This window comes from Mesoplodon bidens (assembly GCF_964165515.1).
Source record: "Mesoplodon bidens genome assembly, chromosome: 2".
In the NCBI taxonomy this organism is placed as follows: Eukaryota; Metazoa; Chordata; class Mammalia; order Artiodactyla; family Ziphiidae; genus Mesoplodon; species Mesoplodon bidens.
The window spans coordinates 161,320,995-162,377,211 of record NC_138177.1 but is presented as its reverse complement, the minus strand read 5'-3'; the positions used below and the strand labels follow the sequence as shown (position 1 = coordinate 162,377,211).

Below are 1,056,217 nucleotides of genomic sequence, written 5' to 3'. Positions count from 1 at the left end.
GAAGAGAGAATTAGTAAATTTAGAGGTGGGAAGAAAATATCCAGAATGAAACATAAAGAGGCAAAGGCTAGGAAAGAGAGAAAGGATAGAGTTACAGAGGAGAGAATGAGACTGTTTAACATACAGGGCACTGGAAAACTGAAAGGACAGGAAGGAAAGAGTGGGGCAGAAGAAATACTTGACATGAAAGGGCTAATTTACCAAAACTAATGAAAAAAATAAAGCCACAGAGTCAAGAAGCACTATGAATTGTAAATAAGAAAAACCTGAGGAAAATTAAAACTGGTATGTAGGTGAGGCTTGAGAGGATGGTGACTGTCTTGTCACCCATCCTTCAGAGACATGGGGTCAAATCAGGGAAGTGGGAAAGCCTCAATGAAAACAAAACTGAAGCAAATTCAATACATGCGAGAAATGGAGGAAGCAAAGTATAGTTTTGACCAAAAAAATGAAAGGAAGGAAGAAAGAGAGAAAAAGAAAAGCTAATACCAAAGAAAAAGAATTAGAAAGTTTATTAATAAAATCCCAGAACTAAAGTTCTAGACAATATGTCCATAACTGACCTCACAGAGGAATCTGATGGCATATGAAAAAGATTTTAAAGCACTGGCTTGTTAGGAGATGTCAGTATAGATAGATTTTAGAAACTGATAGGAATTATATAAACATGAGTATGAGTTTTAAGGTTAAGGCAATTCCCAAAAAATAAAATAGCATTTATAACTTTCAAACTAGCAGAAGAACACCTCATCATGCAAAGTACAAATATATATATATATATATATATATATATATTTACATATATATTTATATATATTCCTATTTACTACACAGGAAATAGGAAATACAAAATAATGTAGCAGGAAAAAAGTCTTAAGAGTAATTCCAATAAATATTGAAAGATTTGGGAATTCCCTGGTGGTCCAGAGGTTAGGACTCTGCGCTTCCATTGCAGGGGGCCTGGGATTCCATCCCTTGTCAGGGAACTAAGATCCCACAAGCCAAGCACCAAGTGACCTAAAAAAAAAAAAATCTGAACAGCACAAAAAGCTCAACTTACTGGCTATATGTAGAATTCTATTCTCAACCAACAGAAAATCATACTTTTTAAACATACATAGTAAATGTTTAAAAATAGAACATGCATAATACTATAAAGGAAACCACAACAAATTCCAAAAAATCAATATCATACAGACCATGTTCTCCAACCATAAGATGTGAAAGTTAAAATTTTTTTATTATTGAAAACTACAAATCCTATAAGTTGGACACTGTAAGATTACATTTTTAAGTAACCACTGTGTTTTTTTAAAAATACAAAGGAAATTACTTAGAAACAAATAATAAGGAAAACACTATGTGTCAAAATGTGTGGGACAGAACAAAAACAGTATTGGAAGAAAGTATATATTGACAATTTTATTTATTTATTTTTAAAATTTATTTATTTTATTTATTTATTTTTGGCTGTGTTGGGTCTTCTTTGCTGCACACGGGCTTTCTCTAGTTGCGGCAAGCGGGGGCTACTCTACGTTGTGGTGCGTGGGGCTTCTCATTGCAGTGGCTTCTCTTGTTGTGGAGCATGGGCTCTAGGCGTACGGGCTTCAATAGTTATGGCACACAGGCTCAATAGTTGTGGCTCACAGGCTCTAGAGCGCAGGCTCAGTAGTTGTGGAGCACGGGCTTAGTTGCTCTGTGGCATGTGGGATCTTCCCCAACCAGGGCTCGAACCCATGTCCCCTGCATTGGCAGGCTGATTCTTTTTTTTAATGTATTGCATTTTAAAAAAAAATTTTTTTTAATTTATTTTATTTATTTATTTTTGGCTTTGTTGGGTCTTTGTTGCAGCGCACGGTCTTCTCACTGAGGTGGCTTCCCGTGCTGTGGAGCACAGGCTCTAGGCACGCAGGCTTCAGTAGTTGTGGCACGTGGGCTCTGGAGTTGTGGCTCACGGGCTCTAGAGCACAGGCTCAGCAGTTGTGGCGCACAGGCCTAGTTGCTCTGCGGCATGTGGGATCTTTCTGGACCAGGGCCTAAACCCGTGTCCCCTGCATTGGCAGGCTGATTCTTAACCACTGCGCCAACTGGAGAGTACCTATAACTTTTTCTTATACCTTTAGATAATTTTGTATCTAAAGATCTTATACCTTATTAGATTTACTCCTGTGTCACAGCTCTGTTGCTATTTTAATGTTTTCTTTTTATAATTACATCATATGAAGTTACTGGTGTATAGAAGAGCAACTGGCAATTTTGTATACAGACCTTATAATCAATTACCTTGCAATATTCTTCTATTACTCTAGTAAATTGTCTAGAGATTATTGTGTTTTTTAATGAAAATAATCATGTCATATGAGTATAATGACAATTTTATCTCTTCCTTTACAATAGTTATGCCATGAATCTCTTACTATTTTCTTATTGCACTGGCTAGGGCCTCCATCACATTGTTGAGTAGAAACAGCAATAGTTGGCATGCGTATCAGGTTTATAATTTTAAAGGGAATGTTTTTAAAGCTTCCACATTTATGATGACATTTATTGTATGTTTTTTATAGGTGCTTTCTTTGGGTTACCATTCTATTTCTAATTTATGTTCAATTTTGTCAAATACTTTTCCTGCATTTATTAAAATGTTCATATGGGTTTCTTTTTCCTCCTTAATCTGTTATTACAGTAAATGACATCTATAGATATTCTAACATGTATATATATTATTCCTGTGATGACCCCAACCTGGTCATTGTATTTGTTTCTTTTATTCATTATCGGATATTATTCACTAATATTTTGTTTAGGATCTTTGCACCTATATTCACAAGTAAAATGTATTTGTAATATCTTTTCCCTGTTTTAACTTTATCTGAATTTGGTATCAGGTTATATTGGCCTCATCAAGTTGGCAGGAGGTGGGTATTCCCTCTTTTTCTGTGCTCTGGAAGAGGTTGTATAAGATGATCTGTGTATAAGAATAATCTGTGGCTTGAAAGTTGACAGAATTTGCCTGTAAAGCCATCAGGGCCTGGTGTTTCCTTTGTTGGAAGCTGTTTACTGCTCCAATGTTTAAAAACCTTTCATTATGAAATAATGATAGATTCACAGGAAGTTGCAAAAAAATGTACTGGAAGATCCTCTTTACCCTTCACACCCAGTTTTCCCTAATGGTAACATCTTGCATAACTGTAGTACAATATCAAAACCAGAAGATTGGCCTTGGGGCAACCCACATGGCTTATTCAGATTTTACCAGTTTTACATGCACTCATTTCTGGGTGTATGGGTGTACACTTTTTTTTTTTCTTTTTTTTGCGGTATGCAGGCCTCTCACTGTTGTGGCCTCTCCCGTTGCCGAGCACAGGCTCCGGACGCGCAGGCTCAGTGGCCATGGCGCATGGGCCCAGCCGCTCCGTGGCATGTGGGATCTTCCCGGACCGGGACAGGAACCCGTGTCCCCTGCATCGGCAGGCGGACTCTCATCCACTGCACCACCAGGGAAGCCCCGTTGGTGTACACTTTTATACAATATTATCACATGTGTGAACTGGTGTAACCACCACCACAATAAAGGTACAAAAGTATTCATCACCACAAAGATCCTTCTACTCCCCCTTTACAGCTATAACCACTCCTACCCCCACCCCTTTTCTAACTGCTGGCTACCACTAATCTGTTCTTCATCTCTGTAATTTTGTTATTTCAAGAATGTTATATTGGGACTTTCCTGGTGGTCCAGTGTTAAAGAATCCTCCTTACAATTCAGGGGACACTGTTTTGATCCCTGGTCAGGGAACTAAGATCCCTACACCACAGGGCAACTAAGGCCACCCACCGCAACTACTGAGCTTGTGCACCCCAACTTGAGAGCCTGCACGCCACAACTACAGAGCCCACACACCCTGGAGCCAGCACACCACAACTAGAGAAGAGAAAACCCACACGCCAGAACTAGAGAGAAGCCTGCGTGCCACAACTAAGACCCCATGCAGCCAAAAATAAATAAATAGATTTAATGAAGAATTTAAAATATATATATATATTATATTAGTAGAATCATACAGTATGTAACCATTCGAGGTTGGCTTTTTTCACTCAGCATAATTCCCTTCGGTTCTATCCATGTTGTTGCATGTATCACTGCTCTTTTTCATTGCTGAATTAACTAGTATTCAGTGGTATTGCTGAACCATTGAATTCAACCATTGAAGGACATTTTGCTTGTTTCCAGTTTTTGGCTATTACAAGCAAAACTGCTATAAACAATTGTGTACAGATGTTTTGTTTTGTGAACATAATTTTCATTTCTCTGGGATAAATTCTCAAGAGTATAATTTTAATCATTACAAGATTACTTGCCATTTGGGTTTTTCTTAAGTCAATTTTAATTGTTATATTTGCCAGGAAGTTGTTCATTTCATATAAATTTGGAAATTTATTGGCATAAGTTTACAACAGTTTTCTCTTAATATCTTTTAAATCTAAGTTTTCTCTGTAGTTATAGCCCCTTTATTATTTATAATATTATTTATTTGTGCTTTTCTTTCTATTCTCATTAAATCTCACAAGAGATGCGTTTACTCTGTTAGTTTTTTTAAAAGAAAAACATTTTTTCTTCCTCTTTTCCATCTGGAACCATGGAGGGTGCAGAAAAGGAGAAAAAGCTTCCTGCTGTGTCAGAAGCCCTTAAGAGTGGAGGAATTTCACAGAGCTGCTGATCAAGCATCTAAAAAAGAAGTTTGCCCAAAAAATGCTTTGAAATGCAAGGAGGAAGCTTACCTTACAAAAAAGCTAAGTACTATCATGAGGAATATAGGCAGATGTACAGACTGAGATTTGAATGGCTAGGATGACAGGAAAAGCTGGCAACTTCTATCTACCTGAGAAACCCAAATTGGCATTTGTCATCAGTATCAGTGGTATGAGCTCAAAGGTCTGCAAGGAGTTTTAGGATCTTTGCCTTCGCAGGATCTTCAATAGCACCTTCTTTGAGCTCAACAAGGCTTCAGTTAACACTGTGAGGATTGTGGAACCATGTATTGCCTGGGGGTACCAGAATCTGAAGTCAGTAAATGAATTGATCTACAAATGTGAGTTATGGCAAAACCAACAAGAAGTGAATTGCCCTGACATATTAACACATTGATTGCTTGATGTCTTGGTATATTTGGAATCATCTGAATGGAGGATCTGATTCATGAGATTTATACTGTTGGAAAACACTTCAAAGAAGCAAACAACTTCCTCCAGCCCTTCAAATTATCTTCTCTGACAGGCAGAATGAAGAAAAAGACCACCCATTTTGGAAGGTGGAGTTGCTGGCAACAGAGAAGACCAGATGAACAGGCTTATTAGAAGGATGAACTAAGGTGTCTATACCATGATTATTTTTATAATCCAGTCAGTTAATAAAAAGTGACTGATTTCAAATTGAAAAGCAAACAACTGCAAACAATTTTTTTACTGTGGGTCTTTTTCATTGATTTCTACCATTAATTATTTTGGTTATTACATCCTTATGTCTATGTTTCTAGGTTTATTCTTTCAATTTTTTTCTTTTACATTTAGTTCATTAATTTTATCTTTTATTATTTTCTGATACAAACATTTAAAGCCATACATTTCCCTTGAGACTCTATTTTCTCTGCATCCTACAAATGTTAAATGTAATATCTTTATAATAACTTAGTTCTATGTATTTTTCTATTTCCAATGTGATTTCTTCTTTGACTCATGATTTATTTGTTTCTTTTTAAATTTCTAAATATATTTGTTTTAACTTTTATTTAACTTTAATTTTTTAATTTAACTTTTATTATCTTCTAATAACTTCTAACAATAGTGTTGTGGGGTTTTTTTGTTTTTTTTTTGTTTGTTTTTTGCAGTACGTGGGCCTCTCACTGTTGTGGCCTCTCCCGTTGAGGAGCACAGGCTCCGGACGCGCAGGCTCAGCGGCCATGGCTCACGGGCCCAGCCGCTCCGCGGCATGTGGGATCTTCCCGGACCGGGGCACGAACCCACATCCCCTGCATCGGCAGGCAGACTCTCAACCACTGCGCCACCAGGGAAGCCCTTTAAATGGTTTTTAATTGTGTATCACCCTTGCTGTAATTTTTCAAAAAGAAGTTTCAACTAAACCAAATTAATAAGAACAGGTAGCATATTATCTTTCTTTTTTTTAAAAATGAATTTATTTATTTATTTTTGGCTCCGGTGAGTCTTTGTTGCTGCGCGTGGGCTTTCTCTAGTTGCAGCCAGTGGGGGCTACTCTTCCTTGCAGTGTGCGGGCTTCTCATTGCAGTGGCTTCTCTTGTTGCAGAGGATGGGCTCTAGGTGCGCGGGCTACAGTAGTTGTGGCTCGCGGGCTCTAGAGCACAGGCTCAGTAGTTGTGGCTCACGGGCTTAGTTGCTCCATGGCATGTGGGATCCTCCCGGACCAGGGCTCGAACCCATGTCCCCTGCATTGGCGGGCAGATTCTTAACCACGGCGCCACAAGGGAAGTCCCAGCATATTATTTCTTGATAACTTTTACCTCATTGCATCAAATTTGTGCCCTCTTGAAATCTTTATTCTCTTATTTTTGAAGTTATGTACTAAAGTTCTAAATATTATGACTGATTTATACTGTAAGATGTACAGTTTATAAAATGATACTTAATATCCACTCAATATCCAGAATTTAAGATACTGTGTAAATTAAAATAAATGACCACAAAATATACTTATTGGGGAAATAATATTAATAAAACATCCTACTTGTGTTAACTCTGTTTTTTGTTTTGCTTTGAATTTTATTTTATTTATTTATTTTTATACAGCAGGTTCTTAGTTATCTATTTTATACATATTAGTGTACATATGCCAATCCCAATCTCCCAATTCATCACATCACCACCACCCACCCCCGTGTTATGTTTTTATGATACTTATTTAAATCTGTTGAGACTTGCTTTATGGCTAGCTAACAGCTCTATTGAGATAAAATTTACATACCATACTTGTCAGATAAATAAAAAACCAAAAATTTGATAATACACTGTGTTGATTAAACTGCGAAAAACTCAGCACTCTCATAAATCACTGATGGAGCTATAACTTATCACAGCCTCTAATGGAATATAATTGGACAACATCTATAAGCATAACAGATTCATAACATATTCTTGGAATTAGCAATTCCAATCCAACATTTTATTCTACAGAAATATTTGCACATATGTAAAATAGTATAGGTACAGTTATTCACTGAAACATTTTTTTGTATAGCAAAAAATTAGAAACAATCAAATAAAATATTATGTAGCTACCAAAAAAAATTCACACAACATACAATTCACCCATTGAAAATGTACAATTCAATGCTTTTAAGTGTATTCACTGATATCTGTAACCATCATCACAGTCAATTTTAGAGCATTTTCATTACCTCAGAAGGAACCTGTACCGTTAGCTAACATCCTCCTGACTCCCATTTTCCTTATCCCCAGTCCTAAGCAACAACTAGTCTACTTTCTTCTCTATAGATTTCCATAGTCAGGACTTTTATATGATTGGAATCATATCATACATGGTCTTTTGTGACTGGCTTCTTTCATTTAGCAAAATATTTTTAAGGCTCATCCAAAATGTAGTATGTATCAGTACTTTATTCCTTTTATGGCAAAATAAAGTCCTTCCATTGTATGGATATACCATATTTTGTTTACCCATTTGTCTATTAATGGGTATTTGGGTTGTTTCCAGCTTTTGGCTGTTTCTGTGTGGAGATACGTTTTCATTTCTCTTGTGTGTATACCTAGGAGTGAAATTGGTTGGTTACATGGGAACTCTGTTTATGTTCCTTGTTTGAGAAACTGGCAGACTGTTTTCCAAACTGTCTGAACCATTTTACATTCCCACCAGCAGTGTCTGAGAGTTCATATTTCTCCATATTCTCACCAACACTTGTGACATAATTTTTGTATAAGTTCAAAGACCTTGAGAAAAATATATAAATTCTCTAATAGTTGAATGCATTATTCTACATATGTCCATTAGGAAGAGTTGGTTAATCATATTGTTCAAATCTTCTTGAACTCTGCTGATTTTTTTATTTTTTATTTTTGTCTTCTTGACCTATCATTAATTGGGAAAGATGTATTGAAATCCTCCCATATGATGGTGAATTTAGCAGTTTCTCCATATAGTCTATATTAATGCTGGCTTTGTGTATGTTTATGCCATCTTCTTAGGACCATACATGTTTAAAATTTTTATATGTTATTTGTGAACTGAATTATATAGTGATCCTCTTTATCCCCAATGATGCTTTTTGTCTTAAAGTTTATTTTTCTTCTGACATAAATATATCTTTACAATTTACTTTTGGTTAAAATTTACCAGAAATGTCCTTTTTTTTCTCTTCCATGGCCTCATGAATTTTGCTTTTTTTTTTTTTTTTTTTTTTAACGGTACGCTGGCCTCTCACTGTTGCGGCCTCTCCCGTTGCGGAGCACAGGCTCCGGACACGCAGGCTCAGCGGCCATGGCTCACGGGTCCAGCCGCTCCGCGGCCTGTGGGAGCCTCCCAGACCGGGGCACGAACCCGTGTCCCCTGCATTGGCAGGCGGACTCTCAACCACTGAACCACCAGGGAAGCCCTGTCCCTTTTCTTTTGGTTCCTTATCTTCTGTATCTGTTTCAGCTACAGTCTCTTCAGGGGTTGCTTGGGGGAAGAAGCAGCAGCTCATGCCATTTTGCCATTTTAGTGAGAAGTAGAAGCACATGTTTAACCTTGATTCCAAACTTGGATTAAGGTAAGTTCCTCAAAATTAAACATAGCATGCCATATGACCTTCAATTCCACTCCAAGTTATATACTCAAAAGAATTGAAAACATACGTTCACACAAAAAATCATACTCAAATGTTCACAGCGATACTATTAATAGCCACAAAGTGGTAACAGGTGTTCATTTGATGAATGAATAAACAAAATGTGGTTTATCCATACAATGGGATATGATTCAACTATAAAAATGAATGAAGTTCTGATACAATGTGGATGACCTTGAAAACATTATGCTAAATAAGAGAAGCCACAGAAAGCCATATATTGTATGTTTCCATTTATATGAAACATTGACTAGGCAAATCCATAGAAACAGAAACTAGACAAGTAGTTGCCAGGGGCTGGAGAAAGGGAGAATAGGAGTAACTCCTCATGCGTTCAAGGTTTCTCTTTGGGGTGATGGAAATCTGGAATTAAATAGTATAGTGATGGTTGCAAAACCTTGTGACTACTAAAACCCACCGAAATGCATACTTTAAAAGGGTGAATTTCACGGTATGTGAATCATGTCTCAAAAGTACAAACTATTTTCACTTATAAATGGAAACACAAATATGTAAATAAAATATTAGTTAAGCAAATAAAAATTAGACACTATAGTGTAGCAATTAAGAGTGTGGACTCTAGAGCCAGGCTGCCTGCTACACCCCTTGTTCCACCCCTTCCTGAGTGAACTTCAGCAAATCATTTAACTTCCCTGTGCTTCAGTTTCCCCATCTGACAAATGGGTATAATATGCCTACCTCAAAGGGTTGTCATGAGGATTAAATGCAAAAAAATATTAAGTAGCTAGAACTGTGCTTGTCACATAGTGTTCAATAAAGGTTGCCTATAATTATAATAAAAAATAATACATCTTGGGAATTCCCTGGTGGTCCAGTGGTTAGGACTCCGTGCTTTCACTGCCGAAGGCCCAGGTTCAATCCCTGGTCAGGGAACTAATATCCCGTAAGCCATACAACACAGCCAAAAAATAAATAAAACAAAACATCTTGATCAAGTAGGATTAACTCCACAGAAAAAAGCATGAGTCAATATTTTTTAAATCTATTGATGTAATTTTATTTATTGATTTATTTATTTTTGGCTGCGTTGGGTCTTCATTGCTGCGCAAGGGCTTTTCTCTAGTTGCGGTGGGTGGGGGCTACTCTTCGTTGTGGTGCGAGGGTTTCTCATTGCGGTGGCTTCTCTTGTTGCAGAGCACAGGCTCTAGGCACGTGGGCTTCAGCAGTTGTGGCACGCGGGCTTAGTAGTTGTGGCTCATGGGCTCTAGAGCCCAAGCTCAGTAGTTGTGGTGCAAGGGCTTAGTTGCTCCGCGGCATGTGGCATCTTCCCAGACCAGGGCTCGAACCCATGTCCCCTGCATTGGCAGGAGGATTCTTAACCACTGCACCACCAAGGAAGCCCTATGATGTAATTTTATATTAATAGATAATGATGAAAAACACAAGATTATTTCAATTGATGGTGGAAAAAAGGCACTTTATAAATTTCACCTTATTATTACAATACTTTTTTAAACTCAGCAACCTCAACTTGTAAAGATTTTATACCAAAAACTTACAGCAAATATTACATTTAATTGAGGCTTCTTAGTGTGTTCCTTTTAGACTAGGGACAAGACCAGGATGCCCAATCACCACTATTGTTTAACATGTTACTGTAGGTCTGGCCAATGCTGTAAGGAAAGAAAAAAGACTGAAGAGACATGTTTTAGGTGGAATAACTCAAAATTATATAGATGTCAACTCTCCCCAATAATCTACAGATTAATTGCAATCTCAAAAATAATTCTAGATTAAAGATCTACAAGTAAAGTTCCACCTTGAAAAGGCTTTGTGAAGAAGGGAGACTAACCTTATCAGATACTAAAATACACTACAAAACCATAGGAATAAAATATATTGAACATATTTTTGTTCACGAACAAACAGACCAATGAAATAAAGTCCAGGCAGATATGAGAACTTAGTATACAAAAAAGGTGGTACCACAATCAATGTGGAGGGGATGGTTTATTTTGTACGTGGAGTTGGGAAAACTGACTCACAGTAAACATGATATACAAAGGTAGGCTCAAAATGGAATAAAGACCTGAATGTGAAAGGCAAAAGTCTTGAGTTAAAAGGAGAATCTGGGCTTCCTTGGTGGCTCAGTGGTTGAGAGTCCGCCTGCCGATGCAGGGGACACGGGTTCGTGCCCCGGTCTAGGAAGATCCCACATGCCATGGAGCAGCTGGGCCCATGAGCCACGGCCGCTGAGCCCGCGCGTCCGGAACCTGTGCTCCGCAACGGGAGAAGCCACAACAGTGAGAGGCCCACGTACCACAAAAAAAAAAAAAAAAAAAAAAAAAAAGGAAAATCTATTTCACCTAGGAGTCGTTAAGTATTCCTTAAATAAAGTTTAAATCAAAAGCACAAACTATTTTGATCACATTAAAATTAAGGATTTCTGGGGCTTCCCTGGTGGTGCAGTTGTTGAGAGTCCGCCTGCCGATGCAGGGGACACGGGTTCGTGCCCCGGTCCGGGAAGATCCCACATGCTGCAGAGCAGCTGGCCCGTGAGCCATGGCCACTGAGCGTGCGCGTCCGGAGCATGTGCTCCGCAACGGGAGAGGTCACAGCAGTGAGAGGCCCACATACCGCAAAAAAAAAAAAAAAATTAAGGATTTCTATTCAAAGCATGATATAATGGACAGAGTTTAAAGATGGAATACAGAGTGGAAGAAGATATTTGTAATAATTAAAACTGACAATGACCAAACAAACTAGAATTCCTGCAAATTAGCATTGGCAAAGGATATATGAGCAGACAATTTACAGAAAAGTTAAAGTGAAAGGCTAACACGCAAATAAAGAGATGCTCAAGCTTATTAGTCATCAGAAAAATGCAAATTAGAACCATGGTGAGATGTCACTTCATACTATTAGAGTAGCAAAAAGTAAAAAGCCAGATGATCTGAATGTTGTCAAGGACAGAGGCATATAGGATCCCTCAGGTCTGTAGCCATTTTAGGGATCAAAATATCTGAACTTGATCAGATTAAAGATAAGCACATCCTATGATACATCAATTCACTTCCTATCTTATATTCCAAAGAAATGTTTACAATGGTCCTAACAGAACTTGTACAAGAATGTTCATCATGGCCTTGCTTGTGTTTTCAGAGATGATGAGGCACCAAGTGTCCATCACTGGGGGAAGGGAAGGATGAAATGGGGCAGACGCACTCAATGGAGTGTTAGGCTTTGGTACACAGAGCACTAGGAATGGATCTTTGAAGCATACTGTTATGGAAAAAAAATTTTTTTAAGTAAGAAACACAGTCCCCAAACAACCCAATCAAAAAATGGGCCAAAGGTCTAAACAGACATTTCTCCAAAGAAGAGATACAGCTGAACAAGAGGCACATTTTATTTTATTTATTTCTCTAATATTAGAGAAATGCAAATCAAAACTACTATGAGGTATCACCTCACATCTATTAGAATGGCCATCATCAACTACAAATAGCAAATGCTGGAGGGGGTGTGGAGAAAAGGGAACCCTCCTACACTGTTGGTAGCAATGTAAATTGGTGCAGCCACTATAGAGAAAAGTATGGAGCTCCCTTAAAAAACTAAAAATAGAGCTATGATATGACCCAGCAGTTCCACTCCTGGGCATATATCCAGAGAAAAACACAATTGGAAAGGATACATGCACCCCCAGTGTTCATTGCAGCACTATTTACAATAACCAGGACATGGAAGCAACCTAAATGTCCATTGACAGATGAATGGATAAAGAAGATGTGGTACAGGGGCTTCCCTGGTGGCTCAGTGGTTAGGAGTCTGCCTGCCAATGCAGGGGACATGGGTTCGAGTCCTGGTCCTGGAAGATCCCACATGCCGCAGAGCAACTAAGCCCAGGCGCCACAACTAAAGCCTGCGCTCTAGAGCCCGCAAATCACAACTACTGAAGCCCGTGTGCCCTAGAGCCCGTGATCCTCAACAAGAGAAGTCACCACAATGAGAAACCCACGAACCGCAAGGAAGAGTAGCCCCCCGCTTGCTGCAACTAGTGAAAGCCCGTGTGCAGCAACGAAGACCCAACGCAGCCAAAAAAAGAAAAAGAAAAGAAGATGTGGTTCATATATACAGTGGAATATTACTCAGCCATAAAAAAGAATGAAATAATGCCATTTGCAGCAAGCGACATGATGGACTTAGAAATTGTTATACTGGATGAAGAAAGTCAGAGAAAAACAAATATCATATGATATCGCTTAAATGAGGAATCTAAAAAAATGGTACAAATGAACTTATTTACAGAACAAAAATTGAGTCACAGACGCAGAAAACAAACTTATGGTTACCGAAGGGGAAAGGGGCGGGGGAGGGATAAATTGGGAGATTGGGAATGACATATACACACTACTATATATAAAATAGATAACTAACAAGAACCTACTGTATAGCACAGGGAACTCTATTCAATACTCTGTAATGACCTATATGGGAATAAAATCTAAAAATGAGTGGAGATATATATATATATATATGTATAACTGACACACTGCTGTACAGCAGAAACTAACACAATGTGGTAAATCAACTACACTCCAATAAAAAAAATAATTAAAAATAAAGAAACAACATCTCATTCTCATAGGTTAAACTCAAACACACAAAGGTACTGTTATTAAAACATTATTGAGGGCTTCCCTGGTGGCACAGTGGTTGAGAGTCCGCCTGCCGATGCGGGGGACACGGGTTCGTGCCCCGGTCCAGGAGGATCCCACATGCCTCGGAGCAGCTGGGCCCGTGAGCCATGGCCGCTGGGCTTGCATGTCCGGAGCCTGTGCTCCGCAACAGGAGAGGCCACATTAGTGAAAGGCCTGTGCACTGCAAAAAAAAAAGAAAAAAAAATTTTTTTTTTTTTTTTGAAATTTACAATAATACTTAATTATAATTCCAAGGATTAACTAAATGATTGTCCTTGATGGGAGAGGAAGGAGAACGGGATTGGAAATGAGGGAAAGGGAGATGTTATTCTGGCAGCAGTGGGACACTGTATAATAAAGGGGCAGGAATGTAAACGAGGTGAGAAGTGTGATAGGGAAAGCTCTGCTATCAATTCTGTCCTTGGATCTCTTCAACGGTTTCCAGATAGGCAAGTGAAAAATTTGACCCTGGGCCTTTGGGTAGAATGATCATATGCCAGTTTGCTGGCAAAAAATCTTGGTTTATACTCAAGATATCCCAGAAAATAATGCCTCCTTTCACTCCTGGTTGGGATGATAAATGTATGGTCACCATACTTTTGGGATATATCAGTGAGTAAACAAATGTCTCTGCCCTCAGGGAGCTTACCCTCTACTCTGGAGAGAAAGACAATAAACGATAAACTTAGTAAATTATGTATTTCATTAGAGAGTAAAAGTGACAAGGAAAAATAAAACATAGATTAAGATAAGAGAAAAAAAGATTTAGAGGACTCAAATGTGCTGAGGGTGGGGGTAGGGCACACAGATTGCAGCATTTAAAAAGGGTCTCAGGGCTTCCCTGGCAGCGCAGTGGTTAAGAATCCGATGCCTGCCAATGCAGAGGACACGGGTTGGAGCCCCGGTCCGGGAAGATCCCACATGCCGCAGAGCAACTAAGCCTGCGTGCCACAACTACTGAGCCTGCGCTCTACAGCCCATGAGCCACAACTACTGAAGCCTGCATGCCGAGAGCCCGAGCACTGTAACAAGAGAAGCCACCACAATGAGAAACCCACGCACCACAACGAAAAGTAGCCCCCGCTCAGCACAACTAGAGAAAGCCCACGTGCAGCAACGAAGATCCAACAATGAAGACCCAATGCAGCCAAAAATAAATAAATAAATAAACTTAAAAAATAAATAAATAGATAGAAATTTAAAAAATATAAAGGGTCCTCAGGGTAGATAAGCCACATTGAGAAGGTGACATGTGAACAGACACTTGAGGGAGGTCAGGGAGTTGGCCAAGCTGACACCTGGAGGGAAGAGCAATCTAGGCAATTGGGACAGCCAGCTCTCGTAAAGGCCCTGGCGTAGGAACAGAAAGAGCAAGCAATAGAGAAGAAAGAGTAGGAGAGGAGGTCTGGCCTAAGAGACCATGGTGAACACTGAGATGAGGAGCCATTGCAGGATATTGAGCAGGGCCTCCACATGATGTGACTTATGTTTCTATAAAAGATCACTCTGGCTCTTGCCTCAGGAATAGACTGAGTGGGGGCAAGGATAGAAACACAGAGACCTAGTTGGAGGCCGTTTACAGTGAACCTAAAAAAGAGATGATGGCAGCTGAGACAAAAGTGGCATCAGTGGAAGTGCTAAGAGGCTGGCTTCTGGCTCCTTCTTGAAGGTAGAGTTAATAGGATTTCCTAAATAAAGGAATGAGGCAGGGGAGGGTGAAAGAAAAGAGAGGAATTAAAGAAGGTAGCATAGGGCTTCCCTGGTGGAGCAGAGGTTGAGAGTCCGCCTGCCGATGCAGGGGACACAGGTTCGTGCCCCAGTCCGGGAAGATACCACATGCCGCAGAGCGGCTAGACCCGTAAGCCATGGCTGCTGGGGCTGCGCGTCCGGAGCCTGTGCTCCGCAACGGGAGAGGCCACAATAGTGAGAGGCCCGCGTACCACACACACACACACACAAAAAGGTAGCATAGCAAGGGGGTTGGTTGGTCATGGTGATGAGACAGTTCTCCCTGGATTTAGGCAATAAAGAATAAAGGTGTGCGTTTTCTGTAGAGAATATAAAATAATAAAATGGGCTGGATGTTGGTCTGCTGTTTGTTATCATCATGCACCAGCAATTTTAAGCAATGTCTAAAAAGTTATAAAATACTCCCTCTCCACCACAGCAGACCACTGCATTGTCTATCCCACTCTCCGTCCCCACCTTTGGTATACCACTAAGATCACTTGAGGATTTGGAGGCCTGTGTACTGGAAAGGTGCCCTCAATTTTGGAGGGGAAGGCTATGGAATGAGGAGTTTGGGGGAGCAGAGGAAGAGTTTAGGAGTTGAGTTCTGAACATTTTTTAAAAATACTTATTTATTTATTTGGCTGCATTGGGTCTTAGTCGTGGCATGCAGGATCTTTGTTGCAACGCATGGGCTTCTCTCTAGTTGTGGCGCCTGGGCTTAGCTGACCCTGCCATATGGGATCTTAATTCCCTGACCAGGATGGAACCCGCGTCCTCCGCATTGGAAGGCGGATTCTTAACTACTGGACCACCAGGGAAGTCCCAGTTTTGAACATTTTAAATTTGAGATATCTTTTCAACTTTCAAGCAGATTCAAGCAGTATGTGACTAGACAGATAAATAAATTTGGAGTTCAGGAAAGAGGTCTGGGCTAGCAATATAAATTTGGAAGTTGCTGGAATACAAATGGAATTTAAACTATGAAACTGGATGAGATTGGCAAGGGGGTGCAAGTAGGGAGAGAAGAGAATAGGATCAAGTTTTGAGACGTGGAGCACTCCTACATTAAGAGGTCTGGGAGAAGGGAAGGAATCCACAAGGAGACAGAGAAGAGATGGGAGGTAGATGATGTGGAGTCCTGGAAACCAAGACAAATAAGTGTATCGAGGAGGAGGAGGGAATTTAACAAAACGGAGGTCATTGGTGACCTTGGCCAAGCAGTTTCAGTGGAATCCTGGAGCCAAAACCAGATTGGAGTAGGATTAAAGGAGAATGAGAGGAGAGGAATGAAAGATAGTGAAGAGAAAAGACATAACTCTTTGGAGGAGATTGGCAGGAAGGTAGAGTGAAGAGAAGTTTCTTTTAAGATGGTAGAAGTAGAATGTTTGTAAACTGATGGGAATGATCCAGTAGAGAGCAAAAGTGGGTGATGTAGAGAAAGACGAAGATCAATGGAGCAATATCCTCAAGACTAGTGACTCGGGTGACTGGCTTTAGGTAAGAACACGAAAGTTCATCTATTGTAGCTAATAGGAAGCATGTATGTAGGTTTAGAGTTTGAAATTGCCGTTGTTTCTAGACCATTTCTTTAACCAAATCTGCACAATGAAGTCAAAACACATGGGCCAAAATTTTATATTCAAACAGAAAAATGTTATCAGGCACCTAGTAAGTGCTCAGGGAATGATAGATATAATAATAGTATTATTCCTAGCTCTTTATTTTCAACAGACTCAAGTCTCTCCCCACTGGCTCAACCCAATCTCTCTCTTCCTCTTCGTAGCCAAAGTACTTGAAACAGTTGTCGACATAAAGATTCTACTTCTTTGCCTTTCCTTCATCCTTCAACCATTGAAATCTTGCTTCACTCTCACCACTCTAACTAAAATCTCTTAATGCTAAATCCAGTAAATATGGCTCATTCCTCATTCTCCCTGATCTCTCATTTGACCCTGATGATTATGCCCTACTTGAAACTTTCTCTTTTCTTGCTTCCAGTAATACCACCCTCTTCTGGGGTGCACCTTCTACCCACTACTTTTCACCTCCTTCCTGGGTTTATATCCCTTGCTATGTAATGGGCATTGGTGGCTTATGCATACACAGGCTCCACTTCCCCTTCGACTGAGAAGAATAGATCCATTTTCCTGTGGGGAACCATCCTTCCACCTATCTTGTTTCAAGGGACACCAATCCCACCCCCAAGACAAGAGAAAGCTTATGACCTAGGCCTAGCCAATTCATTATGGCTCAAGAAATGTCTAATGACTCAATACGGACCATTGAGAATCATTCCCAGGACTTTTGCTAGAACTATTAAGAGAGCACTATGTTCTTCCTATGGATTTTAGTTGTTATCTTTTTTTTTTTTTTTTTTTTTTTTGCGATACGCGGGCCTCTCACTGTTGTGGCCTCTCCCGTTGCGGAGCACAGGCTCCGGACGCACAGGCTCAGCGGCCATGGCTCACGGGCCTAGCCGCCCCACGGCATGTGGGATATTCCCGGACCGGGGCATGCACCTGTGTCCCCTGCATTGGCAGGCGGACTCTCAACCACTGTACCACCAGGGAAGCCCTGTTGTTATCTTTTTTATAGAAAGAGCTTGCCTGAGAAGAAAGCTAACCCAGAGGACAAATGCCATGGATCTAGCCATACCCCAAAGCTAGTTCTTTTTTCTGAGTCAAGAAACTCTTTTTTGTTTTGTTTTTGATTAAGTCAGTTTTATTTGGGTTTCTATTATTTACAACAGAAGAATCTTGGAAGATATAGCCTGCATATTTTATGTTGCTGTTTCTCATGCTTTTAATCCAGGATTCTCTTTTTTTAATTGGTCTTTCCTTGGGTGATTCTATTCATGCAGCTTCAATTTATATACTAATTATGCTCAGATTTAAGTGTTCAGTACTGACTTTTCTCATAGCCATCAACTGTTTATTAGACTCCTCCACATTGATATCCCACAAATATTGAAAACCTAGTTTGTCTAGACCTTCACTCATCATCTTACTCCTCCTCCCCAAACCTACTGTTTATTCCTAATTCTGTAAGTGACACCACCATTCACCCAGCTGCCAAGAAAAATTATGTTAGACTTTTCTATGTTTCATCCAATCAGCCCAGAAATCTCAGGTCATGGCACTTTCTTTATCCACATTCTTTCATCCAATCCACCACTGAGTGTGTGGCAAGGACTGAATGAGATAACCCATGTAAAGTATTTAAAATAGGGTCTGAGGGACTTCCCTTGTGGCTCAATGGATAAGACTCTGTGCTCCCAATACAGGGGGCTGGGGTTTGATCCCTGGTCAGGGAACTAGATCCTACATGCATGCTGCTACTAAGAGTTCTCATGCCACAGCTGAGGAGCCTGCCTGCTGCAACTAAGACCCGGTGCAACCAAATAAATAAATATATATATATTTTTTAAAAGGGTCTGAAACATAGTAAGTCTACCTGCCTGTCTTCCATTAGTCCCAGAGGCCAGGGACTATGACTGGTCCATTTTCAAACATCCTGAGTCTAGCAGGGGCCTGATATGCTTATTGAATGAATGAATGAAATGAATGATTGACAAGATGATATAGGGAGAAGCCTAGAGAAGCAATCTAAGGATATATCATCATGTACTTGAGGAATGTAGGAAGAACCAATTAAAAAGTTTTGAGAGGGACTAGGTAAACCAAGATGATGCTACACTTCAGAAAGCTAAAGCAGAATAAGCTTGAGTAAGGACTAGGTTGCTGATAGGTCCCAGTTTTTAAGGTCAGAGAAAATGAGAGTAGAGAGGTCACTCTGTAGGATGATCGGGGGTAAGCTCTGCAGGGAGTATTTCAGGCTCTATCTGTAGCCCTCCTCTCCTCTCCCCTCCACCCTCCCCTACTTTTCATGGGATTAGGATAAAATAATGCCCCTCATCTGGAACTGGTGTTCCTTTCACCATTCTGCACTTGATCACTCCCATAGCAAAGCCTCTGGGTATTGTTGTTAAGGTTATACACTGTACAACACCACCACATCTAGATATCTTTGCTATTCAGAATTTTAAAGAACATTTTATTATAATTTTGCTAACTCCAAAGTCATAGTGATTTGTATAGTTACTGCAATAATGTTATGCATACATTAAAGTGTCTTTTGCTAACAAAGACATTCCATTTTGACAATAATCAAAACATTTGTTGCTCTAATATCTAAAATAACTTAAACAAGATCTGCTTTTTTGACTGCAGTATTGACCAGTTATCATCTAAAAAAGAAAAGAAAAGAAAAGTATCCTATTGGTATCAGTGGCCTGGCCAAGTGTGATATATTTTATCTTATAGTTCACACCATCTTCTTCTATGTGTCTGTACTATGAGGTTATTGTTTTTATTATTAGTAAATTAAATTTACATAATGACACAAATTATTACGTAATAACTATCATGAATCCACCATTAAAAATCTACAAAGAATTACATAGATAAAATTAAAGATTATTATATAATGACCTGCCAATTATAACAATTGTTTATTTACTGTTATAGAAATTTCATTACTACAAATATTATATACTGTTAAAGTTTATTAGTACATAACACTGAAAATATTTTAAAGTGTTATGAATAATAAGATAAAATACTAAATTATAATATTATTTCTCCTCAGATAAAAAAAATTTCTTTTTTTAAAGCACCATGAGATCCAGGGACTTCCCTGGTGGTCCAGTGGTTAAGACTCTGCACTTCCACTGCAGGGGGCACAGGCTTGATACCTGGTTGGGGAACTATGATCTCTCATACTGGACAGTGTGGCCAAAAGTAAATAAATAAACAAACAAACAAATATTTAAAAAATAAACTTAAAGGGCTTCCCTGGTGGCGCAGTGGTTGAGAGCCCGCCTGCCGATGCAGGGGACACGGGTTCGTGCCCCGGTCCGGAAGGATCCCACGTGCTGCGGAGCGGCTGGGCCCGTGAGCCATGGCCGTTGAGCCTGCACGTCCGGAGCCTGTGCTCCGCAACGGGAGGGGCTGCAGCGGTGAGAGGCCCACGTACCGCAAAATAAATAAATAAATAAATAAACTTAAAAAATTAATCATGAGATCCAGAAAAAGAAATCAGAAAGCTGTTAAATAAATTTTATTTATTTAAAAAATATGTATGTAGTTGCTTACAATGATCTAGGCACCGTCTTCAGCATTCTGCTTCCATTAACCATACTTAGCAATGCCTCTAGATGACTAGATTTCTGGAAAAATTAAATGGATTGCCAGAAGAAAGGGAAACAGTTTAGAGGTACTAGTTTTAGCAAAACACAGCACTAACACATTGCTGGTGGGGCACGATGGGAGTTTACTTTGGTCTTCCACACTCTCATAACTGATGGAATTCAAGAAAAACTAGAAGAGAGGAAAAAACCAAAAACTAAGACTCCATTAAACCAAATGTACTTGCTGCCTGTCAGGTACCTGACCACAGAACCACAGAACTTTGCATATTAAACAGGCAACTCTGGTTGAGATGATCTATCTCAGGTAAGAAATGTTAAGTTTCCAAAGAACAACGTTGGTAGGAAGTTTTGGAAAATTAATACTCTCAATTCTTCTATTAAAAAAATCACTAAATCCTGGTTACTTTATTCTACCTCGAAGGATTCTTTATTATGTCTACATTGTAAAGTCTTTGGGGATGGGAAAAACACACACACACAAAAAAAACAAATCAACGCTAGAATGAAAATGAAAGCAAAGATTGGCAGCATTTACTGCATATTCCTAATAAACATGAAGAAAGTTAAATTCACACCAACCAAATTGAAATCTGATTCCAAAAATATATCCCGGTGAAAAATGAGAAAAAATGGGTGCTGTTTTGAACATATGATACTTATGATTCACTTTTTGATGAAGGAATATCCAAGCTCATCCAAGAAGGTTGAGTGTGGGAAATGTTCTTAATTTGGCAGTAATCATAGCAGAATTTGATACAATTATGTCAGAATATTTATGCAAAATATAAACACTGACACAAAGTAATATTACACATTGTTTAGGGAATAAAAGACAAAACAAAATAATTAAATATATGTAGATATAGATGCAGTGAATAAGAATATGTTGAATAAAGGAAGAAATGTTAGACATTACTCAGTTATTTTAAATACAGTTCTAGGAACAAGTTATGTAGAATACATAACAATTATTTCAGATTTGTTGATTTCCAAAATACAAAAATACCTATATGTGAACGTCTTGAGGGATTTTGTTTAGCAGATGAATTGACTAGAGAAGGATTTTACATGCTCAGTAGACCACTTACAAAAACTGAATCTAGACAAAAATAACCCAAGAAGCCAGGAATATGACAATGCACCAAAAACGCATGGAAAACCATAATAGATTGTAATAAAAGATTCTTGAAAAATAATTCTGGGAAATTTGTCTTCTTTGTTTTCTGTATTCTTTAAAATTAATAGTGAATGATGTGGTAAAATATTCTTTTGACATCACTGAATTTTTAAATATTGCCCAGGAAAAATCTAGCAAAATTTCAGTTTTGATGAATTGCTGGAGTGTTTTTGTTGTTGTTGTTGTTTTGGGGGGTACGCGGGCCTCTCACTGTTGTGGCCTCTCCTGTTGCGGAGCACAGGCTCCGGACGCACAGGCTCAGCAGCCATGGCTCACGGGCCCAGCCGCTCCGCGGCATGTGGGATCTCCCCGGACTGGGGCACGAACCCGTGTCCCCTACATCGGCAGGCGGACTCTCAACCACTGCCCCACCAGGGAAGCCTGCTGGAGTGTTTTAAACATGTATTTTCAAACATAAATTTTCCAACACTGAACGTCAATGTTGAATTCACAATGAGAAAGTTAAGCGAATGCCATAATGTCACTAAAAACTCAAGAGGCAGGATGCAAAGCCCTTTTCAGGAACTGTTAATTATATTATCAATAATAATGATATAGATTCTAGAATGCAAAGTATATTCTAGCAAATTTCAACTTTTAAATGTATTTGCTCAGGGCTAATATGAAATGGTGTTTAGGTAAAATCTTTTAAATAAATCTTACAGGAACCAAAAGTTAATATACATTATGCCCTTGAAAGTGCTGAAAAAGTTATGTTCTTTGTCTAAAGCAGGAAGCAAGATTTATGAAAAATAGGTTATTGATATCAAATTACAGAATTTCAACATTGATGCCATTACCCATGTAGAAAATGCTAAGAAAAAGAAGGAAGACTCATTTTATTGTGATTTCCAAGAACTAAAATTCAATTTCAAAATTATTTCAATTTATTTTGCTATACCCGACCCACTAATAACATCCTTAAAAGAAAGATTTATGATACTGAAAGAATATCATGACCTTTTAAAAATGTTCTAATCCAGACAACATATATAACTTGAAGAATATGATAAATATGGACTACTGCAACTCTGTATAAAATTTACAATTGAAATAAACTTTATACATAAAAGAAGATTTTGATGGGACATTAATGTATTAAGAACCAAACATCTTGTTATTTTCTGAACTCCAATATGACTACCATTGAAGAATTGCAATACATTTGCAACAATGATGATTTTCTATTATTTTACATTCAATATTTGTGTAACTTACACAGAATGCCTTAAAGTTTGTCCTAATTGTAATATTGAGAAATAATAAACTAACTTATAAAATGTCTTACTGGAGAACAGGGTGGCTTTTTCTAATTCTTTAAAACAGGAATCAGTGAATTCCCTGGCGGGCCAGTGGTTGGGACTGTGTGCTCTCACTGCCAAGGGCGTGGGTTCGATCCCTGGTCCGGGAACTAAGATCTCGCAAGCTGCGAGGCACAGCCAAACATTAAAAAAACAAACAGAAAACAACAACAAAACAACAAAAACCCCGAGGATCAGGCTTCCCTGGTGGCGCAGTGGTTAAGAATCTGCCTGCCGGGCTTCCCTGGTGGCGCAGTGGTTGAGAGTCCGCCTGCCGATGCAGGGGACACGGGTTTGTGCCCCGGTCTGGGAAGATCCCACATGCCGCGGAGCGGCTAGGCCCGTGAGCCACGGCTGCTGAGCCTGAGCGTCCGGAGCCTGTGCTCAGCAATGGGAGAGACCACAACAGTGAGAGGCCCCGCGTATAGGAAAAAAAAAAAAAAAAGAATGCAGGGGACACGATTTTGAGCCCTGGTCCTGGAAGGTCCCACATGCCACAGAGCAACTAAGCCCTTGCGCCACAACTACTGAGCCTGTGCTCTAGAGCCTGCGCGCCACAACTACTGAGCCCACATGCCACAACTACTGAAGGCCACACGCCTAGAGCCGGTGCTCCACAGCAAGAGAAGCCACTGCAATGAGAAGTCCACGCACCACAACCAAGAGTAGCCCCTGCTCAACTCAACAAGAGAAAGCCTGCGCACAGCTACGAAGACCCAACGCAGCCAAAAATAAATAAATAGGGCTTCCCTGGTGGCGCAGTGGTTGAGAGTCCGCCTGCCGATGCAGGGGACACGGGTTCGTGCCCCGGTCCAGGAAGATCCCACATGCCGCGGAGCGGCTGGGCCTGTGAGGCACGGCCGCTGAGCCTGCGCGTCCGGAGCCTGTGCTCAGCAACAGGAGAGGCCACAACAGTGAGAGGCCCGCGTACTGCAAAAAAAAAAAATTAATTAATTAATTAATTAATTAATTATTTAAAAAAAAGAGGATCAGCAAAGTACAGCCTATATGTTGACTCCTCAACCTGCTCCCTGTTTTTATATGATCCCTACAAGCTAAGAATGGTTTTAACATTTTTCGATGGTTGAAAAAAAAATCAGAAGAATACTATTTCTTGACATGTAAAACTGATATGAACTTCAAATTTCAGTGTCCATACATAAAGTTTTGTTGGAACACAGTCATGCATATTTGTTTAAGCATTGTCTGTGACTGCTTTCACGCTCCAACAGCAGAGTTGAGTACTTTCGACTGAAACCATATGATCCACAAAGCCTAAAATATGTACTATCTGGCCCTTTACAGAAAATATTTGCCAACCCATGTTCTAAAAGGTACCCTATGAGCTTGGTGCGGCCCTGCAGAGCTATCAATCCAAGCAAAGTTCCCTACAGATCTCCCCATCACTTAGCTGCCCCTCGAGCATCTCACCTTGATGGGTCACAGACATGTTGAATTTATCCTGGCCCATACCTCCCCATACCTGCTTCTTCTGGCACCTCCATCAACCCAATGGTTCAAGCCAGAGCTTTAGAGTTATTCTTGAATCCTCTCCACTTGAACTTCCTGCTCCCCCATCCCATTAATACCTCCTCTGTATCTTGCAAACCCATACCCTTCTCCATATACTTCCTGCCACCCTGGCTGAATTCATTAGCATTTCCTGCAGGATGACTGGACCAATGTCCTCAGTGCGGATCCTGGCCCCTACTCTTGGGCCTTCTAATCCATCCTCCACCAGGGAGCCAGAATGGTCTTCCTAGAATACAAATGTGAATTCATCATTTCCCTTCTTCCATCACCTCCATGGTAGAGCGCTAGACCATTTGTCTATCCACGATCTCTTCCAGTCATGGCACCATCTTTCCTCTGCCCTCTTTGCTGGATTGACAATCCCAGCATCTGGCCAATGGGCCACCCCAGGTGGTCAAGAGTCCCACACTGGGCCAATCAGGCTCTCTTTCCCGGGAATTTTTTTTTTTTGGCCACACCTCAGAGCTTGCAGGATCTTAGTTCCCCAACCAGGGATTAAACCTGTGCCCCCTGCAGTGGAAGCGTGGAGTCCTAACCACTGGACCGCCAGGGAATTCCTTCTTTCCTGGGAATTTTCATCTTGAGTGAAGATACATAGAAATGTTAAATCTATTGATATGAGAGGCAGCTTTATGGGGTGGGGTTTTGGATGTGGGCTCTGGAGCCATATGGCTTAGATTTGAATTTCAGCTCCACCATTCACTAAACTGTATGACTTTGAACAAGTCACGTAGCTGTCCCATGCCTCAGTGTCCTCACCTATGCAGTCAGAACAACTGGTCACACTTATTGAGGCTTGGCCACTTGAGAATTAAATAGGCTCATGCATGTGAAGGGCTGAAAGCAACACTTGGCACATGGTGGGAGCCTAGTAAAGGAAGCTCTCCTTACTACCTAGAGAGTTAGCACACAAGTTCCTGTAGCTGGGACACCCCTCTTCCTCTTCCCTGGGCCTGCCTGTTTGTTCTTTCAGCTCTCTTAAAAAAGCCTTCGTCTTTCTTTTTCTTTTTTTTTTTTTTAAAGAAGATGTTGGAGATAGGAGTTCATTAATTAATTTATTTATTTTTGTTGTGTTGGGTCTTCGTTTCTGTGCGAGGGCTTTCTCTAGTTGTGGCAAGCGGGGTCCACTCTTCATCGCGGTGCGCAGGCCTCTCACTACCACGGCCTCTCTTGTTGCAGAGCACAGGCTCCAGACGCGCAGGCTCAGTAGTTGTGGCTCACGGGCCCAGTTGCTCCGCGGCATGTGGGATCTTCCCAGACCAGGGCTCAAACCCGTGTCCCCTGCATTAGCAGGCAGATTCTCAACCACTGCGCCACCAGGGAAGCCCTATCTTTCTTAAAATAGTTCAAGTGGAATTTTGTTCATTTTAAACAAGGAACTCTAGCCAACACTCTGCGGTTTCTCACCACCTCAGGGGACACAGGTCAGAAACCTCCACAAGGGCTCAAGGTCCTGGGTGCCCCAGCCCTGTCAATCTCCCAGCCTCAGTTCTTGCCACTGCCTCTCTTCACCACCTCCCTCTCCAGCTCCTCGTGTGTCCCTGAATTTGCCAAGCTCTCCCTTTGAACCCAGGCTTCAGATTCTCTGCTTCCTAATCAGAAGTGCTCTCTCCTGGCTTCCAAACACCTCCCCCTTCCCCCCTTCAGGTAACAACCTTTTTTAAAAAAATTTTATTTATTTATGGCTGCATTGGGTCTTTGTTTCAGTGCATGGGTTTCTCATTGCGGTGGCTTCTCTTGCTGCAGAGCACGGGCTCTAGGCGCACGGGCTTCAGTAGTTGTGGCGCGTGGGCTCTAGAGCGAAGGCTCCGTAGCTGTGGAGCACAGGCTGAGCTGCTCCATGGTGTGTGGGATCTTCCCGGACCAGGACTTGAACCATGTCCCCTGCATTGGCAGGCAGATTCTTAACCACTGCACCACCAGGGAAGTCCCAGGTAACAACCTTTTAAACTCCTTCCCATTCTGGTAAATAAAAACAGGTCACATCCACCCACTCCTGATAGGCCTCTGGAAAGGGACAAGGCCCTGCCCCACCCCACCAGGTTTGGGATCACTGATAAGAGACTTGTGACAACTCCTTTGATCAGATTTCTTGACCAGATTTCCTTCCATTTTACTTTTTATAGTCTGCATTAAGAAAAAAAAAATCCGGGGTACTTCCCTGGCTGTCTAGTGGTTAAGGCTTGGTGCTTCCAATGCAGGGGACCCAGGTTCAATCCCAGGTCAGGGATTTTTGATAAGATCTCACATGCTGCACGGTGTGGCCAAAAAATTTAAAAAAAAATAAAAAATAAAAAATTAAGGCTTCCGTGGTGGCACAGTGGTTGAGAATCTGCCGCCAGTGTGGGGGACATAGGTTCAATCCCTGGTCCAGGAAGATCCCACATGCCGCGGAGCAACTAAGCCCGAGTGCCACAACTACTGAGCCTGAGCTCTAGAGCCCGTAGGCCACAACTACTGAGCCTGCGTGCTGCAACTACTAAAGCCCACGTGCCTAGAGCCCGTGCTCTGCACCAAGAGAAGCCACCACAATAAGCCCACGCACCACAAGGAAGAGTAGCCCCCACTCACCACAACTATAGAAAGCCCGCACGCAGCAACGAAGAACCAATGCAGCCAAAAATAAATAAATAATAAATAAATAAATTTATAAAAATAAATAAATAAATAAATAATTTTTTAAAAAAATCAAGGCTTGGGGGAGGGATAAATTAGGAGTTTGTGATTAGCAGATACAACCTACTATATAAAATAAAGAACAAGGTCCTACTGTATAGCATAAGGAATTTAGGGAACTAAATTCAATATCTTGTAAAAAACCATAATGGAAAAGAATATGAAAAAGAATGTATATGTATGTATATATGGGTGCACATATATGTATTATACACCTGAAACTAACACAACATTGCAAATCAACTATACTTCAATAAAGAAATAAAAGCTAAGAGTTTTGTTTTGCATTTCCAAATAAAAGTGCTGTTGTAATATATTAATATATTATTCTTTTTTAAATGGGGGTTCTGCTACATGCCTTTCCTTTGCCTCTCCTTTCCCACCTCTCTCCCCTACTTTCCTGGGGATCCCCACATTAAGTACCTCTTACTTGTCCCTAGTCCCCAGGCTGAGAGCTCTTGGAAGGCCAGGTCCTAGGCTTCCCCACCTCGGAGGCCCCACGACCTGCCCAGGGAAGGGGTCGGTTAATGTTTAATGAGAGAGTGAATGGATACATTTTAAAGGTAGAGATAAAGGAGAGAGGGGGTTACCCTCTGCCCTCTGGGGCCCTTTCCACTGAGTCAAGGGGCCGAGACGGAATCTCTGGTCATCTTATTGTTCACAGAACCCTTTCCCCCTTGCAGCAGCAGAACAAATTGTTGCCACTCCCCGCCCATTCCTCCACTCCAGACCCGCTTCCAGGTAAACCTCTCTCAGAGCTGCGCCCTTGACTCCGCCCTCTCCGCGCGGGAGCGGGGCAGGGAGTGAGCGGGCCCCGACTCTTCGTGGACCCAGTAGGGCAGTAACAGGCGAGGGCGGGGTGTCTCTGTCCCAGCCCGACGGGTAAATAAACGTCACAGATGTCCTGTAACCCAAAGAGAAGAAACAAACTGTTAACAGAAAGGTTAGCTAGCACCTGATGCCGGGAGTCGCTGTGTTTTCCATTTCGTGCTGTCTGGAACATGTATTACCTTTTAAAAGGCAAGCAAAACCAGAATAAATACTGCTTTCCAAGTTGTCTTTTTGTATATGTGTCTTGATTTTGTGGTTTACTATTCTTTATTTTCAGTTGTGTAAAGCCAGGCTTCTCTCCCCAGGGCACACACAGACTCTGCACACATACAAATCCGAGGAATTAAGCCGCTCTGCGAAATTATAAGTGGGAAGAAAGAGCTGGGAGAGGAGCCAGGCCCTGGAGAGGTCCGGGTGTGGAAAGGGCATTGAGTGAGTACGAACAGGAACAGATGCTTACACCCGCTGCCCTCTGGACTGTGGCCCCGCTGCAGGCTCTACGCCGCCTTACCCACCCCCCAGCTTGGCCACACCCAGTCGGGGGAGGAGAGAGGAGGGGGGGAGGGGGAGGGGGAGGGGAGGGGGAGGGGAGGGGGGAGCACAGGTGCGGGCAGCCTTGAGGAAACTTTAGATTTCTGCCACAGTCCCTCTGTGACCTGTCTTTTCTTAAAAAAGAATGATTTCGCATCTGCTATTTTCCTGTAAACATCTAAAACTTTAAAAAACCAAACAGTTAAGATATTTTTAAAATGTGATTTTCAAAGCAACTGTTGGGATGGAACTCTCTTTTTCTTCTTTCACCCTTCCTCTGTCCCTACAGCGTCCCCAGGGGTGGGGGAGGGGTGGGTCCGGCTGGACCCTTGAAGTTCCCGCCAGGCTTGCCTCCCCCCGCCCCCCCCCCGCTGGAATCTTAGAGGGAAGCAGTTCCCTCGGGCCAAGAAGAAAATGAGTCCCCACAAGATGGCTGACCCCGGAGACCTTCTCAGGGACTTGCACAAATTCGTTTTACAACCGGCCTAAAAATTCTGGGGACCTTGGAGTGCGAAGAGCTTTGCTTCTGGTTTTCTTAAGGCTGTCTCCTGCTTAATTAAGGAAATCACTTTTGTGCTCAACAGTTGAAGACACATGGGAAGGATCTAGAAAGGAACTTCTCCCAACTCCACCTCCCCATTCTGCCTCAGAGTCCAAGCGAAAGCTTGGCTCCATGAGTAGGGCTGATGGAAGGACCAACAAGCTCAGGCTGCAGAGCCAGGCCATTGGATGTGGGCTAGAATCCCTGCTGAATTACCTCAGTTTCTTCATCCAGGAACTGCCCTATAGGCTTGATCCATATTGATTCATCCTTACCACAACCCTATGAGGCGGGTGCTATTATTATTATCTTCATTGTCTGGACAAAACCAAAGTGGAGAAAGTTGCTAAGGTCACACAGCTAGAAAATGGCATAGCTGGGATTTGAACCCAAACAGTTTGGCATCACTAAACTTCACTGTTGCCCTTTGTGGAACACATTTTCATCTCAGAGAATCTCTTAGAGTTAAAGGAAATAGGAATGTAAAATACTTCCCTGAGACTTCGTGAACTCTCAGTCAACAGCCCATCATCATGGATTGTCTTAACCGGTCTGTTCGGAAGCAGCCACAGCCTTGGCCCTGACTGCACAAACGTGGCCATGTCCTTAGGTGCTTAAAAAAAAAAATCACACTGAATTTAAAAGAAGGAAAAGGAGGAGGAGGAGGAGGAGGAGGAAGAGAAGAAGAAGAACTAGGAAAGGAGAGAAGGGAGTAGAGGGGGAAAAAACCAAAAACCAGACCCTGGTGATTTAGGCAGACCGCTGTATTTTTCTCTTTAGTGCTTTTGCTTTAAAAGAGCATTTAGGTTTCATTAATTTCCTTATTGTTTAAAAAGTTATAATTCTCATATGTGCTCATTATAAACATCTCAAATAAACCCCAAAAAAGTCACAGCCATTATGGCAAACAGTATGGAGATTCCTCAAAAAATTAAAAATAGAACTACCATATGATCCAGCAATCCCACTCCTGGGTGTATATCCAAATGAAATGAAATCAGGATCTTGAAGAGATATCCGTACTCTCATGTTTACTGCAGTGTTATTTACAGCAGCCAAGATATGGAAGCAACCCAAGTGTCCGTTGCCAGATGACTGGATAAAGAAGATGCTGTATATATACAATAGAATATTATTCAGCAGTGAGAATAAAGGAAATCCTGCCATTTGCTACAAGCTGGGTGAAGCTGGTGGATGTTATGCTAAGTGAAATAAGCCAGACAGAGGAAGATAAATACTGTATGATCTCACTTATATATGGACTCTTAAAAAAAAAAATAAAAAAAAGAACTCATAGAAGCAGAATGGTGGTTACCAGGCACTAGAGGGGTGAGGGAAGTGGGGAGATGTTGGTCAAAGGGTACACAGCTGTGTTAGGTAGGATGAATGAATCTAGAGATGCAATGTACAGGCAGGATAACCACACTTAATACTACTGTACTGAGCACTGGAAATACACTAAGAGAGTAGGTTCCAGGTGCCTTCATCACATGTACAATAAAGGTAACTATATGAGGAGATGATATGTTAATTAGCTTGACCATGTATATGTAGTAATCATTTCACTATGTATATGTGTATCAAATCATCACATTGTATGCCTTAAATATATATATAACTTTTATTCTTAAATATATAAATAAATTTGAAAGAAAATCCCTGAAGTCAAATATGGATGTCTTCTCTCAGCCCACATCCATTGCTGTACAACTTATTTTTCTCCTTCAATGAAATATCACAAACAGGGACTTCCATGGTGGTGCAGTGGTTAAGAATCCGCCTGCCAATGCGGGGGTTCAATCCCTGGGCCAGGAAGATCCTATATGATGCAGAGCAAGTAAGCCCGTGCACCACAACTACTGAGCCTGAGCACCTAGAGCCCATGCTCTGCAACAAGAGAACCCACTACAATGAGAAGCCCACATATCACAATGAAGAGTAGCCCCCGCTTGCCACAACTAGAGAAAGCCCTAGCGCAGCAACGAAGACCCAATGCAGCCAAAAATAAATAAACAAAAATAAAAATTATTTTTAAAAAATCACAAACTATACCTTCAGCTCTACTGCATCCATTTTACCAGCTGCATAGTATTTCATAACGTAATTTTTTTTCATGCATCCCCCTTATTAGAGAATATTTATTTTGTTTGTAATTTTTTTTCACTATTTCATATAATACGTCAATAAATATTTTTATAGAAATGTCTTTGTCCCCTTATGAAAGTATTTTTTTATTTTTTTACTTATGAAAGTATTTTTCTTTCTTTTTTTAAAAAAATTTTTTTTAATTTATTTTGGCTGCACCGGGTCTTAGTTGCGGCACTCAGGATCTTAGTTGCAGCAGGCGGGCTTCTTAGTTGCGGCATGCGAACTCTTAGTTGCTGCATGCATACGGGATCTAGTTCCCCGACCAGGGATCAAAACTAGACCCCCAGCATTGGGAGCGTGGAGTCTTACCCAGTGGACCAACAGGGAAGTCCCCATGAAAGTATTTTTCAATGATAGATTTCCCGGCATAGAATTTCTGCACCTAAAAAAATATAAATGTTAAATTCATGCTTTTCTTTAGTAAGTCAAATATTTATCAAAGGCTTATAATGCTATGTATTCTTACTGGTGCTGAGAACACAACAGTGTGTAGGACAGATGAGGTCCTTGCCATCATAGAGGTTACATTCTTGGGGATGGGGAGGGGAAGGTGAGAAAGCAAATAATTCAAGTGTTAAGACACACAAATTGCTCTCAAAAATGGTTGCCCAATTTCAAATCCATTAGTAAAATATAAGGGTAGACAAATACACACAAACACTTCATCACCAACACAGGCCATCATGAACCTTTTTGAATTTTGTCAATCTGATAGATGAGAAAATTGTATTCTTTTGTTGGATTCTTGTAACTTTGCATAGTAAGGATTTTAAAGCTCTTTTTATCTTTCTCAGCCATTTCTTTTGTGAATTGTCTATTTGTATTCTTTATTTTTCGATTAAGTTGTTTATTTATAGGTGCTCTGTGCTTACACTCTGTTTATCAGTTATATATGTTATAAATATTTTCTCCCAATCTAACATTTGTCTTTTAATTTAGTTTTGGACTCTTTTGCGGTACATAACTTTAGATTTTTTTCTCATCAATTTTTTACATCATGGCTTCTGTTTTTTTGTCCGTTAGGAACATCTTCCTCCACCTCACGTCATAAACTTATTCACCCATTTTTTTTTCTTGAGTTTTCATGGTTTTAGGTTTAACATTTAAATCTTCAAGGGAGCTGGACTCCATCTGGATGAGAATCCATCATATCTGAGAATTGTCACTCCTCAGTCATGAGCAACATGGGGGGAGTCCTTAAATCTGATGGCCCTGTGTTCCCTGCTACAGAGGTTGGCACATACTGAGCCATCCTTAAACAAAGAACTCTTTTCCAAATAATCCTGCAAAAAAATCATTGCAAACTCCAAAAATGGACTGCCTTGGTTCAAATTCCAGCTCCACTACTTAATAATTGTGTGAATCGGGGCAAAGTACTTAACCCCTCTGGGGTTCTTTTGGTGCCCTCATCTGCAAAACAAGGATAAGGACAGCACGTAACTCACCCTGTTGGTGTGAAGATTAATTGAGCCATTGTGCGTGAAGTGTTTAGAACAACAGTCAACCAACTACAACTCATGGGCTACCCATTTTTATAGACCTCACTAGCTGGGGCTTCCCTGGTGGCTCAGTGGTTAAGAATCCGCCTGCCAACACAGGGAACATGAGTTCGAGCCCTGGCCAGGGAAGATCCCACATGCCGCGGAGCAACTAAGCCTGTGCACCACAACTACTGAGCCTGTGCTCTAGAGCCCACGAGCCACAACTACTGAGCCTGCATGCTGCAACTACTGAAGCCCGCGTGCCTAGAGCCCATGCTCCGCAACAAGAGAAGCCACTGCAATGAGAAGCCCACGCACCACAACGAAGAGTAGCCCCCGCTCGCCCCAACTAGAGAAAGCCAGTGCGCAGCAACGAAGACCCAACGCAGCCAAAAATAAATAAATTAAATAACTTAAGAAAAAAAAAACAGAACTCACTAGCTGAAAGTGGTTTTTCTTTTTCGTTTTGTTTTGTTTTGTTTTTGCACTACGCGGGCCTCTCACTGTTGTGGCCTCTCCCGTTGCGGAGCACAGGCTCTGGACGCATAGCCTCAGTGGCCATGGCTCACGGGCCCAGCTGCTCCGCGGCATGTGGGATCTTCCTGGACCGGGTTCGTGTCCCCTGCATTGGCAGGCGGACTCTCAACCACTGCACCACCAGGGAAGCCCGGTTTTTACATTTTTAAAAAAAATTTTTATTGGAGTATAGTTGATTTACAATGCTGTGTTAGTTTCTGCTGAACAGCAAAGTGAATCATACATATACATATATCCACTCTTTTTTAAATTCTTTTCCTATATAGGTCATTATAGAGGTTTTTACATTTATAATTATATAAAAAATTAGTGGAAACTTGTTTTCTGTCCTGTTAGATACATCCCTATTTGATAGTGTCAATTTTGGCTCTTGTCCTGCAAATCTTAAAACATTTACTGTCTGGCTTTTTACAGAAAAAGTTTGCCAACCCCTGGTTCAGTCTGATTCCTGACCCCTAGCAAGAGCTCAGTGAATGTTAAGTATTTATTAAATGGGAAGAGATAAGTATTTTTGTCTATTTTTACAGATGGTGAAATTGAAGTTTAGAGATGGAAGTGACCCTGGCCACTGCTATGATTCTTGCAGTATTGCTCTGGGATGTTTGGGATGCTGTGAGGGTGCCCTCGGGACCACCCATACAGATGCCTCCTTAATCATCACTTAGTCATTGGGAGTCAATGACTCCCAATGACATTGGGAGTCATTGGAAAAGACTTAGAGACTTCCTGGCCTCAGCACAGGAGGTGAGGTACAAATTCCCTTCACTTGTAGATCTCCCCTCAGACTGTCTGGGGATTCTAGCAGCCCTGCATCATCCATCCATCACACATTCATAAAATAATATTTATGGAGAAACTCAGGACTTCACTGCTTCCCTGCTGGGGCTGTGGGTGGAATAGCTAGGCAGCTGGTGGGCTCCTGCCCACGGCCTCACTGCTGCATCTCAGAATGGAACAGAAAGCTCTGCTGGAAGATGTTGGATGGTGGATGCTGAGAACAGCTGGAGAGACAAGAGACCTGGCCACATGCTGAACCCCGAACAGAGGTTTGTGTGCCCATGAAGTTGAAGGCTGTTTCCCTGTGAACTGGGCATCGTAAATCTGTACTGGTTTAAAAGTTCAGGGTTTGAAGTCAGGCGACCTGGATTTGAATCCCAGCTCTAGCTGCTATATATGTGGCCTTGGGCCAACTGCTTCCTCCCCCGGGCATGGAAGCAGAAGTGACCTTAACAACCATCCAGGCCGAAGCCTTCATTTGCAGTTGAGAAACTGTTATGAAACTATGTCCCCCTAAAATTCATATGTTGAAGTCCTAACCCCCAATACCTCAAAATGTGGCCTTATTTGGACATAGAGCCTTACAGAGGTAATCAAGTTAAAATGAAGTCATTAGTGTGGGCCCCAATCCAATATGACGAGAGGAAGAAATTTGGAGACAGACATGCACACAGAGGGAACACCAATTGAAGATGAATGAAGAAATTGGATGATGATTCTATATGCCAAGTACCCCCAAGATTGCCTGCAAACCACCAGAAGCTGGGGGGAGAGGCATGGAACAGATTTTTCCTCACAGTCCTAAGAAGGAACCAACCCTGTCGACACTCTGATCTCAGACTTCTGGCCTCCAAAACTGTAAGAAAATAAATTTCTGTTCTTTAAACCAACCTGTCTGGGACTTCCCTAGCAGTCCAGTGGTTAAGACTCTGCATTTCCAATGCAGGGGGTGCAGGTTCGATCCCTGGTTGGGGAACTAAGATCCTACATGCTGTGCGGTGCAGCCAAAAAATAATAATAATAAGTAAATAAATAAAAATAAACCAACCGGTCTGTGGTACTTTGTTATGGCAGCCCTAGTAAACTGCTACACAAACTGAAGCCAGGTGACCTGTGTTCTGTAGACCTGTAGAATTAGCTGTGTAACAACATTTAATCCTGTCTTAAGCTCAATTTCCTCATTTATAAATTGAGATCAGGATCCTACCAATTCAACAAATATTTCAGTCTCCTCTTGTGTTCCAGGTTCTGGGAACTCAGAAGTAAATAAAACCCTGTTCCTGCCCTTGGAGAAAGCACAATGGGGGCACAACTCTGCAAATTTGTTGCAGTTTATAATGTAGCAAAAGATTATCAGGAGGTTGATAGAAATCAGTAAAGAGTACAGTGGGAGCAGGGAGGAAGGAAAGGTTGATCCTCCCTGGGAGGTACTAGGTGACATGTGTGCTGGGTATTGAAAAATGGGTTGGTGTTCACCAGGCTGGCAAGGCAAAGCAGGAGGGGTAGGTGAGGCATTCTAGGCAGAAGGAACAGCTTGGGCAAAAACCCAAAAGCGGGGCCTCCCTGGTGGCGCAGTGGTTGAGAGTCCGCCTGCGGATGCAGGGGATACGGGTTCGTGCCCCGGTCTGGGAGGATCCCATATGCCGCGGAGCGGCTGGGCCCGTGAGCCATGGCCGCTGGGCCTGTGCGTCCGGAGCCTGTGCTCCGCAACGGGAGAGGCCACGACAGTGAGAGGCCCGCATACCGCAAAAAGAAAAAAAAAAAAAAAAAAAAAAAAAAAACCCAAAAGCATGAAACAGCAAGATGAGTTTGGGAAATTGCAAGTCATTCAGTAGTGTCAGTCCTCCAGCAAAGTAGACAGATGGGAAGTAAGGCTGCCCCTGAGTGTTAGCCTGGTCAGTGGAGTAGACCTGGAGTCACATTGCCTCCTATCAGGCATCCAGTGTGAACATGGGCAGGTTAATCAACTTCTCTGGACCTCAGTTTCCTCATTTATTCATTCATCTGACTATTAAACACCTACTCTGTGCTGGACACTGTGTTGGATGTTCATAATACAATGGCAAACAGGGTAGTCAGGGCTGATGGGTCCTTGAGATCATGGAGCTTCAAGTCTATTGGGAAAGAGACTATAAAACAAATAGTGTGGGGTTTTTTTTTCCTTTGAGGTTAAACTTTTTTTTTTTAACTGATGTATAGTTTATTTACAATGTCATGTCAGTCACAGGTGTACAGCACGGTGATTCAGGTATATATATTCTTTTCCCTTATAGGTTATTACAATATATTGAATATAGTTCTCTGTGCTATACAGTAGGTCCTTGTTGGTTATCTAAAAACAAATAATGTTTATTAGGGTTAGGTTTAGCTGCAAATGCAATTAAGCCCAAACTAACTGTGTCTGGGTGGTGGTTCAGGATTTGTATGTCATTCTATTGCCAAGATAAAAGTTTCCTCTATTTTTGTGGCTCCACCATACTTGGTCTATAACCTCACGGTGCAAGAAGCCAGATCTACACTCCAGGAAGGAATTAAAAAGAAGTGAAAGAGGCATGAGCCATCACACAAAGTTCCTTAATAAGAGTTTATGCTTAAGAATAGAGTACTTCCATCTCCATCCCATTGGCCAGAGCACTGTCATATGGCCACACTGGATAGATGCAAGGAAGTCTGGGAAATGCAGTCTTTATTCTAGGTGGCTTTGTGCCCGTTGAATACTGGGAATTCTATTATCAGAGAAGAAGAGGAGAAAACTAACAGGCTCTGCCATGCAAACGTAACAGGAAATTGTGTTGAAATTTTTTTGTTGACCAGATTTGGGGATTTGGCCCCAAAGGGGGACAAAGGTGCTAAGTGCCTCAAATTCTGAAAAGAACCACAATAACTGGGGAACCTCCAGATAGGGCCGACTTCAGGCATGTGAACTCTGCAATCTCAAGGGGCCCCGTCCTCCCCAGGGCCTCAGGCTTGGTTAATGCTCTGCTGTCACCATCCTGACATTCTTAATCATTCCGTCTTTGAACTTGTGTTTTGTATGAGAAATCTGAGGGAACGATGAAACATGAGCAAGAGCAGAATAGATAAGCACAATATGTGTCTGCCATTCCTCGCCGCCTCCACTTGAGATAGTGTTCACGAGGCCCCATGAGCACAGGTGTCCAATGGACCCGTGATGTGCGGGAATTCAGCAGGATTCAGTGAGTGCAAAGTTAGGGGGTTACATCTATGGTTAAGTAAGCAGGAGCTTTGATAGTCCCAACAGGTCATGGTTCCTGTTCAAACCAGAACTTGATTGGAATGAAGAAAGAAGGTGATGGCATTCTAAGAAACACAAATGACCAGGGCAACCTTCCATATCCTTTCTTATCCATGTTACTTCCCTGTATTAGCCAATCACCCTGAAAAGGACAACAAGAAGGAAAGGGAAAGATAGGCAACTCATAGGTCATTTCATACCTTATTTATCAGTATTTCATATGATCAACTATTAGTAGTAGTGTTTATTATTTAGATTAACATTATTATGATATATAATATGTATTATTATTATATTTCATTTCTTTCCTTATTCATCAGTAAGTCAAAGGTAGACGGTGTTGATAGAATCTGTGCACATCCAGAAGTGAAATAAAAGCAGCTGTGTTAGTTCAATACAGTGTTTCCATTATTCTGGTAAAATCAAAATACATATGCATGTACAAATTATGAAATACAAATTGTGTAAGTTTGGTGAGTTAAATGCTCTTGTATCTGCATTTAAAAGCAGAATTTTAGGGAATTCCCTGGCAGTCCAGTGGTTAGAACTCCTCACTTCCACTGCAGGGGGAACAGATTTCATCCCTGGTCGGGGAGCTAAGATCCTTCAAGCTATGTGGCACGGCCACAAAATAAATTTAAAAATATATAAGAGCAGAATTTTATATAAAATGTAAAAATATAACGTATAAAAGTACATAAACATAGGGACTTCCTGGTGGTCCAGTGGGTAAGACTCCGAGTTCCCACTGCAGGGGGCCTGGGCTCCATCCCTGATCGGGGAACTAGATCCCGCATGCATGTTGCAACTAAGAAGGCTGCATGCCACAACTAAGACCTGGCACAGCCAAAATAAATTTTAAAAAAAAAGAGCTGTTTATTTTTTTTAAAGTACATAAATATATAAAATATAAAGAATGGTAAATTTAATTTAATAATTTATCATTTTAATTTTTTTACTTAAATGACATTAAAAAGCAAACGAAAAACACCATGACAAGTCAAGAGCAAGCCCACGCATTATTAGCATTATGTTTTCAAGGTTCATTTAAGCTGTAGCCTGTATCAGTACTTCATTACTTTTCATTGCAGAATAAAATTCCATCGTGTGAATATACATTTTATTTATCCATTTATAAGTTGATGGAGATTTGGGTTGTTTCCACTTTTTGGATGTTATGAGTAATGCTTCATTTATAAACATTTGTGTACAACTTTTTGTGTTGACATAATATTTTCAATTCTTTTGAGTATATACCTAGGAGTGGAATTGCTGGGTCATATGGTAACTTTAACATTTTGAGTAACTGCCGAACTCTTTTCCAAAGCAGCTGTACCATTTCACATTCCTACTAGCAGTGTATGAGAGTCCTAATTTCTCAACATCCTAGCCAACACTTATTATTTACCCTTGTGATTATCGCCATCCTAGTGGGGTTGGCTAATTTTTTCTGTAGAGGGCAGGCAGTTACTCAAATATGATGACGTAGTGTACAAGCAACCATAGACAATACAGAATGGATGAGTGTGACTGTTTCCAAAAAAAACTTTATTTACAAAAACGGGGCTGGGAAATTTGGTCCAGAGGCCATAGTTTGCTGATCTCTGTTGTAGATTATTGTAATGTGTCAAATCTGACACATATTTAATATCTGAAAGTGACTGAGGATTTGTGGACTCTGACCTAGAAGTCGTATCATTAAGGGTTTTATTACTTGGCTGGGGGTAAAGATGGAAGAAATAAGGAACTATCATGTTTGTTACACCAGCAATAACAATGAAATGGTATAACTGCTATGGAAACTTGTTGTATGACTGCTTAACCTAATTCAAGATGAGGATGATAATATGGGGGCAGGGGAAGCGATCTGGAGGCTGAAGCCTGAAGAGTGAACAGCATGTGGTTGCAGGAAGACAAGTAGAAGAGTGTCCAGGTGGAGAAAACCCAGTAGCAAGAACAAGATTACTATGTTTGAAGGAAAAGAGAAAAGTTCAGAGTTGCTGGAACCCAGTGTGCAAGGCAAGATGAGAGTGGTGTAGGGGGCTGGGTGTTAAAGTCCCTTATTATTATTTTTTAAATAAATTTATTTATTTTTATTTTTGGCTGTGTTGGGTCCTCGTTACTGCGTGGGGGCTTTCTCTAGTTGCAGTGCGCCGGGGCTACTCTTCGTTGTAGTGTGCGGGCTTCTCATTGTTGCAGAGCACGGGCTCTAGGCGCGTGGGCTTCAGTAGTTGTGGCACGCAGGCTCAGTAGCTGTGGCTCGTGGGCTCTAGAGTGCAGGCTCCGTACTTGTGGCACACGGGTTTAGTTGCTCCACGGCAAGTGGGATTTTCCCAGACCAGGGCTCGAACCCGTGGACCCTGCATTGGCAGGCGGATTCTTAACCACTGTGCCACCAGGGAAGTCCTAAAGTCCCTTATAAACCAAGATAAGGAAACTTGAGTCTGAGGGTAACAGGAAGCTGTGAAAAGATTTAAGATTTAAGAGCTGTGTTTCAAAAAGTCTTGCTGCACAGACACCTTCACTATAAAATGGAAAAGTTAATATCTACTTCCTAGTGTTGCTGTGGCAATGAAATACAATTATGTTCATAAACGACTTAGCACAATGCCTAATAGGAAATACACAGCAAAACTGTCATCAGTAGCAGAAGTAATAAAAGTGCCCCATAAATCATATGTGATTAGATACCTAAGGGAGTAAATCAGAAGTAACAGATGTGGCCTTATAGCATGTTTTCTTTTGCCAGAACTGTATTTTACGAGTTTAAATTTTAGTTGCTAACATTTAAAAATCTGGAATTTTTACATACATTTTAGATTCCCAGTTTCTCTTAAAATCAGAAAACCTGGCAACTTTGGTCACATAACCATACGGCAGAGATCTGAAGAGTTGTCTGGTGGCAGCTCTCCCACTAAGAGGCACAAACTCTCAATTTTCCCCAGTCCCCACCTGGCCCACTTCATTCATTGATGATATCTGCCTAAATCCTCCAGGCATTTGAATTTGAGAATCAGGGAGGAAATTAACTGTGTGACCGAGGATTTAGGAAGCAACCAAAACTCTGATGCCGGGTACCTGGGAGTGATCTCAAGCAACAAGCCAGGACCCTGATCAGTTGCATTGTAGTCTCTTTGCAAAAAGGCTGAGGGAATGGTGGGGGGCCTAAGCCGAGAGCAGAGAGATAGAAAGTGATGATGTCCCTCTATCTTAGAAATGTTTTGGTTACTGGTAACACAGGCAAGTTTCAGCTAGCTTAAGCAGAAAAGGGAATTCTATGAAACGGTGACCAGAGAGGCTGTGGTTCAAGATGGCAACCTGACCCTTGAATTACATTCTGTCTGGAAACCCAATTAAAATGATAGAAAGTGACTTCCCTGGTGGCACACTTGTTAAGAGTCCGCCTGCCAATGCAGGGGAAATGGTTCAAGCCCTGGTCTGGAAAGATCCCACATGCTGCGGAGCAACCAAGCCCGTGTGCCACAACTACTGAGCCTGTGCTCTAGAGCCTGCGAGCCACAACTACTGAGCCCTTGTGCCTGTGTGCCTAGAGCCCATGCTCCGCAACAAGAAAAGCCCCCGCCCACCGCAACTAGAGAAAACCCGCTGCAGCCAAAAATAAATAAATAAATAAATAAAATTTATAAAAATAAATAAATAAAATAAAATAGAAAAATATTTAGAAGTTATGTATCTGCACCTTAAGAAAAAAGGAGATTCATTCAATAATGAACTGGAAGTTTCAACAGATTTCAGGATGATAGGCAAATGGATGGCAAAGAGTTGACTGAGGAAGCATAAGCCAGAAAGCAGCAAATCAGAAAATGTGAAGAGAGGACTGTAGGAAGAGAGAATCTATAATCCTGGCAGAATTCTAGAAAGGTTCCTGACTGGGAAATGAGAATTGGGATAAAGGGTTGGCATCAGAAATGGGCTGTAAATGTAGGTACTAATTGAATGTCCCACCCAAAGGCTCTTCCGCCCCCCAGAACGGAAGGCTATAATGGAGGGCTCCTCTCTAAAGCAACTGAACAGTCTCTGCAGACTATGAAGACAGCTGGAGTGGGAGCTACTGCTCCAGTAAATCTCTCCTTTAGAGGCCCTCCGGCACCATGACAGCCCCTCCCACTCCTCCAGAAAGGAGATCTTCAGTCAGAAAGCCTCGGGCAAGTTCATGCAAGTCCTTGCCTTTCCATTGCCTCTTTCTTTTTTTGGCTGCGTTGGGTCTTCGTTGCTGCGTGCAGGTTTTCTCTAGTTGCGGCGAGTGGGGGCTATTCTTCGTTGAGGTGCACAGGCTTCTCTTCGCAGTGGCTTTTCTTGTTGCGGAGCACGGGCTCTAGGCTCACCGGCTTCAGTAGTTGTGGCGCACGGGCTCAGTTGCTCCGCGGCATGAGGGAATCTTCCTAGACCAGGGATTGAACCCATGTCCCCTGCACTGTCAGGCGGATTCTTAACCACTGCTCTACCAGGGAAGTCCCTCCATTGCCTCTTTCTTAGAACTGTACACCACACAAGGCTTCCCTCTTTCATTTGATGAAAGCCTGCTGCGTGCAAGCGTGAAAGAGGAAGGCCAAGATAAACAAGTAGAACAAAAGATCACAGAGGTAGCAAAGATAACTTAGCCACGCTAGTTAGTATCCTTGGAAAAATTCGAAGTTATTGTAAGCCATGAAACAGCAACAGCATGCTTTTAAAAATGAACTGAATAAGACTTCTTGGAATTAATAATATGCTTAGTTTTCAAAAAACAGTGCAGATGAAGAATTTTAAATAAAAGTTCTCAGAATGTAGAACTGAGAAGACAGGCAGAACTTTTTTTTTTTTTGCCTCTCACTGTTGTGGCCTCTCCCGTTGCAGAGCACAGGCTCCGGACACGCAGGCTCAGCGGCCATGGCTCATGGGCCCAGCCACTCCGCGGCATGTGGGATCTTCCCGGACTGGGGCAAGAACCCGTGTCCCCTGCATCGGCACTCTCGACCACTGCGCCACCAGGGAAACCCCAGGCAGAACATTTGAGAGCTGACTCAAGAATGAATAGAAAGCTTGAATCACGGATCATCAAGAAGAGATCGGAAAGTGACTAAAGCTCTATTACTTTTTAAAAAAACTATGAGGTCAGATGTTCAATGAGGAACAGGTTACTTAAGTGATCTCAATGTAATGCCCCATAAATATTTATTAATTTCAAAGAGAAAAAAAATTGTAACTTTGCAGTGAAGAAACTTGAAGGACACCAACTTAATCAAATGGTCAAAGTTAACATCACCATGATTGGGACAAGCTGATTTTATCAGGGTACTATGCATTGAAAAGGACACAGCTCATTTCTGTGATATTCCTGCTGAAAAGGCATAACCTGAATCCAATCATGAGGAAACATCAGACAAAACCATCTGAAGGATATTCTACAAGATAACTGACCTGGACTCTTCCAAAATGCCAAGGTCAAGAAAAACAAATAAAGGCTGAGGAACTATTTCAGATGAAAAGAGATTAGAGACAGGACAATTAAATGCAACTCATGCTCTTGGATTAGATCTTGCACCAGAGGAAAAATAGCTCCTAGGACATTATTGCAACAATTTATGAAATTTGAATATGGATTATATATTAGGTAGTAGTCATGCACTAATATTAAATTTCCTGATTTTTACAATTGTACTGTGGTTTTATAGGAGAATGTCCTTGTTTTACATGTGGGAAGGTGGGAAAGAGAGAGAGAGATAGGATGAGAGAATTATGTAGGGCAAAATGTAAACAATTATTAAATCTGAAATTCCTTGTTCTTTTTTTTATAACATTTATTTATTTACATATTTATTTTGGGGGGCGTTGGGTCTTCGTTGCTGCACGCAGGCTTCCTCTAGCTGTGGTGCGCAGGCTTCTCACTGCAGTGGCTTCTCTTGTTGCGGAGCATGGACTCTAGGTGCACAGGTTTCAGTAGTTGTGACACGTGGGCTCAGTAGTTGTGGCTCACAAGCTCTAGAGTGCAGGCTCAGTAGTTGTGGCGCACGGGCTTAGTTGCTCTGCAGCATGTGGGATCTTCCCAGACCAGGGCTCAAACCGTGTCCCCTGCATTGGCAGGCGGATCCTTAACCGCTGCGCCACCAGGGAAGTCCTGAAATTCCTTGTTCTTATGACTCTTCTCTAAGTATAAGATTATATCAAAATAAATAAAAAATCATTTTAAAAGATGCCAGATTATTTCACAGCTGAATTCTCTCTACTCATTAAAAATCAAGTATATCTAAGGTTATTTTAGATCATAAAATTGAAAGCCTCGGGGCTTCCCTGGTGGCGCAGTGGTTGAGAGTCCGCCTGCCGATGCAGGGGACACGGGTTCGTGCCCCGGTCTGGGAAGATCCCACATGCCGCGGAGCAGCTGGGCCCGTGAGCCATGGCTGTTGAGCCTGTGCGTCCGGAGCCTGTGCTCCGCAACGGGAGAGGCCACAACAGTGAGAGGCCCATGTAACGCAAAAAAAAAAAAAAAAAAAAAAAAAAAATTGAAAGCCTCAAATTTATTTATATGAAACTAGAATAACCTTACTATGTAGACTTGATAAAGACGCATACAAAACTACATACCAAATCACATTATATAGATGTAAAATTTCTTAATAAAACTTTGGCAATTCAAATTCAGCAACATATTAAGAAAATAATACACTATGGCCAAATAGACTTAATCCTAGGTATATGAATGCATTAACTATGAGAAACTATACTGGCATAACTTAAAGAAAACCCATAAGATTATATGAATTGAGGCTGAAAAGGCATTAGCAATTGTTCCTAATTAAAACTCTTAAGTAAAGTGTGAATAAATGAAATGACAGTTAGTAGCAGTTGTACTAATAATAGCCAAATATTCATCAACAGGGGATGTGAAAAATGAATGTCTTATATTTAAATAGTGGAATATCATAGAGCAATGAAAAATAATCAGCTCTCAGTCTACACAATAACATAGGTGAATTTCATGGATACAATATTGAGTGAAAGAAGCCAGACGTCAAAGAGTACATGCCATAGGGTTACATTTATATGAAATTTAAAAATAGGCATAATTGCTCTATCATGATAGAAAGTTGAGGGGTATTGCTGGGAGGGGCAAGAGAGAAGCTTCTGGGGTGCTGGAAATGTTCTCTATTTTGATCTAAGAGTCAGTTCCATGGGTATGTTCATTTCTAAAATTTAAGGAGATATACATTTAAGATTTGTGCACTGTATTTTATCTATGTTATACCTCATTAATTCCTTTAAATATGGATAAATTAAAACTACTTAAATATGATTTTTTTTAAAGCCCAACAACTTATTAATCAAACATTAACAGCAAGCATCATTCTAAATGGTTGAACCCTGGGACTTCCCTGGTGGTACGGTGGCTAAGACTCTGTGCTCCCAATGCAGGGGGCCCGCGTTCGATCCCTGGTAAGGGAACTAGATCCCACATGCTGCAACTAAGAGTTCGCATGCTGCAACTAAAGATCCTGCATGCTGCAACTAAGACCTGGTACAGCCAAATAAATAAATGTTTAAAAAAAAAATTTGAACCCTAAAACCATTTTCCTCAAAATTGGCAAAAGATTGGGATATCTACTTAAATGTTATTACTCAACATTGTTTTCAGAGGTTTTATCAAATTAGACAAGAAAATGAAGTAACTAATATAAATATTGGAAAGCAAAGGATAAAATTGTTATTTCCAGATTCCTTGACGCCTCCACCCCACTTATTTGGTTCCCTTACTGCAAAATATCTCAAAATAATAATCTAGTCTTATTGCTTCCACTTTTTCTCCCATTTTCTCTTAAATGTACTCTAATCAGGCTTTTGTCCCCATTCCTCCACTGAAACAAGGTCACTGATGACCTTCATGTTGCCAAATAGAATAGTCAAATTTCAGCCCCCTTTACCTGCCAGATGAGCTGTTTCTGACCCAGTTGATGACTTCCTTCTCCCAGAAACCCTTTCTTCACTTGGCAGGTGGGGCACCACACTCCTGGTCCTCCTACCTCTTTGCCTTCTCTTCCTCTGTATTCTTTGCCGGATCTTCCTCACTTTTCCAACCTCTAAGTGTTAAAATTCCCCAAGACACAGTCCTTGGATCCCTTCTTATCTACATTCTCTTCCTGGGATATTTCATCCAATTCCATGGCTTCAAATTCTGTTTCTATTCTGACAATCCCAGATTTGTATCACCAGCTCTGACTTTTCCCCTGACCTCCAGGCAAGGAATTCCACTGCCACCTAAACTTTTCCACTCCGCAGTCCAAATAGGCACTTCAAACTTAACCTAATCAAAATGGAATCTTGAGGGGCTTCCCTGACTGTCCAGTGGTTCGGCACTTTCACTGTGGTGGCCCAGGTTCGATCCCTGGTCAGGGAACTAAGATACCACAAGCCTCCCAGTGTGTCCAAACGAAAAAAAGGAATCTTGATTTTCCCTGCAAAGCCGGGTCCTCTCCCAATCTTCCCAATCTCATTAGTGACAGCTCCATTCACCGAGTTGTTCGGGCCAAAAATATAGTGACCTTCTTGATTCTTCTCCTTCTCTTATGTCTCCCCTTTCCAATCCATCAGCAACGCTGTCAGCTCTGTCTTCAAAATATACCCCTAACTGGGACACCTCTTACACCCGTACAATCACTGGGAGAGCCGCCATCATCTCTCTACTGAATTATTTAATTTGGCTCCTAATTGCTTCCACCTTTGCCCCCATCGTCTCTACTCAGCAGCCAGAGTGATACTTTTAAAACTGGTCACTTCTCTACTTAACCCTTTATCCCCCAAACACATCAAGCACATGCTCACCTAAGACCTTTACCTCTGCCAAGAATATTCTTCCAGTAATTTACATGATTCGAGTCACTGCTAAAATGTCACCTGATCACAGTGGTCCTCCATGATCATTGTATCTAAAATAGCCCCTCTGGTCACTCCCTACCTCTAAGCCTGCTTTATATTTCTTATGGCAGTTTATCGTCCCCTGATAGATTATTTATGCCTGATTATCTATCTCTCCCCACTAGGTTGTAAGCTCTGTAAGGACAAGGAGTTTTCTATGTTTCATTTATTAATGGTATCCCAGCACCTAGAACCTTTGGCCCATAGTAGTCCTTGCCTGATAGTTGGTGTTCAATAAATATCTGTTGAATTAATGAATGCTGAATGATATTTTTATTTACTTAGGAAAACCCAGTAAATTCTAGTTAGAAAAACACATAACAAAAAACACCAAATTAGCTGTGGTAGGTTGAATGGTGGCTCCTCCCAAAAGATATGTTTACCTCCTGGGACCTGTGAATGTGACCTTATTTGGGAAAAGAGTCTGCAGATGAAATTAAGCTAAGGATGTTGAGACAATCCTGGATTATCTGGGTGGGCCCTGAATCCAATGACAAGTGTCCTTATAAGAGAACACATAGAGCAGAGATGGACAGAGTAGAGAAGAGACCATGTGAGACAGAGACAGAGATTACAGTTATTCAGCCACAAGCCAAGGATCACCTGGAGCCACCAGGAGCTGGAAGAGGCAAGGAAGGGTCCTTCCTCAAACAGCATGCCCAGGGCTTCCCTGGTGGCGCAGTGGTTAAGAGTCCACCTGCCAATGCAGGGGACATGGGTTCGTGCCCCGGTCCAGGAAGATCCCACATGCCGCGGAGCGGCTGGGCCCGTGAGCCATGGCCGCTGGGCCTGCACATCCGGAGCCTGTGCTCCGCAACGGGAGAGGCCACAACAGTGAGGGGCCCACATACCGTTAAAACAAAAAACAAACAAACAAAAAAAACCCAGCATGCCCCTGCCACCTTGATTTTGGACTTCCAGCCCCCAGAGATGTGAGAGAGAAAAACTTCTGTTGTTTTAAGCCACCAAGTGTGTCATAATTTGTTCTGGCAGCCCAAGGAAACAAATACACTAGCAGACTATTAAGGGAATTTGGCAAGAGGGATGACTACAAGATAATGACAACGGATGACCAAATCCATAGCTTTTCTTTGTACTCTCATCAAGCAATCAGAAAAAATTAGGAGAGCCACACACACACACACACACACACACACACGAAGTTACTGCACCTACTTGTAGAAAAGTATAACATTTTGTAGAACAATATAAAATAGGACCTAAATAAATGGAAAAAATATACAATTATTTTAGACTTCATGCAGAAGAGTAACATTTTGAACCAGCCAAGAAAATGATAAAAAAAGAATAAGGATGGGGTCTTGCCATACCAGCTAATAAAACTTGCAGTAAAGAAGTTTGACAAATATTATAACTTAATACATATATTAAATACTATAAAATTAAAAGAACCAAGAAGAATCCAGAAATAGATTTATGTATATACACACACACACACACACACAAACATTTATGTATGTGTACATATGGCAAGGGTAGCATTTCATTTCAGATCAAATATAGGGTCATTTATGAAATGATGCTACCACAAGTGGCATTAGCCTGCTCTAGCAGAGAACAAAGCTGGGTTTTTCCCCCTCTCATTATATCAAAAGTTAATTCCAGTTGGGCTAAAGATTTAAATATGAAAATAAAACACAAAAATTTAACAGAAAAATTAGAAGGGTATGTATATAACCTAGATTCTAGAGTTCAGGGTGATTCTTTTACCCAAGATAGGAAATAAAGAAGCTTTAAATAAAAGATAAGATCTATTCATCCCATAAACATTTTAAAAGAAAGCAAAAACAAAGTCAGAGGACAAATGTTTGACCAATCAATTACCTTTAACACAGATGGCAGGTACAAGTGTTCCTATAAGTTGATTACATAAAGAGTTCTTATGATAAACCATAATGGAAAAGAATTTTTAAAAGGATATATAGGGCTTCCCTGGCGATCTACTGGTTAAGACTTTGTGCTTCCAATGCAGGGGCACGGTTTCGATCCCTGGTTGGGGAATTAAGATCTCACAGGTTGTGTGGCATGGCCAAAAAAAAAATAGATATATATATGTATAGCTGAATCACCTTGCTGTACAGCAGAAATTAACAAAACATAAATCAACTATACTTCAATAAAAAAGAAGCAAGTAAATGAAAGTGATAAGAAAAAAAAGTTCTTATAAACTGATAAGAAAAAGGCAAATCCTCTTTAAAGAAAAACGCAGAGAATGTGAACAGTTTACAAAAGAGGAACTCCAAATGGTCAATAAGCCTATAAAAAGATGTTCATCCTTCTTACTAATCAAACATGAACATTTAAATAATGATAAGAAGAGTGATAACCTTGGTTCTTAGCAAGGCTATGAGAAAGTGAATTTTAAATTTAAATTTGCAATGTAAAATACAGAAACCCTTTTTTTTTTTTTTTTTTTTTTTTTTGCGTTACGCGGGCCTCTCACTGCTGTGGCCTCTCCCGCTGCAGAGCACAGGTTCCAGACGCGCAGATTCAGTGGCCATGGCTCACGGGCCCAGCCGCTCCGTGGCATGTGGGATCTTCCCGGACCGGGGCACGAACCCATGTCCCCTGCATCGGCAGGCAGACTCTCAACCACTGCGCCACCAGGGAAGCCCCCAGAAACCCTTTTGTCCACCTGGCAATGCATCCAACAGAAATACAGTCACAATTAAAGGGCAGATACAAAAGAATGTTAATTAATATATTGTTTGTAAAGTCAAAAACAAAACAAACACAACAAAACCTGAAAACAACCTGCATCCCCTTGGTAGGAGTATGCTTGAATAAGCTGTGGCACATCACCAGCATGGAATATTTTGCAACTAAAAGAAAAAAATGAGTTAATTCCACTCATGGACAAGAAAGATCCCCAAACTGAATTGCAGGGTAAAAAGAAGAAATTAAATGGAAATATACATAATATGACCCTACTGTTGATTAAAAAAAAAAAGACAAAAAAGGGTATATATACTATATATATATAAAATAATTGTGTGAGCATGAGGAAAGACATGGAAGGATATACATTATAATCTTCAGAATGTTGTAATTGATTACCTTTGAAAAGAGAGGGGGAAAGAAGAGGCAAGAAAAGTTTTTAATTGGTCAAACAAGGACAATAATATAATTGTTTTTAAACAAGTATGAGAAATACATATTTCTCATGAGGGAACAATCTAATTGTTTGCTTCAGGGGTTTGGTTAAATTAATAACGGAATGGAAATCCCTCCAGAAAAATAAAGGATAGCTATTAGGAAACAGTGCTGTACATGTATATTTCCATGCTGAATGTGTCAAGTGAAAATAACAGGCTACATAGAGCACATACACATTAAGATCTCTTCTATTTATGTATGTGTATGTAAATGAAAGGTAGCCTGAATGGATAAGGGCAAGAAAGTTCATGGTGGTACCTCTGCCTTGGAATTCAGGGTTATCATCCCACCTCCCCATACCTGCCTTCATTTCGTTTACCTGTATTTTCTATTTTTTCTAAATTAACTTCAAATCTAAAAGAAAAAAGACAGGAAGGTGAATTCAGAAGGAAGAACAATATCTGACTCCTAGGAATTACAGAAAGAGAAGAGAGAAGACATGTTAGTCCTTCAGACATGGTCTAATAACACTGACCCTTGAAGAGAAGGGTTGGTGTTTCAATCTGATCATTCCCAGATTGCAAATTTCCTTCCCTCCTCCTGTTTCCATCCAGATACCAAATTGGAGAGGCAGCCCTTGTTAGGCCACAAAGGGCACCTTCACACACACACACACACACACACACACACACAGATACATAACTAATAAGGATCACTCCAGGAATCCTTTTCTGGACAGTTCAGCCCCTAGGTAACTGTCCTTCCAGGCTGAGAAGCAAGCAGCAACTTCAAAACAGCAGCTTCTCTTGTGAAACCAAAAATTAAAATCTATCTCACCAGGCAGGCTTCTACATTATTAACAGCTAACAGACCATTAAAACCTGCCCTATCATGTCCTTCCCTGACCCCACCCCAGGCCTAGAAGAATCAGAAAGCCCGAGCTAGATGTACTAGCAGGACCCTAATTTCATATGCCTGGGCTTGCCCCTCCTCTTATTTACAGAGGATCAACCTAAATTTCCAGGCTGGGCAGCAAGTTCAAGGTGGCTCATCTCAGGCGCTACCAAACTCAGATCAGACCTGGTCTCCTGTGCCTTTTCCACTCCACTATTTAGAAAGACTTATGTGGGAATTCCTGGGCGGTCCAGTGGTTAGGACTCCGCGCTTCCACTGCAAGGGGCCCAGGTTTCGATCTCTAATGGGGAACTAAGATCCTGCAAGCCATGTGGTATGGTCAAAAATAAAAATAAAATAAAATAGAAAGGCTTATATGACCACAGGTGATTCTGCACAGAAAAGGGTGACCAGCGTGTTGGAGGCTACCTGTGGTGTGCTGGTCAGTGCCCAACGACGGGCTCTCTGGGGAGAAAAGACAGCTCCGGTTTGCGGCATTTGCCAATTTCCTTGGTGTAAATCCTCTCACTGTGGCTGATTTCAAGCTGATTTTCCAGATTTCAAGCTGATTTCCAACTTGGCGTCCACCTGAAAATTGAACAGTCTGCTCTTGGACTCTAGCACACCACGGTAAACTCAGGGCCCTTCACAGGGGACATACAGACCCAGGGTTCTGAAACCTTCTAGGTCAAGTCTTGCCCTTGTCCCACCTCAGCAGGGCCCTGTTATTTAAAAAAAAAAAAAAAAGTCATTTATAAGGATTTACGTTGAGGCAACATGAGCAGAATGGGACAGAAACTTGGGAGTCCACTAGCCTTAATTTCCTACCAATTAAGCAGCCTCACCTCACTGGACCTGAGTTGCCTCACCTGTAAAATCAGGATAATGATTCTTGACAAATTTGTTGTGAAAAATGAATGAGATAATAGTCATGAAGTACTTGACAGTCAATATGACTTCCTTCTATACATTACCATGAACAATTGCTTATGACATGGCACTACATGCAGAAATCAGAACACCAAATTCCTCCTAAGTTTTATTATCAGGGATGCACTGGTTGCCTGGGATGAGGGTGAGGAGAATAACAGAGAAGGGCATGAAGAACCTTTTTAGGTGGTGACAATATTCTTTATCTTGAGAAGCCTGTGGGCTACAGGGGTGTATGCCTTTGTCAAACCCTATCTAATGGTACACTTACAATCTGAGGATATCATTCTATGGAAATTATACCTCTGTTAAAGAATGAAAAAAAAGTGGGTAAGGGGACATGATTATAGATTCCAAGTGACTTTTAAAAGCATACAAATTAGCAAATGGATGAGAAAGAGCTGGGTGGGCAGGCTTATCATCAGGAAAGGCCAAAACCCTCCACCTGGCTTTGCTGAGGATGGCCCGGCCCGAACTCTCTCAGCAGTGTGGGACAGCTGCTAATCTCACCTCTGGGGGTTCTGGATTTTGACAAGGGCACCAGGTGTCAGGCATCATCACACACCAGCTAACATCTCTCCAGCAAGCCACTGCTCTAAGACCAAGTGCTAAGGGAGGCAGAAGTTAAGAAGATAGTTAAGGCTTTGCCTGGGCGAGGGATGCTCAACCCAGGCAAAACGACTCAGCTGAAAGGTCTCACCCAGCCAAGTTGGCTGTTGGACCAAGTTCATTGGACAGACACAGTCATTGACCCCAGCATACCTTTGAAGACTATTGAGCAACACCTTCCTGCTTCCTAGATTCCTACAGACAGTGCCTCTTGTACTGTGCTGAATTCAACCCTCTCCAACCTGCTGGCATCTGTGATCTGACCGGAGACTATTGCCAAGAAAGAAAAGGCTTAGGAAGCCCAAAGGAAACCTGTCCTGCAATATTTACAAAAAAAAAAGAAAAAGAAAAAGATGTCAGAAACATTCTCCCGAACAGAAATCAACAAGAGCTTGTCTATTTGTACTCTTTCCTAAAAAAAAGAAAAGAAGAGAAAAGAAGAAGAGAGAAGAGAAAAAAGAAAAAGTGCCACAAATAAGCCAGGAAACAGCAGTTACTTCAAAATGAAAACTGAGTAATTAGTAAGAAGAACAGAACTTCCCTTTTCTATCATTCAGAAGATAGATACTTGGCCTGAGACCCTAGCAGATATAAATTTCTTCATGGTGTGTTCCCATTTCGTTTCCACTGATTGTAATCTGGCTACCAAAAGATTGCAAAAGAGTTCAATACTAAGATTCAGCTTTTACAGCACTATTTACAATAGCAAAGACATGGAAGCAACCTAAATGTTCATCAACAGACAAGCAGATGAAGAAGATGTGGTATATATACAATAGAATATTACTCAGCCATATAAAAGAATGAAATATTGTCCTTTGCAGAAACATGGATGGACCTAGAGATTATCACACTAAGTGAAGTAAATCAGAGAAAAACAAATATCAAATGATATCACTTATATGTGGACTCTAAAAAAATGATACAAATAAACTTATTTACAAAACAGAAACAGACTGACAGACACAGAAAACGAATTTATGGTTACCAAAGGGGAAAGGAGGAGGGAGGGTAAATTAGTAGCTTGGGATTAACAGATACACCATACTATATATAAAATAGATAAATAACAAGGACCTACTGTATAGCACAGGGAACTATATTCAATATCTTGTTATAGCCTATAATAGGAAAGAATCTGAAAAATATATTTATATAAAACTGAATCACTTTGCTGTACACCAGAAACTAACATTGTAAATCAACTATACTTCAAGTTAAAAAAAAAGATTCAGCTTTCACAACTTAAATGTCCATCAACAGATGAATGGATAAAGAAGATGTGGTATATATATATACAATGGAATACTATTCAACCATAAAAAGAATGAAACTTTTGCCATTTGCAGCAACATAAATGGACTTGGAGGGCATTATGCTAAGTGAAATAAGTTAGAGAAAGACAAATACTGCACGATATCACTTATATGTGGAATCTAAAAAATACAACAAACTAGTGAATATAACGAAAAAGAAGCAGGCTCACAGACAGAAAACAAACTAGTGGTTACCAGTGGGAAGAGGGAAGTGGGAGGGGCAAAATCAGGGGTAGGGGATTAAAAAGTACAAACTATTATGTATAAAATAAGCTACAAGGATATATTGTACAACACAGGGTATATACCAAATATTTTGTAATAACTATAAATGGAGTATAACGTTTAAAAATTGTGAATCACTATATTGTACACCTGTAACTTATATAATATTGTACATCAACTATATTTCAATTTTAAAAAAAAGATTCAGCTTTTAAAAGAGTCTAGGATTTCCCTGATGGCCCAGTGGTTAAGAATCCGCCTGCTAATGAAGGAGACACGGGTTCAAGCCCCGGTCTGGGAAGATCCCACATGCCACGGAGCAACTAAGCCCGTGTGCCACAACTACTGAGCCTGCACTCTAGAGCCCGCAAGCCACAACTACTGAAGCCCATGTGCCTAGAGCCCATGCTGTGCAACAAGAGAAGCCACCGCAAAGAGAAGCCTGCGCACCACAATGAAGAGTAGCCCCCGCTCACTGCAACTAGAGAAAGCCGGTGCGCAGCAACGAAGACTCAACGCAGCCAAAAATAAATAAATAAATAAATTTATATTAAAAAAAAAAAGAGTCTAATGTGGTTTACTTAGTTTTCTCCTCTGGGTGGCCAATTAATACGGAAACATCTAAACATCTAATTAGGGACTTCCCTGGTGGTTAAGACTTTGCCCTCCAACGCAGGGGGTGTGGGTTCGATCCCTGGTTGGGGAGCTAAGATCCCACATGCCTTGTGGCCAAAAAACCAAAACATAAAGCAGAAGCAACATTGTAACAAATTCAATAAAGACTTTAAAAATGGTTCACATCAAAAAAAAAAAAAAACTTTGGGGCTTCCCTGGTGGCGCAAGTGGTTGAAAGTCTGCCTGCCGATGCAGGGGACACGGGTTCATGCCCCGGTCTGGGAAGATCCCACATGCCGCGGAGCGGCTGGGCCCGTGAGCCATGGCCGCTGAGCCTGCGCGTCCGGAGCCTGTGTTCCGCAACGGGAGAGGCCACAAGAGTGAGAGGCCCGCGTACCACAAAAAAACAAAAACAAAAACAAAACAAAAAAAAAAAACTTTGAACATCTAATTATACTGAACGTAAAATTTTTTTTACAATAAAGAATAAAGGAGCACTTCGTTGTTATCTCTCTTTATCCGTAAGAGTAATGTATTTATAGTGTTTCCCTATTTTTCTGGGAAAAATGTTTTAAATTACATAATACTAAATTGGGGGAAAGTATCTCAAACGGGTTTTTGTACGTACTGATGCCAAAAAACCCTCCCGCAATTTTTACTCTAGGACACAGTTTGTGATGCTCTATAGCTATAAAATGGAATTCTGAATAAAAACAATTTGACTTACAAATTAGGTATTGCAGAGTATAAATTCACTACTGCCTTTAAAATAAGACACTTGTAAACAAGTTGGCTACATATACGGAATTTATTTTGTTGGTGAATATATTTCAGTTTATCTATTTCAAAATAACCCAGGTAGAATATTCAATAGTCAATCTGCTATAGAAAAATCCATCAAGTGACACTGAGGACAATATTTGTAAATAACTTACTTTTATTTTTCTTTTGAAAGAACATGTGTGTTGAGAGTTAAGCTAGAAATTGACACCATGATATGAATGCTTAAATGAACACCAAAGTTGCTTGAATTTTCTCCAGGGGCAAGCTAAATTAAATCTTGTGTTATCAGAGGTTACTCAGCTAAAGAAATGTGTGTGTTGCAATCCACTTCCCAGTTTTTCTTTCTGTCCAAATATGCCTTGATGAGTAATAAACAAAAGTACAACAAAAGGAACAAAAGATAATCCGTGGCACTGTGTACAGCAAGCATTCTCTGTCACTAGGAAATAGAAATGTATCTGAAAAAAAAATCTCTGGACACAAATGGCAGTCATAATTAGTAAACAGGAATAGCAATAAAAAGACTTTACAGGGTTAAGGTCACAGGTTAAGGGCGTCTTGGAAAGTAATTTACTTTGCTGCAGAAGGATCTTTGTCTCTGGTGAAAGCAGTTGGTACTGGCTAGCTTTCAGGGTTGCCTGACCTTAGGGATATTGAGTATAATCTGAGTGGCCATTTTGTCATCATTATGGTACTAGATTCCTAAGTGAGGCAGAGGGGTTGCATGCTTATGCACGGTGGCCAGGCATGCGGTGGGGCAGAATGGGGAGCAGCATACCAGAGACAGAGTGGTTACTTCCCTATGTATTGATACAAAATGTCCCATTTCACCTTTACTTCACTTGGGCTAAATCAAATTAACATTCACAAACTGAATGTTAGCCCCTGCCTTTGAATAATTGTTCCACTTCCTAATATTTTACAAATGCTAGCAATGGTTAAAATACGAATGCTAGGGCTTCCCTGGTGGCGCAGTGGTTAAGAATCCTCCTGCTGATGCAGGGGACACGGGTTCGATACCTGTTCCGGGAAGATCCCACATGCCGCGGAGCAACGAAGCTCACGTGCCACAGCTACTGAGTCTACGCTCTAGAGCCCGCTAGCCACAACTACTGAGCCCGTGTGCCACAACTACTGAAGCCCGCGCGCCTAGAGCCCGTGCTCCACAACAAGAGAAACCCGCACACCGCAACGAAGAGTAACCCCAGCTCACCACCACTAGAGAAGGCCTGCGCACAGCAAAGAAGACCCAACATAGCCAAAAATTAAATTTAAAAAAAATGCTAGCAAGTGATTTTTGTAATTTTTTGGTGAAAAACATTTTTTCCTATACTTTAAAATTTTTGATTCACTGTCAGTCTTTCAAAATGGAGAAGACTTTTACAAGGATTGCAACTACATTTTTCTTTTAACATCCATTTCTTTATGAAACTTTCTATATTGCCACATTTTAATATTAATATCACATGCTTTCCAAAATTGTTGTGGACTTTTTTTTTTAATTAATTAATTTATTTATTTTTGGCTGTGTTGGGTCTTCGTTTCTATATGAGGGCTTTCTCTAGTTGTGGCAAGCGGGGGCCACTCTTCATCACGTTGCGCTGGCCTCTCCCTATCGTGGCCTCTCTTGCTGCGGAGCACAGGCTCCAGACGCGCAGGCTCAGTAGCTGTGGCTCACAGGCTCAGTTGCTCCGTGGCATGTGGGATCCTCCCAGAGCAGGGCTCGAACCCGCGTCCCCCGCATTAGCAGGCAGACTCTCAACCACTGCGCCACCAGGGAAACTCCTGTTGTGGACTGTTTGAACCATCACTACATTCTAAAGCATTCTTTATTGATCTATTATAACACAATCAAAGTTCAGGAAAAAAAATTAAAGATAATACTAAGAACTTGACCCAGAAAAAAAAGATGAAGGAAAAGAGAGAGAAATTAAGAGACATGGAGGCCAGATTGAGAGCATCTAACAGGCAATCCAGGAGCTGAGAACGGGGCGGTTGGCAAAGAGGCAATACTGGAAGAAATAAGGGCTGAAGATTTTTCCAGAACAGAAGAAAGACATAAGTCTTCAGATTGGAAGTGCCCAAGTACTGAGCAGCTTCAATAAAAATAAGTCAGCCAACTGATAGCAGTGGTTACCTCTGAAAGGGTTGGGATTGGCACGATGCTCAAAGTAGATTTTAGCCTTAGCTGTAATGCATGCATCTTTTATAAGGAGACTGCATCTGTGTATTTCATATGCAACCGGGAGCTCTTTTTAAAAGAACCTAACCAGACTGAAATGTTGAGTTTCTTACTGGGAGACCAATCAGTTGGAAGCCGGGGAGAGGAGTCTTGAGTGAGCAGCCACTTGGATGACCACCTGGGGTGTCTGCCCTGGAGATGCCGATGCCTAGGGGGAGACAGAGCCATGGAAAAGTACACTGTGGAAACTCTCAAAATAGATGGAGACATCAAGTGTTGGCAGCAGCAGCTCCTGTTCATCATCATGCGGATGATAATGCCAGGTGGTTAACAAGCAGTAGCTGATCCGAATCTCACTACACTCCAGCAAGGCTGGGCTCTCGTGATTTTCATGTTAGAGATAAGGAATCTAAGGCTTAGAAAGATTAAGGTACTTGCTGGAGGATAAAGTTATACGTTAGCAGTCACCATAGCCAACACTGAACTGAATGCTCACTACAAAGCAAGCACTGAGAACTTGTTATATGCATGCATTAACTCATTTAATCCTCACAACAACCCTGTAAGACTATGCCCTTAATTTCATAATATTTTGCATATGTGCTGAGGACACAGAAGAGGCTAGGAAATAATCTGCACTTGAGGATGAGGGGTTCAGGTTGGAGCAAGGCAGGATACTTTTTGTGTGTGTGTGTGGTACGCAGGCCTCTCACTGTTGTGGCCTCTCCCGTTGCGGAGCACAGCCTCCGGACGCGCAGGCTCAGCGGCCATGGCTCATGGGTCCAGCCGCTCTGCGGCATGTGGGATCTTCCCAGACCGGGGCACGAACCCGCGTCCCCCGCATCGGCAGGCGGACTCTCAACCACTGCGCCACAAGGGAAGCCCCAGCAGGATACTTTTGAGTGGGTATTAAAGGGTGAATAGGATTTTGCCAGGGAGAACTGAGGAGGAGATAAAGCCTGAGCAGGGTGGCCGGTGTTGGGGTGGTGGGGGAGTGGGCAGGAAGGGAGTGTCCCATTGAGGGGAGGGCCTCTGATGTATTGTACTTGAGTTTTAGTCTCAGACGGCAAGGAAAAAGGAACCCACCTGTTTCTTTATCTGTTTTATGGAGAAGATAAAGGGACATACCTCAAAGGTCTATCGGGAAGATTAAATGAGATTATACACTGAAAACATTTTCACAGTGCCTGGCACATCATAAATCTCAACACACATCAGTTATAATTATTAATTATTACATAAGTAAGTGTAGTTGCCCTCATACATTTCTATATTAGGCACAGACCTTTATTTCAAATGATGGAAACCCAGATCAGACAAATGTTTTTTGTTTTGTTTTGGAAGACTCACTTGGCCATGGAAAGTACTGGGGTCCAGGGACTTCCCTGGTGGCACAGTGGTTAAGAATCCGTCTGCCAATGCAGGGGACACGTGTTCGATCCCTGGTCCAGGAAGATCCCACATGCCGTGGAGCAACTAAACCGGCGTGCCACAGCTACCAAGCCCTCATGCTGCAACTACTGAAGCCTGCGTGCCTAGAGCCCGTGCTCCACAACAAGAGAAGCCACCGCAATGAGAAGCCCACGCACCGCAATGAAGAGTAGCCCCCGCTTTCTACAGCTAGAGAAAGCCCATGCGCAGCAACGAAGATCCAACACAGCCATAAATAAATTTTTTAAAAAGAGAAAAAGACTCCGCGATTCCAATGCAGAAGGAGTGGGTTTGATCCCCAGTCAGGGAATAAGATCCTACATGCCACACGGTGCAGCCAAAAGATTAAAAAAAGAAAAAAGAACAGGGTTCCAGCTTGCACTGGATTCAGGGACAGCCGACTCACAGGGCTCAGACACTGCCAAGTCTCTCATCTCTGCCTCTCTTTGCCTGAACGCTACTGTTTCAAACATATATTGGGATCACGGTGGCCAGCAGCTATAGAATCTCCCATCTTTACCACCCAGGAGAAAGTTAGAGTTGTTCTTTCTAGCTCTGCATCTAAACCATCTTGTGGAGGCTCTGATATAACATGGCCAGGGATTTGGGGGCCTGTAAGACTGGGGAGCCCCCATTTGAAACGCATGGTTTATGTGGGGGACAGAGATAGGACCATTTCCCAGAAGAGTGAGGTGTAGTTCTGAAACAGGAGGGAAGGGGGGCAGGGCACAACCTTTAAAAGAATGACGTAGCCATAGAACGTGACAAAAACTGGTTAGAACCAACTAGGTCCAAGACAGTGGAAGATTTGACTTCCAGTGGACCTTGAGCCTCAGTATACACTCACTGTTATACATTAGCATAAGCTAAGTGACATACCCGCCAGCGCCATCACAGTTCAGAGGCTGACCATCAAAGATCAAAAAGTGGGTGGTGGCCCAATTCCTGGAAATCCCCACCCCTTCCCCTAAATAGTTGGAATAATCCTCCCACTCATTAGCCTGAGAAATTACCCAGCCCATAAAAACTAACCACATATTTCAGGGTCTCTTCCCTTCTGAGATGGCCCACACTCGTCTGTGGAGTGTGTTTCTCCCATGGCCCCTCTCACTTTCCAAGACGTCCCCATGCCCTGGGGCTGCTGTTGCCTTTTGAGACAGACTTTATTCCATCTATGGAATGTATATCTCTCTAAATTAATCCACTTCTTACCTATCACTTTGTCTGTCACTAAATTCTTTCTGCAACAAGACATAAAGAGCCTGAGTTTCATTAAGTCCTGAGACCAGGTGTGTGTGATCTCAATTAAAAGACAGTGGGTTTGGGGGACTTCCCTGGTGGTCCAGTGGTTAAGACTCCATGCTCCCAAAGCAGGGGGCCCAGGTTCAATCCCTGGTCAGGGAACTAGATCCCACATGCTGCAAGTAAAGATCCCAAATGCCACAACGAAGATCCCATGTGCCGCAGCTAGGACCCGGCACAGCCAAATAAATAAATATTTAAAAAAAAAAAAAAAAAAGGGAAAGTGGGTTCAAGTCCCCTTCTGGGTTCTGGCTGGGTTCAGGTCCTGGCCCGTGGGTTCAAGCCCCGATATGAGTTGTACAGTTTCACTTGTACATCATGCTTTTTGCCTAGTAACAAAGTCAATGTCCTTTGCTTACCATGATTTAACATCACAACCAGACTCTGTGTGTGCATGCCTGTCGAAAACTTGTTTTTCTCTCTGGAATCTGTAACATCTTTTTTTTCCTATTGTTCTGAAGTTTCCTGCCGATGTCATGTGGCATGGAGTGATTTTCATCTAATTTTCTGGGAACTCAGTGGACCTCACTATGGTAACTAGTGTTCTTCAGAGTTCCTGAATTGTTTCTTTGAGGATTTCCTCTGCTCTGATTTCCTCTCTTCTTTCCGGAATTCCTGAAACTCAGACCTTCTAGAGTGGCCCTCTCATTTTCTGATAATTCCTCTCCTATTTTCCGTCTCTTTGATGTTTAGCTCTACTTTCTGTGACATTCCCATAACAACGTTCTTTCCAACTCTTCTGTTCTCGTTTTCATTGCTATTATCATCATTTTTATTCCAAAAGCTGTTTTACATGTGTGTACAACATCATTTGACACAGGGGAAAAAAAGTTTGACTTTTTTTTTTTTTTTTTTTTTTTTTTGGCCGTGCCGCACAGCTTGCAGGAACTAAGGTTCCCTGACCAGGGATAAAACCTGGGGCCCTGCAGTGAGAGTTCTGAGTCCTAAACCCTGGATTGCCAGAGAATTCCCAAAAAGGTTTGAATTTTTAAAAGCATCTCCACATGCAAAATAAAGAACAAAGTTCTTTTTATGAGACTGGTTTTCATAGTATCAGGTCCAGCTCATGAAGGTAGTTTCAAATTCACACAATTAATGGCTGAAAGCAAGATGCCTTTGTGCAATGGCCCAAGTGCTGATATTACTGGCTTGCATGGAATTAGTGAAAATTGCATTTTGGACCAAGAGAAACACCATGTTTAGAAGCAAAAGGAAATGGGAAGGTGTCACTTTAGACTAATACTGTGCCATTAGTTGGACATTGACAACATGTCAGATGATTTAGCATTAGTCCAGAAAAATGTTAAATACAATAAAGTTTTCATTGTAGATTGATGATCCTACAGACTGTAGTAATTGTTGTATTTATGTGGTACCAGTTAGAATCCCAAAAGAGTAAAGTCTTGAAGAACTTCTGAAATTCCAAGACAATCTGCTGGAGATGAAGTATTCAAAATGGTAATAAATACTGTGAAACACATGAGCTATTTGGAAACACTGGGTGAGTCTGGGTACTGATGGCCAGGCAGGAAGCATGCAGCTCTACATCAGGAATTTCTTCTGGGAAACCTGCAAGTCAGGTAATGCTTGTCTTATTTGTAAGGAAGCTTTTCTGTATGAGCTTGCAGAAGTTTGCCTATAGATCTGAATTCCACATTAAATAAGGTTAGCAGAAATGATGAATCTAAGTAATACAAACTGCTTCAATCTCTTCTGCTTAGGATCAGGATACCACTTCTGAGATTTCATATCAAAGTACACGGCTTGCTGGGACAAGTTTATAGCTCAAAGAAAGACTTTTTTTGTGAATAATTCTTAGTTTTCAGATTTGTCAAAGGTTATTATTATCTTTGAGAAGGTTTTATTCATTTGACTTTTTTTTTTAAAAAAACCTAGTTGATCTTAATTAAAAATTGCAAAGATGGCATGAAACTAGTTAACCAGTATTGAGGAAAATGTTCTTTTTATTTTTTTTTTCTTTCGGTACGCGGGCCTCTCACTGTTGTGGCCTCTCCCGTTGCGGAGCACAGGCTCCGGACGCACAGGCTCAGCGGCCATGGCTCATGCACCCAGCCGCTCCGCGGCATGTGGGATCCTCCCGGACTGGGGCACGAACCCGTGTCCCCTGCATCGGCAGGTGGACTCTAAACCACTGCACCACCAGGGAAGCCCCGAGGAAAATGTTCTTAAAGTTAAGGCAAAATTGAACTTTGGGAAACTGAGAATGAAAATGATACGTTGGTGGTATGTGAAATAGGAGAAGAGTCTGAGGGTCTTAACTCTTCTCAAAGAGCATTTCAACAAGTCTCCAGTTCCTAGCCCCACCCTCGCTCCTAAGCCAGAGCCACCTGGTTCTACCATTTCCTGAGCTTTGGGGGTATGCTGCAGTGAAATTAGGTGGCTTCTCAGCTGTGCCCTGGCTGGTTTAGATTCAGCTCAATCACCTTTCTTCTCATTTTAGTTAGAAGAAACACATATTGAAGTGTGTGTACATTCTGCCATATTTAACTAGAAATAGTGATTTTTCAAACTCTTTTTTTTTTTAACCAGAGAACCTTTTTTCTTTTTTCAGAGAGAAGTCACTTCAAAGTCCAATTTAGGAAAGAGAAAAAGTGGAGTTACTTTGGTTGGGGTAGGAATGAGGCTGTTTCCACATGGGATATTTTCTATTTCTGACTCCCTTAATCCCTGACCAAGGATTCCTTTGACTCAGTTTGACTCAATTAATTGGCAGCAATAATGTGATTTTTCTGAGCCAGGCATTGTGCTAATTCCTGAGGATACAGATGTGGACAACAAAGTCCTTGCCTCAGGGAGCTTATGGTCCAGTGGCAGAGACAGATGGGTAATAAAGAATGACAAGGTTGCAGCTTCCTGAAATGAGACGTGGAGTGGGCATTCATTTTTTTCCTAATGGAAACCCAGTCAAACTAGCTTAAGCAGAAAGGGTGGGAGTGGGTGAACCTGAACTTTTGTTCATCGGAATGATACAAGTGCATGTGATGGTTTCCCAGGGCAAGACGTGGGGCGGGAGGCCCTGGACCCAGAAACCGGCAAAGCTGCCTCTGGCAGTCACGTGGGCTTTCTGGTTTCTGGTTTCTCCTTCTCTGCTAGTCATCCTTGGAGTCATCCTTTTATTTTCTTTTTTTTTGGACGCACTGCAAGGCTTGCAGGATATTAGTTCCCTGACCAGGAATTGAACCTGGGACCTCACAGTGAAAGCATAAGTCCGATCATGTCACTTCTCTGTTCCAAACTTCCCAGTGGCATTTCTCATTCATAAGGCCCTACAGATGCAGCCCGGATGGCTTAACCAGCTCACTCCCACCCCAGGCCTCTGCCTGGACTGTTCTTCTCCCAAGGACCACAGGGCTGGCTGCCTATCTTCTTTCAGAGCTCTAGTCAAACATCACCTTCTTGCTGAAGACTTTCCTGGATGCCTTAACCAACATGTCAATTCTTGCCCTGATACTTCTTCCTACCGCACTTCCCAGCTTTATTATTTTTTCTTCTTAGCTCTGAACATCATCTAACTTTGTTTGTTTGTTTGTTTGTTTGTTTTGTGGTACACGGGCCTCTAACTGTTGTGGCCTCTCCCGTTGCGGAGCACAGGCTCCGGACGCTCAGGCCCAGCGGCCATGGCTCACAGGCCCAGCCGCTCTGCGGCATGTGGGATCTTCCCAGACCTGGGCAAGAACCCGTGTCCCCTGCATCGGCAGGCGGACTCTCAACCACTGCGACACCAGGGAAGCCCTCATCTAACTTTTATTTTTCTTATTCATCTTGCTTACTGTCTCTCCCCCACTAACCAAGAGAGCACGGATTTTTGCTTTCACTTATGTATCTCCAGCACAGGGAATCATGCCTGACACACTGCTGCTGCTCAATAAATATTTATCAGATCAAAGGAAGTCTGGTCCCTCTTTACTCTCAGTAGCTTCTCTTCTCCCCTGTCCCTTCCTCTTCTTCCTCCTCCTTCTCTTCCTCTTCCTCCTCCTCTTCTGCCTTCTTTCTTCTGGAGGTAAACTGCTGGGTCAGTTCTGGAGCTCTATGATAAATTCCAGCTTCTCAACTCAAGGACTCTGCCTGACCCAGTTTGAGTCAGCTGTTGTGCCCTGGACCAATCAGCTGTGGTCACTGGGGTGGGATCATATACACACCCTGCTCTGTGGTGGGGGTCAGTTCCCAGAGAATCCAGGCTGGACACATGGCCCCAAATGTCTCTATGAATGGGAAGAAGCAACAGAAAATGTATCTAGAAAACAGAAGCTGCCATATCCATTTTTTTAAAGCAGAAAAAAAAAAATTTAAAACACCCCAAAAAACCAACTTTGTGTTTTGGGTTCCTTTTACATTTGTGGCCAAAATGCAAGTCAAGTCTCCTGCCACATTCAACTTCCCCACTGACTTAAGCTGCCCTGGTTCCCACAGTCCTTTTGCTGCTGTCCTGGCCAGAGAGGAATGGCAGGGATGGATCCCTGGCCCGAGGGAAACCAATCCTTTTGTCGGGTTGAAACAAAGGAGACTCTTTCCCAGGAACTTGAGCAAAGAGACCCACAAACAAGGGTCAGTAGGTGGTGGGCTCCAGGAAAGGTCCTGATATGGAGGCAAGACCTTGATGGGTCCAGGGGCACCTGAACTGGGGTGGGGGTGAGGGGGCGAAGTGATGGGAGGGCAGCGACTAGCTGTGAGTGGTTGTCACTGGTGTGTAGAGAGGAGTGGCCCCGGGGTAGAGGGGAGGCCCAAGAGCAAAGCAGAGACCAGAGACAGCCTTGCCTCAGAGAGAGGGAGACGGAGACAAGCTGCCTGCTGACGTCCAGTTCCTCCTCACCATCACTCGGCAGCCAGGTGTTGAGCATCTCTTCCTTGTCCAGGACTGCGCTAGTCACTAGGGATGCGAGTGAACAAGACAGAAGGGGCCTGCCCTTGTGGAGCTTGCACTCCAGTGGGGGATAAAAATATGAAACAGAGAGTCATGTGGATAATCAATTCATTAATTAGAAGCATAATCACCAATGTGAATTAATGACAAGACAAACTATCTATGAATGCTCCAAAGGTAAAACACAGAGTGTTATAAAGACAGAGGACATGGGATGTCACTCAGCCTGGGAACCCAGGGGAGGCTTTTCTGCCGGGACCTCATTGATAAGTAGGAGTTAGCTAGGCAAAGAGGGAAGGGGAAGAATATTCTAGAAAGAAGAGATGGGCTGTGCAAAGGCGCTGAGGCAATAAAGGGTATGGCACATTCTAGCAACTGACTAGAGTCCAGTGTGGCTGGAGTGTCATGCACAAGTGGAGGAGAGTGTGAAATGAGATGGAAGTGGTAGGCGAGGCTATATGAGGCCACCCCTGTAGCCGAGAAAGGAGTTTGGATTTTATTCCTCCAAGTGCAGTGGGAAGCATTACTTCAAGGGCTCTAAGCAGGGGAGCAGCATGTCACAGGCAGTTTAGGAAGGTCACCCTGGAGGCAGGTCTAGATGTGCTGACATGGACATTCAAGACAGATCTTTAAAGAAAAAAGACAGGTTGCCAAATGCAACACACAGAGTGATCCCAGTTATGAAAAAACAAGCAAACAAAATACAAGTCTGAGTGAAAACACATAGTCGAAGGTCTGAAAGGACACACATATAATCAACAGCACCTTTTGCCCTCTCAGGGAGCAGTGGACTTGGGACTTAGGAAATTAATCATTGCTCTGTGCCCAGTTTTGTCTGAATTTTACAGGGGTACTAAAGTAAATGTCTGTATTACTTGTTTAATTCAATAAATAAATTAATTAATTCTGTTTTAATAAAAGCAAAGAAACAAATAGGTGGGTTTTTCCAGAAGCAGATCCCAAGATAAAGATTCTTCTACAGGTGATTTACTACCAGGAGAAACTGGTTAAGGGAGCATGGGAAGCAGGTCAAGGAAGGAGAAGAAGGCAAACAAGGATGTGATTTCAGACAAAATCCTGAGGTGGATGTAGCATCTGCTTGACCCTTGAGGGAATTCTGGAGTGGAAGTACAGCCTCTAAGTTGTCTGGGCCTGAGGCAAGGGAGCTGGGCTGCCATTTCCATTCTGATCAGTCCTGCCCACATAGGGTAGGGATGTGGGGTATGAAGCCAGGGCTGGAACTTAAGCTCCCAGGTACCTCTAGCTCTCTGGAAGGCAAAGCAGCTCTGGCAGCTGTGTCCAATCTTCCAGAGCAGGCTCTCAGGGATGGGTCATTGGAAACTATATCACCAGCACCCAAACCAGGGGAGATGCACACAGAAAAGGATAAATGGGAATCTGGATTTAACATCAACAGTGTCCACTACAACGTTAAAAAAGTTGTTTTTTAATAGGTAATATGTACAGCACGGAGCAACTAAGCCCATACTCCACAATTCCTGACCCTGCGCTCTAGAGCCCACGAGCCACAACTACTGAGCCCACGTGCCGCAACTACTGAAGCCCACGTGCCTAGAACCCATGCTCTGCAACAAGAGAAGCCACCGCAATGAGAAGCCCTCACACCACAATGAAAGGTAGCTTCCACTCGCCGCAACTAGAGAAAGCCCACGTGCAGCAATGAAGACCCGATGCAGCCAAAAATAAATAAATAAATTTATTTTTTTTAAAAAGGTAATATGTATACACAGTATGTTCCCAGAACTATTCTGTACATGTACAAGCTTGTATGTATATATTTCCTACCCTCTTTAAAAAAGAAAAGAAAACTAATAGTAGCATACACTGCATATTGTTTCTTACTTTCCTTATTTCACATCTTGGAGATGGCACATGGCAGTACATTTAGACACATCTCATTCATTTCAGTGACTTATAGTATTATATTATATGAGCAGAATTTAAGTATTTGAAGGTTTAACATTTGGATTATACCTGACCTTTACTATAACAAAAAAACTGCAATGAATCTTCCTTGTATATGTCTTTATGTACATGTAGATCTATAAGTCAGATTTGTAGATGTAGACTTTTTTTTTACATCTTTTTTTAAAAATAAATTTATTTATTTATTTATTTATTTTTGGCTGCGTTGGGTCTTAGTTGCTGCGTGCAGGCTTTTTCTAGTTGCAGCGAGTGGGGGCTACTCTTCGTAGCAGTGCACGGGCTTCTCATTGTGGTGGCTTCTCTTGTTGTGGAGCACAGGTTCTAGGCACTCGGGCTTCAGTAGTTGCGGCACGTGGGCTTCAGTAGTTGTGGCACGTGGGCTTCAGTAGCTGTGGCACGTGGGCTCAGTAGTTGTGGCTTGCGGGTCCTATAGTGCAGGCTCAGTAGTTGTGGTGCACAGGCTTAGTTCCTTCACGGTACGTGGGATCTTCCCGGACCAGGGATCAAACCCGTGTCCCCTGCATTGGCAGGCGGATTCTTAACCACTGCGCCACCAAGGGAAGTCCCTTTTAACATCTTTATTGTATTTGCTTTACAATGTTGTGTTAGTTTCTGCTGTATAACAAAGTGAATCAGCCATATGCATACATATATCCCCATATCCCCTCCCTCTTGAGCCTCCTTCCCAGCCTCACTATCCCATCCCACTAGGTGGTCACAAAGCACCAAGTTGATCTCCCTGTGCTACGTGGCTGCTTCCCACCAGCTTGTAGATGTAGAGTTGTTTGATCCAGAGTTATATGCAGTTAAATTTCTAAAATAGATATTAACAAATTGCCTTCCATAGGCTCGATACTGAATTACACTCTCACACATTATGAAAATTCTCACAGGTTATTTAACTCCGATAACGTCATCTTCCATAGGAAACTTTTACCTCTCTTCCATTGGTGTTTCTGTCTTCCTGGGCATTGAAGCAGAAAAGCAGATATAGGAATTCCCTGGCGGTCCAGCAGTTAGGACTCTGTGCTTCCACTGAAGGGGGCACAGGTTTGATCCCTGGTCAGGGAACTAAGATCCCCAAGCCTCTCAGCAAGGCCAAAAAAAAAATACCAGATGATTCACTTGAGGTAACATGTTTGTTTTTAAGAATAAGACCAGCGTGGTGAGTGGATACAGAGAGGAACCACTGGGGGCTGGGGGGCTGAGTTAGGAAGTGGCTAGCATGGTCTAGGCAGGAGAAGGTGGTGGGTGGCAGCGATTGTTTGAAGAGAAGCAGAGCGATTCCTGTGAAGACCAGGGCCTCTTCCTGCAGTTTCTCTGAATCTTTCCACTATCCCTCTTTCTATTTGATTTAGGTTGAATGGAGTTCAGTGTCTCTCAACCCAAGAGTCTTCACCAGGCCCCTATCAAAGACTTTGGTATGGCTGGAGCAGAAGGCTACCCGACACTGACTTTTTTTTTCTTTTCAATAAAAGTAAGTTTGATAGGTATGACTTTTTTTTTTAAACATCTTTATTGGAGTATAATTGCTTTACAATGGTCTGTTAGTTTCTGCTTTATAACAAAGTGAATCAGTTATACATATACATATGTCCCCATATCTCTTCCCTCTTGCGTCTCCCTCCCACCCTCCCACCCTCCCTATCCCACCCCTCTAGGTGGTCACAGAGCACCCAGCTGATCTTCCTGTGCTATGCGGCTGCTTCCCACTAGCTAGCTATTTTACATTTGGTAGTGTATATATGTCCATGCCTCTCTCTCACTTCATCCCAGCTTACCCTTCCCCCTCCCCATATCCTCAAGTCCATTCTCTAGTAGGTCTGTGTCTTTATTCTCCTCTTGCCCCTAGGTTCTTCATGACTTTTTTTTTTTTTTGAGATTCCATATATATGTGTTAGCATACAGTATTTATTTTTCTTTTTCTGACTATGACAGACTCTAGGTACATCCACCTTGCTACAAATAACTCAATTTCGTTTCTTTTTGTGGCTGAGTAATATTCCATTGTGTATGTGTGCCACATCTTCTTTATCCATTCATCTGTCGATGGACACTTAGGTTACTTCCATGTCCTGGCTATTGTATATAGAGCTGCAATGAACATTTTGGTACATGACTCTTTTCTTTTTTTTTTTTTTTTCGGTATGTGGGCCTCTCACTGTTGTGGCCTCCCGTTGTGGAGCACAGGCTCCGGACGCACAGGCTCAACGGCCATGGCTCACAGGCCCAGCCGCTCCGTGGCATGTGGGATCTTCCCAGACCAGGGCACGAACCCGTGTCCCCTGCATCAGCAGGCGGACTCTCAACCACTGCGCCACCAAGGAAGCCCTGGAAGATTTTTAATCACAGTTTCAATTTCAGTGCTTGTGATTGGTCTGTTCATATTTTCTATTTCTTCCTAGTTCAGTCTCAGAAGCTTCTGCATTTCTAAGAATTTGTCCATTTCTTCCAGGCTGACATTGACTTTTGACACATCATCTCATCATGGTATCTTTCCCAGACAGGAAAGGAAGGGAACTATTTGTGGTTGAGCACCTATTAGGCCCTTGACATCTATTATCTAAATTGGTCCATGGTGTCCTGGTTACTCCCCACCTCCCACATCCACTCCACATCCAGGTGATGCAGCTGAGCTGGTCATGATAATTCTACCCACCTTGACCATGATGGCTCAAGAATTGTCATGGGACCCAATTCTGTCCTGACAGGGCTCTGCTGGTGGGCTTCTGGGTAATGTTTTCCCCTAAGAGAGACTCACAGGATGGTATGGATCCCCTCTCCCCCTGAGCAATGTGGTGCTTGGACGTAAGGGCTGGAACTGTTGCTCCGTCTTTCCACTGGCCTGAGGATGAAGCCAACACTAAGACTGGCAGATCAGAGAGACGGCCAGAACTTGGGACCTGGATGGCATTGTGGAGTCATCAGCCAATCTGGAAGCCCTCCCAACTCTGGGCCTTGTTTAATGTGAAGTAATAAACATCCTTATCCTTTAAGCCAGTTTGAGTTGGGTTATCTGTTCTGTGCAACAGAATGCATTGCAACTGATTCATGCCGATATTGTCAACAGCCCTTCATCACACAGTCTTCACAGGTAGGCTGCTGAATTTGGATCAAAACTTAAAATGCTTTTACTACGTTTTACCTGAGGATACATACTGTTACCATGATGTCTGGCAGATAGATGCCTGAGAGGTGTAACAACTTCAGCTGATGCCCAGGAGAGATCCTGTCTGGACTGTAACATGCAAGACATTAGCCTTCTGAGTATGAGAGAACACAGTGAAAGCGGGAATTGTTCTTCTCCAACAGTAAAACAGTTCTAAAGGCACCTGACCCAGCATGATACCTGTGAGTGTTTTGTAGACATCATGCAATGTCAAGGTTCTGTGGTCATATTGCACTTTAATTACTTCTAATTTGCATGGTGTGATCATCAGTCTTTTCATTCTTTCAAGGTTGCTACCAAAAATTCTTTAAATTTAAAATGTGAAGGGACTTCCCTGGTGGTGCAGTGGTTAAGAATCCGCCTGCCGATGATGCAGGGGACACGGGTTTGAGCCCTGGGCTGGGAAGATCTCACATGCCACAGAGCAACTAAGCCCATGCGCCACAAATACTGAGCCTGCGCTCTGGAGCCCACGAGCCACAACTATTGAGCCCACGTGCCACAACTACTGAAGCCCGTGCGCCTAGAGCCCGTGCTCCGCAACAAGAGAAGCCATCGCAATGAGAAGCCCACGCACCCCAAAGAAGAGTAGCCCCCACTTGCCGCCACTAGAGAAAGCCCGTGTGCAGCAACGAAGACCCAACGCAGCCAAAAATAAATAAATAAAATAAATTTTTTAAAAATGTGAAATAAACATAAAAAGGTCAAGACTGAACCACTGCTATATAACAATGCTGTGAGTTAGCAACAGAGGCTCAAAGAGCTCAGTGTCAGACCCTGGGCTTGACCTCAGACCTGTTTGCCTCCAAAATCTTGCCTCTTTCCAGTACAAACTGTGAGCACAACTTTCCAGGTTCAGCTACATAAAATCGTAATGGAATGGCCAGAGTTTTTTTAAGAAGACTTGTTGCACTGGCCTGCCCAATACTCCTTCCCTATCCTTCTGGGGATAAAAATGTTTTTTATAAGGATCTATTCTATGTGGTTTGACTGATTCTAACTCACCTATTCCTGCATGATAGGGGTGGGCACATGACCATGCCTTGCCCAACAGAGTATCCTATTGGCCTAACCTCAGTGATTGGATCAGGGAAGGAACGGCCTCTTGCCTCTAGGTGAGTCAAATGAGTGTTCCTGAGAGATTTTCTCCCAAAACTTTTTTTTTTTTTAACATTTGAACTGTGTCATATTTAATTCTGCATGCTCTTGTAAGTCAGCAAAATATTCCATATATCATTTAAGTTGTCACTTACTTTTTTTTTTTACATCTTTATTGGAGTATAATTGCTTTACAATGGTGTGTTAGTTTCTGCTTTATAACAAAGTGAATCAGCTATACGTATATGTATGTTCCCATATCTCCTCCCTCTTGCATCTCCCTCCCTCCCACCCTCCCTATCCCACCCTCTCCCAGAACTTTTGGAGAAAATTACCTCTTTTCCTTGAAGTTGCTAAGCTAAATCTTGGACTGCTGGAGGCCATCATACTTCCCACTTAGACATCCTGTAAGACAAGAGGAATGGAAAGTATCATTTGAGCTCCTGGATCCAGCCATACCTGAAGCCAATAGTGTCATATTTCTAGTATTCTAATCTCATTTTTCTTCAACTTATTTGATCTAAGTTTCTGTTCCTTTCAAGAGAATCAGTCCTATCATACATCACAACCTCCAATACTGACACATGTGCTCCTTGAGTCTCTCAAATATATGAAGAGATTTTTACATGTAACTCAGGGTCAGTACTAAGAACTTGCTTGAGAACATTTGGATGCCATTCATTTTGCATAGGTAACTTTTGGGGATCATGTAAATAGGTGGATGGGATTCTGTCCCCTTGAAGGTTCCTTTGGAGTATAAGGCCTCACCCTGAACCATGGAACTAAAAAGGTCTTGGATCCTCCTTTATGGTAGAGCAAAAAGAACTGAGTGCCAGCCAGGAAGGTGATATTAGGCAGAAGGGAGGGGGGAAGGGCACAGTTTACAATCAGTGTCCTGTAGGGTTAATTGCACAAGCTTCAGGGTTAGTGACTCTGTCTGAATCCCATCTCTACCTCTTAATCTCTGTATGGCCCTGGGCAGTTCACTTTCCCTCTCTAAACCTCAGTTTTCTCAACTGCAAAATTGGGCTAATCATAGTGGCAATCCCATAGATTTGTTTTAAGGATTAATGAAATAATGCACATAAGCTAAGACTCACTTCATTTCCAAGTGATAGAACCCCAAATCAAACTCTCTTTAATCATAGAAAAGAATTCATTGGCTCATATAACTGAAAAGTCCAGGAGGGACAGCATCAGGCATAGCTGGATCTAGGGGCTCAAATGATGTCATCAAAAGCAACTCTCTAGTCTCTGCTTTCTTTCTTGTATTTTATTTTATTTATTTGGCCACGCCACACAGCATGTGGGATCTTAGTTCCCTCACCAGGGATTGAACCCACACCCCCTGCATTGGAAGGGCAAAGTCTTAACCACTGGACCACCAGGGAAGTCCCTCTGCTTTCTTTTGCTCGGCTCCATTCCGAAATGAGCCATGCCAAATCACTCTATTTTTCACCACAGCTACTACCCTAGTCCAAAGCACCATTGTTTCTACCCTGATGACTATAACCGCCTCCCAACTGGTCACCCTTCTTCCTACACCCCTACCCCTCACTCCCAGTCTCAACTCCACAGAGTGCTCTTTAAAGAGCATGAGTCATTACATGACTCCCCTGCCCAAAACCTTCCAAAGATCCTTGGAGTAACATCCATATCCCTCTCTAAGGCCCACCCGGTCCTTCAAGACTGGCCTCTGCCTGACCCCCTGACCTCATCTCCTGCTTCCCTTCTCTCTCACTCTACTGCACTGGCCTTCTTCCCATTTTTCCTCATGCTGGGGGTGTTCCCTCTGCCAGGAACTTACCCCTGTACCTCATTCCCTAACTTAATTCAAAACTCAGTTTCCTTGATCTCATCTCTCCAGTCTTCTTTCCTCACAATTCCAAGTCCTGTAAGAGAAAGAGAGCTCTCTTGCCCAACAGTTTATACACAAGTCCGGGGCTAGCTTTCATTGGCCCAAATTGCACTCTGGGCACATCCCTGAACCAATCACTGTTGCCAAGGGACTGAGATGACCTGATTGGTTAGGCTCGAGTCACATGGCCACCTGGACCTAATGCAAGTGTGGCCTGCCCATGGAGGAAGGCAATTCCCCAGAGAAAATTTGAGGCCATGTTACCAGAAGGGTGAAGTAATGCTAGGCAGCCGAAATAACAGATGTCTATTTTCTGTGTTTTCATAAGTGCTTGACAAATAAGTGTTTGGGGAAAAAGAAAGGAAAAAAGAAAAAAGGGAAAAGAAAAAAGCTAGCAGGCATTGTCTGCAAACGTCCTCTGGGATCTTCATCAACATTCATTCATTTAACAAATTTTTATTGAATCACTCAATTCCAGGCTCTGTCCTAAGGGACTCTGCTACTCTCTTAAAACAAAATGTGATAATATAATAGATTATATGACTTGTCTAGAACAGTGCCAGGCATTCATTCAACAATATTTATTGGGCTTTTATTAGCATCGGGGAGGAGCTCAGATCACAGTGGTGAACACCATAGGTGGTCCCTCTCCTCCTGAGGCTTATATTCTAGTGAAAAAAAGACAGATAGCCAAAAAGAACATTTAATCTTAAAGGAAGCACACGATATTCTTTTTTTTATTTTTATTTTTTTTGCGGTATGCGGGCCTCTCACTGCTGTGGCCTCTCCCGTTGCGGAGCACAGGCTCCAGACATGCAGGCTCAGCGGCCATGGTTCACGGGCCCAGCCGTTTCACGGCATGTGGGATCTTCCCAGACTGGGGCACGAACCCGCGTCCCCTGCATCGGCAGGCAGACCCTCAACCACTGTGCCACCAGGGAAGCCCCACAACATTCTTAAGTCTGATACTTTCTAGGGAGAAAAAAGGAGTGGCCTGGGCCTCTTCTTTTTCTTTTATTTATTTATTTCTTTTCTTTTCTTTTCTTTCTTTCCCTGCAGTACGTGGGCCTCTCACTGTTGTGGCCCCTCCCGCCGCCGAGCACAGGCTCCGGACGCGCAGGCCCAGCGGCCATGGCTCACGGGCCCAGCCGCTCCACGGCACGTGGGATCCTCCCGGACCTGGGCACGAACCCGTGTGCCCTGCATCGGCAGGCGGACTCCCAACCACTGCGCCACCAGGGAAGCCCTCTTTTTTTTTTTTTTTTTTTAATTAATTTACTTATTTATTTATTTTTTGGCTGCATGGGTCTTCGTTGCTGCGTGCGGGCTTTCTCTAGTTGCATTGAGCGGGGGCTACTCTCCGTTGCGGTGCGCTGGCCTCTCACTGCAGTGGTTTCTCTTGTTGTGGAGCACAGGCTCTAGGCATATGGGGGCTTCAGTAGTTGTGGCTCAAGGGCTCTAGAGCACAGGCTCAGTAGTTGTGGCGCACGGGCTTAGTTGCTCCGTGGCATGTGGGATCTTCCTGGACCAGGGCTCGAACCTGTGTCCCCGGCACTGGCAGGCGGATTCCTAACCACTGCACCACCAGGGAAGTCCCTGGGCCTCTTTTTACTGATGAGCCTTTTGAACCTTTGGAATTGTGTACTCGTATTAATCATTTAAAAAATATTGATTCATTATTTTAAAAAGTAATGCCGGGCTTCCCTGGTGGCGCAGTGGTTGAGAGTCCACCTGCCTATGCAGGGGACACGGGTTCATGCCCCGGTCTGGGAAGATCCCACATGCCGCGGAGCGGCTGGGCCCGTGAGCCATGGCCGCTGAGCCTGTGCGTTCGGAGCCTGTGCTCCACAACGGGAGAGGCCACAACAGTGAGAGGCCCACGTACCGCAAAAAAAAAAAAAAAAAAAAAAAAAAAAAGTAATGCCATAAGGAGATACATTGCACCCACTAGAATGGCTAAAGTGAAAAGATTGGCAATGCCAAATGCTCAGGAGCACGTGCAAGAACTGGAACTCTCTTACATTGCTGATGAGAATGTAAAATGGTACAACCACTGTAGAGAACTATTTGGCAGTTTCTTATCAAATTAAACCTAGGGCTTCCCTGGTGGCGCAGTGGTTGAGAGTCCGCCTGCCGATGCAGGGAACACGGGTTCGTGCCCCAGTCTGGGAGGATCCCACATTCCGCGGAGTGGCTGGGCCCGTGAGCCATGGCCGCTGAGCCTGCGCGTCCAGAGCCTGTGCTCCACAACGGGAGAGGCCGCAACGGTGAGAGGCCTGCGTACAGCAAAAAAATAATAATAATAAATAAACCTACAACAACCGTATAACCCACAATTCCACTCCTTTACCTAAGATAAATAAAAACTCAGGTCCACAAAAGACGTTCATAGCTTAATACTATCCCCAAACTGAAAACAACCTAAATGTCCATCAACAGAAAAATGAATACAGAAATTATGGTATGGCTATATAATGAAATACTACTCATCAATGAAAAGAAACAAATTACTAATCATACGATATGTATGAAATCTCAAGAAGAATATGCTGAATGAAAGAAACCAGACTCAGAAAAGTCATACTGTATGCTTTAATTTATATGAAGTTCTAGAGCTGGCAAAACTTACCCAGGGTGATAGAAATGGGAACAGTGGTTGCCTGGGGTCGGAGGTGGGATTCATTGGGAAGGGAACTTTCTGTGGGGCTGGCAATGTTCTCTGTTTTGATAGAGGTTTAAGTTACAGGGATATTTTCCTTTTTTGGTTTTTGGTTTGTTGCTGTTGTTGTTTGGCCACGCAGCGTGCAGGAATCTTACTTCCCCCACCAGGGATCTAACCCGTGTCCCCTGCAGTGGAAGTACAGAGTCTTAACCACTGGACAGCCAGGAAAGTCCGGGGATGTTTTCAATTTCTCAAAACTCGTGGAACTGCATGTTTAAGTTCTGTTTGTGCATTTCATTGAACGTAAATTATACCTCAATTAAAACAAAAAAAAGTAGTTGCAAGTATTTGAATCGGGGAAGTTACTGCCTACTAGGAAATGTGTGACAGAATAACTCCAGGAGCCTGTAGGTGCCGGGTAGATCAGGGAAAGCCCTTACTGAGAAAGTGCGATTTCAAAATCTTGAGGAAGGCCAAGAATTGTCCGTGCAAGATGGGATGAAAGGAAGGAGGTGAACTCAACACATAAGTGTTAGCTTTTTATCAGTGTCGACCTTCCAAAGCCAGGTATCTAGCGTTCACTTTGTGCCTGCAGCTTTCATAGCTGTGTTTTCGCAGTTAATCTCCCAGGTGACCTTTCGATAGCAGCATTTTGGTTCCCATTTTACAAGTGAGCAAACTGAGGTTCAGGAAGGTCAAAAGACTTGCTCAACAACTAGGACGTGGCAGGAGCCAGGTTTTAGGGCTGCATATTTGGTGTCACTGTCCCGAAACGTAACCTGAAACAGTAACCACAGACTCCAGGTTGGGAAGGCTGGAGCAAAGGAATGTTCTCTGAACAAAAGAAGGGCGGGGCCGGCGCGGTCGCACCTCCCACCTCCCCAGGCGCCAACCTCCAGTTCTCTTGGGAGAGTGGGGTAGGGGTGGGGCGCCAAGGTCTGGTTTCATTCCGCTGAGTCAGCAGCTCCCAACACCCGGTAGCCTTGGCTCTGGAACAAAGGAGTCCATGGGGCTGAGGGGCGGGGCCCCAGCCGGGGGAGGAGTGGGTGGAGGCCGGGGCGGGACTCAACTCTGGGGAGGGGGGGCGGAGAGCGGCGGGGTAAAGTGCGGAGTGGGCGGGGCCCGACCTGGGGGAGATGGGCGGGGCTCGGAGGGGTCCGGAGCCTGGGAGACGCGCTCCACGGGGGTGGGGTTGGAGGCGGGGTGCGAGCTTCGGGAGCTGCGGGCCGGGAAGGACAGTAGTGGGGGAAGGCGTGAGGTTGGAGGGGGCGCAGTGGGCGGGGCCCGAGGGCCGGACGCAGAATCTGAGCGCCTGGGGGGGGGCCCCAGACGTTTCCAGGAAGCAGCTCGCTCCGCAGCTCCACCTGCTGGTCCCGGCCAGACCCGCCCGTCCTGAGGACCAGCAGGTCCGATTCTCTGCTAAGTCCTGGAGCAAGTCCTCCCCCTGCGTGGGTCCTGCTCCTCTTCTCGTGGTCACAGGTGCAGTGACCACGACCTGTCTTGTTTCGCAGGGTCGTTGGGTTGGGAGAATGGAAGTGAAGAAGAAGCCTTGTTGTCAGCCCCGTAACCAACATGCATTTTATATACTTGCTAGGAAGAATTGTATTAATAGCTGTACTAATACTTCACACAATTTCCATTTTTCCCACACAACAATCCGTAGAATAGGTAATATTATCATCCTGTTTTACACTGAGAAAACTGAGGCTCAGAAGCGTTTATGTGGAATGCCCACGTTAACACAGCTAGTAGGTGGCAGAAGCACTTAAACCTGGGGTCTGGCTTAGCATTTTTGGAGTCTTTCTTACCCTAAAGCCCATGCTCTTAACCACCATGTAATTTCTGCCTAATTATTTATTCACTGATTCATTCATTTAAAAAATATTTATTGATCACCTACTCTGTGCTTGGTCATATAATGGGTGGAAGGTATGTAGTGAAGACTTTCTACACAAATAGGGCTTACAGTCTAATTGGAAGACAGTGAAAAATTAATGACAAGAATAATTACTCAATTAAAATCGTGATATGTACTTTGGTGGAAAAGTATAGGGAACTATAAAAACGGTGTTTTCTGGGTGATGCGTGCCTATTATGTGCCAGGTTCATGCTAAACCTTTTATAATTTCACTTGGGTCTCCTGCCCACTTAAGATCCAGATTAGACTTGTTTGAACATTGTGGTAACCAGGATTCTAGTAGTTGCAAGTGGCAGAAACCTACCAGAAGCTAAAGCCAAAAAGGGTTGGTGGTGGGCAGGGAATTACTGACAAGCTCTACAAGTATACTAGTTTGAGGTATGGCTCCATCTCTCTCATCATCCCTCAATTCTCTTTTCCATGCAGCCAAACAAGATGATTACAAACAGCCCTAGGCTTTCACTGGGTTTACAGCTCTCAGTCCCAGAAGAGAGAGCCTACTTCCGCCCAGCTTCAGCATAAGAAAAGAAGTCTTGGAACTGTTTCCCCTAAACTCCCTGAAGTTGTCCTAAAACCTTGCAAAACCTGAATCCCAAAGCCAGGTCTGTCTGAGCTCGTCACTGTCTCCTATCTAAGGTTACAGCATTAACTGTTTTTCTTTTATAACAAATATTGAACTTAATGCCTGTACCATTTGGCTTTAAATTAAGCATTGTTTTGTCACATTCTGGATTACGACCACATTAACAGGTTTTGATTCAGCTCCTTCCCCTTGTGTGATGGGGGATAGGCACATGGATGTACAGTTTATTCATTCAGCAAATATTTGCTGAGCTTTTGTTATGTGCTAGGTAAAAATCATCTGGTGAGGAGAACAGAGCCCAATCTTGCCCTCATGGGAATTTATTGTCTGGTGGCGAGACTGATAACAGACACTAAACACAAATGAGTATATTAACTAGACTTGTGAGTAGTGCTAGGAAGAAGGATAGGATGCTCTAAAAGCTTCTAAGTGGGGACACTGGCCTGGTCTGAAAGGTCAGGGAAGACACCCCCATGCCCCCAGAGGAATGTTTGATGTGACATCTGAAGGATTGATAGGTTAATTAGGCAAAATAGGAGAAAGAGCATTTTAGACAGAGGAACCTGCATGTGCAAAGGTCCTGGAGGAGAAGGGAGCATGGTAATGTCAAGGACTTGAAGGAAGATCAGCGTGGTGCATGCAAACAAGAATGAGGACTGGCATGAGATGAAGAGGAAGAGGTGGTCAGAAGCTGGTGGATTTTCTCAAAGCTTACAGTCTGAGGAGACAGGGGCTGTGCACAGAGGCTAGTAAGGATAGTGGCTACCATTTGTGTGTGTGTGTGTAAATCAAATGAGGTAATGTGTGAAAAGGCATAACAGTGCCTGGCATTCAAACAATAAATGGTAGCTTCTAATATTGTTCCACTGAACTGTGAATTCCTAGAGGTCAGGGATTGTATCCAATCCATTTCTTCTCTGTGTCTACAGGCCCTCTATGGAGGGAGAAGACTCAGCAAATATTTGTGAACCAAGCTGGAAAGGGTGGCATTTAATCTGTCTCAAAAAACGAGGAAAAGAAAGAGCACTTCTGGCCAGGGGAGGGTATAGGCCATGGCCTGGAGGCAAGAATAGACTTTATTGGTTTGGGGAAGGGGGAAGAGACTTTGAGGCTGGTGGAAAGTGGAGGAGGTTTGTACCATAATGGTCATTGGTGAATTGCCTCCCAAGCAACCATTCCCTCTGATTATTTTTTTAATATAAATTTATTTATTTTATTGTTTTAGCTGCGTTGGGTCTTTGTTGCTGCGTGCGGTCTTTCTCTAGTTGCGGTGAGTGGGGGCTACTTTTCGTTGCGGTGCGCGGGCATCTCATTGCGGTGGCTTCTCTTTGTTGCAGAGCACGGGCTGTAGGCACGCAGGCTTCAGTAGCTATGGCTCGCGGGCTCTAGAGTGCAGGCTCAGTAGTGTGGTGCTTAGTTGCTAAGTGCAGGCTTAGTTGCTCTGCAGCCTGTGGGATCTTCCCGAACCAGGGCTTGAACCCGTGTCCCCTGCATTGGCAGGCAGATTCTTAACCACTGTGTGACCAGGGAAGTCCCCCTCTGATTTTTATTTGGAGATCTACCAGTTCCCCTGCACTTAGACAATGTGGTAAGGATGGAGCTACATCCTTAGCTTCAGAGCACATGAGATGGCTTGGCCAATCTTTTTTTTTTTTTTTATTTTGCGGTACGCGGACCTCTCACTGTTGTGGCCGCTCCCGTTGCGGAGCACAGGCTCCGGACGCGCAGGCTCAGCGGCCATGGCTCACGGGCCCAGCCGCTCCGCGGCATGTGGGATCTTTCCGGACGGGCACGAACCCGTGTCCCCTGCATCGGCAGGTGGACTCTCAACCACTGCGCCACCAGGGAAGCCCTTGGCCAATCTTTATATCCATTTTCTTGGCTGTGGTGATTGGCTCATGTGTGGGCACATGACCTACACAGGTCCAATCAGAATGGGTTTCAGGCAATGGCCTGGTGAGGATGGGGGCTGGAGCATCTCCCTACCATGAGGGCCTGTCTGAGAGTTGGGCCAATCCAGAAGCTTTGCCACCAAGAGATGAAGAAGGAGAAACCAGTCTTTGGGGACATCATTCGAGAGCCTGCAGCCAGGCCTATACCTGGGCTGTTCAGCTGTGGGACCAATAACTTTGTGCTTCCCCTGGTGGGCATTAGGCTTTCTGTCACTTGGCTCCTGAGGTTAAAAAGTTGGTGAAACCCGTCTGGGAAGAGCCTGGATGTGGGTCCAACCTGACTTCAATGAGGAGACAAGTCAGCCCCATGCTATGTCTTTTTGACCCACAGCACAGGAACATGGTGGAGACAAGAGTTCCCAGTGCAGAGTGAGCAGCAGGAGAGGAGCAAGCAGTGGAGGTGTGTGAGCTGAGACAACTGCAGAGACCTTGATGATGACAATTTTGTAGAGAATGGCCTGGGTCCTTGAGTAACTGCAAGGAACAGAGCTGGCCACCCACTTGGGCGATTAACAAACTAATTCATTCTGGCTTGACACAAACTAATTCATTCTCCCTGTTGCCCAGCAAGCTCCTTCTCATCCTTTGAGGCACAGCTCAAATGTCCCCTTCTCCAGGAAGTCTTCTCTGAACTCACCCAGAGGAATAATCAGTTCTCCCTGCTCTGTGTTTCAAGGTTGTGCTCCTAAGTCCCTCCTTCAGGCCTCCGTCACCAGCCACATCTGATTCTGATGTGCTCCAGTTTTGTAGAGGGTGCTTCCCCTGTTGGATTGTGACACACTCCCCCACCAAGGGCAGGAATCGTGAACCCAGATTGTGATGGATCATTTGATTCCTCCATTCATATACTCTGCGGAGGTCCCTACACTTGCAAGATGTCTGCAAAATCCTGGAAATGCAGTGTGGGGATGGAGCTAGGAATTTGAGCCCCTGTTCTTGCTTAATTAGTTCAGCTCATGGAAGCATCTCCATCCTGTTCTCCTGTCTCTGGTACTAATTTTTTAAACCAGATCTAGAACTCAGCCTCTTTCTCTGATTCCCACAAATCCGCCTCACACAGGCCTTTGTGTGGGTGACAGACTCCTGAAGTAGTTGTGGCACGTGGGCTCTAGAGTGCAGGCTCAGTAGTTGTGGTGCATGAGCTTTGTTGCTCCGTGGCATGTGGGATCTTCCCAGACCAGAGCTCGAATCCATGTCCCCTGCATTGGCAGGTGGATTCTTTTTTTTTTTTTTAATAAATTTATTTATTTAATTTATTTATTTTTGGCTGCGTTGGGTCTTCGTTGCTGTGCACAGGCTTCCTCTAGCTGCGGCAAGTGAGGACTACTATTTGTTGTGGCGCGCAGGCTTCTCATTGCAGTGGCTTCTCTTGTTGCGGAGCACAGGCTCTAGGCATGCGGGCTTCAGTGATTGTGGCACACGGGCTCAGTAGTTGTGGCTCATAGACTCTAGAGCACAGGCTCAGTAGTGTGGCACACAGGCTTAGTTGCTCCACACCATGTGGGATCTTCCCGGACCAGGGCTCGAACCCGTGTCCCCTGCATTGGCAGGCAGACTCTCAACCACTGCGCCACCAGGGAAGCCCTGGCAGGTGGATTCTTAACCACTGCGCCACCAGGGAAGTCCTGCAATTTGTAATTATTATGTGTTTTTAAAAATATTTATTTATTTAGGCTGCGTCAGGGCTTTTTATTTATTTGTTTGTTTGTTTGTTTGTTTGTTTTTGGCTGCCTTGGGTCTTCATTACTGCACGCGGGCTTTCTCTAGTTGCGGAAAGCGGGGGCTACTCTTCATTGCAGTGCATGGGCTTCTCCTTGCGGTGGCCTCTCTTGTTGTGGAGCACGGGCTCTAGGCACAGGGGCTTCAGTAGTTGTGGCACACAGGCTCAGTAGTTGTGGCTCACAGCCTCTAGAGTGCAGGCTTAGTAGCTCTGACGCATGGGCTTAGTTGTTCCACAGCCTGTGGGATCTTCCCGGGCCAGGGCTCAAACCCGTGTCCCCTGCACTGGCAGGCAGATTCTTAACCACTGCACCACCAGGGAAGCCCTGCGTTGGGTCTTAGCTGCGGCACACAGGATCTTTCATTGTGGCATGGGCTCTTTGTTGTGGCATGGGGGCTTCTCTCTAGTTGTGGCATGCGTATTTTCTCTCTCTAGTTGAGGCACGCGGACTTAGTTGCCCTGCGGCATGTGGGATCTTAGTTCCCTGATCAGGGATTGGACCAGCGTCCCCTGCATTGTAAGGTGGATGCTTTACTGCTAGACCACCAGGGAAGTCCTGTAATTACTATGCTTATCTGTCTTTTTACTTTTTGTTTGTTTGTTTGCATCCTCCAGGAGACTGTAAGTAGGGACTGATCTTGCTCATCATCATGGTCACAGTGCTCGGCACTGGTGGACAGGAGATAGACGTCAGCTGAATGAATGGATGAGAATATTAGACATCTGTCTGAAAAGTTCTTCTTCCATTGGAAGATTTTCATCCAGCTCACCCCCTGCAGGTTTCCCAGGCCTTTTCCCCTTTCTCCCCTTCTTCCCAGTTTGTTCCACAGGGCCTCCAACTTTCTTCTCTCCCTGTACGTGGAAGATGTTCCATTCTCTCTAGCCCCTACTCCCCTGCAAATCCAGCCCCCTTAGGAATTCAGAAGAAACAAGACACCTTCTGTACCAGAGAATCTTCACTCCTTAGGACACAGCCGTAGCTCTAAATGTCCCCTCTCCTCCGCCATTACCATTTCATCTTTAGTACCCTGTACATTGGCACAGTCGGAGCTGAGACTACCTATGCTGTATTAAATTCAGGGGAATGAAGAGACTTCAGACGGTGTGACAGATTAAAGGTGACCACAGATTCTTTGCCAACCCTCTTATTAAGATGTAGGGTCAGGAATTCCCTGGTGGTCCAGTGGTTAGGACGCCGCACTCTCACTGCCAAGAGCCTAGGTTCAATCCCTGGTCAGAGAACTGAGATCTCACCAGCCGCGCGGCGCGGCCAAAAAAAAAAAACAGAGGTAGGGTCAGTGGTTCCCCCTCTTGAATCTGGGCTGGCCGGTGGCTGCTTTGACCAATGGACTATGGTGGGAGTGATACCGTGCCAGTTCCGAACCTAGCTTTTCTGAGGACTGTCAGTTGCCACCTCGGTTTCTTGGAGCTCTGAATCACCATGTGAAACTCCAACCATTCTGCTGGGGAGACCACGTGGGAAGACCCTGAGACGACACGGAGAGGGGCCCAGTTGAGCTCAGTCTTATTGCTGTTGCCACCAAGACGCCAGGCATGTGAGGGCAGCCTCGTGGGTGCCTTGGATCCTAAGACCAGACTAACCTAACCACTCACTAAATATTGCCCAATGGCCTGGGTTGATGCCATGGAGCAGAATAGCCCAGCCGAAACCTTCCCAAGTCCTGACCCCCCCAGGTTGTGAGATATAGTAAAATGTTTTAAGCCACTACATTTTGTGTTGATTTGTTAGGCAGCAATAGATCATTGGAACAGAGGAAGCAAGCCCTTTGGGGAGCCAGACCGAAGATGCTGGCTGGGCCAATGCCAGGACTCAGACGGGCAGGTGAGTGACACTCTGGTGGGAAAAGGGAAGCAAAGAGAGCTTCATTTGCACCCTGATAGGGCTGTGGCTTGAGGCACAGGCAGTCACGGGCCACCCCATCTCTCCCTGGCTGGCCTAAGCTGAAAGACTCCTTGGGGGTCCATGGCATTGGCTTCACAATGGAGGTGTTGATGTACCTTGTACTGATGACATGGGACAGAAAAGACACATGTATATTGAGTTCCTACTGTGTGCCAGGCACTGTGATACATGGCTCCTTACAAACCCAGTACATCCCAGAGACAGAGAGAGAGGTGTGCAAATAACAGGTCTGTATAAGTAAAACAGAGGCTTGCGAAGGGAAAGTGATTTGCCCTGGGGCAGAGCTGGGATTGGAGCCTGTGCTGCCTGTTCCAAAGCTCCAGCTCTGGAACAGTGGCCTGGCCACATCAGAGGGGTCAGAGGGCCTTGAAGACTTCATGGTGGTGGTGGTGGTGACCGCAGATCCCAGTGGGGCCGACCCGTGCATTCACCCCGGAGGAGGGGCTGCTAGGATGAGGTCTTTTATATTTTTCCCATGGAGAAGAAGGTAGGGAATGTGGGGGAGTCCAGGTACCCTAAAACCCAGGGAATTAGGTCAGTTGTTCTTACCAAGCCCTCAGAGAGCAGGAAATGCTGCAGGACCCAGGCAAAGAGGCAGAATCTCCACCCGGAGGAGAACAATGGGGTTTAGAGTCAGAGACCAGGAGTCGGGTCACGGCTGCGTGGCCTGGTGAGGGAAAGGGCCCTTTGCCTCACCAAGCCTCAGTTTCCTCCTTTGTAAAAGGGAATAACCATACTAGCCGCCCTGCTGTTCTTTCACACATTCGTTTAGTCATTCATTCATTCTCTTACTTACTTAACAAACACCTACTGAGCACAGACACAACCAGGCTGGACACCTAAGGTGCGGCCCCAGCAGCAGCGGGCCCGTGACGTCCAGACCCCCGGCCAGTCCTTGCAGGTATGGAGTGGGGAGACATGATGGTCCCCAGACCTGGAACAGTTCCTTTCCCTTCCAGGGGCTCTGTTTTCACTTCTGGGCTATGGGAGTGCTTATCACAATGAAGGCTCAGAGACACTTCCTGGGGCCTCTGGACAAAGGCTGCAGGGAGATGAACAGATCATGGGGTGGAGAGAAGGCAGAAGGAGATGGTGGCTGGTTCTCAGGGCCAAGGCCTGTGACAGTGAGATGGGTCCTTTTTTTTTTTTTTTTTTTTTGCGGTACGCGGGCCTCTCACTGTTGTGGCCTCTACCGTGGCGGAGCACAGGCTCCAGACGTGCAGGCTCAGCGGCCACGGCTCACGGGCCCAGCCGCTCGGCGGCATGTGGGATCTTCCCGGACCGGGGCACGAACCCGCGTCCCCTGCATCGGCAGGCGGACTCTCAACCACTGCGCCACCAGGGAAGCCCGTGAGATGGGTCCTTTGCCCATTGCCATCCCAGGAGGGCAGACTGGGGCTGCAGAGGCAGATGGAGGAGGCCTCTGCGAGCCCCACGGTGGGTCAGAGCTGAGACTCAGGTCTCACCAGACTGCTCCAGAGGTGGTCTGGCAAGGAGGCCTCAGGCCACTCCAAAATATAATGAGTTCTTTCCCTGTGTACGGCTTTTACAATTTCCAAAGCCCTTACCCTATAGGGCCTGAAGATATAAATTATTAGGGTCATTTTACAGATGGGAATCTTGAGGCTCAGAACAGCAGCTGACTTGTCTGAAGTGACCCATTAAACTGAGACAAGAACTCACCTTCCTGGTGGCTCCCAGTGCTCTATGTCACCGTGACTCCTCCCATCTCCCCACTGACCTTCTCCCAGTGGGGTCCGATTGACCCCAGCTCCCCATCTACCTTCTCCTTGGGGCCCTGAAACCTCCCTGTCCCCATCCATGGTAATTCATGAGATGTTATCTTTCAAGAAGAAGGGAGATGCCAGGGAAGGGCAGGGATCCAGAGGGCACAGACTGGAGTGGAATCCTGCTGCATCACACTCACTCCAGGCAGGCAGAGAGGACACCTTCTGTGCCTGGAGGCCAAGGGAAGCAAACTCACACTTCATATTTTACATTCAGTACCACCTGTGATCCTCAGAGAACTCTGCCCAGTGAAGGATTTTACAAGTGACACAATGAGCTCCTGAGAAATGACAGGACTTGGCCAAGATTACCCAGTTAGTAAGTGCCAGAGCCAGGACACAAGCCCTGGTCAAACTCCAGGGCCCATGATCTTTCTGAAGCTGAGAACAAGAGAGGAGAGGGAGAAGGAGGACACTGCCTAGGCTGCAGGATGGCCAGGCATTCAGGAAGACATGTCCACAAGGGTGGGCTAGGTGGTCCCCTCCCAATCCAGATGTCTGGAAGCAGCACAGATGCAGCGCCAGCCAGCAGATGTCGCTGTGACAGCCGTGCTCCCCAGTTTTCTTATGGAAGGTGGCAGAGGGAGACAATGTGAGAGCAAGATTAAGATTGTGAAAACAAGCAAGAGACAGCAAGGGTGAAGCAGGGGCTGTACCTCTGCTGGAGATGGTGGGGAGGATGAACGATATCATTTATGAAGAGTGCCCAGCCAGGCGCTCAACAAACAGGTGTCTTCCCCCTTCACCACCTGTGAAATCTTAATTTCTCTATGCCTCAGTTTCCTCATCCATAAAATGGGAATTACAGCAGCTGTTTCACAGGGTCTCTGTGAGGAGTAAGGGAGTTAATGTAAGTCTGGAACGTTAAAAGGACTCAGTGAGTATTTAATATTGATTATTTTCCTCCTGTCAGTAGCATCCTACCCTGTTGGGTCGCAGGCCTTTAGTTCCCACCACCCTCACAAACCCCACCAGTCACACTGAGGACCCTCCCTAGACACAAGAGCACTGAGGACCCTCCCTAGACACAAGAGCACAATGCTTCTCATTGCGGTGGCTTCTCTTGTTGTGGAGCACAGGCTCTAGTTCAGCAAGGTAGCAGGATACAAGATTAACATACAAAAAATTGCTGCATTTCTTTACAATAAAAATGAAATATCAAAAAGGGAAAGTAAAAAAAAAATCCCTTTTAAAATCACATTAAAAAGAAAAACCTTCAGAATAAACCTGACCAAGGAGGTGAAAGACTTATATGCTGAGAACTATAGGACGTTGATAAAGGAAACTGACAAGGATTCAAAGAAATGGAAAGATATCCCATGTTCTTAAACTGGTAGAATTAATGTTGTTGTTAAAATGGCCCTAGTACCCAAAGCAATCTACCAATTTAATGCAATTCTCATCAGTGTCCTAATCTATGAAATGGACACGATATCACTGAATGATGCAGTGGTACAAGTGAAACCCCAAGCCCCGTGCCTGGCACAGTAGCTGCAGGACTTGGTGTTGGCGCTGAGGGCTTGGGAGTCCCTGCTCTCATATAATCACCAACCGATTTGTGACTCTTAATCTGCTATTCGGGAGCCTCTGGTGACAGAATAGGGTCCTTGTGCTCTCGTGGTATTTCTTTTTTTTTTTTTTTTTTTTTGCGGTATGCGGACCTCTCACTGTTGTGGCCTCTCCCGTTGCGGAGCACAGGCTCTGGACGCGCAGGCTCAGCGGCCATGGATCACGGGCCCAGCCGCTCCGCAGCATGTGGGATCTTCCCGGACCGGGGCACGAACCCGTGTCCCCTGCATCAGCAGGCGGACTCTCAACCACTGCGCCACCAGGGAAGCCCTTGTGGTATTTCTGAATCCAGAGAACCATCCCATATTGATGTGGGAAGAGGTTGTCAAGCCAAGAGGGGAATCTGTTCTGGGCTGGGATCACCAACTCTCCAGGAAGTCATGTGGTGAGTCCTGTCCCACAGAGCTGGGACAGCTGCCTTGGGCAATTGGGAAATAAATTAATTATTAATCAATGCTCTCTTTTTAAAAATGGGACCAGGATGAGGGTGGTAATTTAAAAAGTTGGGAGCCAATGATCTAGCTTCATTCCTCTCTTCACTCCAGTGCCATTGTGTGGGCAGAGACACCGAGGCCCTAGTTTGGAGCCTAAGGATCAAAGTCTCAAAAGCAGCCCGTGGTTTGATGAGACTGGGGTCAGGGGTTGTCATTTTTGTCTTACAATGGAAAGGAACTAACATTTATTGGGGGCCTTCTATGTGTCAAGTGCTTTACAGGTATTCTCATTAGTTATCACAAAAACCTTTCAAATATTGTGTCATTTTACAGATGAGAAAAAGGAGGCTCAAGTTCAGTGTTTTACCCGAAGAGTCACCCCTCCTTGATGACTTAACTCACTTTATTTCCCCTGTCTAGAGAGGTAATTCTCCAGCAGGGGCAATATTGTCCCTCAGGGTTATTTGGCAGTGTCCGGAGACACTCTTTGTTGTCACTGCTGAGGGTGGGGTTACATCTTGTGGGGAGAGCACAGGGGTGCTGCTAACCATCCTCCAGTGTACAGGACAGCTTCCCGCAGCAAGGAATTATATGGCCCCAGATTGGAATAACGTTGAGTTGGAGAAACTCTGATCTAGAAAAATCCATGCCCTTCCCTCTGGGTCACTCCAGGAGGCCCTCCCTGAGTCCCCTGGGAGAGGTTGCGCCTCCTTGTAGCCCCTGCAGCCATCACCTCCCCTAATAGGTGCTGATCATGCTGCCTCGAACCAGAGATCTTTGGGTAAATGGAATTGGATTGATAATCAGTAAATGCTTGCTGCCTTGACACATAAGGTAGTGCCTGTCTATCTTTTCTTTTTTTAAAAAAATTATTTATTTAATTTATTTATTTTTGGCTGCGTTGGGTCTTCGTTGCTGCGCGTGGGCTTTTCTCTAGTTGCAGAGAGTGGGGGCTCCTCTTTGCTGAGGTGTGCAGGCTTCTCATTGTGGTGGCTTCTCTTGTTGTGGAGCACGTGCTCTAGGTGCGCGGGCATCGGTAGTTGTGGCTCGCGGGCTCTAGAGCGCAGGCTCAGTTGTTGTGGTGCACGGGCTTAGTTGCTCCGCGGCATGTGGGATCTTCCTGGACCAGGGCTTGAACCCATGTCGCCTGCATTGGCAGGTGGATTCTTAACCACTGCGCCACCAGGGAAGCCAGTGCCTGTCTTTCTATTAAGCCCTTGCTTCAGTTAGGCTGGTGATTCCTAGCATTTCAGGACTGGAATGAAAGACCTCCACGGCTTCTTTGTCCTGGCCGGAGAGATGGTGAGCTTCCCGTCACTCCAAGTGTGCAAGTTGAGGCTACGAGACTACTTAACAATGCAGATGTAGTGCAGTGCAGAGGTTAAAAACACAGGCTTGTATGTCAGAAAGATCCTGATTCAAGTCCCAGCTCTGCAACTTACTCACTGTGCAGCCCTGGCCATGGTACTTAACCTCTCTGAGTCTCGGTTTTCTCATTTATGAACTGGAGATAATCATGATAGGCACCTTATAGGGTTGTTGTGAGGTTCAAAGCAGACAGTCCGTCCACAGTGCTTAGCACAGTGCCTGGCAGGTGGCAGTCATCTGAGAATGTTGGCTATTACTATTATGAGGAGAGGCAAGCAGCACTGGGGTTTCCGCTAAATAATACCAAGGTTCCTTCTAACTCTGAAACTCCCCAAACATGCTAGTTCTCTCACACCGCTACGTCTTTGAACAAGCTGTTCTTTTGGCCTAAAATGCCATTTCTCTCCACACAAGTCTTCCAAACACACTCCTCCTCATTCTTCAAGTCTCAGTTCAAAGTGCCACCTCTTCTATGAAGCCTCCCTCGATTGCCCTCTTCTTCTGTGCTTCCACCATGATTCTCCACTGCATCCCCAGATCATACTGCCACTTATAGCATCTATTTTGCTTTTTGTTTTTTGTATTAAATTTCCCCCCCTCCAGTCTGAGGGCTCCCTCTGGGGACAGGGACTAGGTCAGATCGATCTTTGCACCTTAGTATCAGAACAGACATGTGGAGGCAGTTTATGAACCCATGGGTTCATAAACCCATGGAATGAACCCATATGTCTGATTATAGGAGGTCCTCCAGCAGGTGTCTTCCATAAATATTTATCAAGTGTCTACCATGTCCCAGGCACCATGCACTCTCCACCAATGAACAGATCAGATCCCCTTTTCCCTAGTGCTCAGTTTTGAGTTTTTGAATCCAGAAGGTCACAGGGAAGAGTGGAGGAAAGGAGACCGACAGTCCATTTCTTCTACACACCTGTTTGGTTTCTTAAAAATATTGGGTTGGCCAACAATTTGTTTGGGTTTTCCCATAAGATCTTATGGAAAAACCCAAACGAACTTTTTGGCCAACCCAATAATGTAAGCGTATTATAACAACAATCAGAGTCCCTGTAGGGCTTTTTTTTTTTTTTTTTTTTTTTTGCTTTACGCAGGCCTCTCACTGTTGTGACCTCTCCCGTTGCGGAGCACAGGCTCCGGACGCGCAGGCTCCGGACTCGCAGACTCCGGACGCGCAGGCTCAGCGGCCATGGCTCACGGGCCCAGCCGCTCCGCGGCATGTGGAATCTTCCCGGACCAGGACACGAACCCGTGTCCCCTGCATTGGCAGGCGGACTCTCAACCACTGCGCCACCAGGGAAGCCCTGTGTGACTTCTGAGACTAGGTCTTCCTAGCCTCCTTGCTCTCTCTTTCTCTCAGATCACTTGCTCTGGATCCACTTTTTATGTGGCTCACTTCCTCCATGTGAAAGGGAACTGAAGCCTTCTATCAACAGCCACGTGATTATGCAATCTTGGAGATGGACCCTCCAGCCCAGCCAAGCCTTCACACATCTGCAGCCCTGACCTAACTCTAAGCTGCAAGTTCATGAGAGACCCTGGTCAGCACCACCCAGCTAAGCTGCTTCCGTATTTCTGACCCATAAACTTTAAGACAGTGTTTGTTGACTTAAGCAGCTAAGTTCTGGGGTAATTTCCTATACAGCAGTAGAAAGCTAAGAGTATCCTAGAGCGGTGGTTCTCAGCCCTGCCTGGGCACTGGAATTCCCCATGAGGCAGTATGTGTTCAGTGGTTAGATAACGAGTCAGGGGTCAGAGTGGCTGGATTTAAATGCTGATTCTGCCACTTACTAGCTGGGTAACTTAGAATAGGTGACTTAATCTCTCCCAGCTTTAGTGACTCCATCTATAAGATGGTGGTAATGGGACTTCTTAGGATTGTTAGGAAGACTAAACAAGATAATATATGTCAATTCTGCCTAGAAGCTAAATTGTAAGAGAGAAAGCTAAAGCGTTGTCTGCGTTGTTCATTGCTGTAGCCTCGGTGTCTGGAACAGTGCCTGGAATATAAGAGGTGCTCAGTAAATATTTCTTGATAGAGAGTGAAATCAGTAAACTGAGTGAACTCAAAATGCTAGTTCGGGGCTTCCCTGGTGGCGCAGTGGTTGAGTCCGCCTGCCGATGCAAGGGACACGGGTTCGTGCCCTGGTCGGGGAAGATCCCACATGCCGTGGAGCGGCTGGGCCCATGAGCCATGGCCGCTGAGCCTGCGCGTCCGGAGCCTGTGCTCCACAACGGGACAGGCCACAACAGTGAGAGGCCCGCGTACCGCAAAAAAAAAAAAAAAAAAAACTAGTTCGCATCAGCTCCCTGGTTTGCCTACCTCAGCCTTCTCTGCTTGTTCCTCATAATGTTCTCCAGCTCCAAATGTGCAAGTGCCCGGGGACTGTCTTCAACCCTCTTCCTTGTCTACATTCACTCTCTTGGTGATTTTATCTATTGTTGACTTGAAACACCATCTCAACATCAATGATTCCAAACTTCCTATCTTCAGCCCAGCACTCTCCTCTTTTATACCCAGCTGCCTCCTTGACATCTCCACTTGAATGCCTAACAGGCATCTCAAACTTTAGGTGTCCAAAACCAGAACACGGGAGACTGTCCCCACACTTTCTCCTCCTGATGTCATCCCATCGCAAGGGCAACTCCATCCTTCTGCTCACTCAGGCTGAAAACCCTGGGGTCCTGTGTGACTCTGCTCTTTCATTCACATCCCACAGCCAACCCCCAGCAAATCTTCTTGGTCCTACATTCAAAGTATATTGGAATCCAGCCGTGTCTCACCTCCTCCACTGCTGCCGCTCTGACCGAGCACCACCATCCCACACCTGGATTATCTTGATAGTATCTGACCTGGTCTCTGTGTTTCAGCCCTTGACCCCTTACAATGTGTTCTCTACACAGTATCCAAAGGGATTCTTCCCAGCTCTGTGTATTCCCATCTCAGATTAAAAACTGAAGCCCTTATGGTGTTCTTCAAGCCAGTACAGCATCTGACACTCCCCCCACCCCTTTATCTCTCTGACTTCATCTCCTACCACTCTCTCGTTTCCTTGCTTTGAACCACCCTGGCCTCCTTGCTTCCCTCCAGTATTCAGGCTCTGACTCAGAACCTTTGCACTTGCTGTTCCCTTCGTCTTCTTCTTCAGGTATTTTATCAAAACTTTTTCTCAGTGAGACCTTCCCGACCAGCTTGACGTCCAATGTAAAACCAGAATCAATCCCTATCCTGTGTTCCCTCCCCTGCCCTGTTTTGCTCCATGACACTTATCTGACACATCATATATTTTTACTGGTTTACCTATGTATGTCTCCTTCCATAGATATCCCCTACGAGAGCAGGGATTATGTTCTGTTTTGTTCACTGCTGTAACCTCAGTGCCTGGCACATAGTAAGTTCTTAATAAATATTTGAAGGATGAATTCAGATGCTTTGGGTCCAATGAATTAGAATCTGGTACATGAGTGGAGCCCAGAAATCTGTATTTTAAAGAGACATCCCAAGTACAGTTAGGATGGAGAAGCCCTGTTCCAGTTCAGCAGTAAAGAAGCCCAGGAATATTCTGCAAAGTCCAGCCCTCTCATTTCACTGATGAAGTCACCAAGACCGGAAGTGGGAGGAGTGGCCCCGGTCCCAGGATGAGAAAGGGGCAGAGGAAGAACTCAAACTTCAGTTTTGGAGTATTTCATTACTGGATGCCCAGCACAGGGCTCTCTCTGCAGCCCCAGTCGGCCTGGGCCTGATCAGTCTGGTTGAATCGCTGAATCCCTGAAAGCAAGGCTCAGGGTTGGGTGTGGTCCCCAGCACAGGTGGTGGCAGGCAAACTCAGACCTGCCTTTGCTCAAACTAACCGAGTGGTCAAGTTGTCAATGTTTAAGTTCAAGAGTTGATCCTAGACTTTGAAATTATTAACCCATTTTTAAAAAATTTAAGACTGTAACAATTATTAACAAATGCAATTAAACTTGGGGAAGAGAGTCTTAGAGTCGAGTTCTGATATGAGGGAGATGGCAGGCATAATTTGGTAGGCCTTCCATGACACTGGAGGAGGGGAAGTTTCAAAAATGTTTGAATGCCTCTTTACCTGGGTCTAGGATTTCCCAAACCTGGATGACCTGGGGCACTAGTGAAAAACACAAGTTCCTTCCACTGCCCAGATGTTGGGTTCAGTGTGGCTCAGATCAGGCTCAGGAATTTGGATTTTTAAGGGATGCTTATGCTCTGCAAGTTTGAGAAACCCTGTCCAGGGCCATGCCTGTGGAGTACTGAATCTTATAAGGCAATAAGGTCTTGGTGTCAGGCCCTCCCTCATGCCTAGTCTGTTTAGAAACAGCAAGACCCAATTCCAATGCATTCAAGCAAACACTAGTCTGTCTACAAATCCCAGGAGACTCTTATGCTTGTCAAATGCACCTTGGGGAATTTGTATTCTAGTGCTTCAAAGAATGGCTTGGGGGGACTTCCTTGGTGGTCCAGTGGTTAAGACTTCGCCTTCCAATGCAGGGGGTGTGGGTTCGATCCCTAGTCAGGAGCTAAGATCCCACGTGCCTCGGGGCCAAAAAAAAAACAACATATAACAGGCCAATATTGTAACAAATTCAATAAAGACTTTTAAAATGGTCCACATCAAAAAAAAAAAGAATGGCTTGGGCACCGTTATGACCCAGCAGTTATTGGAAGGTATAAGGTATGTCCTACCTGGATTATTCGAATGTGCAGAGGTTGCCGGGAGATGGCCCCAGGATGGCAGGAGCTGCACTGGGCTTTGTGGGAAGGCCAGCTTGACTGGTTCCAGAGTGATGAACGGGGACCCAGGGATGTCTGACACCTGAAGTTCACGCTGATCTTTACCTCCCAAGTTTACACACATACCCACAAGAACACACATTTACACAGGGAAGTAAGAAATCCTAGGCCTCTTCCAGACAAAACACTGCTTCCTGCTTCCTTCCTCCAACCCACCCTTCCAGCCCTGCCAGTTCTCTCTACAGGACAGTTCTAATTGAGTAGCTTCTGCTCAAAATCCTTCAGTAATTCCCCCTGCCATCACACCAGGCCGATGCACTCTGGTTTGACATTCAGGGCTTCTGGATACGACTCCTTCCCTGGGAAGGCAGAATCATGGCCCCGCAAAGAGGTTCACATTCTAATTCCTGGAACCTGTGAATGCATTACATGGCAAAAGGGACTTTGCAGATGGAATTAAGGACTTTGAGAGGAAGAAATTATTCTGGATTATTCAAGTGGGCCCAATCCAATGACACGAATCCTTATAAGTGGAGAACCTTCCCTGGCTGTGGTTAGAGAGATGTGATGATGGAAAAAGGGTCAGAGATTGGGACTTCCCTAGTGGCCCAATGGTTAAGACTCCACGCTTCCACAGCAAGGGGGCGCGGGTTCGATCCCTGGTCAGGGAGCTAGGCTCCCACATGCTGTACGGCCAGGGAAAAAACAAAAAGGTCAGAGGGCTGTGATGTTGCTGACTTTGAAGATGGAGGAAGGGGGCCACGAGCCAAGAAATGCACATAGCCTCTAGAAGCTAAAAAAGGAAATGGATTCTCCCTTAGAGACTCCAGAAAGAAATGCAACCCTCCAGACATCTTGATTTTACCCCAGTGAGACCCATGTTGGACTTCTACTGAACTGTAAGATAACAAATGTATACTGCTTTAAGAGACTAAAGTTGTGATAACTTATGACAGAGATAGAAAACTAATACATTCCCCACTGAGGCTCCCTCCAGCTAGTTCGTCTCTGGCCATTTTTACCCCAGACACTACGGGTTTTCCTCCCTCCACACCTCTGCTCATGCTGTTGGTCCATCCAGGATGTTCAGATCACCTCTCCCGAGCTCCTATTAACAACCACCTTTCACGCTAAACTGTCCTCAGCATCGACCACCTGCTATCAGCATCAACTTCTGCCTGCTCACCCCGTGGGCTCCCCACTAGACCATAAACTCCTTATTTTCCTGACTCCACGACCAGGAATGGTCCACAGAGGTTTGAATAGTGGACCTGGGCATTCTTATGTAGAACCTCTGGTTCTTGGCCCCTAACTGCATCAAGGTCACGTGGGGATCTTAAAACTCTCAATTCTACCAAATCATTGTGGAAGAATGGGAGGTAACTCCACATGTGTTATTGAGAGTTAGGTGAAAGAAGCAGGGAGTTGAAGAGTGAGTAAAATATGTTACCACTTGTGTGAAAAAGGAAAAAAAAATTTATATAATTTAAAATTTGACTATCTTCGGAAAGATATGAAAAATAAGTAAGAGTACATAGCCCCCTGGAACTTTCTGAATCCTGTACCACATATACTTATTACCTATTCACACACAAAAGTAAAATTTTTAAATTCAAAATACTGATTCTTCTTCTACGGTCAGAAAAGGAGCCAGGATGTCCCAGTTGGGAGGAGGAATCTGTGTCTAAAGCACTGTCTACCAGCTTATTGCAAGTCAGGAACTGAATTTTTAGGAAGAGGACAGAGGCAGGATGCAAAGGATATTTGAAAGCATAACCTTACAATGCACTTAACCAGAAAAACAGAAACCTCTCCAAGGGATTGCAAAGCCAGGTTTGGGAACCCACTGATTTAATCCCTTCTCTGCATTTTATGGATGAGGAAAGAGAGGGAGTGTGACTTGCCCAAAGCTACACAGCCAGCCAGAGGGACAGGCCAGTGCCCCAGCAATGTCTGATAATGACAGTGACATAGATTCCCAACCTCTGCCCACCCTCCATGCAAAGACTTCTCCCTCAGAAGACCCTGCCGACTCACAGGGCAGGAGGACAGGAAGACAGAGAAGAAAACACCATCTTTTTAAAATTATTTATTTATTTATTTATTTATTGGCTGTGTTGGGTCTTCGTTGCTGCGCGCGGGCTTTCTCTAGTTGCGGCAAGCGAGGGCTACTCTTTGTTGCGGTGCATGGGCTTCTCATTGTGGTAGCTTCTCTTTGTTGCAGAGCACAGGCTCTAGGCACGAGGGCTGCAGTAGTTGTGGCACGCGGGCTCCGGAGCTGTGGCTCACGGGCTCTAGAGTGCAGGCTCAGTAGTTGTGGCACACGGGCTTAGTTGCTCCATGGCACGTGGGATCTTCCCGGACCAGGGCTCGTGGCACATGGGATCTTCCCGGACCATTGGCAGGCGGGTTCTTAACCACTGCACCACCAGGGAAGTCGGAAAACACCATCTTTAATCAACCCACCTGCACAGAAACCAGGGCAACACTCCCTGCCTTGCAAGGTCCCAGTGAGAAGAAAACTCAGTCTCCTTGAAAAAACCATCTTACAAAAACAAAAGGCTTCAAAGCACCAGTGGCTCAAGTTGTTGAGTAGAAAGGGGGTTGGGGGTCGGGGGTGAGATGACAGCTGGCTGGGGGTGGCTCTGAGAAGAGAGGGCTGGAGGCAGGACTTGGTCCAGGAGCAGGGCAGCAGCCAGGCCTGAAAGGAACTGTTGCCCTCCTGAGCTGTACCCACAGCTAACCAGGCTCACCATTTGGGCCCTTGGGCCCTGTAGTGACCAGAGGGACTCCTGGGTTTGGCTCTTTGGCACAGACCTGCAGATGGGATGGTGGGGTGGGGTCCAAGTTCAGGATATTTTGGCCTTAGATGGGAGGGAATGCTAGATCAGAGGGTGGGGAGCAAGGAATTGTCACCATGGATGGGCTCAGGTGTGCAACCGTCTGTATTTCCATCTGGTTCCCCCGTGCCTCCCACCCTCCTTCCTAAGCCAGGACCACTCCTATTTCACAAACTGGAAGCTGAGGCCTGATCCTCCTGCCCTCAGATTCACCAGCCAGCACACAGGATGCAGGGTCCTCAGAGGGGTCTGTGGAGGGAGGTGAGGAGAATGAGCCCTCATCTCTACTTGCTCTTAAGGAAGGGTGCTGGCCCTCCAGACCCCCCACTATGACCCACACCCCCATTCTGCCTCTTCAGAACAACTTCTGGATTTGTTAGAGGTTGCTTCTGGACACCGGCATGATCATGAACACTGGTGATCTTTGAACACTGTTGACCAGGCAGCACAGATGAGCCCTTTCCCACTCTGGAACACAGGTCTTCCAGCTGGTGAGGTGGATGGAGTTGGCATCCATCTGCCACCAGGGGTTGGCAGAGTTGCTGAAGGGGTGGGGGATAATGGGTGCAGCAGGCTCAGGGATGTGGAAGGGGGTGGGGTGACTGAGTCGTGTCCCCCCTTTGCTAGAGAGAGCTTGAAAGCTTTGCCAAGGGTGGACAGAGGCCGAGTCTAAGAAGGCTTCCCTGTGGGTCAGGCTGAATTCAGGGCTCTGGGATCCGTCCATCCTGTCCCCAACAAGAGAACGAATATATTGCTTCAAGAGAGGAGTTAGCAAGTGGTGGTGGTGGTATGTGAGTGTGGTGTATATCACGTGGGTTCTAGAGTGTCCAAGCTGGAAGGGGGCTTGGAAATGAGTTTTGGAGTCTGAAACTACAGATCATATTCAAAGCCTGCCACCACCAAAAGCCCAGCTGTGTGGCCTCAAGCAAATTGCTTTACACCTCTGGGCCTCAGTTTCCATATCTGCAAAATGGGGATTATATAAAATCCCAGTATAGTCCAGGGACTTGAGAGTCAAATGAAAAGGCTAGAAAGAGCTCTATTTACGAAGGGATTATTTTAATTATTTGAGGTGGGAAACTGAGGCCCAGAGAGGGCAAGGGCTTTGCCAGATGTCACATAGAGAGTTAGTGATGGAGCTGCAATTATAACCCAGAACTCCTGCTTCTAGTTCAGGGTAACTTTCCCCAGGGCTGGTGAATGACTGTGGTGAAATGGGGGTGAGTCTGTCTGTCCTGTCTTTCTCTCTGGACAGGGGACAGGATACTGGGTGAAGAAAGGTGAAAGGAAGAGGCTGGAGAAGGGCGGGAGGCTCCAGCACACGCCAAGGTGGAGATAAAAAAATACAAACCCCGCGAACCCCCTCCCCCGCCCCACCCCCGCCCCACCCCTTAAGTCCAGGCTGCTAAGCGCCAAGTCCAAGTCCGCTTCGGACCCGTATCAAGCCGACCCAGGCTGCAGTCCGGTCAGCGAGCCGCCAGGGGGCACGCCTGCCATCTTGGCCGGAGCTCGCGGCTGCGGCGGTCAGTCTAGCCGCGGGGGTGGTCGTAGGGCAGAAGCTACTACCCCGCCCTGCAGGAAACAAAGGCAGGTTAGGGAAGTGGACCCTAAGTAGAGAGGCGGAGAGATCCGGCTGCCCTCTCCGCTCCTCCCTCCCCTTCTTTCTCCTACACTAACGCCCGCGCCTGGGTCCCTCCACCCCACCCTGCTCCGCGCCATGACCCACGTGTACAGAGGCTGCAGTTGTAAATGCGACGTCTTCTGGGGCGCCTGGTATCCATAGGAGTCAAAACCGCCGATGAAATCAACTGCGGAAGGGCAGATGCCACGTGGTTAGAGATGGGCCTGTGAAGGGGGCAAGTTATGGGAGGCTGGGTCCTGAAAGGGAGGAATCTGAGGCCGGACCCTGTACAGGGCCTTAGGGGGTTGGGCTTTGCTCCAGTGTCCTGATGGATGGGCCAAGGCCCAAGAGGATAGAGAGCTGGGGGTGGATGGGGAGGGTGGCCCTTTAAGGGAGAAGGTTGAGGGGAGGCAAGACCTGTTGGGGGTGGGAGTGGGACCAACTGGGAATGGGCGGTGCTTGACAGGAGTGGGGCTGTGGAGCCCCTCAGAGCGACAGGAAGGGGCCTAAGAGGGGCAGGTAGGGGGGCAGTGCTGGAGCCTGGGCTGAGGCCCAGAATGGGCTGGCTATGCAGATCCCCACTCACCCCGCTGCCTCTTCTTCCCCAGCCCCCAGAGGGGCCCCTTAAATCAGGGGTCCCCAACCCCCAGGCCACAGACCGGTACTGGTGTTAGGAACTGGGCCGCACAGCAGGTGAGCGGCAGGCAAGCGAGCGAAGCTCCATCTGTATTTACAGCCGCTCCCCATTGCTCACATTACCGCCTGAGCTCCGCCTCCTGTCAGATCAGCAGTGGCATTAGATTCTCGCAGGAGCAATAACCCTACTGTGAACTGCGCACGCAAGGGATCTAGGTTGCACGCTTCTTATGAGAATCTAATGCCTGATGATCTGAGGGGGAGCTGAGGCCGTGATGCTAGTGATGGGGAGCGGCTGCAAATACAGATTATCATTAGCAGAGAGGTTTGACTGCACAGAGGCCATAATCAATCAATGCACTTGAATCGTCCCGAAAGCACCCCCACACCCGCCGTCCATGGAAAAATTGTCTTCCATGAAACCGGTCCCTGGTGCCAAAAAGGTTGGGGACCACTGCCTTAAATAACCCAGGGCTCCCTCCTGCTCTGGCCCCTGTCCAGGGTGCTGACTGCGTGGGGTGGCCCGTGGCCAGGTTTCCCCAGGTCTCTAGGGGCTCCGCACTCACAGCTGTCCTCCTCCTCCAGGAATACTTTGCTCACGTAGCAGGCGAACACGAAGCCGAACAGCTGGGGGAGGACACAGCGCGTCAGAGAGGGAGGGAGGGAGGAGAGGGAAGCTCTTCCTTCACCCCCTGCCTGGCCCTGCCCACCCCTGCGGGGGGGTGGGCGTGTGTGCTAAGAGGAAGGCAAACCAATAACAACTCCAAGTCAAATGACTGCACCTTAAACTTAATATACCTGGTTCTATTCTCCGTTCTGGGAGTGTGATTTTGGACAAGTAATTATTTTACCTCTTTGAGCCTCAGTTTCCCCAGTTGGATCTGGGCAATACCTTACTGGCTTATTAAGAGGAAACAGGATTATGTAACTGTGTGTGTAAAGTGCCTAGGGCAGGGCTGGGACAGGCAGGGGGACAGGAGAACTCACAGCCAGGAAGATCTGCAGGGCACTGCTGAGTGCTTCAATGTAGGGATAGTCAAGCAGGCAGCCGGTGACCGAGATGACATGGTGGTCCTCCAGGGCCAGGCGGGAGTTCAGGACAGGTGTCACCAGGCAGCCTGGCCCGTTCTCCATCCACCAGGAGCGGTGCAGGGATGTGTTGAAGGTCATGATGAAGTCCCGGTCCTAGGGGCAGAGGGGCCTAGGATACTGAGCTTGGGCCGGAGGTGGTGGGGGGTTGGGAGGGGAGGAAATCCTCCCCAGGCTCCAGGAGACTTCTTTTTTTTTTTTTTTGGCAGCACCGCACTTCTTGTGGGATCCTAGTTCCCTGACCAGGGATCGAACCCAGGCGCCGGCAGTGAAAGTGCCAAGTCCTAACCACTGGACCGCCAAGGAATTCCCTCCAGAAGACTTTATATAAGGTCTGCTTCACACCTGGGTTGTTGTAACAGCTTCCTTTCCTGGCTTGATTTGTGAAAGGTATGAAGGAAGTCTGTATCTGCAAGTCTATATTTGGCCAGTAGGTGGCGCTTGATGACCATGCAGGCCTCACTCCTCTATCAGAGGTGGAAGGGGCTGGTTCAAACCCACAGGAGTCTCAGAATTTCAGGGCTGGAAGGGACATTAATGGGGACCGGGTCCAATTATCCAGCTGTTGGTGAAATCCTCAATACAGACCCCTTCACAGCCCATTCAGCCTCTCCACTGCTCCCTGTGTGTGACCCTGGGCAAACCTCTCCTCTTTAGACCTTGGTCTCCCCTTTTGAAATGGAGAAGGGGCTGGCCTACATCAGAAGTTCTTACCCACGTGTGCATCTATGTTTTCCTCAGTCCATTCACTCAGGCAGTCCATTAACAAATATTCACCGCATGCTGACTTGGTGCCAAGCACTGAGATGTTCGATCTCCTTTCATCCCCTCAGCAACCACATGAAATTGGGGTTTCTATTAACTATACTTACTAGATGAGGAAACTGAAGCTCAGAGAGGGTAAGCCACCCTCTGGACTGCGAGGGAATTCCCCATCATGTGTTTATAAGAAGTACGGAGGATGACAGAAATGAAAACGTAGGGATGGGGGATGGGGAGCACAGATGACTCGAATGTGTAAGAGGGCGGTCTCTTCAAGAGATGATGCCCCTGAGACCCACACCACAGGAGCCCTTGGGGCAGGGGAGGGGAAAGGTCAGGCTCTGCCCTCTGGTACTGCCAGGCCTGAGGCTTACCTGGGACAGCTGTCCAACCTCCAAGTAGAAGCAGATGATAAACGCATTCCAGCCAACCCAAAGCACCAGCCAGGCTGCATACTGGGGAAAGCAGAGGTGGGATCAGGGTGGGGCCTGGAGGAGTGGGGACGGGGCGGGTCAATGGACTGAGGAGACCTTTGCAGGGGAAACTATGACAATGCCTCACTCAGAGAGCAATATAGTTTACAGATCATTTTCCATCCATCCAGTCCTTACCAGAGCCCTGCAGGGAAGGCGCTGTCTTTCTCTTTAAAGGTAACTAAGTTAAGGCTCAGAGAGGTTTACATTTTCCAAGATCACACAGCTAGGAAGAGGTAGGGCTGGCATGCAAACCTAAGTCCTCCGGTAGCTAATCCTATCCACTCTGCAGAGAACCACAGACACCGGATGGCATCCTACCCATGGCAAAGAACTAGAGAGGAGCTGGATATTTCCACCCAAATCCTATGCCTAAGCCAGTGGCAGCCGTCTGGCAGACAGTGCCGTTTACAGTGGTGCTGGGGGCTTTCCTGAGAACTGGAGAGAAGGGTCTTCTTATCTCAGGTGAGGGAGAGCTTTGGAAGGGCCCTGTTCACCTGGCTTCTGGAACTGAGCCTGTGGGAGGTGTGGAGAAGCCCTAGAATGAGCGCGAGTGGGCTCTGGGTGGGGGGGGGCATGACATTACATGGCATTGTTACTTTGGGTGTCAAGCATTTCTGTAGTAAAGCCTTTTCCCTCAAGAGAGGTGTATAAATGAGTCACTGAGGAAGAGCAAGGGACAAGGATGAGACTAGTTGAAAACAGGAGTTTGATAATCAAGGACCAGAGTTTGGAAAGAGGAAGTAGGAGGAGGGAGCCAGGGACATAATGCACTCCTGGGATCAGGGCACAGGAGGCACTGGCCTCAAGGCCACACTAGCCACACTAGACCACATTTTTGATGAACATCAAGGGACAGAAGCCAAGCCTTCCTGAAGCAATTTGAGAAACCAAACAAAACAAAGTCCATCCCTCGCACGGGCTTACTGGGCAGCGTGGTGATGCGGCAGGAGCCTTAGCTCTGGACAGGATGCTCTAACCCTGCCACTTATTAGCTGTGTGACTTTAGGAAGGCTTGTCACCTTTCTGAGCCTCATTTCCTCATCTGGGAAATGGAGATAAGATATACTTCGCAGGGCTGTCGTAAAGATAAGTAAAGCAGGTGAAACTCTTAGCACGTGCCTGGCATATGGTAGGCACTCACTAAATGATATACCTTGTTAATATTTGGAATTTTCTGTAGAAAATTCTTTAGGAAAAATACTAATTTTGTCTCCACTGAGCAAAGAAGCATTGGGATTTGAACATCCACATCACCAGCTGGGCTGGAGCCAAGACAGAGGCTGGGGTCTAGGTGCCCAGGGTGGAGGGCAGCTTTGGCTGGAGGACGAGGTGGGAACGGATGGGGATGAGAAGAGGGGGTTGGCTTGTGGAGAGGCCAAGTGAGCCATACCAGAATGAGGTACCGGGAGCGGTACTGCACGGTACCAAAGATGCCCAGGATAACTGCCATGATGTGCAGGAAGTTGGCTAGGATAGGAGCCCACTGGTAGCCCAGGAAGTCAAAGATCTGCCGCTCCAACGCAGCCACCTGTGGGAAAGAGCAGGCTGAGGCCACAGTCACCACCTAAAAAAGGAGGACAGGTACTCCTTTCCAACCCTGTGGAGCAGGTGACACCAGTTACCATGGTGATGAGGAACCATGACCTGATTATACACAAGTCTCAGAGCCATCCCAGCCCCGCAGTACCAAAGGGATGCTGGGAGGTGAGGACAGGTCTGTGAGGATGAGCGGGACAGAGCCCTGTGCATCACTTTGGGGTGGGCTAAAGGGAGATGGGAGCCAGCGTTCAGAACGTCTTCCTCCCTGCCAAGAAGCCTCCCCATTGGCACCTATACTTTCCCTGGGGGGCGGGTCTCTGCCGGTGTAGTCAGGATCCAGATTGCCTCCCCCTAGCTCTGGCCTAGGGCTGAGCCAGGGCCCTGGAGACCCCAGGGAAGCCTGGGGGCTCAGTCACCTTCTTCCAAGGACCCCTATCTGGAGGTTGTTCTGGCCCATGGGATCCATGGGCTACAGAGAAAAGATTTTTTTTCACTCCCTGTCCCTGAGGGCACTGTAGTAGGTTGCACAATTGGCCTAAAATTCTTTCTCTTCCTATTTCCATGCTCTTTAGCAGTGCCCTCGCACACTAATTTTGTGCTTGGTCATGTGACTTGCTTTGTCCAAGGGGACTTTAGCAAAGAGGAAGCAAGTGAAGGCTTGAAAAACGCCGGTGCATTGGAGCTTGCCCACTTGTTACACTTGTAACACAGAGAACACCTTGTGAAAGAGCTCAAGCCGACCTGCTGGAGGAAGAGAGTCCACAGGGAAAGAACCAAGGCACCCCAGCTAATAGCCAGTCAACCATCAACACACACGAGTGAGGCCATCCTAGATCATTCAGATGCTAGCCAACCCACCAACTGACCAAAGACAGGTCGCCAGACCAAAAATTCTCCCAGCTGACCCACAGAATCGTGAGCTAAATAAAATGGTTGTTTTATTATTTATTATTATTTTTCTTCAATTTTTGGCTGCACCACGCGGCTTTCAGGATCTTAGTTCCCTGACCAGGGATCGAACCCAGGCCCATGGCAGTGAAAGTGCTGAGTCCTAACCACTGGACCACCGGGGAATTCGCTAAAATGGCTGTTTTAAACCACTACATTTTGGAGGGATTTGTTACACAGCAAAAGGTAACTGATACAGGACTCAGTCAACACTCCCTTTCCAGAAGCCCGTGGTTCAACCTTTCAGCTGATACATTTAGGAACAAAGGTACCAAGGATACCAGTTGTTATTGACTGTCCCATATTCCTTCTTCTGTTAACAGAACTTATCTCTTTCTTTTGGAAACTGCCTCCCAGACCCCCAGTCCATGTGGCTTGGGTGGGGCTGAGCCCACTTCTAATTTCTTTTTTTTAAAAATAAATTTATTTTATTTATTTATTTTTGGCTGTGTTGGGTCTTCGTTCCTGCATGCAGGCTTTCTCTAGTTGCGGCAAGTGGGGGCTATTCTTCGTTGCGGTGCGCGGGCTTCTCATTGCAGTGGTTTCGCTTGTTGCAGGGCACAGGCTCTAGGCACGTGAGCTTCAGTAGTTGTGGCACGCAGGCTCAGTTGTTGTGGCTCACGGGCTCTAGAGCGCAGGCTCGGTAGTTGTGGCGCACGGGCTTAGTTACTCCGCAGCATGTGGGATCTTCCCGGACCAGGGCTTGAACCCATGTCCCCTGCATTGGCAGGTGGATTCTTAACCACTGTGCCACCAGGGAAGTCTCCCCACTTCTAATTTCTACAGTGGGCTACTGACCCAAGTCTAAGCAAATAGGCAATACACAGTGATCTGTCCAGGGATGGGCACTCAGCCTGCACTCTGAGAGTTATCCTGGATACTTGCTGGGGCATCAGGACAGAGATGCCACCTGCCAAGATACCTGGATGGGCGTAGTGTCAGCTGAGAACTGTTGGTGGCTGTCTTTGCCACCACTTGGGGGACAGCCTGCTTGAGGAGGAAGCCAAAACTAAAGGAAAGAGAGTGAGGGAGGAAGAGTGAACAAGCAAGGGGAGTGTCTGGGAGACATCGTTTTAGGTCTGAGGATCTAGCCATGCCTAAACAAATTCTCCCTCCTTGTACTTCTGATTCTGTCACTTGCACCCAAGAGTCCTGACTACATAGAAGGAGAGAGAAGAGGGTCTGCCTAGGGAGGAAGAAAGAAGATCCTGATAAAGTAAGAAGATCCCAGAAGTCTTTTTCCTGGCAGGGAGGCAAGAGGAGATGGAGCTAATGGTACCACACAGATGGCAAAGCTTGGGCAGAAACCCAGGAAGCTGCAGGCCCAACCCTGGCACCCACCCACCTGGCACCAGCCTGCCTCTTGCTGGTGACTCCCCTCCCAGAGCTCTGCAGATTGTAAAGAGCCTTCCAAGTTCATCTCTCACTGGATACTTCTTGGCAGAAAGGCACTGCTGAGATCATTAACTCAGAAGAAAGAAACCATGAGGTTCAGAGAGGGGAAGTGACTTGCCCAAGGTCACACAGCAGGTAGGTGGCAGAGCCAGACAGCCATTCTGCCTTTGTCTGCCTCCTGTCCCACCTTGGCACCAACACACCACCTTTCCCAGTTGGCACTGGCTCGGGAGTTAAGACGTGGTTTCTGGTTGAGAGTCTGACACTGATTCCTGGCTTACTTGGGCAGGCTACCTTCTCTGTGGGTCTTGAGATCCTCTTACATAGAGGCTGCCAGACTAAATGACCTCTAAGGGCCCTTCTGGTTTTGAATCCAGTGGCCTGCCAACCTTGGGGGAGAAACTCCCCAGGCTGCTTCCCCTCCCAAAAGCTCCTGCCCCACTTCTCTTCTCCTTCCTACCCTGACTCTGCTAGGCCTTAGGGAGTCCTGGTGGTTTGGGGTCCAGCTGGATACTCTCAACTCAGCTGGCACAGGGTCCTGGCAAGGAGGGTGAGATAGAGTTGCCCAGGCTCATAGTGTAGTTGGGGAGACACCCTGCCTGGATACAACTACCTAAACCTGACATCACCCCTACCCCCACTCTGGTCCTAGCTCAAAATCCCTGTGTTCTCAGGGACCTCATTGATAGAGTGAGCAGCACTGGAGTCACTAAAACTCAAGTTCAAACTGCAGTTCTGCTGTGTGACTTAGGGCAAATTACTTTCCCTCTCTGAGCCTATTTCTTTAACTATAAATGGGGAAGATAATCCCTCCCCTGAGAAGTTGTTGTGAGGATATGGAGACATCACATAAACTAATAATTAGACTTAATATATGGTGGTTAATTAGTAGGAGACCTAACAGTCAAAGCTTCTTAGCTGGGCTTTGAAGGCTGCTAGGATCTGGCTCAATTCTTTATTCCCAGCCAGTTCCTGCCCCCAAGCAGCTGAAATAACAGTTGAGGATCCACCGTCATTTCCCTTTCCTTATATCCAAGTCCTCCTTGGTTTTCAAAACATAGCACAATTTTCTCCTTTCCTAGGAAGACCTCCTGACTGGCCCAAAGGGATCTCTCTTTCCACTGAATATGGAACACTGGCTGTTCTTGTTACTCTGAGCCATCCTCCCAGCCTCCCTCCAGCCTCCCATCCAACAACTGCCCACTCATTCATCAAAACACCATCCACATCCATTTACTCCTCCATCTGACATCTGACATGCCCTCATCCATCCAGGGTACATCATTTATTTATTCACAGAACGTTTAGTCTGTGTCAGGCCCTGTGCTGGCGCTGGGAAGCTGAAATGAATACGCTGCAGTCCCTGCCCTTTGGGAACTCAGAGCCTAGGAGGGGAGACGGATGGAAAATTGGACAGTTAAAAACCACTGTAAGGGCTTCCCTGGTGGCGCGGTGGTTGGGAGTCCGCCTGCCGATGCAGGGGACGCGGGTTCATGCCCCGGTCCGGGAAGATCCCACATGCCGCGGAGCAGCTGGGCCCGTGAGCCATGACCGCTGAGCCTGCGCGTCTGGAGCCTGTGCTCCGCAACGGGAGAGGCCACAACAGTGAGAGGCCCGTGTACCGGAAAAAAAAAAAACCACTGTGATCAGCGGGATAACCCAGGCCTGAACAATGCCTCTCCCTCCAATGGTGAGTGCAGAAACCGATGTAAATAAATAAATAGTTTAATTGAGATTCAGTGTCTTATAAATAACCCCAATTCTAAAGTTGTTATCTTTTATTCAAAAACCAAGTCAAATATTCCAGAACTCCTGCTTCTGCAGCAGTGACATGCAGGTAATTAACAAATAAAGATAAGAACAAAAAATAGGAGGAATATCTTCCCCATCTGGTTGCAATGGCTTAGAAACAATAATCTCAGGGCTGCAGTGGTTGTAAATCATAACTGGCCTTGGAGTGTCTCTTTTTTTCTTCTTCCTTTTGGCCGCACTGCTCTGCATGTGGGGTCTTACTTCCCCAACCAGGGATCAAACCTGTGCCCCTTGCACTGGAAGTGCGGAGTCTTAACCACTGGACCATCAGGGAAGTGCCTAGAGTGTCTTTTTTACTTTGATGGGAGGACTTGTGTGGAGACAATAGCAACCTACTCCTTTGCAAAAAGTTCAAGTTCACGTGCATTGAGAGGGAAAAAGTGACTTCGGGGGGCTTCCCTGGTGGTGCAGTGGTTAAGAATCCGCTGGCCAATGCAGGGGACACAGGTTCGAGCCCTGGTCCGGGAAGATTCCACATGCCACAGAGCAACTAAGCCCGTGCTCCACAACTACTGAGCCTGTGCTTTAGAGCCCACAAGCCACAACTACTGAAGCCTGCGCGCCTAGAGCCCGTGCTCCCCAACAAGACAAGCCACCACAATGAGAAGCCCGCGCACTGCAACAAAGAGTAGCTCCTGCTTGCCGCAACTAGAGAAAGCCCACACACAGCAACAAAGACCCAACGCAGCCAAATTAATTAATTAATTAATTATTAAAAAAAAAATTCAGGGATATTTTTTCCTGGTCAGCCTACAAGTCACGTGAAGCTGGCTTCTTGGGTCTCTCTCCTAAGTGGACCAGCATAGAAGCTTCTGTGGGCAACTGCTGTAGCCTCCTGCCTCATCTCCTGGCAGAAAGAGGCTGCCTACCAACCTAGCAAATGCTTTTTCTAAAGCACAAATCTGGTCAAATCACTCTGTCATCAATGCAGCCCAGAGAGCCTGGGGTAACCCCTATGGCCTCTGGGCCAGCCAATCCCCCGGTCACAAGGACCCCAGATAAGCGGGATGAGTCCCCTGACTGTAGTCCCAGAAAGACAGGTGCGATCCAGTCCCCCCAGCCTCACAGCCCTGTCCGGATCTGTCAATGCCCACAGAGTAAGTCCCACTTTCCTGCCCATTGGTCCTCTCTGCCCTTGATCTCCACAACGCTCTGTGCCGCTTCCTCTGACCCAGCCCTCCCCTGGCCCCCGGCCCCCTTTCATGACCCCTTCCACACCAGCAAGTGTCTCTACGGCCTCGGCGCCTTCCCTAAGGGGTCCCCCCACCCCTTAAACGTTGCACCCAAGGACGCTGTTTTCCCTGTAGTCTTCTCAGTGACTCTGTTTCTGTTCTCTCATCCCATGCTCCTCAGGCCCAAAGGTGGGGTTGGTACCCTCTGGGGTCTCCAAACTGCCTGCAGAAGTGTGCGACCCAGTGGCTATACCACCCTCATCCACTGCTGGACTCATCATCCACTGGCCTCCAGGTCTTGTCCCTTCCTTGAAAACGATCCCATGACCTCTGCATCATCCTGGTCAACTCTGACATCTGGGGGCCACCCCCTCCAGCACCCTAACCTCTCAAGTCCTCTCCCATGACCTTTGCTTCCATTCTTCCTTGTCCATGGCCACTTCTTGGAATGTGTCATCACCCATAACTGCCCTGCTTCCAAAGTCTCCAATTTGAGAGCCCCTCTCAGACACCCCAGCTTCTTCCAACACCCTTCACGATGACGGGCCCATCAGCCTGCTGGGATCACATGACCCTTCACTTCACCATCAGCTTTGCCTGTAACCCATACTCCTCTGCCTTTTCATCACGTCTGTGAGGAAAAGACCACACCTGGATAAACCCAATTAATAGTTTTCTCAGTTCTCACAAAGCAGCCAAGCACTTCCGGAGAAAGTCACTCCACGGGGCAGACTGGACCAATGGAGATCTGGAATCATCGACTCCAAGAAGCTCCCCGATGCTGTCCCACAACCCAACTAGGCTTCCCTGAGGAGCTCACTCCTCCTAATACTTCAGATCTTCTTGCTGTCCTCAACCCTCCTGGGTCCCCTTCGCCCTCACGCCGGTAAAGACCTGGTCTCCCCCCACCCCCCATACTTGAGGTTCTGTCCCTCCCCGCACTAAAGGCCAGTGCCTCCTCCTGCATTTTGAACCCTAACTTCTACCTACTCGGGAGCCCACATCATCCACGATCTCTTCTCTTGTAAACCCAACCTCTTCCCTGCCCAGAATCCTTCCCACTGGCTCCTAAACATGCTTAAGCCTCTTCTACTGAAAAAAAAAAATAAATAGAAAGTCCCCTTTTCCCCCTCCAACTAATGCCTTATCTAGCCCAATGCTCCCACATCCAAAACTGTTTAAAGGTCTCCACGCCCTCCCTGCTACTCACCCCTCCACCCACTTGCTACAATTTGGTCCAGGGGTTAGGAGCAGAGCTGGGTGGGAATCCTGGCGCCGCTGGTTTTTCCACAACTCTGGACAAGTCACTTAACCTCTCTGTGCCTCAGTTTTCTCACCAACAAAATGGGTATGATTCATAGTACTTCCTTCATCTGGTCGTGAGGAGAGTCAGCATTATTTAAAATTATATTCCGCTGCAGAGCTCCCTGCCTCCCCCCTTGCTTTATTTTCTCCACGGCACTTATCATTGCCTAACATACTATTCACGCCTTATTTACTGTCTCCTGCGTTAGAAGGCACACTCCACGAGAGTGGGATGTTCACTGCTGCATTTCCAGCGGCGAGAGCCATGCCTGGCACACGCATTCTCCACCTCCTTGGCCTGATTCCGGTGCAGCCCATCCTCCTGCGCAGTCAGGCCCCTAAGTATCAGAGCACCTCAGGGCCACAGCCCAGCCCCTCTTCACACTCCACATGTCCCAGCAAAGGCATGTCCCCCCCCAGCTTCAGTTCCTTCAGCCTCCAGCCCCTTTATAACCAAGTACCCACTGGATGGTTCATCATGAACTTAATACATCCAAACCTGGTCCATTTGCAGTGATGTGGGCTCCATGATGTGTCCAGCTGCATGACCTAGAAAGGTAAGCTGTAGGCCCTGGTCTTCCTGCTGCTCACCTGCGTTCCCAGTCTGTCATCAACTGGCTCTCTGCTCTTCTGAATCTCTCTCACATCTGGCCACCTTCCTCCCTCTACCTTCTCTCACCTGGCCACCTGCAATACCAGCCCCCAGTCTACTTCAAGCCTAACCCACCCCTCTTTCCGGAGTGAAGCTTCCACGAGGCTCCCCTGCTGCCCCTCCCCCTGCCCTTAGCTCCCCACCCCCATCCCTGATTATTTATTTATTGGGTAGCTGCCAGCTGAGGGGGATGCAGTTGCCATGGGAACTTTCAGCCCCGAGTCAGGGCTGCCTCTGCTCTCAGTAGGATGCTCTTGTCTGTCTAGACGCCAACCCCAGGAGCCCAACACCAGGTGGGGGGTTGGGGGTGGGGAGTGAGAAATGAATAATGCAGATGGGCCCACCCCGGCCCCCAGGAAGCCGGCTGGGGGACAGGGCGGGCAGAGGGCTGGGCTTGGGGCCACAGAACCCATCAGAAGCCTCTTGTGTCCAAGCCCTTGCCAGCCAGTTCTGCAAGTCAACTACTTTCCTGTCCAAAATTCCAGCCATATCGCCAGGGGACTTAGATACAGAAGTCAGGCTGTCTGGGGAATGATGAGGAAGGGGCTCCTGAAGTTTCCTGGAGAATAGTTTGGTCGCGCCTGGTCTCCTTTACTGACTTTAGTTCACAGAGATGCTGAGGTGGAAAGAACCCGCCATTGGGGGTCAGGCACACCTGAGTTCCATTCCCAGCTCAGTCCCTGACTCACTGTGGGACCTCAGGCAAGTTACTCCCCCTTTCTGAGCCAGCTGTTTCCTCACTGGGAAAACATCCTGAGGATTTGGACAGTGCATGTAAAGCTCTCATCCCGGTACTTGGTACACAGTTGGTGCTCAGGATATGACTACAGCCTTTGCTGCATCCCCAAACTCAAGCCCCCCTTTTCCCAATGGATTTCTGAGGCAGCTGACAAAATTGAACTCGACTCAGCCCCTCATCCGTGAAATGAGGTAGTGGGATTGAAGCTGCAGATGGCAGAACTGGAAGGACCCCTGGAGATCTGTTGGTCCAACCCCCTCATTAGAGAGGTGAGCAAACTGACAGCAGAGAGGGGCAGTGACTCGTCTAAGGAGAGGGTCTTCTCTCTTTCTCTGAGCTCTGTCCCCATCTCCAGGGTCCATCTGGTGTCCATGCCATTTGAGTATGAGTTGAAATAAACACCCAGCAAGAGATTAAAAGGAGTACAGTCATGGAGACCAGGTAGTCTCTGGCAAGGTCAGGGAAGATGGGCCTAAAAGGGACTCAATTCAGCGAACAAATATTTCTTGAGCACCTACTATGTGCCAGGTCAGGGTATACAGCAATGAGCAAGCTGGCGTGGTTTCGGCTCCATAGAGCTCTAGTCTAAAGACAGATACCACAGTCCTCTGGGAGCTGATGATGGGGGCTTCTCTGCCTGGTTTCCCACCCACTGTGCATTGACCTGTGGGGAGTTCTTTCTACCCCCAACACACGCACACATTCTCTTCTCTCTCTCTCTTTTCCAGGGCTCCCACAGCCAGATCTGCCTCTCCCTGTCCCTGTCTGGATCCTGCTGGAAAATGGCCAAGGCTATCACTGTTAAGTGAAAAAAAAAAAAACAAGCTGCAGAACAATATGATTCCATTTATGTAAAAAAAACAAAAGCAGGGCCTCCCTGGTGGCACGGTGGTTGAGAGTACGCCTGCCAATGCAGGGGACACGGGTTCGTGCCCCAGTCCCGGAAGATCCCACATGCCACGGAGCGGCTGGGCCCGTGAGCCATGGCCGCTGAGCCTCCGCACCTGGAGCCTCCGCACCTGGAGCCTGTGCTCCGCAACGGGAGAGGCCACAACAGTGAGAGGCCCGCGTACCACAAAAAACAAAAAAACAAAAGCAAAAAAAAAAAAAAGACATATGAAATGTGTGTGATTGTAAATGCAGAATCAAGAGCCTGGGAAACACACAACAAATGGTTATGAGAACTTCTCTCTAGGGAGCGGGAAGAAGGGGGAAACTGTTACTTTTAAATACATACACTTTGGTATTTCTAAGATGTTTTAAAACAAAGCTATAATTTTTAAAAAGAGAAATGTTGTAAGATGTTGTTGACTCATTGTTAGACTGTGTGAAAGAGCACTTGGGTGGCTCAGAGGATCTGAGGTCTCCTTCTATGATGTGAATGTGCTTTGGGACCCAGGGCAAGACTCCTCTGGGCCTCAGTGTTCTCATCTGTACAATGGGGGCCTCTGCCGCTCCAAGTCGCTATCTAGGCCTGGTGTTGCTGCAGCCCGCCTGACTTCAGGGGCACTGCCCTTGGGGTCCTGTGACCTCTGCTGAGAGCCTCATGGCCCATCTTCACCAGAAGGTGGTTCTGCCAGTTCCTGGTACAGCCTGCCTCTAGGTTCTGCCTGGGTCATCAGAGCCCTGCCTCTCCCTGACTACACACAGATCCACCATCACCCCTCCTCCAGGTGCCATCAGCCCTCTCCCCACAGCCCGAGTGTGGCCACCTTGATATGAGGAGGCTCAGCGTGGTCACTTGAGTCTCCTGAAGTCACTCAGACAGGATGTGGCAGAGCTAAGGTCTGAGCCCTGTCTCTACACCCACTGCTCTTCCCACTCACCAGACATCTCTCCAGAGACAGTCACGGGCATACGAAGGGACAGAGTGGAGGCGGGGGCAGAACCTGCTCTGCATCAAAGGGCCTCTCATGAGCCACCCAGCCCAGCCTCCCATGGGCAGTGAAGTAACAGCTAATGTTTTTTTTTTTTTTTAAATGTACATAATTTTATTTTAGATTAGATAGATCATTGAGATAATATCCTTATCCTAAAAGAAGAATAAAATAATACAGTTTTCCAGCAGTAGAAACAAGACAGTCTAGTTATCAAAGAATAGCAGCAATGATGATCCTTTTAAAAGAGTATGTATATTAAAAATATGGAACGCTTCACGAATTTGCATGTCATCCTTGCGCAGGGGCCATGCTAATCTTCTCTGTATCGTTCCAATTTTAGTATATGTGCTGCCGAAGCGAGCACACAGCTAATGTTTATTAACCTATTAATGCCAGGCACTGTTCTGAGTACTTCACACCTGTTCATTCATTCATGCTACCAACAGTTTTTTTGTTGTTTTGTTTTTTTTTTTTTGCGGTACGCGGGCCTCTCACTGTTGTGGCCTCTCCCGTTGCGGAGCACAGGCTCCGGACACGCAGGCTCAGCGGCCGTGGCTCACGGGCCCAGCCGCTCCGCAGCATGTGGGATCTTCCCGGACTGGGGCATGAACCCGCGTCCCCCGCATCGGCAGGCGGACCCTCAACCACTGCGCCACCAGGGAAGCCCTACCAACAGTTCTTGAGCGTCTTTTGCAGGCTTAGTGCTGAGAACTCAGTGGTGAATACAGAGGGCCCAGTTCCTGTCCTCACGGGATGACAGTCCTGCCCATAGCTTCCTCAGTGCAGACATCAGAACACCTGCCCCAGGCCAGAGAGCAGGGGAAGTGGGAGAGGGGCAAGAAGAGAGGAAGCTCTTTCCCACTAGAAAACTAGGGAATCCCCTGGCAGTCCAGTAGTTAGGACTCCGTGCTTTCACTGCTGAGGGCCTGGGTTCAATCCCTGGTTGAACTAAGATCCTGCAAGCCGCGCGATGTGGCCGAACAACAACAAAACTAAACTAACCTCTCCCAATGGGTCTCAGAAGGTCTTAGAATTGTAGAGTCATTTATTGAGTGCCTACTGTACACTACCCCTCATACTCGGGTCACATTTCTCTTTTTTTTTTTTGGCCCGTGCTGAGTGGCTTGCAGGCCCAGGCCCCCGGCAGTGGAAGCGCAGAGTCCTAACCACTGGACCACCAGGGAATTCCTGGGTCACATCTCTTAATCTTCCCCCTACTGATAGATGAGGAAACTGAGGCTCAGGGAAGTCAAGGGACTCACCCATGGGCACATGGAAGAGCTGAGTTTGCAACCGGTCTGCTGGGGCAGAGCCCTTGCTTACCCACCACGTGGTTTTCTGAGACTAGGCTACTCTCACCCCTACAGCCCTGCTCCATAGCACCTTCTGCTCTCAAGGGTAACCTTCCTCCCCTCAGTGCTGCGCCCTCCTCCTCGGACAGCTCCCCAGCCCCCAAGTCCTCAGACTGCCATCTGTCTGTCCTCACACCCTCCCACTATGGCCCAGCCCCCTACCTACCTCAGCTGGGCCTGGGGGAGCCAGGGAGCAGCTGGTCACTACCTTCCACGTAATTAGCCCTCGGAGACCATGCCTTGAGCTGTTAGAGAGGCCCAGGACTGTCTCAATGGGCTGGTCTGGCCAGCCCTGAACCTGTCAGGAGGCAGCGGCTGGGGCTTGGCCTGTCTCCATGGCGACCCTATCCCCTCATCCCAGTGATTACTGACCCGTCCACAGCTGGAGGGCTCCTCAGGCCCCTTCTGGGCAGACCTATCCCACTATACCTCTGAGCTGGCAGCTCCATTAGAACAACAGGTCTGGTAGAGGTCTAATTAGCATACATCTACATTAATTTGCATAACTCCTGGGCCTAGCAGCCCAGTGTGATATCAAGGTCAGTCTAAAATCAAAGGGTCCCTCTAATCTCATGGGGTGCCTAGCTCCTCCTCAACCATCTGGCCCAAACTCACAGGCGCCAGACTGGCAGGTGGTGTGGGCAGTGCAGAGAAGGGCCTTCAGGCCAGTGACTCTCTGTGACTCGGTCTCCTGCTCTGTAGAATGGGCACAAGGTGCCTACTTCACAGCGCTGTTGAGAAGATCAACACCGGGACTTCCCTGGTGGTCCGGTGGTTAAGACTCCGAGCTCCCAATGCAGGGGGCCCGGGTTCCATCCCTGGTCAGGGAACTAGATCCTGCATGCCGCAACTAAGACCTGGTGCAGCCCAATAAATTAATTAATTAATTAAAAAAAAAAAAAAAGATCAAGGGGTCTTCTAGGGCTTCCCTGGTGGCGCAGTGATTGAGAGTCCGCCTGCCGATGCAGGGGACACGGGTTCGTGCCCCGATCTGGGAAGATCCCACATGCCGCGGAGCGGCTGGGCCCGTGAGCCATGGCCGCTGAACCTGCGCGTACGGAGCCTGTGCTCCGCAACGGGAGAGGCCACAACAGTGAGAGGCCCACGTACCAAAAGTAAAAATAAAATAAAATAAAATAAAATAAAATAAAATAAAATAAAATAAAATAAAAAAAGATCAAGGGGTGTTCTAGATTCATTCCCAAGTCCAGGCCTCACCCCACTCCTCCAACCCCCAATCTCCACTCCTGGAGCGCTCTGCTTCCTGCCTGTGGGGCAGGCCCTTCTTACAGGCCCATAAAAGCCTGCAGGAACCTGCTCTCCCCCAGGAGGCTCCTCCCACCAGGCCCTCCCTCAACCTTAATTTCTGGGTCCTGGCTGGAAGTGGGTTAGAAGCTGCAGGCTACCAGCTTTGGCCTTTCATCAACACCTCTGGGCTTTGACCTGGTTGGTGCACAGCTGAGAAGCAGGGGAACAGAGGGCATCTGGCCTCGCCCTGGCCCCCAGCACCACCCACTCCAGTGCACCCTTTGGAAAACCATGTGAGGCAGTTTAGGGCACGCTCTGGAGTCACACTGCTTGGGTTTATCGTCCAAATGAGCCTCAGTGTCTCCATCTGTAAAATGGGGCTAACAAGCCACACTTCTTGGAGTCATGAAAATTAAATGAGATAATGTATGTCAAGTGCCTGACATAGTAAGCCCTCCATAAATGTTAACTGTTATTATTAAAATAATGATAGTAATAAGAAAGAAACCTGAGACTACCTGGAGGGTCAAAGAAGGGTTTACAGAGGAGGTGATATTTAAATTTGGCCTTGAACTGACCGTAAAAAAAAAAAACCCAACAACACTGCAAACACTCTGGATGTCCATCAGAGGGACACACAGTAAATTATGGCATCTCCCTGTGATGAAACCAATACAGCCATTACAGTGGTGTGGAAAGAGGGCCAACCCATGTGGTGTGAAAAGGCTGCAGGGCCACTTGAGATGTGTGATCTTATTTTTGTGTAAAAGAAAACAAAAGAATCATCTAACTGTTAACTCTGGAGAGTGGAATTGGAAGGGGTTTTTGAGAGTCAACTAGAGATATTTCTGTAAGGTTGTTACATTGATGAGTAATACTTTTATAAGAAAACAAAATAAAGAAGAAATTACTAGGGGATGAATGAGCATGGGCAAAACCCCTGAGGTGTGGGCTGGGTGACCAACCGTTCTGGTTGGCCTGGGGCTGTAGAGTTTCTTGAGGTGCAGCACTTGAGCGGATAAACCCCAAAGTCCCAGGCAAACTGGGACAAGCTGGTCACCCCAGATGTGGAAGGGTATGGACCACTTATGGGCTTGGGGACAGCTCTGGATGGATGAAATGAGGGGTGGCAAGGTGGGAACACCTGCGGCTGGGCCTCAGACTTAGAGCTTTATCCCGCTGGCCCCAGGAGCCAGGGAAGGTTTGAGGAGAGGGACATGGAAGCTGGATGCTTCACGCACGGGGCTCTCTGACTGGGGAGGAGGCTGGAGGTGGGCGACCAGGTGGGGATGCAGAGGCCGCCCTTGGACGGCTGAGGGCGGGGCCCAGAATCCCTCTCCGTGCTCGTGGTTCCACTCTCCCAGAAACCCCTCCTTCTTGGAGACGCCCCCTCTACCTCTGCCCCGTCCCCGTGTCCAGTGCCAGCCCTCCAACAGGCTCCAGAGCGGGCAGCGAAGGCCTGGGAGGAGGGCGCCCTCCAGAGAGAAGCACTGCAGACAGGGCGGAGGGGAAGACAACCCAGATGGAGAAAACCCACCCAAAACCAGGCTCTCTCAGGAGGCGCCAGCTGCAGACAAATGGACATTTGGATAAATATAAAGGTGATTAACCAGATCTCCCCATTAAGCATAATGACTGACACCACATAATTAAGTCCAAAACTCATGGCAGAAAGCACCTCAATGGAGCAGGCACTTAGGCAGGGAGAATTCATGAAGGAGGTGTGGAGAATTTCAGGAGAGGCTATGAGGATGGAGGCAGGTGGCAAAGACCAGAAGGGTGACAAAAACAATCGGGAGTTAACATCTGTCCAGAATGGGACTGAGAACAGAGCCCAGGAGTTATCAGCCCAGGCTCTGGAGTCAGGCAGACCTGGGATGGAGTCCCAGCTCTCACTTACAAGCTGCGGAACGTGGGAAAGTCATTTCTTGGAGCCTCAGTTTCCTTACCTGCAAAATGGGAATACTACTATTACTAATACCCACTTCCTGGGGTGGTGAGAATTCAATGAGGTAATGTGAGTAAAGGACTTTGCATATAGTAAGTGCTCAGTAAATTATCATTAATCGGACAAGTCACTTTCCCTCTTGGGATCTTAATTTCTCACTGACAAAAAGAGGATAATGTCCTATCTTCTTCCCAGAGAAACTGGAGGATGAAATAAGATCACAACCGTGAGAGCAACTGCTATACTAGAATATGCTTTGTAAACTGTGAAGTACTCTACCCACATCTGTCATTACTAGGATAATTACTAAGTCCTTGGTTTCATCCCAAGGCCAGATTCTTGCTGCTTCTTCCCAGAGAAGCTATACAGTGTAGTGGTTAAAAGCGTGGCCCAGAAGCCAGACTTGTCTGGATTTGAATTTGACCTTTAACGCTTACTAGCTGTGTGACCATCAGCAAGTCACTTAACCTCTCTGTGCTTTAATGTCTCCACCTGTAAAATGAGGATGATGATAACAGTACCTACCTCATGGGGGTGTCGTGAGGCCTAACTGATGGAAGATGCGTAAAGCATTCAGAACATTTCCTGGCCGAGGGCTATAGGTAAAGCCAGGTTAACTGCGACGATTGTGACCCATCGTGTAGACTCCGGGCCTGAGTCCCTCACAGGTTCAGAGGACTCCTGTTCTGAAGGAGACGAGACCACAGTCGTCCTGGTATGCAGGCCCCTTTGGGGCCAGGTATTACTCTCCCCCCGCCCAAACCCCCATCTCACTCCATCCAGTCCAGCCACTGCCTGGCCCAGCCTGGCCCCACGCTCCACCCTTGCTCTTCTCACTCACCCACCGAGCATTCGTGGACACTGACTCTGCGCCAGGCCTGCACTGGCTGCACAGACGACCAGCTCCAAGCGTCTGCGTAGTGAGAGCCCAGAGAAGAGAGCCAGGCCTCCACTCTGGGCACCTGCCCTGTACACGTGGCTTCATGTCCATTTCACTGACTCCTGTCACCCTTGAGAAGTGTCATTTTACACATGTGGAAACTATGGAGCAGGGAGTAAAGTCACAGACCCCAGGTCACAGAGCAGGATTCAGACACACAGCTGTGGGCTCCAGAGCCTGCACACCGCCCCACGTTTCCCTATTAGCTCCTCTGGTCCATGCACAGCATCGCTGCCACCGTGGCCTGACCACCTCCACCCCGTCGCCGCTGCTGAAACCGGTGCCCTCTCCAAGGATCCGCAACAGCCATGGAGAATGCTGAGATGTGTTCTGTTCAAGGCCATCATTTGGGGACCTCCCTGGTGAGGCAGTGGTTAAGAATCTGCCTGCCAATGCAGGGGACATGGGTTCGAGCCCTGGTCTGCGAAGATCTCACATGCCGCGGAGCAACTAAGCCCGTGCGCCACAACTTCTGAGCCCGCGCCTAGAGCCCGGGCTCCACAACAAGAGAAGCCACCGCAGTGACAGGCCCGTGCACCGCAACCAAGAGTAGCTCCTGCTCACCACAACTAGAGAAAGCCCGCAGGTAGCAATGAAGACCCAATGCAGCCAAACATAAGTAAATACATTTATAAAAAACCAAAAGGCCCATCATTTGCGAGCAGTGTGAAGTCCAGCAAGTCGAAACGTCCTGAGCCTCGGTTTCCTCGTCTATAAACAGGAAAAGAATTAAATCTACCTTTCGGAGTTGACGTTAAAGGATGTAAAGCAGGGTACCTGGCACTGAAGGCGCCCCCAACAGGTGCCATTCTTTGGTCCCTCTGCGTCCAATGCTTCCGCCCAGCCCCATCCCCACTTCTGTAGGTGGTGCTCTGAAGTTTCCTCATACTCCTTCCGTGAAGGTTTCTTTCATTCCTTCTGGAGGCCTTTCTTCCTTGCTAATAAGACACAGCGGAGCAAGGCCTTCCTGCAGCCATTCTGCTATCCCCTCAAGCAGGGCGGCCTGCCTGCCTTCACAGCACCCCTGCCAGCCTCCAGTGTTAAGTGTGCTATTCCCTGGGCCCCAGGGCCCCCTCAGAAAGCTCCCTTGAAGCTGACCTGGCGCTCCCTCTGAGCCAGCCTGGCTGAGCCAGCCTTTGAGAGCGGTCAGCCCTTGCCGGGAGCAGAAGCGCTCCGACAAACACCGGACAGGAGGCCTCTGTACAAAAACCTCCCGACTTTCCGTGTCTCCTCCCAACTCTGCCTTTTCCTTCCTGGACTCCGGTGTGAGGCTATGACATCATGTCTGACTCAGAAAATGATGATGCTGAGACCTTGGGCAAATCATTTGACCTTTCAGGGCCTCAGTTTTCTCATCTGTAAAATGGGACTTGTAACCCCTACCCCTACTTGCCTCCCAGGTTGAGGGGTGGTGGATTCAACGGGATAACCGACACCTGGGAACCATCAAGCTCCCCCCCTTGCTGGGGAGACCTCCAGGGCTCGCACTTTCTGTTCCAACTGGATCAAGAGGAGCAGTGCAGTAAAGCCCAGGCTCCTCCTTCCCACCTGAGCATCCCCAACAGCAGAATTGACCTCCAAGGAGTCTGGTGCAAGAGAGGAATCTCCTGGAAGTCTGTTTTATCTTAAAAGAATATGCACCTAATATTCTGCTCTGACATAGAGCCTTCTCCTTCGATCATTTCCCGCCAGATCAGGATAGAATGGATGCTCTGCAAAGATGCAGATCTTTATCCTGTGGCTCAGCCTCCTCCTGCCCCCAACCAGGCAGGTACAGGAACTGAAATCTAAGAAGCCAGCCAGACCGGGTGCAAATCCTGCCTCCACACTTACCCACAGGCCACACAGCTAGTAAGCCATTCAGCACGGCTGAGGCTGTTTCCTCATCTGAAATGGGGATAACTGATCCCAGGGCCCACGTCTGTGGGTCAGGCCAGGGTAAGGCTGAGGGCAATGAGTGAAGAGAAAGGGTCCAAACCTGAGGTCAGGGACATGGAAGCTGAGTCATTGTAGGAAGGGTTTGAGAAGATTGGGCTCTTTAGGCTATTATGAGACCTTTTCATTCTCCTTTCATTTGCTCAACCATTACATCTTTACTGAATGTCAGTCCCAATACTAGACATTGGAGATACAGTGGTGAACAAAAGCAAAAATAGACACAGCTGCTGACTCAACCAAACACTCAACTAAATGGGAGCAGAAGGGAACTTCCTCAGCCTGGTAAAAGGCATCTATGAAAAGCCCCACAGCTAACATCATACTTAATGGTGAGAAACTGGACGTGTTTAGCCAAAGATCAGGGACAAGACAAGGATGTCGACTCTCCTCACTTCTATTCAACATTGTATTGGAGGTTCTAGCCAGGACAGTTAGGCAAGAAAAAGAAAGCAAAGGCATCTGGATTGCAAAGAAAGAAGTAAAACTATCTCTATTTCCAGATGGCATGATCTTTTTTTTTTTAAATTGAATGAATGATTCTTTAAATTCTATAGTGCTTTACAATTTTCAAAAGTTTTACCATAATGGAAAAGAATATGAAGAAGAATATGTAAACATATGTATAACTGAATCACTCTGCTGTACACCAGAAACTAACACAACATTGTTAAAAAGTTTCACACAACTAATTTCATATAATAACCCTTTTTCTCCCCATCCCTATATTTCCTCTCCCCCTTCCCTCTCCCTACTGTAACCACTAGTTTGTTCTCTGTATCTGTGAGGCAGATGACATGATGTTCTATATAGAAAGCCCTAAAGAATCCACAAAAAACTTAGAGCTACTAAATCAGATCAGCAAAATTGCAAGATCCAAAATCAACATACAAAAATCAGTTGTTTTTCTTTCTTAAAAATTTTTAAAATTTAATTCAATTTATTATTTATTTATTTTTGGCCATGCCATGCGGCATGTGGGAGCTTAGTTCCCCAACCAGGGATAGAACCCACGCCCCCTGCAGTGGAAGCACAGAGTCTTAACCACTAGACTGCCAGGGAAGTCCCTCAGTTGTTTTTCTATACACTAGCAATGAACAACCCAAACTTAAATTAAGAAAATTCCATTCACAATAGTATTGAAAAGAATAAAGTAAATTTAACCAAGGAGGTGCAAGACTCATACACTGAAAACTACAAAATATTACTGAAAGAAATTAAAGAGATAAATAAATGAGAAGACATCCAGTGTTCATAGACTGGAAGACTTAATGTTGTTAAGACTGCAATACTTCCAAATTGATCTACAGATTCGATGCAATCTCTATTAAAATTCCAAGTACTATTTTTGCAGAAATGGATAAGCTGGTCCTAATATTTGTATGGAAATGCAAGGGACCCAGAATAGCCAAAATAATCTTGAAAAAGAACAAAGTTGAAGGACTTATACTTGTTGACTTCAAAACTTACCAACACACTACAGTAATCAAGACAGCATGGTAGTGAGATAAGGTTAGACATATAGACCAATGGAATAGAATCGCGAGTCTGAAAATAAACCCATATATTTACGAGAAACTGATTTCCAACAGGGTGCCAAGACTATTGAATGGAGAAAGCATAGTGTTTTCAACAAACGCTGCTGGGACAAATAGATATCCATATGCAAAGGAATGAAGGTGGACTCCTACCTCACACCATATATAAAAACTAACTCAAAATGAATCACATTTTAGGGCTTCCCTGGTGGCACAGTGGTTGAGAGTCTGCCTGCTGATGCAGGGGACACGGGTTCGTGCCCCGGTCCGGGAAGATCCCACATTCCGTGGAGCAGCTGGGCCCGTGAGCCATGGCCGCTGAGCCTGCGCGTCCGGAGCCTGTGCTCCACAACGGGAGAGGCCACAACAGGGAGAGGCCTGCGTACCACAAAAAAAAAAAAAAAAAAAAAAAGAATCACATTTTGAGTTAGTTTTAGTAAGAGCTAAAACTATAAAACTCTTAGAAGAAACCACAGGTATCAATCTGAATGACCTTAGAATAGGCAACAGTTCTTCGATATGACACCAAAAGCACAGGCAGCCATAGGAAAACTAGATAAATTGGACATCATCAAAATAAAAAACCTTTGAACATCAAAGCACATTATCAAGAAAGTGAAAAGTCAACCCACAGAATAGGAGAAAATATTGGTAAATCATAGATGTGATAAGGGTCTAGAATCCAGAATATACAGAGAACTCTTACCAATCAACAATAAAACAATAAATAACCCAATAAAAAATGGGCAAAGGAGGGACTTCCCTGGTGGCACAGTGGTTGAGAGTCCACCTGCCGATTCAGGGGACACGGGTTAGTGCCCCGGTCCCGGAGGATCCCACATGCTGCAGAGCGCTGGGCCCGTGAGCCATGGCCGCTGAGCCTGCGCGTCCGGAGCCTGTGCTCCGCAGCGGGAGAGGCCACAACAGTGAGAGGCCCGTGTACCGCCAAAAAAAAAAAAATGGGCAAAGGATTTGAACAGAAATTTTCCCAAAGAAGATACACAACTGGCCAATAAGCACATGAAAAGATGCTCAACATCGTTAGTCATTAATGAAATGCAAATCAAACCCACAATGAGATGCTACTTTACACCCACAGGGACAGCTATAATAAAAAATACAGATAATAATAAGTGTTGGTGTGGTGAGGATGTAGAGAAACTGGAACCCTCATGCATTGCTAGTGGGAATGTAAAATGGTGCAGCCACTATGGAAAACAGTTTGACAGCTCCTCAAAAAATTGTATAGTTATCACATGGCCCAGCAATTCCATGCCAAGGCATATACCTGAAAATTAAAACAAAGTTCACACAAAACTTGTATAGGAATCTTCACAGCAGCATTATTCATAACAGCCAAAAAGTGGAAACAACCCAAATATTCATCAACTGATTAATGGATAAACAAAATGTGATACGTCCATTCAAAGGAATATTAAGCCATAGAAAGGAATGTAGTGACCCATGCCACAACATGCACAAACCTTAAAAACATTACGCTACGTGAAAGAAGACAGTCACAAAGGACCACGTATTGTATGATCCTATTATACCAAATATCCAGAATAGGCAAATCCAGAGAGACAGAAAGTAGATTAGTGGTAGGTAGCCAGGGGCCAGAGGGAGGGGGGAATGAGTTTGAGGTTTCTTTTTTGGGGCAATGAAAAATGTTCTGGAGTTAGATAGTGGCCATGGCTGCAGAACTCTGTGAACATATTAAAAACCACTGAATTGTTAAAATGGTGAATTTTATGGTATGTGAGTTTTATCTCAATAAAAAAAGGAGGAAAAAAAAAACTCCAGACATTTTTGCCCTCCTTGTCCTTATGGAGGTTCCATTCAGTGGCGGGTAGTGGGAGAGGGAACCCCCCCCACCTCCCCGCACCACACACACACACATGTGCACAGAGACAAACTGAAATTACTATTGTGCTAAGTGCTCTCAAGAATGACAGCTATGGGCTTCCCTGGTGGCGCAGTGGTTGAGAGTCCGCCTGACGATGCAGGGGACACGGGTTTGTGCCCCAGTCCGGGAAGATCCCACATGCCGCGGAGCAGCTGGGCCCGTGAGCCATGTCCGCTGAGCCTGCGCGTCCGGAGCCTGTGCTCCGCAACGGAAGAGGCCACAACAGTGAGAGGCCCGCGTACCGCAAAAAAAAAAAAAAGGCAGAAGAATCCGCCTGTCAATGCAGGGGACATGGGTTCAAGCCCTGGCCCGGGAAGATCCCACATGCCGCAGAGCAACTAAGCCCGTGCGCCACAACTACTGAGCCTGCGCTCTAGAGCCCACGTGCCGCAACTACCGAAGCCCTCGCGCCTAGAGCCCGGGCTCCGCAACAAGAGAAGCCACCGCAGTGAGAAGCCGACGCACTGCAACGAAGAGTAGCCCCTGCTCACCGCAACTACAGAAAGCCCGTGTGCAGCAACAAAGACCCAACGCGGCCAAATATGAATAAACTAAAAAAAAAAAAAATGACAGCTATGATGGAAGTAGTTGAGGAAGACTTCCGGGAGGAAGTGATCTGAAGGAAGAGGGATTAGCAAGGAGAGGAAGGGAGGGAAGAAGTTTCAGGCAGAGGGAAATGCAAGGATCCTGTATGGGAGGGAGCTCGGCAAGTAGAAGGGTCCAGAAGAGACCCCTGTGTCTAGAGTAGGGGGAATGAGAGGGAGCAGGGCACCAGAGAGAAGGGCTGGGAGGCCCACTGTGGCTGGGGAGGGGCCCCAAGCCCTCCGAGTACTCTTTGGGTCAAGATTCATGGGGCGGGAACGGGGGTGGGGCGGGGGTGGGGGGGAGGAATATGCACCTACTGCAGGGGTCAAGTGCTCCCAGTCAACATCTGGAATGAGTTGGGAGGTCATTTCTCCCGACTGAGTCACTCTTCATGTGACCTGATGGAAGGAGGAAAAAATCCAATTCCCTGACTTACTTAGTGGCACCTCCTGTACTGATGCTCCCAGGGAGGAAATACTGATGAAAACCAGCCTCACTGCTATGGCAACAGCAACCACTTATCACTTTCCATCCTGATGAAAGGCCAGGTGGGAAGTCTGCCTAGCAGCAGTGGTAGGCGACAGAAGCCCCTCCCAGGGGCTTCAGAATCCCCTCCCATCACCATCCAAGCCTTGCTCGGGTCCCAGCTTCTCCTTCCAGTGGAGAATCACAGCAGCTGCCAACATCTGAGCAGTCCTTCCCAGCTCAGGGCGTGATTTATGCCACCACCCTATAATGTGGAATTGTTAGCCCTACTGGACAGATGCAGACACTGAGGCTCAGAGAGGTGAAGGGTGCTTCCAGCATCCTTCCCTCTCTGCTGCCTTTACTCCCCCATATGGTAAAGGTCTGTTTATCTGTGCAGGTCTCCTGCTCTGATTCATCTGTGGCATGAAGGAATAAGTGAGTGGAGTGAGTGTCACCCCCCCACACTCTCCTGTCACCCTCTTCCTTTTCTGGTGATCTACGAGATCCGGGTGACCCCACCCCCCAGTGTTCTGTTCTGGCCAGGGGAGAGGGTCATGTGGGGCCTGTGAGAGCCAGGGCGGTAAGGAGGGCCTGCATGGGAGGGGGTACCCCTCCACCCACCACCCACCCCCGCCAGGGGACAGGGCTGAAGTGTTTCCCTTCAAAATGCCTGTCTTGGAACTTTGACACGAGCATTAATATCGATGGCTAATATTCTGGGTGCACTTACTGTGCACCAGGCTTTGTGGAAAGTGCTTTGCACGTGCCCTCTCATTTGAGTGAGGGATGGGTTATCACCCCCGCTCCATGGAGGGGAGTGCAGCCTGAGATCTGAGCTGGAGAGGCGGCAGAGCCGTGGCAAACCAGGTGGTTCTGGAGCCAGAGCCTGGCTCTTAACCAGATACCTGCAGTCCCGAGGAGACCATCTCGTCCTCACCTCCCCATCCCCCATCCCAGGGGCTGGCTGGGAAGATGAAAAGGGAGGGCAAAGGAGCTGAGGAGTGAGAGTGGAGCAGCCTCCTGCAATCATCTCCTGGCCCCGGGCCAGAAGGCTGCTGGTGGGCCTGTTGCAGAAGAGATGCGCTGTCTGTGTAGCTGCAAGAGTGGAAGGAGGGCCCCTCCCGAGGACCAGGCCCTGCCTGATCTTCAGGCCTGGTTTACAGGAGGAAGGAAAGGGAACGCACAGTTCTCAAGTGCCTACTATGTGCATATGCTGAGCATCGCCCTTTACAGGTGGCATTTCACTTTACCCCCAGCATGACACCAAGAGAGATTTACAGCTAACGCTTATGATATGTCAAGCATCTCGGATGGTCACCATGCTTCGATTCATTTCATCCTCACAGAAACATGCCAGGTACAGACACTCTGCACATGGGAAAACTGAACCATGAAGAAGAAAAGTATCTTGCCCAAGGTCACACGGCTGGTAAAGCTTTGATCCAGGTCCTCTGGCCCTAGAGTCTATGAGTAACACACTTTGTATCCTGCTAGGGGAATGTCGTCCCCATTGTCCACAGCGGGAGAGTGAGGCCCTTTCTTGAGGTCACCAGGTGTCGGAGTGGGGTTTGAGCTCCGTCTCCTGGGAATGTCTGTGGCATTTTGACTTCGTGGCACCTTGCCCCTGCTCCCCACCAACTCCTGCCCAGAAACACTGAGACCACAGGAATGGTTCTAGCTGCAGCCGCTGGCCCATGGCTGCCCAGAACTGAGCAAAGAGCAGCCCCCTTCCACCCACCTGGAAAGCTTATTTTTGTTCAGGGTTTCTTTGTCTGGAATCACACATCCAACCGCCATCCTTCCCAGAAATGGCGTCAGCTTGCTTCCTGGAACAGTCCACGAAGGGCCCCGATGCCAGGCTCCCTGACTTTCTTTGGGGCGGCAAGGGAAGGAGACAGGAATTAAACCCCTCGGGCCCTATAGCCTCCCTGGGCCTCTGTGGACCCATCCATACAAAGGGTTGGCACGATGTCTCTGGGGACCTTCAGGCTCCTGCATTCCAGGATTCTCTGCCAGGAGCTTCCCGCTCAGCAAACAGTCATAACTGTGTGCCTTACAGACGCACCACCTCCCAGAGCCTCACTGCCATTCCCATTGGCTGTAATTACAGCAGCTCCCACTTCCTAAGTGTTGACTAAGTGCCAGGTGCTGTGCCGAGTGCCTTTCATGGATTCTCTCACTGAATTTGCTGGACAGTCCTAAGAGGCAGGTCCAGTGATCTCCACTTTACAGATGAAGAAACTCGGCTCAGGGAGGCTGAGCACCTCGCCCACGTGCACACTCCCAGGAAGCAGGACATCTCACTGTTGCCTCACGCAGCTGCGAGGGGGAGAGCCGATCGCGTATGTCAAGGATTTGGTCACAGGCCTTGATAAACCACATCCCCACACCCTCCATCCTGCCCCATCAGGCCTGGGGGCCCACCAGCCCAGCCTGTCACAGCTGACAAGCATGGTGTGATTCCCAGACGGGGTCCCAGACAGCCTCTCACTTCAGTGGAGGATCCCTGTGTCCCTGGCAGCCTATCATGAGAATGACAGCTAGTGGCAGCTTGGGGACAGCAGCCCACTCAGATGGCTCATGGGGCTGCTGACCGGCAGACAGACAGTGCCAGGCTGGAGCAGCTGGCATCGCCGGAGGCAGGTGAGGCACCTGGGAGCCTCTTATGGCACCCACCCCCAAGTCCAGACCCTTCGCTAACATTTAGGGGCCTTCAGGACTGAGGCAAGAGTACCAACAGCGCACCATGTGTCCAAATATTTAAGTTACAAACCAAGCTGACAAACTCTTAAATAAAATATGTTATATCTTCCCACCCAGACATAATGGTCTGGAAGGCCAGCCTGTGCGCTGAAATTTCTCAGACTCCCCAGAGTTCCGTGCCAGAAGACAGCAGTGCCTTCTGGGTTCCTTCTGTGCAGGGGCCTCATACACAGGTCTGTACACCCTGGGACACCCTTTGTCTGTCCCGGGGGCTCGGGGGGGCGCACACACCAGCTGCACAGGCTCCCTCTGGAGATGCCCTGGCAGGTCCTGAAAGTGGGCTTTGGGCTGACGTAACAGGGGACCCTGGGGTCTGTCGTGAGCAAACTGGTAAACCCTCACTTGGAGACACGTTCCGAAGAAAGAGTCTCGGACCACACAGGTGCCTGGACTCTGGGCGGCCCAGGGGGAGAGAGAGAGCTTAGGATTGAGCATCGGGAAATCCAGGCAGACACCAGCTCCGCCACGTGCGTGCTGTGACCTGTGGCCGGTGAATGCCCCTCCTGGGTCCCATTTGCTCATCTGTAAAACAGGGATGACAGTTCCTGCCTGGCGGGGCCGTAGTCAGGAGTAAATGCAGTAAGTCCATGAAAAGGTTCCTGCCTTGCTTTCAGACTGTTCAACTCCACTGAAGACTGTCTCTAAGAAACCCTCCCCTTAACACTGGACTCCTTTACCGTCTGCTTTTCCGTATGTCCCTGGCCACACCGCAACATGAACACTGACAGCATCCGAGCCCACACGGGCAGGGTGCCTCCCACACCACAGAATCCCCGGCACCTAGCACAGGGCCAGACACAGAGTAAGCAGAAGCTCTGTGATTATTCACCCAGCCTTTCCACCTGCTTATGGGGTTCACCCAAGCATCGCCATCACTGAGGGCCTTCTGAGGGCCAGACTCACCACCAGGCTCTGAGGACCAGATGGCTCAGGCACCTCTCCAGGCCACACGGAGCTCGCAGTCTAGAGAGAGCGATTTGACGTGGGAATGAGAACAGGTGACACAGAGGGATGCCTGCCGTAATGCAGGCAGTAGGGGCAAGGTGTTCCCAGAGGCCAGAGGAAGACAGGTGCAGGAGTACAGTGATGCTCCAAAGAGGAAGGGATGGGTGAGCTGGCCTTAAGGAGATTAAGAGCGGAGGGGACTTCCAGAGACAGGAACAGCAGGTGCAAAGGCACAGAGGTGTGAGGTACAGCTGGTGTGCTTACCTCAATGTGACCAGAGCTCAAGGACATCGAAGTGGCGAGCATCAGGGTTGGCGGGGCCGCCAGGGCCACCGAGTGTCCCAGTAGCTAGCCCAGTAATTCTCAATGTGTGAATAGCAGCATTAGCAGCACCTTGGAACTTGCCAGAAATGCAAATTCTCAGGCCCCACCTCAGACCTACTAAATCGGAAACTCGGGGCAGGATGCAGAAATCTGTATCTGAACGAGCTCTCGAGGTGTTTGTGATGCACGCTAAAGTTTGAGAACCACTGGACTTCCTCCTGAAGGCAACAAGGAGCCATGTTATAAAGCTGCCCACTTCTGAAAGTTGGCCTCACATGAGCCCTCACCTCCAGCGGGACAGCTGTGTGTGGCAGAATAATCTATCTTCACCTGTGAGGGAGGGGGCCCCTGGGAAGTCAGAGACCCCTGGTAGGCACAGGGCCCATTACCAGGGTGACCACCTGTCACTCGGAGAAAGGGGGCAGCACCCTACAGAGGGTCAACGAAAGGGAGCTTGTTATCACGGCTACCTCCCCTCAGGTGGGACAGGGTAAGGGAAGAAGGGAGCCTGTGGTCCCAGGTATCCACCCCCATCCCCAGGTGGGAGCATCACAGCCCTATGCTCCTCTTCTGACTGAATCTAGCCCACCATCCCCTGCTCTGTCCATTTGGGCCCCAGGTGGCAATTTCCTCCCCTCCCCATCATGAAGCCACGCCTGCCTGTCACAGCCTAAGGGCTGTGGGGCTGTCTCCTTGGTTACAGCCTGGGCTCCTTTATCCATGGTGACCCTCTCTCAAGAGGCCCCACACCCTCATCTGCTAGGCCTTCACTTTCCTTTGCCAAGGCTGGTTCTAGGGGCCGTGACCCAGATCAGTAGCAGGGGTCTCCCACTCTCTCTTCAGCTGGCACATAGTGAGAAAAAGAGGAACAAGAGGATTCAACACGTTACCTTCGACCAGGAGACAGACACAGCGGGTGCATCAAATAGCTTTACAAGGTCCAACTTGAAGTTCAATAGAGAGCAAACTGCACCCTCAAGCCTAGTCAAGTACAGAGCATGAGAAGGGAGGGTTCTAGAGTCCGAAAGGCCTGGGTTTGAGTCTGCACCAACCCTGTGTTATCTTGGGCAGGCTTTGTTACTTCCCGAGCCTCAGTTTCCTCACCTGTATATTGGAGATAATATTAATATCTACCCCCTAGGGTCTCTGCAAGATTAAGTAAGAAAATGAATCTCAAGTGAGAAACATAGTACCTGGCACCTCACTGCATCTTACCTTCCTGTTCCTCAGAGAGGGGGAGGAATGCCTGTTCCCGGGTGACCTCTCTCTGCTGGTGGGACACCTGGTGGGGGAGAGCAGTGGCTCTGGGGTTGGAAACAATCCATAAACATCCACTGCTGGTATCGTTATGATCACTATTAATCATGGACAATGAACGGAGCCCAGCCTGGTAAACTGCTTCCTCCAGGTAATTTACATTTCCTATTGTCATCGTAGTCTTCATTCAATACAATCTGATACAGGGATGTTTTCTAGAAAGCAGAAGCCATGTTGTGCTTCTTAGTTATCCTGCAGTGCCTGGCCCCCCGCCCTGGCAGGGAGCACCCAAGCAGCTCAGCGTGGAAGGGACTTGGAAATCACCTACTCTAACTTAGTATGCAAGGCAGAAAGCTCTCCTCCCTGGCTTTATCAAGTGCTTGGATGTCTCCAGGGACGAAGTCCTTATTCTCTGCTGAAGATGGACTAGTGCCTGGGACTCCAGGGAGGCTGAGCCCTGCGGGGTGACAGGAGCTGAATGGGCAGCTGCAGGAGTTGGGGCGATGGGAACTCCTAGGGCCACCCCTACACCCTAGCAGCCCCCCTTCCTCTCCCGCTGAGAGTTGATAATAGGAATGGTTCTAATTATGCTTTAATTGCTTGCTTCCAGGCAGTTTCTCTGGAGCCAAGGAGTTCAGAGTTCATGAATAAATGAAGAGGGAGGAAGCGGGAGGGGATGTTTATTGATCCACAAATCTCCACGTGCCAATGTCTGCCCCACAAATGCTTGGGCATGCAGCTGTGTGCAATTTTGCATGCATACATACATACAAACACAGAAATATACACACCACAGCCCCCCAGATGCCTCTCTCCAAAGGACTGGTGGGGGGTAAAAGGAAGGTAACAAGAAGTGTCCTAAACTGGCTTTGGGTCCCCGTCTCAACTCTGCCACTGACTTGCACTGTGGTCTTGGGAAAATCCTAGTTTTCCCAGCTGTAGAGTATGGAGGTGAAGTGATGTCTGATACCCTCCTCTCAGAAAACCCAGCCTTTAGGATTTCAATGGGGTATCATCCAGTTAGACAGAACCCTGGGCAGTGCCAGGTGGGCACTGTCGCCCTCAGATTGCCCTTTCACCTGGATGCCTCATTCCCTAAGAAGAACTGGCCAAGCAGCCGGGGGCTTCAGGGAAGTGGCAGGAGGAACACAAACATCTCCATCCTGGTGGGACACTTAGTAAAGATGAGTAGGGGCTCTGGACTCGGGGCTGTGGGGGCCCTGGGCAAGGCACTTGAACTTCTTGAATTTCAGTTGCTTTGTCTGTTAAACGGGAATGAGAGACTGTGTTATGAAGGTTCACCCAGGGCATACAGTGGCCTCAGTCGAGTGCCTGGCATACAGTGAGCATCTAGTAAGTGGTAGTTGTTATTGCTTATACTGTCAACACCCTGCAAGGTATAGATTGGTGCCTCATAACAGATGAAGAAACTAAGGCACAGAATGGTCAAGCAACTTGCCCCAGATCATGCATTGAGTGGCAGGATTTTAACCCAAGCCCATCTGACCCCGAAACTTCTGTGTTCCAGTCTTGTTTCCCCACTGTGTCTGATCCATCTGGTCCCCAAGAACTGGCACACAGTAGGTATCCATAATATGCTGAATGACAGAGAAATGTGGAAAAGAAAAAAAGAGCATAAAAATACACTCTGTTTCCAGTGACCAAGGTGGGGGTAGACAGATGAGAGAAGAACTAGACCAAGACTCCCTCCAAGATCAAATCGAAGTGTTGGGTCTGGGCGGACCCCAGGCCTTCCTGCCTCGTGGCTGGGGCCGGTCCAGGTGGGGATCAAGGGGGTCCTTGGTATGTGCTTGAGGAAGTAAATCTTTTCACTCTTTATGACTTCCACTAAGAAGCCAAAGCTAGCAATCCTGGCTTTTGGCATCAGGCAGAACCTGCTGTGTCACTGCCTTGCTGTGTGACACTGGGCAATCACCTGTAGCTCTCTGAGCCTCAGAGCCCTCATCTAGGAAATGGGGATAACAGGGGTCCAGCCCTGGGGCTGCTGGGAGGGTGATAAGGGATGACACGTGAGGCCATACGCTAGACGTTAAGAGTAGGGCCTGGAGTCCGGCTGCCTGAGCTGGTATCCCGGCTCCTCTACTGCCTGACGTAACCGCCTGCAGCCTCAGATTCTGCTTCTGCAAAATGGGGATCATAACTGTCTACCACAAAAGGGTGCAGTGAGGGTGAATGAGCTACCACAGGTAGAGCAGTTGCGACAGTTGGCAGTGCTTCGAAATGCTCAGTACATCTTCTTTATTGGACATTTCACATATGGGGAAACCGAGCCCCTGAGCGGGCAAGGACTTGTCCAAAGTCACAGATCCAGTTCATAGCACAGCCAGTCCTATGTGGGAGCTGGCTGTTTGCAGGGCCCCTTGTCCAGACCACGGCTTGAATGGGTAACCACAGACCTTTCACAGTACCTGGGCCATCCTGCTCCAGCCTGGAGGACTCTGGGGGACTGAACCCCCCCCCTTCCTGTCCTCCCCGGTGCCTCTGAGGCTGGCTCAAACCAGTGGGGTATGTCAGAGGGCAGGGAGGGCTGACCTGCCTTCCTGGCCCACCTGGCCGGCCCCTCCACTCCAGGACTGGCTGCAGAGGCCTCAGAAACAAGCCAGGGGTCCAGGACCAGAACACCATTTGTCAGCCCTGCATGGTAGTGGCAGGCTCATCTCCATGGCAACAGTGCAGTGTGAAGGCATCCTAGCATCATTAGGGAGAGCTCTGAGTAGTATAAACAGAGGCTGCAGTAGATTACACGCCTATTATGAGCAGTCTCAGGCTCTGAGCACTGGTAATTATGCCTAATTGTGCATTTAATTCTGTAATTGAAAACCCACATCTCTGGTTCAGGCTGGGGCTGCAGAACCTACCCCCCAACCTCAAAAGAAAGAGGCATAGGAGCCACCCCTACCCTAATAATCCCAGGGCTGCCTCTCCTTCTAGGGCAAGGGGTAGCCAGAGTGGGCACGGAAGTAAAGCACCTACAGACTCCCATTTCCCCCACTTCCTGTGCCAGCAACTCTGCCACGCTCTGTGATTTGGGGTAGGGGGGAACATGCTTAAGGCAGAGGGACATGGTAAAAGCACAAAAATGCTCACAATTTTCATTATTCATAATATATACCATTTTGTACTATTGCCACTGTCCTCTCAGGACCCAGAATCAGCCTCTGGTGGTTCCAAGGGACTTGGATCATCACTAGATCCATTACACATCCAAGTCATCCAACCTACATATAAATTCTTAATCACTGCCAGAGACAGGGAACTCACCACCTGATTGTCAGTCCACCACTACAGAGCCTCTGTAGATAGTTTGAAGACCACTGATGGAGTTCAACACCCTCTCCTCCATCCCCTGGTTTCACAGACTGGAGAAAATGAGACCCAGAGAGGGGCAGGGCCAGCTCAAAGTTGCACAGGAAGTGAGTACCAGAACCCTGGGATTCTGACTTGCAGCTCAGGGTATATTTTGTACCCTAAAGTGACTCAGCACCAAGAATCATGCCCAGCACTTTGTAGGTGCTTCATAAATATTTGCTGAATGCAACTCAGGGTAGGGTTAGTTGATGGCAAAGCTTACTCTCTTACCCAACAATATTTTATCTTTCTAGGGGTCAGGAAGTTCCCCTGTAGTGGGTCAGGGGTTAATGATGGGTTATAACCTCCTGCTCTGAACCTCTGGGGTCTGAGACTTGATCTTACAACCAAATATGCCATGTAGGCATTTGGGATGGGGATAGTACCGACACTCATTCAGACAGACAGAAAGAACAGGTCACCTGAGTCCCTGACAGCCTGACACCCAGGTGTCAAGCCTCAGGCACGCCATTGGAGGCAGGAATCTCCTCCTCTCCCCAGAGCCTGATACTCCCATCAGTCATCGCTGCCTGCAGCAAGGTGGGCTGATGTGGAAGCAGCTCTGATCTCCACCTGGGAAAGGATGGAACTCACTGATGAGTCAGAGCTGGAGGAGTCCTTTGAGATGGTGAGTCCAACCTTCTCCCTTTACAGAGGGGGACACAGAGAGCCAAGCTTCCTCTCTGATTTCCTCTGAATGAGCACTGGACTCTGTGCCCAGAGCTCTCCCTGCCTTATCTCAGGTCACCCTTACTGTAGTCCCATGAGGATGTGCAATTATTATTCCCATTTTACAGAAGAGAAGATAGAGGGACAGTAAGGCCAAGGCCATAAAGGTTTAGCAGAACCTCTGCTTCAACTTGGGCCTTCAACTGGTTGACAAAAAGGACACGTCCCTTTCCCATCCCACGATATTCATGGTCATAGAACCCGCTGTCTCACTTCCGGGGCCTTGAAGAGGGTGAACCCTTTGTGAGCTCCTACTCAGCATATCTTACCTCCGGCAAGGACAATTCTCTGAGGACGATTACTAGTATCCTGATTTAGAGAAATGCAGGTGGAAGCTCAGAGAGGTTAAGTGTCTTGCCCAAGGTCACTCAGCTATAAGGAGGCAGAGATGGAACTCAAACCCCAGCCTGACTGCATAGCTCAAGCTCTTCCCAGTTGAACTCCCTGCCTCTGGATGTACCAGCTGCTCTGAAAGGCAGGGCCCAGGAGGCCAGAGTAACCCATTAAAACCTGCAACCACAGTAACTGCTCTTCCAAAACCCTGGTACTTGCTGGCAGGAGCACATGTCCCAGAGAGGCGTGCTTTGCTGCCTGAGGCTCTCCCTCAGTCTCTGAATCACCATCCCTCTCCCTCTCCAGGACCAGCAGGGAGACCAAGAGCATTGGGACTGGGGTTCCCCAGACCAAAGACAGCTCCATCTGCTGTGGCCAGGAGTTAGCTTTTAAAAACACATCTCTGGTCTCATCTTGCTCTCCTATCACCTACTCCGCCCTGAACCTAGATGAGAAAACAGACTTCAACCATTAGAGCTGACCATCTCCACTTGGTCTTGGTTTTGCAATTGTTCTCAAATCCTTTCCCTGTGATCATTTATGTGAAGCCTAGACTGTATCTTTTGTTTCCTTGGTAACAAGTCACTTCATTCTTCTGACCTCAGTATGCCCATCAGTAAATGGGTATAAAGACCATCCCTATCTCATAGAGTTGTTATGAGGGCTGATAACTCTTCAATACAGGTTAATTTCTTTCCTGCATAACTTGTTCTTCACCTGCGTCACAGTTCCCTTAAACCCAACACGGGTCTTGGGGTGAGGAGAAATGGGGACAGGGGATGGGGTTAGCATTTGAATAAGCAGCTCAGAAGGTCTGGCATCTAGTAACAACCCTTTATGGATGAAGAAAGATTTAGATTTCTCCATCGGTTTCCACATCCAGCATCGCTACAATCCTACAGGGGAGCAATAGGGCACGCAAGGTAGAAGCTGTGGAGTCCTGATGTGTGAATGCTCATTCTGTGCCGACTATTTATGTGGCCATGGATAAGCCAGATAGTGACAAGGGACAAGGTATATAGAGCACTTAAGCACAGGGCCTGGTTCATAACAGACACCAAATAAAAGGAAGTTGTTATTGTTTCCCACAGAACCATTCGTTTTCCATATAAAGAAACTAAGACTTGAAGAGTTTATGGGTATGAGTCTGGTCACTAAAATCTCTCATCCAGGCAGAGATGGGGGCTGAAGTGACTTATCCAAACTGCAAGGCAAATAACAGGCAGCCGCAGGGAGCACTGCCTGGGCCAGTGCTGTCTGGGCACCATCTCGGGGAACCCTCCCAAACTACCATGGGGTAGGAGCTGTCGTCCTGACTACTTTACAGGAAAGAGGCAGAGGCTCAGAGAAGGTAAGGGACTTTCTGGAAGTCACAAAGCAAGGCAGCAATGTCTGCCTGATCCCAGAGGTCCTTCACCCCTCTGTGCCAGATGTCAGAGCAGCTGCCATTTATGGGGTACTTATGTCAAAATCCCCCAGCCACCACCCCTGCAAAGGTGCAGAACCAGGGCCATCCACCGCACCTCCCCCCCGGGTGGGGGGGGCCCTGCTCCATTCCACCTTGCCCACCTCATAAGGGTTTTGAGGGCAGTTTGGTCTCAGTCTGTCCATCTGCAAAAGGGACTTGATCACCCCAGCCCCTACCCTGTCAAAGGGGTATAAAGAACAAAGAGGGTCAGTGGCCTGGACGATTTCGTACTCTGACTCTAAAGCCCGGCCCAAGGGCCTGAAGCACCCAGAGGAGAGCCAGCCCCTCCCCAGGAAGCCATGAGCTTGCAGATGCAGCTGCTTCTGAGCACAGGCCCCTGCAGAGCCTAGCTCCCTCCGGTCTTCACGTCTTCACCATCCGCTGCTGCTAATAACGACATCAATCAGGTTGACCACTTTTCACACCATTACTCGCAGCTCGGCAGGAAGCAACATATTTCCCCCCTCACCCACCATCTTCCAGAAAGCAAAGAGCTTTCCAGAGGGGAAAAGAATGAAATCGATGTGTTTTCTGAGTACCTACTGTGTGCATGGCAGCTGCCTAAGCCCTTTTACTAACTCTGAGAGGTAAGGATGATTCTTTTTCTTTGACAGGGAAAGATACTGGGGCCCAGAGGAGCGAATGCATGTGTCCAAGGTCACACAGAGCCGGGACAAGAACAATCATGGCAGTGATGTATTACTGACCACTCACTGGCTCATGGTGCCAGGCATGTGCGTGATCCTATTGAAACAGTATCATTTTTGTTTTCAGATAAGGAGACTGAGGCCTGTAGCAGTGAAGAGACCTGTCTGAGGTCACGGGCTGCTTAAACGTGAGCAGCAGAGTGACATAGGGCGGAGAGGGTGGCTCTCTGCTCCGGCAAAAGAGCGCATGAATCTTGGTGCTGTCACTGACTAGCTTAGAGACCTCTCTGGGCCTCAGTTTCCTCATCAGAAAAAGGGGCTAATAAAAACATCTATCCCATTTTGTAGGATAAAAATAAGGAGGATAAAAACCGTAAAATAGCTAACGTTTATCGATCGCTGAACATGTACCAGGCAACTTTGCCAAGCACTTTACATATGTAAGCTCACTGGGTTAAATGAGGTTATGCATATAAACTGCTTAGCACAGAACTCCAGAAATGGGAGTGATCATGGTGATGATGAAGAAATTGATGATGATTCCCTTGGGCAAATCTCCCTGGTTCATCCTCTTACTGGAAGAATAGAGCAGCCTGTAAGCTTTCAGGAAGGAGGTGGACCAGGAAAGGAAGGCAGGGTTTGGACAGGGGAGGGAAAAGGGAAACATAAAAATCAGGGTGTGAATAGCATTAGTAATGTTAAGATGATATACCAAGTAGGGAGAAAGCAAGGGACCCAAGACGTTCTACAGGGTGGAACTAGACTGAGACACACGGAAACCTCCAGGCCAGTCCAGACATCCTCCCAGGGTCCCAGATGGGCAGAACTGGCAGGACCCTAGAGACACAGACCAATGGTTCTTCCCATTTTACAGATGGGGAAAAACCAAGGCTTGCAGTAGGGAAAAGACTTGTCCAAGTTCACAGGATGTCAGTGACAGAGGCAGGCTTGAATCCAGGCCTCCTGACTCTTAGCTCCATGCCCAACTACTTGCTGCTTCCCACAAAGGAAGAGTGCAGGAGGGCATTTGGATATGTCTGGGTCACAATTCCAGGGAAGCATACCAGGGTATACATCATTAAGATAATAATAATAAAAAACTATAGTTTATTGAATGCTCACTCTATGCCTGGCACAGTGCTAAGCTCATCTGCATTAAGCTACATGCATTTAATCCTCACAACAACCCTAAGACTTGGGAACTGTTTCTATCATCTCTATTGTCTGTCCTGTCAAACTCCAGAGCCTTGTCCCCTTTACTTGTCCACCTGAACGGTCCAGCCCCCACCTGCTTCTCCCACCCTCCAGTGCACCCTCACATCCTACTTCCTCACCCAAAGCAAGTCTACCCCAACTACAGAACAGTGTTTAGAACTGGCCTGTTCTCTTGTAATCATCAAGCCCCACACAAGAAAGAAAAACGACATAGTTCCTCTTCTAAAGTTTTCAGCTGAGAAACATTTAACAGTCTCTTCCTCTCTGCCCCTGTCCACTGGATGAGAAAACAGGCTCCCTTCTCCCTGGGATGATGTCAGGCTGGTGAATTCCCGCAGCCGGGAGCATATTACCAAAGCTGCCAGGCAGCAAAGGCTCCTGGGGGTTAGTGACAGCTGAAGGGACCCACTCTGCAATCGGACCAGACAGAGCAACAGACCCAAGAGACCAATTTTCCAGTCCCTCCTCAGAGCACCTCCCCAAATTACAAGCTGCCCAAAGGCACCCAGCCAAAATGTAGAAGGATCAGAATCCCACCCAGGTCTTGTCTAATTCCAGAGCCCCTTGTGCTGGTGAGCCCTCTAAGTGGAAGGGTGGCTTTAGCTGAGCTGGGGAGAGCTATGGAGGCAGGTAAGTGAGAGGCAGGGATACTGCCTCGCCACCTTCATCTCTCTAGAGTAGGAAGCACCTCCCCAGGGACCCCTGACTCGCCAGAGCCAAAACTACTTTTACAGTTAAGAAGGCAACAGAGGATGCTGGTCAGCTGTCTGGCTTCCCAGCCTGGCCCCTAACTGTAGAACTTTGGGCAAGCTACTTCATAGGGTTGTTAGGAGGATTAAATGAGTTAATACATGGAAAAGTGCTTACAGGGTACCTAGCACCTAGTAAGTGCTCCCCAAAGCTAACCACTGTTATTAACATCAACAGAGAATGACCGTGGGCCACACTGTTAATAGTGCTTACCTTTGGGGTATGGGACTGGGCATAGAAGGAAACGTCTTTAACTTCTGCTCTGTTTGGTTATTTATTGATTTAATCATTTCATAATATGTGTGTGTTACTTTTCTAATAAAAAAAAAAAGTCCTAGTTTAAAATTTTAAAATTAACACAGAAAAAAACATTCCTCGGAAAGTTTCAGCACTTCTTGGCATTTTATGTTCCTCAAAGGAGATAAAGAGGAACTGGGAGCCTGGAGTTGCCAAATAACTGATTCACTCATTTATTTTACAAATATTAATGGAGTGCCAGGCACTGTTCCAGCTGCTGGGGATTTAGGGGGAACAAGAAAGATAATCTCTGCCCTTCTGGAGTTTCCATTCTACCTGATCTTAATTAATCCCCTCTGCCACACTCAAGGATGAGGAATTCACTGAGAGGCCAACCAAGATGGCCCAGCTAGGGGAAGTCACTTGCCCTGCAGCCCACAGCTAGAAGCAGGGCTACAATCTTCAGGGCCCAGCTGTTTCGACCGCTGCCCAAGAGGGCAGGTCTGTGGATGCAAGTTTGGGGCTGAGGTCCACAAGAGGAGAGAAAAAAGATGAACGAGGAGGTCTGTATAGCCACACTCAAAGCTTCATTCTGCGTTACTGTACACACCTGTGGTGGAGGAAGGGCAATGGATGCAGGCTAAAGTGGAGACCCAGATCACGGAGTCAGGCATCAGTGAGGCTCAGGTTCCCCCAACTCAGACTCAGACCTGAGTTCCATCCATGGAGGTCCCCATGCACCTCTGCCCCCAAAGCCCCCAGTTGTTGGGCCTCAGCTCTAGGGTAGGCAGGAGATCCTGGCCTCTCCTTAAACGCCTTCCCAAATTCACCTGCCAGAGTCTGAATTGAAGGGCAGAGCTGGTCCCCTTCAGCCCCCAAATTCACTCCACTGGCCTCCCTGAGACAAGAACCTGAGTTCCCTGGGCTGGGATTAGGTGTCCCCAGATGCTCCCATCCTCCCCGGGGCACCCAAGTATCCCACCCCTATCAGTGCCAGCCCAGGCAGAGGAGCCTGCCTCCCCCCCCACACCCCCACTCTGGTGGCAATGGTGACTGACAGAAAGCCTGTGGCCTCAGCCAAAGCAGGGAGGGCGATCCCGCACCTGGTTGGTCAGACTGGCCCAGGACCTGGTAGCTCCTTGTGACCCTCTCCAGGGAGGGGCTCTCCATTCCCAGGCCTGCCCAGTCAGGAGCATAGAGGGAGGCAGGAAGAGCACAAAGGAGTGAACGGTTCCCGGAGTCTATGATCCCGACACACACAAATGAACATGGACCAGAAATGGTCAGAGATCTAGAGACATACCAAGGAGAAACCAGGAGAGAGACACACACAGGAGCAGAGACTTTGTGAGAAACACTGGGGCGGAGACCAGAGGCTGAGACCCACGCAAACGAGTGATCTAGAGGAAAACACACGGCAGTGACCTCAACGGATCCACACACCAGCCTCGGAAACACCCCCAAAACCCCGGCGAGCCACAGTCCCACAGCGCATCTCCCCAACAGAAGGCCGCTCGTACAGTGCGGGCGAGACGCGCCGAGCCCCAGGCGCGGAGCGGGCCGGGGACTCGCGCACAGGACGCACTCGGGGACCGGGGAGCGCCGGGCAAGAAGCGCACACAAAGAGACAGCCGGGCCAGCCCAAGCAGGCTCCGCCCGTCCGCTTCGTGGCTCCAGACCACCCCCCAACCCGGGCGCTCGCCCCAGACCCACACACACACCCCACCCGCACGCCCCGGGACCCCGCCCCGCCGCGCCCCACCCGGCCCGGCCGCCCGGGCGCGCGGCGCTCACCAGCTGCAGGCAGCAGAAGGCGACCAGCGTGCAGCGCCCGCTGCACTTGCCCATGGCTCCGGGGGCCGCGCGCGCCGTTCGCCGCGGCGCCCCTCTAGCTCGGCGGCCGCCGCCTCCTCCGCGCCGCGCGGGCTCCGCGTCCTCCCAGCTGGGCGCCCCGGGCGGCGGGACCGGGCGCCTAGGGCCGGGCCCGGGAGCGCCGGGTCCTCAGGGCTGCGGCCGGCCGCTCACGCTCGGAGTCCATGGTCCGTCCGCACGCGCGCCGGTTCTGCCGCGCCTCCTTTGTCTGGCCGGCCGGCCGCCAGGCGCGCCTCCCGCCCCGGGGCGGCTGGCGGGGAGCGCGGAGCGGGGAGCGCAGGCACCGAGCGCAGGCACCGAGCGCGGCGCAGCGCAGAGCAGCACTGCCCAGCAGGGGCAGCCGCCCGGGCGCTCGGCGGCCGCGGCTTCCCGGCCCCACCACGTGGCTCCGCCGCCGCCGCCGCCAAGAGGTAGAGAAGGAGGGAAAGAGGGGAGGGAAGAGGAGGGGAGGAGAGGGGTGGGGCGGGGCGGCCGAGGAAGCGGAGGGAGGGGAGAAGGGGGAGGGAAGCGGAGAGCAGGGGCGAGAGGCAGGAGTGAAGTGGGAAGAGTGCAGGCTTGGGGACTGATGGCCTTGGGTCAAACCCAGCTTCACTGCTCACTCGCTGTGTGACCTTGGGCAAATCACGTCACCTCTCTGGGCCTCCGTTTTCCTAACAAAATAGGAATAATAATGACTGCTTCAGTGTTGCCACAAAGATGAAATGCAGTTAGGTGAATAAAGCACTTAGCTCTGTGCCTGGCCTCCCGAGGGTGCTGGAGCATTCCTCTGTCCACCTTGTCTCTAGGGCCCGGCGGCTCCAACCTTGGCCCTCTATTTCCACTCCACTCCCCAGATCTGCTCCCCATCCCAGCCTCCCTCCTGAGTTCTTCCTTCCCTCTTTTCTTCTACTGGCATTTATTGAGCCCGAGTGACTACATACACGCCCCTGGGAGCCCTATGATCCAGAGGTGGGCCCTGCAGCACTGTTCCAGAACCCACTGAGCTTCCCAGGCCAGGGAACAGGCAATCCCCAGGGGCATAAGCAGGAGATGCCTGATGGCAGCGGTCTGCCCAGGGGGCTGTGGCCAGCCCCTCACCCAGGCTGCAGTGGGGAGGGAGTCAGGAAGGGCTTGCCAGTAGAAGACTGCCTTCTTCAAGGCGCCCCCTCCAAAAGCATTCAAGCTCTCAAACACATCCCCAGTCCACTGAATCATCCCAGCCCCCCTCCTAACTTCTTATATAGGGATTAGCATCACTCAGGTGGGAATCCCTGCGGCATCCTCCCAGCTCCTCTATCCCATCTGATCTGTCATTACATTCTGTGAACTTACCTTCCAGCTGTTATCTATGAAATATCTACTACCTACCAGGCTCTCCACTGGGGCTAAGGGGATGAACCAGTCCTGCACTCACTGAGAGAATAGTCTAGTGAGGAATTATTAAAACCAGAAAACATGCAAATAAATAATAACAAATTCTGATGAGTACCTTAAAGGATAACAAAAAGTGAAAGAATAAGGGGGCCATAACTCAGGTCCGGAGACCAGGAAAGACCTCCTTGAGGACGTGTCATTGATACTGAGAAGACAGTAGGAGGGAAGGAGAGGCCAAGGCCTGGAGAATAGTGTTCTGGCAGAAGAAACAATGTTTCTTTTCTTTTCCTTCCTCTCAGCTCTCACTGGCCCTCTGGACTCAGAAAACAGTATGACACAGATTAAGACCCATGGTTCTGGACCCAAGCAGCTTGGGTTCCAGTTCCAGCACTGCCACTTATGCGCTGTTTACAGAGTAAGCACTCAAATGCATGATTTCTCCTAGGACTGGTGACATAATTTGTGGGGGCCAGTGCAAAATGAAAATGCAAGACTCCTTAAGGCTCATTAGGAAGGAAGACACAGCAGACCATAAAACCAAGCACAGGGAGGGCCCTGTGTGACTGCAGAGGACACATGCCCCTGAAGCCAGTCGTGTTTTCTCCCTGGACTGTCAGAATGGTCTCTTCACTGGTCTCCTTCCTCCACCCACTTGTCAGCCGCCACTTTTATTTATTTTATTTTTTGCCACTTACTTGTGCTTTTTTTTTTCTTCTTTAACTGCGTCGTGCGGCATGTGGGATCCTAGTTCCCCAACCAGGGATCAAACCCGTGCCCCCCGCATTTGAAGCTCTGAGTCTTAACCACTGGACCGCCAGGGAAGTCCCAACCACTTAGTATTTTAAAACACACAGAATATTCGCAGAGTTGAAATTATGGGGGGTGGGGTGAATTGGGAGATTGGGATTGACATATATACACTACTATGTATAAAATAGATAACTAATGAGAACCTGCTGTATAGCACAGGGAACTCTACTCAGTGCTCTGTAGTAACCTAAGTGGGAAGGAAATCTAAAAAAGAGTGGAGATATATATACGTATAACTGATTCACTTTGCTGCACAGCAGAAACTAACACAACATTGTAAAGCAACTATACCCCAATAAAAATTAATTAAAAAATTTTAAAAAAGGAGATTATATGAGCTGAGGTTTTCACCTGGAATAATAAGCTGAGATAACAGTGGGAACTTTTCTCAGCCATGCTTGGCGAGTAACAGCTGTGTCTAACCAGGTTCCATGACTAGACAGGCCTCCAGGAGTCTGTGAAGTCCCTGAAATAACATGCAAATCTTCATCTGAGCAGATGTGTCATTTTCTGGGGAGAGGGTCCACAGGTTTCATCAGATTCTCCAAAGAGTATATTTCCCACAAAAGAATAAGAACCAGCCCCGCAAAGTCTCAGCCCAGATGTAACAGTTCTCTAGGAGATCCTCTTTAGGGCCTCTTCCACACAGAGCGTCTGCCAGTTCCCTCTGTGACACTAACAATGCAATTCAGTAATAATAACCATCATAGCTCCCATTTATTGAGTGCTTACTCTGAGCCAGGTACTTGGCATACACTATCTCATTTAATCCTAAAAACAGTGGATTCCACTGGGGCTGTGACCTGCCTTTGCCAGGCTCTTGGCTGTACCACATCGTGCCTGTGACACCCTGTTCCAGGGCCAGGCTGACTCACTCTTAAGTTTGTCCTATGGGACCAGGGATGATGGCCTGACATCAGCAGAACTAGCCTCTGCCCCTGGGTCATTCCGTTTAGTCGAAGTCTTGCCCACACCACACACACACAGCATGCCATCTCTCACTTCCATGATTTGCACGTGTACTTCTGTCTAGAATGCATCTCCCATCCAAATTGTCAGCCTGGAGGCCTCCTATTCAAATTTCAAATCTCAGCTCACCTGTCACTTCCCCCACCCAACCCAGACCTTCCTTAACACTCTGTGACCTCAAGGAGGCACCCTCCTTTGGGATCACATGTGGTCTGTGTTATCTCCGTGAGAGGTTTTACTGGGATTTACTGTCCTTGTCTGATTTTGTTCCCCCAATAGACTGAGCTCTATGAAGACAGTGACTGTGTCATAAATTATCTCTATATCCCACAGGACTTGGATCACGTCAGGAGTCAACAAATACGTGGTGAACGAATGATCTTCCTGCCTTGGGCCCTAGCATACCTTGTGCTCTCTTTACCACGGGGAAGTCCAGGATGCTAAGGGGGAAGGCAATCTAACTACAGGAAGAGAGAGAAACATCTTTGTCAAGAAACTGGGGATGTTAGGAGCTGAGGATGATGTCAGGAGGGGCTTGTAGTAGTCAACACAAAAGATGACTAACCCTTGGACTAGGGAAAGAATGTGGGGGAAATGAAGCAGGATTTAGAAATAAAGGACAGAGATGATTTAGAACATTCCCACGCTTCCTGAGTAAGAAGGCAGGATCATGGTCAGCCCTAGAGAGAGGCACATTAGGAGCTGCTGAAGCGAGGAAATTCCTGAGCTGTTACGTCCTTCCCTTGCCCTAAACCAAGCCAAGTCACCATGTCTGAATCTTCCACCATTAGTCCCTCTCTGGGTTAAAACACTAAAAGCTGAGAAAGTTCACTCATAAGATAGCAGAAATTAAATTAAACCTATTAATTTCTCCTTCCAAGTTAGCGGACTGAACGTGCTCCCTAATTATAGTTTGTGGGGTGTTTTCTGACACCAACCAATTCTCCAACACCAGCTGGTTGTCCAACAATTCAATTCAATTCAATGCAGACACTACCCAGAGTTGGCGCAGACCCACAGCTTAAAGATTCAGTTCCACAAGACTGCCTCTACTTCACATGCTAGTTGCAAATCTCCAGCCAGCCCTACTTTTGACCAACCAGCTATAAATCAGGGGTCCCCATGACCTCCTCCTCAGGTTGGATAATTTGTTTGTGAACAGCTCACAGAACTCAGGAAGGTAGTTTACTTACATTTACTGGCTTATTATAAAGGATACAAATGAATAGCCAAAGAGGTCTATAGGGTGAGGTCTGGAAGGGTCCTGGGCACTTCTGTCTCTGTGGAGTAGGGGTGCACAACCCTCCCAGCTGGTTCACCTCCCTGGAAGCTGCTCTGGATCTCATTGTTCTAGAGCAGTTAAAGAGCTTGGTCACCAGCTACCACCCCTCTTTCCTGGAGCTCAGTAGGAGGGGCTAAAAGGTTCGTCTCTAATCACTTGGTCTTTCTGGTGACCAGTCCCATCCTGAGTCTGTTGAGGGGTCTCGTCCTAAGTCATCTCATTAGAATAACCTCAGGTGTGATCAAAAGGGACTCATGAATAACAAGAGACACGCCTATCACTGAGGACACTCCCAGAGTTTTAGGAGCTCTGTGCCAAGACTAGGGACAAAGACCTCATTATATCACAGTAGCTAACACCTCTTAAGCATTCTGTGCCAGGCACTGTTCTGAGCAACTTCTACGCAGTAACGCGTTAAATCTCACAGGAGCCCTCTGACGTGGGTACTATTATCACCACCGGCAGTTTCTAGGAGAGGGAACTGAGGCTCAGAGAGGTTAGATCACGTGCCTGGGGTCATACAACAAGGAAGTAGCAGAATCAGGATTTGATCCAGGCAGAACTACCTATACCATTCCTACAGCATTCCTTACGGATTTTGAACTTTAATTTTTTTAGCAGCAAACGCTTCTCTTCAAAAGAAATCATACATTTCTGAAACTGAAAAAACGTTGGACCACTCTGGTTTTGTGGAGAGAGAGGACTGGGAACCTGGTGTCTCAGCCTGCCCCTGCATCCTGTGAAGATCAGCCCCTCAAGCCAAAGTCCCTCAGGAACAAAGTGAAAAAGCCACTGGCCTAGATGATCTGCAAAGTGCCTTTTCTGAAGAGGCGAGAGATAAAGAAAGGGAGAACCTGAATGGCAGAGAGGTTGAGTGAGTTCTGTAATGTCACACAGCATGTTAGGGCAGAGCTGGTTCTCAAGACCTCCGGGTAAGTTCCATTACTGTGTCAGGCACTGAGTTAGGAGCTTTGGAACCAAAGATGAAAAGGATAGGTGCCCCTGACAATCCTTGGGCTAAAAGCCTGAGGGTTAGCATACTGGCCAGCAGCATGACATCGTCCACTGCTTGTTTCCCTAAACCCAGCAACTTCACCCATTTGCTTTTCCTCTCTGGGCCCTGATGGCATCTGAGTTTGTGACTCTTGAGCCTGTGGGAGAGGCAGACATATAAACAGACAGTTATGAGTGATACATAGAAGGGCATAGTGCCTATGAGGTACAGAAATCAAATGGTGGAAAGAATGGCTAACTCTGCTTGGGAATAGGCAGTGATGGAACACTTCAGAGAAAGGATGATGCCTGAAACATAGGCTGCCAGACAGAAAAAGAAGTGCAAGAAAAATTAAATAAATAAAAGAAAAAGAAGTTCAGACACAGAAGTATTTAACAGCAAGCTGTGTTCAGGAGCTATGACCCCTTCTCTTTAATTTCTGCGCATACTTTTTACTGCTTGTCACCTCCTTCCTGCCACCACCCCTGTCCAACCAACTTCCTTCAAATCTTAAAAGGAAAAATATTTCTAAGAAAGAATGGTTGAGGGACTTCCCTGGTGGTCCAGTGGTAAAGAATCCTCCTTACAATGCAGGGGACACGGGTTCGATCCCTGGACAGGGAACTAAGATCCCACATGCCGTGGGGCAACCAAGCCCACACGCCACAACTACCGAGCTCGCGCGCCTCAACTAGAGAACCTGAGTGCCGCAAACTACAGAGCCCACGCACCCTGGAGCCTGCGCACCACAACTAGAGAGAAGCCCACGCGCCGCAACGAAAGATCCTGCATGCCTCAACAAAGATCCCTCAACAAAGATCCCACGTGCTGCAGTTAAGACCCGATGCAGCCAAAAATAAATGAAATAAATAAATAATAAATAAATCTTTTAAAAAAATGGTTGAGAATAAAGGAATAGGAAGAACAGGGTGTATATGAATGGGCAGGGTCTAGGTCAGGAAACCCTAAACAGCTCTGATGGCAGGCAGTAAAGCTTGTAGAAAGTTGACTTTCCTTGTCTCTTTCCAGAATCCCTAGCACAGAATCTGCTGACAGCCAAGACAAATCTCCCTTTTCACTAGCCCTTAGCAGCTGCCTGGGCTTTCAGTTAAAGTCGGCCCTCAGGCCAGCTGAGCTGGGGACTTTGAGATGGCAGGAGGCCCTCTCCAATCGGCCCCATACTTCGCTGGGCCTTTATTGTGCTGCACTGGGCTTGCCCAAGGGCCAGCTGGGGATAGGAAGACAGATGGGGTCAGCTCAGGCCTGGCCACTCCAGCAGGTCCCAAATGCCCTGATAGGATTCTCAACCCCCTGCTGGCTCCCCTCCCCCTTATCATTTTCCATAAGCCCTGACTGACCCAGACATCCTTTCACGGCCAACAATTCACTGAATCCTAAAATTACCATCTTAAGAGTCTGAGGTAAATGGCATGTAAAATCATAGAACAATGGTGTTGGAAAAGACCACGGAGGTCCTCTAATTGAGTGGCTCCCAGATATTAGTGTGCAGACCACTTGCATCTGAATCAGGGCCCCACACCAGTTCAACTCCAGCAAAATCTCTGGAGGTGGGACCTGGCTACAGGTATTTAAAAAGTATACTCCCCAGGGATTCTGCTGAGCAGCTCTAACCCTCTAAATCAATTATAACGCAGGCATTCCTGTCAAATGGTCACCCAGCTTCTGCTTGTACATTCCAGAGAGGAGCACCTCTTGACCATTCTGTGTTTGGACAGCTCTGACTCAGCTGCTTTCTTTGTTGAGTGTAAGTCTGTCTTCTTATAATCCACTTGTCTTGGCTTTGCACTTTGAGGCTTCCCAGAATAAGAGCGTTTTCTCTTTTCCAGGGTAGTCTTTTTTTTTTTTTTGGTAGTCTTTTGATGTTTGAAGATACTGATCTCATCTATCTCCCCTGGTTCCTACAACAGTTCCCTATAATGATTTTCTGAGAGGGTACCCAGAATCAAAAGCATCCTCAGGTGTGGTTGAGCTCCTGGGCAGAGTACTGAGAACTTTGCTGGCTTCCTTCCCATGGAACAAAGCCCAGAGCTGCCCCACCTGGCTTTTGGACTCTGCAATCTGGCTCCGACACTTTCCAAGGTTCCTACTCATCTGTCACTCCCCCAACATGCTGTTACCACCACCATGTGCTGTGTGTCATTTTTGATCGCACCAGGAGTTCTGGTGATCTGTGAAGTTGTCCAATATTCAGACTGTACTTACTCCCCTCCCAGTTCCCTCTTCTCCCCAATTTCCAATCTTCCTTTAAGATTCACTTAAAGTGTCATTTCCTCGGTAAAACTTTTTCTAATTTCTCCTGAGGCACTTCCTCCTAGTTTGTAGGTATACCTCCGACAGTATGTATTAGATTGAATTTGAATTGCTTATTCATGTTTCTAAAACAAGGACATGAGAAGACACAGAGCACAGATAAATATGGTACATCCTCCTGGAGTGTCAGTTTTACTTGGTGCTCAGTCATTTAAAACAATTATTAATGTAAAACAAGCACAGCTATATTATGAAGCAGCATACAAAACCACATACATTTAAGTAGTCAATTTCACTGGGGAAGAAGGTATGGGGGAATGTTCTAGATTAAGAGACACTAGAGAGAATACCCCAAAGCATAAAACTTGATTCTAGATTGAAAAATTAGCTATAAAAGACATTTTTAATACTGGGAAAATTTTAATATGATCATTAGATGGTATTATGGAATTGCTGTTAATTTTCTTAGATGCAGTAATGGATTGTGGCTATGAAAGAGAATGTTCTTAGGAGATAGATACCTGCTGGAGTATTTAGGAATATTGGGGAGTAAGGAATTATGATGTCTGCATCTTACTTTCAATAGTCATTGAAAGCTGTACATATACAATGTGTGTGTGAGACAGAGGAGAGATTATTGAATCTAGATGGAACATATACAGATATTCGCTATGTTAATCTTTCAATTTTTATGTTTGAAACTTTTCAAAAAGTTGAGAGGGGGGAATTATACATTTTATAGATTCAAGGTGAGATTTCAAAGTTATTAATTTCAGGAGTCCCTCCTGCTCCAGTTCATTCTCCTCTGCCATTAAGGGGAAAAGTTTGAGAAGCCCTGATTTTTGTTTCTCTCCCCACTATTCTGCCCTGTGAGCCTTCAAAGATGAGGCTATGACTCAGTCATTTCTGTATTCTCGGAGCACAGCACAGGGCCCACCACAGAGGCCTGTTGAATTAATGTTTCCTGAATGAGCAAAACCTCTAACTTAATATGCATGTGACCTTGGTTAAACAGTATCTTTTTTCAGTTTCCCCTTCTGTAAAATGAGGTTGGACTAGATGACCTAACTACCTGTAAGGTCCTTTCTGGCTCTAGTATCTTTGGATGCTATACTTTGAAGGAAGATTAGAGGTCATTTTTCTGCACAAAGCCCCACAGTCAGTCAGGCAGAGATGACCACAGTAGATCAACCTCTACTTCCTGGGCAAACTCCTAAGTTTCAGCTCAGCCGTGGGCACCGGGAGAAGTGTTCTTAAGTTCACACAGACCACATGTCAGAGCAGTGATTTCCTTGAGATCCAAGGGGTGCCAGGAGAAGTCAACTTGGCTTTATGCTACCCTCCTGTCTATAGTTATAGCCATGGCTAACACTAGTGTCCTCAACTTTAACTGCACATTGCAATCACCAGAGAAAGCTTTAAAAAATACTGATGTTTACCCTGGAGATTCTGATTTAATTGGTCTGGGGTATGATCTAAGCATCTGGAGTTTTAAAGGCTCCTCAGGTGCTTCTAATGTGCATTCAAGGTTAAAAGTCACGAAGGCCTACACTGTGGTGATGGGGTAAGATCTCTAGCTGGGTTTTATGTCCTGGCTTTGCCACTTATTAGCTGGTTGATCTTAGATGTTACATCTCTTTGGACATGTTGCCCCAAATGTGACAAGTGAGATAAAGTATGTAAGCCAAAAAGAACAGTTAAATAGTTAAGGACAACTATCACTGAATAAACAGGAGAAGCCTCTGTGGCTCTCCCAGGAAAGATGAAAGCTTTGAGTCTATAGAGCAGTGGTTCTCAAACTTGCATCAGAATCACATGGAGGACTTGTTACACCGGAGTGCTGAACACTCTTTCCCCCAAAGTTTCTGATTCAGTAGGTCTCAGGCAGAGCACCTGAGTTTGCATTTCTAGCATGTTCTCAGGAGATGTTGATGATGCTGCAGTTCCAGAGACCACACTTTGAGAATCACTGCTCTAGAGCAGAGTTTCTCAACAGCAACACTAGTGACATTTTGGAGCACCTACTTCTTTGAGCATCCCTGGCCTCTACTCACTAGATGTGCATAGCATCCCTTGAGTTGTGACCATCGAAAATGTCTCCAGACATTGTCAAATGTCCCTTAGGCAGCAAAATTGTGCAGAGTTGAGAACTACTGCTCTAGAGGATATAAATTAAAGAAGAATCTAAGAGTGTAGGTGAGTTGCAGAGGCAAGTGAGGAAAAGAAGTTGAAACCTAGAAGAAAGGAGGAATTTGGGATAGCTCAGGGCTTGATGTGGAAAGGGTGGGGGCCCGGGTTTTTCAAAGGATCATTATGCGTCTGGGGTATAGAGACAATTGACCAGAGGGCAGAGGGCAGGCTCAGAGGCCAGACTTGGCTTTATTTGGTTCCACAGGATTAGTGGCTGTCTTTTAAGTCTGGCCCCTCCATCTGTCCTGGGACACAGCTGTCAAGCTCTAAAATCTCTTGGAAGAAATCCTGTCCTAACTCAAATGGCCTTCCCCTAAGGCTCAACTGCCTGCAGCCCCAAATTGCTCAGAGCTCTCTCTCTTACCTCCATCCACACCTTGAGATGTTAACAAGCAGCAGACCTCAGGTCTATCAGGAGAAACAAATAACTCTGTAGTTTTGCTGTGAAGAAGCAACTCTGTTAAGAGCCCTGACCTGTCCAAATCCACCTCCCTGACAATTCAGCTCACAAAACTTAACCACCCAGTGAAAAAAAGATTTGGCTCTTTAAGTGCCAATGGTATTAAGTGCTAGAGACTGGAAGTCATAAAGGGAAATTAACTGAAAACCAGAGATGGCATTACTCATTTGGGAGCAATCTATCTCTCCCAAAGTGAGAATACAATTTGCACCCTCTAGGGATGTTTTATACTCAAATCTTTATTCCCCAGGCTAGGGCCTCTATTCCCTACAAATTCTAAGTGGTGTTGCTATTTCCTGCTAATGGGTTTCTACCCAGCCTTTGAAGAAGGCACTTGGGAGGAGTCAAGAGGCTGAGGTTAGAGGAAAGCCCTTGCAGCCTCCAGGGCCTTGGTTCTTCCCAATCACTGCCAAGTTCTCAAGGGATTGATAGGCTTTTAAAAGTGCAGCGTCAAAGTTCAAGCCTTGTTTTACCCCAAGCCAAGAAAGATGAGGGTGTGTGTGGGGGACCGGACTAATTGTGAGGTATGTAGACCAGGTATTTATAAGGGATTAGGGAGTAAACTGTGATTGTGGTAGAGGCGTGAAAAGTGGCTTGCAAACTATCTTTGGCCAAGTCTCTTCTGGTTAAAGGCATAACCATATCTATAATTATTGCTTAGGTCTGAAAGCTGAGTCACCATTCCTTTTGAAGGTCTCACTCTACTTAGTATAAGGTTCTAAGCATTCCTGCAGTAAAGGAATGCTATTTCACTTTATTTAACCCAGTCTTTCCTGAACTTATGTGAGCATGGGATCTTTATGCCCAAAGTACCTAAGATACCTGGGAAACAGTGTTCTGTGGAATACACTTTAGGAAACCTCAACCTATAAGATAAATCATAGTACAAGCTCTCCAGCATTTGGCTCCTACTTAATTTAGCCCCATCACTAACCATGCTGAAGTTCTCTTGGTTCATGAAAACACACCAAGCTTTCAAGCTTGTGCCTGCTGTTTCTTAGAATGCACATGTTTTTTTGCCCACTGGCAAAGTCCTACTCATTCTCTAAGTCCCAATCTAAGGATAAAGAATCTGTGAAACTTCCTTAACTCCCAGGAACAATAAAGTGCTTTCCATTTCCAGTGTAAAGTGAATAAACTTTATACTTTATTCACTGTACTAAAAGTAATTGGTTTGACAGGTTTATCACCCTGCTGGTTCCTTCATTAATGAGTTAAGTCTTGGACATGTGCTCACTTAAAACTATCCTCTTGGGCTTCCCTGGTGGCGCAGTGGTTGAGAGTCCACCTGCCGATGCAGGGGACACAGGTTCGTGCCCTGGTCCAGGAAGATCCCACATGCCGCGGAGTGGCTGGGCCCGTAAGCCATGGCCGCTGAGCCTGTGCATCTGGAGCCTGTGCTCTGCAACGGGAGAGGCCACAACAGTGAGAGGCCCGCGTACCGCAAAAAAACAAAAACAAAAACAAAACTATGGGGCTTCCCTGGTGGCGCAGTGGTTGAGTCCGCCTGCAGATGCAGGGGACACGGGTTCGTGCCCCGGTCCGGGAGGATCCCACATGCCGCGGAGCGGCTAGGCCCGTGAGCCATGGCCGCTGAGCCTGTGCGTCCGGAGCCTGCGCTCCGCAAGGGGAGAGGCCACAACAGTGAGAGGCCCGCATAACGCAAAAAAAAAAACCAAAAAAACAAAAAAACAACTATCCTACTTACTTTTACTTACTTACTTACTTACTTATTTATTTTGGCTGTGTTGCATCTTCGTTTCTGTGCGAGGGCCTTCCCTAGTTGTGGCAAGCGGGGGCCACTCTTCATCGCGGTGCGCGGGCCTGTCACCGTCGCGGCCTCTCCCGTCGCGGAGCACAGGCTCCAGACGCGCAGGCTCAGCAGTTGTGGCCCACGGGTCTAGTTACTCCGCGGCATGTGGGATCCCCCCAGACCAGGGCCCGAACCTGTGTCCCCTGCACCAGCAGGCAGACTCCCAACCACTGCGCCACCAGGGAAGCCCCCTCTTTCTTTTATAACTTAAGTAGATGATTCAGTTTGTGAGCTAAAAGTATAAAACCAAACACGTTCAGAACAGGTTGGAGGTGTGAAGACCTCTGTGTTGAGGTAGGAGATTCAGAAAAGACACACTGCGCTCCCCAGTGCTAGATGGGATTCATCAGTGCTGATCTGTGTGCCGGGCAGAGTCACCCCGTGAGCCAGAGACAGTACCTGTCATGGGGGTAGAAGGCAACTAATAGCATTTCTTTTTTTTTTTTTTGTCGCGGTACGCGGGCCTCTCACTGTTGTGGCCTCTCCCGTTGCAGAGCACAGGCTCCGGACGCGCAGGCCCAGCGGCCATGGCTCACGGGCCCAGCTGCTCCGCAGCATGTGGGATCTTCCCGGACCGGGGCACGAACCCACGTCCCCTGCATCGATCGGCAGGCGGACTCTCAACCGCTGCGCCACCAGGGAAGCCCAATAGCATTTCTTAATGCCTGTCAGTTTAAGACAGACAAGCAAAATGATAAAAAAAAAGTCTTAGACAATGTCATGGCCCAGCAGCACCAAAACTTTCTCATATTCCTTTTGAGTTGAGTTTGATACAGCATTCCAGCCAATGCTATTGCTACCAGCTGAGAATGCCCCAAATCTGCCCACTTCAGGAAACCGGAGGGTAGGGACTGCTGCTCAGAAAAGTGCTTTTGGCAGGAGGCAGAGTAGACACAGACTATGTTCAGCTTCTCGTAAGTTTAAATGAACTGTATGTATCCCCTGGCCATGTCATGCTCTGCTAAGATTTACAGTGGTCAAGCCTCAAAGAAAAGACAGCAATAAATCCAATCCACATGGCTCTTGTAAAAAGGCATCTATTTGGCTTTTAATACAAAATGAGTCAGAGAAACAAAGAAAGAAAATATCATACAAGTTATTGAGTTAAAAAAAAAATCCCCAACGAATAAATTTTGGTCACATTCCCTGTCTTCAGCCTAAATTAGGAAACAGGAGACTATGCACCAACCAACGTGCGTCCCTTTGAAGAAACCTTACTTAAAAAAAAAAAAAAAAAAAAAAAAAAGAGGAAAAAAAAATCAATCCCTGAAATCTGGCAGGTGGTTTTAAGAGGCCCCTGTAAGGTTGCCTTAATCATCCTGATGAAATAGGATACTGGGATACTTGTGGTTGCTGGAATATGGCCACCTCCTCCTTGTTTCTTGCAAGTAATGATCTTCATCTGAAGGGAGGATGCTAGCTTGGGCATCATTTGATGCCACTTATGCTGTCTGAGGTCTCAGGGTCAAGCAGCCTTGTGGAGTCTTCCATTCCATATCTTCACTGAATCTCTCCCATATATAGTCTCTTGTCACTGGATGCTGAGAGAACTGAGGTGAAAAGAACAAAGATAACTGGAAATAATGAAGGCTCAAGGAGACCTGGTGCTCAAGGGCTCTTATGTTAAGAGGCAATTTTGGTATAAAAGAGCAATTAGATTTAGCTTAAATTCCTCTCCTCTTAAACACCATTCACAGGAAACTACAGTATAGTCTGACTTTTCAATACAAGTCCTCTCAAAACCATGAGGGTGGACTGTGCTATGGGAAATACATTATCAGGGTCTAAATCCTGATGTCCCTTGTCACTCAAACCTTAAGAAAAAGACCTTCTCAGTCATTCTAGAAGAGAAGAATCAATGTCTTTGTCAGTCATTTTGTAAACGTGCGTCCGCTTGGAGAAAGTTACATTTTCTCCTTAAATTCAAAGCTCATTATCTAGTTTAGCTAGCCAATAAAATGTTAAGTTGAAATTTATATCTGATCATTAAGAAACATCATTCTTTTATCCAACTACATCACTGAATCACAGACCTGAAGCAAGTAAACTCAAAAGAACTAGAAATAAACAGACTAACCAACCCCCCTTTGAGGTTAAGAAAATGGATCATTGCTCTTACCCTCACCACTTAGAACAATGGTGAGACTGTCAACGATACCCATAAAGACTGTTTGCATGGAAATTCACATAAAACAGATGCGCACCTCTGCCTCTGTATTCTTAGGGCTCTTTAGGGAGATCCCCTCACTTTCCCTTTCCCCACAGTCAGGACAGACTTACTGATGGGTTCGTCGGGGTGGAAAGCCACTTCATTGATGGAGCCAGCGTGGCCGGGTAGCTTATACAAAATCCTCCTGCTTGTGGTATCCCACACGTACACAAACCTGCAAGGTATCATGAAGAGCAAGGCTAAGGCCTCCCAGAACTGAGGATAGGGGAGAAGCATGGCTTTTTAAGGGAAATGGCAACAACCCTTTATTTATTCAATCCGTATTTACTGAACTGTGCTCTGACATTTAGAAACTAGGAATATAGATTTTAAATAAGGCATGGATCCTGCTCTTGAGCAACAGAGTGGAGAAACAGGAATAGCTAGCTAAAAATATCAGCATTACTGGTATTTTCAAACACAAGCTTCTGAAATAGGAAAGATCATGGAGAAGAAAGACAAACGGTTTTTCCTACAGATCCCACACAGAAATCTTCTTTAAAGAGCACCCAATATAATTAGGGTGTTGTTAACTTCATATGCACCTAGGAATGTCTTAAAGGTAACCCAACTCATGGCAGGTTGGGAGACTAGGCTGTAGATCCACCTGAACTTCTTAGTACTGTATTCAAATCACAGAGCCCACAGACGGGACAGGACATTTCTGCTATATAAACAAAACCCAACCATACACTTGATCCAAATCTTGCATTGAATTCATGGACAGAATGAATACTGAATTCATGGGAAGGGGCCAACAGAAACCAACTAGTCTAAACTCATTTTACAGAAAAGAAACCTAAGGTACAGTGACTTTTCCAAGGTTACACAGTTCATTAGTGGCTCAGTGGCAGAATTAAAATTAGAACTCTTAATATATTCCGGTATTCTTCTTTCTCTTACCACCCTCAAATACCTTGTGTCGCTTGCCATCCTCCACTCTCCCCCACCCCTGCCAAAAGAAGTTCCTTTGACCCTCAGCCTTGCTTGGGTCATTTTAAGCTGAAGGTAAAATAAATAGATATTATCTTCATATGACCATGCAAAGACAATCTGTTGGTAAATTTAAAAGGCTGGTGGTTTTCAAACAGGTTATACCAATTATTTACATATTTGTTTTGTTCAATCAACACCTAAAAGGGTATACTCATCAGCACTTGATTATAAAATACCTAGTTCAGAACATTACACTTTTGGTCTAAAATGCAAACAAACAAGAGCTTATTAATTACACTGTTTAGCTCACAAGGGTTAGGCTCCGTAGGAACTAAATAAAAGTTCCACGCAAGGTGGAAGAGAAGGAACACCATCTGTCTACAGACTCCCTGGCTCTAATGCTCATATTTTCCTCAGTGTCTTCTTTCTTGCCATGCGCAATAACTGTCCTCATTAATCAATCTAAGGCTATGTGGCCTACTGAAAAAGTGTGCAAGTTCTGGGTTCAAGTCTCAATGCAACTATTTAAAAGTTAAATAACCTCAGACATTCATTTAACTTCTCTGAGCTTCTCTTTCCTTAGTCAAATGATGGAGTAATGATGGAGACAATGTTGATCTCACAGCTTTGTTGAGAGAAATAATGAAATAATGTAGGCAAAGTGCCTGGCACACAGAATTAATGATAGCTATTGTTATGATGAATAAATAAATGAGCAAAACAGAATCACATGAAATCAATAGGCTGAATATGAATAAATCACTCACAGCAGAGAGACTGACCAGTCTTCTCGTAGTCCTTGATAGGAACTGTTGAAGGGTTTCAAATCTGAACATGAGGAGGTAGGTGAATTGCAAGTAGGGAGGAGAAATTTGCCAAATTCAGGCCAAGCTGAAAAGCAGTTTTCTGAGAAGGAACAATACATTTTCCAGGCACATAAAAGCCAGCAGAACCCAAGATCTCCAAGGGTTTACTTTGAGGCCTCACTCTCCATGGCTGCCAATTAGACGCTAAATTTAGAGGGGTTCCTTATCCTCTCCTTACTCTGGCATGGCAACATTTGGCAGGAACCAGGCTCCTTACCCAACAGCACTGCTTGTTGACTTGGGGCTAATTGGTGAGGTGGCCGGTGAAATGTGGCCAACCTTCAGCAGGTAGACATACAGGCTCTTCCTAGACCAGAGCCATGCTTCCACATGTAAGGTTTAAAGGAACAGTGGGGAGGGAAAGAGGGAAGAGAGGACACTGAAAGTTAGAAAGGACCAATGTCAGAAACAAATTGCTCAGAAGAAAAGCTAGGCAGATATCATTTAAAAGCTTAATTACATAGGAAAGATACAACTCTGCTGAAAATCATGTAAAAATACTTAGAATGGTTCTTACTCTGTCAGAATGTAAGACATCTTAGGCTGTGGGCCTGTTTTTTCAAGGTCTTCTTTAGAAACCTGGCAACTGAAAATCCTTTAGATTCCCTCTTCAGGGCAGCTTGCAAAACCACCAGGACTCAAACCAGCAATGTGACACCGTTTTATCTGGGCCCTTTTTCCCCCATAAAATACTCAAATACTTGTCCATTTTTCCTGGCATTAAACATGCCAGGGAAAAAAAGTGGACTCTGGAATCCTCAGGTAAGTTCAGCATTGTTCACAAGTCAGAAAGGGTGGGACAGACCAAAGTGAGGCTTCTTTATGGTTGTGCTAGAGCCCCAAATAGGAGAAAACTCTGGCACATGCTGAAAGCCCAAGCTAGCCTAGGAAAGGCTTCATGCTTATAGGATGGTGCCTGTTTTAGTCAGGTAGCAGGAAAATCCCTAAGGGGGGAGAAAGATGGGGTTAAGCTAAAAAGGGTTAAGACATCTCCCACTGGGAGCTAAACCTAGAGTCTGCTATCAGAGGGCCTCATCATTCTTTACCATTCCACATTTGCAGCCCTGGGCACTTGAACACCCCTACTCAACCTCTGACTCCCAATTATAGGTCACCACAGACATGCCAAATACAACAGCATCTGAATGAAGAATTCTCTCCTTTCTGTTTCTCATTCATCACCTAATTCCTCAGGCAGTTTAAAGTGATAGTTAAAGCTTCACAGTCTTTTAATTCAGCTCAGGGTTGGAAAATACCTAGCCCACATGCTGCCATACCCCTCACCTAGCAATCTTTTTTTTTTGTGTGTGGTACGCGGGCCTCTCACTGTTGTGGCCTCCCCCGTTGCGGAGCACAGGCTCCGGACGCGCAGGCTCAGCGGCCATGGCTCACGGGCCTAGCCGCTCCGCGGCATATGGGATCTTCCTGGACCGGGGCACAAACCCGTGTCCCCTGCATCGGCAGGTGGACTCTCAACCACTGTGCCACCAGCGAAGCCCTCACCTAGCAATCTTGACACTTTTCCCATTGAACCCAGACCCAGCTCTGAATCATCCCCAACATAGGCAGCCATTACCAATAGATGAGCTGATATGCAGGGCAAAATTTGACTACCATCCTTGAGCTAGGAATTTATTCATGTAATATTCACTAGCTGCTTACTCATTCAGAGATGAATAAGACTCATTCCCTGACCTCTAGGAGCATATAATTTAGTAGGGGTGCCCCACTATGTTTGTCTTACTGTAAGATGTAATAAACGTTAATAAAGGTTAGATGTATACAGTGTGACTACAAGCCAGAACAAAGAGCAATTAGTAATGCCTGAGAGGTAAGGGAGAGAGAGAGCCAGGAGAGTTTATAGATATAACAGAGGTGATTACTAGAGAGATATAGGAGTTTGGATAATGGAGAAGAGGAGATATAAGAGAGAAGCCTGGAGGCATAAGGGATGTAAGAACAGGGAAAGTTCCATGTGAGTGAAGCACTGTGGTGATGGTGGGAGAGAAGTACACAATATGTATCTGAATGAACTGAAGCATGGCAGAAGAATCTCATGAGGGAAACTGGAGCCAGATTAGGAGTTTGAATGTTACTTTGATGGCAAAGGGAATACAATAACCAAAGAAACTGTTTACCCTCCAGGTGTAAAATGTATCCAGAGAGGGCAGAAATGATGTGTTTGTTCACATGATCCTTAAACACTTCAGACCACACATGACTTCATCTCTGAGTACAGCTATAACTCTCTGTCTGCTATAGCTCAGTGTCTGCACTTAATGTATTAAACATGAGAAGATACCTGCATGCCTACAGCATTCTTTACCTGATGCCCAGTAATCCTTACCTGTCGGCTGAGCCAGCTGCTATCTTGCTTCCATCAGGTGACCAAGAACATCTTAGAAGATTCTATAATGATGAATAAGCAGGAATCCAATGAATATAATAATGCACCAAACCCCTCTTTATTAGACTATAGCATCACTAAGAGTCTTTAAATTTCTTGAGTTTCTTCTTGGCCATGCCACACAGCTTGTGGGATCTTAGTTCCCCGACCAGGGATCGAACCTGTGCCCCCTACAGTGGAGGCATGGAGTCCTAACCACTAGACCGCCAGGGAATTCCCCCTCTTAAATAGAGTTTTAATTATTCTCCCCAGCATATAATCAATAATTATCTTATATTCTGTGGCCCAAGACAGCCTAATTTTTTTTTTTTGTTTTGTGGTACGCGGGCCTCTCACTGTTGTGGCCTCTCCCATTGCGGAGCACAGGCTCCAGACGCGCAGGCTCAGCAGCCATAGCTCACAGGACCAGTCACTCCGCGGCATGTGGGATCCTCCTGGACCGGGGCACGAACCCGTGTCCCCTGCATTGGCAGGCTGACTCTCAACCACTGTGCCACCAGGGAAGCCCAAGACAGCCTAATTTGATATATTTCAAACCATATAAAAACCAACTGTAGAAATTGCTTAATTTACAGTAAATTAAGAGTGGACCTGGCAACAAAATTTTATTCTGCCTACAAATGGAGGCTCCCCTTGCTCCTTTATCTTGATCCTCATTAAATTTTTTGTTTATATTATAGGAAAATAAAAATAAAACCAATTCTAACAAAAGATAAAATTTGATTTATAAAGTGAAATTGAATTTTAATGGGTTCTCAAAAGAAAAACATTAGTCTATATTAACAAACTCTCTAGAGGAAAAGCTGCTTGGAAGAGCTGACTTGGGATTTGAAAGTTTAGAAAAAATTTCTGTCTCTCAGAACTTGGCCTGTGGTGCTGAGGGAAGGGATGTATTCTCAGAGCTCTAATAGCTGGTCACTGGGAGGGTGAGGGAGGCCATCTGGGTAATAGCCATGGGAATCTGAGTCCCATATGGAACACCTACCTATGAGGGTCAAAGTTCCCAAGGAATTAAAAAGATAGGAGTGTCTTGTTGAAGTCCGAAGTCCTAAATTTGAGGGGGGCCCCATCACTATCTACCTATGTGATTGCCTTCTTGCCTATGCTTCTATTAGTTTTATTTCTGGCAAGAACAGTTTTGATGGAGAACAGTGTTACTAGAATGCAGCCCCTTCTCAGTAGAGCTGTTGTTCCTTATCCTTAGCACCATCTTAAATGTTTCTTTGAATCAAATGGACAGTAAAAGTCCTCTGCCATGCAGAACTCACCTTTTCAAAGTTGTGCACATTTCCTTGAAATATCTTCACACACCTTTCTTTGGGAGCAAACGGCCGGACATCCCAGACCCGCACTGCAAATTCAAACAAACAAAGCAAAACAGCTATCAGCCAGGGGCCTCCTGAGAACCCAGCTGAAATCAGTATCATGTCAATGACAGATGCTGTTTCCTGGGTGGAGAAAGACCAACATGGTACACTGCTACCTGACAAGGCTTTTTTATTTTTCTAATGGGAACAAAATGCATCCAAGTTCTATTAACAGGGACTAAGGACACAGAGGAAAACTGAGAAGGTAGGAAGGGAAAATGTTGAACACATTGCTGGAGTTCTGCCACAGAAAGTAGTTGGGTGTGATACTGATTTCAACAAAACATTCTGCAAATGATTCCTCTGCCAACCCCTAGAGTCACACCTAGCAAAGTTTCGGTATGACAATCTAAATACCACTGACTACTGTGACAGTCAATCTATAAAAATCAAACTCAGGACTAACCTTTTCTAATTTTGCTCATAGGGGAAACTGACAACTACCAAACTACCAAGAATTAGAAAGTGAACTTTGATTCAAATTCTAGCTCTGCTGTATATATGGGGGATATCAGGAAAATAGAGAGGTTGTGTTTTGGTCGCCTTTATAAAGCGAGAATACCACTTGCTCTTTTTTTTTAAAAATAAGAATATTTTAAGGGTCAAATAAAATGATACACGTGAAAGGGCTCTAAAAGATTGGCAGCAATACACAAAACAATAAAAATAAACAAAAAAATTTGTTATTTTATTGTACAGCTATAACAAGAGATTCTTATTTTTATTTTAATAACCATTTAGGGAATCTCATCTTTCCTTACTATGAGCAAAACTAGAATTAGACAATGGCAAATCTACTGAAATAGGATATAAACACCCACAGTAAGCAGTGGCCACAGCCATTGTTAACTAAAGCTAAACCTGCAGTGGAATTTGAGTGATGTCATTTTATTTGAGTGTGAAAAAACCAACAATCCTTGAAGTCAAACAGGTATAAAAAGGTGAAGCTATGCATGAAAGTTTGCTATTCAGCTGAGAATACAGTCAGAAGGTAAGGATGTTCATTCACTCAACAAGTATTAATTGAGCACCCATTGAGTGCTAGGCACAGTTTTCATTACAAAATGCCAGTGAAAACATTTTAGTATATCAGAGGGGCAGTTCCAAACTCTCCCAATATTAAGCATATAATCCAACAGGTCATCTTTCTTTTTTGCTATAGTAAACCCACCCTCCCATCCAACAATTCAAAAATAAGCAAAGAAAGGACAAGTGTGTGTGTAAATCCAGAATATTGAGGTGTTTTAATGAGGATCTCTTGTCACATCAATGCTTTTGGAGTGGGGAGGGAATACAGACTGGCAGAAAGAGCACAACTGAGATATCAATAGGTCTATTGATCATCTGAGCTTGGTACTCTTTGAAAATGCTTGAGAACTGCCTTGGATGGATCTCCAGACTCATCTTCCTCAGTAAACTAATCACTATGAGTTTTTTGTACCCCACTTGAATCCATAGCCTTGGATTCATAACATACCAGAGCTGAAATGAGCCTTAAAAGTAAAGTCCAGGTCTCTTATATTATCAGTATAGCAAGTGATGCCCAGAGAGGACAAATGCTATGTGCAAAGTTGCTCAGGGATTAGATGGCAGATCTGGGACTAGAATCCTGGCTTCTTGACAATCTCTTCTAAAGTTTTTTCTTTTTCTTCCTTTTTTTTTCTTTTCTTTTTTAGACCCCTGTCTCCTCCCCTCAAAAGTCAATTTTAAAAGGTTACATATTCCAAGGTATTTAAGATATAGTTCCAACAGAAAAACATAAGCTCTGCAGCAAGAGTTGTGCTGTCTCAAGATAATCAGGTTTCACAGTTCAGGCAATTCAAAATTAACTCACTATTGCCCCCAAACTGATTAAGAACTGTTCACTGGCAATTTAGAGAATCTAAAGAAGTCATATGGAAACAAAAGCATTTTGTAGGTTTGCCTGTACCTCTATCAGTTAGATAATGAAAATGACTCCTGCAAAGTTAAGACAGCCGTACACATAACGCAGTGGTGGTTGTGACACGCAGAACGAGTCGCTTAGTAATGTCAGGGTCGGTTATTTCTTACACTTCTGCTTAAAATATGAGCACCCTCTTGTTCCAAATAATTTTTACTAAAACCTAAAATAAGAATAAACTACATAAGGACAAAAATTCTACTGAGATAACCATGATTTAAACAAAAATCACTGGAGGTTAATGGGGAAGGCACTAAAGAAAGAACAACTTAACTTGGTGCCTGCTTCTATTTATCCACTGCCTTTCAGAGCCTTTATATACCACCGTGTTAACAAGGAACTGATTTCAAACCAGTCTATACAGACCAATTTCTATGTAACACTATTTTTAAAAGCTAAAAAATGTTCAACTTCAACTGCTGAAATTCACAGACATCAGTTCATCAGATGCCTAAAGCATCCTCTGGACTCCTTTGTCCCTGATCACAACAGAAGTAAAAAAGTAAAAGGTTTCCCCTAGGCCCAGATATCACATGTCCCTTAGGATCTATCTCACCAAGCAGGCAGGGAACAAATTTATTTACTTTCTTCCCTATCCGCTGACTAAACATTTAAAAAAATTACTTCGCAACTGGTGCCTTATAATGCAGTGTGCTGGACATGTGAACACTGGCCTTTCTGTTCAGGCTTTTATACTTTGGGAGCAGCAGGTTCACTCCTGATGTCTTTAACATCATTGGTTCTGCCCATCAGATAGAATTCTTTGTTGGGAACAAGACTGACAAAATGAGCAAGGTGGCTGGACATGGCATAAAAAGCTGAAATTGCAGCTATATCCCAGGCATCTTCTTGGTTGAAGATATGCACCTCGAGCTTTTTGAAATGGTCATCTGTTATGTCATCAGCTCAGGAAAATAGTAAGTGCAAATTCCAGCATTGCCTTTTCCTGGGCAGGGAGGTCAGACTTCCTCCAGTCCACACAGACCTGGTCAGAGAGCACTGGGTTCTTTGAGAAGACCCTGTACCGGGCACTGTGGACAACCACGCTATAAGAGCACCTGTCGGCCAGGCTGGTTACCACAATGATGAGTTCCTTGTCAGCTTTGCTGAGCTGGCCTGTTTCCTTGTTACAGATGGCACTGTAGTAAGCAAAGAAGGCTCTGAATTCCAATGGGCGGTGATACAACACTTAAATACATTTGTTAAAAATCCTGTCTTCTTTTCTATCTCCTCCATGAGCTCTACAATATCAAAAGGCAGGTCTTCTTTGTAGTGAATGGGGCAATGGCTGATGGGTTTGGACTTCTCTTCCTGCTGAGTCTCATAAAGGTGCAAGTTCAGGGTCATCATAGGCAACTTTTCCCAAAACCTATTTGTCACAGGCAAAGAAGAGACATATGCCTCACAACGCCGAGGCAGCAAAGCATCAACATGGCAGCACGTGGCGTGGAGGCCAGGCTGCCTTCCCGCGCACCCAGCCCTCTGGGCCTAAAGTTTTTTCTATTACAACCTGTTCTCCTAATTGTCCTGGTGGACACCTGCAAGCCATTCTGGACTCTTTCCTTGGACCCTCATTTATCCAGCACACATTTCTAGTTCCTAATGACCACTTTCTTTAGGGTCTACAGTGACTGGGCACTGGGAGAGCTTTCCTTTCCAAAGTTACCTGTATTGTCCATTGCATTGGACAAGAGATAAGAGCCTTCAGAGCTTAAACTCAGGCCAGTCACTGAATCTGCATGGCCTCTCATCGTGTAGGTCAGCTTATTTTGGCGCAGGTCCCAGACCTGCAAAACAAATCAAGGCAGCACTCTCAGAAAATCAAACTGTGAACAGCAAAGAAATAGTTATTAAAGAGTCAACTGCCTGGGAAAATTGGTATCCCCCCCCCTTTTTTTTTACGAGCTGCGCGTGTTACGCCGTTATCGGCTGCAACGGCGTGAGGACTACACGCACTACAACCAGCTGAGCCGTGCTGTGCGCGAGCTGGCGCGGCGCCTGCGGGACCTGCCGGAGCGCGACCCGTTTCGCGTGCGCTCCTCGGCCGTGCTGCTGGACAAACTGTACGCTCTCGGCCTAATCCCCACGCGCGTGTCTCTGGAGCTCTGCGATTTCGTCACGGCCTCGTCATTCTGCCGCCGCCGCCCGCCCACTGTGCTCCTTAAGCTGCGCATGGCGCAGCACCTCCAGGCCGCCGTGGCATTCGTGGAGCAGGGTCACGTGCGCATGGGCCCCGATGTGGTCACCGACCCCACCCTCCTTGTCACGCGCAGCATGGAGGACTTCGTCACCTGGGTTGACTCGTCCAAGATCAAGTGGCACGTGCTGGAGTACAATGAGGAGCGTGATGACTTCGATCTGGAAGCCTAGCTGGTATCCCTTCTTAATCTGCCTCTGGGCCAAGCACTACTTTACCACAAAATATAGGATTTCTACCAAAGAAGAAAAAACTCTTGCCTTTCTAAAACAGAGTCAAAGTTACTAAGTTTGACTAGAAAAATATGAACTAATGAATGTCAAATATTAAGATAAAGTTTAACAAAAAATAACAGAATTTAAAGAGGTTATTTTCAATTCATAACAAAATATATTAGGAATTAAAAAACAAAGTAGCATTTAAAACACTTAAACTGTGATTCTTAGCAACTAAAAATAAACTATTATAACTATATAAAAACAAGTAAACAAGTCATTTGAAAAAGGCATTATGATTGCATGTAAAATGTATATAACAAGGTAATATGCAAAAATACAGAGGCTTAAAATTTTTCATTTAACGTTATAACATGTATACAATGGAAAAGCATACTTATTAAAAGGAAAACTAAACTGTAGGTTCACTGTTCCCTGGGTAGGAAAGGTAAGAGAAACAGTTCAGCTGAAAATAACCCAATGTCAGACAGAAAAAATAAATTGTTCATTAAGTTATGGCTCATAAACACACTGTAACACTACGAGCTCTCATGCTAGCATTCAAAGAGCAGAGTGGAAAGAGTGAGCATTTAGGGTCAGACTGAACCAGTCTTTGCAACTTAAGAGTTATGTATCACTGGGCCACTAACCCTCTCTGAGCCTGTTTCTGGTCTGTAAGATGGTGATAACATTTACTTCTTATGGCTGTTGTGAGGATTACAAATAGAATGCCAAGTACACAGCAGGCCCAATAATAATTGGTAGCTATTATTAAACAACTCCTAAAAATACTCTGAAGATCAAATGTAAAAATGTTTATAAAATAATCTACTGTTAAGCAAAGAAGGAAAATACAAAACAGTCTATATTTACATAGACTGAAACTATGTAAAAATATATTAAAGGCAATAGAAATGGCCTGGAATGTCATATGGAAAAAGAACAGCAATTTTGTTAAGGTCATTGTTATTATATAAAGTTGCATCCAAATTTGATTCAGTACTGACACATAGTTTTTCTAAATGAAACAATTTTCTGCTGTCCCTTTAAGCAAGGCACCTTCCTCATCTAGAAATTAGTTTGATGTTGTATGTCAAAGCAATACATAAGGCAGACAACTCCACTGTCCCCATCAATAATTCATGTGTGGAACCCAACACACTTCATATACAATCATTTTTGTGTCAGGATGTTTGTTGCCTCAATAATTAGGGAAGCTTGAAGTGGCTGACATTTTTTTGTTCAAGCTAGTTCCTCCTCTTCAGAGAAGGCATTTTTGAAATCTTCAGCTTTTTAGGAAAGAACGTAATTCATCATCCCTCACAACACTTGGGTATTCCTTCCAGACTTTCCTCTTTGAGGCGTGCACACGTTGTTTTGCAGAGCCAAAATGTATCTGGGATTTGCCAAAGAAGAGTGAGTAGGGCACTAATTTAAGCAAAATATTTTGCAGGTGTCCTAATCAGCTGTTCAGTGAATGTTTGGGCATCTGATTAGTGGCAGGCGCTGCTGGAGATAAAAGAGATGTTGTCCCTGTTCTCAAGGAGCTAAAAAAGTGATGAGAGGCCTGGACAGGGGGCAATAGCCAAGACAGCAGAGGGATTAATGTTCCCATGGTACATGGATGGGAGGGAGAAAGGGAAGGTTTCACAGAGAATAAAGCACTTGAGCAGGATATGGAAAAAGGAGATTTTTGTTTATTTGTTTGCTGCACCACGCAGCTTGTGGGATCTTAGTTCCCTAGTCAGGGTTGGAACCTGGGCGCCTGGCAGTGAGAGTGCAGAGTCCTAACCACTGGACCGCCAGAGAATTCCCAAGAGGTTGTTGGGTTTTTTTAAAAATTTATTTATTTAATTTATTTATTTTTGGCTGTGTTGGGTCCTCGTTGCGCATGGGCTCGCTCTAGTTGCGGTGAGCTGGGGCCACTCTTCGTACGGTGCGTGGGCTTCTCATTGCGGTGGCTTCTCTTGTTGCGGAGCACGGGCGCTAGAGCGCAGGCTCAGTAGTTGTGGTGCACAGGCTTAGGTGCTCCGCGGCATGTGGGATCTTCCCGGACCAGGGATCGAACCCGTGTCCCCTGCATTGGCAGGCGGACTCCTCAACCACTGCACCACCAGGGAAGCCCCTAAGAGATATTTTTTATTTAGACAAGATAGAAGGGTATTCCCAGGCAAAGATAATGCATGAAAGCAGAGAGGCATGAAAAAATTACTGGGTTGTAGGGAACTGGGCAAAGAGAGGCAGAAGACAATGCTTGAGTGATAGGCAGGCAAAGGGCAGCTCATGAAAGGTTTTGAATGACTGGCTTGGACTTGATCTCCCTCACTGGGGAGCCACAGAAGGGTTCAGAGTAGTGGAATGAGTTGGCTAGATTCCAGAAAGATCCTTCTGGCCCAGATAATCAGAAAGGAGAGCAGAGGTGGGAAAATCTATCTCTTTACCCACTACATTAAAAAAAATCATCAACTAAACTCCCATTCTGACTAGAGCTCAGGATTACAAGCAATGCCAAAGAATTGCCAATCAGATCTTCAAGTCCTTAAGAAGCAGCACATTTTCTTCTTTTATTCATTTTCCTCTGACTCCACAATTCCATGCCCAGGAAGAAAATCCCAAGAGGCTGGCAGGAACAGTATATTTGCTCACAAACATATAGAGAATTTGCTCACTCCAGATTTTAAAAGGGGCTTCCATTTCTTGTTTGCTCCCCCTCTTTCTCAGAATAGGCAGTGCTATCTGAGAGACAGAAGCAAACAAAAACCAGGTTCTTCAGGAGTACTTCCTAATGTAGTAAGGCAGTGTAGGGATTTGTCAAGCAAATGCTCAAGGCTGGTAAGCCCCTGATTGCTTAAAGGGTACTTGTTAATTGACTAGAGGCAATTTGATAGAGGCAATTTGCAGGGGACAGGGTTCAAGCCCGGGCCATAGCTACTGAAGCCTGCACTCTGCAATGAGAAGCCACCACGATGAGAAGCCTGTGCACCACAACAAAGAGTAGCCCCCGCTCACCACAACTAGAGAAAGCCCGCACGGAGCAGCAAAGACCCAATGCAGCCATAAATGAATGAATGAATGAATGAATGAATGAATGAATGAATGAATGAATGAACGAACGAACGAACGAACGAATGAATAAATAAATTAATTAATTAATTTTCTTTCTGGGTCCAAGGGCAGTTACTCACTCCTAAGCATGTCAGAACAGGGTGTTGTTAAATAGTGAGAAGACTGAAATTCTATGGTCTCACATCTCTCAAGCACACCTCCTAGTTATACAAGAGCAAAATGAAGCCAAGTAGCTATAGCAACCTGATTTCAAATTATTAACTGCTGTCACCAATAAACAATCTGGCAACCTGTATCCAAAATGTGAAACATCCTTATATTTGTTAACACATTAATTTTCATCTAGAAATCTATTCTGAGGAAGTAACTAAATATGGAAAATGTTTCACACACAAATATGTTGGATACAGCAGCATAATTTGTGATAGTGATACATATGAAGCAGACTAAATGTTCAGTATATTGATTGCTGCTTACTACATTATGGAATATTCTAATAATAAAATATCTAGAATATTCTAATATTCTAGATGATGGTAGCTGACATGCTGATCACTTACTATGTAACTGCCATGTTGCTAAGAATATTATATATTTTTTACCTCATTTAATCCATGTAACAACTGTATGAGGTAGGCTGATTATTCCCATTTAGAGATAAGAAATGGAAACTCAGAGAGGTTAAATAACTTTCTTAAGATCACATAGCTAGGAATTAAGTGGCAGAATCAGAAAAATGATCCTAAGTTCTGGGGATGTTATGTTCATCATGGTGACTAAAGTTAACAATACTGTATTGTATATTTGAAAGTTGCTAAGAAAATAGATCTTAAAAGTTCTTATCACAAGAAAAAATATTCTAACAATGTGAAGTGATGGATGTTAACTAGACTTCTAAAGTTAATCATTTTGTGTTATATAAGTCATTATGCTGTATATTGAAAACAAATACAGTGTTATACATCAGTTATATCTCAATAAAACTAGAGAAAAAAAGAAACAGAAAAATGATCCAAACTACAACGCTAAGAAGAAAATAAGATAAGAGTGATGTGATGGAGAGCAACTAGAAGGAGGGCCTAGTTTCATCTAAGAAATCCTCTCTACAGATATGTCTGAGCTGACATTTGAAGACACGACTAAGCCAGCCATGGCAATATCTAGTGTTGGGGGTTCCAGACAAAGTAGTAGCTATATGTTACTAAGTGAAAAGAGCATCATATAAAATTTTATCTGAACATTAAGACATTTACATACAAAACACTATGGCACAGAAATAGACCGAGAGGAAATAAACTGAAATATCAAGAGTGACTAAATCTGAATGATGAGACGAGTGACTTTTTTTCTATTTTTATTTTTTCTAAACTTTCTTCAATGAACAAACGATCATTTTTACTACTAAAAACACTTAAATTGTAATAAATAATTTTATCTCAATTTTTAATAATTTTACTCCCAATAAAGTTGATTTATTAACCATATATTTAAATGCAATTTTTACATCTCTGCAAAACTTTTAAGGTAAATAAGTAGGCAAATCAGGAAAGCCTACCCTGATTTTTAGCTTGGAAAATAAGATATACTGTAAACAGTGCACAAACACAGAGTTCCCAATGCTGACAAGAGAATGTAATGATCCAGAGCAGGTACATGATAAGAATGCTCGAGTTTTTAGAATACTGTGTGCATTTCTAATAAAAGAAAGTCCCTGAAAATGAGCACTGGCAGAAAAACTTGAATGTCTGTGGACAGAATAATGACTTTTTAGTTTAGAAAGATAAAGACTACAAGGCTATGATATGATCCAACAACCCCACTCCTGGGCATACATCAGGAGAAAACTCTAATTTGAAAAGACACATGCACCCAATGTTCACAGCAGCACCATTTACAATAGCTAAGACATGGAAGCAACCTAAATGTCCATCAACAGATGAATGGATAAAGAAAATGTGGTATATTATATAATGTAATATTACTCAGCCATAAAAAGAATGAAATAATCCCATTTGCAGTAACATGGATGGACCTAGATATTATCATACTAAGTGAAGTAAGTCAGAAATGGAAAGACAAATATCATATGATACATCACTTACATGTGGAATCTAAAATATGACACAAATGATCTTATTTACAAAACAGACTCACAGACATAGAAAACAAATTTATGGTTACCAAAGGGGAAAGGGAGTTGGGGAGGGATAAATTAGTTTTAGGATTAGCAGATATAAACTACTATATATAAAATAAACAACAAAGGTCCTACTGTACAGCACAGGGAACTATACTCAATATCCTGTAATAAACCATAATGTAAAAGAATATGAGAAAGAATATATATGTATAACTGAATTACTTTGCTGTACACCAGAAACTAGCAAAACACTGTACATCAACTGTATTTCAATTAAAAAAAAAAGGTTACAAGGCTATGATGTAGAGTTATTAACTGCTGTACTCATGGGACTATATTTATATATTACTCATATTTGAGATAAATTTGGATTTCAGAACAAAATTGGTATATATCAACAGACAAAGACTGAGATCAGCTATCTGAAAAAAAGCTGATCCTAAGAGAAGGTATAACATATAATGTGTCTGAGAAGACATGGAAAACCTTCAAAACCTAAAAAGAGACTCAGTCCCTTCAGGACTATAGTACAACTGAATATATTTGTTTATAAGACGCCCTGGAACAGTCTACACAAAGAGCACGGAATAAGACACACTACTTGTGGTAAGAAGACATTACTGGCACAAGAGTATTAGGCTAGTCTATCCCCACAGTAGATATGAAAAGATCAAATTCTCATAGTTTAAATTTAAAAAGCCAGTCTCAAAAGGTTACATATTGTATGATTCCATTCACATGAAACTCTAGAATAGGAACTATAGGACAAGGAACATTATCAATGGTTGGTAAGGGTTAGGGATGGGCAGAGGGTTTGACACAGAGGAGTATTATGAAGATTTCTGGGGTGATGGAAATTGTTCTGTACTGTTTGTGGTAGTTACAAGAATCTGCACAAGCATTAAAATTCATAGAACTGTACACTAAAAAAAGGTTAATTTCATAGTATGTAAATTTAACAATAACTTAAAAGTATGAAAATTATCATAGCTAAATGACACTAATCCACTTTTATGTGTATTAGAGCCCTCTAGTGATTCTAATGATAGTGGGCCCCCAAACTTCACTCAAGGAAATAATGCATTAGCTATTAAGATGATCTAATTAAGCCCCCATGTTCTGACTGTACATTCTCCAAATAGTTATAGGGTGGAAAAGGGATGTGAAGTTGAATTTTGGAAATGGTGAATTTTGAAGTACTTATGAGACATCCAAGTGGGGGATGCTGAGTAGCTGGTTGTACACATGGGCCTGGAGCTGAAGATCTGGGTTGAGAACAGACTCATCTGAACAGAAATGACAATTAAAGTCACAGAATTAGATGAGACTTGTCCAGGGAAAGGTATATATAAGAAGAGCACCTAGGAAAGAACCTGGGGGAATAATGACATTTAAAGAATGCATAGAGAGAATAGTTTGTAGAGGTATCTGAGGAAGGATACGCCTGATGGAAAGCCTGGTCGGAAAGCATATTGTTAGAGCCAGTTTTAAAAAACAAACAAAAAAAGACTAAAAGGATCTACTGGGTTTAGTAACAGAGAGATTACTGGTGGCCTTGAAGAGAACAGTGTCAATAAAACAGTGGAGGCAGAAGCCAGACTGCTGAGGAGTGGTCAGGAGATAAGGAACTGAGGAATGAAACGGAGATAAGGCATTAAAGACAGTGAGTGTGGGAAATCTTCAGGGGATTTCTCACAGGTATTAAATAAGAGCAGGACTCTGGAACCAAACTCTGCGTTTTGAACTGAGGTCTCATCGCTTATTAGCTGTATAGCCTTGGGTTAAGATATTGTGCCTCTCTTAGCTCAGTTTCTTCGCTGGTAAAACGGCATTAATAGTACTTATTTCATAGGATTGTTGTGAGGCTTAAATGAATTAATAATGTAAAGCTCCAAGAACAATGTCCGACACAGTTAAGTGTGAGGACTCTCCATTAGAGGATAATGATAACACTATTATTATCATAACCACTATCACCATCTTTCAAGAAGTTTCGTGTAAAGGGGAAGATTGACAGGGCAATAACAAGACAATGTGGAATTTAAGGAAGACTCCTTATCCCACTAAGAGAAGACCTGAGCATAATGAAATGCTAATGAGAAGCAATACAGTTGTTTAAAAATATAGGATCTGGGGGACTTCCCTGGTGGTCCAGTGGCTAAGACTCTGCGCTCCCAATGCAGGGGGCCCGGGTCTGATCCCTGGTCAGGGTACTAGATTCCACATGCCGCAACTAAGAGTTTGCGTGCCGCAACTAAAGATCCTGAGCGCTGCAAGGAAGATCCTGAGTGCTGCAACTAAGACCTGGCACAGCCAAATAAATAAATAAATATTAAAAAAAAAAAAAAAAATATATATATATATAGGATCTGGGAAAATTGATGGCATGAGATCCCAGAGACAGGAAAAAAAGGTTGAAATCCTTCCATTTAAGGGACTACCTTTAGACAAAAGGACATTCCATCCATAGTAACAGCAAAGGAGGCAAGAAGAGATGGGAATACAGTACAATTTCTAGGTAGAGACAACATAAGTTTAGTATTTACCCAACAGTTACTAGTCTCATGACAAAGCAGAAGGTAAGTCAAAGTCTTTGAAATACCTAAGGAAGCCAATAAGTTAAAAGCAGACATAAACTGAGTGGCCTCCCCCCACCCCCACACATTTCATATTTACTGGCACTTGCTATGTCCAAAAACTCTGCGAGGTGCTCTAATGAATCTGGCTCATTCAATCCCCATGACAACCCTATGAGATAGATATTATTATTACCCCTGGTGCACACATGATAAAACAGAGGTTTAAAGAAGTGAAAGAACTAGTGTGAAGTCACAAAAAACTAGAAAATAGTGGAACTGAGAACAGACCCCAAGTCAATTACTTGAAAGCCTGAGCTACACTGTACTGCCTCTAGACACTGTAGTCTATTGCCTCTTTCTCCAACATCATTACCATCTCACATTCTTAGCTATGGACCCCCCAAAACTTCCTTTCCATAGTCTCAAAAAGAAAGACACACTGAGAGATTAGGGTACAGAATCACAAATTGATTTACTGCTATCTCATGAAGCCAATGCACGTTAAAAAAAGAAGTTTCAGGGCTTCCCTGGTGGCGCAGTGGTTGAGAGTCCGCCTGCCGATGCAGGGGACACGGGTTCATGCCCCGGTCCGGGAAGATCCCACATGCCGCGGAGCGGTTGGGCCCGTGAGCCATGGCCGCTGAGCCTGCACGTCCAGAGCCTGTGCTCCGCAACAGGAGAGGCCACAACAGTGAGAGGCCCGCGTACCGCCAAAAAAAAAAAAAAAAAAGTTTCAAATGCCTCTAGGCAGGGAATGCACCCTTCATTTTTCAGAGTTCCCACACAGGGACTTCCCACTTCACATTAACTGCCTATTCCCTAATGGCATTTATATGAGCTGTAATGCAACCCTGACTTAGGAAGTCAATGAAGGTAGGACAGAAGGAAAACAAGTTCTAATTTACCTTCCATTTAGTTGGCATAAAGTGCAAAGCTAAGAAGTTTGGAAAGACTTACCTCTGTGAGTGGAGATAGGTGAAAGGTAAATATAAGATAAACATCTAACATACCTTGATATCGTTGTCTATTCCACCAGAAATAATCTGATCACTTGTGTCATTGAAGGTCACAGCTAACACTTGGTAAGTGTTCTGAAATGTCTGGATCGCTGCTTTCTTACGGATGTCCCAAAGCTGAAAAAGAGGACAAGAGAGTCTATAGTAACAGCAATTGCACAGTACATCCCTAAATCCAAGGACTGTGGAGATGAAAACATCTGTAATGGGGACCCTGTTCAGAAACTTGTCTGAATATCCCATTAATATGGTGAGAAGTGACTATAATTTTGCCAACATATCTGAAGGTTGGTGAACAAATCACTTTGGTTATATCTTCAGTCTCCTTTGTTAAAGTTTGAATAAACATAGTTAATTAACACGCCCTCAGAGTGGAAATCTTCATCTCGCTTATTATTTCATACCTTCTTAGTACACCAAGGATATTAGACCAGTGTTTTCAAACTGCAGATCTTAATTCATTAGTGGGCTACAACTTACGTTTAAAAAATATATATGGAAAGGAGGTTACATCAGTGAAAATGGCAGAGTAGGGAACGCTCAAAGATTACCCCTCTACAAAAGCAGAGAAATACCCAGCAAAAAAACTGTCAGAACCAACTTTATCAGAACTCTAGAAACTAAAGTTTACAGCAACTAGGTGAATACTTATTTAGGACAAAAACCACCTGGGTCCTAGTAAGGGAGTTTTGTAGCATTTTAACTTATCCTGGCTCCATCCCTACTCGGCAATAGTTTTGAAGAAAACAGCCTACATGCCTAGTATAGGTTCCTAAGTACCCAAGGAAGAATGGACCTTATTTCTCATTTTCAAAGAATTGTAGGTTTAAATATTTAAAAAAAAAAAAATTTTTTTTTTTTTGCACCTGTTTGGTGGCTCCCTGACAGCTGAGCTCAAAGGGTTTGACTTCATTTTGCCTAACTTGTAACTCTCCCAGGGCAGAAGCAATTGTCCAAAACGTTTAAAGACAAATGCATGAGCCTCTGATGGATGGGGCAAGGGATAACAGCAAACAGGAAAGGCTGGGGAATGAGGCAGTTTGGAGAATAAGGGCTTTGAAAAGCTTTGACATATTTTTGTGACTCTAGAAGGCCACTTGCATGCCCATGGCTGGGCACATGCTTAGGAAAGACCTGAGAAGGCCCTAAGCTCTCAACCTCTTGCTGACCACAAGCAGGAAGTGAAGGCTAATACAGAGTTGTAAACTGCCTGGCTGAGAGGTGATAGCAGGCCCCAACACACCCACAGAGCCAATCTACGAAGACTGGAAGAGTCCTCCCTGCCCCCCCAGGTGTTTAGGGAAATCTCTGCTGAATCGTCAGTGAACCACTAAGCTGATGAAACAGATTTCAGTGTCTACACATGACAAAGAATACAGAGTTTACAAAATTAGTTCAGAAAATTCACTAAATAAACAACAGTTTCAAAAAGGAGAAACAGGGCTTCCCTGGTGGCACAGAGGTTAAGAATCTGCCTGCCAAGGCAGGGGACGTGGGTTTGAGCCCTGGTCTGGGAAGATCCCACATGCCACGGAGCAACTAAACCCGTGTGCCACATCTACTGAGCCTGCACTCTAGAGCCCGCAAGCCACAACTACTGAGCCCATGTGCTGCAACTACTGAAGCCCGCACGCCTAGAGCCTGTGCTCCGCAACAAGAGAAGCCACCACAATGAGAAGCCCGCACATCGCAACAAAGATTAGCCCCCGCTCAACTAGAGAAAAGCCTGTGTGCAGCAGCAAAGACCCAATGCAGCCAAAAATAAAATAAATAAAATAAAATAAATAAATTTATTAAAAAAAAAGAAAGGAGCAACCACAGGGACTTCCCTGGTGGTACAGTGGTTAAGAATCCACCTGCCAATGCAGGGAAATGGGTTCAATCCCTGTCCCGGGAAGATCTCACATGCTGTGGAGCAACTAAGCCTGTGCGCCACAACTACTGAGCCCTCGCACCACAACTACTGAAGCCCACGCACCTAGAGCCTGTGCTCTACAACAAGAGAAGCTGCCGCAACGAGAAGCCCGTGCACCGCAACGAAGACCCAACGCAGCCAAAAATAAATTTATTAAAAAAAAAAAAAAAAAGAGCAACAACAAACTCTGGAGAGCATCTAATTTCCAGAGTTGCCACACTATAATATTCAAACGTTCAGTTTTCAACAAAATATTATGAGGCATGAAAAGAAGCAAAAAAGTATGGCCCATACAGAAGAAAAAAAATAGTCTTTCAACAAATGGTGCTGGGACAAGTGGATAACTACATGCAAAAGAATGAAGTAGACCCTTACCTCACACATGCAAAAACTAACTTGACATGGATCAAAGACCTAAATGTAAAAGCTAAAATCATAAAATTCTTAGAGGGAAACATAGGGGTAAATCTTCATGACCCTGAATTTGGCAATGAATTATTAGATATGACACCAAAAGCACAAGTGAGAAAAGAAAACAGATAAATTAAGACTTCATAAAAATTAAAGACTTTTGTACATTAAAGGATATTTATCAAGAAAATGAGATGACAACAGTGGGAGAAAATATTTGCAAAACATGTATCTGATAAAGGTCTAGTATCCAGAATAAATAAATCTTATAATTTATAAGATTTATAAATAAATATAAATAATCTTATAATTTAGCATCAAAACCACAAAGAGCCCAATTAATAAATGGGCAAAAGGACCTGAGTAAACATTTCTCTTTAGATGATATAAGCACATAGAAAGATGCTCAATATCACAAATTATTTGGGAATGCAAGTCAAAACAGTAATTAGGTATCACTTCACACTCACTAGGATGGTTATAATTAAAACACACACAAACACAGAAAATAACAAGTATTGGTGACGATGTGGAGAAATTAGAACCCTTATACATTGTTGTTGGGAATATAAAATGATGTGGCTGCTATGGAAAAGTCTGGACGTTCCTTATTAAACAAAGAGTTACCATATGACTCAGCAGTCCCACTCCTAGATATATACCCAAGAGAAACGAAAACAGGTGTTCAAACAAAAACTTGTACATGAATGTTTGTAGCAGCATTGTTCATGATAGGTAAAAAAATTGAAACAACTCAATATCCATCAACCGAGGAATGGATAAGCAAAAGATGGTATAGCTATACAGTGGAATATTATTTAGCCATAAAAAGGAATGAAGTACTGATAACGATACAACATGGATGAACCGTGAAACCATACACTGAGTGAAAGAAACCAGACACAAAAGGCCGCATACTGTATGATTCTATTTATATGAAATGTCCAGAATAGGCAAATCCATAGAGACAAATAGATTAGTAGTTGCCAGGAGCTGGAAGGTAGAGGAAAAGTAGTGACTTGATTAATAGGTATGGGGATTCTTTTGGGGGATGATGGAAATGTACTGGTATGGGATTGTGGTGATGGTCACACGACACTGTGAATGTACTAAAAGCCACTGAATTGAAGACTTTTTAAAAAGGTTGAAACAGTGGATTTCATGTGAATTTTACCTCAAATAAAAAAAATTATGGGAGATATGAGAGAATGTCACATATAGAATGGGTTGGTTCATTCATATATAAGACATACTGAAGGGAATATATACTAGATCATAGTATAAAATGTATTCCTTAATGTGGGTTGTGATAAAAATATTTAAAAGTTACTGTGCATAAACTATCTAGATGAGGAAACTAAAGCTCAAAGAAGGAAATGACTTGATGAAGAATACCTAGGAAGTCAACAGCAAAATGAGGACTAGATTTTAGTACCGTTTGATTCTATTACGTTAACACTGCATTAATTTAAAAGTACCAAAACGTGTGCTCATTCCTTATAATAACTAAAGTAATATACGCTTGTTTAAAAAAATTAACATTTTTTTTTAGTTCTATTTTTTTTGGGCCATCCCTCGCAGCTCGTGGGAACTTAGTTCCCTGACCAGGGATTGCACCCGGGCCCTCGGCAGTGAGAGTGCGGAGTCCTAACCACTGGACCATGAGGGAATTCGCAACACTTACTTTTTTTTTTTTTTTGCTGTACGCGGGCCTCTCACTGTTGTAGCCTCTTTCGTTGTGGAGCACAGGCTCCGGACGCGCAGGCTCAGCGGCCATGGCTCATGGGCCTAGCCGCTCCGCGGCATGTGGGATCTTCCCGGACCGGGGCATGAACCCATGTCCCCTGCATCGGCAGGCGGACTCTCAACCCCTGAGCCACCAGGGAAGCCCAACACTTACTTTTAATGGCGGCTTGATTCATTAATAATAGAAGAGGAAGAAACGTGAAGATTAGGTATAACAACTCTAGATCCTCATACTCCAACTAACCAATTTGTTTCTATGTTTTTAAAAATAATAAATTTACAATACAACATGGGTCTACATTTTTAAAGTGTAGATAGTAGGTCCTAAAGATGGTTCAGTAAATGACCAGACTTGAGAAGAACCATGAGGAAATGTCTTAAGGGTATGGGTCATTTCATTCAGAAGAGAAAGACTTTGGGGTGACTATGTTCTAGGTTTTAAACGGCTGTCATAAAAAAAAGAAATCAACCATGGAATCATAGTAAAGGCCAGGGGTTTAAATTCAATCCTGTGGTAAACAAGTAGAATATGAGTTGTCTCTGTGCCAAGATACCTCTTCTTTCCAATTCTCATGATTTAGGATGAAAAGGTAGTTTCTACTTCATTGATGGAAACATGAACTAAAAAGGCTTAGTGTTACTCAGATCAATGGTGCAAAAAGAGTGCTTCACTCCTCTTCTAGAGACCCAACAGCCAACCCTTGCCCATCAAACTCTCTGGCTATAGAATGAAGTCCAAACCTCTTAGCTTGGAATTCAAGGTCTTGATAATCTAGCTCCCACATCTTACCAGACTTACTACAATCTCTGTCTTAACAAGTATTCTCTACTCAGGTCAAATCAATCTTTGTCTTTATCGTAAAAGCTATGGTAGCCACTTAAAGCTTGATTCAAATATTTCAGAATTTTAGTTCCAGACAACCAAAATTTTTAAAAGATTATTTTATTCTGAAATATTCACTTACCAAAAAAATTGTAAACGAGAACATTTTTTTACCTAAATCATTTGAGTTGCTGACCTAACGCCCTGACACTCCTAAATACTTTAGTATATTTAGTGCGCTTGTCCCACAAGATGTCCTCCTATGTAATCTCAACACAAACATCAGAATCAAGAAACTAACACCCATACATTACTACCATCCTCAGATCTCATTCAAGTTTCTCCACTTGTCCCAATAGGGTCTTTTATTGCAAAAGGATTCAGTTCAGAATCATATGTTGAATTTATTTATTTGTAAATACTTATGTATTTATTTGGCTGCGCCGGGTCTTAGTTGTGGCATGCAGGATTTTTAGTTGCAGCATGCGAACTCATAGTTGCAGAATGTGGGATCTAGTTCCCTGACCAGGGATCGAACCCGGGCCCCCTGCATTGGGAGCGCAGAGTCTTAGCCACTGGACCACCAGGGAAGTCCCCATATGTTAAATTTAGCTGTCATGTTTCTTTAGTCTCCTTCAGCCTGGAAGAGTTTCTTAGACTTTCTTGGAGTTTCATAACCTTGACGCTTCGCAAAATTATAGGACAGTAATGTTCCTCAATTTGTGTGTCTGATGTTTTCTCATGATTAGATTCAAGTTATTTGGCAGGACTATACTGAAGTGATGTTGCATTTTCATTGTATCCTATCGAGTGGCTCACAATTTTCATTTGTCCCATTACTAAAAACATTCAAAACAATTTTTTTTTCTTTTAAATTTTGGCTGCACCACATGGCTTGCAGTATTTCAGTTCCCTGACCAGGGATTGAACCCAGGCCATGGCAGTGAAAGTGCTGAATCCTAACCACTAGACTACCAGGGAACTCCCATAACATTCAATTTGATCATTTAAGAGATTCCTCTGGCAAGCTTTTTCGCATAAGACATTCTAGGTCCACTGTGTACTTTCCCTGCCCAGACCTGAAATAAGGAGCCCTTTTAGTGGAAAATGGTATTTAAAGGCCAAGACCTATACAGTAGACGTGCTCATTGGTTTTGGGGTGTTGGTGTTCCTAGACCCTCTAAATGGACAGTTAAGCAATATATGCATACACAGGTGCACACACATACATCTACAAACACACATTTACATCTAATTTTTTTTCCTACATTTATCTGTTTATATATTGAATGTCATGAGCTCACACTGATACTCTGAATTCGATACTGACAACACAAGATGCATTTTAGTTTTCTCTTTCTGTATTGGTAAATCCTTTCTCTAACAGTGAGAAATCTGCCCCCCATTATACTTATTATATTTACTTATTTGATCAGGCTTCCTGTATGTAACCAATCTCCTACATCCTCTTCCAGCTGTCTCCTGCATGGATGTCCTCTTTCCCTGTTTGAATGTGATTCCCATTCTGGGCTGATTCTATGTGAAACTCCTCCTCACCCCATTTGGGTGACCCCTCTGTGTGAACGCTCTCTTCACTCTGCTCTGGCTCTAATACCACTTTTCAGGGTGCCCTTCCTCAGGGACTCCATCCTTGTCTGAGTCTGCTCAGCCTCAGACTCCCTACCTGAACTGCTCCCACCCTGTGTGGGCACTCTTAACTCAGGCTCTGACACCCACACTGTCTCCCCCACACTAATGTGTAGATGACTCTTTGACCCTGCTACGGCACTGACTCTCCATGCTGGGCTCCTCCCTCCGGTTCCCCACACTGGGCCATCTACCTTGTGCTGTGTGGATGCCCTCCTTACCCTACATAGTTTCCATCTCCCTACACGGGATGCGGATACTCCTGCATCCGGTGTGGATGCTCTCCTTTCATCTCACTTGGGTTCTGACATGCCACTCTGGGACACTTTGGCCTATCCCCACCTCTAACCCAAACACCTTTCCTGCTTCAGTCTATGTAATGGTACCAGGACTTGAATTGTTTGTAAAAGGGAATAACATATATGATTTCACTTAATTGCTTCATTAGAAGAAAGAATGGATTGCTGAAAATGGTTTGAAAAGACTGGTATGGACAATGCTGAGGATACCACTTCTAGACTGAAAAATACAAGAGTTATTGAAACCTCTGCTTTCTGTTGAGAACTCTGACAAATAAGAAACATGACATATTCCTTCTTAGATAAGCACAAGTTATTAAACTCCTATACTTATAAACCTAGCAACAGAAAGCAACAATAAAGCATTCCAACTTGGCAAGTAACTAAAAGGCATATGTAAAAGGCTGTTCAATGAAGCAGTAATTATATAAATAATATATTGAAATTAAAAATAAAGAACTGGTTAAAAAAGTCACTTTAAGTAATGTGATATATTACACATTTAAAAAATACTGCCTTGAAAATAAATACCGCCTTGAGTATGATTATTTCAAACCATGTTTAATTAAGGGAGAAGAGAAGCAAGAAACTGAAAGAAGGAAAGAGTAGAAAAGAAAAGACGTATACAATGGAAGGTAGTAGAAAAAGCAAAAGCTAAGGAGAGATGGAAAGATAAATATGAGCACAAAGACAAAATGAAACAAAGTCAGGGAAAAGGTAAAAGAAGAAAAGGTGAAACTAAACAAGAGTAAGCTCCTAAGGACTTCCCTGGTGGTCCAGTGGTTAAGACTTCACACTCCCAATGCAGGGGGCCCACATTTGATCTCTGGTCAGGGAACTAGATCCTGCATGCTGCAACTAAAAAATGCTGCATGCCGCAACAAAGATCCCATGTGCTGCAACTAAGACCCACCACAGCCAAAAAAAAAAAAAGAATAAGTTCCTAGATGGTTACCATAGCAAGCCCTCAATAAATGTTTGTTAACAAAGTTCATTAGGGCACTCTTGTCTCTGCCTTTTGAAATGCCAATTAGCAAATCAGCTGTTAGGTCTCTCCAACTATAGTACACCTACGTTAAGACCTCTGGGAATTTCATGCAAAACTTGTGAAATCTGAACAAGATCGAGGGATCATAGCAATGTCACCTTTTATAGTTATGAGACAAGTTAACATTGCTGGAAACTGGGTGAAGAGTAAATGGGATCTCTGTATTATCTCTTAGAACAGCATGAGAATCTATAATTCTCTCAACAAAAAGGAAAATCAACCTATTAAAAAACAAAAACAAAACAAAACAAAAAGACCTTTGGGAGTTATTCCTAAGCCACAGTCTCTCAGCCAAGCATCAAGGGGCCCAAGTGATTGTTCATTACAAAACCATTTAGTAGAAAACATCTCAAAGCAGATAATCCAGTAGGTCAGTGTCACCACCTTTAATTATGAAAAAAAACCAAATTCATTTAAAAAAGCAACAAACAATCACAAGTTCAGTGTGATTTCTCAGATGTACTCCTTTGAAATCCCTCCCTGTTTAATCATAAAAAAAAAATCCAGAGTCAAAAACTAGTGCCAAAGAAAGAATAAAATGGTACTACAAAGCAGCGTGTCCCGTGTGCCCCTGAAATAGGTTACTATTTCTAGGCCTCATTTTCCTCATTTGTAAAGTGAGGATGCTGGAGGAGATCAGTGGCTCCCAAAATGTCATACCTGCTACATCAAATCACTTGAGGAACACATTTAACATTCTGATTCTAAAAAACACAATACTGTTGACATTAACATTCAAAAAAAGAGAAATACTTTGGTGTAAATGTAACAAAATCTGTACACTATCTCTATGCGGAAAACCTAAAAACTCTAATGAATGAAATCAAAGTAGAACGAAATAAATGGAGAGATATTCCATGTTCATGGGTAGGAAGACTCAGCATTGTCAAGATGTCAGTTCTTCCCAATTTGACCTATAGATCAATTATACTGATCAATGCAATGTCAACCAAAATTCCAGTAAGTTACTTCATGGAAATCAACAAATTGGAGTTTATCTGGAAAGGCAAAAGACCCCAACTTGCCAATACAATATTGGACAACAAAGCTGGAGGACTGACACTACCCAACTTCAGGATTAACTATAAAGCCTGTAATCAAGACAGCGTGATATTGGCAAAAGAACTGACAAATAGATAAATGGAAGAGAATAAAAGGCCTAGAAATAGACCCCCATAAATACAGTCAATTGATCTTTGACAAAGGAGCAAAGGCAATACAATGGAGCAAAGATAGTTTCTTCAACAAATGGTGCTGGAACAACTGTATGTCCACATGTTAAAAAAAAATGAATATTTTTTTGCACCTTTGACAAAAGTTAACTCAAAATGGATCACAGACCTAAATGTAAAATATTAAACTCCTAGAAAGTAACACAGAAGAAAACTTAGGTGACCTAGGGTATGGTGATGACTTTTAGATATAACACCAAATGCACAATCCATGAAAGAAATCATTGATAAGCTGAACTTCATTAACATTAAAAACTTCTCTGTGAAAGAAAATGTCAAGAAAATTAGAGGACAAGCTACAGACTGTTGAGAAAATATTTGCAAGAGACACATCTGTTAAAGGACTATTATCCAAAACACAGTAAAGAACTCTTAAATTCAACAATAACAAACACGGACTTCCCTGGTGGTGCAGTGGTTAAGAATCCGTCTGCCAATGCCGGGGACACAGGTTTGAGCCCTGGTCTGGGAAGATCCCACATGCCGTGAAGCAACTAAGCCTGTGCGCCACAACTACTGAGCCTGCGCTCTAGAACCCATGAGCCACAACTACTGAGCCTGCATATCACAACTACTGAAGCCTGCGTGCCTAGAGCCTATGCTCTGCAACAGGAGAAGCCACCGCAATGAGAAGCCCATGCACCACAACAAAGAGTAGCCCCCGCTCGCCGTAACTAGAGAAGGCCCGCACACAGCAATGAAGACCCAACGCAGCCAAAAATAAATAAATAAATAAGTAAATTTATTAAAAAAAAAAAAAAATAACAAACAACCAGATCAAAAATTGAGCTAAAGAACTTAATAGATACCTCACCAAAGAAGTACACAGATGGCAAATAAGCATATGCAAAGATGCTCAACATTGTGTTACCAGAGGAGGAGGGTAGAGGAAGTGGGAATTGGAGGAAGGTGGTCAAAAAGTACAAATTTCTAGTTAGAAGATACATAAGTACTAGGGATGTAATGCACAATATGATGACTATAGCTAACACTGCTATATGATATATAGAAAAGTTAAGACAGTATATCTTAAGAGTTCTCATCACAAGAAAAAAATTTTCCCTTTTTTTTCCTTTTTGTTGTATCTATATGAGAAGATGGATGTTGGTCAAATCTACTGATAATCATTTCACAATATATGTAAATCGAACCATCTTGCTGCATGCCTTAAATTTGTACAGTGATGTATGTCAATTATTCTCAATAAAACTGGAAAAAAGAAGATGTTCTATATCATATATCATTGGGAAAATGCAAAGTAAAACGAAAGTAAGATACTACTACACACCTATTAGAAAGGCCAAAATCTGAAACACTGACAACACCAAATGCCGACAAGGATGGGGAACAAAGGAACGCTCATTCATTGCTGGTAGGAAGACATAATGGTGCAGCCACCTTGGAAGACAGTTTGGCAGTTTCTTACAAAACCTTTACTGCACAATCCAGCAATTGTGCTCCTCAGTATTTACCCAAAGAGTTAAAACCTTAGGTCCACACAAAAACCTACACACAGATGTTTAGAGCAGCTTTATTCATAATTGCCAAAGCTTGGAAGCAACCAAGATGTCCTTCAGTAGGTGAATGGATAAATAAACTGTGGTACATCTAACAATGGAATATTATTCAGCACCGAAAAGAAATGAACTATTAAGCCATGAAAAAACATGGAGGAATCTTAAATGTATATTACTAGGTGAAAGAAGCCAATCTGAAAAGGCTATACACTTTATGAGTCTACCTATATATGACATTCTGGAAAAGGCAAAACTAAGGAGACAGCAAAAAGATCAGTGGTTCCCTGGGGTTGAGAGGAACGAATAGGTGGAACATAAAGGATTTTTAGGACAGTTTAAATACTCTGTATGATACCATAGTGCCGGATACATGTCATTACACATCTGTCCAAACCCATAGAATGTACACCACTAAAAGTGAACCCTAATGTAAACTATGGACTTTGGGTGATAATGACATGTCAATGTAGGTTCATCAATTGTAACAAAGGTACCACTCTGGTGGGGGAAGCTATCCGTGGCGGGGGCAGTGGTTATACGGGAAATCTCTGTACCTTCCCCATAATTTTGCAGTGAACCTAAAACTACTCTAAAAAAAATAAAGTCTTGGGACTTCCCTGGTGGCGCAGTGGCTAAGAATCCGCCTGTCAATGCAGGGGACATGGGTTCAAGCCCTGGTCCGGGAGGATCCCACATGCCGCAGAGCAACTAAGCCCGTGCGCCACAACTACTGAGGCTGAGCTCTAGAGCCCACGAACCACAACTACTGAGCCCATGTGCCACAACTACTGAAGCCCACACACCTAGAACCCGTGCTCCACAACAAGAGAAGCCACCGCAATGAGAAGCCCATGCACTGCAATGAACAGTAGCCCCTGCTCCCCGCAACTAGAGAAAGCCCACCCGCAGCAACAAATACCCCATAACAAAACAAAAAAAAAACCTCATTCCAGACCTACTAAACCAGAATCTGGGTATTTTTAGCACGTTCTTCACGTAATTCTGATATGCATACAGGTCAGAAATCATTGGACTAAATGACTTTTAATACCCCATCCTGTTACTAAAACCACATACTATATAGTCAGTATATAAAACCTTTTTATTATACTGACTATAATTACACAACAGTCTTATAAGACATGTATATTATTGTCAGCGTTCTAAAGACTGCTAAGCCGAGGATCAGAAAAGTGAACTGCCTATGGTCACACAATTAAGTTAACAGCTAATTGGACAGAATCCAATTATTCTTGGATGGTGGTCCATTTTATTCCAAGTCACAATGATTCAACAGTTATAATATTATTCTGTAGGATACCTAAAAAAAGAAAAAAAACCTCAACTGCTTATTATTTTAAACATATTTTAAATAGTGTCTGTTTTGGGAAATGTCTGATGAAACAAAGTTGTGGAGAGGAGGGTAAAGCACAGGTGGGAAGACAAGATAAGATTCACATTATGTCACCTCAGAAACCCTCAACACACAGACAGACACCACCACCCACCTTAACTGTACCGTCGTCACTGCCAGTGCAGACAAGCTGGGGACCCCTCCTGGCCGGATAACAGGAATTCACAAAGGAAGTGTGCCCCTTCAGTCTTTTAACCCTCTCGCCTGTTTCACTATCCCACACCGCCACAGTTTTATCCGTGGATGCTGAGAAGAGCATACTAGAAAGTGAGAGGAAGAAGAAAAAAATAAGTGAAGACAAGGAATAGCAATCTATCTTCCCCACTTGCCAAAAGGTGCCAAAGTTTTCAAGATCACTAACATGTTGTGCTCTGACAGCTTGGCACCTGAGGCTGGAATGCCTCACCCCTTACTTAACAAAATCCTAATCATGCTCTAGACCCAGTTATAAGGTCTACCCTACGGAATGTAAAACAAATGTCCCTCTGTCAGTCCCCACATTACACATCTAATACAGCAGTCTTCTCAATCTTTCCCTCCTTTTTTGATACACAACACTTTACACATCCTTCCACTTGGAAATGTTTAATCACTCCCTGCTGCGGAGGTGAGACACACTGTAGCAATTCCTGACCCAATGGCTTGGTAACTCTCTTTCTCTAAAACTCAAAAGCTTTTGTCTCTGAGGATGATTTCTAACTTATGATTGAATCTACAATGCTTTCTTTACTCAAACAGGAAAAATGTATACAGGGCTATGCACCCAGTTGTTCAGGGAACCCTAAAATTTTTAGGTCAGAGCTGTAAAACAATCAATGTTTACTGAAATACCGAATGGGATTAATTAACGTTGTATAACCACATTTTTATATTATCTGTAGTTATTCTAAAGTTATGCAATTGTTAAAATATTTATAATAAATAGTATGTTATAGTAAACAGATATGACAGGTGAGGGTAAAAAGCAGCAGACAAGATTGTACAAGTAGTTCCTTTTTTAAATTTGACTGTGCTGCGTGGCTTGTGGGATCTTAGTTCCCCGAGCAGGACTGAACCCAGGCCACGGCAGTGAAAGCGCTGAGTCCTAAACACTGGACTGCCAGGGAACTCCCACAAGGAGTTCTAATATATATAAAAAAAACAAACTTTTTTGAATAGGAAAAAGGCTTGAGAAAAACATATCATAATATTAACAGTGATTATCTTTGGAGTGGTAAAAACGTGGGCTATTTGGTCATTTTCCTGTTTTTGAGTTTTCTTGAAATAGATTATTTTATTATTACTTTTATAATAAAAGTTGCTAATTTCTATACATGTAAATTACATTTTATGTCTTAAAATTTTTTTTTCTGCAATGTTGATATGTTAGATAGAGGTGATGTGTCTATAAATGCATACATGGAACAATAAACACCTTACTTGGGTTACAGTGATAGGATAATAAAGTGGTTGTCCAAAACGCAGTTTTTTTTTTTAAACATCTTTATTGGAGTATAATTGCTTTACAATGGTGTGTTAATTTCTGCTGTATAACAAAGTGAATAAGCTATACATAAACATATACCCCCATATCTCCTCCCTCTTGCGTCTCCCTCCCACCCTCCCTATCCCACCCCTCTAGGTGGACACAAAGCATCGAGCTGATCTCCCTGTGCTATGTGGCTGCTTCCCACTAGCTATCTATTTTACATTTGGTAGTGTATATATGTCCATGCCACTCTCTCACTTCGTCCCAGCTTACCCTTCCTCTTCCCCGTGTCTTCAAGTCCATAAAACGCAGTAGTTTTTGACAGCACAGTCTCCTGAGAGAAAACTCAGGGATGAAATGTGAAAGGATGCCAAGAAGAATTACTATAAGAAGCAGTTGTCACCCACTATGCAGAATACTCACCTGCCGTCTGTGTTATAATGCAGTTCCATCACTGCTCCACTGTGTCCCTTCAATGTAGCATAGTTATCGCAGTCACCATAGACATTCCACAACACTGTTAGGGGGACAGGGGTTCTGTGAGCATTACTAGGCAAAAGAAAACTCATTATTGGCCATGGAAAGGGTACTTATGAATTCACTAGAACAACAATTCTGAAATTATACTCCTTTGGAACACTATTAGTTCTATTAGCTAGATCAATTTTCCTCACATTAAAACAAAAATAATGCAATATTTTCACATTTCATAAAATAAAAACATTTTAGTTAATGGCTATAATTTTTTAAATCTTAAGTGTTTTCCCTGTACTTTTAAGAAGCTGGCACTCACAGCTACTGTCTGCTATGAGTAGAAGCAGACTGCAAAATGATGGTACTTATGGGAAACTCTGGAAACTGTAACTGACTTGAAGGTCACAGGAGAATGACTTTATACTACATTCACTCATTGCAAATGTACTAAATACCTATGCCGGGTGCTGGGGTAAAATAAGGTAAATGAATAGACACAGTTCCAATCCTTAGGGAGCCTGGTCCAGCACAGAGTGAAGTTCGATGAGTGTTATTAAGGAACACTCTATACACAATAAGGTATTTAGAGTTATTTTCCTGCTGATAAAACTGTTTCTAGTTTGTTCAATGAAATTAAGCAAATCAGTAGTTCAAGTATGTTCTGCAAAGATCCTTAAGCCTTCCAGAGACTTGGCCACTACTAAGTTTAAGGAACACAGAACCAGAACACCAAAATCAAAACAGACATCATCCACCCTGAGACACAGTTATAAGCAAAGAGCCAAAAGACTCTTCTTGACCAGTAGCTGAGAATCGGGTAGCAGATCCTATTGATGGACAGGTAGATTATCCAAGTGAGTTGCCACGTCAGGATTCCCTCCTTCCGTTTCATATGCTAAGATTCTGAGGGAATGGATCAAGAGGAGAGCCTCAATATCTTTGGGAAAAAGTTATCTCTCTCCTCTTTACTCCCATTAGCCTGTTAAGCCTAGATCTCCAGTCTTGCTAAATCAGCTCGAGATTTGCCTGCATGAGGACGATGTTCTCAAACTAGAGCGACTCACTTTCCAACTGGTAACAAAATTCCTTCTGTATTTACCACATGGACCCTGAGTTCTACACCCCAAATCATTCAGCATTTTCATGACCCTCTTTTAGCATATTAGCCACATAGTTTGTTAGGTGACCAACTTAGACTTATACTCTCTATGGCACTGAAGGTTTTAAAAAGTAATCACTATTTGGCAGAGAGCAATTACTCCAGATTCAAAAACTATGTCTTACATATCAGTCGGTCAAATCCTGCAGATGCTAAGGTGGATCCATTGGGGTGAAACTTGCAGCAATACACTTCCCCTTCATGTCCTGAGAGAAGCATGATTGGGGCTTGAAGGGAGGAACATCTTGGAGGCCCCTAAACAAAAGAGAGAATTACAGAGTAGTCACTATATACAGGCAAAGGATACTGAAAGGTCAGGGAATGGGGAGTATAAGGAAAAGACAAGGGAAACTGATTGAGTATATTTCTGCTGATTTAGAGAATGGCAACTCTTCGCACATAACTTATGTCTCCAATTTGATACTCTCCTGCTGAAGTTTCCAGTGTCTATCTGTTATACTAACTCTCTTCCTCCCTCACTGTGCTCCCATGCCATACCCAACTTTTAATTAATTAATTAATTAATTAATTAATTAAATTCAAGCGCTCAGTTGCCTGCTTGCCTCCTTTCAAGTTTGACCTCATTTCTTAGGCTGAGTGCCCATATTTTTGTCTTATCATTGTCCTACATCATTTTATAAAAATTAATTAATTAATTAATTATTTTTGGCTGCATTGGGTCTTCGTTGCTGCGCGTGGGCTTTCTCTAGTTGCCGTGAACAGGGGCTACTTTTTGTTGCGGTATGCAGCTTCTCATTGCAGTGGCTTTTCTTGTTGTGGAGCACGGGCTCTAGGCGCACGGGCTTCAGTACTTGTGGCATCTGGGCTCAGTAGTTGTGGCTCATGGGCTCTAGAGCGCAGGCTCAGCAGTTGTGGCGCATGTGCTTAGTTGCTCCGCAGCATATGGGATCTTCCTGGACCAGGGCTCGAACCCGGGTCCCCTGCATTGGCAGGTGGATTCTCAACCACTGCACCACCAGGGAAGCCCTATACCCAACTTTTAACTGCTCAAACACATTAAACTAATTTCTGCCTCAGGATCTTTTACACTTGTTGTTGCCCCTGACAGGAACCCCCTCCGCCTAGATCTTCCTATGTGTGGCTCCTTTCAAATGTTTCCTCTTCAGAAAGTCTTTCCTGGAACACTCAAGCTCAAGCAGCACCCTACCTCCCCTCTGCATTCTATCAACCCTACTGTATTCTCTCACAGCACCTATCACTAACTGAAATTACCTTCCTTATGTGTTTGTTTACATTTTGTTTCCCCTGCCCTGCCACTAGAGAAGCTCTGTGAGTGCTGGAACCCTACCAGTGTAATTCTACACTGTTTTCCCAGTTTCTAGTTTGATGAATGAATGACTGAACTAAGCTTTCCCAAAATCCTGCAGGGTACAGTTATTAAGCAAAGTAGTTTTGATTATGGTCTTGGACATTAAGTCTAGGCTTGGGCAATTCAAAGAAACCTGGGCTGATATTCTTACTTGTCAGACAGAAGAACAAGTACACTATTAATAATCCCCAAATCTCTTCAGTTTTCCAGCTTACTCATTTACTCAAAAAATACTATGTGCCAGGCACTGTTCTACACACTGATAAAACAGGATTGAACAAAATAAACAATGGAGCTTGTGTTCTAGTGGGAAGGAGGGGCAGAAAGGAGGGAGGGAAGGCAGAAACAAGTAAAACATAAAGGTGGTGGTATGTGCTATGGAGAAAAACAAAGCAGCAATGTGGGTTAGTGAGCACAGGGTATTGCAGTTTAAAATAGGCTCGTCAGGAAAGCCTTCACGGAAAAAGTGATACTTCAGCAGAGGTTGGGAGCAGTTGAGTGTGTAAACCATGTGGACGTTTGGAAGAAAAGTAAATCCTAGGGGGAGCAGCAAATGCAAAGGCTTTGTGGCAGGAGCATGGAAGCCAGTGTGCCTGGAGCAGGGTGAGCAATGGAAAATTGGTAGTTCAGAGAGGTCAAGGGAAAGAGGGCAAAAGATTGTCAGGATTTTAGTTTTACTCTGAATGAAGTGAAAAGCCAGGGAAAGGTTTCAGCAGGGGGTAATACGATCTGATGTTTAGAAGGATTCCTCTGGCTGACGGATTGAGAACAGACCGAGCATCCGTGAACAGAAACAGGAATACCATTAGGATCCTACAGCAATAATGCCAGATGAGATAATGATGGTTTAGACCAGGAGCTAGTGATGGAGCTGGCAGAAGCAGTAGCAAGTCTGGATACATTTTGAGGACAGTGCCAGCAGGATTACTGACCAGCTGGTTGAGGAGCTGGGGAGGGGGGTACATATATTTCTTCAGCTGAGCCTAACAGGACCGAGGGAGAGGTGTGATCACCACCTCTATCGTACAAGAAATGTAGTTAAGAGCATGGATTCTGAATTTAAAATCTGTTCCTCTCAGTTCCTAGATAAGTTTGTTTCCCCATCTACAAAAGGGGATAATAACAATTCCTAACTCTCAGGCACTTACCAAGATTAATGGAGTTTTCATATACAAAGAAAGCACTTAGTACAAGAGCTCAATGGATGGTAACTATTCCACGGTTGTTACTAATACTAGTGCAGAGAAACAGAGGGAAAAGCAAGTTGCCCCAAGTCCCAAAGCGAGCCAGTATCTTTCATTTCCTTCCTTCCTTCCCTCATTCATTCATTCATCCATCCACTCTTCCAACTTTCCTGAACGTTTATTCTATGCCGGATCCCTGGAACATTTAAGATTCCAAAGCCCCGGTCCCGGTTTTGAGCTCAAGGTCCTTAAGCCTAATTCTAACGCCTCCTCACAGGGCGGTCGAGATGCCGAAACGGGCGTCAAACGGGGAAACACATGGAGCATCGCAGAGTGTTGGCCGCTCTTACAGTGCTTTTCTGCTTTAACTCCAGGGTGAGAGAGTCCCGTTCCGACCCCGCAGTGTGGGGAAAGGGCCGGTGAGGGATCACCAGGTGCAGCGCTGAGGAGAGAGGAAGAACTGAGGGCCGAAGGCCGCCTGCTCCCTTACTCACCGCTTGCAGCAGAGCTCCCGGCGCCGCCTGCTGCTGCCCGGCTCCGGGGCCCGACCCCGCCGCTCCCAATAGCAATTCATGCCGCGGCCGCTTGACTGGGACCAGCGGCAACTCTGGGGCCTTTCGCTTCTGCTGTTCTATCATGGCGGCAGCCGCTCTCCTCAAGCCGCCACTGACCGCGCCGACACCCTCAGGCACCACACGATTGGCTCCAACTTAGTCTTCCCCCGGAACTTCCGGCTTGGAGAACCCAATCAGCTTCCAATACTCCCCTCTGCACCACCCCCTAGGGAGTCTCCTGTTATTGGTCAGTTCTTTCTGCCCTTATGAGAGTACTATTCCAGGATTGGTGGATAGAGGTGGAGTCCCACCTAGGCGCGCTGTGTCCTGTGGGTGGAAGCTCGCTGACTGGGTTTCGGTGTTGCGCGCAATGCTGCGGCGTGGGGACTGGACGCTGACACCGAGTAAGTGTAAGGAAGGTCGGGGGTGAGGGCAGTGGAATCTGGAGGCGGTGCCTCCGTTATGTGGTCTGAGGCTGGCCCTTCTCAGCTGCAGGTTTGATTGCAAGGGCAGAGGGGGTCCCGAGTTCCTAGCTCTGGTGTGTAGTAGCCTGGGTTCCCTTTCTAGGGCTGGAGCAGAGCTTTGGGGTCTCTGCGCCTGCCTGGGGCCCTCGACGACTGACTTCTTCAACAAGAGCCTTCCTTGTCTAGCCCTGTGCCAGGCGCTTCCAGGGAGAAAAGGCCTGTCTCCCAGCCTCCACTAGGGTCTTCTGACTGAGGAGGCCGACTTGTTTCTGCCATGATTCTGCAGCCTTTTTTTTTCTTAGCGCCTGCTCAGTACTCCTGAGAGAGACGGAGATGAAAGAAATGTCCGACTCTCGGCTTCCAGAGCACAGCCTTGTTGAGAAATTCGGATTCATACCTGTGAACTAGGCCTTCTCCTTAATCGTGCAACTGATATTTATTGTGCAAAGCACTGGGGAGACATTGTGAACCAAACATGGTCCCTGACTTCAGGGTTGTTAGTCCGGTGGGGAAAACAGATGGACATTGTGAACCAAACATAGTCCCTGACTTCAGGGCTGTTAGTCCGGTGGGGGAAACAGATGCTCACCAATGATCTCACTAAGAAATGCAAAGTAAGTGCTGCCTAGGAGAGGAAGCTGGTGTTATGAGTGCCTGGAATAAGCAGGAAGGCTTCTCTAAGGAAAAGATGCCTGAACTGATACCTGAAGGAACAGTTCTAATTAGTTGGGTGAAGAGAGGAAGGCAGCATATGCCATACAGAACAGCATGTGCAGAGGTCCTGTGGCAAATGTGAGGAAAGTGACTAACAGGCACAAAGAGGCCAGTGTGGCCAGGACAAAGGGAACAGAGGGGAATGTGGTACAAGATGAAGCTGGAGGCGGGCAGAGGCCAGACTTTGTAGCTTTTGCTTTAAGACTGATGGGAAATCACTGAGGGTTTTTTTTGCAGGTGGTGGGGTGGGGGAGGCAACTTGATCCCTCAGGCCTTAGTAGTGTGAACAGATTGGAGGGGAGATAGATGCAGATAGACCACTTTGGTGAGAGTTGTTGGCAGTGAAGACTGGGGTATTGGTGGAACTGAGAGCTAGATATTTCCTAGACTCTTCTGCACCTAAGATGAGAATTGAATTTGGAAGTGAGAGGAGGAGGAGAGTGAGAGGCATGCCATTTTGCTGGCAGATACCATAGCAGAGGCCGTGAGTTTCTTAGTCATCAGCTTTTTGGTTTCATGACTTTCTGCAGTGATAGCCATGACTTTCTTGATCATGGCAAAGACTGTTGTTTTGTGGGTTAAGAGGTGTTCCTGGGAAGTTCTACCAGTACTTCCTACAGCCCTTGCAGTAATTTTGTAAGTCACATAATACCTGGCAATAAATCCCTTTCTGTTTAACCTAGCTACAATGTGTTCCAATATGTGCAACTGTACTTCATCAGGGTAGGGGTACTGCCAGTTAGATGAGCTATAAATACAGAGTTAAAGGGAAGTTAAGCTATTGTTTGAATGATGGACTATGGAATCTAAGCTGGATAGGGAGGAAAGTGAAGAAAAAAAGAGGGCTGATAGATTGGAAGAAAATAGAGGTCAGTAGATCAGGATTCTGATGAGGTCAATGAACAGTATTCTCTGCTAGAGGACTTCCATTTATCCTTAAAGACCTACTCAGTTGTCACCTTTTAAACTTCCTTGCTTCCCCCAGGCCCTTCTTCTCTTTCTTGTTTTCTTAATACTTTGAACCTATTCACTAGCACTGATCATACTGCATTGTAATTGGTCACCATTATCCTTACATGACTAGGAAGCCTTTGATGACAGGGACTGTGTTGAAAAGAATGGTTTAGTGACAAGTGTGTGTGGCTCTTGGAATGGCCTAAGATTTATCTCTTTCTAGCTATGAATTTTCGACAAGTTACTTCATTCCTTTAAAACAGAGATATCTATTTTGTAGAGTTGTTTTAAGGATTGAAAGGAGGTTTATGGGGACTTCCCTGGTGGTCCAGGGGTTAAGACTCTATGCTGCCAATGCTGGGGGCCTGGGTTCAATCCCTGGTCAGGGAACTAGATCCCGCATGCTGCAACTAAGAGCCCACATGCTGCATCGAAAATGCCGTGTGCTGCAACTAAGACCCAGCACAGCCAAATAAATAAATAAATATTTAAAAAAGAAAAAAAAAAAAGAAAGGAGGTTTATGAAGTGCCTAGCACAGAGCCTGACATATAAACATCAATAAAGCTGCTGAATTGATAAATTAACTAACAATTTAAAATAGAGTAAAATTAAGTACTTCAGTATTTCAGTAGACAGTTACAAATTTCTGTGTGCTCTATACTGTGGTAAGCACTGGAGAGTTGAAGGATATGATGCAGTGCAAGACAAGGGCATGCTTGGAAGAATTTCACAATCCATAAAGGAAAGAAAAAATATTCGTAAATAGGACTTGAATCCCATCTCCATCATTCATAGCTTTGTAATCTTGAACAAGGTAATTTAGCTTCTCCTGTGTCTTAGTTTCTTCATCTGTAAAATACCTTAACAAACAAAACAATAATTGCCTATCTTGTTAGGGAAGTCAAAAAGGGAATTAACTTAGTTAAGACAAGTAAAGCTTCTAGGTTAAAGGCAAATAGGAAGCACTCAAATATTAGCTATTATTATTAGAAGACTTGGAAGGGACCTTAGGGATTGTTAACTGGTCCTGGGGTCCAGTACCAAAATGGCTAACTCTGAGCAGCCCTTGTCAAGACATTTGACCTCTGTTAGCCTCATTTTCAATTAAATAAGAGTAGTGGACTGAATGACCTTAATAATTGCTTTCAGCTTTCACTTTTTATGAGTCCATTTTTGTTTTTCCTTGTTTCTTACTATTTTTCATCTTTCCTGCCTTTGACCATTTTGTCAACAGATCCATGACCAGAGTGCAAAATGGAAAAAGCATCTGTCTAAGATAGTTACTCTAGAAATTTGATGGGAAGGAGGAAGATTGGGCCACCAGTTTGATATTTGAAAGTCTCCCATCTTTCGACCTACCCAGAGAATTGTGTGGAACTCAGTTCCTTCTCCTACATTCTTTAGACCAGAATGCTTTCTTCTTTCTTTACCTGTGTTTGCCACATAGTAAGGCTCTATTCACTCATTCAAGAAAACTTTGAGTACCTACTGTATACAGGCACTGGGAAGACAAAATCAAATGAGAAATAGTCCTTGGTTACATGTTTGAATGAATAAATCTAGACCCTGCTCATCCTAGCCTCCAGGAATGAAGCGCTTCTAATTACTCCTTACTGGAATCTCTAATTTGGGACGTAGTTAGTGTTAGAACTATATACTACTCTTCAGGGGCTTGCTTCCCTGGTGGTCCAGTGGTTAAGACTCCTCGCTCCCAATGCAGGGGGTCCAAGTTCGTTCCCTGGTCAGGGAACTAGATCCTGCATGCTGCAGCGAAGATTCTGTGTGCCGCAGCTAAGACCTGGTGCAGCCAAATAAATTAAAAAAAAAAAAAAGAACTACATACTCTTCAAAATTTAGATGTGGACTGTGAATTCTTTCTGAGGCAGTGTGGAATAGTGGTTGAGAATGAAGGCTCTGTCATTATTCTGTCTTTGATGTGTCCCAGTATTTTGACTTATCAATTGATTCGCCTCAATTCTTATACATAACTTAAAAATAAATTAAAATCACTTTAACTCTCAGAGGTCTATCTAATTGGTACTGTTAAGTAAAAACAGTAAATCTAAATCTTAAACTTAAAAACAACAACAAAAATCTTGGCCAGATCAGTGAGGTGACACATGAAATGAAGTTTCGAAGGGGCTACATATTATCTTTCCAATTTAATATTATTCTATGAATTGCTCATTGCTTGAGGAGAAGGAGGAGAGGACGTGGTTATTTTTTTTTCCTAATTGCAGGCACATTAAAAAAAAAGCTGACAACACAAAATTATGGAGGTACAGTACAAGTAACCCTTCTTAATGAATCATTTGAGAGTTAAGTTGCTGACTTGATGCCCCATCACCCATGAATACTTCAGTTTTCCTATAATCATGGACATTCTTCTATATAACCATAATATAACTTCTATAATCCGGAAATTAACATTGCATAATTACCTCTAATCCTCAGGTCCCGCTCTTCCATGTTTGGGCACCGACTCCCCATTCTGGATTGCCCCAGTGTGCAAACACCCTTATAATCCTGCTTCTCCCCACACTGGGTTGCTCTTTGTAGATTTCCTCCTCGCCCAACATAAGCTCTGACCTCACTCTGGGCTACCATTCCCCTGCCACAGCTCCCATTCCCATTCCCATGCTATACTTTGCTCTGCCCTTTGTTTTGGGAAGGAGGTGGCTAATAAATAACTGGGTCCTTATTGCTTCCCTCCATATCACAATTGTTTAAAACATTCAAGTAAAATAAAATGCATAAGGAATTTTTTGTTTCTAGAACTATTGCAAGGCAACTTCAAATGGTGTACCTCAATCCTTGTCAATTTACTTCCTTTTTTTTTTTTTTTTTTGTGGTACGCGGGCCTTTCACTGTTGTGGCCTCTCCCGTTGCGGAGCGCAGGCTCAGCGGCCATGGCTTACGGGCCCAGTCGCTCCGTGGCATGTGGGATCTTCCCGGACCGGGGCACGAACCCATGTCCCCTGCATCGGCAGGCGGACTCTCAACCACTGCGCCACCAGGGAAGCCCTACTTCCTCTTTTAAGTCTACAGATGTGGTCCTATTGAACTACACTATATCTGTCTCAATGTTTTATAAACTTTTTAAAAGCAACGGAACTATTTTTTCCAAATGAAATGTTACATAGAAGCTTAATAGGTAAACCAGATCAAAGCAGAATATTAAAAGTAGACCTGTTAAAAGAAGGCCTTCCTCATGTAACCTCCCTTCCCCCTTGCTACCATGACCCACCCCAAAGCTGGGAGGGCAAGTGGGAATCAGCAATAATCACCCTCTGCCTAATGACTGAGGAGAGGCTCCTAGCTTTGCAACTGCTCTGTGTGGGACCTCCCATAACTCAGATTTCTTTGGGGTTCTCCCCCACCTTTGGTATGGAGGCTGTCCTCTGGTTGGTTGACCTAGGGCCCTTCTTTGGCCTTCCTGATCCTGTTTGCCCTAGATACTTCAGAACTGACTTTTTAAAATAAACTTGAGTTAACTGAGAAGCTTCTGGATAACCACTGTACCTCCTTAGGTAGGTTTTTTCCTAGGTATTTTATTATTTTTGATGCGATTGTAAATGGAATTGTTTCCTTAATTTCCCTTTCTGATAGTTCGTTGTTAGTATATAGAAATGCAGCAGATTTTTGTATATTATTTTGTATTTATATTAATTTTGTATCCTTCAACTTTACCAAATTCATTGATGAGCTCTAGCAGTTTTTTGGTGACATCTTTAGGATTTTCTATGTATAGTATCATGTGATCTGCAAATGGAGACAGTTCTACTTCTTCCTTTCCAATTGGGATTCCTTTTGAATAACCACCCTAGAACAACCCTAGGTTTCTACAGAATATAATTCTACAGAATATAATTTTAAAAAAATTTAAAATACCATTTGGGAAGGAGGTGGCTAATAAATAACTGTGTCCCTGGCAACGCTTTACAATTCTGAAATCATAAGGCTGTTACTGTTGTATGACAGGATTTCTCTCAAAAATGCATGCCAATTTCCTGCTTGAAGAATTGCATAGGGTTTCTCAGGCTACAGTTCTACAAAAGGAGCAAATAGGGGAGCTTTAAACTTAGCTGTTCATACTGTTATCACAGCAAAAATCTGTACGAAATAACTTAAGATTGTATTGCTCTTTCTGTGACCTTTGTTTAAAGAAGAACAGTTGATAGACTAAGTTGTTTGAGCTTAGTTTTGATGTCCTAGCTGCTGATGCCTCTGTGGATTCTGTACCTCACGAGTGCTCCTAGAATTGGAGGGATAATTAAGGTTTCTTGATAGAGTTATTGGCCTCAGGTTAATAACCTTTGTTCTAGGATATGAGGTGAGGATGCTGGGCAGAGGGAAGGGAAGGACAAGAGGTGAGACTGGGAAGTGGAAGAGGCAGGATCCACCCAGGCTGTGGTACTTGGATTTAAACTGTTTGTCAGCCATTTCTCAAGAACTGACAAATCTGCCTTCATTCTATCTGTGTACCTTTAATAAAGTAATAAAACCCACTTCTGGCTGACGTAAACAGAAAAGGGGAAGTTTATTATACGGATACAGGTTGTCTTATGGAACTCAAGGGCAGGGATGTTCCTGGGCTTTGGGATGATACTAGAACTAGGGTTTGGAACCTGACGGAATTTTCTTTCATTTCTGTTTTAAGTAAGGCAGTTCAGTTAATGGATGGTTATTGTAAATCAGGAAGACTTTCCAAAAGTAAGACCTGAAGTAATCATCTGAAAGTGTAGGGGTGTGCTCAGGGTTGAGGAGAGAAGGAGGTATTTGCACACGAAAACCCAAGGAAAATAGAGTTTCAGGTCTTATTGATGTCAAGTAATTAGGAGGAAAAAGAGAACTGAGGACTGTACCATTGACTTTATCTTTATGTAGCAGTGATTTATGCAGCAAGTAAAGGGGCATGGTTAAGAGCCACTAGATTGCTGGTTTCTTCCCTGTTTAAAACCAGAAGGCTGAGCAAGAGTACCTCTAAGATCCCTTCCAACTTCAAAGCTCTAAGACTTGGTACTCTGGCAGCATCAGCATCACCTGGGAGGTTGTTAGAAATGCCCCCGGAATTCCCTAGTGGTCCAGTGGTTAAGAATCTGCCTTCCAATGCAGGGGACTCGGGTTCGATCCCTGGTAGGGAAGCTAAGATCCCACATGCCTTGGGACAACTAAGCCCATGTGCCAGAACTACTGAGCCCATGCACCACAACTAGAGAAAAGCCCGCTCGCCTCAACGAAGGATCCCACATGCTGAAATAAATAAATTAATTAAAATAAATAAATTAATTAATTTTTTAAAAAAGAAAGAAATGCCCAATCTCAGGCACCACCCTAGACCTACTGAGTTGCAGTCTGCATTTTAATGATTCATAAATAGTTAAATAAGTTTGATGCATTCAGCAATGGATTATTATATAGGCATTAAAAAAGATGTGTGTGTGTTTGTATATGAATTGCTAAAAAATAATATAAAATGGCTATTAATATGAATTAATGGTTTCATGATTCCATTAAAAAACCTACTTGTACATGTAAAAAAGTCTGAAAGGATATAAACCAAATTGAATTATAGATGATTTTCTTTTCTTCAAATTAATTTGTTATCTGAACTTTTAAAATGAGCATGTGTGGTTTTAATTTCATTGGAGAAAAACATAAGCTATGCTTTCTTTCTGCTTTTTTTGGCTACACCATGCACGGCTTGTGGGATTTAGTTCCTCGAACAGGGATCGAACCTGCACCCTTGGCCATGAGAGTGCAGAATCCTAACCACCAGACCACCAGGGAATTCCCTGTGCTTTTTGAAGTCACTTCAGATTTAACGCCTAGAATAGTGGTTAAAAGCGTGGACTCTGATGTCAGCCAGAGTTTGACTCTACCATTTTCTGGCTTTTTGACATAGGCCTAATAAGTTGGCCTCTGGAAGTCTTGGTTTTCTCATCTACATAATATGATAATTAATAGAACCTACATCTTGAGAGTTTTGAGGATTAAATGAGATATTGGATGCTTAGCACAGTGCCTGGACATAGTAAGTGCTTGATAAATGTTAGCTGTTATTACTATTATTATTCCTTTTTTACAGATCCGTTCACACCCTCCCCCACCAAAAGCTTTCCCTTGGCAAAAGAATAGCAATAATAACAATAAAAACAAAACAGTAGGCTAATGGCCTTGGTAAAGTATCAAATTGAAAAGAAATAAGATAAAGGTTTCCAAAACTCCCCACAGATATAGTGGACAAAAGAGGTTTGGATAAAAGTACATGGTGGGGACTTCCCTGGTGGCACAGTGGTTAAGAATAATCCACCTGCCAATGCAGGAGACACAGGTTCGAGCCCTGGTCTGGGAAGAACCCACATGCTGCGGAGCAACTAAGTCTGCGCGCCACAACTACTGAGCCCGTGTGCCACAACTACTGAAGCCCGTGCGCCTAGAGCCCATGCTCCACAACAAGAGAAGCCACCGCAATGAGAAGCCCCTGCACCGGAAGGAAGAGTAGCCCCTGGTCGCTGCAACTAGAGAAAGCCTGCACGCAGCAATGAAGACCCAACGCAACCAAAAATAAATAAGTAAATAAGTAAATTTAAAAGTACATGGTATTAAATCTAACGGTATTATCCTGTAGGGACAACCTGTGGATCGGCGGCACATTTTTTTTTTTAATTGCAAATGTCTCTCTGTTACCTGTTCTGTTTCTTTGTGACAGGACACTTGAATTAGCTTTAGCAGAAGAGAAATGGAGGAACCATAGAACATTAAGGATGAATTCAGGAAGACCCGAGACCATGGAGAACTTGCCTGCTCTCTACACTATTTTCCAAGGAGAGGTATATTCTTTTGGCTTTGAAAACTTCCCATTTATATTAAGCGTTGATTGAAGGTGAAAAGCAGCTGGGTTTGGAGCTTCTGTCCACTTGAGAATGTCTTGAACATTACAGTTTAAACAGGAAGGGCTAGCAGAACATCTGGCTCCCACATATACCTCCTCTGAGCTCCAGACTTCTAACTACATACTTGGCATCTTCATTTGGATACCTCACAGCATCTCTAATTTATGCTTTTTTCTCTTTTTTCGGCTGTGCTGCATGGCTTGCAGGAATCTCAGTTCCTCGACCAGGGATTGAACCCGGGCCACAGTAGTGAAAGCCCATAATCCTAACCACAAGGCCATCAGGGAACTCCCTCTAATTTATGTTTTAAACTGTATTTTTGGTTTTCTCACCAAATCTGTTCTTCCGGTCTTTCCCATCTCAGCAAACGAACCCATTATTCATTCTGGTACCCACGCTAGAAATCTGGGCATCATCTTTGATTTCTTCCCTTGATTTGATCTTGTTTCCCTCCCTCTCCAGTCCATTATCAAGTACTGTCTTTCTGCCTCCCAAATATGCCTCTGGTGTCTATACTTCTTTATCCCTTTGGCACCCCATTAGTTGAAGTTTTCATCTCTTGCCTGGCCCTCCTGGGCTCCCTCCTTCTTTTGTAGTACACTTCCAATCTGTTTTTCCACATTGCAGCCAGAATAACGATTGATTGATTGATTGATTGATTGATTGATTTGGCTCGCTGCACAGCTTGTGGGATCTTAGTTCTCTGACCAGGGATTGAACCCAGGCCCTTGACAGTGAAAGCCCAGAGTCCTAACCATTGGACTGCCAGGGAATTCCCCAGAATAACATTTTAAAAACAGATTGGACCAAATTGCTTCCTTGAAGTTCTCCGAGGCTTCTCATTATACTTGAATGTATCCAAACTTGTTTTCATGACCCTTACCTGACTTGGCTTCTGCTTACTCTGGTAGTGTTGTTTAGTTCCATTTCCACTCTACTCATGCTGTAACCACTCTGGCCTCCTTATAGCTCCAAACATCTAAGCCTGCTTCCTTCTTAGGACTTTTACACATGCTGTTATTTCTAACTGTCCCATTTTCTCACCAACTTCTTTTCATCTTTTAGGTCTCAGCCCTAATGTCATCTCCTCAGAACTTTTTCCCACCATAAATAAATAGGCTCATGTTATATTTATTTTGTACTTGTTTAAAATCTTTCTTTCTCAGAGGACACTAAGCTCCATGAAGACAGAGCCCTGTCTGTTTTGTTTACTGTTGTATATCTCAGTCCCAGGTAGGTGGGTAGAAAATAGTAGGTGCTCAATACACCTTCATAACTGAGTGAATGATCAATCTTTGAGGGAGGAGACATAGTATTTGTTTAGAGAGCAGAGGCTTTGGAACCAGGCAAAACCTGGATTCCGTCCTAGCTCTTTTACTTACTAACTGTGTGATCCTTGAGATCGTCACTTAATTTCTTTGAGCCTCAGTTTTCTCTTTTGTTAGATGGAGATAAAAACAACTTTCATAGGATTGTGATGATGGTTAAATAAACTATCATCTATAAAAACACAATGCCTGAGACATAGTAGGAATTCATTAACGTTATCGCCCTTTAAAAAATTATTTATTTATTTATTTATTTATTTATTTTTGGCTGTGTTGGGTCTTTGTTGCTGCGTGCAGGCTTTCTCTAGTTGCAGCCAGTGGGAGCTACTCTTTGTTGCGGTGCACAGACTTCTCATTGTAGTGGCTTCTCTTGTTGCGGAGCATGGGCTCTAGGCACGCGGGCTTCAGTAGTTGTGGCACTTGGGCTCAGTAGTTGTGGCTCGCAGGCTCTAGAGCACAGGCTCAGTAGTTGTGGTGCACGGGCTTCGTTGCTCCATGGCATGTGGGATCTTCTGAGACCAGGGATCGAACCCATGCCCCTGCATTGCCAGGCGGATTCTTAACCACTGTGCCACCAGGGAAGTCCCCAATCGCCCTTCTCTTGAAGCAAAAGTAAAGCCAAAAAATTGTTTTCAGTGTCTTATGAGTGCCTGTAGTATTTTAACTATATCATTGTTATGGCATTCATACTTGCTTTATGGTTGACAGAAGTTTTGCCACCTAATAACATGAGGCCTCTGAAGACAGACTTTGTGACTGTTGCAACCAACAGTTATAGATAAATGTGGCTCTAGACTTCTGTTAAGTGTATCCCAACTTGTAATGTAATAGACAAGATACAAAGGATGATAACATTCTAACAAATAGCAAACAACTCCGCTCTTCAGAGCCTCTGTCCTCATTCTTTAGGGCCCATAGTATCCCCAGAGATCAGTGAGGTACCAGGGCTTAGGAAAAGGAAATGGTAGCTCTGGAGATGAAATTGATTTTTCTGATCATGAAGCCCTCACTTGTCAGGTGTTGCACAAAAGAAGGAAGAGCTCTCTGCCCTCCACAAACTGACTCAGATTTCTAGTAAAGTAGCTCCTGATCTATGTCTTTTTCTTACATGAGATGGGGTTTGAACTAGTGTAGGTTTTATATTTTACCGTCAAGGATGGATGGGCTAGGGTAATGTTCAGAAAGAAGTTTATAGTTCTAATACTAGAACTATAGTTTTACTATTTCAGGAACACATTTTGAAAAATGCCTAGGAGTGACTGGAATTAGGGAAAGAGAAATTTCATGGTAAATTGGAAACAGGAAACTATTTTTCAGAATATTCATCCAACAAACATTGAGTGCCTAATATTTAAAAAGAAGAATTTACATTAAAATTCAAAAGAAATTTTGTAAGCCTAATGTATGTTAGCGCTTTGACACGTTATGTGTCATTGACTTTCTCCAAAGAAATTGTTAACCCCATTTTATGGATAAGGAAACTTTTTAGAAGTTAAGTAATTGCCCAAATGATTAATAAATGGCAAGTTCTAAATCAGGTTCTCCAAGTCTGAAGCTGGGGTTGTTCAACTGTTCATAAATGCATGGAGGAACCAAAAGACCCATAAGAGAACTCTTTTGACTGAATTGAGGTAGTGTAGGAGGAAGGTAGATGGTAAATCTGGTTGTTCCACAGTCATTTGTTTGTACCTCTATCACGACATTTATAGTCTGTCTTGTACTATTGTTACTTGTATACGTGTCTTTCTCCTGCATTAGATTGGGTGTTACTAGAGAGCAGAGGCCATGTTTATCTCATGTATCTTGGTAACTAATTCAAATTCATTTAAAAAGAGACTGGGCAGGGGGCTTCCCTGGTGGCGCAGTGGTTGAGAGTCCGCCTGCCAATGCAGGGTACACGGGTTCGTGCCCCGGTCCGGGAAGATCCCACATGCCACGGAGCAGGTGGGCCCGTGAACCATGGCCGCTGAGCCTGCGCGTCCGGAGCCTGTGCTCCGCATCGGGAGAGGCCAAAACAGTGAGAGGCCCGCGTACCGCAAAAAAAAAAAAAAAAAAAAAAAGAGACTGGGCATCTCTCTCTCTCTTTTTTTTTGTTTTTTGTTTTGGCTGCACCGAGTGGCATGAAGGATCTTAGTTCCCTGACCAGGGGTTGTACCTGTGCCCCCTGCAGTGGAAGCATGCAGTCCTAACCACTGGACGTCAGGGGAATCCCTGGGCATCTCTTTTTATACGTTGTTTTTATTTCACAGTGCTTGACATGGTATCTTGCATGCAGGTGCTCAGTAAATGTTTGAATTAAATTGAATCTAAGCCTCTTAGGACCAGTTGCCTTTGAAGAAACTGGTGGTGCAGCCCATATCCTAGCAGCTCTTCTCTTAGCAGGCTCAGCAGGGTTGGGGAGCCCAGTGACAGAATAGCCGAGAAGCTAGTATTCATCCTTCTCTTGTACTCTGAGAGACATCTTGGTGCCAGAGTCCATTAAGCATGGTAGGGAGCACAAGCATAGCATTGAGATTTGGGATTTGGCTTAGCCCAGCCATAGCCAAAGAAATGCTGAGGCGAGATTGGTGTTGGTAAGTTGGAAATAGCATTGGACTAGAAGTCAGAAAACTTCTTTTCTGTACTTGGTCTTGATACTTTTCAACTTTGTGACTTTAGACAAGTAACTTATACCTCTGAGCCTCAAATTCCTCATTTACATTATGGGGATAACAAGTCTCAAGGCCAGTGCAACCTCTAATCTGAAGATGGTAAATTCATTTTGCCCAAGCCCTGAGTTCAGTTGAGATAATTACTGAATTTTCTCCCCTGAGCTATTTGATTAATTGTTCCTGGGACACCAGGCATACTGTGTGATCATCTAAGGCAGGTGCCATTCTGTTAATTTCAAGTCTGACTGCTCCCTAGGAGGCACAGGGATGGAAACACCTGCTGCTAGAAATAGGCAAGAATGTGTTTTACCAACTGAACAGTTGAGTGCATTAACCTTTCCCTTGGGAAGAGGCCAAATTTAGGTCTATTATGATATTTCCTCAAAAGATAATAATGTGACACTGGAGCTTCAGTATTGAAAAGTGAGATTGTTTTAATTTATAGCAGCAAGGTGATTTGGGCTCCAACTTCCAGATGCTGCTTTTAAGTTGTTTAGATAATTATGCCCTTAAATAATGATGTTAGACAGTATGAAGCATTTCAGCCCTCCTTCTAGAACCCTGGAGCAAAAGCCAAAGTACCTTTAGTTGGTCCAGAAAGAAGGGATTTTCTTTTATTGCAGTTAAAAATATTAAGTCTTCTTTATCCATGTGGCCCTGTTTTACAGAGAACAACTCGCTTTGTGAACTTGGATAAGTACTTCATGTCTCTGGTCTTCACTTTCCTCATTTGAAAAATGACAGGATTAGATCAGCTAATCTCTAAAGTCCACTTAGCCTTGATTTTAAGTACTAGTATCTGCCTGGTTGTACTGTTTCTTTGGGAATATCTGGTCCCTAACCCAGCGTAACATATTCATCATTGTAAAACAAGAATTTAGAAATTTTGGTTCTTAACCCATTCTTTTTTTTTTTTTTAATAAATTTATTTTATTTATTTATTTTTGGCGGTGTTGGGTCTTCATTGCTGCGCGCGGGCTTTCTCTGGTTGAGGCGAGTGGGGGCTACTCTTCGTTGCAGTGCACAGGCTTCTCGTTGCGGTGGCTCCTCTTGTTGCAGAGCATGGGCTCTAGGCGCGCGGGCTTCACTAGTTGTGGCACGTGGGCTCAGTAGTTGTGGCTCACGGGCTCTAGAGTGCAGGCTCAGTAGTTATGACGCACAGGCTTAGTTGCTCCGCGGCATGTGGGATCTTCCCGGACCAGGGCTCGAACCCATGTCCCCCGCATTGGCAGGCAGATTCTTAACCACTGTGCCACCAGGGAAGCCCCCCCTTCTCCTTCTTCCTTCCCCTTGTTTTAGTTATGTTTAAGCCAAAACAGTGATTGCCCAATATGAGATAACTAATTTCAAAATTTATATGTGTAAGTTTGTATTGAATATTTTATAAGTAATAATGAATTTAGTGATAAATATAGTATATAGTGACAACTTTAATCCCAATCCACAATTGGGGAGTGGGGTGGGCTGGAGGATAGACAGGAGGAGAGCAACTGAGGTAGAGGCTGGGATAATGATTTATCTGGCAAGGCTTTTGGGCCTTTTGTTTCTGTTACATATTGCATATTACATAGATCCATCAAGCCTCTAACTTCTCCATTTTAGGTCAACTCTGCAAAAGACAACTCTTTTTCTCTCTGATTACACCTTTTCAGGTTCTGTCAGATGTCTGTATATTGGCTTTTTCTCTAATGGTCTTGATAAAGCCCAAGACTCTGGTTTGGAGTGAAGTGGAGCAAGCTGTGCAGTCTGGTTGGTTTGAAGTTTAGGAAAAAGAGGTGTCCTACATGATCCATTTCAAATTATTAAACTTCTCCATTTGGACTGGAGGCCTCAGTTCCAGATAATATAAAGTGTAACTTTATTACCTAATTTTCTGCTGTTTGTTCCTGTATCTTTTTGAGGGATTTCAGTACATGTGGGATTTGGGCATTCCTAAGTACTGTCATGCCATCTGATAAACACACCAGTCTCACCAATGTTTTTAATATGATCACACATACCTGTCAGTCTAAACTTCAAAAAACCAAAAAAAAAAAAAAAAAGCATTGCAGTACTATTTACAATAGCCAGGTCATGGAAGCAACCTAAATGTCCATAAACAGAGGAATGGATGAAGAAGATGTGTTACATATATACAATGGAATATTACTCAGCCATAAAAAAGAATGAAATAATGCCATTTGCAGCAATATGGATGGACCTAGAGATTGTCATACTGAGTGAAGTAAGTCAAAGAAAGACAAATACCATATGATATCACTTACATGTGGAATCTAAAAAAAAAGCTACAAATGAACTTATCTATAAAACAGAAATAGAGTTACAGATATAGAAAATAAACTTATGGTTACCGGGGTGGGGGATAAATTGGAAGATTGGGACTGATGCATACACACTACTATATATAAAGTAGATAATAAAGACTTACTGTGTAGCACAGGGAACTCTACTCAATATTCTGTAATGGCCTATATGGGAAAAGAATCTAAACAAGAGTGGATATATGTATATGTATAACAGATTCACTTTGCTGTACACCTGAAACTGACACAACATTGTAAATCAACTATACCAGAATAAAAATTAGAAAAATTTAGGGCTTCCCTGGTGGCGCAGTGGTTGAGAGTCCGCCTGCTGATGCAGGGGACACGGGTTCGTGCCCCGGTCTGGGAAGATCCCACATGCTGCGGAGCGGCTAGGCCCGTGAGCCATGGCCACTGAGCCTGTGCGTCTGGAGCCTGTGCTCCGCAACGGGAGAGGCCACAACAGTGAGAGGCCCGCATACGGCCAAAAAAAAAAAAATATTTTTTTTTAAATTGGGGAATTCCCTGACAGTCCACTGGTTAGGACTCTGCACTCTTACTGCTGAGGGCCCAGATTCTATCCCTGGTCAGGAAACTAAGATCCCACAAGCTGTGCGGTACGACCAAAAAAAAAAACTTCAAAAAGAACATAATGTTTGACAGAACATCACTTTTAGGCAGTTTTGCAGCAGACAGAGGCAGTCAGTACCAAGTAGAAATTCAGGGAGACGAGGTTAAATGCTATGGGAGATAGATTCTTATTTGTGTGACAAAGATTCTTGGTTTTTTGTCTTTATAGGTTGCTATGGTGACAGACTATGGAGCCTTTATCAAAATCCCAGGCTGTCGGAAGCAAGGTGGGAAACTATAACTTGAAATTCAGTGCTCTCATTTCACTCTCTCTACTGTCACCCCCACCACAGTTTAATTATAGGCTCTACTTTTTTCAGAGAGTAGTTTGTGTTTTTAGTGTAAAGATACGAATACGGACAGTTGATGACAGTTCGTTTTTAGCAAGTCTTAACTCAGAAGAATGGTGCTCTCTGACTTGCGGGGAGGGCTGGGGCATAACCACTTGTGTTCACTTCTAGAACTGACTCTTCCCTAAATTTCACCTGTGATCCTAGGGCGAGTCACTTGACCTCTTTTGGCTTAGGGTTTTGGGGAGGGCAAGCTACTTATTCTCTGAGGCCAACATTGTGAGTCTTCTGGTGTATGGCATGTGGAAAGGAAATAGTATTGTAACCAATACAAATATATATAATGCTTTACTTTTCTTCACAATCGATAGGTATCTATTGAACATTTTTGGAGTATCCTTTTCACATCTGTAATCTTACTTGTTTCTCAAAACAATTGTGTTAAGTAGAAAAGGTAGGTTCCACAGACTGGTGGCCTGCTCAGAATGATTGAGCTAGGTTGTGGCATGGCCAGGACTAGAACCCAGGCCTCCTGATGCCTAGCCCAGTGCGCTTTCTGCTCTGTTACACTGCTAAAAGACTCAACTTGCTAATTCCTTGTGCTAAAATAAATGAAAGATTTATTAAAGATTTTAATGTAAAAGATGTAACCATAAGTGTTTTATTAGAAGAAAATAAAGAAGAATATTTGACTATATAAAAGTCAGTATAGGGCTTCCCTGGTGGCGCAGTGGTTAAGAATCCACCTGCCAATGCAGGAGACACGGGTTCGAGCCCTGGTCCGGGAAGATTCCACATGCCGTGGAGCAACTAAGCCTGTGCGCCACAACTACTGAGCCTGTGCTCTAGAGCCTTCGAGCCACAGCTACTGAAGCCCGCGCACCTAGAGCCCATGCTTTGCGACAAGAGAAGCCACCACAATGAGAAGCCCACGCACAGCAATGAAGACCCAACGCAGCCAAAAATAAATAAATTTTTTTAAAAAGTCAATATAGAAGTATATTTGACTACGTAAAAGTCAAAAACATAATTGCAAAAATCATCATAAGCAAAGTTAAGTTAGGAAAAAGAATTTTCAGTCCATATCACACAGGACTAATAAAAAAGAGGAAAGTAGGAAAAGGGGCCAAGGATATGAAAGGATAATTCATAGGAGAAAAAAATAGCAGTTGAGCAGTAAATATCTTAAAAGATGCTCATTCTCAATATTGATTAAAAATATAATATAAATGTAAACTGTGATATATCCATACAATGGAATACTGCTCGTCAGTACAAAGGAATGAGAATGAAGTATTGATACATGTGACAACCTGGATCCATTTCCAGGAAATTTTGCTGAGTGAAAAAAGCTAATCCCAAAAGTTTACATATGTTATGATTCCATTTATGTAACACTTTTAACAGCTTTTTTGAGACATAATTCACATACCTACATTTCATCCAAAGTGTACAATTCAGTAGTCTCTAATATATTCTAACATATTCACAGAATTTTGCAACTATCACCACAGTTTGAGAACATTTTCGTCAGAAAAAAGAGACTGTACCTATTAGCAGTCACTCCAAATTCCCTGTCTCCCTCTCTCCTCTGCCCCCAGCCTTAGACAACCAGCTATCTACTTTTTGTCTTTATGTATTTGCTTATTCTGGACATTTCTTATAAATGGAATCATATAACATGTGGTCTTTTGTGATGGGCGTCTTTCATTCACTTAGCATGTTTTCAAGGTTTACCTGTTTTGTAGCATGTATCAGTACTTCATTCCTTTTATTGCCATTCCAAAATGTGTGGAATCAACAGCCAGTTCTCCAGTTCTCTGATTCTTTGATATCAAGTGGGCGTCCAACAATTCAGTTAATTCTGACACTAACTACCCAGAGGTACTGTCAGACTCTACAGGTTTAAGGTCTCAGTCTCACAAGACTGCCCTCACTTCAGACACCACTTGCAAGTATCCTGTCCCTGTGTTACACACACTTCTGTCTGACCTAGCTATGAATTTGAAGGTTCCCACACCACCTTCCCAAGATTGGATAACTTGTTAGAACAACTCACAGAACTCAGGAAAATGCCATACTTAACAGTTACAGTTTATTATAAAAGATAAAAATGAACAGCCAGGTGAGGAGGTACATGGGGTAGGGTCCAAAAGGACCCTGAGTGCAAGAACCTCTGTCTCTGTAGAGTTGAAGTTCATCACCTTCACGGTGCATGGATATACTTGCCAACTCAGAAGCTCTCCAAACCTTATCATTTAAGGGTTTTTGTGGAGACCCCATTACGTGGCCATAATTGATTAATTCATTGGCCATTGATGATTTAACTCCATCTCCAGCCCCTCTTCCCTCCCTGGAAGTTGGAATGGGGCTGAAACTTCCAACCTTCTAATCACACAATGATTCCTCTGGTCGTTACCATCTCCCATCTTGAAGCTCTCTAGGGGCTGACCAATAGTCACCTCATTAGCATAAACTTGGGTAAGATTGAAAGGGTCTTGTTATAAATCACTAGATGCTCCTATCACTCAGGAAATTCCGAGAGTTTAGGAGCTCTGTGCCAGGAACCAGGGACAAAGACCAAATACATATTTCTTATCATACCACAGTATCAGTGCCGATATCCTAGTTGTGATAGTTTCGTGATATCCTAGTTTTGCCAAATGTTATCAGTGGAGGAAACTGGGTAAAGGGTTCGTAAGATCTTTCTGTGTTTCTTTCAATTACATGTGAATCTAAAATTATTTTTAAAATATTTTTTAAAGTGTTGGCTATGTCCAACAATAGTTCCATTTACTACTGAGAACGTAAATTGTTACATACTTTGGTAATACCTGTTAATGTTTTTAATGTGCTTACTCTTTTGATCCAGCAGTTCTTTAGGGAATATATTTTGCAGTATAGAATTAGATAAATTATGTACATCTATGCAGTGAACTATGCAGATGATAAAAAGAATGATAACTGTATTTCTAAGATACTTTGGTGCTGGTACTGTCTTCCTTTTACCATAAGGGTCAATGGAAAGTTTTTATACAATTCCACCACACTGATACCTGACTGATAGCAGTTGTAAGACACCATTGGTTATAAGAAGCATTCCAATTTCAGAGATGTTAAAGTGAGGGGGGAAAAGTGCATCAGTAAAACAGGGTAAGTCTCAATTTACTGAAATGGAAAGGTGTCTAAGCTAACAAAATGAAAAAGCATGTTGCACAAGAATTTGTATAGCATGACCCTTCCCCCTTTTAAAGCATGTTTACATATGCCTAGTATTGTAAACATTATTGCATATATTTAGAAGAAAGTCTGGACGAATAGGCAACAAATTATTAACAGTGGTCACCTCTGGGGAGTTTGGTTTGCTAAGGGAGAGATGTACATGGAAAAGGGACTTTCACTATTTGCAATTCTTTAAAACAAAATTTCTCTTTTACAGAAGTCCAACAGCTGATTTTGCTAATAAAGCCATACCTCTAGCCTTGGAGACTATGTACTCTGCTGCAAATTGCATCTTGGCGAATCAGAAATGGCTCACCAGTAGTTTCCAAGCTCACAATAAGCAATCTGTAATAAAGTTTCTCGTTTTACGTTCACTGGGATGTAATGAGGTGTAATTCATCCTCATCCCTATAGGGTATGCGCCTCTTTTGATCCGAGGACAGCTTTTCTTGTCAGTGTACTTGCCATAGCTGTCAGTACCTGAAAGTCCCATCCTTACTTGAATATTTATGTGACACTCTGGGGACTGTGTGGCAATTAAAGGCCTGCCATCTTCCAGCAGTTAGTCTTCAACTCACTTGTGTCCATAGCCTGGCATCAGGTGATGCCTCTGATTGTGACTGCCAGTTTACAAGTCAATCTGTCAGTCTGACAGCTGTGCTAAGACAAGCCTTGGAAGGGGAGCTCAGGGAGCCAAATAATTAGGTGGAAACTCTGTGAGTTCTAATCCAGGGCACTTCTGTAGGTTCATCGGGTAACTGGAGCAGTTACAGTGTATTTTAGCTTCTCCACCCTTGAATGGAGGAAGATTATTAAGTCCCACCCTGAAAGGACTGAGTTATGAAATAACTGGTCTCTAGATTTTAACATCTCTCATTCAGGAAGGTAGACTCTAATTTGAGTCATTTTTCTCAGATTTCTATTTTCAGAATTTTTTAATCACTACTGAGTTAAAGGCCCCTTCCTAGTATTGAGGTCTAAACTAGATTTTCCTTCCTCTCTCATGGTGTTGTCCAATAGAACTTTCTACAGTGATGGAAATGTTCTATATTTGTTCTGCTGTGTTTTCTAACACCCACCAGTTCTCCAGTTCTCCGCATACCAACGGGGTGTCTAACAATTCAATTCAATTTTGACACTCCCGGGAGTTAGTGTCAGGTCCCATAAGTTAACGGGGCTCATTCCCACAAGAAGGCCCCCACTTGAGATGCTAGTCGCAAGTCCTGAGCCACCCTTATTTCTAGCTGACCCACTATGAATCAGGAGTTCCATTGACCCCCTCCACAAATTTGATAATTTGCTAAAATGGCTCACAGAACTCAGGAAAACACTTTCTTTTTGTTTGCTGGTTTATTATAAAGGATACAAACAGGAACAGCCTAACGGAAGAGATGTATAGGTTAAGATACGGGAGGAGGGGTACACAGAGCTTCCATGTCCTCTGGCATACCACCCTCCAGCAAGCTGAGGTGTTCACCAACCCAGAAGCTCTCTGACTCTCATTGTTCAGGAGTTTTTATAGAGCTCCATCTCCAGCCCCTCCCCCCGGAGGTCAGTGGAGCTGAAAGTTCCAATCCTTTAATCACTTGGTCTTTCTGGTGACAGCTCCATCCAGAAACTATCAAGGGGCCCCACAACTAAGTCACCTCATTAGCATAAACTCTAGTATGATCAAAAGGGGCTTACTATGAATTACAAAGACACCCCTGTCACTGGGGAGATTCCAAGGGTTTTAGAGTTCTGCACAGGGACCAGGGACAAAGACTGAATATATTTTTGAATTATACCACATCTGTGCTGTCTAATACACTAGCCCACCAACTTTTAAATTTTGTTTATTTTGATTAATTTAAACTTCAGTGTAAAACATCTGTAGCTCGTGACTATCATAGTGGACAATGCAGCCCTATATGTTTATGACGTTCTTTTTTTCTCTACTATCCTCTGCCCACCAGCACTAAACTATGAAATTGTGAGAGTAGAGATTGTTCAGTGTTAAACAATTTTAAAATGCCTTGCTTGTAGTAGCAGCACAAATATTTTTAGCAAAGAATTCAGGTTTAACAAATAAGTATTGAGTTCTATTTTCTGGTCAGTATGTTATGTGGGAACACAGAGATCAGAAAACATAGTCCCTGCTGCTCTCAGATTGTTCACAGTCTAGAGGTGTAAACAAATTACAATGTAGTGTAATAAAATAAGTGAAGTTGCCGTTCATCCACTGAACTGTGGAATAGTTAGGCTGTTGGGATGAGCCAGGGCCTACTACATTGCCTGAGATATAGTGGGTGTTCATTGAATTTGATTAAATGAATACATGAATCCTAGTCCCAGCTCCCCCATTTACTAGCTTCTTGACTACAGCAGGTTGCTTAGTCCTTGAACCTTAGTTTCCTTATCTGTGAAATGGGATGATGTGTATACTTTAGTTTTTTGACCAGCAGGATCCTGTCTTACTCATCCTCGGATCCATTTTTGCTTATAATATAGTGGATATTTAGTAAATGTTTGAATGAATCCGTAATCTCCACAAGGTGAAGGATATGCAAGCACTTGAATTTACGTGCTTCCCTTCTTGTCATATACTTGCTGATTGGAGGTAACGTACTTGACAAGTCTAGAGAGGGAAGTCAGATGCCCCCAAGAAAAAGGAGACCTTTTATTTGGACATTTTTGGGCTGCAGCTGTCCCCTAATAGTTTGTAAGTTTTAACCTCTTTCCTTTATTGTCAATGGAATTTGTGACATTAACGGTGAACCTAACACAGTTGGGAGAATATTTTTAAGGGAACTATACTAGGCTAAGTCTGTTTTTCTCATATGGCGATTTAGATGCTAACTCTTTCCAAGTTGTCAGAATTTTTTTTTTTTCTTTCTTTTACCAGCATACACTCAGATGGGACTCATTCTGTTTAAGTGTTATGTTAGGTTTACTGAATGATGATGGATTTGATATGCCCTTTGGGCATTTATGACTTAATCTCAGAGATCCAGACACACACTCCCCCCTTCCATGTGACATGATGAGCAAAGCATTTTTGTTGGTTTCTGTTGTGGAGCATTTGCTAGAACAGAATAAGATGTGTTTCTACTGTTGTAGATGAGATCTTTCTCTTTTTAATTGAAAAGATAACAGATCGATAATATAGAAGAAAATGGAGAAATATCTACTGTGTTGTAGAAGACCTGACAGACTCATATTTGAATTGCAGTTCTTTCTTTATCAGCTTTGTGACCTTGGACAATTTACTTAACTTCTAGACTATTTCCTCATGTGAACCTATGTCACAGGGTCGATGTAAGGTTTAAATGAATGCGTGGATGTTCTGTATCTAGTGAGATACCCAGTACCAAGGAGGGAGCCTCATGGTTTTTTTTTTGTTTGTTTGTTTGTTTGTTTGTTTTTATTTTTTTATAAATTTATTTATTTATTTTTGGCTGTGTTGGGTCTTTGTTTCCGTGTGAGGGCTTTCTCTAGTTGTGGCAAGTGGGGGCCACTCTTCATCACGATGCGCGGGCCTCTCACTGTCGCGGCCTCTCTTGTTGCAGAGCACAGGCTCCGGACGCGCAGGCTCAGTAGTTGTGGCTCACGGGCCCAGTTGCTCCGTGGCATGTGGGATCTTCCCAGACCAGGGCTTGAACCCGTGTCCCCTGCATCCGCAGGCAGATTCTCAACCACTGCGCCACCAGGGAAGCCCGAGCCTCATGTTTTATTTGGTGCCTTCTACCATATGCATTTAATCCAACTGTTGGTGGTGTATGTGGGTAACAATGAAGTACCTCCCAAGAATTCAGGCTGTCTTCTGAGAATGAAACTAATGAATCCTACACAGAGTATAGGATTAGCCATAGACAGAAATATACCAGGTAATTGCCTATAAATCTGTGACTGAGGAGTTGGGAGCATTCAAGACTTCAACAAGATAATATGGGTTTAATTCTAGGGTAAAAGGGATTGGAATGAAATTGCAGTTTAGTAGGCTGAAGTCTAATTGATTGTATCATTCTACTAGGGAGAGATTATATGAGCAGATATCAATCTCTGGAACATAGTAAAAGAAAGCCTGAGAGCCTGAAGTTGGCAGTGTTTATTTTGCCTTAATAAGGAAAAAATGAATCTGATGGTAGGAACTAGAGATGGATTCTTTTATGAGGGGGTCCGTTAAACCTTCATGGACTGGAAACATCTCTCAAAACGTTTGTCTCCCTTTTGTTCTGATTCCGTGTTGAAGCAATTTTTGATCACTAATCTAATTTTTAGGTATTTGATACTGGGGTCAGTGAGTAGTTTACCTAGATAAGGACTTAGAACCTTCCGAGTATAAGAAAAGTATATCCTCTGTTGTAAATTAATAAATTGGTGAATTGTGTCTGTCACCGAACCAATCACTAAATTGACAGTCTGATTAATGTATTTTGGCATGTAAGCATCTGCATGCTGAAGACTCCTACATTTGTATCTTCAGTTTACACCCCTTCTCTGAGCTACAGACTTACATATCCAACCGCCTACCTGACATTTGCATTCAAGACTGTGGGCTAGACCATTTCTCTTGTTTAATTCACCCAATAAACTAAGGAGATAAGCCATTAATGTTTCAACTATAAAAATCCTACACCCCAGCATAACAATTTTTATGTTCCCTTTTCATCTGTGTGTATATGAGACATAATTTTACATAATTTCAATCATAGTGTACATATCATTTTTACATTTCGCATATATATATATGTTTTTATGGTTAAAATTTTTATGGTTAAAACTATTGCATGCTTATAGAAAAATAAGGGGAAAAACTACCAAAGCAAATGATCGTTGTGTGATATTACTACCACACAGAGATAGGCACTGTTAACATTTCAGTGTATTTCTTTTTTTTTTTTTAATTTTTATTTATTTATTTATTTATGGCTGTGTTTGGTCTTCGTTTCTGTGCGAGGGCTTTTCTCTAGTTGTGGTGAGCTGGGCCCACTCTTCATCGCGGTGCGTGGGCCTCTCACTGTCGTGGCCTCTCTTGTGGAGCACAGGCTCCAGACGTGCAGGCTCAGTAGTTGTGGCTCACGGGCCTAGTTGCTCCGTGGCATGTGGGATCTTCCCAGACCAGGGCCCTAACCCATGTCCCCTGCATCGGCAGGTAGATTCTCAACCACTGCGCCACCAGGGAAGCCCAGTGAATTTCTTTATAGTCACATATGTGCATAAAAATTAACATTGAGATTAAGATTATATTCTATGTATACATTTTGCAGCTTTTACACTTAATGAAAAACATTTCTTTGTCTTTTAAAATACTTTTTTTTTGTTGTTTTTTTTGTTTTTGTTTTTGCGGTACGCGGGCCTCTCACTGCTGTGGCCTCTCCCGTTGCGGAACACAGGCTCCGGATGAGCAGGCTCAGCGGCCATGGCTCCCGGGCCCAGCCGCTCCGCAGCATGCGGGACCCTCCCGGACCGGGGCACGAACCCATGTCCCCTGCATCGGCAGGCGGACTCTCAACCACTGCGCCACCAGGGAAGCCCTAAAATACTTTCTGTAAACATTTAAAAGCATTATTCTATCATTCAGATGTACCACATAATCATTTTAGGTTGTTTGTAGTTTTTCATTATTAATGCTTTACAAAAGTGCCATATTTAACTAAGAGAGATGACTGGGCCAGAAAATATCCTGCTTTGGGGTCACATGGGAGAAGGACAAATGGTTAACTCATTCTTTCTTTGTGGTACTCCAATAAATAGACCTGTTTGAGAAAAAAAAAAAAGTTATCTCAACTGTATTAGGTTCAACAGTAATTTCTTCCCCAACTTCCACTAGCAGTTTAGGAAAGAAGTGAATTTTAGAATTAGAGGACAGTTGTAGCGGAAAAATGTCAAAATGAAACATTTCCCATTCCTTTAGCGCATCTGAATTTCCTCTCCGGATTTTCCATTTAGGTTACTCTGCTCATTACATGATCATGAAAAAGAGAAAAGCCCAGCTCCATGAATTTTATCCAATTTAGAGATTATGTGATGGTCTAAAATTTTAAACATGGGTTATATAATGTACGTAGAATATTTTGGTTCCTGGGGTATTGAACGATAGGCTATCAACCTCCAGAATCAGCTGAAGTAGTTCTAAGAGACCCAATAACCATGATCAGAGAAAGCAGTGGCTTCCCACAGGAGCTCCAAACACAGAGGGTAGATATTTTGAGTTACAGGCATGTGCTGACAACTTTGCGTATGCATGTGTGTGAGAGAGAGACTGAGAATAAAGGTTAGTAATTCTCTCAGGAAACTTCAGGTAGGGCAGGTTTTTTGGACATAAATCTTTGACTTGTCAAGTTTTTTCTTTAGATTCCTGTTTATTTTCATTCAAAATAATTATTTATTATATTCATTTCCCTCAATATAGTTTTCTCTATTATTAAAACATCTGAAAATAAAACATTAACCTGTGATCCGTAGCAGTTTAGATTATTTCTTTCTAATTTTTAGAATCTGTGTTAAGCATTTTTATTATTTAAATGAGAAAATGTTAGTTGCCTACAATGCTTGGCACGTAGTAGGCACTCAATAAATATTTGCAAAAGAATGAATTATTGATGTATTTTTACATAATCTTTTGAACATTGTTTTTAATGGGCCAAGTAGCTGTACCATAGTTGACTTAACCATTACCCTATTGCTAGATATTAGGTTGTTTCTAATTTTTTTTCTCTTAAAAATACATTGGGGCTTCCCTGGTGGCGCAGTGGTTGAGAGTCCGCCTGCCGATGCAGGGGACACGGGTTCGTGCCCCTATCCCGGAAGATCCCGCATGCCGCGGAGCGGCTGGGCCCGCGAGCCATGGCCGCGGAGCCTGTGTGTCCGGAGCCTGTGCTCCGCAACGGGAGAGGCCACAGCAGTGAGAGGCCCGCGTACAGCAAAAAAAAAAAAAAAAAAAAAAAAAATACATTGAATATTTTTATATAGATCACTTTTCTAGGTGCATATAGATTTTTCTGTGTATAAGATTATTTTTTTAGTCTCAGAAGTGATTATGGGTCAAGTTAATTATTAGAACTCTTGGTCACAAGGGACAAAAATACAGGAGAAACGTTTCGGCTAATTTAGCTGGGGAGTAAATTTAGCTTCCACCAGGGCTGGATCAGGTGCTCAGTTTATGCCTTCAGGGCTTTGGTCGCTTGTTTATGCAGGCTCTTCTTTTGCTTCCCTCTGGCTTACTCTTGCCGCCTGGTGGTAAAGATGAGCATTGGTAACTTTTTGTAGTTTATAATCCTGACAAAAGGCTTGAGAAAGTTGATTTGATTTAGCTAGCATCTTGTGTCTGTCCCTGAACCAATCAATTATTGTGGCCCGGGGAATGAAGTAACTTGATTGACTACGCCTGTGTCATGTGCCCAGAGCTGGGGGTCAGATCAGCTCCAACCAAATTACAAGGACTGACCAGATTATTTTAGAATGTAGGGAAGGTGGTTCTCCCAGAAAAGGACCTTGGACAGACAAGGAAAAGGATTTAATTTTATTAAATATTTTTATCACTCTTGATAGCCATTGCTAAATGGTTTCTAAAGATTTATATTAGCCTCAGAAATATTTCTTATTTTACTATACTTATATCAACATTGGATATTATCTTCTAAATATTTTGCTAATTTAATAGATTAAAAATGTCACCTTGTTTATATTTACTTTTTTCACTTATCATAATTATTTTCTGTAACTAATTTAAATGGCTGCTTACTCCTTTCTTTTTTTCTTTGGCTGCATTGAGTCTTCGTTGCTGCACGCAGGCTTTCTCTAGTTGGGGCGAGCAGGAGCTACTCTTCATTGCAGTGCGTGGGCTTCTCATTGCGGTGGCTTCTCTTGTTGCAGAGCACGGGCTGTAGGCGCGCGGGCTTCAGTAGTTGTTGTTCACGGGCTCTTGGGCACAGGCTCAGTAGTTGTGGCGCACGGGCTTAGTTGCTCTGCGGCATGTGGGAGCTTCCTGGACCAGGGCTCGAACCCATGTCCCCTGCATTGGCAGGTGGATTCTTAACCACTGCGCCACCAGGGAAGTCCCTGTTGACTCTTTTTTGAAAGATTTATCATAATTTACCAAGCTGTTTTCCAATTACTCGTCGTTTAGATTGTTTCGTAATTTTTTTTTTTTTTTTTTTTTTTTTTTTGCTGTACGCGGGCCTCTCACTGCTGTGGCCTCTCCCGTTGCGGAGCACAGGCTCCGGACACACAGGCTCTGCGGCCATGGGTCGCGGGCCCAGCCGCTCCGCGGCATGTGGGATCTTCCGGGATAGGGGCACGAACCCGTGTCCCCTGCATCGGCAGGCGGACTCTAAACCACTGCGCCACCAGGGAAGCCCCGTAATTTTTATTTTTAACCTTGGTAGGTGATAATACTGCAAGTATTTTTATATGCCATAGATTTTTGCCTCTACTGAGTTTTTCTTCTGGAAAAATTCCAATGGTGATATTCTTGCATCAAAGGTATAAACATCTCTATGCCCTTTCTTTTCAAAGAATTTTACCAACTTGTATTTTTACCAGTATTGTATAAATGTAGTTGTTGTATTACATCTCTCCTAACATTAAACACTATTTTAAAGAATATTTGTTAGTTGATTAGGTATAAAAAGTGATCTCAAATTGTTTTTTTGTTTTTTAAAATATATTTATTTATTTATTTATTTTTGGCTATGTTGGGTCTTCGTTGCTGCACGTGGGCTTTCTCTAGTTGCAGTGAGCAGGGGCTACTCTTGTTGTGGAGCCTGGGCTCTAGACGCGTGGGCTTCAGTAGTTGTGACACGAGGGCTTAGTTGCTCCGTGGCATGTGGGATCTTCCCAGACCGGGGATCGAAACTGTGTTCGATCCCTGCAGTGGCAGGCGGATTCTTAACCACTGCGCCACCAGGGAAGTCCTCAAATTGTTTTAATTTGCGGTTTTAAATTAACGAAACCTTTTTCAGTGAATCTCCAACTCTTCTCCTTACTGTGTTATTTAGAGTATGAATACCAGACATGCCCTGTGCCTTATTTTATTTCTTCTTCTTGTGCTCAGGTCTGGTCCATCGAACTCACATGTCATCCTGTCGCGTGGATAAGCCCTCTGAGATAGTAGATGTCGGAGACAAAGTGTGGGTGAAGCTTATTGGACGAGAGGTAAAGTTCTGTGCAACTTTAACTCGTTAGAAAGGATTAGGAAAAGCTGGGATTTTCTTAGTATTTCATGATGATATTTCATGAGTGTGTATGCCTTGTTAACCGTGGCTGATAATCTTATTTTTGAATCCTGCCACTATAATCTGACTTGAATTTAAACCTTTGGGCTGTCTGTCATGCAAACTCAGAAGGAATGGTGTGAACTGTATGTAATAAGTGTGGTGCAATAAGTACATGTTTATAAACTTCCTTCCCTGAAGTTCACCCACATGGTGGGTATGGAGAAAATACCAAAAAAGTAAGGAACCAAAAAGAGAGAAGAAAACTTAATCTATGAGACTATCTTTTAGTAGAAATCTTCCAGATGCACTTCAATTTGGACCAAAGCAAAAAGGGGCATAGAGTTTATAGTCATTTTTTCCTCACCTGGCACCATGCAATGTGAGGGAAATGAGAAAGCACTGGAGGATCCTGTTAACAGCAACTCACTTGAGGGTCTGTGGGTGTGGACAAACCACAGGAGAGATGTGCACATACACTGAGACCTGCTCTTCTACCAGAGAATGGCAGGGGATACAGGCCTGAAAGAGGTATTATTCAACAGTATTTGAGTGCTTATTATGTACTAGGTCTGAGGGATACAAGAATCAGATGTAAATGACTCCAGTGGTTATGGAACTTATATAGATTATAACTGGAGGAGACAAATAAAAAGTAAGCAAGCTAAAATAATTAAAAATAATTACAAGTTATAGTAAGTGCTCTAATAGGTTCAAACAATGTGGAGGTAGATTTAGATAAAGTGGTCAGGAACGGGCTTTCTGCGGGGGTGGTATATGAGCTGAGACCCAAAGGAAAAGGAACTAGTCATGTGAAATGTTAGGAAAAGAATATTCCAGGCAAAGAGAATAGCTGATACAAAGACCCCAAAGTGAAGAGGGCCTTCAAATGCTGGAGGAAGCAAAAGAAGACCAATGTGGCTAACAACTGTCTTCACATTTAAAGATGCTCTTAATTGTTTACATGTTTAAGAAGCTTTTAGACGAAGTCCAAAAGGAGATCTAGTCCACTGGAATGTTCTGAAACCTATTCTGTGCTCGTGGATCTCTGGACAGATTATTATGCTGAACTATCTAAAAGAAACAGCTTTTATTTTCTGCCTGGTTATTTCCACAGGCTCCAGATTTCTGAGCAACCGTTTTTGTCTTTCCCCCCAGGAGGGTCAAGAATGATAAGAAAACCATTTCCTAAAATGCTTTTGCCATAGGATCTGCCTGTTATGCTTATTAGTACCCGCAGTGTTCCTAGCACAGGACCTTGGCCATAAGAGGAACTCAGTGTTTGTTACATGATAAAAACTTCAATTCTTAGATAATTTTAGATCAGCAGTCTAAATGATGTACTTTGAGCTTTTGCTGACTTTGCTTTTGTTTTTTTCAGATGAAAAATGATAGGATAAAAGTATCCCTCTCCATGAAGGTTGTCAACCAAGGGACTGGGAAGGACCTTGACCCCAACAACGTTATCATTGAGTAGGTAAAATGTTTGGAAAGGCTGAGATCCTCCTACTTCTCAAACCACAGAGTGCTGTAGTGAATCAGGCCCATCTGGGAACTCTACTATTTGTAGACTATGATATTGATGAGTTATGTGACCTTTGTGAGCTTTGGTTTTTAGAGATATAAAGTGTTATAGATAACACATTACTGCATGGAGTTCTAAGATGAAATGCTAACATGCACCTCCTAGCATAGAAGTGCACTGTCAGTGGTTTCATTTCCTTCCCCTTATTTTTTTTCTGCTTCTGCCCTTTAACCAGTTAGCCAACAAGCATTCATCATGAGATATTTGTTATTTGCCTTTCTCCTAGCTCTGGGACTGAAAAAAGGCACAGACCATGTAGAAGGAATAACTCCAATGGGGTTTTAGACTCCTGCATCTTGAGATGCTGTGTTCTGAACACAGCACCTTACTTTCACTGGCTCTTCTGACCTTTCATTTATGAATGGAAAATTTTCTCTGTAGGATACTGTCTGGTGATACAGGGAATTTGATGTCTCAAAATCTTTCTTGGGGCTTCCCTGGTGGCGCAGTGGTTAAGAGTCCGCCTGCCGATGCAGGGGATGTGGGTTCGTGCCCCGGTCCGGGAAGATGCCACATGCCACGGAGCGGCTGCGCCCCTGAGCCATGGCTGCTGAGCCTGCGCGTCCGGAGCCTGTGCTCCGCAACAGGAGAGGCCACAGCAGTGAGAGGCCCGCGTACCGCAAAAAAAAAAAAAAAAAATCTTTCTTGAATACAGGCATACTTTGGAGATACTGTGGATTCGGTTCTGGACCATCACAATAAAGCAAATAGCTTAATAAAGTGAATCACATGAATTTTTTGGTTTCCCAGTGCATATAAAAGTAATGTTTACACTATATTGTAGTCTATAAGTGTGCAATAGCATAATGTCTAAAAAACAATGTATGTACCTTAATTAAAAAATACTTTATTGCTTAAAAAATGCTCAAACAATGACAGCAGTAACATCAAAGATCTCTGATCAGAGATCACCATAACAAATATAATAATAATAATAATGAAAAAGTGTGAAATATTGCAAAATTACCAAATTTGATACAGAGACATAAAGTGAGCAAATACTGTTGGGAAAATAGTGCCAGTAGACTTGCTCAACTCAGGGTTGCCACAGACCTTCAAATTGTAGAAAATGCAATATCTGTGAAGCTCAATAAAACGAGGGTATACCTGTATATGCCAGTGGTTTCTAACCAGGGGTTCCTAGGTCGCTAATATCCCTTGAAGTAGTCTTGGGGGTTTATGAACTGTTTCAAGTATTTCAGAAAGCCAACTAAAAAATCATACATTTATCCTCAGGTTAACCGTGACATTATTTCACTGCTTCTGATGATAAAATATCACATTCTTTGTCTCATGCTAATTGGGTGCTCTTAATGGCCATCATGTTATTGATTATTTTTTTAAAAATAAGAAAATAATAAATGTTGTTTGAGTGGGATCTTGGCGGCACAATGTTTGGAAACCCTTAGGTTTATAGTTCTGAGCAAAAACATTTTGGATATGAAGGAAATTTACCTAAAAGGAAGGGAAATTATATTTATTGAATACACACTATGTGCCAGGCATTATGCCAGGTGGTTTGTATACATCAATGCATCTAATTCTCATAACAACCTGCAAAGTGGGTGTTATCTCCATTTTACTTTATTTTCTTAGTTTTAGCTTGATGCTTGGTGATAACTTGCCTGTGGTTATATAACACTTTCCATTTACATTAGAAATCTTTTATAACTCTGAGCTCAGAAATGTTATTTAAGTCTGGCATTTACTGATTGCATTGTAGTAAATTACTTCTGCTCCAAAGAATCCTGTCTATACAGACTCATTAAAAGCAGTGAAATTTCCCAAAGCCACCCTTATAAGGATAAAATATAAAACAAGTAAGATAAAAGAGCTACTTCTCTTTCTCACAACAAGGGAGGGGAAGGGAAAGGACCCCCTGGTTTTATGATGAATGTGTCTTTATGTATGGACTACTTCTAGTAATGACTAAGTGACCGAACAGTAACTTTTGTTGTAAACTATTTCTAGACTGCATCTAGGAAAGAAGCAAGGCATAGTGGAATGATGACAGGTTTTAGAGTTAGACTTGAATCAGAAAGAGTCCTAGTTCTGCCACAAGCTAGTATACCACCCTGAGCAGATTAGCTAGCCTCTTTGAACCTCAGCTTCTTCAAAATGGAGGTAATGACACCTACATCTTAGAAATGATGATATGATTTAGATAAAATCTTGTTTATAAAGAGCCTAATTGTCTAATCTATAGTAGAAACTTAACATATAGCGGCTACTTGTAGTTATTGTTTTAAAATGTTTCTTTGTTTTTCCTCTAATATCTGAGATTATCATACCCTTTCTTTTGAAAGAATATAGAAAACCCATGAGGCAGAGGCCACATCTTATCTCCCATAGTGCCTAATGTACAGTAGTCGTTAAGTTAGTGCATCCATTTACTCATTATTCAACAAATATTTACTGGACTCATATTCTCTTTGAGGTATAATGGCAATACCAAGGTTTCTGCCTAAGGACCTTACTGCCTAGTGTAATGAGATAATTATGCAAATAACTTTAATTTTAAGGCAACATGTAATAAATGTTAAAAGAGTGTTTTAAAGGAGGGATTCTAGGAATTAGCTTGAAGAGGAAGAGTTGATATTAGGCCCTGATGGTCAGAGAAGAGGTGGCAATTGAGCTAGGTCTTGAAGAATGGATAAGATTTTGTCAGGCAGCAGGGGAAAGAATAGTATTCCAGGCAGAAGAAATAGTTGGAGGAAAGGCATGAGGCAGGAAAGCACATGGCAATTCAGGCGTCTTGTTTAAGGAAAGAAGAGGGTATGGTCAGGTACTAGAATGTGGGGCTTGAAAGATACGTTGGGGTCAGATTGTGAACAGCTTTGAATAGCAGTCAAAGAATATGAATGTTTTTTAAAGTCTTTGAGTGGGAGAGACTCCTGAGCAGATTATTCTCTCCAGGTACCCCATTCTCTGACCTCACCCTGTTAGGCTCAGTATCTTCATGCTGTCTCCAGCTACACACAGTTTGTCAACTACCTTTCATTTTTCATTAAAATCTAGCTGTCTTATATTTCATCCCCTCAGGCCCCAAAGTATTAACGAGGTCATCTAATAAGTGAATCTGCAAATGGAAAGGGGTTAAATGTAGTGTCCAGTTAGGTTTAGCCGGCATTGTATAGTCTTTAGAAAGAGCATTTATGTATCGCCACACTGTAATTATCCATTTATATATCTCTTTCCACTGGTAGACTATCTAACTAGATACCATGTCCTATCTTTTTTTTTTTTTTTTGCGGTACGCGGGCCTCTCACTGTGTGGCCTCTCCTGTTGTGGAGCACAGGCTCTGGACGCACAGGCTCAGCGGCCATGGCTCACGGGCCCAGCCGCTCCGCGGCATGTGGGATCCTCCCGGACCGGGGCATGAACCCGTGTCCCCTGCACTGGCAGGCAGACTCTCAACCACTGTGCCACCAGGGAAGCCCCATGTCCTATCATTTTAATGTACTTACTCATATCATTGTACTAGCACTGGTGCTTGCCACTTATTAAACTTTAAAAAAAAGAAAGATTAATCCAACTATGTGTGCTGGATGGATTAGAGGCAGGGAGACCAGTAAATGAATTATTACTGTTTAGGTGAAATGTAATGAAGCCTAAACTAGCATGATGGCAATAAGGACAGAAAGGGAGACAGGTGGTGAGTGACACATTTGTTGAATTGGGCGTTAGGTGGGAGGTATGATTCGGCTTATAGTATGTTTGAATCTGCGGTGTATTGGAATTCATTATAATGAGGGTTTGATTAAGCTGCAACTCATAGTCACTTGAAACTCAGCTCTACAAATAAGGACATCCGAAAACAATGGAGTTTTCATGACTGTTCAAGTTATGTCCCCAAGATCCTGCCTTGGTGGGGTTTTCTGTTTGTTTGTTTGTTTAATTTTATTTTATTGTGGTGAGAACATTTAACATGAGATCCACCCTCTTAAGAAATATTTAAGTGTATAATAGTATTGTTGACTATACATACAATGTTGTACATTAGATCTCCAGAACTCACTCATCTTTCTTAACTAAAACTTTATGCCTGTTGCTAAGTAACTCACTCACATTTACTTCTCCACTCTCCTCACCTTGATTTTTGTTATTCAAGCTTCACCCTTTGAACTGACCCTCTCACATGACCCATACCAGTCAGTAGACCTCCTATCATTTGACTAAGATTCTTCTACGGCAAAAGCTAGGGATTTGAACAGACATTTTCAGAACTTAAACCATATGCTTTTCTGGTCTGTCCCAACTGGGAAGCCACTAGTCATATAGGCTATTTAAATGTAAAGTAATTAAAAGTAAATAAAATTTAGGGGCTTCCCTGGTGACGCAGTGGTTAAGAATCTGCCTGCCGGGCTTCCCTGGTGGCGCAGTGGTTGAGAGTCCGCCTGCCGATGCAGGGGATACGGGTTCGTGCCCCGGTCCGGGAGGATCCCACATGCCGTGGAGCAGCTGGGCCCGTGAGCCATGGCCGCTGAGCCTGTTCGTCTGGAGCCTGTGCTCCACAACAGGAGAGGCCACAGCAGTGAGAGGCCTGTGTAACGCAAAAAAAAAAAAAAAAAGAATCCGCCTGCCAATGACAATGACAGTGGCAGACTAAATAAATAAAATAAATAAATTTATTTTTTTTTAAAGTAAATAAAATTTGGTATCGAATTCCTCAATCACTAACCACATTTGAAGTGCTCATTAGCCATAGACATAAAGTCAGACATAAATAGTCAGCAGTACAGACATAAATTTATAGCACTGTCCATCTTTGCATTCTTTTGGACAACAGTATGCTGGATGGTGTGCTCTCTGCTCAGATATAGAGAAGAACATAACATAGACTTTACTATTCAAGTCCTGGTTGTGGTACAGAGGGTGAGGCAAAATGTAAACAAATCAGTAAAATACAGTGAGTATTTAACTCTGCTTGTGGTAGAGTTTATAGAAGATACGATATTTGAGCTGAACTTTAAAGAATGAATGGGACAGAATATGGAGTATCTTTATCCTCTCTGTTTTTTCTCTTGAGCCCACATATCCCATGAAACTGTTGGCTGAAATTTGTGAAGTGAGTAGCTCTGTTTTACTTCGATATTGTTATTCTGCATTTCTCTGGGTAATGTGGCACTTTTGGCAGAATATTTCTCTGTTTTTGCTGGACTCTACAGAGACCTGGTTGGAAAATCTTAGGTGAAGTCAGAGGTCAAAGTTAAAGGCGTTCAGGTAAAGAAAAATATTTTGGATGAAGGACAAAGAAATTTCAACAAGCCTCTTTTAAAAATTTTTTAAAAATATATTTTATTTATTTATTTACTTTTGGCTGCGTTGGGTCTTCGTTGCTGCGCGTGGGCTTTCTCTAGTTGCGGCGAGCGGGGGCTACTCTTCATTGCAGTGTGTGGGCTTCTCATTGTCATGGCTTCTCTTGTTGCAGAGCATGGGATCTAGGCATGTGGGCTTCAGTAGTTGTGGCTCATGGGCTCTAGAGCACAGGCTCAGTAGTTGTGGCGCTCGGGCTTAGCTGCTCTGCAGCATGTGGGATCTTCCCAGACCAGGGATCGAACCCATGTCCCCAGCATTGGCAGGCAGATTCTTAACCACTATACCACCAGGGAAGCCCCAACAAGCATTTATTGATGCTGTTGCTTGCCAAGCCTTGGGCTGAGGTGCCAGGGAAACAAACACAAGTAAGATATTTTTTAAACGGGCCCACGATCTAGAGAAGAAACATAACTCTGTGGTGTGATATGTGCTAGGATTGACATACGTATAGGATACAGTTAGAGTTTGAAAGAAAGAATGATCAGGAGTGATACTCTTCAGTTAAACATTTTCTAAGAGTACTCTGTGCAGGTACTGTGTGTTATAGTAAAGGTAAAAAATAAGAGCCATGACAACTAGGGTACTTTGGCTCTTCTGGTAGGAGTGTAATTGGTAAACACACTGTCTGACAGTGTCTACTAAGGCAGATGCCCTACAACCCAGCAGTTCCCCTCCTACGTGGAACTAGGCATTTCCCAAAGGAATGCACATACATATATATGTTCACCAAAAGACGTGTGCTAGGGCTTCCCTGGTGGCACAGTGGTTGAGAGTCCACCTGCCGATGCAGGGGACACGGGTTCGTGCCCCAGTCCGGGAAGATCCCACATGCCGCAGAGCGGCTGGGCCCGTGAGCCATGGCCGCTGAGGCCACAGCAGTGAGAGGCCCGCGTACTGCCAAAAAAAAAAAAAAAAAAGATGTGTGCTAGAAAGTTCACAGAAACACTTTCATAATGGAAATTACTCAAATACCCATCAACAGCAAAGTACTTTGCAGCAATGAGAATAGTTGATCCACACAACAGTTGGTTGGATCTCACAAAGTAGCGAAAGTAGCCAGACACAGAAGGGCCCATTCTCTGATTCTGTTGATATAATTTACAAAAGTAGGTAAAACTAATCTATGCTGTTAGAAACTAGAATAGTAGCTACCCTTGGGGGAAGCACGGTGACTAGAGGGGTTTCGGAGGTGCTGGTGATATTCTGCATCTTTATCTGAGTACTGGTTACTGGGATATTTCAAACTGTAAAAATCAGTGAAGCTGTATACTTGTGAACACTTTTCTGTATGTATTTTATACTTTGGTCAAATGTTTAGAATTTTTAAAAAGTGTTATGGGAATGTGAACAGAGATTAATTCTGGCTGAGGGGCTCAGGGAAGATAACTGGTTAGAAGGAGGGGCAGTAACTGAGCTGAGCCCTGAAATGTTTGGGTGTAGTTAGGTGGTGAAGTGGGAGTAAAGAGGGGAAGCAGAGCATTTCAGAAAGAGGGAGCTGCCTGAGCAAAAGCAGTGAACCATCTGGGGAAAGTAAAATAGTCTGGTTTGCCTTGAGCATATTGTACAAGACGAGGCTGGGAAAGTAAGTTAGAGACAGACTGTGAAAGGCCTGGAATACCAAGGAGCTTGGACTTGATTTTCTGAGAAGTTTTTGAAGGTCTTTTAAACCCAGGAGTGACCTTGTAAGGATTGCAGGGGGCTTAGCAAGGTGAGTAATTATATCTTCATCCCCTGTGCATCAGTGAGATGGAATCTAGTCTCATTCATAATTATTAATTCAGAGCCTTGTCCTGAATGAAAAAAATTGTCATTTCATGTCATTTCTTTCACTGCCTGTTTCCTTATGCCCAGTGCTTTTCCTTTCTCCCTTCTACCTGACAAAACAAAACAGAAAAACAACATAGAGTATTAACTTGTAGTATCTCTGCCCACATCTCTTAAAAGGGCCAACAGTCAGTATCATTTCATTACAGGCAAGAAGAGAGGCGGAGGCGGTCCTTCCAGGATTACACTGGGCAGAAGATCACCCTCGAGGCTGTCCTGAACACTACCTGCAAGAAGTGTGGCTGTAAAGGTAAGGCGAAGTCTCTACCATTTCAGTTTTTCTCTCCTTGTGAATGGACCCTTTATGGGATGAGGGAGGCCCCCTGGTGTGAGTTAGCTCACTGTGGTTTTTAGCCAAATGCTGGCCTCACCTGCTCATCTGCTGTTCCTACTAGACTCACATTAGAGTTCATGGCTTGTTGCTTTTTCTGTTTCCTTTTCTGAATGCTGGCCCTGCCAGATACTACACCACCACCACTACTCCCCTCTCTCTACGGGTGATGCCCTGCCTGGGCAAGGTCCCCATGTACTATGCCAGGAGGAATAGAGTGTTGGATTATGATTAACACTCTAAATTTTTATCTCTAAGGATGATTATTGTTCTGCTGCAAAAATTAAGTGACTTGGAAATATATTCCTTAAGGATCCAAGTCAAGCTCTTTCTTGCTTATTACCTTTATCTCTAGAACTTCAGAGTTCTGAATACAGTACCTTTTTAGTAATAAAGAATACAGGCTAGTCACTTCCTTTTAGCTTTGTTTCTTCAAGTTTCCTCCAGTCCTACTCAAATATTAAAGAGCTCTTTCAGCCTAACTTCCCTTGTTGGAGCTATAATGAGAGGTATTGCCAGCTTCTCGTTTTCAGAGTGACCTCAATTTGTCACCCCTTCTCCCTAGCCTTTCACCTACCCAGCTCTCTTGATTTTTCTACAATGAGTGGTAGCAGATTTGTGCCCTGGTTGAAGTCGTGGGGTTTAAGCCCCAATTTATCATTAATGTAGAGGGAGGAAGGGAAAAATAAAATAGAAAGAATACTTCCTCATGAGTATTGTGGGACCATTTCCAGCATAGATATTTGGAAAACTCTATGCTGTATTCTCCTTCCAAGGCACCATCCCACTTCTGGACTCCGAGTTGCAAAGTAGTTTACACATAGCTTTTTGATGACTTCATCAAATTCTTTGTGCCCCTGAGAGAGGGTCTACAAAAAACTCAGACAAAACCAGCTGAGTAGCATCTGTTAAAGGGCTCCTTAATAGCAGTGTAGGCTCAGGGAGGGTGGGGTTCTCTTACCTTCAACTTGTGTCCACCAGGTGTTACATGAGGCAGAGAAGAATAATGAGAGATGGAATTTGGCCCAGGCAGGCCAAAGGTGGTTGGTTTTGGTGCAGCAGAAAGAGCACAGGGCAGGGAGATATGAGACCTGGGGTAAGTTTTAGCTCTGCTGCTGTCTGTGTGACCTTGAGGTACTTCTCTACTCTGGGCCTTCATGTCCTCTGCAAATGTAGTGTTGGATTTGATGATCTCTCAGGCCCTTGCCAGACCTGACAGTCGGTGAATGTTGAGTGCCCCTAGGTGACTGCTGTCTTTCTGTGTGTTAGCTTGAATCTGAGTGCTGCCTTCCTGCTTGCTGCCTAAGAGCTGTCTTCCTTTAGGGCTTGGCCTGCCACTCGGCTCCCTCTGCTAAGTATTCCGCTCTCTGGAGCAGGCTTTCATTGTCAGGAATAAGTTCCAAATAGACCTTTAAAAATTCCTGAGCCCAGTTGCTAATGGAGGGCAGCACAAGCCTGTATCCTCACGTCCTATGCCATTTCCAAAGCGGTGCCAGTGTTTCCCACAGCTCTAGGACCAGATGCTTGTCTGGCTCTGGTTAAGTGAGCAATGCCATCTTGAGGTGACAGAAAATCTGCTCTGAAGCCAACAGCTGCTCTGAATGAACTCATTAGCACCTCCTGAACGAGCCAGCCCTTCAGGAACTTCTAGGGAAGATCCACCTGCTAAGGTGGTGAGAGACTGCCTCTTCTCCCCCTACCTTTTCTACTTCTCTTCTGCAGGCCACTTTGCAAAGGATTGTTTCATGCAACCAGGTGGGACCAAGTACTCTCTGATACCTGATGAGGAAGAGGAGAAGGAAGAGGCAAAGTCAGCAGAGTTTGAAAAGCCTGACCCCACGAGAAATTCTTCTAGAAAAAGAAAGAAGGTGAGTGCTGTCTTTATTTTATTTATCGTATTGAGGTTTAAAATAAAAATATACTTTCTGCAGAAATTTTAGAAATACCGAAAAACATAAAGAACATTAGGATCTCTTGTAATCTTTCCACCCAGTGAGACTCTTATAGTAGTTTTGGTATATTCTAATATTTTTTCTAGGTAAATATATACATACATATAAATATATATATAATTTTCTAGGAAAGTATATATAATTTTCATATATGTATGTGTTTACATATAAACACACAATCATGGTCATACTAGGTATAGTTTATATTCTACTTTTTTCATTATATTTATCAAAAGCGGGGCTTCCCTGGTAGCGCAGTGGTTAAGAATCCACCTGCCAATGCAGGGGACACGGGTTCGAGCCCTGGCCTGGGAAGATCCCACATGCCACGGAGCAACTAAGCCCGTGTGCCACAACTACTGAGCCTGCATGCCGCAACTACTGAAGCCCGTGCACCTAGAGCCTGTGCTCCACAACAAGAGAAACCACTGCAATGAGAAGCCCGCGCACTGCAACGAAGAGTAGCCCCCACTCGCCGCAACTGGAGAAAACCTGCGTGCAGCAACGAAGACCCAACGCAGCCAAAAGAATAAAATAAAATATATACATTTATATTTATCAAAAGCATTTTCTAGGGCTTCCATGGTGGCGCAGTGGTTGAGAGTCCGCCTGCCGATGCAGGGGACATGGGTTCGTGCCCCGGTCTGGGAAGATCCCACATGCCGTGGAGCGGCTGGCCCATGAGCCATGGCTGCTGAGCCTGCGCGTCTGGAGCCTGTGCTCCGCAATGGGAGAGGCCACAGCAGTGAGAGGCCCGCGTACCGCAAAAAAAAAAAAAAAAAGCATTTTCTAGTATCCTTAAGTGTTCTTCAAAAACTTGATTTAAGAGCACCATATGATATTCTACCCTATGGCTATGTGATGGTTTATTTAATAATTTTTCTATTGTGGGATATTTCTGATTACTTCCAACCTAAATCTTTGGCCATATCTCTAATTTCTTTCTTCGGATAAATTCCTAAGTAAGATTACTGAGTTAGGGCTTTAAGACTCTTGATACATCTTATCAAATTGTCTTTCCAGAAAGTACTTATTTTACACCCAGCAGAGGATAAGAGTGCCTGTCTTACTGAGTTGTATCTTCCATCTACTACTTCTAGCAAAACAATTCATAAAACAGACATTATTGTGGTGCAGGAAAAAAACAGTGCATTTGTAGCATACAGCATAGAGAGGAAATGAAAAAAAGCTATGCTATAGTTTGGTCAGAAATAGTTGTTCTCATGTAGTATAGTGTTTTTCTTTTTTTTTTTTGGCCACACACCACAGCATGTGGGACCTTAGTTCCCCGACCAGGGATCGAACCTGCTCACCCTGCATTGGAAGGCAGAGTCTTAACCACTGGACTGCTGGGGAAGTCCCTAGTGTAATGGTTTTCTAATTGTGGCTGGTTATTAACTTTTGGGGTTTTTTTTTGGTTTGGTTTTGTTTTTTCAAAGCTTTGGCAAACTTTTATTGAGTGGTCATTTTATTCCAGGCATTGCAAACGTAGGAATATAAAAACTATAAGGTCCTTGCCCTCAGTGAGCATTATCTACAAATTCAGTATTATCTTCATTTTTTAGATGAGGAGGAAGGTCCATTGTACCATTATTAAGAATTACCCCAAGGGCTTCCCTGGTGGCGCAGTGGTTGAGAGTCCGCCTGCCGATGCAGGGGACACGGGTTCGTGCCCCAGTCCAGGAAGATCCCACATGCCGCGGAGCGGCTGGGCCTGTGAGCCGTGGCTGCTGAGCCTGCGTGTCCGGAGCCTGTGCTCTGCAATGGGAGGGGCCACAGCAGTGAGAGGCTCGCGTACCGCAAAAAAAAAAAAAAAAAAAAAAAAAAAAGAATTACCCCAAGTATATGGATGATAATATATCGATCTGTATATTCTTTCCCTGGGTGATCACATCCCTCCTAAGACTTCAGCTGCCCTGACCACTTTCACATCACTAAGTAATATCCCACTGGTACTTCAGACGTTGGCCTGGAGTCAGTCAGATGTAGGCTGAGGCCCTTCTGTGCTACTTACCAGCTATAGACCTTAGGGCTCTTTAACTTCAGTTCCTTAACTGGCAAAGTAGGATCGTTGTGCTCCTTGAACAACCAAAACCCTTGTTTCTATCCGTCTACCTTGTATTAGTTTTAATGACAGCAGTAACCTCCCCGTCTCCCAAGAAAGAAACAATATGTAATTCATTTTCTTCTCCTTACTCTCCCATGCCTAGTCAGTCACCAAGTCCTGTCCATGGTACCTTATAATATCCCAGTTCTGTTCCTTCCTCCCACTCCCACTCCCACTACTACTGTGCATTTCACCTGCTTCCCTCTCTCACTTATATTCAAACTATTGAACTAGCCTAGGGAGATTTTAAAACTACATATTTGCCTTCTACCTCTTGAGTACCAACTTCACAGGGCCTGGGTCTGGGCATCTGATTGTTTTGAAAAAGCACCTTCTTTATCTCACTGCTCAATTCTGTTCATTAATATGATTTTTTGCCCTCTGCTTTAATTCTGAATGTGGACTGCTCGAGGCTGTGGCTGTTTTTATTACTCCCTTCTCTTCTCTAACTACCTTCTCCCTAAGTGATCTCATCCTGTCCAGTGGTTTTTTTTTTTTTTTTTTTTTTTTTTTTGCGGTACGCGGGCCTCTCACTGTTGTGGCCTCTCCCGTTGCGGAGCACAGGCTCCGGACGCGCAGGCTCAGCAGCCATGGCTCACGGGCCCTGCCGCTCCGCGGCATGTGGGATCTTCCCGGACCGGGGCACAAACCCGTGTCCCCTGCATCGGCAGGCGGACTCTCAACCACTGCGCCACCAGGGAAGCCCTGTCCAGTGGTTTTGAGTACCATTTATGTGCTAATAATCCCCCAATTAAGTATATGTATCCTTTTTTAAATCCAAGTCTGTAATTCTCCAAGTCTGTAATTCTATCTCTAACTTTTTCTCTGGAACTTCAAATTTAGATATTCAGCTGCCTATTTGACATCTCCATCTGATTGTCGAGTTGACATAAAGCTTAGCACACTCCAGAACTCTTCAATGTTCCTCCTACCCAAGGCTGCTCCCTTCATATTCCTCCTTATCTCAATGAATGGGTCACCAGTTGCTGAAACCAAAATCTGCAGCCTTTGGGTATAGTGTTGTTGTTGTTCTAATTGTAGTAAAAGATATGTAACGTAGGGGCTTCCCTGGTGGCTCAGTGATTGAGAGTCTGCTTGCCGATGCAGGGGGCGTGGGTTCGTGCCCCGGTCCGGGAGGATCCCACATGCCGCGGAGCGGCTGGGCCCGTGCGCCATGGCCGCTGAGCTTGCGCGTCGGAGCCTGTGCTCCGCAACGGGAGAGGCCACAGCAGTGAGAGGCCCGCGTACCGCAAAAAAAAAAAAAAAAAAGATATGTAACGTAAATTTTACTGTCTTAATCTTTTTTTTTTTTTTTTTTTGGCGGGAGGCCGTGCTGCACAGCTTGTGGATTTTAGTTCACCAACCAGGGATTGAACTCGCCCCCTCGGCAGTGAGAGTGTGGAGTCCTAACCACTGGACCACCAGGGAATTACCCTGTCTTAACTGTTTTTAAGTGTACAGTTCTTTGGCATTAAGTAAATTCATATTATTGTGCAATCATCACCACCATCCATCTCTAATACTCTTTTCCTTTTTTTTTTTTTTTTTTTTTGCTGCATTGGGTCTTCGTTGTGGTGTGCGGGCTTCTCATTGCGGTGGCTTCTCTTGTTGGGGAGCACGAGCTCTGGGCACGCGGGCTTCAGTAGTTGTGGCTCATGGGCTTAATTGCTCCACAGCATGTGGGATCTTCCCAGACCAGGGATCGAACCCGTATCTCCTGCATTGGCAGGTGGATTCTTAACTACTGTGTCACCAGGGAAGTCCCTCTAGTACCCTTTTCATTTTGTAAAACTGAAACTCTATACCTATTAAACAATAACTCCTCATTCTCCTTTCCTCCCAGCACCTGATAACCACCATTCTACTTTCTGTCTGTATGATTTAGACTACTCTAGGTATCTTATAAAGTGGAATTATATAGTATTTGTTTTTCTGTGACTGACTTACTTGAGTTAGCATAATGTCCTCAAGGTTCATCCATGTTATAACATGTGTCAGAATTTCCTTCCTTTTTAAGACTGAAAATATTCCATTGTATGCATATACCATATTTTGCTTATTCATTCATTCGTTGTTGATACTAGGATTGTTTCCACCTTTTGGCTTTTGTGAATAATGCTGCTGTGAACATAGTTGTACAAATATTTCTTTGAGATCTTGCTTTCAATTTTGGGGGGTATATACCCAGAGTGGAGTTGCTGGATCATATGGTAATTCTTTTCTTTTTTTTTAAATTTATTCATTTAGTTTATTTATTTATTTTTTGGCTGTGTTGGGTCTCCATTGTTGTGCATGGGCTTTCTCTAGTTGCGGCAAGTGGGGGCTACTCTTCGTTGTAGTGTGCGGGCTTCTCATGGCAGTGGCTTCTCTTGTTGCAGAGCGCGGGCTCTAGGCGTGCGGGCTCAGTAGTTGTGGCTCGTGGGCTGTAGAGTGCAGGCTCAGTAGTTGTGGCGCATGGGCTTAGTTGCTCCGTGGCATGTGGGATCTTCCCAGACCAGGGCTCAAACCCGTGTCCCCTGCATTGGCAGGCGGATTCTTTAACCACTGCGCCACAGGGAAGTCCCATATGGTAATTCTATTTTTATTTTTTTGTGGAACCACCATACTGTTTTTCACAGCAGCTGCACCATTTCACATTCCTACCAACAGTGCCCAAGGGTTCCAATAGAGCACAGTGTTTTATTATTGTCAATTAGGTAAAAATGGATGATGTTGTTGTTCAGTTGTTCAATTCTTCTGTCTTTTCTCATTTTTTCTTTTTTTTTTAAATTTCTTTTTAATTCCCAGGAAAGGGTTGTTAACATATCCAATCAGAACATGTCTCTTCCTGTTTAAAATCCTTCAGTGATTTCCCATTGTACTTTAAAAAAAATCCAGACTGCTTCCTGTGAAAACAAACTGTCTAACCCTAGTCCTCTTCAAGTACTGCCTTCAGCAGGCAGTAAATTATATCTAGCTAAAACATTGATGTGTCTTTTTTTTTTAATTAATTTATTTATTTGGTTGCACCGGGTCTTAGTTGCAGCACGTGGGCTCCTTAGTTGTGGCATGCGAACTCTTAGTTGCGGCATGCATGTGGGATCTAGTTCCCCAACCAGGGATCAAACCCAGGCCCCCTGCATTGGGAGCGTGGAGTGTTAACTGCTGCACCACCAGGGAAGTCCCTGTTGTGTCTTTTTTATGTATTTATTTTTACAGTTATCTTCTGCTTAAGACAAGGGCTGCAAGTTTTCTGTTTACAGTGCTGTTATAAAGTTTCCCTTTTAAGTAGGACTTTTTAAAGCAAAAATTCAGATATTAAGAAAAAATTTAAGTAAAAAAATAGCAGTTTATAAACACACGGAATGAAAATTGTGGCACTATTATATGAATGAATGGCACATGGAAGACACTGATTTAGAGCAGTGGGGATATTATTTTAATTTGGTACTATTCTCCTGTGAACCAAATAAATAGAAATTAACAAAGGCCCCTACTTCAAGCGCTGCCCTCCAGAAGCCTTCTGCAAACCTTCAGCATTTCCATGTTTAGCCTAACTCCCTCACAGAGGCAACTGTCCCCAACCCTGCAAGCAGTACTGCTTTTTTTGTGTGTGTGGTATGCGGGCCTCTCACTGTTGTGGCCCCTCCCGTTGCTGAGCACAGGCTCCGGACGCGCAGCTTCAGCGGCCATGGCTCACGGGCCCAGCTGCTCCGCGGCATGTGGGATCTTCCCAGACCGGGGCACGAACCCGTGTCCCCTGCCTCGGCAGGCAGACTCTCAACCACTGCGCCACCAGGGAAGCCCAGTATTGCTTTTAAAAAAAATTTTTTTTTAATTGAAGCATGGTTGATATACAATATTATATAAATTACAGATGTGCAATATAGCAATTTACAATTTTAAGGTTGTATTCCATTTATAGTTATTATAAAATATTGGCTCTCTTCCTCGTGTTGTACAGCAGGGGTCCCCAACCGTCCTCCCCACCTGCCCCTCGGAGCCGCACAGCAGGAAGTGAGGGAGGGAAGCTTCATCTGCCGCTCCCCATCACTCGCATTACAAACTGAACCATCCCCCCATCCCCCATGGAAAAATTGTCTTCCACAAAACCAGTCCCTGGTGCCAAAAAGGTTGGGGGACCGCTGTGGTACGGTGTATCATTGTAGCTTATTTTATGCATAATAGTTTGAGTATTGCTTATTTTTGAACACAGGGTTTGGCTTTACATATCTTTATTCTTGATGCTAGCCTTCCTCATAGAGGTCTGAGGACTTAATTTAAAGAGGGAAATGGGAAGCTTCCACCATATTACCTCATTGTTTAAATATACAACAAAAGAATGGCAACCCATAACCTTACTACTTTACCAGAATCTATCTTATTGTGGCACATATTTTCTTCTAGCTGTTTTCAAATGCATATTTTACCTAGATGTAATTAAAATGTATGTATAATTTTGTTTCCTGTTTTTTACTTTGTCATATCATCTTTCCATTTTTGCCACAGTTTTTTTTAAAAATAAATTTATTTATTATTTTTGGCTGTGTTGGGTCTTCACTGCTGCACACAGGCTTTCTCTAGTTGCGGCAAGTGAGGGCTACTCTTCGTTGTGGTGCGCAGGCTTCTCATTGCGGTGGCTTCTCTTGTTGTAGAGCACGGGCTCTAGGCGTGCAGGCTTCAGTAGTTGTGGCGCACAGGCTCTAGAGTGCAGGCTCGGTAGTTGTGGCGCACGGGCTTAGTTGCTCTGCAGCATGTGAGATCTTCCTGGACCAGGGCTCGAACCCATGTCCCCTGCATTAGCAGGCTCGGTAGTTGTGGTGCACGGGCTTAGTTGCTCTGCAGCATGTGAGATCTTCCTGGACCAGGGGTCGAACCCATGTCCCCTGCATTAGCAGGAGAATTCTTAACCACTGTGCCACCAGGGAAGCCCACCACATAGTCTTAAAATGCTCATTTGCAGTGGCTATGCAATATTACATTAGGTGGATGCTGAGGAATTCCTTTTCTGAAGGCAGTAGAGGATGTACTTAAGAACCTGGGCTGTGGAGACAGACTGCCTGGCTTCTAATCTCAGTTGGGTCACCTCCTCACTGTGGAACTTAGGCTAATTACTAAACTTCTCTGAATCTGTTGCCTTTATAAAATGGGAACAATAAGCATCTACTTCATAAGGTTGTTAGGATGCGGAGATGCACGTAAAACTCTGAGCACGGTGCCTGCATACAGCAAAGCCCAGTGCGTGTCAGCTACTAGTAGCTGTTGCTTAAAAACAGAGGCTTTATCATCACTGTGCAAGAGGTGCAGAGTGCACCTCTTGCACTGTTGGTGGGAATGTAAATTGATACAGTCACTATGGAGAACAGTTTGGAGGTTCCTTAAAATACTAAAAATAGAACTACCATACGACCCAGCAATCCCACTGCTGGGCATATACCCTGAGAAAACCATAAGTCAAAAAGAGTCATGTACCACAATGTTCATTGCAGCTCTATTTACAATAGCCAGGACATGGAAGCAACTAAGTGTCCATCGACAGATTAATGGATAAAGAAGATATGTGGCACGTATATACAATGGAATATTACTCAGCCATAAAAAGAAATGAAATTGAGTTATTTGTAGCGAGGTGGATGGACCTAGAGACTGTCATACAGAGTGAAGTAAGTCAGAAAGAGAAAAACAAATACCATATGCTAACACATATATATGTGGAATCTAAAAAAAAAAAAAAAAAAAAGCTTCTGAGGAACCTAGGGGCAGGACAGGAATAAAGACACAGACATAGAGAATGGACTTGAGGACACGGAAAGGGGGAAGGGTAAATTGGGAAGAAGTGAGAGAGTGGCACAGACATATACACTACCAAATGTAAAATAGATAGCTAGTGGGAAGCAGCCGCATAGCACTGGGAGATCAGCTCGGTGCTTTGTGCCCACCTAGAGGGGTGGGATCGGGAGGATGGGAGGGAGACACAAGAGGGAGGAGATATGGGGATATATGTATATGTATAGCTGATTCACTTTGTTATAAAGCAGAAACTAACACACCATTGTAAAGCAATTACACTGCAATAAAGATATTAAAAAAAAGAAAAAAGAGGCTTTGTGGTCAGAGACTGGGTTTAAGTACAGACACTGGGTTCAAAAAGTTCTTTATATATTCTAGATGTCAGTCTCTTATCAGATATATGACTTGCAAATATTTTCTCCCATTTTTTGAATTGCCTTTTCACTCTTGGTAGTGTTCTATTTTTATTTTTCAGATTTACATTAAAAAAATTGTGGTGAACAAACCCGTAAAACTTATACCGTCTTAACCATCTTTAAGTACAGTTCAGGAGTGTTAAGTATGTTCACATACTAAGTATATGATAGTGTCTTCTAATGTACAAACATTTTCCATCATGATGAAGTCCAGCTTATATATTTTTTTCTTTTGTTTCCTGTACTTTTGGTGTTATGTTCAAGAAATCATTGCCAAATCTAACGTCATGAAGCTTTTCCCTTCTGTTTTCTTCTAAAAGTTTTATAGCTTTAACTCTTACATTTAGATCTTTGATCCACTTTTTGAGGGTTTTTTGTTGTTGCTGTTTGTTTGTTTGTTTTAACATGGTGTAAAGTAAGGTTCCAACCTCATATTTTTGCATGCAGATATCCAGTATCCCCAGCACCATTTGTTGAAAAGACTGTCATCCCCAGCACCATTTGTTGAAAAGACTGTCCTTTCCCCATTGAATGGTCTTGGCATTCTTTTCAGAAGTCATTTGACTGTACACATGAGGGTTTATTTCTGACTCTTCATTCCATTCCATTGGTCCATATGTCTGTCTTTTTGCTAGAGCCACACTGTTTTCAATGCTCTAACTTCATAGTAAGTTTTGAAATCAAGAAATGTGAGTCCTCCAACATTGTTCTTTTTCAAGTTATTTTGGCTCTTTGGGGGTCCCTTGAGATTCCATATGAATTTTAGGATGAAATTTTCTGATTTTGCAAAAAATGTCATTGGGATTTTGGAAGGGTTGCATCAAATCTGTAGATTACTTTGTGTAATATTGACGTCTTAACCATATTAAGTCTCCCAATCCATGAACATTAATGTTTTTCCATATATTTGTGTTGTCTTTAATTTCTTTCAACATTGTTTTGTAGTTTTCAGTGTACAAGTATTTTTGCCTCCTTGGTTAAGTTTATTCCTAAATATTTTATTCTCTTTGATGCTATGGAATTGTTTTGATGCTATGGAATTGTTTTGTTAATTTTCTTTTCGGATTGCTAATTGTCAGTATAGAGAAATACAACTGATTCTTGTGTGTTGATTTTGTATCCTGCAACTTTTCTGAATTCACTGATTAGTTCTAACAGTTTTTTTGTGGAATCTTTAAGATTTTCTACATGTAAGATTATGTCTACAAACAGGCAATTTTACTTGTATAGTAGAGCTAGATTTTTAACTGTGATTCTATTTGTATGTTCTAGGAGTTTTTCATTCTCTTTTAACCTTTTAGGGGTTAAATGGTATTTGTCAGGTTCCTGAAGTTGTTCTGCAGATATCTCACTTCTGTGGGTCTTTGGTTGTTTTTGTATTGCTTAATACACCTGGTGCAATTAGTTATTGCTTTGCTTCTAAAGCTGCTTTGAGATGTGTATTTCAGTTCACCAAAATAATTATGAAGGATCTGCTAGGTATGAGGCGCTTTATGACCTGCTTAGTCAACTCATTATCCTACCCTCTGTCGCTCTTCGCTTAGTAGAGAAATGGTCTGATGAACAATGGCAGTAATAATCATCATACCTTATTATTTTTAAAGTACCTTTGTGTATATGAACTTCTAACTCATGAGTCCTCTTTGATTAAAAAGTGCTCCAGGGGGCTTCCCTGGTGGTGCAGTGGTTGAGAGTCCGCCTGCCGATGCAGGGGACACAGGTTCGTGCCCCGGTCCGGAAAGATCCCACGTGCCGCGGAGTGGCTAGACCCGTGAGTCATGGCCGCTGAGCCTGCGCATCTGGAGCCTGTGCTCCACAACGGGAGAGGCCACAACAGTGAGAGGCCCGCGTACAGCAAAAAAAAAAAAAAAAAAAGTGCTCCAGGGAGCTGAAACTGTAAAAACTTCCCCCTTGATGCCCATTGTTTCTACCAAGATATCTTCTAGCGTCATTATCTTTTCACCTTGTCGTTAATCTCTTTATTATCTTTTATGCCTTATATTTGTTTAGTACTTACAGTTCATAAAATATCTTTTTTTTTTTGGCCACGCTGCACAGCATGCAGGATCTTAGTTCCCCGACCAGGGATTGAACCCATGCCCCCTGCAGTGGAAGCGTGGAGTCTTAACCACTGGACCGCCAGGGAAGCCTCAAAATATCTTCATTTTTTATTTTGTTTTATCCTTACACAATCCTGTGTGGTAGCCAGAGTAGGCATTATTATCCCACCATTTTACACCTTAGGAAAATGGAGATTAAGAGAAATTGTCTCACCTGAAGTCACACAACTATAAGAGATAGTGCTGAAATAAGAACCCAGTTCTTCAGATTACTAACCCAATATTCTTTTCTATACCACACTTCTACCATTAATTCATTTAGCTCTTCAATTAGTTATTTACTCAACAACTATGTATTGAGTGCCTCACACTTTTCTCTTGTGCATTGTGTTAGGTGATTGACTTATCAGGTCTTATAAGGTCACTTTTGGGCCAGTTTTTGCTCTGTTACCAGCTACCCTTAGTAATCATCTGATGTTATCTGTTGATTTTTTTTTAAATTTTCAAATGTGTTTCATTTATTTGCTTTACGTGAATTTGTATTCCTTAAATGTATTTCACCAAGCTGATAAAGTGAATTGCTCTAGGAATATGCTCTCTATTGATCTGTTTTTGTTCACAACCATAAACCAAGTTTCCAGGCCTCCTGTTTCTTTCCCCCATCTAAATCTTTGATTCCAACAGGTTGGCTTTCCTTATCAGTAAAAATTTCTACCTGAGATGGATACTTTGGAGTGTGCAAGAGTGGCAGATTTGGACACCTGTTCCAGCACTAGTTGGCTCTGAGCCATCCAGAATTAGAACCAGAAAGTCAAAAACAGTCTACTGGGTTCTCATCTCTGCTTCTTTACAAGACTGCTTCATTGTCCCACTTCTTTCTGCAGTCTGGTAGAAGAGAATGTCTAATGTAAAGTCTCTAAGACAGGAGAAGGTGCTAGGCATGTTGGGAAATCAGGAAATGGCCAGAATAAAGAAAGGGTGTCACCTGTTTCAAATAGTGCCTGGCACATATAGGCATGCACCTTTGAATTGATAGACTCCATCATATGTGCCATGTGTAACTCCCCAGGTTCCTTCACTCAGTGAGGCCTACCCTCAGTTTGGAGAGTAATAGGGACTGACTCCTGCTGCTGCTGGTGAGTAGGGGCAGGAGTAAGAGATCTTTCTAGCCCTGAGCCCCCCACCTCATACATGAATTGAATGCATGTCCTTGTCCAAAAATCTAGTATGTATTGGTTTAGTTCTATGCAATACCTATTCAGTACCATGATGGTTTTCATCCCAGTGTCTGAAAATTATGTCATTTTTGTTGGGCATAATTAGAATAGGAGGAAGCTGTGTGTTGCAAATGGAAATGGGCTATGAAGAGGTTGATAAAATAGGAATAAAGGTTTTTGTAGTGAAGCCCTGGATAATCTTTCATGAACCTGTGGTATGTGCTTTGCTAGCCTCTTTCACTTATCATATGCCATCATGGGTCTTTCTGAATCAGGCTGTATTATGAGGAAGCATCTGCTTTGGGGATCAGGCTGCTGACTTATTTTAATGAAGTTTAGCTATATTTGATCCAGAATATAATTTTCTTCCTTTCATATGGCTACTATAATTACTCTCTGCTGTACTATATTTAGAAGAACAGAAATAGGAATGTCATCCCCTTGGCTGCAGTGCTGGCTCTGTTCTGTTCTCCAGAGAACTTCTGGTGCCTATCTGAGAGAGATGTTGCCAGTCCTGGGCCTGCTCTGCTGGAGAACAGAGAGTCGTCCAGTGTAGTCTGCTTGGAAGCCTTCAGGATTCTCCTTCTTCTATGGAATAAAGTCTGAGTTCCTTTAAGACTCTTCACAATCTGTCCAACATCCCAGCATCATCTCTCACCAGTGCCTTCCCTTACACACTGTACTCCAACCTCATTCATTAAAAGAATTTCTGTTGTGTGCCAAGTTCTGTTCTAGTCATTGCAGCAACAATAGTGAACAAAACAGGAAAATCCCAGTCTTCATGGCACTTACTTTCTAATGGGAGTCACAGACAATGAACTAGTAAATACATATAAAATAATACTAATATTTCAAGTACTGAAAAGTGCTATGGAGAAAAATCAGTTTGGTAATGAGAGCTAGGGAGTACTAGAATAGGGGTAAGGGGATAGCTGACTTGCCATTCTAGACAGGATGGTAAGGGCAGACCTTTCTCATAAAGCATCATTAGAGTGGATCTTTGAAGGAAGTGAGAAAGCAAGCTACTACTCAGATAAGTGGTGAGAGAACATTTCAACAAGTATAATAGTTAGATATTGGGAATGAGCTTGGCATGTTTAAGGAACAGTAAGGAGGCCAGTGTAGCTGGAGGAAGTGAATGAGTTAGAGGAAACCAGGGCCTTACAGGAGAATCTGAGGACTTCAGCTTTCACTTAGAGTGAGATGGATGTCATCAGGCATTTTACTAGAGGGATGACATGATCTGACTTATCTTTTAAGAGAATTATTCTGGCTACAGTATGGAAATTAGATGGTTAGAAGGCAAAAGTGGAAGTAGCAAGCTAGTTAATAGATAGTATTAGTAATCCACATGGTCAAGTAAATGAAGCCTAAGAACTGACCATAAATTTGGCCATGTGGAGATCACTGGTAACTTTGACAAGAGCTGTTTCAGTAGAGTGGTGGGTTGACAACCTGGTTAAAATTGTTTAGGAGGGTTGTTTTTTTTTCTAAGTGGGAACTATTATAGCACATTTGTTTATTTTGGGGAATGAGCCATTAAAGAAGGAAAAATTGATGCAGGAGAGAGGGGACAATTCCTGGACCAATGTCTTTGAGTAGGAAAGAAGGGATGGGATCCCGTACAAGGTAAGTATGCCACACAGGATCTTTCAGGCATTTGCTTCATTCTGTCTTCCATCTGGCTGGAAGGCCCTCAGTTCCCTTCTTCCGTCAGCACTACTACCACTACTCCACCTGCCAAAGCCATATTCATCCTTCAAAAGCACAACACATTACATATCCTTCATGAGGCCATCCTCAAATTCCTCAGACATAGTTGATTTCTTTCCCTTGTGTGTCCATGGCATGTTGTTTGTACTTTTCTTACATCACTTCCATGGACTGCCTAGTATCTTAATTAAACTTTCTCCTTGATTAGTGTATCCCTTGAAGGCTTCTGTTCCCTGATTTCTAACGTCATTCAAGTACTATAAGAGACAAATTAGTTAATAGATATTACTGGCTCTTAGAAGGTACTCAACAAATATTTGTTGAATGAATGTACTGTATGGTTATTGGGAGTTATTCTTTCCCTTGTTTGATGAGGTTGGCTCAGGTTTGGAGGAATGGTGCCAGTCACCACTCCTGAGCTACTGAATGTGTTTACTTTGCATGCAACTATGGCTTTGCACTGGTAGGTACTCTGTATTTGTCTGAATTCTATTAAAAATCTATTCTTATCTCCTAAGCAACACTGTATGTAACTATGGCTCTCTAAAATGCTTTATAGGTAGTAAAGTTCAGTAAATATTTGTGAGTTGATTAATAACCTTCTCCCTCTGGTCTTAACCCTTCCAAGCTATGATAAACTGGTACAAATTCTAACCAGGAATCACCCTCTATCCTACTTTATAAAAATTAACCCTAGAGAATCAGTTTGAGAATCAAATTATCTCTTGAGAATCAATCATTTCTCAAGAATAAGAGAATAAATAACCAGTGCGTTCTCAAGAATAATTCTTAAGAATAAATAAAACAGAATAAATGCTTGCTTGCTTGCTTGATTTCTGGCTAGATCAGTGCCTTTGGGCTAGAAAATGCTAAGTTAGGTGTTGGCTTTAACACACAGAGCTAAAAAGGACAATTTGGGGCCCAGCCTGAGTCAAATCCAGGTTCTACCATTTGGGCAAGTTACTTTATCTCAGTAAACCTCTCTGAAGTTACAATTTTCTTTCCTGAAAATATAGAGATTATTATGCCCACTTAATAGATTTGTTTTGAAGGTCATGGGGTATGAGTTCAAAATGCCCAGCCCAGCATCTAGAAAATTAGGTACTCAATAAGTGTTAACTGCTGTTACTCCCCTTTCTCAGTTTTTGTTTTTTTCTCACGCTGGGCTGCTGCTAACCTTTTTTTAGAACTATAGAGAAAGTGGATGGGCTAGCTGCTGTAGCACAGGATATGTGCTTCTCAGAGAGAGGTTTTGAGCAATGGCTTCTTTCCCCTGCCCCTCCGGCCTGTCTACCATGAGCTCACACTTCTGGGTCATTACCCTTTACCTTATGCTCCTCTTCCCCTGTGTGATCTGGGACCTGATCTGATCAAGGGACCAGAAGCTAGCTTCACCTCTGACTTTCCAACTTCATCTCTACTCCAACTCCCAACTTTCCTCTTGAACTACAACATATGAAGTAATTTTTGTTCTCTAGCTCAAGGTTAGAGGCAAAATGAAAATGATGCCACCTGCTGGAGAACTAGATTTTCTTTATTCGGGTTGCAAAAGAGCTTTTACATCAAGATTGAGGTCTAGAAAGCCATCTCCCCGAGTCCTCCTTGCTACCTGGAGTCAACGTTCTGGCTTGCCAGGGTTCTCTAGTGATTTGCTTTCCTCTTTCCTCCTTCTGAGCCTGTATCATTGAGAAAGTGGAAATAACGCCAAACTCTGAGTTAGAAAGTGTAACATTCTTGTCTCGTCTTTGGTCACTTCTTTGAGTTGCAGTTTTCACCTCTGTAAAATAGCAATAATAATTCCTGACTTCTGACCTTACCAGATTATTATTACAAGATACGAGATGCAGGAAGTTTGATAAACTAAAGTGCTATTTGTTTTTAAGGAAGTATTATTACTTTCCTTTCTCATTTATGTATCCAGGCTGGGCCAGTCTTGGGGGAATTGGTGCCAGACTCTGCATCTGCTTGTTTACTTTCCCAGGACTCTGTCCTACCTAAGGGGCAGAGACTGGTGAGGCTGCCAAGCCCATGTAGCCTGTGATTGACTTCCATTATCTTGCCGTCTAGGAAATTGCAACACCATAAGCCAAACCATGGATTTGCCGACTCTCAACTTCTCCCAGCCATGGTTCCTACAGCTTGATAACTTGGGCCTGGGAAGCTTCCCCTCTCTCTACTCCACTGGAGACTCCAAGAAAGAATTTTGGATTAATCTTCTCTCAGAACTTTGACTCATCTGCTGTAGATACTTGGCCAGATTGTCAGAACATTCTGGGAGTTCTCTGAAATAAGAGAATAATACAATACTTCTAGCTACCACTGAGTTCCTACCATGTATCAGGCACTACAGTTAGTACTTACCATGTTTAGTCCTCATAGCATCCTTTGAAGTAGGTATTTATTATTTGTAATTTACTGAAAAGAAAACTGAGGTTCAAAAAGGTTAAGTCTTGGGACTTCCCTGGCGGTCCAGTGGTTAAGACTCTGTGCTTCCAATGCAGGGGACGCCGGTTTGATCCCTGGTTGGACAAGTAAGATCCCACATGCCACCCGGCGCGGGCCAAAAAAGAAAAAAAAAAAGTTAGGTCTTTTGTTCTAAATCATATAGTTAGTAAGTGGCAGAGTTGGAATTGAACTTAATTCTTTTTTTTTTTAATTTTTAAAATTTATTTTTGGCTGCATTGGGTCTTTGTTGCTGCGTGTGGGCTTTCTCTAGTTGCGGCAAGCGGGGGCTACTCTTCACTGCGGTGCATGGGCTACTCATTGGGGTGGCTTCTCTTGTTGCAGAGCACAGGCTCTAGGCACATGGGCTTCAGTAGTTGTGGCGCATGGGCTCAGTAGTTGTGGCTCGAGGGCTCTAGAGCACAGGCTCAGTAGTTGCGGCACACGGGCTTAGCTGCTCCGCGGCATGTGGGATCTTCCTGGACCAGGGATCGAACCCATGTTCCCTGCATTGGAAGGTGGATTCTTAACCACTTTGCCACCAGGGAATTCCCTGAACTTAATTCTATGTTACTCCAAAACTGTTGTTCTGACCACCATATACCATGAGGCCTCCCATCACTATACAGGAAGAGGGGCCATGTGCAATCAAGGAAAACTCAGGAGATTTCCAGTCCTATGATCTACATGCAGATCCCAGCCCTGCCTGTGTGATCTGGGTCAAGTTGTTTTCAACTTCTCCAGCCACAGATACTATCTCTTCACCACCATGTGACATAGGTGCTATTCTTATCTGTTTTACATTTGAGGAGACTAGGCCTCAGTGAGGTGAAATGACTTGCCCAGGGTTACAGAAGAGTAATAGTAAGTGGCAGAGCCAGAACTCAAGTCTGGGTCTAACACCTGGTTCTGTGTTTTGTCCACCATTTCTCACAGCCAGCTCCCAAGACCTAGTCTATCAGGCAGACTTACAGCTCTCAGAATGCTGGATGGAAGCCTAATAGGAGGAGCAGGAGCCTTGCCCTCTTCTACTCTCACTTTCGCCTCCCATAGTCTCTCCTTCTTAGAAACCTTACCAAGGCAATATACACATTTGCAATCAATGAAAAGGTTTATTCAGTGCTTACAAACTGCTCCAAGTACCCTACAGAAGCCTGGGGATCAGGGTCTCAGCCTTTGTGTGCATTTGTGCTGTTAATTTGGTGGCGTAGTGTGGTGGGAAGTGTTGAGAAAGTTCTGAGCTTTTTTCTTTATCAGTATACTCTTGTAAGGTTGGTTGCGAAAGTTAGAGATGGTAAATATTCAAGGGCAGCAGGTGGGGCCTTATTAATTGATGGCGGTTATTTTCCCTGGCAGCAGGGTCTAATAGAAACCAGACTGGGAGTCAGGAGTCCTAAATCCATTACTCTCGTATTCTTGGGCATGTGAAATACTGTCTCTAGTCAGACTAGGTGATCTCTAAGGACTCCTTTCAGCTTTAATATCCTGTGCTTTTTAAAAATGAAAGTAATAGGGAATTCTCTGGCGGTCCAGTGGTTAGGACTCAACGCTTTCACTGCCACGGCCCGGGTTCAATCCCTGGTCGGGGAACTAAGATCCCGCAATCCGCGTGGCACGGCTGAAAAAAGAGAAAGAAATAAATGCTTGTTTAAAAAAAAAATGAAAAAGGACAGCGGAAGACCTCAGCTTCCCTGTATGCAGTTCATTCCTGAGGTAACACTTGTGACTGTTTGTGTCCTTTCCATTGTTTTCTGTGTATTTTAAATATATACAGGTATGTTAAATATACATATTATATTATGATTTAATGTACTAAATATTATAATTTATATATGTAAATATATAGTACGTATGGTATGCATGTATATGTGTGTGTGTATAAACATACACTCATGTATTATGTTACATACCCTGGAATCTAGAATACATACTGCGTTATGACTTGATCCTTCTTAGCTTATTTTGAGCACTTTTTCTTGTTAGTACTTAAAGATGTAATTTGTTTTTTTAATTAATGTTTTTTAATCTATTAAGTTATCCCCTAATGATTACAGGCCATGATTTTTTAAAGCAAATATACACATACAATGTTGAGTTTTTATTTTATTCATTTATTTTTTTTAGGAAAAGAAGAAAAAGAAACATAGAGACAGGAAGTCATCTGACTCTGACAGCTCAGACTCTGAGAGTGATACAGGCAAGAGGGCAAGGCACACGTCAAAAGACAGCAAGGCAGCAAAGAAGAAGAAAAAGAAGAAGAAGCACAAGAAGAAGCACAAGGAGTGAGAGTGGAAAGAGTGGAGGGGGTGGGAGAAGGAACCAGGAGCCTTGTGCCTTGAAGCGCTGGCTCCTGGAAAGACTCAGTAGTGAGAATATGGCCTTCCACCCCCATTGACTTCTCTCCCATGGGAGATGGCTTCCCCTCCTGCCACAGGCAGGTTTGGGAGATATCAAAAGTATCTGCCTGAATGAGTTGTTTTCTTATCACTCCAGTCCCTTTGCAAGTGACCCCTGCAGCTGACCCATTCATTCACCCAACTTCCTTCATTCAGCAGAAGGTCCTATTACCCTCTTCCAGCTGCCACTGCCAGAGCCAGACTCCTGTACAGGAGTCCAGGCTAGAGCCACAGGTACTGCTGTGGAGGTGAGTCTGGCTGTAGTTGGAGAACAGAGTGATTGGCCCCTCCCTGTTGGCCTGCCTTGGGCTGACTGGTGGGTGATCTCTGCTGCATCCAACACAGGGGCAGAGGGAGACTGGCAGTACTAGGGAGAACATGGTAAGAAGTGGTGCTCACTTTTTCCATTCCCCCTAACATGATTCTACTATGTTAGAAGTGACAGCCAGTGGTCACAGCCAGAAAACCATTGTTTGCAGTGACTGAGCTTGTGTGTGACGTTCCGCCCGATCACTGAACCAGACAGCTCAAGCCAAGTTCATTGCTTTACTTTGTATTTACCACAATGTGAATCAGTTGGTTCCATTTCAGGTCTCTGCTTAAATTCCTGGCCCTAAATGGAAGTGTGCTTGGTTTTAAACTTACTGAGAGTCCTTATTGGTATAATCCCTCTTCCTGTAACTTACAGACTTAAAAGTCACTGAGGCTGCATTAGGTGACAGAAAAACATTTAACATGTTACCTTAGAACTTGGAGAGTGGCCCAGCTCAGGTACAGCGCCAGAGGCACTAGCAAGTCACAGCCTTCTTAGATCACTTATAAGCCCTCACTTCTGTAATGATCAGATGACCTCTCCCCCAGGGCTGATTAGAGAACCAGGAAGAATTTGAACCATGAGTAATGGCCTAGCACATAGGCAGATGCTCAGCAGTCATCTGCGCCCGTGGGCATTTTCTCCCATTACCACTGGCACAAGCCTGGATCCTGTGTCCTAAGCCTGTGTTCTGGAGAGAGACCACAGCATTCCACAGAGAAGAGCAACTGTCCACACCCAAAAGCATTCAGTGCAGGATGGACCTGAGGTAACAGTTCAGAAGCCCCACCACTGAGTGGCTGTTCCAGGTTGGACTATAGCTCATTTGGCCATAGGGAGGGGGCAGTGTAAAGGGAAGTTGTAGTTGTAGGTACAGCTGTTTTATTTTTTGTACGTGTAAGGTGATCAGCTATCACTGTCCCTGAGACTGTCCATTTCAGTCTCTCATCCAGTGCTTCTTCCTGAGTGGCAGTCATTTCTGCCTACTCTCTGACACACATAGAAACAGACTCCCGGAACCATGTCACCGAAAGCAAAAAGGCAACTGGGTGGCCTAGGTGCTGCTTTATTGACCTCAGAGCACCCTTTGGGTGCAGTTAAAAAAACAAACATACACAATGAGAACAGAATTGGATCCAGGCTGGTGCCACCTGACCCCAGGAGAATTTCCCCAGTCAAGGTGGATTTATACAAAATGCCAGAGGAAAAAAATGAGTCAATCTGGTGCTGAGTCCAGGAGTAGCCAACTGGCAGAGGAGCAGTTGTTGAGGGAGTGGGCAGGTCATGCCCCTTTCTCGTAAGTGCGAGTGCAAACTGCACTGCAGTGGGTGAGTGTCTGGAAGAAAAGACAGAGTCAGGTTAGGGCAGGGGTGTGGACACAGAAGGTATTGGGAATACTCTCCACTCTGATGGGGACAGCCCTCTACCTTCATGCTAAAAGTTTTCATTTACTGACTACCTACTACGTGCCAGGTACTTTACATGTATTTTTCCCTAATGCTTACACCAAGTCTTCTTTTTTTTTTTTTTTGGCCATGTCACGCGGTTTGCGGGATCTTGGTTCCCCAACCAGGGATTGAACCCGGGCCACAGCAGTGAAAGCACCAAGTCCTAACCACTGGACCACCAGGGAGTTCCCCCAAGTCTTTAAGTTAGGCATTGTAATTCCTCTTGTAGAGATTTGGGGAAATGAGCTTTCAGGGAGGCAGTAACTTGGTCAGGATCCCAGAGTGTTTCTCTTTCCCTTGTACCACTCCTCTCCCTTCATCTTTAGTGCCTAAGATGGTGCCTGGCACATAGTAGACAAACAGGTGAATAAAAATGTCCGGAGCCTCTTGGTAAAGGACTTTACTAGGCCACCAACTGTCCATTCTTTCCCGAACTTAGGGTAGTGCCAGGGCCAGAGGCCTGAACCCCCAACATCCTGCCTGGCTTCACAGAGCCAGGCCCATGGTTTCACCATAGCTTAATTGCCCAGTGAGTATTTGGTACTGTATATCACATTCCCACCAGAGCTAGGTAACTCATTATTAACTCTGCAGGGCCCCCTGCCCCGTGTAAGTGCAAGAATCAGTGACCAGGTTACACTGACCCAAGAAGGTCTGCAGTGAAGACGCTGAGGCAAAAACCTGAGGCCCTACAGCATAAGGAGGCAGAGATCACGGGTGGCTGCCGTCTCCACCCCTGGGGGTGTTCAGTCAAGGCTACATTCTTCAAGTGAAGTCCCCAGGTTTGCCCCCAAACAGACAGATCTGCCAGCTTGTTTGTCATTTCCAACCCAGGCCTTAGGTACTTGTAGGCCAGGCATGGAAAGCTCTGAGAGGAGGTGAGCCTGGAATGAAGTAGAAATGACTGTGCTGTCAGTTGGGGCCCCACCGATCACCAGCCTGTCCCTGCCCAAAGGCTTGGGAGATGGGAGCCTCTCCTATGGGCCTGGAATCAGATTTGGCCATGCTTTCTACCTCTCCCTGGGGCAAGGCAATGCGGCAATGCAGAAGATGAAACTAAGGCCATGGAGTGCGCCTACTGCAGTGGTCGCACACCAGTGATGCTTTGTGCTCTGCATCCACTGTCTCCTTCAGACTTCCCAGCAGCCCTACAAGGTTGGTGTTATTAACACCCACTTTACAGTTGGACTTGGAGAAGGTGACTTGTCCAAAGTCATGCACCCTATAAGCTGAGATTTAAACCGAGGCTTGTGCAAGTCCAAAGCCACTACATAGAAAATTCCTACCTAATACCACCCAGGCCTGCCTCCACCCTCCATTGTTCCAGCTTCCATTGGTCCCACTGATGACCTTGGCTTTTCACAATAGGCTTGGCTGAAGGGGCAGTAGAAACCAATTGGGTGAGGCTCCAGAGTTATCCATCTTACCAGGATGAGTTTCCCAGCAACTATTTCCCGCACAAGTGTTGTCTCTTGTCCGTTCCACTTCTGCATGTGGACGAGTTTGCCTCCATCCAGCGTCACAACGGACTGTGGAAAGAGGGTAGAGGCCTGAGCTGAGATCTGAGCTGGGATTGAGGGGCAGGAAGGGGTCTGGTCACTGGGGCCACAAAGGACCCAGCCTCTAACCCAAACTATTGACAGTGCTAGGATCAGAGATCAGGCAGCCCACCTCCAGCCTAGCCCCATAGGATGTCTAGTTCACCACTGCTGCTTGGCCGGGGGAGGGGCCTTCAGCTGTTGGGCGAGTAGGGAGAGGCAGACAGTACAGTGGAGAGGAACAGCCTAGCTCTGAGAAGTGCCACCAGCCTTCAGGATGGGCACTTATCCCATACTCTAGGTGATGCCCACAGCCCAGTCTCACTAAGATACAGAGTGGGGGGACCAGCCTAATCCCTGGGAAAGACTGGTGAGGAGTAATCTTGAGACTCTCCGGCCAAGTGGTGATCACACATAATGTCTAAAAGACCCTTGGGGATGGGAGGTATTGGAAAATGGGACCCTGCCCTGTATTCCTACTCCTCTTGATCCATTATCAAGTGACCCCCTTCAGCTGACGAGTGGTCAGCAACTGCCAGGTCCTGGGACTGCGGGCCCTTGGAGTGTTCTACAGCCCTGGTCAAATGTCCACTTAATCTTCTGGGTGCTGCCAGCCTGCACCAGCTGGCTCTCATTTGGCAACTCTCCCAGGTCTCTCTTCTCTAGAAATTTGGGGGCTCTAAGCCAGGCTAGGGTACCCTGACTGACGAGGGTTCAGTAGAAGAGTCTGCAAAGGCTGTGTGTATGTGCTTTGGGGCCAGTGGGTCGGTGGGTGTGCGCACCTTACCACCACCTTCCTCCTCATTCTCATTCCCCTAGCTTTTTGTCCATTCAGAGCAGGTTATGCTTAGCCTAGGCATCCCAGAGAACTACTGTTGTGTTTAACTGGGGTTCTTGCCCTTCAAGAAGGTAGGCTAGTTCAAGGAGGTAAAGGCATGTGGTAGGGCAGGCACCTCTCTCCAAGGTAGGCTGCCATCTTTGGGTACCATCCCATCTCTGCAGCCAGCTTCCTGTATGATCCTGGGCTGGGCTCCAGCTTCCTCCACAGGGAGGAGGATTAGACCCTCTCCTATCCTTGGGAGCAGCTGTGAGGAAGAAGAAGCAGCTGAGGAGCTGAATGGAAAGGTCTGGTGGAAAGGTACTGCTGTAGGTACACCCTGTTGAGGGCAAAACCCCTTAGTTCTCTCTCTTCCATGCCTGGTTCAGTGGCTGGGAGGCCTGAGGCAAGCTGCCAAGACAGCCACCACCGGGTGACAAGTCCTAAGACTGGGGGCAGATGTACTCTCCCTCCCCAGAAGGAGAGGGGCTAAGGCTTGGTGAGAAGACACTATAAACACACCAAAGACAACGCTCCATCCAGAATATAGCTTTTCCTGCCTGTAGGCTGGCAGCATTGGAAATGGTTTCTCAGGGTCACTGGCCAAGCCCTGGAGGTGGAGGCTGGAGAAGAGGAAGCATCTGAGTAGGTCTCAACCTCTTGTCCCCAGCTGTCTTCTTGGCTCCTGAAGGCCAGGATGACCTTTCATTGGAGGACCTTGACTTCTGGGCGTTGTTCCTAAAGCACCTGAGGTCACAGCCACGTCCACATAACCCCCCATCTATGGAAGGGGAAAGAAAGCCAGAGCTGTTGCATGCCATGCACAAGGTCACCCAGCTGGAGCTGGCGTAGACAGTGAGGTCAGACTATCCAGGCTCTGTGCTGCCCACTCCCAGAGGCAACAGGTAGATGCTTCCCAAGATGGGAGGGAGGAGAACAAGATAGGACTAACATGCATTTAGCACTTGGGACATCCCAGCACTGCACAGGCGTTATGGACCTCATTTGCCACTTCAATCCCCCATGATAGCCTACCCCTCAAGGTGCAATAATAGGGCGCCACCCTATTCCCCTTCAGGGCCTTCCATTCCCCATGGACCCTTCCTCGACTCACCTTGACCTTCCTGTCATCTGCTGTTGTCTCATCGAACTCCACTCCCAGCTTGAAGCTGATCTCTGTGTTCTTAAAGGTGCTTTGTGTTTTTATGGTGATTGTGTCCCCGTTCACTTCGATGACTGTGGTAGGCTTGGTCATGTTGGCCACCTGCCTGTTAGCAAAACTCACACCTGAGGGCAGAGGGAAGGGTATGAGTATGAGCTGGAGCGAGAGGCAGGGTACAAGGAGCTCAGTGACCAACTCTTAGGCCTGGATGTGGGGAAGGGGGAAAAGAAGGGTGAGAACTTTCAAAGACTGCATGGCTGTTAATTCAGTCTTCCTGTTAGCTCTGTGTGGTGAAGAGACATTACTGATCCCATTAGACAGATGAGAAACTTAATGGACAGGCATGTCTCACAGCAAGTCAGTGGCAGAGCTGAGATTAGAATAAGCTACTATTAAGTGCTTTCTGTGTGGTAAAAACTACACATGTAATCTCATTCAGTCCTTCCAGTCTCCCCGAAGGATTGATGCTATTATCTCTATTTTACAGATGCAAAAACTGAGAATGAGTTGAAGCCCAGGGTCACAAATCTGGAATTCAAATCCAGAATGTTCAACTGCAGAGCTCACTGTACTGCTCATCTATAAAGGCTGGAGCGCAAGGCTCCCTTCCAGGGCACCTGAGCAGCTTTCAAGGCACAGGCTGAGGGAGAAAGAAGTAAATGTGGACTTTGCCTTCCAGAGCCTATGGACAAGAATTTTCCACCTTTGAAAGTTTTTACCCTGAGATGCAATGGTGCTCTTGTCCCCCATGTATAGTAACAAAGACATTTTCAAAGCCTCTTAACCATGATCTAGGAAGGAGGTAGGCAAAAGGCAATGTTTGTCTCAATGTGCAGATTTAGGAGAGGCCTAAAGTGGTAGGCAGTCAGGACTCCAATCCAGGTCTCCTGGTCTAAGGCTCTGGGGGAACTCCCCTCCTGACCCAAGCATGGCTTCCCTGAGTGCTGCAAGAGAGTGTGGAACAAAGAGCCCTGCAGGTTGTGGCTTTCCTGAGATCTGTCCTTTTGCCTCCAACCTCCCCCTCTACTCCCAGCAGCCTCTGCTGAGCTGTCCTCCAAGGGCAGAGGCTGTGGTGAGGTGGTGGGTGGAAAGTCTCCAGATGTGCCTGGCTACATGGGTTGTTTTACTTAATGTTTATTACAGCCCTGAATGGTGGGTTTTATTATCCCCAATTTACAAATAAGGCTTGGAGAGTGAAGTGACTTTTGCCCCAAGTCAAAGGGTTAAGTGGTTGACCTAGATTTGAATTTAGGCTCTCAAACTGTTCACTTTTCCTCCTGGGCCATCCTGCCTCCCAGCATGTACTTCATCTGTGCCCTACAGCCACCAAGTGTGCCTGAGATCACTGGTACTAACTAGGCTGGGCCTCTTTGTCCTCTGAGAACTTTTGGTTTAAAACAAGAGGGGCACGGGCGGCTGTGCTGCTGCTGGCCCACCCTGCCTGGCTACTGAGGGACTTGGCCTTGCCCCCTGTTATCAGAGTGAGTCAGGCCAATCCCACTCCCCAGCACAGAGCAGGGCCTTGTCACTGCACAAGGAGGTCTGTTTACTTAGGACCCACCTAGAGATGTGGAGCGTTTGAGGAAGGAAGACTCAGCTAAGAGAAAGTTACAGAATTAGGAGTCTAGCGAAGAGATGGGTTCTACTTAGAAACGAAGCGGAAGCTATTTACTGAGAGCTAAGGAAGGTCTTTTCTCCCCCATGGGTAATTCATTTTTTCCATCTGTACAATAGGCTAGTTGGATTCTCGGCCCCCTAACCCAGGTTGGGGCAAAATAAGGGAGCAAGGGTGGGAAGGATGGTATGACTCACTTCAGGGACCCAGGTCTTCAGTTCTAATGTCTGCTGGGAGACACTTGGGAGAGAAACTAGCTATGGGAATTCCACCTTCCCCAACTGCTGCCCAGGGTCCCCTACTTCTCCAAGAATTACTACCTTCCTGGAATCATTGGGCATAATGCTCAGCATAGAGTAGGGGCAGTTGAGCACTTTGGCCTTAAAAGCCAACAGTTGTGGTCCTTATTTCAGGGGTCAGGAACAGGTGGGAGGTGCCTGGAGTGGACCCCCCACCCCTTCTTTGGGTAATCCAGCCCACCTTCCCTGGGAGGAAGGCATGGAACCTAGCTCAATCATGAACAACATTCCAGTTTTCCCTATCCTAGCCTGGGGGACTAGGATAATCTCATAGCTGGGGATTCCAGAGAAAGGATATCACCCTCTTTGTCTAGCCCATATTAGAAGGGGAAGGGCTGAGGTCAATGCTTAGTTAAGCAGTTCTTACCACTCCCACCCCTGGGTCCATAATGGGAACTGCTCTGGGTTGCCGATCTAGAAATCTAGGTTTTCATATCAGCTCTGCTGTGGAATTGATTTGACAAGTTTCTACTCTCTCTGGGTCTTGGCTTCTTCATCTGTTGAACCAAGGCACAGGGACCTCCAAAGTCCTCCTCTGCAAGATTCTTTGAATCTTCATTCTCCCCCATCCCAGCACCACAGCCTCCTAGACCAAAGACCCTCCCTGCCTTTACCAGGTCTTGGCTTTCCTCCAGGCCCCTTTGCTGTACCCCTCCACCAGACACCTCCCCAATGAGCAGTTATCCTTGGGTTGCAGCTGGTGATGGGGCCTCTTGCCCTACCCTACCACTAGGCTGGGTTGGTGAGAAAGAGGGCACCCTCCAGCGACAATCCTTTACCCTAACTAACCCAACGTAGAGGGTGAGGGGTTGTTGCTAACTGTGCAGGCCCCTGTCTCAGCTCCTCATATCCTGTTCAGGGCTGTTCCCCCTTCCATCTTCTTCCTCCTGGGGATTCCCTATTTAAGGCCATAGGACACTTCCCATCAATCTGCTCCCTTTCACTGTTCAGTCTCCAGTTCCTAGACCACCCATGCTCCTCTTCTTTTCCTCCCTCCCCTCCCGTTTTATCCAAACCCGCCCCCTACCTCCAGATCAGAAGCCTTTCTTCCCCGAAAGCGCCTCCCTGCCCCCACATCGACCGACACAGCTGCCTCCTTGAGCCTCCTTGCCTGGGAATCCCTCTTGCCAAGTTCAGAACATGAAAGCCCCCTCCCCGGAATTCCCTGCCGGTCCAGTGGTTAGGACTCTGCGCTTCCACTGCAGGCGGCAGGGGTTCCATCCCTGGTCGGGGAACCAAGATTTCGCATGCCGCGTGCCGCGTGGCGGGCGCGGAACTGGGGGAGACCCCTCCCAACAGGCCTCGCGTGCCCTAGCGCAGGCTGCCACCTTCTCTGCATCCCCGGGTTCCCCAGCTTTTTACCAGGAGGGACGCAGCAGGCGTGCAGTGTAGGTAGCCACAGCTGGAGCCCTGCTCCGACCCGGCACGCGGCCAGCCCATCCCCAGCCCAGCATCCCGAGCCGCCCTCACCGATTGACCTCATGTAGTCATCGAAATTCTTGCTGTCCACTAACTTCCAGGTACCCACGAAGGCGTCCACCATGGTGAGGCTGGGCTAGGCTGAGAAGGAGACGACAGAGCACGCGTGCAAGGATTCCGCGACTTGCGGCTCCCAGCCCGCGCAGCAGCTTTAAAAGGCCCTTGCATCACGTGACGGGGCGTGGCCCACACCCCGCTCCCGAAATAGGAAGCCCCAGGCAGGCGCTAGCTAGCCTGGGGCTGGCCGCCCATCCCCCAACCCGCCGGGAGAGGGGGAAGGGGCACCCGGTGGCGCCCGGCTCGCCTACGTCAGCGCGGGTCCCGGGGGTCCGAGTCCCTGCCCCGGGCTGGTAGGACCTACTCCCTTCCCTGGCCTCAAGGCGCTCTTCAGAATCTAAAAAGAAAACAGTTGGGGGACACGGTGCCCGTGAGCTGGGGCGCACGCCAGGGACATCTTCCCTCCCCCGGTCCCTCCCCGAGCTTGAGGTCAGAACAGAGATGAGAGTCTAGAGGAGAAAGGAAACTTTTGGGCTGATGCCCACGCCGGGAAAGCACTGGCCGACTCTTCGCGGCGCAAGCATCTCGGTCTTCAGTCTACAGGTGACGGGTCCAGGGCTCAGAGGGGGAGTGACAAGGTCGCAGGAATAAGGAGTGAGTTGGAGTCCAGATGGCGAGCCTGGTCTAGCCGGCCCCGGACCCTGCGCTCTGCCGCCACTCCCCACTGCCCGGTGGAGGGGAGAGTCACCGGGGGCAGCGAGTGCCCCCCGCCTGCTCCGGGCAAAAGCATGACCCTTCCCGTCGCGCTGCGCCTGCTCCTCACGTGCTCGCCCCTGCCTACGGAATGTCTCCCGCGCGAGCCTTTCTGCCCTGCGGCCCAACTACCCCTCCACCGTGCCAGTGCGCCAGGCTTTTCTGACCTCTACGCACAGCTCCGAGCGTTTGCTCCGGTCGGCCGTTCCCTCCTCACGCGCCTTCAGAAATTCTGTCCTTCCAGCCAGCTCTTCAAGGCTCAAGGACAGCTCCCCGTTCTGCCTGACTGCTGCGGCCCCCACCTGCCGCCCTTCTCTGACCTCTGCACACTGGCAGGCAACCGGCACTTTCAGAGACCGGTAGTCATCTACCTTGTTTGACACTACAGTTTCCAAAGCACTTTTAATAACAATCAGATCCACCTTGTATTGCTGTTTATTGCATGCTGAGGGCTTTCAGTGCATCGTCTTATTGAACTTTTTAAACAAAGTCCCTGGAGCAGGTGTTATTATTATCCTTTTTACAGATGAGCATACTTGAAGCTTAGAGGAACCCATTCATTTCTTAATCCAGCAGTTATTAAAGCACCTACTTTGTGCCAGGCCCTGGGCTAGGCTCTGGAGAAACAACCACGAATAAGACACACGCTCATGAAGGAAGACACAAAACATAAGGGAGTGGTGCCCAGCTGAACTCGGGCCCGCAGAGGTCCTCACAGAGGGGCCCAGGAGGGGCCCGCCAGCTCTGCCACACATGTATCAATACAGAGTGGTGGGCTGCCTCCCTGGACCTCTGTTTCTCCATGTGGGAGTAGAGAACATCTGCTCCCGTCCCCTAACTTTCTGGGAAGAAGGCCAGGGAGGAAGAGCCCTCTCTCCCCCAAGGTCTTGGTTCTTTTGGACAGGTCCACTTGCCAGAAGACCAAGGGGGCTTATTTCTGCCAAAGCTGCAGGACAGGCCTCAGGGCTGGGCACGGAGCCCTAGTGACCTCACTGCCGGAGCAGGTACAGGGGGAGGAGGGGGATGGGATAGTTTCTAACTCAAGGGCACAACCTTTAGACACAGGGCCTCCTCCTCTCTCAAACACTGAGTGGCTGGAGAGCCAGGGACCAGAGCTCTCTCCCTACATAGTCTTTATAAAGCAGTGCTGGAGAGCTGGGGCTGGGCTAACAGCTGCTGGCAGATAGATGTGGGTTTCAGTTCTGATTCCAGTGGGTACTAGCCGTGGCTGTGGGCAGTTCACTTAAGCCACTCTGAGTCTCAGTTTCATCTCGAAAATGGAGGAAATGACAGTATTTACCGTATAGAGGTGTTGGGAGATCAAATGAGATAACGCATTTAAAATGCTGTACAGTGGTTAAGAATCCGCCTGCCAAGGTAGGGGACACAATGTTCGAGCCCTGGTCCAGGAAGATCCCACATGCCGCAGGGCAACTAAGCCCGTGTGCCACAACTGCTGAGCCTGCGCTCTAGAGCCTGCAAGCCACAACTACTGAGTCCGCATGCTACAACTACTGAAGCCCCTGCACCTAGAGCCCGTGCTCCGCAACAAGAGAAGCCACCGCAGTGAGAAGCCGCATACCGCGACAAAGAGAGTAGCCCCTGCTCGCCGCAACTAGAGGAAGCCCGCGCGCAGCAATGAAGACCCAATGCAGCCAAAAATAAATACAATAAATAAATTAAAAAAAATTTTTTTAATGCTGAGCAAGGTAGATTGAATAAATGTTTGCTGCTGCTGCTGCTGTTATTATCTCCATGGACAGTGCAGGATTCCTAAGACCTGGTATCACCTCTGCCCCTCACCTGCTGGGCCATCCAAGGCAGATTGCTTTGCTTCTCTAATCAGCTTTCTTATTTCTAAGACAGGATTAGAAACTGCTGTGGCTGTGAGGAAGGGGCTATAGAGATCTTCAGGGTGGGCTGAGGGGGACACTGCCAGAAAGTCCTTTTGCTTCCTCTCTTGGGCCCTGCCTAAGTTGAGCAGCATGGTGCTTTGAGGAACTCTAGACAAACCCCAGACCCGCTATTCTCGCTGCCCTAACCCCATCTCCCCACCGCGCTCAGACCTGGCTCACCAAAGTTGACGCCTAGCCACACCCTATCTCCTTTCCACCTGACTTTTATCCTTATCCCTTCTAGATATTTGCAGCCTTTTCCTCATCCCTCTGATTACCTGCACCCTCCCTGCCCTTTTATGCTCACTACATTTGGGGAAAGAGGGGCAAGGGGAAGGAATGTGAGCCCTGTCTCTTTTCCTGCCCCCCTTTTTTGCCTTTGGTATATCCAGATGTGGATTTAACATCTAGCAAGCAGCAAGACCAGTCCCTGCCAAGAGCAGTATCGCCCCAGCCCTCACCCTATAGTGATGTCACTGTACTGTGTTTCCACGGCAACCACAGGCTGGAAAGATAGAGAAGAGGAGAGACGAGTAACCAGGAGAGAGCCAATGAGATGGGCTGGCAGCACCGGATGATCTGTGGGGCCATGGGGAGGCAGGGAGAGGGAGGCCTACTCAGCATCTTCAGCTGTTCCCTGGACCTCCCTGCCATCTGGATGCCTCCACTAGGGGATGTGCTGCTGGAGCAGGGGAGGTAGGAGAGGTAGAGGCCAAAGAAACTGAGCTTGGAGGTCCGCTGACCCAGGGACTTGGAAACCTCCCTTTACCCCTTCAGGGCCTAAGTCTATGGATGCTGACCCCCCTCACCCCACCCCCAATACCTGCAACTGGGAGTTTTTCTCTTTGGCTAGTTATGGTGGTGGGGCTCTCTGTCTCTGCCTGCCATGGAATCAAGTCTTAGACAGCCCTTCTCTCCACACCCTCCCCCCTCCCTTGGTGCATGTTCTATTCAGAAGCAGTATCTTTGGAAAGAGGCCTGGTTCTAAATCCCAAACCGGACTTCCCTGGTGGCCAGTGGTTAAGAATCCATCCACCTTCCAATGCAGGGGACGCAGGTTCCATCCCTGGTTGGGGAACTAGGATCCCACATGCGGTGGGGCAACTAAGCCCATGCCCAGCAACTAGAGGGCCTGCATGCTGCAACTACAGAGCCCGCAAGCTCTGGAGCTCATGCGCCACAACTAGAGAGAAGCCCGTGCGCCACGGTGAAGAGCCCGCGTGCCTCAACGAAGATCCCGCGTGCCGCAACTGAGACCCGACACAGCCAAAAATCAATCAATCAGTCAATCAATCCCAAGCCTGCCACTTACTAGCTAGAGACCCAGAGCAAGTGCCTTCCCCCTTCTGAGTCTCCTTTCCTCCCAAATGGAGGTAGGCCATCTACTTCTCCGAATTGTCATGAGGATTGAAAGAGATAACATATGGAAAGCCTAACACACGCTAACACTCAATGAATGGTGACCGCCTTCTCCCTTCTGGGCCCCCTCCCCAGGGCAGTTGACCCAGCAGTGTCCAAGAATGAGCCAAGGCCCTTCGAGACCCTGAACCAATAGAAGAGGATCCAAATATATCTCCCCCTCTCTGATGTCACTGAGTGCCTTCAGATGCTGCAGAGAAGTTTCCTCATCTCTCCCTTTCTCTTCCAATAAATTGAGCATTCCTATGCCCAGCACTGTGCTGGGCTCAGTGGGGACCCACTGAGAGAACAGGAGAGACACAGCCCTGCGCCCCCTGAGCTCACAGTGTGCGGGGATTGCAGCCACAGTGGGTGGAATGGAGTGTTCTCTCTGTCACTAGGAAATCGCTTCCTCGTTCCCCCGGAGTTCTAGATACTGTGGGTCTGAGAGAACAAATGATGGCAAAAGATAGAGGCTTACTCAACACCGGTTTGCTTCTGCGAAACGGCTGCCTGTGGCAGAGTGCTCCCTGGAAGGAGAACAGTGGCTCTCCTTGCGGGGAGGCGTGTGGGGTGGGGTGGGTGAGGGCAGCTCCTAGGGAAGGGCAGTCACCCTCCTTCCCAGAAACTGGCCGTGCGCCCTGTTGCTGACGGAATCAAGCCCAAACTCTTTAGCCTTGTCTCATCTGTTTCGTTAGACCAACTTATTACTGAAATCCTGCTCCGGGAAGAGTGCCTGGCAGATAGTAGGCTTGAATGAATGACTACTGAATATTGAAGGAGTGAATGAGCATATTGAATGTACAAGTGAATGAGTGAGTGAATGAGTAGGTCTATCTACCTCCCCAGCTTTAGGGGCTCTGGAGTGAGACTCACTTGGGTTCCAGTCCTGCCCCCGTTACTTACCTCCTAGCTGTGTGACCTCAGGCAAATCATGATCTCTCTGGGTCTCCATTTCTCCATCTGCGAAAAACACAAAACAGTCCCCACCCAGCCAACCTCCCAAGGACTCTGGGAAGATAAAGAAGCAGGGTGAGTTTGGGAATGCAGCACAAAGGCTAATTGTCTCTCTTCTCAGCCTACTTCCCTGGCTGCCCCTGACCCTCCGTGCAAGACCCACACCCTTTTCACCACAGCCTCATGACCCCCGTGCTGTGGCTCCCACCTGCCTCTCCAAGCTCTCTACGCTGCAGCCACTCTGCCCTTTTTGTGCCTTGAAGGGGTGCCATGTTTCTCGCTTGCTGTTTGCCTAGAATATTCTTCCTTCTCTGGCCCTACTCTTTTAATTAACTCCTGTTCACTTTTCAGCTTTCAAGCTTAACTCTCCCTTCCAACAGGAAGCCCTGACTCTCCCTGTCATAGCACTTGTCCTGCTTTCACGGGGTCTATTAGTTTCAGAGTCTGTCTTCCTATTACACCAGAAACCCTGTGAGGGCTCCCCGCTGTGCCCACAGGGCCTGGTGCAGGGCTGGGCATGGATTTGTAGAGGGGACAAATAGTCTCTCTCGAGCAAAGAAAGCCACTTGTCCTCATCAGTGTTCTCTCTGTTTGAAAAGTACCCTCCCCCAGCCCTGCCCTTGTCTACTGCTCTCAACTTTCTTCCGGCCAAAGTATCCCATCTCCTGTCCTCTTTCTCATTCCATCCCTGAGGGCCATTTCCGGTGTAGAGTGGGGACCCAAGTACTCTCAGGGGAGAATCGCCCTCTGGGCACGTAGGTGTAGCCTGAGTCTCTTTGGGGACAGGGCAGTTCCCAGGAAATAATCAGACCAGATCCCAGACTTGGGGCTGCCCCTGGCTCCTTCCCCAAACTACTCCTCTATCAAATGAAAAATTTGCCTCTGAAAAATTACAGATGATTTTGGATTAAGTAAGGTATAATTAGAAAGGTAAACCTGTGCTTACAAAACAGCACCTCATACCACCCTGAATTCTGGGTCACGTTCATGTGCCATGTGACCTGGCACCAAACAGATGGTTTAATGGTCACTCCCTTGAGTACACTTCATTCAGGACTAGCTTGCCCAAGATTCTGGAAAGTTTCAGGTAGCTCCAGGAGGCTCGATGGACCTTGTTGGTGTGGATACGTGACTGCTTGTGTATCTTTAGGTGAGGAGAGCTGGCAAACCATGGCAGGGGGCCTGGCAGGGAGCTGGTGTTGGCCTGAAGCGTCTGGGGCCAGGCGTGTTCCAGGAAGCAGACACAGAGCCAAGGCTGTCAGCCTGGCTTGGGCTTTTTTAGGGGCCTGGGATCTTGGGGTTGGCTGGGTGTCAGTTGGGGGTAGCCTCCCCAGGCTCTGTAGTAAACAGAGACACTGGATAGGAAAAGGAAAGGGTCATTTGCAGGAGGGACTGGGTTGGCTGGGGGACAACCGGGACTGGAGTCCATGGTGAGAGATTTCCCCTTCTAGGGTCAGTGGTGGCAAGACCAAGAATTAGAAGGCTGGGATCAGACAGAATCAGCAGCGACGTCGGATGAGCAAGGTTTTCTTCCCCTCAATGGGGTCATCCAGTGCAGGGGTAAGACGAGCCCAGGGTGGCATCAGGAACCAAGGGCTGGTTCTCCATGTCACCTTCTCCATTTGATGAACCAGTGTATGAGCTGTCGGGGGCAGGGAGCTTGATATGGAAAGACCCCTGGCAGGCAGTTGAGAGAGGTGATACCAGCTGTGTGAACTTGGCCAGTCAATCTCTGTTCTGGGGTTGTTGGAAGGGACAAACAAGATTGTGGGTGTTGAGAAGCTTTGTATGCTATAAAGTGTGGTGCAGAAAATGATTGCTAGGATTGATGCAGCCCTTACCAAGTGCCAAGTGCTGGACTTAACAGTTTTCTGTCTTTCAACTCTTATAATCCTAACAATAACCCAGTGATGTAGGTACTATTGTCCCCATCACCCGTTTACACGTGAGAGTGAAGACTCAGACCCAGGCAGACTGGCTCTAGGGTTTGTATGGCTTAACCACTATTCTACATTGCCTTTCCCCGTGACCATCTTCGCACTGTCTTGTTCTGAGACCTTGGGCTAGTCTCTTCCCTTCAACTCCATGTTGGGGGTTGGGCCAGATGAACTCTTTAATCCTTCAAGCTTTGGCAGTCGGTGGTTCTGGAAGGGAACTTCCAAGTGGGGAAGAGGGTGAGGTGGGGCGAGAGCAAGGAGAGGACAGATTTTTCCAGCATCTCTGCCCCAACCCTGCCCTCCTTAGCGGGTAGATTGGCAGGCTCCCCTTTGCCCTACAATTATGGGGCCAAGGGAGCAGGTGATGCTTAGCCCCAGCCTGAAATACCCACCGGTCACTGGGGGTCACTGAAATCTGAGTGCCAGGACACCCGACAACAGGCGGTCAGGGCCCAGAGGGCAGCAGGGCCACAGCCTGCTGGAGCCACACCTCTTCGTTCCTACCCACCCACCCTGGGCTCCCATCTCCTCACTCAGGGTCACTTTATCTATCTGGGCACTAGGCCTGCTCTGGGGCCTGGGATAGGGCTATTTCTAGATGTCCTCCTTGTCTCCTTTGCCTGGGCCTTCAGCCAGCTCAGGTCACCCACATAGACCCCCCCACACACACATGCGCATGCACACACACACACACTCACACACACACATACACACAGTGCCCCTTTCTCTCTCTCACTCACCGCCACTGACTTGGTGCCTGGCCCTATGCAGGGTACTGACAACCAACAGATATCTCACACTTGACTCTCACTCGTTTGAGAGATGGGAGAAGTGGATGCATCTACAGATGATGACAATACACAACAGCTATCACTATCCCAGGGGGCTGTACACAGACCGTGGGAGACCAGAGGAGGGACCTTCTCATTCTGCCAGGAGGGTCAGGGAAGGCTTCACACAGAAGATACCCTCTGGGCAGAGCCTTGAAGAATACATCAGAGTCTGCTGCGTGTGGGGAGAGGAATTGGGAAGGCAGAGGAAGAGGGGATAGTTAAGCAAAGATGAGATTTTCCTGCTGATTGATCTGGGAGGAGGGCAGAGGATAGAAGTGGCAAGTGATGAGACTGGGAGGACAGTTTAGGGCCAGACATGAAAAGGTCTTGTCCATCATGGAGGAGGTGGTCTTTCTTCTGAAGGAATGGGGAGCCACGGGAGGTTTGGGGCAGGGCAGCACCAGATGTAACTTGTATTAAGGGAAGAGTTTTCTGGCTCTCGTGGAGGCTGGACCGGAGACTGGTTAGGAGGCTATGGCAGCTGTCCCAGTCTGCTCACCCACGCCTGCAGCCAGCAGGAAGGGGGAAAGGGGAGGGGACACACCTCTCCTAATGAAAGGCATGACCTGGCAGGTGCACACGTCTCCTCTCTCGGCCAGAAATTAGCCACACATCCACATGCAAGCGAGTCTGGGAAACATGGTCATTATTCTGGACTGCCTGTTGGTCTAGAAAAAGTAGAGAATGGATATCAGGGGACCAGAGGTCTCTGACACAGAGGTTAAAAGTCTCTCTCTGAAATCAGACTTCCTGAGTTCAAGTCCTGCCTTACCACTTACCAGCCATGTGGGCAGGTTACTTGCCCTCTCTGTGCCTCATTCACCTCACCTGAGGGTACAGTGAGCTAACACACCACGTCTTAGAGTGGAGCCTAGTACATAGCGAGGCCCAGAGCTGTCTTTGGCTTCTGAGAGTAGGGGTTGTTTTGGGGACACGTGCTGCCTGAGTCCCCTGGCAGAGCTGAGGCACCCGTGGGGGCTGATGTATGGCTAGGGCACCCAGGATTATTTAGCCCCTTCCCTTAAACCCCATGGTTTAACTGAGGCAGAGAATGCCGGGAGCAGGGCATGGGGGACATGGGAAAAGAAAGGTCAATTTTGGAGGGAATTCGAGAATACGTGGCCCAAGGAAAAATACCCCTGGACCCAGGAGCTTCGGAGGCAGCCCAGCCCGGAGCCCCTTCCACTCTCAGGAGAGCAGATCTCCCAGGACCAGGAGGTGGTTAGTTTTGAGTCAGGGGCCCTTAAAGCAGGTTTCAAGGGCTCAGGCTCATAGCTGCTGTGTGACCCCAGGCCTCCAGTCATCATTGCCCCTCTCCTGACCTGGGTCTTCCCATTTGGAAGCTGGGGATCACTTGTTCCTGCCTTCCTGCCATGTGACTGTGAAGATTAGAAGTCAGTCCTGGCTCTGGAATTGGTTGCACCTGCAAGGCTGAGCACCAGGAGGGATGGGTTGCTACGGACAACAGTGCGCCCCCTCCTGGGAAGACGGAGCATTGCAGTTCCATCCTGCTGTGCCACCGACCTTCTCCCTCGTTTGGCCTGTGCTCCCTTTCCCAGGCTACTGGCTGTGAAAGAGGGTGAGATAAGTGCTGATGTGGGAGGGAGAGGAGAAGAGCCTAGAAGGATTGCGGTGGGAGGGAGGAGTGGGGAGAAGATATAGCAACTGCAGGAAAAAGGCAGAGTGGTAAGATGGAGGGCTCGTGGGCAGGGATAAGAAGCTTAGCGTGAGTGGAGAGGTGTTTAGAGTTAGCTTTGGAGGGTCCCCTTCTCCCCATATTCAGGCCCAGATGTGGAGCTTGCTGAGGGCACGCACTGTGCCTCATTCATCCTTCTGTCCCCTTCCAGGATACCGCATAGGCCCCCACCAAAAACAGGTCAGCTATCAGAGTTCGTTGGTTGACTCACGCCCCACCCCAAGCCTTAGTGAAGCCCCCTTCCCCCCAACCGGACTCTGCTTCGGGGAAGATCTGAAAGGCAGCCCTGGGAGGAAAGAGATGCCCTGGGAGCCAGGAGACTGGGTCCCAGGCAAGGAGCCCTTGTTGCCTTGCTCTGTGACCTGGGACAAACCACATGCCCTCTGGACCAGTCTCCCCATCTGAATTGCACGAGGGGGCACTGTGGTTTGAGAGCCATTGTACACCAGAGAATCCCGTCTTCACACGAGTTCTTAGGTGGAAGTCCAGGAGATGAAACAAGCAAAAGGGAGCTGCACTGCTGAAGCCAGGAAGGGGCCTGGAATCTACTGGTGTGCTCCAGGGGGCCAGCAAGGCCAGTGTAAAGAGTGCCAGGATGGACACTTGGATCTCTGGGCCTGGCAGGCCTGCCTGTTCTTTCTGCAGCCTGGGAGTGGGGGGCGGGGATGGTGGTGGGCAGATGGATATCTAAGCAGCTTTGGTGAAGAGCAGGCAGAGCCCCTCCCCGGGTTGCCCTTCTATCACTGGGAACTGGCCCTGCCCATCCACAGTAGTCCCCTCTGGGGTCCCTGGGCTGGAGGGAGGGACCCCAGAGAGAGCCCTCAGATTCCAGGGCCTCTGGGTGCTTAACAGGGTTTGGAGTCCTGAGTAGGAGGATGAGGAGAGGGGAAATGAAGGGGAACCGCAAGATTTGGTGCCAGGAGGCTCCTGGTGCGAGCAGGTTAAGTGGTCTGGAGCAGCCACTGCCCCTCTCTGGGTCCCGGTTTCCCTGTCTGTACAATGAGGGATGAATGCAGTGATATCTTCAAACCCTTTGTCACTTGTGACTGGAGGAAAGATGGGGGTGGGGTTGGAGATTGTGCTGTCATTGCTGAGTTTCCCAAGAGAGATGGAATCCTGCTTGGAATTCAGGGGCAGTGATGGTGGGCGTGGCATCAGAGGCCTGGAGGGGGTGAGGTGGGCTGGCAGGAAGACTGACTTTGAGCCTGGACTCTGCCACTAAGTTGGTGTGTGTTGTCCCCTCTCAGGGCCACGCTTTCCCCATCTGTCTGAGGGGACCAGGTGCTCCCAGATCCAGGATTCAGTGACTTTCTGGAGTCAGACTGGGACAGGGGTCTGGAGCAGACCCAGGGCCAGGGTTCCATTTTGCAGAGCTGGGAGGGGCTGTCATCAGCCGTGGGAAGCTGAGAGGTAGGATGCAAGTGCCGAAAGGAACTTAGGGGTCATAACATCCAACAGAAGGGCAGCCAGTTGCCCAAGGTCCCAGAATGGGTTGGGGGCAGAGCCAGGCCCGGAACCAGGCCTCCTGACTGCCCGGCCCCTCTTCTCCTCACAAGAAGCCCTGATTGTGAGGTTCAGGAGCAATCCGGGAAGGGGGGGAGACTGACTCCTCCCTGATCCCTGGGGGGCAGGGAGGACAGCGGTGACACGTGTGGACATTGTGGTGCCCAGTGTTAAGCCCAGCTAGCATGGCTTCCTCTCCTCTCTCCCTGGGGCTGGGGATCTGGGAGGTTTCCATTGCCCTTCCTATTTTCCTACAGGGCGAGGGGTGCAGTGGGGCATTGGGATTTTGCAGAGACAGAGGGGTCCTGATTGGTGGGGGAGGTGAGGCTGGGCTGGGGGGTGCAGGGAGGAACTGAAGACAGAGGCTATTCCCCGTGTCTGGGGTGGGGTGGAGTACTGCCTTGTACTTTCTGGAATTCCCGCAAAGACCAGCATTCTAGTCCCCAAGTCCAGAGGAAGAGACATCCCAGGCATGCACAGGCTGGGACCTGGGACCTGGAACCTTTTGCTGCAGTGCTTGCACTTGTACAAACGTCTCCTGGAGCAACAAAATACAAAGAAACAAATAACAGCGTACATGCTTGCAGTTGGTGCAAATTATGAACAGCAAGATACAAAAGGACCAAAAACTCAACGGCTACTTCTGAGGTGTCAGGAGCAAAAGCAGGGCGCTGTGCATGATCCCTGTGCACAGCACCACCAAGGGGGTGGGGAGACCACCCAAGCCCCACTCTGGTCTGACCCATGAACCTCCCCCCTACCCTCACCCCGCTTAAAGGACCAGCTCCTTCCCCCCCAACCCCACAGCCTCTGCCCCCAGGGAGCACACAAGGGAACCTGTTACTTGTTTTCTCTCCCTCTTTTTTTAAAAAAATTAATTAATTAATTTTTGGCTGCATTGGGTGTTTGTTGCAGTGCGCGGGCTTCTCATGGCGGTGGCTTCTCTTGTTGCGGAGCGTGGGCTCTAAGCACGTGGGCTTCAGTACTTGTGGCGCACGGGCTTAGTTGCTCCACGGCATGTGGGATCTTCCCGGACCAGGGCTCAAACCCGTGTCCCCTGCGTTGGCAGGTGGATCCTTAACCACTACGCCACCAGGGATGTCCCTTTGCTCCCTCTTGCTGCAGCATGAGTCCCAATAAAGCCTTGCCTGAATTTCTCTTATCTCTGGCCTCTTATCAATCAATTTCTATTGATGAAACAGTCCAGGAACCTGGGTCAGTAACACAACCGCATGTGACCTCACATACACACCCAGACACCTACTCACATATCCCCGCCCCTTGACTGGTGACATAATTGGTGGGGCCCAGTGCAAAGGGGGCCCCTTGTTTAAAAATTATTAAGAATTTCAAGGTGATGACAGCAAGCATTAAACCAAGAGTGAGGCCCTTGTGAGTGCAGGGCTCTGTTCGACTGCATAGGTCTGACACCCATGAAGCTGACCGCACCCCTAGACCCACCACCACTGAGGCACACGCTCCCTTCCCTCCAGAAACACACAACTACACCAGCCCCTGGGTTGCTGGAGCCTCACACTGAGCCAGAGCCCCTCTCAGCTGGGCAGGTCCAGCTGCCCCTCATCTGGGCTGCGAGATCTCTCCCTCTTACTCAACACAACTGCCCCCTTACACACACCACCCTGCCTGCTGGCTTGGGGGCGAATGATAGAGGAGAGGGCGATGCCAACTCCTCCACCCATTATGTGTGCCAGCCTGCAGGGACGCAGCTGACGGTGAAATGCCGATAATAATATACCTAACACTTGTTGAACGTTTACCATGTGCTAGGCACTTCTAACACTTTATAAATATTAACTCATTTAATCCTCACAACTTTATGAGAGGTATTGTAAGTTATCGCCACTTTACAGATAAGGAACCTGAGGCACAGAAGAGTTGAGTCACCTGTCAGATCACGCAGCTAGTAAGGGGACTGGGATTTGAACCCAGGCTGTCTGCTCCAGAGAGCCTTCTCTGTCGGTGGTTGCCATGGTGCTGGACCAGGAATGTATCAGGCACTGTGGACCCAGATCTCGTAAGGCCTCTTGTGAAATGAAGAAAAAAGATGATTATGATGCAGCATCACCTTGACTGGGATCCATGGACAACCCCGGGAGCCCCAGGATGGTCACCAGACTGCAGAAACACAGAAGACTGTCTTTATTACAGTCTCAATATTTAGAAGATGTATGAGCTAGAGACATATTCGTTTTTTATCTTTTCAGAAACAAAAATGTCATATATGTAATGAAGGCATTTCCACTGACAACTGTGTCCATGGTTGGATCATGGACAGTCCACATGGTGGCCAGTTATCTAGAAGACTTTCTCACGAACTGGAATGAAGGGAAACCTGCCCTGCCAGCAAGTCCTGTTCATCCAACTTGCCTCCTTTAATATCATAGACCAGACTTCCCTGGTGGCGCAGTGGTTAAGAATCTGCCTGACAATGCAGGGGGCATGGGTTCGATCCCTGGTCCGGGAAGATCCCACATGCCACGGAGCAACTAAGCCCGCGAGCCACAACTACTGAGCCTGCTCTCTAGAGCCCACAAGCCACAACTACTGAAGCCCGCATGCCACAACTACGGAGCCTGCGCGCCACAACTACTGAAGCCCACGCACCTAGAGCCTGTGCTCCACAACAAGAGAAGACTCTGCAGTGAGAAGCCCATGCACCGCAATGAAGACCCAATGCAGCCATAAATAAATAAATAAATAAAATTTTTAAAATGTTAAAAAAAAAAAAAAAATCTTAGACCCTCGGGAGAGTCTGCCCAGCCCATGCCCACCCTCCTTCTCTCAGAGTTGCCCCTCCCCACTCGATATGATCCTTGAGGCCCGGTCTGAATCCTTGGTCCCGCTCCTCCACACCCCTGGCCATGACTGATTGGTCCAGGAATGCCTACCTGCTCCAAGCCGGCCAATCAGATCTTTTGTCTGTGGATGGTGGATCTGCCTGTCAACCCACTCTGGCTGGTCTCTGACCTAAGAGCAGGTAAACTCATTGACTGTAAACCAGCTGCCTTCACCTTCACTGCTGTTTGCACAAAAGAAAAGAAGAAGGAAGCTGTGTACAGGGGAAGGGAAGAATGAAGTAGTGACGAAGGGATATGTGGGGGGAGAGGGGAGCTGGCCCTCCCGCTGATGGCCACAATTTCTCTTCCTCCCCGGCATGCATTCCTAGGATAACTCCTGCTGTCGTGTCAGTTAGCCTGAGAAATTGCTGTTCCTTGCAGTCCAATAACCTTATTTAAGTTTAAACTGGAAGACGGCAGAGCAAAGTACCACAAAGCCCCCGAACATGTTGGTTTTATTGTTGTTGTTGAAAATGACAGATCCCAAAGCCACAGAGCTATCTGTGTCCTGGGAGTGTCCCCAGTGGAAGCACGAGGTCATCTGTCTCTTTGTTTGGAAAATGCTTCCCACAGTGGAGAGGGCTTCCCCAAGACGAAATGAAACCGAGGTCCCTTACCAAGTTTATGATTAATCTCTCTATCCGAAACTTTATTCCCTTTCTTGTCCCCTCTGACCTCAATCCTGTGCTAACTGAACACGCATCAACCAGAGTCAGATGACTAAAATTGCTGTTGTCAATAACATCATGAATGTACTAAAATTGCTATTGTAAGATATCATCATCAATGTACAAATTCAGGTTGTTTCTCCAGAAACACCTGGTTTCTCCAGAAACGTCTGGTTGTTAGCCAGATGAGCTAACAGACCCCCACCCCACGCCCACCCCAGCCATGGACTACCTGGCCAGATAATCGTAAACCAGAGACATCCTGACTTCTGAAACTATAATTAATTAAGAGATGTCACAGCTAGGCGATGATTAATCCTAGCCTCTTTGTTCTTCCCCTTTAAAAAAAACCCCGGAACTCAGAGACCAAGCTGGGGTGGATCTGAGGCTTATCTCCCACTCCCTTGCTTGACATCCTGCAATAACCCTTACTTTGCTGCCAACTCCTGCTGTCAGAGTTTATCTTTCTGCACTGCTGACACAAGAGCCCTTTGCCTGGTTTCAGAAATGTGCTTTGCAAAGGACTTTATCAAACTTGGGCTGTCCAATGGTGTGCCAGCAAATATTTGACAACTGGTTCCTCAGAAATCCAAATGTATACATTATATACATATGTACACATATGTTTATTATAAATTTTACTGATAAAGTGGATGTGTAGAACACAATTTACAAATAACTGCACAATGTAGGAACTCTTGTTTGTAGATTCCATATAGTCAATTGATTCTCCAGAAGGCTTTTGTTAATTTTTGCTGAACTCTTGTATGTGTAGTCAACCTATGGTTGCAATTCAATCCGAACTTGAAATGGAGCTGCATTCCAGTCTGCTGTACTAACTCTTTTCCCCATAACTTTATTGTCATTAAATCTGATATGTGATCTACTGTTACACTACTCACTCTCCTATAAATATATTCCTTAAACTGAAACCTCTTTCAGCTTCAGCACTTTCGTTTGCACTGTTAATATTTCATCCATCACTTTCTTTGACCTAGAAAGTCAACAAAACAGCAAATCAAGGCCCGATTTGTGACTTTTGCCAATTCCCACCTTGGCCGACTTCAAGTTACCAAAGTGATATGACAAAGCAGAGTTGGGAAGAGGTGTGTGGAAGCACATCATTCATCATGCCAACGTTCTCCTATTCAGTTACAATAGATGCAGATAACCTCAAGAGAATAGAGAATAATAAAACATAGTAAAGGGGCTTCCCTGGTGGCGCAGTGGTTGAGAGTCCGCCTGCCGATGCAAGGGACACAGGTTCGTGCCCCGGTCCGGGAAGATCCCACATGCCACGGAGCGGCTGGGCCCATGAGCCATGGCCGCTGGGCCTGCGTGTCTGGAGCCTGTGCTCCGCAACGGGAGAGGCCATAACAGTGAGAGGCCCACGTACCGCAAAAAAAAATGTAGTAAAGTCAGTAGGAAGTCGTGAGTTTTGAGTATTATCTTTATTTTAATATTTCCTTTTTTAATTGAAGTATAGTTGATTTACAAAGTTGTGTTAATTTCTGCTGTACAGCAAAGTGATTCAGTTATACATATATATATACATTCTTTTTCATATACTTTTCCATTATGATTTATACCAGGATATTGAATATAGTCCCCTATGCTGTACAGTAGGACCTTGTTGTTTATCCATGATTTAATATCTCTTAATTGTAAATTTATACAGTTTAATCTTTAATAATGACTGTTCAACAACCTGAAATCGCAAAATTCCCCAGACTTTAGCAACTGGCTCCTGAAAGCTGGTGTGAGCCAGCTCTGGCGCACTGCTGGATTTGTCTCCATCCAAATGCACCCTATGGGACATTGTCAACAGAAGAGGCCCCATGACTGGAGAGTCTGTGGTGAAGCTGTTTGCCGTGGGAAAGTTTGACCTGGTTTGTGCCTTGGAGCAGAGGAAGAAACTTGAAGCAATGACTCTGTCAAATTCAAGGACACATCGACACAGCCAGTTTGGCAGGGCCATTTTGATTCCTTCATATCAAAACATGAGATTTCTTTTTTTATTATTAAGTGCTCAACAGACATCCTTGACCCTTGACCTCAGCCCCTCCGTGCCCCCCACTCTGTGTCTGAGACTCACCCCGCTTATCACAGTCTGTAGATGCCTGTTTTCAACCCAGGCACCCAGAGGAGAAGCCCTTTTTGTTTGTTAGGTTTTTCAGTCTCCATCACAACTTGCTTGTCCCTCTTTCCCAGGGAAAAGCAGAACTTTCACTAAGATCGCTATCTTGGAGCACCCAATGTGACAGGAAAAATTGTTTAATTTTAGAAGAATTCAGTACCTGTTTTACTCATCCTCACCTTTCAAAACCCTACTCACATGTCACCTCCCTTCTGATATTTCATTTTCCAGCATTGCTATGGCTGTGACTTGTCCATAATCCAATTGTACTTGTTCAGACGAGAGTGTGAATGTTTGTTTACTAATCAGTGCCCTTGACTAGGCTGTGAATTTTTCCTCAAGGGCAAGGGTTGTGTCTGTCTTGTATGCTGTTGTGTGGCCAGTGGCCAGTACAGGATTTGGCACTGAGAATTTTCTCACTAAATATGTCAAATTAAAACACCTGAGGATATATTCAATGCCATGGGGCCTCCTATAAGCCCTGGGAGATGATTTTGAGCTAGTCCTTCCTTTAAGGAAGCTCTCCTTGAGGCCCCTTGCACCTCCTCTTAATTTCCCTAAACACATATTTCCCACTTGGACCCCTTAATTCAGAGCCAGAGGAGTCTGTTTGGTCCCATCAACTTGTTGTGCAGATGGGGAAACTGAGGCCCAGGAAAGGGCAGGGACTTGCCTGAGCTCACATAGCTCATTAATAGGGTGGAAACCAAGCCTGTGCCTCCCGGATCAGGCTTCATCCTATAACTCCCTTCTTAGAGACAGGGGAGCAGGCCTAGAGAGGGGAAGGTGAGCACAAGCTCACACAGCAATTGAGGGGCAGAACCAGGGCCCGGCAACTCTCCTGGCCCACCCAGATCTCCTCGGGACCTTTCCCTTCCTTTGAGGCCTGGCAATGAGACTTGTGGGTGCCGCCTCCACGTACTCAGGGTCCGGGATCAAGACTGAGGAGGGGCGATTCCGTGGGTCCTCATCTGGGAGCGGATGGAGGCATGCACCAGTTTGTCCACTAGGGGGCACTAGAGAGTCCAGCTAGGAGAGCGGTCAGCTCACTGAGCCTCCAGCCTTGGTTCATGACAGACTGAGGCTGAGAGAGGTCAGTGAGCAATAATGCAGCTTCCTAGTCGAGGGCCAGGTATGATTGCCAGGCCATGACTCAAGGGTGTGAGAAGTAGCACTTTCTTTTCTTTAGCCCAGGGTGTGTCTAAGTTGGGGTGGGAGAGGAATGTATGTAGAGCTAAGGCTTGGGTAGGCCCATGTGTTTCCCAGCCATGTAACTGCATGGGTCGCCTTGGTGACACCATTGTCCTTTTTTTCTTTTTAATGTTCATTAATTCACTTATTCATTTCTCTTCTGTGCCAGGTGAGCAAAATGGGCATCCTCCCCGTCTCATTAGGAGCGTCTTGTCTCATGAGGTTCCATCAAGAAAGCATTTCTTTTTTAGTCTTAAGATTCATGCAAGGGCTTCCCTGGTGGCGCAGTGGTTGAGAGTCCGCCTGCTGATGCAGGGGACACGGGTTCGTGCCCCGGTCTGGGAAAATCCCACATGCCGCGGAGCGGCTGGGCCCGTGAGCCATGGCCGCTGAGCCTGCGCATCTGGAGCCTGTGCTCTGCAACGGGAGAGGCAAAAACAGTGAGAGGCCCGCGTACCGCGAAGAAAGAAAAAAAAAAAAGACTCCTGCAAGATACCGCCCATGCCCTGGTTCTGGGTCAGTGATTAGAATTGCACCTTCCCTCCATCAGCTCTGCCAACTGGTCGACTATGTTCATCCTTCAAATCTCAGGGTTTTTTGTTTGTTTGTTTGTTTTTATCCTTTTTGCTTTGAATGGCCCTTCCGGGACCAACATCTCTCTCCACTTCTTCTGGGTCATACTGGAGGGCATAAGAATCGTTCTGCTGAGATGGGAGGTCACACTGTGGTTTGGGGGTCATTCTGGTAGGTCCCCCTTTGGGGTCTGGCTGCAACGTGCAGGGCCCTCTCAGGGCCCGTGATGTCTCTGCTCTCACCACTGTCTCCATCCTTCCTCCTGTTCCAGCCTGGGGAGGCCTTTAGTCCGCTTAACAGTTTCTCTTGCATGGGAAGCAGGAGAGTAGGAAAAGGGCAAAATATTAGGAGAAAAACAAACAGATCAATACATATTTCTGGAGTGGCTTTTATGTACCAAGCACTGTTCTAGGCCCTGGGGTTGCAAGCAGACAGTTTCTTCTCTCAAGGGGAGCTGGGGCGGGCAGACAGTGATGGTCACAATGGCTACCCTTTATGGAGCCTTACTATGTGCCTGTGTCATCTCATTTACTCCTTCCAACAACATAATGACATGTATTACTATTATCCCCATTTTATAGGTGAGGAAATAGAAGCACAGAGAGGTTCAGTAACTTGCACCAGCTAGTAGATAATAGGGGTAGGATTCTGAGCCAGGCAGTCTGAAAATTGAAGAAGGTCATGGGGTAGAGAAGGGCTGGCCGTGCATCCAGCTGGGGAGGACACTTCTAGCCTTCCTGAGTGAGGAGATGGTGTTTGAGCTGAGGGCTGCCTGATGATAAGAGGCAGACATGCCTGGATCTGGGGAATGAACATTCCAGGCAGAGAGAAGAGCAAGTGCAAAGGCTCTGAGGTGAGAATGAACTTGACTTACCAAGGGCTGGAAGGAAAGCCACTGTGGCTGGGAGGTCAGGAGTAAAGGAGAGAAAGTAGCAGGAGGTGAGGGGCGAAGTAGACAGATCCAGATTGGCAACATTAAACTCCGTGGGGCAGGGAGGTTGCAGACATCTGGGCTGCTTCCCTTGCGCTGGGCAGGGCCAAGCCCTATGCCCATAAACCCCAAGAGGTCATTATCTCCTGTCCCTGGAGGCAGCTGGGGTACCCATGGGCCTATAGCTGGGGCCCATTCTAACCTCTCTTTGGTCCTGGGACCCTGAGGACTATCCAGCTGCCAAGGGGAAGGGGGCCAAGGGTGGGCTGGGGTGGAGGGCCTGGGGTCCAGAGAAGCCTTATTTCTGATGGGGCACCAGGCAGGAGATGCTGACCCCTGGGTCAGAGACCTGAGGTTTGTCCCAGTGGTGGCTAAAGCATTTTGATTGGAGTCATTAAGATCACTCAGCCTTGATGGCCTGGACTTGAGCCAAGCTGTCCTCATTGGCTCCCCTTGATTTCCTGGCCTGACCCCTTCCACCACCCAATGACAGGAGAGGCCCCTCTGGGGGCACTAATTAGCATCCCCTCTTCTGGATTCCAGGGCTTTCTCCCTGCCCCCAGTCAGGGAAAGAGCTCCTTTCAGAGACCAGCCATTGCCTCTGCCCCCAACACGCACCTTCCCCCACATCCTGGGGGTTCAGCTGAGGCCAGTGCAACCACATTTCCCAGGGCCTCCTGGTCCTTCCTGCCCACGCGGAATTTTCACCCATGTCCCCTCTACTGGGAATGTTCTTTCAACTTCTGTTTACACTGAAAATCCCTCCTACCTTATTCCTCAAGGTATAACAGGTGAATTTCTTCCTTCCTTCTTTCCTTCCTTCCTTCCTTCCTGTGTTCCTTTCCTCCCTCCCTCCCTCCCTTCCTTCCCATCATTCATTCATTTTATTTTTAATTTTTTAAAATAAATTTATTTTACTTTATTTATTTATTTTTGGCTGCGTTGGGTCTTCATTGCTGCACACGGGCTTTCTCTAGTTGCGGCAAGTGGGGACTACTCTTCATTGTGGTGCGCGGGCTTCTCACTGCGGCGGTTTCTCTTGTTGCGGAGCATGGGCTCTAGGCGCACGGGCTTCAGTAGTTGCAGCACACAGGCTCAGTAGTTGTGGCTCGTGGGCTTAGTTGCTCTGCGGCATGTGGGATCTTCCAGGACGAGGGATCGAACCCGTGTCCCCTGCATTAGCAGGCAGATTCTCAACCACTGCAACACCAGGGAAGCCCACATTCATTCATTTTATTCATATATTTTGGGCATTCATTTATTCAGCTTCCACCAGGCACTGGGGGCACAGAGGGGGTAGGACAGATTCTGAGGTCAAGGAATGTATTAACCTGTGTGAGAGGCAGAAGGTAAACAAGCAGGACAGGCTACATACATAATGGACGGGTCCCAGCACAGAATAAAAATGTGAGACCCCTTGTTAAAAAATCATTAAGAATTTGAAAACGGTGGCAGCAGAGCATTAAACCAATCGAAGGGTGCTTCCTAACTAGGGAGCCCTTCTGCAGAGTTCGTGTCCCCAGGAAGCTGGTCCCGTGAACAAACGATTCCGTCAGACGTGGTGGTGAGCCTGGGAGTCATCCAGGGGGAGAGGATGTCCACAAATTGCCAAAAGCAGAAGGAGAGAGATGGAAGGACTCTTTTTGGAAGCTGCACATTGTCCGGACGTGAAAAGGGGCCAGAGGAGCAGGCAGGGTCCGATGTAAGGGAGTGGGTCTTTATTCCGTGGGCTGTGCAGAGCCACCTAAAGTTCTAAACAAGGGTGTGATCAGATTCTTCTTCTGAAAAGATTATTCTGGGACCAAATAAGAAATACAAATAAAAATATATGAAAAATATAAATAATAATACATATAAATGATAAAAAAATAAATGTGAAAAAATTTCCACTTCACTAGTAATCAAACAAATCAAAAGTAATGTTTTTAACTTTTTTTTTTTTTTTTTGCCACGCTGTGTAGCATGCGGGATCTTAGTTCCCCGACCAGGGATCAAACCCGTGCCCCCTGCAGTGGGAGTGCAGAGTCTTAACCACTGGACCACCAGGGAAGTCCCAAAAGTAAATTTTTCTTTATTATCAAAAAGTGTTGTTTACAATATCAAAACTTTGGAAATGACTTTAACCCACCCAGATCAGGCTGGTGCCCTTGTCCTCACAGCTCCTGAGAGGTCTGTTGGGGTTCTCCGGGGCACATGATTGACATGGGAGACATTCCAAGGGGGTTGACTTTATTTGATGATAAGTAATTTCAAACCTAATTTTTGTGTTCAAACAAACATGAAGATCACACCACATGGCCACAATAAAAAATATAGACAATGACAAGTGTTGACAAGGATGTGAAACAATTGGAACCCTCACCCATTGCTGATAGGAATGTAAAAGGGTGCAGCAACTTTGGAAGGCAGTTTGGCAGTTTTCAAAATGCTAAACAGAGTTACCATATGACCCAGCAATTCAACTCCTAGGTATGTACTGAAGAGAAATAAAAACATATGTCCACACAAAAACTTGTTTATCAATGTTCATAGCAGCATTATTCGTAATAGCCCCGAAGTGGAAGCAATACAAATGTCTGTCATCTGATGAACAAATAGAATTTTTAAAAATGCTTTATTTGTATAATGTAATGTTATTTGGCAATAAAAAAGAATGAAGTGTTGATACATGCTATGATATGGATGAACCTTAAAAACATTATGTTAAGTGAAAGAAGACTGTTACAAAAGGCCACATAATTCCATTATTTGAAATGTCCAGAACAAATAAATTTATAGAGACAGAAAGTAGTTGTCAGAGGCTGTGGGGAGAGAGGAATGGGAAGTGACTGCTTAACGGGTACAATATTTCTTTTTGGGGTGCTGAAAATGTTCTGGAATTAGATAGTGGTGGTGATCACACAACCTTGTGATTGTTCTAAAACCCACTGAAATGTACACTTTAAAACAAGTGGATTATATGGAATGTGGAATATATTTCAATAAAGCTGTTTTTTTTTTGAGAAGAAATCATGAATACAGTCGAGCAAATAATTAGGGTGACCAGCTGCCCCAGTTTGCCCAAGACTAAAGGTTTTCCGGGGACATGAGACTTTTCAGTGCTAAAATCAGAAAAGTCCCAGGCAAAACAGGGCAAGTTGGTCACTCTGCATAGAATGCAAACTGTACATTTATTTGAATGATCAAATTTGAGAATTTAAAGAAATTTCCTGGTTATATTAGAGGTAAAGCAGGGGGAAAGCTTAAGAAGCAATGACCTAAATGTCCAACAACAGGAAGTAGTTAAATTCTTTCATTCATTCATTCATTCATTCCCCACTAGAATGTAAGCTCCGCAGGGGCAAGGTTTTTTGTCTGTTTTATTCACTGCTGTGCTCTGAGGGCCTAGGACTCTGCCTGGCACACAGTCCATGAACGTTTGGTGAGGAGAGCTGTATGCTAGGTGCCAGTGGTGCATTAGTTCCTCCTGTCCTAGGGTTTAAACTGCCTCGTGGCTAGTTTAATAAGCAGACAAACAAGACACTAGTGAACAGATGAGGGAATAAGATAATTTCAGATAGTGATATATGTCATGAAGAAAATAAAGTGATTGAGTGGATCACTTTAGGCTGAGTGGTCCCAGGAGCCTTGCTAAGAAGGTGACTTCTGAGGAGGGAGACACCCACTGACAGAGCCACTCTCAATGGTGTTAAGAAAACATCTTTTTTTAAAACAGTGAATCAACTTCTTATTTCACTGACCAGTACTTCTGATTCTCTATCTGATGCTGCATTTCAAATCTTCAGAGTCCCCCAAAAAGGCATTCAGTCTTCTTATATCCAGAGACAGGGGCCCAGAGGCAAAAAAGCTCAGACCCCAGGCTGTTTTCAGGTGGGACAATGGCAGACATTCCTGTGCAAGCCTGTGTCACTTTTTAACTGCAATGCCATTAAGCTCTCCATGCTGAAACTTTTTTCTATGGCGTCTGTGGCAGAAATACACTCATCTCTCATATATATAACTCCATGGGGGTGTGGGGTGGGCATTACACAGGTGCCAGCCAAACTTCTTATTCAGCCAGAAACTGGACTTCTGGCTCAGTTTAATAGCAAGGAGATGAGCAAAACTGTGGTGAGTGTGCTGGCTCCTCCTCAAGGTGAGCTGGGCTGGATGTGAACGGAAGCACTTGATAAAGGTGAACTAAGCTCTATAAAAAAATTAAGTTGCTCCTATCTCTATGAGCAGTCTATGAGCTGCTTCCAAGAATCCAGGAATGCCCACATCCCATACCTCATCCAGACAAGGCCAATTCCTCACGCACAGCTGCATGGGAAGCATAAAAACCTTTTGTTGAACTTCCCTGGTGGTCCAGTGGTTGAGACTCCTCACTTCCAATACAGGGGTCGTGGGTTTGATCCCTGGATGGGGAGCTAAGATCCCACATGCTGCAGGGCATGGCCAAAACCCCAAAAAAACAAAACAAAACAAAATCTCTCAAATAACGTCCTGCTTTAAAAAAAATCTTCCGTACAGATGAACCAGTTTGCAAGGCAGAAATAGAGACACAGATGTAGAGAACAAATGTATGGACACCAAGGGGGGGAAACGGGGTGGGGTGGGGTGGAGTGGTGGTGGTAATGGTGGTGGGATGAACTGGGAGACTGGGACTAACGTATATGCACAAATATGCATAAAATAAGAGAACTAGTAAGAACCTGCTGTATTTAAAAAAATAAAATTCAAAAAAAAGGGAAAAAACACTTTCTCTTTAAAGAAAAAATCTTTTATTAACTTTGGGGGGTGGGGATTGGGTCTAGGGAAAGATGTGGGATGGCTTTTTTATTCCCCCTGCCAGCAACAGCTATGCATCTACACACACACTCAGACACACATACATATCCATGTTCAAGGAAGTTTTTCTTCCCTGACTACAGGACCCCAGAATCCAGCCTGCCCCAGGCTGAGAGACAGTGCCTATTAACTGCACAGATCTGACGTATCAACATACTGTATAAGGCTCCTGTGTTGTCTCACAAACTGAGAGGGCAGGGGCAAAGGGAGTGGATACTCATGGGGGATTTGCTTTTTGTCTGAAATCCAACCTACTTGGCAACACTCTGAGGTCCAGGCTCTGGGAGAGGTTCTGTGGGCATGATATGGTGGGTGACCTGACGGTCCCAGCCCACTAGGGTAAGAAGGGAGTGATTTAGCAGGGACAGAGTAGTTTCTCTCACAGTCTCTGTGGGCTCGGTTTCTACACCCCTCAGCAATGCCTGAGTCCAGCAGAGCAAGTGAGCCGTCTTCACTGACAGAGGCCAGGAAGGGAACACTGTGTGGGGAGAACACCAGCCCAGTGAAACACTGGGAGTGCACAGCTGAGCTGAGGGCACAGCTTGCACTCTTTGTGCCCACAGGGAGACAGTCCATTCTCATCACCGAAGACAGAGACTTTACTCCACTGAGGATGCCAAGGCTGGGAGGTAGGAAGGTAGCCAGATGCACTGCAGCCCATCTGTGATGCTGGCTTGGGGCAGTGGATATCCCACAGTGAAATTCTACTGTCCTTACTGCATGAAAGAAACACGGAGTCCTTGTGTAGAGAGGCAGCAATACAGGTGACCTGCCCAGAGTGAGCTTGGTATGAATTCAGAATCATCTACTGAGCAAGGTCCCAAATCTTGATGCAGAAGTCTTTGCTACCACCAACCGCTTGTGTGCCAGAGCTTGGGACACTGCAGACACGATGTCATCGTGCTCATACTTGCAGAACTTGCTGTCAATGGGTGCCTCATTCTCATCCAGCTCCCACAATTCAACAGCACCTGAATTGGAAGCCATTAGGATACCTCTGTCCCCTACCCAAGTGAGGTCAGCCACTCCAGCCTCTGTCTGGACTCCAGCGGAGCAGAAATCTTCCTTGCGGACAGCACAATGGTCCCTAAAAAGCCAGAGGGAGCCAGCCCAGCAGAGGCCACTCAAGCTGGAAACTGTTAGCAGGAATGCCCCGATACCACGCTGCCTCCAACTGATGCTCCATACAGGTGGGCACATTAGGAGGATGGCTCCACTCCCCGCTGCCAGGGGCACAAGCTGGGGGTGGGGTTTCCTTCAAAATCTCCATGGTTCCAACTCCAACCTGGCCCTAAACTGGACGCCTGCTAGAGATTCAGCTCCGCCAGCCCCCATGTGGTCCCTCCTCAGGAAAACATCTTAATGGCCAGGAAAATGTTCATGGTGAAATGGTACCCTTATGTTCATAGCAGCACTGTTCACAGTAGCCAGGACATGGAAACAACCTAAATGTCCATCAACAGATGAATGAATAAAGAAGATGTGGTACATCTATACAATGGAATACTACTCAACCAACAAAAGTATGAAATAATGCCATTTGCAGCAACATGGATTCAACTAGAGATTATCATACTAAGCAAAGGAGGTCAGAAAGAGAAAGACAAATACCATATGTTATCACTTATATGTGGAATCTAAAATATGACACAAATTAACCTATCTATGAAACAGAAACAGACTCACAGATGTAGAGAACAGACTTGTGGTTGCCAAGGGGGAGGGGGGTGGAGGAGGGATGGACTGGGAGTTTGGGATTAGCAGATGCAAACTATTATATATAGAATAGATACACAACAAGGTTCTACTGTATAGCACAGGGAACTATATTCAATATCCTTTGATAAACTATAATGGAAAAGAATATGAAAAAGAATGTATATATATGTATAACTGAATCACTGCTGTACAGCAGAAATTAACACAACATTGTAAATCAACTATAATTCAATAAAATAAATTTAAAAAAAGAATAAGATATATTAAAGCACGTTGAGGGTGGGAAGTCACAGGTGATTTCTTTTTACTTTTTTAAAGCATTCTTGTATTTCCCCAAAGCCCTGCCTGACGCAAAAATCTGGGGGATTGGATCCTGGGGTGAACCAGACAAATGAGGTTCCTGCTCTCATGGAACAGGTATATTTTATAACTGGGAGAAACAAAACCCAGAGTAAAGGAGTAACATTATTTTTTTAAAAGATTGAAGAAATTGCACTGGTAGGTGTGCCAAAGAGCCAGCTGGAATCTGGAGTCCGGGTTATGAGTTGGATGCAGCAGCTGTGCAGCCCGGGGTGAGAGCGGAGCTTGCTGGGGAAGGAATAGAAAGTCAGGGAGCACCTCTCAACACTCACCCATTGTGTGCATGGGTGTAAGTCCTTTCCCCTGTCTCAGCCTCAGTTTCCCCATCTGTTAAATAAGAGGAGACACTAGAGGTGTTTCTTGTTTTTTTAAAATTTATTTATTTATTTATTTATTTTTGGCTGTGTTGGGTCTTCATTGCTGCACGTGGGCTTTCTTTTTAGTTGCGATGAGCAGGGGCTACACTTCGTTGGGGTGCGCAGGCTTCTCATTGCTGTGGCTTTTCTTGTTGCGGAGCTCTAGGTGTGTGGGCTTCTGTAGTTGCGGCAAGCGGGCTCAGTAGTTGTGGCACGCGGGCTCAGTAGTTGTGGCACGTGGGCTCAGTGGTTGTAGCTCGTGGGCTCTAGAGCACGGGCTCAGTAGTTGTGGCGCATGGGCTTAGTTGCTCTGCGGCATGTGGGATCTTCCTGGACCAGGGCTCAAACCCCTGTCCCCTGTATTGAAAGGCAGACTCTTAACCACTGCACCACCAGGGAAGTCCCTCCTTCCCTTTTAAGACTGAATAATATTCCACTGTGTATATATACATTAGGTAGTTGTGAGTTTCCTTCAGCTCCAACACTGCAGGATTCTCAATTCCAAGTGGCTGTCCACCCTGGGGCTGATTGCTGCCTAGTGGGTTGGGGACCCTGGCTTCAAGCTGACTTTCCCTCCTGCTTGCGTCATCAGGCAGCCAGGGGAGGGCCCCTGGGAATGAAAGGCTTTGGCTAAATACCTGCCGCCTTCTCCCTGGAGCTTCAGGAGCCAGGTCAGGGCCTGGCGCAGGGCAGGGGAGGGGAGCTAATGATGGCCTGCCAGAGGCTTTGTCATCCAGATGAAACTGACCCTGCTCCCGGGCCCCTGCTCCCAGGCCGGCCTGATTACAGGGAGCCCTATTCTTCCCCTCCTTGGGGCCAGGCCTGGCCTCGAAGCAGCCTCTGCAGGCCCAGCTGCTCTGGAGCAGCTGCAGAGATAGGTCAGCTGAGGAATCTGGGGTAGCAGCTGCCAAAATGCACTGGCTTTGGGGCCAGAACAACAGATATAACGCATGGTGAAGCCAGCAGGATTACGCAGTGGTTCTCATCTGGGGTGACTAGTAATAACAGCCACTGTTGCCTGAAGTTTTAATAGGTTCATCATGTACCAAGCACTGGACATGAATTATTTCATTTAATCTCACACAGCCCTAGGAGGTTGGTAATGTTAATCCCATTTTACAGAGAAGCAAGCTGAGGCTTGGGGAGCCTTACACAGCTGGTAAGCAGCCCAGCCTTGTTCGGTGATGAAGCCTGATCTCTTATCCCCTGGTTCTGCAATTGGGTGGAAATTTCTTTGCCGAGTTCCTTGGTGGAGGGCAGATGAGGGGGCTGAGTGGATGGAGACCTATTTGCCTTCCCTGCACCGACAAGGGCGGCAACTCTTGTAGCTGCTCGGGGTTCTGCTCCCAAACATGTGAAAGCCACTGCTGTAGTTCACCCCATTTGTTTAACAGGTGGAGAAACTGAGGCCCTGGGAGGGACAGGGAACTGTCCAGGTTCACTCCAGCAGGGTCTACGGCAGAGCTGGGATTAGAACCCAAGTCCAGCCTCCCAGCCATGCTCTGTTTTTGGTGCCCACGTGGGCAGCTGGATCTTGTGTGTGGCCCACACAGGCAGGAGGGCACTCTGGGGCCTCACCTGCTGGGTCTTCTGGGCCTGGACCCCCACCCTTCCTTACAGAAGGACGGAGATGCAGAGGTGGCCGGCAGTGGTGCAGAGAATAGCATGCAGGCTGGAGCTCAGTTCTGACCCTGCTGCTACCTTGCTGTGTGGCCTGGGTAGCTCTGCTCTCTCCAGGCCTCAGTTTCCCTTTCTGTACAATGTGGGTTGCTGACAGTTTGGACCAACAGGCACTGGGCAGGGGAGGAGGAGTGGTTAGACAGGAGGAGAGGAAGGGAGGAGAGGAAGGGAGGAGAGGAAGGGAGTGTATGAAGAGGAAGAGAGGAGCCATGGGGCCGCAGGACACCCTGCCTTGCCCTGCTGTCCTGGGGAAACACCACAGGTTCCGCCGCCCTCACTCCACTGCTGGCTAGGGGACGCCGCTTGGCCTGAGAGTGTCCAAGCCTTGGATGAGAGAGTTCTTGGTCCCCAAGACTGCCATGGGGCCGGTGGCTTCCCTTCTTCAGCCCCAAGACATTCCCTCGCCCTGAGAACGGTGCTGGCCTCATGGGGACCTAGAGGAGGCTGAGTTCCTGGGTGGGTACTCCCATGGGCATCAGCCTCACCCAGCCACATGTGCTTGCATCCCTACAGTGCGTGTATGTGCAAACCCACATGCACGCCTCACACAGCAGGGACTCTCACAGGCCAAGAGAGGCCCAAACCAGTTCTTATTTTTGAGGCTCCCAGTAAGTTAAAAATGAAGACATGGGGGCTTCCCTGGTGGCGCAGTGGTTGGGAGTCCGCCTGCCGATGCAGGGGACACGGGTTCGTGCCCCGGTCCGGGAAGATCTCACAAGCCGCGGAGCGGCTAGGCCCGTGAGCCATGGCCGCTGAGCCTGCGCGTCCGGAGCCTGTGCTCCGCAACGGGAGAGGCCGCAACAGTGAGAGGCCCGCGTACCGCAAAAAAAAATAACAAAACAATGAAGACATGCCGAAACAGTCTGGCCACAACAGTGGTGTGTTTTACATACTCTTATTTAATAAATTAACATCTTTAACATGCACACACACACACTCACAAATCCAATGCAATTGAGAGATTCATAAGATCATTGCAGGAATTATAAATGATATGAGTTCACAGTGCCGCGTGGTCTGGTGATGGGATATAGTTTAAAACTGTTTGATGAGCGTCCTGTTCTTTCCATCTTGTGTGTGATTCCCTGGGACGAGACATCCAGCCTCCTTTGAGTGTACATTGTTTTCTAACATTTTATTATGAAAAATGTCCAGCATCCAGAAAGGTTGAAACAACTGTACACTGAACACCCATATCCTTATCATCTGGAATCTACAAGGAACATCTTGCAATATTTGCTTTATCTCATATCCATCCCTTTTTCCATTCATCCATCCAAATCCATCCAAATCCATCCTTTCATCTCACTATCCCTCCACCCGTCCATCTGTTTTTTGATGCATTTTTGAGGCTCATGAATGTGAGGACTTGGTCAAATGACACTCTTTTCCCTCCTCCTTCTCCTTGACAGTAACAGGCCTGGTGCACTCACACTCTCACTCACACACACACCCCTACATGTAAAACCCTCATCAGCACACACCTCACATGATTCACCCACGTTCTCCAATTCATGCATGTCCTCTCCTTACACATATTGACATGAATTCACATATGCAAACATCACACATAATCACCTGTACACACACACACGTAAAGACATACACACACACACAGTGCCCACATGTGCATTTGTGGCAGACTTTTTTTTGTGTGTGTGTGGTACGCGGACCTCTCACTGTTGTGGCCCCTCCTATTGCGGAGCACAGGCTCTGGACGCGCAGGCTCAGCGGCCATGGCTCACGGGCCCAGCCGCTCCGCGGCATGTGGGATCTTCCCGGACCGGGGCACGAACCCATGTCCCCTGCATCGGCAGGCAGACTCTCAACCACTGCGCCACCAGGGAAGCCCTGTGGCAGACTTTTGATATCTGTAAAGGGAGCATCCAGAGACCTAGAATCCTCAGACCTATGACCCTTGGGTAGTCCATGCCAGGCCCTGGTTTACTCCTCCAGCCCTCGCTTCTGGCAAGTGTCAGGGGCTCCCCTGCAGCTCCCCGCTCCACATGTCTCACCTTTTCCGCTTTTCCCACAGTCTTCCCCCTCACCTCCCAGCCACATCCCCCAGAGAAAATCTCCCACAAAAGTTCCTTCTGGAGTGTTACCATATCTGGGTACAAAGCCCACCAGACTGACACTCCGGGAGGGCAGGGACGGTGTTGGCCTGTTCACACCACATCCCCAGCACATGGCACACAGCAGGTCCTGTGGTTGGTTGAAAAAGGAACAAAGCAGCAGAGCATTGCATCCCCTGGGCAGCCTCAGGGGCATACACGCCACACATGCTCACCGCCATGCACACACAACACATTCTGCATGCATCCGTGCTCACATGTACATCGTGTGTGTATCTGCGTTCATGCACACACCTGTCTGCCTGTCTCCATATTCTCCAGATGGAGTCAATTCCAGGACCTGAGTCCATTCCTAAAGCCTTGGTCGCCTAAGACCACTGTGAGCACATCTGCTGGAGTGTGAGGTCCAGGTGTGGCCCCCTGACCATGCGCTCCTGAGCTTGGCCCTGTGCACCTGCATGGCAGAGGTTAAGAGTATCAGCTCTGAGAATTCCCTGGTGGTCCAGTGGTTAGGACTCCACACTTCCACTGCCGGGGCCCTGGTTCAATCCCTGGTCGGAAAACTAAGATCCCACAAGCTGCATGGCACGGCCAAAAAAAAAAAAGAGTACCAGCTCTGGAGTCCGACAAGACCTGGGTTCCATCCTTGCTCTGCTTGTAATCACTTCACATGTTTCGCATATGACTTACGTGAGTGCTCCTTCTTGGAGCATGGATTTCCTTATCTGTTAAATGGGAACATAGTTCCCAACTTAAAAGCATCTTACAGGAAATGCTCTTAGCAGGGTGCCTGGCGTGTTGTAAGCACTTAAAAATGGTTGCTGTGGATATTATTATTGTTGTTACTTCAGGCCTTTGCCTCAAACTCCCATGCACCCTTTGGGAGGGAGGGCAGCCTTGGTGGGGGGCTGTGTATGGGGAGAGTGGGTGGATGGTGTCTCGTGAATGCCTCTCCCCAGAAGCTCCCCCAACCCCAAGCCCTTATTATCCCACATGAATATTCATAAGGGGTAGCTTCAGCCCTGCTCTGTAAATGCATCAGAAGCAGGAAGTGGAGGCCAGGGCAGAGAGCGAGGCCCAGGGGACAGGAGGCTCAAAGCCAGAGTGCATCTGAGTCCTCATGGACAGGAGGATAGTAAGAGGGATGGGCAAGAATGGATGGGGGATACTGGGGGCCATGGGGGAGTTTGAGCAGGGGATTGTCCCCATATTGCAGATTTGAAAACTGAGGCCCAATGAGACCAGATTAGAGAACACTTGGGCTGAGTGGCCCAAGAAGCCAGGTCCTGCTTCCTTTGGGATCTGGAGAGTTGAGCATCTGTCTGGGTTGGGTGATGGGCACAGGGGGATGGACCAATTGACCCCTGTAGGTTTCTCTCAATGGGTGTAGTTTACACGGCATTACATGGTTGGAAGAGCTGTGGTGATCCTGAATCCCAGCCCTCCACTGAGGCTCCAAGAGGATGGGTGACTTGCCAGGATCACACAGCTGCTGACAGTTATCTTGCCTTTGGAGGTGTGAGAGACAGAATGATTCTAGTCCCTTGCAAGAGATTCAAGACTGGGAGAAAAGTGGGTGGGCTTGTCAGGATACCAAGGAATGAAGCTTCTTTATCCACCTCCTCATTTCATCTCCTCACTAGTCCCGTGAGACAGCTGGATCAAAAACGATTATCTCCATTTTACAGATGAGAAGCATGAGGCTGAAAGAGGAAGCACCAGGAGAAGGCTACAGAGTGAGTTGTCTGTAGGGGGTCTGCCCCTCTGGGCAGGGCGATGTGGGGATGTGAGAGCCCAGCTCGCCTCCATCTTGGGAGGGGTGAGGCCAGGACAAGGCAGCACATCAGCCTGCTCTGGAAAATTTCAATCTAAAAAACCAGAGGGGGCTGCTTCTCTACACTTGCAGGTATATTAATCCCTCCCTCCTTTCAGATAATTGCCTGTTTCTTAGAATGCTTTCTGGATGCTTGTAACTGCTCTGTGAGGTTAAGTAAGACAACCACTCCCATTTCAGGGTAAGGGGTGGAAGTAAGAGAGGAGAAGCGATCTCCAGGGCGGCAGAGGGTGGGAGAGGCAGTGACAGAACAAGAGTCTCAGCGAAGTCATGGGTGTTTTCTACTGGACCAGTTCATGGAAAGGGACAGGTTGAGGGTGGACAATTCGACTCTTGGGGCAGCAGTGTCAAGAGGAACTGACCCTGGGGTGGGTGGCCGTGAGAAGGGCTCACTTCAGACTCCTAGGCGGCAGAATGAGGACACTGGCCTTGTGGTAAATGTTCAGGCATTCATTCATTCAGGAAGCATCCACTGCCTTAGTGTGCCAGGCCCTGTGCTGTGCCCAGGGCAGGGGAGGGACCGGCCAGAGGTGAGTCAGACAGTCCTTGGGCGGCTCAAAATCTCCTGAGGGTCTCTGACTAGGACTGAAGACATTATTGGACAGAAAAAGAGGCTGACTGGGTATAGTCACCTCTACTTTCAAACAGAGGCAGTGAGATGTCGGGGACAGGCCTTGGGTTCTGAGATCAGGGCCAGATTGGGTGGTCTTCTAGCTCTGTCCTTCTGAGCTGTGTGGCTTTGAGCAGCAATAATAACTAACCACAGTAGTCATAGCTGATGTTTATTCAGTGCTCAGTTTATGTCTAGCAGGTCACTTTACTTCTTTGAACCTGTTTCCTCATCTGTAAAATGGAATGGAGTAGGAGTTAATCTACTTCTCAGGGTTACTAAAGGGCTTGAATGGGACCATGTAGGTGAAAGAGTTTGGTACAAGCTTGAGCTGTGTGGTAACTTTAGTTATTTGTGGGGCTGTAAAGGGGTCCCGTGTTGTAGAAACACAGGGAAGCAGGATATATTTATATTAGGAATATTTATTCCTAATGGGGCCAGGTAGTTGTTTTGGGGGAAGGGTGGTTCTCTTCACCAAAAAGATATGAGATTGTGAGCAAGGCTTTGAAGGGTAGAGAGGGGGATAAAGAGAAGGACTTTCCAGGGGGAGGGTATCCTGTGTGCTAAAGTGTGGAGGAGGGAAAGTGTAGGGTATGTTTGCGGAACAGTCCTAGCACAATGAATGGCTAAGCCTGGCGCTCCATGAATCACCAAGGATGCAGTCAGGTAGGATCTTTGGCCCCGGGGCCAGCTTTGAGGCACGCAGATTTCCTTCCCTAACATTATCCCATCTACGGCTGAGTGAGGGGCGGGCTGGAGGGTGAACTAAGAGTGATTACAGAGCCCTGCTTCTGGGTCTCTTCCACCTACCTCTGGGGGACGGTCTGACAGGAATGTGACCCACCCACCCCTTCTGACCTCCTTAGTTGGGGGCCAGGCTCGGGCATCCCTGGGGAGCGATGAGCCGGGTGGCTCTGGGGAGCATGTGGCCCAAGACAGGAGTCAGTAGAGCTTAAAGAACAGGTGGATGGAGGGGAGGACAGACGAAAGAGTGCGAGGCGGGGTCTTAGGAGTAACAGGCAGAGGGAGCTCACACTTGGCAAGCATCTCCTATGTGTTGTAACAGCCCTCTGAGGTAGGTATCCTCACTTTACAGGTGGGGAAACTGAGGCTCAGAGGGGTGAAGTGACTTGCCCATTTCTTTGTCCAGTCATTCATCATTCAACGCTTATGTACTGGGCAGAGGCTCCGTGCCAAGCGCCGAGGAGTCAGGGGTGGCCATCTCTTGGCTTCTGTCCCCTGCGGTGGGAGTCCGGGGTAAGTGTTGTGAGGTCGCATTGCGGCCTCGTCGGCACTCGAACCCAGGTTTCACTATCTCCAAACCATCACTTTGGATCCGGACACAAGCCCGGTTGCGCGGCTCGCGCGGCCGCTGAAACCCCCGGTACCTCCACTTTCCCTAGGGTCCCACCTGCCGCACCTGGCCCAGGTGAGTCCCGGGAGGCCCCGAGCGCCGCCGGAAGACGGCGAGCGGTTCCGGCAGGTAGGGCGGGGCGGGGCGGGGCGGGGCCGGGCCGGGGCTGAGGGCGGGGCCAGCCCGCGGCGCCAGGAGCCCGACCGGATCCCGCGCCCCTCTGCCCGCGCCCTGCGCCCCGCGCCGCCGCCGACATGGGGGCTTGTCTGGGCGCCTGCTCCCTGCTCAGCTGCGTGAGTCCCGCCCCCGGCGCCCGCCCCCGGCGCCTGCCCCTTCTTCGGCCTCGCACTTTTGTCCTGTCTTCTTCCTCCAAATAGTTTCTTTTTTCCTTCCTCCAAACTTGGCTTTCTGGGCCCGCACCCCGCCTCCTCGCCCCTCAGGTCCCCCCTCTCACCTACTTCCCCCGCCCCCATCCCGGGCCCGCGGGCGCCGGGGATAGCTGGTGTCCGGGGATCGGGTTACCGCGGGGGAGGGGGTGGGGCGCGCTCGGGCGGGGGAGGGGGTGTCCTGGACGGGCGCCTCTCCAGGGAACTGGGGAGACTGAGGCCCAGAGCCCGGGGCGGGGGTGGGCGCTGCGGCCCCAGCTGTTGGAGTCGTCCTGGCAGTGCGCGTCTGGTCTCCCTCCCGGACGCTCTCTTTGTGTGGCCTGCCGGTCCCTGTCCCTCTCTGCCGTGTGTCCTTCTCTGTTTCTCTGGCAATCTGTCAGTTGGTCTTTCTGTCCCTACCCGTCTGCCTCAGTTTGTCCATTTGTATGTGTCTGATATCTGTCCGTTCGTTTGTCCGACTGTCTTTGTCCGTCCGAAGCCTCTCCATCTGTCATTGTCTAGACGGTTCCGTGTCTGTCCGCCGGGGTCTGTCTGCCCGTTCAGTCTATCAGTCTCTCTGTGTCTTGTCTCTGCTTCGTTCAGTCTGGCTCAGGCTAATTCCTGGGCACCTCCCCAGTGAACCCCAGACGCTTGCCCTCTGGGCCCCAGTGCCGAAGTTGGGGGAGGGGAGGAGGCCTCCTTTGCTTTTCTAAGTCGGTCTTGAGTGAGGGGTGCGGGTTACCACCGCCATCGGCCCAGCTCTGGCTGGGAAAACCCAGGAACTGAGGGAGGTTGGGGTGTGTGTGGGGGAGGGATTACCTGGTCGTCTGCTGGGGGACCTGGGGAGCAGCCAGCAGAGGGGAGGAGCGTCCGCCAGACCCCGGCTGGGAGGCCCCTTCTCTTTTCTCCTTTCCCAGCCCCCTCTCCCTTCCCTCTTCCCTTCATTAAATCTGAGGTTCATTCAGGCAGCCCCCTCCCCCTCTGCCCCACACAAAAGATGAGTGGAGAGGCAGGAGGGGGAGTCTGGTGGCTGCTGAAATCCCAGTTTCCTTTGTCCCTGATTTGTGTGAGTGTGTTAGGATGGGGGTGTAGGGGCGGACAGCTGGGGGATCTAGAGATTTACTTTACAGCCATTTTTGGAGAATGATATCTGCACAGAGAGGCTACATAGTGGGTTCCTGGACTCTTGTCCTCCCTGGGCCTCTACTTCCCCATCTGTGAAGGGTGTGTGTGTGTGTGTATGTGTGTTTGTGTGCACACCCGCAGGAGGGGGAATCAAGAACTGTTCCCTGAGATCCCTCCCTGCCCAGTGAAACCAAGGTTTGGGCTAGGGCTCTGGCCAGAAAGGGTTTGCTTCCTGTTGGGGGAGGGAGAGTTTCCTTGGAGTTGACCAGAATTCCATCAAGCTGGGCTATCCTGGGGGTGGGGGGAGTGTTGAAGTTAGACCTGCCATTTCTCTGTGCCTCTGTCTCCCTGTCTACCTCCCTCATAATGCCGAGTTGGGAAGATTTAAAAGTGCCCCGCCCTGTTAGAGTAAGTGCTCCAAATAGGAGCTATTGTTATTATCATCTTAAAAAGGTGGGTGGAGAATTCCGTCTGGAGCCAGTTGCTGTTCTCTGAGTCAGACTCCTACAATGTTGAGTCAGAAGGCACCTGACAGTCCTGCTCCAACCCCCAGTTTACAGATGAGGAAGCTGCAGCCCAGAGAGGTTAGCTGACTTGCCTAAGGTTGCACAGTGAAAGGAGGAGGAACTGCACAGTCAGGATTAAAATCTGATTCCTGGTCTAGGCTTCTGCCCACACCTTCCCTCCCTTCACATCCTGGATGCTGAGGGATAGGGTTGGCACAGAGTGGAATCGGGAGGTTCGCTTAGGAAGTATATAATATCCACAAGGGACCTGCCCCTCGGGTCAGTGGCCTCCCCTTGGCGTTCTGACCTCTGACATTTACTGAGTACTTACTGCACGCCAGGTGCTGTGCTGAGCCCTTCACCCCTGCCATCTCATTACGCACCCCACCCGCCAACCCCATGACATAGTTATCCTATTTTACAGATCATGGTACAGACAAGAGCTGCCATTTACTGAGTGCTTACTGTAGGCCCAGAGCTCCCAGCCCAGAGCTGTCCAGTGGTAGCCCAGGCCCAACAGTGTAGTGAGCACTTTGTATATACCCTTTCATTTAATCCTCACAACGACCCCAATGAAGCAGTGAATATTATCCCCATTTCACAGCTGAGGAAGCTGGATCAGAGAGGGAAGATGATTTCCCCACAGTCACACAGTATTAAGTGGTACAGTTGGGCACTACTGGATACCAATAACAACCTGTTTCAATGGACATTGCCCCACAGGAGTGAAGTTCTAAGGGGGGGTTGCCAGGCATCTTTAGAGGGAACATTTTGGCATACATGGGTCGGTGGGGAAGACTTTTGTCCCTCCTGCCGTGACGCATTTGCATCTGCCTCTTGGTCAGATGCAAATCTGTCAAGGCAGGAAGGGGACAAAAGTCGTTCCCTTGGTCAGCATTTGGACTGGGCTGAAGGTGAGTCCTGGCTGGGAGGAGATGAGATGGGCCCACTAGGGATGGGAGTCACCAGCCAAGCCAGCACATGGTGAGTTGGACGGTCAGCAGATATTTAAGGAGGACCTTCTACAGTCGAGGGAGCGTGAGAGGCCTCTGGCTCAGACCGACTGGTCTTGGTCCTGGCTTGGCCTCTTCTCAGCGGCGTGACTGAGGACCTCTCTCCTTGTCTGTAAAGTGGAGAGAACACCGGCACCTGCCTCTCAGCGTGTCAGGAGGGTTCAGTGGGACTTAGTTAGCTTGAAGCTGGCGTGCAGCAGCTGCTCTGTAAGCTCAGTGGTAAGGTGCTGGAGACCGCATTCGAGGAATGGGGAACCTGGTGGAACTCAGGGCTGTCTGATGGGCTCCAAGCCACCTCACTGCCCTGCCCAGAGGCCCATTTTATGGCTGAGGAAACTGAGTCCCACTTGTCTAAGGTCATACTGCCAGCTGGTGGCAGAGTCAAGACAGGGCCCTCTCCTCTTCACACTGCGTGGGGGAGGGAAGTATGCTTTGAGTAGTCTTGGGCTGACCTCTTCTCTCCTGTGTTTGGTCTAGTGCTAGGGTGGCTCAGCCAGTTATGGGGTGCCACGGAACCTCGCAGCGTAAAGACTCTCAGACCCAGGGCTCCTGAGTTCTGAGTTCTCCATTCTGAGAACCTGGCTGGTGCTAAGATTCCACCACTCTTATTTCTGGTGCTTTTCCATTGCTGCCTCTCCCCTGAGTGCATCTGTGGAGGGGGTGTTGTAATCTGAGTGTGGGAACAGTTTGTAGTCTGCCTTGGCCTTTCACGTTGCATCATAAGCATAGCCTGTGTTGCTGTCAGTCTAGTGGCTTTCATCTTTCCTGCCTCTGTAACATTCCATGGAGTCAGTGGGCCACCACTGTCCCCTGGTGTTGAGTAATGAGGTCATCTGCAGTTTCCTGATAGTCTAATAAGCTCATACAACCTAAAGCTTCGTGCCTGTTTTAGTTTTTTTCTTAATTTAAAATTTTTATTTTTTGATAATGAAAATCAACTTCATTGGGGTATAATTTATATTTAACTATATTTAGTTGTATATACCCATTTACCAACACATCTGCTCCATTCAGCAGAGAGATCCCTCTTAGGGATCACGGTATACCACGATGTACCACGATATAATGATGGATATTTAGTTATTTTCAGCTTTCCCCTATTATTTTCCTCGTGTGAACAGTGTAACAGTGGACTCCCCTGTGTACATGTGTGTGCACATGTCTGCCTTTACTCCTGTGGGCTGGTATTTCTATAGGAAGAGGTTGTGGTAGGCGTGATCCTCAGAGGTGGAGTGGGAATCCGAATGTATGAACAACTCCAAGGAGGCTCCAGAAGCAGTGGGGGGGGCTGTGTGTATTGTTCTCTCCCTGACCTGGTCTCTCTGGCTACCAGCCAGGCCCTTGGAAATCCTGAGGTTTCAGGTATCAGGAATACCTGGATTCTGATCTCCAAAAACCACAGTGAATTGAAAGGCCAGGCTCCCTGACTGCAGTGTGCAGCTTTCCTTGTGTCTCAAATGTCTCAAATTGAAATGGTAACAAGCCAGAGCCGGGCCCTGACCTGGGTACTTGGGCACTTGGTTCCTGAGATCAGTACCTGTTGGCCTCCCTTGGTTTTCTTGGGCACTGGAGGGATTGTTTTCATCGCTGGGGTGTTTTGAAATGTAATGAGTCTGCCATCAGTGACTTAGCAGGCCCTGGTGCAGACAGACTTGACCTTGAACCCCAGCTCCTTAGCTCACTTGCTGTGTGACCTTGGCCGCATCACCTATCTGAGTCTCAGTTCCCCACTTGTAAATGGGAAGTTACAACACACTTCATAGTGTCCGTGAGGCTTAATCTAGACAAAGCCCTTATCATAGTGTCTGGGACAAGTAACTCGTCATAAAGGGAAGCTATCGCTGTTATTACTTGAATCTCAGCACTGCTGTTCACTTACTGTGTGACTTCTGGCAAGTTTCTTAATCTCTCTGATCTCAGAATGCTCTTTATGGTTTACAGAACACTTCTTCTGGCATTTGCTTATCTCCTAATTGCGCCCCCCCCCCGCCCCCGCTCCAAGGTAGCCATGAACAGGAGTCAGGGATTGGGGTGGGGTTTGCAAGATACAACCAGAAATTGCTGGATGATTTGGACCGTGAGGGAGAATTTCATTCGGCATTCACCTAGCAACTGTGCTGTTACTTGGCTTTGTGGGTGAGAGAGATGGGTAAGAAGGAGCATTCTCAGGGGCATTTCCAGTCTGGGGGAGAGGTGTGGGGGATACGGGAGGGCAGCTGCCCCTCAAGCAGAGTGTTCTCTACCCCTTGTGACCAGTCCAGAAAGCAGGGGGCGGGGCCTCAGAGGAGCAAGGGGCCCTTTTCAGCCTGCTCTCCACAAAGCTGGTCACTCAGCATAAGGCTGTTCCTGTCCCTCCCGGCTTTGGGAGGTGATGCCCAGTGGCAATGGATGCCCATTGCTCGTGGGATGAACACGAGGGTCCTGCACATGGCTGCCAGGCTCTGCCAGCCTGGCCGACCTCACCACTCACTTGCTTATGAAGCTTTGGCCATAGGGACTTCTTTCCATTCCTCCAACGCTCAGCTCCTGTCCGCCCCAGAGCTGCCTCAGGCTCTGTTCCCTCTGTCTGGAACACTCTTTCTTCCCCTTGGTCAGGAGAGTGAATCCTCATTGTTCAGCTCTCAGCTTAAGTGTCACTTCTTCCAGGAAGTAATCCACTACTCCCAATCTAAACTAGGCCCCCGCCGGTCACTCTCATGGCAGCACGTATGTTTTCTTCTTCACACTTACCATGACGGGTATAATGACTTGCTGAGTATCTTTCCTGCCCTTGGAAGCTCCAGGATGGCAGAGCCTGTGTCTTTCTTGCCCTCCAGACTCTTAAATACCAGAATGAGGAGTCAGGGCTGTTTGGGGGAAGAGAAACAGTGAACCAGATGTATCTGGATGTGGGCCCACTTCCTCCAAGGCTGGGCTGTAGAACTGGCTCCCAAGGGATGAGTCTACAGCTACGAAAGGTGTGGCATCACCAGCCCCTAAGTGATTTCAGCCAGCCCTAGGGAGGGAGGGGCTGACGGAGGGCAGAGGACCTGGAGACAGAAAGGGTTGGACGCCTCTGCTGTCCCAAACTGGTGCAGCCCCAGAGCGGGAAGTCACGGCCACCCAAATTCTTCATTCCATTCATTCAACAGATGTTGATTTATCAGCGCTTGCTCTTTCTGAGGTCTTAACATACGTCTGGTACGATGCCAGACACTTTACATTTGTTCAGCAGATAGTCACTGAGCTCCCGATGATGTGCCAGGCACAGTTCCCACCTCTGGGAATACCATGGTGAACAAAACAGACAAACCCTCTTGCCCTGGTGGAGCTTGCACGCTAGCAATGAGAGGCAGGCAACACGAGTAAACTATGAAGCAATCAGGTGGTAGTAAGTCCTACAGAGAAAAATAAAGCAGGGAAGGGAGAAAGGGAGCCTGAGTGAGTTACAATTTTTTTTGTTCGTGCTGCGAGGCTTGTGGGATCTTAGTTCCCTGACCAGGGATTGAACCCGGGCCGTCGGCAGTGAAAGCACGGAGTCCTAACCACTGGACCGCCAGGGAATTCCCAGGGAGTTACAATTTAAAATCCCTACAGGACTTCCCTGGCGGTCCAGTGGTTAAGACTCTGTGCTTCCACTGCAGGGAGTGCGGGTTAGATCCTTGGTCGGGAACTAAGATCCTGCGTGCTGTGCAGCGCAGCCAAAACAATAAAAAAATAAAATAAAATCCCTACGGTATTTCATTCTTAGAACTGCTATGTGAGAAGCAGGTACTGTCACGATTCCCATTATATGGAAGAGGAAACTGAGGTTCAGAGAGCTTGAGGGAGCTGTATAAGGTCACATAGCTAATCAGTGAAAGAGCTGGCCTTCTGGATTTTTTTTTTCCACTCTGCCTCCTCCTAAATAAGAAGCACTGTGACCCCAGCTCTCTCTCCGAAGCCACAGTAACACCTGAGATAGATCCAGGTTTGAATCTGGGTTCTGTTGCTTACTGGCTGTGTGTCCTTGTGGGACCCAGCCTCTTCCAGCCTTGCTTTCCTTGGCCTCTCCCTTGGGCTTGAAAGTTATATGGGGTGACATCTGGGGAAGAGGTGTCCCTTCGTGGTGTGGCACAGGCAGTCTCTGCGTAGGTTTGGAGATGCTGAACAGGCAGCGGGCAGTGGGTGGATGCTGCGTGCTTGGGCGGGGAAGGGGAGAGGAGACCAGAGAGTAAGGTGCCATCCTGGCCTCCCCGCAGGCATCCTGCCTCTGTGGCTCTGCCCCCTGCATCCTGTGCAGCTGCTGCCCCTGCAGCCACAGCTCCACACTGAGCCGCCTCGTCTTCACGGCCTTCCTCTTCCTGGGGGTGCTGGTGTCCGTCATCATGCTGAGTCCCAGTGTGGAGAGCCAGCTCTACAAGGTGAGCCACCGGCGGGACCTGGCCTCTGGCAAAGGCTCAGCTACTGGGGGCCCAGCTGATCAAGAGTTGGGCAGGAGTGCCAGCGCACCGATGATCCAAGCTTGACGATGGAGGGTCGTTTCTTCATATTGGGAGGAGGGTTTGAGCCTTATTGTTTCTCATAAGCCTTGGTCCCCTTGGGAAGTCTCATGAATCATTATCGCCATCCCCGCCAGACACTGGCCCAGGGTAAGCTCTCCCCACTTTAATGCATAAGCCCAGTTTGAGGGTCCTAAGTCTTTGCTTCATCTCAGTGTTTCATAGCCAGTGGGATAGTTAGGCCAGAGGTTCTGACATACTAGTGTGTATAGAGCATGAATTCCCTGGGAAGTGTGCTAGTCATGCAGAATCTCAGACCCTGCCTTAGAGACTCTAGTTCTGTAGGAGAGGGGAACCTCCGGGGATTCTGATGTAGCTGGTGGGTGGAGAGCACTTTGGGAAATCCTGCCCTGGACCGTGCCATGCCTTCCGTTTGTCCCTGGGGGGCTCACTCATAGGGCTTCAGCCGCAGAGGTGGGTGGGAATGGAGATGGGCCATGGGTGGAAGTGGGAGGCTCGGGTGGCCCTCCTGGGAGAGCCTCCTGCCTGGCGGCCTGGGCAGAGTCAGCTCGGGTTCCGGGTGGGGTGGGGTCTTCCAGCTGCTCTGTCTGTCTCCACAGCTGCCCTGGGTGTGTGAGGAGGTGGCCGGGTCCCCTGTCGTCCTGCAGGGCCGCATCGACTGTGGCTCCCTGCTCGGCCACCGTGCCGTCTACCGTATGTGCTTCGCTATGGCAGCCTTCTTCTTCCTTTTCACCCTGCTCATGATCTGCGTGCGCAGCAGCCGGGACCCCAGGGCTGCCATCCAGAATGGGTGAGGAGGGGTCCCACCTGCACCCTGGGCCCCTCCCGCTGTGGTTTTCCCTATCCTCTGCCTGTCTCCAGCAATCTCCAAACCCTAATCCTCAGACTCAGGAGCCGCTGAAGCCAGGAGGGCACAGCACAGAGGTCAGCTCATTTAGTAGTTCCCATTTCTCAGATGAGGAAATAAAGCTCAGAAAAGGCAACAGCATCCCTAAGGCCACACACCAATGTAGTGACACGGTTGGGGTTAGAACCCAGGTGACCATCCTCACCCATCATTGGTCCTTCCCTCTGCCCCTTGGGGCTTTTTCTAGGCTCAGGACAGATTTTCTGTGCCTGTCAGACCATCAGGAAGTCTCTCTCACCTCTCCCGGTACCTGCTCTTCAGGGGTGGGGTTCTGGGGGTCCAGCCTTTTTCTCTCCCCCTACTCAGCTTTCTTGTCTGTCCTCCCCCTTTCCCCACCATAGGTTTTGGTTCTTTAAATTCCTGGTTTTCGTGGGCATCACCGTGGGCGCCTTCTACATTCCTGACGGCTCCTTCTCCAACAGTAGGTGGCCCTGGTGGGGAGGGATGGGGGCTACCGAGAAGGATGAGCGTTCTGGGGGCTCCTTTGCACACAGACCCCAGACTACTGGCTGGGTCCTTGCCTCCCACCCAGGAGGACAGGACTCTGGTGCTTGGCCACATGGCCTTTGGGCAACTCGGGGTTGGAGGAAACCCCCCTTGACCCCGACCCACACCCTGATGCAAGGCATCTCTGTGCGTGGCCAGGGGCTCCTGAGGGTGGGGACTTTGCTGCTTCTCAGTGTCCCCAGTGCAGGGGGTGGCACAAATGACTGTTGAATATATAAAAGTGAGCGTGAGAAGAGACCCAGACACAGGGGCTGCTGCGCCATGGCTGGACCCCCTTGCTTCCTTCCCCTCTGCCTGCCTAGTCTGGTTCTACTTTGGTGTCGTGGGCTCCTTCGTCTTCCTCCTCATCCAGCTGTTGCTGCTCATTGACTTTGCACACTCCTGGAACCAGCGGTGGCTGAAGAAGGCTGAGGAGAGGGACTCCCGCGCCTGGTATGCAGGTCAGTGCCACCCAACGGCCTCGCGAGGGGGCTGGGCTACCTGAGGAGTCGGGGCGGTGTGGGGAGGTGGTCCCTGAAGCTGGACGACGGCCTGGAGGGCATGAGCTGCCTCCTAAGGGCAGGAACTGAGCCGTCCGTGTCACGTGGAGGGAAGGGTGTGTGGCAGGGGCCCGCTGACCCGGGGTGGCTGAGGTGGGGTCAGATGAGAGCTGCACTGGAGAGTTCAGAGGGATCTGGTTGAGCAAGCCCTGCAGAGCGAGCCGCGAATGACACCTGGTCATTGAAACCCCAGTGGCAGAACGGGTCCCTTTTCAGTTCTTCTGAATTGATCAAGAAGAAAGGCACTCTTCAGGGTTGATTAGATTTTCACACCTCCCTGATCACCAGGCATCTAGTTCACTTTTTGAGAGATTGTTCTCTATTCATTGTCTTGTTTTTGGCTGCATTGGGGCAGCAAGTGGGGGCTACTCTTCGTTGCCGTGTGCGGGCTTCTCATGGCGGTGGCTTCTCTTGTTGCGGAGCACGGGCTCTAGGCGCGTGGGCTTCAGTAGTTGTGGCGCACGGACTTAGTTGCTCCACAGCATGTGGGATCTTCCCGGACCAGGGATTGAACCCGTGTCCCCTGCACTGGCAGGTGGATTCTTAACAACTTCGCCACCAAGGAAGTCCCCTCTATTCATTGTCTTTATTTTTATGGTGACCTTTTTTTGCAGCAAGTGAATCATTTTAGTTCAGGGTGGGGCAGGAGCTCACAAAGCCTGGGTGAGGGACGGAAGTTTTTTTTTTAAATAAATTTATTTATTTAAATTCTTTTTGGCTGCGTTGGGTCTTCGTTGCTGCGCGCGGGCTTTCTCTAGTTGCGGTGAGTGGCGGCTGCTCTTCATTGCGGTATGTGGGCTTCTCACTGTGGTGGCTTCTCTTGTTGCAGAGCACAGGCTCTAGGTGTGCGGGCTTCAGTAGTTGTGGTGCACGGGCTCGGTAGTTGTGGCTCGCGGACTCTAGAGCGCAGGCTCGTAGTTGTGGCGCACGGGCTTAGTTGCATGTGGGATCTTCCCGGACCAGGGCTCGGACCGTGTCCCCTGCATTAGCAGGTGGATTCTTAACCACTGCGCCACCAGGGAAGCCTCCAGGGACTGAAGTTTAGTAGACACTCCTTGGAGGAGGAAGTTGGGGCCCGAGACCCAGTACACAGCTCAACAAGGGATGGGGGTCCTTGCACCACCTGACCCACCTGCCGCTGCCTCCCCCTTCCCAGGCCTCTTGTTCTTCACCCTCCTCTTCTACGCACTGTCAATCGCGGCCGTGGCACTGCTGTTCATCTACTACACCCAGCCCGGCGCCTGCTACGAGGGCAAGGCCTTCATCAGCCTCAACCTCATTTTCTGTTTCTGCGTATCCATCGTCGCTGTCCTGCCCAAGGTCCAGGTGAGCCTGCCTGTCTCTGCCCAGCCTGAAACCAGGCTCCTCGGTGTGTGGGACTTTTTGTAGGAACCTTGGGGTCCTGGGGCCAGGGCTGTCAGCATAGAGGCTTGGGCCAAGAGTGTGGGCTCCCAAGTCAGCCTCCCTGGGTTAGAGTCTTGACTCTCGCATTTATATGCTGGTTGTCTTTGGGAAAGTACCTTAACCTCTCTGTGCCTCTTCCTTCTCAAATGTAAAATGGGAATAATAACACTATTTGGAGTTGTTCTCAAGATTGAGACCATGTTTATGAACACTTAGAACAGTGCCTGGCATATAGATATTAGAACAGTGAACACTTAGAACAGTGCCTGGCATATCCATCAGACATTGGCTATTGTTATCATTATTTTGATGTCATCATTGTTTTCATGCAAATCAGGAGAACATTAGGAAGGGTCACCGAGTGATGATTCCTAGACGCCTCAAGAAGTGGTGTCAGAAGGTGCGATTCCACAGTTTCCAATCCCAGACTATCTGGGATGGTGGGTGGGAGCTCCCAAGATAAGCACTTGTTCTTCAGAAGGGAAGCCTTCCGAGTCCAGTGGTATTTCACAGTTTGGGATATCAGGCCACCAGGTGTTTCAGAGGTAGCTTAGATAGTCTTTGGGGGTCCTTAGCAGAAAGGTTGGGAATCTCCCTTCTGGCCAGAGCTTCCATTTCCCAGTAAGAAAACGGAAGCCCAGAGAGGGTGATGCCTCTGTTCCAGGTCTCACAGCAATCAGTATTCATTCAGCAAATACCTCTTGAGCATCCAGTGTGTACCAGGCACTCTTCTAGATGTTGGGGATACAGCTGTGAGGAAGAGGAGGAATAATAATAGCTAACAGTTAATGACATTTGTCATGTTATTTAGTCCTTGCACCATCATCATCCCCGCTTTCCAGATGAGGAAACAGAGGCTTAAAGGAGTAAAGAGACTTGCCTAAGATCACACGGCTAGTAAGGGGTGGAGCTGGGATTTGAACCCAGGCCGTCTGGCTCCAGAGACTGTGCTCTAATCACAGAGTTCAGATTCATATTTTCAAGCGTGTCTGTGTGGTGAGGAGTGGGAAAGAGCAACCGGTAGGAGACGAGGCCAGGTGAAGTAATTTTGGAGAATACGTGCTATGTGGAAAATAAAAGAGGGTATGGGCTGAAAGGGAGGTGGGCAGGCCGGGCCAGGGTCTGCTGCAGTCAGGGTTTTCAGAGCCTTTTGGGGGGCCCTGTTTGAGCTGAAGCCTGAATATAAAGACACTGCTGGTGCAGAGATATGGGGGAGGAAGATGTCAGGGAGAGGGCAGGGTGAGTGCAAAGACCCTGAGGTTGGAGAGGATTTGGCAGGTTCCACGGACAGAGAGGTGGCCACCGTGTTTGGGGAGTAGTCAGCAGGGAGGGCTGTCAGGTGAGGATGCAGATGGGGTACACGAAGGAGGGCGTTAATTCAGAGTGTGAGGAAGTGCTGCTCTGGAAGGATTCTCAGCTGGGGAACAAGTCGGGTAATCTGTTAAGAGAAAAAATTAAGACTCTACCTTTGGGTGGGCGAGGTGGCAGTGGGTGGCCCGGGTGGTATGTTTTCCTGAAGGGTGTGGGGTGGGATGGCCCTAGGGTGGTGGGGGTTTCTGAGGTCCCCCGGTTGGGCGTGGCTGGGCTGGGTGGGGGTGGGGTGTACCCAGGTTTGGCAGGAGTCACACTGTGGGCTGCTCTTGCCAGGATGCCCAGCCCAACTCGGGTCTGCTGCAGGCCTCGGTCATCACACTCTACACCATGTTTGTCACCTGGTTGGCCTTATCCAATGTCCCCGGTGAGTAGAGGCCTGGGTTCCAGGTGGCCTGGTCTTCCTCCTGGGCTGGGGACCCTCAAAGATGACGGGGACATTCCCAGCCCATTCCAAGACTTAGTCCTTCAGGGAGGTGGGAGGACCCCATCTGTTCCTGGAGCTGTCTCTGTTGTTTTATCTGCTGTGTGCTGTCGCTGGGACTTGAGTGGTTGGTTGTGTGTCTCTCTGTCCCTTGGCTGTCCATCTGAGCCCATCCTCTGGGCTCCCTGGCTACAGACCTGGCCTGCGTGGGCTGAGGGTGACCATGCTCCCATCCCCAGACCGGAAATGCAACCCCACCCTGCTGACCCACTTTGGCAATGGGACGGCCCTGGCAGGCCCAGAGGGCTACGAGACCCAGTGGTGGGATGCACCGAGCATCGTGGGTCTCATCGTCTTCATCCTGTGCACCCTCTTCATCAGGTAGGGTGGGGGGCTGGTTTCTGGGAAGGAATCGTGATTGGGAGCCCCGAGGCACAAGTGACAGGAGGATGTGGGAACTGGGACACCAAGCTGGAAGGCGCGCGCAGCAGGCAGCACATCCAGCCCCTGCACTGTGCTGGTGGGGAAACTGAGCCCCTCAGAGGGCACAGACTGACTGGGCAGCGGAGGCGGGGCTGAACCCTGCCTCCTGGCCCAAGGCCTTTCCTGAGCCTGGGTTGCCATGTGCCCAGCTCAGCTGTGGTGCCAGGGCAGGAGCCTGGACAGGGGCCAGCGGGTCCAGGCTCTATCACTCACACCTGTGTGTGGCCGCTTCACCTTTCCAAGCTTCAGCTTCCTTTTCAGTTAAAGGATGATAACCTCTAATGCCCAGGGTGGCTTGTGACCCCACAGTGTCCCTTGAGAAAGAGCAGCTCATTCTTAAGATCACATGTGCTCTTAAGAGCACATTCTTTAAGGGGGTGTCTTAGCAAGTGCTTATCAGTGTGGACTTGAGCCAGATTGCCTGCAGTTGAGCCTGGCACCTTGGGCAAGTCTCTCAACCTTTCTGTGCTTCAGTTTCCTTATCTGTAAAATAGGAATAAAAATACTACTTACTGCATTGGATTTTTGAAGAGTTATGCTGAGTTAATATGTACAAGGCACTTAGAAAAGAACTTGGCAAGTAGTAGGTGCCAAATAAGTGTTTGCTATTATTGCAAAGAACTATTAATATTTGCACAGCTGGATGGCTGTGAGTGGCTGTTTTGTGTCACCAGATGGTAATATCCAGTATACTTATTGTTGACACTGGCAGACTCAGGTATTGCCTCCCTGTGGCCCGGCATTTCTCCAGGTGCCACTTTGTGTGTCTGCACCTCTGCCCTGATCTTTTCTCCCCCAGTAACCCTACCTGGGCAGTCCCGTTTGCCTGTAAGCAGCACACCTGCTTCTAGGCTCCTGGGCTAGAACATTTTGAGGCTGTTTCACATTTCTTTTTGTTTTCACCTTTTTCAAAACATTTTCTCCTAGTTGAGTTGGGGCAGTTCACAAACATCTCTCTTTGTCCTCTCCTTGGATTTCTTTTCCAACCCGGAAGGGCCCACATCACCTCCATCTTACAGATGAGGAGACTGAGACTTGGTGAGGAGCAGCCACTTGTCCGAGGCCATGAACGCACAGTGGCCGTGGTGCTGGAGCTCACTTCCCTGCCCCCGAGCTCTATCCCTCCCCATCCCCAACGTGGGCACAGAGCTGTGCTTTCTGATGCTTCTCATACTCACACCTCCCTGGCCTGTAGTCACTGGGCTGCACCTCAGAGAGCCCACAGATCCCATCTGTTCTTAACACAGTTCTTAAAACCCAGGAAGCAAAGAAGCATAAACAGCCACGAGGGCAGGGACCACTGATGATGGCTCTTGCCTCCGGCTAGATGGCCCAGATCTAGGCTCATGTGCACTAGATATCAGCACAGTATTTGGTGATTGGGGTCAACTGAAGCTCAGCAGGGGGTGATTTTTCAATTTGATGGAATGGGCTGGAATCCAGGCCTTTGTTCACTTTTTTCAGGATACAAGTTGGATCTTCAAAATTGTATATGTGTCTCAAACTATTAAATGTAGTTAAAAACATCAAGACCTCATTGTAGAAAAACAGTGACAAAAATCATTACTATTATTCTCTCTTTATTATAAACATAGAGAAAGGGGAGGCAGTGGGTAATACTACTTAGCTAAAATGAATAAAAGGTAAACAAATGTACCAGCAAATGAGCATTATTATGAACATTTTAAATGAATGTAGTACCTGGTATGATCCTTTGCAGTACTAAGTTCTCAACACGTGTTTGTGGAAATGGCAAATAAACAACCAGAATAACAGGGGCCGTTTATTTGGTTTCTACTCTGTGCCAGGCACAGTGCTAGGGGCTTCAAACACCATTACTCCATTTAATCCTCCCAGCAACCCTATCAGGGAGGTACTATTATCTCTGAATTTACAGACAAGGAATCAGAGGCTCAGAGAGGTTGTGTCTTGCCCAAGGTCACACAGGGAGTAGGGGTAGAGAGAGTCAAGACAGTTTGTTAACTCCAGGGCCCAGGGCCTAACCTCCAGGCCACCAGCTCCCGAGGCTCTGGGACCCTGGTGCCCATGGTCATCACGGCCAATGCCGCGGTGCGTGGGGCCCCCTGGTGCTGCCCACCCACCCACCTCAGTGGGGACGGCCTGACAGCCACACGCACATCCTCCCCCCCGCCTCCCCCAGTCTGCGCTCCTCGGACCACCGGCAGGTAAACAGCCTGATGCAGACGGAGGAGTGCCCGCCTGTGCTGGAGGCCACACAGCAGCAGCAGGGGGCAGTCTGCGAGGGCCGGGCCTTCGACAACGAGCAGGACAGCGTCACCTACAGCTACTCCTTCTTCCACTTCTGCCTGGTGCTCGCCTCTCTGCATGTCATGATGACGCTCACCAACTGGTACAGGTGCGTGGACGGAGCCGCAGTGTCCGCAGTGCGCGTGCCGCTTCCCTTCCCCTCCAGCCCTGTGCTGGGGTTTAAGACTTGGGCATGGAGGTGTCTCTCTAGGACCCTCCAGGGAGCCTGCCTCATCTGTGCCCCAGTTTCCCTGCCAGTGCCTAGTCCATGCAGTAGCTGGTACCTTCGCTAAGTGCTGAGAAGTGGGGATCACGGGAGGTGAGGCTGGGCCTGTTCAGGGCAGACCAGGTTTACAGATCAGGGGTGGTGATTTGGGTTATGGGGTCGGATTTGGGACTCATGGTTTGAGGGTTAGGAGTGGGGTGTGGGGTCAGAATCAAAGTCACAGGGTCAAGAATAGGAGTCATGAAGTCGAGAGTTGGGATTGGGGCCATTTAAAGTAACAAATTTGGTCATTTGGTTAAAATTGGGGTTACAAGTCCAGAAAGCCAGGATTGAAGTGACCAGGTCAAGGAGCTAAGATCAGAGTAACTAGGTTAGCGGCCAGAACTGGGGTTACAGGGCCAAGGGTCAAAACTGAGGTCAGAGATATCAGAACTGTGGTCATAAAGTCAGGGATGGGGTTATGGGATTGAAGGTCAGAGTCAGCGTTAGAGGTCAGGACTAAAGTCAGGAGCTTCTGGGTCCCAAAGTCAGGGACCAGGAGTGCGGTCACAGAATTAGGATCACAAGGTTAGTGAACAGAATCAGGTCACAATATTATGCCTAGGACTGAGGTCAAGGTTGGAATTGAGGTCAGGGTCAGGTCTATGGTACAAGGCCATGAGCTCTATGTAGGGTCTTAAGGCCAAGTGTCAAAAATATCAGAGGGCTTCCCTGGTGGCGCAGTGGTTGAGAGTCCGCCTGCCGATGCAGGGGACACGGGTTCATGCCCCGGTCCGGGAAGATCCCACATGCCACGGAGCGGCTGGGCCCGTGAGCCATGGCCGCTGAGCCTGCGCGTCCGGAGCCTGTGCTCCACAACGGGAGAGGCCGCAACAGTGAGAGGCCCGCGTACCGCAAAAAAAAAAAAAAAAAAAATCAGAGACGAGGCTAGAGTTTACAGGGTAAGAGCCAGAGGTGAAGTCAGGGGTCGCAGCTGGATCCTAAGGTCGGGGCCAGGACTGAGGTCACAGCATCAGGGACCAGGCTCACTGGGATGATGGTGTGTTCCAGACCCGGTGAGACCCGGAAGATGATCAGCACGTGGACTGCCGTGTGGGTGAAGATCTGTGCCAGCTGGGCAGGGCTGCTTCTCTACCTGTGGACCCTGGTCGCCCCTCTCCTCCTGCCCAACCGTGATTTCAGCTGAGGCAGCCCCCTGCAGCCAGCCCACCTGGTGCTTTGGGGCTCAGTGACAGCAGGCTGAGCACCCGCCGCACCTCCAGGACTCGCCCCTGAGCTGGGCCCCTCTGTTCTTAGTGCCTTCAGGGAGGAGGAGCATCAGGCCCCTCCCTCCCACTGCCCCCCCACGCCCCCCATGGAGCTGCTTCCTCCTTCCCCTCACCCCCATTCGCCCACACTTGCCCTCTTGGGAAAAAAGGGCCCCTTGTTCTAAGGCTCCCCAGGAGAGGGTCCTGAAGGAGAGAGACACTGAAAGCTGCTCAGAGAGCAGGAGTGCTCCCCGCGATGGGCCGCCCAGCACTGGGCCCCGGGTATTCCTGACCATGTACTCCAGGACACCCCGTCCCCTTCCTGGGCTCTGTGCCTTACTGAGTCTCTAAGACTCTGCCAATAAAGAAGCCGGTGTATGTGCCTCCCATGTCTCTGCCCTTCCCCCTTGGCACGGGCCCCATCCCGTCTGGGCCCAGTGCAGGGGCTGGAACAGATTGTCAGGGCAGAGGGGGCTGAAGGGCCAGACCATGAGGGGCCTTGAAGGTCAGACAGAGGGGCCCTGGCTCTGTCCTCTGGGTCACGGAGAGCCTGCGGGCTGGGGCTATAGAGGAAGGAGGGGCTCTGGCAAAAGGGAGCCTGGGGGTCAGAAAAGGGGGCCCTGGAGCAGTGTCCATATGTGGGGTGATGAGGCCAGAGTCGGGGTGGAGAGGGGGCTCACATGGGGAGGCTAAGAGGCTGGTCTTCGGGCCATCTTACCAGCGCCCATCCTGAGGTCCTGCCCACCTCTGACCTGCCTCTAGGGTCCTCCTGAAGAACCTGTCACCACCCTCCACTTCCCCCTGCTGTAGACGTTGGCCCCTGCTCTGGCCCCAGGGTGTGGTGGGGAAGAGCGTGTGCTCTAAAGTCGGCCAAGCTGCCTGGATCCACTGAACTGCAAGAGCCATGGAGCTCCTGTGGGGCTCCAGGCAAGTCCTCCCCTCTGGACCCTGGCTCCTCATTCAGCAGATGGAAAAACACCACCTGTACCCAGGCTGCTGTGAGGCTCAGATGAAACAGGTTACCCATTTCTGAAGGCGCACAGTGATGTGCAGGGGATGGACGGGCTCCTGGCTGGGGCCTCCCGAGCGTGGTCTTGATGTTGTGATGTCCATCCTCAGGTCATAAAGAAATCGAGGTGACTGGGATTTTTTGGGGCTGGGATGCAGTGGCCAGGGACACAGCCCACTTCTAAGGAGCTTTAGGGTCATGGGGGCAGCACAAGTGCACGGGTGCACCAAGGAGGTGCCTGCCGCAGCCCCTGTCAGGACAGTGGGAGTCGGCCAGATCAGGGGGAGCGAAAACACCCAAGGGACAGGATGCGGCATGTGAGCAAGTGGAGAGCAGGGTGTTTGAGGACCAATGAGAAACGTAAGGTGGTTGCAGTGCAGAGAGCATGTAGGGGTCAGGAGGTGGTGAGCTTTGGAGAGTTGGGCCGGGCCTGAGTCACACAGGCCCTCGAGGGCCATGGTGAGGAGACCAGATACTGTCCTGAGGGTAGAGGGGAGCCATGGAGGGTTTCTGAGCAGGGGAGAGGCCATGAAGTTGTGAGCTGACCAGGGGGTGGTCCTGGAGGGTTTAGAGCAGAGTAGTGACGTGGTCAGATGGTTATTTTGGAAAGATTTTCCTGGATGAAGTGGAGGGTGCAGCAGCTAGAGGCAGGTACCAGGGCCCAGGGCAGAGTGGGTGGGGGCCTGGAGTCAGGCAGGGGCCGAGGAAGCCTCCTCTCATCTTGAGACAGATCTTGTGGATGCTTTTGTCCCCTGGTAGCTTTCAGCTGAAGGAGACCTCTCCACGGAGCAGCCTGAGCTTCCTCCCCGTAACACATGAGATTTCATTTCTCTCCTTATTTCACTTTAGGGAGAAAAAGCCCACTTTGTGCTCCCGATAACCTTTTTCAAAGGTTTGTAGAAGTGGGCACTTTTATCCTGCTTTTGTATCCTTGTTGCTCTACAGTTTTTCAATTATTCATTCAACAAACATGTACTGAGCATGATTTGTGCCAGGGTCTGGGCTGGGGCAGGCCTGGCAGGGAAGGAAGCCGGAACCAGACTGAAGAGCCTGAATGCTGGCTAAGGAGTTTCAGGTCCCAGTTTGGCTCTGAGAAGCCACCTCGTATCCCCCAGACAGGGAGCTCTGCCTCCGTGTTTCCTCAGCCCCTGTTCTCGCTGGCAAGACAGTGGTCACACTCCTGTACCTGGTGGTTGATGGGGGTGTCAGGTATCAGCCCTGACCCACTGCCCACCCAGGGGCTAGGAAGCCCACTCAGCCTGCTTGCTGTATCCCCCTCATCCCCTGCTGCTCAGCATCATGGCTTCCACACATCCTCTCTCACCCATCTTTCCTCCATCACCTCCTTTCTCATTTCCTTCATATCCTCTTCTCTATCCCCTCTCTTCTCTCTCACTCTCCTTTGTCACCTCCCTTCCTTTGCCAGTCTGTGGGACAGGCTGTAGGACCCCAGCTCTTTTTGTCTGCCAGCGCTGACAGGCTGGGCTTCCCTGCTGGACTGCTAATGGGGAAGTGGCTGCCCTCATCCCCGGAGACCTGTGCTCTGTCCCTGGACACCTGCTGCCTGAGACCTGCTTCCCAACACCTGGGCTGTGGTCCCTGCAGAGATACCACCAGCAGCCTCAACCCAGCCTGCTCTGGAGCAACTTTGGACAAAGTTGTAGAACAAATATCTGGGCAGAGTGGGTGCAAGACCTGCAGATCACGTGGGGAAACAGGCAGTGTGGTGCGCTGGAAAGGGCTCTGGGCTCGGCTCCAGTTCTGTTTCCATGGCTATCTCACCACTTTCTCGTCACCTGAAGTTAGGCAACTCAGTTGCTCTCTCTGGGCCTCAATTGCAGCTTCCGTAAAATGGCAATAGTAGCTGTTTTGTAAACCATAAAACATGGTGCTTTCATGAGACAAACACTGTGGTTAACCAGCAGACATTCCCAAGCCCCTTCTCCCTTTCCTGCCTCTGTCACAAAGGCTGGAAAAGTCAGCTGTCACTTTGCAGCTTCCCTGAGAGAAGTGGGTACCTGAAAACATTCTAGCTAAGTAGACCCAAGTGGGGATGCTAAGGAGCAATTCTAGAAAAGTTTCTGATTTTCTTTTACAAGGCACTACTCATTCCCCCCTTTCCTATTTTAACACAAATACAATGCCTGGAGCCACAGCAGCTATCTTGAGACAATGAGGCAATGAGCCTGAGGATGAGAAACCAACATGGTGACGATTGTGGTACAGAAAAATGGAAGGAGTCTAAGTCCTTGATGCACTTTTGAGCTGCTGCATCAACCCTACTGTACCTGACTCCAGACTTCTGTTATGTGAGGAAAACAAACACCAATAAATTTAAGCCCCTATTAGTTGGGCATTAAGTTCCTTGCAGCTGAATGTATTTCTAAATGATATAACATGTGAGATGTTTAGTGATAATAAAAATAATAAACAGGAGAAACTTACCTCCATTCCTCAGGACTATGGGCTAGCAACAGTATAGCACCCCCCATATATATGTGTATATTTGTAAATAACTATATTGTATATGTTTATATATACATACATATATGTTTAGTAGCAGGAGAAATTGTGACAAGACAGTTGTGGTTTTTTTCCTGTCCCTGCCCTGGACTTCAGCCCTGCTCCCATGATCTGACTAACTTGGCACCTCTGCTTTACTCTTTTCCTCTTTCCCATGGACACTATTATACTTTGTGATATTGTGATCAAATATATATCTGGTCTTTGCCTGTTTCTGGCACAGAGCTCCTAAAACCCTTGGAATTTCCTTAGTGATAAGAGTGAAAAAGTGGACAAGACAGTTTTTTGAGATGTTAAATTTCCTCTGCCAAACACATGGGAGAAGAAGGTTCTGGACCTCCTTGTCTTGGGGGAGGTCTGAGGAAGAGTGGGAAGCAGGAGAGAGACGTTACCTGCAAAATATGCTTCCCCTTCTGCCTTTGGTATCGAAAAGTCCACGTTTGTTGAGCAGCTTCTGGGCAGTGGGGGAGGGGGGCGATGGGGGCAGCAGAGGCGCCTCCTGGATGGAGAGGAGAGAGCCCCAAAGGAACTTGATTAGGGATGGGGGTGGTTCTTCCCAGACCCCAAAGAAGTTCTCCATGACTGGAAGAGGAGGCCAAGGGCTGTGAGTTCTATGAGCAAAGATGGGGGCACCAGTTCCTGCTGAGCTGGGGGAGCCAGGCAGAGCCCGGGGAGCAGGTGAGACCTCAAAGGGTGGAAGCACAGTTCCCTGACCTGCCCGAGCTGCCCACCACCTCCCCCCGCCCCATACCAGATCTTTCTTGCTCTGCCCACTGCCTTGCTGCTACATGCAACCCCAGGACTTTTGCACTATCCAGGAGGGGTCATGTGTGTTGGGGAGGAAAATGAAAAATGGCTGAGGTTGAATTTCCCACCAGCCTGGCTGGATGGGGCTTTGCATAGAAAGAAAGTTGATATAAAACAAATGAACAGGGCTTCCCTGGTGGTGCGGTGGTTAAGAATCTGCCTGCCAGTGCAGGGGACATGGGTTTGATCCCTGGTCTGGGAGGATCCCACATGCCGCGGAGAAACTCAGCCCGTGTGCGCCAATTATTGAGCCTGCGCTCTAGAGCCCGTGAGCCACAACTACTGAGCCTGCGAGCCACAACTACTGAGCCCGCGTGCCACAACTATTGAAACCCATGCACCTAGAGCCCGTGCTCCGCAACAAGAGAAGCCACCGCAATGAGAAGCCTGTGCACCGCAACGAAGAGTAGCTCCCGCTCGCTGCAACTAGAGAAAGCCCACGTGCAGCAACGAAGACCCAACGCAGCCCAAATATAAAAAATGTAAAAATAAAAAAAAATAAACAGATATTCTGTCTCTTGCACGCCTGTGAGCTGAGCTTGATAACCCCTTTAAAATAGCTGTAGATATAGGCTGATTTATGGCAACCCCGTCCCCCCAAAAAACAGTACAGGAGTGTGAAAGGCATTCATCTATTTCATTTTTTCAAGCAGCAGCACAGGATTCTATTGAGTGAATATTCTATCATTAATTTAACTAATCCTCAGTTAACGGGCATCCACATTGTTTTCAGTGGTTTTTTTGTTTGTTTGCTTTTGTCTTTCCTACTACCAGCCGCTGTGTTTATTCTGGCGGCTTGCTGAGCTGCAGGAAGAACGTTGACTCCAGAGCCAAGATCCTCTAGGTTCTTATCTCAGTTTTGCCCATGAGCTACCCTCACCTTTCTGGGTCTCAGTTTCCCCATGTGCAGAATGGGGATTGTACTAGCACCCACCCCATGGGATGTTGCCATGGTCAGTGAAAGCACATCTGTAAAGGGCCTGGCACCATGCTCGGCTCACCGTAGGAGCCAAAGAAAGGGTGCCTCCTTCCTTTTTCTGGCTATCAGTCCTCGGGGACTGAGACAAAAGTCTAGGCCAAAAGATGAGGTCACCTTAGCCTTCCCTCTACCTCCAGAGACAACTGTCCTTTGCCCCTCTGGAGGAGAATGTGACAGGTGGCAGGAGGTAGGGAGAAAAATTATAACAGGAGCCAACATTTATTGAACAGTTCCTGTGTACTGAGCCTGGAGCAAGGAACTTCAACGCCAATAGCGAGTCTATTAGTGTACAGAGAAAGAAATTCATAAGAGAAAAAAAAGATGGAGACCCTGACTCCCCAGTCTTCTCTGATCCCCAATCTAAATTAGCCTTCCCATTTCTCTTAGTTTTCTTTAAAACTCTACACTTCTCTGCATACATAGCCTTTATTACGGTGTGTGATTATGTATCTATTTGTGTGATGATCGCTGTATTGTCTGACTTCCCCTATGGTCAATGAGGGTGAGAACATACTCTCGTTGTTTATCATCTCCCTGGTGCCTAGAACAGAGCCTGATAAACAGAAAATGCTCAATAAGAGAAAGGTTAGTTGATTGACTGATCATCTGAATGAGTATTAGTTGATTCTGGAGTAGCCATGAGAAAGCCTAGGGGACAGAGAGTTTATAGCGGAGTAGGAAGGGCCAGAGCCCTGGGCTGAGGTCAAGAGGCCTGGGTTCTGGTACTGAACATGCAGGGTCAGAGGAAAATTCCGAGGGATGGCTTTGAAGCTGAGACCAGCAAAATAGGTGGGAATTGGGTGGTTCAAAGAGCATAGGAAGACTGCCCAGGGCAGAGAACTGCATGGCAGAGGCTCTGCAGTAAGAGGACAGGACCATCCAGGAGATGAGGAGCTCGAGCAGCATGGTGAGGGGTCAAGTGGTGGAGGTGGGGAGGTTCAGGCTATGCAGTTCAGAGGTCGCAGACTGGTGACCGGAATGCATGTCTGGTTTGGCCCTTGTTCTATGTTTAAAACAACAAGAACCTCAACAAAGATTATGGTGCCTTGCTCTGGAGCGCACCTTCCGTCTACCTCAGCTTCCCCTGCTCCTCCTCAGCATCCCCCTGCTGCTTCATCTTTTTTTTTAATAAATTTATTTATTTTTTTATTTATTTGTGGCTGTGTTGGGTCTTCGTTGCTGCGCGTGGGCTTTCTCTAGTTGCAGCGAGCAGGGGCTGTGCGGTGCGCGGGCTTCTCACTGTCGTGGCTTCTCTTGTTGTGGAGCACAGGCTCTAGGCACGCGGCCTTCAGTAGTTGTGGCATGTGGGCTCAGTAGTTGTGGCTAGCGGGCTCTAGAGCGCAGGCTCAGTAGTTGTGGTGCACGGGCTTAGTTGCTCCGCGGGATGTGGGATCTTCCCGGACCAGGGCTCGAACCCGTGTCCCCTGCATTGGCAGGCGGATTCTTAACCACTGTGCCACCAGGGAAGTCCCTGCTTCATCTTTTAAGTGACCTGGCTGACCATGAAGATATCTGAGTTGCAGCCTGATGCAGGGCCAGGTAGGCTGTGGACAGGGCACTGGGAAGGCCTGAGACCTGCCCACCCTCCTCTGAAATGCCTCTGGGGCTGCAGGCTTGGTCTGTCTTAGCCCTTCTCTGTTCTGTTTCCCAAAGGGTCCTGGGCTGGTGAGGTCCTGGCTTGTGAGGGTGGAAGGGCCTTTGTGGGGGGGGGAGGGGGGACCCTATATGGTCAGATCCTGAGCTGGAGTCCAGAAGGTTTGGTTCCCATCCTGCCCCCTCCACTTGCTTCACCTCTCTGAGCCTCAGCTTCCTTGCCTGTGAAAGGGGTGATAGGAGTCCCTACCCCAGAGGCTTAGGGTAGTTGTTGGACTTTGACTGTGAGCAATTCAGGACAACCCACTCACTTATTCATTTGTTCAACATGCCAGTGTGTGAGGGTTTAGTCCACTGTACAGTTTAAAGACAACACAGGCCACAAGACCACCGTCACTTCTGACACCAATTGCAGGTTCAGGGGTTTCCAAAACTGCCCTTAAGTTTGATCATTCACTAGAAGAACTCACAGAACTCAGTGAAAGCTATTCTACTCACAGTTACAGTTTATTACAGGGAAATGACAGAGTAAAACCAACCAAGAGAAGACAGGAATAGAGTGGAGTCTGGGGACACATCAGCTGCTGAGCTTCCACTGTCCTGTCCACGTGAAGTCAGGGTATGTTCACTTCCCTGCATCCGTGAGCGACAATATGCACAGAGCGCTGCCAACAAGGGCAGCTCACCTGAGCCTCGGGCATTCAGAGTTTTGATTGGGCCTCCACTGGGTAGGCATGATTGATTGATTGATGACTGATTGGTCAATGGATACTGTGTGACCCAAAGCCCGCCTCCTAAGTCATGCGGTTGGGCTTTCTGGTATGGCCAGCCCCCATCCTAAATCACATTGTTAACTGAGCAGAGCGGTGTGAGGGAGCCGGGCAGGAGCACACGGCCAAGCCCCTGCACAGGATGACGGCCCTCGGTAACGTGCAGAGTGGTGCAAGGTGTTTGTTTGAGAACTGACCCCTTCCCACCCCTCTCCTCAGGCGTGAGGCCCTGCAAAGGGAAGTCAGCACCCTGGCAGGACCACTGCCCTGTGGGTGAGCTTCCTTTAGTGGATGCATCCCACCAGCTCGCCTCCTCATCTCCCGAATGGACGGTCCTTGCAGGCTTTGCCTGCAAGCCCAGAGGCTGCTGGCCCAAAGGAGGCCCCACCGGCCCTTCTTTGAATCCTTCATCCGGGCCCTCATCATCTTGTGTGCCCCTCTGTCTGTGGTCCTCTCCTCCATCTCCATCTGGGATGACCACTGGCTCCTGGCCGACAACTGCCTCTTCTGGCTGTGGCGCTTCTGCACCGCCTCCAACCAGACTGGGCTGCACTGTCTCCAAGACCTGAGTCAGGCCCACGTGCCCAGGCTGGCCTCAGGCATGGCCGTGGCCCACAGCGTGGCCACCTTGGCCGTGGGGGTTGCCATCCTGGTCCTGGAGCTCCTCATGGTGTCCCAGGTGTGTGAGGACCCCCATTCATGGTGCGAGTGGGCCATGGGCTCCACCCTCTTCCTTGTCTCGTTCATCTTCTCTTTCGGGGGCCTCCTGAGCTTCCTGATCCTTCTCAGGAACCAGGTCACGCTCATCGACCTCACCCTGATGTTCTGGGGCAAGTTCACGGCCTCCTTCCTCTTTTTCCTGAATGCCATCAACAGCATCATCCACTTCAACAGCATCACCCATCCGTGGGGCTTGCCTACAAAATTTTAGGCCCCCCTCTGAGAATATCGAATGCTGCCAGAAAGTGTGGTCAAGATGGCACTTTTCCAACGTGTGACATTAAAACTGCCACCTCTTAGCCTTTGGCTGGTTGGGCCAGTGGCCCAGGGGCCTTTGCAGCTGGTCCAACAACCCTGGGGTGCAGCTGGCTCCGTGCCACCAGCTGCAGTCCAGCTGCCCTGGCTTAGCCAAGTTATTAGGATGTTGATTTTACAAGAAGAAACATATTTTTAAGAAAAATCACATTGTTACTACCTGGCTAGTCCCAGACCCCCCCAGGCAAACAAAGATTACCATCCAGAAAGTGAGAGCAAAGGTCAGACCTCTTTTTGGCAAGGTCAAGTTTTATTTTTCCAGCTTCACTGAGATATAATTGACACATAACATTGTGTCGGTTCAAGGTGCATGTGTCGATTTGACACATTTATAAATTGTAAAATGATTACCACCATAGTATCAGCTACCACCTGCATCCCATCAGATAGTTATCATTTCTTTTTTATGGTGAGAACACTTAAGATCTACTCTCTTAGTAACATTCAAGGATATGATACAGTATTATTAGCTATAATTACCAAGCTGTGTATTAGATCCCCAAACTTGCTAATCTTATAACTGGGAGTTTGTACCCTTTGACCAATACCTGCCCACCCCCAGCCCCTGGTAACCATTAAATTCTCATTACATACAAGGTCAGCCTGGAAAAGAGACGTGACTTCTGCATCTAAGAAGATCCAAGAAGAGCCACCTTGCCTCTACGCACACTTATAGCCTGAGCAGCCTGGAGCCGGTAGGTTGACTTAGAATAAATAGAGCTAGCACTTACTGAGGATTTCCTACGTGCACGGGCTCAACCGTTTCCGTGCATTAACTCACCTAACCTTCCCACCTTTTCCACAAGGAAGAAATATTCATGGTCTCATTTTATGTATGAGAAAACCAAGGCAAGGAGAGGTTTATAACTCACCCACCACATACAGCTGGTAAGGGGCTGAGTCTAGGATTTGGACACAGGTCTAGGTGACATCTAAGTCCACACTCTCTGCTACTTGCCTCCTATATTCTAAAATCACGGGGTTCGATTCAATTGTGAAAATTAATGAAAGAAGGGAAACCTCGCTAAAATGGAGTCGGAAGCCAAAACGGGGAGCTCTCATAAGGGTATCACTCCATCAATACGGATTCCCAATGGGAAGAGACATACATCTCCAGCAGGAAATGAACTACTTTACTACCTGCAGCAGGAGGAAGAAAGATTTTCTCCTCCAAAACAGCTGGGCCAATGAGAGACTGACACAACTCAGCCAATGAAAAGCCACTATTCTTTGAACTCCCAGTTTCCTCCAATGGACTTTTTGTTTATAACAGCCCCTCCCAACTTCCCCTTCTCTATAAAAGTTTCCTCTCCTTCCCTTTACCTGACTTGCCCGTGGTTTACCATAGTTGCGATTCTTTGCTGCTTCCCAATAAACCCATTTTGCTGGTAAAATAACTGTTTTGTTGTTTCAGATTAACAAAATATATTGAGTCCAAATTCTGGGCTCAGCCACTTACGGGCTGTGTGAACTTGGTCAGGTCAGGGATCCTCTCTGAGTCTCAGTTTCCTTATTGACAGCAGTTAGGATGCCCCCTCAGTGCCCCCTCCCTCCCTTTGACCTCCTGACTCTGTCGAGATTATTCACCCGACTTGCCCACAAGGCTACGGACTGCTGGAGGGAAGAATCGCAACCTATGTGTTCATACAGCTCCCACTGCCACCTGCCACACTGCCTGGCTCAGAGGAGGCGTCTGTAAATGTTTGCTGTTATTGAAGTACATTGAAGCGTGCCCCGGAAAGACCAGAACTGAATCCTGCTGAGTAGGGGGAGGGCTGTGCAGCCAGGCATCCTCGTCGCTGGGTGCCCAGGGCAGGAGGAGACCTTAGGTGATCCTCCCTGGGAACCTGGTCACAACTCAAGTGGAAAACACAGACTTTAACCCCCAGGGACCTGGCTGGGTTTAGGCCAGTGTCTCGACTTGCAGTGTGGCCATAGGCGAGGACATAACTCCTTTGGCCTTGCTTTTCCCATTAGTAAAATAAGGAAGTAGGACTAAACCATTGGACAGTTAAAGCCTGTTCTCCCACCTCGGCTGAAAGGCCCTCAGGAGCTCTGGTCCGGGTCCTCACAGAGGAAATGTCTGTGATGGTCTTTTTGAGAATGCCTCTTTCTCTCTGGTCTTGATGGCCTGTTCCTCCTCCTACTGTGCCCCATCACACACATGCACGCATGCATGCATGCATACAAGGCACACACATGCATACACACGGTGATGCATACAATGGACTGTCACTCAATATCCATTCACCCCTCCTCTCTGGACCTGCCTTAGCGCAGGAACAAGAAAGCTGAAAACACACTTCCCGGACGCCCCTTCACTTACAGCTAGAGCTCTGCGTGTGACTTAGCTTCAGCCAATTGGAGACACTTACATGACCTTTTGGAAGGTGGAAGTGAGTTTCCGCAGACAAGCATTGTCTGTAGATGTCTGTGTTTTTTCCTGTGGCCATTTCCAGCGTGTGGGCACCAGGTTCAGGTCGGGTGAGGGGTGGGGCTGGGCTGTGCAGATGCTCGTGGTGAGTCTGCTGGCAGTGCTGATCCACTATGACAGGCAGTGGTGGCAGCCGGGGCTCCCTGATCCTGGTGGCTTCAGCAGGGGTGGTGAGGGTCTGGAGCCAGGGGCAGCTCTCTTGAAATAATCAGGTCTCCTGATTATTTATAATACATAACACTCTGTAATGGATTCCTTTCTGTTTAGCTAGAATACTTACTTTCTGTTCTCTGCACCTAAATCCTTCAAGTCTTAGCTCAGCTGTCCTGACCCCCAAGCTAGACCGAGTCCTCTGTTAGGTGCTTCCCATTCTCCAGTTACACCTGATATCTGACCAATGTCTCTTCTCTCAGAGCCTGGATGAATTCACATCCTCTCATCAGATATTTAATGGGCATGTGTAGGCTCTGTTCTTGGTGCTGGAGATAACAGCCCTTCCTAGTGTGAAAATTAATAAAGGAAACCTCACTGCAACGAAGTCCGGAGGCCAGAAGAGGAAGCTCTCAAAGTACCACTCCAGGTCCATTACAGACCCCAACAGAATAATATTCAACAGGGAAGAATCATCAGTTACAGGCCCCAACAGCAAAAGATGCACCTTGCATCTCCTACAAGAAATCAACTACCCTAGCAACTCAGCCAGTGAGAAACCATCATCATCCTGAACTCTCACTTTTATCCAATGGACTTCGGTTCAAAACAACCCCTTCCAACTTCCTCCTTTATCTCTATAAGGCAAAGTTCCTTTCCTTTGTTTGCTGGACTTGCCTGTGGTTTTGGCTGCAGCTTGCTTGTCTGGACTTGCAATGCTCTGCTCTTCCCAAATAAACCCACTTTTGTTGGTAAAATAGCTGACTGCTTTACTTTTTTTTTTTTTTTTTTTTTTTTTTTTTGCGTTATGCGGGCCTCTCACTGTTGTGGCCTCTCCCCTTGCGGAGCACAGGCTCCGGACACACAGGCTCAGTGGCCATGGCTCACGGGCCCAGCCGCTCCGCGGCATGTGGGATCTTCCCGAACCGGGGCACGAACCCGTGTCCCCTGCATCGGCAGGCGGACTCTCAACCACTGCGCCACCAGGGAAGCCCTGCTTTACTTTTAAAGTCAACAGTGTGACAGCACAAAGTAGGGGCTCAGTAAATATTAAGGAAACACACAACCAGGTCAACAAATTAATAAATCAGGTCATTTCAGATAATGAAAAGCATTATGAAAATAGAACAGAGTAAAGGAATGGATGGATGGTTGGAAAGCTATCTTCCCAACTATGTATACATTTCCTGAGCCAGGGTTAGGAAAGAGCTAGGGGAGGCCTCTTTGAGGGGGTGACATTTGAGCTGAGACCTGAAGGAGAAGAAGCCAGGCATAGGAGGGTCTGGGGAAGAGAATTCCAAACAAGTGTAGAGGCCCTGACGTTGCAAGGAGCTTGGAGTATTTGAGGAACAGCCGTCAGGACAGTGTGGCTGGAGCACAGTGATTTGGGGCGGTGGTGGAGCGGGAAGGGAAAACATAGGCTGAGTCACATCAGTTAGGGCCTTGGAGGCCATGCTAAGGAGTCGGATTTTATTCTGAGTACAATGAGAGGCTGTCAGAGGCCCTGAAGCAGGGACATGATGTGACTGGTTTGTTTTAGTATTTGTTTTAGATTTTGGTTTTTTTAAAGGAACTAATTTTTTTAAATTTTAAATTAATTTATTTTTGGCTGCGTTGGGTCTTCGTTGCTGTGCGTGGGCTTTCTCTCTAGTTGCAGCAAGCGGGGGCTACTCTTCGTTGTGGTGTGTGGGCTTCTCATTGCGGTGGCTTCTCTTGTTGCATAGCACGGGCTCTAAGAGGCGCGTGGGCTTCAGTAGTTGTGGCACACGGGCTCAGTTGCTCCGTGGCATGTGGGATCTTCCCAGACCAGGGCTCAAACCCGTGTCCCCTGCATTGGCAGGTGGATTCTTAATCACTGTGCCACAAGGGAAGTCCCTGGTTTATGTTTTAAAAGACAGTATGATGTCAGGGGGTGGAAGAAGGTCAGAGTGGGATCAGGGTGGCCATTTGGGAGGTGACCATAGTAGACAGGGAAGGAGGTGACTGACTAGTGTGACAGCCCAGGAGATGGTGCAATGTGAGCTGAGCTGGGAAATTTTTTGGAGATGAAACCAGTAGAAATTGCTGATGGGTTAGACATGGGGGTGTGAATAAAAGAGAAGAATCAAGGATGAGCCCTGGCTTTTGGCCTGAGCAACTGGGTGAATGTGATCTATTGCAATGTGGACAACTGGAGTTGGATTCGGAGAGGAGAGGTCATCAGATTTCTGTTTGGGATGTTAGAACATCCAAGGGGAGCTACTGAGAGGCTGCATAGTTCAGGGGTTGAGAGCAAGGGCTCTGGAGCCAGACTGGCTGGGCTGGATTTCTGGCTTTTTAGTAACTGTATGGCCAAGTTAGTTTAATCTACTTTAAACCAATGCCTTAATTTTATCATCTGTAAAATGAGAATAATTATGGTACTCATTTCATAGGATTAATGAGGATGGAATGAGTGAATTTATGTACAGTGCTTGGGACAAGTATGCATTATATGTGTTGTTGTTATGATTATGATGAGGCCAAGCCAGCAGTTAGATATAAGAGTCTCGAGCTTAGGAGAGACGCCAGGGCTGGAGCCATTGACTTATAAAAGATACATGTACAATTACTAGACTGGATGATTCTTCCTGGGGGAGAATACAGAAAAGTACATGGACATGCATGTTGTTGTATTCACCACTGTATCCCCAGTACCTCACACAGTCTGCATATGATAGGTGCTCAATGAATGTGTGTCGAGTGGGTACGTTTCCCTTGGCAGAAGGCTCCTCTAGTGGCCAGACTGACCATGTCTGACCATGTCTGTCTCCCAGATGGAGTCCCCACCACCCTTGGGCCCTTTCACTGCTATATTCCCAGGGCTCAGCACGGGTCCTGGCACAATAAGCCCTCAGTAAGTACTAGTAGTAGTTGCAAGAGTAAAAGGATACCTACAGCTGTGCCTAGCTCAGGGGTGAACACAGAGTGCCCTGACCTTGGAACCTGTGCATGGACGTGACTGTTGGCCCTGGGCAGCCGTGCCGCCCCATTCTATGCTCTCTCTGGGTTCCTGGGCTCTAAGCTCAGGAACTAGATGTTCCAGACTCTTTTACTGGCAAGATTATGGGTACAGTTCAGAGTGTCCTGAAGAAACGTGCTCACATGATATTTAGAAGGTGGAAGAGGGTAAAATCCATCTTTCCTTCTTTGGCAGCCATGATAGATGTGTGGCCTTCTGCAGAAGTAAGTTTTCACAGCAGCAGGATGACTCCATCCCCTGTCCCACTGCCAGTCTTCGGCCTCTGGACTGCAGGACAGCACTGACTGCAATGTGGGCCAGGATTTACTATAGTTTCTCCACTCCAGGTGGCAGCAACAACATTCTAACTCTTCATATCTAGCTACACTGTGACTCTTTTTTTTTTTTTTTTTTTTTTGTGGTACGCGGGCCTCTCACTGTTGTGGCCTCTCCCGTTGTGGAGCACAGGCTCTGGACACGCAGGCCCAGCAGCCATGGCTCACGGGCCCAGCTGCTCCGCGGCATGTGGGACCTTCCCGGACCGGGGCACGAACCCGTGTCCCCTGCATCGGCAGGCGGACTCTCAACCACTGTGCCACCAGGGAATGTGCTGGGCTCTTTTCTAAGCACTTTACATGTATTAACTCATTTCCGATTTAGTTTATTATATTACATATAAACAAAAAAAATCAAAGAAAAATGGTGGGAAATGGAAATGCAAAATAATATGGTATGTTTTATTGTATAGAAATTAAATCTCCATAAAGCCACATGAGAAACAAAAATATAAGATAGTAGAAATAAATACATTTGTCATTAATCACAATAAATGCAAATGAATTTAATTAACCAGAGTTCTCTGATAAGATTTTTTTATAAAGATACATCTATATACTATTTTCAAGGGTCACACCTAAAACACAGTGACACAAAAGAAGAAAGTACAGGCATATCTCAGAGATATTGCAAGTTTGGTTCCAACTGCTGCAAAAAAGTGAATATGCAGTAAAAAAGAGCTACACAAATTTTTGGTTTCCCAGTGCATTTGAAAGTTATGTTTATATTATACTGTAGTCTACTGTGTGCAATAGCATTATGTCTAAAAAACAGTGTTTATACCTTAATTTAAAATACTTTAGGGCTTCCCTGGTGGCGCAGTGGTTGAGAGTCCGCCTGCCGATGCAGGGGACACGGGTTCGTGCCCCGGTCTGGGAAGATCCCACATGCCGCAGAGCGGCTAGGCCCGTGAGCCATGGCTGCTGAGCCTGCGCATCCGGAGCCTGTGCTCTGCAAGGGGAGAGGCCACAACAGTGAGAGGCCCGCCTACCGCAAAAAAAAAAATAAATAAAATACTTTATTGCTAAAAAATGCTAACCATCAGTGACCAAATGCTGTTGGAAAATGGTGCCAATAGACTTGCTTGACTCGGGGTTGCCACAGACCTTCAATTTGTAAAAAAAAATGCAGTATCTGTGAAGCACAATAAAGCAAAGCAAAATAAAATGAGGTATGCCTGTAAACTGGTGGAAAAGATATAATAAGCAGACACTAACTTAAAGAAAGCTTGTGTGTCAATATCGATACAAACAAGGTAGATTTTAAGGCAAAAGTCTTTGTTAGGTATATAAGGGAATCATCATTTAATGATAAACAACTCACCAGGAAGTTATAATGAACCTAAAGCTCTATGGACCCAATAATGTAGCCTCAAATTATACTAAAGCAAAAATTAACAGACTAGGAGAAATCTACAAATCTACAATTAAAATGGGATTTTTAGACATGCTTTTCCAGTAAATGATGTATGAGACACTAAAAAAGTAAAAATAGAGAAATTGGAATAATAAATTTAACAACTAGTGGGGATAGAGGTTGGGAAATAGATTTCTTAAAAATTAGTCTTTAAGGCTAATGACATTTGTGTTGGTAAGATGTGGAGAAACAGGAACTCACATATTTCCAGCAAGAGTGTATATTGGAGCCATTATTTTGGAGGGAAATGTGGCAATATTGGGCGAGCTTGAAGATGAGAACAATGATTGAGCAATTACATCAATAGATGTTTGTCCTAGAGAAACCTCACCCACATGCACAGGGAGACATGTACAAGGATGTTCATTGCAGCTCTGTCCATAATAATAAAAAGTGCAAAAAACCTAATCAGCACTCTGTTAAGGATGGGTAAATAACCTGAGGTTTGTTCAGATAGTGGACTATCCTATAGTATTTGAAATAACTTAAGTAGAGCTACATAAACCAATAAGGATAACATAAAAACACACTGAAGACTGAAAAAAATCAAGTTGCAAAATGATATGGTATGACACGATTTATGTTAGTTTTTTTGAAATGCACAAAATAATACCCTATATTGTTTGTGGATATATGCATATGCAGTAGAAGTACAAAAACATGCATGGTATTATTTATTTATTTATTTATTTATTTATTTATTTATTTATTTTTGGCTGCGTTGGGTCTTCATTGCTGTGTGCAGGCTTTCTCTAGTTGTGGCGAGCAGGGGCTATTCTTTGTTGCGGTGCATGGGCTTCTCATTGCAGTGGCTTCTCGTTGCAGAGCACGGGCTCTAGGCATGTGGGCTTCAGTAGTTGTGGCACGCAGGCTCAGTAGTAGTGGGCTTGGCTTAGTTGTGGGCTTGGTGTGGGCTTAGCTGCTCCGAGGCATGTGGGATCTTCCCGGACTAGGGCTCGAACCCGTGTCCCCTGCATTGGCAGGCGGATTCTTAACCACTGCGCCATCAATTTGAAGATTTCCTTGTGAGGGATAAGGAAGAGGAATGGGGTTCTGGCCACGAGACCACTAACCGTAGCTCTAACTCTAACCAGGACTGGGTCTCGAGCCTGGTGGGGGTCGGGGGAATCCCTCCTCATCCTTGTTGTGTGTTAGTTAGACTCCAAGATGACCCTTGCTCTGCTGTCCGTCACGTGGGAATTTGGGCTTGTGATCTTGAGCAATTCCAAGGATCTCTCTGGACCTCGATTTTCTCATCTGTGAAATGAGCTAAAGGTATTTTCCCTAGAGGTGGACTCAATCTTGACCTTCACATTGTCAGAGGCTTGTCACGGGGAATAGAATTTAGACTGATTTGTACTGTGTGGTTTCAAAGAGCAGAGCTAGAAGCAAGAAGTGGGAGGTCGAAATAAACTGCTATCAGTCAGAGTTGCTGTTCAAGAACTGAAGGGGAGTGAGCTCTCTGTCTTCAGGAGTGTGCAAATAAAGTCAGCTAGATGAACATGTGGAAAGGAAGTTGGAGAGGGAATTCCTGGTCTGGGAGGAGTGGCTGATGTCCCAGGGACCGCCCCCACCCCTCCAAGGTCCTTGCTGGCTGAAAGCTTCCGTGATTCTAAGTTTCTATGATTATAAGCACCTGCCTACCTGCCAGGTAACTTTTATTTACCCCTATTTTGCAGATGGGGAAACTGAAGCTGAGAGAACACAAGTAACTGTTATAGGAAAGCCCCTACATGTGACTTAAGATCCCCTGTCACTGTCACTGTCAAGTGACAATTTTCCTCTGCAGGGGAAGCATATGGGATTAAAAGATTGTGAGTGGCTATTGCTGTTGTGCATCTTTTGCAAGGGCTGCTGCACCTCTTCTGTGAAGTCAGTTGAAGATCTACGATGGGGAGAATTATGTGGTGTCAAGGGCCTTTGTTGGAGATGTCTTTCTGCTGGATAAGTATGTGGTGGTGAAACATTCGCCCTCACCTCCCTCTGGTTTAGTCATCATGCTGGCTAAGTGCTCTGTTAATGTCCACGCTGCCTTCCAAGAGCTTGCACATCAGGGTCCCAGTTCAGGGACACGGGGGATCTGCGATGTCACCACAGGACTGAACTTCTACTCTGAGTGAAACGGTGAAAGGGAGGTGGCCCTGTTCCCCCTCACCCACCCAATCACCTGGTTGCTGCAGCAGGGGTTTGGCTGTGGGTGGTGGGTAAGAACCTTTGTTGGCTTCTATGGCCATGTGGACTACACCAGCTCTGGGGATTGGATGCTATCAGGTGACTGAAGACCCCCACCTTCAGACAAGGATAAGAAAATGTGGGTAGCAGTTTGCATTGTAATTAACCGGGACTAAAGTGCTCCTTGTAGCTCATGATTTTTGGTTCACTGGAACCAAAAACAAAGTATAGTCTGGAACCGAGGGGGAGTTAGTCCCTATTTGGCTGACCCTAAAACATTTGGAATTGCATTTGCTGAATCTGGGATCCCAACAGATCTTGAACCATTGGGTGGGTAATCACCAAGCTCAGATTCTTGTTGGATGGACTTGATCAGTGGGAAAGGGGCTCCCCCGCCCCTTCCTGCTGCCACCAATAGCTGAAGCTGGTGGTGGGGAGTAAGAGCCCAGGAGTCAGTCTGAGGCAGGAGGATAGAGGCAGCATGAGAAGCTGCCCTCAGTAAGATCCTCTCTCTGCCCAGTGGCCCCAAATGGACCAGAGTTCTGGTTTTTTTTTTAATTGTGGTAAAATATGTATAACATAAAATTTACCACTTTAACACTTGAGTGTACAATTCAGTGTTATTAAGTGCACTCACATTGTTGTACAACCATCAACCCATCCACCCCCAGAACTTTTCTGTCATCCTGTACAATTCAATGTTATTAAGTACACTCACATTGTTGTGTAACCATCAACCCATCCACCTCCAGAACTTTTCTGTCATCCCAAACTGAAACTCTGTACTGGTTAAACCATCACTTCCCATTCTCCAGTCCCTTCCATGCTGTCCCCATCTAGCCCTTGGTAACCACTATTTTACTTGCTGTCTCTATGAACTTGACTAATCTAGGTACTTCCTATAAGTTGAATCGTACAATATTTGTCCTTTTGTGTCTGGCTTATTTCACTGAACAGAATGTCTTCAAGGTTCATCCATGTATCAGTGTTTTATTCCTTTTTACAGGTGAATAATATTCCACTGCACGGATATACCATATTTTGTTTATCCATTCATTTGTTGATGGACATATGCATTGATGGACTTTCAGCTATTGTGAATAATGCTGCTATGAGCATAGGCATACAAATGTCTGTTTGAGTCCTGCTTTCAATTTTTTTTTGGATATATGCTTAGGAATTGCCAAATCATATGGTAATTCTGTGTTTAATTTTTTTTAGGAACTGCCATAATTTTTTACACAGTGGCTGCCCCATTTTACATCCCTGCCAGCAATAGACAAGGGTTCCAGTTTCTCCACATCCTCACCAACACTTGTTATGTTTTATTTTTTTGGTAATAGCCATCCTAATGCGTGTGAAGTGGTATCTCTTTGAATGCACCGGGTATTTAAACTATGAACAGGTACTTACCTTCCCTGAAAGTGCAGTAAACTTGGCTGCGGTCAGAGGACAATTGCCATGGGCACCTGGATGGGGAGTAAGGAGACTGGCATAGTGAAACCCCTATCCTGGTTTTGACCACCTGTCCAGTGGGTGGTTGATCATGGAGGGATGGAAAACCAGCTCTGCACCTTGAAATCCCCTGATTGGTCAAACTATTTGTTATTGAACACAGGTTCGTGTGCCTGATGCACAGCAAGGCCAAACAATACAGAAACAATGAAGTTTGGAGCAGAGAAAGGTTTATTGCAGGGCCATGCAAGGAGAATGGGTGGCTCATGCCCCCCGAAAACCCAAACTCCTTAAAGGCTTTCAGCAAAGCATTTTTAAAGGCCAGGTGAGGGAGGGGCATCCCAAGGTATGTGAACAGCTCATGCTCTGATTGGTTGATGGTGACCAATCCTTAGGCGCCAGAAGGTCTGGGAACTATGTGCTCGTGATCATCAAGTAGTTAATTTCTTCCATTTGGTGGTGGTTTTAGCATCTGAAAAACTCAGGAAACATGCATGAAATACTTTCTGGGTACTTCAGAGAGGAGCTACTGCAGAGGATATGGGGGAGGGGTCCATCCCAGGAAGGCCCCATAGGGTCCTGCTCAGTTATGTATTTACAGAGAGTCCTCCACAAGCCAGTGCAAAAAGATGTTGGGTCTAAAATGAAGTGGGGGTTTTTGTTTTTTGGGGGTTTTTTTGTTTATTTGTTTTTTAGGTCTTGATTTGTCAAGAGAATTTTGAAAAATGCTGAAGATCTGGTCCATATCGTCCCTCATGTTACTATTCCCTATGTATCTAGTGCATGGAGACTATTTGCGACACTAGGTGCCCTTGTTCTCCCCCTTCTCTGGGGTTCCCCACGGCTCTCCCTCTCCTGTTCTGAACAGTTCAGCTCCTCCCCTCACTTGCAGCTACAGAGGAACAGCCCTGCCATTACCCATGTTCAAGCATGGTTACCACCCCCACAAGTGCACCTTTTCCAACTACTCCCATGTGAGTTCCATGAAGGAGGAGACGTTGGTTTGTTCACTGCTGTATCCTCAGTGCCTACACTGTCCCAGGCCCATGGTAAGTGCTTGATAAATATTTATTGAATAAATTGATTAATATATGAATGAATGAACAATGCATTGTACGTTCCTGAATAGTAATTCTGTAAATGCCATGTTCTTAACCTTGGCACATTTCCGGTGGTATTTTAGTCCCCCTTAAAAATCAGCAGCTTCCTGACTGGTCAATCCTTGTGCAGTACTGAGCACCTCCCACTGTCCTCTGTCAGCACAGTGAAGTCTTCCAAGGGAGGTGTGTGTTGAGCTGGACAGTCTAGCTTAGGCTGCAGTAACAAACAACCTTCAAACCTCAGTACTTAAACAATAAGGTTGTTATTTCCTCAAACTATTTATCCAGGAAGGGTTGGCTGGGGGCTCTGCTCTACACTGTCCTCACTCTGGGACCCAGGCTGATGGAGTAGCCACCATCTACCGATTGCTCATATAGAAGAAAAGACGGCGATTCACACTGGCTCTTAAAGCTCCCTACTGGAAGTAAGGTATTGCTTTAGCTCACATTTCATTAGCTGAAGCAAGTCACATGGCCATACCTCACTTCAAGGGATGGGAGGCTGTGATAGACTGTATTATTGCCAAAATGTTTGCTGTCTCTCCCTGTAATCCTCTCCCCACTGACATCAGGCTTGGCCATGGGACTTGTTTTAGCTACTGATTTTTAGTAGAAATGTGCCATGAGGGTCTGCTCCTTCAGCCTGAATCCTGGAATGATGGCACAGAGCCAGAGCTGACCCACAATGGGAGCATAAGATGAGTGAGAAACAAATCTTTATAGTTATGAACTTGTATGATTTGGGCATGCTTTGTTATTGTGGCATAACTTAGCTTAAATGGATTGATTCAGTGGGGAAGTGTAATTTTACCAATTACAGGAGAATTGTGAAGAGCCGATGGACAGCTCTAATGACTACCACCCAGAGCCATTTGAGTTGGACATCACTGGAGATGAACAGTAGCTTAGCAGGCTGGAGGGAAAGGGTTTCAGCAGAAGGAAACTTCTGCAAAGGTTTGGAACAGAGAGGGATGTGATAAGTGGGCTGGGTGGAACTGGAGAGTCTTCTGAGGTTGGTTGTGTGGTGGGAAGGGGGAGACTGGCAAGGACAGAAGGCCATTTTATTCCCCCAAGACTGGCTCTTTGCCCTGGTCTCCATCAGACCCAGATCTGAGGTCATCCTTCGAGATGACTTCTGTGAGTTCTGGAAGCCATTTTGTTGGGTGAGGTCCTGCTTCTCTCTGACCTTCAGGTTTCCATCTGTAAAACCAACATAATAATATTCACTTTGCAATGTTGTTGTGACTATTCAGTGACTATTTTAACTAGTAGTGGAAGAAGCCTGGGGTCTGGAATCATATAGACCCGTGTTTGAATCCAGCTCTGCCACTTACTGAGAACCTCAGGAATTTTTTGTTGTTGTATATTAAAAAAATTTTTAGGAATTCTTTTTAAACATCTATGAGCCTCTGATTTCTCATCTGTAAAACAGAGATGGTACACAACACTGTAAATCAACTATACTCCAATAAAAATTAACTTTAAAAAATAGAGATGGTAATTAGTGCTTCATGGGGTTGTCATGAGGACTATAAGAAATAGTGAAACCATGCAATGCATAGTAGGAGTTCCATAAATATTCATTAACCCAACTGCAGGGCTCATAGAAATGTTGGGTCTGACTTATCTTTCTTTGATTCTAGACTTGCTACAAACCAGATGGTTTTGATGTATTTAAGGCAAGAGAATGTGGGCTTCATGAAGCTTCATGGCCTTTAACAGCACAGTTAAAGAAAATCTGAGGTATCTTGGTATTTAACCACATGGCCATCCCAAGATCTAACAGGACCTAACCCCAGTTATTCACCAAGGTCGCACCCTGCATTTCAATCCCATTCCGAGTCCATAGGATCAAATTATGAATGTTCCAGAAGAAATGTGCCTATGATCAGGCAGGCTGTGCTGAGAGTCAGGTACTCACCTGACCTCTGCACGAGCAAGTCCCAGCTCTCAGAGAAAGGTAGGGTTGTCAGAGCCATCTGCGGAGCACCTGCTTGTACTAAACTGTGTACCAGCCTTTAGAGGCCAGGTTATGGCACAGAAACAGTCCTCAAATCCCAGTAATTTAAACCAACAGGGTTTAAGCTAAGATCTTGATTTGGTTGTCTCATTCAATCCTCAAAATAGCCCTAGTGTCCTATCCTAATATTATTTCCATTTTTCAGATGGGGACATAGAGGATCAAAAAGGTAAAATAATTTGACCAGAGATGGAATTCAGATGAAGACCTTAAATTGTCTCATTACACTGCTTCTTGGGTTTTATGGTTGAGAGACTCAAAACCTGAGAGGGTAGACTTACTCAAGTCACACGGCCCTGTTAGCTAATCTCCATGTCAGCACCATGTCACAGGTCTCCTGATTCCTAGAAAGAATGAGTTCTGAGTTTATGAATGTACATAATTTATAAATCAGATGCCATCAAATCTGAATGTTTACACTATGATCTCTTTGGTCACATCCAAGCTTAAAACATTATCCCCCCTCCCAAAGATATGATACATAATTGACTATATTTTAATGTATTTTATGGATTGTTTAAAAGCATATATTTGACACTTTAAATCATTTTATGTTTATATCAGTTAGAAGTGAGGTTCTAAATACATTTTATTTTCCAAATTGCTCACCTGCTGTCCAAACACCATTTGTTCTATAAAATGTTTTTTTGTTTTTTTCGATGATTGGTGATTTTTTTTTAAAGAATTTTAAAATTTTTTTTATTTATTTTTGGCTGCTTTGGGTCTTCGTTGCTGCGCGTGGGCTTTCTCTAGTTGCGGTGAGTGGGGGCTACTCTTCGTTGCAGTGCGTGGGCTTCTCACTGCATTGGCTCCTCTTGTTGCGGAGCATGGGGTCCAGTAGTTGCAGCACACGGGCTCAGTAGTTTTGGCATGAGGGCCCTAGAGCGGGCAGGCTTCAGTAGTTGTGGCACGCGGGCTCTGTAGTTGTGGTGCACAGGCTTAGTTGCTCCGCGGCATGTGGGATCTTCCCGGACCAGGGCTCGAACCCGTGTCCCCTGCATTGGCAGGCGGATTCTTAACCACTGCACCACCAGGGAAGTCCCTGGTGATGTGTTAAATTCTTTTGTTCTGAGCTTTGTTTCTGGCCTGTCAGTTCTGTCCCACTGATTTTCCTCTTCTTGATCCTGAACAGGTTGTAGAAGCAGACACACTTTGATATATATATCCTAGATCTTAAGTGTCTTAGCTGTGACATCCTATATTTACTTATGCTACAAATATTCACTGAAGTAAACTCTGTGCCAAGTCTTATACTAGTGTGCATCACTGGAGACCCAGAAATGCAGAAGATGTGGTCCCTGTCTTCAAGCCATCATAATCTGGTGGGGACAATTCACAGGGACAGAAACGCAAGCACAAATACCAACAGTAAGAGTGAAGCACTTCATGTACATTACCTCACTTAATCCTCATCACTGCCACTTGAGGTCACTGCCCCTCATTTTTCAGAGGAGGGAACTGAAGCTCAGAGCTGTCAGGTAATTTGCCCACAGCCCCACAGTTAGTGAGTAGTAAACCAGGGTGATTTCAAGCCCAGGAGGTTAACACCTCTGCTATACCAGGTCACTTGGCAAACAGGAGGAAAGGAAGAATACTGTCCGAGTCACACAGCAGGTTATCTTCTGGGTAGAGACCCACTTCTTTGCCACCCAGACATAAGAGACTTGCCATCTCTGCCATCCTTGGGTCCTCCCCACCCTCCTGCCCAGGCAGGGCTGGCAGAAGAGAAGAGTCAGGGCAGGAGCCAGCTCCTTGATGAACTGCCTTCCTGGAACAGGCAAGGAGGCTCTGGTTACAGCACAGAGGTGGGGCGTAAGCCTGCAGGAAGTGTCAGCTGACATTCCAGGGGCAAGGCAGCCTCAAAGTGGTGGCTTCAGCCTGAAAGGGCCAGCAGGTCACAGAGACCTCAGCAGCTCACATGGAGAGGGAGGGTGTGGCCAGGGAAGAGAGACGTGACTGGACACTGAGTGACATAGATAGGCTCATTTTTCCATCTATCAGGGTGACTAAGACACTCTTTTTGCAACTCAGCAACCTCTTCCATCAATGGCTAAGCTCCCCCAAGAAAGTCAGAAAGACTTGCAGCCTCTTTCTGCCTTGGCCACATACCTCCCCCAAGGGTATAAATTACAGAAATAGCCACTGGCATCAATGAGGAGGAGAGAAGAAGGGAAAAAAATAGACCATATCTCAAAACAGACTGACATACAGGTCTCAGCTGAAGCCGTTCATTCTTGGGATTGAGTCTCAACTGTGCTGCTTCTCAAAGGTGAGAACTTGGGTGAGGTACACCTGCCCTTGGAGCCTCAGTGGCCACATCTGCGAAATGGGAATAATTTATACAGTACTTCTGCCCACACCACCCCCCACCCCCGGCACAGTGCCTGCCACATGGTAGTTGCTTAACGAGCACATGTTGCATGAGTTCATACTTGTCTCCCTCTGGTTCAGTTGAGTAGGAGCTTCAAAGGGCAGGGATTTTGGCTTGGACTGTTCACTGCTGTTTCCCCAGCACCCAAGCTAGAGCCTGGCACAGAGTATGTGCTGGAGAAATCTTTGTTGAATGATTATAGAATAAGTAACCTAGAGCCTTCCCTGGCCCAACAGACTTCTCCTTCCTACTGAGGAGAGGGGCGTAAGTTGAAAGGGAGTAGAGAAAAGTGGTTAAAAGCAAAGCTCCCTGGACTTGGGAGACCTGGGCTCAGATTCTCTCTTTGTCATGTACTTGCTGTGTGACCTTGAGCCAGTAACTTCCTTTCTTTTTTTTATTTTTATTTTTTAAATTTTATTTATTTTTAGCTGTGGTGGGTCTTCGTTGCTGCGCGTGGGCTTTCTTTAGTTGCGGTGAGGGGGGCTACTCTTTGTTGGGGTGCATGGGGTCCTCATTGCGGTGGCTTCTCTTGTTGCGGAGCACAGGCTCTAGGGGCACGGGCTCAGTAGTTGCGGCGCACGGGCTTAGTTGTTCTGCGGCATGTGGGATCTTCCTGGACCAGAGATCGAACCCTTGTCCCCTGCACTGGTAGGCATATTCTTAACCACTGCGCCACCAGGGAAGTCCCTGACTTCCTCTTTCTGAGCCTTCATTGCTCCATCTTTAAGATGGGACTTAAGAGTTATTGTGAGGATTAGCTGAGATAACCTACTTCCCAGGCTTCCCTCCCTCTTTCCCTGCCCTGGCAGGACTGCCCAGACCCCTTCACGGTGGCCGACCTGGGCATACTGGCCAGCTGCCATCGGGTCTTCCGCCAGGCCCTGCCGTAGGTCTCACCCTTCTGTGTGGTGAAGTGCAACAATAGCCCCTGGGTGCTGCGTGTCCTGGCCACCCTGGGCACCATCTTTGACTGTGCCAGCCAGGTGGGTCTGGGCCTGCTAAGGGCCAGACTGGATCAGCCAGGTAGGAGTTGAATCCCACTGAGCTGCGGGTCATGCATAAGCTTCCCCTTGTCCGGTTGAGCACTTTATGTGCCAAGCGCTGTGTGAAGGGCCTCACACGGATTTCTGTCCTTGATCCTCCCAACAGCTCTACGAGGTGGCCAGGGGTATCCCCCCTTCATTTAAGGAGGAAACGGACTTAGGTGGATGACTGAGCCTGACCCAGAGGCTGTGCTCTTTCCTTACACTGGGGAGTAGAACATTCTGGAGATTTCTTAGCAGAAGGGGATTCACGGTGTTGAGACAGGTTGGAGCAGGAACTCAGTTGGTGGGAATAATATCCCTGGAGATGGGGATATTTTACTAAGCCTCCCTCCTTCCCTTTCTGAGGATCCCTCAGCTAAGCAGGATTGAATGCACCAGCTGCCTACAGGCAGCCACCCTGATTTCTTCTCCCATGGGACCAGAGTTTATTGGAAAGGGGTTGGTTCTGAGCTAGAACTATCAGCGTCTGGAACAGTGCCTGGCACATTGCAGGGACTCAGTCACGGGCACCTCATGGTCCCATCCAGGGCTCTTGCCTGAAAGTGGGAGCAAAGGAGTGGGTCACCAGTTGGGCTCTTGGCCATGCCAGGTGGAGCTGGAGCAGGTGCTGGGCTTGGGCATAGCCCCCACGTGCATCATCTACGCCTACTCCTGCAAGGCTGTCCCCCACATCGAGTGCGCCGCTTGCCATAGGGTGAAGCTCCTGGTCTTTGACAGCAAGAAGAAACTCAGTGAGGTGGCCCAGACCACCTGGGGCCAGGTGTGACCAGCAGGGGTGTGCAGGCAGCTGGGGTGACAGTCAGGGGGCTGGGGACAAAGGCAACGTAATGAGCAAATTACCCAACACAGTACTTACCCAACAAACATTGGTCTAAGACAAATGAAGAGGAGGACCTGCAAGTCCCAGCCTGGTTTAAGGGGGTCTGGCAGCTGGTGGTATCTGGGAGCTCTATTGCATTTGGACTGAGACAGCCCAGGTTCAAATCCCAGCTCGGTCATTTACCTGATATATGTATTGGGCAAGTCTCTGAACATTTCTAACACTTGGCTCCTCCGTTTTCAAAATGGAGGCACGTTGCCTGGCACAGAGTAGATGTACTATATCAACGTTGTATCTGTTTTCTACACTCCCTTCCCTGGGTGTAACTGAGGAAGAAGTAAATGTATACGCGTGTGCTCTTGGGCTGGTGATGGATGTGGAGACTCGGTGGTATTGGACACCCTACCGGATCTGGGGGTCCGCTGGGCCTGGAAAGAGGGTGGGAAGCAGTGGTCTCGGCCCCCTGGCATCTCGGCTGAGTGCTCTTTCCTTGCCCTCCCCATTCACTGTGTCCCTTGCCCAGGCTGGTCCTCCAGCTGCAGAGCAAAGACAACCAGAGCACCGCCCCCCGAGCGCCAAGTTTGGGGCCAGCCTGGAGGTGTGTGGGCACCTGCCCATGTCTGCCAGAGACCTGGGGTTGGCGGTGGCAGGAGTCGGGTGAGGGAGGCTGAAGACTCCAGAGCTGGGGGCGGGAGTCCTGCCCTTGGCAAGCAGCCCCACTCTGGGCTTATGGGACTCCATCTGTCAAAAGAGGAAGGATGGGATATGAAATTTACTTAGGCCCTCCTGCTCCAAGGCCCTGGGGTTTGGGGTCTGGTCATGAAATGTCCCTGAGGGGAAGAGGAAACCAGGTGGCCGTGCCGCCGCTGGGGTGTGTGTGCAGGTGTGTGTCATGTGGACCCCCGGGTCTGGAGGTGAGTGCCCCCCATGGTGCCTTCATCCATAGGTCAGCCCGAGTGCGCAGGTGTCTGTGAGCTCACAGCTGGGCCGGCACAGTCAGGTATGTTTCCAGGTGTTGGTTTCTGCATTTGGCCCCGGTGGCTGTGTCTTATATATGCCAGTGCATCTCTCTCTGTGATTATCCATGGTCTTTGTGGCTTTATGGTTCAGAATATATGAGGCCATAGGTTTCTGCACACATTTCTCCCGAGTCACACGCACAGACCGTGCTCAGCTTCCACATGGGATCCGACTACCAGACACCCCAGAGCTACATGTAGGCTGATGCTGACTGCCTGCACATGTTCGAGATGGGCTGCAGGGCTGGGCAAGACATGAGCCTCCTGGCTATCAAAGGGAGCTTCCCAGAATGAAGGGTTTGGGGCCCAAGTTTGAGGAGGTGAGCTGGCGAGGGCCCTGTGGCTGGTACCTGTGCTCCGGGAGATCACAGGTGTGCCCGGGCATGTGCATGAGTGTGGGTGTCTGTGTACACGTACATGTGTTTGTGTGTCCACCTCTCTTTGTGCCTCTGCGTGTACTAGGTGTGCATGTGTGCACATGCATGTCTTGGTTTGGTTCCGTCCAAAAGAAGACCCTGAGACAAAAACTTGGGTGCTGGTAGTTTCTTTGGGAGGCACCAATGAGGAAATCAGGAGAGTGAGACGGAAGGGAAGGAAGTCAAAAAAAGAAACGGTCAAGCTGGTTACCACCGTGGGCATCTGGACCAGCCCCGCTGGGGATCATCTGCGGAACCAGAATCATCCACTAGAGGACAGGGAGCTGGGGCCTTTGTCCATCAACTCCTTTGGTTGAAGTTGTGGGCAAGGGATGGTAATTTCCCCACACCCAAACTGGTTTCTGGTGAAGCTGGAGAAAATCGTCAGGGAGAGAAGAAGGTGTAGGTATGTGTATATGTCTGTTTGTGTGTGTACATGTTTCCCTGTGTCCGTGTGTAGAAATGTGTATGTCTATTAAATAACTATTCTCAGTCTGTCCCATGATCCAGCAACCAGAACCATGATACCTGACCCAGTGGGGCCTCCGGGACCCTCCTCCAGATGAAGGAAGTTGCCCCTCCAAACAGGCTGATGCTCAGGCCATATTGTTTGTAAATATGTGGACTTTCACTCCCAGCCAATGAATGTCTTAGTGTGTGCACAAATTTGCTTGTGTATACATGTGTGTCTGCATGGGTGTGTGTGTAAGTGTTTCTGGGTGTCTCTGGACCTGTGTCTTCGTGTGTGTATTTGCCCCTCCTCCCATCAAGCTCACATGCTGGAAACAGAGGTGCTCTAAGAGCAGAGGTTACAAACAAGAGACCCCTGGGCTTGTTTGGCTCCCACCATAGTTACAAATTTTAGTTGCCAATATTCTTTGTTTTAAATAGACGCATTTCAGGGCTTCCCTGGTGGCGAAGTGGTTGACAGTCCGCCTGCCGATGCAGGGGACACGGGTTCGTGCCCCGGTCCGGGAGGATCCCACATGCCACGGAGCAACTAAGCCCGTGAGCCGTGGCCGCTGAGCCTGCGCGTCCGGAGCCTGTGCTCCGCAACGGGAGAGGCCACAACAGTGAGAGGCCCGCGTACCGCAAAAAAAAACAAAAACAAAAACAAAAATAAATAGACGCATTTCACAAATGCCTGAATTCCTCTGGCCCTCTCAAAAATTTGAGAGAGCTGATGATATAGAAGTATAGTCCATCTTGGCAACAAGTAAATCAAATTTATGGCGCATGTCCAGTATCTGATGGATCTGTGGGACTGGGAGAGTAGCTGCCCTCTTTGCAGAGGCATTGACTCTTCAGTTTGTTGTAAGACTTAACTGGCCCATTTTCTCATTTATGTTACCTGCTCGGCCCCTTAGGTAACTGAGCTTTCAACCTCTGCTTTATAGCAATAATTGGAGCCAACAGCCTCATACTTTACAGATGAGGAACTGAGGTCTCATGTGTGGGCAGGCCCGACTCTGTCAGGCTGGGCAGTGAGGGATAAGTCCCAGCCAGTGCACACACCCGTGCCCCTCCGAGTGCTCCGATGGCTTCTGGGCGAGCCAGTGAAGGGGAACAGGCCAGACCTCAGTCTTTTCTGTCTTCCATCCCTTTCTTCCCTCCCCCTGTGTCCCTGCAGGAACTCTGCCCCGAGCTGCCCCTCTTCCCCTGCACCCTCTACAGAAGTCTCCCCTGGACATATGGAGAGCAAAGGGTGGATTGGGGTAACGGGTGCCACCCAGAGAAGCTAGAGGAGCCCAACGACCCTACTCAAACAAGATTATCTCATGGACGCATCACAGAACATCAAATTCCCCATCTGCAAAGTATCTTGGTTCTGCCCAGTCAGACAATCAGGGGTGTAAGTAGGCTCTGGGAAAATGTAAGTTTAATCAAGATGGAAGACATTTCCATGAGTTTTCTTTGCTTGGGGAGGATGGGCAGGTCTGAGTATATAACTCATGGGTCTCCAGGACTAATCAGCCTGTAACAGACCCTAAACAAGAAGACCTTTGCTTTTTATTCTCCATAGTAAGAAGTCTCCATCGCTTGAATCATGGGAAATTCTTTAAAAACAAAAAAACAAAAAACACTAGGTTTTCATCCTCAAGATAATACTGAAAATCCAGGAGAAGTGCTCATATGTCCCACAAAGCCATCCCATGCTCCCTCTCCTGTGACATAATAAGAAATAGATATTTGGTCTCTCTCCCTAGTTTTCTAGCACAGCTCCTAAAACCCCTGGAATCTCTGAAGAGATGTGTCTTTTTGTATGCTAACGCAATGGCCTCAGGATTTAATCAATCATGCCTACATAATGAAGCCTCCAAAATCCCCTAACTGAAGGGGTTCAGAGAGCTTCCATAGGTGAACATGAGGTGCTGGGAGGTTGGTGCGCCTGGACAGGGCATAGAAGCTCTGTGCCCCTTTCCACATACCTTGCCCTATGCACCTCTTCCTTCTGGCTGTTCCTGAGTTATACTCTTGTATAACAAACTGGTAATCTAGTAAATAAACTGTTTTCTTGAGTTCTGTGAGTTGTTAGCAAAATATAAAACCCAAGGAGGGAGTTGTGGGGACCTCTGATTTGTGACCAGTGCGTCAGAAGCACAGGTGACAACCTGGACTTTTGACTGGCATCTGCAGTGGAGAGGATAGTCTTGTGGGACTGAGCCCTTAACCTGTGGGATCTGACGCTTTCTCCAGGCAGATCGTGTCAGGATTGAGTTAGATTGTAGGACAGCCAGTTGGTGTCTGCAGAGAATTAGAAAATTGCTTGTTGTTAATGCCGAAAGCTCAGCCTCTGTGCACCAAACTGAATCTCGGAGACAGAGTTTTGGGTGAAGTAGAAAAGAATAGCTTTATTGCTTTGCCAGGCAAAGAGGGACACAGTGGGCTTGTGCCTCTTAAAATTGTGTGTCCCAACCTGGGAGGATTTGGAGTTTTATAGCAGTAGTTCAAGGGTGGGGTTGCTGACAAGATTAAGGTATGTGCAGGGCCTGCACTCCTTTATTTATTTATTTTTAATTAATTTTAATTGGAGTATAGTTGTTTTACAGTGTTGTGTTGTTTCTACTGTACAGCAAAATGAATCTGTTATACATATACATATATCCCCTATTTTGGGATTTCCTTCCCATTTATGTCACCATGGTGAGTTAAGCAGAGTTCGCTGTACTATACAGTATGCTTTCATTAGTTATCTATTTTATACATAGTATCAATAGTGTATATATGTCAATCCCAATCTCCCAATTCCTCCCACCTTTCCCCCTTTCCTGGTTGGTACCCATACATTTGTTCTCTACATCTGTGTCTCTATTTCTGTTTTGCAAATAAGATCATTTCATCTCATCTCAGGTGGTCGGGTCTCCTAATCTTGATGGGCTTCTGTGGTCCCTTTAATCTCGCCTCAGGTGGTTTCTTGGCTGCTCCTCCTTTTATTAGCAACTGTTCAGAATCTGCCCTTTGGAACTCAGGGAAGACCATGGAGGCTGGAGTTTTGCCTTCATATAAGAAATGGGGGACATGGGCTTCCCTGGTGGTGCAGTGGTTGAGGGTCCGCCTGCTGACGCAGGGGACATGGGTTCGTGCCCTGGTCTGGGAAGATCCCACATGCCGCAGAGCGGCTGGGCCCATGAGCCATGGCCGCTGAGCCTGCGCGTCCGGAGCCTGTGCTCTGCAACGGGAGAGGCCACAACAGTGAGAGGCCCGCGTACCACAAAAAAAAAAAAAAAAAAGAAATGGGGGACAAAAAAGCTGCCGTGCCCAGGAGCCCCACGGGGTCCTGCTCGGTTTCAGTGTGGAGCACCCCCCATATATCTGGTTACAGAAGTGTTCAGTGAGTGTAGAGAGAAAAGGAGTGTGGCTTTCTTTCATCGTCCCTCTTCAACTGGACCCCTGCAGCTCTGGGCTCAGCAGGAGCATCCCTGCACCCACCTCTCTAACCGCCTCCTCCAGGCTGCTCCAGGCTGTTCTGGTTTCCTGCCCTCAGCCACTCTGAGCCTCCCCGCACCATCCCAGAGTGCAGCTCAGATCACACCATGGGGCTTTACAGACCTTTTCTGAAAGTTTGATGATGAATGGAATTACTGTGTGGAGAAGAAAACTTATATTAGGTTTCTAGGCAAGGGGCTTGGTTTTTCTGGGCCTTAGTTTCCTCATCTATGAAATGAAGATAATGACAGTGCTTTCCTTATCAGATGGACATGAGGAATGAATGAAAACATGCACACAAAGCATGGTGAGCTGGGTCTTCCCTTGGTGGTGCAGTGGTTAAGAATCTGCCTGCCAGTGCAGGGGACACGGGTTCGAGCCCTGGTCCGGGAAGATCCCACATGCCGCGGAGCAACTAAGCCCGTGTGCCACAATTACTGAGTCTGCGGAGCCCACATGCCACAACTACTGAAGCCCATGTGCCTAGAGCCCGTGTTCCGCAACAAGAGAAGCCACTGCAATGAGAAGCCCCCTCACCGCAACTAGAGAAAGCCTGCACGCAGCAACGAATACCCAACACAACCATAAATAAATAAATTTATTTTTTAAAAAAGCATGGTGAGCAGTCAATAAAATCACCTCATTACACGTGTATGTCATTGACAAGTATTTATTAAGCATCTATTGTGTGCTGGGCCTTGATGAGTGATAAGACAGAGCAGTGACTAAGGCTCCCCTTTTCAAATGTATAGTCCATTTGAGAAGTGCATCAGTTGGGATCTTACAGGAAAACAGAAAGGACCCCAGGTATTTCAAACAGAGAGGGATTTAACTGAGGAAATTAGCTGAGAGAAGGTTGCAAAAAAAGGAAGATGTGTTACCCAGTGTCTTAATTCCCCCAGGAGCTGACCCAGGGACAAGGATTTAAGTGCATACAGTTAATTTGGGAGCTGCAGGGGACACTAGCAGGGGGGTGGGGAAGTGAGATAGGGAAAGGAAGGCAGCCAATAGGGGGCAAAACACATGGCTATCACAATGGGTGATTAGTGTTCAATTCCACAGGCAACTCTGGGGTATAAAATACATGCCTCAGAGTCATCCCACATGAGGAGTGAGGGAGCTGGACTATTTAACCCCAACTCCCAAGAATCATTGTTTGAGGGCTCCTGGGGGAAGATGTTAATTCTCTTGTCATTTCTGGCCTGCCTTGAGTGCAGGGCATGTATCTGCCCCCAGGAACAGGGATGGCAGACACTGGCTATTGAAGTGGGCAGGTATATTCTGAGATAGTAGTGAAATGGAGCAGGACCCTGTGGGCCCCACCCAGGTAAAATTATTTTCGTGTCCCCCGTTTCTTATTAGCAGGAAATAGGCTTCATTCAACCTCCTTGACCGTCCCTGAGTTCCAAAGGCCAGATTCAAACAGTTTTTTATCATGGAAGGGAGGGAATACAGAAACAAAAGAGGAAGGTCAAGAAACAATAGTGCAGCCAAGAGACAGGGTCCTAGTTACTCCTCAAGGAATATACATAAACAATACCTTTGAGTTCTTCTGCAGGAACTAAGGTCCCCACCCAGGTGGAGGATGGTAACTTCATGTTGATCACAAGATTCCTAGAACACTCCCCTGTTACCTCACCAACAGCCAATCAGAAGAAATTGGAAGACTCTGACCCCCTCCCCAAATGATTCTCCCTTGAAAAACTTTCATGACTGAACAGAATCTTTGGAGTTGGTTTTTGGACATGGGTCCACCTTCTTCCCAGGTTGCTGGCCTCCTGAATAAAGCAACCTTTCCTTTTCCAACCAATATTTGTCTCTCAAGTATTGGCTTTTGAGTGGTGAGCAGCCAAACCTGGGTTTGATAACAGTAGAGTCTAAGGGCAATGAGTAAAACCCTGCAAGCTCTGAAGAGATGAGGAACCACAGAAAGCCCCTACTATCTGTGTAGGAGTCAGTGCTCATCTGAGCCCACAGTCCGATATTCTGCACTATGGTGCAGCTGTTCCTAAGGCCACCACCCAGTAGAAAGCTGCACTTTCCTACCACTGCCACTTCCTGTCACTACAGGAAGCACTGCCAGGAACAAAATGGCTTCTACCTTTTTCCCGCTTTCTTCTCTGGCAGGAGTGCCTCCCATTGGCAGAATGCAGTTGAAACCCTGCTGGCAAGGGAATCTAGGAAATGCAGTCTGCAGGCTTCCAGGTGGCACAGAGAATACCAAAAGGCACAGAAGGGCAAGTGTGGGGCTGAGTGTCAATGGACAGTGTGTGGTTTCTGTACAATGACAGAGAAGATCACCTGAAGACACTCTCACACAAAACACCTAGATTTGCTGGACAGTATGCAATCAACTTCCTTTTAGATGCATAGCTAAGCTCATGAGAAAGAGGAATCCTCAGGGGCCAAAAAGAAGGAGGAAACTAGACTCAGAACAGTAAGTGTGGAGTTAGTCTTGGGGCTGTCCTGGTGGTGACCGAGTGGCTTGGCTTTTAAAAGCCATCTGGGGATAAAATAGGAGAGGCCAGTGAAGAAGGAGATAGGTATTTGGATCTGAGACTTCCCACAGGAATCCAAAACCCTTGTAAAGCCACACTGTCAGTAAGAGGGTGGGCAAGACAAAAACCCAGGATCAGCCCCTCACTGGCTTAGAAAGCTAACTTTGTTCACCTTGACTTTTGCTCTGAATTGGAAAAGAAAATAATTCTCCCTTGAGAATCCCCAACCACAGGCCAGACCTCCCAGGGTTTAGGATTTGAACTCACATTTTCTTTGTGGTCTGAGAAACCCCAAAGCTGAGAAATTAACCTCCAAAGTGATCTGTGGCTGGTAATATCCTGGGGATGCCTGGTAGAAGCAAGTAAAAGCTGCTCTGGACAGTCACACCCTCAACCCACAGAGAGAGATGAGCTCACAATCCCCGATTACAAAATGCACCATAAACAAATGATACCAAAACAGAAGGATCAACCCCACATAAATCACTAGAAAATAAAATTGGTAGAAATAAATCATTACATTTGAGCTGAAGGAGAAGCACAAAAAGTACAGGGTGTGATGGGAATAGACAAAAATCTAGGGCCAGATGGCTTCACAGGTGAATTCTATCAAACATTTAGAGAAGAGTTAACACCTCTCCTTCTGAAACTATTCCAAAAAATTGCAGAGGAAGGAATACTGCCAAACTCATTCTATGAGGCCATCAACACTCTGATACCAAAATCAGACAAAGATACCACAAAAAGAGAAAATTACAGGCCAATATCACTGATGAACATAGATCTAAAAATTCTCAACAAAAATACTAGCAATTCGAATTCAACAATACATTAAAAGGATCATACACCATGATCAAGTGGGATTTATCCCAGGGATGCAAAGATTTTTCAGTATCTGCAGATCAATCAGTGTGGTGCACCACATCAACAAATTGAAGAATAAAAACCATACGATAATCTCAATAGATGCAGAAAAACTTTTGACAAATTCAACATCCATTTATAACAAAAACTCTCCAGAAAGTGGGCATAGAGGGAACATACCTCAATATAATAAAGACCATATATGACAAACCTACAGCTAACATCATACTCAATGGTGAAAAGCTGAAGGCATTTCCTCTGAGATCAGGAAACAAGGATGTCCACTCTTGCCACTTTTATTCAACATAGTTTTGGAAGTCCTAGCCACGGCAATCAGAGAAGAAAAAGAAATAAAAGGAATCCAAATTGGAAAAGAAGAAGTAAAACTGTCACTGTTTGCAGATGACATGATACTATACATAGAAAATTCTAAAGATGCTACCAGAAAACTACTAGAGCTCATCAATGAATTTGGGAAAGTTTCAGGGTACAAAATTAATACACAGAAATCTGTTGCATCTCTATACGCTAACAATGAAAGATCAGAAAGAGAAATTAAAGAAAAATCCCATTTACCGTCGCATCAAAAAGAATAAAATACCTAGGAATAAACCTAAGGAGACAAAAGACTTGCACTCCGAAAACTATAAGATGCCGATGAAAGAAATCCAAGACGACACAAACAGATGGAAAGATACACTACGTTCTTGGACGGGAAGAATCAACATTGTTAAAATGACTATACTACCTGAGGCAATATACAGCTTCAATGTAATCCCTATCAAATTACCAATGGCATTTTTCACAGAACTAGATTAAAAAAATCTTAAAATTTGTATGGAGACACAAAAGATCCCAAATAGCCAAAGCAATCTTGAGAAAGAAAAACGGAGCTGGAGGAATCATGCTCACTGACCATGCTACAGTCATCAAAACAGTATGATACTGGCACAATAAAAGAAATATAAATCAATGGAACAGGATAGAAAGCCCAGAAATAAACCCACGCACCTATGGTCAATTAATCTACCACAAAAGAGGCAAGACTATAAAAAGGAGAAAAGACAGTCTCTTCAATAAATGGTGCTGGAAAAACTAACAGCTACATGTAAAAAAATGAAACTAGAACATTCTTTAACACGATACACAAAAATAAACTCAAAATGGATTAAAGACTTAAATGTAAGACTGGATACTATAAAACTCCTAGAGGAAAACATAGGCAGAACACTCTTTGACATAAATCGCAGTAGTATTCTTTTCTATCCGTCTCTCAGAGTAATGGAAATAAAAACAAAAATAAACAAATGGGACCTAATTAAACTCAAAACTTCTGCACAGCAAAGGAAATCACAATCAAAACAAAGGACAACCCACAGAATGGGAGAAAATACTCGCAAACGATATGACCGACAAGGTCTCCAAAATTTACAAACAGCTCATGCGACTCAATATCTAAAAAACGAACCACCCATTACAAAAAAATGGGCAGAATAAACATTTCTCCAAAGAAGACATACAGATGGCCAAGAGGCACATGAAAAGATACTCAACATCACTAATTATTACAGAAATGTAAATCAAAACTACAATGAGATATCACCTCACACCAGTCAGAATGGCCATCATCAAAAAATCTACAAATAGTAAATGCTGGAGAGGGTGTGGAGAAAAGGGAACCCTCCTACACTGTTGGTGGGAATGTAAATTGGTACAGCCACTGTGGAGAACAGTATGGAGGTTCCTTAAGAAACTAAAAATACAGCTACCATATGATCCAGCAATCCCACTCCTGGGCATATATCCACAGAAAAACATGGTTCGAAAGGATACATGCACCCCAACGTTCATTGCAACACTGTTTACAATAGCCAAGGCATGGAAGCAACCTAAATGTCCAGCAACAGATGAATGGATAAAGAAGATGTGGTACGTATATTCAGTGGAATATTACTCAGCCATAAAAAAGAATGAAATAATGCCATTTGCAGCAACATGGATGGACCTGAAAATTACCATATTCAATACTAAGTGAAATAAGCCAGACAGAGAAAGACAAATATCATATGATATCCCTTATATGCGAAATCTTAAAAAAAATGACACAAATGAACTTATTTACAGAACAGAAACAGACTCACAGACTTTGAGAATGAACTTATGGTTAGCAGGGGGGAAGGGTCAGAGGAGGGATAGATGGGGAGGTTGGGATTGACATGTATACACTGCTATATTTAAAACAGGTAACCAACAAGGACCTACTGTAAAAAAGTAAATAAATAAAATAAATTAGTTAAAAAAAACCCAAATGATACCAAAACAGAAGTATCAACCCCACATAAATCATTAGAAAATAAAATTGGTAGAAATAAACCATTACATTTGAGCTGAAGGAGAAGCGTGAGAAGTACAGGGTTTGATGGGAGGTATAGGTAAAAACCAGGCTTAGTCAGCATGCTGAGAGAAGGTGTTGCTCTAATGCTGGTGAGAGATGAGGGTCACCTGGGTCAGGATGTGTGTCAGAATAGCATGGTGAGCAGAGTGGAGGAAGAACATTTGGTACGCCCTGTGGGGAGAGTCCTGTAGATTCAAGTTCCCACCACCCTCCTTCCCCACCCCATGTTGTCCTTTGGCCTTTGCAGCCTCCAAGCCCTCCTTCCATGCCCCTCCCCATTCAGTTATCTGAACAGTATCAGTTCAGTTATCATATGTTTACAATCATCATCTCCCTGGTACATCACAACGATCCTATAAATATCATTATATTTTAAATCAATAAATGTATTTATTTATTTTGGCTGTGTTGGGTCTTCATTGCTGCATGCAGGCTTTCTCTAGTTGTGGAGAGCAGGGGCTACCATTCGTTGTGGTGCGTGGGCTTCTCATTGTGGTGGCTTCTCTTGCTGTGGCACAGGGGCTCTAGGCTCACAGGCTTCAGTAGTGTGGCACGTGAGCTCAGTAGTTGTGGCGCATGGGCTGAGTTGCTCCGCGGCATGTGGGACCTTCCCAGAGCAGGGCTCGAACCCATGTCCCCTGCATTGGCAGGCAGATTCTCAACCACTGTGCCACCAGGGAAGTCCCCTATAAATATTATTAATCTCCATGTATTAGAAGAGGAAACTGAGGCTCAGGAAGTTGGTGTCACTGCCCAAGATTTTTTGAGAAGACGATATTTGAGCCGAGACCTGAAAGATGAGAAGCTACTCATGGGAAGGGCTGGAGAAAGCACTGAGACAGAGGAGAGCCACTGCAAAGGCCCTGAGGTGTGGAGCGGTTTAGAATATTCTAGAAATAGGAAGGAGGTCTGTGAGGCTGGAGCTCACTTCTCAGACCAGGGTTACCTGGTGTCTGACTCCTCTTCAGGAATCGCCTCTCTGCTGGTGACTCTGACTTCTCTCTCCAGCTCTGGCCACACACTTGGTGACAGTCTGCACTCAGTCTCTCTGCAAGGGCTATTTCACATTTCCCTGCCCTCCCTCAGACCTGGGGACCAGCGCTCTCACTGTAGAGCCTGAGGCTCCCGCCCCAATTCCTGGACTGGCCTCAAGGGGGCAGCGGTGTACAGAGAATGCTCAGGGTGAGGCTGCCAGCCCAGCCAAGGCCTTCTTCCTCAAGGGCTCTGCTTCCTGCTGTTTCCAGACCAGAAGCAGATTTATCACAAAGTGAATGAAACTTAAACCTCAAAGTCCTTCACTCTGTTAAGCCACTTTCAAGGCCCAGGAATGGGCTCACAGAAATTTTGTACTAATAATTTTGCTTTTTTCCCCTTAAATCTTACAGAGGATCCCAATCTGTATAGCTTCAGATCCCACCACACCTCTCAGGGCTCCAGGGGATTCAGGAGGAAAAGTAAGGTCACTGGTCAACTGCAGTTGAGCCTGTGAGGGCCTGAGGGCTTCCTGGTGGGTTAGGACACTGGTCACAGCAAGTGCCTACCAGCCAACATCAGCTTTCGACCTCTAGGCCCCCACCCTGAGGGTCCCTCACAACCCTGATGTGGCTCTGCCCCCAGTGGGCTCTTGGTCCTTAGCAAGCCACTTTCCTGCCTGGGCCTGGGTTTCCACTTCAAAGTACAGCCAGAATGAAGACATGAATGAGAGAGGTGGCCACCTCAGCTCCTGACGGCTTCTCAGTTCCTGGTTCTGCCTTTCCTGGGGTCTCTGAGATGCCTCAATTTCCTGCTAAGAAATCCCCTTTGAGTGACTGAGTGTGAAGGTGGTTTTCTTGTAACCCAAAGAACTAAGAAGGAGCAAAAGATCTGCTGTATCTTTTAGCAGATTTTTATTGTTGCAGAATGCACTGAACAGAGCCGATGTGGGTTAGGCTGCCCAGCACGCAGACACTGGGACCATGTTGATTGCTCAGTGAGTGGCTCTTCTGAAACCAGGAGGAGGTTTTGTCGACTGAAAAAAAACAATGCACAACTTAAAAGTTGAGGGTTAGGTTTTATTTGGTGGACATTCTGAGGACTTCAGGCCCCAGACACAGCCTCTCAGATAACTCTGAGAAACTGTTCTGAAGAGGCAAGGCAGGGAGCCAGGATATATAGGAGGTTTTGCTACAAAGACCAGGTAGTTGGAACATCAAAATATTACTGTTAATAAAAGAAAACCAGACATCTCAGGTTAAGGAATTTAGAGCTTGTCTATATATGGGAAGAGGCAAGAGTCTGGGCTCACTGAAGTCATTTGATGTGCACCCCAGGTATCTGGGGCCAGCAGCCTGTGCTTTCTCATCCTGAGTCTCCTCGGGGTGCACCGTTGGGGGTGGCTGCAGTAGTTGACTGCTAGATGGTGGGCATTCTTTGTTTCCATCCTAAGTTCCCTCGGGGCTCACCATTGAGGCAGGTATAATGTGATGGCTGGGTGGCTGCAACATCCTTTGTTTACTGATGTGGCAGGCAATATTTTAGTTCACAGGCTGAAGAAAGTTGGAATGGTTGAAAGGATTTGCAAGCTTGAACTAATTTATTCCATTTTGATTTGGTTTGGGCCAGTCTGAGCTGGTTTTATCTGGTTAGACCCCATTTATTACAGGTTCATCAGGCAGAGGTGAGTCTTGGCCTGTTTGGACTAATTTTTGCCATTTGAGCCGACTTAGGCTGGTTTGATCCAGCTGCTCATCCATCACATTGGCAAAAAATATTCAAACTAAGAACCCTTGGGGAAGGATACAATTTGGCAACATCTATTTGTCAAAGCAATTTGATAATAGTTATTAAAATTAAAACCACAGACATTTTTTGGCCTAGCGATACCACTTCTAGAATCTATATCACAGAAAGAGAATGCAAGCATGGAAGGGTTTATGTACAAAACATTTTTGTTGGCAGCATTGTTCATGATAACAAAGCTGGAAACAAAATTCATGTTCATCTAGGGAGGAAGAGTTAATAGCTAAATAAATTGTAGTACCTCCTTACCATGGAATAGAATGTAGCCATTAAAAACAATGAGTTAGAGCTAGATCTATTGATTTGGAAGGATTTTCATGCTGCTTTGTGAGAATAGTAAGACACAGATAAATGTATATTTTTAATATTATTTTTATTAGACAAAAGGCCAAAACTGTATATATATATGATTATATGAGCCTAAAAATACTGTGGAAGGATACATACCACTTTGTTAAGCTAAATTACCTGGGGGGGTGGGAGAGGAAGGAAGGAATGAGGAGAAGAGAGAGGGAGGGGGGAGGGGAACAAAAAGGCTGATTTTTAAAAGATGTTCATGATACAGAGTACACTCTGTTACTGTCCCAGCGATGGGATATTAAGTATATGGGTTTGTTAGACTCATAAACAGATGCATGTAAGGCTGGTCTGAAAACATTAAGGGTTTTCATTGGGGAAATGGACTTTCAAGTGGTTTTCACTTGCTTTTCTTTAACTTTCTGTATTATTTAAGTTGATCACCGTAAGCAGGTACTATTTACATAAACCAAAAAATAAAGAGCTATTTTTATTGTGGAAGAAAAAGGAAAAGAGATACCATAGTCTTCAAAGACTCTCTGCAAGGCTTTTTTTTTTTTTTTTTGCAAGGCTTTTTTAATCTCTGGTCCACAGCTGGGTGAGCAAGAGTTTGGAGGTCCAAGATCACACAACTGAAAGAGGTGGGGGCACTCAAGCCCAGGGTCCCACACTGAAGTCCAGGCCACACCCACTCTCTGCCTTCTGCCTCCCAGCAATGTAAGTTCTGGAATCAGACAAACCAGTGCCATTCGTAGCTGTCACAGCAGGCCAGCCATCACTGTCTCTGAGCAAGGACATGCCTCACATAATTCTGCCCAGTGAATTAATAGAACCACTGTGTCTCTCCATGGTCTGCATTCATGGCTGTGTCATAAAAGTGTTGCCAGCAGCCAGACTTCCTCCTCCGTGACCCTGGGCCCCGCCTGTCTGTGACCTGAGCCCTGTCGAACTAAGTGGCCCTCGTGTGGAAGGTGTCTCCACAAACTGTTTCAGCCGGTTTCAGTCCAAACTGTTTCAAGACAGAGTGGTCTGGGGCTTATATCCTGTCTCCTCTGTGCTCACAGAGCTGGTTTCATCTTGCTGTGTACAGACAGATCATGCAGGGATCAGGCATCTGCTCTGTTCTTTCCAGAGTGTAAGCCAGGGATCCCTCCTGCTTCCTGATTTCTGAGGCAGCTCACGCTGTCTCTGAACACTCATTTCAGAGGCATCCATTGACCTTCCCAAACAGGTAATGAGTGACAGGGAGAAGGCAGCACAGCCAGGTAGGTCCTGCCGTTGGTCCTCTATGTGCATTGGCTCAAAAACCCTGAGAAGTGACATCTGTTAGTATCCACATTTGACAGAGAAGGAACAGAGGCAGAGGAAGGTCAAGTACTTACCCAGAGCAGCCCCAGAGCCATCTCAAACCTTAGGGGTCTGGTTGTAGGGTCCATGACCTTCACTACTACCACTCTCCATAGTAGCTGTGGGACCATGGGCAACTCATCTGAATTGTTGACCTTCAGTTTCCTCATCTATAAAGTAGAGATGAATACCCTGCCCTCCGCCACCCAGTGAGTGTGTACATCCTTGACTCAGCACATAGACTTGGGTCTCCTTGACCCAGTGCCCTTCGTTCCTCTCCACCTGAACCTGCACCCCAGGGCCTGGCTCAGAGTTGGACTATCTCGTGTTTGCTGATATTGCAGTATGCAGGAACACACCCCAGAAAGGCAAGGGCACAGAGGCAGTAGCATCGGGCCTGGCTCCAAATGTGCATTGTATCCATGGTGTGTCTTGAATAAGTCATTTATTCCCTTAACCTCAATTTCTTCATCTACAAAATGGGGCATTAACCTCCCCTCTGCCACATTGGCTGTATTCATGAAAGTACAGTAAGTCCCCTACATATGAACGAGTTACGTTCCGAGAGTGCATTTGTAAGTCCAATTTGTTTGTAAGTCAAACAAAGTTAGTCTAACTACCCAACTAACACAATTGGCTATATAGTACTGTACTGTAATAGGTTTATAATACTTCTCACACAAATAATACATAAAAAACAAACACACAAAATAAACATTTTGGGACTTCCCTGGTGGCGCAGTGGTTAAGAATCCGCCTGTCAATGCAGGGGACACAGGTTCAATCCCTGGTCCAGGAAGATCCCACATGCTGCAGAGCAACTAAGCCCCTGCGCCACAACTACTGATGCCCGCGCACCTAGAACCCGTGCTCCACAACAAGAGAAGCCACCGCAATGAGAAGTCCGAACACTGCAACGAAGAGTAGCCCCTGCTCACTGCAACTAGAGAAAGCCCATGCTTAACAATGAAGACCCAACGCAGCCAAAAATAAGTAAATAAATTAATTAATTTTAAAAAATAAGCATTTTTAATCTTACAGTACAGTATCTTGAAAAGTACAGTGGTACAGTACAACAGCTGGCATACAGGGGCTGGCATTGAGTGAACAGGCAAGAAGAGTTACTGACTGGATGAAGGAGAGGAGGTGGGAGAGGGTAGAGCTGAAGGATCGTCAGCAATAGGAGATGGAAGGCAAGCTGCAATTTCACTCACGCCTGATGTCGATGGCACAGGTTCTGGCTCCTAGCTGGATTCAATTCTATTTACCCTCTTGAAAAACGATCCAGTGATGTCTGGGTAGTAACTTTTTTTCTTGTCATAGGTGACACGGTAGCACCGGATTGCATTCTGAACGGCTGCTGCAACCTTCGTGTACCGTTCTACGTTTAGGTGCTGTGCCTCAAAAACTAACAGTGCCTCCTCAAATAAAGAAAATCCCCTTGCCATTTCCTGCATGGTGAAGCTCTTCGGTTCTTCAATTACTTCTTCTTCCTCTGTTTCTCTTCATCCTTTCTCTGGGCCTCCAATTCCATCAGGTCTTCATTAGTAAGCTCCTTGAGTTGCACAGCAACTGTACTGTACAGTAAAGTACACAAAAGCACAACCACTTGTAGAGGATGCACGCACGTGGCAATGTACACAGACACATGAACTAACTTACGTGATTGGACATGTGAATGCATGTTCGAATCTTTGAAAGTTCGAAACTTGAAGGTTCATATGCAGGAGATTTATTTTACCTATTTGCTGCTTATTGACATATGTAGGAACATGCCCCAGAAAAGCCAGATCAGAAGTCCTGCTTCAGGTGGGGCTGGGCGGGCAGTCTCTGCTCCCATGGGGCATCCTCAGGCAGGAGTCAGTGTGGGATGACTCCTCAGGGATGACTCTCCGTCCAGCCTACCTGCAGAGTCACCCGGGGAACTGAGCCATGGCACCAGGGAACTCAAGGGCCCTGCCCTGAGAGGTTCCTATTCTGCTGTCTGTCAAAGGAGCCCCAAATGTCACTCTGGACTGTGATACCTACTCTCTTTGTGACCTTGAGCAGGTTACATCACCTCCCAGGGAGGAAGGAAGAGGCCAGACCAATGGGAACTGGGGGCATTTGGCCTGGGGAAGAGCTACCTTGGGTGACATGAGCCTTGTCTGCAGATGACTGAAGGACTGTGAGAGGGAAGGGGTTTGTGAGGAGAATGTAGCTCTTCAAGACATTTATTTTTTTTCAAAACTTTAACTTTTCAAAAATTTCAAATCTAAATGATGCCTGGCCCAAACTTCCGAGCACACCTCCCCTCTTTCTGGTTTTTCCCCGTAGGCCATCACTTTGAACACTGTCAGGCATTTCTTCTGCTATTGACCTCGGTATTTCCAGATAACGAGCTTATGATGGTATTTCATGATTTAATGCGTTAAGTATCATATACTTATTTTTTCATGAGGTTCTTCTATATCTCCTCACTTCTCTTCAGTCTTCCTAATATATTTTATCACAATTTTATTTAAATCAGTTACCAACACTTACTTTATTCTGACTATACAAAATATTGTTTATCATTTTTTGCCTATTATTTTAAAAATTATTGGGTATACCTAGAGTTTCTTTTTGGGTTAAACAGATCAGATGGGATCTCAGTAGTCTGAACACCTACTTTTGTCCTGCAGAGCCCACGGTCAACTGACCACACCAAAGATCCCTGCAGACCTAACCATTCTGATCTCACTGGGGCCCTGCTGTCCACGATGGTAACCATGTTGCCTCTGCGGCCAAGTGCTGTTACTTGACCTGTACTATCCTCCAGGACCTCATTTCATCCTTCCCTTTGAAATAAGAAAGTCCATTTCAATGGCAGAATTTCCATCCTTTATCTCTGGCTTAGAGAGTGATTTTCAAAGAAACTACTACTCCTTTTGCTGATGTGATTCTCAATGCATTTCTCAGTCGTTGGAGAAGACATGTTCTCCTGAACCTCTACAGGAAACGTAGTTAAGTGGTGGACGAGGTGCTTGGATGCTCTCCTTAAATCTCTGGATTCCTTCCTCTGTATGAAACCAGGGAATTTATGACATTCAACCTCACTTACCGCAGGCCACCATGGAGTTCATGTTTAGCTAATCAACCAAGCAGACCACTCCCGGAGGTCTGAGCGTGCACCTAGATGGTGACTGCAGGTAAGTGAACCATATGGATAAACTGGTCTGATCTAAAGTTATGTTCCTCCCTTCTGGGTCTAACACCCTCAGTGTCCATTCCCACACAGATTCTACAAGTTTTTGTTCATGTAAATTGATTAAACCTTTAGATTATTTTGGTATGACAGTGTTCTCCTCTAGGGTTTGACATTACTGGGGTGCCCTTGGGGTGTGCTGTTAAAGAATTTGAAGCAATGAGGGGTGGGGGGTGCATGAAGAGATTACTGTCACTTACAACCCTCCTGCAAGGTCATAACAGGGACCTTTAGAGAAATCAGAAACAGCCTCATCAGTGCCAGGAAAAGGGTTAGCTGTGCTGACAAGGGAGGCTTGACATATTCTGTGGGTTTGAAGCACTTTGAGACATCGAAAGCTCCACATACGTCTTTATTACAATTCTTAGGATGCATGTTTTCTCAGTCAATCCTTCAACTTTCATATGTCACCAGAGGCCTGATATAGCTATGAAAATTTGAATCTTAAGTGTACAGATGAATGAATGTATATACACAATATATACATGAATATATATGTATGTGTATATGCATATATAAAAAGGTGAATATATATGCCGATGATCCCCCGCTTGTGAGGGTTTGACTTAAAATTTTTTGACTTTATGGTGGTGTGAAAGCGGTACACATTCAGTAGAAACCATATTTTGGATTTTGAATTTTGATCTTTTTCTGGACTAGCATATTTGGTTCCGTACTCTCTTGTGATGCTGAGCGTGGCAGCAACTGCAGGGACCGCAGCTCCCTCCCACGAGGTCACCAGGATAAACAGCTGATACATTTACAACCATTCTGTACCCACACAACCATTCTGTTTTTCACTTTCAGTGCAGTTCTCAATACATTACATGAGGTATTCAACACTTTATTATAAAATAGGCTTTGTGCTAGATGATTTTGCCCAACTGTAGAATAATGTCAGTGTTCTGAGCATGTTGAAGGTAGGCTGGGCTAAGCTATGATGTTCAGTAGCTGAGTGTATTAGATGCATTTTCAACTTAAGATATTTTCTACTTGTAATGGGTTTATTGGGACATAACCCCATGGTTAGTAGGGGAGGATCTGTAAGTATATTCTGTATTACCACTGGTAGAACCAGATATAAGATATAGGACATTTCCAGGAACCCAGAAGGCTCTCTCACACTCCCTCCCTGCCAGTAGCCTCCTACCCAGAGGAAATGACTCTTCTGACTACTGTCAGAGTAGATTAATTTTACTTGTTTTTGAACTTCATATAAATAAAATCATGAAGTATGTATGTATTGTTATTTTGGGTCTGTCTTTTTTTTTTCTCTACATATGTCTGTGAGATTCACTCATGGTTTTACTATTAGCATTAGTTTGTTCCTTTTCATTACTGTGTAGTATTCCATGAGATATATATGAATTTATTTTCAGTTCTATGATTGATTGACTTTTAGATTGCTGCCAGTTTGATGATATTATAAACTTGCTATGATTTTGTACACGTCTTTTGGTGGACATATTTCAGTTGAGTATTTCTTATTTCTTTTGAGTGTATACTCAGAAATGGAATTGCTGAGTCATAGGATGGGTGTATGTTTAACTTTAGTAGATGTGTGTGTGTGTGCGTGTGTGCGCGCACGTGAGGTAAGGCTATAAATTTAACTGATGTTGTGATATGGCAACTTGCATTCTCAAACTTTTATTTCCTTTATTGGCTCATTCATCTCTTCAGCAGCAAGAGATGGGAGATTCTTTACAGTTTAGTCATAGAAAGTTCCTGATTCTCTGGCCATGTCTTGTGCCAATAAATTATGCCTCTGAGCTTGCCATATTATTTCCCTAAATTCTCTAGGACAGGCAGAAGTTTCTCCACCCCAAATACTGGTATTCCTTCTGCCTTTTGTGCCATTTTATGGCACTAGACAGTTGGTCCCTAAAGCCTTACTTTTCAACGGGAACTTCATTCCAACTGACAGCAGGCAACAATTTAATTAACCACTGCTTCACCATCACACACCATGGCAGTGGCTAGAGTCATTTTTGTAATACTAGCCAGTCCTCATTGCCTTCAGATCAACCTGATAGAGCCCAGGTCATGCTTTCACACAACCGGGCTGCAAGCGAACTTGGCAAAGTTGGTTCCTTGCTTCCACATTGGAGAGACGGGACTTCCAGGAGGGGTGTTCAGAGATGCCGGGCATCCACAAGACACGACAAATATCCCCTATAGGGTCCATATTTAATTTTTAAGACAAAAGGTTTAAGGTCTCTGGTTTAGATGATCTCTAAGGCCCTTATCTTATTATCATTATTGTTAACTACAGTTTAAGTACTTAACCAGTGTCATGAAAGCACTAAACTATGGGCTTTCCATGCATTACCTCATTTACTCTCCATGGTCCTATTAAGTAGATTTTATTATTATCCTGCCTCTCCCTGCCTTGGTTTCATCACCTTAAAATGGGGATAATAACTATAATTACATCCGTAAGATTTTGTGAGTATTGAATGAGTTGATACCTGGCAGGGTGTGTGGTAGTAAGCACTCGATAAAGAATTATATTATCTTCACCTCCCCCATCATCATCATCTCCATTGGGCACATTAAATTCTATGTGTTTAATCACTGAATTATGCTGCCTTTTCATTCCCGGGAACAGAGCCTCTGAGGTCAACAGAACTGGGTTCAAATTCCTGCTCTGTGTTACCAGCTGTATGACTCTGAGCAAGTCTCTTCATCTTTTAGTCTAAATACAATGGGAATACTAAGTCCTCCTCTCTGGTCTCTGGTTGTCTACATATCCATCGTTCCCACAAAACTGGGGATAACTTGCAAAAAGAGAGCCTGTTTCCCCATCTTTCTGCTCTTCCTGGGACTGGCATAATTGTTGGATGTTGGTGAGTCATTCCAGCCATGCTTCAAAGAGACTCAGGACACAAGCCCGACCAGGCAGGCTGAATGAGGTGGAGGCTCAGCTTGGAGAGGGGTCCTTGGTGCTGGGTGCTGTGTTAGTCATGATGTCTCTCTGATCAATCCTGCACTCATCCCCAAGCTAGGAGCCAACATATGGAACTTAGTCAAAGCCCCGGGGAAGACCTAGTGCTGACACATTCTGCTGTCTGTCGTAGGAGCTCTGGGTAGACGGGCTGGTCCCCCAACTCACCATGTGATCTCTCAGCCTCTGTGTTATCTGTGGTGAATCTCTCTGGAACTTTGCTTCTGCACTGGGAAAACCACAGAGTTATATTAGATGGAAATCAGAGGGAGTTTTTGACCCAGAAAAGGACAGACTCAGGGACATATTGATACAAATTTCAGGTCACTGAAGGGGTTCTGTGGGGGCCTGAAAGGGAGGAGGCAGGACCTATAAGAGTCACCCAGGGGCTTCCCTGGTGGCGCAGTGGTTAAGAATCTGCCTGCCAATGCAGGGGACACAGGTTCAAGCCCTGGTGTGGGAAGATCCCACATGCCGTGGAGCAACTAAACCCGTGCATCACAACTACTGAGCCTGTGCTCTAGAACCTGCGAGCCACAACTACTGAGCCTGTGTGCTGCAACTACTGAAGCCTGCGTGCCTAGAGCCCGTGCTCCACAACAAGAGAAGCTACCACAATGAGGAGCCCGCACACCACAACGAAGAGTAGCCCCCGCTCACTGCAACTAGAGAAAGCCTGCGTGCAGCAACGAAGACCCAACACAGCCAAAAATAAAAAATAAAATAAAATAAAAAAGAGTCAACCAGGAAGAGACAGAGTTTAAAGAAAGACCTCATCATCAATCAGAGCTGTTCAAGAATAGGGCTGGCTGCCTCAGGAAGTGGGGTGAGCTCCCTGTCCCTGGGGTGTATGCAAGCAACCTAGTGGGATGATGACCTATTTAGGAAGTTGAAAAGAGGATTTATATACCGAGAGACAGGGAGGTTTGACCACATATCTTTTCAGGTCTAAGATGTTTGGTTTAGAGATTCTGACAATCTAAGAGTGTGTGCATTTAAGAATCTACCTTGTAGGTGTTTCTTATCATACCCTTTCCGTGAGTGAGAATCCTGACGCTTAGAGTAGATAAATTGCTTTCTAGGTTTCTAGATTTGATTCAAACTCAGTCTGGCAGGTTTGCAAGATCTATGTTCTGTCTGTTTTACTCAGGGCTGGACTGAGAGCCACTTTGTAGGTTAGTAATATTGTGGTGTCTCTTTAAGTGAATATTCTTTTTTTTTTAATGGTGCTAATTTTTCTAACTTTCTTTAAATAGATTTTTATTGGAATATAATTGCTTCACAATACTGTATTAGTTTCTGCTGTACAACAAAGTGAATCAGCCATATGCATACATATATCCCCATATCCCCTCCCTCTTGAGCCTCCCTCCCATCCTCCCTATCCCACCCCTCTAGGTCATCACAAAGCTCTGAGCTGATCTCCCTGTGCTGTGCTGCTGCTTCCCACTACCTAACTATCTTACATTGGGTCGTGTATATATGTCGATGTTACTCTCACTTCGCCCCAGCTTCCCCCTCCCCACCCCATGTCCTCAAGTCCATTCTCTAGGTCTACGTCTTTATTCCTGCCCTGCCACTAGGTTCATCAGTACCATTTTTTTTAGATTCCATATATGTGTGTTAGCATACAGTATTTGTTTTTCTCTTTCTGACTTACTTCACTCTGTAGGACAGACTCTAGGTCCATCCACCTCATTACAAATAACTCAATTTCATTCTTTTTATGGCTGAGTAATATTCCATTGTATATATGTGCCACATCTTCTTTATCCATTCATCTGTGATGGACATTTAGGTTGGTTCCATGTCCTGGCTATTGTAAATAGTGCTGCAATGAACATTGTGGTATATGTCTCTTTTTGAATTATGGTTTTCTCAGGGTATATGGTCAGTTAGTGGGATTGCTGGGTCTTATGGTAGTTCTATTTTTAGTTTTTTAAGGAGCCTCCATACTGTTCTCCATAGTGGTTGTATCAATTTACATTCCCACCAACAGTGCAGGAGGGTTCCTTTTTCACCACATCCCTTCCAGCATTTATTGTTTCTAGATGTTTTAATAATGGCCATTCTGACCAGTGTGAGGTGATACCTCATTGTAGTTTTGATTTGCATTTCTCTAATAATTAGTGATGTTGAGTGTCTTTTCATGTGCTTCTTGGCCATCTGTATATCTTCTTTGGTGAAATGTCTATTTAGGTCTTCTGCCGATTTTTTAATTGAATTGTTTGTTTTTTTGATGTTGAGCTCCGTGAGCTGTTTATATATTTTGGAGATTAATCTTTTGTCCGTTGTTTCATTTGCATATATTTTCTCCCATTCTAAGGGTTGTCTTTTCGACTTGTTTATGGTTTCCTTTGCTGTGCAAAAGCTTTGAAGTTTCATTAGGTCCCATTTGTTTATTTTTGTTTTTGTTTCCATTACTCTAGGAGGTGGGTCAAAAATGATCTTGCTGTGGTTTATGTCAAAGAATGTTTTTCCTCTAAGAGTTATAGTGTCTGGTCTTACATTTATGTCTTTAATCCATTTGGAGTTTATCTTTGTGTATGGTGTTAGGGAGTGTCCTAATTTCATTCTTTTATGTGTAGCTGTCCAGTTTTCCCTCTCCCTTCAATAAGCGCCACTTATTGAAGAGGCTATCTTGCCTCCTTTGTCAAAGATAAGGTGCATGGTTTATCTCTGGGCTTTCTATCCTGTACCATTGATCTATATTTCTGTTTTTGTGCCAGTACCATACTGTCTTGATTACTGTAGCTTTGTAGTATAGTTTGAAGTCGGGGAGCCTGATTCCTCCAGCTCCGTTTTTCTTTCTCAAGATTGCTTTGGCTATTCAGGGTCTTTTGTGTTTCCATACAAATTGTAAAATATTTTGTTCTAATTCTTTGAAGGATGCCATTGGTAGTTTGATAGGGATTACATTGAATCTGTAGATTGCTTTGGGTAGTATAGTCATTTTCAAAATATTGATTCTTCCAATCCAAGAACATGGTATGAATATTCTTTTTTAAAATATATTTTGAGATATTCACATACCACACATTTCACCCATTTAAAGTGTACAATTCTCTGTTTTTTTTTTTTTTGTATCTTCACGGTGTTGTGCAACCATTGCCACAATCTAATGTTTAAATGTTCTTGTCACCCCAGAAAGAAATCCTGTATACATTAACAGTCTCTCCCCATATCTAAGAAACCATTGCCTAATCCAAGGTCATGAATATACTCCTATCTTGTCTTCTAAGAGTTTTATAGTTTTAGCTCTTATATTTGGGTCTTTCATCCATTTTGAGTTAACATTTATGTATGGTATGAAGTAGCAGTCCAATTCATTCTTTTACATGTGGATACCCCATGGTTCCAGCATTAAATAAATGTCCCTTAAATATTTGTTTAACATTCATTCAGAGGAAGTTGTACAGAGAGAGGGTAGAAGTATGGGCCTGCTGGTAACAGGGGGCCCTGCTGGTGACCCCGCCTCTCCCTTCTGTCTTAAGCAATTCAGCTCTGCCCAAACGTGCAGTCTTTCTTGCAAAGCAAAAGCCCTGCAGTTTACCACCCCCATCTGCTCCTGAAGCCAGGGTGATTATGAGAAGGGGTTACATGAGTGTCACCTCACCCCATGTGACCTACCAAAGTTTGACTTCCAATCTCTTACTGAGTTTTGGTGACACTCAGTTTTCTTCTCTCCCTTCATTTCCTGGGTGTTTTGGTGCCTCAGCGGCTGAGCTGACCCACTCTTGAATTAACCCTGAACAAATGATTCCTGTAAGCAAAAGAAAGCATGATTTGAACATGTGATGGAAGAGTGTTCCCAGCAAAAGGAACACACAAGCCAAGAAAGCAAGCACTGCAGCTCTGGAGAGAGAGCGCAGACATCACCAGGGTGGCGTGTATAGCTGGCGAGGCTGGGAAATGGACAAGGAGCATCCCTCGGGGTTGTGCATTTAGGAAGAAAGGGGGAGCTGGTACAGAACTGAAATCTTCTCCATCTGCAAGTGTCTAGCTCGCTCGAGATCAGGTCTGGATTTGAGATCATCTTATTAGAAGGGTTCTTTGTATGCTGGATGCCACATTTTGCACCCCCCTCCCCATTTTCACATCTGTAATATCAGGCTTACTTGACTTGTATTATACATTGACTTTGAAGCCCAGCAAATTCCCACCTCCTTTCTTCCACCGCTACATTCCTTTCTACTCCTGGGGCCCAAGCTTGTTCCCACCTCTGAGCCTTTGCACCAGCAGTTACCAACACCTAGAATGCTCTGCCCAGTATTGGCCTGGCTGGCACTTTCTCATCCTCGAGGTCTCAGGTAAATGTCTCTACCTGTAAGGAGCCTCCTACCACCTGTGATCATCCTGGGTCTGCTTGCCCCCCTCCCCATCCATTCTCTGTCCCTCCCTGACTCTGTCCCAACTCCCAGGGGGCTGGCTTCTGGCAGGGGTCAGCCACTGGGGGGCACTGTCATGAGGCTGGGAGGCCATGGGAGAAACCAGGCTGTGTCTCCTCCACCTCTCTGTCCCAGGTAGCTTCCTAGGCAGTGACTGTGCCTCCATGGTTCCAACTTCCACAAAGTGACCTCCGACTCCGGTTTGGGGAACATCACTTTTGTCTTTGCCCCTCCAGTCCAGGCATGGGAATAACTTCCTGCCAGGATCCAGTTTGCTTCACTGTTCCCTGTTTGGCCCTCAAGTGCTCCATCACCTGTGGAAACAATCCTCTGCATTAAATTGTCTCTGTTGTGAATAGCTGAAGTGGCTTTATTTTCCTGCTTCCTAACTGATCTGCCTCCAAGCTAAATTGTGTCCCCAACTGTCTTCTTGAGTTCAAGAGACACAAGGCCTTCCTCCTCAAGCTGCTTCAGGGGTAGGACTGAGGGCCCAGGTTCTGTATCCCTGAGATCCTCAGTACTTCTGCCACCCAGGTCTGGGCTGAGCAGCAGTCAAGAGAGACCCAGGGACCACACAGGTGGGCCCAGGCTGAAGGAGGAGGGGCTGCCTGGGCTGGCGGAGGCAGTTGGGAGAGACAAGCAGGTGACAGAGTGAACCCTGGAAGCCTGCATGGGAAGGTAGAGAGACAAGGAGATGAGGGGCCCAGGTGGTGGGTGGGAAGGGCGTGGGAGGAGGGGGATGTGGTCCAGCCCCATGGCCTGATGGGATGTGATTGACTTTCCCATTTAGAGAGATTTTCAAAGAAATATTTAAACCCACAGAGAAAGGCAAGAATCTGCACATAGGCAGAGGCCAATACATCCTCCAGGGCAGTGGACCCGGAACCAGAACCCACCCAGGATCTGCAGCATGCGGAGGTGGCCTGAAGGCCAAGTCCACCACCAGCTCACCAGGGGAGTTTTGGCCCTTTTCTCCTTCTGGTCTCTAAGCTTTCCCATGTACAGGATGGGAGAAGAGGTGGAGAAGGAGCCTATGTCCCTTCTGGTTCTGACAGGGCTCTGATGGTCACACATTAGCAGGAGTCTGAGCTTCACTCACGTACCTGTCACTGTGGGCAGAGCAGGGGTAGGAGAGTTACCATGGCTTGTGGGGGAACAGTTTCCGGTTGGGCTCCACTGCTTCCCGGAGACCTGGTCGGGGCCAGCTCTATCCATATGGATTTGCCTAGAGCCGAGAAGTCGGGGTCAGGCACATGGCCTCACAGGTCTCAGTGCAGGGCAAGGTGGCAGCTGTCCTCACCCCAGGCTGGCGACACCCCGCATGTTGGGTAGGCAACACACCAGGAGCGTCTTGTCCAGCATTAATCCAGGTACTGAGCTCGTCCTGGTGCTGAAGTTGCAACCCCATGGGGGTCACCCATCCGACACAGATTCGCTTTGTCCAGCGTCCCATAAATGTGTAGCTGGCTCTGGGTGGAATTTGCCTCATAAGCTGCTATGAAGACCCCATGACTGACCCACATAAAGTACTCAGAGTAATGTCTGACACTTATTTAGGGCTTAGTAATATTGGCCATTCTTGTTGCTATTATCATGATTACTGGTATATGCTGGCACTTGGCTAAACTCTTTTCATCTCATTTAATCCTCACGACCACCTGCTGGTTTATCGCCATCTTGAGGCCCCCAGAGGTGAGGTCATCTGCCCAAGAACTTACAGCATCTAAGAGGCAGGGCTAGAAGTCTGTTCCAGCTGAATCAGTCTGGGGTGAGAGTAGGTGGGGGTCTCTGTAAAAGCCTGGACTTTACTATCTTGTTTGGAATCACAGATGGGATTAATGAGGCTCTAGAAGTTAAGGGATTTGTCCTGGTCCTGCAGCAAGTTCCTCCCTCCAATCCAGGCTCTACCTGTTGCCCCTTCCTAGATGTTTAAGCTCCCGGAGCCTAAGGGGGATGGGAGGCAGGGGGCATTGACCCCTGGTGGGAGGGAAAAGGGTTGGAGGCCGCAAGTGAGCAGAAGGCCAGGCAGGGCTGGCAGAAAAGAAGAGTCAGGGCAGGAGCCGGCTCCTTGCTGAACTGCCTTCCTGGAATGGCAAGGAGGCTCTGGTCACAGCACAGAGGAGGGGTGTGAGCCTGCAGGAAGTGACAGCTGACATCCTAGAGGGTGGGCGGCCCCAAGGTGTTGGCTTCAGCCTGGGAGGGATAAGAGGTCACAGAGACCTCAGCAGCCCACATGGAGAGGGAGGGCGGGCCCAGGGAGGAGGGACGTGACTGGACACTGAGTGATGCAGATAGGCTCACTTTTCCGTTTGGAAAAACTTCCAGCGAGGTATTTAAATCTGCCGTGGAGGGCAGAGGCGCAGCACCAGGAGAGACCAGCTCTTGCTCTGAGGCAGTGGAACCAGCCCGTGTTTAGAGTCTGAGGTCCTGATTCTACCCCCCTCCAGGTTTGCTGAGTCTTCCGGAGACCTCTGGGCCCCTCGGTGTTTCCATCTGTGAAGTGGGAAGGGTGGACGCCGGTTCCCAGGGTCCCTCTACTCTGATTGTCTCTGATGTTCACTTATAATTGGAGTCTGACTTCACCTGTGATCCTGTCGGGTGGGTGACAAAGGAGGGTTAGTTCTCGGGGCCTGGGAGGTGTGGGCTGAGCAGGCAGGGCTGGCCAAGGTTTGGAGGGACAGCCTGGGGTGGTATTTGCCCTGGCCCCTGAGATCTGGGCTGAGTTCTGCTCTTCCCATGGGATTTACCCGAAGCCCAGTCGCCATAGATCCTGGCCCCCTGGGTTGTGGCTGGGGAAGCAGGCCACAATAGGCACCAGGTGAGTCTGCGTGTGGCGTGGGGGGCATGGGTGCAGTCCCAGCTGTGGAAGCAGAAGGCCTCTGGCTGCAGGCCACCCTCACTTCGGTCTCAGGGAAGTGTGGCCAGCAGCAGGTCCAGTGGCTGCTCTAGGGAGCCCATGTGCCAAGCCTAGCTCTGCCACTGGCCATTTGGTGACCTCGATCAAGTCCCTTCGTCTCTCTGGGTCTCTCATCCCTGTGTGTAGAATGGGGACCTTGGACCTAGATCATCTCCTGGGCCCTGGCTCTGAGCCCTACAATCTGAAGATCCTGGATTCTGCACTTATCTTTTCTGGCCTCAGTTTTCTCATCTGTGAATGGGAACACGTGTGTGGAGGAGCCTGGAAGAGGATGCCAACCCCCTATTCTGTGTGCACAGCCTATGTATCTGGCTTGGTCCCCCACCAGGTCTCTGAAGCAGGCTGGACCGGGCCAGTGGCCCATTTTACAGATGGGAAAATTCACGAGGGCTCTGTGGAGCTCTTGTGGCTGAAGGGGAGGGCTGAGAAATTATGGCCTAGGAACTCTGGCTGCGGGGCCCTCAGGGAGCTGGGAGGAGGGAAGAGGCCCCATCCTCAGTGCAAGCCCTTTCCAGGATGTCGGAACTACGCCTGGCTGAGGGCTTGGTTGGAGTGTCGGGGATGAGCACTCCCGTCGGGAACCCAAAGGAAAGTGAAGAAAGCCCCGTAAGCATGTGGCCAAAGGATCTCATCAATCTGGAGGCTGGGGAAACTGCCTGGCAGGTGGTCCTGAAGAAGATCAGGGAGCTCTCCGATTTGGTAGGGAGGGAGGGGGAGGGGAGGAAAGGGGAGGGAAGGGAAGGGGGTGAGTAGGGAGGGATGAGGGTATCTCAGTCTCTACTTGGTGGGCAAGCAATAAGACTTTCTGTTTTACAGTCTTATGTCAGTCTCCTAGGTCTTATTCCAAGGTTCTGTTCTGCTGGGGGTGATGGAATATTTCTGTCCCCTTCTAGCTCTCTCCCCACCCCACCACTTGGAGTTTTACCCAGTGCCAAGCTGTCTGATTGAGGGTTGGAGCTTTGATCTACAAAGACTGCTGCCCTCTTGTCCCCCTATTTTAAGAGTTAGAAGGCCTGGCGTCAAATCCTATCTTTGCCATGTACTTGCTCTGTGACCTTGAGCCAGTGACTTCCTCTTTCTGAGCCTTTGTTTCCCGATCTCTGAAATGGCAACAGCAATAGTACTTACTGCATAGAGTTGTTCTGAGGATTAGATGAGATAACCCACTACCCAGCCTTCTCTTCCTCTTTCTCTGTGCTGGCAGGATCGCCAAGACCCCTTCATGGTGGTTGACCTGGGCATGCTGGCCAGCCGCCATCAGGTCTTCCGCCAGGCCCTGCCTCGGGTCTTACCCTTCTATGTGGTGAAGTGCAACAGTAGCCCCTGGGTGCTGCATGTCCTGGCCACCCTGGGCACCGGCTTCGACTGTGCCAGCCAGGTGAGCCTGAGCCCAAGGCCAGTTGCCTCATTCACAGGCCTGACACTTCCTGGAAAAAAAGGCCAGGTGCCAAGGGTCCTGGAGTGGGGACTGCAGCACAGGAGATGACACTCGTAGTCCTCAATTGTTTGGGAAGGAATAAATGAATGAACTATGGGTGTGGTCGACCTCCCACTGGTCCACGTGACTAAGGCAGACAGCCTGAGCGAATGAGTGGAAGCACAGGCTTGAAGCCACAGACCCCATTCCTGTCCTGGCACAGCCATTTCACCTGAGCCGCAGTTCCTTCCTTTTGAAAATGGGGCCAACTATACTTTCCTTAGAAGAGTCTAGAAGCTTAAAGAGCACAATTTGTGCTCAACGCACTGCATAGTAGGGGTTCAGTCAAGGGCAGCCCCTTTTACTTATGCCCAGGCTTCCTGTCCCCAAGCAGTAAAGGGCAGTGAGGCAGCCCCCTACTCTGGCTGTTACCCATGCCAGGTGGAACTGGAGCAGGGGCTGGGCCTGGGCGTGGCCCCCTCTCGTATCATCTATGCCAACCCCTGCAAGCCTGGCTCACACATCTAGTATGCTGCCCGTCATGGGGTTCGGTTCCTGACCTTCAACAGTGAGGGGGAGCTAATCAAGGTGGCCCAGCACCACCCTGGGGCCAGGTGAGACCAGTGGAGGAGGGGCAGTGCAAACAGGTGGAGACAGGTAGAGCAAGGGACCTCAAGCCTGGGACCCCGGCAGATGTAGTTGGGCTGCAGGAACCAGATGAAGGTGGTCCCATATGGTGACTGGCACAGACCCAAGCAGCAAAGTACAAGAATTTGGGTCAGTGGCCCGATGCCTTCCCTGGTGCACATTGGTGCTAAACAAACGTTGCCTGTGTCTGCATAGACACTAGGCAGAGCCTAGCATTAGGCAGTCTGGCATTAGGCGACATCATGGAAAAGGCACTTGTACTGGAGTCGGGGAGACCAGGGCTCACATTTCAGTTTCATTTGTCACATGCTGTGTGATCTTGGGAAAGTTATTTAACATCTCTGATCCTGTAACGTGGAGACCTGTGGAAGGTGTATTTATAATTTTATCCTTTTCCTGCTTTTTCTTGCCTGGGAAGAAGTCTGTAAGTAGTGAGTGTGTTCACTCCTTGGGACTCCATGTTTGGACAGTCCAGAGGAACTAGGCAGGGGGTGGGTGGGAAGCTGGAGGGAGGTTGGGTCGGGGGCATTGGGGCTCATGTGCCTAAGAACCCCTGGTATCCTTTGCACCCCTCTCCCAGGCTGGTCCTCCGGCTGTGGACCCAGGACAGTGAGAGCATCTTGCCCCTGAGCGCCAAGTTTGGGACTAGCCTGGAGGTGTGTGAACATATGCTGAAGTCAGCCAGAGACCTGGGGTTGGCGGTGGTTGGAACCAGGTGAGCGCACTGGCTTTCTCTGCCTGGGAGGCAGGAGTCCTGGTTTCCACTATCGATCTCCAGCCTTTAGCTTATTGGACACCCTCTGGTCAGCTGAGGCCCCTCTGGACCTCGTGATGCTCCATCTGTCCTCAGCGAAGAAGCTGGATCTTATCTGGGATTAGGGTGGGACAAAGGAGGCACAGGCCCTGGGTGCAAAATTTAAGGGGATGTAAATGAATAAGCATTTTCAGAACTCTAATGGAAAACTGATGAATTCATAAAAGTGCTAACAAAAGATCAAGATGAAAAAAATTAATTACATGGGGCTGAGTGAACTGATGAGGATGATTTTAATTTTTGTGACTTTCTGTTTGGATAAAAAAAAAAAAAAAGGGGCTTCCCTAGTGGCGTAGTGGTTGAGAGTCCGCCTGCTGATGCAGGGGACGCGGGTTCGTGCCCCGGTCTGGGAAGATCCCACATGCCGCGGAGCAGCTAGGCCCGTGAGCCATGGCCACTGAGCTTGCGCTCCGCAACAGGAGAGGCCATAACAGCGAGAGGCCCGTGTACCAAAAAAAAAAAAAAAATCCCACAAGGACTCAGAGGCAACAAATATACAAATCAATTTTCACTGCAAAGTAAAGGAGCTGTTACAGTGGAGGATTACTGGACTGAACGTCAATATTATGACATAGTATGAGTGTGTTTTGTGTTTGGTAATTGCAATCATTGTTGCTTTTGTTGTGGTCACCCATTTACAATGCTTGGTGTCAATTTATTTATCTCTTGTAAAAATAAAATACAGTGTGTATGTGTGAAAAAAAACCACTTAGTACTCTAAATAAATAACATTTTAATACAATATTTGAAAAAATTAAAAATAATGCAAAAAAATTCATAATGAGGAAAATATCAAAATTTTAACTAAAGACAGGATTGGCATTTCTGATTTTTCCTTTTGCTTCAGGGTTCAATTACTATTACCAATCTTGTCTTTATTTACATTATTTATTTATTTATTCATTTAATATTTATGTATGTACGTATGTATGTCTTTATTTTGGCTGCTCCGGGTCTTTGTTGTGGCATGCAGGATCTTTGTTGCAGCACGCAGATCTTTAGCTGCAGCATGTGGGCTTCTTAGTTGCAGCATGCATGCAGGATCTAGTTCCCCGACCAGGGATCAAACCCGGGCCCCCCGCTTTGGAGGCACCGAGTCTTACCCACTGGACCACCAGGGAAGTCCCTATTTACATTTTTAATGTTTTATTCATTAGCGATGTTTCTGAATCAATGTTGCTCTTTACAACGATCGCATTTAATGTTCTTTATCTTGATTCCTTAGTGTTGTGGCACCCCCTGGACTTTTGCACCGGCCTCACCCGACCCAGCCCTTATTGGTTCCTCAGCCCACCCTGCCCTCCAGCATGGGGATTCGGGGTTCTGAGCACACTCCTTCCAAGGTGGAAGAGAAAGGGAGCCCCTGCAATGAGACACTGGGAGGGGCCTGCTAAGAGAGGTGACCACCCCCCAAACGTGAGCGCCCCAACTCAAGGATGACCGTGTGTCGGTGTTTCTGACCCTGTCTCTCTTCCTACTGACCCTTGCTTTTTCACATGTGTTTCTCTACATGTCACTCAACATGTGTTTAGCTTCCACGAGGGCTCAAGATGCCAGGCACCCCATAGCTTCACGCAGGCCATCACCAACTGCCGGCGCGTGTTTGAGATGGGTTGCGGGGTCAGGCATGACATGAGTCTCCTGGACATCGGAGGGGGCTTCCCTGGAGAGGAGGGCTCTGACTCTAAGTTTGAGGAGGTGAGAGGGGAGGATGAGAGGGAGCCAGTTGTCCCAGCCTGGGTTTAGGGGACAGACTGTGTGTGTATGGGGAGCTCGTGGAACTGTGAGTTGTATGCGTGTATGTAGCTGGGATTTGTCTGACTATACTTTCACAGCCTGTGTGCATATATTAGCACGTGCATATCTGGCTCCGTGTCTTTCTTTAGACATGTTAGTTGCTATCCCCGGTTAAGCTACAGTCAGGTAGAAGTTTGCTATCCCTGAGACCCAGGGAACATTTCATCTTCACTGACTGTGTATTAATTTAAATGGTTCCAAATTCAGACATCTCAGGGTGCTATGTGCTACGTGCCCTTGGACAAGTTACTTCCCCCCTCTGGGCCACAGTTTCTACCTGTTTCCTCCCTAGTAAAATGGCACACAGCTCCCACACAGCTGTCATGGGAATGAAAGGAGACGATGCAGGTAAAGCTCCCACAGAGGGACTGGCCACATTAGGCTCTGGGTCTACCCCTGCAGATGGTGGGAGTGATCAACACCGCCCTGGCCCGGGACTTTCTCTAGGGGAGAGGCGTCGAGGTCATCGCAGAGCCCGACCGCTTCTAAGCAGCATCTGTCTGCATGATTGCTGTCAACATGATTGCCAGGAAGGCTGTGCTGGAGCCCGGTGGGTGAGCAGGGCACTATCCAGGCGTTCCCTGGCCCTCAGGGGAGAGGATGGGCAGGGAGTCTGGGCTCCAACCCTGGATGGCTAATTAGCAGGAAACAAGCTTCAAATTGGGTCTAGGAATGAACCTGTTAGTATCACTATTTTGTTGCTCTGAAATAGACTGGGAGGTGAGAACCAAGACAAAGGGTCTTCATTATTCCTAAGTAGCCAATGGATTTATATTGTGTTTATGGGGGTAAAGTTACAAAATACAGCCCATGAGGTTCACAGACACCATGGTGCTGGTGTGCACCTTAAATTCATCCAGCAGGCATTTTCTAACAGGTGCAAATTCTTATACCAAAAATATAGTGAGTAAATAAAAATTCTTACAACAAATATAAGAAGGCACTATCATTGTTGTCATGGCCTGAAGGTTAAGGGTGACATCTATAGGGTAATGGTAAACCTTTGACAATTGAGATTAACCACCACAGGAGAGTTTTTTGATTGTTATTTTTGCAGCAGGAGTGGGGTGGGTTTGCTTTTATCACAGTGAGCTAACTAGAAACTCCATTTCATGATGAGATGGAGAATAGATGTCTCCCGCTGGCTTAGTGCTTTTATTCTCTGTGGCTTTATGATAACTGACATGTAAATATTTATAACCTGCTTTAATCTCCTCCCTTATCCTTTTTGACAAATGATTGGCCCACAGCTTTGTAATCCCTAAGGCACTGGTGTCAGCCGATTGCCATTTCTTCACAAAATGTCTCATTAAAGATTATTGTGATAGGAAGCATGATTTCAAGCCATCATTTAACAAAAGTCTAAGAATTAGGAGCTTATAATTATTATTTTTTTAATTTATATCTTTATTATGGTAAGGAGTAATGTGTGTGTGTGTGTGTGTGTGTGTGTGTGTTTTGGCTGACCCACATGGCTTGTGGGATCTTAGTTATGGGATCAGGGATTGAACCCGTGCCCCCTGCAGTGGAAGCGCTGAGTCTTAACCACTGATCCGCCAGGGAAGTCCCTAGGGGCCTGTTATTTTTATTTCCACAGTAACAAGGGATGCCAATTATTAAGTATCTGTTATGTATGAAAAACATATTTTCTCTCATTTCTGCTCCACAGCCCTGTGAAATAATTTGGGGGCATTCCCATTTTACAGGTAGAGATAGTGAGGCTCAGAGAGAGGAAGTAACTTGTCTGAGGCAGCACAGCTAGCTGGTGGTGCAGCTGGACCTGGGTCTGTCTGATTCAAACACTGGTGCTCTTGGATTTGTACTACATGCCAAGCAGAGTTGGGCTCTTGACCTTAGGGATGTCTTGACTACCTCTCATGACCAACTAGTTTAGGGACAACTGGGGCTGTGGCTACAGGAGATGGGATCAGTGATGGCAGCTAAGAAAGCAGGGAGGGGATGGTGGGAAGTACACCGGGGAGGGGGCAGAAAAAACAATATTCAGAAAGATCTGGGCATAAAAATGCCCAGATGTTATGAAATGCTCCAAATGTTAAAAGAAATCAGCACAAAATCCTGAGTTTAGATTCAAGAAAGCAGTGTTCTAAGAACAGATGAAGAGTGGTTGTGAAGAAACCGGCTTGGTCGTAGGTCCTGTCCAAAGGATCTGGGGGTCATAGGTGACCAACAGCTCAATATGCATCAGGAGTATGATGGAGCTGGAGAGAAAGCTGCCACACGCTTACTTCGGTAACATCAATAGAGGCAGAATGTTTAGATGGAGGGAGGTGACAATTGTGCTGTACCCTGTGCTTGTCAGAGTTGGGCACTGTTTTTGTTCTAATCAGGTTATGTAAGACATGGAAATAACTGTCATGAAGGAGAGGTTATTACTCACAAGTTTCCTCTGGAGAAACCAGACGCATGGCAGGCCACACAGGGCCACAAGGGGAAGGACCGGAGTGGTTCAGCAGGCAGAAGGACAAAGGGGAAAGCCAGGCCAAAGTCTCTACTGTGGTTTTCAAGGATAGGAGTGGGTGAGGCAGGGTGGGCTGGATCGGCAGGTGTGGGACTGGCTAGTTTGAGCAATTTCAGCGGGTTGTGGGGGTAAGGACTGCCCTGGGGCCACTAGCCAGAGGTAGTGCCTCAAGTTCTGGGAGCTCCGTCTAGCAGGCAGTTTGCGGTATAGACGCTGGAATGGTTGGCTTGCCCAGGAAAGGCGCTCTTGTAAGGCAGTCATTTGCTATCTCTAGGAATTAACCAGCCTGGGGAGGAGCAGTCTCTCCACGGTCAGCAAGGCCCCAGATGCCAGAGCATCAAGAACATGTGGTTTATACAGGCACCCCTTTGAGGAAGGAAACTGACAAATTAGCACATCCCTGAGGAGCAGCCATGATGGAATTAGGTCATGAAGAGGCCGTTTGCCCCCAGTTTTGACTCATGCAGCAGGGGCTCGGGGAACCTGGTCTAAGGTGAGGGCAGAGTACCTGAGACCTGCGACCTGGGGACAAATCTCAGACCTGCCACAATCTCCTGTGTGACTTCTGATGAGACTCAGTTTTCTCAACTGTAAACCAGGGCTCACTGTACCTACTCAGAGTGTAGTTACAAGTTAAATAGCTTAATACATGTAGAGAGCTTAGAACAATGCCTGGGCTATATCTCATGGTATGTTAGTTAGATTATTCTTATGAGGAGAGGAGGAAGAGGGGCAACACTCCGATGTGGGGAGCAGGGGGGCAGTGGGAGAGCAGAGGACAGGCCCCAACCGTGCATGGGTTCAGAGTAGACTCCTGGAGCAGGGAACAGGGGTTATCCAGTGCTGGTCAGAGGGTCAGGCCTCCCCCAAGGGTGCTGGGCTTGGGTCAGCGGTGAGACCTGGCTGAGCACAGCTCGGTCCTGCCATCTGCCTGCTCTCAGGAGGCTACTGGAAGCTGCTGTTCTATCTCAACAACGGCCACTAGGGCACATTCTGCATTTTCCCAGGGAGCCTGAACCCAGGATGCCCATTGTGGTGAAGGTAAGGAGAACTTTTTGTGGCTCTGGCACCTCCCAGACTCTGAGATCCCCTAGTCCAGCCCTCTTTCAGCAGGGCTCCCTGCTGCCAGGGGAGAGGCAAAAGATCTCAGATTATCGGTGGCTTGACAGATTGTCACACCTCGTGCATGTACCAGAATGCGTACGTGTGTCTATGTGTATTGGCAGGTGAACTTCTGTGTGTGTGCATTTCTCTGTGTGGGCCTGTCGATTTACACCTGTGCAGGAAGGTGGGTGTCCAGGTCCATGGGTCTGTGAAGGGGTGTGTGTGCAGTTGTTTGGCTGTTTGTGTTTCCCTGTGCATTTCTTTGTGTCATTATGTTTGTGGTTCCAGAGTCCTTGAATCTTGGAGATGCAGGAGACTTAGGAAGTAGAGATTCTCAAACTTTGCTTCACATTAGAATCATCTGGGAAACTTTAAAACACCCCTATGCCCAGACCATGCCACAGACCATTGATATCGGAACTTCTCATGGGTTGGGACCCTGACACGATCCTCAGGCGTTTGCAGTGCAGCCAGGTGTGAGGCCCGGTATTTTGAGTGATTATTAAATAAAATATTCCCACTTTATAAACGGGAAAACTGAGGTCCCATCTGTGTCTGCACTTGTGAATTGGCAGGGCAGGAGTATGTCTCTAGAGCATAAGCTCCATGAGGGCAGGGTCAAGAACAGTGCCTGGCACATAGGGACCACTCAGGAATTGGTCAGAGTGGGTGAATGACAGAGTCTTTGCTGGTACCTTCCCTCTGGTGCCCTGGGGGCATGTCCTGCAGGCTGGGGAGTGAAGGGGGGGTGTCTTCCTTCTCTGATCCCACCCCCCCTGCCACCATGTCCCTGCAGGACCTCTGCCCCAAGCTGCCCCTCTTCTCTAGCACCCTCTACAGCCCCACGTGCAATGCCTTTGACAAGCTTTTCTTGAAGGAGGTGCAGCTGCCCGAGCTGGACGTGGCTGGTCTTCCCCTCCATGGGCGCCTACACGTCCACCATGAGCTCCGCCTTCAGTGGCTTCCCTCTTCCCTCCCATCTGCTGTGCCACGGGACCCGAGCTCAGGTGTCTGGGGGGAGGTGGAAAGGGGCTGGGCAGTGAGGGGCTCTCACCAGGATCTGAACTTGGCAAGGGGAGCTGGTGGCTGAGCTCTGGGGTCCCAGGTCCCAGAAATACCCTACTCCCCCAACTGGCCCCAGCAAAGCCCAAGATGTCTGGTTGACCTTTGACACTGGCCTCTGCCTGTGGGGTTGCCCTGTTACAGCTTCTCCACAGGTAAGTCCAAGGTAGCCCACCTGGGCAGTTCTGACAGCCCTGATGCGTACGTAGATGCCTTTGTGGGCAGGATCAGGCAGCCCTGTGTCCCCAGATGACCCTCAGCCCCTTGACTGAGGTGCCCCCACCCCGCTCGGCTCTGACCATCTGCAGCTGCCCTCCGGGTTCCCTCCTCAGGTGTCCCTTCCCCCCCAGCTCCAGGCTCCCTCACAGCCCCGCCCCAGGATCCCCTCTGGGCCCAACTTAGGGTTTGCCTCCTTAGGTAGCAGAGGGTGCCCTAGAACACCTCTTTACTGGCACATTCCTTCCACAGGAGCCTGCTGGAGACCACGCTGTAGGCTGAGACAAAGCCAGAATGGAGGGGCTTCAGACACCTCAGTGCACCCACGTGGGGATGCTTGGGGGCAGGCATCTGGGGGGGAGGAGTAGCGTGGAGGAAACAGAGGTTTGGGTGCCTCTGAAATGATGGGACAACCTAAGGTTCAAAGCTGTCTTCTCCCTAAGTGGGCCTGAAGCCTAGGTTAGCTCTTCCGGGAGGCTGATCCTACCCTCCCTGCTCCTAACCCCCTAGACCCTGGGGTGGGGCAGGGAGAGGAACCTGCACTATTACAAGAGTGCCCCCTGAAGGCCGTGCCCTGGAATGTGAGGCAACCTGCGTTGACCAGCACCTTGTGACGCTTTGGTCCTTCCTTTCCTCCAGTTAGTGACCCCTGCGTTGTTCCAGAAAGGTTTACGTGAACCATAGGCACCCACCCTAGTGGAGAGAGCAGGGGCATTGGAGTCAGACAGGTCTGGAGGGAATCCAGGCTCCACCACATCCTGGCAGTGTGGTCAGAGCCTCAGTTTCCCCATCTGTGAAGTGAGGGTGAGATTAGCATTCCCCTTGTAGGGCTGTTGCGAGGATCAAGCCAGATAATGCAAATCCTCATTCAAGGTCAGTTCATGTTCACCTGCCTCTGGCTGCCCTGATCCTGGCCCTGGCCTGCTCAGAGGCCACCCCTGCCCCCACGGTCTGGCCATCCTCAGGGAGCATGCATACAGCATCTGGCCACACAGCTAATGCGCCATGTGGGTGCCTTAGACCTGACCTTGGCCTTAAGAAACGCCCAGGTTGGGAGGTTGGATGGACAAGGTGTGGATACAGCCAACTTCGAAGCAGGGCAGATGCTACTACATGTCCCCTGGACACACTAAAACTTTAAAAACAACAACATTTGGGGAGTTGTGAGCTCAAAAAGACAATGTATCCTACAGGGAAGGATGATGACAGAGGTAGGGGTCGGGACACGTCGGGATGACCAGTCACCTTGCTGCAGCAAGGGAAGGGGAGAGAGGGCCCCAGAGGCCAAGTCACCCACCTCCTGTGTCCTGTGTCCTTTTTTAAGCTTCGCCTGATAAGACAAGACATTCTCTGGTCTCCAGCTTCTGCAAAGGGTCCTCCCCATCCACCAGGATCAGCCTTGCCAACCTTGTTGCCGCCTCCCCGGCCCAGCCAAGACCAGAGGAATCTTCCGGCATCCTTGGGCTACAGAGATTTCCCCGCCAACCATCTGAGGAGAAGGGAAAGGTACCTGCACATGCCACCCAAGGAAGCCAGAGGGTTCATGCAGCCTTTGGATTACGTGTTATCCATCTGTCTCCTCCAAGAGCCTGAAAATTGGGAGTGGAAACGTCTACTCTTACCTCCCCAGAAATATCTGGAAGTACAAGTATGAGTGCGCTTTAGGGGAAAAATAAAGTTGTATTCAGATGCAAGAGATGTTGGTGTGTTTTGTGTTTTGCCCTCTGGGTGCTGTACTGTGTGACTGTGGATATTCATCCATCCATCCACCCATCTGTCCATCAATCCACCCATCTATCCATCCATCCATCTATCCATCCACCCATCCATTCACCAGTGATCCATCAATTGATCCATCCATCCATCCATCCACCCATAAGATAAAATGCGAGGGCCTAGACTGTGTCTGGCACAGGCGACACATGATGAACAAGATGGACAAAAGTCAAGTTCATGGAGCTAAACTTCCAGTTGGAAAAAGAGCATAAGCAAACACATAAATCAATGATAAAATGAAGTGGAAGCAATAAGTGCTGTGAAGAAAAATAAAACAAGCAAGGGGCCAGTGTGTGTTAGAAGACAGTGCTATTTTACGTAGAGGGGCCTGGGAGGCCTCTCTGCGGATGTAGCAGGTGAGCAGAGACCTGAAGGGACCGTGTGGTTAGCTGAGTCAGAGAGTTCCAGGCACTGGAAGCAGCAAGTCCAAAGCCAGAGATGGAGAGTGTTTCCCCAAAGGCAAGAAGCCCTGTGGGTGAGCAGAGTGAGTGAGGGGAGGTGTTGGGAAATGAGGCAGGAGGAGGGCCAGGGGCTGATCTTGTCAAGCCTCAGATAAGTCAGGGATTGGACTTTCTTTTGAGTGGGGGGGAGGGGGGGAAGGCGGGGAAGGGGGAGGGGGAGGCCCTGGCAGGTTTGAGCAGCTGAATACGGTGAGAGGATGCAGAGAGAACTTGAGGGGTTCCTGACAGTCCTGGGAAATGATGGTGGTCACAGTACGGGTGGTGAGAGTTGCCAGGTTCAGCACAGGCTGCAAAGGTCAAGCCGAGAGAATTTTTGAGGGGTCAGATGTGGGGTAAGAGACAAAGAGAAGAGTCAAGGACAACTCCAGGGCTTTGGGCTGAAGCTGCGGGGACACAAAGGGAGATGCAGGGGAGGAGAAGCAGGTTAGGAGGGGTTAAAATGGAGAGTTCAGTTTCGGAAAGGTCAGGTTTGAGAAGCCTATTAAACCTTCAAATGGAGTCAGATACAAGCATTGGATTTCAGGGCAAAGGTCAGGACGGCAGATATGAACGTGGATGGGCGTGGTCCACACTGGATGGACTTTACATTCCTGGGGCCGCCCAGCCCAGTCAGGAAGTGAGCATACAGAGAGAGGACACAAGGCACGGGAACTGAGAGGAGAAACACTCCAAGAAGGTGGGAGCCCTCAGCTGGGTCAAATACTGCCCAGAGGTGGGTGAGGTGAGGGCTGAGAACGGCATCAGGAAAACGGAGGTCTTTGGTGGTTTTAACCAGCGGGTTTCAAAGCCAAGGAAGGTTGGTGGAAGTGGAGTCCAGAGAGGATGGTGGAGAGGGTGGGGCGTGGTCACCTCTTCCGGGGAGTTAGTTGTGCTGTAAGGGGAACAGGAAATGGGAGGGTAGCTGGAAGAGGCGCCCCGTAGAGTCAAGGAGGAGTTTGTTTTAAGATGAGAGATATTATGGCTTGTTTGTAGGCTCACAGGGATGATCGACAGAGGGGAAGATAAGATGCAGAAGAGAGAAGCGACAGCGGCAGAGCAAAATCCTTGGGTGGGTGGGAGGGGCTGGCGTCCTGGGGGCGGGGGCGGCGGGAAGGTGCGTCCAGATGGGAGCTCTTGCCGCACCTCCGCGGGGACAGGCAGGTCGCTGGGAGAACGCAGAGCTCTCTACTGATTGTTTCTTTCTTAGCGGAGTAAGAAGCAAAATCATAGTGCAGAGCAAGGAGGCAGGAGAGGGTCCTGGTGGTTTTAGGAGAGGGCCGAGTGGAAACGTCACAATGCGCGTGGAAGGGTGAATGGACCAATGAAAGGGGTGGGATTGCCAGCACAGGTGCCCACTCGAGGTTTGTGGGGATCCATTTAGAATGAAGCCTGTCATCCGGTGTGTTTTGTCTTCAGCCACGTGGGCACCTGTGCTATGGGTGCAGGTGTAGAATGGGGGGTGGGGTGGGGAGGAGGAGGGGGAGAGCCAAGGGAGGTGGAGACAGCTTGGAGAATGAGGTGCTCCCGGTCGTCTCTGCAGGTCCAGGCTCCACACGCAGTCCTGAGAGCCTTCTCCTGAGAGCACATGCTGTCCTTCCACAGCCTTTACCTGCTGGAGACTCATAATGACCCAGTGAGCTTATAATGCCCCCACGTTAGAGAAGCAAACCCAGCGGTCGCCTAGCCGGTAAGTGGCAGAGCTGGGATTTGACTTCAAACGTAGTTCAGTCTTCTCCCTTTAGGGCAGCAGGGGTATGCACACTGTGTTTAAGAAAGTCTTGCTTTCAGAGGCACATGAAAAGCTGCTCAACATCACTGTTAGAGAAATGCAAATAAAAACTACAATGAGGTATCACCTCACACCAGTTAGAATGGGCATCATCAGAAAATCTACAAACAACAAATGCTGGAGAGGGTGTGGAGAAAAGGGAACCCTCTTGCCCTGTTGGTGGGAATGTAAATTGATACAGCCACTATGGAGAACAGTATGGAGGTTCCTTAAAAAACTAAAAATAGTATTACCATATGACTCAGCAATCCCACTACTGGGCATATACCCAGAGAAAACCATAATTCAAAAAGACACATGCACCCCAGTATTCATTGCAGCACTATTTACAATATCCAGGTTATCGAAGCAACCTAAATGTCCACTGACAGACGAGTGGATAAAGAAGATGTGGTATATATATACAATGGAGTATTACTCAGCCTTAAAAAGGAATGAAATTGGGTCATTAGTAGAGACATGGATGGACCTAGAGACTGTCATACAGAGTGAAGTAAGTCAGAAAGAGAAAAATATCATATATTAACACATGTATGTGGAATCTAGAAAAAGTGTACAGGTGAACCAGTTTGCAAGGCCAAAATAGAGACCCAGATGTAGAGAACAAATGCATGGACACCAAGAGGGGAAAGTGGGGCGGGGGGGGAATGAATTGGGAGATTGGGATTGACATATATACACTAATACGTATAAAATAGATGACTAATAAGAGCCTTCTGTATAAAAAAAAAAGGGAGAGAGAGAGAGAGAAAGAAAGTCTTGCTTTCACCCAGATGGTGAAAAAAACCAAGCTTGGCTGTTGGGAGGTTGAACTTCAGGTGTTCCGTGCCGTGGCCCAGGCTTTGTCACGGTTCAACCATAGTGACTTGCTGCCACCCATTGGCCACTATCAGTATTGCATCCAAGCAGAACCTGCATCGCATTTGCTCAGCTAAGGATTCAGTATCTGGGTCCAAAAACGCCTTATTGGGGCTTCCCTGGTGGCGCAGTGGTTGAGAATCTGCCTGCCAATGCGAGGAACACGGGTTCGAGCCATGGTATGGGAAGATCCCACATGCTGTGGAGCAACTAGGCCCGTGAGCCACAACTACTGAGTCTGTGCTCTGCAATAAGAGAGGCCACGAGAGTGGCCCCCACTTGCAGCAACGAAGACCCAACAGAGCCAAAAATTAGTTAATTATTTTTTTAAAGTGTCTTAAAAAAAAATGCCTTGTTGAAAAGGGCTGCAGAGGAGTTCTCTTCCCCCTTTGACAAATGAGGAGAGAGAAGTCCAGAGAGATGACTTTAAAGAGCCATCTGCACCCGCCTACTCCATCCACTCAGTTGCTCATTCATTCAATAAATATTCACTGAACACCTCTGTGCCAGACACTGTTCTAGGCGCTGGGATTCAGCAGAGATCATTGCTGTTGTAGAGCTGACATTCCATGGGGTGGGCAGGGAGGACAGGTACCAATCAGGTAAATAAACCAGATAATGCTAGATTGTGATGGGTGATGTGAAGGAATTAGAGTGACTGGAGAGGGTGGTGGGAGGTGACATTTGAGGAGAGATCTGATGACTGGGAGGGTTCGGGAAAGATGCTCCAGGAAGAGGGAACAGCACTGCAAAGGTTCTGAGGCTGTGAAAGGTGTGGGCAGGTTCCAGAATGGGTGGAGCCCACCAACACCCCAGCCCACAGCTGTCTCTGTAGAACGAGTAGAAGTGGGAGCAGAACTTTCTAGAAGGAGGGTCATGCCATTGACCTTCACTCAATCAGTCCACAGCCTTGATCAGCACCCGTCTCACTCACACAGCTGACCACTCTCTCCTGGAAACTCTCTCTTCTCTTGGTTTGTATGACACCAACCTCTGGTGGTAGGAAAAGCTATGATTATTCTCCTGTGAAAATTAAAGCTTAACGATCAACATAGAGAAGTTTCTGGTTTGAAGGAAGCCACTGACATGTCAAAAGCTAGAGCAGGAAATACTGGCATGTGGAGCCAAAGGTCAAGGTCGACATTTCTGGGCTCTGGGACAGGAGCATGTAGAGGAGAATTGGTGGAGATGTAATCAGTCTTGCTCATAGCTGTTGCCATGTTATAAGTGTGTGTTTGTGGACCTGTTTGCTGCTAATCTGTGAGCCATTCTTGGCAAAAAAAAAAATGAATATTTATAAGTTTATATATATAATATGAGTAAGCTTTACTCAAATCCTATGAGTGGTGTTCCAAGAAATAATAAGTTTTGGAAGCAAAACAAGTCCCTAATTTGGTAATTTCACCATGTTACTCGAATACTACCTAATTATGTTAGCTGGTATTTTCCAGTGTTTGAATGTTTGCTCTAGGCTATAGTTCTCTGTAAAGCAAAATTGTTCATTACTAAAAAGAGGAAAGTTATATGAAGTAACATGTACCTAATACCCAGCTTGAAGATGTGTTTGAACACACTCAGTTCAACCAGCATCAGTGCAAAGTGAAATCAGTTCCTCCACACCAGAAATATTTATCATAAAAACAAAAGATCAAGGGCAATTAATACTTTGTGTTTTAAATTTTCATTTTAAGACCCTTTTAAGTAGTAAGCATTTATGATATCACTCAATTTTTTAAATGACTTTTATTTGGCATTTACGTTAAGTTAATGTTTCCCCTTTTTAATTTTTAAAAATATTTTATTTATTTTTGGCTGCACTGGGTCTTCGTTGCTGCGCGTGGGCTTTCTGTAGTTGTGGCACGCAGGGCCTACTCTTCGTTGTGGTGTGCGGGCTTCTCATTGCGGTGGCTTCTCTTGTTGTGGATCACGGGCTCTAGGCACGCGAGCTCAGTAGTTGAAGCATGCAGGCCCTAAAGTGCGCAGGCTTCAGTAGTTGTGGTACGCGGGCTCAGTAGTTGTAGCGCAGGGGCTTAGTTGCTCCGCGGCACGTGGGGTCTTCCTGGACCAGGGATCGAACCCGTGTTCCCTGCATTGGCAGGCGGATTCTTAACCACTGCGCCACCATGGAAGTCCCTAGTTTTTTTTTAACGATCAAGTGTCTATACGAGGTAGAGGTCATTGTTACATGTTACTGAAATACAGTAGTACCCCCTTATCCAAGGGCGATATGTTCCTAGACTCCCAGTGGATGCCTGAAATTGTGGAGAGTACTGAGCCCTGTATGTACTATGTTTTTCCCTATCCATACATACCTATGATAAAGTTTAATTTATAAAGTAGGCACAGTAGATTAACACCAACTAAAGAGAACAATTATAATATACTGTAATGAAAGTTATGTGAATGTGGTCTCTCTCTTTCTCAAAATATCTTATTGTTCAAATTTCATGCCTTAACTAAGCACTTATCTTGCACTGTGGCCATAACTTTTGCACTTTGAGGTGTGACATCCAAACTAGCATGAATTTCTTTTTTCTTCTTCACAATTTCAGGGATAGAAAATTTATTCTTACCATAGATCTTAGCAACCTCAGCATTTTTTCATTCCCTATAAGTTTAGGACTTTTGCTTAAAGGAAGGACTTTACAGCCTCTGTTTGGCATATCTGGATTGCCAGCATCACTACTCTTGGGCTTTGTGGTCCTTATTAAGTAAAAATAAGGGTTATTTGAACACAAGCACCGAGATACCACTACAGTCAATCTGATAACTGATGGATACTGAATGACTCATGGGCAGGATTACACTGATAAAGGGATGATTCATGTTTCCTGTGGGATGGAGTGGGACAGCTAGAGATTTCATCACGCTACTCAGAATGGCGCTCAATTTAAAACTTATGAATTGTTTCTGGAATTTTCTATTTAATATTTTTGGACCATGGTTGACTGTGGGTAACTGAAACTGTGGAAAGCAAAACCATGGATATGTGGGGGTTGGGGGATTACTATATACCATCCTGTCATATAATGGCTCGTAATAATAATAAACCATGCATCTGTAATCCTGATTTTTTAAACAGGAAACCTCTGAAATGTTTAGTATAACCCTCTTACAGAAAAATTTTCACTGTTTATTATTATGATCGATCATTATTTTTCCAAAACCCATAAAGTGTTGGGGAAAATACAGAATAATGTATGATTTCAGGAATTCCTGAGAATTTCCTGGGATTCTGACATCTCATACCCAAATCCCAAAGAATATCTGTTGGGAATTTGGAAATGCTCTTTGACGTTTTACCTCTGTAACATCTCTCGACTCTGCATCCCTTCCCATCCCCAAGACCACTGCTCTGATCGTCAGACCTTTGTCATCTCTTCCGACCTTGTGAGTCAGACTCCAGACTCCTCCAGGCCATCCTCCACGCTGCAGAGGGATCTTTCTGAGGCACAAACTCAGCCTGTCATTCGGCTGCGAAATCCATCCCTGGCCCCCCAATTCCTTCACCAATGTTTTTCAAAATGCATCTTGGGACAGTGGTTACATAAAAACATCTGTCAGTTTCTAATAAGTGGTGGTTTAGGTAGCTTCATTCAGAGATTCAGAATCTCTGGGAGTTGAAGCCTAAAAATCTGCATCCACATCTTCTGAATGATTTCTTTAAATCCTTTTTATGGTGAAATACAACATGAATACAGAAGCCACATAAAACAAAGGTACAGATTAGTGAATCATAATTAGGCAAACTCCCCTATAACCACCACCCCTGTCTGAAGGCAAATCCTTGCCCGCCACCCCAGAAACTCTCTGCATGCCCCCTCCTTAATAACCCCTTCCCACCTCCACCCCCAAGAGCAACCAGCAGCCTCTCACTTTGCCTGTTTTTTGCTTTTTTTTTTTTTTTTTTTTTTTTCTGTACGCGGGCCTCTCACTGTTGTGGCCTCTCCCGTTGCGGAGCACAGGCTCCGGATGCGCAGGCCCAGCGGCCATGGCTCACGGGCCCAGCCGCTCCGCGGCATATGGGATCCTCCCAGACCGGGGCACGAACCCGTATCCCCTGCATCGGCAGGCGGACTCTCAACCACTGCGCCACCAGGGAGGCCCTTTTTTGCTTATTTTAATGTCATTAAATTTTGTTTAATCCTTGGTTCTCTTTCCATCTTTTTTTCTTCTTCTTGTGATTCATTTGCTAATGAAACCAGATCATTTGTCTTACAGAGTTTCCCACAGTCATTGCTAATTGCATCCCCATGGTGAAGGTAGCATATTCCTCTCTTCTCTGAATTTCCTGTTAATTGGTAACTGGATCCAGAGACTTAATCAGATTCATATTTCTTTTTCTTTTTCTGACAAGCCTACTTTTATAGGTGATGTGTGTTCATCATCAGGGGCTCATGACTATGTTTTCACTTTCTCATCTTGTACATTTCCCACCCCAGATCTGAAATCAGCCCTGATATCTGGGGTAAATACCTAGGAGTAGAATTGCTAGTTCGTAAGGCAGAAAAATGTTTAACTTGCTAAGAAGCTGTTAGTCTTCTCAGGTGGTGTACTTATTTACACTCCCATCAGCAATGTATGAAAGCTCTAGTTGCTCTAAATCCTCACCAGGATTTAGTAGGTGAATCTTATTTTAGCCATTCTAGTGGTATGAAATGTTATTTCATTGTGGATTCAGTTTGGAGTTTCCTACCAACCAATGATGTCGAACACCTTTTCATGTGCTTATTGGCCATTTGTATATCTTCTTTTGTGAAACCTGTTCTGCGTATATATTCTATATGTGTCAATTGAGTCATACTGGTTAACTACTTTGTCCAAATCATCTATACCTTTACTGATTTTGTTTATTTGTTTGATTGAGTTTCGGAAAAAAGTGTGTTAAAATCTCCAACTGTGGTGGTATGTTTGTCTATTTCTCTTTTAGTCTCAACAACTTTTGCTTTATGTACTTTTAAGCTGTGTTACTTGGTGCATACAAATTTAGAATTATAATATCTTCCCGTTGAATTGGACTTTTATTGTTATAAAACATCTGTTTATATTTCTAGTAATACGTTCTGTCTTAAGCTTATTTTATCTGGTATTATTATAGTGACATTAAAGTAGTTTGAATGGTATACCTTTTTTCATCCTTTTGTTTCTGTGTTTTTATATTTTTTAAGTGTTTCTTATAAATGAATACAATTGGGCTTTTAAAAAATCCATTTTAATGATATCTGTCTTTAGTCAGTTTGTTTAAACCATATATATTTAATGTAATTACTGATAGAGTTGGATTAAGGTCTGCCATTTGCTATTTGTTTTTCTGTCTCATCTGTTCTTTGTTCATTTATTCACCCACTGTTCTCTTCTTTTGGATAATCAAGTTGTTTTTATTATTTAATTTTTTTCCTTTATTAGGTTCTAGTTATACATTTTTATAAAATTCTTTCAGTAGTTACTATAGAGATTTAAATATGCATCTTGGACCTATTACTCTATGTCTTAGTTCAAGCTGCTATAACAAAATACCATAAGCTAATTGGCTTAAACAACAGAAATTTATTTCTCACAGTTTGGGTGGCTGGGAAGTCCAAAATCAGGGCATCAGCATGATTGGGCTCTGGTGAGAGTCCTCTTCCTGGTTTGCAGACAGCTGTCTTCTTGCTGTGTCCTAGCATGGCAGAGAGAGGAAGCAATCTCTCTTGCCCCTCTTTTTTTTTTAAATTAATTAATTTATTTAATTCATTTATTTTTGGCTGTGTTGGGTCTTTGTTGCTGCACGCAGGCTTTCTCTAGTTGTGGCGAGCAGGGGCTACTCTTTGTTGCAGTGCACAGGCTTCCCATTGCAGTGGCTTCTCTTGTTGCGGAGCATGGGCTCTAGGCACGCAGGCTTCAGCAGTTGTGGCTTGTGGGCTCTAGAGCGCAGGCTCAGTAGTTTTGGTGCACGGGCTTCATTGCTCCGCGGCATGTGGGAACTTCCCAGACCAAGGCTCGAACCCGTGTCCCCTGCATTAGCAGGCAGATTCTTAACCACTGCCCCATCAGGAAAGTCTGCCCCTTTTCTTATAAGGGCACTAATCCCATGAGGACTCTATCTTCATAACCTAATTAATTCCTAAAGGCCCCATCTCCAAATACCATCACATTGGAGATTAGAGTTTCAGTGTATGAATGGGGGGGGTGGGGTGGGGAGGGAGAGACACAAACATTCAGTCCATATCACAGTATTACAGACTCATTGTAGTATTAAATTAATATGTTTACCACTGTTTTAACAATGTAAGAACCTTACAACAGTTCAGCTCCTTTCACTCCCTTCCACCTTTTGTGCTATTATTCTTTATTTCTTTATTATGTTTTACTTCTATATATGTTATAAACCCTACAAGACATTTATATTATTGTTTTACTTGTCAGTTTTTTTTTTTAAGGGAACGCTATTTATTTATTTATTTTTGGCTGTGCTGGGTCTTCGTTTCTGTGCGAGGGCTTTCTCTAGTTGTGGCGAGCGGGGGCCACTCTTTTTTTTTTTTTTTTTTTTTGCTGTACGCGGGCCTCTCACTGTCGCGGCCTCTCTTGTTGTGGAGCACAGGCTCCAGACGCGCAGGCTCAGTAGTTGTGGCTCACGGGCCTAGTTGCTCCACGGCATGTGGGATCTTCCCAGACCAGGGCTCGAACCCGTGTCCCCTGCATTAGCAGGCAGATTCTCAACCACTGCGCCACCAGGGAAGCCCATACTTGTCAATTTTTAATTTTTACCCACACATTTGTCCTTGCCAGTTACCTGTATTTCTTTCTGAAGGTCTGTGCTTTCATCTGGGATTTTACTTCAGCCTGAAGAATTGTCTTTAATGTTTCTTGTGGTAGAGGTTGGCCAGCAATAGATTTTCTCAACTTTTCTTTGTACAAAAATGTCTTTGTTTCACCTTAATTCTTAAAAGATTGTCCCTCCTCTGTATAGAATTCTAGATTAGCAGGGTTGGGGGTTTTTTGTTTTTCGTTTTCATTTCTGACCTTTTAAAATGTCATTCCATTTTCTTCTGGATTTATAGCTTCTGTTGAAATGTAGGCATCAGTCTTATTACTGTTGCTTTAAAGATAATGTGTCTTCGTTTATCTAGCTGCTTTTAAGATTTTCTCTTTGTCTCAGTTTTCAGCTGTTGACAATGATATGTCTAAGTGTGGTTTTCTTCAGTGAAACCTGTTTGGGTTTTACTAAGCTTCTTGAATTTGTGGGTTGATATCTTTCAACAGTTTTGGGAAATTATAAGTCATTTGAAGTAATCCTCAAATATTGCTTCTGTCCCAACTCTCTTTTCTCCCCTTCTGGGATTCTAATTACACAAATATTAGAACTTGTTATGCTCTGTTCCTGCTATATTTTTCTCTGTTTCAGCTTGGATATTTTCCATAGAATTGTCTTCAAGTTTGCTAATCCTGTCTTTTGTCTTTCTGCTATACCCTTTTGTTGTTGTTGTTGTCGTCATTGTTGTTAAATATATCCAATAAGTCTTCGGACTTCCCTGGTGGCGCAGTGGTTGAGAGTCCACCTGTCAGTGCAGGAGACACGGGTTCGTGCCCCAGTCCGGGAAGATCCCACATGCCACGGAGCATCTGGGCCCATGAGCCATGGCCACTGAGCCTGTGCGTCCGGAGCCTGTGCTCTGCAACGGAAGAGGCCACAGCAGTGAGAGGCCCGCGTACTGCAAAGAAAAATAAATTAAAAAAATAAAAAATAAAGTTTCCAATCCCATAGCATTAAAAAAATATATATATATATACATATATATATCTCCAATAAGTTCTTGATTTCAGGTGTTGTATTTGCCAGTTTTAGAATATTTGATTATTTAAAAAAATTTATTCCACTTCTCTATTGACAATCTCTATTTTATATCCACCTTGTCAATCTTTTTTTCTTCTATGTTCTTTAACATATTATCAGAGTTATTTTAAAGTTCTTGTCTGCTAACTCCAGCATGTGGATCATTGTGGTTCTGACACTATCTTCTATTTTTTTCTCTTGACTACCAGTCATGTTTTCCTGCCTCTTTGCGTGTCTAGTAATCTCCAATACATGAGATTGTTCAAATTGTAAATTATCCCAATATGATAAGTGTGTAGTAGCATCTTACTGTGGTCTTAATTTGCATTTTTCTAATTACATATAAGGTTGATCACTTTTTCATATGTTTATCAATCATTTGGTTTTCCTCTTTTGTGGAGGGCCTGTTCAACTTATTATTTATTATTTATACAGTGGTCCCCGCTATTCCTAATAGTACTTCTTTTTTATTGAAGTATAGTTGATTTACGATGTTGTGTTAGTTTCAGGTGTACATCACAGTGATTCAGATATATTCTTTTATATTCAGATATATTCTTTTTCAGATTCTTTTCCCTTATTTGTTATTAAAAATATAGAGTATAGGGGCTTCCCTGGTGGCGCAGTGGTTGAGAGTCCGCCTGCCGATGCAGGGGACACGGGTTCGTGCCCCGGTCTGGGAAGATCCCACATGCCGCGGAGCGGCTGGGCCCGTGAGCCATGGCCGCTGAGCCTGCACGTCCGGAGCCTGTGCTCCACAATGGGAGAGGCCACAACAGTGAGAGGCCCGCATACCGCAAAAAATATATATATATATATATAGAGAGAGAGAGAGAGTATAGTTCCCTGTGCTATACAGTAGGTCTTTGTTGGTTATCTATTTTATATATAATAGTGTGTATATAGTAGTGTGTATATGTTAATCCCAACCTCACTTTCTCCTTTGGTAACCATAAGCTTGTTTTCTATGTCTGTAGGTCTATTTCTGTCTTGTAAATAAGTTCATTTGTATTTTTTTTTGGATTCATATATAAGCTATATATATATACCAGAAGCCATTAACAAATAAGAAATATAAATGGCTTTTAAGCTATATCATATGATATTTGTCTTTCTCTGTCTGGCTTACTTCACTTAGTATGATAATCTCTAGGTCCACCCATGTTGCTGTAAATGGCATTATTTCATTCTTTTTTATGGCTGAGTGATAGTCCTTTGTATATATATACCACATCTTCTTTATCCATTCATCTGTCAATGGGCATTTATGTTGCTTCCATGTCTTGGCTATTGTAAATAGTGCTGCAATGAACATTGGGATGCATGTATCTTTTCAAATTATAGTCTTCTCTGGATATATGCCCAGGAGCGGAATTGCAGGATCATACTCTATTTTTAGTTTTTTAAGGAACTTCCATAGTGTTCTCCATAGTGACTGTACCAATTTACATTCCCACCACGAGTGTAGGGGGGTTCCTGTGACTGTACCAATTTACATTCTCACCAATAGTGTAGGGGGGTTCCTTTTTCTCCACATCCTCTCCAGCATTTATTATTTGTAGACTTTTTGATGATGGCCATTCTGACTGGTATGAGATGATACCTCATTATAGTTTTGATTGGCATTTCTCTAATAATTAGCTAATGTTGAGCTAATTATTAATTATGTTTTCATGTGCCTGTTGACCATCTGGATGTCTTCTTTGGAGAAATGTCTATTTAGGTCTTCTGCCCATTTTTTGATTGGGTTGTTTGTTTTTTTGATATTGAGTTGTATCCTAATAGTACTTCTCGCCTTAAAGCCCACTCTGTCTGATGTTAAGATGCATAGGTATTTGGTTAGTAACCTCACCCAGAGGGGACTTCCACTTCCTTTAACTGACTTGGGAATTATGCTGTTTTTATTGTGTTAATGTTTATCCTAGAGGTTATAATCTACACACTTAACTTCTTCAAATGTAGAGTTAATCAACCCTCCCTCCAAAGAAGATTTTCACTTGCTTTTTCCAGGAGGCTGGAGGCACACAGTCTGGGGGCACGTCAATCTAAGTTCAAGACTTGAGTTTACAGACCATCCAACCGATATAAGCTGGGGCTGCAAGTCCATACTAGGGCTGGCTTCTGGAAGCATGGCTTTCGGGATTCCTGGCTTATTGTGGGGAAGGTTTTCTATATGATCATTCATTATGTACTCTAACTTTATCTGTGCCCCTTGCACAGGGGAGTCGGCAAAACAACAGTTCCAATTGGCCAGAATCAGAAAAAATGACTTTCTTGCTTGGTTTATCTGTCAAACTTTCTGTTTTCCTTCCATTTTGTTCTGGTAATTCCGTACCCTCTGGTTACACCAGTTTACCAGCGTTTTTAGTTGTTTTCAATGGGAGAATTGATCTGAGTAACTTAGCCTGACATTACCAGAAAAGAGAAGTCTACCAGACCCCAGACTCCACTTGACAGAGATGGAAACTGTGGATCAGTGGGGGGTGAGGCCACTTTCCCAGGGTCTCAGAACCAGTAAGAAGTGGCACCAGCCTGCAGACTGAGGACTGTCCTACACCAAGTCTGGTGATCTCTCCACTCATTCCCTGGCAGTACCCTCTTTGAGACTTGGTTTCTCCATATGTAATGAAGAAGTCAGACCAGACGGTCTTTGAGGGCCCACTGGACTCCGAACAGAATTTCATGGTTTTTTAATCCTCTGAGACCCACCCAGCCTCCTCCCCAACCTTCAGTTCTGGATTGGCTCTTCTTAGATCCGACCCCTGAGGTTAGTCACAGATAATTCCCAAATCAGCCACAAGGGGGAAGTGGTGTGCAGAGATCGCCCAGGTTCTGAGATGATGGCTGAGCCAAGGGCTTCTTCTTGGAGGTCTTTGCTTCTCACTGTCAGAGTAAAAGGGAAAATGATTTTGCCTGGGATCCAAAGCCCCCTGTCCCTTCTGCTTCATTTCATTTGACAAACTCTGGCTGGTGCACGGAGATAAGTCATCCCCTGCCTCTACCCTTGAGGACTTCATGGTCCACTAAATCCTTCTCTCCAGGCTAGATTAAAGGCTGATTTTTCCACCTCCCTGTTTTTGCTCCTGCTGTACTCCTTCCCCCATCGCTGCCATTTCTCCTCATTCTTAATGCTCAGCTCAGATGCCAACTCCTCCCTGGAGCCTCCTAAACACTCCCATCAGAGTCCCCCTCTCCCTTCCCTGTGCTCACAGCCCTGGCTCTGTATTTCGAATCCTGGTCTGGCCATGTCCTTGTCTCATTCCTCAGGCAGTGCAGTGTCCCCCTCAACTCTGGGCCCCCTGTGCCAGCCCAGGACACCATGAGTGCTGGAGGGAAGGAGGTGGAAGGTCTGCTGGATGGGATTTCTGGCAGAGCTGCAGTAGATTGGAGCCCAGCACTGAGAGGACTCCACCGTGGAGGCTCATTTCTCTACCTCAAACCCCAAGCCTTTTTGGGATCCAGCTTTGCACTCACTGCTAAGGAAATGACAAGAAAAGCTTCTAGTTCCAAGAACCAGTGAATATATAATGAAACCATAAAAACAGCAGAAGAAAACATAGAAGGGTTTCTGATTAACTTTGGAGTTAGAAAGACCTTTCTATGACTCAAAACCAGAAGCCATTAACAAATAAGAAATATAAATGGCTTTTAAGCTTTTGAAGAAATCCTCAGCCTTTTTTTTTTTTTTTTTTGCTGTACGCAGGCCTCTCACTGTTGTGGCCTCTCCCGTTGCGGAGCACAGGCTCCGGACGCGCAGGCTCAGCGGCCATGGCTCACAGGCCTAGCCGCTCCGCGGCATGTGGGATCTTCCCGGACCGGGGTACAAGCCCGTGTCCCCTGCATCGGCAGGTGGACTCTCAACCACTGCACCACCAGGGAAGCCCTGAAGAAATCCTCAGCCTTATTTGTAAGAAGATAACCACAGATTAAAAATACATTGAGGGCTTCCCTGGTGGCGCAGTGGTTAAGAATCCGCCTGCCAATGAAGGGGACACGGGTTCAAGCCCTGGTCCGGGAAGATCCCACATGCCGCAGAGCAACTAAGCCCGCACGCCACAACTCCTGGGCCTGCTCTCTAGAGCTCACGAGCCACAACTACTGAGCCACGTGCCACAGCTACTGAAGCCCAGGCGCCTAGAGCCCATGCTCTAGAACAAGAGAAGCCACCGCAATGAGAAGCCCACGCACCGCAACGAAGAGCAGCACCCCCTCGCCGCAACTAGAGAAAGCCCTCGCACAGCAACGAAGACCCAACGCAGCCATAATAAATAGATAAGATAAAATAAATTTTTAAAAATTATAATAAAAAAAGCAATGTACTTTAAAAAAATACAGTGAGATTCCATTTTCACCTATCAGATTGGCAGAAATCCAGAAGTTTGATATCATGCTTTATGTGACACTGTGGAAAAGCAGGCATGCTCAGCGTTGCTGGTGGAGGGGGGATCCCATGGGGGACCAGATGGCAATATCTATCCAATTTACAAATACCCCTGTGTTAGATTGGATTCTAAGGTGACCCTCCTTGGCTTTCAACTTTGTGTGATCCTTTGCATGTGGACAGAATCGGTAAATATGATGAAAATATGGGCTCAATGATTATGTTCCATTATATGGCGAAAGAGATTTTGCAGATGTAAGTTAAGGTCCCAAATCAGTGGATTTTAAGGAAGAGAGATTACCCTGAGGGAGCTGGACCTGATCAGCTGAGCCCATTAAATGCAGAGAATTTTCTCCAGCTGGTCTCAGGAGAAGTCAGAGATTTGAAGCATGAGAAGGATTCATTGTGCCATTTGGAGGAAGCCACATGGTAGAGTATGTAGGTGTCCTCCAGAAGCTGAGGGAGGCCCTCAGCTGATCACCAGCAAGAAATCAGAGACCATAAGGAAGCCATCTCTACAAACGACAGGAGTGAGCTTGGAAATCGATATTCCCCCTGAGGCTCCAGATGAGGACTAAGCCTCACCAACACCTTGATTCCATCCTGAGCAGAGAACCCAGCTACACCATGCAGGACTGACCTATAGACTCTCAGGGTGTTATTTTAAGCTGCTGAGTTTGTGATACTGTTATGCAGCCATAGAAAACAAATACAGTACCTTCAACCCAGCCATCCACTGCTGGGAATTCATTCTGCGAGTACACCTTTAACATGTATTAAACAAAGTATGTACATGATTATTTATTGCAGCATTATCGTAATACCAAAAAGAAAAACTAGAAAGGACTCAAATGTCCATCAATAGGGAATTGGTTAAATGAATTATTTCAGTCTACAATAGAATATTAGGCAGTGATATAAAAGAACAAGAAGCTCTATTGGCTGATTAAAATCTCTAAGATGTGTGGCTAGTGGGAAAAGGTACAGCACAGTATATATAGTTTGTTACGTTTTATGTAAAAAGGGCGTTCTGAACATTTATTCATTTTTGTACGTGCATAAAGCAACTCTGCAAGAAAACCTCAGATACTAATAAAAACTGGTGATGGGGGCTTCCCTGGTGGCGCAGTGGTTGAGAGTCTGCCTGCCAATGCAGGGGACATGAGTTTGTGCCCCGGTCCGGGAAGATCCCACATGCTGCGGAGTGGCTGGGCCCGTGAGCCATGGCCGCTGAGCCTGTGCATCCGGAGCCTGTGCTCCGCAACGGGAGAGGCCACAACAGAGAGAGTCCCGTGTACCGCAAAAACAAAAAAAAAACAAAAAAAAAACAACACTGGTGACCTGTAGGCGGTGGGGACAAGGAGTCAGAACAGGGCAAATGAGGCACATGCATCCGAGTGAGACTTTTTATTGTATGCTTTTTATACATTTTTTTGGAACAATGAGAATGTATTAATTAATGAAAAATCAAATTAAACTAATTGTTTAAAAAAAAAAAAAAAAGAGTCAGTGGGGGAATTCCCTGGCTGCCCAGTGCTTAGGACTCCACACTCTCATTGCCGAGGGCCCAGGTTCAATCCCTGGTTGGGGAACTAAGATCCCACAAGCTGTGTGATGTGGGCAAAAAAAATAAAAATAAAGATAAAAATAAAATGAGTCAATGGGGGCTTCCCTGGTGGCGCAGTGGTTGAGAGTCCGCCTGCCGATTCAGGGGACGTGGGTTCGTGCCCCGGTCCGGGAAGATCCCACATGCCGCGGAGCAGCTGGGCCCGTGAGCCGTGGCCTCTGAGCCTGCACGTCCAGAGCCTGAGCTCCGCAATGGGAGAAGCCACAGCAGTGAGAGGCCCGCGTACCGCAAAAAAAAAAAAAGAGTCAATGGGCGCTACCTCCCTAGATTCTTTCTGGGCCTGAGCCTGCTCCCTTGTTTTTCCCCCAAAAGTTGATTCTGGGGCATGTCCTCCACGGCACCCTTGACCTCTGGCATTCCATCCTCATTCTCCCTTCTGCCCTAGGGGAACTAGAGAGACAGATTCAAATAGCTGTGTCTGAGTGCGTCATGTCTCTGGAACTCAGTTTTTCCATCTGTGAAATGGGGATGATAATACCTCTGAGGATTGTTGGGGGATTAAATGAGATAATCCATGTCAAGTGACCCACCTGTAGAAGGTGCTCCTGGCATTTGTGCTGGCTGGGATGCAGGAAAGGGCAGTCCTCGTGGAGGGAGTTTATCGAGCACATAGTAGGTGGACCACAAATGACAATTCCCTCCATTTCCCTCTCACTCACTATGTGACCGTGGCCCAACTCCTCCCTCTGTCTAGTCTCCATTCCTTCAGCTGCAAATGAGAAGTTTGGACTGAATGAGCTCTCCGTCTTGTGTATGAGTTTGGGGCCCTCGGTGACCATGGAGAGCTCTCTCTCATTTCAGATATGGGTTAATGAGGCCCAGACGGAGTGATGACTTGTCCAATGTCACACAGCATGTCAGAGGCAGAGCCAGGACAGGGACTGAAGGCCCCTGACTCCCACCCAGGCCCTTGACCTCTCTCTGCCCAAGCTCATCTGTGCCCGAGCAGCCATGTCATCACACAGACACTCTCCCCTGGGCCTCTCCTTATCTCCCAAGCTTCTGGTTGTTACTACAGAAGGGCTGCTGCCCACCCAGCCTTGAGTTGAGAGGCTCCAGCTCCCCTGCAAGCCCTGAGGCCCAGCCAGGTGTCTCCCCCAGCCCCTCCCCACCATCTGCCCCCTCCAGCAGGAGACACAGAGTGCCACAAATGCCCTGGAGAGAGCACCCCTGGGGAGGCATGGAGCCAGTGAAGGGCCAGGGGAGCGCCTGTGACCCCTGGAGTGAGCTGCCCCACAGAGGCCTCTAACTTTTGATCTCTCACCTGAGACTCCCAACCTCCCGAGGGTCTCCCTCCCCTCATCCTGCTGCTCACTGAGCTACTGGCCTTGAGGGAGTTGCCTCCCCTCACTGGGCCAAAGAGAGAGTGGCCTTGGGTTCTGACAACCTTCTAGATCTCCATGGACTCTGAGCATACTTTTTGCCCCTGAGTTTCAGGAGATTCTTAGGGATCCTGGGTCAAGATATCCCAACTTCTGTCTAATTAACGTGAGGTTGGTTCTGAACATTTGAGGCTCGACCTAGGATAAGTAATTTGAGTGTTTCTTTCAGCAAATGTTGGTTGTGCTTCCGACAGGGAAATACGTCTCGGTCTCTCTTAGATGTGGATTTACTTCCATGGCCTCTGCCTATGCATCATTCTCACCCCTGGGAGATGTGTGGGGCTGTTTGTTACCGTCCAAACTGACACACACAGAGAACAGAGACCCTTCGCATGTGCAAACGCATGTACAGATTCCAGACCTGCTCTAATCCTATGTGACTGCTTTAATCTGGTTTTTGTAGGGTTGACCCAAGAGGTTTGAGCAGGTTTACGTTAGTTTCAGCTAGTTTTAACTGGTTTGACTCACTATATGTAGGCGTAAGCACATTTGCATCTATTTGACTATTCTGAGCTCATTTGTGGCTGTTTTGATTTGGGTTATTGTAATAATAGCAGACACTCATATTGCACCTGTGATATGTCGGCACGGTCAGTTCCAAGGGCCTTATGCTAAGTCATATAATTCTTACAACTACCCTGCAGGTGGGGACTGCTATTAGTGTCTTCATTTTACACGTGGATAAACTGGTGCACAGAGAGATTCAGAAAACTGCCCCAGGTTTCCTGGTCCCTGAGAAGTGGAGCCGGGATTTGAACCTACTCCATCTGGCTGCCAAGTCTGTGCCCTGAACCTTGACGTTAGGCTCTATCACTGCCGATGAGTCTTTGAACCACTTCTTGATAAGTCAATTCTGTCTGAGCCCGTTTGTTCTGCTTTTGCCAGTACAAGCTGCTTGGTGCTGGTTCTGTCCGCAAAAAGACTTGAATTTGGCCCATTCTGATTGACCCACAGATCTCAGGCCTCACAGAGCCTAGAAAGGGAAGACCACTATATTAGTTTCTTGGGGCTGCTGGAACAAACTGCCACAGATTTGACTGCTTAAAATGGAAATGTGGGGGCTTCCCTGGTGGCGCAGTGGTTGGGAGTCCGCCTGCCGATGCTGGGGACACGGGTTCATGCCCCGGTCTGGGAGGATCCCACATGCCGCGGAGCGGCTGGGCCCGTGAGCCATGGCCGCTGAGCCTGTGCGTCCGGAGCCTGTGCTCCACAACGGGAGAGGCCACAACAGTGAGAGGCCTGCATACCGCAAAAAAAAAAAAAAAAAAAAAAAAAAAGGAAATGTGGGGCTTCCCTGGTGGCGCAGTGGTTGAGAGTCCGCCTGCCGATGCGGGGGACACGGGTTTGTGCCCCGGTCTGGGAAGATCCCACATGCCGTGGAGCGGCTGGGCCCGTGAGCCATGGCCGCTGAGCCTGTGCGTCCGGAGCCTGTGCTCCACAACGGGAGAGGCCACAACAGTGAGAGGCCTGCATACCGCAAAAAAAAAAAAAAAAAGGAAATGTGGGGCTTCCCTGGTGGCGCAGTGGTTGAGAGTCCGCCTGCCGATGCGGGGGACACGGGTTTGTGCCCCGGTCCGGGAAGATCCCACATGCCGTGGAGCGGCTGGGCCCGTGAGCCATGGCCGCTGAGCCTGCGCATCCGGAGCCTGTGCTTTGCAATGGGAGAGGCCACAACAGTGAGAGGCCCACGTACCGCAAAAAAAAAAAAAAAAAGGAAATGTATTTTCTCACAGTCTGAAGGCCAGAAGTTCAAAATCAAGGTGTCAGCAGGGCCATTCTCTCTCTGGAGCCTCAAGGGGAGAATCTGCTTCTTGCCTCCTCCAACTTTTGGTGGCTCCACGTGTTCCTTGGCTTGTGGCCGCATCACTCCAATCTCTGCATCCATGGTCACATGGCTTCCTCCTCTTCCTCTGTGTGTCTCTTATAAGGACATTTGTCAGTGGATTTAGCACACACCTCCAACGGCCCCCCCACCCCAGATATTCAGGATGATCTCATCTCAAGATCTTTATCTGCAAAGACTCCATTTCCAAATAAGGTTACAGCCACAGGTTTTAGGAATTAGGACTTGGACATATCTTTCTGGGGGGCTCCATTCAACCTATTACAACCACTAGGGTCACATCACAGCATTTCCCCCTGAGAATCTAGCTCTTAGAAGTGACTCTTTCTATCACATTGGGTTTTTACCCAACCTTTAGGGCTTTATTACTTTCTGCTTAGGGATTAAAAGGCAAAAGTGTTCAATGTGCTTGCAGCCACGGAAGAGCCTCTTGTACTTTTCAAGACCCATTTATTAATATTCCTGGCCGGGAAAATCAGGAATTCCTGGAAACACCAAGCAAGGTGTGGAAATGTTTCTGTAAATAGGCACCGGAAAACAGAACCCGCTTTCTAAGATGTTTGCTGATGATAACACCAAGCTTACTGTTCCCTGGGGAGCTCTCTTTAGTGAAAGTAATGCTGAATCGAAGGAGGGCAGATAATTAAGAGATGAGGGGGAGCCGTTAATCCCCCCCAAAAATCTCCCCACTCCTGGCCTAGGGTTGAAAGAAGCTAGTCATTTAGATAAAGATAGAGATGAAGAAATGGTGTCCTTACTCAGCAAATAGACCTTGCAAGGAAGCAGCACTCGGGGCGCTTTGTACTCAACTGGCCCCAGCACCAATATACAGAAATATAACAGAAAAAGGAAAGCCCTGTTTCTCTTTTCTGCATTTCCCCACTTGCACCCATAGCGGACGACCATGAACACTACCGGCTGTGAGAGTCAACTTAGTCCTTGGATAGTTTTGGCATCTGCAGAGGCTTCAGGGATTGGGCTCAAGGTCCTGCTCTGCCCCTCCCAGCTGTGTGACCCTTGGGCAAGCCAGAAAGTCTTTCTGAGTCCTGACTTTCCCATCTGCCAATTGATTTAATAGGATTACCTGGGAAAAGGCCCGCGTTTGGCATTTGCCGTGTATGGCAGAAAACACACTAGTAAACAGACTGGCCGGCCAGGGTCATTACAAATTCACAGTCAGCAACTTCGAATGGTCACTCCGCACTGCCGGAAATCCTACTCTGTTTCTTTAGTGGGCTTGACTGTGATAACTATTTCACATTTAATCCTTGATCCTCCGTCCCCTCCTCTTTTCCTGTCTCACTTTGGCTGCAACTTGCTTCCACTCCGCTGGCCAAATAGAAACCATCAGAGGAGGTTCCCTCAGCTTTGCATGGCTGATCCTACAAATCCACCTCTTCTTCTTCTGCCTCTCAGATGATTGTCCCTGCTCCTATCCAACGCCAGCTCTCTCCTCCTGTGCTCCGGGTCTCCTCCCTCTTACTTTAGCAAGAACTTTGATCCTGGGAAATCCCCTCTCTCTGTATCATCCGTTCCTCCCCAGCTCCTTGCCATCTGCACAGAGATACGATGTTATAGTATCCATATTTGGACAAAACTCTCCCTTCACCCTCCTTACTTCCTTCCAGCCAAAGCCCCATTTCTCAGCTTCCCTTTGCATTAAAACGTTCTAAAAAGTGGCCAGTGGTTGTTCTCTCTGGTTCCTTGGCTCCTATTTGCAGTTCCACCCCTGCCATTCAGCTTCCATCCTCATTCTTCCACTGAGACTGCTCCGTCAAGGTGGCCCCGAGGTCCCTGCTGCCACATCTAGTGGACACGTGTCTGTCCTCAGCTTACTCGACCTTTCCGCAGCATTCCACACGGGCAGCTCCCCTCCTAGGTCTTGAAGCACTCTCTTCCCCTGGCTTCCTGACAGCTCTCTCACCTGGGCTCCCCCTTCCTCCCTGACCGATCCTGCTCAGCCTACGGTGCCCTCTCCTGCTCTCTGCCCAGCTCCTGATATAGGAGCGTCCCCAGGCTCTGTCCTCCCGCTTTTCCAGTCTGAGCTGGAAACCAGCCTAGGTCACACAGTCTCTGTGGGTCCAACTGGTCCCCAAGCCTGCCCAGACTCCAGGAAGGGGAATAGCAGAGAATTTGGGACCATCCTCAACCCACCAGGTAGAAACCCAGAAGTCCTCCTCAATTCCTCCCCTCTCTCACCCATCACCTCTGACCTGCCAGCAAGTCCACAGTAGGTCCCCAACAAGCCTGCTTCTCATGATCTCCACGGCCCCCAGCCTTGTTCAGGCCTCAGCATCTCTAGCCTGGGTCACACCATCGCCTCCTACCTGGGCCCCCTGATTCCACCCTTACCTTGTAGTCATCTGTTCTCTACAGAGCAGGCAGAGTGTGAATCAGATTATTTCACTGCCACGGTGAAATCCCTTTAGTGCTGAGAAGACAACTCAAGCTCCTAACTACAGCCTGAGGGTCCTGCGTGCCGGGCCACGCAGCCTACCTCCCAGGCTCATGCTGCTCCTCTGCCCTCCTCGTTCACTGTAGAGTGGCCACTCTGGGCTTCCTTCTGTGTCTCAAACAGACCGACTTGTGCCCGGCCTCAGGGCTGTTGCTCATGCTGGCCCGGCTCCCTGGAACACCCTCTAGGAAGGGCTGCCTCCGTCTCGTCCTTCAGCCTCAGCTCAAATGCCATCTCCTCTCTGAGACCCCCCGACCATCACATCACTCCAGGTTCCCACGCCACGTGCACGGCTTCCTAACGCTCAGCACCTAGCACAGAGCCTGGCACATAGTAAATGCTCAGCAAATACGTGTGGAATGAATGAGAAAAATCAAACAGGAAAGCATTCCACGGCTCAGTACAACAGACTTCCACATGGCCCCGAATCTCATCTCCCACAGGCTCCAGCATGCTACGGCAGCGCCACACGTTGCCACACAGCCCTGCGGGCAGTGCTTTGATAACACAGTCCAGCAGGCCCCAGGAAGCCCGACATGTCACGACAGGGCCCAACACAGACAACATTAGGCCTGGATCTCAGACTCAGCTCCTGGTTTCACTGCTCCAAGCTCTGGATGTGTCCAGCTGACCACAGGGGCCCACAAGGGACCCAGAGCTCTAGCTGTGGTGCCGTTTGGGACCCAAACATCCGAGCCCCCATGCCTCAGGTGGTGGGTAGTCGGCCACAGACCTGGGCTGAGCAGAGTACAATGGGTCTTTGTCTTCCCAGGAGGCCCTGCTCAGCCTCCAGAGGAGAAGGGTCCATTCTGAGCACCCAGAACAGCTGGGGAAGGGGGAGGTGGAGGAGGGGCAGCACTGGACTCCCGGGGAGAGGAGAGGAGGCCCAGGTCTCTGTTCTGCTGTGCAACCCTAGGCATGTCACTGCCTCTTTTTAGCTTCGCCTCCCTTTCGTAGAAAGAAAAGAGCATCACAGGGCCTCTAGGGAGCATCTGAGTACAGATGGGGAACCAAGGCCCAGAGAGAGGCAGTGTCTGCCCAGGGTCACAAGTGAGGGAGGTCAGAGTCACTGCAGAGCCCCAGGCCACCTGCCTCCCAGGAAGCCAAAGGGCTCAGAGGGTAAGGCCTGCTGCTATCTCCTCACCTGTTGCTCTGCCCTAGGTCCTTGGACAAGAATAAAGGCAGAGAATGAGTCACCAGGAAAGAGAGGGGCCGTGGAAAAGGAAAGTGGTTTCCAGCCCCTCCCCCAGAGCCCTGCCCTTTTCCTTTCCTCTTTGGCCAAGGAACCCAGTGAGTCACAAGATTCCACTGGGGCGGGCTCAGTGCCAAGCTCCGTGATGACGAGGGACCTCGGAGCCATGCTTTTGGCTCTGCTCTTTCCCCGCTCTGTGTTCCTGCTTCCTATGCATGGACAGACAGGCAGGCAGGGACAGGCAGATAGCTAAAACCCGTGAACAGACACGAACAGACACCTACACAGACACACGGACTCCTAGCAAGACAGACACCTAGTAGCTAGGCAGACACAGACAGGGACAGTCACACAGCTATACACAGCGACACACAAGCCAACAAGCACACAAATACAGGCAAACAGTACACCGATGGGCAAGACAGACAAACCCATGACCACACAGACGCAACATCCCGACAGATATGCAGGCACATAACAGGTAACAGAGAGACAAGCAGACTCAGACACACTCAAGCAGAAACACCTCACAGACTCAGATACACGTACAACACTGACAACATGGGTGGCCTACAGGGGGGTGATTTGGGGCAAAGAACAGGCCAGATGCCCCCGGGCCAGCCCCAAGCCGCAGAACCACACTGAAACTGACTCATGAAAGTGGGTTCTCTGGGCATGAACTCTTCTGAAGGCAGCATTCATCTGCTTCCCAATACGAGGGGCCCACCTTGCAGTAAGATGAATGGAGGTTAGACAGGGAAAGGGACTTCCCGACCAGGAGAGTGTTGAGACCTGCAGTGGGTGACTAAGGGTGACAGGGGAAAGGAGTGGAGTGGTGGTAGGTAGGGAGACGGCATTCTTGCTGTGTGCCCTTGGGCAGCTCTGTCCTTCTGAGCCTCAAGTGTCTCATCTAGGCCCTGTCCTCCGGGGTCCCCTCAGGGAGCAGATGGCCAGCTCCTGTGAGTGTTCCCGCCAACGCTGGCCATTACTCCTCCATCCTCCGCACGCGCACCCAGGGCAGGATTCCCTCGTTGACTCCCTGCCCAGTACCCCCTGGCAGGGGGTAACCCAGTCAACCCAGTCACAGATGCCCGTTGTCCTGGTCCCTCCCCTCCCCCTGGGGCTGGCCAGCTGAGGATGCCCCAAGGCTGGGGGAGGGGTGCAGGGAGGTCAGAGAGAGGGCAAAGGGAATCCCCGATACTTGAAGCTTCCCTCACCTAGGGGCGGCTGTGAGGCTCAGGCCAGGGATGGGGGGATCTGTCCAGGTGGAGTCTCTTTCATCCTCCCGCTGTTAGAATCCTCTGGCCCGGACCCAGACTGTTGAAAGAGAGGGGACTGCGCGATGGGGAGGTAAGAGGTGATGGGCAGGCCTGGCGGGACAGAAGCCCCATTGTTTGGGGCCCAGGCCAGCCTGGGCAAAGGCAGGGTTTATAACCAGGGCAGGAAGGGGGGGCTCTGCAGGGGGCGCCAGCTGGCAGGGCTCTTCCTTTGGACCCTGGATGGGGGACAGGTCCCGAGCAAGCAGGATGCCCCCTGGAGGGGTTGATAGAGGCAGCAGTGTTTGGCGAGCTGCCGGAGCTGAGTGGGGAGGGCGGACGCAAAGAGGGGTCTCAGGGCAGGGAGGCAGCTCCCACCCCACACCCACCCCGCCCCCTCGGGAGGATGAGCAGCCCAAGGGTCCTAAATCCTCCTCCTCCAGATTCCAGTCATTCCTGGGAACGGAGGCGGCTTGGGGCGGCTCCAAGCCTAGTGGGGGCGGGGGGGGCACTGTGAAGAGGGGTGTGCATGGCTGTCTTTATTACTGAGGGGTCACGGGGGGCTTAGAGATTTTTGCCGCCCACGCTCTCCCCATCATTTCCCACACTTAGGTCCCAAACTCGGAGCTCCGCTGCCCCCTATCTTCCCTTGTCCGCGCGAGCCCCTCAGCCCCACGGCGAAGCCCACTGGGCAGTCCTTACCAGTGTCACACCACAGTTGTTTCTGCTTCGGCTGGAGTTCCGCCCCTAAGGGAACGGCTTCCACCGGAGACCCAACAAGGTCAGTCACGTGCTCACGGTCCCTCTCCCTAGTCCCAATTTCGGAGTTACGCGGGGCTATTCCAGGTGCAAAAGAGCCGGGGCCCCTCCCTCCCGCCGCCGGGGCCGGGGCGGTGCGCAGGGCGGGGCGGTACAAAAAGCGATCCCGCCCCGCGTTCCTCACTTGACTTTGAGTGTCCGGCGGTCGCAGGAGCGGGAAGGCGGAGACGAGTAGGGCAGCCGGGCTCAGCCCACACCCCTCATCAGGTAGGGACGCTCCCCTGCTCAGAGGGGAGACGGTGTAGACAGAAGGATCAGAGAGCATGAGGGGCCAGGTGGGGGGACCAAGACAGGTGGCAGAGAGGGAGAGTGGAGGGGGGCAGAGGGGCACAAAGTCAGGGACCCCCATCAAGGACGGAGGCTGAGGGAAGCACAGGGATCCAGAACAGGAGGAGACCCCGGGTGCGAAGCATGGGTGTCGAGTGGGGAGCACCAAGAATGCCACCATCCCCACCTCCTGTCCTTGAAGGTCCCCCGGCAGGTCAGGGAGGGGCTCCATTTCTTGCCTAAGCCCCTTCCCCCGGTAAGCCAGGGCACGTAAACTGTGGCTCCTTACCCCTGTCCTGCCTGGGGACACAGGAATCAGGGTCCCTGCTGGAACCCCTTGGACTCACAGCCCCAGGAAGCTGGGAGATCAGTCCCTGGGGTGCCAGGGACTATCTGTTGCCCACCACTTCTGACCCCTGAATTCTGCCCTCCCTGGGCCCAGGAGGCACCATGTGGCGATGTCCACTGGGGCTGCTGCTGCTGCTGGCTGGCGAGTTGGCCCTGGGTGCCCAGCGGGGTCGTGGGCGCCGGGAGCTGGCACCGGCTCTGCACCTGCGGGGCATCCGGGACGCGGGTGGCCGGTACTGCCAGGAGCAGGACCTGTGCTGCCGCGGCCGCGCCGATGACTGCGCCCTGCCCTACCTGGGTGCTACCTGTTACTGTGACCTCTTCTGCAACCGCACCGTCTCCGACTGCTGCCCTGACTTCTGGGACTTCTGCCTCGGCGTGCCACCCCCTTTTCCCCCCATCCAAGGTGGGCACCAGACGGCCAGGGGTGGGTCACTTTGTCAAGCCCAAACTCAGCAAGGCTCAGGAGCAAGGCTGATGCATTGACATTTCCAGGGGGAGGTTTTGTAGAATCTGGGAAAGAGACCCTGCCCCTCTCTCTGCGCTTCTGGGAAGTCCCCACTCTGGTCTAACTTGAATCTCTCCAGTAAGATGGAAAAAGAAGAGCCTCGGTCTGTGGGATTTTAAGTTGGCCCAGGAGAAGAGCAGCCTCCTGCCCTTTCTCCCAGTCCTGCCTGTCTCCATATTCTGGACTTAGAAGGTGCTGGCCACACCTGCTGACTCACCCTCAGACTGATAAAGCACACAGGGGTTGGTCAGCGTCATCTTAACAATTCCTCTGCCTTTGCTCAGGATACTCTACCCCTGAGATGGCTGGTCACTCCTGGGAGGTGGGTTAAGTCTGTTCCTGCTCTCAGCTCTCACCACCATCCACTCGCCCTTATGCAAGAGGAGAGTCACTTGAATTCTTTCCCACAATTCCATGCGGCTGCGGGTGTGAGACTGCATACCTGGGTTGTCACCCCAAAGTGCTGTGTCATCTTAGGGGAGTCACTTACCTTCTCTGGGCTTTGGCTTCCCCATACCCCTCCCACTCCCCATCTCCAAACCCCAACTCATTTAAATGGCATAGGATCTAAGGAATGTTGTGGCTGGCATCCAAGTTAAGCAAGAGGGATCCAGGTTGGAGTCACTGAAGAACTTCCCAAGTAGCAGCTGGTGTGTGACCCTGTAGATGTCTTAAGTTATAGCTTGGCTTTAGTTTCAGTGAGGGCTGGTGTGTGTGAGTGTGTGTGTTTGGGACGATTCGGGACACCTGACCTCTGAGGACCTGGCCATCTCAACCCATCGTCTCTGGTCTTGGCTCCACTTCTCTTTCTGACTTTCCTCCCACCAGGATGTATGCACAGGGGTCGCATCTATCCAGTCTTGGGAACCTACTGGGACAACTGTAACCGTTGGTGAGTGTTGGGGGCTTGCCTTGTGGGCTTTGTGGAACAGACTTGATTCAAACCCTATCCCTGTCACTCACTTGCTGGGGGCAAGGCCTTTCCCTTTTCTGAGCCTCAGTTTCCTCATCTGTAACATGGGAATTTTTACACGGACCATGTCAACTTCTGTACCAGCATTCCAACAGCAGTCCCCAGGAGCAGTCAACCATGGATGCCCAGCTCCAGGTGCAGCCCCTCCTGCCTGGGGCTAGGCTACTGCCCCTCCCAACCTTTCTCCCTGTCACGGGAGAGTCCAAGAAGGGGGCGCCAGGAAGGAAACCTCTGACTGCAGCATCCGTTGCCCTGGACCGGATGAGGGTCAGGGGTGGCTGAGCTGGCAGCCAGCCAGACTGTGTAGCAGGGCCTTCCCTGGAATGTGGCCCCTCCTCCTCCCCCACCCCTCCCCGCCATTCCCAGTAGGAGGATGAAGGGGTTGGGGTGCCCCCCTACCCTAATCTGAGGCCTGAGATGGGAGGTGCGAAGGCTTGAATGCCTTAATGGAAATAATGGGGACCCTAAGACTTAGAGGAGGAGGCCCTGCACCCACTCCACCCCATGCCCTGGGACTGAGAGGGCCCCAGGGAGGAGGAAACTTTTTGGAATGCATTACGCATAAGCTGTTTCCATTGCCTCACTGGCGTGAGGGGTGCCTGGGTCACAGTGAGAGTGGGGACTCTTGCATTTTAGCGTGTGTCTGGATAACAGAGCATGTGTGTGTGTGCATGCTTTGAGTGTGTGTGACCTGTGTGTGTGTTTCAAAAGATGGAGCATGCTTGCATGATTCTGCTGTTACTGATAGGATGCCTCTGGACATGGAGGGGTTAACACTCTCTCTCGGTCCCTTCCCTAGGGCCTGGCCACCCAGGCCCCCTCTGGAATGCTGGGACCTGCTGCCACTAGTCCTGCCTAGACCTGCTTGGACAGCCCTGGGGGGCAAAGAGGGAGGTGGCAGGAAAGGACTGACCAAGCCACTGCCCTCCCAGGCCAGTTCTGGCTGTGTTCCCTGCACTTGACACCTGAGGGAGGGTGTGGGACAGTGTCTGTGGGCCTCCCAGGCTCTGTGAGCCCTCGAGGATGCTTTTGAGAGTCAGAGGGGGAAGGGAAGGATGAAAGCCTCTCTGAAAGTGCCCCCGCAGCTCCTGGGGCTGGAGATCCCAGCCATACTGGGTCTTCGTCCCCTGAGGCTCCTTAAAAGGGAACAAGGGAGGCGGGAGCCTTGGGCAGGCTTGAAAGGATGCAGTTTAGCATCTTGTCATAGCAGAGCTATGAGCTTGTAGAAGCACTATAGAATTCATAGAATTCAACTGTTCAGTCGACACCTATTAGAGACCTACTATGTGCCAGGTGCTGTGCTGGGCCAAGGAGATGCAGCCAGAATGAGGCAGACAGTCCTTGTCCCTGCACTGGAGCCTCTAGTCTAATGGTGACACAAATAATAAACCTGTCATTACAACCTTACAGGTGTGATGGGGGGAAAAGATGTTACTGGGGGACCCTAGTTTAGAGTGGGGTGGGGGCGCGGGAAGGCTACTCAGGAAGGGATATTTATGCAGATACCAGGGAGATGAGAGCATGAGTGGCCCAGGCCCAGAAGGAGGGAACATGGGGGGAAATGGCTTGTGGAACGGCCAGGAGGTGGGACCAAGCTCATTGCAGCTGGAGCTGTGAAATGGGGAGAGAGGCCCCGAGGAGGGGCAGGCCGCGTCCCGTGGGTCTCATAAGCTGTGCCAAGGATTTTGCATTTTGCTCTAAGTGTCGTGCACAGCCACTTAGGGAGCACACAGTCTGATCTGTGTTGTTCAAAGATCTCTCTGGCTTTAAGAGTGGGGTGTATGTATTGGGCAGAGGGAATCACAACGAAGCAGGGAGCCTGGTTAGGAAGCCACTGCTGGGGTCCAGGTGAGAGGGGATAAGGGGCCAGAGTAGGGTGGTGGTGGTGGTGGAGGGGTGAGAGGCAGGTGGATTCGGAGTCTTTCATGACCGGCTGATAGGGCAGGCTGGTGGTAGGTGGGTATGGGTGAGGGGCAGGCGGTAGGGGAGACACCACGGACCACATGGAGTTCTGGCTTGAACAGTTGGGTAGATAAGGTGCCATTTTCTGAGTTGAGGATGTTAAGGGAGGAACAGGTTTCGGGGGAGATAGTTTGGCCACTCTGAGATGCCTTTCACCTACCCAGAGGAGCTGTCAGGAGGCCAGCTGGATATGAGTTCGAAACTCAAGGGGCTGGGGAGCTGGGGTTCCTGTAATGAGAACAATCATGGAAGATAACAATTCTTGAGCACATCACACGGGCCAGGCCCTGGGCTGAGTACTTTGCAAGCTTGCCTTTTAATCCCTGGAAGGTGGTACTATTATTATCCTCATTTTACAGACAACATTGAGGGAGAGTTTAAAATAACTTACCTAAGGTCACATGACTAGTCAGCTAGACTCTGAACCCTGGATTCAATTCAGAATCCATGCTCTTAATCACTTCACTGCACTGCTCCATTCATTCATTCATTCATTCATTCATTCCACAAATATCTATTGGGTGGCTACTATGTGCTAGGTTTTGTTTTTAGGCACTGAAGGTATCAAACAATACCTGCCCTCAAGAACCTTTGATTCTGTGAAGAAACAGGTATAGACAATATAAAGAACTAAAGATATAATACGTCAGATAGTGATGACAGGCTGAGGAGAAAAGAAAACAGGGAAGCAGGGTAGGAAGGGTGGAGGATGCTGAGATAGGGTGGCCAGGGCAGGCCGCCCTGAGAAGGTGACATTTGAATAAGGACTTAGAAGAAGTGAGGGGGCCATGAGGATGTTGGAGGAAGAACAGCGCAAAGGCCCAGGGGCAGGAGCATGGCTGGTGTCAACAGTCAGGACCAGCCTGGCTGGGACCTCAGGAACCAGGACGGGGACGAGGGGGTCAGAGAGGGGACAGGAGGACAGATCGTGCAGGGCCTTGTTGGCACTGGAAGGACTTTGGCTCTTATTCTTGATGTGAAGCCAGTGACAGGTTTTGGGCAGGGGAATGGCATGATATGATTTGGGTTTAACAGGATCGCTTGGGCAGCTGTGTTAAAAATATACCGAAGTGGGGGAGGGGGGGGCACAGCACAGAATTGGGGAGAACAGTGAGGAGGCTACAGCAGAATCCAAGTGAAAGGTGATTGGACCGTGGTGGCTGCGGAAAAGAATGAGACGTGGTTTGGATTCTGGATGTGTTTTTAAGGTAGAGTCAACACGATTTGCCGGTGAATCGGGTTAGCATGTGAGAGAGTCAGGGGTGCCTCCCAGGCTTTTGGCCTGCGCACCAGGAGAGGATGGAGTGCCGTTTTCGAGGACTGTGGCAGGCACAGGCCTGGGAGTAGGGGAGAACAGGAATTTGGTTTGGGATGTGGTGAGTGTGACCTGTTAGACACCCAGGAGGTGATGTGGTGTAGCAGTAAGATCCTTGAATCTGGAGTTTAGGGAGAGATCTGAGAAGCAGATATAAACTTGAGAATCATAAGTTTGAAATTGACATTTAAAGCCACCAGGCTGGATGGGATCATCTGGTGGTCCTCTCATAGGTGCTGATGCAGAATTTCAGGCCCATGTTGACCTCTGAGGCCTCCTCCCTTCCAAGGACGCCCAGCACCACCTCACCTCTTCCTTCCCTCCTGTTCTTCCAGCACCTGCCAGGAGAAAGGGCAGTGGGAGTGTGACCAGGAGCCATGCCTGGTGGATGAAAACATGATCAAGGCCATCAACCAAGGCAACTATGGGTGAGAGGCCCTAAAAATGCCCCGAGTGGACACCCATGCACGTGCACACGCATACACACATATGTTCTGCCCGAGATGCATGTCCTGCCAGGCACACCCACACTCAGATCTTATTCATGTGTACATTTAGCTGGTAGGCATCTCTCCCACCCACATGCGCATACCTCCAGGACCCCCAGCCTTGGCCGGTCTGTGACCTCCATCCCCTCTCTTTCAGGTGGCGGGCTGGGAACCACAGTGCCTTCTGGGGCATGACCCTGGATGAGGGCATTCGCTACCGCCTGGGCACCATCCGCCCGTCTTCCTCCGTCACCAATATGAATGAGATTCAAGTAAGTCCATCCCTGCCCACAATCCTGCCATCTCCTCTTGGCCTACGACCCCAGGGATGCTGGCACCCTGTGCCCTGCTTCTCCAAGGGCCTAGGCCTGTCCCCCACCAATAGGCTGTGTATCCCTGGACAAGGGACTCCCCTTCTCTGGGCCTTAGGTTTCTGCCTATAACAAGATATGCTGCACTGCAAGAACTGAGGCTCAGATTCTGAGTTTTGTGGTCCCAGCATCTGACCCTCCCTAGCTTCTCCGGCCTCTCCGGCTTGGGAAAAATGTCATTGGTCCTAGTATGGCTGGGTTAGGGCCCTAAGGGCCAGGAGGTCACCTTAGTATTTTGGGAAGGGAGGGACAGGCACTCCTCCAGCTTTGGCCAGAGAGCAGCAATTCTCGGAAACAAACGCCATCTCAGCAGAGCCCCCAGGGAGGAGGGGGTTTCACCCTTCCCACCAGTGGGACCCTCCAGAGGGAGAAATGAGAACCAGACCCAGAACAAAGGGTGAGGAACTTCAGCGGGACAGGGCTGGGGCACATGCCGGAGGCTCCTTCCATCAGTGGCCGGCAGGGAGGAGGCGGTGGCTGGCCAGAGCGGCCCTCCCTGCAGAGGGAGCTCAGCTCAAGGCTGAGGTGACCAGACCCTGCCCCTGCCCTTACTCCCCTGGGCCTCCGGCTATTTTCTGCCTCCTGCTGTTTGCCTTGGCAGCCTGCCCAGTCACGGGACCTTACTGCATCTTCCCTCCCCTGCCCTTTGGGGCCTGAAGCCCAAGGTCCTGGTGGGAAGAAGGATGTAGCAGATCAGAAGATACAGAGGAGGGAAGAGGCAGGGGTTGAGAATGGAAAGTGGCCCGACCACTTCCCTATTCCTGGCTTCAATTGCCTCACCTGTAAAACAGGACTAGTCACCCCCCACCTGACACTAGAGAGGCACTAAATGGTGCCTGGGTCTTCCTCTGGGTCACCGTGGAGGTTGCTGGACTCTCTCAGCAACAGAGGGCTCAAGATCAAACTGCAGGAGGCCCTGGACTCTTTTTTTTTAACATCTTTATTGGAGTATAATTGCTTTACAGCGGTGTGTTAGTTTCTGCTGTATAACAAAATGAATCAGCTATGCATATACATATATCCCCACATCTCTTCCCTCTTGCGTCTCCCTCCCACCCTCCCTATCCCACCCCTCTAGGTGGTCACAAAGCACTGAGGCCCTGGACTCTTGGGAGACCTCCAATGCCTAGGGCCCCTGAGGGGCAGTCTGGGGCAGAGGCAGGAGGCAGACAGAGTGACCTTTTCCTTGCAGACAGTGCTGGGCCCAGGGGAGGTGCTTCCCAGAGCCTTCGAGGCCTCTGAGAAGTGGCCCAACCTGATCCACGACCCTCTCGATCAGGGCAACTGTGCAGGCTCCTGGGCCTTCTCCACGGCAGGTACGTTCAAGGGCAGGGGCTGGCCAGGTGGGAAAGGAGGGCAAAGGCCTGAGCCCCCTGACAGCCCCTCTACCTCCCCTCCCACCAGCCGTGGCATCTGATCGAGTCTCAATCCATTCTCTGGGGCACATGACACCTGTCCTGTCGCCCCAGAACCTGCTGTCTTGTGACACGCACAACCAGCAGGGTTGCCGCGGTGGGCGACTTGACGGTGCCTGGTGGTTCCTGCGCCGTCGAGGGTGAGCAGCAAGGGGGTAGGGAAGAGGGCATGAGGCGGGGGTCTTAGGAAGGGAAAGCCTGCAGGAAGGGCCTGGGCCAGGCTGCCCCATGCCCACTCTGTCCCCACTCCCTCCTGCTGCCCCTGCAGGGTTGTGTCTGACCACTGCTACCCGTTCTCGGGCCATGGGTGGGACGAGGCTGGCTCCGCACCCCGCTGCATGATGCACAGTCGGGCCATGGGTCGGGGCAAACGGCAGGCCACCGCCCGCTGCCCCAATAGCTATGTCCATGCCAATGACATCTACCAGGTCACTCCTGCCTACCGCCTCGGCTCCAACGTAAGTCTGCACTTGGGTGAGGGGGCAAAGGCAGGAGAGCTGGAAGGTTGGCCAAAGGCTTGAGCCTCGCGCCTGATGGATACTATCCTCCCCACCCCCTCACCCTCCAGGAGAAGGAGATCATGAAGGAGATGATGGAGAATGGCCCTGTCCAAGGTAAATGCCCCTCATCCTGCCCCCTGATTCCAGAAGCTTGTGCCTGCTTGAGACTGGGCACAGAGGCACAGGTGGTCCGTACAGCATTGAGCAGCAAGTCCATTGGGGCCAGGAGTGGGGGGACCATGTCCCTTCCCCAGGAGCAGCACCTGGAGGGGGCACTTTGAGTCTTGGTACCAGAGGCCCCGGGGCCTGGGCATGCATCTCCAGGCTTGGGTATCAGTGCCTGTGCTGATGGGCTGAGCCAGCCCCGTTTTGACCTCTGCCCACAGCCCTCATGGAGGTGCACGAGGACTTCTTCCTGTACCAGAGCGGCATCTACAGCCATACACCAGTGAGCCTTGGGAGGCCGGAGCAATACCGCCATCATGGGACCCATTCGGTCAAGATCACAGGGTGAGGGGCTTGGTGGGAAAGGGGGTTGGGGGCAGCAGGGCTTGCACTGGGGCCTCGGAGTCTGCCTTGAATCCTTACCACTTCTCTGCAAAGCTCCATTTCATAGGGGAGGAAACCGAGACTCAAAAAGAGGAGGTACTTGCCCTGGGTCACACCAAGAGTTAGGGGCCTTTTAAGGTGTTCTAGAACTCTTCCTTCCTTACACACTGGGAAAACTTAACTCCAAATGAAATACAGACAAGGATTCAAGAGTTGCTCAACCTCTCCCCAGCTCAGCACCTGTCCCAGCTCTGCCTGACTCACTCCCCCAGCCCTCAGTTTCCCCAGCTGATATAAGAGGCAATGCTAGAGTCACTGATTTCAATAGTCCAACCAATGAAATGTACTTTGCACACACACCCCGCCCCCCGCCCCCCATCCCCCACCAGGTGAGGAGGGAGGGCAGGCAGATGTGTGAGGTCCCAGAGAACTGGTCGCTGGGATGTGGATCCCTGGAGGGTGGAGGCCCAGTTGCCCTCCTTTTCTGCTTCCCCCTCCAGTTATCCCTTTGGGACCGTCCCCACACCGGGCACAGGTGCACAGAATTAGAGATGTGGAGACTGAGGGAGGTGCAGAGAGGGACAGAGAGCTGCCCAAGTCCTGAGGGTGCACCCAAGTCACCAAATGGCAACAGGGGCCTGAGCAGGGAAGGCCGAGGGTGGGAGCTCCTGAAAGCAGGTGAATCAGCGCCCTTCCCCCTCCGGCTCTGCCCCGCAGGTGGGGGGAGGAGACGCTGCCCGACGGAAGGACGCTCAAGTACTGGGTGAGTCCCTGCGCCGCGTGCCCTGCGGCCACTGTCACCTTCCCCCGGGCCTCCTGTCCTCCTCCCTCACACCGATTCCCCTCCTCACGGCTCCTCCTCATTCCCAGACGGCGGCCAACTCGTGGGGCCCAGCCTGGGGAGAGAGGGGCCACTTCCGCATCGTGCGCGGCGCCAACGAGTGTGACATCGAGAGCTTCGTGCTGGGCGTCTGGGGCCGCGTGGGAATGGAGGACATGGGTCACCACTGAGGCCGCGGGCACCACGCCGGGAAGAGCCCTCTGTGGGGCAGCAGCCCCCGCCCCGCCCGCCCCACGGAGCTCCGGGCCCCAGGGGCCTAATCCTCGCGCGCGAGGGTTCCGCTGACCCAGCGCCTGGCTTGGGAGCCTCGGGCAGGCGAGGCTGGCGGAGCCCCCAGACCTCCCAGCGGGGGCCGGGCAGGGCCTGGTCAGGAAGGAGCAAGACCACCGAAGCTAGGACACCCCCTTCTCCGGCCCCACCACTCCACCCCATCCTTGTACTCTTATTTCTCAAAGATATTTATTTTTCTTTTCACTGTTTTAAAATAAAAACAAAGTATTGATAACTATGTGTCTTGGAACGTCTGGGCGTGGAGAGCCAGGCCAGAGTTTGTGTGGCGTATGGTTAGACATCAGAAAGGACTGCCTGAGGTCATGCTGGTAGGCAGGGGTGGGGGGTGGGGTGGACCAGAAATCTTAGCCTCCATTCAGCCCTAATTGTCAGTGGCCCTGGACACTGACCCACTTGGAGGTGGGGCATGGATGGCATGGCCTTTGGCCCCTAGAGAGTCGTGGGCTCGTGGGAACCACTTCTCAGACGCTGAGTCAGCACCGCCTGAGGCGGGGGAATCCAACCCACCAATCAGCAGAACTGGTGCCAGTGCCCAGCAGGCAAGGGGGGCACAGCCCCACAGAAGCTGGAGCCTCTGTCTCTGCAGATCAGCCTCTCCAAGCCACCCAGGCAAAGAGGACCCCCCTGCTTCTCCTACCCCTAGGCCAGGCTGGGCCTGCCTCTCTGAGCCCTCTCCCTCCTCCACCTCCCGATGCTCCCAGTGCCAGGAGAATTAAGTCCAGGCCTCGGCCTGGCATTCAAGGCCATCAGGACCCACCCCACCAGCCTCCTCACCAGCTTCTTCACCCAGTGCCCAGGCGACTCCAGAGTCCTCACTGATCGCTAATGTCCAGTGCACACACAGACCACTGGGCATTTGTACATGCTGCTCTCAGTCCAGATGCCCTTCTGTTCCACCCCCACCCCCCGTCCCACTGCTGTTTCAAAGCCAACTCCAGGGTTTCTTCAATCAGACAGTACTGGTGGAGAGTAACTGATGCGCCAGGTGCCGTGCAAGGGACCCATGAGTCCCCAAACCACCGCCACCCCACTTAGCATGGCTTAGACACCCCCTCCCTGAGCTCATCTGCATCTTGCCCTTTCACCAGTATTTCACATTTCCTTCTTATGCTGGAAGTTCCTTGGGGGCAGCGACTGGGTCTGGTTCATTGATGAGTCCTGGTACCCACACCTGTACACGGGATAAGGTGATGTTACAGTTTGTGGAATGGCTGAATGAATATAACCCATTCTTTTCCCCCCATTCCCTTCTCAAGACTCCCAGCCCACCCCTCTAGGCACCGAGGTCAGTGTGAAGCCCTGCCTTTCCCGGAGCTCAGCGAGGCTGTGCCTGGTGATGGGGCCTCCCATGGCAGGAATCCTCCTTGCCCCCACCCCCAGCTGAACAGAAACGCGGGGGAGCCAGAGTCGCTGAGCAGAGGCAGCAGGGAGGTCTGTCCCCTGGCAGGCATCTCCTCAGGGCCAGCCTTGTCGCCCGGGGCCGCTTGGGCATCACCTGAAAGGAATGCGGGGTGACCGATAAGCCGCTGCCTTTGTTTCGTTTCCTGTTTGCTAGGACGTCCCAAGCCGGCCCGCCTGTCCCCAAGGAGCCAAGTCTGGCCCGGGGCCCTGGGGACAACGAAGGGAGGGGAGTCCTGAGCAGGGGTGACGGGGGCTGCCCAGTTACTACCCGCCCTGCGGCTTTGGCTGCCAGACGCGCCCACTGCTCCCATCCCGGTGGAAAAACCCCGGTGCAGGGGCGCGGCTGGAATTTTCTACAAGAACCTTTGGCGGAAGCAATGGGGGTTGGGAAAGGGAGGGGAACAGGGACGAGGCCGGGTCTCCAGGCTCTTAGCTCTGCCAGCCCTGCTGGGAGGCCTGACCCTGTGGACCCAAGTGGGGTCGGCCCAGCTCTGTTCCTGGGCCAGGGGCCCCAGGCCCGCAAGGTCCGCTGTGGAGTGGGAGAGCGTGTGAATGGGGCTGGGGGAGGGCTTAGCGGGTGCCTCGTTAGCCACCCCTGGTTCTCTCCATGAGAACCAACACTCAATGAACATGTTGTTGTAAAGGGAGAGGCAAACCAAGGACCTCCAACCAGATTACTGCCCTTGAGTGGGTCCAGAAAGAAATTCTGGCACCCCAGCATCCTGCTCTGTGTCCTGAGGCTAGTCCCTTGCTCTCTCTGGGCCAAGGGCGTCCTTAGACAAACCTGAGTTTGAAAGCCTACTCTGCTTGTTCCCCACTGGCTATGTAATCTTGACCTCTCAGAGCCTCTGTTTTTCTATCTTTAATGGGGATAATAGTACTCACCTCCTGGAGTTATTGGGAGGATTAAAAGAGACAAAGTATGCTAAGCATTTAGCACCATGCTTGGAGCTTATTAAGGGCTCAATAAATGGTAACAGCTCCAGTCTTCTAAAGGTTGGGGTGGACTTGATAATGTAAATGTTTTTCATAATGAGCTGAACATTTATTTAGTGCTTAACCACAGCCTTCTGACAACACGTTGTTCTGAGTGTTTTACATATATTTAATACTCATTTAATACTAAAAATAAGCCCCTATTTCCTTATTTTGCAGATAAGGAACAGAAGCATAGAAGAATCTGAAGGTTGGTTGAGGCAGGATTAAACCCAGGCTGTCTGACTTCTCATACTAATCAGCTTTGTACTAATAGTGGTTGTTTGGTCCAATGTCTTTTTCCAAGTCCTTTCCCTGTTTGACAAACTCTTATTCATCCTTCAAAACCCAGCTCAAATGTCTCTCCTCTGGAAAGCCTTTCCTGGTGTCCACCTTCTAGACCTCCAGTGACTCCAGCATACATCCCTGGCACAGACAACTTTTCCTCCCACAAAAGGTTGGGGCAGGAGTTTTTTTCTTAGTCCCGTCCTTTCTCATGCACCAAATGTTCCGCTTGGGCATTCATTCTGGTCTCCCATGGAGCTCTGCAGGGTCCCGAGGCACCTGACTTTCGTTTCCCGAGAGCTGCTGAGTTACATCACTTCACTAGTGCTGATGCTTCACATCTTCCTGGTATCTTGCCAAACCCCATCCTTGCCAGGTGCCCATTAAGGGAAAGGAATCCATGCCTACTGAGTATGCAGTGGGCCAGGCCTTGGGCTGAGCGCTTCACACACTTTAGCTCATTTGATCCTACAAACAACCCTGTGAAAAAGTGTATCTTTAGAAACCAATGCCAACAAGTGAGGTGACCCTGGGAATCTAAGGGGGGGGGGTGAACTTCCAGATTGTGAGCAGGGCTAGTGGACCCAGGCACAGCCGGAACTAGGGATCCAAATCCTGCCAGGACTCACTCACATACTCTGCCTCTCTCTCCCCTGCCTCTCCCTCTCTAGACTAACTCTGCCATGAGGTAGGACATTTGACCAGTGACAACTCCTGAGCCTCTCACATTTTCACAGCCATCTTCTCAGTTTTGACTCAAAACAGAACAGAACAGGGAAGGCTTCCGATTGGCCCAGCTCTAATCAGGTGTCCACCTGTGGGCCAACCATCTATAGCCAAGGGACAGGATCATACATGCCATGACTGCCTTGGCTGAACCAGTGTTTGGAGGAGAAGATCCTAAAGAAGGGGAAGACTGCTGTTCCAGAGGAAAGGAGGGATGCTGACCAGATGATGGAAACAGTCCATAATAGCTAGGGACTACTGTTACCACCACTGGACAGATAAGGAGATAGAGGCTCAGGGAAGTATGGGATTGGTCAGGTCACTTAACTGATAAGTGGTACATCTGGATACAGCCCACACTGCCTACCACTGAATTTGTAGATCAACCCAGAAAGATGACTTTGTGGGTCAGAGAATGAAACGTTCCTCCCCCAGCTTCTCCCTGATGACTCATTCCTGAACGCTGGGAGATAACTTTTCTAGAATCCCACCCATTTTGTGAAAATTCTGTGGCTCTGACACTAACACCCGAGGCAGTCTTCCCAAAGTAAAGCAAAGCTGAGTCTGAGCAGGCCTTCTAGGAGAGCATCCTGCTTCCTGCTCCAAGGGGAATAGCACGGTCCCCACCGTGGGATGTGATGAGATGGTTTGACAGGAGCTGTTTGTTTTGAGAGCAGAGGTATGAGTGAATGAATGGGTGCACACAGGCAGGGCCCAGAAGCACGGTCAACGTTGGCAGCAGGGCCCCCTGCTGGCTGAATCTGCACCGCACCCACCACAGCCCAGAGAAGCGAAGAGCAGGGACCTGGGAGACACCTGGAACTACGCAGCTACCCGCATGCACATTTCACAGACTCCCTGGGTGAGTCCTCATAAGTGCTCCATGAAGCCTGGAGACGGGCCCAAGGAGACAAACAGAAAGGGGCAGAACTGGTAACGCATCTCATTCTGTTGGACTCCAGGGCCCCCCACTCTGCACCTCTCACCCAGATGTTGTGCCCCAGCCTGGCCAGGAGAGGGCTTGGAGGTTCCTGTGGCTCTGTCACCTGTGGCTCTGTCCTCCACTCAGGCTCCCCTGTCTCCCCCCAGCACACACAACCTCCCTAGGAAAGCCTCTAATTCAGAGCCAGACGGACCCAGGCTCAAAGCCAGGCCCCACTGGACTCCCCGAAGCTCACTTTCCACTCTGAACCTCAGTTTCCTAGTCTGTAAAATGGGAACAGTTATCTCTGCCATCTCTGTGTGGGAGCTGACCAAGATTGAACATTTCCCTAAGAATGAGGAAACGAGGGAAACAAGCTGGGCCCACGGAGAGTCAGACTGAAGAAACTGGTACCTAATGAATCAGAGCGGAGATGTGCAGTCACCTTAAAGGGCCAGGCTGACTCTGGGTCCTGCAGAAGCTGACAGTCCTAGGTGAAAGTACTGACCCATCTAAAGTAATAAAGCACCCTCAGACAAAGGTGAGTCCCCATGATCCTGAGATACTGAGTTTGTCCAGGGAGAGGCTGCTTTGGCCATCAGACCAGTGGCCAAGCTGAGTCTGTGTTAACGATGGACAAGGTGGGTGTTATTGATGGGCTTTGAGTAGTTCCTTCCCCCGAGACAGGGTAGTGCTCTGGAGACCTGGATGTGGGGTCTTAGACTGGGGCCATTAACCCAGGGTCTCAGCCTCAAATGTCTTTGGGACTAGACAGATACAAGGTGAGCCAGGAGTGTCGGAATAGGGAATAGAGGGGCCTGCGTCCAGCATGTATTGGAGAGTGCACACTTGCCTAAAGGCATTCAGAATCAATGACTTTTAAACACAGGATGCCAGCCTGCATCACTCAGGGTCCCAACAGGAAACGGCGTGTTCTAATGAAGAGAACTTGGGCAGAGTTTATTTTCAAAAGGAATAATGACAAAGTAGGGCAAAGGGGAGTCGCAAGAGCTCTGAGGCTAGCAATAGCATAGCTTTCATTCCCCTAGGCTGCAGGGTCAAAGGGAGGGAGCGGTGACCAGGCTCTGATGGAGAGTTATGTAGAGCAGAGGTGACCTCATGGTGAAGGGGCAGGGGAATAAATACCCCAACCTCACTCTTTCCCCTCCCTCTCCTCTCCTGCTGGCTCCTCATTTACCAAACCCCACAGGAACCGTAGCTGTGGACTTTCACGTGGACAAGAAATAAAGTTCTATCTTATTTAAACCACTATTTTTTAGGGTCTTTTGAAACAGCAATCTAGCCCTAACCAACACACACATAAAAGGAAACATCTGCCAAGAAGATATAATAATCATGAACCTATATGGATCATAAACTTATATTTATTTTGATGAAACATATAAAGCAAATCTGTCAGAACCACAAGGAGAAAGGCAGGAATCTATAAACAGAGTGGGAATTTTTTTTTTCAAAGTGGGAAATTCTAATTAAGCTTTCTTAAAACCAGTGGATCAAATAGCAAAACATTAGTAAAGATACAGAAGTTAGGACAATGTAATTAAGAACTTCATCTGCTAGATAAACATAAACTTTACACCTCCCTACGCACAGAATTCCCATTGTTTTCAAGTTCACATGGAGCACTTTAAAAAATACCACATATATGGCCATAAAGGAAGTCTAAAATTTTTTTAAAGAATCAGTTTCATTGGGACTTCCCTGGTGGCAGGGTGGTTAAGAATCCACCTGCCAATGCAGGGGACACGGGTTCGAGCCCTGGTCCGGGAAGATCCCACGTGCCGTGGAGCAACTAAGCCCACGTGCCACAACTACTGAGACTGCACTCTGGAGCCTGCGAGCCACAACTAATGAAGCCCATGCACCGCAACGAAGAGTAGCCCCCGCTCACCGCAACTAGAGAAAGCCCGTGCACAGCAATGAAGACCCAACGCAGCCAAAAATAAATAATAAATAAAATAAATAAATTTAAAAAAAAAGAATCAATATCATTCAGTCATGTTCTCTAGTCCCAATATGATAAAATTAGAAATCAACAATAAAAAGTTGGCCAAGGAAATCCAATATATTAAGTTAAAAACTCATTTCTAAAAAAAACAAAAAACAAACTCGTTTCTAAATAATAACCTCTGTATGAGACAAGGAGAACATTATAATGAAAATTACAAGATATTTGAAACTGAATAACAAGTTAAAGTGGAACTTGGAGGAAAAATTATAGCCTTAAATGCATTTATTAAAAACAGGAAAGAGTGGGACTTCCCTGGTGGTGCAGTGGATATGACTCCGTGCTCCCAATTCAGGGGCCCTGGGTTCGATCCCTGGTCAGGGAAGTAGATCCCACATGCATGCTGCAACTAAGAGTTTGTATGCTACAACTAAGGAGCACGTGAGCCGCAAATAAGGAGGCCAGGAGCTGCAACTAGGGAGCCTTGGAGCCGCAACTAAGGAAGCCACATGCTGCAACTAAGGAGCCGGCACTCCACAACTAAGGAGCCTGCCTGCCACAACTAAGACCCGGTGCAACCAAATAAATAAATAAATAAATAAAATTTTTTAAAAAACAGGAAAGATTGGCAACAAATGAATTCAGCATCCAACTCAAGATTTTAAGAAGAGACTGTCAGAAAACCCAAAGAGAGTAGAAGAAAGGAAATAATAAAGCAGAAAATAATGATATGGAAAATAACAAAAAGTTGAACTAATTCTTTAAAAGTCAATAAATAAATTATTAGCACAAAATACACAATATTGGGAACAAAAAGAAGGCTATGACCCGAGATGCAACCAAGGTTTTAAAAAAATCACTAAAAAACACCATGAGGACCTAGTGTTCTAGCAAGATATCAGATTAAGAAAATATGAAAAACTCAGGAAGTAAACCCAAAAGGATGGAATAGATTACAAGAAGTGGGAGCAGAAAACCAAAAAAGATTAAATGTGGGAAATTCAAACAAGCATGGACTTTATAAAAATAATTTTAAAGGCTGTCCTGGGGGATAAAATAAACAAGGTAGACTAAAAACTGGAAAACAATCGAATTATAGGCAGGAAGCTATGATCAGAGTTCAAAAGCATTCTAAGGTCCTTGATTGCTCTAGAATTGATTAACTTTAGACTTTGTTAACTGAAGTATGCACGTTAAAATTTTAAGGATGACTAATGAAAGAACAGAAATAGAATGCATTCTAAACCAGCAGAGAGGAAACAAAGGGAGTGCAGACAGTCCAATCAGTTCACCCCCAGGCAGGAAATGACAAATGGAAGAAGCAAAGGTAGTCAGTTTCCAAGATGGCCCCAGTGATCACTGCCTCCTGGGACCCATACCCTCATGTTATCCCCTCCCATAATGTGTAGGCTGGACTTAGTGACTGGTTTCTGTTCAATAGAATGTGGTAGAAGTGATGGTATGTCACTTCCAAGCAGGGCTGGCTTTCTGGGAGTACAGCCTGTGCTCTCACACAGGGTAACTTCCTCAGAAGGGCTCCATGCTCTGTTTAATGCTCTGCTCTCACTGACTTGAAATTCCTAACAATTTTTAAATAAGGGGCCTCCCAAATTTTGTAGCCAGTTTTGCTTCCAAGATCGGATTATAAAAAGGGTTACCAGATGTTATTCAGGAAGCCCAGTCAAATTTGAATTTTGAATAAGCATGAATGATTTTTTAGTATAAGTATGTCCCATACAAATGTTGAAATATTATCTGAAATTTAAATTTAGCTGGGTATCCTGTGTTTTTATTGGCTAAATCTGGCAACCCTATTAGAAAGGGATGGTGGCTTCCATTTTGGTTGCTCTTTCTCTGAGCTCTCTATCTCTCTCACCTTTCTCACATCACTCACCCTGGGGAAGACATGTATAAGTTACCCTACAGAGAAGCCCACGTGGTGAGGAACTGAAGACCCCAGCCCCCAGACATGTGAGTGAACTTGGAAGCTCATCCTCCACAGACCCTTCTGGTGGCTGCATCTCTGGCTGACAGCTTGACTGCAACCTCCCAGAGAGCCTGAGCCAGAATTATCTAGCTACATGGTTCCCGGACTCTGACCCCAAGAAACAGTGTGAGATAGTAAATGTTTGTTGTTTTTCTTTCCTTTTTTTTTTTTTTTTTTGCGGTATGCGGGCCTCTCACTGTTGTGGCCCCTCCCGTTGCAGAGCACAGGCTCCAGACGCACAGGCTCAGCGGCCATGGCTCACGGGCCTAGCCGCTCCACGGCATGTGGGATCCTCCCAGACCGGGGCACGAACCCGTGTCCCCTGCATCGGCAGGTGGACTCTCAACCACTGCGCCACCAGGGAAGCCCCATGTTTGTTGTTTTGAGCTGCTCAGTTTTGGGGTAATTGGTTACAGAGCAATCAATAACAATTGATAATACTCATGATAAATGGGAAACACAAAATAAGATATAGAAATAAAATCTTAAATGCTGGCGATCACACTAAATGTAAATGAACTGATTTCATCATTGAGTAGATTATCAGTGTGAATGAAAACACACGATTCAGCTACATGCTGTTCATGAGAGATACACTTAAAACAAAAATATGGAAATATTGAAAGCAAAGATATGAAAAAACATACCCCAGGTGTAGCAGACACAGTCTATTTTCTGACCAACAGCATGCCCCAAATCTTTTGCTCTTTGCTGTACAATCCTGATTTTGTTTTTAAGGCAGTAGGCAGAGATCTGTTGGTCCAGGAGGAGTGCCTTTACCCCAGGCCAGTTTATTTCTTTTTTTGTTTCTTTTCAAAAGTTGAAGTAGGACTTCCCTGGTGGCACAGTGGTTAAGAATCCGCCTGCCAATGCAGGGGACACGGGTTTGAGCCCTGGTCCAGGAAGATCCCACATGCCGCGGAGCAACTAAGCCCATGTGCCACAACTACCGAGCCTGTGCTCTAGAACCCACGAGCCACAAGTACTGAGCCCGCGTACCACAGCTACTGAAACCCATGCACCTAGAGCCAGTGTTCTGCAACAAGAGAAGCCACCGTAATGAGAAGTCCATGCACCACAACGAAGAGCAGCCCCTGCTTGCCACAACTAGAGAAAGCCTGCTCACAACAACGAAGACCCAACGCAGCCATAAATAAATAAATAAATTTATTTTAAAAAATTAAGTATAGTTGATTTACATGTCATGTTAGTTTCAGGTGTACAACACAGTGATTCAGATAAATATATATGTATATATATCTGAAATATATATATGTGTGTGTGTGAGTGTGTGTGTATGTATATATATATTATAATATATATATACATACACACATACACACACACACACACATCTATATATATATTCTTTCTCAGATTCTTTTCCTTTATAGATTATTACAAAATATTGAGTATATTTCCCTGTGCTATACAGTACCCAGTTTATTTCTTGTAGTGTAAAAGTACCAGCTCCAAAAGATTTATTATGATTTGGTCTAAGCCAATTGTGGAATCTCATTTCTCTTGGTCAATGATTAGGGAAAATGTGCTCATGTGACCCAGTTCTGGGAAATGAGATGTATAAGGGAAATCTTCTGGGAAATGTTTCCTTCCTTTTCCCTTTCTCCTGCCTGGTACATGGACACAATGTCTGAATGAGTAGCAGTCTTTTTGCCATCTTGACATAACATATGTGAGCACTAAGGCTCACAAGCTAATGCTGATGAAGAAGAAATGCAGAGCCAGCCTGGGTACCTGATGGCATCACAGAGCAGCTAAAATAATGCCAACAAGAGTCTAACTCTGGAATTTTTGTTGTTTAAAGGAAATATACCCCACTTTGTTTCAGCCTTTGTAGTTGAGGTTTGTTATTTGCAGCTAAATGCATTCCTAACAGGAACATCAGATGAATAATAAGCCAAAGGAAACTGGTGTAGCTTTAGAAATATCAGATGAAATGCATTTTAAGTCAAAAGTCATGATTTTGAGGATGAGAGGATCATTACATAATGGTCAACAAGTAAATGTTACCAGGGAGATGTAATTCTGAACTTCCTTGAATCTAACAGCATGGCCCTCAGATTATATTTTTCCTATAAAAGGACAGATAGTAAATATTTTAGACTTTTCAGGTAATACAGTCTCTATCTCAACTTATCTTTGCAATAGTAGTAAGAAAGCAACCACAGATAACACATAAGCAAAAGAACATGGCTGTGCTCCAATAAAACTTTATTTACAAGAACAAGGAGTGGGCCAAATCTGGTCCACATACCGTAGTTTGATACAATGCAAAACTTGAGACAATTTCAAAGAAAGATGAGTGGATTCACAACTCTCCCAAGGATTTTATCTTTCCTTTCTCCATAGTTACTAAATCAAGCAGCCATAAGATTAATAGATATGCAGAAAATTTGAATAGCATAATTAAGAAGCTTGTTCAAACAATCAGAAGATTGACATTCTTCTCATACAATAAGGGAAATTTTATAACAATTGATCACATACTAAGTCATGAAGCAAGTCTGCCCACAGAGTGAAGAAATGATATTGTATAGGCCATCTTCTATGATTACAATAAAATGAAATGAGAAACCCATCACAAAAAGATAACCCTAAGTTTGAAAATTAAAATCATATCTCCAAATATTTAATAGGACAAGAAAAAATACAAAATTAGGAATTAGCTGACAATGAAAGCATTACATTTTGAAATTGAATGCAGCTAAAGCAATCCTTGATGGGTATGCATATTCTTAAATACATTTATTAAGAATTGCACATTAGTAAAGATTTCATATTAATGAGCTGAGCATCCAACTTAGGAAACTGGAAAGAAAACATAATAACATCCTTCCCAAATAGCAGAAAATAGTGACAGATTCTGGGAGGGCTCACGCCAACGAGTACTTCGCAGAACTTCTGCTGCCAGTGTCCTTGTCCCCACGGTGAGCCACAGCCCCACCCCCCCACCTCTGCAGGAGACCGTCCAGCACTAGCAGACAATAGGTAATCATTGGTCTCTGACTGCGACACACATACTTCATGCATTTGTCACTGGTCTCTGGCATTTGAGGATGATGTTGCTGAGAATGGTTACCACCTACATGTGCAGTTGCAGCTACAAATTCTGAGCAGGGAGAGAAAAACCTCCAGGGGAATATTATTGAGAATTTTACATGATGGCAATCTATCAGGAAAGGCCAGTCCACGTTAAGGAGAATGAAAACTGAGAAGAATTGTTGGAAGTCACTTCACAAAGGTAAATTGCTGTGCACAGAGGAGAGAATTTGAAATCAAGAGCTCCTAGAAAGAAGAACATTCTAAATATACGCACAGCCATCTCACCCTCCGGAGTCAATACTGAGTTTGAAGTGATTGAAGAATTAGCCTTTAGGAATAGCCTGCATGGAATAACCACAGATTCTCCAGAGGGCAGACAGCAGAAGCAAGAAGAACTACAATCCTGCAGCCTGTGGAACAAAAACCACATTCACAGAAAGATAGACAAGATGCAAAGGCAGAGGGCTATATACTAGATGAAGGAACAAGATAAAATCCCAGAAAAACAATTAAATGAAGAGGAGATAGGCAACCTTCCAGAAAAATAATTCAGAATAATGATAGTGAAGATGATCCAGGACCTTGGAAAAAGAATGGAGGCAAAGATCGAGAAGATGCAAGAAATGTTTAACAAGGACCTAGAAGAATTAAAGAACAAACAAACAGAAATGAACAATACAATAATTGAAATGAAAACTACACTAGAAGGAATCAATAGCAGAATAACTGAGGCAGAAGAACGGATAAGTGACCTGGAAGACAGAATGGTGAAATTCACTGCTGCGGAACAGAAAAAAGAAAAAAAGAATGAAAAGAAATGAAGAGAGCCTAAGAGACCTCTGGGACAATATTAAATGCAACAACATTAGCATTATAGGGGTCCCAGAAGGAGAAGAGAGAGAGAAAGGACCATAGAAAATATTTGAAGAGATTATAGTTGAAAACTTCCCTAACATGAGAAAGGAAATAGCCACCCAAGTTCAGGAAGTGCAGAGAGTCCCATACAGGATAAATCCAAGGAGAAACACGCCAAGACACATAGTAATCAAATTGGCAAAAATTAAAGACAAAGAAAAATTATTGAAAGCAGCAAGGGAAAAATGACAAATAACATACAAGGGAACTCCCATAAGGTTAACAGCTGATTTCTCAGCAGAAACTCTACAAGCCAGAAGGGAGTGGCATAATATACTTAAAGTGATGAAAGGGAAGAACCTACAATCAAGATTACTCTACCCGGCAAGGATCTCATTCAGATTCGATGGAGAAATCAAAAGATTTACAGACAAGCAAAAGCTAAGAGAATTTATCACCACCAAACCAGCTCTACAACAAATGCTGAAGGAACTTCTCTAAGTGGGAAACACAAGAGAAGAAAAGGATCTACAAAAACAAACCCAAAACAATTAAGAAAATGGTCATAGGAACATACATATTGATAATTACCTTAAACGTGAATGGATTAAATGCTCCAACCAAAAGACACAGGCTTGCTGAATGGATACGAAAACAAGACCCATCTATATGCTGTCTACAAGAGACCCACTTCAGACCTAGGGACACATACAGACTGAAAGTGAGGGGATGGAAAAAGCTATGCCATGCAAATGGAAATCAAAAGAAAGCTGGAGTAGCTATACTCATATCAGATAAAATAGATTTTAAAATAAAGAACGTTACAAGAGACAAGGAAGGACACTACATAATGATCAAGGGATCAATCCAAGAAGAAGATATAACAATTATAAATATATATGCACCCAACATAGGAGCACCTCAATACATAAGGCAACTGCTAACAGGTATAAAAGAGGAAATCGACAGTAACACAATAATAGTGGGGAACTTTAACACCTCATTTTCACCAATGGACAGATCATCCAAAATGAAAATAAATAAGGAAACAGAAGCTTTAAATGACACAATAGACCAGATAGATTTAATTGATATTTATAGGACATTCCATCCAAAAACAGCAGATTACACTTTCTTCTCAAGTGCGCACGGAACATTCTCCAAGATAGATCACATCTTGGGTCACAAATCAAGCCTCAGTAAATGTAAGAAAATTGAAATCATATCAAGCATCTTTTCTGACCACAATGCTATGAGATTAGAAATGAATTACAGGGGAAAAAATGTAAAGAACACAAACACATGGAGGCTAAACAATATGTAACTAAATAACCAAGAGATCACTGAAGAAATCAAAAAATACCTAGAGACAAATGACAATGAAAACACGATGATCCAAAACCTATGGGATGCAGCAAAAACAGTTCTAAGAGGGAAGTTTATAGCTATACCAGCCTACCTCAAGAAACAAGAAAAATCTCAAATAAACAATCTAAACTTACACCTAAAGGATCTAGAGGAAGAAGAACAAACAAAACCCAAAGTTAGCAGAAGGAAAGAAATCATAAAGATCAGAGCAAAAATAAATGAAATAGAAACAAAGAAAACAATAGCAAAGATCAATAAAACTAAAAGCTGGTTCTTTGAAAAGATAAACAAAATTGATAACCCATTAGCCAGACTCATCAAGAAAAAGAGGGAGAGGACTCAAATCAATAAAATTAGAAATGAAAAAGGAGAAGTTACAACAGACACTGCAGAAATACAAAGCATCCTAGGAGGCTACTACAAGCAACTCTCTGACAATAAAATGGACAACCTGGAAGAAATGGACAAATTCTTAGAAAGGTATAAGCTTCCAAGACTGAACCCGGAAGAAACAGAAAATATGAACAGACCAATCACAAGGAGTGAAATTGAAACTGTGATTAAAAATCTTCCAACAAACAAAAGTCCAGGACCAGATGGCTTCATAGGTGAATTCTATCAAACATTTAGAGAAAAGCTAACCCATCCTTTTCAAACTCTTCCAAAAAATTGCAGAGGAAGGAACACTCCCAAACTCATTCTATGAGGCCACCATCACCCTGATACCAAAACCAGACAAAGATATTACAAAAAAAGAAAATTACAGACCAATATCACTGATGAATATAGATGCAAAAATCCTCAACAAAATACTAGCAAACAGAATCCAACAACACATTAAAAGGATCATACACCATGATCAAGTGGGATTTATCCCAGGGATGCAAAATACATTTCCTTTTTTTTTTTTTTGCGGTACATGGGCCTCTCACTGTTGTGGCCTCTCCCGTTGTGGAGCACAGGCTCTGGACGCACAGGCTCCGTGGCCATGGCTCATGGGCCCAGCCACTCCGTGGCATGTGGGATCTTCCCGGACCGGGGCTCGAACCCATGTCCCCTGCATTGGCAGGTGAACCCTCAACCGCTGCGCCACCAGGGAGGCCCTCATTCTTTTTTTTTTAATTTATTTTTAACTTTTTAAATTTTTATTTGAGTATAGTTGCTTTACAATGTTGTGTTAGTTTCTGCTGCACAGCAAAGTGAATCAGCTATACATATACATATGTTGATGAACGTTTGGGTTTTTTCCAGAAATGTGTTTTTAAATTTCTAAACATGTGGGAATTGTTTATTGTTATCAATTCTTAACTTAAGTGCGTTTTGGTCAGAGAATATTTATGTGTATGACTGATTCTTGACCTTAAGACTTGCTTTATGGCTTGGTATGTGGTCAATGTTTGTAAACGTTTCATGCGTGCTTGGGAAGAATAAGTGCTGGGTGTTGGAGCTGCTTTGTGTCAATAAATCAAGCTTGTTACTTGTGTTGTTTAGACCTTCCATATCCTTACTAATTTTTTTCCAGTTAGAAATATGTCAATAATGGAGAAAGGTGTTTTGAACTTTCCCACTTCAAACTGTGTATTGTTGACTTACTATTATTACTAATGTATTTGAGCCTCCACCACTTTACCATTTGCTATTTGTCCCACTTTTGCTCTGTTTTTTGTTCTCCATTCTTATTTTTTTAAGAGTAGACTGAATTTCTGTTTTCTTCATTTTTACTCCCATTTAATGTTTTTGACACCACATTTTACATCTTTTTGTTTCACATATCCCTTAACTATTTATTGTGGATATAGATGGTTTTACTACTTTTGTCTTTTAACCTTCCTACTAGCCTTTTTATTTGTTTTATCTTATTTTATTTTTTATTTTTGGCTGCGTTGGGTCTTTGTTGCTGTGTGGGGGCTTTCTCTAGTTACGACGAGCAGGGGCTACTCATCCTTGCAGTGTGTGGGCTTCTCATGCGGTGACTTCTCTTGTTATGGAGCATGGGCTCTAGGCGTGTGGGCTTCAGTAGTTGTGGTGTGGAGGCTCTAGAGTGCAGGCTCAGTAGTTGTGGTGCACGGGCTTAGTTGCTCCGCAGTATGTGGATCTTCCTGGACCAGGGAGTAACCCGTGTCCCCTCCTTTGATAGGCAAATTCTTAGCCACTGTGCCACCAGGGAAGTCCCCCTACTGGGTTCAAAAATGGTTGATCTACTACCTTTACTGCATTTGCCTTTACCAATGAGATTTTTCCTTTTGTAATTTTCATATTTCTAATTGTGGTATTTTCTTTTCCACTTAGAGAAGTCCCTTTAACATTTCTTGTAAAGCCGATTTCGTGGTGCTGAGCTCTTTTAGCTTTTGCTTGTCTATAAAACTCTTTAACTCTCAAATCTGAATGAAAGACTTTCTGGGTAGAATATTCTTGCTGTAGGTTTTTTCCTTTCATCACTTTAAGTATATCACACCACTCTCTCTGGCTGGCAAAGTTTCACTAAAAAGTCATCTGATAGCCTTATGGGTGTCCCTTGTACATAACTTGTTGCTTTCCCTTTGCTGCTTTTGAGATTCTCTCTTTATCAATTTTTGCCAATTTAATTACAATGTCTCTTGGTGTGAACCTCTTTAGGTTCATCTTGTTTGTGACTCTCTGTGCTTCCTGGACTTGGATGTCTGTTTCCTTTCCCAAGTTAGGGAAGCTTTCAGCTATTATTTTTTCAGATAAATTCTCTGCCCCTTTCTCTCTCTCTTCTCTTTCTGGGACCCTTATAATGCAAATGTTAGTATGCTTGATGTTGTCCCAGAGTTCTCTTAAACTATCCTCATTTTTAGAAATTTTTTTTCCTTTTCTCCATTCAGTTTGGATGATTCCCACTCCTTTGTCTTCCAGTTTGCTGATCTGTTTCTCTGTATCATCTAATCTACTATTGATTCCTTCTAGTGTATTTTTCATTTCAGTTATTGTATTCTTCAGCTCTGCTTGGTTCTTCTTTATATTTTCTAACTCTTTGTTAAATTTCTCACAATGTTCATTCATTCTTATCCCAAATTCATTGAGCATCTCTATGATCATTACCTTGAACTCTCTTTTGGGTAGATTGCTTATCTCCCCTTTGCTTAGCTCTTCTGGGGATTTATCTTGTTCCTTCATTTGTAGCATATTCCTCTGTTGCCTCATTTTGCCTAATTCTCTATTTTTCTTTCTTTCTTTTCTTTTCCTCTTTTTTCTTCTTTTTTTGGCCATGCTGTGCGGCATGTAGGATCTTAGTTCCAGGGATCGAACCCGTGCCCCCTGCTGTGGAAGCGCAGGGTCTTAACCACTGGACCACCAGGGAAGTCCCTCTATTTTTATTTCTATGTATTAGGTAGGTCAATTACATTTCCTGATCTTGGAGAAATGCCTTTATGTAGGAGACATCTTATGTGGCTCAACAGCACACTCCCCTCTGGTCACTCAAGCTATGTGCTCTAGTGGTGTCCCCTATGAGGGCTACATGGGCCCTTCTGTTGTGGTGGGACTGACTACTGTAGGCACACTGGTAGGTGAGGCTGGCCCCCAGACCAGTTGGCTGTCAGGCTCTGCCTTGTGTGGAGGCTGCTGGCCCACTGGTGGGCAAGACTGGGTCCTGGTGCTAATGAGCTAGAGAGAGGATTCCAAAATGGTGCTTACCAGCACCAGTGTCCTGGCAGTAAAACAAGCTCTCCACAATGACTGCTGCCAGTGTCTGTGTCCTCAGGGGGAGTCCCAGCTGCCTCCTGTCTCTCCAGGAGGCTCTCCAAGATCAGCAAGTGGGTCTGAACCAGGCTCCTTTCAAATTCCTGCCTCTGTGCTGGGTCTTGAGACTGTGAGATTTTGTGTGCACCCTTTAAGGGTGAAGTCTCTGTTTCCTATAGCCCTCCGGCTCTCCTGGACACAAGCCCTACGGGCCTTTAAAGCCAGATGTTCTGGGGGCTCATCTTCCCAGTGGGAACCCTGGGCAAGGGGGCCCGATCTTGGGCTTGGACCCCTTACTCCTTGGGGACAAACTCTGCAATTGTGATTATCCTCCTGTTTGTGGGTCGCCTAACTGGGAGACGTGGGTCTTGACTGTACCTCGTGTCCACCCCTCCTACAAGTCTCTCTGTGGTTCCTTCTTTATATCTTTAGTTGTGGAAAATCTTTTCTGCTCGTCTTCAGGTTGTTCTCATCGACAGTTGCTCTGTACATAGCTGTAATTTTGGTGTGCCTGTGACAGGAAGTGAGCTCAGGGTCTTTCTACTCCATCAACTTGGCCACAGCCTGAGTTTCTGTTTCCTTACTCCACTTTTCCTGTCTACTGGCTTGAAAATTAACTCTTATTCCTTTGAAATCATTGACTCTATTCTTAGAGTGCTTATTTTTAAAATTTTACATTGCACACATAACAAAGCCTGAATTTAATATTCCAGCTCACTTTCCAAACAATACAAGAACCTTGGCATACTCTAGCTGCAATGGCTGTCCCCTTCTACCTTGCAATCAAGTTTCGTTTCAGTCTGTCCTTTTTTTTTTAGCCCACAAATTTGCCATCATGCTCATTATATTATAAAACATTTGTTTAGATTTATCTACATGTTTATCATTTTCTTTTCTCAACAATCCTCCTTGCATCTCAGGTTTGTCTTCTTCCATCATTTTTCTTCTTTCTAAAGTACATACTTAGGGAATTCCCTGGTTGTCCAGTGGTTAGGGCTAGGCACTTTCACTGTCGTGCACCCAGGTTCACTCTCTGGTCAGGGAACTAAGATCCCAAAAGCCATGCGGCCACTCCCCCCCACCCGTCCAGAAAAGTACACACTTAGACATTCTTTTAATGTAGGTCTGTTGGTGGTGATTTTTTTTTAATGTTTATTTTGAGATAATTGTGTCTGGGAACTAGGGAGAGCCGCTGACCTGAAATCACTTTAACACACTTCCAGGGTCCCTGTTCAAGCTGGAATCTCAGACTCAGGTCTCCCCACTTGCTACTGGCCCCATCTGTGCTCCTGACTGTGGGGCTGAATAGGCATTCACCTTTACATATCACCCCTCCCTAAATGTGTACCCCTCATAGATGTGCGTTCAGGTCACAATTTTGTTTTGTTTCATCGCCTTAGGGATTTCACTTGCTGGGTTATAAAATAACAAGTTATTGGGTTTTGTTTGTTTGTTTGCAGCATCTGGTTCTTTTGGAGTAGGAAGGCCTTTCAGAGTACCTAGTCCACCGTACTGCCAGAAGTAGATGTCCTATTTTTTTTTTTGAAGTATAATTACTTTACAATGTTGTGTTAGTTTCTGCTGTACAACAATGTGAATCAGTCATATGTATATGTATATATATCCCCTCCCTCTTGGACTTCCCTCCCATTCCCCCCATCCCTCCCATCTAGGTCATAACAGAGCACCAAGCTCAGCTCCCTGTGCTAAACCGCAGGTTCCCACTAGCTGTCTATTTTACACATGGTAGTATATTTATGTCAAAGCTAATCTCCCAATTCATCCCACCCTCCCCTTCTCCCTCTGTCCACACTTCTGTTCTCTACATCTGCATCTTTATTCCTGCCCTGGAAATAGGTTCGTCTGTACTATTTTTCTAGATTCCACATATATGCATTAATATACGGTATTTGTTTTTCTCTTTCTGACTTACTTCACTCTGTATGACAGACTCTAGGTCCATCCACATCTTTGCAAATGACCCAATTTCATTCCTTTTTATGGCTGAGTAATAGTCCATTGTATATATGTACCACATCTTCTTTATCCATTCATCTGTCAATGGACATTTAGGTTGTTTCCATGACCTGGCTATTGTAAATAGTGCTGCAATGAACATTGGGGTACATATGTCTTTTTGATTTATGGTTTTCTCAGAATATATGCCCAGTAGTGGGATTGCTGGGTTGTATGGTAGTTCTATTTTTAGTTTTTTAAGAAACCTCCATACTGTTCTCCACAGTGGCTATATCAACTTACATTCCCCCCGACAGTGTAAGAGGGTTCCTTTTTCTCCACACTCTTTCCAGCATTTATTGTTTGTAGATTTTTTGATGATCGCCATTCTGATCAGTGTGAGGTGATACCTCATTGTAGTTTTGATTTGCCTTTTTCTAATAATTAGTGATGTTGAGCACTTTTTCATGTGCCTCTTGGCCATTTATATGTCTTCTTTGGAAAAGTGTCTATTTAGGTCTTCTGCCCATTTTTTGATTGGATTGTTTGTTTTTTCAATATTGAACAGCTCATGCTGTTCATATATTTTGGAGATTAATCCTTTGTCCGTTGCTTCATTTACGAATATTTTCTCCCATTCTGAGGGTTGTCTTTTCATCCTGTTTATGGTTTCCTTTGCTGTGCAAAAGCTTTTAAGTTTAATTAGGTCCTGCTTGTTTATTTTCATTTTCATTACTCTAGGGGGTGGGTCAAAAAAGATCTTGCTGTGATTTATGTCAAAGAGTGTTCTTCCTATGTTTTCCTCTGTTTTTTGTTTGTTTGTTTGTTTTGTTTTTTTCTGCGGTATGCAGGCCTCTCACTGTTGTGGCCTCTCCCGTTGCGGAGCACAGGCTCCTGACGCGCAAGCCCAGCGGCCGTGGCTCACGGGCCCAGCCGCTTCGCGGCATGTGGGATCTTCCTGGACCGGGGCACGAACCCGTGTCCCCTGCATCGGCAGGCGGACTCTCAACCACTGCGCCACCAGGGAAGCCCTCCTCTTAACAGTTTTATAGTGTCTGGTCTTACATTTAGGTCTTTAACCCATTTTGAGTTTATTTTTGTGTATGGTGTTAGGTAGCGTTCTGATTTCATTCTTATACATGTAGCTGTCCAGTTTTCCCAGCACCACTTGTTGAAGAGGTTAAATCTCCTGCATTCCTATACACTAACAACAAAAGATCAGAAAGAGAAATTAAGGAAACAATCCCATTTACCACTGCACCAAAAAGAATAAAATACCTAGGAATAAACCTACCTAAGAAGGCAAAAGACGTGTACACAGAAAACTATATAACACTGATGAAAGAAATCAAAGACACAAACAGATGGAGAGATATACCATGTTCTTGGATTGGAAGAATCAATATTGTGAAAATGACTATACTACCCAAAGCAATCTACAGAGTCAATGCCATCCCTATCAAATTACCAATGTCATTTTTCACAGAATTAGAACAAAAATTTTACAATTTGTATGGAAACACAAAAACCCCGAATAGCCAAAGCAATCTTGAGAAAGAAAAATGGAGCTGGAGGAATCAGGCTCCCTGACTTCAGACTATACTACAAAGCTACAGTAATCAAGACAATTTGGTACTGGCACAAAAACAGAAATATAGATCAATGGTACAGGATAGAAAGCCCAGAGATAAACCCACGCACCTATGGTCACCTAATCTATGACAAAGGAGGCAACAATATACAATGCCCTTTCCATTTGAGTTTTTATAATTTTGCTCCTCTTCTTTGTATCCTTGAGCAATTGATAGTATTGTTTTGCTTGTTTTTGAACCTCATATAAAGTTATCACATGGTACATATCATTCTGCCTTTTATGTTCAGTATTACAGGTGAGATTTGTCCAAGTTAACACACAGCACCTCCCTTAGATTCAGGTCCTCCTCTAGGGGTTAAAGTGTCAAGGATCAACCAGGAGCCTTCCCTCGCCCTTCTAAACCACATCTGGGTACCCAGGATCCTGGAATTCCCTTGCTCCAGGGGCCCAGAACCTGTTTCCAAGGCCAGAGCAGTCATTTCGCTAGTTTTTCTCCTGAGGTTGACCATGAGGCCATGTACCCCCTAATCCTAAGGGGTGTCCAGGATGGCTGTGTTGGGGGGATGGGTTTGGTGGACAGAGTTTAGACAAATTGACTGATGTGTGAGGTCCTTCACTGTGTAGGATGGACCCGGAGTGAGAACAGAAGAGGCATGGGGCCTGAGCCTCCAGATTATTCTTGCCCTTGGCCTCATAAATGTTAGGGGCAGGACTGTCAATAAACACATATATAGATTTTTCAGTGCATTCATCTTTATCTTTTTTTTTAGCTCTAACATGATTTAGTTATGCACCATTCTATTGTTTTTAATTTTTCACTACACACAGCATTGTAATGAACATTCTTATACTTGTTGAGTTAGAAGTTATTTCCAGAAGTGAATTGCTAGGTTAGAGGGTACGCACATGTTGAACTTTACTAGATTTTGCCATATTGTTTTTCAAAGTGGTTAAAAGTTAAACCCTCTTTAGCATTAACAGGAATGCCCATTGTTCCACATGCTCACCAACACAATATATTCAGCCTGAAAACGTTGCCAATCTTCACATTACCAATTTGAGATATAAAATTATATCGCATTGCTGCTTTAATTTGTATTCCAAAAATTTCAAGTAAGGCTATAAACATTTTATATATTTGTATGGTTTCCCTCTTTATGTCCTTTACTCACTTTTCTTATGAGTTGTTTATAATCTTTTATTGATCTGTAGTTCTTTATGTAACATGGATACTAATGCTTTGTTGTATGAACCATATATATGTATATATATACATCTTCTCCCAGCCATGAGTCTTGGCTTTTAATTTTGTTTATATTTTTACTATACAATACTTTGGAATTTGAATGTAGTCAAATCTATCTGAAGGTCAATCTGAGGGTCATTCTCCTCGCCTTGTATTTTCTTGTTTATGCTTCTTGTAGCTTGAAATCTTTACATCATGACGTCTAGAAAAGATTTTCATTTAAAAGTTTAAAATTTTGGGGCTTCCCTGGTGGTGCGGTGGTTAAGAATCTGCCTGTCAATGCAAGGGAGACAGGTTCGAGCCCTGGCCGGGGAAGATCCCACATACCGGGGAGCAACTAAGTTTCTGCTCCACAACTACGGAGCCTGAGCTCTAGAGCCCACAAGCCACAACGACTGAGCCCACATGCCACAGCTACTGAAGCCTGCAAGCCTAGAGCCCGTGCTCCACAACAAGAGAAGCCACGACAATGAGAAGCCCGCACACTGCAATGAAGAGTAGCCCCCGCTCACCGCAACTAGAGAAAGCCCACGCACAGCAACAAAGACCCAACACAGCCAAAAATAAATAAATAAATAATATTTTTAAAAGTTAAAAAAATTTTTTTTCACATTTAATATCCCTCTGCATTGACTTTGGTAACCAGAATGATAGGAGGGTGCAAGTCTCTTTTTTTTCCACATGGAAAACCAAATTCCCACCATTTATTGGAGGGAACTGGTTTAAATATTATCTCTAACATATGTTGAACCTCCAGTCTTCATGGCTCTGCCTCTGAGCTCTCAATTCTGCCCCATTTATTTATTTGTACACCATTCTGCCAATCTTTCCTTGTCTTAACTACTTTAGTTGTATAATAAGTCTTGTTATCTGAGGGTCATTCTCCTCACGTTGTTCATTTTCTTCAAATTTGCCTTTGCTACTCTTGGCTGTTCTTTAATATAACTTCAGGATAAGCTTGACATGTTTCCAAAAACATTTTTTTTCTGAAAACATTAATTTTAAAAACATTTTATTTAACCCTTTGAAACTGAAATAGCTTTATAGATTAATTTGAAGAGAACTGACATGTTTACTGTTGAGTCTTTCCTTCTACAAGCAAGTTATACTCTCTATTGATCTAAGTCTCTTGAATGACCACCAATCAAGTTTTCTAATATTCTCCATAAAAATCTTGCACATCTCTTAGATTTATTCCTAATCACTTAAGAGTTTTATGTGCTTTTATGAATGGTATCTTTTATAAATAGCATTTTCTATATGTTGCAAGTATTTAGAAATGAGACGGCAGAACTACCAAGAATGTGAAGCGCCTGGGATTTCGCACTACTCAGACCCTTAGCTACCACTGTGTCCTGGATGCTGGCAGAAGACGTGAGACTCCTGGGTCAGAGACAAAGGACTTTGTTCCTTGTGGCTCAGCAAGCAACATTAGCTTCATGTTTAAGTCAGTGGTTCTACTTGCCTTCGAAGTCCCACAAGGATGCAGCTCATGCAATGATTGCGTTTGCATAATTGCTGAGGACCCCTGAGTTGAGGGGACCCAAATGTCTGATCTTTGCTGCAGAGGGAGACATTATCTTCATTACACTGGACAGTAAGCAAATCTGCCTTCTGTTCCTGAAGGAGACACTTACTCTGTATTCCAAAGATGGTTTGACATACAAATATTCTTAAAGAGATTGTCAAGAAAAAGACCAAACAAAGGGCAGTTAGTGCCTCTGTTTGCAAGTCATCCAGGAATGCAACAGATCCGTGGAAAATTGCCTCTCAGTGTGAATTATCTCAAGTGTTTTAAGAATTTGTCTGTATGACTGATTCACTTTGTTATAAAGCAGAAACTAATTTAAAAAAAAAAAGAAAAAAAAACTGAAAAAAAAAAGAATTTGTCTGTAGGATCTCTTAGATTTTCTGGGTAGACAATCACATGACCTACAAATATATAATGACTATTTTGTTTCTTCTTTTTCAATGGTTTATAACATTTATTTACTGTTTCTTTTTCTTATTGCATAAGCTAAGAAATCCGGTACAGTTTTGAAGAGAAAGAGGGATAGCGAACATCCTTTTTAGGTTTCTGACTTTAAAGGGAATGCTTTTTAAGTTTTTATCATTCAGTGGTATGTTTACTGCAGGTTTTAGAAAGATCCTTTATTATGCATCATGTTAAGGAAGTTCCCTCCTATTCCTAGTTTGCCAAGAATTTTAATAAATTGCTTAATTTTATCAAATGCTTTTTCTCCATCTGTTTTACATGATCACAGGATTTTTGTGTCTGTTAACCTGTTAATGCTGTGACTTAAAAATGACAATATTCAAATGTTGAAATATTCTTGCATCCCTGGAATAAACCCAACTTGGTCATTATGTTTTTTAAAATATATTGCTGTATTTAGTTTGATAATATTGTGCTTAGGGTATTTGCATCTATATCCATCATTGAGACTGACCTAAGGCCTTCCTGTCTCAAACTGTCCTTGCCTGGGTTGAGTATCATGATTCTTCTAGACACATAAAACATAGTGGGTTGTTTTTTCTCTCTTTTTAAAAATTTTTTGAAGCAATTGGTATATATTATGGACTCTCTGCTCTCTGAATATGTACCTGAGCCCAAGATACTTGACTGTCATAGTCACATGCCACTAAGAGTAAAAGGGAGAGAAAGAACTGAGACTCTGAACCCATGACATGGGAAATTGGGGTCAAACCATTTATTCCCCAGGCAATGACGGCTGTGATGGGGGTTCAGTTAGCAGATCCCTCAACTCACACCCTAAGCTGAGGCTTCCCACTTTACATCATCAACAATAAAAGTGATCTTTTGTCTCCCATAATTACTCTTTTACTTTATTCCCCAGCATGTCAGAATCAGGCCAAGGAGGAGAGGAACTCTTTAAAGGAGCCCCACTTGGAGACCCAAACTGGCAGGTACACAGAGAAGGCTCAGGCAATTGATTAGAAGGTAATCAACATGGTAATTAAAGAAATATTTCCTAAAGTATGGTACGTGCACCACTGCTGTGGATGATATTTAGTGGTAAATAAATAAACCTCTGTTATCTTTTTTTTTTTTTTTTTTTTTTTTTTTTTTTCTTTTTGCGGTATGCGGGCCTCTCACTGTTGTGGCCTCTCCCGTTGCGGAGCACAGGCTCCGGACGCGCAGGCCCAGCGGCCATGGCTCACGGGCCCAGCCGCTCCGCAGCATATGGGATCCTCCCAGACCGGGGCACGAACCCGTATCCCCTGCATCGGCAGGCGGACTCTCAACCACTGCGCCACCAGGGAGGCCCTGTTATCTTTTTTTAATTTTTATTTTTATTCATTGAAGTATAGTTGATTTACAATGTTGTGTTAGTTTCTGGTATGCAGCAAAGTGATTCAGTTTATATATATACATATATATGTATATGTGTGTGTGTATATATATATATATATATATATATATATATATATATATATATATTCTTTTCCACTATGTAAACCTCTGTTATCTTAAGAGTTATATGTTTATTTTCATATAGATTAGAAGATATAACTGTATAATTACAAACAATAAGAGATATAACTATAACATCACACTTGCAATTTTACAGGCATAGTGTAGAACTAGCACAGTCAATTTAAAGAAAAATAATACCATAAGTAAATAATAATGCAGATAGTAAGAAGATATGGCAAAAAATGAGATGGTGGTATGCAAATAACCAAAGTTTGGAAAATATTCAAGTAAAGGCCTGTTTAGTAAATAACGAGCCAGTGTCAGCCACCAGCTCTCCCCTGCAAATGCACTCACTTCAGGAGCATACAAGGAGAGTGACAGATTAAAAAGCGAGAGAGAAAGAAGACGTACAGATGGCCAACAGGCACATGAAAAGATGCTCAACATTGTTAATCATCAAAGAAATGCAAATTAAAACCACAATGAGATATTACCTCACACCTTTTAGAATGGCTATCATCAAAAAGACCACAAATAACAAATGTTGGTGAGGATGTGGAGAAAACAGAACCCTTGTACACTGTTGGTGGGAATGTAAATTGGTGCAGTCACTGTGGAAGACAGTATGGTGATTTCTCGAAAAACTAAAAATAGAACTACCATGTGATCCAGCAATTCCACTCCTGGGTATAGATCTGAAAATAATGAAAACACGGATTTGAAAAGATACATGCACCCCAATGTTCATAGCACCATTATTTATAATTGCCAAGATACGGAAGCAACCTAAGTGTCCATCAACAGATGAATGGATAAAGAAGATGTGGTATATATACAGTGGAATATTACTCAGCCATAAAAAAGAATGAAATTTTTCCATTTGCAACAACATGGATGGATTTGAAGGGTGTTATGCTTAGTGAAATAAGTCAGACAGAGTAAGACAAAAACTGTACAATATCACTTATATGTGGAATCTAAAAAATAAAACAAACTAGTGAATATAAAAAAAAGAAACAGACTCACATATATAAAGGACAGACTAGTGGTTATCAGTGGGGAGAGGGGCAAGATAGGGGTAGGGGATTAAGAGATACAACCTACTATGTATAAAATAAATAAGCTACAAAGATATATTGTACAACAGAGGGAACATAGCCAATATTTTATAAGAACTATAAATGGAATATAACCTTTAAAAATTGTGAATCACTATGCTGTACACCTATAACTTTTAATACTGTACATTGACTATATCTCAGTTTTTATTAAGTAAAAACATTTTTAAAAAAGAAAAAGTGACCAGGGCTCCTATTCAGAGTATCACGGTCTAGAGTAAATCCCTTCTTATTAGGCCCAGGGTGGGAACCCGGTGTCTAATTTCCTATCTGCCCCCCTTCCACAAGCTCTAAAGTCGAGCCTGCTGGTTGACCTCCCCGTTCAGTAAGCATAGAACAAATTAAAGACATATTCAGACACACAAAGATTCAGATAGCTTTTCTCCCAGGTACCCCTTTTTAAAATGTTATTTGAAGGTATACTCCAGCAAAACAGAGACAAAACCCAAGAAAGAGCGAGCTAATAGATTCATGAAAAAGTGGAATTAACCCAGGAGTGCAGTGAATAGAAATACCAGAGGTCCATAAAACCATCAGTCAAAATTAGAACAGGAAGTCAGAGGGTTTGGAGAAGAATGTCCTTAAGAAGAAAATGGGCTTCATTCAACAAATAATGTAATTAAGAAGCTGGAAGATTTTAATGACCTGATTTAAAAGGCATATGTTTCTTTTCACAAGAAGAGAAGAGAAAAGCAGTTAAAAACTCCGGGGGAGGGCTTCCCTGGTGGCGCAGTGGTTGAGAGTCCGCCTGCCGATACAGGGGACACAGGTTCATGCCCCGGTCCGGGAAGATCCCACATGCCGCGGAGTGGCTGGGCCCGTGAGCCATGGCCGCTGAGCGTGCGCGTCCGGAGCCTGTGCTCCGCAACGGGAGAGGCCACAACAGTGAGAGGCCCACGTACCGCAAAACAAAACAAAACAAAACAAAACTCCGGGAGAACAAAAAGTTGTGTAAGAAAGTCATGGCCCAAACGTGAAGCAAATTAAAATATAACATGATTTTGAGTATCTGAAGGAATGTAGAAAAATACATTTGAACTTGGAGCCTGGAGCATTTCTTCTTCAAGAGCATTTAAACCATAAGATTATATCTCCTTCTGTATAGGTCCCAGGATGCTAGTTAGCTCTGCAGAGAATAATGTTTACATAGTCATAATATTTTTTTAAAAACACCTTATTGATGTTTCAATTTTTGAAGCTCAGAGATAGACAACACACAAAAACAGAGCATTTTAATTATGGGTACAGGACCAGATGAAAATGTAATGGTTTAGCAAGAAGAGAGAAGAAAAGAGTAATCAAGGACGTCTCATCTTACACAGCCAAGAGTCAAGAGATATTGCATAAAATTAAGAACACAAAAAAGAGGAGCTGGAAAATGAGTAGCTATCCAAACTCTGGGGGGAAAGTACCTTTGCTAAACTTCTCGTCTTTCAAAGTAGGACACTGTTAACTCCTCAGTAGCCACCTTCCCTCCTTCCTTTAGTCCTAGAACCCCTACATTTCAGCCGGACACATGGCTACTCAGAGAAAAATTATATCCCTCAGCTTCCCTTGCAGCTACATGTGACCAGGTGACCAAATTCAGGCCAACTGGATGTAACAGAAGTGATAGTCCTCTTTACTAGCTGGAATACGGATGGGACTGGCCACCTCTGACCCAAGCCAAGAGTTTTTCCATTAATAATACTAGCTAACACTTATGTGTAGGCTTCGTGTCAGGCACTTTTCTAAGTGCTTTGAATGTATTAACTCATTTAACCTAATGAGGATGTGTATTTCCTTTTGCTGCTGTAAAAATTACAGCAGTGTTGCTCTAGAGCCCACAAGCCACAACTACTGATTCACACACTGCAACTACTGAAGCCTGCGCTCCTAGAGCTCATGCTCTGCAACAAGAGAAGCCACTGCAATGAGAAGCCCGCACATGGCAATGAAGAGTAGCCCCCGCTCGCTGCAACTAGAGAAAGCCCGCGTGCAACAACAAAGACCCGATGCAGCCAAAAACAAATTTTTAAAAAATTTAAAAACAAACCAAAAAACAAGCATTAAAAAAATTACAGCAGTGATTTAAAACAGAACTCTTATAGTTCTGGAGGTCAGAAGTCTAAAAGCAATGTGTCAGTTGGGCTCCTTCCATCTGGAGACTTAGGGAGGAATCCATTTCCTTGCCTTTTCAGCTCCGAGTGGCCACCTGCAATTCCTTGGTTCGTGATCCCTTCATCATATCACTACAGTCTCTTGCTTCCATCATTGCATCTCCTATTACTACTTTGATTTCCTGCCTCCCTCTTAGAAGGACCCTTGTAATTACATTGGGCCAACCCGGGCAACTCAGGATAATATCTCAAGATTCTTAACATAATCACTTCTGCAAAGCCCTTTTTTGCCATATAAGGTAACACTCACAGTTTCTTCGGGTTAGGACGTAGACATCTTTGGGGGAACATTATTCTCCCTACCTTAGACTGGAACGATAGTATCCCCATTTAACAGATGAAGAAATTCAAGCACAAAGTTAAGTAGTATGTCCACGGTCACGCAGCTCATAAGCAGCAGACCCATGATTTAAACCCAGACAGTCTGGCACCAGGACCTGTGCTCAAAACTGGGATACTTTTCTGTCCTGGCAGAATTCTGGGTTTCTGATGATTGTAGGGTCACCTTGCCGGCCCTGGATAGCCTGCAGAGAAAAGTCGATGTCCATCTTTCTAAGGCACTGTCATCTGGGGAATCTTTGTACTAGTAGCTATATTCTTATACAGGAATCGATAGCTACTCTACATAATTAAAAATAATGATTTTATTTTATTCTGAGTGGTTTGAATCTTTTACAAGGAAAACGTACTCTTTATTCATTTCAAATGTGTTTCAGTTGGAGGGTATGACTGCCAATCAGCCCACATCATACCCTCACTCGCACCTTTCAGGGACTCCACTGCCTCTGGGATGGAGTCCAAGCTCCTCAGCCTAGACTGAAAGCGAGCCCTTCACCCATCTTTCTGTTTCTTGTTGGTTCTCTTCCTGGGATCACCCTCAGGCCAAACTAGCGTTTACTGTGACCCCAGAACAGACCTTTGGCCATGCCCACCCCTCATGCTGTCCCCTCTGCCTGGAATCCTGCCTTTTTCCTCTCTCACTCCTGCCCAGCATGTCTCACTCAAAACCCACCTGTGAACTCCTATTCATCCTTCAAGACCTAGTCCCTAGTTGCCTCTGGAACGTTTTTGCTTATCTTGGTTTTTCTGTGTCATGTTTAAGATTTTCCTCAAATGTCTGGTGATCCAGGTCATAGTTAACTTGCTCCCCACCCCCAGTCTGCGCACACACACACACACACACACACACACACACACACTCTCACTCACACCCCTCCCAGGAAGATCAGGCATCTCCTTTTTTGCTTCTCCTTGTATGTTCCTGTGTTGAAATAACCACACCAGCACGTATTTCCTATGATCATTGTTTATTACTAATATTACTTATTATTTTAGGAATTGGATCTTTAACAGCCTCCAGCAGCAATACATGACTCAAAATAAAAACAATAACAAATAACGGGATAAGCATAAGGATATCTGGCAAAGTCCTGATTCTTCCCATGAAGACCCCTCTGATTTTTAAAAATATTAAATTATTTTTAAAGTATCATATGAATGAACGTGTGGTTGTCTGTCTTGTTGGTGCCCAGCACTTGCTACTCTGCACACCTGCCTGTTCACAGTGAATCCTTACACAACTCTATATGATAAAGGTTCCTGTTGGTCTCATAACCAGTGAAATGAGACACAGAGAGGTTGTATTATTTCCTATTGCTGCTGTAACAGATTACCACAAACTCAGTGGCTTAAAACAACACAAATTTTTTTCTCTTATGCTTCTGGAGCTTAGAAGTCCAAAATGAGTCTTATGAGGCTAAAGTCAAGGAATTGGAAGGGCTGCGTTCCTTCTGGAGGCTCTAGGAAAGAATCTGTTCCTCGCCTTTTCCAGCTTCTAGAGGCTCGTGGACCCTTCCAGCATTGGCATCACTCTAACCTCTGCTTCTGTCATCACATCTTCTCTTCCTCGCCCTCTTGCCTCCTTCTTATAAGGACCTTGTGATTATATTGGGCCCACCTGGTTAACTCAGGATACTCTCTCCAACTCAAGATCTTTAACTTAGTCCCATCTGCAAAGCCTCTTTTGCCTTGTAACTTATTTATAGATTCTGGGGATTAGGACATGGATACCTTTGAGGGCCATGACCCAGCCCACCAGAGAGGTGAAGTGACTAGTCCAAGATCACACAGTAGTAAGCAACAGAGCCAGGACTCTAACCCACTCTAACTCATTCTGGCTCCAAAGCCTGTGCTCCAAATCTTCTTTCACCACTAGGCTTAAAAGGCTGAGGGGTTTGTTTGTTTTTCCTTTGGGTCCACATGCACCATCCGTTGTTGGTCCCAGATCCATCCTACCCCCGGCCCTGACTCCACAGGCTCCCACACTCATGCATTTGATACCCACCCCCACCCATGTTTACATGGGGTCTCCCCAGCCTAACCAGGAGGGACCCCAGCTCTGCACCCTACCTGCCACCAGTGTTTGTTGAGTGGGTATATGAGTGAGTGAGCAGACAGAAGACTGCTGTCTCCAGCACCTTCCCTCTAGCTCCTGCCTCTGGCTTGAAGATGCTCCCTAGCTTGTGAAGCCACCGAGGATGCCTGACCTCGGGACCTGGGCCCCTCATTCTCCTGGTGGTTTTTGGTTCCCTTCCAGCCACTCAAACCCTGAAGGAGGGCCGGCCCTCCCCAAGACAAGGGGCACAAAAGCTGAGTGCCTGGTCTGGAGATGGAGGACATGAGGTCCCTCAGTCCATCCCGTGGGCATGGCACTTTGTCAGAAACTTCCAGAGGCCAGTACTGTTGGGCCTGAGGTCCAAAACACCCCAGCTGCCTAAGTGGCTTGCCTGGACTCAGCCCTCAGAATCCCCCTTTCTGGGCTCACAGCCCAGTCACTGCTGGCCCACGCCTCGCCCCACCCCACACTTCTGCTTGTTTCCTGATCTCTGTTCTTCTAAGAAGCACCTCTCCCCGCCTAGAGTGTTCCCATCCCCATCCTGGGCCTGTGGTGGCGTTAGCAAGTTGAAAACGCAATTACATTTCGATTATTCTAGTGCTGGCCAGACAGAGGTTACTGTAAGTCACAATGGAATTGGAAGGTGGGGGTGGGGGGCGGGCAGCACCTGGGGCCAGTGCCTGGGCTGACACTTGAAGATGGATGTGACAGGGACCTGTAGCTCAGAGGCTCAGGATTAGATCAACAAGGCTGGAGCTGGCTGGTTCCAGGAAAGAGGTCGTGTGGTCTCGGTTGACTCTCAGCTCAGGCAAAGCAAAGGCTTCAGGTTGGCCCTCCCTGGGAGAAGGAGATGCCAGGCTGAGGGCCCAGCCTGGAGATGGAGGATATGAGGTCACTGGGGTCCCTCTCCTGGGCACAGATGCTTTGCCAGAAGCTCCCAGAGTCCAGTGCTGTTGAGCTCCCAAATCAAACAACTGCAGCTTCTTGTGTGTCTCCTGGAGCATCACTGGCACCCTTGGGACCCCAGGATTTTCTCTGAGCAGGCATACCAGGGTCTCTACCCCATGCCCGCGGAGGACAAATAACTGGCTTCTCCTACTCTCAGGCCGTGGCTAAGTGAGCCAGACTCAGGACCTGGGGACCCAGAGCCTCCTCCCTGGCCAGAGTCTGATAGGGGAGGAAAAAGTATCTGCTGCTTCGGGGTACAAGGAATCACTCAGGATCCTTTGTCCTGGGGAGCAGCCATCTCTGGGGTACCAAGGGATGAAGAGAGGGTTTGGCGAGTGGGAGCCCTCTTAAGGGGAGACGGGACTGGCTCTGTGACATTGGGCTTTGCGGGGGTGGGGGTGGATTCTCCGCTTGACTCCGTCCCTACACAGACATGTGCACCCCCATTATAATGACTTGGGGGCACCTGGGAAACTGCTTGATCACTCCAACCCAGGGTGTCTGGGAGGCCTTGAATCATGGCACTCTGAGCTCTGGGCTGGGTTCTAAGCCTGGTCTGTGCTGGGCTCAGCTGGTGCCCGCCACCCACACAGGCACAGAGGGGTTTGTACCTTTCACATCGCCGGCTGCAGCTGTCATTTGACTGTCCCGTGCTATGTGCCTCCCCTCCCCGCGTGTGCCGCGGCCCCATCCCTAGCCCCTAGCAAACAGTCACAGCTCTAGATGGGGGGTGGTTCACGTGGGGGATTAGATGAGTCATCCCCGTGGGGGCAGACATACTGAGTTCCACGCACGCACGCTCGCTCGCAGCCATGGATGCAAAGGCACACCACACTCACATTCCCACACTCACAAGAGAACACACTGGGAGGCCAATGCTAGTCAAAGCCACAATCACACACCCAGACACACCAAGAGACAGATACCCCCCAACACACACACACACACACACACACACATCCCTCATAGACACAAACACCAGTACACACAGAGACAAATCAAGACCCATACAGACATATCCCACCCAGGATGCCCCCCGGTCATCAGCCCAGAGCCTGTCCGCTACCCACATGCAGGCTCAGAGACACAAACACACACACAACAACACACTGGATTCCCCAGACACACAGTCACAGCCCTTACTTCTAAATACAGACACTAACTCCATCTCTCTCTCTCTCTCTCTCTCTCTCACACACACACACACACACACACACACACACGCACACACGTCCCCTGATCCATTCTCCTACCTCTGCCAGCACTTAGGGCAGGCAGGACAGAGCGTTGTTACTGCAAGGATGCTCTGACCCATCACGCACTGTGCGGATGCCATCCAGGGACAGGGTTCTGCCCTAGGGCCAGCCTCAGTCCTTCCTCCTGCCCTGGACAGGTGAAGGAGGTCCCTGACCCGTCCCCTGGGCTGCCCCAACTTCCCTCCCACACATTCTGTGCCTAATGGTACATGTCTAGCTCCTTTGAAAAAGGGCTTTGGCTGCAACAGGGAAGATGGAAGTTCCATCTCAGGAGTCATCTCCCAGGAGGGAAGGGGTGTGACTCTCCGAGGGTCAGAGGGGTGGGTGAATCTGATGTTTTAGGAAGGTCCCGTCCAGAGAGATAATAGCCAAGGTGATGGCTTGATGCTCAGAAGGTCGCCCTTCACCCACTTGTGACTCCTGGAAAGTCCAACCTCCCCACCTTTGTCCTTGTTGTTTCCTCTGTCTTGAATCACCCGTTGCAGGGCTTCCTTCTCGTTCTTTAGGTCTCTGGTGTGTTCCTGCTGTAGGAGGCCTGTCCTGACACCCTGGTTGGATCAATCTGTCCTTCTGGGGCCCCCAGCTCCTGGGCCCCCTGGCAGCTCTCCTCGCTGTATAGAGGACTTGCCTGGCTGTGAGCCCACCTGGCTCCAGCCAGCCTCCGTCTGGCGTGGGAGGAAGGTAGACCTGGAGAAGAGTGCAGGTTTGAATCCCATCTAGGCCTCTGCTGTGTGACCTTGGTCAAGTCACTGAACCATGTGAGTCCAGGGTCCTTATCTGTGAAATGGGGATGGTAACAGCTGCCTCACTGGGTTGATGTGAAGATTAAATGAGATCACGCACATGGTGGGGACTGTACAAATGGCAGCTGTATTATTCTAGCTCATTGCCTGGCACACAGCTTAGAAAATGTTAGTTGAATTCATCAGCCCTTCTGGCGCCCCCACCTACCGTTCCTGTCTTGGGAGGGGGGAAAGTAGGTATGAACAGAAAGGATTGGAGGGCAGATGGAATCGGAGGCTGGGAGAAGGGCGAGCAGGGCCTTCTGGCATCGCTGGGAGCTAGCTGCTCCAGCAACAGCCGGAGCCTGGCTGGAGGCGGTGCAGTGACCCACCTGTGCCCTCATCCGCATCAGCTAGGTGAGGCAGTGGGGAGAGGCGGAGCTGGGATCCACCTCTGCACTGTGGCTCTTCGAAGCTGCCCGGGGCCCGCCGGCACACAGTAGGTGCGCTCTGAAAGCAGCGTAGCCGGAGGCAGAAATGTTGAATGAATACGAAAGGTATGAATGAACGAATGGAAACATGAATGGAGGTGGGATGGACGCTTGAAGTCTGGGGCAAGGAGGAACAAGCATCTCCCTCCCGGTCTCTGGGTTGGGAGACCTGCAGCCGAGACCGGTCCGGGGCTCCCTCCCCTCCCTGCCCCTCCCGCCCCGGCCTCCCCCACTCCGCGGCGCGCAGCCTGGCGGAGCCCGCGCCCAGCCACAGCCCGCGTCGGAGCCAGCGCTCGCGCCCAGCCGAGCGAGCCCAGGCAGCGCATCCTTGGGAGGGGGTTGCCCCGGCCCCCTCCCCTCCAACCTCAGTCCCCGGAGATCGGCCTTCGGGGCGGGGAGGCAAAGTCCCGGTGCAAGATCGGGGGACCAGCAGCCGAGGACGCCGGGGTACCGGAGCCAACAGGTGCGGGGATTGGGGGACCCCCGGGCTCGGGGTGGGGGGGTTCCAGAGGACCCTCGGCGGGAGCCAAGAGTCTCGGGAGATAACCTGGGTGCTGGGAGGCTGGCTCCCCGGCATGATCTGCCCTCCTCCCGGCAGGCAGGAGGACCCTCCTTAAGAACGCTTCGCGCCCTCGCTCCCCCCACCGCAGCCCCCACAGCCCCAGAGATGCAGGGAGGTCCCGCTGAGGAAGCGGGTCCGCCGGCGCCCGCTGGGGGTGTGAAGGAGACCCCTCATGCTCCCCGGGGGGTCTCCAGGGATCGGCAACCCTCCTACATACGTCCGGGGTCCTCCCTTCTCAGCCGGGGAAAAGACGGGTCTGAGCGAGCGAGGAGGGGCGGGGTGCGAGGCCGGATTTATGAATGAAGAGGGCGGCCCGCGCGCCGGTCCAGCGACCCCTGGCGGCCGCCGGGGCGCATCGCGGCCACGGGATTCAGGGGGGACTAGCGGGGGTTGGGGGCTGACGGGCCCAGCCCCAGTGCCTGGGGCTCTCCCCTCGCTTTCTGAGAGGTTGTCAGCTCCTCCCTGCACCTCTACCCACACTGTGTGTGCGTGTGCGTGTGCGCGCGCGCGCGTGTGCGTGCGTGTGTGTGTGTGTGTGTGTGTGAGTGTGTGTGTCCCCACCAGGGAGGGTCTGGCAGGTCTTGTGGGCGGGGCCTGGGTCTTTAAAAGCCTCCCTTGACCAGTTTTTCAACCAAAAATTCAGGCCTGTGAACTGACTCAGGAGAAAACATTTAAATCAGGATGGCTTCCCCTCTCTAATCTGTGGTGTTTGGTGGACTCAGACAGACCTGGAATAGCAGCTTTGTGACCTTGAGCAAGGGGCTCAACCTCTCTGAACTTCTATCTCACCCTCTGCAAAGCAGGGCTCTTAATAGTGGTAACCGGCAATGACCGTGAAGCCGGCTTCCGGTGCCAGTTTCTGGGTGAAGCACTCAGCATTCATTAGAGCTCATTACTCCTCAGCGGGGCCCTGTGAGGCCAGTTCAGTTATTACTCCACGGGATAGATGGGGAAACCAAGGCTGAGAGGGGTGAGGTAAGTTACCCAACTGGTATGAAATTGGGATGCAAGGCAGATCTGTCTTTCTCCATCGATTTCAGGCTCTCCATAACCCACATGACTGGGAGAATTAAGAGGAAGCTTCTCTGCAAGTTGCCTGGCACTCTCCCTCACATTCCCTTTTCCTTCCTTCAGAAGGTTTCAGGCTGGGACCACAAACACCTGAGTGCAAGACTCTGGGTCCCCTGAGGGAAGTGGGCTAAGGCCTGGCCCAGGGGAGCCCCTCCCTTGGGGGAGCCTGGGACGTCCATCAGCTGTAGTGGCTCCTGAGCTCATGGAGCCCTCGGCCACCCCAGGGCCCCAGATGGGGGTCCCCACTGACAGCGGGGAACCGTCCCCGGTGCCTCCAGACTATGAAGACGAGTTTCTCCGCTATCTGTGGCGTGACTATCTGTACCCGAAGCAGTATGAATGGGTCCTCATTGCCGCCTACGTGGCTGTGTTCCTCGTGGCCCTGGTGGGCAACACGCTGGGTAGGTCTCTAGGTCCCTGTGGTGCTTCGGGCTTCCCCTGGGGACTGGGAGGGGTCCTGGGCCTTGCTTCTCTCCCCCTCCCCCCAGTCCCTACTGGGTACTGTGGGGGAAGGGTCTCACTGATGGGACCCGGCTAGACTGGGCGTGGCTCTGCCGCCGGCCTCATCTCATCCCGCTCCCACCCTGCAGTCTGCCTGGCCGTGTGGCGGAACCACCACATGAGGACAGTCACCAACTACTTCATCGTCAACCTGTCCCTGGCCGACGTGCTGGTGACGGCCATCTGCCTGCCGGCTAGCTTGCTGGTAGACATTACTGAATCCTGGCTCTTCGGCCATGCCCTCTGCAAGGTCATCCCCTATCTACAGGTGAGCTTTGCCTGGGTGCCCCTCAGGAACCCCCTGTCATACCAAGTACAAAAACCATGGCCTTGCGTAGGTCTCGGTGACCCTCAAACTTGCCTTTTAGACAGGACATGGCTCAGTACCTCGGCAGTGTCATGCTCTATTGTTAGCAAGGGCAGGCCGCCAGGCACGACACTCAAGGACACGGACGCAGACACAGCCCCGTATACTCATACAGAGATCGCCTCCAGGTCACACCCATAGACATACACAGAGGCATGTTCGGACACATGTACAGTCACTTCCAGGTACACGGGCACACAGTGGAGGAGAGAGGCGCAAGCCCACCGTGACCAAGAATGGGCCTGTTCTCTGATCCCAAGGGGGCAGCTTTGAGGTGGCTGGCTGGCAAGAGTCTCCTCCCCAGCCCTTCCGCTCCTGGCCGGGGCCTTCCTTCTCCCAGTGGTGGGCATCAGGCTGTCCCGTAGGGTTGTTGGGCCGGAAGGAGAGCTGGCCAGAGGGTTGCATCCCTCGACCCTCTCCCTGTACCCCAGAGGGCAGGGGGCACTCCTGGAGCCAGTGCCCCTGCGCCTCTGGCCTAGGTTCATCTCTGCCTCCCAGAATGAGGACTCTTTTTCCTCACAGCCTGGGGAAAGGATGGGATTCCAGGGCAGAGAGAAATGCCTCTTGGATTTCCCATTATTTGGAGGTTTCCCACTCAACCCATTAACTCTGGCAACCCTGAGAATAAAGACAGGCAGGTGAGGAAATCCACCTTAGGCAAGTTATTTAATCTTTCTTGCTTTAGTTTCCTTACCTGTACCTTGGGGGTAAGAGGACACACCTCAAGGGTTGTTGTGAGGATAACGAGAACAGTGGCCGGCACGAAGTCATTTCCTAAAGTGTAAATTATTATTCATAGTAGGGAGCACCTACTATGTGCCAGGTCTCAAGCTGGACCTTCTCCATCCATAATTTCATTTATTCTCACAAGAATCCTGCCAGGTGGATGATACATTCCCATTCTGCATACGAGCCTGAGAGAGGGTGAGTGATTTGCCCAAATCTACACAGGCGGTAAGTGGCGGAGTCAGGATTTGCACTGCACCTGGCTGCCTGGTATTTCTGGGCTGGGAGCTCCGTCACTCACCCCATGTCTCTGGGTGGCCCCCAAAAGGACTGACATTGTGTCCCCATGGGGCAGGCCGTGTCTGTGTCAGTGGCAGTGCTGACTCTCAGCTTCATCGCCCTGGACCGCTGGTATGCCATCTGCCACCCCCTGCTGTTCAAGAGCACTGCCCGGCGTGCCCGTGGCTCCATCCTGGGCATCTGGGCCGTGTCGCTGGCTGTCATGGTGCCCCAGGCTGCTGTCATGGAATGCAGCAGTGTGCTGCCCGAACTAGCCAACCGCACCCGGCTCTTCTCTGTCTGTGATGAACGCTGGGCAGGTAACGGTGGGAGCCTTGGGCAGGTGTCCCTGAAGTGGGCACCTCCGGGGCACACACCCCCAGAGCAGACATCTATCAGGGCACTTTTGGGGTGGGCACCCAGGGGTGGGTATCTCCTGGGAGGACACCCTAGAGCAGGCATCTACCAGGGATACCTCTGGGGTGGGTACCTCCTCTAGTGTAGACATCTGCCAGGGGTCCCTCCAGGATGGAGACCACTGGGCTGGGTAACTCCAGGGTCTCTCTGCCATGGCACCTGTATGGGGCCCAGCTGCTTACTTTGGTCCTAGTCAGGGCAGGGTGGTACTGCTAAGCAGGGCAGGCTGGGGGTTCCCAGACTGAGCCCAACCCGTGCATCTCTTGGCCCCTGCAGATGATCTCTATCCCAAGATCTACCACAGTTGCTTCTTCATTGTCACCTACCTGGCCCCGCTAGGCCTCATGGCCATGGCCTATTTCCAGATCTTCCGCAAGCTCTGGGGCCGCCAGGTGAGGCCCACTCTGGTGTCACTGTCTGGGCTGGGAGGGGACAGAGGTACTGGTCTGAGGGAGTAGACAGCCCTCTGCCTTCAGAACATGCCATCCTGGCTGCAACCAGAGAGGCAAGGCCTAGGCATGCGTCAAACTCAAGGCCAAAAGTGCTAGTGCCGGCCCTGGAACCGAACAGTAACTGACATCCTTCTAATATCAGTAGCTGCCAGTTATTGCACCAGGCACTCCCAGCTAGTCTTGCATCCTCTTCACCACCATACGTTATCCCCACCTTTTTTTTTTTTAAATAAATTTATTTATTTTATTTTTTTGGGCTGCGTTGGGTCTTTGTTGGTGCACGCGGGCTTTCTCTAGTTGCGGCGAGAGGGGGCTACTCTTTGTTGCGGTGCACGGGCTTCTCGTTGCGGTGGCTTCTCTTGCTGCAGAGCACGGGCTCTAGGCGCGCGGGCTTCAGTAGTTGCAGCATGTGGGCTCAGTAGTTGTGCCTTGAGGGCTCTAGAGCGCAGGCTCAGTAGTTGTGGCGCACGGCCTTAGTTGCTCCGTGGCACGTGGGATCTTCCCGGACCAGGGCTCGAACCCGTGTCCCCTGCATTGGCAGGCGGATTCTTAACCACTGCGCCACCAGGGAAGTCCCTATCCCCACCTTAATATATGAGAAAACTGAGACCCAGAGAGGCAAAGCAACTTCTCCCAAGTCCCTCACCAGTGAGTGGACGATCAGGGACTAAAACCCAGGTCTGTGGGGCTCCAGTGCTCGGTTCAGTTGCCACGACAACAGTAACACCTCCGTGTTGCTGTCCAAATTGGGCACTTTGCTTGCAATGTCTTCACAACTATCTAACCAAAGAAGCAATATTACCCACTTTACAAATGCTGAGTAAGGGCAACCAATCTGCCACGGCCAATGAGTGGCAGAGCCTTTCTGGTTCCAGGGCCTTCCTTCTTTCCTCTATTACAAACTGACCAACAGCAGGGGTTTTTTTAGGGGGGTGGTTTGCCATGGGAAGGGGTGCTCAGAGGCCCTTGGCACTAGCGGGGTGAGTCCTGGATCAGCGCCTGGGCAGGGAGAGGAGGCTGGCCAGAACACGAGCAGCCTCGCGCTCCACCAGCGCTCGCCATCTGCTCCTCACAATGCCCCGGTCCAGAAGGCAGGAGTCGCTATCCTTATCCAACAGGAAAAGCAAGGCTCAGGAAAGAAAAGTGAGTTTACCAAGGTCACATAGCTCGTGAATGGCTGAGCTGGCCCTAGATCCCAAGTTTCCTGAACTCTAGCCCCACGCCCTTCTGTTGTGGGGTGATTCAGGTGTCCAGTGTGGGAGAGGCTTTGAGAATATCTGTGGCTGCTCCAGGAGCCTAGAACCACCATAGGCCTATCGGCACTGACCTAGGCTGGGACCTGTGCTCTGAGGCCCAGGCCATTCCATGCTGTCCACCTGCATGCCCCTTGCTCAGGCCTCCCAGAGTCAGGCACAGACCGGGGGAGGCACGAGTCATCCAACCACCCCTGTCGCCACAGATGGAGGTGGTGATTTAAGGAAGATGGATGGGTAGCTGGAAGGATGTTCAGGCCCCAGGCTGTGACCTGGGGACTTGTCAAGGATCCCCTACCTCATCTACAACTAAGGGTGAATAATACCGTCCCAAGAGGCGTATTGTGGGTGGTCTCATGATGAGCTAATGGAAAACGGAAGTACACTCAAGTGTACTTTATCATGAATATTAGGCTCCTTCCTGCTGCAAGGGTTTGTTCCCTTGCCCACCTCCCCCTGCCCCAGGGTCCAGCCTGGAGCAGGCCCAGCGAAGCAGAACGACCCTCCCAAGGAGCTGTACCCACCGCTGCTGTCTGTGTGTGCTGGACAGATCCCCGGCACCACGTCGGCCCTGGTGAGGAACTGGAAGAGGCCCTCAGACCAGCTGGAGGACCAGGGGCAGGGCGTGGGCGCAGAGCCCCCGCCTCGGGCCCGTGCCTTCCTGGCCGAGGTAAAGCAAATGCGAGCTCGGAGGAAGACGGCCAAGATGCTGATGGTGGTCCTGCTGGTCTTTGCCCTCTGCTACCTGCCCATCAGTGTCCTCAATGTCCTCAAGAGGTGAGAGCGCGTGGGGAGTGGTTGGGGGTGGGGAGAGGTGGTGGGGTCAGAGGAAGGAGCTCTCTCTGCTTCGGAGAAAGACCTGGCTCCACCGCTCATCCACTGTGTGACCTTGGGGGAGTCATTTCTCTTCTTTGAGCCTCAATCTCATCTGTAGAATGTGAATAATAACCGGCCTGCCTCCTAGGGCTATCGTGAAAATTCTCTCATCTGGGCACTCAGTCATCAGGTTGTTAGGGCTGGGAACGGAGTGAACGAGTGCACGGGACAATGTCCTGCATTCGTGGAGGCGACATCTGACGGGAGAGAGAATGGACATGTATTACAATGTCAGCCAGTGATACCTGCTTTGAAGAAAAAATAGGGAAAGGGGATAGAGAATGACAGTGACAGAGGTTGGTGGGGTTAAAAAAAATGTTTTTTAGATGTAATGGTTAAAAAAAAAAAAAAAGCCTCTCTGAGGAAGTGACATTTGGCAGAGACTTGAAGGAAGGGAGGAACCACACCCACAGGTGTCTGGAAGAATAGCAAGTGAGAGGCTGTGGGGTGGGGGTGGGGAGGGGGGCAGGGCAAGACCCTGGGCTCTTTGCCATGAGACAATCTCAGTGTGTTTGTGCTTGGTCACTTCCTGGCTGTGTGATCTTGGACACTTTGCTTCTCTGAACCTCAGTTTCCTTATTTGAAAAATGGATGATGTCTATGACTCATCATGCTGCTACGGGCATGGATGATAAAGTGGAGGGGGAGCCCCAGGGGGTCACACAGCTGGTGACTGAGCAGAGGTACCCTGGCCCCTGTTCCTAGGCCCACTCTCGTCATACTTTCTGTGCCCAAGAACCCCAAACTGTCGTCAGGACCCCAGAGTCAGAGGCCCAGGAAAGGGCTACCTGGTGGACGGAAGGGGCAGTGGGACTCTTGTACTTTACAGCCATTCATGAGCTATGTGACCTTGGTCAGCTCGCCTTCCTTTTCTGAGTTTTCCTGTCTGGTAGATGAGGACAGTGACTCCTGCTCAACATAAACACACACACACACACACACACACACACACACACACACCCCTATCCCATTTCTGAGTGTCCTGCCCCCTGGTCCTAGGGTGTTTGGGATGTTCCACCAAGCCAGCGACCGAGAAGCCGTCTATGCCTGCTTCACCTTCTCCCACTGGCTGGTGTACGCCAACAGCGCCGCCAACCCCATCATCTACAACTTCCTCAGTGGTGAGTGGGCTGGGGACGCAGAGTGACTGAGGGTGGCAACAGTCCCCAGGACAATAGTCTCCCCATCTTCAACCCAGGCTGAATAAAGCATGCGGGGAAGGATACACCTGCTGCCTCCTGGGGATCATGACCCTGCTCTGGGGACTCCCACTCAGGGGGAAGACTTGTCCCCGCCCAAGAGCCCTGGTCTGAGTGGGAGACAGGCCACACTCCCAATAGTGGCCAAAGAAGGTGACCAGCACCAGGATCCAGTTTTGCAGATTATGCAGACCACTGAGTGGGTGGGAGCGCAGGGGCTGGGCCAGCTCACCTCCACCCTTGCTTGATGTGCATGGACTGCCAATCAGCCAGTCTGGTCAACAGAGGCTCCAGATGGAGCCCCTGCCTGAGAAGATGACTGCATAATCGAGGCATCAGGGGGAAGGGAGGGCCACCAGCGAGGCAGCCCAGGGCCAGGAAACAGGTTCCCCATGCCCAGCTAGACACGTGCTGGCAGAGTGGCCCGAATTTGGGGGGGCTACCCCTGAATCCACCTGCCTCCAGCACCAGCCCTCCCACTCTGCAAGTCCAGGCATCCCTGGTCCCCTGCCCCCCAGCCCAGGCCTCCTCTCTCCACTGTCCCATAGCCCCCACCCACCCCCTTCCACTAGCTCCTGGTCTCAGGGTGGAAAGGCCCCACCCTGGGCCCCCGCCTGGGCTCAGCAGAGTGTGACTCACCAGACCTCTGACTCGGACCAGGCCTAGAGAACTGACCAGATGACTGCTCAAGCCTGGACAGACAATCTTTGAGAAAATGTTGAAAGGTTAAAGAAGGGGCTGGGGTCAATGCTGTAACCCTCACTGAGACTAAAGAATTACTCAACAAAGGCTAGCCGGGTGGTTTCCAGCTCAGAGGAGAGAACAGAAGAGATGAGCAAGCGGCAGAGGACACATCAGGCAGACTTCCTGACCTGCATTTCTTCGTTTGGTCTACATTTACGGAGCACCTACTGTGTGCTCAGCCCTCTGCTGGGCACCGGCCAGGCTTGCGGGGTGATTGAAACATGGTTGTTCAGTTCCAGCACAATCTGTTGCCTGGTGTCCTCTGACTGTACAGGTGGCTGTGGTGGTCCCTCCTTCCCCACTGTCCCCTACCCTTTAAGCGAAGGCTTTGGAATTAGAACGGGGCCCAAATTCTGGCTGGTGACCTTGGGCAAGCCACTGCACCTCTGTGTGCCTCTGTGGAGTGAGGCTAAAGGACTCCAGGCCTCCAGGGTGCTGGGGTGAGCTGGGCGACAAACTCAGGTGCCCAGCACAGTGCCTTGTGCAAGGGCTGCTGCCGCTGTCATTTTCATCACCATGGGGCAGAGATGGGGAAAGCCTAGCCACAGATGGTGAGCCCTGAGCCCCTCCTCCTACCCGCCAACGAGGGCAGAGGTGACCTGAGCTCCCTGAGCCAGACAAAACGTTTTCAGCCAGGCTCAGAGCCAGAGCGCAGTCAAGGAATCAGATGAAAATTGCATTTCTCCTTGGGAACCTGCTCCAGGGCCTCTGTCCTCACTCTCCCTGGCAGTGACGAGGTCGCCTTGGGGCTCCCTCCTGCCCAGCTCTACCCTTCCCTCCCACCCCCTCACAGGCAGCTTGGCTGGAGCTGCGTGGGTGTCCCCGGGCCCAAGGCCCCTTCCTGCTGCTTCTGTCTCCTTATGGCTCTGTCTTCTGTCTCTCAACCAAGGCAAATTCCGGGAGCAGTTTAAGGCTGCCTTCTCCTGCTGCCTGCCTGGCCTGGGTCCCTGCGGCTCTCTGAAGGCCCCCAGCCCTCGCTCCTCTGCCAGCCACAAGTCCTTGTCCTTGCAGAGCCGGTGCTCCGTCTCCAAAGTCTCGGAGCACGTGGTGCTCACCAGTGTCACCACGGTGCTGCCCTGAGCGAGGGCCATCCTGGTGGCAAAAGGGGGTGCAACCTATCCCCTGCCTGGGCTGCTCCTCTGGCTACTGGGGGACCTGACCCCACTCCTCGTGGAAAGACTGCTGGTTGCAGTGCGAGGCCGGGGCTCCTCGCCTGGTTTTCTGCCTGTTTAACTCTGGGCAGTGTCACTTCCCTTCTCTGAGCCGCGTCCCCTAAGCGGATTGATGTGAGGATTAAGCACGCTCAGGACAGTGGAAAGCTCTCTGTAAACTGTAAAGTGTCATGGACAAGATTAACGTTGTGTTCCCCTCACTTGGCTATACCGCACAGTACCACCCATCACTATCATCCTTCCAGAGCTTGGCCCTCCTCCCAAAGACCCCTCTCCTACCCCATCATAGGTCTTCCCTGGAGTCTGCTATAAGGGTCCCAGCAGGCATTTCCATCTGGTCCAGGGGCTCTAAAGCCCAGGCTGCACTTGGCAGTGCTCCTTGAGGCCCACGTGAACTAATCTGAGCCCAGCCCTAACAGAGCCCCACCCTCACCAGGTGCCAAGTGCACACACCACAGCCTGGACCCCGTTGGTTGTGCAGTGATAGAACACTCTCCACGAGGCCATTTGGTATGGAGGCCAGCAGCCTGAAGCAACTATAATTAAAAGCCTGGCACTGAATGTTCCCTTTCCTTGTCATTGCACAAAATCTGTGCTTTTTAGGTTAGGAGTGAGACGGTGGGGAGGCTAGGGGAGGAGAGAAGACAGTGCTGGAAGGCAGCTATCTGCTGACCCCTCCCACCTCTCGTCCCCTCACACACGGGATCCCAGATGGCTCCTGGGCAGGCCTCAGAGCACACGTGCTCCTGCCCCCTCATGTGGCTCCGATCCTCTGATGCCAGGACCTCGATCCTGGCCACATCTGTCTGCTCACGAGTCCAGCAGTCTATGGAAGGTAAGGGGTCTAGGGTGGGCAGACAGCAGGGTTGACAGACCGATTTACTGTTATCTTCACCTTCTTGGAAATCAGGGCTTGCATTTATTTTCTATGAACTCACAGATTAAAAAGAGAAAGCCAGAGACTGGGCTAGACGTGCTCCATCTGCCACCAAGAAGATTAGAGGGCTGCCAGAGGCCCTGGTCCTTGCTGCCAGAGGAGGTGGGAAGCAGTCTGAAGGACTCTCTCCTGAGACGAGTGGGGAGACATCTGGCAGAGGCCAGCTCGGCCATGCGCACCGCTGGGTCTGCTTAACCTGATTAATGACCTCACCCGTCAAGAAGTGGGGCAAACAGCGGCTCCTGCCAGGGGCCCAGCCCAGGAATGCTTCAGCACCCCTCCTCGTAGGCAGAGCAGGTGGAGGGAGTGGTCTGAGCACGTCATCCTGCTCTCCAGATGACTCGCCAGCCCAGCTCACGTGAACACTGCCTCAGATGCGCAGCTGTTGCCAGAGGGTACAGGGTGTCTGTCCCGCCCATTCGCCACTCCCCTCCCGCTAGCCTTAGGATCCAAAGCTGTTTGTCAAGTCTGTAGCCAGGCTTGGAGGGGCAGTGTGTGGAATGAGGTGTGAGGGCTGACGCCCAAGCCCAGAACCAACCATGCCCACAAGGAAGAACCCAGGTCCTGGGTTCCTCAGCCCCAGCTGATCACAAAGGTGACAGAGCGTGATTGACACTGCTCTAGACACAGGTTTCAGTAAACACTTGGCTCAGTGGGAGCAAAGAAACAACAGAAGCTTCCCCTAATGGCTGCAGTTCTACTCTATTCTCTGCGGGTTGAACCCAGCACCATGGTGGGCCTCAGGCCTCCATTTTGGGGGACTCAGATGAACTCAGAGCTGACCAGGATGCCATGGAATGAAGCTCAGTAAACAGCTTCTGGAGAGCCCGGGACTATCTGGCCTAGGGAAGGGAGGACCTGGGGGAATGTGGTGGCAGGTTCCAGATATCTAGAGGGCTGGCATGCAGGAAGGGGTGAAGTATGTTCTGGGTGGCCCAAGAGAGAAAACCATAGCCAATGGGTAGTATTTTCGAGGTGGTGGGACTTGGAATCCACATCAGGAAGAAGTCCCTACTAGTCTAGGAGGAAATGGGCTGCCTGGAAAGGCACCGAGTTGTCACTGGAGGTTGGCAAGGAGAGGCCAGACTCAAAGTGGGGTGATGGAGGGGGTTCTAGCTCTGCATGGGGGCTGGCCTCTGGGAACTGGATTCCACCTAACTCTAGGATTCTAGCACGGCAGCAGCCCAGAGGAGAACCGGGGCTGAACTGCCTAAGCCTGACATACCTGCCAGGCCTCATTGAGCTGCTTCCCCAACCAAGCAGGGAGGAGAGCCTGTTTTCTTATCTTCATCCCCCAAAACAAAAGGATTAGCTCACGATTACCCATCCTAAGGTCCCCCAATCAAACCAAAACGTCTGGTGTCTTGGCTTCAGATTGACATTTTGTCAGATCACTGTAGACATTTGGTATAGACTGATTATCAAGCTGATCTGAAGATCCAGCTGGCAAGTACAGATGTCTGCACTTAATAAAAATGGGGAGAAAGTTATGACTTCATAAATGCAGTTTGTCTGGAAGATTAAAACTCGGGTTTGAGATAATAAAAAGGCCAGGCTGTGAAACGTGTGGGGTGGCTGTTTCTAGCCCAGAATGCCAGCCCTAAAACTGTTATAAAACACACGGTCAGCTTCTTGGACTGAACCTGGCAAGGTCAGACTTAACCTGAAGTTAAGTTACACTTAACTTCACCCCAGAAGTGAGCAGCCCTGTGGAGGCATGTCCCCCTGAGCCGTTCCTTTCTGCATGGCGTGGTACATACTATGTACTTAAATATTCGTTGAGTGAAAGAATAAATGAGTGACTGAATGGATAAGCATATGAACCTGTAACTGGGAAGGTGTGGTGGAAAATGTGGAACTCCAGAGTTTTATTCTTTTATTGAAGCTTACAGTTGCACCAAACTTTTGGCCCCAAATGAAAAAAACCACAAATTAAAAAAAAAAAAGCATTGGCAGTGGGAGGTAGCAACTTGTCCGCTGGGGACTGAAGCCAAGCAGAGGATGGCAGGCAAGTGTGAGGGGTCCAAGCTGCAGAGGGGTGGCCTGGCCAGAGACGCCCAGAGAGCAGACTGCCCAAGCTCCCCGAGCAGGCAGCTGGAAGTCAACACACACGGACTTGGGGTGGGGGGGTGGAATCCAAGCCACTGGTCCCATGGGCAAATCTCTCACCCTGGTCAGATTCCATTTTGGAGAAACTGGGTTCATCTGACAAGACAGCATGGGTGAGGGAACGCAGGTGCTAATGGTAAGAGGCTGATGAACACTTACCACTGGCGTCAGGGCATAGAAGGAAAAGCTAGAGGCTGGAGTCAGCTGACTGGACACTAACTCCATTGCAATGACCAGCATCTCTTGCGCCTGGCGCAAGGCTGTGCCATTTAAATACTCAGGGATGTAAAAGGACATTCAATTTCCAGTCCTCTCCTAGGTCAGGCCCCTACCTGTGTGGCCTCAGCCCAGGTCCCCACTACTTGGTGGCTATGACGCAGACTCCCAGCCCTCTTTGGGAACAATGCTGAATCAGGCAAGGGAGAATTCTTTTTCTAGGAAGGGCAGGAAATGAAGAGAGGCCCACATGCTTCTCCCACCCTAGGAGCCAGGAAAAGTCCCTTGGTGCACTCCCTGCTTTACAGATGGGCTGGTCATAGCATCCGAGAAGCTGTCATGGTGACGAAGTCCTCGAAGCTGAGCCGAATGTTGCCCTGCACAGCTGTGTCCTTCTCCCGGAAGGCCTCAGTCAGCACCTGCAGCTGGGTGCACACATGGATGAAGCGATCTAGCTGCATGGCAGGACTGGCGGAGCGCGGGCAGTAGCGGGAGATCAGGAGCTGGGTGAACTGGGGGCTCAGATTGTAGCCCATCTGGGACAGAGCTGGAGAGGAGGGGCACACAGAGCAGACACAAAAACCTGTCGTGAGCACCGCCATCAACCAGCTCCACGGAGTACAGCAGTTCAGGAACTTCAAGGGGACTGGCACCAAAGCAGAAACAGGACAGATGTCCCGAGGGGCTGTCCAAAATGGCAGGAGCACAACAGGGGCTCTGGATGCCCCCCTGAGCTGGAAGGCCCCCATTCCTCTTTCTCAAAATCTCTGTTGTCTGTTCAATTAGGGGCCCGCAGGGTCCCAGAATGACACCAGTCTGTCCATGCTCATCTCTGACTCGTCTCTATTACAGACAGAAGCCTGAGCCCCCTCGGGTCACCCTGCCCCGAGCAGACACACGAGGCGGCTCAGCATGAGGCTATGAGGGCCTGCTCTGGAGTCGAGACAGCCCCTCTGCAAGTTGCTTATTAACCCTTGCTAATCCTGTCTTATCATCTCTAAAACTGGGATAATACTTACTTACCTTGTAGGTTCTAGTAAGGATTAAAGGAGGTGATCATGCAAAGGATTTGGTGTAGTGCCTGGCACATAATAAGTACCCAGTAAGTGTCATTTGCTAAAAGTAATAAAATCATCACCATCTCCCCAGGCGAGGCTGCTGGGCAGTTCCAAGGTCACAGCCTCCATGCTGCTCCTCCTGCCCCTCCACCTGGGATGCTTCCTTCTTCCTCTCTGTATCATCTACCAGCTCAGGCTAAAGTCTCAGCTCCCCTTTTGCTATGTGGCCCTTGGGCAAGTCACCTAGACTAAGCCTCAGTTTTCTCACCTGTAAAAGGGTAATAATAAGAGATCCTTCATCTAAGGGTGGGGAATAAGAAACAGTACTTATCACATGGGGAGAAAGAATGATGTAATATATGAAAAAAAACTTATTACAGTACCTGGCCCATAGCAAGCATTCAATAAATATTAGCTTTCCTGTGATAATATCACCCTTACAAATATCCATCACCGGACCATTACCTGACAACAGAGTAGGTGCTCAGAGCAGGTCACTTCCTTTCCCTTCCACCAGGGAGCCGCCCCTTCCCCAGCTCCCGCCCCCAGGCTCCTTAGTCTGATTGAAATCCATGGCCAGGGCGAGGGGCTGGGTTCTGTGGGGAGCCCTTTCTCCCTCTCAGGTGGCAAAGCTCCCTGTCCAGTTCTCATCTCCGCACTAACCAACCATCCTCTGGAGTCAGAATTGGAACCAGACCTGGAGCTGTGGCCTCAGGTCATCTTACCCAACTGCAACTTTTAGAGTGGTCTGGGTCCCAAAGCTGGGAATGAAATTGCCTTCTAGTAGGGCTAGCAACAGAAGCCACCTTTCTGAGCCCCTCTACAGGGCTCTTTCCATTCTGCATGCTAGAAACTAGAGAGGAAAGAGCCACACGAGCCACATGTACCAGTCTCAAAGTGCCCTGGGCTGCTGAGTTTCCATCCCCAAGGCTCCCTGCCAGCTGGGCCTGTCTCACCTACTGCTGCCAGGAATCCCATCGTCAGAGAGTCCAGCCCTGATCGTTTCCCTGCCCTGGACTGGGCTCACGGCCCAGCCAGGTCACAGAAGGGGTGGGGAGAGGGCCTGTGCTGAGGGCAGCGTTTTGCAGTGCAGTTGGACACGTGGTAGCCAGAGGCTAGAGAGAACCCCTTGCTCTGTCTTAGGGGGTAAAGAGAAACATCCGGCTGTGCCTGTGCGCTGAGTCCCTGCCAGGCCCTCACCTTGCTGCAGCTCTGTGTAGCTAATGGAGCCCGAGCAGTCCCGGTCATACTGCTGGAAGAGGTTCTTCCACTGCTGGATGCACTTCCACAGGGCTGAGAAACCGTAGACATCAATGTGGCCTGACTTGGTCTTGTCAAACATGTCTTGGTGGGGGGGGAGGGAAAGAAGGCTTCAAGACCAGGGGCCAAGGGTCCTCAGATACGACTGAGGCTCCCTTCTCCCCAGGCTGGAGTAGGACACTCCACAGAACCACAGGCCTGAGGCCCAGATGCCGGTACCCAAGATGCACCCTCATCAAGTACTATCCCAGCCTCCACCCCTGCCAGAACTGCATCTTCTCCGCAGGCTTGGCAGCTGACCCGCTCCCTGCCATCTCCCACCAGGACAGGAAGTCCCATTCTGCAGAATGAGAAACTGAGCTGGCCTATGATTCAGCAAGGCTTAGAACCTGAGAAAAGGTCTAAGGAAAAGACCTCTCTAAGGGATCGCACCTTGAACCCAGTTTCCTGTGAGAAATCCTCCCTGGCCAAAAGATTTCTCCTCAGAATGGCCTCCCACCCACCGACCGTCAGACAGGAGGTGGCTCTGCCCCAGCCAGAGCCCACGAGGAAGGGCTAGGACTCACTTATCATCATGAGGCATGTCTCGTCGTTGAACGAGGACCAGTTGGAGTTGACCAGGGCCTGCTTCAGCTCCTTGATGGAGATATAGCCACTGTGATCGGAGTCCACTGACTGGAACCAAGAGTAAGCCTCGGGATCCACATTGGGAGGGGTGCCACCTGCAGGAAGGGGTGCCAACCAGGGGAGTCAGACGCAGGCCTCAAGACCAATCCTCAGAAATGCTGGGAAGGGTCAGCCTCAGTGCCCCCCAGCTACAGGTTTTCCCTACCTCAAAAGTCTCACAAATCTGCCTACCCACTCCCTGGCTTCCATCAAGACAACACCTTTACTCTAATGGAAGAGGACCTTCTGTGTAAACTCACAAGTATTTGCGGTTGATTTCTACTCCACAAATCCTTCAGGGTTTTCCTACAGTGCTCCAGCCACTTCTCTATTTGATTTTAAGTTTCTAAGGAACAGGGACTTGTCCGGCAGATTAAGAATTCTCTGAAAAGGGGGATCATCTCTTCCCCAAAAATGTTTGCTGAGCACCTAACATGCACAGCCCAGAGACAAGCATTTTGAGAGTCAGGCAGCAGGGAGCTCTCTGGGGTGGGAAGCAGGTCTGGTCCATCTCTGGCACCAGGAGAGCTGGCATATTCTATCAAGAGCTACCAGAATGTGGGTGGCCACAGAGCTCCACGTCTCTTCCCTCCACATCACCTCCGATGCCTATCCCCACCTCCAAACCTCCCTGTGGACATCTGTGACACCTCCTCACCTCACATGCCCAAAGAGCTGCCCAGAGCTGCCAGATTCATACACAGGTATCAACTCCTCCCTGTCCCTACTGCACCTGCCCTGATTCAGACACCTCTCGCCTGACTGTGGAACTAACCCAAAGTCCTAACCAAATCCTCATGACAGCAACTCTCCACCACTTAGCACTTGTTGCTGAGTAATCTTTGTAAAATTCCACTCTGTTCTCACCAATTTCCCCCCACCTCAACTCAAAACTCTTCAAAGGCTCCCCACTGTCTACAAAATAAAGTCCAGCATCCCTAAAACAGCATTCCAGTTTCCCCACAATGTGGTGGGGAGCCCCACCTACCTGTCACTCTATCCCCACTCTGTCCCCCTCCACCTCTGTTCCAGCCTAGATGCAGTAAGTAAGACACCTGCTCCTACCCAGACCTTCACAGCTCCCTATGAAGCCTTTACTCACCTCACCAGGTTCTCTCTGTCTCACACCCTCTTCTCCCTCATCTCTTTGCATCCATTTCCCACCCACCCTTCAAAACCCAGATAAAATGCTGCTCCTTCTATAAAGCCTTTCCTCTTCTTCCATCCCTGGACAGGCCTCCTTCCTCTTCTTCCATCCCTGGACAGGCCTCCTTCCTCTCTCCTTTGTACTCCTCTCTATGGCCCTGATCACTCCACTGTGTACATGTTTTTTCCTACTCTTTCCAGGTTACACTTGGAGCAACTTGTGGGCAAGATCCCAGCCTAACTCATCTCTGAATCCCCAGGGGCTGGCACAGAGCCGGACACAGAAAGGGGAGGTGCTCAATTCATGCTAGAATTGGCCTCCTGGTTCAAGTCCCAGCTCTCCCATGTGCGGCTTTGGTTAAGTTATTGAAGTTCTCTGTGTTTCAGTTTTTTTTATCTGTGAAATGATAAGCACAACAGCATCTACTTCATAAGGTTATTATAAAGATATAATTAATAAATGAAAACCCTTAGATCAACACCTGGCACCATCCAAGCACTATATACCTGCTGATTATTAGTGTTGCTGTTGTGGTTCAAACGGCTTTGTGTGTCTGGGAGCTTTGTGTGTACGTCAGATGGAAGAAAGGATCATTCATTTGGAAAGACATGCAGGGTGGGCTGGGGGTGAGGGGAGAAGGTGGCAGATGAAAGCAGAGAAGCACAGAAGACTGTCTTGGGAAAAAGCCAGAGTTACACAGTATTGGTAAACCTGCTGAGTTGACTGAGGGCTCCTTCACACAAGGCAGTATCAGAGACAGCACAGAAACCACTGCCCAGTCCCCAAAGTAAGGCCAGAAGGATAAAGGTTTGCCTGACTGAGGGACTAGTCTGACCTCCTCGGATGGGAAATCCAGACAGGCCCCACCCTCTTTCCTAAAACAGCTGCTGTGCCATGGGGGAGAGGAGGTCACAGCCACAGGCAGGAGAGTCTCTGTAACATGTGGTCTGCGCAGTCAGCATAGAACAGCTCAGGCTCTGGAAGCAAACAGAGCAAAGATCCTTACTAGCCTGTGTGGTTTAGAGGAATTGTTTCATTCTCTGAGTACTGATTCCCCCATTTCTAAAATGGACCTACTTCCCAGGGTTGCTGTGATGATTAAATGAGATAACAGCAAAATAAAGTTTTCACAAAGGGCCTGGAATGTGTGCAGTCACATTTTCACAGAGGAAGGCCTATTTAAACTGGGTCTGAAAGGACGATTAAGAGTTACGATGGGGAAAAGAAAAAGCATGTGGCAAAGGCACAGAGTGTGTTCAGAGTACTCCAAGGGGTCTGGGGTTGATGGAAGAGAGGGTCTGGAAAGGCCCGTTGGGAGTCGAGTGCCCTTAGGATCTTCCCTGTGGGCAATGAGGCACCTTTAAGGGTCAAACCTCTCTTGCAGAGCATGGTGTTCAACATTTAGACCCTGTATTCAGCGGGGTTAAGATGGGGCCTCCAGGTGACTCCACTGCAGGTGATATACGGACCATACTTTAAGAAGCACTGCTCCAGGGACTTCCCTGGTCGTCCAGTGGCTAAGACTCCGCGCTCCCAATGCAGGGGACCCAGGTTTGATCCCTGGTCAGGGAACTAGATCCCGCACGCATGTGACAACTGAAAAAAAGGATCCTGCACGCTGCGACGAAGATCCCCTGTGCCGCGACTAAGACCCAGCGCAGCCAAATAAATAAATATTTTTAAAAAAAGAAAAAAGCAGCACTGCTCCAGGGGCTCATGGGTAGCACTGGAGAGGAGAGAGGAAGCTGCAGAGGGTGAGCAGTTAAGAGTCTGAAGCACATTTCTCCTCTCCACTGCAGCCCCATTATCTCTGGCCTCAGGCCCTGGTGGGATAAGCCTCACAGCCAGGGGTTTCTTTCCCTGCAGTGACCTCATGTAGGCTCGGAAACAAAATTTTAAAAGGAGGAGGAAATCCACCAGGAAGCTTCTGAGCTGAAAGCAAACAGCCAGCAGCTCCGGCTCTGATAAGATAAATGCCACTGGCTCACAGTGTTTAGAACCCCCAAGGTCTGAGCCTCTCCCTCAGCCACCTGCTGGGTATATATGCTAAGATGCTACAGCTTCCCAGCAGTACCATTCCCTGGAAGCCCTTCAGGTGCACCAGAGTGGTTCCAGGCTGCCTCGCTGCTGGTGTGGTCTCCTGGGAACAAGTACTGCGAAGAGGCTGACTGAATGAGCTTGGGAGGACACAGGGTCTGGGATCTCACCTTCCCCAACCCCCTGTCTGAAATCATTCAGAAATCTTCACTGAGCTTGAAGCCCCACCTAAGAGTCTCTGCCTCCACTGAGTTGCCAAGCCCCCTCCCCAGCCCCCATTTGTCCAGTACCTCAGCTTTACAGTCTCTGCTCTTTATCTTTCCCCTATCTCATCCCATCACTCTCCTGCCTGCCTCGGCATCTTTCAGTGGTACGGCCCTTACCACACCTGCTATCACATTAAATGCCAAATACCTCGTTGCTGAGAATGCTCCAGAATGAGTCCTCTCACAGAACACTGTTTACTAAGCCCCTCCCATTTGCCATACCCTGTGCCCAGTGTTTACCTGCAACTTCTCATTTAATCTTTATTAACAAACTTGTGAGGTAGTGACATTTACACATTTTACAGATGTGGACACTGAGGCTTAAAGAGATGAAGTAATTTGGTCAGGTCAGTAAGTGATCTGATCTCAGAAGCCCAAGCTTTCAACAACTATACTATCTTACCTTTCTACATATAGTAGTCAGTCTCTCTTACACAGAAATGGGGTTTCTCCCCACGGTAGACTGTAGCATTATCTCCAATGATTTGCTAATCCACTCCCTCCCCTGATTCCCTGCAAGAGCACGGTACATCCTCTCCACTGCCTGGTGGCCTGCAGAGCCCCTCCAGTGAGAGGAGTATCCATTCCCATCCTATTGATGTCAGGCTTGACCAGAGGATGTGGTTTGGCCAATAAACGTGACTGCAAGAGATATAAAGTACTTCAAAGCAGAAGCTTTAGGAGGCATCGTGCATTCCTGCTAGCTCTCCTGCTCTTTTTGTCTGCCACAAAAACAGTACATCCCAAATAGGGGCTGCTCCTCCAGCCTGGATCCTGGAAAGAAAAGACACGTGGAGCAGAACCTCAGCAGCCAAGCCTGCAGCTGCCAACATGTAACCAAGAGTAAATAAGTGTGAGCAAGGAACAGAAATAAATATTTGCCATTGTAAGCCAGAGATTTAGGAGTTGTTACCACAGCAAAGCTAATTAACAGACTTCTCATTCTGCTAATGCAAGCTAAGCTAGAGACAAGATGCTAAGGTGCCGGAGACCAGGCTGCCTACACATCCACAAGGAGGGCAAGGAAGGGCCCTGGATAACTCAGAACAAGGTCAGAGGTACCTGGAGTCCAAGACCCCTACTTACCTGGAGGAGGTGTTCCCTGTCCATAAGGCCCGGGATGCTGGGCACCATAGGAATTTGGAGGTGGTGGTCCATAGGGGCCCCCTGGAGCCGCGCCACCATATGGTCCTCCCGGAGTTCCAGAAGGGAGCCCCCCAGAGTTGGGGTGTGCATAGGGCCCTCCACCAGCTGGTGGTCCGTAAGGCCCTCCAGGGGCAGGACCTCCTCCATATCCGCCACCAGGGGGTACCCCGCTAGCATATTGCCCTCCAGCATGGGGGAGTCCGGGGTAGTAGCTACCCGGAGGGGCTCCGGGTGCTTGTCCTCCAGCTCCTGGGCAGCCCTGCAAGAAGAACAAGATATCAGTCAGAATGACAGGGCCAGAAACTAGCCACAGTATGGAACTTTACAGTTATAAGGCACTGCCACTGCTGAACTGGACTGGAATCATGACCCCACTGCTCAGATGGGGAACCTGAGGCTTCTGGAGGAGATACAACTTACCCAAGGTCACACTGCCACTGACCTGCAGAGGTAGGGCTGGAACCCTGCCCTCCTGGCTGCCCTTCCCTGCACACCAAGGGGCTCCACAAGAGCTGGGATCAGGTCTGGTTTGCCACTTTATCCCTTTATCCCCAGCCCCCAGTGCAGAACAGATGCTCAATAAATATTTATTGTATGAATGAGCGGGCAAATTAATCAAACTGAATTCCAAATCCACACCCTGTGGTACTCCCATCTCTATCCACAGAATTCACAGTGCAAATGTGATCTCCAGCCCATGCCCCTGACCCTCTTCAGTCACAAATGATGTATCTATAGCACGGATTCATCCACAGCATGTCTTCCTTACCCTACTCTAGCTCATGATGCAAAACCATTTCCCCAGCCTCATTCATGGCTCTGTGAAACAGGTAGGCAAGACCCTATTCCTAAGGCAATATAGGCCCATGATTAAGAGTGAAAAAGACCAGTTCAAGCTTGCGATCTGCCACTTACTAACTGGTCTAACCCTCTCTAAGCCTAAATATCCTTGGCTCTAAGAGTGCCTGCCTACCTCCAGGTTAGTATGTGAATGAAATGAGGCCGGTCACGTGAAGGGCTCTGACACAGGCCCTCGCACAAAGTAAGCACTCAATACACAGTAACTATTAATAGTAGGACTCTTCTATGGAAGAGGAAACTCAAGTCCAGAAAAATCACACAACAACCGTGTGGAGGGGCTGGGGCCAGAATCCAGGTCTCCTGGCTGCTAAGCCCAGGCCATGTAAACAGTAGAGCATACATGGGAGCACTCCTCCCTCTCCTGTCCCTGTCCCCACGCCACTAGCCAGGGACCCCTGAGGCTCAGAGTGTTCGGTTCCATCTCCCTAAATGGCCTAGTGGAGCACAGCCTCAACACATCTGCAGACAGGCTGAGCTCAAGGGCACAGAGAGCAACTGCACCCGGCTCCAAGCATTGTGAGGATGGTACCATCTGGACACGTTTTAGATCAACCTGTAAGGCACACCAGTGGCCTAGCCAGTACGAGCCTGGATTTCCTCTTTTAATTGCGTTTGATAGCTTCCAGGACAGTCACCCTCAAGGCTAAGGCCAAAGTCACACTTCATCTCAAGAGAGTCTGCTTGCTCGGGGAGGAGAAGCTTCTTGAGGGAGGGCAGGAAGCACGCCCTTCCACCTTCCCCACTCAGCACCGTGGACGCTCTTCTGCCCTGGAAGCTGCCACAGCTCGTAGCAAGACTCCTTCACAGATAATGAAGTCACAGGCAAATCTCAATTCAAAACTCTGCTCTCATCAGCTGAGCTCATGACCATGGGTCAGTGGCCTGTTTCCTCACAAGTAAAATATAATAATCCCTTCCTCACTGAATTGTTCTGCAGATTACAAGAAATGTATACAGAAGAATTCTGTTAGTTAAATTTTTAGCTAAAGAACCCCACCCCCCCCTTTTTTTTTGGCCACGCGGCTTGCAGGATGTTAGTTCCCCAACCAGGGACTGAACCTGGGCTATGGCAGTGAAAGTGCCGAATCCTAACCACTGGACCACCAGGGAATTCCCCAAAGAACCTTTTGATGAATAAAAATATTTAAAAACTGGCGAGAGAAAGTTGCTCTGGTTGGAGGTGGGGGTCCCAGAGCCCTGACCACGTAGGCCCCTCCCTTGCTAGGCTGTGAGTGAGCCCTGCAGAACCCCCCCCAGTGATTCAAAAGGCAGTTTGAAAACCATTAATACAAGAAACAGTTCTTACAACAGTGTCTGGCATAAATCATAGCTCTACTGTTATATTAATTATTATTATTACTATCAGCAAAGCCCTGGGCCAGGTAAACTCTTGGGGCGGGGGTGTGTATAAAGGAGAGTGAAATGTTCAAAGGAGCTCAGTTAATAGGAGAGGCACTGAAACACACTCTGTAACATTTAACAAAACAGCATAAGGAAACAGGTGTTTAAATGGACACATAAGCCATGTGCCATGGGACCACAAAGGAGAGTGAAATCAGGGAGGGTTTCCAGGAGGAAGCAGCATTTGGATTAGGACTTAAAGAATAATAAAGATTCCCAAGGGAGCTGGAGAAGTGTGATGGGAGAGGTGCCCAGAAGACCTCTTCAACCTAACCCCTTCAGTTTACAGACGGGAAACCAAGGCCAGGTGAGGGGAAGAGACTGGCTTAAGAAACACTGTGAGCTGAAGGCACAGGCAGATCACTCCCCGTCCACATCCCAGTCCACTGACTCCCACCACCTCCTGCCACGGTGCTCTTTCCTTAAGCAATAGGGCACAGGATGCCAGTGTAGGCTAGAAAAGGGGATGGGGACTCTGCAGAGCCTGGGCACACCCAAAGAACAGGCTGGACACCAAGCCAGGAAGTTGCTGCTCCGTAAGAAGTCGTGTGAGCAAAGCCATCAACTGTCCCTGGCTTAGGACACCTGAGGCACAGCCCTTCCCCCAGGAAACGACTCCACGACAACCAAGCTAGTGCTGCCGGCCGGTCTTCTGACCTTGGTCCTATCACAATCCAGGGGTCTGGTGCAGCCTGGCCGCAACTAAACCCTTTCCTTTCTGCCCTGCATTAAAGCCCTTACGTGTACAGTTTACAAAGCACTTTCACATACACACAAATGCTACTGGCAAAATTCTGCCAACAATCCTCTAACAGAAAAAAGGAAGGTATTAGTAGGCCTATTTTCAGATGAAGAAACTGAGGTGCACAACTGTTAAAAGACTTCATTCATTCAGCAAGCATTTACAGAGCAACAATGTTGTGTTAGGCTCTGTGCTAGGCCGGGAGGCACAAAACTAAACAGGGCTTGGCCTTGAGGAGCCCCAGATAATTATGATACCGTCTGATCAGTGTCATCAGAAAAATCTACTTAAATGCTATTAAGAAGGCATGGGCAGAGGAATTGGTTCTGTTTGTCGAATGATAAATGAGCATCAAATGAACACATGTAGGCAGTGGGTCAAGGAAGGCTTCCTGGAAGAGGCAGGAGTAATACTGGAACTGGCACTGAAGGATGCACATGCATTCTCCAAAAGGCAGGCAGCAAAGGACATTCCAGACGGAAGAAGAAAGACAAACGCACAGGCCTATGAGCGAGCATGGAGTAGTCAGGGAGTGGGCTAAAAAGCAGGGCGCAGGGGCCAGAACGCAGAGTGAACTCAGAAAGGCAAGCTCTTTACATGCTCCTTGTCTTATCACCTGTCCTGCTGCATTTCAGTTAGCTGGTGCATCTTAGAGCAGTTTCTCTCTGTCACGCAACAGTGAGCTCCCCAGGGGCAGACAGTGGGCCTCATTCATCACGGTAGCCCAGGGTCCAGCACAGAGCCTGGCACCGGCAAGCCGCCGTAAAAATGTGAACAAATGAATAGCACTCAAAAGATTTGGAGCTTTATGCCGGAGGAAACAGAGCGCTACAGAAAGGTTTCCAACAGGGAAGAAACGTGATCGGGCCTTGTTTAGAGAACTAAGCAGCGTCGGGTGTGAAGGATGAACTAGTGGGGGAGGCGGCAGCCCAGGTGCTGGACAGGCAGGGCTTGAACCAGACAGCAGACTCAGAGAGAACGGGATGGATTCCGAAGCTATTTCAGAGATAGACTAGACATGACTTGGCAACTAATTAGGTTAGAGAAGCGATGGAGGGGGGCAGTGAGGAAAGGGAAGTGTTTAGAATGACTCAGGTTTCTAGCTTGCACCAGAGGATGAAGAAAGTAAAACCACAAGAATCCAGGCTGGGGAAGAGGGTTCCCAGGGCCACTGAGTTGTTAGTAAACGTCTGAACCAGAAATGAAAACCAGAGTTCCTGATTCCATGTTCTTTTATACTACTCCATGCCATCTGCCAACCCTTTGAAGAGTTTTTCCAAGAGCATTTCATGCTGATAAACACAAGATTGTCAAAAAAACAAACAAAAAAAGACGAAGAGTTCAGCAACCATGGTTTCCAAACCATTACAGAAAACTAACCCTAGGTCTTTACTGATTGCAAATAAACTACATTTGATAAATTTGGGTGGGGGGAAGGGGCAATTAACATTTTATCAAGGCTCTCACTGATCTTCAGTCCTATGAGGTAAGTGCTATGATCCCCACTTTACAGATGAGAAAATTAAGGTGGAGAGTTTAATCATGTGCCTGTGATGACGCAGCTAGAACTGGTAAGCTTCAAAACAGGGTCTGCATGACTCCACCACTCTACCCTCTTCTGGGTGTTCACAATAAATGAGTGAGTGTCTACTACGTGCCAGTGCCAGAGACTGTCCTAAATATATGTGTCAGATATGATGGATTTCTACAGTGGAAGGAGTTGAAGGGGAAAGGGTTGGATTAGGTCATCTTTCAGAGGCTTCAAGCCCAGAAATCAGGGAGACTCGGAAGAATCATGTTCTGTTTTCACCCCCGCACCTAGACCCAATTCGAGAGCCACAGTATTGTAAGAGACCCCAAAGACCTCCCAGTCCAACCTCTCAGTCGATGATGGAATCTCTGTAGCACCATCTGGAATCTCTGTTTACATTCCCGCAAGTGGTGGGGAGTTCACCCCCTCCCAAATAACCCACTCAGAAAGTCTTACATTTTCTTTTGGCTCTGAGGGCTCATTCTTCTACCACAAGACCCTTGTGAAGCCCAGAGGTGTCAAAGTTTGGTCCATGCTGAGTACTGAGGGGGAAACACAAGCCTGTGTTTCAAACACAAGGCTGTGTTGCAAACACAAGCCTGTGCTCTGGAGCGAGCCCCCAGCCCGCTGGAGGAAGTTAGAGCCCATTCTAAGGGGTTAAACAATCACAAGACTACAGAAGGAGTGGTTTGGGCATTCACCAGCAGAACCTCCTAAAATACTGAAAGGCCAGAAATCTGCAGCCAATAAACAGTGAGCCAAGAACTGTCCCAAGACTTCAATTACCACCTCTGTGCTGACACTCCAAAATCTTTCTCTCCAGCTTCATCTCTCATGAGCTGCAGACCTCATATCCAACAACCTCCCGGACCTTCCATCCAAATCTATTCCTCCCTCTGTGTTCTCACTGCAGTGAAGGGAAACCCTGATGCCCTCCTGGACACCTCCTCTTTCCTTTCCTCCGTCACCTCAGTTAGGCACCAAGTTTTTTCACTTCTACCTCCCAGCTCCATGTTCACCAGGTCACTGTTCTCTCACCTAGATTACTTCAACAGCTTTGAAACTGGTTTCCCTGCCTTGTCTCTCCTGCTTCAACGCCCCCCCCCCACCACGACAGTGCCCCACGGTCAAAGCTCAAAGCACGAATGGGAGAAAACTCTTCAGGAGCTCCCCAACAACTCTCAGGATGAAGTCCACACTCCTCAAAAAGGCACATAATGCCCTTTAGGATCTGGTCCTTGCTTGCCTTTCTGGTCTTATTTGTTACCCTCTCCCCCCCTCCTCTTCACTACAACTAGACTGATCTCCTTAAATTCTTCCAAAATACTGGGCTCTCTTACTTGCTTCCTGGACTTTGTGAATACTATTCCCTCCACTGGAATACCATGCCTTTCTTCACACAGCTAACTATTCCCTCCACTGGAATACCATGCCTTTCTTCACACAGCTAACTATTCCCTCCACTGGAATACCATGCCTTTCTTCACACAGCTAACTCCTACTGGAGATTTGGTTTTTGGCTTAAATGTCACCTCCTTTAAGAAGACCTGCTCCCCTCAAGACTAAGTTAGGTGCCCCTCCTGTGCTAGCCTGACATTCCCATTTAATACTCATCGCACAGATTCTACAATTTACGTGTCTGAATCACTCTTCCCCTTGGAGTATTTACTATATGCCAAAACACCATATCAAGCACTTTATGTGGATTATCTCATTTAATCTTTGCAGTTACCCTTGAGGTAGGTACTCTTATGACCCCATTTTTAAAAAGGGGGAAACCGAGCCTCAGACTTCTGCAAGAAATTTCTGCAAGGAAATGGCAGAGCAAGGATTTGAAGCCAAATCTCTCTGGCCTCAGAGACCAAGCTCTTAAGCACTGAAATCCATCAGGCTGGTTCCCCCACAGGACCAAAGGGTACTTGAGTTTTACTCCTCCAACACCCAGTCCACGCTTGAGGACCCTGGGGCAGGACGCAAAAGAAAATTACAGGAGTTTTGACTCCCAACAAGAGGCTGGAATCCTCCAGAGCTATGTACTGGGTGGAGGGAAGGCAGCACTGACTAAGCCTTTGGATGCTTTCAGACAACTCACTTCCTTTCTTGGAACACTGTGGATCAGGAGCTGGATAGGAGGAACGAAGAAGGTATGATGGGAGACAAGCATTTCTTCCTCTACTTGAGACACATTCCTCTCTGTGCTCCTTTGCAATATTTCACTGAGCATAAGCCCAGGCAGCACGGCATGATAACAGTGACCCCAGCAGCAAGAGCTATGCCACCACGCTCTGGCACACACTAGGTATCAGCAATGCGCCAAGCTCCCCACAGGCTTTATCATACTTCATCCTCTTTTCAGCCCTATGAAGTACTATTCCTCCCTCTTTACAAGTGAAGAAACCCAGGCTCAGAGCCCTTAGATGATTTGTCCAAGTGTGTAACTATTAAATAGCAGAATTAGGATTCTAGCCCAGTTCTGTCTAACCTGGAAGTTCAGGCTCTTAATTTCTAAGTCACTGCTTCTAGGATGCATACAAATTGTCTCCAAAAGCCTATTAAAATGTAGATGCTTGGGCCTTTCCTGGGTACAGAACAGGTCTGAGGTGGAACCCCAAAATGTGCTTTTTTAACAAGCTCCTAGGTGATTCTGATGTAGACCATCCACTGAGAAACAATGTACTATGGCAATGTTTTCCCAAACTGTGTTCCTCAAGAATACCAGTGTCACCAACATATGACCAGACTTACGTCATGTAAGTGGGGTGGGGGGTTCTATAGTTAAGTAAGTTTAAGAAACACTTCATATTCTATCCCTGTCTGGCAAATTTTGCCTCTCTGGCAAATTTACAATGTCTATTAATAAATTAAGAATTCTGAGTTGGCCTGTGGTTAACAGGTTAACAAAACTCATTAAGCTGTATTTAACAGTGTATTTCCCAAACTTATTTAACTACAGAATACTCCTTTATTAGCAATACTTATTAACATTTCACAAGCCTCAGCAAATGCAACTGAGCTTGGGAAACACTGCTAGGTTATACTTCCTCCTAACCCCAGCCCAGGCTGGCCTCTCTCTTTCCTACCTCTGCTAAGTATGCAATGATAGAAACTCTAAGTTCTAGCACGGGCACTCCCTCACTTGCTATGTGTGACCTTGGGCAAGCCACTTAACCTCTTTGGGCTCATTCCTCAGCTATAAATTGGGGGAATAATCCCTGCTAGCCTGCTTACAGAGCCTTCATGATTGAGATAACGGATGTCCAAATACTGTGTGCAAAAACTGTACAGGGCTGCACTCCCTACGAGGGCTCTTGCCACATCTTCTGATATGTGATTACACTCAGCCCAGTGCTTAGCAATATCCCATGTGACTTTGTTTTCCAATTTTTCCTTCATGGGTTTTATCTCCTAAATTAGTGTGATCTTAGGCAACTCAGGAGCCTCTCTGAGCTAAAATGAAGGGATTCTTCTGAGGGCCCTTCCAGCACTGGCCTTCAAGGAATCTAGTAAAAATCAAAATACTAAAAGGTAACACCTGTCACACTCTTCATAGCACCAAATGCTTTACAAGCATCACTTCATTACTCTTCATAACAGCTCTATGAAGTAGATCCTATTATTTGGCCCTATTTTACAGAGGAGGAAACTTCAGCTCAGAAAGGGCTCAATGGCTCAAAACTATTTAAGTGATGAAGCCAAGGTGTGAACCTTCCTCTGACTCCAGACTGCACTTGACTACTCTAACGTTCTTGTTATCCAACAGCGGATTCTGGCCACAGAATCGCCTTGCTGTGGTGTTCTTGCCTGGATCAAGATGGGCTGGCAAGTGGGGAAAAGGTATTTGCTGACAGCTCCGGGTTCTGCTGCCTAACTGCCTGGTGATTTCAAATAAATTCCCTGTCTCCTTGAGTTTCACTTTTCCTGTGTGTGAAATGGAAGTGTTGGACTCAGTCAGTAGTCGAACAAGCTCGTTCGTGCAGCCTGCTAAAACCACAGGTTCTCCTGATTATTCAGATGCAGTACGTCAAGGGTGTATTTTTATCAACTCCCCAAAAGATACCGACAGAACCAGTGCTCTAAACGTTCTGTTGGTGTTGATGACCCTGCCTGGGGCCCCAGCGGGATCCTGGGAAGATATGGGGCCCAGGCCAAGCCCAGTCTGACTCTGTGGGGTCCAAGAACCCCAAATCTTCCCCTGAACGACGTCAAAGGGGCGCGACACGACCTCCCAGACGTGCAGTCCTGCGTGACGTGAGCCAGGCGCGACCGACCCTCCCTTTTCCCTTCTCTCCTGCGCGAAACCTCTTTGAAGCCAACCTCAGAGTGGGAAAGGCGCGGAGGAGGCGGGGAGAAAGAGAAGCAGGGGATCCCGGGCCTGGACTTGGCGAGGCACCCACTTGGATTCGCCCGCCCCTCACACACTCACCTGCCCGTAGGGGTAGCTGGCCATGGCGACTCTGACGTCTCACGTCGCCGTGGGGCGGGACTTTCGTCTCAAACCCGCCTCCTCCTGGGCGTGGGGGCGTGCCCTATTCTGATTGGATGTTCGCAACTATCAATCCTAGGCGCATGGGTCGACGGAAGTGACGCTTTAGGGCGGCGATCTGGTGCCTCCCAGAGACGCCAGAGAAGCTAAGGATCCGGAGACGTTCCCAGAAATCTTCTTCGCTGTACTGGAGCACCTGTTCCTCTCTTTCCTGCCCTAGAGTAGGCTCCAGGGCTGGTCGGGCCCGGGTATTTAGGGCGAAGCTTGGGTGGTGTGTTGCAGCGGTGGCCATGTTTTAACCTGGCAAATGGGACGCATGATAGTGGCGTAGTTGCTGTCGTCACTCAGTTTCCAGCAGAGGAAAGCCCAGGAGGTTACCGTGACGACGGGGAGCAGACGGAGGCCTCCGGGGAAGGCTAGAGGCAAGGGCGAGAAGTTACTGTGTTCTAATGTCAAGGCACCACGTGTCAGTTAGTAGCTTTGGAGTGGGATCTATGGTGTTTGGACAGGAAAATTCCAAACCGTCAGAATGGGAGGGAAATTAGATCATCTAGGGCCCCTTCTTTCATAAATGGGGAAACTGAGGTCCAGAGAAGCAGTGACTTGCCCTAGTTCACTATGGGTTAGGGGCAGAGTGTAACCTAGAACTGGGGTCAGTGAATGTCCCAGTTCTCATCAGGGAAGTCTTGAGGACTGGTGCCAAAGTAAGTAAAATCCTGGTTACTAAGTGACCTCATAGTCATGTACTTGCCTGTTCGTGGTTCAGGCTCTCCACTTGTTTGCATGCTTATTTAATTTGTTAGTCCTTACATGCGGGCACAGATTGTGTCAGGTTTTGCTTGTCATTATATCTCCAGGACCTGTATTTTTTTAAATAAATTAAATTAATAGTGTTATGAGGTGCTTTCCATTCTGGCCCATCTAACCATCTCGCCAGTGTCACCTACAGATTGGCACTTGCCATCTACCTCTACAAGGACCAAATTAAGAGCTGCTGTAGCTGCTGACCTTCAACACCCCCTGAAAGGAGTTCAGAGTGGAGATCAGGAATGAGGCAGTCTGTGCTCTGGGAAAAAACTGGCAGAACAGGTTTTCAGATAGATATTTTCAGGAGATGATTTTATGAGCCCAATTCTTCATCTCCTCCTATCTAGAAAAGCAGTAAAATCTTCCATGGTGACATCTTCCCCTCCTGACTAGCAGTAACCTTCTGCAAAAAATATGTGCTTGAGGGCTTCCCTGGTGGTGCAGTGGTTGAGAATCTGCCTGCTAATGCAGGGGACACGGGTTCGAGCCCTGGTCTGGGAAGATCCCACATGCCGTGGAGCAACTAGGCCCGTGAGCCACAACTACTGAGCCTGCGCGTCTGGAGCCTGTGCTCTGCAACAACAGAGGCCGCGATAGTGAGAGGCCCGCGCACCGCGATGAAGAGTGGCCCCCGCTTGCCACAACTAGAGAAAGCCTTCGCACAGAAACGAAGACCCAACACAGCAAAATTAATTAATTAATTAATTAACTCCTACCCCCAACATCTTCTAAAAAAAAAAATGTGCTTGACTATGTGTACGCCCCCTTCACCAAAATCACATATATACTGATCTTCCCCCCAGTCTCTTTGGAGCAGTTTTTCAGATCTATCTGAAATGCTCTCTCCTGGGCTGTAGTCCTCATTTTGCCCCGAATAAAACTTAACTCACAACTCTCATGTTGTGCACTTTTTTCAGTCAACACCAGGCACTTTCCAGAATCAGTGCTGCTCATGCTGCTTGCCCACGGGAGAGCCTACAATGGCTCCTCTTCATCTACACCTGCAAAATAAGGCCCAGCCTCTGCATTGTCACCCCAGGCCCTTCACAATTTGGCCCAACCTTCACTTTTTCAATCCTGTCTTACAGTCCCTGTCTGTCTGCTGCTCTGTACTCCTGTGTTCAGTTCCACCATTCAGCCCCCTTTCTTTGGAATGGGGATCTTGATTTTACCACTTGCTAACTCTATGACCTTGGGCAAGTGATTTAACTTCTGAGTCTCAGTTTCCTCAGCTGTCAGAAACCAATATGTAAAGAGATCTGAAAAAATGAGCTTATGGCACCTGTTCATGCCCAGACTTATGCTCAAACCACTCCCTTCCCTGAACAGCAGCCCTCCCAAGTCAAGTCCTTCAAAGCTCAGTTCCAATCCCATCCTGCACCTAGCCGTCCCACATTCCCCGCAGCTCCAGAGTTAGCCATGCTCTTGCCTGCCTCCCTGTGCACTTGGTACTGTCACTGTGCTATATTCTAGCCTGCCTGTACAAGAGTTCTCTTTGTTATGTTTCCCAAAACCTGTTCCTCTCCTTCATCTCCAAAAATCCACCCAGCCTCTCAGGCCAGAAACCTAGGATCTTTCTTGTGTGGCCTCTGTTTCTCTACATACTCTCCCACTTCCCTGTGCTCTAGTTCAAAAATAGACCCACATCTGCTCTTTTCTCCAGGTTTGCACTGTCACCCTAGTCCAAGACACCATTATCTGTGGCCTGGATCATGACCATAGCTTCCTGATCCACGTCCCTGCTTTCACTCTTTCCCCCACATTCTATTTTTCACAGGACAGACAGAATGATTGTCTCAAATATAAATCAGATAATGTCACTCCTGGGCTTAAACTCCTTCAGAGGCTTCCAATAACTCATAAGAACATCTAAACTCATCCTTATGACCTTCATGGCCCTACATAACCAAGACCCTGCCTGCGTCTGCAGCCCCACTTCCTGCCACAGCAGTCCTCAGGTCACTCCAACCATGCTGGCCTGGTCTCCACCCCTGGAACGTACCAAGCTCATTCCCACCTCTAGATTTTGGATTAGCTCTTCCTTCTGTCTGGAATGCCCTTCCCTTGGCTCTTCACTGGCTAGCTTCTCCTTGCCATCCAGGTCTCAGTTCAAATATCCCCTCCTTGGGTGGGGGAGGGGGACATTCTTTGACACCACAAATACAGTAGCATTGCCCCTACATGCATTCTAGTCATCTATGGTATCACTACGTCTCATTCTTTCATAACACTTGTCATTACTTGAATTGTCCTCTTTAAAGTTTATGTATATTGTAGGATTGTCCGTTTCTTATTCACTCCTCTATCCTCCGTGCCTAGAATAGTGCCTGGCATGAGTTCAATGACTATTATAGTTATTATTAGTAGTAGTATCCTGTATTGAATGCTTACTAGGGGCCAAACATTGTGCTAAGTACAGTGTGTTGTTTCATTTTCACCACAGTCCTTTGACATAGATACTATTACCCATTTATAATGAGCTGAGGCTGAGAGAAGCTAAGTGACTTCCAACTATCAGAAGGAAATGGAGAAGGCAGGATTTGAAGCAAGGTCCACAACCTTTTAACTACTCAGTACTTAGTAGTTGGTAGGTCTTATCTTCTTTACCTTTGTAAACTAGCCTCCCCCCACCCCGCCCACATAGACAGTTCAAAAAACTGGTGGAATCCAACTGCAAAATCTCAGAAAGGAAGAAGCCCTGCAGTCTGGGTTGAAGGTCAAGGGAGAGAGAAGAGTGACACCTGGCTTGCAAACTGGAGCAGTGTGAGGCACGCTCATTTTACTCCACAAACATATTAACCTGTTGAGTTCCCACCATTTGCCAGGCTCTGTTCTAGGTGCTGAGGATTAAGCTATGAGAATTTCACGCCCCAGCCCTGGGCTCTGCCCATCACAGGGCTCATATGAGGACATTCTATTGGATGTCTGTGCTATTTGGGGGCAAGGGTATCCAAGTCATCTCTCAGGCAGTCAGAGACCAACCAAAGCCAAGTCCAGGGCTGTGCCTCGGAAGACCTGCAGCAGGACCAGGTGTGTTTATTTTGGAGAGGGCTGGGTAAAATGGAGATCAGGATCTTCCAAAGACTGAAAAACAATTAACTCATTTCCAAAACCTCAGCTACCTGAGGCAGACAGAGGTGGGTGGAGAAGTTCCTGTTTTTGTTTCAGCTTTACCCAAGGGGGAAAACTTGGATTCCAGCCCTTTTTAGAGCACAGAGTACTTCCCTGAGTTCATGGAAGCCCCATGGTTGACCCATTAGAGGTGAGGCATAGCTTGGTAATGGAAGGACCATCCACTGGAAACTATGGCCACCCCTGGAGACACATCATTCCCTCTAGGCCTCCTGTCTCAGCACCAAGCTCCAGTATTGCTTACTGAGAAGGAATACCAATACCCACTTAATTATTATGGAATTAATTCTCTTTGATTCTGACTAGATCCAGTTCCAAAATTTAAATTCCATTTGCATGCCTTGGATCAGAGGGTGATTTGTAGCTTTCCACAGAACCAACAGAAAAATGAGAACAACAGACAATTGGCCACACTCCCCTAACATTATAGGATAATATGGAGACTGCATTGATACGTTCTATTCCCATAAACTATTCAGGACAACAACAAAATGATCTAGTCTTATAGGGGGGTTAACGGACCACATGTGAAGAGTCTAAATAGATTCTGTTGAGTTCTGGTGACAGGGAAAAATATTATGACAGAAAAGAAGACAAATTCCAGAAGACATCAAATTCAGGGATTTTTCTCTGCAGAATAAACATGCAGCAGCCTTTTCTCCATCTTACAGAGCAGAGGGTTTCTCAAATTAAGAATTCCCTGTTAGGCAAACCTGGCTCGACACAGCCTCACGTGAAACCCTTGCTTCCCACTGTCTCTCCCGCTCGCACTCCACGTTCCAACCACATGCACTGTCTCTCATCACTCAGCATGCTGTCCTCAGTCATCTCTGGACCTTGACATGTGCTGTTCCCTCTGCCTACACAGATCTCTGTCTAGACAAGTTTAGGTCTCTCAGCTCTGTGCTCCCCTGGCGCCTGGTACTGCCCCATCATCCCACGTTATTGTAACTGCTTGTTTAACTCTCTACTCTTCCCCTAGACACTGTGGAGGCAGGGATCCTGTCTGTCTAGTTTGCCTCTGAATCCCCAGAGCCTGGTACAGTTCCGAGCACAAAGTAGAAAGAGGAAATGGACTCATCAAGTTAGATATTGCCAATCTGAATGATCCGTGTGTTGCCTTCAAAGCCTGGAATAACTACACTAAGAAATGAAGACAGGCGGGAAAGTGAGAGAGCTGCCTGAAAGGAGGGAAAGGGGTGCACCCCTCCTTCCTTTCTCTAAAAGCTTACCCAGCTCCTGAACTTACCAGCAAAATCCATGGATTTTTTTTTTTTTTTTTTTTTTTTTTTTTGCTGACCACTGTAACAGAGACTATAAAATTCAGCTTTCCATCTGGTTCTTCATGGTCCAAGAGAATACAGCAATTTCAAACTCCAGGGAGACAAACACTCAAATCATGAAAGCTTAAACCTAGCCTGTCGCAGAACCCCCTAAGAGTAGTATGAATTTGACTCAAGAAGAAAAGTGAAGAAAACATCATTTACTCTGTAAGGATAGGTTCCCTGGTGGTCCTCACAGGGTTTGAGTTTGATGTTTCCTCATAGCGATTTTCCCCCTCTGGCCTTCAAAGCCAACCTGCTCAATGCAACAGCTGGTCCTTGCTTCCCTTTCTTTCTACTCACACCAACGTGCTCCTTATCATGAGGCCCATCATCGGTTAGTGCTTCACTAACTGGGTGGAAAGGAAGCTGGCCTTCCAATGGGAGCACTTTAACATCTGTCCTCATCGGCTGTCCAAAACCGGCTGCTACTTCAGTGCAAAGAGGATGTTTTCTTTTTAATGTTTTATGTTAGAATCAGGGTTAACTGAGAATTGCTGGTGAGAGGTAAAATAAGAATTGGCTCCTTTATCTAGAAACATCACGTGAGGCACTTGGCATGCTCAGGAGTCTGCCTGATTTCATTTCCCTGGCCATCGGCACACCTCTGCTCCTGGCAGGAAAAAAAAATAGGGCAAAGGTTCTGAAAAGCTCTCGGTATTTGGGGCTCAATGGGAGAAGGGAATTTTCAAAACTGTGCTGGAAATGCCAGCTCAGGAGAGATTTTACGGCCAGTTTGAAGGCTTCAGGCAGTTTCGATAAGCATCTGGACTCTGGGTACATTTCTCAGCCTGCTCTGTGATCCCTTTGAAGTTTATCCAACTTGAATAAACCTTCCAGAAAGCTGGGGCCAGTATAAAGGCTTTCTTTGGAAGTCCCTCTGGATGTGCCCTGTTGATTTCTCACAGAGCAACCAGCCCCTCAGGACAAGAGATCTGAAAAGCAGAAAAGGAAGAAGCTTGAGATAGAACGTTTCTGTAATATTCAACTTGCTGTCTTTTTTTTCTTTTTCTTCCTAGCCTTTTTACATATGGAGAAGGAGGCTGCAGATAGATCACCAAAGTCCCAGTGGACTTTGAGGACACTGAATTCAGATCTGATCGTGGCTTGCCCATGACCCCTTTGCACTGATGCAATCTGTTTCTGAAGGCCTAGACTAAGAGGTACAGGAAAAGCACCACACGAGCTAGATTAACAAAGAATAACAAAAGATGTCATGCGCCGTCCAGGAGAGCTGGTGACAGGGCCATGCACTGGTACAAGCAGGAGTTTCCATGTCATTTCCTGGAGAAGCAGCAGTCCCTCGTTGCCTGGGCCAGGGGCTGAGACCTATCGTTCCTCCTGTTTGCACAGGCTTTCTAATCATGGAATTACGGGAGCAGCAAGAAGAGACAGTGCGTGCTTGGAGGTGCTGCCAGGCACATGAATGCACCTCAGCAGCAAGTGGCAGTTCCCAAGGTGCACCTGGATTGGCTTTGGGTCACACCCAAGAAGAGGTGGGTGGGGTACCAAACACTGGTTTCTTTAGGGAAGCAAATAGGGAGGGGCCTTTATCAGCTGCAAGCAGGGTCTTCAAACCCACCTTTGGCTCACCCATGGGAAGAGGCTGAGCGATGCCCCGTCTCTGACTTGGAGAAGTGTGCCATGAAGGATAGGACACAAGGTCCAGAGGCCCAAAGGTTGACTCAGAAGTATCTGGAGAGGAGAGCTGAGCTGGGGGCCCCCTATACAGCAGCATCCCACAGCTTGACTGGTTGACCACAGACGATGAAGGAAATGCCCTCTTTTGACCCTGGGACCAAGTGACAAGAGGAGGATGACAGGGAGATGCAGCTGCAGCCCCAGAGAAACCCCACTGGAAGTGAGATTTCAGGTAGTTTTGTTTCTTTGTTTATTGATAAAAAAATATTAATAGCAATTAAAAACTCAAAACATTCACAACCCATCCAGAATCCTATAAGTTTTAGCCATTTGTTCCCAATGGAGTCCTTCATCTGATGGAAATGGTGATTTCAGCCAAAAGGTCCCTTCATGTTTTTCATGGGTGGGTACTCTTGCTCCATTGGCATGGCCCCAAAGCAGTCAGAGGGGTTACAGTGGCCGGCCTTGCCCGGCGGGCCCATGGAGCCTGGGGGGCCAGGGATGCCAGGAATGCCTTGCTGGCCCATCGGCCCAGTTGCACCCATCTTGCCGTATCCTGGAGGACCTTGAGGACCTAGGGAGGAAGGAGTCAGAGAAGGAAGATCAGGAAACCCAGATCACAAGAAAAGAAAATAGTCATGGTAAGTAATACCTTACATTTGATAAATATTTCTCCGGTTACACCATATTTTCATGAAGACCTGATCTGATCCTTACATTAGTTTAGCGATAACAATAACACTACTGGCTAGTTTTATTCAGAGTTTCCACGTGCCAGGCACAAGGCAAGTGCTTTTTCTGCATTATTCATTGAATCTTCACAACAATTCCATGAGAAAGAAACGACTATCTCATTCTGGAGACGAGGACGCAGGCTCAAAGACGCCACCCACCTGGTCAGTGGTGAAGCTACAGCTCAGAGCCAGGCTATCAAGCTTTAGCCATTTCTCTCTTAGGCTCGTCAAGGTCACAGAGCCAGTAAGAGGATGAGCAGGACCTGGACTTGCATTCCCTGGCCCCACCACATCCAGCTCTCTTCCACTGCGTGGTGCTAGCCCAGGTTAGGACTTGAGGGCAGGCACTGGGTCTTCCACCGCATCCCCAACACCCGCCCCCCTCCCCACGCACACTCACACACACGCCCTCGTAGAGTATTTTACACGCAGTGGCATTACTCTAAATGATGGTTGATAGGCCTGTGGTTACTTCAGGTTCTACACAACTATGTTATAGAAGGAACATAAAGAAAGGCCATCTCAACTGCTCCAGGTTCACGGTCTCAAAGGCTGGCTTTTCCTACCTGGGGGGCCGGGGAGACCAGCTTCTCCTGCAATGCCAACACCAATGTCTCCCTTTTCACCTTTGGTACCAGGCAATCCTGGAACAAAAGAAATCAAATAAGAGGCCCCATCCCTGAGTAGAACAATGACACACCCAGTAGGATTATTTGAAACACACGTATACACGCAAATGCCATATTCACAACAGACCTCATGCGATGCTCATGTTTGCCCCCAAGAGCTAGGTATGCACCTCAGTAACCGGACGGCAGACCTACCTCTCAACCCGGGCAAGCCCTGCCGACCTTCTCTACCAATCTGACCAGGGAGCCCAGGTGACCCCGGGGCACCTGGCCGGCCCGGGGGACCCTCCTTCCCTGGGGGCCCTGGTCGTCCTGGAGCTGCTGCTATCTCCATGGGAAACTGCATCCTGGAGGTGTAGTAAGCCATTCTCTCTGTAAGAAAGGTCAGGGACAGGTCACAGGGTGCCCCCCAGGGACTCAGAACGGCTGCAGATGCTACAGACAGGCCCCCAGCATGGAATCCAAGACAGCCTTTCTTCAGAGGGATGTCAGAGCAAGGAACGTGTGGGTGGATCTCTTAAGTGGTCTCCTGTGCCCTAGCCCCACCTCACTCCTCGCTCTCCACCGTGAGCTTCCTGAAGCACAGATCTGATTACAGCACCTCTCTTCTCCAATGGCCTTCCTGAGTTCACCACTGGCTTCAGAATAAAGTCTAGACTCCTTGCTTGGCATTCAAGGTCTGCTTCCCAAGCAGGATGTCTAGCCCCTTCCGGAAAGGTCCATGTTTTCCCCAGTCCCTAGCCTGTCAATGTTGGACAAAAAAATGAACAGGAAAAAAAGCTTAAAATGAAACCACAGCAGCCTTCTTAGAGCTGCTGCTTGTCCCTTTATTTAGAGCTCACTCTATGCAGACTCATTTGATATCAATTTTCTCGTCTGCTCCAGCGGGGGCTTGGGGAGGGCAGGAGGGAATCATTCTGTCTCTGAACAGAGCAGGTGGCAGGAAAGGCTGAAGCCTAATTGAACATATGCCTGTAAGTGGGAGAGCAAGGTAAGTAGCAGGTGGGGGAGGTGGATATTGAGCTTTAAGGAAAAGGAGGCCAGGGCGGGGTGGAGAAGCAGCTGGGAAGGGCGAGCAGCACCCACTGCCACCCAGCCAGCTGCCAATTACCATCAAACATTTTAATGATCTCTTGTCTGATGAACCTCTTGATTTCATCATAATTTACCATGTCTCCCTGAGGAAAGAGAAGAAACCTGCCTCAATTATACTTCCAAGCCTGGGGCTCATCTCCCCTGAGGATGGACTTCATGGAAGTAAAGGATGGGGAGGGAGGCAAGGGTCCCAGGAGCCTCCCACAGATACTTAACCCACTGTCCTAACCCCCTAAAGTGGTACAAAACATTCCGAGAGTCAGTGCATTTTTCTGGGGAAAGGGTCCCCAATCCCCTCAACTCGCCCACACAGTTAAGAACCACCCATAAGGGGGTCATGCTCTTTCCTGTAGAGTGTCAGCAAGAGCCTCTAAAATGGTCCACGCTCTACCCCGCATGCCTGCTCTGTGGGCCAGTGCCCATGGCTGCCAGCCTCCCCATCTTACCATGGTGCCAGGCACCCCGGGCAGGCCAGGGCTCCCTGCAGGTCCCGGAGATCCAGGGTGGCCTCTCTCTCCTGCAGGACCCGGCGGCCCAGAAGGTCCCATGGAGCCACTCTTGCCAGGCCCGCCAGGCATGCCAGCTCTTCCCTTCTCCCCTGCCTGGCCCTTCTGCCCTGAAGGTCCCGGGTCACCCTACAAGGACAGGAAGTCACAGTCCAGCACTGCAGAGTGCTGTCGAGCCTACCTCATGATGTCTCAGCAGTCTGCTCCTGTCTTCAGCCCCCTACCTGGCCCCCAGCGTCTCCCTCTGGACTGTGGCCACAGGATCTTGACAGGTTGCCCCGTGTCGCTGCCCCCAAAGCAGTCCTTCTAAAGGACAGTTTTCATGTTGTTACTTCCTACTTAGAAATTCTGATGGCTCCCAACTGCCTTCAGGACAAAGGTCTAATTCCTTGGCCAGGCGTTCAAGGCCATGCATGATGCGGTCCTGACCGCATCTTCTCCAGCCTCGTTGCACCTCCAGCCACACCTCACTGGTTATAATTCTGACTCGGCCATGTGTCTTAGTCCTCCCTGCCTGGACTGCCTTCCCCTCCTCTCTCCGCGGTGCACTCCTCCTACTCAGCTGAAATGTCCCTGTTCTCTGTGCAGCCTCCCTGACGCCCTAGGCTAGGACAGAGGGCCTGGCGGGTAAGCAAGGCCAAGCAGATGCTCGCAGAATGAATGAATGAATGAATCAATCAATCAGGAGTGAATGAACCTTGGAACAGCCCCACGTGAGAAGCTGTCAGAGACGAGGCTGCTCCAAGTTCTGCCCACTTTTTCCCCTGCCCACTGGCCTTCCTGTGTCTCCTCTCCATGGCTAAAGTCAGAGCTTAGAGTTGGGCTTAATCAACTCATGAGCTTCTCCTCTCAAACCCGGCCAGTGCCTACTCACCTTTGGGCCAGGGGGTCCGTAGATTCCTTGTTTTCCAGGGGGTCCCTAGAAGAAAGCAAAAGTCAGGGATCAAGTCTGGGCAGCATCTCCAAGTTGTCCAGGAAAGACAGGTGCCGTGAAAGGACCTCCCACAGTGTTAGGTCCCCAGGCCGTGTCCACTGGGCTCTGTGTGAGAAAGGATGCCAACCTCCCTGCCAACAAGAGCGGGGACATCTGGAAGGGAGACTCATGTTCCTGGGGTGTGGCCGTGTATGATCATGTTGGTTGGGTCTCTCGTCACAGACAAAAAGAGGTGAGAAGTCAGAATGAAAGGGAGGGCCCGGCTAGAGCCGGTGCCCAAGAAATGTTTATTTGGAGTCTGATTATTATTATTATTGGCTCTTTTTGACCAAGTATATGGTAAAAAAAAAAAAAAAAAAAAAAAAAGAGTGAAAAACAAGGCTCACTCTCATCCTTTTCCCCTAGTCCCCAATCCCTCTCCCCAGAAGAACAAGGGCACCGGTTTCCTGTATATCTGTCCAGAAATAGTCTGTGCGTACAGGGAGCGTTTACTGAATGAATGAAGAGGGGTCAGGGCAAAGCTAAAAGCAAGAAGAAGCATCCCGAAGAGAAAAGGAGAAGCCCAGCACAACGGTACCTCTTTGCCAGCTGCACCATCTGCACCAGGTTCACCCTGGGGAGTAGAGAGCAATGGAGCTGTGGTGAGTGCCAACCCAGGTGGGCATTTCCTGCCTCACCTCGCCCACCAGGCATGGCCAGCCCCAGTTCCACCGAGGAGTCATGATCCTCCCCACCTCCCCCCGACACTCCAGGCACAGGCTGTGGAAACTTAGACCCCATCCCACCCTCCAGCCTGCTCCCAGCTGCCCCACTGACTGAGCTCTATGGGGGAAGAGCAGACTGCGCCTGCCCTGCTCTTTGCTTGAAATCCTGGCATCTCGCACATTCCCTGGCTCTGTGTGTATGTTCAATGTTTGCTGAATGAAGGTGTGAACTCTGAATCTCTGGCCTTGATGAGGTCCCAGAGATCGGCCAGGGCAGCCTCAGTGTCCGCTCCCTCCCCAAAACAGGAGAGGCTGCCTTCAGGGCCCTGCCCATTTCTAGTGGGAGGCTGGGGAAGAGGACTCTGTGACTGCAAGGCAACTGACAGATTCATCCGGGGACCCTGGAGGCTCCTGAGCCTGTAGGCAGGAGGGATGGAGGGTTGGCGGGACCTGCCTGCCCAGGGTCCGCAGCAGGAATCAGGTGAGTGGGAGGCAAGACTCGGCCCTCTTGGCAGATGGGCCGACCGATTACTCCTGCATGGGCTAGAGTCATCCACCCCATTCCAGGGCACCAGCCCCAGGGGCATTGCTACTGCTCCCCAGAAGGAAGTCTGCTTGGGTGGAAAACACCCTGACCTGGGGGCTAGGAGACCTGGGTCCCTGCCTCAGTCCTCGGGGAGATTTTTCATCCCTGAGACTGGCAGTCAGTTGCACCTGATGTGGCCACCTGTCTGGAGCCTTTGAAAGACAAAGTATCGCAGAGTGGCTCCGGATGCAAGTTCTGGAGTCAGGCAGCCTCTTCTACTCACTAGCTGTGTGACTCTGGACAACCTACTTAACCTTGCTGAGCCCTGGTTTCCTCATCTGTAAAATGGGGACAATCAGACCTACTAAATAGGGTTGCGGTACAGATTAAATGACAAAATGTCAAGCACGTAGGTCATCATTCAGCACATTGTCAGTGACCAGTATATCACAGCTCTTAGTATAAACTCTAGCTGAAACTAAGGAGTGGTTTCTGAGCTGTTGCAAGAGCTCCAGCAGTAGCACAGCGTTTCTGGTGCCTGACATTTACAGGTTTTCTGTGGTTGCCAACAAGCTCCCCTGGGGAGGGGGCAGGGGTGGAACAGGGGCCAGTCTCCCCTGTCCGACACCTAGTGGGAGGATCTGTACAGCGGAGCACGGCTGGAAGCAGCGGTCGGCTGTGTGGTCGGCCCAGTGCTGGCTCGTACAGCTTGTCCTTCCTTCCAAATAGGACGTGATCCTCAGGCACAATCTCCAAGCTGCCATCGTCCGTGCTAAATGCCTCCCCTTCCCTGGAGACCCTGGAAGTGCAGGGTTGCGCGCAACTGACAAAGCCCACTGGCCCTTTCCCCCGGGCTGTGCTGCAAGATGTAGGGTCTTACCGGGGGGCCAGGGTGTCCAGGGGAACCAGGCTGGCCTGGAAGACCTGAAAGGCCCCTTTCTCCAGTGGATCCTCGGTCTCCTTTTGGGCCCTAGGGAAAAAGATGGGGATGGTGAGAGGGAAGAGTGAACCCCACGCAGCCAGAGGCAGACATTGTGTGCCAGGGACCACAGCCCCCACCCTAAGGCCGCACACGGGGAGGTGGCGCTGCCTGAACTTGGAGAAGGACCCTGGGATGGCCTCCAGGCTTCTCCAAAGGTCTTCACCACAGGCCAGTGAGGGAGATGTCTGGACGCAGGAGAGGCCGATGCCAGGGAAGGAGGGGGGCTGGGGACACGTTGCTCTCCAGCCCTCACTCCCCACCCCACCCGGCTCCCTCTTCAAGGAGCCTGCAGCAGAGCAGGGCCAAACTCCGGGGAGGGAGGGACAAGGGGAGCACACCACTCACCACTGCAGAGATCCCAGCTGGGCCTGGCTGGCCTGGAGAACCCGGGGGCCCCTAAAGAGAGCCACGTCAGTGGGATGGAAAGAGGCTCCAGTAATAAGGCCCCGGAGGCAGCGAAGGACCAACAGCAAGAACACGCCCTGACCTTGTTATGGCTGCTCCATTCTCTTCCCCGAACCCTCCTTCCTACTGCTCTTGCACTTGACCTGTGCCAGAGCTGAGGCCTGGGGGGCCCTGAACACACAAGACCCTCATGCCTGCCGCAGGCCGAGTGGTACCTCTGCGGCCCGCACAGAGGGGATGATCTGGGAGCCAGAGGCAAGTGCAGAGGGAGTAAGGTACATGGTACGTGGGCCTGGGGGTCTTCTGAGTACCGCCCCCCACCCCCTGCCGCCTTCCTTCTGTTCTCTGGGAAGAGCAGAGACCAGGAGCTTTCCTCTGCGCAGCCGGGGGCTGAGGGGCAAGGGCTCAGCACCAACTCCAACGTCCTCGCAGAGAAGCCCCAAGCTCCCTGGTCTCCTGCCGCTCACCTACCGATGGAGGGCGATGAGCCTGAAACACGTAGGAGGGCTCCGGCCTGCCCCATCTCTCCACATCCTGCCCCTGAGGCTCAGCTCAAATGTCACCGCCCTGGTGGTCAGAGCTACACTTTCTCTGAACCCCAGGGCACACAGGTCTCTCTCAGAGCACTTCCCTACATGCTCCCAGATGGAAAGTTCCAGAGGCACAGGCTCTGTTCTACTCATCTCAAGCCTCCTAAGGCAGGAATGTCCAGCACTGAGACTGGCATACAGCAGGGGGCTGGGCTGGATGGACAGAGGTGGGAAGAGGACACACCCCCAACCGCCCAGGAGGTCTCCGATGTGGACACAATTCAGAGTGTGTGACTCCTTCTTTCATCTGTAACGTGGAGGGGATGGGACTAGACCTGGGGTCCCCAATCCAAGGTCTCTGGACACCTTGAGATCCATAAAAATAGTAATGAGGACCCGAGAATTCCTTTTTGGGGGTTCTTCAATATTCTTAACATTTCCAAAAGCCTTCTGGAAAGTGTACAGCCAGGCTCAACAGGGCTCTCTGGAACCCCACCAGCTCGGCATGGTCACACTGAACAAAGGCGCCCACTGGCAGTCATCTGTGTTACAGATGAGCAAAGTGGACGGGAAAGCCATCATTGCTTAATAAACATCCTCTCCAAGTCACCCTTTCTCAGTAAATACACCACCCACTCACACAGCTGCCCGAGCCGAACCGAACAGGAGTCATCCCTGATTCCTCTCCTTCTACCGCCTCCTGCCCCCTCCCCATCCAGGTCACGAGCAAGTCCTCTATCTACCTCCAGACACTTGCGGGATCTGTCCACTGCCACCAGCTCCACCGCCATCATCCCTCCGCTGATACCTCTGCTGTCGTTTGCGCACCCTCCCCCTCCTGCCCATGCCCCCGAGGTCCTCCACCATCTGCAACACGTCCTCTCCCAGCTCAGCTTTCCCGTTCCCGCTCACACCCTCCTCGGACCTCCACTCCCGCCACGCTGACTCTGGGGCTCCCCAAGCCCTCCCTGCCTCAGGCCCTTTGCAGCAGATGCACCCCTGCCAGGATGCTCTTCCACCAGACTGCTCGACAGCTGGCTCCTTCTTGTCATTTGGGCCTCTGCTCAAAGGCCACTTCTCCCATCAAGTCGCCCCCCAGGCCCTCCCTATGACAGCACATCACCGCCTGATCCTTCCATGTTAATCTGTTTGCTGTGCCTGTGTGGAAGCTCTGGGATCAGGGGACCTTGTCTATCTCACTCATCACCATAGCCCAGGGCTTGAAACAGTGCCTGGTGTGGAGCAGGTGCTCAATAATTACTTGTTGAATAACTGAATGATCTTTGTTTGATAAGCAAACTCGAATGTGCCCAGAAAATCAGAAAATGGCGAAAAGCCGGGGAACCACTGGATGGGTGAGCCCAGAGCCCCTTCCTGCTCTACATGGCTGGCACTGCTGCTGCGGTCAGTTCTTTCAGGTCATCACCAGCTTGCCCACCACCACCCAGCCCAACACAGTCTGAACTCTCACAGAGACAGAGACGAAAACAGATTAACTCACAACGTGGCCAGGGGGGCCGGGTCTTCCCTGGGGTCCCATGGCACCAGGCTCACCCTACAGGAGGAAGAAAGAGGAAGAAGCAACACAGAAACAGACTTACACACACAGGCTGTGAGGTAGGAGAACGCTGAGCACAGCAGGTGGAACACCAATGGCCAGAAGAGCTGCACTGAGCCCTGGCCTCTAGGCCTAAGCCTTCCGGGCAAAGGGGACCAGCCCTGCCCATGAGTATGGTTGGAGGGGGAAGGTAGAGCGAGGCCTTTATGGGTTAATGACCCAATAGCCCGTAGGGAGAGGAAACCGGTTATAAACTTAAGAGGAGGAGGGTCAAGATGTGCAGTGTTGGGCAAAACCTCCCCCCAGAAGGCAAGGAAAGGAGGCTGCAACTTTGCCAGCGAAGGGGGAGGAAGTGGCTGTGTCCTGGACTCAGCAGAACCCAAGGGCTATCTAAAGGCAGCATGCACAGTCCCCGGGCCCTTACCTCTGCTCCGGGGCGGCCACTGCTGCCCGGGGGACCAGGCTTTCCACAGTCACCCTGGAGGAGAGAGGGGCAACTGAGGCTCACCAGACCTCCATTTGGCTCCCACACCCCAAGCTGACCCCACATCAGAGGAGTCCTGCCACATGCCCCGGCTTCGGCCAGGGGCTCTCTGATGCCCTCGGGCTGGCAAATGGCAAAGCTCCAACCCAGTCTGCCAGGCACCGGTGGCCTCAGAAGGCCTGGATGCTGGGATGGCATCTTAGCCAAGGATCAGGTGGCACTCCACTCCGGCTAGACTGCCGCATCTGCCCGGGGTCAGACCTTGAGAAAAGCCGAGAAAACCCGGTTGGCAGAAGTCACCAGGCCCTTACCTTTAGTCCTGGGAGGCCGGGATGGCCCGGTTTTCCCTTGAAGCCCTGGAAGAAAAAGCAGGAGCTGCCACGTCCCTCACCTCAAGCAGAGGCCACTTGCCACTCCTCTTTCCTCAGGTTAAACAAGTCAAATCCACCCAAAGTCATAACATGTCCACAGGGGATGTGGATTTGAGCTGCCCCACCCATCAGGGCACCCGCCCAGCTTAGGAACCTCCCAGCTCCCAGCTCCTTCCTGAAGCTCAACTTACCGGGGGTCCCATGAGTCCAGGGGGGCCAGCAGGACCAGGTTCCCCCTAGGGAAAGAGACCAGGGGCACTGAGACAAGAGCTTTGTCCAGCTTGTACCCACTCATTCGCCAGTCTCCCCCTTTCTCCAGCCCCTCCCCCAGCTCTCCCAGGATGGAGGGATTGTCACGTGGGGCACAGGGAAGATTCCAAGCCAGGCTCAGCCTCTGACTGGCTGTGCAATCTGAGTGAATCCTGGTCCCTTTCTGAACCTCAGTTTTCCTTCTTTTGGGTCAGAAGGGGGTTGACCTTGATGCTCTGCCCTTTGCCACCGCCCCATCCTTTTCAGATGCCCCAGCAAAATCAGATCCAAGGAGCCAGGGCCACTCAAGTCCTTCCCTGTCTGCAGCCTATTCTTTCTGACACTCAGCCTAGTTTCTGCAGCTGATTGAGTTTCTGGGTATAACTTTACTCCCTTCACTGCCTGCCTTTGGTGAGACGCAGCTCATCCAACCTGGTTAAGGCAACTGGGAGAACAGAGAAGCCAGGGGGCTCTGGTGCCATCAGAGAAGTGGGGTGTGGTGAGAGGCAGACCGAGGAAAGGTGGGGCACCTCCTGAAAGGTGTGGGGTAGTGGAATTCAACTCCCTTCATCAGGGTTCCCTTGACTTTGGCTCTTGGAGAAGGAAGGAGAAGGAAGGGGGTGCCCTCCTGGGCCCACCATCTCACCCTCACGCCAGGCTTGCCGTCCTTGCCATCCAGACCATCCAGACCGGCAGGGCCCTGGAAATGGGAAAAAGGCATTCCTGCACGCCTGTGCTGGAGCCCTAGGAGGTGGGAGGCCTAACCCAGCCCCTCCACCCTCTTTACCCCCTCCACTCCCTTCACCCCCTCCACTCCTCAGCCAACTCCTACCCCTAAAACACAGACACACACACATGCGTGCATGAGCACACACACATACACACACACACCTGTCAGGCTAAGTGGGCACATGCTCACCTGAATCCCGGGAGATCCTGGTGGTCCAGGGGGACCAGGCAGACCTGATGGACCTCGAATCCCTTCACTGCCCTGGAAATGAGCCCCCCAGCAAAGTCAGCGGGGCCTTGCCCCCCTCCCTCCCCCTGACACACACCAGCAGGACAAGAGACCCCGGCCACAGGGGCTGGCGACTACTGGAAGTCAGGACAGCTGGCTTCGAACCCCAGCTCGGTTCTGGCCTAACTGTATCCCACACACCACTCCCCCATGAAAATCTGTCTTCACCTGCCAAGCATCCCCCTTTCTGCACTGCTCCACGAGGAAGAAACGGAGCCTATTGGGTCCAGCGCCTTCCTCAGGGTTGACCAAGGACTGGCCTGGTGGGTGCTCAGTAATGTGGGCTGAAGTGAGGGCACACATTCAATTCACATTGATCCGAGCAAGGTGCCAAGCACTATGTGGCCTCTGATTCCCCCAGATGGAAAAAGGGTGGGCCCTGCCCTCGAGGAGCTCACAGTCCAGCCAGAGTCACAGGCCCAGGACCATCAAGGGCATTGCAACAGTCTATTTGCCTTGTGTGAGTAAGGGGCCCTGGGAGCTGGGGACAGAGAGCAGCTCACTCTGGTCGGGGGCAGGGAAAGTGTCACAGAAGAGTTAGCAGGTGCTGGGCTCTGAAGGATGGCTGGGATTTGGGTAGGTTTAGGAGAAAAGGGCATGCCACAGAGGACTTCAGAGAAGGATAAAGATTTGGAGGTGGGCTTCCCTGGTGGCACAGTGGTTGAGAGTCTGCCTGCCGATGCAGGGGACACGGGTTCGTGCCCCGGTCTGGGAAGATCCCACATGCCGCAGAGCGGCTGGGCCCGTGAGCCATGGCCGCTGAGCCTGCGTGTCCAGAGCCTGTGCTCCGCAACGGGAGAGGCCACAACAGTGAGAGGCCCGCATACCACAAAAAAAAAAAAAAAAGATTTGGAGGTGTTCACATGGAGGTCTAGCTGGGGTGTCTGGGGAGCCCGTGTGATGGGAGGGGGTGTGCGGAGAGGAGACTGGAGGAGGGCCCTGAAACCCTGTACTAGATTTTATCAAACAGACTGTTAGTTTTCAAACTGTACTTCTCGGGGCCTGGGGGTTCCTAGAGGAGCCTGGAGAGGCTGGGGGCACAAAGCAGAGGCCAAGGGGGTGGGACTCCAGGACCCCTACCCTTGCCTTAGCCAGAGCAGCTCCACTTGCGTCTGTTTTATAGATTGAGCGTTCATATGAGGTTTTGTGTGACAAAAAGCCTTGGGGACTACAAAATAAAGTCTGAAAACACCACTATGGGCACTGGGGAGCCACTGATGGTTCAAAGCAGGGGAATGACGAGAGCGAACGTGTGAATTCGAATGTTTATCGGAGAAGAGAGGGGGAGGCAGGTAGCTAAGTGGGGAGGCGGCAGCATTTCCCCAGTGGGGAGAGGGTGGCTGCCCTGGAGCAGTGGCTGTGGGGGGTCACCAAGGGGAAGGGATCCAGCTAGAGACCCCACAGAGTGGGGGGCGGGAAAGGGCTCTGGGTGGCATTGCCATGCCACCAGCTACCAGGAGGGGTCAGCACAGCCCCAGGAAATGGCAGCCCCACAGGGAGTCAGGATGGAGAACCGCTGGCCAGAGGTTTGGGAGTCTCTGCAATGACCGGCCTAAGGAGAGCAAGCAGCACCCGGGCACAGAGGCAGCACGGAAGACTCTGGAAGGGGCCACCACTCAGGTGCCCCACAGAGAAGAGAAGGGAGGTGGCACCCACCACTGCTTCAACCATAGCTGATAGGTGCTGGCTCTGGGGTGGGGGGACACAGCCAGGGGCTTGAGGGTTCTCCTGAGCTGGGAGGGAAGTCTCAGCTCCGTCACTGTCTGGCTGTGCGTCCCTGGGATGCCCCCAGCCTCTCTGGGCTTCATTTCCTCACCCGAACAGTGAGAACCTAGACCAAGGTGGCCCTTCTAGAAGTCCTTTCCAGCTTTCAGAGGAAAGGGGCTCCCCAAGAAGCTGCCGATCTCCTGCCCCTCCCTGTGGGCTATGATCCCCCTACCCCAAGCTTAGAAGTCAATTTGGGGCCTCATTACACTGCCCACCTGTCACATCTAGAGAGCCCAGAGGATGGGCTGAGACAAGGATGTCAGCCTCCAGAGCAAGGCGGAGCTAGTCCCAAAGTTTATCTAGCCAAACCCAGGGGCGGCCAGTGTGGGGGCTCCCCAGCTGCTGCTCCTTCCTACCCTGTCACCAGGTCACAGGCCACGCCTGCCCTCTCTGGCCCTTGGGGACACCCTGAGCATGGCTTCCCAGGAGGCCCACTCTTCTTTCCTGCTGTTGTCAGACCCAGAAGGCAAGTGCCCAGACCTCCTCCTGCTGAAGGGCCCAGGGAGCCCAGTCTTGGATGTGCTTCCCTCCTTCCCTCAACTCCTCGCCCTCCCCTGGAGGAGCTGCATCTGGCCGGGGCTGGCCTGTCGCATCTAGTGGCCCACCTCTCACTACACCCCTCTGCCTCCTCCCCACCCACACTCTCCCACTGGGTGGGAACCTTGGCGGCACAGAGGCCGGTGGGCATCCTGGGCCCAGCTGTCAGCCCTAGGGGCCCACTGGTCTGCCTCGGCCCTGTTGCCCTACAGCAGTTGCTGGGCTCATCCTGGAGGTCTCTTTGCCCACCCTTGATGTAACTGAATTAGTCCTTGAATTTCTGACGGCTCAGAGCTGTGACTGTGGCCAACTTGGGGTCCTGCTCACCTTCTCCGCCTGGGGGCCAGGTGGGCCAGGTGCTCCAGCTTTGCCTGGGAATCCAGGGGGGCCCTAAATCAACAAAGAAGCAGGCAGGAATGCAAGCGGGGCTGGAAAGCAGCTCCCCTCCCTTCTTCCTCCTGGGTGTGCTTCACCACTGTTAATGTGATGCGTTTTGACTTCCCAGAAACACCACCCAGGAGCATTACATCTGGCTGGGCGGCTGGGCTGGGGCCCACCCAGGAGGCCCTGCTCCCCAGGTCCTGGTTCCTGGAATCAGGCCTGGCCCCCCAGGCCATGCCTCCGTTCTTCCCGTGCCTCTTCCCTCCCCTCCCTAGGCCCACCCTCACCCAGCCTGGCCTGGCCAGGCCTGCCCCTCGCAGATGGGATCACATCGGACAGAGCTGGCTTTGTGTGTGCACTCACCGGTGGGCCTGGAAAGCCTGGCTGGCCTTGAAATCCCTAGGGGAAGAAAGAAAAGGACAGTTGGCTGTGCCACCTCTCTCTCCTGCCTGGCTACCCAGGTGGGAAGAATGACAGCGTGAGGCTGCCTCAGGTCATAGGCCTTGTCCTCCACTCTGCCCCGAATGGCCAGCAGGTGAGGCTCTGGGCACGAGGTGAGAGGTTACAACTCAAGGATGGTGGGGGATGGGAGGCTAGGCTGGTCACTGTGCCCCCTCCCCCACCCCGTACATGAGGGTGACCATCAGGGGGAGGACAGCTAGATAGGGCCCTGCCACCACTCACCTGGTCACCTTTCTCACCCAAGTTCCCTTGGGGTCCTCGCTCTCCTCGGGGACCCTGTCACCACAGAGAACAATGCATCTAGAACCCAACCTTCCGGTCCCCAGACCCCAGGGCAGGATCAGGGAGCCCCATGTCCACATCTCCCTGTCCCCTTCCCCACTCACTGCTGGGCCTGGGGGACCTGGGAGGCCTTCAGATCCTGGTGGGCCCTGGTGACACAAAGGAGCAGAATCAGTCACTCTGACTGGGGGAGGTGGGAGATCAGAGGATGGGGCAGGGGACGGGGCACAGAGCAGAGGCAGGGATGTGGTGGGACGCCCCTCTAAGCTGCAGGATTCCTCCCCCTGCTCTGTTCAGGCTTCCCTTCCCTTGCCTGAGCTACTGAACCAGCCTCTTAACCAGTTCTGCCATCTCTTGGTTTGCTCTAATCCAGCCAGCAAGAGGCTGCCATCTCCTCTGCTTCAACACAGCTCTGATTATAATACTCTCTTGCTCCAACACCCTCCATGGCTCCCCTCTGCCAACTGAATGCTGGGTTTTGAGGCATCCTGTGATCTGATACCAACCACCCTTCCCTGCTTCACTTCCCTCCCCTTTCCTTATCTTCTGCCTGGCTTGGTCAGACTGCCGTTCCCTGAACACTACACAATCATACCACTGGGCATTTGCACAACTGTCCCCTCTACCTAGAATGCCCACCATCCCCCACAATTTCTAGGTCTCTTGAAACCTTACCAAATCATTCGATGGCTCGAATCTGTCCCTGAGGTACCCTCACCCGTGGCTTCTCCCTCTGGGATTCCCCAGCACAGACAACCATGTGCTGGTCGTCTGTGCTCCCACACACCCCCGCAGCTCCATTCAGGGCTCAGCTCAAATGCCACCCCCTCAGAGAGGCCTCCCTGACCCTCTGTCTACTGCTTCCCGTTCATGGCTCCAGCTCCTTACCCGGCTTGATTTTCCCCACCGGTCCTATCTCTCATAATTTATATGTAGCTGTTCACTCATCTGTTCTCTACCTGGCCCACTGGAACGTGAGCTCCCTGAGGACCAGGGGCTCAACTGCCTGTTTTATCCACCAAGGCATCCTCAGAACAGAGCCTGGCACCCAGAAGGCCCACGAGAAAGATTCGTTATTGAATAAATGCACAGTGGGGTTTGCTGCATCCCACCGGGGCCTCACCAGCATGTGTGAGGGGGAAGGTAAGACAAAGCCTTGAGAGGTTTGTCACAGACTTGGGTTCAAGTCCAGGCTCGGCCCTAGTTCACTAACTAGCTGCAGGACCCTGGGTGAGCCACGTCACTTCGTGAGCCTCCGTGTCCCCATCTGATGACCGCCCCTGCTCCGGTGCTCAGTGTGGGGCTGGGGACAGGTCGGGCGGCAGAGTGGGGTCCAGAGTCTGGGGCCTGGCTCTCCAGCCTGTGGGCGTTGGGGGGGTGGGAGGAGGTCCCCTGCCCGCTGACTGTGGCCCCCTCCCCCCAGGCAGCCCCTCGGCCAGTCTCCACGAAACGTGCCGGGATTCTCCTCCTCGCAGCTTCCGCCCCTGCAGCAACCAGCGAGCAGCGCTGACTGCTTGAGACGCAGCTGGAGCGACTCACGGGGCAGGGGGGCCGGGGTCACGTCTCCCGTTCAGGGGCGGCTGGGAAAGCTCTCCAGGCGGCAGACAGGGACCGGCCACTTGAAGCCCTTCCTCCCGCCCCCGCGGAGGGAGCTGCCCTCCCGCACTCACCGATTCTCCCTTCTCTCCCGGGGAGCCCCCGTAGCCGCGCTCCCCCTTGATGCCCTGACAGGCAGCAAAGAGAGAGGGAATTAGCTCCGTGGTCCGCCCGCGACGGGCGCCGATGCGAGGGGTGGAGACTGCAGCTGGCACACAGACTGGCACTTAGACGCAGAAGGCGCCCCGGGCGAGGCTGGGGGGCCAGAGGGGTGGGCTGCTCCCGGAGCGGAGCGGAGCGGGGGCGCCTCTGCAGCCTCCCACCGCCACTCAGTGGAACGGGGGGGGGGGCACGTCCACCTAACAGGCGCCTCCGCTGGATCTCCCCAACTCTCCCCCGCCCCCGGGGAGGCAGACCTCTGTCCTCTCCTAGTCTGGGAGGCTCCGGGTGCTCTGAGAGTCTGGCCCTTGATGTGCAGCGACTGCGGTGGGCGCCCCAAAGCGGAGAGGGAGGCCAAGCTCCACCACCAAGGGGGCTTATGGGGTGGGGGCTGCTCTGGACGGACAGCCTGGCAGAGACACCAGCTGAAATGCTCGGAAAGGAGGAAGCCCGCTGAGGATGCCCAAGCCTGGGCCGGTCCTGATCACCACCCCACGGCTCGGGGACCCCCAGACCCGGCTCCCCTTACTCACAGGCAGTCCCGGGGGGCCCATGGCACCTGGGTAGCCAGGTTGCCCTGGAGGACCCTGCAAAGAAAGGGAGACATGATGGACCAGCCCCCCAACATTTCTGTCCCCATCCCTGGCTATGAGGGCGGCCAAGGCCCGACAGTCTGGAGCTGCCCCTCAGCAGGTGCCCCGGTTACAGCCACCACCTTGGGCCGTTTCCCCCAGACCCAGCTCCCCTCGGCTGTGATCGCCACCACAGTCCTGGATGCTGACTGCTTGAGACTGCTCCCTCCAGAGCAGTCCCTGTCACTTTCTAGCGGAGCTGAGCCAGAGGAGAAGGCCCAGGACAGGGAATGATGAGGACCCGGGTGGGGGCAGTGGAAGGGACATGCTGAACGCTGCAGGAAGAGGGAGGGAGAAAGCCCCCAGGGATGGAGGTGTTTGCCCCTTACAGGGAGTCAGGGCACATGGAGATCAACTTCCTTTGATCCTGAGGGATCCCCCAATACTGAGGGAATCAGGGCTGAGGGGCAAAGAGTTTCAGAAGAAGGAGTCCACCTCCCATCTTCCACCCAGCAGCCATCCCAGGGGGCCCAACCTCCGTCTCCCCAGGGCTCTTCATCTACCTCCACCCCCTGCTGCCTCCGCTTACCGGTTCCCCCTTCTCTCCTGTCGGGCCCCTGAGGCCTCGCTCTCCTTGAAGACCCTTGGAGAGAAAAATCATGAGAAACTGCAGGGGAGGGCAGCCTCCACCCAGCCCCCGACTCCTCCCTGCAGCCCCCCAGCCCTCTGTCCCCATTCTAGGCAAAGGTGGGGCTGCTGGTGGGCCCCGTAGTGTCCCCAGCAAAGTGACCATAGGGCGCGTGCCCAGAAGGGTAACTATCAGAGGCTGTAAATCCCCACGTAAGGGTGCCTCTCAGAAGCATGCCCCCCAAGACAGGTCACCACAGAGATATGCCCGCCCAGCCGGGTGACTCTCAGGTGGTACTTCTCAGGTGGCTGTCACTGGTGTGCCCTACTGTGACCACTGTCTGGGGTGCACCTTTAGGAGGGTGACACATGTGCTCCCCCTGAGGGGCAACTGTCCAGAGAGGTGTCCCTAGAGAGATGCTCCCCACCAAAATGTATCACCAGACTCCCAACACTTACCTCTCCAAGCCCCCCGCCCCAGCCAAAAATCACATGCTTTTAGGGATGCTGGGGAGGGACATGGGAAGGCTCCCTCCAGAGCAGTCCCTGTCACTTTCTAGGTGGAAAGGGATATCCATTTCAATCAAAGCCAGAGCCCCCATCCCTCCTCACTCCTCGCCCTGGCCTTCGTGGGTGCACCGCACCACTGAGGGGCCGTGTCTGCCCCTTCTCCCTCGTGCCCTCAAGAAACGGCACCCAAACCTTTCCACAACACAAGACAGATGGCTAGACGGACAGATGGCCCCTTCACCCAAGCAAGCAGAAACAGACAAGGTCCGGCCAGGATGAGGACGTGGGGACAGATGGAACTGTGACAAGGAGAGGCCTTGCTCCCTAAGCCTCCATCGCCAGGCCTGGGAGGAGAGGAGCTAGGCCCCCAGAAACACGAAATCTGACAAACAGGAGGTTAGTTTCCATGACCCGGGAGGGAGCAACAGTGAGGATGAGGATGACTCAAACATACTTGTGACGATGACGAAGGCAGAGCAATTAACGACACCTGGCAGAAGGAGGTGGCCAAGACACTGGGCACAGAGGGGCAGGGCCCCACGACACCCAGAAGCCCTACTGCTGGCATCACGTGCCCAGCCTCAGAGCAGACTGGGACCAGAGCCAAAGAAGAGGGAAGGAAGAGGAGGAAGTTTCCTCTAGGATGATGGGAAAAGTTGCAAGCATGGCCGCCTTGAAATCCCTGGGGTTCCTCTGGACAGCCCTGCCAAGCAGCAGGGCAGCAAACCTGTGCCAGCCTGCAGTGTGAAGCCCTAAAGCTTTGGCATCTCTGCCGGGCTCTGGGCCAGGTGCCTGGCAGGGCCCCAAGAACTACTTTCAGCAAATCTTCAGTCAACACCAAAGGTGGGAGAAGCAGGAGGCAGAGTGAGAAGGCAGGGATAAAGAGGCCCCTAGAGGCACCAGCTTAAAATAAGAAGGTAAAATAGCTCTGGAGGATTTAGGGGGAGTGATGTGTGATTGTGGGAGAGAAAAAGGGAAACGGAAGGGGGGAGAAGAGAGAAGATGAGAGAGAGAAAGCAGGAGAAGAGGGAGAAGGGAGAAACGAAAAGAAGTCAGAGACTGGGAGGCCGTCCAAGCTGCTGGGACCTCAGGGAACCTGTGTCGTTAGCTACCGAGCCTGAAGGGGGACAACGACAAACATGGAGGGGGGAGGCCAGGGCACGACAGGAAGGGAGACAAGCAAAAGCCACAGAGACCTGGCTGGCAGGGGAAGGGGAGGTCGAGCAGCGCTAGGTTCTTACAGGCAATCCGGGGGAGCCAACAGCACCAGGAAAACCTGGGGGGCCCTGGTGGGAGAAACAGGCAGGTCACAACTCACAAGCACAGTAACCCTGGGTCACAGTCTGGGGCTGAGAGGTCACGGGGAGAGGAAGTCACGGGAATATTTTCAAGGCAGCTGGAAAAGAGACTCATCCCCAGTCTTGGCCCAGAAGATATCTGCTCCTCGCCTCGGCTCCAGGAAGAATGGCTCTGCCATCAGCAGAGATGCGCAACAGCCCCCAGAGTCAAACCACCTGCCCAAGTCTTCCCGCGTCCGAGTGAATCCTGGTGCCAGAGTGGAAGCCCGTCATGCCTGTTACCTGACTTCCCTGAGCCCCCAGGTGGGGGTTCCCTGGTTCTAAGAGGCTCCCACCAGCTATTTTTTTTTTCCTCCAAAGAAAGCATTTTCAGTTCTTCCAGGCTTTCCTAGTCACTTCTATGTTCCTGCCATATCAACACCACAGAGGACTCCAGGGTAGATGCTCCTAGTCTAGCCTTTGTAGGCTTGTCTTAGATATATGGCCCTACAGAATGATAGAGGGCCGCTCCATCTTAGCCCCTGGCCCCTGTCTGAAGGTTGCCACACGCTTTCCTGGCTGCCCAGACCATGAGCCATGGGTGCAAAACACAGCAGGGACGGGGCTGCAGAAACAAGGATGCGCCCTGAGGGCCTCCTCTAAGCAGGACCACAGGCAGAGCAGGGTGGAGCAGGTCAGTTCTGGGGATTCGGTGGTGGGAGGCCACCGTCCCCGCAGATGCTCTGACGAGGGAAAGGAGAGGGAAAGGAAGTTCCCTCTTTCTGTCCTGCCCAGCTTCCCGGAGACAAGGCAGCAGAACGGTGTCTGGCTTTACAACCCCTCTGAGAGCCTCTCAAGCAGGCCAGGAAACCCACACATACTTACAATAGGGCCTGGAGGACCTGGGGAGCCCCTCATGCCGGGCGGACCCTGCAAAGGAAGCCAGGGAATATGGATGAAGAGGCTCAGGCTCACAGTGCCCTGAGGTCTCTGCAGCCCTCCTCCTAGCCGGCCACAGACCGAGTCAACAGGCAGCGCTGTCAAAGCAGGGTGTTAAAGCTGACGTTAAACCTTTCATTCGGCTCATTCAATCATCCAACAAACATTTACTGAGCAGCTATTATGTACTGGGCACTGGTCCAGGGGCTGAGGACACAATGACAAATGGAACATTAAAATCCCCACCTTGTGGCGCTTACAATCTAGGGAGAGGTGGACAGTAATGCATAGAACAGAGGCTGGCACACAGGCGGTGCTCAGAACACACAGGTGTGTTCCCAAATGAAGGGAATACACAAGATGCCAGACAGTGAGGAGTGTGGGGCAGAGAGAGGGACTGGGCTTCGAGCACAGGTGTGGGAGTTCTATTTTAGAGAGGGTGGTCACGGAGGGTCTCACTGAGAAGGTGGTATGTGAGCAAAGGGCTGAAGGGGTGAAGGAGCGGGCCTTGGAGGAGAGCTGCAGGCTAAGGAAGCAGCAAGGCCAGGGGAGAAGGAGTGGCCCAGGGCCCAGAGCAGCGAGGGGCGCCGGTGACCTAAGGCCTCGGAGGGCCCGAGAAGGCTTTTGGCAGGAAGGAAACTGCCCTTGGGAACTGAGAGCCATTTAAGTGGAGACTGCATCTGCCTCGGGGTCCAGCCCAGGCAAGGGCCCTGCTCTTACCTCTTCTCCTCTCTGGCCGGGCAGTCCTGGAGCACCGGGCAGGCCGGGGCTCCCTGCACAGCCCGGATCTCCCTCGCTGTTGTCTCCCTGGAGCGGGATGGACGGTGAGTGTGAGCAGCCCCATGGGGCTCGGGGCTGGGAGTGAAGAGAAGACGGAGGCCCACTCACCTGGGCCTCCTCAGCCCTCGGCCGCTCCCGCTCTGTGAAGCACTGCGGACGACAGTCAGAGGCCCGGTCAGCGGGGGCAGCCGGGAGCTCGCCCTGCACCAAGGCCACCCCGAGCCCAGCCTCCTACCCGGGCGCAGCTGTCGAGGCCTGGCACGCCGGGGATGCCCTGGTCTCCCTTTTCTCCACTTTCCAGGAGGGCCACCGGGTGGGCTGTCTGCCTCTGGACACAGTCCCCGCAGATGCTCTGATGAGAAAAAGCGGGGGTGGCATGGGGCCCGGGTCGGAGAAGGCCAGGGTGGGCCGCATGGGGGAAACCCACTCCGAACTCAGCCAGTGGCATCCTGCTGGCCGGCACCCACCCACTCTCTTCCTCCCCAGCCACATGTCTGCGGCAGCTTTGCTGTATCCTCAAGGGACCCGATCCCAACACTGGCTTTGAGTTTCCTCCAGGAAGAAGCTCTGGTAGGGCCAAGCCAACGCCACTTTCCAGACAGGCGTGTGGGAGGAGGCGCAGGGGCCTGCGGAGGGACCATCTGTCCCGGCTGTTCCTGCAACCTGCACCCAGTGTGAGGACACGCCACCAGGATTTAGACTGAAAAGGGCAGCTCCAAACACCAGCTTCTCTGCCCAAGGGAGCAAAGGAAACAGCTGCAGGAGGAGTCAGGCCCTTCGCAGACAGCCTCTGGGATGCGGCCTGCCCTGCACTTCCCAGTGGATCCCGGCTGTTACAGGCTCCCCAGTGGGCCAGGCGTGAAGTCTTCCTGACAAGAAAGTCCTCCTCCTACCTGGAGGCTTTAACCTCTTTGGGTCACAGACCTCTCTGAGAGTTTGATGGAAGCTGTGAGTCCGCTTCCCCTCAAAACGAAACCTACTAGGGAAAGCTAGACTACAATTTCAGAGGACTCGGGAGCCTGGCATCTATCCACGGCCTGGCGGGATGTCCACGGGCCCCTAGAGGAGACGCTGCTCCACCTCCACTGTTTGCTGCAAAGCTCCATGATAATGGTTGTCATTTACTCAGCACCCATGATGCCAGCAATGGTGGCAGGCCTTGCCCATTATCACATTCAACCCTGACAGTGCAATGAGGCCGGTCACCTTATAAGCACGCTGGAGACGAGAAAGCCGAGGCTCAAAGAGACAGCATGACTTGTCTAAGGGAAGTGGGACCCTGGATTGGACCTTGGCCTGTCTGAGGGCCAAGGAAGCGCTCTGTCCACAGGCCCAGGCTTCCTCTGGGCTGTCGGTGCCCATCTGACCCCTTCTCCAGACCACACTCAGTTCCTGTTGGGGGCCCTCTGTGGAGCACTTGATCAAGAAGCCATCAGATGACATGTTACACAGAGAACTGTCGAATCCTGCATTTGGAGTCACATAATCACTTGCCCAGGGGCAGGACTTGGGGAACCCTGGCTTGCCAGAGGCCTAGGGCAGAAGAGCGGGGGTTCACTGCCACAACCCTGCCGTGATCCAACCTGTAACTGCTGCCAGAAGGATAACCCGACCACAGGCTGCTTCTGGAGATGACTGCTGTCCAGAGCAGGGGCAGGGCAGGCAGTCCCCGTGCTCTGTCCTGACCAGGACCACTGGGGTCGTGGGAACTCCAGGGCACTGACCAGCCAGTGCTAGAGGGGGGTGACCAGGACAGGGGCTCTGGAGGCCAAGGTGTGGGAGGGACCCCAAAGGATGCTGAGCTGGAGGAGGGAAGAGTCCTGATCTGGTCTCTAGAGGTAACTGAGCAAGCAAGGGCTGTGTCACCCGTGGTGCCCAGTGTGGGAGATCAGACCAGGCCACAGCCCTCGAGCATGGTCTTAATGCTACTGACAGACCCTGGCACAGGCCGACTCTCCCTGCAGGCCCCAAGTCCCCTTTCTTGCCCCACTAGAATCACCTCTCAAATCCCTTCTCCTCCCTGGATTCTTTCTGGATTGAGCAGAGGATAGCCAGAGCCTTCTTCCAGGCCCCTAACCAGTCCTATCATAGACTTCGCAAATCCCTGCCTGACTGCCCTCCAAGTGCACTTTCACCTTCCCTGCCCTGCCCCCGTGTGACCTCACTGGCAACTGCTGAGGGCAGGCCTCTGAGTTACCACTGCCCAGAGCACCCATGGCCACCTGGGTGCCTTCACAGAATTCCTTCAAACACTCGCTCAGCAAACACTGAGTGGGGGTCTGCTCCAAGCCGGCCCCTGACTAGGCCCCCTCAGCCAGATGCCTGGCATGCACGGTCCCCACAAACAGCTCCATCTGCAGCTCTCTGTGTGTGGGGCCACGCAGCTGAGCGCTTACTACAACGATCCCCTTAGGGGAACCCCTGCCAGTTCCTACGCCCTCCCTCTGACTCCCTTACCTTAAGGACGTGCTGCTCAATGGGCAAGGATCCCTGCAAGAGACAGACACGAGGGCTCAGAGGGCGAGCGGAAGGGGGACGGAGATTTATGGCACCAGGTGGAGCCTTGGGGAGCCACGTGGCATCCAGGTTTCTCCCAGCCTCAGAAGACGGAGGGAAGAGGGACCCCCACAGCAGCTAAGGGCGCTAGCATGGCAAGCTCAGCCCTGGGAAGAGCAGGGGAGGGGCTGGACAGTGAGTCCAGGCCGGTACCTACCAGCTCTGCAGTCAGCCCAGGCTGTCCTGGCAAACCGTTGTTCCCAGGCACTCCCTGCAGCCAAGAAGAGACACGGGTGAGTGGACACCTCTCTCTAGCCCGCAGGTCACCCAGATTCTTTCTCACCATCGCCACTGCCCCTCCCCCTCATCCTGAAGAGCTGAGAGCCCTGGCTGACATCTATTCTCAGCTCAAAAGTCCCCAGGGGCTTCCCTGGTGGCGCAGTGGTTGAGAGTCTGCCTGCCGATGCAGGGGACACGGGTTCGTGCCCCAGTCCGGGAAGATCCCACATGCCGCGGAGCTGCTAGGCCCGTGAGCCATGGCCACTGAGCCTGCACGCCCGGAGCCTGTGCTCCGCAACGGGAGAGGCCACAACAGCGAGAGGCCCGCGTACCGCAAAAAAAAAAAAGAAAAAAAAAAGTCTCCAGACTGTTTGTAGGGGGAGCTGAGGAGGCCCAGAGGGGTGACCAGTCCAAATGATTTCTTCCCCTACATGTTAGGGCAGTGGGACTTCTATATAGTAAATAACTATTATTTCTTTCTGCGCTAAGTACTTTTCCTATATTTTCTCATTTAATCACCACAGTTGTTTTGGTGAGGTAAGTGTTATCTCCATCTTAAAAACAAGACGAAGAACTCAGAGAGGCAAGCAACTTGCTAAAGGTCACAGGACGAGCAAGGCACAGAGGTGAGATTCAGATTGAGGACCACTGGCTTCAGCCTCTCTCTTAACCACCATTTCTGCATCATTCCTCAAAAGACATTCCCCAGAACACTCATGCACACACAGGGTAGAGGCCTGGGAGTCATACCCACCTAGGTGCAAATTCTAACTAACTACCTGTACAACTTTTGCCAGGTTACTTGTGGGGAGGTGGGGGGGAATCTCTGTGCCTCAGCTTCCTTTTCTGTAGAACAGTGGTAGTTTGTGGTGAGGCTTAAAGGAGATCATGGCTATAAGCTTAGTACAGAGCATGGCACAAGGGATGCTCACGTTTACCACCCAGACTCTGCTCCCCTTACAGACTCACAGTGCACATCTGCATATTAAATACTCCATGGAGGCAGGGAGCACGTTCGCTTTTAAATGCCCAGCGCCCGACCTGGAGGAGGCACGCATCACATACATGCTGAGTGAACGCACTGCTGCTCGCTCTGCTTCCCCGACACGGGATTTCCTTGGCCTGCTCTGAGAGCCGGCCTCCCTTCAAGTCCCAGCTCCCAGCAACAAAACATGTCAACCTCCCTGGCAGCCCACCTGATTTCAGGCCAGGCTCCACCAGGCCTGAGCCAGACCTGGAGTCCGTCCCCCCCGGCCCCTCCTGCACCTCCACGTGCCGTCCCCCAGCCCTGCTCATTCCGAGTCCTCAATGAGTTAAGAAGGCCAAGTGCTTGGAATAGCCCCTGGCACAGGGGAAACACCGTGACCGGGTTAATTCTAATTATGCCCCTAAATTATCATTCACCCCCTGCCCCACTCTCGGTTGTCTGTGTTAGTTCAAGCCTGATACTTTGTGATTTTCTTTTCCTGCGCGCCCAGAACTATACCTCCCACTTGTTCTACTGTAGGAGTGAAGAGCTACCTATGCACTGTCTACTAGCTATAGAGCCGCACACTTCTTAACGTCTGTAGGAATGGATGGGGATTACTGGAGCTCTGGATGCTGTCTATCTCTGAGCCTGTTCCTGCACCTGAAGAGAGGAGCTGCTGGGCCCTCCCTTCCTTGAAAGGGCTGCAGGAGATGACCAGGGAAGGGGACCTGCACCCTGCCTGGCACAGGGCAGGTGCCTGCAAGCAGCAGCCTCGGCTTGGTCTCCAGCACTGGTGCCAGAAGAGGACTCTGGTGCCTGGGACCAAACTCGGTGGCAGTCACTCTTTTCTGCCTCGTTCCCCCAACATGTCTTGGCAGGGTTCACATGACATCTGCGTGCGCTTGTTAATGGGTCACTTTGAAATGACTCTCACGCTTCTCCAGGCAAACTGCAAGCCCCCTGCAGCCTGATTCCTGTTTCCTGGCAGTGCAGCAGGAAGCCCGGACACTTATTAAAGGTGTGGCTGGCCTGTGGGGGACACAGAGATGGCTCTAATTCTGAGCTCTCAATGAGACAGAGAATTGGAATACTGACAGAGGCTCCCATCAGCAAAGGGGGCCCACCAGAGCAGATTCTCAGCCCAGGGTGAAGGGGGCTATATATAAAATCATCAGGGCAGGGGGGAGTAGTTTGTAAAAAGCTTCCATGCAGTTCTGCTCTGCCTTTTCAGGTGAGACTCACTCTTCCAGGAGCTGGGAGCCAGACACACAGAAGCTACTGTCTATGCCTCCTATAGGGCCTCTGGGAAGTGTGGCCTGGCATGCAAACCTTGGGGAGCCACCCTGCAGGGCAGTGGAGGGCAGAAGAAAGTGCCCTGCACGGGAAAGCCCCAGCCCAGCACTGCCAATTTGTAGCTGATGACTTCAGACAAGATATTTCACCTCCCAGAACCTCAGTGTGCCCAGCTGTGACTTAGGGATCCACCGCCTTCCTATTGGAGTTGATGTAAGGCTCAAACAAATGCGAGAGAATGGATGTAAAATCATAACAGTGGTTGTTGTCATAATGAGGGCTAATGCCTTCTGAGCATTCACTATATGCCAGGCAAGGTTCTACACATTTAGCATGCATTAACTTGTTGAACACTCACAAAAGCCCCATGAGGTAGGTTCTGTAATTACAATATCTCCACTTAACAGATGAAGGAACTGAGACACAGAGAGGGTAAGTAACTTACCCAGCATCACAAAGCTAACACGTAGCAGAGCTGTGATTCAAAGTCAGGCTGCCTGGTCCTGGAACACACACTCTAATCATGATGCCACAAGGATCTCATCTCCTACTGCTCTCCCCTAACTCCCTGGCCTCCTTTCTATTCTCCAAACACGGCAGGCACGTTCCCACCCCTGGGGCCTTCGTACCTGCTCCCTTGTCTATCTGTCAGGAATACTCTCCTCTGCAGGCTCTCTCCTCATTTTCTTCAAGTCTTTTTATTTTTTCTTTTTCCCTTTTTTTCCTTTAAGTCTTGATTTAAACATCCCCTTCTTTTCAACACTTTTCTCAAATATCTTCCCTGGGCTCCTCCCATTTTCTATCCTCACTCCCTGCTTTAACCTTCTTAACAGGACATATCACTTTCTAACATACTATATTTATTTCTCTTGCTTATCGCCTGTTTCTCTTACTAGAAATGCAAGCTCCCAGAGGGCAGAGATTTCATTCTGTCCACTGCTGTATTGCCAGCACCTAAAACAGTGCCTGGAAAATACTAGGTGTGAAAAAATTTCGTTGCATGAATGAATGTTGAACGCTGCTCCAAAATGTCAAGGATTGTTAGCTGACCCAGGTTCTGGGTTCCTGACAGCTGACCAAGGCCCGAGCTTGACACAGGTGTCAGTGGGGTACCTGGGCTACAACAACAGGGCATTCCTCAAAAAAGGTCTGGGAGTACACACAGCCTGCCCTCAGGGACCAGCGCGCCCTCCGTACCACTCTGGGAAGCGGGAGCACAAGGTGTGAGAAATGACACATACAAGCGTTGGGGCAGGGGAGCGGCACACTTGGGGTCCAGCACAGAGCATGCGCCCTGTTGCCTTGACCCCCTCTTCTCTTCTCCCTCTTTACCTGAAGCCCAGGCATTCCAGGGGGGCCTGGTGGTCCAGGAATACCCGGAGGACCCTGAAGGAGAGAAGAAACCGTCAGACCCAGAAGAAAGTTCTGCCCCATCGCTGGGGGTGCCGGCGTTAGGATGGGCAAGCCTCGGGGCGCTGGCGGACAAGAGGAGAGACAGAGGAGACAAGCGACACACACCTGCGGGCCCGGCTGCCAGGAGCTGCCCATCCAAAGTCCCGGAGCACCCTGGGTGGGAGTGGGGATCGCAAAAGAAGGGGAGAGGTTATAGGCAACGTCCACCCCAAGCACAGCGCTGCGTGGGGACGCAGTTGGCTGGGGAGCAGGGGGCCTGTGCGTCTTGGGCACAAGGCCGGAAGCCAGGCCTCACCCCCAGGCCGGGGGGGAAGGCTCTCGGCACCACTTACCGGCATGCCAGAGAAGATGGGGTCCCCTCGGGAGGGGCAGGAGCACTCCCCTGGCTCACCCTGAAAAGAAAAGAGCCTTTGTCAGCAGGGGGCAAGGATGGAGGACCCTCTGTTAATCAACAGCTGGGAGGCAGGGCAGGCTCTAGAGATGGAGAGGGCGGGATTTAAATCCAGGATCGGCCTCTTTCGACTGTACCCTTGGGTAATCTGTTTAACCTCTCTGAACCTCAGTCTCCTCATCTATAAAATGGGGATAATAATACCAAATGCATAGACTGTCATGAGGATGGAATGGATGAATGTATATAGAGTTCCTGCCATGTGCCAAGCACTCAGCCATCAACAGCTCTTGGTGTTACTGAATTTTTAGCTTCATCATTGTCTGCTGCTGCATAAGTATTCAGCCCCATTCCCCTTGGCCCAGCCTGGCTTCCATGCCCTTCTCTCCTGGCCCCTCATATCCCTGTCCTCTCACTAGTCCTTCTGAACTCAGCTCCTTCCCCTGTCTTGTAACTCAGCGTCCATCTGAAAATGCAGCTTCCCCCGATGGGGGCCTTAGAGCTCTCTGGGTCTCCTGGGATCCTGGTTGAGCCCTGGGCCAGCAACAAGGGAGCTAGTGGGTGGCAAGGAGACCAGGATGACTCCTCAGCACCCATCCTTCAGTCCAGGGCTACAGCCAAGTGCAGAGGGTCCCCTGGGTGGCGGAGCTCCAGGGGCTGCTAATTTCCCCAGAGTATTGGTCACAGGTTCCTGGGACTTACCTTTTCTCCCTGCGCTCCCTTTTCACCCTGCGGGGAAGAAACACAGGGGGATGAGTAGATAGGGGTGTGGAGAAAGGGGCAGCTGTGGCTTCCTGCTGCCCCATGACACGGTACTCACCAGCATCCCTCTGGCTCCTGGAAGTCCAGTCTGTCCTTGCTGCCCATCAGGGCCCTGAAGGGAGAGAGCCCAGGGTCAGTGGGCGAGGCTGGACAGCAGCCAGCAGGGGAGGGTGATAGGACAAACAGAAGCAGCGCCAGGCTCCCCTGAAACCCACACCCCAGTGCCTATGTCCTAGAATAGGAGACTGAGGCCCAAGAGACAAGGCGAGGAGGAAGGAGGAAGAACACTGGCATTTCCCGAGCACTTTCTGGGTGTCAGACACTGGGCCAAGCACCTGTCAGGGAACACTGGATGGAATCCCCACTCCCAGCCCTGCAGGATGGTATTGTTCCATTATACAGGTGAGGAAACAGAGGCTTAAAGACATTTTGTAATAGACCCAACAGCACGGCTGCACCCAGGTCTGTGCGGCCCAAAGTCCCTGCTCTGTCCTCTTACCCTTTAGTGTTTGACACAATTCTCTCCATCATAAAAGTTCTCTCAGTTGATTTAAGGAGGAGACAGGAATTTCAGCCCCGATTTGTCAACAGGGAATTGAAGGCCCTGAGAGGCTGTCACTGGCCTAGTGAGTGCGGCGCCAGAATTGGGAAACCTCCCGGATGGGATTCAACTTGAGGGAAGACCGTCTGGAGAAGTCAGCAGGGCTTTCTGACGGCTGCTGTCCTGCGGGACAGGCCACCTTCGCACGTGGGACTCAAAGCTCCCTGAGGACCACGGTCGCCTTCACCTTCACCTCTGCCTTTACCGGGAGCTCCCTGGGACAGGCGGGGACCCTGACTACCCAGCTGTGCTAGGCAACCACACGGACGGTGGGGACTTGGGCAAGGCTGCAGCCCCTCTGGGCTTCAGCGCACCCTCAGGAGGAATCCATCTGTGATCCCCAAACTGGGTCTGGAATTTCTCTAGGGATCCATAACGACAGAAAAGATACAGTTCACGGGCTATTTTCAACATTACCAAAAAGCCTAGGAAAAATTATACATCTGCCCACAACCTGGCATGGCACAGGCTGGCTGAAAGGTAGCATTTCTTTGATTTAGGCTAGAATTATATCACCTTAAAAAATTCTTGTGGGTTCATGTGGAGTCGAAGCTAGCTATTATATAGGTCTTTGATGAATAAAAATGAGGAAATGCGTATATTATTACCTAATCTATGCAATTTGTTCAACAGACACATCTTTCAGAACATGGGAATCACTGGTGGGACAGCAATAAAGGGAGGTCCTTGAGGGTAACAAGGTTGAAAGTGTTCCTGGTCTAGATAGATCTGTGCGGGCTAGTACGGTAGCCAATAGCCACATGCGGCTACTTAAATTTAAAATAATTAAAATTAAATCTAAAGTTTAGTTCTTCAGTCACACTAGCTACATTCTGAGTGCTCAACAGCCATGTGGGGCTGCTGGCCACATCTCAGGCAGGGCAGAGAGTTCTATTGGGCAGCACTGTTTTAGATGATCCCGAATGACTCCAAGGTTTGAAGTGGAGGGTGGCAGGCAGAACATATGGGCTTTGAGTCAGACAGACCTGGGTTCAAGTCCCGGCTCTGTCTCCTCACTCTCTGGCCTTCAGTTTCCTCATCTGTGAAATGGGGATAATCATAGCCGTTCCCTTACGGGGCTGTTGTGAGGATTAAGTGAATCTCTGTTTGTTTAGAGCTTAGTACAGGGCCTCAGCACCGTCACTGCTCAAAAACTAGTGGTGTTCAAAACTATCATTCTTCAGGGGCTCCCCGCAAACAGGGCGGTCTTCCTTCTCCCAGGCCGGGACAGGCTGAGGCCTCTCTCCTCCCATCCCCCATGCTGCTGGGACGGGCAGGGTCAGCCCCGTGCCCTCTTCCTGGAGGCAACGCCCTTGGTCCAAGCAACATCCCCAGTGTGGAGCGCGGGGTGGGGGTGGGGCCTTACCGGAGGCCCAGAGACACTGGCACCAGCAGGTCCCACAGGCCCAGTGGCTCCTTTCACCCCTGGAGATCCCTGTAGAAGAGAGGGTACAAAGGTTGCAGGGCCAGAGTTTGAAGCTAGCTACAATCCAGCAGGTGAGACCAGGCCTTCCTTGGGCAGCCCTCTGACGAACATCCCTCAGCTCCCATGTCCCCCGTGCCCACTGCCAGGACATTCCGAAGTGTTATAAGTCTAGAGCCCAAGCAGGCAGAGGCTCACCTTGGCACCCTTCTCTCCAGCAGGGCCAGGTGGCCCCCGAGGTCCCAGAAGCCCCTGCAGATGGAAGTACACTTAGTTATCTCTATCCTAGAGTGGCCCCTTCGCCTGCCCGTCTCCTCCAGGCCCGAGGCAGACGTACCTGAATGCCAGGCAAACCCTGGGCTCCAGGCTCCCCCTGCAAGTCAGAAAAGGCAGACTGGGCCACAGCTGCCCAAGCCAACCTGCCCCGCCGGCAGACCTGGTCTGGGGTGGGGTGTCTCCCAGCCCAAACTCAGGAGAGCTCCCCAAGGAGACTCTGAGGGTCAGAGAGGGGCAGGGGGTCAAAACCAAAGTCCCCAACAGAAACAACCGCAGGCCAGGGCTGTGCCCTTGAGCATCTGGGGGCAGGCAGAGCTCTGAGGTTTGGGGGGCAGGTGGGAGTGAGCAGCTGGGTAAGGGAAGTGCTGGGAGGCAAGCAGGCAAACGTAAGGCTGGAGACTCACCTGAGGCCCCTGGACTCCCACTCCTGGAGGCCCTGGCTCTCCCTGAAGAGGCAGGACAAGCTTGCGCTTGAGATTCCCCACTCATCCTTCTCCCCTGTCCCAGCCCCTCCTCCTGGACCTCCTCCACCTCCGCCCCCTCCCTGCTCTGCAGCTGATCTCCATTCTCCCCTCCAGGCCCACCGTCCCCACGCATCTCCGCATCCGCACCCTCACCCACACGGGGCTGGAGCCCAGGCCCTCACACTCACACACACCTGTATGCCCTTCAGTCCTGGGGGTCCTTGAACTCCTGGTAGACCAGGCTGGCCCTAAAAGACACAGGTGAGCCATGGGTCCCTCAGGGGAAAGGGGGCAGGAGGGAGAGAAGGAAAGCCCAGGGAGGGAAGGACAAGAGGGCAGGTAGCCAGAACTCACCGGTTTACCAGGCCGGCCCACGCCTTCTGGCCCCGGATCTCCTTTCAGACCTGGCTTCCCAGGAAGTCCTGCCCTGTCGGTCAACGCCCCCTGCAGGCTGGGGCAGGCAGTGCAGCCATCACCCTGGTCAGAGAGGGGCACAGCCAGGAAGGAGCTTGTGAGCCAGGCCTGGCAGCCAAGCCGGGAGGAGACATCGGAAAGGGGATCCTTGTGCCCTTCTGAAAGCTCTGCCCCTCCTCAGCCTGGGATATCAAAATCAGCCCCTGACACGCCTAGCTCTCCTTCCTGCCTCGGAGAATAGCCGAGGCGCCTCCACCCAATGATTCTGGCATCCCCTGAGGCTCACAGCCTGACCCCAAGTCCTTCCCCTCACTAGCTCTCAGCCTAATCTCTTTCTGCTCATGCAAAAAACTGCCCCCTGCCTGACTGACCTTTTCTCCTTTTGGCCCTGCAGGGCCCCGAACCCCAGGATCTCCTGACAGTCCCGGCCGCCCCATGGTGCCCGGTGTTCCAGGATCTCCAGGATTCCCAGCATCGCCCTGTAAGGAGTAGGGTTCAAAGAGGGCAGGGGTGATCCAGCTGGAGTAGGGTTCAAGGAGGGCAGGGCACGGTGCCCTCTTGGGACCTGCAGGCACTCAGAGCCCCTCACTGGGGCTGGGGGCTGGGCAGGGAGTGGAGAGTGGGCACAGGGCAATCAGGAATAGGAGGTGGGGAGGGCATCTGAGAGGAGGTGGTGCCCACCCGTGCCCGCCAAGCTATCTTACCTTCTGCCCTTTCAATCCATGCTCTCCAGCTTTGCCCTGAGGAGAAAGTACTTCCAGCACCCATTCACTCACACTAGACACCCTTAAGTGTCTGGCAGTGGGTTAGACTCCGGGAATATACAATATACAAGACAGGTCAAAATCTCTGCTCTCATTCTAGTGAAGCGATCTTCAAGAGAAGAGACTTGAGCCAGGCTCCCTGCCTGGGTGATCCTGGGCAAGTTACTTAAACTCTTTGTGCCTCGGTTTCTTTATCCATCAAATGGGGACAATAAAAAGAGCACAGGCTTCTCCCTCGTAGGGTTCCTGTGAGATGAGACAAGCTGATATACATGAAACAGTGCATGGCTCACGATGTACACTATGTCAGCATTCACTGCTATTAGTAAGGCAGTAACAATAATAATCGCCACAGTGGTAATTATCATTTCTTGAATGCCTATTGTGTGCTGTTAAGTTCTTCACACACATCGTTCCCAGGCTTTACAACAACACCATGCATAGGAAACAGAGGCACAGAGAGGGGAAGTAACTGGCTCAAGCCAAAGGGCTAGTAAAAGGCAGATCTGGACTTCGAACCCAGGTCTGTCTGGTTCCAGGTTGGTGGTCTTTCTGCACAGCCGGCCATGCTGTGTCCCAGGACGAAGGGTGGAGGCCTGTGAGGCCAGCTCCCTCTGGGGACAGAGGTACTGACCCCTCCACACACTCTCACCTACTCCCCACTGCACAGGGAGCCTAGAGACCCAGGCAGCCCCTGTCCCCCTCAAGCCCTGCCTGTATCCCACCTCCACAGGCCCCAGAACTCACCTGTTTTCCTGGCAGGCCAAAGCCTGGATGCCCAGGCTCCCCCTTCTCTCCGGGAGGCCCAGGCAAGGCCACCACGTGGCTGTCCCCATCCTGGTGCTTGGACAGGGCTGTGCATGACTCACAAGGCTCCCCCTGCCAAGCAAGGACACAGAGTTGGGGGACCCCAGGCAGATCTGGAATCTGGGGCTGGGGAATGTAGCCTGGCCTGACATAGCACCTGTGCTTGCCAAGGGATATCTCAGGAGACATTGTGGGAAAACAGGTAAGAAACGAAGGTGGGGGCCAAGGCCTCAGGGGTCCTGACCTCATGCTAAGGAATCAGATGTTACCCTCAGGCAGTGGGGAGCCTCGGAGGGTTTGAAGTAGAGCAGGATAAGCGTGTGTTTGGGAAGCGGGCACTGGCTGCGGCGCAGGGAACGTCTTCAACTCACCTTCTCCCCCTTGATGCCTGTGGGTCCCACTGGCCCTGGAGGTCCCTGTGTGATAAGAAGCCGTGTGTGAGGCCCAGCATCTGCCTGGGCCGTGCTGGGGCCTCTCATCTCCCCGCGTCCCACCTTGTCCTTCTCCCCAGAGCTGTTGCCATCCAAAGCTCACTTACCAGACTGCCGGCTGGCCCTGCCTCCCCGAAATTACCCTGAGAACAAAGCAGAGAACACAGGGTCAAAGTGCGGAGGCCACTCTAGGTCATTCCCAAACCCCAAACTACACAAATAACCCCTTGGGACCCCCAACTACCCCCCTCATTTCCTGGCTAGGGAAACTGAGACCCAGAGAGGGAAAGGGATTTCCCCAAGGTCCCCAGGGGAGTCTGTGGCAAGCCTGTTTCTGTCCCCAGCCTCACTCTGCAGATTCCCAGCCCCACCCTCAGCTCTGGCCCAGCACACAAAGATCACGAGTTCATTTATCCAACAGTCACTCGCTGGATGCCTGTACACAATGTGCACTCAGCGAGGTGCCGGTAGGTAGCAGTGAACAGCACAGACAAACACACTTGTGGAGCTTACACCCTTGTAGGGACACCAAGAACTTTTAAATAATTTTAACTGAATAGCGATGAGTGCTGTGAAGGAAATAAACAGGGTGATGAAACAAAGTAGGCGGGGGAGGCCGTTTTAGGCAGGATGGTCAGAGAAATGTTAGCCACAATTATTATCAGAAAGACGAGACAAAGGCCAGCCAATGAAAGAATAGGGGGAGGTAGAGAGGAAAAACCTTCTAGACAGTGGGAGTCACAAGTACAAAATCTAAGAGGTGGGAACATTCTTGACATATTCCAGAAAGTAAGGAGGGCAGCACATCTAAGGCACAGGAAGTGGGGAGAGGAAAACCAGATGAACCTTCAAGGCCGACAGGGCCAGGTGTCCAGGGTCTTGTTAGGCATAGAAGGCCTTCAGTACAAAGTCGAGTCATGGAAGGATTTTAAGCAAGGAAATAATGTAACCTGAGGTTTTTATTTGTTTTGTTTTGTTCTTTTCTTTTCTTTTTTAAAAAAGCCCCATTAGCTACTGGACGAAAAAGTTTAAGAGCTGCAGTGGCCACAGGCAGCCCAGCTAAGGGGCTGCCGCCATCATCCCAGGGAGAGATGATGGGACCCAGACGAAGTGGTGGTCGTGGAGGTGAGCAAAGCAGGTAGAGTTGAGAGAGGTGCTGTGGCAGAACTGTCAAATGGAGATGATGTGGAGATGGGAGGAATCAAGGATGCTGCACCGTTTGGGGTTTGAGGAGGTTTGAGGAACTGGGTATATGCCATTTACAGAGATGGGGGGACCGTAAGAGGAAACAAGTGTGGGGCGGGGGCACAAAGCTGCATTTGAGAAATGGCAGGCGCGGTTTGCTTGGTAGAGCGGAGTCTGAATGTATATTCCAGTGTTTCTCACACCTGAACACTCGTATACCCACAGGACCCCTCATTTGAGTAACATTGCATTATTAGTTCCATACTGTCATTTGTCTCCAATGCAACCACAAATACAAATGTTCACATGGCACTGAAATTGAGTAACCCAGCCGAGTAGGGAAGATGACCAACTCTGGAGCCACATTCCCTGGGCTCAAATCCCAGGTCTGCACCCAAACACCCATGTGACTTTGAGCAATTTACTTGGCCTTTCTGGATTTCCGTTTCCTCATCCATAAAATGGGAATAATGGAGTACCTAACCCATGAGGTTTTGGGAGGAGGAAACAAGTCAATACACCTATAAGCCCTTGGAATGCTGCTCGGCACAAAGTAAGTGGTAAAGAAGGGTTATTATTATTTTATTATAAGGTAGCCTTGAATGTACTTAATTGTCTTGGATTATCAGTAAATTAAAAATACAACACTAAGGAACTTTCTTGGAGAACATGCGGGCTCTCAGAAATCAATTCTTTGACTCCAGTCTCCAAAACACTGATGAATTTCTTTCTCTGTGGATTTACAGTTTGATCTCTCGTCTATGTTGTCCCTATTCCCCGTCCAGGGGCCCCCTCCCCTGCCTCCTGGCCAAGAAGACCCCGGTGTTCCTGACATCTAACCAGGTCTCACCTTCTCTCCTTTCAGCCCTGTTGGCCCTGGAGCCCCAACTTTCCCCTGAAAAACAATCAAGTCACAGTCACTGCATCTCCCCACTCCCATCCCTCCAAGACTCCATGGGTCCCAGTGGCCACCCAGAAGGAGAAAGGCCAGCTCAGAATTACAAATCCCACAACCCTGCAGGTAGCTGGACAACTACCTCTGTTATACAGATGGGCACTCAGAGGTTCTAAGAGGGAGTACCAGGGCAGTGCAAGGGTGGAGGGAGACACCGGGCTACAGGTCCGGAGAACCTGCCTCAGGGCCTCCCTCCTGGTCTCTGCCTTGAGACCCAGAGCCTAAGGAGCCAGGGAGGCCACCAGTGTGGCAAAGATGGGCTGGCCTGGCTAGGAGGAAGCAGTCACTCACCGGAAGGCCAGGCAACCCGAGGCCAGGAGGGCCCACATCTCCTTTGGGCCCTATAGAGGGCCCACGATGTTGCGCTGCTATGGCTGAGCTGCAGGACAAGCAGGACTCCCCCTGGGGAAGGAAGAGAAGGGATCAGAAAGGCTCCCAGTAGTCAGAAGGGGTCAGCCAGAGAACAGCGTCCCTCACCTTTTCTCCTTTGAGGCCTTGGATGCCAGGGTCACCCTGCAGGGAGAAAAGGTTTATGGGCTGAGAGACTGGGTATGTTGGGGCACCCCAAATTTCCTAGCCATATATGAGGACAGCAATGTCACACACCACAAACCCTTCAAACACCCAGGGGTCCCAGGGGATTCAAGGTCAGCACCCCAGAGCTGGGGCTCATCAACCCATGTGACAGATGGAAGAAATGAGGCCAGGCTAAGCTACCCCGCCAGAAGTGCCGGTACATACCCGATCACCCTTTTGTCCAACAGCTCCCAGGCCCTCCTGAAAAAAAGGGTCTGTGAGGGAGTGGGGTACAGAGTCCAGCCCAGGACCATAACCCAGCCCTGCCCGCTCCTTTCCTCCACCTCCAACCCATACCCAATCCCAGGAGGAGGGCACAATCTCACTCACTGTAAGGGTTGGCTCCACCCCAGCTTGCCCAAAAGGCATCTTAAGCTTTGGCTGGGAGAACCCCGGTTGGTTGCCATGGAGACCTGGGGTGGCCTTATAGCCTAGCCCTAAACTCTATGGTTCAGCCCCCACCCCCCATGGAGCTAAGAGCCTAGACTCTCTGCCCACAGTGTCTCTATGGCCATGAGAAGTTTCCAGCCCCTCTCCATGATTATGCCCCCTGGTTTTTTGGTGGAGTCCCGCAAGGGCCACCCTGGGCACTCACCCTGGCTGGTGCAGGATCACCCGGTTCTCCCTTGGGCCCTGGCTTTCCAGGGAGCCCCACAAAGTTCTGGAACCCTTCAGGCAGCGTTGGACACACTTCGCAGGGGTCACCCTAGCAGAAGGGAGAGAGCATGAGTGGACAAGTTGGGGCTAAGACCCTGGGGAAGGCAAGGAGCTCTAGGCATGGGGTGGGCCAGGGCAAAGTGGACAGCAGGAACACTGAGGGGGCTTTCCGTTCAACTACATCCTCAAAAAAAAAAAAAAAAAAAAAAACTACATCCTCAAACAAGGCATAAAAAATCACTGTGTCCCATTTAGAGGTGTGGCAACTTGGGCAAAGGGAAAAGCTCATTGACTTGCTGTGTTCATGTGCGTGGTCAAGGTGGGATTTGAACCTGTCTGTGTAACTCCAAAGCCAGGCCCTTTAGTAATCACACTCACATCATGGGAACAAAGAAGGGGTGGGGGTCCCCCAGGGAGGGTCCCAGGCCCAGCGCCCTTGATGCTCAGTGTCACCTTCAGAGAAGGGCTTGCCTCCCCACCCCAACCTGGGGTAACCAAGCCTGGGACTCACCTTCTCTCCCCTCAGCCCTGGAACCCCTGGCTTCCCCTGTTGGAGAAGCAGTGAACGTTAGTGCCACAGCAGAGAGGGACCGAGGACCTAGCCCCTCTCTCTCTGGAGGCCTTGGTAGATGAGACCTGGGTGTGGTGGGCAGTGGCTCCCCTCCCCCACCAGATTGGGGTCACTCACAGGTTTCCCACCAGGACCTTCCTTTCCCGGCACTCCGGAGCTGCCCTGTGGTCAGAAGAAGAGTTAAGGGGGAGGCTTCTGGCCGTGACCTCAGCCCATGCACCCCTTTGCCATCCAGTTCCCTCTCTGGACGGCAGGACAATCTCGCCAAATCTCCCATCTCCTCTCGGTTGGTTTTGTCAACAAACACTCCCTTCCTGTTGCCTGTCCTTCTCCATGTCTAACCTGAGTCCTGGTTGCAAAGGAAGGGAGAACATGAGGCCTCCATGTGCCCCTTCCCCGGTGCAGCACGTTTGGAGGTGACACGGGTGACCCCAGAGGAACCACAGCAGAAAGACATTTCCAGGGTTTTCTGCTTGTCAAGGCGTAAGGCCCTAAAATGAGCTTGGGCCCTCCAATTAGGCCACACCGGTCATTACCAGACTTAGGCCTCCCCGTCCCTGTGCCTGCAACCCACGCCGAGGCTCCGAACTCGGCAAGCACTGGGATGGGGACACTGCCCACTGCGGGGCTCAGCCCCCTAGCCCCTTCCCCAACATGCCGGCCACCTCCCTCCTCCCCGCTGCTGTCCCAGCTGCCCCGGCCACCCCGGCCCCACTCTCCTCTCCCCTCCCGCTAAGCAGGGGGCCTCCCGCATGTGTCCCTGCTTCTGCTTGTGCTTACCTTGTCTCCCTTGGGGCCTGGAGGGCCACCTGGGTCCCCCTGAGGACAGAAACAGGGTCAGGCAGGGGCTTCCCAGGGCCCTTCCCCCAACCAGGCCCCCTGGGACCAAGCCTTACCTCCCCACCCCTGGCCAGGAGGGAGAAGGGTCTCTGAGGAAAAGAGGACAGGAGGGGCAAGGGGTACTCACCGGGGTCCCAGGAAGTCCTATCCCAGCGGGCCCAGGGAGGCCAGGGGGTCCAGGCTCTCCCGCCAGCCCCTCAGGCCCAACAAAGCCAGGGTCTCCCTGGCGCAGACATAAGGTGGGTATGAGAGAGCCACCGCCTCAGCCCCATCACCCACTCTTCACCCCTCAGACGCCCACAACTCACCTTCTGCCCTTTGGGCCCCATGACACAGATCTCTCCTGGCCGGCCCTGTGGGCAGGGGGAGGGTCTAAGGATGGCTGAGGCCTGGCACCTCCCGGGGACAGCAGCCCCACTGGGACGTGTAAATACCCAGCTGCCCACCCTCCCTGTCCTGTCCTGTCCCAAAGCCTGACTTCACCCAGTGCCCCGAGGTCACTAGATGTCAATGTCAGGACATTGGAGGTCAGGGGCTCCTAGGCTGGGAGTCAGGATGCCCAGGGTCAGGCCCTTTTCTGCCCCCTCCTGGGGCACAGTTCTCCCCTCCCTGGGTCTCTGTTCTGTCTGAGCAGAATAGTGGGTTAGATTAGGAAGCTTATACTCCAGCATTTCAGGATCACGTGCTGAGGGGTGTGGGGATCGTGCTGAGGAAGGGTCCCAAGAACCGTACATCTCGGCCTGGCTTTCCTGACGAGCCCTTGATGCCTCCGTCTCCCTTCTCGCCTTTCTGGCCCTGAGGAAGGAAGAGGCAAAGTGACTGGGGCTGAGAGAAGGGGCTGGAAGAGCCAGGACAGCTCCATCTGGGGAGGGAAAACTGCTTTCTAGATCCGTGGTCTCAGCCTTCCTAGAGATTAAATGGCTTCACAGGAGGGGAGACAACAGGAAGAACTGCCACCAGCCAGGCCACTCGCTCAGGGAGTCTGTGGCTTTTCTCTCCAGGTCTGGCAGGAATCTGGACAAGGCAGGAGGACCGGGAGGCTTCGGGAGTACTACCAACTCTGGGCCCAGTGACACCATCCCCTAGGATGACTTTGGACACCTCCCTCCTCCTGTCTGTAGGGTTCGCAGACCTCCCTGGCACCCACCCCTCAAAATCCTGGCCCATTACCTTCTGGCCTGTGGAGCCGGGGAGTCCTGAGGGTCCCTGAGATAAGGAGGGGACACAAAAGAGAGGTGAGGAGAGGAAGTGGAGGCTGGCCAGGACCCCGCTGCCCTGCCCTGTCTCTGGTCCCACACTCACCAAGGCTCCCGACTCCCCCTTCTCTCCCTTTGGGCCTTCTGTACACTGAACAGGGAGATAAGGTGTTGAGAGGGGCCCAGGGTCACCCCCATGGGCTCTGAGGGCACAGCCCCTTCCTCAGGGGCTGACCCCATATTGGCCCTAAAGCAGGCCTCTCCTCCAGGCCTTACCTGAAGCGGGGCGTCCGGGGAGATTCGAACACAGTCATTGCCCTAGAGGTAGGGAGCAAGGGATCAGCCTCCTAGGGGAGCCATCCTAGACCTGTTTTGAGGAGGATGGGCCCAAGAATCCCATAGTCGCAGGTGCCCGTAGAAGATACAGGTTTCCACACACTAACCCCTAGAGAGACCCTGGCCCTCATCCCCTGTTTGGACCAGGCTGCAGTTTTCCATCTGAGATGACAGGATGATGGCTCACATTCCGGCCCAACCCCAGGGTACAGGTGGGAACGTCCTGCCGTGGGCATGGCCGGGGCACTTACCCGGGCTCCCTTTTCTCCCTTGGGTCCTGATGGACCAGGCAGGCCCAGGTCACCATTCCCTCTCTGTGGATGAGACCAAAACAAGGGCTGGGACCAGAGGAGCACATGAGAGCCTTGAAGAAGCTCTCCCCATCCTTGTCTTCTCCACGCATCCACCACACACGGGTGTATAAATGAGCACAGCCCTGCCCCAACCCCCTCGCCCCCACTCACACAGCATATGGATTCCATGTGCATTCATCCGCCTGTCCCTCCCACCCCAAAAGACCATATTTGGCAAATCCGTAGTTTCAGGCAGAAGGTACCTCTTCTCCCACACTCTAACCCAAGCATGCTAGCTCACACACAGCACACCCAGGGGCACAGGGACACATGTGCGTGGACACACACATGTGTAGTGGCAGACACCCATGATGATGAGTGTCAGGCTGCCCGAGTTCAAATCCTACCTCCACCGCTTACAAGCATGTGTCTCAGGGCAAGTTATGTGAACTGTCTGAACCTCAGTTTCTTCATCAGTAAAATGGGATTCATGTCAGTACCTACCTCAAGGGGCTGAGGTGAGGAAGAAATGTGACACTGTAGGTAAAGTGTGCACCACTTAGCACGCACGTGGAGGTGGCTCCAAGAATGACATTATATACTCACAGGCACACAGAAGTGTGCAATCTCACATTTGCACATCACCCACAAGCTCTGTGATCCTGTCAGGCCCACAGGTATATGGGTTCACCCCCCTGCACATGTACAAACATGTCCAGAAATGCACGTAGTGACACACACACAAAATCACACCAGTCACCCACGTGGGCACAGCTGGGCCTCGGTTTTCCCTGAAATAAAATGATAGTACCCACGCGGCAAGATGCCTGAGGGGGTTCAGGAAGGTCATGGTGCCAATGGGTGGCCCAGTGCCTGGTGCACAGTAGGCCCTCAAAAAAGGGCAGTTCTTAACATCCTCACATACACACAACCCCCTACTCTCTCCAACACACACACACACACACACACACACACACACACCCCTAATCACCCCACATATATGCAGGCTTGGGTAGCCCTGATATATACACACAGCCAGGGGCCACATGCCGTGAGATGGACTAGCACCACTGAAGAGGTCAGGGGTGTCCTGTTCTCCATCTGGGACTCACCTGGGGGCCAGAGGGACCAATTGTGACCTGAGGGGACAGAGGAGAGAGGATGTAATCATCTCAGGGAGGGAGAGGAAAACAGAGGCCCAGAGAGGGCAAGCAACTTAGCCAGGGTCACACAGGGGTGGCTGAACCAACAGCCCAAACCCTAGCCCCTGCTCTGTCTCCCAGGCCAACCAGCATGCTGATTTTATTTCCCAAGGCTGTCAAACTTACGGAGGGGTTTGACCTACCTTCTCTAACCTGCCTGGCTTTGGTTAGCTCCACCCCACAGTTGCTAGGATAACATGGCTGCTCGGTTGCCATGGTAACCCCTGCATAAGTGGGGACCATCAGCCTTACTGGGTTTGGTGGAGGACTGGACAGAAACAGGGGAGGGCAGCAGAGGGGATACTTCCTGATGTCCCCCAAGGCCAGGGGCTTAGAGCCGAGGGGAGAGGGGGTTGTGCCCTTTGTGGATCAATGCAGAATGTCAACTCAGAATGTCAGGCTGTGGGAAAGTGGTGACTCATACTGCCCACGGAAGAGACACAGTTGGGTACCAGCTGGGCTCGCACTGAGCCCCTTTCCCTTGTCCTTCTGGACCCCAGAGGGAGGATGGGCCAGGACCAGCTAGAGAGGGATAGGAGGGGAGGCCCCGAGCCAACACGTGGTTTGGGGGGCCATGCTGGGCTGTATCACCCTGAGCCAGCCCTTCCCCTTCTCTGCCTCTAAGATGACATGGGAAGCCTTCCAAGCAGAGCAGGCCTGAGTCCTTGTGGGGTGAGCCAAGCTGGGATCAGCAACCAAGGCTCTGATTCTGCCAGCAGCCACCCTGTCCCCATTCCACCCTGGAGCCCAATACATTGCATGAGACTTCCTTCCCTGGGGCCCTGGCTTGGTGGGACTGCGAGTGTGGGACAAACCCAGCTCTGGGGGGTGGGCAGGCAGAGAGTGTGAAAGTGCACAAAGACCCCCTTGTCCTGAACCAGGAAGCCGCCAAGCCAACCTCTAGGCAACGCCCACTCCCAGGCCCCGTCCACCCCACCCAGCACATCCTCTCTTCACTCACGTTGCTCTCCCGGGCACCATGGACACAGGGTGGGCACTGAAAGGGAAGAATGGGCCTGGAGGTCAGGTCTGAGAGCCCAGGACCAGCCCTCTCCACCCCACTGGCCCCCATACACACACCAGGAACATCACAGGTGTCTGGGTGGAGCTGAGGAACGTAAAGATGGAAATCCTACCAAATAGGCCTCGCCCCTCAACTGCCACCGACCCAGAGCCAAGCCATTTCTCAGATGAGGAAACTGAAGCCCAGAGAGGAATAGCAGTGGGCCCTGGGTCACACAGCATGCTGGAGCAGAGTGAGGCCCAGAATCCAGGGTCCCATGGCCAAGGCCTGGGCTCTCTCCAAGATACCCGTGGCCATTTGCTGCCAACTCAGCAGGAGTGTCCAGGGCTGAACACCCCGCTCCTAACGAGAAGCAGCATGCAGACAGGGTCCAGCATCAGGTCCCCAAGGAATGCTGGGAGCTGTGTGGTCATCCCACACCCCCATGCCCAGGATCCAGGGCGCCAAAGCCTTGTCCGAAGGGCTCATGCTGGCACCTTTCCAACCAAGCTCTTTTTGCCAGTCTAGATGGGAGGCTTACCTCATCCACTGCTGTCTCCTGGTGGCCCTGGGAAGAGGGAGGGCATGAGAATGGGTGGGGAATGGAGGGGACAAAGCACTGCTTCCAACACCCCTACCCAAGAACCACCAGGAGCGGGTGCCCTAGACAGCGCCAGGTACTGTCTGTCTCGCTCCCGTTCATCCTTCTTTCTCAGAGCTGGCACCTACAAATCCTAAGTTCTGTCCAGGAGAGTGGGGGCAGGTGGGAAGAGCATGGGCGGAGAGACTCTTACTCAAGGGGTTTACGGAGGACAGGGAGGGCAGACTCAGGACACTGTGGGCTCCTCCGCGCATGCACTGTCTCTACCTTTGTTCCCCTTTCTGCCTTCTGGCTGATTCTTCCCGTCAGCTGGGCATCCACCTGAGCAGACAGAATAAGGGGGAAATCTTGAGGAGGGGGCAGTTCTGGGGCCCACACTAGGCATGGACCCCTGGGATGCCTCAGTCTGACATCTGGCAGCTCCCAGGTCATCAAGAGCCTGCTCAGGCCCCTGGCACCCCAACAGGCCCCCCCTTCCTTTTCACCCCACCCACGTGATGTCGGAGAAAACAAGACCATGAATCAATGGGATCCTGTGTTCCTGCAGCCAAAGGCTGGGCAAGATGCCTGGTGGGCAGGGAGGCTGCCCTGCCACGGTGTGGGGCTATGGGAGGAACTGGGCTTCCCTGCCATCCCTAAAGAACCTAAAGCGGGCAGGGCAGCTGGCCATGGTGCTGGGCATGGAACCAGCTTGGCACTTGCCCGGGCTGAGACCAGGAGAATGAGTGAGCCCCAAGGCAAGCAGTGTGGCACCTGGCCTCTGACCCCAGATATCCCTGTCCTGGAGAAACTGCCTTTGGGTGCCAGCCTGGTCCTTCCCTCACCAGGGTCTGGGATGGTACCAGTGAGGGTCTGGGTAGTACCAGAGCTAGATGGGCACAACTGTCAATGCCAGCAGGCAGGCGGGCACAGGGTCATACAGTGGGCTGTCTCTCTGCCTACCAGAATCCCTACCAGAATAGGGGTGGGAAGCAAAGAGGCAGGGCTTCCAGTGCCCTCCCTGCCCCGGGGCACATGGTCAACTGACCCTGGGGGCAGGCCCCAGTCAGGTCAGGGGAGGGGCAGGCCCACTTGTGCCTGCCTATGCCCATGTCTGCCTGCCCTGCCTACCCACCTTGCTGTTTTGCGGCTCCTCCAGGCAGAAGCAGCGGGTGTAGACCTTGCCCTCAGTCTGTGGATTGATCTCAATGAGCTCATTGCTCTGGGTGTCCCGGCGGGCCTTGGAGGTCTCTGGGGGACACTGCCCAGTGTGGGGGAAAGGCTGGGGTCAGTACAGAAGGCAGACACCCCCCCCCCACTTCACCCACTCATCATCCTAAGATCTCTAGGCATCCCCTTCCTGGTCCTCCGTCTCCAGCACACTGTGTCCCTGGGCAGTGCCCCAACCCCTCCCAGCTGTGCTGGGGCCAGGCCACTCACCCCTCCCGGTAAAATCTCACAGCAGCCCTCCTCCAGCACAAGATCCGGGTCACAGTAGATGTGTGCCTGCTGAAGGTCAAACTGCAGGGGACACACAAGTGTCACTTCATTTTAGCAAATAGCTCTGAGTCCTGGCCCCTAATGAGGCACAGAGATGGCTCCGTCCCAGAGTTTGCCCTCAGAAGGTTTCCAGTCTGGCCTGGGAGACCATCAAGAATACAGCTGTCACAAAAAGCAAAACAAAACTGTACATGAAAGAAAGAGGGAGAGGGGGGAGAAATGTTTACTTTGGCCCAGAGGAAGAGGGGAAGAGGAGATTTCATTCAAGCTGGGCCTTGAGGACCAGTAGATATTCAGCAGGTAGGTATGCAAGGAAAAGCATTCCAGGCAGAGGTAACAGCATAGGCAAAGGCTGGTGGTGTGAAAGTATTAGGTGAGATGGATGTCTGGGATGGAATCAACCAGAGCAAAAGCTGCATGGAAAGATGGAACAGAAGACGCTGCTGCAGTCATTTATAAGGACCAGATCATGAAAGGCCTTGAATGCCAGGTTAATATGTTCAGGCTGCATCTGGAGGTCAGTGGGGAACCATGAGAGGATTCTGAGCAAGGGAAAGCCCTGGTCAGATATAGGTTCCCGGGAGCTCACTCAGGCTCCCAGAAAGTAGGAGCAGAGTCCAAGCCTGACCTAGCACTCACCGAGACAGGTTTGCCCTGCTCAGCATCCAAGCCCAGAAAAACGTGGCCCACAGGCCGCATGGGTCGCCAGGGCCCCAGAGGCCGGGAGGAGACTGATGTGCAGTCCACATGCACAGAGGCTACGCGTTCAGCCACGCTCAGCACCAGCTTGTGCCAACGCAGGTCAAAGAGCTGGGGCACTGAGAAGATGCAGGACACAAAGTCACCATCTTGGCCCCGGGCCCGGAACTCCAGGCTCCGCTCTTGGCTGTTGACTTCCAGGGAAATCTGTGTGGAATTGGGAAAGGCAAGGACAGAGAATCAGAGCCTCCCAAGCCACAGCATGACAAAGGTAAGGGCTCTCAAGCTCATTTCACAAGAGGGGAAACTGAGGCCCAGAAAGGGATGAAAGCTGGCTGGGGTCACAGAGCAATACCTCCTAAGAGAATGGGATAGGTGGGGTGGGGGTGGCCTTGAGGGTGGGCACTGGGATGGAGCAGGGAGGCCCCAGAAATCACAAGCTGGGACAGAAGCTGGGATGGACTGGTACTGCTCAATGGCCAAGAGCAATGGGGGTGGAGCGGGGGGTCGGGCTCACCTGCGGGTACCCATTTCCATCGGTCACTTGAAATAAATACCACGTATTCTGGTGGGTGTGTTTCTTCAGCAGTAGTGTCAGCACCAGGGCAAACTCACTGGGGAGGCCCCGAGGGAATACACGTCTGGGGGTAGAGCAGGGAGGGTGCCTTGAGGCTCAGGTAAGAGACCACCTGCTGCCCACCCTGGGCCCTCAGGACTGTTGAACCTACATGAGACACGCACAGGCACACACCTCCAAACTGCCACACACATACATATACACATCCATTCATTCTACAGATGTTTATTGAGGGCCTACTATGTGCCAGTGGTGGATCTGGCTGCTGGGGGTAACAGGGGTGAAAACACAGAGAAGAGGCCTGTCCTCAGGGAGCCTTCAAGTCTGACGGGGTGATGCGGGAGGTAAGGCCATAAACAAAGGATCCTCAGAATGACTGTTGCATTATTCCATTAGGATTGTGGTAAGCGCTTCCAAGGAATCCAGGATGCCTCGGGGAGAATAACCGGGCCTGGGGGAGGGGAAGAAATACTGAAAAAAGATGAACAGTTTCAGCACGACTGGAGCAGCAGGAAAGAAAGGGAACATTTTGGAAGATGAGGCTGGAGAGGTAAACAGGGGCCAGACCACCCAGGGACTGTGGGAGTTTGGACTTCACATGTGTGGGCGCACACACACACACACACACACACACACACACACACAGTTCTTGAAGGTTCCCTCCTCCATCCTGGAGTCCTCATGGTGCCCACAGGATGCAGACTTGTCCTCACCCACTGCTAGCCAGAGATGGGGAAAGGACACAGGGTGGGCCTGCCCGTCCCCTTCTCTCTGCATGCCCTGCAAGGCCCAGGAGTGGAGACCAGGCTGACTCCTGACAGGAAGCAGGACACAATGACCCACGGGTGCCCCTGAGCTTAGGCCCAACATGCAGAGTTGCTGGGAGTGTGGCTGAGGTCAGTACTGATTCCCAGTGGTCACACTGGGGCCTTTACCGCATGGGCTGGGTGACTGAGACCGCTCCCAGTCTCAGGATAAGAGGTCCCTTGGGGTTTCGGATCTTCTTGATGGCAGATGCCTTCATGAGGTTGAGTCGGCGGATGAGATTGAAGCCTTTAAGGGAGACACCAGGTGACAAGCTCAGCTGGGCAGGTGAGTGGGGTACCGGCCACTCCAGGAAGATGGTGGAGGGGGGACGACAGGATGAGATGAGCACTCACCAGTCACGTTGGTCGATAAGTCGCTTCTGTGTTCCAACTTGAGTCCTTCTTGCTGTGAAGGTGGGCACCGCTCCCCTGGAAAAGAATTGGCAGTGGGGCATCTGGTGGGCTCAGGCTGAGGTGACTGCACAGCTGGGCTCCTGGGGAACCTGGGATGGAGCAAGTTCATGTTCCCCACACGGCACCTTTACCCAGGCTCTGCCTTGGGGCTGCTTTCACCTTTTGCCTTCTGACCCTGGCTACCCTGGGAGCCAGTGCACAGATGGGAAGACTGAGGCCTGGCCCAAGGCTACTAAGTAAGTTCATAGCAGAGCAAGATCAGAACTCCTAGAACCCAAATCTCCCTAGGACCCCCAAGTCAGGGGCCAGGCCAGCAAGAGAATGAAAGAAACTCTGGGCAGCCCTACAGCTCACATGAGGTGGGGAGCTGTGTATATACATGCACTCCCTCCACAACATACACCCAAGTGGGAGAAAGAGGAGCACTTCAGGGGCAAGGAAATGTCAGGTCCATGCACACTGTGTTATATACCAGTGCATGCGCATGTCTGCACACGTGTGAGTTGTAGATGCCTGTGCCACCAGGGATGCCATGTGCTGCTGGTACACATGTTCTCAGCAATGGGTGGGGTTCCACTCCCCACAGCCAAAACAGACAAGCAGGCCAGACACAAGTCTGAGTCAACAGATTGACTTTTCACCTGGATAACTACCTTATGAAACTGCGAGAAAAGACTGAGGGCCTGAGTGGACCACAAGCTCAAGGGACCCACCAGAACCTTGGGGCTTCAGACAGGGTATATTAAGGGGGTAAAGGCTCATGCAGAAGGCGATAGCTTAGTCAGGTCTCCAAAACCCTTAAGGGGCAGGTAGGCAGCCATGGGCCTGCCTCTTCTCTAGGGCTGATTGAGCAGAAGTAATGAGAGAGTGCTACAACGGGAGAGATGGAGGCTAGAATCAAAAACAAAAAACAAAAAATGCAGCTGGGGTAGCTGGGACAAGCCGGTGGATACAGCTCCTAGAAGCTGGGCATTGGACTCCCTGGATGCCTGGCGGGAAGAAGGAATCCTGGATTCCTAGGTCCAGTGACCCCCCTGGAATCTTCCTCCCCCAGGTATGTCCAGAAAAACTATCACTGTCTTTAGCATCGGTAGCAGCAATGGGTGACTCACCCCTTGGCAACAGGCCCAAATTCCTTACAGATGTTGAAATTATCTGCCCCAATCCCCAGGGGACCCGGTGAGGGAGAAGAGAGTAAGGCATATATGCAAACATGCAAAAACATATATGTACACACACACCCCACAGACAGTCACATGTACCCCACTCACATCTGCATCTTGGTTTTTCTGCCTCTTTGGGCTGGATTTAGGGTTCTAGGAGTTCTATTTCTGCTCAGCCACACAGCCAGAGGGCACCTAGCAGGGCAGGGCAAGTTGCCTGGTCAACTTCCTCTGGCTTTGGGCCCTGGAAAGCTACACGCTTTGTCCCATACAGCGTCTGGGCCTTGAGGCGGGCCCTTTATCCAAGATCGCTGTGGAGGAGGAGGAGCACGTGGGCTGGAAGATGGATTCTCCACCAGGGCAAGGACTGGAGAGGCCTGGCCTGTTTGGGGATGCAGCTTGCCTCTGCAGGGAGAGCTTGCTGCCGGCTCCTGCCCACCACGCTGGCCCCACCAGCACTTGGGGCACAGGTTGGGTTTATGTATTAGGGTGGGTGGTTCTTCTCACACACAGAGACACAGGAGTATGTACAGATGCACACAGCAACTCTGAGATGTAAACACAGAGAGGCCCAGAGACACACAAATATGTAGACAGAAACACACATCCTCTCTAGCTCACCTCACACTGGCCCGTGTGTGCAAACACCTCAGGCCACCCTGAGCCCAGCCTCTGGACTCTCCTATAAATGCCCACGTGACCCAGGCCCGTGGTCACATACGTACACAGGACCCCACACCTCAGAGAGCCAGTGGCAGGCCTATGACACTCTGATCCTCACGTCATCTCACCTGTATCTGCCATATGGCTGCAGATAACACAGAGACTGAGCAGCCACAAGCCAGGAGCCCAAGATGCCCACATCCTGGTCCAGAGAAGTCGGCCGCAGCCACAGCACCTGAAAACCATAGAGAGCAGGAAGGTGGATTCCTGAGCTCACAGAGCACAATTCCACACGTGGGCAAGCAGCAACCAGCCCATGGGGCCCAGGCGCTGGTACTGGGGTTGCAGGAGGTCTAGCCAGGCGTCAGTCCCCCTCAGAGGCCCAACCACGGGCCTTGGGCTAGGATTTGGGCTGAGGTGATATTCAAAATATTTAACCACCGGTATGGCACGGACACCGAGCAGCCAGAGCAGAATGCTGGCTGGAGCACTGAAACCAGGTCCAGGCAGCATCTGGCTGTGCCAGTGGACAGTTGCTGGATTGAGGAGAGATCTAGAGGGTCCTAGAAGGCCAGGTCACTCGGGATAGCGAGGAAGTTTGAGGCAGAGGCTATTTGCCAAGACACTTGGAAGTATTTCAATATTTTATCAACCTGTGCACTGTATTGGTATATGCTAGCCTGGTACCTGGCTAGCCGCATCCAGCTCAGCCAGGCGGCCCTGTCTGGCACCCACAAGGTCAGGGGCTGACAGCTGGGCTGAGTCTCCTGGAAGGCATCACAGGATTGAGTGTGAGCCACGGAAGCCTCCCCCATGGGTGCAGTGGGCGGGAGAACAGGTCAACGGGCTCAGGACCTTGTTGCCAACCTCCCCTGCTGATGGATGCTCGTCTTTTAGTTTTATTAAACCCTGATGGATGGGCCCAGATAAATCCATGCAGGCTCAGCAAGCGGCCAGCAGAGCCATACATCATCCAGCTTCCCCCGAGACAGGCAGCTCGCTCACGCGCACAGTCATGCATGTGTCAGCATGACACACACAGATACACAGGCACATATACACAGAGACATATTTGTGCCCGTGTGTGCATACAGTCCTACCTGCACACAGGCATGGTCACGGGGACACATGTTCACGGTACACCTAGACACACCAGCTAATACATATACACGTGCACGCAGCCAGCCTATGACTACCCCTCCATAGGCCCTCCTGTCGGGAAGTTCTTATGCAAGTCTGACCTCATTCCCTCCAGCTGTAAAGGAATTCTGTTTCCCCTCCCTCTGTTCTGGACAGAGAATGAGAGCAGGAAGAACCCCTAGCCTCAATATATTTGGAGATAGGACCCCAATCTCCTTCTTCCTGGGGCAGAACTGGTCCCCCACCCTATTCATCCCCCATTCTGGTGGCACCCACATCCTATCCACCCTATTCATCCCCCATTCTGGTGGCACGCACATCCTATCTCTCAAACCCTATCCTGACATCCCCCTCCTGCCAGTCAGTGGAAGGACTGCCAACTGTGAGAGGCATGTGAATGCATGTGAACTTCAGTGTGTTCCCTGTCCCCTTCCTGCTCCTGACCTCTCATCTTCACTCCTCTAGCCCCATCCAGAGCAGGGGGCTCCAGGGATAAGAGAGAAGCTTCTAAGGAGATGACCCCATCCATATACGAAGGCACAGATCTGGGGGCAGGGAGAGTCAGAACTGCAATGGAGGTAGAGCTCATCCTGCTTTAAAGAAGGGGACTGAGGTCCAGAGAGGGGATGCCTCTTGCCCCAGGTCACACAGCAAGTCAGGGGCAGAAGGGGCCCTTCAGTCCAGAGCCCCGAGGCAACCCGCTCCACCCCCACTTACCGTGGCTGGGGATCCCCGCCACCTCACTGTGTAATCCAGGCAGCCCAAACGCAGCCAAGTGCGGGAAGCAGGGCCTGGGTTCTTCAGACCCGCTGGAGGGTCCTCGATTACTTCTGGCCGGCCTCGGGTCCCCAGTTTCCCCTGTCCTGAGCTTTTGGGGCTGAATGCTGCCCCGCTCGCATGCCCGCTCGCCTGCCGGGGACTGCCGGCCACATCGGATGGGGGAAGAGGGGGAGGCTCCAGGGGGCTGGGGACTTGCCAGGGCCGCTAATGGAACACAGCTGGACCCGCCCGCCAGGCAGGAGGAGGGAGGGAGAACCGGGAGGGGGCTCCAGCGGTGGCAGAGGCGGCGGGATGCAAGGCCCACTCCTGGCCTGGCTGCGCTCCCAAGCCCATCCCTCTCACTTGCTCCGCCAGGTGAGCGAGCCAGCAAGGCGGGACCCTGCATGCCCGGAGTTGCCCTGCAAGGGGCTCTGGCGGCAGGCGGGTGGGCGGGGAGCCCGGCCCTTTAAGAGCCAGGCCTGGAGCTTGAAGGGCCTCCCCTGTGCCACCCCCTTCCCCTTCCCTCGTTGGGCCTCCAGAAGGGTGGCGGGGCTGGGGGGAGGGGAGGATGGAGACCCTCCTCCCCAGTTCCGCAGCACCCGTGACGTGGCTGCTGCCCAAGCCTCCTTGGTCAGTTTTTTCCAGTTTCTGAGCCTAACATTCCCAGTTAGTCTGTTCTCTGACCGTCTGAACTGGGGGGAGGGGGCCCCCTCCAGGAGTTGGGGTGTGTGTGCGCGCCTGGATGGGTGCGCGCGTGCGTGAGCTAAATTAACCCCTTCTGCTCTGGACTCAATTCCAGACAAGTGGAACCCAGCGGGTCCCCTTATTCCTACTGACTCCGTGAAGTTAGAAGGGCTCAAATCCCTGTCCTCTGCTCTAGCTTTGTGGTTTTGAACTTACTATTTAACTATGACTCCACTTTCTCATCTGTAAGATGGGACAATGACTGCATATACCTCACAGGGTTGTGAGCAGGAGACAAGTTAGTCTGTAAAAGTGCTTACTAAGGGCACAAAAGAGGAGCTCAATAAATATTCACTGTTATTATCATTATTATTGTGAACGCTGGCAGGAGGTGAGGGCCAAGGATGGGGTGAGGGGGTGAGACTGGACCAGCCCAGCGATGGAGAGGGTTTTGCTTTATACTCAGGAGCCAAGGAACCGAGAGGAATTGAGGTTGGATGAGAGATTGGACTTCTGAGGAGAAGGAAGCAGGTAATGTGTCCAGTTCTGTCCAGAGGCAGGAGGATGATCAAGGTGACCTTCCCAAGGGTCTCCCCTGGAGGCAGCAAACAAATTTCTGGGCCCCAAGGATGAGGAACTATGGAGACATAGGTTCAAGAGGCCCTTGAGTGGTAGGAATGGGTGTGGTGGGAGCACCTGGAGTGCCCTGATGGGGTGGGGCACCTGGAGAAGCAACATGGTGGAACCTTAGCCCTGTGGCCCCATCTAACCAGAGGGGCGGCAGGCCTGGGGTTTCCCGCCTCAGGAGCCCGAGGCGCTGAGTCAGCAGAAACCCGCAACCACGGCCACGGAGACGCGCCACTGTGGTCCCTGCGAAGAACTGGCCAAGATGTGGGTACGACAGTGGTAGGGCCTGGGAAGCGCTGAGCTCAGCAGGCGGGAAGTGCAGGGGTGGGGCTTTCTGGGAGCTTTGGCCTGAGGAGTGGGCAGGCACCGGCTCGCCTGCCCATACGGTGCTGCACCAGTGGCGCGCACTTGGGAATGAATAGACAACACCCATAGGTCAGGCTCTGTGCTAAGAACTTCACATAGGCTAGCTCCTTTCATCCTCACAACAAACCCAGAAGGAGAATTCTATGCTTACCCCCATTTTACAGATGGGGAAACCTGGAGCCCAGGAACAACTCAACTTGCCCAAGATCACATGGTTAGTGGATGGTAGGGCAGGGGCCCATGCCAGCTAGGCTGGACCCACAGCACACGCTCTTAACCACTGTGCCACCCTGGGCAACTCCTATATCCTTCCTCCATTCATATCCCAGACCCTCCCGGGCAGGAGGGGACAGCTGGATGCAGTCTAGAAATGGGCCTATGTCCCTTCCTGCCCCTGACACCTATGTGCACCCATCCAGAAGCGTGCAGTTAGATATGTTCTCTCACGACACGTGTATAGACTCCACGTGCATATGTAGACAGGTTCACACAGACACATGCAAACACTTGATACTCCTCCACGTAAACAGACACACAGAGACACATGTGTGAGCACAGATGAAGCCACAGAAATATATCCCTGGATGTACTCAAACACAGGTGCATAATTTTCAGAATGCATGTACTTGGCACTGCTTTTACCTGGATATGCACACATGAGACATATGCATGCACACAGATGTGTGTGTACAAACATACACATAGAAACACACACCTGTGCCCACAGGCATAATTCTTCATATATGCAAACAGAGAAACCTGCAGACCTACAGCACATACACATGTGTGCACACAGACACAGGTGGCCACACAGACTCAGCTCCCACAGAAACGCCGACTCAGACACGTACACACCAGTGCTCATCCACACACACGCAGGCAGCGATGCTGACACACTTACATGCATTCAGCCCCAGAAAGCCCTGCATGCCAGCAAGCAGGGTATCCCGTGAGGCTGGGCTCAGTGCCCTCACCCCAGATGGCATCGCCACGAGGTAATCAACGCTGCTAATTGTCACCAGCTGCCCCGGAGACTGCCTGCCACTGCCGGGCGGGGCTCCCAGGCCTCCTGGGCCTGGGGTTGTGTGCCCAGATGTCGGCAGTGCCAAGGGTCCACCCACCCCATTGTTCCTGCTGGCCACTGGGGAATCCCCAGCTGGCAGGGGCAGCACCTGGGGCTGGCTAGAGTGAAGAGCCAAGACAGGGCCTGGTCCCAGGTCAAGCCCAGGAGCTCCCGCCCAGCCAAGCAGAGGTGAGCTGAACCGCCACAGGCACACGTGCACACCTGGGCCCCGGCATATGGGCACATAGGTGCACACACATACACACAAGGGCATATCACACTTAGCCGAAATAGACCTCCTGACTGTTCCCCACAGAGCTGCATCTCCCTGTCTTCCTCATTCTGAGAAACACCACCATAATTCATTCAGATGCTCAGGCAAATAACCTAGGAGTCATCCATGGCTCCTTCCTTTCCCCTGCCATCCCTGCTATCCTGTTGATTCTACACCCAAAACGCAGCCCGCATCCATCTACTTCTCCCCGGTCTCACCCAAGCCACCATCCTCTTTTGCCTGGACTGTTGCAGGAGCTTCCCAACCCCCTACTTCCCACCCAGCAGCCAGCAAGACCTTTCCAAACCTGGATCCACTGGCTTCACTCTCCTGCTTCAATCTTCCAGTTTTCATTTCACCTAGAAGAAACCCCCAAATCCTTCCCTTGGCCTTACCAAGTCCTTCATGATCTGGCCTCTGCCTTCCTGTCCAGCCACCTCACCCCCAGAAGCTGTGGTCCCACGGGCCTCCTTTCTCAGTCCTGAATTCACCAAGTTGGTTTTCTCCTCCGGGCTTTTGTACCAAGTCATCCCTCTGGAAGGATTTGTCCCTGATCTTTGCGAGGCTGGCTTTCGACATCCAGGTCTCACCTCATAAGTCACCTCCTCAGAGTGGCCTTCCCTGACCACCAGGTCTAGAGGAGCCCCGAGTCACTCTCTAGCACGTGACTCTGTTTGAAATCTCTGCATAGCTCCAGCATTTGTTTGTGTACTGTCCTTCTTTACTAATAAGCAAGAACCTCCAGGAGGGGCCTTGTCCGCTGGTACCCACTGCCCTGCAGAGGAGCCTGGCACCCCACAGGCAGCCAGTGGTGAATTATCAGATGAACGCACACAAGCACTATCTGGGCACTCAGACACGGACGGCCCCCACAGGAGCACAGACATGAATGTTCCTGTGGGCAGAGATACACACACATGCCCAGCTTCTGGGTCCCAGAGGAGAGACTGAGATCAGAGGACCAAGGTCTCCTTCTGCCTCCTTGGGTTTCTCTGGGTGTCTCTGTCCCGTCTCTTTGTGACTCCGGCTTGTCTCTTGTGGTGTGCTCCAAGGACAAAGAACAAGATAAACTCAAAGGGCAAATATTGCCGGAACAAAGCGTTAACAGCACTCCTATCACTCTGTCATGGTGCGACCATTGCAATGTCCCAGAGCCCTCCCAAGAAGCATGCCCTGTCCCTTTCCCATCTCATATAAGGAAAGACATTTGCCCCGTTTTTCTACTCTCAGCACATTGAAAGTATACATACTCTGCCCAGTCAGCAGATGCCAGGCAGTTTCCCTGGCTATAAAAACAGACAAGCAACCCATGCTCAGGGTCGACTTTCCCTGGCTACCAGGAAGTTGGCCCGCTCTTCTTGCAGCAACCTTTCTCTTTAATAAACTCTATCTTCCTTACATTCTGCCTTGTGTCTGGAAATTCTTTTCCAACCCGCGCTCAGACCATGACATCTCTCTCACTGAATCTGGCCTGCTTTCTCTGCATCTGGTTTTCTAGCTCTCTTTCCTTCCTCTCTGTGACTCCGGCCCCCTCTCCAGCTCTCTCTCATCTTTGTCTCTGTTTCTGTCTCTTCTGTTGCCCTCTGTTTTGGGATCTGCGTCTCTAACTCTGAATCTCCCTCTGTGTCTCGGGTCTGTTTCTCGCACATTCTGCATCTTTACATCCTCATCTCCTATCTCTCTTTGTCTTGGAGCTTCCGTGTTCTCTGTTTCTCTTCACCCTGTCTCTTTCTCTCTGTCTCTCTCTGGTTGTGTCTCTGTTTCTGGCTGTGTCTCTGTTTCTGGCTCTGTATTTCTGACTCTCTGACTGTGTCTCTTGTTCTCCCTCCTTCCCTCTCTTTGCTCTAAATCAGTCCTGCCACCATGTCTCCACGGCTCTCTGTATCCCCGGGGCAGGGGGACCCATCTTTCACCTCTGGTGACAGCTTTATGGTCCCAGCAGGTGGGGCGGTGCTCCACTTTGCTGATGCCCTCCTCCCCTGCAGGGCCATGGCAAGCTCCACACTGACACCCCCAGCCCTGGCAACTTTGGCCCTGGCAACAGCATTCTTAGATGCCTAACAAGGGTGTCTTACTTCAGTAGCACATGACACCAGGCACCTGTTTGGAGCTTCTGGAGAGGTAAGCCCAGACTCTGATGGGCTTTGCAGTGGATGTGGCAATGGTCAGGCAGGTAGACACTGGGGGAGGAAGGGGGAATGCTCCAGGCATCCTGGGTCCCAGCTTGGTTGTCCCCTGGGCTCTGCCCACCTGTTCTGAGGGACCTGTGGAGAGGTGACAGGCACAAGAGCCCTGGATTCCAGACCTACCTCTACCCACTGTGTGCCCCTGGGCCCCAGCCTCCCCACCATACGAAGAGGTAAACCGTAGGATCCTGTGTTAACCCACCTGGTGTGTTAAAGCACCTCAAACCACTTTGCCTGATTACCTCAGTAACTCTCAACCAGGGCAATTTTGCTCCCCAGGAAACATCTGGCAATGTCTGGGGACATTCTGGGTCATCACAACCTGGTGGGGGGACACCTCCTAGCATCTAGAGGGTAGAGGCCAGGGATGCTGCTAAACATCCTGCAACACACAGAACAGTCTCACACAATACAGAATTATCTGGTCCAAAATGCTCTCCCCTGAGGGGAAGATTCCACTCCTCAGAATTCCCACGCTCTCTGACCTGCACTAAACTCTTAATCATGCTCTGACCAGGGGTGGGGGGCTGTTAGAAGACAGTAGGGATTGATCCTGTCTCTGCCTTTAATAACAGCAGCTAACATTTACTGAGCCCTTTTGAAGTGCTGGCCGGCACCATACACAGAGAAACTCATTTTAGTCTCACAACAACGGCAGGAGGCCCAGGCACTGTTACAATCCCCATTCTAAGCCTGAGGAGACAGGCAGAGAGAACATGAGGAATCAGCTCAAGGTTACACAGCTGGCAAGGATGGAGCTAGATATGAGCTGATCACTTTGGGACAGACCCACAGGGCAGAGTCCTCTCTGGAAAGGAGCCCACACAGCAGGGGCCTGGGCAAGTCCTCTTCCCTCTCTAGGCCGCCATTTTTTCATCTGTCAAATGAGATCTACTCTCTCATTTAACCCGGCAACAATTCTAGGAGGTGAGGCACTGTTACCACCACTTCACAGGCTAGAAAGGCAAAGATTCATGATTTAAGTCTCACGTTCATAGGGCTGGGAAGTGGTGGGACAGAGATTTGAACCCAGCTCTGCCTGACTCCAGGCCCCATGATCTTAGTCAGGACACCTGCCCCCTGCCCCTGCCCCTGCCCCCCCAACCAAGGTGCTATAAAGCAGGAGAGCAGAAGCTCTGGAGCTTAGAGGACTTGTTAAACACAGACTGTCGGGCCCCACCCCCAGAATTTCTGACTCAGCAGAGTTTGCTTTTCCAATAAGTCCCCAAGCAAGGCTGGTGCTGCCAGCCCAGGGATCACATTTGAGAACCCCTGCAATAGAGCATGGTGTTAGATCGCCTGTACCTGGGTTCAAATCCTGGCTCTGTAACTTGGTGGCATCACTTAACCTCTTCCTCGGAAAATCAGAAATACAGCAGTATCTGTCACTTAGGGTTTGCTGAAAGGATTAAGGGAGAGAACGGCAAAGGGAAAAGTGCACTCATGCTGCTGGCACCTAGTAAATGTGCTCATGAATGCTCGCCAGCGTAACAATCCCCAACACAGGCAAGTCCCTCCTCCCCAGACAGACTGGAAGCTCCCAGGGGTGAAGGACTAAGCAAAGGCCTAAAACTTCCTTTTCTCCTGACTACCAGCCACCTCCCCAGGTCTGCACAGAGCAGGACACAGAGATGACACCTCAGAACAAACACAGCAGGGACAGTAGGATGTAGCCCACATCTGCCAAGGCATCCCAAGTGTCCTTTGCCCCATGGCACAAGGTCTGTGGAGAGGGGTGAGGGTGGAGCACAGGCAGCACTGAAGACCCCCAGATGGACCTGGCCCCTAATCTTCCTCCAGGCCCTGCCCCATCCCCAATAATCCCTTTTGGGGCAAGAGTTGGCCTCCCAAGGCCCTGGTAGGATAGTTTGTATACCCTTACCCAAACAACCCTTTGGGTACCAACCAACTCAACTCACGGTCCTGTTGTGCTGTGCGACCTTTAGCCAATCGCTAGGCCTCTCTAGGTCTTAGTTTCTTTACCTAAAAGTCAAATAAGAACTCAGCATAGTGGCTAACAGTGGCGGCTCCAGCCCCAGAATAACTGGGTTCAAACCCCACTCCTGCCACTTACTAGCTGTGTGACTTTTGGCAAATCCCTTCATCTCTTAGAGAGAGCTTCAGTTTCCTTGTTGGTAAAATGGAATTGTCCATGGCTCACAGGGATGCTGTGAGCGTTACCTGAGATGACAAATTTCAAGTGCTGAGCACAGTTCCTGGAGCTCAATAGATACACACACGCCCGTGTGTGTATGTGTGTGCGCCAGGTATTCCATACATGCGATGAGAGAGTGTAATCTTACCACCACTACAAACACAATCTGTTGGCTGCCTTCCCTTCCCACCTGTCCCGCACATGTTTAGCTTTGAGACTATCTTCACCTTCCTTCCCGATAGGGGCTGGGGAAGGCAGCTGGGAACAGTCTTCCAGAAGGGGTAGATCTGAGCAGAAGCTTGGAAGAGGGAGGGTACAGCCCTCCCTGCAATCAATTATCAGCCTGCTAGACTGTAAGCCATAGAAAGCACTGTTTTGGCTACCATTTTATCCCCAGAGCCTATGACAGAGACTAGGCACTTTATAAATACTGGCTGCAGGAATGAAAGAGGGCCCAGGACAAACTCCCTTCCGTGGAGAGCAAGCCAAGGAGTCTCCTGGGTGAGGCGTGGTGGGGAGAGGAGCATTCGGGGACTTCCGGATTCTCTTTTTGCATGCTCTCCATGCGAAAGCCTCAGACAGTTGGACTCGTAAATTCTTTGAAACCTGGAATCTCTGGTAGAGAGAAACTCTGGCTGCTGCCCAGCCCCACCTCCTCCCAGTAGTGCCCGGGGCTGAGCTTGGGAGGCCTGACAATCTAGCTGGAAAGGGTGGCTGAGGGAGTGGGCAGGGCAAGGGAAAATTCAGAGTGAAAACCAAACTTTTTCATCAAGGCAAAAAATAAAATCTAAGCTCAGAGAGGGTTTAATCCTGGCTCTGCTGCTTCCTGGTTTTGTTCTCTTCCTTCATCTCTGTGAACCCTTAGTTTCCATATCTGTAAAATGGGATGATAATGATAACACCCACCCACATGGAATTGTTTGGAGGATTAAATGCGATAATGTATGAAACTAAGTCCATAGTAAATGCTCAAAAATGCGCATTATTAACATTATTATTATTGGGGGGGGCGATATAATTCACCAGCGACTCGCCCTGCACCTCACACCCATGCTCATCCCCTTCCTATTTACAAAGCTGATTTCATGTAGCTTTGAAAGGTCAATGACATTTCCAACAGATATCAGACTTTTTTTTTCCCCCATTAAGTGGCCTAAATAACAAATAATATGTAAAGAAATAAAACCAACTTGAGTATTGTCAGCCTTGACCATTCAGAAAAGGCTAGATACTGGTGTTTGGAAGACAGAGGACAGGTGGTTGGAAGGTGGGGAGAAAAAGCCTGGGACTGGGGAGCTGGCTTCAGGGCCAGGGTCAACCTTGATGCACCGTTTGGCTTTAGGAGGGCCCCTGCCCTTTGCCAGCAAGGAAAAGTTGATCTTAGGGACTCTTGAGTCCCTTCCATTCCCCAAGTCTGAGGCTCTTAAACCTGTAATGACCCAAACATGCCTCCTCCTCAGAAAGGGGAACAGGGTGAGGTGAGCCAGACCCATGCAAAGCCAGGATGCTGCCCCTCCTCTCCCCCAGCTCTAGCCCATGTGTTCCACATTCACCTAAGTTACCATGTGACCAGGCCCCAACCACCTTAGCTGAGCCCCAGGGGTAGGGTGGGCAGGGCGAGTTCACCACACCCATTAACCCTCCTCTGTACATACAGAAGGGGAGAAAAATAGGTGCCAGAGATGATAACTAACTTCCTGAGCTGGGACTGAACCCACGTGTAACACCCAACATGTCATTGCTGCTTGTTAAAAACTAATTTTTTGGCAAGGGCGCACCACCCAGCTTGAGGGATCTTAGTTCCCCAACCAGGAATGGAACCCTGCCCCGCAGTGAGAGCACCGAGTCCTAACCACTGGACCGCCAGGTAGTTCCCGTAAAAAAATAATTTTAATCATCAGGACGATCCTAAGTATTTATCATTATTCCCATTTCACAGGTGAATGGGTGTCATCCTCAACTTGAGCGCTTTACAGGAAGGAAAAGAGCCCTAAGAAGTGGCTGGCTAAGAGCTGGGATTTGAATCCAGGGCTATCTGCTGTGTGATAGGCCCCTTCCTCTCCCCTGGGCTCAGCTTTCTCATCTGTTGAATGGGGATGCTAACTCTGGAACCTCTAAGATCCAAGTTGGGACTTTTTGTTGCTCTGAGCCCAGGTCCCCACCCAGAAGCCTAGAACATCTCCGTGGGCCTGGGCGGGAGAGATGGGCGGGTGGGGGATGGGGGGCTGCCGCCAGACACACAAAAACAACTAAATAAATCAGGACCGGGAACTCCTAATCCTTCCCGGCTGTGGCTGCTGCCGCTCACCCAGCCTGGGCCGCCATCGCCTGGCCAGCTCCCGGGCCAGGGAGGGGGACATGGCATAGCCAAGAGCGCAGAGTCGGGCCAACAGGATCAGAGCGATGCCAGGCCGTCAAGGCGGCCTAGGCTCCGGAGATGGGGGGAAGGCCCTGCCGGCAGGGTGACTCAGGCCTCCCAGACCCCCTCCCGCGTAGGCACGTTCCCGCGCCTCAGTCTATTTTTAGAGCCGGCTCCAGGCCTGAGCGTTGAAGGGCAGGGAAGAGGTTGCTGGTGGGATTCAGGCGCCTGACCAACTCCTCCAGCTCGGGACTTAAGCCCCAGGACCTCCAGCTATTCCATCTAGAAAAGAACGGAAACACTTGGGGTGTGGGGGAAGGTGCAGGCCCAGAAAATGCATCCCCCTTTCCCCCGCCTGCTCCGCAAGGCCTGGCAGTTCCAGGGAGCTGGGCGCGGCTTCCCAAGAAACGACCTCTGTTAAGTGAGGCCGGGAGCTTCCCGACGACGGTTGGTCTGTCTGGCTATTGGACTGAGGGCCAGAGCGGGATGGGCTCCCCTGCTACCGCAGTGAATGGGGCGGGGCGGGGCGCGGCGGGGGTGGGGAGTGCTGGGGTGAGGGGAGGATGCTTCCAGGTTCGGGAGATCCCGACCCCACCCCGCCATAGGCCAGGCTCCTATCCCTTCTTGGGCCGCACCCACGGCCCCAGTGGCTTCCCTGACTCCACCCTTGGCCCCGCCTCCTATCTGGCTCCGCCGGGAGCCAACCTGTATTCGGTCCCAAAGGTCCAGGGAGGTCTAGATGCTGGGCGTCTAACAGCCTGGGACTGGAGTTGAGCCTGCCTTTGGGGGCCGGGTTAGAAGTGAAAGGAATGGGGGCCTCTCCCTCCCCCAGCGTGGGGTCGGGGAGAAGGAGAGCGTCGGGGGGCAACAATGGCGCCATTGACGGGGAGGCCTCTAGGCTGGGGAACGTATCTATCTGTGGGAGCCAGGCGGTTTTGGAGGCTGAAGTGGTGGAGGCAGCCCGGAGCACGGAAACACCCCCGTATACGCGGGCACAGAGCTGCGCGCGGAAGGACCTGGGCAGAGGTCTCTGGCCTGATGGCCCTACTGCTGGGCCCTAGAGGCTGAGGCCACAGTCCTGGGGAGTGGGGGCAGCTGACGGCCCCAAATACAGACGCTCTCCTATCGAGTTCAGGGACACGGGGTTTCGAAAGGCCCAAGTGGAGGCCCATCCCACTGGGGGTGAGGGGCAGAGGATGAGAGGCGGAGCCTGTCTCCCGGCACCAGCCCTCCATCTAGTGGGAAGTTTGGGAATCGCGGGATGCAGAGATGGGGTGGGGGAGGGGCCCATTGCACCCCGAATCCTTCCTTCTTCTCCCTCGATGTTCTGCTGACACCTTCACACCACCATCCTGCTCTGCCCCATCTCAGGGATTTGCCCCAGATAGTCATTGGAAGATCTGCCCTCCCCCCTTCCCCCCAAGTCCTGTCCCTTCTTCCTAATAATCATCTATGGATAATGCTTCTGTCCATCACTGCCACCACCAGGGGTCCAGGCAGCCACCATCCTTTGCCTGGATCCCTGCAGCTCCTGCCAATTGCTTTCCGTGCCTCAAATTTTACCCTCTCTCTATTCATTTTCTACTAATACCAATCAAATGTTTCTCAACCAGAAATCTGCTCGGGTTTCTTCTTTAAAATTTTCCAGTGGCTTCTTATGGTCGGATTACCTCCAAACCTTGGCTTGGGATTTAGGAGGCTCTTCACCCCCAGCCCCACCTCCTTCAGTCCCAGCTCTTCTCACAGGGCAACTGTCAGTTCGTCACACACCCCTGTTAGCTCTTACCTTGAGGCCTTCAAACCTGCTGTTCCCTCTTCCTGGAACACTTTTCCTTGCTGTCTTCAGGACTCATCTGGCAAAAACTTCCCTCCTTGAGAGGCTTTTCCCTTCTGGCATGAGTTAGGTGCCCCTTGTCTGAGCTCCCACAGGACCCAGTGCCCGGGTCTCTCATCACCTCTCCACTTTCTGTGGCAGGATAATTTATTGAAATGTTAATTATTTTGCTCCCTTCCCACTTCCAAGCTGGTACCTGAACCCTCTGATTTGTCTAGCCTCTGGAAACTTGTGCGGGGTTGAACATAACAGCTGCTTGAAGTCTGACGGCGCATCCTGATTTTGAAAAAGCTAACCTTCTGGAAGTGACTGTGCTAGGTGTTCCCAAGGGGATGGGGAGAAGAGGGCAGCCGATGAGGGCAGAGAAAGGAGAGAGCGCAGCTAGCTGCAGAGGAGCCAGAAGTGGGGGTCGTCTGAATGGTGGGGATCTGTGGCCGGCAGCCCCGCCCCTGACAGATGATGGGAGCTGGGGGGCAGGTGGAGCACCTTGGGCGGCTGGATCCCAAGCACTGAGGTACTAGCCTCAACGCTTCCGGGTGGCAGAGGAACAGCTGAGTTGCCGAACCTCAAGGGATCACGTGGACCAGTACAATGGGCATCTATCTCTCTGTAACCAGTGTACCCGGAATCAGGACTCCATGCTTAGACCCTGGTGGGACAGCAGGTCCTTGCACGAGCCTATCGAGAAAGTGGCAGACGGCCCCGGGGATGGTTGAGATTGAATCTTCTGCCAACTCCTAGGCAAGGGCTAGAATGAGAGTCAGATTGGAGCTGATTTAATGAGAATACAGAAATAGTGTGTTTCTTGAGTCTGTGTGCCAATAGTCCCACCTGCTCCACCTGTCTGTGTATCTCACTGCAGGACTGAGACTAGGTGTGCCTCATTCAGAATTGAATCCTTAGGACCCAGCATGGTGCCTGGCACATAGTAAGTATGCATTCAAAATGTATTTGCGGGACTTCCCTGGCAGTCCAGTGGTTAAGACTTTGCCTTCCAATGCAGGGGGTGCAGGTTCGATCCCTGGTCGGGGAGCTAAGATCCCGCATGCCTCAGGGCCAATAAACCAAAACATAAAACAGAAGCGATATTATAACAAATTCAATAAAGACTTCAAAAAGGGTCCACATTAAAAAGAAATCTTTAAAAAAAGAATGTATTTGTCGAACCATTTATCCTCGGTTGCTACAGAAATCTTTCTAAAACCCAAGTCTGTTCCAGTGATTTGCCGGCAGCCCTCAGGATAAAATCCAAACCCCTACCGCAGCCCACAAGGCCCACTGTGATCAGAACCTGCCTCCCTCGCCGCCTCATCTCTGCAGCCCATCCTCCTCGCACTCCCCTCTCCCCCCAAACCATATGATTTGCAATTTTCCAAACTTGCCAGGTTGTTTCATGCCTCTGCGCCTTTGCTTACATGGCACCCTCTGCTGGGAGTGCCCTTTCCCCTTTCTCTGCCTGCTGAGCTTTCAGTCTTCAAAGCTCAGTGCAAGTGTTGCCTTCTTTAAGTGGCCTTCCCTGACACCCTCCCCACGAAGACAGAGGAGACCCCTCCTGCTCTGGGGCCTATTGCTCATGTCCAGGTCTGGCTCTCTCTTCCCCAAGCCCCGTTTCCTGGACTGTGGGCTGCTCTAGTGTGATGAGTCCCCAGTGCCCAGAGCAGTGCCAGGTACACCATAGGTTCTCCATAAATCCTCCCTGTCCACTGAGCGTTAGGCCTGACCCCGCATGGTCTCCTGATGTAACTTTGCAACCTCTCCCCTCTACGGGCCTCAGTTTTTCTCTCTGAACAACGTGGGGAGTGAAACGCAATGGTCTCTAATGGCCCTTCCTTCCCTCAGCTGGGCTTGGAAGTGATGGTGTGTAAAACATAAATCACCTGTGTGCACTGCCTGCCAGCTAAGGGCAGAGCCTGCTCAGACATGCAGCTGCACATGGTAGCACCCAGGGGCCCCGTGGAAGCCAACCCCTGCCTAAATAGCTGTACGTGACACTCTCACACTCAAGTAGACGTGGTCTTCATCTCCAATCAACCACTGGCCCTGACAGTGAAAAACTCAGCAGCAGCTGGAGCTGCCAGTCTAGCAGCAAGCTGATATGCAAGGAGGGAGCCTCCTGCAATATGCATGCCCTGAGGCTGGACACCACTGGGGCTCTCCCCTTCCCAGGCCTGCATATGCAACACCCTCCCTCCACCCCCAGGTCTAGACGCAGATATGGTCAGTCTGTGGTGGGGCACCAAGGGCCACAGCTTTAGCTCTACCTGCTTCCTGGATACCTGGGAACCTTCAATTCCACATTCATTCATTCATCCATTCAGCATTAGCTATGAAGTCCATATCATATGCCAGGCAATGGTATGAATGTCAGTGACTATCACCCTTTTTCACCCTCAGAGGCTTACAGTCTAGTGGGGGAAACAGACAATAAATAGGAAATAGGTGCTATTAATTTCAGATTGGGAGAAGTGGTACTATGGAAGGATTAGGGTGATGTGATAGAAAATGGTCCAGAAGGGCAAGGGGTTTGCAGGAGGTGGCATCAGAGCTTCAATCAAAAGACGAGGAGCCAGCAAAGCAGATAACCAGGGAAGAGTCTTTCAAGTGGCAGGTATAGCATATGCAAAGGCCCTGGGGTGGGAGAAACCATGAAATGTGTTCGAGGAGCACAAAGGAGGCCATGTGGCTGGAGCTGTCAGAGTGATAGGCAGGGACATCAGGCCCTGCCTCTTGGGCCACTGTGAGGAAACTTAACTTTATTCTAAGAGCAACGAGAGGTCCCTGCAAGGTTTTGGGCAGAAAAAACAAAATCCATCCCTTCCCCCTGCTTCCTTCCTCCTTGGTATCCTTCTTAGAAAGTATGTCTTCCTCATCTTTACATTGTCAGTGCCCAGCTCAGGGCCTGGCACAATTTGGCATTGGACAATGTTTACTGAATAAATGAATGACCAAACCAGCCTCTTCTGGCTCAAGGCTTGACTGAGTGGCTCCAAGTGGGTCAGCTGGGCTGCTGAGGAATCTCTGGGCAGCTCAGGATGGGAGTCACCTGGGCCAGACTAAGACATTTAGATGTCCTAGTACTCTCCATACATGATTCATAATAGAAATGATAGTAACCCATGAAGCATAGTACTTACGTGTATGCTGAAATGAAAACAACTTCTTTTGGGATTTTTCAATCGCAAAACTGTGGATAAGTTCATTGAAGCAGTATTTCTTCCCGCGCGCGAGTGTGTGTGTGTGTGTGTGTGTGTGTGTGTGTGTGTCGCTGACACCTTGCTGGTGCTCCAAGCTGGACTGCCAGTTTGGTCACCCAGGTGCTAGATGGCAGGCCTGGCCTGACTGTCCCCTTGGTGACATGGTCTTGGCTCTTGAGCTCAGGATAACGAGGAGCACCAAGGGTGCCACGGTGGCCCAGGCCTGATAGCGAGCAGCCTCATAGCAGCGCTGCTGGCAGCTTCTCAAGGCTGTACCAGTGTGCACCTGCTCAGTGTGAGAACTCTGGTAATACCCCCTCGGGCCACCAAGGCTTGCCCCTGCCCATCCCTGACCCTCTGAAACTGTAAAAAGTGATCCAAGCCCTAAGAAACTTCTCAGAAGAGGAATCTAAGGCTCAGAGAGGTTATTTAACGTTCCCAAGGCCTCTCAGCAAGTTGGGGATGGAGTTGTGGTTTGAGCACAAGCCTGGCCCCCAAAGCAGACTCCATTCCCTTCCTGGGGGTGGGTGGGCTGGGCTGGGAAAGAACGCCAAAGGGCACAGCCTACCTGCCCATATCTGGACCCACAGAGCTGACAAGAACAAACAGTGGAGCTGGACCCAGCCCAGCCTTGAGGTGGGCCCAGCCCTGCCCTCCCCTCAGCCTCTTTCGCTGCCCAGCTGGGCTCTAGGCCTTTAAGCTCAACTCTCCCCCAAGCCCTTCTCTCAGGTCTAGAGATGGACCCTCATCTAAGGTCCTTGTGTGGCTTCCATAGCAACACACGGGTACAGCAGTGGGCACCCAGGAGGGGCTCTAGAAGCCTGAGCCGGCACAGTCCTCGGGTTCTGGGTCTTAGGATTTGCCCTCACTTTTCTCCCACGGTGGTATACTTCATGGTTTCTATCCTTCCCTCCATGGCTCAACCCGCAACCACACCTGCTCTGTGTACGGACCCTGCAAGGAGTTAGGCTCAGTCCCTGCCTGGGAGGAATGTGGACCTCCCAGACTCCTCCTCACTGGAGACAGGACTCAGGAAACAAACAAAGCAGGTCGGTGATTCTCAGGGAGAATGGGAATCTGGGTGGCTGAGGGCAGCATCCCCACATGCAGGCCAGTTTTCCCAGTCCGACCCAGGCTGAGCTCTGCCTCCACTGGGTTCCAGTACTGCCCCCCTCCCCTCCATGGGTGGGAAGAGACAAATGAGCCTGAGGAAGTGGAGGAGGGGAGGTGGCAATCGATGGCATTAACATGGTGCCCAAATTAAATATTGACTTTCTTGGTTGACTCTGGGGATGACCGGATCGATGGCTGGGGCTGTGCCATGCCTCGGCAGGGGATGGGGACATACCAGCCTGAAGCAGGCCCTGTGGGGAGCTGAGACTGTGGGGATGGCTCACCCCTGCTCCTGCCTGGTCAGAAGGAGCAGGGACAAGGGCTGCAGAGAGCCCAGGGCACCGGATCTATACCTCCATCTTGTGCCTGGGAGCTCCCTATGGAGTCTAAAGTTCCCTCCTCCCAGAAGCCCTTAGAGCCACGGTTTTGCTGAATGCCCACCCCTATCCTCCCGACCCTCCTTCAGGAACTGTGGCTGGCCTGCAGCCCAACAAATGAGCAGAATCAATCTCTGTGGTGATATCCATTACCAGGTCTCAGGACCCTGCCTCCCAGGATGGTAGGGCTGGTTATTTTTGGTCTGTCGTTATGTAGGATCTTGGGGAGGGGGTAAGGATGGCCTCTCCGTTCTTGGAAACATTCCATTATCCTCTCCAGCTAATTCACCTTCAGAGCCAACAGTGGCCCCTGACCTTTCTCTCCCTCTTTTCATAGCTCCACTTCAAGAATTGTCTATCCTGGGCTTCCCTGGTGGCGCAGTGGTTGAGAGTCTGCCTGCCGATGCAGGGGACGCGGGTTCGTGCCCCGGTCCGGGAGGATCCCACATGCCGCGGAGCAGCTGGGCCCATGGGCCATGGCCGCTGAGCCTGCGCGTCCGGAGACTGTGATCCGCAACGGGAAAGACCACAGCAGTGAGAGGCCCGCGTACCGCAAAAAAAAAAAAAAAAAAAAAATTGTCTATCCTGTCTTAATTTCTTCACCTCCCACTCTCTCTACAGCCTGCTCCAATATGGCTTCCTGCCACGCCAGTAACTCCAGTCCCGCCCTTCTCCTGAATTCTAGCCCTATATGTCTAACCATCTACTTCCTACTTGAAATTCCCCCATGACTACCTCCGAGGTATTTTGCAAGGTTAACATGTTCTAGGTGAAAGTCATGATTGTCCCCCACCAAAGCTGGTCCTCTTCCTGGCCTCCAAATTCAATAGCATGGTCAACCATCTAGGTGTGTAAGACAGAAGCCCACAAGTCACCCCTGGCTCCTTCTGATACCGTCCATACCAGGGGCTGACAATTCCACTGTTGCATACATAGAGATTCCATGCTCCCTCCGTAGCATCCCCCTAAGTTAAAGTTTCCTTTGTATGGATGGTCTCTTCACTGGTCTCTCTGCATCCATCTCACTCTTCAGTAACTGCCCCCCATCCATTGCCCATCCACCCAGAGCAATCCTATTAAATCTGATCATGCTACGTGCTGCCCAACACCCTTCTTGACTTCCCACTAGTCTGAAATGCCAAAACCCTTACTGGAGTCTCCTCTGCCCTGGACACTTAGCATGTGTTTTGAGGGCCTGAGAGGGTAGGTGTGTTCCTGGGGTGGGTGTTCTTGAAGGAGTGCAGGGAGAAATAATGGGGGGTACTGGGGACTGGCTCTAAAAAGCCCCAACTACTGGACCCAGGGCTGCCCGGGGGGTGGGCAAGAGGAAGCCTCAAGGCAAATAAATCCAGAGAGACAGAAGTTGGCAGCATCCTGCACCCAGGTTCTCCCTCAGGCCACCTAGGTCACCTAATTTCCTTTTAATTGGTGCACAGTGGAAGTGAATTAAACCCAAATGAGTTTAATGTGTCTGTCCAAGTGCCATTCCTAACCTGTCTCCCTTTTCCCAGGGGCAGGGCTGCAGGTGGGAAAAAGGAAGCCAGGCTGTGGGGGTGATGTAGGGGTGAGGGGAGGGGGGGTTGCGCCCTTCCCCCAGCCCTGCTGAGGTCGACCTGACACCAGTGCACAGGTCTCGGGACTTCCTCCTACTTCCCCAACACCCCCTCCCCACCCACTTCTGTCCCCTGAATACCTAGATTCCAGGAACACCAACTTAGGGCCTACTTGGTGCCGGTGCTGTGCTGGGAACCTGCCTTACCTCACCTCCTGAACGCTCCCATGACCTAGTGAAGCAGGTAGTACTCTTACCTCCTTTTGAGAGGTCACTGAATTGACTTGCCCAAGGTCACTGCGTTTGTTCTGTCTAGATCTGTGCTGTCCAATATGATAGCTACTAGCCACATGTGGTTACTGAGTCCTCAGGATGTGGCTCTTCTGAATTGAGATGTGCTGTACATGTAATGCACACACTAGATTTCAGAGACTTAGTATGGAACAAGAATGTTAAGTATCTCATCCATAATCGTCTATATTGATTATGTGTTAAAATGATAGTATTTTTGATATAGTGGGTTGAATATGTTATTAAAATGAATTTCATCTTTTCTTTTTAAAAATAGCTACTGGACTTCCCTGGTGGCACAGTGGTTAGGAGTCCACCTACCAATGCAGGGGACACAGGTTCGATCCCTCGTCTGGGAAGATCCCACATGCCGTGGAGCAACTAAGCCTGTGCACCACAACTACTGAGCCTGCGCTCTGGAGCCCGGGAGCCACAACTACTGAGCCCACATGCCACAACTACTGAAGCCCACGCACCTAGAGCCTGGGCTCCGCAACAAGAGAAGCCACCACAATGAGAAGCCTGCGCACCTCAACGAAGAGTAGCCCCTGCTCTCTGCAACTAGAGAAAGCCTGCGTGCAGCAACGAAGACAAAGCAGCCAAAAATAAATAAATAATTTAAAAAAAATAGCTACTGGAAAGTTTTAAATTACATATGTAGTTTGCATTACATTTTTGTTGGACATTCCCCAGGGTCTGGTCTTATGAAAGTAGGGGTGGTCTGCTCACCCATGACCTTTCCACAGTCTGCAAGGCATGGAAAGGCTGCAGGTGAGCTTGGGTGAGCTTCTCAGGCTGTCTCCTTATTGCTTGGGAGGACAGTGTCAAATTCAGCACCCTGGACAGCACCCAGGGCTGGCTTCCCACCTGGGGTCCTAATATATATAGCACAGAGGCCCAGGAAGGAATAACTGGGGGAGGGGTGGATACCACCTGCAAAACTCTCCCCAGGAATAATCTCAAGTCATGTTCTGGATACCCAGTGAGGAAGGCTGGGTAAGGATTATCGGTATCCCCATTTTGCAGATGAGAAAACCAATGTTCCGAGAGATTTGTGCATTTCATCTGTTCACTCAGTAGAGAGCCACTGAAGCCTGCTCCACATGGAGCCCTCGGCTGAGTGCACAAACCCAAACCAGGCTGACATAGATGACAGCCATTCTGCGCAAGCAGTGTGAGAGTGAAAGTGCGTGCCGGGGCTGTGGAAGCCCAGCGAGTGCTGACTGCTGAGGCTGGGAGCTCAGGGGCAGCTTCACAGAGTGGGGCCACTGGGGCTAGATCTGGAAGGCTGAAGGGGAAGTTGCCAGTGTGAGCAGGCGAAAGTTCCAGGCAGAAGGAATGGCACGTGCAAAAGCATGGAGGTGAGAGAGATGGGCCAGGAGAGGTAGGCAAGGGCCACATCACTAAGGGCCTTGTATTCTAGGCTAATTCTAGGGTCCTTGGAAGCCTTCTGAGCAGGGAGGGCAGTGACCTGGCCAGATGTGCATTTTGGAAAGATCACCCCAGAGCTAGGTAGCGACTGGAGGCAGAGAGAATAAGGAGGACAATGAGATAAGAAATTCAAGTCTAGGAAAGACATGACAGGTTGTTAGATATTAGCCCAAACGAAAGGACAATCAGGACTACAGATAAGGAAACCTAAGTCAGACAGGGCCATGTGACCTGTCTGAAGAGACGCAGCAAGTCAGTGCCTAGGGAGTGGGGACTGACGGGCAGAAAGGAGCACAGCCCTCTGGAAAGCTCTGCCCCTGACCATGGAAGTGGTGAGTCTCAAAGCCCTCAGGAGCCTCTGCTGCAGCTGTGGTTGCTGTTGAGCAGGATCAACAGGGTGAATACTCACCCTCCTCCTCAAACCCGATGCAAAGCAAGAAACTACAAGCAGGGAGGGGAATGCACACTGCAGCTCATCCCAAGAGATCCTTGTGGTGGCCAGTGGAGCCCAGGGCCGGGAAGCGGGGAGGCAGAAACACAGGAGAGGCACCCAGAAGGCTTTAGGTGATGCCTCTTTTAGAAAAAGACCTGGCCCAGGATGTGGCGTGGGATCTGCTGGCAAAAGGTCAGGGACTGGGGCTTTGTTTGTGTGAGCCTACTGCCCCCTTCTGGGAATAGGACCTCCCCTTTTGGAGACCTACTCCCTCTCCCCCTCCCCTGAGGTTCCCAAGGGGGCTGCCAATCACAGTGCCTCACACCCTGGCTGGGGCCAATCAGAGCCCTTCCTTGGGGGTTTTCTGATTGGAATTCAAGAGAAAGTTTCTTTCCCTCTGGGGGCAGAGTTGAGTGATAGGGGCTGCGAGAAGAAAGCCTGGGGGGCCCAGGGGGATGAGGAAGCTTGCCTGAAAGAATGGAGCTGACATAGACAGCAGCTGGAAGGGATGAGAGATCTGGCCACACCCTGACCCTGGCCTTCATCGCCCAAGGCTAGCCACCCACCCACCACCTACCACTCCCTTCCTGCAGCTTGCAACTCCTAAGCGAAGTCCCTTTTTGCCTAAGCTGGCTGGTACTGGGGATTCTGCCACCTCCGGCCACAAGTTGCAATATAGCCACTTACAAGCCGTGGGAGTTTGGGAAAGTCAGGTCCCTCTCTGAGCCTTGATTTCCTCATCTGTAAAATGGAGGAGTCACAATACCTACCTCGAAGACTCAAGTGAGACGGTGACTGAGTGATCGCTTTGTACCCATAAGTGCTGGGGCTGCCCAAGGGGAGGGCGGGGGTCTGCTCCCTCCTCTGACCGGGCCGCAGCTGGCAGGATTCAGAGGAGACTTAGGGAGCCGGTACCACCATGACACCCACTCCTCCAGCCCCTCCAGGAGGCCATTAGCTGTGACAGCCACCCCCACCCCAACAGCCAGTCCCTTCTTCCTTCTCCCCCACCCAGGCTCCCTCTGACATGTCCACCTCCAGAGTCAGTCAGCTCTTCAAGGGCCTGCATCTGTGTCTCAGAGTCTCTGGGGAGGGGCCCAGAGGTGCCCATGCTGCTAAATGACCAGGCCGGCAGCTGCACCCGTGGCCTCTGCTCCCGTGGCTGCCTGACCACAGAAGAGCCATGGCAACATGTCTCCACACTGATTCTACCCGTTCTTTGCCTGGATTCCTGGGAACTGAGAAGGGTTCACTCACTCAGGTTTATAAAGACTACACCCTAGAAACTGCCCTCTGGCACCAAGCCAGCCTGGTCCCTCCATCCCACACCCACCCTGAGCCCTGGACCCTGAGCTCTCCGATGCTCCTCTGCAGCCATGAAGGTCAGGTCCCTGGAAGCTGAGCTCAAGCTTCCAGTCCTACTAGGAGGGTACTGATAAAGGTGAAGTCCCAGCCCTGTCTCTGACTGTGGCCTTGAGCAAGTCACTTCCCATCTTGGGTCTCATTTTTTTTTTTTTTTTTTTTTTTTTTTGCGGACGCAGGCCTCTCACTGTTGTGGCCTCTCCCATTGCGGAGCACAGGCTCCGGATGCGCAGGCTCAGTGGCCATGGCTCACGGGCCTAGCTGCTCCGCGGCGCGTGGGATCTTCCCAGACCGGGGCACAAACCCACATCCCCTGCATCGGCAGGCGGACTCTCAACCACTGCGCCACCAGGGAAGCCCCGGGTCTCATTTTCTTATCCACAAAATGGGCCACCTAAAACTTTCCTGCAAGGTTGCTGTGACGGGTCCAGGCCGAGGGTGTGGAACTCCTAGCACAGAGCACAGCAGGAGACCAGGTGCCTTAGACAACAGTTAATACTAAAAGAGCTACTTCTGTGCCAGGCACTCACTAAGCTAACTTTACATATGTTAATCTGTTTCAGCCTCGTAACAACCCTATGAGGTAGGTACTCTCACCATCCCCATTTCACAGATGGGGAACCTGAGGTCACTAAGCTCTGCCTGGCCTCTGGGCCCCAGTGAAAGGCAGCCGTGACCATCACAGCCAATGGGGAAGTCGTACTTCAAGGGGCTCCACCCTACATTCCCAATCTGCTTACCTCAGGCCCCAACAGGGGAAGGGTTGTGTCAAGGGTCACCCAGGGAGTCAGGGGCAAGGATGGAGTCAGAGCCTAGGCCACCCCCTCCCATTTGGAGTCAGCCTGACCCCATCACAATTTGACAAGACCAAGCGAGGCGAACCAAAGAGATGGAGGAACAAAGTTGGGGTCCCAGGGCTGGGCCTTCCCCTGGGGAAAGCAAATAGCTCAGCAGCAAAATCCACAGAGTGAAGTTTATTCCCAAGAAAGTTCCCTCCCCCCTCCCCAGCCCAGGACAGGGACATACAGGCTGGGGGTGAAGATGGGGCTCCAGGGGCTGAGGGGCCTCTGAGAAACAAGGAAGGGCCCTGGTCCCCCGGCCACGCCGTGTCTGGCTCCCCCAGCCCAGCTGAGTCCACTGTGCCTCCCTGCCCAGCCCTTGGGAGAGGGGAGGGGGCGCTGGCTCCTGGGTAGTTCCAAAGTGGAGTGTGAAAATAGAGAGATATATAATATTTATACGCAGTGGGCAGTCCGGAGTGGCACTCACACCTCTGTCTGGAAGTCACCATCCGGTGGTTCTGTGGGCTCCCAGGCTGCTGCCCGGTGCAGGGCCAGCCGTTCTCGGGGCTTGGGGGGCAGCGAGCCCAGCGTCATAGACTTAAAGGTGCTCCAGCTCTGATGTCGCCGCTGTTGGGACAAGCCGGGATGCTCCCCTGGACTGGGCTTCTCCTGTCGCGGGGAGAGGGAAGGGCCCGTGGAGATGGGCCAATACCCTCTCACCCACTGTACAGAGAACAAACTGAGAAGGCCCGGGGAGGGCCAGTGATGCCCAAAGTTACTGAGCAATCAGGTGCCCAAGTGGGGTTCAAATCCAGACCCGCCTGGCTCCAGAGTGGGGTTCCTCATCCCTGTGCTCACAGTGGCCCCCTGAGACCATGTCTCCTGCTGCCCACCCTCCTCAAGATCCTGATGGAGCTCCCACCAATACCCCCCATCTCCTAAAAACCCCAGACTGTTGCTTATGCCATGGGCAGGCCCTTGGTGAGGCAAGCTGAGGCTGCCCAGGCCGGGGAGGAGGGCAGGGAGGGAATGAGTGCCTCGCGGCCCACCTCACCCCACCCCACCCCAGCCTGGGGCACTTACGCTGGACACGCTCCGTTCGGCTGCCCCACCTGAGGACACACTCCACCGCTTCTCCCTCTGCAACGGGGGCCATGGGTCAGGGTCTGACCCCAGGGGCCAGTGTGCCAGGTCGGGCCCCGAGCTTCAGGCAGGGGCAGTCACAAGAGGAGCCCTCACCTTGGCCGTGGACTGGCTGCGGTAGCGGTCGAAAGTGTGGAATTTCTGGTTGAGCTCATGGTAGAGTTCCGAGTGCCGTTTCCGGGTGTGCATCACCTTCTGGGAGCCACAGGGCGTCAGGGCAGGTGCTCCCCATGGGACACTCAGCATCCTGGGTCCCCACATCCCTGCCTGCTGTCGGCCCCTCTGGGACAAGGCCTGGCTCCTTCTTCACCCCAGAGCTACGGGCTTGGGCAGTTGAGGGACTATCATGGGGTCAGGCTCTGCACTGGGGCTTGGGCTAATTTTAGGAAGGGACCCTCCAGGGACAAACCGCCCCCCGCAATCCCAAACCGAACACACACATACGCTGTAGCACTTACCTCAAAGTCCAGGTCTGAATACCGTAACTTCTTTCGCTGGGAAGGAGCAACAAGGAAGCAGTGAAAGAGAAGAAAACTTTTTACCATGTGCAGGGGGTTTAGAGTGAGGAAATCTGCAACCCCCCAGGGTCTGCCCACTGTACCTTCCCCCAGCCCAGGCTCAGAAGCTAGGAATCCTTTAAAGGACAGCCCTTGAGGTGGTGGAAATGGGCTTGGGGCCTGGGAGATGAGGCTCCAAGGCGCTACCCCACCACAGGACTGCCAGGGGCACACACAGGCTGGCACACGCGTAGACATGCACCTGCACGCGGACCAGATGTCACAGCGCAGACTTCCAACACGGCTGGACACAGATCCCTACATGGGATCACAGAGCAGACCCTCCTTCCTCTGTGTCCTGGATTCCACCCCTCTGTCCTGCCCCATCTTGCCCCATCCTCTCTGCCACCAACGGGCTCCTCTCTCCCTGGAAACCTCCACTTGTCCTGCAAATACAGGACGCAGGGTTACAGAAACCTTCCTTTCACCGGACTTTGCCCCCTTTCCTGCCAAACTTGGCCCTGCCTCCCTGGCCTCCCTCCCTCATGCCTCTCCCAGCTCGCACTTGCCCAAGACCACCTTCAAGGCCCCAGTGGCCTACGCAGCATTCGGTGCCACTCAGGAAGGAGGCCTTAGAGTCTCAGAATGTTGACGCAGGAGCGCTCACGAGGCCAAGACCAACCTTCTCAGGTTACACTGGGGAAACTGAGGTCCAGGGTGAAGGGACTTGCCCCACAGTCCTCAAGGACGCCGCTAAAACCGCCATCTAGATCTCCCCAGTCCCAGGCCTGCAGACACGCTCACCACCACTGGCGGTGGTGACACCCCTCTCCTGGTCCTTCCACCTCCCTGCCTGCTCTTCCTTCGCCATCTACCCTGGCGTCTCCAACTCTCGGCCCCCGCACTCTGCCCTGCACTCTCCCCTGCCCTTACACACACACACACACACACACACACACACACACACACACACACACACACACACACACACACACACACACACACACACACACACACACACACACACACACACACACACACACACACACACACACACACACACGTCCTCCCCGTTCCCAGCCACACTGTACTTTCTGGAGGCAGCGGGACTCCTCGCCCTGCTCCCTGATGCCCACGGGCAAGGCACACACGGCTGCACCCAAGAGAATAAACTCTAAATTCCCCCGCCCCAAACGCGCTCCTCCGCCCCATCGCAGTTGCCCACACCAGAATTCTGGATGTCATCCTTGACCCCTCAAGACTCTGCTGTGTTTTCCGCTACCTCCCACACAAGGAGCCCAGGGCTGGCCCCTCCTCAGGGGCCCAAGCACGGACAGGTGTCCCCAGAACAAAACCTGCTACCATGCTGAGCGCTCCCCTCCCCAGTTCCCGTGTCAAGTTTTCTGTCTTTGTGACGCCTTCCTGTTTTTGCCATCTGTGGCAAGAGCAGGCACCAAATGTTCAAGAAACGTTTCAGGAGAAAAACTAAACTTGCAAACCTTCTAGCTGCTAACTTAGTTTTCTCGTGGGGAGGATGGGGAGCCGGTTTCTCGGCCGAACATGAGCAGCCAGTGGTGCCTGAGCTGTGACTCCTGACCCTGTCCTCATCCACACCCTCCTCATCCCTCCAACGGAAGTTCTAGAGTTCTACAGTGGGCCACTACCAACTGCTTGTTGCCAGTGATTCCCTGCAGGGAGCAGGCCTGAGAAGGTCAGAGAGAAGGTGGGGCAGCCACAGAAAACACACAGGCAGGGAGAGAGGGGCTGACATTTTCTCAGGAAGAGAGGGGCAATTACCACAGGCCTACGGGCAGTGCCTGAGGCTGATTTCAGGAATGATACCAGTAGCAATCCCCAATCCTCTAGCACTTTCTACCTGCTCCACACAGAGACAAATGTTTTATATCAATTAGTCCTCGCAACAACTCTACCAAGAGGCTGCTCCTGTGCTATCCCCACTTTACAAATGAGGAGACTGAGGCTCAGAGACATTAAGGCGAAGAGAGATTACGTGAGCCTCAGGGGAAGATTATGCTCCAAATCTCACTGTTCATCAGCAGCGTCCAGATCTGAACTTGGGGACTCAGAGACCCAGGTTCTCATCCCCTATGATGTGGCTTCCCTAGCAATACAGCACCGGGCCTGAGCCACAGGCTCCTTAAAGGAGGGCCATCCTAACCGTTCACCCCAAAACAGGCACTAAAGCAAGTGTGAGCACCTTCGAGAAGTGCACCCTCAGCGCGTGGCGTCCAAGCCCATGTGAGGAGCTCAGAGGAGCCAGGATTCCCCTGGAGCCGCCGTGGGCACAAACGGAGGAGAAACGCACAGCAGATATACTCCCCAGGACTTTGTATGAGGAGGCTGCTGGCTGTCCCTTCCCGGCTGCTGCCAGACATAGTCACAGGCACCCGGGGGCAGGCCTCCCACCCCCCCACCACCCGCCCGTGCCCAGCAGCCCCTCACCTCCAGGGAGCCCAGCTTCATGGTGGAGCCGGGCACGGTGCGGGGCATGGTCCGGCTACGCTCCCCCGGCTCGGGCACTTGGCGGGCGCTGGGTGTCGGCGGTGGTGGTTGGAAGGTCATCCCGTAGGGGTTCTGTAGCGACCCGTAGGCAGGGCCCAGCCCCAGGCCCGAGTGGTCCACAGACAGGAAGCTGGGGTAGCCTTCGGCATGGCCCAGTGCCTTGGCAGCCCGCCGGGGGGTGCCCTCGGGCCGGGCCCGCGAGGCATCCTCGCCACCTCCGCCCCCGCCGCCGGGCTGCAAGCTCAGAGTCCTCCTGGGCAGCACCATGTAGTCCCCGTCGGAGCCCGGCTCGGCAGGCTGCAGCCACGTGAGGTCCAGCTGCCGCAGGCCGCCCTCCCCACACATGTACACGGGGTTGGCCTCCTGCGGGGGCGGTGGCTCCCCCAGCCCTGGTGAGGCTGCCATGGGCACCAGGAGATTGCCAGGCAGCGGTGAGAAGCTGAGGCTGCCCTCGGGACCCACGAGGCAGGACTTGGGCTCCTCGTCCTCGTCCAGGGACAGGCGGGACAGTGTGCCCGTGATGGTGGACGGGTTACAAGTGTTGACCTCCTTGAACAGCACTGGGGGCAGGAGTGGAGGAAGGTAAGTCCGGAGGAGGAGGAGCCCCCAGATGCCCTTGCCCAGGCTGAGCAGGTGCCAAGCCCCTGAGCTTGGACAGCGGGGGAAACTGAGTCCTGGCGTGATGGCTGGCTGGTTAACACAGGGGTTAAGAAGGTGCCTATCCCAGAGGCCCACAGCAAGGGGGACAAGGGAGGGCGAGGAACGAAGCCAAGGCCCAGCTCCCACAGTGCCCGGGTGCGGGTCCTGACCTCTGACCCGACAGCCCCAAGGCTGTCAAAAGAGCCGGGCTCCCCGCTCCCTGGGCAGCTCCTCCCCAGGAGACAGAATTTGAAGGAGGTTCTGGTAAGAATCATGGAAATGACACAGTGATATAAGAGCCACTTTGTGCCGAGCACCCGGCTAGGCACTTGATGTCCCCCAGTTCACGTAAGGCTCCCACCCACCCTGGGAGGACAGATTTCTCTCCGTTATAGGTGTGTTAACTGAGGCTCCAGGGGTAAGCTGTTTGCCCAGAGTCATACAGTGAGTGGTGTTCACAGCCTTGAATCCAACCCAGGGTTGTCTGACTCAAAAGCTGGACCCTGCAGCCAGACACCCATCAGGGCCTTCCTTGGTGCGGCTGGGGGCCCTCCCTTCTTGCCCCTCCCTGGGGCCATTCTCGGCTCTGCCCTGGCACACTCACCTGTCTGACAAGCCAGATCCACATCTTTTTCAAAGTCTGACTATAGGCAGAGAGGGAGAGAGCAGACAGGCAGAGAGAGGATCCATGTATCAGGGTGGGGGGGACGCAGGCCCCTCCCTACCCACCCAGAGGGTCTACCTCTGCTGGGCACACTGCCCAACAGAGCAGGGGGGCCCCAGGCATGGTCTCCTCCAGCCGCACCTGACAGTGGGAAGACTGAAGGGGGGAAGGACTTGCCCAAGGCCACCCAGCTGTCAGTGGCTGAGCCTGAATCAAACCCAGTCTCTGTTCCCTCCCTGCCATAGATGAGGCAAGTGAGGGGTCTAGGGCAGGGGGCACTCAGAACCCACCTGTGCCCTGCCCGGGCCTCCTCACTCACCAGGATCTGCAGCTGCCCGTTCTTACACGAGTCGGGGGAGTCTTCACTCTCATCGGCCCGGCACACGCCCATCTGGCACTTCACCACATCCTGGACCTGGGGGCAGCAGGTGCCTGCTGGACCTGAGGCTGCCACAGGGCCCCCGGCCACGGCTGGCTGTGCCTCCCACCCCAGGCACCCAGGTGGGCGTGGAAGGAAAGCAGCGCATCCAGCGTAGGGGAGGGGAGAAGGAGCCCCAGGGGGCCGAGGCCAAGGCCAAGGCTGCCCAAGCTATCAGCGTGCACACCAAGGGCTGCCCAGCTGGGGACCTGGTCGGGCCTCAGTCTTCCCCATCTGCACCCATCTGCACCGTGGGGAGAAGCGAGGGGCTGGCATGGTCGGGGGAGGACAGGGCCAGGAGAGGCCCAGCCCACCTCTCGGCGCAGAAAGCAGTGCACAGCCGTGATGACAAAGCCCTGCGCGGAGTTGAAGACGGCAAAGAGGGCCTGGAAGAGGACGGAGCGGCGGTCCGTCATGGCCAGGACGGCGGACATCCAGGTGAGCGCCAGCAGGGGCAGCACCACGCAGGAGCTCCAGAGCGAGGCCCTGAGGACAAGGCAGAGGGTCCGTCAGGGCGACACTCCAGGGGACAGGCTGGGCTGAGCCTGGGCCTGCACTCAGCCTGGGGCCCTTAAGCTGCCCAAGAGTGGCAGGGCCCCAAATGCCAAGACCTCAGCAATGACCCCAAGCAGGGGGGCTGAGGAGCCGGAGGCAGAGAAACAGAACAAAGACAAAGAGCAGAAAACTGGGGGACAAGGAGAGGGGGAGGGACAGACACACGGACGCAATGGGACTGAGCCAGAGGCAGCATCAGTGGACAGAGACAAAGAGGGTGGAAAGAAACAGTGGGAGAGAAGAGGAGGGAGACGGATACAGACGCTGCGAGTTCCAGCCACCATTTGCACAGAATCACAGGCCTGGGCCACATCCCCAGAGAGTCTGGGAGGGGAGGAGAGGAAGAGGGACAAAGAGAGACGACAGACATGGTGAGAGAGTAGAGGAGACGGGCAGAGACACACAGGAAGGTTAAATGGGCAGAGAGGACGGAGGACAGCACAGAGCACAGATCTTCGGGGAAGAATACGGGGGGCCAGGGCAGCAGAGGCTCCTCCCCTTCAGCTTCCCAAGGAGGAGGTGCCAGGCTCCCAGGGCCTGCTCAGAGCTGGGCAGAAAGATCATAGCTAGGGCTGGGGGTCAAAGCCAGGGTCGGGGGTCAAAGCCAGGGTCAGGGCCAAACCCACACATCCCCGACCTCCTTGACGAGGGAGGGCAGAGAAAAAAGGCAGAGGGGCCCGGGCATCCGGGCACCAGTGCCAGCCCGCCCCCACCAGCAACAGCCCACGAGCGCACAGTAGGGCAGCCTTGCCCTACTGGGCCAGGTGCCACACCCTGCCCACTCTGCCTCATGAACACTGCCGGTGGGAGAGTCAGGCAGGGGTGGGCACAGCTCTGGACAAGGCAGAGAGATGGGCAGGCGGCCAAGACCTGCCCTAGGAAGAGCGGTCCAGGGCTGTTCAGCCCGGCAGGGGGCAGGCACAGTGGTCTCCACAGGCCCCGGGGGCAGAGCCAAGACTAAAGAGAGGACCTAATCACAGCCGTGAGGGCCACCACTGACTAACCACCAGGTCTCTGGCAGGCCCTACACCAAATACTTTACATACATTAATCACACTGGGACCAAAACAACTCCAGTAAACAGGCATGGGGATTATTATCCCAATTTACAGATGAGGAAACTGGAGTGTGCCCAGCTGGGCAGACAGAGACGGAGCCGGGATGCAAACCCAAAGTGGCGCCTCCGAAGCCCAAGCTTTTAACTGCTAGTTCTGAGAGACTGGGTCAGAGAGGCAGATGGGAGCCCAAGTGAAAGGGAGCTTTCTGCTACGCAGAGGTTCCCAGAGATGGTGCCAGCCGCCTCCAGAGGCAGTGAGCTCCCTGATCCTGGAGGTGTGCAAGACAGAGCTGGGCCCCCACTGATCAGGGAGGGTCAGCTGGATTTCTGGCCCTGAGTGGGAGGTTGGGCCTGAAGCCCTGAAGTTCATTCATTCATTCTACTCTTGTGCGGCTGGGATTTTAAGAGTCTCAGCAGCCCGAGGACAGCTCAGTGAAATAATTCCCTACCTCCAAGATTCTCTGTCCTCCAACTGACTGTAAGATTCAATGCCTCTGAAATTCTAAGTCTCAGATTCTATGACAGATGATAAGACTCTATGATTCACTCATTCGAACATTCTTAGCTTCTGATTGTCTTATTCTAAGATTCTACCATTCTAATTCTAAGGTTCTATGGGCTCAAAAATTCTAAGGGTGGAAGATTCTATGAGCCTCTGTAGGTTGGGGCTATAAGGAGGAGTGTGTGTCTGTGCCTGGATAAAATGTAAGCTGGGGCTGCGGGGGCAGGGGCAGGGAACAAGGGGTGGGCACGGGAATACGGCATTTTCTGGAAGGCACAGACATTCATTCCCTGTGGCCTCTTTGTCATCACAATGTCGAGCCCTTGAGAGTGCATGGCAGCTGGCGGGGCAGGGCAAGCTTTCCAGGGCACTGGGCTGATAACCCTCCTCCCCCCACCATGGGCACTGCCCCCCTTCTTTTGCCCCCACCCACCCACCCCTTTCCCACGGGGGCACAACTAACATGGCGTTCCTGGCCGAGGCTGAGCTGAGCAGGGGGCTGGGGACCACTCCACACGCTGAGCAGGGGAGGAGCAGGCTGGCCCAGGGGCACCGCTCCGACCTCGGGGGCGGCACAGACACAGGAAAAGGGGGGAGACACACGGGAAGTGGGAAGAGATGGGGCAGTGTGAGCCCCGAGTGGGGTGGGAGGGGGAGGGCAGATGAGAGAGAAAGAGGTGGGTTAGGGTGGGTGAGGGGCTGCAGCTGAGCACACCGGGTGCCCACCTTGCCTGCACCCTTGATGCACCAAGGTCAGGGAGCCCCGGTCGCATCATCAAGCCCTGAGTCTCCAATAGTGGCTGTGGCCCACCCTCCCTACAGCATTTCCCACAAGGCCAAGTCACAGTGACCCCCCTCCCCTTACCCGGCCCTCTGCTTCTTGGACTTGTCTGAGATGCCATCCCGAGCCATGAGCTTGTTGAAGACGATGATTCCGATGAGCATATTCACCTGGGGGCCCGGTGGAGTGGGGTAGGGGAAGACAGGATCACCAGATGACCTCCTGGCAGGGAAATCCCCAGGTGGAGGAGGTAGACCCCCCTTGGGCCATGCCCCTCCCAGGACGCTGCAGGGGCACATACCAGGACAATGACAGCTGCTGGGCCCACGAAGGCATAAAGCAGACCACCCTCCAGAGAGAGCCAGCAGCTGGGGAGGGGGGAAAGAGGGGGTATCAGACAACCAGTGGGCCCGCTCCCATGCTCAAACACCATCCCTCAGGGCTCCCTGAGCTGCCAGGTCACGTCACGCATGGGGCAGGGACCCAGACAGGGTGAGAGTGAGCCACTGACTGTTGCTGAGCCCCTCTAACAAGGGCCCTGGGGTTACCAAGGCTGATCCCTGACCTAAATGGTTCTGAGATTATCCAATCCCAGCACAGCCTTTTATAGTCAGGGAAACAGGCTGAGACGGGAGAATTTGCCCAAAGTCCCACAACAGGAGTGGGCCAGGATCTCAGCCCGAGAAGTCTGGAGCCCTATCAGGTCCACTGACTCCCGTTTCCCACCCCGGGAGGCCCACGTACTAGCTGGATGTACCGTATCCTTTGGTGCGGGTAAAGCCGACCGACACGGCCACCACCAGGGCAGGCAGACCTGGGGGAGCGGGGGAGCCAGAGTGAGATGGCCGCCCATCCTCAGGGTCCTTCACCCTCCCAGACCCGCAGCCCAGCTGACCCCTGTGCCCAGAGAGCAGGGCCGGGGCCAGAAGCTCTCTTGCTGCCCCTGTCCCCAAGGCCCAGCGGCAGGGTCCAGCATGAGCCCTGCTCACCCCAGCCCAGGCAGAGGAAGCGCTTGCGGACGAGGCGGGTGCGCATCCGTCCGATGACAGCCAGGTAGGACTGCCAGGCCTCGGTGAGCACCCAGCAAAAGGACGAGAGGAAGAAGAAGTGCAGGAAGGCGGCTATCATGGTGCACACACCCTGCAGGGAGGAGGAGAGGGAGGGAGTGGCCCTGAGCAGCCGCCAGGGTGGGAGGCGCCGGGCTTCCCACGTCCGCTGCTGGGCGCTGCCACGGCCGCCCACCTGAGCTCCGCCTGCCAGGCACCCCCGTCTTCCTGCACCCACACACAGCACGACACAGGCCCGGTGACACGCACACGGCACTCGGCATCCAGGAGGCGGGCGGGCAGGCTGCCCACGCACAGACGGGGCTGGCAGGGAGGGGCACAAACAGGAGTGCCTGCCACGTCATGGCCGGGTGGGCCCCACGTCTGGCACCAGCAGGGCTGGCGCTGTGCAGAGAGGGCCGAGGGGGCATAAGGGACAGCCAACACAGATCAGACGCGGGTACGTGGCACAGGAGGCTCTGCTGGGGCTCCCACATGCCCGCAGACACGCCCAACACATGTGCGCACAGGCACTCAGCTCACGTACACGTTCACAAATGTACACAGACATCCCTCACTGGAGTACACACACCCCCTCTCCAACTCCCTCATGCACGCTCACACAATCTCCCACACGCACCCTCACCCAACACCCAGCTCGAGTGTCTACACACATCCGGCACTTAGTTTCATACACACGAGCACACGTGCCATCCCCCCTTCGCCCGACTCTCACACCCCATCCCCCCTGTGAGCCTGCACCTGCCTTGCTCAGCACCCGCGACTGGCCCACGAGGATCAGGATGTTGGATGCCAGGATGGACAGGCAGAAATTCAACAGGATGATGGAGCGTTCCGATTTTATAAACCTGGTGGGGCACAGTGGGCAGAGACAGGGGAGCTAGCCGCCCTGCCCAACCTGGGGTGGCCGGCCACCTCCCGCCCCACCCCCTCACCCCCCCAACCCCCCACCCTCCCACCTACCTCCAGAAGGCGGCATAGATGGCAAGGAGGGTGAGCAGTGCCATGCAGGACACAGCACAGCCGATCACAAGGGGGACCGAGGGGGAGCCCGCCAGCTCCAGGGTCTGGGGGAGAGGGGCAGACCGTCAGATGGGTCACTGGGAGAGGGCAGCTACAGGGGTGCCATCGCCCTCCCCACCTCCTGTCTAGGACAGACTGGCACCTGCACCTGTGTCACACCCACACTCACAAGGGGACTCACCACTGCCTCCACACGTGCACAGAGCAGACCCAGTCACGTACGTGGACGTGTATTTATGCTGTCACCCGCACTCTTCCACACACAACCAGACACACGTGTGTGTGTATACACATGCAATCACCCACTGGGCACATGTCATTGCTGTGAGCACCATTCCGGGGGCACAGACTTCCACGTGCAATCCCACAAGTACACCCACGCAAACGCCACGTGGGACCACCCAGATCCCCGCCAGCGCTGTCACAGATGGTCACTGGCACCCAGGAGCCTCTTCTCCGGCCCAGCCCAGGCACTTCCCTCCCACTCACCAGGTCCTTGGGTGGCTGGGCCAGCACAGCAAAGGTGGACAGGTGCTGGCACTGGCAGCGAGTGTGGGCTGCCTGGGTCTCCAGGGTCTGGCAGCTCTCAGTGTCCCAGTCCCCCGAGCTGGCATCTCTTGGGTGGAGGGAGAGGTGGAATGAGCCCCAGCCCAGCTCCACGGCCCCACCCCCAGTGCTGGCCACTGCCCGAGGACAGTTGAAACCCAGAGCAAGGCCACATCCAAGGGGCGGGCAGGCAGGCAGCGGGAGCCACAGGGTTTGCCCTTGATCCCTTAGGCCAAGGATGGTGCCAAGGCACCCTCCCTCTGGCCTTCCAGGCAGGACATCCCCTCCTGAGGGAGGAGTCCCAGGGCTGCAGGCTTCCCCACACAGAGCCCCTGCCCAACTCACGCTCTGGAGTAGTCCCAGCTGGCACAGTGGGGATCCGTGGTGCCCTGCGGAGCAGAAGACCTAAGTGCAGCGTGGGTGGGACGCTGCCCACCCATGACCACCCCCATCCTGCCTTGGCAGGCCCCACACAGGTCAGCGGTTCAGCCTGCCATCAGGGCAGACCACCTCCCCATCAGACAGGCCTTTGGCTGCCCTGGCTGGGGCATACCCAGGGTCCCTGCCCAGGGCCCCACTCACGTTGATGATATAGGAGAGCTCCACGGTGATGAGGGGCTCAGCTAGTGGCTGGGTGGGGGGCCTCACAGTCACTGTCATCACCCTGGATGTGACGGCCAGCGGGGGCCTGGGGGACAGATGCTGAGGTCAGCTCCTGCCAGCAGGTGCCCAGATCCAGTCAGGAACCCTGAAGGTGCTTTGGATCGAGGGCAGGAGGCTACCATGGTGCCAAGGCCAGGGGAAGGCCTAGAGTTCAGTGGGGCCCAGGACTTTGGGTGAGGTCTAGAGCTCCGTCCAGCACCCCCTGCACCCCCTCTGAAGCCTCTGGGAGCTGCATGGACGTCTTGGAGAAGCACCTGTGTCCAGAGCCAGGCGAGGGGTCCCTGAGGCTGCAGATGGATCTCTCTGTGGCCAGCACGGGCTCAGCCCTCCTTCCCTTACCTGGGCCTCCCTGGACTCACCTGGGGGGCGGCAGGATGAGGCCGAGGGTGCGGTAGAGCACAGCACCAATCACGAAGTAGGAGGAGGACTCCTCAGGGTCTGCCGGGAGGAGGCGCTGGTGGGAGTGGCCCGGGCCAGGGGGCACGGTTCCTGGGCCTCTCCCCCTGCCAAGGCTGTCTGCTGCCCCGGATGCGGCCGGCTTCCCTGGGGAGGAGAGGCTGAGCACCTCCTTGGGTAGGAAGAGGCGGTCCTCTGAGTACCGCACCCAGTCCTTCATGCCCCGGCGGCCGCGCATGGGGAACGTGATGTCGCTGGACACAGCCGAGACGGGCTCCCGCTGAATGCTGATCACTGCAGAGGACAGACAGAGACAGAAACAGAGTGGAAGGTCACAGGGGAAGAGATGAATGTGGAGGAGACAGACAGCAGGAAGGCAGATGCAGACACCAAGGTTGGTACAAACAAAGAGGCGGGGGATGGAGAAACAACAAAGAGATGGAGCATGGGAAGAAACGTGGAGACAGAGATACAAATAAGGGGTTAAATGAGGGAAAGGCAGGGCCCAGAGAAAGAGAGGAAGATAGAAACAGCCCTCAGAAACCATCCCTCCCCCAAGGCGTCCTGGGTTCGGCCACATCCAGCACCCCCTCCCCTGCCTGCTTCCTCGTACCCAGGTTATCTGTGACAATCAGAGAGCTCTGGAAGGCCTTGAGAGCATCGCCCACCAGGTGAATGAAGTCCTCCACGACCCGGAGCAGGTGCACAGAGCCAGGGGACACCTGGGGACAGACAGGGTGTAAGGGACCAAGGCAGGGGCAGCTGTGGGGGAACAAGCCTGGAAGCCCAGCCCCTCACCTGCTGAGCATCATCCCACTTGTCCTTGTTCTCTGCATCCACCATGAAGCTCACCACCTGGAAGAAGCGCTGGGGAGAGAGCAGTGGGTGTTGGGAGGTCCCAGCCCCAGAGAGAGTAGCTTCCCCGCCACAGACTCTGCTATAGGGGCCCGGCCTCCCCCTTCAATCTAGGGCTTCTGAACCTTCAGCCCTCCTTCCTCTTAACAGGGTAGAGGGTACCTGCACGTCATCAGCCGAGGGCACATAGGTGGCTCTCTTGAAGGTGTCAGTGACATTCCTCAGAATGTCCACGGAGAAAAGCAGGTCCCCACTGTAGTAGGTGCGCCGGGCCAGCAGCTCCTGCAGGCTCCGCACCACTTGTGACATGCCCTCGCCTGCCAGCATGCGCTGCCCCTTGGCCAGGTGCTCCCGAAGCTGCCAGTGACAGGTAGGCTGCTGTCACCAGAGTGTCAAGAGCTGGGACCCGCCCCTGGCCCATCCCACTCCAGTCCACCCACCACTTGCATCCAGAGGGAAAGGGTCAGATAGAGATGCTCAAAGAGATCATGGGGGAGACAGAGTCTAAGAAAGAAACCCGTAAAGAGAAAGAATCCCCAAAGATACGTAAAGACTGAAATAGGAACAGCAAAAGAAAGAAGGAGCTCAGAAATACATATAAAAGATGATAAGCACAGTTGAGGGACAAGGCACCTCCCTAATCCAAAGAGGTCATTATACGCTGGAGTGCAATGCGCTCTCTCTCTCTCTCAAATACGAGCTCCAAGCACAAACACAACAAATACCGGTTACAGTCAGACGAGTACACACAGGCCATGTTCGCTAACAACATTCTTACCCCATGGCAGGCCCTGGGCTGGGCATTGGGGACATAAAAATAATTTCAACTTTGTCCCTGCCTTCAAGGAGCTCCCAGTCTCACAGGACACAGACATTGTGATGAGCACTCGTAACACCTAATGACTGAGAAGCTCAGGGGGCTGTAGGAGCACAGGGGGAGGCACTGGGGATAAGGGAAGACATCTGAGAATCAGGTCTTGAGGGATGAGTAGGAGTTTGTCAGACAAGGAGAGGCACAGCCAGGCAGAAGTGGGCACATCGTATGTACGCCAAGGCACATGGGCACGAGCAAGAATCAAGCTCCCTCCACGCCCACCAGAGTCTGGGACAGATCCCGTGTCGCCCCAGCCCAGCAGGGTGCACTCACTGACAGATACAGGTAGCGGTACTCGTGGGAGATGCAGCGGGCAAAGCTGGGCAGCCCCCAGTAGGCCACGCCCTGGGCACTGAGAAGACAGCGGCGGCTGGCAGACCCTGCAGGGGGACAGGACAGAGGGTTGGGTGTGGGGGCCGAGCTCTCACCCACTTCACTCCACACCTCAGAATGGAGGCTCAAAGAGGCTGGGGGCTCGGAAGGGAGCGGCAGGAATGGCGGGTGTGGGAGGCGTGCAGGGAGAGCCACCCGCCCCTCACCTGAGGCGTTGGGGGGGCACTTGTTGTAGATGATCTCTCCGGCAGCCGCCTTCTTCCACATCATCAGCATCACGTACTCGTCTCTGCACATCTCATGGAAGGCTGTTGGTACAGCGGAGGGGCTCAGCCAGGCCCAGGCACTTGCCCCCAAAGCCCCAGGGTCCGGCGGGCAATACCTGGACACCTCTTCTCACTGCAGGGCTTCACCTCCTCTCCGGTGCCCTCGCAGGGGTATCCCTGAGTGCCTGTGGCCTGGCACATGCGGAAACGGCGCTGCCAGCCCGTGTCACATGTCTTGGAGCACAGGCTCCACGCATTCCACGGCCCCCACTTGCCATCTGTGGCTGCAGAGATGGGGGGCGTGAGTGGCCCCAGGCGCGCCCTGGGCCAGGGCCACCACCTGCCGCCCCTGTGCCGCACACTCACCCGGGCACTCAAGGTTGCCGCACTCCCGGGTGTCAGTGAGGGCCCCGGTACACGTGGCCCAGGCTGGGCCTGCCACGCTGCACTTTCGGCTGCGCTGCTGGGTCCCATTGGCACAGGACGTGGAGCACGGGCCCCAGGGACCCCATTCTAGCCACTGGCCTTCCACTGCATGGGGAGACACAAGCAGGGTTGGCTGTTGAGCAAGGGGTGTGGGGATGCATCAGGGCAGATGGCATTCAGATTTGAATAAGGCCAGACCCACTGGAGAGGGGTGGATGAAGGGGGGCTGGAGGGAGCTGGTGGTGCCTGGGCCTGGGCCTGCCTGCCTGCCACCAGCTCCAGGAACACAGGACCCCTCTCCACTCAGCACTGAGGCACGTGCTCTCTTCTAGCTAGGGAAACGGGCCCCGGGCCACCTTCTGATCTTTGCCCACATGTAAGCCCAGCTTTGTGTCCCCTCACAGCCCAGCTGGCCATGAGCACCAAAGTGCTATGAACAGCAAGGGTAGTCCAGGGCTCAGGGGAAGGGGCACTGGCAAGCAGCCCCCTTTAGATGGAATCACAGGGTGCAAACTCCAAGTAGGCTGGGCCAGGTCACCTCCCACGCTGGCAGGTAGACTTTGCCAGTCTCCCCATGCTTGGTCAAAGTTCACTGGGGTTCCCCCAGGGGCAGGGCACTGGACCTGACTTCCTCCCCTTTCCCGACCCCCACCCGGCTGGGCAGCGCCCGCCTGAAAGCCCACGGGTGCTACTGACCCGGGCAGGCGGCCATACTGCAGAGCTTAGTCTGCAGCTCGGGACCCTCGCAGGCCTTGCCGCCGTGCTGGGGGGGCACGCAGGTCCGCATCCGGCTCCGGGACCCCCGCCCGCAGCTGCGGGAGCACAGGCTCCAGGACCCCCACTCCTCCCACACGCCGTGCACTGCAAGGAAGCACGTGGCCAGTGGCTTGGCGGCACCTTGGCCCCGCCCACTGCCCACCCGCCCACCAATCAGGAGCTCCGGCAGCTCTGCCACCGCTCCTCATTGGCTCTGCCCTGGGCCCCAGGATTCCGCCCTTTGGGGGTGGGGATGTGGAAGACACAGACTACTAGTCCCAACTCACACAGGACACTGCCTGTGGACACCCCGACAGGGAGACTAGAATCAACCCAGGAGGGGAGCCAGGGGTCCTCCTCTCCTGGGGGCACAGTAAAGCCCAGGAAAGGGCTCAATATCTACCCCACCTTACCCCATCCCCATCCCTCCCCACCCCGGATCCAGAGCAAGAATCCAACATGGCAGGCATGGGGCAAGAGAATGCCCCTCCCCACCCCAAGCGCAGGGACACACAAATAGACATGACCCTCTACGTGGACACTGACACAGAGAGCTCACATTGGAACACGGCTTTGCCCCACCCCTTTGCAAGCTCCTGGCACACCCCCAGTTGCCAAGACCCCTTCCCAGGTAGCCCTACTTTAAGTTCCCAGCCAGGAGCTGATCTGGCCTAGGCACCACTTCGCTCCCTCAGGCGCAAGGGGCAGGACCCGCTGAAGCTGCCGAGCCCCTCCTGACCCACAGGCTGTCCCCACAGGCACATGCACATTCTCAACAACTCCATGCTGAACTGAGGAAGGCTTCAGGGTCTAGGGGAGGCTCCCTGGGGAGTGGGATAGGGAGTCAGAGGAGGGAGGGGATGGTCAGAGAGATCATTTTTTTTTTCTTTAAAGTGGCATTTCTCTTAGATCTTGGAGGACAGGCTGAATTTTAATAGCCAAGGTAGTGGTGGAGGGGATAGGATGAGAATAGGCAAGTGCAGGGTGGTGGGAAAGTGCAAGAGGTGCTGGTGTGGCCAGAGCATAGGGAACACGGAAGGCAGTGAGGGTAAAAAGACAAGCCTTGATTACCAGGACGTAGGCATCAGGGGAGTGATGTGCCCAGAACCAAGCCTGCTGGTGCGGGCCCTGGTCTGATTCATCTGTGTCCCCGATGCCCTGTGTGGGGCTGGGCACGGTGGGGGGGTGGGGGCACAGTCAAGTTTGCTGAATGAAAGGAGGAGGCAACCAACCATCTTTGGAAGATGAACTTGCCCGAGTCCCAGGCAGGACCCGACCCTGCAGGCAGACTGGGCGGGGAGGACGGGCATACCTGGGCAGGTGGCTGAATTGTTGCAGGGCCGGGTCTCCCGCAGGGGCCCGCTGCACAGGGTCCCATAGGGGGAGGACACGCAGGAGCGGGTCCGCACCTGCAGGCCCTGCCCACACGTCAGGGAACACACGCTCCACGGGGACCACTCCTCAGCCGCTGGGTCGCCTACGAGAGAGGGACAGCGTCGGCGGCAGGGGGCATCTCCCAAGCACTCAGTCTCAGGAATCCTCCTACCCTGACCCCAAGTGACAGGCTCTTCAGGAGGCAATCCAGCCCAGCCCACAGGCCTCGCATGGCAGAGACACGACTGAGCTCCAGGACATTGACAGAGACAGGCACACGCCAAGCACACATGCCACCAGATGCCACAGAGTCGGGCCCCCACCACAGAGGAAGGGAGGCGGGCCCGAGTTACCTGTCTGCGCCATGTACAGCCCAGGCTCATCTGCAGACCTTGGCCACTGGGTTTTCACCTTCGGTTCCTCTTCCGGCTCCTCACCTGGAACACAGAGGTGGTGGCAGGGGCTCAGCAGAGGCCAGCTCAGTCCCGCCAGGGTGGCACAGAGAGGGCAGCCTTGCTCACCCTCAGCCAGAGGGTCTGGAACCAACTGCAGGTGACGCTGAAAGAGCATCACATCCTGCCCCCTGCCCCACCAACACCATTTTACAGATAAGGAAACTGAGGCTCAGAAGGCCACACAGGGCTTGCCTACAGCCTCACGACTGTCTTTTCCTCCTGCCTCAGCCAAACTGGGGGAGACTGGAGAGGAGTGGCCGCTCATATTAATGAGCAGGAGGCTTCTGTGCCAAGTGCTGTCCCTACCTATCTCCTTAACCCTCCCCCGGGAAGTAGGGACCATCACCTCCGTTTAAAGATGAGAAAACTGAGGCCGAGAGAGGGGAAGTGACTTGTCCAAGATCACACAGCTTGGAAAGCCTCAAGTCCAGTCTCTTTCCCCTCACAGGGCTGACCCTAAGGCAGACAAACAGCCAAGGTGAGCAGTTGTGACCACTCCGTAAGCTTGCCTCTGGGACACGCTTGGCTTCATGCCAAGCCAGGGGCTGGGCCTGGGGCCCAGATTCTGCCCCCCAAGCAGCACTGGACTGTGACCTGGAGGCACAGGTCAGAATGCCGCTCCTCTGAGACCTAAGGGCCTGGGGCAGGTGCCTCCATCCAGCAGACCCTACTCCCCACCGCCCTGTGGCCAGCAAGCAGCAGGCGCTCTGGGATCTGCTGCTGCTGCCTCGGCCCCCACCTCACCGGGCTCTTGGCTGCCCGATGTCTGTGTCTGGTCTAGGCCTTGGAAGCACTGCCAGCCCTGGAGGAGAGGCTGGGAGCTCCCATTCTCCAAAGCCAGGCCCTCCTGCTCAGAGGTGAGCTCACCAGGCCCCCTCCCACAGGCTGGGTAGCGGGGATGGTGGCAGACATGAGTACAGGGGGGAAAGACCCAGCCCACGTAGAGGCTGCTGGGCAGGTGGGATCGGAACAGCATTTTGGGACAGGGCTCTGCCCATGCTGTCCCCAGACTAGAAGGTACTCCTCTCCCCTACTCCCAGGCCCTCTCCTATTTCTGAACACCAGGTCAGCACCGAACAGGCACTCTGTGTTGGAAGGAACCCAAGAAGGCTGTACTCTTCCTGCCCCCTGCCGCCCAGTCCAGGCTCTGCGTCCGAGAGAAAGCTCTTCCTCACCAGGCATGAAGAGTGGCCACTCTGAGCAAACCTGCTGTCCAGAGGGCCCTGAGCTGCCACTCAGCCCGGCCTCTGGTCTCATCCACTCCCGGACCCTTCCCTCCACTTCAGCCACCAGTCCCAGGACCTGATCTTCATCATCCCCTAAACTGCTCCACCATCTCTGAAACCTGCGTCTCCCCACCCCACAGGACACCTTCAGAGTCAGGCAACCCTGGTCCCAACTGGGGCGTGGACACTGACCAGCTGTGTGACTGTGGGCAAGTGTCTTTGCCCCTCTGACCCTGTTTTCTGACCTTGTAGAACCATACTCAGAATACCCCCTACCCTGAGGGCTGACCTCAGGACTTCCTGACAGGAGATCATGAAGCCCTCAGCACCCTGCTTGGACATGGGGAATGCTCAGAAGGCAGCAACTCTCTGGTTTATTTTCACCATCTTCCCTTCCCTCAACACCTCCACCCCTTCAGCACCCTCACATGCCACCACCCCTCAGCCCCCTGGGCCTCCTCCCTCTGAACAGCATCTGCCATCGCTCCTGGCCTCACTTTGGGCCCTGCCTCTATCAAGACCACAGGGAAGGTGCTGGAACCATGCCTGGCAGCTCCCGAATCCCCTCACCCAGCCTTTCCACCACACCCGCTCAGCCAGTCCCCAGCCCTGGAGACTGTGACAAACCGCCTTCTCCACACCCACCCCCAGGCTGCTAAAGAAATCTACAGCTGTGCCAACTGCCACCACGACAGATTCAGGGATGCACATCCGATGGCCGAGCAGGGCTCCCTGCCTTCCCTGTCCCCCATTCGGCGGGCTGTGCCAGACCTTGACCTCTCTCCTCAAGCCCATCTCCGCCCACTCCCTCTCTGCAACAAGCTCCTTTACAGAGAAAGCAGAAGCTATGACACGGGAGCCCCCCCACCCCGACTTCTTGCCTCACCCCTCCCACTCCCAACTTTCCTGAAGCCCTTCTCTTCACAAAGACCAGCCCCTCATCCCAGTGCTGCCTTCTATTCCTCCCGCCTACCTTCTCAGGGAGGGCTCCACCCATCATCCCATCTCATCAGCATTTCGTCAGCATTCTCCTCGTGGCAGCCTGGGAACAGATCTAGGCCCTTTCCGTTCTCAGAGGGGCCCTCCTCTGACCCTCCTGCCTTCTCTGGCTACTGCCCTCGGCTCCTCTTCACCATCAATGAGTGGTCCAGAGCTGGCACTCCAGTTTCTCACCTGCCACTCACATCCTAGCTCAGATGTCACCTTGCCTGGTAAATCCACCGCAGTCTGGCTTCTGACCACATCTTCTGCTGAAACCGTTCTTGACAGTCATCAGTGCCCTCCTTGTGGCTAAATCCTATGGATGCTTTGCAGGCCTTGTCCCACCCGACCCCTTGGCAGCATTTCGCCCTGCTGACTCTCCAGGCCTGAAACACTCCCCTGCCTGACTCGCCTGGCTTCCTGCTACCTCTCCCCCGCCTCTCTGACTGGTCTGTTCTCCTGCTGCTTCCCACATCTGGCATCCACGTTTTGTCCTGTTTTCACAGGACAACACCGCCCCCCCCAGGCTTCATGAACCCCACCTGAATGGCTGCTCCGAAGTCGTTGCGCCACCCGCCGAACCTGTGCTTCACTCCTGTATAGCTTCCTGCCTCCTGAACAGGTCCTCTGATTGGGGGGGCAGGGGGGCTCAAACTCAGCGTGTCCAAAATAGGATGATCATCTCCTCTCAAACCTCTCAAACCCACTTGTTCCCCACCTTCACCTGGAAAACTCCTACATGACCTTCAAAACCCACCTCAAATGACCTCTCATAGGCAAAGTCTTCCTTAGCCCCCACTCCCCTGCAGAGTTGGCTGCCCCCTCTTCTACGTGCCCACTCATCACAGATGATTCCATCTGCTGTCTGAATTACCCCCCATCCGAGAGCCCTTTGAAGAAAGGCTGTGTGAGCCATCTCCCTGACCACACGAACACCAGCACAGAATCCGGCCCAGAGAAACAGCAATAAACACCAATGAACGTGTTGCTCCTAGCTTCCCCCACCCCATGGGGGTCATTGGAAATGGTCGTTTGTCATCTTGAGTATCAGCTCTGACCTGCAGCCCGCCACCTAGACCACCCCAAGCTTGACATCCATTTATTAATAAACGCTCTGGAGATGCCATCTGACCTGTTGCAAATCCAGTCAAGAGTCCTCTCATCCAGCTCCTTTTTGGCGTCTTGGCCATTACTGTTGTGGGTGGCAACCCCTCCCATCCCTGGCCTGGCATCCAGGAAGCCCATCAAATGCGGCCACGTGAGAGGCCAGCCTGGCTTGCTTGTTGTGGACTCACACTGCTTCCTGTGGGGCCCCGTCCTCTACTGACCACTCACCACCCATTTGCTGGCCAGCCCCGCCATATAACCAGAGGTGGTGTCGGTGGTTTCTAGAATCCACCCCATTTGAAAATCAGAACATGTCCCAGGTCCAGCTCTTGAGCCCCTCTCCTAGCCTCCTGGGCTGGGCCAGAGAGGGCAAGGGACAAGCTCAAGGCCACACCACCGGGGCCTGCACTGACTGCCCTCCCCTCCCCACCCCCACCCTACTCCCCACTGAGGAAAGCCAGTTCTCCCTGCGGGGGAAGAAGTCAGATAAGACCAGAGGCGTCAGCCACTGAAACAAACGTTTATTCAGCATACACCATGTGCAGGCCCCTGCCAGCTCCGGGCCCAGACCAGGGCAGGTGTGAAAGGAAGATGGGCCAAGAGGACAAGGAGGGTTCCAGGAAGGGGTGTGAGCACCCCCAGACCTCCTGAGCGTCCCACTCAGTGGGCGCCGTGAGCTGACTGGACCAGGGACTCTGATGCTCCCAGCCCTACCACCTGTCAGCTTTCCCACCTGGCTGCTTGCTGCCTGGGACCTGCTTCCCCGCTCAACCCTGGATGAACTCTAAACTGTTCTGTTTTGTTCTGAATAACCCTGTAGGAGATAATTTACTACACACCTCCTATGTGCCAGTCACTGCATGCTCTACATTACCTCATTTAATTCTCATTAGGGCAGGTTCTCCCATTTTACTAATGAGGTACTAATGAGGCTCCAAGGTCTCATCCTGGAGAGAGGCTGGTGTGGGATTCGAACTCCAGCCTGCCTGATTCGAGGCCACTTTACGCTGAACTGCGCTGGCTCTGACAAAATGCAACTCAACTTGGACCTCCTCAGAGACGGCTTCCCTGATTCCCATGGGACCCCGAGTTACTCCCTCGCCTCCCCACAGCCCCTCACTTACTTGCCTCTATTCTCTTGTTTTCACACCTCTTCCTAATTGTTCCTTTGAGCATCTATGCCCCGCGTCTGCCAGGCGAGACTGATTCTCCCTTGTAGGCTCCAAAGTGGTCCTCTGGAAGCCCAGCCCCACACACTCGTCTGCTGAGAAACCTTCAGTGGCTCCCCACTGCTACCACCACAGTAAACCTCTGAGCCTGGCATGCTCTGGTCCCTGCTGACCTGTCCGGTCCTGTTTTCCCCTCCCCACCAGGCAGCCAAACTGTGAGGCCGTGTGGGTCAGTGGGAAGGACGTAGATTTGGGAGCCAGACAAATGCAGGTCTGATTCCCAAGTGTGCATAGTGTTGCTGTGTGCCGTTGGGCAAGTCGCCTCACCTCTCTGAGCTTAAAATTTTCCAACTGAGAATAGAGGTGACACTTCCTAATTCATCATGAGAATGAAATGATGAGAGATACGGATCACCTGGAGCATAATAAACTCTCAATGAAAGGAGCTGCCACTCCCTTCTTGTTATCCCTTGAACATGCAATTGCTTTCCTCCTTCCACTCATCTGTTAATGGTGTTCCCTCCTCTTGGAACACCCTTCCTCTACCTCAGTCTGTCAAAATCTTCTAGATTTCAAATGCCACCTCCTCCAGGAAGCCTCCCTAGGCTGACTACACAGAGGTCTGGGTGTGCAGGTCCCTTCTTCTGCTATAGCTGTGAGTAACCTGTGCTAATCCCTCTCCTGGCCCCTGAGGGAGGGTTTCAATCTCCCTAGACCTCTTGCACAGACGGCCCAGCTCTGAGCTGCCAGACACAAGACAGGCATTCAGCAAACACCAAGTATCCCTGAGGGTTCCTCCACCCCAACCACACAGGACCACTGTGGTCTCACCCCTGACACTGGCAGGCAGGGTGGGCACAGGCACTTTGCCATCTGAGCAGGACTGCACACACCTGCTACCCCATGCTCCGCAGACCCTGCCCCTCAAACTCCAAACAGTCCAGCCCCCTCAGCCTCCTTTGTCATGAATGTATTAAAAACAACCATGATAGGGGCTTCCCTGGTGGCGCAGTGGTTGAGAGTCCACCTGACGATGCAGGGGACACGGGTTTGTGCCCCGGTCTGGGAGGATGCCACGTGCCGCGGAGCGGCTGGGCCCGTGAGCCGTGGCCGCTGAGCATGCGTGTCCAGAGCCTGTGCTCCACAACGGGAGAGGCCACGGCAATGAGAGGCCCGCGTACCGCAAAAAAAAAAAAAAAAAAACCATGATAATCACCACTTCCACGGGGAGAGAGCAGTGCAATTTACAAAGCAGTCCTCCCTCCCCAGGGTCTCTGCATCCTCCCTGAGGCTGGCCCTAGAGCCCCAAGTAGGCACCAACTGATCCCCCTGAAACACCGTTCTGTCATTCCCTCCATGGCTCCCCAGCCCCAGCAGAACATCAGGACCCCAGGGGGGCCAGGGCAGAGGAAGCTGGCTCTTGTAAATTCTAGACTCTACCTGTGCAGTCCCGTGCAGCTGGGTACACCCAGCCAGAATGCCAGTCCCCTTCCAATGACTTCCTCCCCAGGCTGCTGGCCTATCTGCCCAGCCTCCCAACAGAGCTAGCTGGGTCTCTGCCACCTTCCCCACGTAGCCAGGAGCTCCTTGAGAGCAGGGACCGCTTCCGACTCATCATTCTTCCCCCACGCCGCCCAACTTCTTGCTGCCTTAAAGCCCTCAGCCAACAGGGTGAGGTCCCAGTGTCTGGGTGCAGCAGTCAGAGTCTTGGCCCCATCCCCCACCACTGGGGCTACCGTCTGGTAAAGGCTGGTCTACTACAGCCCCCTGTCCCCAGCATGTTCACATGCCATGCCCTGGCACGGGCTGCTTCCTTTACCTTGAAAGCCCTTCCCCTTGCACCGGGAAATGACTTGGGGAGGCTCACAAATGTGCCATGAAATAACACTGGGTCATGGACTGAGAAAGTGATCCCCTTTCCAGGTCTCATTTTAGTAGAGTGACTATTTGCCAATCTGCCTGGGATAGTCTGGTTTAGGCCTATCACCCTGATGGAATTAATAGTACCCCCTCCCCCCATTTATAACCTCGAAAATGTCCCGGCTCAGGTGATAAATTATATGGCCACCTCACTTTTAATCCTTCCAAGTGCATGAGAAAGAAGGTCTCTGTGCAGTCCGAGACTTTAACACATCCCCAGTACGTGCTAATTTCTCTTTCTAACGAATTGAGAGGAGGGACGAGCGTCTAGCTAGAATCTGTTGTTTCTTTGGTTACCTTCTATTTCAGATAAGTGATACTCTTTTTCCATTGATGATATGAAATTTCTTTTTAATGTGTTAAATTTCAAAAGCGATTTGATTTAAAGAAAAAAATGCACAGGCTAGTGAATTCCTATTCACTCCTCAAAACCCAACTCAGAATCACCTTCTTTAGACCACCTTCCCACCCCTTTGCGGTTTAATCCCTCACTCTTCCTCCTCCCTTGACATCCAGCACATACATTCATACCTATTACACTAAGTTAGGACAATACACAACTACTTATCAGGGATTTACCATGTGCCAGGCACTGTGCTAAGCATTAACCCAAATTCTCTTGCTTAATCCTCACCATTACTCTTTAGATAACTCCACTATCCCCATTTTATAGGTGATGATATAGGGATGAGGAAACATGCCCGTCGTCACACAGCTAGTCAGTGGTGGTGTCAGGGATTGAACCTGGGGCCTGGTGACTTCAGCCTGTGGCCTTGACCACCACTGTACACTAGTGGTCACTCTCCCCCACCAGAGGGCAGAAGGTGTGTCTGCTTCACCTCGGATCTCATTCACTCAGAGCCACTCCAAGGCCTGGCATAAACTCCATTCTGATAAAGAAATGAAGACGTGTGTGATGGATGGGCTGGGACTCAGTCCCCTTTGAGATGTCTGGGGGTGGGGGGTGGGGTGGTCTGTGCCCCACTCCCCATCCCATGATGGAGCACACAGATTTCTGGCAGCAGAGATCTGGGCTGGAAGGATCCTCCAGGAATCGTACTACATGTGCTAGGTCTCCCCCCACCCCACTCTGAGAGAGGCCCTGCCTCCCCAATGTCTGCACCCCAAACAGTCAGGTAAGGTAGGGCCTCTCTTCCTGCCACCAGACCATGCTGGCCAGAGGAAGATGGCAGAGCCTGAGGGTCAAGGAGAAAGCCAGGTGAGGACTGGGTTAGGCAGGTGAGAGGCAGCCTCCTAGAGGAGACAGGGTTTGAGCTGTGCTTGGAAGGATGGGGCAAAGGATAACCCAGGGCAAAGGGCATTCCAGGTGAGGGAAACAGCCCAAGCAAAGGCAGGGAAGCCAGAAAGCAGGGGGTTCCGGGGCCAGCAGGAGCCCCAGTTGAAAGTGTGGGAGAGAACCAGAGGGAAAGCAGGTGGCAGCTGGGTCAGGGGCGGGACTGGAATGCCAGGCTGAGGAGTCTGGACCACGATGGGGAGTCCCTGGGGGCTGAATCAGGGAAGTGACACACAGAGAACAGGGGGTCCTGAGGCCCCAAGGGGGTAGCACCTTGTCCAAGTCACACAGCAGCAGTGGCAGAGGAGGGATCTGAACCCATTCTTCCCTCCCAGGCCTGACACTCAGGGGACCGCAGGCTCACCTGGTGCCCATGCATGCCTCTGGAATGGAGCCTGGATGATGGAGATGGTGGGCTAGTAGCCACCAGCCAAGGGTGGGACAGTGCCCCTGGGGGGAGGCAGGGAGTGTGGCAGAGGAGGGAGGGGGCTGCAAGAGTGAAGGACACTTTCTCCCAGATGTCACCCCGCACAGCCACATCTCAGGATTGGAGGGTCCGCAGGCAGGAACTGCAGGTTGGCGACCGGCTCCCTGTAGCTGGGCTCTGGAGCTGGTACCAATTCTACCACCTGCCTTCCGGCCCCGGCCTCGGCCAGCCTCCGTGCCTGTCCTCTGTGGAGCTCCTTCCTGCCTTCCTTCCCTTTCTTCCTCTTCCCCCACTTAACAGATTGCGGCAGCAAGATGGCACAAATTTATGGCTCAACTCACCAAAAATAACAAGAGATTTATCAAAGGCAGTTTGCGTGAAATTAACAGGCATCTGTACCCTCTTGTCAAACGCACTCAGCTCTGAGGCGGGCCCAGGCACTCCGCTCCCAGCCTCATCGCTCTTCTAGTACCAACCCAGCTCCACCCCGCTTGGCCTTGCATTGATCCTACCTGGGACGCCCCAGAGAAGCTGAGCACTGCCCCCCTGCCCCAGTGCCTGGCAGAGGGGCTGGGATGAGGATCTCACCTGTTCACCACCATCCCACCAATCTTGTCCTCAAGCTGGCAGCTCCATGTGCCAGCCAGTTCTCCGGCAGCTGGTACATGTCCAACTGGCCCAGTGGGGAGGAGGTGAAGGGAAGCATGGAGGTGAGGCCAAGGGCTTGGCCAAGGTGGTGCTGCCCAGGCACAGAGTGCTCCAGGCCCTGATGATGCCACTGGCCCTCAGATGCCCCCTGCTGCATGGAACAAACTGAGTCGTGTGCCCATCATCTCTTGCCCCAGAGAAGGTGGGCAGAAGGTAAGAGGTGGCAAAGAGGAAGAATCCCTTGCCTGCCAAGGGAGAGGAAGGGGCTGTGCCAGCCCGACTCTGGGCACCAGTGTGCCCTGTGAGCCAATGGATGATGCCACATCACCACCACCCCTGTCCCCCACAACTCCCTACAAGAGCCCTCCCTGCAGGCCATCCCATGGAGCAGCCTGGCAATATGCCAAGCAGGACAAGGGACATGAGCTGGGAGCCCAGGGCTCCCTGCTCAGAGAAGATACCAGGCTTCATGCCCAGGGACAACCAGGATCCAATCTCCTCCCATTCTCAGTCTCAGAGGCCTCTGCAGAGGCTCTGATGATGGTGGGAACGATGGTGCCCTTCCCATCACGAGCCCCCTCTGACACCTAAAGACACCCCGGCTACCAACCAACTCCCAACCATCTCCCGCTTCCGACTTCAGCCAAGCCCAGCTGGCTGCTCCTGGCTCTGTGCTCCACATGGCAGCCTGCCCGGATGGTGCCCGCCCAGGAGGGCAAAGCCTCACTCCATCCACTGTGGACCACTGGGCTGATGGACCGCAGAGAAAGCCAGACAAAAGAACCGGCCCTCTGCCGAGCACAATGGGGGAGGCCCCCACAGAGTGACAGGCAGTGGCGGCCAGGCAGGAGCAGCCATAAACCTCCTGATATACGCCTGGCGCTCTCCGCCGATGTTCGACAAAGAAGCAAAATTCAATTTCTTCCTGCAGGCACTAAATCCCAGGCCAGCCTCCAGGGCCCGTAGCCTGCCCAGGGCCTGGCTGTCACTCGGATGGCTTCATCGACTGCTGCGAGAGGCCACGCTGGCCTAGGGGAGAGGCCAGAACAAGGCCACTGGGCACTTGCCATGGATGGGTGTGATGCCAGATGTCTCAAGAGGGAGGCTGAGAAGCCTCTTCCCCAAAGCCTTGGCAGAGGCTACTGTCATGATAAACACCTCTAATTAAACCAGGGCTATCTCCCCATTTTACAGACAAAACAACTGATGCCAAAAAAAAAGGATCTACTCGACGTAACAAAGACAGTTCCCAACTTTCGGGTTCTGTCTCCAAAGCAGGCATGGGAACAGATCATACCCCTCCAATACTCCTAGCAGCCTTCACACAAGAGCCCCTGTGTCCTTGTAAAAGCTCTCAGCCAGATCCAGATGCCCCTCTGACCCATCCCTGCGTGACAGCCTCACAATGGTAGGCGAGCACCTGTTATCCAAAATGGGGAAACTGAGGCCCAGAGAGGGGCAGGAACTCCCTGTTAGTACCAGAGCTGGAAACCAGATCCCAAATCTGCCTCCTTCCCACCCCGACGTCCTGGGCCCCCTGGCCAGTCCCTGGCCCAGCCCTGTTCAGCAGACACTTAGGACCCAGCCAAGGATCTTGGGGCCTTGAAGCTGCAGGAAGGAGGGCCGGCAGAAGGTGGCCGTGGCTGAGGGAGCTGGGTGGGAGCAGGAGCAGGCAGGACTCAAGGGCTTGAAGAGCTTTTGCCCAGTCAGCAGGAAGCTCTAGCAGCTGGCGGCCTTGGTCCCATAAGACGCGGGCCCAGAGCCGGGGAGACAGGGGACGCTGGGAGCTGAGCCAGGCCAGCCCTCCAAGGCAGCCTCGAAGCTCAGGCCTCTTCACCCAGGCACATTCTTCTGTGCCTTCCTCTGCCCTGACCCTGGGGCCACAGCCAAAAACCACTGACCCATGTGGGCAGGAAGACGTCCCTGCGCCCTGCCTAGTCCAGCCTCCAGGCAAACTTGTCAACTTGCAGTGCCAGCGCCTGCCGCCGTCATTCCCAGCTTTGGGCCTTTATATACACTGCTCCCTCTGCCTGGAATGCCCTCACCACTCCTTTGGCTTGGCTTGCTTCCACTTGTCCTTCTGATCTCTGTTCCTGTATCACTTCCTTCAGGAAGCCTTCCCTGACTGCCCAGTTAGGGGGTTCCCTCCCTGGGTTTATCACACTGCATTGTCTATGGGGGTCTCTGCCCCCATTCACCCACCCAGACTGCAAACTCTTCAAGAGGGAGGTCTGACCCCAATCCACTATGGCGACCCCAAAACCGGGACAAGGCTGGACCCAGTGGAGACATTGGTGAACAACCACATGAATGCCCCAGTATCCGCCAAGATGGGCACCATCAGCCCTCCAGACACACCCGCCTCACCTGGGCCCTGCTCAGACTCACCATATCTCATCTCTGTGGTGAACAGGTCATTGCTGCTCCCCGAATGCAAATCGGCCTCGGCAGGTGGGGCTGGGCCCCCAGGCACCAGGGCATTGGACAGGGTGTGGGCAGCAGGAGGACCCGGAGGCGTGGTGGTAGCGGGGCTGGCCCCTGTCTCACCAGGGCAGCTGCAGCCCGGCTGCGCAAAGCCACAGGCCCTGCCAGCCGCACGGCCGCACTCCTCACTCCAGCGACACAGGACGCCGCAGGTGAACTGGCTGGAGTTATTGTTGTTGATGAGCAAGACCTCGACGAAGCGGAAGGCCAAGGCTGCGGGCGCCAGCAGGCGCGGGGCCTCCGAGGGCTCGGCCGACAGGCAGAGCTGCACGAAGTTCTTGTCGAAGTGCAGGAAGGTGAAGGGGCCCGAACCGCCGCACAGCTCCAACCCCGCGGCCTCCTCCTCCTCCTCTGGCCGCCCCAACTCCGCCTCGTCGGGGCTGGGCCGCAGGCAGGTAAAGTTGACCAGGTAGTGGTCCAGGGGCAGCAGGCGGGGGGCAAAGTGGGCGCACACCTGCTCCTCGCGGTTGAAGCGCAGGTAGAGGGAGTACTTGGTCGGGTCTGGGTTCTCCAGGGTCCAGGAGCAGCCCGAGGCGATGGTAGGGAAGAGGTCCTGCAGTGAGAAGGCCCCGTAGAGCACGCCCGAGGCCAGGGCAGAGCAGGCGCTGGGGGCGGGGTCGAAGGCGGCGGCCAGGCGCAGGGACAGAATCACAGATAGTAAGAGGGGACAGGCTGGGGTCATCCTATGTCCCTTGCCCTGTGGAGAGAGACAGTGGTCAGTGGCCCCGGGCGCAGCCAGCATGGGCTCTGAATCTCCTGTGGCTAGCTGCAGGTCGTGGGCCTTGTGGTGAAGGCTATGTTCTTTTAAGTCACCCAGGTCCACTTGTGTGATCTTAGACAAGGGACTTGACCTCTCTGAGCCCCTTACTTGAGAAATGAAGGCCCTCAGGAGAGCATCTGCAATCTCGTAAACCCTTAAGAAACATTAGTTGTGACTATTATTCTGTGGTTCCTCCATTGGTCCCATCAACCGCCAGCATCTCGGCCTGATGTTCAGATCCAGCCCCGGCCCCACCACGCAACTTGTATCCTCCAGAACTGCTGCTCTCAGCCGCAATGTGTCGTGATCAGCTCTGAGGCGTGTCACACATAATCCAGAGGTAATTGTCGAAGTGGCGATGTTTGACAACGATTTGCTTTTTTATAAATCAGAGCAATTCAAGGTTATTCCCGGAACAATGTCATTCTCACTCACTTGCTTTACTGAGTGGGAGAGAAAGGGGAGGAGTTACCGCTGGTGTGGTGGGGACTGAGCACAGCCTGAGCCATGCCCATGGGAGGGCATCGCAAGTGTGAACGTCATGACTATCGCTGCTGTGGATTTCCTGCTGGAAACAAGGGGGAGAGGCATCTGCAAAATGGGTGCAGTTGTTCCCCTCCAACCCCTCTTCCCCTCCCACCATGGTGTTATCCTCCAAGGCCTGGCGCAGGGCCTGCTACCCCCGGGGAGGCCACCAAGCCATTTGCCTCCTCTTAGCTCCCACAGCCCTCTCCTGAAAGTTTGCGTCACCCAATCGTGACCACTAGCCCTTGCTATGTCGCCAGGGCTAGCTCACTCATCTCATGAGTCTTCAAGCTCCTAGGAGTGGAGACCAGTGTCCGTTGATTTCTAACTGCCCCCAAAGCACTGAGCTGAGCTCCCAGCAGCTGTGCATGTACTCCAGGTGGGGAAGGGCAACCAGGACCCAAGTTGACAGACAGAGCAGTCACGCCAGAGTGGACAAGGGATGGGGGTGGGGGGGTGCTGCTGGTGCCTCGCACCAGGCCAGGGCAGAGCCACTGCCCACAGCCTCTGCCCCAGCTGTCCAGGTAGCAGAGAGTAGTGCCCAGGCTCAGCCCCGCTTCCAGCCCTGCCCCCAGGAGGGGTCCACGCTGCCTCCCTCCTCCATGCCCAAAGCATAGCTCACAGCACTGGATGGGCCCCCAGAGCCTGGTTGTTCCGCATTAGAGGAGAAAAGATGAGGCTCTGAGAAGGGAGGCAATCTGCTCAAGATCACCTCAGGCTGGGACTGGAGTCCAGGACCTGAGGCCCAGCCCGGTCTCTCCCGCATCCACCCATAGCTTCCTGCTCTGTCCCCTTCTCTGCTCCTCACGCTTCAGTCCCAAGCTATTAGCTCTGGGAACTGAATCACAAACATAGGATAATTCACAGGGTGTGGCTAGATTGTGCCAGGACACAGCTGCTCCCCAGGGACAGGTTTTCCCATGGCTGTTCAGGAGTCTGAAGAGTGGTCAGAGGCGGGGGGTGGGGGGGTGGGAAAGGAATGAGAATCCCAGAATTCCAGTTCCTGTGCAGCATCCAGGGAACTCCTCGCTGGCCCAGATCCCACATGCTGCCACTCTGAGCCAGGCCCAAGCCCCAAGCGCAAATACACATTTGCCCCTCCTGGGCCACAGCAGGGTGGGGAGGCAGGCTCTAGGCAGGCGCATTTACAAGGAAGGAGACACACCACCTTCTTCCAAAGACCTGCCTGGAGTTTTTCAGCAGAAGCTAGTATAGGCTGTGTCTCCTCTGCCCTGCACAGAGCTGGAAAAGGGACCAGACCCCTGGCCTTCCCACCCCACATCATGACTGTGCCAAACCATTCAGCCTGCCCAGCCTGCTGCGGCACTAGCGAAGCCAGTGTCTCATGATGATTGACAGCCAATCCCCCCGCTGCCCCCAATTATTTCTAAGCAGGCTGCAAAATTCAGGCCATGGCTGTAGCTCAGTGGAGGGGAGGTGGGGCCTCATTATAACTGGCCTTGTCTCCCCCACTTAGAGCAGGGCAGGGAATCTCCACACACAAACACACCAACACCCCTGTGCCCTGCAGACATGCACACAAAAGCATGGATGCACAGACAGGTGGGTAGCCAGGCATTCTGCCTGTGAAGAGATACACATGCACACAGACATGCACAGAGATCGGAGTAAACCACAGATGAGTGAACTCAAGGCACACGAGGTGCACACACTCACATGTACAAGGCTGTCAAGAGCCAGACACTCATACACACGTGCAGAGATGCAAATATACTCTCTAGTGTGAACACACAGGTATTTGGGTTTTTGAAGCTCAGCATATGACAGCTAAGCATCAGGCAGGATCTGATCTGCTGCTCCTTCCTTGGTGTTCCTGAAACTGAGGGCTCAGACCCCCAGCCCCATCTCCTGAGCCTCCCCTGCTCCCTAGTCCACAGCTCCAACCCATCAAGAAGCACTAGGTCCATATCCTTCAGAGCCACAGCCTGGCTTCTCCAGAATTGAGGCATCTCTAAACCCTGCCCAAGCCCCGTCCTCCACTCAGTCTCCTTCAGACACCTCCCCTCACATCAATTCTGGAATTACACCCTGAGTGTATATGACTCTCACTGTTCCTGCTGTGACATACGACCTTCTAGGGGCCCCTTTTTATATCACTCTCCATCCACAAGATAAGGCAAGGAGCCCAATTCCAAGCTGGGTCAGAGACCGCCTCCCCTGGGAAGGGACCTAGAAGGATCCTGGCCTCACAGGCAGCTCAGGTGGTTATGAGCCGTGATTAGCCTCCCTGAGCCTGAGTTTCCCCCTCTGTGGAGTGGAGACATGATCCCTGCCCCCAGGACTGCATACACCCTCTCATTCAGCCTCCTGGTGAGTTCCCAGCACAGAGCCTGCCACAGGGAGAGCGCTCACACCATCCTTTCCCCTTCCCCCTCCCACTGCTCAGACCTCACAGTCTCTTCTCTTTCCTGCTGAAGTTGAGGTTGGTACCTCTGAAGGCTCTTTGGGTTAAACCTCAGAATAGCTTTGCCACCTGCAAGCCCAGGAAGACCACAGACCCTTCCACACACAGAGCTAGACAGGAGGGGTATGGAGGTCACCTCCGAGGAAGAACTTCCTGGGTCAGGAGGCTGATGGAAAGGATAATCAGTAGGCCACCTCCCTCAGGACCTCTCTGGGAGGAGATGGGTGATGAGCTCAATCTCAGTCTCAGGATCCCCCTCCTCCAGCCACAGGCCCCCTTCACCGCATGCCCCCCTGCCCCCCTCAAACCTGAGAACCCCACCCTCTCTCCAAACACATTCATGCCCCTTTCCTCCCAGATCTCACAGGCCTGGGCTTCCCTTCTGCACCAGTGAGGGATTCCGAGGCTTTCCAGCAGCTGTTAGGGCCAAAACAAGACTGGGGTGGGAGGAGGCATAGGGCGTAGTGCGGCGGGGAGGGCACCTCAGGGCAAGGGCTGGGTCTCCGGGATCCCTGGGATCGACCCCTAGCCTTCCGCTAGCTGAGAGCAGGGGCGCGGGCGGCGGGAGCCGGGAGCCCCGGCCGCGGGCAGGGAAGGGGCGGTGGGTGGGGGAGGGGGCGCGTCGGTGCGCACCTCCGTCGCGTTTATCCACCTGGCAGCCCCAGTTCGCCTGCCCGTCACTCACCCTCCGCCTCCCGGGCGCTCGCTGCACGGCGGAGCCCAGACCGATACGCGGGCGGGGACCCCCGGGCCTCGAGGTCCCCTGCCCTTGCATCGGCCGGGGGTGGGGTCCTCAAGCACCCCTCTCCCGGAGCTCTGGCACCCAGGAAGGCACACACCCTCCATCCAGCCTTGGGAGCTGGTGGGCCGGACCGAGGGGAGGGGGCAAACCTCCCCAGTGCAGCCCCTCCCTCTCCGGCTGGCAGAGTGTCTCTCCGTCTGGCGAGGGGGGCAGGGGCCTCCAACACACCACTAGGATGCGGGCCCCCAGCCCCCCCGGGGAGGGGGGGCGGTGCCGTGCGCGCGGGCGGCGGGGGAGGGGTCGGTGACTCAGCCGCCCTCCGCCCGCCTCCCCGGAACTTTGCAGCAGCTGGAGCCGCCGTTGCTACAGGAACCGAAAGCTTTTGTTCCCCAATGTCAGGGCTGCCCCGGCAGGCGGGAGGCTGGGAGGCTACCACTCCCCGGTGGGACCCAGGCCCAGCCACACTGCCCAGAGGGCTTCCAGGCCAGCAGAACGTCACGGATTCGAGGCTCCTCTCTCCCCCTTGCCCGCCAAAGCCAGGTTTCTTCAAACTCTTGGGGCCCTCTGGCCAGGTCACCGCCTAACTCTGACCCGGAGCGCTAACTGCCCTGGAAAGTTTCTGCTGGCATCTCTCCTCCTGGGGGTAGGTAGAGGTTCTTCTGTGCCCCATGTGCTCCTCTGTGACTGATTTCCCACGTGGGCCGCCCCCCCCCCAAGAAGCAGCCTACCTTTGGGGACCTTGACTTGGTTCCTCCACTTCCCCAGCTTCTACACTTGAACCATTACCTCAGAGGCCTTGGCCTTTCACTGATGCCCCTCTGATCCCGGAGGAATCTAGTAGGGTGTTGAAGGATGGGTGAGGGAGCGGGGAGACTAACGGTCACAGGCTCCCTGGACCCATTCTGGACCTGAAGCTACTTTCTGGCTTTATTATCTTGGAGGTTGGAGCGATGTCACTAGAACTTGTTCTGCATTTCTACTCTGGGATTAGGAGTGGAGTGGAGAGGGGCCTGACCTTGGCCTTGAAGAGAAACAGCCCAACACACCTATCATTGTTGAGCGTTACTGGGTGCCAGACACTCTATACAAACAACCTAATATCATTTCTCCCAGCAACTATATGAGGCAGTTATCACTGACCCATTTTATGGAGGGCCAATTGAGGCTCAAAAAGATTATATAGCTTGCCCAGGTCACACAGCTTTTGAACCCAGGTCATCCAACAAAAAGCTGAGTTCCTAACTACTCAGCTCCATTACCTGGGGGTTGGGAGGGAGGGAAGAAGGCAGAGACTAGCTGGGACCTCACTCTGGGTTACAGAAATGCCTACCGCACACACCCACCCCAGGCTGGACCTCTTTCCTTCTGAAGAGTGATGGGGGAGGGAGAGAGAAAAGGGAAGGAGAAGAAAAAGCAGAGAAGGGAAGAAGAGGGGGGAAATCTCTCTGTCAATCTTGGTTCAGAGAAGACCTTCCCTCATTCCCCCCCTCCCTTGCAAACCAGGGCATGCCCTGCAGAGTCCATACTGACCCTCACCCCTGTGGCAGCTCAGGGGATGCTCCCCAGGTCCCTGCTCTGTCCCAGGGCCAAGTGGACTCCCCCACTTCCTACTCCATGCCCAAGCCAGACAGAGCCCACCTTTGCCCCCCCACCTAGTGGGTACTGCCATGGGGTAGACAGAGGCTTCCTGGGGACACTTGCCCAAGCCCAAACAAGCCCAACCAGAGCACCTCAAATCCAGGGGCCAGCCCTGCTGGTCTGTGCCCTGAATTGCTGCTGGGATAACCCCTCCACCCCACCCCACACCTCATCCCCAGAGCATAAGACCAGACAACCAGGGCTGTTCTGGCACGGCTAGCAAGAGAGGGCACCGGGCCTCGCCCACCTGCCTCCTCTCCCCAGGGACTTCCCAGCGCCCCGCAGCCACCACTGCTGCTCAGGCTGCGGAATCCTAGGGTTGCCCGCGGGAGGAAAAGGGGAAGGCGGGTCCAGGGCTGCGGGCAGGGGGCGCCAGAGGACGCCCAGGGGCCCGGCCGGCAGCTGGCGAGGCGGGCAGGCGGGCAGCATCTCTTGGCCCGGGAGCCCCTCCCCCCGCGGCCACCAGACCCTTCGCCAGCTCTGCACTGGCCGTGGCGCGGAGGACTTCCCTCGGACCAAGCTGACTGCGGGAGTGGCCGCCAACTTCACGGCCTACAACCCGCCCTCCCCCACCCCCGCATGATGCCAGCCCCCGGGGCTGCGGGAGGGTGCGTTTGGTGCCCAGCTCTATGCCCTGGGGGTGGGAGGAGAGGGATGGGGGATGGACAGAGAGTCTCCGACCAAAGATGGACAAGGGAGGCAGGGATGCGAGGCCAGTCGAGTTCCCAAGCTGGAGAGGAGGGGGCTCAGAGCAGACATGGGGAGCACGACCCCAAGTCCAGGCTGAGGGGGAGGGGACTTGCAGCAGAGACTGGCGAGGGATAGCGGGACTCCGGGTAGATATGGGGGAGGGGGCGATCAGGACAGAAATAAGAGGGGAAGCATGGTTGGGTTACCGGCGCTGGGAAAGGCAGTAACTATGGGCAGGCACGGATGGGGACAGGAAGGACTCTGTGCAGAGATGAAGTGGAGGGGAGGAGCAGGGTCCGGCTCCAGACGAGGAGGGGGAATTAAGGGGGGAGACACAGGCGAGCTGCAGGTTGGAGAGAGGGGCTCTAATCAAGGGTGGGGGCGCACCCCTGGATCCAGGCTTAGATAGGGAGACACTCGAGACAGCGATGGGGGTAGGTGTGGGTGAGGACTGGCGGCGGGGGCGAGGGGTTTTGGCAGAGATGGGTAAGGAGGAGGGGGACAGAAAAGGGACTCACCAGAGATGAAGGGGACCTCGGCCCCAGGCTTGTTAGTTCCCAGAGAGACGAGAGTGGGTAAATAGATGCTGAACGAACTCAGCTGGGGCGGGGGAGAATTCAGCAGAGGTGGGTTGGGGGAGCGCCCCCAGTCCGGGCCGGTGCGGAAATCGGGACCGCGACAGGAGGGCTCGGTGGGGGCCGGGTCCGGGTCTGAGGCCGAGCACTCACCTGGACGCCGTCAGCAGCAGGAGCGGGGGCCGGCGCTGGCGGAAGCGGCCACGGGGCGCAAGTTTGCCATCCCTAAGGCGGGGGCTTGGCGGGGCGCGGGGCAGCTCGCTGCAGCCGCGCGGAGGGCCAAGGCTCCAGCTCCGCGGAGCGGCGGGTGCAGAAAAGACGCCGCGGAGCAGCGCGGGGCGGGCGGGCGCCGGGCCGGGCGAGGGCTCCTGCCGCCGCCTCCTCGCCACGCCGCCCCCCACCCCCCGCTCCCCACTCCCCCGCCCAGAGCACCGCCCGCGCTGCGCGCCGCCTCCTATTCGCGGGCGGCGGCCGCAGCCCCGGGCTCTACAAGCCGGCGCCGCATCCTCCTCGGTCTCCGAGCGCCGCTGCCGCTGCCGCCGCCGAACGTGGTTCCTCCGGCCGCTCCGGCCGCTGCCCGCAGCGCGCGCGGGGCCGAGTGACGGCCGAGGCGGGACGCGGCGCCTGCGCCGGCCGGGCCCGGGAGGAGGCGCGCGCCGGGCCGGGCGCGAGGAGCCGCCGGAGAAGGGGCGGGGGGGTGGGGGCGACGCGCGCCGCCTCCTGTTAAAGGGGGAACAGCTCCAGCCGAGCCAAGCGCACCCTCCCCCTCCCCGCCCTGGGCTCCAGGCGCCGGCGCGGGAGAAGCCCCGGGTAAGACCCCGCCCCACCCTCGGCCTCCTGGACCGCAGGCTGAGGCGATCCCCGACACCCCTCCAGCGATATCCCAGGCGTAAGGCATCTCGCGCAGCCAGGGTCTCGGGGCCCTGAGGGCTGAAACATTTGCCCCCCTCCCCCATGTGCACTGCAAATTGCATATCCCTGTGCATGCAGGTGCCAGTCGTGTGAGCTGAACTTTGCATATGTTATGCATACAGGTGCCCTAGGCGTGCACTGCAATGTTGCCTGACTGCATGCAACTGCCTCACGCATGCACAGTGCTTTAACTTGTGCTCAGGTTCTGAATGCATGTTGCTTGTTCCTGTGGGTAGGGATGCTATATATGTGCAAGCTTACAAGCGCCACATGTGTGCTGAATGCTGTGCGTCACTTGTATGTAGGAGCCACATATGTACACTGCAGTGTGGTATGTTTGGTGCATACTCTGGTGTCAGCTCGACAATGTTGCATGTCCCTAGGCACGGGTATGCTACACGTGTGCAGTGTGTTACATGTTTTCCTGAGCGCCTGTCTATTCCCTCAAGTGCCTTTCCCTGTGCCAGGGGCGCCCCCATGTTGCATATGTTTGTGTAGAGGCAGCAGAAACGTACAGACCCTCCCCCTCCCCATCCCGGCAGTGTGCCCAGGAACAGTTGGGTGGGGCCAGAGCCCACATGGTAAAGGCGGTACTCAGGGAGATGCCCATGGCTCAGGACCCTGGTCCGGTGGTTTGTGGCCTGGGCATGTTGCCACCAGGAAGGTGGGCAGACCAGGGACACACCACTTCCGCCAAAGACAAGTAGGTTAATCCCACAACTCTGGTCAGAGGAGTAGCCAGCAGGGGGCAGCTTTGCAATGAGGGTGGGACGGTTTCAGGGACTCTACTTTTTGAAGGTTCTCTGGCCAGGAGGGGGCCAAACCTAGAGAGCAAGGAAGTCCCCAGTCCACCCAATCCCAACCCCACCTCTCCACTAAAGCCCCTTGAGTTGTGCCTCCCGGGAGATGGAGCAGGATAAGACCACCTCTCCCCAGGGGCAGTACCAGAGAAAAAGCCCCGTTCTCTCCCTCTGTCTCTCGCCTCTCCAGCAGTCTCAGTGACATTTGTTGTGAGTGATTGTGAGAGATTATCCACTTTAATGGAAGGAGGTAATAAGGAGTGATGAAGGAATCTCACCCATTACCTTAAGGGAATTTATGAGGCCGGATGAGGCAGGGAGGAGGGCTGGCACTTTTCCTTTCCCAGCAGGAGCCCAAGGAGACCTGTGCCTTGGGCCTAGCACTGGCAGGCAGGGCTCCTGGGTTCTTGCTGGGCACCCTCAGGCACACCCCGGATCTCTGGGTTCGGAAGTTCAGCCGCTGCTGGGAAAGCCAAGCCAGGCGAGCCTTGCCATCTGCATGGTGTGTTGAGAGCCACCCCAAGGGCAGTGGGAGATCCCAGGCCTCCTTACTCGGGCGCTGGGAGGGGCAGTGGGGTTGCTGGGGTTGAGGTCCTAAGGAGGTGGGCAAAGGTGAGGAGAGTGGTCAGGACATGGGATACCCACAAGGATGTAAGGACAGGCCCTCAGAAGTCTCCAGGACCCTGTCCTTCACAGCTCCAGCCCCTTCCACTCCTACAGGGAGCCTGCCTTCCTCTGTATGAATATTCATGACATTAGCATACTAGAGACCCAGAGCCCAGAGAAACCCGGGCAGGTCTCTTGCAGATGTGATGCAGCTGGATCCCTGAGGCTTTCCCCCTCCCCCCAGTATCCAGCTGGGTTCAGGGTAACGGGAGGGCTGGCTCCGGAGAGACAGCAGGGTTTTGTCTGTTTCTCTGTGCCTTGGAAGCCCTCAGAGTTCTAGACCCCATTCTTTCAGCCACAAAAACGTATGCCCTAGGAAAGACAGGTGGCCAGACAGAGTGAGGGACTGACAGAGATGGTACCCCATACCTGGGGGCTCATCGGGGCAGGGTGGGGAGTTCAGTAAGGCAGGAGGGGCTGTGGGAGCTGGGTGGAGAGAGTTGGACCTCCCAGGGGTTGTGCAGGAGCAGGCTAGATTAGGTCAAACCTCTGGAAGGCTCTCCCCGAGGTGCCTCCCTGCACTGGGGCTTCCCCACCTCCTTTCCCAGGAGCCCCTGCCCTTCTAGACTCACTCTGGTGATAATGCCGCCCGGGAGGACTTGGAGTAATTACAAATCGTTTCCATATTCAAATCCAGCTGGTTGAAGAGAAATTACTTCTCTGACAACCCTGGCAGGGGGTGGAAAGAACAAGTCTTAGCCCCAGGAGGGCCTCCAGGGAGCTGGGGCAAAACCTGGGCAAGGTAAGGGGCACCGGCCAGAGCCTGAGCACAGAGATCCTGCGCAGAGTGAAGAAACAGCTCCCAGCAGCTCCCCACCACGCAGACTGGACAAGGACAATGATTCCAGCTCTTTATCCCCATTGGGGCCCCTTCTGGGACCTCTGAGGGGATGGCGGGGACCAGTCCCACAAGGGCAACTAGAAGTCAGGCTGTCTGCTTGCTCTCATACTGCCGTGCTAGGGTACCTTGAGAAAATCCCTTCAGCTTTCTGAGCCTCTGTTTCCTTATCTACGAAGTGGTATAAATGATCTCACCTGCGCTCCAGTAAGATAAAGATATGGATTAGCAAGAGTTATGCCCCTGAAAAGGGCCTTTTAAAAATAATTGTTTGGGCTTCCCTGGTGGCGCAGTGGTTGAGAGTCTGCCTGCTAATGCAGGGGACGCGGGTTCGAGCCCTGGTCTGGGAGGATCCCACATGCCGCGGAGCGATTGGGCCCGTGAGCCACGACTACTGAGCCTGCGCGTCTGGAGCCTGTGCTCCGCAACAAGAGGCCGCGATGGTGAGGGGCCCGCGCACCGCGATGAAGAGTGGCCCCCGCTTGCCACAGCTGGAGAAAGCCCTCACACAGAAATGAAGATGCAACACAGCAAAAATAAATAAATTAATTAATAAAAACTCCTACCCCCAACATCTTAAATAATAATAATAATAATAATTGTTTGATTACCAATTAACTTGTATTTTTGCTAACAGTAACCACCACCAGTAGCCCAGTCAGGAGGGAGCCCAGCCCTTAGTGGAGCAGCACAGGAGAAGATGGCAGGTCGAGGAGGGGAGCGACCCCAGCCTTGCCCGCTTGGCCTCAGCTCTGCCTCTTGCTGCGCCAGCCACCGCTATGCTTCATTGCCCCTTAAACAGATGAGAAAATGTTCTTCTTCCCTTCGCAGTGATTTATTTGGCCCAGAGCCTGGGCAGGTTTCCTTCCAGCCGGTGGGACCTAGGAGCACCCTTCCCTCAGCCCCTGCCCTCCATTGCCACCCAGCCAGGCACCTACAGCAACCCAAAGCTCTGGGTACAAAGGTCTCCTTCCAGACCCCCACCCCCACTGCAGACACCTATCAGGAGCTCATAACATGTCCCCAAAGACACCCAAATCCATGTGACAGTCTTCTACCAGGGTCTGCCCCAGAGCTCAGTGCTCTGGCTGCCAGGGCGGGGGTATACTGGAAAAGACTGGACTGGCGGGCCCTCTCTGCCTGCAGGAAGTCCTGCGTGTCTAGCTTCCTGCTGCAGATGCCAAATGGGTTAGGAGACTGGGGCAACCCAGGCTGGATGTTTGTCATTTTCTTGGTGCTATAAATTAGGGAGAAAAGGGAGGATTAGTTGCTTCCCAGAAGGTCAGTGCCTGGTTTGTGTACAGCCCTCAGGGCAGTGCCTGCATTCTCTGGCCCCTAGCCCCTGGGGCAGAGGATAGAGAAGAACTTTAGGGTCCTGGGTGATTTTTACATACATGTCTTATACTGGAGGATGTGCACAAGACACCTGGAGGGTATGCACAAGAAGATGACTTCACTCATTCATTCAACAAATATCTATTAAACGTTTACTATGTTCTAGGCACCAGGATACAGACCATCAGCAAGTCCCATTGCTTCTACCTCCCAAAATATCCCAAATCTATTCACTCTTCACATCCCCACTGCCAACACCAGGATCCAAGCCACCAACATCTGGTGCCCGAACTCTCCCTTATTTAATCTCCAGGTTCCCACTTCTACTTCTCCATCCCAATCCATTCTTTGGAGCCCACTGAGCCATCTTTTTAACATGTAGATTGCAGCACCCCTTCTTAAGGCCTCCAATGGCTTCCCACTGCATTTAACACCATGACCTTCCAGGTCCTGCATGACCAGGCCCTTACCAACCTCTCCAGGGCCATTACCCCACCCCCACACTATGCTCAAGTAGCACAAGTTTCCTTGCTGTTCTTGTAAAACTCCAAACCCTCCTCCTCCCAGCACTTTGCATGGCTGACTCCTTCTCAGCAGGAAGATCTCAGTTCCAATATCGCCTCCTCCTGCAGGCCTCCCTGATGACACTTCTAAAGCAGCTTCCCCCCTCCCCGCCCGGACCTGCACCGCTCCAGTCGCTCCATCCCATTGCCTTGTTGTATTTTCTTCCTAGCACACATTACTCTGAAAATATGTTGTCTATTTACACCCATGTCATCTGTTTCCCCCACTGGTCCATGAGTTCTGTAAAGGCAGGGACCTTGTCCATCCATTCACCATTGGATCCCCTGGCACAAAGCACGATGCCAAGTACATGGTAGGTGCTCAGCAAATGTTGAGGGAGTGAATGGTGACAGGACAAGCATAGACCCTGCCCTCAAAGAGCTTCCAGTCTGCAATCTTCGATCAATGTCTGTCCAATAAAATTGTGTTTTACAGTTTCCCACGTGATGAACTGGAAAGAGTTCAGGCCCTGGGATCACACAGATCTTGACTCCTGCTTCTGTTCCTCACTGGTTGTGTGACCTTGGACAAGTCACTTATGCTTTTCTCTTCTGTAAAATGGAAGTAATGATCCCAACCTAACAGAGCTGATGTGAGTCACATGAGACGATAAAGAGGAAGTGCCTCACGCAGTGTCAGACACAGGGAGGTGTCATCTGCATGAATGTGGGCCCCTTTCAGACTTACTCGGGGCTGCAGGCTGTTCTAGGTTCTGGGGGTCATGGAGATGACTCAGAATGGGGCCCTGACCTTGAGGCCTTCCCAGTGCCCCCTTCCTGAGCCCCATACCAGCTGGAGTTCTCATCTGCTGAGATCATTGCAGCGAAGGAGGCAGCGGGAGCCAAGGTGTGACCAGGACAGTGTGCGTACATGACCCCTGCAGAGAAACTGAATCCGGATCCACTTCTCTGCAGCACCTCCTCTCCTTATTTGGAAGCCCCTCTTTTCTGCCATTCTTGTCTGTGTAAACACACACACACATACACACAGATGCATATACAGACAAACACTTTACACAGTCGCTGTCCTACAGACATATACACTTGACTGGGGTACACAGGTATATAATTAACCAACACACCCAACCCCAGGACATGACCCCCTCCATTTTTCTGGTGCAGCAGGGACCTGTCTGGCTTATCTATCAGTCCTGTCACGTCCTGCTCTAGACTGAGGTCAGAGACAATCCCTCCCAGTTGACAGGAGGCAGCCCAAGCACTCCCCTTGGTAAATTCTCTCACACTCCCTGCTGCTGCAGGCCTTAGGGGCTAGGAGCCCTGGCAACAACTCGGGGTTGGGTGGGGGGAATCCCTTGGGGAGGGCCTGGGACACTCGGCAGGCACTGGGCACACTGGCAGTCAGGGGGTCAATGTGTTCCCATCGTCTGAGACGCCCCAGGTTCTCTCCCTGCCCCCAGGTGGGCTCCGTGTCACCTGGATCCTGCTGAACTGGGCTTGTGTCAAGTCGGACCCCACGAGCATGAGCATAGCAGGCAGGGTGGGGGTGACCTAGAGGTCTAGAGGGACCAGCTCATCCTGCGAATCCCCTCTGTGGGCCTGACACTGTGCCGGCTGTTTTTAACTTATTGTCACAATTAGCCCCTGGAACGACCCTTTAAGTTGGTAGGGTCACTCCCATTTCACAGATGAAGAAACTGTGGCTTAGAGAGAGGCAGAGATAGAACCCATGCCTCCCCTCATTCAGTAAGGCCCTGCCTGAATCCTGCCTCATCCTTAGCCTCCTTGCTACCCGCCAGAGGACAGACCAAACGCCAACTGTGGAAAATAATTTATTTCAGGATTAGAGCTGATCTTCCAGAGAAGACCAGCTCCCTCAGGGTGAGAGATCTGAGAGGGGTCTGACTCCCAGGGCCTCTTCCCTGAAGGGAGAGGCTGAAGCCGGACACCTAGATTTGGGGGAGACAACCGGAGTTGCTGAAGGTGTTGGGAAGGATATGGCACAGGCCCGCTGACACTTTACACACTTGCCTGGCAAGTACAACCGCCGTTGCCACAGACACCACCGCATGGGGACTCACCCCAGGAGGACATCATTCATGCTTAAGCATACACCACCTCATGCTGGCAGGAGAGCAATCACTGCCAGGTGAGCGGCTGGGCCTACCTCACTGCCGACCCTGGTGACTCTGACCTCTGGGGTCTCAGGCTTGGAGGCGAGGCCTGTGGCTGAGGCAGGGGTTGGGGGTCAGGGGAGGAGGGGAAAGGAGGCTCCTGAGTGCTGTGGTTGGAGGGGAGAGGCCCTGGGATGCATCACTGAGCCAGTGTTCTGCATGTCAGAGTGGGAGTGAGCGGGGCTGAGCTTGGGTACACGTGTGGGTGGTTGTGTGCGTCAATGCGTGGGGGGAGAGTCTGTGTGTGTATATGGTGTGCCTGCCTGCAGGTTCTGTGTGTGTCTGCCTAGGCCTTGTACGTCAGAAGCCGGGGCCTGGCTCTGGGGATGTCTGCTCTGTGTGTGTGTGTGTGTGTCTTTGCGTGCAGGGTGTGTGGTGTATTCGTGCACTGATTTTTCTGTTTGGGTGTATGTGTGGTGTGGAATGCATACTTGTGTGTGACACTGGGATTTGTGCACCCCCTCAGTGTCCGGGTGAATGTGCCGGGTGTTGACAGGGCAGTGTTTGGTGTTGTTGGAGTTTGTGTGCAACCAGAGGGTGTGGCGTTTCTGTTTAGTGTGTGCTTTTGAGCCTGTGTGTGTGTGTGTAGGAGAAAGTGCTTTCAGGCTTGCGCGTGTCTGTGTGTCAGTGTTTGGTACGTGTCTGTGCCAGCCTGTGGTGTGTGTTCCTGCATGCACTTGGAGCTGTGGGCAGGCCTTCAATTCCCCAGGGGGCCTGTGTGTGTCATACTATTTGGTGTGTGTCTGTGGGCGGTTGTGGGCCTGGGTGTTTTATATATATATATGTATATGCCTAGATAAGGGGTGTGCATTAGTGTGTTGCGTGTGTCTGCTGATCTGTACTCATGACATGGTGATTCTTGTCATTGGGGATTTTTTGAACTAATTCTTGCCAGGAAGCCCCCGGGGACACACGGCACTCCCAGCCTGAGACCTTGGCGATGCTCCCCACTCCCAACCAACTTGGTGAGCTCTGCGCCTGCCTTTTGGAGGCGGAGCCCTCCTGAGGGTACCCAGAAACTGCCAGGCCACCGGGGCAAGGTCACGTAGCTGCAGGAACGGCCTCCCCGCACCCCTCCGCTCACAAAGGGCACTCCCGCCGAGGCTGCCGCGCACCCCGCGCCCCGCCCAGGTCTCCCCTAAAATGAATTTTCATTTCCACTTGGGGCGGGCGGCGGTAAGGAGTCCGGGGCCCGCCGTGGAGGCGGGGGTGCCGAGCCGCAGGATCGCAAAGCCGCGGAAGGCAGCGCGGATTTGAATTTCAAAGGCAGCTGGGGCCCAAGTGCGTCTGCGTTGTGCGGTTGTGTGTGAGGAGCTGATGTGTCCGCTCACGCGCCTGCGTGTGTGGCGTGTGTCTGGGTGGACGTGCTTTGTGACTGGGTCTCTGCGGGGATGGGGCGAGCCCGGCGTGGGCTGCGAGCCAGTAACTGGGATCACGGAGGTCAGGGTCTCCATTCACTGCGTGAACATCCACGGGAGCGTGTCGCGCGTCTGTGCGCGCTGTGGGCAAACGTTTGCCTCTGAGAGCATGTGTTTCCAGGACGAGTCCGCCCGAGCGTGTCTGTGTCTGTGTGTGTCCGTGTTCCCGGTCCTGCGTGTGTCTGCGAGTGTGCCAGTGCGTCTGGGTGCTCGCTGCCTATGTCACTGAGGGTGTGTCGGTGTGTCTGCGCTCACGTGTGGACGAGCGTTTGCCCCAGTGAGCCTAGGGGGCGGGTGTTTGTAGGAAGGAGTCTGAGTGTGTCTGTCCCTGTGTGTCCGCGCCCAGCGCCTGCACAAAGCTGCGATCGTGTCCCTGCGTTTGTGCACTTAGGTGTCTGCATCATAGTGTCTCCGCCGGCGTTGGCGCCCACGAGTGTCGGTGTGTCTGTGCAAGGGTGCAGGAGTGGGTGTCCGTGAGCGTGCGCTGGGGGCACAGGCCCGACGCCCACAGCCGCCCGTGCCCCCAGCGCTGTGTGTCCTCTACACCGCCACTGGGCCTCTCTGGGCGCCCGCGGGAGGCTGAGGGAACGGCCCTCTCCTCACAGGGACCCCGGGCCGCCAGCCCGGGGCACGCCCCAGACCTCTCCTCCTCCCAACCCTGGTCTCCCGGCTCGCTGACCCGCGCGGCGCTCAATGGGTTCTCGGAGGCAATGGCCGGAGAGGATGAGCCATTAGCCCGAAGGGCGGAGCGGCGCCCGTTTCACGCTCGCGCTCTTCTGAGGCCGTGGCGGGTGGGGGGGAGCTCATCCGTCTTGGGCAATGGGCTTGCGCGGCTCTGAGATCTTCGCCGACATGTGGCTGCACTGAGATTCAAGCTAGAGCGCAGGAAGGACCACCAGGATACCAAGGCGGTGCCGACTCCTAACAAGCACATGCGCACACGAGCCCTAACTCAGACGCGTCTGGGCACATTCCTAAGCACGCCTAACATAGCCAGGCGTGTGAGACAGGCCCCTGACACCGGGCTCAGAGGGCAGGACCACGGATGCACACCCAGAGACCGGCAAGGTTGTGAGCACATTTCACTCACTTGAACAGCCTCGACTCTCCCTGGGTTTTGGACCCTGTTGGGTGAAGAACACCGTGGCTCAGAAGTGCTAGAGAAGAGGGGCGGCCTGAATCACTCCATGTTCCCTTTACTCTGTCAGGCCCCAGTTTGGGCCCTGACAGGGACGGTTCACTCTGCATCCTATCTCCCAGAAGCTGGGGGGAGGGGGCACAAAGACCCCAAATCCAGTTATTCCTGGTCATTCCAATAATGTGTGGTCCCATAGCCAGAGGCAGACAAGAGCCAGTTGCTGCCTCGTCCTGGGGGGCCCCCCAGAGGCCTGACTAGGGACAGGGAGGTGACATCAGGATGCCCAAAGGACAAGAGAAGAGGAACTAGGGATGAGAAGATGATTTCAGGTCCTCCTTCCCTGACAGATGGGGAGCATTTTGGGGAGGGGAGGGGCCAACCCCTCCCAATAAGCCTCAACAAGGGGCCTGGCACCAAGGGGCTGCTCCAGAAACACTAGGGACAGAATGAAGAAAAGAAATAAATGAGTCAGAGAAAGCAGAGGACCACCTGAGGGCTGAGGGAGCCCTATACAAAGGCAGAAATAGTATATTCATGCTCTGTACCTGTGTGTGTGTGTGTGTGTGTGTGTGTGTATGCAGTTGTTTGGGGGAGGACACGTGAAGCTGGAGATTAAGCTGGAAATATCTCACTGAGGGTCTTGTAAGCTAAACTAGAGGTAGATTTTATTCTGAAAGCAAGAGATCTATGAAGAGCGTTGGACAGGAAAGAATCATAGTCAAGTTTGTTTAAGGAAGGACACCGGGCAACTGGAAGGTGGATTTGAGGAGTCAGGATTGGAGAAGGCAACTGGTTAGAGGCTCATTCGATCATTCATTCATTCATTCAACAAATATTTAGTGAGAGCTTACTAAAAATGTCTGGCACTGAGCGAGTGAAACGGATACAACCTAGGATCTCAAGGAACTCCTAGAACCTGACAACCACATAACTGCTGTGGTTATGTGGAGTTTACCTTCCAGTGGGGGAGGGGAGCCAGACACAAAAGCATAAATACATGGCATGTGAGTGTTGCTAAGTACAAAGAAGGAAGACAGTGCTGGGTAAGGAGGCAGGAGAAGTAGAGGAGAATGGGGGTGATTTGGGGTAAGGTGGTCAGGGAAGGTGTCTCTGGGAAGGTGACATCCAAGCAGAAGGAGGTGAGGGATATTTGGAGGAAGAGCTGTCCAAATAGGGGGAACTGCAAGTGCAAAGGCCCTAAGGAGGAGTGTGCTATTTACTCAGATGGGGAAGGATTTGTGGGAAGTCGATATTTTCTATTTTGGACACACTGCATTGAGGCGCCTTCAGGACATCCAGGGATGGTGACCAAGAAACAGGAGAGATTTGGGTAAAGATAGGGATTAGAGAGAATGGAACCTTGGGAGCTAATGCAGTAGGAGAGATTAAGGATACACTGCAGGGAGAAGAATGGAGAACAACCTGAGGTGTGAGAGTCAATTTTGGAGAGACCGGCTGCTAGGGGTGGAGAGTGGGCATGGGGACAAGGTGACAAAAATGGCATCCCCAGAACGGTCCTGGTACTAGCTGCCCCTCCTCCCAGTCCTGTCTGGGCCCACAGCCTCTCCTCTCTTGCCAAACTACCCTGCTGCCTGGGAGAGAGCCAGGGAAACAAGCTGGGTTATTGACAGGAGCCCCTTTCGACATGACCTCCTGTGGTCCCCTGGGCTCCGTCTGCCCCATTCTGGCCATCAGACCCAGGCTTTAGTGCTTCCTTCCTCTCCCTTGCAGCTGAAACCTCAAGCAACTCTGCAGCCCTCTCAGATGTTATCGGTCCTGGGGAGTAGGGGAGCCCGGACTGAGAGTCTGGGGGGCCACAGACTAAGTCTTAGGTTGCTCCCGAGCCTCAGTTTTCCCTTGTGTTGGGATTTGTAGAGACCTTCCAGACCTAACATGGTTATAATCTCTGAGGCTCTTCCATCACATTTCAGATGGTTTCAGTGGTGTGCTGGTAACTGTTTAACTGGCTCTGGGTAGGGAGTAGGGAGGTGTAGCCTTGATTTGTAGCATTTGTCAATTTCCCTGGTGTAAAGCCTCCCATGATGGTCAATTTCAACTACTAACATGAAGTCAACTGGTTGGCAAAAACCCTAAGCATTTACAATGGGCTCTCATAAGCTGGATGAGCTGGCTCCGGCACCTTTGCCAGACCCTTTCCAGAGAGATGGAAGAGGCAAAAAGCCTGGGGTGGGGCATAGGGGTGTGTGTGGTATCTGCCGGCAAGTGAGGAGGGAGAAAAGCTGGGCTTTCTAGCCTCCCCATCTTCCTCTCAACACCGAAGTCATTCCTCAGGGAGAGGCTCAGAGCCTCTTGTCTGCCCCCATTGCTCCTCCAACTTTAACCATTTGACATCCTTCCTAGGCTTTCTACCTACTGCATTTCCTACTCAAAAGGGGTCTGGTACCCACGACCTCTTCCACTTTCCCCTCCTCCCTCTCAAAGGGGCACCTTTACTTGGAAACAGAGGCCAGACAGCCACAGGCCATGTCATAAGGACCCGTAGTCAGGCCACAGCTGTGGTCACTATAGACAGGTGACCCAGATATCTGGTGAGCTCTGCCACCAGCTCCCAGGACGTTCCTCCCCCTACCTGTCCTCAGTTTCCCCATCTGAAAGATAGGTAGCAAGTGCTGGCCTCTCCAAAGGCTCTTTCAACTGTGAGATCCTGCAGTCTCTACCTTTCCTTGTCTCAGCCCTGATGGCAGCTCAGGGCCTCCTCTCTCAGACACATTTCCCCAGCCTCCTAGACCCTCCCTGCTCCAGTGGCCCCCCACTGCCTCTGGCTCCTCAGGCTCCCCGATAAGGGGCCCAACTAATTACATTAGGATTTCATGTCAATTAGCAAACAATTACACGGGAAAATTGGTGCCTAATTTGGAGCAATAACAACAATTCCATTGGACATCTCCACTGGCCAAGGCGAGATAGCTGCAGACAAGACTGCTCACCAGGCCTGGCCCCATCAGAGCCCCTGCAGGATGGGAGCTGGCTCTCAGCCCTGACCTGAGCCGAAGCCTACAGTTCTCCTTTAAGGATCTTTCTTTGAACAACTTTGTGCTGATGACATGGTCTGCCCAGGCCTTTGTTAAGTGAAGGTTATAGAGGAAAGGAGGGAAAGTGGGCAGTGGGGACAGAGGGGAGCTGAGGCAGACAGGGCCTCCTTCACTGAGGAGGCGGGGAGGGTTTGGGGAGGCAGGGAGGAGGGGAGACATGGTGGGGGGGGACAGTAATTAACATGAGCAAAGGCTTGGATGCTGGAGTGGGTGATGTGAGCTCAAGACTAATGGAGAAACCAGCTGGGCCAGAGCACAGTGGGTGGGAGGAGCTGAGGCCACAGAGGTAGGTAGGGTCAGACTGGGAATGCCATTCCAGGGGATTGAAACATTCTCCTGGAGGCCTAGGGAGCCCCTGGGAGCTCAGGCGAGGAGGAGGAGGAGGAGGAGGAGGAGGAGGAGACTGTGCTGAGACTCATCTTGGGTTCCTGACCTTGGACCACCAGCAACTACCCATCTCACCCACAGCTGCTGTGGGGTCCCATCTGATCTCCCCTCTTAACATCTCTGTAACCCACTGCCTTTGTTCAGGACCACAGACATGTAACAGTAGCTGCTAGTCTTGTCCCTCATCTTCTGACAGTACTTTCCCCAGGTGATCACCCTGAAGAACAAATTCAACCATATTCCTCCTTTGCTTAAACCCCCACTGGCTCCCCAGTGCTCTCGGGATAAAGTTCAAACTCCTTACCTCAGCATTCACTGCCTTTTACCATCTGACCCCTGTAGACCCCCCAGCTTTCCCTTTCTTCCTGCCTCCACATCCACCCCATGTCCCAGGATCTAGACCCCATTTTCTGACCCTGCCAGCCTCTTTGTCACCTCCCAGCCTTTGACCATGCTATTCCTTCAGCCTGGATTTCTCAGTGAATCTTTCCAGGCCCCCTCCTCTACCTCCCAGATTCCTCCAGAAAGCATCAGTTCTTCTCTCCTTTGGGCTCCCTTTGCACCCTCCTTCTGTGACACTGTAAACTCTGTTTCAGAGCTCTTAGCACCAGCATCTGCTTGTCCCACTGGACTCAGAGCTGCTCATGGGCAGGGCCTGGAGCTGATTTACTCCGTGTCTCCTTCCTCAGCACCAAAAGTGAGCAAATAAAGGAGACAAAGGGATGGGAGAAAAACTTTTTCCCCTGAGGGTGGTAGGAAAGCTGAGGCAGGGACCCAGAGAAATATTCATGAATCTGGTGATGCTTCACTTAGAAAGGAAAGCTGGGTCAGTTTTCAGCCCTCTGTCTGCTAGAGCCAAGCCCTGCCCCCATCCCTCCAGGGTTTTTTCCCAAACATCCTTACAGAGCCTGGAGTACCTCACTTCAATCCACTCTTACTCAGGTGTTTTCACCTCTGCTTTCAACAAATGAGATAAAGAAAGCCCCTACTAAGCCAAGGATACCCCACCCCCAAAAAGGCAGTTCTCAGGAGGGCAATGGCACAGTAAACTGAACTGCAGCGTGAAGGACTGTGGGCAGACTCAAGGAGGAACTTCCTGACCATCAGGGCTCAGCCCCTAAAGTGATCCCTAAAGGAATGACAAAGGGAGAGGGGCGGGGGGCCTTGGCCTATCCAAGGGAGACCAAACAGAGGCCAGGGATGGATACGCAGACCTTCCTGGAGGCAGGGGGATACCTGGCTGACTTTTCTGAGAGCTTGGTTCTCACTTGGGGGGGTTGCCACTCCATCTCAAGGCCCATCATTCACATTAATTACTGAGAAAAAGCTGATTTCTCCTCATTTCCAGACCTCAAATGACAGTATCATTAGGCTGGTAATGTTCAGAGAAATTGTGTGTGTCTGTCTTGGAACGTTTCCTGAGCCAGAATGGGTGAGGGTGCCCCCAGCGAGGCCTTGTCTCTAAGACACTCCGAGTGGCAGAGGGCCAATCTCAGAAAGAGATGCTGTGCCACCAGGGCAGAGGTGCTCTCCCTCTCTGGTGATGGTGATTAAACTATACCAGGCAATGGTGTGGGTAACAGCTCACACCACAAAAACCCTGCCAGATGTGGACAGAACCAGCAATTCCCCTCTGGTACTTACACAAGGACACAAACGTCCTTGAGTCAGCTGAACTTGAACTCAGGCCTGACAGTTGTCACAGGCCTTCCCGGTCTTACCTGGACTCTGTGCTCTGAGCTCCCTGCCCACCTCTGGACCAAGAGGCATCTGGGCACCACCTTGTCTCTGGGAAGGGCGAGTTGGCCATTGCCACACATTCCTTCCTCCCTCGGCCCCCTGAACATAAACATGAGCAGACCTCAAACAATACCTCACAGCCCTTTATATGCCTCTTCACACTCTTCATCATGTTTAACCCTCACTCAAACCCACTTATCATATGTGGAAACTGAGGCCCAGAGAGGTGAAGTAATTTGCCCAAATCCAATCCTCCGAGCTAAAGCTTGACTCCAGGTCTTCCCAATGTCAAAGTTTAGGCTGAAGACAGAGTCTTCAGTGAAATCCACCCAGTACACTGGGAACACCTCCTCTGTCCCTGCTCCTGAAACAGAGAATTGGACCCAAACAGACTCTGCCCTCAGAGCTGAGGTTGGTGAGGGAGAGGCAGGATGTAAAAATATAATTATAGCTCACTGTGATCTGTGCATGACACAAAAGAGGAGATACAAAAGCTTTATCCTCACCAGTAATCAAAGACATGCAAATTAAAATAATATGATGTAGTTTTACCTATTGAAATGAATAGTTTTTTTTAAAGATAGCACCAGTGTTGATGAGAACTGAAATCTGGGGCGCTCTCAGCCTCCATTGATGGAAGGGTAAAGGCCATTGGGCTGTGGTGTCAGGAGCTTTTAAAACAGACAGACCCCTTAGTGCTCTTAATCTACTTTTAGGAACTCAATCCAAGAAATAACCAAAGATGTTGAAAAAGAACCACGCATAAGGATGCTTATTGCCATTATTTATAACTGTGAAAAATCACAACCACCATAAATGTCTAGCAATAGAGGGTTGGTTAAATAAATTATGATATATCCATATATAAGAATATTATGCAAACATTAAAAGTCATGTTCTTGAAGAATTTTTAATAACCTGGGGAAAAGCTCATTATACAATGATAAGTGAAACAAAGCAGGAAAAGAAACTGTACATATAGGATATTCTTAATTTTATAATGAAAATATTCAATCAATTCATTTAAAGAAAGTCTGGAAGGAAATAAACAGAGAGTTAAATCTGAAGAGAGGATTATCGGTGATTTTTTTGTTTCAATTAATAATGTTCTGTTTCTTCTAAATCTTCTACAAAATTTTTGGGGAAAAGTCATTAGAAATATGTGCAGTGTGTGTGCAGGGGCGGAAGGGGGCAGCCCAGGATGTCATGAGAACACAGAGGCTCCTAACCCAGCCTGGGCAGTCAGGGAAGGCTTCCTGCTGGAGGTGATGCCTATGCTGAGTCTCAGAATGTGAAAGTTCATCCAAAGGAGGGAGGATTGGCTAGTATAAATGGTAAGTATAATTTTGGATATCTGGGTAATTTCTAAGAAAGATAGGATGCTCAAACATTGGTCATGAGGTATAGTCTATATCTAGCTTTGCTTTTTTTTTTTTTTTTTTTTTTTGCGGTACGCGGGCCTCTCACTGTTGTGGCCTCTCCCGTTGCGGAGCACAGGCTCCGGACCCGCAGGCTCAGCGGCCATGGCTCACGAGCCCAGCCGCTCCGCAGCATGTGGGATCTTCCCGGACCGGGGCACGAACCCGTGTCCCCTGCATCGGCAGGCGGACTCTCAACCACTGCGCCACCAGGGAAGCCCCGCTTCTTCTTTTTATATGTTATGAAGTAGTTAGATCTTTGTGTCAAACTGTCACTTAAGAAGGTATAAAAGGGATGTGTATAGCAGTGGGGGTTATTTCACGTGTTCTTATAAACTCTTTTGGTTTGTGTGAAATTGTGATTTATAATAAGAAATATATATTTTGTCTTCCTCTTGAAAAAAAAAAAAAAAAAAAAAGGAGGGAGGATTGGTCCCAGGCTAGGAAACATTATGTGCAAAAGCACAGAGGAAAGAGAGATCCTTACCTCTTCTGGCAACTCTTAGTAGATGTGTAGCTGAGTGAAGGGGCAACAGGTAAACCCAGTCAGTGAGCAGAGACCTAGACCAGGTTGAGGAGCTGGCGTTTTGCTGTGAGAATAAAGTGGATGGTCCTCTGCAGGGGCTGTAACGTAACAAGATCCAAGTTGTGTTTTAGAAAGATCGTTGTTGTGGCCACAGAATGGGGCATGGGAGACAGGGTGAGGCCAGGAACTGGGGAGAGCCATTAGGAGTCTGTTGCATCATCTGGGTGAGAGAGGGGGTTGGCCTGGGCTGGGCGGTGGTGACAGAGAGGAAGAGAGGAGGGGCAGGCTGGAGCAGTGATCATGAGGAGATTTGACAGGATTCCGTGATTAATTGGAGAGGGGAGGCGGAGTGGGGGAGGGGAGGATCTGCCTCTGACAGTGACTGTAGCGCGCACATGCAGGCACTCAGATTTAGACCCCACGATTTCAGTCGTGGCTTTCTCCCCCATTCTCCCAAAGGGGCAGATTTGGGGCTTAGTCAATATTTGGCTGAAGACCCTGGAAGAAGCTGACCTTGGCCCAGTCACCACCTGATCCCTGGCTCACGCCGGGCACACCTGTGCCCCTGTGTGTGCCCAGCCTGCTGCGCCAGAACATGGGGGTGGGCAGAGTTAAGGGGAAGCCCACATGGAGGGGGGCCGTGGGCAGGGGCAGGCACAGAAAGGCCAAGGCTAGGCCTTCCCTCATGACTCAGATACATATGGCCACACACATGGACCAGGATCCACAGAGAGAGGGCACAGTCATCCACAGGGACTCTGAGAGTCACAGACAGCACAGGTAGAGAGGCACAGAGGCACAGCCTGATGTAGGCTGTCAGACGCAGGTCCTGTCGCACACACAGCCGCATATCCACGGTCAGACAGCCTCCAACACGGTCAGCCCCAGACGGGGCTCACGCTCCGGCCACTGTGCTCAGCTGGAGCCCCCAAGGGCCCCCCGGCTATTCCACCCCCAGCCCTACCACCCCACCTCCCTCCCCAGGAGGATGGGACACAGGGGCCAGCAGAGGGGACTGGCACAGAGACCAGCAGCCAAACGGGGCAGCCGGGAGGGAGGCCTCTGAGAAGGGGTTGCCAAGGCAACAGGCTCCTGCAGAACCAACCAGGGGCTTAGATTCTTGACTCTTATTTTTAGAAGTTGAGCCTGGGCTGGTTGGACCAGCCAGCGGGCCAGGTTCCTCCAGGCAGCGCCTGATGGTATAGACACCAGCCTCAACCCTGTCTCCGGGGGTTCAGGTGGGCACTGCTCCTGCTGAGACTTCCACACACCCGCAGCCTCCTTCCCAGGGACATGCCCTGGGCAGGATCTTCTACTTCCTTCTGTCTTCATGCAGACCCAGGATCCTTCTACCAGCACTAGCATCTAACCTCCAGGCCCCAGGAATGGGGACAGAGCCTGCCCTCCTTCCACAGCCTGTTGATATCTATGGCTTAATTTCTGGTGTGCTGGGGAAAGAAAGGGTGGGGAGCTTGGCCAGATTTGTGTGGTGGTGTGTGTGACACCTGTGTCTGAATAGTGCATATGTGTGTACATCTTAAGGGTGACTCTCGCACTCAACTCTGCATGCCTGTGTGTGTGTGTGTGTGTGTGCATGTGTGCGTGTGAATTCTCTCTTCTGCAGGGGCAAGACAGAGTTCTCCCTCTCTCTCAGCCCCACTCACCACCACCCCCCCACCCTCCACCCCTGCCTGGATGTCTTAAGAGTGGGGAGAGGGCAGAGACCTCAGCTGGAAAGGTCATGGAGGGCCTGGGCCCTGGTGTCCCCTCTTGTCCAGGCCCTCTCTGTGTCTGAGCAGATAGCTCCTGAGGGGGGTGAAAGAGTGGCATCAAGGACAGGAGGGACCAGACACATCCAGGTGGACAGAGACTGGATGAGGGGAGCTCGGGGAAGCTCCAGTGAGCTGACATCATGGCGACTCCTCCAGCTGCTGGGGATTTCTCTGTTAATCTGGGACTGCTCCGTTTGCATCTCATTTGCCTATATTTGCATAACAAGGACCTGGCTGGCACCAGAGATTGAAATTCCTAGCCTGGGTAATTATGTGAAAAAGCCTCTGGAGACCAGCAGGAATGCTGGGGCCAGGGAAACAGAGGCAGGGAGCTGGATGTGTTGATGTTACTGGTACCCATTCAATCCCAGAAGCCTCCACTCCTTCCCTAATCCCTGCTGCAGGAGGGGTGGGGATGTCAGTGAGAATGGGATGGGAGGGGCGACAAGACTGAGAATCAAGTCATCCTTGGGAGCCCCCGACGCCCAGATGGAGCTGGGCACAGAGCATTCCCATGGGGGGGATGGCCTGAATTTGGTCATGGCAGGGTTGGGAGTGGGGATGGAGAAGTAAAACTTAGCAACCTCTGCCCATCCCACCAGCCCCCTGCCCCCCTCAGCCCCCCTCAGCCCCCAACAGTCCGTTAAGAGCTGACTCTAACCAGAGAGCCTGGGATCGTATCCTGGATCTGCCATTTACTAGCTCCAATATTTTCAGAACTGGGCAACCAAGGCCCTTGCCCTGGACCCCCCACTTTAGATGACCCCACTTTGGCCCTCTTCTGCATGGGGTGAAGAATTTGAAGGTCCACAGTGCCACAGGGTTGTGCCCACCTGGAGGTCCAGCCCCCTTCTAAACTATACTCCAACCCAGGATCCTGGAATTCCCTCCCCAAACAGCCCTAAACCGGCCACCAGGGCCTGGTGGCCTCTTCCCACGTCCTTTCTCCTCAAGCTTGAAGGGTGGCAGAAGGGTGGCTCTTTGCCAGGAGTGTGGCAAGCAGGGTCTCGAGTGTCAGGGCGTCAACAGGCATGCACACAAGGCCCCTCGTGCAGCCACAGGGAACCCAGGGATGGGAGAGAAGGGAACCGGGTAGAGGGCTAGAGGCCTCCTTTTGTACTCTGCCCTAGGCTCTTTAAACACTTGGGGTGGCTCTGACAAGCTGTTTGACCTTGGGCAAGTTACTTAACCTCCCTGTGCCCTTAAGTGGGGTTAATAATAGTAACTGCTTCATAGAGTTGTTATGAGGATGAACTGAGTTAATTCATGTAAAGCACTTAGAACGGCGCCTGGCACAGAGTAAGAGCCTGTAAGTGTTAGCCATTATTACCTATTATCCTGGGACTTGGCTTTTTTTCCTTCCAGCTGCAGAAGAAACACCTTTTTTTTCACTTTGAGAGACTGAGGAAGAAGTAGGGGGTGGGGGATACCCTTTCCACTCGTTCCCCTTCTCCCTCAGAGCCCAGACCCACCTTTTCTCCCTTCCCAGCAATTGCATCCCCAGGCCAGGAGGCCAGGAGGCCAGGAGGGCAGCCAGGTTATTAGCCTGAAAGTAATGATTTGTTTAACGTCCTTATTCGTTGAATAAGTGAGTGAACAAATGAACAAGTGAAAAACAAAGACTGAATGAATAAAAGTCAAACAGAAGCCTCGATTGACTGACAGGAGAGACTGACAGGCAGATGTTTTGGCTTTGGGGGCCCTCAGATCTGTTTCCTGTCTGCTTTCATTAGATGGTGGGAGGCCCAGGGGGAGTGAGGGGCCTGGCCAGGCGATCTGCAAGGTCAGCCCTGGCTTTGGCGAGTGGCTCGTGCCTTGGGAGGGAGTGCCACTGCCAGGGGCTGCTAAAGGGGGAGCGCCAGACACTGCCTGTGTCTGGGTCCTTTTGTGTCCTGTGGAGGTCTGCGTCTGTGTGGGTGGCTCCGTGTGAATCCCTGTAAATGTGTGTCTCTGCTCAGAAGCTCCTCCCTGCCCAACAGTGAGAGGCCCTGGGGCAGGCCGCACCTGGGTCTCGGGCGGGGGATGGGGGATGTTGGTGAGCCTCATTACCCCCTTATTTACACCGTGGCCCCCTCTGGAAGAGCCTGGCCTCAATGTGTCCGCCTGTCAGCCTGCGGGTTAGCAGTGAGGGAGAATTCTCCTGGGGCCTGGAGACCTCTGCCATCTGGTCAGACTAGTGTTGGGGGAAGTGGGGGGACCTGTCGCAGGACAACCCTCTGGGTCCTTGGGCTTGGCATTAGGCTCATCTCAGAGAGGGATGGGAGTGTGGGCACATGGGAGTGCAGGTGTGTGTGGGCATCGCTGCATGGGAGCCCGTGTGTGTGATTTTGTGTGTGAGGTGAGACTGCGTGGGCAGATAGGTCTGGGTGTGACCATGAGTAGAATTTTATGTGTTTATATTCATGACTGTCTATGTTTGTGTGTCTGCATGACTGTATCCTTGTGGTCTGGGGTTTCTGTGTATGATGGCGTATGTCCCAGGCTGTGAGCTAAGTGCATGAGTCTTGGGTCTGGGGGTTTTCCACGGGAAGCTGCAAGGTGGAGGCTGGAGTGAGAAGGGCCCGGTGGGGACTGGAGCTGTGGCCTTGAGAGGACGGTGAGCATTCTCAGTGAACTCCTGACTCGGCTTTCAACCAGGAAAAATTAATCTCCAAGTCCATTCCTTTAGAAACTGTTCTCATTTCTCTCCTCCTACCTGGGTGAGGCCCAATGGTGCTGAGTCCCACTAGAGGGGCTGGAAGTCCCTGTGAGGAAAACCAAGGAGTCCTAGAGGATGTTTGACAGTCTCTGAGCCTCGATCCCTGGAGGCAGACCCTGGAGTCAGCAGAAGTTGCAGGTTCCCCGTGAAGCATCCCATAGAGAATTCCCTCATCTGCCCCAGTACAGAGACAGCACACACATAAAGCCACTTTGAGGTACAGTCACACAGTTACCCAGACCTGGGCACTGACACAGCATCACACATGAACTGGAAACCCACGTGTGTAGTCACAGATCCGCTGCACACAAGCACATGTACCCATTCCCATGCACACATCACAACACGCAGACACTCGTACAGGCACTCAGATGTATAGACACATGCGTGCTTACACACAGGAACATGCCCATACGTCGGTAACACACACTCTTGCAAGGACATACATGCTTGGACTTACATGCACACAGACATGCTTGCATACATGTTCACAAATATTCTGTCCCTTCCTACCCGCACTCTGGTACTCTCAAACCAATGCCCAGCTGCAGCTCTCACCCACTGTGCACGACCCTTTGCAAGGTGGGCATCAAAGGAGGACAGATGCCATATGCATCTGGGACCCTAGGAGTATGGAGCTGTGTGTCTATATATCCAAATCGTATATGTGAGTGCCACTGTGTGTCTGGTCGTCTGTGTGGCTCTGTCTAAAACAGGGAAGTGTCTGTTTATGACACTGTGGGTATTTTCCTGTGTATGTCGGCGCGTATTTCCGAATGACCAACGTGTAGCTCTGTGTTGTGTGAATGTGAGTGTGGGTGACAGTATAGGATGTGTGTATCTGTGTGACTGCACTTTGTGGACTATCTCTGTGAGCATGTCTGTCTATGTGTGTCTACATTTGTGTATATGCACATTTCCCATGTATATATGACTCTGTGGTCCTGAATCCACAGGCTGGCTGGCCTGACTCCCTCCTTGCAGAGGCTGCAGCCTGGGGCGGGGCCGGGAGAGACTGCACTGAATCCGTCAGCCATTGACAGTCGTATTTACAGAGCCCCGAGTAGGATGTAATTGCTTCTATTAATCTTTCTCCGGTTGTTAATTGCTCACTTATCGGGTTGTGTATTATGCCGACTGTTGCTCTTAATTCGCCTCCATAGCTGCAGGTGTTTGCTGCCTTATTAACTGTTAATCGGCGCAGCTAGAGATGGAGACTTAATTGGCCCCCAGAGCGGGACACAAGCAGGCCAACTGGGCACTGCCAGGCTCTCAGCCTGTCCCTAGAATCCTTACCTGTGGAGCACAGGTGGCTACGAGGGAAGGAAGTGGCTCACTGCCATCCGCTGGCAGACAGTAGTCCTGCATACAGTGTCAGAGTGACAATGGCAGGGTATGGCCCCCAGGTAATTCCACCTCTTCCAGGAAGCCAACCAACCAATCGGAACCCAGCTTCTATACTCCCTCTTCATCACCAATAACCTTCCTCTACCCAGGATAGGAGCCAATCTCATTTATTTTAATTATCTGAACCTAACTGAGAACTAAGAGACCAACACAGAGTGGAACTGATTCTCCTCCTTTAACACCTGCCCTGCCTCCCCTCTGACCCTAGCAGTCAAGGATGTTAAGGTTACAGAGACACCAGCAGAAAGGAGGGAGAGAAGGAGCTTCTGCCAGAGCAGGAAGGTAAAGTTAGACTCAGGAAGGACTTCCCAGCTTTTGAAGAGGCTATCTGGAACAATTAGAGTCCAAGTAAGAACAAGAACTTCCAGGAGATCTACTGCTCCATCCCAGCCACGCTCAAGGGGTAGGGTACCTCGCAGCCTCTGCCCCAACAGAAAACTCACTTCCTCCATGGCTCTGCTACAGAGCTGCAGCAGTGAGAGGGCTCTCCATACTGAGCACTCCGCCCCAAATCACAGCAGAGGAGTCCCAGTTGTCCACAATAAGGACCCTGAGGACCAGAAAGGGCAAAGGAGTGGCCCCAGCGTCCCCCAGTCCTCTCTGGTAAAGGCTCAGATATATGGCTCTTCAAGCAAAGTTTCTGACCTTAGCCTCCTGCTGGACCCTGCTCCATCCCAGATATCTCAGTCCTGGAGAGTACTTTCTCCACCACCTTAGCTCTGGTTCTTAAGTCTCTCAACCTCCCTGCTGCCGTTTTGAGACAGAAATGCAAGGTTTCTGGAAACAGTTGGCCACTGAGAGAGACAAGGATGTAAAGGTGTGTGTGGTGGTGGTGGTGATGGGGGTGGTGGTGTCCGTGTTTCTCACCAACCTGGCCTCCAGCCTCCAAGAAAGACAAACAGGCAAACTAATAGTCCTCATCCTGTGCTTCGAACCCAGTCTGCCCTGACATCTGGAAGTTCTTCCGGGTGTTTAGTTGTCATGACATGAGCTGCAAAGAAGTCAGTTTGCTTTGGCTGGGGCCTGAGAGGAGCTGGGTTCCATGGAGGGAGGCAGAGAGCTACCACTGAGTGGATCCTGTATGCCAAGAGCAGCAAGAAGTGCACGTAAAAGTGGCATCCCATTGAACCCTCACATAACTTGATGAGTTAGGGATTAGTATCCCTATCCACAGAAAAGGAAACTGAGCCATAGAGAGGACAACTAAACTTGCCCAAGGCCACACAGACAAGAAAGGGCAGAACTGGGATTCCAACCAGGCCTGGCATTGAGTGGTGGGACTGGGTCTTTGGTCAAGGGTACGTGGACAGATTCATCCAAACAGCTCTATGAGGTGACTGGGAGGCCCGGGAACCGGTGGTCACTATTACAGTTCACCCGCCCACCCCAAATCTGGGAACATTAATAAGCAAAACACTCACGCATGCGCGGCCCACGTGCCCATCAGGCGGGATGAGAGAGAAGCAAAGGGAACTGTCCAGGGATAGTTGCCCAAACAAGTTCCGGCTCCGCCTCTATGTTAATTACATGCAGATATATGTAAATTTGCACACGCCACCGCTCAAACCTTTGGGAGCAATGGGGTGACACTGGAGCGGTTGCTATGGAAACCCAAAAGCGACCCTCCCTCCCCCTACCGCACAAGCAAACGCGTAGACACGTGCACAAAGACCCAGGGTTCCTCGCTCCAGAGCCCAGAGGATAACGGAGTCGCGGAGGGTGTGACCGGAAGGACCCTCCGGGACGGCGTCCTGCCCAGGGGAAGCTGAAGCCCGCAGAAAGTCGCGGGGAGTGCAGCGTCGACGGCCGCCTTCCATTAAAACCGAGGGAAGCTAGCTGGCCCTTCGGGTCCCCTGATACGCCTACTCCGGTCCAGCAACGTGAGCCCCGCCCAGCGTTGCTTAGCAACCGGAGCCCAGCAACCTCCGGTCACGCCCCCTAGCAACAGCTCGCCTAATCCGCGCTCCTGGCCTCCTCTGCCGAAAGAAAGGCAAGGGGCTTGTGGACTAGCGCCAAAAGGTGGGTGGAGGTCATGCTGTCCAGCCCCCAGCCTCGAAGCAGGCTGAGGATTTCGGGGTTCACCTATAGCCCTCTCTGCGGGGCGAGGTGCCAGAGGGCCGCATGATCACTCCCATTTACAGAGGGGAAAACTGACGCTCCGAAAGGAAGTCCCAGCCCAGAGTACGGAGCTTTTTTCCCCCTGAGTGCTCGGGAAGGGAGCAAACGGTCTCCCGTCTCCCTGGGAGGAAGTCCTGGGCTTGGAGGGAGGGGGCGCATAGCCGTCCCCCAACTGCCCTGTGTTAAGAAAATGACCCAAGTTGCTGCCGACTTGAGTCAAGCCGCAGGTTGCAGGGTAATTTGCATATAGCACTGAGGCCCTCACAAGGCCCTCGGAGCTCCCCCCCACCCCCGGTTCACCTGTCCAGTACCCCCCCTTGTCCCACCCCCGGCACCCCACCCCACCCACACACGCGCGCACAATCCCTACGGCTAAATTCCCACACTTCGTCCCGCCTCCAGCTTGGCCTCCAGTCCTGCCAGCCCCGACCTCCATCCCAAGGCCTAGGGCCCCCTCTGCTGTCGGTCGAGGGTAGGGCAGCAGCACAGCTCATGGGGCAGAGAAGTGGGACTCCCCCAACTATTGCCCCATCTTTCCCAGCCCAGGGTGAGGCTGGTACATGGGTAGACTTCAGAGAAGGGGTGGGAAGAGATACACCCCTTCAGGCCGGGGCAGCGGTGAACGGTGGGGTCCTGCCACAAGTTCTCTCCTCCAAGCCAGGCCCTGCTTCTGGACCCTGGGTTAGGTAGCGAGGAGGCAGTTAGTTCCCATGGCAATGCCTAGACTCAGCTCTCCGGAGGTACACACACACTGAGATGCCTTACAGTTGTAGCTGCTGTTAAGAGCTCACTCCAGGCCCCAGGCAAAGCAGCACCATCCTGCCCTATAACACCAGCCTCCAACCACATCCTGAATGTCCACCCCCACCCCCAGGCCAAGACCCTTGGCTTTCTCCAGTATCAGTCCCCAGGAGCTGGCAAGAGGAACAGAGAGGAGACATCCTATTTGGGCCTCCCAACTTCCTCAACAGAGACCCACACAGACATATGGTCACAGGCATGCGCACACACAGAGACCCTCAGATACACACAGACACACGTAGGGATTACAGCGGTAACCCCCGACTATCCAAAGGAAAAAGTCTTGGTAACTGAAAATTTTTAAATCCATTGCAACTTGCTCTCCTTTTCCTCTCTAACAATCTCTAAGTGTCTATGCCCCTTCAAAAGCCTCATTTTTCTCTCTCTCCCCCCAACCGAGTGCTGCCTTCTCTCCCATCACTTCTTCCACCCAGTTCAAAATACTTGCAAAATGCTTCCAGAGCCCACCATGGCAACAGCTGAACCCTGGCGCACAGTGATGGTTAAGGACCTCAGACAAGCAGCTGGCAAGGCTGCCCCCTCCATCCTTAACACGTTAGCTCTGCTATATCTGTGCACAGAAACTCCCAGACACACCCACGCCAACCCACACGTGGCCAGGCCCAGGGTCCCTCCTGTCCAGCCAGCAGATGCAGTCTCAACTTTGCCAAATTCTTTATTAAACCAAAAATTAACACCAAGCAAACTGCAGAACAGGAAATTCAAACAGCTAACCGTCCCCTTCCTCTGCCCCTGTTGCTCTTTCTGGAGCACCTTAGGGTTCAGCACTGGTTAGGGAATTAAAGCCCCTCTTTTGGTGGGTAATGAGGGTCAGGTCTCTGCAGGAAGGGGACACTCAGAGCCGGCTCCATCTGTAGACCCCAAAGAGGAGTCAAGGGATGGGCCAGGGGGCTCTGGAGCTGCAGGGGACTGGCAGAGGAGGCCAAGAATCCCAGGGGCTGCGGGAGGCTGGGCAGGAGGTCGGGGAAGTTGCTCCTGGCCTAGGGACCTCAGTGAGGCTTGGAACAGGTGGCTTATGGCCACCAGGGATTTGAGATGCTGGAGCAGGGCTTGGCGGTGACAGGAAGCCCTGTGGAGGTGCTGGTCATGGCCAGCTGGTGAAGCTGAATAGGGATGCCAGGACTGATGCCAGCCTGGGTTTGGAGGCCGTTGCCCTCGCCCAGGACCCTGCCAGGTCTCACACTCTCCCCACAGTCTCCCCCTGCCTCTGGGAGGCCTCTGCCAAGCACAGATTCCCCTTGGAGCCAGGCTGCCTTTGCCCTGGCCCTGCTGCAGGGCACCCACGGGGGGAGGGGATCCCTTCAGGGCCACGTCTGGCCCCGTGGCCTCTGGCTGGTAGCATCTCATCTCCGCTTTTCTGTTGAAGGGGAGCATTTTGCGAACCTTCCCCCACAAGGGGCTGGACTCTGCTGTGGCCAGAAGCCCTGCCTTGGGGAGCAGCACAGCCAGCAACAGGTTTGAGTGAGTGACTTCCAGGCCTGGAGAAAGAGGGGGAAAGAGACCAAAGGCTTGGATGGAGAGAACTCATAGCCCCCAGAAGCTGCATTCTGGCTGTGGCAAGAGGTCTGGAGGTTAGACCCCAAGAAGAGCTTTCCAGTAGTGAGATGGGGCCCATGAGATGCTGGGAAAGTAAGTAGGAGGGTGTAAGATTTGCTCTCACAGTGTGTGAAAGGGTTCACTTGACTGAGACTGGGGCATGGATGGTTTAATCTCAAGACCGTATGATTCATTCTACCACACTGTCCCCCGACAGGCAGCCCAGAAAGATCAAACACTACTCAGCAACAGGTACAGTCCACCCCTTGATACCCCCTCCAGCCCCCTCCCATGCTTTCCTGGATCCACGCCCTGGAGGCTATCCAGGAACAAAAGCCAAGCTTGGCCCAGGATAGCTGTGGTGAAAACATCTCTCCTTCCTCTTTTATTTAGGTCCTAATTTCAGCCAGTTGGTGGTTCCTGCCTCTGTTCTGCTATGCTGGGGTCAAATGTGACTGGTGAGTTTCTCATCAAGGTGCCTGATTGGAGAGGCTGTATGTGTGGTGGTTAGGAGGCCAGTTTCTGCTACTGCCTGGCTCTGTGACTCTGGACATGTCACTTGCTTTCTCCCTACCTCAGTTTCCTCATCTATGAAGTGAAAAAATTAATAGCACCATCCTGAAGGGGTTATTTTGAGGACTAACTGAATTAATATAAGTGAAGCTTTCAGAATGTTGTCTGGCGCATAGTAAACAATATACAAGTCTGAGCTCTTCTTGTTTTTGTTCTCACGTTTGCCCATCTCAGAATTTCCCTTCTGAGATGTGCCTGCCTCCATGGAGACAGGGGTGACTGTGTCTACAAAGCCTGTCTGGTCACCAAGTGAGGGGAGACAGGGCCTGGGATGGGCATCGGGCACTCACCTGGGCCTCCAAGAGGGCGCAGCCTGGAGGGCAGGGGCTGGAAGGCAGGCAGGGGCAGCAGGACCACTCCCATCTGTTCCACAGCTGCCAGGCCATGGCGCTGCTTGTTGTTGAGGTAGGAGTAAAGCAGGTGGCAATTCTGGGTGTCTCGAGAGCCCTGTGGGCACAGGCTGACCACGCAGACGTCCTGAGGTTGCAGGAAGGAGAGCAGGTTTAGGGACAGTCTCCTGTGAACACCCCTGGTCTCATCTGAACCTCTGAGAACCCTGTGAGGAAGAGTGGCCCCATTTTCCAGAGGTGGAAACAGAAGGACTTGCCCAGGGTCACACAGTGAGTCTGCAGTCACAGTGGGAACTGGACCCGGATATCTTAAACCAGGCCTCTGCTCCAGAGCTGGAGCGAAAGAGAGCTCAGGGCTGGGGATATGGTGCTAGGAGGAGAGGTGGTGCCCAAGGGTGGGTGGTTACCTTGGCCTCGGCTGGGCAGATGCTGGCCAGAAAGTCCCAGACAGCACTGGGGGGGATGCAGCCTGCAGAGCGGATCACCTGGGGCAGGGCCTGGGGACAGGTAGGAGGCCAGTCAGCCTCCCAGCTTCCCGCCCACTTTAGGCAGACTCAATACTGGCTACCTGGAAGCCACAGCCTGTGGCCAAGAGGATTGACAGGCAGTATATCAGGAGCCCCAGTGGCTGCTGGAAAGCCCTAACTACCCCTGGAGGCCTACAGCCTGTCCTGGCCAATCTCCTCCACTTCTCAGAAGCCCCTCACTCCCTCCTCTAACCCCCTACCCTCATCCAACACTTGGCTGATCATTCACTCACTCAACAGTAACTCCTAAAACCCTTCTCTGGGCCAGGATGCACCAGACCCTTTTCCTGGGTCCTTCCTGCTTTATGCCTTGCGTTATAGGGAGTCCTTTGCGCATGTGTCTCTGCAGGAGTGGGGCTGCATCTAGCCTAGCACAGGGCCAAGCACAGAGAGGGAGCCAATGACTTGTTTCAGAAGGAGTGAGTGGGTGAATGAATGAACGGGGGTGTGTGTAGCTGACTGGGCTGGTCAGTGTGCAAGGGAGTCTTCGGCGAGCCGGGCAGAAGTACCCGGATGAGCCAAGAGCTGTGCCCCGAGACCAGCTGGGCCTTGACCCGGAACTGCTTAATGGAGAACATGTCCAGAGACCCCTCCCAGGGTGGCTGGCTGGGCAGGGCTTTTGTGGACCCAGCAGGCATCTGGAGCCTAGAGGGAAGGACAGAGAGAACAGGGCCAGGTGAACTGGTCACCAGGGCTTCCCCAGCAGCTCCTTAGTTTTCAGAGATGGTCCTGTGTCCCCACTGTGGGTGCCGGAACACTGGTCCAAACATGGCCTTATGTGGTAGAGACCAGTAGGCAGGGATGATTAGTTCCATTGCACAGATGGGGAAACCGAGGCCCACACAAGAGGCAGGATTTGCCTAAGGCCATATGGAAAAACCCAGCCTGTGTCTGCTGCCCCAGCAGGTGGCCTCCCCCACCAACCCTGCCAGTTGCCCACATCCTTGCCCACTGCCCCATACCTGTCCTTGGGCTCTGTGGGAGGCTTCTCCTTGGTTTGGGGCATCTCTGGAGAGGACATATGGACTAGGCTTGGGGCTCTCTGGAAAGCATCATCCCCCATCCTCCTGGTGGCTATGAAGGAGGCTGGCCGCTCATACAAGGGCTTCCAGTCTGCAAAGAGCAGAGGCAGGAGCTGAAAAGGGGGCCGGCAGCTAGGCTGAAGCCAGCCCAGGGCATTAGAAATGGAGTTTGAACCAGGTCCTTTTTGAGGTGACCTGGAACACAGGTACCCCCGCCCCACCACCTTCTCCCCAAGCCATGAATCCCTGTTGCCAGTGAACCCCACACTCAGACCCGGCCTACCCACCACCCCTGTGCCCCTCCTGTGTCTCCCTCCCACCCATGCAGATGCGGCAGCTGGGGTCTAGGAAGTGGTGCTTGTGCTGCTCTGTGGTGTCCTCGTGCTGCTCCGTGGTGCCCTTTGACGTGGCAGGCAGGGCCAGTGGGCCGCAGTCTATGGACACCTTGGGTCCCTGGGAGGCAAAGGAGGAGAGAGGGGTGGGCTGGGAAGGCGGCTGGGGAGGTCAGCAGCCCTCCATGAGTAGGGGGCCCTCAGGGCTGTGGTTTTATTTTTCTAAATAATATATTCTTTAATTACAAAAGTATCGTGAACTTGTTACAGAAAATTTAGAAAATACAGAAAATTTGAAAATTAAAAAAAAAAAAATCACCCCTTGTCCCACCACTCAGAAACAACTGTTGATACTCTGGGTATTTCTTTATAATAGTTTATCTATACACAGAGTTTTGGGGGTCCTTTTGTGGCTCATGTGTCCATGAACCAGAGCAAAGATATCTGCCGTGTTATACCGTCCCTGTAGACATTGCACTGATGGGGTGGGCTGGAGTATACGCATAACCTCTGCTGCTAGACAATCAGGTCGTTCCCAGGCTTTCGCTGTAACAAATAACACTGAGGACATCCTTATGCTGAAAGTATTTTCCTAAACTTTCAATTATCTCCTTAGGACGAGTTCTTAGAAGCAGATGACAGAATTGGGGAGAATGAACGTTTTTAAGAACCTTGATGCCCAATGCCAAATCACCCTTTTTCCTCATAATAGAAACAGCTTTAAACACACAACAAACATTGATTGCTTCAGGAAGATTTGAAAAGATCTTGAAACTCTCACTCTTGCCTTAAAACCACCTCCAGAGCAGTGACAAGGCACAGGCTTTGGAGTCAGAGAGCCTGGGTTCCAGTCTCCCCCACTGCCAACTAAGTGACCTTGGGCAAACGGTTTCAGGTGCCTCACCCAGGAAACTGGCATCACCTATCTCGTAGGTTATATCGTGAGGTTTGAATGAGGCATTGTTTGTAAAAGTGGCACACAGTAGGTGTTCAATCGGAGGAAATGTTGCTATTCTGTGTTATCTTCCCCTCCCCTACTCTGCCGCCCGCTCTCTCTTCCCTCTCTCTCTGGCTCCTCCCCCTACATTTACATTCAATTTACTCAGGGAATACAGGTTGGTTTGGGTTGGGGAGCAGCCACGCCCTCTTAGGTCTCCTCTCCGCACAGCCAGGAGGTCTGGTTGTTGGCCTGGATACTGGTGAGGGAGAGCAGGGGTTTTTGTCGGTCAAGGTCACTGCCATTTCCCCAGCGAACGAACATGGCTCAAGGGACCCTGCGCTCCCCCATCCTGGACACACAGCTGATTAGACCGGGGTGAACATCTGACCCACGGGACACCCAACCAAAGCCAGAGCAGCCTTCTCCTGAGAGCGACTGAAGTGAGCCAAGGGGGCGCTCTGATTGGCTGCAGAAGGCTGAGGGGTTGGGTTCATTGATTCGAGGGCTGCTGAGCCATCCTGTTGAGCCATGTGCAAGGAGGAGGAGCCAAGGGGGAGGAAGAAGCAGGATGGACAGGAGGATGGGGCAGATCCCCCACAAAGAAAAGGACACTCTGCACAGGCTGCTCTGGACTCCAGGTGGTGCCCTGCCGGCGCATCCCTAAGTCCTTCTGCTGAATAGAGCAAGTCTCTGCTCCTTACATCCAAAAAGTCCCTGCCTCAAACAGTGTGTCCCTCCTGCTTCCCAACCTGGGATCTGGTCGGATTGCCTGAGGTTGGGGGGAACTGCGGAGATCGGACTCACTACTACTCACACGAGGTGCCTTGGGGTTAGGCCAAAAGGAGGGGAGCAGCACTGAGAAGGTGCGGACAGGCCCGGTGCCAGCGTTTGTCTCACCCCGTGCTCACCCAGACCCTGTGCGGCGACCATCATTCCCCTATTTACGATGAAGACCGTGGGCCTCAGTGTAGTCAGATGACTTGCCCAAGGCCACACAGCTGGTGAGGTGAGGGGTGGGATCCGAGGGCACAGGCCCTGCCTGGTACCACATCAGGCCCCCACTTACCACCCGATCCTCCAGGGTCAGCGTCTGGTCCATGTCCTGCAGGATCTCGACTTCCCCCTTGTGGGTCAGTTTGGAGGCCGGGAGGCTGCACGGCTCCTTCTGTAGCTGCTCAATGATCTCCAGGCCCTGAGGGGCGGGGCAGCCCCAGCTCAGCCAGGGTTGGAGGACTTTGGCCACCAAGAGCCCAAGTGCCCCCTTTCCTCCCTTGAGGCCCCTCCGCTGTGGCTCCCCTTCCATGCCAGCCCTTTCCCTTCCTCCACGTCTCTGCTTCTGCCAGTCCCTCACCTGGAGACCCCCCATCATCCGCCTTACCTCTCCATTTTCTACTCATTCACCCTCCAACTCAAACACGGCCTCCCCCAGGAAGCCTTCTTGAACTTCGCCTTCTCGCACGAGTCAAATCTGCCCCTGACTGTATCCCACCCACCCTCTGCCCTGGGAAGAGTGTGGGGTAGTCGAAAAGAGCACAGGCGCTAGAGCACCAGCTGTCATTAATAAAGACCCACAAGATGGCGTGGCCCTGGGCAAGCCCTTCATTGCTCTAAGCCTTAGTTGATCTGTTCTCTAGAAATGAAATTAAGAGCATCATATTAAACAGCTTATGTTGAGTGCTTAGCCTGGAGCCTGGCTCACAGTAAATGCTACTTGTGATTCTTATTGTTGATAAGTGTCATCCTATCTGAAATGATTCCTGAAAGCCTGTCTCTTCCTTTCTAACAACCCCTGGAGGACAGAAGCCCTGTCCTCCCAGCAGGGTTGGCTTCGTGGGCATGGGCTCCATGCAGTAGCCCAGGGCCCTGCGCCTTGAAGGGCCCCATGCTAAATACTGCCGTCATCTTGAAATTCTTTTTTTTTTTCCTTAGCCGCGCTGCCGGCATGCAAGATTTTACTTCCCCGACCAGGAATCGAACAAGTGCCCCCTGCAGTGGAAGCACAGAGTCTTAACCACTGGTCCGCCAGGGAAGTCCCTGAAATTCTTAATCATTGAACAAAGCACCCGCATTTTCATTCTGCACAGACTCCACAATTTACATAGCTGGTCCTGGTCACCCACAGTGCCCGGACAGAAGCTCAGAGTGGACAGATGCTCCTAATGGATTCCAGTTATTAATTCTAACCAGCCCAGTGTCTGTCAGAACAAGGGCCTTAGTGCCCCAGCCCATCCCACAGGCCCTGCTCCCTCGATCAGTCCCTCCCTTTCTCACTGGGACACCAACAAACATTATGCAAGCATCTCCTGAAGCTGGCTCAGTGCCCACCCCTTGCCTGCCCCTGTGCAGTTCCCTGGGAGAGAGAGAGAGACCCACGGACGCAGGGTGTATGGGGTGTATCTGTGAACTGCTGGAGGCTGTGGGGTTCCTCACTCAGCCTGGGGCACTAGGAAGACTTCCAGCCTTTTCTGGAACCTCTGGGGCTGGACTGGAGCAGGGGCATCACACTGGGTCTGTGCCCCATGGATGGCGGATGACAATCCTGGATTCCAGACTCTGGGCCAACATCCCCAGTCCCCCCACCCCCCAGCCCAGCTCCATAGAAAAGCAAGTGGAAGACGACACCCCCGGGGGCGTCACCTCTCTAATGAGCTCTCCATCTCCAATCTCCTTCATTTCTACCTCTTTTCCCTTTTTTTTGGTGGGGAGAGTCTCTCTGACTCTCTCCCTGTCTGCCTGATCTTTCTGTTCCCTCGTTTCTGTTTCTGTCTGTCCTGTGCTCCCCTGTCTCATCACCTTCCTCCTCACTCTTTGTCTCTGTTTCTCCCGCTCCATCCTCGGCCTCCCCCTCCCCAAACCCCTTCTCCATGTCCTGACTTGACCCAACAGCTCACCCTCTTTTCCTCCTGGTCCCGCCAGCGGGCCAGCTCTTGGGGGGCCAGCTGGACCGAGCTCATCCGCACCAGGCTGTGGGGGCTGACGTCTCCGTGAACCACTTTGAGAAACAGGTCCTGCAGGGGCAGGGGCTGCACCACACCGCTTGGAGAGCCCCACCCAACATCCTGCCAGGGCTTCCCACCTCTGAGGGGGACCCAGCCCAGCCCGGAGCCCCACTCACTGGGTTCCTGGGGTCCCGCAGGTTGAACAGCAGGCTGCGGTACTTGTTCTTGTAGCGGCTGTTGGTGGCTTGTGTCAGGTCGAAGAGGGCTGCCTCAATGCCGGCAGCGATGCCCTCTACCGCCTCCTCACTCAGCACCAGGTCTGGGCGCTCCTGAAGGCTGTGGGGCACAAGGGCAGGGCCAGGGCACCGAGCCCGAGAGGGAGACATGGGTGGAGAGCAGGGTCTGGGCCAACTCTGGTTTCTATTCTGAACATTTTCCTCCATTAACCCATTTATTCTCCCCCCAACTCCGTGAAGAAGAGGTATTATCATTCTCCATTTACAGATGGGGTGACTGAGGCTCACAGAAGATAAGGGGCTTGCCTGAGGCCACACGAGGAGTAGAAAAGTAAGATCGGATTGCTCAGCCCCTGCTCGATCCCTGGCCAGTGAACCAGGGTATGGAGGGAGGGGAGGAGGCCTGGTGGGGGGAGGGTAAGGCATTGGTCAGGGGAGGGGATGGAGCCCTGACCCTGGATGTAACCCTGAATCTGCTACTGACTTGCTGTGTGACCTTTGCAAAACCCTGTCCTCTCTGGGCCTTGGTCTCACCATTAGTAAAACGACAGCTCTGTGCTCAGATCTCTGAGATAGTCCCAACTGTGATAGTCTCACTATGTCTGAAAGCATTTGCTGTGGGCGACGTCCACGAGGACCTGAGCAGACACTGAGAGGTGCAGCAGCTTAATGAGAAAGCACAACCCTGAAGCCAGAGAGACCCAGGTTCAAACGTGTGGGCAAATGACCTCACAGGATAAAATGGGGTTAGTCATACACACAGAAGCCCTTAGAACACGGCACAGCCCTGGAAGGTGGTGTGTGTGAAGGCAGCCCTTCAGGATGTCCTGGATGTCAGGGAACGAGGAACAAGGCCTTACCGACTCCACAGCGCCTCCCGCATGGCACGGACCACAGTGCCCCGTACCCCAGTATCCAGGGGTAGCTTCTCCTGTTGGGGCTGAAGCTGAGCTGTGGGGAAACAGAGTCTCTGGCGCCTAGTGGATGCTCAGGGGCAAGGGGAGGGGGTGACTCAATCCTGAGGGGCTTAGGCAGGCAAGGGAGGGGTCCCACCCTCAGGGACCCAGGGCGTCTAGGATGTCTGTCTGGGAGCCGAGTCCAGGCAGCCAGCGGTCCCCACCCCTTTGGGGAAGGACTACAGGCTGATTGGGGGTGGGAGAGGAGAGGAGTCGTAGCAGGGGCTGGGGGCCGGAGCTGGGTGGGAGCCCCCTGCGTGCTCAGTAGTCCCTAGAAGACAGATGGCTGCTGAAGGGCACCCTCCACGGCCCCTCACCTGGGTCCTCTCCCCGCGCTTGCTCACCAGGCTCCTCCTCTTCAGCCTCCACTGGGCCACACTGTAGGGGAGGGGTGAGGAACCGAGGCCTTGTCCCCGGGTGCAGCCTCCCAGCCCCAGGGGGACCCTGCTTCCCCAGTCACCTCCCCAGTCCCACATTCCCCCTACCCGTGCTCCAGGGAGGGATGCCGCGTGGCCAGGGCAGAAGCACTCACCCCCGGACACTCAGCACCAGCCTCCTGAACGGGAACCCCCTCCTGCAACAGAATGAGGATGTGGAGAAGAAGGTGGAGCCCCTGGGCGGAAAGGAATGACTCCTCGGATGGTGGAAGGGGTCAGAGAGGCCACCAGAGCCCCATGCTGTCCCCCCTGAGGGAGGCGGCTAGAGGATCTTGGGATGGCAGGACATGAGGGCGGCCAGGCGCAAAGGTCAACAACTGCTCTCTCCCCAAATGCGTGGAGGCCCAGCCCCTCCCTTCCTCCTCTGCTCTGGTCAAGCTCCTGAACTCAGCAGTGCAGGAGAAGGAATGCACAGACCACCGCCTGGGGGCGGCCAGCCAGCAGAGGTCTAACCCTGCCTCTGGCTATTACGTTCTGTGTGACCATGTGCAAGTCACGGCGTCTCTCTGGGCTGCAGCACCATCTCTGTGAATCAGGTGTGCATGTGCCTCTCCCAACAGGATGAAGAGACCTGTCAGTGTAAAGAACATCTTCTGTACCTGGCACCCCGCGGGGTCCCGGGCCATGGGCCTTTCCTTCCTTCTGGGCCTCGGGACAGGTGAGGCTGAGTTGTCCTCCATCATGTTCTCCAGAACCTCCAGCTTTGGAGGCAGGAGCCCCCCTGCCTGGCCGTAGCCGATGGCCCCCAGGAGGTGGATCACTGCCCCAGAACCAACCTGCCAGGGGAGAAGAGCCCTTCAGAGCACTAACCTCACCTGCCATTGTTTACTGTCCTCGCTCTTCCCCACTGAACTGTAAGCTGCTTGAGGACAGGGAGCATGTATGTCTTAGCCCCCACTGTATTCCCAATGCCCAGAAAAGGCTGGCACAGAGGAGGGCTCTATAAATGTTTGCTGACTGCCTGGCCTCCATCCCAGGAGAGAAGTCTGTCTTCATTCCCATCCTCTCGGCTTTCCCTCTCACTCCCAGCCACGTTCAGAGTTACGTGGACCCTGTACTGAGACCCTTCTCACCCTTCTGACCAGAGATGCATCTTACCAGGGAGCCATATCCTGTTCTGAGCCCACCTTCTCTTCCTCAAAGCTCTGTCATGCCCCTTTTCCAGGGTCACTGACTTGCCTTTTGCCCTGAAACAGCCATGTGGCGAACACGTCCACTACCCCCTCTGAAAGACTGCTGATCACCCCTCTATTGCCCCTGAGAGGAAGCCCTTCATGACCATTTCAAGATGCAGAGTGGTTCTGGGTCTTCTAATGAGCTATAGAATCTCTCCTGCTCCCCTTTTTGCATTGGCTGCCAGGAAGCTTAGTATTAACTTTAAGCCTAGACGATGTACCTTCCCAGGATTGGGGGGGGGGGTGTTGTAACAAGATTTCCCCTTCTCCTTCCCCTTTTCTTGCTTTCTTTAGACTTTAACCCATTTGAGTGTATTTTGATTATTTTAATTTATTACAAACCACAGGGAATTGTTTTGAAAGTAGATAGGTCTAAAAACTAATCCTTGAATGAATGATCATGAATGGTCAGGTTCCAAGGTTTGGGGGAAAATAGAGGTCTGAGATTCACATCATAGGAAGTGGGGAGTACTAGGAAGCTCCGGAGGAGGGCAGGCTGGGGCAGGGGGCTGGGATCGTCTCTGGGGAGGACCCCTCCCACCCCACCACACCTCAGGAGAGAGAGGAAAAACAGCAGTAATAAAAAGGAAAAACCTACGTAACACACATGCTTCACCCCATGGGCCATTTTCATTGCCTCCTTGGAGAGAAAGAGGAAACAGACATTAGAATTCAGAGGACCCAGTGACCCCACTGCAGGGAGTTCACAAGAAAATACACACAAAGTTGAAAGACGTACATTCAGCGTTCACTGGGTTGGCATTTATAACAACAACAAAAAAATTGGGTACAATCCAGTGTCCATCAAAAGGGTAATGGTTAATAAATGGTTACATATCATACTATGGATTCTAAGTGGCCATTAAAAAGAGTGAGTAGTAATAAAAAAACTACCATTCATCAAGGGCTTATAAAGCAGCTGACCCTGGAAGAAGCATGTCATACATGATCTTATTAAGGTCTCAGAACAACACTATGAACTATGTACTATTTCCATCCCCATTTTACAGATGAGGAAACTGAGGCTCAGAGAGGCTCTGAAAAGTCCCATAGCTACTAAGTGACAGAGCTAGGATTAGAACCTAGTTCTGTCTGACTCCAAAGCCCAGGCATTTAACTGCTGGGCTATGTGGAGAGCACTGACAGACATGGTAAGATTAATGGAAAGATGTCAAGCTGTATTGTTTGGAGAAAAAGAAAAAAATAGGTTATGGAGCAGTATGTGTGGCATAAGCCCATTTATGTAAATATACATTTATAGATGCATAATGGAAGTTATCTCTGGGGAATGAAATTCCAGGGGGATTTTCACTTTCTACTTGTAGACACTTCAGTATTTATGTTACTCAGAATAATCATGTGTCTCTTTTATAAGCACAAACATACTTTTCAAATTAAAAGACAAGTTCAGAACAATGTGTGTAGTGTGCTACCATTTGCTTTAAAAAGAGAAAGATTTTTTCATTGTATTTGCTTGAATCTGCATGAAATATCTCTGGAAGTATCCACAAGAACCTGATAACAGAGGCTTCCAATAGGAAAGGGACTGGGAGTTGGGAAGGAGACTTTTCACTTTTTTTTTTTTTTTTTTTAACCATGGGAATGAATCAGCCTTTCAAAAAAGTAAATTGAGATGGGAGGGGGTGGCAGAGAGAAAACAGGGGACATCTGGGAAGGAAAACAGGAAAGAGATTAAGAATGGTCCTTCACAGTTTAAAACCTTTTGACTGGCCCCTGTTCTCAGGGGTCCACATACCAGTGTTATGAGGCTCCAAAACAATAGGCAGCAGAATCAGACCAGCAAAGACTTTAGATACTGGACTTATCAGACAAGAATACAACATATGTATGTATGATATGTTTAAAGAAATAAAAGGCAATGTCGAACATATGAGTGAAGGGAAAAAATATGTATTAAAAATATTATGTATATATATATAAAATCTGAAGGGCAGATTTGATTGGGGACAAAACACGACTTCTGGAAATAAAAATATGATAATAACTATTAAAATTTTAAAGTCAATATATAGTTTTAATAGCATATTAGACACAGCTGAAAAAGCTAGTGAACTAGAAAATAGACTTAAAGAAATTATCCAAAATATTTACAGCACAGAGACCGTGAAACACAATCAAAGAGACACAAAGGCTAGAGCGAAAGGACTAATATCACTCTGAAACTAAAGTTCCAGAAAGAGAGAGGAGAGAATTGAGCAGAGGGAGTATTTGAAGATAGACGGCTAAGAATTTTCTGGACTTGATACAGGACGACAATTTACAGATTCAAAAAGCTCAGTGAATTTCAAAAAGTTTAAGTAAAAGTAAATCCACACCTAGACACATCATAGTGAAACTGCTCCATACCAGTGATAAGGAGATCCTGGGCTTCCCTGGTGGCGCAGTGGTTAAGAATCCGCCTGCCAATGCAGGAGATACTGGTTCGAGCCCTGGTCTGGGAAGATCCCACATGCCGCGGAGCAACTAAGCCCGTGTGCCACAACTACTGAGCCTGCCCTCTACAGCCCGCGAGCCACAACTACTGAAGCCCGTGAGCCACAATTACTGAAGCCCGCACACCTAGAGTCCATGCTCCGCAACAAGAGAAGCCACTGCAATGAGAAGCCCGCGCACTGCAACGAAGAGTAGCCCCCGCTCACCGCAACTAGAGAAAGCCCACGTGCATCAACGAAGACCCAACACAGCCAAAAACAATAAATAAAATAAATAAATTTATTTTTAAAAAAAGGAGATCCTAAAAGCATTGAGAGAGGGGGAAAAAAATCTAACACTTTAATAGCACTGAAAATGTGCTACCACTGTTCTGAATGCTTTCCTTGTTAGTTCACTTAATCCTCATCACAAGCCTGTGAGTTAGGTACTGGTACCATTATTGCCTCCATTCTACAGAAGAGGAAACTGAGGCACAGAGAGGTTAATCAGCTTGCCCAGTGTCATACAGCTAGTAAACCAAAGATCTAAGATTTAAATCCTGGCAGTCTGATTCCAGAGGCCACACCTTTAACCGCTAATGCTATAATGCCTGCCTCTCACAAAAAGACATTCTACCTACAAAGGAATGGTAGTTAGACTAACAGCTAACTTGTCAATAGTAATATGGAAGCAAAACATAGTAGAATAATATTTTCAATATGCTTAAAGAAAATATCAATTGTGCACCCACACAAAACATTTTTTGAGAATGAAGATAAAATAAAGATATTATAACTTATTTACAAAACAGAAATAGACTCACAGACATAGAAAATAAAGTTATGGTTACCAAAGGGGATAGCGGGGGCGGGGAAGGATAAATTAGGAGTTTGGGATTTACATATACCCACTACTACATATAAAATAGGTAAACAATAAGGACCTACTGGGTAACTCAGGGAACTATATTCAGTATCTTGTAATAACCTATAATGGAAAAGAATCTGAAAAAGAACAGATTCAGTGAACTGAATCACTTTGCTGTACACCTGAAATATTGTAAATTATACTTCAATTTTAAAAATGGTTTAAAATAAAAAATAAAGATATCATAGAGAAAACAAAGAGAGTTATTGTTTTTCTTGATAGTTTTATTTTTCTCAATAAACATAATGTTAAAGGATGAACTTGAGGCAGAAGGAAGGAAAAATGATCCCAGATATAAAAGCTGAGATGTAGAGAGGAATTCTGAGCAAAGAAAATGATAACTATGTTGTTAAATCTAAAAAAACACTAATTATATGAAACTATAATATTTGTGTAATTTGTGGGATTAAAAAAATAACTTAGGACCAACTTACTAGATAACAACAGCACATAAATTGGGAAGGTGCATGCTTGGAACTAAAGCATTCCCAGATCATCATATTACTTCAGAGGAAGATAAAGACAGTAACTTCCTTTATACTTTGATAGGTCAGGTATTTGTGTTAACATTTCTACAACAGCCACCAAAAGAATACAAACAGGGCATAGAGGGATAAAAAGGAATAAGAAAAAGTAATCAATCTAAAAGGAGGTAATAAAAGGGAGAAAGTGTATAAGAAAATGCAGGATATATGCAAAGCACAAAATAAGACAGTAGGAATAGTCAAATAAACCATAACTACAACAAATGTAAATGGACTAATATTTCAGATTAATGCAAAAATTATCAGAACTTTAAAGAAAGGAAATCAAATTATAAGACACTTATAAAACCTATTTCTGAAACAAAACAATGCAAAAAGGTTAAGAGAAAAAAATGGAGTAATATGTGAGTGGGCAAATACTAACAAAAATAAAGTTTTGTAGCTACACTAGTCTCAGACAAAACGGACTTTAAGGCAAAAAATAATTAGAGGCAAAGACCTCATTACATAATGATTAGCAATTTCACCAGAAAGCTATAACAACTCTAAATGTATAAGCGTCTAATAACATAATCTCAAAAAACATAAAGTAAAAATTGACAAAGCTATGTGGAAAAAGACAAAACCACCACTATAGCATGAAATTTTAATGTATTTCTCTAACTATTGCTAAATCTAGCTGACAAAATAAACAGTAAGGATAAGAAAGATTGAATGAAAACAATGAAGAAGCTTAACCTGTGTAATACATAGAACACTGTTCTTAATATACACATTCTTTTCAAGTATACATGTAACATACATGAAAATTAAGCACAACCTGAGCCATAAAGCAAATCTCAACAAATTTCAAAAGACTAGTATTTTTTTAGACCAACACTGCCCAATTAATTATAAATGTGAGCCACAGGTGTATTTTTAAGTTTTCTAGCCACATTAAAAAAAGGTAAAAAGAAACAAGTGAAATTCATTTTATATTTTACTTAACTCAAAATAAACAAAATATTATCATTTTAACTTGTAATCAATAAAAAACATTATTAATAAAATTTTAATTTCTTTTTTTCAGTGACTAAGTCACTGAAATCCAGTATGTATTTTACATTTAGAGTACATCTCAATTTGGACTGGCCAGCTTTCTTTTTTTTTTGCCACGCCACGCAGCATGTGGGATCTTAATTCCCAGGGATTGAACCCACACCCCCTGCATTGGAAGCATGGCGTTTTAACCACTGGACCACCAGGGAAGTCCCCTGGCCAACTTTCAAGTACTCAGTAGACACAAGTGGCTAGTGGCTACCACATCAGACGACTCAGATAAAGATCACTTTCTCAGACCACAATATGATTAAGTTAAAAAGCAATAACAAAAAGAAAAACATAGAGAAAGAAAGTAAAGAAAGAAACTCATATGAATGGAAATTAAGAAATACACTTCTAAATAACACATAGGCCAGGGACTTCCCTGGTGATCCAGTGGTAAAGAATCCACCTTCCAATGTAGGGGATGTGGGTTTGATCCTTGGTTGGGGGACTAAGATCCCACAGCCGAGGGGCAACTAAGCCCACGTGCCACAACTACTGAGCTTGCGCACCTCAACTAGGGAGAAGCCCATGTGCCACAAGGAAAGATCCCGTGTGCCTCAACGAAGATCCTGTGTGCCGAAACTAAGACCTGATGCAGCCAAAAGATAAGTAAAATAAATAAATATACAATAAATAAATAATACATAGGCCAAAGGAAAAATTGTAATAAAAGTTATGAAATACTAAGAATTGAATGATAATAAGAAAGACATATATTAGAGTGTGTGGATGAAGCTAACATCATCATTAGAGGTTCCTTTATAACTTTAAATGACTATTAGAAAGGAAAAAGATAGAAAATTAATAAACTAAGCATCATTCTTAAAATATTATAAAAATAAGAGAATAAATGGAAAGAAAGATGATACTGAAAACAAACATATAATGGAGAGGATCCACAAAACCAAAAATCAGGTCTTTGAAAAGACTAAAAAAACAAACAGTTCTCTGCCAAGGTTAAGGAAAAGAGGGAAGGGACAACCAGACAATATTTAGAATGAGTAATCATGAGTGCACAGATATTAAAAAGAGAAGAGGCTATTGTGAAATACTTTATGCCAACATGCAAGTAGATCTGAAAACTCAGATTAAATGGATACATTTCTAGAAAAATGTAACTTACCAAAATTGACTCAAGGAAAAAAAATTTTTAACTGAATAAACCTATAAGCATAGAATTAATTGAATCAGTAGGGAAGGAATCATCTTCCCTAAAGAAAACACCAGTCGAGACTTCTTTTTTTTAACCAGTGATGCTACCGAAATGTTCAAAGAGCAAATAATTCCAACTTTATACAAATTACTGCAGCAAATGGAAAAAGGGAAAACACTCTACAATTCATTCTATGAGGCTGCAAAACTGAATACAAAACCTCACAAGGACACTATAAGAATAAATCATTTCAGGCCAGTTAACTCATCAACAGAAATACAAAATTTCCAAATCAAATATTATCAACATGAATTCAGAAAACATAAAAAAGATATAACATGATCAATTTGGGGTTTATTCCAGAAATGCAAGATTGACTTAATATTTTAAAAACCCAACTCATTAAATTAACATTAGTAAGAGAATAAAAATCATATTATATCCAAAAATGCAGAAAATATACTTCTTAAAATGTACTGTCCATTCAGAATAACAAGCAAATCAGGAACAGAAGGGAGCTTCCTTAACTTGATAAAGTATCTATATAAAAACACACCAAACATCACACTCATGGTGAAATGATGACCACATTCCCTTTGAAATCCAGGACAAGACAAAGTTCCCTGTTACCCTATTACTACTTCTATTCAATATTATACTAAAGGTCTTAGCTAGCACAGTAAGGAAAGGGGGTGGGGGAGATGTAAGAATTGGAAAGGAAATAACAAAACTCTCATTATTTGCAGGTTATATGACTATCTACATAGAAAACAAAAAAAAATCCTAATAGGTAAATTATATAAATTAATAAAAGATTTCTGCAAAATCAACTGCATGTTATGCGCCATCAATAGTTAGAAACAGCAATTTTTAAAAGTTACCATTTTATAATACATAAAAACATAAAGAAATAAAATCAGACAGTATGTGCTTTCTGATGGAAAGACCACACCACCACCTAAAAAGCAGTTGGCTCCAAAACTTTGAATCCAAATCTAATCAAAGCTCCAGGTTTAACCACCAGTTCACAGAAAATACAGAAGACAGAGGAACAGGTTTCACTATACCACAGCGATGCAATAAGCTACGGGAAAAACAGCCTAGTTTCTTCAAAAATGACTGCAAGAAAAACAAGATTGGAAACAGACCTATATGTTAAAAGAGGCTTACAAGGCATATCAACCAACTGCAACATGTAGATTTTACTTAGATCCTGACTTTAAAAAGACAAAGTATAAAAATAAATTATCATCTTTATGAAACTATTGGAAATTTGGATATTAAACAAATATTTGATATTAAGGAATTATGGTCAACCTTTAGAGAAAATAATGCGTGGTTGCTAGAGTTGGGTGATGAGTACAAGAGATTTCTTTCCAGAGGCTGGTAATTTTTTTCCGTAAAGAGCCAGAGAGAAAATACTTTAGGCTTGCTGGCTATACAGTCTCCATTGCAATCACTCAACTCTGCCATTGTAGTAGGAAATCAGCCATGGACAATATGTTAACAAATAGTTGTGCCTGTGCTCCGATAAAACTTTATTTACTAAACCAGCTGAGGTGACCAAAGCGTGGGTGATAACTTGCCAACCCCTGCTTAAAATTCAATCTACTTTTACATATATGTGAAATTTTCCATAACAAAAAATTATATATAGATACAGTATTTAGGAATAAATCTGAAAAAGATATGCAATTCTTTTATGGAGAACGTATAAAACTTTATTGAAAAACAATAAAGATGATCAAAATAAATGGAGGAATATACTATGTTCATGGATTGGAAGACTCAATATTGTAAAAATGTTAGTTCTGTTTAAAATGATTTACAGGTTCAGTATATTTCCCATTAAAATCTCAACAGGTTTTTTCAAGTGTGGAAATTGACAAGCTGATTGTAATATTTATGTGAAGGAGAAAAAAAAAGTAAGAGTAAAGGTCCTCCTGAAAATAACAAAATTGGGAGACTTTTCTTGCTAGATATCAAGAATTATTAATAATTATTATAATTAATATAAAATATATGCATAAGGAAAGAAATTTTAAACAAGATGAGCATAGGGAGAACAAAACCAATCCCACATATATGGAGACTTGATTTATGACAGGGCTGGCATTGCATATAACTGGAGAAGGACAGAATTTTCAGTAAATGGTGTTGAAACAATTGGGTATCCATATAAAAAAGTGATATACCCCATATCACTCACAAAAATCAATTCCAGGCAGATTACAGACCTAAGTATAAACGGAAACACAACACTACATAAAAGAACATCTTCATGACCTTGAGATAGGAAAGAGATTCCTTAAAAAGATTATACCTATTAGGATACATATAAATTAGGATATATTACAATTAAGAATTTCTCCAGCAATTCTACCTCTTTTTAATTCCAATTCAATTCAACTTCCACTTCTGGGTATAGACACAAAAGAACTGAAAGCAGGGACTTGAATATTTGTATACCAATGTTCACAGCAGCATTATTTACAATGGCTAAAAGGTTGGAAATAACATAAATGTCCATCAACAGATGAATGGATAAACAATATGTGGTAAAGGCATACAATGGAATGTTATTCAGCCTTAAAAAGGAGTGAAATTCTGACACATGCTACAACATGAACCTTGGAGACATTATGCTAAGTGAAATAAGTCAGTCACAAAAGGACAAATATTGCACAATTTCAATTATATGAGGTACCAAGAGTAGTCAAATTCATAGAAACAGGGCTTCCCTGGTGGCGCAGTGGTTGAGAGTCTGCCTGCCGATGCAAGGGACACGGGTTCGTGCCCCGGTCCGGGAGGATCCCACATGCTGCGGAGCGGCTGGGCCCATGAGCCATGGCCGCTGAGCCTGCGCGTCCGGAGCCTGTGCTCCGCAACAGGAGAGGCCACAACAGTGAGAGGCCCGCGTACAGCAAAAAAAAAAAAAAAGAAAAAAAAATCATAGAAACAGAAAGTAGAATAGTGGTTATCAAAGGCTGGGGGAAGGGGAGAATGGGGAGTTATTGCTTAATGGGTACAGAATTTCAATTTGGGAAAATGAAAAAGTTCTGGAGATGGATGGTGGTGATGACTGCACAACAACGTGAATGTACTTAATGTCACTGAACTGTACACTTAAACATGGTTTAAAAGGTATATTTTATGTGATGTATATTTTACCACAATAAAACAATTTTTAATAATTAAGAATTTCTATCCATCAACAGACACCATAAGGAAAGCAAAATATGAGCCACACTTTGGGAGAATATATTTGCAAAACATATGGCTGACAAAGGACGAGTATCTAGAATACATAAAGAACTCCTACAGATCAGTAAGGAAAAGTTAAAACCAAAAAAATTTTTTTGGCAAGACTTAACCAGAAATGACTAGAATGCATGCAAAGATTCTTCTTAGTAATAGGGAAATGAAAATTAAAACAACATTGAGACACCATAGAGTATCCCTATTTTGGCAAAAATTGAAGTCTGATAATATCAAGTGTTGGTAAAGATGTGGAGCTACTGGAATTTTGCACTGCTGGTGGGAGTACGAACTATTTTCAACCATTTTAGAAAACATCTGGCACTGTTTAAGTTGAATATGTGTATACCCTATAACCCAGCAATTTCACTCCCAGGAATATTCCATGGAGCCACTCTTGCCCATATGTACCAAGAAACATACAAAACTGTTCATCATAGCAGCACCATATGTAATAGTAAAAAACTGCAAATAACTCAAATGTCCACGTGGAGTCAAGGAATAAATAAACTGTGGTATATTCGTGGAGTAGGATACTTACTGCCAATACCTAGGATATGTGTGATCTTGGGAAAGTTACTTAACCTCTGTGCCTCAGTTTTCTCATCAGTAAAATGGGGATAATACAAGTATCAACCTCATAGTGTTAATGCAAGGATCATTATCATTATTCAAGGCTCTTAGAACAGTGCCTGGAACTCAGCAAGCTCTCTCTATAAACTCTGATGTTGTTAAGTTTCCTTGGCTCCTGCCCCTGAGAGAGTCCCTCCTGGTACCTGACCAGACTTCAGTCTCTCCATTTCCCTTTAAGCAATGTTGTCCTCGATGATCTTTCCCGCCTTCCTCCTCCCCTCTTGACCCTACCCCCCTACTGTTCTGCTCCTGTAATGCTCCAAGCTGCTTCCTGTCTCTGTACTTTTACATGTGCTCTGCGTTCTTCCTAGTATGCCCTTCCTACCTTCTCTGCCTACTGCACACCCACTTCCTTTGCCCAGATCCAGCTCCCAAAGCCCCCTCCTGTGCCCTACCCTACCTCCAAGCCCTCCCACACACCCCTCCCTAGGGAAGACTCAATTGCTCTCTGGGTATCCAGAATCTGCTAGGTGTCAATCTGAATCTCAACTCTGGTTACTTGTTTGTCTCCCCACACTGGACTTTGAGATCCTGGAGGAGCACCCCCTGTTTGCTGAACAAATAAAGCCCCATAAAAATCTGAATCCCTTAGCCAGGCCTTTAGCATCCTGGCTCAGTGCACAGAGTGGAATTGAACAGGCCTGGATTCAAATCCTGACTCCACCACTTACTTACTGCGTGACCTTGAGTGAGTCACTTAGCTTCTCGGAATCCCAGTTTTCTTAATCAGCAAAACAAGGGTGTTAACACTGACTTTTCATGCTATTGTGAGGATTAAACATGAGATGATGACCTATGTGAAGCTCCTGGTATACAGTAAGCACTTAAAGAGCTATTCTTAGGCTGTCTATCTGCTGGAGACACGCTCCTCCCTCACACAACTCCTGATGCTTCGTAGCTGCAGACGGGGTACCTGAGTGTGGGAGCCTAGGTGGGGCCGGAGGAGCTGTGTGCCTCCCGAGCTGTGACAGGCAGAACAGGGGACACTGCCAGAGCTGCCCTCCCCATGTCCCCGCTATGCCATCCACTGAGTGGCTCCAGACCTAACTGACCACCGTGGAGATCAAATAGAGAAGAAAATGGCACTTCAACCAACTTCCCCACCCCCCTCTAAGAGTCTCTATCTCATACTAAAAGAATACAACACAGCCAGCCTCTCATACCAGATTCCCAGCAGTTCTGGGGCCCAGCTGATTCCCACATTTCATAGAGGAGGCAACTAAGATTCAGGTAAGACACATCTCTCGTCTAAAGTCACTCCGTTGTTAAGAAGAAAAGCCTGACCTTGAACCTGTGTATCTGCCTCTGTCATGAGCCAAACTGCCTCCAGGAGAAGGTGCAGGGCCCTCAAAGGGGATGCAGACCAGCTGGGCACTATGCCCATGCTTGCCCACACCCCACTCAGCCCTGTCCTCAACCACCTGCCCGTCCCTGTCACAGCCCAGCCTCAATTCTTCTCCTGCAGCTGGCACCAGTTGCCGTGGCAACAGGTTGTTTGGGAAGCTGTGGGATGATGGGCTGTGCCGCAGAGTCAAGGATGGGGCCTGGAGGAGAGAGCAACTGTGGGCTGCTTCCAGTCAAGGTGGGCAGGAACCTGGCTCCACCACCAAGCTCAAATACCCCCTCAAAACAATGCAGACCCAGGGATTCCAATTCCAGGCATCTGGCCCAAATAAATAATCTGAAATGGGGAGAAGCCAGATGCACAGGGGTGTTCACCCCGGTAGTCCTTAAAGCAGGACAAAATTGTATACATCAATAACAGGTAACATTTTTTAGTTTCTTCTTGTACCAGGCACTATGCTAAATACTGAACACACATATGTGTCATCTCATTTGCTCCTCACACCGCCCTATGAGGTAAGTACTTTTAATACCCCCGTTTTGCAGATGAGGAAATTATAGTCAGAAAGGTGAGGCCGCTTGCCTAGGTCACATTCAGAGAGCGGCAAAGCCAGGACTGAATGCCTGTCTGTCAGCCTCTGAGCTTTGTGCTCTTAACTTACATGACAGTGGTCGGAAATGAGAAGAGGAAGACCCAGCCCATCCTCCGGTCCTGGCAGTGCCTGTAGACCGCTATGATGCAGGGTTCAGGGCAAGCACAGATTTGGCAAAATTGTATGTACCAACTGGGAAACACCTTCAAATACTAAAGCACTTGAAAATTAAAGTATAAGTCCCAGAACAATGAGGCATGGCATGAGCCTACTTATATATAAAAAGGTGCCTTCAATATACAGATGTTCATATATGTATAGAAGTTATTAAAAGGAGACTGGAAGGATGCTAACCATTAACAGCAGACAAAGGGCAGTTGGGCGGGAGGCATTAAAAGGGATTTCCTCACTCTGTGTTAACAAATTCATTGTAAAACAATTTTTTTAATACCTAAAATATCAAGTTATAAATTGTGACATGGGGCTTCCCTGGTGGCGCAGTAGTTAAGAATCTGCCTGCCAATTCAAGGGACATGGGTTTGAGCCCTGGCCTGGGAAGATCCCACATGCTGTCGAGCAACTAAGCCTATGCGTCACAACTACTGAGCCCACGTTCCACAACTACTGAAGCCCGCACGCCTAGAGTCCGTGCTCCGCAATGAGAGAAGCCACGAAAATGAGAAGCCTGTGCACCACAATGAAGAGTAGCCCCTGCTCACCGCAACTAGAGAAAGCCCACGCACAGCAACGAAGACCCAACACAGACAAAAATAAAAACAAATAGATTACTTTAAAAATTTTTTTAAAAATTGTGACATGCATGATCCCCTTTCTAGGCAAAGAAAAGACATATATGCATAGGAAAAAAATGGAAGAAAGGACATATATCAAAATGTCAACAGGATGGAACAGAATAGAAAGCCCAGAGATAAACCCACGCACATATGGTCACCTTATTTTTGATAAAGGAGTCAAGAATATACAATGGAGAAAAGACAGCCTCTTCAATAAGTGGTGCTGGGAAAACTGGACAGCTACATGTAAAAGAATGAAATTAGAACACTCCCTAACACCATACACAAAAATAAACTCAAAATGGATTAAAGACCTCAATGTAAGGCCAGACACTATAAAACTCTCAGAGGAAAACATAGGCAGAACACTCTATGACATAAATCACAGCAAGATCCTTTTTGACCCAACTCCTAGAGGAATGGAGATAAAAACAAAAATAAACAAATGGGACCTAATGAAACTTCAAAGCTTTTGCACAGCAAAGGAAACCATAAGCAAGACAAAAAGACAACCCTCAGAATTGGAGAAAATATTTGCAAATGAAGCAACTGACAAAGGATTAATCTCAAAATTTACAAGCAGCTCATGCAGCTCAATAACAAAAAAACAAACCACCCAATCCAAAAATGGGCAGAAGACCTAAATAGACATTTCTCTAAAGAAGAAATACAGATTGCCAATAAACACATGAAAAGATGCTCAACATCACTAATCATTAAAGAAATGCAAATCAAAACTACAATGAGATATCACCTCACACCAGTCAGAATGGCCATCATCAAAAAATCTACAAACAATAAATGCTGGAGAGGGTGTGGAGAAAAGGGAACGCTCTTGCACTGTTGGTGGGAATGTAAATTGATACAGCCACTATGGAAAACAGTATGGAGGTTCCTTAAGAAACTAAAAATGGAACTACCATACGACCCAGCAATCCCACTACTGGGCATATACCCTGAGAAAACCATAGTTCAAAAAGAGTCATGTACCACAATGTTCACTGCAGCTCTATTTACAATAGCCAGGACATGGAAGCAACCTAAGTGTCCATCGACAGATGAATGGATAAGGAAGATGTGGCATATATATACCATGGAATATTACTCAGCCATAAAAAGAAATGAAATTGAGTTATTTGTAGTGAGGTGGATGGACCTCGAGGCTGTCATACAGAGTGAAGTAAGTCAGAAAGAGAAAAACAAATACCGTATGCTAACATATATATGGAATCTAAAGAAAAAAAAAGGTTCTGAAGAACCTAGGGGCAGGACAGGAATAAAGACACAGACGTAGAGAATGGACTTGAGTGAGGACACAGGGAGGGGGAAGGGTAAGCTGGGACGAAGTGAGAGAGTGGCATGGACTTATATACACTACCAGATGTAAAATAGCTAGCTAGTGGGAAGCAGCTGCATAGCACAGGGAGATCAGCTCAGTGCTTTGTGACCACCTAGAGGGGTGCGATAGGGAGGGTGGGAGGGAGACGCAAGAGGGAGGGGATATGGGGATGTATGTATATGTATAGCTGATTCACTTTGTTATAAAGCAGAAACTAACACACCACTGTAAAGCAATTATACTCCAATAAAGATGTTAAAAAAAAAGAATATTAACTGTATCTTATAACATATACTAGGTTCTAATAGAATTTTGACATTATTAATAAAACTTGTTGCAATTACAAAAAAAATGTCAACAGGAGATAGCTGTGAATGTTGGCATTATGGAGATTTTTATTTCTTCCTTATTTTCTACGATAAACACATATTAGTTTTTTTAATTAAAAATTAATGTTTTTGAGTGATGTTTGCAAAGACAATGTAACAGCACTTCTAATGTAATTATAGTACCAAATGGTGGTAAATCACACAGGCAGCTCATTGGTTCCTATCCCAGTTCTACTAATTTGCTGTTTGGTCTTGACATAGTCACTTTACCTGTCTGAGCCTCAGTGCCCACAACATTAAAATGGGTATACATCATTATCATCTACCTCGTATGGTTGTTAGGAAGATGGAAGATAAAGAGCTCGGGGATATACCCAGCTCATGGTAGGCAGGCCAGCTGCTATTACTGCTGCGATGCTAGCGGGGAATGTGCACAAGCAAGCAGTAGAGCAAGCTCTCCAGACAGACTGCCTGGGTCTGCATCCTGGCTCTGTCATTTACCAGCTGTGGGACCTTGGGCCTATAATCTTACCTCTCTGGGCTTCAGGTGAAGACTAAACCAAAAGCACTTAGCACATAATACATATTCAATCAGTGTGATAAAAATTTAACTATGTGACTATTATATATAAAATAGATAACCAACAAGGACCTACTGTATAGCACAGGGAACTAACTATACTCAATATTTTGTAATAACCTATAAGGGGAAAGAATCTGAAAAACAATATATATATATACACATATATATGTATATATATATATATATATATCACTGAATTGCTATGCTGTACACTTGAAACTAACATGATATTGTAAATCAAATACTTAAATAAAAAAAATTCAACTATGTGAGAAATATACATCAAACACAGGTAATGCCATCTTCTACCTTTGGTGTACAAACATGTTAGCTATGATTATTTATAAAATGACAAATATTACTATTAGTAAAAGAACAATGGAAAGGGAAGCAGTGAATACAGGGAACACAGCCAGGCACTGCCTCCCTTGCTGTGTGAGCTTAGAGAAGTTTGATAACTTCTCTGAGCCTCAGTTTCCCCATCTGGAAATACGGGGCTGATGCCTGGCTCATAAGGCTATTATAACACTCAAGGAAAAGCAAATTTAACATAAATGGATTTACCTTGTGCCTTATGCTAGGCACGTTAGTTTACACCATCATCTCATTTAACCCTCAAAACCAGGGGTCCTCATCCCCCGGCCACAGACAGGTACTGGTCTGTGGCCTGTTAGGAACCAGGCTGAACAGCAGAAGGTGAACTGAGGCTGAGCGAGCGAAGCTTCATCTGTATTTACAGCCGCTCCCCATTGCTCGCATTACCGCCTGAGCTCCGCCTCCCGTCCGATCAGCGGTGGCATTAGATTCTCATAGGAGCGTGAGCCCTACTGTGAACTGCGCATGCGAGGGATCTAGGTTGCGCACTCCTTATGAGAGTCTAACGCCTGATTATCTGAGGTGGAGCTGAGGCAGTGATGCTAGTGATGGGGAGCGGCTACAAACACAGATTATCATTAGCAGAGAGGTGTGACTGCACAGAGACCATAATAACTCAATTTCTTGCAGACTCATATCAAAACCCTATCAGTGAGTGGCAAGTGAAAACAAGCTAAGGGCTCCCACTGATTCTGCATTATGGTGAGTTGTATAATTATTTCATTATATATTACAATGTAATACTAATAGAAATGAAGTGCACAATAAATGTAATGCACTTGAATTATCCCAAAACCATCCCCTGACCCCGGTCCGTGGAAAAATTGTCTTCCATGTAACTGGTCCCTGGTGCCAGAAAGGTTAGGGACTCCTGCTCAAAACAACCCCATTGGGGCTTCCCTGGTGGCACAGTGGTTAAGAATCTGCCTGCCAGTGCAGGGGACATGGGTTCCAGACCTGCTCTGGGAAGATCCCACATGCCATGGAGCAACTAAGCCCGTGCGCCACAACTGCTGAGCCTGCGCTCTAGAGCCCGTGAGCCACAGCTACTGAGCCCCCGTGCTGCAACTAATGAAGCCCACGTGTCTAGAGCCTGTGCTCCGCAACAAGAGAAGCCACCACAATGAGAAGCCCGCTCACCTCAACGAAGAGTAGCCCCCACACTGCAGGTAGAGAAAGCCCGTGTGGAGCAACAAAGACCCAACACAGGCAAAAAATAATAATAAAATAAAATAAATTTTAAAAAATTAAAATAAAGTATAAGATGTGGATGTGTGTAGGTTATATGCAAATATTATGGAAAAAAATCCATTAAATTGGAATTAGTATTCCCTTTTTACAGATGAGGAAACAGGTTAAAAAATATTCCAGGGTCACTCAACAAGGAAGTGGGCAGAGATAAGATTTCAAACCAGGACTCACTGACTCCAAAAGATAATGATGCCCTTCCTACCTATCTCAACCTTTCAGACTCAATCTACCAGTTTGGGGCAGTCTCCTGAGCTGGATTCCTCTGCCTGGTCCTGGTTGGAGTCGTCTGGGCACCTGTCAGTGCCCTGGTCCTGGGCATGGGGCACCGGGCCCCTTCTCAACTGTTTAGCACACTCGGATCTTCTCTGCCCCATGGATGGGCCTGAGCTAGCCTTGCTGGCTACAGGCTGCAGGGCAGCAGCGAGTCCCTGTCCTGGCATCCCCCCAGACACTGGCTGAGCCTTGACCTCCAACTCCTCCTGGTTGTGTGGGGTGGTAGGGCCATCACCACCGCCAGGCCCCACGATGTGTCTGGCTTCTTGCTGCTCTGTGGAAGCCTTTCTGGACACTCCCAGGCACAGTACAGGGCTCTGTGGAGGATCCAGGCAGCTGGCTGAAGGGACTCGCCTCCACTGGGCAGTAGGGACCTGACAGGGTCACAGAGGCTGCCTGGCTGGGTCCCGCCCTCTGCAGTGGGCAAATATTCAAATTTCTCAATCCCTGAGGCGCAGCTCATCCAACTTCCACCTGGATCTCCAGGCCCACACCCAGTGTCCTTGCAAGAGAGAGGACTGCAAGGGCCTCCCAAGGACTCCACGTCAGCACCTTGGGGGGAGTCTCCCACAGACTGGAGCTTGTCCCCACCAGGGCTCTGACCAAGCCACAAGAAGTCATCAGCCCCTTCCTCATCCTCTGAGGGGGCCTCAGACCTCCCGCTTTTCTGTCTTGTTCCCACGGACACACTACAAAGATTCCTGGGCCAGCTTCCAGCTAAGATGTCGTGCATTGTAACCTGGAGCCTCTTGGAGGCCTGAGCCCTCCCGTGGGCAGGCACTGTGGCCGGCTGGATGTGGAGCCTGGGGCCGGGCACCGAATCCTGGCTCTCTCCCATAGCTTGCAGCCCCAGGACCACCACGTGGGCCTTGGCCTCCAGGCTAGTCCCAGGAGCACCCACTACCTGGGAGCTGGCACCTTGATGAGCCTCTTCCCTGAGGACCCTCTTCCTGCTGCCCACCCAAACTGGGGCCCCAGAACTCTCTCCTGGCAGGTCTGGTGCCAGGCCTACCATGGAGCTGGTTTCTTCCATATCCTCCTGGAAAAGCCCACAGCTGTTGTGGAGACTGAGAACAGGGTCCTCTGTGCTGGAACCCTCTGCAGCTGCCTCCTGAGACATGTCTGCCCACCGACAGGGGCCCAAAGCAGAAGGCAGGCCCTGTGAGGAGACAGAAAGGGACTTCATCACGGAGGGTCTGACCCGCCAGCCCACTCAGGACACCAGGCCAGTGGGAACCTGGGAGGCAGCCTCCCTTACAGGTGGCACCTCCAGGTACCACTGATGTAAGCACCCCAGGTGAGGGAGGGGAGGCCTGTCTCCAAGCAGGGTTGAGCTACGGCCACCTTTAAGGTCTTCCCCTCTCTGAGAGTTCACACTTTTGCTTAAATGGGCCATAATAACAGCAGTTATCATTTATTAATTAGTTACTTCTGTGCATTATTTCATTGCATGCTGGCAGCCACAGGTGAGGAAACTGATATTCAGTGACTCGCCCAAGGACACGCGCAGATAAGAATCCCGGCTTCTCTCCCCAACAGAAAGCCCCAACAGAAAGCCCAGCCCTAAACCACTCTGAACCAAGCAGACCCGTAATGAGGTTAATTCCCATCACCCTGAACGTCCCCGCCTCACATCGAGCTGGGTCTGACAGACACTCCAGGCCTGTTCCCAGGCCTGACCCGGCAGTCCCCCACCGGCCCACATGCTCTCACCTGGGGTCTCTGGGCTCCACCTCTCGGGGTTCCACCCCCAACTGTAAAGGGCCTGAGAACACGTGAGGCGGGCAGCCCTGAGGGAGGGATGGGGGCGGAGTCTGTTGATACGCAAAGGGCGGTACCCCAGGCGTGCTGGCGTCCCTGTTCCAGCAGAGGACGCTCTCCCCCACCGAGGGCTTCCCGGAGGAGGTGCCTGGTGACGAAGGACCTTGAATGCCTGCCTGCCTGCTTGCCTGCCTGCCTGAGAGTTTAAACTTGTTCCTAAGGCGATGGGGAGTTCCTGAAAGTGCCTGAACCTCTAGAGGAATGTCAGAATCAGATCTAGATTTTTGCTCAATTATTTATTTTAATTATTGTTATCTCAAATATAATTCATATAGATGAAAATGCACACCCGATGCAATGCCCAACAGAGAGATTAGAAATAAAAAGCTAAAAATGTCATCTCACTCCCCAGGAGCAACCTTCCTTCCTTCCTTTCTTTCTTCCTTCCTTTCTTTCTTTCTTTCTTCCTTTCTTTCTCTCTCTTTTTAAAAAATTCATATAACTATGAATAATATACTCATGCTTCTATTACTTGGTTTATTATTGTTAACAGTATCTATTGACTACCTGCTGTGTGATTTCATTAATCAACCTTTCCCCCTTTCTCCTCCCAGTTTTTGTTTTTATATTTATCTTTTTTTTTTTTTCCATTGGTTGCTGTTACAGTCTTCTCTCTGTATGGGGGATTCGGTTCCCCAGCCCCCAGGCGTACCAAAATTCCCGAATGCTCAAGTCACTTATATCAAATGGCACAGCATTTGCATATAACATATGTACCTCTTCCCAAATACTTTGTCATCTCTAGATTATTTATAATACCTCATAGAATGTAAATGCTGTGTAAATATTTCGCATGTGCCCAGCAAATTCAAGTTTTGCTTTTGGGGACTTTCTTGAAAATTTTTAAAAAATATTTTCCATTTGAGGTTGGTTGAATCCAGATCTGGAACCAGAACATATGGAGGGTCAACTGTATCAGTTTAAATAATAGTCTTAAATGTCTGTTTCTTCTTTAGATTGTATCTCTTGACTCTCCTGTGTGAAATGAATAATTTCCCTTGATTTCCCCTCCCCGCTTCTGCCTTCCTCCATCAACTCAACCTTAACTTTTGCTTTAAAGTTGTTAGCATGTACATTCTCTCTTGTAAACATAATTCAGTTTGCCATACTTTGCCTGTATGTATTTCTTAACATTGAAAATCAAATGACATTTATAACATTATGACTATGTAAATACTTTCATTTCAGAACCAGGGATTTGATAGACCTCACTGAGAGGGAGATGGAATTCCCCAGCACTAAACCTGTGACATGTGAGGCTGAGAAGCTTCCAGGTCAATGAATTACTACACCCAGTTAGAATTAATACATTTAGATATATGTAGATTAACATGGATGTATCTCAAAGACATAATGTTGAATTAAAAAGCAAATGTTAGTGAGGGAAACTGAGTGCTGGGTATATGGAAACTCTCTATACTAATCTTCAATATTTTTCTTTAAATCTAAAACTCTTCTAGAAAATAAATTTTAATTAAAAAAAAAAGGAAGTTGTAGCGTGATCCATATTGAAAACTCTCATGATATGGCTGCCAGGGTCACAAATGAGGTAAGAGTTGAGATTGGATGTCACCAATGACCACAATTACTGCTCTAAAGAAAAGAATTTTTGGAGTGAGATGACCTCCCACTATGGAATGTCCTGGCCATAATAGCAGAGACGTGGACCAGGGCCCCTAAGACCAAGTGGACTGTTATTCTGGTCCATTCAGATAATGGATGTCTCCCACCACTGGGCAAAGAAAGGGGGAATGAAGGTACCACGTGGCATAGAGGATAAAAGGACAATGGTGGCTAATACAAATGGTGCTACTTCAAGCCAGGGACTGGTCTAAATCCTTAACCTATATGAATCTTATGTTTATCTCTTTTAATTTACCTATATTAATTCTTACACCAAGTCTAAGATACTGTTATTATCCCTATTTCATTTTTTAAATGTATTTATTTTTATTATTTATTTTATTTTTGGCTGCATTGGGTCTTCGTTGCGGTGCGCAGGCTTCTCATTGTGGTGGCTTCTCTTTTTGCGGAGCGCGGGCTCTAGGCGCGTGGGCTTCAGTAGTTGTGGCTCGCGGGTTCTAGAGTGCAGGCTCAGTAGTGACGCATAGGCTTAGTTGCTCCGCGGCATGTGGGATCTTCCCGGACCAGGGCTCAAACCCGTGTCCCCTGCATTGGCAGGCGGATTCGTAACCACTGTGCCACCAGGGAAGTCCCTAGGTTTTCTACTCCTTATAACGTTTGGTGAAATTCATTGGAAAATTATATGGTGCCATTTGGTGAATGAGACATTTTACTACTACGTTGATTTATTAAATGACTATTGGTTTGTTCAGTTCTATTTGTTTTTGAAACAATTTTAGCAATTTATATTTTCCTAAAATTTGTCCATTTTATCAAGGTTTTCAAATGTAATGGCACAAAGTTGTCCATAGTATTCCATGATTCAAAAGATCTCTGTTGTATCAGAGTTACATTCCCCTTTTCATTCCTAATAATGTTTATTTGGGCTTGTTCTCTTTCTCTCTCTCCTGATCAGTCTTTCTAGGGTGTTTTTCAAAGAATTAGACTTTTGTTTTGTTTGTTATCTCTGTTTTTTTTGTTGTTGTCATTATATATATATATATATATATAATATATATATATATATATATTATATATATATATATATATATATTTTTTTTTTTTTTTGTCCGCACCACACAGCTTGTGGGATCTTAGTTCCCCAACCAGGGATTGAACCTGGGTCCCAGCAGTGAAAGTGCCGAGTCCTGACCACTGGACAGCCAGGGAATTTCCATTGTCATTATATTTTCTACTTCCTTATCTTCTGCTCTTTCTTTCACTACTTGATTTCTTCAACTTCGTTTGGTTTACTATTGTTCTTTTAACTCCTTCTTAACCTGAACCTTCAGCTCATTTTAAAAACTATTTTTATTCATAATTAATTCATTTAATGCTATACATTCTTCTCTAAGTACTTCTTTAGCTGCATCCTACAAGCCCTCATAGGTAATGGTGATGCTTTTATCGTCATTCAGCTATAAGTATTTTATAATTTGTTAGAATTTACTCTCTTATTCATGGATAATTTAGAAGTTTATGTGTGCATTTAGGGTTCAAATAAATGAAAAAAATTAAAGCTACCTGTTATTATTGAAAATAAATGTAATTTTACTGCATTGTGATGAGATAAAATGGTATATAACGTTGACTTTGAGAAATGTTTAAGATTTCCTTTGTGAGCCGTTAATATTTGTTGTGTGCTTCAACTACTGAGCCTGAGTGCCACAACTACTGAAGCCCACACACCTAGAGCCCATGCTCCGAAGCAAAAGAAGCCACCGCAATGAGAAGCCCACGCACCTAAACAAAGACCCAATGCAACCAAAAATAAACAAATAAATAAAAATAAAATAAAATAAATTTTGAAAATATTTGTGTGCTTGAAATAATGTAAATTCTCAGTTTAATGGTGTAAGCTTTTCTTGCCTCTTTATATATTAAAGGTTTATAACCACATTTTCAAATCCATAGTAATCTATAGTAATCTGAATCTGTAGAAATCAGCGTTCAGTGCACAAGACAGAAACCACTCCAGGTAGTTTAAGCAAAATGAGCATTAAGTTTTTACAGAGTCATTGGAAGGGCTGTAGGAGTGCACTTGAGGTTGGGTCTCTGGGATGCTATCTATCCCTAGAGCCACGTTTATGATACACTGTTGTAACAAGCCAAAGAGTGGAACACAAGCACTGCCAACACTGACACTGCTTCCTAACATTCACAAAACCAGAGGCCAGTCATTGACACAGAAAAATTCGATGGCTCTAGGATTGTGCTTGTAAGCAATAACAGCCCAAGGAAAAGGACAATGATCTCTGCCTCTCATCCACCTTCTAGATCTTGCACTGTGGCACCAAGTGGTGGAAACTAATCCACATCTGGAACACTAGCTGTAAGAGACTCTGGGAAACAGTTTTTAGCTTTCCATCCTCTGCACACTAGGGTGTGGGAATAGATGCCGAGTGAGTCCTGCCACATTTTCCTCTATAATATATTAATTTTTCATCTACTTGATCTATCAACTTCTGAGAGTTGTGTTTTTAAATCTCACACCATTATTGTGGACTTGTCAATTTCTCCCTTTACTTCAGTACGTTCCTGCTGTATATACCTCAAAACACTTTTATTATTTTTTTTATTTATTTTTTTTTTGCGGTACGCGGGCCTCTCACTGTTGTGGCCTCTCCCATTGCGGAGCACAGGCTCCGGACGTGCAGGCTCAGCGGCCATGGCTCACGGGCCCAGCCGCTCCACAGCATGTGGGATCTTCCCGGACCGGGGCACGAACCCACGTCCCCTGCATCGGCAGGCGGACCCTCAACCACTGCGTCATCAGGGAAACCCCTCAAAACACTTTTTAAAGTGCATACAAATTCATAAATAATTTTAAATCTTTTTGGTACATTATAACTTTCATCAATGCCAAATGTTCTTCTTTCTTCTTATTAATGTTATTTTGCTTTAATTCAGTTTTTCTGATATTAATATGAATACATTTCTGCCTTTCAGTCAGTATTTACCTGGTGTAATTTTTCTATTATTTTCAACCTTTATGTGTAGTTTTGCTTTTCACTATTCGTCTTGTAAACGGCATATAGTTAGGCTTTAGAAATCCAGTCAGAGCCTCTTTGTCTCCCATTAGTGTGTTTTACCTATTCTTATGGTTGGGACAACTGATATATTTGGTCTTATTTCTACCATTGCTCTTTATGCTTTCTTATCACGAATTCTCTGCTTTCTTTTTATTCCTTTTGCCTTCTTTAGGACTTGTCAAATTATACTTACCCCCTTTATTTTCCTCCACCAGATTGGAAATTATATTTTCCTATTTCTAATCTTTAACAGTTACCCTTAAATTTATAACATATGAACTTTCATTTATATTTATCCAAGAAAGTCTACACTGACATTTTTGTTCTTCTCCCGAGTAAGACAATTTCCTTTAACATGATTTCATCCCTCCTAAAACATCTCCATTTCTTTGCTATCTTAATTTCACCCTTTTTTCCCTTTCTTTTAAGACATATAAAATTATTCTTTAAATTTTACAGTCAATACTTACTTCAATTTATCACCAGGATTTACTTTTTTTTCCCTCTCAGATGCTTCTTGCATTAAACCCATAGAAGTGAAACTAGAGATGGAGTAACCACATGGGAGGATGCAGACAGGATGCAGGCGTCAGATGGTTTCTTTAGAAAATACCTATTGAACATTTGCTATGGGTCAAGACTTTCTGTATATTATCTCATTTAATATTCTCATCAGCACTATAAGGCATCATTATTCACTTTTTACAGAAGAGGAAACCTGAGGTTCAAGTAGGTGAAGTAACTTCCCTAGGATCATGCAAGATGTGAAGAGAAGTAGAGCTGGTAGTTCAACCTCAAGCCCAACTCCAAGGAAAGAGTATTTTGGTTTCTGTGAGGTTTTTTTCCCCCTACTAGTAAGTCATTTCTCTTGGAATAATTTTAGGCTCCCAGAAAAGTTACAAACATAATATAATACATAATTAGGTTTATCATAGTCATTGGGTATATAGTACACATTCTCATCACTGGTCCATACAAGGCCTCCCTTAAATTGCTTATGAATTTATGTATTTATTTTAATAATATAAAACAATCCATGGAGTCACTGCCCAATATGAAAAATAAAACACTGATAAGAACTTGCATCTACAGTCTGGTCCTCCACACTTCAATCCACCCAAAGTGAATTTGAATCCTGGGTTCAGTGTTTCTTGATTTCTTTTTTATGTAGTTTTATCAAATCTATATCTATTTCCCAAAAGTATATTTTTTCTAGTATTCAATTTTTATAAAAAGGGTACCAGTTGCGTGTGATATTTGGTGATATACTTTTATTTTAATTAATTAGTTAACTTATTTATTTATTTATTTATTTATTTTTGGCAGAGTTGGGTCTTCGTTGCTGCTCACGGGGTTTCTCTAGCTACAGTGAGTGAGGGCTACTCTTCATTGCGGTGCGCGGGCTTCTCACTGCGGTGGCTTCTCTTGTTATGGAGCACGGGCTCTAGGGTGCGGACTTCCATAGTTGTGGCAAGTGGGGTCAGTAGTTGTGGCGCACTGGCTTAGTTGCTCCACAGCATGTGGGATCTTCCCAGACCAGGGCTCGAACCTGTGTCCCCTGCACTGGCAGGCGTATTCTTAACCACTGCGCCACAAGGGAAGCCCCTGGTGATATACTTTTTTTTTAATATAAATTTATTTATTTTATTTATTTATTTTTGGCTGGGTTGGGTCTTCGTTGCCACGCACGGGCTTTCTCTAGTTGCGGTGAGTGGGGGCTGTTCTTCGTTGTGGTGCTCAGGCTTCTCAATGTGGTGGCTTCTCTTTGTTGTGGAGCATGGGCTCTAGGCACACGGGCTTCAGTAGTTGTGGCATGCAAGCTCAGTAGTTGTAGCTCTTGGGCTCTAGAGCTCAGGCTCAGTAGTTGTGGCGCACGGGCTTAGTTGCTCCATGGCATGTGGGATCTTCCCTGACCAGGGCTCGAACCCGTGTCCCCTGCATTGGCAGGCAGATTCTTAACCACTGTGTCACCAGGGAAGTCCCCCCGGTGATATACTTTTCTTTTTCTTTTTTTTTTTTTTTTTTTTTTTTTTTTGCGGTACGCAGACCTCTCACTGTTGTGGCCTCTCCCGTTGTGGAGCACAGGCTCCGGACGCGCAGGCTCAGCGACCATGGCTCACGGGCCCAGCCGCTCTGTGGCACATGGGATCTTCCCAGACCGGGTCACGAACCCATGTCCCCTGCATCAGCAGGCGGACTCTCAACCACTGCACCACCAGGGAAGCCCTGGTGATATACTTTTATCACTCAAAATTATGTTGCTAAATTCCATGCAGACTTGCACTTAACCTTACTGCATTCATTTTGACTGCTGTATAATACTCCATTGTATGTTATTCTAGAATTTCTGTGTCTGTTCTCCTGCCAGTGCTTTTGTGCCAACAGGAACATTCTTGTATCTCCTGATGTACCTGGTAAGATTATCTCTTGAATGTGGAGCTAGGAGTGGAATTGCTGGGTCACAGTTGTCTTAGTTTGGGTCCCCTAAGGCAGAGTCTGAGACAAAAGGGATGCTGATAATTTATTTGAGGAGTCATGCCAGGAAGCAGGAGAGAGTGAGACAGCGAAGGAGGAAAATACAACATAAGGGAGAAGTATTGAGGTGACTGCTGGGGGCTGGTTCCCAGAATTGTGGGCCTGAAGGATGGACAGCAGGGGCATTTATCTGCAGGCTCCTGAGCCCCATTGATCAAGGGATGCCCCCGGGATGTTAACTTCCCTACATTTCTAGGCTGTGCTTGTGGATGGGCTGAGTGCTGCTGCCCCCAGCCACCCAGTGGAGAAAACCCTGGGCAGAAAACAGAAAAATGTGTACTTATGCTGTGTGGGGAGCTGTGAGCACACGTGAGTCCTGAGCTAGGCGGAGGGTGATTACAGCTGTGGCTTAAAGGTGAACTAAGGGGATGTGACACTGGCACCAGAGGCGACTACTAGATAGGATGGGTGAATGTTGGAGTTTACACACTAATGCTCGACGGTGTTCCTAAGTAGTTGTGCCAACTTACACTCCCACCACCAACGTGGGAGAAACCCAATGACTCTGCATCCTAACAGTGCCGTTTTCTCACTTCTTAATGACCACTTTCTTTTTCTTTTTCTTTTATTTTACTTTTATTTTATTTTATTGAAGTATAGTTGATTTACAATGTTGTGTTTATTTCTGCTGTACAGCAAAGTGACTCAGTTATACATATATATATTCTTTTTCATATTCTTTTCCATTATATTTTATCACGGGATATTGGATATAGTTCCCTGTGCTATACAGTAGAACCTTGTTGTTTATCCATTCTATATAAAATAGTTTGCATCTGCTAGTCCCAAACTCCCAATCCATCCCTCCCCCACTACCCTCCCCCTTGGCAACCACAAGTCTGTTCTCTATGTCTGTGAGTCTCTTTCTATTTCATAGATAAGTTCATTTCAGTTAATGACCACTTTCTAATTCTTAGTAGCCCGCCTCTCTCTCTCTCTCTCTCTCTCCTTCTTCTTTCTTTCCTGCAATAAATATTTTTGGGGGGATCATATATTTCCTTTACATTTTTAAGGAAAAACAAATCTTTTATTTTTTCAAGGAGTAGTTTATCTGTTGAGAGTGTCAATTGCCTGGGACTTCCCTGGTGGTCCAGTGAGTGAGACTCTGCGCTCCTAATGCAGGAGGCCCGGGTTTGATCCCTGGTCAGGGAACTAGATCCCGCATGCATGCTGCAACTAAGAGTCTGCATGCTGCAACTAAGACCCGGCGCAGCCCAAAATAAATAATAATTTTTAAAAAAGAAAGTGTCAATTGCTACAGAAGAACCTGGAAATATAAAGACTAAGAAAAGGCCCAGCATATCACTTGTATGTGGAATTGAAAGTATGACACAAATGAACTCATTTACGAAACAGAAACAGACTCACACACACATAGAAAACAAACTTATGGTTACCAAAGGGGAAAGGGGGTGGGGGAGGGATAAATTAGGAATTTGGGATTAGCAGATATAAACTACTCTATATAAAATAAACAACAGGGCCTTACTGTATAGCACAGGGAACTATATTCAATATCCTGTAATAAACCATAATGGGGAAAAGAAAAAAAAGAAAGGGCCCATCGTGAAGCCCGGGGGGTATTGGTGACTCCAGCAGGAGTGGCTGGGCTGGGTGTGCGGGTAAGGGGTGAGGGTTGAGTTGATCAAAACTCAGAGGGATAAGGGGTGGGGTGACAGAGGGAACCAAGCTGGCAGTTTGATAGCAAAAGGAAAGAGAGGATTGCAAGGTCAAGGGGAGAGGATTTCCAGAAAAGGGAGCATTGAGTTTACAGCCAAGTGAGAAGGAAGCAGGAAAGAGGGGATGATGGAGATGCAGGAGCAAGGGGCTGCCTCAGTGTTTAGAGCACGTGGGCAGTACAGCTGTCTCCTCTTGCGCAAAGAGCACTGACTTTGGAGCCAGCCAGATGTAGGTTCAAATCCCAGGGCTGCCATTAGTGAGAGGGCGGCAATGCACCTGGCAGAGTGACATGAGGAGCACCTAGACCAGTAGCTACTCAACACTTGGTGGTTCTTTCCCTCCCTTCCCCCTCCCAAAGTGTCTGAGGCCCAGTCTAGATTGGCAAGCTGGGAGGTGACACTTGGCTGAGTGGCTGGAGGGCTGGAAATTCCATGCATCGGAGGAAGGGAAGGGGATGGGGAGAGCTGAGGCCTGGAGCCCAGATGGGAAGAAACAAAGGGGCTCCTGAGAATCAGGGAGAGACAGGGTGCTGATGGAGGAGGCTGAGGTGCTGCTCGTATGGCAGAGAAGTTGCCACTGATTGAGGGCTCCGGGGCTGGGCCTTCCTGGCTGGGCACCAGCCAAGTGAGTAGATGTGGAGTCCTGACACAAAGGGCTTTGTCCTCCCTGTCCAAGAGGCGCCATCTCCACTCCCAGCCTCTAGCCAGCTGCTGTGACCCATGCTGGGTTCCTGCCCCGCCTGGTCCTCCTCCTACCTCCTCCTCCCAGTGTCCTGGGGTCCATCCACTGAGTCCTCCCAGCCAGCAACCTGGAAGTCAGACTCCCTGTCATCAGCTGTAAGGTCTATCAATTCCACCTCTCCCTCTGCTTTTCCCAGCAGTTCCCAGGGTTGGGGGCCTTCCTGGGGCACCAGGCAGCTCTCATATGGCAGGATTCCCTCCAGTCAATTACTCAACAGGCTGGGCCTTGGCTCTGCTGTTTCCCTCTGGCTACCACACTGGACTCCACTATGGATTCATCTAGGGGGAAGCTCAGTCTTCACTCCCTGAGATGAGCTGATTTTTGTAAATTGGCTTCTCCAGCAGCTGGGGAGGGCCAGAGAGGACAAAGTTCATTTTCCATGGATGCCTTTGTGCACTTTCTTCCACCTGGCTTCACAAGCTGTGGAACCCAGAGAATGAAGGGACTGAGCTGGACCACACTGAGCGGCCAGGAGGCGAGCCCCTGGAGGGAGAACAGAAGTCACGGGGAACTAAGCTTCCCGGGAGGCACCCCCTGCACGGCCAGTTCCCAGCCAGCTCCTGCCAGCCAACAGCAGCACTACTGCTGTGCACTGCAAGCCCCAGACCCAGAGATCTTCAGCAGAAGGCAGTGGGGCTGCTCGCTCGTAGGTCACCATGCTGTCCCCTCCCCCGAGCCCAGCCTGGACGGGCCTCTGGCTCAACGTCGCTCCGCCTCCCAGGTTCCCTGATTTGCTGAAGGACATGTTCCAGGTTGTTGACTCATGAACTGGAAAACCAGAAGCAGACCCTCTGGGCCCCAGGCAAGAGGCTCCAGAACACAAGGATGCAGCTCCTTGTCCTGAGGCTTGGTCTCGTCTGAAGGTGGAGATACACCACTGTATCTCAGGACTCTGCTGAGGCTGCCAGCTGCCTGGACCCCAGCCCCAGGGGCCTCCTCTGGGTACTTTTGCTCCTCTGACTCAAGGTCATGCCACTGGCACTGTGAACTCTATAGCCAGGGATCCCAGTCAAGGTTGCTGGGCACTGCTGGGCCTCTGACAGAGCCCTCCCAAGATGCTGCTTGAACCCGGCTCCCCCTCTAAGACCTGAGCCATGGTTGAAGGGACTGGATTTCCTGTGCCTCTGAGCTCTCGGCAGCTGAGGCGATCAATGGCCAGATGCTCCAGGGTTCCTGGTCCCCATCCCACAGGGTCGTGGACAGATGCAGTCAGCAGTAACCCCGGGCTGTGGCCGCTGCAGGTGGGCATGCCTGGTTTTTTTTGTTTGTTTGTTTTTGTGTGTGTGTGGTACACGGGCCTCTCACTCTTGTGGCCTCTCCCGTTGCGGAGCACAGGCTCCGGACGCACAGGCTCAGCGGCCATGGCTCACGGGCCCAGCCGCTCCGCGGCATGTGGGATCTTCCCGGACCGGGGCACGAACCCGCGTCCCCTGCACCCGCAGGCGGACTCTCAACCACTGCGCCACCAGGGAAGCCCTCATGCCTGTTTTTATGCAAAGCTGCTGGCACCCTGCCCAAGACTGCTGATGGACACACGTTGTATCAACATGACTACTTAGCACTGTCGACCTTGATCACCTGGCTGAGGTTGCGTTTGCCAGGTTTCTCCGCTGAAAAAGTTACTCTGTGCCCCCCTTCCCCCCACCATTGTACTCAGGAAGGCAGTCACTGTGTGTAGCCCACACTTAAGCAGTGGGGAGTTATGCTCCACCTCCCTGAGGGCGGAATGTCTACATAAATTATTTGGAATTCCACATGCGGCATTTGTCTCTTCTTAATCATTTATTTACATAATTTATTCAGTCATTTATTTGTATCAGTAAGGACCCATGGATATTTATTGTACACTTTGGGTTGTAATCCAATGCTACTTTATTTCTTTTGTCACTCAAACTGGTCCAGCTTTGGTCACCGGGAGCTCTTTCAATTGGCTCCTATGTCCCTTTGACATTTGACGTACCCCATTATTGTATGTGTGTCAGGGGATGGGTATATTTCCTATCTCCTTGGAGACTTTTGATGTCAGATATCAGATGCAGCTGAGTCTCAGACTGACCCATCCCCCTTCACTCACCCCTGCCTCTTGCTACTGGGCTTCCACATCCCGAGCCCCGGCTGCACCTCTGACCATGGGGGACCTCAAAGCTGCTGGACACACCTGAACTTTGGACCCTGCCCTTTCCTCCTTCCCCAGCCACTGCCCTGCAGAAACAATGCCCTTTCCCCTGGTTGAGTCTGTCTGCCAGTTCCGGCCCCAGAAAACTTTGTAACCGTAGTGACGTAACTGCTGTCCTCAGTGTGTGTGAATAAACTTATTTAAAGAACAAAACAAAATAAAAATTCTGCCTCTCTATGATCTTTGCAACCTACCTTATCTTCTTCATTCCTGGACTTTAGATAAATGTCCTTTTGCCTAAAACTGTTTTTATTACTCACCCTCCCATCTGGTCAGGGTAGCATCAAGGTCTCTGCAATCAACCAGACTCGGATTCCAATCCTAGTGGCCCTGGGCAGTTATTTGACCTCTCAATACCTCAGTTTTCTCATCTATAAAAGAGAAATAATAATAGCCTCCAAACAGCTACCATTGAATGAGTCCCCCAAAGTATATTAGGTGATAACTTATGAGATGCACCTAATACTCCTAACACACATAGTAGGTGCTCAATAAACGGAAGCCATTACCACTATTAGTAGTGGGAGTAGTCCCAGTCTCTCCCTCAAATCCATCCTCTACTTCTAAAGCTCATACATGACAATATCACTCTTCCATTCACAATCTTTCCAGAATCCAGAATCCAGAACCCCCTGGGATTCAAGATCTTACAGAATCTTGCTCTGCTCTAGGCCTTGGGCTCATCTTCCTTCTCAACCCAAAACTCACTAGACTATTTGTTGTTCCCCAAAGAGGCTTGCACTTCACACTTCCCTGCCTTCGCCTGTGCTGTTCCCTCTGCCAGGCTTTCTTATCTGGAGACTCCCAGGTTGGAAAGAGCATGGACTTCGAGTCCCACAGACCTGGGTGTAATCTGCATTTGGACCCTGACTCTGCAGCTTATCAGCCATGTGACCTCAAGCGAATTCTCTAACCTCTTCAAGCCTCATTTTCCTTACTCATAAAATGATGATGATAATAGTAGTCATTTCATAGGAATGTTGTAAAGATCTCAGTAGATAATCCATGTGAAGCATGTCGCATAATGCCCAGCACACAGAAAATACTTAATAAATGGTCTCTGTCTCTCTTCTTACTAATATCAGGCAGCCAGAAGTTGCCTGCTCTGCCGGGCTCTGTTTATTGATGGATTCAAGGCTAAAAATAGAACTGCAGCCTTGGGGAGTAGGTCCTTCTGGAGCTGGGAATTGATGCCCTTGGTACGGTGGATGGGGAAGGAGACAGCTTCTTCCTCTGGGGGCTGCTCAGAGAAACACAAATCTTAGTGCCTCTGGCCTTTCTCCGTTATTCCCAGGGCAGGCATGTGGAGGCTGGACCAGCCCAGGCTGACGAGCTCTCCTAGCAGAGCATTCTGCAATCCCACAAGCTGGCTTCTAACTCCAGAGCTGACATTCACTGGCTCTGTGACCTTGGGATGGCAACTTTCCCTCTCTGAGGATCATTATTACTCCTAGCCCGGGAAACTGACAATGGTAATAACAAACAGCTTACATGTACAGGGGCATTGCAGTCAAGGACCAGCTCTAGGACTTTGGGTAATGACTCCCCTCCCTGAGCCTCGGTTTCCATATCTCTGAAGTACTCACAGTAGCTCTGACCCTACAAGGCTGTCATGAGGGTCTAGAGAGGCCATGGCCAGCAGTCGCTGACAGCAGTGGAACCTTGATGGGAACCTGAGTTATCTAATGGTGCATCTTCCCGCCTGAGGGTATAAGGAGCTGAGACAGAAACTCATTTGAGCTGTCTGTAGCTATTGATCCACCAGCTTTGGAAAATGCAAAGAAATGCGTCCAGCAGAAAAATACCTCGTGTCTTTTGCTGCTAACAGGCAGGCCCTGCCGTGGATAGACGACTTGTGTGCAATCGACTTCCCTTGCTGTCTGTCAGTTCAGTGCTCTGGGCGAGTTGTCTTGTCTCCCAGAACAAGATGCTGAGTTAACTAAAGCAGATCCTGAATTGCGGGCAGGAGTCTCCATTTTCCCTTCTGCCGTAGTAGTCTTAACAGTGAGGTCAAGGGCAAGCAGCTGGCTTCCAGGGGCATTGAGCCCTCCTTCTCCACAAAGACACAGACGTGGGGGGCTCGGATGGCCCACAACCTCCAGGCCACACAACCTGGGTTGTTTCTCCCCTTCTTCCCTTCCTGCGACAGGCCCTGTCAGCCTGTAGCCCTCCCTTATTTCTGACCATGAGATGGATATAGAATTGCGTGACAGTAACATTAACGAAAATACACAATCCCATCGCCTTGCAGTCCTCAGGGCAGGAACATAGTACAGCAGTCGCTGCAAGAGATCAAGAGCCTGGGACCAGGGCGCCACATGAAAAGGCTTCCTTCCCAGCCACCTGCAAACGGTGCGCCTGACAAGGGGAGAGGAAATCGTGTTCTTCTACATGAAAGTTGGAAGACTGGATGGTCACCTAAGGCCAGCAAGCCCTGTAGGACTGAACCCACTAGGCAGGGGGCGCTGATCCAGTGGCATCTAGGAGGAGATGCTTGCTCTGGATTCTCACTCTCCTGGGTTCGGATCTCGGCTCCACCACTGGGGAACCCTGGGCAAACCCCCTGGTTTCCCCGGTGCGCATATTTATTTGTTTGTCGGCATATTCACAGTATTCTTGCTTGCAGACAGTGGAGTCCACTCTGGCCAATTTAAGTAGAAAGAGAATTTACTTAGGGATGTTAGGCTCATTGGATGATGGAGAACTGAGCTGTAGATGCAGCTCAGGAGCATCTCCAAGAAGCACGTTGCAGAACTTGGACTGATGGGGGAGCTGCTGCTCACAGACCCCGGAACCAGTACTGCCTTGGCCACCACCCAGGCCAGCAAAAGGTGTGCCCCACGTGTAGCTGTTCCCACACATAGCCCATCTCCTGGTTGGTTGGTCTCAGGGGGTGAGTGTGATTGGAGGAAAGTAGGTCACACGTCTGTACCCTTCAAGGGGGGCTGACTTCTGCTTCGGGAAGGAGAAACTCAAGATATAAGGGCTCATCAACATATAGAAGGGAATTTTTTTAAACTGTTAAGCAGTGATGAATGACAAATTTTCAGTACATCTTTCTTGTCTGTTTCCCCCACCTTGAACGAAAGCTCCATGGGGCAGGTATCTTGAATGTCCTGTTCGTCTCTGTATCCCTAGCACCTAACATGGAGCCTGTGATGAATACACAGATAAATAAAATGTGGGTAATGAAAGAACCACCTGTACTTTGAGGCTACTGGCCAAATTACGGTCTCTCAGGGGAGTCACAGCTTCATGCCTTTGGAAAAGCTGCTCCTTCTTTATGGCATGCCCGTTCCTCACAGACCCTTGCCTGAGGGTGAAGTTGTCTTCACCTTTCATTTCTCAGTTTCGACACCTCCTCCTAGAGGCCCTCCTTGATGTACAGCTCCATCCCTACCACTGCTGTCCTCACCACCATCACCACTCTGGGGATGCCCTGGGGAGCTGGTTTAGTCTGGTGGTTAGGAAGGCAAGCTCTACAGCCTGACTGGCTGATTTCAAATACTGGCTTCAGCTCTTACTAGCTGTTGGAGCTTGGATAAGTCTTGTAATCATTCTGAGGGTCGTTCTCCTCATCTATCAAATGGGGATAATAACAGTATTTGAGTCACAGAGTTGTTGTGCGGCTTAAATGAGAGAGTGTATGCAAATTCTTAGAAGGGGGCCTGGCGCAGAGAGAAAGCTCAGTCCACTGCTGGTGCTGGTGCAACCCTTACTGGTCTGGCACTTACTGGGCAACATCGTGACTGTGTTCATGTCTGTATCCCCAACTTGAGACCTTCTGGAAATCAGGAGATGGGGTGTCCTTTACTCCCTCCCCCCACCTCTCCATGTGCCTCTTTTACACATGGTGTTTGTTGGTTAAACGATGAACTCAACCAAGGAAATCACAAACACAAAGACTGATAGATGAAACACTTAAAGTTTGTCTATTAGAAAACAACTAAAATTAAACTGTCCCCATGGAGTGGGGAAAATGGCAAATGGTTAATGTCTATATTATGTAAAGATTTCATACACGGCAATAAAAAATATCTGAGTTGCTAAGAGAAATCCGGACAAAGGTCATGAGCAGGCAAGTCAGGTGAGGAAATAGAAGGAGTAAGTAAACATGCAACAATATTCAAGCTTCAGTAGGAGAAATACAAATGAGATACCAATGAAAGCAACAATAACATAGTATACAGAATTCGATACGGAATTATTTACAACACTGAAAAATGTCCAATTGCAGAAGAATGGCTACATAAATAATGACACATTGATTCAGTCACACGTCCACTACGAAATAATCATGAAAATGTTGAAACAAGTGCTTAGGCTACAGTAAGTGTACAAGCAGACTGCAAAATTAAATTTAAAGCATGATCACAAGTGCAAAATGTTCATCTGGACTTGATGAAGCCTTGGCAGAAGCTTTCTGAAAATTTCAAGAAAATGAAAACAGTTGCCCTGATTTAAAAAAAAAGAAGCTTTGCTAAGTATCCACCATACACCAGACACTATGCCAAATGGCTTCCACGTACGTGATCGCACTTACTTCCCCAGCTGTCCCCAAATCCCCATGAGGTAGAAACTGTTCCCCTTTACAGGTTAGGCAACTAAGGCAGAGAGAGGGGGGCAACAGGCTGCCCGAGGTGGTACAGCCAGGAATCGGCAAAGAGGGCTGCCAAGCCTGGTGTGCTGGACTCCAAGCCCAGGCCTCTTTCCAGCACATCAGATGTGTAAGATGGATGGGGTCCAGTGGCTTTTCTTTCTTTTTAAACATTGCCTTTAGTGCTGTTTAAAGGTCCTTTGTGCAATCAAAACACAATTAAAAGAACAACCGAAGCTGTCTCAGGAAGGCAGCTTAGCCCTGTTCCCTCCGGAGAGTTCTGTGGACCAGTGCCCCACCCCGCCACTGGCCGACGCCCTAACAATACCAGGAAACAACCCTGCTGGATCTTCTGTCCCTCTTCTTTGGATTAAACACTCCTGGGGAGGCGCCTGGCCTTTCTTCACAAAGACCCTCCTTCCATCCCTGGGAGTCCCAGCAACTCTGGCTACCCCTGCAATGGGGATCCCAGTACTATTGTCAGGATTTCAAAAGGCCAAATGGAAATTGTGCTTTCACCCTGAACAAAGCCTCGTGGGCTACTGAAGTGCCCAGTTTCACTGCTTGGATGGAATTAGAGCAGCATGGTGGGGGGGAAAGATCACGATGTGTCCTGACTGTGCACCAGGAGGAAAGCTGATGAGCACTGGAGCATTTGACAGGGTTGTGGAACCCCAGCTGGGAAGTCAGGGAGAGCTCCCTGGGGAGGTGGCTCTTTCAGCTGAGATCTGGAGGATGTGGAGGAGTCAGCCAGGTAAAGAGCAGAAGGAAGGGGGAGCAGGATGAGTAACAGCCCCGAGGCAGGAAAGACCTTGGGCTTTCAAGGAAATGAAAGACTGCACTGTGGACAGAGTGGAGGGCAATGAAAACGAGACCAGAGAGGTCAACAGAGGCCGATCCCGCAGAGCTCACAGACTCGACGGGCAGCCACCGTAGAGGAGAGAAGTGGAAGTATTCATGATGCAGTTGGAACGTCTTGTTTGAAAATGATAAAGTTGGTCCTTCCCCACTTCTCTTCCCAGAAAGCAAGAAAAAGGGGGGAAAAGATGCAAAGGCCATCTTTGAGGAAACCAGGAGAAATCTGACAATGGAATCACAATTCGGTGGAAAAGCAGATAACTGCAGGGCAGGTCGGAAAGGGGCTCAGGAGGAAGAAGAGAATTCATCTTTCAGAGTGAGATGGTGAGGGGCACGCCACCAGGGAAATGGAATGGATGGGGTGGGTAGAGGCCCACATCAGGAGCTTCCCTGGACCTGCTTGGGTTTCATGAAACAGAGAAGTTGAGGCTGAATTAAGAATCACACAGACAAAGGAGGTTTGGGGCAGGGGAGGGACTCTAAACGGTGAAAAGCCCTATCATGATTAGCAACCTGATAAAGGCTCAAAGAACTCATACACACTCCTGAGTCAAAAGAATAACTCCTGCTATCCTGAAACAGCCCTGGCCCCTCCCCAGCATAAACCTCTTGCAAACAGCTGGTCCAGGGAAAACTTGCACCACTCAAATATTAGTAATCAACAATGAACCATTTCAAGTGTGGTACGCAGATACAAGAAACAAAAACAAGAGGACAAGAGCAAGCAAAGGCATCAAATGAAGAACCAAATAAACAAAAACCAAAGAACATTCACCAGAATAAAACCAAACCAAAACAAAAATCCTCAATGAGCATTTATTTCTACAAAACAAGAATACAGAGAAGAAATCTAAGAGCGCATGGAAATAACAGCAAGATGACAAAAGGAAATAAAACAAGCTGTCAGGGTTCAGGGAAATTACAGTGTCACAGAAATGAAAGCCAAGGTGAAAGTAGCACAAAAGAAACAGACTCTGCTGAAACACAATAAGGGACAGAGGGGAGAGAAGTAAGGAGAGTGAGAAAAGTGAACTGAAAAGGTTTTTTTCTTTTTAATTTAACTGATGAAAGAAAATAACAAAGAGAAACCGTATGTACCTAACAGAAGAAGTAAACCCAAATAATGGCGTCAAACAATGATTACAAGATATAATTCACGAAAATGTTTTAGGAAAAAAAAGAGACATTAAAAAGTAAATGAGACCCAGGGAAACTGACTTGAAATGATCCATACCAAATATATTCTAATAAAGTGATGAGATTTCAAAGTTCAGAAAGAATCTTTTGGACAACTCCATGAAAGGGAACAAGTCACTTACAAGGCGGGGACCCCAGGCTGGCCTCTGACTTCTTCGTGACAGCATCCAGCACTAGAATTCAATAGAGCACCACCTACAATGTCAGCCAAGGAGAGAAAGTGTGACTCAAGAATTTTATTGTCAGCCAAACTGTTGATCCACTATAAAGGCAGAAGACAACGTTTTTGAACACATGTGGGAGTTTGGAGGCTGAGGCCTAGATTTGTTGGAAGAATGGGACTTTTTTTTCCTTTTGGTGACCTGGAGTCTTAGGGTTCATTTATGTGTATGTTCAACAGACACTTACAGACCCTTGTATGTGATGGAGCCTGTGCCCCAGACTGTAAAAGAGTCTTATACCAAATGCTAGAGAGGGTAGGAGGAAAGCATCCTTGGAGAGGTGAGCTGGCCTTTGAAAGATGAGTGGGAGTACATGAAAAGAAGGGTATCCCAGGCAAAAGGAAGAGCATTATGCAAAGGCAGGCAGGCATAAAGGCACAGAACAAATATTATAAAATATAATTCAAGATACCATCAAGGGTGTGTTCTATAATGTTCGGACATTTGGAATGAGAAGAGTGGGTGAGCCCTGAAGACATAGGATTGGGAAAGGGTAAGAGGCCTTGAATGCTGGGCTTTTGTTTTTGTTTTTTAATGCTTAAACTTTACCCCATAGGTAATGTGGAATCCTGGAATGGTTGAAGCATGAAAATCATTGTTTAGTTGCAAGAAGTAAAGGACCAGAAGTTCTGTGAGGACTCAGATTTCACCATTCCCACATTTTCTTAAGCTAGCATTCATCTCGGATGGTGCACATTCTAACCATTCTTTTGAAAGTCAGGAACAAGGCAACGTTGCCCACTATTACTGTTTTTGTTCTATGTTGTATTGAAAGTTCCAGCCAGCACAGAAAGAAGAAAAAAAGTAAAAACTTAAGGATTACTGTGAACGTCTAAATATTGTTCATTGCTGAGTCAAGGAGTGTGCTTGTGTATTTCCTTACTTCTGCATCTTTATGTTTTTCCTGGCATTTTAAATTATCTTTCCTTTGTTCTTGCCTTTATCATTGAGAATTTTCCCAACAACTCAGTCAGGTCAATAATCTTACCCGCATTTTACAGAGGGAGAAGCAGGGGTTGACAAAGTCCACAGCCGATACACAGTGGAGCTGGGGTCTTACCTCTCTTGAGGGGATGACTCTCAGCTCCTAGGCTGGCTGTACTCAGAGAAGGAATACATACTGGGGAGATGGTGGTGTAGTGAGGGTGTGACTCAGTCATTTGATCTTCACCAAGTTCACGAAGAGGAGGATGGTTGCAGGAAATCCCAAAGGGCACCTAATCAGTGAAGATTCTATAAAAAGATGGGTGGAAGGCCAGCTACTCTGGCCAATATTCAACTCCCCAAAGGGGCCAAGCAACCTCTCTCCAGCCTCAGGACTTTTGCACATGCCGTCCTCTTGCCTAGAATGCTCTTCTCTGCTCTTCATGTGCCTGGCACCTTCTCATCCTTCAGGTCACCACTTCATTCCCCTCCTCAGAGAGCTTCCCCAGTTACTCTTCATCTTTACTTCCCTGGATTGCTCAAGGCTTTGTTACCAAGTGAGGCTCCCTCCTCCCTTAGGGAGGCTGTTTCTTGGAGGCTTCCTAGGCCTCATGCAAAGAAGCCCTGGGCTGTCCACCTCACCAGGTCATCAGATTGGTCCATTCCTGTAGGGGTCCCAGTCTGGGTGCCAGGAGACGCCATCCCAAGCCCCTGCAGAAATACAGGAAGTAAAGCACTTGGACAATTCCATGTTATTTGGTGCCTGAAAGTAGAGAACTTTTTTTTTTTTTTTTTTGGCTGCACTGCACAGCTTGTGGGATCTCAGTTTCCTGACCAGGGATTGAACCTGGGCCATGGCAGTGAAAGCGCTGAATCCTGACCACTAGACCACCAGAGAACTCCTGTAGAGAACTTCTTTTTGAGCACAAATGAGAACCCCTCAGGGGCTTCCTCATCTCCTTCTCACTAAACCCCACATCGAATCATCAACTTATTCAATAAATTTCTTCAGTGCCTCCCATGTGCCAGGCCCAGGCTAAGCACTGACTATACACACAGGGCAGGTCACCCACTGCACAAGGGCACCCAGTATGGGACAAGTGGGGGCTGAGTTGCAGCGCATGAACCAGTCACCAAGTTGGGGGCTCACAGAGCTGAGTCTGTTCAGAAGGATGCCTTTTTTGAACTCCCTGGAAAGCACCGTATGGGCTAGCAGCAGCCCTGCACATTGGTGAATTAAACCCATATGGACCCTGCCCGTGTGGAGTTACAGTCCAGTGGGAGACAATTAATTAAACACCTAAATATATAATTAGAATTCACCCTTATTTTGCTCGTGAGGACACTGAGCTTCTGAGAAGCTAAACAACTGGCCCAAGGCCACACAGCTAGTGAGTGACAGAGTCAGGGTTCAAACTCAGGTCTCCTGGCTCCAAAGCCACAATTTGCTCTGCAGAGTAAAAGAGGCATTTTAACTACATCAGCATTAATGTTGAGCTTCGGTCCCAACCTCCAGCTTCTCCGTTTCTCCCTCTGACCCCTTTTTAAAATTTTTTTTAATTTTTTTTTTTTTGCGGTACACGGGCCTCTCACTGTTGTGGCCTCTCCCGTTGCGGAGCACAGGCTCCGGACGCGCAGGCTCAGCGGCCATGGCTCACGGGCCCAGCCGCTCTGCGGCATGTGGGATCCTCCCGGACCGGGGCACGAACCCATGTCCCCTGCATCGGCAGGCGGACTCTCAACCACTGCACCACCAGGGAAGCCCCCTCTGCCCCCTTTGATGACAAACTCAGGTTTCTCTGATCCTGAGGGTCGTCCCTCCTCTTGCCCTTGCCACCTTTTTGGCTCAGCTCTCTTGGATCTGCCTGCTGCCTATTGCAGAGGCTTTTGGTGAAATGACTCACGCAATTCTTCCTGTCTCATGTGTCTTTTGGATGCTGTCACTCATCTCAGGGGCTGGACTGGGGACAGACCTGAGTGACAGCCCTGTGCTACACTCATGATTCCAGTCACAGTGGCAACGAAAGCCACTATATATCTAGGAATAAGCTGATGTGAGTAAAGCTATAAAACTTTACTGAAGGACATAAAAGGAGATCTGAATAAATGGAGAGACGCACCATGTTCCTGGATGGAAAGACCCGGTATTATAAAGATGTCACTTCTCCCCTAAGTAACCTATAAATTTCAATCAAAATATCGAAGGTATTTTTTAAATAAATTTATTTATTTATTTTTGGCTGCATTGGGTCTTCTTTGCTGCATGTGGGCTTTCTCTAGTTGCGGCGAGCAGGGGCTACTCTTCATTGCGGTGGCTTCTCTTGTTGCGGTGCACGGGCTCTAGGCGCGCAGGCTACGGTAGTTGTGGCTTGCAGGCTCTAGAGCTCAGGCTCAGTAGTTGTGGCGCACGGGCTTAGTTGCTCCGCGGCATGTGGGATCTTCCCAGTCCAGGACTCGAACACGTGCCCCCTGCATTGGCAGGCAGATTCTTAACCACTGTACCACCAGGGAAGCCCTGGAAGGTATTTTTAAATGGAATTTGACAAGCTGATTCTCAAGTTATAGTAGAAGAAAAGATACATAGAAAACACACACAAGTAGAAATCAATTTTAGAGTTTTTTATTGTGGTAAAATACACATAACATAAAATTTACCATTTTAATCATTTTAAAGTATATAGTTCAGTGGCGTTAAGTACCGTCACATTGTTATGTGACCATCACCACCATCCATCTCCAGAACTATTTTATCACCCCAAACTGAAACTCTGTACCTATTAAACAATAGCTCACCATCTCTCCCTTTCCCCACAAGAAAAAATAATTTAATGAATAAAATTAAGGGACAACTGCCAATCCAGAAATAAAAATACTTATAAAACAAGAGAAATTATCTTATCTATCTATCATAAGTGTAGCATTTCAAATCCACAAGGGAAATATAGACTGTTTAATCAACGGCATGAGGACAAATGACTGTTCAATTTGAAAAATATAAAATTTGAACTCTACCTCACACCAGACACACGTACAAAGTACCTTTGATTTAAAGAACTAAATGTAAAAAAACAAAACCTCATAAACCATTAGAAGAAAAGTGGGACAGGTGAATAGATTTGACTACATAGAAACATTTCACTTCTGAATGACAGGAGACTATAGGAGCAAAGTTAAAAGACATGTAACAGACTGGGAAACAAACCTGCCATAGACATGGAGGAAGGTAACACAAGCACATCTCAAAGTAACTATTTTGCTTTTATTTTCCCCACTTCCTCACGTCAATCAGAGGTTCCACTTTATCTCCAGGAGAATTAGTGCTTTTATAGCTGGAATATAAAGAGAGGGAAACAGCCAACGTTCAGATGTCATTGTTTTTTTAACTTCCCAGATAGTCTGCTGAAGCTCACATCAGAAACCACACGTTTGAAAGGCAGAGCCTTTGATTTTCAAGAGGCTGCTTTTGCCGAGAGAAGAAAATGCTATTGAAAATCAAAAGGGAAGGTCCTGAAGGAAGCAGGAGAGAGAGTTTATGCCTTAACTATAGATTGAAAAGAGAAAAGAGAAGACCCACACCATGTGCCACCTGGGAAGTAAATGGGGTCACCGGGCTGGGAGAGGGAAAAGGATCAGGATGAGGCATGACCTTGGAAGAGGTCAGGGGGGCTTGGGATGAGGGAACTGGACCTGTGGGACCACAAGGAAGGGAAGAGAGTCGGTGCCCAGAGAATGCTAAGCCCTCTCCATCACCGCTACCAGGGGGCTTTATGGGCACTGGACCGTCACCAGTAGATGCTCTGGGGCCACTTAAGTGGGCACCAGGGGCCACCTTGGCTGAAGAGCCACATTAGCCATTGGCTCTTCATTTTTGAGCCCACGTGAGAATCTGCCAAGATGCTTACAGACCATGGTGGTGCCCCTCCCCACATCCCACTGGCCCAGTGACTCCTGGCAGCTAGGGGGCTGGTTCTGTGCACCTTGCCCGCACCCCGACCCCCACTTCAAATGCGCCCTGTGGTTTCCCTGGGCTTTTCTGCCTCGGCCTTCTCTTTAGCTGGGGAAGGACTCTCAGCCTTCCAGCAGGCATAGTTTGGAAATGTATCAAGCTGACACCCCTGGAGCTACCTTCCACCGTGGGGGACGGGAGTCCTGGATAAACGCCTCAGCTTCTGGCCTTAAGAGGCACAACTCCAAGGCCTGCTCCTCGCGGGTCCTCAGAGGGGCTCCAGTGGGATCCGGCCTGTTGCCCCCAGTGGTAACCAGCTCAGAGAACAGCATGTTGAAGAAATCACTTGTTCTGTAGGATGTCCTCCATTCTGGGTTTGTCTACCTGCTTCTGTGTGTATCATTCACCTCGTCCCTCCATCCCCAGGTTTTCCTGTCTCTAGAAGTCAACTCTTCTGGCAAGGCACCAGAGCAGCTGGCATTGGTGCCTGGCCAGCTCCTCTTGGCCAATCCTGGAGGCCACTTGCAGATGGGCTGTACCAATGCCCTTCATTTTTTTTTCTTTTTCTTTTCTTTTTTTTTTTTGGGCCACACCACACAGCACGCAGGATCGAACGAGTGTCCCCTGCAATGGAAGTGCAGAGTCCCCCCAGTGCCCTTCTGAGTCTTGCATCCTGAGGGCATTCTCTGGTCCTGAGAGGAGCCAGGGTATTAATACCCCAGGAGCGATCTTTGACCAGAGCAGGGTGGGGTCAGGTAGCTCAACACTTCCAGCTTCCTTGCTTCTCAGAGGAGGTTTCTAACATATGTCCTGCACAGCATTTCAGAGGGTGCCCAGAAGAACTGGGTCCTAGCTGTCTGAGTGGTATCCCACTCATTAATTCATTTTTATTGGGTTTCTACCTTCCCTGCCTCACCTCCCCACTCCCTTAAAGGTACTTCCTCTGATCATCTCCCAAATAAACTACCTGAACCCAAATCCTTTTCCTAGGGTCTGCTTTTTTGAGGGAATCCAAGCAAAGGCAGACACCTGATAGGCGGGGCTGTCACATGACACCACATCAGGAGACACAAATAGCGGTGCTAAGATTAACTAGTGAGCTCAGGCGGTGACAGCCTGACCCTCCCATGATAAAACTCCCCAACAACTTTTCATATAATAATTTCATCCGTTGGTGATTATTGCCTGAACCCATTATTTTATTAGGGGCTGTAAAAAAGATGATTTTCTAATCCTATCAATCCTTCCACATTTATTAGCTGGAATTTTTTATAAGGAACTTTCTCTCATAAACTAGGGCTTTTTGGTTGAGATGAAATAGTAGAAGAATGACAGGATAAAGTCTTAATTCTTTCCTTTTCATTGCTAATCCTCAGGATGAGGAATTATGCTCTAGTTACCTTCAATGGTATTTAATGATATTTGGTTGATTTGCGGCTTTCTCTCTCTAAGCATCAATATGGACAAATGAGTGTTTATATATTCAGTGTGTTTCAAGCATTATCAGTCACTGTTCTTTCTGCTATTCAAATTCTCCCATCTTTAACCAGTGGATGTCTCTTCTTTTTGGCTTCTATATTTCCTTTGGACGTGATCCCATTACTCTTTGACAAATGTCCTTGCGTTCTGACCCAACAAGATGTCCCAGGTTCACATTGTCTATTTCCTGCCCCAGACCTGGAATTAGCCAATCCTCCAAGGAGCCGTGGTTCATGGTAGTTGGAAAAGACATCGGGGCACTAGGTATGCTCACTGATAGTGGGTTATCACTGCATCCAAATTTTTCAGTGAACAGAACTGGCAAGTACATACTTTTGAACAGAAAAATAAAAGGATTATGAGTTTCTGCTAATATTTCCAATTCACATGTACATTCAAGGCTTTTACTTAACTTCTTTGGTCTTATCCTCATATCTCTTTTCTCAGACACTGAAGATCTTGGATTCCAGTATTAACATCATTACTGATTTGCATTATCATGTGATCTATATAAAATAGTTTCAAAAATAATGCCAATATTTTTACTAACAATAAGACTTCCAAATGAAGTGTTAAGATTTCTTTGCAGTTCTTTTGTCCCTGAAAAATGTTTCTTTAAAGATGTCCAGCTAGGGCTTCCCTGGTAGCGTAGTGGTTAAGAATCTGCCTGCCAATGCAGGGGACTCAAGTTTGGTCCCTGGTCCAGGAAGATCCCACATGCCGTGGAGCAACTAAGCCTGTGTGCCACACAACTACTGAAGCCTGCACGCCTAGAGCCCATGCTCCACAACAAGGGAAGCCACCACAACGAGAAGCCCATGCACCGCAACGAAGAGCAGCACCTGCTCGCTGCAACCAGAGAAGAGCCTGCGCACAGCAACGAAGACCTAATGCAGCCAAAAACAAATAAATAAATGAATAAAATAAATTTATTTTTTTAAAAATTTTTAAAAAAACAAAAGATGTCCAGCTTTACAACAAATGCTAAAGAAACTTCTCTAGGTAGGAAACACAAGGGAAGGAAAAAAAACCACAAAAACAAACCCAAAACAATTAAGAAAATGGTAATAGGAACATACATATCAATAATAATCTTGAATATAAATGGATTAAATGCCCCAAGCAAAAGACACAGACTGGCTAATGGATACAAAAACAAGACCCATACATATGCTGTCTACTAGAGACCCATTTCAGACCTAGGGGCACATACAGACTGAAAGTGAAGGGATGGAAAAAGATATTCCATGCAAATGGAAATCAAAAGAAAGCTGGAGTAGCAATACTCCAATCAGATAAAATAGACTTTAAAATAAAGACTGTTACAAGAGATAAGGAAGGACACTACATAATGATCAAGGAATCAATCAAAGAAGAAGATATAACAATTATAAATGTTTATGCACCCCACATAGGAGCACCTCAATACATAAGGCAAATGCTAACAACCATGAAAGGGGAAATCGACAGTAACACAATAATAGTAGGGGACTTTAACACCCCACTTACACCAATGGACAAATCATCCAAACAGAAAATAAATAAGGAGACACAAGCTTTCAATGACACAATAGACCAGATAGATTTAATTGATATTTATAACATTCTACCCGAAAGTGGCATAATACACATTTTTCTCAAGTGCACATGGAATATTCTCCAGGATAGATAACATTTTGGGTCATACATCAAGCCTCAGTAAATTTAAGAAAATTGAAATCATATCAAGCATCTTTTCTGACCACAACACTATGAGACTGGAAATCAATCACAGGAAAAAAAAAACCTGTAAAAATCACAAATACATGGAGGCTAAATAGTTCGCTACTAAATAACCAAGAGATCACTGAAGAAATCAAAGAAGAAATAAAAAAATACATAGAAACAAATGACAATGAAAACAAAACAACCCAAAACCTATGGGGCACAGCAAAAGCAGCTCTAAGAGGGAAGTTTATAGCAATTCAATCTCACCTAAAGAAACAAGAAAAATCTCAAATAAACAATCTAACCCTACACTTAAAGCAACTAGAGAAAGAAGAACAAAGAAAATCCAAAGTCAGTAGGAGGAAAGAAACCATAAAATCAGAGCAGAAATAAATGAAATAGAAACAAAGAAAACAATAGCAAAGATCAATAAAACTAAAAGCTGATTCTTTGAGAAGATAAACAAAATTGATAAACCCTTAGCCTGACTCATCAAGAAAAAAAGGGAGAGAACACAAATCAATAAACTTAGAAATGAAAAAGGAGAATCACAACTGACCCTGCAGAAATACAAATGATTATAAGAGACTACTACAAATAACTATATGCCAATAAAATGGACAAGCATGAAGAAATGGACAAATTCTTGGAAAGGTACAATTTTCCAAGACTGAACCAGGAAGAATTAGAATATATAAACAGACCTACCAAAAGTAATGAAATTGAAACTGTAATTAAAAATCTTCCAGGGGCTTCCCTGGTGGCGCAGTGGTTGAGAGTCCGCCTGCCGATGCAGGGGACACGGGTTCGTGCCCCTATCCCGGAAGATCCCACATGCCGCGGAGCGGCTGGGCCCGCGAGCCATGGCCGCGGAGCCTGTGTGTCCGGAGCCTGTGCTCCGCAACGGGAGAGGCCACAGCAGTGAGAGGCCCGCGTACAGCAAAAAAAAAAAAAAAAAAAATCTTCCAATATGGGCTTCCCTGGTGGCGCAGTGGTTGAGAGTCCGCCTGCCGATGCAGGGGACACGGGTTCGTGCCCCGGTCCAGGAAGATCCCACATGCCGCAGAGCAGCAGGGCCCGTGAGCCATGGCTGCTGAGCCTGTGCGTCCGGAGCCTGTGCTCCGCAACGGGAGAGGCCACAGCAGTGAGAGGCCTGTGTACCACCAAAAAAAAAAAAAAAAGAAAAATCTTCCAATAAACAGAAGTCCAGGATCAGATGGCTTCACAGGCGAATTCTATCAAACGTTTAGAGAAGAGATAACACGGATCCTTCTCAAACTCTTCCAAAAAATTGCAGATGGAGGAACACTCCCAAATTCATTCTACAAAGCCACCACCACCCTGATACCAAAACCAGACAAAGAATAACAAAAAAAGAAAATTATAGACCAACATCACTGATGAACATAGATGTAAAAGTCCTGAACAAAATACTACCAAACAGAATTCAACAACATATTAAAAGGATCCTACACCATGATCAAGTGGGATTTATCCCAGGGATGCAAGGTTTCTCCAGTATACACAAATCAATCAATGTGATACACCATATTAACAAATTAAGGAATAAAAACCATATGATCATCTCAGTACATGCAGAAAAAGCTTTTGACAAAATTCAACACCCATTTATGATAAAAACTCTCCAGAAAATGGGCATAGAGCGAACCTACCTCAACATAATAAAGGTCATATATGACAAACGCACAGCAAGCATCAAGGTGAAAAACTGAAAGCATTTCCACTAAGATCAGGAACAAGACAAGGATGTCCACTCTAGCCACTCTTATTCAACATAGTTTTGGAAGTCCTAGCCACGGCAATCAAAGAAGAAAAAGAAAGAAAAGGAATACAAATTGGAAAAGAAGAAGTAAAACTGTCATTGTTTGCCAATGACATGACACTATACATAGAAAATCCTAAAGATGCCACCAGAAAACTACTAGAACTAATCAATGAATTTGGTAAGGTTGCAGGATACAAAATTAATGCACAGAAATCTCTGGCATTCCTATACACTAACAATGAAAAATCACAAAGAGAAATTAAAGAAACAATCTCATTTACCATCACAACAAAAAGAATAAAATACCTAGGAATAAGCCTACTTAAGGAGGCAAAAGACTTGTACTCAGAAAACTATAAAACACTGGTGAAAGAAATCAAAGATGACATAAAATAGATGGAGAAATATACCATGTTCTTGAATTGGAAGAATCAATGTTGTGAAAATGACTATACTACACAAAGCAATCTACAAATTCAATGGAATCCCTATCAAACTACCAATGGCATTCTTCACAGAATTAAAACAAAAAATTTTACAATTCGTATGGAAACACAAAAGACCCCGAATAACCAAAGCAATCTTGAGAAAGAAAAACGGAGCTGGAGGAATGAGGCTCCCCAACTTCAAAGTATACTACAAAGCTACAGTAATCAAGACAGTATGGTACTGGCACAAAAACAGAAATATAGATCAATGGTACAGGATAGAAAGCCCAGAGATAAACCCACACACATATGGTCACATAATTTACAACAAAGGAGGCAAGAACATACAATGGAGAAAAGAAGGCCTCTTCAATAAATGGGCACCACTACATGTAACTGGACAGCTACATGTAAAAGAATGAAATTAGAACACTACATAACGCCATGCACAAAAATAAACTCCAAATGGATTAAAGACCTAAATGTAAGACCAGACACTATAAAAACTCTTAGAGGAAAACATAGGAAAAACACTCTTTGACATAAACCACAGCAAGATCTTTTTTGACCCACCTTCTAGAGTAATGGAAATAAAAACAAAAATAAACAAATGGGACCTAATTAAACTTCAAAGTTTTGCACAGCAAAGGAAACCATAAACAAGATGAAAAGACAACCCTCAGAATGGGAGAAAATATTTGCAAATGAAAAACAGACAAAAGATTAATCTCCAAAATATATAAACAGCTCATGGATCTCAATATCAAAAAAACAAACAATTCTGTTAAAAAATGGGTGGAAGACTTAAATAGACATTTCACCAAAGAAGACATACTGATGGCCAAGAGGTACATGAGAAGATGCCCAACATCACTAATTATTAGAGAAATGCAAAGTAAAGCTACAATGAGAGGCTTCCCTAGTGGCGCAGTGGTTAAGAATCTGCCTGCCAATGCAGGGGACACGGGTTCGAGCCCTGGTCCAGGAAGATCCCACATGCTGTGGAGCAACTGAGCCTGTGCGCCACAACTACTGAGCCTGTGCTCTAGAGCCCATGAGCCACAACTACTCAGCCCGCGTGCCACAACTACTGAAGCCCGTGCGCCTAGAGCCTGTGCTCCAAAACAAGAGAAGCCACCACAATGAGAAGCCCATGAACTGCAACAAAGAGTACCCCCACTCGCCACAACTAGAGAAAGCCCACGTGCAGCAACGAAGACCCAACACAGCCAAAAATAAATAAATAAATTTATAAAACAAAAAAACAAAAAACTACAATGAGGTATCACCACCTCACACCAGTCAGAAAGGCCATTAACAAAAAATCTAGAAACAGTAAATGCTGGAAAGGATGTGGTGAAAAAAGAACCTTCCTGCACTGTTGGTGAGAAAGTAAATTGATACAACCACTATGAAGAACAGTATGGAGGTTCTTTAAAAAACTAAAAATAGAGCTACCATATGACCCAGCAATCCCACTATTGAGCATATACCCTGAGAAAACCATAATTCAAAAAGACACATGTACCACAATGTTCACTGCAGCACTATTTACAATAGCCAGGACATGGAACCAACCTACATGTCCATCAACAGATGAATAGACAAAGAAGATGTGGCACATATATACAATGGAATATTAGCCATAAAAAGAAACTAAATTGAGTTATTTGTAGTGAGGTGGATGGACCTAGAGTCTGTCATACAGAGTGAAGTAAGTCAGAAAGAGAAAAACAAATACCATATGCTAACACATATATATGGAATCTAAAAAAAAGAAAAGGTACTGATGAACTTAGTGGCAGGGCAGGAATAAAGACGTAGACATATGGGCTTCCCTGGTGGCGCAGTGGTTGAGAGTCCGCCTGCCAATGCAGAGGACACGGGTTCGTGCCCCGGTCCGGGAGGATCCCACATGCCGCGGAGAGGCTGGGCCCGTGAGCCATGGCCGCTGAGTCTGCGCGTCCGGAGCCTGTGCTCTGCAACGGGAGAGGCCACAACAGTGAGAGGCCCACATACCACAAAAAAAAAAAAAGGCATAGACATAGAGAATGGACTTGAGCGCACGGTCAGGGAGGGGGAAGCTGGGGCAAAGTGAGAGTAGCATCAACATATTTATACTACCAATGTAAAATAGTTAGTGGGAAGCAGCAGCAAAGCACAGGGAGATTAGCTAGGTACTTTGCGGTGACCTAGAGACGTGGGATAGGGAGGGTGGAGGGAGGCTCAAGAGGGAGGGGATATGGGGATATATGTATGCATATGGCTGTTTCACTTTGTTGTACAACAGAAACTAACACAGCATTGTGAAGCAATTATACTCCAATAAGGATCTATTTTTTAAAAAAAAGATGTAGTGGATATGCTGTGCTGTAAAGCCGCTTGAAACAATCATTTTTACTGACTGGTTATATCACTAACTTGATACACATTCAAGGTTCGTCATTTCAGATTATTTCAAATTCTAGAGATTGCTTTTTTCTCCTTTCTTTCTGACTTAATGTTATTTTTGAATGTGTAAAATATTTATCTGATTCCAAAGTCAAAACCACATAACAGTCTATGTGCGGAAAATTTCCTTTCTATTGCTGTCCCTGTACCCTGTCCTTTCCCACATAAGGTATCATTTTCATTTTTATTATTTTGGTTTATTCTTCTGTTTCTTTTTGAAAATATAAACAATTTGTATACATATTTATATCCTTTTCTTCCCCATTTTTACACAGAAGATAGAATCGTAGATATTCCGTTCTACACCTTGTGTTTTTTGCTTAGCAATATATGTGGAGATCACTCCATTGCAGTGACCTTCCACGTTTCTTTTTACAGCTGGAGAGTATTCCACTGTGTGAATGGACCACAGCTGATTCAGCCAGTCTTAGTGATGGGCATTTGGATTGGTTCCAACCTTTTGTTATCTCAGATAATGCCACAATGAATAAACTTGCGCATAAATCATTGCAGCATTTTTTTCCCCCAGCATATCTTTAGGTCAGAATACTGGAAGTGGGATTTCTGGGCCAAAGGGTAATTGTATAAGCAATCGTTTATTTTTAAAAAGTATTTTCAAGTTCCCCACCCAAAGAGTGTACTGTTTCACATTCTCCCTAATAACCATTTTTCGGTCACTCATTCAGTAAATACATATTGAAACACAGAACAAGATAAACTGGTCCTTGCACCCAGGACCTTTCAGTCTAGTAGGGAAGAGAGAGTAAACAGATGATTGCACCAATAATCATTCCTGGTGTGTATTAAGAAGAAGTATCAATTCTGTAAGAGTTTATAACAAGATGCTCTAACCTGATTTGCAGGGTCAGGAAGACTTCCCTGGGGAATAACGTCTAAGCTGAAATCTGATGAACAAGTAAGAATTAGCCAGGAAAAGCAGATGGAAGAGAATACCTGAGTAAAGAGGAAATAAAAACAGAAATTATAATAATAAAATTAAGGAAAAGAGAAAACTTTATAGCAAAACATATGGGGTATAGTGATCTTTATTCAGAAGAGAATTTATAACTTCAAATTATTTTACTGTTAAAAAAATGCTGAAAGCAAATGAACTGAATACGCAACCTAACACCTAGAGAAATAACAAAATGAAGAAAGGTAGAATAAGGTTAATAAAAATAAAATAAGAAATTAAGGAAGTAGAAAAGAAAGAAATAAAAAGTGGTTAAGTGGTTAAATAAATAAATTTATATATTAAAAAAAGCAGTTAAAAGGATAAATTAAAGTTGGTTCTTTGAAAACATTTTTTTAAAGTACAAAACCACTAGCAAGCCTAATTAAGTATAAAAACATATATATATATGGATACAGAAGTAGCTAAAGGAATTAAAAGATAACACCATGGCAACAAATGTGTAAAACCACAAGAAGATGATAATCTATCAAAACAAATTACCAAAATTGTCTCAAGTAGAAGTAGAAAAGCTGAACAGACCAATAATCAAAGAAAAGATTTTAAAGACTATTGAAGAACTACCATTAAAACATGGCATAGGGGGCTTCCCTGGTGGCGCAGTGGTTGAGAGTCCGCCTGCCGATGCATGGGACACGGGTTCGTGCCCCGGTCTGGGAAGATCCCACATGCCGCGGAGCGGCTGGGCCCGTGAGCCATGGCCACTGAGCCTGTGCGTCTGGAGCCTGTGCTTCGCAGCAGGAGAGGCCACAGCAGTGAGAGGCCCGCGAACAACAACAAAAAAAAACCCATGGCATAGGGGACTTCCCTGGTGTTCCAGTGGGTAAGACTCCATGCTCCCAATGCAGGGGGCCCGGGCTCGATCCCTGGTTGGGGAATTAGATCCCACATGGATGCTGCAACTAAGAAGCCCACATGCATGTTGTCACTAAAGATCTCATGTGCCACAACTAAGACCCGGCACAGCCTAAATAAATAAATAAATATTAAAAAACAAAAAGCATGGCATAGGTCTCTCTGTCTCCCTCCCTTCCTCACTTTCTCTTTCTCTCTCCATCTCTCTACCTTTATTTGTATGTTGGCTCCATGCCCTCATGCCACACAGTCTCTATGTGAGCAGAAAGAGATCCACTGGTATCCTCAGGGGCAACCTCACTGACAGCCTACACCTCATTCCCTTGTGAAACATAAGAAAGAGTACCTTGGGCTTCCCTCGTGGCCCAGTGGTTAAGAACCTGCCTGCCAATGCAGGGGACACGGGTTCGAGGCTTGGTCTGGGAAGATCCCACATGCCACAGAGCAACTACGCCTGTGCGCGACAACTACTGAGCCTGCACTCTACAGCCTACGTGCCACAACTACTGAGCCCGCGAGACACAACTACTAAAGCCCGTGCACCTAGAGCCCATACTCCGCAACAAGAGAAACCACTGCAATGAGAAGCCTGCGCAACGAACAGTAGCCCCTGCTCACTGCAACTAGAGAAAGCCCGCACACAGCAACGAAGACACAACGCAGCCAAAAATAAATAAATAAATAAATAAATAAATAAAATTTTTTTAAAGAAAGAGTACCTTAACGTCTTGTTAATTATAATAGTAGTAATAATAACAACAATAACAAAAACTCCCAGCTGATTGCTTCAGTAACAGGGTCAATCATAGGATTGGGCTGGGCTGGGCCATGCTTCACCCGTCCATGGCTTAATGGTTTGGGCACCATGACTGATAACTCCACCCAGATCACATGGAGTTGGGAGGAATTACCCAGGGAAGTAAAACCAGTGGAGGATCACAGTCCACAGTAGGCACTCTAGCACTTTCAGACAATGAAAAGAGGAAGGAACAAGTAGTGTGTGCAATAAATTGGAGTATGGCATGATGAATGGTGACTGTGAGTCAGACAAAGCCAATAATACAGCTAAAATTTAACTGGTTATCATCTCAAATATCATCCATTCAACATTTGACAAACAATTATGGAGTGCCTACCTTGCTCCAGGCACTGTTTTAGGTACTGGAGAATCAGTAAGGAACAAAAGGTACAGAGTATCCAAGAATATCTGTCTTCATGGAGCTTATGTTTGGTGCCTAGAGTTACGTGACCATAAGAACATGACAGAATGAGCGATCTCATCCAGGTCAAAGGTCTTTACTGTAAAACAGAAAATCATGTTTACACAACTTAAGAGAAAAAAAAAAAAGCAAAATTCAGTCCCAACCTGAGTGGGAGTGCACTTTTTTTTCAGGGGTCGGGGGCACACCAGTGAAAGCACGGAGTCCTAACCACTGGACCACCAGGGAATTCCCAGGAGTGCACTCTTCTTTGAGTAAAAAGAATTAGATAATATAAGTAACTTGAATCCAGGGAGTAGCCTACATGGAACTTCCCATTTTTTAAGTTTCAAAGAGGTGGTTTAGGGTAGTTTTTAGGCACATGGATTGTCAGTTCAAATCCTACTCCACTACTCATTGGCTGGGTGACCTGGGACAAATTCCTTATGTTCTCTGTGCCTCAGCTTTCTCATCTATAAAATTCAAATTAAAATTCTACTTCTCTAATGGAATTGTTCATATAAAAATATTTATTGAGTGCCTACCAAATGTCAGGCATCATTCTGGGCATTTAGGAGACATTGGGGAACAAAACAAACACCTTGGCCTCTAGCAGGGCAAACAGTAAGCACAATCAGTAAGTAAGCTATATGTCTTTTGGGAGGTGATATATGCTGTGGGAACAAAAGCAGAGCAGGGTAAGAGGCAGCGAGGGCTGGGAGGGCAGGTTGCTGTATTAATAAGGTGCTTGGAGTTGGCCTCGTGGAAATGGTGAGATTTGAGTGAGGACCTGAAGGAGATGAAGGAATGAGTGGAAGCAGGTGTTGGGAGAAAGTGCTTTCCAGGCCCAGGAAACAGCTGGTGTGAAGCCCATATGGTGGTGGCATGAGCTTGCTTGGGATGCTGGAGAAACAACCAGAGGCCAGTGTGGCTGGAGCTAAGTAGGCGAAAAGGAGTAGGACAAGGAACCGGACCATGGAGGGCCCTAGAGGCCACTGTAAGTACTTTGTCTTTTACTCTGAGAGACATGGGGAGCCACTGAAGGTTCTGAGCTTAGGACTGACACTATCCAATTCACATTTTAAAGGATCCCTCTAGTACTATGAGGAGAACAGAATGTGAGTGGACAAGGTAGCAGCAGGGAGACCAACTAGGAAGCTATTGCAGCAATCCAAGCGAAAGACCATGGTTCAGACAAGGGTGATGGCAGTGGAGGTGGTAAGCAATGGCCAAATTCTGGGTATATTTTGAAGGCAGAACCAATGAATTTCCCATTTGGAATATGGGATGTGAGAGAAATAGAGGAATCCACGGTTTTTGATCTGAGCAACTGGAAGGAGCCTCATCAACTGAGGTGGGGGGAACTTTGGGTGGAACAGGCTTTGGGAATGGGAGGAAGATCAGGAATTCAGTTTTGAACATGTTCAGTTTGAGATGTCTGTTAGACATCCAAGTACAGATGTTGAGTAAGTAGGTGGTTGGATACGTGAGCATGGAGTTGAAAAGAGTTCTGAGTGGGTGATATATTTTGGGAAACATAGGCATGTAAATAAATATATTGAAGACCATGGACCTGGATAGGCACACCAAGGGAATGAAAGTACACAGGAAAGAGTGGAGCAGCAAAGCCCAAGACTGGGGCGTCCAACATGAGAGAAGAGAAAAGAGGAAGAATCACAAAGGAGACAGAGAGCAGTGAGGAAGGAGGAAAAGCCAGAGGGAGGGAGGTCCTGGAAGTGGTGTCTCCAGGAAGAGAGTGATCAGCCATGTCAGTTGCTGCTGATGGGTCAGGCAAGATGAACAAAGGCAGTTTTGGTGAAGCGCTGGGAGAGGAGGACTCATTGGAGCAGGTTTAGAGGAGACGAGGGGAGAGGAATGGAGAGCAAGGACAAAAACGCTTTCGAGGATTTTGGCCGCAAAATTGAGCTTTTTTAAATGGGTTGATAGCTCGCAGGGAAAATATGGTTAAAAAAAAAGGTTTATTTCATCTTACTTTATAAGATGGGAGAAATCACAGTATGTCTGTTGCTGATGGGAACAATCCAGCGAATCATTGTGAGACAGGTCACTGGCTGAGACTGAGATGGGGAGGAGGTGTTGGGAGGTTGGAAAGAATGTATGAAATAGTCACTTGAAAGCATGTGAAAGTGAAGGATTCATTGCCATATAGTGTGACTGCCAGGCAGCCTTCAGGGCCCACTTGAAGTCTGTGGTCAAGAATTGTGAGAATTAGGGCTTCCATGGTGGTGCAGTGGTTGAGAGTCCACCTGCCGATGCAGGGGACATGGGTTCGTGCCCCGGTCCGGGAAGATCCCACATGCCACGGAGCGGCTAGGCCCGTGAGCCATGGCTGCTGAGCCTGCGCGTCCGGAGCCTGTGCTCCGCAATGGGAGAGGCCACGACAGTGAGAGGCCCGCGTATAGCAAAAAAAAAAAAAAAAATATATATATATATATATATATTAGGCTTATAAATAGAATAATAAGATTTATAAGCCTGAGAAGGAACCAAAGTTTGTGAATTTGTAATTTTAATAAACTGACTCCATTTTATTATTATTATTTTTTTATTATTTATTTATTTTTTTTGTAGTGTGTGGGCCTCACGCTGTTGTGGCCTCTCCCGTTGCGGAGCACAGGCTCTGGACACGCAGGCTCAACGGCCATGGCTCACGGGCCCAGCCGCTCCGCGGCATGTGGGATCTTCCCGGACTGGGGCACGAACCCGTGTCCCCTGCATCGGCAGGCAGACTCTCAACCACTGCGCCACCAGGGAAGCCCCTAAACTGACTCCATTTTAAAAAAGAAAAATAAACCTTCTTAATAGTCTTCTCTGCAGACAAAAATCATCCTCAAGGGCACCAAAGGATAGCATCAACAAATTCCAGGGATAGCTGCTTCTTGTGGGAGGAGCGATCAGAGCCCAAGACAAAATACCTTGCTGGGGAAGGTCCTGTAGGGGGCTGGGCGCCATGCGTGGGCACAGGGTGGAGAAGGAAGGGAATGGGGGTGGGAGGACTGGAAGGAGAAAGAAGATGCTCACCCAGCTAGGGTGGGAGTTGAGAGTGAAGGGCTGAATCTTCAAGGCAACTGGGAGGTGTGAGCGAGAGAAAGCCACTTCAGGTATGAGATTTCTTCATTGAACCCCTTTTACATTATTCAGGACACATCAGTAAAAATGGCAATTGCTTTTATTTTGGTGACTCAACAGTCTTTGTTTGAATGCAATCCCGGGTGACGATGGACCTACATGTAGGGCCCTGGTTTAGGAGAATCTGGGGTCTCCAGGCAGAAGGCTGACTGTTGCAATGGTCCCTGCAGCTCCTTCCTGGCAAGGGGTACTGAATTTGGAAGGTACGTGGGATGTGGGTGCCAGAGAGGGGGTGCTGCTATGAGCAGAGATACTTTCTGAGGTTTTTCCTCAGCTCGGCAGGAGTCATCCTTGGGACAGTTCTTCTCCCTTGAACCAGGGCCTGATTCCTGGTTCATCAAATAGCCTTCCGGGTTTTGTTTTGTTCCATTCTGTTTTCCAACTCTTGTCTGTTTAGTGTTTACTATGTACCAGGCATTGTCTTCAGTTCTATACGCAATCATCTTGTTAAATTATCTTAAGAACTCAGGGGTGGGGAGTGGGGGTAAGGATGCCCAAGGTCACCTGACTAGTTAGCCTAGCCCTCCAGCCCAAACTCTTATCCACCATGCTACATTGTCTTTCATTGATATGGTTTGCCTCTCAGAGACCTTGACACCAGGCTTAATGATGACAAGTCTAAACCTCAGTCTCCTCAGGTATCACATGGGAATAATACAGCCTACAAATCAGGCAGTTTTGTCAATTAATAGGGACAACTGTACCAGGCCAGAGAGAAAGAAGGAAATATTCCTGGTTTTCTTTACAAAAACCCTGTGCTCTAAACTTAAGGACAGTGCAGAAAAGGAGCAGAATAGACCAACTTCACTTACATATATTGATGCAAAACTTCTGAATAAAATTGTGGCAGAATGAGAAATGTGATGTTTCTTGTGTAACTGAGTTTATAGACTGAGTTTATACTCTTTTAAAAATATTAGCAAAGAGGACCTAATAGTATATTAGGATAGAAATATGCCATGATCAAGAGGTATTTACTATAGGAATGTTAAGATAGTTCAATATTAATAAGTCTATTAATATAATTTATTCTAGAAAATAGACTAAAATATTGGTTTAAAAAATATATATCATGACTTCTTTTGGGTATTCTTTACAGAAATAAAAAGATAGATAAATATTAGAAAATCTATTAATATAATTTAGCTTGTTAATAAGTAGAAAAAGAAAATGATATATTATTAAAAGATAATGAAAATGCATTTGATAAATTTTATATCCATAACTATTTTAAGTCTTAGTAAAATGGAAATGATACCTTGAAATGATTATTTTTTTAAATGTCTCAAACCAACTTAAGCATCGTGCTTCACAATGAAACTCTAGAAATAATTCCATTAGGTAAAGAAAAATCAAATATCCCTACCACAACTCTTAATTAATAGAGTTCTGAAAGTCCTAGTCAATTTGATTAGGGAAACACAAGAAAAGAGGTATAAATATCAAAAAGGAGGAGGAAAAATAATCATTATTTAAAGTTAATATGATTATATATCTGGAAATCCGCCCAAAATCCATTAAAAATATTGAGTCCAGCCTAGAGAGCCACAACTACTGAGCCCACGTGCTTAGAGCCCGTGCTCTGCACAAGAGAAGCCACTGCAATGAGAAGCCCATGCACCACAATGAAGAGTAGCCCCCGCTCGCCACAACTAGAGAAAGCCCGCACGCAGCAATGAAGACGCAATGTAGCCTAAAATAAATAAATTTATAAAAAAAAAAATTGAGTCCAGCCTAGAGAGTATCATACTAAGAGAAGTCAAAAAGAGAAAGACAAATGCCATATGATATCGCTTACACGTGGAATCTAAAATGCGATTCAAATGAACGTATCTACAAAACAAAAGCAGACTCACAGATATAGAGAACAGACTTGTGGTTGCCAAGGTAGAAGTGGGGTAGGATTGGGAGTTCGGGATTAGCAGATGCAAACTATTATATATAGGATGGATAAGCAACAAGGTCCTACTGTATAGCGAGGGGAACAATATTCGATATCCTGTGATAAACCATAATGGAAAAGAATATGAATAAGAATATACATATGTATAACTGAATCACTTCACTATACAGCAGAAATTAACACAACACAACATAGTAAATCAACTATACTTCAATAAAATTTAAAAAAAACTATACTTAAATAAAATAAATTTTAAAAAACTATTGAGTCCAGCAACATGGCCAATTACAAAACAAATATACAAGAATCAACAGCATTCCCATCAAACAATAAAAAGCAGTTAGAAATTATAATAGGGAAGAGTTCCATTCATAATATCAGTAAAGATAGAAAATAACTAGAAATAAACCTTCAGAAAACAACTAGAAATAAACTTTACTGGGGAAAAAGTCTATTGAGGGGCATGGAAGAGAACTTGGAAACCTCTACCTTGTCTTTTTTTTTTTTTTTTTTGGCTGCGTTGGGTCTTTGCTGCTGCACGCAGGCTTTCTCTAGTTGTGGCAAGCAGGGGGCTACTCTTCATTGAGGTGCGCGGGCTTCTCATTGCAGTGGCTTCTCTTGTTGTGGAGCATGGGCTCTAGGCGCACAGGCTTCAGTAGTTGTGGCACGTGTCTACCTTGTCTTAAATAGAAACACAATGTTTAAAATCCACCTATTTTTCTCAAATTAATGTAAAAATTCACACGTTCCAACTCAAAATCCCCAAATGCCTTATCTTAGAATTTAACAAAACAGTTCTAAAGGTAATTTGAAGAATAAAGCTATAATAATATTCAGGGTTTTTCCTGGTGGCGCAGAGGTTAAGATTCCACCTGCCAATGCAGGGGACACAGGTTTGAGCCCTGGTCCGGGAAGATCCCACATGCTGCGGAGCAACTAAGCCCGTGTGCCACAACTACTGAGCCTGCGCTCTAGAGCCCACAGCCACAACTACTGAGCCCGCGAGCCACAACTACTGAAGCCCGCGCACCTAGAGCCCATGCTCCGCAACAAGAGAAGCCACCGCAATGAGAAGCCCATGCACTGCAACGAAGAGTAGCCCCCGCTCGCTGCAATTAAAGAAAGCCCGTGCGCAGCAACGAAGACCCAATGCAGCCAAAAATAAATAAACAAATTTTAAATAATAATAATATTCAGGAAAAGTCTGAAAAATAAGGGACACTTTTGCCCATCCATTAAAATATTACATCATTTTAGAAATTAAAAAAAATATGGCACTGGCACAGAGGTTTTAAAACGTGCCTGGGATTTTGTATTAATTGGGTATGGTAAGGTGACAGACGCAAACACAGCTGCCTTTGAAAGAAGAGTTTGCTATTTACAGTTCCCAAGAGGAACGGGCATGCCCTGCCATGCTGGGCCAGGTAAGGAAACAATCAGTGTAGGTCAGGAGGAAGGAGTAAGGGGAAACCACCAGCCAGAGCATTTACTGCGGTTTTCACAGGAAGAAATGGGTGAGGCAGTGTAAACCGCTAAACAGGTTTAGGATTAAATAGTTTGAATAATTTCAGCAGCTCTGAGAGTGGTCCCTAGTTGTGTGTTGCCCTGGGGTGATTTAGGGCAGGGGAATGTTGGCCTGGTGTTTGAGAGGGAGTTAGAGAAGGTGGTTGGATCAATAGCTATGGATTTGGGATTGGTTGCCTTGCATATGCATACTTGGAGACAACATGTTTACCATCTCTAGGAACTAGCTAGCCCTGGGAGGGGCAGTCTCTTCAGGATTAGTAAGACCCCAAGATGTCAAAGCATCCTGAAATACAGAAGAAAAGTTTTTAAAGTGATTAGTACAACACAGCAGACAAATGACAATGAAACAGAATAGAAAGATGAGACCAAAGTGCGTAAAAGAATTTGATATGAGGGACTTCCCTGGTGGTCCAGTAGTTAGGACTCTGTGCTTCCACTGCAGGGGGCATGGGTTTGATCCCTGGTCAGGGAGCTAAGATTCTGCATGCCTCACAGCCAAAAAAAAAAGGAAAGAAAAAATTGATATGACAAAGATGGTTTTCTAAATCAATGAGAGTTTGCTAGTTTGTCCAATAAGTAGTGCTGGAACAATTTCCTAACCACTTGAGGAAAAGTTGTTAGAATACTGTCTCATAAAATAAACGTGAGATGACTTAAAAAATCTAAATGAAATGATAATGTGCTAGAAACATGGGCAGGTGATTATTTTTTATAACCTTGGGGTGGGAGGAACTTTGCCAGTAAAAAATACAGGGTAAGTATGCCCCCACGCAATATTTGGAACATACTTAAAAAGTATTTCTTGTTTATCTGGAATGCATGTTTAACTGGGCATCCCGTATTTTTATTTGCTGAGTCTAGCAACCTGGGGAGAGGAGACTTTTCTCAGGAAAATAACCAATCAACTGCACTGACAATCAAATAAATGAAAATAAAAATAATGAGAAGGAAGTTTTACCTTATCAGGTAGGTGAAGAGTAGAAAATGGTCAAATCCAGTTATTGGCGAAGGTGTGGGGAAATAGGCAGGGCCACTCTAGCCGGCACTTTTACTCTTGCTTCCTCAGTGGTTCCAAACCCACAGACACTTGGCACTCGGCATCTGCTTCCTCACCCTCCATTCCTCAACCCACTGTAGCCCAACTTCTGCCACTGTCACGCCATTAAACTGCTCTTGCTCATCTGGAAAGCTGAACAGGCATGTCTCAGTTTGTCTTATTCAACTCCTCTGACACTGTTCACCACCTTCTCCTTCTTGAAGCACCCTCTTCCCTTGGCTTCTGTGGCCCCTCATGCCCCTGATTTTCCACTTATTTTCCCATCCCTTCTTCCCAGTCATCTTTCTCTGTCCATCTCTTCAGTGTTGGCACGTCTCCTGTTTCTCTAGCAGGTCTCTTCCCTCACGGTCTCCAGGAGCGGAGCAAGGACTCTCCCACTCACATCTGTCTTCAGAGCTCCAGATCTACAAACCCAACTGTTTACTAGCCTTTGATGTTCCACAGGGCACCTCAAACTCAGATGGCCAAAAGGAAAAACATCATCTTCACCCCCAATCTTCCCCATCGCAGGAAAAGCCACCCACCACCTAACCAATTGTTGAAACCAGAAACCTGGATGTCATTGTTAACTGCCTTCTCTCCTCTCCTGCTCTACCCACATCCAGACCATCACCAAAACCACCATGTAAACTTAAACCACTTAAACTTCTCTCATATCCATCTACTAATTGTCATTTCCTCTGCCACCGCATCACCCAAACCAACTTCAGCTCCTCCCTCCATCTCCCTCCCTCACCTCCTATGACCCAACAGAAAAGCAGGCAAAGTGTGAGAACCGGACATTTGCAAAAGAAATTCAAATGACCAACAAACGTGAGAAAGTGATCAACTTGTGAGCCATTAAAAATACATCCAACTTAAAAATTAATAAGAAGAAAGTGAGACACTATTTTTGCCTTAAAAAATCAGCAAAGGTAAGGAAAATGATAATACACTGTACTAATGAAGTTCTGGAGAAATGGGAGATTCTCAGATTGGTATAAACACTTTTGGAGAACAATTTTCAGTATGGTCAAAATTCGAAATGAGCAGAAACTGTAACCCAGAAATTCCTCTTCTAGGAATTTATCCTAAGGAAATTATTAGGTGTGATATGTGTGGACCATAAAGTTCATTACAGCCCTGTCTGTAAGAGCTAATACCTACTGAGCACTTACTCTGGGCATTTTCTCATTTAATCCTTACAGCGATCAACCCTAGGAGGTTGGGAATATTGACCTCATTACACAGATGAGAAAACTGAGAATAAAATGAATAACTTTCCTCAGGACAGTTGTAAGTATCAGGGCTCAAACACAAGCCTAAAAGCCCACACTCTGCTATTTCCTCAACATGAAGGCCTTGACCTATGGAGGGAGCAGGTTCAGGAGAAATATCTTCTGCGTACCTCCTGCTTGGGTGGGTCATTGGGGAGGGGTAGTGCAGCACGTGCCAGAAGGGACATATATGGAACCACGAGGGCAGGTCCAGAGTCTACATAGGGGCCTGGAGGCAGTCATCAAGTTGTGGGGAGGATGCCTAGGGCTTTTGTACTTGCATGGAAAATATGTTTTTACTTAACTGACTTGGGGAAGGTGATGGATATTATAGAGAAGTGTTTCAGTTAGGAATTGGTCAGGTAGTAGGTAAGCCAGCTAACAGTGGCTTAAGCTAGTCGAGGGATTTTATTTTGTCTCCAGTGTCCTTATGGTGGCTTCTTCTGTCTCCTGTTCTGTCATTCTGCTGCTCTGTCATCACAGCTACAGTAAGGAAGAATGAGGAATGGGTTTGGAAAATACAACTAGCAGAGTCTTCCAAGGGGGCAGGGGGTGGGTGCGTGGGGGGTGGAGATAAAGTCATCAAGCCATGCCTTGTCACCACCACTATGGAGCTTTGATTAAAGAAAAAAAAAAAGTCTAAGAGCTTTCAAAGTCAGCTGGTGAGAGGAGACACTGAGGGAGGTTTTGGAGAAACCCTGTGTCTTCAAAGCTCCCCTCCATTTCTGTACCTCCTGGATAAGCAGTCCTAAATTTGACTCTTGGCTCCCTGAGAGTATATGATATAGCCTTAGCAGGTGCGTTGGCCTTGTCTGGATGGGCCGTGGCACTAGGCAGGGCTCTCCAAGAGCCTTCCATGGAGGGGGGGGGCCTCAGCTGGAGGACAGCTGATACCACTTGGAGATAATAGCTTACTAATTAGTTTGGGGAACTTCCTACTGGTAAACTGGCTCTACAACTTTTTTTTAATTTAAAACACCACCTTGATTTATAGCATTCTCTGATTGCCAGTGTGTAAGTACTTCCACTCTGACCAATTTCAAGCTACCACTGTATGACAATCAACTTACAGAATTCCTGAATATTTAACAATCAGCTCTTGGGAGGCTATACATGCCAACTCTAGTACATCACTCCTGCGAGCCCTTCTGCGGGGACCCCCAGAAATAACTGCGGGGACCTTTGAGGAAAGACTGAGGATTTGCCATCACATGAATGGGATTGAAGTCATTACAAGTTGAATATGAAAAGGCAATCAGGCAATTAAACCCAACTTTGTAGTAACAAGCTGATGAGGTTAGATACTTGGGCTATATCTGCATTAAAATATTTTAATATGCATTCTCATTATAACACAGACAACTGTGCAGATCCATTTATTCAGCAGGTATTTATTGAAAACCTCCTCTCTGCCAGGGACTATTTGAGACACGAGGGACAAATACAATGAATAAAATAAAGTTATTGTCCTCCTTGAGTTTATACTCTAGTACATATGACATAAGGTCAGGTAGTTATCATTGTTAGGAAGAAAATTAAAGCAGAGTAGAGGATAGAGAATGAGAGAATTTTATTTTAGGAAGTTCAGGGAAACCCTCGCTGATGAGTTAACATTTGAGCAGAGGTGGGAATGAAGTGAGGGAGGGAGGCGGGCTCCCTCTGGGGGGAACACTCCAGGCAGAAGCAGGAGCACCTGGGAGGATCCTGAGTTAGAAGCAAACTGGGCATGAGTGAGGAACAGCAGGAGTCCAGTGTGGCTGGAGCTCAGTGAACAAGGAGTGTGGTAGGAAATGAAGTGAGAGAGGTAGGGAGAAGCCACATCATGGACACTATGCACAGAGTTTGAATTTGATGCTAAATGTGATGGGAAGACATCGGAGGGTTCTGAGCAGAAAATAACAATATCTCCTTTGCATTATAAAAGGATGTTGTGTCAACATCATGTGGGTGGTAAGAGAGGAAGCAGAGAGACCAATTAGGAAGCTATTGCTACAGTTTGGGTGAGAGATGGCAGTAGTTTAAGCTAAGGTGGTAGAAGTGGAGGAAGTAAGAAGTGGTTCGATTGTAATAGAGTTTACAGGACTTAACGGGAAATCAGGATATGAGATGAAGTAAAGAGAAGATGAGTCTTAGACAAGCTCAATATCTTTGTGCTCTCTGCCCAAATTCTTGGGATTGGTAGGGAAGAGCAGGTGGAAAGAACTAAGAGTTCAGTGGAATGATGATATGTCTTTATTTTGTCTTCATTCTTGAAGGATATTTTTGCTGGGTGTAGAATTCTGAATTGACATTTGTTTTCTTCCAACATGTTAGGCACTGAGGAGAAAACCAACCATAAAGGTGACATTTTCAGACAAACAAAACTGAAACAGTTTGCCACTAGAAGATCAAATACACTAAAGACATTCTAAATGTTTTATTACAGGCAGACAAAAAATGATCCCAAGTAAAAATGAATATTGACTGTAAATAATGGTAAGATTATCTTCAGGTTTAAAAAATAAATATTTCATTTGAAAGGCAAAGATTGACAGAGTAGATAATAAAAATCCAACTATATATTGTCTATAAGAAATATACCTAAAGAATAAATATACAAAAAAGGTTGACAGTGGAAAGGTAGAAAAACCATGTTATACAAATACTAAACAAAAGAAAGCTGACATGGCTAGATTCGTTACAGAATAAAACAGACTTTAAAGCCCAAAACATCTCATAATGGAGAGGGGTGGTCATTTCATAATGATAAAAGTCCAATTTACCAGGAAGATACAACAATTCTAAATTTGTATGAACCTAACAACATGCTTTTTAAAAGATATAAGCGGGGGAAGCAGGTTCTGTACTGAGACGAGCAGTTGCCCAACTGGGTAGTGGACAGAGAATCACTTCTTAGTGGCTGCTGCTCCCAGGGAAGTGTACTCAACAAAGCCATGGGCCTGGACCCACCAGGGCACCTGCGTTGTTTGGCAAAGAAGCACAAGACTCCAGGTTGGACTGGCAACCTCTAAGCCTCAGCTGGAAAGAAAGCTTTGTGGGCCCAGTGTGCTTCTCTTGGGGCTGAGCTGACAAACAGGCAAACCTGCAGGTCAAGAGCACGTGACATCAGATAGTGCTGGGCCTACTCTCTTACAGAGATGACCCAGATCTCAGACCTCCTGGACATTCCCCAGGGAAGACTTGGTATTTAGGTTTCAAAAGAGTTATATGAGGGACCTTCCAGGCCCCTTGCCCACAAATCCCTCCCACTCTGTGGCTGCAGGAAAGGGAATTTAAGGAGCCCTATTTCAGGAGTTGGGACACAGCACAATTTAAAGGAAAGAGGATGGGCTGTAGTACCAGGCAGAGCTCCATTCAAATCCCAGTGTTGTCAGTCACTTGCTGGATGATGTTGACAAACAAGCTTTGTGAATTGCAGTTTCCTCACCTATAAAACAGAGATTATAACTGTATTACTTTATAGGATTCTTGTGAGGATTAAATTAAATAATGTTTGTGAAGAGTTTAGCACAGAACCTGGTACATAGGAAAAATGTACCATTATTATTATATTTGCCACAAGCTTGCTTATAATAACAACAACAAGAAAAAATGAAAACAACCTAAATGTCAATCGATGGGGAGTTGGTTAAATAAAGATGTTACTTCCATATATACAGGTGGTGTCTGTGAAGCCCTTTAAAATTACAGTGCAGGGCTTCCTTGGTGGTGCAGTGGTTGAGAGTCCACCTGCTGATGCAGGGGACACGGGTTCGTGCCCCGGTCTGGGAAGATCCCACATGCCGCGGAGCGGCTGGGCCCGTGAGCCATGGCCACTGAGCCTGCGCGTCCGGAGCCTGTGCTCCGCAACGGGAGAGGCCACAGTAGTGAGAGGCCCGCGTACCGCAAAAAAAAAAAAAAAAAAAAAAAAACTTACAGTGCAGATCTATACTTGTTAATGTGGAAAACTGTTCATGTTATTTATTATTTTGTAGGGAAAAAAACAGGATTTTATATCAGTATATATAATATGACCTGATTTTATGTTTAAATGAAGTTTGTATAAAGGTATATAGATGTATGTATAATTATATGTATAAGTGCTTAGAAAAATGTTTGGAATGAGATATATCAAACCGTAAACAGTGGTTATTACTGCAGGGTGAGTACATGGGTACATTTCTTTTCTTTCTGCTTATCTGCATTTTAATTTTTTTAATAATGACCATGTGTGATGTGTGTAATAAAAAGAATAATAAAGGAAAAGATAAAAATTTGTGGTCCAGAACAAGAAAGGACTCCAAATGAGGTCGGCCCAACATAAAGCAGAGTAAAAAAAGGAATGAAGGGTTTTTTTGTTTGTTTTTTTGTTTTGTTTGGTTTGCGGTACGCGGGCCTCTCACTGTTGTGGCCTCTCCCGCTGCGGAGCACAGGCTCCGGACGCGCAGGCTCAGCGGCCATGGCTGACGGGCCCAGCCGCTCCGCGGCATGTGGGATCTTCCCAGACCAGGGCACGAACCCGTGTCCCCTGCATAGGCAGGCAGACTCTCAACCACTGCGCCACCAGGGAAGCCCGAAGGGGTTTTTTTTTTTAAAGGAAAAGGAAGCTTCATCCAGCTTTTAAAAATTGTGATAAAATACTTATATGTGGAATCTAAAATATGACACAAATGAAACTATCTATGAAACAGAAACAGAATCAGAGACATAGAGAACAGACTGGTGGTTGCCAAGGGGGAGGGGTGTGGGGGAGAGATGGAGTGGGAAGTTGGGGTTAGCAGATGTAAGCTTTTATTTATAGAATGGATAAACAACAAGGTCCTACTGTATAGCACAGGGAACTATATTCAATATCCTGTGATAAACCACAATGGAAAAGAATATTTTAAAAAGAATGTATATATATGTATAACTGAATCACTCTGCTGTACAGCAGAAATTAATGCAACATTGTAAATCAACTATACTTCAATTAAAAAAATATTGATTGAAAAAAAGAGTTCAGGTAGAAAAGACAGTACACAGAATGGGAGAAGGTATTTGCAAATCATATATCTGATAAGGGACTTGTAGTAGAATATATAAGGAACTCTACAACTCAATAATAAAAAGACAAATGATCCAATTTTTAAAAATAAATAAAATTGTGATAAAATATACACCACATAGAGTTTACCGTTTTAACCATTTTTAAGTGTACAGGTAAGTGGCATTAAGTACATTCACACTGTGTGCAGCTATCACCACCACCTTCCATCTCCAGAACTTTCATCTTCCCAAACTCAAACTCTATACCCATTAAATCTCCCCATCCCCACTCCAACCAACCCTTGGCAACCTCCACTTTACTTTCTGTCTCTATGAATTTGACTACTCAAGGCACCTCATATAAGGAGAATCCTATATTATTTGTCCTTTTGTGTCTGGCTTATTTCACTTAGCATAATGTCTTCAAGGTTCATCCATGTTGCGGCATGTGTCAGAATGTCCTTCTTTTTTTGGGCCAAATAATATTCCATTGTATGTCTACACCACATTTTGTTTATCCATTCATCCACTGATGGACATTTGGCTTGTTTTCACCTTTTAGAGATTGTGAATAGTGCTACTGTGGACACCGGTGTTTATCCAGCTTTTTAATGGAAGGCCTCCCTTCGTCAGTCTGTGTCTGGCCTCTCTCCAACTGCCAATCAGGTTGAGATTCACCTAGCATTTCACAGGCAGCTACTGAGTTCCAGGAACTAGGCTAAGTGCTTTCAATCCATTGTTTATGAAAATCCCCCCAAAAAAACCCTGTAATTGAAGTAAGCACAATTATCCCCATTTTACAGATGAGGCTACTCAAGCTCAAAGAAGTCAAGTAACATGCCCAAGGCCACTGTAACAGAGATGCAGGATGGGCTAGATTATGCTATAGTAACAAATGATCTCAAGATCTCAGAGACAGGTGGTTTTTTCTCTGACAAATAATTATTTCTCACTCATGTTACATGTCATCATAGGTCAGCTTGTCCCTACTCTGTATTACTGTCACTCCAGGCTGAAGGAACAGCCCCTCTCAGGGACATTGCTGGATTCATGGTAGAGAGAAAAGAAAAAGATAGCAGACCACAAGCTAGCTGAAAACATCTGCTTAGAAGTGACATGGCCATTGACACCCACATTTTATTGACCAAATCAAATCTTATGGCCACTCCTGAATTCAGTAGGGCAGAGATGTAGTATAACCCTCCCCCAGGATGGGCAGTGAATGGTTTAAACAGAAATGTAATCTACTGCAGCTCCACAGCTGGGGATGCTCCTGGAGCTGAGAGAAAGGACAGTAAATCTGCTGGGGAAGCTGGCAGGTGTTCAGGCTGAGTCTACTTTGCAAAAGTAGAAGCCAAAGTCTGTGAGCGCCCCAGAAGTGTTCTATCTCCAGAGGACTGACCCACATTAACCAAAAGCAAGGGAGACTATAGACAAACAGGAGGTCACGACGTTTGTCTACAGTGAGAATTGGAAAGGCCACAGGGATCGGACATGTGAGTCCTTTGGAAACAGTGTCTTTCCCGGAGTGAGGGCTCCTGAGGATCCTGCTGTAACCAGGAGGCTGCTGGTGACCCTGCATCAGCACTGCAGAGTAATAGGTAGGGCTGGAGGCTTCTGTGGTAAAACACAAGACAGGTCCAGCCCCCCTAATTCCCTGAAATACTGCCATCTTTTTACTTTCATGTAGAAAAAGCAAATCAGTGTGTGCCTGGCACTGTGCTAGCAAAAATTCCCCCAGGACCTCCTTGGAGCCCTATAAGTAGAGATTATTCAGCCTGTTTAACAGGGGGAAATGGGAGCGAGATGGACAGGGATATATATACATCAATACACACATTTTATATGGGTACATTATATCATATATTATATGTAATGATCATGCCTGCCTACATTTTATATATATACATAATATATATATGTTATACATAATATATTATATATGTGTGTGTGTGTGTGTGTGTGTGTGTGTATAGTAGGCAGACAAGATGAGAGAAAGGTCAAAAATGGGCAGAAAAAAATCCAAAAATGGGCAGAAGACCTAAATAGACATTTTTCTGAAGAAGACATACAGATGGCCAAGAAGCACATGAAAAGCTGCTCAACATCACTAATTATTAGAGAAATGCAAATCAAAACTACAATGAGGTATCACCTCACACCAGTTAGAATGGGCATCATCAGAAAATCTACAAACAACAAATGCTGGAGAGGGGATGGAGAAAAGGGAGCCCTCTTGCACTGTTGGTGGGAATGTAAATTGATACAGCCACTATGGAGAATAGTATGGAGGTTCCTTAAAAAACTAGAAATAGAATTACCATATGATCCAGCAATCCACTACTGGGCATATACCCGGAGAAAACCATAATTCAAAAAGACACATGTACCCCAATATTCATTGCAGCACTATTGACAATAGCCAGGTCATGGAAGCAACCTAAATGCCCATCGACAGATGAATGGATAAAGAAGATGTGGTACATACATACAATGGAATATTACTCAGTCATAAAAAGGAATGAAATTGGGTCATTTGTTGAGACGTGGATGGATCTAGAGACTCATACAGAGTGAAGTAAATCAGAAAGAGAAAAACAAATATTGTATATTAATGCATGTATGTGGAACCTAGAAAAATGGTACAGATGAACCGGTTTGCAGGGCAGAAATTGAGACACAGATGTAGAGGACAAACGTATGGACACCAAAGTGGGAAAGCCGCGGGGTGGTGGGGGGGTGGTGTGATGAATTGGGAGATTGGGATTGACATGTATACACTGGTGTGTATAAAATTGATGACTAATAAGAACCTGCTGTATAAAAAAAAGGGGGGTTTTCCTGGTGATGTAATTATGTATATTTAGATTTTTAAAAATTATCTTCTGATCTGTATTGAGCACACATCAGTCTATAATTGGGAAACACTTATTAAAAATTAAAACAATTCTAAAATAAATTAGTGGGCTGAAGAATTGCAACAGTTATGGGAATTCACCCTTCCTGGATTTTCCCCAAACCCCATCACAGCAGTCCTTTTTTGGGTGCCTACTGTATGCCCAGATGGCAGGTGTTGCATCTACAGTGAAAAACAAGATGCAGACACGTCCTCACAGAGCTCCCAAGGTGGGAAAGACAACGAATGTGTGGTTTCCATCAAGCATGTTATGGAGGCCGGAGAAGTAAGGGTGGCGAAGAGCTTTTCCCCAAATGCCCAGTGACCAAGAGTTTGGTCCTCCAGACAGAGTGTTTCCGAGCAAGGGTTTTAGACCTGAATTCAAAATTCTAGTTTCATTACCTTAGCTGTGTGAGACCCCCACTCCCACCCCAGGCAATAATGAAACCTCTCGGCTTCAGTTTTGCTCTCTGTAAAATGGGTCATTGTAAGATTAACTGAGATAATGCATGTAAAATCCTGAGCTCGGTGCCACAGGGAGCTGCTGACTTGTGTGTGTGTGTGTGTGTTGGGTTTTCGTTGCTGCGTGTGGGCTTTCTCTAGTTGCAGCGAGTGGGGACTACTCTTCGTTGTGGTGCACGGGCTTCTCATTGTGGTGGCTTCTCTTGTTGCAGAGTATGGGCTCTAGGCACGCAGGCTTCAGTAGTTGTGGCACTTGGGCTCAGTAGTTGTGGCCCGCAGGCTCTAGAGCGCAGGTTCAGTAGTTGTGGTGCACGGTCTTAGTTGCTTCACGGCATGTGGGATCTTCCTGGACCAGGGCTTGAACCCGTGTCCCCTGCATTGGCAGGCAGATTCTTAACCACTGCGCCACCAGGGAAGCCCAAGTCGCTGATATTTAAGACATTTGACCCAGGACTCCCAAATCCAAGTTTGTTGCTCTTCTCAGCCCATTGCACTGCCTCTAACTAGGAGCAAGGCGTACTTTCTCAGTCACAGTGGTGCTCCCTGCAGTGTGGTAGGGACTTTATGTCCTTGCAAAATAATGACTGGCAAGAAACTGTTGTCTCTAAGAAGACAGAACTGGGAGACAGGGCTGGGGAGACTGCATAGCCTTCTGAACCATTTGAAAAAATCATTTTCTTGTTCATGAATTCTTCTCAGGCTTAAAAATATGGGAATGAAATTATTTTAATAATTTGAATTAATGAACTCTTTAGTAACTCCTTCAGTGGAAAGCTCTTTTCCCTCCACAGAGCTTGGTTCTCCTCAAAGCTGAGTCTGAGGACCACCTTTATGGGAACCTGTGCTCCGCCCCCGCCCTCCACTGGCTCCAATGAATCAGAATTTCTGGGGCAGTGGAGGATGGAGAAGCCTGCTTAACCTCACTTTTAATTAGCTCCCCTGGTAATTCTGCAAGACACCAAAGTTAAAGACCCACTGCTTTATGAACCCTTTGGCATATCAAGTGCTTAGAAATGTTACTTTCCCCTCAGTCTCCTTTCACTGAGATGATATCACAGTCCAGCAGGCCAAGAGAATCCACCTGTAACTTTGACATTATTTACTGTGCAAACTAAAATTATTCACCCTGTCATCCGTTGTCATACCAACACCAGTGGTCAAATGCTGCCTCAACGGGTTAAATCAGCATAATGGTATTCTATGTAAATATATTGTTAAAAAAATGAGCAGGCTCTTTCCACTGTATTGCAGACAAGCTCTAAGATGTGTAAAGTGAAAAAAATCAAAGTGTACAACGATATGCTTAGCCTGCTAGCACTGTATAAAAGTGCTACACACACAAGATATACACATATGTACTGGTATATGCAAATTTTAGTGTATGCAAATCTCTGGAAGGATAAACAAGGAACTGGGGTGGGAGGAGCTGTGGTTGCCTCCAGGAAGAGGAAGTGGGGATATGGGTAAGAGAAAGACTTTTCACAGTGCTGTGTACCTACCCTAGCTCTTGAATTTTGAACCATCTGAATGCATTCCTTTTTCAGAAATACACTCAAATGTGAAAGCATGCTGCCCACGTGACGCTGTCTCTAAGCTGCTCTGAATGCATAAGCCTCATTCTCAGCTCATCCCTATGGCTCCCTGTTCTTCAGACTGTCTTTTCATCTAAGGTTCTCCTTCCACGGAGTCAATCACTGACCCTGTCCATCCGCAGACATATTTTGACCAGACTGTTAAGCCAGACAACTCCACTGGCACTTAATATTCCAGTCCGGAGGCAGCACGCTTGCAAAAGATTTCATGATTTTTGATTCTGGCAAGAGGCAAGAGGTCAGCGTGCTTATGTAAGCCAGCATCGCTTCTCCATCGAGACGTGCTCAGGAAGATAAGGTGCCCCTCAGCCTGCCACTGCACCACGGCTCACATAGGACCAGAGGCAGCTCTGAGACCCTTGAGAGGGAGGGAACTGAGTCCCCATCCTGATGAGGGGCCTTGACCGATCCTAAATTGATTAGTTTCAGCCAAAAAGTGAAACATATTATTAAGAATAACATAAGGGAGGGAATTCCCTGGCGGTCCATTGGTTAGCACTCTGCGCTTCCACTGCTGGGGGCCCGGGTTCGATCCCTGGTCGGGGAGCTAAGATCCGCAAGATGCGTGGCCAAAAAAATAAAATTTAAAAAATTAAAATGCTGTTAATGGACACTTTGCAAACGCGTCCAAGTTTAAAAAAAAAAAAAAAAGAATAACGTAAGGGTAACAGGATCCAGCCATTCCACTCCTAGGTATTTGCCCAAGAGAAAAAGAAATATAATGTCCATATGAAGACCTGTACACGAATGTTCATAGCAACTTTATTTGTAATAATCCCAAACTGGCAACAACCCAAATGTCCAACAAATTGTGGCATATCAATCCAACGGAATACTACTCAGCAATAAAAAAGAATTAACTACTGATACTTGCAACAACATGGATGAATCTAAAAAAAAATTTGCTGAATGAAAAAAGCCTGACCAAAAAGGAGTGCATGATTTCATTTATAAAAATCTCTAGAAAATGCAGGCTGATCTATAGTGACACAAAGCAGATTAGTGGTTGCTCGGGTTGGGGTAAAGGGGGATGAGCGGGAAGGATTACAAAGAAGCAGGAGGAAACTTTCAGGGGTGATGGAGATGTTCACTATCTTGATTACAGTGATGGTTTCATGGGTGTATACATATGTCAAAACTTATCAAATTATACACTTCAAATATGTGCAGCTTATTGTATATAAAACCTCAACAAAGCTGTTTTTTTTTGGTTTTTTTGCGGTACGCGGGCCTCTCACTGTTGTGGCCTCTCCTTGTTGTGGCCTCTCCCGTTGCGGACCCAGGCTCCGGATGCACAGGCTCAGTGGCCATGGCTCACGGGCCCAGTCGCTCCGCGGCATGTGGGATCCTCCCGGACCGGGGCACGAACGCGTGTCCCCTGCATCGGCAGGCAGACTCTCAACCACTGCGCCACCAGGGAAGCCCCAAAGTTGTTTTTTACAAAAAGAATCATGGAGTATCATGTGGAACTCAAGTTCCATAGGTTATGCTTTTTGGGTTGAAGGAAATGTTCTATATCTTGATTGTGGTGGTAATTACACGACTGTATACAGCATTAAAGTTCATCAAATTGCGTACTTAAAATCAGTGATTTTTGCAGCATGTAAATTATGCCTCAATGAAACTGATTTTTACAAACAGGACATACACGTGGGCACATCCACACACACACAGAGACCAGGTTAGCAACTGGATCCCAGGGACATCTGATGCCCACCAGCCACTGCTGCAAATATACTCTCTTCGGCTTTCTCTCTCTCTTTTCTCTGGCTCTCCATATGCTTACATCATTCTTCTCTCTCTCCAGTTCTTTGGCCTGAAAGGCAGAACATTCAGCAGCCAGTGCTCTCTGAGCTTTATATTCTAAGGCCCAGGTATCAAAAAAAAAAAAAAAAAAAAAAAGGAACTTCTCTCTGAGTCAAGTTGCAAAATTCATGGAGAAGGATTCTGATTGGTCCGTTCTGAGTTGTGTGTTAGGCCTTTGTTCACTTATTCAAAAATTACTGATCAGGGCTTCCCTGGTGGCGCAGTGGTTGGGAGTCCGCCTGCCGATGCAGGAGACACAGGTTCGTGCCCTGGTCCAGGAAGATCCCACATGCTGCAGAGCGGCTGGGACTGTGAGCCATGGCCGCTGAGCCTGCACGTCCGGAGCCTGTGCTCTGCAACGGGAGAGGCCACAACAATGAGAGGCCTGTGTACCGCAAAAAAAAAAATTACTTATCAGCACTTACAGACACTGTGCTAGGCCCCAGGATCCCTCAGAGAATGAGACTAATGGAGTCTCTGTCCCAGTGGAGCTTACAATCTAGTGAGGCGGCAGGCAATAAATGAGCCAACAAATAAACACTCCCACTTCAAATCATGGTAAGTGCTTCAAAGAGCAAAACTGAGAGAAAGGGGATAGAGAGTGACGGAGCATGGGGTTATCTTAGATAAGGTGGCCAAGGATGGTTTCTAAGATGGTGACATTTGAATAGACATGAAGGATAAGGGGTCAGCTCTCCAAAGATCTGGCAGAAGAGAAGTTAGAGGGAACAGCATGTGTAAAGACCCTGGGGCAGGTCTGTGAGGCCAGGTGGCTGGAGCATAGTCAGGAGAATGGAAGGAGATGAGGCCAGACCATGTAGGGCCTTGCAGCGCAGGGAGAGGAAGTTGAATTTTATTCCCAGTGTCTTGGGAAGCCTCTGGGGCAGTTGAAGCAGAGGACTGGCTTGATGTGATTTTTTTTCAAAAGCTCCTTTGGCTGCTATGAGGATAGGTTGTAGCAGGGCACCAGTAGAAGGCACATATTGAAGGCACACCAATAGGACTTGCTAACGGGTTGGGTGTTAGGGAAGGAGAGAGAAGGTTAGGGAAAAAAGATGGTGTATAGGCAAAGAAAAGAATAAAGTGGATAAACGTGGCCGAGGTGGAGTCCTGCTTACTATCAAGACATCTCCCACCATGATCACATGGCTGAAGGTGTGGATGGGGTGAACAAGCAGTCAAAGTAATACACATCTATTTTAAATTCCCTCTCTAAGCCCCAGTAACCTGGTCTGGAAAAGGAGATGGTTGGAATAGCTTCAGTGATTCTCAGTGAGGAAATATCCATTACAGAATGATGACATTTAGAGGAAGGGGCCAGGGGTTCTAGACATCTGGAAAATGTAGGATATCCCACATAATACAGAATGGTCCCGTGATCCACTTTCAAATGCCCCACTGCACATTTATAAAGATGAAAAACCTATAAAAATATCTGAGCCTAGAATCTATATCCATTTTACATACAAGCATGGTTTTTAAAAATACTTCCCAGGAGTGCAACTCAAATGAAAATCAAGGGATTTGATTTGTATAGAGAATTGCTTTTGGAAGAGCTTGTCACCAATAGCAATACTCATAGTTTTTGAAGTGCAACACATAGCCATCAGCCTACATTTATAGCCGTGGCCTCCAGGGTGATTCTATGTGTAGATGCAAACATCTATTGCAGTCACTTCTAGGGTAATCACGCCTAAGTATTTACAAATTTAAAATACATTTTATTGTACATTACTTTCTTTTATTTCTTTTTTTTTTATGGGTAGGAAATTGTAATCCTAAGAATATATATAGGGCTTCCCTGGTGGCACAGTAGTTAAGAATCTGCCTGCCAATGCAGGGGACACAGGTTCGAGCTCTGGCCCAGGAAGATCCCAAATGCCACAGAGCAACTAAGCCCGTGCACCACCCACAACTACTGAGCCTGTGCTGTAGAGCCTGCGAGCCGCAACTACTGAGCCCGCGTGCTGCAACTACTGAGCCCACGTTCCCCAACTACTGAAGCCCGTGCACCTAGAGCTCATGCTCCACAACAAGAGAAGCCACTGCAATAAGAAGCCCATGCACCACAACGAAGAGCAACCCACTCGGGCTTCCCTGGTGGCACAGTGGTTGAGAATCTGCCTGCTAATGCAGGGGACACGGGTTTGAGCCCTGGTCTAGGAAGATCCTACATGCCGCGGAGCAACTAGGCCCGTGAGCCACAACTACTGAGCCTGCGCGTCTGGAGCCTGTGCTCCACAACAAGAGAGGCCGCGATAGTGAGAGGCCCGCGCACCGCGATGAAGAGTGGCCCCCGCTTGCCACAACTAGAGAAAGCCCTCGCACAGAAACGAAGACTCAACACAGCAAAAATAAATAAATAAATAAAAAGAGCAGCCCCTGCTCACCACAACTAGAGAAAGCCCGCGTGCAGCAACAAAGACCCAACGCAGCCAAAAATAAACAAATAAATAAATTTTAATATACATATATATACATATATATCTACACTAATTTAGTCCTCGAACAATCTTATGAGGTAGACACTGTCATTGGCCCCATTTTATAGATGAAAAAACTGAAGCACAAGATAGTACCCCAGTTCACACAGCTAATAAGCAGCAGAGCAGGAATTTGAACCCAGAATGATTACTCCAAAAATCATATTGTCTGAAGCACTACATTATATAAACTTTAGGTAGGTTATCTACAAATTTTATTTCAGGATAGTAAGGTTGTTATTAATATTGGTCTGATGAGGATGAGATTCAATGATCTAGATGCTCTAGGTCTCTCCCAGCTCTAAAATTCATTTATTTGGCTAGGTTCCTAAACAACTCTTCCTACTCAATTTAGCCTTATAGTTTGAAGCACGAGGAACTTCCCTGAAGAGGAACAGTGTTATGTCAAATTAATGAAGTTTTTTGCTTTTTAACACAATACCAAAGTCTAGTGAGGACACAGTACAGACTCTCGCAAACATTGCTGGTGAGAGGGCAATGAGTGACTGCTTCTCAACAGAAATTCAGCAAAATACCACATCCTTTGACTCTGATGTCATTCAGAAAATCTTTCCTAGGGAAATATACTTTTATGGTGGTAAAATACACATAATATAAAATTTACCATTTTAACCATTTTTAAGTATGCAATTCGGTAGCATTTAGTACATTCACAATGTTGTTGTGCAAACATCACCACTAACTAGCTCCAAGATATTTCATCACTCCAAAAGGAAACCTCATATCCATTCAAGTCACCCCTCATTCCCCTCTGCCCCAACCTCTGACAACCACTAATCTGCTTTCTCTATCTATGAATTTATCTATTCTGAATATTTAATATAAATGGAATCATATGATATGTGACCTTCTGTATCTGGCTTCGTTCACTCAAAATATTGTTTTCAAGGTTCATCCATATTGTAACATGTATCAGTACAGTATTCCTTCTTTGTTTTAATTTTTTTAGGTAAAATTCACATAACATGAAATTGAACTTTTCTTATTTTCTTTATTTATTTATTTTTGCCTTGTTGGGTCTTCATTGTTGCACGTGGGCTTTCTCTAGTTGTGTCAAGCGGGGGTTACTCTTTGTTGTGGTGTGCGGGCTTCTCACTGCAGCAGCTTCTCTTGTTGCGGGCTCAGTAGTTGTGGTTCGCTGGCTCTAGAGTGCAGGCTCAGTAGTTGTGGTGCATGGGCTTCATTGCTCCGCGGCATGTGGGATCTTCCTGGACCAGGGCTCGAACCTGTGTCCCCTGCATTGGTAGGCGGATTCTTAACCACTGTGCCACCAAGGAAGTCCCGAAATTAAACATTTTAAAGTGTACAATTCAGTGACATTTAGTACAGTCACAATGTTGTGCAATTACCACCCTATCTGGTTCCAAAACATTTTCATCATCCCAAAATTAAACCCATACTCATTAGACCATTAATTCCCATTCTCCCCTCCACCCCTGACACCATCAATCTACTTTCTGTCTCTATGGATTTATCTATTCTGGATATTTCATATAAATGGAATCATATACTATATAACTTTTTGTATCTGGCTTCTTTTTACTGAACATGATGTTTTTTGAGGTTCACCCACATTGTAGTATGTATCAGTACTTCATACCTTTTTATGGTTGAGTAATATTTCACTGTACAGCTATACCACATTTTGTTTATCCATTCACCCATTAATGGACATTTGGATCATTTCCATCTTTTGGTTATTGTGAATAGTGCTGCTATGGACATTTGTGTACAAATTTTTGTTTGAACACATATTTTCAATTCTTTCAGGTATATATATATATATCTAAGATTGGAATTGCTGGGTCATATGGTAATTCTTAAGAATGGTTGTTTTTTTTTTTTTTGGTCGCGCTGCATGGCAGGCAGTATCTAGTTCCCAACCAGGAATCGAACCTGTGCCCCCTGCAGTGGAAGCGCAGAGCCTTAACCACTGGGCCACCAGGCAAGTCCCAAAGGGTTATATGTTAATTCTAAGTTTAACTTTTGAGGTGTCACCAAACCAAACCATTTCCAAACCATTTTCTACAGTGGCTGCACCATTTTACATTCTTACCAGCAATCTTCCAATTTCTCCATCTTCACATTCTCTTAACACTATTTTTTTGTTGTTATGGCCATCCTAGTGGGTTTGAAGTCATATCTCATTGTGTGTGTTTTGATTTACATTCTCCTAATGACTAATTACATTGAGCATCTTTTCTTGTGTTTATTGGCCATTTGTATATCTTCTTTGGAAAAATGTCGATTCAGATCTTTTGTCCTTTTATAAAATTGGGTTGTTTGTCTTTTTTGCTGTTGAGTTGTGCCTGAGGAAATAATTTTAAATTGGAAAAACTATTTAAACATAAAGATATTTATCACAGTATTATTTACAATAGTGAAAAAATTGAAAATGACACAAATGTCTAACAATAGGGGAAACAAAAACAGTCTCAGCCCTCAAGGGCATTCTGTCTTGTCAACAAAGCACAAGAAAAACAATAAATTCAGTAAGACCCATGTTTAGGGTGTGTACAGGGTACCAAAGATGCTCAGAAGAGGGGTTGGGAGCATGTCAGGGGCATCTTCCCCAAGCAAGTGAAGAAACGTGAGGGTAAGTTTATGCAAAGCAGAAGAATGGCATGCATCCAGAGTTGCAAAAGAAAATGATACAATTGGGGAACTACAGAGTTTTTTGGTCTGTGCTGTGAGGTTCAGTGTAGGGAAGCAGGAAGGAGCTGGAGCAAGAAAGTTCTTTTGTGCTAAACCTTTACCTGAAAGCTCAGAGAGCTTCAGAAGGAGGCAACGTGATGAACTTTATGTTTTGGAAGGATAACTCTGACAGTCACATGAAGAATTGTTGATGGTGGGGCCAGACTAGGGTCTAGTTAGGAAGAGTTACAAGACAGAATGAACTAAAACAGTGGCTGTAGGGAGAGGAGTTAAGAAGGTCAGGGATAAGATATGATCCCTATGTCATAGTTCCTGCCTGTTATGAATTAGATTGTGCCCCCCCGCAAAATAGATATGCTGAAATCCTAACCCCCCCAATACTTCAGAATGTGACCTTCTTTGGAAATAGGGTCGATGCAGATGTAATTAGTTAAGATGAATGAGGTCATACTGTAGTAGGATGAACCCCTAATCAATATGACTGGTATTCTTATAAGAAGACAGTCATGTAAAGATAGAGGCACACAGGGAGAACTCCATGTGATGATGAAGGCAGAGATTGGAGTGATGCAGGTGCAAGTCGGGGAGTGTCAGAGGTTGCCAGAAAGCCACCCGAAGCTAGGAAAAGGCAAAGAAAGATTCTCCTACAGGTTTCAGAGGGACAGTGGCCCTGCTGACACCCTGACTTTGGTCTTATAACCTCCAGAACTCTGAGACAATAAATATCTCTTGTTTAAGCCACCTGGTCTGTGGTGCTTTGTTACAACAGTCCTGGGAAACTAATACACTCCCACTTATTTAGGATGATGTCCTGGCATAATTATGTAGCTCAGTAAATACAACAGCTAACATTTCTTGAGCAGTTACTCTGTGTCAGGCTGTGTTTTAAGTCCTTTCCTCAGAGCAACCCATTTCAACCTCTCAACTCCCTGTGAGGAAGATTCTATTATTATTTCCACTTTATATTTAAGAAAACTGAAACACAGCATAGTCAAGTCAATTTCCAAAGGTTACAAAGCTAGGTAAATGGCAGAGCCAGTATTTCATGTTTGGCAGGCTGACTCCAAGCTCTAGTGTTCTTACACAATATACTATGCAGCCGTTCTAATAAATATTTGCTGAAAGTTTCGATGGATGGATGAATGAATGAATGATTGAGTAAATCTGGATTTGTTACCAGGGTGATGAAGAAGAGAGGAATCAAGCCTGATGCCAAGGTGTCTTGCTTGGACAACTTAAATAAGGGATCTCCATTTATTGAGGCAGGAAAAAGAGGGGCAAAGTCAGATTTGGGGGATGGAGGTTGAAAGCTGGAGAAACAATGAATACATTTTTTGAAATGCTTAGTTTGAACCACCGTGAGAGAAGCAAGTGAGATGTCCTGTAGACTGTTGGACAAATGGATCTGGAGCTCCAGAGAGAAATGTGGGTTGTAATTATAGATTTAGGAGCCATCAGTGCACTTAATGTCAGGGGTTTGGATGAGATCACCAAAGCAAAATATGTAGGAAGAGAAAAGCAGACCACCTAAGACAGAGCTTTGGGGAAAACTGGAATTCAGGGGGCCAGTGGGGGTAAAGGAGCCTTTACTTACTAGCATAGGGTCTGTCATGTAAAGGACAAAAGTCAGGTTATAGTGGGTTGAGGAGTGAATAGAAAATGAATCAAAGGGTAAGCATACATGCTGCAAGTGAAAAAGTGAGAAAGATGGATGATGGGCTGGGGCAGAGAGTAGGTGCAGAGGCAACTATACACAGTGCTGTGCCGGGGTTGCTCATACCAAGTGATTGTTAAATTTCAGGAATTTTGTAAGCTGGTTGTTAAATACAGCCATTATTAAAAAATTAAGTTGTGGGGACCTCCCTGGTGGTCCAGTGGTTAAGACTTCGCCTTCCAATGCAGGAGTGTAGGTTTGATCCCTGGTCAGGGAGCTAATCCCACATGCCTCGTGGCCAAACAACCAAAACATAAAACAGAAGCAATACTCTAACAAATTCAAGACTTTAAAAAAAAAAAAACTAACTTAAAAAAAAAATTAAGTTGTAAACAACAAGGTCCTACTGTATAGTACAAGGAACTATATTCCATATCCTGTGATAAACAGTAATGGAAGAGAATATGAAAAAGTATATATGTACAACTGAATTACTTTGCTGTACAGTAGAAATTAGCACAACATTGTAAATCAACTATCCTCAATAAAATAAATTTTTAAAAATTAAGTTGTACAAACATAATTAAACTATATTTAAAAACAAAGGTCATCAATTTTTAAAACTCATCACTTTCTAATTATTTTACTACAGTTTACTATTATCTATGGTATCTGTTTGATGGAAATATTATAATGGTGTGCCACTGCACGTCTCTTCCCAAATCTATGTTCAGTGATGTCTACTGGTAGCTTGAAATTGTTCATGGCAGGAGTATTTATACCATGGAAATTGGAAAACGCTACAGATCAGAGCTTGTTTCATTGTTTTGATGATTGTGTACATTTAAGAAATTAATGGAGGGCTTCCCTGGTGGCACAGTGGTTAAGAATCCACCTGCCAATGCAGGGGACACGGGTTCGAGCCCTGGTCTGGGAAGATCCCACATGCCGCGGAGCAACTTAGCCCGTGCACCACAACTACTGAGCCTGCGCTCTAGAGCCTGTGAGCTGCAACTACTGAGCCCACGTGCCACAACTGCTGAAGCCCGTGCGCCTAGAGCCCGTGCTCTGCGACAGGAGAAGCCACCACAATGAGAAACCCGCACACCGCAAGGAAGAGCGGCCCCCTCTCGTGGCAACTAGACAAAGCCCATGCACAGCAACGAAGACCCATGCAGCCAAAAATAAAAATAAACAAGTAAATAAATTTTTAAAAAAAGAAATTAATGGAGAAAATGTTAGGAATGCATATTAAACTTAAAAGTGCATCCTGTCTGTAGCCATTACATTGTAAGCAGCACCAAAAAAATTGAAGAAATAGTCCTCCAGCATTCAGAAACTATTTTCCAGTTCCACAAAGAAGTCACATCATTGATGAATGAGTGAAGTTCTAACTTAAGTCTTCACTGTTTTACTTTTGTGTCTTTAACAAAAGGGAAAATATCGACCATCATTTATGGTGGGTTTGTCAATTGCAACCATAGGTTGGCTAGGATATAACAGTTTGGCAAAAATCAACAAAAGCATTCTGTGAGAATTAATTGGCTATATGGAATTTACAATAAAGAGTAATGCATATTTTATTACTTTAAAATTGTCGGGCTTCCCTGGTGGCGCAGTGGTTGAGAATCTGCCTGCCAATGCAGGGGACACGGGTTCGAGCCCTGGTCTGGGAAGATCCCACATGCCGCAGAGCAACTAGCCCCGTGAGCCACAATTACTGAGCCTGCGCGTCTGGAGCCTGTGCTCCGCAACAAGAGAGGCCGCGATAGTGAGAGGCCCACACACCGCGATGAGGAGTGGCCCCCACTTGCCTCAACTAGAGAAAGCCCTCGCACAGAAACGAAGACCCAACACAGCCAAAAATTAATTAATTAAAAATTGTATGTTACACATCCTTTATACAGTAAAATGTATAGTAAACATGTGTATATGTATATATGTACATGTGTAGATATACACACATACACATGTACACACAATTGATTTCCCCCCAGACATTGTTCAACCTCCTGACTACATCAGAGGCAACAGTCTCACTCCTATGGGAATGGGCCATTGGATTTAAGGTAGTAAAGGCCTTCGATGCCGAGCGGCTGGAGGAGGCACTGAACCTGCCAAGGACGGGAGAATGACAAGGGTGGGCCTTCAAGGCCCAAGGAACTCCATGCATTGAGTGATGGGGAGGGCAGCAGAGGAGAGCAACAATGAGGGGTAGTGGTTGTAACAGCTTGAACATAACTGTCTCAAGCTGGTATTACCCAAGGGCAGAAGAACAATGGTCTGGATGTGGCCAAAGAGAGCCGACCCCTCATCTCCCACTGGCCTTTGTAGTACATGGGTCATGGGAGAATGAGTAGCTTCTGTTTTTTGAGGTTGCAGAGAAAACAGTGCCCTCAGGGGACAACTTGGCTTCAGTTAATAGTAACAGCTTCCACTTACTGAATGCAAGGGGAGTATAGCACAGTGATATAATCAGGGTTTCTGAGTTAGACATTTCAGGTTAGAATTCTAGCTCTGCCACTTACTAAATGTGTGATACTGGGCAAGGTACTTACCCTTTCTGAGCTTCTATGTCCTAATCTGTAAAATGAAGGTAATATTATCTACCACTCAATAGATAATACACTTAAAACATGAAGCACAGTGCCTGGCACATGGCAAACTTTCAATAAATTGTAAATACTATTTTGGCTTTGTAAGTGGAAAAGGAAGATACATAATTATATAAATACAATTATACATGTGGGTAAGGAGGGGAAAAGACATACGCTATAATAATGGTTGTCCCTGGATGTCAGGACAATGAGGGTTTTTTTTCTTCACATTCTCTGTATTTCCCAAAACGTCTACAACAAGACAATTTTGACTTTCATTTTTTAAAAAAAAAATTTTTAAAGCAAGGGGTGTGCATAGGAAGAAAAATCATTAAAAAAAGAAAAAAAGACCAGTGTTATCGCATGGCATGAGAAAATAAAAGTCTTCTGCAGGATACGCAGGCCTAGCATCTGGGCAAATTATTGCAAAGGGCAGAAAAAAACACTTGCAGGGTTTAGTATTTCCAAGTCATCCTTTTTCACCACTAAAAAAAATTGTTAAGTTCAAAGGCTGTCTCCTCTTCTCTATTTTCTGTCTCATCCTGTGATTTTTAGATTTCAAGAGGATTTGCAGTAATGAATAAAGGTGCTATAAATTAATCTAAACATGATTCAAATCTCTAATTTATGTATTCATTAAAATTTTACCTGTTATCAATCTTAGGGTTCCAGGTGTTAATGGCAACTCTAAGTGAAAGTCAAATATAATCATTTGCATAAAAGCATTAGAAGATGATTGGTATTTTCATGCAGCTGTGATCTGTTCTGCACTTCTACAGCTGAAAAAAATGTTTCACGAAAAACATTTACCTATGCTAATCCTCATGAAATTGCAGAACATCCTCCAGTTTTCCATGTACTCAGTTACGTTTATAGCATTTTCATTACTGGAGTCACATTTCATATTTCCGGATTTTAAAAGGCATTACAATTGTGCACGCTTGAAAATTAGGCTGATTTCCACACCATTCCTTGAATATTTGTGTTCTGTTCTGACAGGAAGATAGAGATTAACTCTACTTGTGTTAACAAATTCCTGTTTGTGTGTCTTAGCATGATTTGGGGAATATATTCCAATTTCAAGGGGCCTAAACTTGAGGTGTCCTAAAAAATAAGTCACAGGGCTTAAGCAGAAAAGTTTTCAGAAAAGTGATTTATCTATGCTGAATAAAAGCTGTAGCACTGCCAGCTCAGATCCAGTTACAATTGCTAAAGCATGTCCAGGCTGGTTATCTAATGGCTCTGCAAGAATTTAGGCCACGCATTAATGCACTGAAGATAAAATCAATTTGAAAATTTCTTAAATACCAATCCTGGAGTAATACTCTCTGTGCAGGAGAATCAGCCAACAGTAATAGGAAGCCAATTATAAACTATAAACCACTCTGCTCAAATGTCCTGGTTTGTTAGTGGTGGGGCCCATTACACACAGTTTGCACAAGTTGAAGCCACTGGCTAGACAGAACTGCTGTACACAGACACATGTGCTCCTCTCTCCCCCGCCCCCAACATTTAACATAAAGACGCAGCTCAATTAATAGGGACTCACTGAGTACAAAAACCCACAGCAACATGCTGAACATAAACATCTCGCCATTCTACTATAGCAGTACAGTCAAGCAGTGAGCAAAGAGCAGAAGCCTATGAAGATTAAATGAGATAATGCAAGTGAAATTCTAAGTCCAGTCATACTCAGCAGAAATTGGCTAGTAATATCTCCTTGTTCCTCCATCTTCCTGACTGCCCCAACCCCAAATTAGCAAAGGAGACAGAGGCCCCAACACTAAAAACACCTCTCCTGGCCTACTGCAAGCCATCATCAACCTACTACACATAAATGGTCTCTCAGCTTCTACTCTGTTCAATACATTCTCATTCATTCAACTGTCATTTATTGCATGCATAGTATAAATCAGTCAGAGTTTATGTAAAAGGTATGGCCTCTAATTTAAGGATTTCTTGAATAAGCTTTTTAAGCATAGATCTGACTGTGCAATTCTTTGTTTACCAACCTCCAGAGGCTCCCCATTGCCCAGAATAGATTCCCAACTCAAGACTGATTCATAATGACCTTAGTGATGCCTGGACATGGACACTTTGAATAAACCACATAGTTGAGTCTGATGTTTCCTCGATTGAAAACAGTAAATAAACTTTTAAATTTCTTGTTATGATATGCAATACCCTCTACAATATGACTCCAATGTTCCCAGCCTCCCAAAATCCAGACAATTTGGCCTCTGCCTGAATTTCACCTTCATGGGACTTCCCTGGCAGTCCAGTGGTTAAAACTCCACGCTTCCACTGCAGGGGGAGAGGGTTCGCTCCCTGGTGGGAGAACTAAGATCCCACATGCTGCGGGGCGCAGCCAAAATATAGATTTCACCTACACTGCTTGGAAAGTGCTTCCACTGCCTTCACATAGCATTTGCACATAGTAGCCTCCTTCACCTTCCTCAGAGATCTTCCCTGACCATCCCACCTAACTCCACACATAACCCGTCACTAGCCCCTTACCTATTTTACTTTCTTCCTAGCTTCACAGTATGAACCACTATCTGAAAGTTTATTACTTATGTGTACCTATTTAGTCTCTATCTTCTCCACTAGAATTTAAACCCTGTAAGGGCAACATCTGTCTTATTTGCCACCATATCCTAAGTGCTTAGAATAGTGTGTAGTATGTGGCAGGTGCTCAAATACCAAGTAAATCATCACTCTTCCTATAGGTGCTATAATCACAGCACTTAACATGGTATTCGTATAATCCCTTCTAGTTAAGGCCCTACTGGTTATTAAGAAACTGATTCAGGGGCTTCCCTGGTGGCGAAGTGGTTAAGAATCCACCTGCCAACACAGGGGACACAGGTTCGAGCCCTGGTCCGGGAAGATCCCACATGCCACAGAGCAACCAAGACCATGTGCCACAACTAATGAGCCCGTGTGCCACAACTACTGAAGCCCACGTGCCTAGAGCCCGTGCTCCGCAATGAGAAGCCATCGCAATGAGAAGCCCGCGCACCACAACGAAGAGTAGGCCCCGTTCGCCTCAACTGGAGAACGCCAGCGAGCAGCAAAGACCCAACTCAGCCAAAAATAAATTTTTAAAAAAAGTGACTTCAAAGTACTTCCAACAAAGATGTGATGGTAGAAGCCTGTGGAATTTCCTTGTTTCTATTTTCTAAGGTTTTTTTTTTTAAAGTCTTAAGTGCAGAGTGAGGATGAGAAAGATGTTAAAATATAAGAGTTTTCAAGGGGACCAAAAGAGTAAATGGGATAGAGAAACACAGTAGGACTGTCAGATGGTACTAAGGTCTACTTGAGATCATAACTTTAAACACAGAAACTGGGCTTCCCTGGTGGCACAGTGGTTGAGAGTCCGCCTGCTGATGCAGGGGACACGGGTTCGTGCCCCGGTCCGGGAAGATCCCACATGCCGTGGAGCAACAAGGCCCGTGAGCCATGGCCGCTGAGCCTGCGCGTCCGGAGCCGCAACGGGAGAGGCAACAGTGAGGGGCCCGCGTACCGCCAAAAAAAACCCAAAAAAAACACATAAACTGTTCCAGCAAGTTCAGTTGCGTAAGTGCAGAGAAGGCGGCATACTGAACTTAACCAAAACTGGAGTTCAGCCAGACAAGTATAATGAAGCAAGAGTTGGGGCAAAGGAGTTTACTATGTAGCCAATAGTAACTCTAACACTGGACCACAGAATCTAAGCTGCATAATGAAGAACATGAGGTGAGAGGATCAGTGAATTATAAGTCACATAGTTCTGTAACCACTCACTCTGTTTAAGAGTCTACATATCTGGCTCCTCTTCGGGACTGAGGTCCTCCAAAGTGGGATCAGTGTCTTACCTTTTCATTCTTTGTACCTCACCACATGAATGTGTTATCTGGATGGATGATGTTTTACCCATGGTTTAAAGGGAAATTTCCCACCCCCAGATCCGATATATAAACTTCCTCCTTTCTCACTGTTCTTCAAAGTGTTCAAGTAAAGTTTCAGTGCTTCATCAAAACCCTATGGTGGGCTTCCCTGGTGGCGCAGTGGCTGGGAGTCCGCCTGCCGACGCAGGGGACACGGGTTCGTGCCCCGGTCCGGGAAGATCCCACATGCCGCGGAGCAACTAAGCCTGTGTGCCACAACTACTGAGCCTGCGCCCTAGAGCCCACGAGCCACAACTACTGAGCCCGCCCGCCGCAACTACTGAAGCCCACGTGCCTAGAACCCCTGCTCCGCAATGAGAAGCCCCCGCTCGCCGCAACTAGAGAAAGCCCGTGTGCAGCAACGAAGACCCAACGCAGCTGTAAGTAAATAAATAAATAAATAAATAACCCTATGGCATAGGACTTCCCTGGTGGCACAGTGGTTAAGAATCTGCCTGCCAATGCAGGGGACACAGGTTCGATCCCTGGTCCGGGAAGATCCCATGTACCGCGGAGCAACTAAGCCCGTGTGCCACAACCGAGCCTGCACTCTAGAGCCTGCGAGCCACAACTACTGAGCCTGCGTGCCACAACTACCAAAGCCTGCACACCTAGAGCCCATGCTCTGCAACGAGAAGCCACTGCAATGAGAAGCCCACGCACCGCAACGGAGTAGCCCCTGCTCGACACAACCAGAGAGAGCCCACGTGCAGCAACGAAGACCCAACGCAGCCAAAAATAAAATAAAATAATTAAAAAAAAATACCTGTGGTATAAACACATCCTTTGAAAAGAGACAAGATGCTTAATTCCTGCAGTGTTGTGTCCAAGAACTGAACCAGAAAATGAACCAGGTGTATCCCAACTACTGCTAAGTCTGCCCTTACTGAACACATGGGAGGCATGAAATCTTCGAACTTCCCAACCTCTAATTATTTCACCTCCGAAGTAATTATCAGTGGGATCCAAAACAGGCCTTGAGAATACCAAGTTTTCTAAGGAGACATAAATGAAACTCAACCTGAGGGTGGAGAACAAATGCACAGACAAAGAGCATGTAAAATATGTTTTATTGTTCTTTAAAAGGGCTCAGGGTTTGGTTTTAAATCAGGCTGCACACCTTTCATCAGTCTGACATCTCTCACCATGTCAAACTGGCTTCAGCTAGCAATACTTCATTAAATCCAAAAGAAAAAAAATGTTTAATTTTGAAGAAAATCCAGTTCTGAGAACAATTAACATTAGTCTGTAACTTAAAACAAAATGAGGGCTGATGTTTCATGTTGCTTTATATACCCTTCTCCTAATACAGAACCAGGAATGTAATTTTCCTAACTCAGGCAGGCACTGTTACTGGTGGATACTGCTCGCTCACTCTCTCTCACACACACACACACTCTCTCTCACACGCTCACTCTCCCTCTCTCTCTCTCCCCCTCCCTCCTTCCCTCCATCCAAACAACAAAACTCAGAGTATGTCAAAGGAAAAAGGTTTGTTCTGGTATTGATCAAAACCCTTGGAGTCAACAGTCTATCTGAGCTTAGAGGGTATGCTGTTTTGATCTTGAGCCTATGTTAAAGGAATCTACTGTCAGGTTCTGAAATAAAGAATTTTGGATAGTACCATCATTTTTCACTTTAAAATCCTAGAAACAATTTCAAAAAGCATTATTTTGTTTTGTTTTCTGGGATGGGGGAGAAGAGAATCTACAGATTTTCATTTATTTAAAAATCAAAACAATTCGGCATAGGAAATAGGCAGTTCACATAGCCAGCCAACATCTGAGGTATCATCAGTGTGAAACAAGGTCCCGGTCCATTCCTACTGGCCTAGCTGATCCTAACGAAATGGAAAGTTTATGGCTCTGCACAGCAAATTCCAACAGGACAAGATGACCGTAAGATTTTATTCAAATCCTTAGAAGCAGAGCGCTATTAATTATGTAATATTCAGCTGGAGAGTGCAAGAGCCCCTGATGGTATCCTCCAACTTGCTTTGTCAATGCAGCCTGGTCACAAATGCAAAGGAGCAGCAAAACAGCTTTTCTAGATCAGTACATTGAACCCAGCAAAGAATCTGCAGAAATGATACTACACCACTGCACTAGCCACACAGTCCCTTTGCTACACAATGAGCTGCTCTATGTCTCTCTTCTACCCTATTATGGCCTGTGGACACATACTCACTAGGCATTGTTGGTTTTGAACCAGCAAAAAAAAATTTTTTTTAATCTCACAAAGGACCTAGTAAGAAAATAACAAGGCAATCAGTGGTTAAACTGAACTGTACATATAGGGGGCAGTTTGGGAAATACCCATTACAGGCATTTCTCAAGTCTAAAATACTGTGTCTTTGCTGCTACTCCTTTGACTGTTCCTGAAAATTCAGAGTACAAATAAGTCCTAAAATAAAAACTTTACACTAACAGCATTCTCTGACATCATCAGACAGAAAATCAGAGTAATGCTACAGCCCACAATTCTACAAGGTGTAGAAAGTGTGCTAATGCTCAGCCTGGACATATCTTTAGTGACGGCCTGGAGTACTCCCCTTTCGAAAACAACAATCTCTGGGACATCCACTTAGCTTCATTGGTTGGAAAAGAGATGAATTTGACTCTCAGCTAAGTTCTTTGAGAGACTCCTCTTAAAATGCCATTTCCCCACAAATTTATCAAAACAAAAAAGGCTCCTGGCTACTTTGCCTAATGTTGAATAGGGTTTTCAAGAAAAGAAACTAACATGAATACCCCATCATCAGTAAAGACTAAAAAACACCCGGATCATATACTATATACGCCACTGCCTTTTTTTTTTTTTCTTTTTTTTTTTGGTGTTTTTTTGTTTTGTTTTTTTCCTAAAAGTGCCCAGGTGGGCTTAAGGCTGCCAGACTGCACACACATCTATAGCAACATGGGCCTCTCCTATTTCACCTACAACTTGTATCAGGGGAAAAAAGAGGGATAGAACAAAGTGAGAAGAAGGGAAAAATACACCGTGCTTCCCCCCCCCGCCCCCAAGAAAGAAAGAAATCCACAAAAGGGAGATCTATGTGCCAAGCATAATGGAAGAGTGTGCTCCCCAAACAGATGGTTCTGCAGAGGCTAATGTTCTGCTGGTTTTCCTTAGAGACCTATTTTGAGAAAGTTTAAAAAGACAGGAGATTTTGAAATAATTCAATCCTGGCAGAAATTCAAACTCCAACACCAGGAGCAAAATCATCCTTCACTAAATTAATCCTTTTTTTTCTTTCTCTTTTTCTTTTCTTAAACATTTTATTCACGTTATAGAGGGATTTCTTTTTTGTTTGTTTTTTTTCCAATCATTAGGAGTGGTTGAGGAGTACTGAATCCATCACTACTTTGATGACACAGTTAAGATTCCAGATTCACATTTCCAGGTACCAAGAGTTCCCTCTAAATGCCACGATCAAGTCAGCCTTCGTATACATTTCTTTCTACTGAACGCAGCAATGCCCATTGGTATCTCTGAAGCGTAATCGCATCTTAGGTCGGTATTTCTCCAGGTAAAGCAGCTGTTTGGAATTGAATGCTCCCCTTCTTTTTCTGAAAATACAAGAATGGCACACTTTATCATGTAAAAAAAGAGCTGCCTGATTCACTGAAATGTGTATTTATGGCCTATGGCCTTTCTAACTCTACACGGCTGAAAACCAGCATATTTCCCATACAACATCACTTCTTAAGTGAAAGGGCTGAACTGAAACATGAACTTTCTGTGTGCCTTCCTAAAAGAATAGACAAATTTTCTTCTTTAACTCTCATTAGAGTCTATTAATCGTCTAATAAAGATCAGAATGGTTAATCCAGAGACATCTGACTATACTCTTTCCAATTAATATATTCTTCATATTAGAAATGGCAGCAAGTATTTAGGATAAATAAGGAAGTATTTATATGAAGCAGCAGACACAGATGGCATTCCTTGAAATATGTTATCTTCCTAGAGCTACCATACATTTCATGCCCTTTGTCACAAACAGTCATTTTTTTATTTCTTTCTCTCTTTTTTTTTTTTTTTAAGAAGAGGTTAGAAAGGGAAAGGGCAAGACAATAATTGCCAAAGAATTCTGGACAAAAAAATAGCATGGCCTGTTATTCCAGACTGCTGTCAAGATTCTGTCTGGGCACTACCATCCTGATTTTGTGACTGAACAGGTCACTTAAGAATCCTAGGTGATTAACTGCTCCTCTATAGTTTCTTCCTTTCCTCTTTGTCACAGAGAGTTACATTTGGAAGGCATTTTGGACAGCCATTAAAAGAGGCACCAGATCACTGAGACTCAGCTACCTAGCTATTCATTTTAAAGACTCCTAGATGTTCAAGTCATATACTGGACATATTCTACAATGCCCAAATCTGCCACCTAAATTAGAAAATCTTTAAATCTGGGAGCCAGTAGTGTTATTGTGAGTCTCTTTATCACTTGCCATTTTTGATATCTTCAAATAATATTTTAAGCCACAGATAGCAAATTACCCTGTACTATGAATGGGTATTTTTTATAATTTCTTTCTCTTGTATGGTTTTGCTTTGTGTGTTTTTTTTAAATTAATTTATTTATTCATTTATTTGGCTGTGCCGGGTCTTAGTTGTGGCATGCAGGATCTTTGCTGAGGCATTCAGGATCTTTAGTTGAGGCATGAGAACTCTTAGTTATGGCCTGTGGGATATCTAGTTCCCTGACCAGGGACCAAACCCGGGCCCCCTGCATTGGGAGCTCAGAGTCTTAGCCACTAGACCACCAGGGAGGTCCTGTTTAATGTGTTTCTGAACATAAAACTTCATACTCACTGTCTTATAAACTGAACTGCATCTTCGTACTTCATTCCACATTCAATCAAAGCAAGTGCGACCAGCACAGGTGCCCTGCAGAGATAAACTCATTTGTAAATAACCACAGGTCTTTGGAATTAAAGGATTTTTTAAAACTCAGGATTACTTATTACCAAAATTATGTAAAGCTTGAGCTTTCATTGTTCCTGTATACTAAAATATCTGATATTTTTCTACATAATAAAAATATCTAAATCATTACAGCTTCTATGGTATTTTCTATTTTTAGTAAAGTGCAAAATTCTAAACCTTTATTAAGAGATCTTTACTCTTCAAAACATCATCACATTATATCTCAAATTTTCACATCATTTTATGTCACCAAAAATCCACTGATCTTTAACCGTTATCATAGTAAATGACCAAATGGATTATCTTGAGTGTCTCAGAATTTTCGTTACACATCAATTTTAATATCATCTCTTCATCAAATAGTAAAGAGGTGCTAGACTTCCTCAACAAAATCCTTTCCATGAGCTAGGAGAGTGGCAGAGAATTCGTAATTAGGAATTGCTTTCTCTCTCTCTCTCTCTCTCTCTCTCTCTCTCTCTCTATATATATATATATATATATATATATATATATATATTAATATAACAAAGGAAATGATGTTTTTAATAAGCCCATTATAAGGCACTAACTTTGGACTGACTGCCTAACTAGGATAACTATTAACTTAAAAAACTGCCCCAAATCAGGATAAGGACTGGAGATGTCTGACCCTGAAGAACTGTACAACACTAAACTGCAAAAAAGGAAAATAGCAAACGAAAGGGTTAAGCAGAGGTAACAGCCTGAGTCATCACCACCTTGAGGCAACAGCAGCTTGCATTAATGTTTGGAGTCAAAGTGCACATTATAAATTGACATTTAATCTACTGTTGATGAGTGTTGCAACACCATTCCATGCAGTGCTCAAGGAAAAAGATTTTAAAATCAAAGTCAACTTTCATTCTCCATACATTTCCTTTCAAGAATTTAAGGTTCAACCAACTGCTCTTCATCTATTAACTTCCATTCATCTCAACCTAAAATTAACCACATACAGATTCTTCAAATCTAAAGTTATTTTAACTTTGTTGCCCATTTCAAACACCTAAACCTTTGATTACTGGAAATGGAGAAACTGAATTAAGACTGTATTTTTGGCTCAAAGATAAGATAATTACATTAAACCAGTTTCAAAACAACTTATGAACCACCCACTAAACTCAGACTCAGACAAACAACGAAACATAAAAAGTTATTTTGAGAAATCATTACACCAGCTTTTGCTCTCATTTCCTTTCCTTTCAGGCAACTTAATATTTAGCATAATAAATGCAGTTTCTATCAAAGTGAAATTTTTGATAATGAATTCACAGACAAAAGGGGAAGAGCTTACCTTCCCAGTCCTGCAACACAATGCACTGCAACACAGCAACCTGGTTCTTCACGAAATTTGGTTTTTAGTAGGTTTAGCCAATCTTCAACTATCTGATTAGGGGGTGGCGCTCCATCGTCAAAAGGCCAATCCTGGGAGGAAAAGGTCTTTTACATTAAATTGATATTTTCCAGAATTAACATCCTAATGCACAACAGCTGTACACACAGGGCAGGCCTAATTGCACTAACTGTTCTACATGTACCTATTTTTTTAAAAAACATGTATGTATGTATGTATGTATATATGTATGTATGTATGTATGTATGTATGTATTTAGTGCTGCATTGGGTCTTTGTTGCTGCGCACGGGCTCTCTCTAGTTGCGGCAAGTGGGGGCTACTCTTCGTTGCGGTGCGTGGGCTTCTTGTTGCCATGGCCTCTCCCGTTGCAGTGCATGGGCTCTAGGCTCACAGGCTTCAGTAGCTGTGGTGCGCGGGCTCAGTAGTTGTGGTTCACGGGCTTAGTGCTCCACGGCATGTGGGATCTTCTCGGACCAGGGCTCAAACCTGTGTCCCCTGCACTGGCACGCAGATTCTCAACCACTGTACCACCAGGGAAGCCCCATGTACCTATACTTAACAACACAATTCTGATCACTTCTGAAAAATGATCCAAGATCAAAATTCAAGTGTGCCAACCTAGCCTTCTCAATGAAGCATACATAACCAGCATCATAAGCATCAAACTTTTTCTTTGGAAATATCTCTTATCAGAGTGATAAGAGGTTAGCATTCTTCAAATATTTTATCTGAATAGAGCAGTAATCAGACATAATAGAGGAAACTAAAATTAAAACCAAGACGAAGTAAGAGAGGACCCACCATCTGTCAATAAGATTTAGAAGTCCATTTTGGCGAAGTGTACCAACTGGTATCTCATTGGTCTCTACGAATATAAATATTTTTGAGGATTATCCCCAAACAGCTCTAAGTTATGATGTCTTTTCTTTAAAGACTCTCTGATAAGTAATTTCCAACAGCAGATCATAATAAAAACATACTACCATCTTTGTGCTTACATATGTGTTTTTTTTAAAGTCAAGCAGCAAATATTTTTAAGGCTCTGCCTAAATTATACACATCCCATTTTACAAGTACAGTGCCACATGATATGATCCTGAGGAAATGAAAACCATTTTCTCAAGTATTCCCTTCTCTTTTTATATTCATTTATTTGGGTTGTTTTTCAATTAAGACCAACCCCATGTACATTCACAATACAGGCAGGGATTTATCTTCCTTGTTACCTCGCACAAGGTCCTGAGAAACCAACACAAGTCATTTTGAAGAAAAAAGGGAAGGGACATTCACATGTTGCATCATACACTCTGTCCCATCTAACTTCAAGGACAGAAATGCAAAGACACTGGGAATTTTTTTTTTTAACAATACTATTCTAATGAGACTGGATAAGGACACTTTAAAATATTAGAGAAGGAAAAAGGGAAAAGTGACAGAGCACTAAACTGACTGCACTCATTATTGGCACCACTAGAACACTTCATGGAGCCCATTAGCCAGGACAGCACATTATGTTTGTCAACTACGCCCCATCATTAAAGGGCTGTCAATGTTATCATTATCAATGTCACTACAGAGTTTAACTGTAAATAGTAGTAAAACTAGTAAGTACCTTAGTCAAGAGCTTACTTCCTCTAAGACTCCCTAAAATGCATCTAGTTAAGAAACAATAATATGAAACATGATTTACTTACTCATACAAGCAGTTTCTATCCAAAAAAATCACTAAAGCAGTAATTTAGAAGCATCTGAACTTCAAACTGACATGGCTGAAACCACCATTAGTCTTTTCCAATGTGCCTCTGATTTACAAGAACATTGGTCAAAGGGTTGAAAGGTCTCACTTTGGGAATATCCTCTTATAAAGTGTTCCAAACCCTCTTCACCTAGCAAAAGTAAATTAGCAGTCCAACTTAAACTAAAATTTCTGCCTAGGCATTAGGGAGAAGGGAGGGATGAATAGGTGGAACACAGAGGATTTCTAGGGTCATGAAACGACTCTGTATGATACTATAGTGGTGGATACATGTCATTATGTATTAGTCAAAACCCCTAGAATATACAACACCAAGAGCAAACCCTAATGTAAATTATAGACTTTGGGTGATGATGATGTATCAGTGTAGGTTCATCAGTTGTAACAAGTGTACCACTCTGGTGGGGGATGTTGATTATGGGGGAAGCTATGCATGGGTAGGGTCAGGGCATATATGGGAAATCTCTGTACCTTCAGTTGTGCTGTGAACCTAAAATTGCTTTAAAAAATAAAGTTTATTTTAAAAATTAAAAAAAAAATTCTGCCTAGAGAAAAAAGAAATTCCAAGCTTAATTCTAAATATCCTTGTTTTTTTTCAAGCTTTAGTTAGACCTTTAATTTTATCTGATCACAGCTCTTTAAAACAAAACAAAAGCCTAGATTTAAAGGCCTGGAATAAATCCCAGACCTACCATTATCTTCTACAAACTACTTCAAGTTCCTTAGTCATTTCTATTTCATAAAGGTGTTTACCAACACTACTGATTCAAACAGACTATGGTCAATCTGCAGTTCATTTTCTCACCCTGCCAACTGTCAAGACAAACTGATTTCCCATCTACCCACTAAAGAACATACAATACAGGAAAAGGATCTTGTATTTGGTTTAATTTCAGAACTTAAAATTCTGTTTTTATTTTTTTAAACACAGGGCTACATTTTATACATATTTATACTTAAACCCCAGTGATTTCCAGCCAGGAGACCTTAAAGTCATTTAGAAATAGGAATGCAAGCAAAGTATTATTACCAGGCCATACTATTAAAATACATTTAAAAAAACATAATGTTTGGCTATTTGATTTTTGTGTTTTCACCAATGTGGAAGTGAGGAAACTTTATGTATCAGATGTGAGACAACTGCCTTACCAACAGGACATTTATTTTCTTTGCATCAACTGCCTTCTCAACTACTAACCAATGCAGTAAAGACTACAGAGCTAACTCTCAATAAAAAATAGGCACATAGGGGCTTCCCTGGTGGCGCAGTGGTTGAGAGTCCGCCTGCCGATACAGGGGACACGGGTTCATGCCCCGGTCTGGGAAGATCCCACATGCCGCGGAGCAGCTGGGCCCGTGAGCCATGGCCGCTGAGCCTGCGCATCCGGAGCCTGTACTCCGCAACGGGAGAGGCCACAACAGTGAGAGGCCCGCGTATCGCAAAAAAAAAAAAAAAAAAAAAAAAAAAAAAAGTCACATAACCTTGTACCATCATCTTCCTTATTACTTTCTTCCTACCCAACTACTTCAAAACTCTTCAGTTCTCTTCGCACTACAATGCCCTCCCACAACCATGTCAAATAGCTCTAAGACGCTAAGACTACAAGGTCATTTCAATACATGCTACTGTAATTTAGACAACTTTTTAGGGAATAAAGTATAAAATTTTACCTAATCCGAAGTTCCTGTTTCCAATAATGAAATAGCATATTTAGGGGCCAAGGAGAAATTTAATTCAAAATAATCCCAATCACTATATTCAAACTGAATTATGAAAGAAATCTAATCATAAAATGCTTCTTAGAAACCTACCAAAAAGTATCAGAAGCTATGCTAATTACTCTGGAGCAAGGTGCCTTCTCCCTCTCCCTATATGCTCTTCTCCCACCTTTTTGTCCCCTACAAGTTATCCACAAAATATTAAGTAACCAATTTGTACTTGCAAAGCAAGAGAGACTATTTCCATGTGATTTAAGAATGTCTGATGGGGGCTTCCCTGGTGGCACAGTGGATGAGAGTCCGCCTGCCGATGCAGGGGACACAGGTTCGTGCCCTGGTCTGGGAGGATCCCACATGCCGCGGAGCAGCTAGGCCCATGAGCCATGGCCGCTGAGCCTGCGCATCCGGAGCCTGTGCTCCGCAACGGGAGAGGCCACAACAATGAGAAGCCCGCGTACCGCAAAAAAAAAAAAAAAAAAGAATGTCTGATGGAAACTACTTTCAGTTAGCTTCAAACCAGTAGCCTAGAAACAAAAGCTAAATATCACATTAATTTCCTAGAGAAAAAAAATGAAATTTCCATTTTCTTGAAATAAGTGTGCACTAAATTTTGCCTTTTTTGTTGAAAATACTCTGCATCTGTAGACTTCAAGGGCATAAATGAACAAAACTGCCAATCCAAAGGAATTTTAACAGATTGCTATGATTATTGTATCTCCTGTAAGTTTAAAAAGCTAACTATGAGTGCCAAGTTTTAAAAATATCTATGTTTGAAAGGTACAACTTGTTTGTAGTGAAAAATTAAAACACTACACACTCACTAGAACGTGGATTCCTTCTTTTTCAACTGGTGCTTTATCATATGTAGCATCACAAACTCGAACCAAAGTTGTCACTCCATACTTTTTAAGTTCCTTTAAAGAAAAACAAATATAAGGAAACTTGTTTTTAGAATCTGCAATGCAAGCTTTAAAAATATATTCTTATAAACTGAACCGAGACCTCATTCTCAGACAAAGATCAAAATCGTTCTCGTTGTAACAACATATACAATAGACATTCTTGCATTCAAAGCGGAAGCATCAATAAGGCCCATCTTTGTAAGGGGCAATTTCGTAGCATTAATGCAAAAACTTTAAAAACACACATACACTTTGACCTAGAAATTCTACTTCTGGGAATTTATACTAAAGAAATAATTAAAGATATACACAAAGATTTAGGTACCAGCATGTTCAGCACAGGTTGTTTGGGATGGTATAAAGACAGAAACATTAATGGTCCAAAAACAGGTGAATGGTTAAAGAACGTATAGCACATCCATACAGAATACTATGACAGCTATAAAAATAATACTAAGGAGGTTGGGGGAAACTTTTCTAAAATACACAGTGTGATCCTATCTATATGTATATTTATAAATATATACATAAATACAGAAAAAAAATCCAGATGCCAGGTATTAACAGTATTTTTAAATTGTCTTTTGCTTATCTGTATCTTCTCATTTTTATGTACTAAGTACATATTGCTTTTTAAAGAAACAAAAGCAATTTTGAAATTAAGATTAATAAGTGGTATTATATTACAAAGTCAAGTAACACACAATTACAGCCAGAAGTCTTGCTCCTTTAAAAGTTTTCCTACAGTAATGCCTAATCCAGTCACTAACTAACTTCAAGAGGCCATCGACATCTTTTTATAGCTGCAGGAGTCTATGACCAAGGAATCCACAGGCTGAAAATAGTATCATGTAATTCAGCCAGGCTTAAAGGTGACTGAACAACCTGAGGGTATACCGGCCTGGAATTAACTTGTACGCTGTGTACACAAAGTTAAGAAGCTCAGAGAATTAAAAATATAAATAAGCAGGACACTGATATCCTATAAGAAGTGTCCATCATCTGGGTATCTAAAGAGAAAAGTTATTTTAATTGCTAAAGGACTTTATTATTCACAGAAATGCCTTCTCATAAAACAGACTCAGGAAAGTTGTTAATGTTATATAATGAGTCAAATTTTTAAAAATTTCAAAATACAAATAAAATCCCATTAAAATGAACTCCACAGTAGCTGTTCATTGAAAGTTTCCAGTAGAAATTTTTTATGGTAAATATTTGTGACCTTCAGCAGGTCAAAACCTCTTCTGAACTCAGTTTTGCCATCTGTAAAGTGAGAGAGGTAGATTTAGAATCCCTAGGAGTTCATCTAGCTCTCTAAGTCTACTCCATAAATACATCAACAGAAATCATTGAGACTGAACAATCTGAGAATGATTAAAAAGCTTACATTCAAATGCCTGTTGAATGAAGTACAAAATGTTTCTCTACTATCACCAATAGAAAAAATGCAGGATCTGACATAAAAATGCTACCTATAATACCTTTCCTTCCCCTAAATTTCTGGACCCTTGAATAATGTGGTTCCTACTGCTAAGTAGTTGTAGGGTAGCTTTTCATCAAAAGTGGTTAGGGCATTTTAGGAAGAAATGGGTTTTAGTGTCAGAGATAGTTCTACCACATACTGTGTGCCTTCAGGCAAATTACTAAACCACTCTGAACCTCAGTTTCCTCATCTGTAAGGGAAATAATGGTACCTATACCTCATAGGGTTATTGTGAGGAGTAAATGATATAATGCATAAAATTGCTAATTGTAATGCTGGGTACGTACTAAGTATTCAATAAATGTTAATTAGCTTTATTACTGAAACTGTAAGAAAAGAACTGCTAATAATGTTCAAAGGAAAAAACACAGTACTAGGGAGACGCAAAAGGGAAGGAATGTGGGAACAGATGTATACGTATAACTGATTCACTTTGTTATAAAGCAGAAACTAACACACACACACACACACACACACAAAACCAAAAATACAGTTCTAGACAATCTCTAAGATCTCCTCAAATTCCATAAATGTTCTTTTAAAAATCTGTTTTAACTAATTCAACTCAATTCAAACAAAGACTGGTAAGATCCACAGGATCCATATCATCCATACTCCAATCACAGAAATAAATGGCTTTGTGGTATAAGATTTCTTTACAGTGGTGTTAATTTTTAACAGGATTTTACCTATAAATCAATCCAAAAAGTAGACCATGCTACAATCTTACCTCTGTGAATTTGTTGAGGGTAGCATTGGTAGGGTTGTGGGTTATCAGAAAACGCATGTTCTCATAAGAGATCTCCACAGGGGCTGGACGGTTCATTATGGCAAATAAAAAGTGTGAGCGTGCGTGTGTGAGTGTGATGGGGAAAATGAAAAAAAAAATCAATAAATCTTGAAATGTTTCACAGCAGAAAACATTAAAAAGACCACTAAAATGCCTATTATAGATCAGTGTTTTCTCTATTCAACTTGTTTATTCTTTAAGAAGCTTCTCCCTTCAAGATAAGCAGAAGTATTTAGAATCCACTTGAATCCAAATTCAATTTGGGCCTCAATGTCTGCTGATGGATACCTTCGGACTCCAAAACAATCCAACTACATACGAAACTTAAGCAGCCTTTACTACATTTAGGCACTAGTGAGACAAGTTAAAAGAGTAGGTCGCTTTCCACTTTTGTTTACTTGATGCTTAATTTTACTGGAGTCATTAAAAGATATACGCTTGCAATTAAAAAAAAAAAAAAAAAGCCAACTATTTCTGAGGCCAGTCTCGGTGTCCAGAGTCTTCAAGGCAATGTTAATTATGGCACATAGAACCTTCAAGCTCACTTGTCAGCGGAAACGCTGTGCTGAGCCTGGCAGAAGTCTGCCCTCACGCTCAGAATCGCCATAAATGTGCAACGTATATTCCAACGAAAAACCTGGAAGAGACAATCATAAAGAAAATGAACTGGAGGTTGACAGCAAACACAATGCCCAAAGTCAAGAATACATTCTTTATGAGTCCAAAGACATCTGAAATGGCGCCACTTCTAAACTACTGCTATCTACCAAGAATAGGACAGAAGTACATACCAAGAGTTTTAAAAGTCAGAGATTTAAGTTAAGTATATCTTGGGACTTCCCTGGCAATCCAGTGGTTAAAACTCCGAGCTCTCAATGCAGGGGGCCTGGGTTCCATCCCTGGTCAGGGAACTAGATCCCACAAGCATGCTGCAACTAAGAGTTTGCATGCCACGACTAAGGAGCCCTCGAGCCACAACTAAGGAGCCTGCCTGCTGCAACTAAGGAGCCCATGTGCCGCAACTAAGGAGACTGCCCGCCACAACTAAGACCCAGCACAACCAAATAAATAAATAAAATAAAATAAAGACTAAAATAAATAAATAAAAGACACCACGCAGGGGGTGCAGGTTTGATCCCTGGTAAGGAAATTAAGATCCCACACGCCGCATGGTGCAGCCAAAAAAAAGTTAAATATGTCTTCCTTTTTTCAAAACGAGGCTGAATAAAGTTCTGTACTAATAATATTATTTCTAACTCAAGTCATTTTAAAATGAATTTTTAAAATCATTTTAAATCATTTTAAATGATTAAAAGATACTTAAAACTTCACTCCATGGACTCTTTTATAAAGTTCACATCAAATGATCTCCTTATTTTTCTGCTTTGATGTTAACTATCTTTGGTTAAAATTATATCTGTAAATGGATGAAGGATATTTACCAAAATTCCACTTTGAGGATTTAATTCTTTCAATCCAAAATATATGCATTGGCCCCATTTATGGTATCAGTTCACAAAGTTCATATGATACCAGTTATCTTCTTTTCCTCACAACTCTAAGTAGTTTTTAACTACCTATGATGAATGAGGAGAGAGGATCAGAAAAGTGACTTGTCTAAGGTGAATGAATTAGCTGAGCCCAAATTCAGACTCTTCTGAAAAGTCCTGTATTTTTTCCCAAGGTACCACAATTCCAGCTGACTCAGCTAATATATAAATCCCATTCTCTCATTTCTAGTCCAATTTATCTTTTTATTATTTCTCACATCACTACCTCAAGACTACAAAAGCATCCAAAGGTTAATGATACACAGCAGTCTCCTGCCCAAACATTAATTCCTACCAAAACAAGGCAAGAAGAGAGAGAAGTGGCAGAATTTTTGAAACACAGTAATCTGTATAGCTGGCTCAGTCAGAGTGTCAACATAATCATAAATCATTTCCTCTGGAAATAGGGACATGGTCTAAGTTCTTCTACTTGCCTCTTCCCTAAGCCACCAATAAATGCTTATTTAGAACTCTAAAAGAGATGACTGTGACCAGACAAATGAAAGATAATGACTACAGAGGCACCTGCAGGAAGAAACTGAAAGAGGTAAGAACAAACCTAAGCCTCAAACTTTCAAGCCTAATCTTCTATCTTGAAGTCTTCTTTTTATGATGTTCTTAATGGCATTTTATTTTGTAAATTATATACTTCTGATTATATTACCATAGACACAAGCGCAAAACTAAAACATTCCTAAAATATGAGAGACACAAGAAATTCAAAATGGCATTGTAAGAACTTCAATACCTCAGCATAATGAGTTATCCACTACAGTAAAAACACAAAACTTCTACATTCAAACTAACAAAAACATAATACACACCATCATCCTTCCTAACTCATAATCTAACTCATAATTCTAACTGTAACCCTAAAACACAGCCACTTTAGATCACACATTTCACAGAGTACTCCTTGTACAGTCAAGGAATTTTAAAGCTGGCAGAAACTTAAGAGATCAAATACACTGACCTTTAAAAAAAAAAGATGCTGTTTGGGATCCAGAGAGATTACAAAGACTTAAGTAAGACCACACTGCTAATTAGCAGCAGATCAAGGACAAGAACCCAGGTCTTATTTTCCCTCCAATTTTGACTAATGGAGGTATCCACATATTTTTCAAGTCATAATCTTATTCATGACAGTGTAACTTTTCTTCAAATATTTGGTTGGATGTTCATTTGCAACTCTGTGATCTTATAATAAGGGGAGAAAAGACTATTAAAATAACTACTCAAAGAACAATGGTTTGCGTGCAATGCAGAGCAAAACACAAGGAAATTCTAACCTGTTTGAATCCCTTTGGTTTAATGCTGTTATGGCAGCTAATATGTGTGTCAGCTGAGAAAGGCACTGAAAGACCAGCATTGTAGTGACAGCCAGGCTTAAAAGGTTACAGCTCTAGCATTAAGTTTTCTACCCAGTCATCAGTGTTTGTCTTCTCAGAAAACAGAACAACCTTTATCCCATCTTATTCCTCCAAGCTCAATTTGGAAGGACCACTCCCAGGGATAAGGATAACTTATTATTAAATTTTGAATTCCTTTTTTTTTGGCTGCACGGCTTACAGTATCTTAGCTCCCTGACCACGGATCGAACACAGACCCCGGCAGTGAAAGCACAGAGTCCTAACCACTGGACCGCCAGGGAATTTCCAGATTTTCAATTCTTAATACCATACTGAGATCTCCAGCAAAGGAACTTCTGCCAAATGAAACACTATGTTCTATCAGTGTTAACAGATGCGTGATAAAAGCAAGCTTCTGTTCCTTCCCCCTCCCCCAGGAGTTCAACTACACATTAACAGTTAAATGTTCTTGCACCTGTCAATTCAGATAAACTAATGTTAGTTTCTGTGACACCCATAAGAATGCAAAGCAAACAGTCTGTAAAAAAAATCATAAACAACCTACCACAGCTGGAAAGTACTCAACAGTTACAGAGCCATACATTTTAGCATAAACTCAGCACCTGTATACCTTACTGGAAAACTCTTCTCTGAAGTTTTCTCTCTGGCATTGATTCTGCTCTACCTACTTAAGTAAAATTTCATTTTTACTTTAATTTACCAGATGATGGAAGAGGCTGGTTTACTTGACACATAACAGTGATCAAATTCAAATATGCATCCAAATATTCTCTCCACCCTTTATCTTTTATAGAATCTAACTTTTAAAATGTTGAACTTGGGAATTTCCATTTCCTAGGCAACATTTCCATTTTTAACAAAAGAATATGACTTCACTGAAGGATTAGAAATGATGGTCTGTGACAGAGAAATCCTTTTTTTTTTTTTTTTTTTTTGTGGTACGCGGGCCTCTCACTGCTGTGGCCTCTCCCGTTGCGGAGCACAGGCTCCGGATGCGCAGGCCCAGCGGCCATGGCTCACGGGCCCAGCCGCTCCGCGGCATATGGGATCCTCCCAGACCGGGGCACGAACCCGTATCCCCTGCATCGGCAGGCGGACTCTCAACCACTGCGCCACCAGGGAGGCCCAAGAGAAATCCTTTTAAATTAAAGAGGGAAGGGGAAAAGATCAAGAAGAATGAAGAAAGGGGGCTGCAAGAACAAGCAAGCAAAGGTCTACCAAGCTAAGACAGTGCACTGCCAGTAAGACTAAGTCAATAACACAACAGAGACTACTTAAAACTCTGAAGAGGGGTATGTTACAAGTTTAAATATCCAGTGTCAATGCTCTACTGCTAACATCTACCTAGATGAGAACCAAAAGCCAAAATGCATGAAATAATACAATATCCATCACTTAATCATGGCACAGTGTTAAAACGGAAAACCGTGGAGAGGTTAAAAAGAATAAAACACCTATATAAACTGATATGGGAAGATGGCCAAGAGATACTAATAAGTGAAAAAAGCAAGGTACATGATAATATAAACAGTATATATAGAAATATTTGGGAGTACTTAGTATGTTTTCACTCAGACCAGGAGCATGATTTACAATATATACCTTCTAAACAGTTACTGTTTTTTTCCCATGTACACTTATTACCTTAATTTCTTTAATTTTTTTTTTAATCTTTTTTTTGGGCTGCGCCATGTGGCATGCAGGATCTTAGTTCCCCGACCAGGGATCAAACCCACACCCCCGGCATTGGAAATGCAGAGTCTTAACCACTGGACAGCCAGAGAAGTCCCTTTAATTTTTAATTCTAGGGTGATAAAGAACCTACAATGATTTACAATTTAATTACATCCTTAACAGAGCTATAACCACTGAATTACAAAGAGCCTCAAAAGGGCTAGTCCCTCTGTCCCTGGCAAGCCTGTATCTACACATTTCCAGAAAGACAGTTTTCTTCTTTGTTAAAGATACTAAATTATGGAGTAAAATTCAGATCCTGCTTTGGCAACTGTAATTCTAAGTTCAAATATAAATATAGAGAATTCAAGGACATGAACGAACTTTACAAAATCAGCCCCATTTAATGTAACCCACACTTACTGGGCATCCTTTTAAAAATCCTGTCAAGCCACTCACAACAAGCTTTCCACTGAAATCACCTCTATTTACAAGTTAAAGTGATGATGCAATAACCCTCTAATTTGATAGGTTATGCCAGTATTCACCAAATTAAAAACAGTACATTATAAGTAAATGTACAAAAGAACTCTAGATCTTAGAAAATAAAATCTAAAAGCAAAGGTCTGAGGAACGAGTATACATTTACTGTTTACTTTCTTGCCAGAAATTCTACAGGAAGTCATACAAATTTAAGTCAGCGTGGTTTCTCCAAGCAGACAACATGAAAGCATAATATGGTATACAAGACTAACACCTTGCAACAATTTTTTCCTAAAACAAATTCATTTCACCTCATTGAAGACAACTGCATTTCCCTTAAGTATGAATAATCTGTCAACAGTAAAGAATTCATTCTCATGAAGGACTAGACACTGCAATTTGGCCAGTTAAGAATGTATAAATTCAAATATTTATTGGATACATAATATGTACCATATATTCTTATAGGGGCAGCAAGAGCAGTAAACAAACAAAAATTCCTGTCAGGATGGACCTTATATTTTAGCAGGCAGAAAAAGATAAATAAAACATGCCACTGCTATGGAGAAAAATGCAAAGCAGGGGAATCTGCAGTGTCAGAAGGGAGAGGGGATTCCACTTTTAAATAAGGCTGGCAGGGAACTCCTCAATGAAAAAAGTGACCTTTTATCCTAGGCCTGGGGTTTTGAGCCAAATAGATATTTGAGGAAGCATTCTAGGCAGAGGGATTAGCTCTTGCAAAGGTTATGAGGTGGGGCTATGCTTGGAGTGTTCTAGGAACAGCAAGGGGGCCAGTGCTACTGGAGCAGATAAGGCAAGGGAATGAAGGGTCAGAGAAATAAAAGGAGAGGCTTACAGGCCAACAGAAGTATTTGGCTTTTATTCAGAGAAAAATAAGAGGTTTCAAGCAAGAGTGACAACCTATGTTTAAAAGGATCACTCTAGATGCTATATGGAGACAGATTAAGAGTAGTAAGGGTGGAAGCAGGGAGATCCGGTAGGAACTTGATGCTATAATCCAGGAGACAGATAATGGTAGCTTGGGCCAAAGCAGTAGCAGTAGAGAGGATATGAATCAGTTTCAAGATATACCTTGAGGTGGAACCCAAAAAGATTTGTCCACAGACTGGATATGGGGTCTGTGGGGAAAAAAAAGTCAAGGCCCTGAGTAACTGTTAAGAACTCGCAGAAGGCTGACCCGATATTCACAGACTATTCAGACAACAGACCATAAAATCTTCACAACCATCAAGAAAGAAAAGCAAGGAAATTCCTCTGTAAAGTACTACTGTATCTACTGCATTTTGACCATTTGAGGTTAAGACTTGTGAACTAAAGAAAACTCAACATTGCTAATTAAACACTCATCTTCTGGGCTTCTCTGGTGGCACAGTGGTTAAGAGTCCGCCTGCCAATGCAGGGGACACGGGTTCACGCCCTGGGCCGGGAAGATCCCACATGCCGTGGAGCAACTAAGCCCGTGCACCACAACTACTGAGCCTGCGCTCTAGAGCCCGCAAGCCACAACTACTGAAGCCCACGCACCTAGAGCCCGTGCTCCACAACGAGAAGCCACCGCAATGAGAAGCCCCCACATCACAACGAAGAGTAGCCTCCGCTTGCCACAACTAGAGAAAACCGACAGGCAACAATGAAGACCCGAGGCAGCCATAAATAAATAAATAAATAAACGAATGAATGAATGAATGAATAAATGAATTTAAAAAAAAAATTCATCTTCTGGGTGGGGGACTGGGCCAGGTAGGTGAAGGGGGTTAAAAGGTACAAACTTCCAGTTATAAAATAAGTCATAGGGATGTAATATACAGCATAAGGAATATAGTTGATAATATCATAATAACTTTTTACGGTGACAGCTGGTTACTAGACTTATAGACGTGATCATTTCACAATGTACTTAAATGCCTAATCACTATGTTGTACACCTGAAACTAACATATTATACCGACTAAATTTCAATTAAAAAAAAAAAAAAAAACGGGCTTCCCTGGTTGAGAGTCTGCCTGCCGATGCAGGGGACACGGGTTCGTGCGCTGGTCCGGGAAGACCCCACATGCCGCGGAGCGGCTCGGCCCGTGAGCCATGGCCGCTGAGCCTGCACATCTGGAGCCTGTGCTCCACAACAGGAGAGGCCACAATAGTGAGAGGCCCACGTACCAAAAAAAAAAAACAAAAACAAAAACCTCACTTCCTGGTTAACTGATCTCAAATTGGAAATTTTTACTTTCATACCTACTCCCAACTCATCAGAGCCCTGTAGAAATAAGAGCTCTACTCTCTGTACTACTTATCCTTGTTCATCCTCTTTACTGTTGCATTTATCAAATTAAAAGTGAATACATCTGGCTCCTTGAAATTAGACCATTCAAATTAATGTTAGTTCTCTTCCCCTACTGACTACAGTCCTGGGGAATTGATAAGGAAAGAGGTATCATTAAATTCTACAGAAATTATGATCCAAAATATCTGTAAACAAGCTAAAAATAGCAACACGCTTCTTACTGCTAAAAAAAAAGTTTTAGAGTTACTCCCTTGGTTATTCCCACTTTTCCACTTCCTCATTTAAGGAGGGAACTTGAGAATCAAGTTCCAGTACACAAATCAATAATCAGTTCTATAAAAAGAAAGTATGACCTTGATAGTGGGAAAATATCTGAACACTTCAGAACCAGCAGGACATACATGGCCTGCCACTCAGAAAGGAAAGGAAAGCAATTAACCAACAGATCACACCTGCTTCTGAGAACAGTGACAGTTATTTTCTGAAGTCCCGTGGGCTCTGTTCCCACACAAATGAAAAGGGAGTGGTTTTCAAATTTGTATGTGCCCTGGCGATTAGAAGTAGCTGTCATTTTCTGGTAATTCCTACCTCTACAAATAACTGTAAGACAAAAATTGCATTAAATATTTTCACGCCACACTTGAAAATATTTACTTTTCAATTTTGTACTCCATTGTTCCTCTAAAGATTAGCAATTCTACAGCTGGAACTCTTTGTCCAAAAATGTTATTTTTCCTTTCTGAAATAAAATTTAAATGAAGATAACAGCACTATGGCCAATTTTCACTTTTTCTAAAAAATTATTTCAATACCAGTAAAAACATTAAAAATCCTAACACCATTCTAGTATGGAACATTATCTTACTGTTTTCAGTGAATCTTTTAAAAATTAAGTTTAATAGCTCTATTAAATTGATTCTATTCATTCATATTTCCATTCCCAAGGAAAGGTATCATCAGGACTACCCTCTCCACGTGCTTTTTGTTTAAAGACTTCAGTTTATGTACCTTTCAAGACTCCCAAGCCTCTTTATTATAAAGTGTAAGCACCTTCTTTTCCCAAAAAAGTGTGGTAACCTCCTTCATACTATAGAGAACTATCTCAAATTCAGCTGCATTCCCATAAAATTAAATCCTAATATTTGTTTTCTTCTTTCCCTCCATCTTTCTTTCTTTAATCTCAAAAGGATAAATAATTTTCCTGGAGAACAATTTAAGTCCTAATCATTTTACTTTAGTTTCCAACATCACTATACATACACTAACTCAAGAACCACTGAATTATTTCATTAATAAAGAAATGTATTTGAGATTCTGAATTTCAATTGAAATAAAGCAAACTCAGTAGTAAAAATCCAAAAGGATACCCGAATTCACCCTGTCAACACCACTCTGAAATGTTTTCTGAGCTATATCAGGACAGTTAGAATGACTGTAACAGCTGCAAGTTCCCTCAGGTTGCAAAATAGATACTTGGGAAAAGGTTATTTGAATCACCTTTCAAAATAACCTACAGCACAGGAGCAGCATGCAAAGCAAAAACTTCCAGGCTATTGTTAGCATTATTTAAAATGTATGTTTCAGAACTTAGCAGTTTATGGGTCAGCTTAACTCTTTCGTTTCCCCATTTTGTCTAACATATTGAGCATATTTAAAGGTCCTGTTCAAGTATCCACCACCAAAAGGGGGGAAGGAAGCTCTCTATGTACAGGATACGGAATAAAAACATTCCAAATTACATCTTGTCAGCATAAATTCTTTTGTTTGAGCCCCAGAAATTTTTCTGCTGTTAGGGCATTTTGGTCCAAGTTTCCCCTAAGTAAGTTACGCTTCACTTCCTCTCCTAAACTTGTTTCTTATAAATCACATTATACTTCACAGCCATCTGTGCACTGAGTATTAGTACAAGATAAACAGACAAGAACCCAAATAATTCAATTTGGAGCTGCTGGTGGCCTTTTAAAATATACTGTCTACCCACTAACTGAATTGCCCAATAATGACTTGATGTTTATTTTCATAAAATACAACATTCAAAAGTCTTTAGAAACCATACAGTGAAAGCAGTTGTTTCACATTACATATGAATGTGAAGTAAAAATGGTGAAATACCTCTATAATTCCATGTCAAGGGGTTATAATTCTTTGCTTACCAGCTTAGTTCAACATGGATTCACTTTCCTTCTCTTCTCACTTAAAGAATGAAAAATTTAGGGGCTTCCCTGGTGGCGCAGTGGTTGAGAATCTGCCTGCCAATGCAGGGGACACGGGTTCGAGCCCTGGTCTGGGAAGATCCCACATGCCGCCGAGCAACTAGTCCGGTGAGCACAATACTGAGCCTGCGCGTCTGGAGCCTGTGCTCCGCAACAAGAGAGGCCGCGATAGTGAGAGGCCCGCACACCGCGATGAAGAGTGGCCTCCGCTTGCCACAACTAGAGAAAGCCCTCGCACAGAAACAAAGACCCAATACAGCCAAAAATAAATAAATCAATAATAATTTTTTAGAAAAACGGAAAAAAAAAGAATGGAAAATTTAATCTTTCATGTCCTCTTCCTCCAAATGCTTACTGAGATGAGGGACAATATACCAGCTCTGAATGATACTAAAACTCAGCCCATCTAATCTTAAAACAAGCATTTGTGGAGCTCTCTTTGCATACCGTATAATCACCATCCAGGATCAAGAACCTAGAAGAATCAATGTGGGTGAAAAATATTTGATGATGAGCATTAAAATTTCATTATTAACTACATACTTGGAAGACACAAAATAAGCATGAGTAGAATGGAGTAGGATTAATTAAGACTTCTGAGGAAGGTAAAATTTTTATGACGACTGATAGAAATAGAGACAGGCCATGGTAGCATGACTTGAGAAAGGAGCTAAGTCTTCGGTTAGATAGCTCTGAGGAGGCCTTGACCATGCTGAGAATTTTAGACCAATTCAAATGTAATAAAAGCTCTCAGGGGGGCTTCCCTTCCCTGGTGGCACAGTGGTTGAGAGTCCGCCTGCCGATACAGGGGACACGGGTTCATGCCCCGGTCTGGGAGGATCCCACATGCCGCGGAGCGGCTGGGCCCGTGAGCCATGGCCGCTGAGCCTGCGCGTCCGCAACGGGAGAGGCCACAACAGTAAGAGGCCCACGTATCACAAAAATAAATAAATTAATTAATTAAAAAAAAAAAAGCTCAGGAATTTTAAAAGTAGAGTAGTAGTAACTCTTTGCTCACTGAGAGAACACAAGTATTGTCATATTGGTGGGCATCTTCTGATCTACTGAGCTGCTCCATAATTACCAGCAAGCTTCACAAAAATAGCCTCTCAGCTTACTAAAACCTACCTGATTGCTGAATTCTTTTTCCTAGTAAATGGATACAAGTTTAACTAAATTCTGCTTGGTGATGACCTCCAAATGAATATCTCATCTCACCAGAAAAACAATTCAGAGTTTAGGCTATGACTTAAATTTGATGTGCTCTTCATCCAGAAAGATCTAAATTATTTGAATAATTTAAACCAATCACCAAAAGGAAACTTGTTTGTAACCACACATGCAGAATGAAGAATGTCACTAGAATCTATTGTTTCTCCATCATATCCTTCTCAATTTGCTGACAAATCCTGATGACTCATATCCTTCTGTACTAACCAGTCACTCTGTTCCCTCATGACAGGCTTTTCACCAATAATGGAAAGAAGGAAACACACCAATTTGTTTTGCTATTAAAAACAGTAAATATCAACAGATGTATATAAATTCAATCTACAAAAGACTGTGGTGGTACAACCTAGTGAATGTTTCCAGTAAAAGAGTGAAAAAAAAAAACAAACCTACACTCAAATCTCAAAACGAAAAGACTAGAAGAAAGCAGACTTGATTGTGAATTTGAATTCTTGTCAAACAATACATTAGTTAAGAGCCAACATTTTTGACCACTGCAGAAATAAAAATATAAAGTAATTTATCTGATCTGCTAAAGCAAATATATCATGTGCGCATTTTATGCCAAAAGAATTAACATTTTCTGAGAAGAATGAAATTTCAACCCAAAAATACATGAAAGGAATTAAATTCTCTAAAAGGTAAAGAGGGTTCTAATGGTCAAAATATTTTTTCAAAACAGGCTCAACTAGCAAAGAAAGGGTCACAGAAACGCTTAATCTAAAAATTCTCCATAGTTTAAAAAAGAATGTTGTAAAATGTAAATTTATGTTTAAACGATGAAATTTAGTTTCTAGATCACTTAAAATGGAGTAGATGCTGTGTTACAGAACCCACAGGTAAGAAATCAGTGCAGGCCAACAAAAAACATTTGTATTCAAATCACATAAAAACAGTTGGTATAATCTGTCAACCCCTCATAGCCATTTTTCTGGCAGAGTTTATGCCCTGTAAATCTATACTGATTGATCAGGGAAAACCACCTCAACATGTGCAGGAGAAAGGTTATTTTCTCATCTGGGTCCTAGTAACTCCACAGGGTAACTGTGGAAAGTGGACAGAGCCTGCAGTGCTGTGCAGCTTCTCTCATGGAGGTGTCAGAGTAGTGACAGTTTCTGGTTTAGCCTAGACCCCTACAACTCCATGGAGCAAAAGATTCAGATACAATATCCACTTGAGCTCTACGCCAAGCAATCCTGTAAGGTTTCAAGTCCTAACAGAGTGGCCAGGAAGTCAAAGGAGCCAGAGAATGTGGTTCAGTCAGTACAATGAAGGATAACCACAGAAAGCTATCAGACACCTCTGTATATATATACTAGTTATGAAGTTGAAAATGGATAAAAGGCTCTTCTAATACTCCAGATTAACAGACTCAAATCACCATTTCCCAAGTAATTTTAATCGGTGGCATCCATTGTTCATTTAACAAACCCAAGATACAAAATTATCAAAACTGTAACATCAAGGACTCTTGCTTTACAAACTTCGAGAATAATCATCATTTTCTATATAACCCAACTAGTATCTTGAGAAAAATCTCAAAGCAGCAACATCCCCCAAAGAGCAAAAAAAGTAACTGAGGTATCCTTTAAAAAAAAAACTAACTAAAAACTAAATTTCAAGCAAAAAAAAAGGCGATTTCTTTAACATCTACTAATTCCTACATAATCCCCTGTAAAATGACTACAGTTAACTGGGGAGGAAAAGAAAAATGGTTAGAGACTTAAGTACTTTAAGCCCCAAGGGGAAATTTTTTTTTTAATCCACTGCCATCTATTTACTGATACTCTTTAACTAGGATTCAACAACTGATCTCTAAACCAATTTTCTTATCTGTAAAATTGGAAGAATGCCACTTACTCACTCCCAGGGTTATTATGAATTTAAAATGATACGATTCGTGATTCAGCACACAGAAAATTCTTAAGACGGTAATGTTGAAACCTAAAGCATAATGTTGGGCTTCATAAGTACTCCAAGACCTCAAAATCTCTAACTACTACCCTAATTCAATAAACATAACTAAGTCTTCTATGTTAAAACTACGGGCCCTGATTTCCAGTTGCTCAAAATTTTTAAAGATCACCAACTTCTACAAGTAGTATACCTGATGAGATCTCACTCGAAGAAATCAACCTAACTTAGGCTTCCCTCTAACTTAAGTTTCACTCTTCCAAGAGCAACAGCTAAAAATTTATGTACTGCTCATCTGCATCTTACTCGTAAATGCTTTTTCTACAGGCTTCACTGATTACCAATCCCACATTCCAACAAAAAAGGAACAGTACAGTCAAACCCTATAAAATAAATCTCCCTTCAATTTCAACTGTCTCAAAACCATAAAGTGTTCTGTAACTACCTCATATAGAAATGCCATCTTTAAAGACAAAGTGAATAAAAAGTTACATCTTAAGAAAAGTAAACGTTTTTCCTTGTTCACACAAATGTCTTTTCAAGTAAAACATAAATATGGGCTTTCAACTACGTGCAAAAACATTCAAACATTTACTCTTCCCTAGTGCCACCAAAGTTCAATGATGTTGTAAATGGTTTCTGCCTATAAATTTGGTTCGTTCAAATTAAATATTACTTGCCTGACTCATGGAGGGAGTGGTTTGACTTTTGCTGTTCTGAGTCAGAATATACCAGGTTCAGCAGTTCTAAAAAATTTTTCATTTATATAGGTGGTCTAAAATGCTAGTAGCCTTTTCCAGCTACTATATATAAGAAACTGTTGCATTAGTAGAAGTCTTAGTGATAATACTTTGAGTCTGTAGTTCAATTTATAATTAACAAAGTGCTTTCATATATATTTTCTCACTTGATCTTCAAAATCTCCTGAGGTAAAAATCCCACAAAGCTGAAAGACTTCACAAACACGTGACAACTTCTGGTTGACTCTTAGCCCCATTAATACACTCTTCTTCTTTCCCCCAAAATAAAAAAACATTTAAAAGGCTGCTGGGTTTCTTTAATCAGACTTTCCTCTCCCAGACATATCCCAGGTGCCTCATAAGACTCTTGTTTCAAAGCACCCTAAGGCCCCAAGAGAGTTCCAAGGCAGAATCTCCACCCACATAAAAGCCTAGCCTAACTTAGGCCCCAAAGAGCCTCAAGTCAGCATCTCCTAAATGATCTCCTTGCCTCGAGCCATTCAGTCTTCTGCATTACCTTCAACATCTCTCATCTGTACAAGCTGCTAGGTCACTGTGTGGATGAGAAACCTCAAAGAGAGACAACCTAGCGAGGGTAGTTGACGGTATAGTGGAAAAATCAAAGACTTTGGAGTCAGACTGACCTGGGTTTTTAATCCAGCTGGGACAAGTTACTTCACCTCTTTGAGTCTCTATATCTTCTCATCTCATCACTGTAAGTCAATGAGGGCTCATCACTGTATCCCTAACGTCTGGCAAATAGAAACCACTCAACATGTGCCAAATGAATGCAAATGAGGACACCTACCACCTTTTAATAGTAGCTGTGAGAACTGAATGAGAGTATAAAAAGCACCTGGTACACAGGAGGAACTTAATACTAATTAATCTGGTCCCCCACCAAACAGTATCAATACTATTTACTGATTCTGAAAGCAGAGAGCATGCTAGTGATGCAGAAAAGGACACTGTAAGAAAAATATAATTTCTGACTTCTAATTACACACCAATGCTTTTGCTTGTAATTCTATCACGTCTAGTACCAAAAGGACCACGCTACTCTTTGCTTGTATTGAAAAGACTCCCAACTTCTAAGAGACTTCCCATCATTACAGTATAAAATCCATATCAAGGTACTCTTCATTAAGAACCCCTACTTTGGGCTTCCCTGGTGGCGCAGTGGTTGAGAGTCCACCTGCCAATGCAGGGGACGCGGGTTCGTGCCCCGGTCCGGGAGGATCCCACATGCCGCGGAGGGGCTGGGCCCGTGAGCCATGTCCGCTGAGCCTGCATGTCCGGAGCCTGTGCTCCGCAACGGGCGAGGGCACAGCAGCGAGAGGCCCGCGTACCAAAAAAAACATGAGAATCTGGGAAAACTCCATGACAGGGATTAGTCCATTCACTATCCACTATGAAACAACTTTTAAAATGAATACCAGCAATCAGCTTCTATCTTTACCAACATAATGGTATGCTGGCAAGTGATGATGAAGCCTTAATAATGTGCCATTCTGGGGACTTTCCCTGGTGGCGCAGTGGTTAAGAATCCGCCTGCCAATGCAGGGACCATAGGTTCGAGCCCTGGTCTAAGAAGATTCCACACGCATCAGAGCAACTAAGCCCACGAGCCACAACTACTGAGCCCACGTGCTGCAACTACCGAAGCCCACGCACCTAGAGCCCGTGCTCCACAAGAGAAACCACCGCAATGAGAAGCCCGCGCACTGCAACAAAAAGTAGCCCACACTCTCCGCAACTAGAGAAAAGCCCACGTGCAGCAACGAAGAATGCAGCCAAAAATAAATAAGTAAATGTATTAAAAAAAATAATGTGTCATTCTGAAGCCTTAATTTCCTTCTACACCTTGAATAAGGCATAATTTCAGTCACTTCCTGTCTGAAACTACTCTGTAATACAGAGGAAGGGAGCCAGTAACCACCATATTTAATCCACCAATGGCTACAGTTTGGTGACTCCATACAGACAAGCATTTGCTGAATGCCTACAATGATGCGAGAACTACTAGATACTTTATACATTTCTTGAAAAATTCCAGAAAATAAAAAACTAGCCTATGGTTCTTCTTCATCATCAACATATTACACCATTATTATTATCATTATTATTACTTCTTAAAATCTTATCTCCAGAAGGGTAGGAAAGAGCTAAAACCTAAAAAAATTTCTTAAATTTACCTAACAATAGAATACCTCTCACCTGAAAAACTAGCAGTACTTTACAAAAGAGTCTGTGCAATACACAAATTTGTTTTAGTTAGCTCTCAGAACCCCAGACTAGGATGGGATGCCAATCATATGCTTGACCAATTTGGAAATTCATGTCCATGTCATGAAATATGGAGGGGGGGGTCACAGAGCCAGAAGATGGTAGTGCTACTGGAATAGACTTCTGTACCCTCTCCTCATACTTGAACCCAAGGACCCAGGGACAAGATGCTCCTGGAAAGAACTCCCTCACCCAGGACACCCGGGTTCACTATGGCCCTAGAAAACGATCAAGGAGAGCCTCCGGGAAGCCGGCTCACAGACTGGACAGTCGCAGGCACACACCTCCACACTCCCTCATCTGCCGTTCACCTTCTCCCCAACCTCCCCAACCTCTCTCACTCTGCACTCAGGTTCTCCCCCCTCCACCACTCTACCTCAGGCACGCGAAACTCTCTCTCCCCCACTTACTCTCCCCATTTACCCCACTCTCCCATGCACACTCCTACTCCCCACACTCACTCGTTCCCACACGCTCCCCCTCACTCTCCCCTACACTCAGCCACACTCGCTCTCCTCCCACCCTCCTGACACTGTCCCCCCTACCGCCCCCCACTCGCACTCCCCCTCACTCTCCTCTACACACACACACAGAGACTGTCCCCAACTCCCCCCACCCACACTTTCTCCCCCCCACGCTCTCTCTCCCCCCACATGCACACTAGCCCTGTCCCCAACTCACACTCTCGCCCTCACGCACGCACATCGCCCCCCCACTCAACATTCTTGCACACAGCACTAGTCCCTCCCCCTCCCACACGCGCGATCCCCCCCCTGCCCCGCTCACCCAACCTCGCTCTCCACGCTTCCCGGCGGCGCTCCCCCCGCCCCCGGCCCCGGCCCGGCCCTCCTTCCGGGGACGTGTCTCGGGCCTGCACTAATGGCTGCGGCGCCTCCCGCCCTCCCCTGCCCCGAGGCCCCGGGAGCCAGAGCGGGGGCCGCCCGGGAGCAGCGCACTCACGCTGGCGAGCTGGGGACTGGGCATTGAAGTCCGGCGGCGGCGGGAGCGAGGAGGCGCCTCTCTCCTCAGTCACCTCGGCGGCGGCGGCGGCGGCGGTAGCGGTGGCGGCGACGGCTCCCCCCCAGCCTCGGCGCGCGACACCCGGCCCGGCCCGGCGGCGGCGGCGGCGGCGGCGCGTGTCCACGAGTCCGTCTTGCTGCTGCTGCTGCTGCGGCCGCCGCTGCGTCTCCGGCTGCCGCCGCTGTCCCCGCTGCCGCCGCTGCCCTGTGGCGTCGCCTCGCGCCGTGCCCGGCCGCCGCTGCCGCTCCAGCCGCTACCGGACGGACGACGGTTACAGCCCAGTCGATCGCGCCGCCGCCACCACCGCTGCGCGCGCAGCCGGAACCAGCTCCCGCCGCCGCCCCTCAGGGGGCGCTGCGGGGCGCGGCGCGCGCGCCCTCCGGCCCGCCCCCCGCGCCCGCTGACTGGCTGGCGGACCGGCTCGGGGCGGTGGGGCCCGCCCACCTGCCCCGCGGGGCGCTGACCCACTGCCCTCGGCGCCTCCCCCGCTCCTCCTCGTGGTTCGTTCCACTCAGCACTCCTGGCTGCGGAAGGCGCGTCCATGTGACCGGGGAGTGGGGGGCAGAACCTGGCCTGGGTGTCCTTCGCCCACGCCGTGGCCCGCCCATCCGCACCTGGACTGGGCCAGAGCCCGAGGCCGTGGGGTGACCCTCAAGGTCGAAGGGCCTTTTCTCGCGGCCGGGCCGTGAGGCCTGAGGCCAGATCCGGATGGGACAAGGCGGCGACTGAGCCCTTTGCTCGGGGATTTCCAGCCCAGAAGTGAGAACCCGGACAGCTCAGTTCTTGGCTGCCCTTTCCCCAGGCCCCAGATAAATGGCGTGTGCGTCTGCAATAGCGAAGGATATTTCTGCGTCCCCCTATCCTTACTCCCCGACCGCGCGCCACACACACACACACCCAGACCTAGGAACAGCGAGCAGCAGATCAAAATTCAAACTTCCGGGATGTAGTATCTTGGGCAAGTTATTTCCTCTCTCTGCGTATTTTCAACTATTAAATGGAAATAGTTATCCGCTACCTCATGGGGCTGTTTTCATTACGTATGAAATTTTCCTGATAAAAAGGAGACCCTGAATTTAACGACAAGGATTATCCAAGAGATCTCAGTATTCTCTCTTGTATTTAGAAGGTGGCCAGAAATTCTTTCTTTGTCAGACCATGCGTTCTGAGTTTTGGTTTGGAAAATGTGGTCACAGGTGAGTTGGGAGATTGGTCTGGGCCACTGCCAGATGGCAGCAGGAAAGACACTAGAGGCTGGCTTGAGAGGAAGGAGGGAGGCTTACCCATGAGAGTTGGAGGAGGCGGGCAGGGGCTCTGTCCTCCCTCGCCACCCTGGGAAGCCTCTCCTGCTCAGACTTGGCACCTATCTAGAAGGGACTCCTGCCCCTTGGGCTGCCTTTCACCCGCCCCCCAGCACCACCACACACATGTTCGCTTGGCCCTGTGGGGAGAAGCAATGGTCAGTAGTCATCATTAAGCCTTCCCCACAAGGTAGACCTGGGGCTTTGCTCCTGACCAGAAGGCCTCCATTAGAGCTTAGCGGTGAAAAGAAAGGTCTTATGACTCAGCCACATCACGCCACAGCACAGAACCCAGGATGTTCACCTCCAGCAGGTGGCCCGGGAGGAGGTAGGTATTCCAGGGCTAGTCTGGGTGGCAGAGCTGTGTAGGAGCTGAGAGGCCTTGAAGCAAGAGGGGCTGCAGATCAGAATCAAGGCCCTTTGGGTGAGGAGCACAGACTCAGCTGCCGCTCTTACGTTCTACCTGCCTCCAGCAGGCAGTGTTTTCCACTTCCTCGAAGCACAGGCTTGAGACAGAGAACTACCTGCTCTGCAAAACTTTGGTTGAGTCTCCTGCTTATTGATTCGTCTGCTAAAGTTTCAAAACACCTTATGCAATCCCCTATCATAGCATGTATCACGTATATTATAAATGCCTATTTCACGTTCTCCCCTATTTAGACTGTCTTACTTGAGGCAGTGTAGTAGATTGTTGAGAAATGGATTTAGCCCAGCCCTAAAATGTCAGTAAATAGTATAATAACAACATGGGACTTCACTGGCAGTCCAGTGGTTAGGAGTTCGTGCTTTCACTGCAGGGGCCACGGGTTCGATCCCTGGTTGGGGAACTAAGATCCCACATGCCCCGAGGCATGGCTGAAAACACACACACCACACACACACACACACACACAACAACATAAGGATAACAAAAATAGCTATCATAACAGGTACCATTTATTAAGCATCTATTCTAAGCCCTGGGCAGATGTTTTTAAATATATTATCAAGTTTATGCTTCAAAATAACCCTGTGAGGAAGTTGTTACCATCCTCGTTTTAAGAGGGTTGGAGGGAATTCCCTGGCAGTCCAGTGGTTAAGACTCCATGCCTTCACTGCCAAGGGCCTGGGTTCAATCCCTGGTCAGGAACTAAGATCCTGCAAGCTGCATGGTGCGGCCAAAAACATTAAAATAAAAGGGACTGTAGGCTCCGAGAGACGAAGTGACAGAAGCAGGATTCAGCCCAGGTGTTCTGCCTCTGAAGCCCACATAAGCATGAGGTTACTCTCTGACTCCAGTCAATAACTGGTGTACATCATAGTAAGCTGGAATCCCTTCTGAGATATTGGAAACACCCCCCTCTGGGAGCAAAAGCCCTGAGACCATGACACCACCAACTCCCCGCACTCCCAGGACAGCAGGGAAATGCTCTAACCCCTGACGTGAATGACTTCATCCAAATGGTTTCCCAAGGAAAACTGCACACCTCAAACAGATCAGGAACTGGGCTGCAGGCACCTTATTACAGCGTGAACCACCCTTGGCAGTGAGTTTTACACATAATAACTGCCCTGAGTTTATCCAGCGCCTTTGCTGAAGCATTCCAAGTGCCATTAGCTTATTAATCCTTCCAGCGCCCCTGTGAGGCAAAGCTGGTGGCCTTCTTGACTGATTTTATGGAGCATTAGCTCCTTGAGAGCGGGAGCTGGGTGGGCCTGCCACACACAGGGGTTAGAGAAAGAAGTAACGGTGGTGTGGCAAAGAAACCGAGACCCTCAGGGAAGTGGTTTTAGACAGAAGTGGGGACACAACCCAGGTGCCTTGTTGCTACCCTGGGACCCTAGACTGTTTCATCAGGCATCCTTGCATTGCCATTATATTGCTGTGTAACTTTGGGAAGTTATTTCATCTTAGTCTTAATTTTTCCATCTGTAAGATGGAAAAGGAAACAGTACTTACCTCATGACATAGTTTTGAGCATTACAGGAGTTAGTGTATATAACTCAGGTAGCACCATACAGGACACATAGTAAGTGTTCAATAAATGTTAGCTATTATTACAATTATTAGAACAGTACTTGGCACTGTGGAATTAGTAAATGGAATGAGCTTTGCTACTACTGGCTCTACAGAGTTTATTTCAAAACTGCAGGCTCTTGTTCTCACTGTTAGCTTTGTGACCTTGGACAGATGGCTTAACTTCAGGACTGAACCTCTATCCTCATCTGTGAAATGGGGTAGCTCTGAAATGAAGATTTTCTTTTAAACAGGATTTATTTATTTATTTATTAAATCTTATTTATTTTTGGCTGTATTGGGTCTTTGTTGCTGTGCGTGGGCTTCCTCTAGTTGCGGAGAGCGGGGGCTACTCTTCGTTGCAGTGCGCGGGTTTCTCATTGCGGTGGCTTCTCTTGCTGTGGATTCTCATTGCGGTGGCTTCTCGTTGTGGAGCACGGGCTCTAGGCACACGGGCTTCAGTAGTTGCAGCGCTCAAGCTCAGTAGTTGTGGCTTGCAGGATCTAGAGCACAGGCTCAGTAGCTGTGGTGCACCGGCTTAGTGGCTCCGTGGCGTGTGGGATCTTCCTGGACCAGGGCTCGAACCTGTGTCCTCTGCATTGGCAGGCGGATTCTTAACCACTGCGCCACCAGGGAAGTTCCCAAAATGAAGATCTTGAACGTGTTTTGTAAACTGTCAAGCACTACACGGACATTAACTGTGGTTTTGTACTGTGACTCTACAGGAACCCCAGCTCTACCCTTCAAATTCCCAACTTCTAAAGTTGCCTGGTAGGACTTCCCTGGTGGCACAATGGTTAAGAATCTGCCTGACAATGCAAGGGACACGGGTTTGAGCCCTGGGCCGGGAAGATCCCTACATGCCGCGGAGCCACTAAGCCGGTGCACCACAACTACTGAGCCTGAGCTCTAGAGCCCACAAGCCACAACTACTGAGACCGCATACCACAACTACTGAAGCCCACGTGCCTACAGCCCATGCTCCACAACAAGAGAAGCCACTGCAAATAAGAAGCCCCTGTACCACAACGACACTTGCCGCAACTAGAGAAAAGCCCGTGCGCAGCAACAAAGACCCAACGCAGCCAAATAAATAAATAAATTTATTAAAGTTGCCTGGTGTGTAATATGGTGGTGATGATCACATCTATCTCAGGGGGTTGTTGTGAAAAAAAGAAATTATAAAAGACAATATATTTAAACTACACAGTACGGTAGGAGGTAGTCCATACATGTTACTTCCCTACCCCCTAATAAGTGTTGCCTTTCAAGTCCTAAAGTAAAGGAAGCTGCAGGGTGTGATGGGAAATGTATGGAACTGATAGAGCTGGGATTATTCCTGGCTCTGCCACTTTTTGACCTTGGGCAAGTTACCTAACCTCTCTGAGCTTTCCGATTTCCTAGCTAACGCGAGATAAGGTATGCCTACGCTGCAAAGTTTTAGGAAGAAAAGACAGAGCCAGGACTTGCCCAATAAATGGGAAATACTGACAAATGCACAGGCAGGCCTGTGAACTACTCAATGCAAAGGACCCAGTTGGAAGCAACGGCCAAAATTCCCCAACCCGAAACCAAATGGGGTCATGAGCTGCAAAATGAGCGATCTGGGCTCCAGAAAGTTCAGCTGACCCTGGGAGGTTCCCGCCCAGCACTGCTTAGCTTGTCTGGACCCTGGCAGTGGACCGGTCAGGAGAAGGCCAAGAGAGGACTCAACCCCCCCCAAAGTGATAACCGGGGAGGGGGAGGCAGGGGGAGGAAGGAATGTACTGATTCACCGCCCCACCCATCCCCTGCCTCTAATCTCTCTTCCGGAATTTTACAGCCCTCTTTACAGGGGCGGAGGCCGAGGGGGCAGGGCGCCGGTCACTAAGGGCTGCAGGAACCTTCCACCCCCCACCCGCACCCCCCGGCCCCGTGCTTGTCAATCAGCTTCTGCGGGAAGCCCCGGGGAGTTGTGCAGACCCCTGCAGTTTGCCCTCGGCGGCAGCCTCCAAAAGAAGAGCCTGGGTGCGTGCTGCCTGGGGAAGCCCAGCGGGGAGGGAGAGGAGCTGTAAATTCCGGGAGACGTCAAGGCTTGCTTCGCGGGTGGGTCCGCGGGTCAGGAGTTCCCTCCCCTGGTGCCGGTAGGAGCTGGAAAGCTGCTGCTGAATCAAGGCTGGGCCTGGGTGCACTGGAAGGCCGCGGCCTCGTTCTGGATCCTTCCCTCGGCCAATCAGCTATCAGGATACCCCTCTCCACCGCTGTCAGGTGTTACTGGATTTCAGCCAGAGATCCAAAAGGAAAACGACTTAAGGAACTGACAGCGAGGGAGAGGGAAAAGTTTAGAAACATGGCGCAACCTCCTCATTTTATCTTACTAAAGATGGGGCAACTGAGGCCCCCAGGGGGCGGGGATCAGCTCAAGGCGGTGCTGAGAAACAGCAGCGGACTCCAGGCCAGTACTTTAACCTCTGGCGCTGCCTTGACTGCTCCTTTCAGTTCACAGCATTCCCTGACACCTCGAGACTTAGTTTCCCCGTTTGGCAGTTGGAAAATACCAAAGAATTTATTAATAAGTGAAACAAGCGCTGTTGGAAGTGAAGCAGCGAATTTCCCTACACAACGAATGAAGTGATTAGGAGGTAATGATTCTCAGAGCTAACACTTATTGAGCACTTAATATGTGCCAGGCACTGTTGTTGTAAGCCCTTTATAGCTATTAACGAGTTTAATTTCACAACAATCCTAGGAGGTGGAAATTATTATTCCCATTTTACATACGGGGAAACTGAGGTGAATAACAGAGAAGCCACTTGACCAAGGTCACCCAGCTAGTATGTGATAGAGGCAGGATTTGAACCCAGAGAGTATTTGTCCTGAGCCTCACACCCTCAACCTCTATACAGTCTGCTTCCCGAATGAGAATGTGGCTACGATCTTACCTACATTACAGGTGTTGGTTTAACCATGTAAGCTCTTTTCATTATGGCAACTTCTTTTGGAGTGACATAGATTATCTGCTTGTGTATAAATGTTTAATATATGCTCTCTGACCGTGATAATGTTTCTACACACTGAGACTTCAAAGCACCAGGTTAAATGGGGCAATCAAGGTCACACTGTGAAATCGAGAGGATTCCTTCGCTGATGGTGCACAGTTGTCTTAATTCTGTCAGGTGCTATGGCCAGAATCCTGACTTTTCCCCCCCACAGTGGCTCCCTGCCCTGCTACCCTCAACATATCCCCTACCCTATCCTCAACTTGTATACATATAAACTGCACAACTGAAGGTTTCTTTCTTGGCTTAAAGCCAAAATGATAGTTCTTCTTTTGTTAAAATGTAAACATCACAAGAGTGAAAAACTGGGCCTTTCCAGCCATTTTCATGTAATGAGAATGAGATTTATCAGCTCCTCCCTAAAAATGAATTTCAGTAGGAGAGAGCAGAAGGGCTACAAATTCACCGGAATTAATGTTTGAAAGAACTTCAGAAGTCATCTAGTGTAGCCTCTCCTTTCATAGGCCCAGATAAAGAAAAGGAGTTTCCCAGGCCACTCAGAGATATTGAGGGCCTGAGGAGGGTGGGAGGACCCATTGTGGGGAAGGGAGCAGAAGGGCAGGCAAAAGGACAAAAGATTAGATTAGCCTCAATGTCAGAAGCTTTTCCTTCTAGTTGTGTTCTAACCCTCAGACCCAGACTTAAAAATTATATGTGCATTTTATAGTATATAAATTATACTTTAATAAGACTATTAAGTGAATTCCCTGGCGGTCCAGCGTTTAAGAGTCAGTGCTTTCACTGCCGGGGCCTGGGTTCGATCCCTAGTCAGGGAACTAAGATCCCACAGGCCACGTGGTGTGGCCAAATATAATAATAATAATAATGCTGTTAAAAACTAAGACATGAGGGCTTCCCTTCCCTTCCCTGGTGGCGCAGTGGTTGAGAGTCCGCCTGCCGATGCAGGGGACATGGGTTCGTGCCCCGGTCCGGGAAGATCCCACATGCCGCGGAGCGGCTCGTCCCATGAGCCATGGCCGCTGAGCCTGCGTGTCCGGAGCCTGTGCTCCGCAACGGGAGAGGCCGCAGCAGTGAGAGGCCCGCATACCGCAAAAAAAAAAAAAACAAAAAAACACAAAACTAAGACATGCTTCCTATAAAAAAAATTTTTAATTACAGAGATGAATGCTTAATAAAGTAAAAGTCCCCCATAATCATATGCAAAGAAAGAACCACTATTAACAATTTGTATTATATTGTTCCTCCCGAGTTTTCTCTGTACATTCATATTTTTTCCGTGTATGCATATATGCATACACATGTGTGCGTGTTTATAATAGAGTTGGGATTGTTTCTCTTAACAATATATCTTGGACAGTTTTCCACGTCAATACATTTAGATCTACCTCATTCTTTTAAAGGCTGCGGACATAGTATGGCTGAACTATAATTTATTTAACAGATTCCCTAATGATAGATACTTGGATTGTTTCCTTTTTTTGCTAATACAAGCAGTACTACAATGGACATTTCTGCACATACATTTTTGAGCCCTTTTAGAGGAATTCTGTAGGATAAATTTCCAGAGAAACTGTTCCTTTTAAAGCAACATGCCTCATAGATTATCATTTTCATCTTACTCCAAATGCCCTGACATAAAAGCCTGACCCTGATCAAAATCACACTAAGTGCTCAGGCTATAGTACACATTAAATAATGTGTTATTTTCATGATTATTATTACTATTATTTCATGATATCATTAGTCTGGTGGGTAGAAGTTCATTCCTTCAGTTAACAATTATTGATGAGCTTCTGCCGGGTGATGGGCCGGAGGGTCCAGCAGTAAACAGATGTAGACCCTGCCCTCAGGAAGGTGACAGTCTAGTTGTTGATGGAGGTATCAACCAGTGATTACAACACTGTGAGATAAATGCTGCAAAAGTGGTAACTGTAGGGGAGGTAAGGGAGCATACATGAGGGACAGTAACCAACCTGAAGAAGGGCAGGCAAGAGAGGGGAGATGAAAAAGAAGTGACAGCTTGAATTATCCAAAGAGGGAAGGTAATGAGCGCCCCAGCCACCAGAGGTATCTGAGCAGAGGCCAAGACACCATCTCCAAGAACTACTGGTAGGAACAGTAAACCAAATCAGTGGTTTCTCAAATGTCCACACTCAGACTGGTGCGAGTGGATGGAGATAGCAGAAAATTAAGGATAAAAAGGTAAATTTCATATGCTAAATCTATTCAATTTAAGGGACAGGTTTTCATTCTGAAAGTATAGCCTTCCTATCTTTTTTGGTATTAAAATGTCCTTCCTTTCATGAAGCAGTGGTTGTAGTAAATGATAGTTGTTTTTCTTTAATGTTTTTTTTTTGGCCAAACTAAAAGCTAGCTACCATGTCTGGATTTTCCTCCTTACTTTTTAAACTTCTGGGACCTCTGAGCCAGGCGACTTCTAAGGCTCTTTCCATCCTTGTGATTATAAGATTCTCTGCTCAACAGTGATCATGACCTGAAGCTAAATTAAGTTTTCACTCTGTGAGCCAAATCTTTTTCAACAGACCCAAGGTAAAAAAAAAAAAAAAAAAAAAAAAACATAAGTATGTGAGTAAGTAAAAGAAAGAAAAAAATTTGGTACTCTCTTAAACACTTTTATTTTTGGGTTCCCAAACCACATCAGAGTACCTCAAGTTTCCATACAGACTTGCTCTCTTGCTCCCAGAAAATGCAGCACTGAAGAAGAGAAACCACAGAAATACAGATAGAAGTGATACAGGAAAAATCAATTTGGTGCAGTTTTCACAAACCTTTAAAATAGAGCAATTTAAGTGATGATGGGGTTTCATGACCAGCAGCGGCAGAGCCTCTGATGGGACTGCTGGTGTTTTTCTAGTGTTTCTCTGAGCAGGTGGGGAGTGGATTTTTTTTCCTCCCCTTTCACTTAGAAGAAAATGGAAGCAATGAAAAGCAAAAGTCTCCTGTAACGTCACATCAAGAGGAACAAATGAAATGCGGCTCCCCTGTAGCCAGAAGCAGTAAACCCTCAGACAGGCACCAGGCAGTACTTCCCTGCAGGAACTGAGTATTTGCCAGCACACCTGGCTCTGCTGTTACCATGGCAACTGCTCACCTTTACATTCCTTGACTTGGGGGTTGAGACTGGTTCAGGGCACATTTGAGTTTTCATGTTTCTCCTTGGCTTCTAGAAAAGGAAAGGGGAGGAGAGGGAAAGGATTCAAATCAGCTGACCTCCTGCCTTGGCTATTTGCTTTGCAGCTTGTGTAACTAGGCCTCACTGGTGAGAGGGGCCTGCAGCAGGGTGAGGGAGCCCAAAAGGCCTAGGTTCAAATCCCAGCTCCTCAAGAGAATCCATTTATTCATTCCAACAAGCCCTCCTCTGGGCCAGGCACTAGCAGTACAGAGATGCCTGAATAGCCAGAGTTGGCCGTCAGAGAGCTGGCAGTCCAGAGGGAAAGCTGGGTCAGCAGCCACAAGCCAGTGTGACAAGTGACTTCACAGAGGCAGGTGTCGATTCTGTCACTGCCCAGAGAGGTGACCTTGCAGGGAGGGAAGAAACAATATGTGACTCACACTGCATTGAAAAGGACTCTTAGCAGCACTCTAGCAAGAGTTCCTTCCTCTTGGGCCCAAAGAATTCAGCATGAGAGCCTCAAATTAAGGGTGACAAGAGTTGAGATTTGCACTGTGACCTCAGGCATGTCAACTCACTTTCCTGAGCCTCAGTTTCCCCATCTATAAACCAAAGCTAATAATAACTACCCTACTCCTGTTGAGAAAAATTACATTAATTAATATAGAATGATGAATCAAAGAACATTTAGACTTGGATCCAAACACTGACTCTTCAATGATCAACTGAGAGATAATTCTGGACTTTAACCCCTCTGAGTCTCATTTTCCTCACCTGTAAAAGAATCATCATAATCATACAACTCATAAGTGTTGCTAGAATTAGATGGGATAACACAGGTGAACCACATAGCACCAGCACACAATAAAGTGCTAGTTACTTCTTATTACAGAACCTCCTGATCTAGTGCCTGATGTGTCCCTAAGTCAGATGGTATTGTTATTATTGTCGCATGGCACCTGGTAGGCACTCTGTAAATGTTACTTTCCCAGCCTCTTCGGACCCTCTCCTCCAATGACTCACCTTTGCTTCATCTCCAGCTTTCAAATCTGTTGGCTGTTTCTTTCCCAAGCCAAGGAGAGTGCAATTTAATCTGCATCCCTCCCCAGCATCCCCTTCTTCACCTTGGCCTGAGCCTCTCTCCTGGGCTGGGCCTGGCCCCAAGGAGCTCCTCTGGAGACTGAGGTGGGGGAAAAGGCAGGGAGTGCGTCAGCCCTGATGCAATCGCAGGCTCATTGCTTGGCCCACTTCCTCCTCTTTGGGTGTTTACTGGAGCCTGGATTCCACAGGAACCCTTGGAAGAGTGCACTGACAGTGGGGGCGGGCAGCACACAAAATTGTGCCTGCTTTGGGGACAGTTTAGGGAGAAAGAGATACCATGCCCGCCTGGGCCTCACGCGCCCTGGGCTCATGGACACGAGAAAGAGATACCAGGTGTCAAGTCCAGAGGGAGGGGCAGGGAAGACAGGCTCGAGGAGGGGGGACTAACCACTGGCTGCTGCCAGACCACTTCCAGACCAGCTCTGGGAGGCCTGATGAATAGGCCCTTTATCCCTGAGCTTAGAAGCTCGGGGGAGGGAGCCCTGGAAGAGGGTCTCAGGTGACAAGGAGCCTCAGAACAAGCTGAGAGGATCCTGTCCCTTCCTTCTCAGTAGAAATCCGAGCTGGAGAGAAGCTTGTTTTCCAGGTATTTGCTGAGGATCTTCATTTGGGAGGCCCCTCAGCAATCCCACAGCCTTGCTGTGTCACCTAGAGACATCCTCAGAAGTGCAGAGCTGCACAGGGCAAAGAACACAGGCTTCTGGCAGTCACTTCTCAGAACTTCCCGTTACTGGCTGGATGCCCCAGGCAAGTGACTTCACCTCTCTAACTCTCAACTTCCTCATGTCAAACCGGATAGCCAGAGTAGTAGACTTCAGAGATAAAGCCTGTAGGCCCTTAGAACAGTGCCTGGCGAGGGTGAAAGCACTCAGTAACTGTTACATATTGTTATTTTTATTAAGACACAGCAGGAGGCAGAGAGGCAAAGGATCCCAGCATCAGCTGTTTGCTTCCAGATCCAGGCACTAAAATTCTTTCCTGCTTAGAGAGCCTTCTTTTTTTTTTTTCCTTTCTTCTTTTCCCTCTCCCTCTCCCTCCCTCCCTCCCCCGTCTCTCTCTTATTTTCCTGAAGCTGAGGCCTAATTGTCCTTCTCTCAGTATCTAATGACTGTTTCCCAGTTATCAGGAAAGCATCCGACTGCCCCTCCCCCAGAGCTGTGAAACCGAGTAAGCAGAGCTTGCCTCAGCTCCTGAGTCATTCAGCAAAGCCAGCCTGAGATAATCAGTGGATCAAGGAAACTAGATGCAGAGTGGGGAAAACCCAGCAAAACCCAGCCACAAAGCCGGGGCCTACTCTTAGGTCAATTTCCCCCTCCTAGCTCCTAGGATGAGCTTTCATTCAGGCTCCACAAACACGACACCACCCGGCACCTGAGTCCTTCCCAGGCCCTCCTGTACCCAGAATAAGACATCAGCTACACCTGGGTTTCTAGCTTGCAGCCAGGCCTTCCCATGGAATCTTGTTAGACACAAACTCTTTGCCCATGGACAAACTCTCTCCTTCCCGCTGCACCCTGGTCCTAGGCAGAGTCGACACCCTGCCTCCCATCCTCCCTGCCCAATCATTTCTCAGCCCCTGTGCCTTGCCTTCCGCCCAGCCACTCCACTCCCATCACACTCATCAATGGCCTCTTAGTTGCCAAACCCAAAATACTGTCTCCGGACCTTTCCTTCTTGCCCTCTCTAAACACTCTGACCACTCCCTTCTTGAAACTCTCCCTCCTGGCCTTCTGTGAGGCCACAGCCCCCTGGTTCTCCTCCTCCCTCTGTGACCAGCACTGGTTGCTGGCTGCTCTCCCTGCTCAGCGTTGCTTCTTGTAGTTCTGCTCTTAGCTCTCTCCTTCCTATCTTCTTGCCCCTTCCCAAGTTTAATCTGTGCCCAGGTCTTTAACTTCCACCTCTTTGCTGGTCACTTTCCAGACCATATCTCCAGCACAGATCTTCCCCCCAAATGCCACGAAGCAGCTCTATTTGCATGACCCCAGGCACAGCCAGCTCAACATGCCCCAAACCCAACTCTTTACTTCCTCCCAAACCTGCCCCTCCTCCTGGGTTCCCTATCTTGATGAATGACACCACCTTTTACCCTGTTACCCAGAGGCTCAAACGTCTACTTTGCCATCTCCCTGCCCTGCCCACAAGTCACCATGCTCTTGGCATCTTATAAATCTCCTCCTTTCTCCTCCATTCCCACTGTTTCTGGTTCAGTTCAGACCTTCATCATGACCTGAAGCCTAGATTATTACATGTCTTATAAGTAGGCTCTCAGCCTTAATTTCTTCCCCCTTTGTACTAGACTTGCCTGGGAGTGTCTATCCAACTGCAGTCCTTTTCCTGAGACCCACTGTTGCCTACAGACCTCACTGAAGAGGTGCCCTTAGACTCATGTTGACCTCACCAAAGCCTGCCTTGTGATCATCACAGCGTTTGAACCAGAGTTGTACATTTGACGCAAGCTGAGCTGAACTCTGTATTCTGGGACTCTGAGATTGGGACGTAGTGACTGTAGTCCAAATGCCCCCCAGGGTCACATCAGTAATGACAATGAGTGGAAAAGCCCAAGGAGAGACAATGGGGAACAGGCGATGGTGGCAAATGGAGAGTGCGGCCCTTGTCTCATGACAGCAGCTGCGACTCTGCTCTGGCAGATGGTTGCCATGGGAATATAGGCCCAGACTTGTCAGATATTCTGATTTTCCATATTTTTATGTGAAATTTCCCAATTTTCAAATATTGGGCACTAATTCATTTTTTTTTTTTTTTTTTTTTTTTTTTTTTTTTTTTTTTTTTGCTGTACGCGGGCCTCTCACTGCTGTGGCCTCTCCCGTTGCGGAGCACAGGCTCCGGACACACAGGCTCCGCGGCCATGGCTCGCGGGCCCAGCCGCTCCGCGGCATGTGGGATCTTCCGGGATAGGGGCACGAACCCGTGTCCCCTGCATCGGCAGGCGGACTCTCAACCACTGCGCCACCAGGGAAGCCCAACTAATTCATTTTTTTAATGCCACAGGCTAAGAATATCTTGTGCATCATATTTGACCTACAGGACTGCCAGTTTGTAATTGGCACCAGGGAGTGAGGGTTAGGAACTGGACCCAAAGCTGGGGACGGCCACTTTCTGCGATGTGTATGGGGAAGCAAAGAAAGCCCTCTGTGTAGACAGAAGAACAAAGCCTGTTCCTCCCGGCTCCTTGCCCTCTGTGCCCCCATCCCCACCCCAGGTACACTACAGGCCCACCTGTCCTGGCCCCAAACCTCCTGCCCCTCTTTCCAGGCCCAGAACTATGTGAGAATTAAAGTTATGGATGCTGAAGTCAAAGAGACCTGGGTTCAAGCGCTGACTCTGACCCCTGGCTGTGTGCTCTCGGGCAATTGACTTCACCTTTCTGAGCCCTGGTTCATTCCTCTGTAAAATGGGGTACTTTCTTCATAGGGTTGTTACTGGGGTTAAAGGAGATATTGGTCAGAAAGCTCTTAGCACAGAGCCTGTTACCCAGTAAGCACTGAATGAGTGGTAACCATTATTATTATTATTGCCATTAGTAGCAGTAGTATTCCTCCTTAGAACAGCCCTGTCTCAGAGCATTTTCTTGTTTGTATAACTCTGGACACTTACCATTTGTTCTTATTACTTATCACTATTTTATCTGCCTTTGTATATTGTAGACTGCTAGAGGGAAAGGCCACATTTTCTCTCTCTTTATATGGAAAGGAGGGGAGAGGAAGTAGAGTTGGAACACAGTGTTTTGTACATAGTAAATGCTCAAGAAACATTTATTTGTTGGTACACTACTGGAATTTAAGCTCCATGACAGCAAGGACTTGTCCATCTCATTCACTATTTTATCCCCTGAGCCTAGTACACTGTTGCACACATATAGAACCCTCAATAAACATATACTGAATAAAAAAATGAACGGCATCTCCTCATCCTCCACCAGGATTCTTGTTTTAATATATAAATTTATTTTATTTATTTATTTATTTATTTATTTATTTATTTTGGCTGCATTTGTTGGGTCTTCGTTCCTGTACACAGGCTTTCCCTAGTTGCGGAGAGCGGGGACTACCTTTCGTTGTGGTGCGTGGACATCTCACTGTGGTGGCTTCTCTTGTTACGGAGCACGGGCTCTAGGCGCGCGGGCTTCAGTAGTGGCACACGGGCTCAGTAGTTGTGGCTCGCAGGCTCTAGAGCACAGGCTCAGTAGCTGTGGCTCATGGGCTTAGTTACTCCGCGGTATGTAGGATCTTCCCAGACCAGGGCTCAAACCCATGTCCCCTGCACTGGCAGGCAGATTCTTAACCGCCAGGATGTCCCTCCACCAGGATTCTTTAACATATGTAGGACGTCACTGGTGCAAATCCAATTCACTGTTTTAAAAGAGTAGGTTCTGGAATCTCTGTTAAGAGCTCCCCATTTTTCCTTTGGGAAACTGTCCTTTCCCCACTCAATGTGTTGCCCCACCTGAGCGCAAGGAATGGTCATGTGACCCAGGGCGAGCCAATTAGAGGAAACTAACCCCTGGCCACAGTGATTGGTTCAAGATGAGCTTATAACTCAATCAAAGCCAATAAGAGTTGAAAGGATTGGAAAGGAGAAATTTGCTTTCCTCAGAGGAAGCTAAGTCATGAGAATACAGGCCTAGAGGAGAATACAGGCCTAGAGAATACAGGCCTAGAGCTGCTAGTGGCCATATTGCCACCAAGAGGAGAAAGCTTACCTAGGAAGGGAGCAAACACAGAAAAAGATCTGAGAAATTGAAAGAGATAGGTTCTTTTTTTTATCATTTAAATTTTATTTTATTTATTTTTTTATACAGCAGGTTCTTATTAATTATCTATTTTATACATATTAGTGTATACATGTCAATCCCAATCTTCCAGTTCATCCCACCGTCACCCCCCCCAACTTTCCCCCCTTGTGGTCCATGCATTTGTTCTCTACATGTGTCTCTATTTCTGCCCTGCAAACCGGTTCATCTGTACCATTTTTCTAGGTTCCACATATATGTGTTAATATACGATACTTGTTTTTCTCTTTCTGACTTACTTCACTCTGTATGACAGTCTCTAGATCCATCCACACCTCTACAAATGACCTAATTTTGTTCCTTTTTATGGTTGAGTAATACTCCATTGTATATATGTACCACAACTTCTTTATCCATTCGTCTGTCAATGGGCATTTAGGTTGCTTCCATGACCTGGCTATTGTAAATAGTGCTGCAATGAACATTGGGGTGCATGTGTCTTTTTTTTTTTTTTTTTCTGTACGCGGGCCTCTCACTGCTGTGGCCTCTCCCATTGCGGAGCCCAGGCTCCGGACGCGCAGGCTCAGTGGCCATGGATCACGGGCCCAGCCGCTCTGCGGCACGTGGGATCCTCCCGGACCAGGGCACGAACCTGTGTCCCCTGCATCGGCAGGCGGACCCTCAACCACTGCCCCACCAGGGAAGCCCCACGTGTCTTTTTGAATTATGGTTTTCTCTGTGTATATGCCCAGTAGTAGGATTGCTGGGTCATATGGTAATTCTATTTTTAGTATTTCAAGGAACCTCCATACTGTTCTCCATAGTGGCTGTACCAATTTACATTCCCACCAACAGTGCAAGAGGGTTCCCTTTTTTCCACACCCTCTCCAACATTTGTTGTTTATAGATTTTCTGATGATGCCCATTCTAAATGGTGTGAGGTGATTCCACATTGTAGTTTTGATTTGCATTTCTCTAATAATTAGTGATGTTGAGCAGCTTTTCACATGCTTCTTAACCATCTGTATGTCTTCTTTGGAGAAATGTCTATTTAGGTCTTCTGCCCATTTTTTCATTGGGTTGTTTGTTTTTTTAATATTGAGCTGCATGAGCTGTTTATATATTTTGGAGATTAATCCTTTGTCCATTGATTCATTTGCAAATATTTTCTCCCATTCTGAGGGTTGTCTTTTCTTCTTGTTTGTAGTTTCCTTTGCTGTGCAAAAGCTTTTAAGTTTCATTAGGTCCCATTTATTTATCTTTGTTTTTATTTCCATTACTCTAGGAGGTGGATCAAAACGGATCTTGCTGTGATTTATGGCAAAGAGTGTTCTTCCTATGTTTTCCTCTAAGAGTTTTATAGTGTCTGGTCTTACATTTAGGTCTCTAATCCATTTTGAGTTTATTTTTGTATATGGTGTTAGGGAGTGTTCTAATTTCATTCTTTTACATGTAGCTGTCCAGTTTTCCCAGCACCACTTATTGAAGAGACTGTCTTTTATCCATTGTATATCCTTGCCTCCTCTGTCATAAATTAGTTGACATAGGTGCGTGGCTTTATCTCTGGGCTTTCTATCCTGTTCCACTGATCTATATTTCTGTTCTTGTGCCAGTACCATATTGTCTTGATTACTGTAGCTTTGCAGTATAGTCTGAAGTCAGGGAGTCTGATTCCTCCAGCTCTGGTTTTTTCCCTCAAGACTGCTTTGGCTATTTGGGGTCTTTTGTGTCTCCATACAAATTTTAAGATTTTTTGTTCTAGTTCTGTACAAAATGCCACTGGTAATTTGATAGGGATTGCATTGAATCTGTAGATTGCTTTGGGTAGTATAGTCATTTTCACAATGTTGCTTCTTCCAATCCAAGAACATGGTATATCTCTCCATCTGTTTGTATCATCTTTAATTTCTTTCATCAGTGTCTTACAGTTTTCTGAGTACAGGTTTTTACCTCCTTAGGTAGGTTTATTCCTAGGCATTTTATTCTTTTCGTTGCAATGGTGAATGGGATTGTTTCCTTAATTTCTCTTTCTGTTCTTTTGTTGTTAGTGTATAGGAATGCAAGAGTTTTCTGTGCATTAATTTTGTATCCTGTAACTTTACCAAATTCATTGATTAGCTCTAGTAGTTTTCTGGTGGCATCTTTAGGATTCTCTATGTATAGTGTCATGTCATCTGCAAACAGTGACAGTTTTACTTCTTCTTTTCCAATTTGGATTCCTTTTATTTCTATTTCTTCTTTGATTGCCGTGGCTAGGACTTCCAAAACTATGTTGAATAATAGTGGTGAGAGTGGACATCCTTGTCTTGTTCCTGGTCTTAGAGGAAATGTTTTCAGTTTTTCACCATTGAGAATGGTGTTTGCTGTGGGTTTGTTATATATGACATTTATTATGTTGAGGTAGCTTCCCTCTATGCCCACTTTCTGGGGAGTTTTTATCATAAATGGGTGTTGAATTTTGTCAAAAGCTTTTTCTGCATCTATTGAGGTGATCATATGGTTTTTCTTCTTCAATTTGTTAATATGGTGTACCACATTGATTGATTTGCGTATATTGAAGAATCCTTGTATCCCTGGGATAAATCCCACTTGATCGTGGTGTATGATCCTTTTCATGTGTTGTTGGATTCTGTTTGCTAGTATTTTGTTGAGGATTTTTGCATCTATATTCATCAGTGATATTGGTCTGTAATTTTCTTTTTTTGTACTATCTTTGGTTTTGGTATCAGGGTGATGCAGGCCTCATAGAATGAGTTTGGGAGTGTTCTTTCCTCTGCAATCTTTTGGAAGAGTTTGAGACAGATGGGTGTTAGCTCTTCTCTAAATGTTTGATAGAATTCACCTGTGAAGCCATCTGGTCCTGAACTTTCGTTTGTTGGAAGATTTTTAATCACAGTTTCAATTTCATTACTTGTGATTGGTCTGTTCATATTTTCTATTTCTTCCTGGTTCAGTCTTGGAAGGTTATACCTTTCTAAGAATTTGTCAATTTTATTGGCTTAGAGTTGCTTGTAGTAGTCTCTTATGATGCTTTGTATTTCTGAGGTGTCTGTTGTAACTTCTCCTTTTTCATTTCTAATTTTATTGATTTGAGTCCTCTCCCTCTTTTTCTTTTTTTCTTTCTTTTTTTTTGCGGTACACGGGCCTCTCACTGTTGTGGCCTCTCCTGCTGCGGAGCACAGGCTCCAGACGCGCAGGCTCAGCGGCCATGGCTCACGGGCCTAGCCGCTCTGCAGCATGTGGGATCTTCCCAGACCGGGGCACGAACCCATGTCCCCTGCATTGGCAGGCGGACCCTCAACCACTGTGCCACCAGGGAAGCCCGCCCTCTTTTTCTTGATGAGTCTGGCTAAAGGTTTATCAACTTTGTTTATCTTCTCAAAGAACGAGCTTCTAGTTATATTGACCTTTGCTATTGTTTTCTTTGTTTCTATTTCATTTATTTCTGCTCTGATCCTTATGATTTCTTTCCTTCTACTAAATTTGGCTTTTGTTTGTTCTTCTTTTTCTAGTCCCTTTAGGTGTAAGGTTAGATTGTTTATTTGAGATTTTTCTTGTTTCTTGAGGTAGGCTTGTATTGCTATAAACTTCCCTCTTAGAACTGCTTTTGCTGCATCCCATAGGTTTTGGATCGTTGTGTTTTCATTGTAATTTGTCTTTAGGTATTTTTTGATTTCCTCTTTGATTTCTTCAATGATCCCTTGGTTATTTAGTAATGTATTGTTTAGCCTCACGTGTTTGTGTTTTTTACGTTTTTTTCCCTGTAATTGATTTCTAATCTCATAGTGTTGTGGTCAGAAAAGATGCTTGATATGATTTCAATTTTATTAAATTTACTGAGGCTTGATTTGTGACCCAAGACGTGATCTATCTTGGAGAATGTTCCGTGCTCACTTGAGAAGAAAGTGTAATCTGCTGTTTTTGGATGGAATGTCCTATAAATATCAATTAAATGTATCTGGTCTATTGTGTCATTGAAAGCTTGTGTTTCCTTATTAATTTTCTGTTTGGATGATCTGTCCATTGGTGTAAGTGAGATGTTAAAGTCCCCCACTATTATTGTGTTACTGTTGATTTCCTCTTTTATAGCTGTTAGCAGTTGCCTTATGTATTGAGGTGCCCCTATGTTGGGTGCATATATATTTATAATTGTTATATCTTCTTGGATTGATCCCTTGATCACTATGTGGTGTCCTTCCTTGTCTCTTGTAACATTCTTTATTTTAAAGTCTATTTTATCTGATATGAGTATTTCTACTCCAGCTTTCTTTTGATTTCCATTTGTATGGAATATCTTTTTTCATCCCCTCACTTTCAGTCTGTATGTGTCCCTAGGTCTGAAGTGGGTCTCTTGTAGACAGTATATATATGGGTATTGTTTTTGTATCCATTCAGCGAGCCTGTGTCTTTTTGTTGGAGCATTTAATCCATTCACGTTTAAGGTAATTATCAATATGTATGTTCCTATTACCATTTTCTTAATTATTATGGGTTTGTTTGTGTAGGTCCTTTTCTTCTCTTGTGTTTCCCACTTAGAGAAGTTCCTTTAGCATTTGTTGTAGAGCTGGTTTGGTGGTGCTGAATTCTCTTAGCTTTTGCTTGTCTGTAAAGTTTTTGATTTCTCCATCGAATCTGAATGAGATCCAGGTAATCTTGGTTGTAGGTTCTTCCTTTTCATCACTTTAAATATATCCTGCCCCTCCCTTCTGGCTTGTAGAGTTTCTGCTGAGAAATCAGCTGTTAATCTTATGGGAGTTCCCTTGTATATTATTTGTCATTTTTCCCTTGTTGCTTTCAATAATTTTTCTTTGTCTTTAATTTTTGTCAATTTGATGACTATATGCCTTGGCACATTTCTCTCTGGGTTTATCCTGCCTGAGACTCTCTGCACTCCTGGACTTGGGTGGCTATTTCCTTTCCCATGTTAGGGAAGTTTTCGTCTATAGTCTCTTCAAATATTTTTTTGGGTCCTTTCTCTCTCTCTTCTCCTTCTGGGACCCCTATAATGCGAATGTTGTTGCGTTTAATGTTGTCCCAGAGGTCTCTTAGGCTGTCTTCATTGCTTTTCATTCTTTAGCTTTATTCTGTTCTGTGGCAGCGAATTCCACCATTCTGTCTTCCAGGTCACTTATCCATTCTTCTGCCTCAGTTATTCTGCTACTGATTCCTTCTAGTATATTTTTCATTACAGTTATTGTATTGTTCATTTCTATTTGCTTGTTCTTTCATTATTCTAGGTGTTTGTTCTTTAATTCTTCTAGGTCTTTGTTAAACATTTCTTGCATCTTCTCGATCTTTGCCTCCATTCTTTTTCCAAGGTCCTGGATCATCTTCACTGTCATTATTCTGAATTCTTTTTCTGGAAGGTTGCCTGTCTCCACCTTATTTAGTTGTTTTTCTGGGGTTTTATCTCATTCCTTCATCTGGTACAAAGTCCTCTGCCTTTTCATTTTGTCTCTGTTTCTGTGAATGTGGTTTTCCTTCCACAGGCTGCAGAATTGTAGTTCTTCTTGCTTCTGCTGTCTGTCCTCTGGTGGATGAGGCTATCCAAGAGGCTTGTGCAAATTTCCTGATGGGAGGGACTGGTGGTGGGTAGAGCTGGGTGTTGCTCTGGTGGGCAGAGCTCAATAAAACTTTAATCCGCTTGTGTGCTGACGGGTCAGCCTGGATTCCCTCCCTGTTGGTTGTTTGGCCCGAGGCAACCCAGCACTGGAACCACTGGGCTAATGGCAGCCTCTGGGAGGGCTCAAGCCAAGGAGTACTTCCCAGAACTTCTGTTGCCAGTGTTCTTGTCCCCATGGTGAACCACAGGCACCCCCAGCCTCTGCAGGAGACCTTCCAACACTAGCAGGTAAGTCTGGTTCAGTCTCCTGTGGGGTCACTGCTCCCTCCCCCTGGGTCCTGATGTGCACACTACTTTGTGTGTGCCCTCCAAGAGTGGAGTCTCTGTTTCCCCCAGTCCTGTTGAAGTCCTGCAGTCAATCCCACTAGACTTCAAAGCCTGATTCTCTAGGAATTCCTCCTCTCGTTGCCTGACCCCCAGGTTGGAAAGCCTGATGTGGGGCTCAGAACCTTCACTCCAGTGGGTGGACTTCTGTGGTATAAGTGTTCTCCAATTTGTGAGTCACCCACCCAGCAGTTATGGGATTTGATTTTATTGTGATTGCACCCCTCCTACCATCTCATTGCGGCTTCTCCTTTGTCTTTAGATGTGGGGTATCTTTTTTGGTGAGTTCCAGTGTCTTCCTGTCAATGATTGTTCAGCAGTTAGTTGTGATTCCGGTGCTTTCACAAGAGGGAGTGAGTGCACGTCCTTCTACTCTGCCATCTTGAACCAATCTCTGAAAGAGGTAGGTTCTTATATTTAATTTTTTTAAATATTTATTTATCAAACCACCCATACATTGTTAGTATAGACATCGTGCAACGTTAAAACATATTCAAACATCAAGATCCACATTCAGGGCTTCCCCGGTGGCGCAGTGGTTGATAGTCCGCCTGCCGATGCAGGGGACGCGGACCCGTGCCCCGGTCCGGGAGGGTCCCACGTGCCGTGGAGCGGCTGGGCCCATGAGCCATGGTCGCTGGGCCTGCGTGTCTGGAGCCTGTGCTCCGCAGAGGGAGAGGCCACGGCAGTTAGAGGCCCGCGTAAGTTCTAGAGGCTGGAAGTCTGGGGTCAAGGTGCCAGCGTGGTTGGGCTCTGGTGAGAGCTCTCTTCTTGGCTTGCAGATGGTTGCTTTTTTGTTGTGTCCTCACATAGCAGAGAAAGAGAAAGAGGAAGAGGAAGAGGAGTAAGAGAGAAAGAGAGAGAGAGAGAGAGAGAGAGAGAGAGAGAGAGAGCAGGTAGGTTCTTAATGGCATTTTTTGAGCAAGTAGATCTAGCTGTGCCTAAATCCAAGCCCTTGACTGTTCTGTTAGAGACAGTAAATTCTCTTTTTTTGTTTAAGTCATCTTGAGTTGAGTTCCTGTCACATATCCAAAAGAGAGCAGATTAATATTTGGATTCTATAGATAGGGAGTCACAGCAGACATAAACATACACCTTTATAGGAATCTGCCCATCCCACAGCGATCTCCTCTCTCTAAGAACTGGCCCCTACCAACAGACTAGACTAACAGCTATGTTAGTACTGAACCCTGCCCCCCAACTACACAACTGGTTGGACCAGAAGTAGACGTGTATTGCAGCATAATCAGATCAGATTCTCTCTCCTGGGGATTTGGGTTTAGGACGGAGAGATCCTAGTTCAGTCTGAGCTGCATGCTTAAACTGAGGGGATGTAAATTGGCAGCTGGGAGAAGGTCACATTCGTGTGGGAGCAGAGAAACTGATCTGCTGAAGAAGAATTAGGTTGACTCACACATGGAAGCAGAGGCCGTGACCTCTCAGGGAGAGAGAGAGAGAGAACAGAAGAGAGAGACAGGAAAAGAGAGAGTTGCTTCCTGATCTCTCATGAGACTAATTACTTCTCCTTTTGGGTTCCAAGAGATTTCTCTGTGTTCATATAATTCTCTCCTCCACCATTACCCTCCCTGCCTTTTCTAAAATTTACAATAGCTTTAGTGTTTGGGGGGGGGTTGGTTTTGTTTTTTCTTGTAACTAAAATATTTTTAGACAACCATGCTAGGAACAAGTCTACAGCCAAGGCTGTTTATTAGGCTGACAAAGACCCTGGCTTCCTAATCAAGACACCCACACATTCAATTATTAGCTGCGTAACCTTGGCCAAAACACATGGATTCACTGAACTGGCTTCCTCCTCTGTAAAATAAGAATAATAATGCCTACCCTACCAGGTTGTTGTTAAGACTGAAAGAAATAAAGTGGAAAGAAGAGCTTAGCACAGTGCTGGACACCAAGAAGCCATGTAGTCATTTTGTGCTGAATGCAGAAGAGGGGTTGGGTCTAAGCCTAGAGCCAGGACACTGTAGGTGCCAGCCAGGGCTACAAAAGGAAGCTTAAAAGGACAATCCTTCTCCCCATCAGCACCCTTTTCATCATTTGTACCAAATTTTCAAAAGCATTGAGGAGGGAAAGAATATCTTTATTTTTAAAAATCCCCATTCTGGAACTCTATTCTAATGATATAATCAGACAAGAGAAAATACATATGCATAAGAATGCTCATTGCAGTAGTGTTTACATTGGAAAAAAATTGGAAATGACTGAAATGTTCAACACTGTTTTGGTTAATAGATGATAGTACAAACATACAACAGAGTATTATAAAGATTAGGAGAACAAAAGACACAGTATTTTCAAATAAAAATAAACATGGAGTAGCATGCAAAATATTATAGAGTATAATGCAAAATTTGTCTGAAATTTTAAGCTAAAACCTCGATATTTCAGAGAAGTTTCTCCCACTCCCTTACATTCCAGCACCACACACACTGTCTCACACACCACTCACCCAGCAATGCATTCATCTTCTCTGCCTTTGGGGTAACTTGGATGGAAAAATTGAAGAAGCATTTATGTAAGTACAAGTCCTGAGGCTTCTAACATTAAAGGTATTGACAAGGATGGATGTTCAAAACATTTTCCGAGTTCCAAAAAAAAAGCAGGTTACAAAAATATTGCCAAAAATGTGAACAATGGTTATCTCAGGCCATGGGATTTCAGGCATTTTTTTTCCCTTCTTTGTATTGTTTGAAATTTGTATAATGTGTGTACATTATATTTATGAGAAAAAATAAAACTATTTTCATAAGGGGAGGGAGCTACCTTGATTTTATTTTCTCCTATATTGTCCTCAGCGCATGTTCTACCAGGTTACCTCTAACATACCTTCCTTCTTCAAGCACAGGGAGATTTACCTGGCTGCCCTGTTCTGTGGAGCTCCTTGTTCAGGGAGAAGAGCCTTCCATGAGCTTGGCAGAAACGCTAGGCAGCTCACTACTTCCCTCTCCTGGTCAGAACAGGTCAGAGCCGTATCTAGCTAAACAGCACACCAAGTGCATCCTGACTGGCCAAGGTCATCCCAGAGTCGTGACTTCTGGCTACCCCTGCAGTCATCAGTGTGCTGCGCACCACCACTTGCTCTAGAAGTTGGAATAGAATGTTTCCTGGGAGTCTCTGGCTTGGTGTGGACAGCACTGTCCAGATGGGTTTGCAGTCATTAGACTCAGCCTGCCTAAGCCCAGATCATGGCCCGTTTGAGGGTGGGGTGCTGAGCCAGTGATGGAGACCTTTCCTGCCCACTAGAGAGCACTGATGGTCTGGACTTGAGGTTTGAGAAAGTAGAAGGCAGGGTTGCAAGAAGATAAATGCAATCATCCTAATTATAAAAGCTCTTGTTCTTGTATGGTTCTAATTACTTTTCAAGTATTTGCCAAGGCAGCTTGACATGTACAAATAAATTCATACAAGGATGATTGCTGAAGAATTGTTGGTAACAGCAAAAAACTGGAAATAATCTAAATATCCCTCAGTATGGGAGCATTTGGACAAAATGGAATAGTATGCAGCTGTTTAAAAGAATGAGGTAGATCTTCATGTGCTGCTGTGGAATGATCTCCCAGGTTCATTGTTAAGTTAAAAAAAAAACAAGCAAGATATGTAACCATCAATAAGTGTGAGTGTGTGTGTCTTAAATAAGGATCTGTATAACTGTATACATACCTATTTAGATATGTATAGAATACATTGGAAGGAAACACCAGAAATTAATAATAATGACTGTCTCTGGAGATAGCAATAAGAAAGAGACCTACTCTCACTGTATATCCTTTTGTACTTTTAAGTTATTTACCATGTGTATGTATTACTTCCTAAGATAAAATTTGTTTAAATTTTTAAAATCATATATTTCAAAAGACAGTTTGATAAAATAGAATCAGAAAGACTTGGGTTCAAATCCAGACTCTGAGACTTAACCAATTGTATGACCTTAAGTAAGTCACTTAACTACTCTGGACCCTGATTGTCTCATTTCTAAAAGGGAATTAGTAACATCAATCTCATCGCACTATTGTTAGGATTGAAGATAAGCATTTGGAATCAGGAAAATCTTATTGCACACTTCCAGATGGCATTATTTACATTGTTTTCTATATTATTGGCACCCTCTGGGGATGAACACTGTGATGGTCCTGTTGAATACAGGGCCTGGTACATAATAGATGAAGGGAAAAACATTTACAATTTTCATATATATTTTCTCATTATAATTTGTCATTTCTTCAAAAGTATTTTATACCTGAAGAAACAGAAATAGATCAGCAGCAAAACTTGGCTTGGAACATGGGTCTCCAACTCCTACTCTAAGTTGAAAGTAAAACACTAGGCAGATTGGCCTAAAGGCTATGTGTGAGAAGAATGAAAGACAGGATAAGAGTTGGGGATTGTGGCATCTGGATTGGAAAGTAAGAAGTCTATTTCTATTTGCAGATGACATGATATAGGACATCCTAAGGAATCCACACACACAAAAAAGACTATTAGAACTGGTAAATGAGTTGGGAGAGGTTGCAGGATATAAGATCAATACATAAAAATCAGTTGAATTTCTATACACTAGTGTCTTAGTCCATTCAGGCTGCTATCATAGAATACCACAGATTGGGTGACTTTAAAACAACAGAAATCTATTTTTCACAGTTCTGGAAGCTGGAAGTCTGAGACCAGGGTGTCAGCATGGTCAGGTTCTGGTGAGGACCCTCTTCCGGGTTGCAGACAGCTGTTTTCTCTGGGGTCCCTTTTATAAGGGCTCTAATCCCATTCACTGGGCTTACCCTCATGACCATATCATTTCCCGAAGGCCCCACCTCCTAATACCATCACATTGGAGATTCGGAATTCAACGAATGAACTTTGCGGGGACACAAACATTCAGTCCATAATAACTAGCAATGAACAATCTGAAAACGAAATTGAGAAAATAATTTTCTTTACAATGGCATCAAGAAGAATAGTACACTTAGGAACAAATTTAACAAAAGGAGTATAGGACATGCACTGAAAACTACCAAACGCTGTTGAAAAAAATAAAAGAAGAAATTAAAAGAAGACCCAAAACATATCTAAGACCTAAATGGAAAGAAATTTGTTCATGGATTGGAATGAACAGATGGCATTCTGGAGAGTAAGATGGCAATGGTCCCCAAACTGATCTACAGTTTCGATGCAATGCCTATGAAAATCTCAGCTGGCTTTTGTGCAGAAATTGACAAGCTGATCCTAAAATTTATATGGAAGTGCAAATGACACAGAATAGCCAAAACAAGCGTGGCAGGGAGGGATTTCAAGCTTCTTACATAGCTAAAATAATCAGTGTGTGGTACCGGCATATGAATAAAAATACGGTTAATGAAATAGAAATGAGAGTCTAGAAGTAAACCTTTACATTTATGTTCAATTAATTTTATTTTATTTTTTAAAGATTTATTTATCATTTATTTATTTTTGGCTGCGTTGGGTCTTAATTGCGGCACGTGGGCTCTTTTGTTGCGGCGCAGGCTTCTCTCTAGTTGTGGCATGCGGGTTTTCTCTCTGTAGTGAGGAGCACGGGTTCCAGAGCACATAGGCTCTGTAGTTTGTGGCACGCGGGCTCTAGTTGAGGCGTGCGAGCTCAGTAGTTGTGGCGCGTGGGTTTAGTTGCCCTGCGGGCATGTGAGATCTTAGTGCCCTGACCAGGGATTGAACCAGTGTCCCCTGCATTGGAAGGCAGATTCTTTATCACTGGACCACCAGGCAAGTCCCTGTTCAATTAATTTTAGACAAGAGTGCAAAGGAAACAACTGGATATCCACAGGCAAGAGAACAAAGTTGGATCCCTACTCACACCATATAAACAATTTAATTCAAAATATCATACACCTAAATGTAAAAGCTAAAACCACAAAACTCTTAGAAGAAGACATAGGAGCAAATCTTTATGACGTTGGATTACGCAATAGTTTCTTAGATATGACACCAAAAGGACAAGCAACAAAAGGAAAAAATAGATAAATTGGGCTTTGTAAATATTAAAAATCTTTTGTGCTTCAAAGGACATTGGAGCAATGAAAATCTTCTGGAATTAGAGTGTGGTGATGATTGCACAACTCTGTAAATATACTAAAAATCACTAAGTTTTATACTGAAAAGTGAGTTTTATTGTATGTGAATTATACGTCAAAAAAGCTGTTGCTTAAAAAAAAAAAAAGAGTTGGTGATCATTAAATGGGAAACACTCATAATTTCTTCCCGATCTTTCCCTTCCATGGGAAAGGCATCCATTGACGTAATAATCCTGGCTCCTCTCTGCCTCCAACTCATTCCTCTCCTAAAGGAGGGAAGTGACTTAATCTATCTGAGTTTGGGATAAAGAACTGGTATGTGCAGTTCTGCACACTCATTTCCTCCTGGAGGTGGCGTTCTGCCTATTTCTCTGTGTCTGTTTCTCTACAGCATCAGGCACTGCCAGTGAAGGGTGGTTAGCTGGTCTAATTCTGGGGTCAATATTAGGAAGCACACCTAGCCACAGACATAAACCACTACCTCCAACATCAGTTTTATCAATAATAAGGCTGCTATTTTAGTCTCCATATATCTTATTTCTTCATCTTATTTATCAAATCGCTCAGAACTTTTTCAAGCAGGGAAGGTGCTATTTACTGACTAATCCCCAAGAACCCCAGCAGCACTGCGGGCCTGGTGTGAGCACCATCAAATAGCTACCTGTGTATCACAGAGACATTGAGTTTGGAGAGGTAGCATGAAGCAATGGGATGAGTCAACAGACCTCATTTCTCCTTCTAAATCCATTCATTCATAAGTTTATTCAACAAATATTTAGCAAGCACCTAGTATGTGCCAGGCATTGCTAAAGGAGTTGGAGAGTCAGCTTTGAAGAAAACTGACCAAACCCCTGCTATAAAGGAGCATACATTTTAGTGAGAAGACTGGTAATAAACCAGAGTATATATTATCTTAGATGGTGTTAAGTCCTAAGGAGAAAAAAATAGCACAGGGAAGGAGAATAGGAAATATCAGTGGAGGGTGTCAAATTTGGAGTAGAATGTCCAGGAAAAGCCTCACAAGAAGATGGCATTGGAACAAAGACCTGAAAGAGATCCAGAAGCAAGTCATGTGTGTATCTGGGGGAAGAGATTTCCAGGCAGAGTAAACAGCATATGCAAAGTCTCTGAAGTGATAGGGAGGAGGAAACTAGAACATGAGGTCAGAGAAGTCTCAGGAAGTCAGCTCAGATAATGCCTTGTAGCTTAGAGTAAGGACTTTAGCTTTTACTCATCAATTTACCCGTTGGAGCTTTCGAGCAGAGGCGTGACATCTGAATCTGTTGAGAATAGATTAAAGAGGGCAAAGCCAGAAGCAAGAAAACCAGCGAGGAGGCTATTACAATAATCCAGGTGACTGATGATGATGGCTTAGACCAGAAAAGGAGCAGTAGAGGGGAATTCCCTGGTGGTCCAGTGGTTAGGACTCCACGCTTCCACTGCAGGGTCCCAGGTTTGATCCTGATCCCTGTGGCGCCAAAAAAAAAAAAAAAAAAAAGAAAGGAAAGAAAGGGAGCAGTAGAGAAAGTGAGAAAGGGTCAAATCTGGAGCTATTTTGAAGGTAGAGCTGACCAAGTGTGCTGATAGCCTGGAGCTAGTGTGTATGAGAGAGAGAAGTTAAGGATAACTCAAGGTTTCTGTCCTGAGCAACTAAAAGATGCAGTTGCAATTAACTGATTGGGGGCTGGGGAGAGTGGACACCAGGAACTCAATCCTGGACATGTTAATTTTCAGATCCCATTGGACATTCAAGAGGATACGTTAAATAAGCAGTTGGACATGCGAGTCTAGAGTTCAAAAGAGAGGTCCAAGTTACTCATTGGCTTACCGTTTAGCCTCATGACCTTAGACAAGTCACCTATCTTCTCAGAGCTACACTTTCCTCTTCTGTAAAATAGGGATAAAAACAGTAGCTATAGGGCTTCCCTGGTGGCGCAGTGGTTGAGAGTCCGCCTGCCGATGCAGGGGATACAGGTTCGTGCCCCGGTCCGGGAAGATCCCACATGCCGTGCAGCAGCTGGGCCCATGAGCCATGGCCACTGAGCCTGCGTGTCCGGAGCCTGTGCTCCGCAACGGGAGAGGCCACAACAGTGAGAGGCCCGCATACCACACACACAAAAAAAACCAGTAGCTATAACACAAGGTTGTTGTGAGGATAAAATGTGATGATCAGTAAAACAACTGGTTCACAGGAGGCTCTGAATAAATTATCACTAATATTAAGTTCAATTAAACATGCATCTAGTTGCTGGAAGCACATTGAAAGATACAGTCCCTGCCCTCAATCCCAATGGAGAAAACTTGGTCAAAGCTTTCAACAAACAATCTTTCAGGTAACAACAATCAGTTGGGAGAATCATTGGGTCTTGGCACCTAATAGGACAAAGAGAAGAAAGGAAGAGTCAAAGATAATGGACAAGTAGCCTCAGGATGAAAGCAGTCCGGGGGATTGGAGGGAAAACCAGAACTTATATCTGGTCCTCACATCTACTTCTCTCACTTCCCTAATGGGTAAACCCCAATCCCCCAAGATGTTTAAAAGTGACCAAAGTTGCTCAGGGGAAAAACACAGATGCTGTGACGCTAGTCACATCACTTCCCTCATGCCTATTTTCCCACCTGCTCTCTTCTGATTGAGCCCCGTCTCCCCATGAGGACTTCTCCAAACTTCTGTGGGTCCTGAGCCTGGTTTTTCTCAGCTTCTAGGCAGGAGGGTAAATAGCTCAGAGACCCTGTGCAGCTTTGAAGAACCTAGAACACAGAGGAGATAGATGCTAGAACCAACACGAAGGGGAAAATCAGGAGCATAAGGGGAGGGAAGGTATCATTGAATTCCTACTGGGCCAGGGGCTGTGCTAGGTGTTTTCAGGACTGAGAGAGTTGTTCCAAGAATTCCATATGAATCCATGTTAGAGCACTGGGCCCAGGGCCTGGCGCATAGTAAGAGCACAATAAACGCTGGCTGTATTTTTATCTCTTTTAATCCTCACAACAACCCTACAAGCTGGGCTCTAAACTAACAGGCAGTTTGGTATAGTGGTGTATGCTGTTGTGTCAGACAAACCTGGGCTCAAATTCCATCTCTGCCACATCTAGGCTTTTGTGACCCTGGGAAAGCTGTTTTACCTTTCTGTAGAAAGGAGGAAAAATGGTCCCTACTAAGCAAAGATTCATCTAAAACCCTTAGTGTAGGGCCTGGCACACATTAACTGCTCAATAATCACTAGCTATTCTTAGTACTCTTGCAGAAGAGGACATAAAAGTTCCAGAGGTTAGGTTACTCATCTAAATTCACACAGCCAGGTAGAATAGACTTGTGGTTTTGCCCTGCTCAGCATGAACACTCCCCTTTTGGTTAAAGTACTGTCACTCTCTTTGGGGAGCCACCCTCCCCCACTCTTAGGCCTTGTGATTTGGGTGGAGTTGACACCTCTGTTTCAAGCTCCAGGGGAGAGCATGTGACCCACGTCTGGCCAATTGCTTATCCCTTCTCCCTGGTCACAGCAATTGATTTGAGAGTGGACTTGTGACCCATGCAGAGTCAATGAGAAGGCTGGACCTTTGTTGAATCCATTGGGAAAGAGATGAACCTGGCTGTGGACTTGACATTGGGAGGAGATAAGCTTGGATTCACTGGGGGTTGCCTGAGTGCCAAGCAAATCCAAAGGAAATAGAGCTGAAGGATGGAAAAAGACTCAAGCCTGCAGACTTTGAGCTCTTGCCTAAACACTTGAGCAGATACGTCTAAAGTCTGTACCTCAAGCTTCAGGTACATGAGGCAATAACAAGACAAGAATTCACATTCTCTCTTTCCCCCTTAAGACAACCAAAAGAATCCTTATTTGGCAAAGGCATCAGTCAGGGTCCCAACTGAAAGCAGATGGCACATTCAAATTAGAATTATTTGAAGAGGGTTTATTTACTACGGTACAGACGGTGTAGGAGAACCACAAGGGGTAGTGTGGTAACCTAGGGCTAGTAACAGCTGAGGAGTTGTCACCACCCCTAGGCCTGAAGAGACAGAGGAGATAGTCACCTGAACCCAGAGGGAGGGAGTTTGGGAGAAGAGGCCTCCTTAAGAAGAGCAGTGACTGTCAGTCACAGCACACCACCAGCCGTGGAGGGAGCCAGGGGCACTAATACCTCTCTCTCCTCTTACCTCTCATCCACAGACTCCCCATTGAACATGCCCAGCAACAAGCCAGAAGGCAAAGGAGCCTGCGGGTATCGCGGAACAAGTCAGACCCAGAACAGGATGAGGGGTGGGTCTGGAGGGGCGGGTCTGGAGGGGCAGGCAGGAACTAGCCCCACAGCCTGGTCTGGCTGTCTCTCCCACAGTCTCATGAAGACTTTGTGGAAGCTCAGAGCAGAGTTTTAAAACTCTCATAGTTCCCTTTGGTCTTCCTTGTACAGTGCTCCCCATCCTTCCCTAGAGAAGAGCCTCAGGTTGGCCCACAGGAAATAGGGATTCTGAGCATGTGGGAAGAAGATGCTAACCTTGCAGGGAGAAAGGAGCCTCCAGGTCAGCTGCCCACATGGCCAGAGAGTCTTGGACTGACCCTGAGGCCCTCACCCCTCCAGCTCCCTCGCTTCCACAGAAATCTGTCCGCCGGCCGGTTTGGCCCCAGTCTCGGGCACCAAGAGGCAACAGCTCTGTGACTTCCCTTTCTCTCTATAGGAGCTGTCTCTTTCCTTCCGCAGCCAAGCCAGAGAAGCTTCTGGGATTCCCCACTACTGGCAGCGGCCCAACAGAGTCCTAAGGACAGGGCTGAGCGGCATCCAAGTATCTCATTTTGGCCACACAGACACCTGTTCCCTCTTCTTCCTTTACAAAACAACTCACCCTAATCTTTTTTTGCCAAAATAGTTTCCTCCCTACCTTTCAAATCCAGTTTAAGCCTTAGGATCTCCTCAGAAACCTTCCTCATTAACTTGCCTGACCTACATTCTCCTGCTATTATGGTGATTATTACCAGAAGTACTTCTGCATGTAAAATAACTAATAATAGCAACTCATATTTACTGAGCACTTTCTATGTGCACACCACTGAGCTAATTGCCTTGTAGAAACCATCTCATTTAATCCTCATGACCACCTTGTAAAGTAGGTGCTATCCATATATGGAATATGTTGTCATTGGCACCCTTCAGATTGGCACCTTAGAAGCAATTACTTTATCCCTTTCTACAGAGGAGAAAACTGAGGCCCAGAGAGGATTAAATTACTAGTTTAAGTTCACACAAGCAAGCAACAGGAGGAATGAACAGCTATGAAGCCCAAGCTCCTAAAACCGAAATGTTTTACTACAGCCCAGCTATGTGCAGTCCCAGAGTTAGGTAGCGGCTGGAGGAGTTCCTGAATCTTCTCTCTAACAGGTATATACATGTGCTGTCATCACAGTCGAGGAACCTAACTTATTATGCACATACTCTGTACAAAGTAACGCTATCTCCCAAGTCTTTGCAGCAGACACCACCATCGTCCCTTTGTGGTTAAACCCACTTGGTCACCACTCTGGCTCTCAAACCCTAATGAGATGCCAAACACTTGAAGAAAATTTCATTAGTGATGTCAGAACACATTAAGGACAGAATAGAGAAAGCAAAGGAACCGACTAGGAGTTACTGGTAAGACACTCAGCCTGCCCCATTTCCCACTGCCAACAGACCGTCTTTAGCCACTTGGAAAATAGGCCTTGTTTTCACTTCCTTTGTGAAATGTTTCATGTGGTATTTTTCCCTCAGTGTAAACAAGTCTTTTTACAGTAATCAGTTCATTTAATTCTCACAAAAACACTATAAAGTAAGCACTGTTATCATCTCCATTTTATATAGATGAGGCATCTGAGGCACAGAGAGGTTAAGTAACTTCCTCAAAGTCACACAGCTGGTAAGTGACAGTGCTGGGATTTGACCCTTTGAGTCAGTCTCCTGAACTTATGCATTTAACAACTGCTACTCTGTAGTTTGACAATAAAGCTAAGTGAGATTATTAGAAAACCCTTCAAAGCACTAAAAATGAAAAACATGCTCTGGAGGAGGCTTTTTCTGTAGAGTCCATGTGCTCCAGTAATGCAGAGGAGAGATCTCCCACCTAGAATGTGTGGCTGGTTGGATTGACCAGCAAAGAAAATCTGGAGAACAGAGAGCTGAGGAACAGCCATCAGAGTGTCTAGTGGGACAGGCAGGTAAGCTTAAAGAGGAATCAGGGAACAGAGATCCATGGCCGAGAATGAGTGAGCAACCCTCAGACCAGCAAAGGTAAACTTGAGGATGGTGCTGGAGCATCAGCTGGCAGGAGAAGTCGGGAGGAAGGACCTAGCAAAGTGAAGAAGAGGACCCTTCTTTTCCTTCCTTAAACCCCTGTTTGCTGAATTCCTATCCTATGCCAGGCACTGCAGCCTTCACAGAGTTTACAGTCTAGTGGGGGAGTATATTAGCACATTTTTTGTTGCAAGTGACAGAAACCAATTCAAATTGGATTCAACAAAGGGGAATTTATTGGCTCACTTAATTGACAAGTCAGTTGGTAGGATGGGCTTCAGGCTGGTTGATCCAGGGCCTCAAAAATGTCAGTGGGAGTCAGTCTCTTCCTACCTTGACCCTGCTCTCCGCTGGGTTTCCTCCATTCTCAGGCAGCTTTTCTCCTTGTGGTGGCATGATGGCTGCCCCTCGCTCCAAGTTTTCTTCTTAGCCTGTCAGTACCATCCCTCCACCCCTGCCCCTGAAAAAGATTGTTTCTTTCCCAGTTGTTCCAGTAAAAATCCTAAGATTGGCTCTGATCAATTACCTTGATTCCACGCTTAACATTGACCCAGTTTGGGGGCTTAAGGATGGAATATGCTGACTATCCAGGCCTGAGTGATAGGCACACCCTTCTGTGCAGCTCTACCTAGACCACACAGATTGAGGGTGGAGGGATTGTTCCCAGGGAAAATTGCAGTACTGACTAAGAAGAGGGGAATGAATGTTGAGTAGGCAAAAACAACAGACGGTTGATCCAGGGATTCAGGCAATGATCCTGGTAATTACAACACAGTGTGATAGATGACATGGTGGGAAGGAAGTGGCTAGGGGAGTGCATAGGCAGCACCTAACCCAGAGGAAGTGACTGTAAACTGAGATTTGAGGAGGTCTCAGGACAAGGAGGGGCATGAAAGGGGAAAGGAGAAAACAGGTCTTGCGAGTTTTTTGAGCTATGTGAGATTGTGGCCTGAACGTTAAGAGGAACAGTGAAAATGAAGATGATGGGCCAGATTATGAACTGGGCCTGAGCAGAAAGAAAGGAAAACAGATTTGGGGTTAAGAGGAGATGAAGATTTCAGTTTGGAAGTAGCGGATGTAGAAAACAAACTTATGGTTACCAGGGGGTGGGGCGGGGGATAAACTGGGAGATTGGGATTGACATATACACACTACTATATATAAAATGGATAACTGATAAGCACAGGGAATTCTCCTTAATACTCTGTAATGGCCTATATGGGAAAAGAATCTAAAAAAAAAGAGTGGATATATGTAAAAAAAAAAGATTTCAATTTGGGATGTTGTTTTTCAGGAGCACGAGGGTCATCCTGTTAGAGATATCAAAGAGCCATCTGGATATGCGGGTGGAGAGTTTAGGAGCAGAACCTCTGGAGGCAGCACAAGGATGGTCATTGAAGTGTGGGTGAGACACTTCTGGGTGAGAGGATCAAGGTTGATCAGACTCTTTGAAAAGAACAACCAAATGGCCAATAATAAGCATATGAAAACAACATCATTACTCATTAGGGAAAACACATGAAAGCAATGAGATACCACTACACATCTACCAGAATGGCTGAAATTAAAAGGAATGAAAATATCGGGTATTAGCAAGGATGCCGAACAAACAGAACTCCCATACACTACTAATAGGAGTGTAAATTGGCATGACCACTTTGGAAAACTGGCGGTATTTATTAAAGCAAAACATATGTACTCACTATGACCTAGCAATTCTACTCACATATATATATAGCCAAGAGAAATAAGTGCTTAAGTCCACCAAAAGATGCATAAAAGAATGTTCATAACAGCATTATTCAGAAGAGCCAAGGGGCTTCCCTGGTGACGCAGTGGTTGAGAATCCACCTGCCAATGCGGGGGACACGGGTTCGAGCCCTGGTCCGGGAAGATCCCACATGCCACAGAGCAACTAAGCCTGTGCACCACAACTACTGAGCCTGCGCTCTAGAGCCCGCCAGCCACAACTACTGAGCCCACGTTCCACAGCTACTGAAGCCCGTGTGCCTAGAGCCCATGCTCCACAACAAGAGAAGCCACCACAATGAGAAGCCCGCGCACTGCAATGAAGAGTAGCCCCTGCTCACTGCAACTAGAGAAAGCCCAGCACAGCAATGGAGACCCAACGCAGCCAAAAATAAATAAAATAAATTTATTAAAAAAAAAAAAAGAAGAGCCGCGGCTTCCCTAGTGGCGCAGTGGTTGAGAGTCCTCCTGCCGATGCAGGGAACACGGGTTCGTGCCCCGGTCCGGGAAGATTCCACATGCTGCGGAGCGGCTGGGCCCGTGAGCCATGGCCGCTGAGCCTGCGCGTCCAGAGCCTGTGCTCCGCAACGGGAGAGGCCACAACAGTGAGAGGCCCGCGTACCGCAAAAAAAAAAAGAAGAGCCAAAAGCTGCAAACAAACCAAATGTCCTCTGTTATATGTTCATTCAATACAATACTACACCATATGCATAAAAAAGAACTAAGTACTGACATGGATGAATCTTAACAGTTACAATGTTGAATGAAGGAAGCCAGACGGTGATTTCATTTATAAAAAGCTCAAAAACAGGTATAACTAGTTGATGGTGATAGAGGTCAGAAACAGTAGTTTCTATTGTGGGAGGGGATGTACCTGAAAGGGAGCCACAGGAGGCTTGCCGGGGTGCTGAAAATGTTTTGTATCTTGATCTGGATGGTGATTAAAAAGGTGCTTACAGTATAAAAATTTATCCAGCTGTTCATTTAAGATTCGTGCATTTGTACAACACGGGGAGTATAGCCAATATTTTATAATAACTATAAATGGAGTATAACCTTTAAAAATTGTGAATCACTATATTGTACACTTGTAACTTATATAATATTGTACAGCAACTATAGTTCAATAAAAGTAAAGTACTTAGAAGAGTTAAAAAAACGATTTGTGGGGCTTCCCTGGTGGCTCAGTGGTTGAGAGTCTGCCTGCCAATGCAGGGGACACGGGTTCGAGCCCTGGTCTGGGAAGATCCCACGTGCCGCGGAGCAACTAGCCCCGTGAGCCACAATTACTGAGCCTGCGTGTCTGGAGCCTGTGCTCCGCAACAAGAAAGGCCGCGATAGTCAGAGGCCTGCGCACCGCGATGAGGAGTGGCCCCCACTTGCCGCAACTAGAGAAAGCCCTCGCACAGAAACGAAGAGTCAACACAGCCATAAATAAATAAATAAATAAATAAATAAATAAATAAAAATTAAAAAAAAAAAGATTTGTGCACATTACTGTATCTATTTTATACCTAAAAAACCAGGGGGGAAGCTTAGCCCCTCCTCCAAAAGACAAAAGAAATTATGATAGCACTGACCCAGGGACTATCAATATTTTACAGTTTGTGATATGAGATGATAGTTCCCCAGACCCAGCTTGACGGTGAAGTCCCCCAGGGCCAGAAGTCTTTTTTTGATTCTGATCTCTATTGTTCCAAAGCATCTATATTGGGGTTCAGATCTCATCAGGCCCACAGCATCCAGGACTCAGTGTCTGCTCAGAGCAGCACACTCCAGCCTCTGAGTGTTCAACTCAGCACTTATTTCTGGCATGTCTGCTCTGTGCCAGGCCCTGTGCTGAGAGCTAGGAGTGTGAAGACAAATAAAACACTATCCCTGCACTTAAAAGCTGCCAACCAAGAGGTGGGTGCTCCAGGATGAAGGAAGGGTTCTTGCAGCAGCGAACTCATCCATCAGCACATGTAAAATAATAATAGTAACAAACAGCCACCATTTAAAAACGGTCAGGTGCTTTATGTAACAGATATTTTTCCCCTTAATTGCTATTTAAAACCACAACTGCCTGCAGCTACTTTTGTCTGTTAGGGGAGTGGCATAATTTTTCTCTGGGTATAGGGATCTTTGTTTAGGAAAATACTTAATAAGTTGCTTTGGCATGAAGAATGAAGCTCCCCAGGGCTAGGCAAGACAAAAGGAGCTGAATAGCTTTGCAAATTAGAGTGGGGAAATGTGGCCCTAGGGAGAGAGGGAGGTCTGAAAACCTGAGGAGGGGAGATCTGTGTTGTTTTTGTTTTCCTACATTCTGTTCCTTAGAGCACCACCCCTTTGCCTTCCTAACATCACTCGTTCTTCAGGTTTTGCCTTTTCAAAAATCACTTCCCCATACCACACACAACCTTCAAAAGGAATGAGGCAAAGCTTGTCCTGACATGGAAAAAGGCACAGGATACACTGTGAAGTGAGGAAAAGTAACCAGCAGAGTAGGTGCTTAATAGAATCCCATTTTTTAAAAGGAGTGCCATATATATGTATTTATACCTGGCCACATAAGCAAAATCCCTGAAAAAGTACTGTATTAACAGCTGTTACTACTAGGGAGGGGAGGGGCGGATAATCAGAAGCTTCTATTTTCAATTTTTCCCCTTTTTACCTTTAAATATTTTATCATGAGATTTTATCCCTTTTTCAAAAGTCTCTTCCTCCAAGCAGCCCTCCCTGATGTCTACGGTAGATCAGGTCCCCGTGGTATCCTGCCCTCCTCTGTTGCGACATTCAGACCTTTGTAATTCCTGCTCCCTACCTCTCCCACCCCTCTACCTCCGGTACCCACTGTGCTCTCCGCAGCTCCAAGATGACAGGGACGAGGAACTCCTAGCAGAGTGCTTGGCATAGCTGTTAACCAAATGAATAAATTCTTCCACCTTCCAAAGAGTTTTCTCCTGCCTGGCTTTGAATCTTCCAGAGAGAGGCAGCCCCACCTGTGTGTGCTGCTCAGGCCCGGCTCACTGTGTTCCAGCTAATTCTCTGCCCTGGGCGGGGTGAGATGCCCTCTTTCTTGTTCTGGAGAGAAGCGTAAAGGCAGCAGCTCTGCCCTCTTCAGTGCGTCAGCCCTGAGGGACACCGAAATGCCTGAGACCAGGACAACCTGTGAGAGGTGTGAGCAGGGGGGAAGCCAATTACCAGAACGAGCCAGGGCAGCCTGGCTGACCTCGGCAGGAGCAGAGACGGCTTCCCTTGCATCTTCCTTTCCTTTCCAGCAGCAGGGGGAGGAGGAGACGAAGCCCTAATTGCTTTCACCTTGAGAAAAATCTGCTGCTGACCATGTGCAGAGAGAGAATTGCTCAAGTTATACAGCAGGGGCTAGAGATGATATCAGATCAGGAAGGCTGACAGTTTCCCTGAGGCCCTCACTAACAACTAAGGGGAAGAGATGTACTGGGCCTACTGCTTCCTCCTTGCTCGGGCCCACCAATCACACGTCAGCCCATCTCCAGCTTTCTTTCTGCCCAGAACCCCACAGAGAAATCTCCATGTCTGCCTCCTCACCCCGCAGGCTGCTGTCACTAAGATGGTGCCTTCACTAGGCTTTACCCAGGCCAGAGCGAAGGTTCTGGGAGAGAATTAGCTGTCTCACAGGCCCTGACTGCCGAGTGGACGCCTCTATCGATCCAGCCAGCCTCTTCCCACCAAGTTCAGACAGGAAAAGTGATGCCGGCTGCTGCAACGGCCAGGGAGTGGCACTGGCCAGCCACAAATGCCTGATTCTGCTGGAACACTTCTAACAATTAAAGCAAAGGATGAACTCTCAAGGCTTTCTCCATCCCTGATGAAAAGCAAATTCAAAAGCCACACACTGTCCTCAACCCCTGGGGTGAAGCAAGTAATGTGATAAAGAGAAAGCACTGCAACTCAGTAGAGCAGTCTTGAAGTTATACTGATGCTATACAGGGAAACTGCCACCAGAAGTTCCACATTCGAGCCACTGAAAATCACCCAGGAAGTATGTGATACTGTATGTGATACAATTAATGACATAAAACTTAAGCGAACTAACTGGTCACCTATTGGGTCCCGAGTAGAAATTTCCTTTAAGAAATTCTTGAGACGCAATAGAAGCCCCCAGCTTCATATATAGACCACTTCAACCGCTTTCTAGCTGTGTGACTTTGGTCATGCCACTTAACCTCTCTGAGTTTCAATTTCCCCACCTGTAAAATAGAATTAATAACACCTACTTCAAAGGGTGTCACAAAATAATATACATAAACTATCTAGCACAGTATTTAGTGCCCAAAAAGTGCTCCCTAAATGGTAAATGTTCATATTATTGTCATGGAGCCATCAGTGCACACTCCAGCACAGACATTGGTGAGGTGGAAAGTGGGGAGGCCTTTAGGACCATGCAGACCTGGTTTGAGATCCTAGTTCCATTACTTCTATTGTGTGGCCTTGGGAGAGTTAATTCACTTCTTTGAACTTCAGTCTCCCTCTCTAAGAAAACATTAATAATACCGACCTTGTCAATGGGATGGATAGAGCCCAGCCATCACCTGAGCCTGAACACCTAGAAGGTGCTTAGGGAATGTTAGCTGCATGGGTACAGAATCATCACCCTCTTTCCAGCATCCTCCCCATAGTCTGTTCGGTAGTTTTTACTGAGAGACAAAAGCCTGCTCAAAGTGACTTACTTTGTGGCAGCATATTGATTTTATCAAAGCCAGTGATCTCTTTCCTGTTGATTCTTTTTTTTTTTTTTTTTTTTTTGGCTGCGTTGGGTCTTCGTTGCTGTGCGTGGGCTTTCTCTAGTTGCAGCGAGCAGAGGCTACTCTTCGTTGCGGTGCACAGGGTTCTCGTTGCGGTGGCTTCTCTTATTGTAGAGCACGGGCTCTAGGCACTCAGGTTTCAGTAGTCGTGGCACGCGGGCTCTAGAGCGCAGGCTCAGTAGTTGTGGCACACAGGCTTAGTTGCTCCATGGCATGTGGGATCTTCCCGGACCAGGGATCGAACCCATGTCCCCTGCATTGTCAGGTGGATTCCCAAGCACTGCACCATCAGGGAAATCCCCTGTTGATTCTTCTAGCCATCTCTATACTATTTGACCCTGGTGATCACTTCTGAATTTTTTGAGACCGCCTCCCTGTCCCCCATGGTTTTCTTGACTCTGATCCCTTGATCCCTCTCTCTCTCTCTCTCTCTCTCGCTGTCTCTCTCCTTCTTCCCAGGCTCTTCAACCTCCTTGGCTTACTCCTTATTCCTCTGACCTTTCGTCTCCACATTCTCCGCAGTTATCATTTTCTCAGAGTTTCCTCTGATGTTGGTGTGGTGGTGGTGATGGAGAGCTACCTGTCTGAGGAGTTGGTCGATGCCTACTGAGACACCTGTCTATGCCTTCAACTTACACTGGAGGGCAGAGTTGGTATCTCGAACATCCTCCTGGATGGCACAGCATAGTGTCATAGCAATTTGGAGTTGTACAGGCATGTTCAAATCCTAACACGTCACTTCCCCACTGGTTGCAAGACCAACCTCTCCCAGTCTCACTTCCTCATCTGAAAAACAGCAGTCATAATGACCTCATAGATTTGTTGTGAAGATTAAATGATAATGTATGCAAATAACCCTGCACAGTGCCTGGCACCCAGTCTAATTCAATAAAAGGTAGAGACTATTAGAGTTCCTGGCACCCTTCATCTTAAGCATTAGTTATGCATCCCTGCTCATTTGCATAGTCAAATAGTAATTTACATAGACTGTGATATTTTACTATAGGTATATCTGCTTTCAAAACAGCTCTCTTTTCCAACTTTCCATTTTTATAAATGGCACCACTGTTCCAATGCTCCCAGGTTCAAACCTTGGCAGTGTGCTCGGCTTTTCCTACTCTTTCATGGGCCAAACCCCTTGGCACTTAACCATGGGCTGTTGCTAACTGTTCTGAGACTGTCTTAATTCCCCAGTGGGACTGTAAATGCTTTGAGAGCAGGAACTCTGACTTATACTGCCTTGGTACCTATTGCACTGGCATAGAGCAGGAACTCAATATATATTTGTTTTCTGACAAGATGCTATCAACAAATTAATTTAGAGGGGCAGGTGTGAAGGAGGTACTACGCCAATCTGAAACAAGGATCATATATTCTGTGATTATATTTTATCCTCTCCCTGTTTTCTACTCCATGAATTCCTCCTACTCATTCTTTAAGCCCAAGTCAATATCCTCCTTGCTGAGATCGGCCATAAACATTATTTCCTTTCTTTCTTTCACTTATACTACTTATTTAACTGCATAGAGGTTTAACCAATTTTTTAATTAAAAATTGAAAAAACTGGAGTTCCCTGGCAGTCCAGTGGTTAGGACTCGGCGCTTTCATTGCCATGGCCCAGGCTCAATCCATGGTCAGGGAACAAAGATCCCGCAAGCCATGAGGCGTGGCCAGAAAAAAAATAAAAAACTGAAAACGATACGGCAAGGTGTAAAGTGATGATGAAATTTTTTTCTCTTTGTTCCACTTCTCAAAGGTAACAATTGGAAATTGGTGGGTATCTCTCCAGATCTTTTCCTGTTGTATTGGGAATTGATACCCTATACTATGACAGAACACAAAATAAAATTTTTAAAATAATTGTATTTCTCTGAGATTTTACATGCCCCCAAATGACCATTTCTAGGTCAGGGGGAAGGGGATTAAAATAAATCCAAGTTGTGAAATAAATGTGTAAACTTCAAATCTGTTCCATAGCACTTTGACACCTCTCTTAGAGAGTACCTATCACACTGCAGTTTGTGAACACCTCTGCCTCCCAGCTAGCTTGTATACTAGAGCAACAACTGACATTAATTTTGATATTCCCTGGACGTCCCTGGTGGTACAGTGGTTAAGAATCCGCCTGCCAATGCAGGGGACACAGGTTCGAGCCCTGGTCCGGGAAGATCCCACATGCCACGGTGCGACTAAGCCCGTGTACCACAACTACTGAGCCTGAGTGCCACAACTACTGAGCCCACACGCCTAGAGCTGGTGCTCCACAACAAAAGAAGCCACTGCGATGAGAAGCCCGTGCACCGCAACGAAGAGTAGCCCCCGCTCACCGCAGCTGAGAAAGCCAGCACGCAGCAATGAAGACCCAACACAGCCAAAAATAAAAAAATAAATTTATTAAAAAAATTTTTTTTATATTCCCAACACCTAATTTGCACATAGTAAGTACTCAATAAATGTTTAGTAAAGAATGACTTAGCGATTTCCCTGGTGGTCCAGGGGGTAAGACTCTGTGCTCCCAATGCAGGGGACCCAGGTTCAATTCCTGGTCGAGGAGCTAGATCCCATGTGCATGCTGCAACTAAGAGTTCGCATGCTGCAAGGAAGATCTGCGTGCCACAACTAAGACCCAGCACAGCCAAAATAGATAGATAGACAAATAAATATTTTAAAAACTTTAAGAAAGAAAACACAATTGCTTAACATGAGCTTTATCATAGCAACTTAATATTATAATAGTTTGAGAACAAATTAATTCGTTTAGGTCAACTTAATGGTACAAAGAAATTCTGTTTTTATGTGTTGTAAATGGTTTTTGGTAAGCATTGTATTGACGCCATTGTAGAATCACCAAATTCAGTATAATTACACCTAGTTTTATAGAACTAGAGGCCAAAATTTACCAATTTACATAATTTTAGGAGTTTACGGTTGTCTCATTTTCTTTAAATTCCTAAATTTGTCACATCTATGGTGTAGTGCTTAAAATTTTGGGCTCTCAGAAGAACAAAATTAGAGGAATCACACTCCCTAGCTTGAGAGTATACTACAAATCTACAGTAATCAAAACAGTATGGTACTGGCACAAAAACAGACACATAGATCAGTGGAACAGAATAAAGAGCCCAGAAATAAACCCACACACTTATGGTCAATTAATCTATGACAAAGGAGGCAAGAATATACAATGGAGAAAAGACAGTCTCTTCAATAAGTGGTGCTGGGAAAACTGGAGAGCTACATGAAAAGAATGAAATTAGAACATTCTCTAACACCATATACAAAAATAAACTCAAAATGGTAAGCATTGTATTGACTGCTAATATAAGACTGGAAACCATAAAACTCCTAGAGGACAACATAGGCAGAACTCTCTTTGACATAAATCGTAGCAATATTTTTTTGATCTATCTCCTAAAAGCAAAGGAAATAAAAGCAAAAATAAACAAATAGGACCTAATTAAAGTGAAAAGCTTTTACACAGCAAAGGAAACCATCAACAAAACAAAAAGACAACCTACTAAATGGGAGAAAATATTTGCAAATGATATGACTGATAAGTGGTTAATATCCAACATATATAAACAGCTCACATAACTCAACATCAAAAAAAAACCTGATTAAAAAATAGGCAGGGGCTTCCCTGGTGGCGCAGTGGTTGAGAGTCCGCCTGCCGATGCAGGGGACGCAGGTTCGTGTCCCAGTCCAGGAAGATCCCACATGGCGTGGAGCGGCTGGGCCCGTGAGCCATGGCCGCTGAGCCTGCGCGTCCAGAGCCTGTGCTCCGCAACAGAAGAGGCCACAACAGTGAGAGGCCCGCGTACCGCAAAAAAAAAAAAAAAAAAAAAGAAAAAAAAAAAAATAGGCAGAAGACCTGAATAGACATTATTTCAAAGATGAAATACAGATGGCCAACAGGCACATGAAAAAATGCTTAACATGGCTAATCATCAAGGAAAAGCAAATCAAAACCACAACGACATGTCATCTCACAACTGTCAGAATGGCCTATCATCAAAAAGCCTACAAATAACAAAATGTTGGCGAGGATGTGGAGAAAGGGAGCCCTCACACACTGTTGGTAGGAATGTAAATTGGTGTAGTCACTGTGGAAAATAGTATGGAGGTTTCTCAAAAAATTAAAAATAGAACTACCTTATGACTCAGGAATTCCACTCCTGGGTATATATCTGTAAAAAACAAAAACACTAACTCAAAAAGATATATGTACCCCACTGTTCATAGCAGCATTATTTACAATTGCCAAGATATGGAAGTAATCTAAGTGTCCAGCAACAGATGAATGGATAAAGAAGATATACAGATATAGATATACAAAATGGAATATTACTCTGCCATAAAAAAGTAAAATCTTGCCATTTTCAACCACATGGGTGGACCTTGAGGGTAGTATACTTAGTAAAATAAGTCAGACAGAGAAAGACAAATACTGTATGTTTCACTCATATGTGGATTTAAAAATAAAACAAACAAATGAATATAACAAAACAGATGTAGAGAATAAACTAGTGGTTACCAGTGGGAAGAGGGAAGGGAGGAGGGGCAAGATAGGGGTAGGGGATTAAGAGGTACAAACTATTATGTATAAAATAAATAAGCTACAAGGATAAGAGAATGGACTTGAGGACATAGGGAGGGGAAGGGTAAGTTGGGACGAAGTGAGAAAGTAGCATTGACATATACACACTACCAAACGTAAAATAGATAGCTAGTGGGAAGCAGCTGCATAGCACAGGGAGATCAGCTCAGGGCTTTGTGACCACCTAGAGGGGTGGGATAGGGAGGGTGGGAGGGAGATGCAAGAGGTAAGTGATATGGGGATATATGTATACATATAGCTGATTCACTTTGTTATACAGCAGAAACTAATACAACATTGTAAAGCAATTATACTCCAATAAAGATGTTAAAAAAGAAAAAATATAAGCTACAAGGATGTATTGTACATCACAAGGAATTTAGCCAACATTTTATAATAACTATAAATGGAGTATAACATTTAAAAATTGTCCAAGCTGCTCTGTGCGGCCAAAAAGAAAAAAAGAAACAAAAGAAAAAGAAAAACTGTAGGGAATTCCCTGGTGGTCCAGTGGTTAGGACTCCACACTTTCACTGCCAAGGGCATGGCTTCAATTCCTGGTCAGAAAACTAAGATCCCACAAGCCGTACGGCATGGCCAAAATGAATAAATAAATAAATAAATAATTTAAAAATAACAATTGTGAATCATTGTATTGTACACTTGTAACATATAATATTGTACAGCAACTATACTTCAATAAAAAATAGATTGGGCTTCCCTGGTGGCGCAGTGGTTGGGAGTCCGCCTGCCGATGCAGGGGACACGGGTTCGTGCCCCGGTCCGGGAAGATCCCACATGCCACGGAGCGGCTGGGCCCGTGAGCCATGGCCGCTGAGCCTGCGCATCCAGAGCCTGTGCTCCACAACGGGAGAGGCCACAACAGTGAGAGGCCCGTGTACCGCAAAAAAAAAAAAAAAGATTAATTTTAAATTCTTTATAAAAATAAATAAATTTATTTATTTTTAAAAATAAATAAATTTATTTATTTATCTTTGGTTGCGTTGGGTCTTTGTTGTTGCGCGTGGGCTTTCTCTAGTTGTGGTGAGCAGGAGCTACTCTTTGTTGCGGTGCACAGGCTTCTCAGCGCGGTCGCTTCTCTTGTTGCAGAGCACGGGCTCTAGGCCCGCAGGCTTTAGTAGTTGTGGTGCGCGGGCTCAGTAGTTGTGACTCATGGTCTCTAGAGTGCAGGCTCAGTAGTTGTGGCACATGGGCTTAGTTGCTTCGCGGCATGTGAGATCCTCCCGGACCGCAAACCCGTGTCTCCTGCATTGGCAGGCAGATTCCCAACCACTGCACCGCTCAGGAAGCCCAGATTAATTCATTTAAAAAGAATTTGGGTTCTCGAGTCAGACTGCCTGGGTTCAAATCCCTGGTGACCTTGAGCAAGTGACTTAACTTCCCTGCACTTTTATTCTTTCAACAACAAAATAGGAATGACAGTACCAGCGTCATAGGATTATTGTGAGAAATAAACTGAACACATGTAGATGTTGGCTATTATTATTTCTGTGATTCCAAGTTCCTAGGTCCTAGTAAAGAACAGCCTGTTCTATCAAAAAAGGTATCTGAAAGTGCCCTAGTGAGCTTGTCTCAGAAAAAAAGTCTGATTATACAGGCAGTGAACCATTATCCCAAGAAATACAGACCAACTGTGCCTATAAGGAATCATTTTATGCACAACTACCCTAGAGGTTAGGGACAAACCTAATGAGTCAGTTTATTGGAGCACAGAATCAACTGACTGGTCCCATCCTTTGATAAGCTGGATTTGTCAAGTGTCCTTAAAAAAGCTTTAAGCAGGCCCTAAGTCTCTTTGCCACACTGCACACCCCCAGGCTATGACCTCACAGATGATAGGATTTAAGTGGTCTCAGGCAGTTTCCAGGCTAGGTCTTTTCCATTACTCAGAGAGTAATGATTTTTCCCTCCTCTGTTCCTTTTCATCTAGTTAGGGATACCCAGAGGTGTTCAACAAGAATGCTTTGTGTTCTTCAAGACTGAGTATATCAGGTTCAAAGTTACAGCTCAACAGATTATTATTAAGACTGACGATATCAGGAAGAGAAGGAATTGAGGGTTGGGCAGTCCCCTAAACCATGTCCTTCGGCTGCTGAAAAACCTTTGAAAGTCTTTCCTATGCAAACTCAAAAGGTTTACATTTTTAAAAATACAAAACTTGGGCTTCCCTGGTGGCGCAGTGGTTGAGAGTCCACCTGCCGATGCAGGGGACACGGGTTCGTGCCCCAGTCTGGGAAGATCCCACATGCCGCGGAGCGGCTGGGCCCGTGAGCCATGGCCAATGAGCCTGCGCGTCCGGAGCCTGTGCTCCACAATGGGAGAGGCCACAATAGTGAGAGGCCCGCGTACCGCAAAAAAAAAAAGCACACAAGGCTTCCCTGGTGGCACAGTGGTTAAGAATCTGCCTGCCAATACAGGGGACACAGGTTCGAGCCCTGGTCTGGGAAGATCCCACATGCCGCGGAGCAACTAAGCCTGTGCAACTACTGAGCCTATGCTCTAGCCCCTGCTCTCTGAAACTAGAGAAAGCCCACCACATCAATGAAGACCCAACGCAGACAAAAATAAAATAAATAAATGTACTAAAAAAAAAAAAAAAAAAAAGCACACAAAACTTAAGGCTGATTTCTTTTTTTACAGGATGTATACCTCTAAGACCCAGCCATGCTGAACTCCTTGTGGGTCCTCAATTTCACCAAGTTCTTGCTCCCCTCTAAGCCCCCTTAAGGCCTGGGATGCTCTTCTCCAGCCCTTCCCATGGCCAATTCCTGAGGCCCTTCAAGTTCAGCTTAAATGGCACCTCCTCCAGGAAGCATTCCTTAAGCCCTCATATTGGTGACCCTCCTCTGTACTTTCACAGCACCTTGTACCTTACTCCTATTCTAGCATTTAATACCGATAAGCAACTGCCAGTTTACTTGTCTGTATCTCCCACTGTTGTCAGCAACCCAAGAACAGGAACCCACATCTTATTCACTATTATATCCCTAGCAACATGCACAGTTCCTGGCACATAGGAGATGGTCAAGAATTATTCATTGAGGGCTTCCCTGGTGGCGCAGTGGTTGAGAGTCCACCTGCCGATGCAGGGAACACGGGTTCATGCCCCGGTCCGGGAAGATCCCACATGCTGCGGAGCAGCTGGGCCCGTGAGCCATGGCCGCTGAGGCTGTGTGTCTGGAGCCTGTGTTCTGCAATGGGAGAGGCCACAACAGTGAGAGGCCCACGTACCTCAAAAAAAAAAAAAGAATTATTCATTGACCCTGACATCAAACTATACTACAAAGCTACAGTAATCAAAACAGTATGGTGCTGGCACAAAAACAGACACATGGATCAGTGGAACAGAATAGAGAGTCAAAAAATGAACCCACACTTATATGGGCAATTAATTTATGAGAAAGGAAGCAAGAATATACAATGGGGAAAAGACAGCCTCTTCAATAAATGGTGTTGGGAAAACTGGACAGCTATATGCAAAAGAATCAAAGTGGTCTACTCTCTCATACCATGCACAAAAATAAATTCAAAATGGATTAAAGACTTAAATCTAAGACATGAAACCATAAAACTTCTGGAAGAGAACACAGGCAGTAAGTTGTTTGACATCAGTCTTAGTAATATTTTTTTGGATATGTCTCCTCAGGCAAGGACAACAACAGCAAAAATAAACAAATGGGACTACATCAGACTGAAAGGCTTTTGCACAGCAAAGGAAACTGTCAACGAAATGAAAAGGCCACCTACTGAATGGTAAAATATATTTGCAAATGATGTATCTGATAAGGGGTTAATATCCAAAATATACAAATAATTCATACAACTCAACATCAAAGAAACAAATAACCCAATTTAAAAATGGGCAGAGGATCTGAATAGACCTGTTTTCAGAGAAAACATACAGATGACCAACAAGCATATGAAAAGATGCTCAACATCACTTATCATCAGGGAAATGCAAATCAAAACCATAATGAGATATCACCTCACACCTGTCACAATGGCTATTATACAAAAGACAACATATAGGGAATTCCCTGGCTGTCCAGTGGTTAGGACTTGGCACTTTCACTGCCAGGGCCCAGGTTCAATCGCTGGTCAGGTAACTAAGATCAAGCAAGCCTTACAGCGCAGCCAAAAAAAAAAGAAGACAATACATAGTAAGTGTTGGCGAGGATGTGAAAAAAAGCGAACACTCATGCATTGTTGGTAGGAATGTAAATTGGTGCAGCCACTATGGAAACAGTTTGGAGATTCCTCAAAATATTAAAAATAGAACTACCATATAATCCAGAAATTGCACTCCTGGGTATTTATCTGATGAATACAAAAACACTGATTAGAAGAGAAATATGCACCCCTATGTTCATTGCAGCATTCTTTACAATAGCCAAGATATGGAAACAGCCTAGGTGCCCATCAATAGGTGAATGGATAAATGAATGGATAAAGAAGATGTGTCATATATATATATAGTGGAATATTACTCAGCCATAAAAAAGAATGAAATCTTGCCACTTCAACACCATGGATGGACCTAGAGGATATTATGCTAAGTGAAATAAGTCAGGCAGAGAAAGACAAATACTGTATGTTTTCACATATATGTGGAATCTGAAAAACATAACAAATGAACAAACATAACAAAACAGAAACATAGTAAGAGACACAGAGTACAAATGGGTGGTTGCCAGAGGGGAAGGGGGATAGAGGGAGGAAAGAAATAGGTGAGGGAGATTAAGAGGTACAAACTTCCAGTTGCAAAATAAATGAGTCATGGTTATGAAATGTATAGTGTGGGGAATATAGTCAATAACTATGTAATATTTTTATATGGTGACATATCATAACTAGACTTACGGTGATCATTTTGAAGTGTATAGAAATATCAGGGGAGTTCCCTGGCAGTCCAGTGGTTAGGACTCGGCGCGCTCACTGCCATGGCCTGGGTTCAATGTCTGGTTGGGGAACTAGGATCCTGCAAGCCTCGTGGTGCAGCCAAAATGAAAAACTCAAGGCTTCCCTGGTGGCGCAGTGGTTAAGAATCCACCTGCCAATGCAGGGGACACAGGTTTGAGCCCTGGTCCAGGAAGATCTCACATGCCAAAGAGCAACTAAGCCCGTGCGCCACAACTACTGAGCCTGCGCTCTAGAGCCCGTGCGCCACAACTACTGAAGCCCCTGTGCCTAGAGCCTGTGCTCTGCAACAAGAGAAGCCACCACAATGAGAAGCCTGCACCCCGCAACAAAGAGTAGCCCCTGCTCACTGCAACTAGAGAAAGACCGTGTGCAGAAGCGAAGACCCAATGCAGCCAAAAATTAAATAAATGAATAAAATAAATTTATTTTAAAAAAAGAAAAACTCAAATCACTATGTTGTGTAACAGGAACTGACATACTGTTGTAGGTCAATTATACTTCAAAAGCAAACAAACAAACAAACAAACTCAGAGAAAAAGAGATCAGATTTGTGGTTACCAGAGGCGGGAGTGGGGGCAGAGGGAATTGAATGATGGCAGCCAAAAGGTACAAACTTCCAGTTATAAGATAAAGTAGTACTAGGGTTGTAATGTACAACATGATAGATATAATTAACACTGCTGTATGTTATATATGAAAGTTCTTAAGAGAGTAAATCCTAGAAGTTCTCATCACAAGGAAAATTTTTTTTCTATTTCTTTAGTTTTGCATCTATATGAGATGACGTTCACTAAACTTCTGTGATAATCACTTCCTGATGTATATAAGTCAAATCATGCTATATACCTTAAACTTATACAGTGCCATATGTCAATTTTGTCTCAATAAAACTGAAAGAAAAAATAACAACAATAAAACACAGGTTAATTTCTGTACTAAATAAACAAATATTTGTTGAGTATTTACTGTAATAGCCTTTTCATTGGTCTTGGTGCTTCTCTTCTTCCAGAGAACAGAAGCCAGAGAAAACTCCTTACTGCAACCTACGTGGCCATACTGGATTCTGATCCTCCCTACCTCACCCACTTCACTCCTATAGCTACCCGCTGTGCTCGCTTATTCTCCAGCCATTTGGCCCTTGTTCTATTCCTAGAATTCACTCAGCCAGTTCCTGCCTCAGGGCCCCTGCACTTGCTGTTCCTTTTTTCCAGAGCAAGGTTCTTTCAGCACGGGCCATGACTGGCTCCTTCTCCCTCATCAGGACCCCCTCAGAGAGACCTCCAGGGACTATCCCACCTAAAGTATACAACCCCCAGTCACTCTATCACAGTACCTTGCTTTACTGTCTTTCTGAAACTTCTTTCAACCCTGTTAGTTTGCTTGGTCATTATTCATCTCCCTTATTTAGAAAGCGGCACAAAAGCAGGGACTCTGTCTATCTTGCTCACCACTTACCTCGACACTCAGAACAACACTTGGCATCTGTTAGGTAGGTATTTAATGAATACTTATTGAATGAATGCATGCATGCGTGAATAAAACAAGTGCTGTTCTTGAAGTAGACGCTTTGGGTGGGTGTGTTCTGACAGTGCCATCATCTGTCAAAAGTATTTGAGGATCACTTTAAAAGTTACACAAATAAATCAGATTCACTACTCTGTAGTCACACTCAATTCTTTACTTGAAATTTTTCTCCCAATTTGATTACTACCTTATTTACTAACTTTGGCTCTGAATTACCTGTTTCCCCCAATTAAATTCACCCTCAAGAATAAAAATTGGGGGACTTCCCTGGTGGTCCAGTGCTTAAGAATCTGCCTTCCAATGCAGGGACGCATGTTCGATCCCTGGTAGAGGAACTAAGATCCCACATGCTGCGGCGCAACTAAGCCTGTGCACCGCAACTACTGAGCTCGCGTACTCTGGAGCCTGCACGCCACTAGAGAGAAGCCCGCGTGCCGCAACGAAGAGCCCACACACCGCAGTGAAAGATCCCACATGCTGCAATGAAGATCCCTCATGCTGCAGCTAAGACCCGACGCAGCCAAATAAATAAATAATTTTTTAAGTTAAAAAAAAAAGAATAAAAATGTGTCAGCTTTAATGTTAAATGCTATTCATGCTACTGCATAAATTGCATATGTGTTAATTCAAAGAGTCAGCTATAGGGCTTCCCTGGTGGCGCAGTGTTTGGGGGGCCGCCTGCCGATGCAGGGGACGCGGGTTCATGCCCCGGTCCGGGAAGATCCCACGTGCCGTGGAGCGGCTGGGCTCGTGAGCCATGGTCGTTGAGCCTGCGCGTCCGGAGCCTGTGCTCCACAACGGGAGAGGCCACAACGGTGAGGGGCCCGCCTACCACACACACACCAAAAAAAGTCAACTATAAATTCATGAACACAACAACAACAAATTGTCAGCTTTGATAATAGTCAGAAGAATGAGCTTTAGGCTCTGAAGGCAATTTGAAAAGAGGAACTCAAAACCTCTGATTTCAACATGTAATTTCTGGAGTGTTATGCTGATTTAAAATGATTACCTTATTTTACGGTGAAACCTCATACAGTGGGACAATGGTGTTTTCACCTCTGGATTTGTTTCTTGTTTTAGTTATTTTGAAATAGTTCCATTTTAAAGAATTCAATTTCTAGACAACAACCCAATGGTATTTAGATTAAAAAACAACTTGGGGGTCTAAACAATTTGCTTTCTTCTCTTCTATAAAAATCATTCTGACCCAACACTTCTCTATTCCTCACACATCTCATGCATTCTCACCAGTTCTTCCTGTTCTTCCTTCTGACTAGAATGGATTTTCTATGCTCCAACCCAAGTGCTAGCAAAATTTTATTATTCCTTCCAGGCCCAGCCCAAATGTTTCCCTTCAAGAGCTCCCATCCTTCAGAATTAATTCCACCACCCACTAATCTCCCAAACCACCTAGGTGTAAACTGTATGAGGGCAGAGGCCATGTCTGTTTTCTTGATGACTATACTCCCAGCACCTAGCACAGTATCTGGCACATGGTAGGGGCTCAAAATATATTTGTTGAATGAATGAATGCTTTCTATTCTATTATATAGCACTATTTAGTTATTTAAATGTCTTCCTCCACAACAAGACTGTCAATTTCCTCTGTACTAAGGACCATGGTCTTATCTATCTTACATCTCTCTGAGACACGGAGAGGACAAGGGTGGGCCCAGAAGAAGGTAGCTTTTATCTTGCTAAACCTCTAAAGTTTCCATTCATTTACTCTCAGACCAGCCAGGATCACAGTGGGTTTCCTGTTTTGTTTTTATCTTCTCTTTGGTCCAAACAAAGCTTCTTATGGTGGAAGAAGGGCCTTAGGATCTGAAGCTTATTCCCCTCCCCCACCCCAAGCCTGAGCTCAGCTGACTGAGTCCAGATGTAGGGTTCCTTGGGCCTAGGTATCTCCAAGTTGCATATGAACTCCCTTTGTTCCCTGAGTTCCTCCCGCTGCCATTGCCCTTCCCCCACCCGCTCAACCCTCTTCAGTCTCTTCTTCCATTCCCCCCACCAGAATGATCCCTCTAGAGCTGGGTCACTAACTCAAATGCTTAGAGAGTCAGGCTGGTAGAAAAAAAGTGCCTGGGAAGTTAGAGGCAGTGCCTTCTAAAGGTGGAAGCTAATTATTGTTTGCAGGAGTACAAACCCAGTGTTCTAGAACAGCTGATGTTTTGAGAAAAACTAGAAATGCAGAATTAGAAAAATATGTGACATCTCCCAATGTATAAGTACGGGCAACTCTTTCAGTTTTTTTTAATTAGGCAAGCCAATTAAAACATATGTACAGGCCAGATATGGGCTGTGAGCCACTGGTTTCCTTCTCTGCTGTACATCTCTGACCATGTGATCTTGATGCTCCCCCAGGGCATTCTATCTCCTTACTTGAACATCAAGACATGGACTACCTCTGGGGCCTGAAAAATCTCCTGCCATTTTCCATGCACCTCCCTCCACCCCCAGTCTAGATCATACCATGTGACTTGCCATTAGGGCGCCATGCCAAGCTTTGTAATGCTTTCATGTCTCTGCATGTGCTGTTCCTATTTCTATTCACTGAGCCAACAACTCCTTGTTGATCAGCCAATCCAGCCAATCCAATATGTGCGGGTTGCTGGGGACATAACCATCAGCACCACAGGCAAAGTTCCTGCCCTCATGGGGCTTACATCCAAGTGGCAGAGGTAGATGTTACTCAAATAATCACATGAAGCAGTAAACTTCAAATGTGGTAAGTGTTAGGAATGAGCCCTGAGAACATATAACAACGAGAGCTAAGCTGACTTGCCCTGGGAATCTGGGAAGGCTTCCCTGAAGAAATGACATTTTTAGAAGTCTGAAGGATGTGTAGGAATTACAGTGTCTAAGGAAAAGAGGTGGAGCAGGGAGGGACTGGAGTTGGGGGAGGGGAGCCGTGATTGGAGTTTTTGGAGAAGAAACCAGACAGCGTGGAGTCCGCGGGAGGCAGGAGTCTCGCTTGTTTGAGGAACTGAAAAAGGGCAGGGTTGCCAAGCAAAGGAACTGAGGAGAATGGCATGAGATGAGGCAGGAAAGCCAGGCAGGGCTCTCCATGCGGGCAGGGCTGGGTCAGACATGGTAAGGGTTTTGGTTTTTATCCTAAGGGCAATATGAAGCCACTGAAGAGGTTTAAGGGTATGTGTGTGTGTGTGTGTGAGAGAGAGAGAGACACACACACACACAGACATGATCAGATTTGCATTTTGAAAACACTATGCTGGCTTCTGGGTGGAGAATAGAGAAGAGGGGCAGGAGCAGGAGAAGAAGTTGGGGACCAGTTCAGAGGTTGCAGAAGCTCAGGTGAGGCATTATGGCACCTCAGATGGAGGCACAGGTAGTGGAGACAGAGAAACACGGATGGGCACCATTTATGAAGTAAACAACAATAGGATTCAGGCATGGATTGTCTAGGGTAGGCATAGAGCAGTGATGCAGCAGAAGGAGGTTAAGGACGACTCCCAGATTTCTGGCTGTGTGGTAAGTTGGGGGTGTTGTTCCCTAAAACAGGGAACAGTGGAGGAGAAGCAGGTTGGTGGTGAAGGCAATGGGGAGGATGAGAGTTTAATTATTTAGCAGGTATTTACTTGGTCAACACACATTTATCAAAGGCCTGCTTTGTGCCAGCCTCTGTCTATATAAAGACAGAAGTGGTTCCGGCACACAAGCTGCTCTGGATGGCAGGTCAGGCAGAAAAAAAGTTATTATAATCCAAATATCATGCAGGCCTCATAACCCTGTGGACTCAAACAAAGCCACATGAGCACTAATCATCCCTAGTTCCTGTTGTTGCCCCTGCAAAGTTCCCTTCAAGTACTTTTGGGACATTTCTAGGGACTTTTCACATGTGACTGTGTGACTAAGCAGTGGGGTCAAGTCATTGGGCACATCAGCCCTGCTCTGACCCCCTTTGTCCCTGCCCTCTGCCCCTACCAAGGGTGCCTTCTGTGGCAACGCTAAGAACACCCTTGGACTGGAGTGAGGCAAGCAAGGAGATGGTCCTGAAAGTGGATGCCTCCTTAAGTGTTGCTGGCCCTGATGCTCTCGAGGTGCTGGAGCAGGACTGGGTCTAACTGAAGGATTTAATTTCTCAAGTCATCTGAGCCCTGAAGCAGCACTGCTCGTGGCAGAAGTTTGAGTTCCACTGGGAACATGTTGAGTTTGATGGGTCTCTGAGACATTGAAAGGGGGATGTAACAGGGCTGCAATTGGCTATCTGGATTTGGAACTCAGAAGTTTGGGTTAGAGATCTACATTCCAGATCATGGAGGAGGGAGAACAGGCACAGGACCAAGCTCTGCTGAAGTGCCAACATTTAAATGCCCTGCCCCCACTCCACCTGGCATCTTCCCCCAAAATCCAACTTCCCTCACTTACGTTGGCAGTTGACCAGTCACTCCTTCCGGTGCATTTCTTCAGCTCTTCGTACAGTCCTCTGTGATAACACTTTTCACACTACTAACTCTTGATTTATATATTTGTTCCCTTCACTCTACAGTGAGCTCCTTGAGGGCATGAACTCTCTTATTCAATGTTGACCCTCATGCCATTTTCATCTACCACATTGGCAAAGTCTAAAACTATGGGCAGAGAATAAAGAAGATGTGGTGCATGTACACAATGGAATGATACAAATGAATGTATTTACAAAACAGAAACAGACTCACAGACTTAGAGAACGAACCTATGGTTACCAGTTACCGGGGTGGGGGAGGGATAGACTGGGAGTTGGGGATTGACATGCACACACTGCTGTATTTAAAATAAAATGCCTTTCCATGAAAAAATAAAATAAAATCAGGTTAAAAAAAATAAAACTATGGGAAGAGAGTACCCAGAATTGATTGAGGAGGTACGAGAAGAGGATGCTGCTTATCCTTCTGCTTGGCACAGTCTTTCTGTGTCATTTCTAGGAATTTATCCCATATATATATTGATATTAATGCACAAAGATGTCCTGTAGGGTGTGGCTCATTGCAGCATCATTTGCAATACTGAAAAGCTGGAATCAACCTATATTTCTATCAGAAGGGAACGGATTGAGAAGTACTTGGTGGAATAATAGGCTACCATGAAAAATGAAGTAGAGGGGACTTCTCTGGTGGCGCAGTGGTTAAGGATCCCCCTGCCAATGCAGGGGACACGGGTTCAAGCCCTGGTCGGGGAAGAGCCCACATGTCGCAGAGCAACTAAGCCCATGCGCCGCAACTACTGAGCCTGCGCTCTAGAGCCTGCGAGCCATAACTACTGAGCCCACGTGCCACAACTACTGAAGCCGGCGCGCCAAGAACCCGTGCTCCGCAACAATAGGAGGCACCGCAATGAGAAGCCCGCACACCGCAACGAAGAGTAGCCCCTGCTCTCCACAACTAGAGAAAGCCTGCGCCCAGCAACGAAGACCCAACGCAGCCAACAATAAATAAACTAAAAAACATATCTTCCATGTCTCTATTTGACTTATTGTTTTAAATTTTATTTATTTTTGGCTGCGTTGGGTCTTCGTTGTTGCGCGGGGGCTTTCTCTAGCTGCAGTGAGCGGGGGCTATTCGTTTCCGTGCGCGGGCTTCTCATTGCAGTGGCTTCTCTTGTTGCGGAGCACGGGCTCTAGAGCGCAGGCTCAGTAGTTGTGGCGCATGGGCTTAGTTGCTCCGCGGCATGTGGGATATTCCCGGACCAGGGCTCGAACCCATGTCCCCTGCATTGGCAGGCGGATTCTTAACCACTGCGCCACCAGGGAAGCCTGAAAAAATATTTTAATGTAATAGATTTATAAATAATGACAAGGGAAGGTCACCAGAATATTTCATTTAAAAACTGGTGATCCAGTGGTTAAGAATCCGCCTTCCAATGAAGGGGACGCGGGTTCGATCCCTGGTCAGGGAACTAAGATCCCACGTGCCTCGGGGCAACTAAACCCGCACCTGGCAACTACTGAGCCCACATGCCACAACTAAAGAGAAGCCCTGCATGCCTCAACGAAGATTCTGCGTGCCACAACTAAGACCTGACGCAGCCAAAATAAATAAATTTTTAAAAAAGTCAAAACCTGTTCGTAGAGTATGCTGCAGTTTGTGTTTAAAACAAAAGAAGATAGACTTGCATATACAATAGATGCAATAAAAATGTCTGGAAGGCTACACAAGCAACCACTGAATAGTGTCTTTAGAGAAGCGCAGTCAAGTGCATGGGTCAGGATTTAAGGGGAATTTTACTTTTCACTTTATGCCTTTTTTATAGTTAGATTTTTCTTAAAACTAGAAGCATGTATCTTTTATAATAAAATGTAATATTTGATATTTATAATCTGCTGAGCATTACTCTAATTACTTTATATAAATGCACTCTTTAAGCCCTCCTAAGAGCCCTATGAAGTAGGTAGTAGTTTTTTGTTTGTTTATTTTCTGTTTCTGGCCGCAACATGCAGCATGCGGGATCTTAGTTCCCCGACCAGGGATCGAATCCGTGCACCCTGCAGTGGAAGTGCAGAGTCCTAACCACTGGACCACCAGGGAATTCCCAGGTAGTAATTTATCCCTATTTTATAGAAGAAGAAATGAAGCACAGAGATGTCAAATACTCAAAGCATATATTTTTATAATAAAAAAATCTTGGAAAAAAATTAAATATTCTCAGTCTTGCTTTCTCCTTCCACACCCTCCACATATTTGGCACTTTCTTCCAAGAAGAGAAACTGCCCAGGGCTGGAGCCCTTCTTCTCTTGGAAACCGTCTGTGAAGCAGGGGAGGCGGACGGGGCTAAAGATCCTCCATTGGTGGGTCAAGCACGGGTCAAGCAGCTACAGGCAAAAAAAAAAAAAAAAAAAAAAAAATCCTCCAGCCCCTCAGTTAGGGACTCACATGAAAGTGTAAGTATGCAATAAGGTACTCAATAAAGTGTGTAGTAATAACAATGGCCGCTATCACTTATCAAGCACCTACTAACTGTCAGCTCCTGTGCTGAGTGCTTTACAAATACTATCACTTTTAATCCTAACAGCCCAAAGGTAGGATTGTTATGACCCCTTTTTTATCAAGCAGGAGAAAGCAGAGGCTGAGCAAGTTTAAGTAATGTGCTCAATTATCCAGCAGGTAAGAGGAAGAGCCCGATTTGGACCTAACTCCATCTGAATCACAATGCTCTCAATTGCTCCTGCAACCTACACCACAGTAACTCAATTAAGGGAGAAAATAGGGTAGAAGGAACTTCTCCCTCCCCCACCCCAAAACAAAGTCTAGCTATAGTCAGTGAAAACCAGACAGATTAGAGAACAGGCCTTTCAGATCCACAGCTCACATGAAACACCCAAAAATCTTTATTAGGCACTAAATGGAATAATAATTATTATTATTCTGTTTATAAGTCCAGGAGGTTTACACTGGTATTTGTTAATATTCACAACAATTCTGCAAGGTAGATGTCATTATCTCCACTTTATATAGGAGGGAACGAAGGCTCAGACAGGTTGTAGTTCTCCGAATGACACACAGTGAGGACAAGGCATCGCTGGCTTATGAATTTGTCTGCCTCACTCCAAAATCAGTTTTTTCACAAGGCCATGCTGTTAATACCTTCAGGTGAAACTGAGGCAGCATATCGTGGTCAACACAAAATGAAATCCAGACCTCTAGGCTTTCAGGACAGGAATTACTCTTCCCTGACCCCAGGGAAGGCCCCCTTCCCCCAAACAGAAGGCTGTTGCTTCACCTACTTGGTAACTACACTGTAGCCTCACAACCCATCACCTCAGTGATTACCTTTTGTGTGTCTCACTAGGAAGAAGAGCTCAAACTTCGCCTCAACCCCACCTTTAAACAAAGTACGTAAAGGTTTGGCAGCCTCCTGGAAAGAATGTTGAGTCTAGTCTAGAAACCCACAGATACCACTACCCAGTGCCTTTTCAGACACTTCTTTATCAAAGTTTTATTAGCCTCCGCTCAAGGTACCTACATCTAGGCATCTCATTACAGAGCAAGGACACTTCAGCCATTTGTAACACCACCACCCAAGCAGGAGTTTCAAGGACAGCAGCAGAAATGTGTTGCAAGGGAGCTATAAATCCTCCTCATCCCCTTTCCCCTCCTCCAGGCATTTGCTCTCTCAACTCACCTATTTCTTCACAGTCTGCAACTGGATTACTCCCATTTCTTAAACTATCTGTGACATTCTCATCTCTGCTCATTTATTCACACTTCCCTTTGCCTGGAACTCATTCTCTCCTGGCCGAAATCTATCTTCCACTTTGAACTCCAATCCCACCTAATTTATCTTTGGGCACCTGTCACTTTACATTCTTCATTACAATTATTCAAAACCATTCTTTTTTTCCCCCTCCTACCTGACTATAAACTACCTATGTGATCTCAAAGTAAAGTACTGCCCTAGACACTGGAGATAAATATGTATAACATATATGTGATAATTTACGGAGAGATTCGTGTTCTCATTTCTGCTGGTGATTTGTCTCCCTACCCCAAAGAAGGTAGCCAGGCCCTAATGTTCCCTAGCTGAAGGCGTCTAAGTTTCAGATCTAAATATCAGCAGTTTCCAGGCACCCAGAAGACAATTTCCACAAATGCTTTTGAAAAATGTGGGCTTATTAGGGGAACTGATCCAGGAGAAGGGATGGGAGCGAGTGCTTTCAATGGGGGAAGCAAAAATCTGTGGAGGGAAGGAAAGGGTTAGAGAAGGTACCAGGTGTTTGAGAGTTTATGGGAAAGTAAAGACCTAGCTTTCGTTTGCATATAGCACCCCAGGATGAGGAGAACGCTGTGGGAGACTGTCCACTTTAATACCTTGGCCTTGAGAGCAGTGGTAATGGTCTCTCTCTTTGAGCAAGTGTGGAATGATTTATTCATCGTGAAGGGCAGGAGGATTAGCACTCACATTCGTAGAAGGCGCCACCCTAATGATTACGCAGCTGGCCTCTACCCCATGTTTTTGTGGAAGAAACACGTCTGCAGAAAGCAGTACTATATGTAGAGAGCCAAAATGCTTTGCCTTTTAAGACGACTTCTCTGATCAACAACAGCTAACGTTTAAGAACATACTATATTTGAAACCACGGGATACGTACTTCTTGGATTCCCTGCTTTTTGGTCTGGGGCCCTTTTTCTGGCTAGATATCAGGTCTCCGATGTGAACCCTCCCTCTTAGTTTAACTCCTCCAATAGCCTTCAGCCTTTCCATTGACCCGTCCTTCCTCAATGTCCCCCTCTAAGCTTCCCTTCTCCACCTCTCAACTCTGAGACTCTCCCTTAGTCGTCCCTTCTTCACGCTCTCTCCCTCCTCTCTCTCTGCCCAGACAGCCCCAATTCTCTCTCCTTCCCCTCCCGGGTCCCCCAGGCGGGTCTCCTTTCATTTCCATACTTCAGTGACCCCTCTCCCCTCCCCCCTCCCCCACCCCCACCCCATTGAGCTCCACAGCTCAGCCGTTGGAGGAGGCGTGGCTCCGCGAGCATCAGGTCTCCCGCCCCACAAGCCGCGGGCCCGCGCGCAGACAAAGACATTCCACAGCCCCCGCCCCCTCCGCGCTCTCGGCCAGAAGTGGGAGGAGACACGTGTCCCTCTAGCGCGAGTCACGAGGAAAAGAAACTAACCGAGCCCGCGGACACCCGCGCACGCGCACAAGGCTGCGGCCTGGCGGGCTCGGAGGAAAAAGGGGAGCGGGGAGGCGACTTCTTCGGGCTCTGCGGCGGTGCGCAGGCGCCGTGGCCCGACCGGGGACTTTGTTCTCCGCGGAGAAACCCAAGGGCGGTGCCGGTACTGGCTGCGCACGCGCGCCGCCTCATTTCCGGTGCTCTCTTTCGTTGGGTCGCTCGGGTCGGCTTCGGTCGCTGTCGCTCCCGCTCTCCCACCTTCGCCAACCGTCGCTCGGGCCTCTGCCGCTGCCGCGTCGCTTCCTCGATCCCTCGATCGCACATCCTCCACAATGCAGCGCCGGGACGACCCCGCCGCGCGCATGAGCCGGTCCTCGGGCCGCAGCGGCTCCATGGACCCCTCAGGTGCCCACCCCTCGGTGCGTCAGGCGCCGTCTCGGCAGCCGCCGCTGCCTCACCGGTCGCGGGGAGGCGGAGGGGGGTCCCGGGGGGGCGCCCGGGCCTCGCCCGCCACGCAGCCGCCGCCGCTGCTGCCGCCCTCGGCCACGGGTCCCGACGCGACTGTGGGCGGTCCAGCGCCGACCCCGCTGCTGCCCCCCTCAGCCACTGCCTCGGTCAAGATGGAGCCGGAGAACAAGTACCTGCCCGAACTCATGGCCGAGAAGGACTCACTCGACCCGTCCTTCACTCATGCCATGCAGCTGCTGACGGCAGGTAAGGGGGCCTCCGGGGTCCCTGTGGGTCGCCCGGCCACCCGGGGGCATGGGTGGTAGCGGCTTTGTTCCTCTCCCTTACCGCCCCCTGGGGACCCAGGCAGTCGTGGGCTCCCCTTCTCTCGTCCTCGTCTTCGGGACCCCAGATTCTACAACTCCCATCCCGGCTCAGGGTGTGAGGGAGAATTTCTAGGCTGCAGTGGAGGCCCGAAAGGGACTTGGCGATCTCTTAGCGCAAAGATTTTGATGGATAGTGCCGCGCTCCCTGCCCCCTTGCTGACCCTTCCCCCTCCCACCTCTTGCAGCTGCCCCGCGCTCCGAGTGCTCAGATTCTTCCAGAAATGAACCTTCACCTCCCGCTTCCCCGAAAGGGGAAGCTTTTTGATCGCGGGTGGCGGTCGGCGCCTCAACTGAGGGTGTAGGAGGTGAAGGCAGCCTGAGCCGGGAGGGAGGGAGGGCCGAGGTGAGATGGGGTGAGGCTGGGGTGCCCTGTCCAGCGCGCCGCGGCCGGCGGGGCCGGGTCGGACTTAGCGGTAACTGGAGCTTGAGTTGCTCGGAGGCAGGAGCAACCTGTGGGAATCGGAGCTTGAGGTTTTCCGAATCAGATTGCCGACTTCGGCCGATAAGATGGTCATTGCTGTAGAGCCAGACGGTTGGATCCCTTTATTTTACAACGCGTGCTCGTCATTGGAGAAGGGAAAAACAAACCTAGAGACAGAGAAAGGGGGTGATACAGGGAGATTAAGGATGGTTTGCATGACATTCCCAGTAAGATGAGAAAAAATTGAAAGAAGTTGCATGGTCTCCCCCCCACTTTTTGCTTCAGTCCTGAAATAGATTAGGAATAGTAGCCTTTGTTCTCTGTGTGTAGGCTAGCGCTCCTTTTTTGCTCAAAACTGGCCATCACCTAGTCGCCTTGATTTCTCCCTAAAGCCGTCTGTTTTGCTCTCTCTTCTAGTTAAAACGTTTTAATAAGTGTACCTTATGATACCTAAATTTTATTAAGCAAATAAAAATTCACAGCATTCCAACACTGAATGAGTAGTTGGACTCTTTGGCAGGGTTGATATAATGGACACGTCCGTTATGAAAATATAATTTCCCTCCCTTTGTTCTCTGTCTCCCACCGTTGGTTAGAGGTCGTTACTTTTAAACACAGTCAACAAAGCCTGAGGTGGTCAAGAATAAGAACATTTAGATAAACTGCTTACATTTTCAACTCTGCTTTGCTGTTCTATAACACAGTCAGATTGTTTGAAACATTTCTGTTCATTGTGTTCTTCTGGCAAGCTCTTTGAGGGCAAGGAATGCTTTTAAATCTTTATATTTTTCATATTGTCTTGCATATAGCAAGCACCAGGTGTTTGAAAGCAAGTACATGCAGATTCAGGAACGTCAGACTAAATGGTATAGGTTGACTGGGTCTTATTTTTCCTCCTGTCTTTAATCAGTTCATATTAAATGAGAATAAAATAACAAACTTTAGAAGTTTAAGGTGTTGGCTTGGGTTTGAAATTCTAACTCTTGACTAGTCACCTACTCTCGGGAAACTTTCTGAACCTCAGTAACCTCATCTGTAAAGTGGGATGGTGAGTTGTGAGGATTAAGTGTTGTGTAAAAAGCACCAGCACAGTTCCCTTTGACCTGTAATCATTAGATAATAACGTGTCACCAGTTTTCTCCTAGTTGTAAATTCGTGGTACTGAGTAAGGTATGAAAATGCAAGCTTTTTTTTTTGCCTTTCTGAGCACATCAAATGTCCAGTATGGTGCTCGTCTTTTAATAAAAGATGGTTTCTTAGGATAGCCATCAAAAACTATTGATCCTTAAAAGTTACTTCTGATTTTCACCCTTCTTTCATTTTTTAAACTTGGGTGCTTTTTTTCCCCCCACTCTTCACACCTTTTATTTTATTATTATTTTTAACATCTTTATTGGAGTATAATTGCTTTACATTGTTGTGTTAGTTGTTGTATAACAAAGTGAATCAGCTGTACATATACCTATATCCCCATGTCCCCTCCCTCTTGCGTTTCCCTCCCACCCTCCCTATCCCACCCCTCCAGGTGGTCAAAAAGCACCGGGCTGATCTCCCTGTGCTATTCGGCTGCTTCCCACTAGCTATCTGTTTTACATTTGTTAGTGTATATATGTCAGTGCCACCCTCTCATGTTGTCCCAGCTTACCCTTCCCCCTCCCTGTGTCCTTAAGTCCACTGTCTACATCTGCGTCTTTATTCCTGTCCTGCCCCTAGGTTCTTCAGGACCAATTTTTTAGATTCCATGTATATGTGATAGCATACAGTATTTGTTTTTCTGACTTACTTGACTCTGTATGATAGATTCTAGGTCCATCCACCTCACTACATATAATTCAATTTCATTTCTTTTTTATGGCTGAGTAATATTCCATTGTATATATGTGCCACATCTTCTAAACTTGGGCTTCTTTGGTGTCTTTTTCCTTTAACCAAATTGAATTTTAATTGGAGAAATGGGATTGAGGTAATGCTGGCTCATTGAGAAAACTAGCTTGGGATATGTGAATATTTCTTAGCATGGATAAGTCTTGATATATGTTGGACCTGGCTTTGAAGATATTTTTTTAAATTGAGATACAGTTGATTTATTTTAAGGTATTTTTGAATGATCTGGAAAAGTGGTTGTAGTAAAGTCAACCAATTGTGAGAAAGTGAGATTGAGAAGACGGAATAGTAGTATTTAAGCTCTGATAAGGATACAGGTAAGAAAAATACAGCTAACACTATACTGGTTGCTGGACACTGGCCTGAGCACTTTACATCAAATGTTTAGTCTTCATAACAATACTATGAGGAAGTTACTCTTATTATTTTTACTTCTACACATGAGGAAAACAAGGCAAACAGATTAAATCATTTGCCTAAGGTAACAAAATTAGTAAGCAGCGTATGGAGGATTTGAAGTCAGTCCGAGCCTGGATCCTCACACCTAACCCTCTTTGCCCCCCCCACCCCCCACTATAGTACCTGCAACAAATTGTACTAAAAAAAAATAAAAATAAATTTTGTGCTAAAATATTAAAAGAAAATCTGTTTCATCAGATTTTCTGAACACATCAAAGTCCTGGCCAACAGGGCAATGAAGATCACAAGGCAAGACGAAGGAGGAGGAAACCCAGAGAGCAGAGCCTAGCACCTAGGACTGTGACTCCTCCAGGCAACTCTGCCTGTTTCCCAAGAGGTGCTACAAGACCCAGACCACTCTTCTTTACCAGCCACATAGCCCTCCCTGTACCTTTTCTTAGCTTTAGATTATTTTGCACTTAGCAGCATCTGATGCACCATATGTTGTAGTTAATGTGTTTGCTTGTTGGCTGCCCCTTCTTTATGACTAGAATGTCAGCTCTACCAGGGCAGGGATCTTTTGTCTGCTTTGTTCATGGCTGTATCTTCTGTTCCTTTAAGAGTGCTGCACAGAGTGGCCTCTTACTAAATATTTGATAAATGAATATTCATCCTCACTGCATGATGGAAAAATAACGCAATTCTGAGGGATTTAGATTTTGAATATAGGTTTCTATCTTAGCCAAATTGATCTTCAACCACGATGACAATTAAATGTGTTTGCAGACATACAAAGACTCTCAGGGTACCCATGCTTGTTTTCTGAAACAAAAATAATTTATCATATTATTTGTGTTAAATATTTACATGATAAACATACGATGTTTTTATGTATATCAGTGTTCTTTTTCTACTTTTTATAACTAGGAAAATACAAGTTAGTGTAAATGACTCAGGAATAAGTAAGCATTTTCAGTAGATTAACAATCCCCAGATGATCTTGAAAAGATATGCAGAAATTCATCTTGCAAAAGCATTCAGTGCAGGGACTTCCCTGGCAGTCCAGTGGTTAAGACTCCACGTTTCCACTGCAAGGGGCATGGGTTCGATCCCTGGTCAAGGCTAAGATCCCACACACGGCGGAGCAGCCAAAAAAAAAACCATCAGTGCAGAATATTTCCAGACAAAAATCTATTGAAATTTCAAAATAGTACATTATTTTATTTACAGTATACTATGGAAATACACCTAGATGTCCCCATTTCATTCTACAGAGCTAGCAAGACCTATTAAAACCAGAAAGTGGAATTGCAAAGGAACTATAGACCAAGTATGGCTCTTCATATCCACGGGTTCTCCACATATGTGGATTCAACCAACAATGAATCAGAAATACTCAGGGGTGGGAGGGATTCCAAAATGTCCTGAAAGCAAAACTTGAATTGGCTTTGCACTGGTTTACATTGTATTTACAACTCTTTACATAGCATTTACATTGTATTAGACATTATAAGTAATCTAGAGATGATTTAAAGTATACAAGAGGATGTGCGTAGGTTATATGCAAGTACTATGTCATTTTTTATAAGGGACTTGAACATCCTCGGATTTTGGTATGGGAGTTTGGTCCTGGGGCGCCAAGGGATGACTGTGTAGGTGTAAGTATATAAATATTAGGAAAGAAAGAGGCAGAATTTATCATTATTTGCAACAACTTCATGGTTGTTTACCTAGGAAAATGGTGAGTGATGTGGCTGATTACAAGGTAAAGATGTATAAATCAGTAGCTTTCTGATATAGAAGCAGTAGCCAATTAGAAAAGAATTGACAAAATGATCTCATTTTTTAGAATAGCAGAAACTTTGGGATAGGCAATAAAAATCAGTTCAAAATGTATGTGAATATCCATAACAAACAATAACAATATGTAACCTTTGTAGAGCATATAACATGCGCCATGACCTGTGGTACTCATTAATTCCATCTTCATGGCCATTCTATGAGGCAGGAAGAATTTTTATCTCAATATTACAGATAAGGAATATTGCAATCACATATTGTTGACTTAAAATTTTATTGAAAGTGGTAAACGAAGATGTGAATAAAAAGAAATATGCCATGTCCTGGTGGGAGGAGGAACTAGTCTTATAAAGATGACAACTTTTAAATTAACATTTTTTTTGCATTTTTCAGACTAATTCCAAACTGGATTTATTTTTTTCAACTTGACATATTGAATATAAAGTAGTTAAAAGAGAGAAACAACAAGGGGTTGTACTGTATAGCACTGGGAACTGTATTCAATATCCTGTGATAAGCCATAATGGAAAAGAATATGAAAAAGAATATATATGTGTATAAGTGAGTCACTTTGCTATACAGCAGAAATCAAACACAACTTTGTAAATGTACTATACTTCAATAAAATTTTTTAAGTAGCTAAAAGAGTATATGAAGATAAATGAGAAAAAAATTTTTTGGAGACAGGAAAATAATGAAAACCTGCTACATTGAAAGAAATGAAGTCAAACAAGACTTAGTGCTTGAGGGGATGTGGATTAGAAGGAACAGTGCTGGTAGAAGTGTGAATTGGTACAACCACTATGGATAACAGTTTGGCATTTCCTTTGAAAGCTGAACATTCAAATGCTTTAAATTGAGCAAGGTTATTCCTAGGAATATACTCAAAGAAACTTTTGCCCGTGAATGTCTCACTCATAAAATAGTGCACCTCGTTTCACCATTGATTGGATACTGTGAGATTTTCAAAATGAAATACTTAATACAGCAGTGAAAATGAAAACTATAGCTGAATGCCACAACATGGAGAAATCTTGGAAATCTAATGTTAGGTGAAAAGGTCAATCCCATAAGGCTACATACCTATGGTACAATACTGTTTTGTTTTGTTTTTAGTTTATTTTATTTATTTTTGGCTGTGTTGGGTCTTTGAGGCTGCACGTGGGCTTTCTCTAGTTGTGGCGAGCGGGGGCCCCTCTTAATTGCAGTGCACAGGCTTCTCATTGTGGTGGCTTCTCTTGTTGCAGAACATGGGCTCTAGGCATGCAGGCTCAGTAGTTGTGGCTTGCGGGCTTCAGTAGTTGTGGCACGTGGGCTCTACAGCGCAGGCTCAGTAGTTGTGGCACACGGGCTTAGTTGCTCCGCGGCATGTGGGATCTTCCTGGACCAGGGCTTGAACCTGTGTCCCCTGCATTGGCAGGCGGATTCTTAACCACTGTGCCACCAGGGAAGCCCTACAATACTGTTTTTATGGAACATAATACTAGCAAAATTAAGTACAATATTGTTAGCATGCATAGGTCTGTGATAAAGCAGTTTTTAACAAAACTAAACGTGTTTACCATAGGACTCAGCAGTTGTACTCTTGGGCATTTATCCCAGAAAAATTAAAACTTATGTTCATATGAAACCTGTACGTGAATGTTCATAGCAGCCTTATTCATAATAGCCAAAACACTGGAAATAACCCATATGTCTCCAATTGATGAATAGTTTAGCTGTGGTACATCTATACCATGGAATACTCCTCAACAAGAAAAAGAAATGAACTGTTGATAAAGCAACAACTTGGATGGATCTCAAGAGATTTTTTTTTTTTTTTTTTGGTCAGGCCACACGGCTTTCAGGATCTTAGTTCCCTGACCAGGGATTGAACCTGGGCCCTGGCAGTGAAAGTGTCAGGTCCTAACCACTGGACCTCCAGGGAATTCCCTCAAGAGAATTATACTGAGTGAAAAACCCAATCTCAAAAGGTTACACACTGTACAATTCCATTAGTTTAACATTCTTGAAAAGATAAAATAATAGAGATGGAGAACATTAGTGGTTGCCAATGTTGGGGAGAGAGGAAAGGAGGTGACTGTGGCTATAAAAGGGTAGCATGAGGGATCTTTGGTGGAACTGTTCTGTACTGAGACTGTGGTGGTGGTCACATGATTAAATTGCATAGAACTAAGCAAACACACACACACACATAAGTACATGCAAAACTGGTGAGGTCTGAGTAAAGTCAGTAAGATTGTATTAAAGTGAATTTTCTGGTTATGATATTATAGATATGCAAAATGTTATGGAGAATAGTGGGTGAAGGATATACGAGATCTCATATTTCTGACAACTGCACATAAATCTACAATTATCTCAAAATAAAGTGGTTTGTTGTTTTGTTTTTAAGAGGAAAAAAAAGCCTTAAACTCTTAAGTTGTACCCGAAGAAAGAGATTTGGGAGACTCTGGTCAATATGCCATAATAGTTTGCCGCTATCCTGGAATGTGGGAATTGAGCCCCTTAGAGTGCTCTTAACTCAGGCTTTGAGGGATTTTTTTGAGCCAGTACCCACCCTTAGTCAACACTGTATGTGAAATACTGTGTTGGTATCTTTTTTCTGGGGAGCTAGTCTGTAGGGGCTCATGACCCCAAACCAGATTAAGAACCTATAGCTCGGTGCTCTTGCTTTAAATAATAAATAATTTGAAAAATGAAAAGAATGGAGTGGTTTGATACAAAATTAATGAACTTACTGGATTTGTGATTCTGAAAGGATTTACCAACAGAAAAGATACAGGGCAAAGAACTATAAATTTGGGAATGATGAAGTTATATGAGTCGTTAAGGGAAGTTGGGGTGTTAATGGTACATTTCTTTAATTTGGTAAATGGTTTTTCGGGTTTTTTTGCGGTACGTGGGCCTCCCACTGCTATGGCCTCTCCGGCGGTGGAGCACAGGCTCCGGACGCGCAGGCCCAGCGGCCACAGCTCACGGGCCCAGCCGCTCCGCGGCACGCGGGATCCTCCCGGACCGGGGCACGAACCCGCGCCCCCCCCCGCATCGGCAGGCAGACTCCCAACCACTGTGCCACCAGGGAAGCCCTGGTAAATGTTTATAGATGCCTGTTGTCTATTAGACACTGTACTATAAATGGCAGATAGTTTAGTAATGGCAAGGGTCCAGAAATTGTTCATAGCAGGGGAAAGTGTGCTGTTGTTAGATATATGAACCAAATACATTGATAGTCTGGAGGAGGGCATGACACCTGACCTTTTGGAGCAGATATCCTATGAATCTTGCCCTCCTAGAAGCACTATCTCTGGATGCCTTAGTCAGAAAATCTTGCCTGTCTTGCTCCTTATCACATGTTCAGTTAATGGAATGTACATGATAGCCTTTTTTAGTTAAAGTAGTCCAGTTGATAAAATCTGTATATAATTTTTTTCAAACTTCTCTTGTATTAACAGTTTTGTGTTCCTTAAATCTTTCTTCCATTAAAAAAAAAATCCTCCTTTTTAAAAGTAAGAAGGAAAACTAAATGAGGTTTAATGGCTTGCCCAAGGTCACACAGCAAGCATGTAGCAGAGCTGGGAGTCAAACCCAGTTCTTTTTAGCTTCAAAACTCAGGTTCTTTCCTCTCAGTCATACATTTAAGAAACAGTTCTCATCCTTTGGAGCTAACAGTCTGGTTGTGATAACACCTACCAAAAAAAGGAAAGATTAAGTTATAGTAAAAGAGTAGAAGAAAAGCCACGAGATTTGTTGAATTTGCTCTGACTGATGTAAGGAATAACCTAGGTTTAAATACCTGCTCTGTCGCTAATTTTGTGATCTTGGACAAGATTTCTTCACTAGTTAAGTGGGGATAATCCTGGTTATAAAGACGAAGGGACACAATAAATACAAAATTCCTGACACATAAAAGGCACTCGGTAAGATATGATTATTGTCAGCATCTGACTTTCAAGCAAATGGGTCACCTCTTTGTGCTGTTTACACCTTAGCTTTTCTTTCTTTGACTCTTGGGATATCCAGGGTCTCCAGAGGCCCAAGCAAAGATCTTTTAAAGGAGTCAATTTCAGAAGATTGTCTAGAAAGTACTTTTGCCTGAGGGTGAGGCATTTTTAGGAAGCTTCTCTTTGATTTTTTTTCTTCCCATTACAGCCTGCTCCTTAACCCTCCACAAGAAGTGAGGCCAAGAAGAGAAATTGAAAAAGAAAAAAGGAGGAAAAAAAGAGAATTGAAAAAGAAAAGAAAGATCAGGCAGCTGAACATCTGAGGCACACACAGAGAGACCTCTTGTCTTTTAGCTGCATGACAGTGTCTGGGAGTATAAGCAGTACTTCCCAAAACTTTACAGAATCAGCTCTTTTTTGCTTAAAGTGCCCCCCACAACTCCTCACTGAAAGGCAATAATAAAAGCCTGAGGTTTGAAGTTAGAGAAAGCCTGGGTTTTAATCCTTACTCTCTTACTACTTTAACAGCTTTGTGACTTAGAGATTTAACTTCTCTGATTTTGTTTGCTCAGTTATAAAATGGGGATAGTACCAACTACTTCACTGAGTTATTTTTTAGGATAAATGAGGTAATATTTGTATAGACTTTGATACATTGTAGGCATTTAATAAATGTTTGGTCCTTCCCCTTCCAAACATGGAAGACCACCCTTCTTGAAGGCTCAAGTTGCTTCTTATTCTTTTGCTTTCTAGGCTAACCCCCTGATTGTTTTATCTTTTCAGTTCTGTTTTACTTAAATCATTGTTCTCTGAATTCTCTAAAAATGCTTTAACATTATTTTTTAAATTGTGAGGTAAGTGAACAAGGGGATCCTAATTAAGATCTGCCTAGTTCAAAATATAGCAGAAGCATCCATGTTATAGAAAGGTCTTAAATTCACGGGGCACATTACATTGATATTAAACAAACCTTTCTACTGGGTTCAGTTTTTGCATCCCTGCTTCCTATGGGAGTACAGATTAACAGACTTTGAGTCTTATCTTCTTGTTCTAACCAATTAAAGTTTCTGGAAAGTGGTATAAAGTACAGCTGAAAGGCCTAACTAGATGGCAGCAATTAGGACACACTGAGAGACATAGATAAGATGAAGTATGTAATTTGTTTCACATATTTAGAAGCTCCTCAGTGATGTTTTCAGATTAGAAATGTGGCATCTTTGTTCCTGTGGACTTTGGAAGATTGAGTACCCAGTTTCCCAGCCCAGAACTCAAGAGGTGTGTTCAGAGGTGGTAGGCTCAAAACTAGAGACTACAAAAAGTTAATATTAGCAGTAAGTGGGAAGGGGTGGGGTCAGGATACACTACCAGTGAAACAGTAAACAAATAGGGTGTTGAATGAAGGAAGCATTTAGTCTGTTGATTGTAAGGTCAAATTTGTTTTCTATTCCAGGCAATGAAAAATAGGAGTGCAAAGAGCACTGTCATTTACCGTTCTTATAAGAGTGTAACATCTGAAATTAGGCTTTTTAATAAACAGAAGCCTTCAGTTTGAAATTCTGAACTCTGTGTAGTCTGTCAGGCTCAGTAACTTTCCTTCATCCATGTACTTTACAGCTGGACTTAGTCTAAACAGTCTTTTTTTTTTTTAATTGTTAAAGGTTTAGATTTGCAGTATCTGTTTGAAGTCGTATGTCTTTATACAGAACTGGTGGTTTTCAAAGTGTGATCCCTAGAGCAGCAATATCAGCATCACCTGCTAACTTGTTACAAATGCAGATTCCTAACACAATCCCAGACTGGGATTGGAGCCCAGCAGTCTAGTTTAACAAACCCTCCAGGTGATTCAATGAAGTTTGAGAAGGCTTGCCTTAAAATTATAGAAGAAACACTGTGGAAATGTTATATAAGGAGAACATTCTGTGTTAGAATGTTCCACTAATTTTAGGGAGTATAATTTTTTTGGTTGTTGTTGTTCTCAGTGGACCACAGTATATAACCTTTTAGGTGCTGCTCTTCATTGCCTCCATACTCGGCCCCCATCTCTGTTAGTACTCCTGTCGTGTAGCATTTAACTATACTTCATTGCTGACTTCATAGACTGGGAACTCTAGTATATAAACATAGTGGAGATTGGGACCATGTTTGACTTGTTCTGTTGTTTCTCATATACTTTACAGGACAAGGTGCCTGGCTCTTAGTAAGTCTTCCATAGTGGTTAGTGATCATACCTGTATCTGTCCCTTCATGTGCCTCCATAGGAAGCACTCAAACACTTGCAGTCACTGAATGAATGGATGGATGGGTGAATGAAGTTCCCTAATGATAGGAAATCTTTTTGGTTGCTAAGGTTCTAGCTGATGAAACTGTCTTAACCCATGAATTGAAATTATCTTGGTGCATTTTTTCCTTTAGGACACTGAGTGAATTTGGGCTAGATAGTGTTGAGTATATATTAAAACACTTCCTGAGAATTGGGCTTTTGGGACTTTCCTGGTGGTCCCATGGTTAAGACTCCACACTTCCACTGCAGGGGGCTCAGATTTGATTGCTGGTTGGGGAACTAAGATCCCACCTGCCAAAAGGAAAAAAAGAAAGAAAGAAATGGGCTTTAATTAGCATGTTTACATATGTTATTTTATTCTGTCTTTATAGTAACCTCATGAGGTAGATATTGCCTCCGTTTTACAATGAGGAAACCAAAATTCAGTGCAATTAAAAAACGTTTCAGAGTTCACACAGCTGGTGAGTGGCAGAGTAAAAACCAGGTCGTTCAGACTCTTAAGGACTACTACTATCCAAAGCACTACTGTTACAGAATTTTAATGGGACTCTCGGTTGTGTGTTTAAATTATTGACTTTGTCTTTTCATTAAGATATAACTTTGTACTTTTTTCTTGATGCAGATTTTAATTTTTTTAGTTCGTTTATCCCCTTTTCCCCAATTCACTGCTAAATCCATTTTGTGTTAAGAACATTTGAATGTCTCTGTAGAGGTTTCCACTAGAAGTGGAAGAACAAACTCCTCTTATTAGAAGCAGGCTTTGGGTTTCCTAGTCAGCTTCATCTAGCTATGGTGCTTTCACCCAGTCTCCATTTGAAATTAGCACTTTCTCGTTACACAGTACTGTGTTATTGCTTTAAGTTAAGCAGACTCAGAATTTTGCCTTTATTTAAAAGAAAAAACTAAATTAAATTCTGTTTGTCCTATTTAGAAATTGAGAAGATTCAGAAAGGGGATTCAAAAAAGGACGATGAGGAGAATTACTTGGATTTATTTTCTCACAAGAACATGAAGCTGAAGGAGAGGGTTCTGATACCTGTCAAGCAGTATCCCAAGGTAAGGGAAAGAGTGCCTCACTTTGAGTTGTCTTTGTCGTATGAGAGTATGTAGTATGTCTTGTAGCGTGGGCTGTAGCAGAAGACTTACAGAGATTGTGATGTGTCAGAAACTTAAGCAGGTGAAGGTTCTGTCCCATATACGTATCTGGCAGTTGAAACATACAAGTCTGTCACTAATAGCATAGCTATAGCCAGGATGGAAATATAATCATCTTTTTATTATCAAAAAAGAAAGAATTTTTTTCTCAAAGTTTTTTTTTTTTTGGAAAGCAACTAGTTATATTTAGTTTATCAAACCAGTACTACCAAAGGGTACCATATGTCTGTTCTGTTCTGAAGTAACTGGCTTTAAAATGTTTATGTAAAAGTACAAAGGGTTGCAGTGTGGTACTATGGAAAGAGTGCCAAACTACATCAGGAAATTCAAGTCTAAGAACTGCCACTTTCTAGTTGTATAACCGTAGGCTAATCACTTTATCCGTACAGCCTCAGTATATCCTTCAGTAAAATGGGAGCGGTAATACTCTACCTATTTTACAGGATTATTGAAGATAAATAATACATGTGGAAATATTTTATAGGAACATATGTGTTTAGAAATCTGTCTTTATTTTCTGTCAGTTCAATTTTGTGGGGAAGATCCTTGGACCACAAGGGAATACAATCAAAAGACTGCAAGAAGAGACTGGTGCAAAGATTTCTGTGTTGGGAAAGGGCTCAATGAGAGACAAGGCCAAGGTAAGCTCACATTAATGAGGCAAGAAGACACCCTAATGCCTTCCAGTAGCCCAGAGTCCAGTATAGATTCCTTATGGAAATTAGCATTTGCATATGTACAGAATGTGATTCCCTTAAATTTGCATTGGATGTAAGAGATTATAGACCAGTTAATTCACTTCTTTGGCAATGCTGGAAGAACCTAGGTGTGCCCTGGTAATTGTTTTCTTTCTAACTTTGACTGCATAGTAATGGAAACAGCAGTAGCAACTTTGGCATTAGTAAGCTTATCTATGAAAACTTGGAAGGGGAGCTGGAGGTACTGAAACTTACTGAGACTAAAGACACTAAAATGTGAACAGCACATTCCCTTTTCAGTAATGTGGAAAAGTGAGAGCACTAGTGTTGTGAGTGCAGGTGAGTCTGAGGATTAGTTGTCTGGTTTGTTTTATAGCCAGCTGGAATGTGAGGCCCTCTAAAAGAAGATATTACAAAAGGAACCATGAGTAATCCTGACAACAGAACCTAATGCTTTTTTTTTTTTCCATGCCATAGCCCCCTACTCTTTATACTCTTTGTAAGTGTGGAGAAACTTACCACCGAAACAGAATAGTCTTAGCCTTCTAGGGTCAGCTTTTTAGATGAGACATACCTGCTACAGCCTAAAAACTTACTCTTTCAGGCCTCCTTTTATGCAGCCTAATTGACAAACATGTTTTCTCAGACCCTCTTTTGTCCACTCTCATTTCTCACTAGATGAATACAGTTAGGGCTGAAGTATGTTATTCTAGCTAATGAGATTTACATGAGATTTTCTTCTCTCTGTCCTGACTTTTTTCCTTCCCTAGAACTTGCCAGACCATATAAGCAGATAAGAAGAGCTGGTGATTAAGAGCTCTACCTGGGATTTAAAAGCAAATGCTTGGCAATAAATGAGTGAATGGATGAATGCTTGGCAAACAGCTGTTATCTGAATGGAAACTGGAAATAAGTTTGTCTCTTGTATACCTTCTAATAAGAGCTCCAGTGAATACACCAGTGATTCAAAACAGAGGAGCAGCAGACTAATTGCAGGTTTAGCAGACTGTGTAAATTACTATTCTCCAGAGTTTGTTTTGCTTTTTTCTTACACTTTTCTATTTTTTTAGGTGTTGGGGTCATTTCTCGGTGTCTCTTTGGCCTAGAGGTAAAGGTGTCATTTTCTCCCTAGTCCAAGTGATGCGATGTTTTTGTGCATCTTTCCACAGGAGGAAGAGCTGCGCAAAGGTGGAGACCCCAAATATGCCCACTTGAATATGGATCTGCATGTCTTCATTGAAGTTTTTGGACCCCCGTGTGAGGCTTATGCTCTTATGGCCCATGCTATGGAGGAAGTCAAGAAGTTTCTAGTACCAGTAAGGAAATCTATATCCTGTATCTTTTGAGCAAGAGAAAACTGGGATCTTGTGCTTACTGCTAAGGCAGGGTTTCTTATCCAGGGTCTGTGCGTAACCTGAAATTATATACCAAATTCTGCATTTATGTTCATTTTTCTGAGGTGGTCCATTAATTGTATCTGGTTTTCAAACCACTGTGCCCCAAGGCCACTCTCCCACTCCATGTCTAATGTGGTTTTAGTTGTATACCAGTATCTTTTGTCAATATTTTGGAGCCACAGTGTGTCTGGCATTTTAACATCTGGTTAACAGAGATTTAACAAGGTCTTCACTAAATTGTGTATTTTGGTGCTAGAGTGGAACCAGAAGGTTATGATAGGAAAATGACTAAGGTGGTCATAATCCCCTGCACTTAGGGGCGTTTTATTCTAGACTCTAGAGAGTCTAGATGATAACAGCAAGAAGCCTCTAGCCTCCAGTGTTAATGGATTGACCTGAGTGCATTCAGGGCTTTCTCTCCTGGAGGAGTTTACTCAAGTAGAGTTGATTTGAAAGAGCCATGATGGTTGTAGGCTTAACTGTTGATAATATTAAACAGATTGGTGTACAGCTCCTTTCATAATGTAACTAAGGCCTTGGAAGAATTGGGACAGACCAGGTTACCTGTCTTGCTTATTATTACCTGGTCAGAGATTTCATTCTTTGAGTAAGTAGAAAATGATGAATTTTTGCCATTTGGCAAGACCTGTTAGTTTTCAGAGTTACTCTGAAAACTACTTACTGTTGAATATTTAATAACCAAGTATGAATCTGGAACCTTAAGAAGCATTTGGAGTACTATTCAGCTAGAATTGAGTAAGCATCATAGTTTCATCACTAGGAGGAGGTGATATATAGTTCTTGGTTTTCTTGTATATGTAAAATGAGGGAGTTGGAACTGTATCAGAGCATGTGAGAATTGGTAGAGCAAAAATTAATAGGGCGCGTGTACCTGTAATGCTGAGCTCCAAGGATTCCAACATTGTCTTAAATGTCTCAGCAGCTGCTTTGCTTCTAAGTATCTCATCATCATTAGAGTGTTCAACATGAAACAGCCAATTTAAAATATCCTAGGAAAGGACTTCCCTGGTGGTGCGGTGGTTAAGAATCTGCCTGCCAGTGCAGGGGACACAGGGTCAAGCCCTGGTCCGGGAAGATCCCACATGCTATCCCACTAAGCCCGTGTGCCACAACTACTGAGCCTGTGCTCTAGAGCCTGCGAGCCACAACTACTGAGCCCATGTGCCACAGCTACTGAAGCCCACGTGCCTAGAGCCTGTGCTCCAAAACAAGAGAAGCCACCGCAATGAGAAGCCCATGCACCGCAATGAAGAATAGCCCCCGCTCGCTGCAACTAGAGAAAGCCTGCACGCAGCAACGAAGACCCAACACAGCCATAAATAAATAAATAAATAAATGTATATATTTAAAAATAAATAAATAATAAATAAATAAATAAATAAAATATCCTAGGAAAAACTCAGAGCTCGTAAATTTTCCCTTGAGGATATGCTTTTTACTCTTTGAGGTATATGTTGAAGCATCCTGAGCCATCCGTTTTCTGAAGGACTGCAGGGGAATGCCCATCTCCTCTTTATCATTAGTCTCAGCATATTTCTCAAAAGGACTAAGCTTACAAGGCTTCCATGTAAGTGGATCTTCAAAAGAGAAGCCTGCCAGGGAGATCTGGGTTTCCTCAGTGTTGCTGTGGCAGTGAGAGGAATATGAGCAAATGGCCCATCATTGGTCACTTGATTCTCCAGTGAGTCTCAAGCAGCAGAAATGTGTACGGTAGGAGGAGTTGAAGAGTTGGGGGCGGGGGGCATCTCTGGTGACTAGAATCTTCTAAAAGCTGTATACACCTGGGGTATATAAAAATGCATGAAGTATTAAGACTGAATGCTTCTCATCAGGAAATATGTGACAAGATTTGCAAATGGCATTTGGCTCAGTTCTTCCCCCTTGTGAAGAAAAAAAGTGAGCCTGTTTTTGCGTCCATGACCAGAGCCCTCCGTTTTCCCCTTAGAACCTGGTACAGTAGGAAGAGCACTGGACTGGGAGCTTTATCTTCTGCATCATCTTGGACAAGTTATTATATCACTTTTCTGAGCCTCAGGTTCCTTGTTCATCCCAAACATTTGTTAAGTATCTGGTAGGTGCCTAATACTATGCTTGGGTCTGAAGTTACAAAAATGGCTCTTGAAGAGCTCACAACCTAGTGAGAAAGACATAAAAACAATTCTAAAATGATGTGGTAAGTGCTTAGAGAAAATTACATGGTGCTGTGGGAAAAGAGGAGGGAGTGAAGGGTTGGCATCAAGAGAAAGTTTTTCAGAAGAGGTGAGGTAATATTTTAGATTAAATCTTGTAAGAGTTAGAGTCCCTCAGGTGGACAAAAAAAGGCAATAATATAGTCTGATGATTCAAAACCTAGATTTTGGAGACAGGTAATTCTGAATTTACATGTAGAATCTGCCACTTACTAGCTCTGTGTCCTTAGACTGATTGCTTTATACTTCCCGAATCTGTTTTCCCAAATGTAAAATGGGAAGGTCTGCCTACTTCAGGGTTAATTTGAAGATTAAACTGAAAACTCTATGTAAAGCTTATTGTATGGTACCCAGCCATAGAACTTAATTAATGGTAGTGGCTTTTATTATTCTAGAAAGAGGAAACTATTTGCAAGAATGGATGTGTAAGAGTATGCCATGTTCTGAACTGCAAGTTGTTCAGCATGGCTTGAAAGGAGGTTATACATGGAGAGAGGATGGAAGTGATCTGGAGAGCTAGGCAGGGACCACATCATGAAGAACTTCATCTGAATAACGAGGGGTCTACCATCAAGACTTTCCTCAAAGAGGTGACAGGTAGAGTGCCATTTGACTTCAGAGAATGAATGACCTGAGACTTTATCTGGGCTTTCAAAGTTGTTCTTAGCATCCAAGGCTCCTATGGGCTAGATGACTTCTCAGCAGAAGGTAGAGAATAACACTCCTTCTCATTATCTTTTATCCACAGGATATGATGGATGATATCTGCCAGGAGCAGTTCCTAGAGCTCTCCTACTTGAATGGAGTACCAGAGCCCTCTCGCGGACGTGGGGTGCCGGTGAGAGGCCGGGGAGCTGCACCTCCTCCTCCACCTGTTCCCAGGTATAAATAATGGAGACAACTAGAAATGGGATGTAAATTTGACTGCTGGTACCATCTCTGTTTTACTGGTGCTCTTATCTCCAGCTTAGAAGGGGTCTCAGGATTTGTATGCTGCATCAGGAGTGGAGTTGTAGGGAGTTCCCTCGTGGTCTAGTGGTTAGGATTCGGCGCTTTCACAGCTGTGGTCCAGGTTCAATACTTGGTCGGGAAACTGAGATCCTGCAAGCCGCATGGCACAGCCAAAAAAAAAAGAGTGGAGTTCTAGATCTTGGTCACTTTGACCATAGTCAGGTACAGCAGTCCTGAAGCTTTAGGACTTCAGGACTAAAGCTTTTAAAAAAAGCTTTTTAAACTTTTGGACAGTTTTAGCATTTTTAAATGGTCTTTGACTTTAGAATTTTACCTTTGCTGATTGACCTTTATGGACTGTTCAGACTCTCCAAGGCAGACGCTCCACTAATGAGACATTAACAGGTTCACCATGGGACCTGGGGAGCCTTCTAATATGGGTCCTTTACCCACCTACACATTCCTCTGTGTTGTTTTGTTTTGGCTGCGCTGAGTGGCTTGTGGGATCTTAGTTCCCTGACCAGGGATTGAACCCTTGCCACGGCAGTGAAATCGCCAAGTCCTAACCACTGGACCACCAGGGAACTCTCCATTCCTCTGTGTTTTGATAATAGTCTATTTAAGGCATTGTAAAATCTCCTATCTAGCTCCAGAATTTGCAAACAAATCTGAACATGAAAGTAGCCTATTTATAAAAATCTCCATTTAAAATAAACTTTCTTTTTTGCAGGGGCCGTGGTGTTGGACCACCTCGGGGGGCTTTAGTGCGTGGTACACCAGTGAGAGGAGCCATCACCAGAGGTGCCACTGTGACTCGAGGAGTGCCACCCCCACCTACTGTGAGGGGTGCTCCAGCACCAAGAGCACGGACAGCAGGCATCCAGAGAATACCTTTGCCTCCACCACCTGCACCAGAAACTTATGAAGAATATGTAAGACATTCGGACAATGCCATTTCCTAATACCTAACAGGTTGCCAAAGAAGGTTGAATGACAGGGCCCTTGATGTAGGTGGCAGGGACTGCCTGTAAGATTTGGAATCTGCCCTCTTCTCTTGCAGTGAATGTTAAACTATGAGAAGAGTTTTCCATTTTTAAGCATGGTTTACTGTATGTATGTAGATTAAACAGGAAATAAGCTGTCCCTTGATGTTTAGTGTGTTACTAAAGGAACTCACACTACTACTGCTGATAATGCTGAAGTTCAAAAGAAACATGGTTTCTTTTTTTTTCTTTAATCCTTTCTTTTTTGACTATTCCACAACAGGTGTTAACATTTTGGAGGGAAATTCCATGTTCTGTTAATCCAGAAGCCCGCCATACTCCTATGGGATATAATTACCTTACCTACTTTCCGTGATTCTGACTTTCTATTTCATTTTATTTGTTCTAGGGATATGATGATACATATGCAGAACAGAGTTATGAAGGCTACGAAGGCTATTACAGCCAAAGCCAAGGGTGAGTCAGGCAGTAGAAGTGCTGTTTCATGTCCTCGGGATGGATAAGAGGGAGTTGGAGGAACTGAGAGATTTAGGCAGCACAAATCTAAGGAGCAGGGTGGCTCACCTCTCTTGAGGGTGTCTCCTCTGCTTTTGACATCTGTAAGGCACACACTTGGATCTGCAAATTTGGATAACTGTGAATCTTAAATTATAGTGTAGAATCTGGGGTTAGCAGATGAAAAATTCCTGAGCTGTGACTACATGGAAACAAAGGGAAGAGGCCTGAAAATTATTTTGATTTATTATTAAAAAATGTCACAGCCACATTAAAGTTGCATAAAAGTTTAAAAGGATACTAGAATCCCACTATTGTAACTCAGGTTCTTTGCTGCTCTTTTTTTAAAAAACATTTTTTGTGTATGTGTATATATATATATCTTAACTGTGATTGGAAAGGTCTCTCATAATTCTACAATGGGGACAGAACAGTTCTTTTCATGTTTCTTTAATCTCTTCCAGTTAGCCCTGTGAATACATGTGTATGTACACTGTGGTTAAAGTTGAGCTTTTGGATTGAGCTTTTTCACTTTAAATTGTTGCTATTCATTTTTCTTTGCTATAGTTGTCACAGTTTTTAAATGAGTACCTAGTGTGTACATGCTTTGGAAATACTTTGTGGTTTGGAGATGGGGTAAAATGAGCATCTTTTCGTTTTATATATATATATAGTATTGGGGAGAAAGGTAAAACTGAAACATGGTTACCATATAGCTCTAACACTCTGTCTTTGGCTTTCAGGGACTCAGAATATTATGACTATGGACATGGGGAGGTTCAAGATTCTTATGAAGCATATGGTATGTCTTTATTTCTGTGGTGGGACAAAATGTGCAAGTAAGTGCCCTGGAGAATGCTGGTGAACTGATTATTGGGGGTGACTGGATTATTGGGGGTCAGTCATGCATCTAAGGAGAAACCTCTAATAGAAGGCCAACATGTTGATAGATGTGGCAGTAGGAGTCCTGCTCTTAAATTGTGTGGTGTGCGGTAGAAAGGACTTACTGAAGTGAGTTAGGTGTGCTATTACTCTTGGACGGCTAAGCAGATGTCCTAAACTAGGGCTCAGGTCTAGGTTGGCCTGGTTGGAGCAGCAGGCTTTTCAGCTGATGTTGATTCTTTTTGTACTTTAGGCTGGGAGATGGCTAGGCCTGGGTTATGTTGCTGGGCCTTTGCTGCTGATACCTAGGCCATGGTGGTGGATAATAAGAATTTAATCATATCCAATTCTTCTGCCCCACCTCATTTTTAAAAACAATTTTGGATCTCATCATAAAGAATCTCAGTGTAGAGGAAATGCTAGCTGAAAGAAACCTAAACGGCAAGAGCAGGTTGGGGGCAGGAACAGTGTCCATTAGATTAGAAACTGGGGGCTGAAGCCAGTTCAGGGTAGCATGGCACCAAGCTCCTTACTGTCTTGGAGACATCTCAGTTCAGTCCTATAATCCTAAGAGAGCTATAGATGCTGGAATGGCAGCAGGACCAAACTGCCTTTCCTGAGGCTTGGTTGAAAACACATTGCTCAAGAGTATCCTCAAGAGCCAGTTATGGCCCTGTATTAATGGGTCCCAGAGGGAGTACCATGTGGCAGTAGATGCAGAGAGAGCAGCCTTTTAAATGTGAGGTGTTTCCAGCACACCCAAGGGGAGTCCAGAGACTTTGGCAAGGGGGTCAGCAGTTGACTGTTTAAGTTACTAGCTGACAGTCTCCCTTACCCCTAACTGAAAAGAGAGAGCCTCTTAGGGTTCCCACAGACAGACTCCTCAACTCCTCAGCACAGTATGTAGTAACCAGTCAGCTGCTTGCCCAGGGAAACAGTTTTTACCAGTTCTAGCTAAATGGTACTGGACAGTTGCCATCCGTAACACTGCACTGCTCTCTGCTCATATGCCACTATTTAGAAGGGTGGTATGATTGCTCCAGGGTGTTTCCCTTCGTCGGTGAGGCAGCACAATGGGGCCTCTGTATGTGTTTGACTAAATTACATTTCTGTTTTGCTGGAGAAAAGACTGCACTGAAATAGGCAGGCTGCTCCTTGTTCTCCTGGTATGATGTTACCACCGTTAATCTGTTCTGATTTCTGCCTTTATAAGCAGAGTTAGAAAAATAAACTGTCTTGTTGGTACCCAGAAGCCACTTGGAAAGTGATGGACATATCTATTTTACTAGAGGTATAAACAGGCCTAGATAGCATAGGGCTTTGTGCAACATCCATAATGGAGTTTTAGACCTATATGGATGGAAGCAGATGTTTGTGAATGCAAGCAGCTAGAGAAATAACAGGCCTGGGTAACATCTGGGGGTGAGTGGGAAGAATAAGCTTATAAACACAGCTCGTGTTCATAAGAGATCAGCTCTAGTAAGTGATCATCTCTCCTATAGGCTTTTCCCTGTCACAAAGGAAAACCATTTGAGGATGTCAGTCATGTTGTCTGGCTTCTCTGGACTACTGGCACAAAAAAGGAGATAATGAATTCTCCTAATGAGTGCTGTTAACACATTTGATTGTACTTCCCACTGCCAGAGCAGTGGACCAGCTCTGCTGGTGGAGGGCTCTTGAAACGTGGCCATTGCTTGCTCTTCCCAGGGAGCCAGAGGACATTTCTCCACGGGGAAATTAGACTTGCTGTTGCATGGAAAGGGAGCTACCTGCTGCTTCCAATCTGAAAGACTTGCAGAAATTGTCACCTTACTGGAGGCTCTGTGCCAAATTGCTTTGGAAACAGGAAAGAGCATTGCAGATCCACTGAGGTCGATTTCCTCATTGTCCCAAGCAAGGTGTTGAGTTTATTCAGGTTTGGGGGCTGGAGTATAGATTATGTTGCCTATGGACAGCTTCTTTCCTGGACATCACTCCATGTCCTTCCCGAACTGTTTCCTCTGTCTGTCCACTCAGAACTGTCCTACAGTTGGAAAATTGCCTAAGCTGCTCAGGAGGGCCAAGCAGAGTAAAAAAGTAAGGACCACCCAGGAGGTGGCAAGACATTGGAAGCAAAGCAGTGTTTTTGGTGATCTTTACCAGGTGACCTATGCCTGCCCATCCGGAAATGCCATTGGCACACGGGTTATAAACTGTTCTTGCTTTTTCCCCACAGGCCAAGATGACTGGAATGGGACCAGGCCATCGCTGAAGGCCCCTCCAGCTAGGCCGGTGAAGGGAGCATACAGAGAGCACCCATATGGACGTTATTAAAAGCAAACATGAGGGGAAAATATCAGTTATGAGCAAAGTTGTTACTGATTTCTTGTATCTCCCAGGATTCCTGTTGCTTTACCCACAACAGACAAGTAATTGTCTAAGTGTTTTTCTTCGTGGTCCCCTTCTTCTCCCCCACCTTACTCCATTCTTAACTCTGCATTCTGGCTTCTGTATGTAGTATTTTAAAATGAGTTAAAATAGATTTAGGAATATTGAATTAATTTTTTAAGTGTGTAGATGCTTTTTTTCTTTGTTGTTTAAATATAAACAGAAATGTACCTTTTCTAATAAAACAGAAGTTGAGTAAAAAAAAAAACACCACAAACCTGTTAGTTTCAAAAGTGACATTGCTTGCTTAAAGGTTCTGAAGTTAAGGCTTGTTAACTTTCTCTTAGTTTTGACTTGAGGCATCCCGTAAAGTTGTAGTTGCAGAATCCCAAACTAGGCTACATTTCAAAATTCAGGGCTGTTTAAGATTTAAAATCACAAACGTTAACGGCAGTAGGTGCCACCATGTAAAAGTGAGCTCAGACGTCTCTAAAAATGTTTCCTTTAAAAGCACATGGCGGTTGAATCTTAAGGTTAAATTTTAATATGAAAGATCCTCATGAATTAAATAGTTGATGCAATTTTTAACGTTAATTTGATTTAAAAACAACAACAACAAAATTAGGTTCGTAAAACTGACTTTTTCATCATGTGGGTTTTGAAATCTAGCCCCAGACATACAGTGTTGAGAGATACTTAGTGGGAAGTAGGTTTGAAGAGGGTGATTTGGGGAGAGGGGCTGGCCACTTGAATTTGATGCAGAGCTTTTTAGTCACGAACAACCTTTCAGTAATACTACTAATAATTAACATTTCAGTATTTAAAAAGGCAAAGTATTTTGTCCATCTGAGATTCTACACTCCATGAAAAGCTCACTTGGACACTGGGGCCAAAAGCTGATGATTTTCTTAAGTTGACGGTTGTCAGTATTGAACTGTTACCAAGGTAGTTAGTCAGGTATGTCTCAACACTAGCATGATATAAAAAGGGACACTGCAGCTGAATGAAAAAGGAATCAAAATCCACTTTGTACATAAGTTAAAGTCCTAATTGGATTTGTACCGTCCTCCCATTTTGTTCTTGGAAGATTAAATGCTACATGTGTAAGTCTGCCTAAATAGGTAGCTTAAACTTATGTCAAAATGTCTGCAGCAGTTTGTCAATAAAGTTTAGTCCTTTTTTAATCAAAGTAAATGTGATGAATTGTCATTTTTTTTGGGTGGACAATAAAATAGTTTTCTCTTTCAAATAAACTTAAATTAACTCTAAAGTTAATGGGCTTGTTAAAAGTTGGAGACATTCTTAAAAGTGGTGGGGGGGGATTTTATTTTAAGTTTACCAAAAAAAAGTTTATGAGTTGTTAAGTTTTAGTTTAAAAATAACCAAAGCTTTTTCACCCCCTGGAAGTTGTTGAAAGCAGTTTTATCCAATCCTTATCACAAGCTCTAATTTTTGGAGAGAAAAATCCAACTAAGTTGAAACTTGGATTGGTTTCCATACATAGGCCTCAGTACTTAAAGTTCCAGCCATCCTAGTTTGCACCTTCTGTAGAGCCCGTAGGTGGCCCTAAGAGTGACACCAAATAACCTCTGTGAGCTTGGAGAGGAATAGCACTTGCCTTTAGATAATGACAATTCAGCAAACCCTGGGTGCCCTTAATGGTTTCCCTTCCAATCCCAGAAATGCTGTTAATAAATCAACTGGGCTGGGGCAGGATCTGGTACGATAGCCTGGCTCTGAACCTCCCTCCTGAGAGACCAAGAGAGGATATGATGGAATTGGTTGACCCTGTTTCCACTCCTCTACATTAATTCTCAGGGTTCTCATGCCTTCCCTAAGGGAGCCACCTAAACTGCTCGGGGGTGAAAAATCCTCTTGTATGAAGTGCCAAGCTGCCTGCAGCAGTGCATGATGGACATTTTTTTTTCTTTTTAAAACACACCAACAAAAAAATGTATTTGTAGATTGTGATAAAGTGTAAATAACTGAATTTTCAACCGTGGTTTGAAGTCAGCTTTCAGGGCATTATGTCTTGTTTTGATGAAAAGAGATCACTCTATACCCCCCTTTTTAAAGGAAAATTATCGCAAGAGAATCAGGATGTGTAAAGCTAACATGCATCGCAAAAAACCAAAGGTAACCTAAATGTCTGATTTTAATAGCACATATTTCTCTTTTACATAAACTGTGACAGCAACTTGCATAAACAATTCTTTAGCTGTTAATTTTAATGTTAAAACTTTGCAAAACTTGTTTAATAAAAATAGCTGTAAAAAGAAAAACCATATGCTGCCGCATAAATTAGCCATAACTCTTAATAATCCTGCCCATCACAAGTGAACTGTAATGTAACCTGGGCACAAAGTCTGACATCTTAAATGACACATTGTAAAATTTCAATGACTGTAGTTTAGACCTGCTGCTCCCCAAAGTAAAGCTTTCTGCTCAGCTATTTTAAAATGTACAAGGATGTGAGCCCCTATAGGTCCCCGTATTGATATTCACAATGAAATGTTAGTTAAAATTTCTTTAAAGTTGCATGTTTCTCTCCTGTAATGTGTAAACTGCATGCAGGATCTCTATCTTTTATTTTGTATGTCTTTAGAACTTCCTCTTTAAAAGACTTATCTCTTACTTCTCCATTTTCAGGTGATTGAAAACTCCTGAGGCATTTCTTGGAGTAGAATGGGTAGTGAAGACCCATGTCAGGTATGTTAAGGTGGCTTTCTATTAAGGATATTGGCCTTTTATCCTAACTAAAACAGTTTTGCCAGGTGGTAGCCTGGGAGGTAATCAATGGGCAAATCTTGCTTGTATGTACTTTGTACCATATTTACAGCATGACCATGCTTTTACGTCGGTTTACAGTCCATGTTGAATTTACTTGTAATGACCAGACTTTTCAGCTTACATCTTTTGACTCCCACTCTATTTTGTCAATAACCTGATAAGGTGGTGTTTCATTTGGAGTTCATTGGTTATAAGCAACAAAGTGACTGGCTCATGTAAATGAAAGGGAATCTATTGGAAGGATATTAGGGGTCCACAGATTTAATGTGAAGGCTAGAAAATCTGGCTTGGGAACCAGAGTGGCTACAGCAAACTGGGACAGCAGTGGTAGACCACAGGAGTGGTTCTAAAGCTGGGATTAGCTCCTTGGACACTATTGCTGGAATAAGTACACTCTTAGCCATGTTTGGTTTCAAGGTTCAAGTTCTAGGGAGGCAAAGTGTCAGACTGGATTAGCTTGAGTCACATGCCCATACTTTACCAGTATGCAGTAAGAAAAAACTAATTCCTCAAAAGGAAGTCAGGGTGTTATTAGGAAAGAGAAATAGATACTGAGCAACCAAACGACAGTTATTCAGTAATAACCGTATTTTACAGAAGTAACTGAGACTTAATGAGGGTAAGTGACTTCCCAGGGTCACATAATTAGTGTGGGTAGTAATCAAGCCCAAGTTTATGTGTTGCCAGAACCTAACATCTTACCTCTCATACTATACCACTTTTAATCTAAGGAAAGGGTATTTCTCACACAGAAGAGACCCCTGGTTAGAGACATTGTGGTGTAGTAGAAAGGACATGGAACCTGAGAAACCTGGAGTTGAATCTATGAGCTATCTTTTGTTTGGTGACCTAAAGCACATCACTTATTTCCACATCTGAGAAGGAAGATAGTGATAATGTACACTTCACAGTGGTTGGCAAACTGAAGGAGTTCAAGTATGCATAAGGTCAACCAATTCCGTGCCCTATACATAGTAAATATTAGTGTTCTTTCCCTAAAAATGTTTAACTCCCTGGTTGGGTGGTTGGGGGCTCTGACAACTGAGTGAGCCTTTCTATTGGTTTTTCCTCTGCCCCTGAGTAAGTTGTTAGGGTTATGAGGGCACTGAGGAGAAAGGATCCAACTAGGTAGGCCAAAGATATTGTGTCCTTTGACAGTGAAATTTGCCTTCTTGGAGATCATTTCTTCCAAACCCACCTCTCGGCCAGGAGCCTCTGCAATACGGAGGCTTTAAGGAGGGCCATGTGTACTGAGCGTGGTTCTGTGCATCCAGAAGTCCTAAGTTTGATACTGGTGACATGAATGGTTAGAAAATTTTAGGGGAAAGTCCCTGAATGCAGAGAATTTAGTCTCAACTCTTCCTAAGGTCGTCTTAAGAGCAGAATTTTGGGGAAACGTCTTTCTTCATTTGGCCTGTGATTTGTACTTGGAAAGGCAGGTTCCATTGTTGGCAGACCCAGGCCTGCCAGTGGTCTGCCTATTCTGGGTGTGCAGTTTCGGTCCCGGTGTTTTCTATCACTACCTGTGAACTTTATTACATCTGTAAGTTTTAGAGCCAGGGAAGACTGGGGACCTGTCCTGGCTGTGCCTCATCATAGCCCTTGTCTTTGTTTTAACAACGAAAAAAAAAACCCTTACCCCTTGTCTCATTTCTTTCTTTCTTTCTTTCGTTTCTTTTTTTTTTTTTTTAAGCATAGTGAACATCTTTTTTTTTTTTTTTCGCTGTGTCACACGACTTGCAGGATCCTAGTTCCCTGACCAGGGATTGAACCTGGGCCACGGCTGTGAAAGCACCGAGTCCCAACCACTGGACCACCAGAGAATTCCCTGTGTCTTATTTCTTTTTATGATTTGAATTTTATTTTAGTTATTTTTTTTATATAACAGGTCTGTGTCTCATTTCTTTATCATTAAATGGAGTTGATAATAATAGCTAACATGTACCACTATGTGCATCATAATATCCTAAGCAGTTAATAAAAACTATCTCATTTGGTCCTCTCTACCTTTTCCTTTTTAATTGAGATAAAATTCACATAACATAAAATTTACCATTTTAATCATTTTAAAATGCACAGTTCAGTGGTTATTAGAATATTCACAGTGCTGTATGAGCATTATCACTATTTAGTTCCAGAAAATTTCCATTACCCCAAAAGAATCTCATACATGTTAGTAGTCACTCCCAATTCCCCTCTCTCCCACTAAGCTACTTTCTGTTTCTATGGATTTCCCTATTCTGGACTTTTCATATAAATGGAATCATAATATATGTGCCTTTTGTGATTGGCTTCTTTGACTTCGCATAATGTTTTCAAAGTTCATGCATGTTATAGTACATATCAGTACTTCATATAGTGATAGGAAACAATATTACTTCCCTTCATATAGTGATAGGAAACAATATTACTTCCCAAAGCAGCCCATTTCATTTAAAGACAGCTCCAAGTATTAGAAGTTTTCCCTCATTTTGAATGAGTCACTCTAGTAGCTTATACTGATTCTATTTTGGACTTCTGAAGGGATTCCTATCATGTATTTGAAGATCTTTTTCTTTTTTTTTTTTTTTAATTTATTTATTTTTGGCCGTACTGGGTCTTTGTTGCTGCGTGTGGGCTTTCTCTAGTTGCAGCCAGACGGGGCTACTCTTTGTTGTGGTGCACGGGCTTCTCACTGCGGTGGCTTCTCTTGTTGTGGAGCACAGGCTCTAGGCGCTTGGGCGTCAGTAGTTGTGGCTCGCGAGCTCTAGAGTGCAGGCTCAGTAGTTGTGGCGCACAGGCTTAGTTGCTCCGCAGCATGTGGGATCTTCCCGGACCAGGGCTCAAACCCGCGTCCCCTGAATTGGCAGGTGGATTCTTAACCACTGCGCCACCAGGGAAGTCCCTGAAGATCATTTTCACTCATGTTTCTTTCCCAGCTCTAAAAGTTATTTGTTAGACTTGCTAGATTTGATTTTCAAGAAAAACTAGAAATTTGGATTTTATATACTGCCAGTTGTTTAATGTTTGCTTAGATTTGTGTCAGTCCCTGTAAAACATATGCTGCAAGCCAAATTCTGCCCATCACCTGCCAGTTGCAGCTTCTGGTTAGCTTCTATTAATACAGATTAAAAGGCATATTAGGATTATTGAGATATAATTCATATACCAAACTATTCACTCATTTAAAGTGTACAATTCGGTGGTTTTTAGTATATACAAGAGTTGTACAGTCATCAACACAATCAATTTTAGAACGTCTTTCTCACCCCAAAAAAGAAATCCTGTGCCCATTAAGCCATTTCCCCACAATCAGCTTATCCTTTCTAGCTCTAAGCAACCATTAATCCATGTTCTGTCTCTATCACCTTGTCTATTCTAGACACTTCATAAAGTGGAATTATACAACATATAATCTTTTATGACTGGCTTCTTTCACTTAGCATAATATTTTCAAGCCTCATCCGTGTTGTAGCATGTTGTCAGTACTTCCTTTTATTGTCAAATACTATTTCATTATATGCATATACCACATTTTATTTATCCATTTACCACTTTTTGGCTAATATGAATAATGCTTCTGTGAACATTCATGTACAGGTTTTTGTGTGGACGTATGTTTTCAATTTCTTGGATGTATACCTAGGAGAGGAATTGCTAGGTCATACGGTAACTCTTTGTTTAACTTTTTGAGGAACTGCCCATCTGTTTTACACAGAGATACACCATTCCTACCAGCAATGTATGAGGTTTCTAATTCCTCCACATCCTTACCAACACTTGCTATTTTCTTTTTGTTTATTACAGCTATCCTGCTGAATTGGTATCTCATTGTGGTTTTGATTTGCTTTTCCCTAATGAATAATGTCGTTGAGCATCTTTTCATGTACTTATCCACCATTTTGTTTATCTTCTTTAGAGAAATGTTTATTTAAATCTTCTGTCAATTTTTAAATTGGATGATTTGTCTTTTTATTATTGGATTGTAAATTCATTATATAGTTGGATGATGGACCCTTATCATATATGAGATTTGCAAGTATTTTCTCCTATTCTGTGAGTTCTCTTTTTATTTTCTTTGAAACACAGAAGTTTTTCATTGTGATGAAGTCCAGTTTATCTGTTATTTTCTTTCATTGCTTGTGCTTTTGGTGTCATAGGTAAGAAGCCATTGTCTCATTCATGGTCCTGAAATTTTATACCTTTTTCCTTCCAAAAGTTTTATCGTTTTAATTCTTACATTTAGGTCTATGATCCATTTTGTGTTAATTTTTGTATATGGAATGAGGTGGGGGGTTCATATTCGTTTGCATGTGGATGTCCAGTTGGCTCAGCACCGTTTATTGAAAAGACTGTTCTTTCCCCATTGAATGATCTTGGCATCCTGGTTGGAAATCAATTGACCATAGAGGTATGGATCTATTCCCCTTTGAAGTAGGTATTACTTAAAGTGATTAGTATAATTTTTGGCATATAGTAGCTACTCAATAATAAATAATAGCTGATTGGACTCTTTTGGCATCATTAAGAGCCAGTAAGTGGTGGGACTAGGATTTGATCCCAGGTATGGGTGACCCCAAATCATGTCTGTAATACTGAAGGCTGCTAAAGTGGAAATGAGGCTGTTCTAGCTGCTATGCCTGGCCATATGTAGTTGTCCAGAGACTCCAAGGCTGAGGCCCCACATGCCCTTCCCCCACCATCAGCCTCCCTTGCTCCTCCCCCCATCTCCCTCCAGGGTTTCCAGGATACTCTTAGAGATGACACTTACTGCTAAGGGAACTCTCTCACCCTCTCTTACCTCGGGATATGACAGTATTCAGATAGCCTTGGGGTTTGTCCACTCTTGCTTTCTCTCCCACCACCTCCCCCTCCTGTCTCAGGCTAAGAATGTAGGTGAAGATGCATCAGCAACTGCTAGGGCTTTCTGGCCACCAAGGATGAAGCAGACTCAGACTGTGTTTTGTTTCAGGAACAGCAGCCTGAGAGTTAGGACCCATAAGGCTTCTTGCCGACACATGTGCAGAGTGCTCCCGAACCAAGTGAACCAGGGGGATAAAGGTAGTGATGGTGGATATTTTGCTCAGATACTTGAAGCTTAAATAATCCCTCCATGGCCTCAAACCTCTGAGGCTGTATGTCGCCCAAAGATCACTTGAGTTAGAATTCATAAAGTAGCACGTGGGCTCCCTTTTTCTTGATATGTTCTTGTGCTTTGTTTGAGCCTATACAGGCTGCTGTTAGCTGGCAGAGGTACTATTAAGTAGTCATTTTAATTTTCCCTCATTTTGTTACTTTTCTGTCTATTCCCATTAATTGGTCTTGACCCCCCACTTTTTTTTTTTTTTTTTGCGGTACGCAGGCCTCTCACCGCTGCGGCCTCTCCCGTTGCGGAGCACAGGCTCCGGACGCGCAGGCCCAGCGGCCGTGGCCCACGGGCACAGCCGCTCCGCGGCATGTGGGATCCTCCCGGACCGGGGCACGAACCCGTACCCCCTGCATCGGCAGGCGGACTCTCAACCACTGCGCCACCAGGGAGGCCCGACCCCCCACTTTTTTTTTTTTTTTTTTTTTTTGCGGTACGCGGGCCTCTCACTGTTGTGGCCTCTCCCATTGCAGAGCACGGGCTCCGGACGCGCAGGCTCAGCGGCCATGGCTCACGGGCCTAGCCGCTCCACAGCATGTGGGATCTTCCCGGACTGGGGCACGAACCCGTGTCCCCTGCATCGGCAGGCGGACTCTCAACCACTGCGCCACCAGGGAAGCCCTTGACCCCATTTTTTTAAAAGGAGAAAGTGATTTAGAGAAAATAGGCAGCTTTGCCTGGCTAAGGGAGAAGAAGATTTAATTTGAATGTCTACTGTGTCTCTGTTTTTGTAAATGAGGCAGCTGTAACTAGGAGAGGTGAAGTAATTTACCACAGTTGGATTGCAAGTTGTGGAGGAGGTCCACATCAGCATTTTTGTATACCAAAGTCCATTCTTTATGCTGAAAGCATGCTGCTTCTATAAGATGAACACCATATTTCATTGACACTGAGGCCATGTATTATAAGATGCATCATTAAATACTGCAAAGAAATAAAAAATACTGCCAGTTAAACTGACACAGTGGTTTGTTTTCATATAAGTAAGATGCATCCTGATTTCAGAAATGTTAAAATCTGAAAAAAAGGTTACTTAGCTACTATTGCATTTTTGTCAATTCTAACATTCTTTACTGTGTACCATGCACTGTCTTCTCCACCTGTAAAGTAGCTATTATTATCCAACTTTTACACAGTTTAACACATTTTTACATAGTGTAAACTAGCTTTGGAACCTTAGATGGGTTATCCCCTCCAAGTCTCAATTTCATCGTCTATAAAATGGGAGGATAATATCATTTATTTTATAACATTGTTGTGAAGATTGGGTGAATTAATGCATGTGAAACATTCAGCATGACATGTAATAAGCACCCAGTACACGTTAGCTATAAACAGAGGCTAGGAGAGTAACTGCCGATTTTGAAAAGCGAAATTTTAGTCAAGGGATTTGGACACTATTCTAAAGTTTAGGGAGCTATTTTAAGGCCTTAAGTAGGGGAGTGACTTGAACACACTCCTGTTTGCCCTTGTGCTGGCGAGTTGGGGAAGTGAGGGAAGCAGAAGGGAATCATCTTCCATAAAGTGCACCACTCCTTTGAGAGCCTGGCTTCTGCTCCCTCTTACCTAAAAGCCTTTTTTCAGAAAGAATAACCTTCTCTCCTCTCAGATATTTGGGCTCTTTGAGGGTGGGATGTTAGGCCTTCACCATATGTTGAGGGCATCATCCTGTATCCTATCCCTTTCACCCACCCTGTGAATTAGAGACCAAAACTCTGTGAGTCTCCACTGATGGAAACTTCACTCTTAAGGAATTATTAAGCAAGGCTTTGCTTCACCACTTTTAAGTCTTGAATGAATGAAGTCTCTGCCTCCATTTTAAGCTCAATTCTGTGCTGACTCTCCGGAGAGTATCATATTGCAGCATCCCATGTAATTCTCACAACTCTGTGAGGTGAGGATTATCCTGGGAAACTGACATGCACAGGTTAGGATGACCACAGGGTCTAAGAACTAGAGTTCAGACCCTAGTCTTTCTGCTACCACTTAGCTGCCTCCTGGTCTTTCCTCTGTACCTACAGTGGCCACCAGAAGATCAGCTTACACTGAAAGTAGTTCCCGGCTTTGATATATAGGATGTGTGGTGCCCCTAGCTTGGTTTCCAGATTCCTGAAGTTAAAAGAAGTGGATCCTTCTTTGCCCTCCCTTTTTCTCTCTCTCTGGACCCTCATGTACCTCTTGCTCTCTGGATTAATTGTCATTGCATGTTTAAAGCTAGCAAGCATCTGATGAATATTTAATAGCCTTGAGCAGACAGGCTGCATACAGTTTTCTGAGACAGCAGCTGCTGGGGGGAAGGGGAGGAAGCACAGTGCGCTGCCTAACTGCGTATTCTTTTGTTCCCTGGCCTAAGCCCTTGGGAGCAAAGACCTATGGTGGGCACTGCACCCTAGTCCTATTGTGGCCTGATAGCTCCCCTGGGCTCCCAATGAGGCTGCATTCAAGCAGTAGACCAAACCCTTCTGTTTGAGGTAAGGAGCAGATATGTTCACTGACCTCTAAAAATCAATTTTCTAACCCCCAGGCTGGAGGTCTTCTGCTCAGTAGCCTGTTACGGCTCTGGGGCTGAGGATGTGTTCTCTTCCAGAGAACACTAGCTCTCTCTTCTAAAAGGAGGGAGCCTTGTATCTGAAAGGGATTTGAATTTCATAACCGTGCTGCTGGAGGTTACCTTCTTGACATTCCTTGACTACAAATCCAGCAGCTTCTCAGCAGTAGGTGTACTTCTCCCTCCTAGCCTAAGCTGTGCTGGTTGTCTTTGGCTGCATCTCAGGCAGCAGTGGGCAGGTAGGAGTTCTCAGACAGGTACACAAGCTGTCACAGTGCTTCCCCCCACTTGACCAGGGAACTTTTTGCTTCAAGGAGGCCTTGTCATTTCCAGGTCAGATTGGGAGAGGTTGTGGGGACTCCTGAAGAAAGACAGCACGTTTATGTTTCCAGGCAGAGTGTGAGGTACAGCTAGGCTGTCAGCCCAGATTAATCACCAAAGTAGAGCACATTGCTGGAAAATTGGGGACTGTTTGCGTTCTTAATACTGCATTAAGATGCCTGAATTAGCTATTCCCTTGTCAACCTTGGGAGCCTACCTTGGCCCACCTCAGGATAGCCAGTCTCTTCACCAGGCACATAAGGAATTTGAGATGGAAGAGTTTGGGTTTAGATACAGAGCTAATTTTTCTCTGCTTTCCTCTGGCTCCTGCAGCCTTCGTGCTTCCTACTTACAGCCCAGCTTTAGGTATAAAATGGGGTGCTCCCCATCTCTCAGGCTCTCCAGGGTTGGAATGTAGGAAACAAGTTCTGCATCTGCCTTTGAGAAATAGAAATATCTTGTGCTCTGATATGATTCTTCATAAGCTTCTCTCCAGAGATCAGTATGAATGACCCCTTTCATTCCTTTTTTTAAAAAATATTCACTATTATAAATTGAAACACCTACTATGTGCTAGGCAATGGAGAGTCAGTGGCAAGTGAACAAGGTAAAATTGGTCCCTGACCTCGTGGAGCTTATAGTATATTTGGGGACACAGACACTAAACGTATTAATCTCATAAATAGCATAAATCATCTCAGTTGTGATATATGCTGTGAAAGAAAGGAACGGGTGCTATGAGGGTATACAACAGGAGCTAACCTAGCTCTAGGGTTTTCCTTGAAGAAATGATGTTTAAGCTGACATCTAAAGGCAGAGTTAACGAAGCAGAGAGTTTGGGAGATGGTTTGGGGAAAGGGCATGAAAACACATTCTAGGCAGAGTGTAGGACTGAGGCAGGTTCAAGGTGAGGTGGAAATCTGGGCTTTATGCTGTGGTCATCACTGAAGACCACTGAATTCCAGTAGTGAGGGGTAACACGATTAGATTTCTGCTTTTTAAACTTCACTTGCTCCTGAGTGGAGAATGGGTTATGGGGACCTATGAGGAAAGACATGAGAAAGACCTACACTGGAGAAATGAATGGATTCAAGAACTTCAGAGATAGAATGATTGATTAGATGTGGGAGAATAGGGACGTACCAATGAGGGCCCCCAAGATACTGGCTTGAAAAACTGGGGCATTTTTTCTTTTTAAGATGAAGAGCACAGCTACAGGCTTTGGCATAAGATTAGGGCTCTGACCTGTGCCCCCCGGCTTAGGATGTGTCTCTCCTGTGGATAACGCCGAGAATTGGGGGCTAGGAAGAACCCCTCATAAGGCCAGAAGAGGTGGACCCCTGAACCTAGGATTGAGGTACTAATAATAGCTACGAGAAGATTCCTGTTCCCCATTCCCTTTCTTCCAAAAGATTTAAAGCTCTTTGTTAATTGTTATCTTTTTCACATCTCTGAGAGAGCAGAGATTATTTTCCCCTTTATATAGCTGGAGGCCCCAAAGCTTGTATAGTTAAAGGCCCCAAAGGTCTAGTTGATTCTGCCCCGGATCACTCAGCTCAGGCATGGCCAAGGATGGGAGGCGTGAGGTGTGAGTCTCCATTTTCATTGCCTGACTGATAGCAAAAAGAGCTCATAGGCTGTGGACTTCTGTTTTCTACCCACCTGTGTACCTAAAAACCTTGTCCTGAATGCAGCAACGGGGGTTGTGCTGTGGGGTGGGGAGGTTGTGAGGGAGGCAGTCCAGCCAAGTGGGAGGCTGGGAAGCCCCTGATACGGCAACTTCATGCTTCTTAATTTTCTGCCTGTGTCTTTGCAGCATCAGAGGACTCCCGGAAACCAGGAGAGCCGCCTGCTGTGTCAAGGCTGGCCTGAGGGCATTTGCTGAGCACACAGAGACCCAGGAGAGGAGATCAACAGTCTTTTCCCACCCACCTCTTGATCTCTGATTTACCCACAGAAAGCCACCCAGAATCCCCTAAGAGTCCCTAGGCCCAGAATGGAGTCCTTAGGGCTACAGGGGGCTGTGATGCTAACAGTTAAACCTGCTCAGGACTTTAAAGAATTGAAGGGGACTAACAGTATCCTCAGCATGGCCTCCTAGATGTGAATAAACTGGCAGCTCTTACTGTGTCATTCCCAGTTTGCCTGCTTCCCCTTAGTCTCCAGCAGCACTGGCTGGAACACCCTACTACCACCTATTTCCCACCCTGCCACACATGCGTTGTGGATGCCAGCCTTGAACACTTGCAGAGGGCTCCCAGAGACTGGCTGGTCACCAACTCTAACAGGCTGAGGAAAGTCAAGTGAGAAGGTTCGGGTACTTTAGGCAAGTTATTTAACCTCGGAGCCTGTTTTTCTCTTCATTGTTGATTACTAACGTCCAAAAATCTGAAGGATACGGTAGGGCTTTTCCCACTTCACCTCTGGACTATATCCCTTCCCCAGCAAACATCTGGCACTGAGGAGCTCAATAAAGGTTCAGTCAAGTGATGAATAGTCCCACTCCGGTAGCTTTTATCAGCTTTGGGAGAGAGCCAAAGGAGGTCCCCTGTCTAACTCCCACTCTCTATCCAGCTATATTGGGCTAGCCATTTATCCTAACATTTTCTCTTAAAGGATTGGAAAGTCAGCCTTTCCTAGACTTCTGGTTTTCTGTGGCCAGTGCCATAGGCTGGTTTTACACTGAGCACCGGGAGAGGTTAGGGACCTCTCTAATACTACACTCTTCCTTCAATGCCTCCTGGTTATTTATCCAAACAAGGGAACCAGGGGAAGGGCTGAGTTTGGAGAGACCTATCCAGACTGTGCCTGAGGCATTCTAATGAGCTTTGGATTCTGTTCTTAGCAGTAAAGGGACCTTGAAATCAGTTGATTTACTTTGGGCAAGTTTTTTAACCTCTAAGCCCATTTTTATCTTCATTATTGATTAAAATATATACTAGCTAATAATTTATTGAATGTTTAGTTGTACCAGGCACTATGTCAAGCATTTATATGTACTATTTGACTTAATCCTCCAGTCCACTATACTCATTTTACAGATGAGGAAACAGAGGCTCAAAGAGGATAACTTGCCTAAGGTTAAAGAAAGGTGCTATCAGACTCCATAGCCCCTGCTTTTGACCTGTTTGTACCTCTTACAGCCACAAGTACTTTGAAACAGTAAAGCATTGTATTTGAGAGATTTATCTAGGGTGACAAACGATCCAGGTTTTACATGACTGAGAAGATTCCTGGGATATTGAACTTCAGTCCTAAAACCAGGAAAGTCCCAGGCAAACTGAGATGAGTTTGTCAGTCTGTTTGCACTGAGATGCAGTCCAGAGGTGGCCACTGAGGCTTCATTTTCCCTGACTTCTTAGTCACCTACGCCTCATCTTGTGGCCAGTTTCTTTAGCATTTGAGGACCTGCTTCAGTCCAGCAGGCAGGAGAGGAATTTAGGGCAGGGGGCAGTTAGGGATTCAGATGGCGTCCTGGTCATGGAAAAATGGAGGTGCAGAACCTGGGTCACTGTTTGAGAAGCCAGCACTAGATTCTAGGCAGCCTTACCTTCAACCCCCAGATGCAGGATACCTACTTGGGAGCCATGGAATTACAGGAAAGTCCACAAGGGCCAAGGCCAAACATCTAGATTCAAATCCTAGCTCCTCACATAGGTGTATTTTTCTGGGCCTGTTTACTCTGTAAAAGTAGGATAATAATCCCAATCCACTGAGTGGGATCTGAGAAGCAACTGAAATGTGTGTGAAATACTTCACACAGAGTCCATGCATAATACTGCTCAACACTTAGGTGTCCTTCCTCCTCTTTTCCGGCTTGTGTTTCTTACCCAGCCCTGTCACCTGTCAAGTCTATCACATACTCCCTCCTCCCATTACCACTTGCAGCCCTAGGGATTTTCCTTTTGAGAGCCCTGACCTAGTGGGCCTGGCCCACCCACCCAGCTGCCCTGCATGTCAGTCACCTCGCTTGCAATCGGAGAAGGGATGACATCAGCTTTCCCCCCTCCCCCCATCCAAAGCCTCTGGACTGTTTTGAGCCATAAATATTTTAGCTGGGCCTTTCTCTGGCTGTTGCCAGGGTGATGGACTCTCAGGGGACTGGGGTGGGAGTGTGGAGGCGGGGCTCGGCAGCCTGGGGCCTAGAAGCAGAGCTGGCCCTTGAGGGGCGGGTTTGAAGTCTGGCCAAGAGCCAGCACTTGCAGCAATTCTGAAGGCTGTTGCTCTGCCTGTCTTCCCTTTCCTGGGCCCCTCAGAGCCATTCTTACTGCTTTCCAGGCCCAGCTTTGCCCTTGAGTGCCACTTGATCTTGGGTTAATTGCTAAGTATCTCTAGGCCTTGATTTTAACATCTGTAACAGAAAAGTCCCTGTTTAAATCACTGTAAGTGGGGAAGGTAAGGTAAAGGAGGTTTTGTAAAAATCGAATGAAACAAGTTTGGTTAGTAAGTCATGATTGGAGAAGCTAGGTCCACAGCCCTTCCTGATAGACCTGAATGCTGGGGTCCCAGGGCAATGTGGATGCCACTCTAAAGGCTGATAGTCAGATATGGCACTGCTTCCCATTCTCCCTACCCCCCATTCCTCATGCTGTAGCCCCAGCTCCTTTTCTGAAGTTCCCAGGCCTGGCTAGACGACCTGGCCTGGCCCACGGTGTTCTAAGGAGTTTGGCCCTTATGAGTAGAGTTGATGAAAGCCTTTTTTGATTCAGATACAGAAACTCAGGCCCCCAAACTGGATCTGGCCCTCACTCTCCTCTACCCGCCCCCCCCCCATCCTAGAGCTCTTCAATCTGAATAGCTGCTAAACTCTAGCTTGCAGCAGCATGCCCACTCCTCTCCTTGGAATGGGTCTAAGAAACAAAAGAGGGCCAGAGAGGGGGCGCCTGGATCCATTCCCTACCCCTACCATCGAGAAGCTCTGGATTGGGTCCAGAATTCCACATCCCCTGCCTAGCCCTGCCCACCAGTTTTCCTGTTGAGCTGGGAGCTGTGCTTCCTTTGTGTCGAGCTCCCTCTGGTGGCTTAGCTGTGCATTGCATAAAATACCTCAAGGGAGACTGAATTGCAAGCCGCCCTGAGAGATGGGATTGTTTGCTCTATACCAAGAAGAATCCTTGACCCCAACTCCTGATGACAGTCATTCCATTTCCTATATAGGATAACTCTGCCATATGTTTGCTTCGCTAGGTCATTAATCCTCACAACAATTCAATGACATGAGAATTACCCTAATTTTACAGATGAAACAGGATTAGAGAGGTGAAATCAAATCCAAACTCTTCACTGTATGTAGCCTGTAGTGTTCAGGATCCTCAAGTGATAGGAACTTAACCTGTTTTTCCAGCCCCATATTCCATTCTCCCAAGCCAAAATGACTTACTCTTCTGGAACATAGCTTGCCTCTGGACCTTTGCTCATGCTGTTTTCTCTATCTTCACTGCCCCCACCCCCACCCAGTACATTACATACCAAAATCCATACATTTTTGAAAAACTAAAGAAATGCAGCATTTTCTCAAGCTCGCATATATTATCTTTGTAATAACCAAATATTATAAGACATGGATGAGAACAAATGTCTGGATGAGAACAGGTGGGTGAGTGTCCCTGAGATGTGGAAGGTTGGATGGGGAGACTAACATGTACGTGGAAGTGAGAATTGCCCAGGAAATTAAAAGAACATGACGTCTGGATTCTCTGGTAGGTTCTTGTAGTGAAAATTCGATGTAAGTATTCTTGCTGGCAAAAGAGCAAATCTCTGGGAAGCTGAGGCAGAGATTCAGGTGACATTTCTTCAAAAGTCACCGATCTTAAATTCACATTAGTTTTCTTGTTACTTAATAATATATCCATGTTTTAATAACAATAACAGGTGATACTTAAATAGAACTTCCCAGGCACCGGGTATGTTCTAAGTACTTTACACAGACTAACTTAATCTTCACCATAATCTCATAAGATAGGTACTAATACTACCTTCACTGGTTTTTTTTTAATTCGGGTATAGTTGGTTTACAATATTAGTTTCAGGTGTACAGCATGGTTCGAAATTTTTATAGACTACATTTAAAGCTATTATAACTTTATATTGGCTATATTCCCCGTTCTGTACAATATATCCTTGTAGCTTGTTTATTTTATACATAGTAGTTTGTGCCTCTTCATCCCCTACCCTTATCTTGCCACTCTCCTCTTCCCTCTCCCCACTGATAACCACTAGCTTGTTCTCTACACCTGTGAGTTATACTGTCCTCACTTTACACTGGGGAAACTGAGGCATAGAGAGGTTAAGTAATTTCCTAAGGTTGTGCACCTAGTAAGTGGTAAAGCCGGGATTTGATTCCATATAAGTCTGACTCAGAGAAGGTGCTCTGGATAACTACACTTTAATATTGAAAATATTGCCTTACATTGCCATGAATAAAACTGACACTCCAGGAAGCAGTATTGTGTTTTACCCTGCGGTTTCAGGACCCCCGCTGTGTACCACCAGAGGTCTGCATAATCCAAGGTGAAAACCGATCAGACTTGGCCAGCCTTGGCCCCAGAATAACAGGACCAAGGAAGAGATCCCAATTCCTGATATCCAATGACACATGACTGGCCTAGAGCCAGTGGCATTTCCTCAAAAACTCAAGACTCCTGGAAGAGCCAATAGCAAGTTAATCAGGAAATGAAGACATACAGGAGGGAAGTGAGGGCTTCGAGGTCACAAAACAGCTGAGATGTGGGGCCACAGATCTGGAGGACAAGAACCTAACCAACATCCTGCCATCTTATGATTATTTTCCCAGGGAGACTGTAGGCGGCAGATGTAAAAGGATTAAGGCCCTAGATGTTTCTGGTAGATACTGAGAAGCGTATATTGTTCTAGATTCTTGCAGTAGCACTTGTCAGACACTAAACACAAACTGGCTTTTTGTTAACAGCAAAGTCCATAAAGGCTTCAGGTATAACTGGATCAAATGATGCCATCAAGAAAGTGTCTCCTGACTTCTTTTAAATACATTTATTTATTTATTTTTAGCTGTGTTGGGTCTTCGTTTCTGTGCAAGGGCTTTCTCTAGTTGCGGCGAGTGGGGGCCACTCTTCATCGCGGTGCACGGGCCTCTCACTATCGCGCCCTCTCGTTCTGGAGCACAGGCTCTATCTAGATGCACAGGCTCAGTAGTTGTGGCTCACGGGTCCAGTTGCTCCGCGGCATGTGGGATCTTCCCAGACCAGGGCTCAAACCCGTGTCCCCCGCATCGGCAGGCAGATTCTCAACCACTGCGCCACCAGGGAAGCCCTCTGACTTCTTGATTTTTCTGTGTTTCTTTCATTGTCAGCTAGTTCCCCCCAAAAGGTGGCAAGATAACCACCAAGAACTTCAAGTTTATATTTTATTTTCTTAGCCATCCCAGAGGGGGGAATATTTATTTCCCAATAGTTCTAGCACAGATCCTAGGATTGGGGCTTCCCTGGTGGCGCAGTGGTTGAGTGTCCGCCTGCCGATGCAGGGGACACGGGTTTGTGCCCCGGTCCGGGAAGATCCCACATGCCGCGGAGCAGCTGGGCCCGTGAGCCATGGCCGCTGAGCCTGCGCATCCGTACCGCAAAAGAAAAAAAAAAGATCCTAGGATTGCATCTCATTTGGCCTAATTTGGGTCACTAACACACCTCCACCCTCACCCCAACCAGTCAGTGTAGCCTGCCTGACGTGGCAGGGATGGAATGCTTTGATTTGTCAGGCCAGGGTTATCTGCATACACTGAAACTGCAGAGTAAGGCAGCCGCACTAAACCACATGGCCTGAGAGAGTGGGAGGAAAGGTAGATTCCCAAGGGAAAATTGGTATTCTTACCAGAAGAAAGAGAAATGGATGCTGGGCAGGTAAAATCAGTAGTCAACCTGTAGAAGGTGGGCAGGAGCCACAGGTCATGGGTCACATGCATAGTGGTCCATTTGAGTGGCCTTACCCTCTTACCCTGGGTTGTACAAATGCCCTCAAATCAATTCAGCAAACGTCTCCTGAGTATTTGCCATGTACAAGGTCCAGTACCTTCTATATAATAGATGCACAGCTAGACAGTCCCCTGCCACCAGCCCCAGTAAGGCAAGTACCAGACTCAAGCTACTGCTTTCTCCCTGAGGAGTATAACAGGCAAACTCCTATTTGTCTCTCTGAAACCAGCTCTGATGTCCTCTCCCATGAAGGCTTCTCTTGACTACCTCCCCTGTCAGGGTTAGTCATCTTCCATTCACCTCTGAACTTGGTACATACTGCTATTATTATCACACTGTCATAATTTATTGATTCTCCTCTCTGTCTCCCACTGATGAGTGGCATCTCTGTATCCCCAGTGCCCAAGATATAATAGATGCTCAGAAATGTTTACTGACCTGAGTCAAAATGAGTTCCCAGGAATGGCCCAGCCTCAGTCTTCTATGGAATATTCCTGAAACCATTTAGCTTCCCTTCCCAACTGGCCTTTTCAAGAGCCAGTTTGCCACTACCTCAATTCAACTGAACTAATCCTAGCTGAATGCCTATCTCATGCCAGGTGGTGTTAGGCTTTGGGGATTCAGTAATTAACAAGATACACTTCAAATTCAGTATTCCAAAGAGGTCAGAAAGAGCTCTTCTAACCAGACTTTCCTTGGCTAGAAAAAGAAAAAGCAGACTTTGTGACCTGCTTTGTGACCCAGTCATTCTCCCTCCCTGGGCCTCTTTTTCCCCAGAAAGGAAGGCCTGACTTGGTATAAAATCTATAATAGATGTATATGTGTTAAACTCCATATTTCCATTTGCCTTGGCTAAAAACCTTGGTGTAATCCTGATCTTCTCTTTCTTCCACACACCTATCCAAATTTGTCAACAAATCTTGTTGACTTTACCTTCAAATCCAGACTCCAACCATGTCTCATCACCTCACCCAGTCTGGTACAAACTATCACTATCTCTTGCTAAGATCACTGCCATAGCATCCTGGTCTCCCTGATTCCATCCTTGTGCCACTACAGTCTATTCTCACAGGGCAGCTGGAGTGATTCTTTAAAAATGGAAGTTCAGGGCTTCCCTGGTGGCGCAGTGGTTGAGAGTCCGCCTGCCGATGCAGGGGACGCGGGTTCGTGCCCCAGTCCGGGAAGATCCCACATGCCGCGGAGGGGCTGGGCCCGTGAGCCATGGCCGCTGAGCCTGCACGTCCGGAGCCTGTGCTCTGAAACGGGAGAGGCCACAACAGTGAGAGGCCCGCGTACCGCAAAAAAAAAAAAAAAAAAAAAAAAGGAAGTTCAGGTGGCTTCCCTGGTGGTGCAGTGGTTAAGAATCCGCCTGCCAATGCAGGAGACGCTGGTTTGAGCCCTGCACCGGGAAGTTCCCACATACCACGGAGCAACAAAGCCCATGCTCCACAACTACTAAGCCTGTGAGCCTAGAGCCTGTGCTCTGCGACAAGAGAAGCCACCGCAATGAGGTCACACATGGCAATGGAGACCCAATGCAGCCAATAATTATTTATTTATTTATTTATTTTTAAAAATGGATGTACAAACCCTCCAATAGCTCCCACCTCATTCAGAGTAAAAGCCACACGTCCATTCCTTCTCATGTCTGACTCTCATGTCTATTCCATTCCAAGCCACACTGGCCTCCTTGCTGTTTCTTAAACACACCAGCCATGCTTTTACCTAAGGGCCCTTCCAATGACTTTTCCCCTCTGCCTGGACTGCCCCCTTTCTCCAGATATCTGCAGGACTGACTCACTCATTTCCTTCAAGTGTTTGTGCAAAAGTCACCTTCTCAATGAAGCCTACTGACTACCCTGTTTAAAATTGCAACCTCCCATCCCCCTTTCCTGTTTTCCTCCACACTAATCATTCCCTTCTAACATACTGCAGGATTTACTAATTTTTTTATTCATCTCCTCCCATTTAACTGTAAGCTCAGTGAGTATCTATTAATTAAATATCTACTAAATCATTTAATTAACTGACTCTTGTTGTCTATTATGTGCCAAAGACTGTGCTAAGCAACAGAGGTACCAGATGATTGAGATATCTTATAGGTCTTATGAGGGAAGAAATCATAACGGTTACTAGTAGCAGCTCATTTATCGAGTGCTTCCTCTGTGTTAAGTGCTTGCCATATATCATAATAGTAATGACAGCGAACATTAATTAAAACAGACTCTGAAAAAAACAAAAACAGACTCTGTTCTACATGCATTATTTCACCTTATAGGCCACCAAGGCCTATAAGGTGAATATTACCAGTAAAGAGCAAGAAACAGGATTTCAAGTCTTGGAAATGTCAGAATCAGGAATTGAACTAAGATGGTGGAAGGATAGGGTCAGATGTGGTAAATAATTAGGACTTAGGGTCAGCAATAATAGGTGGAAGATTGGATGTGGGGGTAGAAGGAAATGGGGAAATAACTCCCAGGTTTTGACTGGGGTGGACCTAAGAGCAATAAGGCCAAAGAGAAAAGATGAAAGCCCAACTTGGGACGCGATGAGTTTGAGGCGCCGGAGGACCACTCATGGATGCAGGAACCGAGAGGCTATTCCGGCCCCCTCCCTCGGCCCTGAAGATGTGCTGGGAGAAGGCACGCAAGGTAAGAGCAGGAGGTGGGTTCCCCTCCCTCTCGGGTTTTTCAGCAGCAGCTGCAGGAAAGGCGTGGGGGACCGCGAGACAAAGAGCGCGCGGGACTGCCTTGGTCCGAGCGGCCCCTTTAAGAAGCGCGCCCCCAGCTTCTAGCCCGCCTTGTATGCAAATTTGGCGGCGAGGCGGGAGCGCGCAGCTGATACCAGGGGACTGGGCTGCGGCGGTTAGTCCTCTCCCGGCCGCCGTCGCCTCCGACATATTGCCCGCTGGAGCTGCGGCGGCGAAGCGGAGAGCGCCGGGGGGAGGAGATGGGTGAGCGGCGCGGGTCCAACTCGGCCCGGGAACGGGCGGGCTCGGGGGTTAGGACGGCCAAGCTGCTAATTGCTCCCCCACGCGGACAGGATCCCGGCGAGGGGGAGGGGGAGGGGATGTGGGCGTAGAGGGACCCCGCCCCCTCCTGTCGTTTTGCGGGTGGGGCTTCTGTTGTGGGGGCGGGACATCGGAGCGGTGGGAGGGGCTTCCAAATGCTGAGGCTCCCTGGGGGCTTTGGTGAGGACCCACTCTTCTGGGCTAGAGCGGGCCGAGGCTTAGCGGCGGGCGTGGCCTTAGTGCTAAGGGCGGAGCTCCTGAGCTGTAGGCCCCGGTGCAGGGGCAAACTTTCTGGGCAGTAGGGGCTTTGTACTGGCGAGGTGGGCCGGGAAGGAGACCTTCCAGAAGAAGGGAGCCCACTCTGGAGCCAGGCTTCTGGGCAGAGAGAGCTTTTATTGGCTTGTGGGCGGGTTTTATGAGCTGACAATTGTGTGTAGGCGGGGCTTCTGGGCTGAGGGGCTTCATGTGGGTGCAGAGCTTCTAAACAGAGGAGAGTGGGTGTGGGCAGAGCATCTGGACTGAGGGTGCCTGTGTGGGGTTTTCCAAGCCAGGTACAGTAGTGCATGAACAGAGCTTTGGGGCTGGGGGCTGTTTGGGGCAGAGCTCCCGGACAAGAACTTTTCCGAGACGTGTGGGAAAAGCTTCCAGGCTGAGAAGCTAGGGCAAGGGGTGTGTGTGTGTGGAGGCTGCTCTGCTGCCATGAGGAGGTATGAACAAGGCTATAACTTTGACTGGGACTGGGGTGGTGCCTTGGAGCTTTGTGCAGGACTTTTGTGCAGGGTGGTGCCTGGGAGCTTGGGCTAGACTGCTAAGCCTAGAGAAAGAGGTTGCAGGTCCAAGTTTTGGGTTCACAACCACACCGTTCTCCCTTGACACTGTGCTCAGGGCCTGGGTCCTGACCGTGAGAGTCCAGGATGCCCACTAAGCTGGATCTTGGGTCCTGGAGAAAAAACTTCAAGGGTGCCCATAGTTGTAAGCCTACAGGGAGTTGTAGTATCTGAAAGGAGCAGTGTACACCAGCGCTAAGAGCGCAGGACCCAGACCCCCAGACTACCTGTGACACAATGTAAACTGAGTTTACCAATCTGTGGAACCTTTCCAGATTCATTCCCTCATCAACAGTTATTGAGCACTTACTTCATGCTGGGCACTGTGGTAGGAGGAGGGGATACAACAGTGAAAAGGACAGATCAGGATAGTGACCTCACTGGCCTTCCATTCCAGTGGGAAAGATAGACAGTAAATATGTTAATAAATGAATAAGATGAAGAGTGAATTGTGAAAAAATATAGAAATAAGATAGAGAGTTATGGGGGCAGATACTTACGAAATGGCAGGGAATGGCTCTCCAGAGAGTACAACAAGTGCAGAAGGTAGCAGTAAGCTTGGTTTGCTCAAAGAGAGAAAGGCCAGGCTGGCTGAAGCATGGGGGCGAGGCAAGGAATGGTAGGAGATAAGTTGGAAGAGGTGGGCAGGGGCCAGATCATGGGTCTCTAACTGAGTGACAAAATGAGACAGCAGGTAACTGGCAGCGAGTATCATTGCTGTTGTCCTTGACATATACCCTCTGGCTTGAGGATCTACCTTATGTCGAGCCCTGCAGGAGGACGAAGAGGTCCCAACAGGACATCCTACTGTCGAAATCCACTCTGTGAGCCAGGATCCTCTGGGGGCTCAGGTGGGGGCCACACTTCCAGCTCATCAGTCACCAGTGTCCGTTCCCGCACCAGGTAAACTACTTTCTGTCTTTTGTGCCTCACTGTGTGCTCTCAGGAGCAATCTGGACAAAGCTCTCCCTGACTGGGCTCTAGGGTGTGATACCCTAGATGCCAGATGGGGGGCTTAAAGGGTGGGGAGCAGCAGAAAAGTCCCAGAGGGTGGTCAGTGGGACAGATGCAGTGGGACATAGTGTAATAAACCCGAAGGCCTGGATTCCAGTTACAGTTCTGCTTCTGATTTGCTGGTGGCTTGGACAAGTTGTCTCCCCTCTCTGGGCCTCCTTTTCTTCATCTATAAAATGGACCTAATAATTCTTTCCTTCCTGGGGAATGTTGGAAAGACTGAATCAGCTTATCAATAGGAAAAGGCTCTGTCAGCTCCTTTGTCTGACAGGCAGGATTAGGAGGACTCCATCCCTGCCCTGAGCTGCTTTTCTGGTCCTGCTCCGCAATCCTGTGCCCCAGAAGTGCTTCTTGGTAGGGTTCTCAGGTCAGCTCTTGATGTTGTTCCCTCCCACCCCCAGGAGCAGTTCTGGGACGGGCCTCTCCAGCCCCCCACTGGCCACCCAGACGGTCGTGCCCCTGCAGCACTGCAAGATCCCTGAGCTGCCAGTCCAGGCCAGCATTCTGTTTGAGTTGCAGCTCTTCTTCTGCCAGCTCATAGCCCTCTTCGTCCACTACATCAACATCTACAAGACAGTGTGGTGGTATCCGCCCTCCCACCCGCCCTCCCACACCTCCCTGGTAGGTGCCCAGCTAGGACCCGCGCTGTGTGTGTGTGTGTGTGTGTGTGTGTGTGTGTGTGTGATGTTTGGTTTTAGTTTAGCATAGCTTACGCAGAACCCTGTGTGTTTGGCCTCATGCTGGGCATGAGAGGTATAAAAAGAACAGGAAACTGATGATTCCTGAACGCTCACCCCTAGTGTGCTCAGCACCGCACTACACAGTGTAATGGTAGCAGAGATGAATCTGACTCAGATTTTGTCTAAAGGAGCACAGAGTCTTAAGTCCTGTGGGGGAGGTGAGTCACAGGCATACATGGCTGTTTCAAGGAGAGGAAAGAGCTCTGTGCAGAAGGAGAGGTGCAGGGGCAGGGGCATGGGTGATCAGAGCAAGAGGGCTCACACACCACTCTCTTGTCTCCAGGGACTGTCCCACTTTCCTCCTCTGGGTCCTGTTCTACTCCTCTAGGTATTTTCCTGGTCTGACTCAGCTGGAGGCCTATGAAGGTCAGAGAGTGGGGACAGTCCTGATGGAAAGGACTGGGCAGGGGGAGGTGGGTATGCGAAAAGCCCGTACACGGGCAGGGGGCCCACGTGACCCCCAGCCTCTGCCCCCTGACAGAATTTCCACCTGATCGACTTCAACTTGCTGATGGTGACCACCATTGTTCTGGGCCGCCGCTTCATTGGGTCCATCGTGAAGGAGGTGATTGGGTCCCAGAGGCTGGCCGGGGAACTCTGGGACTCCCCTTTACCCATGGGGGTACCAAGGAGGTGTGCCCAGCCCTTCAACCCTGAGGCATTTCCTTGGGGCTCCCTTTGAACTTGGTTGAAGAGTATTACATCCCATCGGCTCTTGGAGTTTCCTGGGCGTCGAGGGAGAGGATTCACCTTGCCAGGTTCTGCCCAGCCTGCTGCCCCACGTTTCCCCGGGCGGGATCACGGGCCATCCTGGGAGGGATTTGGGCACAGCCCCCATGACCTCCATCCAAGGCCCCATCCCGTCCTATCTCGCCCTGACCCAGGCTTCTCAGAGGGGGAAGGTCTCCCTCTTTCGCTCCATCATGCTGTTCCTCACCCGCTTCACCGTTCTCACGGCAACAGGCTGGAGTCTGTGCCGCTCCCTCATCCACCTCTTCAGGACCTACTCCTTCCTGAACCTCCTGTTCCTCTGCTATCCGTGAGTACCCCTCACTCCACCCCCTCACTGCCCAGCACCTGTTCCTGGCCTCTGCCCTGAGTGTGGCTGGGCACTGGGCCCCCCCTACCCAGTAGACTCACAGGCAGGCAGCAACAGTACTCTCTCACATTGTCTGACAATATCGTCCTGAGATCAGGACGATTAGCTTTCTTTTGAAGGAGCAGAAACTGAGACGGCAGGCATAATTTCCCCAAGGTGCCCTCAAGGGGGAGGTCAGAAGGGGACTCAGATCTGAGTGTATATCCCACAGCTCCTGAGGGGGTATGCACGGGCTTCATCTTCCTCTCTCTTCCTTTCCTCTCTCTCTGGTTCTTTCTCTTTCTCTGTCTCTTTGCATACCTTAGTGTTTATGTAGTCTCTCGGTGCCTCCCCCCAGGTCTGTATGCTTGCAAGCACCGGGGTGCGTGCATGTTTCTGTGTGGGTGTCTGTGCATGAAGCATGTGTGTGTGTGTGTGTATGTGTGTGTGTGTGTGTATGTATCTTCACATGCATATCTATATGTCCGTTTGTGTGTCTGCTTTGCTCACTCACTTCCTCCGTCTTGCCAGAACCCAGATTGTTGAGGATGGAAAGATAGTGTCTGGGAGGAGCACAGGTCTGCCCCTTTCTGGACTAGAATTGGGGAGAGCTTTGGCAAGATGTCCACTCTGGCTGTTTCTGGGCATTAACAGTAATTTCCCAACCCCTGGGCTTTCTGAGTCATGAACTTCCTCAGGCTGGGTTACCTCTGTTCCCTGGGAAGCTTCAGAGCTGGACACTCGTCTCTCCCCTGCGTGATCAAAAGGTCACTGTCATGGTAGGAGCCCAATCACACTTGCTTTAGTTATAACTAGTTTTTAATTATAAGAGTGATACATGTGTCATGTAACAATATTAAACTTTACAGAAGCTTTTAACATAGAAAATGGAAGTCTCACATAATCTCAGTCCTCCAGCAAACCATTATCTTGCAGCATGTCCTTCTAAATTTTTTCTGTGCAAGGACCCTCACATATACATTTTTTAAAATTTTTTATTTATTTATTTTTGGCTGTGTTGGGTCTTCGTTTCTGTGCGAGGGCTTTCTCTAGTTGCGGCGAGCGGGGGCCACTCTTCATCGCGGTGCGTGGGCCTCTCACTGTCGCGGCCTTGTTTCGGAGCACGGGCTCCAGACGCGCAGGCTCAGTAGTTGTGGCTCACGGGCTTAGTTGCTCCGCGGCATGTGGGATCTTCCCAGACCAGGGCTTGAACCCGTGTCCCCTGCATTGACAGGCAGATTCTCAACCACTGTGCCACCAGGGAAGCCCACATATACATTTTTTAAAAACAGAAAAATAGGGTTAATCTCTGTGCATGATAATGTATAATTTATTACACGTTCACGTAGTCATATAACTTGGATATTTTCCCATGGCAGTATATATGGGTCTGCCTCAGTTGTTTAAATGGCCCCATAGTATTCCACTGAATAGACTTTTCACAATTTTTTTTGTTTGTCTTCTGTTGGTGGACTTTTGAGTTGTTTCCAGCTTTTCCCTGTTGGAAACAATGAGGCAGGGAACATTCTTTTGCATACATCTTTGCACACTTGTCCAATATTTCTGTACAACAGATTCCCAGAAGTAGAATTATTGCACCAAAGGTATGTTTTACATTTTTGATAGATACTAACAAATGGCCCTCCAAGATGGTACTGATTAGAAATGTCAACAGTTGCCTTAATTTGACACTTTCTGGTTACTACTCAGACATCACCCAGTGTTCATATTTTGCTTTATTTTATATTATTTAATCTTTAAATTTTTATTAATATAAGACAAGTATATCATTAAAAAATCAAATGCAATAGTGCTAAAAAACTTGATGATGGAAATTCTCTGGTGGTCCAATGGTTTGGACTCCGTGCTTTCACTGCTGAGGGTGCGGGTTCGATCCCTAGTCAGGGATCTAAGACCCCACGAGGTGTCGTGTGGCAAAAAAAAAAAAAAAAAAAAGCTTATTATGAGAAACAGCCTTTAACCCCACCCTCCAGATTTTTAGTCCCACTTCTCAAAAGCAACCTCTTTTACTGTTTTTGGTTTTAAGTGTTCTCTGAGTTACCTCCATAATTCTAATATCCTTATGCTTTTGTTTATTTCTTTACACATTTATTTATTGATTTTATAATTGGGTAATAGGTTCACATCATTAAAACTGAAAAACAGATAAAAGAATGTAGAATGAAAAATTCTTCCCTTGACTCCTGTTTCCCAGCTACCCAGTTTCCCTTCTACTCTTAGAAGGAAGGGAACCTGACCACCACAAGAGGTAACCACCATGTTTCTGGTTTCTTGTATATCCTGGAAATGAATGTTCTGTGCATATACAAGCATACCACACACACACACACACACACGCACACACGCACACATGCACACATACATTGATTCCCTGCATTGACAGATGAAGATTTACTTCACCTTCCATCCGTACTGTTCCTAGTATTTGATAATTGTTATTCTTTTTAATTTTCTGTTGGGCCTCTTTTTCAATAATATGAGTATGCCTATGTTTTTTATTCCATCAACAATAGTCAGTGTCTTAATCCCTTTTATGTAAGAACATAACATTAGGAGCCCTGTCCATTGGCTTTTCCTCCCCTCTTCCTCCCATCACTTCCTGGCAGCTGTACTCTTATATTGTCATGCTTGACATTCACATTCTCCTATATAGCCACATTTAAGTCTTCCATTCTTTGTCTAAGGCTAATTTTAAAAATTAAAAACCAATAAGTGGCCTTGATATTATTATGAGTATGAAAATATTATTCACTGCAGGACCGAGTAGTGTGCATAGATGATATTCCTTCTCTATATTTACTGAATTATAATCTTGGGCCTCTTAAAAAAAGAATGTTCCTAGTGTCAAGGTCAAATGGTTTCTCTTTTCTTATATTCCATCAATTGCTTAAAACCATGCCACATTTTAGTTTGCTTCATATTTAGATAGTAACTTTCTTATATAGCTTTTTATTTTTCTTGGAGTTTCTAATTGCCTTTCTTTGTTCTTGTTGACAAAAGAATGACGGGCCTTCATCATATCCTCAAGTTTATCCAGCCTGTCAATCATACTACCTGTTGCCTGGAGTCCATTTTTACCCCCAAAGACATCCCTCCTGGAGCCCTCCATCCTCCTGGTCCAGTCTGGAGTGGTTGCTCTTTAAGCCTGCTATACAGCTCTCAGCCTGGGACTTCCTTTCTCTGCCCTCCTGGGTTGGATCCACTGTTTCTTGGACCCTGTGTCTTCCTCTTTCTTGGTTTTCTCCCTTATTTTGCTGAAGTGCATTATGAGGTAATTTTCTTAACAAGGGGTATATGGGAGGTATATACAGTCTTAGTCCTTGCATGTCTGAAAATGCCTTTATTCTGCCCTCATACTTGATTGATGGTTTGGCCAAATGTCGATTTCTAAGTTCAAATTCATATTCTCTCAGAATTTTGAAGATGTTGCTCCATTGTCTCTAGCATCCAATGTTTCTAATGAGAAGTCTCATGCTAGTTTGATTCCAGTTACTTTGTGGATGACTTGTTTTTTCCTTTCTGAAAGCTTTTGGGAGTATTCTGTTTATCTTTGGATTATTTGAAATTTCACAAGAATGTGTCTGATATGGAACTTTTGTCATTCATCTTATCAGTACTCTAGGACTTTTTTAACCTGGAGATTTGTGTATTTCTTCAGGTCAGGGAAATTTTCTCCTATTATTTCTTTGATAATATCTTCCCTTCCATTTTTTCTGTTCTCTCTGGGACTTCTCTGCGTCGCATGGTAGACCTCATAGATCGGTCATCTGTTTCTCTTATATTTTCCCTTATACTTTTCATCTTTCTCCCTTTCTTCCTCTCCCTCCATCCCTCCCTCCCCTCTTTCTTTCTCTCTCTGACTCTGTCTCTCTCTTTCTCTATCTTTTTCTCTCTCTTTCTTTTTATGTTGTCTTTAGGGGGATTTTCTCAACTTCATCTTGCAGATTTTTTATTGAGATTTTTTTCAGCAATCATATTTTTCATCTCTAAGTCCTCTTTCTTGATTTCTGATTGTTCTTTTCTCATAGCATTCTGTTCTTGTTTTAAAAATCTCTTATGTTCCCTCAATTTTGTCTTTCCACCAGGTCAATTTTTCTGTTTCATGCTGCTAGTTTTCTAAGTGTAGTTAGTTTCTTTGGTTGTCTGTTTACATTTAAGAGTGGAGGACTGAGTGGCTTGGAATGCATTTTCTCTCCCTCTGCCATTGTATATGTGAATGGGAGGTTTGACTGGGAATTCTAAGTATGTGGGCAGGGCACACTGACTGGTAGACTTTGCTTTAGGAAGAGTGAATGAGGTGCTAATTGTCAGGCTGTGGGCACCCATAGACCAGAAAGGGGAGGGAGGTATTACTCTAGGGTGCCCCCATTAGAGACCTCAGTTCTCCTCAGTTTATTCAGTTTCTTTAGAGAAGAATCTTTCAGGGCAGATTGTGTCAGGTTTGTAGGAGAATAAAGGGAGTGACTCATAAATGAACACAGATCTGTGTTTAATCCCATTTGTTCAGCCCTGCTTCTCACTTCTACCCTCTATCAAATGTGCCCACTTCAAGCCAGTCTCTCTTGGGTCACTCTGGGCAGATAAGCTCCTACCCCCATTGTAACCCTCTCATGGCACATTCTGGGTCTACGCTGTCTCATGGCACATTCTAGACCTACGCTATCCAGTTTAGTCACTTCTAGCTGCCTATTGTTATTAAACATTTGAAATAGGCTAGTTTTAACTGAAATGTGCCGTTAATGTAAAACGTACACTGGATTCTGAAGACTTAGTACAAAAAAAGAAAGTAAAATATCTCATTCATAAATAATGATTATATATTGAAGCGATAATATTGTGCCTATACTGGGTTAAGTAAAATAGAGTATTAAAATTAATTTCTTCTTTTTTTTTAATGCGGCTTCTAGAAAATTGTAAATTACATGTGTGACTCTCATATTTCTACTGGACAGCACTGCTCTAGATGATGACCTCCTCATCTGTCAACATGTTTCCATCTGCTGTCTCAATTTGTCAGAATCACTTATGTACTGATAACCCCCACTCCCATTCTCTTTGCCGATACGGATTTATCTTCTACTTTTATTTATTTACTCTCTGCACTGATACTGTCACGTCTAGGATGGAGAGGATGAAAGAGGATCTGCCATCTTGCACGTGAAGTTGTTTCTAACTTGTGACCTGTCAGAGCGGCTACTTGCTGTTACCAAATAATTTAATTGTATCGGCAGTCCTTCTTAGTGGCAAAGCCAAGAAGATTCTTAAGTACTTGTCCTTAAGGTTGAGTCTGAAGCCCTTGTATGTTCATGTAGGTGCCCCACGCCCTCATTCCCACCGAGTGCCCTGAAGAAGGTTTTGGGAATCCCATTTCAGTGTTCTTTTCTGTCCCATAGAACCATTGACCTCTTTCTTTTCTAAACAAAATTGTACTGATCTTCTACTTTAGGCCAGACACCATGCTGGGCATTGTTGCAAAGATTAAAAGAGAGTAATTATAAAAACACTAGCATAATGCCTGACTGAGCATAGAGAATCAGTACAAGCTAGGTAACTTAAGGCAAGTTAAGGAAACTGAGGCTCCTAGAGATTATATAACTTGCCCTATATCACAGCATTAGTAAGTGGCAGAGCTGGGATTTTAATCCTAGCCTATTTGACCCCAAAGGTTATGCTCTTCACCAGAATTCTCTAAGTTATCTTACTTGAACCTTACCCTAGGAGAAGTGGAAGCATTCCCATTTTATAGGCCAGAAAGCAAAAACCCAAAGAGGCTAATTATATGAGTGCCCAAGAACACTCATATATCCCTTCCTGGAAGTTCAGAATAAAGAAAGAGAACATTACTATAGATAAGAAAATGTAGCATTCTCACTGGCTCTGGCTCCTGGCAGCAGCCCAGGGACCCTTCTGGAGCTATGTCTGAGCGCCTGGGGAAATTGAGAGGCCCTAAGCTAAAACAAGGAGTGCCTGTCAAGAGCACCTATCATGACGTTCCATGTACTGTGCTTGGCACTTACCCACTTTAATGATCTACTCTTCTGGGCTATGGGTCTGTCTAGTTTTCTCCTTAAATGATATCAGCCACACACTCCATCTCTTAACTAATTAGCTCCAGCCCTGACCTAGGGGTACTCCTCAGGGGCAGTGGTTTGTACTGTTCAAGGGCCCATTTCAGTGCCTGGCACATAATAGACACACAATAAATATTGTTCCTGAACTGTCCTCCTCTGCAAGCTAAAGAGCTGCCCCCATGTGCACCCATGACAATGTCTACCTCTCCTTTGTGGTACCATGTATATTTTCAATTAATGAATTACTTGTAGTATTTGCTGAGTATCTGTCTTTTTTTTTTTTTTTTTTTTTTTTGCGGTACACGGGCCTCTCACTGTTGTGGCCTCTCACTGTTGTGGCCTCTCCCGTTGCGGAGCACAGGCTCCGGACGCGCAGGCTCAGCAGCCATGGCTCACGGGCACAGCCGCTCTGAGGCACGTGGGATCTTCCCGGACCGGGGCACGAACCCGTGTCCCCTGCATCGGCAGGCGGACTCTCAACCACTGTGCCACCAGGGAAGCCCTGAGTATCTGTCTTGATCACCGGTACCAGACAGTTCTGGATTTGAATCCCAGCTCTATTACTTCCTTACTAGTTGTGTGACCTTTCGGAATCCACTGCACCTGTCTGAGTCAAAGCTTCCTCAGCTGAAAAGGGCACAAACTAATAGTACCTAACACAGGTTAAGAGAAACAAAAGAAGAGAATGCATGTAAAGCACTTAGTACAGTATCTGGAGCACAGGTTGTGCCCAGTGAATGTGGACTGTTATGATTACTGCTGGGCAGCAATAGTGTGTGAGGGCCGGGACTCGTGTCTTGCTTCCTACTGTATACCTGCCGCTCAGCACAATGCTTGGCACGCACTTAGTGCTAATACATGGGTTGAATGACTGATCATTGGCTGGGAGGCTGGATGGCTAGAGGGTCCGGTAGAGTCTCCCCTCTGAACAGCCAGGAGAGCTAAAGCGCAGGAGGAAAGAAGATTCCCTTGGTGGTTAAGAGTTGGGATCCTGGCCCTTGGGCAGGCCTGCCCTCACCACTGTCTTCCCCAGCAGGTTTGGGATGTACATTCCGTTCCTGCAGCTGAACTGTGACCTCCGCAAGACAAACCTCTTCAGCCACATGGCCTCCATGGGTCCCCGGGAGGCTGTCAGTGGCCTGGCACGGAGCCGGGACTACCTGCTGACACTGCGGGAGACGTGGAAGCAGCACACGCGGCAGCTGTACGGCCCGGACGCCATGCCCACCCACGCCTGCTGCCTGTCGCCCAGCCTCATCCGCAGTGAGGTGGAGTTCCTCAAGATGGACTTCAACTGGCGCATGAAGGAGGTGCTGGTCAGCTCCATGCTAAGCGCCTATTATGTGGCCTTTGTGCCTGTTTGGTTTGTGAAGGTGCGTAGCTTGACCCAGGGAGGGAAGGGGCCTCACCCTGCTGCCTGCCCCCCAGGAGCCCTCTTGCCCGCATAAATAACTCTGCTGCTCTTGATGAGATGCCCATATGTGCTCCTGAGGGCCAGAGTGACTACTGCCTTCATTTTAGAGTGGAAAAAACAAGGCTCGCTGAATGGACATGGCCCGCACGAGGTCCCCCAGCCAGCGAGGGGGACGTGGCACTGTTGTTTGTAATACTTGGTAAAGGAAGGCGGTGACTTGGTGCTTCCGTGTGGCGGTTTTGGCACAGGCACGTCACAATGTCCTGCTTTGTCATTAAGTTCGAAAGGCAGGACTCATCCAGATCTGAGTGACTCCAAAGGCCTGTGCTCTCTCTCTGGCTTGTATGGCCATGTGGGAAGGTACCTCCCCAGCTGGCTTGACACATTTCTCTGAGGATGGGCTGCACTGAATGATTGGGGGTTGAGAGGACTTCATGTCCGTTGGGCACCTACAACCTGCTAGAACGTTGATGAGTATTATAATCCTCCTCACGCCTCTCAGAGGTGGTTACTCTTATCCTCATTTAACAGATGAGGAAGTTAGCCCAGAGAAGTGAAATGACTTGCCCAAGGTCACATAGTGACTAAGCAGCAGAGCCAAGATTTGAACTCATTTCTGTTGAACCCCAGAGCCTGTTCTCTGGCTCAGAGTGGGAACAATTTTTCTTTGTAGAAAACTGAGTAGTGGGCATAGGGTTTAAGCCCATGATTAAGCCACCTTTGTTAGGTGTTCAGTCCTTCGTCTCAGGCCACCCCGAGGTCTCTCTAGGGCTGTCTTGATCTCCGAGACAGATGGAATCAGGGATGGGGGAGGGAGTGAGGCCATTATGGGTATCCAAGGTCTCACCCCACCTCCCGCTGCCCCCAGAACACACATTACTATGACAAGCGCTGGTCCTGTGAGCTCTTCCTGCTGGTGTCCATCAGCACCTCGGTGATCCTCATGCAGCACCTGCTGCCTGCCAGCTACTGCGACCTGCTGCATAAGGCCGCTGCCCACCTGGGCTGCTGGCAGAAGGTGGACCCAGCACTGTGCTCCAATGTACTGCAGCACCCGTGAGTCTGCCCTTCTCTGCTTGACCCCAGCCCCCCCTGGTCAGTGTCTGGAGTCACTCACCTCCCTGCTCATCAACTCATTCATTCAATCAGCAAATAGTTATTGAGCGTGTCTTGTATGCTAGGCCTTGTGGCCAGAGTGGGATATGGCAGGGCCCAGGAAGGATATGTCTCCTGTCCTTGGGTAACTTGCAGTGTCTTGAAGATGGGAGGAAGGCAGGTGGTAAATTCATAGACTCATTGACTTTCTCATTCACTGACTTAGGTACTTGCTCATTGGCTGATGTGCTCATGCATTCACTCATTGCTTCCCTCCTTCCACTCACTCATCCATCCAATCATTGGCTAATGTACTCTTTCAGAAAGCATTTACTTCTACCTAAGCTGTCCCAGGCCTGGTGCTGTGTATTGGACAAAGGAGCTTGGACTTTGACCTATAGGCAGAGGGGAGCTATGGAGGGTTTTGAACAGTGGAGGGACCCATTCCAAGGTGTGCCTTAGAAACATCAGTCTGGTAACAGGGTATGGTGCTGTGTTAGTTGATGACATACCCTGGCCAGGGAAGAAAAGCCACAGGGAGGAAACGGCTAAGACGAGACCCCTTGAGGAGTTACAGTCTGGTGCGGGTGATAGCCATGTACACAAAGCGTTAGGATGAGTGGGGTGAAAAAGACCCAGCTGCAGGATGGCATTGCACTCAGAGCAGAGGCAGAAGTCACCCTGCTCAGGAGCCCTGAGGGGCTGGGCTGTCCTCCCCTCAGCCTGACCCATCCTTCCTGGTGCCTAGCATTTCTACAGCCCTTCGTCACCGTCTTTTTACCCCAGTTATGCTAATTTTCCTGCCTGTATCCCCCCATTAGACTGGAAGCTCCTCAAGGCTGGGACCATCTCTGAATCACATCTCAGTCTTGGGCCCAGCACAAGGCCCAGCCGAGAAGAGACCCCTAGGACAGGTTTGTAGAGATAGGCCCACAGAGATGCAAAGGGAGGCCTCAGAGGCCAAGCCTCCTGATGTTGGCCCTCCATGCCAGTCAGGGTCCCTCTCAGGCTCTGTCCAGGTGGTCCAGAGAGGGGATGGATATTGCCAAATGGGCTGAAGTGGGACTTGGCTTAGCCTAAGGCTCTGAGGGGAGCGGGGAGAAGAAAGAGAGTACATGGCTGAATATGAGGATAAACCTGCCCATGGCTCACCATGGTCTGCGGGTAAGATCCAGGCTCCTTCACGTGGCTTCCCATGACGAACTGACTCCTACCAGCCTTTCTGCTCCGTCTCTTCCCATGCCCCAACTCATACTCTGCTCTAGCCAGACCCAACCTCTTCGGATCCTCCAATTCTGTAGGTTCTTTTTTTTTTTTGGCCGCATTGGGTCTTCGTTGCTGCGCACAGGCTTTCTCTAGTTGTGGCGAGCGGGGGCTACTGTTTGTTGCGGTGCGCGGGCTTCCCATTACAGTGGTTTCTATTGTTGCGGAGCATGGGCTCTAAGCGCACAGGCTTCAGTAGTTGTGGCTCGCGGGCTCTAGAGTGCAGGCTCAGTAGTTGTGGCACATGGGCTCAACAGTTGTGGCGCACGGCCTTAGCTGCTCCACAGCATGTGGGATCTTCCTGGCCCAGGGATCAAGCCCGTGTTCCCTGCATTGACAGGCGGATTCTTAACCACTGCGCCACCAGGGACATCCCTGTATGTACTTTTGTATCCAGACTTTTGCCTATGATGCATGTTTTGCGTGGAGTGACCTTTCCAATTTTCTTTTCCTGTTTAATTCCTATTCATCCTTTAGCACTTTGCGTCCTCCAGGAACACATTCCTGACCACTCGGGATAGGTTCAGTGTCCCTGCCCTGCCTGTGCTCCCCCTCTGCTGTGTTTGCTTAGTTACTTGCCTGTCATTCCAAGACTAAAGCTCCTGGAGGTCAGGGTCCTTGTCTGTCAAGCACTCGGCCATCTCACTCCTGGCAAAATGCCTGGCTTGTGATAGGTCCAACAGCAAATTTTTTGTGTTTTTTGTATGTAAGCTTTTTTTAAGGCAGAATTTCCATACAGTGAAATTCACAGATCTTGAAGTGTACAATTCTTTGAGTTTTGATAAAGACATACACACCCATGTAACCCTTCCCCCGCCAAGATACAGAACATTTCCAGCCCCTCAGAAAATTTCCTTATGGCCCTTCCCAACGACCCCCTCCCCCTGGCAACCATCTTTTCATTTCATTTCACCATAGGTTAGTTTTGCCTATTCTACAGCTTCATGTAAATTAAATCATACAGTAGGCATTCTTCTTGGGTCCAGCTTCTTTCATTCAGCATATTGTTTGTGAGGTTCATCCATGTTGTTGCATATGACATGGTAACTTTTTTAAATGAAGGAATCAACAGGACAGGAGCATGAGATTGAGCTTCTTGTGGACAGTTATTCTCAGTCCTCTGGCCCAGGACCCTTAGGTTTCCTGGGAGATCTCAAAGAACAATGGAAGAAATTCACTGGTCCCACAACCTTATTCACGTGCTCTCTGGGGCGTCTCTGTGCCAGGCCTTGTGGCATGCTCCGAGGACACAGAAATGAACTGGACACCATCCCTTCCCCTTCAGCGCTCCGAGACTAGTGAGGGATACAGGGAAATAAATAAGTGACAACACACTGGGGAAAGTGGACCAGTAGCAGGAGATTCAGGGAGCATTTAAAAGATGCTGAACTCTGTGGGATAAGGCATCTGGAAGAGCAGTCCAGCTGGAGCGGGCACCTCATGAAGAGACAGGAGCAGTCAGGTGTGCTGGAGGAACTAGAGGCAGTTCTGGGTGGCTTGAGCAGGCACTATGTGGTGGGGGTCATGGAAGGCCACACTGGGACTCGGAGGCCATAACACATCGTTGGGGACTTGACTCCAGGGGCACCGGAAAGCCTTCAAAGGGTTTTGAGGAGAGACTAGTCAGGCTTGGCTTGGTGTTTCACAAAGACCACTCGGGCAGCTGTGTGGTGGACTGCTGGGAGGCTAGAAGTGAGACTGATGGGAGGCTAGATGAAGAAAATGACCCCAGGGAGGGAAAAGGGTTTTCTTGAAATCCCTCAGAGACATGGATGTCAGCCCTAAACCTTCCGACTCCCAGTGCAGTGAATTTCTTACAGTTCTTACCCATTTTACAGAAAAGGCAACTAAGACCCAGAAAAGGAAAGTCACTGTGTCTAAGTGATAGAAATGGGAGTAGAGCCCTGGTGGTCACCCCGTGCCCAGTCTTCTCACGTCCCCTTGTGTGGGTGAGCTGGGCATAAGGGGGTTTTGTCGGGCTGTGCCTCCAGGTGGACTGAAGAATGCATGTGGCCACAGGGCGTGCTGGTGAAGCACAGCAAGAACGTCTACAAAGCAGTGGGCCACTACAACGTGGCCGTCCCGTCCGACGTCTCCCACTTCCGGTTCCACGTGAGTCTCCTCCCCTGGGAAGGAGGGGTGGGGCCTGATCTAGAGGGCAGGAGGATCAGCTGGGCAGGAAGGTGATGTCATAGCAAGAGGCGGCTATTTTCAATATTTCCCAAATCCAAAAGAAGACAATGCACATGGGCAGCCCAAGGACAGCCATACAAATGATCCCTTCATAACTGTAGCTCACTTGGTACCAGATCTTTGAAAACATTGGGTGGAGGTAGAAAAGATGATACAACAAAAGGAGGGGTTCTTGGTGGTCAAAATAATTACACTCATCATTCCTTACTGTGTGCCAGGCACTGTGGTAAACACTTCCCATGCACCCTCCCATTCAGTCTTCACCAGAACCTTGTGTATGAAAGAAATACCAGGGCTGTCCTGGTTTTCAGGTACTGAAATCAGCTTAGAGAGTTTAACTTGTTCCAAGGGTGCCTTACTGGGAAACTTGGGAACTAATGGTAATGGCTCACGGAGTCAGTACTATGGAAAGGGCTGCTCAAAATCATCTGGGCTGGTGGTTTCCATTTTATTTACTTATTTTACTGTCAAAATCCTTTTTTCCAACTCAGTCAAACTAAAGTTCAGTATGTAGGACCTCATGGCGCTGCTCTGTTTGAAAGGGTTAGAACTCCCCTCACTTCCTGCTTACCACTGTGGTAGCCCCTAAAAGACCTCCTGGAACCTGGGGCTCTGAGGAACACAGTTTGAGGAATCATTGATCTGGGCTAACCTCTTCTTTTCCCAGTAGAGAAACCTGAGGTTCAGACAGGGAAGGGACTTGCCCAAGGTCCTACAGCCTGTCAGGTGCAGAGCTGAGCCTGGCGTGCTGGTCTCTCGGACTCCTGTTTCCTGGCACTTCCCCTGCCATCCTATAATCAGCTCTTGAGGTTTAGGTACCTTGGCCCCTGCAGAATCAAGATCCCTGGGCATCGATCGTTCTTTTAAACTGACCAGAAAAATTTTCTTAGTCTCTACACTCTACCTTGCCCTTTAGACACCAGGTAAGAGTGATGCGTCTCTGTGTCCCCTGGAAGCTTCTAGCCTAGCGGGGGATGCTACACATGAAATAGTAAATGACTCAAGCTTTATAGTCTATAATAACTTTCCATGCCTCTGTCATAAGATTCTGCTTTGTTCAGGCCTGACAGTATCCAGGAAGTCACATATAATAAGGTGTTGGTTTTCGACCAACAAAAGTTTGAGAGAACAAGCAGGACTTCTCAAGAACAGTTTCTGGGAGGAGGTGGAAGTTGATCCGGATCTTTTTTTTGTTTTTTTTGATCCGGATCTTAAACAGCTTCTGTGGGAAGCAGTAGTCTTGACAGAAGCAACACCACAAACAAAGGCAGAGAGATGGCGAGGTCCACGCCCAACCCTATGAAGTCTTCTTCCCCACCCAAGTCTGCATGGGGCCCGAGAGCTTGACCCCTTCCCTGGCCTACCCAGAACCCCCTTCCCAGAGGCAGGTTTCTGGAGCCCCCTTTCCAGTCCATGCCTACTCCTTCCTGGGCAGTTCTTTTTCAGCAAACCCCTGCGGATCCTCAACATCCTTCTGCTGCTGGAGGGCGCGGTCATCGTCTACCAGCTCTACTCGTTAATGTCCTCTGATAAGTGGCACCAGACCATCTCACTGGCACTCATCCTCTTCAGCAACTACTACGCCTTCTTCAAGCTGCTGCGAGACCGCCTGGTATTGGGCAAGGCCTACTCGTACTCGGTCAACCCCCAGAGGGACCTAGACCACCGGTTCTCCTGAGCCCCAGGGCAACCCAGGGACAGCATCCAGGCTTCAGCCAGGGGCTCCCTGGGAAGCGGCTGTTGGGGAGGGATGGGTGAGGGGCAAAAAAAAACAAAAAAAACAAAAAAAATCCACCAGAGCTTTGTATTTTTGTTACATACTGTTTCTTTCTTTGATAATTGATGTGATTATGAGGAGAAAAAAAAGTCCTATTTTTATACTCCCAATAAGCCTGTGTCCTGTATTTCTTTCTCCTTTTCTTGCCTGTCAGGCAGAGAGCAGAGGTGTGGGATTCTTGGCCAGGACACCCCATGTGTGGCTTCTGGGGCCCCTGTGAGCTCTGCCTTCTCCGGTGGAGAAAAGATGAGACACCCGAGGTCACCGTAGCATGGTAGCTGCTGCTGGCTGAATGTTCGCTGTGTGCCAGAGGCTGCTCTACGTGTATTACAGGCCTTGTCTTAATCCAGTTTTTATGACAACCCTAGGAGGTAGGTGCTGTCACTCCTACAGGTGAAAACAGGAGCTCAGGGAGCTATCTGTCATGACTTGCCCAAGGTAACACAGCTAAGAAGTGGTAGCGCTGGGTCCCAAAACCCTCTGAAAGATAACACTACTATCCCAGCAGAATGCGATGTACTGATTCCCAGCACGCAGTCACTGAGACCCTGCTCTGTGTCAGATGCCGAGGTAGATGGTGAAGATGCCAAGACACAGAAACAAACAAGTCACTACACTGAGAGGGGTATAACAGTTACAGGGTACAGAATAGCACGGGGGAGAGAACATTTAATGCTCTCTGGACTTCTTGGAGGAGGGGATAGTCTGAGTTGTATCGGCCGCTTCCTAGGTGGACAGGAGGGGGTAAAGGCGCTTCAAGCCGAGCAGTAGCATTCTGGGGTACTTGGAGGAGGTAAGCAGAAAGTGGTTCCTAGAGCAAGAAAGATAAGGAAAGTTGGGGGGAGGTGGGTTGGATCTGGAAAGGTCTGCAGGGACTGGATCAGGGAGGACCTATGGCTCTAGGCTAGGGAGGGTGTGTGAGCAAGGCCAAGGGCTTGAATGGAAACAAAGCCGCTTGGAAGGCCACCTGGCTTCTGTGGAGCATAGGATGGAGGGCTCAGGGGCTGGCAGGAGAGGAGACACGGTCATAGCCATTCATCTAGTCTGCCCGTGTCCCCTGAGCCCTTGTTTGGCTGCAAGTTATGCAGATGCTCCAATGGTGGTGTACAGGAGGCAGACACTGCAGCAAATGTTTGTGGTACCTCTGCTGAGGCAGGCATTGTGCCAGGCACTGGGACAGAAACAAAGATGAGGAAGATACCGTCCCTTCATAGACAACCAGGAGAGAGAGACACCTTGTGAACAACCTAGATTGCCAGTTGCTGAGGAAAATGTGTGTCCAGGGCACCGGGGAGCAGAAAGGACAGATAGTCTGACTCTGTCTGGAAAGACAGGCTTTTTCAAGAAGGTGGAAATTGTATTCGGTCTTGAAAGTGAGTAGTTCACCTCATAGTCAAGGGGGAAGGGAGGGCATTGCATTCCAAGCAGAGGAAAGAACATATGCAAAGGCACGAGAGAAGATAGGAGCATATTTGGGGGAATGTGGTTCCCCAGATATGGATGGAGCCCGGGTTACCTGGTAGAGAGTAGCCCAAGAAGCCAGTAAGGACCAGCCTAACGGTCAGATTGAAATGTTTGGGCATTCCCTAAGGCCGTTAGTAGGAAATCACTAAGCAGAGGACATGACAAGGTCTCTGCTTTTAAAGAGGTAATGGGTGCAAGTGGGAGAACCTGGAGGCACACCAGTGAGGAGGCAGGTAAAATAGACCAACAGAGAATGAAGAGGTCTGACCTTGAGCAGTGGCAGTAGGAAGAGAAAGATAACGCTCCCTTTCCTGACCCTGAGTCCTAGAATTGGCTTTTTGAGTTGTTTCCCTCAGTGGGCCAGGTACACAACTAGAGGTGGCAATTTGTTATGACAGGACCTGGGCTTCCAAAAGATAGCTCCCTCTTGGGACCAGTGACTTGAAGACATAGCCTTCCTCTTGTGTGTTGAGGTGGGGGACAGAAGGACCGGAATCCTATTATGCAGAAAGGGAGGTCTAATGTGTACCATGATTCAAAAGACACACGACGACAGGACTTCCCTGGTGGTCCAGCAGTTAAGAATCCGCCTTCCAATGCAGGGGACATGGGTTCGATCCCTGGTCGGGGAACTAGATGTCGCATGCCGCAACTAAGAAGTCCACATGCTGCAACTAAGAAGCCCACATGCCCCAACTAAAGATCCCGCATGCTGCAATTAAGGACCTGGCACAGCCAAAATAAATAAATATTTAAAAAAAAAAGACGCATGAACCTCAGAGCCTCAATTTCCTCATCTCTAAAAAGGGAGATCATATCCCTTCTTTTGTGTAACTCACAGATCTGTTCATTCGTTTGTTTATTCATTCAACAATTATTCATGGAGCAACTACCACGTGCCAGATGCTGTGCTAGGTGCTGGAGATCAGTGATGAACACTATGGAACCGACTTGTGCCCTCAGAGAGCTTGCAGTAAGGATTAATGAAATAGCTCTGTCAACTATAAAGCACTGCACCGGTCTCATTATTTTTCTACTTTTTATCTCCCAATAAGATTGTAATCGGGTTTACTCTAGACTTCTTCATTTCCTTATCGCTATATCCTTGAGCAAGTCACTTCACCTTTCCAGATGACTCCTTATTCATATCCAGCTCAGGGTCTATGGGTGGTTTTTTTTTTTTTTTTTTTTTTTTTTTAATTTTTTTAATTAGTTTCTGCTTTATAACAAAGTGAATCAGTCATACATATACATCTCTATGGGTGGTTTTAACTACAAAAGGAAGGAATACCTTTCTGGAAGAAAAAGTTTCTAGGGGAGGAGACCTCACTACAAAAAGGAAATAGCAGAGAAATCCTACGCACACTTAACTTTCTTTAGTAGGTATCCCTCCCAGTTTTTCTCCACCCACTCCTTTCATATTCCATCCTTATTCCCCGCCTTTAGTAGCTGCGGTCTCTTTAAATGCGGTCGGCGCTGTGAACTAGGCGGTGGGGCCGAAAGCGCGTTTCTTCCCGGGATTGAATGTTAAGTTGTTTGTCCGTTTCGGGCTGCCGTCCTGCAGATCCGCCATATTGTCTGCTGAAGCTGCCGCCGAAGCTGCCGCTGCTGCCGCCGCCAAGTAGGAGCGAGCGGAGCCGCGATGGGTGAGTAAGGAAACCAGGCAATTGGGGACTCGGGCTGAGGCAGTCTCGGGGCTTGGAGTCTGGCGAGAGCCTGTCTGCAGTCTGCAGATGATGTCTGAATCTCCTCCAAATAGGTTTGGGGGGAGAAGCCAGGCCGGGAGCGCCGCTCAGGCCAGTTTGGGGCCAGGTTAGGGCCCAAGCGGGGAGCAGTCTTTGGGGGCTGGTTTCGGGAACACCTTGCCACTCCTGGAGCCCCCACGTGGTGGCCCTGGGCCGGACCCCACGCGTTCTCGGAGATTAGAAAGGGGCTGACCCTCCGGTCTGGGCCGGGCTCCCGGTGGCAGGCCCGGGAGGCGTTTAAGGCAACCCTCTCCGGCGTGTGTCTGACCCACGCGCCTCTTAACTGGATTCACTGGTTCCCCTGAACTCAGGGAAATCCTCCCTACGTCGCAGAGAGAGTTCTCTGGCGAAGGGACGCCAGGCGAGCCAGCTCCAGGCCTGTAACCAGGGGCAGCCATGCCGAAGGCAGCCTGGGCCGCTGAAGGCCGGGAGAACTTCCCGAGCCGAGGCGGAAATGGGGTGGTTCGGTTGGGTTCAGAGTGACAGCCTTCGTAGTGGTAGAAAACCAGTGCCAAGATCTCGTAGTCATGTATAGGTCGGGGGCTTTAGGTTTCTTGGCCTGGCCCTGGTTAGGAGAAAAGGAGCGACCTGTTGCTCTTTCTAAAGGGACTTCAGGTAGCAAGGCCTGTGCTCAGAGAGAATACGATGGCGAAGTCTTTGGACTTAGGGACAGACCCATCAGTGGTACTTCTTCTCCAGCAATGAGAACTGTTAAGTTTGCTGAGCTCTTCCTGTGTGCAGGCATTGCTCTGATTGCTTTACATGTCACGTTTTATTTAATATGCACAACGTATTTATTGAGATGGATACTGCTGTTATCCCTATTTTACAGATAAGGAAACTGAGGCTTAGGGAGGTAAAGTAACTTACCCAAAGTCACACAGTCAGTGGCTTAAACCAGGTTGATCGCTCCAGAGCCCTAGTTTATAGCTGTTGTTCTTTATGGCCTGGCCCCCAAGTGATTGGGCTGGAAAAGGGGGAAAGAAAGCTTTTAATCCTAGGCAGAGTTGTAAAGGTGTTTTGTATTTTTGCTAGTGGGCCCACTTTGAAATCTTTAATCTGAAAGAAACTGGAAAACTCCAAAGTGAATTGCTAACCCCAACTATTGTGGGTGTGTTGGGGGTGGGGATTGAGATTCTGGGATTGAGTTTTGTAAGAAACCTGATCCTGAGGAAACATAAATTACTCCCTTGAGCTGCATGGCAATGACTTTAGAATCAGATCTGGTATTATAATCCTGCCTGCTACTTCCTAGCTCTCATCCAGAGAAGTCACTTAAATGTCAGATGCAGTGATGCATATGGAAAACATCCAGCACAGTCCACGATAAATGTTATTTTCCTTCCTTTCTGAGCCTTCCTTTCCTCATCTCTATAAAGAGGGGAGGGGGCAGGGTTATCAAGGTGTTTGAGAATTAAATAAGATACCACAGTGTTTGGAGACTAGTAAGGGCTCTATAAATATAAGAACAGATTCTTTTCCACCTTCAATAATGTTTTCAGTAATGTTTGTTCCTTTCCTTTAAGCACTCTGGTTTCCAGAATCCTCCATTAAGACTGATAGGCCTGTCTTCGTAGCTGCAATTTTATATATCAATGAAAAATTTCGGGGCTTTTATGTTACAGATTTTGTGTTGGCCTTCAGTTCCAGGAACACTGCTGCCTCAAAGGGAAGGGGCTAATATTTAGTTTATTAAGCCCAGTGAAATAAATCTGACAGCGATTTACTCAGTTTTTACAGGTGGGGAAACTACCTCAGAGAATATAACACGGTTAGTTACAGCAAAGCCAGAAGTGAGATTCTTACCCATTTTGCTGCACATACACCTCTAAGAAGACTTCAGGTGTGAGTAAATTTAGTCCTTTTCTGGTAAACTTTGAAATGAAAGTTCTTCAATAGAGCAACAGAACCTGACCAGGGTCCTGAAGGGGAGTTTTAGTCTAGAGTCAGGCAGCCTCCCCTCTTCTCTGCAACTCCATTTTAGGTACCTCCCCGCCACCCCCATCGCGCCTTGCACCTTGTCTTTCTGAACACCAGGCCATTGGGGTTTTTGTTTTGGGGGTTTTTGTGTGTGGGTTGGTTATTTTTGTTTTTTCTCTGATCCTTATACTACAGGGGTGAAATGTATCCTTACGTTTAATCCTAACATCAAATCCGAGATAATTTGGGTTATCCCCATTTATAAATGAGTAAACAGGCTTTGAGAAGATTAGGTGATTAAGTCCAAGGCTGGTGATCTAGACCCTAGGGCTGGGGACACTAACATGGCCTGCGTCACACCTCCATGAATCTAGAACCTGCTGTGTTTCACTGCCTCTCAAGAGTACGCTCCTCGAGCTCTGGCCTATATCCTATACTTTTTCTCCTGTGCCAAACTTCACTAGCCTTAACAGACCTTTGCAGTGATTTCATTGCTCTTAGGAACCCCGTGGGGGTGAGGCTTACAGCTCTGGAAGTTACTTTTTCTAACCCTCCCTAGCAGAGACCACAGCCTCTCAAGACTAAGTCTTGGCAGACACCGGTTGTTTTTATCACTGTTCCTGCCATCCTGCTAACCAGGAATCTGGCAGCACCTTCCCAGCCCCAGGGGGTAGGTCTTGATTGATATAAACTAAACCAATCATTGTAATTCTATCTCCCTAGGCAGTGACTGATTTAGGTATGGGCGTGTGATGCAGATTTTGGCTAATGAACGTGAAGGGAAGCCTGGAGGACTTCTGAAAAAGCGTTCCTTATTTGCCAAGTTTTATTCTGTTGTTTTTTGCCAGTTTATATTTTAACCCAGTTATCACCAAAGTGTGAGAGCTTCAAAAAAAAGAGAGATAAGAAAGCTATAATAATAGCGAACACTTACATAGAACTTGCTATGTGCTAGGCACTAAGTACTGTAATACTAATTCGTTTATTTCTCAGATTCTCACATTCTAGTTGAGAAAACTGAAGCACAGAGAGGTTCAGTAACTTAAGCAAGGTCAGAGCTAGTAAATAGAGGAAATACTCAGGTAGTATGGTTCTAACCAAAATATGGGCTATTAAGGGCTGTGCTCTGCCTCTGGACAGGAAAGATCCCTTTTCTGACTCTGAAATTGCCATTAGCAATGCTGGGATCATGAGGCAGAATTTAGAAATAAGAGCAGGCAGTTCTAAGGGTGAGGGTCGAGAAGATGGAAAGAATCTGATTTCTTCATGATGTTTTTGGAACTGTCCTGTCACTGGGCTCTAGGATACTAAAAGCTGCTTCTGGTTTGCTGCAAGTAACAAAACCTTTCTGATAATGCCTCCAGGTCAGGAAGTAATTTAGCCCATTTCTTAGTTTCCCTCCAGCCTTGCCCACCCACCCCACAGTTCCTAACAGCAACTTAGAGAGCTACTAAACTGTGTCCCACAAGCATCAAACTCACTCCCCCTTCCTGGTGTACCTTTCCTACATTTTTGTTAATGGTGCGACCATTGGCCCAGACACTAGGGCATAAGATAGAAATCTTACCTATCTTTGGTTCCTTACTCTTTTCTTCCCTTCCTATATTGGCAGTTGTTGGATACTGTGATCCTGTTACTGATGTCTTCCCTAAATTGTTTTGTGTATGTTTTTCTCACAGCATAGTCCCACAAAGACTTAATTCTTTGGTCTTTAAACTTGCTAAGTCTCAGGCTCCTTGATGTCAAAATATGATAATACTATTTATTAATGTTGTTAGTGAAGTGTCAGTGAAGTATTAGATGTCAGAAAATATTATAAATTGTAAAGGTGTTGTTACTTCAGGAGCCTTCTAAATCTGTTCTATAGCCTCCTTACCATGACCAATTCTGCTGCAGCAATGTTGCTAAAACACCCTTCTGGTCTTGTGACTCTTCTTAGTTTAGGAACCTTCATGGACTCCTTTTTGTCTACAGGATAAAATCATAACCCATAGGGTATGGTATTCAAGGCCTTCCTATTGACTTTACTAGTCTTATTCGATTTAATATTTATCCACATATCCTGCATTCTACTCAGACTACCTCCTTGGTATGTACTTCACCTTTTCTGGTAGAGAAAGTGACAAAAGCAATCCCTTCCCCACCCGTCTTTTCCTATGAAAATCTTGGCTCTTTTACAAGATTTAGTTTAAATGCTACCTCCCTCAGGGACCTTTCCCAAATATGCGTGTTGTGCCTTCCAAACTGGAAGTGAACTGTCCTTCTGAATTCTGTAGCACTTTGTTCTTGCCTTTCATATAGCTCTTTTCATATTTTATCTTGTGTTACAGTTATTTCATTCTGTAATACAATTAGAGCTTTGACCAATTGCTTAATCTCCAGAGATTCATTTTCCTCATCTCTTAAGACAGGGGTGATAGCATCTGCCTCATAGGAGTGTTAGGGTGATTAAATGAGCTAATGCTTGTAAAGCGTTTTAGCATGGTGTTTAGCACACAATGAGTACTCAGTAAGTGATAACTAATTGCTATTAGTCATACAGTGAGCAAATAAAGTACTTAGTATGTGTCAGGCCCTGTGCTAAATATAAAAGATAAATCAATTTGTCTTTTAGGGGAAGGCAGAAACATACTATGAATACTTGTCAGAAACATTTTTAGGGATTAGGCAGGCACCTGTTATTTGTTAATTTCAGCAAATGTTTATTGAATGCCTACTGTGTGCCAGCTACTGTTCTAGGCCCTGGAAATACAGCAGTGAGCAAAACAGACAAAAATATATATTTTTTTAGTGAAATCCTAGAGCTTAAATTCTAATGGGTAATCGAGTAAAATCAACCAAATGGAGACTGGCGGGCCAACTAGAGTCCCATGCAATCTGATGAGGTCCAGCCAGTTGTTGCCATGACAGAATGTAGGTCTAGTGTTGCCTTACTGCATAATTTCACATCCCTTTCCACAATCCCTCTCCCCCTTGAGGTTGCAAATCTGAATTTTCATATGATTTCATAACAGATTAAAATTTTTTAGATGTTACAAGTTAACTTTTAAAACCTAAACACATTTTGGGAATTCCTTGGCGGTCCAGTGGTTAGGACTCTACTTCCATTGCAGGGGGCCCGGGTTCGATCCCTGGTCGGGGAACTAAGATCCCGCAAGCCGTGAGGCAAGGCCCAAAAATATATACACCGTATATATTATAAAAGGATGAAGACAAGTGTTTTTAAATTTATTTATTTTATTTATTTATTTTTGGCTGTGTTGGGTCCTCGTTGCTGTTTGCGGGCTTTCTCTAGTTGCGGCGAGCAGGGGCCACTCTTCATTGAGGTGCACAGGCTTCTCATTGCTATGGCCTCTCTTGTTGCAGAGCACGGGCTCTAGGCACGCAGGCTTCAGTACTTGTGACACGTGGGCTCAGTATTTGTGGCTCGCGAGCTCTAGAGTGCAGGCTCAGTAGTTGTGGTGCACCGGCTCAATTGCTCTGCGGCATGTGGGATCCTCCCAGACCAGGGCTCGAACCCGGGTCCCTTGCATTGGCAGATGGACTCTTAACCACTGCGCCACCAGGGAAGCCCAAGACAAGTGTTTTTAAATGTCTTGCTGATCATGATAGCGTGTACTCAGTAAGTATTATTTTTAAGCATATTATACATTCAGAGTAAGGTGCATGAGAGAGTGTAAGTCCATATTTTAAATAATCTTCTAGATAATTTTAAATCTTTGGCTGACTTAGATCTGATTAGCTGGTCATTATGTTATTTTGTTTTGTTTTATTGTGATGTGGCAGGTGAAATTCTGGTACTTAGGAGCTTTTACTTCGAGAGACATCAGCTCTGCTGTTTCTTTGTTCCTCTTCCTGCATTATTAACATTATCTTCCATTCATTTTCTTTTTTTAAATTTATTTATTTTATTTATTTATTTTTGGTTGCGTTGGGTCTTCATTGCTGCATGCGGGCTTTCTCTAGTTGCAGTGAGCGGGGGCTACTCTTCGTTGCAGTGCGCGGGCTTCTCCTTGCAGTGGTTTCTCTTGTTGTGGAGCACGGGCTCTAGGCACGCAGGCTTCAGTAGTTGCAGCATGTGGGCTCAGTAGTTGTGGCTCGCAGGCTCTAGAGCGCAGGCTCAGTAGTTGTGGCGCACAGGCTTAGTTGCTCCATGGCATGTGGGATCTTCCTGGACCAGGGCTCGAACCCATGTCCCCTGCATTGGCAGGTGGATTCTTAACCACTGCGCCACCAGGGAAGCCCCCATTCAGTTTCTTGATAGGACTCTAAGCTGTTTATTTATTTTGTGAATGTTAATTTAGTTAAAACTAGCTATCTTTTAAATCCACTTAACTAGGCACACAAACTACAGTGTCATGCAGTATGATAAATGTGAATGAACTAGTGTCTTCACCTGCTTGGTATAACTCCCAGTCTTCCTTCAGGAAAGCTTGGCCACCTGAGCAACAGATAAAAGTTGCCAGTATTAATAGGCTAATGCATAATAAAGGTAAGCCTTACTTATATATATGTAACATTCGTATATATTATTTATATATATATGTAACATTTGTATATGTTATTTATATACATATATGTGTGTGTTAGTTACAACATATGTGTATGTTTTTCTTCCTGTGTCCCAGTTGATTTTGTGTCGCGTACTTCGGAGACCATTATAAAATGATAAATATTTTGAGTGGAGCAGTCCGCAGTACTATGGATTTGTATAATAAGGGGGTCCACCCCGGCGTAGGGGGATCAGGGAAGGCCTTTAAGCTAATGAGAGCTGATCTATGGATAGTTGTCAGTGGCAGGGTGAAATGATTATTTCACAAGCAAAAGATTGGTAGGCTAGGTGCGTTGGTAGCATGGGGGGAATGATATTTGGACCTTATCCTGATAACAGTGAAATGCCATTGAAAGGTTTTAATCTCAGAAGTGACATGATCAAATTTATTTATTTATATTGCTTGACTGCTCTGGGAAGAATGAATTAGACTGCGATAACATTCCAACCAGGAGGTTCTTGAAGTAGTTGGTTCTTAAGTAGTGTGGTAGTCCTAGCAAGAGATGTTGATGGAGATTGAGGTAGTAACAGTGGAGAATAAGAGTTAGGAATTTGAATTAGCAGAGCTTGGTTATTGGTTTCATCTGGAGGCTGAAAGTGGTTGGGGCAGGGTGGGATTAAGCCTGACTCCTAGGCCTCTTGCCTTGAGCAGCAGAGTGGATAGTGATGCTTTTAACTGAGTTGAGTTTAAATTTGGACATTTTGAGGTATCTCTGTGACCTCCAAGGGAAGCTGTCCAAAAAACAACTGGATAGAGAAATCTGGGGCTCAAGCGTGGGGCCTGGGGATGGAGATAGAGGATTAATCATCTGTTTATATGTGGTAACTAAGACCATGGGAATCACTGATAGTGCCTATGAAAAATGTATATCATGGGAGATGGGCTGAAAAGAGAACCTCAAGTTTCATTAGCTTTAATGTGCAGGAAGAAGGGGATCAGCAGCCACAATTTGAAGAAAACAAGTAGTGATTGATGTCTCATAAACCAACGGAAAAGAGTATTTCAAGAAGAAGGAAATGGCTATCAAGATTGAGTGCTGCCAAGAGGACCAGAAAAATAAGGACTGAAGAGGTCTATTGAATTTAGCATCTTGCACTTGATCAGTGTCTTTTACAAAAACAGTTTTGATAGCATGGAAGCAGATTGGAGTGGGCTAAGAAATAAGAGAGGAGAGACAAACTGTTTCAAGAAGTTTGGAATGAAGAGAAAAGGAACAGGTTAATGAGTCTCTTATAAAGTCTAGGCAAGAGATCATGAAGATCTGAGTTAGGGTAATGGCAGTAGGAGTGGAGAAGAAGAGAGAGAGACAGTCTAGAAATAGTTAGGAAATAAAGCTGACCATTACTAGTGATTGGGGATAAGTGGAAAGGAGTTGTCAAGGGTGACTCCCAAGTTTCTGACTTGAAAAGCTGAGAAGATACTGTTACAGATCCCTAATCCCTTATATCATTGTTTCCTCAACCTTTCCATTCATTATCACCTTCCTAAGAAGGCGACATCTTTTTTCCCTAATGCATCCCTCCCATGAAATTTTAACATGCAGATATACTCTATATCTTTTTATGTACAGTAACTATGTCTGTGCTTTATACATAAAATGAGTAAGCATAAAGCTTGCCTTTTATTCAGTGCAAAGTTAAGAGTGACTAAACAAGATTTTTAGGTTAAAAGTTAAAAAGCTATTTATATTTAACTAAGTTTTATAGCTGTATTTGCTGAGTAACTTTTATTTCCTTATATAAGTTGTAATGTATCAAATTGCATATGCAAATTAGTATTTATAAACACAGAAACAGTGTAATCAGATTTTTAAAAATCATTTAAAGTTGTTCATTTTCCAGCAAAAACAAAACAATAGAAAAAAATCAGTTTCTTAAAATTATTTTTATTAAACTTTTAAACTTTTGCCTGATATGAGAAAATAACTTTTAACTAGCTGCTAGATAGTCATTCAGATATTGTTAACATTTTTCTTTTTAGCACTTGGCATAATTAATTGGGACACATTTTAATTTGTAGAATTAAATAATAAAATGTAAATTTTTAATTTAATTATCAAAACCCATGTCACACACAAAAACACTGAGGATCAAACATAAATAACATCCACAGGGCAAAACAGGCATGCTCAGGCCACCTCTTGTCATATGACTTCAAGATTCAGCCATCAGTCAAGAGAAAGTCCCCCAGTCATGGCTGTCTGTTTGCCATAGCTTTGTAGTATAGTTCTTGCATACTTTTTGTCTGCCTTTTATGAAGTCAGTGTCAATGCTGCTCATGTAATACTCAAGAAAATCCAGCAAGAAACATTAGATACTAGGGAATAGGTCTCTATTGATAAGGTTGAGCTTTGGAGGGCCACATACCATTGTAATGTCTAAGTTCTCCCCCTCCCCCATGAACCAGTTTCACCCTTTTGAGTGCATAACACCTCCAGCAGGGTCTGGGATAGAGCGCTGTATAGTCAAATAATATTAATATTTTCAGGCAAATCACTTGAATATTAATTGAGTGGGATTAATAAGGGCTATAAATAGTCTCATGTTAATTTTGTTCAGGTTTTGTTGCTAAATGTATTTTGTGTTATATATACTAAAAACCTTCTTATTTTCAGAGCTCTTTTGATTTCAGAATTCCAGATATGGGACTGTGGATAATGAAATGTATAAGGAATGTATGAGGAGCAGGTTTATGGAGATGATGACTTAAAAAAAATTTTTTTTTTAAGCATTTGAGGTGCTTATGGAACATGGATAGAATGAACCCCTTGAGTATTAGATATGCACTGCAGATGTAGATTTGAAAGTCATCAGCTTTTAAATCTTCCAAAGAAGCAATAATTGTAATGAGACGTGGTTAGAATTGCTTATCTTGGGGTGAGGTAAATGGTAGAGAACAGGCCCTTTCTAAAAACTCTGGCTCGGGACTTCCCTGGCGGTCCAGTGGTTAAGACTCCCATGTTTCCACTGCAGGGGGCACAGGTTTGATCCCTGTTTGGGGAACTAAGATCCTGCATGCCACACGACGTGGCCTAAAAAAAAAACAAAACGAAAAACTCTGGCTTATTGGTTCTTACAGCCTAGCTTTGGAGGGAATGAAGATGGAATAGAAGGATAAAGGTTAAGAGAAAGGAGCTACAGTGTTAGGAGAAAGGAAGAGGAAAAACCACCTGCTAATGGAGAGCAAGAAAATATAGTCGTCCTCTTTGACTTCTGGAATATTGCCCTCATGGGGAATTGAAGCCTTTCAAAGTAGGTGCTGAGAAGAAAAAGGAAATAACATTGATTCAGCATTTAGACCCTAGACACTTTCACGTTACCTCATCAATCATACTGGGCTATAAAGTTTATTATTCTCATTTTATAGGTAATGGAAGCAGAGACTCAAAATAGTGGGTAATTTGCCCATGGTTATTCAGTTGGGATTGGAACCAGCTCACCTGACTCCCAAATCAGTGCTCTTTCTCACTACATCATATTGGAAGGAGCTGACAAGGTTTGAGGGGCAACATTGAGTGTCTGTCCGTAGCGTGTCTAATGAGAACAGAGAGGGTTCCCTTTGTGTGGCCTCTCAGTCTGGCTCTTCTTCCCCATATTGTCCTGGGCTCCTCAGAAGATTGCATCCCAAATCTAGCTCCTCCTTTTTGAATTAATATGTACAGGTTAGAGAAATCCTGCTTTTAATTTGTCACAAGGGCTGTTAGAAAAACCCTTTCTCCTATTACCAAAGGTTGAAAGAGAGGAGCCAGTCAGAGAGATTTGTGTAATTCACCTACAGGCCATGCAGAACCCTCCTTGTCTGAAGACTGGGGATAGAGGGGTGTAATGCTGCAGAATAGGGGCCAGCAGTTCACTGTTACATCCCAGAGACAATTTGTTTGTGGGCCTTTGTATTTATACCTCTCTAGCCAAGCTGATCTTGTTCCTCAAACCAACCTTGGGCTTTCTGATCTCTAATCTTTGCTCCTGGTAAACTGCTGTCCCTCCCTACACCATTACCTTTAGAAATATTAACCATCTAGCCTTCAAAGACCACTTCAGAGCTCACCACACAGTAAAAATTGTTCTCATTTCCACTCTCTGACATCATTGCACACTGAGATTCATTATGTTTTTTGTTCTTGATGCTGTGAGACTAGACTAGGTTGTAAAGCTTCCTGAAGGCAGAAGTTTCTGCACAGTGTCTGGCACATACATTTTATTAAATGAATAATAAATCACTTGTCTATTTGAGTCAGTTTGGAGATAACCATTTGGATTTTTCTTTTCCCCTTGATTCCTTGAGCAGTGTGAGTGCTTGGGAGATATTCAGTGAATGTTTTTGCATTGACTGAAATGGAAGGTAAGCGCTTTGGTTTTCCTACTTTAAGTAATTCATTTTTTTTTTTTTTTTCTTTTTTTTTTTTTGCGGTACGCGGGCCTCTCACTGTTGTGGCCTCTCCCGTTGCGGAGCACAGGCTCCGGATGCGCAGACCCAGCGGCCATGGCTCACGGGCCCAGCCGCTCCGCGGCACATGGGATCCTCCCAGACCGGGGCACGAACCCGTATCCCCTGCATCGGCAGGCGGACTCTCAACCACTGCGCCACCAGGGAGGCCCATAAGTAATTCATTTTAGTTCCTTGTAGCACCTAGTGGTAGTGGCAGTGGGGTGTCCCTAGGAAGGTAAGAGCCTCCAGATTCTGCACAGTCTACAAGGGATATTTGGAATTTTTCTTTTGGAGAAATTGGACTGTAGCTATCCTGGGCCTCTCCTATGTCTCTCACCACCCCTTACTTCCCCATTCCTAGGTCTGAGCATTGCATTTATATATAGATTCAAGGGCCAAAAGGACTAGTAAATCCTAGGAGAGAATTAGGATTAGAGAACTTGGACTATCAGCTATCTGGTTGATGCAGTATCTCAGTGTGCCATGCTTCACTTAGGCCTTGAGCTTTGAATATATAGTTGTGTATACAGAAGATCGTTTTTCCCACATGATCTTTTAGCCAGACCTCCTGATTTATAGATTCAGCTTTGTTTCCTGGAGTGATCATTCTTCAGCCCAGTCCTGTGAGGATCTGCCAGAATATGAGCAGCCTTATTATGGCCCCATTATGGACTAATCCAGTTGTTCATAGAGAAGTCTCTCCCATTGTCCTGGTTATTGACAGTTCTGACAGGCTTACAGATAACACCCTGAGAACCTCATGCCATCAGAACTGTTTCATACTATTTCCTTGTTTGCAGTATTTCTTGGTCATAAAAAGCTCTGAGAGAAATTCCAGAAGTTTGAAAAACTATTACCAAACCTAATCCTACCTTACTAGCACGGCATTTTACTATTTACAAAGTGCTTTCATGTGTATTCTCATTTGATCTTCACTGTAACTCTGAGGTAGACAGGGCAAGGGTAGGAAAATTGAGATACAGATAAGTGACACCCAAGGCTGTACACTTGCTAAGTAGCAGACCAGAAATCAGATTGTCTGGCTTTGTAGCTCCTTTCGCTAATACCACACTATTCCAGTGTGCCTGTTGATATTCTATCCAGCACAGTGCCTTCGCTCAGCCTAAATATTTCTTTTCTTTTTTTTTTTTAAATTAATTAATTTATTTATTTCTGGCTGTGTTGGGTCTTTGTTGTTGCGCGTGGGCTTTCTCTAGTTGCAGCGAGTGGAGGCTACTCTTCATTGCGCTGGTTTCTCTTGTTGCGGAGCACGGACTCTAGGCACACGGGCTTCAGTAGTTGTGGCACGCGGGCTCAGTAGTTGTGGCTCGCGGGCTCTAGAGCGCAGGCTCAGGAGTCTTGGCGCACGGGCTTAGTTGCTCCACGACATGTGGGATTGAACCCGTGTCCCCTGCATTGGCAGGCGGATTCTTAACCACTGCACCACCAGGGAAGTCCCAATGTTAAACTTTTTCAAAAGATTTTCAAACCCTACACCAGAACAGGGAGGATTAACTCAAATGGTTGTTTTTGTTTTTCCTTTGAAGTGGCAAATAGCCTTCAAATGACTACCTAACCACTGCCAGTCCCTACAGAATTCTACTTCCATTCATATCTGTGTTGATACCTTTTTATTCATTCATTCATTCATTCATTTAGGCTGTGCCGGGTCATAGTTGTGGCACGCGGGATCTTAGTTGCAGCATGCGGACTCTTAGTTGCAGCATGCGGGATCTAGTTCCCCGACCAGGGATCGACCCCAGGCCCCCTGCATTGGGAGTGCAGAGTCTTACCCACTGTACCACCAGGGAAGTCCCTGTGTTGGTATCTTCTGATATTTGTATTCCCTATTCTTTTTTTTTTTTTTTTTTTTGTGGTACACAGGCCTCTCACCACTGTGGCCTCTCCCGCTGCGGAGCACAGGCTCCGACGTGCAGGCTCAGCAGCCATGGCTCACGGGCCCAGCTGCTCCCCAGCATGTGGGATCTTCCCAGACCGGGGCACGAACCTGTGTCCCCTGCGTCGGCAGGCGGACTCTCAACCACTGCGCCACCAGGGAAGCCCTGTATTCCCTATTCTTGGCAAGAACTGGACCACATGTCATTGACAGATTGAGTCAGGCAATGGTTAGGGTGGTAGAATCCAAGAAGAAACACTGACACACTTCTTCCAAGAAATAACAAAGGAGTCCCCTGTGGCTAGTATGCTATTGAGTAGAGTATATGTACTAGAGAGAGCTTTGGCTTTAGTCAGAAGGATCTGGATTAGAGTCTTCAAAGATCTGGATTAGAGTCTTCCACTTATTAGCTGGGTCCTTCTGCAAGTTATGCCTCAGTTTTCTCACCTCTAAAATGGGGGTTCTAGGGACTTCCCTGGTGGTGTGGTAGTTAAGAATCTGCCTGCCAGTGCAGGGGAAACGGGTTCGAGCCCTGGTCCCGGAAGATCCCCCATGCTGCAGAGCGATTAAGCCCATGCGCCACAACTACTGAGCCCACGTGCCTAGAACCTGTGCTCCGCAGCAAAGAGAAGCCACCGCAGTGAGAAGTCCGTGCACCGCAATGAAGAGTAGCCCCCACTCGCCGCAACTAGAGAAAGCCCGCGTGCAGCAACAAAGACCCAGTGCAGCCATAAACAAATAAATATTTACAAAAAAGAATTTATAAAAAATAAATAAAATGGGGGTTCTGTATGAGCTTAGACTTAAAAGCTAAGCAAATTGTTTCTAAATCGTTACCAATAAAATTTGAATTTTCCCTGGGAACATACCCTCTGCAGAGATTAGAGATTGACTTTGACATTTTTTCTTTGTTTTGTTTTTTTAGGGCACACCCTGTGGCATGCAGCATCTTAGTTCCCCAACCAGGGATCAGACCCGTGCCCCCTGCTTTGGGAGTGTGGAGTCTTAACCATTGGACCACCAGGGAAGTCCCTGACTTTGGCATTTTTGAACGAGCTTTCAAAAGGCTTTTAGTCTGGATTTAGTAGATAAAAACTTTCCACCACGGCCAGAGACTTTGGAAAGCATTCTGGACTGGGCTTGAGAAGACTGCTTCTTTTCACATCTAGCAACAAGGACACAGATGTGTGATTTTTTTGGCAGGGGCATCATGATCCTTGCCTGCCTTGGTGCCTGTCAGAGGTCTCCTAGTGGGACATGGAAATAAGTAACTTGACACAGGAAAGGAACTTATATATCACAAGAGTTTGTGAGTTTAGTAGATTGCTTCTATCATAAAAACTTTGAAGGCATCTCAATTAATGCTAAATTCATTAAGAAAGGACTTGTGTGAATCACTGGTTTATTTTGATTATCCTAATGTGCTATCGATATATATATTGCCTAAAAAGAATAAGTATGCATATGCAGAAGAATGAAGTTGGACTCCTGCCTTGCATCATATATAAAAATTAACTTAGGGCCTTCCCTGGTGGTCCAGTGGTTAAGACTCCTTGCTTCCACTGCAGGGGGTGTGGGTTCGATCCCTGGTCGGGGAAGTTCTGCATGCCGCGCGCTACAGCCAAAAAATAAATAAAATAAAACAGTAAAAATAAAATAAAATAAATTAACTTAGATCAAAAACTTAAATGTAAAGAGCTAAAACTATAAAACTCTTTTAAAAAAACATAGGAGTAAATCCTCATGACCTTGGTTGGATTAGACAACAGTTTCTTAGATATGACACTGAAAGCACAAGCAGCCTCCCACCCCCCAAAAAAAGATTAATTGGACTTAGTGAAAATTTAAAACTTTTGTGCTTCAAAGGACACCATCATGGATATTGAGAATTATGTAAGAGCTCACTCATATTGCTTTATTTTGGCTAACAGGTAGCTGACATGTCAAAATGCAAGTCAGTTTCAATAATTAAATGACTCTTGGGTGTTGCTGATCTGCATTGGTCTTTCCCCATTTTCTATGCAAATGTGTATATTCCTTTTCCAGATTTTTGGGTTTGATATTTTTATTTTGTTGAATTTATTGTAAACCACTTCAGATCTTTTGGAAAACTGAAGTTTTAAAATGTTGAATAGAATATTTGAGAGTATGTATGTGCTGTGCACTGTGCTACACATTCTTGCTCTCAAAGAGTTAATGATCTAGAAGTGAGGTGATGAGTTGTGAACTAAAACATGGCCATTGGAGGTTGTCAGTGGGAACCAGTTTGTAGTAACAGGTAAACAAAGATAAACACAGATAAAGTTGGACACCAAAGTGATAAGGACAGATTTTAATCATAATATACTATTGCAGTAGGGAAAAGTGTGAACTGATTTCAACTTTGTGCAGAGGTAACTGGGTGTTTTAAAGGAAGGATGAGGGAATGGAGGTGGGGGTGAGAGAGAGCTCAGTAAAGTCAGGGAAATGAAAAATTACAAAATGCAAGGAAGGGGGAGGTGGTCCACATGAAACTCAACTGGGTTTGCTACTGGGGCTTATTGAAGGTAGTCTCCTACCCTCCCACAGAGCCTGGGAAACAGGAACCCTATATTCAGGTGTTGGCTGAAACAGTAAATTCATTTGGCAGCCTTGAGATTTTCTCAGGCAGGCACTTTAAGGGGGGCTAGGGTCATCTAGTGATGTGACCTTGAGCTGTTAGAAACTATGTTAGTGTTTTTTGTTCAAATCTTGATGGGCCAAGGTTGAACCTAGTTGAGAAAGGACTCAGAGGAGCCTGGATAGAGTTGGTTAAGGAGAGAATCTTTGGCAAGGTGAAGATCAGTTTGCCAACCTGTTGTCTTTGGGGAATAGAAAGTTCATGGCTGACTCTAAGACCAGGTGAATGGTAATGGCATTAACTCCTAACTAGGGAACCTAGGAGAAGAAACTGGTTTAAGGAGAGAGAAAGTGAGGTGGAGATAGCCAGTATGCATTTGGAAATACACACAGGCAAAGGTTGTGACGACAGAGATTTGGTACTTAGTGTAAAAGTGGAGGTTGAAGCTAAGGGAGGTCACTTGGGAAAGGGGGCTGCTTCTGCTGAGGCCCAAAAAGGTAGAATTTTGATACACGCTGACATTGAGAGATTGGCGTTGGGAGAGGAACACAGTATGAACCCTGAGAAGGAGTGGTTAGAAAGGTGAGAGAACTGGGAGAGGGTGTTGCCTTCAGAATCATGGGTAGAGTTTCAAGAAGGCAAAGTGATCATCAGTGACAAATTAGAAAGTCAAATAGAATGAATACTGACAAGGTCACTGGATTTAGCTGTCTAAAATGTCTTTTTCTGAGCCATTTGTGTCCTGCAGTCTTTTTTTTTTTAAGTTGTTTATTTATGTGTGTGTGTGTGTGTGTGTGTGTGTGTGTCCTTACAACAGAGTGTCTCTATTCACTTTTCATACCAATTCTGGAGGAAACCTGTGCTTTCTGGGTTTCTCGGAAGAAATCTTTCTAAAATCTGCTTTTGGAAGTTCTGCTCCACTCCAGTCACAAGGAAGATTCCTTTGCTGTACGTTTCTTCCCTTACCCTACACTTACTGGCAAACACTTGTTAAGCAACTGTTACAGTTACACCTTGTGTCTGGGACAGTGTTGGTGCTCAGTAAGTATTGACTAGATATTTGAACAGTGATTCAGTCAACAAATATTTGTATATATCATAGATGCTGGGGATACAACAGAAGTTTTTGTAGAACGTACACAGGAGGAGAACAGATACAGATTGTACATCGTGTAGCGAAGGAAATAATACAGGTGTTCTGACAAAAATGGGGTAGCTTACTTTGGGTTAGTGTGACAGGGGAAGGACCTAGCAATTCTAAGAGCTAGGGAAGAGCATTGGGGACAGAAAGAAAACGGGAAATGTGAAGACTGTATCCGGAAACAGCTTGATAGTTTCCAAATACTGAGAGAGCCATTGTGACAGGAGCATATGATGACTGAGGGTAAAAAGTTGAATGAGATGAGATGAGATGAAGATATAGGCAGCGTCTTAAATTGTGAATAAGATTTTACTTCTACATGGGAGCAGTGCTATGCTCTGATTTTGTTGTGTGGTGATGGATTGGGGGTGGGTTGTCATAGTAACCAGGCAAGAGATGATAGTGACTTGGATGGGGTGAGAGAGAGGTAAATACATTCAAGATACATTCAGGATTTGTCAGTAGGTTAGATCAAAAAAGTGTGAGAAGGGAAGGAGTCAAGGATGATTTTTTTTTTAACCTAGGATTTGGATTAAGTAACTTGTAAATGCTGTTGCTCTTGGTATTGCTGGGGTGGGGGGGCGGGTGTAAGAAATTAAGTTAGTTTTGGATACGAAAGTGAAGATTTCCATAGGTAGTTGAATATATGAGTTTGGAACACAAGAGAAAGGACTGGGCTGGGGACATAAATTTGGGAGTTACGGGAATGGATGAAATCACCTCGAGAGAGTGAAGATAGAAACCAGTATGTAGATATAGGGAAGAGGAGCCATCAAGAGAGACTGAGAAGATTAGATGAGGTTGGCAGTGGTGTCAAGAAAACTGAGTGTTTTGAGAGAAGGGATTAATAACTACTATTGAGGAGTTAAGAAGAGGACAGAAATTTCTATCCGTTAGATAAGGCGATGTGGAGGTTATCGGTGACCTTGATAAAAGCAGTTTCTTTGGAGTAGAAGGAATGGAAGTCAGATTTGAAGAGTTAGAGTGAAACAGCACACAGAGATGCAACAGTATTGGCAATGCCTATTTTTTAAAGTTGGTTATTTCATTATGTTATTATATCTTACACATAAAATGTGTAATAGTCAAGAAACATGTCACATTAATTTTATGTGAATGGAGACTTAGGGTACATAGATGACTTTCAAGAAGAGAGATCTGATTACCGTCAAATTTAGTATCATCTGGGCAACCTGCCATTAGATGCCTCCTGATGTGATGTAGTATGAAGCACAGGACATCACCTATATGTATTCTTGCCAAAAGTATATTTTTAACCTGAATCTGTTATAGCCTCTAGACCCAACTTCCATTTTGCAGGAAACACACAGGATAGGGGTATAAATTAATGGCACAAAACTAGAATGTGGGGCATTCTTTAAGACATTAAGGCATTCTTCAGAGAGTCAATATGACAAGTAAATAAAAGGGTTGGGGAAAGGAGGGCAGGGACATTGTAGATTAAAAGTGACCAAATGTTGGAATAATGATGCAATTTAAAAAATGTTTTTATTGTTTGGAGTTACATTCTGAAATATATGTTGTTGGAATGATATGCCAGGAATTTGCTTAAATAATACAGGGTCTGTGAGTAGATGGAAGCGTAGATGAATGGCAGCTAATTGATTATTGAATCTGAATGATTGTTGCATTGAGTTTCATTTTATTTACTATTCTGTCTACTTTTGTATATATTTGACATTTTTCATAATAGAATGTTAAATAGAAGGCGAAATACAGTGGCTGAAACTTGACTAGATTCTGATTTGGGCGAAAAAAACTAGCTATAAAAGCCATTTGAAGTAAGGAAATTTGCATATGGACTAGATAATAGGTGTTTCATTAATTTTCTTAGGTTTGAAATGGTATTGTAGTTATATAAGAAGGTCCTTATTATGAGACAATTACTAAAGTAATTAGGGTGCAGTGCCAAGTCATGACATTTGCAACTTTGTTTAAATAATTCATAATAAAGAGGGCAGGTAGTCCTCTTTAATTAAAAAAACTATTTTTCTGCTGAAAAAATAGTTTTCCTATTCATTAGAACAGAAAAATAGGGCAGTAGCTTGGGAGGGCAGGTAGTCAATGAAAAGATTCCGTGTCTGGCTGATTCTCAGTATGAAGAATTGGTAGGTGGTGAGATTCCTGGAACTAGTCCTACATTGCTGATTTTAGCTAACAAAGTTATAAATCAATAGTGTCAAATCTGTTGTATACCTGAAACTTTTATAATATTGTATATCAACTATACCTCAATTTAAAAATTTTAAATGTACCAAAATTTTGCTGTCAACTTTGTATGCATTCACAGTAGTTATCTACCAGGTGGACCAGCAAGAAGACAGGCAAAATTTAAGGCAGGCTTTGTTGTCATCTTTGATAAGAAACTCAGCCATGTAAGTTTTAGAAGAACATCTTTGAAAATGATTGCATTTATTAGTCTCTGTATCTGTCACTTGTGTATTGTGTGTTATCTTCCTACCCTTCCAATCCGAGCATCATAGCTGGTTTCATCCACTTTGGAGGAATTTTGATTTAATTAATTCTGATGGTATGGGTGTTCACAAAGGGTCAGATATACTTCAGTTTTGTGGTTGGTTGGATTTCTGGTCTAGGACGAGAACTCACTGCAAAAGAAAAACCTGTATTATGAGGTTGAATTCCTAAAAAGTCAGATATGGTGGGTGGAGGGGGGAATCTCTTAGACAAACGTCTTTGGTACTAGTTTTTTTTTAAGATTTATTTATTATTTATTGATTTATTGATTTTATTTATTTTTGGCTGTGTCAGGTCTTAGTTGTGGCATGCGGGATCTTCGTAGAGGCATGCGGGATCTTTCATTGTGGCTCGTGGGCTCTTCATTGTGGTGCACGGGCTACTCTCTAGTTGCGGCGTGTGGGTTTTCTCTCTCTAGTAGTGGTACGCAGGCTCCAGAGGGCCTGGGCTGTGTAGTTTGCAGCACGCGGGCTCTAGTTGAGGCGCACGAGCTCAGTGGTGTGGCGCGCGGGCTTAGTTGCCCCGCGGTGTGTGGGATCGTAGTTCCCTGACCAGGGATCGAACCCAAGTCCCTTGCATTGCAAGGAGGATTCTTTACCGCTGGACCACCAGGGAAGTCCCAGTACTAGTTTTCAGTTGCTTCTGGTTCTTATGCACTAATTAGAAAATTGATTGCCAGTAACTGTTTGGGTTTTTTTATGTTATTTCATTTTTTTTAACAAGATAAAAATTTAATGAAAATTAGTCAGTAGTCAGTAATTCTTAAGTTAAAATGACTGTGAGTAAATAGATCAAGATGGATAGAATCTAGTCTAAAGGCAGGAGCCCAGGAGCCAAATTGAATAGAATTTTGTGTCTTATCAGAGAATGAAAAGAAGTTGTTCTCCGAGGTTAGATGAAAAGAGAAGGCCTATGGAATTACAGGGTCTAGATCTCAGTCCCAGCTTCACAACTTGATAGCTAAATGATCTTGTGCAAGTCACAGTACCTCTGAACCTGGTTCCCTAGCTGTTAAGTGGATATGCTCCTAATTGACTAATCTTTCTCATTGTTGTAGAGGTCAGCTAGATCTTGTGTATGAAAACATTTTTTAAAAAGGGAGGGCTTCCCTGGTGGCGCAGGGGTTGAGTCCGCCTGCCGATGCAGGGGATACGGGTTCGTGCCCTGGTCCAGGAAAATCCCACATGCCGCGGAGCGGCTGGGCCCGTGAGCCATGGCCGCTGAGCCTGCGCGTCCGGAGCCTGTGCTCCGCAACGGGAGAGGCCACAACAGTGAGAGGCCCGCCTACCGCAAAAAAAAAAAAAAAAAAAAAGAAAGCATGGTGCTGGGGTTTATGTAATTATTGTCCTCAAACCAAGGGCTGTTTAACAGCTGATTTCACCCTAGCCCTTGTTAAAATTAAATTTTGTTTGGCTGGCACAATGTTATGAAAGTTGAGTGTGAGCGCAATCCCTGTTGTCCTATTATAACTGTCCCGTTAAAAATCATTAACTGGGCTTCCCTGGTGGCGCAGTGGTTGAGAGTCTGCCTGCCAATGCAGGGGACACGGGTTCGTGCCCCAGTCCGGGAAGATCCCACATGCCGTGGAGCGGCTAGGCCCGTGAGCCATGGCCGCTGAGCCTGTGCGTCCGGAGCCTGTGCTCCAGAACAGGAGAGGCCACAACAGTGAGATGGCCGCATACCGCAAAAAAAAAAAAAAAAAAAAAAAAAATCATTAACTTCAGGACACCCCTGGTGGTCCAGTGGTAAAGAATCCGCTTTACAATGCAGGGGACACGGGTTTGACCCCTGGTCAGGGAACTAAGATCCCACAGGCTGCAGGGCATCTAAGCCTGCACGCCTCAACTAGAGAGCCCGCGTGCCCTGGGGCCTGCACACCACAACTAGAGAAGAGGAAACCCGCACACCACAACTAGAGAGAAGCCCGTGCACCACAACGAAGATCCCACGTGCTGCAACTAAGACCTGACGCAGCCCAAAATAAATTAAATAAATAAATAATAAATCTCAAAAAAAAAAAATCATTAACTTCTTGGGAATTCCCTGGCGGTCCAGTGGTTAGGACCCAGCACTTTCACTTACGTGGCCTGGGTTCAATCCCTGGTCCGGGAACTAGGATCCCACAGTGAAGCACAGCCAAAAAAAAAAAAACCATTAACCTCTTTACCTTTTAAGGCATCTGAGTTTGTGGTTAACTGAAATTCTGGAATGGGAGCAGATTTGTTTATTGGTAACAGAGCAGTCCCCAACCCAGAATTCTGATGGATTTCCTGTTGTGCTCCCTTTGGCAGCACATATATTGATGGATTTGCTGTTACCAATTGCTTCCCTTTTCAGGAAATGAAAAGAACCTGGAGTTTGGGACCAACTAGATCAGGGTTGACTTATTAGCTTCCTGGCTTGTCACTTACCCTCTGTGTCTCAATTTTCTTGACTGTAAAATGGATTCTCAGGATTGTTGTGAAGATTGGAGATTATATCTACAGAGAGATTCTATATCCCAGTACACTCTTAGCTCTTCCTTTTTAATTAACTGGCATGTGGCCAATGTTTTAACTCAGGCATCTTACACTGATGCACATTTGGTAGAAAATTCCTAGTGAGAAGTAAGAGAGGCCGGCTGAAAAAAGCCATTTCACTCTGGGAGGAATCAGTTTTCTTACATTCCTGAAGTAAGAGGCATTAAGTTTAGCTCGTTTTCTGTGCCTGGGAAGGTACATTTTATTAGAAACTTGCCCTCTGCAAAGAGGAGCCCCCACTCAGTTTAGCACCAGGACAAGAGAATTTATTTGTTTGTTTATTTGTTTATTTATTTGCCACACCATGCGGCTTGTGGGATCTTAGTTCCGGACCGGGGATTGAACCTGGGCCCTTGGCAGTGAAAGTGTGGAGTCCTAACCACTGGACTGCCAGGGGATTCCCCTGAGAAATAATTTTAAAAGGCTGACTGACTGCTTCATGGTGTTAAATACAGACCATGAATGTAAGACTTTGGTTTGCAGAGTCCTAGAGCCAGCAGCTGTCGTAATATCATTCCCATCCCATACACAGGAAAGCTGGCTATATGTAGTATGCCTTTTTCTAAGAAAATGTGCATAATTTAAAAAATTTTATGAATCTTAAAATTTTAAACATACCATTGATTAAATGGAATACTGCAGTAATCTAGCTATTCCCTTAGTGTGTGACTTGAGACTCAGGTTATTCATCTATCAATTAGGGCCTGTATTAATTTGCTAAGACTGCATAACAAGGTACCACAGACTGGGTGGCTTAAACAACAAAAATTTATTCTCTCATAGTTCTGGAGGCTAGAAATCCAAGATCAAGATGTTAGCAGGGTTGGCTTCTTCTGAGACATCTCTCTTTGGTTTACAAATGGCTGTTTTCATGTTCACATGGTGTTGTCCCTCTAAGTGCATCTGTATCTTAATCTTCTCTTATATGGGCACTCGTCATATTGGATTACGCCTTACTCCAGTATCCTCATTTAACTGTAATCATCTTTTTAAAGACGCTATCTCCAAATATAGTCACATTTTGGGGTATTAGGGTTTAAGACTTCAACATATGAATTGGTGGGGGATGGAGTACAATTCAGGCCATAACAGGGTCCGTACTTATTTTGTATTTTTATTGCGAGTCCCTTGGTTCTCAAAGCTTAGAAAATGCAAGGCAACATTAGCTAGTTATTTCCTAGAAATGAGAGGTACAACTTCAGGGACCTATTCACTTTGAGAGAGTTCCTTGACTAAGAAAACTCAAAGGCTACCTGAGACAGTCAGATGCTTGAAAAGGTATTGATATATTTGTATTGTGGATTTCTTGATCTGGGCTCAGCAAGTAAGGGAGAGCATGATGAAAAAAGCCCTCTGCCTGATAGTCCCTGAATGAGAGTCCAGCATTCCTTTGGTTGCTGATTCCAGATGTGCTTCTGCAAATGTTCCTCCTTCCAATCTAACCTCCTGCTTGGCTTCTCCAGTGAAGTCATAAGCACATATTTGTGATGGTTTCTTGTCACCATGGTGACTAAAGAAGTACAGCCTGGTTCTCCTTCCAGCTTCACTGTCAGCTCTTCTTGAAGGAAGAGAGCCCTCTGGGAGAGTCCAGGCTCAGAGTCATGAAAAACCATGTCAGGTAATGGGCGAGAGCAGTCCACAGTGCTGCCTTTAGAAATTTGTCCTGTGCCTATTTGTTTCCAGGCATAGGGGTAATCAGGGACCCCAGAGGGAGGCCACTGCAGCCCCCTAGAACTTTTAAACAGTAAATGGACTTGGGCTTTGCCAAGTGGATGTGTAAACTTGCACCTTGTAAGACCCTGCTGCTGCTATTGGTTTGCCTAGCTACTTTCCAGAATGAACAGAGGCACTTTCTCTGAAGTTTCATTTCCTTATTTCAGCTCTCTCCTCAACTTCCATTCTATATCTCTTTTTCACTCAGATTCTCTTAATAGACTACTTTTCCCCCTCACATTTATGTACTTTCTTATTCCATTTGTGTCCTCAAGGTGATCTCCTGCTTGAAGAACCAGCCCCAATCTTGCCTTTGGGAGCTTTCTTTTTAAACTCTCATCATGATCACCCCAACCACTCCAGAAAAGAGGCAATATTAGAGTTAATTATCCCTTGTGTGCCTATAAAACTTATTTTTCATCCCTTTGGCAATACTTTTATTAACTGTTTCAGATGAGAAATTTAGAGGATGAGAAATGCCTATAAAGGGAGAAAGAACCAAGTTGGTAATGCTTCCTCTACTCATACTTCAACATTATCACCTTCACTTTTATCAGTTTTTTAAAATAATGAGATTGTTTTTAAAATGTAAATATTGAGTAAGGTATGATAAAGTCACTGAGGCCACAGGAGGAAACAAGAATGAGGTTTGTAAGGAAGAAGTTTATTATACTCACAGGTCTGGCTGGGGTGGGGTGGTCAGGGGGTGGGAAGTGGGTCACCACTGGCCACACAGGGTAACAGAGGAAGACACCAGGGTGGTCAGGAGGCAGAAGGAGCAGGAGCAAGCAGAAGGTTTAGGCCAGAGCCTGGAGTTTCAGAGGGAAAGTGAAGTCAGGGCAGAGTAAACAGTTTAGGACTGGCTAATTTGAATAATTCTGGAGGGCTTTGGGCTATGAGAGTAGTCTCTAGTTGCCTACTACTTTTTGGGCCCTGGGATGATTGAAGCACTGGAATATTGCCTCCTGGGTGTACAGGCAAGATAAAGTAGATATGTCTCTGGATTGGTTCCTTTGCAAAGGCATGCTCTTAAGCGCGATTGTTATCTGTGGGAGTTAGCTAGCCATGGGAGTGGCAGTCTCTCCTGGGTTTGTAAGGCCCCAAGTGCCAGAACATCAGGAACACAGAAAATAAGAAAATATAGTTAATATAATTGGCCCTGTGATGAATGAATGCAAATAAACAAATACAGAATGTTAAAAAAAAAAAAAGTTAAAACCGGGATTGTATGTTAGATTTAAATGGAGGACATATGCTGCAATTAAAAAGTCTTTTGTGGTAAAATATAATTCACCATTTTGACCATTATTATTTATATATATATATATATATATATATATATATTTATTTATTTATTTTTGGCTGCGTTGGGTCTTCATTGCTGTGCACGGGCTTTCTCTAGTTGCGGTGAGCAGGGGCTACTCTTCCTTGGGTGTGCAGGCTTCTCATTGCGGTGGCTTCTCTTGTTGTGGAGCATGGACTCTAGGCATGCAGGCTTCAGTAGTTGTGGCACGTGGGCTCAGTAGTTGTGGCTTGCGAGCTGTAGAGTGCAGGCTCAGTAGTTGTGGTGCATGGGCTCAGTTGCTCCGCGGCATGTGGGATCTTCCCGGACCAGGGCTCGAACCCTTGTTCCCTGCATTGGCAGGCGGATTCTTAACCACTGTGCCACCACGGAAGTCCCACCCCTGTGTTTTATTCTAAGAGTTTTATAGTCTTAGCTTGTTTATTTAGGTTGTTGATCTATTTTGAGTTTTTTTTTTTTTTTTTTTTTAATTATTTTTATTTATTTATTTATGGCTGTGTTGGGTCTTCGTTTCTGTGCGAGGGCTTTCTCCAGTTGTGGCAAGTGGGGGCCACTCTTCATTGCAGTGCGCGGGCCTCTCACTATTGCGGCCTCTCTTGTTGCGGAGCACAGGCTCCAGACGCGCAGGCTCAGTAGTTGTGGCTCACGGGCCTAGTTGCTCCGCGGCATGTGGGAATCTTCCCAGACCAGGGCTCGAACCTGTGTCCCCTGCATTGGCAGGCAGACTCTCAACCACTGCACCACCAGGGAAGCCCTATTTTGAGTTTTATGTATGGTGTAAGCTAGGGATCTAACTTCATTCTTTTGGATCTGAACATTTAGTTGTCCCAGCACCTTTTGTTGAAGAGACTATTCTTACTCCATTGAATGGACTTGACATCTTGTCAAAGATCAGTTGGCTGGCTGTGGATGTGTGAGTTTATTTCTGGACTCTGTTCTATTCTGTCAATTCTTTTTTTCTTTTCTTTTCTATCAATTATATTCCATTGATCTATATGTTTATCCTTATGCCAGTACCACACAGTTTTGATTACTATAGCTTTGTAGTGAGTTATGAAATCAGGAAGTGTGAGTTCTCCGACTTTATTATTTAAGAGTCTGTAGTTTCCACATATTTGTGAATTTTCTAGTTTCCTTCTGTTATTTATTTCTAGCTTCATTCCATGTGGTGAAGGAAGATAATTTGTCTGATTTCAATCTTTTAGAATCTGTTGAGACTATGGCTTAACACGGTCTGTCTTGGAGAACGTTCCATGCACACTTGAGAAGCCGTTTCCTGCTGTTGTTGGGTGGGAGTGTTCTATATGTCTTTTGGGTCTACCTGATTTATAATGTTAAAGACTTCTATTTCCTTATTGATATTCTGTCTAGGTTCTATTCATTATTGAAAGTGGTGTATTGAAGTCTCCAAATGTTACTGTAGAACTGTTTTTCCCTTCACTTCTGTCAGTGTTTGCTTTATATATTTTGGTGCTCTAGGTGGTGCATTTATAATTGTTATATCTTCTTGATGAATTGACACTTTTATCAGTATGTAATGTCCTCCTTTGACTCTTGTAACAGTTTTTGACTTAAAATTTTTTATCTGATAGTAGTATAGCCATCCCAGCTCTCTTTTGGTTACCATTTGCATAAATATCTTTTTTAATCCATTTACTTTCAGCTTGTTTGCATTTTGGGATATACAGTAAGTCTTTGCAGACAGCATATAGTTGGATCATGTTTTTTTAATCCTCTGCCAATCTCTGCCTTTTGACTGGAGAGTTTAATCCATTTAAGTATAATGTAATTACTCAGGAGTTCCCTGGTGGTCCAGTGGTTAGGACTCTGTGCTTCCACTGCTGGGGGCCCAGGTTTGATTCCTGGTTGAGGAACTAAGATTCCTGAACCACATGGCACAGCCAAAAAAAAAAAAAATGTATAATGTAATTACTGGTAAGGAAGGACTTCTGCCATTTTGTTCTTTTTTTCTGTATGTCTTAGGCTTTTTTTTTTTTTGCGGTACGCGGGCCTCTTGCTGTTGTGGCCTCTCCCATTGCGGAGCACATGCTCCGGACGCGCAGGCTCAGCGTCCATGGCTCACGGGCCCAGCCGCTCCGCGGCATGTGGGATCTTCCCGGACCGGGGCACGAACCCGTGTCCCCTGCATCGGCAGGCGGACTCCCAACCACTGCGCCACCAGGGAAGCCCGTCTTAGGCTTTTTTTCTCCCTTTCTTCCTCTATTACTGCCTTTTGTATTTAGTTGGTTTCTTGTAGTGAATTGTTTTCATTCCCTTCTCATTTCCTTTGTGTATATTTTTAATTTTTATTTTGTGTGTGTATATGTATTTATATATAGAGATTGTGGTTACCATGGGGATTACATTTAACATCCCAAATTTATAACAATGTAGTTTGGATTGATACCAACTTAACTTCAGGAGCATACAAAAACTTTGTTCCTGTACAGCTCCAATCCCCTCTTTATGTTGTTGCTGTCACAGATTATATCTTTATATATTGTATGCCCAATAGCATCGGTTTATAATTATTTTATATGTTTTTCTTTTAAATCATGTAGGAAATAAAAAGTGGCATTACAAACCAAAAATCCTATAGTACTGGCTTTTGTATTTCCCCATGTAGTTAACCTTTACTGGCTTCAAGTTACTGTGTAGTGTCCTTTCATTTCCTTTCATTTTCAACTTGAAGGACTCCCTTCTAGCATTTCTTATAGAGCAAGTCTAGTGGTTAACAAACTCTCTCAGCTTTTATCTGAGAATGTCTTAGTTTCTCCCTTGTTTTTGAAGGACAGTTTTGTCAGATACAGAATTCTTTGACAGTTTTTTCTTCTAGCACTTTAAAAATCTCAGTGCCTTCTGGACTTCATGGTTTGTGATGAGAAGTTGGCTTATATGTGATGAGTCACTTCTTCCTTACTGCTTTCAAGATTTTCTTTTTGTCTTTGGCTCTCAACAGTTTGATTATGTATCTAGATGTGGGTCTGAATTTTTCTCATGATTAATTGGGTATCTTTATGTGTACATTCATGTCTTATATTAAATTTAGGAAAATTTCTGCCATTATTTCTTCAGAATTCTTTTTCCCTTTCCCTCCCATTTCTTTGACTCCCTAAATGCATATATTGTGATTTGCTTGTTGGAGTTCCATGGACCCTTAGGTTCTGTTCACTTTTCTTCATTCTTCTTCCCTTTCTGCTCAGACTGCATAATTTCAATTTTCTTGTCTTCAAGCCTGCTACTTCTGTCTGTTGCCTGCTCAGATCTGCTGTTGAACCCCTCTAGTGAATTCTTCATTTCAGTTATTATACTTTTCAACTCTAGAACTTCTCTTTGGTTCCTTTCCTTTTCTTTTCTTTTTTTTCTTTTTTTTTTTGCGATACGTGGGCCTCTCACTGTTGTGGCCTCTCCCGCCGCGGAGCACAGGCTCCGGACACGCAGGCCCAGAGGCCATGGCTCACGGGCCCACCTGCTCCGCGGCATGTGGGATCTTCCCAGACCGGGGCACGAACCCGTGTCCCCTGCATTGGCAGGCAGACTCTCAACCACTGCGCCACCAGGGAAGCCCCCATGGTTCCTTTTCTATTGTTGATATTCTTATTTTGTTCAGCATTGTTTTCCTGATTTCCTTTAGTTGTTTGTCCATATTTTCCCCTTAACTCTTGGAGTGTATTTAAGACAGTTGTTTGAAAGTCTTTGTCTTAGTTTGTCCAGTGTCTGGGCTTCCTCAGGGAAAGTTTCTGTCCATTTATTTTGTGCCTTTGAATGGACCATACTTCCCTCTTTCCTTGTATGCCTTGTAATTTTTTTTAAATTAAAAACTGGACATTTGAATATTATAATGTTGTAACTCTGGAAATGAGTTTGTTTTCTATTTGTCATATGTTCTTGGTTCTTTTTTCCCTCTTTACCTGATTTCTTTTGGATTATTTTTTATAATTCTCATTTTATCTTCTTAGGTTTAAGGAAATTTTTTTAATGGAAAAGTTATTGTATATGTACCTACTTCTTACCATTTCTAGTATTCTTCCTTTTGTGAAGATCTGAGTTACCTTCTGGTATCATTTCCTTTCTGTTTGAACAACTTTAGCATTTCTTTAGTGCAGGTCTGCTAGAGACAGTCTCAGCTTTTGTCTGAAAAAGTCTATTTCACTTTCATTTTTGAAAGTGTTTTCATTGGGCATAGAATTCTAGTTTGGCAGTTTTTTTCAGTACAGTTAATGATGTTATTTCATTATCTTCTATTTTATTTTATTTTTTATTGAAGTATAGTTAATTTACAATGTGTTAGTTTCAAGTGTAGAGCAAAGTGATTCAGTTATACATATATATATATATATGTATATTTTTTCTCAGATTCTTTTCCATTATAGGTTACTACAAAATACTGAGTGTAGTGCACTGTGCTATACAGTGAACTACAGGTCTTTGTTGTGTACCTACTTTATATATAGTAATATGTGTATGTTAATCCCAAACTCCTAATTTATCTCTCCCCCACCTCCCTCTAATATTATTTAGAATTTTTGTATCTTTGTTCATAAGTGATATAGGAAAAGTATAGGACCTTCTCATATTACCCTTCTTTGGTATTGTTATCAAAAGAATGTCCTTTCCGGTACTTCCCTGGTGGCACAGTGGTTAAGAATATGCTTGCCAGTGCAGGGGATACAGGTTCGATCCCTGATCCAGGAAGATCCCACATGCCGTGGAGCAATTAAGCCCACAACTAAGGAGCCCGCCTGCCACAACTACTGAAGCCCGCGCGCCTAGAGCCCATGCTCCACAACAAGAGAAGCCACTGCAGTGAGAAGCCCGTGCACTGCAACAAAGAGTAGCCCCCGCTCACCGCAACTAGAGAAAGCCCACGTGCAGCAACGGAGACCGAACACAGCCAAAAATAAATAAAATAAATAAATTTATGGAAAAAAAAGAAAGCCCAGGACTTCCCTGGTGGCGCAGTGTTTAAGAATCCACCTGCCAATGCAGGGCACAGGGGTTCAAGCCCTGGTCTGGGAAGATCCCATGTGCTGCGGAGCAACTAAGCCCATGCGCCACAACTACTGAGCCTGCGCTCTAGAGCCCACGAGCTACAACTACTGAGCCCACGTGCTACAACTACTGAAGCCCGCGCACCTAGAGCCCATGCTCCGCAACAAGAGAAGCCACCGCAGTGAGAAGCCCGCACACCGCAACAAAGAATAGCCCCCGTTCACCGCAACTAGGGAAAGCCCATGTGCAGCAACGAAGACCCAACACTGCCAAAAATTAATTGATTAATTAATTAATTAAAAATAGAATCCAGGGCTTCCCTGGTGGCGCAGTGGTTGAGAGTCCGCCTGCCGATGCAGGGGATATGGGATCGTGCCCCGGTCCGAGAAGATCCCACATGCCGCGGAGCGGCTGGGCCCGTGAGCCATGGCCGCTGAGCCTGCGTGTCCAGAGCCTGTGCTCCGCAGCGGGAGAGGCCACAACAGTGAGAGGTCTGCGCACCACAAAAAAAAAAAAAAAAAAAAAAAATAGAATCCACCTGCCAATGCAGGGGACACAGGTTTGAGCCCTGGGCCCCAGTCCGGGAAGATCCCACATGCCACGGAGCACCTAAGCCCATGTGCCACAACTACTGAGCCTGAGCTCTAGAGCCTGCGAGCCACAACTACTAAAGCCCACGCGCCTAGGAGCCCGTGCTATGCAACAAGGGAAGCCACTGCAATGAGAAGCCCGCACACCGCAATGAAGAGTAGCCCCTGCTCACCACAACTAGAGAAAGCTCGCGCACAGCAACGAAGACCCAGTGCAGCCAAAAATAAATAAATAAATAAGTAAATTTATTTTTTTAAAAACCTCATTTGTAAAACAACTTAAACCTGGCATTTTCTTTTTTTTTTTCTTTTTTTTTTTTTCCGTACGTGGGCCTCTCACTGCTGTGGCCTCTCCCGTTGCGGAGCACAGGCTCTGGACGCGCAGGCTCAGCGGCCATGGCTCACGGGCCCAGCCGCTCCGTGGCATGTGGGATCTTCCCAGACTGGGGCATGAACCCATGTCGCCTGCATCGGCAGGCAGACTCTCAACCACTGCGCCACCAGGGAAGCCCCTGGCATTTTCTTTGTGGGAATATTCTTTAGTGCTGATTCAGTATATTTAATGGTTATAAGGCTAGTCACATTCTGTTTGAGTCACTTTTGGCAAGTTATATTATTCTAGGAATTTGTCTTTTCAGACATGTTAGCTAGCATAAAGTTGCTCATATTCGCTTTTCAATCTTAGTTAGCTAACATTATTTGTGTCCTCTTTTGTTCTTGAGAAATCTCACCAGAGACTTGACTATTTTTCATCTTTTGAAAGTTCCCAGTTTTGCCTTGTTGGTTCTCTCTGCTGTATGATTTCTCTCTCCTTTCTTTTTTTTCCCCTAACCTGTGTACCTAAGTCATTAATGTTCAGACTTTGTGTTAACTTCCTAAAGCTTATACACACACAAATAATCAAATTTCAGGTATATGAAACACCGGCATGTAAAGGGCAAGCTTTAAAACTTTCAGAAGACGTGAGAGTGTATCTTTCTGACCTTGAGAGTGTGAAAGGATTTATTAAACAAGACACACAGAAAAAGCTAAGTATTAAAGAAAAATTTAACTACATTATAATTAAGAACTCCATAAAGTGAAAATTGCAAAAACTGAAAAGATACAAACTCCTAAAAGATATTTGTAATACAAATAACTAACAAATGGTTAATAACTAGAATATCTAAAGAACTATAAATCAATAAGCAAAGAACAAGTAATTCAATAGAAAAATATTCTAAGTACCATAAACAGACATTTTTCACAGAAAGGGAAACATGGCTAATAAACATAAAATCTAACCCTATTAGTAATGCAAATCATTATCCCGGTGAAGTACCTTATACTCATTAGATTGGCAAAAGTGATAATTCTGAGTAATAGGATATACATCAGTGGGAACCTGGTACGTATTGCTGAGCTAGTGTGAACTGGCATCACATTGGAAGGCAACGTGGTACTATCTGGTGAAGTTTAACATTCACTTGCCTAAACCCAGCAATTCATTCCTTAGAGCAGCGGTTCTCAAAGTGTGATCTGCAGACTATTTCAGAGGGTCTGGGAAGTGAAGACTAAGATGTTATTTGCCAACTCAAAATAGATTAAAGACTTAATTGTAAGACCTGAAACTGTTAAAACTCCTAGAAGAAAACACAGGAAAAAAGACCTTGGTCTTGGCAATGATTTTTTTGGGTATGACACCAAAAGCACAAGCAACAAAAGCAAAAATAAATAAGTAGGATCACATAAATGAGAAAGCTTGAACTAGAAAACTTAAAAGCTTCTGTACAGCAAAAGAAATGGTCAACAAAGTGAAAAGGCAGCCTATGGGAGAAAATATTTGCTAACCATATATCTGATAAGGGATTAATATCCAAAATATATAAGGAACTCACACAATTCAATAGCAAAAAAAATAATAATAATAATGCAATTAAAAATGGGCAAAGAACCTGAATAGACACTTTTACAAAGCAAACGTATAAATGGCCAACAGGTTCATGAAAAAGATGCTCAACATCACTAATAATCAGGGAAATGCAAATAAATTATAATGTGTTTATACAGTAAAATAATATGACATAGGAAAAATTAAAGAAATACAGCTCCATGCAGAAACATGGGTGAATCTTAAAAACCCAGTGGAGGGGGCTTCCCTGGTGGCACAGTGGTTGAGAATCTGCCTGCCGATGCAGGGGACATGGGTTCGTGCCCCAGTCTGGGAAGATCCCACATGCCACGGAGCGGCTAGGCCCGTGGGCCATGGCCGCTGAGCCTGCACGTCCGGAGCCTGTGCTCTGCAACGGGAGAGGCCACAACAGTGAGAGGCCCGCGTACTGCAAAAAAACAAAACAACAACAAAAAAAAAACAGTGAAGGAGCGACAGTTCTCAGTAGACTAAACATAGTATGATATAATATTTAGGGGTAAACATATATGTGATTAATAAAAACAAAAAAAGCAAAGATAATGACAATTCATCATAGCAGTTTTCTTTTGGCTGGAGTTGGAGTGGGGATGGAGGGGCCTGGGATAGGGGAGGACCCTACTACTAGATTCAGGCATATTAATAATCTAGTTCTTAAGTTTAGTGGTGAGTTGACAGATGCTCATTGTATTATTTTGCTTCGTAACTTTACATTATGTTTCATTTTTTTGTATGTAGCAAATATTACAGAATAAAATTTTAAATTTCTTTAAAATATAGATGGGTGGCCACATGAGTTATTTAAAAAAAATACATGGTATTCCACTGAATTGGGTACACTATAACGTATATCACCTGGGTAGGTTAAATATATTTGAGTTTATTGGGCAAGTCATACAACTTTTCTGTCTTGTCATAGAAGTGATCATAGCTTGTGAGCATTTACCATATGCCTGTTGTTCTAAATAGTACTTTGCATGTATTAAGCTATATAATCCTTCTGACAACTCCATTTTCATGTATTAAGCTATATAATCCTTCTAACAGCTCTATGAAATAGGAATTATTATATCCCTATTTTAAAGATGAGCTCCTGAGGCATAGAGGTTAAAGCAACTTGTTGAAAGTTGCACAGCTAAGAATTAGAAGAGCCGGTATTTGAACCCACACAATCTGCCTCCAGGGCCTACACCTTTTAAGTCCTCTGCTTATATCAATTGCTATAATAGCACTTACTTAATAAGTTTGTTATGATTAAAGGAGACTGTGTTGTTTGTGTTGTGTTGTTGTTTGTGTGGGGGTGGTACTAGGGATGTCAGGTGCAGTTACTGAGATTATTAGGCCTCCTTGGGAACCTGTGAGTCCCCCTGAGAAGGGGCGAGTGGGTAGGGAAAGAAGCCAGTGAGAAGGAAATGCTGTCCTCCTAAGAGCCTTTGCCAATATGTTTGTATCTTCCCTTCTTCCAGAGACCATGGCGAGCCCAGGGAAAGACAATTATCGAATGAAGAGCTATAAGAACAATGCCCTAAACCCTGAGGAAATGAGGCGAAGAAGAGAGGAGGAGGGCATTCAGCTCCGGAAGCAGAAACGGGAGCAACAAGTGGGTTAGCCCAAGTATTCTCAAACGTGCTCTTCAGGGAGGCAGGCCAGCCACCATGGTTGACCTCCACCTTGCACTCTCACTTTCCTCTTGGGAAAGTAGCTTATCTCTGTGGGCCGCTCCTCCAGCTTCCTTTGTTGTAAAGAAATTTTGGAAGCTTTGAGAAAGAACTGTCCCTTATTCCTTTTCCATAATTTAGAACAACTTGGACATCATTTATGTCTTCAATATAACATTCTAGTGCTAACCCCTCGTTTTTACCCAGTAGTCACTGTTAGATCTGGCTGTCAAGGCCCAGCCCCAAGCCTGGCCCTTTAAGAATTTTGTCAGCCATCTGGGCTGCCTTACTTCTATTTCTTGAGTCCATTCTTTGTAAGTCTCCCTAGAACTGAGACTGTTTTAATGCCTCGTCGTCTACACTCTGCCACGCACCATGCACCACACGCCACCACCAAATTGGTTCCTTGCCCAGGTCTAGATGCTAAACTGCTTTTGCCCACCCTTTTGCTTTACCATTATTTCTTTCCTTCACAGCCTTTTATATGCATCACCTTTTATACAAAGGGCACGGGAATTTTAAAAGATTTTTTTTTTGCTTATAAAAATGTTCTCCAAAAATGTAAACAATCTATAACATAGAAAGTAAAGCCCTTGAATGTCTTTCCATATCAGTATATTAAGCTTGGCATTTTCTCATACAGTAGCATTCCTTGACAGTTATGCCATAATTTAACATTGGGTCATACTTTGTTTTCTTTGTTTCGGTAAGAAGTCTTACCACCATCTCTTCTCTTTATTTTCAGCTTTTTAAACGGAGAAATGTGGAGCTGATTAATGAAGAAGCCGCCATGTTCGATAGTCTCCTCATGGACTCCTATGTGAGCTCTACCACTGGGGTAAGACCCTTGCAAGCTTCCCAGGCAAGCTTGGAAAGTACCTGCTTCTACAGAACAGAAATTGGTCAGTTCACATCATCTAGTTAGCTTTACCAACAATCATGCTAAGCTCTTTATTCCGTGGGCCCTTCTGTAGCTGGTCAACTTACGGCGTCAATAAGGATTCATCTCTGATGGAAACACCAGAGGAAACATTTAAGGGAGGCTATCAGTTGCCTCAGAGGTTAAGAATCACTTCCAAATGTTCCAGCTTGAAGCAGCTGTGGATTAAACACCTTCTGAGCCTGCTGTTACCCCTTCCTCTTGCCCTCAAGTCTTTAGAAAGCAGGATTCCAAACAGGATTATGGGCTCATATCTGGCTCTAGTATTGGTTTGCAAAGTCGTGAACCTGTTTTATGTTCTAGGAGAGCGTGATCACGAGAGAGATGGTGGAGATGCTCTTTTCTGATGATTCTGACCTGCAGTTAGCAACCACACAGAAATTCCGGAAACTGCTCTCCAAAGGTACAAAGCCTAGTCTTCCGCAGGGGGCCCTGCATGACTTTAGCATCTTGTTTCTTCTCACTGACCTCATCAACTACTCCCTTTCACTCATTCTGCTGTAGCCCTACTGGCTTTGGTGTCCTTGGACAAGCCAGGCACATTCTTACCTTTGCACTATTTCCTCTGCCTGATATCCTTTACTTGCAGATAACTGTGTGACAGCTGCTACATTTCTATGATCAGATCCTGCCTTCTCAGTAAAGCCTACCCTGACACGCTATCAGAAATTGCAGCTCCCCCCACCCCTGCAGCCTTTTTTGTCTCCTTACCCCGCCCTACCTATTCTTTTTTTTTCCTATTACACTTACTGCCTTCTAACATAACAGGATATTTCTCATCACAAGGGTATAAGCTCTACGACGGCATAGACTTTTGGTTTTGTTCACTGCTGTATCCTCGGTACCCAGAACCATGTCTGGCATATAGTTTGTGCTCGGTAAAAATTTGATGTATGATGGCAAAAATATTCCCTGACTTTTCTTCCTCCCAAGAAAAGAATGCTGGTCTTGGAAGGGAAGTGTTTAGGCTAGGGTTGCTCCTCCCTTGGTCTTCTCTCCCTTAATTCTTTACTTGCTTAAGGTAAGTAAGGTTAGTTACTTGCTTAGGTTTAGGAAGCCAAAGGTGAGCATAGTTAAATTAGGATTGGCTTTACTCTTTGGCATCTCAGCTATTTTATACAGTTCAAAAATGACCCGGTATTGTTTTTTCTTATATATATATATATATATATATATATATATAATATATATATATATATATATATATATAATATATATTTTATTTATTTATTTATTTATTTATTTATTTATTTATTTATTTATTTATTTATTTATTTATTTATTTATTTATTTATTTATTTATTTATTTATTTATTTATTTATGGCTGCGTTGGGTCTTCGTTGTCGCGCACGGGCTTTCTCTAGTTGCGGTGAGCAGGGGCCACTCTTCGTTGCAGTGCACGGGCTTCTCATTGTGGTGGCTCCTCTCGTTGTGGAGCACAGGCTCTAGGTGCGCAGGCTTCAGTAGTTGCGGTGCACAGCCTTCAGTAGTCGCGGCACGCGGGCTCAGTAGTTGCGGCGCACGGGCTTAGTTGCTCCACGGCATGTGGGATCTTCCAGGGCCAGGGATCGAACCCGTGTCCCCTGCATTGGCAGGCAGATTCTCAACCACTGCGCCACCAGGGAAGCCCCATGACCAGCTATTGTTAAAACTACCTCACCAAAAGGGAGTTTGGGAATGTTTAGAAGGATGGTCAGGAGTATCTAGGAAGGATGGTGGACTTACCCCCATGAAAGCATTAGCCAAAGCCTCTCCTGACTTTTCCTCTCCCTCTTCCAGAACCTAGTCCTCCAATAGATGAAGTTATCAATACTCCAGGAGTGGTGGATCGGTTTGTGGAGTTTCTGAAGAGGAATGAGAATTGTACATTACAGGTGAGGCCTGGGGTGGAGAGTTACCAGATGAAAGCCCCTTTGCCAAGAAATTGTAGTGGCATGTTTCTACAGACACATCTCTTAGGATATAGACAAGATATTGAGGGAACATTTAAGAGATGCTGTTACCTCAGAGGTCTTGACCTCAATCAAATAAGAGACCCACAAACTCTTCCCTAAAACAATCTCAGAGGAAAGATACCAGAATATGACAGACTGATTATTCAGAGGTTATATTATAAATTATAAATATAAATATATTGGGTTAGCCAAAAAGTTCGTTCGGGTTTTTCCATAAGATGTTACAGAAAAACCTGAATGAACTTTTTGGCCAACCCTAGAGGTTCTAGTCCACTTCTAACCCTGAGGTGAACCATTTAGCTTTTCTGGGTCTCTCTTCTCACAAATGGGTAATGAGTCAATCCATTGGAACTTATTAGAAACTTGGCTGAAAGGGACTTTTAGAGACCCATCTCACTCTTATCCTGGTTTCAGAGATGAATAAAGTGAAGCTCGGGAAATAAAAACGTGACTTGCCAAAGGACTCATGGGTGCTGTGGTAGTGCAGGACTAGACCTGGGACCATGGAAGCCCAATTCTGTCTTCCCATTATGTTATATCACTGCCAGTACCTCTTCCTGTCATTTAAAGGTGGAGAGGGAAAGGCTTGTGTGGTTTTTTGTCTTTGTTTTTAAGTCAGGGGCAGGAGGCTTATTGCTCTGAGCCAGCTAGTAGGCACGGCTGCTCATCTGGAATGACCTCTCACTCATGGCTTTAATCTCACTTTCAGTTTGAAGCTGCCTGGGCTCTAACAAACATTGCCTCTGGAACCTCTCAGCAGACCAAAATTGTCATTGAAGCAGGGGCTGTCCCCATTTTTATAGAGCTGCTTAACTCGGACTTTGAGGATGTACAGGAGCAGGTAATGCCCAAATTTGACTTAATTCTTTTATTTATTTATTTATTTATTTATTTATTTATTTTTTGCGGTACACGGGCCTCTCACTGTTGTGGCCTCTCCCGTTGCGGAGCACAGGCTCCGGATGCGCAGTCTCAGCGGCCATGGCTCACGGGCCTAGCTGCTCCACGGCATGTGGGATCTTCCCGGACCGGGGCATGAACCCGTGTCCCCTGCATCGGCAGGCGGACTCTCAACCACTGCGCCACCAGGGAAACCCCGACTTAATTCTTGATGGTACCAGTGGTATAATAAAAAGTATATTTTGTCCTTATCCCCAGTTAAGAGGTTAAGAGCAAAGAGCTCCTAAAAACATTGGGATTTTCTTAGTGATAGAAGTGCCTTTTGTTATTCCTAAAGAGCCCCTTTGGGACACACCTGAGTCTGTGCTAATGCGGTGACTCCGGGTGGGTCCCTAGATAGCTTCAGGAAGGGAGGTCTAGTCATCAGAGAGACCAAATTTAGGATTAGAGGATAGGAACTCTCAGCCCCACCCCACCCCCACTCTTCCCACCCCCACTCTTCCCACCCCTCCACCCCACCCTCCCCAGGGAGGTTAGAGGGTCTAGAGATTGGGTTATAAAAAGGCTTGAACAGTGAGATTCAGAGAGCTTCTGGGTTGGTGAACACTCAGTGTGCTGGGAAGGTGACGTGCCTGGAGAGGGCTTGGAAGTTCTGTGCAACCCCACTCCTCAACCCATACCTTGCCCTGTGCATCTCTTCCATTTAGCTCTTCTGAGTTGTATATATTACAGTAAACTGGTAAACGTAAGTGAAGTGTTTTCTTGAGTTCTGTGAATCATTCTAGTGAATTATTGAACCTGAGGAGGAGATTGTGGAACTCCTGAATTTATAGCCAGTTGGTAAGAAGTATGGGTAGCACCTGGAAATTGCAGCTAGCATCTAAATTGAGGGCAGTCTTGTGGGACTGAGCCCCTAGCCTGTGGGATCTGCCCTAACCCGAGTTAGTGTCAGAATTTAACTGAATTGACCCAGTTGGTATCAGAGAATTGGTTGTTGGTGTAGAAAAAACTCCACACATTGGGCATCGGAGGTGGTGCTGGAAAAAAGACACCACAATACCCATTTCTCAGCACCTACAGATCATAAAAACCCAACTTCCATTTCTTCCACTGGTTGGATAGAAGTGGAGAGTGGTACTAGGGTTTTTTCCTATATTACTACATATAGGGTTGGTCCTATGAGGCTACAAGAATGCAATTTTCCCATCATTTTCTCCTTTTCTGGGGGGTGGGGATAAGGAGGTCTTGGTCTGGCTTCTCTGGCTGCAGTACAATGTCAGCCTGCCTTCCCCAATGAACCAGGAACTCTCAGAGAAAAAGTCCTCATAGAGCAAGTGCTCAGTTTTAACAAGGAGGGTACCTGAGCTTATTTAGTGTGTTTCAGGTCTTGATGGGGTGTTTGTCCTGGTTACTGGTGGGTGTCACTCTGTAGTTGTGAGTATAAAGTACTCACAGAAGCCACTAGGCTCTGTGGGTGACAGTTCCATCATCCCTTTTTTAGGCAGTCTGGGCACTGGGAAACATAGCTGGAGACAGCTCCGTTTGCCGAGATTACGTCTTGAACTGTTCCATCCTTAATCCTTTGCTAACGTGAGTAATTATTATCATCTGCACCTGGGGTATCTTTCTGGCAGCCATGTGGCAGATCTTTGGGGAGCAGTTTACCTTAAGACGATGAGTGAATACAAAAATGATAAAAGTGCATTCTCATTGCCAGAGTAAAAGATAGTATCTTTTGAGAGTAAGAAGATTGTGTCACTGGTCTGTGTCTTGTGCTTCCTCACTTTGTAGCACTGTAGAATCTCATGTTGGTCATACCTGTCTCATTGTTGAGCCAGAGGAGAGAGCAAGGACTAGCCCATCTGGAAGCATCTAACCTTCTCTACGGAATGCATTGATTTGCTATGGGTTTATGCCTAGTACATTGGAGAGCTCTGTTGTAAGCCACAGATCTAAGACCCCTTGCAGAGTCATCTGGATGCTCCCATCCCTTCCTCTGTACCCTTATAGTAGAGCTACATCTAAACCAAAACAGAGGGAGGAGCTTTTCTTGAGAGGCCACAATCTCATAGGCTACTATTATAACTACTTCTTGGGTCTGTCATAGAAAATCATTCCACAGTGCATGGCTAAAGCCCTCACACTAAACTTTCAGCTTTTATTTCCAAAGACAACAATACTCTTGTTTAGAACTTGTGGCCACAGTTAGGGGCACAGTATGTCCTATCTTAAACGTTTAGCGTGCTTACTCACAGTCCAGCCCTCTGTTTGTCCTTATTAGCTATGGTTTTAATAAGCCACAGCTGGTCCTAATCCTCTGTGAAGATGTAGGTCGGCCTCCTGGGCCAAACAGGCTCACTTAACTTAAATCTATGGGTAGGAAGAAACAGGCTGCTAGAGTCTTAGGGGTCTGATTGGATTTGCTCCTGGGGTTCGTAGGCAACAGCTATATGCAAAGAGCATCATTGCTCAGGATCTGGCTTTGCTGTCCCCTTCAGGCTGCTTACCAAGTCCACACGACTGACAATGACACGGAATGCAGTCTGGGCCCTGTCAAACCTGTGCCGAGGCAAGAACCCACCCCCAGAGTTTGCAAAGGTAAGAGAGCTTCTCTTTTTTTTTTTTTTTTTTTTTTCTTTTTTTAATACTTTATTTATTTATCTGGTTGCACTGGGTCTTAGTTGTGGCAGGCGGGCTCCTTAGTTGTGGCATGCATGTGGGATCTAGTGCCCTGACCAGGGATTGAACCTGGGCCCCCTGCATTAGGAGCACCGAGTCTTATCCACTGCGCCACCAGGGAAGTTCCAAGAGAGCTTCTTAGCAATTCCTGAGTGAAAGCAGGTTCCTTCATATGGGGGAATTTTGATATGGGCGTTTTCAAGTCTTTGGGGAACCCTCCGAGTCTCATCCTTGGGAAACTGAAAAAGGCAGTCGTCAATGAAGTAGGTGATCTCATATGCCTGGATGGTAAAGTGAAAATGTGGGCCTGATGGTTTAATGTAGTAGAAATCTCCAGATCTTAGACTTACTTAGTAGAGGAGGGCTCAGCAATTTTAGGGTTAGTGGTAGAGATGATGTAACCATGTCCGCCTGAGTCCCTCTCTCTCTGCTTCCAACAGGTCTCCCCCTGTTTGCCTGTGCTGTCTCGCCTACTCTTCAGCAGCGACTCAGACTTGCTGGCAGATGCTTGCTGGGCCCTTTCTTATCTGTCTGATGGCCCCAACGAGAAGATCCAGGCAGTCATAGACTCTGGAGTCTGCCGGAGATTGGTTGAGCTTCTAATGTGAGTGATCTCAGTTAGAAAGGGTACAGATTCCCTAAGCTCCAAGCTCAGAACTGCAGTCAGCAGTCTGCTGCCCTATCCAAAGGTCTGGAGCCATGAGTGCTGCTGGCCTTGGTGGTCAGCCGAGTTGAATGCCATGTGCTGGCCCTCTACTGATCAGATTGCCCTCCTCTGTAGGCACAACGATAACAAAGTGGCTTCTCCTGCTCTGAGAGCTGTGGGTAACATCGTCACCGGGGATGACATCCAGACCCAGGTAAGGAGGAGGAGGAGAGCTGTCTATGGACAAAATCCTTCCCTGCCACAGACTTTGGTCCTGGTAGGAGGCAACATGATCTAGGAGAGAAAGCATAGGCTTGAGTGAAAAATTCCAGCTCTGCCACTTGCTATATTATTTGGGGGCAACTTGGTTGCCTTCATTTTTTTCTATAAATTGGAAGCAAGTCATCATCCATTGGGTGCTATTGAAGAAAAACTAAATGGAATAACCTGACTCACTACCTGGGACATTGTAAAGTAATTGTTAACAGATTTTGAGTTACGGTACCTTTGAAATACTAAAAGCTATGGAACCTCACCCCTACTTCCTAGACCTTTAGGATCCCATGTCTCATGTTACTCTCCTGTTAGTAACACTTCCATTGAGAGCACAGTATACAGTGTTTCTCTGTTCAAAGGCTAGAGATCTGAGTATTCTTTGCGTCTTGAGTAGTTTGTATAATTCTGTGGAATTCTTAACAAATTTCTTACAGGTGAGCAGTCTCACTCAAGCCCACACTCATTTTCTAGGTCATTCTTTTGTGTTTGTGTGTGCACGCGTGTGCCTGTGTGTACAGATATTCATAACTTTTTCTGTTTTTACGATTTTTAAGTATAGTTCACTGGCATTAAGTACATTCACATTTTTATTCAACCATCATCGCCATCCATCTCCACCATTTTGCATCATTCCAAACTGAAACTCTGTACCCTTTAAATAATAACTTCCCATTCCCCCCCCCGCCCATCCTTTGGTAACCACCATACTACTTCCTGTCTCTTAGGAGTTTGACTACTCTAGTTACCTCATATAAGCCGAACCATATATATTTGTCCTTTTGTTTCAGCTTATTTCACTTAGCATAATGTTTTCAAGGTTCATCCATATTTTAGCATGTCACACCTTCATTCCTTTCTGTGGCTAGATAATATTCCAAGTGTGCATATGCTTCATTTGGTTTATTTATTCATCTATTGGTAGACACTTGGGTTGCTTCCACCTTTTGGCTAGTATGAATAATGCTGCATTGAGTATTGGCATACAAGTATCTGTTTGAGTCCCTGCTTTCAGTTCTTCTGGGTATATATCCAGAGGTGGAATTATTGGATCACATGGTAATTTTATGTTTAAGATTTTGAGGAACCACCATACTGTTTTGCACACAAAACAGTATAATGGCTGTGCCATTTTACATTCCCACCAGCAGTGTACTGGGTTCCAATTTCTCCGCATCTTTACCAACACTTGCATGGCCTGGATTTTTTAAGGATAACTATTCTAATAAGCGTGAAGTTGTATCTCACTGAGGTTTTGATTTGCATTTCCCTAATGATTAGTGATGTTTGGCATCTTTTCATGTGCCTATTGGCCACCTGCATTTAAAAAATTTTTTTTTGTATATTCTGGATATTAATCCTTATCAGATATATGATATGTATATACTTTCTCCCATTCTGTGATTTGTGTAATTCACTATGTTGATGGTGTCTTTTGGTACCCAAAAGTTTAAAATTTTGATTTTAAGTCCAGTTTATCTAATTTTTCTTTTGTTGCCTGTGCTTTTGGTGTTCTAGGTCATTCTGAACTGTTCAGCCCTCCCTTGCCTCCTCCACTTGCTGAGCAGCTCCAAGGAGTCAATCCGAAAGGAAGCTTGTTGGACCATTTCAAATATCACTGCTGGCAACAGGGCTCAGATACAGGTAGAACAAGCAGGAGGGAAGTTGGCGGGGGGGCAGCAGGTAGAAAGGCCTGGGAACATGAGACATTGTGGGATATTGCCCTCTAGAAGAAAAAAATTATTTCCCTTTTTAAATTGGGGTCAATGGATGCTGTCAGTCAAAGATTCTGTGTAACAGAAGCCAGGTTCCTCTGTAGCATCTTACCTATGTGAAAAGAACTTTCAGGAAGGGGAAGATGTCTTAATCTTTTAGCTGATTTGGGGTCTGGATTTGCTTACCCTTCTTGAAGTGACTTTCTTTCTTCCCCCACACCCCACCCTCCACCCCCCATTTCTTCTCAGGCTGTCATAGATGCAAATATCTTCCCTGTGTTGATTGAAATCCTTCAGAAAGCAGAGTTCCGTACAAGGAAAGAGGCAGCCTGGGCCATCACCAATGCCACCTCAGGAGGAACCCCTGAACAAATCAGGTATCACAGTCCTTTCCCATCGTCCTGAGTGATATGTGTACTCTACCTCTTGGCTCACAGTTCACATGGGACCTCTAAACTGCCTTTTGTGGGATAGGTCTGCCCCTGTCCAGTAGGGTTTAACTGGTGAGCTGCTAGAGTGTAGCATGGGAATCTGAAGTATATTCCTATAAACCATGTACCTCTTTTCCCTCCTGGAGAATGGAAACTTATGACACAGATATCTCTCTCCTCTGCCTCTTTCTACCCTCAAGAGAATTTAAATCTGTGTAATTCTCAATTATCCATACAAATGAAAGAGAACCATGCTATGGCTCATTCAGAGCAGCTTCTTTGGGAAATCATTTTTGGCAGTGATACTTGGGAGAAGCAAATAGGAAAGCTGTTTTGTGCGAGGATACTCTCTGATTTTGGTTTCCATTATCAACTTGAGTAGGAGTGGTGGGAATTGGAGAAGTGCCTTGCCTTCAGCTTGTAGCTTAGGAAGGGGAATATATTCATTATAAATAAAACCTTAGGAGAAAAGGATAGCCACTGAGTGAAGCTTTTGAGGATACAGGGTTGTAAATGGCATTTTGGACAGGAGAAAGCATAAGTAAAGGTACAAAAATCAGAAACCTGGAGACCTTTACTGTTTGACTGGAATGTAATATTCTCGGAAGGGAATAATGAGAGGGGAAGCTAGAAAAGGTTAGGAGCCGGATTGTATTGTTATGACTGTAGAGCTGGGACTACAGAAATTTTAGGCAGGGAAATGATGTGTTCAAAGTAGGTAATACTGCAGCAAGGAGACATTAGAGGCAAAGAGGAGGAATCCATGGCAGCCTTCTACATGGAAATGAACTAAACCAGTAGCATTGGGAGGGTGATGAGATTGAGGTAAAGGATGGGTGGTTATGAAAGCTCAGTCAGAGTGAATTGCTGAGAGCATTGATGTGTGTGAGGGAGACCCAGAGGCCCCATAGCACCTTCCTGGCACCTCCCTTGCCTTGTCTTAATTTAGAACTTACCTGGTCTCTGCCCCTCAGGTACCTGGTCTCCCTGGGCTGCATCAAACCCCTGTGCGACTTGCTGACTGTGATGGATTCAAAGATTGTGCAAGTCGCCCTCAATGGACTGGAGAACATCCTTCGGCTCGGAGAGCAAGAGGGCAAGCGCAGTGGCTCAGGGGTCAATCCCTACTGTGGCCTCATCGAGGAAGCCTATGGTAGGTGCCCTCTCCCCAGCCTCACGTCTGCCTTAAGTAGAGAGAAACTCTGAAATAGTATACATATGTGAGGGTGTGTGTTTTGAGGGGGTCATCATTGAATGCAAGGTTTTATCCCACCAGTTCCATTTCCTCTGAGGAGCAGTAGATGAGTTCTGTTTCTGATAGGCTCTACCTAGTAAGTAGGTTATGGTACAGATGCAAAAATAAAGCTCCAGAATTGATAATAGAATCAGGAGCTGGAAGGCATGTTTTCAGCTGAGTTTCTAGCAGCAAGTTCTTTTCTTTCTTTTGTTTTGTTTTTCCATTACAGTTTATTACAAGATATTAAATATAGTTCCCTGTGCCATACAGGAGGTCCTTGTTGTTTATCTGTTTTGTTAATAGTAGTTTGTATCTGCTAATCCTAAACTCCTAATTTATCCCTCCCCACCCTTTCGCCTTTGGTAACCATAAGTTTGTTTTCTATGTCTGTGAGTCTTTTTTTGTTTTATAAATAAGTTCATTTGTACCATTTTTTAGGTTCCACATAAGTGATATCATATGATACTTGTCTTTCTCTGTCTGTCTTACTTCGCTCAGTATGATAATGTCTAGGTCCATCCATGTTGCTGCAAATGGCATTATTTTATTCTTACTTATGGCTGAGTAATATTCCATTATATATATGCACCACATCTTTATCCATTCATCTGTTGATGGATATTCCAGTTGCTTCCATGTCTTGGCTATTGTAAATAGTGCTGCTATGAACACTGGGGTGTATGTATCTTTTCGAATTACAGTTTTCTCCAGATATATGCCCAGGAGTAGGATCGCTGGATCATATGGTAGCTGTATTTTTAGTTTTTTAAGAAACCTCCATAGTGGCTGCACCAGTTTACATTCCCACCAACAGTATAGGAGGGTTCCCTTTTCTCCACACCCTCTCCAGCATTTATTATTTGTAGACTTTTAAATTTTTTTGGCTGCACCGCATGGCTTGCAGGATCTTAGTTCCCGGACCAGGGATCAAACCCAGGGCCCCGGTAGTGAGAACACTGAGTCCTAACCACTGGACCACCAGGGAATTCCCTTGTAGACTTTTTGATGATGGCCATTTTGACTGGTATAAGGTGATCTCATTGTAGTTTTGATTTGCATTTCTCTAATAATTAGTGATCTTGAGCATCTTTTCACATGCCTATTGGCCATCTGTATGTCTTCTTTAGAGAAATGTCTATTTAGTTTTCTGCCCTTTTCTTTAAGATTCTGTACACCTACAACACACACGTTTTTTAAAAATATTTATTTATTTATTATTATTTATTTTTGGCTGCGCCGGGTCTTAGTTGCGGCATGCGGGATCTTTAGTTGCGGCATGCAGACTCTTAGTTGTGGCATGCATGCAGGAACTAGTTCCCCGACCAGGGGTCGAACCCCGGCCCCCTACATTGGGAGCACGGAGTCTTACCCACTGGACCACCAGAGAAGTCCCTAATGCCCATTTTTTTATTGGGTTGTTCGTTTTTTTGTTATTGACCTATACAAGCTGTTTGTATATTTTGGAAATTAAGCCCTCATCGGTCGCATTGGTTGCAAATATTTTCTCCCATTTTGCAGGTTGTCTTTTCGTTTTGTGTATGGTTTCCTTAGCAAGGTCTGTTAGTGCTGGATTGACTCATGACTCATCTCCAAGAGATTCGGAACAGTAATGGTTTGCCCAGGTTAAACGCAGAATCGGGACTAGACTCTCCGGTTTATAACTGACATTTTGGTCTTTTTCCTTTGGGGTTATGTCATTTTAGGTAAAGATCTCGGCTCTCCTCTTTCAGATCAAAGAGAGATCTGATCATATTACTTGTGTTTATAAATGCTAACATAACTCAGGGAAGGAAAAAATAGATTGTTTCATGGACCCATAGAAAAGCACTCAAAGTTTACTCTTCTCCCTCCTTTCTTCTTGCCACCGTAGGCTTGGATAAAATTGAGTTTCTCCAGAGCCATGAGAACCAGGAGATCTACCAGAAGGCCTTTGACCTCATTGAGCACTACTTTGGCGTAGAAGATGATGATAGCAGCCTGGCTCCCCAAGTGGATGAAACGCAACAGCAGTTTATCTTCCAGCAGCCTGAGGCCCCCATGGAGGGCTTCCAGCTATAATGTCTGCCTCCGGGGAGGGGAGGGGATGGGAAGCACCACCAACCAGCGGAAAAGCAGCCCTCTGGTGGGCGGGAAACCAGCCCCCCCACCATCAGCCACCACACACCTCTGCTGCCCTGGAAACTGTGCTCTTGACCTGCTCCGCCCCCTTCCCTGGAGGGAGCACCCTCTGGACAGACAGAACCATCTGAGGCTCACATTTGGGTTTTGTGACAAGAAGGGGACGTGTTGGGTTTTTCTTCCTTACACTAGATTTTGGCTGCACATATGTCTTTAACCCAGGAGCCCAGGGGTAGACAAAGGAGGACTGAGGTAATCAATTTTGCACCTTTTTTATTTTTATTTTTTTTCTTTAGTGGTGACTTCCTTCCGTTTTATCTTCCTTCATCCTTCCCAGTCCTCTGCCCTGATCTCTGTAACTCTTATCTTGGGTACTTGAGCAGATGGAATATTCCACACGTCAGGGGTGGGAGGGGAGGGGAGAAATCCAAAACAAAGTGTTCTTGCTCGGACAGAATATTAATCTTGTATGCTTGGATTGCGTTATTTAATTTTTTTTTCTTTTGCACATTTTTCTTGTATTACGATTGCTCTTTCCCAGAGCCATGAGTTCCTGGTTTTAGGAATCCCAGCTGCCAGCATTGTCTGGGACTAGAGACTGAGGGGGAGGTCACCATGAGACAAAGGCCCCTCCCTCCCTTTAACCCCTTGCCCAGACCTCTTTAGTTTGGGAGATACCCTTCACTCTCCTGGGGCACGTACACCAGTGGGAGTGAGGGGAGAGGAACACAGGCCTTCAGACGGGGCTTCCCATGTGTCGCTACTGATCCCATGTTTCCTACCCACCTTCCAATGGTGCGACCCAACTTCATTTGTTTACTTGAAAATTCCCCTCAGAGTTGAGATGAACCTCTGAGGTAGCTGTATTTTCTCCTAAGCACGTGACAGAGGGCTGTGGTCCTTCCTTTCTCCTGAGGAGAAAGTCCTTGCTCTGGTGACCCATAAGTTGCAGAGGAGGTTGGAGTGAGAGTGTCATGTGTTGGGATAGCCAGTGGATCCCTGCCTTTGGCCTTTCTTCTTCTTCCTCTTCCGTAGCTGGATCATGTATATTTTACTTCCAAAGGAGAGAATGTCAAAAGGTTCTGTATTTTTTTATATTCTATATATTACGTAGGTCAACCTTAATTGGTCTCAAGAGGAAGAACTGTCTCTGTAATTTCTGTGAGTAGGATACTGTGAGGAAAACCAAAAAGAGATGTGGAAGCTCTTTTGCTCAGGAAGCCTGACCTTGATCCTTCTCTCTGCTTGGGTTCCGGGCCATCACCAGGGACCAACCCTTAGCTCTGGAACCTTTATATAGCAGGGCAGCCTGGTCTGATTGTCCTAGTACCTGAATGGAGGGAGCAAGGATGGCCCCGGGGCCCGGTGAAGTCTACCACTCTAGTCCTTACCACTGAGCATCCTGCTTACATCAGGAAACCCAGAAAGCAGTCTGCCTCCTCAGATTCAGTCTCAAACGCCCTTGTCCACATAAGTTATCACAGATGGCTGCCGTCTCCTACCTGAGAAATTTAGCAGCCTCAGGACTTTTTTTGAGAGTGATTGATGTCTTCCCTGATTGGGATCCTTGTACATGGTTTGGATTTTACCCTTCCTGTGACAAATATAATCCTAATGTCTTTTCTTTCCCCTTTAGTAGAGCTACTGCAGTGCCTCAATGGCTTGCCTGTGTGCTTCAATGGATTACATGTGATAGTAAAGCCCAGGTGTTGGGGGTGGGGTGGAGGAAGTTGTTGGCTAGGTGTAGGCCAGTGGTGGAGCTGAAGGCACAATCTCTCTGTCCCTGCTTCCCCACAGAGGTCAGGCAGAGGTGCCCTGCTCCAAACTGTATTTTCCCTTCCCCAGAAACAATGCCATTCTTGCTCCCATTGCTACACAAACCCCCTCTGGCTCAGGTGAAATCCATGCCACTCTGCTTACAGATAAAACGTTCAGTTGTTTTTGGCCACTGGTCTTGAATTTGCCCTCTCTTGCCAGTGTTGAGATCCAATTCCAGAGGCATTTTCTGAGAAAGGTGGTTGGGGCTGGTGGCTGTCACTGAAAAGTGACACCAGTGCTGTACCGCCTAAGTGAGTCAGATGCTGCTCTGCAGGTTGGCCATGATAACTACCAACCCCACTCTCCCAGGTAGGCAAGGCGCAGGACCCTCTTCACTTGGCCTGCCGACTCCATTACAAAACCATTTTCCTACAGTTCAGAAGAAAGCCACCCCCCACCCCTTGTCCTTGTCCAAAGGGCAGAGCATTTTATTTTAGTAAGATCTACTTTGTACATCTCTAGCAATAATTAAGTCCCTGACATTGGGGCCAAATTCTTATTGTGAGACATACACATCCTGCCTTCCCCAGCTGTTCCTCCCAAATCTACTTCTGCTTCAGATCTGGGCCATGCACCAAAGAGAAGACTCTATTGATCATGGGCTACTGCTCGAACCCTGTTTTCTACAAGGACTCCAAAGGCTGAAGTCTCCCAGGGCACGAGGACAAATTTCTCTTCAGATAAATATGGCCGCTAGGAGCTTTCCTTTGTTAGTATCTTCCTCAGACCGTGCTTTCCCATTGTATTCCTCTGACCCCCTTTTCAGTCAACAGGTGAAGTTCTTCCAGCCCACAGAGGCAGTAACATCATCTTTTGTGTCTCCTCCTCTCCTTTGGCCATCTTGGGAAGCAAAATATTTCTTTTTAAACCAGGCTTGACAGCCACTCTTCGTGGGCAGTCCCCATCTGGACTCCAGACCCTGGCCTAGGTGAAGTCAGAGCTTTCTGACAGATTTCTGAATGGATGTTACAGGGATGGAGGGGCTCCCCAACCTGCTGTAGGGAGTAGCCTGAGAAGACTTGTGTTTGGAATCTTAATACTTCAGCACATAGCTATGTCCATTTTAAGATTTCTGGTGGGTTGGAGATACTTAGGTGTGGATTAAGGGGACAAGGAGCCTTTTTCTTAGCTAAAGTGTTCAAATACTGTTTTGAACAGTGCCAGCTATTCTTTATTGCCAGCCCTTCTGGGCATCCCACCCCCATGTCATCTTCTCTAGTATTAACAGGCTCTCTGGTCTTAGAAGCCTGCCTTCAGTTCTGAGCTATCCCCGCTGACTGACTGGCCATGGTATTGACTGCAACCTTCTGTTAGAACCACATAGGTTCCACCCTCACCTGGCCAGCCTAGTTACTTGAGGCAGTGGGTACAAAAGACCCAAGTAACAGGTGTTGATGACTTCAGCTTTCAGGGACCCTTTGTGTTCCTCCTTACCTAGAACCTTTAGATCTACTCCTGTTTTCTTTTCCCTGGAAGCCTCTTTCCAAGAGCCCTATTTAGAGCTGAACTGCACAGATTATAGCTGCTACCACACTTAAGGAAGAGCAAAAGAAGGCTCTCAGGCACTGACCTTCATTTTCTCTTAAGCCAAACCAGTTTAATATGAAAACTCTAGCAGAATGAACTAGATTTCAATTTTCTCATGTCTGCCTGCCCTCCCCCTACACTGTACAATTATCCATTTCCAGCAAAATAGAAGGGAAGGAGATGAACGCCTAGCAATACTTCCCTCCTCCTCCCACATGCCCTTCTTTGAAGGCCTCAGCTTATTTGTTCAGGCCATGTCTCTTCTCCCCAAGACTCACTCAGCTTGGTATCCATCATCTTGAATATTCCTCAGTAGATTCATCTGTGGTCTTGGCTTCTGGATTCTCAATTGAAGGCAAGGAGCCAGATTCTCCAGGTCCTCGCAGGCACTACAGGGACCCATAGGGAGAAGAGGCTGGCTGGGGACCTCAGGATTGTGTGTGCCTGTCTGCCTCCCTGGCAGGCTGGGGAAGGGTGCAAGGCTCAGTGCACTGAACCATAGGAAAGCCTCACAACCAGTAGCAACATCTTCCAGGTAGGACTATCCTAGAAATAAGTGCACGTGAGACTGAGAAATTGCTCAGAGTAGGTTTTTTCCATAGCCGTTTTAGGATTGCACATTTTAGACCAATCTTGTCCAGTGTTTTTTTCTGTCTTAACTTTTGTATTTTTTTTGTTAAGCCAACAAGCTGAGAATTTGGCCCTGCAGGGATCCATGTGGTAGGCAATAGCTGCTCTTTGGCCAAGGCCTTCATAAAGGATTCAGTCATCCCATTGGCTGTTCCCTAGACCCACCCCCAGATGAAGACCATGGTAAGGGAAGAATTTTGAGGTCAGTACAAACCAAGTAAGTCTGTTAATTAAAGCTGTTTTCCTCTGAGGGCATTTTGTATCAGGCCTGGGCTACATGCAGAATCAAACCTGGCTGTGAGAAGAGGCACCATTAAATGGGGGGCCCAGAACATCCCAGGAGAAAGGTTTGTGTAGTGTGTCATAAAGGTCTTCAGTGCATTTGGGCGCACCTCACTACTACTGGGCCAGCCTGACTGCTGATGTCCACATTAGCACATTGCTGAACCCCTCCGCTAAACTCTAGCCCTGCTCCCCTATGTAGGTCAGATGTTCGGCCTCTGGGTTTGGGAAGAGAAAACTCTGCCATAGCGACAATCCTCAGGCCCTGGAGTTGGGTATTGGCTCTTTTAGCCAGATTTGTGGGAATTGCCTTTGATTGAACCACTAAAGAAGCAAAGGGGGTATGAGGTCCCAGTTACCCAAGACAGACCAGATGTCCCTCAAAAACAGCTTGGGTTCCCAGCTATAGACCCTAGGAAGGTGAATCAAACCTTTTCCCTCACTAGTTTTTCTTTCCAAATTTATTTGCTTTTAAGAACTATAAACTCTGGCTATTGTTTTCCATGTTCTCAGGGCCCCTGGGTAGACAGACAAAGCTTGATGATTTCAGAGCAGATACAGGCCAAGAAACCATGGCATTGAGTGTGCTGAGTCCAGACAAATGATATTTATATACACATCCAAATTTGAAGAGAAAATGTATTTCTTTAGGTTTCAAACACTGTAATAGATATAAAGCAAAAATAAAAACCTGTTGCAAAGTTCTAAATCGTGTTCTTTGGAGTGATCCTAGACTGGATTTTTTGGAAGTCAGTGAAGTGAGGGTGCTTACACTTTTGACCTAACAGTGGAATTAAGAATTGTTACAGCCTGCTTCTGCTATAAAGAATTTTTGAAATCAGCTTTATTGAAATATAATTGACGTACAGTAAATGGCACATATTTAAAATGAACAACTTGTTAAGTGTTGACATATTTTCATCCATGAAACCATTACCACAGTCAAGAGTGAACACGTCCATCACCTCTAGAAGTTTCCACATGCCCCCTGGGAATCCCTCCTTTCTGCCTAACCCCAGCAACCACTGGTGGAAGCTCTGTCTCTCACTGTGGTTTAATTTGCATTTTCTAGAGTTTCTGTAAGATTTTCACATTTCATCACCACTCCACAGCCCTTTGAGCCCAAAGTAGTTCAAAAACTCCTCACTTTGGTTTAGATCAGTTCCTAAAGCGGCGATTACAGACTAGCAGCCAAAAAGTTGATACAACCCAAAGGGAGGGTTTTGGCTGGCTGACAAGAGTACGTTTTAAGTTTTAATTCGTTGCCAACGTTAAAAGATGTGTCTATATTTTAAAAATATCTGGCACTTCTGGGCCTGAGTTTCTGCATGAAAACAATCTGCAAGAGCTCTGTTACCGGTCTCCATCACCACCAGTCCCAACCACCACTCCCAGAGGGCTCCCTAACTGACTCTGGCAGGCGCTAATATTGTGGCCATTTACTCTTACAACAAAGAAGAAAGTAACTTTTTAACCCATGTTTCTATCATATTTTCTTATTCCTTGCCTGTCTGTTCTTCTCATTACCAGCTGGCCCCTGGAGACCACTGTTGACCCTTCCTGGTGCACCACTCCACCTCTCACCCCATGTGTACCTTGTTATATTATGTTATCTCTGCCTAGAACACCCTCTTCCTATGGAAATCCATCAAGGCCTGATTCATATGTTACCTCCTCTAGAGATTTCCCACATGCTTTTCTGGAAATAATGAGGGCCTTGGTTTTGAGAAACCTGAATTCCAATGCTTTCTGAGCTTGAGTTCCACCTTTATACTGTTATACCAATATTGCCTCTCAGTGTTACCTGATAGACACTGCCTAAGGGGTGAGAAGAAGCACTGCACTGAAGTCTCTTCAACTAGGGGAAATATTTAACATCTTAAGAGCCCTAAAACGATGCCCAATTTGCACAACAATTTAAAACATTCTCTGCCTTCTCAGCCCCCAGACTGTTGCTAGGCTTTAGGACTAGAGTATTTAGCCAACAGTTCTTGAATGTTCAGTGAGTTGTAAGTAAATAATTTCAACACCTCATCGCTAATGCTGTAATAGAACTCTGTCTAGACCCAGGGAGCTAGGACAGACTGCAGAGTACTGAAAAGGTTCTGAAGTGAACTTTGAGCTCAGTGGGCCTCAAAAGATTTTGTTTCACCAAGAAGGGAATTTTGGAAGGTAGAAAAGCACCTGCAAAAATCTGGGAAATCCTGGACATAGTAAAAGTAGAGATGTAACAAAAAAGGCAGAGGGATTGGGCAGGATTGGCTGGAAACAGAAGCCAAACAAACCATTTAGGCATTAAACTCCAGGCACATGGGTTGCTGGGTTTTATTCCATTGTCTATAGACAAATAGATAAAGAATTGTGATCTTACATTTGGAGAAAAGCTTGGCTTTTTTTCCCCTTTAGCCCCAGTGCAATTGGGACTTTGTAGAGGGTGGGCCAGTCAGAAGAGGCTCAGGAATCTGCTAAGGCCAAAGTCCCCCTTGCAGGGGGCCCCCTCAGCACCCTCCAAAGAGGGGCTCAAGCTGGTAATGAAGATGGAAAAATAAATTACTTTCCCAAGTTATTTTTATTCATCCTCAAGGAAAGCCTACGGTGGTGGTGGTTTCTTCTGAGTAAGAGACAGGGTAGTCCAGTAGTTAAGATGGGTGCCAGACTTCCTACCTTTGAATCTGCTCTAATCAGTCGACAGCGATGTGACCTTGGACAAGTTACCTCACCTTTGTCTTACAGTCCACAGCTGTAAATTGGGAATAACAAATAGTACAGTATTTACGAGGAACCGGGAAAGCTACTGTTCAAAAAACTACTATTAAAACCTTCTATTTGCATACGGAAATTGAAGCCCTGGGAGGGAAAAGAATACCATCACGTAGCAAATTAGTGATGAAGTTGAGACTGGAATACAGGTCTGATGCCCAGCCCAGTGTATTCTCTCCCTCGTCCTCAGGGTTCCTAGATAGTCATAGATGTTCACAGCAGGAGGGAAGGGGTGGTGGAGGCGTACCGGAAAAAGCAGCCAGGCGCAAGTCTCTGGGAGCTGAATCATAGCTCCTTCGAGACAGAAACGAGGCTGACGTGAGTATTTGTGCAGAATGACTGGCTCCTTTCGGACCTCCTGGCTCTGCGGCTCCGAGGACTAAAAAGCCCTATTGCATCTTGGGAGTTGGGGTCAGCCCCGGTGCATGGAGGGAAGCGTAGTCCTTTCCCTCCCCTGCCTTCCCAACTCACCCGCCTCGGAGGCCGCCTTCGCTTCATCTTTCCCAGCAAGCCCCGCGCGAGCGCCGGCTTTTGATTGGCTGCGGCGCTAGCAGGAGGCTCTGCCGGCAGCAGTTATCCAGGGTTTCCGGTACGAGGGCAGAGCGGGCGAAGCCGTCAGGGTGTCGGCGGTGAGGTGAGTACTGCGTCGGCTAGGGGTACGAAGCGAGCAGAGGGTCTCTGGTCCCAGACGCTTCTGGCCGGTGCGAGGAATCGCGCGGATTCCGTGCTAGGGCTCGGGCCGGGGGGGCAGGGCTGAGGCCTGTGCGCATGCGCGCGCGCCGCGCGCGCGGCTGGAGGGCGCGCGAGGCGTGGGTGGCTGCGCGCGGGTGGGGGGGGGAGCGGCACGTGGGGCATGGGGGGCGGGGAGGGACCGGCAATCCAGCGTCCCGCCACGTCAGTCCCGGGCCCTGAACCTATCCCGCGCGCGGCCTGTGGTGAGGGGGCCGTGTTGTGCCGGGAAGGGCTTCAGGAAAAAGGAGGCCTCTCCTCCCTCGCTCCTGGGCACACCAGGCGCCCGTGACGGACCAGAAACTGGGAGAACCGCTGGCTCCCTCCAGGGAAGACCGGCCGGTTTGTTTCAAGAAGCTTTGCGCGCCCGGTGTTGGGATTTCTGATCCAGGCTGCGAAGAATTTTAAAGTCTGGAAAATAGCAAGTGTGTTTGTTTCTATAGGATCTGCTCCTAACCTAACATTGCAAACCACAATGAAGAACCAAGACAAAAGGAATGGGGCTGCCAAGCAATCAGGCAACACTTCCAACCCAAAAAACACCCCGGGGCAACCGGAAGCTGGACCCGAGGGAGCCCAGGGGCGGCCCAGCCAGTCGGCTCCTGCGACAGAAGCTGAAGGCTCCACCATCCAGGCTCCAGGGAAGGCTGAGGGTGTGTGCCAGCTCTGCTTTTCCAGCGGGCAGGGGGAGGAGTTTGTGGTGCGCCGGTCCAGCTTCTGGAGTTAGAGGCCAAGGCCACTGTTTACCCAGCAGGGAGGAAATGTAGAATGAGAGGAGGACAGCGCTGAGTCTGTACAGTCCCCACCGGCTGCTGGGGAGTTGATAGAGGCTCCCACTCTAAGCACAGGGACAGAACTCTCTTGAGAGAAGGCTCTGACAGGAACACGTCAGGTTGGCAGTCAAATGAGACACCCAACCAGCAAATCCAGATTACAAACACGTCGTTCACCAGTGGGTAACTGCTGTTTATATTTGAGGCATTTCTGGGACTTTTTTTTTTCCCCATCAGAGAAGGAAAGATTTATTACTTGCAGCAAGTAAGGAGAACACTTGCTTTCCCAAAGCAGTGTCTCCTCTGGAACTTTTTTTTTTTTGGCGGCGCCAGTGGTTTGCGGGATCCTAGTTCCCCAACCAGGAACTCATGCCTCCTGCAGTGGAAGCATGGAGTCCTAACCACTGGACCGCCAGAGAATTCCCTGAAACTTCTGGGTTTTTTTTTGCGGTACGCGGGCCTCTCACTGTTGTGGCCTTTCCCGTTGCGGAGCACAGGCTCCGGACGCGAAGGCTCAGCGGCCATGGCTCACGGGCCCAGCCGCTCTGCGGCATGTGGGATCTTCCCGGACCGGGGCACGAACCCGTGTCCCCTGCATCGGCAGGCGGACTCTCAACCACTGCACCACCAGGGAAGACCCCTGAAACTTTTTTAATGGCAAGATGTGACATTGGCGGGGAGGAGAAGGGGATGGACTGGACGTAGAGTTCCTGCTACATGATGCCACCCCTGTGTGTTGGGTGGTCTACTTACTTGATTTCTTTTATACTCACAACAAGCGTGGTTGGGCATTAGTGAGAAATAGTTACATCGTTTTACAGGGAAATAAACTGAGGCTTAGAGAAGTTAGGCAACCCAAACCAGTACGTTTGGGCCTGAAAACTCCCAACCAGTGGCATAACCATCTTATTTCTCTCTCTTCCCCTCATCCTCTCCTGCTGAAGGAGCACAAGCCAAAACTGCTCAGTCTGGGGCCCTCCAGGATGTCTCTGAGGAGCTGAGCCGCCAGTTGGAAGACATCCTCAGTACATACTGTGTTGACAACAATCAGGGGGGCCCAGGCGAGGATGGGGCACAGGGTGAGCCTGCTGAACCCGAAGATGCAGAGAAGTCCCGGACCTACGCCTCGAGGAATGGGGAGCCCGAGCCAGAGACCCCAGTAGTCAATGGTGAGAAAGAGACTTCCAAGGGGGAGCCGGGCACAGACGAGAGCCGGGCAAGTGACGAGGTCGTAGACCGAGACCACCGAAGGCCACAGGAGAAGAAGAAAGCCAAGGGTCTGGGTGAGCAGAGGGCAGCTACTTGTGAGGCTGGTGAGGGGAGGGAGTTTGGACCTGACATCCTGGGCTAGCCTGCTCTGCCAGGATTCAGAGGAAACCCTGCTTCCAGAACTGTCAAACTACGTCGTTTAATCAAAGCCGGGACAGTGGTGCCATAGATAAAGGTGTACAGGTTGTTCACTGCACAAGGGCTTCTGGCCTTGGGAGCAGGCAGGAACCGAAGTTCAACCTGCTCTCTTTGAGAGATGGAAAGCAGGAGTCCTGAGTAGGCAGTCCTGTGCCGGCCAGCACCATTCCTAATTTGCTGTGTGACCTTGGGCAAGACCTTTCTCCTCTCTGGTCCTTAGTTTTCACTCCTCTGCCCAGTAAGAGAACTGGACTAGACCAGGGTTGAAAATTCAGATAAGCCAAGCTAGCCAGAGGGCCCCATGAGACCAAGAGAATGCCTCCTTTATCCAGAAGCTTGGCTGCCACCTGGTCCCAGTGACTTGATAGCAAGTAAAAACGGTAGCTGGCTTTTTTTTTTTTTTTTTTTAAGCCAGAAATCTAGAGTTACTATGTGAAATCTCTAGATTTTAATAATTAGCAACTAATACGATAGGAGCCAGACAGAACCTATCTGTGGGTTGGATTTGGCCTGTGTGCCCAGGATTTGCATTCTCTGCATTGATCTCTCAGAGCCTCCCGGGGTTGATACTTCAGGAGCCTGGCACAGTGCTATGTACGGTGGCCCTCTCTTTGACTCAGGCACAGGCATGGGGGAGTCACTTGGGTGGGGATGGAGGGTTAGTGTGTGTCAGAGAATCAGAGGTGGTATTACACTGACGTCTTAGTCGCTACTCCCCCACCCCCTACCTGTTGTCCTAATTTAAAGGGTTTTTTTTTGTTATTTTAATCTTAGGATCAAATATTGAAAGGTATATTTATTAGTTGGGGAGGATAGTCATTTTAAAGTGCACTCTTGGCTGCCTCTGTTGACTGGAGTGCAGTGTTCTTAAGGAGACCTGTTCCTTTTGCATCCTTCCTCTTTCAGAAGGGCCTTCCTTGCATTGAAACAGCACTGACTTCGCAGGTGGGACACCTTTCTTTCACCTGTAGGTAGAGTAGGCAGTTTTCTTTCTCCCACTTGTGGTGCTCACCACGGGGATTTGACAGAGACTCAGTCATTCATTGAATTAGTATTTATTGAGCATGTCCTCTGTGGTGGGTGCTGGAGAATAGGGGAGGGCTACCTCAAGGCAGAAAGAGTGGGCCCAGACCTGAAGGGGGCCCCCCAGAGAAGGGGGTACATGCCTTTGCTCCCTGTGCTTTGCAGGAAAGGAGATCACGTTACTGATGCAGACGTTGAACACGCTGAGTACCCCAGAGGAGAAGCTCGCGGCTCTGTGCAAGAAGTATGCTGAGCTGGTCAGTTCTCCCCCTTCTCCTCGTACCCTCCCTGCCCTGGGAGGTCAGCACATTTTTAATTGCTCTGAGTCGCATTGTATTTCTCATGTACAGTGCTGAATAGGCTCATGGGAGGGGACCTGAGCTGGGAGAGGACAGGGTCCAGGGAAGAGGTGAGGGTCTGTGAAGCCAGGGAGCCAGAAGGATTATCTGTCGATAATGAAAAGGCCACCTTGACTCTAGGAATCATGTTGAGGAGAGAAATGGTGAACCAGGGTCTGTTGCTGAGTATAAGGAAGGGGGTAGCAGGCGGGCTCATCTGAGGGCATGGGTGTCCCGAGAGTTGGGGGGATGTCATGGTCTGAGAGTCTTGCGAGCTTTGAATCTGCAGTTAAAGCTCAGAGAGAAACTGGCATCTGCTGGCTGTGCACCTCTGTTTGTCCTTAGCGTCCATTTCTGTATCCTTGAGCTGGGGCCCTTGGGGTTATTGGGGGCAGTGTGTGAAGCACCCTCATAGTGTCCGGCCTGAGCTGTGGTGGCTAGAGTCGGGTCAGCTCAGGAGACCCTGGGTCCCCACGGGGCTCTTACCTGCCGTCCCCATCCCCATCCCCAGCTGGAGGAGCACCGGAACTCCCAGAAGCAGATGAAGCTCCTGCAGAAGAAGCAGAGCCAGCTGGTGCAGGAGAAGGACCACCTGCGTGGCGAGCACAGCAAGGCTGTCCTGGCCCGCAGCAAGCTCGAGAGCCTGTGCCGAGAGCTGCAGCGCCACAACCGCTCCCTCAAGGTGGGCCAGCCGCTTTCCCTGATCTCACTTGTCTCTGGTGGCTTTCCCCCTAAAAGCAGCACAGGCTTTCGGCATAGAAAGAGATTTCCCCAATGATGCCGTACTTTAGAGAGCTACTTGTAACCACTTGACAGGCACTTGTATTAGATGAGATAAAGGCTAAGGTGCTGAAGGAACCTGGATGCAGGGCTTCAGGTTTCTCCATCCCATAGCAGTCCCAGGTGAGCAGCTGGAGGGTGGAGGGCCATCAGTCAGGAGTGCCGGGACCTTTCTCCAACCTCTGCTTCTCCTAGGGTGGGGTCAGTCTGGTTAAGGCCTGGTCATTACTGTGATCTCCAGATAGCTTTTGTATACATATCCTTTATATTTCTTTAAAAATTTGCATCAGTAAATATAAGATATTTTGCGACTTGTTTTGCTCAATTGTATTTTATTTTTTAAAACATTATAAATTTAATATAAACGTGATGTAAGAGATACAAAGGTGACAAAAGTCTAACAAATCAAAGGTAATTGTTGCCCACCCTCCTTGACCCTGGTCCCGGTCCTAGCAGAAACTAACGGGAAGTAAACCTACTTATATGTAAGTCTAAGTGCAGCCTTCTGACTTTCCTGTCTACATATAAAAGCTTACATAAAGTTGTTTTAGTGAAATTATTATACGTGTATTGTTTCATAGCCTATTCTATTTTCTCACTTTACACAATGCTTTAGCTTTCCCTATCAGTTTATATAAGCCTATCTCATTCTTTTTAACAGCGTCATTGTATGGATATACTGCATCTGATCAGTACCCTAGTTAATGTGTTTTGTGTTGTTTCCAATTTTTCACTGTTACATGTATAGCGCTACAGTGAAAATTCTTATTATATATATCCCTGGCTAATTACATGGAATTTATCCATAGGATAAATCTCAGAAGTGAAATGTCTGGGTCGAAGAATATGCAAATTTTAATAGATTTTGCCAGATCGCCTTCCCACCAACAGTGTCTGAGTGCCTAATTCTGCACAACCCTGCCAACCCTGGGAATTACTGAATTTTAACTACTTGGTCAGGGGAGGGGGTGTGGGTCAGAGATAGAAGCACATTAAACTGAGACAAATAGGTCTTCCAAATCCTATTTTGAGGCCTGGAAGAGTAGGCCTCAGGAAATCCAGATTTCTTTAGAAAGGCACTTACATGTATGCCTGCATTTTTCTAGGGAGTCTCTGGCTCGATGTCACCTGATATACAGAGGGGTCCATTAGGAGCCCCCATTGCATGACATCTTGGATCCTGGCTACTCCTCACTTGGAGAGCAGGGAGGGCTACTGGGAGAGAACATCCCTGAACTGGTGGGGGAGCCCTGTGAGTCTGGCCAGGGGACAGTGGATGATGGAGCTGGGGCTGACTTCTCTGCCCAGGAAGAAGGCGTGCAGCGGGCCCGGGAGGAGGAGGAGAAACGCAAGGAGGTGACCTCGCACTTCCAGGTGACACTGAATGACATCCAGCTGCAGATGGAACAGCACAATGAGCGCAATTCCAAGCTGCGCCAGGAGAATGTGGAGCTGGCTGAGAGGCTTAAGAAGCTGATTGAGCAGTACGAGCTACGGGAGGAGGTGAGGGGTCGCCAGGGGACTGTGGGTTCTGGGTGGATGCCAGTGCCAGGCAGCGCTTTCTGGGCTTCATCCCTTCACCCGTTCTCCCTCCTTTCCTCGGGAGGGGAGTGATGTTGTCCATCCTTACGTAGATGAGGGCTCAGGTGTTGAGAAGAGACTCGCCTGTGGCCACACAATGGTGGGTCCACAGCGCCTCATCCTAAATGGTAGGGCCAAGTGTCTTTTGAAATTAGAACTGTCCACGTTTTAGACTAGAGTTATGTTCATGGACTGGGTATTCCGTAGCACCCCCAGCAGGGCCTTGTGGCAGCACCCCCAAATCAGACACGTTAGTGCTTATGCAGTTAAACTTCGGAGTATTCTCGCCTGGGTTTATAATTAACCTTACAGTGCTTATTAGCCTTACAAGTTTATCTGCTTGCTTAGGGCAATTTCAGTTTTCGGAGTATTTTAGAATTTGAGGAGCTGGAACTGTGTTCAGTGATCGACTCTAGGGGCTGTGTCCTCTGATTACTTGCTGCTCTGCTGCCCCTGCCACTTGAAAGGGCAGGATATCACTCCCTTGGCTGGTGTTGGTTGCTGCCCCAGGCACTCAGATCCCTCTCTTGGGTCCCCACACGCCAGTCACTTGGTGTTCTGGGCTTCTGTTTCTTTGTTGTGAACAGGGAGATTGGCAGCTACCTTACAGGGCTGGACCAGGCCCCTTCCTAGACCCTGGGGTGTGGTGGTGGGTGTGATGGGCAAGACCCTGCCCTCTTGGGCTCACAGTCCAGTGTAGTGATCATGTGTGCAGGGCCTGGAGGGGCCTTCCCTGACCCACCTCTTTTCCTGTGCTTCATCCTCTGGGATGAAGGCTGGTTTGAGAGGAGTTGGTTTGGTTCTTGTCCCCCAGCACTGAGAGACATGGAGGCTTCCTGAGCCACCAGAGTGAGGCACCTACTTCAAGAAGCTGAGGCCCCTCTTCCTCTTCCCTCTCCTTTCCCCCTGGTTCTCCCTGTGGGAGTGGAGGTGCACCCCGTCCCCAGTCAGATTCAGGCACTCCCATCCTGCCCCAACCGTAGATCACAGGTGACTGACATTCATCGTGTCTCAAACTAGACGTGTCTCGAAGCCACCTTCTCTTCCCCCATCCAAAAAATACATCCCATTCTCCACCTCCCTGTTTTCAGTTTCCTTGACCTTTGAAGTAGCACTCACGTTCATCACCTTCTCTCCGTCACTGTTTTCTCACCTGGTCCCAGTTCCCAGGGCTCCTCCAGCAGTCAGGAAAGCCATTCCTTGGGATCCACACATCTGATCTTCACCTACAGATACAGCAGATCTCTACCAGCTGAGCTAAGCTGTTATGTTGGTCGAGAAGTCATGTTTGCCCTTTCTTCTCATTTACAAGGGAGTTGGGCTCCAGAAGTAAGGGTTCTCAGTCCAGTGGAGTATGTAACCTTTCTTAAGGCTAGAGATTTGAGTGTATTTATTACTTGGCTTCCTGGGAGCTGATCTCATCCTTAAACCCCTGTGCTCACTCTAGAGTGACTCAATGGGAAAGACGCAAGGTGAGGTTGGGCAGTAGACCTTCCAGGGACTTGGGGCCCACATCCTATGGGACACGTGGGAGTCCAGCATGTCAGACTGAGGTGGCAGGCTGGCAGTGCCCTGGTCTCTGCACATGGGGCATCCCTGCAGCCACTGGGCCTCCCTGAGAAAGGGAGCTCCTGACAGATGGACCCCTCCCATGATGCTTTCCTGCAGCACATTGACAAAGTCTTCAAACACAAGGACCTACAGCAGCAGCTGGTGGACGCCAAGCTCCAGCAGGCCCAGGAGATGCTGAAGGAGGCAGAGGAGAGGCACCAGCGGGAGAAGGATTTTGTGAGGCTCAGGCCCCAGGGGTGGGGGTCTGGGAGGAGGCAGGTTGGGTTCTGGCTCAGCTTATAGTCAAGTTTGTACGGGAGAGGTTGCTGTCTGGTCAGACTAGGGCACTGCTTCCTCAGACACCAGTCTGAGAGCAGGAAGCCTTGATGGGTTATGGTCCGTGTGGCAAAGAAAATCCAGACGTAGCCTCTGGGGGCTTCTGATGGGATCTGGGGTCCTGTCTCGGAAATAGCTCCTCAAAGAGGCTGTGGAGTCCCAGAGGATGTGCGAGCTGATGAAGCAGCAGGAGACCCACCTGAAACAGCAGGTGAGACTGTGTAGCCTCCCCCTGTGCCTTCGTGGTCCCCACGCTGAGCCCCATCCTGTGGTGAGGGAAATAGAACCCTCATTCTAGGACCACCTTGACTCCTGTGTGACCTTCCTAAGACTTTGTTCTCCCCGGACCCTCCCAGCACCTGTGTGGTGGTGACCAGGTGGCTAGGTGAGCTCGAAGTACTCCGCTCCTAGTCAGAATTGTTGTGCTGCTTTTGAGGAGGTGGGGACGGAATGGGTGATTTCAATTACATTAGTTAGACTTCATTCTGGAAGAAAAGTTTGAAAACGAACGTAAAAGAAAATACAAGTCACCCCCAGATCCTACTTTTTAGGCTTAACATTTTAGATTATATCCTTCCAAATATATGGTTTTTGTTTTGTTTGAAAGAAAACTGGTATCTCAAGAGAGTTGTTGGGTCAAAGGGCCAAGGGTGAGTCTGAGTGGGTTGACCAGAAGTGCCCTCCAGAGAAACCCAGTCTTACTTGTGGGCTTCTTTCTCACCCAGCTTGCCCTATACACGGAGAAGTTTGAAGAGTTCCAGAACACTCTTTCCAAAAGCAGTGAGGTGTTCACCACATTCAAACAGGAGATGGAAAAGGTAACAGTGGTCCAGACTGAGTGTGGCTGCAGGGGCATAAACGGTTTCATTCAGAGTTGAACACTGGGCCTGCCTTCAGGAAACCCCCTCCCTGGAATGCTTCACGGGGAGCTGTTTACAGTAATAGTGTGATTGAGACCATAAGTAGGGTCTGAGTGGGCTGTATTCAACTGGAGACACCCTGGGGTGGCACAGAATGCACTGACTGCGCCCAGTAACACCTTGCCCCCTTGGGATCGTTCCCCACTTCGGAGACACAGATGCACAGACAGCCTGGCCGCCTGACCATTTCCTTTTATGTGTCACATAACCCAGATGACTAAGAAGATCAAGAAGCTGGAAAAAGAAACCACCATGTACCGGTCCCGGTGGGAGAGCAGCAACAAGGCCTTGCTTGAGATGGCCGAGGAGGTGGGCTGAGTGTGACCTGCATCTGGCCTGGGGGTGTGGGGCTGTTGAGTACTGGGCCCTTTCCTGTACATTGTACCGAGAAGTGATGCAGCTGCCATGAGGTAGAGCTGGGATTCACGTACATGTCCATCCAAGTCCAAAGGCACTGTCGGCTGTCTCCCCAAAGGAGGTGGTGAGCTTAGTGATAGGTCTGTAGGGGAAGCAAAGAGAACAGATGGAAGAAAAGAGGAAAGGAGCAGAAAACACAAGGGGTGCCATTGATGTGCATAGCTTGCATGCAGATGCAGAACCGCCCAGATAATTTGATTTTGTGGCTTGAGATGGAGGAGGAGAAAATAACTAATTGACGGAGAGGCTGCTGTGTGCCAGACCCTGCTGAGTGTTTAGGTGTGCCAGTTCATTGAGCTCTCTTGAGATCTGTGAGGGTGACATTAGTAGTCCAGTTTGACAGATAAGGCAGTAGGCTCAAAAACCAGGTACTTTGCTAAGGCCATCTGGTGGATAAACAGGGGAATCCGTTGTCTCCAAGCCATGCCCCTTCTCTACACCACACTGCCCCCAACCGACAGCCAAGTCTCAGCATAAACCAGGGCTGTTTACTTGAAAGCGGCCAGCTTTTTTACTCTGGTCGGTGCCCAGCGTTGTTAAAGTGTGAATGTTTTCTACCAAGTGGCAGTGTTGGGTGGGGCGTTGATGACATGGAACTGAAGGCCCTATGTCTCTCCCTAGAAAACACTCCGGGACAAAGAGCTGGAGGGCCTGCAGGTGAAAATACAGCGGCTGGAGAAGCTGTGTCGGGCACTGCAGTCAGAGCGCAATGACCTGAACAAGAGGGTGCAGGACCTAAGTGCTGGAGGCCAGGCTCCCCTCACTGACAGCGGCCCTGAGCGAAGGCCAGAGGCTGCCAATACCTCCAAGGAACAGGGTGGCGAGGGGCCCAGGGTCCAAGCACCTAGCTCCCCAAGGGTCACAGAAGCTCCTTGCTGCCCCGGAGCACCGAGCATGGAAGCATCAGGCCAAACTGGGCCCCAGGAACCCGCCTCCATCACTGCCTAGGGAGCTGGGAAGGGAGCGAGCAGCCCAGCCAGGCCTGGCCCATGTGAGGCTCCCGCCGCTGAGGCCCAGGGTGCTGTGACCTGGCTGCCATCTGACTCTTTGCAGTTTTGGATTTTGTGGGTCAGTTTTAAGTACATATGGCATATGTGCAAGGCCTCATACATTTATATCTGTAAGTGTAAAACGGGCTTGCATCGGAGGTGGGGGTGTGTACAGATGAAGTCAGTGGCTCTTCTGTGAGCTGAAGAGTCTTAAAGCGGAGTTGTCGTCTGTGGCTGCCGTCACAGTAAGCTGGCAGGAGAAGTGATGTGAGCGTTTCCCTGCCCAATTTGAGGCTCAGCCCCTCCCTCCCTGCTACCTTCAGGGCTCATGACAGGTGACACACCCAGGCCATGACTGTGTTCTCCTGTAACGCAGGACTTGGGCAGCTCTGGCTCTCCTAGCTCTCCTGGAAGCTCCTTTGCTTCTCTTAACCCGGAAAAGGGGTCGCCAGGCAGAGCATTGACAAGGCACTCAGAGCCAGCCATCAGACTGCTTCCCTACCTAGGACAAGGGACCTGGAGCATGTTCTGTGCGGGATGATGTGCTGGTAGGGAGCCCCTCAGCTTACCCTGCGCTCCGGTAGTGCCAGGACCAGGCCAATGATGCTTCGCAGTAGCCTTATCATTCACAGGTGCCTCTCTAGCCTGCACAAATGATTGACAAGAGATCACCAAAAGGATTCTTTCTGAAGGTTTTTGGGTTTTGTTCTGTTTGCATTGTTTTTGTTCGGTTTTGCACATGACCATGTTTGTTTTGAGGATCTTCTGAGGAAGAAGGGGTGCTATGGTGGTGGTGCCTGGGTTCCTGGCCTCCAGTGCCCCACCCCCTCACCACCCCACCTGGCACCTCTGCCATGTTGGTGCTCAGGTTTCCTGCTTGATGAAGTCAGATTGTTTGTTTATAGTGAGAGAAAGGAAAGGGCTTCTGATGGCTTTGTCACAAGCTTACAATCCTGGGAGGCCACTGCTGATGCCACCACCACTGTCTCCATGCAGCAGTTGCTGGCCCCCAGGTCCAACTGTCCCTTTGGCTTCATGAGTCTGTTTCTGCTTCCTGCACCCACACCACCAATGTGCATTCTTTTGAGGTTTGCCATGATTTTGTTGCCCAAGTAGTAAGAGCTGTGATGTGTCCCCCTTGACATCCCACTTCTTCCTGTGTGGGAGCCCCCAGCTCTTGTCCGACAGCTAATGGATAAGAATGAGACTCAGCCATTGACTGAGCCCCAGAACTTCACAGAATGGCTGCAGATAGTTGTGTCTGTTTTCCTCTCTACCCCCTCTCCCACCCCTCATACATGCTACTCTATACTCTGAAAGTCCTGCTGGTGGCAAACTTGCCAGTGTATTAGTCAATCTTTGTACAGAACAATGTTCTGGAACAGCAGAATGAGTCTTGGGTCAGGAAGCAGGGCTACGCTGCGTTTGGAGTCCTATAACCCCATCTCCAGCTGGGCCTCAGCTTCAGTGTAGCTGAGGGAGCCACAGACCAAGATGGATCGGAGGGTTGAGTTTTTGCTTCTTGCTGTATTTTCTTGAAGTTAATTCATTATCTTATAAGTCACTTCATCTTCCACAAATAGCCCGCTCTTTTCAGCCCTTAACTTAAATCCCTCAGATAATTAGGTTCATGAAGAGTGTTAAGTACTCCTGAATTGTGTTAGGACTTAGACCAGAGATGGCAAGTGAATGGCACAGCATTTCCCCTCTTCCCCCCATGGTAGGTACCACTAATCTGCTTTGGAGTATTTCCTGCTAAATCCCTGGTATATCCTCATTTCTCAAGATTCCCCCCAGCAACCAGTATGAGGTTGAGACCTATTTGCCATCCCTGGCTGAGATACTACTCTGCTGAGGAACATAAGAGCTGCCAACCCCATACGGGGTTTGCTGAGCTAAGGAAGTACAGAGAAGAGACAAGTTTCTGCCTGCCCCCTTCAAAATGAGCAGGAAGGCCTGCAGTGACCCGCATGATTGCCTACCCCACTTCAGCTACCTCTTAAAGCCCATAGTGTTGGTGGGGAGGGGACTGTTGGAGCCCAGTGTGGTGTGGGAAATTATAGCCCTCAGAAACCAAGTCTAGCTGCTGAGGATCTACAGTGAGCAAGGCGGCCCCAGCTGTGCAGGGTAGGACCTCTGCTCTCACCTCCAGCCTCCTGTCTCTAGGCATCCAGGCTAGGCTATAATTGGGGATCCCATTCTTCTGTTCATTGACCAAATCTTAACCGATCACTACAGCTGCTCTGCTTGCTCTGCTTTCCAAAGTCAGCCCAGGTTTCTGGGTGCTGCCCACACTGGCCAGGGTCCTGGGCCAGATGAAGAGGTGGCCTATCCATGAGTGAAGACCAGTTCCTTCCTCCCTGGGGCAGGTCTCATGCCCATGACCTCAGTTTTAGGACCAAGAGCTGTGTTGGTTTCTTAGATTGCTAGCTTTTCCTCCAGGGGACCACAGCAGATGAGGCTCTGCTGACAGTAACTTGTGCTCAGGGTCTTGTCCAGCTGAGAGCTTCATGTACACCAGATTCTGAGGGGTGTCAGCAGCACTTTTAAAAAAATTTGTTTTCCGTGAGGTTTTTGGACCATGGGCTGCGCTCAGGCACTTTCTATAAGAGAATGTTACGTCTGTAAAAATGGTTTTTTCCCCTCCTCCACCCCCACCCTGGTGGCCCTTCAGAGGGCTGACCAAAAGGCCAGTGGAGCTGCCCTGGTGTCTATGGGGGAGGGCCGAGGCCGGCTGAGTTGGTTCTCCAGCTGCTGCTCCAGCCCTCCCACCTTGCACAGCACAGAGGAAGTCATCCTAGGGGACATGCAGGCACCCGCCTGGGGGAAGGGTGCTGCCTTCTGTCCCTGTAACTGCTTCCCTTATGGCCCAGCCTGGCTGTCCAGATTTGTTTGAAGCTGTGCTGACAGCTTTTTTTGTCTCTGTTTGGTATTCACAACAGCCAGGGACTTGATTTTGATGTATTTTAAAACCACATTAAATAAAGAGTCTGTTGCCTTAACTTTTTTCTCTCTTGACCTTCCTGGTCATTTGCTGCTTTTCAATCCATCCAGCCACACTGATGTGTCCACATCTGCTACGAAGTCTCTGGCTCTGCCTTCCAGCAGTCACCGCAGGCTCAAGACACTAGCAAATCCACTTCAGCTGCCTGAGTGGAGCCCTTGGCAAAGTTGGTGTGATGCTCATCATATGTATATATGATTTTTCTCAATCAAAAGTTGTCCCTGTCAAAAAAAAAATTGTCCTTGTTCCCTGAGGGTTTACAGGCTAGTGACAGGGAAAGGTGCTTTTAGATGGGGAAAGGTGCTTTTAGATACAGAAAGGTTGGTTGTGCTATGGGAGCATGGGAGAGGTCCTGTTCCCTTCAGCAAGGGGATAGAATTGGATCCTGGAAGGACCTTAGGACCCAAAGGGCAAGTGGAAGTTTGACGTTTAGTGAGGAAGTGGTTGACAATGCAGGTGCACAGGAGGGTGGTGGGAGATGAGGCAGGGGCCAAATCACGAGCCTGTGTGCCAGGTTAAGGAATTCGGGCTAGATCCAGGAGACACGGGCAACCGCCTAAGTTGTTTAAATAGGAAATCGGTCGAGTCCATGAGGAGGGCACAAAGCAAGGAGACCAGAGAGTTGGGCATAGGCCAATGGGGGCCCAAATTAAGATGAGGGGACACTGTCATCACCGCCACTGGGGGCTGTCTGCCATGCATAGCATCCTTTTGGCACTGGCCCACCCAAGGGAATACACAGGAACCTCCAGGTTCCCTTGATTCCTTTCCTTGTCATTCCATGACAAGGCCCAAACTGCAGGTAGTCCTTAAGAATGGGCTGTTTCTAACTCCTGTTCACCCACCCCAAGGCTAGGTGTAAAGGTTGAGACTCCTATAAGAGAGACATCCTACTGGTGGCCTCACCCAGCACCCTGTTCTCTGCCCTCCCTGGGCTGATCTGGCACAAAGGATTATACATGAATGCCCCCCAAATGGCAGAGACAAACTGCCTTTCCCTCCAGGCCTCTACAGGCAGATATGTCCACGCTGGCTGTGACAATCCCCACAAAACCTCTGCCCCTTCAGGCCAGGACCCTCATGAGTTGATACGTTTCTGTGCCAGCCACGTGGGTTGGTTCCAGTTAACTATCCTTTGGAGGGGGTCCGGGGAGACTGCCACAATTCTTGGAGCTCCAGATTAAAGCAGCTCTGAGAATAACTTCACCCTAGAGGTGCTCCTGGACTCTGCCACTTTTCTGGAGGAGCATTTGTGCCCCTCTCTAGCGGCCCTGGTAGGGGAGGAGAGGGACTTCCAGCTGTCCCCTCTGCCTACCTATGCAGACCCCTCCCTCAGACCCCTGGCTGTGGAAGTCCCAAAGTAATGTCTCCCCTTCTGGAGCAGTCTAGGTGTTGGAAGCATCTGGGAAAGAGCCCTGTTCAGGTGCCTTTGGAAAGAGTACCCAGCCCTCTGGAACTCGGGGAGGCCCGGGCCCAGGGAAGCTCTGCTCCTGCCCAGTGGGAGGCGAAGGTAGGGTCGCTGTGTGCTGGCCCGGGGGCAGTTATCTGAGACTGCAGGGCAGCCTCCTGTTGCATCAGATGCTTCTCTGGGGACCTGAGCTGGGAGCCTCTGCCAGGTCTTTTGTTAGCTGCCCCATTGGTCTGGCCTCCTGGGGCGGCACCAGCAGCGCTGGGTCAGCCTCCCATCAGGCACGCAAGTTTCCCCCCTGGGGGCTGGTGTCCAGCGCTGGGTAATCACACTGGTTTTGCTCTGACCTGATGCTCCCCACACGTGTCCCCTAGGCCTGGGTGTGGGGAGAGGGTCGGCTTGATCTTGTCATTTCATGAGTGACTGAATACAGCCCTCACCACCTACCAGCAAAGAGTGTCTGGGTGCTGTGGGGGAATGGTGTTACCTCAGAAGACTACTGTTGGGACTTACATGGTGGTTCAGCGACTCCCAGCGTGGGGGGCCCGGCTTTGATCTGTAATCAGGGAACTAGATCCCACGTGACACAACGAGAGTTTGCATACCGCAACTGAAAATCCCACGCGTCGCAATGAAGACCGGGTGCAGCCAAATAAATAAATATTTTTTTTAAAAAAAGACTATTGTTGGGGGCTTCCCTGGTGGCGCAGTGGTTGAGAGTCCGCCTGCCGATGCAGGGGACACGGGTTCGTGCCCCGGTCCGGGAGGATCCCGCATGCCGCGGAGCGGCTGGGCCCGTGAGCCATGGCCGCTGGGCCTGCGCGTCCGGAGCCTCTGCTCTGCAGCGGGAGAGGCCACAGCAGTGAGAGGCCCGCGTACCGCAAAAAAAAAAAAAAAAAAAGACTATTGTTGACTTTCAGTAAAATGACTACCTTCCTTCAGGGTTGTTATGAGGATTAAATGTACGTAAAATGCTTAATGGGGGACCGGGACTCACCTGAAAGATGGTTGTCTTTTCTTGCAGTTTCTTCCTGCTGCTGCTGCTTCTTGTGCTTCTTATATGCCATATATGTATGTATGTGTATATATATAGATATATATAGATATATAGATATATAGATATATATATTCATTCTCTACCCCCCACCTCCTCCTCCCCTCCATTTCTGACAAAGCTGCCACCATTTGGTAAGGGACTGTAACTTCTCTCCAAAACTGATAGGAAAGTGAAAGAGGTTTTTTTTTAGATTGCCATCACACAACCAATGTCATCACCTTAGCTCAGCTGGGGAGGTAAAGTCGAGTGAAAGGGACAGCTTAATAAATGTGGGGATGTTCCTCCCATCTTACTCCATCCCACTCTAAAAAAGGTCACTTTCTCTTTAAATGCAAATTACCTCCTGCGAGCTCAGCTTCCACCCTTTCCGTTCCCGAGTTGGAGAGAGCTGCGGAGGGCGGAGGGAACTCCCACGGAAGCATCACTCCAGACCCCAAACCTCCAGGTCAGTTATCCACTTCGGGGGTGGGTGCAGAGGCTCAATGACGCGGGTCTGATGCTCCATTTCGGATCCTGGCTCCCGAGATGAGCGATCCATTTGGCACACGGCTTTGGAGATTGTGGGAAATAGATCCCAGGTCGCCCCCAGCCATTCCTGGGGAGCCGGGGCCCCCGCTGCAGTTTTTCTATCGAGTCCCTAACTGAACCAAGCTGCCGCAGGGCCAGGCATTTGACGCGCTTCTGTCTCCCCTCCACCACCGCCCTCCCACACCAGTGCCAGCCAGCCTCGTACCAATTTAAATGCTTATGCCCCCAGCGCCACCGCCATCCCAGAGTGCGGAGTCGGGCTTGGTGGTGGAAACTGGGAGTAAGCAGCTTGAGGAAACCCCGTAAAGGGCCTTCAGATCTCCTGGCGGGGGGGCCTCCGCGGACCTGGGGCTGAAGGGGCGGGGCCGGGCGGGAGATCCAGCGGTGCCAGCCTCGGGCGCAGCCTTTGTTGGAGGCCCAGGCTGCCTGCTACGTGCCCGACCACCCGGCCCTCTCTGGCTGCAGCTGAAGCCAAGCGGGGACTTCCTGACTGGGGAGGGTGAAGCGGCTGGAAGTCTGTCCCAGGGAACTTCTGGGAGTCTCCTGGTGTTTGCCATTGGGGGTGGGGTGGAAGAGGAGGGATGCCAGTACGGGGAAACCACACTGAGCCCTGCCAGCGTGCCACGGCTTCTGCCATTGCTGCCCATGCTCAGGGGGTTACTGCCTGACACTGGGGTCTTCCCAGGTGATCCCATCCACATCTCTGTCACCTTCCATGCTGAGGTTTGTCAGTGTGTGTCTAGGTAGTTGATAAATAGAACGGAGCCGAGTTAAGACACTCGTAATCCTCAGCCGGGCTCCTGCCAGCTCACATCCACCCTGTCTCCCCCTACATTTCCTCTGCCAGCTCCGTCCCCTCAGCTACAGGGACAGGAAATCCCAGGAGCAGCAGCAGCAGGAAAATAGTGTCTGGTCCAGCCCTCTGAGGCAGGGCCTAGGTTTTCAGGCTAAAACCGGAAGGCAAGGAGGACCTGGGGTGGGCCACAGAAGGTCCTTCAAATACACATCTGTGACGCCAGCAGTAGGTGCTGGCACCTGGCCTTGCCCATACTGGGCAGCTGAGGGGAGAGTTAGGAAGGTCTAGGGGCCATTCTTCGCAGCTCTCAGGGATTGCTGGGTGGAGGGATGGCTTTGCCCCTCACTATCTCAGTGGGACTGCCTCCCTCCCAGGGCCTGAGGCCTAGCCAGCATCCAATGGAGGACAAGAAGAAGAAAAGGAGTCCCAAGCCCTGCCTGACCCAGCCAGCCCAGCCCCCAGGCACACTACGCAGGGTCCCAGTGCCCACCAGCCACAGCGGCTCCTTGGCCCTGGGACTCCCTCATCTGCCATCCCCCAAGCAGCGGGCCAAGTTCAAGAGGTGGGTACAGAAAGGAAGAGGGCAAGGAGGGAGGGACCCTAACTCTGGGCTGAGCCCTGTGGGCAGGAAGGTAAAGGGGGCCTTAGCCTACCGTTACTAAGCAGTAATCCATGCCTTCCCTGGGGCTCCTCCCACCCCCCACCGGCCCCTGAGAACTCGGACCCAGTTCCTACTCTCAAGTGTGCTGGGAAAAGGCCAGGTGGGTCACTGGGATCACACAGTGTGATGATGCACCTCAGAGCAGGGAGTGAGCAAACTTCCAGGAAGTGAGTCAGAGAAGGCTCTTGGGCACACTGGAGAGGGAGAATGTTCTAAGCTGAGGGGCTTGCCTGGCAGAAGTATGGTAGAAAAATATTGTCTGGAAGGTTCCAGGAACCACAGGTGATTTGGTGGTCCTGGATTGTCATGGGGTAGGAAATGGTGAGGGGATACTCGGGTGAACAATTGGAATTCTCCGCTTAATTTTTTTAATGATTGAAAATTTGCCTCCTACCCTATAGTGTCTGTGTTTGTTTCCACTACCCATGCGTTCTTTCTCTGATTACTGTGTTTCCCTGTGCCTTTGGCACCACCTGCCTGAGAGGCATGTTTGGAGATGGCCAAGTGGGGGTAGCTGAAGCTCAGGGCTGGGGCAGGGATAGTAGGAGACGCAACTGGAGAGGCAGTGGGGCCAAGCTGGAAAGATCATTCAGTGTTATCCCGAGGGCAATGGAAAATTTTTTTAAAAAGGGTTTTTACAAACAAGAGGGGCAGAAAGATATTTTTGGAAGAGGTGAGATGGCTTTCATGGTAATAAGGGAGTAACTGTCCTCAAGTTCACTGAGGACCGGTGAGGACAAGTGATTCACCCAGGGTCACAGGAAGAATGAGTGAGGTGCTCAGACTGGAATCCAGGAGCCCCATTCCAGGCATGGTTCTGGATGTATCACTGGCAGAAAAAGACTTCTTTTGACCTCTCACCCTCACCCTCCTTCACCCACTCCCTTCCCTTTACCCATCCCGGTGCCCAGAACAGGACGAAACATCCATTTACGTTGGGGGGTGGATAGAAGGGTGAATTAGTGCATAGACAGATGACACAGAAGACCTGGGCTTACCTGGCTGCCACTCACCCTGTGACCATGGCCATGCCCACCCACCCAGGGTCGGCAAGGAGAAATGCCGCCCAGTGCTGGCAGGAGGTGGGGGTGGCTCTGCAGGCACCCCCCTGCAGCACTCGTTCCTGACCGAGGTGACCGACGTCTATGAGATGGAAGGCGGGCTGCTGAACCTGCTCAATGATTTCCACTCAGGCCGGCTGCAGGCCTTCGGTGAGTCCTGGGGGCGGGGCTTAGAGGGCATGTAGGTGGGGCTGGAGGGCTGGGTCTCTGGGGCGTGGCTGGGACCAGGGTCCCAAGCTTGCTCCCAGAGCTGACAGGTGCTGTCCAGGGAAGGAATGCTCCTTTGAGCAGTTGGAACACGTGCGGGAGATGCAGGAGAAGCTGGCCCGGCTGCACTTCAGCCTGGACGTGTGTGGAGAGGAGGAGGAGGAGGAGGAGGAGGAGGAGGACGGGGTCACTGAGGGGCTACCTGAGGAGCAGAAGAAGACGATGGCTGACCGCAACCTGGACCAGCTGCTTAGCAATGTGGGTCAGGGCTGGGTGCTTCAGTTCCTGGGGGCACCAGAGGGTGTGTGGAGGGGTACATGCTTCTAAGACCATTCCTGGCCCCTGGGTGAAAAGCTGGGGGTGCATGGAGCCAAAAGCTCTGGGCCTCTCAACCCCCCACCAGAAGATGAACCCCAGAGCATCTGGAGTTTGACCAGGTGCCCCTCCTTACAGAAACTTCCCTTTCTCTCTCTGTTGACAGCTGGAAGATCTTAGTAATTCTATGTATCCTTTCTAGGGGACTTGACAGTGTGTAAGTGTGTGCACGCCTCCCAGAGATAAAATCAGCTTCGGCCTCCCCACCACCCTGCAGGAATCTTTACAGATAACCAACATCCTCACCCCTTTCAGTCCTACAGAATTAGCCACAAATTCCTCCTACCCAGGTAGAGGGTGCAGAAAGAATTCCCCAAATATTAGGAGAAAGAAAGGTGGTTGCAGGGAATATGTTTTACTTGCTTATCAAAATCATTGCAAGGGGCTTCCCTGGTGGTGCAGTGGTTGAGAGTCCGCCTGCCGATGCAGGGGACACAGGTTCGTGCCCCGGTCCGGGAAGATCCCACATGCCGTGGAGCGGCTGGGCCTGTGAGCCATGGCCACTGAGCCTGTGCGTCCGGAGCCTGTGCTCCGCCACGGGAGAGGCCACACACACACGCAAGTACTTTAGCTGACACCAATCCATGACAAAGCTTGTCTGATGTCTTCCTATTCTTTCAGCACTGAACAATTCTTTTTACTGACTTAAATTATCTCTGCATCTAGTTCTATCAGAAGTAGTGCGTGTGCACGCTCCTGCATGATCTAAACCAAAAGCGAAGGGGGTAAGGCACCTAGCAAGAAGGACAGGTGAGGACTACAACCCCAGACCACGGAGCACTCCAGAGTCCCTGGCCCCCGCCCCTTTGCGCAGTCGGGGAAACTGAGCCTGTGCAGGTTGGGAAAATAGGGCTGCAAGGACCCGGGTCCAGAGCATCACAATCCTTGACCGGCACAGACAGAAGCTGCACCTGGCTGAGAACGCCGAGCCTGAGGAGCCGTCAGCTGTGTAGGTGTCGCACCCAGGCTCAGACTGCCCCTTCTCATTCCCTTCAAACTGTGACTTTTTACGGACTCGATTGGGTGTTCCGCGGCCCCCCCAGGTGCTATGGGGGAGGGGGGCATTGGATGGAATTAAACTATAAAGAAAGAAAGCGGCTCTGTGTCCTCCCTCCCCTCCTCGCGCCTTTACTCGGCAGGGGCGCCGGGGCCCCAGCTCTCGCGGGGACGCCCCTTTGCAACAAGCTTCTGGTTTGGGAGGTCCCGCTCGGGGGGCTGGACTCCCCTGTGCTACTCTTGGAGTGGGAGTTGGGGACAGGTGCCAGCTGGCGCCCAGCCCCGGGCAGGACCCGAAAGCTTGCCATGGAGACGATGGGGCGGGGCCTGAGCAGGCCAGCGCGGCGCAGATTGGTGACGCACTGCGCAGGCGCCGGGCGGGTCAGTTTGCGCCCGGATGGAGCGGGAACGGTTGGATCGGAAGGTGACAGCGCTGCAGGTGCGGGGCCAGGCGGGGCGGGCGGGGGTGCGCATGATTCCTGCCCCCCACGGGATCTCGAATTGGGACCTTTGGACAAGATGAGGCTGTCACGTCTAGTAACCTGCCCGCGTGCCCACCTTTGAACCTACCGACCCAGCCCCAACGGCCTGAAGAATGCGGGGACCCCACGGACCCTCACGCGCCCCCCACTCCCACCACACACTCCTACGGGATCAGGGAAATTAAGGGAAGGGCCTTTAATCGACGAGGTGGATCCAGCCCAGCACGCTCCCTCGAACCCCCAGAGCGCCAACACACAGCGTCACCTGTCCTCTCCCCGGGGCCGGGTCCTCTCTTGCAGACCTCTCCAGGAGAATCCCCCAAGATGCCCCCATGTTGCATTGATAAGGGTTTTCTTTCCCCTCGTGCTCCACACCAGGCCTGCGTCCGGGGCTTCTTGGTCCGACGCCAGTTCCAGAGTCTTCGAGCTGAATATGAGGCTATTGTACGAGAGATCGAGGGTGATCTGGGCACGCTTCAGTGGACTGAGGGCTGGATTCCCAGGCCCCGATTTCTCCCAAAGGTACTACACACCCTAGAGGTAGAAGCGAGGGGGAAGAGGGACCTGGGCAGGGGATTCCACCCTTCATGCTGACAAGCTATTCTCATTGGAAAAGGCAGCAGACTCAACCTCCTCACACCCCAGTCCTTAATCCTTATCAACTTGTATGCTAAATCGTGGCACCCAGACACTTGGAGGGTTTGGCCTTGGGGCTCTCATACCTTTCTGATTTCTCAGAAGGCAAAATCCCATCAGACCTGGAAAGCTGGAGAGAGGGTACCAAATCCAGAGCAGGAACTATGGAGCTGCTTCCCGTGTAAAGAGCCTGAGAAAGAGGCCATCTGTGAGGAGATGATGCTGAGGAAGTCAGGAGAGAGCTCAGCAAACTCAGGCAGTCTTCCCTGCAGAGATGATAGCCCATGGCTTCAGGATGAGCAGAGCAGGAGGACCAGGAAACCGAGCCAAGAGGAGACCAGAGACATGTCAAAGATGGAGAACCCAGGTACGTCTCTGCCTAGATCAGGGCAAGCCCCTGACCCTCTCTGGGCGTCAGCTTTCCCATCTGAAAAGCGAAAGGCTTGTGCTAGATAAGCTGCATCCCTTTCCTTCTTCCCTCTGCTTGGTTGGGGGCAACTCATGGATGGGGAGGGGGAGGGTGCCAGGGTCTAATGCTAGGCCAGTGCCCACTGTCTGCCCCCTCAAGGCTTTCTCCCTTCATTCTTCCCTCCTTCACAGAAGCTGCAGGTCCAGGACTGCCCCACAGCCAGACTGAGCTCCAGGAGCTCCAGTACCACCGCAGCCACTTGGCTATGGAGCTGCTGTGGCTACAACAGGCCATCAATAGCCGTAAGGAGGTAGGCACTAATTTGGAGCCCTCTCTGCACATTTAGGGCCAAGGGTGGGGGTTAGGGAAAAGCCTCCTGCCATGCTCAAGCAGGCCTGCCTGGTACAGTGTTCTCTTCTCCAACAGTACCTAATTCTCAAACAAACACTGAGATCCCCAGAGGCGAACCAGACCAGAGACGAGCCCAGCTTGTGCCCAGACCATGGGGGACAGGGCTATGAGGAAGCTGGGTCACGACCAGGCCCACCACTGGAAGACCAGTCGTACAGAGCTACGAGAGAGCCAGACCACATGGATGACTCCTGCTGGAGACTCAGATCACAACCCCGTAAAACCCCAGAAATACTGGCCACTACAGACAAAACCACTGCTGGGGCTAAGTACAGGGACCTGTGCTACAGACAGGCAGGACCACAGCTGCCCACACCATGGGATAATCAGGCCATAGGGAAAAGGCTCACCAAAGAGCCAGAGTGTGGAGAACAGACCTTTGGAGGGACCTGCCTGCAGCTGACAAAACTTCTAGAGGACGAGACCCACAAAGGCCTCCAATCTAGGGGCTACTGTTCTGGAAAGGCCAGGACACAGCTGCCCACAATCCGTGAGGACCCAGACATTGAAGACAACTCTCCCGGAGGGCCAGGCCAAAAAGAGCCTGATTGCCAAAGAGCTGGGCCACGAGAGTTGGGCCTCTCAGAGGACCATGTCATCTGTGATGGGACTTTGGCAGAGCATGGTGGCCTGGATTTTTGGAAGACTAAACCACCCAAGGGCCAGACTCCCAGTGATAAAAGCTCCACAGATAGAACCTCCAATGAATCTAGCCATGAAGGGTGGAAAAACCAGAGGACTGTACCATGGAGATCAAGGCCACCTGAGAAACTGTCTTCCACAGGGTCAGACCACACAGGAGAGGATCACTGGAGGGGGCGACTGTGGAAAACAGGACCACCAGGCTAGACCCTGGGGAACCAGGGAAGACCAGCTTCCAAAGGGGGATTCTATGAAAGGGCAATGAGGGAGACAGGACCTCATTGTAGCTCCCTGGTACCAGCTCTACTTCCTGCCCCTGCCCGTGGGTACTGGTGGCTAATGAGGCCAAGAGAAGCTGGAGCACAGAGCTGGCATCAGTAGAGGTAGGAGGATACTTTCATCCTCTGCCTGTGGCTCAACCCAAATTTTGGGATAGGGAGCCACCTGGGGTGAGTAAAGTTGGGGGGCTGATGGAGAATAAAGGTTTTCCTTAGATTCTGAGCCTCGTTGTATTTATCTTCTGCCTCTGGTCAGGACAGACTCTGGGCCTTCCTGTTCACTTCCTGCTGACATGGGGCATCTTCCCCAGAGCTGGCTGGGAGCCACAGCCCAGGAGCAGACTAGCCGTCCTTGGGGAACAGCCCCCAAAGCTGACCTTCCTTTAAGCTCAGCCCTTGGGCTGCAGAGTGGCAGGGAGGCTGAGAATCCCTCGCTCCACCCAGTACTGGAACGTCTGTGTTTCAGTGTGATCTCTGCCACTGCCTCTCTCACTGGGCCCCAGGCTCTTTCTTCATATATAGAGATCAGGCCCACCTTACTCTTGTGAGGCCCCACCAAGAGCAGATTGGATGAGACCTTGAATGCAGACAGATGCGCCTATGGAGGCTCTCTCTCCCTGCCTTTCTGGGTGAGAGGGCAGGACTCCACCTCTGATTGGCACTGCTCCCAGCCCTGCCTTAGTTGCCCGGCAACAGCTTTACGTCTCTAGCCGGGGACAGGCTATGGCAGGTGGCAGTCCAGCAGCCAAGAGGGTAGTGGTGTACCGGAATGGGGACCCCTTCTCCCCAGGCCATCAGCTGGTGGTGACTCAACACGGCTTCCCCACCCTGCAGACCTTCCTCTGTGATGTGACATCGGCTGTGCAGGCCCCACTGGCCGTGCGTGCTCTCTACACGCCTTGTCATGGCCACCCTGTCACCGACCTGGCCGACCTGCAGAACGGAGGGCAGTATGTGGCTGCTGGCTTTGAATGATTCTGCAAGCTCCCATGAGTGGGCTGGGGCTGGTCAAAGAGCCTGGGGAGAGAGGTAATAGCAGTAGCAACAGCATGTGCTCAGTACTTCCTATGTATCTCGCGGAACACAGCAGTCCTGTGAAGGGGGTGGTCTTATCCCCATTCTTTGGAAGGGGAAATCAAGATAGTGAAATAACCTACCTAAGAGTACATAAATAACACGTGGAGCCACAGTGCAAGTCAAAGTCTCACACTGATGTTCATGCCCATCCAGCCAGGACCAACCAGTGGGAAGAAGAACATTCTGCTGGTTGAGCCCCTTTTTCCAAAGGCTGTTCCTATTGGGTCCTTACCACCACCATGACCATCACCACCACCACTAAATACTCTAAATCCATCCATCACTTCCTCCCTGCTGTGTTTAGGCATCCCGTGCTCTCCATTAGGCTGGGATTATCCTTTAGAGGGTGGGGCTATGCGTTCCAAGATGGGAGAATAAATAATTTGAGTGTCTGAGCTTCCAGCTCAGATCTGGCTTCCAGGTCCTCCTCCGCTCTCAGCTGAGGTTGCTCGCTGTAATGCTAAGGAGCCGGGAGTTGGGAGCCAGACAGACTTAGAGTCTGGGCTCTGTCACTTCCATGTTGCTTAGGTGAGTCACTTAACTTGCCCTCAGTCTCATACAAAATGAGTTGAAACCGCACACCTCATGAATGAGAACATTTCTGAGCTACAGGAGGATCTCGACATTTAATCTGTGGTTTGTGTCTGAGCCCCCAGACTGGATATCCAGCCTGATACATAACCTAAGGCAGGTTCAAATGTCAGCATCTGTTTCCAGACTGAGAGGACAGACTATTCCAGTGGGAAGGAAGACTTGGTGAACTGGGCCCCAGCCCCACACTCTGGCAGCTGCCGGGCTGTTGAGGACCCAGGCTCCCCAAGATGACCAGTGACCTATCTATCTGTCCTTTCAGCTCTTTACACCCTAGAGGGGAGGATCCAGGTGGGAAGAGCAGCAGACTACCAGTAAGTCCTGGGGCCGACCAGCCCCCAGCCCTCTGTTCTCCCATTCCCCTGGGGGCTGCCCCCACTTTGGTCTGGGAAGTCAGGAGCCCTGGAAGCAGCAGGATCTGCCACTCTCCACACCTACTCTGGAGCCTTCCCGGGTGCAGGATTTCAAGACACTGTTCCTTGTGCCATTCCCAAACTTTTACTTTACTTTAGCTCCAGGCTATGGTCCTCAGAGGAAAGAGGAAGCCATAAAACAGAGGGATGGGAGGGGGTTAAGAATGTGACCTAGGGGAGGTAGAAGTGCCCTTTGGTGAAAGGTGTGACCAGTCGCATCCCTCCTTGCCCCCTCTTCTGCCCCAGTCTGGTTTCTTTCCCTCACCCTACCCACCTTGGACTGACCTATCCCTGACAAAAGGCCCCAACTCGCTCCTGATCTGGGGGCCTGATGGGTTTCAGGGCCCTCCTGTGATTCAGTAGCCATGTGGTGGGGCCCTTGGACAGCGGCTACCTGCAGGTCCCCCCTGCTGTATCCAGTGAGTGCCCGTGTTGGGGAACAGGGGCAGAGGTTTTTGTTTCAGGGAGACCAAGGGAAAGTGGGTGGATTTGTTCCAGGAGCCCCTGGCGACTGGGATATAAAAAGTCCAACATGCTTAATGGGTGAAAAACAACGCACTGGTTCTTGGACCGTCTTCTGGCCGCTGTGCCATCCTTCTTCCTCTCACACGTAGGTGGTTCTGGGGACCCTTCCCCTTACCAGGCTGCTCTTTGTCCCAGTGTGTTCAGGAATGGGGACCTGTCAAGCCCCCCATTTAGCCTGAAGCTGTCCCAGGCTGCCAGCAAGGACTGGGAAGCAGTGTTGAAACTCCTGACTGAGAAGGTGAAATTACAGAGCGGGGCTGTGCGCAAGTGAGTTTGGGGACTGTGGAGACCTGAATGTCCCCAAGGGGAGCCTCCCTGCTGCTTTTCGCTGCCCTTGAGGATGAAAAGGCAAAAGGAAAGCATGTTTCCCCAAATGAGGCTGCTTTCTGTGCCTCAGGGAGAGGCCCCTCCAGCCCAGCCCTCGAAGCCAGGGCAGAGCCTGGGTGACTGGCCCTGGTGCCCAGAGGGCCAGCAGCCAAAGGGCACCTTGAAATAGCTGTACCCACCCCCTTGTAGTCTGCTGAATATGAAGATACATCTTGTTCACCAGCCCTTATGTACTCACCTCTCTCTCCCAGACTCTGCACCCTGGATGGGCTCCCACTGTCAGCAAGGGAGGCTCTGGTGAGTGGCTATTACTATGTGGCTGTCAGAGAGGATGGTTCAAGACCCTCCCCTATCTGGTGGCTCGTCCCTCACTGCCCAGGGCTGCTGGTATGTATGTGTGAGGTGGAAGGGTAGCAGGTTAGAGCAGAGGAAGCCACCCTGACTCCATGTCCTGCTCTGCCGCCTACAAGCCTCCTCTTTTTTCATTGCAGGCAACCCCCAGACCCAAAGCCCAGGCTCCACAGCCGGGGGTAGGTGAGGCAGGGGGTCATGGGGGGTGGGAAGGAAAAGGAGTGGCTAGCTGAGTCCTCTTCCAGCTCAGCCTCTGACCTTATCTCACTGCATCCTCTCAATAATCTTGTCAAACAGAGGTTATTATTCCCGTTTTCCAGAGGAGAAGCTGAAGTTCAGAGGAGTGAAGTGACTCGTGCAGGTTAACACAGTTATTGACAGGGGCCAGACCAGAAACTGGTCCGAAGCCAGCTTATCTGGGCTCTGTAAAGACCTTCAGGACTCTGAGTCGCTGGACCTAATGCCAGGTTGGATGCTTGGAGAGGGAATCGGCATATCTGGCATAACAGGGTCCAGAGATGCTTATCAACTCCCCATCTTATCCCAAGCCTGAGCCCTCCCGAGAGATGAGCCAGTGAGCATCGAGTGGGGGGGTAGGGGGATGCGGCCTGGTTTCACTGGGCATCTAGAATACCAGGCACCATCTGCCGTGTCCCTGGATAAGGCAGCCTGATGGAAGAGGGAGCAGGGAGGGAGGATGCAGGCTATGAAGATGGATGGCATCTCCTCTTCCAAGCTCCCACCAGGAGCATCCAAACCTGGACTGGGAGTGGAGAAGGTAAGGCCGGCCTGCACCCACGGCTCAAGCCCAGTGTTCCCTCCGCAGGCCCATGGCCACAGAGCATGGGCAACCCAGTCCTCTCCAAAGGAAGCCAGGCAAATTGAGCCATCTGCTTTTTATGCCAGCCCCCAGCAAGCTTTTCAGCATGCTCCCCACTCTCTTGAGGGGACCCAAGAATCCAAGGCCTTCTCTGCCAGCCTCTAACAGTGACATAGGATGGTCCCTGCTATGCTGAGGGAGTTCCATGGGGGCAGAATGCCCAGGTTCAGAGCTGGTCCTGACTTCAGGACGACTGTCTCCTACTCCCCCGTGTGCATGGCCAGTCCCTTGCCTCTTCACAGGGACCTGGTTTATGAAAAGAAGCACATGGAAACTCAAAGCCATGACATTTCGGGGGTGGGATTTGGAAGGGGTGGGGGTGGGGCCAAAGGCCTGCCTCTGAGCTAACCTGCCATCCTCTGAGGTCCTGGGCGAGGGGGAGGGGAGGAGGGGAGGGGGCTGGTAGAGAGGGTCAAGGGAAAGGATGTGGGGGCTCCTCAGCCTGGGCATCGGCCTGTAACTTCCCACATCAGGAGTCAAGGGAGTGTATGGGGCTCCCCACGCAAGGACAGAGACAGCAGGGGCCCAGGGAGTAGCTCATGATGAAGCCACCTGGACAGAGGAGCCCCTGGATCAGGTGGGCTGGGGCCGGGGCCGGAAGCCGTATGTTGGGACAGGAGTGCTGAGCTGGAAAAGGGCAGCTCTGGGTCCCAGAAACGGTTCTTCTCCCTTGTGATTGTGAGCAAATCTCCTAACCTCTCAGAGCCCGACTTCCTACCTTGTTGAATGAGAGGGCAGATGCTAATTTCTGGTCCCTTCCGTTCCTGGGGTGGGCAAACCCCAGGCTGAGGACTGGAGGCTGGATGTGGGGTGCTAATGGCTCCGTTCTGTGTGGCCTTCTGCCTCCTCCAGAGGGCAGCACAGGCAGTGGAAGAGGCCCTGATCCCGGACAGCCGGCCGGAGCTGGGGCAGCTCTCTCGGCCTCGGCCCCTGCTCCGCCATCTTGAGAGCCAGCAGCTTCAGCCAGGAACTGGGGACCGCCACTCTGCGGCCACCATTTATCCTCAGCCTCCAGCGGCCGGTTCTCGAGGAGCCAGGGCCACCCCTGGGCTCACAGGGTGCGCTGCAGCCCCTCAGCCCCTCTTCTGCCCCTAAACCCACAGCCCAGCCTCCTTTCCGCTCCGAGCAGCGCAGCCCAGCCACAGAGGCCATTTCCTTATGAGGTTCTCTGGCCAGAGAGATGAGTAGCCAACGGAGCTTCAGGGAAAGAACACAAACTGGGGAGCGGGTCATCCCAATAAAAGAATACTTACTGACCTCCATCTGTCTACTACACATTTATTACAGACTACTGCTCACCTGGCATTGCTCCATACGTTGGGGTCTGGCAGTGCGGGGGCCCATAGCTGTCGATCTGTTTGAGAGGGGCTGGCACCCGCCTCACGGGAGGGACAGGCAAGGCTAACAGCAAACTCCTCTCCCCAGCGTCTGCTGTTCTTCTGCACCTTCCCCTCAGTTCCCTCCTCAGCCAGCCAAGGCTGAGCCCTGGAGCCCTCCTGTTTGCATTTCTGGCTCAAAGACCGTAGCTGGCTGTCTTCTTGCAGCTGGACTTCTGCGGTCCACCAACCAGCTGCTGGGATCGCCTGGGTCAGGCACAGGAACAGTGGCAGGCCTGGGGCCTGACACGACAGCAGAAAGGGTGCTGAGGGTGAGTGTGAGCGTGAGGTCTCTTGTGCTAAATCCGAGCAGGTGAACAGCGCGTGGAAGTTACAAAACCCTTTCACTTTTGTTCTCTTGTTACGATCCATGAGGCAGCTATTATCCCAAGAGATGAGGAAGCTGAGGCTGGGGGGTGGAGGGGGGTGGGAGGGCTAAGTCCGCATGCTCACTGCCTCTCCCTCATGGCCCAGGGGCTTCCTGGAGACAGCAGAGCCGGAGGGGGAGGGTGGCCTTGGTTCACTCAAGGCGTAGATGGTTGCCCCTGGGTCTTGGTCACTGAGCTTGTGATGCAGAGTGTAATTCCTGCCACGGTGAGCACCATGCCTGCGAATGCTCCTGGGATAATGGGCAGAAATTGAGAGGCTCTGAGACCAGCCATGCCAGTAGGAGCTGGTGCAGGGCTGAGGGAAGGGCTCAGACAGGGTTTGTCCCCGGACTACCCAGGGGAAGGAAACTCTGATGGCCACAAGGAAGCAGTGGCGCTGCAGAGGAAAGGGGCAGGATCGGGGAAGTGCCTCTCCCCACCGGGCCAAGGGAGACGGCTCTGGAAAAAACTAACTAACCCAGGGGTGTCAAAGCCCAAGTAGTGGCTCCCCAAACTTGCGGTGGCCAGACTTACGTTTTCCACCAATATCTTCTCCAAGAGCCTTCCCAACAATCAGTGTAAAGATGATGGCCAGAGAGTTACTGATGGGCACAGCTAGGGTCAGATCTGGGTGATCAGAATGAAAAGAATCTCTGAGATGCAAAAAAAAAAAAAAAAATGCCTTTCTAGGCACAAAACACTTTCATTACATCATCAAGAGAGTCTTTTAAAAAGGGTATCTCATGACCCCATTTTCTAGATGAAGTCACAGCAAAGCTCAGGATTCAAACTCAGGTCTCCTGACTCTAAATTCAATGCTCCCTCAGGATTCCAGCATGAAGACCTGAACTATAAGGTCTGGGACCACCTTGGTTTGCTGGTAAGGATGAGATCTTTGCACTCAAGGAGAACTTCTGAGATCTCAAGGGCATCTGGACAGACAAGTACCCAAAACCCAAAGGATGCAGTAGCTATTAACACCAAACACATGTATCAAGTATACATTATGTGCCGGGTGCTTTGTGCACACATCTCACTAATCTTCACAAAAACACTGCAGGAAGAGCATTAGCATCATTCTGCATAAATAAAAGAATCAAAGGCTCAAAGACATCACATAAATTGAGGCAAACTGAGGATTTAAACCAAGGTCTGCCTGACTCCAAAGCCTGTGCCCTTATTGAATCTACTTAGATGGATAAGGACAAACCAAAACTGCAGGTGAAGCATATTTTGTTTCTGTTTCAGCTCAGACTTGGGCCTTACGGAATTACAGAAGAGAACAAATGTCAGCGGTAGGAAGCCAGGTACAGGACAGGCCCCACAAGGCTGGGCCTTAAGTATAGGTCACCACAGTCCAGGGTCTGTTCCTTAGTTTTGAAGCCCCGAGGGACTGACTTGCAAGAAACAAACTTCAAAAAGACTAATGGAGTTAAGAACACTGTTCACTTAAAATTTCTTACACTTAAATTTTGTGCACCTAAAGCTTTTTAAGAAGATAGATTTTACGTTAAGTGTTCTTAAACACATACAAAAAAACAAAACAGAAAACGAAATCAGAAGCTGAGTTACTAGTTTACAAGACTCATAACTGCCAGGCAGACTGTGCATGTTGGCTTCTCAGCACACTCTTTCCCAGCCCTCCCGGGCCTCACCTGCTTCAGGTAGCGGAGGAGAGAACTGTGCAGCTCCTCATCCCCTGCGAGGCCCCACCAAGGCTGGCATTAGCCATCCAAGAAACTGACACAACTGCTACCTACTCAGAGCTCCTTCCTTAAGCTTTCACTCTTTACATCGAGTGCAGTGGCTGCTAAAGTCTGGTTTGCAACAGTAGATTGGGGAGGGAAGCAGCATGGTACAAGGGAAGAGCAAGTGCACTGGAGTGAGGCTGACCCAGGTTTCCCTATGTCGCCTTGCTTAGGTCATTCAAACACTGTGAGCCTGTGCCCTACATGACAAACAGTGAGAGCAAGATAACAACATCACCTTACAACAGGGTTGTAAGATGAAATATGATAACGTGTGTATATCCTTGGCTGAATATATCCTTAATAAACAGAGACCACTGTTCTGATTATTAGAATGGGTGGGCGTTAAAGGATACAGAGTAGGTGGTGAGATAATAGGATCCTAAAATTCCAATTTGCTCAAAACTTGGTAAATGGCTAACTGCAGTCAGCTGACCAGAGGGCTCAGCGTTCTGGGCAGCAGGGAGTGCCAGAGGCTTTCAAACTTTCTTTTAAATGAAGTCTTATGAGAAGCCCAAAATGTAAGATGAAAGCGGAGTGACTCTAGTTGAAGCTGACGTGGCAGGTCTGGAGGTCGGCCTATCCGCTCACCCTCCTATGGCCTCTGAGGGGTTTCCCGGGGCTATCTGGGACCCAAACTCCCTTCAAGTCCCTGGGGGGCCTAGGTGAGACTCCAGGAGAGGTGAAATTCTCATAGCAAAGTTCAAGAGCATAAATTTTAGTAATATGTGGCTTCAAATCCTTCTGCACAGACATGCAGTGGGACTTAAAGAGAGATGCAATAAGTTGCCCAAAGTTCTGTAACTTCATCTCCTAGGTGGAGACAATCATGCCTACTTCATAGGGTTGAGATGAGAATTTTTAAAAATGTGTAAAACTAGAACAGTATCTGAGGCAGTAGAGGGCAGTCAACAACAGCGGGGGAAAGGCAATTTATATTTATTGAGCTCCTGGTACAGTGTGCACCAGCTACTCTGCCGAATGCTTTTCATACACTGAATTTAATGCTCTCAGTGTTATGAAGCCAGTTGTAAAAAATCAAGGTTCAAATAAGGGACTTGCTCAAGGTTAGGCAGGTAGCAAGCAGTGGAAGCAAGTGTCAAAGCCAGCCCTTGGCACAGCAAAATGAACCTTCTTTCTTCCTCTGCCACTGCATGAGACTGCCAGGCTTCAAACCAACTCTCGTGCCTGGCAGCATACTCATAACCAGCCCGCTGTGCCCTACTGCCCAGAGAAGAGGGTGCAACTCGGGAACCAGAGACAGTGGGCTCTCCCTCACTCATGGCAACAAGGTGTTTTAGACACCCTCCCCGCAGTGACTCTCCGGGTGGCCTCCACCACTAAGCATAGCAGTTCTAACCCAGAGACCCACCTGTTGATGCCAAGGTGAGGTAGTAGAGAAGGGAGCCACACTGGTTGAGGGAAAAGGGCATCAGGTACTGGAAACAAGAGAAAACTGCAGTCAGTGTGATTGCTTAACTGAGCAGTGCTGCCTTCTCTGAGCTTTGAGATATGCCTTCCCTTGGAGGGAGGGGTAGCTATAAGGGCCTAGGGCCTAAGCCCTCTGAAAAGAACCCTTCCAGGGCAGAGGGAACGTCACTGACTGAATTCCATGCCTTTGCCCTGAATGCCCTCCCCCTCAGCCCTGCTGGTTCCTATCCTCCCCATCCTGCAAGTCCCTGAATGCCAGTGTTACTCTCTCCAAGAAGCCCTCCCCCGGTCCCCTAGCTCCAGCCTCCCTCCTGTGAAACTCACGCAGCACTTATCTGTACCTCTCTCAAAGCCCTTAGCCCTAAGAGGCGGTTGTGTGTATGTCTTGTCTTTCCCACTAGCCTAGACTGGCAGCGTTGGGGTCAGAGGTAGTTCTCCATATCCTGCCTCCCCAGGGCCAATTTGAGCCCTAAGCCCTCCCTCCGGAAAGGTCTGTTGGAGGGATCACCAATAATAAAATATTAATAATAGCAGCTGAAAACATCATAGATTTGAGCCCTAATTATGTACTAGGCCCAATGCTAAGTGCTTTATGTGCCTCACCTCACTTAATCCTCACAACTGCCCCATGAGATGGTTACATTATTCCCATTTTACAGATGAGGAAACTGGGGCTCAAGGCAGACAAGGGACTCATCCAAGAGCTTCTAGCGAGTAAGTGGTGGAGCGCAGATTCTGACCCTGACCTGTTTGACTCCAGAGACCAAATTCTTAGCGGCTACCCCCGAGAAAGGGGTCATTCACCGACGCACCTCAGTATTCAAGAAGAGGGTCTTCGTCTCCTGCAGCAACTGCCGGGCCCAGGTCCGCTCATGAACCTGCTGCAGGTGCGAGGAGGCCCGCTTCAGCAGCGGCTGTGTGCCACCCCACAGAGCGGCCACCAGCACCAGAGCCAGCACCTGCCCTGGATGGAGATGCGAGTGACACTCCCCGCCACCCGCCGCCCCACGGCACGGCCCCAGCCCTCCTCCGGCCTCCCGTCCCCAGACCGCCGCTCCCACAGCCCTTCTTTGCTCTCCAACGCCCCGGGTGTGACTGGCGGGTAGGACAGACCCCGGGAGGCCGGGGAGGTGGATCCAGGAGCCCAGGTTCAGGGTTGCAGCAGTGGTCGGGGTTAGGCGGTGGAGGCGGAGCAGAAATGAATTCCGGGTGGGAGTCTGGAAGCCTGGGGAGGGGCGGGGCCCGCCTACCCAGGGTCGCCGCCATGGCAACGCCGCTCCTCTCCAGTTCCGGGAACGAAGGGGCGGATACCCGTAATCCGGAAGTGGTGCCAAAGCCTCTTCCGGTTCTGCTCCCGTTGCGTTTTTCCTCGCGTCACCGCCGGCATGGTGAGTTCCCCTGAGTTAGGGTTGTTGCCCTAGGGGTCCGGGCCGAGGCCGATTCTGGGCGCTGACACTCCCGTCCTGTCCCCACAGAAGCCGATCCTGCTGCAGGGCCATGAGCGGTCCATTACACAGATTAAGTACAACCGCGAGGGAGACCTCCTCTTCACGGTGGCCAAGGACCCTGTGAGCGTCGGCCGGAGGGCGGGCCGCTGGGACAGTGCGGAGGGGGCCCGGGAGGGGGCGAGTTCATTCTGCCGGGGCGAAGGGTGGACAGGCCAGTTTTTCCGCGAGAGAGAACCCAAAGAGCGCCCCATTCTGAGAAGTAGGGAGAGACCATCCCGGGATTAGGAGGGCGAGAACATTAAACCTGGATAGGTGGGAAAGGACTCAGTTGTTGGTAGAAGGAAGGACTAGCCGGGGAGAAGAAAAGCAAGGGACCTTGTGGAAGGGGAAGGGGGACGAGGGTCAGCTTGCTCAGGGGGCGGAGAGACCACCATTCTGGGGAAGAACAAAACTATTCTACAAGGATAGGGTAACAGACCACCTGAAGAAAGGGAAAGTTGATCCTTGGGTGGCGGGGGACACAGAGGCCTTAATGAAGATGTCCCTGGTATCATTTCAGTCAGCCCTTTCCTGCCGCTCACTGACTACAGACAGCCCCTCACAGTACTGCCTTTTGAGGCACCTCCATATGGAGGAAGTTAACTCGAGTGGCTAGAAGTGAGGGCTCTGAAACCAAACAGACCTGATTTGAATCCTGAGTGCTGCGTTCACTAGCAGTGTGACTTTGAGCATGTCGTTTAACCTTTATAAACTTAAAGTGTCCCTTTTTGCAAAATATGGGTAGTAATAGTGCTGCTTTCTGGGGTTGTCTTTAAGATTAATGAGATTATTCAAGTAAGGAGCTTGTGTGTGAGTGCCTAATTAATGTTAGTCACTTATATTTTAAATTCCTTAGACAGTATTTTATTGGAGCTACCCTTTGAAGAAGGCGTTACTGTCCTGACCATTTTACAGATGGGAAAACTGAAGTTCAGAGGGGAGAAGCACTAATTTTGAGATAATACAGTGAGATAGTAGCAGAGCAGGGATGGGAAGCCAGGCTTTCCTACTACCAACTGCTCCCATTTGGACAGAATACCAAAGCTACTGTTTGGCTAGGCTGGCACCCGACTTGACCTTTATTTTTCTGAGGGTTTAGGAGTCTGGGAAAGGGCCGGTATAGTGGCAAATGGAGACTTTTTGCAAGCCTCCTGACTCCCTTGCTTCTTACTTGCGGGAAGGAGGAGAATCCAGGAGTTGGCCTTTTTACCAGCAACCTGCTGTTTCCCAAGAGATGAGCAGGAGAGGGCAGAATCTGGCCTGGGTAGAGGCTGCTGGGGGCTCCTGGGGCAAAATAGGAGGCCGTTGCTCTGCCTGAGATGCCTATCATCCTGTCATTGTCATTGACACCTCCAGATCGTCAATGTATGGTACTCTGTGAATGGTGAGAGGCTGGGCACCTATATGGGCCATACCGGAGCTGTGTGGTGTGTGGACGCTGACTGTATCCTTGTCTTTGCTCTGAGTCTGTGCTCCCAGGGTCTGCCAGCAATGGAGAGGCTGCTGACTTGGAGTTGGGAGTTTGGGTTGCTCTTGTGGGTCTAGAGAATGATGCTACCTACCTCCTTGGTCTGTTCATTGGTTGGGGGAGCATTTAGGACAAGTTCCAGTTCTGGATGAGGAGGTTAGGAGGAGAGAAGAAGGAAGGCTCTCTGGTGCTGAACAGGTAGGTGATTCAGTTGGCCTTCCAAGAGGACAAGGGCTCAGGTGAACTCTGTCATGCTTCTTAACACCCTCTTCAGGGGACACCAAGCATGTCCTCACCGGCTCAGCTGACAACAGCTGTCGTCTCTGGGACTGTGAAACAGGTAAGCCTGGATCCTTCACTTTTTTTTTTTTTTTTTTTTTCTTTTTGCGGTATGCGGGCCTCTCACTGTTGTGGCCTCTCCCGTTGCGGAGCACAGGCTCCGGATGCGCAGGCCCAGCGGCCATGGCTCACGGGCCCAGCCGCTCCGCGGCATATGGGATCCTCCCAGACCGGGGCACGAACCCGTATCCCCTGCATCGGCAGGCGGACTCTCAACCACTGCGCCACCAGGGAGGCCCTGGATCCTTCACTTTTACAGCAAACAGTGAGGACCTACAGGTTTCCCCAGAACCTGTTCGCCTTGTTGAGGTGAACAGGTTCTGGGGAAATAGAGATAAATCCAGAGATGGTTCTTAGTCTAGGGAAAAAGAGACAGACAAGAAAATAAAGAAGACAGAGGAGAAAAGAGGCATACGGTGAGACATAATCCATGTTAGAGGAAGCAAAGAGCACTGTGGAAGGCCGGAGGGGGGCAACTGAATGCCTGGAATGGGGGTGGGAACAGCCTGGGAAGGTTTCCCAAAGTAAATGTCATATGAACTGGGGCTTGAAGGATGAGAAAGAGGTCATCGTTCTGGAACATGCAGGAATGAAAGCAGGACAAATATCATATCCAAGCCATCTGATCTGGCGGGAGTTCCTGCTTCTTGGGGGATGAAATAGATAGCAGTGGGGAAACTGAGGCAGGCTAGGGCCAGAACAGGCCTTGCATGCAAACTCAGGAGCGTGGCTTTGTTCTGTAGGATTTGGCATGCCATGGAGGTCCCTGAGCAGGGAAGAGCGTGTTTAGCTTTAGCATGCCCAGGTAGCAGTGGGGAGCGTTGGAGGAACAGACAGAAGACAGGGGAGCCTATTAAGCTGCTCCATTTAGTAAATGTTTACTGGTAATCCAGATCTCTCCCAGGTCTTTGCTGGGCACTGGGGACACAGAAATTAGAGCAGGACTTTGCTGTGGAAGAGTGCATTCTGAGGCAGGGACGGATAGAATGCAGTCCACTGTGAGTGCCACAGTGGCAGGTGTCTGAGGAGGGACTGTGGGGAGAAGTTAAAAGACTTGAGCCAAAGCACAGCAGTGAGGAAAAAGGGCGGGGGGGGGGGAGGGCACTAGAGTTAGTAGTGCAGGAGAAACAGTGCAGTGTGACGATAGGCAAGTGTATTTTTTTGTTTATTTGTTTTGCTTTTTAAAAATATTTATTTATTTATCTGGTTGCACCAGCTCCTTAGTTGCAGGACGTGGGCTCCTTAGTTGTGGCACACGAACTCTTAGTTGCAGCATGCATGTGGGATCTAGTTCCCTGACCAGGGATAGAACCCGGACCCCCTGCATTGGGAGCGTGGAGTCTTACCCACTGTGCCACGAGGGAAGTTCCAATAGGCAAGTGTAGAGAGAGTCCTCCCTGCAGTGGGCAAGGGCTAACCCACACTCTGCCTGTCTCCAGGGAAGCAGCTGGCCCTACTCAAGACCAATTCAGCAGTCCGGACCTGTGGCTTTGACTTCGGGGGCAACATCATCATGTTCTCCACGGACAAGCAGATGGGCTACCAGTGCTTCGTGAGCTTCTTCGACCTGCGGGATCCGAGCCAGATTGGTGAGCCGGTGCTGGGGCTCAGGACTAGGGTTGAGGTGAAGGGTTCGACACCAGAGCCCAGGGCCTGACATCTGCTGCCCCACACAGACACCAACGAGCCCTACATGAAGATCCCTTGCAACGACTCCAAGATCACCAGTGCCGTTTGGGGACCACTTGGCGAGTGCATCATTGCAGGCCACGAGGGCGGAGAGCTCAACCAGTATAGCGCCAAGGTAAGGGGGTGGGTGAGGCCTAAGCCCATCAGAATGATTCTCTTTGAGAGGCTGGATAAGCCCAGTGGTTAAGAGGGCTGGATTCACATACAGATTTCACCCCTTTCTCATTGTGTGATCTTGGGCATATTACATAACTTCACGGAGGCTATTTATCTGTAAGATGTTTGAAGGATCAGATGACATCAGGTGTTTGAAAAACTTGTCATAAGAGTACTCAGGATATGTTACTAATGATCACAATTAAGCATTCTCCTGCCACTACTGAGTGCCAGGCCCCATGCTAGCCTCTGAGGACAAAGAAGTGAACCAGACATGGGCCCTGCCCCGGGGGAGACAGACTGGCAAACAGCTAGCACATGGGTCAGATTGTGAGTTTTGCCACCACAGAGGTCTCAGCCAAGTACAGAAAGTGCCCTCTGTCACAGAGGAGGTGGCATGTACATTAATCTGTGAAGAATAAATGGAGCTTCAAGCTGGAAGAGAGGGACCAGGACTAGATAGTTTGCGGGTCAGGAGACAAAGGAGTTGTAATTTTCCCTTAGGCAGGAGGTAATCTTCAAATGGTTATGGATGATCAGGTTTTCTCTTTAGAAAACTCTCACAGGCTAGTTTGGAGAATGGACATAAACTAGGCAGTAGTCATGGGGATGTGGACTACCTGACAGTCAGGAGACATTCAGAGGTGACTGATGAGATGGAGGGTTAGGAAAAGGGTAAAGTCCAGGCTGTCTCGGATTTCCGATGTGGGTGCCTGCGTTTCTGAAGAATACTGGACTATAAGACCATAAAGATTAGTCAGTCACTCAGCAAGCACTGACTGTGGTCCACTAAAGTACCAGGCCTACCTGTAGGAAGGGAATGGGAACCAAGGGCAAAGACATAAATAACGCTTGATGATAGCAAACAGTGAGCTGATCTGTGCCCCCAGGTAGGCCTGACTGCAAAGCTGGTACTTGTTCCCTGAAATGTAAGAGCCAGATAACGTCCCTGCCATGTGTCCAAATTAATGGAGGAGACAGAAATACATTCTTCCCTCAGAATAGGTGAAAGTAACTCGGAAAAGGAAATGACAGTCTTCTGAGGGTCTCTGTTTGAGGCCCAATGCTTGAGGCCTTTTAGTCATCTAACAAATGTTTACAGAGCACAGTCCAGGTGCCTGTCATTCAAAGTCAAGTAAGACCCAGTCCCAGTATCCTTACAGTGACCCTGAGGGCTTTTTTTTTTTGGCCACGCCACGCAGCTTGTGGGATCTTAGTTCCCGGACCGGCAGTGAGAATGCCAGTGAGAGGCCGAGTCCTAACCACTGGACCGCCAGGGAATTACCCCTGGGGGCTTTTTTTCTTTTAATTTATTTAATTTATTTATTTTTGGCTGCGTCGGGTCTTCGTTGCTGCGCATGGGCCTTCTCTAGCTGTGGAGAGTGGGGGCTACTCTTCGTTGTGGTGCGTGGGCTTCTCATCGCGGTGGCTTCCCTTTGTTGTGGAGCACGGGCTCTAGGCGCTTGGGCTTCAGTAGTTGTGGCTCGCAGTCTCTAGAGCGCAGGCTCAGTAGTTGCGGCGCACAAGCTTAGTTGCTCCAAGGCATGTGGGATCTTCCTGGACTAGGGCTCGAACCCGTGTCCCCTGCATTGGCAGGCAGATTCTTAACTACTGGGCCACCAGGGAAGTCCCCCCTCAGGGCTTTTAATAATCTTGTTTTCTAGATAGAGAAACTGAGACACAGAGAAGTTTTGTTTGTTTGTTTTTGGCCACGCTGCTGGGCTTGTAGGATCTTAGTTCCCTGACCAGGGATTGAACCCGGGCCCTTGGCAGTGAAAGCGCAGAATCCTAACCACTGGACTGCCAGGGAACTCCCACAGAGAAGTACTTTTAAGGGCAGACTCTAAAACTCTGTACTACATAGTCTAGCAGGTTCTTTTCGTGGGAAGGGAAATCAGGAGATGAGACGGCCTTTTGAAAAGACCTAAGAAAAGGATGGACGAGCAGTGGTCCTCGTGAACTGTGACCAAGACCCTACGAGGGAAGGAGATGCGAGCGGATTCTGCCTCTTACTTGTTTTAGGATCTCCAGTCACACCACCTCTCTGAACCTTAGTTTCTTCCTTTTAAAATTTCTGTTAAAATACCTACTTCATAGGATTGTTGTGAGGATTAAAGGAAATAGGTGTCGCTAAGTGCTTAGCACAATGCTTGGCAAATAGTAGCCATTCAATAAATATTTGTTGGAAGGATTAAACAGAAACTTCTCTACTGTTACATGATAATTAATTAACAGGTCTGTAGATTTGTCACCATAAGTGTGTGTTTTCCTAGGTAGACTAGCAGTGTTTACAAAACCTGCACACTTGGGCCAGGTTGGGCTTGGGAGTGGGAGTAAATGTTGATTCAGGGGACACCGAGGCAGGCCCAACCCAGACCCCTCCCCTTCATGGGACAAGAAACACTCCAGAACCCTGGCTGAGCAGTGGGGTGGTGAGGATCAGGTTGGTCAGAGCCTCACTCTTCTTCCTTTTGCAGTCTGGGGAGGTATTGGTGACTATTAAGGAGCACTCCCGGCAGATCAATGACATCCAGTTATCCAGGGACATGACCATGTTTGTCACTGCATCCAAGGACAACACAGCCAAGGTGAGCCCGGGCAAAGGGTCTGGTGGGGCTGATCCCCCCCTCCAGCCTGGCTCTCGACTTCCCCCCAAGAAGGCTCCTTTCACACATTTCTCCCCTGCCTTCTCTCTCTAGCTCTTTGACTCCACAACCCTTGAACACCAGAAGACCTTCCGGACAGAACGTCCCGTCAACTCAGCTGCCCTCTCTCCCAACTATGACCATGTAAGGGACCCCACCCGAGCTTCTTGCTAAAGCCTCAATGTTTCCAGGATCTAGTTGTTTGTCTAGCAATTAAGAAAAGATCTCTGGGGGAAAATGGTGTCAGGCAGAGAGGAGATTCTCAGAGCAGCAACAAGGCTGAATGATTGGGAAGCCCCAGGGGACAGGGTAGGAGGTGGCTGAAGGATGTTTGTTCCTTACCCTTAATATATTCCTAGTCTGATGTGGGAGATAATTAAAGGCTTATGGGGTGGGGGGAGAAAACAGAAAATGGATTTGCCTGCCCTTTGGGCCTGTCTAGAGTTTCTTCTTCCCTTCAGGTGGTGCTGGGCGGTGGTCAGGAAGCAATGGATGTAACCACCACCTCCACCAGGATTGGCAAGTTCGAGGCCAGGTAAAGGGGGAAGGAGCTCTTCGAAACGGAAACTTCGTGAAGTGTCTTCATGATGGACACAAACCATATAACTGAAGAGACTTCCCTTAATTCACTGGCTGCTAGGAAGTGCAGCCAGATTTGTGGCCCTCCTGTGACAAGTGTATAACATAGCAGTTAAGAGCATGAACTCTTGGGCTCTCTCTGAAGCTCCACACATCACTGTAGTCCTCTGTGCCCAATAACCCTTGACTGTATAACGAGGACAATGATAATATACTTACCTCATAAAACTGTGCAGATTAAATAAATGACTTAATAGTTGTTAAGCTCTTAGAGCACTGCCCAGCACATAGGAAGGAAGACGTTTGGGTCCAATCTTCCCCCAACTTTGTCTTGCTCTGTTCACATTCATTGCCCCTTTTCCCAGTTCCCCCACTTTACAGTTTGTGTTTGGGGAGTGGTGCCTCTCGACATGTTTTGGAAGGAGATGGAAAATGAATGAACTGCCACTTCCCACCCCGCTCTCTCCTCCAGGTTCTTCCACTTGGCCTTTGAAGAAGAGTTTGGGAGAATCAAGGGTCACTTTGGACCTATCAACAGTGTTGCCTTCCATCCTGATGGCAAGAGGTAGGGCCCAGTGAAGGGAGCTGAGCTCAGCCCTGGTCTGCCCGCCTCTGCCCCTTTCCCATGCCCTGCCCCCTAGGCCTGCCTCCCCCAGGGCAGGCCTCTGACCGGGCCCTGCCTGTCTCTTTCCAGCTACAGCAGCGGCGGAGAAGATGGTTATGTCCGCATCCACTACTTCGACCCACAGTACTTTGAATTTGAGTTTGAGGCTTAAGAAGCCGGATCTCTGGGAATTCCCTGGCTATCCAGTGATTAGGACTCCGAGCTTCCACTGCAGGGGGCGTGGGTTCTATCCCTGTTCGGGGAACTAAGATCCCACATGCCGCATGGCGTGGACACACACACCCACCCACCCCCCAACACACACACCACAAAAAGAAGCCGGATCTCCATATGGGCCAGGTTCACAGAAGGCTTTGGACTCTGAGAAATAAATTAGTTTGGAAATAAATGGTTTCTGGTCAGAAATTTCGTCAGTTTCTTCACTTTCCCTTCTCAGTGACGCCCCAGCAAAGCTCATACCAATCATGGATACCTTTATTACTTGGACCTTCTCCCTACACTTTGGACACTTCAAAGCTGGAACTTCAGTATTATGGGCTAGGCTGGGTTGCAGGCACCGTCATTCAAGGTCCAAAGGTGCTGAGGGGCCTGGAGAAGTTTCAGGAAAATCTCAACCACCAACCAAGGACCAGTACTTAGGGTTGGGGCTCAGAGGCTGAATCTGTTGACTGAGCGCCTTCTGTCTTCTCCCGATCTGTTGCTATTTGCCACACCTTCTCCCATGCTACCTCTGAAGGCTCAGGTGGATGGTTCCAGCGCAGAAACAGGCCTGAGGAAGAGGAGGAGGACAGGTAAGGAAGCTGAGCAGAGGGGAGAACTCCCCCAGGGAGGAGGAGGGAGAGGGGGGTCACCTTGCCACAGTCGCAGGCTCTGGGGCTCCACAGAGGGCCAGATGGCCAAGGGATTGGGGACGTAGAGCGGGTTCCGGAGTTTTCGTTGCTCTTTCGGCTGATTGAGCCCAGACCACAAGGAGTGTGTTCGAGTTCTCACTTCACACAGGCATCTGGAGGGGGTAAGAGAGTGAGCTTCCAGACTCAGCTATGCCCTCTGGGACTCTGGGTGAGGGCCCTGGGTAGTAGGGTGACAGCTCCCCCAGGGCAGTGATACCCTCTCCCGCAGATGTTACTGTGAGTCAGATCCTGAACTGGGCACTACAGTAAAGCAGGAACAAGACAAAGTCCTAGTTCTTAAGGAGTTCTGCTTTGCTTTGAAAGGATCAGGGAAGGCTAATTAAGAGTGTGCCATTTGAGCTGGGTCTAGCAGCAGCAGTTCACCAGGTGTGCAAAAACATGGAAATACTTAGGAGGGGGAACTGCAGGAGCAAAAGCGAGAAAGTGGGAAAGGGCCCAAGGTGAATATTGATAGGTCTAGACTGATGAGTTAAAAAAAAAAAAAAAAAGGATGAAAGTGGAGATAATAAGAGCAGAGAGGAAGCTGTTCCAGTGGTGCATGTGGAAAGGAAAGTCTGGATTAGGGTAGTAGGAGGGGCCTTGGACAGGAAAGGACTAAGCTAAGAAATTCTTAGTAGAGGGACTTCCCTGGTGGTGCAATGGTTAGGACTCCGTGCTCTCAATGCAGGGGGCCCAGGTTCGATCCCTGGTCAGGGAACTAGATCCCACATACATGCCACAACTAAGAGTTCGCATGCCACAACTAAGAAGCCGGCAAGCCGCAACTAAGACCTGGTGCAACCAAATAAATATTTAAAAAAAAAATAAATTCTTAGAAGAAAAGCTAAATATGAAGGATGGGGGAGAGGGAGGTAAAAATAAGTTTCTAACCTGGATGATAAGCAGAGTTAGTGAAAACAACATGGTGGAGAGGAGGCCACTGGGCAACAAAAGATAACTAAATATGAGCTCTATCTTCTTAGGAGTGAACCCTCCCTCCCCTCATCTCAGTCTGATGAGAGAAAGATGGCTAATGGGAGCTCATTGGCAGCATATGCAACAAGCCAACCAAATAATAAAAATAACTACCACTCGGGCTTCCCTGGTGGCGCAGTGATTGAGAGTCTGCCTGCCAATGCAGGGGACGCGGGTTCATGCCCCAGTCCAGGAAGATCCCACATGCTGCGGAGCAGCTAAGCCCGTGAGCCATGGCCGCTGAGCCTGAGCGTCCGGAGCCTACGCTCCGCAGCAGGAGAGGCCACAACAGTGAGAGGCCCGCGTACCGCAAAAAAATTAAAAAATAATAATAATAACTACTACTCTTGTGCCCACTGTGTGCCAGGCACTGTGCTAAGCACTTTCCATGCTTTAACTCAGCTAATCCTCACACATGCCCCCACCCCACCTCTAGGCTATTGTGACTATTATGATCCTTTGCTTGCTACTGATGAAACAGATTCAGGGGTGCTTTTGATGGCCCAGCAGGTGAGTGGTGAAGCCAGAATTTGAGCCCAAACAATTTGACTCAGCATTCAACCTCTATTGCTTCACTAGAATCAACCCTGCAAAGTGGTAGAGAGCCCCAGAAATGATTTTGGCAGCAACTTTCCCCTTCAGTCTTTGTTTTTAAGCTAGGAGTGCACTTGTTCTTTGCTATGGACAGAGTGGGGGGTAGGTCTGAAGGACTGGCCATGGACCCATTTATTTCTGGCTTTGCAGAAGTTAGGGGGAAGGGTGAGCTCTGGAAGTAGGAGAGGAGAGGACACTCCGAGTTTTTCTAAGAGAGAAGCTCGTTTGAAAAGAAAAGATGTCTTTTTGTTTTTTGGCTGCGCCTTGCAGCTTGCAGGATCTTAGTTCCCCAACCAGGTATCGAACCGGGCCCCAGCAGTGAAAGTGCCGAGTCCTAACCACGGTCCACCAGCAAATTCCCGAAGATGTCTTCTAAGAAAGTAGGCTGCCAATGCAGCAGGTACCCGCCCCTGTCTTGTGCCTGCCCTCTGACCCACCTTGACACCCCCTTAGCTCACCTCTCCTTTTCACTGTTGCAGAGGAAGGTGCCGAAAGGGGAGGCATAGGAGTGATCAAACAGCACCAACAGCATCCCCTCCCCAAACTCCAGCGACAGCGGGAACTGGCGGCCCAGCTGCCACACGCAGTCCAGGAAGAGGAGAAAGATGGGTGCCTCGTGCTTGGGGCGGGTGTGGGAGAAGGCCGAGTGAGCACAGCGCAGCTGGAAGGGGTGGCCGGCCTGGGGAGGGGCAGAGCGATGGGCACGAGGAAGTGGAGATTCTGGATGCAGGGCTAGGGCTGGGCTGGGCATCCACTTACCTGGATCCACTCTCGCTCTATCAGTTCCTGGAATCCAGCCATGGTTCGGCTCAGGGGGTCTAGGATGAGTTGGGCCAGTGAAGTCACTAGCAGGGTGCTGTCTGTGCCTTCGGCCCCATGTACCAGGATGCAGGCCCCTTCCCTATGGGCCCAGGGCTTATCAACAGTGGCCTGTCCTTCCCTGCCTGGGGTGGCCAGGCCAGGAATAGAAAGGGCCCATTTGAAACCTGTATTTGCTTACTGAGATGTGGTTTTTTTTTTTTTTTTTTTTTTTTTTTGGGGTATGTGGGCCTCACGCTGTTGTGGCCTCTCCCGTTGCAGAGCACAGGCTCTGGACGCGCAGGCTCAACGGCCATGGCTCACGGGCCCAGCTGCTCCGCGGCATGTGGGATCTTCCCGGACTGGGGCACGAACCCGTGTCCCCTGCATCGGCAGGCGGGCTCTCAACCACTGCGCCACCAGGGAAGCCCTGAGATGTGGTTTTGTGCCCAGACATTGAGAGCCCTGCCCACCCTGCCCTCTTCTCTGTCTTGTAGGGCGGGGGTGGCCTTACCACTCCATGCCCTGGGCTGCTAGGCAGGCTGTGCTTAGTGCCTCCTTCACATGTGACAGCCAGCGGCAGCCATCTAGTCGACTAAGCCAGCGGTCCATGCTCTGCTCCGGGTCCCCACAGGCTTCCATCAGGCGCACGAAGCTCTCCTGTAGGGGCCGCCCCCTGCACAAGTGGGAGTCTGGTCATCCCTTCTCCAGCCCAAGCTCTGGTGAGCATAGCCTAGGAACAAATGCTCCAGACCAGTGAGGGAGACATAGAGCCCTCAGAGGAGCCCATCTGACAAGAGGGACACAGGGCCCTTTGGAGAGCCCACCTAATCTGATGGAAATGTTTCCCCAATCTTGAGGAGACCCAAGACCCTTTGGGGAGACCTAGTCTGTTGGGGAAGCATAGCAATGCCTGGGGAGGGGGTCACATAGCCCCCTGGAGAAACAGAATGCCCTGGGAAACCCCAATTTGATGAAGGTGTCACAGTACCCTTGATGTACCCTAGTCTGATGGGAGCAACACAGTACCCCCTGGGGAGAACCAGTCCGACAAGAGAAACACGATACTCCTGAGATTCTGGTATCTGCCCCTACTTCCCAGGAACTGTTCTGCTCTAGATCACCAGTAACCTCCTGCCAGAAAATCTAACTGAGACTTTTTCAGGCTTGTTTAAAAGCCTTCAGTGGCTGCCCACTGCCTTTAGGATAAGCTGAGCTCATAATCATGGCATTCAAGACCTTTGCTCTGGCCCCTGTCACCCCTTTAGCCTCTCTACCTCCATCTCTCTTTCCCTGCCTCCACCTCACACTCCTCACTCCCACCTCACTGAAGTGCTTGCAGTTCCAAAAGAGAACAAATGACTAGGCTCCCTGCTCCTGCACACCGGCAGTGCCTTCACCTGTTCTCAGGGAAGCTTCCTTAGGATGACCTATTCTAAGAGAGGGGCGCCTCTTCGGTGCTGCTACTTATCACGCTGAAATCTAATTGCCTATTTACTGCTGATCTTCCAACCGTGTCTGGGCTGCCCACCGTCTCAGCCTCTGTGCTGGGTCAGTGTTGGCCGAATCAATGAATAAACAGAGTTTTATATTCTGGATAGGGGAGCAGTCCACTCTCAAAGCACAAAAGTCCCTCAGGACCTTCTCTTGGTTCTACCAGCACCTGGAGACAGAGGGAGCAGATAATGACCGTGCGGGGCACGGTACAGCCCTCAAGGGCAGGGCTGGGACGTGTGTGTGTGTGTGTGTGTGTGTGTGTGTGTGTGTGTGTGTGTGTGTGTGTGTGTGTGTGTGTGTGTGTGTGTGTGTGTGTGTGTGTGTGTGTGTGTGTGTGTGTGTGTGTGTGTGTGTGTGTGTGTGTGTGTGTGTGTGTGTGTGTGTGTTTTCAGGAACAGAAAGTTCAGTTCAATGTAAAGAAGTGCTTTTTCTACCCAGGCAGAGTTGGGGTGCCTAGAGTGGAATGAGCTCTGTCAGTGGGGACATGCCCACCTGGCAGGATGGCTACCAGGAAACACCTAACAGTCCTGGAAGTTCCTAGAAGACAGCCCTCCCCCTGCCCCCATCCATGAAGAGTCCTGCACGAAAGAACCTAGGAGAGGATGGGAAGACCCCTTACCTCTCCAGGGGCCGGTGCAGCCGTTTCCAGCCCGGGTAGGCGGCCTTGCCCTCGGTGCCGCCGCCAGTCATGCGGGCCTGTTTGGCGGCCTGGGCCGAGCGCGTGTCCACAATGAAGCCCCGGGCCCCCGGGCGAGCCCCCGCCAGCACAGCTCGCAGCAGCTCCTCGTCCTCAGCGCAACGCCGCTTCTGGGGCCCGGTCAGGGGCTGGCTGGAACGTAGCAGCACCTGCGGACAGGGACTCAGCTCGGCAACTGTATCCACTTGGCCCCGGTTCAGGGACTTCGCTCAGGAGATCCCTAGGCCGGGTTTACACACTGGAGCGGGTCTAGAGCTGTATGGGGGCGTGCCGGGGGGGTGTAGCTCAGGAGCCCTGGGGGCGTCGGACCGGGTCTGGGTGGGTTGTGGCCAGAGGGGGGAGGGACCCGCTGGGTAGAACGTGGGCGGGTCATGGGTTGACAAAAGAGGGACAAGGCTTCAGGGGGCCCAGACCAGCCGGAGGTGGGACCAGAGACTGGCGAGACTCGGAAACCAGGGAGAGGGGCGGGGTCAGAATCAATGAAGGCAGGGTTGGGCCGAGTGGGCGGGGCCATAATAGGGCCGGAGCCCGGGCCGCAGCCGGGCAACCAACAGGCCGGCCAGGGCAGAGAAGAGCCAAGAAGGGACGCAGAGGGTCCTATAGGCGGACTCTGGGGAGGGGTGGGGCTCACGGTTCCGCTGGGAGCGTGGTAGTAGCTGAGCACAGGGAAGCGGCCTCCCTGGCGGAAGCGGGCGCTGCGTGCCAGGGCATCGTCGTCCACGGCGCGAGGCACGATCACCGCGCGGGGGTAACTGGGGCACAAGCTGAAGTCCTCGTTCGCCTCGCTCAGCCGCCACGCTCTGGTCTGCGGCACAGGGAGGGGCGAAGACCAGGTCTAGGGCACACAGTGAGTGCCCTGTCCCCGCGCCCCTTCCAGACCCGGCTCTCCCACATCCCCAGGCCCCCACGACCGCGCCGACCTCGCGAGCTATTCGCTTGTAGTAGCGTTCGGGTGGGTGGAAGTGCCAGGCTTCGCCCAATCTCAAGCCCTTGGGACGGTAGAAGAACGGGAAGGAGGTGATGACCGATTCTAGGGAGGACAGCGCCTGGGGAACGAAGGCAAGGGATCTGGGAAAGGTCGGAATCCAGCCCTCCGCTCCGCAGCTCCCGCCTCTCCACGCACTCCAGACCACCCTGCATCCCCTTGCCATTAGCTATGCTCCGGGATAACCCTGGATGCTGAGTCCCCTTGTTACGGGATAGGGTAGCTTAAGTGCCCCTGGTGCTCCCCTGGCGTACCTCAATGGAGCGGGCGATGTCCAGCGTCGCTTCCACGCCCTCTATGTCCAGCTGCAGCACTCGCAGGTCCTTACAGCGCAGCGTGATGGTGCCGGCGTCACCCGCGACCCTGGGGATGGATAAACTTAGGCTTAATGTCCCCTGACCTCTACCAGAGGGGAGGAGAAAGGAGTTTCTTAGGATTGTACGTTATGCAAGGGGGGGCACCAGCTCCAACTACGCTTGCCCTTCCCCCTCTCCCTGCGGAGCCATGCGTTCTCAGACTATGGGGATGTCCCCGCCACGTCTCACCGCTTCTCGATGGAGTCAACACTACGCAACAGCAGCAGCCACAGGTCTGGAGTCGCCTGGGGTCCTGGCGACAGCAGCAGGTGGTGGCCGGTGACGCAAAGCGTGCCGCGCAGCGGGGGCATCTCCGGGCCCCGCAGGAGCTCGGCTTGGGCCTGGCCCGTACGGATCAGCTCCGAGAACTCCATTCCTCCATCGGTGGGCCTGGGACCCGGCAGAAGGACAGACTCTAGGAGCGTCAGGCGGGGTGAGCGCGGGCTCCGAAAGGGACAGGAACTGGCTGGGCAGCAGGCGACGCCGGCAGGACAGCTGTTAAGGAGGCCCCTTGGAGGAAGGGATCGCGCAGTTTCACAGGAATTTCCCCCTCCTATTGCCAGCACTTCTTAGTGAAGACCCCGGGGCTAGAACCTGTTAAGGAAACCTCAATTTCATCATCTGTGAAATGGGGAGAATATTCTTGTTAAAGCCCTTTACCTCCTGCCTGGGTCTCAGGAGGCACTCACATTTTTGTTTTTTTTAACTGTGGGGTGCTGGCACTCTCACCGATTAAAAAAAAATAAAGAAAAATACCGTCTCTTCTCCTGTACCCTGGTGGAAGGGGTGGAAAGGGTGGGTGTGAAACTGGGAACTGTCTGCATCCTCCCCTATATCGGAGGCTGCGTGGGGGAAATCCCTTGGTCCACCTTAAATGCAAGCAGCTGTGTAGCAGGCACCCCTCCCCCACCACAGCTGGAAGTCCCTGCCTGAGGGCGCCCTCTATGGGGGCCACTTCTGGTATAGTTCTGCCCTCAGGAGCTCCATCCCTCATCACTCCATCCTTTGCCCAAACATGAATTGCCTGTACACTAAGCTGGGCCCTACACTGGGTGCTGGGACCCAAGAATGGCTGAGGAAGGTTCTGTTCACAGGGTTTTCAGTCTGGCAAGAGACACACTTAAGCTGGTAAATTACTAGAGTTTAAGCCTATTTGCTGGAGGACCCATCCATCCAAGTATTCTTTTATTTCTTAAACACTGATGCCTACACTGTGTTAAGTGCTGATTACTAAGAAAAATAAGATGTACTCCTGCCTTTAAAGAGCCTTCTGGTCTACTAGGTTCCAGGCTTCTGTGTGTGTGCAAAAGCCTTCCATCAAATAATGAAATCATAGGTGCCCCCCCCCATAATATAACATAAAGTTGGAACTGCTCTATGACGGGAACCAGACATAAAAGAGTATAAATTATAAAATTCCAGTCCAGCAGCATCAGTTGGGATGGGAATTCGTTAGAAATGCAAATTATTGGGCCTTACCCCAAACATACTGAATCTGAAGCTCTGGGAATGGGGCAATCTATTTTAACAAGTTTTCCAGATGATTCTGATCCATGCTAAAGATTGAGAACTGGGACTTCCCTGGAGGCGCAGTGGTTAAGAATCCGCCTGACAACGCAGGGGACACGGGTTCGAGCCCTGGTCCGGGAAGATCCCACATGCTGTGGAGCAACTAAACCCATGTGCCACAACTACTGAGCCTGCGCTCTAGGGCCCTCCAGCCACACCTACTGAGCCCATGTGCCACAACTACTGAAGCCTGTGCGCCTAGAGCCCATGCTCCACAACAGAGAAGCCACCGCAGTGGGAAGCCTGCGCACCGCAACAAAGAGTAGCCCCAGCTCACCGCACTAGAGAAAGCTCGCGTGCAGCAACAAAGACCCAACGCAGCCAAAAATAAATTAATTAATTAATTTTTTAAAAAATTGAGAACCACTAGAAAGTATACAAAAAGGCAAAACTAATCTATGCTGTCAAATTAGGGTAGTATTACTGAAACCAAGTCCCCCTAAAACCAAGATTCCTTACTGAGTTTATGGTTAATCTCTCTATCCAAAACTTTACTCTCTTTTATGTCCCCTCTGACTTCAATCCTGTGCTAAAAGAACACTCATCAACCAGAGTCAGGGACTTCCCTGGTGGTCCAGTGGTTAAGATTCTGTGCTTCCAGGCTTCCCTGGTGGCGCAGTGGTTAAGAATCTGCCTGCCAATTCAGGGGACACAGGTTCGAGCCCTGATCTGGGAAAATGCCACATGCTGCAGAGCAACTAAGCCTGTGCACCACAACTGCTGAGCCTGCACTCTAGAGCCCGCGTACCACAACTACTGAAGCCCGTGTGCCTAGTGCCCATGCTCCACAACAGAGAAGCCACTGCAATGAGAAGCCTGCACACCAAAATAACTAGAGAAAGCCTGTGCGCGCGGCAATGAAGACCCAACACAGCCAAAAATAAAATAAATAGAATAAAAAAAAAAAGACTCCTGGGGCTTCCCTGGTGGCGCAGTGGTTGAGAGTCCGCCTGCCGATGCAGGGGACACGGGTTCGTGCCCCGGTCCGGGAGGATCCCACATGCCGCGGAGTGGCTGGGCCCGTGAGCCATGGCCGCTGGGCCTGCGTGTCCGGAGCCTGTGCTCCGCGACGGGAGAGGCCGCGACAGTGAGAGGCCCGCGTACCGCAAAAAAAAAAAAAAAAAAAAAAAAGACTCCACACTTCCACTGTAGGAAGCACGGGTTCCATCACTGGTAGGGAACTAAAATCCCACATGCCTTGTGGCATGGCCAAAAAAACAAAAACAAACAAACACAGAGTCAGAAGTCTAAAACTGCTGCTGTCAATAACATCATTAATGTACTAGAACTGCTATTCTAGATATCATCATTAACATACAAATTCAAGTTGTTTCTCTAAGACAAGATGAGGTAGGTAACAGCTCATCAGCCCCTAGCTGTGGACCACCTGGCCAGATAATCATAAACCAGAGACATTCTGACTCCTGAAACTACGATTAAGAAATGTCACAGGGGCTTCCCTGGTGGCACAGTGGTTGAGAGTCCACCTGCCGATGCAGGGGACATGGGTTCATGCCCCGGTCCGGGAAGATCCCACATGCCATGGAGCGGCTGGGCCCGTGAGCCATGGCCGCTGGGCCCTGCGCGTCCGGAACCTGTGCTCCGCAATGGGAAAGGCCACAACAGTGAGAGGCCCGTGTACTGCAAAAAAAAAAAAAAAGAAATGTCACAGAAACGATTACAAAATGTCACAGAAACGTCACAGGATGATGGCTAATCTCAGCCTCTTTGTTCTTCCCCTGTTTTTTTGGGGGGGGGGGGGTTGGTCACACCACGCGGCATGCAGAACTTCCCCCACCAGGGATTGAACCTGTGCCTGCTGCAGTGGAAGCGTGGAGTCTTAACCACTGGACCACCAGGGAAGTCCGGTTCTTCCCCTTTTATATTTTTTTACTTTATTTTTTATTTATTAAAAAATTTTTTTTTCTTCCCCTTTTTTAAAAAACCCCAACATTCAAAGACCAAGTTGGAGTGGAGCTGAGGCTTGGCTCTTATTCCCCTGCTTGGCTCCCTGCAATAAACCCTTACTTTGCTGCAAACACCCTGTCAGGGCTTGGCTTTTTGCCCTGCAGGCACATGAGCGAGCCCTATGCTTGGTTACATTACCCTTAGGAGAGTTGTGATAGGCCAGGAGCACAAGAGAGGCTTCCTGGATGATAGTAATACTCCTTTGCTTGATCTAGGTACCACTTACATAAGTGTGTTCAGTTTGGGAGAATTCAGCAAGCCAAGTATTTACGACATGTAAATTTTTCTGTGTGTGTTATATTTCAATACAAAGTTTTAAAAAGGGAAGCGTTGTGGTTGAAGCCCTGGGAGGGGCAGGGAGAGGAAGGTCTAGGAGCCCATCCACAGCTGTGCCCTCACTCTGTGCACAGTCCTTGAGGGATTTCCAAGGGAACCAAAAGTTCCCTAGAATATAGCTTGAAATCATTGATCTGTCCCAACAGAGAGTCAGTGACTTGTCCAAGGTCCCACAGATCTAGCACCAGAACCCAGTTCTCCTGACTCCTGAGCCAGGGATCTGGACCCTATTCCTTTGCTGAAGGGCCAGTGTCATGAGTGAGGACAGGGGGCAGCTTGTCAGCCTCCTATCCCCTCCCCAATCCCTTAACTTGGGTCTTGGGAAGAGGGCCAAGACTCTGGTGTGGATGATGCTTTTCTTATCCTGGAGCAACTTCCTTTCTGGGAACTGGGTGTCTCCTTCTGGGCAAAGACAATAAATTTTATCCAAGGGGCCAGAGGAGCAGGGCTTCTCCTGCCCCCACCCGGACAGGCATCACGTGGCTCCTGGATTAGCAGTGCAGGAAAATCCCAGCCCTTGCACACTCAGCCTCCCATACCCATCTACCTACCCACCCTGACACATTCAAGCCTCCCTGACCCACCTTGAACATTCACCAGTGCACACTCCCTGCACATTTCTTTCACCCTCAGCTTCTGCCATCTCTTCCTGGGTAATATTTCCAGCCTTTCCCTAATCCCAGAGCTGCAGACTTGCCCTGTCCCTCATCCCCAACCATGTCCCTGGAGCCACTGAAATTCCGGGCAGTGGGTGAAGAAGATGAGGAGGATGAAGAAGAAGAGAGCCTGGACTCTGTAAAGGCGCTGACAGCCAAGCTGCAGCTGCAGACACGGCGGCCCTCATATCTGGAGTGGACGGCCCAGGTCCAGAGCCAGGCCTGGCGCAGGGCCCAAGCCAGACCCGAGCCCAGGGGACCTGGGACCATTTGCGGCTTCGACTCAATGGACTCTGCCCTTGAGTGGCTCCGACGGGAGCTGGTGAGTCTGGTGGGGAGGGCAGCCTTGCAGAGGGCCTTGAGGGCAGTCCTTAGGGCCCAAGACACTGGGTATGGGGAGGGGATGAGAATGACCCTGCCTCTAGCAAATGCCCACTCCTGTGGCTTTGTCCCAGGGCTGAGGAGCCAGGAATGGAATTGTCCAGTGTTTTATTCAGGGAGCCTTGCTGAAGAAGGAGTCCATCCAATTTACTGACCGTGTCGTCCTGTGGCTCAGGGGACAGAGTCTGCCCTTGTGGGGCAACCAGTTATAGCTGGGGAAGGCATATGGCCTCCCATACTCTGGGAATTGCTATACCCCAAAGATACAAAGGAGGTACTGACCACGCTGTACAAGAGGCCAGTGTTGAATAGGTGGTTCAATCCAATATGTGCAAATATAAAAATGTCCAGCCTCCAAATTGGAGATTCCATTTAGTGGATCTAGGATTGGGCCCCAGGTACCTGTATTTGTTTAGCTTGGTTTTAGAGCAAGATCTATGAGATGGGATGGATAGAGCTGGGGTGTGAGGGTGTGGGGAGAACATAGCCAGGGCAGAGACCCAGGGTGTTGACCGGGAGGGAAAAATGGGAGGTGCAGCAGGCTCACGCCCCCTCTCGGCCGCAGCGGGAGATGCAGGCACAGGACCAGCAACTGGCAGGGCAGCTGCTTCGGCTGCGGGCCCAGCTGCACCGGCTGAAGGTGGACCAAGTCTGTCACCTGCACCAAGAGCTGCTGAACGAGGCCGAGCTGGAGCTGGAGCTGGAGCCGGGAGCCGGCCTGGCCCTGGCACCGCCACTGCGGCACCTGGGCCTCACGCGCATGAACATCAGCGCTCGGCGCTTCACCCTCTGCTGAGGGGCACCCGCGTGCCTGCCTCGCCGCCTGCTACCCATTCCCCAGCCCACCTGGGAAGAAGGAAAGGAGGGGCGCCCCAGAGGAGCCAGCACCTGGAGAGCGGTGGGGGGAGAGTCCAGGAGATGCTCAGAGCTCTGGGAGCTTAAAGCGCCTGCATCCTGTTGCCCCTGCTGCCCCAGATGGGGGAGGGGGGACGGTGTGGAGGAAGGGGAGGAGTTCACAGACTCCCAGGCTCCTCAATAAATCTCTGCTTCCCATCAAGGTCTCTGCAGTCATTTATTCAGGCCCAAGGTGGCTGTATGTCACTTGTTGCTGGGACCAGGGATTCTACTGCCGGAGAGAAGGCTGGCCTTGGGGGTGGAGATGGACAGATGGATCCCCATCTTCCCCACAGCTCCCCTTCTGTTGCTCTATCTTATCAAGATTAGAACTGGAAAAGAACTTAAAATTCTAAATCACCCCCATGGAAGGTGACTTAGGTAAATGGGCAGCTGAAGAACGCAGGATCTGGTAGACCTGGGTTCAAAGGCAGCTCCACCGCTGATTTCTATTGATATGAGACTCTGAGGAGGTCCCTTAACCCCTGCATCTGTTTCTTTGTCTTTAAAATGGAAATGCTTCTTCTCACTCTACAAGTAGTTGGATACATCCGAAGTGGGATAATGCACTGTAAGCCCTCAATAAATGTGCATTATTATGTATTATTACTAGCCCCAGTGGTGTTCTTGCTGTTGCGCTGAGGCCCAGAGATGGACTGTGAAGTGCTCAGGTTCACAGCAAGGGGAGCTGGGGCCCACAGCTGGGACTCTGGGCTCTGTGTCATTCGGTTTTTGTTTTTTTGTCTTTTGTATTTCTCGGCTTTTGTTTCTGCGTTACCCTCTTTGTCTGACTTTCCAGCTCAGGCTTCCTCTTCCCCCCACCCATTTCCTGTCTCCCCCTTCCCTCCGCAGCTGAGGTGCACACAGCCTCGCAAACCCCAACAATGCTCTGTGGGCTCCCCTCCCCCAGCCCGCTCCCCCAGGCAGGCTTAGGCGGTGGCAACACATTTATGCTTTCCGCCGGGTGGGCTCAAGGCCCAGCTCTTGGGCCTGAGAGAGGCCACCTAGAGTTCCTCATAATGCTGGTGACCTGGCCCTCAGCCTCTGACGGGTGTCACCCTCAGCCTGGCCCCTGAGGAAAGGGAGATTTTTGGCCTGCTTGCAGCTGTGACAAGGTCCCCGCCTCCTGCCTATAACAGAAGGCGCGGCCAGTCTGCTGCCTGCACCTGGGTGCCTGGGCAGGAGTGTCTGTTCTGTCTCGCACCTGTTGCAGGAGGTGGTGTCAGGCCCTGTGCCTCTGACAGGAGCTGTGGTCTCGCCTCTACCTGGTTAGAAGGGTTGCCCTATTCTCCAACTATAATTAGGGGGGGTTGTCCTGCCCTCTGCCCAGGACAGAGGCTGTTACTCTGCCCCCTTTAAAGACAAGAGGTTGTCCTGCCCGCTTTCTTAAACAGCCTGTTGTCCAGTGTTCTGTCCGTAAGAGGGGTGTTAGCCTACCCTCTGCGTATAATAAACTATTGTCCTGTGCCCTGAGATGGCATGGCTGCTGTTCCGCTGCTGTGTCTAGCAGCTGTGTGAGCCTGGTATCCATCTGACTGGAACACAGGTGTCTGCTCTCCCGTGATGTTACAGGGATGCTGTCCTCTCCTCTGACCCTGAACTCATGTTAGTTTTGCCCTCCGACTGTAATGAAAGGGTCACCCAGCTCTCAGACTGCGACAGCAGGGCTACTTGTCCTTCACAGAAAGCTGAGTGGGCGTCTGTTTGCCTCCCGCTCAGTGGGGTTTCAAGGCTGCCCTTGAATCTCTTGTCCAGGTGCACCCTGGGAGGGCGGGGGGGGAGTTCTATCAAATATCCTCCCTCACCTCCAAGTACCACCTTCAGGGTGAGTAGGGCCTGGACTGGAGACGTATAGGACCCCTGAGGGCTGAGAGGCAGGGGGCTATGGCAGCAGGAAGCTTGGGGTGCTGGAGGCTTGTGGTTGGGCTGCTGGGGCCCTCAGGAGGTGGCAGGAAGTCAGGGTGGGACGTGGGCGCGGGGAGACACGCAGTGGCTACGACGGAGAGGGGAGCCGAAGCTGTGTCTGGGCAGCCAGGCTAGGCCAGGAAGACCATGTGAATGGGGCCAGAGGGCTCCTGGGCTGGGCAGGTAAGGAGTACTGGGAACAGGGGTCTAGGGGCTGCGGTGGGGGGCCTGATAGCAGAGGGCTGCAGCTGGGCCTGGGGCCAGGCTCCCCAGGTATGCAGCAGTCCTTCAGACTGGGGGACAGATAAACCTGGCTGGAGGTCAGGTGGAAGACAGGCAGAACAGCCGGATCGCCTCTTTCCTGCGTAGTTGTTACCTCTTGCCTCTGTCACACTGCCCGCCATCAGGCCCCACCTCACTGGAAGCATTTTTCTTGGGGTTCTGGCACATGGACTGTCAGGTACTAAAAAGGCCTTCAGAAATCCCTAAATCCAGTCCCTCATCCCATGATGGATGAGCCTCCTGAGGCCCAGAATGGGGCAAAGCACTCCCTCGCTGCAGTCCGTCAGCAAGGCAGAGGCAGAGAGGGTGATGGCCCTGAGAGAGGGTGATGGCCTAGGGTGTGACACCCCCCCGCCATGGAGCAAGGTGATGGGCAGGCTTGAGTCAGGGGGTCCCAAGAATACTTCCGGTTGCTGGGGCAGACCCCAATGACAAGACTCTCCTGAGAGAGAGAGAGGAGTCACCCAGAGCATCCAGATGGACACGTGAGAAGTGATTTTAGCCTCAGTGACCAACATTTTTTGAGAGAAGGAGGAGTGTTCCTTTGGGAACGGATGGGCATGTGAAGGGATATTTATCATCCGGCATGGGGCCTCCCGGGTGGAAGTATCTGACCGGAACCTGGGAAGTTGGGGGGGTGAGAGAATGATGGGAGACGGGAAGAGGAAGGGCTATTTTTATCCCGGACAGGGGTGCAGTTGGCCCCAGGCAAGGACCGTGTGGACTTCCATCTGGAAAGTTGCCATTGTGTCCGCAGGAAGTCCTCCCCTCTTCCCTTTGCTCCCTCCCACTCTAGCCCCCCTCCCACTGCTGCTGTCTGTGTAGGGCCAGTGGGTCCTGCTGATTCCTGCTTCAAACCCCAGGAAGGTGGTGGCGGCTCAGGGAAGCAGAGTCAGCTCCCTGCCCACCCCCTCACTTTCTAGCTCTCAGCCTGCTGTTTATGGGGCAAATCCCCACCTGAGCCACACTTTGCAGGTTTCCCCTGCCTCCCTCTCCGCCTTTGGAGTTTTTCTTGAAACACAGTTTCCACTGAGTCAGCATGTCCCAGCCTTTCTTTTGTCCCCAGCTCCAAGGCCTGCAGCCTCTTGTGGGGCCTGAAAAACATGCTGGGTCTCCCTACCCTCATCCAGACTCTGGACCGGCATAAGCCGTCCCCTCTCCCACCCAACCTGTGCTGATAGATGACTCAGGGTCCCTCGCCCTCGGGGCTCAGGGACAGAGATTCTTCTCTAAGGGAAAAAGGGCCAAGTGATGGAGCAAGAGAATAGGCGGAGGGTTCAGAGGACGGGAGAAGTCTTCCCTTAGGTGATCCAGAAGGCTTCCTGGAAGAGTCAAGGCAGTTCTGAGAAGGATAAAGGCCCATTCTGCAGAGTACCTAGGACATGAAGCCAAGGTCACTGTCCCTGGGTTGTTTCTTGGGTCCCAGGAGGGCAGAGGCCTCAGGGCAAGACCCAACACAAGAGAGCCAGCGGGTTTGGTGTAGCATGAGGGACATGCATTTCAGAGCCAGGTAGACCCAGGCACAGTTCCAGTTCTGCCATTTCCTTGAACAAATGGCTTCATTTCTCCGAACTCCAGTTTACTTATTGGTGAAGAGGCAATAATAAATCCCTCTTTACAGAGTACCTGTGGGGAATCAAAGAGAAAATAATGGCTGTGATGTGCCCTGGGTAGTACCTGGCATGCAGTAGGTGCTTAACAGAGGTTAGGCACCCCCTTCTCCTGCAAACTGTGCACCAAAGGGTGGGGGGCATGTCTGCACCAGAACTACTCCTCCTCAGCACCTTGGGCAGGCCAGTGAGCCACCCATTCCCTCACACTTGTGGTGTGGCTTTGCAAATGAGCTTGTTTCCTGTGTGTACTAGTGGGTGTGAGAACTCTAGACTGGGCCACAGGGTCTGTCTTAGAGGAGGGTCCCACACACAGCTTCACACAGACACACACATGAACCCTCCCTCCCTAGCCAAAACACCATTCATATCATCATTGGAAAATGTATGTGTGCATGTATGTTCAGAGGCAGAGGCAAGGACCGCAGATACATCACACGCTGGATCTTACAAATCCATCCACACACCTACAAGCTGATGGCTTCAAGGCCAAGCTCAACGTAGTGAAAGCGATGCTGAGGGGAGCTGAGTATGTGGGTGGGATGGGGGCAGGTGGGACAAAGATACCATCCAGGTATTGGTTTGAAAGCACCTGGAGCTGCATTTCCAATGCTTGCTCTAAAGAACGCTAGTCCCATGAGGCACCTGGAAAGAAAACGGTCTGGGGCCAAATCAGCATGGTCTAAGCTACAAAATGTCCCACATTAATTTCACCATCAGCATTAGCGTGTTGAAGCTCTGAAAGTCTCCCCAGAGAAGGTGGCTGTTTGATTTTGTCTAACCCAGTGTTTTTCAGACTTCTGTGGTCACAGAACCTTTTTTCCTGTATCCCCTATTCCATGCCTACACCTCTTGAGACAAGGAGAGGAGTGGAAGGGCAAGCTGTACAGTTGATTCTCCTCAAATGCTTGTGTCTCTTAGCAGAGTTTTTGCGTTCGTGGAGGATTTGTTGTTTTTTGTTTTTCAACTACAAAATTAGCACATGGCTGTTTTTAAAAATTTAAACAGTACAGAGACATACAAAGACATATAAGAAATACAGCTCCCTCCAGTCTCACTCCTGGGCTATGCTCATTGTGGACAATTTGGTGCACGTCCTTCCAGAGTTTCCTATGTGTGTCCACTGGAAAGCATACTGGTTAAGAGCCTAATCTCTGGAGGCAGGTAGACCGAGGTTCAGCTCGCCTCTCCACCACTTATTTGTTTGTTATGAGGCCTCAGACAAATACCTTTACCCCATTTGGGCCTCAATTTTTGCATCTGTAAAATGGGGATAATAATAGCACTTACTTCATAGGATTATTATGAGAATTACATGAAGTCATGCAAATGAAGGCTTAGCACAGAGCCTGGCTTAAAAGAATCCCCTATATCTCCATATTTAAATGCAAATAGACTTAAACTCTACATTCTGTTCTGTAACTTGCTTGCCGTGTTATATCTGGGACGTCTTTCCATGTCAACACATGGAGATCTACCTCATCTTTTCAGCGGTTTTAGCTAAATGTCGTTAACTTGGTTAATGGGTAATGGTGGTGATTTTGAGATGCTACTTCCTGGCAAATACTGTTGTTTTGTGTTGTCAGTTTGTCAGGGTCACAGAGGTTACCGAACAGTGAGCTGAAGACAGGCCTTACTGCCTCCTGTGAAAATAGAGTGACCCGCCAGAGGGGCACCCACCTCTAACACAGCAGGCAGGGCCAAGTGGATGGGAGCCTCTCTGACTGCTCGCCTCTGTGTCCCCAGCTCTAGATCAGAGCCTGGCACATAAGACATACCCATTAAATTTTTGTCGATAGGCTGGCCAAGTAGGAAGAAAGTTATGTCTCCTCTAACTTACCAACAGAGGCCTAAGCCCAGAGTTCTGTCTCACAGTGTGGCATTTCCCCAGATATGGCCTGTGCATCATTGATGCGGGTGAGTGATTTTAGGGGGGTAACGAATGAATATTTACAAATGTGAATTTAGGTATTCTAGTACGTGTTTATTTTAAAATATACAGATTACTATTTATGGCTGGTGATACTGGTTTTCCTTTTTTTTTTTTTTTAATTGAAGTATAGTTGATTTACAATGTTGTGTTCTGGTTTTCCATTTATGGTAGTGAAGTTTCCATTTGAGGTAAATATATTAAAGATGAAAAAGTGGTCTGTGGAAGTGCCAAAAATCAGAAAGGAAAATGAATGTATTTAAGGCTGGGGTAATGAAATACCCATGCAGGCCTCAAATAACTATTTTCATTTACTTAGTCCTTACTATGTACCAAGCACCATGTTAAGTACTTTATTATATGAGATCATCTACATATCACGTATTATGTTCACAACAGCCCTAGACGCAGGTCCCTTTTTTATTCCCATTTTGAAGCTAAAGGAACTGAGGGAGGTTCAGAGAGGTGTAGTAACCTGCCCAAAGGCCCTCTGTCAGTGAGTGACTGGGAGGCCTTGGGAATGAACTTGGCTCACTATGATATGGATATGATGAGCTGAGCCTCCCTGACCTGCAGACTTCTAGAAACTTAAATAAAGTGGTGTGGATCGCCAAACTGTAAGTAAGGCTTCGTCCTGTTTACCCCCTTGATGCAAAATACAGACAGAGGTACATGAGGAAGGGGGCTCAATAAAAGAAATTACTAGGTACCTACAAGTTACTAGTTGGAGGGCCTCTACCAAAAATACCAGCTTTAGAATAATTGCTCTATAGCCCTTGTTTATGGCAATAACTAACTAGCAGAATCAGTTCTATGTTTAAACCACTCCCAGTTTTTGAGAATAAATCCATCTTGTTTGCATAAGAGAAGGCTTATCCTTTTTTATTCTCTTTTTTGTGAACTCTGTGAATTCACAGAGTTTATTCCAAAGTGGTATTATATCAAAGAGGAACACATGAAAAAGGAGGGAATTCAGGAGACATCCTTGTTTTACCCACTAGAAATTATTTACCATGCCTGTCAACCCTGATTCTCGAGTGCCATGGTGAGGGTTCTGTGCAGGCATCCACAGCTAAGGCTATTCATTGAACATATGCAACTTTGCCAATAACCAAATCTTGGCCAAAGAAAAAGGCCAAGAAAATGTGTAAAATTATTCCTGACGGATTTTGCCACAGGGTGGCCCAGAGTGCAACAGTGGTCTGCAGTAGAAGAGCCTGCCTGCCCTTGACATAAAGCGTTAGCCCAAGAAACCCAGGCAAGAAGCTGGCACACATTTTGGTCAGAATGTTCAATAAATGAATCGGCTTACAGTTTAGGGGAGGAAAGGTGTTACATTTTTTTTTAAGGGGACAAAACACATTCTAGGCCCAGCCAGGCGAGACAATGTCTATGGAGTTGATAAAAGTGAACAAGTTGGCAAGAATCAGAGCTCATTGTGATATGATTCCTAAACAACCCTGGGACCAGAAACTCTAGTCCAGGAGCTTCACGCAGCCTGGGATTTTTGATCAATTCTACACAGAGTAAGAAGGGCCACTCTGTGTGTTGGGCTCTGTGCAAAGAGACAAGAGGCATGGTACCTGAAATCTAGCCCTCACTCCACTCTCCAAGTTTGAAACCCCAGGGAGGGGTGGCCCTTTATAACTGGCACAAAGTGCTCTGTGAACCATGGACAGATCTTGAGTTTGACCGAGAACACTTCAGACGCTAGTCAGAGGAGGTCTAGAATCTACAAAATTCCTCCTGTTGACCTTGAATTCCTGAGTTGGGAGAAGAGAATGTCCTGTTTCATTCACCACAGAATCTGCCTTTGTTACTGGTTCTGAGAGTCCTGGGGATTCTCTGGATCTGTTTCCTTTTTCTTTCTTCCTTCCTTCCTTCCCTCCCACCTTTCTTTCTTTCTGTCTTTTCTTTCTTTCTTTCTTTCTTTCCTTCTTTCTTTCTTCCTTCCTTTCTTTCTATGAGAAATTTTTATTAAGCTTTAATTTTTTTAAATTTATTTATTTTCTTTATCTTTTTGGCTGCGTCGGGTCTTAGTTGCAGCATGTGGGATCTTTTGTTGCGGCGTGCGGGCTTCTCCAGTTGTGGTGCATGAGCTTCTCTCTAGTTGTGGTGTGCGGGTTTTCTCTCTCCAGTTGTGGCATGCAGGCTCCAGGGCGCATGGGCTCTGTAGTTTGCAGCACGCGGGCTCTCTAGTTGAGGTGCACGAGCATAGTAGTTGCGCCCACGGGCTTAGTTGCCCTGCGGAATGTGGGATCTTAGTTCCCAGACCAGGGATCCAACCCACATCCCCTGCATTGGAAGGCGGATTCTTTACCACGGGACCACCAGGGAAGCCCATAAGCTTTAATTTTGATTTTCTTTTTGCCGATCTCATTTTTTTTTATTAGTTTCTGCTTTATAACAAAGTGAATCAGTCATACATATACATCTGTTCCCACATCCCTTCGATCTCATTTATTAACCTGGTTGAATCAGACTAGGATGGGACCCACATTTTGTACAAATAAATACACGCATATATGACCTCACAATTACATAGGGACACGCACAAACTATACATGCCCCCATTTTTTTGCACATCCATCTGCACACAGGGGTTCCTACATACCCACGGGTATGTACACATAAGCATGATGCTCAATGATTCACATGCCTCAATATGTGCTGACTTGTATTCACCAAGCAGGTAAATGTCCACTCAGAAACATGCATTCCAGATAGAGGGAGAATTGCCTTAGAGAGAAAGGCCTTTGTTAACGGCACAATGATCACATCTTGATGGAGAGTGGACCCCACTCTGTCAGACCTCCCTCCCTGCTCCATTGTCTGCATGACCCCTCAGGATTCCCTGCCCGCTTTAGTCTCCAGGGAGGGAAGAATAGAGCAGAGTACCTTGAAAAAGGAGGTGGGGGCTGATTGGAGTCCTGCCTCTGCCAAGAGCCCTCACGTGCTATTGGGAAAATCACTTACCTTCTCTGATTTGCCACCTTCTCCATCTTTAAAATGAGGCTGGTGACTTACATGAGTGCTTCTCAGCTCTTCCCTCCAAGGACTCCTTTGCCCTTCCCCTGTTGTACTTTTCCCCTCTTCCCCCATGGATCTCATGATTTTGAGGGTTTTGCTGACTGAATGACCTCTTAGGTACTAATTTTCTTGTTTTCTAGTTCAAATTTTCATCAGAGACTTAAGTATGCATTAAAGAAACGATAATGCAATTTGTCATACTGAGAAACAAATCCCTTCAGATTTTTGAAATATTGAAATAACCTTCAACATTATCCTTGGGCCTCATAGGAGCATGTAGCTCTCAGTGGCTGAGAGCCACTCACCAAAATAACCTCTGGCATTGCCAGGTCTTGGGGTCTTCTGATTGCTGCCAGGCCCTATACTCCCAAACTCACACTTTTGTATAGGGCAGGGCCTGCTACCTGCAGCTGGAGGGCTCCAGGTGCACTAAGTAAGCCAGAGAGGAAACACTAGGGGTCAGATACCTGGCAGAGTTACTGAGTACCTTTTGGCTTAATTTAACACAGCTTAACTTTTTCTCTCTCCTGGCCCCAGTCTTTTTATTTATTTATTTATTTGACGTATAGTTGATTTACAATATTTTGTTAGTTTCAGGTGTAGAGCAAAGTAACTCAGTTATGCATATATACATTTTTTTCTGATTCTTTTCCATTATAGGTTATTATAAGATACTGAACATAGTTCCCTGTGCTATACAGTAAATCCTTATTGTTTATCTATTTTATATATAGTGGTGTGTATCTGTTAATCCCATACTCTTAATTTATTCCCCCCCCTTCCCCTTTGGTAGCCATAAGTTTGTTTTCTATGTCTGTGAGTCTGTTTCTGTTTTGTAAATAAGTTCATTTGTATTATTTTTTAGATTCCACATATAAGTGACATCATATAATATTTGTCCTTCTGTGTCTGGCTTACTTCACTCAGTATGATAATCTTAGGTCTATCCATGTTTCTGCAAATGGCAATATTTCATTCTTTTATATCTGGCCCCAGTCCTTTATGGCAGGCCGAGATTTATCCAGGATATACGTCCTGGCTGCATGCTCTTCTGGACCCTGGCCCAAGGCCTTGTGGCTCCTTTTCCCTCCCCATGTGACCCCAGCCTGGACAGGTACAGTTTCCAGCCCTACGAGCTTCAGCCTTCAGAAGGTTCCTTCTACCCTGTCTACCAGCCTCCCCTCACTGCTGCACCCCAGTTCATCCCATTTTCTCAACCTCAAACTCTTCTCATCTTTCTCTTAACCCTTTTTCAAAGCCTCTGAGAATGTCAAGCCTGGAAGGGACCTTACTGATCTAAGTTGACACCTCATCTGATGTTGGTGTTCTCTGTGTAATATAACCAACCTGTGGTTTTCCAAGGCCTATTTGAATATCACAAACAATGGGTTGCTCAGGACCTTACTAGACAGCTCGGCTCATCTTAGGCTGGTTCCAGGTTGTTATCAGTTCTTTTCTGGAGGCTTTTGCTGCTGATCAGTTCTTAGCCATAATACAATTAGCAATCAAAAAAAAAATAAAAAAGCCATTTGCAGCCACAGAGCTGAGCAACATTTCTCAAATGTCTCCCCAGGACTCCTAAAGTAGGGGGAAGAGTATATGCGTGTACACTTTTCCTTGAAAGTCTCTTGATTTGGCTTAAAATTCCATGTACATTTTGTATTTTCCTCTATTTGTAATAGATCTATGTCTGTTTAACTACGTGAATAAGGTTTAACTATGTGTTTAACACTCATGCTTTGGGAGGTACACACCCGTGACTTCCGGTACCCATGAAAGGTTATAAGTATCTCAGTTTAAAAAACATAAGCTTATCAACTATACTCCAATATAAAATAAAAATTAAAATTTAAAAAAAAGAGGGCTTCCCTGGTGGCGCAGTGGTTGAGAGTCCGCCTGCCGATGCAGGGAGCACAGGTTCGTGGCCCGGTCTGGGAAGATCTCACATGCCGCGGAGCGGCTGGGCCCGTGAGCCATGGCTGCTGAGCCTGCGCGTCCGGAGCCTGTGCTCCGCAACAGGAGAGGCCACAACAGTGAGAGGCCCGCGTACCGCAAAAAAAAAAAAAGAAAAAGAAACATGAGCTTAAAGCCAAGAGGATTATTTACCAGTCCCATTCTCCCACCATCCAAAACAGGGGTTGGTAGGGCAGAATGGGCACTGGTATAAGTCTTTCTCAGCTCTAAATCAAGCCAACATTCATCTAAGCTTATGAGAAAGGGATGACGATCCCCAGTTGACAGAAAAGGCAAAGTGAGGCTGGGGAAGAATGATTTCAGCAAAGAGACACAGTAAGTTATCAGAACGAGAATTTGAACATAACTCCAGGGCCTATCCTTGAATCTTTTTTTCTTTCTTTAATTAAGACATAATTGACATAGGTCCTTAAGTCTTTTTTTAAAAAATTAATTTATTTATTTTTGGCTGCGTTGGGTCCTCGTTGCTGCGTGCGGGCTTTCTTTAGTTGTGGCGAGCGGGGGCTACCCTTCGTTGTGGTGCACGGGCTTCTCATGGTGGTGGCTTCTCTTGTTGCGGAGCACAGGCTCTAGGCACGCGGGCTTCAGTAGTTGTGGCACACGGGGCTTAGTTGCTCCGCGGCATGTGGGATCTTCATGGACCAGGGCTCAAACCCGTGTCCCCTGCATTGGCAGGTGGATTCTTAACCACTGAGCCACCAGGCAAGCCCCGGACCTTAAGTCTTTCTAACCAAAAAACCACCACTGGTCCCCACTTCTACTTGGTCCCAGCATGTATTAGCAACTCTAGTTTTATTCTGCCCCAAACAGTTGTGTGAGTTTAAGCAGGCCTTTCTGGTCCTCTGTTTGCTCATCTAAAATCAGAGGTTAGACTTGGTTTCTAAGACCTCTGTAGATGGGAGAATCTGTGCATCAACCCTCCACATACCAGTCAACACTTATTAACAAGAATAGTTCCGGGTGCTGGGACATTTAGGCAAATAAAACACAGCTTCTGCTCTTGATAAATCCCCCATCTCATCAAGGGGGTAGAAGGGGCAGGGGGACTGACACATAAATTAGAGTAATCATGGCACTCAGTGCCTAAGTTGATGATTGTGGTCTAAGTGGAATGCTGTAGGAGCAAAGAGCATTGGGCATTGGGAAGGCTTCACAGAGAAGGTGATATCTGAGTTGAGGCTTGAAGGTTGAGTTAGAGTTCAACTGATGGGCAAAAGCATTCCAAGGCAGACGAACCACATAAACAAAGGCACGTTGTAAGAAAAGAGCGTGAGGTTTTTGGGAAGACTAGCTCAGAACACAGGCTGTGTGAATGTGTGTGTGTGTGTGTGTGTAGCAGAATAGACTGAGGAGGTGGATTTGATTCTGATATTAAATGTTCTTGAATGCACAGTAAATTCAGTTAAACTTTACCTGAGGACTGCTGTTTCCAAGCAGTCCTGAGGAGCAGCCCTGGGGGAGGAGGTGCTGCAGGATTCCCAGGAGCTTCCGAGTGAGGTCCCGCCACACTCTGCTTCAGGCAGAACAGCTCCACTTTTACGTGCTTTATCTATGAGGTTCGGCTTGATTTCATCTGACAAAAAGTTTCCACTGCTAAAGCAAACAAACAAGTAAAAGGTATGGCCAAGAGGGCTGCTGAAGTGTTTTCTGCTGGGGAGAAGCAGAAAGAAGCCTCTGAAGGAGACTTTGTGGGCGGGGGAGTTGGGGGAGCAGAGACCTGATGGCTGACATTCAGGAGAAAGGGTCTCACATTCAGCTTCCCTGTCTGGAAAGGAGCATTGTAATTAGGAGGTGGGGCGCACACACCCCTCTGGTAGGGGAGGATCAAAACTTAGGTCTTCCCTAGGGCTTGGGGAAGTGTATGTGATCTCTAGTAGGTAGTCCCCCGACTTGGGGGATGGGCAGAGAGAGCGGGAGCGGGGAGAGGCAGGAAGTGGGCAACTAGACTAACAAAGGTGCCTGTGGCGGTTTGCCCAGCCCAGGTGGGAGGGCGGGGCCTAGGCCTCAGCAGGAGGGCATGTGTGACTTTACTGGGAGCTAGGACCCCATTTCAGCTTTTCTGTGGCTGATGAATGGGGGCTGGGGGGCTGACAATCTCGGGTCCTTCTGGAAGTTCCCAGGGCTAGGCCTTAGCATGTCTGATGTTGCAGGGGTAGATCTTGGGGGAGCCCTTTCAGCCCCCTCTCCATTCCCCCAGGGACCATGGGCTGTAGCTGCAGCTCAAACCCTGAAGATGACTGGATGGAAAGCATCGATGTGTGTGAGAACTGCCATTACCCCATAGTCCCACCGGATGGCAAGGCCATGGTAAGAGGCAAGACAGGGGGCTTGGTGCGGGAGTCGGGTGGGTGTACGACCCGGAAGAGAGAAACAGACCACCACTATAGGTCCTTGAGAGAACAGTGAGCCCTCTCCCCTGCAACAGAAAGGAAAAGAACCCCGGAGAGGGAAAGGGGTTCTCACAAGGTCACGGAGCAAGTGGTTGGCAAATTCAGCGATAAGACCCAGCCAAGCTGAAACGAAGGAGAGCAGGGCAGTGGGGAGGCAGGCCAGGGTCTGACCCAGCCTCCAGCTCTCTGACTCCACTCATCCCCCACCCCACAGCTGCCCTTCTGGAATGGCTCTGAAGTGCGGGATCCACTGGTCACCTATGAGGGCTCCAACCCCCCAGCTTCTCCACTGCAAGGTGACTTCAGCCAGCAAGGCCTGGAAGAGAAGTCCTGTGGACCCTTGGCTGTCAGCCTCCATCTCCTCACCTACTCATCACCTGTCCTTCCTCCTTCCCCCTCAGTCTTGTCGGCTACTATGTAACTCCTGAAGTCGCTCTCCCAGCCTATTCCAGGCAGGTTCTCCCTGACTCCCCCTGTCTTTACAGACAACCTGGTTATCGCCCTGCACAGCTATGAGCCTTCCCATGATGGAGACCTGGGCTTCGAGAAGGGTGAACAGCTACGTATCCTGGAGCAGTGAGTGTCCCCTTCACCCCATCCATCCTTGCCCTGCGGTAGAGTGTGAGGGAGCGGGGATCTCCGGTACCGCAGCCCCGCTGCGGCCCCTGATCTGGCTTGCAGTGGGTGCCCTTAAGACAAAATGGGAGGCTCCGGAGTGCTGAGCTGAAGGGTGGGGTGGCATGGCCTAACTGGGGGCTCTGGGGGGGGTTTCCGGCCAAGTCCAAGGCTGAGCAGACCGTGCTAACCGCCGCTGTCGCGCAGGAACGGCGAGTGGTGGAAGGCGCAGTCCGTGACCACGGGCCAGGAAGGTTACATCCCCTTCAACTTTGTGGCCAGAGCGAACAGCCTGGAGCCCGAACCGTGAGTGGGGACTCGTCGTGGGGGATGGCTGGGCGTAGATCCAGGGACCTCGGAGCAAAGGAGAAATGCTAGGGGTGGTGTGAATGCTGGAGGGTGATGGAGGAAGAACGGACCAACAGACGAAAGAAGCCCTCGCTTCTGCCTTGCTCAGCTGGTTCTTCAAGACCCTGACCCGCAAGGACGCGGAGAGGCAGCTCCTGGCGCCCGGGAACACGCACGGCTCCTTCCTGATCCGAGAGAGTGAAAGCACCACGGGTGAGCGGCTGGGCTGGCCGGGGGGCGGGGGGCGGGGCCGCGGGCTGGGGCAGCGAGCAGAGGTCGGGGCGCGAGGGTGGTGTGGGATGGGGGGGTGGCGCGTCGGCGGAGGTGCGATTCACTGGAGGCCACCGCCCCCCTCTTTTGCGTTCTTTCATCCTTTCTTTTTTTCAGGATCGTTTTCACTGTCCGTCCGGGACTTCGACCAGACCCAGGGAGAAGTGGTGAAACATTACAAGATCCGTAACCTGGACAAAGGCGGCTTCTACATCTCCCCCCGCATCACTTTTCCTGGCTTGCATGAGCTGGTCCGCCATTACATGAGTGAGCACGGCAGGGTTAGGGTTAGCACCTGTGGCCTATCAGCCTGCCTCCCCCAGTTCCTCTCGGGGTACCCTCCATCCATCTCTCAGTATGCTCCTTCATTCCCCCCGCAGTGGGTGAGGTGCGGTACCTTGGAGCCCCAGGGATCAGGTGACAGCTCCACACACCTCCCCTGCCAGTCCATTTCCCCAGGTGGGGACTGGGTGGGCCCCAACCCCCAGTCCCGCCTTATTGACAGCCTTACCCTCCTCCCTTGTCCTCACAGATTCTTCGGACGGGCTGTGCACGAGGTTGAGCCGCCCCTGCCAGACCCAGAAGCCCCAGAAGCCGTGGTGGGAGGATGAGTGGGAGGTTCCCAGGGAGACGCTGAAGCTGGTGGAGCGGCTGGGGTCTGGCCAGTTCGGAGAGGTGTGGATGGGTGAGTGAGGCCCTCCAGGACTGCGGGGAGGGGAGGGATCTAAGGTCGTGAGAGTCCCACGACAGTGCCCTGTTTCGGGGCAGCTGCCTGGCTCTGGGGGCATGGGCTCCGAGTGATTCCCCCCACCCCTCCCTGCCCCAGGGTACTACAACGGGCACACGAAGGTGGCAGTGAAGAGCCTGAAGCAGGGCAGCATGTCCCCCGATGCCTTCCTGGCCGAGGCCAACCTCATGAAGCAGCTGCAACACCAGCGGCTGGTGCGGCTCTACGCGGTGGTCACCCAGGAGCCCATCTATATCATCACGGAATACATGGAGAATGGTGGGCGCCGCCGCCGTGCGCGGCCGCTGGGGGGCACTGCCATCTCCTCTGCCCCTGCTGGAGAGCGGAGGAGATAGGCCTGGCTCAGCAATGAGGTTTTTTAGAGGAATTTTCCTGAGCCCCCAAAGACTCACTTCCAGGGGCGACTATAGGGCGTGTGGAGAAGAGGGTGTGTTGTTGTTCGAGCCCCGTCTGGGAGCCCAGCTTGAGGTGGCAGGCTCTGGAAGAGCGTTCACCACCACCCCCCGACCTTCTTCTCTGACCTGCAGTCAGTCCTGTTTGCCTTCTTCAAACCCCACCTTGATCTAAGGATGCTTGATCTCAGGAGATGAGCAGGTCCCTAGCCCCATCTCTTTCCCTTCTGCCCCTGAGCCTTGGGAGTGCTCCAAAGCCCTCTTTTTCAGTTCTGGGTGAGTCCCTCCCCTTCCCTTGGTCCACTGTCGGACAGATTGAGAGCCCCAGGAAGGTAAATAGGAATTTCTAGGCCCAGCTTTGGGCCAAGTCCCTGTGCCACCTCTGATGCTCAGTTCCCCCAAGAATAACAGCAGAAATCTAAACAGGCTTATCCAGAAATAAGAGTAGTCATTAAGGGCTCTAGAGTCTGACTGCCTGGGTTAGAATCCTGGCTTCAGGACTGTGTGGCCTTGGGCTTGGTCACTTCACTTCCATCTGCCATGGTTTCCTCATCTGTAAAATGGGGATAATAATGCAATAGCAACTTTCTTACAGGGTCTTTTTTTTTTTAATTTATTTTTGGCTGTGTTGGGTCATTGTTGCTGCTCGCAGGCTTTCTCTAGTTGCGGCGAGCGGGGACTACTCTTCGTTGTGGCGCGTGGGCTTCTCATTGCAGTGGCTTCTCTTGTTGTGGAGCACGGGCTCTAGGCGCGGGAGCTTCAGTAGCTGTGGCACACGGGCTTATTTGCTCTGTGGCATGTGGGATCTTCCCAGACCAGGGCTCGAACCCGTGTCCCCTGCATTGGCAGGTGGATTCTTAACCACAGGGAAGTCCTCATATAGGGTTTTTGTGAGGATGAAAGTTAATGCATATAGAGCAGTTAGAACAGGGCCTGCCATATAGTAACAGCTTAGTAAGTTTGTTGTTATCTGGCTCTGATTCTTTGGGAGTATAAGATTTGTCCCTCTTTCAGGAAGGGAAAAAAGCTGTTAATTGGCTAATGGATTCTGGAAATGGCAAATAGCGGACCACCTTCAATTGGTAGTTGCTTGGAGTTCTGTGTTGAGAAGGATTCTGAGGTTCATTGGAAGTGAGTACTGGGATTGATTAGCAACATCTGCCATGGATACAATGAAGGAATGGCAGTCTATGTCCACATATTTGCTGCCTCTGGGTGAGGTCTTTGCCTTCAGTGACTAATTCAGCACTCATAGTGGAGACACTCAAGTTGTTGTCATCTTCACATAGGGTTTTAGTCTCTTGAGAAGGACCAGTGGTCACTAGCTCTGTTCCAGCCACTCCCATCCCTGGTCTTCTCCTAGTTATCCTCTGCTACCCTCTGAGGTCTCTCAGTCCTCCAGGACACCTCTTTCCATATTCCATTTACTACATTCAGCATACATTTATTGCTGCTTACTGTGGGCTGGGAACATTGATTGATTGCTGCTATCAGTTATGCACACTAGGAAAACCAGAGTTTGTGCCATAGGAAAGTTCCAGTATACCATGGGGAAGGTAGATGATGATGTAATTTATTATGCTTGGTAGGATCGAGAGAGGCTTTCTAGAGGAATAGTCTAGCTGGGCCATGAACAAAAAGAGTTTTTAGCATGAGACATGGGACAAAGAGACTTTGGGGTGAGAACCCAGGGGTCTATGTGGAAAATCTCGCCATTGTCTAGGGTGGGTGGAGTAAAAGAGGCAGGAGTGGAGGGAAGAGAAGAAACTACAGATGTGGACCATGCAGGGCTTTGGATGATTGGCTGAAGAGTTTGGGCTCCACCCCACTGGTGACAAGAAGCTTGCAGACCCCTCCAAGTAGCCCCCTAGTCCCCGGGAAAAGGGCATCACACATCCCGGGCATCCTCACTCTGAATACACACCCCTCCTTTTTCAGCTTTTACTCTTCCTTTCCACACATCAGGCACTGCTTCTAGACTCTCAGTTAGGGGAGAAGGGTCTGGGGGCTTTCCCCTGGGGCAACTTGGGTCAGCAACTCTTGCTTCTGCCCACAGGGAGCCTGGTGGATTTTCTCAAGACCTCCGCAGGCATCAAGCTGACCATCAACAAACTCTTGGACATGGCAGCCCAAGTAAGGAGACTGGTGAGGGGCTGGGCATGGGCACAGGGCCGTGGGATAAGGATGTCAGGCCCAGGACTGCTGACCTGTACCTGACCTGCAGATTGCAGAGGGCATGGCATTCATTGAAGAGCGGAATTATATCCACCGTGACTTGAGGGCTGCCAACATCCTGGTGTCTGAAACCCTGAGCTGCAAGATCGCAGACTTTGGCCTAGCACGCCTCATTGAGGACAATGAGTACACAGCCAGGGAGGGTAGGTATGGGATATGAGGGATGTCTGGGACCTGCAGGGTCTGGCCAAGCAGACCCAGGTGACCTCACTTCCTCTCTCCAGGGGCCAAGTTTCCCATTAAGTGGACAGCACCAGAAGCCATTAACTATGGGACATTCACCATCAAGTCGGATGTGTGGTCTTTCGGGATCCTGCTGACGGAGATTGTCACTCATGGCCGCATCCCTTACCCAGGTCAGGGTCAAGGGCAGGAGCTGAAATGGTGATGGGGAAGGGCAGCAAATTCATGTCTTTCTACTTACTTCTTTCCAGGCTAAGAATCTGAAACTCTCTAGCTGCTTCTCCTCCATCATCTCAGGGGTGGCACTCCTACATCCCCAATTAGGTGCACATCTCCCAGGCCTGGCTTCCATCTCTGTCTCTGGATCTCTCTTCCCTCAACAATCCCAGCTCTTTTCTTTAGTTCTAACACTGGCAGCCTAATATGTAGAAGAGGATTTGGCCTGCGAGGCAAGAGGCCTGCTTCTTATTACTAGGTCTGCCACTGATGCTTTCTGTTTGGCTTTGATCAGATCATTCCTTTTTTCTCTAGTTGTAAAACGTGAGGTTAGAACAGTACCTGACCCATACGAAGCACTCAGGAGTGTTAGGTTTTATTATTAATCACTATGGGCAAGTTATTAATCGCTATGGGCAAGTGACTTGGGCAGGTGACTTTACCTCTCTGAGCCTCAGTTTCATGATATGAGAAACAAGATTATTTGTGAAAGAGCTTGACTCATAGTAGGTGTTCACTAAACACTGACTTCCCGTCCCTCTGTAGCCTTCCATGTAGAGTGAGAGAGACGTGTAAACAGCTAATTCCCACCCTCTCCCATTCCTCCCTCTCTCTCCTGGACAGTGCTTTACCCCTGAATTCAGCCAAGACAGGAATGAAATTTTTTTTGGAAGGAGCTTACTCGGAAACTCTGGGGAAAGGGAATAGAATACAAAGACAGGGTAAGGAGGTCATGGAGCACAGTGGCAGGACTTGCAGAAGCTTCCCACATCCCCATCAGTGTGCACAGAACTTTGCTCCTGGGAAGGTAAAGATACCTTAGAATCAGGTGAGGGTATGCAGGCCTTCCCTGCCCTGGACTTGCCCCATCACAGAGTCCAGCGGCAGCGCTAGGACTAGAAACACACTCGTTGTCCTGCCAAGAGCTCACACTGCTCCCTTAGAGAATTTTTCTTTTAGAAGAATAAAGGCAGTGAAAGCATGATGATAAATGGCAACTGACACACAGCTTCAGGGTCAGGGAAACTATGGGGAGTAATGGGGACCTGGGTGAACTTGCATCTGCTCTAGCAGATGGCTGCTATTAAGACATGGGGGCCCAAAAAACAGATCTTTGTTTTTTCAAGAGAAGCCAAAACTTGGAGTTTTAGGAAAATTTTCCATTTCCAAATATTGGTGATGATTCAGATTATTTAAAAATGCCAAAAGGGGGGACATCCCTGGTGGTCCAGCAGTTAAGATTCCATGCTCCCAATGCAGGGGGCATGGGTTCGATCCCTGGTAGGGGAACTAAGATCCCGCATGCCAAAAAAAAAATAATAATAATAATAATATATACACACACACAATAACAACAACAACAACAAAACACTATAAGGGGCCAAGCCAAAGTAGGTCTGTGGGCTGTGGGCTGTATTTAGGCTGAGTGTAGCCAATAGGTTTGTATCCTTGTTCCCTGGCCTATGTCCTTCAGTGTCCTGATTTTGAAATCTGAGTGACACATAGCTAGAGGCCCCCCAGGGGAAAGGCCTGGGGAAGAGAGGTCTCTATTGACTAGGGTCCAGTCTGAAGCTTTGTAGGAGTAAAACTTCTGTTTTGCTAGTACCCTCTAGGGGTTAGGCTCTGGGGACTGCCTGTCACAGTCTCTTCTCAGGAGAATGAAGGAGAAACCAGAGGCCATACAGGTAATTTAGAAACAGGGAGCTATATTTCTGCTGTGACCATGCAGTTCTCCAGAGCAGCTCCTCTTGGGGTCTACATGCAAAGAGCCTACTATGGGGGCCAGGATCAGCACCAAGGGAGGGAAGTGGCCCAAAGATGATTTCATCTGGATCATGGAGGGGCCTAGTGAATCTTCTCTGCCCCATGCAGGGTCTGCCTTGCTGGGGTCCAGGGTCCATCTGGATTCCTGGCAGTATCTCATGTGCCAGTTCTAAAAGCTGGAGAAGCCTCCCCATTGTCCTGGCTGTGGGCTCCCATCCTGCCCTGGGCCCTGACCACTCCATTCTTCCCTACCAAATAATCATCATTACAGGTACTCTTTTTGCTGAATCTCCTCTTCCAGGCAGCATCCTCAATGCTATATCTACACTTTCTCTTTCAATCCTGATAACACCTCAATGAGGTAGGAGCTACTGTTATCCCATTTTCCAGATGAGGAAACTGAGGCTCAGAGAGGTGCCGTGGCTCACCCAAAGTCTCACAGCCACATGTGTGCATTACTGAGTGTTTAAGCCACAGCAGACACTACAAGTGGCACAACTGACATTTAGCAGGTACCGCGAGTATAGCTTTACCATTGATGAAGACCAAGATCCCTTTGGATTGGTGCTCACACCATACCAGTTGTCAAATATCTTGACCATCACCCCTGCCTGTGGGCTTCCAAAGCCTGGAGCCTTGATGTCAGTTCTCCCATCAACCTCTAGGGATGACCAATCCTGAGGTGATTCAGAACCTGGAGCAAGGCTACCGCATGGTACGACCTGACAACTGTCCAGATGAGTTGTACCAACTTATGTTGCTGTGCTGGAAGGAGCTCCCGGAGGACCGGCCCACCTTTGACTACCTGCGCAGCGTGCTGGAGGACTTCTTCACAGCCACAGAGGGCCAGTACCAGCCGCAGCCCTGAGGAGCCTAGCTGGCTGGGGCTTGGAGCCCTCCCCATACCTAGCCAACCCGGCTCGGGGAGATGCAATTCCTGTGTTACACCCACGTGGCCTATGCACATATGGACTCTGCATGTGAATCCCGCCCACGTGCGACACATACACTTCTCGTGTCCTGTACACGGGTTCTGTAGTTGGGTGGGCTCTGCACGTGTGTCTTGTACATGTGTGGCCTGTGCATATATGTCTTGGACACTCATCCAAGTTGTCCCTTTCTGGGCCCATCCACTTCTGAGACCACCAAAGAGAGGAGAGAGGCCTGTGATTGACACCAGCTTCTCCCCACCCCCTTTTCCTTTCCCCTGGTCATCAAGAAGCTCCTTGAGGGCCGGGGCCTTATCTAATACCTCTGTGCGCTCCTCTTTGGTGCCTGGCACCCATAAGGAGTTCAATAAATGTCTGTTGGTGAAGATTGCACATCTTTCTGCTCCCCACTCCAATCTCCTTTTCCTTGGGAGTGGGGAGTGAGCGTTCAGAAGATGGAAACTGGGGCACCCTGAATTGAGGTGAAAGATGGGATGAAGCGATGTCTGAACTTTTTCCAGCCCTGCTGATGTTGGGGGCCAAGAGGAGGTCCCTATACTTTGCTGGATGGGTTCTTTGAACCCCTTCAAACCCCCACCCCAAAGGATTATGGGCAACCCCTACCCAGAACCTCCTAGAGAGTAGATGTGTCCCAAGACACTCCCCCCTCCCATTATATAAATGCAACAGCATTTTTGAGAGCTACTGATTCAAGGACTATGCTTGACCTTAGATATGTTCTGATTCACCTTCAAGGTGTTTTTAAACATTGTTTCTATTCACTCACTTAACAAATATTTATTGAATATCTACTGTGTGCTAGGCATGATTCTGGGCTCATAGGATATGCAGCAGATAAAATCTCTGGAGCTTACACTCTGTAAAGGAAGATAGACAATAAGCATCACAAAGAAGTAAATGGTATGGTATGCTACAAGGTGATAGTGCTAAGGGGAAAAAAGAGCAAGGTAAGGGGAATTAGGAATGTCAAGTTTGGGGGAGGTTTGTAGTTTTAAAGAGGGTGGTCTGGGAAGGTCTCATGGAGAAGGTGAATTCTGAGCAAAGATTTGAAGGTCAGGGAGTGAGCCACGTGGTGTGCAGGATGAGCAGTCAGGCAGAGGGAACAGCCTGAGGCAGAAGCTTGCCTGGCAAGATCTGAGAGGTAAAGGTAGCCTGAGGGAGGGGGATAGATCCTATGGGGCCTGGGGCCTTGTGGCCTTTGCAGGAGCCATTTTGAGGAGCCTTTGCAGGGTGCCGAGCCATGACATGATCTGACTTACATTTTATTTATTTATTTATTTTTGCGGTACGCAGGCCTCTCACTGTTGTGGCCTCTCCCGTTGCAGAGCACAGGCTCGGGATGCGCAGGCTCAGCAGCCCTGGCTCACGGGCCTAGCCGCTCCACGGCATATGGGATCTTCCCGGACCGGGGCACAAACCCGTGTCCCCTGCATCGGCAGGCGGACTCTCAACCACTGCACCACCAGGGAAGCCCCTGACTTACATTTTAAAAGGATGGCTCTTACTGCTGTCTTGAAAGTGGACTGAGTTAGCAGTCAGTTTAAAAAACTGGTGTAGTTTTGCATAAAACTCCAGATTTCTGCCTTCTCTTGAAAAAAATAGGAAGATTTGGCTCTTTTGGGCTTACCTGTCCTCCTGGAGCTAAGTGGCCAATGCCTTCAGGTGGGGTATGAGCTCTCCCATTGCCAGAGTCCCCTTCACATCCTATTGCTCCCAGACAATAAACCTGAGTGTTAGTGGTTATTTATCATCATGTTCGTGCTGTTGTTTTTATAAAAAGAGGAAAATGAAAAAATTTTTGCACCCATATTTCCATTAAAAAGTGGGAAAATTAAAGATTCCTGAAGATGGCAGTGTGTTTGAAGAAAGATGGGGAGAAGGACATATTTGTTTAGAAAGTGAAAAAGAATCCAATATTAAAAACAAGCAAAATACCTGAATCAAACCAATATAAATATAAATCCACTCATTTACATCACCTGCTGACCTCTGAAGGTTGTCTGAGTTCGTGATTCCTGTTCTGCATTATTTTTTTTTCCGGTACGCGGGCCTCTCACTGTTGCGGAGCATAGGCTCCGGATGCGCAGGCTCAGCGGCCATGTCTCACAGGCCTAGCCGCTCTGCGGCATGTGGGATCTTCACAGATGGGGGCACGAACCCGTGTCCCCTGCATCGGCAGGCGGACTCTCAACCACTGCGCCAGGAGGGAAGCCCTGTAGTTGTTATTTTAATAGCCCATCACAGTGCTTTTCAGTCTGTAGCTTTCAATAATGATTAGTTGATGACTGATCTAGTGCAGTGGTTCTCAAGGGTAGGGTGGGGAGCACTTGTACACTCCCTCCAATCCCCTCCCCCTTGCCCTGGAGACATTTTGCCACGTCTGAGGACAATTTCTGTTGTCACAGCTGGGGGTGGGGGCAGGGTACTACTGGCATCTAATAAGTAGAGGCCAAGGATGCTGTTAAAAATCCTACAGTGCACAGGACGGTCCCCTACAACAAATAATTATCCAAAATATCAATAGCTTCAGTATCCTGAGAAACTCTGCTCCCAGTATAAGGGGACAATCAGTTTCCTCCCATCTAAAGGCACTCAGTTCTCCTAGGTGACTGCATCAGGGACGCAGAAGTAAGAAAGGCTGGGTTCTGCCACTTTTTTAATGTGCCTCTGGTGCATAGTAGGCATTCAAAAAATTACGATTGAAAATTGAACGTAATTACTGTGTGACTCTGAGGAAGCCACAAAGTTCCGAACTTCGTTATCTTCGTCTGTTAAATGGTGATAAAAAGCCCCCCTCCAAAGCAGTAGTGAAGAATAATGGAGATGACTGAGATAATGTCGGTAAAGCTATTGCACAGCGTTTGGCCTACAGCAGTTTCCTGTCCTTTGTCAATTTATTTCTCCTGCTCCAAACTCAGCTGAGTGACCTTGCGCAAGTCACTTTCCACCGTAGGCCTCTGTCAAATGACACAGTTGGTCTCTGATCTCCAAGCACTCTCCCAAAGCCGAATGGGACAGCGAAGTTTGCAGTCCGGCTTTCTTCCCCCGGGACGAATGGTACGGTCCTGGGGCAGCCCCACCCCCTGTCGCGGACCTTGGTACAGGCCCAGGGGGCCCTCCGAGGCCTCGCCGGGCTGCCCTTGCCCCCCGCCGAGTTCCGGGCCGTCCCGGCGCCTCTGATTGGCTGGAGCGGTGCCCGGGCTGCGCGGCTATAGGTGAGCCCGGGCGGGGACGGGCGGAACGCGCTGGAGGCCCGCCCCCTCTCTGCTGGGTCGGACGCTGAGCGGAGCTGCCGGCTGGCGGGAGGGTGGACGGACAGACTGACGGGAGGGACGGGAGGCGAGCAAGATGGCGCAGACTCAGGGCACCAGGAGGAAAGTGTGTTACTACTACGACGGTGAGCACAGTCCTCGCGTCGGGGGCGGGGGCGGGGCCGGGCTAGGCGGGATCTGGGAGAGGGAGCCGAGGAGATCTGAGGGGGTAGGCTGAGGCGCTGGGGAAAGACTGAGGGAGGAGGCTGAGAGAAGGAGGTCGAGGCTGAGGGCGGAGGCTGAAAAAAGGTGGTCGGGGCTGAGGGAGGAGGCTAAGAGGAAAGGAGGTGGAGCCTGAGGGAGGAGGCTGAGGGGAAGGAGGTCGAGGCTGAGAGGGGATGCTGAGGGAGGAGTCCGAGGCTGAGAGGGTCGCCTGGGGAAGCCTGAGGTCACTTTGGAGGGGACTTCTGAAGTCTGATGTGGAGTTTGCGGCGGCCTCCTAGAGGGGAGGCTGAGTCCGAGGGGGGAGGCAGAATCTGGTGGAGAAGGTTGCAGGGTTACATGTTACTGCTGAGAATCCGAAGGTCTCTCACTGCCCCTTTCCTTCCTCATCTCTTCTGGTGAGAGGCCATCAGAGCTCACCAGCATCCCTCCCCGTCTCCCAGCAGGCCCTGCAGTTGCTGCTGGGAAATGGGACCCCTGAGGTTGGAAGGAGAAGGATGCAACTTGTTACAACAAACTTTTTCGTTGAATAGAGATCTGTGGAGCAGCAGCTTCCTCTGTTCTAGGTCGCATTTAGGGGCTGGGGCCATGGGAAGACCAAAGCACTTGCCACCTTCCTCTCAGTCTGGAGGAGCAGGTAGACAATGACAGAGAATTGCTCTCCACTATCAGGCTGGGAGGAAGGACAGCTCAGAGTGTTCTGGGAGCACAGAGAAGCACCCGCCCAGCCTGAGGAGTCAGGCAAGGAGGTGCCGTCTCAGTTAGGACCTGAAGAACAGGAGTTATTAGCCAGGCCCAGGAAGGGCAAAGATAACAGCAAGTTGAGAGGTAAGAGAGGACAGTACATTTGAAAAACGGCAGGTCTATGTACAGAACGGTGGAGGCATAGATTTGAGGGCACAGTGTTAGACGGTAGGGAGCAGGGGTGAGAGAAAGGTTGCAAGTGATGAGGCTGGAGAAGTAAATGGGGACCAGATCATGAAGGGCTGGGCATACCACCCTAAGGAAGTTGGACTTTATTCTGAGGGCACTTGTGAATCATTGAAGTTGTATGCAGGTTAGTGACATCATCAGCTTTATACCTTGGAACTATCACTCTGGGACAGAAATTAAACTCATGAATGGAGAAGTAAGGAAGAAGACAAGGATCCAAAGTTTCTGGTTTGGGCAGTTTGATGCTGAGTGTTTGTAGAAGGCAGGGTCAGTTAATAACTTTGGGTTTTGTTTTATTTATTTACTTATTTGGCTGCTTTGGGTCTTCGTTGCTGTGCGCCAGCTTTCTTGAGTTGCGGTGAGTGGGGGCCACTCTTCGTTCGGTGCACGGGCTTCTCACTGCAGTGGCTTCTCCTGCTGCGGGGCACGGGCTCTAGGCGCGGGCTCAGTAGTTGTGGCTCGCGGGCTCTAGAGCGCAGGCTCAGGAGTTGTGGCGCATGGGCTTGGTTGCTCCGCTGCATGTGGGATCTTCCCGGACCAGGGCTCAAGCCTGTGTCCCCTGCATTGGCAGGCGGATTCTTAACCGCTGCGCCACCGGGTAAGTTCCGGGTTTTGTTTTTTAAAGAAATATTTGTTGAGATGTCTGGGGGATATCCAAGTAGAGGTGTCCAGTAGTAGGCAGTTGGCCATTCAGGTCTGCAGTTTAGAAGACAAACAAGAAGATAGAGATTTTTGGTGATTGTCAGAATACATACATACAGATGATAATTTTATTTATAGGAGAGGATGCAGTCACCCTCGCATCCCATGTAAGAAGTTGTATAGGGTGAAAAGAGAAGAGGGTCCAGGGCGGAATTCTAAGGAAGTGGACTGAGAAAAAGTCTAGTGTTCTTCATGCTCTGCACTCTCTTGCCATAGCATTTGTCACTGTGTATTGGAATTGCCCATTTACTTGTTCACACTTCTTAAAGACAGTAAGCTCCTTAGGGAGAGGGATCATGTTTTGTCTACCTTTGTATGCTCAGTCCCCAAAACAGTGCCTAGCTCATAGTAGGCACATATTTTCTCAAGAAATACTTGTTGATTTAATGAATAAAGATACAAAGGGAATGACCAGAGATGTAAGTGAACCAAAAAGTGTTGGGTTACAGTAGCCAAAAGAGGGAGGGAGTGGCCAAATGTTGGCAACAGCTGTTTCCTGTGCAGGGTTTGGAACTGAAGCTGAATTGCAGTAGACTGAAGAATGAATGGATGGGTTAAGAGGAGACATTAGGTTGAACTTTTTTTATTTTTATTTTTTATATTATTTTTGGCAAAGCTGCGCAGCATGCGGGATCTTAGTTCCCTGACCAGGGATCGAACCCGTGCCCCCTGCAGTGGAAGCACAGAGTCCCAACCATTGGACTGCCAGGGAAGTCCCTAGGCCGATCTTTTAAAGGAAGCTTGTTGGGACAGAGAGAGAGGGTTGTTGATAAAGGGGAGATGTAGTGGCTGAGAGTTGAGTATATGCAAATTCTTATGGAAAATAGCCAGATATTGGAGAGAGGGGCTAGTAATGATGGAGATCCCTGAGAAGAGACGAGGTGAGATGGAAACCAGAGCACAGGTAGGGACACTAGTCTTGCAAGGGGAAGTTCCTCTGGGACGAGAGGTTAAGTGGCAAGGAAAAGTTCAGAGATCGATCAGTTTGAAGGGGAAATGATGGGGAGAAAGTGGAGGGAGGTTTCAAGATGAGGTAAGAGAATATTCCTTTTCCTGAGAGTGGGGGAGGGCAGTTGGTAGAATAGGAATCTTGAAGAGAGATAGCTGTTATGAAAGAGGGAGCCAGGAAAAAAAATTGGAAGGATTGCTGGACAGTGGTGTGGGCCCATTTGAGGCTGGCGTCTGTGACTTTGTAGCCTTATCAGTTTGCACAGTTTTGTGATCTCTACACTCTCAGTTTAAAAAGAGAAAAAGTGGAAAGACATCCGTCTTTAGAGAAGGGAGATTTCTTACTTTTTGAGAAACTACTTGTGAGTTTTGCAGTGAGGTCACTAGTTTGGGGCTCAGTTTGGCTCTGCCACTCAGAAGCTTTGAAGTATTGGGCAAGTCATTTTGCCTTACCGGGCCTCAGGTCACTCCCCTATAAGATTGAGAAACTATAAGAACAGTGCAAAAAGCTCTTTTTAAAAAATTTTTTAAAAGTTTAAAAAAGCTGGATTGGTTCCACGACCCCAGTGCAAATATCAAAAGGATGCTCAATTCCTTACATAAAATTGCATAGTATATAGTAGGCCCTCCTTAGCCAGGGTTAGTGGATGGGGAGGGCCAATTCTATATAAAAGCATTATTTCTTTTTAAAGTCTCTCAGCAACCTGATTAAAAACTGTTAAGGAAAATGGTATCTTTGGGCCCCACCCTCAGGTACTCCCTTAGCTTTCTAGATAAGTTATCTTAGTTCCCCAGGTCTAAACCTTGGCTGGATTCTGGGTTGATAGGCCAGAGATACGGGTAAGCAGGAAGCCAGTTATATCACATAGTAATGACCTTGTGACTCCTGACTGCCCACAAATTGGGTCTGCATCTGGATGTGTCTGCCAATGCCTTGAGAACCTGTTCTACCCCCCCACCCCACCGCCCCCCACGGCTGACAAGGTTGTCTGAGGAGCCCTGGGAACAAACTTTTCTGCCTGCCTTCCCTGCTACTGTGTCTCAAAGTCTGTGTCTGTATGGGACAAGGGTCCCTCTTGAATGCCACTACATGCTGTGCTCTGGCTTGTGGCTCTGGCTGAGAGCACAGGCCTCACTAAGATTAAGAGAAGAGGATGAAAGGACATTAGGTAAAAACTAAGGAAATCTAAATAAAGTATGGACTTTTAGTTAATGATAATGTATCAATATTGCTTCATTAATTGTAACAAATACTTTTTATTTATTTATTTATTTAATTTATTTATTTTGCGGTACGCGGGCCTCTTACTCCCGTTGCGGAGCACAGGCTCCGGACGCGCAGGCTCAGCGGCCATGGCTCACGGGCCCAGCCGCTCCGCGGCATGTGGGATCCTCCCGGACCGGGGCACGAACCCGTGTCCCCTGCATCAGCAGGCGGACTCTCAACCACTGCGCCACCAGGGAAGCCCCCAAATACTTTTTATTTTACTAATGTAAAATGTTAGTAGTGGGGAAATAGTAGTGTATCTAAGAATTCTGTACTTCTTTACAATTTTTCTGTAAATCTAAAATTGTTCTAAAAAATAAGCTTTATTTAAAAAGAGAGAGAAGAGGAATGAAATCCTAAATATCCAACTGTTTAGAAGTTTCCCATTATCCCAGGCCATGTCTGTGCCAAAGAGAATTGGAGTGGCTTGGATGCTGTTGGTGGCATTCCCCACAGTGCATTGCTCCCTGGAATGAAGCCTGTTTCTGGCACTACCAAATCAATGATTAAGAGGTTGGGGCCTTTTTTTCACTGGTGCTGAAAGATCTGCCTCATCCTGATGGACTTCCAAGGAGAGAACTTTGGATGTGCAATTCACGTGATTTTGAAAATTGTTCCAGGAACTTTCTACCAGGTAGACTCACAGAGCCCTTTAGATTAAGTGAGAACTGAAGTAGGTACCTGGGAAACCCAATGTAGTTTTTAGCATTTCAGATTCGGAGTTAGAAGGGTTGACTCCCAGATCATTCATTAGCTGTGTGATCTTGAGCAGGCACATAACTTCTCTGAGTCTCACCTCAGTTCCTTGAATCTTTATTGAGCATCTATGATGTACAGGGCATATTTGTCCTTGCCTTCAAGGAGCTAGTCTTGTAGACATAAAATAGATATGTAAATAATTTAGATACAGGGCTTCCCTGGTGGAGCAGTGGTTAAGAGTCCGCCTGCCAGTGCAGGGGACACGGGTTCGAGCCCACGTCCAGGAAGATCCCACATGCCGCGGAGCAGCTGGGCCCGTGGGCCACGGCTACTGAGCCTGCGCTCTAGAGACCGCAAGCCACAACTACTGAGCCCACACGCCACGGCTGCTGAAGCCCATATGCCTAGAGCCTGTGTTCCGCAATGAGAAGCCACCACCATGAGAAGCCCACGCACTGCAACAAAGAGTAGCCCCTGTTTGCCGCAACTAAAGAAAGACTGCACAGCAACGAAGACCCAACACAGCCAAAAATAAAATAAATTAAAAAAAATTTAGATACAAGACAAAATTACATGCCATATATAAATTGCATGCAGAGGAAAAGACCATTTATTCTGATCAGGACTATGGCTGGAGCTTGAGCTGGGCTTTGTAGTATGAGGATCATCAGAGAAGGAATGACATTCCAGGTCAAAGGAACAGTCTGAACAAAGGATACTTTGGTGTGAAGGCGAATGCCATGTTCAGGAAGCTGGTAATCTAGTGCGTTTATAGCAGAGATTGGCAAACTTTCTGTAAAGGGCCAGATAGTAATATTTTAGGCTTTGTGTACCATATGGGTGGGTCTCTGTAGTAACTATTTAACCACTCAACTCTGCCATTATAATGTGAAAGTAGTCATAGATAATATATAAACTAATGGGCATTGTTGTGTTCCATAACATCTTATTTACAAAAAACAGGCAGCTAGGGCTTCCCTGGTGGTGCAGTGGTTGAGAGTCCACCTGCCGATGCAGGGGACACAGGTTCGTGCCCCGGTCCGGGAAGATCCCACATGCCGCGGAGTGGCTGGGCCCATGAGCCATGGCCGCTGAGCCTGTGCTCCTCAACGGGAAAGGCCACAACAGTGAGAGGCCCGCGTACCGCAAAAAAAAAAAAAAAAAAAAAGAGAGAGAGAAAAAGAGTGCATATGTTTTTGTGCTGGGGCAAGGTGGTGGTGGTAGGAAGTTGGAAAAGTAGATTAAGAAACTTTAATGCCAGGCTACTGAAATTGTTCTTTATTCTTTATCCTGTAGGGGATGGGGAACCATTAAGGACTTTTGAGTAGGCGAGTGATGTTATCAAAGCTGTATATTAGGAAAATAACTGGTAACAGTGTGGCAGATAGTTTGAATTGAAGGCAGAGGGACCAGTTAGAAGGTTATTGCTATAGATGAATCAAGAGATGGTGAGTTTAGTCTTCTTATCTATAAACTGGGAATAATACTCCCTGTCCTAACTATTTTACAGGGTTTTTGTGAGAATCCAGTAGGAAAATGAATGCGAATGTACGTTGACACCATAAAGTGTCATGATGTGCAAGAGGTGAACTGTGACTTACAGTAATTCTAAGTAGTGATGGTTATTTTTCTGTTGTGGGAATGAATTCCTTGGAGATATAGTGAGGTGAGTCGCCTCACTCGCTGCTGTTCCCCAGTAGATTTGGAATGACCTCCTCACACTATCCTAGTGCCTGTAGGCTCCAGGGGAAAAAACTGGGCTAGACAGACATCCTTACATGCTCATCTCACCAAGATCCCCTGCTTTTTGTTTGTTTTTTCTTTTGGTGTTACCCTTCCTTGAGGTGGGAGAGAATCTTGGAGTCTAGGATGAACCAGAAAGAGAGTTTGCCTAGAAATTTGTTGTGAAAATTCATGGGTTCTCCTGGGAGTGTATGTCTAACTGTGTCACTGAAACCGTCACTCTTTCTTCTTCAGGGGATGTTGGAAATTACTATTACGGACAAGGCCACCCAATGAAGCCTCACCGAATCCGCATGACCCACAATTTGCTCCTTAACTATGGTCTCTACCGAAAGATGGAAATCTATGTGAGTTACTGGGAGTGTCACCCCTCCCTAACCTCATCAGCTCTGGTTTCCCACATGTCATTCATTATCTCATTTTTTCAACTACTCATTTATCAAATGTGTTGAGTGACTGTTACGTGGCAGACACTGTAAATGATGGAGATTCTCTGTTTTTAAGAAGCTCACTCTAGTGCTGGTGACAAACATGTACACAAATAAATTGTACAATGTGTAAGTGCAACAATGAAAAAATGTATAAAGTGCAGAGATAATAAGGTGTGAAGGTGGAAGGGAACCTTGGAATGTTTTCTAGAGGTAATATCTGAGCAGTGTTTTAAAGATTGAGTAGAATTTAGCCTGGAGTCCAGGAGGGGACTGGCATTCTAGGCTGAGGAAAGAATATATACAAAAAGGCAGAGAGGTAAGAACAATATGGTGTGTTTGGGGAAAATATAAGTAGTTCAGTGTGCAGGTATTGCTGTAGTATAAAGTTCACAGGTGTGAGAGAGGGGAGCTAGAGCTGGAGAGGTCAGCAAGGATTGGATGTACTAAGCAACTCTGTGGCACCAGGGTCAAAAAATCCAATGGCTGGAGAAAAAAAAAAAAAAGAGTGATTGGAACTGTGTTGAACTAGATGCCAAGTCTCTAGTTACTAGAGAGTATGGACTGTCTAACATCTTGACTCAGCTCCAGCTGATGACTTTTGCCCCATCTATCAGTTTTTAAAGAGAAGCCAGAACTCTAGATTATTATGTAAAATCTCCCAGGTTTAAAATGTTGGCCCAAGTTTGTTTGTTTGTTTTAAATGTGTACAAACAAAAGCACATGAGCATATCTGTGGACCAAATTTGGTCCAAAGGTTCCCAATCTGAGCCTCTTCTGGAAGCTGTGAAGAGCAAGTGAAGTATTTTATTTATTTATTATTATTTATTTAATTTATTTATTTTTGGCTGTGTTGGGTCTTCGTTGCTGCACACGGGCTTTCTCTAGTTGCGGTGAGCGGGGGCTACTCTTCATCGTGGGGTACGGGCTTCTCATTGCAGTGGCTTCTGTTGTTGGGGAGCACGGGCTCTAGGCGCACAGGCTTCAGTAGTTGTGGCACACGGGCTCAGTAGTTGTGGCTCGCGGACTCTAGAGTGCAGGCTCAGTAGTTGTGGCGCACGGGCTTAGTTGCTCTGCAGCATGTGGGATCTTCCTGGACCAGGGCTCAAACCCGTGTCTCCTGCATTGGCAGGTGGATTCTTTTTTTTTGTTTTTTTTTTTTTGCATTACGCGGGCCTCTCACTGTTGTGGCCTCTCCCGTTGCGGAGCACAGGCTGCGGACGCGCAGGCTCAGCGGCCATGGCTCATGGGCCCAGCCGCTCCGCGGCATGTGGGATCTTCCCGGACCGGGGCACGAACCTGTGTCCCCTGCATCGGCAGGCGGACTCTCAACCACTGCGCCACCAGGGGAGCCCTGGCAGGTGGATTCTTAACCACTGCACCACCAAGGAAGTTCCACAAGTGAAGTATTTTATTTTTTATTTTTTATTTATCTATTTTTTTGCGGTACGCAGGCCTCTCACTATTGTGGCCTCTCCTGTTGCAGAGCACAGGCTCCGGACGCACAGGCTCAGTGGCCATGGCTCACGGGCCCAGCCGCTCCGCGGCATGTGGGATCTTCCTGGACCAGGGCACGAACTCTCGTCCCCTGCATCGGCAGGCGGACTCTCAACCACAGCGCCTCCAGGGAAGCCCAAGTGAAGTATTTTAAATGAGAGATAGGAACAGGCATGCATTTTAGAAACAGGGAGGCCAGTTAGGAGGCTGTCACAAGGGTCCAAATGAGAAAATAAAGAGGGGCTGGAGGCCTATGTTGTGTTTTTTTTTTTTTTTTTTTTTTGGCTGCGTTGGGTCTTCATTGTTGCGCGAGGGCTTTCTCTAGTTGCGGTGAGCAGGGGCTACTCTTCGTTGCAATGCATGGGCATCTCGTTGCAGTGATTTCTGTTGTTGCAGAGCACAGGCTCTAGGCGCGTGGGCTTCAGTAGTTGTGGCACACGGGCTCAGTAGTTGTGGCTCACAGGCTCTAGAGTACAGACTCAGTAGTTGCGGCACATGGGCTTAGTTGCTCCACGACATGTGGTATCTTCCTGGACCAGGGCTTGAACCCATGTCCCCTGCATTGGCAGGCAGGTTCTTAACCACTGCACCACCGGGGAAGTCCCCCAAGAAAATATTAAAAAAAAAAATTGATCCTATCTTTAAGTGAGAAGAAAAATTAATGAACATTTATTGGTGATTGCTAGGTATCAAGCCAGAGCTACTTGTTATTTCCTTAATGTTTACAGCAACCCTAATTTGGATCACTCTCCACTGTCCTCACCCCACACTCTATTTTTTATTAAAGAGGAAAACTCGTCCTAGAAGCTTCCTAACAGATTTCCCCCTAAATCTCCTTGGGTCATTTGCTGTCCTTAGACCATTCACCAGCAATTTGATTCTTGGGGCTGGGTACACGCAACCAAATTGAGATCTCTTAACAAGAAAGAAGGGAAAGAATGGCTCTTTGGGAAGCAACCAACAGTAGCTATCATAGGAGATAATAATACCTTATTGGAGATTACTTCATCTGTGTGGTATGCTTATTGTAAACTTCTAAAGCAAAACCCTAGTATAATCTCTTTCTGAAATCTCTAGACCTTGTTCTCTTTCATGTGATCTTTTTCCTTCTCTGGCTCTACCTCTTTATTGAGTATGAGTCGTTAGTCCTCTTCCCCTCAGCAGTGTTTCTTTGCATTCATCCCTTCTTTCTTCTCCTTTCTCTGGGCTATGATTCTAGCATCCCTTTCCCAAAGCACAAAGAGCCATTTATTTTAGTGTCTGTCCTGAAATTAATGGCTTTTGAGAGTCAGTCTTGAAAGAAGTTCCCTAGACTGCTCATAGAAGTTTCTGTACCTGAAGGAGACACGTTGAAGTTTTTTTCACACAATTTCACCCTCTTTGGTTCCTTCTCCAATTCTGTCTCTACACGTCTAATTAATCTGTCCCAGAATCTAAATCTTCGCTTTTCATCCAGGCATCTTCCTATTTACATAATAAAAATCCTGCTCTCTTCCTTGCCTTGGATGCTAATTTTGTATAGTCCCAGTCTTCTTATTCATTGCCTTCTGTTCTTTTTTAAATGTCTTTATAAAATATTGAATAGATATGAAAGAATTTTTATAAAATATATGTAGGGTATAAAGAATCACATTATTACTAATACCACCTAGTTTAAGAAAAGGAGTATTTCCATGACTGCTAAAGCTCCTGTATGCCCTTCCCTGATCCTGTCTTCTTCTCCATAGTTAACCTCTGCCGTGAACTTGGGATTTATTATTTCCTCGCTTGTCTTTATAAATTTACCATTATGTATTCTTTTTTTCTTTTTAAAATATTTATTTATTTATTTTATTTGGCTGTGCTGCGTCTTAGTTGTGTTACCTGGGGTCTTTAGTTGCGGCACTCGGGGTCTTTAGTTGCGGCATGTGGGATTTGGTAGTACGGGATCTAGTTCCCTGACCAGGGACCAAACCTGGGCCCCCTGCATTGGGAGTATGGGGTCCTAACCGCTGGACCACCAGGGAAGTCCCTACCCGTATGTATTCTTAAATAGTACATGTTTTACATGTTTGAATGTTACATAAGTGGAGCCATACAATGTTTATTATGTGACTTGCCTTTTTTGCTCAACATGTTCCTAAGAGTCATTCATGTTAATACATGTAGCTGTATTTATTTTCACTGTATTTCATTGAAAGAGTATACTACAAGTTGTCTATTTTATTATTATTGGTAGGCATTTGGTTTGTTTCTAGTTTTGAGCTGCTACAAACACTGCTGCTGTGAACATTCTTGAGCATGTTTCTTGGATGCATATATGCTACAGTTTCACAAGGGGATGTACTAGGAGTAGAATTGCTGGGTCAGGACATTGGTACACAGTCACCCTTATTAAATAATACCAAAATGGTTTCCAGTTGCCGCCAGTGTAGAAGAATTACAGTTGCTCCAAGTCCTTGCCAACACTTGATTTTGTTATATTTAAATTTTTTTACCAGTTTATGTTTCGCTTGTTACTGGTGAGGTTGAGGATCTTTTTACGGGTTTCCCCTATTGAAGTTCCTATTCAAGCCTTCTGCCCATTTTTCTTTTTGATTGTCTGGTTATTGTTTTGTTTCTCTTGGATACACAGAATTGGGTTAATCATTATCCCTGGCTTATAAGCATCTAAAGAAGGTTCATGCTTGGCCTTCTTTTTTTTTTTTTTTTTTTTTTTTTTTTGCGGTACGCCAGCCTCTCACGGCTGTGGCCTCTCCCGTTGAGGAGCACAGGCTCCGGACGCGCAGGCTCAGCGGCCATCGCTCACGGGCCCAGCCGCTCCGCGGCATGTGGGATCTTCCCGGACCGGGGCACGAACCCGTGTCCCCTGCATCGGCAGGCGAACTCTCAACCACTGCGCCACCAGGGATGCCCATGCTTGGCCTTCTTTTTAAAAATTTTATTTTATTGTTTATTCATTCATTTTACTTAAATATTTTAATAACGCAGTGAACTTCCATATTCCTACAACCCAATCACTCTTCTAAATTTCATGTTTATCATTCTCTTGCTTATCATATTATGTTTATCATGTATGTACGTGCCTAAACAAGTTATAGTATTTATTTACTTGTTTTTGAATTATTTTAAAAAGGTATCATGCTCATGTAGTCTTTGGGGACTTGCTTATCTCTCACAATATTATAACTACTAAAATCCATCCACCTTGTTGCATATAGCTATAATTCTTTAATTTTTCTCTGCTGGATAATATTTCATGATGTCAGCATACTGCAATTTATCCATTCTCCTGTGGTCTTAATTTGTATCTAGGTTTTTAATGTTAGGACCATTGTTACTATGAATATTCTTGTACATGTCTGTTAGTGCGTATAGGCAAAATTTTCTTATGGCTCTTTCTCTGGGAGTGGAATTGCTGGACTGTAGAATATGTGCATATTAAATGCCAAGTTGGTTTTCAGTGTGGTTGAATGAACTGGCAATATATAAGAGATACCGTGATTCACATCCTCTCCTACACTTAGAATTAGACTTTAAATTTTGCTAATCAAATGGGTGTAAAAAAACCAATATGTAATTATGGTCTTGATTTGCATTTTGCTAGTGACCAGTGAAACTAAACATCTGTTTATATGTTTATTAGCCATTTGTATGTCCTCTGCTGTGAAATGTCTTTTCATATCTTTTGCCCATTTTCCTCTTGGGTTGTTTGACTTTCTTTTTCTTAACAATTTGTATTAGTTCTTTATATATTCTGGTATATATAGTTCATTGTCAGTATATTGCTGTAAGTATTTTCTACTTTGGTTTTGTTTTTTCAATCTAATGTATCTTTAATGAACAGAGCTTGTTAATTTTTTAAAAAAATTTATTCATTTATTTATTTTTGGTTGTGTTGGGTCTTCGTTGCTGCGTAGGCTTTCTCTGGTTGTGGAGAGGGGGGCTACTCTTCGTTATGGTGCACAAGCTTCTCACTGAGGTCGCTACTCTTGTTGCGGAGCTCGGGCTCTAGGCCCGTGGGCTTCAGTGGTTGTGGCACGTGGGCTCAGTAGTTGTGACTCGCAGGCTCTAGAGTGCGGGCTCAGTAGTTGTGGCGCATGGGCCTAGTTGCGCTGCGGCATGTGGGATCTTCCCGGAGCAGGGCTCGAACCAGTGTCCCCTGCATTGGCAGGCAGATTCTTAATCACTGCGCCACCAGGGAAGTCCCGAGATTCTTAATTTTAACATAGTTATATTTGTTGTTTCTTTTATAAGTGCTTTTTATGTCTTAATAAATCCTTCCCAACCCTTAAAGTATTATCCTATGTTAATCTTTTAAAATCTTTATAGGTTTGCCTTTCACATATAGATATGTACTGTATTTGGAATTGATTTTGTAATATGGTTTGTTATGTATCTTTTTTTTTTTTGGCTGCACTGCGCAGCATGCGGGATCTTAGTTCCTCGACCAGGAGTGCCGCCTACAGTGAAAGCATGGAGCCCTAACCACTGGACTGCCAGGGAGTTCCCTAATATGATTTGAAGTAGGGAATCCACTGAAATTTTTTCCCCCATATTGTCCCAGCTGATTGGTTGAAAAGTCTGTTTTCTCCCCGCTAAGTGCCACCACTTTTGTATCTGAAATGTCCGTATTTATTCATTTATTCCACAAATACTTATTAAGCACCTACTTAGTGCCAGGTACTATGTTTGAGTCTGTTTCTGGGCTCTCTGTTCTCTTGACTTGGTCTGTTTATTGCCCTATATGCCATTGTCACAGTGGCTTAATTATAATAGCTTTTTATGAAGTCTTGATATCTAGTATTAAGTCCTCCCACTTTGTTGTTTTTTAAAAGAAAAAAAAGTTACTTGCTCCTTGCGCTTTGTACTTTTGTATAAATTTTAGAATTAACTCATCAAGTGCTACAAATAAATCTACTAGGATTTTTGTTGAAATTTCAGTGACTCTGTGCCTCAGGTTAGGGAAAATGGGAAAATTGATATCTTGAGAATATTAAGTCTTTGAATCCATGAACATGGTATATCTCCATTTATTTAGGTCATTTATTTATTTATTTGCACCGAGTCTTAGTTGGAGCACGTGGCCTCCTTAGTTGTGGCATGTGAACTCTCAGTTGCAGCATGCATGTGGGATCTAGTTCCCCAACCAGGGATCGAACCCAGGCCCCCTGCATTGGGAGCGCGGAGCCTTATCCACTGTGTCATGAGGGAAGTCCCTATTTAGTTCTTTTTAAATGTCTCACATAAAGATTTCCTTTAGCTTCTTTATTATGAAATGTAACACATGCACAGAAAAGTGCATAAAACAAATATGCAGTTTAACAAATTGATATAAAGTAAACATACATGTAAACACAAACTAGTTCAATAAATAGAACATTGCCAGTACCTCAGAAACCTACATATATCCCTTCCTGATCACAGCCTCTTCTCTTCCCCCAGAGGTAACTAGAATCCTGACTTTTCTGTTAATGCTTCCTTGCTCTTCATCATAATTTAATTACCTGATTATCCATCCCTAAATAATATAGTTTAATTTTGCTGAACTTGATATAATTGGAATTATACAATATACATTTTTGTGTGTAGCTGTAGCTTATTAATTGCTGTATACTATTTAATTGTAGAATATACTATATTTATCCATTCCACTGTTGATGGGCAGTTGAGATTTTGGCTATCAATATGAAGTTTTGTAATTTTCTCTATAAATGTGATGTACATCTTTTATTAGATTTTTTCCAACTACTTCATTTCTTTAATGCTATCGTAAATTGTATCTTTTGAATTTTTTATTTTTTAATTGCTTACTGGTGTATAGAAATTCAGTGCTGTTCTTTTTTATTTAAACTTATATCCAAGGTCCCTGAGGATCTGATTCTGCTATTAGTTGTTTCTGTGGGCTCTTACCTCTGGTGCTTTGTTTCCTTGTGCGTTTTGTGGTTTTTGATTGTGAGGTCATATTTCTTGGAACTTTGTGTCCTGGGATAAAGATGGGTTCTTAGGGTGAGATTTGCTTTTACTTTGTAAAAGAGGCAGTTTTTGAGATGGGCTTGGTCCTTCAGAGATTTAGGATAAGGATGAATTTCAAATAGTAGGAAGGCTTGATTATAGTCACTGTGGTGGGAAGCTCTGTAGGTCTTGTTGCGGAAGAGTTGTTTGTCTGGAGTATAATATTATGAAAGAGGGTAGGGGGAGAATTAGATTGGAAAAGGAACCTTGCAAAGTTCCTTGATTACTATGTTAGTCTTTAGAATCTTTTCTTTTGTCCTTGAATGTTCTAGAGGAGGGCATTGACTTTTTCAAAGATTTCTGTGACACCGTTATGGAAGATGGATTGGAACAGGGTAAGGCTGGATATAAATGGAACCAATTAGGAAACCAAAAAATAATCCAAATGAGAGTTAATTTATTATGACAACAGATTTTTATTGAGCACCTACTAAGTGCTGGGCATCTGTGCACAAGCCGCGTGGGATCTCAGTTCCCCATCCAGGGATTGAACCCAGGCCATGGCAGTAAAAACCCAGAATCCTAACCACTAAGCCACCTGTGAACTCCCCTGTGCTATTTTCTTAGAATAAAGATAGACCTGCTCCTGGCCTCCCAAGAGTAGAGCAAGCAAGCACAATTTCTGTGCAGTTTGAATGTAATGACAAGAGAAGTACAGGGTTCTCAGGGGAGCGCTTCAGAGAGTTACTTAACTGAGACTCTGGGGTCAAGGACAGCTTTCTAGGGAAATTAACTTTTCAGTTGCAACTTAAAGGTTGAATAGAGGGTGTGAAGAGAACAGTATTCTAGGCCATAGCATGTGCAAAGGCCTAAAGATGGGAGAGGATTCCCTTAGAGAATTGCTAGTAAAATTGTGTTCAGTAGATTGGTACAATTAATTCATGAGATAAATTCAACCCCTCAAACATTTTTGTTTAACCCACAAAGTATTTTTTAAATTTAAATTTATTTATTTCTTTATACAGGGGGTTCTTATTAGTTATTAACATTATACATATTAGCGTATATATGTCAATCCCAATCTTCCAGTTCATCCCACCACCACCACTCCCCCGTGCCCCTTTCCCCCCTTGGTGTCCATACGTTTGTTCTCTACATCTGTGTCTCTATTTCTGCCCTTCAAACCGGTTCATCTGTACCATTTTTCTAGGTTCCATACATATGCGTTAATATACGATATTTGTTTTTCTTTCTGACTTACTTCACTCTGTATGACAGTCTCTAGATCCATCCACGTCTCTACAAATGACCCAATTTTGTTCCTTTTTATGGCTGAGTAATATTCCATTGTATATATGTACCACATCTTCTTTATCCATTTGTCTGTCAGTGGGCATTTAGGTTGCTTCCATGACCTGGCTGTTGCAAATAGTTCTGCAATGAACATTGGGGTGCATGTGTCTTTTTGAATTATGGTTTTCTCTGGGTATATGCCCAGTAGTGGGATCTCTGGGCCATCTGGTAATTCTATTTTTAGTTTTTTAAGGAACCTCCATACTGTTCTCCATAGTGGCTGTATCAATTCACATTCCCACCAACAGTGCAAGAAGGTTCCCTTTTCTCCACACCCTCTCCAGTATTTGCTGTTTGTAGATTTTCTGATGATGCCCATTCTAACTGGTGTGAGGTGATACCTCATTGTAGTTTTTATTTGCATGTCTCTAATAATTAGTGATGCTGAGCAGCTTTTCATGTGCTTCTTCTCTCTTCTTTGGGGAAGTGTCTGTTTAGGTCTTCCGCCCATTTTTTGATTGAGTTGTTTTGTTTTTTTAATATTCAGCTGTATGAGCTGTTTATATATTTTGGAGATTAATCCTTTGTCCTTTGATTTGTTTGCAAATATTTTCTCCCATTCTGAGGGTTGTCTTTTCGTCTTGTTTATAGTTTCCTTTGCTGTGCAAAAGCTTTTAAGTTTCATTAGGTCCCATTTGTTTATTTTTGTTTTTATTTCCATTTCTCTAGGACGTGGGTCAAAAAAGATCTCACTGTGATTTATGTCAAAGAGTGCTCTTCCTATGTTTTCCTCTAAGAGTTTTATAGTGTCCGGTCTTACATTTAGGTCTCCAATCCATTTTGAGTTTCTTTTTATGTGTGGTGTTAGGGAGTGTTCTAGTTTCATTCTTTTACATGTAGCTGTCCAGTTTTCCCAGCACCACTTATTGAAGAGACTCTCTTTTCTCCATTGTATATCCTTGCCTCCTTTGCTATAGATTAGTTGACCATAGGTGCGTGGGTTTATCTCTGGGCTTTCTATCCTGTTCCATTGATCTATATTTCTGTTCTTGTGCCAGTAGCATATTGTCTTGATTACTGTAGCTTTTTAAAAAAATTAATTTATTTAATTTATTTATTTTTGGCTGCATTGGGTCTTCGTTGCTGCACGTGGGCTTTCTCCAGTTGTGGCGAGCGGGGGCTACTCTTCGTTGCAGTGTGTGGGCTTCTCATTGCAGTGGCTTCTCTTGTTGCGGAGCACGGGCTCCAGGCACGTGGGCTCAGTAGTTGTGGCTCATGGGCTCTAGAGCGCAAGCTCAGTAGTTGGGGCACACGGGCTTAGTTGCTCCATGGCATGTGGGATCTTCCCAGACCAGGGCTTGAACCCGTGTCCCCTGCATTGGCAGGTGGATTCTTAACCACTGCACCACCAGGGAAACCCCAATTACTGTAGCTTTGCATTATAGTCTGAAGTCAGGGAGTCTGATTCCTCCAGCTCCGTTTTTTTCCCTCAAGACTGCTTTGGCTATTCGGGGTCTTTTGTGGCTCCATACAAATTTTAAGATTTTATGTTCTAGTTCTGTAAAAAATGCTACTGGTAATTTGATAGGGATTGCATTGAATCTGTAGGTTGCTTTGGGTAGTATAGTCATCTTCACAATATTGATTCTTCCACTCCAAGAACATGGTATATCTCTCCATCTGTTTGTGTCATCTTTGATTTCTTTCATCAGTGTCTTACAGTTTTCCGCATACAGATCTTTTGTCTCCCTAGGTAGGTTTATTCCTAGGTATCTTATTCTTTTTGTTGCAGTGGTAAATGGGAGTGGTTCCTTAATTTCTCTTGCAGATTTTTCATCATTAGTGTATAGGAATGCAAGAGATTTCTGTGCATTAATTTTGTATCCTGCAACTTTGCCAAATTCATTGATTAGCTCTAGTAGTTTTCTGGTGGCATGTTTAGGATTCTCTATGTATAATATCATGTCATCTGCAAACAGTGACAGTTTTACTTCTTCTTTTCCAATTTGGATTCCTTTTATTTCTTTTTCTTCTCTGATTGCCGTGGCTAGGACTTCCAAAACTATGTTGAATAATAGTGGCGAGAGTGGACATCCTTGTCCTTTCCTGATCTTAGAGGAAATGCTTTCAGTTTTTCACCATTGAGAATGATGTTTGCTGTGGGTTTGTCGTATATGGCCTTTATTATGTTGAGGTAGGTTCCCTCTATGCCCACTTTCTGGAGAGTTTTTATCATAAATGGGTGTTGAAATTTGTCAAAAGCTTTTTCTGCATCTATTGAGATGATCATATGGTTTTTCTTCTTCAGTTTGTTAATGTGGTGCATCACATTGGTTAATTTGCACATATTGAAGAATCCTTGTATTCCTGGGATAAATCCCACTTGATCATGATGTATGATCCTTTTAATCTGTTGTTGGATTCTGTTTGATAGTATTTTGTTTAGGATTTTTGCATCTATATTCAACAGTGATATTGGTCTCTAATTTTCTTTTTTTGTACTATCTTTGTCTGGTTTTGGTATCAGGGTAATGGTGGCCTCATAGAATGAGTTTGGGAGTGTTCCTTCCTCTGCAATTTTTTGGAAGAGTTTGAGAAGGATGGGTGTTAGCTCTTCTCTAAATGTTGGACAGAATTCACCTGTAAAGCCATCTGGTCATGGACTTTTGTTTGTTGGAAGACTTAATCACAGTTTCAATTTCATTACTTGTGATTGGTCTGTTCATATCTTCTGTTTCTTCCTGATTCAGTCTTGGAAGCTTATACCTTTCTAAGAATTTGTCCATTTCTTCCAAGTTGTCCATTTTGTTGTCATAGAGTTGCTTGTAGTACTCTCTTAGGATGCTTTGTATTTCTGCAGTGTCTGTTGTAACTTTTCCTTTTTTATTTCTAATTTTATTGATATGAGTCCTCTCCCTCTTTTTCTTGATGAGTCTGGGTAATGGTCTATCAATTTTGCTTATCTTCTGAAATAACCAGCTTTTAGTTTTATTGATCTTTGCTATTGTTTTCTTTGTTTCTATTTCATTTATTTCTGCTCTGATCTTTATGATTTCTTTCCTTCTACTAACTGGGTTTTGTTTGTTCTTCTTTCTCTAGTTCTTTTAGGTGTAAGGTTAGATTGTTTATTTGAGATGTTTGCTTGAGGTAAACATCTTGAGGTAGGATTGTATTGCTATAAACTTTCCTCTTAAAACTGCTTTTCTGAATTCCATAGGTTTTGGATCATCATATTTTCATTGTCATTTGTTTCTAGGTGTTTTTTGATTTCCTCTTTGATTTCTTCAGTGATCTCTTGGTTATTTAGTAATGTATTGTTTAGCCTCCATCTGTTTGTGTTTTTTATGTCTTTTCCCCTTAATTGATTTCTAATCTCATAGTGTTGGGGTCAGAAAAGATGCTTGATATGATTTCAATTTTCACATTTACTGAGGCTTGATTTGTGACCCAAGATGTGATCAATCCTGGAGAATGTTCTGTGTGCACTTGAGAAGAAAGTGTAATCTGCTGGTTTTGGATGCAATGTCCTATAAATATCAATTAAATTTGATCTGGTCCATTGTGTCATTTAAAGCTCTTGTTTCCTTATTAATTTTCTGTTTGAATGATCTGTCCATTGGTGTACGTGAAGTGTTAAAGTCCCCCACTATTATTCTGTTATTGTCGATTTCCTCTTTTATAGCTGTTAGCAGTTGCCTTATGTATTGAGGTGCTCCTATGTTGGGTACATATATATTTATAATTGTTATATCTTCTTCTTGAATTGATCCCTTGATCATTATGTAGTGTCCTTCCTTGTCTCTTGTAACATTCTTTATTTTAAAGTCTATTTTATCTGATATGAGTATTGCTACTCCAGCTGTCTTTTTTTAAAAAATAAATTTATTTATTTTAATTTATTTATTTTTGGCTGCATTGGGTCTTCATTGCTGCACACGGGCTTTCTCTAGTTGTGGCGAGCGGGGGCCACCCTTCATTGTGGTGCCCAGGCTTCTCATTGCGGTGGCTTCTCTTGTTACAGAGCACGGGCTCCGGGCTTACAGGCTTCAGTGGTTGTGGCACATGGGCTCAGAAGCTGTGGCTCACGGGCTCTAAGCGCAGGCTCAGTAGTAGTGCACGGGCTAGTTGCTCCATGGCACGTGGGATCCCCCTGGACCAGGGCTTGAACCTGTGTCCCCTGCATTGGCAGGCGGATTCATAACCACTGCACCACCAGGGAAGCCGTCCAGCTTTCTTTTGATTTCTATTTGCATGGAATATCTTTTTTCCATCCCCTCACTTTCAGTCTGTATGTGTCCCTAGGTCTGAAGTGGGTTTCTTATAGACAGCATATATATGGGTCTTGCTTCTGTATCCATTCAGCGAGCCTGTTTCTTTCTTTTTATTTTATTTTATTTTATTTTTTTGCTTTATAACAAATTTAATCAGTTATACATATACATATGTTCCCATATCCCCTCCCTTTTGCGTCTCCCTCCCACCCTCCCTATCCCACCCTTCCAGGCGGTCACAAAGCACCGAGCTGATCTCCCTGTGCTATGCGGCTGCTTCCCACTAGCTATCTACCTAACGTTTGGTAGTGTACATATGTCCATGCCGCTCTTTCGCTTTGTCACAGCTTACCCTTCCCCCTCCCCATATCCTCAAGTCCATTCTCTAGTAGGTCTGTGTCTTTATTCCTGTCTTACCCCTATGTTCTTCATGACATTTTTTTTCTTAAATTCCATATATATGTGTCAGCCTACAGTATTTGTCTTTCTCTTTCTGACTTACTTCACTCTGTATGGCAGACTCTAGGTCCATCCACCTCATTACAAATAGCTCAATTTCGTTTCTTTTTATGGCTGAGTAATATTCCATTGTATATATGTGCCACATCTTCTTTATCCATTCATCCGATGATGGACACTTAAGTTGTTTCCATCTCCGGGCTATTGTAAATAGGGCTGCTATGAACATTTTGGTACATGTCTCTTTTTGAATTATGGTTTTCTCAGGGTATATGCCCAGTAGTGGGATTGCTGGGTCATATGGTAGTTCTATTTGTAGTTTTTTAAGGAACCTCCATACCGTTCTCCATAGTGGCTGTACCAATTCACATTCCCACCAGCAGTGCAAGAGTGTTCCCTTTTTTCCACACCCTCTCCAGCATTTATTGTTTCTAGATTTTTTTTTTTTTTAAAGGGCTCTTTATTTTTTTTAGTAATTTATTTATTTATTTTTGCTGTGTTGGGCCTTCGTTTCTGTGCGAGGGCCTTCTCCAGTTGTGGCAAGCGGGGGCCACTCTTCATCGCGGTGCGCGGGCCTTTCACTATCGCGGCCTCTCCCGCTGCGGAGCACAGGCTCCAGACGCGCAGGCTCAGTAGCTGTGGCTCACAGGCCCAGCCGCTCCGCGGCATGTGGGATCCCCCCAGACCAGGGCTCGAACCCGTGTCCCCCGCACTAGCAGGCAGACTCTCAACCACTGCGCCACCAGGGAAGCCCTGTTTCTAGATTTTTTGATGATGGCCATTCTGACTGGTGTAAGATGATATCTCATTGTAGTTTGGATTTGCATTTCTCTAATGAGTAAAGACGTTGAGCATCCTTTCATGTGTTTGTTGGCAGTCTGTATATCTTCTTTGGAGAAATGTCTATTTAGGTCTTCTGCCCATTTTTGGATTGGGTTGTTTGTTTTTTTGTTATTGAGCTGCATGAGTTGCTTATAAATTTTGGAGATTAATCCTTTGTCAGTTGCTTCATTTGCAAATATTTTCTCCCATTCTGAGGGTTGTCTTTTGGTCTTGTTTATGGTTTCCTTTGCTGTGCAAAAGCTTTTAAGTTTCATTAGGTCCCATGTGTTTACTTTTGTCTTTATTTCCATTTCTCTAGGTGGTGGGTCAAAAAGGATCTTGCTGTGATTTATGTCATAGAGTGTTCTGCCTATGTTTTCCTCTAAGAGTTTGATAGTGTCTGGCCTTACATTTAGGTCTTTAATCCATTTTGAGCTTATTTTTGTGTATGGTGTTAGGGAGTGATCTAATCTCATACTTTTAAATGTCCCTGTCCAGTTTTCCCAGCACCACTTATTGAAGAGACTGTCCTTTCTCCACTGTACATTCCTGCCTCCTTTATCAAAGATAAGGTGACCATATGTGCGTGGGTTTATCTCTGGGCTTTCTATCCTGTTCCATTGATCTATCTTTCTGTTTTTGTGCCAGTACCATACTGTCTTGATTACTGTAGCTTTGTAGTATAGTCTGAAGTCAGGGAGCCCGATTCCTCCAGCTCCATTTTTCGTTCTCAAGATTGCTTTGGCTATTCGGGGTCTTTTGTGTTTCCATACAAATTGTGAAATTTTTTGTTCTAGTTCTGTGAAAAATGCCATTGGTAGTTTGATAGGGATTGCATTGAATCTGTAGATTGCTTTGGGTAGTAGAGTCATTTTCACAATGTTGATTCTTCCAATCCAAGAACATGGTACATCTCTCCATCTATTTGTATCATCTTTAATTTCTTTATCAGTGTCTTATAATTTTCTGCATACAGGTCTTTTGTCTCCTTAGGTAGGTTTATTCCTAGATATTTTATTCTTTTTGTTGCAATGGTAAATGAGAGTGTTTCCTTGATTTCACTTTCAGATTTTTCATCATTAGTATATAGGAATGCCAGAGGTTTCTGTGCATTAATTTTGTATCCTGCTACTTTACCAAATTCATTGATTAGTTCTAGTAGTTTTCTGGTAGCATCTTTAGGATTCTCTATGTATAGTATCATGTCATCTGCAAACAGTGACAGCTTTACTTCTTCTTTTCCGATTTGGATTCCTTTTATTTCCTTTCCTTCTCTGATTGCTGTGGCTAAAACTTCCAAAACTATGTTGAATAAGAGTGGTGAGAGTGGGCAACCTTGTCTTGTTCCTGATCTTAGTGGAAATGGTTTCAGTTTTTCACCATTGAGGATGATGTTGGCTGTGGGTTTGTCATATATGGCCTTTATTATGTTGAGGAAATTTCCCTTTATGCCTACTTTCTGCAGGGTTTTTATCATAAATGGGTGTTGAATTTTGTCGAAAGCTTTCTCTGCATCTATTGAGATTATCATATGCTTTTTCTCCTTCAGTTTGTTAATATGATGTATCACGTTGATTGATTTGCGAATATTGAAGAATCCTTGCATTCCTGGAATAAACCCCACTTGATCATGGTGTATGATCCTTTTAATGTGCTGTTGGATTCTGTTTGCTAGTATTTTGTTGAGGATTTTTGCATCTATGTTCATCAGTGATATTGGCCTGTAGTTTTCTTTCTTTGTGACATCCTTGTCTGGTTTTGGTATCAAGGTGATGGTGGCCTCGTAGAATGAGTTTGGGAGTGCTCCTCCCTCTGCTATATTTTGGAAGAGTTTGAGAAGGATAAGTGTTAGCTCTTCTCTAAATGCTTGATAGAATTCGCCTGTGAAGCCATCTGGTCCTGGGCTTTTGTTTGTTGGAAGATTTTTAATCACAGTTTCAATTTCAGTGCTTGTGATTGGTCTGTTCATATTTTCTATTTATTCCTGATTCAGTCTTGGCAGGTTGTGCATTTCTAAGAATTTGTCCATTTCTTCCAGGTTGTCCATTTTATTGGCATAGAGTTGCTTGTAGTAATCTCTCGTGATCTTTTGTATTTCTGCAGTGTCAGTTGTTACTTCTCCTTTTTCATTTCTAATTCTATTGATGTGAGTCTTCTCCCTTTTTTTCTTGATGAGTCTGGCTAATGGTTTATCTTCTCAAAGAACCAGCTTTTAGTTTTATTGATCTTTGTTATTGTTTCCTTCATTTCTTTTTCATTTATTTCTGATCTGATTTTTATGATTTCTTTCCTTCTGCTAACTTTGGGATGTTTTTGTTCTTCTTTCTCTAATTGCTTTAGGTGCAAGGTTAGGTTGTTTATTCGAGATGTTTCCTGTTTCTTAAGGTAGGATTGTATTGCTATAAACTTCCCTGTTAGAACTGCTTTTGCTGCATCCCATAGGTTTTGGGTCGTCGTGTCTCCATTGTCATTTGTTTCTAGGTATTTTTTAATTTCCTTTTTGATTTCTTCAGTGATCACTTCGTTATTAAGTAGTGTATTGTTTAGCCTCCATGTGTTTGTATTTTTTACAGCTCTTTTCCTGTAATTGATATCTAGTCTCATAGCATTGTGGTCAGAAAAGATACTTGATACAATTTCAATTTTCTTAAATTTACCAAGGTTTGATTTGTGACCCAAGATATGATCTATCCTGGAGAATGTTCCATGAGCACTTGAGAAAAATGTGTATTCTGTTGTTTTTGGATGGAATGTCTTATAAATATCAATTAAGTCCATCTTGTTTAATGTATCATTTAAAGCTTGTGTTTCCTTATTTATTTTCATTTTGGATGATCTGTCCATTGGTGAAAGTGGGGTGTTAAAGTCCGCTACTATGATTGTGTTACTGTCGATTTCTCCTTTTATGGCTGTTAGTATTTGCCTTATGTATTGAGGTGCTCCTATGTTGGGTGCATAAATATTTACAATTATTATATCTTCTTCTTGGATCGATCCCTTGATCATTATGTAGTGTCCTTCTTTGTCTCTTCTAGTAGTCTTTATTTTAAAGTCTGTTTTGTCTGATATGAGAATTGCTACTCCAGCTTTCTTTTGGTTTCCATTTGCATGGAATATCTTTTTCCGTCCCCTTACTTTCAGACACATACTTTCAGTATGTGTCTCTAGGTCTGAAGTGGGTCTCTTGTAGACAGCATATATATGGGTATTGTTGTTTTTTTTTTTTTTTTTTTTTTGCGGTACACGGGCCTCTCACTGTTGTGGCCCCTCCCGTTGCGGAGCACAGGCTCCAGATGCGCAGGCTCAGCGGCCACGGCTCACGGGCCCAGCCGCTCCGTGGCATGTGGGATCCTCCTGGACCGGGGCACGAACCCATGTCCCCTGCATCGGCAGGCGGACTCTCAATCACTGCGCCACCAGGGAAGCCCTGGGTATTGTTTTTGTATCCATTTAGCGAGCCTGTTTCTTTTGGTTGGAGCATTTAATCCATGTATGTTTAAGGTAATTATTGATATGTATTTTCCTCTTACCATTTTCTTAATTGTTATGGGTTTGTTTTTGTAGGCCCTTTTCTTCTCTTGTTTCCCACGTAGAGAAGTTCCTTTAGCATTTGTTGTAGAGCTGGTTTGGTGGTGCTGAATTCTCTTAGCTTTTGCTTGTCTGTAAAGTTTTTGATTTCTCCGTCGAATCTGAATGAGATCCTTGCCAGGTAATCTTGGTTGTAGGTTCTTCCTTTTCATCACTTTAAATACATCCTGCCCCTCCCTTCTGGCTTGTAGAGTTTCTGCTGAGAAATCAGCTGTTAACCTTATGGGAGTTCCCTTGTATGTCATTTGTCATTTTTCCTTTGCTGCTTTCAATAATTTTTCTTTGTTTTTAATTTTTGTCAATTTGATTACTATGTGTTTCGGCATGTTTCTCCTTGGGTTTATCCTGCCTGGGTTTATCCTATGCTTCCTGGAGTTGGGTGGCTATTTCCTTTCCCATGTTAGGGAAGTTTTCTACTATAGTCTCTTCAGATATTTTCTCGGGTCCTTTCCCTCTCTCTTCTCCTTCTAGGACCCCTAAAATGTGAATGTTGTTGCATTTAGTGTTGTCCCAGAGGTCTCTTAGGCTGTCTTCATTTCTTTTCATTCTTTTTTCTTTATTCTGTTCTGCAGCAGTGAATTCCACCATTCTGTCTTTCAGGTCATTTATCCATTCTTCTGCCTCAGTTATTCTGCTATTGATTCCTTCTAGTGTATTTTTCATTTCAGTTATTGTATTGTTCATCTCTGTTTGTTTGTTCTTTAATTCTTCTAGGTCTTTGTTAAACATTTCTTGCACCTTCTCGATCTTTGCCTCCATTCTTTTTCCGAGGTGCTGGATCATCTTCACTATCCTTATTCTGAATTCTTTTTCTGGAAGGTTGCCTATCTCTACTTCATTTAGTTGTTTTTCTGGGGTTTTATCTTGTTCCTTCATCTAGTACAAAGTCCTCTGCCTTTTCATTTTGTCTGTCTTTCTGTGAATATGGTTTTCCTTCCACAGGCTGCAGAATTGTAGTTCTTCTTGCTTCTGCTGTCTGCCCTCTGGTGGATGAGGCTATCCAAGAGGCTTGTGCAAGTTTCCTGATGGGAGGGACTGGTGGTGGGTAGAGCTGGGTATTGCTCTGGTGGGCAGGGCTCAGTAAAACTTCAATCTGCTTGTCTGCTGATGGGTGGGGCTGGGTTCCCTCCCTGTTGGTTGTTTGGCCTGAGGCAACCCAACACTGTGGAGCCTACCTGGCTCTTTGGTGGGACTAATGGCGGGCTCTGGGAGGTCTCACCCCAAGTAGTACTTCCCAGAGCTACTACTGCCAGTGTCCTTGTCCCCGTGGTCAACCACAGCCACCCCTCGCCTCTGCAGGAGACCCTCCAACACTAGCAGGTAGGTCTGGTTCAGTCTCCTGTGGGGTCACTGCTCCTTCTCCTGGGTCCTGATGCACATACTACTTTCTGTGCGCCCTCCAAGAGTGGAGTCTCTGTTTCCCCCAGTCCTATGGAAGTCCTGCAGTCAAATCCCGCTAGCCTTCAAAGTCTGATTCTCTAGGAATTCCTCCTCCCGTTGCTAGACCCCCAGGTTGGGAAGCCTGACGTGGCGCTCAGAACCTTTACTCCAGTGGGTGGACTTCTGTGGTATAAGTGTTCTCCAGTTTGTGAGTCACCCACCCACGAGTTATGGGATTTGATTTTATTGTGATTGCGCCCCTCCTACCATCTCATTGTGGCTTTGTCTTTGGATGTGGGGTATCTTTTTTGCTGAGTTCTAGTGTCTTCCTGTCAATGATTGTTCAGCAGTTAGTTGTGATTCCAATGCTCTCGCAAGAGGGAGTAAGCGTGTGTCCTTCTACTCCGCCATCTTGAAGCAATCCCCTAACCCACAAAGTATTTTTAAGAACTTTATGTTAGTATCCAACCTTTGAAAAAAATGAAATTTAACCTGAAAGACTCTGGCAGTTGGGCCCAAATTCTTTCATGGCAGCAATCAGCTAGAGCTGTGTAAAAGCTTGTCCTCTGCTCATTAGTTTTTTGTTTGTTTTAAGCATCAAGTTAGCTAAACTGCCTGGCCCTTATAAGTGCTCTGAATTTGGTGTTCCCTAGGCTAGAGCATAGAATATTTAGAGGGATTCTAGAGAGGTGAGCAGAGACCCAATTATTTTGGTTTTTCAAGCCAGGCTAAAGAGTTTGGGCTTGATCTTTTGAGTAATGAAGCCACTGAAGGGTATTTAGAGGGGAGTGACATGATTCAGTTTGAATTTTAGACAGATTACTCTGGCTGTAGGATTGAGAATAGATTCACGATTGTTAAGATTGAGGGTGGCATACCAGTTAGGAGATTGTTGTCACAATCCAAGCCAAAAATGTGTGGCCTGGGGATGGAAGTGGACAGGTTTGACAGATACGTTGGCAGTAGTTTCAAGAGAAGTTGAATGTAGTAGATGAGGAAAGAGGAATCAAGGGTGATGCTCTGACTTCTGTCTTGAGCAGCAGAGTGGATGGTGGGGAGAATAGGAAACCTGGGAAAGAGGAGCATAGGAGAAATAAGGTACTACAGTCAAGATTATGGAGGTATAATGAAAGGGATTGGCAATGGACTGAAATGGAAGGCAAGCAAGGGCAGAGTTAAAGAAGACACTTATGTCTTCAGTTAGAGTGGATGTTTGTATCATTAACAAAAACAGCATAAGAGAAGCTCTGGAAGTAAAGTTAAATTTGAATGCCTCTAGGCTCTCAACAAGTTGTAATGTCCAGTTGAATTTGAAGTGCCTCTAGGATTCGTGAGTGGAGCTGGCTGAGAAGCTGTTGGAATTGTGAATCTGAAGCTCAGAACATCAAGATGGAGTGAAAGTCTGGGCAGTCACCTATCTAGAAGGGAGTAGTCAAAGTAGAGCTTTGACGACATTGCCAAGAGGGTAAAGGGCTTCGTATAGTGAAAACAACTTAGTATTGGAACCACTACTTGCTTCTTTCACTATGGGTGTTTTTGTTTTTGTTTTTTATAAATTTTATTTATTTATTTATTTATTTTTGCGGTACGCAGGCCTCTCACTGCTGTGGCCTCTCCCGTTGAGGAGCACAGGCTCTGGACGCACAGGCTCAGTGGCCATGGCTTATGGGCCCAGCTGCTCCGTGGCATGTGGGATCTTCCCGGACCAGGGCATGGACCCGTGTCCCCTGCATCGGCAGGCGGACTCTCAAACACTGCGCCACCAGGGAAGCCCTATTTATTTATTTTTGGCTGCGTCGGGTCTTCATTGCTGCGCATGGGCTTTCTCTAGTTGCGGCAAGCAGGGCCTACTCTTTGTTGCCGTGCACGGGCTTCTCATTGTGGTGGCTTCCCTTGTTGCAGAGCACGGGCTCTAGGCACGCGGACTTCAGTAGTTGTGGCTCACAGGCTCAATAGTTGTGGTGCACGGGCTTCGTTGCTCCTTGGCATGTGGGATCTTCCCGGACCAGGGCTCAAACCTGGGTCCCCTGCATTGGCAGGCGGATTCTTAACCACTGCACCACCAGGGAAGCCCTCTATGGGTGTTTTTTAATAAAACAGTATCTGTCTTTCAATCTCAGTATTTCTCGTTATATTAAGTGAGGATTAAATGAGAGTCAAATAGTCCCTGGAGCCAGACCTTTTGAGTTCTTATGCCGGCTTACTAGCCATGTAACCTTGGGCAAATTATGTTTAACCCCTCTCTGCTGTAGTTTCCTTACTGCAAAGTGAAGATAATAATAGTATGAACTTTAAAATGTTGTGCCTAAAACAGTGACTGGCACAGAGTAAATAATTAATGTTAACAGTATTGAAAATGCTTTATAAACTATAAAAGTATTGGTTATTAGAAAAGAAGAGGGTTGTCTTTGAAGGAGACCCACCTTTAAGGCAGGAGAGGAAGAGAATTTTTAAAAAGAGGACAGGCTGAATCAGAATGTTGGGATAACCTGGAAATTACTATGTCAAGGAAGTTTTTATGGGGAGGATGTGATCAGAATTGTTGGTGTGGTGATGATTCATAAAGGATTTCCCATCTATTTCAGTTATTACTAGTCACCCCTTCTTCTTGAACTCTTAGAGCCATTTGGCCCATAATTATATATTGTTATATTTAATATTAAAAAGAAAGTGATTTGTAAAACAATTTACAAAGAGACTTAACAGTCTCATCCAATTCTCACAACTTCCCTGTGAAGTAGATGTTGTTATACCTATTTGGTAAATGAGGAAATTGAGGCTCAAGAGATAGACTTGCCACCACAATTAAATACTTAAAACAATTTTTTAAATTAAAAAATGGAAAAAAAGAAAAAAAAGATAGACTTGCCTAGGCAACAGAGCTTGAGTTGCCATCTAGGTCTTGAGATACGGAATCTCTTTTGATAATCTTATTTGCTTAACTAGATTGTGAGTTTCTTGAGGCCTGAATCTAATCAGTCATTTCTTTTTATTCTGTACAGCACCTAGCTCAGTGCTGAGTGAAGACTGGCAGTAGTCAAGAATAACATGCTCTTTTCTCCCCTCTGCCCTCTAGCGCCCTCACAAAGCCAATGCTGAGGAGATGACCAAGTACCACAGTGATGACTACATTAAATTCTTGCGCTCCATCCGCCCAGATAACATGTCTGAGTACAGCAAGCAGATGCAGAGATGTAAGTCCATTCTTTTCCCTCCCTACTCTCAAGCCCCCAGTTGGATCTCCCTTCAAGTTGGAGAGACTCACCCTACCTTCCCTTGTATCCCCCGTTCAGCTGACACCTGATTTCCCCTGCTTCCTGAGGGTACCAAAGTGTTTCTTTTGTCTCAAGACTGGTTTTCTTTGTTTCCTGATTGTAAGGAATAGATTGAACTTTGTCCAGTTAGGTTCACAACATTATCCCCCCCAAACTGTAATTGTTGTAATGCAAAAAGCACTGACCTGGGTGGGGGAGACAGGCGATATAGGTCCCAGCACTGACTCTTAACTGACTGGGGCAAGTCACTTCCCCTCGGATTTTTCTTTTGTAAAATGGACTGGATGTCATCCCATGCAACTGTAGCTGCTCTCACTATGTGAGTATTAGTTAAGAACTTAGCAGCCACTTAGACTCTATGTGATGTAATCTTTGAGTTAAGGTGATTCTGCCCCTGCCCCTTGGGACTTGAAACTCAGAACAGGTCACATCTCAGAAGCCACACTCAGCTTATAGGAATTACGGGGATTGTTTTAGCTGTGTGGAAAAATTATGTTCAAATTTGGGAAGAAACTATCATCCTGATTTCTCACTTGTGTTATTTTAGAAATTATTCCTTAGTACCTAAGATCTCATAATAAAACAACGTAACAGTATTGTCTAGAAGAAATTTTGAATAGTTTATGACAGCTTATTTTGAAATACCAGGAAATCTGTGGCACTTTTTTGTTGCTACTGGCCACAAGGTAGTCTGATTCCCAAGGCAGAAATTTATTTGTTACAATAATTGTGCACTGGTAATGATTAGAGAACCACAGAGACCTTTTTTGAAGCATTAAGCTTCTTTGCCACCCACAACTCCAGGAGCTGCTTCCCCATCTAAGTGAGGTATTTACTGTCTGAATTGACAGGGTCTTACTTCCTTCCCAGGTGAGACAGATTCATTGCTTTGCTTTAGATGGCTTTAGGGCCGTTCCATAACTTATTTAGGCTAGCGATCAGGCTCCACTCTCAGTAGAGACTGCTCTTATTAGAGAAGCAGCTTGGTATTAAAGCAAGAGAATGAGCTTTGATGTCTTGGTTTGAATCCCATAGCTCTGCCACTTAGCTCTGTGTTCTTGAGTATGTCCCCTAGCCTTTCTGAGCCTTGTTTTACCTTCTTTAAAAGGAAGACAGTAGTGCCTGTTTCATAATGGAGTTTGGGGGGATGAGTAAGATAATGTATTTATTTTAAAATTTTTTATTTATTTATTTTTGGCTGTGTTTGGTCTTCATTGCTGCATGAGGGCTTTCTCTAGTTGTGGTGAGCGGGGGCTACTCTTCGTTGTGGTGTGCAGGCTTCTCGTGGTGGTGGCTTCTTTTATTGCCGAGCATGGGCTCTAGGAGTATGGGCTTCAGTAGTTGTGGCACGCGGGCTTAGTAGTTGTGGCTCACGGGCTCTAGAGCGCAGGCTCAGTAGTTGTGGTGAACGGGCTTAGTTGCTCCGCGGCATGTGGGATCTTCCTGGACCAGGGCTCGAACATGTGTCCTCTGCATTGGCAGGCGGATTCTTAACCACTGCGCCACCAGGGAAGCCCAAGATAATGTATTTAAAGCACTGACTTTCAGTGAGTAGTAGCTTTTGCTGTTATAACTTACTGCTTTTATTTTCAAATCTGTCAAGGCAGACAACATATTAGGCCCTCAGGAGTGCGCAAGTTTGGTTCTGGCTCCCAGTTTGCTCCAGTTTTCCTGAAACCAGCATTCTAAAGTTGTGCACTGAAAAATGAGGTCTGAGATTTTTTGTCATTGAAGGTGGGGGTAAAAAGGATGAGGCTCTCTACAGATTCAATGCAATCCCTATCAAACTACCAATGGCATTTTTCACAGAACTAGAAAAAAAATTGCACACTTTGTATGGAAACACAAAAGACCCTGAATAGCCAAAGCAATTTTGAGAAAGAAAAATGGAGCTAGAGGAATCAGGCTCCTGGACTTCAGACTATACTACAAAGCTACAGTAATCAAGACAGTATGGTACTGGCACAAAAACAGAAAGATAGATCAATGGAACAGGATAGAAAGCCCAGAGATAAACCTACACACATATGGTCACCGTTTTTTTTTTTTTTTTTTTTTTGGTGGTACGCGGGCTTCTCACTGTTGCGGCCTCTCCTGTCACGGAGCACAGGCTCCGGACGCGCAGGCTCAGCGGCCATGGCTCACGGGCCCAGCTGCTTCACGACATGTGGGATCTTCCCGGACCGGGGCACGAACCCGCGTCCCCTGCATCGGCAGGTGGACTCTCAACCACTGTGCCACCAGGGAAGCCCGGTCACCTTATTTTTAATAAAGGAGGCAAGAATATACAATGGAGAAAAGACAGCCTCTTCATTAAGTGGTGCCGGGGAAACTGGACAGGTACATGTAAAAGAATGAAATTAGAACCATACACAAAAATAAACTCAAAATGGATTAAAGGCCTAAATGTAAGGCCAGACACTATAAAACTCTTAGAGGAAAACATAGGCAGAACACTCTATGACATAAATCACAGCAAGATACTTTTTTTTTTTTGCAAGACACTTTTTGACCCACGTCCTAGAGAAATGGAAATAAAAACAAAAATAAACAAATGGGACCTAATGAAACATAAAAGCTTTTGCAAAGCAAAGGAAACTATAATCAAGACGAAAAGACAACCCTCAGAGTGGGAGAAAATATTTACAAATGAAACAACTGACAAAAGATTAATCTCCAAAATTTACAAGCAGCTCAATATCAAAAAAACAAACAACCCAATCCAAAAATGGGCAGAAGACCTAAACAGACATTTCTGCAAAGAAGATATACAGATTGCCAACAAACACATGAAAGGATGCTCAACATCACTAATCATTAGAGAAATGCAAATCAGAACTACAATGAGGTATCACCTCACACCAGTCAGAATGGCCACCATCAAAAAATCTACAAACAATAAATGCTGGAGAGGGTGTGGAGAAAAGGGAACCCTCTTGCACTGTTGGTGGGAATGTAAATTGATACAGCCACTATGGAGCACAGTATGGAGGTTCCTTCAAAAACTAAAAATAGAACTACCATACGACCCAGCAATCCCACTACTGGGCATATACCCTGAGAAAACCATAATTCAAAAAGAGTCATGTATTACAATGTTCATTGCAGCTCTATTTACAATAGCCAGGACATGGAAGCAACCTAAGTGTCCATTGACAAAGAAGATGTGGCACATATAAACAATGGAATATTACTCAGCCATAAAAAGAAACTAAATTGAGTCATTTGTAGTGAGGTGGGTGGACCTAGAGTCTGTCATACAGAGTGAAGTAAGTTAGAAAGAGAAAAACAAATACCGTACGCTAACACATATATATGGAATCTAAAAAAATAAAATGGTTCTAGGGGCAGGACAGGAATAAAGAAGCAGACATAGAGAATGGACTTGAGGACATGGGGAGGGGATGGGTAAGCTGGGACGAAGTGAGAGAGTGGCATTGACATATATACGCTACCAAATGTAAAATAGATAGCTAGTGTGAAGCAGCCACATAGCACAGGGAGATCAGCTCGGTGCTTTGTGACCACCTAGAGGGGTGGGATATGGAGGATGGGAGGGAGATGCAAGAGAGAGGAGATATGGGGATACATGTATATGTATAGCTCATTCACTTTGCTCTAAAGCAGAAACTAACAACATTGTAAAGCAATTACACTCCCATAAAGATGTTTAAAAAAAAAAAAGTTGAGGCTCTCTTGATAAACCTTTAGCCAGACACATCAAGAAAAAGAGGGAGAGGACTCAAATCAATAAAATTAGAAATGAAGAAGAAGTTAAACAGACACCACAGAAATACAAAGCACCATAAGAGACTACTACAAGCAGCTCTGTGCCAATAAAATGGACAACCTGGAAGAAATGGACAAATTCTTAGAAAGGTATAACCTTCCAAGACTGAACCAGGAAGAAATAGAAGATATGAACAGACCAATCACAACTAATAAAATTGAAACTGTGATTAAAAATCTTCCAACAGGGGCTTCCCTGGTAGCACAGTGGTTAAGAATCTGCCTGCCAATGCAGGGGACACGGGTTCGAGCCCTGGTCTGGGAAGATCCCACATGGTGCGGAGCAATGAAGCCCGAGCGCCTAGAGCCCATGCTGCTCAACAAGAGAAGCCACTGCAATGAGAAGCCTGCGCACCATAACAAAGAACAGCCCCTGCTCGCCGCAACTAGAGAAAGCCTGCATGCAACAACGAAGACCCAACGCAGCCAAAAATAAATGAGAAAAAAACCCACAAAAGAGCCACATATTAAAATATATATATATATCTTCAACAAACAAAAGTCCATGACCAGATGACTTCACAGGTGAATTCTGTCAAACATTTAGAGAAGAGCTAACACCCATCCTTCTCAAACTCTTCCAAAAAACTGCAGAGAAAGGAACACTCTCAAACTCATTCTATGAAGCCATTATCATCCTGATAACAAAACCAGATAAAGATGTCACAAAAAAAGAAAACTACAGGCCAATATCACTGATGAATATAGATGCAAAATCCTCAACAAAACGCTAGCAAACAGAATCCAGCCACACATGAAAAGGATCATATACCATGATCAAGTGGGATTTATCCCAGGGATGCAAGGATTCTTCAATATATGCAAATCAATTAATGTGATATATCATATTAACAAACTGAAGAAGAAAAACCATATGATCATCTCAATAGATGCAGAAAAAGCTTTTGAAAAAATTCAACACCCGTTTATGATAAAAACTCTCCAGAAAGTGGGCATAGAGGGAACCTACCTCAACATAATAAAGGCCAAACCCACAGCAAACATCATTCTCAGTGGTGAAAAACTGAAAGCATTTCCTCTAAGATCAGGAAAAGGACAAGGATGTCCACTCTCGCCACTATTATTCAACATAGTTTTGGAAGTCCTAGCCACGACAATCAGAGAAGAAATAGAAATAAAAGGAATACAAATTGGAAAAGAAGAAGTAAAACTGTCACTGTTTGCAGATGACATGATACTATACATAGAGAACCCTAAACATGCCACCAGAAAACTACTAGAGCTAATCAATGAATTTGGCAAAGTTGCAGGATACAAAATTAATGCACAGAAATCCCTTGCATTCCTATACACTAATGATGAAAAATCTGAAAGAGAAATTAAGGAACCACTCCCATTTACCACTGCAACAAAAAGAATAAAATACCTAGGAATAAACCTACCTAGGGAGACAAAGGACCTGTATGCGGAAAACTGTAAGACACTGATGAAAGAAATCAAAGATGACACAAACAGATGGAGAGATATACCATGTTCTTGGAGTGGAAGAATCAATATTGTGAAGATGACTATACTACCCAAAGCAACCTACAGATTCAATGCAATCCCTATCAAATTACCAGTAGCATTTTTTACAGAACTAGAACATAAAATCTTAAAATTTGTATGGAGCCACAAAAGACCCTGAATAGCCAAAGCAGTCTTGAGGGAAAAAAACGGAGCTGGAGGAATCAGGCTCCCTGACTTCAGACTATACCGCAAAGCTACAGTAATCAAGATAATATGGTACTGGCACAAGAACAGAAATATAGATCAATGGAACAGTATAGAAAGCCCAGAGATAAACCCACACACCTATGGTTAACTAATCTATAGCAAAGGAGGCAAGGATATACAATGGAGAAAAGAGAGTCTCTTCAATAAGTGGTGCTGGGAGAAAACTGGACAGCTACATGTAAAAGAATGAAACTAGAACACTGCCTAACACCATACGCAAAAATAAACTCATCGGGCTTCCCTGGTGGCGCAGTGGTTGAGAGTCCGCCTGCCGATGCAGGGGACACGGGTTCGTGCCCCTATCCCGGAAGATCCCACATGCCGCGCAGCGGCTGGGCCCGCGAGCCATGGCCGTGGAGCCTGTGTGTCCGGAGCCTGTGCTCCGCAACGGGAGAGGCCACAGCAGTGAGAGGCCCGCGTACAGCAAAAATAAAAAAAAAATAAATAAACTCATAATGGATTAGAGACCTAAATGTAAGACTGAACACTATAAAACTCTTAGAGGAAAACATAGGAAGAGCACTCTTTGACATAAATCACAGTGAGATCTTTTTTGACCCACGTCCTAGAGAAATGGAAATAAAAACAAAAATAAACAAATGGGACCTAATGAAACTTAAAAGCTTTTGCACAGCAAAGGAAACTATAAACAAGACGAAAAGACAACCCTCAGAATGGGAGAAAATATTTGCAAGCAAATCAAAGGACAAAGGATTAATCTCCCAAATATACAAACAGCTCATGCAGCTCAATATTAAAAAAACAGACAACTCAATCAAAAAATGGGCAGAAGACCTAAGTAGACACTTCCCCAAAGAAGAGAGAAGAAGCACATGAAAAGCTGCCCAGCATCACTAATTATTAGAGACATGCGAATAAAAACTACAATGAGGTATCACCTCACACCAGTTAGAATGGGCATCATCAGAAAATCTACAAACAGCAAATGCTGGAGAGGGTGTGGAGAAAAGGGAACCTTCTTGCACTGTTGGTGGGAATGTAAATTGATACAGCCACTATGGAGAACAGTATGGAGGTTCCTTAAAAAACTAAAAATAGAATTACCAGATGGCCCAGAGATCCCACTACTGGGCATATACCCAGAGAAAGCCATAATTCAAAAAGACACCAATGCACCCCACTGTTCATTGCAGAACTATTTGCAACAGCCAGGTCATGGAAGCAACCTAAATGCCCATTGACAGACAAATGGATAAAGAAGATGTGGTACATATATACAATGGAATATTACTCAGCCATAAAAGGGAACGAAATTTGGCCATTTGTAGAGATGTGGATGGATCTAGAGACTGTCATACAGAGTGAAGTAAGTCAGAAAGAAAAACAAATATTGTATATTAACGCATATATGTGGAACCTAGAAAAATGGTACAGTTGAACCGGTTTGCAGGGCAGAAATAGAGACACAGATGTAGAGAACAAATGTATGGACACCAAGGGGAGAAAGTGGCATGGGGGAGTGGTGGTGGTGGGATGAATTGGGAGATTGGGATTGACATATATACGCTAATATGTATAAAATAGATAACTGATAAGAACCTGCTGTATAAAATAATAAAATTAAATTTAAAAATTAAAAAAAAAGATGAGGTTCTCTAAGGACTTCAAGGCACCTTACTGACTTGATTCAGAGAGGTGTCACTAGTGCAGTGCTTTATAACCAGGGATGTCTACAGGGACAATAACAGGGATGAAGAGCTGAGCTCTTTTTTCAGTATTTACCAACACCTAACCTAGGAAGTTAATACCTGTGATAAGACCAATTAAGTCAGGTTTCCTTGCTCTTGCTAGAATGTAATTTAAATGCTTTATGGTCACTTTGAGAATCTTAAGCAGAAGTTCTGACATAATTTTTAATAATTAAAAATGGGAACATAAGTAAATGCAATTTTTATTTTTGGCAGATAGTCTATCAAAACATGAGGCTTATGGTAGAAACGTGATAAAAGGGACTTGTGCTGGTAAAATTTGGAGGCATTCGTGTCCATTTTGTAGATGTATAAACTGAAACCCAGGGAGGTGAAATGACTTTCCCAGGGTCACACAGCAAGATAGTGGTAGAATGGAGAATGGAACTCTGGCTTCCTGATTCTGGACTATTTTAAAATATGTTGCACATAAAATATTTCAGACACACACAACAAAATATAAAAAATAATACAATGATCAAACATGTCCCTACAACCAGCCTAAGATAGAAAACATTGCCAGTACAGTTGAAGCCCCCCGGGCACCTCTCTTTGATCACATGCCCTTTCTCTTCTATTCTCCTCTCCACCCCATTCCCACCACCACCAAGGTGTAAGCACTATCCTGAAGTCAGTGTTTAATCCCATGTGTCTCTTTCTGCAGTATGCTTTTTAGTGCCTTCTTGACCTACGTCTGCTCCCCCATCTCTCACCCAGTATTGCTCCCCATCAGTCTAAAGCCAGCCTACGAATGAGAGAAGTATTTATAGTGGGAAGAGGGAAAACCCATAGAAAAGTCCTCCCTAGTCTCACAGATTAGTCCCAAGTGAGGGTCTGCTCTCCCATTTTACCCCTTTTCCATCTGTAATCACGCAGCTCCCTTGAGCTGGGAATAATGGACTGGCCATTTGAGCCACATGTTGGTTTGGGGCCTGAAGGAATATATTTTTTCTCATTTCTAAAACACCAATTTCTTGTCATGGGAGCTCCACATCTCAAATAGGAGTATAAGCAAAGCTTTGTCAACCCAGACAGGCCAAACCCACTGAAGGAGGAAGCAGCCAGAGAGGGAAATCAATTGCCAATGGATAAATAAATAGCCTGGCCTCAGGGACCAAAGTTCTTATTGACACAGCCTCCCAGTGTTTACCTGGGAAGTGGGGGAGAGAGCCACCTACTGCTTACTCCCACACACACACCACCCTTCCTCGGAGCACTGTGCTTGGCAGGGCACCAGATCAGAGCACCCTCCAAGTTTAGGGCAGTGCCAGAGGTGGTAACTCTTGTGGTTATTGCAAACCTTGAGCTTCAGCTGTGTCTCACGAGGTCACCACAGTCTAAGCTGGGCTCTCCTACCCTCCTCATCCTAGGGCTCCTACTCCTTGCTCTACTTTGGGAACCCCTGTTGATAATAGTGCATGCAATGGGAAGGCTGGGACAAGAGAACAAGGATTTAGCCCCCACCCCTGCCTCTAACTTCTGTGTATCATTGATGTCTCAGCAGTTTCCTTTTCTGTGAGAGCAGACTTGGAGCCATAAGGTTCCTCTGTAGCTCTGAGTCTACAGCCTTCAGGTGTGCTTCCCTTCCTGTCTTTTTCATTTTATTTGCATTATTGTTTGCATGTGTTTCCACATTATGTGTTAGTTTGTACTTTTACCCCTTAGGCCTGAAATAACTTTCCTCCAGTTGTCACTTGGTATAGTAGAAGAGCACTGGACTGTGGGAGTCAAGACACCTGGACTCTGGTTCTGCGACTGCCTGGTTATATAACCTTGGGCGAATCACTTAACTTCTCCACATCTGTTTGTTCCTCTGCACAGTGGGGTTGATATTTGTCTCGTCCCGCTTTTATGGGGTTGTTAGGATCAAATGAGACTGTGTATGTGAAATTACTGGGGAAGAGGCCAGAGTATATTTTCATAGGCTTTTAGGACAGGCAGACCAATCCTTGAATACCGCCTCTGCCATTTACTGACAGTTCACCTCTTTGAGCCTGTTTCTCCATTTATAAAATAGGACCAAATCCTACCTCAGGTGTGTGAGGATAAACGACACCAGGTACTTAAAGCACTGAGCATAGTGTCCGGCACATTGTTAAGCATCCAGTGGATGACAGTATAGGTCTCTGTTCTTCACTTCCTTGTGGGCCAGCTGGAGTGAGGTCCAGAAACAAACCCAGGCTGGAATAAGAGGCTATATTTTTCTCCCTCAGGCATGAACCTACATTTTCCAAGCATTTACCTGCTAAATGCTTCCCCATATACGATTTCTGTCAGTCTTCTCAACAATTGGGTAAGGTGGATGTCATTATTGCTAGTTATAGATAATGAACCAAAGCTCAAGAAAGTTAAATGACTGGACCCAGTCACACAGCCAGTAAGTAGTAGAGCCTGGACAAGAACCCAAGCCTTCTGAATCCAAATTCTGCATTTTTTCCATCAGCTCATAAATATGTAAACAAAAACTAAAGGAAATTGTGGAAACTAACCTTTTCCTATGTTTTTTCAAGTTAACGTTGGTGAGGACTGTCCGGTATTTGATGGCCTCTTTGAGTTCTGTCAGCTATCTACTGGTGGCTCTGTGGGTAAGGAATATACATCCCTCCTAAAGGCTGTGCTGGGTTGTACTAGTGAGGTCTGTCTTTTAGGCCACTATCCCAGTGAGGCTGACCCGTGACCATGTAAAATGGTCCTGTGAGTTTTTACCTTAGGTCTTGAAAATGTCCTTCTGGTTTAGTCCCAGCCCAGGTTCAATCTGACATGGTACAGACAGGTGTCCTTGGCTGTCCTCTCCTACCAAGACATCCTATATACAGGAACTCTCTGCAGACCTCATGGGCTTGTTGAGATGCTGTACATAAAAGTAACTTGTGAACTGCACAGTGCTATAAAAATGGGAAGTGTCATCATCTGTGTCTTACAAAAGAGCATGGTAATTACCTTTAGAGGTCAGAAATACTCCCCACACATCTCCCACTTCCATTAGTAATGTCTAGATTACCTCCAGGATCACTCTACACTTTCTTTTTTTTTTTTTTTCTTTTAAAATATAGGAAGTTTTTTGGTTTTTTTTTTTTAATTAATTAATTTTGGCTGCACTGGGTCTTAGTTGCAGCGTGCGGGATCTTTAGTTACGGCATGCATGCGAGATCTAGTTCCCCAACAGGGGATCGAACCTGGGCCCCCTGCATTGGGAGTGCGGAGTCTTACCCACTGGACCACCAGGGAAGTCCCACTCTACCCTTTCTTAACAAATGTTTATTTTTCTATGATCATTGTTTTTTCTCCTCCCCCCTCGCTACCACCTCCTAATATAATCTCAGAAAACAAAGAAGTGCACAGGGAAAAAAATTTACTACAATCACACTGTCCACAGATAACTATGGTTACCATTTTGGTGTTTGTACATCCATGCTTTTTTCTGTGTGCCTATATCTGGACATAACATATATATATCTGTATTTTACAAAAAATGTGTCATATATATGTATAGTTTTGTGCTTACATTTTTTACTGAGTAAATCTTTTTATTTATTTAATTTTTTAATTTATTTATTTTTGGCCACTCCATGCGGCTTAGGGGATCCTAGTTTCCTGACCAGGGATTGAACCCCGGTCCCCGGCAGTGGAAGCGTGGAGTCCTAACCACTGGACCGCCAGGGAATTCCCTCTATGTTTTTATTGCTATTAAAGTTATATTGCCACGAAGGCACTTGCACACATGGTGTATATTTCTCTCTCACTTCTTCTTGGACCTTTTTGTACTTTAAGCCTCTACTACCTTTGATATCTTCAAAATGTTTTGACCATGAACCACATTTAGAAGTATTTACACTTGCAATCCAGGTTATGCATGCACGTGCACAACACCCTCTCTCACTCTGAAGCCAGTTTCACAAAACAGTGGTTACCTTTACTGTTATTCTGATATTTTTATTCTAGTCTGTCTCATTTAAAAATATATATACTAATCATAACCCACTAAACCAATTTTAAGGCCTACTAGTGAGTTACTACCTTCAGTTTGGAAAACAGTTTTTTTAGAGTAGCCAATATCGTGTTTATTCCTGTTGGAATAGGGTAGGGGGAGAGGACTGGCTTGTGAATTGTACAATACAGCTATTGAATAGGCAGGTCCTACCTCTCACTGGGTTCCCTTGGCTTCTTGGGGGAAAGGGAGAGAGTGGCTTGATAACAGGCTTGTGTTCTTTCTTCCCACGTCCAGCAAGTGCCGTGAAACTTAATAAGCAGCAGACGGACATCGCTGTGAATTGGGCTGGGGGCCTACACCATGCAAAGAAGTCCGAGGCATCTGGCTTCTGTTACGTCAATGATATCGTCTTGGCCATCCTGGAACTGCTAAAGTATGCCTTCCTGGCCTTGTCTCTTGGAGGAGCACCTTAGGCCAGGTTCCCATTTCCCTCTCCCCCGGGCTTGCCTCCCTAGTTTGCTTTTCCTAGCAGTGTGCTGGCTAGGATGTGTTCGGTGAGTGTCTCTGGCCATCCTCTCCTTGACGGGGTCTTGATTTGATCTGAGCCCACGGCAAGATCAGGGGCAGGCGCTGCTCAGATCCTGCCTCCAGAGTGTCCCTGTGTGGCTGGAGTTGACCCTGGCTGTAGAGTAGGAAGATCGGACTTGATCGGCTTGGTCAGGCCTCTGGAGACACCCTGCCGCTCTTCCACCTTCCTTCAGCCAGTTTCCACGTCTCTGGTGCTTAGAGATACCTGAGGGAGGCAGCCAGCCCGGTAAGCTGGGACCTGGCGCCCTTGGCGCGTCCCACTCCCAAAGAGCCCCCCAGAACCCCCTGACCCCCTTCTGATCCTAGGTATCACCAGAGGGTGCTGTATATTGACATTGATATTCACCACGGCGATGGCGTGGAAGAGGCCTTCTATACCACAGACCGAGTCATGACTGTGTCCTTTCATAAATATGGAGAGTACTTCCCAGGAACTGGGGACCTACGGGTGAGAACTCCCTTTAGGGGCCAACCAGCTCACCCTCAGCTGCCAATTCTTAACTCTCCTATCTCATGTCACCAAAAACCACTTCCTGCGTCTTCTGCCATTCAGAATACCACACCCCAGCCTGGGACACCTGCCATGGTCTCTTTCCCTCTCTTCTTCTGGAGGAAGGGAATGATGGTACATAAAGGGTTGGAAGGGATGGGGGTCTCCTGACTATTGCACTTCCCTCCTGGCCACAGCTGAGTTGCATTACACTATTCACATGTCCCAGACAGCTTCAATTTTAGGCTAGAAACATCAGGTTCTCTCCCATGGGCTAGGAATTGGGACCTTTATGGACCATCTCAAGGGTTCTTAATATTTTTAGGTTACCCTCCCCTTTGACCATCTGACTGAAAGCTACGTACTCTCTCCCCATAAGTACATGAAATTTTACATTTGATATCAAATAGTTAATAGACACCTCCTCCTGCTGAAGCCCATCCATGGACCTCAGGATAAGAATCCCTGGAAGCTGATTCATTAAATTGTTCTGCTTTGTGAGAGCATGAATGCAATGAAACCAGCCATTTTGCCATGCCAGTGGCCCCTGGGTGAAAAAGTGGCACTAATTCAGTGGTTTGCTGTGGCAAGCATTACAATAACTGAGCCTTTACAATTTTGAAGAATTCTTCCGTTTCTGCTTTCCTTCCACACCTCCGTAGAGAGGAGAGTGGTGGGTAGAAGAGTGAGCAGTAAAGCGCTCTGGAAAGGAAAGGGTTGTTGTGGGGTGGGTGTTATTTCTATGGTCCAGCCCCCAGCCACCTTTAACCCAGTCCAGAGGGAGAGGTCTCATGCTGTGTGGTAGGATATTCAGTCTCTGGTCCCATAAATGATTCTCAGCCTGGGTGCAGACTCAGTGGTGTGTCCAGAGACGTGAGCTAGACTTGTTCCACCAGTGAGGGGAATGGTGCTGACCTGCTCTGTCCCTGGCCCACCTCACGGGCCCAGCTTATCTCTCTTAGAACCACTGCTTCTTTCCTTAGCCTTCCAGCCCTCATCCTTGAACTTCCTCCTAGCTTCATCATCTTTCAGTTTTACTTTAATGTGCTTCTTGATTAGGATATTGGGGCTGGCAAAGGCAAGTATTATGCTGTCAACTACCCGCTCCGAGATGGGATTGATGACGAGTCCTATGAGGCCATTTTCAAGCCGGTAAGTGGCTTAGGCTTATCTACCACTGGGCTATAAACAGGATTGATCTAAGGGAGGGGTAGCAAAGCACTTCCAGTGTACTTCGGGATCTCTCCCCACTGAGAGGCTGGCTGGAAATGAGATGTGTTTGAACCCTGGATTGCATGCTGTATGGCCAGTTAGGGGAACAAAATTCATCCAGATATTTACTGATGCCTTCTGTGGGTCAGGCCTTCCGCTGGATACAAGAATAGCTAAGACATGATCCATGCCCTTGAAGACCTCACAGTCTGTGGTGTGGGAGGCAAGCACATCCCCGACAGCATGTGGTCAGTGCTGTTTTTGAGGGATGAACAGAGGAGCGAGAGAAACTGCTGCCTGGGCTGGGGAAAGGGTAGTCAGAGATGATTTCACAGAGGTAGTGACATTTGAGCTGGACTTTGAGAAATGAGGAGTTACCCATGTGAAGGAGGCGGGGGCTGGAGGGGAGGGGTGGCATTCAGCAGAGGGAACAGCACCAGCAGAAGCATAGAGGTGCCGATACGTAGTATGTAGGCCAGTATGATGTGGGGGAGGAATGTTGAAGGATGTGGTGGGAAATGTCTGTCGGGGTCAGTATTTCAGAGGGAGCCTTGAATGCCACGCTGAGGAGTTAAATCTTCACCTGTAAGCAACAAGGAACCATTACTAGAGTAGTAACCTAGTTAGGTCAGGTTAGGTAGTCGTTCAGCAAACACCAGGTGCCTACTATGTACCTTGTAGTAAGGGCAACAGAAAAGCCTAAGTTATGGTCTCTGTCCTCAGTTACATTAGAATCTAGTTGTGAGAATGAGATAAACAAAAGTGAAGTGCCTCACAGTATAAGGCTCAAAGTCTGTAGAACCAAATGCGTAGAGCAGATGCAGCTAAGGGCTGCATCAGAAGGGCTTCTTGGAGCAGCGAAAGAAGGGAAAGATCTAGGGAATTGACAAGGAGGTTGTTTTAGGCTCCTTATTAGAGCTAGAAGGCTCTTGGAGATCCTCTCAAATTGGAAAACTGAACAAATTGGGGAAATGAGAAGCCCAGGCTGGTAGTCCCTTTTCTCTACCGCTCAGCCTGAGGGAGAGTGGAAAGGTAGGAGTGAGTGATAAGGAACCGAAGAAAGTGCTGCACCCACACTTTCCAGCCTGAACCTCAAATAGCTTTTCTTGAGGCTGGTAGTGACCAGGTTGTGTCCTTTCAGGTCATGTCCAAAGTAATGGAGATGTTCCAGCCCAGTGCAGTCGTCTTACAGTGTGGCTCTGACTCCTTGTCTGGTGATCGGTTAGGTTGCTTCAATTTGACCATCAAAGGTGAGACCAGGTAGCATAGAGACGGGAGGGCAGGGTCCTGCTGGGTGCTCCTGTAACTTGGCACACCTTCTCCCACCAAAGGGCACGCCAAGTGTGTGGAATTTGTGAAGAGCTTCAACCTGCCTATGCTGATGCTGGGAGGAGGTGGCTACACCATTCGTAATGTCGCCCGGTGCTGGACATACGAAACAGCTGTGGCCCTGGACACGGAGATCCCTAATGGTAATAGCTGCAGGGCCAGATTGGGCTGGGCAGCACAGGAGCTCACGTGCCCCTTTCCCATTGGCTCTACAACCTCTCCTCTTCAGACTCTGATTCTCCTGCTATCCTCTTGTGGTTTTCAGACCGTAGCTGTCAGTTTTTTCTGAGTCCTTTAGTTGACCCTGTCCCCTGTCCCTCAGCTGCTGGTCTGGACAAAATTATCAGTGCTTATCTATAGCTTTGGAATTCATACTCTGTAGGGTAACTGGGGTAGTGAGTGAGGGAGTGCTCGCAATGAATATTGCCTAAACTTTTCTAAACCAGGGGCTTCAGCCTGCTCCATACACACACACACACACGTGCGTATGCACACAAACACACCACTGGTGTGGACACTGGAGAGTGGCTTTAAAAAAAAATGAAATCCTATAGGTACCCAAGCCTCACCCTATCTTGGAGGCATGCTCCTCTGTTTGATAGCTGGGCTCACAGGTCCAGATAAACCTACAGATGCTTTTCTCAGGGTCCCATGGTGGCCAGGTCTCTTAACTCTCTCACCTTCTGCCCCAATTAGAGCTTCCATACAACGACTACTTCGAATACTTTGGACCAGATTTCAAACTTCACATCAGTCCTTCCAATATGACTAACCAGAACACTAATGAGTACCTGGAAAAGATCAAGTGAGTATATCCTCCCCCACACCCCTAATTGAACATTCCAGGCTCTGGTTGGTCCCTCACCAGAGCCCAGCCACCTCTCTACCATTGGCCATAGACAGCGACTGTTTGAGAACCTGAGAATGCTGCCCCATGCGCCTGGGGTCCAAATGCAGGCCATTCCTGAGGATGCCATTCCAGAGGAGAGTGGCGATGAGGATGAAGAAGACCCTGACAAGCGCATTTCAAGTAAGACCCAGACCCAGGGGCCTCTACCTTCCCACTCTGCAGGCAGTTCTGACTTCCCTCCACTGTTCCTGGCTCCACATTCTCCCCAAGCTGTCCACCTGTTGAGAAACCCAAGTACCTGTGCCTGTAGGGATAATTTAGAGAGTCCAGGTCCCCTTCCCTTGGTGTCTTTTGGGGGAACATGCAACAAAGCGCTGGGCAGACCCTGAGATAAAGAATCTGTTCTCCCACCCATATTTTCCATTACCTCCCAGTCTGTTCCTCGGACAAACGAATTGCCTGTGAGGAAGAGTTCTCCGACTCTGACGAGGAGGGAGAAGGCGGTCGCAAGAACTCTTCCAACTTCAAAAAAGCCAAGAGAGTCAAAACAGAAGATGAGAAAGAGAAAGACCCAGAAGAGAAGAAAGGTGGGTTTGGGTTGGGCCAGGACTTGGATCTTGAGCCCCAGGCCCTGGAAGAGGAATTTATGTAGGGCACTGGGAGGAGGGAGCTGACTCAGGCCCTGCCAGCTCCTTAGGGCTCTTCCTTAGCTACTTGGGCCTTTCACTGGTTCCCAGAAGTGGCAGGGCCCACAAAAGAATGAAACTCAATTCGTCATCTTCTGGCTGATTGAGCCCTGCCAGGCTCCAGAGCCAGGGACATGCCTGGGCTCCCCGTGGTCAGGAGCATGGCTCTCACATACCACCCAAGCCCTTTTCTCAGTGCTTCACCCCAGTTTCCCAGGGGGCTGCCTCCACCCACCGGGTTCAGGCTCTAGCAGGCTGGGAAACCGGTCCAACCTGTTTGTCCTCTGCAGGGCTAGCTGGGAGGGCCTGGGATGGGCTTTTCTCTCTTTTGTATGTCCAGTGAGCTGTAGTGTTGGGGAAGGGGTTTCAGAGTAAGTGGAGATCCCATGGGTCTTTCCAGAGGGGCTGCCCTTGGCCATCCCTGCACTCTTATGTTCTAGAAGTCACAGAAGAGGAGAAAACCAAGGAGGAGAAGCAAGAAGCCAAAGGGTGAGGAAGGAGCTGTCTATCATCTCCCTGGCATTGGAGCACCAGCCCCTTTGTCCCACCACGCTGAGGAGGAAGGCGCAGGGACAGCTGGTCCAGCTTACAAAGGCCTCTTTCAGGGACCAGTCAGTCTGTCTGTCTCTGCAGTTCTAGGCAGAGCTAGGAAGCCCCAGCCTTTAGCAGTCACCTGGGCAGCTGGGGTCCTGTGGGAGTCATTGTACCCACACTTTTGCCTCAAAGCCTGTAGGGTGGGTTATCTCATGCCAATCTCTGCTCTCTCCACAGGGTCAAGGAGGAGGTCAAGTTGGCCTGAACAGACCTCTCCAGTTCTGGCTTCTTGCCAAGTTCCCCACCTTTATCCCACAATCCCTCAGATTTTATATTTTCTATTTCTCTGTGTATTTATATAAAAATATATTAAATATAAATATCCCCAGGGACTAAACAGGAACCAGGGCCCTGAGCTCAGGGCACACGTGTTAGGTGAGCTTTTCTAGTAGCTGCCTCGCCACCCATCCCTCCCGAACTCTTAATTTTGAACCATAACGGATGCCAGGTCTGGGTGGAAGGGATACACTTAAAGCAGCCATAGGACAAAATCTTGAAGTGCCTGCTTTGAAAAGGTGCCCTCATTGAGCATTTTAGAAGGGGTGGCTGGGTCTTCAGGGACTCCCTGTTGTTCTCAGGCTCTTGTCATCAGCCATTTTTAGATTGATTCTGTTCTCATACCTTCCCACTGGCCCCCAGTGAGCCAAGAAACTCACACTGCCTGCCCTCTGTCCTCCCCCCAATTCTGCAGATGAAGATTGGTAGTCTTAGTTTCCTTTTTGAGATACTATTTTCATTTTTGTGAGAATCTTTTTAATAAAATGGTACATTTCTACACCCTCCTGAGCTTGTCTCCTAGTGGTATCCCTGGGTTCATTTCAACTCCACTTCCCTGCCCTTCTGGTGTCCATGAGGATCTGGGCAACCCCTCAAAAACAAAAGAACCCCACAAACTTACCTGTCTCAATCCCCCCTCAAGGTTTGAGGTAGACCAATCTTCTCACCCTACCCCAGAAGACCACTCATTAAAAAGCACCACTAAAGGGACGACGTTTATTCCTTTTCCAAATGTTACAGTAAAACCAGGTGGAAGAGAATGGTTTTAGCAGTTAGAAAAGAAAAAAAAATTACAAATCTGGGGTTTGGCCATTAAAAGTTATTTACAACAATGGGAGGGAAAAAAAAAAAAAGACAACAAGAAGTTGTTTCACATTACATACCCCCACCCCCACCCCAAAGCTTAATACTTGCTTACCAAGTCAAAAAAAGAGACACAGTTGATTCACAAGCTGGAGGTTCGAACTTGAGTAAGACATTTAGAAAAAACTAGACAGGGGCTGTGTCTTCCCCAGCCCAGGGGCCACTAGGCCCAGCACAGGAGACTACAAACAACAGGGGAAGGTGGACACTCGGCGTGGGAGTAGGCACCCCCACCTCTGGCTCAGGGATTTGGGGAGTAAACAAAGCCTACTTGGAAAAGAATTGGGGAAGAAAACCAGCAACTGCCTTCTGCACAGGTGGGGACAGGGAAGGAGGCAGGGACAGGGGCAGGAGCATTTCACATCACTAACCTAACTTGGGAAACTGCAAGGGACCATCTTCGACTGGCCTTAAGAGGAAGACCAGATGGATGATGGGAGAATCCACAGGAGGGAGAGGAGGAGAGGGAACGTGGCTAGGGGGCAACAACCCCTTCCTTTCTGGGCACAGGAAGGCAGCCAGGGCACCAGGTCCAGGCAGTGACCTCACAAGGACAGCACAGTTTTTGCAGCTTAGAGATCACCCACCTGCCCCCACCCAGCTACTCATTCTGCTCGCTTGCTGGTGTAGGGCCACTCTCCGGCCCCGAGGGAGTGGATGGCTCTGCGGCCTGGGGCCCTGCCTCTTCTGTGTCTCCTCCCTTGGAGGCAGCGCTAGCCTCTGCCCCTTTGGCCTGGGGCTCCTGGCTCTCAGGGGTGGCGGCATCCTTCCCTTCCAGGGCAGTGCCTTCCTCGCTGCAGGCACCGATCTCCCCCTGCTCCTGCTCTTCCTCTGTGGGTGAGGAGGCAGACGAATCACCCCCTCCCTCCTTCCGATTTCTCTTGAAGGACAGGCCACTCAATTTGAAAGGCTTCTTGAAAGAGAATTTCTTCTTCTTCTTGGGGGTCTCCTTGGGGGGGACCTCCCCCTTGGCCTCAGCGCCCTGGTTAGGGGGTGCCGGCTCGATGGCATCGCCAGTGGCCCCGGCTGCCTCCTCTGTTCCGTTCACGGGGGTCGACTCCCCTTCACCTTTGGGGGATAAGTCTCCATTGCTTTTCACGTGGCCGTTCTCCTGCAGGGCAGAGGAGACAGCAGTGAGGGCCGGGGCTCTTACTCCCCTCCCCCAGCCCGCCTCTGACCTCTTCCACGCAACTGGGTCCCGACTCATTCCGCCGCACCCCCAGAGCCTGGTTGTAGCCTCACCCCACAGCCGGCATCCCGTCAAACCTCTCCCTCCTGCCCCGCACAGGCGCGCAGGGGCCGCGGCCGGCAGGAGGCGCTGGGGTCCCGGGGCCCCCACCCACCTCCCCCGGGGCGCGCTCTCTATTCCGCGCAGGGCCGCCCGCGGCCGCGGATTCCGGGCTGGCGGGCGAGCCGTGCAGCCGATATTGGGCGGGAAGCCGCCCCGGGGCGCTGTTCCCCGCACCTGGACGGCCTATTTTCCCAGCCTCCTGCTTTGTGTAAACGGCCCCCACCCACCTCAGGCTCTCCCCACCTCGCGGCTCCTCCCTAAAAAAAGCCGTGGGCTATCGAGGTCGAGTCTGCGGGGGGAGTGCCCTCCCCTCCGGCCCCCGCCCCGCGGCCCCCGGGCGCCCCCTTGGCGCGGCCCAGCAGCGCCTTTGTTCCCCGCGCGGCACTCCGGGCGGCCAGGGGGCAGCGCCGGGGGCCGAGGCCGCGAACAAAGAAGGCGGCGGGGCCCGGCCGGCGCCCCCTCCCCGCCCCTCCCCTCGCTTCGCCCGCGGGGGCTGCGGCGCCGAGAACAAAGGGACCGGGCGGGGGAGGGGGCGCCGCGTGTCCCGGGCCGGACAAAGCGCGCGGCCCCGGCCCGAGGCCCTAGAGGGGACGAGGTACGAGAGGAGGGGGACGAGTCGGGCCGTGCCGAGCGCACCCACCTGTCCGTTGACCTTAGCGGGGGAAGCGCCTGCTGCCTCCTCGGCGGTCACGTCGCCCCGGGGAGCCTTGGAGCTCTGGCTGCCCATGGTGGGGGTTCTGCTGGGGGGCGCCCGGAGCCGCCCCGGGCTCGCGCCGCAGGGGATAGTTCGGTCGGGTGGGCCTGGCCGGCGGAGGGGTGGGGCTCGCGCCTGAGGGGGAGGGGTGTCGGGGGGAAACCTAGCTGCACCCCCGCTCCGCGCCAGACCCGCTAGCTGCACCCGCCGCCGCTCCGCTCCGCGCCAGAATGCCGCCCGCCGCCCGCCGAGCCGCCTATATATATGCGCCCGGAGCTTGGGGCGGGGCCGGACATTTAAATGAGCGCCCAATCAAGAGGCGGAGGCGGGCTCAAGTCGCGGGCCCCACTTGAGCGGTGGGCGACGCTAGCGGTCTGGTCCCCCCAACCCGCACGGCTCCCGGGGGCAGGTGGGGTCCAGGGTGGGAAGGGGAGAGGCGGGTCCCTGAGGCGAGCCCAGAGGCGAGCTGGGTGGAGGGGGGGTCCTAGAGGAAAGAAGGCAGAGCAGTCATCCCTTCCTCTCACCGCCCACCTCTCAGGTGGACACCCCAGCTCCTGGAGTGGCCCCCATAGCCTTGGTCCCGCATTGACAGCCCCTGTCAGTCTCCCCCTAGAACTCTTCGAAGGGCTCACATGCCCAGACTCGTCAGCCGGCTGGTCCCGAGTTATGCTCCAGAGAATATGGTCATGGAAGTCGCAGGGCCCTAGCTGGGTTTTGTGCCCCCTCAGGCCAGGAGACCGGTCCGAGGTCCCGCCCACGTGCCTGCCTGTCCCGGGCATTTTGGGAGGTCTGACCCACCGCAGGGTCACTCTGGTCAGACTGGTGAGGTCGTCCCTCATCCCTCCTCTCAGTCTCTTGGTGGTCCGTCACACTAAGCCCCCACAGATAAGCTCACCTTTGGTCCCTCCTGCTCTCAGCCTGGACCATGACAAAGTCCCATCTGGGATGGTGCCGTGATCTTGAGGGGCATCTCCATCCCCATTTGAAAGCCGAGGAGCCTGAGGCTCAGAGACCTGGACATAACCTGTCTGACTTCGGTGCTCTCCCTTCACATCTGCTGCCCTACATCAGGGTCCCCGAAGCCGGCAGAGGAGGCCCGCGGTTTGCGGGGGGTGGGGGGCGCTCAACAACCCTTAAAACACTCCAGTTCCTGAGGAGGAGGAGCCTTGGATGGCCCCTTCAGGACAGCCCCCAAGCTGCCCAGTCCAGCCGTCAGCCCCGCCTGAGTAGGGGAGCCCGGGGACAGGGGCAGGGGGGAGGAGGCTGGAGACTCTCCAGCTGGAGTCTCCTGCCACTCCCCCTAGCCCAGGCCAGGGGGAATCCCAGAGTCCTGGCTGGCCCCGGCTGTGTGTCTGGCTGCCTGCCCTTGGCCCCCAGGAGGAAGGGGATGGGGGCTGGAGGAAGCAAAGTGCTGCAAAAGCAAGGCTGTGTCCTGGACAGCTCAGCACGTCCCTCCCTTGCTCCCTCCCTCCTACAAGTATGGCCTCCTGGGAGGCCTGAGGCTGTGCGGTGTGGAGACACCTCAGGGCCTGAGAAATCAGGAACTCCCACAGATCTGACAACAGAGGGGCGAGGAGGGCTGAGGTGGCTTCTACATACCAACTCACTCCTGTAGCCTCCATCCCCACCCCCACTTTGACACTACAGAATACTCTCGGCTTCATTAGCACCCCCCATTTTACAAACTAGGACACAGGTTTGGAAAGGGAAAGTGACATGTCCAAGGGCACATAGCAAATACCAGTAGCTGAGGCTAAGAAAGAGTTTGGAGAGACCTGCAAAAAGGGGCTGGGGGCTGTAAGGAAAGTCCTGGAAGGGGTCTCTGTTGAGATCTGGGGCTGCCTGGTCAGCGTGGGAGGTGAGAAGAGCTAGCTTTGGGGAGAGGAAAGGGCACCATGCCCCACTGCAACTCACTGACAGGACGGTGACTTCTCTACCCACTGCCACTAAGGGATGGACCTTGTGACCCACGTCTCTGTCTCGGCCACAATAGGGAGCCCACAATGCTGCCAGGCGCGGCCCGCACCGGCTGGCAGGGCTCAGATGGAGGGTGTGTGAGTCCTGGAGGAGTTGGAGTCCGAGGTTAGGAGCAGATGCTAAGTCTCCCGATTTCCAGGCGCTGCCCCGTGGGGATGAGAGGCAAATTGCCAGGATGATTCCAGGAGGACAGAGGAGCATCAGGGCTAAGGGACCCCGTGTCCCCAGAGCCCCAGAGGGAGGCTGGTCCACAGGGGAGCCCAAGCGTCCCCCACCAGACATCGAAGGAGACTGGGGAGGGGGCACCTGGGAGCTGAATCCCTCAGCAAATCCAGGTCCCAGCCGAATCCGGCTTCTGGAAGAGGGGAGAGGCTTAGGATGCTGCGGGTGTGAGTGGGGGTGGTATAGCAGACCCCACGGCCTCCTCCATCCACACTCGGCTCCTTCCTCCCCAGCTGCTGCCCGCCCAGACAATGCACCCATTGTTCTGTATCTCCAGGGGCCTGTGTGCAACTGTGTGTGTCTGTTTTTCTCTGTGTGTGACTGTGTGACTGTGTATTGCTCGGTATCTGTCTGTGTGTGAGAGAGACTTTGTGACTCTGTGTATGTGTGTGTGTGTGGCCAGGTGTGTACTTTTGTAGTTGTGTGAGTCTGCATCTTTGTTTGGCGATGTGTATTTAGGGTGAGAGAGAGAGCCTTGGTGACTCTCGATGACTTTCTGAGTCTTTCTGGGTATGTGCCTGTCTGTCCTTGAGGTTGTGCTGGTGACTGTGTCTGGCTGTGATTGGGTGTGTAACTATGAGTTATGTGCATAAGAGAGTGGCTACTTTGTGTTTGTGTGAGTGGCCGTGTGTGCCTCAGCCAGTCAGGTCGTGATGCTCAGGACCTTTGAGATGTGAGCTTTTGCCAGGGCAGAGTGGCAGGGGAAAGAGGAGTGGGGAAGACAGGGGGACTCGAGGATGGACGGCAGAAGCTGCAGAGTCTAGACTGTTTTGCACATCCCCCATCTGTCTCAGTTCTCCAGTAAAGGCTCAGACACTGGTCCTGGCCTGAGATGCTCCTAGTCCCCATGGACAGAAGGGAATGGGACCCTGGGAGAGCGCTGGGTGGGACTGAAGGAGGGCAGAAGAGAGCATCGCCTCATAGAGAAGGCTGTGCGGACACTTTGAGGCCTCTGAGGAGGGCCCTGTGGTGGTGATCAGGTTAGATGCGAGGTGAGGGGTGAGGGCAGTATCTTGTCAGAAATGGAGGATGGGCCTTCCTAGGGGAAGGACCAGCATATGCCAAGGCCTGGAGAGGGGAGGAGACACCAGGGGATGGCCAGGTCCCAGTGGAGGCCTCAGAAGCGGTGACTTGGCACAGCACATTTCCCAGCCCCAGGGTCCCCATCTCCTTCCAGGGAG

General features: G+C 47.5%; 28 protein-coding genes and 3 pseudogenes across 61 annotated transcripts; 19 read left to right on the top strand and 12 right to left on the bottom strand.

The window, feature by feature from the left end:
- The first annotated feature begins 4,637 nt into the window (after window positions 1-4,637).
- On the top strand, window positions 4,638-6,080 carry LOC308611792 (large ribosomal subunit protein uL30-like; annotated as a pseudogene). Its single transcript has one exon. The product of its transcript is annotated as a large ribosomal subunit protein uL30-like (transcript).
- An 89,203-nt stretch (window positions 6,081-95,283) lies between these two features.
- NKAIN1 (sodium/potassium transporting ATPase interacting 1) lies at window positions 95,284-140,306 on the bottom strand. 2 transcript variants are annotated; one of them, XM_081224423.1, is made up of 7 exons: window positions 139,825-140,306; window positions 102,022-102,195; window positions 100,530-100,610; window positions 99,292-99,489; window positions 98,871-98,931; window positions 97,774-97,855; window positions 95,284-97,619 (listed from the first exon to the last, which is right to left on the bottom strand). In XM_081224423.1, exons 1-7 carry the CDS (start codon window positions 139,876-139,878, stop codon window positions 97,610-97,612), a joined length of 660 nt encoding a protein of 219 aa, XP_081080549.1. In that variant the 5' UTR covers window positions 139,879-140,306; the 3' UTR covers window positions 95,284-97,609. The 2 variants fall into 2 exon arrangements, with proteins under 2 accessions (XP_081080549.1, XP_081080550.1); XM_081224424.1 differs by having other exon boundaries at window positions 102,022-102,159; window positions 139,825-140,305.
- A 12,655-nt stretch (window positions 140,307-152,961) lies between these two features.
- On the bottom strand, window positions 152,962-191,345 carry SNRNP40 (small nuclear ribonucleoprotein U5 subunit 40). Its single transcript, XM_081223435.1, has 10 exons — window positions 191,146-191,345; window positions 188,263-188,392; window positions 186,928-187,021; window positions 185,131-185,296; window positions 172,979-173,101; window positions 163,438-163,558; window positions 159,731-159,813; window positions 158,403-158,464; window positions 154,325-154,428; window positions 152,962-153,594 (listed from the first exon to the last, which is right to left on the bottom strand). Exons 1-10 carry the CDS (start codon window positions 191,287-191,289, stop codon window positions 153,545-153,547), a joined length of 1,077 nt encoding a protein of 358 aa, XP_081079561.1. The 5' UTR covers window positions 191,290-191,345; the 3' UTR covers window positions 152,962-153,544.
- Window positions 163,626-164,190, top strand: LOC308612712 (U3 small nucleolar ribonucleoprotein IMP3-like; the record flags this gene model as incomplete). Its single annotated transcript, XM_081225363.1, has 1 exon — window positions 163,626-164,190. A coding segment is annotated over one exon (516 nt), but the record flags the coding sequence as incomplete, so codon positions are not given.
- A 176-nt stretch (window positions 191,346-191,521) lies between the features above and the next one.
- On the top strand, window positions 191,522-250,233 carry ZCCHC17 (zinc finger CCHC-type containing 17). Of its 3 annotated transcripts, none has more exons than XM_081223715.1 (8): window positions 191,522-191,609; window positions 200,051-200,171; window positions 207,316-207,373; window positions 219,696-219,796; window positions 221,237-221,328; window positions 228,734-228,834; window positions 230,638-230,783; window positions 248,716-250,233. In XM_081223715.1, the coding sequence occupies exons 2-8, from the start codon at window positions 200,106-200,108 to the stop codon at window positions 248,875-248,877; spliced, it is 726 nt and encodes a 241-aa protein (XP_081079841.1). In that variant the 5' UTR covers window positions 191,522-191,609; window positions 200,051-200,105; the 3' UTR covers window positions 248,878-250,233. The 3 variants fall into 3 exon arrangements, with proteins under 3 accessions (XP_081079841.1, XP_081079840.1, XP_081079842.1); XM_081223714.1 differs by lacking the exon at window positions 191,522-191,609 and adding an exon at window positions 191,970-192,283; XM_081223716.1 differs by lacking the exon at window positions 191,522-191,609 and adding an exon at window positions 199,705-199,913.
- Window positions 250,234-250,350: 117 nt separating this feature from the next.
- Window positions 250,351-257,802, bottom strand: FABP3 (fatty acid binding protein 3). Its single transcript, XM_081223717.1, has 4 exons — window positions 257,650-257,802; window positions 254,218-254,390; window positions 252,176-252,277; window positions 250,351-250,636 (listed from the first exon to the last, which is right to left on the bottom strand). The coding sequence occupies exons 1-4, from the start codon at window positions 257,720-257,722 to the stop codon at window positions 250,583-250,585; spliced, it is 402 nt and encodes a 133-aa protein (XP_081079843.1). The 5' UTR covers window positions 257,723-257,802; the 3' UTR covers window positions 250,351-250,582.
- Window positions 257,803-282,066: 24,264 nt separating this feature from the next.
- On the bottom strand, window positions 282,067-806,311 carry LOC308605436 (methylosome protein WDR77-like; annotated as a pseudogene). Its single transcript has 5 exons — window positions 805,988-806,311; window positions 745,867-745,944; window positions 745,717-745,776; window positions 745,266-745,660; window positions 282,067-283,065 (listed from the first exon to the last, which is right to left on the bottom strand). The product of its transcript is annotated as a methylosome protein WDR77-like (transcript).
- SERINC2 (serine incorporator 2) lies at window positions 291,960-309,052 on the top strand. The gene is made up of 10 exons (XM_081217452.1): window positions 291,960-292,096; window positions 299,033-299,194; window positions 299,893-300,083; window positions 300,542-300,621; window positions 301,010-301,147; window positions 302,403-302,572; window positions 304,298-304,388; window positions 304,685-304,826; window positions 307,090-307,305; window positions 308,473-309,052. Exons 1-10 carry the CDS (start codon window positions 292,058-292,060, stop codon window positions 308,606-308,608), a joined length of 1,365 nt encoding a protein of 454 aa, XP_081073578.1. The 5' UTR covers window positions 291,960-292,057; the 3' UTR covers window positions 308,609-309,052.
- LOC308612711 (voltage-dependent calcium channel gamma-like subunit) lies at window positions 312,825-317,281 on the top strand (the record flags this gene model as incomplete). The annotated part of the gene is made up of 3 exons (XM_081225362.1): window positions 312,825-312,879; window positions 316,443-316,505; window positions 316,656-317,281. The coding sequence occupies 3 exons, from the start codon at window positions 312,825-312,827 to the stop codon at window positions 317,279-317,281; spliced, it is 744 nt and encodes a 247-aa protein (XP_081081488.1).
- Window positions 365,314-374,515, top strand: LOC308612710 (antizyme inhibitor 2-like; annotated as a pseudogene). Its single transcript has 10 exons — window positions 365,314-365,400; window positions 365,906-366,079; window positions 366,560-366,732; window positions 367,347-367,481; window positions 369,113-369,278; window positions 369,780-369,931; window positions 372,864-372,897; window positions 373,757-373,967; window positions 374,167-374,177; window positions 374,491-374,515. The product of its transcript is annotated as an antizyme inhibitor 2-like (transcript).
- Window positions 377,074-411,911, top strand: TINAGL1 (tubulointerstitial nephritis antigen like 1). 4 transcript variants are annotated; one of them, XM_081217419.1, is made up of 14 exons: window positions 377,074-377,151; window positions 377,995-378,141; window positions 401,663-401,831; window positions 402,579-402,890; window positions 403,821-403,884; window positions 407,578-407,670; window positions 407,888-408,002; window positions 409,294-409,417; window positions 409,506-409,656; window positions 409,785-409,974; window positions 410,085-410,130; window positions 410,403-410,526; window positions 411,283-411,328; window positions 411,436-411,911. In XM_081217419.1, exons 4-14 carry the CDS (start codon window positions 402,587-402,589, stop codon window positions 411,574-411,576), a joined length of 1,398 nt encoding a protein of 465 aa, XP_081073545.1. In that variant the 5' UTR covers window positions 377,074-377,151; window positions 377,995-378,141; window positions 401,663-401,831; window positions 402,579-402,586; the 3' UTR covers window positions 411,577-411,911. The 4 variants fall into 4 exon arrangements, with proteins under 4 accessions (XP_081073545.1, XP_081073547.1, XP_081073546.1 ...); XM_081217421.1 differs by lacking the exons at window positions 401,663-401,831; window positions 402,579-402,890; XM_081217420.1 differs by lacking the exons at window positions 377,074-377,151; window positions 377,995-378,141; window positions 401,663-401,831 and adding an exon at window positions 401,983-402,076.
- HCRTR1 (hypocretin receptor 1) lies at window positions 446,609-456,580 on the top strand. Of its 5 annotated transcripts, none has more exons than XM_081224846.1 (8): window positions 446,609-446,737; window positions 447,971-448,308; window positions 448,498-448,676; window positions 449,857-450,100; window positions 450,474-450,589; window positions 452,453-452,679; window positions 453,778-453,899; window positions 455,611-456,580. In XM_081224846.1, exons 2-8 carry the CDS (start codon window positions 448,110-448,112, stop codon window positions 455,799-455,801), a joined length of 1,278 nt encoding a protein of 425 aa, XP_081080972.1. In that variant the 5' UTR covers window positions 446,609-446,737; window positions 447,971-448,109; the 3' UTR covers window positions 455,802-456,580. The 5 variants fall into 5 exon arrangements, with proteins under 5 accessions (XP_081080972.1, XP_081080973.1, XP_081080971.1 ...); XM_081224847.1 differs by having other exon boundaries at window positions 446,648-446,737; window positions 447,877-448,308; XM_081224845.1 differs by lacking the exon at window positions 446,609-446,737 and having other exon boundaries at window positions 447,555-448,308.
- PEF1 (penta-EF-hand domain containing 1) lies at window positions 458,693-475,767 on the bottom strand. 2 transcript variants are annotated; one of them, XM_081223946.1, is made up of 5 exons: window positions 475,694-475,767; window positions 466,676-466,994; window positions 462,040-462,195; window positions 461,414-461,557; window positions 458,693-459,702 (listed from the first exon to the last, which is right to left on the bottom strand). In XM_081223946.1, exons 1-5 carry the CDS (start codon window positions 475,715-475,717, stop codon window positions 459,473-459,475), a joined length of 873 nt encoding a protein of 290 aa, XP_081080072.1. In that variant the 5' UTR covers window positions 475,718-475,767; the 3' UTR covers window positions 458,693-459,472. The 2 variants fall into 2 exon arrangements, with proteins under 2 accessions (XP_081080072.1, XP_081080073.1); XM_081223947.1 differs by lacking the exon at window positions 461,414-461,557.
- Window positions 482,877-533,537, bottom strand: COL16A1 (collagen type XVI alpha 1 chain). 3 transcript variants are annotated; one of them, XM_081225277.1, is made up of 72 exons: window positions 533,127-533,537; window positions 531,398-531,504; window positions 529,384-529,458; window positions 529,159-529,276; window positions 528,164-528,287; window positions 527,587-527,853; window positions 526,888-526,968; window positions 526,583-526,708; window positions 525,736-525,789; window positions 525,409-525,435; window positions 524,826-524,861; window positions 523,775-523,801; window positions 522,621-522,683; window positions 522,310-522,351; window positions 522,140-522,184; window positions 522,008-522,043; window positions 521,570-521,632; window positions 521,146-521,190; window positions 520,965-521,060; window positions 520,778-520,816; window positions 520,115-520,159; window positions 519,938-519,973; window positions 519,365-519,475; window positions 518,935-518,970; window positions 518,671-518,706; window positions 518,485-518,595; window positions 518,089-518,133; window positions 516,161-516,196; window positions 515,994-516,038; window positions 515,563-515,694; window positions 514,756-514,791; window positions 514,423-514,530; window positions 513,992-514,114; window positions 513,832-513,885; window positions 513,578-513,619; window positions 513,235-513,270; window positions 513,096-513,149; window positions 512,841-512,909; window positions 510,932-510,985; window positions 510,814-510,840; window positions 510,053-510,112; window positions 509,826-509,873; window positions 509,640-509,693; window positions 505,983-506,036; window positions 505,727-505,759; window positions 503,505-503,621; window positions 503,378-503,419; window positions 503,210-503,296; window positions 502,436-502,480; window positions 501,515-501,559; window positions 499,726-499,779; window positions 499,098-499,151; window positions 498,480-498,533; window positions 496,914-496,958; window positions 496,750-496,803; window positions 496,429-496,464; window positions 496,012-496,074; window positions 493,282-493,353; window positions 493,009-493,062; window positions 492,305-492,349; window positions 492,054-492,098; window positions 491,683-491,736; window positions 491,202-491,255; window positions 489,111-489,161; window positions 488,664-488,753; window positions 487,131-487,166; window positions 486,494-486,538; window positions 485,560-485,748; window positions 485,130-485,196; window positions 484,214-484,390; window positions 483,956-484,033; window positions 482,877-483,229 (listed from the first exon to the last, which is right to left on the bottom strand). In XM_081225277.1, the coding sequence occupies exons 2-72, from the start codon at window positions 531,468-531,470 to the stop codon at window positions 483,027-483,029; spliced, it is 4,878 nt and encodes a 1,625-aa protein (XP_081081403.1). In that variant the 5' UTR covers window positions 531,471-531,504; window positions 533,127-533,537; the 3' UTR covers window positions 482,877-483,026. The 3 variants fall into 3 exon arrangements, with proteins under 3 accessions (XP_081081403.1, XP_081081405.1, XP_081081404.1); XM_081225279.1 differs by lacking the exon at window positions 501,515-501,559; XM_081225278.1 differs by lacking the exon at window positions 505,727-505,759.
- On the bottom strand, window positions 555,561-591,887 carry ADGRB2 (adhesion G protein-coupled receptor B2). 2 transcript variants are annotated; one of them, XM_081224895.1, is made up of 31 exons: window positions 591,826-591,887; window positions 584,222-585,014; window positions 572,960-573,043; window positions 572,545-572,709; window positions 571,173-571,337; window positions 570,417-570,581; window positions 570,167-570,334; window positions 569,991-570,092; window positions 569,725-569,831; window positions 568,740-568,934; window positions 568,521-568,589; window positions 568,336-568,444; window positions 567,686-568,016; window positions 567,246-567,351; window positions 567,009-567,052; window positions 566,607-566,733; window positions 566,058-566,161; window positions 565,840-565,942; window positions 565,017-565,167; window positions 564,772-564,841; window positions 564,329-564,395; window positions 564,112-564,197; window positions 563,710-563,808; window positions 561,447-561,618; window positions 561,034-561,129; window positions 560,655-560,694; window positions 559,352-559,971; window positions 556,850-556,885; window positions 556,488-556,583; window positions 556,332-556,388; window positions 555,561-555,917 (listed from the first exon to the last, which is right to left on the bottom strand). In XM_081224895.1, exons 2-31 carry the CDS (start codon window positions 584,997-584,999, stop codon window positions 555,732-555,734), a joined length of 4,698 nt encoding a protein of 1,565 aa, XP_081081021.1. In that variant the 5' UTR covers window positions 585,000-585,014; window positions 591,826-591,887; the 3' UTR covers window positions 555,561-555,731. The 2 variants fall into 2 exon arrangements, with proteins under 2 accessions (XP_081081021.1, XP_081081020.1); XM_081224894.1 differs by lacking the exon at window positions 591,826-591,887 and having other exon boundaries at window positions 556,488-556,586.
- SPOCD1 (SPOC domain containing 1) lies at window positions 618,226-646,414 on the bottom strand (the record flags this gene model as incomplete). The annotated part of the gene is given in 16 exon segments (XM_081223824.1): window positions 618,226-618,893; window positions 619,815-620,001; window positions 620,282-620,371; window positions 620,911-621,046; window positions 621,364-621,514; window positions 621,744-621,876; window positions 623,762-623,887; window positions 625,587-625,703; window positions 625,811-625,970; window positions 626,731-626,821; window positions 627,144-627,204; window positions 627,359-627,400; window positions 627,863-628,039; window positions 629,037-629,078; window positions 645,252-645,625; window positions 645,628-646,414. Coding segments are annotated over 16 exon segments (3,342 nt in total).
- PTP4A2 (protein tyrosine phosphatase 4A2) lies at window positions 716,570-755,829 on the bottom strand. 2 transcript variants are annotated; one of them, XM_081217468.1, is made up of 7 exons: window positions 755,705-755,829; window positions 754,661-754,732; window positions 728,411-729,107; window positions 726,117-726,209; window positions 721,760-721,890; window positions 720,334-720,408; window positions 716,570-719,084 (listed from the first exon to the last, which is right to left on the bottom strand). In XM_081217468.1, exons 3-7 carry the CDS (start codon window positions 728,504-728,506, stop codon window positions 718,976-718,978), a joined length of 504 nt encoding a protein of 167 aa, XP_081073594.1. In that variant the 5' UTR covers window positions 728,507-729,107; window positions 754,661-754,732; window positions 755,705-755,829; the 3' UTR covers window positions 716,570-718,975. The 2 variants fall into 2 exon arrangements, with proteins under 2 accessions (XP_081073594.1, XP_081073593.1); XM_081217467.1 differs by lacking the exons at window positions 754,661-754,732; window positions 755,705-755,829 and adding an exon at window positions 745,193-745,329.
- On the top strand, window positions 806,171-829,902 carry KHDRBS1 (KH RNA binding domain containing, signal transduction associated 1). Its single transcript, XM_081224422.1, has 9 exons — window positions 806,171-806,701; window positions 818,481-818,605; window positions 819,229-819,345; window positions 820,572-820,718; window positions 823,758-823,891; window positions 824,691-824,892; window positions 825,353-825,420; window positions 826,203-826,261; window positions 828,557-829,902. The coding sequence occupies exons 1-9, from the start codon at window positions 806,320-806,322 to the stop codon at window positions 828,652-828,654; spliced, it is 1,332 nt and encodes a 443-aa protein (XP_081080548.1). The 5' UTR covers window positions 806,171-806,319; the 3' UTR covers window positions 828,655-829,902.
- Window positions 829,903-850,274: 20,372 nt separating this feature from the next.
- On the top strand, window positions 850,275-868,039 carry TMEM39B (transmembrane protein 39B; the record flags this gene model as incomplete). 6 transcript variants are annotated; one of them, XM_081225272.1, is made up of 9 exons in its annotated part: window positions 850,275-850,388; window positions 852,049-852,175; window positions 852,688-852,907; window positions 853,508-853,591; window positions 853,911-854,065; window positions 861,233-861,569; window positions 862,479-862,666; window positions 865,960-866,080; window positions 867,597-868,039. In XM_081225272.1, the coding sequence occupies 9 exons, from the start codon at window positions 850,385-850,387 to the stop codon at window positions 867,837-867,839; spliced, it is 1,479 nt and encodes a 492-aa protein (XP_081081398.1). In that variant the 3' UTR covers window positions 867,840-868,039. The 6 variants fall into 6 exon arrangements, with proteins under 6 accessions (XP_081081398.1, XP_081081400.1, XP_081081397.1 ...); XM_081225271.1 differs by lacking the exon at window positions 850,275-850,388 and having other exon boundaries at window positions 852,033-852,175; XM_081225273.1 differs by lacking the exons at window positions 850,275-850,388; window positions 852,049-852,175 and adding an exon at window positions 853,310-853,392 and having other exon boundaries at window positions 852,818-852,907.
- A 2,921-nt stretch (window positions 868,040-870,960) lies between these two features.
- Window positions 870,961-922,720, top strand: KPNA6 (karyopherin subunit alpha 6). Of its 2 annotated transcripts, none has more exons than XM_081255706.1 (14): window positions 870,961-871,048; window positions 904,674-904,807; window positions 905,611-905,703; window positions 906,109-906,208; window positions 907,586-907,680; window positions 908,471-908,602; window positions 910,163-910,251; window positions 911,160-911,259; window positions 911,781-911,944; window positions 912,122-912,200; window positions 913,778-913,903; window positions 914,224-914,351; window positions 915,380-915,558; window positions 917,513-922,720. In XM_081255706.1, the coding sequence occupies exons 1-14, from the start codon at window positions 871,045-871,047 to the stop codon at window positions 917,698-917,700; spliced, it is 1,611 nt and encodes a 536-aa protein (XP_081111832.1). In that variant the 5' UTR covers window positions 870,961-871,044; the 3' UTR covers window positions 917,701-922,720. The 2 variants fall into 2 exon arrangements, with proteins under 2 accessions (XP_081111832.1, XP_081111833.1); XM_081255707.1 differs by lacking the exon at window positions 870,961-871,048 and adding an exon at window positions 878,597-878,691.
- Window positions 922,721-925,302: 2,582 nt separating this feature from the next.
- TXLNA (taxilin alpha) lies at window positions 925,303-938,623 on the top strand. Of its 2 annotated transcripts, none has more exons than XM_081224768.1 (11): window positions 925,303-925,411; window positions 925,950-926,159; window positions 927,224-927,562; window positions 928,875-928,966; window positions 929,559-929,729; window positions 931,136-931,330; window positions 933,077-933,196; window positions 933,432-933,506; window positions 934,021-934,113; window positions 934,429-934,524; window positions 935,254-938,623. In XM_081224768.1, the coding sequence occupies exons 2-11, from the start codon at window positions 925,982-925,984 to the stop codon at window positions 935,578-935,580; spliced, it is 1,686 nt and encodes a 561-aa protein (XP_081080894.1). In that variant the 5' UTR covers window positions 925,303-925,411; window positions 925,950-925,981; the 3' UTR covers window positions 935,581-938,623. The 2 variants fall into 2 exon arrangements, with proteins under 2 accessions (XP_081080894.1, XP_081080895.1); XM_081224769.1 differs by lacking the exon at window positions 925,303-925,411 and adding an exon at window positions 925,639-925,712.
- Window positions 938,624-941,448: 2,825 nt separating this feature from the next.
- On the top strand, window positions 941,449-945,812 carry CCDC28B (coiled-coil domain containing 28B). 6 transcript variants are annotated; one of them, XM_081223941.1, is made up of 6 exons: window positions 941,449-941,535; window positions 942,789-942,976; window positions 944,120-944,286; window positions 944,405-944,601; window positions 944,825-944,847; window positions 945,617-945,812. In XM_081223941.1, the coding sequence occupies exons 2-6, from the start codon at window positions 942,813-942,815 to the stop codon at window positions 945,669-945,671; spliced, it is 606 nt and encodes a 201-aa protein (XP_081080067.1). In that variant the 5' UTR covers window positions 941,449-941,535; window positions 942,789-942,812; the 3' UTR covers window positions 945,672-945,812. The 6 variants fall into 6 exon arrangements, with proteins under 6 accessions (XP_081080067.1, XP_081080070.1, XP_081080069.1 ...); XM_081223944.1 differs by having other exon boundaries at window positions 944,825-944,875; window positions 945,385-945,812; XM_081223943.1 differs by having other exon boundaries at window positions 944,797-944,847.
- A 272-nt stretch (window positions 945,813-946,084) lies between these two features.
- IQCC (IQ motif containing C) lies at window positions 946,085-948,774 on the top strand. 3 transcript variants are annotated; one of them, XM_081223710.1, is made up of 5 exons: window positions 946,085-946,153; window positions 946,575-946,718; window positions 947,105-947,199; window positions 947,433-947,551; window positions 947,668-948,774. In XM_081223710.1, the coding sequence occupies exons 2-5, from the start codon at window positions 946,630-946,632 to the stop codon at window positions 948,499-948,501; spliced, it is 1,137 nt and encodes a 378-aa protein (XP_081079836.1). In that variant the 5' UTR covers window positions 946,085-946,153; window positions 946,575-946,629; the 3' UTR covers window positions 948,502-948,774. The 3 variants fall into 3 exon arrangements, with proteins under 3 accessions (XP_081079836.1, XP_081079835.1, XP_081079834.1); XM_081223709.1 differs by having other exon boundaries at window positions 946,091-946,153; window positions 946,935-947,199; XM_081223708.1 differs by having other exon boundaries at window positions 946,106-946,153; window positions 946,497-946,718; window positions 946,935-947,199.
- Window positions 948,775-949,295: 521 nt separating this feature from the next.
- DCDC2B (doublecortin domain containing 2B) lies at window positions 949,296-953,683 on the top strand (the record flags this gene model as incomplete). Its single annotated transcript, XM_081215460.1, is given in 13 exon segments — window positions 949,296-949,544; window positions 949,546-949,565; window positions 950,503-950,554; window positions 950,996-951,013; window positions 951,017-951,072; window positions 951,314-951,445; window positions 951,757-951,836; window positions 951,839-951,892; window positions 951,997-952,035; window positions 952,669-952,833; window positions 953,210-953,313; window positions 953,589-953,645; window positions 953,648-953,683. Coding segments are annotated over 13 exon segments (1,062 nt in total).
- Window positions 953,684-954,485: 802 nt separating this feature from the next.
- Window positions 954,486-958,958, bottom strand: TMEM234 (transmembrane protein 234). 2 transcript variants are annotated; one of them, XM_081223712.1, is made up of 5 exons: window positions 958,910-958,958; window positions 958,472-958,623; window positions 957,601-957,667; window positions 955,015-955,107; window positions 954,486-954,731 (listed from the first exon to the last, which is right to left on the bottom strand). In XM_081223712.1, the coding sequence occupies exons 1-5, from the start codon at window positions 958,923-958,925 to the stop codon at window positions 954,637-954,639; spliced, it is 423 nt and encodes a 140-aa protein (XP_081079838.1). In that variant the 5' UTR covers window positions 958,926-958,958; the 3' UTR covers window positions 954,486-954,636. The 2 variants fall into 2 exon arrangements, with proteins under 2 accessions (XP_081079838.1, XP_081079839.1); XM_081223713.1 differs by having other exon boundaries at window positions 957,601-957,640.
- Window positions 958,924-967,052, top strand: EIF3I (eukaryotic translation initiation factor 3 subunit I; the record flags this gene model as incomplete). Its single annotated transcript, XM_081223711.1, is given in 12 exon segments — window positions 958,924-958,995; window positions 958,997-959,047; window positions 959,135-959,227; window positions 960,503-960,590; window positions 960,889-960,954; window positions 962,393-962,542; window positions 962,630-962,757; window positions 965,276-965,386; window positions 965,498-965,587; window positions 965,905-965,978; window positions 966,495-966,587; window positions 966,717-967,052. Coding segments are annotated over 12 exon segments (1,098 nt in total). The 3' UTR covers window positions 966,799-967,052.
- Window positions 967,053-967,100: 48 nt separating this feature from the next.
- LOC308611520 (myotubularin-related protein 9-like) lies at window positions 967,101-973,905 on the bottom strand. Its single transcript, XM_081223707.1, has 10 exons — window positions 973,629-973,905; window positions 973,338-973,446; window positions 973,019-973,144; window positions 972,730-972,903; window positions 972,021-972,247; window positions 970,419-970,580; window positions 969,866-970,007; window positions 969,565-969,785; window positions 967,499-967,650; window positions 967,101-967,416 (listed from the first exon to the last, which is right to left on the bottom strand). Exons 1-10 carry the CDS (start codon window positions 973,811-973,813, stop codon window positions 967,283-967,285), a joined length of 1,632 nt encoding a protein of 543 aa, XP_081079833.1. The 5' UTR covers window positions 973,814-973,905; the 3' UTR covers window positions 967,101-967,282.
- A 3,953-nt stretch (window positions 973,906-977,858) lies between these two features.
- On the top strand, window positions 977,859-979,368 carry FAM167B (family with sequence similarity 167 member B). Its single transcript, XM_081224006.1, has 2 exons — window positions 977,859-978,290; window positions 978,915-979,368. The coding sequence occupies exons 1-2, from the start codon at window positions 978,030-978,032 to the stop codon at window positions 979,143-979,145; spliced, it is 492 nt and encodes a 163-aa protein (XP_081080132.1). The 5' UTR covers window positions 977,859-978,029; the 3' UTR covers window positions 979,146-979,368.
- Window positions 979,369-981,249: 1,881 nt separating this feature from the next.
- On the top strand, window positions 981,250-1,000,394 carry LCK (LCK proto-oncogene, Src family tyrosine kinase). Its single transcript, XM_081224893.1, has 13 exons — window positions 981,250-981,331; window positions 992,172-992,281; window positions 992,579-992,660; window positions 992,850-992,940; window positions 993,187-993,285; window positions 993,437-993,540; window positions 993,715-993,864; window positions 994,130-994,282; window positions 994,424-994,603; window positions 996,794-996,870; window positions 996,962-997,115; window positions 997,197-997,328; window positions 999,801-1,000,394. The coding sequence occupies exons 2-13, from the start codon at window positions 992,177-992,179 to the stop codon at window positions 1,000,001-1,000,003; spliced, it is 1,530 nt and encodes a 509-aa protein (XP_081081019.1). The 5' UTR covers window positions 981,250-981,331; window positions 992,172-992,176; the 3' UTR covers window positions 1,000,004-1,000,394.
- A 2,952-nt stretch (window positions 1,000,395-1,003,346) lies between these two features.
- Window positions 1,003,347-1,050,498, top strand: HDAC1 (histone deacetylase 1). Its single transcript, XM_081217410.1, has 14 exons — window positions 1,003,347-1,003,482; window positions 1,010,085-1,010,197; window positions 1,032,599-1,032,716; window positions 1,042,543-1,042,617; window positions 1,044,258-1,044,396; window positions 1,044,858-1,044,999; window positions 1,046,101-1,046,193; window positions 1,047,395-1,047,503; window positions 1,047,585-1,047,725; window positions 1,048,279-1,048,387; window positions 1,048,482-1,048,612; window positions 1,048,867-1,049,019; window positions 1,049,559-1,049,607; window positions 1,049,890-1,050,498. Exons 1-14 carry the CDS (start codon window positions 1,003,434-1,003,436, stop codon window positions 1,049,915-1,049,917), a joined length of 1,449 nt encoding a protein of 482 aa, XP_081073536.1. The 5' UTR covers window positions 1,003,347-1,003,433; the 3' UTR covers window positions 1,049,918-1,050,498.
- Window positions 1,050,499-1,050,691: 193 nt separating this feature from the next.
- MARCKSL1 (MARCKS like 1) lies at window positions 1,050,692-1,053,060 on the bottom strand. The gene is made up of 2 exons (XM_081217457.1): window positions 1,052,784-1,053,060; window positions 1,050,692-1,051,963 (listed from the first exon to the last, which is right to left on the bottom strand). The coding sequence occupies exons 1-2, from the start codon at window positions 1,052,868-1,052,870 to the stop codon at window positions 1,051,454-1,051,456; spliced, it is 597 nt and encodes a 198-aa protein (XP_081073583.1). The 5' UTR covers window positions 1,052,871-1,053,060; the 3' UTR covers window positions 1,050,692-1,051,453.
- Between the last annotated feature and the right edge of the window lie 3,157 nt (window positions 1,053,061-1,056,217).

Bases quoted from the DNA above. Each gene is read 5' to 3' on its own strand.
- PTP4A2 (XM_081217468.1), bottom strand. From the start codon at position 728,506: ATGAACCGTCCAGCCCCTGTGGAGATCTCTTATGAGAACATGCGTTTT. The intron at 721,891-726,116 runs GTGAGTGTGTAG...TTTTCCTCCCAG, and splicing joins AAGAAGGAATCCACGTTCTA to GATTGGCCTTTTGACGATGG. The intron at 720,409-721,759 runs GTAAGCTCTTCC...TTATCTCTGCAG, and splicing joins TGTGTTGCAGGACTGGGAAG to GGCACCTGTGCTGGTCGCAC.
- NKAIN1 (XM_081224423.1), bottom strand. From the start codon at position 139,878: ATGGGCAAGTGCAGCGGGCGCTGCACGCTGGTCGCCTTCTGCTGCCTG. The intron at 102,196-139,824 runs GTGAGCGCCGCG...CTCCTTTTTTAG, and splicing joins CCTTCTGCTGCCTGCAGCTG to GTGGTGACTGTGGCCTCAGC. The intron at 100,611-102,021 runs GTATGGCTCACT...TGCTTTCCCCAG, and splicing joins GCTCCCGGTACCTCATTCTG to TATGCAGCCTGGCTGGTGCT.
- PEF1 (XM_081223946.1), bottom strand. From the start codon at position 475,717: ATGGCCAGCTACCCCTACGGGCAG. The intron at 462,196-466,675 runs GTAAGTAGGGGT...CCCTTCCTGCAG, and splicing joins ACAGGGAACACCTCCTCCAG to GTGGCACCCCTCCCAATGTG. The intron at 461,558-462,039 runs GTGAGTCCTAGC...CCCCCCACCAAG, and splicing joins GACATGCCTCATGATGATAA to ACATGTTTGACAAGACCAAG.
- TMEM234 (XM_081223712.1), bottom strand. The intron at 957,668-958,471 runs GTGCGTCGGTGA...TCTTGTTTCCAG, and splicing joins CCCTCTTCTTGAATACTGAG to TACCTGATGCCCTTTTCCCT. The intron at 955,108-957,600 runs GTGGGTCTCTGG...CTGATCACCCAG, and splicing joins CCTCACCTTGGCATCAACAG to ATCTGACCCTAGCTGTGCCC.
- SNRNP40 (XM_081223435.1), bottom strand. From the start codon at position 191,289: ATGATAGAACAGCAGAAGCGAAAGGCCCCAGAGTTGCCGCTGGTCCCA. The intron at 188,393-191,145 runs GTGAGTAAGGGA...TCTTTTGTTTAG, and splicing joins CGGGAGCTCTGCTGCAAGCG to GGGCCTCCAAGATGTTCCTC. The intron at 154,429-158,402 runs GTAAGGATTACT...GATACCTTGCAG, and splicing joins GCAGCTGGCTCAGCCGACAG to GTTTGTGTACGTGTGGGATA.
- KHDRBS1 (XM_081224422.1), top strand. From the start codon at position 806,320: ATGCAGCGCCGGGACGACCCCGCCGCGCGCATGAGCCGGTCCTCGGGC. The intron at 819,346-820,571 runs GTAAGCTCACAT...ATCTTTCCACAG, and splicing joins CAATGAGAGACAAGGCCAAG to GAGGAAGAGCTGCGCAAAGG. The intron at 823,892-824,690 runs GTATAAATAATG...TCTTTTTTGCAG, and splicing joins CCTCCTCCACCTGTTCCCAG to GGGCCGTGGTGTTGGACCAC.
- FABP3 (XM_081223717.1), bottom strand. From the start codon at position 257,722: ATGGTGGACGCCTTCGTGGGTACCTGGAAGTTAGTGGACAGCAAGAAT. The intron at 254,391-257,649 runs GTGAGGGCGGCT...CTCTGCCCTCAG, and splicing joins TGACTACATGAGGTCAATCG to GTGTGAGTTTTGCTAACAGG. The intron at 250,637-252,175 runs GTAAGATGGATA...CTTTTCTTCCAG, and splicing joins TTGCTGGGAAACTCATCCTG to ACACTCACCCACTGCAGTGC.
- LOC308611520 (XM_081223707.1), bottom strand. From the start codon at position 973,813: ATGGAGTTCTCGGAGCTGATCCGTACGGGCCAGGCCCAAGCCGAGCTC. The intron at 973,145-973,337 runs GTACGCCAGGGG...TTCGTTCCCCAG, and splicing joins ACATCGCCCGCTCCATTGAG to GCGCTGTCCTCCCTAGAATC. The intron at 967,651-969,564 runs GTGAGCTAAGGG...TACCCCCTCCAG, and splicing joins TGCAACAGTGAAAAGGAGAG to ATGCCTGTGTGAAGTGAGAA.
- MARCKSL1 (XM_081217457.1), bottom strand. From the start codon at position 1,052,870: ATGGGCAGCCAGAGCTCCAAGGCTCCCCGGGGCGACGTGACCGCCGAG. The intron at 1,051,964-1,052,783 runs GTGGGTGCGCTC...TCTGCCCTGCAG, and splicing joins CCGCTAAGGTCAACGGACAG to GAGAACGGCCACGTGAAAAG.
- LCK (XM_081224893.1), top strand. From the start codon at position 992,177: ATGGGCTGTAGCTGCAGCTCAAACCCTGAAGATGACTGGATGGAAAGC. The intron at 996,871-996,961 runs GTAAGGAGACTG...CCTGACCTGCAG, and splicing joins TCTTGGACATGGCAGCCCAA to ATTGCAGAGGGCATGGCATT. The intron at 997,329-999,800 runs GTCAGGGTCAAG...ATCAACCTCTAG, and splicing joins TGGCCGCATCCCTTACCCAG to GGATGACCAATCCTGAGGTG.
- ADGRB2 (XM_081224894.1), bottom strand. From the start codon at position 584,999: ATGACCCCAGCCTGTCCCCTCTTACTATCTGTGATTCTGTCCCTGCGC. The intron at 566,162-566,606 runs GTGAGTGGGAGG...CCTCTCCCCCAG, and splicing joins CCCAGCCACCCAAGGACCTG to ACCCTGGAGCTGGCGGGCTC. The intron at 556,886-559,351 runs GTGAGGGGCTGC...GCTCCTTCCCAG, and splicing joins TGAAGCTGGGCTCCCTGGAG to CGAAAGAAGTTACGGTATTC.
- TXLNA (XM_081224768.1), top strand. From the start codon at position 925,982: ATGAAGAACCAAGACAAAAGGAATGGGGCTGCCAAGCAATCAGGCAAC. The intron at 928,967-929,558 runs GTCAGTTCTCCC...CCCCATCCCCAG, and splicing joins GCAAGAAGTATGCTGAGCTG to CTGGAGGAGCACCGGAACTC. The intron at 933,507-934,020 runs GTGAGACTGTGT...TTTCTCACCCAG, and splicing joins AGACCCACCTGAAACAGCAG to CTTGCCCTATACACGGAGAA.
- HDAC1 (XM_081217410.1), top strand. From the start codon at position 1,003,434: ATGGCGCAGACTCAGGGCACCAGGAGGAAAGTGTGTTACTACTACGAC. The intron at 1,010,198-1,032,598 runs GTGAGTTACTGG...TCTGCCCTCTAG, and splicing joins ACCGAAAGATGGAAATCTAT to CGCCCTCACAAAGCCAATGC. The intron at 1,047,726-1,048,278 runs GTAATAGCTGCA...TGCCCCAATTAG, and splicing joins GGACACGGAGATCCCTAATG to AGCTTCCATACAACGACTAC.
- SERINC2 (XM_081217452.1), top strand. From the start codon at position 292,058: ATGGGGGCTTGTCTGGGCGCCTGCTCCCTGCTCAGCTGC. The intron at 299,195-299,892 runs GTGAGCCACCGG...CTGTCTCCACAG, and splicing joins TGGAGAGCCAGCTCTACAAG to CTGCCCTGGGTGTGTGAGGA. The intron at 304,827-307,089 runs GTAGGGTGGGGG...CGCCTCCCCCAG, and splicing joins CTGTGCACCCTCTTCATCAG to TCTGCGCTCCTCGGACCACC.
- HCRTR1 (XM_081224846.1), top strand. From the start codon at position 448,110: ATGGAGCCCTCGGCCACCCCAGGGCCCCAGATGGGGGTCCCCACTGAC. The intron at 450,101-450,473 runs GTAACGGTGGGA...TGGCCCCTGCAG, and splicing joins CTGTGATGAACGCTGGGCAG to ATGATCTCTATCCCAAGATC. The intron at 452,680-453,777 runs GTGAGAGCGCGT...CCCTGGTCCTAG, and splicing joins GTCCTCAATGTCCTCAAGAG to GGTGTTTGGGATGTTCCACC.
- ZCCHC17 (XM_081223714.1), top strand. From the start codon at position 192,261: ATGATCTCACTAAGAAATGCAAA. The intron at 228,835-230,637 runs GTAAGGCGAAGT...TCTCTTCTGCAG, and splicing joins CAAGAAGTGTGGCTGTAAAG to GCCACTTTGCAAAGGATTGT. The intron at 230,784-248,715 runs GTGAGTGCTGTC...TATTTTTTTTAG, and splicing joins CTTCTAGAAAAAGAAAGAAG to GAAAAGAAGAAAAAGAAACA.
- KPNA6 (XM_081255706.1), top strand. The intron at 904,808-905,610 runs GTGGGTTAGCCC...CTTTATTTTCAG, and splicing joins AGCAGAAACGGGAGCAACAA to CTTTTTAAACGGAGAAATGT. The intron at 915,559-917,512 runs GTAGGTGCCCTC...TTGCCACCGTAG, and splicing joins CCTCATCGAGGAAGCCTATG to GCTTGGATAAAATTGAGTTT.
- CCDC28B (XM_081223940.1), top strand. From the start codon at position 942,744: ATGGCTTTGCCCCTCACTATCTCAGTGGGACTGCCTCCCTCCCAGGGC. The intron at 944,602-944,824 runs GTGGGTCAGGGC...CTCTGTTGACAG, and splicing joins TGGACCAGCTGCTTAGCAAT to CTGGAAGATCTTAGTAATTC. The intron at 944,848-945,616 runs GTATCCTTTCTA...TGACCGGCACAG, and splicing joins GAAGATCTTAGTAATTCTAT to ACAGAAGCTGCACCTGGCTG.
- COL16A1 (XM_081225277.1), bottom strand. From the start codon at position 531,470: ATGTGGGCATCTTGGGCTCCTGGCTTGTGGCTGCTCAGTCTCTGTGTT. The intron at 513,271-513,577 runs GTGAGTCTCCAG...TCTGACTTGCAG, and splicing joins TGGGAGTCCAGGGGCCTCAG to GGGGAGCCTGGAGCCCAGGG. The intron at 498,534-499,097 runs GTGAGTAAGGGG...GCTGCCTGTCAG, and splicing joins TGGGCCCCCCGGGACTGCCT to GGCATCAAGGGGGAGCGCGG.
- FAM167B (XM_081224006.1), top strand. From the start codon at position 978,030: ATGTCCCTGGAGCCACTGAAATTCCGGGCAGTGGGTGAAGAAGATGAG. The intron at 978,291-978,914 runs GTGAGTCTGGTG...TCTCGGCCGCAG, and splicing joins AGTGGCTCCGACGGGAGCTG to CGGGAGATGCAGGCACAGGA.
- IQCC (XM_081223708.1), top strand. From the start codon at position 946,112: ATGGAGCGGGAACGGTTGGATCGGAAGGTGACAGCGCTGCAG. The intron at 946,154-946,496 runs GTGCGGGGCCAG...CCTCTCTTGCAG, and splicing joins GGAAGGTGACAGCGCTGCAG to ACCTCTCCAGGAGAATCCCC. The intron at 946,719-946,934 runs GTACTACACACC...CTGATTTCTCAG, and splicing joins GGCCCCGATTTCTCCCAAAG to AAGGCAAAATCCCATCAGAC.
- TINAGL1 (XM_081217419.1), top strand. From the start codon at position 402,587: ATGTGGCGATGTCCACTGGGGCTGCTGCTGCTGCTGGCTGGCGAGTTG. The intron at 409,657-409,784 runs GTGAGCAGCAAG...CTGCCCCTGCAG, and splicing joins TGGTTCCTGCGCCGTCGAGG to GGTTGTGTCTGACCACTGCT. The intron at 409,975-410,084 runs GTAAGTCTGCAC...CTCACCCTCCAG, and splicing joins CCTACCGCCTCGGCTCCAAC to GAGAAGGAGATCATGAAGGA.